This window comes from Odocoileus virginianus, unplaced genomic scaffold (genome assembly GCF_023699985.2).
Source record: "Odocoileus virginianus isolate 20LAN1187 ecotype Illinois unplaced genomic scaffold, Ovbor_1.2 Unplaced_Scaffold_6, whole genome shotgun sequence".
In the NCBI taxonomy this organism is placed as follows: Eukaryota; Metazoa; Chordata; class Mammalia; order Artiodactyla; family Cervidae; genus Odocoileus; species Odocoileus virginianus.
This window is the reverse complement of record NW_027224268.1, coordinates 3,314,424-4,336,948: the sequence shown is the minus strand read 5'-3', so window position 1 is coordinate 4,336,948 and position 1,022,525 is coordinate 3,314,424. Positions and strand designations below refer to the sequence as shown.

Genomic DNA, 1,022,525 nt, shown 5'->3' with positions numbered 1-1,022,525 from the left:
GATGTTAGGTCTTGTAACAGAGGTGTCTGAATAACCTATAGCTTATTACACAAAAAATTTAAAGATCAATTCTTCATGAAGAACTAAGTGACAATAGAGGAGGGCCTGCTGGCCTCTTGATAGTGAATACCGTGAAAGATAAAGGTGCTTTCTCTAAAAGCTATTTTTTTCTTTTAAAAAAAAAGTCATGCAGTCTTGATCTGGTACTGTCTTTTTTTTTTTTTCTTTAAGAAATATCTAAAATGCAACACTCTTGACTACACATCCTTTTTCTGGTAAGCTCTGGCCTTGATCAGTAAACTGATTTTTATTTAAATGGAAAGGGAAATCTACTTTCTGGCCAGGGCATCAATCTGTTTGACCCTTTGAATGTGTTAATTGGAAGACATAGCTTTAAATGTTAGATCAATTTACCAAACATAATGTGATTCCTCTGATCACATACTTCCGTTGTGTATCAAACAGGCCCATCACTATTCAATTGTTGCCTAAAGAGAATAACCAATGACTAGCCAATCTAAGAGATTAACCTGGCTCAAAAAGACCATGAATGGCTGTGATTCAGCATCTTTATTAGACCCTGTTTATTTCCTCCTTATTCGCCATGACTCATCAGCTTTAATGGGACTGGTTCTGTGATCATTTTCACTTTATTTTGTCCTTTGTTTTGGATTGCATCAGATTTTTATTTTAACTTTCCATTGCACAGGATCATATTTATCACAGAGGTTTTTTTCTTGTCAAACAAACCAACAGACAAAACAGGATAAATCCTGGTACCTGGATTGTACCTGGAAACAGTAGCGAACTGTACTTGACTATGAAGCAAATAGTATTTTTTTTTCTCGTGTATAATGAATAAAAAATGTCAAGAAGGCATTTAGGTCAATAAATTTTGCTGCTGCTTCTTACTAAAAAGTAGCTGGAACTGTAGAAAACAAGCTCTGAGCAAATGGCTGCATTTGTGTAAATTTGCTTTTTGGTGCATTCTGGCATGGTCCTGCAATCTCAGAAATGGAACCTGTGGACACAGCGGACTCAAGGACATCTGTCAGCCCACGTGTTTTTGTTCTCTGGGGCTCTGATGGATACTCAGAACAGTCTGATGTCACTGGGGCTTCTCATTGGTTTTATTCCTGGAAAACCTCTCCAAGGCTGATGTCCTTCTCTGTGATTCAAAAGGGTAGAATGTGTTAAATGGTGTTAAGTGGAGAAGTAAGAAGAAAACTCTACCCATGAATATTGCAGCATAGCTACTTGAGCAAGATTGAGCTATCCAGAGCATTGTACATCTTTTAAAAAAAGAAGAATAAGAAACAAAGTACATTTGGAATTGAAAACCGATTCAAAGAATATATGCTATCCATCTTAGAGAGGAAGAAAAAGAAATCTTTCTGGTAATTACTTCAGGAGACATCTAAACTGAATCACTGAAGTAATGAAATGGTTATTATGAGCAACATAAGTCAGGGCTGCTAGAAAAAAATGGAATCTTAATGAGTAGAGTGTGTTTGTAGAGAACAAATCACACCCCACAAATACAAAAATTTGTTTAGAAACGATTAGAAAACTCGGGGACAAAAAGGAATAGCTCTAAGATGGAAAAAAATTGTTTCCAGCTTTATTGAGATGCAACTGACAAAAACTGTATATATAAAGTATGCAACATCATATTTTAATATGCATTGTAAAATTATCACCACAGTCAAGCTAGTTAATACACCCATTACCTCACATAGTTACCATTGTGTGTGTGTGTGTGTGGTGAGAATGTTTAAACTTTACTCTTAGTAAAGTTTAAGTACTATACAATACCATAACTGTCATCAGCCTGCTGTGCTTTCGATCTCCAGAATGTATTTATCCTGCCTAGCTGAAACTTTATACCCTTTGACTAAATTTCCCCATTTCCCCAACCTCCCAGCCCCTGATAATACCATCCTATGCTCTGCTTTTACGAATTCAACTTTTTTATATTCCCACATAGAAATGAACTCATGCAGGATTTGTCTTAATGTATCTGGCTCATTTCACTTAGCATAATGTCCTCTCTGTCCATCTATTGTTACATATGGCAGAATTTTCTTCTTTTTTTAAGGCTGAATGATGTTCCATTGCATTTACAGTTCACCCTTGAACAGTGTAGGGATCGGGGTGCTGAACCCTGCACAGTGGAAAATAAACATGTAACTTTCGACTCCCCCCAAATTTAACTACTAACATCCTATCATTGAGCCTTACCAATAATGTAAACAGTCCATTGACACCTATTTTGTATGTTATATGTTATGTACTGTATTCTTAGAATAAAGTAAGCTAGAGAAAAGAAAATGTTATTAAGAAAATCATAAGCATGACTTCCCTGTTGCTCCTGCCGTTAGACTCCACACCGCCACTGCAGGGGGCGCCAGTTCAATCCCTGGTCAGGGAACTAAGATCCCACATGCCAAGTGGCAAAAAAAGAAAGAAAGAAAGGATATCATAAGGAAGAGAAAATACATTTTCAGTATTCTACTGTATTTATCGATACAGCGAGTTTACATTTGTTTACAAAATGAATTGTCAGTACCTACATCAGAATTGTCTTACGTTCTACAAAATACTGTAGATGTTATGTGTATTATTAACACTAGATGTCAAAATGAAAAGATAAAGTGAAAACTCATGTTTATTTACAGAGGTAATGATTGATAGTGAATAAGCAGCAATGTGATTGCTTTATGGTTGCCTTGTGCAATCGATATGATTGCTTTGATACAGTAGCACTGTACACTAATGAATGAATCCTTATAACATTTTTGTGCCATACAGTATAAATCATATTTACAACACAGTATTGAAAACAGTTACATTTACAAAACACTTCTGATGATAGGCTGATACATGAGAAAGACAGACAGACAGATATACTATACAATAATGTAATTCTTTGAAAGCAAAGTTGCAAAACAGCAAGAAAACTAACATTTAATTTTATATTCACTATCACCTTATATCTATATAAGGATAAGTGATCCCCTTCAATACAAGTCTTGCACATGATGGTTTTTACATGTATTTTTTATATATTTATTGAAAAAAATCGGCATATAAGTAGATCCATACAACTTCAAACTTGTGGTGTTCAAGGAACAACTGTGTGTGTGTGTGTCTATCACATTTTCTTTATCCATTCAGCTGTCAGCTAGCACTTAGGTTGTTTCCATATCTTGGCATCTTCAAGATCTTAATTCACATTACGGTCAGTGCTTTTTCTTGAAACTTAGTATATGTAGAACTGCTGTATTTTCTTCTCTCCATAACACACACTGCCAACACCTCACACTAGAATAGGTTCCTCTTTATTCTCAGAGTACCTTATTTTTTGTAGCACTAAGCACCTGTATAATTCTTACTAATTTTGAAAATGAATTATGGTGAAATACGCCAATTCCAGGAGGGTGGGAATCATTGTGGGGTCACCTTAGGGTCTTTGTGTCACAGAATCTAATCCTTAACAGCATTTCAAAATAAGGTCCAATGTTTCAAGCATAAACACAAAGTATGATTGCATCAAGTAATTATCATATAAAACAAGGAGCCAGCCTTTTATTGTTACCTGTGCAGATCCCATGTCTTTGAATCTATTTTATCTTTTTCTCGAAACATAAATGATAAGATGTCTCAATAAAAGGCCATGTAGGTGCATACTGAAGCAGAATTCCTAACTTTGTACCTCTGTTCCAACCACAGACAGGGATTTAAATTTACACACTAATTGCAGTTGAATAGACTATCAGAGTCAAGCTTACAGATAGTGACTGCTTCTAAAATGTCCATCCTTCTTACATCCTCTTGAATCTGAAATACTTCTGTGCTTTGAACAGTAGGAAAAATGATTTCCTTTACATTTTAGTCGTTAACCTTATATTCACCTGAGAACATTTTCAAATTTGCTCCTTTAAACAGAAAAGGAGGCAACCATACCTTTGACACCAATGAGGCGTGCATCTCAACTGAAATGCATTATATTAATACGAACTTAGAATTGACTTGGATTTGCTTGCCCAGATTACAAAGAGTGAAAATTGAAATCATACTGAAGTTTTCTTACAAGTGCACTCACATCCAGATCACAGGGAACCATTTTATTTTTGTATCTAGACTACTATCCAATGATTTAGAAGATAGATCTGCTCTAATTTTATTCAGTGTGTTCTTTTTGAGTGCTATAATAGGCTTTTGTTTGCATGCAGGCACCTAATTAAGAGAGGGAAAAAAAACCCGTTGTTAAAATCAGCTGGGAATAATCAGAATGATCATTCTGAGGCTTATAAATATTCCATGAGCAATATGGGTGCATCCGTAATGTATAACTGTTTTCCAGTTCCACTTAAAACTTTTTGTTCTGCAAGTCGCCAAGCCCAGGAGAAGATTGGTGCTTTAAATTCTTACTCATAAGAAGAGCTCCCAAGATTTCTATTTGCAGAGATTTGGTTTATTTATATACTTTCAAGGATTATTACAAAACCCAACATGTTATTGCTGTTGCCATGTGTTTAGTCTCTCAGGACAGGAATCTAGTGTGGCTTACCCAGAGTCCGAAGGAGATGCCTGCATTTGGTGGGATATTTCACCACCACCTGTGTTTTGTACCTTAATATCTTGATTGTCCTCTGTTGAGTTTCACTGCCTTTAGAGAATTTGGAAGAACGTGATAGAATTATATAAATCTTCAAAAAGAATTAAGTGGGATCAGAGCTCTCATTCAAAAATTTTAGCTGGAATTCCTGAAAAGAGCTGCAGAGAAAATAAATTCATGGTGAAGAGATTTATTTAAAGAGGGAGAAAGATTCTAGCCTCACTTGAGCGCTCTCTCTTTTTCCTTACCCTCCCCCACTTGAATTCTGTTTACTGCTCTCTGTTTGTCGCCACCCTCTAGCTTGCCGCCTCCTTTCGCCCTGGGGAGGCCCTTCGGCATTATTGCCTCTCAGAGGGTAGAGGGTGAGGAAAAGAACTTTAAGCGCCCCCTGGAGGTTCAAATGTATAACCAACAGATACCAGGTTCCAAAAGAGTCCTTGTTTTTCTGCAAATGTTACAATTCATCCATTGAAAGGATAGGATTTTATTCCAACAAGACTTTAATTTTTCTAGTTTACCAAGAATGCTTTAATCAAGAAGAATAAAGTTATTTCTTTGTCTTCTCTTTCCGAAAAATTGGAATTTTCAAGTAATAGATAAATGGGGTACCTCCAATAGCTGTATCCCTATCCTAGGCAGCATGGTGATCAAGCAAACGGAGAAGATGTGGGTACCATCTCTTTCCCGTAGGTTGTAACCAATCAGAGGCTGTGTCCGGGAGTTCTAATTACGTGTCTAGACTGGGATTTCTCCGCTTTCGTACTACTGACTTTCGGGGCTGGATAATTGGGGTGGGGGCTGTCCCATGTATTATAGGATGCTTAGCAGCATCCCTGGTCTCCACCCACTATATGTCAGCTGTATTCCCTCTTCTGCCACCTCTAAGTTGTGATAACCGAAAATATCTTCAAACACTGACAGATCCCTCATCCCGGGGGAGGGAGGCAAAATTGCTCCCAGTTGAGTCCTGCTGAACTCAGGAAATCATCAGGAATGGGGATGGGGAGTACCCCTAAAAAACTTAAGCAAAAATAACATTCACTTAAAAATCAACATATTCTATAGACCAGTGTGTCTAACTTGAGCCAGAAACATGTATTGTACAAGTCAGGGATCTAATATTAGCATTTTTGCAAAAACAAAGCTCTGCCTCTTCATATGTTCTTAAAAGTTATTTTTTCATTCCATCTGTTTTTGTGATGCAGTAATTTCAAAAGCCACAGTGAGTCTGAAGGAATATAGTTGTTTGCCCTTTAATATCTTTTCAAATAGGTATTTGTAAATAAGTCTGAAGGCAAGGAATGTGATAATGTATTGAGTCCTTGCTTGAGAATATTTTCATGTGTAAATTTTTCTTCAATGAGATAAGAACAAAAGCTCTTGACTGGAGTCCAATTCTGCTAATTATTTTGTGATGAGCAGGTTTCCTGTGTTGTTTTTTATTTTCTAAAGAGTGATAATATGTACTAGCAGCAACTGCACAGGAATAAAAACCACAATCTGAGGCATTGAATTTTAAGATGATTGGTATTTGCAAGTAAGGCCTGTCTTCACATAAACCAGTGCTTCTCGGCTGGATGATTTCGTCCCTCAGGAGACATTTGACGATATCTGGGGATTTTTGATTTTCAAAACTGAGTGAAAGGATGCTATTGGCCACAGATGCTGCTAAACATCCTACAGTGCACAGCAGTCTTCTGTGACAAAGAGTTCTTCATCCCCAAATAGTGGTGCCAGGGTTGGAAGAGCCTGGGATATACATGCGGGAAAGGAGAGTTTCATCACATAAGGGGGCTTGAGGGTCAAAGGAAGGTTATTTTTCCTCCCAGTTCCTCCCCTACTATTTGTGGAGCTCATTCCTATGAATCTGGCATTGACTTTTTATTCTCTCTTAAAGGTTGATAGTCTTCGAAGATGTAAGATGTTGAGTTACTAAATATAGTGACAACCCACAGATGGTTTGCGCTTATGATGAGAAGATAGCAGGATAGAGCAAGTTTAACAATATTGTTTGACTAGCATGTTTGAGAGTGGGAGAGGTCTTTCAAATGAGGGAGAAGCTGCCAGGAGAAGCTGCCAAAAGGGGCTATGGGGTCTGTAAGGTTCAACTCTGTCGCTTTGTTTCCTTGTCTTCAGGAGCATTCTTAAATTCACAGAGACACAAATGCCAAACTGTGTTCAGTGTGTGTGTGTGTGTGTGCGTGCAGGAATTGTATTTTAGATTAAATCTAAAAGATAATTCCTATAAAGTGCAATTTCTATGCTTGCTACTTCTCTAGAGAATGAGTGATAATGGGCAATATTCATCCCGATAACTCAGGCAACCTAAAGTTGACATTTAGGTCATAGACTTCTAGAAGACATCAATTCTGTAGGAAGCTCTATGCTTAGTCCTTCATTCCAGTTTTCTGTCTGTGTTCTTTCTTTTCATTCTTGCATGTTTAATGCCATATGTCTGCTCTGAAGTCAGCCCAGAATAATTTGAAATACTGGTATAACTTTTAAAAAATCCATTTTTCCCAGTCCCTTTTCCACTTAACACTCAAAAATACTTGCAGCAGCTCTCCCTTTTCTCTCAGAACAGCTTGAACATGTGGTCTTTGGACCTTTTCTTCCCCCCAAGATTATGTATTTTGTCTTTGTTCTGAAATGTTTCTCACTGCTAAATTATAGTTCTTTACAAAGAAAGTTGGGTTTAATTAAGAGTTTAGAAGAGACTTTCAAAAGTAACTGAAGATGAAAGATGATCATCAAGAATGTCACACTATAGTGTGGTACTCTGAAGCACCACTTCTGCTCAAATTTGGGTTTTCTGACATCTGTTTCTTTGCAGTGGCATACTGTAACACTTTTTTTTTCAGTCACAGATCAGACTGGAAGAGGTCCCAGAGAAATTTAATTTTATCATCCCAATCTTTCCCACTCTTGCCTGGGTCCTGCTATCTTTATTTTCTTAGGTTTCCCATTTTAGTTGCCAGGGAGCTGTAAATAGAGTTGTCTTAAACATTTCAGGTTTCTTTCCTCACCAAATAGTCTACTTTTCTTGGAAAATGCTCCTTCAAATTGAAAGATTGAGAATTGAAGACAATGAATTCTTGTATGCTCTTTCACCAGTTAGATCTTTAAACATGCAGTTATTTGAAGTATTAAGAGAAAGTTCGTGCTTGCTTTGGAGGCACATATACTGAAATTGGAATGATACAGAGAATATTAGCATGGCCCCTGCCCAAGGATGACACGCAAATTCGTGAAGTGTTCCATATTTTTTGTAAAACTCTTAGAGGAAAACATGGGCACAACATTCAATGACATAAATCAAAGCAAGATCCTCTATGACACACCTCCTAGAGTAATGGGAATAAAAACAAAAGTAAACAAGTGGGACCTGATTAAACTTAAAAGATTTTGCACAGCAAAGGAAACTATAAGCAAGGTGAAAAGACAGCCCTCAGAATGGGAGAAAATAATAGCAAAGGAAACAACTGACAAGAATTTCCAAAATATACAAGCAACTCATTCAACTCAATACCAGAAAAACAAACAACCCAGTCAGAAAGTGGGAAAAAGACCTAAACAGACATTTCTCCAAAGAAGACATACAGATGGCTAACAAACACATGAAAAGATGCTCAGCATCACTCATTATTAGAGAAATGCAAATCAAAACTACAATGAGATATCACCTCACACCAGTCAGAATGGCCCTCATCAAAAAGTCTACAAACAATAAATGCTGGAGAGGGTGTGGAGAAAAGGGAACACTCTTGCACTGTTGGTGGGAATGTAAATTGATACAGCCACTATGGAAGATGGTATGGAGATTCCTTAAAAAACTAGGAATAAAACCACCATATGACCCAGTAATCCCATTCCTAGGCATATACCTAAGGAAACCAAAATTGAAAGAGACACGTTGTTCATTGCAGCACTATTTACGATAGCTAGAAAATGGAAGCAACTTATGTGTCCATCGACAGATGGATGAATGGATAAAGAAGTTGTGGTACATATACACAGTGGAATATTACTCAGCCATAAAAAGGAACGCATTTGAGTCAGTTCTAATGAGGTGGATGAACCTAGAACCTATTATACAGAGTGGAAGTGAGTCAGAAAGAGAAAGATAAATACTGTATTCTAATGCATATATATGGAATCTAGAAAATGGTACTGAAGAATTTATTTACAGGGCAACAATGGAGAAACAGACATAGAGAATAGACTTATGGACATGGGGAGAGGGGAGGAGAGGGTGAGATGTATGGAAAGAGTAACATGGAAACTTATATTACCATATGTAAAATAGAACGGGAATTTGCTGTATGGCTCAGGAAACTCAAACGGGGGCTCTGTATCAACCTAGAGGGGTGGGATGGGGCAGGAGATGGGAGGGAGTTTCAAAAGGGAGGATATATGTATACCTATGGCTGATTCATGTTGAGGTTTGACAGAAAACAGCAAAATTCTGTAAAGCAATTATCCTTCAATAAAAAATAATTAAAAAAAGAGAAAATTAGTACTTTATTAAAATCTCACTGTGTCACTGCAAATTAATGTAGTTATCCTTCTTGCTCATTAGAAGGCTTTTACCCAATGATGATGTCATCTCCTTTTCTGATTTGTCATCTGTCATAGCCAGGGACCTTCATGGTCTTGGACTAATAAACATGCAGGTAAAATTTTTGACTTATGTGTTTAAATATCCACTCTCATAATTAGTATCAAATTGCATCTGAAGTGTCCAACACTGCAATTCTTAATGTTCTCTAAAATGTGGTTGGCACCTATTAAAATATCCAGGACATAGAAGTAACCTCAATATCCATAAACAGAGGAATGAATAAAGAAGATGTAGTACATATATACAGTGAAATATTACTCAGCCATAAAAAGGAACAGAATGCCGTTTGCAGCAACATGGATGGACCTAGAGATTGTCATACTGAGTGAAATAAGTCAGAGAGAGAAAGACAAATATCATATGATATCACTTATATGTGGAATCTAAAAAAGGGTATAAATGAAGTGAGTTAACAAAACAGAAGTAGAATCACAGATGTAGAAAACAAACTAATGGTTACCAGGGGATAAGGCAGGGAGGGATGAATTGGGAGACTGGGATTGACATACACAGTAAATAAAACAGATAACTAATAAGAACCTACTGTATAGCACAAGGAACTCTACTCAGTACTCTGTGATGGCCTATATGGGAAAAGAATCTTTAAAAAGAGTGGCTATGTGTATATGTATAACTGATTCATTTTGCTATACACCTGAACTAACTCAGTACTATAAATCAACTGTACTTCAATGAAAAGTTTTTTAAAATGTGGCTGACATACTGGAGGCTGGAAGTGGTCCTCAATTAAATTTCACTTTTGGTAAATGCATCAAGACTATTTTTCAGAATCTTTTGGCAATTTTACTTTAAAATTCTGTTATTGAGTTCTAGTTCATAATCAATAGCAGGACTTTAAATTTTACCCCAAATGTGCCAGGTATAAAGATGCAGTTATTTAGGTGCTGAATCTTCATTTATAAAAAGAAAAAAAAGCAGAGTGTGTACCTAGAAAATACAATTCCATTAATTAGTTCATTGATTCTGTAATGTGATACACTGACTCTTGGGTAAATTAGGGAAGTTGCTGCATCTTTGTCAGGTGATGGGTGGTGGAGAGGAGACTTGTTTAGTAAGCTGGAAGACTAGAAATAGTGTGCTTTAGCAGAAGATTCTCTCCCAGATGAACTTTTGGCTCCTCCTCACTGCCTTTGTGAAAAAATAAGTAGGGATTGACAGTCATGTTCCCAAAGTGGTGGCAATTAGTTTAGGAAAGTTCTCTGGGCAAGACATGACTGTGACTTCAGCAAGTGCATCTTTCATGCTCCTCTTTCATCCTTTTAGTCTGGCAATAGGTATAAATAGTTACAATATATGCAACAAATGAAACAAGATTCATTCAGAGGAAAACAGTGATGCTTCCTTTTGTATATTTGTTGCTGCTGTGAATTGTAAAGCTTTTGAGGCCATAGGTGATGGCTTGTTCATCTTTTTTCAGCCATCACATATAATGCCTGGTACATGAGTAGGGGCTTAATCAATATGTATTGAACAAATGAAAACTTATTTTAGGACATCAAACAGATTTCCATTGCCTATTGTGTCCAGCCATTCCACAAAGAGTTTGGCCAGGGGACAAGAAAATGTAGTAAAATTTTATGTAGTTCTGACTTTTTAGGAGATTTCAAGGTAGTTGGGAAAGTAAAATACACATGTATACAAAGTCACTGCTTGACTAAAGTCTCCTGGAATATAGAGTAAAAATGTCATAGAAACGTGTAGTCCTTGCAACTCTTAAGAAGTCTGGGAAGGGTGATTACTACATGGAAGAAAGGTGGCATAAAATGAAGCTTTGTAGATGAGGTGAAAAGAAATAGTGAATATTCTAAATGAGGCTGAGGGGGAGAAGTTCTGCCTGAATAAAGATATGGCATAAAAGATTACTTTGGGGTACAAACAGTGAATGAATTAAACTACTTGGTAGTGTTTGGAAACATCTGCCTTTGAAGCTGTAATGCTGTGTAATGGGAAGTCTTGCAGATTTTGACATGAGATATGATATGAAGGTGGTGTTTAAGAAAAGTAGTCTAGACTTAGGCTTCAGGATGCATGGGAACCGAGCAAAACCAGACTCGGAAATATTGATTAGGATGCTGTTCCAGTAATACAGTTCTAATGAAGGACTGTAAGAATATCACCTTGATATTTTGGATTTGGAAGGAGTAGAAGGTTAAATACAAGGCAAAAATTGTCATATTTCCCAACATGCATGTGTTATCTATTGCTGCAGTAATGCTGTGTAACATTCGCAAATTTAGTGGTCTGTAACTAAAAGCATTTGGGGCTTCCCAGGTGGCTCAGTGGTAAAGAATCCACCTGCCAAGCAGGAGATGCAGGTTCGATCCCTGGGTTGAGAAGATCTCCTGGAGAAGGACATGGCAACCCACTCCAGTATTCTTGCCTGGAAAATCCCATGGACAGAGGAATCTGGTGGGCTACAGTCCATGGGGGTCACAAAGAGTCAGACACAGCAACTGTACCGACAACAACTAAAAAACATTTCTTTTTCTTGCTCGTAAATCTTTGGGTTGGCTAATATGACTCTTTTTCAGGATGCAACTTGGTGGCGCTTGGTTGCATGTTTTAGAGTCCACGGACCAGGCTTTGAACTCCAGGCTTCATGTCTGCAGCATGGGTCTCATGGCCCAGGCTGAAGGAACAGTGGCTTCCTAGAGCACGCCCTTCACATGGCCATCATAGGACAAAGTGCACGTCAAGCTTCTGTTAGAGCTGTATCCCTTTGTTCAAAGTAAGATACAAGACAAAAGTCAAGTCAATGGGGCAGGGACGTATATCCTCCAAGTAGAAGGGAGATTCAGCGAATATTTTCTGAGCGATAATCCAGTTTCAAAACTGGTATAATTTTTTTAAATGGATCTGGACAAGTCATTCAAGTGATTCCCTACTGGTATAAAGGTCAAGCTTATTAGTAGATAGAGTTCTTCATGGTCTGCTCACATTCCCATCCTTGCTCTGCTAGGTTCCTATATCTGTCTTGCCTTCTAATTCCACTGTGCATGTGTGCTCAGTCACTTCAGTCATGTCTGACTCTTTGCCACCCCATGGACCGTAGCCTGCCAGGCTCCTCTGTCCATGGACTTCTCCAGGCAAGAATACTGGAGTGGGTTGCCATGCCCTCCTCCAGGGGATCTCCCCGACCCAGGGATTGAACCCACATCTCCTACATCTCCCTGCATTGACAGGCAGGTTCTTTACCATTAGTGCCACCTGGAAAGCCCCTAATTCCACTGACTTGTTTGCAATTCACCATGAAATTTCATGCTTCCTTTTCATACCTGTTCCTTTCTGCCAGGAATGCCCTCCTCTCCTTTGAATCCTTTGAGTCTTGACCTAAGTGTTGTCTTCTCTCAAAGGATCTTCTGACCTCCTTGAAAGGCTGTGATGGATGCTGCTAATCATCATTCCCTGATACTTTATGCATAATTTTGTCACAACACCTGTCACATTTTAATGCTGTGCTCTAGAGGCTGGCCATGTGGCTTATCCATCTAGATCTCCCTCGCACATGTTGGCTGAATGAGGCTATGATAACTGTGGGATCTTTAGAAGGAATTGGAAACTAGGGAAGCAGAACCAAATGTTTTCTTTCTTTTGTTTTCACTGCTATTTTTTTAAATTTTTAAATTTTTATTTTTTTTCCATTTATTTTTATTAGTTGGAGGCTAATTACTTTACATCATTGCAGTGGTTTTTGTCATACATTGAAATGAATTAGCCATGGATTTACATGTATTCCCCATCCCGGATCCCCCTCCCACCTCCCTCTCCACCCGATCCCTCTGGTGTATGGGTGAATGAGTGATAAGAAAGTGAAGAGTTTTCCCTTTGGGCCTTTTCAGATTTGAGGTGAGAGCGGGACAGCCAGGTGGCTCTCCATAGCTCAGAGTTTGGGGCTGGAGCAAAGATGAGAGGTCTGGGGTGGCAAGTCCAATTTGGTGACCATGTGTATTAACCTTGTACTGAAATCTTGACTGTGATAATATGGTCTTTTCTGCCTAATTGTCATCTAAAATCCTGTTTTTTAAAGTTCTGCCATAAAAGGACACCTTTAAAATTTAGAGGCTTTTTGTGGTAAATACATACATTGTATCTAAGTCATAGGAAATGTGATTGCTCATGCTAAGAGGAGAAATGATTGTTTTGTCAGCTTGACACATCCTACCTCCAAAAGTTTCATTTCTTAGAATTCATGAAAAGTTATGCAAACTTTGAATGCTTCTTTAGGAAACATCTTGTCTTTCTAAACAGCTTGCATCGGGAGCAGCTGCACAGTCACTTAAAAGAACTAGTTGACTAGTGCTTTTCCATTTGTCTGGGAAGACTTTTTTTCTTTTTTTTAATAAAAAAGAGAAATCTGCTTTAGTTTTTTAATGTAGGGATGGTTCGGGGTCCCTGTCTAGATGGGCTATGAGTCTTTGTGTAATTTCATCTGTCTGTGTGACATACAATAAATAACAGTTGATTATCTGACTGCTGGTGTATAAGGGTCTCATGGAGAAAGCGCTTCCGCCTGCTGCTTCTTGGAGAGGCCTTGGAAGATGGTCATCTGTGGAACTACCCCACCTAGCACATCACTTTATCTGAGGTGCCCATAGCCTACCTCTACCCTTGTCCTCAAGGTTTCCTTGAGAGGTGCTGTATTTGTCCATGGCCTGCCATTCAATCCAAAAGCAATAAAGACATCGCTGTGCCAGACCAAAACTGAATAGTTTGGCTTATATGGTAAGTGTTCTAAAGAAACTCAAGGGAGGAAGAGAAGTGGAAATGGCCCTACGCCATAAATGAACATAGAAATACTAACAGTTAGATCAGAAAACTTTCAAGTTGAATAAATGTTTTATTTTAGCCCCCGGCAAAAGAATATACATGAAGACAAATAACATCAGGTGTATTGCAGCCTCAAGAGGTCATTAAAGCCTATTTGAAAGCTGATGGGCCACGTTACGGAGTCACTGACCGATTCACCGTGTGCACCTGGAACAGTCTCGTGGGGGCTGATCTGTGTCCCCCGCTGCTGATCACATCAGAGGCTAGAAAGGCAGAAAGCAAGTCTGAATGGGAGATTACAGAGGAAGCAATTAGCAAATGGAGCACAGCAGCTCCACCAACTGAAAACCTCTTCTTCAAATGGCTATGAGCATCTGTGCGCGCCGCTGATGGCTATGTCTGTCTTTGGAGCCCATCAGTGATATTCAGAGAGTGGTAAAGATGAGCCTTTCCTTGTCAACACTCAAAGCACATCCTGAAAAGATGTTCTGTGCTTTGAATGCTCTACTTTTTGAGAAAAAGATCTCCACTTTTACTGGCATTTAAAAGGTCCATGTTTGAGAGTTAAGCTTGAAGTGATAAAATTATATGCCTCCTCAGATTTATTACTTTTGAATTACGCCAAATCGTATGTTCCAATGATAGTTTTAAAAACCCACTTTACTTTTTATCTTACCTACTTCAGTTCTTTTACCATCTCTGCTCTTCCCTCCCTCCGCTCCAACCACATAAAATCTTTTCTGTAGGTTTTGATACAAGTTTGGATTATTTTTCTCCAATTAGTTTGGCATAGAGTAGAGCTGTGAAAATATCTGTGAAGATTTTGAGTTACATGGAGATAAGGTGACAAAAAAGCCTAAAAAGTATATTTGGATTTCAATTCTTATTTTAAAATATGCCCAGAACGCTGGTTAGAATCACAGGAAAAATAAAGATAAGGTCCAGTAAGAGCCTAATAAAAGGCAGTTCAGTTCAGTTCAGTCGCTCAGTCGTGTCTGACTCTTTGTGACCCTATGGACTGCAGCATGCTAGGCCTCCCTGTCCATCACCAACTCCCAGAGTTTACTCAAACTCATGTCCATTGAGTCAGTGATGCCATCCAACCATCTTATCCTCTGTTGTCCCTTTTTCCTCCTGCCCCTAATCCCTCCCAGCATCAGGGTCTTTTCCAATGAGTCAGTTCTTTGCATCAGGTGGCCAAAGTATTGGAGTTTCAGCTTCAGCATTAGTCCTTCCAATGAATATTTGGGACTGATTTGCTTTAGGATGGACTGGTTGGATCTCCTTGCAGTCCAAGGGACTCTCAACAGTCTTCTCCAACACCACAGTTCAAAAGCATCAATTTTTCGGCGCTCAGCTTTCTTATGGTCCAACTCTCACATCCATACATGACCACTGGAAAAACCATAGCTTTGACTAGATGGACCTCTGTTGGCAAAGTAATGTCTCTGCTTTTTAATATGCTGTCTAAGTTGGTCATAGCTTTTCTTCCAAGGAGCAAGCGTCTTTTAATTTCATGGCTGCAATCACCATCTGCAGTGATTTTGGAGCCCAAGAAAATAAAGTCTGTCACTGTTTCCATTGTTTCCCCATCTATTTGCCATGAAGTGATGGGACCGGATGCCATGATCTTAGTTTTTTTAATGTTGAGTTTTAAGCCAGATTTTTCACTCTCCTCTTTCACTTTCATCAAGAGGCTCTTTAGTTCTTCTTCATTTTCTGCCATAAGGATTGTGTCATCTATGTATCTGAGGTTAATAAAAGGCAACTTTGACATATACAATACTGTTTAACAAACGAAAAGTTCAACATCATAATAGACCAAAAACAGTTGGTTTACTTGTAGCCAAATTGTCAAGCATGATGCTGAGTTCAGCTTCTGAGTATCCTCTGCTCAGTCCTTCCTGACCACAGTAGCTGCCTTGGAATACATTTTCCTTGCCCAGGACATTCATCCATTTCTTCCCTTCTTCAGGTTACATTCCCACTTTCCAAGACTGAGATTGGGCATCGCCTTCTTCTGGAAAGTTTTCCAAACTGCAGTAGATATCTTTTCTCTCTCTGCACCCTTAGCACCCTCTGACTAGCTCTTCTGTCATGCTGAGTTACCATTCTTTTCACATATGTGAGTTCCTTCCCTAGGAAATTGCGTTGTTGCTTCTCGAACCCCTAGCTTCATGAAAATTTGTTGAATGAATGGTTCTGTAAATCCTACCTTTCACCTTGATTGAATTTGTAACGCATCAGATGCATTTTAAAGACTGACATAAACCTTTTTATAGTTTTTGTTTCTCTTGCCCCATGTGAATATTCATACATTTAGCTACAGGAATGCAAGTATGCTCGAAGATCAGGTGCTATTCTGGACTCTGCTGATGGGTTATGTAATCAATGGTATATGCACTGCTTGCCTTTCTAGAACAGAAGAATGACTTCAGGCATGCCCTGAGTTCACTCCACATGCACAAGCTCCACAAGCTCCCTGATACAGCAGCTACACTCCGTGAGCAAACATTCTCTTTAGTTAAGGTTGATCATGACAACTGCTGTAATACAGTCTGAGAGACAACCATATCCAGTGTATTATTCCTTATATTCATCTGAGATAGACCACATGATATTGTACTGAGCTGAAAATGCAGGAGTCTCAGTTAGTTGTCTTTTCTGATGATTTACTTGACAGTCATACAGAAACATAATTGAAAATTTAGGAAGGTGATAGGTAGTAGTTTGCATTAAGAAAGAAGGCAACCTGGAGAAATAAGAGACTATATAAATGACCATCTATTTCTGAGGTACTTTATGATTGTGAACAAATGTTCATTTAGGACAGCAGTGATATCGTATCATCTCCTAGAGGCCAGAGTGCCTGAAACACAGAGAGACATTGTTATTAATAAAAAAACAAAACAAACTAATCATGCTATTAGAGAGGAGGAGGAAAGTCATCTGGTACACACAGAATACCAGTTTTCAATTCTGAATCTTTTCCCTGAGTTAGAGGCTTGCTGGAATGACTTGACCTGAAAAACTGATGTATTTTTATTTTTGTAATTAAACAAGAAATTCCTCCCCATAAGTGAATTTTTCAGAATGGCCATTGAATTGATTATCTCCCTATCATCTTTTCCCAAAGATTATTGGTTTTTAACACCCTATGAACAATATGAAAAGGCAAAAAGATAGGAGACACTGAAAGATGAACTCCCCAGGTCAGTAGGTGCCCAATATGCTACTGGAGAAGAGTGGAGAAATAACTCCAGAAAGAATGAAGAGATGGAGCCAAAGCAAAAACAACATCCAGTTGTGGATGTGACTGGTGATAGAAGCAAGGTCCGATGCTGTAAAGAGCAATATTGCATAGGAACCTGGAATGTTAGGTCCATGAATCAAGGCAAATTGGAAGTGGTCAAACAGGAGATGGCAAGAGTGAACATTGACATTTTAGGAATCAGAACTAAAATGGACTGGAATGGGTGAATTTAACTCAGATGACCATTATATCTACTACTGTGGGCAAGAATCCCTTAGAAGAAATGGAGTAGCCATCATAGTCAACAAAAGAGTCCAAAATGCAGTACTTGGATGCAATCTCAAAAACAACAGAATGATCTCTGTTTGTTTCCAAGGCAAACCATTCAATATCACAGTAATCCAAGTCTATGCCCCAACCAGTAATGCTGAAGAAGCTGAAGTTGAACGGTTCTATGAAGACCTACAAGACCTTCTAGAACTAACATGCAAAAAAAGATGTTCTTTTCATTATAGGGGACTGGAATGCAAAAGTAGGAAGTCAAGAGATACCTGGAGTGACAGGCAAGTTTGGCCTTGGAGTACAAAATGAAGCAAGGCAAAGGCTAACAGAGTTTTGCCAAGAGAACACACTGGTCATAGCAAACACCCTCTTCCAACAACACAAGAGAAGACTCTACACATGGACATCACCAGATGGTCAATACTGAAATCAGATTGATTATATTCTTTGCAGCCAAAGATGGAGAAGTTCTATACAGTCAGCAAAAACAAGACCAGGAGCTGACTGTGGCTCAGATCATGAACTCCTTATTGCCAAATTCAGACTTAAATTGAAGAAAGTAGGGGAAACCACTAGACCATTCAGGTATGACCTAAATCAAATTCCTTATGATTATACAGTGGAAGTGACAAACAGATTCAAGGGATTAGGTCTGATAGACAGAGTGCCTGAAGAACTATGGACAGAGGTTCCTGACATTGTACAGGAGGCAGTGATCAAGACATCCCCAAGAAAAAAAAAGGCAAAATGGTTGTCTGAGGAGGCCTTACAAATAGCTGTGAAAAGAAGAGAAGCGAAAAGCAAAGGAGAAAAGGAAAGATATACCCATTTGAATTCAGAGTTCCAAAGAAGAACAAGGAGAGATAAGAAAGCCTTCCTCAGTGATCAGTGCAAAGAAATAGAGGAAAACAATAGAATGGGAAAGACTAGAGATCTCTTCAAGAAAATTAGAGGTACCAAGGGAAATTTTCATGCAAAGTGGGCACAGTAAAGGACAGAAATGATATGGATCTAACAGAAGCAGAAAATATTAAGAAGAGGTGGCAAGAATACACAGAAGAACTACAAAGAAAAGATCTTCATGACCCAGATAACCATAATGGTGTGATCACTCACCTAGAGCCAGACATCCTGGGATTCGAAATGAAGTAGGCCTTAGGAAGCATCAGTACAAACAAAGCTAGTGGAGGTGAAGGAATTCCAGCTGAGCTATTTCAAATCCTGAAAGATGATGCTGTGAAAGTGCTGCACTCAATATGCCAGCAAATTTGGAAAACTCAGCAGTGGCCACAGGACTGGAAAAGGTCAGTTTTCATTCCAATCCAAAAGAAAGGCAATGCCAAAGAATGTTCAAACTACCACACAATTGCACTCATCTCACATGCTAACAAAGTAATGCTCAAAATTCTCCAAGTCAGGCTTCAACAGTATGTGAACCATGAACTTCCAGATGTTCAAGCTGGATTAAGAAAAGACAGAGGAACCAGAGATCAAATTGACAACATCCTTTGGATCATCAAAAAAGCAAGAGAGTTCCAGAAAAACATCTACTTCTGCTTTACTGACTACGCCAAAGCCTTTGATTGTGTGGATCACAGGAAACTGGAAAATTCTTAAAGAGATGGGAATACCAGACCACCTTACCTGCCTCCTGAGACAATCTGTATGCAGGTCAAGAAGCAACAGTTAGAACTGGACATGGAACAACAGACTGATTCCAAATTGGGAAAGGAGTACATCAAGGCTGTATATTGTCACCCTGCTTATTTAACTTATATGCAGAGTACATCATGTGAAATGCTGGGCTGGATGAAGCACAAGCTGAAATCAAGACTGCCAGGAGAAATATCAATAACCTCAGATATGCAGATGACACCACCCTTATGGCAGAAAGCAAAGAAGAACTAAAGAGCCTCTTGATGAAAGTGAAAGAGGAGAGTGAAAAAGTTGGCTTAAAACTCAACATTTAGAAAACTAAGATCATGGCATCTGGTCCCATCACTTCATGGCAAATAGATGGGGAAACAATGGAAACAGTGACAGACTTTATTTTCTTGGGCTCCAAAATCACTACAGATGGTGACTGCAGCCATGAAATTAAAAGACGCTTGCTCCTTAGAAGAAAAGCTATGACCAACTTAGACAGCATATTAAAAAGCAGAGACATTACTTTGCCGATAAAGGTCCATCTAGTCAAACTATGTTTTTTCCAGTAGTCGTGTATGGATGTGAGAGTTGGACTATAAAGAAAGCTAAGCGCCGAAGAATTGATGCTTTTGAACTGTGGTGTTGGAGAAGACTCTTGAGAGTCCCTTGGACTGCAAGGAGATCCAACCAGTCCATCCTAAAGGAAATCAGTCCCGAATATTCATTGGAAGGACTGATGCTAAAGCTGAAACTCCAATACTTTGGCCACCTGATGCGAAGAGCTGACTCATTGGAAAAGACCCTGATGCTGGGAAAGATTGAAGGCGGGAGGAGAAGGGGATGACAGAGGATGAGATGGCTGGATGGCATCACTGACTCAATGGATGTGAGTTGGAGTAGGCTTCTGAAGTTGGTGATGGACAGGGAAGCCTGGGGTGCTGCAGTCCATGGGGTCTCAAAGAGTTGGACGTGACTGAGTGACTGAACTGATTGGTTTTGAATGAAGATTGACTTGCCATTCTTGGCAGACTGGAAGAAACACCTGGGCTTTCAGAAAATATGATCTGGAGTGGGCCATGCGTGTAATGTCTGTGTGTAACCAGAATTCGGGAGTAAATAGTAGTATTTGTAGCTGTCACTCTTTCCAGGGGCCAGTGTAACATCCATTGACATACAAATTCCATGTTAAACTCAGGATTAGGTGGCTCCTCAGAGACCTGTTCTCAGGACTAGAAAGGAAGATGCCAAATGCAGCCTCAGAGCACTGGACTTCCTTTTCAGTGCATTTTGTAGAGCATATATTACCCAAATTTTGGACAATGAAGAATGTGTTTTAATTAACTTTCTGGATCTCCAGTGAGTCTGTGGGCCCCTCAGTCCCCTTTATGTGGCATGAATGATACATAGAAGCAATAGCCTGCCTGCTTATGCTCATGTGGGTATGGGAATCTGTTATCTTCTTAGGTTTGTTCATAGGCAGGCAGCTTTGGTTGTGTATCAGGTCAGCAGTTCTGAGAAACTCAGTAGTGTTTCTCTTAGAATTGTCCATCTAATCACATGACAATGCGACGGACTCATTTAAAGCAAGTATATAACAGAAAAGCCAAGTTAAATTAAGCAGTGTTACAAGTCAGAAGTAGTCATAGTACATTCTTATTCCTCTCTACCTCATTCCTGGTTTTTAAGACCTTAATCTGAATGCAGTAGAGTTGATAACTGAGAGCCTTTGTTGGTCTTTATTGTTGTATCTCCCACTTCCTGGAATTGTGCATTTTACACAGTAGATGCTCAATAAATGAGTGAGAACAATTTCTTGGAAACGGGAGAAGGAATCCCTTGTGGAGTTAGGTCTAGATTCATTCATTCATTCAACAGACCATTGTTAAGAAATTACTGTGTATCTTATAGTATTAGGCATTGGGAGTGCAAGACTGAGTCCTTTGTGCATGAGTTTCTCAAGGCTAGAGAGGTGGGATTTGGAACATAAAGACACACTGGCATAATATCTATCTACCAAAGTTGCCATGGTAATCATATATTTCAGTAGTCCCACTAACAGAGAAGGTGGGGATTGGAACTTCTTTCCCAAAGACCCAGGCCCTGAGATACTACTGGGTAGAGTTACAGTAAAATAAGCAGGGACTGAGTAGGTGTCTACTAACTATTCTAGAAGCTACTTTGACTTTAAGTTACTCTTATCAACCCCCCACCCCCACCTATTCCAGGAACTCAAACTCAAAAACCCAAACTGCAGTGGCCCAGGAGCAGCAACAGCATTGAGGTGGGTCACCCCTTGGCATTCCGCCTACCCGTTGTATCCCAAGTTAGTGGGAGAGGGCCTGAGATCTGAAAGGACTGATTTGCTTTACCTTGTGTCAACCTTGATTTCTTAATCTGCAAAATAGGGATATGCTAGGATTGACAGAGACAGTCACTGGACTAAGGGACGTGGTCTGTCACAGCTTACTTAGAACCTGGTACATGTACTCTCATCCATTTCATTCAGTTCAACAAATACATATTGAGATTCTACTGAGCAACTGTTGGTCCCCTTCCCCATTTGTCACCTGGTTCCTTTCACTGGTTCCTCTCACTGTGCCTGTTTTATCTACCCATCAACACACAAACATATATCATTAACTTAAAATGTACAGTTATTAAAACTACACCCGATGTCAGGTTGCAGACAAAGGTCTGAGTGTGGGTGTTTCAGGCACATGAGTTCCTAACATAATTAACTTATCTGAGGTTCCAGTCATGAATCTATCCTGTCTCTCCTTCCCCTGTCTGCCCAAGGCAGGCTTGGATTCAGACCCCCAAACCCTTATATTGCTTATCACCTTGGTGTTGAACCACTTAAAAATTTAACCAAACTGGAATAGGCTAGATTTCAAGCTTCTGATTGTGTTTCTGCTTGCTCTCCATGATCTCCGCTTGCCGCCTTATATCCACGTGGACTCTGGCTCTGCTGCCTCTCCCCGCCAGGGGAACACATTCTGTCCAGCCCAGCCCGGCCTCTCGACCTTTGTGCTGGGCCTGGCTGTTCCTCTGTCCCAGGGGCAAGAGCATGTTCTGCTGGCCCCAGCACTCTGCCTGATTTCTTCCTTGTATTACTTCGATCCTTAAACTCCATACATAACTTACATCACTATTTCCTGAAGTATGGAGTACACTTTTAGTAATTTGGGGATGAATGATTTTAATAACTGATTTGTGAAACTTGTGAACAAGTTTCATCTATTAGCATTTACTCAAATCCTATCAAACTTAAGGCAATTTCCTAAGTACCTAAATAAAACATGAATTATGCCTCATTTTTGTTATGCATTCTTGAGAGTTAAGCCTAAGTCAACCAAATGTCTATTTTGTAATTTTTCCTCTCTCTGCAATCTGAGTTGGGGCTTGTTGCGGACTAGCGTGCTTAAGAATCATCTGGATGGCTAATAAAACACAGGTTGCTGGCCCCTATTGCCACAGATTCTGGGTCTGTAGGTCTGGGATGGAGCCTCAGAATTTGCATTTCTAACATGTCAGGTGATGCTAATGCTGCTGGTGTCATGGACTACACTTTGAGTAGCAATGGCCTAAATCATGGACACACCATCTTGGGTTGACAGTTTATGTTTGAACTTCAGCTTGACCATTATTGAGACTCCCCAGCACAAAGAACTTGTGACAAGCTAATCATTTGCTCGGTTCTTTTTATTTTACCGTATATTTTCCAGTCTAGACAGAGTCTATTTTATTTCTCATGTTTAGTTTAATCCCAAAGTACCTAGATATGCAGAGCCATTCTGTAGAATTTTATTGTCCTAGTTTTTATCCTGATGAATCATCTTTTAACAGACATGTGAGCCTTCACTAAATGCATTATGTCATCCTTCTGAGCTCTGCAGAGAGAAGAATTGATATGCCTTTAGGTCTGATGTGAAATGATGGCCTCACTGTGCCCATCCTGAAGCAACTCTGACTTGGGAAGGTTCCCAGAAGTGTGACAGAAAACTCTGTGGCTGGTGCCGAGTGGGGAAAAGGTGGCTTGTGACCCTATTACTCAAGCCTCCTACCTCCATGCTTGTGGGAGCAAGTCTGTCTCCTCCCAGGCTGCCACATTTAAAAGTGGGATTTATTTTTAGAGAAGAAATCATTAGTCATTAAACTCTCTCATGCTTCCTTTTTCCCTTTGGGTAAAATTTAAGAACCTGAGCTTTATAAGAAAATTTTCAGTCTGTTAGAAGAAATAGCCTTGGTACATTGAACCCCCTTGCCTCTCTTCCAGACAAAGGCAGACTTTTCACAGGAGTCACCACTCTCGGTCCCTACATATAAATCAGCTTTATCTTTTAGCTTTATTTGAGAATCCTCTGACTCTTTTGATTTTCTGGACCCTTCAAATCTAGGATTTAAAAAACTAATTTTATCATATATTGAACATTTGCTCTTTAAGCCCATTATAAAATCTCATAATGGAAATTGGCTCTTAGCAAAATAGCCCTTGGGCTTAGGTATATACACTTTTTCACTTAATAACAGAAGCATTTAATAGATACAATCTATATTGAAGCAGAAATAACTGAAAACAAGATTTCTCTGATATCTTTAAATTCAGGGTTTTCTTGCAAGGACTTTTAACATGTTTCCATTGCCTTGGACTAAATAAATGTTATGTGGATAGTTTTACTACCAGAAAAGCCATCAAAAAAGCAAGTCTTATCTGTAATTAAGTTCTATCTGTAAATATATAGTTGAGAATGTCATCATTTTGAAACATAGCAAACATTCAAAGTCACCTGGTGGCCAATAAGGTCCAGGATCCCCTGAGGGGAACACTGTACATTTAATTGCATCTCTCCCTCCATCTCCATAGCTGTTACATTTTGCTTTTACAGCTTAATCTAACTTAGTGAGACAAAGACCAATTTTAGGGCAGCAAGAAGTAGATTTTTGCAAAGAGGTATCAGTACCCCCAAAAAGAAGGGATTCTAATACATGCCAAGTCAAAGTCCGAAGGGTTTCTGTGATCTTGAGGCAAGAGAAAGGGCTACATCATTATGAGGTAGCCAACTGCAGCTCCTTTCCTTTGCTGAGGTGATGGAGAAGGAGCAGAGGCTATGTGAATCTTAATCTCCTTCAGATCATTGAGTGTGGCAAGTTAAGATGGCCACAAACTATTTGACACACCTCTCACTGGAGGATGCTTCTGTGTCCTCTCCACTTGTACCTGAGTAAGCTTGATGATGGCTTAACTGGCAGGCTATAGTGGCCTGTTGCTGTGCCAGTTTCTGGGCCTGAACCTTAAAAGACATGAAACTTCTATTTCCTGTCTTTGGGGACTCTCATTCTTGGAACCCAGCCTCCATGCTTTGAGGAAGCCTAAACATCTCTGTGGAAAAGCTCACATGGAGAGGATTGAGCCCAGATTACTACTGACACCAAGTTCAGTCATATGAATAAGCTGTGTTGGAGTTGGATTCCACAGCTTCAGTAGAACTGCCCAGCTGCCACTATGTGGTTCAGAGACAGTCCTTCCTGCTGAGTCCTGCTCACCTTACAGATTCAGGAGCAAAATAAATGATTGTCATTATTTTAAACCACTAAATTTTGAAGTCATCCTTTATTTAGCAATAGATATCTAGGACAATTGGCATCTCCTTTTTTTTCTACTCCTTGTCATTGCTTCCCCAAGAGTCAGTTGCTCTCATGCCAGAGCCTTTTAGACAAGGTCCCTGCCAGAATTTCCGAAGCCCAGAATGCCCTTGTATGTGCCTTCCCAGTTCTTTTCCCCAGCAATGCTGTAGTCCAGAACGCTCTCTGTACCTTCCCTCAGCTCCTTCATTCACACAACGCTGCCTTCAGAGCCCACTGATTAACCAGTTTGTTTGGAGTCAAGAGACAGAAGTAGTGGAAGATTTGCAGCACACTGTTACTCATCATGCCAAGAGAAAGCTTTTATCAAGGTTAAAAGCTGCTGAATTTTCTATATCCTCCTTTACATGATAGAAATATGCCCTTAAGGGTATACCTAAAATCTATGATACTCTTAAATTCTGAGTACGGATTGGTGACAGTTTTGCTTGGCCTGTCAGTGGCCACGGTATGGACCCCTCCCCCTGAAGAGCACTAGGATGGTGAGGATACTCACCATTGACGAGAAGAAGGAGAAATATACTGAGAAAATGGAGACGGCGTCAAAACAAAAACAAAAACAACTCATGTGGTTTATCCTGACTAAGAGAGATTACTTTTGAATCACTATTTGCCAGGCCAATGCTGAAACTTTACTATGATTAGTACTAATACTGCTTCTTGATGGCATGGTGACATTTTCTTTGTGCCAGGTACTATTCCAACACCCTGTGTAAATTAAGGTGGATGTTATTTTAATATCCCTTACTTCAGCCTGAGGAAACTGAGGCCTTGAGTGGAGAGGACGCTTGGCTAAAATCACATGGCATGGCAGTGCAGAACCGAGTTCAGAACCAGGATTCAATTGCAGGGAATCTGGCTCCATTATCTGTCACTGCTGACATTAGAACTCTAGGCACAGAGGCTTTGGTGAGCTCTGTTTGACTTCATAATACCCTTCTAGTCTTTTTGGTTCATGTAGTGTAGCATGTCACACAGGATGAGAGATGCTTCATCTTTTCAAAACACATTTTAATCTCAAATATATATGTGCCTTTGTAGGCTGCTTGAAGTCATTCTTAGAAGGCAGAGTAAAGATAAGCAAATACCCAAAGATAGGTTACAAAACAAATTAAAAAAAGACAACAGAGTAGCTCTGTGTAGTAAGAATTAAAATCTTGGGGTCCCTAGCCAGCCCAGTGGCCTTTACTTGATGAACCAAGAAAGGAGGTCACATCTGTATTAGACATGTGTTCTTGAGTTTGTAGACATTCTAATAGCCCTTATTACAGTAGTTTTAAAAATATTAACTTTTGCTTTTTTTAAAAAAAAGTGTTGAGCTTGTTTTAGTCTACAAAACTTTATTGGTTGTCCACAGAGAGTTGAATATATACTTGATGACATATATTTTGCCAAGACGATAGCCTCCAGCTCAGAGAACCACCTTCTTATATTGAAACCTTTCATTTGCATTAAATTGCATGCATAATTTAAGCTGACTCTTAACACCTCAAAGAGGCTCAAAAGGAATCCATTTTTTTCTTACTGGGCAGAAATAAGTAGGCTCTCTGTAACTATAAAGAATGTGACCCATTTCAGAGAAGGGGGTATTTCTTTAAAGAATCCTATTTGTGTATCAAAAACAATGCAGTTATCTAGTATAAGTGCAAAGACATTACAAATACTATTTAAAAATTCACGAGTCTAGTGTTTAATATATTTAGAGTAAAGTCAGACAGTTTTTACAGGAAGACATAAAACAAATGTCCTGTATTCTCGCCACTCTGCTTTTCTTCCAGTGTTTCATATTGGATGTGTAAACAATCAATACTGAATAGTGAAGAGGTGTTGCTGAACAGATAATGGATTTGAATTAGATAAACTTGGCCTGTGCAGACTGAACATGCCAGTGGGGCATATGAGTCTTGCTTATGGCTAAATCTGATAGGTACTATTTTGAAGTCAATAGCTTTAAGATATGGAATGAAAAAGAAACTGCCTTGGTAAGGAGGACAAGCAGAGCAGGGAGAGGCAGTGTGACCAGCGTGGGAAATGTACGTTTCCTCTGTCTTCTGAAGTTTTGGAAAAAAAATTGGGGGGGGGGGTTATTTTCTGTAAAGGTTTTTATATATTAATTAACTTTTCAATTATTATTTGTTAATTTGAGCAGGGTGGGGACTGCGGTTTGTGGGATCTTAGTTCCCCAATTAGGGATTGAACCTGGGCCCTCAGCAGTGAGAGCAGAGTCCTAACCACTGGACTGCTAGAAAATTCTCTAAATTTAATTTGTAAATAAATTTTTAAATTTAGAAACATAAAAATACTTTAAATGACTAGCTCTCATAAAAATAGTTGCAATTTTGTTGAAAATGAGCATGAATTGTCTGAGACATGATTATTAATTTACTCAGTAGATACATGGGCTTCCCTGGTGGCTCAGTGGTAAAGAATCTACCTGCCAATGCAGAAGACATGGGGTTCAATCCCTGGGTTGGGAAGATCCCCTAGAGAAGGAAATGGCAACCCACTCTGGTATTCTTGCCTGAGAAATCCCATGAACGGAGGAACCGGGCAGGCACATTCCATAGGGTTGCGAAGAGTCAAACACGACTGAAACAATAAAACAAGTGTTATTTGGGGTTCCACCAGAATCTTAGGTCAATTCAGAGGAAAGCAGGTAAGCACAGAGAGGCAGAATAAGGTGGCTCAGAGTCAGAGATCAGAAGATCTGGGTTTCTGACCCAGTTTTGCAACTCTCTTTACTAGCTGTGACCATAGGCATAAGTCTCTTTGTGCCTCAATTTCTCATGGTATAAAATGTAGATAATGAGACCTACTTTTTCTGTGGGAGGAAGCTGTCTTGATGAGTAAATGAGAAATTGGGTGGGATATTGTTTGCCAATAGAAAATTGATATACATAAGCAGACACTGTTAATTCCTTATTAACAGAAAATTCTTAAAATATTTATGATGTTACTGCTATATATAGGGCAATACTGTAGGTCTTGGGAAGATTAAAAAAATAAATCAGATATGGTTCTATAGTTCATTCCAAAAGCTTATAGTGATACAGGATCAAATAACTTGCTGTGAGGAGCCAAGTGGGAAATATATAAGGGTTTGAGGGACACTTTGTTGCAACTAGTCAACTCTGCCATTACAGGGCAAAGCAGCCATAGAAAATATGGCTGTAAAATAGTGAGCATGGCTCTATTACAACAAAACTTTATTTACAACACATGCAATAGACCAGATTTTGTCCATGAGCTGCGGTTTACTGACTGGGTCTAATCAGGGAGAAGATGTGTACATAAAACTGTAATATGTGGGTACAGTACTAAGTGTTGTAAATGAAATAGTTGAAGAGTGAAGGACATCATCTAGCTGAGATAAGACAGTGTTCCAGGAGATTATAAATTTGACTTAAGCCTTGAAGGATGTGGTCATACTTGGATTTGTAAGATGGAGCAAGACATTCCTAGCAAAAAAGATAGCCTAAGAAAAAGTATAAAGTGGAAACATGAAGGAGGTATTTAAAGAACAGAAACTCATTTAGCAAATCTGTAGTGGTAGAGTTAGAAGCAAGAATTCACTGGAGTGGGTGTAAGAACAGAAAAACATATATAATCATTTAAACATAAGGTATGTTATTTCTGACCTCATCCCACCCCCTTAACGAAAAGAAAGCTGTAGTTTTTAGGAAAGCATTTCTTCTATTTTTGGTTGGTTAGAACACTCCTACATGTTTATATGTTGCCGAGTCATTGTATATATTTCTGAGGATATACAGCACCTTGTAATTATTCCCAAGGATGGTTTGTCTCTCTTTGTACTTCTATATATATTCCTCATAGTCAACAACCAATTGCATATAGGTTGGTCACTGTGAGACTAGAACCATGAGGAGGAATCTCTGATTTAGTTCAGTTCAGTTCAGTCACTCAGTAGTGTCCAACTCTTTGAGACTCCATGGACTGCAGCCCGCCAGGCTTCCCTGTCCATCACCAATTCCCAGAGCTTGATCAGACCCATGTCCATCAAGTCGGTAATGCCATCCAGCTGTCTCATCCTCTGTTGTCCCCTTCTCCTCATGCCTTCAGTCTTTCCCAACATCAGTGTCTTTTCCAATGAGTCAGTTCTTTGCATCAGGTGGCCAAAGTATTGCAGTTTCAGCATCAGTCCTTCCAATGAATATTCAGGACTGATTTCCTTTAGGATGGACTGGTTGGATCTCCTTGCAGTCCAAGGGACTCTCAAGAGTCTTCTCCAACACCACAGTTCAAAAGCATCCATTCTTCGGTGCTCAGCTTTCTTTGTGGTCCAACTCTCACATCCATACATGACCACTGGAAAAACCATAGCTTTGACTAGATGGACCTTTGTTGGCAAAGTAATGTCTCTGCTTTTTAATATGCTGTCCAGGTTGGTCATAGCTTTTCTTCCAAGGAGCAAGCGTCTTTTAATTTCATGGCTGCAGTCACCATCTGCAGTGATTTTGGAGCCCAAGAAAATAAAGTTGTCACTGTTTCCATTGTTTCCCCATCTATTTGCCATGAAGTGATGGAACCAGATGCCATGATCTTAGTTTTTGAATGTTGAGTTTTAAGCCAGCTTTTTCACTCTCCTCTTTCACTTTCATCAAGAGGCTCTTTAGTTCCTCTTTGCTTTCTGCCATAAGGGTGGTGCCATCTGCATATCTGAGGTTATTGATATTTCTCCCAGCAGTCTTGATTCCAGCTTGTGCTTCATCCAGCCCAGCATTTCACATGATGTACTCTGCATGTGAGTTAAATAGGCAAAATGACAATATGCAGTCTTGATGTACTCCTTTCCCAATTTGAAACCAGTCTGTTGTTTCATGTCCAGTTCTAACTGTTGCTTTCTGACCCTGCATACAGGTTTCTCAAGAGGCAGGTCAGGTGGTCTGGTATTCCCATCTCTTGAAGAATTTTCCACAGTTTGTTGTGATCCACACAGTCAAAGGCTTTAGCATAGTCAATGAAGCAGAAGTAGATGTTTTTCTGGAATTCTCTTGCTTTTTCTATGATCCAACAGATGTTGGCAATTTGATTTCTGGTTCCTCTGCCTTTTCTAAATCCAGCTTGAACATCTGGAATTCTCAGTTCATGTACTATTGAAGCCTAGCTTGGAGAATTTTGAGCATTACTTTGCTAGTGTGTGAGATGAGTGCAATTGTGCAGTAGTTTGAACATTCTTTGGCATTGCCTTTCTTTGGGATTGGAATGAAAAGTGAACTTTTGCAGTCTGGTGGCCACTGCTGAGTTTTCCAAATTTGCTGGCATATTGAGTGCAGCACTTTCACAGCATCATCTTTCAGGATTTGAAATAGCTCAGCTGGAATTCCTTCACCTCCACTAGCTTTGTTCGTGGTGATGCTTCCTAAGGCCTACTTAACTTTGCACTTCAGAATGTCTGGCTCTAGGTGAGTGATCACACCATCGTGGTTATCTGGGTCATGAAGATTTTTTTTGTATAGTTCTTCTGTGTATTGTGGCCACCTCTTCTTAATATCTTCTGCTTCCATTAGATCCATACCGTTTATGTCTTTGAGCAGGGACTAACTCTCTAGAGCTACACTGTCCAACATGGTGACCTCATGTGGTTCTTTAAATTTAAATAAAATTAAAAATTCAGTTATTCAGTTGTACTAGCCACATTTCAAGTATGCAGTACCCACTTGGGTCTGGTGGCCACAGTATTGAACAAAGCAGATACAGACCACTTTCACCATTGTAAAGTTCTTTTGGACCATCCTGATCTTAAAAGATAAGAAACCAAGCAACCATTATGCATTGATTTAGAGTCCTGGAGCTGGAGATTTGGGTGACAGTTATGGTATTTAGTAACTGGCTTCTTTAAAAAATACATCTCTTTTTAAGTATTAGTTTTGTCACTTGTGATGTGCATTAATAATAGTACTTACCTTACAGGTGGTTATGAAGATAAAATGATGCATAGCCCTTTGGAAGCTGTAAAATGCTACATAAATATATGACATCGGTATTATTTCAGTGATACCATCTCTGTACCTTTAGGTAATTTCCATTGTTTTCCTCGTTTGCGTCAATGTACAAAATCATGCCATTCGAAAATAAAGATAGTTTGGCTTTTTTCTTTTCCATTCTGGATGCCTGTTATTTCATTTTCTTACCTAATTACTCTGATGAAAATCACAGTACAGTGTTGAATAGAAAATGGTTAGAACAGACATTCATATCTAGTTCCTAATCTTAAGGAGAAAGTTTTTTAGTCTTTCACCAGTAAGTATGATGTTATCTGTAGGTTATTTGTAGATACCCTTTATCACGTTGAGGAAGTTCCCTTCTTTTTTAAAATTTGTATTGGAGTATTATTGATTTTGGAGAAGAAAATGGCAACCCACTCCAGTATTCTTGTGTTCTTGCCTGGGAAATCCCATGGCCGAGAAGCCTGGCAGGCTGCAGTCCATGGGGTTGCCAAGAGTCAGACACAACTTAGCTACTAAGCAACAACGTAGTTGATTTACAATGTTGTGTTGGTTTCAGATGTACAGCAAAGTGAATGAGTTATACATATAAACATACCCACTGTGGGCTTTTTGTTTGTTTCTTTTCTCATGTCAGCTCTTCAGAGGATGGAGTAGAGAGTTCCCTGCGCTGCGCAGCAGGCTCTTACTAGTCACCTGTCTTACACGCCACAGTGTGTTTATGCCCGGCTCAGTCTCCCAGTTTATCCCTCCCCACCCTTATCTGCTGGGAACCAGAAGCTTGTTTTCTGCATACGTGATTCTACTTCCGTTTTATAAATAAGTTCACTTCTCCCCTTTCTTTTTTGCAAGTTCCCTTCTTTTCTAAGTCTCTTTAGTTTGTCTTTTTTGTTATCATGAAAGTGTGTTGGCCCTTTCTTATACCCTTCTGCTCATTCAGTTGCTTATCACATTTTCTTTGCTCTTTCACTTATTTTTTTTCTCTCTTAGCTCTTTATAGATATGGAAACCAACTATGTCACTGGCTGCACCTTGCATCCCACAAAGAATTTTCTTCCCAGGAAGGTCAGACTAGAGTATAAGGTTGCGTTAGACAAATCCATAGCACCTACATTAAGGCTGGTGCTAAAAAACCAATGCAGAATTCATGTTCTACTTCAGTGGGAATTGTTACTTCTTGGCATACGACCCATATACCATTGATGTTTGCTGTTTATTTATTTAGCCACATGTGCAGCATGTGGCATCCTAGTTCCCTAACCAGGGATGGAGCTCATGCGCCCTACAAGGGAAGCACAGAGCCCTAACCACTGGACTGCCAGGAAATTCCCTGAGAGTTGTTTATAGGTACTGATTTAGCAGTGTATTTCAGTGTTTCTTCAGGAAAGATAAACAGGTTTTATTGTGGCCTTCTTCCATTTTATCCCCAGCCTTCCCTTATTTTCTGTGTATTAGTCTGAGGAACATTCAAGCTCATTATATCCATGGTCAAAGAGAGATTTTATAGTCTCCCAGAGATCTCACCATTGTGGGGTACACAGTGAACATCATCTACAGGGCCCTTATGTATTATATTCCTCTTTATCCAGTTCACACTTCCTTTGTTTTCATTGCAGTGTCAATTTGCTGACTCATATTTAATTTACTTGATCAGACTATTTTCTCAAGCTCTGGTGATGTCAGCCCTATTGTCTTAACTCTTGCCCATCTCCCCTTTCTGAGACACTGACCATTTTTACAGTTCCCTCTACCTCCTATGTATCAACCTTCATCTAGCTTCCTCTTGATTCCAGAGAAACCTCACAAATGTACTTACACTGAAATATGAGAAGCTTCCTATGTGATCTTTCCCCAGAGAGCAAACATTTAAAAACAGGACAGCCAGGAGTGCTATGGTCGGTGGCTTCTGACATGGCGCCGGGGAACTCTGTCTCGTGGTCTTCACTCACTTGTGTGATTCCCTCCTCTTGAATGTAGAACTAACTTAATGACTTGCTTCTGTTTTTGAACAAGGGCTGGGGTGCCCGTAGGACATGTAGGAGAAAAATGAGACCTTGGTCTACCAGGACTTTTGGGGTCTAGCACAGTCCATGCTTCTCAAGAAAACTAGGAAAATATTAAAATAGTTTAAATAATATATCTGATTTGAGAATAATTTTCAAAGAAAATTATTGGGAATAATAATTGGGAATAATTGGGAAAAATTGGGAATAACTTAATATAAATCACATATTAGTACTTCTTTGAAAATTATTCTCAAATCAGATATATTATTTAAACTATTTTAATATTTTCCTAGTTTTCTTGAGAAGCATGGACTGTGCTAGACCCCAAAAGTCCTGGTAGACCTAGGTCTGATTTTTCTCCTACCTGTCCTCCAAGCCAAGCTTGGAAAGCTGTCTGCTTGGGTTTCCCCCACACCTTCATGCAGAGGATGCCAGACTCAGATCTGACAGCACAAGTCTTGGCTGTCAACAATGCAGTCATGCAGACAGGAAACAGTGACAAGAAACTGTGCGGGCGGCGGGGGGGGGGAGGGGAGAGCAAAGTGAGGGAATTTCTTAGGGTCTGTCTCTCTCTGCTTAAACAAAAGAGGGGACAGCTGCTGCCCGTGAGGGATGACGCTGCTGTCCCTCTCATTTGTGGTATTCAGCATTCTATTCTATGAGTAGTAAATGGCCTGTCTCTATAACACTGAGATTTTGCAATGCCAAGTGGATGCTACCTGACGTATAGTTACAAGTTATTTTGAATGCCGCGTTCCAGTTGTTTTGTGAGCTGGAAGCTCACTTCCACAAATTCAGAAGTTTGACAGTGTCTGACTTGCATGATAGGATAATAGATATCCCTGTCGGCTGGGTGCCTAATTTGCAGATAATTAAGCCGGATAGTGTAGAATGAAAGAAAGAAAGAAAACAAAAGATAGTATTCTTCCATCAGAGTTTTCAGTACTCTAAAGAGGAAAGAACAGAATTTTGAAAGCCTATGGATCCCCCGAAATAGAAATATACACACACTTGTGTGCATATATGGTGTGAGTGTGAATGTGTGTGCCTATTGAAGAAATTCTAGACAGAGAGAGCTGTGCCAGAATGGCTGCTGAAAATATACAGAATCAAGGACTCAGTGAGTTTATTAGAGTGTAAGCTTCTGTGGAAGTAGTAACTTACAAGGATGGCAGGGTGTGATGGAGAAATGGGATAAAGGATGTAGAAGTGCAGTTGTCATGATTAAATTGCAAATCTCCCTCTATTTCCCAATGGGTAACAGTAGAAAATAATATTATAGACAATGAAGGACAAATGCATTAGCTTAATGAGGGCTTTGTGGTTGGACCCCAAGATACGTAAAGAAAGGCAAGAGTACGTGAGTTTTCTAAACTGCGTTTCTATAACTAGCAGCACCATACTGGATTTTGAAAAAAGAAGAAAAGAATGTTGGCTTCTTTTTCTAATTCCAAGAGTGAATTCAGACAAAGGAATTGGTTTTCACGTAGACTAACCTTGAGAAGATTGTTATCTCCAAGTTCAGGAATTTTAAAAATATATGCACCCCCCACCCATGTTATAGTTCATTTCATAATGAATTTTTTTTTCTTTTTTGACTGTGTGGCATGTGGAATCTTGGCCATGGCTCAAACCTGTGCCCCCTACAGTGGAAGTGTGGCGTGTTAACCACTGGACCCCCAGGGAAGGCCCTGTTTTGTAGTAAATTTTAAAAACTTAAGTTTCCAGTTTTGACTCTTTGGTCATTTCCCCAGTTTGGAGGTAGCAAGGAGAGAACACAGTGCCCCCTCACCTAGTTAAATTCCTATTTGTTTCTCAGGTTTCATTTAATAGGTTTTTCATGAATATCTCATGTTCCACACACTAGACTACTCTGCTTCAATGTATGCTCTCATATCAACTTGACCTTTTTCATCTTACCATTTATCAAAGCTTGTCATTGTGTATTTTTGTACTTATTTCTTTTGTATATCACCAGATAGCTGATATTTATTGTCCTCCCCTTTTTAAACTGAGAAATAACTAGCATATAACATTGTATAAGTTTATGGTGTACAGTGTATTGATTTGATACGTTTATATGTTGCTATGTGGTTACCACCATAGTCTTAGGTAACTTTTCCATCATGTCACATACTTAGCATTTCTTTTTTGTCATGAGAACATTTAAGATCTAGTCTTGTAGCAGCTTTGAAATGTATAGTGCAGGGTCATTTTCTATACTCACCATTCTGTACATTAGATCCCCAGAACTTACTCACCTTCTAACTGTGAGTTTGTGCTCTTTGACCAACATCTCCCTGTTTCCCCACTCCTTAGACCCTGGTAAACAGCATTCTCATCTCTGTTTCTATGAGATCAGGTTTTTAGATTCAACGTGTAAGTGAGATCATAAAGTATTTATCTTTCTCTGTTGGGTTTATCTCACTTAGCATAATGCCCTCAAGGTCAATCCATGTTGTTACAAATGGCAGGATTTCCTTCTTTCTTATGACTGAATAATAGGGCCTCCTTGGTGGCTCAGACAGGAAAGAATCTGCCCACAGTGCAGGAGATCCAGGTTCAATCCCTGGGTCTGGAAGATTCCCTGGAAAAATAGGTCATATCTCATTCTGGTTTTGATTTGTATTTCCCTGATGATTAGTCATGTTGAGCACCTTTTTATGTATCTGTTGGTCATTTGTATGTCTTCTTTGGGAAAACATGTATTCAGGGATGTTCTTTAAAATGACAACTGATAGCTGACTTGGGTGGCTTTTGTTGTCACATTCCCTTTTTTCCTGCTTAGGGCATAGTTATAATATTGGAAGAGAAGCAGCCACTTCGCAAACATAAGGCAATAAACATTAAATGAAAACCACATTCTATGCTGAGTCTGAGCAGAAAGACAGATGTGGCATAGATTTCCCAGTGGCATCACACAGCCGCCATACTGCTTGGGACTTTTGCACAAGAAAAATAACCACTTTGCTGATGTTCATTGTGTGTGTTTTGCAGTTTCTCCTGCAGTAGTATAGAAGGATAAGCAAAGAAGGAATGGTATTGACTACTTTACCTAGAGAAGAGAGCTATTATTAGAGTTTTATTAGACTGGGGTGTGATGTGAGGGGAAGTTATACTGCTTCCGGGAAATTGTGATTGAAGAAGTCAGTAGAAGAAAGTTGAGGGTGAAGCCAAGACCCCACTAGAGAGAAAAGTGTTCATTGAATAAGTTAAGTCAAAGGAAATGGAAGAGAAATTACAAGAGTCTGTGGGATATCTAATGTGTGGCTTATTACGTGTGGTTGAGTTGGAAGAGAAGCTCAATGTGGTTAGTATACTTATTGTGGTGCATTGACTAGACCAGAGTGCATTAAATGTGGAGTGAATTGATTCTATATAACTATCCTCTGCCATCTTTTAAGCAAAATAATGACTAATACAACACTGCAAATGTGTTTCTCCGGAAAAGCTTTTGGGGAAAGGAGATTTCTTTTGCCGAATCCCTTTCATTTATGTCATAGATGACTTAGTATACTTATTTGACCTTGAGATCTATACTTTTGTTAAAGGAAGATAGTTAAGGGAAGGCTCGCCTAAAAAGAATACTTATATTGAGCATTAGCCTTACAAAATCAGCTATTTAGATCAATTGTTTCTACTTCTAAATATATAGAGTACAGTACCAAAAAAATAGAAAACTCTGCTTTTGGAAGGTGAGGCCAAAGCACAGTGCGCCCTAAGAGGCCCACAACATGGCTCTCTCTCTACTCTTTCCTCCGGAAGTACCTTGCCAAGTGACTCTAGCGTGGGCCTCGGATTTGTCCAGACTCGGGAGAGGCCAGCCTTCTCGCAAAGCTGGCCAGTACCTCTCATTGGAGGCAAACTCTGGTCTCACTTCTTCAGAACTTGCATCTGACCTCCTGAGTTTTACACGGTTCTTCTATTTTCTACATTCACTAGGCTACTGTTCGCCTTAGAATAGTGCTTGCCCCATATACCAGTACTATTTATATCCTGCTTCTCACTGATTGACCTAGCTTTGGAATCCTTATTTGCCCTGATCTTTGATGATTGTGTGCCCTTCCTCACTGACTTGCCTTGTGGCTTCTGGTCCATTTCCTGCTCTGACTTCCAGTACTTGCTCAATCAATAGCAGATACCCTGTCTCTGCTTCTCTGGTTCCTTGGCCAGGCTCTTATAAGCTGTTGAGTTCTTTTACAGGGTTAAATGCTGAGAAACAGGAAGAGATGAACTGTTAGGCAGGAAATTCATATGAACACATAACCTTCACCTATCTCAACCATATGGGAAAATAACTTCCCCTCACATCACAGACTTCCTGCCTGTGAGACTGTATTCATAGCATCTCTTTCTTAGTCAGTCAGGAACTGGTTAACCCCTGAAAGCTGATTTTATGGGCAAGCTTCACTGAGCTGTCTGCATTTCAAGCCCCTAACAATCAATGCCTTCTCTCTCTTTTTTTAACACTTATCTCAAAGAACATCAAATTCAGCCCTCATAGAAGAGCTCGTTCAGGCTGAATAAATGGTCAATGAAGGGTCAAGGGTCTACTGTCCAAAAATAAGGGAAAAGTTTATGGTACAACACTATTACTTTCTCTTACATGTTTTTTAAACTATTTTTGTTAAAACTTTTAAAATAAATTGGTTGTTTATTTATTTACTTGACTGTGTTGTGTCGTAGTTGTGCCATGCGAGATCTTGGTTGTGCCACATGGACTCTGTAGTTGTGCTGTGCAGGCGCAGTGGGTATAGCACATAGACTTAACTTCTCTGCAGCATGTAGGGACTTAGTTCCCCAACCCGGGATTGAACCTGCATGCCCTGCAAGGTGTATTCGTAACTAACAACCAGGGAAGTCCCAAGACTATTCTTGTTAAGAGCAATATTAGTTCACAGCAAAATTGATGGGACAATACAGAGATCTCCCGTATACCTCCTACCCCTACACTTGCACTGCCTCCTCCATTATCAACATATCCACCAGAGTGCAACGTTTGTTAAAATTGATGAACCTGTGTCAATATATCATCATCACCCAAAGTCCATAGTTTACATTATAGTTCACTCTTGATATTGCGCATTCTATGGATTTGGACAAATGTATTCAGAGACACCAAGGGAACATTTCATGCAAAGATAGGCACAATAAAGGACAGAAATGGTATGGACCTAACAGAAGCAGAAGATATTAAGAAGAGGTGGCAAGAATACACAGAAAAACTATACAAAAAGATCTTCATGACCCAGATAACCACGATGGTGTGATCACTCACCTAGAGCCAGACGTCCTGAAGTGCAAAGTTAAGTAGGCCTTAGGAAGCATCACCACGAACAAAGCTAGTGGAGGTGAAGGAATTCCAGCTGAGCTATTTCAAATCCTGAAAGATGATGCTGTGAAAGTGCTGCACTCAATATGCCAGCAAATTTGGAAAACTCAGCAGTGGCCACAGGACTGGAAAAGTTCACTTTTCATTCCAATCCCAAAGAAAGGCAATGCCAAAGAATGTTCAAACTACTGCACAATTGCACTCATCTCACACACTAGCAAAGTAATGCTCAAAATTCTCCAAGCTAGGCTTCAATAGTACATGAACTGAGAACTTCCAGATGTTCAAGCTGGATTTAGAAAAGGCAGAGGAACCAGAGATCAAATTGCCAACATCTGTTGGATCATAGAAAAAACAAGAGAATTCCAGAAAAACATCTACTTCTGCTTCATTGACTATGCTAAAGCCTTTGACTGTGTGGATCACAACAAACTGTGGAAAATTCTTCAAGAGATGGGAATACCAGACCACCTGACCTGCCTCCTGAGAAATCTGTATGCAGGTCAAGAAGCAACAGTTAGAACTGGACATGGAACAACAGACTGGTTCCAAATTGGGAAAGGAGTTACATCAAGGCTGTATATCACCCTGCTTATTTAACTTATATGCAGAGTACATCATGCAAAATGCTGGGCTGGATGAAGCACAAGCTGGAATCAAGATTGCTGGGAGAAATATCAATAACCTCAGATATGCAGATGACACCACCCTTATGGCAGAAAGCAAAGAGGAACTAAAGAGCCTCTTGATGAAAGTGAAAGAGGAGAGTGAAAAAGCTGGCTTAAAACTCAACATTCAAAAAACTAAGATCATGGCATCTGGTTCCATCACTTCATGGCAAATAGATGGGAAACAATGGAAACAGTGACAGACTTTATTTTCTTGGGCTCCAAAATCACTGCAGATGGTGACTGCAGCCATGAAATTAAAAGATGCTTGCTCCTTGAAAGAAAAGCTATGACCAACCTAGACAGCACATTAAAAAGCAGAGACATTACTTTGCCAACAAAGGTCCGTCTAGTCAAAGCTATGGTTTTGCAGTATTCATGTATGGATGTGAGAGTTGGGACCATAAAGAAAGCTGAGCACCAAAGAATTGATGCTTTTGAACTGTGGTGTTGGAGAAGACTCTTGAGAGTCCCTTGGACTGCAAGGAGATCCAACCAGTCCATCCTAAAGGAAATCAGTCCTGAATATTCATTGGAAGGACTGATGCTGAAGCTGAAGCTCCAATACTTTGGCCACCTGATGCAAAGACTGACTCATTAGAAAAGACCTGATGCTGGAAAAGATTGAAGGCAGGAGGAGAAGGGGACAACAGAGGATGAGATGGTTGGATGGCATCACTGACTCAATGGACATGAGTTTGAGCAAGCTCCAAGAGATGGTGAAGGACAGGGAAGCCTGGCATGCTGCAGTCCATGGGGTCACAAAGAGTCAGAAAGGACTTGGCAACTGAACATAATGACATGTATCCCTATTATAATATCACACAGCATATTTTTTACTACCCTAAAAGTCCTCTCTGCTCTGTCTATTCATTCCTTCCTCCCCTCCTAACCCCTGGCAACCACTGATCTTTTTACTGTCTCCATAGTTTTGCCTTTTCTAGAATGTCATATAATGGTTGGAATCATACAGCATGTTACCTTTTCAGACTTCCTTCTTTCACTTTCACTTTTATTTCTTTTCATGGCTTCATCATTCATTCCTTTTTAGCACTGAGTAATATTCCATTGTCCAGATGTCCCACAGTTCATCTGTCCATTCACTGCCTAAAGGACATCTTGGTGGATTCCAAGTTTTGGCAGTGTTGAGTAAAGTTGCTATAAACATCCATGTGCAGGTTTTGTGTAGACATAAGTTTTTACCTCTTTTAGGTAAATATGAAGGAGCTTGTTTATTGGATCTTATGGAAATCATGCATTTAGTTTTACAAGGAACTGCCAAACTGTCTTCCGAAGTGACTATACTGTTTACATTCTCACCAGCAATGAAGGACAGTTGCTCCTCATCCTCATGAGGATTTGCTGTGGTCACTGTTCCAGATTTTGGCTGTTCTAATAGGTATGTAGTATTGTATATGATTTTGTTTTGTTTTGCTATTAATTTCCTATTGACAGTGCTTTTATTTTTGCTAGGGAATAGAAAGTAAGGATTATGTGGTTGTCTATTGCTAGTTCAAATTCAAATCTACAGGTCCTAATCCTCTCTCAAACATTTAAATTGGAAAAAAAAAAAGTGACTCAGTACATATAAAGTACTTTGGAAGGTGCAATATAAGCCATGTCAATGTGGCAGAACAACTACAATATTGTAAAGCAATTAGCCTCCAATTAAAATAAATAAATTTATATTAAAAAAAAAGCACTGTGTACTGTTTGCTATTATTTTAACTAAGAATCCATCTGCACTCATGAAAACTGCTGGCAGCATGTATGTCATGATCCCATTTGGTAGCACAGGAAACTTGCTGAGCTGAACCTTTGTTGGTAGGTAGGCCCCACTCATTCCTTGGTTAAAAAAAAAAAAAAAAGACAGGTGCACACATCAAAAATTTTCAACACTGGGATTTCTCGCAGAAATGGACCTGAAGATGAAATACTTGTGGATTCACTTAGCACCTTCTCTTCTCCCTTAAGCAGGAGCAGCTCACTCCTGGGTCATTGTGTGTTGTTAAATCACCATGGAGCTTGGCTGGAACACAGCACCCCAGGCTTGTCACCCACGCTTGAGATATCATCAGCATCATTATGTCTCTGGAAGCCCAGATCTGTTTATCTCCTTGGTCATGTCCCTTAGGATTTAGACTCTCTCCTGTACTGATGCCTTTAATTACAGCATTCTTCACAGTTTTTCCCAGGTCAAGCAAGAGTCAGGTACCAACAGCATATTTCTTCTTCTGTCGGTTCAGTTTCGCCTTTCAGTAGATTATTCAGCTCAAACTCTTTAAAACCTAATCAGAGTCAAGGAGGGGCCCTTAGGCTCTGGATGCAGCTGTCTGGACTGCTGTGCTTCCCCGATCTCTTCCTTCCCCGCTCACACTCATGGCCTTGATGCCACTATCACTGTGCCTTGAAACCATCAGATCAAAGCTCATCTTGTCCTTTATCCTGTTTGAGCCAGGATTCACAAAAAGGAGTTCAGACTCCCCAAGTCATCCTTCATTTCCTGGCCTCTCATCACCATACTTATTACATGTCACAAGTCACCTTATTAGTGAGTGTGTCCCTGCTCATGGGATTTTTAATTCCCAACCCTTCCCCCCTAGTGCTCATCTGCTTTATTTTTCTAAATTAGTACTGATTATAATTTCTTTCATTGCTTATTTATCTGTCTCTTCCCACTAGAATCTAGATCTTTTGTTCCTGAATCCATCTTCAGGATCTGCTCTATTCCTCCTTCTCAGGATCAACTCCCTTGAAATTTCTGTTCAGGGTCTCTGAGCTTAGTTTGCCTTTCCCATTCTAGTCATAACTACCATGATCATCTTTAGGCTCCTGTGTCAGTCCTTCTTTTTTTAAAATTAAGCAGTGACTGAAGAGATGCCTTCTCTCTTTTTTTCCTTTATGCTTTTTTTGGGAGGGCAGTGGTGGAAAGGGTAGAGCTGGAACACTGCTTTCTTTTGAAAGTTGAGTAACTACAGTCAAGCCATGAAGTTTGGCTGGCTTCTGAAGATCTTTCTTCTAGTTTCTTTGTACTAACACAGATAGATCTGAGTACCACTTGGCAGTATTCCCTGCCATTTTCTTTCTCCTTCCATTTTCATTTCTTTTCTCTGTAATCTACGTTCTAGGTAAACTCTGAAAACTCTGAACAATTGTCTTTTTCAGTCCTCACTGTGAAGGTTGAATTATAGCTCTGATTTATTTATTGCCTGCAATACATTCACCAGTGTATGCATCTGTATTTGTGTGTTTGCATGTGTGAATATGTTTATATATCTGTACACACACATACACACCTGAAGCTATAGCTCCAATACTTTGGCCACCTGATACAAAGAGCTGACTTATTCTAAAAGACCCTGATGCTGGGAAAGATTGAAAGCAGGAGAAGAAGGGGACGACAGAGGATGAGATGGTTGGATGACATCACCGACTCAGTGGACATGAGTTTGAGCAAACTCTGGGAGATGGTGAAGGACAGGGAAGCCTGGCATGCTGCAGTCCATGGGGTCACAAAGAGTCAGACATGACTTAGTGACTGAACAACAGTGTACACACTTAAGCATACATGCACACACACATCATTTTACAGATGAGAAAACTGACCTTCAGAGAGGTTAAATAACTTCTCCAAGATCACTCAGAGGGTGAAGTCCAGCTTCTCAATAGAAGTTACCCTTTCTTACCTCTCATTTTCTCTTTAGCACATTTTAAACTACTCCATTTAAAGCTACTTTTAAAAGTTTGCCATATCTTGTCGATTTTTGTTATTTTAAAATTTTCATTATGAAATATTTTAAATATATAAACAGAAAAAGAAAATTATATCAGTGATACTCACATATTATCCTACAGTTGCTTCAGACTTTCAGAGTACTAATTTGTTACAGAGCAGGTGATGTCTGTTGTCTGTATACTTTTCTCTGATTGCATTCTCCCTACTCCCTCCCCAAATATCACTGCTTTCAAGAATTTTTAAAAATAATTCCTATGCTTACTTTACATTATTCCTAAATACAAATGGATCTCTAAAACTGTATACTTAGTTTTAGATTTGTTTTAACTTTAAAATGATATCTTTGTAACAATTGTTTTTTCTTAATCTCAACATTAGGTTTTTGGGATTTTTCCATTTTGATGGGAGTATCTCTCTTTTTCATTCATTTTAATTACTCAGAGTGTTCCATTGCATGAATATACCACAATCTATTTACCTGGCCTCCTGTTGATATATAATTAGATCTTTTCTATATTTCTTTTTGGTTTTTAAAACTATAAAATCACTCTTCTGTCATCATCTTATGCCATGTGTCAGCAACATTTTCCATAGTTAGCCATTCTTTATTCTTCTACACTTTTCTCTCCTGGTTCAGTAACACCCAGAGTCTTTGTTTTTATCCTTCTCCTCTGGCCACTCCTTTTGAATTTTCTTTCTCATCCTTCCCTCTTCTATTTAAATTAAAATTTGGGGGTTCCTCAGAACTTGGTATCAAGCCATTTCCTCTCATCTTTCTTCCTAGATGGTATTATCTATTTCTATGACTTTAAATATAAACTGACAGTGCTCAAAGTGCCATTTCTTGCCCACATCTCTGAGCTCCAGACTCATGAATCATGACAGTTACCTACTTGACACATCTTCTTGGTTATCTCAGAGGCCACTTAAGTTCAGACTTAAGACATTTTAGGGAAAAAAGAAGCTCTTTATTTTTCTGTCTCTACTTGTGGTGGAGAGTTTCCAGTATGGTTCCCAGCAATCCCGCCTCCTCATATTCACATCTCAGTGTCTCCTCCCTTGAGTGTGGGCTAAAACTAATGACTTGCTTCTGATGAATGGAGCAAAAGTGATGGGACATCACCAACAGTATTAAGTTACACAAGACTGACTTCCATGTGCCTTGCATTCTCTCTGGCTTCCTCACTCTGTGTTGCTGTGTTGTGAGCTGCTGGACGGAGTGGCCTGCATGACTGAGAGTGATCATGGGGCTGAGAATGGTCTCTGGCCAACAACCACTGAACTTCTTTCTACCAAAAATGACACGAGTGTGCACGTGGAGGTTACTCCTGCCGCAGCTGAGCCTCGTGATCGCCGACACTGTGACTGCTTGAGTCCTCTCTTGTGAGAGACCCCGAGAGGGACGGTCAGCTCAGCTGTGCTGGGTGCCCGGCCCGCAGAAACAGTGAGGAAATAAGCGTTTGCTGTTTTAAGCCTCTAAGTTCGGGAGTAATTCGTGACACAGTGGTAGACAACTAATACAAGTCCTGTGCATGTCCCAGTGGTCCTCATATCAATAAACCATCCTCTTGGTAACTCAGGTTATAAGCTAGTTTACCTAGACTCATTCCTCTTCGTCATCTTCTATAGTAACGCATTTCTTAGTCCTGTAGCTTCTATCTTCAAAATGTAACATATGTATCTCTACTTCTATCTCCATCGACATATATGGGGCCAAGCCACCTTCATCTCTTGCCTTGACACAGAAAGAAGAGGTCTTGAATGGGCACGTTAGGAGATGGTAAAGTCATTTTATCTTCCTGACTTTTGTGTCTTATTATTTATTTGCCTATTTAACAGATTTTGATTACTGATGTCCTTTTTTTTTATATTCTGGTGATGGTGATCAAAATTTAACATCATTCCTGAGTCACGGAGTTTGCAATAAAATAAAGGAGACAAATATTAATCAAATTAACTGAAAAATATGAGCATTCTCTGAAGAAGGGATAACTGGTTCAATGAAAATAAGATCATAGTGTTGCCCATTGTACTTAGGATTTCTCAAGAAATTGATACTGAGGATTATTCTTGATCAGAGGTGCTTTCCAACATGTTTGAGGTAGAATTTTCCAGTGTGGTGCAGAACATGATGGTTGATAATGGTATGCATATGTCATTGTATTCAACTATCTAATTATTCTCTTTCCTTCCTTAATTCCCCTCCCCATATATGAATATCTAGGGATGGGGCCTTAAATACCAGAAACTGTGGCTGGGTGTTCTTTCTTCCTTCACCATTAAAGAGTTTGAGCAAACTGCCAAGATTGCATTTTACCTAAGGAAAAAGGTGTAAATTTTTCCTGTATATGTAAGTGATGTATATATCATAAATCGTGTCCTAACCTAGGCATATAATGGTGTGGAATATCTCTTTAAATGATTACATCTTTTTTCTTAAAAATCATAAAAACTCTTAGAATTGAAATGGGGACTTTTATTGTTCTTTGGGTTCACTCACCCATGTAGTGTGGGGATTTGCCCTATAACTTTCATAACTAGTGACATTCCAAGCTCTGCATAATCATTTCTAGGAGCTGGCAACTGATTATCATACAAGACAGCTCTTAATGGTTACAAAGATGAGATTGTTGTAACCCTCTTACATTGATTTGGATTCTGCTTCCTTTTGATTTATGTCTTTTGAGCCTGTTTACTTCTAGAAAAACTGGGTAATTCTAACTTAGGGTTCATTGCTTCTCAGTAAATTCATCTTATATTAAACTCCTCATGACTAAGGTTTTTTTTCAATGGCTTGTAATTTTAGGTCCTCAACGTTAACTCAGTTTGTTCTCACATCAGTCCAATGGATTCTTTACAGCAAGAGACAATCTCCAGATCTTAAATTGAGGAGCTGTAATTTCCTCAATCATATCGGCATTTGATGTAATCATCTAATATGAGCGAGCAATCTAAGAGAGGAAAACTAGAATCGGCCTGAAACAATACTTTCCTGTTACATGGAGTGTAACAGAGTGATCAGCAAAAATTATTCGTGAAAGTCAGCACTCATTCCTCAGTCCTAGCCTTCTGAAAACAGATTTGCTGGGGTATAAATAAGATAAGCAGTAAGTAAGTAAGAAAGATAGTCTTAATGCAGAAAAAGTCAAACAGAAACATCTCAGCCTTTGCTTCTTATAAATAGTGAAAGTTGCTCAGTTGTGTCCAACTCTTTGCAACCCCATGGACTGTATAGTCCATGGAATTCTCCAGGCCAGAATACTGGAGTGGGTTGCCATGTCCTCCTCCAGGGGATCTTCCCAACCCAAGGATCGAACCCAGGTCTCCTGCATTGCAGGCAGCTTCTTTACCAGCTGAGCCACCAGGGAATCCCAAGAATACTGGAGTGGATAGCCTATTCCTTCTCCAGTGGATCTTCCTGACCCAGGAATTGAACCAGGGTCTCCTGCGTTGCAGGTGGATTCTTTACCAACTGAGCTATTAGGGAATCCCTAAATAAGTAAAAAAGATAGTCCCAAGGCAGAAAAATTCAGACAGAAACATCTCAGCCTTTGCTTCTTATGAATTGGACCTTGTGATGCACTTATAGATATCTAAATACTTTGGCCACCTGATGCAAAGAGCTGACTCATTTGAAAAGACCCTGATGCTGGAAAAGATTGAGGGCAGGAGGAGAAGGGGACGACAGAGGATGAGATGGTTGGATGGCATCACCGACTCAATGGACATGGGTTTGGGTGGACTCCGGGAGTTGGTGATGGACAGGGAGGCCTAGCGTGCTGCAGTCCATGGGGTCGCAAAGAGTCGGACACGACTGAGCGACTGAACTAAACTGAACTGAACTGAATGCCACAAACTTAGCTGACAGCTTTAAAAACATGCAGTCTCTCTGAGTCAGGACTCCATGCACAGCTTAGCTGGGCTCTGTGCTCAGTGTTCTACAGAGTTGAAAGCGAGACGTTGGCTGGGCTGGGTTTTTCTGGAGCTCTGGGTCCACTTCCTCATTCACATAGTTGTTGATGTAATTCAGTTCCATGTGGTTGTATCGCTGTTCTTGGCTGTCAGCCTAGTGCTGCTCTCAGCGCCTAGAGACCTCTGACATTCCCACTTGTTTTTTTCATATTTCTTACTTTTTCAAAGGCAGAAGAAGAATCTCTCTGAGCCCTTGACCCCATTTAAAGGGCTCACCTTTTTGGTCAGGACAACCCAGGATAACTTCCCTTTTAATTAATTTAACATTACCTGATTAGGGACTTTAATTACATCTGAAATACCCTTGACATTTAATGTAATCTGATCATGGGAGTAACTCCCCCATCATATTCATAGATCATGTCCACATCTAAAGAAAAGGAATTACATGGGGCTTGTACACAAATACCATGGATCATCTTAGAATTCAGCCTTGTACATTCCATTTGCTAATTTATGGTCCTAATATTTCTGAGCCTCATTTGCTCATCTGTCAAATAAGAACTATTGCAGATCAAATGAGAATTGTTACAGGTATTAGGACCCCACTCCTAGCAGGAACTCTGTCTTTCTCATTATGCTATTGTGGTAAAGATAGAAACCAGTCTGACTTACAGAATCATAGGAAACTTCCCGGACTTCATGAAGGACATTGGCATCCTGCAATGAGAATGTTAGTCTTGGAGATCATCTCCAAAGAATGGGCTTTCCAGAAAACTTAGTATCTATACTGTATCATCTTTTTTTTCAGTTTTATTTATTCATTTATTTTCTTTACAATATTGTATTGGTTTTACCATACACTGACATGAATCCGCCTTGGGTATACATGTGTTCCCCATCCTGAACCCACCTCCCTCCCCATCCCATCCCTCCTGGGTCATCCCAGTGCACCAGCCCCGAGCACCCTGTCTCATGCATCAAACCTGGACTGGTGATTCGTTTCACATATGATAATTTACATGTTTCAATGCCATTCTCCCATATCATCCCACCCTCGCCCTCTCCCACAGTATCATCTTTCACAGTCGTCTAAGAAAGCTTGTTCAGTGCCACTACCATTAGCACGATATCCCACAATAAATAGAACACCCAAATACAGGATGATGGAGTAAATCTCCAGATGAGACCTTCTTCCCCAGGTAGAGCTATTGGTGCTCGGGATTCTTTCTAATTGTTTTGGGGCCTCTTGATTATGACCAGCAACATGGAAAGCCTCATCTTGAGCTACTCAGTGAGGCCTGATTTCATGGTAATTGAAATCTCTGTAAGCCCGGCACTAATTGATTAGACAGACAACAAACAGCATTTATTTTCTATGGCAAATCTGAAAAATGACAACAAACCTCAGGCGTCTAACCACTCCTTAGTTACAAAAGGAATATGGATCATTTTAAGACAGATGGGCATGAAAGTTGTTATTAGTGTGTGTGTGTTAGTCACTCAGTCATATCCAACTCTTTGGGACCCCATGGACTGTTACTGTTAGTCTACCTGCTCCTCTGTCTATGGGATTCTCCAGGCAAGAATACTGGAGTGGGTTGCCATTTCCTTCTCCAGGGGATCTTCCTGACCCAGGAATTGAACCTTAGTCTCCCGCTTTGCAGGCAGACTCTTTACCGACTAAACCACGAGGAAAGTTTTTAGAGAAAGCACTATTCATTAGCTATTCATTAGGAATTAAAAAAAAGTACTATTCATTAGGAAGGAGAAGAAAGAAAAGGAAAAAAATCAAGTTGGAGCTAGCCATTGACTTACTCAAGACAAGGAAAGTCAGAATGTTAGTTGAAACAAAACAAAGGGGCAAGAAATGAAGGCAGTGTTTTGACAGCAGACATTTCCCTCTTAGGCTGAGTGCCTGTTACTGTATTTCTCTCCCCAAATCCTGAGCATCTCCTTTTCTAAGATACCCTATGGATGTCAATAATGCTTCTATAGAAAAGTTTTGGTGAGAAACATTGATAATATTTGTAAAGTATCTACCGTAATACCTGACAAATAAAGAATGCACATAACAAATGTTAACCTGTAGTGGTTATAGAAGAAATAGTAGGAGTGGTCCACAGCGTAATCTCCCTAGAGGGAAAACTATAAAGTACCAGCACCAGTAATTCATGGTAATTTATGCAAGGACTGGAGAGAGGAGGAGTAAATATAGAAAAGCATATTTCAACATGCCCGACAATTTTCAGTCACAGAAGTAGTTGTGCTTTCCCCTACGAGGTCAGTTTTCTGATAGAAACAGTAGTGAATCGTCTGTATCATCTGTCTGTGTGATGCATTCTATTCAGAGCAAAGAATTATTTATAAAAATGTTTTGAAATTAAATCTGCAAAGGATTTTTGGCAGCTTAAGAAGGAATATGGAGGGATAGAGGAATGTCAAAAACAAAAGCTCAAAATGTTGAAGGTGGCAATGTCCCTCATGGTGAATTTCCCACAAGGCCAGTGGCAAGGTGGAATTAATCAGTGTAGACGATGGACTAGGAAGGTGAAAGCTGAGGAGTCATTTGGTTTTAATTTAGTGTAGGTCACTGGTTCTCAACCAGGGGTGAATTTGCCCCTCAGGTGGCATTTAGCAATGTTTGAAGGCAGTTTTGCTTCTTATGACCTGGGAAGAGGAAAGGCAGTGTTACCAGCATCTAGTGTTAGAGGTCAAGGGTGCTGCTGAACATCCTACAATGCACAGGACAGTCCCCACACACAAAAAAATTATCTGGCCCTAAAAGTAAATGGTGTGGGCTTCCCAGGTGGCTCAGTGGTAAAGAATCCACCTGCCAATGCAGGAGACATGGGTTGATCCCTGGGTCGGGAAGATCCCCTGGAGGAGGAAATGGCAACCCACTCCAGTATTCTTGCCTGGAAAATCCCATGGACAGAGGAGCCTAGTGGGCTGCAGTCTGTGGGGTCGCAGAGAGTTGGCCACAACTGAGGAACTGAGCATGCACACAAAGATAAACAGTGCCATGGTGTGAAACCCTGCTGTAAGCATTTTAATTCTATTATTGGACCAAGCTGAACCAGCAAATGTTATATTCATGGACTCAGTTTAGCCTCCCATGGAATCATAGAGTTGTAATTCAGTGTTTTGCTTTTTACCTTTGTCAGAAGCCACCACTACAAATAAACATACAAAATTTAACATGGTATTTGTCATTTTATTTTTTTATTTTTATTTTTTTTTGGTATTTTTCATTTTAATAAAAAAATGTTGTTTGTGACCTACATGAGACATTTGATTTTAATTTCATTGCTAGTAAATAAAAAGAATACTCTTTCGGGAGGAATTTCCACATATTGCCTATTCAATAAGATTCATATAATAGATCTTCTTTCTCTTTTTGCCTTAGTAACCAGGAAATTTGGGGGAAAGTTTAAAGCTCAATCGTGATTTTTGAGCATTTTGAGTATTTTTGAACATTATTGCTAGAATAATTTGTATGTTTGTATTCTTTGGTTATGCTTTTCTTCTTATATTTCCATTGAATTTACTGTTCATGTATATGAATACATTTATTCATATATGATTTTTCTCATAATCAGACAGAATCTCCCTTGCTTTGTAGAGTTTTTAATCATTCTGAATATGAACTATCTGGATTGTTAATATGTAAATTGTTATTGTGAGTTCCTTCTAAGCAGTGTTCATTCTTGCAGTTTTATGCATTAAATACATTATTGGAATGTCAGACATAGCAGTTACATCTGAGAGTTGCTGCTGTGGGAACTGAATGACCAGAGAAACACAAAGGATTACTAGTCAGTGGAGTTCTGGGGCCCATTTAAGGCTGACTTCCTTCAATATGATATCACGAATCCATTCTGTTTTGAATTCTCTAGAGCAGTTGTCAGCATCTAGTGAAGGTGGTGTCAGTGTAGGGAGTTGGGTTTATTAGGGCTAAGGTTTTGGCCAAGTGGATTTGAGAGGAGAGTGAAAGAAGGGTATTGTGGAATAAATGTCCATAAATTCATATTAAATGGAGAAGGAAGTGACAACAGCGTCGGGGTGGGGAGAATGGGTAAGGAGATCGGTACTCCTCTTACTTATCCTTCCTTCTGAGCCCCAGTCCATCCAACTCTTGCCTTCTGCTGTTTCCTTAGGGTGGGAGATTGATTTAGCTGAACACATTTTCATCTGGTACATAATCCTGTTTTACATGAAGCTTCAAGTGCAGTCACTAGCTTTACCAATGTGTATTTTAGCACTTGTGAATAGAACACCAGTTACATTATAGCTGGACCACTTGCCGTCACCCTTTCAGGTTCTTTCACTGGAAGGTAGACACAGCTACTATTCTGGTGGTTTATTCAAGAACTGGATTAGATGAACTCATAAATCAGCATGTAGTCATTACTTGAAGGGAGTTACACTTTGGTTAGCTGATATGTTTCATTGCCAGACCATTGTGTGTACACGCACGTGTGCAGATGTGGATGTGTGTACACGTGACTGATAAAAGCAGCCAGCCAGTGCTTGAGTGTTCCCCATAGCCTTGTGTGTAGACTGCTTCAGCATCACTGTAAAAGGTAGGCAGTAAGCTGACAACCCAACTTGGCAGCTGTTCTTTCTAAAACTGTACTTCATTCCATGAAGTCAGCGTGGAAAGTAGTCAGTCTCTTGAGCAGTTTATGTTTGATTCTTGGCATCATTAAATTTCAGTTCCCTTCAGTGTTGCTTCATTTGTACAATCGGGCTGCTCCATTTTCAGACATTAAAAGCTTTGAAAATTCTTTGATCAATAGATTTTTATTTAGCATCAGATCTAAGTTGAATGATTTTTCATGTGGGAAATAATAATAATTGTATTTTGAAGGGCATTTATCCCTCATTGGCAAATATCTGTAAGTGCTTTATGATTTTCAGAACTCATTAATGTTTTATTACTTATACAACCCTACAGAGCTGATACTGTGAGCCCCAATTTAAAGATGAGTAAATGAATTTTTAGAAAGGGAAGTGAATTACCAAAGGTTAGGTTTAAATGATGGAGTTAAGATAAAAACACTGGCTGTTTTAAACTGTAGGGCTCTTTCCGTTATAACATGCTAACTTTAAGCCAGTGGAGTTTCTAGTGGGTTACCAGTTTGTATTGTAACAAAGTGTGTCTAACTTGATCTCAAACTATATTTCAAGGTTTACACTTCATAAATGGAACTAAATCATTGGAGCTTAGGCAGGGGGCTGGAAGTTTGTTTATTGATCCAATCTGGCCTCTTGGGCTTCTTGATGTTTGGTGAGATGGTACATTTGTCAGTACATTGGAAAAGCATTTTGTTTCCTTCAGAATGAAGAGGACTGCTCTTGAATTTTAAAGAGGAGAAATGACTGTCCAACAGGGCTCATGGGCACAAAGCATAAACAGTAAGTCTCACTTGGTACCAGAAGAAAATAGGCAGTTTCTACAGAGCCCTTCTATCCACATCTACTGAAATCTACGCCTTAAAAATAATGGGAATATATGATAACCTCTGAAAATCTGTATGGTGAGTAAACACATCTTTCTCTTCCAAAACTACACCAAATGAGGCTAAATGTGTTTCTTTTTGAAGATATTATGCCTTACAATGTCATATTTTAGTATTAAAATAGATGTAATGGAACTGTTGTGAACTATCAATGTATTTCTACATGAGTTATTTATTAATTACAAAGGATAAAAGATTCCTTTACCGTAGAGAGGTCTGATGGTTACCACTTAAGCTAAATGACCCAAATCAACACCCCCAATACTAGCACAGATGAACACTCCTTTCTTTCTGATGTGATACAACATGGCCTGTGTATAACAGGTCTGTGAGGGACCTGCCTAAAATGCTTCTGCTGTGCTCAGTCGTGCTTGACTCTTTGCGACCCCATGGACTGTAGCCCACCAGGCCTCCTCTGTCCATGGAAATCTCCAGGCAAGAATACCAGAGTGGGTTGCCATTTCCTTCTCCAGGAGATCTTCCCAACCCAGGGATTGAACCTGCATCTCTTGCATTTCCTGCATTGGCAGGTGGATTCTTTATCACTGCACCACTTGGGAAGCCTACCTTAAATGCTTAAGCACAGTCTAATCATTAGAAACCCAGATTGAGGGATATTTTGCAACAATACTGACCCCTCTCCTCTTCAAAATGAAAATGTCATGAAAGAAAGGCAGAGAAACTGTTCCAGATTGAAGGAGTATGAAGAGACATAACAATTAGAAGCAATGAGTTACATCTGGATTAGAAAAACAAAATTGCTATAAAGGATATTATTAGGAAATTTGCAAAGTAAAAAGTTGAACAAGAAAAAATAGTGAATCATTGCAAACAGTTGAGAACTGTCTGACATTTCTTTAGAAATAATATGAATTGATTTGAATTTGGGGGGAAAACAATCAAGAGCTAAGAAATGAACAGTTTGTAGAGAATCCTTGAAGTTTGCTTCATTATTGAAAAATGCAATGAAAATAAGAAACTCTGCCTACTTCAAGTGAAACAAATTTATTACAGAACCTTATTTCAGCTCAGGCTTTATCTTACTTACACAGATTTTGTTTTTACTTGCATAGAATTTTAAGATTTGTTAAAAATTCTCTATTTTGTAAAGTTCTCTATTTTCTCTCCATATAGAGAACTATATCCCCAAAAGTTCTCTATTTTGATTTGTCTATCTGTTTTAATGTTTAAGTGAGTCATTTGAAAGACAGGTTGTTTTTTATACATGATCGCTTTTTAAAGTGCTTGTCTCTTTACTGATTTGGCACTACAATTATGCACAAAGATTCTCAAATAATCATCCAGGCACTATTGACATGGTACTGTGGGGAATTAGATTACTTTATAGACTCCTTTGTTTTTAGACTTCACCATTTAATATTCCACCTCCACATCTGGCAGAGTGTCTGAGTTTGGCCAAGTTATCTTTGTTAGAAACCATTTACCTGTCCATTTGCTATACAAATGTTTATTAAGAAGCTATGAGATTATGGCCATTTGCTGGGTACTGGTGGAGAAGGAAATGGCAACCCACTCCAGTATTCTTGCCTGGAGAATCCCATGGACAGAGAAGCCTAGCAGGCTACAGTCCATGGGGTGCAAAGAGTTGGACACAACTGAAGTGACTTAGCACACACGCATGCTGGGTACTGGGACTGTACAGATAAGTTATACTGTATCTTTCCCCTCACACAGCCAATGCACTGACTTATGGAACTTCTGAGTAGTTCTCCAATGTTCTCAGCTATATTGTTAGAGTTTTTATTTTTATTTGTTTTCTTAAGTTCCATTCATTTACTCGACAAATATTACATAGATACTAACTCTTTGGCAGATGGAAAAGTAGACTTTCAAATTATATATATATTCAATAATACAGAGACAGAAACACACAAATATGTTTGCCAGTATATGTGAGGATAAACAAACAGGTGATGCCACTATATGTGAGGAAAAAATAAAGAAAAATGGAGAGGGTCAGGATAAGACAGTAGCCAGCTTATTTTGGAGGAATATGGATGGATTCCTTATTAAAGACATTTTTCACTAGAGACTTGGAAGAAACTGGGGGAAATAGCCATCCAAATTTCTGGTAGTAAAATTTTCACAGGGAGTGAACTGGATGCATGTCTTAAAGTAGGACTGTAATTAGAGTGGCCAAAGAACAAAACTTATAATAATATTACAAAATATAAAGAATGGTAAACTTTTTATGTATGTATAATTCCCCCATGAAGTCATCCAGTTCTAGACTTTTATTTGTAAAGTTTTTTTTAAAGAGGTTTTGTGTGTGTGTGTGTATGTGTGTGTGTGTGTGTGTGGTGTATGTGTAACAGATTCTAATTCACCTTTAGTGATCAGCTTGTTCAGGTTATGCATTTCTTCTTGATTCTGTTTTGGTGGGCTGTATCTGTCTAGCACGAACTTTCCCCGATGGCTCAATGGGTAAAGAATCCACCTATAATGCAGGAGACACGAGAGACACAGGTTTGATCCCTGGGTTGGAAGATCCCCTGGAGGAGGAAATGGCAACCCACTCCAGTATTCTTGCCTGAAAAACCCCATGGACAGAGGAGCCTGGTGGGCTACAGTCCAAATGAAAGAGGAGGAATAACAACCAGTACCGCAGAAATTAAAAAAAATCATAAGGGAATATTATGAACAACTATATGCCAACAAATGGGAAAACTTAGAAGAAATGAATAAGTTGCTAGACAGATGTACTAGTTTTTAGTTTGAGAGGATGACGGGACCTACTTCTAAACCTGTTTTCTCATGAGGATGATATTTGCTGATAATCTTTTTTCCCCTTTGTACCTATTTAAGATGCATGCTGACGGATATATACAGTCATGTAACCATCATCACAATCAAGATATAGAACATTTCTATTATGCAAAAAAGTTCTCTTATGCTGCTTTATGCCTGTCTCCTCTCCCCATCACCCCTGGCCCCTGATCTGATTTCTGTCCTATTGTCTTGCATTTTCTGGTGTGTGATATATTGGAAACATCCAGTGTGTGACCTTTTGAGTTTAATTTAACATAAAGCTTTTGAGATTCATCCATGTTCTTGTATGTATCAATAATTTGTTCCTTTTTATTAATGAATAGTATCTCATTGTATGGTTGTTCTATAGTTTATTTACCAATTGATAGGGTGTTAGCATTTCTAGTTTTTGAGTTGTTCATGATTAAGTTCATTATAAATACATATATGCTAGTCTTTTTTTGGACCTGTGATTTCATCTCTCTTGGGTAATTATCTCAGAGTGGGATTTCTGGGATATATATTAAATATATGTTTAAATTTTCAGTTCAGTTCAGTCACTCAGTCGTGTCTGACTCTGTGACCCCATGGACTGCAGCATGCCAGGCTTCCCTGTCCATCACCAACTCCCGGAGCTTACTCAAACTCATGTCCATCGAGTCAGTGATGCCATCCAACCATCTCATCCTCTGTTGTCCCCTTCTCCTCCTGCCTTTACAATTTTAATACATGTTAAATTATTTTCCAAAGTGGCTACATCACCTTGCATTCTCATTACAATGAATGAGAGTTCCAATTATTCCATATCCATGCTAGCACTTCACGTTTTCAGTCTTATACATTTTAGCCATTCAGAGAGTTGTGTATTTGTATAACACTGTGACATTAATTTTCCATGCAAATGTCTTATTGCTGGCTTGAGTTATAATAGTTCTTTATGTACTCTAGATTTGAACCTTTTAATCGATGTGTTTTGGAAATGTTTTTGTCCAGATTTGTGGAGTTCTTGTTCATTTTTTAATATTGTCTTTTGTAGAGTATAAATTTGATGGAGTCTAGGTTACTACTTTTTGTTATACTGTGTGCTTTTTATTTCTACATATAATAAATCATTGCCTAACTTAACTTCACAAAGGAATTCTTCTATGCCTTCTCTTAGATTTGGTTTCAGCTCTTACATTTAGGTCTATCATTGGAATATCTTCTTAGGAATTTGTCTATTTCAATGTAATATATTGGTATAAATTTGTTCATAATTCTTCTTATTCATTTAACTTTCCTAGAATTGGTAGGAATATTCAGACTTTCATTTCTGAGTTTGGTTTTGTCTCTTCTTTTTTTGGTCAGGCTGACTAGAAAATTGTCAGTTTTTATGATTGATTTTCTTTATTGTCTTTCTACTTTACATTTGATTGATTTCCTCTATCATCTTTGTGATTTCCTTCTTGCTGGGTTTGGATCTAATTTCTTTATTTTTCTAGTTTATAATGTTGGAAACAGATTATTGCTTTGAGAATTTTCTTTTTTTCTTAGGTAAGTCTTCAGAACTATAAATTATCCTCTAACACTTTAGCTATATCTAACAAATTTTAGTATATGTAATTTTGTCTTAATTCAGTTCAAACACTTTATAATTTCCTTTGTGATTTCTTCTTTACCTATATAGTATTTAGAAAAGTATTGCTTAATTTCCAAGTATTTGATGATTTCCTAAATTCCTTTCTGTTGTTTTACAATTCAATACCATTGAGTAGAACATACTTTAAAGTATTCATTCCTTTTAAGTTTATTGAGATTTCTTTTGTAGGCTAGGATATGGTCTATTCTGAGGAAAGTTTCATGCATACTTGAAGAAACGTGTGTATTATATTGCTGCTGCATGTCCTTTAAATGTTAATTAGGTGGGTGTGGTTGATGTTTCCTCTGCTCATTTTTTCCTCTAGTTGAGATTTTTGTCCTGGATATACAGACCTCACTGCTCTATCTGGATAACATAATACTGAGGCAGTGACTGGGCTGTCACACTCCACCAGTGAGTGTGTGTGGGTTGGGAGCACATTCAGACAAATGGATGAGGAAGCTGTGGTACATATACACCATGGAATATTACTCAGCCATTAAAAAGAATTCATTTGAATCAGTTCTAATGAGATGGATGAAACTGGAGCCCATTATACAGACATCAGGCAATTTTAAAGTCTGCCTCGACTTTTACTTTCCAATGGGCACTTTCAGCTCTCCCTGCCTATACATGTAATTTGCCTAGTCAATTGGAGATGTGTGGAGAGTTTTTCTTGTAATGCGTTCTCATTTCCAGGACTACCTCCTTGTTAAATTCCTTCCTGGCTTCCCCTCTGCCCTGGAACCTGAGGCTAGCAGGACTGTGGCTTTTCCCTTTTAATTTCCTACAGAGTTTGCTGCTTTCACTGACAATACTGGGGGGAATGGGTTTTCAGCCCTGCTCCAAATGAAGTGAACCCTCTCTTGCAGTGAAGCTGCTGATTTTCAATCTAGCCTTACCGCTAGAGCTACCATTACTGTCTGCTGAACCAGGTAGTGGAGATGAAAGCAGCTCTGGGCAAGCAGCCCATAGACTCCCACAGTTCTCTCCTGAAGTCTTGGGAGATTTTCATCAAGAAGTGCTTCTCTATTTGTTGTTTGCCTTTGATCAATTTTTGGAGTTCTGAAATGGTTGTTTGTGACTGTTTTGTCTAGCATTGTATGTGTTTGTTGGGGAGAGGATTTGCCAAAATCTTCCCTCTGTCATAAATGGAAGTTCTGCCATATAAGCATTTTAAAAGAAAACCATGTGACTTTTTTGTGGTGAAAGACATGATATATGGCAAATTTAGTGAGCTAGTGATGAAAGCCTGTAAATCAAACAGGAAGATAATTGAAATGGATAAAGATGCAGGTTAGAAAGCAAATTCAATATCAAGTTTAAGAAAAAGAAAACTTAGAAGCTTCTGAAAGAACTGTCTTTGGTGACTTATTATGAGGCTTGTTATAAGGAAGAGAAGTATTTAATATATAATGATACAGAAAAATAATTATGTTAAAAAGAGTTAAAAGAGATCTTGGATATTGTCTAATTCAGTATTCCTCAAGCACTGGACTTTTTGGATCATTAGAGCTTTGGGGACCCCTGAAAATCTTTTCTCAAATCTGCAGCACAAATAAAAAATAGTAACTATTTAGCCTTCATTTTAAAAGTTAAATCTATTTAATCTAAGTGATTACATTTTGGGGAATTTCCTGGCAGTCCAGGATTTAGGACTTGTGCTTTCATTGCTATGGCCTAGGTTCAATCCCTGGCCAGGGAACTAAGATCGCAAAAGCTGCAGGGTGCAACCAAAAATTTATTTTAAAAAAGGACTACATTTTAACCAGTATAACATTGTTTTCCTACACTTTGGTGTTCTTTCTCATCTATGAAGTAGTGGTAATAGAGGAATAGACTTATCATGGTCTTATTTAGCAAAATTAAGATTTTTGCACTGCATGTCAATCTCTAGCATTTTGAAAATTTACTGCAAGTCCTATGAAGTTAAATGCTTTTCTCAGTTTCACTCAGTTTTTTTAAGAGGAGAAAATATTATGAAATTAGAATACAGTTTGTTCTTCGTAAGAAAGGCTTTTATACAACTGACAGGAAAAATGAATTACTGCTTTCCCTTCTGTATAATTCAGCTATTTGAGTTAATTTTTTACCAGTTTTCTGAATGATAAAATCTTATTTGGGCCTGAGAAGAAATTTACCCATAGTTCTTAAACCTTTATTTTAAAAATCAATCTAGCAATGATTAAATGACTTTAACTGGAGAAGAAAATGGCAACCCGCTCCAGTATTCTTGCCTGGAAAATTCCATGGACAGAGGAGCCTGGTGGCTGCAGTCCATAACATCACACATAGTCGGACACAACTGAAGTGACTAAGCAGCAGAAGATGACTTTATAACCAGCAGTCTAGAGACATACTGAGATAATTTTGTTATGCTCTCATCACAACACTTGTGTTCTAAAGATCTTAGGTTTGTATGGATATGCAAGGGATTTGCGTATCATATCATTCTTCTTGTATTGTCTGAGAAATGACTAGCTCATTCTTACTCTGTCAGTCGGTCCTGTCTACTTGAAATATATGAGCTTTGTTCTATGGAGACCACAGCCATTCATTTAATAATCTTTAAATGAGCCATTTCCAGGTGTTGGCTTCACTGATGTAATTATGAGAGATAGGAGGGTGAATAAGTAATGTTCGAATGAAAGAGAAAAGCAGTGCGCCGAGAACTGTTACAGGGAGTTTGTGCAAAGAGCAGAGTGAGTTCAGACGACAAGGGCATTAACCTTGGACAATTCAGGGGAGAGGTCTGTGAGGAGGGGACCGAGTTGAAAGATGAGTAGGGTTTTTTTTATGCAACTCTCCCAGTGTCAGAAATGGATCAAGTCACTTAAGCATTTCAGGTCTCAGTCATTGAAGTCCTAGTTCTAAAGTTCTGCTTTCCCAGATCAGTGCAAACTCAACCATCTTATCCAATCAGTAAATAGGAGGCTGCAGTCTCATGTGCTGTGAGCTATTTGACTTTGTCCTAAGTGGTACAATAAGAGGCTTCTGTTGGCCAGTTTGTCAGCTGAGAAAATTGCTGTGGAAACAAAAGTATCCTTTAAAATAAGTGATTATTAATGCTACTTGGTTTAATCATAATAGCAAACACAAACATTGCTTTTTTTGTATTAGAAAATGCTCTAAACCAGGAGTTGGCAAACTTTGCCTGTGAGCCAAATGTGGCTCTCTGCCTCTTTTCAGACAATCTAACAACTAAGGATGTTCTTTACATTTATAAATGTTGAGAAAGAAATAAGAATATTTATTGACATTTGGGAATTATATAAAATTCATATTTCTGTGTCTATTACTAAGCTTTTATTGGAGCGCAAACATAATCATTCATTTATGAGTATCTGTACACTTGGAAATTTAAAAGTACATTTTAAATTAACCCATGGTTCAAAGAAAAACTTATAATGGAATTAGAAAACATTTGTAATTAAGGAATGACAAAAAAAATACTGTATTTCAGAACTTGGGGGATGTAGCAATAGTGGTTCTTAGAAAATTAACAATCTTAAATTCTTATACAAAGGAAAAGAAGAACCTAAAAATTAAAAAGCTAAAAATTTCAGTTAAGAAGTTAGAATAAACTCAAAGAAATTAGAAAGGACTAATAAAGAGTAGAAATAAAAGAGAAAACAAAGATATAATAGAAAAAATCAACACAACCAAACTTTTGTTCTTTGAAAAAAGCTACACACACAAATATATAAACACATATGTATGTATTCATGTAAGATTGGTCAAGTACATCCAAGCATGTAGAATTAAACAGTTTTTGCAATATGAAAAGCAAAACTTTAAACTTTCTATATTTTAAAGAAAATACAGGAGGCATAATTTGAGGCTTTAGTGTAGGGGAAGTTTCTTAAATAAGATTTTTAAAAAAGCACAAACCATAAGAGACTAGATGGACACAGTAAATACATTAAATGTTAAAATCTTCTAAGCATCAAAAATACTACTTTTGTAAAGAAGAAAAAATATAAGCTACAAACTTGAAGAAGATGTTTATTATACATAAAATTGACAATAAATTATTTAGAATATATTAATAGGAAAAATCCCACAAATAACTCAGTTCAGTATGACCAGAGTATAAACAGGCAATTCACAGAAAGAAAGCCTAAATAAGCTTATTATTATTAGTAATCAGATGACTGCTAATTAAAATAACATACCAGTACATACCATTGAGATTAGCAAAAATTAAAAGTTGATAATATTAAGTATTGGTGAGGATGTGAAATGACAAGAACTTTCACATGTTGCTGGTGGGCATATATATTTGTACACTCACTGGAAACCAGTGTGACAATATTTAGTAAAGTCAAAGACAGTAATTTCCTGGGACCTTGTAGTTTCAATCCCACCTAAAAATGATTCACACTTGTGCACAGGTATTTATATTTCTACACAGTGTTCATATTAACATTGCCAGAGCCAAATATTATAAACTGCATAAATAGCCATCAAGAGAAGAATGGATAAATGAATTGTGGTACATTACTATAGTGGAATATTACACAGCAGGAAATATAACCCATAACCCAGCTAAAGCTATATGTGTCAACATGGAAAAAAATCTCATGTTGAGAGACAAAAAGCACATTACACAAAGATCCATATAGATAATACCATATAGTACGATATCATCTATGTGAATAAAGTTTAAAATCATGCAAATAGTACAATCTGTGATTTCAGGATACATGTCTGTGTAGTAAAAATATAAAGGTGGGCATGGAAATGATGAACAACAAATTCAGAATTATCCAAACTTTAGAGAGTGTAGAGCGAAATGTACACATAGAACTTTAAACATTTCTCTAATGTTTTTTTGATATGTATGATGGCTACACAACTATGTTTTATAATAAATGTCATACTTTTGGGAGGTAGACTGGGTAACAAAAGAAACCTTGCTATGAAAGTGTATGCTATTGTTTACAATAGCTAGGACATGGAAGCAACCTAGATGTCTATCGGCAGATGAATGGATAAGAAAGCTGTGGTATATATATACTATGGAATATTACTCAGCTATTGAAAAGAATGCATTTGAATTGGTTCTAATGAGGTGGATAAAAATGGAGCCTATCATACGGAGTGAAGTAAGTCAGAAAGAAAAACACCAATACACTTTACTAAGGCATATATATGGAATTTAGAAAGATGGCAACAATGACCCTATATGTGAGACAGCAAAAGAGACACAGATATAAAGAACAGACTTTTGGACTCTGTGGGAGAAGGCGAGGGTGGGATGATCTGAGAGAATAGCATTGAAACATGTATATTATCATATGTGAAATAGATCACCAGTCCAGGTTCAATGCATGAGACAGGGCGCTCAGGGCTGGTGCACTGGGACGACCCTGAGGGATGGGATGGGGAGGGAGGTGGGAGCGAGGTTCAGGATGGGGGACACGTGTACACCCATGGCTGATTCATGTCAATGTATGGCAAAAACCACCACAATATCGTAAAGTAATTAGCCTCCAATTAAAATAAATAAATTTAAAAAATTTAAAAAAAAATAAATTCCTTGGCTAAAAAGGGCCTAATCAAATTGGCTTTTTGACCTCCCAAAACGCCACTCTTTTCCTTCCTTTCTTCCCTCCTTCCTCCCCCCTCTTTCTTTCCTTTTCTTTCTTATTATACCATTGGTAAAGTTTGCTTTCCGTTTATAGTTATTACAAAGTCCTGGCTCTATTCCCCATGTTGTACAATGCATCCTTGAGCTCATCTTCCACCTAACTGACACGGCGTGCCTCCCACTCCCCCACCTCTGTATTGCCCCTCCCTCTTCCCCTCCCCGCTGGTAACCGGTAGATGCTTCTCTATATCTGTGAGCCTCCGTTTGTATCATATTCTCTACTTTGCGGTATTTTAGATTCTATAAGTGATATCACACAGTATTTGTCTATCTCTGTGTTATTTTGCTCAATATTCCACCTCCCATGTTGCTGCAAATGTCAACATTCCATTCCTTTGATGGGGCAGCTCCTTTGTATGCCTTTTTAGCAAATGGCACGGCCACCCCACACACGACACAGCTCCCCAGGTAAGTTTCCATCTCTGCACTCACTCAGAGAAACACCAAGTCCTCTTCCTCTTCTCCCATGGGAAGTGTGTCTTTGAAGCTTGGTCTGGAACCAGATCTTCCCCCTATTTTCTGGCAACCTGGACCTTCTGGTCCCATCTCCAACTCCACAGAACCAGTCCCCTTCCCTCTTCACACACTTATCCCTTCCCTGCCCTTTCTGCCCCCCACTATCAGAGAACTCAGAGACAAACATAATTTCACATCAGGTTGATTTTATTTCATTATTAATGTATGCAGTTGCTATAATATTCAGCATCTGTACTGTTGGCCAGTACTCAGCGGAGAGACCCCTGAGGATTTCTGAGATCTCTAGCCATGCCCCGAAGTCACTGGCTGTCCACTGGTCCAGCTGGAATGGCAGGGGTCTCCACGGTCTCTGGGACCTCCTCTGGTTCCCTCTGAATAGGTGGAATGGCAGGAGCCTCCACGGTGTCTGGGACCTCCTCTGGTTCGCTCTGTGTAGGTGGAGTGACAGGAGCCTCCACGGTCTCTGGGACCTCCTCTGGTTCGCTGTGTGTAGGTGGACTAACAGGAGTTTCCACAGTCTCTGGGACCTCCTCTGGTTCGCTCTGTGTAGGTGGAGTGACAGGAGCCTCCACGGTCTCTGGGACCTCCTCTGGTTCGCTCTGTGTAGGTGGACTAACAGGAGTTTCCACAGTCTCTGGGACCTCCTCTGGTTCGCTCTGTGTAGGTGGACTGACGGGAGTTTCCACAGTTTCTGGGATCTCCTCTGGTTCGCTCTGTGTAGGTGGACTAACAGGAGTTTCCACAGTCTCTGGGACCTCCTCTGGTTCGCTCTGTGTAGGTGGACTGACAGGAGCCTTCACGGTCTCTGGGACCTCCTCTGGTCCCTTCTGATTCAGCTGTTCATTCACCTTGGAACTCTTGCTACAGAGCTTTGAGCCTCGGATTTTCTTAAGCTTTTTTGTGGTGGGAGTTTTCTGAGAAGTTTTCTTGGGCAGCTTTGCTGGAATGGGATTACCCACCCTCACGGTTCCCCTGGCCACCTGGAGAAAACAAGAGAGGGAGCAAAGAATGGCACTGGTTTAGGGAAGAGGGTGAAGACGGGTGGGAACGATGGCTTCAGGAGAAGGGGTGTAGGCAGAGAAGGGTTATGTGCCAGGCAAGGACAGGGGAGGGGGTCTTTTGGGGTGGGGTCGATGGGCAAGAGGAGTTTGGCTGGGTTCAGCTCACCTTGACATTTTTTCTGGACCTCAATTGATAGGAGGTCTTCATCTTCTCCTGGGTAACAGGAGGTTGGTGTTCCATAACTACTCTGGAGCCTTCTGCCTTCCCAGTCACCTCAGTCCTTTGGAGGACTCCCAGTGGTCTGCTCAGAGCCCCTGAGCACCCCTATATATACCCGTCCCCAGGGGGCCTCACCCTCATGCTTTATGAGGTCAGCAAGTCTCTTCCCCAGCCAATGGTGGCCCTGCGTGAGCCTTGACATCACAGAGCCCCATCCTGACATGACTTTCGGGGGATGGGGAGCAATTCAGATGATTTGGTGGGAGAAATGAGGCATTTGTAATGCCCCTAATTAAGATAAATAAATTAATTAAGGAAAAGAAAGTGTGCGCTAATTTAAAAGGAAAACCATTGGATAAACTCTTATATGGTGCTGGTGGTGGTGAAGTGTTATAGATATCACAACCATATAACCATTCATCCATACATCTATCCATGAACCTAGTAAATGCTCAGTGTTTTACCTGTCACTTAGTCTGTTAGGGTGGTGTTCCTTTTCCTCCAAGTCTAGCAGAAAGGAATATAAGAAAGTGGTTACAACCCCTTGTGAGTAGAAATATATTCCAAATGCTTCAGAAGCACAAAGAGAGAAGTGATATCTTGGTCAGTAGAGACAATTTTAAGCCGTGCAGAGAATGTGAAAGAATTCTTTTCATTAAATGGAGCCAGTGATTTTGTGTATTAGTCATTTAGACTTATTTTTATGGTGTACCTGGAGAATTCCGTGGACTGTATAGTCCATGGGGTTGCAAAGAATCGGACACGGCTGAGTGACTTTCACTTAAGGATTTTTAAAATTTTTTTGAAACATAAGATTTGTTGATTAAACATAGCAATAAGGTCCAATGGCATTTTGTCATTTTGATGTGTTGTGCTAATCAGGATATCAAAATTTTACCAGGATCCATATTCTTGAGGTTATTTCTGCTACTTGGAGGTAAATTCAGATGAGTCCTGTGTAAGTCACTATGTCAGATTTATAGAGAAGGGAAGCTTGTAAAAGCGTTTCTTGTGGTCATTAAATGCCCTTTTTTGTCTTCTGCCTAGCTTGCTATATTGATGGTCTAACCAACACATCAAAGAAGTTTATGGGATTGTAGCTTTGATCTCACTTGCCCAGTGAATCAGAAGGGCATGGGGAGGAGAGCATCTGAGTACTGAAACAATGTCTTTACATATTTCCACAAATAAAATATTTGGTGTTTGAGTAGGCAAAGTTGTGTATACTTGACTCATAACGAAAGGGAATGGAGGGAATGGAAAGCCCTGAATTGAAAGTCAAAGAACAGTTAGTTAGTTCTGTTACTGTTTGACATTGGGCAAGTATGAGCCATTCCAAAGCAGTCACTGAATATCTCAATCTCTTTATCTGTTTATCCCACAGCCACTCAGTTGCCATGTGTTCAGGATTCCCCCAGTGTTTGCAGTCCTTTCCAGGGCTCTCACTTAGTCATTCTCTCAGTTACTTTAGGGCTTCCCTGGTAGCTCAGCTGGTAAAAAATCCGCCTGCAATGCAGGAAACCCTGGTTCAATTCCTGGGTTGGGAAGATCCCCTGGAGGAGTTCATGGCAGCCCGCTCCAGTATCTTGCCTGGAGAATCTCATGGACAGAGGAGCCTGGCGGACTACAGTGCATGGGGTCACACAGAGTCAGACACAACTGAGGGACTAGGCACGGAACAGTTACATTAAACAAACGACAGTGACCAACGGTCACCTGTAATAAATCAACAGTAACTCCCCAACGTTAGTATTGAGAAAACCCGAATGCGGCAGTGTTTAGGGCCACAATCCAAGGTATCCAGGAAGGCAGAGAAGTGGTTAAGGAAGGTGAAAAGTTTAGTCAACACAAGGGCATTCTAACTTGGACCATGTTTTCTCTTGCTACATCTATGACATATTGCAAGATTACAGGTTCTTGTAAAACACTCTCTTAAGAATTGAACTTAAGCTATGTATTCAGGTGGGAAACAGATCATGTGGGAGCAAGGTCAGTTAAGACCTACACATTACAAAGGAAAAAGTCCAGAAGAAAATGTTCAGGTAAACAGCCTAACTGTGGCCAGTTCTTAACAGCAAGCCTCTCCAAAGTCTCTTGATGGGAACATTTAGGAAACAGACGAATTGCCTCTCAGTTCCAATTACGGGCTTGCAGTGAGGGGCCTGTCTGCATTTGCAGAGCCATAGACAGTGGTTCAAGGGACAAGCAAGGGGAAGTAGACCACAGACATCTGCCCTCCCACAGTCCAGCGCCCTCCTGCTGCGCCTTGGACCTGTCCTCAGTGTGATGGTGAGCCCTTGACTTGTCCTGGCTCCTCGCAACTTCCTTTAGTTTCTCTAAAATCTAAGTGACTTGTGCACTCCCCACCCCCAACTTCTCACCATGTTCTTCTCTTCCTAGTCCCACTCCAGGTAATTTACTTCTCTATTATGTCTGTTGTTGAAGCCTTTGCCTCCTCTCCCTAGAGTGTAATCTCCTTGAGAAAATCCATCTTCATCTGGTTGCCATCTTCATTTTGGTCACTAAGTGGTCAAGAGAAATTTGTTGAATTAAGCTTAATTAACTCTGATCAGATGAAAATGGAAAGGTTTGAACTGGAAAAGATCTTGCTACCAAGAAGCAAATGGAAAAAAGTACATATCATACAATCATACAATCAAAAAAAAGTTAACCAAAATGTGTTTGATATTAAAAAATAAATTATAATGGTGTGATGTGATAAGTCATAAATTATTAATGTGTAAATGTTTCCATTCTCTCTGCTCAAGTTTATTCAAAGTGGAAAGAAGTTTACCTCAATTGGCTAAGAGTTTCTTAGGGGTTTTTGGATTAAACCAGAGAGTAGGTAGGAGAAGATGAAGCCTGAGGGCTTGAGTCATGGGGGCCGGGAGAGACATGGTAAAACAAGCCGCATAAAAGGCCACAGGGCAGAAGAAGGGTAGTGGACTAAGAGGATAGAAGGGGAATATGATTCCTATTTCTGAGGGTTTGTACTTGAATCTGGTTTGACGTTTGCAAGATGTGTAGTTAGATATTTTAGAAATCAGATTGAAAATGAAACATTTTATACATTATTCTGTATGTATGAACTGTGTAGATTCAGGATTCATAGAGATTATAATGAATAAAAGAGGTACCTCCTCCTCATTCCTTCTCCCCAGTGTAATCTTCTCTTAGCAGTTGGTTTTGCTAAATCTTTGTCATTTTATTCTCACAAACCTTATATTTTAAATCTTTCTTTGCACAAAATGTAAATATGTACACAATATTTTTAAAATAACAATGTCCTCAAACTGTGTGTATTGTGTTACAACTTTTTTCATTCAATAAAGCATTATGGGTGTGTCCATGTCAGTAAAATCTGACAAACATTCTTTTTAATGACTACATAACATTTATCACATAACATAAAAAATATTAAACAATCCCATATTGATGAGTATATAAGGTGATTCTGTGTTTTATTATAACAAATAATTTAATGATCATTCTTACATATTTTATCAGTTATGCATTGTCTATTCAAATGACTCCTATGAGGTATGGTTTAAATAGTAAATAAAACTTATTTGGGAGTAAATTGTTTTCTTTCTTTTTTCTTCCTTTTTGCAACTGTGTAAGTTTAATTTCTCATGCTTATTTTTAGAAAAAAAAATTTGATACTATAAAATTCTTTGAAGCAAAGAATACAAATATCATACAGTAATTGTATGATAAATTTAATGTGTACATAATGAAGACAGGCATTTATTTTAATTACCCAAATTTTGGCAGATGTCCCTTCTGCTTTCATTTGTCAATTAGTTACATTACTGATCATGGTATTTTTGAACAGCGCATAATTTAGTCTCATCAGCATCACTGAAAAGAGTCAAAATCAGAGTTACTATTTTTAGTTATTTCTCTGGTGTCATTTCTTATCTTTGTTGTAAATGGAATATATTAAAAATTTAGATCATAAATTTAGATTTGAGTATACTATCCTGGGTTATGCATTAATGATACATTTTAACAGGTGGTGAAATGTTCAAACTGCCCTCCCCTCATCAAGCCTTTGTTGGGGCCTGAGCTCTTCAAAGAGAGTGAATTTCCAGGTATGATCACTGAAATTTAATTTTTTACAGGCTCAAAGAGTTTAACCATTTTAGTGAAAGTTACCCCAAATTAATATTAGTCACCTCCTACAGTATTAGTTTTCTGTTCTGAGTAACTATAAGCGATGGCCTAAAACAATGGGTCAGGAATCCAGTTGTGGGTTTGCTGGGTCCTCTGCTTAGGGCATCTCCAGCTGCCATCAAGAGGGTGGAAACCATGGAGGTCACCTTAGATTTCTGCCTTCTCAAACAGACCATATTGTACTGCATCTAGTATTTCTGAAAATGCACAAATAGTATTATGAATATCTGTTCTTGTACTTTGCTATTACACAGATATTAGAATTATGCTAGAGAACAGTTCGAGATGAGCTTTTGATTCATGGTGACAGGTCTTCTGCCTCTGCTTTATCTTTGCTTTCAGGTTCATTTCCAGAGGCCTGAATTTACTAGACTGTTTATCAATAGATAAGTAAGAAATTCTTGTTCTCGGACTGGTAGAAAAGAATGTCCACTTCCTCTCAGAGTATTTCTATAAATCCTTCCTGTTGTCTTGCTCTCACATTTCAAATCCTCCCTAGCAATGCAGTCAGGGCCAGTAAAATGAAATTATACAGGGAACACAGAGGGTGACATCTGACATACACAAGTAGAAATTACTTCAAAAAATATCACTGCAAAACAGAAGAATAATATTTTATATAAGATTCAGTTATCAAATAAAATGACTAAGCCCATGAAGAGTAAATAGGAAAATAAATGCCGATAAATAAAAATGGTATACTGTAATATGGTATATCATTTTTAATGTATATATACTGTAATATGGTATATCATTTTTAATGTATTTGATTCATAAATAATTTTTATAAAGTATAATACACAGGGGTAACATAGTATTGGTGGTATAAAAACACATTTTACCTCCAAAGGAGTGTGTCTTTGGCTCAATATTGCTGGAGAATGGAACAAGGGTGCATTTTTTAAATGTCCATGCCTTCTGATTGAATAATTCAACCGGGGAGTTCGTTTTAAGGAAATAATCAGTTATCCAGCCAAAGAACTTTGTACAAGTGTTTCTTCTTATTTATCATGAAACAAAAGATGATGAAAGTAAAATGCCTAATTATATGTAATGCTTGAATTAACTTATTGTATGTTGTGAAAGTGAAAGTGCTAATTGCTCAGTCGTGTCCGACTCTTGCGACCCCATGGACCATAGCCCACCAGGCTCCTCTGTCCATGGGATTCTCCAGGCAAGAATACTGGAGTGGGTTGCCATGCCCTTCTCCAGGGGATCTTCCTGACCCAGGGATTGAACCCGGGTCTCCTGCATTGCAGGCAGATTCTTTACCATCTGAGTCACCAGGGAAGCCCATGTGTTGTAATATTTTAAAATCATTAAAAGATGCATTTAGAGAATATTTCATGACAAAGGAGAATGTTCATCATTTTGGTAAGTCACTGATTTTTCAGCCTGGGGCAGTTTTGCACATGCTCCCCCACACCTGGAGGTATTCAGCAATGTCTGGAGACATTTTTGGCTGTCCTAGCTAGCAAACAGGGGTGCTGCTGGCCCTAGTGGATAGAGGCCAGGGACACTGCTAAACATACTATAATATATAATACACAGGACAGTCACCTACAACAAAGAATTATCCAACCCAGTGGTTTATAGTGCCGGTCAGTCGCGCCAGGACTGAGAAACTTTGCCCTTAGTGAAAATAGCCTACAAACCTATGTTAAATGTGATTCCAATGCAGTGGGGAAAAAGTCCTATTTTCTGTGCTATATCTATGATAGATTATCTTTAAAGGATAAAATTGTTTTCCCTTTATCTGTAAGTTTAAGTAAAAAACATTATTTTACATTAAAATTGGTGGTGAGTGGATCATTAGCCTGGTAAATCCATGTGAGGCCTCTGGCTTTCCTTCCTCACTCTTTCTCACCTGCTTTCTGGGCTCCTTTCTCCCTTCTCCCTGTTCACCTCAAATCTGGTTTAAGATAGTGTATTTTGTAGTCATGATTCTCTTATAGTTATGATACCTATTTTGTCTTTACATGTAATGAGTCAAGATTATGTATGTAATTTAATATGTTTTATATCCAAATTGGCCGCTGCATGTTTTTCTCTGACTCTGCTGTCTGGGAATAATAACAGTTCACATATCTTAGTGCATGATATTTGCTGTGCATCTTACTTAGTCTTCCTATGTGGTGGGTAGGGACTTCCCTGATAGCGCAGATGGTAAAGAATCTGCCTGCAATGCAGGAGACCTGGGTTCAATCCCTAGGTCAGGAAGATCCCCTGGAGAAGGAAATGACAATCCACTCCAGTATTCTTGCCTGGAGAATTCCATGAACAGAGGAGCCTGGTGGGCTACAGTCCATGGGGTTGCAAAGAGCTGAACATGACTGAGTGACTGACACTATCATTCTTCGGTGTTTTTATACTCAGAAAGATGAGAAACATACAATTTGTTTGTGGGTTTGCTTGTATCTGTGTATTTTATGTATGTTTTATTTTGTTCTTGAAGAATCAGTTATGTGTTTGGTATACTGTTTCTGAACTAATTTGGGGGAATTTGAATCTGAAAGTATTTAGAAGCTAGTAAACAAGTTCTAGAGCTTCCCAGGTGGCGCTAGTGGTAAAGAACCCACTTGCCAATGCAGGAGACATAAGAGACATGGGTTCAATCCCTGGGTTGGGAAGATCCCCTGGAGGAGGGCATGGCAACCCACTCCAGTATTCTTGCCTGGAGAATCCCATGGACAGAGGAGCCTGGTGGGCTACAGTCCTTAGGATCGCAGAGTCGGACACGACTGAAGTGACTTAGCACACACATGCACAAACAAGTCCTATTGTCTTTAATATCCTTAAAGTTTTTAATTAGAAAAATAAAGCTTGTTGTAAAAATCTGAAGCGTGCAGTCATAGGAATAAATTATAATTCTACTTCCCTGCCCTCATCCTATCCCTTCTACTCTCTGTGATACTACTATTTATATTCAACCTCTAGCTCTGTGTACAAACAATCACGAAACAATGTTTCTTTTGCATTAATGAAATCATTCTGGGAAACATTTCACTTGACACTGTATCATGGTTATTTGTCTTGTCAGTGCATATGAATCTGTTTCACTTTTTTGTAGCTTTATGGTTTTCCAAGATATGTATTGTTCTTTAGTCACTCAGTCGTTGTCTGACTCTCTGTGACCCCAAGGACTGCAGCCTGTCAGGCTCCTCTGTCCATAGGATTCTCCAGGAAAGAATACTGGAGTGGGTTGCCATGCCCTCCTCCAGGGGATCTTCCCAACCCAATAGGTTGCCATTTCCTTCTCCACCAAGTTCTGTAACCAATTTAATCATTAAAATAGATTATTTTGGTGAGAAATGACTATTCTTGTTGATATTGAATCTTCTTTTCCAAGAATATGGTCAGGTGTCTCCATTACAATCTTCTTAAAAACACTTCAATGATATTTTACAATTTTGTTCATATGCATCTTCCACATTTCTTATTGAGTTTATTCCTTCTTTTTTAGTATTTGTTTCTTCTTTTTCTTCATGTAGGTGGGTGAGTGAGTGGATGGATAGATGTGTGGACCAGAGTTGTTTGTGCAAAAGCCCTACCTATCTTACCTAATTATATTTTCCAATTAATTATTGGTGTATATAGGAGCACTTTGGTTTTGTAAGGGTTTTTATCTCACCATGTTGCAGATGGTGATTGCAGCCATGAAATTAAAAGACGCTTACTCCTTGGAAGGAAAGTTATGACCAACCTAGACAGCATGTTAAAAAGCAGAGACATTACTTTGTCAACAAAGGTCCGTCTAGTCAAGGCTATGGTTTTTCCAGTAGTCATATATGGATGTGAGAGTTGGACTATAAAGAAAGCTGAGTGCCAAAGAATTGATGCTTTTGAACTGTGGTGTTGGAGAAGACTCTTGAGAGTCCCTTGGACTGCAAGGAGATCCAACCAGTCCATCCTAAAGGAGATCAGTCCTGAGTGTTCATTGGAAGGACTGATGCTGAAGCTGAAACTCCAGTACTTTGGCCACCTGATGTGAAGAGCTGACCCTCATTTGAAAAGACCCTGATGCTGGGAAAGATTGAGGGCAGGAGGAGAAGGGGACGACAGAGGATGAGATGGTTGGATGCATCACCGACTCAATGGACATGAGTTTGGGTAAACTCCAGGAGTTGGTGATGGACAGGGAGGCCTAGTGTGCTGCGGTTCATGGGGTCACAAAGAGTCAGACACGACTGAGCGACTGAACTGAACTGATCTCGCCATACTACTGATTTTTGTTGTTTTACTTGTTTGTCTATTGAGCCACTAAAATTTTCCATGTAGAAAATTGTATTGGAATATTATGCCAAAAATATTTGACAGCTTTATCTGGCATTGCCCACTGTTTATGCTTCTTATATTCTTTATTGCATTAGATAAGACTTCCAGTCCAATGTTGATCAGTTGAGATGAAGAAGTTGAGAGTATTGCTTTACTCATGGCTGTATGGGAATGTGTTCAGTATTTTACCACTGGGAATGAAGTTTACTATAGTTTTCTAGTAGATATAAATTAAGGAAGTTTCCCACCATTTCTATATTATGTAGATTTTTTACACAATAGATATTGACACTTATCCAATGCTTTGTGTTATCTATTGAAATGTTAATATGCTTTTCTGCTTTAATATAGTAGCGTACTAAATTCATTCATTATAGGATAACCAAATCTACAGAATGTTATTTGTGAGTATTTTACTTCATGACTTCGTGTATACAGTAATAAGTGGAAGAGATCTGTATGTAATACTCCTTATTTTGTGCTGCTCATTTTCAGAGATGGTTGGTCTAGTAAAAAGAGAAACATTTACTTTTGCCTCTATTCTGGACTACTTTAATAAAAATACACGATCATTTTGTGTTTGGTGGTTTTTTTCTGTGCAACCATCTATGCCAGGAATTCCCTGGCAGTCCAGTGGTTAGCATTTTCACTCCTAGGTACCTAGGTGGGGAAAGAAAGATCATGAAAGCTGTGCAGTAAGCCAAAAAATTTTAAAAATCTATGCTTTTATGGAGGTTGATTTTCATTACATTTTCAAATTCTTTTGTTGATAGTTGATTCCCAGTATCTATATCTCATTGGATTAATTTTTAAAATTGATATTTCATAGAAAATTATTCAGTTCATCTAGATTTTCAAATTTACCAGTGTTATGTATCAGTTCAGTTCAGTCGCTCAGTCGTGTCTGACTCTTTGCGACCCCATGAACTGCAGCATGCCAGGCCTCCCTGTCCATCACCAACTCCCAGAGTTTACTCAAACTCATGTCCATTGAGTCGGTGATGCCATCCAACCATCTCATCCTCTGTCATCCCCTTCTCCTCCTGCCTTCAATCTTGCCCAGCATCAGGATCTTTTCCAATGAGTCAGCTCTTCACATCAGGTGGCCAAAGTATTGGAGTTTCAGCTTCAGCGTCAGTCCTTCCAATGAACACTCAGGATTGATCTCCTTTAGGATGGACTGGTTGGATCTCCTTGCAGTCCAAGGGACTCTTAAAAGTCTTCTTCAACACCACAGTTCAAAAGCATCAATTCTTTGGCACTGAGCTTTCTTTATAGTCCAACTCTCACATTCATACATGACTACTAGAAAAACCATAGCCTTGACTAGACGGACCTTTGTTGGCAAAGTGATGTCTCTGCTTTTTAATATGCTGTCTAGGTTGGTCATAACTTTCCTTCCAAGGAGTAAGCATCTTTTAATTTCATGGCTGCAGTCACCATCTGCAGTGATTTTTTTTGTTTTTTGTTTTTTGTTTTTTTTTTTTTTAGTAGTTTCTTTTTTTATTACTCTAATTACCATCGGTAAGAAGAAGTGAAGTTAAACAAATTCTATTCACAGTAATAGAAAATAAGATGGATCTATGTTGATGATTTCAGGGACTTTAATTCATTTTTTTTTTTTTTTTAATTTTTATTAGTTGGAGGCTAATTACTTTACATCATTACAGTAGTTTTTGTTATACATTGATATGAATTAGCCATGGATTTACATGTACTCCCCATCCCGGTCCCCCCTCCCACCTCCCTCTCCACCCAATCCCTCTGGGTCTTCCCAGTGCACCAGGCCCGAGCACTTGTCTCATGCACCCAACCAAGGCTGGTGATCTGTTTCACCCTAGATAATATACATGTTTCAATGCTGTTCTCCTGAAACATCCCACCCTCACCTTCTCCCAGAGTCCACAAGTCTGTTCCATACATCTGAGTCTCTTTTTCTGTTTTGCATATAGGGTTATCGTTACCATCTTTCTAAAGTCCATATATATGTGTTAGTATACTGTAATGGTCTTTATCTTTCTGGCTTACTTCGCTCTGTATAATGGGCTCCAGTTTCATCCATCTCATTAGAACTGATTCAAATGAATTCTTTTTAATGGCTGAGTAATATTCCATGGTGTATATGTACCACAGCTTCCTCATCCATTCGTCTGCTGATGGGCATCTGGGTTGCTTCCATGTCCTGGCTATTATAAACAGTGCTGCGATGAACATTGGGGTGCATGTGTCTCTTTCAGATCTGGTTTCCTTGGTGTGCATGCCCAGAAGTGGCATTAGTGTATTCTTTAGTATTTGTTGAAGAGCTGGTTTGGTGGTGGTGAATTCTCTCAGCTTTTGCTTGTCTGTAAAGCTTTTGAGTTCTCCTTCATATCTGAATGAGATCCTTGCTGGGTAGAGTAATCTAGGTTGTAGGTTATTCTCTTTCATTACTTTAAGTATGTCCTGCCATTCCCTTCTGGCCTGAAGGGTTTCTATTGATAGATCAGCTGTTATCCTTATGGGAATCCCTTTGTGTGTTATTTGTTGTTTCTCCCTTGCTGCTTTTAATATTTGTTCTTTGTGTTTGATCTTTGTTAATTTGATTAATATGTGTCTTGGGGTGTTTCGTCTTGGGTTTATCCTGTTTGGGACTCTCTGGGTTTCTTGAACTTGGTTGGCTATTTCCTTCCCCATTTTAGGGAAGTTTTCAGCAATTATCTCCTCGAGTATCTTCTCATGGCCTTTCTTTTTGTCTTCTTCTTCTGGGACTCCTATGATTCGAATGTTGGGGCGTTTCACATAGTCCCAGAGGTCCCTGAGGTTGTCCTCATTTTTTTTGATTCTTTTTTCTTTTTTCCTCTCTGCTTCATTTATTTCCACCATTTTATCTTCTAACTCACTTATCCTATCTTCTGTCTCTGTTATTCTACTCATGGTTCCCTCCAGAGTGTTTTTGATCTCATTTATTTCATTATTAATTTTTAATTGATTTTTTTTTATTTCTTCTAGGTCCTTGTTAAACATTTCTTGCATCTTCTCAATCTTTGTCTCCAGGCTATTTATTTGTAACTCCATTTTGTTTTCAAGATTTTGGATCATTTTTATTATCATTATTCTAAATTCTTTTTCAGGTAGATTCCCTATTTCCTCCTCTTTTGTTTGACTTGGTGGGCTTTTTTCATGTTCCTTTAGCTGTTGGGTATTTCTCTGCCTTTTCATCATGTTTAGATTGCTGTGTCTGGAGTGGGCTTTCTGTATTCTTGTGGTTTGAGGTTCCTTTTTATTGTGGAGGTTTCACCCAGTGGGTGGGGTTGGACGATTGGTTTGTCAAGGTTTCCTGGTTAGGGAAGCTTGTGTCAGCGTTCTGGTGCGTGGAATTGGATTTCTTCTCTCTGGAGTGCAATGGAGTGTCCAGTAATGAGCTTTGCGATGGGTCTCTGTGTTAGGTGTGACTTTGGAGAGCCTGTATGTTGACACTCAGGTCTATGTTCCTGCGTTGCTAAAGAATTTGCGTGGTATGTCTTGTACTGGAGCTTATTGGCTCTTGGGTGGTGGTTGGTTTTGGTGTAGGTATGGAAGCTTTTGGATGGTCTCTTATTCCTTAATGTTCCATGTGGTCAGGAGTTTTCTGGTTTTCTCAGGATTTGGGCTCAAGTCTCCTGCTTCTGGATTTCAGTTTTATTCTTCTAATAGTCACAAGGCTTCTCCAACTATACAGTACTGATAATAAAAGTTCTAGGTTAATGGTGAAAAGATTCTCCACCGTGAGAGACAACCAGAGAGGTTCACAGAGTTACATGAAGAATAGGAGAGGGAGGAAGGAGATAGAGGTGAGCAGGAGGAGAAAAAGGGAACTCAAGAGGAGAGAGACAGATCTACGCAGTTATCTGTTCCCAAAGTGTTCTCTGTAGCCCAGACACCCACAAAGATTCACAGAGTTGGATTGGGAAGAGAAGGGGAATGGAGGAAGTAGAGGTGTTCTGAGGAAGAATAACAAAGATTGAAAATCTAGTGTAGAGGTTAGACTCTTTGAAATACAATATTTAAAAACAAAAACACACAAAAAAATTTAGAACTGTATATGAAGTTCAGTTTTAAAATAGGGTTTCTCTCTCTCTTTTTTTTTTGTGTGGCTATAGTGAAATGAAAGTGAAAGTTAAGGAATAATAGAGGAGTATTAGAGGACTCTAAAAGGAAATAGGAGAGAAAAACAAGAAAAAGAAAAAAAAAAAAAAAAAAAAAAAAAAGGAAAAGAAAAAAAAAAAATTTTTTTTTTCCCAAATAAAAAAATCGTAAAAATATATGAAAATGAAAGTTGAGGAGTAATGGGGGAGTAATAGGGAATTATAAAAGAAAATGAAAGAGAAAAAATAAAAAATTAAAAAAAAAAAAAAAAAAAAAGAAAGGGAAAGAAAAAAAAAATTTTTTTTTTTTAATTAAAAAAAAAAAATGTACATATATATCTAGGAATTTCTCTGAGGTTGTTGCGGTCAGCGTAGGTTCAGTTCAATTTCAGATAGCTCCTCTTTCCAGCTTACACTTCTCGATATCTGTAGGCCCCTTCCCGTGTATTCGGTGTTACCTTCAGGGATTTTAATCTGTTGCACCGGTCCTTTCTGAAGCGGTTCCCTTTGTTTATTTGGCTTCTGTTTGCTGTCTCTTTGGTGTCTAATTTCCGCCCTGACACAGGCGGGCGGAGGTGATCTCTTATTTAGGTTCTCTAGTTCAGTTCAGTCCTGCTACGGGGAGGGCGGTGGCGCTGCAGACAGACACCGCTCTGTGTGGATAGCGCTCACCGTGTTCCGGCCACACTGGGTTTGCCCCGCTCACGGGTGTCTCTGTTTTCGCCGTCTACACTGCTCAGGCTCCCGGCTGCTCTATATGGAGCGGGCCCTGCGTTGAGTGCGGTTCCAGTTTTCGGGTACTCCACAAAAGCGCAGATTCGGTTGCTCCTGCGTTTTGTGCCTTCCCCGGCCTGAGCGGTTCAGGCAGCCAGAGGCTTGGGCGTACTCTCCCGGGTGCGGCGCGCCTTTTCCCTCCGCGGCGAGCGGCCCAGGCAGCCAGAGGCTTGGGCGCCCTCTCTCCCCGGGTACGGCGCGCTTTTTCCCTCCGCGGCCCCAGCACGCACCGCCAGTCGGGTCTCAGGAAGTCTTTAGCTAGAACCCGGAGGCCTGTTTGCAGTGTGGGAGGGGGTGGCTTCTCAGGGGCTGAATTTGCCCTTTTCCCCTCCCCTCTGCCTCCTACCTCCAGCGGGGATGGGCCGGCTCTTCTCTGGAGATTCTCAGTCCCTTTGTTTTGCGAACCGCCAGCAGTGTGTTCGGGCCGGTTAATTTTGTCCCTTGCTATCCCACAGTTTAAAAAAGCTCCCTCCGATTGCTCTCAGGGTCTTCGGGCCGGACCTCACCCTAAGCAATGCCGCCCGCTCCTCTCCGTTCCGCCCTGCTTGTTCCTGGCGGGTACGGGCGTCTGGGGTACTTTTCTGCTGGGAGTTGCTTTTAGGCACGTAATCTGTGGGCCTTGTTTAATTTTTCCTCCCAGTTACAGTGCCGAAAACTTCCCCCAGTCCCGCCAGTGAGAGGGTTTCCTGGTGATTGGAAACTTCCTCTATTAAGACTCCCTTCCCGGGACGGGTCTCCGTCCGTAGCTCTTTTGACTCCCTTATTATCGTTTATATTTTGTCCTACCTCCCTTCGAAGGCAATGGGCTGCTTTTCTGGGCGCCTGATGTCCTCTGCTAGCGATCAGAAGTTCTTTTGTGAAATTTGCTCAGCATTCAAATGTTCTTTTGATGAATTTGTAGGAGAGAAAGTGGTCTCTCCGTCCTATTCCTCCGCCATCTTGGCTCCTCCCCCTTTTCCATCTGCAGTGATTTTGGAGCCCAAGAAAATAAAGTCAGCCCCTGTTTCCACTGTTTCCCAGTCTGCCCCCCATGAGGTGATGGGACCAGATGCCATGATCTTAGTTTTCTGAATGTTGAGTTTTAAGCCAACTTTCTCACTCTCCTCTTTCACTTTCATCAAGAGGCTCTTTAGTTGTTCTTTGCTTTCTGCCATAACGGTGGTGTCATCTGCATATCTGAGGTTATTGATATTTCTCCTAGTGCTTTAGATTACAGCTTGTGCTTCCTCCAGCCCAGCGTTTCTCATGATGTACTCTGCATATAAGTTAAATAAGCAGGGTGACAATATACAGTCTTGACATACCCCTTTATCTACTTGGAACCAGTCTGTTGTTCCATGTCCAGTTCAAACTGTTGCTTCATGACCTGCATACAGATTTCTCAAGAGGCAGGTCAGGTGGTCTGGTATTTCCATCTTTTTCAGAATTTTCCACAGTTTATTGTGATCCACACAGTCAAAGGGTTTGGCATAGTCAGTAAAGCAGAAGTAGATATTTTTCTGTAAGTCTCTTGCTTTTTCGATGATCCAGCTGATATTGGCAATTTGACCTCTGGTTCCTCTGCCTTTTCTAAAACCAGCTTGAACATCTAGAAGTTCACGGTTCACATATTGCTGAAGCCTGGCTTGGAGAATTTTGAGCATTACTTTATTAGCGTGTGAGATGAGTGCAATTGTGCGGTAGTTTGAGCATTCTTTAGCATTGCCTTTCTTTGGGATTCGAATGAAAACGGACTTTTGCCCATCATGTGGCCACTGCTGAGTTTTCCATATTTCCTGGAATTTTGAGTGCAGCACTTTCACAGCATCATCTTTTAGGATTTAAAATAGCTCAACTGGAGTTCCATCACTTCCACTAGCTTTGTTCATAGTGATGCTTCTTAAGACTCACTTGACTTCACATTCCAGGATGTCTGGTTCTAGATGAGTGATCACACCATCGTGATTATCTGGGTTGTGAAGATATTTTTTGTACAGTTCTTCTGTGTATTCTTGCCACCTCTTCTTTTTTTTAATTTTTTATTTTAATTGGAGGCTAATTGCTTTACAATATTGTGGTGGTTTTTGCCATACATTCACATGAATCAGCCATGGGCGTACATGTGTTCCCCATCCTGAACCGCTTCCCCACTCACTCCCTAGCCATCCCTCAAGGTCATCCCAGCGCACCAGCCCTGAGCCCCCTGCCTCATGCATTGAATCTGGACTGGAGATCTGTTTCACATATGATAACATACATGTTTCAATGCTATTCTCTCAAATCATCCCACCCTTGCCTTCTCCCACAGAGTCCAACAGTCTGTTCTTTACATCTGTGTCTCTTTTGCTGTCTCGCATATAGGGTCATCATTACCATGTTTCTAAATTCCATATATATGCATTAATATACTATATTGGTGTTTTTCTTTCTGAGTTACTTCACTCTGTATAATAGGCTCCAGTTTCATCCACCTCATTAGAACTGATTCAAATGCATTCTTTTTAATAGCTGAGTAATATTCCATTGTGTATATGTACCACAGCTTTCTTATCCATTTGTCTGCCGATGGATATCTAGGTTGCTTCCATGTCCTGGCTATTGTACACAGTGCTGCAGTGAACATTGGGGTGCACGTGTCTCTTTCATTTCTGGTTTCCTCGGTGTGTATGCCCAGTAGTGGGATTGCTGGGTTGTATGGCAGTTCTATTTCCAGTTTTTTAAGGAATCTCCACACTGTTCTCCATAGTGGCTGTACTAGTTTGCATTCCCACCAACAGTGTAAGAGGGTTCCCTTTTCTCCACACCCTCTCCAGCATTTATTGTTTGTAGACTTTTTGATAGCAGCCATTCTGACCAGCATGAGATGTACCTCCATTGTGGTTTTGATTTGCATTTCTCTGATAATGAGTGATGTTGAGCATCTTTTCATGTGTTTGTTAGCCATCTGTATGTCTTCTTTGGAGAAATGTCTGTTTAGTTCTTTGGCACATTTTTTGACTGGGTCGCTTATTTTTCTGGAATTGAGCTGAAGGAGTTGCTTGTATACTTTTGAGATTAATTCTTTGTCAGTTTCTTCATCATTTGCTATTATTTTCTCCCATTCTGAGGGCTGACTTTTCACCTTGCTTATAGTTTCCTTCATTGTGCAAAAGTTTTTAAGTTTAATTAGGTCCCATTTGTTTATTTTTGCTTTTATCTCCATTACTCTGGGAGGTTGCCACCTCCTCTTAATATCTTCTGCTTCGTTAGGTCCATACCACTTCTGTCCTTTATTGATCCCATCTTTGCATGAAATGTTCCCTTGGTAGCTCTAATTTTCTTGAAGAGATCTCTAGTCTTTCCCATTCTATTGTTTTCCTCTATTTCTTTGCAACTGATCACTGAGGAAGGCTTTCTTATCTCTCCTTGTTCTTCTTTGGAACTCTGCATTCAAATGGGTATATCTTTCCTTTTCTCCTTTGCTTTTCACTTCTCTTCTTTTCACAGCTATTTGTAAGACCTCCTCAGACAGCCATTTTGCTTTTTTGCACTTTTCTCTTGGGGATGGTCTCGCTCCCTGTCTCCTGTATAATGTCACAAACCTCCATCCATAGTTCATCAGGCTCTCTGTCTATCAGATCTAGTCCCTTATATCTATTTCTGACTTCCACTGTATAAGCATAAGGGATTTCATTTAGGTCATACCTGAATGGCCCAGTGGTTTTCCCTACTTTCTTCAATTTAAGTCTGAATTTGGCAATAAGAGTTCATGATCTGAGCCACAGTCAGCTCCTGGTCTTGTTTTTGCTGACTGTATAGAGCTTCTCCATCTTTGGCTGCAAAGAATATAATCAATCTGATTTCAGTGTTGGCCATCTGGTGATGTCCATGTGTAGAATCTTCTCTTGTGTTGTTGGAAGAGGGTGTTTGAAGATACATATCACTTTTGTTATGTATAGTGATATGTATAGTGAAAAACTAAATGGATTTACTTTTGTTTCAATAAAGACATCTGAATTCCACCCAGACTATTACATGTATAACATTTTCTTTATTGTTGATGATGATGACTATTGATACCATAGTGCTATTTTAGTATGCACAATGTGCTATTGTCTCAAATATTAGAGAGTGATCAAAGATCAGGATGAATGATTAGTTAAGCTTTCTCTCTGTTTTATACCGATCTGGCAGACCATATTGTTACTTGACTATCCACTTAATCCAGGCATTTTTTTGTTCTAGATGCTTTATGTAAACAATCTCATTTAGTCCTCTAAACAACCCTATAAAGTAGAAAATCACATTGATATTATGCTGATGATTAAGTTTAGACTTCTGAGATGATTGCATTTGCTCAACATTCCAGGACAAGTTTGTATGAGAGTTCAGGTTCTGACCGAATTCTGTGGTTACAGGAGAAAATTTATGAGACAGTACTGTATAGAAGGAATAATCTCTTCCTCTACCTATTTTTGGTTCTGCAGTTGGGGCCCCATAAATGAGACTGGCCAAAAACAAATTAACAAGACAAAACAAACAGGAGTTTATTAATGTGTGACTTGTGGTGTACACAAGGGAGCAGTCAGTTGTGAATAATCCAGAAGAGTGGTTAGAATTTGTGTTTAAATACCAACAGAAAGGTGTTTGGGGCTTCTGTGTAGGAGAGGCAAGTTAAGGAAGCATGACCAGGGGAGGTATGGTGAACAAAGGCTGTTTAATAAGGTTTGTTCAGCAGATTTAGTTTGGAGCCTTCTCTCTGGATAGGTGTTGGTAAGAGTCCTTAACAACTGGTAAGGGAGAGGGAGACATCTCTATGAATGGAAATTTCCTTTATAAATGGACATTTGTTTCACAAAAGGAAAATTTATGCCCTGTTTTTAGAACTTGGACTGGTTCTCAGTGGCCTTTAGCTCAAAATAATCCATGTGTCAAAGAGGCATATTTTGGGGTAGCATAATCTGGTACCTCCCAGTACCATGTCTCTGGCACAGATTTGAATTGTGATTGAATTTTTTTAGGGATCTAGATAAATCAATATTCTCAGAATATACCTCCCTGTTCCCATTTCAAACCTGACGAGCACATGACCAAGAAATATGTCTAATGTGTGAATTACTGGTCAGGTGTCTTTTTCTGGACCTGAATCAAAGCATGTTTTAAGTCTATCACTGAAAATCCTTAAATGTATAAGTTGGGAACTGTTGATCATCACAGTCAGATGCAGAAGAATGGAGTCAGGAATGGTGGTGCTAACTTATGCAGGAATAAGAAATCCATCATCTACCTTGTTAGGTGATTTCTCCAGTACTTAAAAAAAAGTGAAAAGTGGTCTTCCCTGGTGGTCCAGTGGTTAAGAATCTGCCTTGCACCCTAGAGCTCTCACATCCTAGAGCCCCTACTCTGCAACAAGGAGAAGCCACTGCAATGAGAAGCTCATGCACTGCAACTAGAGAGTAGTCCTCTCTCCCTGCAACTAGAGAAAGCTTGGGCACAGCAAAGAAGAGCCAGCACAGCCAAAAATAAATATATAATTTTTGAGTGAAAATCAGTCTTAAGAATTCCAGACAGTATATCCCAGGAAAAAATTTATTCTAGGGCTTGATGTAGTAATTAGCAAGACCCTTTAAAAATTGAAAAAAAAAGTTAACTTCAGTGGATTAGTCTGTTTTTAATAAAGATCACTAAGATTTTTCTGTCCGGTTTAACATAAATGAGCTAATTTGTGCAGGAAGTTGCATGATTTGAATGCTTCAAGTTAGTAATAAGTACACAGAATTCATACTGTTTTTAAATGTCAGTGTGCGTAATTAATAATCTCCGTTTACTAAATGAAGATTAGACACTTAACATGAAAATAGAGTAATTAGGCTTCTGTAGTTTGTAAAAGGCCATAACGATTCCTATTTGCAAATACTGTTGAATTTTAAATCATTCTCAATTGGCAAATTGAGTGGGTGTGACTTATAAGAAGCTAGTGAATATTGGAAGGAAATAAATCATTACATCTTTAAACAGATTTCTGTGTGACCTCCAGGTATTCTGGTTTATCCCTTTCAAACAGAGCTATCCTTGGCCAGGCTCAGGTACTGAGCTTCCATGAGAAGCGAGTAGCTGGAAATGCACAGTGACTCATGGTGGCAGAAGACAAAGAGAGTGTGTCTTCAGCCAATGCCAGTGACTGGTAACAATTTCATATTGTAATCAGGGGAATCAAGGCTTGTTCCGATGCCTATTTCAGGACCTTGGACAGGTCCATTCAAAAGGTGTAGGCTGGCAGGCTAGCTGTGTAGATGGATCAGGCCCTGGCCGTCTTCCTACCTCTCCACTTCCATACCTACCTTGTGGTGGCATACTGAACGTGAGTATCTCTTCTCACTTTGTATACGTAGAGCTGCAGCAGTCTACCTACTGTGGCTGCTCTTGTTTCTGTTTTTGGCTTTGTGGTTCGAGGCTACGTTTGATGATTATTTTAAACAAAATATTTCCTGAATACTATATTACAGCAGAAGATGGGGACATAGACACAATTTCTGGTTTGCCCTTTGTTCTTATACCTTGAGGGATGGCTCTTTTTGTGTCAAAGTAATTTTACTATTTGTGTTTAATAATCCAAATTTGTACCCTGAGACCATGTGAGAGATTATTCATTTTTTTCAGTCTATATGAATCTCATTTATGCTATATTTCTAGTCTCAAACTCATTGTTAAGGTTTGTAAATCAGCCACAGTTGTTTAAACATATAAATCTAACTAAATCTAACTATATTCATCCCCTGGGAGCTATATTATGCCACAGCCATTGGGTTAAACTAGGAGATATTTCATGTGTTTCAGAAATTTAAATCATTTGGTTTGGGTCCAAGATTAACCTGCTAGAATAACAATATCCTGCAGAGAATCAAGTTTCAGCAAATTTCCAAATTTGTTTCTTTTTCCTGCTATTTATATTAACTTAAAGAAATTAAATTCCCTGCCAAAGAATAACATCCACCCCAGATCTTTCTTTTAGGATGCCTGCTCAAGTCATCTTCTGTCCCTGAAATTTACACTATATAGTTTCAGGATCTTTATCCATGTGTAGGAGCAAAATGATGAGACACAGACACCAGATTTGAAGAGGTGTTACCTAGGAAACAAATCAAATTCTAAGACTGTCTTTTCTATAATCGTCCATGATTGGAGACGAACCCTTGAAATTTAACTTCCCAGGAATGTGTCTTTTTTGTGAGCATGATGTACACAGAAACAATTGAAAGGATCAATTAAGCAAATATATTTGGTGAGATATTCAGTGTTTCTTTTCTGCTTTTTTGCCCTTTAAACAACTTGAGTTCTGTTTGACCTTTAACAAATGTAACTACTTTGGGCTTGTTCACAGGGAAAGAAAAATTAATTTTGGAACATTTAGGTTTTTTTTAATATTTGAGATGCTTGAAGAGCAATAAAGATGTGGGATTCATATGTTATAGATGACCTAAGGTCCTAAAATAATGCTTTGTTATAATTTTCAAAATTCTGGATTTTTTTACAGAAGCAGCATAAAGGAAGCATTATTTGAGGGGAAACACTATTGTAAAAGTCAAACTCTAGTTCCTACAGTTTATAACTCCAGGAATCTTACAGAGAAAAACAGTATAAAACACAGCAGCCCCAAGATTTTGAAGAAGCACTTAGCTCCATAACAATTTTCTTTTTTTTTTTTTTTTATTTATTTTTATTAGTTGGAGGCTAACTACTTCACAATATTTCAGTGGGTTTTGTCATACATTGACATGAATCAGCCATGGAGTTACATGTATTCCCCATCCTGATCCCCCCTCCCAGCTCCCTCTCCGCCCGATTCCTCTGGGTCTCCCTAGTGCACTAGGTCCGAGCACTTGTCTCATGCATCCCACCTGGGCTGGTGATCTGTTTCACTATAGATAATATACATGCTGTTCTTTTGAAACATCCCACCCTCGCCTTCTCCCACAGAGTCCAAAAGTCTGTTCTGTACATCTGTGTCTCTTTTTCTGTTTTGCATATAGGGTTATCATTACCATCTTTCTAAATTCCATATATATGTGTTAGTATGCTGTAATGTTCTTTATCTTTCTGGCTTACTTCACTCTGTGTAATGGGCTCCAGTTTCATCCATCTCATTAGAACTGATTCAAATGAATTCTTTTTAACGGCTGAGTAATATTCCATGGTGTATATGTACCACAGCTTCCTTATCCATTCGTCTGCTGATGGGCATCTAGGTTGCTTCCATGTCCTGGCTATTATAAACAGTGCTGCGATGAACATTGGGGTGCACGTGTCTCTTTCAGATCTGGTTTCCTCGGTGTGTATGCCCAGAAGTGGGATTGCTGGGTCATATGGCAGTTCTATTTCCAGCTTTTTAAAGAAATCTCCACACTGTTCTCCATAGCGGCTGTACTAGTTTGCATTCCCACCAACAGTGTAAGAGGGTTCCCTTTTCTCCACACCCTCTCCAGCATTTATTGCTCGTAGACTTTTGGAGAGCAGCCATCCTGACTGGCCATAACAAGTTTCTTGCACAGTGAACTTTCTTCACATGAGATGAGAAGATCAGCTCACATCCTCGTCTCCTTTCCTCCACTGGTTTGCAGACATTGACCAGGTCCCAGCAATGCTCATGACCAGTTAGGGCTGCCAGTGTTCACCCTTTCTGGCATTGGCCACTCAAAGCCAAGCACCAAGTGAAGCATGTTTTATTTTAATAATTTCTAATATTCTTAAGTTCTGCTGTAGTTTTGGCATGCATAAGTTACTGATCTGATGAGTCAAAATACTACATCTTTTCCTATTATTTTCATAGTGAATGACTATTTTAGGCAGTATAAGGTCCCTCCCCAAAAGATGTCCATGTCATAATCCTGAATGTTATTTCAGATGCCATAAGGACTCTGCAGTGTGATTAAGTTAAGAATTTTGAGATGGGAGATTATCTTGAATTATGTGGATAGACCCAGTATATCCACAAGGGTTTTATAAGAATGCATGAGGGTCAGTCAGAGAAGGAAATGTGATGACAGAGGAAGGACAGAGAGAGTGAGAGAGAGAGAAAAAGAGCAAGAGAAAAAGAGATTCATTGATTTTTTCCGATTATAATAACAAGCTCAGATTTTTTAGAAATATTTATTCTTCAGAAAAGTATAAAGGGAGGAAGGAAGCCATCACTTGGAGAACACAGCAGTCCTACTGATGACTGATCTGTGTCCAGACCTTCTGATCCTCAACTTCCCCCCAGTCCTTACTGTCAAAGTCTAATGAACACATTATGCCATAATGGATTTTAGTTATGGAACTAGACTGCTTATTTTTCTAACTTTAACTATGAGTTCTTGACTTTTAGCAAAATTCTTTACATGCAGTAAGTTCACAATCAGTAATTGCCAAACTCATTGATTAGTTGATTAATTGATGGAATGCCATTAAAATGTTGTACTCTATAAATCTAATGATAACTATTGAGTATCTATTAGGTGATGGAGTCAATCTCAGCCACTCTATAAAAAAAGTCCCTGCCCCTGAAATGTTTATGTTAAGAGGCGATATATAGACAACAAAGAAAGAAACAAAACAAGTGAATATACAGTGTTTCCAGCAGTGACCAGTACTTCAAGGAAAAATAAATGACATGTGAGATGGAGAGTGTTGGGTTGGTGCTGTTTATATAGGGAAGCAAAAAAGCCATACCAGCTGGGTGACATTTGAGTAGAACCTGAAGAAAATGAGGAAGTGAGCACTGCCACCATCTCAGCTAGGAGTGAGAGCCCTGAGCAAGGATGTTTGGCATGTTCAATGAGATACAGAGAGATGCCTGTGGATAGAGCCCAGTGAACAGTTAGAGGACTGCTGGCAGTGAGATCAGAGAGGTACATTGGGTTGGTCCTGAGGGCTATGGCTAGAACTTGGACTTTCACCCTGAGTGTGATGGGAAACTTCAGGAGGCATCGTGAGCTGACAGTCTAGAAATAGCATTCTGGCTTCCAAATGGAAATTGGGCTGTAGGTGGCAAAGGTAGAAGCAGAATAGGAATACAGCCTAGCAATAACGGGAGTTTAGAACCCAGTTGCCATGACCAAGCTAGTGAGAAGTTGCTGTGTTATGGATATATGTCTAAGAAAGTACAAGTAGGATTTTCTCATGGATTGAGTTTGAGATATGGGATGCGAATCTGGATTTCTGAGAAGAGGTCCAATCTGAAGACACAAATTTTGGCAAGGTCAGTGGATAGATGTGGTTTCAATTCAGAAGATTTCATGAGTTTACCTAAGGAGTAAGCATGCAGAATAAAGAGGTCTCTGGGCGCAGAGCATCCTGATGTTTGGAGGTAGAGGAAATTAAGAGGTCAAGAGATTAAGAGGTTGGCCACAAGGGAGAGGAAAACCAAGCATAGAGTCCCCGAAGTCTGTGAGGAAAGTGTTCAGAACAGAGAGGGATCCCCATGTCAAATCTGTGGATCAAATGGCAAAGATGGGAGGGGAGTGTTGATTATGGGAATTGGCCTCAGGGTGGTCACTAAACTGCCACAGAATTCCTAGGAAAGCTTTACTTTTGATACTGGAAATATTACAGGATGTTTGAATGTGGATGGCAATGATAAAATAGAGAGGGGGGATTGAAGACACAGGAGAGATGGGTGACAATTACTAAAGTGATGTGCTTGAGTGATCAAAAAGTGGGATGGGGCTAGTATTACTGCTCAAAGTCTAGAAAGCTTATTTTCTTAGTGATTTTTAAAAATATTTTGAATGAGGCTTGACACTTCTAATCCAATTCTGAGAATACAAAATGCTGTATTTAAAAAATAAAACCAGGAAATTAACATGTGACACAGTATTATTTTTTCCATTTATTTGTATTAGTTGGAGGCTAATTACTTTACAATATTGTAGTGGTTTTTGTCATACATTTACATGAATCAGCCATGGATTTACACGTATTCCTCATCCCGATCCCCCCTCCCACCTCCCTCTCCACCCGATCCCTCTGGGCCTTCCCAGTACACCAGGCCCGAGCACTTGTCTCATGCATCCAGCCTGGGCTGGTGATCTGTTTCACCCTAGATAATATACATGTTTCGATGCTGTTCTCTCAAAACATCCCACCCTCGCCTTCTCCCACAGAGTCCAAAAGTCTGTTCTATACATCTGTGTCTCTTTTTCTGTTTTGCATATAGGGTTATCGTTATCTAAATTCCATATATATGTGGTAGTATACTGTATTGGCCTTTATCTCTCTGGCTTACTTCACTCTGTATAATGGGCTCCAGTTTCATCCATATCATTAGAACTGATTGAGATGAATTCTTTTTAATAGCTGAGTAATATTCCATGGTGTATATGTACCACAGCTTCCTCATCCATTCGTCTGCTGATGGGCATCTAGGTTGCTTCCATGTTCTTGCTATTATAAACAGTGCTGCGATGAACATTGGGGTGCACATGTCTCTTTCAGATCTGGTTTCCTCAGTGTGTATGGGATTGCTGGGTCATATGGCAGTTCTAATTCCAGTTTTTTAAGGAATCTCCACACTGTTCTCCATAGCGGCTGTACTAGTTTGCATTCCCACCAACAGTGTAAGAGGGTTCCCTTTTCTCCACACCCTCTCCAGCATTTATTGCTTGTAGACTTTTGGATAGCAGCCATCCTGACTGGCGTGTAATGGTACCTTGTTGTGGTTTTGATTTGCATTTCTCTGATAATGAGTGATGTTGAGCATCTTTTCATGTGTTTGTTAGCCATCTGTATGTCTTCTTTGGAGAAATGTCTGTTTAGTTCTTTGGCCCATTTTTTGATTGGGTCATTTATTTTTCTGGAATTGAGCTGCAGGAGTTGCTTGTATATTTTTGAGATTAATCCTTTGTCTGTTGCTTTTCGTTTGCTATTATTTTCTCCCAATCTGAGGGCTGTCTTTTCACCTTGCTTATAGTTTCCTTTGTTGTGCAAAAGCTTTTAAGTTTCATTAGGTCCCATTTGTTTATTTTTGCTTTTATTTCCAATATTCTGGGAGGTGGGTCATAGAGGATCCTGCTGTGATTTATGTTGGAGAGTATTTTGCCTATGTTCTCCTCTAGGAGTTTTATAGTTTCTGGTCTTATATTTAGATCTTTAATCCATTTTGAGTTTATTTTTGGTGACACAGTATTATTAACTAAAGTACAGATTTTGTTCAAATTTCACAAAATTTTATGCTAGTGTCCATTATTTGTTTTCATACCTTATTCAAGATTCCACATTGTATTTAGTTGCATTGAGCAGCTTCAGCTGCATGCAACAAATTCTGGTAAATTCTCTTTTCATTTTTATTCTGTTGTAAATATTTTCTAATTTTTACTGTTATGGCTTCTTAGATACACCCATCGTTTAAAAGTGGACATTTAATTTCCAATTATGTGGAGTTTTTTTAAAGTATCTTTGATTTAATTTCTCATTTTGATATTAATTTCTCATTTAAGTGCTTTCTTCTCTGCAATCACCCTCTGTTTTTTTCAGTCTTTTAACTTTATTGAGGCTTTCAATGGCTAAGTCAAAGATCTCTCTTGGTAAATGTCACATTGCACTTGAAAATATGTGGGTTATTTTCAAATATCTTTTGATATTGATTTCTAACATAATTCCACAGTGATAAGAGAACAGACTCTGTATGATTTCAATACCTTTAGACCATGAAATTTTTGCACCTTGTTTTATGTCCCTGGATATGTTCCAGTGTCTCCTGGTTTATAGTCTATGGGAACTTGAATAGAATTTGTATCCTGCTGTTGTGTGAAAATTGTATAAATCTTAATTATGTTGAATTGGTTCATAGTGCTTTTCAGGTCTACTATATCCTTCTACTTTTCTGTCTATTCATTCTATTAATTTTTGAGAGTTTGATATTGAAAACTCCAACTAAAAATCTTAATTTATCTACTTAAAAAATAATTGTAATATATAGTGGAACTATATGTAACTTTGTTCTGTATTTTCCAAGTCTCCTTGTAAATGTGTTATCATACTTTCATAATTTAAAAAGTAAAAAAGAAAGAAAAAAAAAGGGAGGGATGAAGCCCAAGGATCCTGTGAAAAGCTTGGTCTTAAAAATGGTAAATAGACAGGTCAAATATTTTCTGAACAATTGATAGGGACATATATATATTAATTGAAATATAGTTGATTTACAATGTTGTGGTAGTTTCAGGTGTACAACAAAGTGATTCAATTATACATTTATATGTATATATGCATATTCTTTTTAAGAGTCTTTTCCCCTTTTAGGTTATTTTCAGGGTATTGAGTAAGGGTCCCCCTGGGATACAGAGGGCCTTTTGGTGAAGGGGGAAATTATTTAAAAAAGAATTTTTTACAAAATTTTTGTGTTGGGGACATTTCAAAATATGTGGGTTTTTATCAAAAAAAGGGGAAAAATTTGGAATTTCTGGAGATTTTTGGGTTTAGAGGGGCAAAGGACAACCTTTTTTTAAAAAACCTGGGGATTTCAAGAAAAATTTATATTTATGGCAAAATATCTTTTTTGAGCTAGTTATTAAAATCCTTTCCGATTTTTTTAACTCCTTTTGCTAAATGTTAAGTTTAGGCCAGGTTTTAGGCTCCAACCAGTAAAGTTTTGCTGGGGTTTAAACAAGAAGTGATTTTTCTGGAGCTGTGAATTGTACCCCTAAAACGGCCAAAAATAAATAAAGCTTTAGGGGGGGAATGGAATGGGGCTGATTATTTCAGTAGCCTTTTTCACTACTGGGGGGAAAAAAACAGGTCCAAAGACAGTTTAAACAGCACCATTTGCTAAAATAAAAAATGTCCTTTAGGCCAAAAAACGATTAAAATTTTTGGAAATTTAATTGTCAATGTAATGAAACAACCCTTTTATTTTTTTTTGGGTTTTTTTGGGTTTTTTTTTCCCTTTATTTTTATTAGTTGGAGACTAATTACTTTACATCATTGCAGGGTTTTTTTTCATACATTGAAATGAAACCAATAGTAAGGGGTTTAGTTTTCCCGCCCAAAACCCCTAAACAAGTGAAAGAATGGGTTTTCCCTCGTTATTGATGAGGGCCTGGGCAAAATTTTTTCCCTTTTGGGGGCCTTAGGGAGGGGTTTGCTTTTTCCCCTTTTTCCCCGTCTCCCTTCCCCCCCCGCCCTTCTCCCCTTTCCCCCTCCTTCCCTGCTTCCTTCCCAACCCTGGGCCCCTCAACCTTCTTCCTGTTTCCCTTCCCCCCCCTTCCTGCCCTCCTCCACCTCCTTTCCTCGCTGGGGATCTTTTTCCCGCCCCTTTCCCCCCTCTTCTTTTCCCCCCTTCCACCCCCTTAAATTTTGGGAAAACCTAAAAAAACCATGGGATATTAAACCCCCCAAGGGTCAGTGGGGGGGGGGCTTCACTGAGGGTGCCGGGGAAAACAAATCAAAGCATTGGAAAAATATCTAATTCTTTAAAGAAACCTTAAACCTTTTTGAAGCACTTGCAAATTTTCCTTTAAAACATTACCAAAAATTCCCGTGAGAAAAGGACTTAGCCTTTTTTTCCCCTTTCGATTTTATTCTTTGGGGCTTGGAAAAGGGCAAGATGCTTACCCGGGGGGGGCACAACAGCAAGTGGGGAATGCTTTTCACGAAATGCAGGTTTACATGGGCCCCAATCCTCCGCCTAAATTTCTGCATAACCCAGTCCCCCTGGCCCTTCCTCCAGTTCCCGGGAAGGCAGACAGGGCTCCCATGAAAGGGTTTAAGACCTGACAGAACCCCCTGTTTCCCCCCTTCCCCCCTTTTTCCAAAAAACATTTTCCAACGAATGGTGGGAACTTTTTCGGGTACTCCCAAACCCACCCCTTTTCTACCAAGGGGAGGGCCGCCCGGGGGCATTACCCCGCATGAGGGATTTAAAGACCCAAACAAATGGGTTTTCTTTGGAAAAGCTTTCTGGCCCCCAAAACCTCACTCCCATGTTTTAAAACAGAGCTGCAACGTTTTCCCCCCCAAACCTCGACTCATTCCTGTTAATTCGATCATGCTTCGTAGGAAAAGGGCCCTCGGAATTAAGACAGGAACAGCCCCCTTTCCCGTTTTTTTTTCCCCGATATGTGTTGGAAACGAAGCGTTTCTTCCCCTCACTGTTTTGGGAAAAAGAACCCCTTTATTTAAAAGAGGGTAATTGGGGGGGATGGCTCACTCCTCATAAAATACATTGCTTTTTGAATTCTTTTCCATTAAAAATCTCTGTTCAATTTGTTTAAAAAAAACATTTTTTCCTGGGGTTTTAAAAAATTTTTTTGTCACCCAACCCAAGTGTCACCATAATTGGGGGGAAGCCCAAAGAACAAGGTTTACGGACTATGTAATTAATCATGCCCGCTGCTGTGCTTCTCCTAGCATCCAACAACACAGGGCTAATGCTGACCAAACCTGCATGACTTCCTTTCCCAAGTGTTGTCTAATTCAAAGGGCATTTATAGAAAAGGCTGTGACCAGCTGAAAATGTGAACAATTAGAAATAACAGCTATTGGAATAGTTTTGTAACTTTGAAATATTATTTTAAATTGTGAAAATACTTCCTATATTTCAAAGATATAGACTACATTGCAATCAACACACATATACATATAGCAACACATTGAGTTTCTTTATTTCCTACCAATACTTGTTTTGAAGGCAATAGAATATTATAGTCACAGATGAAGGCCTCTGTCCCACTCCTCTCTCTTCCTCTGCAGAAATAATTGGCATCCTGAGGCTGTGTATTTCTCCTTCTCATCTTTTATATTTTATTCTGTATCTCTCTTTATGTATTTATCTATACAAATATATAATGGTTTAAAGGGGTTTTTTTTCAAAAGGTTTTAAATGGGTTTTTATACTGCAAAACCTTTTGCACCTTTTTTTCCCCCCTTTTAAAACCCTCAAGTGTTTGAATTTTTATTTAAGTTGTACAAAAGGAAAGGCTTTATTTTTAAAAAAAAGTTCAAATGTGTAAAAAACTGGGCATTGAGTTATTCCCCCCACTTTTTTTTTCTCTTTGAGGTCCTGCTTTGAATTCTTTAGTAAACATTTTTTTTAAGTTTTAATTTGTATTTAAGTTGGAGGATAATTGCTTTACAGTGTTGTGTTGGCTTCTGCCATATGTCAGTGTGAATCGGCCCCGAGTATAAATGTATCCCCTCTCTCTTGCGCCTCCCTCGACCCCACCCCCATCCCACCCCTCGAGGTCATCACGGAGCGCTGAGCTGAGCTCCCTGTTCAGCAGCTTCCCACTAGCTGTCTGTTTTACACATGGGAAGGCGCATATTTCGGTGCTACTCCTTACCGTCTCCTTCCACCCTCTCCTTCCCCTGCTGTGTCCACAAGTCCATTCTCTACATCTGTGTCTCTATTCCTGCCCTGCAAATAGGTTCATCAGTACCATTTTTCTAGATTCCATATATATGCATTAATATGATATTTGTTTTTCTCTTTCTGACTTTCCTTCACTCTGTATAACAGGCTCTAGGTTCATCCACCTCAGTTCAGCTGACTCAAATTCATTCCTTTCTGTGGCTAATATTCCATTGTGTATATGTCCCATATGGATGTGTTCTTTATCCATTCATCTGTTGCTGGACATCTAGGTTGCTCCCATGTCTTGGCTATTGTAAATAGTGCATGTGGTTACATCTTAATGGGTATTCACATTGCTCCCCATTTCTTTCTGTTATATACAACACTTCAGTGAACACTCTTGCACATCTTCCTTGTGTACATCCAAAAGAGTTTCTCCAGGGGCAGGGTCTGCAAATTACTTCCTGTAAAGTGCCAGATAGTAAATATTGTCAGCTTTGCAGGTCAGATGGCCTCTGTCACAACTATTGAGCTCTGTTGTAGTAGCATGGACACAATCACAGTATGTGAACCGGCAGGCATGACTGTGTACCAAGGAAACTGTTTACAGATGCTGACATGAATTCCGCTTGATTATTTCCTTTGATTTTCTTTCCTCCTTATGAATATTCAAAAAAGCATTTTGAGCAGTGGGCCATACAAAAACAAGCTTTGGGCCTAATTTGACCAAAGTAATGATTTGCTGACCCTTGCTCACGCTTGTCTGAGCTGAGCCCAGCCTCCTGATTTTCCACTTGTATCTTCCCTCCAGTCCCCATCTCCCAGAATGGCCCCTTCCTCTCAGTCTTCTGTGCCGCTTCTCTTATGTGTCCTATTAAATCCTGCTCCCAGGTTCCCAGAAGAAGAAGTGTTAGTTGCTCAGTCGTGTCTGACTCTGTGCAACTCCATGGAGCCCGCCAGGCTCCTCTGTCCATGGGATTTTCCAGGCCAGAATACTGGAGTGGGTTGTCATTTCCTCCTCCATGGGATCTTAGGATTGTACCTGCATCTCCTGTGTCTCCTGCATTGCAGGCAGATTCTTTACCCCTGAGCCACCAGGCTCCCACTTAGATACAAATCCCTGATACCTGTTTAGAGATTTTTCCAAAGAGATCAATGTCTTAAGCTAAAGGGATAATTGAATAATGTAAAATTTCAAGCCTCAGTCAGTACAAAAAGAGTTTTCTTAACTCCCTGAAATCAGGCAAGTTGGACTGCTGTAGACCTGCCTTCCCATCGCAAGATAAATGAGATTATTCCTTCCACACAGCATATTATTGATTCAACATATGGTTCTTGTATTCTATTAATGAGATTTGAGATAACAAGAATGTGTAAATGTTCCAAAAGTGTATTACATGTTTTGCTAGCTTTTCTCCCGTGATGAGAGATTGAAACTGTATTTGCTCTGCATGAGTCTTGCACCATGTTGAGTAACATAATTAAGATAATCTCTTTTATCCTATAATTCTTGCAACAATGTTCAGAGTTATTCTTCCCCAAATGCTTTAAATTATGGTTTTCTGAAAGAGAAGTGCAGTATTTGTAAAGGGGGGAAGGAGCTAGCAGCCTGTGCAGGAAGCAGGTTGTAACCAGTGATAAAGAAGCTGAAGAGTAATAAGCTTGCAGAAGACAGAGGCAATTTAGCTGGCCACATTGTGTCAGAAACTGAGTGAATCGATCTGATGCCTATGCAGGCTGTGATTCGAATCCCTCTTTGAGCCCAGTGATCAGGGATAGTTACAACCTGGAGGCAGTCCATGGCTTTGCCTGGGCACAAGGTGAACCAGCCCATGCTTCCCTTTGCTCTTTTATCTTTTGGGTTGGAAATTATTGATATTACTGGCCATGCTGCAGGGCATGTGGGATCCCAATCAGGAATGGAACCCATGCTCCCTGCAATGGAAGTGCAGAGTTTTAACTGCTAGACTACCAAGGAAGTCCCCCAAATTATTATTTTTATCTGCCTATGCCCACTGAGCATGTGAGAAGTGTCTGGAGGTCAAAATACAGGGAATTCTGGAGAGGAGGAACATTGGAGCAACTGAGCTGTCAATGATATGCAACTTTGGGAGGGCACAGGCTGCTGTGGGAATACTCGGGCTGTTACCTGGAGGTTTCTAAAAAGAGAGCAGGAATGGTAATGATGAGATATGTGAAGAAATCAAAGACACCTTCCTGAGAACTCTCGAAGTATCTTTCTTTCTGCCCACAAGGAAAGAAGAATAACACACTTAAGGACCACAGAGTGGAGAGAAGAAAAAATGGAAGTCTGGGGAAAAAACAAGAACAGATCTAAACAGATTCTCTCCTCTTGGGTCAAGGAAGTTCTGGATACCACCAAGCAACCTCGAGGAATGAGAGCAGCAGGACTGTCCAGCCTGAATCATAGAACGAAGGAGAGAAACAGTCAGCTCAGCAGCCTGAACTGAAAGGTCAGAACAAGATACAAATGTTCATGGTAAAAACTACATGAGGACCCAGGGAAGAAGGAAACCACTCCTTGCAATGGCAGTCACATGGCAGGGAAGTGGAACTGGAAACCTTTAGCCTTCTCTAAGTTTAATGTCTGTATCAGTGGCCTGGTGCTGGTGGTGATACAGTGGATGCTATTGGTGGTTGTAAATGAGGACTTCCAAGGGAGGATGTGCAAGACCTTACAGCTACACAGAAAATATAGTACCAAAAGTGCTGAGAATGAAATAAAGAGTAGCTGTGCCTGGAAAGATAGGACCTATACTAGCGACCCAGGGATTTCATAAGAGAAATGTTCAACACAAGTGATGTCATCAGATATGGTTTTGAAATGGAGACTTGTCACTTCTTCACCAAAATTATGCTTCCTTCCCATTCAGTCCATTAACTTGCTGTTATTAAGAAAGCTAGGAGAGAAAGACAGAGTCCTGTCCCTTCGTGAACTCATAGTCTAGAAGAGGAGAGAGATAAAGAGATGCGCAACGACAGTCCAGTGGTACAGGTGCTGGATAGGAGCCTGCTGTTGGGCTTTACTCCTAAATTTTCTCTTGCTCCTCTCTTCTAAAGCACTCCCTACCCCACCATACACACCCATGTGACAAGTGATTCTTTCCTCATAGATCCTACCATTGGCCAAAATAGTCAGGTTAGGAAGATTTTTTGAAAGCCCTGATGATCTTCTTTTGTAAAATTCAATCACGTTATCAACATAAGCAGTTACATCTATAAGGAAATAACAGTTTTGACTAATATAGTAAAGTACTAATAATTTGCCCAGTGCTGCACTTAAAGTCTGCCATTTAATCCTTTCATGTTTTAAAGCAGGCCCAGTGATACCTCTTAACTTTATCCCTCACTCATTTTACTCTCTTTGTTTTCAAAAGGCGAGGAAAAGGAGGCATAGTCAGTTTAAGAGACTTGTTGAAGAAAACACAGCTAGTGGTGGTCAGAGTTGCAGATCTGTATCTAATTGCTCTAAAATGCTATAGCACCAGTGATGCCACAGGTGTCCTGGGTCTCCCTGCTGCCAGCCAACCAGCATTGTGGGGAAGTTAGCTTTCTTAGCCAGAACTAAATGATAATTGCAGAGCAGCAAGTCACTTTTCAGACTTTGTTTCAAATAGCAAATTAGCAGAAAAATAGCCAATGACCACAGTGGTTGCTGAATTAATTTGCCTGTACTGAACTGAGCTTCCCATGGGTCTTGATTGCAAAGAGCACTGGAGATTGAATCTGAAATTGCAAAATAAGACATATCCTACTTGGCTAATCCTCTTCTTTCCCTACAGTGTTGTTAGTAGTACTTTAACCCCAAACTCTGGCCTCTACTTCATAATAAATATTTCAGAAAATTATTCTATGAATTCTTTTTGGAACTGTGATTTGTCTTTTTTTAAAAAACATCACTGTAAGGAATGTTTTTCATTGCTTTCTTTTCTGTACTGTATTAGGAATAGACACTTAGGGCAGAGAATTAAGAACATCACTCAGTTCTGTAGGAGGTTGGCTAAAGTATATCTAACACATGAATAAAGCATTTTGGTTCCTCCTCACTGGCTCCACTTCCCTGTGGAGAGTAGCACCATTTTCCATTGGCAAGTTAGTAGTCCTTAGATGGGATGATACTGGGGAAAAGCAGCAGCTGCAGCTTAAATTCTTGAGAGAGACAGAGACAGAGAGACAGACAGAGAGAAGCCTCCTGACCTGTTGCCAGGATTCCCAAGACAGCTTACTATCTCAAGGCAGAAATCTCATCTAAAAGACTCTAAGAATTACTCTCAAATCAAAAGTCCCTTTGTCAAAAGGAAGGATGGTTGGCAAAGACTGCTCTTAGCAGCTTAAGACTCCAAGTTGAAAACTACAGATGATCAAATACACCCCTGCTGTTCTCATTTTGATCTGGGAAGTTCAGATTTCCCCTTGGCAGCCCGTCAAGATCAAGGGCCCGCAAGGCACCACAATGGAAAGTCCTGTGATTTTTATTCCTTTGTAGAGAGAAAATTTCCCCCCTCTTGGTCTACTCATTGATGACCTTTCCTTAGCACTTAGCACTTGACTCTGACTGCCCTTGGATCTAGAAATCCCTTGCTCAAATTCCTCAAAGTAGTTCTGTATTCATTCACTTCCTGCTTACTAAATAGACCTTTTTTTCTGCATCCCTTCTCTCTCCCCTAAATCTGTGCTCATTCTTTTCTGTCCACACTGCCTCCGGCCTTAGATAAGTTCCTATCACCTCATGTATGTTATCTCAAACATTACCATTGCTGCCCCTGTCTCTAGCGCTCTTTTAGTTACACAGTGTATCATTTTTCTTCTTAATTTATTTCCTCAGCTCTGCCAGCACCCTTTTCTTCTCATTCTGTTTTTTTATTAATTCATTTTTTTTTATTATTTTATAGAACCTGTTTTCTTTCATTTCCATCAGTCACTTAAAATATTCTTGTGTTTACTTGAATAAATCTTCCTCTGATTATTCATGTCACTTGCTTTCTCCATCCAAAATTTATTCTTTCCATTACAAGCACTTTTGTTTAGATCCCACATTTGTTGTGTGTGTGTGCCCATGCATGTGAACATACTTTGAATTGGGACAGTTCTGTTTGCATCCATCCCCCTTTATCCCTAGTGAGCGTCACTGACAGAGGTTCTTTGATTCACTTCTACTTTCACCTGAACTCTATTTGAATCTTCCTCCTGAAACCCTAGATGAAGGACTGGGCACCCCTGCTTATTAATCTATGTTCAGTCCCTCTAAGGGCAGGAGGTGGGCTGTGGGATTTTTGCAGCTGGAAATGGAGAATTTCTTCTCCTTGAAATCGCCCTCCCCACCTAGTAAAACTCTATCAAGGGTTCCTATGGCAGGCCAACACGTGGTTGTTTCTCACGGAAAAGAATCTCATGTTTCTTTCCACTTAGGGTTGGGTGACCTGGTCACTTTGGAGAGAAAATAAGTGAAGTTGAAATCTGGAGGCTTTCCATAATTGGTTTGGTGAAACAGTATGGACTTTTCAATATGTGGCCCCCTTTGATTCACTGCTGCCAATTGGCCTTTAGATGCCATTTCACAGTGATACTAATCCCGACATCACCCCAGACTCTCTGTGTGTTAGGAAGTCAGATTAATAAAGAGTAGCACACGGTGCATACTTTCTCTTCAGCGCCGCAGACAGTGCTCTTCCATTGTGAGTTCATCCTGGCACTGAGTAACACATTACCACAACTCAAGATGCTTAAAACAACACACATTCTATTATCTCACTGTTTCTGTGGATCACATTGAAACACAGCCTAACTAGGCCCTCTGCTCAGGGTCTCACAAGTCTGCATGCAGTTCTGGGCTCAGCCAGAGCTGCAGTGTCATCTGAAGGTCAACTGGGGCAAGATCCTCTCCCAAGATCCCCCAGATTGTTGGCAAGTTATCTCCTTGAGATTGTAGGACTGAGGTTCCTGGTTGCTCACTGGCTGTCAACTGGAGGCTATCCTCACATCGTAGAAACCTCCTATAGCTCCTAGATACATGACCCACTTCATAGACAGTTCACAACATGGAAGCTTAATTCTTTAAGGCCAGCAGGATAATGTCTTACTCCAATCTTCTAAGAGTTTTATACAGTGTAGCATCATCATGAGAATAATGTCCCATCTACTTTTCCATGTTCAAGCAACTCATAGGTCCCAGTCACTTTCCAGAGGATGGGATTCTACAGGGATGTGACTCATTGGAGATCATCTTAGGCTATGAAGAATGAGACACTTGCCATTTCTTCTTACCTGGGCAGCTCAGAATTTCCTCCTTTCCTTCCTGTGCCAGAAACACATTCTAAAGGTCCTGCAACCCTTTGAATAAAGAGCACCAAGCTCCAGATGCATTACATTCCAGTAGTTGGGAAACTAATTGAAAAGTATCTGATTTTACAGCCCATAAGCATCAACCTAAATTGGATTGGGTGACTTATCAAATGGAGGGATCCATCCTAGGAAGTCACTTCAAAATACACTGCTAATGTTTAGGGCAGAACTGCTCAACTATAACACTATTGACATTTGCAGCTAGATAATTATTGTTGGAGACTGTTCTGTGCATTGTAGGGTGTTTGGCAGCATCCTTGGTCTCTTCTCACTAGATGCCAAAGGCACCTGCCTACATCTACCCCCAGGCCCAGGGTGTATCAACTGAAAATGTCTTCAGATATTGCCAAAAGTGTCCCTTGTTGGGGGGAACATAACCAACCCCAATTGAGATCCACCAAACTTGGGTCTTTCCCCCAGGTTTCCATTAAGGAGTCAGTGGGCATCTCCTGATTGCAATAAAATCCATGCAGTGTAATTTCATGGAAATGTAATTAGGATGAAATTGGTATGAACACAGCTGTGAGTCTATCCAGCTGCATTACAACTAATGATGTAAGGCAGTGGGAAATTCAGAGTCCTGCTTCAGGCAGCTTAATAGGTTCTAAAGGGTTGCAGGCCTCATTTGGACTAATTCTCTATACCCAGGTCACTTCATCTGTAACATTAGCTGAGTCTTCACACCTCTATAAAATATAGGTATTGTAATCCTAGAAATGGTACTTTGATTTGAAAAGTGCTGCTGTATCCATTGAATGCTTCCCCCTCAACAGTGCGCCTGGCAGTTGAAATATCTGTATTTACCATTTACAGTCTCGGGATATTTCTTTGAGCTGAAGAAAGAATGAAATTTCACAACTTATATAATTAAACTGTAATAAAACCTCTTGTGAAAGATACAGTTTGCTTATTGAATCTCTGCACACTATCCATTTTACAAATGTTTGTTTATGTCCCCATTTTCACACTTTAAGACTCCAATTTTCCAGCCCTTCAAATGATAATAAAATGTACACAACTGGAAATGAAAGTCCTCAGACACATGTTTGGTAATCCTTTAGAAATTGTGATTTGTATAGATGACCCCATAAAATCTAAATTTTTGGCACTCAGGAAAGATTATTTCCATTTACTTTGTTTTATTATGTAATATTTTTCATTCAAGCTGAGGTAGTTTTAAGTCCTGCCAATTGTACAGATATAACCTGATGATTTCATTTGTTTTGTAAGAATCTGTGGTCTTGAGCCCACCTCTTCATGTCATTCTGCTACTGGCAGTGTTAATTTAAATATATTCCACAACCAGCTTCTTAAAATAGAGAAAGCCTGTTAATAACCATGACTACAATATAAACTGGCTGGAAACATGAATATCTCTTTACATTCCAGAGTTAAATACAGAGTAAAATCAAAGATATATTGTACCTTAATGTGCCTTTTGGATCATTAACACATTGATGCAGAAATTAAGTTCTTATATCTTAAACTGTTACTGAACTGATGACTTTTGAAAACTCTGGGAGATCAGGCACCATATCCTTTCAATCAGTAATGTGTTTTATTCTTTGAGCGCAGCTAGAATGAGGACTTCCTCCCCAATGAGGAGAGGATAATCATATTATTTACCAACTATGCCTCTCTTTCCCCTCCCCTCCACAAGTTAGCAAATTCTGTTTCTTGCTTCACTTCAGCTACCCAAGGAACAAATTCACTATTTCTAACTTTAATATCTAGAATGGCCATAGAATATTTGCCCAGAACATCCCTGGTTTACATCTGTTTTTCGGTGTCCTTATCTCCACAACCTCCACTTACTCTCAAAAGAATTCCGATTTGGTCAGTAACACATATGGTCCTCCTCTTAACCATCCCTTCTCGATTGAGACTGGAGGAAAAGGGCTCCATGTTTCTTTTCAGGCGGTATCACCATACATGTCCACCAGGGAGTGCTCTTGTTTCTGGCTTACATTCTTCAGCCAGAGGAGATTTTTTTTTTCCTTCTAGCAGATTGTAAGAAAAAGAGAAGAGAAGCAAACTTGTGGGTATCTGTGAGAAGACGTCAGTTGGGCAGAAAGCTCTCAGTAGCACTTCAAAAACTTGGAAGCCAAAAATAAAAACACAGTCTATGCTGAAAACATCAGAAAATATCAGACCCTGAAGAAGGAATAGAAGACAGTTATTGCTGAGAGAAGAATGAGATAAGAGGAAGAATCTAGAATTCTAAATATTTTTTATGGTGTGATTATTTGGGAATTATAATTCAAAAGGAATTTATGAGCACTTCCCTTTTAGTAGTGATTACAGTTGCTTTTCTAGGTAATTGTACAAGGTCAAGGCAGTATCATCATAGATTTCTTGAGCTAAAACAATGCAAAGCTGAATTGTTTCTTTATATAGGCATATATATTGCATTTTATTACCTTCTGAAAATGTGTCAGACTTCACTCGTGTGAATTATTTACCTATTTGCTTTCCTTGCCTCCCATTTAAATGGCTGCTTATTTAAAGTTCCCCACAGGAGGCTTTATCATGGCAAATCTCCCCTGGTTTTCTCACACTGGTTCTTCTCACAAGCGAAATCCCCTTAGACAGAGCGGACTCGCACGTGACCAGAAGGCGAAGTTGTTCTGGTGGGCCAGGGCCTGCTGCTCCGCCCCCCGCACGCTGAGCGCAGAGGACGAAACAAGCTTTCCTGGCTTGCATTTATTTTTGTCTTGGTGTGTGGGTACAGCCTGCATGGCATCACTCGGTTAAGGTTAATGCTGACAACATTTCCTTCCCTCTAGGGTAATGATAGCTTTCTTTCTTTTTTTTTTACCTTTACATATTCTTTTTTTCCTTTATTTTTTGTTAGTTGGAGGCTAATTACTTTACAGTATTATAGTGGTTTTTGCCATACATTGACATGAATCAGCCATGGGTGTACACGTGTTCCCCATCCTGAACCCCCTCCCACCTCCCTCCCCATCCCATCCCTCTGGGTCATCCCAGTGCACCAGCCCTGAGCACTTGTCTCATGCATCCAACCTGGGCTGGCGATCTGTTTCACACTTGATAATATACATGTTTCAATGCTGTTCTCTCAGATCATCCCACCCTTGCCTTCTCCCATAGAGTCCAAAAGTCTGTTCTATACATCTGTGTCTCTTTTTCTGTCTTGCATATAGGGTTATCGTTACCATCTTTTCCAGTGAAGTAAGCCAGAAAGATAAACACCAATACAGTATACTAATGCATATATATGGAATTTAGAAAGACAGTAACGATAACCCTATATGCAAGATATCTTTCTCTTTTAAAGATTTTCCCAGAAGCAATACTGTTGGAAGACTTAGAGTGTGATACCAGCAGGGTGGCCTTAGGCAGGCAGTCTTCGTGGTTTCTCTGAGTGGTGAACTTGTCACTACTGGTGATTTCTGTTTTTCAGGGCTTCTTTCACAGCTGTGAATGTGACCATTGTCTTAGCTACTTCTAAGTACTTAACGCAGAGGAAGAAGGCTCACACGTTTAGTAACAGGCTGAGAAAGAACAGCAGAGCTGCCCTAAACCTTTCCTATGCCTGATGTCACTTGGATTGCTGCTTTTAGAATGCCAGTTTCTTGTACTTAATGCTTTCAGTATAATTTTAGATTCTAATGGCGAGGGAGAAAAATATGACTGTGGACTTGTGCTTTTCATTTTTTATTACATTTGAAATCCCCTAATGTCACTAGAATTGACAGAGCCTACCTTCGAAAATTTCATCAGTATTCTTCACTGTGTATGAGACAAATTTCCTCGTTCCTGTGAAATTTATGATGCGAAGAAGGAGCCACCATAAATATTCTTCCCTCTCACTGTGACATTATTCAGACAGTGGGTGAGTTATACTTGTGAAATTACCTGATGTAGCCCAATTCATGATTTTTTTTATTTGTTTTTTCCAGGAATCAAACACAAGTCATTTTCTAGAGATTAATTAATTGTTAAAGCAGAATGAGATTTTAACCACATGGAATGATAGTATGAAATGCAGTTAATTCCTTATTTACTGTTTGTTGTTTCTTTGAGCAAAGCTAATTGATTTATATGTAGTTTTGTGTGTGTGTGCATTCTGAAGCACCCTTCCTTTTGCAGAAAGCTTATATTTCACCGTGATGAAATATATGAAAATTTCAGACAATGACTGTACTCTGAAGGAGTGATGAGGAGTTTCTGATGTTAATATTGAGTCTTATTTTTGATCATCAAAAGAGAGTTAGACATTTTGGTGGTTCACTGTATAAAATAATGAACAATTTCTGACATATCAGAAAAACAAATAAGCAATGGGCTTAAAATTTTCCTGCCTCACTGTGAATGAAGGTAGAATGGTATAATGTGTACTTAAATGAATCTTCTTCTGGCATAGGAAACTTGCAGGAGAGAGAAGCCACATTGTGGAAGCTTTGGAAAGACCAGTGGCTTTAGCATGAGATACACTTGTGTGTAGGGATGTCCCCAGTGGCTCAGCAGCAAAGAATCCGCCTGCAGTGCAGGAGATGCAGGAGACATGGGTTCAACTCCTGGGTGGGGAAGATCCCCTGGAGGCGGGCATAGCAACCCACTCCAGTATTCTTGCCTGGAGAATCCCATGGACAGTGGAACCTGGCGGGCTACAGTCCATGTGCTCACCCCGAGTCAGACATGACTGAGCACAGCACAGCACACCTGTGTGTGTGGAGGACTCGGTGGCACCCAGATTCAGAGAGGAGAGCATGCAGATTGGCAACATGAGAGCCTTATGACAAGCTCACATAGTAGTGTTAGTTGCTCAGTCATGTCCAACTCTTTGCAATCCCATGGACTATAGCCTGCCAGGTTCCTCTGTAAGATACCTTGAATTTAAGCAGAGCCAGAAGAATGTTGGGGGAAAGTGTTGCTGTTTGTATATCATCAGTTCAGTTCGGTTCAGTTGCTCAGTCATGTCAGACTCTTTGCGACCCCATGAACTGCAGCATGCCAGGCCTCCCTGTCCATCATCAACTGCCCCAGACCCATGTCCATCAAGTTGGTGATGCCATCCAACCATCTCATTCTCTGTCGTCACCTTCTCCTCCTGCCTTCAATCTTTCCCAGCATCAGGGTCTTTTCCAATGAGTATTTTCCAAAACGAAGGTCTTTTCCACCTTCGCATAAGGTGGCCAAAGTATTGGAGTTTCAGCTTCAACATCAGTCCTTCCAATGAACACCCAGGACTGATTTCCTTTAGGATGGACTGGTTGGATCTCTTTGCTGTCCAAGGGACTCTCAAGAGTCTTTTCCAATACCACAGTTCAAAAGCATCAATTCTTCGGTGCTCAGCTTTCTTTATAGTCCAATTCTCACATCCATACATGACTACTGGAAAAACCATAGCCTTGACTAGACAGACCTTTGTTGACAAAGTAATGTCTCTGCTTTTTAATATGCTGTCTAGGTTGGTCATAACTTTTCATCAGGGGATCACAAATAATGGAAGAATAGAAAATTAAAAACAGTGGATAAAATGCTTATGGTCTCCACCCTTATATTTTAATACTTGGGGCAGGGGATAAAAGAAATCATGAGATAGTAATCTCAGTTAAATAACTAACTCTGTTAATGGTGTTTGCTTATGTCCCACAATAGCAGATATACCACCAGATGGTAAATTTTACCCAGTAAATGTAGCTCCAAAGAGCTCAATTAAATGAAACCTTCTTGTGGGTCTACCATACAGCAATTATTCCCCTAAACATGTGTATTTCAATTTATAAGAGTTGAAGCATAGTTTAAATATATGAGGAGATTCATTTTTTATAAAAACCAGTGAGCATCCTTTGCTTTTTGTTTGTTTTGGCTGCACTGCGTGGCTTGTAGGATCTTGTAGTTCCCCGACCAGAGGTCGAACTCCAGCCCTTGACAGTAAAAATGTGGAGTTCCAACTACTGGAGAATCAAGGAATTCTCCAGTGGGCATCTTTTGAATACTGAAAAAAAATTAATTGATCTGTTTTATGAATAATCACCCCTTAATTTTGTAAAAAGAATTTCTAGGTTGAGATGATTAATGTTAGCTATTATTCCTAATTTTTTTACCTTTTAAAAACTATTTGCAAGCAATAAAAATTATAGAGAAAAGAAAACACCCTTAAAAACCCATTATTGTAGAAGAACTTCTGCTATAACTATTATCATTTATAGATTTTCTATTTGAGTATATTCTCATCATTTTGTGTGTGTGTGTGTGTGTGCACTCTGGGTTGGTATCCTGTGAAATTCCACTCATACACACCAAAAAGTGAACAAGGAAATGGCTCTGTAGTTAAATAAGTTACAGAAATGCCATATGCTTATCTTCCTCTTGTAAATGAAGGAATTTGCTTAATTTTGCTTTGCTCAGCGTTTCCCAAAGATATTTGACCACAGAACTAGTTTTTTTTTGCTGTTTTGTTTTGTTCTATAGTAGTTGATAAGTCAGAGACTACATCTGGAAAAATTCTGAAGTTTTTGAGTGAACAGATGACAGGGTTGATGAATGTCTAATTAATAGCCTATTACAGATTAATGATTAATTTCTTTTAAGGGTCTGGAAAAATCAGATAGTTTGGATGTTTGAGGAAGAAACTCTTTCAAAGATGGGACAAAGAGGGAGGTCTGAGTGGGATGTGACTTGAGGGGCCCTGAAAATTTAGGCAAATCCTGAGGGTGCTGTATTTGTTTTCTTTTTTCCTCCAGATTTACTGACATGTAATTGACATATAACATTGTATAAGTTAAACATGTACAATATATTGATATGTTAATATATTGCAGAATGATTACCAGTATAACATTAGCTCATATGTCATCCCACCACATAATCATCATTTCTATTTTGTGTTGAGAAAATTTAATATCAACTCTCTTAGCAACTTTTGAGTATATAACATTATTAGTTATAATCCCTATTCTGTGCAATAGATCCCAGAACTTGTTGATCTTATAACTAAAAGTTTATTCCCCTTGACCAATATCTCAACATTTCTCCCCACACCCCCCGCCCCCAGCCCCTGGTAACTACCACTCTACTCTCTGTTTCTCCGACTTCAACTTTTTAAGGTTGCACATATAAGTGATATCATGCAGTATTTGTCTTTCTCTGACTTACTTCACTTAGCATAATGTTCTCAAGTTTCACCCTGTTTGTCACAAATGGTAGGATTCCTTCTTTCTTGTCACTGGATAATAGTCCATTATGCAGGCACACCTTATTTTATTATACTTTGCTTTATTGTGCTTTGCACATTTTCTGTTTTTTACAAATTGAGGGTTTGTGGCAGCCCTGTGTCAAGCAAATTTATCAACATCATTTTTCCAACAACATTTGCTCACTTTTTGTATCTATGTCATATTTTGGTAATTGTCACAATGTTTCATACTTTTTCATTATTATTGTATTGTTATCTATAATCAGTGACCTTTGATGTTAATTATTGTAATTGTTTTGCCATTTTTTAGCAATAACTTCTTTCTTTTTAAATGTATTTTTAATTGAAGTATAATTGATTTACAATGTACTAGTTTCTGGTGTATAGCAAAGTGATTTAGTTACACATATATATGTATTATTTTTCATATTTTTTCATTATGGTTTATTACAGGATATTGAATATAGACTTGTGCTATATTGTAGGACCTTGTTGATTTATCCTTTTTTTTTTTTTTGGCCATGCCACACAACTTGTAGGATCTTAGTTCCCTGACCAGAGATTGAACCTGGGCCATGGCAGTGACAGTGCCAAGTCCTAACCACTGGACCACCAGGGAATTCCCTATTCATTCTATATATAATAGTTTGCATCTGCTAATCCCAAACTCCCAATCTATCCCTCTCCCCCCCCTGCCCCTTGGCAACCACAAGTCTGTTCTCTGTGTCTGTGAGTCTGTTTCTGTTTCATAGATATTTCATTTGTGTCATATTTTAGATTCCACATATAAGTGATATCATATAATATTTGTCTTTGATTTACTTCACTTAGTATGATAATCTCTAGGTCCATCCATGTTGCTGCAAATGGCATTATTTCATTCTTTTCTATGGCCAAGTAGCATTCTGTTGTATATATATGTACCACATCTTCTTTATCCATCCATTAATGGACATTTAGGCTGTTTCCATGTTTTGGCTATTAGCAATAAAGTATTTTAATTAAGGTATGTTTACATTTTAAAATGCATAATGCTATTGCACACTTAACAGACTACAGTATAGTGTAAACTTAAGTTTTGAATGCAATGGAGAACAAAAACATTCATGTGACTCACTTTACTGTGATATTTGCTTTATTGCAGTGGTTTGGAGCCAGAACCACAACACCTCTGTGTATGCCTATTTGTAGACTTCCTTGGTGGTTCAGTGATAAAGAATCAGCCTGCCAGTGCAGGACATATGGATTCAATCCCTGGGTCAAGAAGAGCCCCTGGAGGAGGACATGTCAACCCACTCCAGTATTCTTGCCTGGGAAATCGCATGGACAGAGGAGGCTGGCAGGCTATAGTCCATGGGATCACAAAGAGTCAGACATGACTTAGCAACTAAGCAACAACAAATGCCTACTTGTGTGTGTGTATACATATACAGACATATACATCTCCACATCATCTTTATTGGTTCATCTGTTGTGGATGAACACTTAAGTTGTTTCCATACATTGGCTATTGTGAATAATCCTTCATTGAATATGGGTGTGCCAATATCTCTTTGAGATTCTGTTTCCATTCTCTATGGATACATGTCCAAGAAGTGGGATTGCTGGAACATATGATAGTTCTTTTTTAATTTTTTTGAGAAACCTCCATACTGTTCTTCACAGTGGCTGCACCAATTTACATTCCCACCAACAGTGCATAGTATCCCCTCTTCTCCACATCCTCACCAATACTTGTCATCTCTTGTCTTTTCAAAGATAGTCATTCTAGCAGATGTGAGGTCATATCTCATTCTGGTTTTGATATGCATTTATTTCCCTTACAATTTGCTATGTCAAGCACTTTTTAATGTACCTGTTGACCATGTATCTTTTTTGGAGAAATGTCTATTCAGGTCCTTTGCCCAGGTTTAAAATGGTCTATTTGTTTTCTGCTTATTGAGTTGTATGAGTTATTTTTATATTTTGGTTATTAACCCCTTATCAGGTATATGATTTACAAATTGTTCTCCCATTCCATAGATTGCCATTTGATTTTGTCGAGAGCCTCTTTGCTGTGCAGAACTTTTTAGTCCCGCTTATTTACTGATATAGTCCCACTTATTTATTTTTGCTTTTGTTGCTTGTGCTTTTGGTGTCATATCTATGAAATTGCTGCCAAAGATAAATGTCAAGGAGCTTTTCTCCTATGCTTTTTTCCTAGGAATTTTATAGTTTCAGGTCTCATGTTTGCATTTAATGCATTCCAAGTTAATTTTTGTGAGTGCTATAAGATAGCAGTCCAACTTCATTCTTCTACATATGATTACCCAGTTTCCCCAGCTTCCCAGCACCATTTATTGAAGAGACACTTCTTTCCTCATCTAGTATTTTTAGCCTCCTTATCAAATATTAGTTAATCATGTATGCAAGGGTTTACTTATGGGCTCTTAATTCTGTTCCATTGGTGTATGTGTCAAATTTTTATGCCAATATCACACTGTTTGGATTACTGTAGCTTTGCAGTATGGTCTGAAATCAGGAAATGTGATGCCCCCAGCTTTGTTCTTCTTTCTCAAGATTGCTTCAGCTATTTGGGGGTCTTTTGTGACTCCATACACATTTTTGGATTGTTTTTATATTTCTGTGGAAAATGTTAGTAGAACTTTTATAGGGATTGCATTGAATCTATGGATGCCTTTGGGTAGTAAAGACATTTTAGCAATATTAATTATTCTGATCCATGAGCTTGGGATATGTTTCCACTTGTGTCTTCTTCAGTTTCTCTCATCAAAATTTTCAGTGTACAGATCTTTTATCTCCTTGGTTAAATTTATTCCTAAGTATTTGATTGTTTTTGATGCTATTGTGAATGGGATTGTTTTGTTTCTTTTTCACATACTTTGTTGTTAGTATATAGAAATGCAGCTGTTTTCCATATGTTGATTTTTTTATCCCACAACTTTGCTGAATTCATTGTTTAGTTCTAACAGTTTTTTGGTGACATCTTTAGGGTTTTCTATACATAAGATCATACTACCTGCAAATAAAGGTAATTTTATTCCTTCTTTTACTGTTTGGATGCCTTTATTTCTTTTTTTCACATGATTATTCTGACTAGGACTTCCAGTACTGTATTGAGTAGGAGTGATGAGAGTGGGTGAATTTAGCTCAGATGACCATTATATCTAATACTGTGGGCAGAAATCCCTTAGAAGAAATGGAGTAACCATCATAGTCAACAAAAGAGTCTGAAATGCAGTACTTGGATGCAATCTCAAAAACGACAGAATGATCTCTGTTCGTTTCCAAGGCAAACCATTCAATATCACGGTAATCCAAGCCTATGCCCCAACCAGTAACACTGAAGAAGCTGAAGTTGAACGGTTCTATGAAGACCTACAAGACCTTTTAGAACTAACACCCAAAAAAGATGTCCTTTTCATTATAGGGGACTGGAATGCAAAAGTAGGAAGTCAAGAAACACCTGGAGTAACAGGCAAATTTGGCCTTGGAGTACAGAATGAAGCAGGACAAAGGCTAATAGAGTTTTGCCAAGAGAACACACTGGTCATAGCAAACACCCTCTTTCAACAACACAAGAGAAGACTCTACACATGGACATCACCAGATGGTCAACACTGACAATCAGATTGATTATATTCTTTGCAGCCAAAGATGGAGAAGCTCTATACAGTCAGCAAAAACAAGACCAGGAGCTGACTGTGGCTCAGATCATGAACTCCTTATTGCCAAATTCAGACTTAAACTGAAGAAAGCAGGGAAAACCACTAGACCATTCAGGTATGACCTAAATCAAATCCCTTATGACTATACAGTGGAAGTGAGAAATAGATTTAAGGGACTAGATCTGATAGACAGAGAGCCTGATGAACTATGGACGGAGGTTCGTGACATTGTACAAGAGGCAGGGATCAAGACCATCCCCATGGAAAAGAAATGCAAAAAGCAAAATGGTTGTCTGAGGAGGCCTTACAAATAGCTGTGAAAAGAAGAGAAGCGAAAAGCAAAGGAGAAAAGGAAAGATATTCCTATTTGAATGCAGAGTTCCAAAGAATAGCCAGGAGAGATAAGAAAGCCTTCCTCAGCAATCAATGCAAAGAAATAGAGGAAAACAACAGAATTGGGAAAGACTAGAGATCTCTTCAAGAAAATTAGAGATATCAAGGGAACATTTCAGGCAAAGATGGGTTCGATAAAGAACAGAAATGGTATGGACCTAACAGAAGCAGAAGATAAGAAGAGGTGGCAAGAATACACAGAAGAACTGTACAAAAAAGATCTTCACGAGCCAGATAATCACAATGGTGTGATCACTCACCTAGAGCCAGACATCCTGGAATGTGAAGTCAAGTGGGCCTTAGAAAGCATCACTACGAACAAAGCTAGTGGATGTGATGGAATTCCAGTTGAGCTATTTCAAATCCTGAAAGATGATGCTGTGAAAGTGCTGCACTCAATATGCCAGCAAATTTGGAAAACTCAGCAGTGGCCACAGGACTGGAAAAGGTCAGTTTTCATTCCAATCCCTAAGAAAGGCAAAAGAATGCTCAAACTACCGCACAATTGCACTCATCTCACACGCTAGTAAAGTAATGCTCAAAATTCTCCAAGCCAGGCTTCTCAGCAATATGTGAACCGAGAACTTCCAGATGTTCAAGCTGGATTTAGAAAAGGCAGAGGAACCAGAGATCAAATTGCCAATATCCACTGGATCATCGAAAAAGCAAGAGAGTTCCAGAAAACATCTATTTCTGCTTTATTGACTATACCAAAGCCTTCGACTGTGTGGATCACAATAAACTGTGGAAAATTCTGAAGGAGATGGGAATACCAGACCACCTGACTTGCCTCTTGAGAAACCTGTATGCAGGTCAGGAAGCAACAGTTAGAACTGGACATGGAACAACAGACTGGTTCCAAATAGGAAAAGGAGTACGTCAAGGTTGTATATTGTCACCCTGCTTATTTAACTTCTATGCAGAATACATCATGAGAAACACTGGGCTGGAAGAAGCACAAGCTGGAATCAAGATTGCCAGGAGAAATATCAATACCATCAGATATGCAGATGACACCACCCTTATGGCATAGAGTGAAGAGGAACTAAAAGCCTCTTGATGAAAGTGAAAGAGGAGATTGAAAAAGTTGGCTTAAAGCTTAACATTCAGAAAACTAAGATCATGGCATCTGGTCCCATCACCTCATGGGAAATAGATGGGGAGACAGTGGAAATAGTGTCAGACTTCATTTTTTGGGCTCCAAAATCACTGCAGATGGTGATTGCAGCCATGAAATTAAAAGACGCTTACCCCTTGGAAGGAAAGTTATGACCAACCTAGATAGCATATTAAAAAGCAGAGACGTTACTTTGCCAACAAAGGTCTGTCTGGTCAAGGCTGTGGTTTTTCCAGTGGTCAGGTATGGATGTGAGAGTTGGACTGTGAGGAAAGCTGAGTGCTGAAAAATTGATGCTTTTGAACTGTGGTGTTGGAGGAGACTCTTGAGAGTCCCTTGGACTGCAAGGAGATCCAACCAGTCCATCCTAAAGGAGGTAAGTCCTGGGTGTTCATTGGAAGGACTGATGCTGAATCTGAAACTCCAATACTTTGGCCACCTCACAATGCAAAGAGTTGACTCATTGGAAAAGACCCTGATGCTGGGAGGGATTGGGGGCAGGAGGAGAAGGGGACGACAGAGGATGAGATGGCTGGATGGCATCACCGACTCAATGGACATGAGTTTGAGTAAACTCTGGGAGTTGGTGATGGACAGGGAGGCCTGGCGTGCTGCGATTCATGGGGTCACAAAGAGTCGGACACAACTGAGCGACTGAACTGACTGACTGACTGACTGACTGATGAGAGTGGGCACCCTTGCCTTGTTCCTAACCTTAGAAAGCTTTCCACATTTCACCATTAAATATGATATTAGTTGTGGGCTTGTCATATATGGCCTTTATTATGTTGAGGTGTGTGTCTTTTAAGGGCTTGCCCAGTGGCTCAGTGGTAAAGAATCTGCCTGTAATGCAGGAGACACAGGAGATGCAGGTTTGATCCCTGGGTCAGGAAGATCCCCTGGAGGAGGGTATGGCAATCCACTCCAGTATTCATGTCAGTAAAATCTCATGGACAGACGAACCTGAAAGGCTACAGTCCATGGAGTCGCAAAGTGTTGGGCATGACTGAAGTGACTGAGCACATGTGTCTTCTATATCCAATCTGTTGAGATTTTTTATAATGAAAGATGTTGAACTTTGTCTAATTATTTTTCTGCTTCTACTAAGATACATGCTTTTTGTCTTTCATTCTATTAATGTGGTATATCATATTTATTGATTTGAATGTGTTGAACATCCTTGCATCCCAGGGATAAATCCCACTTTATCATGGTATGTGATCCTTTTAATGTCCTGTTGGGTTCAATTTGAGAATATTTTGTTGAAAATTTTTGCATTTATATTCATCAGGGATATCTATATATATATTTTTCTTGTAATGTCTTTACCTGACTTTGCTATCAGGGTAAGTGCTAGCCTTATTAATAAGTTTGGAAATGTTCCCTCCTCTTCAGTTTTTTGGAAGAGTTTGAGAAGGATTGGCATTAATTCTTCTTTAAATATTTGGTAGAATTCTCCAGTGAAATCATCTGGTCTTGGAATTTTCTGTTCTGGGAGGTTTTTTTTTATATTACTGATCAAATTTCCTTATTCAGTATAGATCTGTTCAAATTTTCTTTCTTCATGATTCAGTCTTGGTAGGCTATATGTTTCTAGGAATTTATCCATTTCTTCTAGATTATCCATTTTATTGGCATATAATTGTTTGTAGTAATCTCTTGTGATCCTTTGTATTTCTGTAGTATCAGTTGTAAAGTCTCCTTTTTCATTTCTGATCTTGAATCATCTCTTTTCTTCTGAGTTAGGCTAGCTAAAAGTTTTTCAACTTTATCTTTTTTAAAAAAGTTCTTATTTTTGCTGATCTTTCTAATGTTTTTTTCTGGCCTCTATTTCACTTATTTCTGTTCTGATCTTTTGCTATTTTATTCCTTCTGCTATCTTTGGACCAAGTTTGTTCTTGTTTTTCTAGTTCCTTGAGGTATAAAGGTAGGTTGTTTATTTGATGATTTTTTTCTTTATGTAGGCATTTATAATTATAAAATTCCATCTTAGAACTGCTTTTGCAGCATCCCATAGGTTTTATTTTTCATTTTTTTAGCTTTTTATTTTGTATTGGGGTATAGCTGATTAACAGTGTTGTGATAGTTTCAGGTGAACAGCAAAGGGACTCAGCCATACATATACATGTATCCATTCTCCCACAGTCTCTCATCCCATCCAAGCTGCCACATGACATTGAGCAGAGTTCCATGTACTATACAGTAGGTCTTTGTTGGTTATCCATTTGAAATATAGCAGTGAGTACATCACCTTCCCAAAGTCCCTAACCATCCCTCCCTCCATCCCTCCTCCCACCCCCTACAATCATAAATACTTTCTCTAAACTATGAGTGTCTGTTTTGTAAGTAAGTTTTTTTTGTATCGTTTCTTTTTAGATTCTACATATAAGGGATTTCATGCAGTATTTCTCCTATCCCATAGGTTTTAATATGGTATACTTCCATTTTCATTTCTTTTAAGATATTTCTTGAATTTTCTTTGGATTTCTTCTTTGACCTTTGGCTGTTCAGGGGCATGTAATTTAATCTCAACATATTCATGAATTGTTCAGCTTTCCTCCAATTAGAATGTTTTTTTTTTTCTATTGCTTTGTAACAAATTACCACAAACTTAGTGGCTTAAAACAATACACCTGTGTTATCTTACAGTTTCTGTGGATCCAGAGTCTAGGTGTGGATAAGCTCTGTCCTCTGCTCATTGTCTCACGAGGCTGCCATTGTATATCAGCTGGGCTGCCTTACCTTGCTGAAGTCCTCTTCCAAACTCACCTAGTTGTTGGCAGAATTATTTCTTGGTACTGTGGAACTGAGGTTGCCAAATTTCTTACTGATGCCAGCTCACTTTCAGAGGCTGCTTGCATTCCTTGCCATGAGGCCATCTCACAACATGGCAGCTTACTTTTTCAAGGCCAAGAAGGGAAAGTCTGTCACTCCAACCTTCTAAGATGGACTCTTATTGAATATCCCATCACCTTTGCCTTGTAACGTAACTGAAAGGAGTGACATCTCACTATCTTTGCCACATTCCGTTGGTTAGAAGCAAATCATAAGTCCTACTTGTACCCAGGAGGGTGTTATGCAAAGGTGTGAGTCTTTGAGGGTCACCTTAGGGTATGTCCAGCAAAAGCACCAAGGGCCTAAGGATGGGAGGTCAGGGTGAGTGGTGAGGGGCTAAGCGGCTAGGGCAAAATCAGAGAGAAAAGAGAAGTTCAGAATATGGCACAACAGGCTTTCCAGGCCAATTCCCCTCTTTTATAACTGAACTCAGATCTATGCTGCTCTGAAGCTTGTATTTAATGTACAAGTTTATGCACTCAGCGCTCTCCTCTTAGAATTCCTTGCTCATTGTTGTTATCACCCAGGGTCAGCATCGAGATTCAGGAGGCCTCCCAGGTAGACGGATTTGTTTACCCAGGCTGGGTTATGTAATACTTTGGCCTCTTTTGTAGCTTCACCTCCTTCTGGCATCAGTATGCACTAAGCAGGGAAGAGATACAAAAGCCTTGTTCAAGGAGAAACAAAAAATACCCACATCGTTAATTTAAACATGTTTTCCTTGAATACAAAAATATAGATTTTTTTGGCCTTCAAAATGACAAGGCAAAAAACTGCTGCTTGTAAAATTTTTCTCATTCTTTCCCCCAAAGCACGTTAACAGTCCTATAGCACAATGTACCATGTAATTACTAACCAGTACTAGGTTAGGATTCTTCTGTTCAGCTACAGAAATTAGCATGTACATATAATCTGAGAGAAACAATTGGCTGCAAAGAAAATTAAGAAATGTATCCTCTCCTATTGGATTCCTGCCAAGTTTTCATGGAGAAGTGTATGGATAGCGAACTCCTGGGGCCTTTGCTGCAGGCATCCATCTTTTTTTGTACTCCAGTGATGGTCAGCTGCCCTAGGAGAGTGTAAACTCTGGACCTTCCCTGTGGAGCCTACTAACTCCTAACCAACATAGGGGACAGGAGTGCAGCTGGGAGTCAGGGGCTCTGGGACCACGCTCTCGCCTTAACTGTGAATTGGCTGCATGGTGTCAGACCAACAGCTTGACTCTTAAGCATCAATTTTCTTTCTTGTGAAGTTCTTTCCAATTCTCAGGTGCTGAGCTCTGTGTAAAGAATGACATGTTCTAGTGTGTTTAGCAAAAGACTGGAGGTGGTGAACTGATCTGGAGAATGAAAGGGTTTGTGACAGTGCAAGCAGAAAAATGGTTCTTATGGGTTATGAGTTGGTCTCTCCAGGAAATGGTGACTTTTGTTATCTAAATACCATGTACAAAACAAAAAGCAGTGTCTGGAAATAAAGGAGAATATTGATACTTTACTCCTTTTTAAATCAACCAAATTAATTTTAACTTGATATGGAAGAACAGTCTACGTATTGAAGAGGGAGTATATTTTAATCACATAGCTCAATGAATTTTCACAAATTGAACACATTCACCAACACTCAGATTAAAAAATAGAATATTAGCAGTCTTCTCTGAGAAGACCCACTCATACTCCCCTCTCCAAGAATAACAGTTTTCTTAACTTCTAACAGCATAGGTTTGTTTCACTAGGATCTGTGCTATATTATACTGGATCAGATGCTAAGTACCTTCTCCGACTGGCTTCCCTCACTCGACATTGTGAAATTCATCCGTATTAATGAGATATTATATGTTGTTCCTTTTCTTTGTCGTGTCATATTCTATAAGAAGAATATAGGTGTTTCTTGATTCATTCTGCTATGTATCAACATTTAGGTGGTTTCCAGCTTTGGGCTATTATGAATGGTGTTACTATAAGTATTCTAATTCTTACCTTTGATTAATCTGTGTGTGTATTTCTGTGGAAAATAAACCAAAAAGTGGATTGCTGAGTCATGGGATGTACTTTTGTTGAGATTTTATAGATACTGCTGAACAGTTTTACAAAATAGTTCTATCAATCTGTGGTCCTGTCCAGTGTGTGTGAAAATTCAGTTGCTGTACTCCTTGCTCTTCATCTTTTTTGTTTTAGACATTCCGATGGGTAAGTCATGATAGCAACATAAGGTTTTAATGTGCATTTCCCTGATAACTCATGCAGTTGAGTATTTTCTCATATGTTTGTTGACCATTTGGATAAACTCCTGTGAGCTATTTGTTTAAGTTTTTCATCTGTTTAACCATGATGTTGTTTGCTTCTTCAACGATTTGTAGAATTATATCTATATCTGTTTACATTAATCCTTCTTTCTTTTTTTTTGGCATTGAACAATTATTCTAATTGCAGCATAATGTAGCAGCTAAACATACAGTTTCTGGAGAGAGACTGTATGAATTTAAATCCTGCCTCCACCACTTACTAGAAATGTGACCTTGGACAAGTTGCTTAATCTTTGTAACCCTCAATTTCCTTACCTTTAAGTTGGTTTCATAGTACTTTCTACCTCATGTGCTCAGTTGCTCAGTCATGTCCAACTCTTTGCCACCCCATGGACTGTAGCCTGCCAGGCTCCTCTGTCCATGGGATTTTCCAGGCAAGAATACTGGAGTGGGTGGCCATTTCCTTCTCCAGGGGACTGCCTCATAGGGTTGTGTGGATACATAATTTAATTATGGGAGTCCTTTATTGAATATAGGTACTGTAAACAGTGTAATTTTTAATTAATTAGTTTGGTGCCTACTACAGGCTTCTCTAAGCATAGTGCAAAAGGAGATACACATGAGAAACACAAGGTAAGGTCATTGCCACAAATCATTTAACATTTGATTGGGAAACAAGGCAGCCACATGAGCAGGCATTGAGTAACAGCTGCAGTGGGTATGGTGTGAAAAGCCTTGTTGAGACATGAAGTCCTCTGAACCCTTCTGGAATTTGAAGAAGTAGTTTGGAGAACATGCCAAGGGTCATGAGAAGAAAAGAAGTACCTATGCTGATTACTTTGCCAACAAAAAGGTCTGTCTAGTCAAAGCTATGGTTTTTCCAGTAGTCATGTATGGATGTGAGAGTTGGACTATAAAAAAGCTGAGCACTGAAGAACTGATGCTTTTGAACTGTGGTGTTGGAGAAGACTCTTGAGAGTCCCTTGGACTGCAAGGAGATCCAACCAGTCCATCCTAAAGGAAATCAGTCCTGAATATTCATTGGAAGGACTGATGCTGAAGCTGAAACTCCAATACTTTGGCCACCTGATGCGAAGAACTGACTCATTGGAAAAGACCCTGATGCTGGGAAAGATTGAAGGCAGGAGGAGAAGGGGACAACAGAGGATGAGATGGTTGGATGGCATCACTGACTCGATGGACATGAGTTTGAGTAAGCTCTGGGAGTTGGTGATGGACAGGGAAGCCTGGCGTGCTGCAGTCCATGGGGTCACAAAGAGTCGGACACGATTGAGCGACTGAACTGAACTGAACTGAACTGGTGCTAATACCTGGAGAATAAACACGAATTGGAGAATCTCAAACAACCCTAGCACATGCTAGCAGGCAGGCAAGAATTTCATTTACTCCTGTAAAATGAGGCTCCAAGTCTAGTCACAGTGAGGGATTTGTGATGGGGCTGTATACACATCCAGGCCCACTTGAATGTGTTTTATTACCTGAAAGCCTTCCTTTTTAGGAGTTTAAAAAATAAGACAAGGAAGGAGGCAATGAAAAAAAGAAAGCATAGCCTTCCTTCATCTGAAGTGACCACAAAGTACTCAATCAGTTTTACTACAGATTTGTATTTCTCTTGCTGGGTTTTCCATCAGATACTTTAAGCTCACATTTTGCAATGGCCTTTGATTCTCTCCTTTCTTTGAAATTAGCTCATCAAGTATTAGTGAGAGATTATTTAAGGAAGGAGACTAATAAGTTTATTGAGATATGAGAGATTTTATTCTTTTCTGGGCAGACTTTACTGATATATAAATCAGTCCCTTAAAAGGTAAGATCACCATGTCTTCTTTGTTTCTCCTTGAAGAGTATTATAATGGCAAACACGTATTGAGTGCCTACAACATTCACAGAACTGTTCAGAGCACATCCCATGTCTTTATTCATTTAATCCTCACAACAACCCTGGGAGTTTGGCACCATTATCATCAGCCCTACTGACAGATTAGGAAGGTGAAGCACCAGGAGGTTCAAGGACCTTGCTGCAAAATGTACTGGTGATAAGCTGAACTAGAATTTAAAAACAAGAAGCCTGACTCCAGAATCTATCTGTGCTATAAACCAGGTATCTCACAGCTTTGTCTACAAAAGGCCAGATAGTACACATTTTAGGCTTGGTGGGCCATACAATCTCTGCCACAACTACTCAACTCAGCCTTTGTAGTGTGAAAGCAGGTGTAGATAACATGGAAATGATGACCATGTCTGTGTTTTGACAAAACTTAATTTACAAAAGCAAGGGATGGATTTGACCCATGAACCATGATTTGCCTGAGCTTCCCAGGTGGCGCTAGTGGTAAAGAACCCATCTGGCTAATGCAGGAGACATAAGAGATGTGGGTTTGATCCTTGGGTCAGGAAGATCCCCTGGAGGAGGGCATGGCAACCCACTCCAGTATCCTTGCCTGGAGAATCCCATGGACAGGGGAGCCTGGTGGGCTACAGTCCACGGGGTCACACAGAGTCGGACACAACTGAAGTGACTTAGCACACACACATGCACCATGATTTGCCAAACGTCTACGGTAAACTACACAGCACAAAGATAAATAAGGAGATGTACACAAATGTTTTAAGTCAGGTCTGCTTTTACTGCTATTTCCTGTTTCCTGGTCAGACATCAGTGGTTCTCCACTTGGGGTGATTGTTCCTTCCTGAGGATATTTGGCAATGTCTACAGACATTTTTGTTTATCACAGCTGGGGGATTGCTGTTTGTCTCATCTGTACAGGCCATGGATAATGTTCAAAATGTGTAGGGTAGCCACCTAGAGTAAAGAATTACGTGGCCCTGGATGTCAACTGTGCCGAGCTTGAGAAACCCTCAACTAATCAAGTCCATCTTTCAGCCTATAGAGTGTTCCTTCTTCTCTGTTTCTCTCAGCATGATAATACGCTTCTCTCTTACTGCCCCCTAGGTATTGATAGATCAACCCTTGCAAATAACAGCAATGATGATGGTGGTGGTGGTGGCAGTGGCGGTGACAGCTGACATCTATTGAGCACCCATTATGGATTGGATAATTATACATATAATATGCTGCTTTTAAAATATCCTGTTTCACTCTAAAATAAATTCATAAGTAGGGATTATGATTTTGTTTCTTCACTAAGAAATACAAATGCTTATATGCAAAGCCTGGCTCTTTCCATTCTGCCTCACTGCCTCATTCTTATAATGAATTACATCTTTGGAAATAGGATTTCAAGATTTGGACAGCCCCCATGAGCACCAGCTGTGCCTAGAAAACAGTGCTAGGTTTTGTGTCTTCAGTTTTTATTTGTAAGATCTCTTTTCTAACCATCATTAACTCGAAAATAGCTTTGGTGAAAGTCTGGGATTGAAAAATGGATGTTTGCCTCCTTTTTCCACATCAGGAAATAAGGTCAATGGTCAACCCCATGCCTTCTCTGTTGATAATAGCTTTTTGCCTTCCATTAGTACATGCAGGCATTTTCCCTTTCCATTGCTTTATCTCCTGCTTAATTTGCCTTGGGATCGAGCTCCCGCTGACCAGAAAGGGAGTAACCTGTGGACACAGGTTGAAAAGAGAAAGAGAGCTGAAGAGCAGAGCAAATATGAACCCAGGAGGAGGCATAAACATGAGATTAGAGCAACAGCCCGAAGGCCAAACAGGAAAGGCAATGCAGCTTGAGGCTTATGAGCCTCACTCCCATCTCATTGTGCTGCCTTAGTTGTGTCCATTCATCCAGCAAACATTCATTGAGTCCCATGCTGCATGCCTGGCAGGCTTCTAGGTGCTGGGACACAGCAGTGACCAAGACAGACAAAAGCACAGACTCAAAGAGCCGATGAAGTAGAAGTAGCTTGTATAGTATAAGAAAGGCAACAAGAATTATGGAGAAAAATAAATCAGCACAAAGGATGCAGAGTGCTGGAAGGGAGACTACAGGTTGCCAGTGAGGTGGTCAGAATAAGTCTTCTTGTAAAGCTGACTTCTGGCAAATTTGGAGGAGGTGAGAGAGCAAGCCATTGGGATATCTAGGGGGAAAGTTCCAGAGGAGGGAACCACATGGGTTTAGACCCTGAGAATGAATAGTACATGGTAAATTGGAGGAGCAGTAAGGAGGCTGGAATGGAGTAAGCCAGGGAAAAAGGTCAGAGAGGTGAGTGAGGAAAAGACCAGCCAGTATACTATTTATAGGTCATGGAAAGAGTGGTGGCTTTTTTTCTTTTCCATCATAGTTTATTACAGGATACTGAATATAGTTGCTTGTGTTATGCAGTAGGACCTTGTTGTTTATTCATTGTATGTATTCTAGTTTGCATTGGCTGACTTAAAACTCAGTATTCAAAAAACTAAGATCATGGCATCCAGTCCCATCACTTCATGGCAAATAGATGGGGAAACAATGGAAACAGTGACAGACTTTATTTTCTTGGGCTCCAAAATCACTGCAGATGGTGACTGCAGCCATGAAATTAAAAGACACTTGCTCCTTGGAAGAAAAGCTATGACAAACCTAGACAGCATATTAAAAAGCAGAGACATCACTTTGCTGACAAAGGTCCATCTAGTCAAAGCTATGGTTTTTCCAGTAGTCATGTATGGATGTGAGAGTTGGACCATAAAGAAAGCTGAGTGCCAAGGAATATGTGTTTTTGAACTGTAATGTTGGAGAAGACTCTTGAGGGTCCCTTGGACTGCAGGGAGATCCAACCAGTCAACTTTCAATATTCATTGGAAGAACTGATGCTAAAGCTGAGGCTCCAGTACTTTGGCCACCTGATGTGAAGAACTGACTCATTGGGAAAGACCCTGATGCTGAGAAAGATTGAAGGCAGAAGGAGAAGGGGATGACAGAGGATGAGATGGTTGGATGGCATCACTGACTCAATGGACATGAGTTTGAGCAAGCTCCAGGAGTTGGTGATGGACAGGGAAGCCTGGTGTGCTGTCCATGGGGTCGCAAAGAGTCGGACACAACTGAGTAACTGAACTGAACTGAATCCCAAGCTCCTTATTTATTCCTCCCCCTCCTTCCCACTTTGGTAACCATAAGTTTGTTTTCTTTGTCTATGAATCTGTTTCTGTTTAGTGAGTTTATATTATTTTCTTTGGATTCCACATATAAGTGATATCATATGATATTTGTCTTTGACTTACTTCACTTAGTATGATTAATCTCTAGGTCCATCCATGTTGCTGCAAGTGGCATTATCTCATTCTTTTTTATGGCCAAGTAGTATTCCATTGTGTATATGGATCACACCTTCCTCATCCATTCATCTGTTGATGTGCAGGGTTGAGGCTTTTACTCTGGGCAAGATGGGAAATCATTTGGAGGGTTATGAGCAGAGGAGTGATAAGTGCTGAATTCTTTGAAAAATGGATCCTTCCAGATGCTGAGTTGAGAATGTCCATTTCATGGGAAGAGAAGGCTCTAGTTATATCAATGTCTTTCTCCTTTGAGACTCTGTCTCCTTTTACCTGCCAAACCAAAAAACAATCACCTCTTTGAGAGTCGATTTGGGACTTAGAACAGTGGTCTTTATCCAAATCTCAAGACCAGGAGAGACATTAACAACCCTCTCAACCTGTTCTCCCATTTTCCTGGTAGAAAACCAAAGACATTTTATTGTTATTGAATGTTTACTGGGAGCCCACAGTCTGCTCAGCTTTGCAGTAGTTGCAGACAAAAGCTTGACAAAAGAAGTCTACCAGATGAGCAAACCGACAATTCTGAAAGGGCGTATGTAGTATAATAGAGGTGCACTTGGTACTCCTGAGGTACAGAGAAGAGACACCCAACTCATGCTGGATATCAGGGAAGTCTTCCTGGATGAGGGAACCAGAAATCAGTGTCCTGTTTCAATTCTGTACTGGGACCTCAGCCTAGCCAGCTCCCCTGCCTCATCTGTTGAGTCCTCTCCTTTCTATAACATGGTACCTTCTAGGAGGCAGAAAACTACATTCATGTGGCAAGAAATCCTAAACACTGAGAGTTTATGCTCCTGTTTCTTAGAGAAAAGGCAGCTCAGAAGCTGAAATTGGTCCTGTCATTCCTGTGACAGAGTCATAGATTGAGAGGAGTAATAAAGAGACTTCAAAGATTATAGCCCTTTGGCTCTCCAAAACTTGTCCATTGCAGTGGCCATCACCACCTGGCATCCAGACTTGGTTTTCTAGAGGGTGGTAGGGATAGTTCTGAGAATAATTAATATAATGCTGTTTATTCAGAAAGTCTCTGAAAGACCAGGAGAGTAGCAATTTAACAAATGCAACAATAAATACAAATCAACTTCCCTGTCGTTGACTTTTCTGTTTCCCTCTGCACACCTCAAACAGTGTATTGGCATTAATTAATTCACTCAACAAGTTTGAGTGAGACCGGTGAGTATCAATACTACCCCACATTTTACAGAAGACAGACTGGAGTAGAGCTCGCCCCTAGCCCCAACTCTGGGACAGGCACAGTGGAGTTTCCCTGGTTTTCTAGATTCCCCTTTGAATTCCGTCTTCGTACCTTTCCATGTTCACCTGGTATATCCTCACTTCCAGAGGCTCAACGCTGTGCCCACCACCATTTCCCAGACTTGCCAGTCAATGAGCTGCCCATCTTGACCTTACCTGTGGCAGAGCCCAGCTCATCTGTTCAACTGACTTCATAATCAGGGGTAGGGCTGGGGGTGTTAGGTGTTAAGTGTCTAGCCTCCGGGTCAGATTGAACTCTGCTGCCAGCATTCATCACCTTGTGCATATGGGTGGGTTACTTAACAATTCTGTGCCCATTTCCCCACATATTATTAACACAGGCATAACCAGACTGCTTGCCTTCTAGGTTTGTTGCATACATTAAATGAAAGAATACACAGAAAAATGATTCTGGGGCCAGGCTGTCTGGGTTCAAATCCCAGTTCACCACTTTGTTGCTGTGAAACATTCTCTATGCTTTGGTCTCAGCATTTCCTATCGTAAGAATTATTGGGAAATTCTGATGAGCTTAAAGGGACATGCCTTGGGGCTTCCCTGGTGACTCTGTGGTAAAGAATCCACCTGCCATTGCCAGAGACACAGATTCGATCCCTGATCCAGGAAGATCCCATGGACTCTGACAACTGAACCTGCGCTCCAGAGTCCAAGAGCTGCAACTACTGAGGCCACAGACTGCAACGGCTGAAGCCCGCACGCCCTAGAGCGCATGCTCCACAGGAGAGCCCACTGCAGTGAGAAACCTGCGCACCTCGATCAGAGAGCAGCCCCAGTCGCAACTAGAGAAAAGCCTGCGCAGCAACCAAGACCCACCACAGCCAAAAATAAAATAAATGACTAAACTAAAGAGCTAAGGAACTGAAGAGGCTCTTGATGAGGGGAAAGAAAAGAGTGAAAAAACTGACTTAAAACTCAACATTCAAAAACCTAAAAACAATAGCTTTGACTAGACAGACCTTTGTTGGAAAAGTAACGTCTCTGCTTTTTAATATGCTGCCTAGGTTGGTCATAGCTTTTCTTCCAAGGAGCAAGCATCTTAATTTCATGGCTGCAGTCACCATCTGCAGTGATTTTGGAGCCCAAGAAAATAAAGTCTGTCACTGTTTCCATTGTTTCCCCATCTATTTGCCATGAAGTGATGGGACCCGATGCCCCTAAGGGAACAGTTGATAATGTCTGGAGACACTTTTTTATTGTCATGACTGGGGGAAGGATGTTACTGACATCTAGTGGGTAGAGGCCAGGACTACTACTGTACACCCTACCACGCACAGGAAGCTGCCTCAACATCAATTCTCCAGCTCAAAGGGCCAATAGCGCTAAAGTGGAGAATTTCTGCTTTAACCAGTGTTCCCAAAGGTAGAATAATTACAGTCTCTTGAAATGTTTGTTTCCCATTATTTTGCTTCCTACAAGCAGATGCCACATTATTCCGTGACTTCACACATGGTGTCCTAAATCGAGGGGGTGGGTGTGATGTATTCGTGATGATAATCTCCAGTTGATTCTGCTACTCTTTCTCCATTCCTTCTCTTTGCAACCCAATTGAAAACTGATTCTATGTATTAGGATGCTCAATACTTTGTAAGTGCCTATGGCCCATCCTTAAAAGAACTTAATGTTTATCATAAGTAATTGGAAGAATAGATATCTTCTTATTCCCATTTCTTGTTCTGTAAAGGATCAGTCATTCAGTTTCTTTCTCTGTGATGATGCATTGGATGTCTGGGGCAAATCTTTGGGTTATCAAAGCTCAAACAGGAAAATGTTTTTTAGTGTTTTCCAGAAAACTGAGGTCAAAGTTATTTTATGGCATTCATATAATAATTTTTCCCTTGATTTTAGCAAGACCAGCTTCTCACTGACATAATACCAACAAATCCTTTTGAGACTGTACATTTTACAATGAGCACGAGGCCTGGAATTTTGATGTGCTCTATTTGAGTTATTTGGGCATGGCTTGTGTTATTGAGCAATTGTGTGTTTAGTTGAGCAGAATTTCTCCTCTGAACTATAAATTCTGCTTTTAAATGCTACCATGTCAATCACGACTAAGCATGGAGGAAAGAACATGAGCTCTGGGACAGATGGTCCTACATTGAGATCCCAGGCCTGCCACTTAGGTGCTAAGTGACCCAGGAAAAGTTGCCTAAGCACTCTGAGTAACAGTTTTTCTATTTGTAATTTGGGAATACTAGCTAGCTTAGAGGCAGACTGACTAGTACCCACTAGCCAAATCTGGCTTGCTTTTGTAAATAAAGCTTTATTGGGACACAGCCGTGACCATTCATTTACATATTGTCTAAAATTGCTTTTGTTACTGAGGCAAGGTTGAGTAGTTTGGACAGAGACTATAGGTCTGCAAAACCTAAAATATTTACTATTTGGCCTGTTACAGAAAACGTTTGTCAACCACAACTCTCAAAGAGTTGATGGACTTAAATAGAGTTGCTATATGTAAATCTCATGTCGTATTGAATCTTGGAAAATAATAATACCTATTCCTTTCTAGACCAAATAAATTGTTTCTGACAACAATAATAACACTAAAGCTAGGATTCATTCAACATCTAATGAGTATATCCCTACATATAAGAAGATATTTAATTCTTACAACAGTCCAAGTAGGTATAATTCTCATTTTGTATATGAACAAGTGGAGTTTCAGAGAGATTAACTTTCTCCAGGTTATAGAGCTAAGTAGGAGACTTGGTGATAAAAATACAGATACCACAGATGTTTTGGTTTTTCTTTTTCCTTCTATTTAAACAACCCTGTAAAACTTCTTTCAGGACAGTTTTTGAAACATCTACAAAAGTAGGTCATGATTTAAGCAGGTGAATAAACCTCAAAGGCCAGAATGTGAGTTTATTTATTTATTTTCTAACTGTATTTTCAGTGTTCGCTCTTAGTTGCTCTCTAAACAGTTTAATATTTGTATTGACTTGTTGTTGCTGTCTTCCTTGTTCTCCATCCTTGATCATCCCTTGTTTCTACTCTTTAATCTGTGTTTCCTTCCTTCCACTTTGAAGCTCCCCTCTTTTTTTCTTAATTGAGAGCATTTTGTAAGGGAGGGTAATGAGTGTCCCCTGCATCTGTGAAGCCATAGAGCAGGTGGTTGAAAGGAGGAGCAGCTGAGTATTACCATGCAACTCTTCTGCAGCTAATTGTCACCGTGCTGTTGATTCCAAAGCATTCTTCATATTCATGAAGCACTCTGTCCCTAAAGACATGCTACTGACTTCATAACTTGTTTTAGGCCATGTCTTCCAGCCCTGAAGTATCTTAAGGATAGAAAGCCAAGTTCATGGTCATTTATGAAGGGTTGTGAGCAGGAAGGACATTCAGCATCAGGGTGTGTGCCTTTTTGTTCATTGGGATCTGGACGTAGAATTCCATGTATTGTCATTAGTATCTGGGAGTGTTTTCATGTATGGTCATCCAGCATCTGGGCGTTTTTATAGATAATCACCCTGCACCTGGGTGTGTGTTCCTATAGTTGATCATCTGAGGGTGTGCCTCCACAGAGAGGGAGTGCTGTCAAGCTTTTTAGCACACTATCATTATGGGAAAGGATTTCCTCCTCTACTGAACCTTCCTTTCCTCTTCTGTCTGTTGGTCCTAGTTTCTCTTCTCTGAAACTTCCCGGAATAAAGTTTCATCTCTCCTCTACATGGTTGCTCTTCACAGTATTTGCTAAGTTTTATCTCACCCTTCAAAGCCTTCATTTTTTCCGATGATAAAAATTGCACAGCCCTTCAGATGTTTCTCCTAAGACAAGATTCTGACCTTTTATTATTTGGGGGTTGCTTATATTGATCTATTCTAGTGCATCAAGGTTTTCTTTTCCAAGTGTAACTTTTTTTCTGATTTCAAAGGTAACAAATATTAATTATAAAAATCTGGGACAATATATACCTCCAAAAGAAAGAAAGGAAAGGAAGAACAGAAGGAAGGGAGAAAGGGAAAAAGTAACCCCATTATTCCACTGCCCAAATAAATACTTCAGAAACTGCCTGCGTGCTAAGTTGCTTCAGTCGTGTCTGACTCTTTGCAACCCCATGGACTGTAGCCTACCAGGCTCCTCTGTCCATGGGATTCCCCAGGCAAGAATACTGGAGTGGGCTGCCATTTCTTTCTCCAGGGGAATCTTACGGACCCAGGGACCGAACTTGCATCTCTTATGTCTCTCGCATTGGCAGGTGGGTTCTTTACCACTAGTACCGCCTGGGAAACCCCCTCAGAAACTGTAGTCCATAATTTTCCAGTCTGTGTGTGAGGGAATACTGTGGGTTTACCATAGTGTTCATGAATGTTGTTCTTAATGACTGCATTTCACTCTGTTGTATGGTCATGCAGAAACTGATCTGGGTCCCTTTTGAAGTCTGACTGACAGAGGCCATCCCCATGTCAAGCTGAACTGACCATGTCAGAGTCACTGTGCTCTGCACTGCAGGCAGCTTCGTTACCAAATGAACCACCGAGGAAGTCATGCAGACTAAATTAGTTAATATGTGAGGCACTCCGAAGAGTGCCTGGTGCATAGTAAACACTCAGTAAAGGTTTATGTTTATTTATCTCTATAAATAGGGCAACTTATGAGTTTAATGCCTTGTCCGAACCATCATAGGTCGGGAGGGGCCCACTTGCAGTAGGTATTCCAGAATGGGCAAGCCATGTTGAGAATTTCCTTCACACTGACACTCTGGGCTCAGTAAACTGTCTCTAAAGGGCCAAATGGTAAATATGTTAGGCTTTGTGGTCATTGAGGTCTCCGTTCTCCTGCTCACCTCTGCCATTGTGATGCCAAAGCAGCCATGGAGAGTACACAAACAAAGGAGTGTGGCTAGGTTATAGCAAAACTTCATTTACAGAAGCAGGGGATCATCAGATGGGAGTTTGCAGGCCCCTGCCTATTCCCTGCCTTAGATAAAATAAGAAGATACTACTTAAATATCTTCTGGTTCTTAATGCATATGTTAAGATAAACATGTTAGAAAATTTATAAATTTTCTACAAACCGAAAAACATGTTGAAAATTAAAAATTGTGTGAAGTTTACCACCCAGCAATAACCGGAGTTTACGTTTTGGTGAATATTTGATAAATGTTCATCCAGTAAAAAGATATTCTTAATCTCTCCTGCTTAGAAGTCTCCCAGAGCTTGGTTTATGTGTGATTTCCTTAGCACTAAGGCTTAAATATGGTCATTAGTGGGTGGGACTGCTCTCTGGGTCTAGTACCCATGGCACTAAAGGCCAGGGAAGTGCTGTTGACATAACATATTATAGGTTTCCTCTTTTCCCGAGTCGTCTTCCCTCTTCACTGAAGAGCAAACTCCCTTGTGTGATTGTCACACTAGGTGCTCCCAAACTCTTCAGTATCTGTGGGGCCTGGACTTGTTTCATTTTGTGACACATCGACTAAAACCTTTTAAACCATATCCCTTAAGTTTTATATATAAATAGCTACATTTATTGATGATTATAAAAGTTAATACGGAGTTACACACATGCGCTTACCTTTGTGACTGGCAGACGTATCTCTGAGAAATATTAACTATTGAGCACTTTCTATATACTGGACACCATGCTAAGCACTTTACATGTGTCATAAATTGAGTCCTTCCCAAACTTTATGATACAGACAAACTGCTTTCGTTTTACAAACAAGTAAATTAAGGCTTCTATAGGTTGAATTACTTGTTCAAGACAACAGAGACCCAGGATTTGAACTCAAGTCTGTAGACTCCTTTTTAAGTCTGTGTACGTAATGTATCTTTGTCTGGTGCTAATTGTCCCTGTTTAATTTTATTTCAGACAGTGGCCTTCTTTAGCATAGGGTAAGTTACAATTCCATCACAAATTACTTTTATCACTTGATAGGCAGAGACATTGAAGACAGTGTCAGTTATTTGCATCAGCTGTTATGTGCTAGTGAAGCCCCCCCTTCACACTCGTGATTCCTTCCTTCTTGTTCACCATTAGGTCTTGCACAGGAGAAAAGCCATCTTTCTCTTCTGGAGGATGCTGAGTTTTTGTCTCTGCTTTTGTTGATTGGAACATCTCAGTCCTGCTTTGTTTGGTACTTGCTCCCCCCTTTATGGTGTTGGCACAGACCATACCTGCAGCATCATGTTACTCTCCTGTGCTAAAAATAACTGAGACCCTGGCTGAGACTTCATATATAATTCATGGTTTTGATTTATTAATCTCTCCATTAAGTCAGAAAATGACATTTTTGCTGGCCGCATTCCAGTCTGCATTATCTTAGACATGGAGATTTTGCATTAACTTAAATATCCTTCGTATGTGTGTATGTTGTGTATTTATTTGTGGTTTTAGTAACATCGGAATCATCTCTGTGTATAGCTTCCTTAAACTTTCACTTAACCCCTGACTTCAGGCTCTTTAACACAAAAGTAATGTCTCAAAGAAGTAAATAGCAAATGTTTGCTGATGATAATAAAGATACAGAACCAGAAAGAAAAACAAGAGTTTTGCCTCTTTTATATAAACTTAAAGTCTAGGGCTTCATTGCTGGCTCAGATGGTGAAGAATCTGCCTGCAGTGTGGGAGACCTGGGCTTGATCCCAGGGTTGGGAAGATCCCCTGGAGAAGGGAATGGTAACCCACTCCAATATTCTTGCCTGGAGAATTCCACGGACAAAAGTTACAGTCCATGGGGTCACAAAGAAGCAGACACTTCTGAGCTACTAACACTTTCACTTTCGAAATTAAAACTATATTCAGCAAGTGATGAACAACAGCACTTTGAAACCAGTTCATTCATTCAGTATGTATTTAGTGAGCCCCTCCTGACCTCTAGATCAACTTTCATGCTACCCGGTAAGTCTTTAAAGTAAATCAAAATCCTTTCCCACTGCCATATTCACTCCAGAGTTGGTTCCTTTCACCTGAGATTTAAAGATATCTTGGAAAGTGTGAACATATTTTTGATGTTTTCTAAGACAATTTTCCGAGAGCTACACCCCGAGGGGTCATTTCACCTTCCCGGATTCCACACCCACCACTTGGCCTTGGGCACAACCAGGCTCATCAGAACAGGAAGGGAGGACATGATTATAACAGGTCAATAAAAAGGAGGAAGCCAAATAATCAGAGTCCTGATGATCTGCCATCTGATTCTACCAACCATCAACTCTTTGGAATTCTTACACCCTGGCATCTCAAGCCCCCTTTGAACAGTGACCATGTCCTTAAAGGGGCAACCTCAGCTCAGGTTGAAAACAATGCCACTGAGACATTGCATTTTGCAATTGTTTTACCTGTTATTAATGTAATAATTGTCCTCCTTAATGCTGAACTGCCAGCTTCACTTATTCAGATAGAAATTTTTAAGAGGGATGGGAGAAGACAATTTAGTTTTATTTCCATTTTAGGGCTGAAGAAACACAGTCATTAGAGTTAAGGGGTTGCCCAAGGTGGCCTCAATGTTTGGTGATGGAACTAAACTTTAAATTCTGGACTCTTGACTTCAAGTTCACCCCCCACTTCACTATACTTTTGCTACCTTTAACCCACATTTATCAATTTATTGTTTTATTTCAAATACAATGTTTCTTAGGAAATGTCTTTTTTAAATTTTTATTGTAGTATAGTTGATTTACAATATTGTGTTAGTTTCTGCTGTATAGCAAAGTGAATCAGTTATACATATACATATATCCACTCTTTTTAGATTCTGTTCTCATATAGATCATTACAGAGTGTTGAGTAGTGCTTCCCTGTGCTCTACAGTAGGTCCTTACTAGTTATTTATTTTCTATATATAGGAGAGTGTATATATCACTTCCCACCTTCCAGTTTCTCTCTCCCCCTTTCTCCCTTGGTAACCGTGTTTGTTTTCTGCATCTGTGACTCTATTTCTGTTTTGTAGATAAGTTCATTTGTACCATTTTGTTGTTGTTGTTTTAGATTCCATGTGTGAGCGATACTTGCCTTTGTCTGACTTACTTCACTCAGTATGACAATCTCTAGTTTCATCCATGTTGCTGCAATTGGCATTATTTCATTTGTTTCTATGGTTGAGTAATATTCCGTTGTATATATGGATCACATCTTCTTTATCCACTCCGCTGTCACTGGACATTTGGGTTGCTTCCATGTCCTGGGTATTGTAAATAGTGCTGCAGTGAACACTGGGCTGCATGTATATATCCAGAGTAAACCCTTGGCTATAATTGGTTCAAGAAATGGGTGTGGCCTATAGCACCCAGGTCAGATTCTTGCCTCTGGGCTTTTCTGGAGCTGAGGCAGGGAGCTTTTGCTTTTCTTCTGAGGCTGCTAGATTTAAGCAGGGCTGCCACACAGTGTAGCTCAAGGGATCCTCATTCATTGAGGATTAAGAGAGCCTTGAACTACCAGTGGTCTTCTTTTCTATGATGTGAGGAGGAACTGCCTGAAAATGAGACAGTACAGAAGAAAGCATTGCTTAGTACTTATTGTAATAGATTCTCAATGTCAGCTAAATCTTTGGATTAAAATGGGCTGGAAGTTAGTTATACTCCTGTAACTTCTTAGTTGCCTGAGTGTCTTCATTCCCTATTGCTGGTGTAACAAATTATCAGGGGCTTCCTGGGTAGCTCAGCTGGTAAAGAATCTGCCTGCAATGTGGGAGATTCCTGGGTCAGGAGGTTCCCCTGGAGAAGGTATAGGCTACCCACTCCAGTATGAAAAAAGAGCTTCCCAAGTGGTGCTAGTGGTAAAGAGCCTGCCTGCCAACACAGGAGACATAAGAGACTTGGGTTCGATCCCTGGGTCAGGGAAGATCCCCTGGAGGAGGGCATGGCAACCCACTCCAGTATTCTTGCCTGGAGAATTCCATGGACAGAGGAGCCTGGTGGGTCTACAGTCCATAGGGTCGCAAAGAGTCAGACATGACTGAAGTGATTTAGCACACGTGTGTGCATTCATTGTCTTATAATTTGTAGGTCAGAAGTCTAAAATGGCTCTGCCTTTTCTACCTCCTAGGGGCTGCCTGCCTTCCTTGGTTTATAGCTTCTCATCACTCTGACTTCTGCTTCTGCCATCACATCTTTCTTTGACTCTTTCCACTCTTTTCCCTTACAAGGCCCTTTGTGATTATTTTGGATCCCCTGAAGTAATCTAAGATAATCACCCGATCTCAGAATCCTTGACTTAATCACACCAGCAGAAGTCCCCTATGCCCTGTAAGGAGGCGTATTTTCCAATTCTGGGGACTAGGACATGGACATCTTTGGGGACCTGCCACAATGAATGAATTATTCCTTTTTGATTTAGGCTGGTCTGAGTTGGAATACTGTTATTTGCAACTAAGAATCTTGAAAAATACTGTATTAAAGAAAATGATTTTCAGGAGCAATTTAAGAACATTTTATATAGATATTTGGAATTATAAAGCATTTTTGGAAATATGAAAAATTGTGCAGAGAACAGTAAATTATACATATAACTTTAAATGACTCCAATATTTTCCTGTCCTTTAATCTCTTTGTACCTTTTTAAAACACTTTTTTTCACTTTTGTTATACTACCAACTGGGAATTCTCTTTCACATACTCTTGTTCTCAGTCAAGTTCACCTTTAAAATATCTTCTTTCCTACAGCCTATTATATGCTACAGAGACTTTCTGCAGTGTTTTTTCCTCCTGTTATTCATTTTTCTTCCTTCCGCTCAACTGTCACTCTTCTTGTTTTTCAGAATATTCATCTTTGTCTTTCTTAAATTTGAACTGTTTTCCCTTGTTCACTGTTTCTGTGAATTTTTTTTTTCTGTATGTGTTTGGGAATAGGAAATAGGCTCAAAGCTTTTTTTTTTTTTTAATTGTGTGCTTCTGCTGTTCTAGAGAATGTTTTGTTATAGTTCTCATGGCTAGTATCAAATAAACATGAATTCCCATTTCACAATAAATGAATAAATAAATCTCTCGCTTTCAGAGTAGTTCTTATTCTTTGCTGTTTCCCTATATTACTTTCCTGAAAAGCTTAGAAAAGGATATTTTTAGTCTTTAAGTACTCATTCTTATTTTAATCTCCTCTTTTTAAAATTGAAATATTTTTGCACCAGGGCATTTTGACTTTGTGCTTGTAAGAATATGTAGGGGAGAAAAAAGTTTTCCTTAACCCTCTCAGTGTCCCTGGCTGGGCCTGAAAAGTAAACTGAGACAGACAAATGAACAGGAAAACATCCTCCAAATTTATTTGGTGTAAGTTTTACATGATACAAGAGCCTTCATAAGGAAATGAAAAACCAAAGAAATAATTAGACCTGTGTATTTGGTTGCTAGCCTTGATGAAGATTGGACAGTCATGGAGAAATATGACTGGTTAAAGGTGCAAGAAGTAATTGTAGTAAGCTAGGGGAGCTTAGCAAGGCCCGTTTGTTCAGATTCTTTTCAGCTTTTAGAGGATCAGAGTGTTCCTTTCCTTGAAATATGAGGAGGGGGCCTCTGACATGAGCATCTTATGACCTGTTTCAGGCGGAGGCCATAGTCACCTTCCTGCTTCTGCCAGGAGTTGCTCAAATTCCTTCAGGTTAAAACAGTCAATCTACCAAGGTGCCATATTTTCGGGTAGTAAATAGTACCTAGTAGTACTATAGTGCACGGTAGTACCCGGTAGTACCTGGTAATAGTACCCCGTAGTTTGTCCAAACCCCATCAAGTACATTATACAAGATCTTTTTTTAATCAATTACATTTAACTATATTATCTGTGGCAATTTAATCCAACGAATGAAATTTCTTTTCTCAATGTACTAACATATGACAAATAACTGGTTTATATTTCACCATCTAGCCATCTTTAAAATAAACACAAATAACTATGTTAATGGCTTCCCTGGTGGGTCAGTGGTAAAGAATCCCCTGCCTGCCAATGCAGGAGACACAGGAGATGTGGGTTCAATCCCTGGGTCAGGAAGATCCCCTGGAGTAGGAAATGGCAACCTACTCCAGTATTCTTGCCTGGAAAATCCCATGGACAGAGGAGTCCAGTGGGTTACAGTCCATGGGGTCACACAGAGTCACACCTGACTGAGCATGCACCTTTTAACTATGTTAATAGATAATCAAAGTCCAAAATAACTTTAGAATGTAATCTTATTTTTTCTGTAAGATTCTATGATCCCTTTCCAATTCTTGTGCTGGTACATTCAAGGTTTATTTTTTTCTTTTCCTTTAATCCATGTAAATTTTCTGTGTATCTGCTGGATCCACAGTGCAGTAAAATGTTGGAGCATAGTACATGGAACCATGTCCCAGCTGTGCTCACTTACTGGGTGTCTTTTCTGTTTGATTTTGCTCTGTTTGTTTACACTATGGCACTATGGGTATAACCAGTCTTGAACACATTTTTAAGTGATTCCTTGGAATATATTCCTAAAGGTAGTAGACGAGGCCAAGCAATATGGTTATAACTAATTATCTCCAGTATACTTTTCACAATGTAAGAATAAATACCCCAGAGAGTAAATAAGACTTTGATGAAAAGAAGCTAGCACAAAGAAAAAGAAAGATGAGGTTATTCTCTGTCATATGAACAAGATTGAAGAAGTGGTTTGGTTTTGTTTTTAGTGAGCCTGGGCTCTGAGGGATTTCAGGGAGAAGAGATGTATCCCCTTTGGGATAGTTGTTTCTTGTTTTTGAGATTCCTTTCTCTATCTTAAGTGTCCCCTTCCTCCAGTGTTGCCCCCCAACCCCATGGTGTTGTGACATTTTCTTTTTGCCCCATCCTTCTGTTGACGCCTTTCCTCTTTCCATCCCCTAACTCTGAGTATCCTCCAATGCTGGCCCCTTTGCTCTCTTCCCCACTGACTTCAGATAGTGCCTTTTTGTCGCACGTAACCCAGTCATGCTCTTGGCTCAAGGTTAACTCTTGACCAGTTCCTTAGCCTGGTATCATTCCTACAATGTCTTTTCCCCACTGCCACTCCCACTCCTTTGTTGTGAAACCTTATCGTTTATCACCTGGATGATTTCAATTCATTCCTGGATGGTGTCCTTGCTCCCTGGCAATTTCAATCCTCACTCTGCCCTTGCAAGTTGTGCTAGTCTACAGTAGTCATTTAAACATTTCTGGGTCTTGATTTATGTACTTTGGCTCAGCGATGAATAGCCCGCTGCTGCTGACATATCATGTATATAGTAGTTTCCTTACTCTTTGAGTCTTTCCTTCTTATAACTTATCCCTCATCAGTATTCCTATTGTGACAAACAAAGTCTGATCTTGTCACTCTAAAACTTTGCTAACTTCAGTAATTTTTCAGGACCTAGAGGATAAAGTCTAAACTCTTTGTTAGAACAGACCTTCAAGGCCTGCTCACATTTCCCATCTCATCTTCTGCCCTCAGCCCCAGTCTCACATCCCCAGCCACTTTGCCCGTGATGTCATCTCCAAAACAGGTCAACCAAGCCCTTTCAACCTTCTGACTTTCCACTTGATGATCTCCTTTTGGCAGGACTTGCAAGCCCCCACTGATTTTTTTCAAGATCAATTTTAAAGCATCTTTTAAAAAAGCCTTCCCCAACTGACAAAGAATTAATCTCAAAAATATACAAGCAGCTCCTGCAGCTCAATTCCAGAAAAATAAATGACCCAATCATAAAATGGGCCAAAGAACTAAACAGACATTTCTCCAAAGAAGACATACAGATGGCTAACAAACACATGAAAAGATGCTCAACATCACTCATTATCAGAGAAATGCAAATCAAAACCATAATGAGGTACCATCTCACACTGGTCAGAATGGCTGCTATCAAAAAGTCTACAAACAATAAATGCTGGAGAGGGTGTAGAGAAAAGGGAACCCTCTTACACTGTTGGTGAGAATGTAAACTAGTACAGCCACTATGGAGAACAGTGTGGAGATTCCCTAAAAAACTGCAAAGAGAACTGCCATATGACCCAGCAATCCCACTGCTGGGCATACACACCAAGGAAACCAGAAATGAAAGAGACACGTGTACCCCAGTGTTCATCGTAGTGCTGTTTATAATAGTCAGGACATGGAAGCAACCTAGATGTCCATTGACAGATGAATGGATAAGAAAGCTGTGGTACATATACACAATGGAATATTACTCAGCCATTAAAAAGAATGCATTTGAATCAGTTCTAATGAGGTGGATGAAACTGGAGCCTATTATACAGAGTGAAGTAAGTCAGAAAGAAAAACACCAATACAGTATATTAATGCATATATATGGAATTTAGAAAGATGGTAATGATGACCTTATATGCGAGACAGCAAAAGAGACACAGAGATAAAAAAACAGACTTTTGGACTCTGTGGGAGAAGGTGAGGGTGGGATGATTCGAAAGAATAGCGTTGAAACATGTATATTATCATATGTGAAACAGATAGCCAGTCCAGGTTGGATGCATGAGACAGGTGCTCAGGGCTGGTGCACTGGGATGACCCAGAGGGATGGGATGGGGAGGGAGGTGGGAAGGGGGTTCAGGATGGGGGACACATGTACACCCATGGCTGATTCATGTCAATGTATGGCAAAAACCACTACAATACTGTAAAGTAATTAGCCTCCAATTAAAATAAATAAATTTTTTTAAAAGCCTTCCCATATACTTGAACTCTCTCCATGCTCCTGGAATTTTAAATCTTAAGCAAACGAGTAATAATATGGGAACAAAGGGCTTCCCTTGTGGCTTAGATGGTAAAGAATCTGCCTGCAATGCAGAGAGACCTGGGTTTGATCCCTGGGTTGGGAAGATCCCCTGGAGGAAGGCATGGCAACCCACTCCAGTATTCTTGCCTGGAGAATTCCCATGGACAGAGGAGCCTGGTGGGCTACAGTCCATGGGGTCACAAAGAATCAGACACAGTTGAGTGACTAAGCACACATGGGAACAAAGGCAATGAATAGTGTGTGGCCAAGACCATCTTGTGGTGACTTCTGCTCAGCCCCCAGCCAGGCTTTCTCAAGTTCAGTTCAGTTCAGTCACTCAGTCGTGTCCAACTCTTTGTGACCCCATGAATCGCAGCACGCCAGGCCTCCCTGTCCATCACAAACTCCCGGAGTTTACTCAAACTCATGCCCATCGAGTCGGTGATGCCATCCAGCCATCTCATCCTCTGTCGTCCCCTTCTCCTCCTGCCCCCAATCCCTCCCAGCATCAGGGTCTTTTCCAACGAGTCAACTCTTTGCATGAGGTGGCCAAAGTACTGGAGTTTCAGCTTCAGCATCAGTCCTTCCAATGAACACCCAGGACTTACCTCCTTCAGGATGGACTGGTTGGATCTCCTTGCAGTCTAAGAGACTCTCAAGAGTCTTCTCCAACACCATAGTTCAAAAGCATCAATTTTTCAGTGCTCAGCTTTCTTCACAGTCCAACTCTCACATCCATACATGGCCACTGGAAAAACCATAGCCTTGACCAGATGGACCTTTGTTGGCAAAGTAACGTCTCTGCTTTTTAATATGCTATCTAGGTTGGTCATAACTTTCCTTCCAGGGAGTAAGCGTCTTTTAATTTCATGGCTGCAATCACCATCTGCAGTGATTTTGGAGCCCAAAAAAATAAAGTCTGACACTATTTCCACTGTCTCCCCATCTATTTGCCATGAAGTGATGGGACCAGATGCCATGATCTTAGTTTTTTGAATGTTGAGTTTTAAGCCAGCTTTTTCACTCTCCTCTTTCACTTTCATCAAGAAGCTCTTTAGTTCCTCTTCACTTTCTGCCATAAGGGTGGTGTCATCTGCATATCTGAGGTTATTGATATTTCTCCCGGCAATCTTGATTCCAGCTTGTGCTTCATCCAGCCCAGTATTTCTCATGATGTACTCTGCATATAAGTTAAATAAGCAGGGTGACAATATACAGCCTTGACGTACTCCTTTTCCTATTTGGAACCAATCTGTTGTTCCATGTCCAGTTCTAACTGTTGCTTCCTGACTTGCATACAGGTTTCTCAAGAGGCAGGTCAGGTGGTCTGGTATTCCCATCTCTTTCAGAATTTTCCACAGTTTATTGTGATCCACACAGTCAAAGGCTTTGGTATAGTCAATAAAGCAGAAATAGATGTTTTTCTGGAACTCTCTTGCTTTTTCGATGATCCAGCAGATGTTGGCAATTTGATCTCTGGTTCCTCTGCCTTTTCTAAAAACCAGCTTGAACATCTGGAAGTTCTCAGTTCACGTATTGCTGAAGCCTGGCTTGGAGAATTTTGAGCATTACTTTACTAGCGTGTGAGATGAGTGCAATTGTGCGGTAGTTTGAGCATTCTTTGGCATTGCCTTTCTTAGGGATTGGAATGAAAACTGACCTTTTCCAGTCCTGTGGCCACTGCTGAGTTTTCCAAATTTGCTGGCATATTGAGTGCAGCACTTTCACAGCATCATCTTTTCAGGATTTGAAATAGCTCAACTGGAATTCCACCACCTCCATGAGCTTTGTTCATAGTGATCCATTCGAAGGCCCACTTGAATTCACCTTCCAGGATGTCTGGCTCTAGGTGAGTGATCACACCATTGTGATTTCTCAAGTAGGGTACCTCATTTGAGGCAGAGAAAGTGAAACTGATTTGAGTCACAGATTTCTCAATTCTGCCAAAGATACTCTATGACTAGTGCCATTTTAGATGCATAGGAGAGGAGTTAAGTCACTATACTGTATATAATGCATGCTCTAGGGTGGTAGAACTTAATTTTCTCATGAAACTCAGGTTAGAAAGACTGCTACAAGGCAATTTTGGATCTGCCAAATTTCTAAGCCTCATTCTCTGAGTTCTCACTGATGCTGTGAGCCCCTGGCATTATGATCCATTCCTTCTACACCTGAGATAGCTAGATTCAGTTTTGGGTGCTAGCAAATAAGACCGTGCTCTACTAATACAGTACCAGAGAGTATGTATTTATTGCTGTATATGTTTGTTGAATGATTAATCAGATGAATAACCTTTGAAATTTGTCCATTTTCTTTTTTCCCTGTATCAAAAGAGTCACCACACACATCAGTCTTTATTTTCAGCATCACTCAGACTCTCCTTTCTTTACATTTCATGCCCACCCTCCTCGTCTAGTATTTTATCATCTCAGCCCTCATTCCTGTAGTCATCTCTTCATGCTGCCTCTTTCATGCTCTCCCCTTAAATGATACTGAACCCAGATCAATTTTTACCCAAAACAGAAGGACACATTATCATTCCTCTTATAAATATCATACCAACTGGCTTTGAGGTTAAGTTAACCTCATGAGCCTAGCACTCCAGGTCTCCCATAGTTTGGCCCCATAGTCTCAATCCAGCACGCCTCCTTCACTGCACTCAGAGATGGTGCTCTTCTGGACATGCTCTGTTTCTTGTGCTATACCTACCACCCTTCCCTCGCTGCAACCTGTATTACTGACTTAAAAAATTCATTGTCAGATCTTACCAAATGATCCTCCCAATATGCACGTTCCAATTATTTTGTTTCCTGAACATCGTAAGCCATATTTACTGCTTTTCCTGCTCCCCACATCACATTTCACCTGGATAATTCTTTTTTTCATGTTTTAAATACTCTTATTCTCAATAAAGCCCACATACAGTGGTTAGGAAGAGTAAGCAAACAGTGAATTACAGTGTTCACTTTTTTTCTTAATTATTATTGATTTCTCAAACCCCTAGTACCACTTCAAAATCTACCTCCTTCCAAAAGTCTGCTTGACTCTCTTTAACCTAAATACTCACTCTTTCCTAATTCTCATTCTTACAGTCCATTATTGCCTTGTCCCCATACTAGTAAGTGGAATTATCCACTGGGACTCTCCTCATCAAGAACCAATAATTAGCCTGTTAAGTATACACTTGAGTGGACAGCAAGGAAGACAAGAAGTATTCTTACCTCCACCTTCTTTCCCTTTTTTATACCGAATTGCTGAATACTTTTTATTTTAAAAAATATAAAGGTTCACAGTAGGTCACTGCTGGCTATTAACAAACTTCAGTTCAGTTCAGTCAGTCAGTCATGTCCAACTCTTTGCAACCCCATGGACTGCAGCATGCCAGGCCTCCCTGTCCATCACCAACTCCCGGAGTTTACCCAAACCCATGTCCATCGAGTCAGTGATGCTATCCAACCATCTCATCCTCTGTCGTCCCCTTCTCTCTCTGTCCTCAATCTTTCCCAGCATCAGGGTCTTTTCAAATGAGTCAGCTCTTCATATCAGGTGGCCAAAGTATTGGAGTTTCAGCTTCAACATCAGTCCTTCCAATGAACATTCAGGACTGATTTCCTTTAGAATGGACTGGTTGGATCTCCTTGCAGTCCAAGGGACTCTCAAGAGTCTTCTCCAACACCACAATTCAAAAGCATCAATTCTTCGATGCTCAGCTTTCTTTACAGTCCAACTCTCACATCCATACATGACTACTGGAAAAAAACTTAGTAACAAGCAAAACCATTTCCAAGATGGTGATGGAGCATCGGCATTGTCATTGGAAGCAGAAAGGCCTCTTGTGTGTCTGAGACCATCTGCCACTGAGGAGTGGAGGTGGAGCAGGGTTGGCTTGGATGTCCAGGGCTGTGTCACACTTGGAGCATCGTGCCTACCTTACCTAAGTCTTCAGTTCAGTTCATTCAGTCACTCAGTTGTGTCCAACTCTTTGTGACCCCATGAACCACAGCACACCAGGCCTCCCTGTCCATCACCAACTCCTGGAGTCTACCCAAACCCATGTCCATTGAGTCGGTGATGCCATCCAACCATCTCATCCTCTGTCATCCCCTTCTCCTCCTACCCTCAATCTTTCCCAGCATTGGGGTCTTTTCAAATGAGTCAGCTCTTTGCATCAGATGGCCAAAGTATTGGAGTTTCAGTTTCAACATCAGTCCTTCCAATGAATATTCAGGACTGATTTCCTTTAGGATGGACTGGTTGGATCTCCTTGCAGTCCAAGGGACTCTCAAGAGTCTTCAACACCACAGTTCAAAAGCATCAATTCTTTGGCACTCAGCTTTCTTCACAGTCCAACTCTCACATCCATACATGACCACTGGAAAAACCATAGCCTTGACTAGATGGACCTTTGTTGACAAAGTAATGTCTCTGCTTTTTAATATGCTATCTAGGTTGATCATAACTTTCCTTCCAAGGAGTAAGCGTCTTTTAATTTCATGGCTGCAATCACCATCTGCAGTGATTTTGGAGTCCAGAAAAATAAAGTCAGCCACTGTTTCCACTGTCTCTCCATCTATTTCCCATGAGGTGATGGGACCAGATGCCATGATCTTAGTTTTCTAAGATCTAAGATCTAAGTTGGCTTTAAGCCAACTTTTTCAGTCTCCTCTTTCACTTTCATCAAGAGGCTCTTTAGTTCTTCTTCACTTTCTGCCATAAGGGTGGTGTCATCTGCATATCTGAGGTTATTGATATTTCTCCTGGCAATCTTGATTCCAGCTTGTGCTTCATCCAGCCCAGCATTTCTCATGATGTACTCCGCATATAAGTTAAATAAGCAGGGTGACAATATACAGCCTTGACGTACTCCTTTTCCTGTTTGGAACCAGTCTGTTGTTCCATGTCCAGTTCTAACTGTTGGTTCCTGACCTGCATACAGGTTTCTCAAGAGGCAGGTCAGGTGGTCTGGTATTCCCATCTCTTTCAGAATTTTCCACAGTTTATTGTGATCCACACAGTCAAAGGCAAAAGACAGGGCACTCAAAGATGAACTCCCCAGGTCGGTAGGTGCCCAATGTGCTACTGGAGATCAGTGGAGAAATAACTCCAGAAAGAATGAAGGGATGGAGCCAAAGCAAAAACAACACCCAGTTGTGGATGGGACTGGTGATAGAAGCAAGGTTCGATGCTGTAAAGAACAATATTGCATAGGAACCTGGAATGTTAGGTCCATGAATCAAGGGCAAATTGGAAGTGATCAAACAGGAGATGACAAGAGTGAACATCGACATTCTAGGAATCAGTGAACTAAGATGGACTGGAATGGGTGAATTTAACTCAGATGACCATTATATCTACTACTGTGGGCAGGAATCCTTTAGAAGAAATGGAGTAGCCATCACAGTCAACAAAAGAGTCTGAAATGCAGTACTTGGATGCAATCTCAAAAATGACACAATGATCTCTGTTCATTTCCAGGGCAAACCTAAGTCTTCATTGGATGGCAAATATGGTCTTGGCTAGGAATTGTTTGGTTGCAAGAGCTAGAAACCTCAGACTAGCTCATGGAAAGAAGGGAGTTGTAGTACATTTATACTATGCAATCACTCAGGCACAGGAGTCAGAAAGTGGCCAAGCTTCTTGAGAATGGAAGAAGATGCTGAGATTGAAATATCTTTTTTTCTCTTTAACTCTTTTTTTTTTTTTTTTTAATTATTTAAGACCTTTATTAACAGGTGCTTGCAGTTTGTTGACTTTTTTTTTTGAAAAAATCAAGCTGTAAACTTTTATTACAAATTAAAAATGAGGTTCTTAAAAATCTCAACTTGACCAGATATGAAACAATTTAAAAACCTTTAAAGGTGTATTGAGAAAAAACAGGCTTTTTTTTAAAAAAACACGTTTGTCATTACCAAAAAGAGACGTCTTTAGGTAAAAATAATAAAAACCCCATGCTGCATAGATAATGCAGATAGTTCTAGTTATCTGGTCAACAGGCAAAAAGCAAGCACTTAAGGTCTTCAGCTCCAATCTTTTGTTCATTTCTTATTGCTGGAATTTCATATTCATTTCTTCTTGTTGGATGACTAAACCGGATGATGGTAGAGATGGTAAGCCGGCATTTACTCAGCCCCGCCCTGCTCAGCCTCGGGAGCGGACGAATTCTCAGCTGGTGGATCGGCTGCTTTTGTCTCTTTGCCATCTTGTGGTTTAGGGTTTTCTGGGCGTCTGCGTCGGTAATTGAAGTTGCGGCGGTACCGACGTTGAGGTGGTTGCTGACCTTGGGTCTCATCTCCTTGATTTTCCTTATCTTCTTCATTGCCGTCCTCTCTGGGCTGTCTTTGGCGAGGAGGGCCCCTGCGGAATCTTGGTCTATAACCCCGATACATATTCTGTCTCACTGGTCTACCTTGTTCTCCTGCACCCTGGTTGTCAGCACCCTCCATCACTTCTCCCTGCACAGGAGGGTTGGAGTACTGTGGTCGACGCCCATAGGGTCTCCGCATGTAGTAAGGTGGGAACCTCCGCCTGCGGTAGGGCCGGCGCTGTTGGGCCTGGCCTTCGGGAGCGCTCTCCGATCCCTCATTCTTTTCCCCACTCTCACTATTCTGGTAATTCTGCTGGTAATTGCGTGGAGGACCCCTGCGACGTGGATAGCGCCTATAATGGTTACGGTCTGCTGCGTATTTACTGCCTTGCACTGGAACTCCACCAGGGCCTGTAACATTTGCTGCCTCCGCACCCTTTTCTCCTTCAACAACATCAAACTCCACAGTCTCTCCATCTCCTACACTGCGAAGGTACTTCCTGGGGTTATTCTTCTTTATGGCAGTCTGGTGTACAAATACATCTTCCTTGGTGTCATTCCTGTTGATGAAACCATATCCGTTCCTTACATTGAACCATTTTACTGTTCCCAAAACCTTCGTTGCGATGACCTTCTTGTCCCCGCCGGCAGGCGCCGCCGATGTGAGGCCGCCCGGGCCGCCGCTCCCTGCGCCGCTGCCCGTCGTGCCGGGCTTGGTGTCGGCAGCGCTGAGGGCGGGGGCGGCGGGCGGCTGCTGGGTCTCGGCCTCGCTGCTCATAGTTGCGGTGATGGTGACTGGGGCCGGCTGCGGCAGCTGCGGCTCCTCCCGGGGTGTGATGGTAACTAGGCCGGCGGCGGCGGTGGGGCTGCTCAGGGCTCTCTGGGGTCCGCTCTCCGCTCCCGCTACCGATCGAACTCTCTTTAACTCTTTATCAACAACTGCAACACCTCTCCCATCTCTGCTTTTCTTTTTTTTTTTTTCAGGTTTTAAAACTTTTTATTTGCATATTAAAAAAATTGTGCATTCCAATAATTAAAACCATTTGAACAACAACAAAAAAAATGGCACTCTGATTAAACTGCATTTTACAGCCCGCAGAACACCTTGGACCAGCTTTTTAACTCTAGATTTCACTGTCGTCCCACCCAGCTTCCTCCTTCACCAACATGCAAGTTCTTTTCCTTCCCTGCCAGCCACATAGGCAGATGGGAGAGGCAGGCGCGGCCTACGTTGTCAGTAGTTCTCCATTCTTTGATGTGAAAAGGGGTAGCACAGTCATTTAAACTCGATCCAACCTCTTTGCATCTTACAAAGTTAAACAGCTAAAAGAAGTAAAATAAGAAGGCAATGCTTGTGGAATGTACAGTGCATACTGGCGGCGCACGCTTCATTACGACTCGCCTGCTTGCTTCTCCTGTTCAATCGTTTCTTTCGAAGGCAGTGGGTTTTTCTCTTGCGTTTCCGTTTTCTTCAATTTCGACTTATCGAACTTCTCAATCTCAGCCATATCGGGCTTGTCAGACATTGTTGCAGAGGGCGCGGAGCGAGCTGCGAGCGAGCGAAGTCTGGTCTGCGCTGTGGCCGCCGCAGAGTCCCATCTCTGCTTTTCTTGGTCTCTGCTCTCCAAAGATGCTTACTACTTGTAAAGGGCTTAAAGGGGCCCAATTCACATGACTTTACTGACTTAATCCATCATCCACTGTTGGCTGATTGCAGATTTTCAAGGGAAGGCATTTGGCTAAACTTTGAATTTGATATGATGGTTGACATTAGGCCAAGTGTACATCCTTGGTCCACAGCACTGTGGGGCTGGGGGCACACATTATAAAAATAAACACTTGGTGCTGTTTGTTCAAGGATGTTTTGAGTGAGTCACACATAGGTCCCCAAGCTTCCACTGTAAAAAAGTTGAGTGTTATATATATATTTGAGAATCTTCATTGAGTAATATAAAAAAAGAATAACACCCCAGGGCTGTTCCTTTGCCTTCTTCTAATTTTAATAGCTAGTTCACTATGATATGGAAAAAGAATCATTAATCTTAAAATTGTCATGTTACTGATATCATCAATAGAAAATGAGGAAAAATTATGAACTAGTTCTTACAGTCATATATATCATATATTACATGGTTAAAAAATCAACCTTATTAGAAGTTCAGTGCAATTTTGGCCTACAAATTTAAAAGAGCGTATGGAAGAAGTTGAGGGGGTCTAGACTGAAGGCAGCAGAAGGGGATGACAGAGAATGAGATGATTGGATGACATCACTGGCTCAGTGGGCATGAGTTTGAGCAAACTCAGGGAGATGGTGAAGAACAAGGAAGCCTGGAGTGCTGCAGTCCATGGGGTCACAAAGAGTCAGACACAACTTAGCAACTGAACAACAACAATGCAAAACTGAGGAAATTATAAAAGAGAAATAAAATAGCATGTGAGTTTCAAATTAATGCTTATTTAGCCTAGAGAAGATACTAATGATGTGAGAATTTCTCCAAACATGTGAAGGTGAAATAGAGATATAGTGAGATCACCTCTATTGCCCTGATATAATATGCAATAGAATATAGATTTTCATGACAGCATAAACTCAACCTTTTAGGCTCGCAGAAATTCATGGTCTCTATTTATATAAGATGTATAAAGGTATTTGGGCTTCCCTTGTGGCTCAGCTGGTAAAGATCAGCCAGGTCTCCATGCGGGAGACCTGGTTTCGATCCTTGGGTTGGGACGATCCCCTGGAGAAGGGAAAGGCTCCCCACTCCAGTATTCTGGCCTGGAGAATTCCATGGACTGTATAGTCCATGGTGTTGGACATGACTGAGCGACTTTCACTTTCTTTTTCACTTTTCATAAATGTATTTATAGGAGCAGATATGTGGTATCATACTCACAGGAGTATAAATTAGAGGACTTTGTTGAGATTGCCTCAAGCTCTATGAGCCTAAGGTTAGTTTTGTGAAACTCAGTTGAAATGAAAGACAGAAGTAAAAAAACTTTTGTCATCATATTTTTCTTAGTGAATGATTCCAGATGTGGCCAAATGAATTGTGCTCTCTAAGGGGCATTCAAAGGAGCAGCAATAGTCACCAATAACTGAGTTTTCTTTTGTAGAGTGGGAATTATGAACTAAGGGTGAAAGCTAAATTTTCCTTCATAATGAAGTGAGTTAGATTCTAGTGACAAGGTGAGAAAAGAGAGAAGGACAGATGAAGTGACCAGAAAGGTGGAAATAATGATGGAAATTTCAGTTAGAGGAATTAACAGACTTTCCTGTAAGTAATGTGTAGTGTGAGTCATCTTTATCAACCCCCTCCCTCAAGATTTCGCCAGAAAATTGTCACCAAGTATCTGTCTCTGTTATTGAGTCAGGGAATTGGATCTCTGTTAGGATGCATAGAAAATGCTAAGTATAGCCTCAAGTTTGATTGGACAAGAGCTGAGGTCACCTGTGAAAGATGTACTCTACTCAGATTATCTGTATTTATCACTATCCTCAAATTATCTGTATTTACCAACCCAAGAGTGAACTAAGTAGACATTTCAGTGTAGTATCAAGGCCAGGTAAGAATTTTGATTGGGTGGAAGATAACTCAAGGCTGGAATTTCAGAGAATTTTACTGTATGACCTTGGATGAACAAATAAATTCTTTGTGCCTTAATTTCTCCTTCAAATGAAGACAATGTATATACCTCATCTACTTCAAGATACAATAATGTATGATTACTTACAAGAAAATATAGTCAATTCAGATCGCAAGTCCTACAGCCCAATAGTGAGAACCATTTAGAACTGAGCAAGCCTTGGGCACTGAGGCATGGCCTACCACTTCTACTTGAAATGTCGTTTGGGGTCCTGAGGGTCTCCAAAACTCCTTCAGGGGGGCTGCAAGGTCAAAATTACTTTTATAGTAATACTAAGATTTTATTTGCTTTTTTCAATCTCATTCTCTCACGAATGCCTGGTGGAGTTTTCTGGAGGCTACATAGTGTGTGATATCTCACAGATTGAATGCAAAAGCAGATATGAGAATCCAGCTGGCTTCTTTAAGCCAGATCTTAAAGAGATTTTCAAAACTATAAAACAGTCCTATTCTTTTTATTAATTTTTTCTTTTGGAAATACAGTTCTTTTTCACTTAAAATATTATTTGTGTAACCTTAAAACTCAGTTGGTAAAGAATCTGCCTACAATGCAGGAGACCCCGGTTCAGTTCCTGGGTGGGGAAGATCCCCTGGAGAAGGGATAGGCTACCTACTCCAGTGTTCTTGGGCTTCCCTTGTGGCTCAGCTGGTAAAGAATCTGCCTGGATGTGGAAGACCTGGGTTGGGAAGATCCCCTGGAGAAGGGAAAGTCTACCCACTCCAGTATTCTGGCCTCAAAAATTCCATGGGCTGTATAGTCATGGGGGCCCAAAGAGTCGGACATGACTGAGCGACTTTGACTTTCACTTTTGCCATGTAATGGGCTTATTGTTCTTATTTTAAAAAATGAATATTTAAACACGTTCCAGTTTTGATTTCTAATATAGTAAATACCAATACACGTTTTCGTACAAACAAAAGACTTCCGAGGAACTTCCTTGGCAGTCCACCGGTTAAGACCCTGTGCTTCCACTGCAGGGGCTCCAGTTTGATTCCTGGTTAGAGAACTAAGATCCCACATGCTGCTCGGAGTGGTCAAAAAAAAATGATTTTTTAGGTCATTCAGTAATTTTAAAAGTGTATTAGGAGTCCTGAAGCAAAATGATTGGAGAACCACTTCACCTTGGCAAAGTGACTTTGAGTAAGGTGATCCATGCGTGTTCCAACTTTCCCTCGTTCTGCCATGGTATAATGGTAGGTGGTGGGACCCTCAGGAGATGAATCCCTCACAGAGTACAGATATTTGGGAACCCTCTCAATCTGGCACAAGTTGAAACTGAACTGTGTGTGTGGTTCTCAGGCAATACCATCATATCCAAGCCTCATAACATATTCCATTCCTGTGCTGTATGGATTCGCCAGCGTTACTCATCTCTGGGTCAAAGACTGATGACATTTTATGCTGAGGGGAGGGCCCTGGAGAAGACCTGGACTTAGTGACAAAGCCTGTCCTTGTATCATTAGCATCAGTATGTATTTCAGCATATGCATAATTGGTGTTCCACTCTCAGCCTCAGAATAGCTGTTATTGATGCTCATGACAGGTGAGACGTCAGGCTAGCTAATTTATATGTATTAAATCTCGTAACACACTTGGGAGCTAAGTATACTTATTACAGCAGTTTTATGTCAGAGGAAACTGAGACACGCTATTTAGCTAAATTTGGTTAAGGTCTCACAGGTCAAAAGTAGCAAAAGTCAGATTCAAACACACATCATTTGGCTCCAGGTTCTGTGCTGTTAAAGGTCTTGTTGACTACAGTTTCCTCTTCCAATGTACTGGGCAGGGTCGACTGACTGCTGTAACAGCCAACCTAAAATTTACAGAAGATTCATATAAAAGTAGTTTCTTTGTGTTCCAGTACAAAGTGGGTTGGTGAGGTTTTCACATGGTCACTCAGAGACCCAGGATCTTTCCATCTTGTGACTCCATCTTTCTGCAAGCCCTTGGAATTCTTTACCTTTAGTCAGTCAATGAGGATAATGGAAAACTGCGCAAGCCAAGTCAGCACTTTCACCTCTATTTCACGGCTTTTAATCTCTCATGTGGCCGCACCCAATGGCCAGGCATGCTGGGAAATATGGTCTAGCTGCCCAGAAGGAAAAAGGGACGAGCTGAACAGTCACATGAGCACTCTAAAGAGTTTAATATTAAGTGATAATGAGGAGATGGTAGGAATATCGCTGGAGTCTGAGCTCTCAGATCAGCTGATACTTTAGGAGGTCTACCAATAATTGGATAGGAATTCGCAGGTGGCACAGTGGTAAAGAATCTGCCTCCCATTACAAGAGATGCAAGAGACACACATTCGATCGCTGGGTCAGGAAGATCGCCTGCAGTAGGGAATGGCAACCCACTCCAGTATTCTTGCCTGGAAAATCCCATGGAAACAGGAGCCTAGCGGGCTCCAGTCCATGGGTTCACAAAGAATTGGACATTACTGAATGACTGAGGACACCAACAATTCGATACCCATGACATGAAAGTTTCTTTACTTTAATGCCTCCAGGGCCCAGGTCCTCAGATGTAAGTATATATGGGCCTGAGATTAACTATCAAAAACTTTAATATGATAGCTAAAACTAAGCAGCCCTTGTAACATCCTAGTGAAAATTATAATAGAAAAGACTTTATTTTCCTCTGACACTTCAGTGTTAACTTTCTTCAGTGAAAATTTATGAGAATATTTTCAGAGCAAATATGCAGACCTATTATTAATATAATATGAATGATGCCCTCTGAAATTTTGCAGTACATGTCCTGTACAACTACAAAGATGGCCTGCCTTTATGCTCACTAAGGATTCCCACCCCTTTAGTGATTATAGTTCAGCCCAGGTTTCCAGTCGTCTTGCAGGAATGCACCCAGAGAGCATAATTAAATCATTGCTTGCTTTTCTTTAAATGTTCCTCTTCCTGATTCCTTCAATTTATCCCATGCAAAATAGCATTTCTCATCATTCAGTTCAGTTCAGTTGCTCAGTTGTGCCTGACTCTTTGTGACCCCATGGACTGCAGCACACCAGGCTTCCCTGTCCATCACCAACTCCCGGAATTTACCCAAACTCATGTCCATTGAGTCGGTGATGCCATCCAACCATCTCATCTTCTGTCGTCCCCTTCTCCTCCCACCTTCAGTCTTTCCCAGCATCAGGGTCTTTTCCAGTGAGTCAGCTCTTCTCATCAGGTGGCCAAAGTATTGGAGTTTCAGCTTCAGCATCAATTCTTCCAGTGAATACGCAGGACTGATTACCTTTAGGCCTGACTGGTTGGATCTCCTTGCCGTCCAAGGGACTCTCAAGAGTCTTCTCCAACACCACAGCCCAAAAGCATCAATTCTTCAGCGCTCAGCCTTCTTTACAGTCCAACTCTCACATCCATACATGACTACTGGAAAAACCATAGCTTTGACTAGATGGACCTTTGTCGGCAAAGTAATGTCTCTGCTTTTTAATATGCTGCCTAGGTTTGTCATAGCTTTTCTTCCAAGGAGCAAGTGTCTTTTAATTTCATGGCTGCAGTCACCATCTGCAGTGATTTTGGAGCCTAAGAAAATAAAGTCTGTCACTGTTTCTGTTGTTTCCCCATCTATTTGCCATGAAGTGATGGGACCAGATGCCATGATCTTAGTTTTTTGAATGTTGAGTTTTAAGCCAGACTTTTTCACTCTCCTCTTTTACTTTCATCAAGAGGCTCTTCAGTTCCTCTTCCTTTTCTGCCATAAGGGTGGTGTCATCTGCATATCTGAGGTTATTGACATTTCTCCTGACAGTCTTGATTCCAGCTTGTGCTTCATCCAGCCCAGCATTTCTCATGATGTACTCTGCATATAAGTTAAATAAGCAGGGTGACAATATACAACTTTGATGTACTCCTTTCCCAATTTGGAACCAGTCCATTGTTCCATGTCTGGTTCTAACCATTGCTTCTTGACCTGCATACAGATTTCTCAGGAGGCAGGTCAGGTGGTCTGGTATTCCCATCTCTTGAAGAATTTTCCACAGTTTGTTGTGATCCACACAGTCAAAGGCTTTCAGTTCAGTTCAATTCAGTTCAGTTCAGTCGCTCAGTCGTGTCCGACTCTTTGCGTCAGAAGGAGTCAAAGGCTTTGGCGTAATCAATAAAGCAGAAGTAGATGTTTTTCTGGAATTCTCTTGCTTTTTCTGTGATCCAGTGGATGTTGGCAGTTTGATCTCTGGTTCCTCTGCCTTTTCTAAATCCAGCTTGAACATCTGGAAGTTCACGGTTCATGTACTGTTGAAGCCTGACTTGGAGAATTTTGAGCATTACTTTACTAGCGTGTGAGATGAGTGCAGTTGTGCAGTAGTTTGAACATTCTTTGGCATTTCCCTTCTTTGGGCTTGGAATGAAAAGTGACCTTTTCCAGTCCTGTGACTACTGCTGGGTTTTCTAAATTTGCTGGCATATTGAGTGCAGCACTTTCACAGCATCATCTTTTAGGATTTGAAATAGCTCAACTGAAATTCCATCACCTCCACTAGCTTTGTTCGTAGTGATGTTTCCTAAGGCCCTGGAATTGACTTTGCATTCCAGATGTCTGGCTCTAAGTGAGTGATCACACCAACGTGGTTATGTGGGTCATGCAGATCTTTTTTGCATAGTTCTTCTGTGTTTTCTCATCATTACCTGCCCTTAATAGAAAAGAAAGAGCAGTAGATTATTCTTTGAGTGAGGGCCACATAGTCCTAGAGTTCCAGCTTATGAATCGGACAAGGTTGCTCACCATACATGGTTACTTAATTATATAATTATTCTGTTATCAGGGTTTGTAAACCTTGACACTGTCGACAATTTAGCAGGGGTCGAGAGGGTGATTCTTTGTGGCAGGGCCTGTCTTGGACATTGTAGGATGTTTTGCAGCATTCCTGGCCTCTACCTACTCTATCACTCTCCCCAGTTGTGACAATCAAAGCTGTTCCCAAACATTGCCAGATGTCCTCTGAGCATCAAAATCACCCCCGGTTGAGAACCACAGGAAGCAGACAGTGGCCTGGAGTGTAGTTGTTATCTCCTAAACTGGGTGGATTAGAGCCCTCCTCTCATAGGCTGTTCTGCTTGTAATACTTGGGTTAGAACAGTGGTGTCATTGTTGATTTGTACCTTTCTTCATTCTCTCCTCTCCCACCATGGCCACTCACATCTGGGAATATCAAAAGTGGACATGTTACTGCTGGTCTTAAAACACACTCTTATGACTTCTTTTGCTCCGAAGATAGAGGCTGGTATCCCTCCACTGACCCACAGGCCCTCTACCTCTTCTCCAACTCTCCCAGCTACCCCCCTCCCACGTACTAATTGTAATCCAAACCCTGGTACATCCCATGTTCTGTCTCTCCTTTGGGACATTGTGCATGCTGATCTGTTTTTCTGGAATATTCTTCTTGAGTTCATTGCTCTTCCCCTAGTTTCCACTTACCCTTCAATGCTCAGAGCTTATCATTTATTTCAGAAAATCTTGCCCTAAGACCCTTCTCATTAGACAAAGTTAGGTTTTGAGTTAAATACCAATAGAACATTCTGTCCATTCCCTTACTAACTCTTATCATAATTGAAAATACGTGCACTATTGGAAAATTAAGTAATTATTTTTTCTCCTACACTAGAAAGTAAATTCCATAATCTGGTTGCCCATTGGGGTGCTGGATCTCTTACACATAACAGACCAAACAATAAGTGCCTTTGAGATTTCCAAGGGTGTATTTCATAATTTGAGCCTGAGAGAAACAGATATTGGCCTCCAAGTTATGAAAATAAGATATAAATTAAAAGTAATAAATGTATCATTAAATGTCTACAAAAATTAACATCATGATGGTATAGCAACCAGTTGATAGAAACTCAGTTCTTACATAGGTGCATATAAACAGAATTTGAATCACAAAAGCAAACTGAGTATTTTATTATGAATAATATGCATAATTATATTTTGAAATTAAATTTTTTTATTTTTGCATTTACATGTATATATTGTCATCTTTGAGTACACATAATTACTATGTATCCTTATTTTCTCTTTTAATATTGGTTCTTCTGTATTTTTTTCTGATTGATGTATCGTTGATTTACAATGTTGTGTTAGCTTCTGTTGTATAGCATTGTGATTCAGATATACATATATATACATATTCTTTTTAATATTCTTTTCTATTATGGTTTATTACAGGATATTGAATATAGTTCCCTTTGCTATATAGTAGGACCTTATTGTTTATCTATTTTATATATATTGGTTTGTATCTGCTAATCCCAGATTCCTAATATATCCCTCTTCCATCCTCTTCCCCCTTTAGTAACTTTAAGTTTGTTTTCTATGACTGTGAGTATCTTTGTTTCCTAAGTAAGTTCATTTGTGTTATTTTTTAGATTCTGCATATAAGTGATATCATATGGTATTTGTCTTTCTCTTTCTGACTTCACTTAGTATGATAATCTCTAGGTCCATCCATGTTGCTGCAAATGGCATTATTTTGTTCTTTTTTATGGCTGAATAGTATTCTGTTGTGTATATATACCATGTCTTCTTGATCTGTTCATGTGTTGATGGACATTTATGTTGTGTCCATGTCTTGGCTACTGTAAACTGTGCTGCTATGAACATAGGGATGCATGCCTCTTTTCAAATTAGAGTTTTCACTAGATATATGCACAGAAGTGGAATTACTGGATCATATAGCAACTCTATCTTTAGCTTTTTGATGAGTCTCCATACTGATTTCCTAGAGAAGGAAATGGCAACCCACTCCAGCATTCTTGCCTGGAGAATTCCATGGACAAAAGAGCCTGGCACGCTACAGTCCATGGGGTCACAAAGAGTCGGACATGACTGAGTGACTCTCACTCACTCATACTGTTTTCCTTAGTGTCTGCACTAATTTACATTCCCACCAATAGTGTTAGAAAGTTCCCTTTTCTCCACATCCCCTCCAACATTTGTTATTTGTATGCTTTTTAATGATGGTCACTCTGACCAGTGTGAGGTGGTAGGTACCTCATGTTAGTCTTTATTTACATTTCCCTAGCAACTAGTGATGTGTAGCTCTTTTCATGTGCCTATTGGCCATTTGTATGTCTTTGGACAAATGTCTATTTAGGTCTTCTGCCCATTTTCTGTTTGAGTTTGTTGTTGTTGTTCTTGTTGTTATTGAGTTGTATGAGCTGTTTGTGTATTTTGGAAATTAAGCCCTTTTTGGTCTCATCATTTGCAAATATTTTCTCCCAGTCTGTAGGTTGTCTTTTCATTTTATTTATGGTTTCCTTTGCTGTGCAAAAGCTTGTAAGTTTGATTAGGTCTCATTTGTTTATTTTTACTTTTATTTCTATTGTCTTGGTAGACCTAAGAAAATATTGGTACAATTTATGCCCATAATATCTTTTAGGAGTTTCACATTGTCATGTCTTATGTGTATGCGTGCGTGCTAAGTTGCTTCAGCCATGTCTGACTCTTTGCAACCGTTTGGGCTGTAGCCCACCGACCTCCTCTGTCCATGGGGTTCTCCAGGCCAGAATACTGGAGTGGGTTGCCATTTTCTTCTCCAGGGGATCTTCCCAACCCAGGGATCAAACCCGTGTCTCCTGCACTGGCAGGTGAATTCTTTACCACCAAGCCACCTGGGAAGCCCAGTCTTCCCTTTAGTATTTGGCAAAAGAAGGGAATTGAACTCTTTTCCAATGAGTCCACTCTTTGCATCAGATAGCCAAAGTATTGGAGCTTCAGCTTCAGCATCAGTCCTTCCAGTGAATGTTCAGGGTTGGTTTCCTTTAGGATTGACTGGTTTGATCTCCTTGCTGTCCAGGGGACTCTCAAGCATCTTCTCCAGTACCACAATTCAAAAACATCAATTCTTTGGCACTCAGCCTTCTTTATGGTCCAACTCTCACATCCGTACATGACTACCAGAAAAACCATAGCTTTGACTAGACGGACCTTTGTCGGCAAAGTGATGTCTCTGCTTTTAATATGCTGTCTAGGTTTGTCATAAACTTTTAATCTAAGGAGCAAGAGTCTTAATTTTGTGACCATAGTCACCGTCCGCAGTGATTTGGGAACCCAAGAAAATAAAATCTATCACTGTTTCCAGTTTTCCCCATCTATTTGCCATGAAGTGATGGGACTGGATGCCATGATCTTAGTTTTTTGAATGTTGAGTTTTAAGCCAGCCTTTTCACTCTCCTCTTTCACCTTCAAGAGACTCTTTAGTTCCTCTTTGCTTTCTGCCATTAGAGTGGTATCATCTGCATATCTGAGGTTGTTGATATTTCTCCCTGGCAATCTTGATTCCAGTTGTGATTCATCCAGCCCAGCATTTCTCATGATGTACTCTGCATATAAGTTAAATAAGCAGAGTGACAATATACAGCCTTGACGTACTCCTTTCCCAATTTTGAACCAGTCTGTTGTTCCATGTCTGGTTCTAACTGTTGCTTCTTGTCCTGCATACAGGTTTCTCAGGAGACAGGTAAGGTGGTCTGGTATTCCCATCTCTTTAAGAATTTTCCACAGTTTGTTGTGATCCACACAGTCAGAGGCTTTAGCATAGTCAATGAAACAGAAGTAAGTGTTTTGGGGGGAATTCCCTTGCTTTTTCTATGATACAAGAGATGTTGGCAATTTGATCTCTGGTTCTTCTGTCTTTTCTAAATCCAGCTTGTACATCTGGAAGTTCTCAGTTCACATACTGCTGAAAGCCTAGCTTGAAGGATTTTGAGCATTACCTTGCTAGCATATGAAATGAGTGCAATTGTGTGGTAATTTGAACATTCTTTGGCATTGCCTTTCTTTGGGATTGGAATGAAAACTGACCTTTTCCAGTCCTGTGGCCACTGCTGAGTTTTCCAAATTTGCTGGCATATTGAGTGCAGCACTTTAACAGCATCATCTTTTAGAAATTTGAAATAGCTCAGCTTGAATTCCATCACCTCCAGTAGCCTTGTTGGTAGTAATGCCAAGTACTAAAGCCCATTTGACTTCACACTCCAGGATGTCTGGTTCTAGGTGAGTGACCACATCATCATGGTTATCTGGGTCATTAGGACCTTTTTTGTATAGTTCTTCTGTATATTCTTGAATCAACATAAGTTGTATTAATTTTCTAGAATATTCTCCTGGATCTTCATAATCCTGAGATATCAGGCATCTGGACTTAAAAGGATACCCCTTAGATTTTGCAACACTGGAAGGAAACCATATCTGGGAGGCTTTCCAGGGGTGTTACCAGAAAGAAAATGATCTCATTTTTGGCTAATCTCAAATATACAGAAAGTCCGAAGGACCTTGCCCAAGATTAGTTTTCTTACTGAATAATCTTTCCACCTTAACAGTCAGCCTCTGGTGGGTGGTTGAGAGATTTTCCCTCCCTGGCCACCCTTCTTTTAATTTTCCACCCCTGATTCTTTTCTGGAGCCTTCCTGGCAAGCACCTTGGGGTCAAGTGGGTAGAGGCTGTCTTTCCCAACTCTGTTCTGGAAGGAATCCAATGAATCCTTTCAGGCAGGATGAAGTCCTGCACAGATGTGGCTTTACATCCTCCGTCTCTTCAGAGTGAGATGACATAAGAAAAACTTTCCCCTTGCTAACACTGATAGCCCCTCATAATAAGAATTCAAATGCCATTAAGCTTAAGCAAAGAAAAACAAAAGTGCTCTTAGAGTGAGGAGGCCAAGGACTGAATAAGGAGAGGGATACAGAAAACTCTGCCTTGCCACACTGAACAGCCCTAAAGAATCCAGCTTAGTGACCTTTCTCCATTCCCCATGCTCCTGTCCCCTGCCCAAAGTCCAAGGGCGTTCCCAGGGCTAATGATTTATGGAAGAATTTACATCATTCCATACACCAGTCCCCTACCAATTGTGATGACATTTTGCTAGATTACTTCTGGGTGATGGCAGACAGGGCCTCAGTAATAATACCTTGCAAGTGTAACATGTCTGTAATTAGACTGTCCTGTAATTAGTTAGCTGACAACTAAGCCACAGCTTGTCACTAGCCAGTGACACAGCAGGACACGGGAAGAACCATAGAGAAGGACATCTGTCTGCCAGTCGATGGCGAGGATTCCCAGGAAAGCCAGAATGAATGGCACAATAATAATAACAACAAAAAGCCATGGAGAGGAGAAGATCACATTTCTTGCTCAGAGACAAAGCTAGTGCCTCAGAAAGAAAGGGATAATGGATCTCCCTCCATTCTCCTGCTCTGAAGGATAGTGTGGGAGAGGTGGATTTTAGCACGTCACAAAGCCAGGTACATAACTTAGGATGGATCTGGAATTTTGGTGGTGGCTCCAGGAAACGAGACAGAGGTCCCGTGTTACATATGCAGACTGGATTAATGGCCCAAAAAAGAACCCTCCGAGTGGTTCTGCAAGTCAGGGAGTGGGACAGTTTGATTTGATTAAATTAAGCATTCTTCCTAGGATGTGAGGGAGCAAGTGGTCCAGCCATCTCTGTCATTCCCCTAAACTTGCGTCTACTGGATTCTTTGAAGTTTCTCATTTGGTTCCTGCCTTTTACACCATCTCCTGCACTTGGTAGATAAGTCCCACCACCATCCCAACTCCATCCTGTTTCTTCAATTTTGGATGCCCCAGCCCTACTTTAGGTCATTATGAGTTCTCTTATCTGGACCGACTACTGCAGATACCCTCTTCCTGGTTTCTCTGGGCCCTCTTCTCCTTCATCTACCTATAACTCTCTTGATAAAATTCAATTTCCTTTTGTAACTGCCTCCATGGTCTCTCTTCTAGAGTTGCTAATAGAGCCCCATTTTCTACTAACTTGGAGTCCTTGCCCTGAAATTTATGATCTGGTTTCAGAATTCTTATGTCCCTTATATCTTTAGTTTCTCTCTAACTTCAATTGAAATACTTGTTCAGTGTAACTTGCATCTTCATAATATTCTCTTTTTCTAGAATGGTCTTTCCTCTGATCCTTTTCTAAATCCACACCCATCTTTTGAGCTTCCCAGGTGGTGCTAGTGGTAAAGAACTCACTTGCCAATGCAGGAGACATAAGAGATGAGAGTTTAATCCCTGGGTCAGGAAGATTCCCAGGAGGGCAAGGCAGCCCACTCCAGTATTCTTGCCTGGGAAATGCCATGGACAGAAGAGCCTGGTGGGCTACATTCCATGGGGTCGCAAAGAGTCAGATACAAGTGAAGCGACTTAGCACACACCCATCCTTTAGGGCCCAGCTCAAAAGGTGTCCCTTCTTCAGGTGGCTTCTGTTGTTTCCCTTCCTGATATGTTTCCTTCCTCTCAGCATTGTTGTCCACTCCGTACCCTCTTCTCTCCACCTCTCATGGGGTTTCCCCAGGCCCCTGGCTCTTGTTCTGGTTGAGGTACCTGTGGTATAGTGGACAGCACAATGTGATGGAAATTAAGGTGCATTTGTTTGATGCTTTCACTTTGCTTGTGTGTGATGTCTGACAAATGACTTAACCTCTTAGAACCTCTGTATTATTATTTTCAAATTGGAGGTAATAATCCTTGCCTCATAGGATTGCTATAAATCCTGATGATATATACAGAAACCTTTTCTAAATTGGAAACTATTATACCAGTCTGGGATATCATAATGGTTATCTATCTTATACTCTAGTTTTTTTTGCATAATTGCCTTATTGTATCTCTTCCATTATAGTTACCTTAGAAATTATTTCATGCCATCCTCCCACAACCAGTGTTAACCCCCTGTATCAGTTAGGCAGGTGTTCAGGTGCAAGTAACAGAATACATGATTTTCACAGGTTTAAGCAGAAAGGAGACTTATTTATTTCATAAAATAAGAAATCTGAAGGCTAGCAGTCAAGGTAGGGTCTACAACTCAACGTTGTCCAGCTTCTACCCTACTGTCTTCAGTATCTTGACTTTCTATCTTCATGCTTATTGTCTCATAGTTGCAAGATGATAGCCACAGCTTAAGACTTGATGACCTCGTCTGGAGACAGGACACACTGTTTGTGTGTATAGGAGGAGGTACTGGATCAGAGGTGGATCCTCAGGTGGCTTTGAAAGGGGGCCTTATTTCCACTGAGAAGAGAAAAAGCGTACATGTTGAGTAGGCAACAGTGTCTGCTACAGTCCTTGATGTAGGAATCAAGTCTTGTTCATCTTGATTTCCTCTCTGCAGTGCCTAGAATAGAGTTGATGCCATATGGTAGCTGTTCAATAAATAGTAATTGAATGAACTAATTAATAAATGAATGATTGAGATTTCAAAAGCCTGAAATAAACGGTTTCAATGCAGCCGTATTTGTACATTTATCTTCCTTTAAGTTCACCCTCATGATAGCCTTCAGAACTAGAGCAATTTATCCATTAAGCAGAAGTGTTGTTATTCAAAGTGATTTAATTAGTTTTTGTCTAGTCAGGGGCCCAGATGCAGGAACATTATGTGAGAAAGATATCATAAAAGTGAGTCCAGATCTAAGAGGCTTGAAATGAGTCTGAAATATTAAAATATGTCTCTGACACATATGCACCTTTATGGTTTTCTTTTTATACAAAGTTGCATAGGAATTCAAAATATTGTTGCAGGGTATATCATAGTAACAATCACATTCTGAAAATTATACACTCTTAGAATCTTCTAAATGACCTCCTCCCCCTTTTCTTTCCGTACTTTATCAGACAGGAGGAGATTCAGTAGGAAAGCAGTAATTATGATCCTTCCTACTTTGACAGATTTTTGGTATATGCCTGAGCAAAATGGGTGAGCGAGGGTGGGGATTAAAGATATAAAGAAAATTAGGTGACCTAATAAGGCCCACTGGAAGGTACATGTAGCAAATGTGGTTCTTAACTTTGAATAAAGTTCAACTCATAGGAGAATGAGCTAGTAATTTCCTATTTCATAGATTTACAATTGACTGGTAAAAGTCTCTGATCATAAATTTGTTCCTGTAAAATCTAGCCTTCTTGATTACAGAATTACCAAAGTAGATAGGATCTCAAACTATCACGTATCTATTGATCTTTAGGAAGGTGTGCTTGTATATCTGTGTTACACAAAATAAGGAAGGGAATGGGAATATACAAATGTATTTTAGCCCATAAAGTTTCCAGATGAGGAAGTCAACACTAAGAAAAGTTAAGTGATATTTCAAGGGTCACTTTTATTTATGGATATGGGAGTAGAACCAAGAAATCCTAGTGCCTTGTCTATTGCTCTTTCTAATGCCCTATGTGGCACGTTTAGGTTTTGAATCTCCTTTAAGATAATCAAATATGAGATAAAAATTGAATTATGTTGGTGGAACTTGAGAGACTTTTATTCCACAAAGCTTTATGCAAAAGTCACCCTTCTGACACTAGACTTATTCCTAGGAACCAGTGCTTCTCATAATAATCCTCATACTTTATAGAAACTGTTGTCATCACTTAGCTTTTTTGGTCTTGCTTTTTGTCATCACCCAAATTGGATAGTAATAACTTTCTTGTCTAACTTACAGGGTAATTTAAGGACTAATAGGACAAAAAGAGTTTAGAAAAATGAAAACTTACAAATGTATGGCATGATTCATCATCTTATTTAATACTAATCAAAATAATAAACTTTAAAACCAGATTGTCTTGCCTTGTTACCTCTAGTCCCAACACCCAACACCATAGACTACTAAGACATGCAAGGTAGAAAGTAAAAAGAAAAAGGAAGGAAGGAAGAAAATTAAAAGACGCAATCTTTCCTTTACTGCTCTTATTAGTTTTTTAGCCTCATTTCTCAAGAATCCCTTTTATTTTAGTTGCCAACTCCAGCTCTGAGAACATTGCTCAATTATTTACACCCACTATCCCCTGAAGAATTAACATTTGATAATTAACATTTTATCATATTTTGTGCCTCACTGATCTGTCACAGGGCTTCCCTTGTGGCTCAGCTGGTAAAGAATCTGCCTGCAATGCAGGAAACTTGGGTTCAATCCCTGGGTCGGGAAGATACCCTGGAGAAGGGAAAGGCTACCCACTCCAGTATTCTGGCCTAGAGAATTCCATGGAATGTACAAAGAATGATCTCTGTTCATTTCCAAGGCAAACCATTCAATATCACAGTAATCCAAATCTATGCCCCAACCAGTAATGCTGAAAGAGCTGAAGTTGAATGGTTCTATGAAGACCTACAAGACCTTCTAGAACTAACACCCAAAAAAGATGTCCTTTTCATCATAGGGGACTGGAATGCAAAAGTAGAAAGTCAAGAGATACCTGGAGTAACAGGCAAATTTGGCCTTGGAGTACAAAATGAAGCAGGTCAAAGGCTAACAGTTTTGCGTCCCAAGAGAATGCACTGGTCATAGCAAACATCCTCTTCAACAACACAAGAGATGACTCTATACATGGACATCACCAGATGGTCAACACTGAAATCAGATTGATTATATTCTTTGCAGCCAAAGATAGAGAAGCTCTATACAGTCAGCAAAAACAAGACTGGGAGCTGACTGTGGCTCAGATCATGAACTCCTTATTGCCAAATTCAGACTTAAATTGAAGAAAGCAGGGAAAACCACTAGACCATTCAGGTATGACCTAAATCAAATCCCTTACCATTATATAGTGGAAGTGACAAATAGATTCAAGGGATTAGATCTGAGAGACAGAGTGCCTGAAGAACTATGGATGGAGGTTCATGACATTGTACAGGAGGCAGTGATCAAGACCATCCCAAAAAAAGAAATGCAAAAAGGCAAAATGGTTGTCTGAGGAGGCCTTACAAATAGCTGAGAAAAGAAGAGAAGCTAAAGGCAAAGGAGGAAAGGAAAGATATACCCATTTGAATGTAGAGGTCCAATGAACAAGGAGAGATAAGAAAGCCTTCCTCTGTGATCAATGCAAAGAAATAGAGGAAAACAACAGAATGGGAAAGTAGAGATCTCTTCAAGAAAATTAGAGACACCAAGGGAACACTTCATGCAAAGATGGGCACAATAAAGGAGAGAAATGGTATGGACCTAACAGAAGCAGAAGATATTAAGAAGAGGTGGCAAGAATACACAGAAGAACTATACAAAAAAGATCTTCATGACCTAGATAACCACGATGGTGTGATCACTCACCTAGAGCCAGACATCCTGGAATGCGAAGTCAAGTGGGCCTTAGGAAGCATCACTATGAACAAAGCTAGCTGAGGTGATGAAATTCCAGTTGAGCTATTTCAAATCCTAAAAGATGATGCTGTGGAAGTGCTGCACTCAATATGCCAATAAATTTGGAAAACTCAGCAGTAGCTACAGGACTGGAAAAGGTCAGTTTTCATTCCAATCCCAAAGAAAGGCAATGCCAAAGAATGTTCAAACTACCACACAATTGCACTCATCTCACACACTGGCAAAGTAATGCTCAAAATTCTCCAAGCCAGGCTTCAACAGTACGTGAACCAAGAACTTCCAGATGTTCAAGCTGGATTTAGAAAAGGCAGAGGAACCTAAGATCAAATTGCCAGTATCCGTTAGATCATCGAAAAAGCAAAAGAGTTCTAGAAAAACATCTATTTCTGCTTTATTGACTATGCCAAAGCTTTTGACTGTGTGGATCACAACAAACTGTGGAATATTCTTCAAGAGATGGGAATACCAGACCACTGTCTGCTGAGAAATCTGTATGCAGGAAGCAACAGTTAGAACTGGACATGGAACAATAGACTGGTTCCAAATTGAGAAAGGAGTATGTCAAGGCTGTATATTGTCACCCTGGTTATTTAATGATGTACAGTGTATATCATGTGAAATGCCAGACTGGATGAAGCACAAGCTGGAATCAAGATTGCCAGAAGAATATCAATAACCTCAGATATGCAGATGACACCACCCTTATGACAGAAAGCAAAGAAGAACTAAAGAGTCTCTTGATGAAAGTGAAAGAGGAGAGTGAAAAAGTTGGCTTAAAACTCAACATTCAGAAAACTAAGATCATGGCATCCAGTCCCATCACTTCATAACAAAGTAAAACAGTGGAAACAGTGACAAACTTTATTTTCTTGGGCTCCAAAATCACTGCAGATGGTGACTGCAGCCATGAAATTAAAAGACACTTGCTCCTTGGAGGAAAAGCTATGACAAACCTAGACAGCATATTAAAAAGCAGAGACATTACTTTGCCGACAAAGGTCCGTCTAGTCAAAGCTATGGTTTTTCCAGTAGTCATGTGTGGATGTGAGAGCTTGACTGTAAAGAAAACTGAATGCCGAAGAATTGATTCTTTTGAATTGTGGTGTTGGAGAAGACTCTTGAGAGTCCCTTGGACTGCAAGGAGATGCAACTAGTCAATCCGAAAGGAAATCAGTCCTGAGTGTTCATTGGAAGGACTGATGCTGAAGCTGAAACTCCAAAGCTTTAGCCTCCTGATGTGAAGAACTGACTCGTTGGGAAAGACCCTGATGCCGGGAAAGATTGAAAGCAGGAGGAGAGGGGACGACAGAGGATGAGTTGGTTGGATGGCGTCGCTGGCTCGATGGACATGGGTTTGTGCAAGCTCTGTTCCTTGGTGATGGACAAGGAGACCTGGTGCGCTGCGGTCCCTGAGGCCACAAAGAGTCAGACCCAACTGAGCAACTGAACTGACTCACCTGTCACCATAGCCCTTTGGTTCGGGTGTGTGCATTTGACATCCTATGCACACCGCCTGAGTGTTTTACAGTCTATTCGAGTTCAACACATCACAAAATGAATTCATCACCTTTCCCAACAAAACTACTACTTGAGTACCAGTGTGTCAGGCACATTTCCATTGGCCCAGGCATCTAAGTTAGGCACCTGGAAGAGTTCCTACACACCCTTTCCTTCCTGCTCCCCCAAATAATCAAATAAGTAGTCCTGCTGATTTTATCCCCAACACAATTCTCTATCCCTTCATCTTCTGCCATAGACTCCTTCTTTATTCTCCCAACTGGCCTTCTTATGTTCCTCCTTCTTCCCAAAGCCTCCAGAAGGATGTATTTCAAATTGCTGTCTGGCCAGATAGTATCCTGCTTTAAACTAGTCTATAACTCCTCATCACTAAAACCATGGTTTTCAAACTAGGTTCATATGGAGCCCATGGGGTGCCTTACCTGGCGGAGTGAAAGAAGGTAAATGAGATGCTATCTGAACTGAGATCTACTTCCACCTCAGACAAGGAAAGCCCACTCTGTGTTTGCTTTCTGCGTTGAGATTCTTAGAAATAATTGCTTTTAAATTAAAAAAAAACATTATGCAATTAAAATTGGAAGCCACTGACTATAAGATACAGTTCATGACCTGGTCCTTGCCTGCCTCTCAAGGTTCATCTCTCTTCTCCCTTCTTCTCACTATAGAACAAGCAACACCAAACTGACTACATTTCCTGCACACACAACACTTCCATGCCCCTGACTGTTTCTTCATGTTGTGCCCTCCAACCTTGAAAGCCCCATCCTGCCTTTAGATAACTAAATTTCACATATCTTTTAGGACTCAGCGTTCCCAGGTAGCTCAGTGGTAAAGCATCTGCCTGCCAATGCAGGAGATGTGGTTCAATCCCTGGGTCAGGAAAACCCCCTGGAGAAGGGAATGGCAACCCACTCCAAGATTCTTGCCTGGGAAATCCCATGAACAAAGGAGCCTGGCGGGCTACAGTCCATGGGATGGCAAAGACTTGAACACAACTGAGCAACTGAGCACATACACACACACGTGCACACATCACCACCTACAGGAAGCATTCTCTCTCCCCCCTAGTTGCTCTTTCTCGCTCAGAAAATCTACTGTCCAGTGTGTGCTAGTTCAGATGCGGGAAGCATTAGTTGACGTAGTGCAAAGAACACAGGGTTCTGATCCTTACTCTGCTATGAACTGTGTGTGTGACTCTAAGCAAGTCACTTCATCTCTATGAAATGTAATGTATTCTGTCATTCATTCAATCAACAATATTTCCCTTTTTCCCCTTTATGGAGCTCATATTCTGGTAGGGGAAATAGGTAATTAAAAACAAATTTAAAGTATCCTATGATATGAAGCACTATGGAGAAAACTAAAACAAAGAGGAATAAGGAGTCTGGAGGGTGGAGTATTTCTTTTTTTATTGAAGTATAGTTGATTTATAATATTATATTAGTTTCAGATGTACAGCATAGTTCAGTATTGTTTTAATTTATTTATTTTAATTGTAGGCTAATTACTTTACAATATTGTAGTGGTTTTTGCCATACATTGACATGAATCAGCCATGGGTGGACATGTGTTCCCCATCCTGAAACCCCCTCCCACTTCCCTCCCCATAGGTATTTTTGTGTGTGTGTTGTTCGGTCACTCAGTCTTGTCCCACTCTGCGACCCCATGGACTGCAGCACGCCAGGCTTCTGTGTCCTTCACTATCTCCCAGAGTTTGCTCAAACTCATGTTCATTGAGTCAATGATGCCATCCAACCATCTCATCCTCTGTCACCCCCTTCTCCTCCTGCTTTCAATCTTTCCTAGCATCAGGGTCTTTTCCAATGAGTCGGCTCTTCACATCAGGTGGCCAAAGTATTGAAGCTTTCAGCTTCAGCATCAGTCCTTCCAATGATATTCAGGGTTGATTTTCCTTTAGGATTGACTGGTTTGATCTCCTTGCTATACATACATACAAACTCATATGTTGTTTGTGTATACATACATGCAAAATGGTATGGTCACTTTGGAAAAGAAATTGGCAGTTTCTTATAAAATGAAACACAAAATTTATCAAATGACATAGAAATCCCACTCCTAGGTAACATATGATATGGAACATATGTTCACACAAAAACTTATTCTCCATTTAAAATTATTACAAAATAACAGCTACATTTCCTTGTACTATGCATTATAGCCTTGTTGCTTGTTTATTTTATACATAGTCATTTTATCTCTTAATCCTATACTCCTATCTTGACCCTCCCCCGTCCCTCTCCCCACTGGTAACCACTAGTTTGCTTTCTGTATCTGAGTCTGTTTCTGTTATGCTATATATATTTGTTTGTGTTATTTTTTAGGTTCCACATATAAGTAATAATATACAGTGTTTGTCTTTCTCTGACTTATTTCAATAAGCATAATATTCTCTAGGTCCATCCTTATTGTAAATGGCATTATTTCATTCTTTTTTATGGCTGAGTAATATCCCATTGTATATATATACCACATGTTCTTTATCCATTCATCTGTTGATAGATACCTCCTTGGAGAAATCTTCTTTGACCATTGGATCTTAGTCATCTCATGACTTCCTTTCAATCAAAATGACTTTAATTCTCTGCACATCACCATCTGCTATTTTTATATTTTGCTGTCTATCATCTATCTTCTCTACTAAAATGTAAAGTTTATGCAAACAGAAACTTGCTTTGCTGCTTTCTGTATTCTCCAGTGACTAGAACAGCAACTGGTTCATAGGAGAATTCCTTAAATAATTATTGAGTTAGCAGATACCTTGCTTTTACCTACTCACTTCTGTTTTTCGAGACTGTGACCAGATGGCCAAGATGCTACAGTCCAACTGAGAAATGCGTGGGGCTCTCTCTTCTGTAATTTGCAGCAAAAGAATCCTCAGCTACCATCAACTACAGAACATCTGGCCCAGTAGCAGGTTCCTGACACTAGCTTAAAATAAGGTCATAACAGTAATGAAAAAATGCCTCCCTCTTTTCCCTGAGAAGCCCTCAGAGCAGAAAAGATACAACTGCTTAGGGCTCCGGTGACTGACCAGGAAGCAATGAGATTGATTTTTTAGGCAAAACACCCACCTCTGATCAATCAAAGCAGATATTTTCCTCTGATCAGTCTAAGCAGATGTTTTCACATTCAAAGTAATGACCTTATGGACTGAAACTTTTACTGCCAAGGCTCAAGACAGTTGTGAAAATCCTTCTGGAGTTAATAGTCATGTGCCTCAATTTACATGTAGTCAACTCTGAATTGGTGTTCAACCTCAAGGACTCATTCTAGGTAAGGTAGAAATACACATTTTCATTTCACAGCTGGGAAAACTGAGTCTCAGAAAAGTTAAATGTCTTACTATGGATCTGATGCCCTTAAGTCTCTTATTTGTGAATATGTTCAACAGTGTTTGAAAGTGTTTTGTTCTCAGAAATGACCAAATGCCACTTTGAGCCAAGTAAAGCAAAGTAAACAGATGCTCAAGGCTGGGTGGTACAATTTCCAATGAGTTAATCTCTACAAGATATTTAAGGGGCCTTAGAGAGTCTCCAGGTTGAAAATAAAACCTCAGAAAACCACGTGTATTCAAATGGCACACGTTGGTTTTTGTTTGTTTTAGGCAGATCCATTTCATGCCAGACAAAGAAACCTATCCCAACCTCTGCTGCACACACCTGACACATAGAGAGGGAACAGGGCCTGGGGACCAGCCACTCACATCTTTGTCTGTCTGCCAAGAGAGCTTAAACATATAAACTGGCTGTGTTAACTTGTTTCCAGGGAGCAGATTCTTCCGTTTTTATGTCAATGAAAAACAAAGGAGGAGCGGGGAAATCTCTTTGCTTTAAAAAAATATATATCAATCCATTAGAAAACATTTTAGATAATTAATGTACCAGAGGAATATAAAGAACTGGAGAAGCCAGTCGTTGTTTCCTCCTGTTGGCAATTAGATGGTGGAGAGTCGGCATCTGCACCATTCATAACTGTAGTGCGCAAATTGGCAAAGATTGAAAGCCCAACAGCAAGCTGTTCCAGGTAGACCAGATGTCTTGAAGGGAGGCTGTCTCTAAGTAAACACAATACCTATTTCCTGACACTGCCACTGTTGAGTAACTAGCTATTTGGTATCTGGCATAATTCTTGATTAATAGGGTTATCTTTTTTAAAAGGGCATCTCAACTGTTCTGTTCTCAGAAGGGAGCACTTTTTCAAAACACATTCTCCCAAGGCATTGCTTCACTTCCCTCTCAAGGGGTGGTCTTGTGCTGCCAGTTGTTGTTTCTGAGATGAAGGAAGGTTCTGGTGGCTCTTCTCTTGGGGAAAGGTAGACAGGGTGAAGCGGATTAATTAGTGAAGACTATGAGGGCCTTCATTGCTATCATTAGTAAGCCAAAGGAGGATGAGGGATGCTGGGTATGAGGAGTGGTGGGAGATGAACAAACATCAGCAATGAGGTCAGAGAAGGAGCAGTACCCAGTGGGGATGCTTGGCCAGCGCTGGTTTGGCTGTGAATCTCACAAGCATAAAATTCATTCATTCAACAAGTATCTATTAAGGTTCTTCTACATCCAGGGAATTGTTCTAGGCACTTGGGATCCATCAGTAATGCATGGGGGGGGGAATCCCATGAAAACAAAAAAACAAACCAAAAAAGATCACTTGCTCTTGTGAAGGTTTTATTCCAGCAAGAGAATCAGACAAGAAGCAACAGACATAAAAATAAATTATATAATATACTAGTGGGTGATAAGTGCTATGGAAACAAGGAGGAAAAACAGTTAATGAGGCCTCAGAGTCTCAGGGCGTGGAGGTCTTGCCATTTTAAAGAGATTTTCAGAGGTGGTTTTTTGGAAGGGATATTTGTGCAAAGACTTGAGGACGCAAAAGAGCTGGCCATGCAGATATCTGAGGGAAGAGCATTACAGGCTGAGGGAACAACCGTTGCAGAGAGACAGAGGTGGGAGGGTGCCTGCAGAGTTGAAGAAGAATGCAAGGAGGCCAGTGTTGCTGGGGCCTAGTAAGGGTGAGGGGAGACGTGAAGTAATTAGATGATGTCAGAGAAATCAAGGTCCAGGCATCTAGGGCCTCACTAGTCATTGTAGGAGTGCGACTTCAGCTCAAAAAAGAACGGAGAGCTTTTGCAGAGTTTGGATCAGACAAGTAACCTTACCTGAAAGTGAAAGTGTGAAAGTTGCTCAGTCCTGTCCACCACCCCATGGGCTGTATATTCCATGGAATTCTCCAGGCCAGACTACTGGAGTGGGTAACCTTTCCCTTCTCCAGGGGATCTTCCCAACCCAGGGATTGAACCCAGGTCTCCCACATTGCAGGCAGATTCTTTACCAGCTGAGCCACAGGGGAAGCCCAACGTTTAAAACTCATCTGTCTAGTGCTGACAATTTATTGAGAATAGATTCTGGCATAAAAAGAAAAGATTTCTCTTTTTTAAACATGTTGCCTACTTATATGACAGGGTTGCTATGAGACTCAAATGCAAAAGCACTTTCAAAATCAGAAAGCACAGTACAGACCCAGACTATAATTATTTTTACACAAACAATAGGGGGTTCAAAAGCCAAGGTCCTTCTGCCTCTTCTGATCATGAGTAGTAACCCGTTCATGAAATTAAACCAGTCTATCTACAAGAAGCTAAAGGAAAATGGATTCTATTTATTTGTAAAAATAATGTAATTTTGTGCCTGAGTCTCAAGTCATTCAGAGCTTTCAGATTGCTACTGATTTTATGTTTAATTTTTGAAAGAAATGCCTTTAAAAAAAAAAAAGTGGAAGCACTAGGCTTGAATACCGAAGACTTTAAATGCAGCGACAGACCAGGATAGGAGCAGAAGTCTGGGAACTTTAAACCTATTTCCTTTTCTCTAATCCTGTTGGAGAGCCAGAAGTGAGCTGGCCAGCTCCTCCAACATTTCGGGGGTGGCATCTTTTCCTCGCGGTGGCCCTGTCATCAGGTGAACGCTTCTGGGTGGGAGAACACACTTTGTGCGGCCATCTGACCTTCACAGAGTCTGGGGAGAAATTTGTAAAGGATTTTGGAGAAGAGGCCTTGAGTCTCGAAGATAAAGAACAAGAAAAAGGGGGCCCAAGGAAGCCTGAGCCTCGGGGGAGATAAAACTGAGTTAATGAAGAGGGGTGGATTATCCCGGATAATTATGTAAAAGAGAAGGCTAGGAGTTCTAAATGGCTGCAACTTGGAGTTTACTCTGCCTAAGGTATGTGTTTATGTTTCTGTGTTTTGGTTTTCATGTTTGGAGTACGGTTTTCTCCTTCTTCACCCACCGCTCAATTTGAGAAAGCGGCTGCTCCGCCTGCCAGACCCCCGTTCTCCTCCCTTCTCTTCCTTTAGATTTCGAAACCCCATCCCTATTAGTCTCCGCGCCGCTGGCTCCTGGGACCCTCATCTCTCTGCCCCTCTAGAAAGAAGCAGCTCTGTGTATGACCCCCGCCCCCCCGCCGATGCCTCTCCTTATTTTCTTATTTCTCCGACTCCCTCCTGGTGCTGCTGTCCAAAGACACACCTTCCCAGCCAACCCAGCTGTCACGTCTCGCTCCAGCGGTTCGGGGAAGCGGTGGGAACTCTGCGCTCTCCAAATCAGCCCGCCTCGCCGGGCATCTCCCTCCCCTTCCCCTAGAATAACGACCCAGCCTCGACCGGCCCTGCTGCTTTCCGACCGCTAGTTTTGTTTATGGAACCCGCCGAGGCTTTGGGCGATCTGCGGTGGCCCGGCTCTCGCTAGGTTTGGGGAGGGAGGGGGCAGCGTTCACGGCCCCCCCGGTGTGTCCGAGACTGTTAGATCAGATCTTTCGGATCCGGAGGCAGAGGCAGCGGTGACAGGAGGGCCCCCCTCACCACCACCCGCGGGTTGGGGGTGGGGAGAGGAAAAGGGACTGGGCTCGGGGAAGGAGGCAGGCAGGCAGCTGCAGTGCCGGGAGGGGTGCGCGCGCGTGTGCCGGGCTCGCCCGCCGCCTCCCGGCTCAGTCTGCGCTCCTCGGCACGCGGGGCTGCCGGGGCCGGCGGGTCGGGGAGCAGGAGCAGCGCCCTCCCCGGGGGCGCCCGGCGGTCCCCGGGCCGCGTTCCCCACCCCCGCCCCTTGCACCCGGTCCGGCCCCCTCTCCATTGAGTTTTCCCGACACCGGCGCCCATCAATGGTCCTGCCCGGGGATGCACACGCAGCCTGCGGCCGGAGGGGGGTAGCAGCCGCCGCTTCCAGGTGCGGGCTCTCCCGGGTCGTCGCCGCCACCCGTCGTCGCCGCCACCCGAGCCCCGGGGCGCGCTGAGGTCCCGGCCGGCCATGGGGCTGCCGAGGCTGCCGCTGCTGCTGGCGTGACAAGGGGCGACGGAGCCACCGCGCTCGGGGTCCCCGGCTGCCTGCATGGATGTCTTCAGCTTTGTGAAGATTGCAAAGCTCTCGAGGTAGGGGCCGCGCCGGTTCACGTGCACCCAGGGCCCCCGCCGTGGGCAACTTGGTGCTTTATTTTTCGGGAGCCTCGGGGAGAAGCAAAAGCCGAGAGAGCAGCTGGGCTTAAGCTAGGACGGAAGCGAGGTGGCCAGGGGCTGCCGCGTTCAACTTCTCTCTCACTGGCTGGTGGGGCTTGTGGAGCCACGGCTGTAGACCACACACACACACAGATACACACGCCCTCACGCACAGAGCAATCTTCACGACAGTTTGTTTTCCCTAAGAAAAGCCCCAATGGTGCCTGGGGTCACATGTATAATTCAGGGCTAAGAGAAGATGGTTGTAATCGCGCCTGCTAGGGAAAACCAGAAGTGCTTAGATCTTGGGTTCCTGCTTTCTAAGCAGCAGTGACCAAAAGTGACCCCCAGACCCCCACCCCAAAACTGGACCTCCACACCCCTGAAAAGTCAGCTTGCAGGAGGACCAGGTAACCTGTCAGGTGTTCCCAGCAGTGACCTAGATGCTGAAGTCATGGAGACAGAAGAGAAAGACCTTTAGCTTTTCTTTGCGCAACTGTGTAGTTCTAAGCCTGGAGAGATTTAGAAATTTGCTTCCAAGTGGCCATGTTGTTGAAACGGAAGAAAAATCATCAATTCAGGCAGATTTCTCAGGCCGTTCTGATAGAGGAGGAACGCTCCCACTCTTTGGCTCCCTAGGTTGTATCTGGTCAGAGCATCCCTCCTAGGTCTCCTGCCCTGCTTACGCTTCCTTCCGGAGACTTCAGCAAGCCCAGGAAGTGGCATTCACTGGGAAGAGCCCAGTGCGAGGAGACTCAGAAGACTGTACCCCACCTCTGCTGCCCAGGTCTCTGGAACTACTGGCCTGAGCTCTTGATAGCAGTTACTGCCTCGGCCTTAGGAGGGAGACCGCAGAGGGCTTTAGGACCTGCTTTATACTCCCTTGCACTCCCGAGAGAATAATTAGTGTCAAGGTGGGAAGTGTCGATTGCATCAGGCAAGAGTGAGTGATGTCAAGTAGTCAGAAATGTATGTTGACTTCGTTTTGACAGAAATGTATGTTGACTTTGCTTTGCTAAAGTATGTTTGGGTCATTTCAGAAACGTTCAGTTTGGATGTTACCTTTCAGATGTGCCTCTCTCCAACATCCACCAGTCTTTATTTGCCCATCTCCACCTTCCTTCTCTATTCACGTTGGGTGGGTCTTAATGTGCCAAGCAGCTATCCTGGGGAGGGGCTCCAGTGTAACTTAGTCTGGGTAGACTTGGGGTATACAGCTGATGGGTAAGTGTGTCCACCCCCTAAGAGGCATTGCCCTGCATAACAGAAGACTAGTAAGTTGAGTGGTGTATGATTGTACTGTGGCAGATTGTTTGATTTCATACCGATATCATCAAAGGCCATGGCTTCACACTTCTATTCTATTAACTTCCTGCATGCTGCTGCCTGTGGCTAGATTATAAACAGCTGTCAAATCATGAACCATGGACAGGAAAGAGTTGTGAGCAAGGGTTTAGCAGTTGCCTGGTGCCATCTGTGACGGACAGAGAGGTGCCCAAGAGAAAGGGAGGTTCAACGGATAGTATAGTTCAAAGTAACCAAGATAGCCGTCGATTGCCTCAAATGCTAAAAACGTTAAGATTAATGAAACATCTAGAGCCTAGATTTTGTCCTTAAATTTCAGAGCTTGGGGGAAAACAGTGCTGTGTATCAGTGAAAAGATGTTTTATACTCTTTTACTCAATTCTAGGATGCCTTCATGATATTCACAAATCTGAGCTTTTGCAAAACCCAAGCCAGGCTGTGGGGGATTAGTAGCTTATTTTAAAGAGAGGTTAAAATTTAGTAAATGAGTGTGAATTTCACTTTCTATCCTTAACATGATCCAAATAGAGTGTTTATTCTAAAGAGAGAAGCTGCACATGTTCTGAGCTTATGTGCCGATTAAGAAATCTCCCATCCATAAGAATTCTTCTTGTTTCTCAGTGTGAGCTCAACGATGGTCCCCAAGCTGAAATAGAAATACCTTTAGAGGGTCATCAGCATGCGGAAACACATGTTTGCAGCTGCTTGTTTCTGCCCTTGAAGGAATAAAGTCTTGTGTGTGTGTTTTAAACACCGTTACAGAAATCAAGTTCTTTTCTCAAAGGTGAAGTATAAAAGTGCTTACACTGCAGGATTTTCCTGATTTTGGAATGGATAATCTTCCTAAAGGATTTAGCTTTGATCAGTGTGGTTACTGGAGTGCTTAAAATTCTCCTGGTTTAGAGATGAACACACACAGTTACCCCAGGCCTTAGCCTTTCCTTTGGTTCCTAAGTGAGCTGAACTTGAGTTTCTAAATGTTCATTCAGGAAGTATTTGCTGTCTGATATTTGCTAACTGTCCCACCACTGAGTAAAGAAAGTAGCAATTACAGAGAATTCCAAGAGAATATTAATCCACACTTGAATTAATAAACAACGTGTTTTGACTTGTCAAGCTACCTACATTTAACCACTTGTTCCCAGAACCTGTACTCTTTTAATCATGTGAAAAGTCAGAATACAAATTGCCCCTCAAGAATCCAGTTACATCCTATGGTCGTCATTAAAAAAGGAAAAAACAAAAACCTGCCAAGTATTGGAATAGCTGGCAAGTTGGGACCCTTTCCATCATCTTTTTGAGTAGTGACCCTTGATTGCATCTGTCGTGGGTGGCACAATGTGTCATGGTTCTATCTGGAGATGTTTTTTCCTTGTTCTTCTAATTTTCTGGTTATTAAACTGCTTGATAGTTTACATGCAATTTTACTTCAATGTTTCCTTGGTAACAGTTATATATCATTTTCCATCTTTGTAGATGAGAGCATTACAGATGATTGCCTTATAAACCAGTAATAGTATAAAAATAGGCATATATTTTTTATTGTTACTGTTCTTTGTATCGGCTGTTTCATGTATAAAGCAGATGCACTTTTTGAAATGTTTATAGAAGAATGTAGTTCAGTAGAAAAACATATGATTATGCCCCCTTTGCCTGAGGGAAGTAATTTGAAACCCAAAACTCATAGGGGTGTTATTAGACTGAGCCACGCGTTCATGAATTGAAAAAATGAAGGTTTCTTTTCTTTAAGCAAAATGGAACACTTTGAGATAATTATCTGGTCCCAATTATTAATGTGAATATTCTTTCTTGCAGTGTTAGGTAAATTTGAGGGCTGCTTTATTTTACATTTTCTTATAGTTTCACAAGTAATTTTGAGGTATATAGCAGTGACAAATAATGTGTGCTAATTTTGTTCCACGTATACATTTGAGTAAGAATATTTATCATTTCCTCACATTTTATGTAAAACTGTTTTAGAGACTACTAAACTTCTATTCTTTACCTTTCCCTTGTTCAGAATTAAATATTTCCTAGGGAAAAAGGGCAGCTAAAGAAGCAATGCAAAGGTCAGATTTTTCCCATTTCCCTTTTTACCCAAGTAATTGCATTAATGTTGCTGATAATAGTGACTCTGGAGGCTAGCAACGAAAAACTCCCAAAGACTCTGGATTTGAATTTTATTAAAAATGCTACTTGCTCATCGTCTGAGTCCTTTCTGAGTTCTGCTGATTTCCATGGCTGTCATGAGGTGAAATGATGAACAGTTTCATAACAGAACTAGATTCCTGTTTTAGGAATATTTAACTCTAGTTTCCCAGAGCTTGCTAGTTTGCAGCTGTGAAAGTCTAGTCGTTAGCTGTTCTGGGAAAAGATGTCTAGTTCAGGCTATGTATATTTCAGGCATCTCTCTCCCTCTCTCTTTGGGGCAAGTGAATTTACCTTCTTGCTATCAAAATTTGATGTAGATTGTCAGATGAAGTGAAACTTACTTCTTTAAAAACATGACCTGGAAATTCTCACTTTCAGCTTATGAACCTTCTAGCTGTTCATTTTCTCTCTCTCTCTTACTGAAGTACAGTTGACTTCCAGTGTCACATTAGTTACAGGTGTACAGCACAGTGATTCAGTGTTTTTATAGCTTGTACTCCATTTAGAGTTATTACAAGCTAATTCCCTGGGCTGTACAGTATGTCTTTGTTGCTTATCTATTTTATACATAGTATTAAATAGCTTGTATCTCTTAGTCCCATAATCCTATCTTTCCCCTCCTCCCTCCACTGTCCCCACTGTTAACCACTAGTTTTTTTCTGTATTTCTGGATCTTTCTGTTTTGCTTTGTACATTCATTTGTTTTTTTTTTTTTTAGATTCCACATATGAATGATATCATATAGTATTTGTCTTTCTATGTCTGATTTAGCATAACATTCTCCAGGTCCATGAACTTTGCTGCAAATGGCAACATTTCATTCTTTTTATGGCTGAATAATATTCCATTATACCACATCTTCTTTATCTATCTATGCCTATGGTGATAGACACCTGGGTTGCTTCCGTATGTTAACTACTGAAAATAGTGCTGCTCTGAACTTTGGGATGCTGGTATATTTTTGAATTAGTGTTATCAGGTTTTTTCCAGATATATATCCAGCAGTAGAATTCCTGGATCATATGGTAGTTCTTTTTTTTTACATTTTTAAGGAATCTCCATAGATTTCCATAGTGGCTGCCCCAATTTACATTCCCACCAACAGTGAAAGATTCCCTTTTCTCCTCATTGTTGCCAACATTTGTTGTATGCAGACTTTTTGATGATGGCCATTCTGACAGGTATGGGGTGATAGCTCATTGTTGTTTTGATTTGCATTTCTCTAATAATTGCATACACACTCAGAGTTCAACCTTATTACTTTATTATTCCATTTGGCAGAGAAGGCAATGGCACCCCACTCCAGTACTCTTGCCTGGAAAATCCCATGGATGGAGGAGCCTGGTAGGCTGCAGTCCATGGGGTCACTAAGAGTCGGATACAACTGAGCGACTTCACTTTCATTTTTTATTTTCATGCATTGGAGAAGGAAATGGCAACCCATTCCAGTATTCTTTCCTGGAGAATCCCAGGGACAGGGGAGCCTGGTGGGCTGCCGTCTATGGGGTCGCACAGAGTCGGACACAACTGAAGTGACTTAGCAGCAGCAGTGTTCCATTTGGAGTTTGCATGGATGTTTAACTATGAGAGAATAGCCATTATTAGTGAACTAGAAATTTTATCTTTAAGGAATGAACTTAAAACCACGAATTTCATAATTAGCTCGTTGAGAAACATTGGCAGCATTTTTTTCGTTTGTTGAGATATACAGTCCTTAAATCTACCACTCTTATCATTCAATGATCTTGAACTTTGAAAGCTAATCAAAGCGAGGAAAGGAGATTAACACGTTAAACCGTGGGGTAGCAGACTGACCTATGGGCCAAATCTGGTTTGCTGACTGTTTTCATACAACCTGTGAGCTAAGAACAGTGACAGACTTTATTTTCTTGGGCTCCAAAATCACTGCAGATGGTGACTGCAGCCATGAAATTAAAAGACGCTTGCTCCTTGGAAGAAAAACTATGACAAACCTAAACAGTATATTAAAAAGCAGAGACATTACTTTGCTGACAAAGGTCCATCTAGTCAAAGCTATGGTTTTTCCAGTAGTCATGTATGGATGTGAGAGTTGGACCATAAAGAAAGCTGAGTGCTGAAGAATTGATGCTTTTGAACTGTGGTGTTGGAGAAGACTCTTGAGAGTCCTTTGGACTGCAAGGAGATCCAACCAGTCCATCCTAAAAGGAAATCAGTCCTGAATATTCACTGGAAGGACTGATGATGAAGCTGAAACTCCAATACTTTGGCCACCTGATGCAAAGAATTGACTCATTGGAAAAGATCCTGGTGCTGGGAAAGATTGAAGGCAGGAGGAGAAGGGGACGACAGAGGATGAGATGGTTGGATGGCATCACCGGCTCAATGGACATGAGTTTGGGTAAACTCTGGGAGTTGGTGATGGACAGGGAAGCCTGGTGTGCTGCAGTCCATGGGGTCGCAGAGAGTCGGACATGACTGAGCGACTGAACTGAACTGAAGAATTGTTTTAAATATCTTTTAAGTTTTTAAATGGTTTAGCAAATCAAAAGAAGAAGAATATGGAATTAAAAATGTTAGTGTCCATAAATAAAGTTTTATTGGAACACAGCTCTGCTCCTGCATCTGCTGTTTGTCTTTGTCTACATTTGCTCTACAACAGCAAGGTTGAGTAGATGCTCCAAGGCCCTTACGGCCAGCAAAGCCTGAAATATTTACTGTCTGCCTCTTTCCAGAAACAGTTTACTGACTCTTGGGCAAAACAGTGCCTCTTCTTTTTTTTTTTTTTTTCATCTTTTTAATTCATTTTAAAACAGCGCCTTTTCCTACGTTCTCTTCTTTACATTGTCAGCACGTGTGTGGGGGCACAAGCGTAACCAGATACACACTAAGATCAGTAGAGCCAGACGCTAGTTACACTCGCATGGACAGATCTGAGTCAGTGCTATGCTATTGCGGGAGGGGAGAGCGGCTGGTGTGGACACCACTCCAGCTTCCAGTTGTACCGAGGTGACTGGGCATTTTAAAGGGAGAATGTGGGAAGAGGGAGGGAGGGAGCTGGGGCTCAGTCCAGGCAGGAAAGGGAAATATTACAAAAGCAAGAAGAGGGTTGGTCCATGTGAAACCCATCTGACTTTGTCAACTGGCTCTTATCAAAGTTAAGACTCCTGCCCTCCTACAGTAGCTGAGAGACTGGGGCCCCATCTTCAGATCTGGGCTGGAACCAGCAATCAATTCATTTGCAGCCTTAAATTTTCTCAGACGAGCACTTTAAATGGAGCTGAAATCATCCTAGTGGTGTACCCTTGAGTGTTTAGAGTTTTTAGAAATGGAGGAAGTGTTTGTTCAGTTCCTTCTGGGCCAAGGTTGAAACCTAGTCAAGGGAGGGCTCAGAGGAGCCTGGCTAGAGTTTGGTTAAGGAGAGAAGCTTTGTCAACACATGTTCAATTTAGTATATTAAATACATGCATTCACCAGTACACATCCACAGTTTTGTTTTGATTTCACATTCACAGTTAATGTAGACCTTGTCTTTATTGAAGCTTCTGATCTCATTTACTTAACTGTAGGGACACTGAGCATCAAAAGTGCACATAACTGCCTTAGCGGTATTTGTTGCACTGGAGACAATTTTGCATGCTTATTCTTTGGTCACTAAGTTGGCCCACTTTCTTTGGACTGGAGAGATATGTGTTAGAGTGATACTTCCCTTCCATAAAGCTTTCAACTTCTAGTTTAACATGGATGGAAAAAGAATGGGCCAACAGTACTTGTATAGCCTCAACTGACGCGTGTGGAGAACTGATAAGTCCGCAGGAGAAGGCCTGGTATTTCCTTACAGTATACTTGAGCCACCTGGTCCTAATGGCTGCTGACCTTCATTAATCTTTTTCCACATGGAAAGAAAACTAGATAAGTGGCTTTAGTTGTAGACAGAGAAACTCCAGTTCTCTGTATTAATTTGCACTTGAGTTCACCTCAACTTTCTTGTGATTTGATTGAGAGCATCATAATGAAAAACTAGACTGCCTTTAGTTCTTTTTTGTTTTTAAATTTTTTCTATTCTGTTATGGTTTATTATAGAATATTGAATACAGTTCCCTGTGCTATACAGTAGGACCTTGTTGTTTATGCATTCTATATAAAATATTAATAGTTGGCATCTGCTAACCCCAACCTCTCATTCCATCCCTGCCCACCTCCTCCTGAAATGATGCCATTTGCACCAACATAGATGGACCTAGAGATTATTATACTAAGTGAAGTAAGTCAGAAAGAGAAAGATGAATATCATATGATGTCACTTATATGCCTTTAGTTCTTCATGGCAAGACATATCAAAAGTATGTAGCCTTGCTTCTGAGCAATTAAGTCATTATATACTTCAGCGGTGGAAAGTATCTTGAAGAACTCTAAGCCTTAGTATTAGATAACCAAGTTACCATTCCCATTTTTTCCTGACAAAGAGATAAGAAAGTTTCATCCTGCCCTTTTCTTTTAGAAATGTATTTTCAAGTAGGGTTACAGCATTTGGCATATGATGAATACTCTATACTAGATAATAAGTGAATAAAGTCATGTACAAACCCACTCTCATACTTCTTAACAAATGAATTATTGTAATTTGTTGAGCTGAACAATGATCAGGATCAATAACTCAAGAATGGAAAGGAGTGTGCAAGTTAAGTCTCTTGGACTGGTCTCAGAGAATAAACTTTTATCTTTGTTTTGACATTTGAAATGGTTTTCTATGATTAATGGTTTAAAAGTCATCAACTTGGACTTCTAAGAATGCTATGTTTTACCCTATAAGCTCAATGAGCAAAATTAGTATTATGCTAAAATGAGTTTTTATAGGTGTCAGTAAGTTTTTCTTTTAGAAAGGCCTTTTTGAATGATAGAAAAATACTATTATTTTTATGAAAGAAATGTGCCTCAAGTTCGAAAAGGAAGAGCAGTTTCCCTACAATTCCAGTTTGCTTTAGAGGTTTAATGTTTATTTTGGTTGTTTCCTTATGTTTCAAAGATTGCGTGAGATTTGCTTAACTGAAAATGAGAACATGATAATTATCTCACAGAGATGATCTTTAAAGAACACAATGGTCCAAAATTCACCACATTAATGTTCAAGTTCGCCCATGAATGTAGGAAGGAGTGTCTTTGTATGTTTAACTGGCACGATTATTTAGCTGGTGGAAGATTGCTGTGCTGGAGAGCATGAAGCCATCTGGCCAATTCTAGACTGTTCTACGTTGGCTCATACGTCTAACCACGGTGATTTTGCAATGGCCGTCTAACTGGAGTCGAGAGTGCTTGCCTCATAAAAATCACAGTCCAGGTCACCAGTCTTGACGCCAGGGCAGGGGCGGGGGGAGTCTCAGGGACACAGCGAGTGAAGTCTGGGATTAGTTTTGTCACAAACCCTTCGCGTGCCTGCCTGCATTGTGGCCCAGGGCACGGATTAGCACTGTCTAGCCCACCTGATGTGTTTACTTATATTTTCATTTACTTATCTCCTGCCAGTTTTTGTAAATAAAGTTTTATTGGAACACAGCCACGCTCAGTTGCTTATGTGTTGTCCGTGGCTACTTGTGGCAAAGTTGAGTAGTTATGACAGAGATCACGTGGCTTATAAGCCCTGCAGTATTTACTCTGCGCCCTTGCCAGGAGCACTTCCCTGCGCTCCCTTGAGCTCTGTGCCCAGGACTCACATTCTGCTCTGGGGCTAGAGCCTTGTCTGCCTGCTTTGCTAGGAGAGGGAAAGGAAGCTGTGACTGGGGGGACAGCCCGCACCCAGCCAGCCCTGGCAGCGTCCTCTGGGGTCTTTAGCTATTAACACTTTCGGTACCACTTGGAGGTGAACTTAGAAGCTTTCTAAAGTGCAAATGTGATCTCCTCTATCCCTCCATCTCCTTGCTCCCTAATGTCCCTGGGGGAGAATCCACATTCTTTATCTCTGCCCTGTGGGGGCGGGCCCCTGTTTACTTTGTTTCCTTTGGGTATCTTATTTTTGGAAACTTTTATTTCTCCCTAGCCTTAATTAATTAACTTCCTATTCAACCCCAAACACACAGGTGGACACACTCACAAACAAACACACACATATCCTCCCTACCTCTAAGTTGAACTTTTTTAGGAGTCCTAAATTGTGTCACACCCTTGAGCCTTTAAATATACTCTTCATTTTGTCTGGAACAATCTTTACCTTGCCCCCTCTTTCACCTAGAAAAGGACCATTTGGTTTTTTATCTTTCAGTTTCTAATCTATGCTTTTTCCATGTAGCCTTTCCAACTCCCCATCCTGGGTTAAATGACTTGGCTAGCATCTTTTGTTAGTTAAGATAATCTGATTGTTTTAGCAGGTTAACCCCTCAATTTGAGAATAAGTGGCTAATTCTTACTTGGAGCCCCTAAAAGGCCTTCCTGCTGGACTGAAGGAGCTCTGCTCTACACACTCAGAGCACCCAGAAGCTGGAGGCTCTCTCCTCTTCAGTATGCGATTCAAGGTTACCCTGCCCACCAAGGTTCAGCGACAGGTGATGGGAGAGAAAAGGGGGAAGACTGGATGGGAGGTTTTGAAGGGCAATGCCTGAAATTGAAGTACGTCCTTCTACCCACATTCCATTAACCTCAACCCTGGCCATATCTAAATGCAAGAGTGGCTGGGAAATTTAGTCTAGCTGTGTATGCAGTCTTGCTGGGCATCACGTGCCCTACTTTTATCATAACATTTATTCATTCACTATGTGGTAGATTGTACTTTTGTTCCCAATTCTTAAACGTTCACTGAATTCAAGCCTTTTCTGTGTGAAATTGCAGTTCCTCCTCGTAGAGTGTCCTTCCCTGACCCACTGCTGTTGGACTTGTGACTTGCTTTGTCCTGTGGAACACAGGCAGGGGTCAGAGCATCAATTTTGGTAGACGGCCTTAAGAAGCCGTGTTCATTTCTTTTTCGCTTATAACTTTACTGTATGAAGAACTGTCTGGGTTGGTCTGCTAGTTCCAGAAGCTAGATTCATGGCACAGCATCATCCTGTTAACCTATGAGCATGGAAACAGGCACTTATTGTTGGATGACATTGAGTTTTGGGGAGGTTTGTTATGCGGTATTACCATGGCAGTAGCTGACTGTTACATATGATATCACAGTTGAGTCCAGTTTGGCAGTATGTCTGTTTTATGAGCTCTTTGAGGGCAAGCCTCCTAAAAAGGGCTTTTTTTTTTTAAAGAAGGCTTTTATTAAACTTCTTGGTTCAGAGTAGATAGTGGGTAAATATTTGGTGAATTATGAATGAATCAGAGTGAAAGCGTGCTGCATTCCACATGAGGTCAAGTATCAATTTTCATAGATATACCTGCTTCTGTACTTCATTCAGCAGATCAGATTGCTTCTAACTTTTAGGATCTGATGCCAGAGCTCATTTATTGTGCCTATTGGACCCTTAGCAGTGAACCCCACTGCCTAACCCTACAGGTTGAGACCCAGTTCTACATCTGGACCCAGATCCTCACAGTCTCACTTTGTTTTCTCTCCCTTTCTTCTAGTCCTGAATATCCTAGTCTTCTCCAATTATACACAGTGTTTCTCTACTGCCAGTAGAGAATTGTACACAACGTTTGTTATCATATTTAATGATTTGATATTGAGAGCTTTAGGTACTTTGGAGAAGGCAATGGCACCCTACTCCAGTTCTCTTGCCTGGAAAATCCCATGGACGGAGGAGCCTGGTGGGCTGCAGTCCATGGGGTCGCTAAGAGTCCAGGATGCGACTGAGTGACTTCATTTTCACTTTTCACTTTCATGCATTGGAGAAGGAAATGGCAACCCACTCCAGTGTTCTTGCCTAGAGAATCCCAGGGACGGGGGAGCCTGGTAGGCTGCTGTCTATGGGGTCACACAGAGTTGGACACGACTGAAGCGACTTAGCAGCAGCAGCTTTAGGTACTTAAATGTGTTAGTGAAGAACCCATGACAAGGACCTGCTATGGGGCACAGAGAACTCTATTCAGCACTGTGTGCTAACCTGTAAGGGCAAGGGATCTGAGAAAGAATATATGTGTATAAAACTGAATCACTGTGCTGTGTACTTGAAACTAACAGGACATTGTAAATCAACTATACTCCAATAAAAAACAAACAAACCCATGATCAGGGTATCTTGCATACAGTATATTGGGGAAAGGAAATAAAATACTAGAAATTGAAATTGTCACTGTACTAAAGGAAAGATGTTGTCTCGTTAAAGTGCACATATTTGACCGAGGGTTAGTTTTTATATTGCACTTTTAAAATATCGCACTGAATGAGCAAATTTTAAGAAATCGGCCTATGAGAACTTGGCTTAAAAGTTAACATGGAATGCAGTGTGGACGAGGGGTAAAGAACAAGGAACTTCTTTATATGTAGTGATATAAAAAGATCTCTGAATATATTTGTTGTTAAGTGCTAATAGTAAGGGAAAAACTTGTATTAAAAAGGAAGGAGGATTTAATACATGTATTTGTTGTGTTTGTGTAAAAATGACCAGAATAATGCACAAAAAGCTAACAACAGCATTTATCTCTGTGAAGTGTGGGTACAGGGGATTATGTGTGGGACAGACTGGGCAGATAGGAGACATGGGTGGATCTCCATGTCCCCGTCCACACTTTATATTTTTATTTTCTTTTGGTTTTTTGAACCTAGGATTGTAGGAACCATTAACAAATAAATTTGAATTTCAAAAAAGTGAGGATACCCATATAAACCCAAGAGTCCATAATATCAACAGAATTTTAACATGATTTTCCTGATTGTAAAAGTAAGATAACTTTATTGTAAAAACCTTTGAGAATATAGACTGTATAAGGGAAAATATATATATAAATATTTGAAATTCCACCAGCGAGATATAATCACTGTTATCTTTCTATTTTCTTTAACCTTTCCATCTATTTTACATAGTTATTATAATATCCTATATACACAATTCTATCTTTAAATTAAAAAATGTATTCTTGTATCATGAAATTTTTTCACACATATGAAATAAACAGCTATATATACCACAATTTACTAAATGACTTCCTATTTAATTAACATTTAAATTCTTTCCAGTATTTTGCTTTGAATAATAATGTGATGAATATCTTTACAGTGAAATCTTTGGATTTCATGAGCATATTTTTTATGACATTAATAATAGCATACTGAGTATTTCAAAACTCATAAGAGTCAGAAGGTAGTTTGAGATGCCATTAAAATGGTATTTAAATTTTATGCTAAAATTGTGGACATTCTGGTTTCTCAAAGGTATTAAAGTTGACACGGAGCATTTGTCACAGAAGTTAACCTAGTGACAAAACTTGAGGCATTGGGGATGGAAGACTTGCATAATGGTGGTAGAAAGTTCAGGTGGATTTTTATCAAGCAGATCTTTGTTTCTTCACGTTTGTAAAATGGGGAAATTATGCAATATTTCCTCTAAATTTTATTTGTTTTAAACTTCTATCATTTTATTGATAGTGGCTCAGATGGTGAAGAATCTGCCTGCAATGCAGGAGACCCAGGTTCAATCCCTGGGTCAGGAAGATCCCCTGGAGAAGGGAATGGCAACCCACTCCAGTGTTCTTGCCTGGAGAACTCCATGGACAGAGGAGCCTGGAGGGCTACAGTCCATGGGGTCACAAAGAGTCAGACATGACTGAGCAACTAACACACACACATATAGAATAAGCAAATTCTAAGAAATGCACCTATAAGAACATAAATTAAGATAGCATGAAACACTGCAGCTATAAAAAGTAAAGAAAAAGGAAACACTCTATGCAGTAGTATAGAACCATCTCCCGATGTACTTATTAAGTGAACATAGAAAATTATACAACAGTACAATTTTATTTATGTTTAAAAATACTGAAAGGATACATACGAAACTAATAAAAGTGTTATTAGATTGGGGGAATCTAGGGGAAAAAGGAAGTTTACTTAGAAAAAAACCAAAATTTAGGTAAATATGATCTCCCAAAATGTGACAAAAAGTTGAGAAATCTGCTCTGGATGAAAGTTTAAATTGCTGACTCAGATAGTTTTAACCTATAATTAGTTTATTCTATTTAGGACGAATGAAGCACAAGAGATGGTCTACTACATTAAGGATGTATGCCATAGAGGTGTAATATAAATTTCAGATCTATAAAATTTTAGTAGTAATTTTTATTATATATATATATATATATATATATATATATATATATAAATTTTTTTTGGCTGCACTGCAAGGCTTGCAGGATCTTAGTTCCCTGACCAGGGATTGAACCTGGGCCCTTGGCAGTGAAAGCATGGAGTCCTAACCACTGACTACCAGGTAGTTCCCTAATAGTAATTTTTTTTTTAGTAAATTGAGATGAAACTGGAAAAATCGTATGATTATAAAAATGATCTCCTACTTTTTGTATAGAATTGAGTACTCTGAAGCAAAGTTCTGTCAGTTTTTGTATCTAAATAACTCTTTCTCTGATAGGAATATAAAATGAAAAACTAAAAATAAATAAATAAATAAAATGAAAAACTATGTTTTCTTTTGTTCCCCACCACCCCACAAAGAGTATGTGTAAACTTTTTAAACTTAATTGCATTTTGACTTCCCAGGTGGCTCAGTGGTAAGGAATCTGCCTGCTAATACAGGAGGCATGGATACACAGGTTTGATCCCTGGGTCAGGAAGACCCCCTGGAGAGGGAAATGGCAACCCACTCCAGTGTTCTTGCCTGGAGAACCCCATGGCCAGAGAAGCCTGGAGGGTTACAGTCCACGGGGTCACAAAGAGCAGGACATGACTGAGCACACACACCACCACATTCTGACAGCAGTTCTTAAAAATTGTATCCTCTGACAATCTTCTGTTCACCAGAGAGGACAACTTGGTGTTTTTTGGAGAACCATGTTCTGGGGAAATATTGATGGATGTTTCCATTAGGACCATAACTTGATTATGATGCCATTAGTTCATAATTTGGCTTTCCAGTTGAGATCATGTTGACAGGCTGAAGAATAGAGTGCTATTTAACTAAGTTGATGAAACACACATAGGAGGCAATAAAGTGCTGGTTCGTCTCTACTGGTTAATCCTTTCGTTTATCTCATTCTGGTAATGGTGTGGTCATGTATAACTCCATAAACTTACATTTCTCTGGAATATAGTGGTGTGTTTAATCAAAGAGTCTGGCTATTACAGGCATATGTGTTAACATTTTAAAAAGATCATCTGAATGCAGAAGAAACATACGTAAAACTGTACACGGGCATAACTAAGTTTTAATGCTGACCTAGAAGCCATTTCATATTTTTTCCTGTGTCCTAGGTCAGGGATCAGGGGTTGGCAAAGGACAGCCTGTGGGCCAGATCCTACCTGTTGTGGGCCTATATTTGCATAAAACTGAGAATGGTTTTTACAGTTTTAAATGGTTTCCCCATATCAAAAGAACAGTGTTTAATGACATGTGAAAATTATATGAAATTCAAGTTTGTGTCCATAAATGAAGTTGTATTGGCACACAGCCACACCCATTATGTGTCGCCTGTGGCTGCGTTCTCCATAGAGTGTGATACTTGAGTGGTTGCTGCAGAGACCAGATGACTTACAAAGCTGAAAGCACGTGCCCCTCTACAGAAACTTTGCTGATCCTTGTGTTATGTCATCAAACATCATTAAAAGTAGTTCTTGATGGGAAGAAAATCACAAATGAATGTGTAGATACAGAATGTTTTTTTTTTCCACAATGTGGGATCTTAGTTCCCCAACCAGGGATCGAACCCACTCCCTCAGCAGTGAAAGCAAGGAGTCCTAACCACTGGACCATCAGGGAATTCTCTGTGGATACAGATTTAGGTTTATAAATATTTTTATCTTTCTGGGCTTTGGGGGAAATTCTGCATAAAGGGGAATTTAGATAATATCACTTTGCACTTACAGATGATTCTCTGTATAAATGTTCCCACTGTGAAAAGTCTTTTCTCTTCCCAAATAGATTTTAAACAACTTGAATAGGAATTGTGTTGTAAATGTTTATATCCTCCTGCCGTGCTTGCTTTCTTTCCCACAAAGAAGATGTATACCCCCCACAAGCTATGTAGTAAAGGATTCAAAGCAAAAGAGTGATAAACTCTTCCCCCTTTGTCCACTGAGTGCTTTGCTATGATGAGTGGAGGCTTTGAAGGGAAGTATAGAAAGCACATTGGAAAAGCAGAATTGCTTTAGAGGATAGAAGAAACAGAAGAGAATGTGGACCACTCCCCCAGGCCAGCCCTAGCCCTATAAGGTTATCCTACTGTGTCTGCTTTTTTGGAAGTGGACATCAAAACTCCACTACGCCGTGCGTAGTTTATTTAGGGGCACCTATACTTAGTAGTTCGTGTATGTGCTCAGTCTCCTCAGTTGTGTCCAATTCATTGCAACACTCTGGACTGTAGCCCACCAGCCTCCTCAGTCCATGGGATTCTTCAGGCAAGAATACTGGAGTAGGTAGCCATTCCCTTTTCCAGGGGATCTTCCTGACTCAGGGACTGAACCCATGTCTCTTGCATTGCAGGTGGATTCTTTACTGCTGAACCACAGGGAAAGCCCTTAGTAGTTCATATGTAACCTGAATAGGTTCTATGTTTTACAGTTAGAAATGTCATTCTTTCTTATTATCCGTTTATTGGTCAGGATATTTTAGCTGCAAGGAAAAGAATACTTGAATAACTTTGGCTTAAACAATATATTTCTAGAGGGAGATGCTTCCTGGGTTGGGCTTTCCTCAAGCTCTTTCCTTCTTTCTGCTTCACCAGTGTCATGCTTATTACCTCATGGTATAAAGTGGTTGCTATAGCTCCAGGCATCATATCATCACATGACTGGGCTCAGAGACGGGAAATAGCAAGTAAGTGCTGGAGCACTGTGAGTTGTTTTCCTTGTGAGGCTCATTTTTCTTTTTTTTAAATCACGGAGGAACATCTTTTGCCGAAGCTGACTTTCTCCCTTTAGAGTCTCCTTGACTAGAATGGATCACATAGCCACATCTAGGAAAGGGCAATGAGATGTTCATTTCTGGCTCGCCTTCCCAGAGATCCTAATGCTCAGAATCAGGGTTCCAGTATCACGGAGAGAGAAGGGGAAACATGTTGAGGAAGCAATCAACATGTAGTTATTCTCTTGTGTTTTCTCTTTTATTCAGAACTGTACTTGGAGATCAGTAACAAAGCTATTGTTTGCAGATACACTTGAATTTTGGAGGTAGCTAACAAGTGTCAATGTAGACACTATACTCATATGCCAGTAGAAATTAATATATGACTCTTACTGCTTTGTGATCAACGGGTATTTGTTAAGATACTGTCATCAGCGTGTAATAGAAAACACAACTAACATAGCTGAAAGAGGAGGGGAATTTATTTTCTCCCATAAGAATTCAGAGGTAGGGCCATTTTAGTGTGGGTTAACTGGATTTCTGCGCTCTGGGTTTTGTTGTTTTTCTCCTATGCCATGTCAGCATGTAGACTGCACTTCTTACGGTTGCAAAGTGACTGCAGTAGTTCCAGCTGTGATATCTTTACACAAAAAAGGCTAAAGATGAGGGGGAGGGCAAAATATGTTTCTGCAATGCCTCCTTTATTTGAGAGTGTGGAAAATTTTCCCTGAAACCTCATAGCACAGTCCCTTGATCTTGCATTATCCAGAATTATCATGATCTCTCATGTCTTTCTTAAATCTGCTTGGTTTGGGGAATCACCTTGGCTGGTTTAGACTTGTGGACATTGGCAAACCATGACTGGTGGGCCAAATACAGCCTACAACGTGTTTTGTAAGTAAAGTTTTATTAGAACACCCATGCCCATTCAAAAAATTTATGGTTGCTCTTGTACTGTAGTGACTGAGTTGAGTAGTTGCAACAGAAACCACGTGGCCCACAAAGCTTCAGATATTTACCAAGTGGCCCTTTTTAGAAAAAATTTGCTGACCCCTGCTTCTCTAAGCAGTGGTTTTCAACTGGCGGGCAACCGATGGGCAATGACCCTGAGTGTGCCACCTGTTTGTAGTGTTGGGTTCAGGCTTCCTATGGGAATACAGCAGGAAGGAACCAGTGATACATCCTAACATGAACAAAACAGTTCTGTATAATGAAGAGCTGTCTCACTCAAAATAGCACTGGCTTCTATGAATTCAAAGTTAGTTTCTAGTGTGGGAGAGGACCTCAGCTCCCACTACCCCCGTCCCACCCCCAGCCCTGCACAGAGCCATCTGATGCCTCTGCAAAACTGAGACACTGGGAGGAAAGAAGGAGAGGGAATAACTGTTGGTTAGGCCAGCTCTGGAGAATAGGGAGGATTTGCTAAATTGATCTCCAGAAAGGGATGGTTACATGGATACCTAGTAATTACCGACTGACTCATCGGCTGATGACAGTGGTTGCCCTCATGAGGAACAGCTCATAGGGCCAGAGTTTTCTGTGAGTGGGGAGTGTGCTTCCCTGTGTTTCTTATGTGACAGGATTTTAGTAAAAAGATCTTTTCTCATGCTGTTCTGTAACGAACACATTATTTCCAACAAGAATGTATTAATCATATGATTGAAAGTAAGGTTATAAAGATAATTATAAACAATTAAGTAAATTGAAAGTAATTTTCCTTGGTATTTATGCTAAAATCAATTAATTTATTAGGCTCTTTTGTTTGGGTGTCACTGAAAAGAATTTTGCAATCATGTATTTCTTATTCCTAAACATCTTCTCATTGATTGGATAAAGTGTAATGGTTCATAATAAAAATGTCTCAGCTAAACTTTTTTTGTATTGTCTATAGCTATAATCACATTAAATGAAGATATGGGGATAGGCATGAAATATCCACTAAGTATTCCCAGGAGTGGGTAGGTGTATGTGCATAGATGTTAAACAGATCTGATGTTTGATGATTGCCTAGAGTATTTTACTACTCTGATTTTTTAAAACCAAAACCCACAGTAAGAAACTTTTCCATTGTTACCCAGTACACATATATACCACACACACATAGCCATAATTAAAACAAAAGTTTCACAAAATAATATTGAGTTGGGTACAGTCTGATTCTGTTCTGTTTATCCTTTTTCATTTTTAATGAAAAAGGTATTATTTTCATGACTCCTTGCCCTATATAAGTAGCAGTCTGTGTTTGAAAAATACCAGGGTTGTAGATGTGTGATTTTTCCACTTCTGGAACTCCTCCCTCTTCTTGGAACATCCCTTCTCTTCCTTTGGGAGCTTCTCTTTCCCCATGCCAGCCATAATATCCATGAGTGGCTGCTGACTGTCAGCCCTGGTGACCCAGACCAAGCCAATGAGAACTCTCACCCAGAGCTTTTTGAACTGAGCTGGCAGGGAAGTACTTTGTTCTTCGATGAAGACGGCCTTTAAAAATGTAATTCCAAAACGTCCTGTAGCCATATGTGCCAGTCCCAGGGGACCTCTGGGTGAAAGCTTGAGTCAGCATCTAGTGAGAGGCTGGGAAAAAGGATTCTCATGGCATCTGAGCTCTGATTCCAGCCATGCCAGGAGCTAGTATACTTTGGTGGGTTTACTTATACAGGCCTCGGTTTTGTTTTTTCTTGATCTAGTCTAAGATGGTTTCTATCCTGAAAGGGCTGTAAGTAATACACATCAACCAGAACAGAAATGGTGAACCCTGGAGATCAAGCCATGTATTGATTCCATGACAGGACCTGATGGGCAAAAAGTCTCCTTTTGCGTCTGGAGTGGCCTAGCCTGTTGAACTCTACAGCTGTTGCTTGCCTCAGTGAGTCAAGAGGTGTGACTGCATTAGAATCTTGCAGGTTCTCTTGTATATGTATGCACATATGTATGTGCATGTGCTCCTGTGTGTAGACAGAGGGGGAGAGGGCAAAAAGGAGGAGGAGGGGGGAGGAAAGAAGGGAGGGTGGGCAAGGAGAGATTTACTGAAAACAATTCATGTTCTCGTTAGCAGAGGAATCCATTTCCCCCGTGATTCTGCTTGTACAGTTTTTAGTATCTGCAAAAATATGACTCCTGAGGACTCCTAAGGCTTGAGGGTGTACTTAGGCAGTAAATAAAAAAATTTGCTGTTTGAATTGGAAGTTATTGGACTGGGTTGCAAGATAAGGAAGCAGGTAGAATTTCTCAATACTAGTAAGTGAAAGTGAAAGTCATTCAGTTGTGTCTGATTCTTTGCAACCCCATGGACTATACAGTCCATGGAATTCTCCAGGCCAGAATACTGGAGTGGGTAGCCATTCCCTTCTCCAGGGCATCTTCCCAACCCAGGGATCGAACCCAGGTTTCCCACACTGCAGGCAGATTCTTTACTAGCTGAGCCACAAAGGAAGCCCAAATAATAGTAAACATCCCACCGAAAAATCTTTGTCTCTCACTTGCCTAAATGAGTGAGTTGACTCTGTGGACACATTGAATCTTTGAGTCTCTGAGGTACCTTCTTCAAACTGCTGTCCTGACATCAGTAACATTTGTGATTTTGTTAGCTGTTCATTGAAGCATGATAGTCATGAACAATTGCATCGTAAGTGTGTAGACTCATTGAGTTTTCATAAACTGAATGCACCTATGTAACCACCACCCACTTCAAGAATTAGGGTACAACTTGAAGTCCAGTGGCCCTCCTTATATCCTTTTCCTGAAGTTAGTCACTATCCTGAACTCTGTCACTGTCAGTTCATTTGGCTGAACTAAGTCTTTGAACTTAGTATAAATTGTACTATGTGAATATGTCTGGCTTCTTTCACTTCAGTAACATTTGTGAGACCCACTTATGCTCATATGCGGTGGTAGTCCGCTTATTCTCCTTGCTGTAGAGTATTCATTACATGAAGACCTCCAATTTATTTATCCATTCTGATTTAATGACTATTTGGGGAATTTTCCATTTTTATATTGAACAGAGCTGTCCTGATTGTTCTTATGCCTTCTTAGGATGATCTGATGAACAGATTTCTCTTGTGCATATTCCTTAGAGTAGAATTGCTGCCTGTGTAATATCTTTTATGGTCACTCATGTTTCTCTCTCCTCTTTCTAGACTGTAGATTCCTTGAAAGGAGAGAGGGCCTTGTTCAACATTATATTATCCCTACACAGTAGAGAAGCTGTTGCATAGAAAAGGCACGACTTTTTTTAATTTATTTTTTAAAATTCAAGTATAGTTGATTTACAGTGTTAATTTCTGCTGTACAACAAAGTGACTCAGTTATACACACACACACACACACACACACACACACACATATGTATATATACACATTCTTTTTTTACATTTTTTTTCATTATGGTTTATCGCAGAACATTGAATATAGCTCCCTGTACTATACAGTAGGACTTTGTTATTCATCCAAGGCATACACTTCTTAAACACTCCGAAAAGTGCTCCTGCATTAACCTTTTAACATTTAAGCTAGACCAGGACATGTGGGGAGAAGGAAACGGCAACCCACTGCAGTATTCTTGCCTGAAGAATCCTGTGGACAGAGGAACCTGGTGGGCTGCCGTCTATGGGGTCGCACAGAGTCGGACACGACTGAAGCGACTTAGCAGCAGCAGCAGGACATGTTGGCCGGTCTGTCTGGATTTAATAAGTTAAGGTAAAGCTGCTGTAACATAATTGTGTGATACCTCTAATACCAGAATCCTTTATGCCATGCTATCTTCCAAGTGTTACCGAATGCAAATTCATATGTGCAACTCACAGTGAGGCCTAGCAAAACGAAACATAAGAGTTTGGAGCAGAAAAGGTTTATTGCAGGGTCATGCGAGGAGATGGGTGGCTCATTCCCTCAAAACCCCGAACTCCCTGAAGGGTTTCACGAAAGCATTTTAAAGGCAAGAAGAAGGAGGAGCATGGTTGGTTGAGGCAAACTTCTTGGTGTCGGAATCCTTTGTTCTTGCATCTGTCCTCATAGCTCAGACCACAATGTTCCTGTAAATTTCCAATGAGCCAAATGGTATTCTTTGTTCTGTAACTTTTTATCTCTATATGAATGGAAAAGTTACACTTTTAAAGGTCAGAGTCTTGAGAATGGGCTATCCTATATATTCAGGCTATAGAGATAATTCTCTTTTTTTGCCCTTTTTAAAAAAATTATTTTTGCCTGTGCTGCATCTTCGTTGCTGTGAGCAGCTTTCTCTAGCTGCTGTGCGGGGTCTTCTCTTATTGTGGCACATGGGCTTAATTGCCCCACCATATGTGGAATCTTCCCAGACCAGGGATCGAACCTGTGTCCCCTGCATTGGCAGGCAGATTCTTAATCACTGGACCACCAGGGAAGTCCTATAGGCAACACTCTTAAGAAGCAAAAGCAACAGAATATAAAGGTTACAGTAAAGGAAACGGATTTAATATGGAGTTAGATTTGTTCTTGCCTATTGTGCAAGTGGTGATGTAGGGACCTAAGTTCCTTCTGTTTTTGCATCTGTCATCTTCAGTATGATCTTCGGTATGTATCTTCCAAGACATCGTTTGCGTGCATAAAGCAGGCTGATTTTGAAAGGAAGACAGAGTGAACAAGAAGGCACATGTATCCCCTCTGCTCACATCCGTAGGTGAGAACACATTGTGAGGCTGATCTAACCACAAGAGACACTGGGAATTGTAGTTTCATAGGTGTCATAAAGAGAAAAAACTGGTCTGGTGGCCAGCTGGCCCCTCTCCGCTGCAGAGTCCATTCTGAAATTCCAAGAGCATTGTCACTGTTCTTAGCCTTCATTCTTGAGTGAGAGCTCCCTGTCTTCTCAGTACTTTATCCCCATCCCAGGGGTGAGAAAAGTCTTGATCTCAAGACTGCGTCAGCTCTCCTGACCATTGCCCTGGGCCACCACAGTGTGTCTCCATGCTCTATATCCTGTTATTTGGCAGTAAGGTCTCTCTCTTAGGTTGAGGAAGATGTGAATGATATAGTCAAGTCTGCTATAGTGTTATAGTGTGGCATATGTGTTCTTGAAATTATAGTGCGATTGCAAGAGCATGTAATAAAAACCCGCCAGGCTTGTGGAGAAAACGGGTGAAGAGCGTGGCACTTAAAATATTAAAAAAAAACACATTGTCAGGACACAGTATAAAAAAAAGATAAGAACCTCATTAAAATGCCAGCACATGCTAAGTGGTTAGGGAATACATAAATACTACAATACATATGTCACTTTCCCTCAAAGGGCCCTGAAGTTGGCCTGTGCATGTGGAGAAAGGCAATCTGAAATCAGGATGGAGGTTGTGCCAGCAGGTGAGGACCTGTGAACCGAGGGAGCTGTACACCTTGAGGGGGGTGTGTCTGAGCACATTTTGTGTGATCCTGTGTGGCTCTGTTCAGCTGCATGCAATTTTCTTAATTCATGGTCCTTCTCCTCAATGAAATGGTGCATCAGGAAACAGGAAATTTGCATTGTCCTCAAATAGTTCCCTAATGTATCAGCCGCTGAAACAAATTCACATTTACAAAGCGAGTAGGAGTGTGAGTTTGAAGAACTGGCTGCCCCAGGATAGTGCAGATAGTTATAGGTAGACAGCAAGTGGCCTCTAGTCTTGGTAATGAAGTTCTAATTCATATGCATGTGTGCTAAGTCGCTTCAGTTGTGTCCAACTCTGCAGCCCCATGGACTGTAGCCCTCCAGGCTCCTCTGTCCCTGGGATTCTCCAGGCAAGAATACTGGAGTGGGTTGCCATTTCCACTCCTCCAGGGATCATCTTCCCCACCCAGGGACTGAACCTGAGTCTCTTATGTCTCCTGCATTGGCAGGCAGGTTCTTTACCAGTAGCGCCACTTCCCAGTTGGTATAGCTTTTCTTATATGTGGCTATATGTTTTTGGCCACCACCATTCTCAAACCAGGTCACTTGCTTCTAGATAATCAAGAAGTGGCTGTAATTTGGAAACTCTTATTGCTGGAGCAATAAGCTCATTTCTTTTGTCTGTTTCAGATCTGTATTCTTTTCAGAGCAACCTTTCCTCCTCATTGGTAATCAGCATAAGTCATAAATAACCCCTACTTTAATGATTCCTCTGTGGCTTTCATCTACATGAAGATGAGACTCTTTTTTTCTTCATACTGCTCCAGGATACAATTATCTTCTTTGAAAGGAAGGTGGAAGAATATCATGGTCTTTGGAATACCCCCACGTCCAAAGTAAATGATAATTTCTGGTACAAAATAGACCAATTTTATATTGCATTATTTTTATTGCCTGTGCAGTGATTTTCAGGGCCTAGATTATTAGTGTAATTATGAGTACTGGTAATAGCAGTGCTCTTTGTGTTGCCAACCACCAATGCTATTGTTAGAAATGTTAATATTAAAGTGAAAAAAGGGAAAGTGTTAGTCACTCAGTCGCATTCGACTCTGTGACCCTATGGACTGTGGCCTGCCAGGCTCCTCTGTCCTTGAAATTTCCCAGGCAAGAATACTGGAGTGCATAGCCATTCCCTTCTCCAGAGGATCTTCCCAACCTAGTCGTCGAACCCAGGTCTCCCGCGTTGCAGGCAGATTCTTTACCGTCTGAGCCACCAGGGATATTACCAGCAATAGTAATATTACTTAGTTCTGCAGTTTTACAGATACCACATCTTAATGTTTACATTAGTAATGATTTTTCCACTTCCAAAACTTATGAATAGTATTATTCCTGTGTGTGTTAGTGCTCAGTCATGTCCAACTCTTTGCAACCCCATGGAGCTGTAGCCCGCCAGGCTCCTCTGTCCCTGGGATTTCCCAGGCAAGAATCCTGGAGTGGGTTGCCATTTCCTTCTCCAGGGAATCTTCCCAACCCAGGGATCGAACCAAGTCTCTGTGTCTCCTGCATTGGCAGGCAAGCTCTTTACCATGGCACCATCTGGGAAGCCCGATATTATTCCTAACTACTCTCTTGTATTACTCCAGCTGCTGCTACTGCTATTAATACTAACACTGCGACTACTGCTGTCATGACTACTGTTGTCGCCGCTGTTGCTTCTTCTCCCACAGCTACCTAAAATGTGTTGAGGACTCACTGTGTCTCGGGCACTTTGATAAGCATTTTCTCAGCAGTAACTCTGGTATTTAATTTTCACAACAACTTAGTGAAGTAGCTTGTATTGTTAGTCCTGCTTTAGAGAGGGGGCCACTGAGCATCAGAGAGGATCAGTAACTAACTTGCCTAAGGAGGAAGCTGACTCAGGATCTGACCATTGCTTCAGAGTCCCCACTTGTAACTCCTTTGTGTACTGTAGAAATGAATGCCACTCTGATGTGCGGTCGTCGTTTGCCTCCTCTGATCACATGGAGCTGCCTTTTTAAATAATAATGCTATGTTATAGCAAAGAGAATATTTATATTCTTCATCGTATTTTATATATTTCCAGAGGTAATAGTGTCACTTCCAACGATGTGGGTATTATTGAAAGTGGTTCCTTCCCTCTCTTTAATGCAGTATGATTTTTATCGTCACCACCAAAGGATATAGAGCAATTATTCTTTCCAAAAATCGCAAGTAACCTTCTGTCTAGATAACCATCCCATTACATATTCCCTTCTTTCCTTTGAACCTATACTGCCTTTGTACATTTTGTTTCTGAAATGAATGCATGCAATCTACTCCAAAAACAGTAACTGTCATGAGATGTTAGAGAACATAAGAAAATCTGCATTGTGGAGATAATCTGAAATTGCAGGTAAAACTAGTTATTTTCTTCTTGGAATCATTGTTGGAGGGTCTGATTAAGAATTCTTAGTGGCATGTATAATGAACTCTAAATTGGGAACAGGTTTCTCATATTTAACAATGTTTATCCACTTGGAAACAATGTAGAACTCAGAATTAATTAGGTGGAGTTGTGCGGTCCATTTTGGGTAACACCATAGCAAGCCCCAATGAAAGGTGCTGGTGGTTTCTAAGAACAAGATAGAGACTGTTGTAGGAACAGAGGCTTTGTAATTACTGCAGCACCTTCTCCTTGGAACAAATGTGGTTATGTGAGGCGAATAAGCTGGAAGACCAGATTCCCCACTCAGTGCAATAGTAAGTCGAATCCAGACTGTTCTTTAAGCAGATGCATTATTTTTGGTGACTTGCTTCCTGTTTATCGTTTTCAATGACATTTACAATTAGTGCCCTTGAAACTGAGGACCACGAGTGCCAGGGAAAATTAGTCTGTGTAACAGTGAGTCACAGTGGTGATGGCATATGCTTTGGAATTCACTGCCCACCACAGACACCCTGACAACAGCATCTGGATTTAGTCCCAGGCAAACCTGGTAAGACTCCTCCACTTCCATCCCTAGCGGGTGGTATGTCCCCTTCCCTGTGGCGAGCATGGCATTTTCAGGTCAGGGAGATTCCTTCTTGACCGAGCACACAATCTGCTTATGTTGCAGAATGGTGACATTTGATAGATTTCTTTTCCCCTCTAACTTCCAGTGTTACAATGAGCCGTAGACCTCGTCCAGCTATAGTCTTCACCTTTGTGAATTTTTCCACCACTGAAATGTCCAGATTCATCCTGTTAAGTAAAAATGTTTCTTCATCTTATTTTGAATTTCTCACTGGTAAAATCTTTTGATGCCTCCTCCTCAGGTCACACATCGTGAAAGGAGAGAAGGAGGGGAGAAAGGGCATATTTTGGTGCTCTGGTAAAAAGGAAATAGATGGTTGTTAGAAGGTGGTTTTCAAATGATAAAGGGAGCCATTAGGTTCCAATTAGGGATTTTGGCCTCCCCAGTGTGTAAGTGGCATGCAACAGAGATATCTAGGATCTAATGATATTCGTTGGTGAGATTTTCCCAGGACTTTGAGCAAGATGAACTATTTCAATTATGCCTTCTCTTCTCTAGAGTAGTGTTTCTCTCCATGTTTTCCCGCTCTTGCTGCTCAGTTGCTCTGTCATGTCTGACTCTTTCCGACCCCAGGAACTGCAGCATGCCAGACTTCCCTGTCCTTTACTATCTCCCTGAGTTTGCTCAAACTTGTGTCCATTGAGTCAGTGATGCCATTCAATCATCTCATCCTCTGTCGCCCCCTTCTCCTCCTGCCCTCAATCTTTCCCAGCATCAGGGTCTTTTCCAATGAGTTGGCTCTTTGCATCAGGTGGCCAAAGTATTAGAGCTTCAGCATCAGTCCTTCCAGTGAATATTCAGGGTTGATTTCCTTTAAGATTGACTGGTTTGATCTCCTTGCTGTCCAAGGAACTCTCAAGAAGTCTTCTCCAACACCACAATTCAAAAGCATCAATTCTTTGGTGCTCAGCCTTCTTTATGGTCCACCTCTCACATCTGTACATGACTCTTGGAAGAATCATAGCTTTGACTATACGGACCTTTGTCGGCAGTGATAAGACTTTATATAGTTACTGTTTTCACTTTTGTGCCTATTATTTGCTCTTTCTTGATTGTCATAATTTTTTCACAGTTGGGTTTATTGCTTCCAGTGTTGTTGTTTTTTTGGAGGAAAGAAGTGGTGCTTGAGATCTTGTGGTTTCAATGTTTCATTTTGATAGCGGTCTTCACTCTAAGTCTCCTGACCTAGGCAAATTGTAGCCATGAGGGTTTTAGTGCAGTGCCAGGCCATGTTTATACTTGCCAGTGCGCTATTCCTTTTCCCTCTAAGACAGCACTTCCCAAAAAACGACTTCAAGGGCTCTAGTATGTGCCAGTTGTAGGGAAAACACTCTCAGTTGTAATTATACTACTCTTTCCTAAGTAACCACTAAACGTTGATGGGTACATCCAAAAGACACAGACCTGTCTTTGATTACTTTTTAGCAGCTTTGCATCAGCAAGAATGAGAGGTAGTGCTGTTTCAAGGGAATTAGGATAATGTAAGTAATTATTAGGGGTCCCAGCGTTTGGCTTTAAGAGTCATTTTCACAATCTCGTGGGGTTTTGTTTCAGTTGTGGAAGTGGTTTTGTGCATAGCCTGTTGCCTTCCTTTGGAGCAAAACTGGTAGAATAGTGGATTTTTAAAGGGAGAGGGAATGAATATCAAGGGGTACCTCCTGGGGTCTGGAAAAACTTCCAAAGGAACCCATTTTACTCAGGCTTTTAAAGACTTCTTTTGTGACTCATGGATGGCATTTGATCCTGTGGCCAGTGAAATGGTTCTGAAATGCTTGTGAAATAATTCAAGGCAGAGGAACAGGGCACTTGCTTTTTATGGGAAGATGATATAATGGACTTTCCAGCTGAAGAACCCTGTGTCCAACAGCTATTGGAATCACATTCCATGTGTACTACATGAACAAAGATAACTTGATTTCATATTTAAAAACTTTTAAATATAAATTTAGTCTCCCAGGAATAAATAGAACACATAATCTCTGATGAGTTATGATAATCATTTTGAGTAAGTTCCTGGTTCTCAATGTGGAGAAAGAGGGCTGTTGTAGCCCTGGGGGGGCATTTGGCAGTATCTGGAGACATCATTTTTATTGTCACAATGGAGTAGGGGGTGTTACTGGTATCTAGTGGGTAGAGGCCAGCGATGCTGCTAAATACCCTTCAATGCACAGGACAGCACCCTACAACAAAGAATGAGCTGGCCTAGAAAGTCAGCACTGACACTATTGAGCATTCCTGGTCTAAAGGCTTAGAGGAGGCAGAACTCACAGTTGGAAGATGCCTGGGACCCTGAAACTGTGCAGAGCAAAACACACCAACACACCTACACACCTCGCCCAGCCCTTTATAATTTCCTGGACTGGGACAGGGAAAACTGAGTTCGGCTGAATTAAGCCACTGATACTTTGGGCTTGGGGTTGCTTTGTTATGGCAAATAGCCTCTCCTGGTAATAGAAATGCAAAGCTAGATTGAAAAAAATTCTAACCTGCAGTGTGATCAGAATACCATATGCATGCAACTCACATGAGCAGTGCCCAACCTTGTTGTGATGCCGTCAAAGACAAAACAGCACGAGAATAAACTTAGGGGGCTTTTTAAATGCTCCTGTGAAGCAGGGGGAATAGCTCTTGTTAGATAGTAAGGAGATGTCACTTTCTCAAAGTTATTTGCACCATATTGAGAATTTTAGAAGGTAAAGACATTGATTCTTTATTACCTTCTTTCACTTCAAAGTGTTTCTTTCATCTTCTTTGACAAAGCACATTCCTAATACAGCTATTAAACTTATTATTCATGATGAGGCTTGCATTTTGATCACATAGAGGTAGCTTTCTAATGCCAGTAGACAAGAATGTTAGAAGAGAAAGTAATAAGGAGGCTAGGAACGTGGATATGTGAGAATATTACTTAAGTAAGTGGTGACTAGTGAAATCTAGAAGAAAGGGGAAGCACTTTGTATGTATGATCCCCCTGAACTGGAAGGAAAGAGGTGGTGGGAAACAAAGATGTTGGGATTTTCCCCAACTGGGCAACAGTTGGTATCATTGGCATATATATCAAATTTCATGAAATCTGACTTCATCAATTGCCAGACATTTCTATATGTGTCCACTAGGAAATGAAGACATCATGTTTTATCACTTTGATCATAGGTTGGCAAATTGGCCTTAAGTCAAATCTGGACCAGTGCCTGTTTTTTAAATAAAGTTTTATTGTCACACAGCCACACCCATTCATTTACATGTTGTCTGTGGCTGATTTTCTGCTACAGTGTTCAAGTTGGATAGTTGAAGTAGTGGACTGAATGGTTCACAGAGCTGAAAATATTTACTGTCTGGCCCTTTACAGAAAGAGCTTGGCAAGCCCTTGTATATGTTGCTTTATAATACTTTTATATTTCTTGAGCTAACTTTTAGACTTCAGCATACATTTTAATCATATAATACTCTGGTGCATACAAAAAAGTGAAATATCTGCAAACAACTTAGTTAAGGTATTCCTCAAACTTTTGTACATATAAAACATAGAGCTTGACCCGTATGGATCAGTTTTCAATGCGGTAATTGATGTCCATGATTTTCCACAAAATATTTTCTCGATGCCATGGAAAGCACTGGTGATGCAGCATTTCTTGAATGAGTGCTTCATTATTGCCTCTAGGATTTTCTTCCAAGCTGCTTTGTGCTTTGATGCAGATCCGTTCTTGATAGTCCTGGAAATTTTCAACAGAAATCTTTTTCAGCCTCTGTGATGTCTCCTCTCTACTTCCTCAAATGGAATCTACATAGACTTTGGCTGAAATGGCGAGGAATTGCAATTGTCCAATCATGACCCTGAGAATAATCAACCAATTATACTTTCTCTGGGAAAGCAGAGATTCCAAAATGCCATCTATTATAAGATGAACCAGGAGACTTGAAAATGTGAAAGGCCTGTGCTTCTGAGAATTCATGCAAATATGTTAGCTTGTTTGTTTCCCACCAGGTGGAGAGTGGCTCAGTTTCTGGTTAGCTGAGGGAAGAGACGGAGGATGCAGTCACGTGTTTCTGCAGGTCTTTTGCAACTTGAAATGTCCTGCTTTACTTGATCAAGCTAAATAGACTTCTTACCAAGGCTCAAAGTGAAACTGCATGGAAACAGTCTTCATGAGTGTCTGGATTTTAAGCCTCTGAACTCTTCCAGGGGCCACAGTTATTTGGATTGATAGCAGCCGTGTCCAGTGCTGACTGGCACTCTGCTTCCTGGGCCCGGGTAGATCGGCCTTGGAGTTTAAACCCAGTTCCCATCTGGGCAGCCACAGGATCCAACTGGGAACTTCACGATTTAACTAATCCCTCTCCTGTCTCCTGTGTGTAACTTCAGTGTCTTGTGAATGTCTGGAAACTCCTTGGTGGGTTAACAGGCTGAGATCATTCTTTGTGTGGTTTTCCATTCTCGGGTGTGATTCAAAAGAGTTGGGTGTAATGAGCAGGTTTTTCCACTGGGTGTCAGATTTCTAGCCGCTGGCGTTAGACTGCAGAGAAGTTTCTCACAGCAAATGGTGGTTAGAAAGCATCTGAGGATCTTCTGAAACTCAGGACACCCAGCATTTGGGGTCTAGGTGTTCCTTTTCTGGGCTTCCCTGGTGGCTCAGATGGTAAAGCATCTGCCTACAATGCAGGAGACCCGGGTTCAATCCCTGGGTCAGGAAGATCCCCTGGAGAAGGAAATGGCAACCCACTCCAGTACTCTTGCCTGGAAAATCCCATGGACGGAGGAGCCTGGTAGGCTACAGTCCATGGGATTGCAAAGAGTCGGACATGACTGAGCAACTTCACTTCACTAGTCCCTTTTGTATTTCCCTGGCAATTGGGGTGATAATACTATGTAACCCCAAGTACAATGGAGGAAGGGCTGCTAATTTCTATAACTCTCCTTGTGGATGTTGTTATTTAGTCGCTGAGTCGTCTGCAACCCCATGGACTGTAGCCCACCAGGCTCCTCTGTCCATGGGATTTCCCAGGCAAGAACACTGGAGTGGGTTGCCATTTCCTTCTCCAGGGGATCTTCCCGACCCAGGGATTGAACCCAGGTCTCCTGCATTGCAGGCAGATTCTTTACCAGGAAAGGGCATCCCTTTCCTTGTCAAATGAGAGCCCATAAACTGAGAAACGAAGGATTCAAACCAGCGCGGGGGCGAGTAGCGGGGTAGGGGTGTGTGGGGGGCACTGACGAGAGCAGCCAGCCTTGAAATGTGCTACATAAGGACCGCGGGCTGACCTCAGGGCTTTTCTACTGATGGCACATCCCAGTTTGGGCTCTGAGTTTTATTTTTTTCTTTATGCCAGATATGGTTATATAAGCAGCTTTCAAAACGAGAAATCAAGCTTTTGATTTCTCTCTACTTTGCTTTGGTGGGCTCCCTGAGGCCTTTGAAAGAGCCAAGGCCATTTCCCACAGCAAAAACATAGCAGAGAAATCATTGGTGCTTTAGAAGAGAGCCTGGTGTGTGTTCTTCGAACCTGTTCAAGTTAAAGGGCTACCTTACAACTTGGCAAGATACCGGAGATAAAAGGCAGGTTTGCAGGCTTGCAGTGGTTCCAGATTCAGTTTTCAGAGCCCAACAAAACCAAGCAAAAGCTGTCGTAGACTCAGGAGCCAAAACCTGGTTGAACTGTTCTCCATGAAGCTGATGAGCATGGAGCTCAGAGCACCTGGTCACGATGACTGAAGGTAACCCAGAGGCTCCTTGGGTTTATGAACTTGGGGAGACAAAGATAGTCATATCAACAGTTAGCAGAGACTTGGGGGAAGAGCTGGAAAGAGGAGAGTCAGAGATTTGGAAGGTGAGAAGGACCCACAGGGGCTGGGTTTGAAAGGGCCGTGAGCCGGGGCTGCAAATGGCACCTAGAAGTTGAATCTAGAGGCTGTGAGCAAAGGACAGCCAAATCCATCATTGATGAGAAACATTTCTTTAAGGCAGCCGTTATCTACAGGGGTGTGGCTCCGCCTACAGCAACTTTCTTATTGGACACTGTTGCAGCTGTAGCATTTCAAACCTTTCCTTTACTAATTGTAGTCTCTGCTTGACATTTGCATAACTGAACCGTCCATTCAAGCAGCTTTTGCCAAATAAAGTCATCCTCTGTCCAAAGCATATATTCCCTTTCTCCCCAGAAGAACCTCAACTGCTGCAGTTCCTGCCTCCAAAGATATAAAATCCTACCTGTGGGCTGAATCCAAGCTCAAGGTCTCTGTGACTTTTTCTCTGACCACAAGTTTCTGGAAAAGGGAAGGTTTTCTATGATGAGGAAGCCTTAAGTGACTTCTGCTTAAAATAGCTGTGTTGTATGAGGCAAGTAATTGGAAGATATTAACAGATCCTGCACCCAGAGTGTAGTAGTGAATTAAATCTGGGATGTTCTCCAGCAGATATATTTGGAGCACGGCACAGCCTCTTTGCAACCAACCACAGTGGATGCTGTGCTGAGACGGAGGCCACAGGTGTGCTTAGACATCCTGCTCCAGGGATCACCAGCTTTCCCCTCTGGCCGTATGTCAGTGGAACCAGAAAGAAAAATGGCTTTGATATTCAAATTCAAGGAGAGCCAAGCGAAGAGAAGGGCATCTGAAATATGAACAGAATATTGGGAACTAAGGTGCATCAGGAAATGCCACATTTGTTTCTTTTCCTAAAGCACATTCAACCTGGCTTAGCCACCACCTGCCTGACAGGTGGAGTGTGTGGGGCGGGCAAAGAGTCCCTGCTCCTACCTTTAGGCTCATTTAGATTTCCAGGGGTTAAGGAGGCCAGGACTGTTAAAGTGGGGCCTCTGGTCTTCATTTTGTCATGATTGCAGCTGCCATGCTCGAATCCTAGGTTGCGTTTGAAAGTGGCTGCCCTTGCTGACAGCCTGTCTTCCTCCTGGTGAGCTTGGCCTCTGCACCTTCCCTGAAGCTCGCAAGGCCACAGATCGTGGTGGCCTCTCACTAGATGGTCCCAGAAGATATGTGCTACTTCTGGGGCTGAGACCAGATCTCTGGGTCTCTGGGGCTCCTTTCAATGTGGAAGCCACCAGTTGGGGGCCTCTAACTCTTCTTGGCCTTGGTCACTCCCTTCTTCCTCATCCTTTAGAGACTTCTCTAGCTCTAGACCTTCACAGGCTCAGCCTTTAGAAGGGGGTTCAGCAAGCATTTCTATAAAGGCCAACTTTGCTGACCACATAGTCTCTGTCACAACTACTCAACTCTCTCATTGTCACATGAAAACAGCCACCGACAATTCACAAATGAATGAGTTTGGCTGTGTACCAATAGAACTGCTTCATGGACACAGAAATTTGAATTTCATATGACTTTCATGTGTCACAAACTATTATTATTGTATTTTTTCCACCATTTGGACACTATTCTTACCTCCCATGTGGTACAAAACTGGGTGGTGGGCCCTATATGCTGGTGGACTGCAGTTTGCTTGCAGTTTGTTTTCAAAAACCAGAGCTTTTTTGACTCTCCTTGGGGTATTGGATGCCCAAATGGCCAGGAGAAGATGTAAGCAATCTCTCAGTTTTTTAAAACATAATTTCAAGTCACTCGTTGCAGAGCGGCCCTGGCCTCCTCTCAAATCCAGCTCCTCCTTCCCTCAGGGACTCTTGGTGCTACTGTGGCATGTCACATCTGGTCATGATTCTCTTGGGTCAGTGGTCCTCCAACCTTGGTATAATTACTAGGCCTTACTCTGATTGAATATCTAGATGCTTCTCTTTCCAACCAGGAGGTAAACTTCTAGACTAGATCTTGTCTCCTTGATCTTTTATTTCTAACCTCCTGTCCTACCAGACATATAATATAGACTCAGTAAAAGATGGTGATAGGAATGAATGAATGAATGTACTCAGAGAACGGAGGGCAAGTGATAAGGAATGGGCAGAACATGAAAGATGTGGATAAATAGAGATAACTAGTATTTAGGTCTTGTTTCCCAGCTTTTATTGTGAGAGGTGATCTATCTGGATTGATTTTGCCTTCTCTCAATTTCTGGGGCTAATAGTAGCACTTGTTAGTTGGTTCACATTCACTAAATGCCCTGGACCGGTGGTTCTCAAAATGTGTTCCCTGGACAGGTTTCCTTAGCCTCACCTGTTAGAAATGCAGCTTCTGGAGCTCTACCCCAGATCCACTGGATCAGAAATGAAGCCAGTGTTTTAACAAGTCCTCCGAGTGATTCTGATGACCTTTCAAGTTTAGGATCACCATGTCTAGAGACAACTGTTTCTCAAACTTGGCTGCACATTGAAACCATGTGGGGAACTTTAAAAAGCTGATAAAACTAAAAAACTGATAAAACTGAAAAAGCTTTATAAGACTCATACTTGTGCACCACCCCCCCCCCCCGCCATGTCCCTACTCCAGTGATATGCTGGTAAATGGTTAACGGTTGACTCCCTGGAAGATAAAGAGCTCTGATTTATAGTGTCTGCCCCTTTCCATGGTGTAAATACTCCCACCGTTGCCAATTCCTAGCTACTAACATAAGTGTCATGGGCTTCCCAGGTGGCACAGTGGTAAAGAATCCACCTGCCAATGGAGACATGGGTTTGATTCCTGGGTCAGGAAGATCCCCTGGAGAAGGAAATGGCAACCCACTCCAGTATTCTTGACTGGGAAATCCCACGGACAGAGGGGACCATGGGGTCACAAAGGGGTCAGACGTGTCTTAGTGACTATTATTCATATTAAGGACCTCCCTGGTGGTTCAGTAGTAAAGAATCTGCCTGCAATGCGGGAGATCCAGGTTTGATCCCTGGGTTGGGAAGATCCCCTGGAGCAGGAAATGGCAGCCCACTCCAGTACTCTGACTTGAGAAATCCCACGGACAGAAGGGACCATGGGGTCGCAAAGGGGTCAGACGTGTCTTAGTGACTATTATTCATATTAAGGACCTCCCTGGTGGTTCAGCAGTAAAGAGTCTGCCTGCAATGCGGGAGATCCAGGTTTGATCCCTGGGTTGGGAAGGTCCCCTGGAGCAGGAAATGGCAGCCAACTCCAGCACTCTGACTTGAAAAATCCCGCGGACAGAGAGGCCCATGGGGTCGCAAAGGGGTCAGACGTGTCTTAGTGACTATTATTCATATTAAGGACCTCCCTGGTGGTTCAGCAGTAAAGAGTCTGCCTGCAATGCGGGAGATCCAGGTTTGATCCCTGGGTTGGGAAGATCCCCTGGAGCAGGAAATGGCAGCCCACTCCAGTATTCTTGCCTGGAAATCCCATGGACAGAGGAGCCTGGCGGGCTACAGCCCATGGGATTGCAAAGAGTCATCCACAACTGAGTGACTGAGCACACATGCACACCAGCTGTCACTGAACACAAAGCTGGGAAGACACGTGCACCACTGGCCCTCTGGAGCTGCTGGGAGTTAAGCCAGCTTCAGCATGTATTGGCCCCGTCTCTAGAGATCCAGATCATTTGGTCCAAGTTGTAACCTGGGCATCAGGGTTTTCTAGAAACACCCCAGGTGATTTCCATGTAGAGTGAAGTTTGAGAGCCACTGCAGTAGAGTACTCGTGAAGGACATTTTTAGTGAATGTAATTCCTCTCACCCAGCCATGGGCAAAATACTTCCCACTCCTTTGATTTAATCTCTTCTATACTGTGACATCACTGCAGATGGTGACTGAAGCCATGAAATTAAAAGATGCTTGTTCCTTGGAAGAAAAGCTATGACCAACCTAGACAGCATATTAAAAAGCAGAGACATTACTTTGCCAACAAAGGTCCGTCTAGTCAAAGCTATGGTTTTTCCAGTAGTCATGTATGGATGTGAGACCATAAAGACATCTGAGCACTGAAGAATTGATGCTTTTGAACTGTGATGTCTGGAGAAGACTCTTGAGAGTCCCTTGGACTGCAAGGAGATTAAACCAGTCAATCCTAAAGGAAATCAGTCCTGAATATTCATTGGAAGAACTGATGCTGAAGTTCCAATACTTTGGTCACCTGTGAAGAGCTGACTCATTAGAAAAGACCCTGATGCTGGGAAAGATTGAAGGCAGAAAGAAAAGGGGATAACAGAGGATGAGATGGTTGGATGGCATCACTGAGTCAATGGACATGAGTTTGAGCAAGCTCCAGGAGATGGTGAAGGACAGGGAAGCCTAGCATGCTGCAGTCCATGGGGTCACAAAGAATCAGATACGACTGAGCGGCTAAACAATAACATACTGTGACAAAGCAAGTTCTGTAGGGAAGTCACTGATTTTCAAACCAAGAAAAAAAGTTGTTTAAGAATTTTATGCATTTCCTCGAAGTTTATTCTCAAAAAATGTGTAAGTATAGGACTAGATGTGATGTTAAAATCTGTATAATCAAAGTCAAATTTAGTTTACATTCAATAATTTAAATAAAAATGTTAGATCATAAAATATGTTTGAGATGATAAATTTTCCTCACTACACAAGTGTATTTCAAGACAATGATTGGTGTTATGTTTACTTTAAAACGGGATTCAGAGGGAGGTGGGAGGGGGGTTCAGGATGGGGAACACATGTACACCCATGGTGGATTTGTGTCAATGTATGGCAAAACCACTACAATATTGTAAAGTAAAAAAAAAGAATATGAAAAAGAAAAAAAAATGACGCAGAAGGCCTGGGGATTGTGAAGACAAATCAGAAAAAAAAAACTGGATTCAAATATTCTAAACATTTAGAATTATTTGTTATCTAAACTTACTTACAAAACAGCAATGTTTTGTATTCTGAACATTAGAATGGAGTACAATTGGGATATATATCTGTAAAAGGCACAGAAAATAGAATTGTGGCATTTAAAAACATTTATTACAAGGGTTGGATGGCATCACCGACTCAATGGACATGAGTTTGAGTAGACTCTGGGAGCTGGTGATGGACAGGGAGGCCTGGCGTGCTTCAGTCCATGGGGTCGCAAAGAGTCGGACACAACTGAGTGACTGAGCTGAACCAGGGGAAAGGGTAAACCATAAGATGATTTTCTTTTATGTGATTTGCCATAGTCATGTTTGAAAAATACAATTTCTCAGATGCTTGAGAAGAGAAATGACTTAATGGGAGCAACAAATAAAAATTTGATTAAAATAAAAATGAATCATTTATTTTAGTATGACATTTGGTTTTCTATGGATGAATAAAAAATTTAAAAAGCCGTTATGAGTGGGTTATTCTTCATAGACTTAGATGAAATCATCACTAATGAAAAGATGCCATTAATTAGTATCCATTAAATACAAATACATCTGGAAATTTTACCTACTGGATTATAGGTGATAGCAGTTAACTGTTATCTTAAGCCAATTATTCATCCTGAAATATTTGTATAGTGTGGAGGAGGTAAGATGTGATTTTCATGAAACAAGGTTGATCAAGAGTGGCTGATATTGAAGCAGGGTAATAGTCATGTGGAGATGCATGAACTTATCTCTATTTTTATGTATGTTTGAACATTTCCATAATAAAAGGTTTAAAATACTCATTACAGTTTTATTGTTTCTACCTGGTTTGCTTGGCAGAGTAGAAAATACAAAGAAGTGTGAGAGATCATTCTAGTTTTTGCTATGCAAGGAAAAATAGACACATTCTAACTCCACTTATCTGGCTGTCCTTGTTTTGCAGGTACTGCTTATATGTCCAAACTTTGAAAAGCAATTTTAGTAGACTTTTTTCCAATATGTTACCTCCTGCCCTGTGTTCTTAAACTTGGCATAATGAATATATTTTAACCTTTTCCCGATGACTTAGATCATTCTCGCTTTAGACATTGAGCTGTTTTGTGTTGTCTTTGATAATTGAAGGTTGTTCATTCAAGGGGCTAGGAGCTGGGTGTATAGCACGGAACAAAGGAGACCAAAATCCCTGCCCTCCTTGCTCTTACATTCTTCTGGTGGTTGAGACATTTAGGGTGACTTAGGTGAGGACTTTGAGTGAGGCAAGACACCAAATAGCTCCGAGTCCTATATTTTTCCTGCCTCTCCTGTCTGTTCTTTGTAGTTAATTTCATTTATCTCCTTTCTCTTTCTGATTTGTCATTTATGTTACCTTTCAGTTTGCCTACTGTGAGTGATTTTTTTTTTTAATCAATTGATTTTAGGTCTTCTTGCCAAGCATTCAGGTCATGGCTGCTACAGTCTACACGATATGATCACTAGGTTTGTTATAAATGTATATAATATGAGATACCCTAGGCTTTGGGAAAATTCACAACTTGTGCTTGGGTTTGTCTTGCCTTACCGACTCCCACTCCTCAACCTCACCCAGACCACTAGTTATTTTTGCATCTCTATGTTTCTAGATAGCTGAAGTCTTTAAATGCATGATTCATTCATTTGCCATTTTACAAATAGTTATTAAGCATCTAGTTGTGCCAAATACTAGTCAAGGACCTGGGAATACAGGATCTGAAACAAATATAGTGCATGCCCTGAGAGCTAGGGATTCCCAGGTGGCACAGCAGTAAAGAATCCACCTGCCAATGCAGGAGATGCAGGAGACACAAGAGACACAGGTTTGACCCCTGGGTCAGGAAGATCTCCTGGAGGAGGAAGTGGCAACCCACTCCAGTATTCTTGCCTGGAGAATCCCATGGACAGAGGAGCCTGGTGGGCTACAGTCCATGGGATCGAATAGAGTTGGACAGGAGCAGCTGAGCACACGTGCATGCCCTGAGAGCTAGGAGAAGGTACAGGAGTTTGTAATACCTTGTCCTAGCTAGAGAAGCATTTACCAGGGCCCCTCACCAGGCTGGGGGTGGGAGATCAAGGAAGACTTGTGGAACCTGGAAGGGGCTGGGCATGCATTGACTAATGGACTTGTAAATTTGACGTGCTTCTGAGATGTGCACCTGGAGATGTCCTGGAGAGAGCTGGAACTTCTGTTATCTACTGTTTTGTGACAAACCATCCTAAAGCTTACTCGCTTAAAATAACGCTTTATTAATTCTCACAATTCAGTGGGTTTTCTGAATAGTTCCTCTGCTGGTTTTCCTGAGCTCACTCATATGGCTGCACCCATCCAGGACAGCAGTGAGACTAGAATGTCTGAGAGAGCCTCATGTGCCTCAGGCTCTCAGCTGTTGACTGGGGCACCTCGGTTCTTCTCCACATGGTCTCTGATCCTGCAGGACACTAAGTTGGCTTCTTTTCATAGTTTCAGGGCAGCTTTCCAGGTCTGTGGAGGGAGAAGCAAGGCCTTTGTAGGTCTGGCTTTGGAAGACGCACAGTGTCATTTCAGCCAGTCTTTTGGCCAAGCAGTTTCCCAGACCAGCCCATGTTTGAGAGATTGGGAAACTGACTCATCCCCTTAAAGGGAAGGGGCTTCCCTGGTGGCTCAGACTGTGAAGAATCTGGCCTGCAATTCTGGAGACCTGGGTTCAATCCCTGGGTCGGGAAGATCCCCTAGAGAAGGGAATGGCACCCCACTCCAGTATTCTTGCCTGGAAAGTTCCATGGACAGAGGAGCCTGGTGGGCCACAGTCCATGGGGTCGCAAAGAGTCGGACACGACTGAGCGACTCACACTCTCAGTTTCCCCTTCTTAAAGGGAGGAGCGGCAAAGGCGCCTTGCTGAGGGTCTCTGCACACAAGACAGGGAGCATCATGGCCATATTTTGTCATCTCCCACAGTTGCAGAGATGCATCTGAACCTCGAGAGTAACTTGGATGGAAGATAGAAATTTGCAAGCCATCAATATTTATTGACATGATTGTAAATCGTGGCTGCACACCCACTGACCCTGAGTCAGTTTCCCATATGTTCCGCATGTTGTAACGGCGATTCTTGTGCATGAAAGAGGTACCCCAAAACATTAGGTGGGAGAACTCACCAAGGAATGAGGAATCCAACCTCACTTCCTGAAGTGATTTCTTGTAAATTAGGCCAACAAATTGGCTTTCATTCCTAGTCCTAACTACAAAGTTCAGTGCCCACCCAGGAATTTATTATGTTCAATAAAGAATTTGTAGTAAAATGAAAAGTTAATGAATTCCTAAGTAGATTCTGTGGTGTTCTAGTTTCCTTGCTTTTTCTTGCTGACCTAGCCCCTTTTTATGATGTATTTGTTTCTTTCCCAGAATTCTTTCAAACATGAGCTGAGTTGAAAGCCCTCATTTGCTGTTAATTATCATGGCCAAGATGGGCTTCAGCCTGCCAGTCATCTGTTGGTATTGATTACTGGAGAAATAAGGGAATTCTCTTGTGAGCCGTGCAAGAGCCTTGAACAAGAAAGCGTTGCTTCAGAGAGCATGGAACTTTACTATCGCTTAGTGTTCTTAACTCTCTAAGGCTGTCATTTCCAACATAGTAGCCACTAGCCACATGTACATATTTATATTTCATTTTCAATTCAGTGAGTTATGTAACAGTAAAAATGAAGATTCTTAATTGAACTAGTCATATATCCAGTCTTCAATAGCTGCACATGGCCAGTGGTTACTATCCTGGACAATGCAGATGTGTAGAACATTTCTATTAACATGGAGCAGTGGTGGAAAGCACCACTCCAATATTTCTTGTCCAATTAAGAATGAAACTGGTAATGCCAGGGTTAGATCTCCATGTTTTGGATTAGAATTAAGGGTGAAGGGTGATTTCCTTTGTTACCTAAAATGCCCATTGCAAACTGAGAGAGTAGCATTGAAAGATATACATTACAATATGTGAAATAGATAGCCAGTGGGAATGTGCTCTATGATTCAGGGAGCTCTGTGACAACCTAGATGGGTGGGATGGGGTGGGAGGTGGGAGGGAGACTCAAGAGGAGGGGACATGTGTATACCTATGGCTGATTCATGTTGATGTATGGCAGAAACCAATACAACATTGTAAAGCAATTACCCTCCAATTAAAAATAAATACTTTTCAAAAATTTTAAATAAAATACCCATTTCAATTCATTATGCATCAATTAAAATTTAGAAAGAGACTGGGGATAGGGAATACAGTACAGTTTTGTTTGAGACCATTTGTCTGTGACATTAAAAAATTTAGATGTAGGTTACATATTGATGAAGTTAAAGAAAATCTTACCAAACTAGAATGAAGGGCCCAAACTAATGGAATAAAATCTAACAAGGATAAATGTAAATGCTTATATTGTTGATTTAAATCAGAGCTTGACACACTTGTTCTCTATAAAGCCAGATAATAAATATTTTTGACTTTGCAGGCCAGCCAATTCCAACTCTGCCATTGTAACATGAAAGCAGCCATGGACAGGATGTAAAAAATGGAGCGTGGCTCTGTTCCAGTACAGTTTACTTTACCATAAAGCAGCAGTGGGCTGGGTTTTTGTCATTGTTGTTCACTGACTCCTGCACTTGATCAGTTGTTTAAGTGCAAAATGATGAGACTTGGCCTGACCTTGGCCTAAGGGATCTTTAGTAGGTTGGTGGCTTGGCTGGAGCCCGTTGCCTTAGGTGATGTCTTTTTAGCCTGTGTTAATACACATGTTCTGTCCAAAGTCAGGGAAGGAAGAAATCTATTGTAGTTCACAGTAGGAGTTTGCATTCAATGGATGGTAACAATCTGGATATCACATGAGCTGTTCAAGGATTTGGATTTGCATAAAAGGAGAATGGAAGAGATTGGGTCTAACTTAATGGTGAATTATTAAGGGATGTGACTGTAGCTCTCTTTAAATATTTGACGTGCTGCCATGTGGCAGGAGGTACAATTTATCTGAATAATTCTAGAGATTAGAAATAGGATTGATAAGTACAACTTAATAAAAGGAGAACTTTAAGAATATTATAGTTGTTTCAAAATGGGCAACCTTACAAAGTAGTTAGTTTTCCACAACTGAAGTTTTAGAAAAAGGATGGATAAATATCTATGAGCTGTTTGAAAAATTGTTCTAGAATTGAGTGGAAGTTTGGAAAGATTATCATTTAATTGTTGTTGTATTATCAGATTAGAACTATATTGCATGTAGAGAAATCTCAACCCAAACTCGTTCATATAAAAAAGAGCACATGTTATAGGCTTATACAACTGAAAGGTCCCAGGATGAGTCTGACTTCAGGCATGGCAGGATCTAGAGGTCTTGCCAAAGTGTTTAGGTAAGACTGGCTACATAATTTGTGGGGCCTAGTGCAAAATGAATACAGGGCTTCTGGTTCAAAAATTATAAAGAATTTAAAAATGAATCAGCTATGTGTATACACATAGCCCCTCTTTTTTTGGATTTCCTTCCCATTTAGATCACCCCAAAGCACTAAGTCGAGTTCTCTGTGCTGTACAGTAGGTTCTCATTAGTTATTTATTTTATATACAGTAGGAAATATGTCTAATCCAGTCTCCCAGTTCATCCTACCCTCCCACCCCCCCTTGATATCCATACATTTGTTCTCTACATCTGTGTCTCTATTTCTGCTTTGCAAATAAATTCATCTGTACCATTTTTCTAGATTCCACATATAAGCGATATTATACGATATTTGTTTTTCTCTTTCTGACTTACTTCACTCTGTATGACAGTCTCTAGGTCCATCCACGTCTCTGCAAATGACACAATTTCATTCCTTTTTATGGCTGAGTGGTGTTGAGTTGTGTGTATGCACCATGTCTTGTTTATCCACTCCTCTGTTGATGGACATTTAGGTTGCTGTACAGCAGAAACTAGTACAACATAGTACTAGTAAAGCAACTAGTAAAGCAACTATACTCCAATAAAAATTAATTTAAAAACTGATTAAATTATACCCTTAAGGTTTGGGATTTTTATTGATTTTACCTTTTAAAAAGTCCACAAACAAATTTGAACTTTTGGTTAACTGTATGAGCTATTAAGTATTTATGGGTAAGGCCCATTGATATTTGCAACTTATTTTGAAGGCATCAAAAAATAAGAATTAACTGATGGTTTGAGTAACACATAGATATATGATAAAGTAAATATTGTAAAATGACAACTGAAGATTCTAAAAACATTTCAGAGGATGATAGCATCACCTTAAACCAAGGATGGGGCCCTTCCAAGTGCACAGCTCTGTGGACTCCTTAAGTTGCATGTCCATGAAGCCAGTCCATTCTTCAAGGTATGGTCTGCCTCTGCCTATCAACTCTCTTTTTTTCTGAATTAGCTTCATTTCAGGCAGTCTTTCCTCACTGGCAGCTTAAGACTTGTATTTTATAGTTGGAAAAGAGCGTTCCTCTCCTTGGTGATACCAGGAAATGGTAGCAGATAATTTCTACTCTACTCTACCAGATAATTTCAGCTCTACTCAAACTATAAGGACCAAGAGAGAAAGTGATGGTTCCAAAATGAAAAACAAGGTGGAGGAAACTGACCAAAGAAGAATGGATGCAGGGAAGTCCAGTAATAAATATCTACTCTGTTTATGTGAGCAATAATGAAGAAATGACTCAAAGTAAAAAAATACCTTAATCCAAAGATCTTGTCCATAAGTAAACAGATTCCTTTCACTCTAAAGGATTTTCTAAATTTTAAAATTCTGCCAGAGTCCACTCTGGGAGAAGGCGAGGGTGGGATGTTTCAAGAGAACAGCACTGAAACATGTATATTATCTAGGGTGAAACAGATCACCAGCCCAGGTTGGGTACATGAGACAAGTGCTTGGGGCTGGTGCACTGGGAAGACCCAGAGGGATCGGGTGGAGAGGGAGGTGGGAGGGGGGATTGGGATGGGGAATACATGTAAATCCATGGCTAATTCGTTTCAATGTATGACAAAAACTACTGTAATGATGTAAAGTAATTAGCCTCCAACTCATAAAAATAAATGGAAAAAAATAAATAAAATAAAATTCTGTTTCTCGGGTATATAAGCAAGATTTGTCTTGTCTCATGTATATTCAGTGTAATGCTTGTTTTCTTAGCATAAGCTACTTAAAAACTGTCAAGATCCTAAGATTGAACACTTATTACTCCACCTGAAAATTATTTTAGTTCAGTGAATATTTTGCCCTGGAACTTTATTTTATTTCTCAAGCCCTATTTTCATCCAAAACTTTGTCTGGTTACTTAGGAGAGTAAACATATGTATGTATATGTATGTGTATGTATGTCATCACTTTCTGTCTTGATCAGTCCTTCTGCTGAACCAGCATATTGTGTAATAAGCTCTGCTCAAAACTTGACTTTTTTTAGGTGAAATCATGTGTCTAATGCCTGGAGAGGAGGAAAGAACCGGGGAGTGCCAGGCCCATGGAGAGTTGGTTGTAGTTGTAATGAATTGACCATCCACACAGATCAGTTCAGCCAAGATATTCATTCTACGCTAGTGAGATCTGACCTTATTTTTCCTGTCAAATTTTATACTTTTGGGGGATCTGAATTAACTAACCATTTTATTACAATCAGTTTATCAGGGGAAGCAGGGGACAATTCATTATGGTGTGGCTGTCATGGCTCCATGCAGCTCAAAGAGAACCCTTTTCTGAAGTTGGCTGTAAAGAGGCAGAAGTTAAACATGGGGTTGGATGCCTGATCCTACCGCTCATGAGCTGTGTTTCCTTGGGCCAGTTTCCCTCTCTGAGCTTCTTTTTTCTCATCTGTAGGAATATCATTGCTGCTGTCTTTGTCTAAGCCCACACCAGGAAAATAATAGACTTCTTTCCCCAGGTCTCCCAAACCTGCTGAGATTCTCAGGGTACATTTTTGTGTATCATTCAACTAGGATGTTAAAGTAGAAAATGAAAAGGGAAAGCCTACAAACCCTTTATAAATTACTGACATGCTTGGCCAAACATATATTGGTATATATATTTACATTGGTTGACTTCCACCCAAAATCTGTCCTTAGCCTGCAGGGCTCATCCTCCCCAAATCCACAAGGAATAAATTTACACTGATGGAAAGTCCAAGAATATGGTCTTTTTTGTCTTTCCCCCATCTGAAAGAAAAGTCCTCAGTAGAAGTCCTAAAGCTTTTGGAAAAACATAAGACTTTAATTTTCTGATCTTTCACCTAGAGATGGAAATCTGATCTAATACTTATATTGAAGAATGTCCTCCCTAATACTTGAACTTTCCTAGTTTACACCTTTGTGCTCAGCTCTGATTGGTCTTGAAGATTCTTAATTAAATTGTAGAGTATAAGGGCCTGATCCCCTCCTGCTATCTTCCACGGAGGTAAGTTTAACAGGTCTTCCCCCTGATAGGCATTCATAGTTCATTGCTTTTTAAGACTTGCATACCAGTCTAGTGTTCTTCAGAATATAAATAGAAGTATTGAAAATACTCTTAGAGCTTACTAAATTGACTTTCCCGAACTAAGTTAGAAATTAAAGTTGGGCTGAGGTGCCTATGTTTAGTTCATTAAGTTTTGCAGTGTTTTCTCTGAAATGGCAGGTCTCCTGGGACAAATCAAGGAAACGTTCTCTTTAAATTCCCTGAAAATCAGAAGGGCACAATTTTCCAATAATTTTTAATTATTCTTTACTAGGCTTGCATATTGAAAAGGGAGCATGCCACCTGGGTAGATAAAGAACATGGTTGAAAGGGGAAAAAAAGAGAGAATACATATTTATGTTTGTATTCACTAGCAAAGTAGTTGGCAAAACAGTTGGATTTTTCAAGTCCCAAGCTAACTTTCCCATCTTTGCAAAGAGAACTATCCTGATTTAAAACATACTACAGCTTTAGGGAATAGGAATAAAAATCCTGAACACCAAACGTGCATATTCAAGGGAAGCCTTTCAAGAAATACTTGCCTCCCTAGATAAAGAATCCGCCTGCGATGCAGGAAACCCCAGTTCGATTCCTGGGTCAGGAAGGTCCCCTGGAGAAGGGATAGGCTGCCCACTCCAGTAGTTTTGGGTTTCCCTGGTGGCTCAGTCAGTAAAGAATCCGCCTGCAATGCGGGAGACCTGGGTTTGATCCCTGCGGTTAGGAAGATTCCCTGGAGGAGGGCATGGCAACCCACTCCAGTATTCTTGCCTGGAGAATCCCCATGGACAGAGAAGCCTGGCGGGCTGCAGTCCATGGGGTCACAAAGAGTCGGACACGACTGAGCGACTAAGCACAGAGGCTTAGAGAGGCTGCACTGAGCTTCCTGTGAATTCTTGGACATACATGGAATGGAGCATGGAGCTTGATTTCAAAGTTCAAGCCTATGTCTCTAGTAGTGTCCATTCACATACTGAAATGGATAAATACCCCCATTATATGCTCAGGATTGAAATAGATCACAATAAAAGGCATCACCCAGAGCTATTAACACATGTAAATCCATGGCTGATTCATGTCAATGTATGGCAAAAACCACTACAATATTGTAAAGTAATTAGCTTCCAACGAATAAAAATAAATGGAAAAAAAATTTATAGTAAAACTTCAGCCATTGCACTTTCCTTCCATGAGCCAGACTGTGCACCAACATTGCACATTTACCCCAATAAGTGCTCAGGCCAAAACTAAGGTCTGCATTATAATAAGATCATTTCATGGCCCAAAGGGTAAAGCAACACTCAACTTCAATTCCTGCTTAAAAGGATTTGTTTGTGTCTTAGATAAAGGGTGTGCCTGCGGAGTCACCATGGAAGCGGTTATGAACCACCGTGGCTGAACAGAGAACTCATGTGTGGAGATTTTATAAAGTTCAGGGGTCCAGCCCCCAGCCCACAACCACCTAACCAGAATTCTGGTGCTGGCGTTTGGCCTTGGTACTTAGTTAACAACACCCATGAGTTAATCTCGTTGAAATGACTGGAACAAGGTGAGGTCAAGGTCTTTTCTCCCACCAATAGACCTTAAGCCAGGGCCCACCCTCCCAATAGTTTTGTATACTCACAACCGTACATCTTCCCCACTCCCTCCATTCTTTTTTCTTTGGCATACTCATTCTCACAATTCCTAGATTGGAAGACATCTCCAAGGGGCAAACTGTTCAGAGTCATTTTTAAAATGTCATTGCAAATGTAAGCACTTCTGGCCTCACATAAGAAACAAGGGGAAAAAATGGAGTGCTAATGGCAGTGATAGTTTAAGGAACTCGATTTATTCCCAGGAGCTCCATTCATCAAATATCACTATAACTCTATTGCCTATTCACCAGAAATCATTACATTTTGGTAGTTTTTGAATTCCATTACCCAGGGCCATAAAATTCCCTCTAATAAGAAATCATGACTGTCAAGTCCGTTCTGATTAAAAAGAATGACAGATGATCTGCAGCCTTGGAGATGATGTTTTTGGCTGCCCGTTTCTACACATAAGAAAGATGGTTAAGTGATTATAAAAGGAAATCCATGGATACAATTATAGGGCTCACATCATAAATAATTTTAAAGGCAACCAATCTGCACTTTCTATGTCTTTTATTGTTTGCATATAATTCCTTCAATTGCCTCCACCCCAAGGTATTTCAGTTCTCTGTTTCATGTAAAGTACCTTTTAAAAATCTCACCAGCCATATATAACACCCTGACCATAAAACTTATGAGTCAGATTCCGTCCTGCTGATAACCTAGAATGCTTGTGTATCATGAGGCACCACTGACTTATCAAATAAGAAAGTGGTGATAGGTGCTCCTTCCTCCTTCCTGTCTTACTTTCATAGTACTTGAGAGTGACTGGAATCTCTTGGTTAAAAAAAAAATGTCTCCATAATTATTTAATTTTTTAATGGGATCTCCCAAAGTGCTTGTTGATGCTGTTACTTATTGTTTTACTTATTATATGTCATGTAATAATACAATAGTATCCTCAAAAAAAGACTTAAATAATTTTTGATGGTGACAGAATGAGTATATTTTGATAACTTGGCTATTCAGATAGGTAAGTGACTTCCTAACAACAAAGTGGTAAATAAAGCCAAGGCTCGAATGTGTCTTTGGCCTGTGGCGTGGTGATAAGAAGATAATGTAAGAAAAGAAATAATAATGTTTTCATTCATAGAGTGAATTCTGGGGAGGAAAGAAAGCTGTATTATGACTGACATTTTGATGTGGTTTCGTCTCTCCACTTGCACCATTGCACAGTATTTTTCTTCAGTTTTTGGCACAAGAGTATATCCATTAATGTGTCAACACATCTTCATGTATTCCCTGTAACCTTACCTTTGTAGCTCCTCAAAGTCCACTTATAGCAGAGGGTATAGTGAGCTATCCTGAAGAGTATTTGGGGGACATCTAGAGAAGCTGAATTTATCTTACCCAAATATAGCAGCATAATTTCCTCCCCTCTAGTTGCTGAAAGAGTGGAAAAGGTGGCAATAATGTAAGTGAATACGATTTTTGAAGGGACTGTTTTAGAAGATGCTAACCACCTGAGAGTAAACGAGACATATACATAGGTCCTTCCTTCCTGATTACACTTGCTCATCCATCCCATTCATGCAGATTCTTCTCAACTAGATTCCAGTGTCACTCCCACTCCCATATATTTTACAGTAGCCCTTCGTAAATGTTTTACATTATCAACTATATTGCATTATATTTTGGTCGTTTCCAAGTCAGGCTTCTCTAAAGAAATATGAGCTTCTTTCGAGCAGAACTGAATTAAATTTATTTTTGTTTTCACAACAAAACTAAAAGCTGTTTCTTTGAAAACATCAATAAAATTAATAAGCCTCTAGCCAAGCTAAGAAAAAAAAGAGAAGATACAAATTATTAATATTAGAAATGAAAGAGGGCACATCACTACAGATCTTATGCACATTAGAAATATTATGAAAAACTCTCTGCTCAAAAATTTGATAACCTAGATGAAATGGGCCAATTTCTTGAAGGGCACACTCTGCCAAATCTCACACAAGAAAAAAGACCACCTGAATAGGCCTGTAACTATTAAAGACATTAAATGAGTAATTAATAACCTTCCAAAACAGGAAGCAGCAGGCCCAGATAAGTTCACTGGTGAATTCTTCAGGAAGAATTCTGAACATTTAAGGAAGGAATTATACCAATTCTTTACAATCTCTTGCAGAAGCTAGAAGCCGAAGGAATACTTTATAACTCCTTCTATGCGGCCAGCATTCCCTTAATACCAAAACCAAAGACATTACAAGTCAAGAAAACTACAGACTAGTTATCTCTCATGGACATAGATGCAGAAGTACTCAATAAAATATAAGCAAATTGAACCCAACAATGTATAAAAATAATTATATACCACAGCCAGGTGGAATTTATCCTAGATAAGCAAGGCTGCTTCAACATTTGAAAATTAATGCAATCCATCACGTCAACAGGCTAAAAAAGAAAATTCTTCTTTGTTTCAATAGACCCCCCCAAAACCAACATCCATTTATATGGGAATTCTCTGTACCTTCTGTTCAATTCTTCTGTTAACTGAGAACTGCTCACAAAATAAAGTCTGTTAAAAATTAATTAAACCAAAACATGCTTATGAATCCATGTTTTTTCTGGAAAGCCTTCTCCTCAAGGCATGTTCTGCTTTGGGTTTGGTTTGAATGAACTGTCTCTTCTCTCTTGGTTGAATCAACTTTATCACATTTTGAAACACAACCAGAATTTCTGGGCATACACACCAAGGAAACCAGATCTGAAAGAGACACGTGCACCCCAATGTTCATCGCAGCACTGTTTATAATAGCCAGGACATGGAAGCAACCCAGATGCCCATCAGCAGACGAATGGATGAGGAAGCTGTGGTACATATACACCATGGAATATCACTCAGCCATTAAAAATAATTCATTTGAATCAGTTCTAATGAGATGGATGAAACTGGAGCCCATTATACAGAGTGAAGTAAGCCAGAAAGATAAAGACCATTACAGTATACTAACACATATATATGGACTTTAGAAAGATGGTAACGAGAACCCTATATGCAAAACAGAAAAAGAGACTCAGATGTATAGAACAGACTTGTGGACTCTGGGAGAAGGCGAGGGTGGGATGTTTCAAGAGAACAGCATTGAAACATGTATATTATCTAGGGTGAAACAGATCACCAGCCCAGGTTGGGTGCATGAGACAAGTGCTCGGGCCTGGTGGACTGGGAAGACCCAGAGGGATCGGGTGGAGAGGGAGGTGGGAGGGGGGACTGGGATGGGGAATACATGTAAATCCATGGCTAATTCATTTCAATGTATGACAAAAACTACTGTAATGATGTAAAGTAATTAGCCTCCAACTAATAAAAATAAATGGAAAAAAAAAAAAGAATTTCTGGGCACATTCCTCAAACTGGGGCTCAGAGCCCTGTAGTGGCACTACTGTGCCCAGCCTTGATGCCACTGGATACCGTGTGACATGGACATCCATGATGATTTCATTAGCTTGCTTTTGTTTTCTCCCTCATACTATAGAGAAGAGGAGAATCCCATGGACAGAGGAGCCTGGTGGGCTGCAGTTCATGTGGTCGCAAAGAGTTGAACAGACTGAGTGACTCACACTTTCACTTTCATAAAGAAGAGCTGGTATTCTGTAGTCACCAACAGGTGTTTTGAAACTTTGCCCACAGGAAGCTGTAGAAAGCAGGCCAGTAACTGGTGAGCATGTGCAAAGATGGCAGCCGCGCTGATACTGGAGGGAGGTCTCCTGTGGTGGTAAAAAAGATTTTGTGAACTTTGCAAAACCACTTTTCAACTTGCCAGTCAAGCATGACAGAAGGATGAACCTCCTTGCCATCTGCTTCCCCTCTCTCTAAAGATGACAGCTTGGGTACATCTGTAGTCAGTGTTTCCAAGTTTAACTCGGTGTGTGCCAAATGTGATTTCTGAACCTCAGTGTTTATTAGAAATCACCTGGAAGCCTTTTTATTTTCAGATTACTGGGGGACCCACCCCCCAGAGCCTCTTATTCATTAGGTCTGGGAGTGGGTCTGAGAATTTGCATTTTTAATAAGTTTACACATGATGCTGCTGCTGATCTAGGAACCATACTTTAGGAACCTCTGTCCTAGAAGAAGGCCCACCTAAACAACAGAGGAAGAACTTAGTGGAAAGTATTATAGACTCCAGAAAGTAGCACGTGTTTTTATCTGACTTAAAAATACAAAAACAAAACCACGGATACATAGCTCAGAGCATTTTATCTTGGAAAAAATATAGTGAGTGTTACAGATTTTTTTTTTTAAAAAAGCAACAACTACAGTGGGCAACTTCCTTTGAAGACATTGGCATAAAAGGTGTGAAATAAGAATTAAGAGCAGGCTGGAGGTGGAGAGCAATGTCAAATATGAAATACGGTAACTTGCTGCCTGGTTGCAAATCAGTGTTCATGTCTCTACGTAGATTTGTCCATCTCAGAATTGTTAGGTGGTTTTTGTTTTGTTTTGTTTTTCGTGCTACTTGCCTGGTTTATATGCAACACAGAATATGGTTTGATGGTCTTCTTAGCTTCCCTGGTGCTGCAGATGGTAAAGAATCTGTCTGCAATGTGGGAGACCTGGGTTCAATCCCTAGGTTGGAAAGATCCCCTGGAGAATGGCAGCCCATTCCAGTATTCTCGCCTGGAGAATTCCATGGATGAGAAGCCTGGCAGGCTACAGTCCTTGGGGTCACAAAGAGTCAGACACGACTGAGTGACTAACACTTTCACTTTTTCCTATTTTTCCATCAAAATATTATCAAACATTCCTTTAATACCAAAAACATCTAGGTGCTATACATTGGTTATGTAACAAACATATATGCCTTTTGGAGAATATAGCCAGGTCATTGTGAAATGGGGTGAAAGTAATTGTGAGGGGATTTATGCCAATTGCTGCTGCTGCTAAGTCGCTTCAGTCGTGCCTGATTCTGTGCGACCCCATAGACGGCAGCCCACCAGGCTCCACTGTCCCTGGGATTCTCCAGGCAAGAACATTGGAGTGGGTTGCCATTTCCTTCTCCAATGCATGAAAGTGAAAAGTGAAAGTGAAGTCGCTCAGTCGTGTCCGACTCTTAGCGACCCCATGGACTGCAGCCTACCATGGGATTTTCCAGGCAAGAGTACTGGAGTGGGTTGCCATTGCCTTCTCTGTTATGCCAATTGGATAGCTTAAAAATGGTTTCTTGGTAAAAGTCTGAGAAAGAGAGGTAAGGGAGATCTATATCTCTTTTCTTCCATGACCTGGCTAGTGGGTGGTATGTTCTTATGTAAACATGAAAGCAAGCTTCAGATCGGAGTTTATATGGATATTAATTAGTGAGCTGGCAAAAGGAAAGAAAGAAAATGAAAAAGAAAACAGAACCTAGTTACTATTCTTGGAAGGCCAGTGGAGTCTCTAGACAGGACTGGCCTGAAGAGCTCTCTTGGAAACAGAGATGGTATCAGGCGTCTAGCTGGAGCAGGCACAGAGTTTTCTATCAAGTGGGCGGTGGGTGAGGGTGAGGGCTTGGGCTCAAGGCCAGATGGTATGGCAGAATTCAGAGGATTTACTCTTGGATGTTTAGCTGCTGGTTTGGCCCAGTTCTTATTCTTTCTTCATACAAGGGCAGTAGGGCCTATGTAGTTTTGCTGGCTACAAAACTACAATGAAAAATGAAAATTTTCTTCAATGAAAAATGATTTCTGACACGTCTTATGCTAATTAACAAACCCGCTGGTGCAGATTTAGGTAATACATTTGAAGTGTTTGCCTTGGCTGCCTCTGAAGTGTGGATTCCTGATTAAGAGCTTTTAAAATATGACCTGATTGTCTTTAGGATATAGGTGAAAAAAAAAAAAGGATATAGGTGAAAATTAACTTATATCCCCATATACCTATCACTGTTTTGTTCCAGGTATAAGAAGCAGATAAGAGAGGTGAAATATAAGATTCTATAGGTAAATCACTGAGGGACTTACAAGATCGGGGAGTGCTTTTTCATTATCAGGTGTATAGGTTATAGGTGTTGGGGGTAGAGACAGAAATTTGGGGACTGTTAATGTTTATTGAAGTACCATTCTATGAAATTGGCTATCTCTTGTATGATTTAGGTTAGTATTTAAGAAAATGATATGAAAATGATTGTGACATTTTCTAATTCCGTCTCAAAGACCCAGGATTTTAGATTCTCTATGGCAGAAGAACTAGCAGGAAGAAAGGCATGCTGATAAAACCGGATGGATCTTTTTCGGATGGAATGCTGTTTCTTTTCACACTTTTCTATTCCTAGCACAACACTGGGGTAGTGCTGATAGCAAGCCCTGCATATAATTATTGAAAACAACGCCAACACGGAATGAAGTTCCCAGTGCCGGCTTGCCCCTTTTATTCAAGATCAGTTAATTTGTCAAATAACTGGAATAAAAGATTATGGCTGATAGGTTAATAGAAGCCATGTTGTCCTTGGCTTCATTCTATCCTTTCTTTTTATGTCATTTGATGTTCAACTGACATTGCTGAAATTGAAGACGTGGCAACATACATGTGTACATTACATATGTGTGTATGTTAAATATGGTATAGATTTTCTGGTTTTTAAAAACACTGATGACAGGTAGGTGAAGCAAAGTTAAAAAGAACTTGGCAAAGTAATTTCTTTCATCTATTTAAAACTTTTACTTTGCCCCCCAGACTCAAATTCACTGACCAGGTGTTTGGAAGGACACTAACGTGTAAATACCAACCCAAATGGTAAACTGTTGAAAATGGGATTGTTTGGGGGTCCAAAAAAGTCACCCACTTGTTTGGCAGTTTTCTAGAAGGACTCATGGGGACTCATCGTACAGCCCTGTTTATGATTTTGTTAGGGGAAGCACACTGACTGAAACTGCCCACCCTGGCCAGGCACCATAGTAACCATTTGCATGAGTTGTTTTATGACAGGAGATCCTGATAAGGAATATGGAACTAATAAGCCACCACTCACCGGAAGAGTTCAGGAAAGGTCGAGAGGAGACACTGCCTGTCCGTCCACTTCCCAGAATCCCTCTCGCTAGCATCCATCTTGGCTGAGCGATGCGTGCGCCACCAGGAAAGACTCTGAATTAGAATGATTGGCCAAAGACCACCCGGAAACTAATCCCATCACCATAAAACTCAAGACTTCGAGCCACGCGGCAGAGCAGTTCTCCTGGGTTCCCTTACCTACTGCTCTCCACCCGGGTGCCCTTTCCCAATAAAATCTCTTGCTTTGTCAGCATGTGTCTCCTCGGACAATTCATTTCCGAGTGTTAGACAAGAGCCCAGTTTCGGGCCCTGGAAGGGGTCCCCCTTCCTGCAACATTCACTTATTTATTTATCACAGCTACAGAGCAAGTTTCCACATTGGGACCAGTGAGATGGAAAGGCACAAACCTAGTCTGGAAGAATCCATGCATAGGCTTCCCCTATCGTTCCCAAACACAAAGCACTCCCTCTTTTTTTTTTTTTAAATTAATTTATTTTAATTGGAGGCTAATTACTTTACAGGATTGTGTTTTTGCCATACATCAACATGAATCAGCCCTGGGTGTACATGTGTCCCACCATCCTGAACCCCTCTCCCACCTCCCTCCCCACCCCATCCCTCTGGGTTGTCCCAGAGCACCAGCTTTGGGTGCCCTGCTTCATGCATTGAATTTGCACTGGTCATCTATTTTACATATGGTAATATACATGTTTCAATGCTATTCTCTCATATCGTCCCACCCTCGCCTTCTCCCACAGAGTCCAAGCACTCTCTCTTGCAGCACAGAAACACAGCAACTCGCCTACAGCCTATGCCTACAGCTTGTCTGCCTAATGAAACCTGTCTGAGACTCAGGGCCCAGGGTTTTTATTGGCGTTTGGTCACATCATAGCAAGGAGCAGCCACGGTTACTGAAGTTCGGGGTTCCCCAGACGCAGGTGTCTTGTGGTCCAGGTGGGAAAACAACCTGCTAATGTAGGGAACTTCTCAGAAGCTGGCTTCCCAGAAGGCGGCTCTAAGGGCCAGGGCTGCAGGATGTCTTTGTTAAGATAACAGGTAGATCTGAGAGATCAACCCTTTCCAGCAGGGATGTATACGTCTAGTGCTCTTGTAGTACCTGTCATGTGATCATCGATAAACATGTTTGTTCAGATAGATGTGTCAGACCATCAGCTCCTTGAGGGCAGAAGTTCTACCCTGTCTATTCATGTTTTTCTGTCTGTTCAGGTTGGCCTGAAGGGAAACCCAAAGAATATCTCTAGAAACATTCTGGAAACATTCTGGAAACATGAATGAATGCATCAATGAGGTCATCTTAAGATTATTGTGACCAGGCTGCCAGAATTCTGTTCAGAAGATGAGAATGTTATCATCTGTAAATTATGTACCCACGGTTAAATTATAATCTATTAAGTATCCAACTTTTAATTTAAACAGAGGATTTCATTCAGTAGGTTTGGGTGGGCCTGCGATTCTGCATTTCTCACAAGCTCCCAGACAGTATTTAAATTGCTGCTGTGGAGACTACATTTGAGTGCAAGGGGCATTTTACTTAGTCCTTCCATCTGCTCACAGATGACTTCCTCTCCCACTGAGATATCTAGCTTCCTTCACAGTTTGATTGGTTTTGCATTTCTTTGACTCTTAAGACATTCAAATGCCATCCCTATTAGACTCTGCAGACTTCTCCAGGCTTTGTGTCTCTCTGGTCATAAAATTAAAAGGACTCTTGAAAGATGAAAATTACAGTGACTCAATTAAAGGGAAAAAAATGATTGTTTTTCTTAAAATGATTGTTTTGAAATATATGCATGGAAGTATTTCACCAGAAAAATAATCAGAAAGGACAGGGATAAGGTTGCCAGAGTGATAACTTGAACTCTCTTGAACTTTATAAATATAAGGTACAGCATGTTAAAAATTTGGCTCTTACATCTCAGTGATTTTTTTAGATATTTCTAGATACTTTTGAGAAGTGGAATATTTCCTACCATATCATAAACAAAGGATATCGTAATCATCAGCGATTGCAGCCACCACTGATGGAACTCAGGCTGTGAAAACACAGGATACTGGCCACACGCAGCTGACGTAATATCAAAGGAATGATTTCAGTGAGCCCAGACTTTTGCATCTTCCCAGACAGAGAAAAGCACTATATTTCTTAACCTGAGACACCTGCTTTTCCTTTAATTCACAGTAATCTTTTGACATTCAGACTACCTGCCCAAAACTTCTAGATAACCCAGCTCCCCACCTCACCTCCTCAGAGTAGTTTTCTCAGGGTTACTTGAGATATTGCCTCGCAGACTTGTAGTCCTAAAAATTCCTGCCAAATAAAACACAACCTTCAACTTTTAGGTTGTATTTTTTAAGTCCACAGTTTGTATTGATTGAAGGTATTAATACAGATACAGACTTGGGGATTTTTTTTAACTTAATGGCTGCGCCTCCTCTCCCCTCCCCATGAGTCCTTATTTGATTGTCAAGAAATACAGCTTGTTGGGCAACTTTTTCTGTCAGTTATGAGAAGCAAGGCATCTCACAGAGTGAGCTTTTTATTTAAACTAGCTAACGCTAAGCCAAATTTCTCACTAACATTTCTTTATTCGATAAAGTAGACAATTTACATTTTTAGGAAAAGGATGGGTATATGTGTGTTTTCTTTGAATGCCTTGGTTGCTGAGAGTTTGGGAGCAGGCCCTGAGCACTGAACACTGTTCAGTTCCCTTCAGAGATCAGCGCTCTGACAGGAGGCCTGAGTAACTCATCTGTGTTACTGTGCTGGCCTCCTAGGTTGACAAGTTTGCTGCCCTATGAGAAATGGTTCCTCTCTTGTGTTCATAGTGTTCAGTGGCTCCTCTCATGTGTACAGCCTGCCAGCAATAGGTTTCTGTATTTAGATGTGCAGGCACTTTGACCCAGCAATTCTCCTTCTAGAAAGCTGCCCGAAGAATTAATCGGACAGGTGTGTAATTTTTTTCAAGGATGTTCATTGTGGTATTGTTCACCATAGCAGAATGTTAGAAATGACCTAAATAGCCATCAGTGTGGAACATGCCTGCAGCTAGAATAATATGCATTCATTACAAATCTATATTAATCACCTTGGAGAAGGGCTATGATGGATTACTAAAAGAATAAACTAACCTACAAAGAAGTAGTTACAGTGGGATCACATTATTGCAAAATAATAAATAATGTGTGTTAAAGTGAGATTTTCAAAACAAAGTAAAATCACAAGTCTCAGACAGATATAAAAGAAACACATGTTAAAGATCTTATTTAAGTCATTATCAATGTGGAAACTGGTAAGATGGTAGAACGGAATATTGAAATGAATCTGCAGTAAAAGTGGCTTCTTCAACAGGAACCGTAGTCAATTGCACCTTCACCTTACAGAATTTATTTGCAAATTTATTTGACAAGTATTATTTTGCATTACTGTCAGTTATCTACAGCTGATGGGGTTGCCAAACAGTTCAAAGGAAAGGTTCAGAGCCACCATAAAATCAAAATCATAGAACTCAGAAAGGTATGTTGGATGGTTCAGAGGCTAAGCAATGTGTAATTTTCCCTTAAAACACATTTTCCCTACATGTATGCATACATTAAAGTCTGGGATGGGAACTGAAAAACAGTTAATTATCTATGGATGATATGATTTTGTTTGTTATTATTTTTGTACTTTTTCCTGTTTTTCTGTTTTTTCACAGTACTTCTAAACGAGCATGTAAAATTTTTTATAATCAGAGAAATACCCACTTCTATATTGAGAAACAATTACAAAGCATCCTCTCATTTTTTTTTTTATAATAAATCCTTCAAGAGCAACAACAAAAGCAAAGACTCTGCTCCGAGTCTGCTGTCTGTAGAGTACTTTGATTAAGATAGTAGGAGGAGAGGGGGGCCAGAATGTGGGGTGGCCGACAGTCCCCTGGCTAACCTAATTCTGGTCGGTCCTGTCATTGATTGCTTTGTGTTCAGGTCTAAAATAGCCCCATTTACAAGAGATGTGATGAAGCCAAGGTGCATTGGCACATCAGAGGTGCTTTTGGCTTTAACACTAAAAAAAGTGGCCCGCACTCGCTACTGTTTTCTGTGCTTTTATAAGTTGAATCAGGAAAAAACCCTGTTTAGTAACAAACAGCTTCCTGTGAAAGGAGGGAAGAGGCCAGAGGCTCTGCATGGTGTGTCAGAAGGGAAGATGACGATTATTAATGAATAGATGTTTCCAAGTTCATGTAACCCTCTCAGGTTAATGTATTTATTTATAGAAGTGATTTGAAAATTAAACAGAGCTGTTTCCCCAGTTTTACAGTCATAAAGAGATGGTGAACACACTGATGTCTTATATTATTCTATAACACTTGCGTAGGTATTGATTATTGCTTAAAGATTTGTTGTCTTTTTCTACTCCGGGTGTTTTTTCTTTTTTTCGCCTCTCATGCCATTGTGCTTCTGGCTGAAATCCTCATTGCCTTGAAGCCTGCCAAACTGCAGCTCCTTTTGGGTGCCAGATTTTTCTTCTAATCCTCATCCTGACTGATGAGAGATCTGCAGAGAAATTGGCCCACATATATGATACAGTGTGTGTCTTATTGACAGTGCCCACAGTACATGTTGGATAGCCCTAGAAGGTTATATTCATCACTGTTGTATGAAAATGGTTAAGATGGCAGCAATAAATTAACAGTCTCTTACTTTTCTTTGGTTTAGCTCAGAGTTATGGGCATGTTGGTGCCAAAATATTTTTGTCGAATGAATGAACTGAACAATGTTTATTTATATCAAGCTATCTATCACCTTCCTGGAGCCATGTGTATGACTGTGTAAGCATCCTGCCCTCAGAAGGAATAACTTCACCTGTAAGAAACATTGAGATGGGGGGGAGCAGTGTTCACATTTGATGTGAGGTTTAGTTCTAAGAACATTACTTCTCCTGTGATGCTGGACATACTTCCCAGGATGCTCAGGGCAACAGCCCTTAGGGCAGGGCTGACACTGGGAGAGAAGAAACAAGAGGCAAATTTGGTCTTCAGTGCCCGTACTGAGTGGAAGAATGTGCCCCTAAGTTTTATGTCCTGGCTTCCCAGGTGGCTCAACAGGAAAGAATCTGCCTGCCAAGCAAGAGATGTGGGTTCAGTCCCTGGGTCAGGAAGATCCCCTGGAGAAGGAAATGGCAACCCACTCCAGTATTCTTGCCTGGAGAATCCCATGGACAGAGGAGCCTGGTGGGTACAGTCCATGGGGTCACAGAGAGTAGGACATGACTGAGCAACTAAACAACAAAAACAACAACCTGTGACTTTATTTAGAAATAGGGTCTTTACAGGTATAATAAAGCTGAGGTAAGGTCCTATTGGATTAGTGGGGACCTAATCCAATGTGTGGTGTAAGAAAGACACGTAAAGACGCAGATACACAGATACGCAGAGGGAAGAACACCGTGTAATAATGGAGACAGAGAGGAAAGTAAGGCAGCGGCAAACCAAGGAATGCCAAGGATTGCTGGCATCTACCAGAAGAAAGGAAGAGGCAAAGAAGGAGTATTAATCTAGGATTTTTCCCTAGAGCCTTCAGAGGGTTCATGGCCCTTCTGACACCTTGATTTCAGACTTGTGTCTTCTAGATTCGAGAGGACAGATTTCTGTTGTTTTAAGCCACCCAAACGCTGGTCATTTGCTATGGCAGCCCTAGGAAACTAGCCTAGAGTCCCCTACTTCATGGTGGTATTTCCCTTTCTTCCTTGGGGTCTCTCATGCCCTGGTATTCAGTGCTTTTATCTTGTGGCCTTATCCATGTAATAGTCAAGATTGAGTAAGTCAAGCAGAAACCACTCTAGGTATATTGAGCAGGAAGGGATTGAATATAGAGAATGATCTGCTTGCACACTGTTGGAGGAATTAAGTAGTGAAGGTCAGGGAAACTTTTGTAGAATCAAAAACTCAGGAGGTGCAGGGAAGGTAGGAAACACTACCCGATATCTTAGCAGCCTTCAGCACTAATGGAGTCTTTCTTAAGAAGCTGCTTGGAAACTCCCAGCAAAACTCTGTGTATATCATCTGTTGATGTCCACATATCTGACTCTCACTGCCACCAGTGAATAATGTCTTCTGTCTCTTCTCTTACCAGGTTTCTGTGAATGACTTTCAGAGGCAGGATGTAAATGGTAGCCTTGCTGCTAAGGGATGCTGGGAAACAGTCTCTAGGCTTTCAGTCCCAGTGACCTCAAGAGAGTGTTGAAGGGCAGGGACAGAACTACATACAGGAGATGATGTCCTACTTATTCATCTTAACTCTTTTCCCTCAAAACAAGAACAAAAGCACTTGCTTCCCTGAAAGATTCTGATAGTCTATTCATTTATACCAAGGTGCTAAGGACCAGTGATACCTTTAAATGTCTTTTCTCCCAGGACTGTTTTTACTCTCACAAGATCAAAGATTTAATTAAAAGAAGTGAATCCACTTATTTGACATTTAGTTGGAACAGGGAATCATAACTGTTTCCTGAGGGGTCCTCAGATAAACAAATAAATTTTAAATGGAAATCTAAAATCCTTTGAGGATTTTAATCCAGTTTGGCTTTTTCTTTGTGCATGAAATGACATTTGGTTGATCTTCTTTCGTTTTTATACAAATCAATAAATGAGAGTTCATTCTGGTTAAATGGTTAAAGTCTTTTTTAAATTAATTTATTTTAATTGGAGGCTAATTACTTTACAATATTGTAGTGGTTTTTGCCATACACTGACATGAATCAGCCATGGGTGTACATGTGTCCCCCATCCTGAACCCCCCTCCCACCTCCCTCCCCATCCCATCCCTCTGGGTCATCCCAGTGCACCAGCCCTGAGCACCCTGTCTCATGCATCGAACCTGGACTGGCGATCTATTTCACATATGGTAATATACATGTTTCAATGCTATTCTCTCAAATCATCCCACCCTTGCCTTCTCCCAAGTCTTTTCAATTGTCTATTACTAGTGATTTTCAACAGGGCAACTTTATCCCCACCACCACCACCTCCCCAAGGGACACTGTGTAATGTCTGGAGACGTTTTTGGTCTTCACAGCTGGAGTGGGAGGATGGTACTGGCATCAAGTGGGTTGAGGTCAAGGATGCTACTATTCATCCTGCAGGGCACAGGACAATGCCCACAGTGAAGAATGATCCAGCCCCCAATGTCAGTAATGCCACAGTTGAAAAACCCTCCTCTTCACTAAGTGTGGTTGGAGGGAAAAGGTGAGGTAGAGCTTTGACCCTTTTCTAACCTCAGGTGATCTTTAATGCTGCTGCCACCAGTGTCGTCTGCCTGTCTGCTGCCTTACCTGTTTCACTGTCCTCTGAGTCTTCTTGCCAAAAGGGCTCCCTGGCTGCCCAGTTCAGGACCAGGGTGCTAACAGTGCATGCCCTCACTTTCAAGGGCTCTTTGGTTTTGTTCCATTCTGAGATTCTGTCTCTTTCAAAGCCTCTCCCTCCTAGTCTGGAAACAACCGGTCTGTAGTTTGCCTCTGTCCTTTGAAGGGTCTCAGGCTCTCATCACATGGGTACGAACCTTGTTCTCTTCCCTTTGGCGCTCTCCCCTTCACCCTTGTCCTTTGCCAAATGGTCTGTGCCTTGACATTTTAAACATTCTCATCTTTCTTACATCAGCTAGAGAAAAGCTGATGCCACAGAAATCTGTTCTTCTCCCCAGATCCCACCCTGCTTATCTACATAAACTGGATTCCTCCTGCCCAGGTTATTTGCCCTGAATTTGTACAGGTTGTAAATTTCCCCATTTGTGAATTGAGCTAATTGTATTTCTTTGTTTATTTGCTTAATGTTGAGGAGTCACTCCTCTGTGTTACTAAAGACTAAACTCTGAGAGGATAGAAACAAAGTCCCTATAGTACTCTTTGACCAGTGTGGACACAAAATCAGGCCTAATTAGATTCTAAAGAAAGCTTTGGATGATGGTGCTGACGGTAACCCAGGCTGGAAGAAACTCTGGAAGCCCATGAAGCCTGTTTCCAATGCACCCAGGTAGGCTCGCTCATCTACAATAGAAGAGGACGTGTGTGTGTGTGTGTGTGTGTGTGTGTGTGTGTGTGCGTGTGCGTGCGTGCACGCACTCAGTCATGTCCAGCTCTCTGTGACCCTATAGACTGTAGCTTGCTGGGCTCCTCTCTTCATGGGATTTGCCAGGCAAGAATTCTGGAGTGGAGTGCCATTTCCTTCTCCGGGGCAGGATCTATCCAATTTTCAAAGATTTCCAGAGAGGAACATTTCACAACCTGTTCCAGCTGTTAACTACCCAGTTATTAAAGACTTTTCTCTATTTACCTTAAATCTCTTACCTCTTAAGAAATCATCATTGTGTAAAAATTATAGTAATAAATTTTGAAATATGACTTAAGATTTTTTCTATATAAGAAATTTATATTATATAAGTTCCCTTTGAGTTAAGAGGATTTCTATTTTTATCTGAAAAAAAAAATTGCTAACGTAGGACTTTTGGCAAGGGGATTGGAATTCAGAAGAAATGAGTAGCTTGAAAAGACGATAGACTGTATGAACTAAGAAAAATAGTTGAATTCTTTCTCTGTGCTTTCAGGCTGTTACTGCACAGCTGACTTAGAGTGCCAAAAGCTCAAGATGACTCATATTTGGGGTGTTTATTCCCTTAAAGCCATCCTCTCTTCTTCTGTATTAAAATGGTGCACTGTATTGTTTCCTTCATAACTTCCGACAGGGCAGCTGCTAAATTATGCAACTTCACAGGGCAGTTCTGTCTACCTCAGCATTCCACCGTTCATCGCAGAAATGAATTTTCAAGATTTGTGCAATTTATTCAGCAAATAAGGCTTGAGCTTCTTTTGTGTGCTCAGGCACCGTGTGGGCTAATTATAGATGCAGAGGAGACGAAGCTGTCTCTGACCTGCACGGGGCTTTAGAGGCCAGCAGGGAATTGAGACTTGTACATATAAGGAAGTTTGAGAAAGGGCTCAAACAGGACAGCAGTGTGTAAGATACAGTGGGAAACATTTGGTACATAACTTTCTAATAAGTATGTTTTTTTGCATTCTTCAAGAACATATAACTTTTTTTTTCATTTATTTTTATTAGTTAGGAGGCTAATTACTTTACAATATTGTAGTGGTTTTTGTCATACATTGACATGAATTAGCCATGGATTAGCCATCCCCCCCTCCCACCTCCCTCTCCCTGTGGCTAGTAAAGTAATGCTCAAAATTCTCCAAGCCAGGCTTCAGCAATATGTGAACTGAGAACTTCCAGATGTTCAAGCTGGTTTTAGAAAAGGCAGAGGAACCAGAGATCAAATTGCCAACATCCGCTGGATCATCAGAAAAGCAAGAGAGTTCCAGAAAAACATCTATTTCTGCTTTATTGACTACGCCAAAGCCTTTGACTCTGTGGATCACAATAAACTGTGGAAAATTCTGAGAGAGATGGGAATACCAGACCACCTGACCTGTCTCTTGAGAAACCTGTATGCAGGTCAGGAAGCAACAGTTAGAACTGGACATGGAGCAACAGACTGGTTCCAAACAGGAAAAGGAGTAGGTCAAGGCTGTATATTGTCACCCTGCTTATTTAACTTCTATGCAGAGTACATCATGATAAACGCCGGGCTGGAAGAAGCACAAGCTGGATTCAAGATTGCTGGGAGAAATATCAATAACCTCAGATATGCAGATGAAACCACCCTTATGGCAGAAAGTGAAGAGGAACTAAAGAGCCTCTTGATGAAAGTGAAGGAGGATGTAAATCCATGGCTAATTCATTTCAATGTAAGACAAAAACCACTGCAATGATGTAAAGTAATTAGCCTCCAACTAATAAAAATAAATGGAAAAAAAACAAAAACCAAAAAAAAAAAGTGAAAGAGGAGAGTGAAAAAGTTGGCTTAAAGCTCAACATTCAGAAAACTAAGATCATGGCATCTGGTCCCATCACTTCATGGGAAATAGATGGGGAAACAGTGGAAGCAGTGTCAGACTTTATTTTGGGGGGCTCCAAAATCACTGCAGATGGTGATTGCAGCCATGAAATTAAAAGACGCTTACTCCCTGGAAGGAAAGTTATGACCAACCTAGATAGCATATATTAAAAAGCAGAGACATTACTTTGCCAACAAAGGTCTGTCTAGTCAAGGCTATGATTTTTCCAGTAGTCATGTATGGATGTGAGAGTTGGACTGTGAGGAAAGCTGAGCGCCGAAAAATTGATGCTTTTGAACTATGGTGTTGGAGAAGACTCTTGAGAGTCCCTTGGACTGCAGGGAGATCCAACCAGTCCATCCTGAAGGAGATCAGTCCTGGGTGTTCATTGGAAGGACTGATGCTGAAGCTGAAACTCCAATACTTTGGCCACCTCATGCGAAGAGTTGACTCATTGGAAAAGACCCTGATGCTGGGAGGGATTGGGGGCAGGAGGAGAAGGGGACGACAGAGGATGAGATGGCTGGATGGCATCACCAACTCGATGGACATGAGTTTGAGTAAACTCCAGGAGTTGGTGATGGACAGGGAGGCCTGGCGTGCTGTGATTCATGGGGTCGCAAAGAGTCAGACACGACTGAGCAACTGAACTGAACTGAAACCCTGTGACAAATCTGGTCTTTATCACCGTGTCATCTTTCTGAGCCCCAGAATCAACCCCTGGAAATGGAAAGAAATCATGCCTGTCTTAAAGATTATTGTGGCAATTAAATTAAATTAAATTGAGATAATGTGCTTTAAAAGGGCTAAGCAAGAGGGCCTAGGACTGAGTAGGTACTTAAATGCTGCTTCTGGATTCTTTCTTTGCTGATTCTAGGATATTGTAGAGAACTTTTATTCTTTCCTTTGGGAGAGAGTCACCTGCTGGAATCAAAATGGCCTTCCTGCATGTGGGAACTCTCCCAAGTCATGAGGCTAAACCAGTAGCACCTCAGAACCTAAAGATGCCACAGAACCACCTTTCCAGCCTTTCTTGCCTCTGGCAGTGGTGCAGGTGTCCCATCAGACACACCAACACCTTTCCTTGAATCGCTCACTTGTGGTTTGGAGAAGGAAGGAGTACAGAGTCCATTCTGCTGATGGGGCACGTTGGCAGTAGCCACCGTAGCTGGTCGTGAGAGGTCTCGGTTGTTCTATTTCTAGCAGAGGCGGTTCAAGTTCACCTTGGTGGTTCCTATCCTGCAAATTCCTGTGTCTGTCCTCAGTGGCCACAGTAGTGGTATTTTTTGTGTGCTGATCTGTGATATGACTTGTAATATTGCCTCTGTGGGCATTGCCTCCAGCCCTGGTGCTCACGAGCTCCATGAACAGCCTTCATGAACAACTACATTTCTTTTCATTAGTCCCTTTTGAGCTTGTTACCTACATTCTGTCTCTGTTGCTCACAACTCAAACTTTTGGCTGCTAAAAACATTGTTGTAATTATCATAATGAGTTTGTGTGGTTGTGTAGTTGTGTCTTACGTGCCATCAAAGAAGGAGACTATTCCCTTCGCCATAAACATGCCGTTGGAGTGATCCCTTCTCAATTAGGCTGCACTTTTTGTTTATAAACCTTTCTACATCCTCCTTTATTGTCACATCATTTCTTATTAGAAAAATAGCAGTGTCCCAGAATTTCCATTCTTTTGATGCTAGATCTACATGACAAGGAGAGACACCTTGTAGAACTGCCAAAACTTATAATGCCATATGCAGGCAGAAAACATTCCGACTTTCTGGTTTTGGCATTAAAATATGCTTCACTATTCTTCATTAATATTCTACTTTAAAACTTACTAAGTCCCAACCCAAAGCTCTTTGCTCTTGATAGAAATTCCTCAGTATTTTAACCAAGACTGTGAATTAGAAAAAAGGAAGATTTTTTTCATTGTAAAACAACAATCAGCCAATCAAAAGTCAGTCTCTGAGGTTCTTGTTCTAGGACTAATCATGTAGCTGGTGTTATACTAACCATCGCTGGCTAACCATTTTGCTGATAAATTATAAATTCAAAATTATAAACTGTGAAAACAACTTGGGAAGCTATTTGGAGGACAACCAAAGCAAGCAGAAAACGCAGGAGATGGGACCCTTCAAACAAGAGGACATCAGGAAGATCCACCCTTGACTAGCTTTTCCACCAAGCCTGCTTCCCAGTTCGCATGGTGCACAGCGGGGGAGCTCACGCAGAAAGTGGCATTCTAATTGAGTGGACAACTCAGAGTTCAAGGGTTGCCTAGAAATTAAGAAGGAATCTTGAAGATGGGCACCCCCCCCAAATCTATGTACACATCCCCAGTTGACTCCTTCACACTACACGTGCACGTGTGACTCCAAGGAACATGACAGAAAACAGTGGTTGGGAAGTTAAAGACCTGAGCAGAGATTTTACCAGTTGCCTATGGTGGAAAAGCAGAGATTGGAGTGCAAATTTTGTGACGTGATAGAGTTTGGTAAACACTTTGTGCTTTTCATTGGAGCCCAGAGTAGCCATGCTTTAGGAGTAGGAACTGTGTCCCAAGAATAAGGACTATGCCCTTGAAATACGGACAAAACCAAAATAGACCCATCCTGAGAAAACCTAAAAACCAAGCATCCACAGAATTAAAGTCATCCTCTAGTAACATAATTGCCTGCTATTAATACAACAGACGTCAGTACTCTTCAGGGGACGATAACAGAATCCAGATTGTACAGAACATATCATCCATAATGTCAGTGTAGGGAGTTCCCTGGTGGCCTAGTGGTTAGGATTCCAGGCTTTCACTGCTGTGACCTGGGTTCAGCCCTTGGTCAGGAAGCAAGCCACACAGGGCAGCCAATAATAATAACAATACTGATGATGATGATGTCAGTATTATATAAGTACAAATTATTAGACCTGTAAGAGGCAGGAAAATGTAACCCATAATCCAGAAAGAAAGTAATTGATAGCTGAAGATCCATATGTCATCCAGGTGTTGGAATTAGCAGATAAAGACTTTAAAGCACTTAACTATCATGTGTTTAAAATTTTGTAGAAAAAGATGGGTATAATGTGTACAATGATGAAGAATTTCAGGAAAGCGAAGGAAAATCTACAAAAATAACCAAATAGAAATCCTAGAACAGAAAAATCAAAATTATGTCTTTGGTAGTCTATTCATTTCGATATCCTTTTCAATGCCTTTATACCAAATAGAATTGGTTATGCATAACTGATTATTAATTATATTTAAAAGGTAAATATCTTTAACTTCATAAATTCAGATATCCTCCTTTAAATCATACAAAAATAGGCAGATAATACCTTACTATGCTATAATAAAAGTTTAGAGTAAATTAAAGTAATAATGTGTTTAAGCAATTTTTAAAAACAGTTGAACCAGTTATTTCAATTAAGCCACTCTACTCAATTAAATACAATTATCTGTTGCATTTACTACCTGTATTTAAAATGTAAAGAGTAATATTATGGAACAGTTCTATTTAGGAAATACTTGGCAAAATTATTAAATAGTTGGAAGAAACTACAACAATTATGAATCATTCTGATAGGATGGTTTTCCTGTTTAGAATCAGCTAACTGAAGTAAGGTGGCTTTCAATAAGATATTTAATTAGATTTTAATTATTGAATGTAAGGACTATTTGTGACATTAAGGATCACAGAATCCAACACAATTAAAATCGAATGGGCTTTTGCCTTTTTAAATTGTTTTAGCTGCTAAAGTATTTTTTTAGCCTCTTGTGAATCAGTACAGTATATCTTGAATGAACATATAAATTATTTCCAATCATAAAACATTTCCTTAAATATCTATGATGTCATATAGGGGTTTTAATCTGGAGTTTTAGAAAACTAAGAGCACATTTCCACGTGCCTTTTTCTTATTTTACAGAACAATAATATATTTAAAAACTGTAGTTCTTGAGGTTAATTTTTTGCCAGTTCTGTATTGGATATTTGAAATAGCAAATGAAAAAGTAATACCATGTACTATCTCCACTTCTTAAAAGAAATAATTTTACAGAAGTAAAAATTAATTTAGGAAACTAAAATAAGAGAAATTGAAATCCTCTGTGAGCAAGGACTGTAGACACTTTACAGCCTCATCTATTTATATATATACACTGCATAGATTTCATTTTTCTTTTTCCACTGAGAAATACTGGACACTTTCTCACATAACCCCAGTCTACAGATTACCATTTAAAAACCCCTGCTGTAGTGGGATGGGCTCCACTGTAGTGGTTGGACCTGATGGGGGGGTAGTGGGTCGGTCTGCGAGTCCCTTCATGTTTGCAAAAATGGATCTACCTCTACACATTGCTTGTTTTCTGGGAAGAAGGCTCCTGACTTTCAGATGATTATCAATAGTGTCCTTGATTCCAGAAAGGATAAGAACCCCCACGAATAGTGCTTTTCAGTTATTGACAAAGGTGAATCTCTTCTATTTCCTCATGTTTAATTCCTAACTTTTAATAATTGACAAGAGAAGTCAGTGTAGAGGGATATGTATATGGTCATTTCTTAGAATCATTTCACTTGTAAGAGATGAGACGAATGTTTTCAGTATCAGATGTTGCCATTGTGAGAAATGAAAGCCACTGCTTGTTTTCCAAGGTTCCACTTAAGTGACATACAGTCCATGGGATTCTCCAGGCCAGAATACTGGAGTGGGTAGTCTTTCCCTTCTCCAGGGGGTCTTCCCAACTCATGCAAGATCCTCAGGGATCGAACCCAGGTCTCCCACACTGCAGGCGGATTCTTTACCAGCTGCAAGGAGATCCAACCAGTCCATCCTAAAGGAAATCAGTCCTGAATGTTCTTTGGAAGGACTGATATTGAAGCTGAAACTCCAATACTTTGGCCACCTGATGCGAAGAACTGACTCATTGGAAAAGACCCTGATGCTGGGGAAGATTGAGGGCAGGAGGAGAAGGGGACGACAGAGGATGAGATGGTTGGATGGCATCACTGACTCAATGGACATGAGTTTGAGTAAACTCCAGGGAGTTGGTGATGGACAGGGAGGCCTAGTGTGCTGCAGTTCATGGGGTCACAAAGAGTCAGACAGAACTGAGCAACTGAACTGAACTGAACTGACGGGTGCTTGGTTTTCCTTCTGTGGTCATACCTTTGGGAATAATTATTGCCCTGTGACTTTGAGCAGATCAGTATATTACAGCTCCAGCTTATTCAAGACAAGATTGAAAACATTTCTTAAATACATGCACAAAGCCATATGACAAAAACTAAAGTAAGTGATAGAAGCAAATACAAAGGGAAAAAATTAGTTGCGTCAGAGTGGGAGAGAGTGCAGATCAGTGAAACTAGCTTGAACCAGCAAAAGCCAGCTTGAATGAGCACCAGTTGGCATGGGCTAGCACAAACCAGTGTGAACTGGTTAGAAGCTGCGTGAGTTCTGTGAATAACTTCTGTGAAGAGGCTGCATGTTGCCCCTGTGGTGGAGTGGTTCCGGCTTCCAGTCTCCTGGAGCACGTCTGGGACCGACAGTGGTGTGCCCACACCTTCTCCCACCCCAGCCTATCCCAACCCTCTCCTGTCACTTCCCACCCCAACTGGTTCCTCAGTGCTGCCTCCCTCCCTCTCTCCTTTCCTTTCCTTTCTTCCTCCTCTGAATATTTCCAATAAGTTTCCTCTCTTCTTCCGGTCAGAGTTTCAGGAAGCCCTTCTTGGTGCCATGTGGTCTGCTGGGCATGGGGATATAGCACAGTGAGAAAGTTAGGGCCTCCCCGGTGGCTCAGAAGGTTAAGAATCCGCCTGCAGTGCGGGAAACCTGGGTTCAATCCCTGGGTTGGGAAGATCCTCTGGAAAAGGGAATAGCTACCCGCTCCGGTATTCTTGCCTGGAGAATTCCATGGACAGAGGAGCCTGGTGGGGCTACAGTCCATGGGGTTGCAAAAAGTTGGACACGACTGAGCGACTTTCATTTTTCACTTGAGTCCCCAAGGGATCAGTCTGGAGAAGTCACCAATGACATGCAGTGTGAACAGTGATCTCCTGAGGGCAGCAGAGGTACCCTGGGAAACTGCATTCACGCTCTCCTGGGTTTCTCTGTAAGTGATCGGAATATTTGGCAAAGAGAAACCCACATATTTGAGGGACTTTGGTTTCCACTGACTGGTACCGCTGGAGCCTGAAATAACCCCCCCCCCATTTAAATATGTATCAAGAATCTGATTGGGAGTGTGAGTTGTAGACCTGCATAAGAAGACTTTTTGGAGGTGCCGGCCAGGCAGAAAGGGTAGGCAAGGATGTCCTCATTTTTCCTAAAAGACAAGGGAGTGTAGCTTAACACACATTTATAAAGAGCTTGGCCATGCTCCGAGTGAGCACAGTCTGATGTTCTGGAAACCCAGCAGGTGGTCACCGTGTGTCAGTGTTGGAACCCTCCCCTCGCACACACACACACACCAACACACACAGGCTCCAAAAAGGGGGAAATAAAACCAGACAACCTGTAGTTTGAATTTAGATATATGAGAGAAAGTGACAGCCTGAACATTCGCCAAATTTAAAGAGACACCATTCAATGGTAAGTTGTATTCTAAAATATCAAACACCAAAATGTTAGACTTTCAGAAATATGAGGAATTCCAAATGTCAAAACTAGGCATTTAAAAAAAATTCCACGGATATAATTTCACAGTGACAAAATGAAATAGAATCTTTCTCTGAAAGGTACTTTTGTTAAAATAAAACAGTGTTTGATTTCAGTGGGTGATTGTTTCATGGCTCTGGCATTTATTTTACAGTCTCCTCAAGGACCTAGGAGAGAGATCGACTCCATGTAACCTGACAGGCTTGGGCTGACTGGCATTTTTGTAGTTCTTATTAATGAGATTGAGTCCACCAAGCCGAGGAGTGCTGGTTGCTTGAGCCTCTGGCTATACCCGAGTTTTCTTTGATAAGCAACTCCATGAGGAGCTCTGGCAGAAATGGTGGACCGGAAGACTGAGCAAAGCAGCCTGCATCTTCTCTCCACTGGGAAGATATCTCTTGCCCTCCTGCTCTAGCTGCCAAATCCTCCCCTCCCTTTTGCTCCACTTGGCTTATAGATCTGTTTACCAGCCCCTGAGCTCTTTGATGTTCAAGGGAAGCCTCTGCATATGGAAAAGATTATTTATAGTAACTTTGCTTTTAATTTCATATTCAGTTTATTAGAGTTACCCTTGCAGAAATCCTAGTTTTTTTTTTGCGTTTTGAAGTTCAGTGAATCAATCTTATTATTCTATTTTTACAACTAGTAAAATAAGGACAATCACCTTCACATTTTCTTTGAGTAGTATTTCATTAACTCAGATCAAACAAAGGCTACTTATTCCAATGATCAGACTCATTTTCTAAGGTAGTGTGTTAAATTCTCTTAAATATGCCCCACTGCAATTATGCATTTAATATATTATATTTTCCTTTGAAGTGTTTCCAGTGACTGGATATGCAAATAATCAAAAGCTTTTGAAGGGATTTAAAAGTACTTATAGAGAATTCCTTGGCGGTCCATTGGTGGTTGGGACTTGGCACTTTTGCTGCCATAGGCCAGGGTTTGATCCCTGGTCACAGAACTAGGACCCTACAAGTTGTGCAGCATTGCCAAAAAAAAATACAGTACTCTTGTCAGTTCAGTTGCTCAGTCATGTCCGACTCTTTGCGACCCCATGGACTGCAGCACGCCAGGCTTCCCTGTCCATCACCAACTCCCAGAACTTACTCAAACTCATGTCCATTGAGTTGGTGATGCCATCCAACCATCTCATCCTCTGTTGTCCCCTTCTTCTCCCACCTTCAATCTTTCCCAGCATCAGGGTCTTTTCCAATGAGTCAGTTCTTCCATCAGGTGGCCAGAGTATTGGAGTTTCAGCTTCAGCATCAGTCCTTCCAATGAATATTCAGGACTGATTTCCTTTAGGATTGACTGGTTGGATCTCCTTGCAGTCCAAGGGACTCTCAAGAGTCTTCTCCAACACCACAGTTCAAAAGCATCAATTCTTCGGTGCTCAGCTTTCTTTATAGTCCAACTCTCACATCCATACATGACTACTGGAAAAACCATAGCTTTGACTAGACGGACCTTTGTTGGCAAAGTAATGTCTCTGCTTTTTAATATGCTGTCTAGGTTGGTCATAGCTTTTCTTCCAAGAAGCAAGTGTCTTTTAATTTTGTGGCTGCAGTCACCATCTGCAGTGATTTTGGAGCCCAAGAAAATAAAGTCTGTCACTGTTTCCATTGTTTCCCCATCTATTTGCCATGAAGTGATGGGACTGGATGCCATGATCTTAGTTTTCTGAATGTTGAGTTTTAAGCCAACTTTTTCACTCTCCTCTTTCACTTTCATCAAGAGGCTCTTTAGTTCTTCTTTGCTTTCTGCCATAAGGGTGGTGTCATCTGCATATCTGAGTTATTGATATTTCTCCCGGCAATCTTGATTCCAGCTTGTGCTTCATCCAGCCCGGCATTTCACATGATGTACTCTGCATAGAAGTTAAATAAGCAAGGTGACAGTATACAGCCTTGACATACTCCTTTCCCGATTTGGAACCAGTCTGTTGTTCCATGTCCAGTTCTAACTGTTGCTTCTTGACCTGCATACAGATTTCTCAGGAGGCAGTAAGGTGGTCTGGGTATTCCCATCTCTTGAAGAATTTTCCACAGTTTGTTGTGATCCACACAGTCAAATGCTTTGGCGTAGTCAATAAAGCAGAAATAGATGTTTTTCTGGAACTCTCTTGCTTTTTTGATGATCCAGCAGATGTTTTCAATTTGATCTCTGGTTCCTCTGCCTTTTCTAAACCCAGCTTGAACATCTGGAAGTTCATGGTTCACATACTGTTGAAGCCTGGCTTGGAGAATTTTGAGCATTACTTTGCTAGTGTGTGAGATGAGTATAATTGTGTGATAGTTTGAACATTCCTTGGGATTGGAAAAATGAAAACTGACCTTTTCCAGTCCTGTGGCCACTGCTGGGTTTTCCAAATTTGCTGGCATATTGAGTGCAGCACTTTCACAGCATCATCTTTTAAGATTTGAAATAGCTCAACTGTAATTCCATCACCTCCGCTAGCTTTGTCCATAGTGATGCTTCCTAAGGCCCAGTTGACTTCTCATTCCAGGATGTCTGGCTCTAGGTGAGTGATCACACCATCGTGGTTATCTGGGTCATGAAGATCTTTTTTGTATAGTTCTTCTGTGTATTCTTGCCACCTCTTCTCAATATCTTCTGCTTCTGTTAGGTCCATACCATTTCTGTCCTTTATTGTGCCCATCTTTGCATGAAATGTTCCCTTGGTGTCTCTAATTTTCTTGAAGAGATCTCTAGTCTTTCCCATTCTGTTGTTTTCCTCTATTTCTTTGCATTGATCGCTGAGGAAGGCTTTTTTTTTAATCTCTCCTTGCTATTCTTTGGAACTCTGCATTCAAATGGGTATATCTTTCCTTTTCTCCTTTGCCTTTAGCTTCTCTTCTTTTCTCAGCTATTTGTAAGATCTCCTCAGACAACCATTTACCTTTTTGCTTTCTTTTTCTTGAGGATGTCTTGATCACTGCCTCTTGTACAATGTCACAAACCTCCATCCATAGTTCTTCAGACACTCTATCAGATCTAATCCCTTAAATCTATTTTGTCACTTCCACTGTATAATCATAAGGAATTTGATTTAGGTCATACCTGAATGGTCTAGTGGTTTTCCCTACTTTCTTCAATTTAAGTCTGAATTTGACAATGAGGAGTTCATGATCTGAGGCACAGTCAGCTGCCGCTCTATTTTTTGCTGGCTGTATAGAGCTTCTCCAACTTTGGCTGCAAAGAATATAATAAGTCTCTTGTAAATATAGTAAATTAAATTTATAAAGTGAACAAGCATGTGAAATATTCTAGTTCTGTTTAAAAACACAATTTTCTTATTCCTTTCAGCTTGAAGTGGCAAGGCTCATATTTTAGAGTTTCTTAAATCACATATATTGATAATAAACACAGATTGTTCATAAAATTTACTAAAAAATACTAACTCTATGAGGTGATGTGATATCAGTTGTTTACTTAATTCTGAATATTCTCATTGTTGAAAAGACATTTACTGCTGAGGCAGAAACTTCCAGTTCTCCCCCTGCATCCATTCTTTCTTCCTCTATAACACATTGCCAAACATTTTCTGTAAGACTGGATAGTTAGTATTTTAAGCTTTGAGAGCCACAAACGGTATCCGTTTCATATTTCTCTTTTGTTTATTTTGTAAACAACTTTTAAAACATGGTAAAGCCATTCTCAACCCTTTGACCATGATCAGCCAGTGCACTGACTATGGTCTGGTACCTGTAGTTTGTTGATCCCTGTTCCACAATTTCAAAATCCTTTGCACTTCCCCGGGCCTTCCCAGGTGGCTCAGTGGAGAAAGAACCTGCCTACAATGTAGGAAATGCCAGAGATACAGGTTCGATTCCTGAGTTGGGATGATCCCTGGGAGGAGGGCATGGCAACCTACTCCAGTCTTCTTGCCTGGAGAATCCCATGGACAGAGGAGCCTGGCGGGCTACAGTCCAGGGGGTCACAAAAAGCCGGACATGACTGAAGCGACCGAGCACTTAGACTTCCCTGGTGGTCCAGGGGTTAGCTCTGTGCTTCCGGTGCCTCCACTGCCAGGAACGCTGGTTCCATCCCTGATCCAGGAACTAAGATCCCACATGCTGCTTGCAGCGTGGCCAGAAAACTAAACAAATCTGCATTTCCTTTAGCGGGCACATTTCCCCATAACGAGGTGGACATTGAGCTAATTTTTGTCCTCTTTCCCTTGGAATAGAATGCAGACATAGTAGGACACCATCATGGTGTGGTCAAGGATGCACCGTGGAGATGGCAGAGCCCCAAGATGGAAAGGGGCTGAGCTGCATGGCACTGGGGACACCAGTACACTCCAGCTTCATGGAGCCTGGTTGACATGTAGCCTAGACTTTTAAATGAGAGAGAAATACATTTCTTTCTTGTTTAAGTCATTGTAACCTGAAGCCAAATCAGTTTCTTGATGAATCCACTTTCAAAGGGGACAGATTTCATATCTCAAGGGAGCTCAGGTTGGTGAGTCAAAAATTCATAACCACCTTATGGTTGTCATTAAACTAATTCTTTAGTGATTACTAGGTTTTTTCATCCTCTCTTCATTTTCAGGATAAAATCTTACACCTCCTCAGACAAGTCTAAAGAAATTCTAATGCTATTCCATTGGATTTTTAAATTCTCTCCATAGTTTGTTAGAAAGCCCAGTGACATTTTTTTGGTGCCTTGTTTTTTGTGTTTAGTTGTTTGGCTGGTTTCTTGATTCCTTCTATTGTAAATTGTGACCTGAGGTCCTAAAAACACTGGGACTAAGAGTCTGAATCAGGCCTCCTTCACTACCTCCTTCTGGGCAACCCTGGTACAGACGTGGTCATAACTGTCTTGCTTCCTGGTTCCTGTCTTTCTGAGCCCCAGTTTTGATAGCTTGCTCTGACTTCTCAGGTTCTAGAGCTCTGGCTTGTGTTGGGCAGTCTCCTCTCCAGAATAGAATCCACCCCCAAGTCTCCATTCTGCCGTGATATGGCCCCCTTTACAATGAAGTGCCTGGCACATAGTAAAGACAATAAAAGGTAGTTCTCTTGTCCCTGCTGCTTTGAAAACAAGAATAAATCCATACCTTTTGGAGACTCTCCTCATTGCTGGCCTTAAAAATGAAATATAAATGAATTTTGCTAGACTAAATTGAGTCCTTCACGCATAAAGGTTGAAGGACGGGTGGAAAGCATCTAGAATTTATGGAAAATATTTTGTCATTAAGAAGCCTGGAAAAAAAAATAAAGAAGCTGGGACATATTTTCCTGAAAGAGGCACTGACCTCCTTAGAGTGCTATAGTTGAGTGGCTTGCTTTTTGCTATAAGTTCCAAATGCTAGATGGGCCTTTAATCATTTTTGTCTGAAAGATATTTTTCAGTTAAATTTCTTGTTGAATGAATATTGACCTACTGAATACCTTGAAAAAAGGCTTGCATCTCAGTGTTGAGAATGTGAACTCTACATATTTAGAGAAGTTTTCACATATTGCTTTATACCTGCAATCTTAGGATGTTTTACTTTCTCTGTCAGTTGAGAAAGGATAAAAATTTATGACTTACCCCACTCTAAGGTGATCTCTCATCTTGTTTAGGAAACTGGAAATGGCTCAAGTGTCGGTCCTCAGTTATTTGTTTCATTTATTAGCATCTGTATTACTCAGGTACATACTGAAGAGTACATTTCTCTTGGTACATTTATTTGTCTTACCTTGGGCCACATCTTTTTTCAGTTGAGTCAAAATTGAAGTTAGAAATATTTATTGAGCATCTGTAGCTATTTTATTTTGGACTGTTGAAATTTAAGGGACTATTATGATACATTTCAATTTTCTTACATTGTTATGTTATATGAACTTAATGATTTGTTAAGTTTTTTGTCAGCAAGTTCAGTTCAGTTCATTTGCTCAGTCGTGTCTGACTCTTTGTGACCCCATGGACTGCAGCATGCCAGGCTTCCCTGTCCATCACCAACTCCCGGAGCCTGCTCAAACTCATGTCCATCGCATTGGTGATGCCATCCAACATCTCATCCTCTGTCGTCCCCTTCTCCTGCCTTCAATCTTTCCCAGAATCAGGGTCTTTTCCAATGAGTCAGTTCTTCTCATCAGGTGGCCAAAGTATTGGAGTTTCAGCTTCAGCATCAGTCTTTCCAATGAATATTCAGGACTGATTTCCTTTAGGATTGACTGGTTGGATCTCCTTGCAGTCCAAGGGACTCTCAAGAGTCTTCTTCAACACCACAGTTCAAAAACATCAATTCTTCAGCACTCAGCTTTCTTTATAGTCCAACTCTCACATCCATACATGACTACTGGAAAAACCATAGCTTTGACTAGACAGACCTTTGTTGGTAAAGTAATGTCTCTGCTTTTTAATATGCTGTCTAGGTTGGTCATAGCTTTTCTTCCAAGAAGCAAGTGTCTTTTAATTTTGTGGCTGCAGTCACCATCTGCAGTGATTTTGGAGCCCCCCCAAAATAGTCTGTCACTGTTTCCATAGTTTCCCCATCTATTTGCTTGAAGTGATGGGACCAGATCATCAAGTTAGAAGTAGTTAAAGATAAAAGCCCTGTAACAATATGAATGGTTAAAGTTTTTCTCTGTATATATTTCTTGGTGACTAGTGTTTTTGAAATAGCTTATTCCTGATTATTGACCTTTAAAAATGCCAGATAAACTTGCCTAAGAAGTGCAAGCTGAGGACTTCCCTTGTGGCCCAGTGGTTAAGACTTTGCTTTCCAATGCAGGGGGTGAGAGTTCAATCCCTGGTGGGGGAGCTAGGATCCTGTATGCATCATGGCCAAAAAACTAAAACATAAAACAGAAGCAATAGCAATGTTGTAACAAATTCAACAGAGACTTTAAAAATTGTCGACATAGAAAAAAATCTTAAAAAGTGCAAGTTGAATGCAGTAAGATATTGAGTAAATATAAAATTACCACTGAGTAAATGTAAAATTTTTCTTTTACAATCTTGTGTCACTTGGCTTTACAAGATTCTGAGTTTCAGACTAGGGAAAAGTTGGAACTTAGTCAAAGCAACTTGATTTATACATATATTTTTTATTTGTTATGATTTATCCCCTATTGTAGATCAGCTTAACTACTTACCAATAAATCATGGCTGAAGACACAAAACAAAATTTATTATTTGTTTGTAAGAAATCCAAGTAAAAAGTCAAAAGAGACCTCAGGGCAAAGAGTCATTTTGGAAAAACAAAGCTCTGTAGCACAATGTCACAGAATTCGTCTGTCACCTTTTAAGTTGAGCATCATGTCAGAGTAGCTGTTTCTCCTAAATTCTTGATGTTTCTCATGAAATGATCTCTGCATCTTTACTTTACGGCAATGCACATCTCGGACAGTAATGAGTTGGTGGAATGGTAAGCATCCTTTAAAAGTCTTTCTTAGAAGAATGGAACTGGAGGAATCAACCTGCCTGACTTCAGGCTCTATTAGCCACCAGTCACAGTATCAGCCACAGTCATCAAGACAGTATGGTACTGGCACAAAGACAGAAAATATAGATCAATGGAACAGGAATAGAAAGCCCAGAGATAAATCCACGAACCTATGGACACCTTATCTTCGACAAAGGAGGCAAGGATATACAATGGAAAAAAGACAACCTCTTTAACAAGTGGTGCTGGGAAAACTGGTCAACCACTTGTAAAAGAATGAAACTAGAACACCTTCTAGAGGAGAACATAGGCAAAACAGTCTCCGACATAAATCACAGCAGGATCCTCTATGACCCACCTCCCAGAATATTGGAAATAAAAGCAAAAATAAACAAACGGGACCTTAAAAACTTCTGCACAACAAAGGAAACTATAAGCAAGGTGAAAAGACAGCCCTCAGAATGGGAGAAAATAATAGCAAACGAAGCAACAGACAAAGGATTAATCTCAAAAATATACAAGCAACTCCTGCAGCTCAATTCCAGAAAAATAAATGAGCCAATCAAAAAATGGGCCAAAGAACTAAACAGACATTTCTCCAAAGAAGACATACAGATGGTTAACAAACACATGAAAAGATGCTCAACATCACTCACTATCAGAGAAATGCAAATCAAAACCACAACAAGGTACCATTACACGCCAGTCAGGATGGCTGCTATCCAAAAGTCTACAAGCAATAAATGCTGGAGAGGGTGTGGAGAAAAGGAAACCCTCTTACACTGTTGGTGGGGATGCAAACTAGTACAGCCGCTATGGAGAACAGTGTGGAGATTTCTTAAAAAACTGGAAATAGAACTGCCATATGACCCAGCAGTCCCACTCCTGTGCATACACACCGAGGAAACTAGATCTGAAAGAGACACATGCACTCCAATGTTCATCACAGCACTGTTTATAATAGCCAGGACATGGAAGCAACCTAGATGCTTATTAGCAGACAAATGGATAAGGAAGCCGTGGCACATATACACAATGGAATATTACTCAGCCATTAAAAAGAATTCATTTGAATCAGTTCTAATGAGATGGATGAAACTGGAGCCCATTATACAGAGTGAAGTAAGCCAGAAAGATAAAAGACCAATACAGTATACTAATGCATATATATGGAATTTAAAAAGATGGTAACGATAACCCTATATGCAAAACAGAAAAAGAGACACAGATGTATAGAACAGACTTTGGGACTCTGTGGGAGAAGGCGAGGGTGGGATGTTCTGAGAGAATAGCATTGAAACAAGTATACTATCAAGGGTGAAACAGATCACCAGCCCAGGTTGGATGCATGAGACAAGTGCTCAGGGCTGGTGCACTGGGAAGACCCAGAGGGATCAGATAGGGAGGGAGGCGGGAGGGGGGATTGGGATGGGGAACACATGTAAATCCATGGCTGATTCATGTCAATGTATGGCAAAACCCACTACAATATTGTAAAGTAATTAGCCTCCAACTAATAAAAATAAATGAAAAAGAAGTATTTCTTATAAAAGCAACCTTAATTTCATGAGTAAATGCTCAAGAGATCATATTTAAGTTAAAAAATAAAGATAAATATACAAATCTGTGACACAATTTTGTTAAACTTATTTATAGCATTCTTTCATGTATGATAATTGTAAAATATAATAAAATATTTAAAATATTATTTAATTTGTAATTAGACATAAATTAACATTTACAAGTAAAATATTATTTTCCCTCTTGATATATTTATGTGTATTTGTGTGTATGTATAAATTATCAGAAGGGAAATCAAACAGTATAAAATGGCTGAGTCAGCCTTTCTTTGACCTGAAAAAATGGCAATTTTGTATGGTTCAGAAAAACAGAGTTGGTTATTTCTTTTTTTCTTTATTTTTGGCTGCACTGTGTGGGCATGCAGAATCTTAGTTCCCAGACCAGGGATCAAACCCATGCCCCCTGCAGTGGAAGTGCAGAGTCCTAACCACTAGACCACTAGGGAAGTCCTAGAGTTGGTTATTTCTGAGTAGTGAGACTGCATGAGATTTTTCTCAACATAGTTATATTTCCTTTACTTTATGATACAAGAATTTTATGAATTGCATTTCTAATCAGGAACAGATTTTCAAGACAGTTGTTAAATGAAACCTAAGAGGCAGCCCACACCCGTCTCCCTCTTTGGGATCCCACTATCTTCCCATCCTGCTTGGCTATACTAGCGTCTTTCTAGGCACCAGAGCAAAGGGTCTCCCCAGACACACCTCGGCTCCTTCCTATCCCTTGTCCAGCTTGTTGCAGGGTCTCTTCTTCTGCCTTATTTCCTACATTTGTCTCCTTCTAACTTTCTATGGTTTCTCCCCTAGTTAACCACCCTAAAAATAGCAGCAGGCATTTAAATAGTACTTCTTCTGTGCCAGGCATCCAAGGCCCGCACATGTCAACTAACCATCATGGTGACCTAAGATGTAGATAGTATTAGTCTCCCCCACTTAAAGATGAGATGATGAAACTGAGGCACCAAGTCGTTAGTGGCTTGTCAAGAAGTCATTAGCATCCATGGCCCATAGGCCTAAGTATCAAGCCCTCCTGCTCTCTGAGTACCTTCCTTTGCCTATACAGAAGGTTATGTTATCTCTAGAATAAGCAGCCGCATTACTGCCTTTGGGCCTAACATTAGGTTTCTTCCTTTGCCTAGAATGTTGTTGCTGTTCAGTTGCTCAGTCATGTCCAACTGTTTGTGACCCCATGGACTGTAGCACACCAGGCTTTCCTGTCCTTCACTATCTCCTGGGAGTTTGCTTAAACTCATGTCCATTGAGTTCATGATGCCATCCAACCATCTCATCCGGTGTCGCCCCGCCTCTCCTCCTGCCCTCAATCTTTCCCACCATCAGTCTTTTCCAAGAAGTTGGCTAGACTAGGGCTCAGCAGACTTTATTCCATGGGCCAGATCTGTCCTCCCCCACCATCCCCACCCACCACCTGATTTTGTAAATAAACTTTTATTGGAATACACTCACACCTGTTCATTTACATTTTGCCTGGCTGCTTTCATGGCATGTGAGCAGACTTCAGAAGTTGTAACCAGGACCACGTGGTCTACAGAGTCTCAAACATTTACTCTCTGGCCCTTTAAAGAAAGTTTACTTACCCTTGGATTGAATAGTTTTTATATCCAGTTGTTTTGGTGACTGTGGCTGTGTAACCAATGACTTCAGATCTTAGTGGTGTCATACAACCGTTTATCATGTTCATAGATTCTGTGGGTCAGGAATGCCAATGGGGCACAGCATTTCTTTTCCAGGATGGCTGGTAAAAGCACACAGATTTAATGAGCTGGGGAGCTGGAACCGTAGGGTCAGGCATCCAGACTTGTGTGTGTTCCAACGGGGTGCTTCCTTGGCGGTCCAGATGGTAAAGAATCCGCTCGCCAACATGGGAGACCCAGGTTCGATGCCTGGGTCGGTAAAGTCCTCTGGAGAAGGAAATGGCTACCTATTCCAGTATTCTTGCCTGGAGATTCCCATGGACAGAGGAGCCTGACGGGCTACAGTCCGTGGAGTTGCAAAGAGCCTGACACAACTGAGCAACTAACACCTTATCATTTAAGCCAGTTACAGTTGTATTTTTAAAATTTGGAACGTAAAGCATCTTGAATATGACCTTTATTAAAGGATACTGGGCTCAGAGAGGTTCCCTCTGCTCATCTTTGTATCCGGAAGTCACATTCATTTTACTGTTAACCTTCCTCTGTTAGTTAGAAAACATCTGAAATAATTGTGGTTTATGAGAAATATATATTTCGTCGCTCAGATGACGAAATATATATTTCTTGTATATTTGGTTTTTATACAAAAGTCTAGACTCACAGCTTCTCAAAGCCTTGGCATTTCCTGAAGATAAGAGCAATGGGAGTATCTTTTGTTATAATACTTGGTCTTCTGTTCTCAGTTCCTGAAATCCCTTCAGAGCCGTAAAGGTGAAGTGGTTGCCTTGTTATTCAAAACAGGTCCTTTTCATCACAGCCAGGTTTGTGTTAATAAGATGACTTTTGGAAAGCTCCTAAGGAGGGGAACTGTTTGCCAGAGGAACCAACTTTGATTAGAGGGTTGAACTTTCAGTCCCACCTCCTGATTTCCGGGGAGGAGAGTGGGGCTAGAGGGTGAATCAATCACCAGTGGGCAATGACTTATCAGTCATGCTTATGTGATGAGCCCTCTAAGAAAACCTGAAAGATTGGTGTTCAGAGAGCTTCCAGGTTGGTGAACACGTGGGGGTGCTGAGAGATTGGAGGGCCTGGAGAGAGCATGGAAACCCCACAGCCTTTCCCCAGGCCTTGCCTCCTGCATCTTATCAATCTGCCTGTTCCTGAATTAGGCCCTTTTATAATAAACCGGTGATCTAGTAAGTAAAATGTTTCTCGTTTCTCTGAGCTGCTCTAGCAAATGGATTGAACCCTAGGAGAGGGTAGTGAGAATTTATAGCCGATGGGTAAGAAGCACAGATAACAGCCTGCGGTTTCAGCTAGCATTTGAAGAGGGATCGGGGTGGGGGTTGAGAGGGGCAGTCTTGTGGAACTGAGCCCTTAACCTTTCGAATCTGATGCTGTCTCTGGGTAGATGGTGCCAGAACTGAGTTGGAGGACACCCAGCTGGTTTCAGAATTGCTTATTGGTGTGGGGACATCTCCACCTTGAAATAGGTCCCAGAACCCAAATAGCATCAAATTCTTAATCTAAGTCCTGAGAGTTACTCCAAGCCTCTAGCTTTGCTCCTTTTATGTGTGCTATAATAAATGCATGCGTTTGTTTTTCAGAGTCGAAATCAAACCTTACAACCTGGAAGTGCTGCCTTGCTCCTTGTGCCTAAGCAAGGCCTCTTCTCTGCCCTAGGTTGAAAATCTTCATTACCCCTTTCTGGGGTCTGCAGAAATTCTTCGTAAATGGGATACAAGTGACAGTCTCTGACATGTGGAACATAGATATCTGGGGGATTCTGAGGACTTGCCTTGTAGCTGAATGTATAACAGTGTCACGTACAACTAAAAACATCAATGGACATTATTTTAAAAATTGTGTTTGATGAAGTTGATGTCTTTATTTCATCCCTGGTTCTGCCCCTGATTTCTTTATTGTTGGACTAACTTCTTTGCCACATGTAATTTTTCATTGTCTTTAGAATGTAAACTTAGGCGGGGCTGTTTTGAGATTTACCAAAAGAAAGGGAAGTGTAAAAGGAAAGTAAGAAAAGTAAATCATGAATACTTGGGTTGGTCTTCAACACATGCCAGTCAATAATCGTGGTTACTAGAGAAGAAACTTTCCTTTGGTATTTAAATGAGTTCATTTCTTTAAGGAAAAGTATAAAAAGAGAAAATAACATTTCTAATGTCCTACCTGATGGACTTTCCAGGTGGTGCTAGTGGTAAAGAACTGCCTGCTGATGCAGGAGAGTCGAATTTGATCCCTGGGTCCAGAAGATCCCCTGGAGGAAGGCATAGCAACCCACTCCAGTACTCTTGCCTGGAGTATCCCATGGACAGAGGAGCCTGGTGGCTACAGTCCGTGGGGTCGCAAAGAGTTGGGCAGCGACTGAAGCAACTTGGCTCGCACGCACACATGCACGCACACACGCAGTGTCCCACCCCATAGGTTCTTGAGATAATAGGCTTGATACTCTTAATTGGCAAACTGCGTAATCATTAGCTCATCACAGGAAATAATATTTTGGTTATGTCTTTTCCCTCTCACATAAAAATTAACATCTAAGTTAGGGGTCAGCAGACTAGGGCCTACTGGCCAAATCTGGCCCTCCATCTGTTTTTGTAAAAAAGTTACGGTGGAACTCAGTCATGCCCATTCATTTACGTGTTATCTGGCTGCTTTCACAGCACAGTGAATGAACTGAGTAGTTAGTCTGCAAAGAGTAATATTTGCTCTCTGGATTTTTACAGAAAAAAGCATATATTTCACTTAAACTAATTTCTTGATTTTCTTTCTATGTACTGTATCATGTAATACATTGAATCACATGAGAAGTTTTAGTAGGAATATATTTACCTTTACACTGAATTGTGTGTGTTTACTCAACATAAAAGTGTCAGGAGAAACCAAGATATCTCTTCATTTTGGTTCTTATCTGATTGAACCTGGAGACAAACACTCTGACAGAGGATTTTAGTCATACATGTTCATGAATATCCTTGATTTTTTAAAATATATCAAAAGAATGGAAAATAATAAGAGGTCAAGACAAGAACTTAGGAATCTATGAGATGATCTCTTTTTAGAAAAAGCAATTAAGGTTAATATCCTATTACGTGCAGTGATATTTGGTTAAAAGAACTTTGTGAAAAGATTTACAGTGACTTTCAAAAATGGTTGCAGTACTGAACTGTAACAGCAGAGTGTCCGTTACTGCAGAGACCTGCAGACTGCTTATAGGGCTGCCCACAGGCCCTGGGTGATGGGCTGGAGAGGCTGGCACTTCTGAACTGCCACGCAAAATTAGTGTGAACTACATTACAAGACGGGTAAGGATCTTTCTAGTCAAAGAAAGCAAAATTGTCTGAGGATTTAGTTGTGCTAGTTCAGAGAATTCATAATCAGGGTTAATAGATTTTGGTTGAATTTCTTTTCTGTAGTTCTAGCATAACCCACACTCTTCCCCAAATGGGAGCAGAGGAAATAAGTCAGCTCTAAAAATAACAAAATGGTAGAATTGACTTTAATTAAAGGCATTTGAGGATGATAATAATGACTGTCAACATTTCAAGAATGTATAAAGGATCTAAGAGATGAACTAGATCGGAGTTTTTTAAACTCTGCTCCAGGGTGGATGGTTCTGTGCGTTCTCTGAGGCACCTGCATGGACTGCGGTAGTTGGAGGTCTGGTTGGGTCAATGTAGTTCTCTCTTTTCATTCTTTCTTTTTTTAAAATTTATTTTTAAATGCCTTTGTTTTCTATGTACTGCCTTACACATAACATTTGCTTTATGATGAGTTTTTAGTTTTTACTAAACTAGTTTTATGTTTTTCTTTTGAAACCATAGATTCTAGGCCAACTCTTCAAGTTCTGCAAATGAGGAAACTGAAGCTACAGTAATTTGAATGACTCTGCCTGGGTCATACATTGAATTACAGTAGAACTACAATTAGAATCTAGCTTTCCTGTGCTCAGTTGAGAGCTTTTTACTTTGATTCTTTAATGAGGAGAAGCAGACTCCTATGTCTTAATCCACTGGAGACAAAGGGTAATTCTTTGTATTAATACCCTCACCTATGGGTATTAAAATAAGAGTTTAGTCTTTAACAGCTATTGTGACTTTTGTTATCATGCTATAATAATAGTTCTCAAATTCTTATATGCAAAAGAATCATCTAGGGAACTCATTAAAAAAATTCAGGTTCCCATTTATCTTTCCTGGAAATTCTGGTGTGGAATATCTGCTTTAATCAAACATCCCAAGTGCTCCTGATATAATGGTTCACGGACCAAAGTCTAAAAAATACTGTCTTAAAACTTTTGTAGTTGAATCTTAAATACTAGTACAAGCACTATTAGGAATTCTTTGGTACCATACCCTCTACTGAGGCAAAGAATCGTCCAGCAGATGATGTTAACATATTAGGCTGGTCTGCAATAACAAACCAACCCCATTCATGGCATTGCGTAGGGACTGCTTCCATCTCGCAAGTCTGCCGTCAGAGCATGTGTTCAGAGGAGTGGGAGTGAAAGTGACCGTAGACGAGGAAGAGGAATGTGTTGTAAACCCATGTTCAATAAGCTTATTACTGAAGTATAACAAAGGGAGATGTGCAGAATTACGGGGGACAACTCATGCGTTTTTACAGCTGGTCACACTCTTGAAACCAGCACCCAGATCAAGAAACAGGGCATCTGAAAAAATGTTGCATCCCTTCCCAGTCTTTATCCACCCCTATCCCCAGTAAGTGTAGCAAAGATGCAGGCTCTTGATTAGGTTTAGAAGTAACTTATATTTCTTCTGTTGCCTGGGATACTGACGTATGGGCATCACCCTCACTGCAGGGAGTACTGGGAAATGTAGTCTTCCTTTGTTCCCAGAAAGTGAATCAGAGTGGTTAGCATTGAATATGTTTTCTATTACAGTTAGTATAACCTAGAACATAATCTACTAGTCCAAATAAGTATACTTTCTATGCTTTTCTATGGCTGTGGTGACTAAAAATTTGCATACTTTCTAGCTTAATTTTTCCCCTTTACCTTTTGTTTAATTTTTAGAAATTAAATTCATTCCTAAATAACTATGTATTAATGATTACTTGAATACTATTTATGGAATTGTGGATGACTGGTAATTTAGAGCAAGATGCAAAGAAGAATTCGTTTTTTAAATGTGCCCTGAATACCATATCAGTTTCAGGGGAATGAACTTTAATCCTTGTGGGTTCTGGGCTCCTGACGAATGTCCCGGTAGGCACCAGATGTGTCCTTTAGATCACAGGAGTAATTTATCCACTTAATTTTCTTACTCTAGCTCTTTGACATTTGAGGAAGTTGTCTTTATTGCGAAACACTTAAGCCTGTTTGTTAAGCACTTGCTATTCAGGTATGCTGTTTAACATATAAGTGGCTTGTTCCCTTTTCATTATTTAGTAATATTCCCTTGTAGGGATGTACCATCTTTTGTTTATTCATTCATCAGATCTTGGACATTTGATTGTTTCTGGTGATTAGCTATTAGGAAGTTGCTGTATATGTATGCATAGAAGTCTTTGTGTGGACATTTTTTTTTCCTCTTGAGTAAATGACTAGAAGTAGAATTGCTGAGTTATATAGGAATTGTGTGTTTAATGCTTTAAGAAACTGGCAAACTGTTTGACCAAAAGTGAGTGGACCGTTTCACATTTTCTGCCACTGCGTAGGAGAGTTACAGTTTCTCCATATCCTTGACAATACTTGTCATTATCTGTCTTTTTGATCGATGCCATTCTAGTGGATATGAAGTGGTATTTCATTGTGGTTTAGTTTGCATTTCCTTGATGACTGATGATGCTAAGCATCCTTTCATATGCTTATTTGTCTTTCCTACATCGTCTTTGCTTAAGTATCTTTTCAAATCTTTTGCTCATTTTTATTTGTAAAATATTTTAAAACATTACAAAATTATATGATCTAATGGAGGGTTTATCAACCTTGACACTTTTGACATTTTGGATCATTTTTGGTAGTAGGGAGTGGTGGCTGACCTATTTATTGAAGGATATTTAGCAGCATCCCCAGACTCTGTCTAGTAGCACCCTCTCTGTCATAATAGCCGAAACTGTCCGTGGATGTTGCCAGATGTTGCCAGAGCAGAGGTGGGAGGCAAAATTACTTCTGCTTGAGATCTACTGGTTTGGAAGTGATGTGGTTTCAAAGAAGTCAAGAGCAAAGGTATGTGGTAAAAGTGGAACTCAACTTGGATGTTTTAAATCAGTATCATTTAGAAAGGTAAAAAGAAGAGGAAGAATTTCAGGTATGATATTTCCTTTTCCATAATACATTTTGTAGTGATAGAGATTTAAGACCAGAATTATATCCTGTTCTCCTACCATCCTGACAGCAGTGGTGGTTCCTTTCTTGTTTTTCTTTCTGATCTTTATCTAGAAGTCTTTCTTGGTAGGCAGGGGACTGCACATGCCTTTTGTGACACATTTAGTGTGGCTCTGATTTTGTGCTTTTAAATCTGGATTTTCAGTCTGCTCCTCCCTTCAGATAGGTTGTGTTTTCCCAACTTTGAATTATTTTCCTAGAGTAAAATCTATGAATAATACTGCTGGGATTTACTGGGGTAAAGGACATAACTTTTCTTTATGGATTCGAATATGTATTACCTCTTTGTTTTCCACATTTGTACCAGTTAGGAAATGTCCAATTTCTACAGGCCTGTACTACCAAAGATCGTCTTTGAATAAATCATTCTTTCTCTGCCTCTTAAAAAGTAGCTGTGCCAATTGTTAGGCGTCTAACGCTAATAGTCTAATACTTCTCCTTTCTTCAAGATCCTATATATGAAGCAAACAATGTGCTAAATCAGAATTCCTGCACTAAATAAAATCCCCAGGACACTCTAAGATTTAAAGTATGGAAAGATGAGTTAAAAAAGATAAATCTGCTTGTGTGCTGGGTAGGGATACTATTAATACTTTATGCAATAAAGCCTCCTTAAGTAAACAGCTGAAGGAAGGAATAAAATCTTACATGGACATAAATCTTTTTTATTAGCAGCAAGGTTGTGTGTGTAAGTGAGCACTAATGTACCTGAGGGAAGAGGAAATAGAAGGAGTGATTACAGCAAATAAGATGAGAACAAAACTGTTTCACTGTTCATCATAAATTGGTGCAAAGTTGTTTAACCACCACTAAGGAAAGAGAGATGGCCATCCTGACGGCGCTTCACATGCAGAGTAAAGCTAAGACTTAATCAGTAGGGCCTTTCTCTAAGGGCTCTGAGTGCTCTGAAAACCTAGTGTCATTCAGGCATCCAGGGAAAGTGTTTTCTGTCCTTCTCTTTTTTGATTTCTGTAACTTAACTGAAAATGGAACAATAATAAAGAGATATACACCTGAGATGGAGCTTTGTTTTTTCAAAATTTCTTTTATTGAAGTACAGTTGATTTCTGTTGTTGTTTAGTCGTTAAGTCATGTCCGACTCTTTGTGACCCCATGGACTGCAGCACGCCAGGCTTCCCTGTCCTTCACTATCTCCCAGAGTTTGCTCAGATTCATGTCCATTGAGTCAGTGATGCTGTCTAACCATCTCATCCTCTGCCACCCTCTTCTCCTCCTGCCCTCAGTCTTTCCCAGCATCAGGGTCTTTTCCGATGATGAGTTGATTTATAATACTGTGCTAATTTCTGCTATGCAGCAAAGTGACTCAGTTTATACACATATGTCCTTTCTTTGGAGAAGGCAATGGCACCCCACTCCAGTGCTCTTGCCTGGAGAATCCCGTGGATGGAGGAGCCTGGTGGGCTGCAGTCCATGGGGTTGCGAAGAGTCAGACATGACTGAGCGACTTCACTTTCACTTTTCACTTTTCTGCATTGGAGAAGGGTCGCACAGAGTTGGACGCGACTGAAGTGACTTGGCAGCAGCAGCAGCAGTCCTTCCTCTTCCGTCCTGTTTGCCATTGTGGTTTATCACAGGATACTGAATGCAGGTCCCTGTGCGCTACAGTAGGCCCTTGCTGTTCATCCATTCTGCATATAGTGGTTTGCATGAGATGGAGCCTTCTGATTGCAGCTCTGCTTCTTTTGTACAGAGACAGCGGCACTTTCGTGGAGGTCTCTGAGTAGTGTGACCCGAAGGCATTCGGACCAGGAAGAACCTCGCTCCTCCCTGGAAGGAATTAGGATTAGGGTGAGCAAGTTACAGCATTTCACAAACAAGTTCCCCTTTACAGGTGTGAACAGTGAGGGACAGTGCAGTTACGTGAGTGAGAGCAATGCACATTAAGTGGAAAGCAGCTCCTTTATGCCCCCTGGGGACAACGAGGAGGGACCTCTCTACAAATGAGCAGGTCTCTTTTGAGGGATCCACGGTGGGTACTGCACGGAGGCTAATGGAAATTATTCAGGACTAGACGTAACTGGAGGCAGCTCTATAAGGAACTGTGGGCTTCCCAATAGTTGGGGAGAGCCAGACCCAAAAGAACATGTGTTAAATTGAGAATGGCTTCTGTGCCTCCTGATTTATAGTCCTTTTTCTATAGTGTGGGCTTCCCAGGTGGCGATAGTGATAAAGAATCCCCTGCCAATGAAGGAAACGTAAGAGACACGGATTCGATCCCTGGGTTGGGAAGATCCCCTGCAGAAGGGGATGGCAACCACTCCAGTATTCTTGGCTGGAGAATCCCACGGACAGAGGAGCCTGGATGACTAGTGTGTAGGGATGTTTGTGTAGAACTGGAAATTTGTTAAGAAAATATAAATGGTAATAATGAAGTGGTGAGATACAATCAAATTGGTTTACCCATGCCTACTCATTTTCTGTTTCTGATCCAGGTTTTGTCAGTGACATATAGTTATCAATTGTCCATTTTAGTGCTCCCAAAGTATATTTGGAGGAACCCCAGGCTGCCCCTGCAAAAGAGATACCATGCAAAAGAGAAAACCTTAGTCAAATACATTTTGAAAACGCTGAATATCTGTATTCCCCCCCCCCCCCCGGGGATGTATAGTTCACAATAAGATATTAAAAGACTCAGTTGCCCTGCTCTTTAGGATGCTCTTGAAATTTGTTTAAACCAACCTTTGCTAAGCTCACCTGATCACAGAATCCTGTATTTGTTTAACTTCATGAAGGTCTCACGAAGGTCTCTCAGTGCAGAGAATGTTTTATGGTAATGTTATGTCATCACCATCACAATGGAAATACTAGTAAAAGATAAAGAAAACTTTCGGATTCTTTAGGAGTTTATTAGGTATCAGTGATACCTGTTGTTTCACTTGCTACTTGTATCTAAGGTCAGTTACAAACTCGAAATCTTTCAACTCTGGCACTGCATTGTATTATTCTAGTAGGAAGATCTAGCCCACCAGACATGATCACAATTTCCAACACTGACATTAATAATCCAAGGTGTTAGTAAGCACTACATTTACCACATTGAGCTGATACAATTATGGTGAAAGGCAGCCTTATTGACAGCAGGTTCCCGTTTTTCAGCAGATTTTTTGGAATATTAAAACTGGCTTACAGATAGCCATTTGTGAATTTCTTGATGGTATGAAACACAAGGTTGATGACCATTGGGCAAGAATGTCTTTTCTTGGGCCCCTGTGTGGTTTTTATTATTTTGTCTTTGTTGCCAGGTGAAATATCAAGAATGCAGCTAAGAACTGGAGAATAGTCTTAGTTTTCATCTTTAGAAGACTGAATCAACTGGAAGTTTTATTGAGTGTTTTTCATTATGTTAAATGGAAGATAAATTAGTTTTTTATCTCTTCTCTGCACAAATCATGTATCAAATTTTAAAAACATGGCATCTGCTCCTTTTATAGTTATCTCTTAAAAAACAAGAAGTAAGATAAGACCAAGTTGGTGGAATTGGAGGAGTTATCCTGGCAGGAATTATCACATAAACAATCACATTGGATATTGTGATTAATTTCACAATGGCTAAAATTGTCATGTGGACAAGGCCTTTTCCCACAGTAACATCTTTTTTCCTTTTTCTGTTTTATCATGCATTCAAGTTAGGGAGAGAAGGAGATTTGTGTTTTAACCCTGGGCCCACCAAATAATTTTACTTGGTATCTATGGGTCTCAGGTTCTTCTTTTCCAAAGAGTTACATACTTATGGCACAGCATGTGAGGAGTACTGAATGAAATGCCAACTATGAAGGATTCAGTATAGTTCCTGGAATATAGTATATGCCCTTGATGTGTTCATTTCTTGCCCTTCATTCCTTCCCTTCACATTTAAAATCCTTCCCGTGGAATCCCTTGGTTGAGCTCCATGTGGATCTTCCCTGATCCCCTTTCCCTCCGTATTTCTTTTGTCCCCCCACCGCCCGACTTTTTTTTCCTTTGGCTGTGCTGCCCGGCATACAGGATCTTGGTTCCCCCATCAGGACTTGAACCCGTGCCCCCTGCAGTGGAAGCACAGCATCTTAACCACTGGATCACCAGACAAGTCTTCATTTTTAGCTGAATGGTTCAATCTCCCTTTCCATTGCCCTGCTCCTCAGCTTCATCTTTCCCCTCTCCCTTTCTGTTGACCTTTCTCGCAGGCTTCAACCCAACATTGATCTCATCATCCTGAGAGGGTCTTGGTTCTGTTCTGCGCCTCCCGTGAGCTACTAGTGTTTTCTTTCAGTTCTTTACCAGAAATCCTAGAGCTTGTTGTCTCTGCCAGCTGCTTGCATTTCTTTCCTCTTTCACTCCATCCTTAATTCTTAGCATTTACCCTGCATCCTGCTATTTTACTGGAACAACTCTCTTGACGGTTAAAAAGACACCATTCTGCAAAATTCAATAACATTCTTCAGTCCTCATTTTTCTAGACCTTTCTGCCGAATTCGATTCTCTTGACTCCCCTTAAATGTGTCTTTTGCCTTCCATTGAAAATTTATCATCCAAATCCTTTTTCTCCCTCTTGAACCACTGCAGTTCTGTAGGATTAAATTATGTCTGCAGATGAATTGGACCAGCTGTTTTCCTCTCATAGTCACATTGTTATCACTTGAGAAGTGGGCCACAGGGAAGTGATCCTTTCCAACAGATTTGGCTCTGAGTAAACTTTTGGCACTGCCGTTATCCTCCTGATTTTTGAAATGACTGTGCCAGCCCTCATGGCCATAGTGTATAAGGCGCTGAACACAGGCAAACTGAGACCAAGGTTAATCAGACTATCTTTGGGCACATAAGCAGGAGGCAGGTCAATGTCATCACAGAATCTCCCATTTTGTTTTTGAACCAAATCACCATGTCTTGGAAATCCCATCTAGCTATCGTCCCACCCACCCGTGGTATTGTACAGAGCAAGCTGAACCTTTGCGAATCAAGATCTGGGGGATCCTAAAGTCTTAATAATGAGGACTCACAAGTATGGTGAGATTAGCTGGTAGGAGGTCATGTTTTCAAAGGGGTTGGTCTGCCTCAGGGACAGTCCTATGTAGTGAATGGATGAACTTAAGACATGAAGCAATTAATTTTCTTTCCTATTTGCATCCCACCGTTTAACTGTAATTTCGAGTGATTTCTGGTCCACATAGAACTGCTGAATGAACAAATTTTCTTGACCCTTTCACCTTTCCTCTGTGTTTGTTTGTTTGTTTCTAGGCCTAACTACAAAGCACTGTTAGAAAATATTTCTAATTCTAATATTTTGTACATAGAGAGTATAGTGGGTATTTTCAGGCTCTGATGTCAGCTTGAATCTGAGTGTTTTCTTTGGATGTCAAACTTAGAGCAAGTTGATTAATGTAGTGTCAGCCTCCTCACTGTAAAGAATTAAATGATGCAGTGCTTGTAAAGCAGTTAACACATGGCGTGGCTATTCCTCCAGTGGTGTGTTTCCTCTTAGCTTGGTAGATCCTTTTTCCCTGTGCTCCACCAAAGCATTGGTGAACAGCCTGCTGGGCTCAGGTTTACACACAAGGCCCTCATGTGGCCCAACTTCTTCTAAATGTATAGTCCCTTTTAAGTTCTTTATGTTTAGGGGTGTGGGTACGAATATATTCAAGCTTTTTAAAAAATGTAGTCATAAATGAACCAAAAATAGAATAGAGGTAAAAATCTAATCTCTATTGATAAAGTCACCAAAATATTCATTTTGATGAAAATTAAATTTTAAAAAAAGATTATATAGTGCAAACTTTACACACTATGCATATAGTATTTATTTAACATAATAATAAAGAAATTTTTTTAATTGACTTTCTTGATTTGAATTATTGTTTCTTTTTGGTCTTAAATTAAAAATATATATTGTAACAATGTATTGTAGGATTTGCTACACAGGGTTATTTCTTTGGTAATACATTTATTTCTATTCAATTGATAAAAAGCTGAGAAATATATGAATTAACTTTAAAAAAAAATCTGGTCCATTAACAAAGGTAGTTCAGTTGATTAGATCAGGTTAGTAGTTGTCAGATAGCTAACTCAGTGGCACAGAACACTAGCTTGGGTAAAATTTTTAAAACAAAGGTTTCTTGGCTCTACTCAGATTAGCAAGGTAAGGTACTCCTCACTAGGAGAGACTACTGTGATTCGCTGCATTTTTGAGACCTCCTGGAGCTTAGGTGATTCTTTACGTGCAGCCCATCTTTTCAGCATAATTGGGAACTAGCTAATGAGATTGAAAGCCTGAGTATTTTCTACTGTATGAGTCTGTTATTCTAGTTTCTATTTCTTGAGCAGAGCAGAAGAGAGGCACTGATGATGATGGGGTGAATGCTCTTAGCATGGCCATTCTGAGGACAAACATTTGTCTGCTCTGTTGGGTATTTCCATGCCACCTCTGTATTTAAAATGAGTTCTGAATGTTCTGTGAGTGTGATGAGCATTCAAACCAGGGCACTTCTGAGAGTGAAGGGGGAGCTATTATTATACTGAGCTATTATATTATATTGAGTCAGTTGAGAACTGACTCAATGAACAAATGCATGGTTGTCCATAGGATCCTGGCCTAAGTCAAAGAAGAAGAGACAAAAGTGAAGGAGGGGAACCCATTGGAAAAGGTCACATGGGAATAAAAGATCCTCCATGTTTTGTCTTCTTTCTGCTTCTTCTCCTCCCTGATGCGTTCTTTAGTAGCCAGTGGAACATACTGGTCTTGCCTAGAGAGGTTAGATTGACGAACACCAGTGTCAGGTGGGATTGGGGCAGAGAGGGAACACTGTTGGGGTGATGAGTGAACTAGATTCTGCTGAGTTATACAGCCTTTCAATTAAATTTGGACATACCAACTCAGTCAACCAAAAGAAGGAGCAAATATTTATGTTTTCCCACCATGTAATCAGGAATGAGCTGAATGAGATGAGAATCAGGAACTCTGGGTCACAAGAATATTATTATTTTTAATATTATCTATTTGGTTGTGCCTCATCTTAGTTGCAGAATGTGGGATCTTTAGTTACAGCCTGTTGGGATCTAGTTCTCTGACCAGGGATCGAACCCAGGCCTCCTTTGTTGGCAGCACGGTGTCTTACCCACTGGACTACCAGGGAAGTCTCTGGGAAGTAAGAATAGATAAGAGATTCCTTGCCTTTAGGGAGCTAATGGTATAGTAGGAAGGATAAGTGCACAGGCGGTATGAGGTTAAGTAGAGGTTTCCTTCAGAAAGAAGTAATACAATAACTCATGCTACAGGAGTCTACATGAATGCAGAGGTAATATTCAACAGGACCACAGTTACCGCCAGGAACCCCATCAGAACCCCCCATTGTTTACTGGTCTCTTCTTCTTGTGGCCCATTTTTACTTTCCAAATATGTTTTGCAATCCTAAGTTCTGTGTAGCCTTACCCGATACTAATAATACAAATGCCTCAAACTCTCAGCTTCTCCCACTCTGCACTCTTGTCCTCTATTCACAAATCCAGTTTTCTGTGGCCATTAATGCTGGGTGAGGACTATGTAAAATAATTGCAAAAGGACTAAAATAATTGAGAACTGACTATTTTAATTCAAAAGTGAGATACCTTACCCCAAAGGAATCTCAAAATGGTATATATGTGGAGTTGCCAGATTTAAAAAATAAGAATAAAAAATGCCCAGTTAAATTTAAATTTCAAGTAAAAAAATGATTTTTTTAATGGGAGTATGTGCCATGAAGTATTTGGGAAATATTTACTAAATTTCATTGCTTATCTGAAATTCAAATTTAACTGAATGTCCTGTGTTCTATCTGACAACCCTGCATATTTGGGGAGCTAAGTGTGACTCAAGAACTTCCTGGAACTCTTTGATTTGATCTTCATTTTTATAACCCTAGTCCTAATCACGCCCAACCGTGAGATTATTTTCTTTCATTCTTTCAAAAACTTTTGATTAAACCTACAGTGGTTTAGCACTCAGAGGCTCAAAGCTCAGGGCAATGAGTCAGAGTGAACAGTGAAGCTGTCGATGGGGAAGTTCAGGTGCAGTCAGTGAAGTTAGCAGCTGTAAGTGGGGTGGTCTCACCGAAGCCCCCATGGGGGGCCATCGACTGGAGCTGGACAGGGCAGAAAGGGAATCAAAGGTAGGTTTGGAAATAGAGGCAGACAGCCATGGGCCATGGCAGGGAAACTTCCCGAAGGCAGGACTTGCGCTTTGTTTTTTATTTCCAAAGGCTTCCAACAGTCTTTGCACGTAGTGACTGTCCAAATATTTGTTGAATGAAGTGGCCTCTTCCAGGGGGATGTCTTCTGCCTTTTCATTCTCCATAATCCACTGGGAAATTGATTTCTTAGCCAGCTGCTGCATATGATTTGCTTCCCTTCTGTCAGTTTGTGAATGGCCTCACGGGGTTCAGCAAAAGAATAGCATGAGTGAGGATGGGCTGGTAGACTGGCTGGTCAAGCCCGGCAGAGGGCTGGCTGCCTTTTAACACTAGAGCTGAATATGAGTGTGTGTGTGTGTGTGTGTGTGTGTTTGTGGTAAGAGTGACAGCTTGTGAGTGCTGTGCTAAGGAGAGATTTCTCTGTTGACATTTTACAATATAAATCTTTCATTAGAACCTCCAAAGTACAGGTTAATTACAAAATGAGGCAGAATCAATCCTGTAGGCAAGAACTGAGGCAGTATTGAAGACAAGTTATGCAGCAGGTCCTTGAGTGTTTGTTCTGACTTGAACAGAGGGGCAGAAAGTCCACTGAGAGGCCACTGTACTGAGCAGTACTCTTGGATTTCCTCCTACTGCACTTTCTGACATCTTTGCTTTGCAGCCTCCTGGAACATTGCCAGCCATCTCCAGGGGTGTTAAGACATATCACAAGCAAAATTAAAATGAATTAACTTCCATTTAAAATGCAATTATATATATGTATATTTAGCACTTTAGGAGCAGTGGGATTGAGTGTTAGAAAACCAGCCAAAGTGATGGGGCAGCAGTGTTATGAATTGTGAAGTTGGGAAAAAAAGAAAACATGCTAATGACTTGTGAAGGCTTTGGACACTGCTGGGGAAGAGAAAGAGACTGGTAGAAAAACAGTCTCTAAGAAAAAAAAAAGAAAAACAATCTCTAAATACAGTTTTAATCAAACTCTGGGGAGTCCATCTTTTTGAACTTGCCCTTGTGGTATTTTGATATTTGTGTGTTTATGACTCATTTATTCAGTGTTACAGTATGTGCTGACTCTTGCCTTATGAATACATAGGGTGGGTTTTTTTGTGGGTTCCTTGAATGCCCTTGTGTTGCCATCCCCTCTGCAAATCCTGTGCTGGCCTGTGTAGGGGCTGGAAAGAGGGTACAGCATCGGAGGCTGAAATGCGGCGAGCTCAACTGTGGAAACCACTGAAGGAGCCCAAGGATGCAGGTACCACACATCACTTCTATGTGCAGGAAGCGACTGGTGGCGATGGCTTTGAGCACGATGTGTGCTGACCTGAGAACAAACTGGGGTAAAGCAAGAAGAGAAAGACTACAATGTACAGACTTAAATTTAATTATAATTAATAGTAGTTCTCTTTTCCTGTGCCTTTCATGGGGGAAGAGACACCTTCCATGTTCTGTGTATGATCAAAGCAATAAAGGGGCCAGAGATGTAGAAGATTTGGGGTAATTTTATTTCATCTTGCAGCACACTTGATTTTTTATTGACTGTCATGTAACTAAAATTTTTTAGATCTCAAAATTCATGCTTTCTCAATATTAGAAAAATGAATAAATTAAGTTTTTGACATGTATAACTAATAATGTAATTAGGATGTTTGACCTGCTTTAGAAGATTAACCATCAGTAATTATGAAAGTAAGTGTAAATTAAAGAGCAGTACTTAGATTTCAGTATATTATTTTATATCAACTATTCAATATTATACTTTTTATCCAGTGTTTTTTTTTATCTGAAGCCTATTTCTCAACACATATATTTGAAATTGTGAAATGTAGAGTCATAGAAAGAGTGTTGCTTTTATCAGACAGAGACAAACAAGGAGAAGAATGTGGCATCAGAAAATCACTCAGTAAATGTGTACTTATTTTTCAAAAATTATCCTATTTAAATATTCAATAAAGATACTTCAAAAATATGGTTAAAGTTAAAAGAGTGATATAATACACAAGCATGTATTCTTAATCCAAATATGTGTATGCTTTTATATCATGATACAAAAATGTTATCATGAGTAGGCAAATAATAGAAATGAAAGAGGAGATAATGTAAAAGTAATTTCTACATTTGGAAGTTAGACCAAAAAAAGAAAAAAAAAAAAAAAGAACCTTCACAGATACGTCTTCTGTATTTTTCTATGAAACATTTATAATGAAAAATTTCTGATGTAAAAAATTGTTTCATTGGAAAAGTAGAAATAAGTGCTTTAAATTTAAATGATGAATCCTGGTCAAGTATTTTTAAAGAAGAAAAAAAGAAAGGAAAATGGAGAATTTCCAGTTATCTTCTTGGGCAGTGGGATTGGGTGTTAGAAAACCAGACAAAGTGATTTTTTTCTGAAATGCATATGAGGCGCTCTGTTCTTGTCCTGATGTCACGTGTTTCTCTGTAAATGATTGGAACATTTGGCAAAGAAAAATCCACATACTTGAGGGACTTTTGATTTCTACTGACTGGTACTGCTGGAGCCTGAAATAATCCTCAAATTAAATATGTCCAAGAATCTGGTCAGAAAGAATGCCTGACAACAAACTTAGGTATGTATTGGCATATTCATGACACAGATAGCATTGGTTTCTGTAAGCCTGCAGGTCTAAGCATATTTCAGTGTTTATGGATATTAATTTCTCTTGGATATTAAAATGTGAATTGTTCTATACTCATCATGCTCAACTGGGGCTGATTTTGCCCCCAGGGGACACTTGACCAATTTTGGAGACATTTGGGGTTGTCAGCCTGGTGGCTCAGCTGGTAAAGAATCCGCCTGCAGTGTGGGAGACCTGGGTTCGACCCCTGGGTTGGGAAGATCCCCTGGAGAAGGGAAAGGCTACTGCACTCCAGTATTCTGGCCTGGAGAATTCCATGGACCATACAGTCCATGGGGTCGCAAAGGGTCGGACACAACTGAGTGACTTTCACTTCACTTTACTTCAACTGATGAGGGTGTTGCCACTGGTATCTAGAAAGGTACAGGCTGGGGATGCTGCTGAACATCCTACCACACACAGGACAGCCCCACATGTTAGTAGTGCCAAGGCTGAGAAACCTTGGTCTACACACAATAAAGAACAAGGGTTTAAATTTATATCCTGAAATTAACATATAGGAGGGCATTGTTTATGCATAGTCTTCGTTCTGATAATAACAGTGTATTTGATCATAAAAATTATTTTTGAAAAATTGTCTTTATAGCTAAGAAATGTATATTTGTATCATTTTCCAGTGTATAGGTCTGAGTTTTATAGCAAATGTTCATTTTTTATATTTGTTTTGCAACTGTATCAGAAAATAGATGATTTTGCAAGTTCAGACATGCTCCATTCATCCTGATCATGAATGAAACGTCTGCCAGAAAAGGATCATTTCATACCATATTTCATGTTGGCAAACAGACTTGGACTGTTTCAGTAGTGCTCTTAGCATTTGAGCAAATATCTTCTTCCATCTTCATGGGGAGGAAGATTTATTAAAATGTTGCCAATTAAATTTTCTTTCAATTCTTGGTGCCAACACATTTTATTTATCTTTGTATTATATGACTTTCATACTTGACCATAAATTTAGAAAGAGAGGCTATATTTAGACATTAACCCTGGGATTTCTGGAAAGGTTTTCATTAACAGTGTTTTCTACTACCCCTTTCTCCTTTATGTTCACCCCCAAAGTTTTTATTTATCCAGATCTAATTCATTCTCAACAATTTTCCTGTTTTTTTCATTGTATCTAAATATTAACAGTAATTGTTTAATAACAATATGCATTTAGTGTTCAAATTTTCAGTTGTCTCAGTATTTTTTTTTTTTGTAATTTGCTTGTCTGAATTAGAATCCAAATAAGGTCTACACATTGCAAGTGACTGTGTCTGTCAGTTCCCCCTTATTATGGTCTCTTTCTCTCTCTCTTTTATAATGTGTTTTTTGAAGAAACTGGGTCATTTACCCTGTAGAATTTCTACTCTGTCTGGGTTTATCTGCTTTTAATTCCATAGCACTTAGCACGTTTCCAAGTTCTTTGTATTTCTGTAAATTGTTAGTTGAGTCAAGACATCCTTTAGTCTTAAAATTAAAATCAAGAAGGAAAAAGCTTTCCCATATTTTGTTTTTTAAAATCTTTTTGAAAGTCCATTTTTTGGAGAAGAATAAGAGCTTGATAGAAAATTCTGGAAACTGGTCAGGAAACTAAACTTTATCTTTCCTAATTATTATATTAGGACTATGTATTATAGTCCTAATTAATATATATTATTATTATTGTATATGATGCACTTGTGTGCTCAGTCACGTTCAACTCTTTGCGACCCTATGGATTGTAGCCCACCAGGTTCCTCTGTTCGTGGGATTTCCCCAGCAAGAATACTGGAGTGGATTGCCATGCCCTCCTCCAGGGGATCTTCCCGACCCAGGGATTGAACTCATGTCTCCTGCACTGGCAGGCAGATTCTTTACCACTGAGCCATCTGGGAAGCCCATTACATATTATATTCCTATTATATTAATTCCTAAATACCAGTGGTTTACGAGGTGAGAAACTTTTTCTTGATATATTCTTCAGTTGCTACTGGGAAGCAGTACAACAGAAATTGACAGCGTAGAGCCAGGCAGGGGCCTGCTTTTGTCAATAAAGTTTTATTGGCACAGAACCATGGGCACTCATTTTACACAGTACCGATGGCTACTTGGCCACCGCAATGGCAGAGGTGAATAGCTGCCACAGAGACAGACTGGCCCACAAAGCCGAAAATATTTGCTATACTGTCTGCCCTTTACCAAACAAGCAAACAACAACAACAAAAAATGGGGAGGGGAACTCTTGCCATTCTTGACAATCCACGATTAGACCTTTTACAAAAGTGACCTATAGTCTGCTGGAAGCTGTTGATAATTTTTTTCTATTAATAAAAATGATCGTGTCACCATTGCCTCTAAATATATAATTTAAAAGTGTAATCATTATTTAGTTATGGTACATTTTGTACTTTATCATCCTAAACTTAGTTTCATATCTCTTTACATCTCAAATATAAAAAGTTTGCCTATTTAAATATTCAGTATAAGAGAAATTTCATTAAAATTTCAGAACAGAATTCTTGAAAAAACTTATGTATATGCTCTTAGGTAATAGAGTCTAGTAATCTGGCTACAAATATTTTATTAGCTAACCCTTTCTATATACTTTTACTGTTCTTTAGATGCAGTTTTAAAATCTATGAAGTTAGGAAAAAAAATAAAATAAAATCTATGAAGTTAGGAATATTAGGGGCTTAATCACAGTGTCTGTCTGGAGAATTCTTTAGATGGTGGAATAGTAATGCTTTAGGAACAGTGTTTTCTGAATTACGTGAAATGGTCTCTGTGGTTCCATCTGCAGATAAGAAGATAACTTTTTTGCATTTATCACTGTATATGAATTATTATGTGCTATCAATTTATCACATTAAATTGGTGTTGACACCGTTTGCCCAGAAGGAAACTGTACCTCTTTCTTTAAGACTAACCATTTCTATTCTTAGGTATCCATCATGTAGAAACTGGTCACTGGCAGGATTTGCCTCAAAAACCCTTGGGAATTATCCTATCAGATTATCCTTGACAAACATGAAAAACTATGAGGGGAGGAGGCAGAGGAGAACAAAAAAACTCCTTGATTAAAAATTGTAAATACGTCTTCAACTACATGCCTGAAACAGTTTGTCTGCTATCTGTTCTTTTCATGGTGGTAAAGATTATGCAAATACTTGTGTATTAAAGTATTCCAACTGCTGTAACAAACTCAGACTTAACACAGTACAATTTCTTATTCATGTCATTGTGCAGTGTGTGGAGTCGAGGGGGGCGGGGGAGAAGAGTTTCTGCTCCACACAGTCATACAGGAACCTTGATTTTTCAGTCTAAGGGACTAAGCATGGTTTTTACATTTTTCCAGTGCTTAAATGGCTTAAAAATAACAGGAAGAATAGTGTTTTGTGACACATGAAAATGATATGCAGTCCAGGTTTCTGTTACCATCATCCAGAGTTAAACTGGCACACAGCCATGCCCGTTTGTTTAGCTCTGGTCTCTGGCTGTCTTGCTGCTGCCGCAAGGGCAGGCTTGAGGGTTGTGACAGAGCCCACGTGCCCTACAGAGTCTAAATATTTTCCATCTGCCCTTTACAGGGAAATGCTTACCAAAATCCTGGTCTAGGGGCTTGGACATTTTAGGGTGTTATGGCACCCCATGATCAGAAAAGAGGGGAACCTGAGGGATTTGGGGAGAGATTTCAGGACAAGGCTGATACGTGGCTCTGCCTGCACAGTTGGCTAGAATGCAGACATGTGTCCCTAATACCTGCAAGGACCTGGTCAATGCAGTCTGGTGAAGCACTGCAGAAGAGAGCAGCTACTGGTGGACAGCAGTTAATGCCTGCCATTTTATACGAGAAACGTATTTCTGTAGACTCACCCTTGAGCTGTGGCCTCAACTCTTGTGTTCACATTATTTCAAGATCTACAAATGCATGAGCTCTTTTATTCCCTCTCCCCACACAATCATTATTTCAGCTTATCACACCTTATTTTCTCAATGTGCATAGTCACAAAATGAAAGACAGGTTGTTTGTTTTTTTGTTTTTAATGTGGTTTTTTTTTTTTTTTTTTTTTTTTTTTTTAGATCAAGATGAGCAATGAGCTGAAAACAGCAGGGGTGTCCAATAATTGAGTTGGGTTTGACAGGCTCATTTGTGTATTTATTGAACTAGTCATGCAATAGGTGTTTGAAATAGCGATCAAAGCAGTGTTTTATTTTTCTAGATCCTGTCGTCTTTCTTTTTGTTCTGATTGCACCTGCAGATGTTTGTGAGTTATTGTCAAATAGGCACCTTCCCAAAGAGTAGTGTTTCATTGGAGTATAAATTTCATGTGAGAGTAGAAGTTTCTATAAATCCAAAGATTGTTAGAAGCTAGATTTTCTTTTAAAGACAGAAGAAAGATTCAAATAACATAAAAAGAGCAATCAGAGATTTTAAGATTTCTACAAGGAGGACTTTCATAAAAAAATCCAATAGGAGTCTTGTTGTTTTTTTTTTTTTTTTAGTTAATTCCTGAGAATTATCTGACATCACAAATAACTTTTAAAAAGCTGGCAACTAAAGAAATTTCCCTGGTGGCTCAGTGGTAAAGAATTTGCCTGCCAATGCAGGAGATGCAAGAGACATGGGTTCAATCCCTGGGTCAGGAAGATCCCCTGGAGAAGGAAATGGCAACCCACTCCAGTATTCTTGCCTGGGAAATCCACAGACAAGGAAGCCTGGTGTGCTGCAGTCCATGGGGTCATAAAGAGTTGGATGTGACTTAGCGACTGAACAGCAGAGAAATTTCAGACATTTGTCAGCACACCAAAGGCAGTGTAAAGAATTGGTGTTTGACTTTTATTACATTCAGGAGATTTGTCTGCTTTGGACTTGAATTGGAACAAGACTAACACAGATCTTGTCCAAGTGGGTCACTTTTGTGCCATTAGCCTTGGGTCCGTGAGAGTTCTTGGGGAGCCTTAAGCAGAATTGCACCGATAGTGGAAGGTAGAGGTGAATTTGGACTAGCAACTCAATGCTGCCTAGAGACAGGCCTCTGGGTGTGTCAGATTTCTTTAACCTTCAGTTCCTTTGTGTAATTTATATTTTAGGCCATCCCAGCCTGGGCTTCCATCCATCCACACATGCTGCTGCAGATCTTTCAGCCTCCTGCAAACACCTCTTCCCAAATCTCTCCAATGGGACCAAGTTCAGTAGAGCACTCCATACTTTCATCCTGACAGCTTCGGACAGGGCCTCCCTTTTCAGACTCGTTCTCTTGAGTGATGGATTCTGAGGTGTCTGGTGGATGAAACTCAATGACCCTCTACAGTATGCAGCGTCTACCACAGCCACTGGTTCTCAGCTGGGGGTAATTTTGTTCCCAGAGGCTTTTTTTTTTTTAATTTTTTATTAGTTGGAGGCTAATTACTTTACATCATTACAGTAGTTTTTGTCATACATTGATATGAATTAGCCATGGATTTACATGTACTCCCCATCCCAGTCCCCCCTCCCACCTCCCTCTCCACCCGATCCCTCTGGGTCTTCCCAGTGCACCAGGCCCGAGCACTTGTCTCATGTACCCAACCTGAGCTGGTTATCCGTTTCACCCTAGATAATATACATGTTTCAATGCTGTTCTCCTGAAACATCCCACCCTCGCCTTCTCCCAGAGTCCACAAGTTTGTTCCATACATCTGAGTCTCTTTTTCTGTTTTGCATATAGGGTTATCGTTACCATCTTTCTAAAGTCCATATATATGTGTTAGTATACTGTAATGGTCTTTATCTTTCTGGCTTACTTCTCTCTGTATAATGGGCTCCAGTTTCATCCATCTCATTAGAACTGATTCAAATGAATTCTTTTTAATGGCTGAGTAATATTCCATGGTGTATATGTACCACAGCTTCCTCATCCATTCGTCTGCTGATGGGCATCTGGGTTGCTTCCATGTCCTGGCTATTATAAACAGTGCTGCGATGAACATTGGGGTGCATGTGTCTCTTTCAGATCCCAGAGGCTTTTTGGGTATATGACTAGCAGTAGACTATTTTCCTGGTGTCTGGTGGGTAGAGGTCAGGGATGCTCCTAAACTTCCTCCAGTGCACGGGACAGCTCCCAACACAAAGAATGATCCGACCTAAAACTGCAAAGTCTAGGGCCAAGGCTGAGAAACCCAGAGTTAGATGATGTTTCTAGACTGAGTGACCCTAGAACCTTCCCAATACTCCAGGTATGCCCAAAGGGAAGCCCCCAGGTATCCGATCCAGTGACTGAATTCCTTGTTGCTTCCCTTTGGGCAAACTTCTGTCCTGTCGGGAGCCTGGCCGTGCATCAGGAGGTTGTCATGATGTTCATGATTCATTGCCTCTTCTTCCTTGACTAGTATCCCTGCAGTGCTGCATGTCAGAATCACCTGGGGAGCTTTAAAATAACTCTAGTGCCCAGGCAGTACCCCAGACCAGTTACATTGGAATCACAGAGGAGACTGCGGGCTGGGTATTTTTTTTAAAGGTCCCCACGTGAGTCCAGGCCTCCCACTGCCCACCACAGTTCCATCATCCTTATTCCTCGCATGATTGTGGACCCTAAAAGCATCACCATGGAGGTGCCAGGGCAGCCTCTGTCCCACACAGAAGGAGCAAATATACCTTGCTTGTCATTTACAGGCAAGGTTTGTAACTTATGCATCAATGTGATCCTGCCAGACCCCCGTATTTGAGATTTTTGAAGTGAAAACGCACTTATCACTTTTGCGTGGAGCTCTTTCTCTAGTGCCATCATAGGGAACCTGACCCCTTTCTGGCTTTGCTAAGTGGTGAGTGTAAGACATCTGGAGGTGGACCCAGCAGATAGAAAGAAGAAATGGCCAGAAATGGATTTTCCTGGCATTCAGTGACCTCTCACAGACTTCATTTCCTATAACCTTTCAGTAGGTGCATCATCTATATTAAGGCTGTTACCTGCACAGGAATGATCACTGAAGATGAGTGTGAACACATCTATATTTTAAAGGAATTACTATTTTTTTTAATTGAAATATAGTTGATTTACAGTGTTGTGTTAATTTCTGCCGTACAACAAAGTGATTCAGTTATCACATATGTACACATTCTTTTTCATGTTCTTTTCCATTATGATTTACCCCAGGATATAGAATGTAGTTCCCTGTGCTCTGCAGGGAACCTTGTTGTTTATTTATGCTAGTTTGCATCTGCTAACCCTAAACTCCCACTGCATTCCTCTCCACCATTTGGCAACCACAAGTCTGTTCTTATGTCTGTGAGTGTTTCTGTTCATTTGTGTCGTATTTAAATTCCACATATAAGTGATATAATATTTGTCTTTCTGACTTCACTTAATATGATAATCTCTAGGTCCATCCGCGTTGCTGCAAATGGCATTCTTTTCTATGACTGAGTGCGGAATTACTGTTTTTCAGCTTGTAATTAAGAAGATTTAATGTACTTGCCTACATAGCCAACCTACCATTATTCAAATAACTGTACACTTTTCATAAAGTAAATGATCTTATTAGTTATCTCTGTTTATGAAACCTGTACTTTAATTCATTGCATCCTTTCCAAACCTACTTGTTCTGAGTTCTGAGAAGTGTGTTGGGTGGTGAGTTTAGATAAAAGGAGTCTATTAATATCATTTTATTTTGTAAAGGAAAAATAATACGTTTCCAGCTCATCCAAAAACTGTAAACAATTTTTACCAAATATCACTAAAATACTCTGTAACAATCCACAATGGATTTCTGTATTACAAAGCATATACAAAGCATATACAACAAAAATTACCAAAGTAGTTGACATTTGATGAAGGCATTAATAGGTTTGTGTGCATATGTGTGCAAATTCATTATATCAGATTTTCAGTTTAGTTAGTGAATTTGCAGTATAAATGTATTGCAAGTTGTTACAGCAGATATTTGGAAGGAAGAATCAGGGACATCACTTTAAGGCTGTTTCTATTCACGAAATGGAAGATTTTCCTGTCACTCTATAGTATCCAAAGGTTCCTCAAATGGAGGAAGCACACTGAGGTTATTTTGATGGAAGCTTTTCTCTAAGACTGCATGGGAAAGTGAAGCAAGATAAGCATTGATTCCAGTAGCTGTGCAGCCATCCTGGATCCACATTCCTAAAGTAGAGTGAGCAGCAGGCAGAAACAGCTGAACCAGTTCTGTCGCCAACCCCTCCCCATTTTAGGGCACTCTGTGTTCATTCTTCCAAGAAAAGAAGTGTGCCCAGAAACTGCATGTGATTGGTTGGGCTGGCTGTCAGTTAGAGTCCACCCTCCAGCTCTGTAAGTGACCCTTTATTAATTTCATGGCTGGGAGAGGAGTAGTTCTGCCTTCCATCAGAGTCCCAAAAAACAAATAGATGCCTCTTCAGACAATTTACTATTTAGTGGATGCGAGAAGGGTTTCCTTTCTTTCCACTTGAGGTCTCTCTTCTCTTCAGGTAGTGAAAGAAATTTTCTTTTTGCCAGTTAAGAAAGTGTTACCAAATGCAAGTTTGTGTGCCTGATGCACAGTGAGGCCAAACAAACTGAAATGTCAGAGTTTGGAGCAGAGAAATGTTTATTGCAGGGTTATGAAAGGAGGATGGGGGCCTTAGGCCCCGCAAACCCCAAACTCCCTGAAAGATTTCAGTAAAGCATTTTTAAAGGCAAGGTGAGGGAGGGGCATGGTTGGTTGTTGCAAACTTCTTGGTGTCGGAATCCTTTGTTCTTGCAGCTTTCCATGTCAGTGGAGTCTCAGCGTTCCTGTAAATCTCTGTTGAGGCAAATGTTATTTATTCTCTGTTCTGTAACTTTGTATCGCTATGTGAATAGAAAACTGTTACACCCTTAAAAGTCAGAGCCTTGAGAATAGATTATCTTGTGTATTTCTGGCTATAGGCAACATTCTTAACTCAAAGCAAAAGCACCAGAATATAAGGGTTAAATTCAAAGAAAAAGATCTAATTAGAGTCAGATTTGTTCTTCCCTATTACAGAAGGAGTTCACTGAGGGCAGCTCAGCCAACTGGTGGCCTCCTGATTTATTGGAAGGGTGTTTAGTCCTAGCCCATGTATGGTTACGCATTTTGTGGTCAGACCAGGAGGAATAAGAGTGGGCCTGAAATCCAGTCTACCTGTGCTTTCTTACTCTGGCCACAGCAACAGTGCAGTCTTCAGACTAGCAGGGAAGTGAGGGCCCCACACAGAACAGCCCTGTCTGGTAAAACTCTGTTGGCATCCACAAGTGTTAGTCACGCATGTAAGCACATATGTAAATTGAAATTTTCTTGTAGCAATATTCAAAAACCAGGTAGAATTGACTTTAATAACATTTAAAAAATGTTATTTATTTATTTTTGGCTGTGCTGGTTCTTCATTGCTGTGTGGGCTTTTTCTCTAGTTGTGGTGCCTGAGTTTCTTATTGTGGTGGCTTCTTCTGGAGCAGAGCACGGGCTCTAGGACGTGCCAGCTTCAGTAGTTGCTGCATGTGAACTGAGTCACTGCAGCTCCCTGGCTCTAGATCACAGGCTCAGTAGTTGTGGCATGTGGGCTTAGTTGCTCCAAGGCATGTGGGATCTTCCCGGACCAGGGATCGAACCTGTGTCTCCCACATTGGCAGGTAGATTCTTGACTACTGAGCCACCAGGGAAGCCTGATTTTAATAACATTTGTTTTTTTTACCCACCCTATCCCAAATATCATTTCAGTAACTAATCAGTAGAAAATCAATAATAGAAATAGTTTGCTTTTTTTGGTACTGAGTCTCTGAAATCCTGTTTTGCATACAGAGCACATCTCGATGTGGACCAGCCACCACATTTCAAGTGCTCAGTTGCCAGGTATGGCTGGTGGCTCCCATTTTGGACTATTTTAGAAGGCCCACTCTGGTTCTCTTCCAGGCACGCTTCTTCCCATGTTCAGGGAATGCCAAGGACCAAGGGGATGTATCCTCTTGAGTCTATACCCTGCTACCTTCTAGACTAGTTTCCAGTTAATGGTGGTCTCTGGTCCATTGCCTATGTCTGCAAATAAAGGTTTGGTTTGGAACACAGTCACGCAGTTCTATTTATATATTGTCTGTGACTCTTTCCGTGTAGTAATGGCAGAGTTGAGTAGCTCTGGAAGAGATAATATGACCTGTAAAGCCTCAAATGTGTGCGTTAAAAAATTGGCTTTTTTAGGAGAAAGTTCTCAACTCCTGTTCTAGACCGTGCGCTGGTTACCTGGGGGCCTGGAATTCCTCACACCAACAGTCCATTGCCTGCTTCCAGGCTCTGGAAGGTAGACCCACCAAAGATGGCCAAGTGGGGTTGTTTTTGAAGGGAAGGCTGACAGTGTTGAGGTACATGAGCTCTTGCGTAGGCCTACAGCATGAGTGTGTGTGTTTGTGTGTGTGTGTCTGTGGCACCCTTGGGTGCTGTCTCCTCCATGCCACTTTGTGGATGGGACTCTGAGGAGTTTCAAATATTTAAACTTGAAACTGCCTTGCATGTTAAGAAAGTACATTTGTCAAATTAAGAGGATAAAATGCTTATTGATTTAACAGATTATTGGCTGAATTTGGAGCCTTTACATATTTAGACATTTAATAATTGGGCCTCCATCCATGTTCCTGCCTGGCCCATGAATGTTGAGGGTGAGTATGCACGTATATAAAGGCACTTGTGTACAGAGGGAGACAGTTGACTGCCTGAACCACCCTTTAATCTAGCCCCCTGACTTCCTTTTTTAAAGCACCCCTGCTTCAAGATGATAAGGAAAGCAGGCAAACAGTGGTTAGAATTCTTCCTTCACAAAAGAACTGTGTCCATGCCTACCCTGAGACTCATTCAGCTCATAAACTTCTTATCTCAAGGATTGAGAAGTGCCAGCAAGCGCTTTGTCAGCCCCCAAATATGTACTGTGTGTACTCACCCAGAATAGTAAAGACACGTGATGTTACCCAGTCTCTTTTTCCAGTCTTTTTGCCTCTGTCGTGTACTCATCTTTCCTTCTCCCGGGTCCTTGGCTTGGTCCCACGGAGGAGAATGTCCAAGTACAGTCACCATGGGTAGACTGGCGCAGAGTTGCCCTCACTGCAGAAGGTTCCCGCCTCTTCTGATGCAGCCACCGATGCCAGTGTGTTCATCCCACCTTGGGCTTTGCAAACATATGTTTTGAGAGCTCACCACTGCTTCTTGTGATTCATTTCCTTGCAATTACTGAACCTTGGACCTCAAGTGGGTACTAAAAAGAAGGCTTCACAGTCTGATTGCTGCCCTGTTAAAAGTTGAAGTCTTGGTTCATGTTGCATCAAAATAAAGTGATCTGTCCTCCTATTTCTAAACGCTGACCATGTAGTCACTTGACTGAAATGAAGAATTTCAATCTCTCACCATCTTCTAATATGTAAAGATTGCATTTCTATGCTCTTAGCAGACAGAATGCAAAAGTGGTAGAGAAATACTTGTAGGACTCTTAGCATCATTTCTTCAGTGATGGCCCAGAGTGTACAGTGACCTGCTTTGGAGCTACTGTGAATTCCAGGATGAGCCTGTTAATTTCCTTAGGTGTTTTGGTGTTCATTCCTTGAAAATGGAGTAAGACTAATTGTGAGGTTATTTTTAAGAATATAGTTTTCACATTCTCTGATAATGCTGTTAAACCACTTAGAGTCACAGGAAAAAAAACCATATTTTTTCTTTGCATAATTCTTATGGTAATTTCTGTTCTTTTTTTCTACTGATGAGAAATAGTGCAGACAAAAAAGAGATACATATTGCATGAGATTCCTGAACCAGTTTAGCATTTTTTTTAGCACATTTTAGTATAATCTTTCCTGGACACCTTAAAATTAAGGTCTCACTTTCCATTAATGTTGATGGCCATAGAGTATCATTACATCTGCCAACAGATGGGATTCTGATGATTTAAAAAGAAAGGGATGAAAAATTCAGAAACCAGATTTGTATCAACCTAAGTCTATGATTTAAAAGGAGAAGTGTGGGCAATATGCCTAGGAGAAGATTTTTTTGGTCTAATGGAGCAGTCGTTGGTGCCAACTGGAAACTTAAGAGTTGGTGAAATTTGTCTTGAATTTTCTTGCCTCACGCTTTCTTTCCCCCACTCTTTTATCTCAAGTGCAGAGATTCTCAGTATCAGCACTGTTGACATTTGGAATAGGATGGCTCTTTGTGGCGCAGGCTCTCCTGTGCATTGTGGGGTGTTAAGCAGGACTCCTGGCTTCTACCTACTCCATCTCAGTAGCATCCCCTCCCCAGCTATGATGTCCCCTGCTGGGGGAGAGGAGCAAATTCTCCCAGTGAGTACCTCTGCTCCAGTGGCTTCCAGTCTCTGGGTGCTCCATGCTAACCCATCCCCAAGTGCCCTCCTCGGAGTACCCATGCTCCCCAAATCATTGCTCATTCTCCCCTAAGGCATGACCCTCAGAGGAAGGGTGTGATTTGTCACCAGTTTAAAGTGGTTCACACTAATCCATGAATGTCTCATGAGCTGAAACCAGACGTATCTGCACTTTAAAAGAGGAGTTTGTTAAACTAAGTGTCTTAAAAAAAACATGTATAACTTTACTGTTTGTCACATAGTCTTTTTTTTTTTTAGATAGTCATGAGGTAAAGTTGGAGAAGGCCATGGCACCCCACTCCAGTACTCTTGCCTGGAAAATCCCATGGACGGAGGAGCCTGGTGGGCTGCAGTCCATGGGGTCGCTAAGAGTCGGACACGACTGAGCGACTTCACTTTCACTTTTCACTTTCACGCATTGGAGAAGGAAATGGCAACCCACTCCAGTGTTCTTGCCTGGAGAATCCCAGGGATGGGGGAGCCTGGTGGGCTGCTGTCTATGGGGTCGCACAGAGTCGGGCATGACTGAAGCGACTTAGCAGCAGCAGCAGCAAGGTAAGGTTGTGGAAGAGGAAATTGAGACTCAGGGAGATTATGTAATATGAACAAGGGAGGCAGCTTGGTATAAAAAATAGGAATGCAATTTACATCTCTTGGATCGTAAGTTGTGTTCAAGGTATTTTGAAATGTCACCAGAGTCTCTCTAGGTGTTCCCCAGTTGTCTCAAGCGACCACTAATACTCTTCCTTCTCTATGTCCCACCTAGCATAGAAAGCCATCTTCTTTTATACCATGTTGTTCTTTGTAAATCACAAAAAGAGTATTCAAGAGGTGAAATTCTAAGATACTGACATGTTAGTTTGAGCTTTATTGAAATTGGAGTGGGGGTAACAAAGTATAATTTCATCTGATGATACTCAGTAATTCTCTATATAGGCATCTCTGTTTTCCAGTTTCAAGCCTCACTTATTGCACACAAAAGCAAGAACAAGACTCTCCTTCCTACTCCTCTTACAGGAGATGATATGCCCTTGCCTTAGTCATTTTCACAAGAAGTATTTTGATAATCCTTGTAGATCATCCTTGTAGTTCGGTTGAGTACCTTGTGATTGATTTCTTGGTTTCCCAGGGAAAGGTTATGAGTTTCTGTAACATGTTAGTAAACTTCTAAGCACTGGGAAGAATTGTTAAGGGTCATGTGCAAATATTTTATATTTAACAGCTATGAAAGTATTTTTTAAGGTGTACTGTTTTTATAATTGTACTGTAGCAAATTTGGAAACAATGTAAAATGGCAAAAAAAAACAACAAATGACGCACAATTCCACTGCTCTGTCATAACCACTGGTGACATTCTGGTGTCTGCCCTTCTGGTCTTTTTTTTCTCCCCTAGTTATATACACTTATTAAGAAAACAAACACATTGGAATTGTAGAAGCCACATTATTTTTATGCATAAAGGATTGTATTTTTTAGAATCATTATATATTTGATCTTGATGACTGTTTCATGTTGCATCAGATGCTATAAGTATTTGAATATATTCTTCTGTTCAAAATCTTCAATATTATAGGCACAAAAACATTAAAGGTGTTTTGGGGGCATGCAGTATGTCCTTTGTGGTATTAAATTTTGTTAGTAAAATATAAGGTAGAGGGAAGCATAATGCCTGGACTTTAGTTTTTGTGAAAGTAGCAGGTCTGATTAGGTTCCATAGAGAAAATGTGGTATTAACCTCACTAGTCATATGCTGTAAGGCAGCAAAGATTGACTGGGGAAGTGTAGGCAGGTCTGGCTGTGAACTAAAAGGAAGGATCACCCAAGAAATATGAGCTTGTGTTTCCGGGGGCCACTGAGGGATGTTGGTGCCTGGGAGCAGTGGCATGGAGGGCGAAGGGAGAGCAGCTGACTTGGTATTTAATCTAGTTGTCCAGGGTAAGAAGTGTGCCTGTCATCATCCCCCACCCACATTGATTGACTGTTCTGTTTGGTGAAAGTGGAGTGCATTGGAAAGTATCTACTTCATACTCCCAAGTGTATTGGGAGAAAAAGAGGGCCATTGGGGCAGCTTTTACAGAGACTTAAGCCGTCCAAGGCATTCCCTCAGAAGCTTTTCTAAATTATCAGAAGACAGGAAAAGTGATAATGAGTTATCTAACGCTGGTTAAAGTGCATAGTTAGATTTAGGACAAAAACCACCAAGCTCGTCGAGTTGCATAGTGAAGCTCTGTGTGTAATGGGGATCGACACTAGAGCCCCTTGTGTATCAAGGTCCTCATTTTGTAGGACTTAGTTTAGAATATAATTTTTTTGAATGGAGAATCATATTTAAGTTTATTTTATGTTGATTTTAATTATTATATATGCTTATATCATTTTTGTGCAAATTTTTTAGTACAGTAGACACAAAAGGCAAAAAGCTTTTTTTTTTTGCTGTGCTGAAGGTCCCATGTGATGTTGTTCTGCCAGAGAGTTTACTTGGTGACTTCATTTCCAGGAGCACACTGCGATACCAACTGGAAACTGCTTGTCCGTGAAGCGCATTATAACTGAGCACTTGACCATGTCTTCTGCCACTCCTAAATGAAGGACTGTTTTTCTTAACATTTTTGTTTGTTAAAGATTTTTTTCACAGCAGATCACAAACATATCTGAACTTCTGATGAGTAATGGCATCTTATGAATTCTTAAGGCACTTTTTTTTTCAGAATACCATATGTGAATATTTCACTATAAAATCATTTTCAGGTTTGGTTAGATGTTTGTTTAGCAAAAATCACTGCTAATGAAAGGGATATATACCTTTGAAGAGATTGGTACATATTACAGAATAAATTTCTTAGAACAAAACATAATATAAAAATCTCTCAAGTGGACAATTTCTCTACTTCAGTCCAATTGACTACCCCTGCTGCTGCTGCTAAGTCTAGGGTATGAAAATAAAGGTTTCACTACAGTGAAAATGAAAACTCGTTTAAATTAATTTAATTTTATTTTGTCAAAATTTTAAATTAAGCATAGAGCTGCCGTTAAAAAGAGAGATCAATACTAAAAAAAAATAGAAGCTTCTTCTCTTTTAATCCTCAGTCAGATGGTCACAACTGACCATTTATCCAATGGTCAAAGTGCTTTGTCTTAATCTTGGAAAACAAAAAAGAACCACCACGCAAGTAGCGGAGCTGAGGTTGGATGGAAGCCGGGTCCCTTGCATGGGGATTGTGGAACTGCAGATGGAGAAGCAGGAAGTGCATGCTGTGTCTAGCTGATGCCTCAGGTCAGATGTCGCCAGTCAGAGAAGCCTTTGCTCCTGGACAGTCCAGCCAGGCCCAGGGCCTTCCCTCCCATTGCTTCTGACCAGGACACCAAAGCCCCCAGCTGGAGTTGTCTTCTTCCCCTCTTTCAGCCTAGCCTCACTGTGAGCACCGATCTGCCAGAAAAGGAATAACACTGCCAACTGTCACAAATGGAATTTAAGACTTGGTAAAATGGCCTCATGTTCAGAAACGAGACACAGTCTTAGCCAGTTGCCTCGAAGACTTCGGAGACCCAGCTGGCCACAGAGCAGGCGTTCCCCACAGGTCAGCCAGGCACACGCTCCATGGCTCACGGGCAGGGCAGACAGCATCAGGGTCTGGCCTGGGTCCTGTCACATCCTTTGCTCTGTTTTTGTGCCATGTTCACCCTTTCTTGGTGGTTCCCCTTGATTACTGGAACCCAACCTGAACATACTTTGCTTGATTGCAGAAAAAGCCGGAAGGACCTGAAAGTGACAGCCCTATGCCCACCCCTTCCACACACACACACAGCTCTTGAGCAGTGGCTGGCTGGGGCTGGAGTCAAAGCCCAAATCCTTTGGCTTAGGTCAGGGCAACCCTGAGGTTTGCTTTGCACTTCAGAATCCGGGAATCCGGCCTAAGCTACCCTGTACTGGACATTTCCGGGGAGTCTGTCCCTCTCGGCTTCCTCTCCTTCCCAGTGCTGCCCCCCTCTCAGCAAGTGTTCCTGGGGAGAACTGCCTTCATGGTCTGGGCACACATGCCCTGGGCTCACCATCTGCTCCTAGACAGCCTGCACCCAGATTAATGCAGTTCCAGACTCTGGGAAACCTTGATGCCTCCGTGAAGCAAAGTGGCTCACCTCTCTGAGCTTCACTTTCCTTAGCGTAAGAAAAGTAGAAACAAACTCATGAAGTTTTGTGAAGCTTAAAAAAAAAGGATGCTGCAAAACATCTGTTCACGGCATATAATAAACCCTCAATAAATATTAGCTTTATAGAAAATCCTGCTAAGATTCAGTGAAGTCCGTATGTTTAGATAATTCTCTGGAGCACAACTCAAAGAAGCTTTGTGAGACAGACCAGGGTCTCCATTTTGTAGGGAAGGCGATGGGCTCAGAAAAGTTGCAGTTTGCGAGGTCTGTGCCTAGGGCACCGCTTTATCCATAGTACACACAGTCTCTGGGTATCCAGTGGTCTGACATTTTGGGAATATGTTTGCTCATGTGAACCAATGAGCACATTGAATTCCAAGTATAAAAATGAACCTGGGAGATTAAAAAAAATCAGAAATAATCTTTTATTAAGGAAAGACATTTAAGATAACCCAGTAAAAGGATGTCCTCTAACCGTTCTTTGAGTGCTAGAAACAATAATAATATTTCATTACGTGAGAGTCTTTCCTAATTTTGAATGATTCCAATCTCTAGCATTGATTCCTCTACCATATCTAGAGGAAATGAAAGAGATTTTAGATGATGATGTTCTCAGAAGCTCTTGAATATGTGAAATTGAAAATGTCACATGGAAAATCTGAAGGTCATGTGCATAAATCTACATATGATTGCGTTCATGTATGTGTTAATTACTTCCACAGAAATTCAGATCAGACATATGGAAAACCATATGTACTGGGAGGAAAAGCCTCAGGTGTGTGCAATATATCAAAGCCCAGAAATCTCACCTGGTCAGATGTGTGGAGGGCATATATAACTCCTGTCTTTAATGTATAACTTCATTTCACTAGTTTAGGTGGGAAGGTTCAGTATAGGAAATCTATTTAGAAGTAGGACTTTGAATATTATATAAACGACTTCAAATTATATTTGAGTTTCCTGGAGGGAGTGGGACTTCCAGGTCTGAGAGATTTCAGCTGAGAACAGTTGTGATGGGAAAATCACAAAACAGTGTCCTGCAAGTCAGGGTGTCTCTATTGTTTTGCATCTCTGTTTGAAACAAAGTACCTACACAGTCAAGACATGCAGGAATATTGGAATGTCCTAGGGGGAATGTGATCCGGATGAAGGTGTTGGATTCTTGTTCAGGCTTCTGGAAGGCAGAACCAAAATTTGAGAAGAGCTTTGGTAAATTAACCCTAGGATGCACTCTCTTATAGCTCAGCTATAAACACTGGTCTATTACTGGAGGTGTGGGCCTTTATCAAAGATGTTATAGAAAGCTTCAGGTAAGATCTGACTCTCACTGACTTCTATGAATATTTCATTTTAATTTTCAGAACCATTTGTGGTCCTTATAATTGAAACATTATCAATGTTCTTAATAAAATAGTTTTAAAGTGTCATGAATTTTATACCCTTGTGATTTCTGTGAGACTAGTTAAGAAGCTGTCTGTGTCTTGAAGTCAGATACGTCACACATAATGTCATTACCCTCTACTAAAAGCAGTGGGTATTAATTATTCATGCTACTTCTCACATCAATTTGAAGATTATATTTTTTCAAATGGACAGGATTATTCCAAGCGTATTTTTAGATAAAGTAATTGGAAAATGTGTGTGCGTAATGTAAAAATATGTTGGCTGTGCTGGGAGGGAGAGAGAAGGGAGTGGGTGAGGGAGGGATGCGGCACCAATAATTAGATATCCAGCAAAACCACTCCTCAGGGAGGGGGTGAAATCAAAGACATTTTCCAGTAAACAAAACACAAGAGATTTTCTACTTAGAGTTGAGGGCTAAAGAGTGTACTCCAGAAACAAGGGAGTATTACCAGGAGAGCATGTAAATAAGTTTTGTTTTTGTTTTCTCTTTTTTCCTTTCTCCAGAAAGGGAGAGTCACCAGGAATGAATTTTTTTTTTTTTAGGAAGGAATTTTTTAAATAGAAAATATGATGGCTCAGTATTCTTGGAAGAACTTAGATTGGACAAAGGCGAGAGTGGCGTATAAATAGCTGGTTTGTAGGCTACTGCAGTGATTTTGGCATTGGAGGAAGAGCAGTATTCAAAGTAGAGAAGCAAAATGGTAGAATTTTTATCACCATCATCATCATCAGGACTTGATGACTAACAGGCTGTGTGTGAGGAGGGAAATGCTAGCGGGGAGGCCAGGATGAGCACCAGGGTAGATGTTTGGTGTCTTTTAGCAAAAGAGGAAATGGATTGACTTGGGGACAAGACTATTTGTCTAGTTCTGGCACTGATTCCAGGATATTTGTGAGACATTCAGGTGAAGATAGATGTCAGGTGGGCGATTGAATGTATTGGCATAAACTGGAAGGCAGCTGAGGCAGCTTGCTTTGGGGTTCAAATGAAATTATGTTGAACCCTAATCAACACACAGTGGGAGACACAGAGCCTTCCCAGAGTCTGGGATTCTTGAAAGCAGGGCTGGTAGTAGGGAAAGCCTGCTGCAAATTGTTTTGTGCTCATCTCAGTCTGAATTTCTGCTTCCATTGAATCTGTGCAGCAGATTGATGGCCTCCTTGTCCTCATGTGCTGTCTTTCTCCTCTCCTTCATTGTCCACTTCTCTTCATTGTCCACTTCTCTTGTGGCTCAGCTGATAAAGAATCCGCCTGCAATGCGGGAGACCTGGATTCAGTCCCTGGGTTGGGAAGATCCCCTGGAGAAGGGAAAGGCAACCCACTCCAGTATTCTGGCCTGGAGAATTCCATGGACTGTATAGTCCATGGGGTTGCAAAGAGTCGGACACGACTGAGCGACTTTCACTTTCACTTTCATTGTTCCAAGTGTGGAACAGAGCCCCATTTTGTTGATCGTATCAACAACAGTTCTATATACAAGGCATTGATTTAGCAATATTGAAGTTCTGGGAAATTGGAGGGTTAACAGTCACCTTGCTTTTCTGCTTTGCCACTAGATTGTTCAGCCATCTTTTTTCTTCTTCAAGACCCTTTCATTCACCGTTTTCTGGATCCTTCCTCAAGACTCTTCTGGAATAGCCTGTTCACCTCACTTTGTACAGAACAGTACTTTGTCTTCATGGTTCTCAGTAGCTTAGTTCTTTTTTTTTTTTAATTGAAGTATAGTTGATTTACAGTGTTGTGTTAGTTTCAGTTGTACAGCAAAGTGATTCAGTTATATATGGTTATTCATATTATTTTTCCTTACAGGTTATCACAGAATATTGAGTAGAGTTCCCTGTGCTGTACAGTAGGTCCTTGTTGATTATCTATTTTATATATATATATATTAGTGTGTATGTGTTAACCCCTACCTTCTAATTTATCTCTTTCCACTTTCCCTTTGTTATCAGTACTTATTTTTACCTTTCCCAAACCTCATTAATATCTTCCCCCTACTCTGAAATCTAGGTCCTACCCTTCTACAGCCCACAGCTGCCATAGGTATTGAGAATTCAGCATTTTCCTTCCTGGGATGAAAGCAGAAAAGCACTTAATTTTCTCCTTCAAGTAAAATGTGGCAGAAGTAGCAACAATTTTGATTTTAGATAACTTTTGTTCATTCAACACTGAGTCTTGAGTTTAGAAAAGAGACTGACACCAGGGGTACGATTTTGGATTATCAGTGCACAGACCACAAAAGGAGGAGAGACTGGGATGGGTGACTCTACTTCCAGCACAAGGTAGAAGGATAAAAGAGAATTGTCAGAGTTTTCTGCCTAAGTTGAAAAAGGGGAAAGATTGAGCTTTTATGTGCCATTTTTCTAGGAGAACCCTGTGTGGAGGTGGTATGAGGAGTAGAGGGCAATTTCATGATCAGAATCTTGAGGAAGAAATACTGTCAAATGACAGGCCATGGTTTGTCAACTGCTATATTTCAAATATTCAATGAATATATCATTATTTAATCTCTTTATTTTTATTAATCTAAGTTTGTTTCAAAACTTAAATTCCAAAATACTACATATTTGAAATGAAGTATTATTCTGCAGTGTACTTAAAGGGAGTATTTGGCCAGGTAACCAGATGCCTATCCATCAAAGTAATGAATGAGTTTGTAAGTCTTACACCCTCATGGCATGGCATTCTTGATTAACCTTGTATCTGGGACCATCTCAATGACCTGTGACCAGGAAACAGTCAAGAGAAGACCCTATGAGGGTATCCTGTTCATAATGTCATATTCATGATGGTAGCACCTCATTTATGGGTGTGTCACTGCTTCCTAGCCTTTTCATGTCATGACAAAGGCAGAAATCAGTAAATGAGTGAGGTTATTTGTAACAGAAGGTACAGACCCAGAGGCACCAACTGTCTAGGCTACTTCCTTTGGTGAAATATCTGGTTAAGAATCTCTAGTTAAATATCTCTGCATACTTATAACCCATTTATGGTACACCAGTGTACATTGGCTTTGGACATTATTCCACAGTTCTTCCTGATCTTCTAAATGTTTGTCGCTAGCCTTCATGAAATCAAATTATTACCTCAGTGCTCTCATTTATTTAATGACTAAGGTATAGTGACTTTGTAAACATATTTTCCAGCAGATACTTACTGCCAAGCATTAGAAATAATATCCAGCTTATTTAAATTTTGATTGTCATATTAGTTGAGGTGATACTTCAGAGTTGATGTTTCTTACTTGGTTTTACTCATGTAGTGTCTCTTGCCAACATTTTCATTTTCTTTATGCTATAAATGTTTGAATCTTACAAGTCATTTTGTTTCACCAATATTTGGCTTTATGACTTTTCCTTGCAAATTCTTAAAGCACATATGCCTTAGATGAGGACAATTTCTTAATTGAAAATGAAAATGTTGTCTTAGGCTTTATCACACTTGTAATTTCTTTTCTTTTTCTTCTTTTTTTTTCTTTCCCACAATCCTATAAATTCTAGATGTGATTTACTCATTTCTCCATCTTCTAACACCAAAAATAATGATAAAAAAACCCCAACAACAAAAATAAAACAACAGAATAGGATCATACTTTGATTCTTGACTCATTTTCCATCTAATGATGCTTGAGGCCAAAGACTTTTCTTATTATTTTATTATCTTGCCATTTCCAGCTTCATGGAAGTCAGTATAAATCTTTCATTTGCTTTGATTTTTTCCCCTTCTTATTGTGCCCAATGGACTATGAGATGGTAAACAGGACTGCATGAGCGACCTCTCTAATCTGCCAAGTGTATTGGAAAGAACATGGGAATTTTTTTTTTGCTTAAACAAACCTGGGTTCCTGTCTTAACTCTGCTGTTTATTAACTGTATGATCTTGGAGGGTAACTTAATGCCTTGAGTCATTTCTTCACCTGAAAAAAAGAAAAGCCAAATGCCTACTCTATGTACCTTGAAGAATTCTTTTAAGGAGTCCATGGAAAAACATTTATAATTATCTTGCTGTGTGCCAGGGACATAAGGGACATAAGTAGATGTCAATAATTGCTGCTTATACTCTTGTGACATTTCCTACTTAGACAAACCTTCCTCTCTGCTTCCTGTCAGTTTCAGAGGATAAGATGTTCCTTCATTTGTCGAAATGACCCCTGTACCTGTATTCCTGATCCCAACCCCACTCACCTTCTTCAGGGTCTTCTTGATGAGCAAGTGGAGGATGGTGGCTATCAGGTGCCGAGTGCCTGCTAACATGCCAGGCACTAGGCAAGATGCTTGATGTCTGTTATCTCAAACTCTCACAACAACTCTACAAAGTATGGATTATTACCTCTTTTCCCAGATGACACTCTCCTTGTAGCATAATTTGTTTTATCTCTATGACTCTACCAAACTCTCTTGGGTTTCTGTGGAACAATAAAAATGTGTGTGTGTGTTCTGGGTTTCTGGTACCAAGCTTCCAAATCCCTTGGGATTTCCTGAGTAACAGGAATATCTTTTGTTCTAGTGAGGTGACTCTAGGTGAGCTCTTGGATAGCACCTGGTCACCAGAAAGACAGCCATTTTTAGAAGCTTGGAACTCTCAGTCCCACCCCCCATTCTCCAGAGAATGGCTAGAAATTTGGTTAATGATCAGTCAGACTTACCATGATGAAGCCCTCACAGAAATTCCCAAAGTAAGAGGTTCGGGAGCTTCCAAGTTGGTGGACATGTGGAGGTGCTAGAAGAGTGGGAACCTCGGAGAGGGTGTGGAAACTCTGCATCCTTTAACTAAATCTTTCCCTAGGCATCTCTTCTATCTGGCCATTCCTGAGTTATATCCTTTTATAATAAATTGGTGACCTAGTAAGTGAAATGTTTTCCTCAGTTCTATGAGCCACTGTAAGAAATTAATTGAACCCAAGGTGGGGGTCATGGGAACTTTCAATTTGCAGCCGGTTGGTCAGAAGTTTGGGTTTGGGATTGGCTTTTGAAGTGGGAGGAATTCTATGGAATTGAGCCCTTAACCTGTGGGAATGACTCTGTCTCCAGATAGATAGTAGCACACAGCTGGTGTCACAGGAGAATTGCTTGGTTGGGGGCAAAACCCTCTGCACTCTGAAATGTTGTGCATGTGGTGTTAATGTGAGAGTTAAGGAGAAAACACTGGAGAAGCAAGTGTTTTCCACTCAGTTTCCTTGACTTTGAGTGTTGTCTTCTTTGTTACTCCATAGGTTCTTCTTATATTAGCATCTTGGACTTCAGTGTCCGTGGTTGTGACCTTGGCCTTTTGTCCTTCTTGATCAACATGCATTCATTTGGTGACCTCATCCTTTTGTGGTTTTACCCACACCTGTATGTTGATAACTCCAAAATCAGCCTCAGTTTCTCTTACCTGAGCTTCAGAATGACAAGTCCAGCTGTGTATGTCCCAGATACCTAAAATGCAACCTCTTGTGAAAATACTTCTCCAATTTCATTCTAAGATTTATTTTCCTTTTATATTGTCACAGTAAGTGACCTACTCAGTCACCCAAAACAGAAAACTACTGATAACCATCAATTCTGGCTCTTTACCAGTGTTACCTCCCGTTTATAACTTTGAACTCACTTCCTCAGCTTCTCACCATCCATTGCCGGGTTCTGGGTCATTATTTTTCACTGGATTTTATTTCACCAGTTCTTGATGATCTCACTTATTAACCTTACCTGCAAATCCATTATCCTCAGCACCATTCTGGCACCAGAATGTTCTCTGAAATGCTAACTGTATGCAGCTGTTTCCTGTTCACCCATCCATGACTCTCAATTAATGTACGATTCCAAGCTCCTTAGCCTGGCATATGAGACTGTGAGTGAAACATCTCTTTCTCTTTCTCACTGTACCCTCTGCACTGTACTTTACCCTCTAGTAATAACAAACTTGTCATTCTCCCAGTATGCCATGCTGTTCCACTCCTCCATGCCTTTGCTGAAGCTGGTGCCTCTCCCTAGATGCCCTTTTCTCTTTTCTCTGTATAGCTACCTCCTCTTATCCTTCCAGGTGACTCAAGTATCTCTTAGTGAATTGCCATTTCCTTCTCCAGGGATCTTCCTGACCCAGGGATCAAACCCGTGTCTCCTGCATTGCAGGTAGATTCTTTACCACTGAGCCACCAGGGAAGCCCAAGATGCCTTTAGGTTGGCTCGAATGGTCCTCCTCTGGGTTCTCCTCACACTGTGGTTTTTCTCTTTCTTTGCTCTTAAAATGGTATGCAAATATTCCTATTTCTGGTCCCCTCCCAAGAGTAGCTGCCCTGAGGACAGAATAGCATGTCTTGGTACCCAGCATAGTAGTTTCTGGAGCATAGTAATTCCTGAATTAACATTTGCTGAGCAGAGCCAAGCTTCTTGCAGAGAACATGATCACCCGGACAGAGATCTTGAGCCCTGGACATGACCACAGATGATTGCTTGTCATCTCCCGAAGGAGAAAAAAAGATGCCTTACTTCGTAAAAATCTGTGACAATTGCATTTCAGAATCATTAAAGCTGACATGAATAGAATGCAAAATATATGAAGCTCTAAATTCTCTCTGATTCTCTGAGGTTTATTGATTTGAGGGGGAAAAAAAAGCAGCAATGTTTTGATGCTTCCTAGAACCTCTGACTTCAAAAGCTGGTGATTTGCATTTATCCTCTTAAAATGCCATCAGTGCATCTTTCCTGCCCACATGCACACCACCAAGACTTGACCTTTAGGGAAGAGGCTATTGGAAGCTGGAGGGCTGGCAGACATAATTTTGGTGATAAAAACTACAAATAGCTTAGCTCAGCAAGAGGTCAGGAAGAAAACAGAGTTAGCCCCCTGAAGGAATTCAAAGTGCCATGCACATTGTACTCCACCAGAACTAAGGCTTTCATGTGTTTAAGTGTTATGAAAATTTCTAGCAGACAAAAAGTAAAACAGCACCTCATGTCATCCAGCTTCAATTGTCAACATTCTGCCATTTCTTGATCATCTCTGCACCCAGACCATCCCCGTTTCCAGTTGTTTGTTTGTTTGTTTTTCCTTTTGTGGTAAAATTGAGGCTTTTTACATATTCAAAAGCATGAGACCAATATACCTACATTAAAAATTTCTCCATCGTGAAATTAATAACAAATGTGAAGTACTGAGTTGGTATTGCTTTATTTTTTTTTTCCATTTATTTTTATTAGTTGGAGGCTAATTACTTTACAATATTGTAGTGGTTTTTGTTATACATTGACATGAATCAGTCATGGATTTACATGGTATTGCTTTAAATTATCACAGTATAACTTATTTTTTGCTCTAGTTTACCTAATAAAATGTGGCAAAAAGACTCACAAAAATAATCAATCAATTGCTTATATGAATGACCTTATTTGCACTTCTAAATTGTTTCTAGAAGTACTTTAGTTCAGTGGGTTTAGAGCAAGAGCCAGCATACTCCAACTCACAGGCCAAATCCAGCCTCTGCCTGTTTTTGAAAATAAAGTTTCATTGGAAGACAGCCATGCCCATTCATCTGTGTCGTGTCCACAACTGCTCTTGGGCTGCAATGGCACAGCTGAGTATCTGCCGCAGATCGAGAGGCCCACAAGCCTAAACCATTTTCTGTCTGGCTCTCTTTGGATGAAGTTTGCCAGTCCCTCATCTAGAGCATGAGCTTCCTCTTACCATCTGTGTGGCCTTAGACACGTCACTTAACCTTGAGTTGGCTTGCATGCTAAGTCGTTTCAGTGATGTCCGATTCTTTGTGACCCTATGGACTGTAGCCCGCCTGGCTCCCCTGTTCGTTCTCCAGGCAAGAATACTGGAGTGGGTTGTCATGCCCTTCTCCAGGGAATCTTCCCGACCCAGGGATCAAACCTGAGTCTCTTATGTCTCCTGCATTGGCAGGCAGGTTCTTTACTACTAGTGCCACCTGGGAAGCCCTTGAGTTTGTTTAATCCTCAACAAACTGATGGGAGTGGTTGTACTGGAGTCACATAAAAACCATCGGCCTTCAAATTGCTGCTATGGCTCTTGAGGGCTCCCCTGGTAGCTCAGCTGGTAAAGAATCTGCCTGCAATGCAGGAGACCCTGGTTCGATTCCTGGGTCAGGAAGATCCCCTGGAGAAGGGATAGGCTACCCACTCCAGTATTCTTGGGCTTCCCTGGTGGCTCAGAGGGTGAAGAATCCGCCTGCAATGTAGGAGACCTGGGTTTAATCCCTGGGTTGGGAAGATCCCCTGGGGAAGGGAACGGCTACTGATTCCAGTATTCATGTATATCCTGTATCCAGTATATATGGCACTTTAAGGTTTGAAGTAGTAAGTTATTGCAGCTGAGCCTGTTTCTGTAAGTGTAAAAGGGCAGTTAACAGTCCTCTCCCTGTGAAACTGCTATAAGAACTGAAGAGGACAAAGTTGTGGGTCATGGCAAAGGTCCATGAAATGGGGCTGCTGTTCTGTGAGTTCCTGTGGTATTCTTCTTTGGGGTGGAAACTGTGGCATGCGGATCTTGTAGAGATCAGGGTAACAAGTGCCCAAGAAACCTCAAGGGTTAACTCTCTAAAACTTTGTTCAGTTGCTACAGTTCCAAGTCTGGGTCTCAGCTTTGAAGGTCTAGGAATCTTACTTTGTTATTTCCCCAAGAGTGAGTTTCTCTCTCTTGAGTGGATTTCAGATCATGAGACTAATTTATCAACCTGGAAATTCAGGTTATAAATTTCCTTTAAAATTTGAACTGCTGAAGGGGTTGGCCACTTGTACCCGCAAACTGCATGTAATTGTCCATCCATGGAAGGTTTTGAGGGGATTTGGAACAAGGGTCATCTTCAGAGCATTTGCTGATTTAATGGTTAATGCAACGCAAGACTCCCTCTCCACTTCCCAGCAGGGCTTGTCCCTTTGGATGGCCTCGGACAGGGCTGGGATGGGTAGGGGCAGAGTTTGATTGAGCCTTCACTTCAAGTAGAATTGGGGGTGTGTTGGCAATCTTTCTTTTGTCATATATATAAATAGTGAATCAGGTTATGGTCTACCCCTAAGTGTCCCTCCCCCTTTCCACCTGAACACGAGGCTTGGTTAGCAATGACTCATATGCCGATGTGGAAGGAAGGGGTTGATTTTTCACACTGGAATTTGGTGTACTGGTTGATGAGCAGCATATGCCCTGAATTTCATAAGCCTCAAACTCTGGATGGCAAAATATATCCAGAAAATGAAATCAAAGCCAGTATTCATAAGAGTGGGGAGGGAAAGAAAACTGTTGGGAATTTTACCATTTATCTTCATGAAGCAAACATTTGCCTCTTAAAATGAGATATTTATTTGGAAGGAAAACGAAAACTCCCCCAGCATATCCTTGCAATAATACAAATTTGTTTATGAAGCTGGTTGTGGGTGAAATGAGGTGATTGTGGTTTCTGATGCGCATTGCACCTGCTATGCTACCAGTCTTTAATGACAATAAAAGGTATTAAGTATCTTCACTCCCTCTTGGATGAGTTGTTTATGTCATTAGGATGTTGGTGGTGGATGCATTATAATAATTAATTTATATAATGCTTGGGAAAAAAATCTCAATGTGCTTTCACAAGTATAATGGATTTTAATGCATATGAATGCAAGAACAATACCAAAAGGCATTTTATGTCACACTAACTGCCCACTTTCAGTCCGTCTTCCCTAGGTAGACTTTGGCTCAGATTGCAAGCTTATTTTCTCCCACAGTCACTAAATTTTATTTGTGCCATGGATTTTTCTAATTGCTCATTGATTATAGTTCTTAAGTTCACCAAGAAATAATATTGATCTGCTATTTTCATCTTGAAACAATTTTGTCACCTTGAATCATATATATAGAACGTTTATTATACAGTATAAATAATTATTTCATTCAGCAAATATTTACTGATCATCTCCTGTGTGCTAGTCACTCTTCTAGATTCTGGGGAATACAGTGGTGAATAAAATAGCCCTCGTGGACTTACCTTTTAGTGGAGGGAGTAGGAAATGAAACCATGTAAATGACTATAGAGCATGTTAAATGATGATAAAGGCTCTGAGAAAGAGGAATTTGAGATGGGATAAGGATAGGTGGGAGGGGAAAAGAGTCAGTTTTAACTATAGGTAGTGGCTTCCCAGGTGGCTTAGTGGTTAAGAATTCACATGCCAATGAAGGAGACGTAGGAGACGTGGGTTCCATCCCTGGATTGGGAAGATCCCCTGGAGTAGGAAATGGCAACCCACTCTAGTATTCTTGCCTGGGAAATCCCATGGAGAGGAACCTGGTGGGCTACAGTCCATGGAATTGCAAAGGGTCAGACACAACTTAGCTAATGAACACACACACAGTGAGCTAAGACCCAATGTGAAGGTTTCACCAAGGAAGACATCTGGGAGTGGGAACGGTAGCGTGACCAACTTATCTTGGTTTGTCCCACATGCACTGAAGGTCCTACATCTTCAGAAATCCCTCAGTCCCTGGTTAAAAAAAAAAGGATGGTTGGTGACCTTAAGAGTGGCAATAGCGTGCCTCGCATGCAAAACAATTAGCAAACAGACAGGTGTGCCTAGAGTGGAGTGTGTGTGGGAGGAGGTGACAGACAATGAAGTCAAGGTGAGGTGGGCCATCACCTGCATAGGGCTTTAAAAGACTAGTTTTGACTTTGAATGAAATGCAGAGACAGTGGAGGGTTAAAATCAGAGTGACATGCCTTGATGCAGGCCCATGCTGACTTCAGTTTCGAGACTAGAGAAAGGAGCAAGGCTGGCATCAAGGAATCAACTTGGGGAGCTCCCACAGTGGCCTAGGTTCAGATGACGTGGACTGAAGAAAGAAGAGTTCGGGTAACTTCTAAGGATTTGTGCTGAGTAACTGAAAGGAGAAAATGGCCATTTGCTGAGACAGAGGAGAACAGCTTTTTAATGAGAAGATCAGGAAAGTGTGAGGTACCTGTAACTGTTGCATAAGCAGTTGGATTTAGAAACCCAAGGTTCAGAGGAGAGAAGAGGGTTGGGTGTTGTCATGGGGGCTCCAGACACCCTCCACACCCTCAGTTCTTGATGAGGGGGGCTTGTTTTCACACTGCAGCTGCTTTCCACAAACACTTTATTATGGTTCTGCCCTATATTAATATGTCCCCAAAATACAATGTGATAATTAATAAACTCATCTCTCCCCAACAGGTGTTGAGTAGAATTAAGTGACATGTAAGTGTAGACAACTGTTTGTTTGTTTTCCCACAAAACTTTAATGAGTTTGTTTAACATAACAAATTTTAAAAATCAAGGAACATTTGATGATGCCATAGGATGTTCTTGAAGAATGTCTAAAGCTACTATTTGCTTGGTTTAAAAGCATTCTTTTGCTAATTTTCAGGAGACACAATTATTTTAAATTATTCTGAATGGGGGAAGTTCAGATAGAGAAACGTGAAGTTTGGGTATATTAAGCCTGGTGTGTGTTAAGTCGTTTCAGTCATGTCTGACTCTCTGTGACCCTGTGGACTGTAGCCCGCCAGGCTCCTCTGTCCATGGGGATTCTCCAGGCAAAAATACTGGAGTGGGTTGCCATGCCCTCCTCCAGGGGATCTTCCCAACCAACCCATGTCTCTTACATCTCCTGCATTGGTAGGTGGGTTCTTTACCACTAGCATCACCTGGCAAGTCCATTAAGCCTAGTTCAGTTCAGTTCAGTCACTCAGTAGCGTCTGACTCTTTGTGACCCCATGGACTGCAGCACGCCAGGCTTCCCTGTCCTTCACCATCTCCCGGAGCTTGTTCAAACTCATGTCCATCGAGTCGATGATGCCATCCAACCATCTCATCCTCTGTTGTCCCCTTCTCCTCCTGCCTTCAATCTTTCCCAGCATCAGGGTCTTTTCCAGTGAGTCAGTTCTTCGCATCGAGGTGGCCAAAGTATTGGAGTTTCAGCTTCAGCATCAGTCCTTCCAATGAATATTCAGGACTGATTTCCTTTAGGATGGACTGGTTGGATCTCCTTGCAGTCCAAGGGACTCTCAAGAGTCTTCTCCAATACCACAGTTCAAAAGCATCAATTCTTCAGCGCTCAGCTTTCTTTATGGTCCAGCTCTCATATCCATACATGACTACTGGAAAAACCGTAACTTTGACTTAGACAGACCTTTGTCGACAAAGGAAAGTATTAAGCCTAGTATCTCTTGTGAAATCTACTGGTAAAAGAAGCTGTTCTACTCCCCTCATTTCATAAGAAGGCCCAGTGCAAAGCTCTGAGATTCAAAGTAAGCCAGTTTTCAGTAGAGGAAAATGAAGGCCTCTGTTGGCTTCCCTGGTGTCTCAGATAGTAAAGAATCTGCCTTCAGTGCAGGAGACCTGGGTTCGATCCCTGGGTCGAGAAAATCCCCTGGAGAAGGGAATGGCCACTCACTCCAGTGTTCTTGCCTGAACTCCATGGACAGAGAAGCCTGGTGGGCTACAGTCTATGGGGTCGCAAAGAGTCAGACAAGACTGAATGACTAACATTTTCACTCTCATGCTGCTGTACATTACCATGCTGACATACTGCCATAGAAGAAGAAGTTCCTTTGTTGGTTTGGGATTAAAAGAAAAACAAGGGTCACCTATGTTTTGGTTTTAGCTCATAGAAGTTATCAAGGACAAAGTTCTCAACCTTGTCTGTACTTTGTGATCACCTGGGAAGCTTTAAAAGTACCTGGTTCCCACTCCCAAAGATTGTGATGCTATTGGTCCAGATTGTGACCTGGGCATCAGGATTTTGTAAACCTTTTGAGATGATTTTAATGTGCAGTCAAATTTAAGAACCTCTGGTATAGAACAGATTCTGATACTGTGATTTGCTCATTAGTTCAACAGTAAAGTTTTTATGGTAAATCAATCACTTCTAAGAAGGAAGAAGAAGCCCAGTAAGTATGATCAGAGTTTTCTGTGCTCATATGGATTCTCATTCCTTAGAAGTCTACTGTGAGTGTATTCAAAACTTTGAAATAAGATGTGTATGGTCTATGCATCTTTTCATGATTTTGTCCTTTCTTCAGGAAATAATATGGGAGATACAGCTCCTATGATTGTGTGTTCAGAATGGCCTAGACCAGGTTTGGGAGACTAAATTAAGTGTCTAGATAATCAACCACTTGGCCTCTTTGTGCACACTATAGATCTGTCCATTTAGACGGGAAAAAATAGCTTAAGCGTGACTTCAAAAGCACCTTGTAATTTCCCCCAATTTCTTCTAGAATCCCAAGTACTGGTAATTTTACCAAGCTTGGTCATTATGACAGCCCATTTTCCTCCCTTTATAATACAAAAAAATGTGTAGTGCTCTAAATAGCTCCTTTTTTCCTAAGACAGATGGGATGCTTGGAAGTGAAATCTTGAAGTATGTTTATTAGTGTAAGTCCTGATAAATTCAGTAACAAATTACTGGTTCACTTTTGGGTTGCTGGCTCTTGGCAGAGTGATGATAAGCTGTTATTTTTTGTGTTGGTTTACATGGATTCTGTACAGAAAACGTTTGAGAGGAGAGGTTTGCTTGGATATTACCAGGGTCTCCCAGAGTCATGGGAGAAGAAGCTGGCATTCCCCTGTCAAAGCTAGCTCTCACTAGAAGTCCTGCTGAAGAGGAGGTTAGCAGGAAAGTCTTTGCAGAGTGAAATCCTTGAACAGAGGTGGAAAGGGCTTTATGACAATACATACTCCACAAGTGGAAACTGGCCTTGGGACTCTGTGGGGAACATCTGTAACTCTTTTCTATATGTGTAGCCCCCAGAAATTGCCTGACACTCTGTGGGACGTTACCCCTGAAATGTGTTGCTATCCTAGTTGTTTTTGTCAGAAGCAGCAGTTCAGTTCAGTTCAGTCCAGTCGCGTCCGACTCTTTGTGACCCCATGAACCGCAGCACGCCAGGCCTCCCTGTCCATCACCAACCCCCGGAGTCCACCCAAACCCATGTCCATTGAGTCGGTGATGCCATCCAACCGTCTCATCCTCTGCTGTCCCCTTCTCCTCCTGCCCTCAATCCTTCCCAGCATCAGGGTCTTTTCAAATGAGTCAGCTCTTTGCATCAGGTGGCCAAAGTATTGGAGTTTCAGCTTCAACATCAGTCCTTCCAATGAATATTCAGGACTGATTTCCTTTAGGATGGACTGGTTGGATCTCCTTGCAGTCCAAGGGACTCTCAAGAGTCTTCTCCAACACCACAGTTCAAAAGCATCAATTCTTCTGTGCTCAGCTTTCTTTATAGTCCAACTCTCACATCCATACGTGACTACTGGAAAAACCATAGCCTTGACTAGACGGACCTTTGTTGGCAAAGTAATGTCTCTGCTTTTTAACATGCTGTCTAGGTTGGTCATAATTTTCCTTCCAAGGAGTAAGCATCTTTTAATTTCAGCAGTAGTAGTTAATTATACCCCAAATCTCAGTGGTTTGATACAATAAAAGCTTATTTCTTACTCATATCCCTGGTTCATGCAGTTTGGATCAGGATGGCCCAGCTCCACAGGGTCATTCTGGAATCCAAACTCCTTCCATCTGGCAGGTCAGCCTGCTTGTCTAGATCTGTAGAGACTGGAAAAATGAGCAAGGACCTCAAGTTGGAGATTTTCAATTGGTCAGGCTTGGAGATAGCACATTCACTTCTCACAATGCTTCAGCCTCACACAGGCCAATATAAGGCACGCTGGAAAACCTCGCCTTCCTTTTTGCCCAGGAAGCAGGGGAGAATGGGAACACCCATGAATGGTCGCAGGCTCTGGCATAGTTGTGGACAGGAACAGTTCAGAAGTACAGAGAATGCCAATACCCAAAGCAGGAGCCTTCTCCTCTGCCTCTAGGGGCAGCTGAGGTGCACAGCAGAGGCAGTGGACTTCTCCACAGGGAATCTGGGTTCCAGGCTCTGCTCTGCACTCATGAATGTTTAGGGGTCCAGCCCTCGTTCTTTCACCTATAAAAACGAGGGCCTTAGCATCTTAAGATGATTTTGAAGGTCAAGTGAGCTGGTAGTTGGGAATGATTTTGCAAGTATCATCTTCCTGTTGTATTTTACAGTCTCTTGCAGTGCCTATAATTGCCTTTTTTGTGACTCTGTCATACAGAAGTTTTCCATTTCACTGACAAGGCTAACACATCATTAGTTCCTTAGGGTACACAGCCTTCTGCAGGAAGTTATGTTTCTGATTTGGGGGCTGTAACTGTAACACTGAGGGAGTTTTGAAGTCAATGTCACTTTGAGTTTTACCATCTCACTGAGAGTAGTCTTAATGATTCCTCCCTTTTCTGTAAGATATATCTGCAGTTCTTTCCCTCCAGTGGCAACTTGGCCATAACATTCCAGAGGGTGAAATTTGACTGTTCTTTTTGGTTATATTGCCACTTCCATCTTTTTTTTTTTTTCCCCTGCTATTGCTTACCAGTGTGGGAGAGTGGGAATGTAGCTTTATGTCACATAACCAGGTGATTTACAGCTGGTCAATAAATGTAACCTTTTGAATTATATGAATAAGAGTTTGAGAGAAGCCAAGTGGGCTACCCAAGGTAACTGGACTAGAAACTAGACAGCTTGGCTTGTTGGGAGATCATGGAGAAATGCTTACCTCTTCAGAGGACCTAAGTTCCTTCATTAATGAGATAAAAATAGTCTTCTTCAAAGCTCTTTTAAACCTTCTAGCTCTAGCTTTCTTCTATATGTTAATTGACTGGAAAGATTGGGAAAATTTTTTGAAGCTGGAATGAAAAACTCATGACATCTTTGGGATCCACTCACATCATTGATACATACTATTTCTAGGCCCTTCACATTATTTTTAGTTTGTTGTTAAAAGGGCCGAGTTTTTGTCTGCTAGTCCATCTAAGTGAAGCCGTCAGAGCCGTGGTGGTTTTACCCCGCCTCCTCAGTGGCCGAACACAATGTCTGGAGACATTTTTGGTTGTCACAGCTGAGGAGGGTGTGCTCTTTGTACCTGATGGGTAGAGGCCCTAGAAGCTGCTCAGCCTTCTAGAATGCACAGCACAGCCACCAGCCACACCCCATAGCAAAGACTACTGACCAATACTCCTGAGGCTGAGGAACTCTGAATTCAAGATAGAATGTGGAGACTCCAATTATCTACCTAATTGTACCATTTGGGCAAGGGGGATGTACTTTCAGTCGTTATTTGAACCACATGTAACCTAGAGTTTGGGTCAGGTAGGTGGAATGAGTAGAAAATTCGGAGACTAATGAGAAGGTGGCTCTAAAACTTATGTATTTATTTAGGTTTGGTAACATTTAATTCCCAAAGTCCTAATGGGCTGGTAGAAAGTTCTCTCTGGTGAAATAACTCATTCCTGGACCCTTCAGAAAGAATTCCTAAATGCAAAAATAACCATGTGCTCACTATACTTAATATCATTTACTGGCAATGGTCCAGTAGACTTTCTTTTTTACTTTAGTTTCATCAGTTTGATGTTTTTATCCCGAGCTTTTCTTTATAATGTCATTCTGATGAAGTATCTTAGTTAGCATGCCAAATGCCATTATCATCTTCCAAAATATGCATTTAAAAATACCTTCTTTGGTTTGTCTTGGATGAACTGCTTAATTGAGCTGTGTGTCAAATAATTTTCTATTCTCTTAAAACTGCACAACCATCTGGTTGATGCATACCTCCTGCAATCTGAAATCAGTGCATTAATTTCACTTAAGGAATTGAAAGAGGGTTGAAGATGCAGAGAAACCCCAATATTGGGGTTAGGTAACTGGTAGGACTAAATGATTATGATCAAGTCATGTGATAGTGTCATGAACAGGAAAAGGTAATTTGCAGGTTCACCTATTGACTGTTTACTGTTTAATTTCAGATGTGTACACATACATATATATATAGGTATGTATCTACATAAGAATTTATATGTATATGTGTATATATCCACATATATATTTATATAATGTGTATTGAAAGAATATCTGATGGTCAAAAATTAAGCAACATATATTTTATTGTATTCACTTATGCATCATTGTTTCCTTTGTAAATCTATGAAGAGGGCTACAAGGTATGACATTGGCAGCCAAGGCAGAATATTTTTTAATTTATTTTTTATTTTATATTGGAGTATAGTTGATTTACAATGTTGTGTTAGTTTCAACTGTACAGCAAAATGATTCAATTATATATATATATATATATTCTTTTTCAGATTCTTTCTTACATAGGTTATTACAGAATATTGAGTAGAGTTCCCTGTGCTATACAGTAGGTCCTTGTTGATTATCTGTTTTATATATGGTAGTGTGTGTATGTTAATCCCAAACTCCTAATTTATTCCTCCCCCCACCATCTTTTGCCTTTGGTAACTATAAGTTTGTTTTCAATGTCCTTTCTTCTTTTTTCCACATTATAAGCCATTTATTCAACAGTCCTATACCCTAGACCACTTTTGGCCCCTGGACTAGGCCCTCACTGCTCCTGGCATGGGGACCACACAGCCTGATAAGAGCCACCCAGGGCTCAGAAACCTGGGGCCACAATGTCAGTGGCTATAACCGCTTCATCTGCCGCCGCTCCTGTCGGCGCTGTTTCTCATTGTGCTCTGGCACTGGGGCGCCACTGTCCGCTGTGAGCCAGGGGCCCAGGACATTGACCCACAGGAGGTAAAGAGCTCTGCCTGGAGCCAGGAGCCGGAAGGGCCAGATGTGGAGAGAGAAGCAGCTGAGCACCTGCTCGATAGCTGTCGGTAGGACCACATCTGTAAGGTGCTCTGCCATGCCCTGCTCCATGTTGAGGTCCATCCCACCATCCACCAGGGCCCCATCCTCAGAGAAGGCTGCCCTTGCCATCGGGCTCGTAGAGTGGTAGCTGGCCCCGTATACTGCCAGACTAAAGACCAGAGCCATCCAGGCCCAAAATGAGGCAGATGAGTAGAAAAAGACCAAGGTCACAAGACAGTAAATGGCATTAGCCCCCAGTATGATTCGCAGGTAGAACTTCAGGGTCTCTTTGTTCTCCTCAAATATCTGCTTCTTCCCTCTCGTGCCCACTTTTCCTTTGGGCGCCATAGTGAGACGCAAATACCCAGCCAAGGAAAGAAGGGAGAGCGACCAAAACCGCACTCAGTAGGTACCACATCGGCAGCACAGACACTTCCGGTGCTCAGTGTTCTTTCTTGAGTCTGTTTCTGTTTTGTAAATAAGTTCATTTGTATCATTTTTTAAAATTCCATGTATAAGTGATATCATGATATTTGTGTTTCTCTGAATTTACTTAGTATGATAATCTCTAGATTCACCCATGTTCCTGCAAATGGCGCTATTTCATTCTTTTTTATGGCTAAGTAATATTCCATTGTAGATATGTACCATGTCTTCTTTATCCATTCATCTGTTGATGGACATTTAGATTGTTTCCATGTCTTGACTGTTGTGAATAGTGCTGCTATGAACATTGGGGTTCATGTATCTTTTTGATTTATGGTTATCTCTAAATATATACCGAGAAGTGGGATTGCTGGATCATATGATAAGGCAGAATATTCTTATTGGTGAACTCTTAGTAGAAAGAAGCTGGAGTTGAGTCAGTCTCCTGGTTTTGACAATATATTTATAGAAGATAGAATTAGCATTTGGAGAAGCAGGGTGAAGGGTACATGGGAACTCTCTGGATTATTTTTGCAATTTTTTGTGAGTATAAAATAAAATGATAAAAAATCAAAACAACTAGAATCGTCTTCCTGCTTCCAATAGTAAATAAGTATATATAGTTTTTCTAAAAAGAGAATATACCTTGCTTTTTTGTTGAAAATGTAGTAATATTACCATTTAAACTATGTAATTCCTACGACTCTGCTATAAAGACTATTATTTTGCCTATCTGTTATTTAGTGAGACTATTTTATAGAAAAAATTAACATATTTTATGTAAACTTTTATCAACATACAGTATGCTTGCAAAAATCCCAAGTCTACAGCTAGTAAATTTTCAGCAAGTGAACATACTTATGTAACCAGCAACTAGCTCAGGAACTGAAATATGAGCAACATCCAGAGCTGCCACTGCCATCATCATCACCCCAGCAAGAGTACCTTTTTCAGTCCCCACTCCTGCCAGGGGTGACAATAGATGAGCTTTGCCTGTTTCTCATTTTGGCCTAGTGAAGTTTCCAGTGCCTCACCTTTTCTGCCAGGAGAAAGATATAGGCCAGCAGCCACCATCACACAGGTTTCCATTCTCACACTGGTGTGAAGAGGTGCTGTGGAGCTCTTCTCTTAGCAGCTTACTGAGAAATGGAGTATTTCCTGCCATATCAGTAAACAAAGGATGTCACAGTCATCAGCTATTGCAGCCCTCCTTCCAGAGCTGGTGAGCCCTGAGGAAACTCAGGATGTGAAAACACAGGATACTGGCCCCAGATAGCTGAGGTGCATATCAAAGGAATGATTTCAGTGAGCCCAGACGTAGAAAAGTTGCTATGTTCCCAGACATAGAAAAGTGCTAAATTCCTTGAGATACCAGGTTTTCTTTAATTCACAATAATCTGTTGACTCAGACTGCCTGCCCTTTGCTGCGAAACTTCTTATAAGGTGGCTATTCCCCTCGCCTTCTTAGAGCAGTTCTCTGTGGGTTACTTGAGAGGCTGCCTTCTAGGCTTGGAGTCCTAAAAATTCCCACTGAATAAAACATAACTCTCAACTTTTAGGTTGTGAATATTTTTTAAGCCACCATTACCTGTGCCAGGTGAGTTAAACTAAAGTTGGGCTGAGTACCCCAGATTTTCTTTACTTTTGCAACTTATATTTGGTACTTCGGCTTGTCATTTTAAGATAAAAGAAAAGTGGGAGATTTTGCAGGGTGATCAAAAAGTCTGTACTGCATCTTTTGTCATTAATGAGTTCCTTAGACAAGTGCTTGTTATACTTTGTGAGAATCAGACTCCCTTGGGGATGACTTTAAAATGCAGAGTCTCATGCTTTCAGTAGAGCATTCTGCATTTCTACCATGCTCCTCCCATCCCCCTGACTGACACCTTGAGTACAGACATTTTCTTATAGCCAGGGGCAGTGCTCTGGTGGTTGACAACAGGGATTCCGGGGGACCAAACTGCCCAGATTCAAATCCTTGTCCTGCCAGTGACCTGTGAATTTCAAATAAGTTTCCTATTCTTTCTCTGTCTCCGTTTACACATCTGTCAAGTAGGGAAAACTGTAGTAGAGTTTTCTAAAGATTAAATGACATCATACATGTAAAGCGCTTTGGTGCCTGGCTTATAGTAAGCACTCAATAAATGTCATCATCATTATTCACTGATTGGGCATTTGGGAATATTCTCTGTCAATCATGACTTTGAACTTGGAGCCGCTGGGCCTTCTGGGTAAGTAGTTATATATTTCTGGGAGAAGTGTTGAGGATAGAGCTAAGTCTTGGTATTGGCATTTCTGTGGGCATCGTGAAGGCAGTGACAGTAGAATGTGGCATCAAATAAATGATAAGGGAATGAGTAGAATGATTAAAACGGTGAAATACAGGCTCTTGATGTCTGAGCAGCTCCTGATGAAGTAAATGAACGTGGTGGTTGGGTTAGGATGACTCATAGAGGGGAAAGAAGCCTGTAGGACTTTTTATTAATTAATCTTCTCTCTCTATTTAAAATTATCTTAAGTATAGTTTTATTTTTTATTTTTTATCTGCATTGCATAGCTTGTGGGATCTTGTTTTCTCAACTAGGAATGGAACCTGGGCTACCACAGTGAAAGTGCCAAGTCGTTAACCACTGGACCAGCAGGGAATTCACTTACTGAAGTGAATTCAACTGTATAGTTGATTTAAAATGTTGTGTGATTTCTACTGTATGGCAAAGTAATACAGACATACATATCCTTTTTCATATTCTTTTCCATTATGGTTTATTACAGGATATTGAATATAATTCCCTGTGCTATACAGTAGGTCCCTGTTGTTTATCCATCCTGTATGTACTAATTTGCATTTTCTTCTCTTTAGATCATCTGATCTCAAAGTTCAAAGGTTGAACCTTGACCTATTTGAAATCTGTAACATTAGTAATGATTAGCTAACTTGTGGATAAATTCATCAAGGTGGAGAATAAATATCATACCTAAGATATTTTCAAAAGAAAATACAATTCTTATGAGAAACCACAGCTTAATAAAAGGAAAATGACTGTCATTATAGTTGCCACTGCTACTGACATACCCATTTAGTCTTTTAAGGAAATTCAGTTCCTGCCCTCTACCATTTGTGGTCTTGTTCTTTTAGAAACATACTTTAAAAGTATTAAAAAGTAAATATCTAAAATTGTTAAAAAGAAGATTGCTGTCCATTTTGCTCAACTTGCTTGTATTTTATATTTTCTGCCAAAGTACAGTGTGACATTATTTTTAGCACTTATGGTAATTTGGCTTTCAAATCAGACACATTCAGAGACACTAGAAATTCTGCAAGCGTAAGTTGACATACATTTATTTTCCAAATACCAATTGTTCCCTGAATTTAAAAAAATGAAAATGACAGAAATAATATTTTATGTAAATACAATGTTTAATCATATGATGTGCTAAGATGATCACACCTTCTTAGTGTATGGAAGCTTCTGGTTGCTTGTGGTGCCAGTGTCACACATGGGGGTAGTCTTTTAATAGATGCACACTAGAGTGTATATTACTGGTTATTAAGGCTATTTTTATGATTTGCTCTTTGTGTGTTTATATCTTGCTGAGATCATGACAGTCTGTGTGCATCATACATTTCCTAAAAAAAGAGAGTTCTTTTTTTTTTTTCCATTTTTTTTTATTAGTTGGAGGCTAATTACTTTACATCATTACAGTAGTTTCTGTCATACATTGAAATGAATTAGCCATGGATTTACATGCACTCCCCATCCCAGTCCCCCCTCCCACCTCCCTCTCCACCGGATCCCTCTGGGTCTTCCCAGTGCACCAGCCCTGAGCACTTGTCTCATGTAGAAGCCTCTTTTATGCTCCATGGACAGGAAATTACTTTGGGAAGACTTCCTCTGTGTACTGCATTTGCATTTCTGGGCATCAAAAATGCTTGCGATTTAACTTGCCTCCTTGACTGGAATGTTTCTTTACTGGGTTGTCACTGTCACTTTGTTTTCCTCCACAAAGGTGAGAATATTTCCATGCTGCTTTGTCATTTTTACAAAAGAGTTTGTTTCCCTGTTATGGAGTTGTGTGACATCACAAGATTTCACTCATATATTCATTTATTTATTCATTTGCTCCAAAACTATTATGAGTCTTTCATGTACAGAGCCAGAGAGACCTACAAAAAGCACAGAATGTGGAATCAGTACATTCTCATGGGTTTGGCTAGATGGCATCACCCACTCAATGGACATATCTTTGAGCAAACTCCGGAAGATGGTGATGGACAGGGAAGACTGGTGTGCTGCAGTCCATGGGGTTGCAAAGAGTCAGACACGACTGAGTGACTGAACAATGACAAATGGCCTCTGGAATTTTTTTTGAGTGACCAAAAGAAAAAGGCTTAGGTGTTTTCTCGTTCCACTTAAAAATTAAAAGAGAACTAAAATCAGGCACAGATCCATATTTCGTGAAGCCAGAAGCTGTTGCTCCTTGAGACTCCCTCTCTGGGAAAAATGCTGCAACATGATGAAAGTGAATTGCCAGAACCTCACCCAGTGCCCCAGAAGGAGCCTTGTAATTAGGGCCCTTAAACTGAAGCTGCATTAGCCTCTCAGTCTGCTTTGAAACAAAAACCAGCCACTTTACTTTGAATAAATGCATGCTCATTCTTAACTTCTCTTAAAAAAAGAAAGAAAGAAATAGCGTGAATAGAACAACAAAGCAAAGAAACAAGCGATTGAGTTTATAGCTCATGACAGTTACCAAGTGATCCATTGAATGTATGCTTTGGGTGGAATGTGTTTCTGGAGAAGGGATGGAAAAAGGAAGCCAGAATGGGGTGCTCCTGTCCTCAGTACAGGCCACCATGCTGGTTCTACTTGGTACACTAAGATGGACCCTACTTTTCTGGAGTGGGTTCCGGAGATGACACACACACATCCATAACCACTGCCCGACATAGGAGGCAGTTCCTGTTTTAGAAGGCAGCGAGACATGGTGTTAAACCCAGAAGAGCTAAGATTACTGCCAGCTGAGGAAATACAGCTCTTACAGGAAAGGTAACGTTTCAGGATGACTTTGATTGATGGGTGACATTTGAAGGTGTGGGGACGCAACGTTTCGGGATTTCACGCAGAGGACTTGCTGTGAAGCACGGAAGACAGGAAGGCATGAGGCCAGCTTCCTGTGACAGTAACACAGAAAACGGGGAAAGGAGGCGCCGTCGTGCCCAGCCAGCAACCATGAAGAATTTTGAGTTGGGAGTGAAAACGACCTTTGAGGAAGATTAATTAATGGGATTGGGCTTCCCTGGTGGCTCAGCAGTAAGGAATCCGCCTGCAATGCAGGAGATGTGGGTTCGATCCCTGGGTCGGGAGGATCCCCTGGAGAAGGAAATGGCAACCCACTCCAGTATTCTTGCCTGGAGAATCCCACGGACAGAGGAGCCTGGTGGGCTACAGTCCATAGGGTTGCAAAGAGCTGGACATGACTGAAGCGACTGAGCATGCACACATGCAATTGATACGATTAGGGTGATTTGGAGATCAATTTAGCTCAGTCTTCCACTTTACAACTTGGGCCCAGAAGGGACAGCAGTGTTTCAAGACTTCAGTGTGAATTCGGTAGCCAACTTGGGTCTTCACAGATGCACAATTTTCCCTTTTTGCAACCAAGACATTATGAGCAAGGATTCATCTCCATTCCTCTGACTTGGAGCACAAAAACCTTGTGCTTTCCTACATAAAGGGGCGGGAAAGGGGCAAGAGAAAACTATTTGATGGTTAGCTAAAATATGAGATGTTTCTTTGACAATAAAAAAATCTATTTTAAGACCTTTTGTAGAAAGTAACACTGTCCAATAGAAATAAGAAATCAAAAATTTTCTAATAACCATGCTTTAACCATGTTTAACCATGTTTTGTGGTGCAGTTAATTTTAGTAACATATTTTACTTACCCGGTAGATTGAAAGCATGATCATCTCAACATGCAATCAATTAAAAAATCATTAAGACATTTTGCGTTTGTTTAAAGGAAGTCTTTGTAATTGTACAATTGTGACACATTTGTATTTGTTCTTAACCACGTTTGTTATATGAGTTCAATAGCTACCTGGGGCTGTTGAACAAAGATATCAAGCTTTACACTAAGGTTTAAAAGAGGACAGTTTCTGAATTCCTAGCATGGTATTTCATATTTTAATTGGTCTCACTTATGTGTGATCTGGGCTTCCCAGGTGGTGCTAGTGGTAAAGAACCCGCCTGCCAATGCAGGAGACATAAGAGACTCAGGTTCCATCCCCTGGGTCGGGAAGATCCCCTGGAGGAGGGCGTGGCAACCCACTCCAGTATTCTTGTCTGGAGAATTCCATGGGCATTGGAGGCTAGTGGGCTATAGTCCATAGTGTTGCAGCAAAGAGTCGGACATGACTGAAGCGACTTGGCACACGTGCATGTGTGCCTGATCTAACTAGTATTAGAAATTGCAGGAAATAACAATGAATGTCCCTGAAGTCAGACCTCCGTGTGAAGTGTGAAATCTCACTTTTTTGTTCTCTAATTAGAAATCTGAATGAGGTTACTGTGTAGATCTCAACTCCTAGGCCACTCTTTTCCTTGACTTACTGATCTCAGCAGAGTCTAATCTTCCAGGAAGGTGCTGAGTGCTTTTCCTTAATAAAATTTTTCCCACCTAAAATTCAGGGTTTGACATTAACGAAAAAGTCCAAAGAAGTACCAAGCCTGTTTTTTGATAGGAAACACTAGGGAATGATTTTTTTTTTCCAGCTCCTATTTGCATTTTACCCATTTCATTTGCTACTTCTGGGCACAGATGCTCTCAGCCACCTGTTCTCTGAATATATTCTTTCCCCAGCTGGCTTACCCATTTGTTTTGATACAGGGGCAGAGCAGATTCCAGCCATCACTTGCGTATTATGCCCATTCAATATGAAAAGCTATGTCCATGTGCAGGCAGGAAGACCAAGTCATGGGCACAATTTCCAAATCTAGTTCTAAAATCTCAAAAAAGCTCATCAAGGGATCTAGGCTGCCGCTTAAGTACTAAAGGGGAGATGAGGAGGAAGGAAAGATACTCATCTCTGATTGAAGATGAAGTGGAGGCTATGAGGGGGGCTTTAGGAGGCCTTGATTTTCATATCATCCAGAGGACTTGGTGCAGCAAGTGTAGTTCAGTCACTCAGTCATGTCTGACTCTTTGTGACCCCATGGACTGCAGCACGCCAGGCTTTCCTGTCCTTCACTATCTCCCAGAGTTTGCTCAGACTCACATCCATTGAGTCGAATGATGCCATCCAACCATCTCTTTCAAGGCCCCGCACAAACCCCCTGGACGATCAGTGTGCCTGGATCTGCCAAGAGCGTCCCGTTAGAAACACCTGGAGCTCACTGAGTGGTTGCTTTCTGGGTTCTGATCTTCCATGGGGCAGGAAAAGTGCTGGGGAGTCGACATGACAGACAGGAGTTGGAGGGTAAATACCCTAGCTCCTTCCCTCCTCAGGTGGACCATCCCAGGGGTCCCCAGCAGGACTGAGCTCCAGCTGCCCACAGTAGTCACTTATTTATGAACACTCCTTTGCTTTCTTTCCCACTCTCTCCGTCTGAGCTTTCTGGAATTATTTCCCAGATAAACTGTTCTCACCCAAGTCTTTGCTTTGAGGTCTGCTTCTGAGGAAGCCAGCCTGAGACATCTGCCCTTGCCAGCATTGCTCAGAAGTCAGGTGTGTCTGCTGCTGTGGCTCACACGGTGGTCTTAGGCTCTGATTGCCCCCAGGATAACACTCAGTGTCCCAGGTCTTTTTGCTCTGCTAATTCCTTCTCTTCCCAGAAGTGCCCAGGGATGGGTCCAGCATTCTTTTTGGTGGACCCAACCTTCTCCCCTACCGTCACTTTTGCCATCTTTCCCACCCTGGCTCGTGGCAGGGCAACATTTAACACCTTCCCACTGTTCTCTCTCAAGCCTAGAAGGCTGTCTTCTTTCAGGGATTACAGTGATTTTTAGGCTTTCAAAGAGACTGACCTTTGTCTCTGTTTCTTAAAGACCACCTTGGATGGGCTCATGTGAGCCATTCCTGACAGTTCCTTTTAAGTCAGTTGAGGCAAGTTCCCTCAGGGCTGAAACAGGGGACCTCTTGCCTTGCACCTCCCCTGACAAATGTGCTCCTTTGCATAACCCTTTTCTCTTGCGTATGAGGTCCCAGCTCACCCCAAGCCTGGTCCAACATACCCACAGACTTCACGGCTCTGTAGCTCAACATCCCTGGGAATCAACCCTCCTATGTCCCTTTGCCCTGAGAGCTTCCTGGGTGCAGATGAGGCATGCTTCTCTGTATAGGCCAGGGAGTCTGCAGAAGAGTGGCAGGGCCAAGACCACAGACCAGAACCAGACTGCCTGGACTCAAAATCCTGCTCCATCTGTTCCTAAGAGGTGACCAGGACCTCTATGTGTTCCAGTTTCCTCCTTTATCAAATGGGGATGACTTAGCTCCTAGGGTTGTCTAGGAGATGAACAGGGCACACACATCCATCTACCCTGAATCTCAGACACAGGAGCACAGAGCCTTGCAGGACAAAATAGCCTGAATTGGTCAGGCTTCTAGTCTTCTCTTTTGCTGCTAGTGCTTTATATTGAGTAAAACTTCTCTTAAAAAAAATAATAATAAAACCAAATTTTAGAGGAAGAAGCAAAGCTGTCCAAGGAAACACATCTCTAGTATAGATGTTGAACTGGAAATGGCTCGGAGGTGGAGACCTGGGTTATTTCTTGAGAGGAGCAGTCAGGGAAGGAGGAGTTTGGGGTTTAGTTCCTGAAGGAACCCCTGTGCCATTTCTGGGCAGCCAGGGCTCCCCCTCCTGGTAAACATGCATCAGTTCAGTTCAGTTCAGTCGCTCAGTTGTGTCCGACTCTTTGCGACCCCACGGACTGCAGCATGCCAGGCCTCCCTGTCCATCGCCAATTCCTGGAGTTTATTCAAACTCATGTCCATTGAGTCAGTGATGCCATCCAACCATCTCGTCCTCTGTCATCCTCTTCTCCTCCTGCCTTCAATCTTTCCCAGCATCAGGGTCTTTTCAAATGAGTCAGCTCTTCACATGAGGTGGCCAAAGTATTGGAGTTTCAGCTTCAGCATCAGTCCTTCCAATGAACACCCAGGACTGATCTCCTTTAGGATGGACTGGTTGGATCTCCTTACAGTCCAAGGGACTCTCAAGAGTCTTCTCCAACACCACAGTTCAAAAGCATCAATTCTTCGGTGCTCAGCTTTCTTTATAGCCCAACTCTCACATCCATACATGACTACTGGAAAAACCATAGCTTTGACTAGACAGACCTTTGTTGGTAAAGTAATGTCTCTGCTTTTTAATATGCTGTCTAGGTTGGTCATAACTTTCCTTTCAAGGAGCACACGTCTTTTAATTTCATGGCTGCAGTCACCATCTGCAGTGATTTTGGCATGGCCTGCTATTTAATCAAGAGTGTTAATTCATAGCAAAAGTTGAGTTATTTCCTGGGAGCCAGAAAAGGCATGGGGCTTCAAGGTTTGTGGGTCCAGAAATCTCCAAATAGGTGAGTGTCTCTAACGGTGTTATTCAGTTTGAAGCCATTAGTCACAGGTGGCTATTAAAATTGAAATTAAGCTAATTCAAATTGATTACAATTAAAAACTCAGTTCCTCAGCATTGCTGGCCACATTTCAATAGCCACATGTGGCCAGGAGCTCCCTATTGGACACTGCAGATCTAGAACATTTCCACTGCTGTAGAAAGTTCCACTGACCAGTGCTGGTCTATGCTGTATGCACAAATTGTTTGCAATTTTTGGCTCTGTGGTTTCCCAGGATCAAAATCCTAAGTCACAGACCCCCACAGAGAAGACCCCTTGGACTCAAATCTTGAGTGTGCCTGTGACAGAGGTGCCCTTGCAAAGTTCTGTCTGTTGCTGTGAGAAGCTCTCAGAATCCAGTGTTGAGGGAGAAGGCCAAGTGGCGAACCAAATGGGCGCGACTACTTTAATGAAAAGATAGGAATGATTTTGCAATCAATCCTGTCATTATTTTTAAGTGAGTGTTTTTCAAGTTCTTGAGATCAGTTTGTTCTTGTGGGCAAATTAAGCATGTCTTCAAAAATCTCATTTGTGCCATTAAACTGATGAGCACTCTCTTCCTGGTGCAGAGATAAATTCCAGCTCCGACAAGGTCAGCCGATGACACATGCTAAATTGGTGAGCTCTTAATTAATGAAGTTTTAGTAGAACTATCATTTTCTCTAGTAAACATTCCGTTTCAGTTGCTTTTTCAGAATTTGAGTTGCCTCAGTGACTAATCACCGTATAAGAGATATTGAATTGCTCTGTAACTATGTGAGTGGTTTCCATTTCTCCCTCTGCTGGCATTTGCTCTCGCCTTCATTTCCCAGGCTGGCACAAAGAAGGGAAGAGTAACGCTCTAGGCAGGCCCATAAGATCACATGTAGTATTTGCGGACTATGGTATTAGGGACTCTTGTTGCTATTTCCGTAACATGAATTTAAGAAATTTTGAGAACTCTGTTTCAAACAGTTGATAAGTAACTTTCCCCACACTGCATTTTGAGTTACCCCCACGGTTCCAGGAGCTATAATAGCAGGTTTTCAGAGAACATTAAGAAAACCTATAGAGAATTAGTGTGGGAAACACTTGCATGACTCTAATACAGTTTCTGTTAAGTACTTGAGTACCTAAATCTATTCAAGATGCTCTTATTCAGCACTTCACGTTTATATGGTTACAGATGACCCATTTTGAAAGTCTCTGAACAGTATGTTAGTGGTGTTTTTTGAAAGTTTGGGGAAATATAATACGGGCCTCAGTATGAACTAATGACCTGCCCCTCCTTCTGTTCATTGGCTCCCTCTGAAGTAGGAGCCCCCTAGTTGGGTATTTTTGTTTTATACAAAAGATTCCCTCTGCAAGGTACCCTGGATGCTAGGTGGATGACCTGACTGCCCTTCCCCTTCTTCTGTGCCCGGATGCTTCCTATGTTCCTGAATAGGATCTCCATCCACACCCTTCATACTGCTGGTTCTTGAGCATCATGAGGGGATTTGGGTGCATCTGTCTCTCAGATGGTGGTGATAATGTAGAGATGTGCAATTTAAGTTCCCAGTGGTACCCAAAGGGAGAAATGAAAAAGCACTACTGCCCTGGAAAAATTATACTTCTTACTTTTCAAATTCATCCTATCATTTCAATTTGGGGCTGAATTTTCTTGCCTTTGGGGTTTTTCTCTGCCAAGACTAGCAGCTTCAGTTCATGCCAGGCCAGCCTTCACTTGGTGATGAATGAGCTATGATTCGAGATAGAGTATGTTATACTTTTATCATTTGGCTTGGAAAAGTATTAGTCCCTAACAGGATTTACTAGTAAGCACTGCTTGTTCCTTCTTTTAAAAAGAGCACATTGATAATTTATTGTTTAGTAAGTATTTTTCTTCTGACATTCGAATTTGGCTGTGAGTCTGGGGTGAGGCACAGGCACATGGGTGTTCACCATGGCGCCTACCTTCTGACTTTGATGTCAAGAGAACAGTGTGTCTCTGGCTGTGTATGAAGTGGAGCTAATAATAGGTCCTGCCTTGCAGGTGTGTTGGGAAAGGAAGCTGATAAAGCACAGTGTTAGCACGAGTGGAAAAGAATGATGAATATTTTTAATATTGTTGTCCATTTATTTCCATACTTTTCTGAACAACTGAATTGCGAAGGAGAGAGTCAGTGGTTTACACCTCATTGTTTTTCTTCTTTTTTTTTTCCTAGATCTTTCTTCTCTTCCTCAACTCCTCACACCCATGGAGTTTCTATTCCTTGGATTTGATTACCTACTCCTAATGTCACTTCTTTCTTCCTCTTCAGTCTGGTTTTCAAAATACAGCCTTACCAGAAAGGTTTTAAAATGTGTTAGTCTTGGTATTTTCTCATTGGTTTGTGACCTTTTTCTCATTTGCCTTTCATTTCCTCTCCGATATGTCCCTGGAATTGAATCTTTTAAAAATTATTTTATTTTTTAATTGAAATATAGTTGATTTACAATGTTGTGTTAGTTTTAGGTGTACAGCAAAGTGATTCCATCATATATATATGTATAAAATCTTTTCCATTATAGGTTATTAGAAGATATTGATTATAGTTCCCTGTGCTATACAGTAGGTCCTTGTTTATCTGTTTTATATACAGTAGTATGTATCTGTTAATCCCAAACTCCTAATTCATACCTCACTTCCCTTTCCCCTTTCTCACTTCTCTCTCTGTGTGTCTATTTCTGTCTAGTAGATAAGCTCATTGGTGTCATATTGGTTTTATTATTCTCTAAACTATTTGCGTATCTATTTCCGTCTGGCTGCACTGGGGTCTTGGTGGCAGCACGTGGGGTCTTTGTTGTTGCAGCGCGGGGCTTAGTTGCCCTGTGGCGTGTGGGATCTTAGTTCCCTGACCAGGGGTTGAACCCACGTCCCCTGCATTGGAAGGTGGATTCTTAACCACTGGACCAGCAGGAAAGTCCCTGGTATCATATTTTAGATTCCACATATAACTGATATCATATGATATTTGTCTTTCTCTGCCTGACTTACTTCACTTAGTATGATAATCTCTAGTTCCATCCATGTTGCTGCAAATGGCATTATTCCATTCTTTTAGGAGGAGAGGGAGCTTCATTCTAAGGATGCCATCCCTTAGAAAGCCCTGTATTCCTTTTTCTACCTTGTGACTTTAATTATAACTTCTTTTCTCTCCTATTCAAACTTTCTAGCTTCTGGCTATATCACCAGGGTCATTTAGCATCTCATATTGCCCCTTTGGGTTAAAAAACAAATAAAAATTCCTTTATACTCCCTATCCTCCTGCTACCCTTCATTCCTTTGTGAGTAGTTCCCTTAGGAGGTTTTAATTGTCAAATCCAAAGGCCAGTTTTTGATCTTCATCTTCCTTGAACTACTTTGTAACATTTCTTGATATCGCCTTTACTTTTCAAATCTTTCTCTCTTTGATTTCTAGTTCTTTGCTTTATTTTAATTTTCCTTATATTTCTTTGATTCTTCTTATCATTCTTTGCTGACTGTTCATTCCCATCAAACATTATGATTCCCCAAGAATTGTTCTTGGCTCCCTTTAGGGCCTCACAGTACATTCTATCCCAGGAGGATCTTAAATCCTCCTGGCTTCAAATGTCATTTATATGCTAATTACTCTTGAATCTTTGGCACTGGCTTCTCCCCCCAGTCTCCAGATCTTTACTCCAGATATAGGGTATCCTATAGCAATTTCAACTTTACAATTGCCAACTTTTATTATTGATCTTTTCTCCCTAAACACTTCTGCTTCTCTCTGTGGTAGCAAAGTTCGCTGAGTTTGCTCGGTAGAAATCACAGTCATTCTCATTGCCAAGTGCCACCCTCCCTGCCTCAGCCGTGAGTCACGTTTACTTCTACCTTGGACTTGTGTCTCCCTTCCTCCTGTGGCAATCACTACCTTGGTCTCATCTCCATCTGCTCTACAAGCGGTTGTTGCTTCCTACTTAGTGTTAACACCAGCAGCGTCTTCCCAGTGCAGTTCATTGCCACATTATTATGAGAGGAACTTTCCCAAACAACAACATTTGTTATTTTCAATTCTGCCTTAAAACCTTCTTTTGCTCCTTGTTATCTTGGGAAGAAAAATTCATAGATCTGTGCATGGCAAAAAGCATGCTGCTTTCCAGACAGTGACTGCCAGGAACACACCTAGAATTGAACAAGTTGGTTTACAGCCTATTGCAGTGAAGGAGAGTGTAATTCATGGGGAACCATGGGTGTCTCAGTGAAATAGCATTAGAAGGACTTAGAGGATTTGAGCTAGTGTGAGGTGATTTGCAGAGTGTTCAAGATGCAGGACTTTGCTGTGGTTGGGATGCTTCAGAAGTTGAGGCAATTCTGTGAGTATAGAGAGGATTAACGCATTGGCTCTCTGAATCTTATCTATGAGGAGGAAGAATAAAGTAAAGCTAAAATTATTTAGTAAAGAAGCAGCAGTCATGTATATTAGCCAAGCTAGACTGATGATGTTTGGCCATTGTTTTGGTTTGGACAGTACTCTGGTGTCTTCTGAGCTCAGACATTTTTATAGAGCGTCTTGTGTTTGTCTTGAACCACTGTGGTCACATAGTGGCTTTGTCTGATGCTGATGTTCTGTGACATTGTCCGTGGTCAACAGGAGAATACCGAGGCCCAGTTGTTAGTATCCACCAACTCCTAGATGCTGGAGCTACTCTTCACTTACTACTTTTTGTCCTCTGGTTCCAACAGGTCCCTGTAGCCTTCTGCTCTACCCTTGACACACTCTTGCCCACTTGCTTCTACTATTTTTCCTGCTTTACAGCCTACTAATGCTGAAAGTTGCATAGGTTTCTTAACCAGGCCATGCCATTTCTTACTTTTCTGCTTTTGGCTTTTTCTGAAAATAGGCTCTCATGATCACTCCTGTATTTCTGGTGGGAAAACACAAAATCAAGTGTCTCATTCTTAGCAGAGTTACATTATGGTACTTTTTTATACTGTAGTAAATTTGTTTCCTTCACCATATTATTCTTTTCCCAATGAATAACTTGCCAGCTTTGTACAACTTTGAGCCACTTATGTATCCTTTAACCTACTCTGTTTGTTTGTTTGTAAATTGGGTAGTACCAACCCAGAAGTGTTGTTTTGAGGCTTAATATGTGCAAAATGCTTAGACTGTTTCCCTAGTCCATAACAAATAAAGTAAATAACAAACAAGTATTATCTATTATCATTGTTATTGTTGGTGACATTGGACAGTGTTGTTAATTTTCTTATTGTTTTAGCAATATTTTCACAGTGAATTCAAGGCCTGACCCATAAAATGGTGGTAGAAGAAATGTTTTGTATTTGTATATTTCTTTCCATTCTAAAGTACTTGTGTGGTTATTATTTGACTTACCTTTAGGACAATATAAGGTAATTCCTTTCATCCTCAGTTTGAAATTGAGGAAACAAGTGTGCAGCCATTAGCTGGTATGCCAATGATTGCCCTCCAAAAAGTTGAGGTATGTATGATACTCCAAGAACTTCCCAGGTGGCACAGTGATAAAGAATGCACCTGCCAGTGCAGGAGATGTGGGTTTGATCCCTGAGTCAGGAAGATCCCCTGGAGAAGGAAATGGCAACCTACTGCAGTATTCTTGCCTGGAGAATCCCATGGACAGAGGAACCTGGAGGGCTACAGTCTATGGGGTTGCAAAAGAGTTGGAAAACAACTGAGCATGCACGCGTGATATTTGAACCAAGGTCTTCTCATATCTGATTCAGTGTTTCTCAAACACTGTATATGCCAGTTTAAACGACAACTTTTCCATGTGCATTATTGTATTCAAACCCCGCTTCCCAGGTTGTGTAGTCTCTTGTCTCTAATTGAAAACACTGAGCCAAAAGTTGAATCTCTTCAAGAAATCCAATCCACGTATAAAGCATTTTGGTATATGGGAGCATACACACAAGTACACATACTAATATTCTTACATGAAATGTGAAATATAGATTTTTTAAATGAAAGTTTGATAGTAACTGTGACTGTTCTCTCCATCACCTAGCAGGTTGTTCATACTTAGTGACTGTTGTCTGTTGTTATGAAAATTTCGACTCTATTTTTGGCTGATTCAAGTATGTGCTTCCACAAGTTTGCAGCTAGAAGGCTAATGCTAGCAGCTTACAATAATAAGAATATAGCAATGTGGAATGCAGGATTGGAGAAAAGGATACTAAGAATTATGTAGCAGAAGTAGATCAGATCTGGCAAAGAAATTTTAGTATTTCAGATGAGTCCATTTGCCTGATTGCAATTGGTATGCACTGTAAATTTTTGCCTAGAAGAAGGGCAACAATTTGAAATCCAACAGCAAAGAATAAATATGTAAATTGTACCATTCTTTGAAATAGCAAGAAACTATTATACCTTAATTCACTTGTGCTGTCACTGTCCATTTTAATACAGAAACACTGGATTCGTTCTACCTTTAATTTGTTCATTGCCTTTCCTTAAATTTTCCTTGTTGTAGTGAGTAGCTACTGTTATAAAACAAGAAATACTAATAAATTAGGATTGACTGCCTTGTATTACATGAACCAATGCCACAGACTTGAGGATTAAAATTTGATCATTTTGCTTGAATTTAGTGCAAGTCAACTGTTGTGATTTTTAAGTATTTTTGGTTTTAGGATTCAAGTGGCAATGTTTTAAAATATCTTATGTAATGTTTTAGTATTAATTTCTACTTTGGTCCTTCAGTTGCATGCTATTGTATTACTTAATGTGGGAATCATTTTACAAACCTAGGTTTTTTCTTTATATCTTGATGAAAAATTTTATATACTTATCAATAAATTTCATTTTCATTAGAGGTCATCTTTGACTAAGAATAGTAGAGAGGCCCCTAGAGCAATGCAGTATGCTTGGAAAAGGAGTAGACTCCCAGCAGTCTGGGAGTAGTTATTGGGGACTCACTAGTCTAAGGTGGCGATTAGGTACTGAAACAGAGCATAGTCTTCTGAACTCTAGAAGTTTACACCCTGTATCAGTGTTTTGTAAACCCCTTGCTTCTGTTTCTTCTCTTCATGTCCTAGAATCTGTTATTTTAAGAAGGTGTTACTAAACCCTTCTGTTGCAAATAGGTGTGGTGGAGTTGAAGAAAGCCACTGGTTTGCCAGGTGACCCTGAAAGGTCCCTAGAACTCTGATGTTCCTTAGAATAAGGTGATGAAATAAGATGCTGTTTTGAAAAGATAATAGCATTTCATGGCAGCAAAAGTTGTACACCAAAGCATCACATGGATATGAAGCTCAACAGGAGTTAGACAATGAACCGTGAGATCTAAGTAAGTTTGTTCATTACAGAAAGTATTTGAAACATTATATGAATATCAGTATCCAAGACATGGAAGCAACCTAAATGTCCATCAACAGATGAATGGATAAAGAAGATGTGGTACATATATACAATGGAATATTACTCAGCCATAAAAAGAACAAAATAATGCCATTTGCAGCAACATGGATGGACCTAGAGATTGTCATACTAAGTGAAGTAAGTCAGACAGAAAGACAAATATATGATATCACTTATATGTGGAATCTAAAAAAATGATACAAATGAATTTATTTATAAAACAGAAATAGGACTACAGACTTCAAAAACAAACTTATGGTTACCAAAGGAAGGTGGAAAGAGAGATAAATGAGGAGATAGGGATGAAAATATGCACACTATGTATGTCTTTTCTTCTGCCTCAGTTATTCTGCTATTGATTCTTTCTAGTGTATTGTTCATCTCTCTTTGTTCTTTAGTTATTTGGCAAACATTTCTTGCATCTTTTCCATTTTTCTGAGATCCTGGATCATCTTCACTATCATTATTCTGAATTCTTTTTCTGGAAGGTTGCCTATCTCCACTTCATTTAGTTGTTTTCTGAGAATTTATCTTATTCCTTCATCTGGGACATAATCCTATTTCTTTTCATTTTGATTAGCTTTCTGTGATTATGGTTATGAATACTGCAGGATTATTTGATTAGCTTCCTGTGATTGTGGTTATGAATACTGAAGGATTATAGTTCTTATTTCTTCTATCTGCCCTCTGGTGGATGAGGATAAGAGGCTTCTGCAAGCTTCCTGATGGGAGGGACTGGCTGGTGGGAAAAACTGGGTCTTGCTCCGGTGGGCAGGGTCATGCTCAGTAAAACTTTAATCCAATTGTCTGCTGATGGGATGGGGCTGCACTCTCTGCCTGTTACTTCTTTGGCCTGAGGAAACCCGGACCTGGAGTCTACAGGCTAATGGTGACCTCTAAGAGAACTTACGCCAAGCCGTATCTCCCCAGACTGCTGCTGTCAGTGCCCCTGCCCTGCGGCAGGCCACTGCCAGTGCATGCCTCTGCAGGAAACTCTCAAACACGGTAAGTCTGGCTCAGTCTCCTGTGGGGTCACTGTTCCTTTCCCCTGGGTCCTGGTGCACACAAGGTTTTGTTTGTGCCCTCCAAGAGTGGAGTCTCTGTTTCCCCCAGTCCTGTGGAAGTCCTGTAATCAAATCCCACTGGCCTTCAAAGTCAGATTCCCTGAGGATTCTCAACCCCTTTCCCAGATCCCCAGTCTGGGGAGCCTCATGTGGGGGCTAGAACCTTCAACAGTGGGAGAACTTCTTTGGTATTATTGTTCTCCAGTTTGTGGGTCACCCACCTGGCAGGTATGGGATTTGATTTTATTGTGATTGTGCCCCTCCTACCATATAGTTGTAACTTCTTCTTTGTACCTGAACCTGAGGTCTCTTTATTTGATGGGTTCCAGTGTCCTCCTGTTGATGGTCATTCAACAGCTAGTTGTGATTTTGGTGCTCTCGCAGGAGAAGATGAGCACACGTCCTTCTACTCCACCATCTTGAACCAATCCCTACACATTATATATAAAATAGATAAACAAGGACCTACTGTATAGCACAGGGAACCACACTCAATATCCTGTAATAACCTATAAGTGAAAAGAATATGAAATAAAATGTCTACGTCCTTCGATCTGTTTTTTATCTCGTTCTCCTTCTGAATAGACATGTAGGGAAAATGCAGGAATCCAGATGGCCCTGGAAAAGTCATCAAGATGTAGATTCCACTGCCAACGCTCATTGTCCCTCCCACATCCACATGTCTGAAAAAACTCTAATAGCGTTAAGAAAACACGTGATGCATAAAACCGTGGAAAGGACTGACGCTCAGAGGACAAAAGAAGACTATTCCAATTTAGATCGAACTTGGTTTGCTAATAAGATGAGGCCTTGATAATCTCCAAAATCAACCCAATTGTATTCATTTTCTCCCTCAAACTCTTCTGTAACTTCCTTTTATTGGATTGATAGATTTAACATAGGTGTTTTTAGGTTTCTTTTATAAATATAACCTATAGAAGAGATCACTGGGTTAAAAAGGTCAAAAATTAATATGTCATCCTATGTAAAGAGACTATTCATCTTGATGGAAATGCATGGCAAAGAGTAATTTGTAGTCCTAATCAAATTTCCTTTACAATCTCTTTTATGGAAAGTGGTATCACCCTTTTCTATCCTACCTGCTTTCCCCAACATGGTTCCATGCACTTAAATTTAGAAGCTTTCCAATTACTTATCATTTTATTTCCAGATAATTAACTGTAAAATTATATTTTAGTTAATTTTAATTATTTTAGTAAAAGTTTAAAAAATTTAGAAAGAAAACTAATCATTTTACACTCTATTTTTTCAGAGTTGCTTTTCATTCTACTAACTTTTTACTAACTTGCCTGGAAAGGATGCAGTGTTCTTAACATTAGAACATTACTTTCTAAAATGAGACTTTGCTTTCTAAAACAAGTCATGCCATGTATTTTGTACATTGTGTTTTCCTAGTCATAAAGATATTGAATCACTTCATCAAGAAAATAAATAATTTATTTCCAAAAAAAAAAAAAAAAAAATGTCTATATATACCTATGTATACCTATAACTATAGGTATATATAGGTAAAATATCTATATATACCTATAACTGAATATAACATATATGTATAACTGAATCACTTTGCTGTACACCTAAAATTAAGACAGCATTGTAAATCAACTATACTTCAATAAAAAAGTAATTAAACACTTTAGAAAAAACATGTCCAACAGCCCATGGCTGTAAACACACACACACACACACACACACACACACACACACACACATACACATGGTTCTTGTGCTTGGCATGTAAGCAGTTAAATATATTTGACCAAGGTGTTACCCCACAAGTGATGTGCATATGTCACAAGGATTTTACTAGATGGTGTATGGTATTTGTAGAAATGTCTGATTTATTTTGCAAAAGGTCAATGGTAAGGTTGGTACCTCCTCAGCTGGAGAGGGTGTCTCTATACTAGAGCAGGAACCCTGTCACCTTCGTTACCCCTGTATCCTCACTTCTCAGTACAGTCATTGGTAAATACCTATTTGATGAATAAGTGAATTCAGATGGCCAGCTGATAGGCCTGGTCAAGGAACTGTTCTTCAAATACCTAGTCTGAGAATACAATCATGTTCTTCTACTGAGCATAAATTGGCCTCTCAAGGATGGAATCCTATTAAGATAAGTTCATAGAGTTGAACTGCCAATTTACATACTTTATTTATGTAAACACACAGAGATCATATATGTGAAATATTTTGAAATGGCAATATATAGACTCTACCTTGAGAAACAAATACATTTCTCAACCAGACTGGAATACTCACTTTCATATCAGTACCTTCTTTTCTTGTAAGTGAGCTGTGTGATAAGTTAATTTATCATTAGCTTCCAGTTTACAAAAGTGTAATGAAAATTCTTGAATCAACTGAAGGTTTATGCCAGCTTGTCTTACTCTTCCCTTGCAGAGAAACTACAGGAAAATCCAAATTTTCAAAAGGCTGCTTTGTTAAGACTGAAATCAGACTAGAGGTTGTGAGTGATGTCAGGTGAATGTGTAATTCCCTCAGGTTTTTGTAGTTCTGGATATGCCCTCAGGAAAGGGGTATTTTGTTTGAAGGGACCCTGTCTCTTCTAGGCAGTGCGTGCGTGAACTCTACTTAGGTCTGCTTTCCAGAAAGAACTGTTTCTTAAAATAGTAACATAAAATTTTCATGAGAATCCCATGATATCACCTGTGTAAGGTACTTACTGGGTATATTGTAAATATTTATTACTTAAATAATGTGAATGTTATTTTTTTCTCTGTACCCTCCTCGATTTGATATTTCCCTTGTTCATCATCTTATTTTCATCTCTGATTTGGATTACTCACTTTTCTTCTGACAACTGTCGTCTTTCTCTGTAAGTGGTGATCTTTCTAACTCTCTTCAGTCTAGGAGTCTTTTTTTAATCACTATAAGGAGTGTTTGCATGTCTCTTGTCTAATTTTCTCATTTTCAAGTTTTTTAGGATTGTGGGGAACTTTGCTTTGGCATCTGCATCAACAGTAATGTTTGTCATTTAGTAGGTCGGGCTGGTTGTGGTCAATGCCTGATGTTGTACCTGGTGCATGGGAGACATTTCATAGACATAGATTGAGTCAGCTGTAGCTTTTGAAAACACTTTCCTTTAGAGCAGGCCCTAATGAAATTTTACATAGAATTAAGGGATGAATAATTATTGTGGGGACTGCCCTGTGTATTGTAGGATGTTGAACAGTGTCCCTGACCTGTAACCCCTAGATGCCAGCAATATGTCTTCTTCCCAGTATCACCAACAAAAAGCATTTCCAGAGATTGCCACATGTCCTCTTGAGGTCATGATCATCCCTGGTTAAAAACTATTGCTTTAGAGCAAAGATTGGACATTAGTGGTGTTTATATCTTTATTACTTCCCTAAATTTGTCTCAAGAAAACTACATGGGAGGGAAGAGTACTTACCTTAATATTAAGAGGTTGCCACTAACCTAAGGGCAGTGAAAGGAAAATAACACATTATTCTTTTATCAAGAAATTTTTGCTGTGAAAAAAAGTCATCTCTATTAAACACTGTGTTTAATCATATACTAGTTTCCCATTCTAGTACAAGTGTATCTTAGGTTGGGTGGGTGGGACTAAAGTGGCACTGGCCTCTATGACTTATTTCCCAGTGCATAAATGGACAGTCCTTGACGTAGTCAGTAAGTGGACATTCAAGACATAAGAGAGTCAATGAATTGTCCAGTAGTAAGCCTTGAGGGTTGCACTCTGGGAAAATGCTCAGATAAGTGCAACCCCCAGGTGGACCATGGTGTGTGAATTGGCCACTGTTGATGGTATGCATTTTGATTAACACTGAGAATTGCGGATGAAAGAGAATTGTGGGAAAACAAGCAGTTGTGGGAGAGTAGAGGATTGAGAGAGAGACTAGGAATTGTGGGAGAGAATGGAGGATTGTGGGAAAGAATGGGATGGTGGGAAATATAAGGAATTGTGGGAGAGAGGGGGGTGATTGTGGGAAAGTAGGATTGGAGGAGAGAAGGGGGACTGTGGGAAAAAGAATTGTGGAGTGGGAGAGATTAGAATGAAATTGTGGGAGAGAAGGACAGATTGTAGGAAAAAGGAGTAGTCGTGAGAGAATAGAGGCTGCTGGGAAAGAATGGAATTGATGGCGCATACAGGATTGTGGGAGAGGCTAGGAGTTGGGAGAGAGGATGGAGGATTGTGGGAAAGAATAGAATTGTGGGAGAGAAGGGTGACTGTGAGAAAGAATGGAATTGTGGGAGAGAATGAAGATTGTGGGAAAGAGAAGGAATTGTGGAAGAGAAGTGGGGTTAGAATGGAATTGTGGGAGAGAAGAAGGATTGGGGGGAAAAGGAGGAATTGTGGGAGAATAGAGGCTTGTGGGAAAGAATGTAATTGTGGGAGCATAGAGGATTGTGGGAGAGACTAAGAATTCTGGAAGAGAATGGAGGATTGAGGGAAAGATGGTGAAAAAGAATGGAGGATTGTAGGAAAATATGGAATGTAGGAGAGAATGGAGGATTGTGGGAAAGACAAGGAATTTTGAACATAGAGGCTTGTAGGAAAGACTAGGAATTGTGGGTGAGAAGAGAGCTTAGAATGAAATTATGGGAGAGAAGGAGGGACTGTGGGAAAATGAAGGAATTGTGGAATAGAGGCTTGTGGGAAAGAATGGGATTGTGGGAGCATAGAGGATTGTGGGAAAGACTAGGAATTGTGGGAGAGAATGGAGCATTGTGGGAAAGAATGAATTGTGCAAGAGAATGAAGGATTGTGAGAAAATAGAGGCTTGTGGGAAAGGAATTGGGAGCATAGAGGACTGTAGGAAAGACTAGGAACTGTGGGAGAAAAGAAGGACTGTGGGAAAAATAAGGAATTGTGGGAGAATAGAGGCTTTTAAGAAAAAATGGAATTGTGGGAGCATAGAGGATTGTGGAAGAGACTAGGAATTATGGGAGAGAATGGAGGATTGTGGGAAAGTGGAATTGTGGCAGAAAAGTGGGGTTGTGGGAAAGAATAGAATTATGGATTGTTGGAGAATAGAGGCTTGTAGGAAAGACAAGGAACTGGAAACATAAAGGATTGTGGGAAAGACTAGGACTGGTGAGAGAGAAGGAGGATTGTGGGAAAAAGGTGGAATCATGGAAAGGAGTTAGAATGGAATTGTGGGAGGGAAAGTAGGATTGTAGGAAAGAGTGAAAATGTGGGAGAGAAGGGGGATTGTGGCAGAATAGAGGCTTATGGGAGAGACCAGGAATTGTGGGAGAGAATGGAGGATTATGGGAAAGCAAGGAATGTGGAAGAGAGTGGGGGATTGTGGAAAATGGGAATTGTGGAAGAGTAGAAGATTGTGGGAGACTCAAGGATTTGTGGGACAGTGCAAGGAATTGTGGGAAACAAGCAGATTGTTGGACAATATAGGAAATTATAGGAGATGGGATTATGGGAAACCATGGAGGATTATGGGGGGAAATGGAGGATTTTAGGAGGATGGAAAGATGTGGAAGAGAGAATTGTGGGATAAAATAGGAAATTTGCAGAGAGAATGAATAATTTTGTGAAAGGAGTAATTGCAGGAGCAAAAGGAGAGTGGTAGGTGAGGTAGTAATTAGAGAGATAAGTAATTCTGGGAGAGAAGAGAGAATTGGAAACAACAGGAAAGTAGGAGAAATGGTAAATTGCAGGAGAGAAGGGCAATTTGGGGGAGATTTGGGGAATTGTGAGAGAGATAGAGAATTGTAAGAAATAACTGAGGATTGTAGCAGAGAAGGAATAAATAGTGGGAGATAATGGAGGGCTGTGGGATAGAATGGAAGATCTTGGGATGCAGCAGGGAATTGTGGGAAAGATATGAAGATTGTGGGAGAAAATGGAGCATTAGAGGAAAAGAAAGCATGGTGGGAGAGATAAGATACTGTGGAAGAAAAAAGAAATTGGCTTTTTGGGCTCCATTCCTCTTGTAGGGCCATGTCCTTCCATTCTTGCCTGTCACTGGTCCTATGTCCTAACTAATACCTTCCTATGCTTTCCCACTAGAGCTACTTCCCTGCCACTCCCAATGGGTCTACTGGCCACACCCTTTTGCCCTGACAGATCAGGCCTTCCTCCTGATGATAGATCTGGAGAGTTGCTTTTCTCTGGCTCGAAATGATAAGGTAGTTAATGTACCTCAAGACACTTCCCTACCCCAATACTCTCAAAGTTAGTACTCTAGGTTATTATTAAAATTAATCATTTGAGGATTTTTTTGTGTTTTTTTTTTTTTTTTTTTTGGTGCCACACAGCTTGCCTGATCTTAGTTTCCCCACCAGGGATCGAACCCATGCCTCCTGCAGGGGAAGCATGACATGAGGTGCATCTGACTAACCACTGGACTGCTAGGAAATTCCCAGGATTAGTCATTTCAGTTTTATTCAAAAATCAATATTCATGGGTGATGAGAAATGCAAAACGAATAAAATATTGTCTGTGCCCTCCAGGAAGTTTCAATTGTGTAAGACACAAAAGTAAATCATGTTGGCAATAGATGCATGCAGAAATGCGAATAGTATACTGTGGGAACACAGACTAAGGCAAGAATCACAAATAAATGGATTTGACAAGTCACTTATAAAACTCTACAACAAAAGCAAAAGAAAGGAAAGGTTTCAATTGAGGTAGACCTGGAACAATAGCAAAGATATCTAAATGTTAAGAAATGAAAGCTCATAGTATTTAAGTGAAGGAAATAGTATAAACACATACACAAAGAACAGAGGTAGGACATGGCCCCCTTGCCAGGACCAGCTGGTAAAATGGCTCAGAGGAGGATGGGAGGGGGCAATAGTGTAGCTGCATCTGACTATCCTGTGCAGATCTTAGAGGCCAAAGAGATAGGTGTTCTGTCACAGTCCCTGGGGTGCCAATGAATATTACCATGTGGAAACTTTGTTGTTGTTCAGTCTCTCAGTCATGTCTGACTCTTTGCAACCCCATGGACTGCAGTACACCAGGCTTCCCTGTCCTTCACCATCTCCTGGAGTTTGCTCAAACTCATGTCCATTGAGTCGGTGATGCCATCCAACCATCTCATCCTCTGTAGCCCTCTTCTCCTCCTGCCCTCAATCTTTCCCAGCATCAGGGTCTTTTTCAATGAGCTGGCTCTTCACATCAGGTGGCAAAACATTGGAGATTCCTCATCAGTCCTCTGCATTCTTCTAAATTCCGTCAGTTTTCCCAGGCTAGTCATCAGTGACCAGGAGCCCCTGGAGATCCTTCCTCCTAAAGGCCTCTTGCATCTGTCCCCACTTCTCCACGCCAGCTTCCACTGTCGTCACCAATGCACCACCGCTTCCTCCGTGACTCGTTACAACTAACATCTTGGCACCGGTCTCTCCCGCACTATGCACTGTGCTGGTCCTACAAGAACATCTGAGTGTTTCTTTCATTCCTTATAAACTTTAACTAGCCTGTCATTGGCTATCAAATGAAGGACAAACTCCTTAGCAGAGTCTGTAAAAGCCCTTAGCATCTGATCCAAACCTTCCCTCCAGTTCTCTGCAAGTCTTCCACACCATCTGGACTACAGCCATCACCAAACCACATACACACGTTCTGTTCTCCGAGTCCACACAGGCTCTTTGATTTCTTTGGTTTCTTCTCCTTCTCCCCTGGTGGTCTCTCATGCCAGACTCAACTTGCACATCAGCTTCTCCAGAGACTCAGCAATGGACTCCAAATGCAATATGGTGCATGCAATGACTTTCTTCCAAATAAAACAATAGTCTTGTACATAGCTGTTTGCTAGTTTCATACATTATCCTGGTCAAGAATATTTGTCTCTCTGGATAAGATGCTGCTGACTATATACAGTAGATGCTCAATGAATATATACTTAAGATCAAATTCTCCTAACTTGTGAAAGATCCCTAGTAAGTACAAGATAGCGTATCAGATACTTAATAATAGAAGCTCAATATGAGCCTTTTGGCCTTGGAGTAAAATAGTAAATGCTCAAGGATATGATAAATAAGTCAGGTTTTGTCATGACTATTTAAGTAAGGAGAAGCCTATCTACATTTATCGTCTGCAGTTGGGTCTCTGGACTCTCCCTGCCCCACCACACACGTTACAAGGTACTTCCGGTATTATGGAGAAGCTCCCTGCTTTTACACGATAGACCTACATTGAAGCAGCTGGAAAGAAGGAAAAAGGAAACAGTCCATGACTAACCATATCTCAGTCTCAAGATCACTACTTTGGAAGAGAAGGTTGCCTGTTCGTTCGGGTTCTGGCACATAGCCTGTGGTTAAGTAACAGGAGGCCGCTGTGTGGGAGTCCTTCTGTCCTGGGCTGGTTTGGTTGCATATATCCACATCTTTAGCTTTGATTTTAGGTGTAGATTGGAAATTTTTACTCTACTGTTTTGCTTATGAATTGTACTCCTCACCAGTATTTGTTTCATTTTTTTCTCAAACCAGATGATTTATGAGGTAGTTTTTAGACATTAGGTAATTTGTTATTGACATTTATTGACTGCCCACTATTTGTCAGGCAATATGTAAGCACATAGCATCCAATATCATTTGATAATCACAAAATCTTAAGAGGGATCCCCCCTTTTTTCCCCAATTATTTTTATTAGTTGGAGGCTAATTACTTTACAATATTGTAGTGGTTTTTGCCATACATTGACATGAATCAGCCATGGATTTGCATGTGTTCCCCATCCTGATACCCCCTCCCACCTCCCTCCCCATCCCATCCCTCTGAGTCTTCCCAGTGTACCAGCCCTGAGCAGCCTTGTCTCACGCATCCAACCTGGGCTGGCGATCTGTTTCACACTTGAGAATAAACATGTTTCAATGCTATTCTCTCAGATCATCCCACCCTCGCCTTCTTTTGTTAGCACCCTATTAGAGGTCCAGAAATGCTAAGTGAAGTTGACGAGTCCTTAGCTCACTCAGAGGAAGCTGAGATGAAGAGTCCTGTACTAAGATGTCACTAACCTTATTTTGAGCTTATCACGTTGACTCTTGCTTAGTGAATGTTGCTGTTATTTATAAAATCTTAGTTAAAAAACAGGGGTCAGTGAAAGTGAAAGTCACTTAGTTATGTCTGACTCTATACAGTCCATGGAATTCTCTAGGCCAGAATACTGGAGTGGGTAGCTGTTCCCTTCTCCAGGGGATCTTCCCAACCAAGGGATTGAACCCAGGTCTCCCGCATTGAAGGAGAGTTATTTCAAAAGCTTAGTCAGTATAAAATCTTAGTTAAAAAACAGGGTTCAGGAAGGTCCCAGTTGTCAAGAAATTTTGTAAAATTTGCAGTCAATTTTCAGTGGGGCCTTTGGAACTATGCAATACATCCAAAGCTATAAAAACTCAAATTTTCCATCACAAAGTACAACTTCATATGCCATTAGACACTTATCAAGTGCAAGGTTCAAGCAAGTACAGTATGGTCCATGGAACACACCATGATGTAGGCAGTGTATATGCATTCTGGTGACAAATGTAAACAGTAATGTAATAAATGGGGGCATGTTAGGGAAGGGGAGGGCCTCTATAGCCCCAGTGGGGACAGAGGAGGGGAGAGTACCTTTCCCCCTCAATGGCATATATTGAAATCAACTAATTGGTCCCAAGAGGAAGGAAGATACTGCCAACATACAGATTTTCTTTTCTAAAGACTTTCAATCTTGTTACTCAATGCTAAAAGGAAAATGTTCATTCAAGAAGAATCTTTAAAGAGGATAAAATCTTGAGTATACAATTGTTTTAAAAATTCAAGAAAATCTCTTCCTACAAGCAATAAATAAAAAAGTAAAATGAAAGTTTGATATTTGGCTGGACAGATAAAGTAGTTGAAGGAAGCCAAAATTAATGTTATAGTAATGATGACATTGAGATTTAATTGGAAATGAAAAGCATAGGTTGGCTTTATTCTGTCTCATTAACCATCTTAATTAAGAAGATGATATGAGTAAATAGTAACATGATAGGTTTTAAGTTGAGAGTATATTTGATAACTGTGAATATATATATAAACATGATTAAACTCTCATTTTAACCATTATCTTTAGGTGTATTAAATTAGTCTTTAGAGAAACCTTATTTAGGTCTTTAACTGGTACCTTCTCCCTCTTTATTAGTTGGATTATTGGAAATAACCCAAATAAGAAGAACAGGAATTTAAAAACAGAAACAAAGAGGAATTTGTAAATTGTGAAGATAGGCTTCACAAAATTAGAGCTTTCAACAGCCAAAATGCTGTGTTCACCAGGAAGGAAAACAGAGTTTAGAAGAGAAAAGACTCAAGTCTATGTAAAACCTCACTTGCACAAGCCGTATAAAAGGTTAAAGGCAAACTGCATTCTCTTCAACCATGAGGCTGACGTGTCCAACTTGAGAACTGTCAAGGTACCAAAGATCAAGTTTAGCCTTGGCGGCTGCTTAGAAGCTACTGCTTGGGGTGTGTGGCCTACCTTGACAACTAGGTTTTCTCAGAACGTGACATGTGACTTCATCTCTATGTGTGAACAGTAAAATTAACGATGCAGTTTACCTAGGTGTCAGTGCCAAATATCATCTATTATGTCTTAGGTCTTAAGTTGCTGATTCTAATCATGGAAAATGAAGAAGGAATTTTACCTTTTCAAAGCCTTGCTTCCTAGGCGGTACTAGTGGTAAAGAACCCGCCTGCCTAAGAGACATGGCTTCGATCCCTGGATTGGGAAGATCCCCTGGAGGAGGGCACAGCAACCCACTCCAGTATTCTTGCCTAGAGAATCCCATGGACGGAGGAACCTGGTAGGCTGCGGTCCATAAGATTGCAAAGATTGGGACACGACTGAAGCGATTTAGCACATACCTAAAAGCCTTGCACAGTTAAAATGATAACATTAGGTTAAAATAGGTCTCTCTACGTTTGCACTGTTGACATTTGAGGCCTGATGACTGTTTTTTTGTTGTTGTTTGTTTTTTTATCTCGTGGATTTTTTTGATGTCAGAATTTATTTTTTGCTTCTATACATTTTGAGTTTTTTCTGCATTTTAGGTTGAATGAACTTGCCTGGTTTGGAGAATTGTATATTAATAAAATAATATATTTATATATATTTCTTTAATAACATGAAATGTTTTGGACAGAAATAATTGCTTTGGTACCTTTCATGTAATGACTTTCACATATGTTGATGGAGGTTTCATTTGTGCCTGATTCCTCCCCTGCTTTTTTTTTTCTGATAACTTTATTGTGGGGCCTTTGTTATCTCTCCAGTACGTTGTAGGGTGTTTAACAGCATCCCTGATTTCTGCCCACTAGATTTCTAGTACCCACCCCCCACCCCAAGTTGTGACAAGGAAAAATACCTCTAGACATTGCTTTGTGTCTCTTGGGGAGCAGAACCCCCTAGTGGATAAGAACCATTGTTTTATAGTAAGCCTGCAATAATATAGCCTATAGTTTCTTTTTGCTACCAAGAACTCTGTATAAGTCAGTGATGGGGCCATGGAGGTGTGAATTTCCTGTCACTGTTCATTATTGTGGAGACAGAGCATCCCCATTGTCTGCCTCTGCCCAGTGGAGCCATTTTAAGGCAACCCCGCTCATCACTCATTCACTCATTTGAGGCAGAAGCTACCCTGGGAAAAATTGTACTTTACAACCACATATAAAATATAGATGCCTGTTGCATGAGCTTGAATTTTGACTTGATGCATGTCATATGAAATGAATTATGCATGATGAAGACCTGATACCATCCACTGTAGAACAATATGCTGTAGAGAGAACCTTATTAATTGGGTGACTATCAGCAAGATATGAACAGTGTAATTCAGCTCTTACTCTTCCATTTTACCAATTAGTTACAGACCACTGCAAAATTGTGGGTAAGGATGATTAGAAACTAGAAATGAGGAATCATGACTGATGGGAAAAATTCTTTGTGCACCCTGACTTAAGTACAACTCCTCATAGGAAAAGAGATTTTATAAGGATTTTCCTCTGGTTTTTCACACGAAAGTAGCATCATATGCACAGTTAACTTACTCAGGTGCAGCTCTATTTATTGAGAGGTCAGGCAGGTAGAGGAGGACAGAGTAAGTGAGGATTCACACTGTCCCCGGGATCCTGCCACCCAGTTTTCTACCAATTAGCCTGTGCCCACAGGCAGTTGGGGAGGCTGCACATTAGCAAAGCCTCTGGAAAGAATATTTGAACGACACTCCAGTTTCCTCCATCATTGACAGAAAAGTGAAGTACCTTCTCAGGTTACAGGGAAGTGACCCCAGAGACACACTGACCAAGGAAGAATTAGAGAGAATCTGAAGATTATCCCCAGAAGGCAGTGGTGATGACAGCCTAAAGTCCCCTGTGGGATCTTCATAAATGTGCTGAGTGACCGAAGCAGCAAAGTACTTAAGTGATTTTATGGTTGAAATCTCTCCGTAGTTCTTTTTAGATTACGATATGCACATTTCTGCACAGGGTTACTATTCAGAGCAGGAAGACTGTATCTTGGTGGTGGTTTAGTCGCTAAGTCGTGTCCAACTCTTGCAACCCCATGGACTGTAGCCTGCCAGGCTCCTCTGTCCGTGGGGCTTTCAGGCAAGTGGATTGCCATTTTCTTCTCCAGAAGACTGTATCTTAGGGGCAACTTTAAGAGACTCCAAGAGTGACAAGATGCAAGCTGAAGACCCTGATGGCCATCTCGGCTGAAACTCCACTTTATAGTCGGACAAGTGATTTTGGTCACAAGTTTTACAAACTTAATGTATGCTTTAAAAAAATTCCTCAAAGCCTGACCCAATAGAAGTGAGCTATTACATGTGGGTTCTAAATGGAAAACATCTCTTTTTACAGAAATATTCTGCACAACCAGAAATACTGATCTCATTTCTTGTTTGTCTCAAAAAGCTTTCCTCATGTGCTTTCTTTTCACTCCAAGATTTTCTCAAATCACTTTTTCCACGGATTGTTTTATTCTCATTTATTTTTTCCAATGCACTGTGAGATCCTTGAGAGTAAAGTTTATAGTCTCTGGTCCCTAGACTCCACACAGCTCCCAGCACCGGGCCTCACAATGATCAGTATTTAGGCAGGCGGCAAGGAATGAATATTTGTTGTGACAACACAGGCTGGCTATAACTAGCAACCTTTCCTGTTAATTCCTTATTGTGTCCACAAAAGTTAATATCTTTTAAAGCCCTGTTTTATTAAAATTAACCCCAAACTGAACATCATCTAACTAATTTACTTCTTATTTTGCCAAACTCTCCCACTTCTTGAGCGATTAAAAAGATTAATTTAGGTGAGTGTTTACTTGCTGACCCAAATTCCAGAAACCCCAAAAGGGATATCCTTGGGACCATGGCACAAGTAGCATCCGCAGTCTGATTGAGGAAAGCAACCGGGCCTGCATTCCATCCAGTTCTCCTGGTAATTCTCTTGAAGAGGTCACTGTAATCAGCACGACCGTGCTACTGGGAATAGTTGAAGAATCTTCAAATGATAATGTTGTAGGGACTGGGCATCCAGTGCCCAAGCCATTGCAGAAACAAAGGCCCTCGAGAGGGAAGGTGTGTGTGGGCATGCTTGAACTGTGGGGACAGAAGGAATTTGACTGGATGAACATAAACATAGGGGAGAAATGGTAGAACAAGGAGTCTAATTTTGTCTAGAAAGCCAGTGAGACACCATTGGCACCCATACATGTGCTGTGGAGTCATAGAAGGGGCACGTTGATGTCGTCTCAATGTTCATTTGTGGGCTTGTGCAAGAAGCTGTGATGGGGCAGAGATTGGCCATCAGCGACCAAGAATAGGCCACTGTAGGCTTTATCCATAATAGTCTCAAATTGTGAGCAACTTAAATGTCCATTACAGTAAAATAGGTAAATACATTGTCATATAGTAGTCCACGGGGTGAATGTATGTACCACAATGAAAAAGAATGCATTGTCACTGCATGCGACAATGGTGTGTGCAACAATTGGATGAATCTCACAGGCCAGTGCTGAGCAGAAGTCCAACAGGAGTCATTCCATTCATGTGAAGTTCAAAAAAACAGGCAAAGCTAGCCTTCAGTGTTAGTCATCAGAATGGTGTCTGTGTTTGTGAGGAACATGGATGAGAAGGGGACAAGGCAGGGGGGTCTCTTAAGGTACCAGAAGTAATCTGCATACATGAGTGTGAACATATGTGAAAATTCATCAAACTTCCGACTTAGATCTGTGCACTTTGCTGCATGTAGGCTGTACCAAAACAAAATACCAAGAAACTAAACCCAGTAAACTAAGAGTTAAAAAAAAAAAGAAACAAACAAAAAAGTTTAGTGGGAGGGAAGAGGGCTGAACTAGAGGCCTGAATTAGAGAGAGCTAAACATGACAGCACTTAAGGGGTTGATGGAGCCCAGGGCTTGGAAAATGATTGGACGAGGACTCAGAGAAAGGAGAGGAGTTCTGGTCTCTGAAGTTTTCCAGAGCAGGTAAATGTAAGGCTCTGTGCATGTTGCTATAGTAACTAAAGTGGGGATTGGTCATAGTGTGTTGGGTCACATGTAAATAGTTAGGATGACCATTTGATTTTCAGTGGCATAAGGGGCCTTGGCAGAATTTACCTGGGCACTGAGGTCCTAGCTTATTCTGGCATGTCTCTGCTTCCTTTGTTCACATTTATAGAAATACAAGGACTCCCTAGTGGTACTTCGCATTCCCAGATCCTCTGTATCTCATTAACATCCACCTTGGATTCCATCCAACAGATCCACTCTTCACTCTGAGAAAGTTAAATAAATACTGTCTCACCAAGATCATTGCAGAGCTTAACTCTGTATCCCAAAGAATCTGCAGCGTGCAGTTGTAGGAAGCTTTGTCTTTTTGGGGTCATTATGACCTACAAATGTTGATGCTTGGTAGCTAATGTTCATAGGATACTTGGATCTCATTACTATGACCACAGAAAGAGGTCATGCATATATGCTCTCTGTTTCTGTATTTTCATTTCTCTGTGTCCAGCTGGGTCTTGGAGAAATAGGTTTGATCTCCACACGTGGCCCATTAGCTGTGTTTGGGGTGTGTGCATTTGAATTGCACAGTGAGCTCTTGACAGAGTGACTGTCCTGGCAGTAGCTTCGGGCTTCCTGATGAACCAGCAGAGAGTATCATGACAAACACTGTAGGGGGTGGATGACCAAGCAGGCTTTCACAGGAAGGCAGCATGCTCTCTAGGAAAGGATTGGGAATAATGTGCACTTTTCTGAGCGGTACCCTGGTCCTGCTTCACCAAAGCAGTGAAGGCGGCCCAGCAGCCATTTTGGCATTGGATAAGGATGAGTGTTCAGATGGTTTAATTATATGATGATGGATGCTTTCTTTTAATAAAAGTCTTCATCACAAAACTGTGTAGCTAATTCCAGGGAGCCATCCTGGCATGCACCAGCTGCTGAAAGGGTCTTTCTGGCTGTTCAGCAGTTGTCTGTGCATGGAGGCTGGAACCATTTTCTGTATGGCTGAGAAAGTCCCTTTCTGGATTCCCGGTACAGTAAGCTTTTGCTGCAAAGGATCACATAGTAAACATGTTCTCTTTTGCAGGAAATGGGATCACTGTTGCAACTGATCAACTCCGCCATCATAGCATGGCAGCTGCTCTATACAATATACAAACCAATGAGCATGGCTGTGTTCAAATCAAACTTTTATTTACAAAATCCAGGTGGCTGTGAGATTTCCCCTATGTGTCATAGTTCACCAGCTTCTCCTCTAGGGGACCTTTCATGCTCAGAGCCAAGTTTGTTAGAGCTTCTGTGTTGTTTTGCCTCTATGTGCTGCCAGTGGATTCTAGAAACTTCATTTATATGAAGTTATCTCTAAGAGACACCTAGAAAGTTGCTCTCCCTGCTTAGCAATTAAAGTTTAAACCATTGATGGAAAATGATCAAGAAATAAGGCCTGGAAGTTCTTGAGGACTAATGTTTACTTAGAAGAGTGGCACCAAATTTACTTTAAAACTTTTGAAACTTTGTCACTACTTAGTAGTAATTACATTATTATTATTTTTTTTAAAGGGCTTCCCTCATAGCTCAGTCAGTAAAGAATCTGCCTGCAATGCAGGAGACCCAGGTTCGATTCCTGGGTTGGGAAGATCCCCTGGAGAAGGAAATGGCAACCCACTCCAGTATTCTTGCCTGAGAAATCCCATGGACAGAGGAGCCTGGCGGGCTACAGTCCATGGGGTCACAAGAGTTGGACACAACTTAGCTAAACCACCACCACCAAATTAGTTTTTGAGGTGAGAAATTCATATATAAAATTAGGCTGATTTGATCACTTGCTAAGCTTGTGTGTACACTGTGATGGTAGAGACCACCTTCTAGCTAACTATTGTATACCTATCTCCTAGTCATATGTGCACAATCAATATTTATTGAATGAATTAAGGAATGGGGCATGCAGATACAAAAGTCTGATATCTGAGCATATTTATTTTAGAAGCAAATCACTGATAATATTATTCTAGTGCACAAAACATGCTGTCCTTATATGATGCCTTGGAACAGCCTTCAGTCAGGACATCCTTGTATTGTGTCTGGTGTTCCAGATTTTCTCTGCTCTGTTGACAGTCTTGCTGATCCCCTTGGTGTAAGAGTTGCTGATTGGATCAAAAAGGACATCTGTGCTTGTGTAGAAGCAGACCTAACTGGTCTCCACAGATTGGATTCTGCTTATTTGTGTTCGGAGCACTGCCTTCTCAGCCTAATGAGCTAAACAATGTCAGCACAAGTCTTACTGGTCTTAGTCCTAAGGCAATCCCCTCAGTAAAAATGAAGGAAGAATGTTAAAATCCAGAAACCATCACCAGCCCAGTTTCCTCCTTTGCCTTCAGTGAATAAATATCATTGTCATTAAATGAAATCAATAGTTTTTCTTGAAGTATATTCAGCATAAAATAGCATTCATGTGGAGCAAAGGAGGGACTCCTCACAGAAGCAATATTGTCTCCAAGCTAATGCAGCTAGGTTGACGTAATTTAAGAAGTTGGTCGTAATGGGTAACTATTTTCAACTTCACTAGTAGCATGCCATAATATTACCAGAAATCTTTATCTGCCCAGCAGGAAAGGAGATCAATAGTTGAGATTTTCCACTCTATTTCTGCTAGTGGGTAGATGTTCCTCTGTTGATTTCCCTATGCTTTATTTAGCCTTTAACTTTTTTCTATTATGTTAAATTTTATAACTTTTTTCTATTATCTTAAATTTTATGTTTCTTACAAGCAGCATAAGGTTGAAATTTAAAAATATTTAATCTTATTTTGAGTATTACTTTCATTTATATATTAAGTATTTATATTAAAATATTTACATTGAAAAGATATTTATATGCATAGATTTAAATCTACCATCTTATTCAGTGCTTTGTACTTGTCTCAATGATTCCATGTTCCTTGTCCATTTTTTCTTGCCTTACACACACACACACATATATATATATAGTTTGGATGGGGAAGGATCTGAGCCTACCAAGGAAGGGCCCATAATGATTTTTTTTCCTTTCTATCTTTCTGTATATCCACTGTCATGATGGCTGGGTATGGATGTGACACTCCAGTGGCATTCATTTTCAGGACCAGTTGGTTTGGCAGGTTTCTATCCTTTTAGTGATTACTGTAGAAAATAAAACATGACCTGTTAGCTATCAAAGTCTAGAGTTAACTAATTCTTTAATTCTCTTCCCACAAAACAAAAAATATTGAAACTCCATTTGCTAGCTCCCTCAGTTATAAACGTATACATGGTTGTTGTTGTTTTGCATTTTGATTTATGCCACAAGATGAATTTTACTCGATGCAGTTAGTGTTTGTTTACTTAAACCCAAATATTTGCTACTTTATATGCTTTTCTTTCTTCCCTGCATCTTAGAAATTTCCTCTGGCATATTTTCTCTGTTTTTACCTGGTTGAAGTACGTACTATAGAGTTTCATTTAGTGTGGTTCTGTTGATGCTAATCTATTTTAATTTTCTGAAAGTGTATTTATATTGTTTTTATGCTTAAAAAGTATTTTTGTTGGTTTTATTATTCTAGGTTGGCATTATTTTGTCTCAATTCACTAGAGGCATTATTCTACTGTCTTAGAACTTCCCTGGTTGTTGAGAAGTCAACTCTAAGTCTAAATATAATTCTTTTGAAGACAGTTTCTTTTGTTGTTTCCTTTTTAGAATATATCCATTTGTAGATGTGCATTTGATTTATTTTATCCTCTTTGTTAATTTTGGGGGATGTCTTAAAATTGTGGACTATTACGTTTTATCAGAGTAACATATTCTCTGATAATTCTTTGCATATTGTTTATGCTCAGTACTGTGTAGCAAACAAAAGTTAGGTCCTCTAACTAGATCCTCTGTATTTTACCCTTTTTCTTTTTTTCCTCTCTTTCTTTTGTGTTTGCCAACATGTTGTTTCTCTTTGCTACATTCTGGATAATTTCTTCAAGTCTATCTTCCAGTTCACTAATTCTTTTGTCAACTCTGTCTGGTCTTCTTTTAAACCTGTTCATTTAGTTATTCTATCACTATTTATAAAATTTCTACTTGTTTCTTTTCCAAATCTGCTCCATTGCTTTTTACAGTTTCTGGTTCCTTGTAGATTTAAGATGATGCTTTTGTTTGCACTTTTTCAGTTTTTTTCATACAGAGGATTTATATAAATAAACTTTTCATTACTAGAAACTAGATGGCCTTCCTTTCCCCTTTTTGGAAAACAGCATTGTGAAATTCTTGATTTTTATCATCCTAATCACAGATACCCTGCAATTATACATTACCTCTTTTAAGAGACTGAATATTTTCTTATGGTGGGCTTTCTCTGCAAACTGATACCATCTCTGCTTTTACTACACAGTGGAATAACAGATCAAAAAACCAACAGTAATAATTTAATATGCACCCATGGTGTTATAGGAAGACAAAAAGAGGATGCCCAAAGCTTTGGCAGGGAATTTCAGAGAAGACTCTCCAGGGAAATGATGGGTGAATGATGGATGAGGTCATCCAGGCTTAGTCTTTCCCTTCTTCCCTAAAGAAGAGGGAATGACTAAATCTAGAAAATCCTTACATTTTGGGGTGAGATAGAGAAAGAGGAGCCAAGGGGAGACTGAGAAGTAATATTTAAAAATCAGAAGGACAGTAGAGCTGGACACCAAGGGAAGGAGATGCAGGTTTCAAATTTGAGAAAATGAAGACTGGAATAGGTGATACAGTCAGGCAGTTTGGTGGTCACTGATGACCTTGGAAAGAACAATTTCAAAAACAGTAAATAGAAGTCTGAGGTTGGGTAGTAGGATAACAGAATTTATAGTTTAAGAAATGGAACCATGAGATAGGCTAGAATAGGAGATAGGTAGCCTCCACTGAGGAGGTTACAGCAAGGGTTGACAAACTAGGGCTTGCAGGTCAAATCTAGTCCACTGCTGGTTTTATAAATAGTTTTCTTGGAATGTGGCTATGCTCTTTTTTTTTTTTTTTTTTTACCAGCGAAGTGGCCCCTTCACAGTAAATGAACTGTCTGTAAATCTCAGATACTCTGTTTAAGAAGTTTAGAGTGAAGAGAGAGTAAATACCTGAATCAGTTCCACTCGAGGTAATAAGGCAGTGATAAAAGAACTCTGGGGGGCTTGGACATACAAAAGACAGGCATTAAAACCAGCTTGGAGTTATCAAGCAGGCTTCCTGGAGAAGGTGGGCCTAAATTATCTTAAGCTGTGGTTTTCAAACTTTAGGGCATCTAGAGGTCACCTAGAGATAGATCTTGCTAAAAATATGCACTTCCAGACTCTTCCTCCTAGAGCTTCCAAATCGGTTTTGAGAGTGAGACTGAGGATTCTGTGAGGTGGCCTGGTGGTCTGTGGACTGTATACTGAGCAAACAGGCCATGAAGAATACATAGAAATCACCCAGTGGTATTCGAGGTACATCCCATTGGATGCTCATAACATGAAAATGTCAATTTTAAGTGAGCCTACAGTTGCTTTGGGAAAATCTGAGGTTGTTAGTCCTAAGTGCTTATGGTTTATGTGTGTTTTAAGACTTTTGAAAAAACTTGGCCTATGTGTCTGTCTGTATCCTGAATGTGGTGGTGGTCCAGTTAAGAGACAAGTGACTGGGAACAGGACAGCGTGATTAGAGAGGGACTCTAATTAGTGACACAGCTAACACTGAGAGAGCAGTGGCATCTGCTACTGTTGCTAAATATAATTGTTACAGAAAAGTTTATAAATATTCATTTAAATGTATTTCTCAAAGGCTCATGTTTGGAACCACAGCTGCTGGGTTGAGTACAGAAACACAAATGCCCCACAATTAGTGCATTCTTAAAAGAAGAAGAAAGGCTTAATCCTTAATATGCAGGCATTTGAGTAAATACCATGGATCAGCCATTTCTCTAGCTAACATTTTGCCTATCATATTTATTAAATGGTGTTACAACTTAAAATACTTTAGATATTCAGTAGTTTTTCTGTTTATGGCTTTCTCAGTTTAACAGTTATAAATTTATCTTATGTCGAGTGACTAATACACTATTTAATGTTTTTGTGTGATTAAGTTTTGAGTTTGCTTGCCAGGAAATTTGGCTAAAGACTGTTAAAAATGAATTTCACTTGCTTACAAAGAGAAATCTGGCAAAACCCATTTCATTTTAATATTGCAAGCAAATGGGGTCTTTGGGGTTTTGGGGGTTTATCTTCCATTTTGTTGTTTTGAAAAGAATGGAGTAAGAATTATCCATTGACTTACTTGCGCCAGCATGTCTGCAAATATGAATTAAATGATAGCATTCCAGTGACAGGCTCATACTGTAGGAGAGGAAAAATTCTTTCTCTTTCTTTGCTCCCAGGTTCTCTAAAAGGGACCCTGAAAATGGACCTGACAAAAGACAGATTAACAAGAGAAAAGCACACACACTTATTTAGTGTGTTTTACTTAATGGCGATTGTCTTCCTAAGGAAAAGAAGACTCAAACAGTTAAACATAGACATTTTTATAGTTGTCCCCCCTCATCAGCAGTTTCGCTTTCCATGGTTTTACCTATTTGTAGTCAGCTGAGACCCGAAAATACTAAATGGAAAATTCCAGAAATAAACAATTCATAAGTTTTAGAATGTGCGCCATTCTGAGCAGCGGAATGAATTCTCCCGTAATGAAATCTTGTGACATCAGCTCTGTTCCCTCGGGTGTGAATCGTCCACTTGTCCAGCGAGCCCCACCCTGTAGCTACTTAGTGGCTGAGGTTATATGCTATCGCCCTGTTGCACTGCTGTGTTCAAACGATCCTGATTTTATTTAACCCTGGCCCCAAAGTGCCAGAGGAATGAGACTGATGCTTCTGAAATGCCAGGGAGAAGCCACGAACTGCTTTCTTTAAATGAAAAGGTGAAAGAAAGTCCTCAACTCAATAAGAAAGCATAAGAATTGGATACTCAGCTCAGACCTTTGGTAAGAACACATCTTCTGACTGTTACATTATGAAGAAGGAAAAAGAAATCTGTGCTGGTTTTCCTGTTGCACTTCATATTGCCAAAGTTTTCCTGCAGTGCCTAAGTGCTTGGTTACTATGAATAAGGCATTCAGTTTGTATAGTGAGATATTTTGAGAGAGAGAGAAAGCATATTCAAGTTACTTTTATTATAGTATATATTTTTTCTATTTTATTAGTAGTTATTGTTAGTTTCTTTCTGTGCCAAATTTATAAATTAAACTTTATAATCAGTATACATGCCTAGGGAAGACTATAGTATATATAAGGATCTGTATTCCCTGAGGTTTCAAGCATCTACTATGGGTCTTGGATCCTATCCCTAATGGTTAAGGGGGTCTACTTTGCTAGGTTTGCTGAGGAGTGGAAAGTTGTGGAGAAATAAGAGAAGAAAAGAAAGAAAGCTGAGGGTAGTCACCCCTCTTCATTCAGATTCCTTTTGGCCACCCTTGTTTCTTTCCTCTGATATGGACAGGGCATGTCTCCCTTGAGGGTCTTATGAGGGAGGAGGAGGAGCCAGAGGGTCTTCTTGTACCTGCTGTTTCTCAAATTCTTTCAGCTTAAAATATCCGGTATACCAAGGGGCCCTATTTTGGGTAGTGTGTTCTGAACCCCACCACTGTCATCTCATATTGGTGGATTTGTGGAAAGGACCATAGGAAAGACCAAGAGGCAGTAAGCAGCCTGGGAAAACCAGTTGGCGATTATGAGGATTTGTAGGTGTCTGAGAATAAGATGGGCAGGGCCTGGATTAAAAATACACAGATTCTGAAGGGTAAAGTAAGGCAAGACACATTACAAGACTGAGTGAGGCCTAAGGTGGAATTTCTGATGGACAGATGAGGATGAGAAATAGGCATCAATAAACAAAATGTTGTCATATGAGCTTGACACTTAGACAAGATTTGGCCAAGGAACGTTTCTGCCTGCGGAGTGGTTCTCAGCGGGGTGGTGCTTTTGCCCCTTAAGAAATATTTGGCAGTGTCTGCGTATAGTTTTTGTTGTCACAGAATCAGAAGAGGGTGGCACGTAGTGAGTAGAGACCAAGGATGCTTTTAAATATCCTATATTGCACAGGACAGCTCCCACTACAATTATCTGGTTTAAATCATCAATTTAAATTGAGGGTGAAATACCGCTGTCCTTACCTAAAGGGGCTGACAGAGGACAAAGTGGTATTGAAGGAAAGCCCAGACCTTAAATGACAAATCAGGTTTAGTAAACTGGGTGACTTTTTAAAATTTAATTCTTTCAATGATTTCAAGAGATAGGCACCATTATCATTCCTATTTACAAAGGAGAGAACTTGGCAGAAAGAATTTAATTATCTCACCTGAGATAACACAGTTAGTAGGCAGTGGTCCTCTTATATACATTCAAATATATGAAATTTGACTCCTGTATAAACTTTCTTAACTGATACAGTAGTGGAAGAGTTTTCTAGGAAGGTATAGACCCTATCATGTCCACTCTCCCCAATAACCAAATATCAAGGCCAGGCTTGGTGAATCTGAGTGACTGCAATTCATCTTAAATGTTACATGTCTGTAGCCCATCTACACTGAGTGACTTGCTATAATTTGTGTTCATCTTCACATTTCTTAAAGAGTAACATCTTAGGTGGTAATTGGATGATCTAAATTCTGGAGAGAAAGAAAAGTAAAAATAGTCTCAATCATTGTGTGTTTCCAGTTGATATAAGCATAATAGATTTTATTAAACTCAATTGAAAACTTGATTACAGTATTTGTTTTTTTATCAAGCATAATGAGTTTTGTTTATGTTTTTCACATTTTCCTTTTCTTCTCATTATTTTAGATCCTCTTCTGAAATGCACCCCTTCACAAGGGTATCCAGGTAAATCCACTGTGTGGTATGCTTGCTTTCAGCATTACAATGAGTACCATAAAAATCCTCAAGGGTTCTATGGCATTCTTTTTTACATTACAAAGGTCGGTTTAAAGTCAGGAATATAACTGCTAGAATGCAGTGATAGCACTCTGATTTGGAAGTAGAAATCATTTGTAGTTACGGGGATCATCATTGTAAATGGCATGCATGGTTTAGCATTTTTTAATGTTACTAAAATCATTAAAATTTATATTCAATGAAGAATTTTTAGTTCTGATTTAATGAACTTCCTATTGCCATTTTAAGGTCTGAATATAGAACCCATTTGAATTTTAAGGCCTTTGATGACTGCATAAATTGGATTGAAAGTAAATGGCAAAGACTTATACATTGTCTTGTCACTGATATGAAACATATTTCCTTTATGCTGTTTTGTTCTAATAACAACCTAGGGGAAAGTGTCAAGAATGTTTAGGTGAAATCACACATGACTTAAAAATTAAGTCATGGATTTTCTGGATCTCTTTGGCCCATCTTTTCCGGAGAAGTCTGAGTTATTTGGGATGAGAATGCGATGACTCTGGTTAGTTACCAGGTGTTGACATCTGCAAAGCATAAGCTGCCTTGTTAGGATGGAGGCCACAGGAGAACTGACTTTCCTGACTGACTGATGTAGTGGGTGCCTTAGAGTCCGAGAGGCTGAGAAGCTTTCTGGTTGGTGTGCGCTGTGCTCTGGTGGAGAACAAGGTGCTGGCGCGCTTTCTGTGGGCTCACCGTCCTTCCGAAGCCCTCTCACTCTGCCTTCTGGCGCGGGGCTCCCAAGTACCAACAGGTGCAACATGTGAATCCAGGTGCGAAGCTTGAGAGTTGCTTTCTATCCCTCCAACATGAAACTTTGGTACCATACAGTGTACAGACTGATGCTGGAATGCTTATTTTGGTGTATAGCATGTGACCGCATATCATGTGTGACCATGTATTTACAGGGAAGTGTGAAAGTTTTATAACATGGAGGAGTTGTCAGCTGTTCTCCTGCTCCTTTTTTTTCGCTCTCTTTTTTTGGGCTCTCACTGTTTTGCAGCATGCTGTTGGTTACATCCTGTAGGACGTCAGTACTATGCCTGGTTTAATTAAAACATACCTTCAAATAGTAAACACTTTACCGTCCTTGGTGATGAGATGAGACATGGCCATGAAAATCTTGATGTGTACGAAGGCTTGCTCCTTATCTCATGGCAAAACACTTCCTAAAGGTGTTGTTCAAGATTAAAAATGTTCTTTATATCTTACAAAAATTATTTTCAAATGTGACAAGAGGGTGTTAATTGTATGCCATCTAATAGACTTTGAGACATAAACATACTTTATTATTTCAAAATAAATATTCAAACACTGAAGAAGTAGTTAACTGCTTTTCAAGAGAAACATGTCTTAGGCTTCTAGACCATTTTGCAAATGGATGTTTGTCTGTATTTCCATTGTTATATATTCTTAGGTGAATATATTGTTGCTGAAAATGATAACTTTACCTATCATTACTCATAGCTGAATGCTTAAAATTCTTGGAAACAGAGTTCTCTAACCTACTTTAAAAGCTTCCAGAGTTAAGGTTTCAGTGGACTCTGAACTCATGTATTAAAAATGTGAAAATTGACATGTTCCCATTAGGTTCTGGGACTACTGATTGTTGCCATGGAAGATGGACATTTTCTGTCAGAGGTTCAGCAAAAATGATTGTCTAGTTGGTGGGTGCAGGCTGCAAACTGAGATGTATGACTTGGAAAACTCAAACATTTGGGTCCTCTGATCCCTGTGAAGTTTTTCTTTCAGTCTGAGAGCCACTGATCCCAGTTTAGCAATGAACTTCAAGCCAGACCCTCAGATTGCTGTATCATAGTGTGTGACACTAAGATTTTCAAAATTAATTAAGCATATTAAAACAAATTGCTCTCTGTAAAAAATATTAACAGGAATGGTTCTGCAGGAGTGCATTCTGTACTATTAATAATCAAACACACAGTTAACCATACATTTATTCTGTCCATTGAAAATTTTCATTTGTGTGTTTTATGATGTATTTAACATACTAGCACTAAGAGACAGATAATTGAGCACAGTCTAGATCAGGGGTCAGTAGAGTAGGGCCCAAGTGCCCAATCTGGCCCTGGAACCATTTACATTTTATCTAAGGCTGCTTTTGTGTGGCAAATGCAGAATTGACTGAGTACAGCCGAAGGCCCTGCAAAGCCAAAAGTATTTACTCTGTGGCCTTTTACAAACAAAGTTTGTGGACCCTTGATGTAGGCAACAAGGCAACAATGGAAAAGAGGTATTCTGTCCTGTCTTCATTCATTATTCATTTGGGAGTACCTTACAACACCCATTCTCATTTGTGATTGTGTGCATTTGTGATGGTGTTGAGAGTTTTAAAAAAATACTGATGCCTGGACCTACCCCTAGGGATTCTGCTGTGATTAGTATGGTTTAGGGCCTGGACTACCACTAATCTTTTGTGCAGCCAAGTTTGAGAACCACTGCCTTCTGGTGCTGGACACTCCTGGTGGGAAGTGAGTTTCTGTTTGCAGGCCAGCTGCCCCCAAGTACTTTTCAGCAGCCCTTCTGGGTCTGGCTAAATAATGCTTGAGGCAAGCTGTCCCCACATTTAGTGGGCAGAGGACAGGCTTGGGAATAGCAGCCAAAAGTCAAACCTGAAATTTCCTCAGGGCTGTGGCAAGAAGAAATGAGATCAGTGCCGTAAAAATGCGTTGATTGGAGAATTGATCACATGGAGAGACTTGGGTGAAATATAAAACCTAAGGTCTTCTACTGTTTCTGTTTTCAGTGCATTCCTCGCCCACTGGTGCCTATTTTTATCACTGAACAAAGAAAATCTATCGGCCACTCTTCTGGTAGTTATCTTCCATTCAGGTGTCAATGGAAGATGATCTGAAGTTCTAGAAGTTTCGCCATGGTGGATTTCTTTTCCTCTGTGGTTTAGGAACTAAGGATTATTTCAGTAATAATCCTATTTCTGAATGCTTGCCACATAATGTTATTTTACAGTTCTGTGCATGGCTGTCATTGTAAACACTGTTTATAGAACCTTTATCAGCATTTGCCTCTGGAATTTATAAAGCATTTAGTATAATTTGCTGTGAAACCGCTGGTGTTTTTTTTTTAGCTTAATAGAGTCGCACATATGGAGTGTTTGGAAGATAGCAGTTACATCCTATAAAATGGCTTGCGAGTCTAAAGCACTTTTATCTTAGCCATTTAAAATGATTGATTAGTTAATTCACACAGCCAGGTACTGTTCGCAGTTTCCAAATGAGGGAAATGAGGCAAAAAGAGGATAGGGGACTTCTTCAAGGCCATGCAGCAAGGTAGGAGCAATTGAGAATTGTATCTCAAGTTTCCCGGCTCCCCAGGCTGAACTTTCCCATCATCTGCTGCTTTCCCACAACTCAAGGCAGTGATAATATGCCTGCATCTCCATCCTCCCAGAATGCAAAGCACTCCCAGCAGGTGCTTGTAGTAAAACCCAGGATCAAATCAGTGTTCCTGCCTTGAGGAAAACACCTTCAGACTTTATTATTATATTTTGCTTGGAATGGCATAAATGTAAATAGATCCATTGAGAAACAGACGTTCCACTTTTGAAAATTAAACCAGGACCCCAGATAGGTAGTGTCATCTACATAGCCGTTTGGTGGAATTAATTCCTATGTTTTATACTGTAAGGTGATAACCAGCAGTATGCTTTCTAAATGCTGTGATTTACCATGTGATGCTGCTGTGTATTTCATTTAGAAGGCTTTTAAAAGCCATCCTTTGAAACCCTGATTAGCTAGAAGACAAGGAAATAGAAGTGTACCTAGTTTAATAGTACCTGGAAAGAAAAAACCCCTTATTAGGAGTTTATTAAAAATTTTAATTTCCAGACTAAGTACCAACAGAGAACCTCTTTCTATACAATGTAATCATGTTTAATATTCATGACAAAGACCCTGAGGGTATGTGAGACACTCAGTTATCAAACAAGATTCCCTTCTTTCTATATACTTTTTAAGGCAGGAAAATAAAAAATTTTAATTATCAAAAATATTCCCAAACCATGGCTAAGCCACATTTATTCACCAACTCTAGTTAATGGAGTTTATTGTTTTGATGCTTTAACTATAAGCATCCCAACTATCAGCATTTATTACCTCAAGCAAGACTTTGAGCTAATAAATATGTCAAGCGACCTAGGTTCTAGAGAACACATGTTTGTAAAATGAGACCTTTTAGACCACTTATAAGGTGGCTAAGAGTTTCCGTAACAGGGCCTATCTGGGCAAAGAAGTCAACTGTACAGTTTGTGAATTATAAACCTCCTGGATAGAAGTGTGCATTTCTATTAATAATGACTCTGTTATCACCTGATCCCTGTCTTCCTGAGGCTTATGATCTAGTTATGGAAGTCTGGTGATAAGCAGAGGACAGGACAAGCCCAGCTGTGGTTAATGCTGTAAACAGTCGGAGGAGCCCTCCGGCCACAGTAGAGCCTCCAGGCCGGCCCTCTGCACGGGTGTAAATCTAATCTGGACGCAAACAGCGAGCCCGAATGCGTCAGGCAGTCATTCCGGATGGCGCGTGCTTCCCTTGGCTCCTTTGCCCCTAAGTTGCAGTGGGTGATGTGCAGAGGCCTTAGATTGATCCTGGGCGCACAGTGGGATTGCATCACAGCTTGCAAACACCCATCCTGGGAAAATCCCAACTCAGAACTGCTGGCACACCTGCTCATCCGTATCCCTTCCAAGAGAGGTGCTCCTCATGATGTGTCCAAGGGTGATTACTATTCCAGCATCTGGGGATAAAGCTCTTAGTGCTCATGACATGCAGAAACCCATGAATTATCTCCTGACATTGAAATGAAGTGCCGGGATATAAAGTGACAGGAGGGTGTCAGGGGACTTGGAGCCGACCTCAGAGATGATACAGGAAGCGAGCCAGTCATAGGGATAAATCAGGAAGGGCATTTCAAGAGAGGACAACATGAGGTGGGCAAAGGTGCTTGATGTGGTCAGGGGACTTTAAGAACAGCCTGGCAGGAACCTCATGTTGTGTAGTCGCTAAGTTGTGACTGACTCTTTGCAACCCCATGGACTGTAGCCCACCAGGCTCCTCTGTCCATGGGATTTTCCCAGCAAGAATACTGGAGTGGGTTGCCATTTCCTCCTCCAAAGGGCATCATGGGCAGGCACAAAGGTGGTGGGGCAAGGTTGAGAGATGCCAGAGGCAGGCCCTGTAGGCAGTGGTTTGAGTTGGGAGTTCATCAGAAGTGTGATGGGTAGCCTGTGCCTGTCTGTAAGCATGTAAGGGACCTTATCTGTTTTCTAGTTCCAACTTAAGATCATGCAGCCGGTAAATCAGTCTGTATAGCTTGTCATAAGCAGAATTAGGACAGGAAAATATCAGAGTGCCTTATATGTAGTGGTGTGAATATTGTTTCACAAAATTTTAGTTTTCATACTTTGTTACTGTTAAGTTGCACATCTTTTGTGTTTTGACATCTCAAATCAAGGTGGGTCTCAGAATCAATGACATCTAAGATTTGATGAAATATGGAATAAATGTTTTAGATATGCATATCTGAAATGCGTTCCTAGGCAATGTTTATTTTGAACTGTGGGTCACAGTCAATATTTTACTACCAGAGTGCTAGTTAATGATAGCAAGTTTAGGGCAGCCTGGAGTTTGAAAAGCAAGCAGAAGTGGATGCCACCATTCTGAATGGGGTGACTCAGAGGAGGTAGATGTAACCTTGGCTCTGGAAGCAAATATAGTTGTCACCCAGAATGCCTCTGTCATGTCGGCTGTGACCCCAGCTGACAGACTCCAGCACTGAGAACCAAATGTAACAGGATGGGAAGGGTGCCCAATGGATAGAGGGAGCCTGGAGCTGGTAAGGCTTGGGGCTGTCCACGGTACCATATCTAGGTTGGAAAAGCAACAGGAGCCTTTAGTGGCTCATGGCTAGGAGGATGGTTACCAAGACGTGGTCTGTTGTAGTAAGAACCAGGCCCAAGCCTCTTCAGAGGGGTTACTTTGGGGGAATAGTAATCATATGCTCATGGAGAGATCCCACCTGTTTTAGGAGTCTACAGTTTGGGGACTGGGCCTCTGCAATTATATGGAAGCCAGGCCAAGGCCCTTCTAGTTACAAGGGCAACTGGAGTCCCACAGTGTTGGCTTGGATTTATGTAAAGCCCATCTATCTACATCTGGGTTCATTTCCTTTAAGAGCAAGACTGAACCTCTGTGGGAGATGAGTTGTTTAAGGGAGAGGAGTGAATCCTGGTATAGCTTCCCTCATCTCATGGTGTGAGAGATGGAAATAACTGATGGTTGCATGAACTGCCGCAGGTGGGTTCAGCCAACAAAGAGAAGGAAGAATCTGCATGTCTTGCCTTCGAAGTAAAGCCCTGTGTTGCCTCCCCTCTCCAAGTTCTCTCAGGCAACACCCTACCTTCATTTCTCCCAGTTAAACAGGAAGAGACGACAAAGATCTATTTTACGGTTTTCAGGCTGGGCAGGAGCCTTGCTTTCACTAATTTTATCTTTGCAGCCTGATAATGTGTAGTTCTCCTAGGTGGTGCTAGTGGTAAAGATTCCTCTTTCCAAAGCAAGAGACAAGAGAGGCGGGTTTGATTCCTGGGTAGGAGAGATCCCCTGGAGGAGGGCCCTGGCAGCCCACTCCAATATTCTTACCTGGAGAACCCCATGGACAGAGGAGCCTGGCAGACTACAGTCTAGGAGGTCGCACAGAGTCCGACACAGCTGAGTGTCTGAGCAGCAGCAATGTGTAATTCGAGTTGTGTAACCTTTTCCCAAGGAACTGAATTTAGTCGTAACATATTCTTTCCTAACGCACACTTCAAAATATGCCCTATATTAATTGTTAGATGATGTCTAAAATTAATCAAGTCAGTGAAGGCTGCCCAGGACCAGTAAATTAGCATGTGATAATTTGTTCTTCACCTAATTCTTTGTTCAAACCATAGCTTCTGCCCTTATATGTGGGCCTGACCACATGAAAAAAGCATTTCTTGAGCTTGAAAAAAAATGACACATTTGGCTTGTGTTTATTAGTTGTTCTCAAGGATAACAGTTAGGATTTTTAGCATAATTTTAGTGCATTATGAAGAAAAATTGCTATTGTAATGCATTTCGAAACAGAAATTGCCACTTAACTAAAAGCAGTTTGAAAATAAACATGTCACAGTGAAATTTTCCCAATTTTCTTGTTATTTTGGCTCATCAGTAATACACTGAGTGCTTTATGTTCTCAAATAGTAAATTCCCAGATTATTTTACTTCTCTTTTTACAGACCTGAGTCTGTGTTCATAAAAAGGTATGTTGATGCCTGCAAATTAATTACCTTCTCCTTAGTCAATATATTTAGAAAGCAACTGCTATTAAATTTTCTAATTAAGATAATGGATGTGAACTTTTTCATCATAGACTTTTTACCACGCACAAACTGATGTTTTATGATCTTACAATATTTGCTTGACAAGGAAACTTCTACAGACTCAAAATTCTGTGAGGACAGGAAACGGTTTTGTTTGATGCTTTGTCAAAGCTATAAGCGCTTTAATGTAATCTCCATTGGGTTGGGTTTTATTTCTGTGATGCTTCCCATATGCAAAGCACAAATTAAAATATGCCAGAAGAGGAAAGTATTTTAAATTAATCCCAGCCTGTTTTTCTATGCTAGAGAAATATTATTTGTTGTAAAATATGTAGCAGTTTCATATACTATTTTTTATATTGGACTCATGTGTAATACCTTTTTTAAAAATGTTGAATGAATACAGAAGTCATGTAGTGTGAATTCTTGGATCTGTTGAAACCTGTCTACACTGACTAACTCAATCTCACTTCGAGGCTGTTTTCCCTTGGACGGGAATGCTAACAGCAACCATGTTGAGCACACAAAGCCAAAAACATTGGCTACCTGGCCTTTTACAGGAATTGTGATCCAGGCACATTAGTAGAGTTATTTGGGCATTTAATTGGATTCATGGGCAGTGGCCCCACTGTTGACAGTTCGGCAGTACAGCACTTTCAGTGACTACTCTACAGGCCCAGTGGCCTCTGCCCCAACTACTAAACTCCGCTTATGTCGCCAAAGCAGCCATAAATACCTTGTGAACATCACGTGTGGCTTTGTCTAATAGAACATGTTACACAACTGGCTTTGGGCTGAATTTGGCCTAGCAGTTGTTTGCCAACCTCTTCAAATCCTTACTGTTCAAAGAAGGACTCCCACAATAGGAACAGGAGCATTCCCTGGAGCTCCTTAGAGATGCAAAATCTCAGGGCCCACCTCAGACCTTCTGAATCTGCATTTTAACAAGGTGCCCAGGAGATTCCTAAGCTGTGTCTAGTTGAAGAAAATTGGCCTACACTACTCTTCAAAGAGATGTACCAAATAGTTCCTAGGAGGCTCTGAAGTGGGGCTTACTTCTAGGCTGAGGGGGTAGGGGCAGGGGTAGGCGCAGGGGCTGTTTGATCGTGGACGTCTAAATGCTCGAATATGGAGATCTTTACCTGGGCCACCAGTAACTCCCCACCTTCTGCCCTAGATCTTCTCAGATGATTTATTGTGTTCCTTTGGGGAAAAATCTCCCCGTTTCTTGTTCTGGAAAATAATGGCTGTGGGCACTTTTGCATGAGGGTGTGGGTGGGCTGAATTATTTTATGAAGAGATGTTTATTCCTTCAACGTTCCGTCCAGGGCTTGTGCCACCCAGTTCTGTGCCTGGCATTTCTGAGTCGCAAACTTTGCCATTTTTTCAGTCACATCAATTTCCCCCTCCATTGTAGATCCCTCTGACTGTATCTAAGCTTCGCGGACTCTGTGCTGAGATCCGTGGCGGGCTCAGCCTCGGCACTATTTGGGGACAGATCGTTCTTTGTTGTGGTGTCTGTCTGTCCTGCAGATGATAAGGTGTTGAGCAGCATCCTTTTCCTTGGCTTCTCCTTCAGTGCTAATAATCCCCACTTCCTGCCCGCCGTAGATGTGATGGTCACAGACGTCTCCAGACATTGCTAACTGTGTTTGGAGGGGCAAAACTGCCCTGGGCTGAGAACCACTGAGTCATGGGGAGGCTGAGAAATCAATGCCTGCTTGGTGATTTCAGGGCAACTAAAGCCCGGGACATTGGCCTCCAGCCTTGTGCATTCTCTCTTTATCCAGTAAGGGAAAATAATGTTATTTTCCATGTGAGTCATGAGATGAGGTGTTTAGGAAGCACAGTAAAAGCCCCAGCACCCCTCTCCTGCTTCTCCAGATCCTGCCTCTCCCTCAACCCTTCATCCTCCCCAAACTTGCCCTCTCTTAGCTGCCGATCCATCCTCTTTCCCGTTCTGTCTGTTAGAACCAGTTCTTAGTCAGGTTCTCTTCTTCTATTCACTTTAACTAATCTAAAGTGGGAGAAAAGACAAATATATATTGTCCACCTGGCATTTTGAACTGAAATGTCTTTCATAATGTCCCCTAAAGTAGTATACTGTGGACTGGGAAACAAATGACTTTCCTAGTTTAGGAGCCTTCTTTCAAATTAAAATGTGACAATTGCTTAGTTTTCATTACATGTTTCATGGTATTTTTAAAAGTCCTCACCAGATAGCTTAATTTCTGTAGCTGATTCCTCTGGTAATCTGACTGTCCTTTGTGAGGAAGACAGCTGGCCTTTGCTTTGTTTTCTGAGTAATCATAGCCTTCTGAAATCTTCCCAGTTTGATCAAACCAAATTCACTTACTCCTATAAAAAATCACTTTATATTATGCTGTGATTAAAATATTAAGTTTTCAAATCGTGAACTCTGTTTTCCATTTGCTTATTTCCTGCGTGCTGTATGTGGTATTCGAATTTGCAGTTGATTCAATTGGCTGTAATACAGGTTGCCAGAGGGAGCAAGTCTGGGTCAGCCAGAGTCAACTCTGTAATCTACCTCCTGAGATGAAAGTATGGTAGAGGATCTGATTTACAGTTTCATTTGGATAGTTCATCATTTTCTGTAGAGAGAAAGATTACATGTAGACCAATGTTCCTACTATACATTCCTCGCCTATGTAAGTATCGTAGATTGATTGCAAAATCAGTCCCATTTCTCCATCTTTGCCTTTGTCCATGTTGATTGAACTGTGACTTTTCAGTTCCTCCCATAAATAGGTTGACACCTATTTCTCCTCCCCTTAAATCTGGGGTAAGCTTGTGCCTTGCTTTGACCAGTGGAATTCAGGTGAGGTGATGATGCACCTGCCTGACCCTGCTATGCTTAAGAGGCCCTGGACACTTCTTTTCTCTTTGTCTTTGAACATTGCCCCGCTCTCTTGAGAACAAGCCAGGGCTGCACTGCTGGAAAATGAGAGGCCCCAGGTGATAGACGAGAGCCATCCCAGCTCAGGCCATCTTACATCACCAGTCCTAGCCAACCCGATATTGACTGCAGACCCTTGAGTGAAGTCAGCTGATACCAGAAGAACTGCCTAGCTGGGCCCAGTCCAGTTGCCAACCTGCAGAGTTGGGAGCTAAGTAAAGAGATATAGTACATAAGTTGCTGTTTTAAGCCATTCTATTTGAGGACGATTTGTCACACAGCAAAAAGCTAACTAGCATTGGATAAAGTTATCCCCTTTGGGTATATGAGTGCAATAATGGTGCCCTTATTCTGGCACAGATCTTCCTTTTTTTTAACTGAAGTATAGTTGATTTGCAATGTTGTATTAATTTCTACTGTACAGCAAAGTGATTCAGTTATACATATATATACACATTCTTTTCTATTATGGCTTATCACAAGACATGCTGTACTGTAGGACCTTGTTGTTTATACATTGCCTTCACTACATGCTAGTTTGCATCTGCTAATGCTAAACTCCTGCTCCATCCCTTCCACATCATTCCCTCCACCTTGGTAATCACAAGTCTGTTCTCTGTTTCTCTTCTATAGATAAGTTCATGTGTGGCGCAGACCTTTCCAGATAGGACACCTTTGCTCTGTCAGTTTTCCTCTTGCAAGGCTATAGCATTCACAGTTGGAAGTGGTGGCCATGAGTTCTCAGCCACCTTCCAGCTTGTCACAGCCATGTAGAAACTTTGTGCTCTCCAGGAGAGCACCTTGTCTCCATAAGCCTCTGTACTGCTTTCCCAGGTTTGGCTATCTGAAAATATTCTCCAACTACCCAGAAAATACTCACATGAGGCTTGTGTTTAAAGGCAAATTTTATGGCGCTGCAAGAGAAACCATATGTGGGCCAGCACTGGAGTCTGAGATTCATTCCCACAAGCCAGCTCTCCAGGGCCCTTTCCCTGGACACACTGGGCCAGACTCAGTCCTTACCCTGCCAAGGTTATCAAAGCAGTTAGGGCAGTTGCAAATCATCAGTAAAGAAACTGATCTGAGAGGGGAATTCTAAACATAAAAATACCCATCACAAATCCCACTACCCTTATCTTAGCCAAGAGTCAAAAACCAGATATTCAGCATCCTTGGGGATAAAAATAGAGCTTTTCCCAGTGAACTGTAAACCTATCCCATCTACACAGCCTCAGGTTCTGTATTTATAAAATAGAGTTAATTATAAACATATCTCACAAGGCTGCTATGAGGACTGCATGGTATGATTCATGCAGAATAGTCACTACAAGTGTCTGGAAGTTATTAAACACTCAAGAACACATCCACTGTTATTAATTAAATGCACTTCAACCAGGAATCAAGAACTGAATTCAAGCGGTGTGACCTTGGACACAGCACCTCAGCTACCTGGGCCTTGGTTTCTTATGAAATTGGAGAAGTCATAGGTTGTTCCCACCCTATGAGTATGGCATGAATACCTTCAATTGAATTGATGTCCCCAAAGCCAAGTAAGAGACAACTTTTGCTATTCCATAGTTCATGCAGGTTAGCAGCTAATGAATGGTAAAGTTATAGAAAAAAATTCTTAATTCTGAGGGGATAGTGCATAATTAGGAGGGTAATCTAGTGAGCTAGATTGTTGAGAGAGCTGGCAAACTGAAGAGGCCTTGAGGTTTAGAAAATGGTGCTGAGAAGAGGGTTGAAAAACTCTTGGTATTGAAAGTCCAAGCATCACAGAGAATAATCTTTTCAGGGCCAACTTGCTCTGGGGCTCCATCATGGCCCATGAAGCATTGGTGATCAGTGGGTTTTCACCAGCCATCAGTGGAGTGCTGGAGAACTTTCCTTGTGATGTCACCTTTTAAACACCCATGAGTATGTCCAAGTAAAGTAAATGGGTGAGTACAAAGTCTGATTTGCCATAGTGACCTTCTTAGCTAACACTTAATTTCACCTCTGAAGCCATCTTTATATATGGATGGGGCCAACCTATGACTTCTCTAATTTCATATGAAGAAACTGAGGCCAGGTAGCTGAGGTGCTGTATCCAAGGTCACACTGCTTCATAATATATATATATATATATATATATATATAGTTGGCATTTAATATAAAACTTTTATTTGGGGAAAATTTTTAAATGCTTCATGCTGAAATTTTATTTTCCTGGTTTTCAAAGCAATCAATATATAGAAACATTAGCCCCATTAAATCTAAGGAAATAAGTGAGTTGATCACAAGTGCTCCTTGGGCACACAATCCATACATGAAATGTGAATATTTGCTGGAATATGATTGAATGTATGGTGTTCTGAAGGTCACTTTAATATTTGTATTAGAATTCATTTTCCATTAGGAAACAGATAAATTGTAAATTATTTATTTTACCCAAAGTTGGATTGTAACTTATATTAAAACTTAGGATCTTGGATTTGGGAGTTAACTGAGAATTCTGAAAGTCACTCCCACCCCCCACCCCCCCCACCCCCCCGGCTTTCTTTGAAAATAGAATTTTAAAATTGCTTAGTGACATAATTTAATATTTTTGAAGTAAAAATAAAGTTCACTAATAAGCCCACTATATTGTTTTTTTCTTCCTTCTTGAAGAGCTTGCTCTTAAAATGCCGTATCAGGAAGCAAGATGCCCTTGCAGTCTGAAAGCAACATATGGACAGAGTAAATATCATCCTGATTAAGCTGCCTATTTTATATGGAATGCAACGTAGCCAGACATTTTAAATACCTGGAACTTGTCAGCCCTTAATTTGTGGTTTCCCACAGGACTAAGGCAGTCTAGTATATTTTTCCTAACTACAGATGTTTACCATTTTTAACCATAATAAATGTACCCAAAGTTTTTAAAGCATTATATTTTCTACCCCATTTAAAGATAAACATCTGTTTGCTTTAAAATTGGAATAAAGTCTATGAATCATAGAAAAAGTGACACATTTTATGGACCATATGCACAAACTCTAGAAATGGGCCAATTTTCAAAAATTATTATGGACAGACAATTATGTGCTTGAAATTTTGCAAGCACATGTGATTCATTACCTATACCACATTGAGAATTTGTTAGATTTAGAGTGTTTTTGTAAGAAGGCAGCCACTCAGCCGTGTTTCTTTTTTGGGCTCATAGTTACAGAGGTGTGGCCAAGATAAAAAGTATGTAGAATTGACCTGTATTTGTGAAAAAGGAATTATGATACTGAGCAAAGGTAGCTTTAGACAGAACACTTTGGCCACCTGATGCAAAGAACTGACTCACTGGAAAAGACCCTGATGCTAGGAAAGATTGAAGGCAGGAGAAGGGGACAACAGAGGATGAGATGGTTGGATGGCATCACCGACTCAATGGACATGAGTTTGAGCAAGCTCTGGGAGTTGGTGATGGACAGGGAAGCTTGGCGTGCTGCAGTCCATGGGGTCACAAAGAGTCAGACGTGACTGAGTGACTGAACTGAGACAGAACACTGTCAATGCAATGAACCCTTACTCCTTTAAGGATGCCTTATAACCTAGGCTGTGTTTTCACTTGTCAGAATTAAAATCTCAGCTACAAATGGGTACGTTATACCTTATAATTTATGCAGAATTTGGATTTACCTTTTACAACCACATGTGGTCTGTGATGTCAAGCAGAGTAAATATGTAAACATAACTTTTTTGACCAAAGATTACAATAATGGCCCTTTCTTTCTATGCTTTAACAAGCCATCTGATTGAAATATGTTTGGGGGTGAAATTTAATTAAAACTGGGGAGTCTTTTGGACAGTCCACATAATTTACATAGAAGGCATGTATGTACCTTAATGGAAGAAACATTCAGTTGTGTAATTTTTTATTGCTGTGGTTATCTTCAAATTCTTTCAGTTTAATTATAGTCCATGAAGGACTTTTCCTGGGTCCTTAGGTGATGAATTGTCTTTTCCAATGTGTGTTAAGGTGAAACCAAAATCTGTGGTTCTTCATTATTTTTTTCCTTTGAAAGATCCCTTTTCTGGCCTGTGTAATAACATGCTCTTTTCAGGAGATCTTGGAAAGGAACTGTACCTTTCTGGCCCTTTAAATTGTTAAATGTTACTGAAGGATCATCAGTATCTACCTTCCACTGGAAAGTAAGTTTGACAGTAAACTCTACCTTTTATCTTATTTTCTTATTTCAGGGAGAGAACAACTTCTGCATTAAATTGGTTTAGAAGTACTAATTAACTAGTGTCAACCTAGGTATTTGATCTGTACGTAAATGGCATCGCCTCCATCCTGCCCTTCTTGCTTCTTCTCTCGCAACCTGTTCTCTCCTCTGCCCTCCTCTCCTCTCCCGTCTCTTCTCCTGTGGTTTGGCCAGACTACTATACCTCTGTGGTGCTGGAAGTCATCTCCCCCTCAAGCATCTACCTCAGTAGCTGGGATGGGCGGTGTTCCCCGCGCTGACAAAGCAGTGGGTCTGGAGATCAAGTGCAGAGGCGAGACTTGAATGCCCTGTCCCCTCATAATGTCTAAATGTGTGACATACACACAGTTTTGTAATGACATACACTCTTGGGAAATGAAGCAAGTTTCTGCATTGTCTCAGTGATTAAGCCTGTTTCTCCTGCTCTCTTTCAATAGGTATGGTATTTGCAGAGCTCTGTACATTGATAGACAAGCCAGTTTTTATATAGGTAGGATGCTAGAAGAGGTGTTTTGGGCCTTGAGGTTATTACCTGACAGCTCGGATTCTTTCAGTTCTGTTCTCAAGCATTTATTGTGCACCAGTATGTGCGAGCTGTGCTATTAGGTTGACGATACAGCACCTGTCCCCAGGGAGCCCAGAGGAAAGAAACGACAGCTCTAGCACCGCTCCTCCAGTGACTAGTACTTACTTGTTAAAATGAATGTTATGTAAATGCTGGCTATTGTTTTGAGCCCTTGACATATTATTACCTCACTTAATCCTCTAAATAACACTTTAAAGATTACTGTCCCATTTTAAGGATGATACAGTTGAGGTTAAATACTATCTTGAAAATCACACATGCTTTTCTGTGCCTGCTTCACTTGTAACTTTAGCTCAAGGAGTTGTTGATTGGCATTTTTGTGCGGTAGGCACTTCATTTGTTTGAATTCACAGATCTATGTTAGTTTGTGCAACCTCCTTAACTTCTGGACTTTTTATAAAGGATATTGTTTTGGTTTTCACTAATAATTTCTTTTTTAAATATTTCTGTTTTATCTTTATATATTTGCTACAGGTCACACACTCCATTTACAGTTATTGCAAATATTGACTATACTCTCCATATTATACAATGAATACATCCTTGTAGCCTGTCTTATATCCAGTGGTTTGTACCTCTCACTTCTCCACCCCTATAAGGCCCCTCCCTGCCTCTCCTCACACTGGTAACCAATAGTTTCTTCTCTATATCAGTGAGACTGCTTATTTATTGTTATATTTACTAGTTGTATTTTTTACATTTCACATATAAATGATATCACATAGTATTTGTTTTTCTCTGACTTACTTCGCCTCAAAGTCCATCCATGTCGGTGCAAATGGCAAACTATGATTCTTTTTTATGGCTGAATAATATACTATTGTAGCTATATAACACATTCTTTATCCAGTTATCGGCTGATGGCCAGTAATATTCTTTTTTTAAATAATACATCACCTCTTGCCCATTGCTAGAGTCTATCCTGGGCCTCTTTCCCCTAAGACTTTGAGTCTAACAGCCTCTCATTTTCTGGGGTCATCTCTCTTCCCACTGAGACACTTTTACCATCAACTCTCTTCTCCAAATTCCAGGACACTCAAACTTCAGTTTCTATCAGGAAAGTAATGATTGTGTCAATATTTGTAATGTGCTCACGCAAAGCAGATTTAGCCTCTTTTTCTCTTAACTTCTTCAGAGAATAAGCCTTGATCTTGTTGTTCAGTCACTAAGTCGTGTCCGACTCTGCAACTCCATGAACTGCATGCAGCATGCCAGGCTTCCCTGTCCTTCACTATCTTCCCGAGTTTGCTCAGATTCATCCGTTGAGTTGGTGATTCTATCTAACCATCTCATCTCTGCTGCCCTCTTCTCCTTCTGCCTTCAGTCTTGAGCTTTGCATAATCTCTAGTTCTGTGAAGGTATTTCCTAAAATAAGGAGAGACTCACCCTTAAGGAAGACCTTGGCTATCCTCTTAGATAGATTAGCTTCCAACACATTTATCTTTGGCAATATTTTTTTCGGTCACCTCACTTGTAACTCTAATTTGCACAAAGGCATTCAGTGCATCTTTTCAAAGGAATTTGGATTCACTTTAATATTTGTTCCTGGTGACTCTGTCAGGTTGAGGTTCTTGATGCAAAGTCTTTGATCTTGATCTATAATGTTTCCCTATGAGTGGTTAAATTGGAGGAAATGGATTTCTTCATCCTCCAGATTTTTTTTTGTCATGAAGAAGAAAAACATGGTGGAGACCAAGATGAATGGCCCATTTAAATCTCAGTTAAGAAACTATATCCAAGTCTGAAGATCGATATAATAAGGCTTGCTTTCTTTGTGTCTTACTTTAGCTCCCTCTTACGTTGCCATGGCAAAGTTTACAGTTTAGAAGCCACTCGTCATGATGTATACAGTCTGTTTATCTGCCCATTGTCAACTGGACAATTATTAGAGATTTGTAAGTTCTTTGTATCCAGCAACTGGCATAACTCTATGTGGAGACCTGACAGTCCACTTAGCAATGGCATTGCCAAAGCTCACCCTGGTATGTCTGTGTTGGTAGGGTTATTTCTCTTTGGGTCACTCTTCCTGAGATGAGGAGGTATTTTCTGAATAGAGCAAGACAGACACATCTTCTTTTAAATAGGAGCCTTGGGTGGCACCTGGCACACAGCCAGTTCATGGATGGAGCCACATCCGTGGGCGCCATAGATGCTGTGCAGGGAACATCTCACACGGGAAAGCTGATCTGGGGAGAAAGGTCAAAAGGATCTTGCCTCATAACATCTCTACAGACTTTTAAAAACTAAGCATGTTTTGGATTTAGCTGAACAAACTAATCCCATGCTGAGCCTGAAAGGTCACATAGGTGGCCTAGGAAAAATGTCCAGCTTCAAAATCAGGCCTTTTTCTTCAGCTGCAAAGACAGGAAAAAGGGGACTCAAGATGGTGAGCATTGTAGCTAATGGCTCAGATTTTTGATGGTGAGGAACAGTGGAGTGACTGGAGCATAGCAGGTCTGGGGTGGGAAGTAGGGGTGGGCATTGTGCTGGCAGGCTCCAATGAACCAAACTCTGAGAAATGGTGTATCCTTCTGTGTATTGGGAGGGCAGGCAGGAAACAGAAAAGAGTTCCAGAGGTTAGGTTGTATAGAACAGACTTAAGTAGGGAAATTCGAAGACACTTTGACCAGTTAAGGAACAATTAGAACAATTCAAAGACAAACAGCCAAGAATTATTATTAAATTCTTACAGCACACATTCCTGGTTTATGATTAATGTCAAAATTGAAGATGATATTTTTGTAGGCAAGTATTCGTTAAGAGACTTTTCGGTTATGTTTATTTATTAGCTCAATATCTGTTTCTTAGCGAAAGTAAGATAAAAAATTATCATTACTGCCATTGTCCAAGGATATGGAGCTATTTAGAATTGCTAATTGAGGAGCTGGAGAGAAATTGTATGTACCTGACTAGAAAAATATGGTTAGAATTTATAAGGAATGCACACATATTCTAACAGTATGCTGTGTAATCTTTTTAAGTGTCCAGTTTATGATATTCATTTGGAATATGGATTCGAGGTAATGAACTACACTGTTGTGAACTATCTCAATTATAGAAGCTATGGAAGCTGTCAGGGGCTTCTTTTTTCCCAGGTCTTTTAACCAAGTCTGCCTTTGAGCCTAATGACAGCATCAATGCTGGGCAACAGTCATATCAACTGGCCAGTCAGAAAATACTGTGAGGTCCCTTATGCCTTTGTAGAATGAACCTTGAAGAAGATTGGCCATTCAAAAAAAGTCAGTTAGTGAAAATTGTTCTTTATGTGGTTATATGCATCTGTGTAACCTGTGTTCTCCCTAAATGATTTGATTCAATGAGGTTACTTCAATCCTTTTCCTTCCTGTTAGTGCCCGAAGAGGTAATGGCGTTTAAATCATGTTAGCTAAGCTGACCAGCGCTTGCTGGTGTCAGCACACTGGCTTGAGGGCTGGCATCTCTTAACTGAACTCTTACCTCAGGAGAATTGCAGACTTCATGACTCTAGCCCTCAGCTTAGTTTAATTTGGTAGGGGTTTTTGGCTTGATTTTTGATTTTGGTTTTCAAGTCAGTTTGTTTGTGAGACAACTGGGCTTGGAGTGCCTGGTATTTCAGATTCTTCCACCCTTCAATTCTCTGGCTAGGACTATCCTTCATAAACACTTGCCTCCCAAAGCATTCCCCGTTATCTTCAAGGCATGAAGTAATTCCTCAGAATTGCATTGTTTTAGGAAATGAATCTAAATGATTGATCAAAAAGTAATGATGCATAGAAGACAAGCATGTTGAAACAGTGCCCTATGCCGAACCATTGGTCTTCTTCCTTTAGGCTGAATTAGTGATTCTACTAGAACCCAAACTCTGATTACTGTCTAATTTGTGGGGACTTTTGTATCTTGATTACCAACTCAAAAGGCCAGTTTTGTTTTCCCAAATTATGATGATTGTGTCACTGTCATTGTGTCAGCACTTACTGAGTGTCTATTACTTTTCAGGTACTCCTGCTGTTTTACAAGACAGGCACTAGTACCTTTACTTACAGTTAAAGAAACTGAGGCACAGGGCAGTTCAGTGGCATGAGGTCACCCTGTTGGCAGGTGACAGATTCAAGATTTCAGCTTTGTCACCCTCTAAACCTTGAGCTTTTAGTACTCTGCTGCATTTGACTTCCGCTGGTAGACTATTGTTACAGCTCTTCCCCACAGTCTTATATTATTTCATATCTCCTAACACAGCGAGTGAATAATTCTTGATCAAAGTAATGTTTAAAACAATGTCCTTTTTCATGTTCTAAAGGCTCTAGGAATTAAAATTCAAGAAGTCCAAAAGCAGCATAGTTAACCACAACTAGAAGCCATATAGAATTGCTTTCTTTTGTAATCCTTTAGGGAAAATTAAAAAAAAATTTAATTGGAAGGAAAATATTTTATTAACAAAATATTGACTTCTGCCTTTGGATTTTGCCAAATCTCCTATATCTTTTAGAATTAGTAGTCAATAGAACAAAATAGAATTCAGATTTATGAACCTGACCCACACATTTGTTATGTTCCAATAACTAACATAGGACGATTGACTGATATTCACTCATTCAACAAAGATCTGGGTCTTAATGGTGCCTATGCGTAACTAGATGTAGTACGTGACACTGTAAAAGGAATAAAATAGCCTTTCCAGGTTCCACAGTCTAAAAGTGTAAGACATATGAAAGCAAATAGACAGCTTTCTGTAGACAACTGCTAGAACTTACTGAGTGTTTCTCTGTGTCAGATACTGTCCTGTACATGTATAATATGTCTCATTTGATGTTCAAGCCCCTTATAAAGAAGATGCTATTTTAGTCCCCATTTTATATTTGAAGAAGACATTGAGGCTTGGGAAGGTTAAATGACTTGCTCTGATCACACAACTACTGGAAGAGCAGGTGATGGAAGAGAGGACACAGGGGTTTGGTTGTGATGGACAAGTTCACACTTGCTCTCTAAACCCTGGAAGTTGCTCCAAACTGAGGACATCTTTGGAAAAACAACCAAGACCAGAAAGGTACAATGAAGATGTTTGTGGAGTGTTGAAGATTCGGCCTGATAGAATGGCTTGTGTATGAAATGATGTGGCTGAAAGTTGGTGAGGGTCAGCTTGTAGAGGCTGCGAAGGCCCAAGTGAGCAAACAAACTCAGTTGACTTAGCGAACCTTTACACAGAACTAACCGCGTGTCTGCTTCACCCGTGTTAAATTGTTTGTTCCTCACAAGGAGATAGTGTGTCATTAGAACCATTCCCATTTCACAGTCTGGGACACTAAGGAAAACAGAGATCAATCGCCCATCATTGCTCAGCTCGTAAGAGGGAGAGCTGGGATTCGGATTGAGAAAGTGTGGTGGCAGAGGCCAGGATTTTACCGACTGTATAGCTGTAGATACTAATTGGAAGCGGAATGATGTAATCCGAGCTCAGGATCCATGAGTAAGGATCTCTGGATAGGAGAGGAAGAAGAAAGATGAGTGACCGGAAGGAAAGGCAGCCAAGATTACCGCCATGCTGCCGTGGGAGGTCAGTGTCATGGGGGTGGGGGGCGGGATGGCGGCATCGAGACGCCCGGGAGGCGGGAGAGATTAATGAGATGGTGTTGCCATGTGGAGTTCGGAGCTCTGAGTTCAGCTCCTGACTTCGTACTTTATAAGGGGCTGTGTGACCTTGGGAGGAGCCTCTGTGCTGTGACTCTCGTTCACAAAGGGGGAAGACTCCGCAGAGCCGGGGGAGTTAGTTCTATTTTGGCCTTGCTGATGTCGAGGTATCAGTCGGCTGTCCATCTGGCTGTGCCCGGCAGGTCAGTTGGAAATCTGGGTCTGGAGCTCAGGAAGCAGGTCAAGGCTATAAACAGACTCAGGCGTCACCACGAGGGAGGCGAGCGTTGAAATTGCTAAGTCGGGTGACTAGAGGGCAAGAGAGGAGGTCTTATGGGAAACCCTCCTGCCTGCCCCTGAGGAGTGGAGGGGACTGATAAAGAGATCACTGGGAGCATATTCCAGGCTTCAAGATCCCTTGTTCTGAGCTTAATATCTTTTTTGATCAGTGAAGCTGTCGTTCTCTTCCCTCACATCAGCGTTTTTACCTGCGCTCGATTCATCATGGGCTTGCGGCTGTGAGTGCTAATGACACTTGCTTATTGCTCTCCACATTTGCTACGTCCCGATAAAATAATTCAGCAGCATGACCTCAACAGTCACCCCTGGTTACTAAATCCATAAATGAAACCTAAAAGCCCCTTCTCCAGTCACTCCTGATGTTCCCAGTTCGTTTTCTCTTTTCTGTGGGGTATCGTATGCTGCCAGTGAAGTTACGATCTTGTTATTTGGTATTTCATAAATGCATTCATTCCTTTAATTTGCAATTCAAAAATCATAGTGTGCAGTGAAAGCTGGCTGGAGGAGCAGTTGTCCAAAATTTCAGCAATGACCTTTCAGTTGTCTTCCCTGTGTGGCTTTTTGTTTTTGGCTCCAAAGGCCCTTGGTCCACATGTCCCTTGTCTACCTAAGCTGCCTGCTCTTGCCTTAAGGCTCATCTCAGCAGGCTGTGCCGTTCAGAGGAAGTACAAAAGCAACCTCAAGATGCTTCGTGAAAGGATGGGGGTCCTTTGCTGAAGGTCTGGAGGACATGGCTGTGTGTAGATTGAGGGGGGGGCATCAATCACCCTGCACATCTTTCCCCATTAAATCCTTCTCTTTCCCACATCCCACTCCTGTCCACATTCCACTCCTGTCCGTAACTGCTCAGATTTCTCCTTTTCTTCTGCCTCTTCTGCTTATCTCTCTTGCCTTCTCTCTGTTGCCCCTGCAAACCAGCACACCCTTCCCACTTTTTAAATCTTTGGATATTACACTTACCTCTTCTTCTCCTCCCTTGCATACCCCATGTGCAGTCTTTGTCAAAACCAATACATCTTCCTTCTTGTTCATCATCTTTAGTAAATGCGGGAGGAGGAATTGTCATACTTTGTTCCTGTCATGGAGATATTAATTTCATCACACTAATTGTTGAAGTAGTGTGGAGCCACAGTCAGTAAATCATATGCATACATAGTCCAAGAGCATTTGTCATCTTGGCTGTTTGTGTCACGTCTCTTAGTGTTTCCCCCCCAAATTTCCTTTGTAATTCCTCGTGTTGCTGATTTTTATTACTCCCTGCCCATTTCCATAGATAAGCCTGCATTTTATGATATGGATACATGATTTGAGGCTATGAGGGATGGTAGCAAAATCTAATTTGTCACTAATTTAGCCAGTTAAGTTCCATCATGTTAATTCTGTACTATATTGAACACTAAATCTGCTCACATCTTATAAAAATTATTAATGTCTCTAGCTCTTTAACATATAACAGTGTATGATGTGCTTAAGGCTTAGAAAATTGACAAAGAGCCTGAGAATTTTTTTTGCTTTGAATTCATAAAAAGCATTAGCTCAGCCACTTTATGTACAAGAAATCTTTAGAAACAGAAAAAGGCATCTTCAGTGTTTCGCTTAAGCTTCAGAATATAATTTTGCCTTTAAAATATGTTTTCTGAATTTGTTCATATTTGTTCATATTTTAATAAATATGAACAAAAAATTTTTAATGTATATTGTAAAGGTAAATACTTAATAAAGATTAGTGCAGTTGACTTGAACTACTTAAAATTGTGCAGCCAGTTATGGTAAAGCAAACCAGTAAGCAAAGACATGGTATGTTGTGAGGATGACAAATTGATGATTAATTGAAAGTTATCATGAATTAAATATCATTATGGTTCACTGTGAAGTAAGTGGAACGTGTTTCTTCGGAAGATAAAATTTTGCTAGAAAAGAAATTGGTTACACTGGAATTCTGTAAGTAAAGAACCAAAAAGGCAAAGCCCCGTCTGAAATTGTCTGTTTGGGGGTTGCTGCATCTTGACAAGGCTTGAGCCTGAAGGGCTCAGAGAGTGTGGGTTTGAATTCACTGTCTCTCCCTCATTTCTACTGAAACCATGGCAAAGTTATACAATTCCTTTGCTTAGATTGCCTTATCTGTAAAGCTGGCAAGACAATACTTCCTTCAGAGAATTGTTGTGTAGATTATTAATTCTAAAGCAATTCTTTCTAGTACACTTCTTGTAGATACTTACCTGCTTTTAGTCCCCCTTACAAGTATTTTTCAGTCTGCCTCATAGTTTTGGCAAGAATGGGTGTGGATTTTTATTTTCCATCTCCATTTTTTATTTACTCCTTTATTTGTTGAGGGAGGGTACTGATTCTTTGATACTTTTCTTGTATTTGTTAAGAGATGTTTTAAAATCACAATTTTTATTATTTCTGATGGTTGCTTTAATTATTTTCCTAAATACTACAATAAAAATATTCCCTTTAAAAAAGGGTAATCTGAAATTTTAAAAGACCTGTCATTAATTCATACTAGTAGAATTGGCATTTATAAATAGGATATGAAATTATATGAAATCTATTATTCAATATTCTGAGACAAGTAGTTAATGTAAATAATATTTTTCAGGGTCACAAAGTGGTTGTAAATTTTTTAAATGTAATTGGTTGGGGATAGTTATGATAACATGATGATTCAGCCTAGTGAGGCATAGTCTGTTTAATCATATCTGATTGACAGAAAACTGCTTTTTTTGGATTTGGCAAAGGAAGGCAGGCTGGATAAATCTGATGTTCCTGTTCTTGAAAATATGCCTTTCGTATTTGATGTATTTAATCTTCTCTATTGTTTGTTATAAAAATTCTGACAGTATTTATCATCTTTTAAAATCTTGAATTAAACAAAACTTATGAAATTTGTGTGAAAATTGCAGGTGATTATTTTGGGGAAGAAGTATAAATATATAGTAGGCAATAGGAAGTTAAATTCTTAATTCCTAATTATTCCATAGAAGTTTGAAAAGTTTGAATATTTTAGTTTGTAAACCAAGGTAGTATGTATTCATTTAAATTATTATCATTTAAATTATTGATGAAAGTATAAATAGTTATTTTACAGTATATGATAATGAAATATGACTAGTGTTATTTTTGGATTTTTTCATTTATTTAAATGTTTTGTTGTACTATATATGCATATATTTCATAGTTACTGCAATTTTTCCAAGCAGTAACTTAATATTGTCAATTTTTGTTTGAAACAGAATTTTGTAAGTAAGCCTATGTACATTTTACTCTTGGCTGCTGGATAATCTAATTTATGAACAATCATTTGGAGAAAACACTCAAAGTATTAAGGACAGATTTTACTAAATTAAATTCATTAGAGCTGGTAATGTAAATTTTTCCTTTATGTTCATTTAAAATGTTTACATGCATGGCCTTCCATTGCATGGGCAGCAACTTATTTTAACAATGAACCAAACTTGAAAATGAAACTGTAGGTTTTACATTGGCAAATGTTCCTTTCAATGAGCTGAAGACCTTATTTAGATGATCAGGACTATGTATCCACTAAGACTGATCTGTGAGATCTCTTAGGCTATAAGTGAAGGAAAATATGAGACATCCATTTTCTTTCCCATTTCCATGTGTGAGAGGGAAGCCAAGAATGAGTTTCTTGGGTGATTCTGTTTCTCAGGCTAGGAAGAATCTGTGAATCAGAGGCCCCCAGGAATTCTGGAGCATCCCTGAAAAGAGAGTGATTAGGCAGAACCAAGACACTGGCAGTGGGCCTCCCATCTCCAACAGGTGCCTACAGGCAGGAGGACTTTCTCCCAGAGAAAAGCGGACCTTGAATGAGTGTTTGCTGTCCAGAAGACCACTCAGAAAGCATTTAGAAAACAAGGTTTGATCATAAACTAAAGAACAAGTGGCCCATTGGCTAAAGCTACGTCCCGCTTTACTGAACCCAACAATTTTCTAAATGGAATAATGGAGAAATTTGCTAAAAGATATCAGAGTTAGGGTGTTGTAACCCCATTCTCCTCCCATCACCTAATGGAAAAGACAAAAAAGAGAATACAAAACTAAGAAGAAAACTCTTTTTGTTAAAACCGAGGAAGTAAGCTATGAAAGTTTGTCAAACAAATCTGAAACCACCCACCAAGACAGAGAATTGTGACAATCGCTGAAATTTAGTTTAAAGTGAAGGGGCCCTTGAGAAAAGACAAATATACAAAGGAAGGGAGCTCTCCGTCAATGGGGGAGGGCCCGTGAGGGTTTGTGAAAGAGCAGGACCTGGGCAGGGGCATCTCCTGTCCTTGCTAGAGTGCAAAGGGGGAGGTGGCCTTGAAGGAGAAGTCACACAGACATCCCATGTGTGCAGAAGGCCAAGGGGAGGCGAGGCAGTGTGTGCACTCAGTTCGGCATCAAGTCATCTCAACAGAAGATAAATAATCAAAACCCACAAAATCACCGCACACCTTGTGACATACCAGGCTTCTCTACAAGCCACAAGCAGACCTTCAGTTTATACCAGAAATGGGAAGGAGGAAAAGAATCTTGTAATTCTCAAGGCAATCAAAAACAAGTCACTTGGAAGGCATGGGAATCATATCATCTGTAAGGCTGCCTCTAGAAATTTCCACAGCTGAGCTCAGGCTTGCTTTTTATCTGTAGTGCCAGGGAAGTGGACAGTGGGAGCCCGAAATCTCAGGAACAAAGGCAAAAGAGAGACATCTTTGACTGTGCAAATAAGTGTGACATCTGTGAGCTCTTCTGGAAACTAAAGACTTGATTTTGAGATTTCTTTAACCAGGAATTAATAGAGATGCTGAAATAAGGAGTGTGTCCTTTTCAATATAAAAGTCGAAACAATTGTGGCAATTAGGATTATAGAAGAGGATGCAAATGTTTGACGTCTTCCTAATGAGTCATTAATAACATAATTTATCTAACACAAGTAACAAAAATTCATAGCTGGAGAGGGTGTGGGAGTTCAGGGATGTGGCTTTCCTCTTGTTTCCTTGCCAGCAGTAAAAAAAGCTACTGTCTAAAATGAATGCATTAAGCAACCAAGGCTTAAATTACAAGTATTGCTTGAAAGTACAAAGATAACCAGTAAAGGAACTTAAAACACAATGTAACCAATCAAAATTTTCAAGTGGAGCATGAAGGGAACTAGGGGGAAACATTTATTTCTCTTTAGGTCCATCATTAATAGACCCTGTCTGAAGTTAGTCATGCATGAAACAGATGTTGGGGCATTTAATACACTTACACAGGCGACCACAGGACATCTCAAAAATTGAGTCTAATACATTCAAATTGTTAGGAGCAAAACACAAGGAAGACAGAGCACATAGCAAGCTACTGTTGATGCACATGAGGGAGACTCTTTTCCTATTGTTCCTTATTCCCTCTGGGTTTTGATTTTTCATTTTAGATTTTCACATCCTGGACCTGGTTTATTTTTTTAAAAACCAGTAGAGAATATTTTTTTCCAGTCTTCACATTTCAGGTTCGCCTTAATAGTTGTATTGTTTTTCAGCGCAAAACTTCTGGCTTCTGCTCTTTGCCAGATTTCAGAAGCAGAACCAGCAGATTCATATGTGAGAATTGTTTATCGAGCCCCACATCTGTCTTGGTCATTGTGATTGTATTTTTATGGAAAAGGAAAGTTGTTTTGGAACTACAATAGTGGGCTGAGATAAACTGTCTCATGTTTAATTAAATTTTCAAGCTGTTTTTTATTAAAACTACCTTGATAAGAACTGTATGTTGGAACAGGTCTGACATTTCAGATTAACTTTCTAACAAGTTAAAAACAGGTCAAGAGACAGGAAATGAAAACTGGAGATGAGCAAGGAAAATCTAAATAGAAAAAGTTCATGGAAAGTCCTTGCAGAGCGATCATTCTTAAAACTCTTGCTTAAACTCTCCAAAAGAGGCTACATCATCACAGAGCAAAATGTGCCCAGAGTAGAAGATGGCAAGAAATGAAAAAGAACATTTAGAATAAACACGTTTGCCTATAATGTGTTATTTTGCTACAGTTTTTTCCCAGAGAGCAGTGTGTGTAGAGACTCCAGAAATTTGTAGATGTTATTGGTATTTCTAACCCCTTCTCTGGTGCCTTCTTTCATTGCTATAGTGTCATGAGTCCCCACTAAAAATGCAGGAACATACAGTTTTGTTCTTTATGCCTGGGTCTCTTGGTGGCCTCTAGACAAGCAGTTCCTAGCCGTAGGAATCTCCCAGTCTCATCCATGAGGGACTGCTATAGTGACAGTCTCTTTAGTTTCAAGAAAGACAGACCATTCGAAAGTTTTACAAACAGAAAACTGCACATGTCGTAAGCAAACTCAAGGAATTTTCATGAAGTAAGTAGGCATCTGCAGCAGGGCCCAGAACAAGAAAGAGAACATCCCAGCCACCAGAAGCCCCACATGCCTCCTTGGCACTACTCTCCAGCCCAAAGATTATGTTAACATCTATCCTGACTTCAAACAACACAGATTAGTGTTGCCTGTTTTTAAACATTTTATTAATGGAATCATACAGCATGTGGTCTTTTACATCAAGTTTCTTTCACTCAACGTTATGTGAGTGACTTTACTCAGGGCTGTGTTCATTTATTCTCAGCTTTATAGAATTCCACTGAATGAATATACTACAGATTACTTAGCCGTTCAGTCGCTGATGGACATTTGAGTAATTTCCAGATCTGAGCTTTTACAAACAGTGTCAAAGTCAACATTCTACTTCCTGCCACTTGGTGACTTTGTATGTTTATGTGAGTACATATCTAGGAGTCTAATAAAGGAATTTTTTGTGCACTCAGCTGTACCAATTTCTCCTCCCACCAGCAGTGTATGAGGGTTGCTTGTCTGTCTCACCACAACAGTTGTCAGTGTGTATCTTTTTCATTGCAGTCGTTCTGGTGGGTTCATTGGGGTACCCCATTGTGAGTTTTGGTTTGCATTTCCAAGAAGGTGTTTTAACAGCAGAATTAAGAGAGTGCAGAAGAAGATGTAATTCTTTCTCAAAGAGAACATTGGCAATTTTTGTTGACTTGCAAAATTTTGAACACACATTTTGAAAATATGAATGATGAAAAATGACAACCTAAAATTTTCCTTTTATTGTGTGACTACCTTTATTTGTACCTATTTTATATCCTAACTAAACCCCCAGTGTAACTTAGCTAGTTCAGCATAAGCCCAAGTAGTGACGTGACGTCTGTTTTGACTGTGCTCTGGTGTTTCCATTGTTATTACATTTATAATTGAACATGGAATGAATATCCAAATAGTGGTCCTCTAAATCTAGACTATTCTGGTCAGACTAAGCAGAGTTCATATGCCTGAGGTCCTTGGCAAGGCCAAGAAGAAGGTGTAGGGTGCCTGCGTAGCTAGGACCCGAGAAAGGGATGTCCACCAGGCCTGATCCCACCAGGCCTGATCCTGTGTGTGGGCTGAGGGGAGATGCTGCACTGACCTTGACCCACTGGGCCCAGAAAGAGATGTGTCTCAGATGCAGCTGCCTCCAGGGTTTTGCCTGCCATTGACTGTGGACAGGCACCAGTCCACAGAGTGGCTTTTAGAGACAATGGCTCTAGCTGATTCTAGAGGCTGTTTTCACCCCACAAGCACTTATCTCTCTCTGCATGGGATTACTCCATCTTAGCTCATCACTTCACTGCTTTGGCTTCCCACTTTTCTCCGTCCACTAGACAGGCTTCCCAGCAGAGTGACTTCTGCCTTGTGGAAGTCTGGAAACCAGTTGCACTGCACTCACCGGCTGAAGCTCAAAATATTTGGGCTGCTCATCAAGACAGTTGTGTAGAGACAAATTTGCCGTGAAGCTAATGACCCTTAAGTTTTAGAGCTCTTCACTCACACAGGCCCTTTATGAGGCCCTATACTTAATTTTGTAATAGCAGATCCGTAATTTGCTATTCTTGCTCTTTGAATATCTCACATCTTGTTTGATTTTTTTTTTTTTTTTGCCTTCAGGCAAGGATTGGGAGTTCAAATAGAACTCGGCAATGGAATGCTGCAATTAGTTGTGAAGTGGCTTTTAGTTAATGAGGATAGCGGCCAGTATTCATGGAGCACTCATTTTGTGCTGCCAGTCGATGTCAACAGGATTTCATTGAACATTCATGTCTTCTAAGACAAAGATGCTATTATTACCCTCACTTTTCAGAGGAGGGAATTGACCCTCAGCGGGGTTCAAGTAACTTGCCAAGGTCATGTTTCTACCAAGTGGCATTGCCAGCACATTTTGCTTTTTCCAGTAACTGTTAAAATGTTTAATTAACTTTGTATCTTAAACCCACTTAAAACATAACTTGACACAAATTCAGAAGTATCCCTATACTGTTTTCATTTGCCTAACCAGTGTATTCTTTGTTGGGAAAGAATTGTTTCTAACCAAAGTCCATCTTATCCAACCCGTGCTCTCTGGTGTGTTCCCCCAAGACAGTTTAGTTTGTTCCCATGTAGACATCAGCCATTTTCACATGGAGGATGAAATATAAGAACAGCTGGGCTGGAACACCTGCCTGCAGGCTTCAGAGGGGACAGGCATGTCTGCCCCAAGAAGTGGGAGATTGGCTTGCAGCGTGATGCTGTGTCAGTTCCAAACTTTGCCTCCTACTCAGCTGACCTCAGGGGCAACCTTCAAATCTTGACAAGGATGGGAAAAATAGCCACATGAAAGCCTGAACCAAGCTGAAGTCATTTTCTGGGTTTCAACTGTCTTTCGTACTTTATTCAAACATCTTTTATCATTGTACAGTTATAAAGTTAATCTTGAGCTTTGGGTGTAGGCCAGAACAGTATTCCTTTGCTACCTAATGAAAAACCTTCCTGGGTTTTTAGACCCAAATCTGATGCTGCATCTGGTGCATTTAGAAAATTTAGTGCACTGTGATCTTGTTTTCAAGTAGCTGTATGATCATTAATATAAATCTTTCTGCTAAGATCATATGAAATGATCCAAAAGAATTCTGACCAGAACTGATGTTCAGTAACAGAGTCATATGTCACTGCCTTTCTTCTCTCCCTACTGAAGGAACAGAGATTAAAATGTCATGAGATTAAAGATGGTTGGAGAGAATATTACCTAAATCTCACTTCAGTTTGTGCAATCTTTGTGTGTGATGAGCTTCAAAGCTTGGCTTTTCCTTGATATAATACACCTGGATTTGATGTATATGAAATAAAAGTCATTTGAAAAACTTATAGTATGAGTAGCATGATACTTTTCTTCTGAAGGAGAGGTAACAATAAATTTTCCTTCCTGGTATTCAGTATCTGCTTAGTACATTGCAGATATGGTTTTTGCACTAAGGTGCGTATGCATTCCAATACTAGCGAGACATCTCTGCAAATACACCTGCAAGCACTTCAATATGTTTAAAGGCTATTTTACAGATTTCAAAGTGGGTGCAAAGTTTTAATAAATGTGTCGTAAGAGGCAAGTTTTATTATACTAGGAACCTGGAGCAAGTGAAATAAAAGAGTGTATTTTCTTCCCTCCCAAATGAAAGATATCTTTTCAAGATAAATGTGGCAGGGAAAAAAAATATGGTAGGTAAATTCTTTGACTCTTCTTCTCCAGTTATGTTTTAGAATAGGACCTTAGTTTCTCTCTATTAAGAAGTAATTTGTGACTTTCACATTAGTTCTGTGTATTCAGTGTATTAGGTGGCAAAGTGAAAGCCACTAAGAGATAGTTGCATCTGCTCTATGACATCGAGCAAGTCCTCTGTTCACCCGAAAGCAGAATGAAGCCAGCAATAGCTGCCTTGTTTAAAAGCTGTTAGATCTGAATAGTCTCTTATTTACTCTACAAATAGAAGGTACATTGCTTACTATTTTCATGACTATTCATTTTCTTTCATTTCAAAGGAAAAACTAAAATCTTTTAATTTTAAAGGAAAAATTAATTCAATTTTCTTAACTTAAAAAAGAGATTTATGGAAAAAAGAGGGGATGTATGTATATATATATATATAGGTGATTCACTTTGCTGTACATCAGGAACTAACCCAGCATTGTAGATCTACTATACTCCAATAGAAATTAATTAAAAATCAAATTTTAAAAAATAAAAGAAGAGAATTAAATCCAGACTATATAAAGAACTCTGGTAAGTCAGCAAGAAAATCTCAAACAATCTGATTACCATATGGTATGACAATTCCTCATAAAATTAAACATAGAATTTGTCATATGATCCAGCAGTTTAACTTCTGGGGATATACTCCCAAAAAATTAAAGATAGTGACTAGAGCAGATATTTGCACACCTATGTTCATAGCAGCAATATTCACAATAGCCAAAAAGTGGCAGCTACCCGGGTGTCCACATGTCACTGTCTTGCAGAATTGGGAGCATAGAATGAAAGTATACACTTTGATAATTAATTTTGGAGTTCAATCTTCGGGACCCTCTGAGAGAAGTCTTTACTTACCCTAGTTTATATTTAAGTAAAAAAAGTTGTGAAACGTAGAGAAAGAGAATTCAATTACAGCTCTCAAAGCAGAAAAAGGATAGTTTCATAAATTCAGTGTTGGATGTCTATGAGAACAGGTTGAGGAGAATCTACTGAAAATGTTCAGAATATAAGTATCTCTTGCTTGGTCTGTTTTTTATAATTTGATTTTTTGCTTCATCAGATGTGTCCCTCCTAATAATGACTTTTAACTGGATTTCCAGATAGATATTACCTCTCTCATTTCAGCAGCATTGTGAAATGTGCCACAAAGCTTGCCCTGAAGGGAATAATTGCCTTTAAAAATTTTTTTAAACAAGGGTACAGGATGCTGGAAGCTATCATCAATGCTAGATGGAGAGAATGTGACGCATGTTTCCATGATGTTGGAAATGTGATTGCTGGTAGATCTATTAATAGTCCAGAGTTGATTTTTGACCTTGAATTTATTATAGAAGCTACAAAAATAGAGATGAATAAGATGAAGGAAACCCAGGGCATATTCCCCTCTTAACAATTTTTTTCTTATGAATATGAAGCATATTGTATGTCAGGGGGTACAGACATAATACAGATATTTAGTATTTTGTGTCAGCCATTTCAGAATGTCAGTTTTACTTTTAGGTTTATCTGATAGGAAATAAGAAGTCCTGTAGAGTTCATTCCTCTCATCTTTCCACCCTTTTGTTTGTTTGCTTACGAAGAACCTGTGTTGGAGGGCTGTGCGTCGGGCAAGGGTGCAGTTTTCTTCTTGTCCTTCTCTTGCTCATGCAGTTGGCAATAGTCCATCTGTAGAGCCCAGAAAGAGTGACATGACATAAAAGTCTACACTTCATCTGGTGATGACCACCACAGACTTTCCATCAAGCCTGTAGAGCCGGCCCCTTCTGAGATTTAAGTTTGAACTTAATGCTACTTTTCTACATTTCAATAATAAAATTTTGATATTTGAAACTATTTTTATTTTTCTGTCAGGCATATCAGGTTGAATGTTTAAAGACTAGCAGCTACCTCTTGATCTTTAAAAGATTTGGATATTTTAGATAGGTACCCAATTAAATTGTATCAGCCAGTTATGCCTCCAGAGTGAAGACATTCATGTGATGATTCTCTTCTGAATCTTATTGGGAATAAGGTTAAGGGCCATTGACACCAAATTCCAATAACTGCAAAATTTTGCAGAAGATTGCCCTATTCAGAGATCTGAGCTGAAAAAAAATATACAGTTCATTGGGACATACAGGAATGGTTTAATGGAGGTTATTGTCCATGTACATACATTGGGAAGCCTGATGCTTTAAGCTTCATTTTGTATATCAAAACTAAATATGTAGGGGAGAAAATGAAGGTAAAGAATGATTCCTTTGTTATTTACACAATTTCTAATTCTGAAGAAGTGTGAGTCATTATTGGTCACCGGTATTCTGCATCATGAAGAGTAGTCATATTTGTCAATTACATCTGAATAAAGGTAGGGTGTGGGGTGGATAGTAGTCATGCCAGCCAACTGATGAAATTCCTTTTCATCCTCCCACAAGTACTATATTCTCCTCCTGCTCTGGTTAATCCCCGCAGTTTCTTTACTACTAAAAACTGGTTGCTTTCCAGATGCTTAATTCATGCTACATGTTACTCCATGAGACGGTGACCATGTGTTTGGAAAACTAATTCAAGAAATAAGTGTATTTAAGAATTAGTTTGTGCTTGGGCAATGTTGGGGCTTCCCAGGTGGCTCAGATGGTAAAGAATCTGCCTGCAATGCAGAAGACCCAGGTTTGATCCCTGGGTTGGGAAGATCTCCTGGAGAAGGGAATGGCAGCCCACTCCAGTATTGTCTTGCCTGGAGAATCCCATGGACAGAGGAGCCCGGTGAGCTGCATTCCATGGGGTTGCAAAGAGTTGGGCAGGACTGAGCAACTAACACACACAGTCAATGTTGTTTGTTTTCTTCTATTTTTTTCTAATAGTTAAACAGTTCTGCTTCATATGGTCATTTCTTTTTCTATCCATTTAGAGAAAACAGGGATGTATATGACGTTTTTGTGTTTTGTGGCTCTTGTTCTAAAATCTCAAGTCTTGTAAGAAGAGACCTGTATGTACTTTGAATTCTACAGGCCTCAGTGGCGCTTTGAGGTTTGGAGAATGATCACAGAAGTCACTCAAAGTTATTCTTGTTTTGTCAGCTCTGAGTGGAAAGGTGAAGTTTCTTGAAAAAATTAATGGCCAGTACAATGGAATAGTTGAATTTAATAGGCTTGTCTTACAAAATAACGCAAATCAACTCTTTCCTGAATGATGTCAGCATGTGCAATCCTGATGTTGCATTTTCCTGAATTGATCATTTAAGGTACCTTTGAAGAATATTTATGTATCGATTAAGGGATGACTTTTACAACCAGCCAGAGCAATGAAAGTTCAGTTGCAATATGAAGGAGATCTTCTCTGTAGGACACATAAACAATAAAAGAACATTGTCAGGGGGAATAATGAGTTTGCTAACTCGGGGAAGCTTCCAGACTGATCTTGATGCCACTCCTCTCTGATAATTTGGAAATCGGAGGAGCAGGCTTGCCCTAATGCAGGAGAGAAGGGAGATGAACTAGCAGGGTTTTCTGGGACACCAAGCCTATCTTTCTGTTTGGTGGCATGGAAGATTTTATCATTTAGCCTTTTCTGCTTGCAAGGGAGAGGGCTAGATGCGATAGTTAAAACATACCGATTTTCAAATGTCGTGAGATAAGGATGCAGTTTGGCATTATTTGTGCCTTTTCGACTTTGACTGAACATATGACAGGATATTAGTGTCCTAGGGTTGCTGTAACAAACTGTTGGCTGAAAACAATGCCAAGGTCTTCCTTTTCCCACCCTTCTGGAGGTGAGGAATCCAAAATCAAAATGTTGTCAGAGTCATACTCCCTCAGAAGGCTCTAGGGGAGAATCTCTGCTAATCTCTTCCGACTTCTAGTGCCTCCAAGTATTTGTTTGCTCAGAGCAGCTTGACTCCAGTCTCTCCCTCTGGCTTCACATGGCCTGCTCATGTGTGTTATTTCCTGCCTTCTCTCTTTTTATAAGAACGCTTGTTGTTGAATTTAGGGTCCAGACAGTTATCTGGAATGATCTCACGAGCCTTAATTAAGTATGGAAGATCCCTTTGGAGGATGGCATGGCAATCCACTCCGTATTCTTGCCTGGAGAATCCCATGGACAGAGGGGCCTGTTGAGCTATAGTCCATGGGGTCACAAAGAGTCGGACACGACTGAAGCGACTGAGCATACAGGCACACAAAGAATCCTTTTCCAAAAAAAGGTCAGCTTTACAGGTATAAGATGTTAGAACTTGGACATATTTTGTTGATGGTGACAGTTTGTCTGGTATAGATAGCAAAGGAGGCTCGATTAAATTAATAGTTAATAGAAATCTGTCCATTGCTTTTCTTCCAGTTCATGTAGCCAATTTCAACCTTCTTCAGGTCTGAAATCATTAGGAGGGAAAGGCCATCATTCACAAACATTTTTCATACTACTCTATAGCAACTTGCAAGTCTAAATTACATCCCTACAAGCAGAATATTTTATTCTTTCAAAGTAATTGCCTCATTGGAATGAAACAGTTCCATAGGCAGTGTGGCATTTAGTAATAAGTAAATGTTTCCATTTCTTCTGAGTCCCTAGAAATGTAGGACCCCCAGGGCCAAGAAATCAGCAGACCACATCTCAGACTGTGTAAGTCCTCAAAGGTCAACCACTGGGCTCAGCTTGTAGGTGGCATGCCAACAGCTGGAGTGCCAACCAAATGCAGCTGTGGGTTTCTGCCACTGCTGTCATCTGGCACATGAAACAGTTCAGACACTGGAAGTCTCAGTTACTGTGAGGGGGTCCATTCCATTGTTGTGGTGTGTGTGTGTATTTTAAAGAAGAATTTGACAGCCTCTTTACAGGGTGTGGTGACAAGTTGTCAGCCTGACAGCTTAGGAAGTGGCAGCTTGCAAATGGAGAGGTGATGCCAAGTGATGCCCAGGGCATTAGCTCCACGTGGTTAGAAGCAGGAGAGCAGGCTAGGTGACAGAGCACTTCGAGATGAGGACAACAGACTCCCATTCAAACATCTGTGCAGTGAGTTTACTTGCAACCTGCCGAAGCGTCCCTTATTTATGTGTGTAATCTATGAGATATTGAAAAGGTACATGTTTCCATATCGGGAGAAAAATGAAACTTCCATTTTCTCTGAAGACAACTGGAGAATCAGATTCTCCACCCACACCCGTGCCTCTACCCACACACACATTCACACACATACACACAGTTCTAAAATATAGTATACTCATAGAAAATTCTAGATATGGTAAGACCAACAGACAGGAGATGATTGCCATTGAAAGCATAGTTTATTACTCACAATTCCTAAGCAGAGTGGCTCGCTGTGCCGCAGGGGCCATGTGGGAAGGGACTAGGGTCAGTTAGGAAGCAGGAGCTGGGGAATTGTGGCAGGAGCCTTTACTGTGGATTTTGGAGGCAGGAAGAGGTGAGGAACATGCCTCATGCATAGCATGTGGGTTTAGGATTCACTCGTTTGGGTAGTTTCAGCAGACTCTGGGGCAGAGGGGCTGGCCCTGGGGTGATTAGGGTAGGAGAATAGTAGCCTGGAGTGTTAGAGTGCATTAAAGGAGGCAGTTAGGGGTGAGGGCCTGGGTTGGTAGGTTTGTATTTGAAAAGCGTGCTTCCTGGAAGAGAACTCTGTAGATGGGATACAGGTGATGAGGGAGGCACGAGGCCAAGGCAAGGTGACTGGAGCGTATTCTTGGGTTGTCCAAACTAGGATTATCTGGCATATGGCATGGAGGGCAGATGTTAAAGCACCAAGTTGACAGAAGTTGGAAAGATGGTTTTTACAAACACACACACACGCACTAGTGCTGTTAATAGAAGAGCTTTCCCAAAAGCTAGAAGCCAGTTTGGATCCTTGGAGTCCCTGTCACAAAGCTGCAGAGACCGGCTTAGTGAGGTTCACATAGCTTTCCTTGGCAGATGACCTGAATGAAATGGTGAAAAGTGTGTTGACTGGCTCATTCCTGCTTCCCTCCCCCGGCCCCACTCCCTGGCCACCTTCTGGACTTGGAAGCTGTATATGGGGCTGGCTTTCGGCTCCTGCTCTCCTGTCTGCATGTCCTAGACTAGAGGCTGCTGCATCTAGCAAGTTCTGTGCTGTGACATGGGCCTTACTGTGAATCTGTATCTTTGTAAACTGGCTTTGTGAGAACAGTCCAAGCTCAAGAGGATAGACAGCAAGCAGAAACCCAAAGATACTGGCAAATTTAAATCTTCTTCCCAACATGAAGGGTCATTTGTGTGGCAGAAGACTGAGCTTGAAATCCAATGCCCGCAGAGCGTTCTATGGGACCTTGGGGAAGAGGCGTCCCTTGGCTGTGGTCTCACAGCTCTGAACCTGCGTAACAGTGGCTCCTGCTGGAAGCGTTTCTGAGATGTGTTGGGAAATGGCTTTGCAAACAAGACAGGGCTCTAACCGTGTCTCCCTTGGTTGTGGCTCCTGCGCAAACCTGTAGGAATAGGAAGTTATGAAGCAATGATCTTGCCTTGACCACCCTTAGCTTCTGCCTTGCTGCTCCTCCTCCTCCTCCTCCACGCTGCTGCTCTGTTTCCCTGCTTCTGGAACCTTCATGCTGTCCTCCAGCTGGGCCTGTCCCTTTGGGACAGACCTCGCTTGATCCTCTCAAAATTCCATGGCTTGTACATGTCTTCCTTCTCCATTCCTCAGAACTGACCTGCCTTGATCCCATGGGATCCTTCCAGAGAGGAGAGCTGCCTCTGTTTGCGTCTCGTCTTAAGCTTTCCACCTTATTCCTCTCTTTCGCCCCCTCTTAGCTCCTGTTAAATTGTTTTGTTTCATTTTCTCCTTTTCTGCCATGTTTTTGCCTCCCTCATTCATTCATTCAGTAGCTTCACGTGTCAGATTCTGTGCCCGATACTGGAGTAGACAGATATAAGGACTGTACTGCCCTCAAAAGCTCAGATTTGCAACAAACAACTAAATAACTGATGGTCTTCCCAGGCGTTTTCCCTTATGGTAGGGAATGGAATAGAGAGTTGGAGAAATTGAAGGCAAGAAGATAAAACCGAGGCCCAAGGATTCAGGGTGACATTAGTGCAAGTACCTTTGGAGGTGAGTCTGTAGGAGGCAGAGGGGTTTGCTGGACCAGGAAGGGGTGAGGGCATTTCATCCAAGCCAAAGAGTATGGCCAGCCTTATAATGGGTGGAGCTGAAGTTCAGCATTGGTGGACATAGGATGGGGCCTGGGAGCCATGGGAATCTTAGGTGCAGACTTAGCTGGGTGATGATGCAGCCCAGACATCATAATCTGGAACTGGAGATGGGTCCTGCAGGCCGTGGGCATCTGGTGAGATGGAGCAGGGGTGTCAGAGGACTGGACAGGATGACCTTAGTGATACCCAGCCCTGCCGGCGGTGCAGAGTGCTCAGAGTTCCAGGATCAAGGTGGGATTTTGTGGTAGATGTCTGGAAGAGAGAGATAAAAGGCACAAACTAATCATGGTACTGGCGATTTTCATGCATCTATTCCTTTATCTGCAACCATGCAGACACTGGATGTGAACGCCTACTCAGGGTCTCCATGGCCCAGACCCTGTGCTGGCTCAGGGTGACACAGTCCTCGTTCTGATGGCCGTACCGCCTCATAGGAGGTGGGCATTGGACCCCAGGGGTACTCAGCTCAGTGGTACGTGCTAGTAGCTTTGACAGAAACCTCCAGGGTTTGTGGCGCACATCCCAGGGTCCTGGACCCAGACTGGTCTTCCAGGAGGGCTGAGAGCTGAAGGGGGCATGAGCTGTGCGTCCCGGCCCAGGGAGGCCCTCCTGCTGAGCCCGCAGGAGAGCAAGGGAGAGCTGGTCCCTGGAGCCCAATGCCTGGCCATGGCACTGGGCCTCAGGGCCAGGAGTGAGGTGTTGAAGACCACAGGACCTTACACCCCAATGCTTTGGCCTTTGCCATCTTTTTGTAGCTGGAGATGAGGCTGTTTAAGAACTGACTTTTCCGAGGTACCACCGAAGTTAGCAAAACCAGCTAATATGAATTATTCACGCCATAGTCCTTCCAACAGAGTGAAGGCTGGCACTCCACTGAGAAGGGAAGGGCTACACGGCTGGGTTGTAGATCGGGAACATGCGTTACAGTCTCTGCACTTTGCTGTTGTTTGTGTAGGTCAACAGATTTTAATCATCATGACCTGTTATGTAAAAACAGCAGTATATGGAATAAAAGCTGTAAGTTCACACCAAATTTACAAAAAGCATATGATAAATTCGAACCTAATTTAAATGCTTTCTGCCCCTCCTTCTTTCTCTCTCTCCCACTCTTTCTCTTTCTTTAGAAAGTAGCTCCCCAAAATAGAGCTTTGTGGAATTTTATTGAGTTTGCCTTCTCTCATTTGGAGACACTGTCCTTTTTCAAGGGGCACTGTGGTCAATATAAGGACATTTACAAACTAAATTCAAAACTTATTTTCATCTGGAGAATTCTATAAAAATTTATGAAACCATGCAAGTATTTGGAATCACACTGATCCTGTTTCCAAATCAGGCTTAACAAACAGTATTTTAGAGCATGAGTGTATCTTTTAGTTAACTCAGGCCCTCTTTTTGGCTGAATTGATTTTGAGTCCAATTCAATACATCTTTACTTTGGCTAGATGATTGTCTCAGCACTGAAGACATAAAGGCATAAATCAGAATGGGAGTCATGTAGTACAGAATGGGAAACATATTAAAACTCATTGTTGTCCAGTGTGGGAAGTGTCATGGGTTTGTATCAAATACCACGTTGGGCTAATCATCATGCCTGGAGCATTCTGGGAAGGCTTCATGGAGGAGGTGCTGTTTAATCTGGGTCTTCAAGATCCATAGGAGTTCAGTAGTTAGAGAGAAATAATGAAGTCAGTGGAAACCTTTGTTATAAAGAAGGTCTGTGAAGTATAAAATGTGTGGTGAGTTAAATTTGATGTAGTACAACAGTCCGTGAGTAGAGGAGGGCAAGGCCAGACTCACACAGACCTTCTTATGCTGAAGAGTTGGGCTTAGCCACAGTTAGTAAAGAAAACAATCAATTCAGAATATTGATTTTCCTCCTCTATTACATGTAAATATGAATGATATATGTTTTGTATATGGCATAGATGTGTGTATATGGATAATTTTTGCCGCCCCTGTAAGATGAACGACTCTCTTCCTGACCAACCTCAACTTTTGGCATGTTGAAAGCATTTTCTAATATTGAGCAAGCACTCTTTCAGTCCTGTAATGTTCCTGTTTTGAAAAAAAGAAAATCTATTCTGTTCAATAATGAACATAATTCACCAAGAGAATGTCCACAGGGAATTTGCTTCAAATTGGTTGCTTCATTCAAAGGTTTCTAAATGGGAAAGCAGATAAAGAAAAGTAACAAAAAGCAAAAGCTGCATGGGTTGGAAGTTTTTCTAGCCCTTTCTCCCAGGAGGCCCAAGCCAGTCCTGTCTGAGAAGCTGCGACCCTCTGCCCTTGGTCTTGGTCATGTGGCGCGCGCACCTCGGGCAGTAGGATGAGGTACACAGGCGGCCGGGCTGTGACAGCTGCGTGCAGCCCCCGGGCAATGCCTCTCTCCCCAGGACCCATCCCATGTGCTATGAACATCTAGTCTTGCGAAAAGGCAAGGAATCTGGAAGACACTTGCAAAATGTTTTAAGTGTTCTAAAGACAAAGGATGATGTAAGAATAAAGAAAACTTACATGGGGTGTCATTGTAATTCTTCAGGTTGCCCTCAGCCAGACACCTGGTCATTTCTAAAATTGCTAGAACCAAAATCTTCTTCCTTAAACATATTTTTAATGTTTGTTTCTTGATTGCTTTGTGCTCAGGGGCTTTTTCCTTCAGAATATTTGGAACCCAGGATGCTTCTGTATCTTTAGTAAAATCCAAAAATAGACCCAGCCTACTGTGTTGTCTGGGGAGCCAGGTGATCTATTAATCTTACTGCTGGGGAAATTTCTCCCTCCTGACAGCATTTTCCTACTCAGTCGGAAACTCCTACTGAGTTTCCTGACAGAGTTTCCTACTCTTAGACAGGAAAGCCAGGAGTAGTTTCCCTTTTTGCCTGGCCTGCTGGGAAGCACATAGTTAGGTTTTACACTAGATTGCTATTGTTGTCTTTAGCCTCGATTCTCTTGTAAAACTATTCCACCCCCTTCGCTACTTGAATTTTGTACTTTCTAAGCCTGTTTTAATGTTTTGTTTTATTTTTTTAGTATCTGTGCTTCTTTGTATAAGTCATCGAAATAACATGTAGATTTTAAAAAATACATATACACTAAGGAATTAGTTACCCACATAAGCATCGCCTGATCAGTATCTCCTGCTCCCAGCATGTCACAGCCAGATCGCTTGTTCATGATCACATCTGAGAATTAATGGTGGGAAAGAGGCAGGTGGAATGACAAGAAGGGAATGAAAGAGAAAGCGTGGGAAATAAGGGGGAAACGTCCCTAATTAAATACTGTTTTCAAAACGAATTTACTCGTAGCCTAAAGAGGTGAGACTGAAACTCCCATACCAAGAGTTTCTTTTTGCTTTAATCTAATATGAGTGTGTCAAAGATCTCCTTGAAATCAACTAGTTAGGAAGTCAGGACAGTAACTGCAGCCATTTAAGGAGTCTTTTATGTTATGCCAAGCACTGGACATTGTACCTTGTAGACTCATAGAGTAAGTCCCCTACATATAAACCTTCAAGTGGTGAACTTTCAAAAATGTGAATGTATTATAAACCTAATACAGTACAGTACTATGTATAAAGCTGATAGTGTTAGTTGGGTATCTAGATTAATTGTGTGGGATTTAGGAACAAATTGAATTTAAGAACACAGTCTTGGAATGGAACTCTTTCTTACATAGGGGACTTACTGTCCTTAATTCTCCTTACATCCCACAAGAAGCCCCCATTACCTAGAGGGGTCAGAGGCTAAGAAAGGCTAAATCACTTGTGGCAAGGCCCTCTGAAAGTGGCTGAGTCGATTGTGCACACCTAGGTCCGCCCCCAACACAGTTACTCATCATGAGACAGGAGAGCGCAAGGCCACAAGATTAAATGCTCAGCTGGGTGGCTGCACAGGAGATCAATAAATATGCGCGTGATAACAGTGAAGACTAAAAATGAGTGGAGTGGCCTGATGTAGTGAATATAAATATAGGATGCACAGCGAGATTGTATTTCAGGTAAACAATACATAGCTTTAGGACAAGTATGGCTCAAGCAATATTTCCCATATACTGATGCAATATTTGGAATACATTTATCCTAAAAATTACTGACCCTTGTGATATTTGAGATATTCCTTTACTAAAAATTGTTTATTATTTATTAGAAATTCACTTTTAGCTGGGCATTTTGTGTTCTATCACAAGCTGTAAAATAAGAACAAATGTATTGATGGAATGGTGGCACAGAAGAAATGGTGAAGGGCTTCCAGAAATCACTTCTCCTCTGTGGAGATACCTCGCTCACCCAGCATCTTGGGTGCTGACCTAGGTCAGGCCTGAGCTCCATCAGAATTTCTTGACTTGATTCTAATTTCCAGTCTCTATAGTCTGGTCAACTTCAGTCACATGTAGCCTCCCTGGGTTTGACATGTGATAACTTCTGGAAACTGACAGAAACCTGCCTGCCTTACTTGGGTGACTCTTGACCTCATTAAATGTGAACATCAAATGAGGAGCTTTCAGGTCCCAGTCTAGACCCATTCTTTCAGGATCCCTGGGGTATAGGACCAGACAGGATTTCGTTTACATGCTTCCCACATGATTCCGGTATGCCTCCTGGGATGTGAGCGTCACCACCCAGGTTACAGGTCCTCTGAAGCCTGGTGTCATCAGTCCCTCCTAGCCCCTGTGGGAGCGGTCTTCCTCCTATTGTGTCCTGCCTATCACCCCCCCCTGCCATCAGCATCTCCTTGCACTGCACAGTGGCTGAGTTGGATTCTTGCTTAAGCTGCAAGAACCCTGTGTTTCGGGCGGCTCAGGTGATAAAGAATCTGCCTGCAATGCAGGAGTCACGGGAGATGCGGGTTCGATCCCTGGGTCAGGATGATCAGGAGGAGGAAATGGCAACCCACTCCAGTATTCTTGCCTGGAAAATCCCATGGACAGAGGAGTCTGGCAGGCTGCAGTCCATGGGGTCGCAGAGAGTCAGACATGACCGAGCACACACTCACACATAGCAGTCTGTCTAGGCCAGGCCATTGCCTTTTGCTCTAGCTTTAGTAACTTGGCCCAGAAATGTTTAAGAAAAATGTAAAAGACTTTTAGGAAGATGGTCTTTTTCTCTTTTTGTCATATGCTAACAGAGCTGGCCTTCCCTTCTCTGGGGATTTGAGACACCTCATCACAGAAGGAGAGCGAACTCTGAGTGATGGAAATGTTCATATCTGATGAAATAAAGACTTCAGTTCTGCAGTACCACATTGCCCGATAGTATCTTTCTGTGTCTGATTCCTGGGAGAGGCCGGGAGCCCGTGGACCCCTGGCCTCATTGTGCTATAATGTAGCTGAGATGTCCTTTAAAACTTTGTGGAACAGCCTTGCTGAGTTCTGTCTTCCTCCTGCCTTATCAGACAATTCAATAGTTACAGGACAGTTTCGTTATTTTTTGGTCTTTGTTCGATACAAAGTGCAAAAACCCCATGTAGCTTAGCCCTAGATTTGTAAAGTCAGGTACGAAACCGCCATATGTGCGACCACGTTTTCTCGGGGCTGGTTCATGTACCCACTTTGCTCTGTATGTTATGTTGAACTATTAGAATTCTAACTGATTACTTAGTGGAAAGGAAATTATTCATTTTGCAGAGAGACTATTTATTACATTTCCCATGCTTTAACCTGGGTGTTTAAAAATTCAAACTCTCAGATGACATTTTGTTGCCTTTTTGCATTCTAATTATTATGGAGCCTTTAAGAGAATTCAGTCATTAAGTAATAATCAGATGCTGATTGCTTAAACTCTACAAAGTGTTTGCTTTTCAGAACCTCAGTCCCAGATAATAAATGGTGGGAGTTTATCAAAGCAAGTGCCATATACTTTTCTCCTCTATTTTGATTCAGATGTGTAACAATTTCTACCTGCTGATTTAAATTGGCCCAGAGAACGCCTTTTGTGTTAAGCCCACTCACAGCTAGAAGAACCAGCATCAATCTGACAATAGAATAATATTATCTCCCAACTAAACAAAGCCAAAAAGCCAATGGGACAAATTGTTCTGTCAATAATCCAAAGCCAAAACTGTGTGGTCTCCTGCTATTTTTAGAACTTGTGGAGAAAGAATCCTCCTCATTCTAAAAATGATCCAATTAAATACGAAGTCAGCCACTGGGAAGCTCAGCGTTCCCTTTGAGCACCATTTTGGATACCAGCGTTCCTTTTATTAGAACAGAAATCGAAACCCACAAAGGTGATGGTCTTTCAAAGGAGGAACAGAGGGTCTGTGATCACTGGTAACCTGCATCACACAGGTCAGCCGACGGTTCCCTCAAGCTGCGTCACCACCTGCGTGGAGTTGCAGACGGAGTTTGACCTCATTAGACGAAGAATACAGAAAAAACCCCAACTCTGACTTAGCTCTCCTTGAATTTCACCAAAGCCTTAAATTCTGTTCATCTTTCTTTATTGATGAGCTCAGTGTCCAGAGTGGGAGCTCTGGAGATTTTTGGAGTGAAATTACTCTAATTTAACAGTAAAGTAGATGAACACTTTGAACAGACTTAAAGCTGAGCATTGATACATCTGTATGCAGGCAAGGAAGCGTTGTTAGCATTTGGAGTCCAGCTGTCTAAAGATGCTACATTATCTATACAATCTTAGGCTCTGAATTTTAAGCTTAGGATGAAGCTAGAGAGAATGTCCTCTAATCCCCAAATGAAAAAGCCTAAGTTCAAATGCAAACAGCTTTCCTGACGATCCCTGCCAGAATTATCCAAGTTGAGCTTGGACTAACTCCCTCCCTGCCTGGCCCCCCACCCCCTGGTTCACCCCAGGGTAAGGCAAATGAGGCGTCTCCTGGGGAGCAAACTATAAGAGACTGCCCCAAAATTCCACAATGGAGCCAAACAGTATCTTAACACAGTATCTTAGAAAAAAAAAACTGCAAATCATCCAAGATGAACAAAATATGAATATTTTAAATGAAGACGGGATCTAAGAGGGGTGAGACCAGGGTGAGGGTAGCCAGATAGGGTATGCAAGTGCAGAACTGGAGCCTGTTTTTATATAAAATACTGATTTTTTTGATAGTTGGTAACAGTTTTTCTTGGGGGAGAGGGTGCACGCACAGCCGGCACTTTAGGTAGTCACACTCCTGGTGGTTCCAAAGGAACACCCACCCCCACCTCCAGGTGGAAAGAATGGCTTTACTCTCTGTTCCTGGAATCTCACTTAGTTCTTCTTTGCCTTCTAGTTAGTTGCCATGTCTCCTCCTTTCTATTGTAACCACCCCCCCTCCCGGAAAACAAGGACTTTGGCTTCCTTGCATCTGAACCCCAGGACCTAACACAGTGTCTGGCACTTAACTGTAATATGCCTCCCCTCCCTGCTGCTCTGTCATTCTTATCCTCTGGGTGTCCGAGTCCTGGACCTAGTGTCTTTCTAGGCTTAGTATGTCCATCCAGTGACACCTGTGGCCCTGGTAAGCATCACCCTCCCCGTGGATGAGCCAAATGAATGGAAACTGTCTACAAAACCAGATGGTGAGTTTATGGATAATCACTAATGTTGGCCATGGGCATCCCTGGTTTATTAGTTATCTCTTGCTTTGTGACAAATTACCACTACGTTAGTGAGTTAAACAGCCCCCATTGTCTGTCTTACAGTTTTTTATAAATCAGATGTCCAACAAGCCCATGTCTGGATCCTTTCTTAGGGTCTTACGAGGCTAAAATCAGGGTGTTGGGGCTGCGGCTGTCAACTCCTAGAGGCTGGGCACTCCTCCCAGCTCCCCGCATGTTGGCAGAATTCGGTTCCTGGCAGTTGTAGAACCGAGGTCCCCATTTCCCTTCCATGTGTTCTCTTCGTCTTCAAGCCAGCAGTGACACACCAAGTCCTTCTCAGGCTTCGGGGGCTGTGGCTTATCCTGCCGCCTACCTTTCCTGCCTTTAGGGGCTCATGTGAGAACAGAGGGTCCACTCGAATATTCCAGGATAATCTCATTTTTACATCAGCTGACGAATGACTTTAGTTATATCTGCAAGGCCTCTTTTGTAATCTAACAAAACCCCAGGCTGACACCAGAAGGTAAAGGTCATGGGAGACAGCCAATCATTTGTAGTTCCTGCTGGCATTTCAGGGGCCAACCCTCCTTGGTGCTTTCTTTCCTTCTGTCTCCCAGGGTGTGTGGGAAGAGCGGGATCAGATGTTTAGAACCCCAGGGACATTCCTTAGGAGTCTGAAATCCCTCCTGTAGAATCCTGCATTGTCAGTTTCTTGGGGAAATGAGGAAAAGCATCTGAGTGCCATGAGCCCCTGTGGTCAGGAGGTATGCATTATTATTCATTCCCCCAACAGGCAGCATGGAGCATGGCCCATGGGAGGTATTCTGGACATGTTTGTTTGAAGAAATGAATGGACAAATGAATCCATCCATCTTGAGCATCTTCTAATAGGAATTTTTGAACTGATACTTACAGTCACCATTTTATACCAGCCATTTCCATATTCCCTCAAATGCTGGAAGACATCTTCCGATTGTCCAGGCTATCTGTGAGCAGTAATAATTGTAAATAGCTTGTTTGAGAGCTGGGTGGAACGTTTGTCTAAAAAGAATTTCTTTCGTAATCATCAATGCCAACATATGCATCTGTTTCTCCTTCCCATCACCACTTGTGCTTCCCAGTCTCACACTAATGGCTTCAAAGGACTGTACTAGGATTAGAGATTGAATTGATGTACTGGGCTCTGTTGTTAAGTCTAAGAATCTGCTAGAGTTCATTTTAACTTGTTGATTGATCAACCATTTGTAAAATTCCTCAATTTTCCATTGATTTCTAGGATGAGCTTTACATAATTTGATATTTATTCCCAAACACACTCACTCTTACACTCAATTCCTTAGTCCATGTGGGACAAATTGGCTACAGTTTCAAGGAGGAGCTCATAGGAGTTATATTACCTAGCAGTGCTTTGAGTGATGTTTACTAGATTTATTTTTTCTTTCTGTTTTTTAAAAATGTCGTTCTGTGCACTCAGAATTCGAAACCTCAGTAGTAGTATGGCATGCCGTCTCTCGGGACCTAAATCCAGGAGAAAAGGTGGAGGAGAGTTGTATCAAGCTCAGTCATGGGATGAGAAAACTCTGGTCTCGTAAAAGAAAGACATTTCCTTCACCATACATTATTTATGGGATGATGAAGTATAATTTAGAAATTATAATTTGTTTTTTACCTCATTCTCTTGTGAGTGTGGTTAGTGTGACTTCTTCAAGCTCTGCATAAGCCCTGGATATAGTTTTGAGCAGAATCCCTCAGACCTCCATGACAACATGCTGCTTTCCCCAAAGAAATACTTTTGACTAGGTTCCCAGGTACTTCCTTCCAATGGGGTGCTTGCTAGGCATACGGATAGCCTCAGTCATTCATCTACTCCCTGAACGGAAGTCTCATCCACTCTCTCTGCTCCATCCAAGTGCATTTGACCCACAGTCAGAAGAGGCTGTGGAAGAAGCTTAAGGAAAGTTGCTCGCTGACAGGCCACACCAAGATTCTACCTGAAACTTGGCCATGCAACTCTAATTACCAGACCACACTAGACAGTTGGGGCAATTTTAAGGAAGAAAAATAAGCACTGTAGCAATATTTTCTTTGAAACTCAATCAACTCAGAGCTCCACGTGAGGAGAAAATGTACAATGAAATGTACTCAGAGACCTTCTTTCCCTCACAGATGGTCACAGGTCATTGTAATCAGATGGGACCTTAGCAGTGGCCTTCGAGGCACCCTTACTGTGTCCATAACATCACACGTTTTTTGAACAGTGGGTTGTTCTTAAGCTTGTATTTAATGTTATACATCCAAGATGAATTAAAGCTATAGCGGCCCCATTTTCGTGAATCCATTTCTAATGAAGACCCACAGAGCAGTTACTTCTCAGCCTACAGCTGACACACCACAATGCATCTGGCACTCTTCTTTCCCAGGCTTGAAAGTTGCTGATTGAAAGAGAAAAGAGAAGCCTGGCAGAGTCAGCTCGCTCCTCATCACCGTCACCCGGTGTGTCACCGGTGCAGATGGGAGCTTGCAAAAGGTGCTTCTCTTAGCAGGAGGCATCACAATGTTTCAGGTGTGCGTGCATGCGTGTGTGTGTGTGTGTGTGTGTGTGTGTGTGTATGGGAAGTTGGCTTGAAGTCGCGATGCTCGCAGAAGTGCAGCGGGTGCTGGCAGGGCTTCAGGCAGGCAGTGAAATGTAAGCTAGCCTGTAATACAAGCTCCTGGGAATGCAGAGGATGCCTGGCCATTAGGCATTCTCCTCGTGTTTCACATAAACGCATCCTGTTCTCGGAGCGGATGAGCAGCGCGTTTTGCACTGGCTCATTCAAATTGAATGTTGGTAAAAGGAGAGTCCTGAGCAAACACAACAGTCTGGCATCTCTGAAGGCAGGAGCAAGGTTAAGCTGTCGACCGTGTTCTCTATTGTTTATTGAAGGTTTATTTGCTAGCCCCCTGCACACCCCAGGCAAGTTACAAACAGGCTCGGTTTAGGACGCCCGATGCCTGCACCACTCAGGGACCCAGCCAGCTTTGCCCAGGCTTTTCCGGGCCATAAAGTTCAAGGCTTCCTCCGTGGCTTCACCTGTTGTCCCTGAGCGTGGCATGGATCACGTTTTGCTGGAAGAGAAAGCTCCTCTGGGGAGGCAGTTTGTCCCTTTCGCTTTTGTTCTTTCTCAAGGCGGCAGCTTTAACATTGTCACAGCAAGGGTGAGGAGAGAGAGCCTGTAGAGAGCTTTTGGCAACGTGCTTTTTCCATTAGTTTCCACGGGAGCGGAGCAACCCCAGCAGCGGCGCGCGCTTGCTCCCTGGTCATGTGCTGTGAGGAATAAAGCCTCGTAGGGCAGTGAACCTGAACTTGGCCCGTTCATCCATACTGCATTGAGTGATTGCATGCAGTGGAGTCAAATGCCACTTGGGGGTGAAGAGCACGCATCATCTTGCATTCCTGCTGGATAGAGTAGGAAGGACCGCTGACAGAATCTGGGAATTTAAAGGTAAAGCGTGCAATGTGTGCTGTGTGGAGGAGGCACGTGTGGGCCGAGGGGAGATTGCCTGGGGAAACAGGGGGTTATGTTTCACTTTCTTTTAGATGATAGGTTCCTCGGGTTTTCTTGGCCAGTGGGTCAGGAGAAGAAGGGGAGAGATTTCTCCTTGCTGCTGAGAGAAGTTACTTTTATACACGAGGATGAATTTTCTCATCCCCAAGTACTGAGAGCTGTCCGGGACTTCTGGCCCCGAAGCAGAGTGTTCTCAGGCACTCCTCATGGAAAGAAAAGTTCTGATCCCAGAAACTGATGGCGTACACACACCCTTTACTGTCTCTGTTTTCTTTCCGGTGAAATCTCCTCTTGAACATTCATTTGGTGTTTTGAAGTACTAGTTCTGTTTGTTTTCCCAAAATCTAACAAGAAAGGGTTTTCAGTGCTACAAAAAACCTGAGAAATGGAACATTCCCCTTAGGTTCCTTTCCAAAAGCTTATGTTCTTACTGTCATCCCTTTGGGGAGAATCTTGATGAGAGGGTGAAGTTCTCAGTTAGAACATGTCATCTGCCTAATGAAATTTAAGGCCATCTTTTGTAAATCATTGTTCCATGTGTTGGCTTTCTGATAAAAACTCTCTGAAGCAAGCAGTGTCTCTTGGTAGTGTGTGTTCTCTGCAAGTTATTGATGAATTTTGCGACTGGAAACTTAACTCTTGTCTCCTAAATCTCCTGTCCGGGTGTCAAGCTCTTTTACAAGCAGCATTAAAAATAGAAGGATAGATTTTTAATTAAATTAGGTATTGTATTTGTCCTCAGGGAGCTGAGATGCAGTTAGTGGGCACGTGGACAATGTGAGTCCGTTGTTTCTAGTAGACTGTTCATATAACTCGCAATTTTATATTAAATCTACTGCTCTTTAGATCTCTGGGGCTGTTTTCTTTTATCACCCTATACAACTGAATATTTCTTTTAGTTAGCAGTCAAATAAATACATGTGACAATTTGTGATATATATAATATGCCTGTTAAGTAGTCATTATATATATACACCAGTATTATTAATTGGTATATACACATATGTATGTGTATGCATCTGTATATACATTTACACACATGTGTACATATCTTGCAGAAGATTTGTTCAAAAAGATAGTTTGGGAGCAATGCAGTTTGTCAGCAGCAGAGTTGCTAAGACTTAGAATAGACTAAAGCATACTTGGCACAGAAATATGGGTTCTCATAAAGAAGAGCCATGCCCTAGCAGGCATCACGCAGTGGCACTGTGCTTCAATAACAAGCTGGTGATTACCGGGGACTCATCATGGCATGGCATGTAGCTCGTTGTTCCTGTGCCAGAAACTGTGCATCTGATCTGAGCATGAGAGAATGGGAACAAGGGCAAAGATTTAGAGGAAGGGATGCAAAACCTTTGGGGACAATTGGTATCAAACGTAGTAGCTTCTAATAAGAGTCCATGCCGGCACAGGGAGCAACTCCTCTTTTTGCCTTGATAAGGAAAGCAATTTTGATTGTTGGCAGACTCGTCATTTTTAACCGATAAAAGTATGTCTACCATTTTTTTGGTTTACCTGTTTAACTTCTTCTTTAAGGTACCAATTAGGTTTTTCCAAGAAATACTTTTCTGGTGAGTTTCTTAAAAGTCTTAAGTATTCCATATAATTCTATGGAATATTTTCTAGTAAAATATCCAAGTAAATAGCAGATATGTTGCAAAAGGTAAGTGCTGAATTTTCAGAAAGACAGGTTTGATTGATGATTACAGTAGTTATAAAACGGCAAACTGGAAAAATATCACATATAGGGATTCAAACTAGTTTTCCTTTATTTTCCATTGAAATTAAAATTTTATTGTCTTAATACCTTTAGTTAGCATGTGTGCAGCTCTGTAACAATAGAAAGTAGGGGAAATAAGCAGGGCCTATATTCCAGAATGTTTCCACTAGTTTGGATGAGCAGTTGAGTTTTTGTTGTGTGGAGTTTTTTGCTAGAACTATACCAAGCATCTGGTCTATTGAAGAAAGGTGCCCAAAATCCCACGGGCGCCGAATGGTGCTGCAGTTATTTCTTTGAGGGTCCAACCTGGCCTGTCTCGTTAAAGCCGACAAGCAGAGTCCATAGTACTGAGAGCTAGGAATGTCTGTGCTTGATTTATTTCCTAGACTGAACTGTCAAAGCAACTGTGATATCTTGTATTTACAGAGCGGCCTTTTGTGAAGAGCTCGGAGTGTTTGGGGGACATTATCTAATTATCAGAACACCACAGGGGAATAGAGAGCTCATGCTATCTCCAATTTACAGTTGAGATGACAGGGCGACAAAGGTAAAGCAATCTATCCAAGATGATTCCGAAAAACACTGATGCATAACTAAGAAAGGAGCCAAGATGAGCTCCATGAACGAGTCTGGGGACTTCTGCCTCTAAAGCCCCCACTGCCTTACCCACTGGCTTGCAGTGTGTCCCGTGGGGTCCTCAGCCCGAGAGGTGCCTGTTCTAACTGAACTCCATGGACCCCATCCCAACAGCATGTGGTTATGGGATTCCGTGACCTGTCCATTGTCTGCGATTATCAATTGGAGTGAAAGCAATGAAGGATGTGCCTATGGGCCACAAAACTGGGGTCTCAGAATTAGCCAATGTCACTGGAGGTCTCCACCACCAATGTGGAAAGCCGCAGGACATGTGACTTCTCCCATGTTTAGACCTGAAAAGCTTTGACCCTCTCCAGAAGCCAACTGAGAGAGTTGGAATGCCTTCTCTCCCTTGATGTAGGAACCATGAAAGTGTCAGCCAGGAAATATATTTCCTTTGAGGTTCTAGCTCTTAGACAGGCTAAGCTTGCTCAAAGTTGAATAAAAATTATTAAGGGATTTAGAAGAATATTGTCACACACTCATGAGACTCTGCCCTACTCAATTGGTTGTTGTTCAGTCACACAGTCATGTCCAACTCCTTGTGACCCCATGGACTGCAGCATGCCAGGCTTCCCTGTCCTTCACTATCTCCCAGAGTTTGCTCAAGTTCATGTCCGTTGAGTTGGTGATGCCATCCAACCATCTCATCCTCTACTCGGGTACATGCTTGTTTTGGAAAAAATTGTATCCAAGTTACAAAAGAAGAAAATTTTCAGATTGAAAATGTACTTTTGATACAGAAATCCAGAGGTTGCCTCTGGGCAGATGGTTTTTGGGAGGAATGTCTGCAAAATGGAGTAACTATACCAGGGGACTAGATGAAATCATCCTTAAGAAGGTTTTGCCCTTGGCCTGGCACCCAGTGGTGCTCTTACATACTGGGTCTGAATTTGAATGAGTGAGGGAACCAAGCTGAAAGGGAGGCAGCCTGCAAACAGAGCTCCTGGGGAGAGGAGCAGTCCTGAAGGCTTTCAGAGAAGGACCAGAGACCAAGGAACTAAAGAAGGGCAAGACGATCCAAACAGATGCGGTTAGGACAGAAGCAAGAAGGCTGGCACCCCCTTGGCAAAGCTGCTGTGATGCAAGAAAATTCCTGACAGCACAACATACAGATTCTTGATTGGTTTGGTTTAAAGGATGCAAGAAATTCTACAAGAGGCACTTGGGGGAATAGAGAAGGGCTCTCATTTCCTGTGGGCTTCCCTGGTGGCGCAGACGGTAAAGAGTCTGCCTGCAATGCGGGAGACCCAGGTTCGATCCCTGGATCAGGAAGATCCCCTGGAGAAGAGAAGGGAATGGCAACCAACTCTGGTATTATTGCCGGGGGAATCCCATGAACAGAGGAGCCTGAAGAGCTACAATTCATGGTGTTGCAAAGAGTCAAACACCACTGAGCGACTAACACTTTCACTCACTGAGTCAAGTAACTCACACCTAACCAGGGGCATAAGAAAGAGGGGCTGACTCACAAATAGAGGACAGAGATCTGAAGGACCAGCCCAGAAGGGACTGGTGAAGCTGGGGAGGCTCGGAGGGGGCTGTTGAAGTCTTTAGTTTCAAGGACCCAGTGTGGACTGTGCACAGCCGGGGAGGCTGGGTGCTCTTCTCACCGAACCCACCCAGTAGAGGCTAGCCTCCCCACCCCCAAATCATTGTTCACCTAACAATAGCCACATTTTGTGCTGGTGTTGCTTAAATACTCTGGTCCCTAGTCCTCTGTCAGTCCTTGGGATTGATCCCTGGGGGATGTGAGGCATGATTCGTCCTCATCTGGTTTTAAAGTTACAGCGCTCCCTAGTGCTCCCTTCCCTGCATCAGAGGCACTGTCCACCAAGTGAGATGCTTTAGGCTTCCACTGTGCATGAAACACTGAATCAGAGGCTTTATCTGGATCACAAAGATCTTTCTTGCTCACTGCCTTCTCCTCAGAGCCTTTCACAGTGCCATTCCCATCATAGGAAATACTAATTAGATGAATGACCTGCTCCTAACTCATTTGTTTATAACCCCTTCTGGAATTTTCTCACCTGACTTGTATTGCTTGTATTCTGTGCTTCAGAACAAGATTTTAAACCTTTGAGAGTGATGAATTGTGTCATACTAATGCTAATATTTAAAAACTCTCAGTGAATAGGATAGCACCTTGAACTTGTGGACATACTTAATATTAAGAAAATTGAACTTATACCAAAAAATGGGGCAAGTTGCTAGGCTTAAAATTTTATTGTCAGACTCATCGATGACATAGCACATAGATAGAAAATTCTCAGACAATAAAAGAATATGTTGAAATCAGTGCATCTCAAACTAGGGTGATTTTGCCACCTCCTCCCAGGATATACTTGGAAGCATCTGGAGGTATCTTTGTTGTCACATTGGTGTGGTTGGGGTGGAATAAAGTGGATAAAAGCTAGGGACGTGGGTAAACCTCCTACAGTGTTCAGGGCAGCCCCCGACAGAGTCACAAAAGGGTCCCAAATGTCAGTAGTGCCGAGGTGAAGAAACCCTGATGCGAAATAAAACCCTTATCACATTGTTATAGAACAGATTTTATTATTTGTCTTTATTTTCCATTAAGCTCTGTTCTTCTGGGTGGCGGTGGTTTGTCTTTCTCAGGCTTGTGTCCTCCAGGGTCAGCACAATGCCTGGCATATATTGCCTTTTAATAAATGGCCACCAGATTGATGAATGAAGAAATATTAATGATGCCAAAAATGATGCTCCGGTGTCCTCTTTGGAACAACATTATAATTAGAAACCGCATTTCTAATCAAGGCCCAGACATGAAATAATCAATAGGGTCAATGTCAGGCTGTAAAAGCAGAGACACAACAACCTTAAGAAGGCCACTGGACCCCACATCATGGAATATTAGCCCCAAAGGGAACCCTCTTACATTCCTCTTCAACCCTCTTAAATTCCAGGGGAAGACATAGAATTAAAGGGAGGTAAATTAAAGGGATTCGTCTAAAGTCTCCCGAGTAAATGGCAGAACCAGGAGTAGAGCGATTTCCAACTGTATATTTTCCTCCAGCTCAGCTGTCCCCATTTTATCTGCTGGACATAAAGTGGCACAGAAGATTGCTCATGATGATTCCTTGAGGCTCCACCCCAATGTAATATTGACTGTCACACAGAGAAATAGTATCTTTACAGTATTGTAGAATTTGACCCAACACTAATACTCAGGGCACCACCATCATTAATATAAAGTATAAATAATGGGCTGAGAGGGCTAAAGAATATCTCAGTAACCCTCTGCTACAGCCCTGGAGATTCTGGAGAGAAACGAGCTGGTGGGGGTGTGGTGTTGAGAGATCAGGAGCTTTATTGAGTCTCACAGAGAGGGGTGCTGGAACTGTCCAGTCTGTGCTCATCTTCACTAGAGGAATGTTGCTTAAACTGGAATATTAGTTTCAAAGGATGTTATAGGCAAATGGGGTTACTTGGTCGGATCAATTTAGAAAATGCAAGGGTAAACAAAAATAAGCAGATTTGCCAAAGGACATGGCAGGGTTTTTCCTGTATAGTACAACTCTCCAAGAGGGAGCTATAATCCACAGCTCCCTGAAAATTTATTTATTATTAGGAGATCACTTCTATTATCCACCAGTATTCCTCTGAATATAGTTAGGAAAATGTTCTACTGCTTCTTCCTGGCTATTTAGCTGATAGGTGGCTGGACTGCATAGGTTTCAGGGGGGAATATTAGGTAGACTTTTTGATGGCCTATGTTCCCCGCCCCGCCAAGTCTTTTCGATAAAGCTATTCCAGGAGTTTGAATGGGTATATCCTGTTTCTGATGATAAATTTTCTGATCGCAAGCCACGGTTTCAGAGTCCTTCCTGTGGCCAGTCTTGCATAAATAGGTACTGAAGCATCCAAGAGCAGAAAGATGTGGCTCAAAAGTCCAAGGATGTTGCTTTGGCAAGTCAGCTAACAGGTTATTGGTTATCAATGAAATCAAATGTAACGGTATTCTGTGCAAAATTTCAATGTGATCAGAGGAGATGATAAGGCTAGTTAGGTTCAAGAACATACTGAGACATTTTATGTCTTCTATTAGTCTATACGGTGCAACCTTAGACAACTCGGAGTAGAGGCCAGTTCACTTTCTGACCTGCTGCCTGATTTTAAGAATACAGACCTTATTTTGTAATACCAAGGACCTCAGTCAGTCCTTCAATTACTTGTCTAATTATCCTGAGGTCAGTATTTAAATTGACTTGGATTTTGAATAAAAGTATGCCCTAGTGGAAAGGAATACCAACACTATTTTGCCCTTTACATGCTGCGTCTTACAGAGAAGTAGAATGAATTTTAAAAATACATATGTCAAAAATATGTTTCCCACAGTGCCTTTGGTAAATTTTAAGGAAAACATATGAACCTATATTAACAACAATGAAAAAGAACGAGAACCAAAGAACTTCTAAGAGTAATCTTGATTGGCATTGAGCCAAATGATAGATTAAAAATACAAACACTTACCTACAAGAAAAGTAGTCCAAAGAGAAGGCCTGACTGTTGTTTGGAAGAGCTGTACAAGGAGTTTAAAATGGTGCCTGGTTTTTCTCCCTAGTTTTCTCTTAATAAACCGAGGCCTTTCCGACCAGTCCATTGACTGTCCTCCCAGAAACTGAGAAAGTGAACAGGTAAACACACATATGTAGGACCCTTTGCTTTCGATGAGCTTTGAGGACACTCCCCTTGCTGCTCTTTGTTAAACGTCTTGCCTTGCATGTTCACTGGCATCATACATTCCTTAGAAAACCATGTGACGAACACTGGTATTCACCTCATGATTGGAAACAAATTCTTCCACACTGAAGCCAGGTTTTCAGCCTTAGATCTTATAACATCTGGAAGAGGATCCACACAGCTGAAATTGCCATCAAATTGAATAACCCTCTCAAATGAAGTACAAAGCAACAGCCCATTCCTGTGAGAAGTATGTGAGGCAGTAAAGCTTGGGAGAGTTGGCACCCAAATATAGACTACATGGTTCACTCTGACCAAAAGGAGGGAAAGTGATGAGCAGCTAAGAATGAACCTGTGTGGATGGATTGAGCTGGGGGTGGGTGGCCTTTTCTAATTCTTGGGGCTCTGCCTTATGTTTGATAACTGGGCTTCTCAAATTATTCTGGGGTCTACCTAACCCTCTCAGGGATGGCTGAGGCTTGATCAGTAGGTATCCCCTTCACCTGTTCAGTTTGATTTGAGGAAATAAAATGAACCCGAATGAATTACCTGCTTCTCTGTTTTACCTGTTGGCGGTGTGTTCAGTTGCTAAGTCGTAGCTGACTCTTTGCGACCCCATGAACTGCAGCACACCAGGCTTCCCTGTCCTTCACTATCTATCTGGGGGAGGCTTTCCCTAAAGGTCATCATGGACAGTTTAGTTTTGTGCTAATTACCAATTTCAGAAGAAAAACATTTCCTTAACATTCAGCACTTAAAATAGGAATGAATCAAAACATACACTTATTGGCAAGCAAGACATAAAGGAAAGCTTTTTAATTTTATTGAAGGCTATTTCTCCTTACTGTATTTAGTTTTAACTATACGTTCATGGGGTGTGCTATTCTTTTAATTACAGGTTAAGACTCACAAACAACAGGGAAACCATCTTTCCTTTGTCTCAATGTGAGAGGAATGTCTAATGATATCAGCAAGCATTTTAGTAACAAAATTTGCAAATGAAATCTTGATAAATATTTTTTTCCTGTTTCAAATACCATGAACATCCCTGGGGGCTCAGGTACATTAAACATAGGTTAATACCATTTCAGGCAAACATGGTGATTAAAGGCTGTTCATTTCTATTTTATGTCCTTAAATCTAAGCCTCTAGGAAATTCTAAGACAGATTAAATAATGTGAAAACAGTCAGCTAAAAGATGCACAAAGGAGCATGAAGCTTATTGATTAGAAAGTGAAATGAGTCTCACTCAGAGGCAGGAAGCTTGTGGAAGGAAAGTTATGTCTATGAAGATAGCTTTTTAATAAGGTGTCATGATTGAAGAGACAAGCTTAAATCAGGTAAATAAGAAAAACATAATTAAAATGAATTAATCATGGAGTAACATCTTGTTGAAAATCCCTCTTGTTTGAGATTTAACACAAATTATATTAATAATGTGACTCTAATTGATGTACTTGTCTTGTTTCAGAAACTTCTGTTTTTTTTGTATAATTCATGACTCTGTGGGCTAGGTGAACAGTACTATGTGATATAAAAGTCTCTAAGCTCATTAAGTACTTTCCCTCCTTTTTCTCCTCTTCCCTTCTTCCTCATGCACCCAATAGATTTGTCGAATATGTCTGACAGCCAGTGTTTGTGTAACCACCTATTGGTCACCTCAGTTACCCTTGTGACTATTCTCTCCTTCCTAGTTTTCTGTTACCTCTAGAGAATTGGTCCCCAACCTTTTTGGCATCAGGGACCAGTTTCATGGAAGACAGTTTTTCCACAGACCTGGATGGGAGGGATGATTTTGGGATTAAAGTAAATTACATTCACTGTGCACTTTATTTCTAATCTTATGCTGCTGCTGATCTTACAGGGGTATTGGTCCACAGTCTGGAGTTTGGGGACTCTTGCTCTAGAGTCTAGAAATCTCTGCTTACACCCCCCAGAAGTAGTATTTTCAACAATGAAATTGATTGCCACCAAGGAGAGTTCATCATTTGGTGTCCTGTAGCTACTGAGCATGACTGTGCCAAGACTGAACCCCAGATTCATCTCACTCCATCAGAGGAGTTAATGGAATTGTTACTACAGAAGTCAGGTTGAAAATAGAGTCATAGTTTACTAGCTTTGATGGCTGTAGTTTCCAGTCTTTCTGGAGATTTCTAGTGCAGTTAACTTAAGTACCAGGCTACAATATTAAACTTCAGCTTTGTGGTAGAGTAATAAAGTTATGTAGGGAATCAACAGTAGGGTACCAAAACCCAGGGCCATTGCTGTTTTATTTTTTCACTCTGAGGACAGAACTTACCAATGGCATGAAGGGGAGAGTGTGATCTTTAAAAAGAAAACAGAGAAAAGAAAAGACAATTCCATGAAATATGAATTAAGTAATTTATAAATACTAAGAGATGAAGTTTTTCTCTTGGTCATGATCCCTTTTTACCTTTGTGTAGGTTTCTCCAAAGGTCCAGTTTATACCAAATTTTGTTTGTGAGATGATCGTTTCTATTGTTCAGGGTTTAATCTGCATCATTTATGCTCTCTAGAATGTCTGACATACCTAGATATTGCAACAAGTATGTTAACTTTAAAAGCCTTTTGTCCGTCACCCTAGAATTGCAAATGGTTGATGGGACTGAATCCTTAGGAGTCACCCTTGGAACCTCCTCATTTCAGAGAAGCTTGGAAATTGGTACCCCTGAAATTATAATACTTTGCTCACAGCTATATTGCTTGGGAGTGATGAACCCAATGCTGAGCTGTATTGCTTGTGGTGTTTATCATCTTTTTCTGCATCTGCAGTTTGAATCACTCAAGTTACATGAAGTTTTGAGGGACCAAGAACAAAGTCTTCTATATCTTTTAAAAATTCTCTCTTCTTTGCTGCCTTCTCACTACTTAAAATTTCAATGCCATGGCTCAAGATGTGCTTTAAAATGTAATCAAGAGAGTGTTGGTGGAAATCATCTATTAAATTCATTCCTTATTATGTCTCAAAGACTTTACTGTGGATCAAAGTTTTCCAGATCAGCATGGGAAAGAAGTATCAGTACCTCATAGAATCAGTCAGTCCTTTGGAACAGAAGGCCTAAACAAATGCTCAGTCCAAACCCCTATCTTCAAGTGAGCCCCTCTGGTGCTTAGCATCATAAACTTCTCACAGAATCCTTCTTAAGAGAAAAGTTTCCACTCCCTTCAGTACGGAGAATTCTCAAAAGAGAATGGTATCTTGCTTCTAATCAAACCACCTCTTTATTCACATCATTGAAATGTGAATAAACACAGTCAGACTCCTGACATTGTCGAGAGAGAGAAAGAGCTTCTCCAGGAGTGACATCCTGTACAATAGTTGTGGCTACTGTAGATATCTGTGAAACACAAGTCCACAATATGATAAACCATCCTTGCAGAACTCATCCAGGTTCTGTAATGACTGGAAGCAAATCAGGAAAGGATCTTTCCAGTTAGCACCTAAGTTTACCCATGCTCCCTGGCACTGTAGTCTTGCTGCGCTGCTTACTCAGAATCACAGCATTTTAAAGCCAGAAGAGTCTTTAGAACTCATCTGTTGTCTGGTCCTCATTTTCAGAAATGAGGAAAGTGAGGAACAAATAGGGAAAGAGACTTGCTAGCTGGTGGAGAGCTTCCTGGGAAGCAGTAATCCTCTGCACCAGGGCCCTGTACTCTTTGGCATCACCCTGCGAGGTGCTGAAATCTGTAGCTTGAGCGTCCTAGATGAGTTCCTCAGGGATAAGGAGCATCGGGGTAGAGCAGGAGCACAGGAAGTGAAGTGAAGTGAGAGTCACTCAGTCATGTCAGACTCTTTGCAACCTGTGGATTACACAGTTCATGGAATTTTCCAGGCCAGAATTCAGGAGTGGGTACCTTTCCATTCTCCAGGGGATCTTCCCAACCCAGGGATCAAACCCAGGTCTCCCGCATTGCAAGCGGATTCTTTACCAGCTGAGCCACAAGGGAAGCCCCAGAATACTGGAGTGGGGAGCCTAGTAGAGAACACAGTAACAAAACTTGTGGCTGAGACGAGGATTGCCTTGAAGCTTGGTGCATCCTGAGCACTGCTTTGTAGAGCATTGACCCAGAATGGCATAGCTGTGTGCCAGGCAGGGTCTTAGGAGACTCCAGGCCAGCCCTGTCTGATGAAGCTTTCTCCGAGGGTGGAGATCGGTGCTGACTGCCACATGTAGCTATTGAGTGCTCAAAATCAATAGAGCGGTGCAACTGAGCAACTCAAGTTTTTGTTTTGTTTTACTTTAATTAATCAAAACTTAAGGAACCACATGTGACTACTGGTTGCCATCTTGGACACACTCCTTTTCTTCCTCTTTCTATGAATTTTGAACTCATGTCTAAGTGTCTGTGTTATTTTCTACTTCCCATATCCTGGAGGTAAAACCATTCAATATAATCTTATGTCTACCTACAGGTAAAGATTTAAAGTATTTTTATTCCAACTTGGTATATACACTTAACTTCATTTTTGAAGTTAACAAGCTTCATGGCTAAGAGGTGAACAGGATGCACTAGTGATCTGAAGGCAGAGACTACAAATTCAATTTGAAGCTATCTTCTCTGTCAATCAGTCTGTGCCTTGGTTTCCCTAGTTTTTGAGGAGAAATAAAGAATCACTAGTAGACCTGCTAGATTTCGCAAATAAAAATCAAGAATGGATAGCATGTTTATCTGAAGTTCAGATTTAACTGGGTGTCCTGTATTTTTTCTGGCAACCCTATGAATCTGTATTTTACAAACATCAATTCTCTCTTTTTATTTCTTTCTGTTGCTTCAAGAGATAGAAAGGTAAAAACTGGAAAACATTCCCAGACCACTTTGCAGCATCTTTTTGTCCATGAGAGTTTCCATTTTCTTGACCAAAGAAGTAATTTTTCAAAAAACATGATTAATCTAAATTAAGATAGACTTGTCCTATCTTGCCTTCTGGTCTGGAAAACAATAAGTAGATATTGAACTGAAGAGGCCCATTTTAAAATAACCAAACTATTGGTCTGTTTTTCTTTTTAAAGCAAGAGTGTTTGTTTGTTGTTGTTTTTAGAAGAAACAGCAACTAGCTTTTTGGGAAAATTACAGAAGTTGACATTGCCCTTTGACTAACGTCTGTCTCTGAGAAGATTGGAAATTTGCACATACTTTTTTCTCAAGGAATCCATTTGTCAAGAGAACATTTTTACCCCTACGGGAATGCAAGGCAATAAAATATTTCCCTACAGATCTACCAGACACATTTTTAAAGATCAGAGCTTTTAAACAAAATCATACACACCTCACTATTTATGCCAGATGGGGAACCTGTAACCATTCTGCGAACCTGTAAGTGAATTCACTGTATGTGTGTGATAATAAGACTAGGCCATAGTCTTGATTTGGAAATGTCATGACTTACCCATTTTGCCGTCACTGACTGATGGCTGTCGGAACTTATAATCACACAGTGGAATCCTAAAATTTCAGGGTGAAAAAGTACGATAAATCTCCATGTTTAACCTGAGAGATGAGGGCTTTTTAAATGAGTCTTTAAGGTGGCGAGACAGAATGGTGGTTCCTTTTCAAGACCAAACTGACAAATACAGTTTGTTTTATCCTCCAACCTGTGACCCTTTTTCCTCTTGCATGATCTTTTCCCTTCTCTGTTAAGTATTGCATTTCAAAACCAGATTAAAAATCTAGTTCCTAATAAATGTTTTTAAGAGGTATTGTTGACTGCGAACCTTTCTGAGGAAGTGCCGTAGCTTTCTTGTTCTCCTGCTCAGAGCTGAAGAATTATACTGTGGACAGACACTGGGTGTCAGCAGTAATCCTCTGTCTCTCTGGCTTTCCTTTCTCTTCCTTCCTCCCTCCCTGTCTTCCTCCTCTTCTTCCTTCCTCTGCCAATGCAGTTAAAAAGTCCTTTGTTTTATTCATCAAGTATTACATGGAAGACCCTGGATGAATTGCAGTGCATTTGACGTTTTCATCCCTGTGTTTCGATTTATTTGTGTTCTCACTCAAAATGCTGATCTGTGGCAGATACACAGGGCAGAATAGTGCTTTATAAAGATTCAGGTGGGTGATGTTGCACACAGATTTTATATTGTTTCACAATTGCTGAGATAAAGATGACTGAAATGTTGGGGCAGGTCGTGTGCTTCCAGCATATTGTAGGTTGGCGTTTCCAGGATTCAAAAGAAGTCTACACCCAGCTAGCCACTTCTGAAGCATGAAATTCCCTACTTGTTTGGCTGTGTTGACAAGTTTAACTAACAGCCATCTGTTGGTGTCGGTGTTGGGCACTGACCAATAACAATTATAGCCTCCAAATGCTAGTTTAAGGCATCATATAGTGAGTTAGGCTCTATTGACAAGTGCACCAGTAGATTAATTAGTCCTCGGAGGCTTTTCTGGAAAACAGGGAAGTTGTGGGGTATAAGACATGTAGGTCTCCACCCATACCTTCCCAGAGGGCTGGCTGGAGAATGAACAGAACTTCCTTTGTGGATATAAAAGCTGTTAACTTGGCCCCTTACATGTGTGGATTTTTTCCTGCAGAAGTAGTGATGTGATATGTTTTAATTATAAACTAGCTAGGTTTTCAAAAAATTAGTGGACAGACTTGTGTCCAGTTACTCATTTAATAAAGAATGCATTTGATAAATTTTAAGTGATAAAGTGGATGTCATTAATAAGTATTTCATTCACAATATCTGGAATATACCAATTTTCATCCATCTAATCTTTGACATTATTTCCCTTGGGACTTTATTTAAGGCTCTGGAGTCCTTTTTATATATTTTAGAAAAATATGTTTTATATATTTATATATATTGACATATAATTACTGTACAATGTTATATAAGTTACAAGTGTATAATACAGTGATTCACAATTTTTAAAGGTTATACTCCATTTATACTTATTATAAAATAATGGCTATTTTCCCTGCATTGTAAAGTATATCTTTGCAGCTTATTTTATACATAGTAGTTTGTACCTCTTAATCCTGTTCTCCACATCTTACTCCTCTTCTCTCCCCACTGTTTTTTTCTGTAGATCTGTGAGTCTGTTTCTTTTTTGTTATATTGACTAGTTTGTCTCTTTTTTTTAGATTCCACATATAAGTGACATCATATAGTATTTGTCCTTCCTTGACTTACTTCACTTAGCATCATACTGTCCAAGTTCATTTATATTGTTGCAAATGATAAAACATCATTCCTTTTTTATGACTGAGTAGTTTTCCACTGTGTATGTGTGTGTGTGTGTGTGTGTGTGTGTGTGTGTGTGTGTGTGTGTGTCTTTATACATTCATCTATTGATGGACACTTAGGTCAGTTTCATATCTTGGCTATTGTAAATAATGCTTCTATGAACCTTGGGTTGCATGTATCAGGAATGAAATTGCTGGGTTGTATGTTGCTTCTTTTTGTATTATTTTTCTTAAGAAACTGCCATACTGTCTACTTGGTTCACTGGTTCATACTTAGTACTTTGACTGGGTCCCAGGACTGAGTAGGTTTTATATAGATGTGGATTTATATGAAACTGAAAGTATGGATGTGCTTGGGATGTAGAAATAGAGATACAGATACAGTTGTAGATATCATATATATAAAGGCATCTTTCTAGTTTCTCAAGGCCACAAAATGTGAAAACAGTATGGACATTGAAGCTTTCTGCCAAATATTTATGCTGCAGCATTCATTCTGCTTTGTCTGTATGTTCTCTGGTGTATTCTTTACATTTCATAATGCTGGCCCATATCACTTTCTCAAGCGCTTATCTGAAAGGTGTGCTCTGGCAAAATAGACTTGCAGGGAACTCACTATAAATATTTACATTTGCTTCTGATTCCTCAGAAGAGGAAAGTGACTCAGTCACATGGAGTGACTCATACTCCATTGGTTAATAAACTTTTTTTGAGAGGGCTGCATGGTAGTGCCCCCAATATTGAGGTGAAATGAGTCCATGTATGATAATTAGTAACATTAACCTTCAATGACATTTTTCAAAAGTAAGTTGAACCATCTGCTTCTTCATATTTGTCATATTTAATTTACCAGGATGGTTTTTTGATTAGAAAGTGGGCAACCACTGTATCCTTTTGGGAAATCTGCCTAAAGCAGAGAGATGACGCCAACTGGCAGAGTGCAAAGTCTAAAATTATTGGAGGAGTATTAATTCTAATCAGTCCCCCCTTGGATGTCAGTGCATGTTTGAATATAGCAGGCATCATGACATACATGAATCAGGTTCATTCGGTTTAAAGGAAAAGGACATTAACTGTCATCTCATGATTATAAAATGTGACTTTGATAGCATTCCTTTCTTGAATTTTCTACCATTATGCTTGAAATTATTAGTACCCTTTCAACCCAGGATAGATGCCAAACTGCCACTTTAACTTATATGACTTTTATGCCCTTTCAATTTGGTTTCCAGTTTGGTTATTAAAGGAGTTTTGGGCCAAGTATCAAGATCACAAAAGAGTTTCATTTTGTTTCATTAGAGTTCATTGTGTTACTGTTTCTGTTTTAATAGTTTAAAGTCATGAAAGATTTTGTAATGATACTGATTTGAAGAGAACACTTGGAACTACAGTTATGATCCAAAATTAAAAGAAACACGTATGCAAAACTCAGAAACTAAAACTCTCATAATTCCAATTTTAACAAGCCTCAGAGAAAGGGTTAATTCTTCTATTTTTGTTAGAAGAATATAATTAAATTGCACACCCCTTAGTTTAAGCCAGACCTTAGCTGAAGAAAGCCTGTCATTAGATGGAAATTTATTGTTCAAGTTCCATTTTCATTTATTTTTTCCCTGTAAAAGTTGGACAACTTAATTTGTCAGTTGTATAGGATGTCCTTCTATCTTGGTGAGTCTTCTAAAGCAAGTTAAATCTCAATCTGTCTGTCTCTCTGTCTCTTTGTCCCTCAGTGTTGAATATAATTCTCCATCTATGCAAATAAAATTGTCTATGTGGACGCTGCTTATATCCGTGGCTTCTGGCAGGTTGAGTGAGGACAGTCTGAGGACAGTTGCTTCTAAGAGTTTTTGGCTTCTGTTGCTCCCCGTTTCTGCTCCTCACCATGTTCCAGATTTTCCTTGTTATTCTTATCCCCCAGCAGTCTCCCTGTCTTTGGAAGGACCAAATGTGCCAGAGATAAATGTAGAAACATGAAAAGAGGAGTAAATATCTAACATAAGTTGGATATGTTAGTTAAATTGGGACAGAGGATGATTAAAGAATATTGGTTTTATACAGCAGTCAATTGGCCTCTAGATATATTACCATACCATTCTTTAGATACCATAATGACTTCTGTGATACCATTATAAATCTGAGATCTGATGGCTGCAATGTTTAGATTCTTCTATTCCACAAACAGTGTATTTGTGAAGTAGTGCCAAGTGATGCTTGTTAATTTATTTACAGAGTATTAGATGAGGTGCTGTGGGAGATAAATGTGAATCAGAGCTGTTGTCCACGAGTTACCTTCGAGCAAGGGGGGAGGTGGCCACAGATGCCCATTTTTACTGGAAGGGCAAATTGGGCTTCAGATAGGCAGACCCTTGCAGGGAGGCGCTGCAGCCTCCCTGGTTCACTGCCGGCTGGGGGCCCTGCCCGTTCAGTGAGTAGCTGGCTGCATGAGTGGCGGCTGAGCCCCTGGCTCCCTGGCCTGTGCTGGGGAAATCGAAGGTCAGACTTCTCAGGTGGCCAAAAGGAGGAAGAAGAGGAGGGGGAGTTGGGCGGGGCAGCCAGCAGTTTGCCAGTGAGACACCTGTCTTTGGCCAAAAGGGCCTAGTGTCACCCTTCACTAATTCTGGCTTTATCTAACAAAGTCAGTGTTTCTCCAATCTTTCCTCCTGCCCCCTAAGAACGTCAATAGAGTGGTCAGGACAGAAATCTCTGTGAAAATGCCTCTCCGATGAGATCTGACTAATAATTGAGGGAAGAAATGTTCCACAAAGAGGAGATCGAAGTCCGAAGAGCCTAAGGCAGGAATAAGCTTCACATGTTCTAGAAACAAAACACCCTGCTTGTAAGATCCAGAGGATTTCCTCATCTTATTAAATTGTATGAGGACAGACCCTCAGGCCAAGCCTCTCAGAGTCTTCCTTGCTTTCTCCCTCCCCCTCGCCTCTCCCCCTACATCCTTTCCATGAACAAGATTCTGGAATAGGCTCCTTTGATTTAATCAGTACCACTGGTAACCAGGGCCCACCATCATCATTCTCTTGGCTGACTTTAGCTGCTTCTTCATGGCTCTTCATGTTGCAGCAGTCACTTTCACTCCATTTTTTATGGACCAGCCAGAAAGGCCTTTCAAAAAACACAAGTCAGATCATGGGCCTGCCGCTGCTGGTACTACACCAATGTCTTCCCATGCCTGAGAATCAACTCTCAAGTCCTCTGCTCGGCCTGCATGGCTGACCTGACCTGGCCCCTGCCTACCTTCCATGCCGCCTTTGCAACCACTCTCCCCACCCCACTCCACTTCTGGCACAGGAGCCTCTTTATTTTGCAAGCTTCTTCCTACCTCAGACTCATTGCACTCTCTCCCTTCTTCTCCCAATGCCTTTTCCTTCAGGCCTCGTTACTCAGGGCTCCTGGAAAATGCCACAGTGTCCTGGCCACTCAATCTGAAGTCGGTCCCTCTTCTTGTTCGATCGACTCTATCCCGCCTCTCCCTTTTTTGGTTTCCCAGTGTCTTTGAGCACCTTAGCCATTCTCATTTATGGTTTGCTTGTTTGTCACCTCACCTGCTCTCTCCGCTCACAATCCAAAGGATGGAATTTCCCTGAAAGCCATACAGGTCTTGTCGGTCCCTGTCTCCCTGAGCAGCTCAAACAGGACCTGAGCGCTCAGTGAATACCCGTTGAATCCCTGAGTCACACGGAATTAGCGGCAGTATGGGAACAGCACAGCTGCATTGCTGAATGGATCTGCTCTCCCCTGGCCATTCATTGGCCTTGACCTCCTGGGAGGTTCAAACTTGCTCCTGATTCCTGTCTTGAACTGTGTTCTTCCCTTCCGCTGGCCCCGTTTGGGTCTATATTTCTCTTGTGAGTTTGATGTTAGTGACCCAGGAAGCATTCACCAGCCTCAGACCTCAACACTGTTTGTGTCGTTGGTGTGGCTGAGCGTGAACTTATTTAGATCATTCATTTTGAATATTTGGCAACATATGCAAGGGTGCGGAGGATAGTATAAGGACACCTATATGCCCATCCCATCACCCTGTCACATGGATTTAGCAATCATGACAGTTTTGCTACATCTGCACTGTATTTGGAGAAAGTATCATAAAAAACAAATCACAGAAATCATGATTATATAGCATAAATACTTCCACTTGAAATTGTATTCCACATACAAAGCAGCATGCTCATACCTATGCAGATTAACAATACCTTCAAAGCATGTAATACTCACTCCACATTCAAACTATTGCAATCATCCCCAACATAACTGTCCAAACAAGGAGTCAAAAATGGCCCACATTTTTAGTATCTCTTTTATTCTAGACTAGTTAGCTTCTTTTCATTAATGCCAATGACTTGTGAAGGAGTCAGTTCCTGTGAAATGTCTCAACCTTCTGGATTTGTCTTGCTTTGTCATAGTTTTAAATTTTTCTTTTATCACCTATAATTTGTTATTGGAAGTTACAATCAAAGGTCTGAGTGTAGTCCAAGGTGAAGTAGATGAGCATGTGAATAGCTGAATCTAATAAAAGAGTGAAATAAATGTTCTAAGAGAACAAGGGGAGCCCATAGAAGGATGGAAGAAGTCAAAGAAAAGTTTCCCTAGAGAGTGTCATTGGAGCCATCCTTGAATTTTGAACAGGTTTTGATTGGCATAAAGGCACTATTAATCTCTAGTCAAATTGCTGCAAAGTCCTGTCTCCCTCATTAATGTGAAATCAGGAGTGTAATGAAGACTTAAAACCTGTGCCCAGGAGCTGTTGTTTATTTGCACATTGTCAATTATCTTACTCTTCTGGAATTAATGTATGAGTGACTAAAGGCAAATGAATAATTAAATTAAATTGTTATTTCAGGTTTTTGTTGTTGTTGTTGTTGTTTAGGACCTGCATATAAAAATCTGAGGAAAAAAAAAGAACTGAGATAAAAATCTGAGGCACACAATGGGGCAGTTTTATATACTAGACCAGAATCCCTGCTTTCAATATCATCTCCCTAATGTCACTGGTTCTTTATTTATTTTTGAAAGGTGGAGTGGGGTGACATTCTGTGTAGTGATGAGGAGAGTAGAAATTCATCATAGCATGATGGAAGTATGAAAATATGGTTTGTCTTTGACTATGCTACTGGTTCTCAACCAGGGGCAGTTTTGCTCCTCGGGGAACATTTGGCAATGTCCAGAGATCTTTTGTCATAGTTGAGGGAGGAGGCAATATTGGCAGCTAGTGGATAAGGGCCACAGAGACTCTTCAACATTGTACAATAACACAGGGCAGCCCCCACAGCAAAGAATTATCTTTGGTCCTTAATGTCAATAGCATCCAGGCTGAGAAACCCTAGATGATGCTAATATATTCAGACACAGCCCGGTTTTCAGGAAAATTTATGACTCGTATTTCAAGGAGTACTTATATAATCATCCCCATAGGTCAAATTTTTAATAATCTCTGAAGTCCCAGTGATATCTTTTAACAGAGTAGAGGGCAGTGGCATTAACATGGAAATATAAAAATCGGCTTTGAGATACTAGAGGGAAAAAACAACTCAAATTACAGGAAGGCCTGTTCTTAATTAAAAAAAAAAAAGAATCCCCTCTTGCTGTTGTGGTAATAGAGCTCTGTAGGTCTCTCTCCCCTACACAGCTGCGTGGATTAATATCTGCTTTCAGGGAAGATCTGCTGAACCCAGTGCAGTCAATACAGGCAATCAGTCTGAGTTCTTCTTCTTGAGTTTCCTGGTAGTTCCTTCACCCACAAGCTATTTCTCAACTGAAACCCCACCTAACTGCATTATTTTGTTCCCTGAAGCTTCAACCATTGGCTTGAATGATAATAACGCCCTGAGTTGCTGCCTTTGTGTGTCTACTAAAGTGTGGCCCATGTAAGGAAAATATGGCCCTTATATGAGTTTCCTATGGCTGCTATAACAAATTCCCACACACTTATTGACTTGAAACTGTTGTAGGAAGGGGGAGGCCCCCTACAGGGCCTCAAGATCAGGCTCTTGTCTAACAGTCGGAAAATAATTGTGCTGACAAAGCAAGAGATTTGCTCTCCACCCGGGTGGAGAGCAGTAGGTAAGGGAACCCAGGAGAACTGCTCTGCCGCGTGGCTCGCAGTCTCGGGTTTTATGGTGATGGGATTAGTTTCCGGGTGGTCTTTGGCCAATCATTCTAATTCAGAGTCTTTCCTGGTGGCGCACGCATCACTCAGCCAAGATGGATGCTAGCGAGAGGGATTCTGGGAAGTGGACGGACACGCGGTGTCTCCTTTTGACCTTTCCCGAACTCTTCCGGTTGGTGGTGGCTTATTAGTTCCGTGTTCCTTATCAGGATCTCCTGTCATAAAACAACTCATGCAAATGGTTACTATGGTGCCTGGCCAGGGTGGGTGGTTTCAATCAGTGTGCTTCCCCTAACAAAACTACTAAAATTTATCATTTTACCATGCTGAAGGTTAGACATCCAAAGTGGATTTCACTGAACTAAAATCAAACTGTTAACAGGGCTGGTTCCTTCTGCAGCCTCAGGGGAGAATCCATTTCCTAACCTTTCGCAGATCCTAGAGGCTACCCACATTCCTTGCCTTGTGGCCCCAAATCACTCAGACCTCTGCTTCCATCGTCACATCTCCTCCTCTGCCCCTCCTGCTTCCTCTTTCACTTATCAGGAACTTGTAATTTCACTGGATCCACCAGGATAATCTAGGATCCTTTTCCCATCTCAAAATACTTATTTACATCTTCAAGTTCCTTCTGCCATATACAGTAACGTATTTACAAGCTCGGAGATTAGGGCATTGACATCTTTGCGGGGGGCCAGTATTCTACCTACTGTTGACCTAAAACCAATAGACAGCAAAAATGGGTTTATTCAGGATCAGCAAAGAATCACAATTCTTCAACCATGGTGGTCCCTGTGTGAGTCCCCTGCAAAAATGGAGAGGAGAACTCTGTTATAGGAAGGGAAGTTAGGAGGCTAGAGTAAACAAACAGGCCGTGGCTTTCCATCGGCTAAGTTGTGATAGTCTCTCATTAGCTGAGCTATTGCTTGGAAGGAAGAGGGAGTCTTTCTTCTTCCTATCGGGCTTTGCTATCCTGGTGTGGAGAATAAAAGGAAAAACAAAACCCCAAATGCCAAAGGGATTTCAATGGGATGAAGTTCCTCCACCACTTAGAGAATATCTCTGCAGCCGCTGCACCAGCTGGGCCACCATGGTGTCTGAGATGCCGGGGCAGGCCTCCTCCACCAGGTAGATGGCCCTGAGCAGCTCCTTGATGGACCCCCAGGTTGCCTCCGCACACCTGGCTCTTCTCCTTCGGCTCAGCAAAGAGCGGAGAAATAATCGTAGATAAACACTGAGAGAAAGGCCTCTTTGGGATGTCTTTCATCTTGTTTCTTTCTAGATCCGACAGCTGGAGAGCTCCATTCTCCAGGAGAGCAAAGACGGAATAAGTGTTCCGTCTTCAATTTATTTGAGTTTTCTTTCTATAAATTTTTTTACACTGCCATAGCTTGAAAGTGACAACCGTGCAGTTTAACACAGAGCTGCAGCTCCAGAGTCAACAGACATGAATTACAAAACCAGCTTCAACAACTGCGAGCCATGTAGATATGGGAAAGTTACTTTACCTTGCCTCAGTTTCTCTATCTCTAGAATAAGTGTTCCAGTAGCACCTCCCTAGTAGGATAATTGTTGAAGGCAATAAGTGAAACAATGTACTTAAAATTTTATACAGAACTCCTTAGTATGCATTAGTTATTGTTTCTTATGGGGCTGTTATGAGGATTAAACAAGAAAATTCTCATGTCAGCAGACTTTTTCTATAAAGGGCCACAAAGTATATGGGTTTAGATTTGCAAAGTATATATTTTTGGCCCTTTTATTATGAAGGGCCACAAAGTATATGTTTTTTGCAAAACTAGCATATTATCAAAAGTATCAACCATACAGTTTATTATAGATGATTTTGGGTATAACAACCATGTATAGTCATTGTTAAGTACACTAAAATCTACGAACCACTGAGTAAGGAAAAAAGGGTGTTTATACTCCAAAGTCTGGGCAGGCCTTATGAGATTACCACCAAATTCTATGGTCATGATACCACATCTAATTTTCAGTTTTCTTTTAACTAAAAATATAATTCCTCCTGTTTTTTCTACCCGTGATTTCAAATTAAGTAACCAAGGATACTGCCTCGTACATAGTACATTTTCAATAGCAATTTGCTGAAAAACATTGTCATGGCCCATTGAGTCAAAATCTCTGTGTGCGAGATGTAAGCACTTGCTGTTTGAGGAAGCTCTCCGGATGATTCCCCGGCCGCCTGAATGGAGAAGGTGCACTCCACAGCCTCACGTCTGTTTCCTGTAACAGGAAGAGGACTTACAACATGCTGGGCCCTGGATTACTAGCTGACTGTGACTGAGGCAACATGTGCCACAGTAAGAGCACAGCACTCAGTCGTTGTTTTGTTGTTGTTTAGTTGCTAAGTCCTGTCCGACTCTTTGTGACCCCATGGACTGTAGCCCCCAGGCTCCTCTGTCCATGGGATTTCCCAGGCAAGAATACTGGAGTGCGTTGCCATTTCCTTCTCCAGAAGATGTTACCCACCCAGGGATTGAACCCAGGTCTCCTGCACTAGCAGGCAGATTCTCTACCATTTGAACCAGCAGTATAGCCCCATAGTTCGGTACAATAAATGATTGTTGACCAATTGGGATCTTTGGATGGCAAATCCCAAAAACCCAAACCAGTTAATTTAGCCAAAGTAGAAAATAAATGAAGGCACTCTAAGGATTCAAAGAAGACAAGTATCAGAAAGGATAAAAAAATAAGGGCATCTTACTAAATCTGAGAAGGAGCAACAAGATGGCTTCTCAAGGATTCTTCACAAGGATAAATGGCCTCTGCCCTTTTCCTATCTTTCTTTTGCTTCAATCAGAGAGAGACTATCCACTCACTCCACTGCCTAGGAGTGAGTGAGACAGCTTGATGGGCAAGCCTCCCCCTATTCGTAATTGATGGAGGAGAGTTTATCTCCATGGAAAAAATGAGTAGGCCTGTACTAGAAGAAAGGACAAGAGGCAGCAGTAAGTTTTTGATATCTAGTTGGTGCTGTTTTTGTTGTTATTAAACACCTTCGTAGTGAGGTTGCATAAAACAGTACTCCCCATGGTACAAGGCACACAGTCAATGATGCCTAAGCCTTTCCTGAACACTGGTAAGTCACAGTGCTTGCTCTGCAGTGGATTTCAGGATGTTGCCCTTATTCCTATAGAGTAGTGCTTCTCAACTGAGTGATTGTGCCCACTTCACATTGTGGGGGGTTGGTTGCTATTGGCATCCGGTGGGTTGGATGTAACATCCAACAACACGTAGGATAGCACCCAGAGCAGAGTATTGTCTGACCTACCCCTACTCTATAGGGGTAAGGCTGAGAAACCCTGGTAGGTGTAAGGTATGAGGATACTTGTTCTGTTGATGCAGTTTTCCTTTTTCCCTCAACCAACAGGGTTGTGCTTTCTTCATTTCCTAAACTATTTCTCTTTGTGTGCTTCACATGCCTTCTTTAGAAGTGCACTGAGGAGTATATGAATCTTTTCATTTATTGAAGACAGCAAAGCTTGTAGCTGGGTTCTCATGTTGAAATTATTAGTATAACAGACTGACACAGAGAAATAGGAAATGCAGATCACATTTCTAGAATTTACCTCTACAAGGTTACTCCAGAATTTAAGATGCAAAAAATAAACTAGCAGAAGAAATGAAGTTTGGGTAAACACAGAATATTTTAATATTTAAAAATAAATTCAATTAAATTTTGATGTTTTCCGATTTTACTGAAAGCATTGTTCTATAAAATTAAAAGGGCAATTACCAAAAATCACTCAATGTTATATTTTATTTAGATTTTGGAGAGGAAAGGTGTAGATTAGTATCACCTTTGAATAGTGATACATTTTTATTAATTCTTAAAAGTGCTTATTAAGTTCATCCTTCTATCTGTTTTTTTAAGTACATAATAATATATGCATAATATATGAATAGTAGCCCTTTTCTCTCTTGAATTTTAGAATGACAGAGCTTATTTATTGAAGCTTATTTAAACTTTCAATTTATGCAGAGACTTTTTTCATGAGAAGAGGCATCAGATGTAGTTCATTATTTTTCAGTTTGTGACCCATTATCATCACTGGCTGAATTGAATAATAGCTTGTTCATTTCTTCTCATCCCTGGACCCCTCCTATTTACACATCCAAGGAATTATTCTGAGTTTAGTGTGGATGTTTTTGAATGCATGTGTTTTCTCAAATGAGTATCATTGTTTTATATATATATTTGTTTCAATGCGAAGAAATTTTTTCCAGTATTATGTATCATGTGTGTGTTTCTCCTGAGCCTTGGGATTTTAAGATTCATCCATGTTACTCTCTGCACTTCTAATTTTTTTTCATAATTACCATGTAATGATGTGGGCTTCCTAGGTGGCTCAGTGGTAAAGAATCTGCCTTCCAATACAGGAGTCGTGAGTATAAATGATCCCTGGATCAGGAAGATCCTCTGGAGGAGGAAATGGCAACCTATTGCAGTATTCTTGCCTGGGAAATCTCATGGACAGAGGGGCCTGGTGGGTTACAGTTCATGGGGCCGCAAAGAGTTGGACACGGCTTAGCGACCAAACACGCACATGCTCATTGGTGTTCAGCTTCAATAAATAAGCCCCGTTATTGGTTTTCAAGATGTAACCACCTTGCATCAGGAACTTTTAAGTTCTGCTTTTGCCCCTTTTATGATGGAGTCATAAAAGTGTAATCAAAGCAAAAGCTGCTAGCAGTGAATAGCAGTTAAAATGTCAATTTCAGATCCCTCAAAACTGATTCTGCCCACAATCCCCTAAAATGCTGTTACTTTTAACCCTGGTGAAGAAAATTTTCTTTCCTTAATCCCCAACTCTTGCTAAAGGCTGTTTAGTGTATGTTTTCTCTGAGGCCGTTACCTCTAGCAAATACCACTTTAAATGTAAGAGTTTTTGTCGTTGCCTTTCCTTCCTTCAGGCCCCTTTTATCATACTACCGACTTACAGAAATGGTCTCAGAATTTTCCTGTCTGCTGGTCTCTTCTATGCTTAGAATTTCATGTATCACTCTTGAACGTGCAGAAAGAAAAATAACATAAGCAGAATAAATTGTTTAGGGCAGTCCTGAACCTTATATTCAGAGTCCCTTCTGAATGCCTTTTTGACTCGTAGTCACTGATGTCCACGATTGTTCATTCAATATTGTCTTGTAACATCAATAGTGTTGGTGATGTGGCATTTCTTAATAATCCCCACTTTTGTCTCTGGGGGTTTTTCTTCCAAATTCCTGATAGCCACTCTGCATATTTTGATGATTGAGTTCTCCTTGCTTGGCCTGAGAGAGGCAATAGTTTTCTAAGTATATATCTTTGTAGCACACTACAACACAGCTTTGTATACTTGTGTGGATATTTTCCTGCTGAAAGCATTTGTCACCTTACTAAAAAAATGTGAAAATCTTTTCAGTTCTTCAATCATTAATAATTGCTTTCCTAATATCAAATTCATAGCTTGCTGCTCTGTTTCCATGCTTTTCTTATACTAGTAACTTTCCATTTCAACATTGAATCATAGTATAATCTTTTGCAAGACATCTTAAATGGGATTTAAGCTTAACATGAGTTGTATCAATACAGAACATAATTCTGTTGAAGTGAAGCCCATAGAAATAGCAATGACTATATTGTCCACACATTGTCAAGGCAAACAGTAATTACTTAGTAGAGAACAATTTAAAACACTATCAACTGTAAGTCTCATCCCAATTTTAAAGATGTCATAGTGTAGAAAATATTCATCTTGTATCATTCCAGAGATAGATACTCAAGATTCAATATGGTGACTCCATAGACTGTATCAGAGGCCTTAGCTCTTTTGCCTGTTTGCTATTCCTTAGCACTTGACTTCCACTGTCAAGGCTCCTATAGAGAACAAGATGATATTTGTGCTCCATCAGAAAGGGAGGCAGTCAAAAAGGCAGAGAATTTTCAACTCATCAGACACCACGTAACTTGAAGGGATGCTGGATGGGAGCTACAGTTGTTTACTCGGGCACGTTTATCTCCTGGGAGCAAATTGGGCTGTTGATATGGGGAAGAAAAGAATAAATGCTGAGTAATGAACTAGGGGCCTCTTCACCACATCCTTTTGAAAGGTTCAGTTCCCATGCAACCTGATTCACATCGCCCTTCAGCCTAATCTCTATCATATGATAATTCCATGTGCCATGCTTTGTGACAAATCTTGACACTTTATTCTTGTCATTATGTGTCATCAAACGTAAGCACAGGTCCATAGTGAATGGTATTTAATATGGCTAAACCACTTCTCCCTAACAGGTCTCCTTGTTCTTTGAGGCAGATCTGTCTTCCACATCATAGTCCCTTCTCCCAACCCATCACCCACCACGCTGCCACTGTCTGAATTAGCTTCGACACAGTAACTGCTCCAGACATGGATTCCATGTCATCCAGTGTCTGTGGCCTCGATAAGCGATTGCTGCTTCTAGCTGATTTGGTGTCTGAGGCTCCCTGTTTGAGTCCAGGAGGAATTTTATAGATGCAGCAGTTTGAAAAGAGGAAGTTTTTCGAGTCTGCTTATCTCCTTTGGTAACGTTTTAACCCACGTTCTGGCGGACATCAGTTCTGGGTCAGGCATTTCTATGGCATTCAGATGGAGGAAACTGCTGTAGCCTGTTGTAAGGACCCAGGGTCATGCCTAATATTGGCAGCCAAGGCAGGGGCGGTGGATTTCATGAGGGTAAAGAAAGACTCAGTGGTTCGTGGAAAAGGAGTTTCTGCTTGAGGTTGTCATTGCTTTGGACTTCATCCCATAGGATGATAGTCTGCAAATGCTAATATTCCCTGATTTCTCATTTTGAGCCATTTTGGTTGAGTCTGCTTCAACATATTGATGATCATCAAATGTTATGGAATAGCTACTCTACTGGGAGCATCAACAAATGTCCTGGTAGTAGGCCGTTGACATAAATATGAGTGGCATTACGTGATGCCTCTGGGCATAGTAATAGTAATAATACTGATATTATCAGTAATAGTAAGTAACACTTATGGAACTCTTTCCACGAGCTGTGCACTGGTCTAGACACTTCAGGTACGTTAATTCATTCAGCTTCGCCCACGTCATTGTGCAGTAGCAGACTTCAAGCAGCAGTATCTGCATCTTTGTGGCTGAGGAACTTTTCTGGAATTGTTTTGGCTGTTGTACTTTTGTCTGGGAGCACTTTAACTGACAAGTGTTAGTGTATAAATAGCCCAGCTCCTTTGTCCCTCATATGGGTTGTTTCTGAGATGTGAGTTTAAACCATTTCCAAAATTTCCTGACAGGATTAAACTCCACTGTGCTGTGGTAGCTGGCTGTATAATACATTCTTTACTGGCTGCTTTATTCTCCCTGTATATTTTCCCTGCCCCTGCATTAGAATCTTTCTCTTATAGTCTGCTCCTGGGTAAACCCAGACTAAGACAAATACTAATATCAACCCTGTGAATTAAAACTATTATTATATTTATTTTATAGACACAGAAATTGTAAAAAAGGTAAAGGAAGCGGGGAAGAGGTGGCGTTCCAACATGTGTACCAAGTCTGGGTTCAGAGCTCACATTCTAGCTATACCACATAAACACCATATGAGCTAAGTGAAGGAGTGTAGAGATTTTTCATATCAAGTGGAGACTCCAGTATGGTAAGGAAAAGGGTAACTAGTGATCTGTAGATTTAGTTACTTTTCCAAAAGAAAAACGTCTGGTTAAATATGGGGGTGATGTGTTATACAGACTGTTACAGCTATGACTTCGTCCCTGGAACATTGCATGCTGGCTTTTATATGTACAAACTTATTTTTGAAGACTTGGTTTGCCCACTAATTAAACCACTTGGAGGGTTGTTTTTTAAAATCTGCTGCTATTTTTGGGGATGTTAAGCTCTCCCAATCACAGCATTCCAGAATCATCAGCAATCTAAAAGGTGATATTTTTGTCTTCTATTTCCTTCAACTTCATTTAATGTTTGGATGATGAATGTCTTTTAATTAAAGCCTGTAAGACTATGGACTTACTGTTTGTAAGATGGTGACTTTCTCTGTTAATCCAAAATTGGTCTGTGTGACCATAAATAAGGGTTTCAGTAGTTTTATATGTGTATATTTTGGCTAAGTGAAAAGGAATTAAGAAGTTATTGCCACAAAGACTTGTTTCAAAAACACTTAGTCATAATTTAATATGGTTTCAGTAGTTTTATATGCATATATCTTGGCTAAGTTATAAGGAATTAAGAAGTTATTGCCACAAAGACTTGTTTCAAAAATACTTAGTCATAATTTAATATGTGTTACTTTTACCTTCCACCTTAATGGTAAATCAGAGAGGTCCTCGCTATTTCTGCCAACCCAACACACTGTGATCTATTCACAGGTTCATATCAACATAACTTTTAGGTGACTGGTTTCAATTTTCCGTTTGTCTACTTTTGGCAGATTACAGGTCAAAAGGTATATCACTGATTCCGCATGATATTCAATTTTATTTGTGACAAAGATTTATTTGAATTATTTAAAAAGCCTTTTATGAAGTGAAAATATTGTTTTTTAGCCCCAATTGATTTGTTTTCTTACTTGACCCCTCTCAATTAAATAATGATATTATACTGAAAATACTTTATATCAGCCTGGAAATCCATGGGATATACATTTATATTTTCCTGATAAAAAAAGAACTACAAAAATTTGGAACCAAAGGTTCTGTTTATGTCAGGTGTTGGAGACCCATCAATATGTAGAGAACTTTAAATCTTCATCATAGGGTAGGTCTTTAGGGAAGCAGGAGTCCAAAAATATTGAAGGGGAAAGTCTAGTTCACGGAGAAAATCTGACATGTGTTGAGAAGTCACTCCATGCTAATCTCTGTGGTGTTGCTTTACATGTCACTACATCTTTCCCTAAACCATGGAGAGAACTCATTTTCCCAAGTTGGCGACAGGACTAGAGAGACTTGAGTTCTTCAAATACAGGTCTATCTGACTTCAGAGTTCTGTTTCCAGACATGGGTACCGGGTTGTATTGAAAGCCTCCATGCTAAGTGGTTGATTTTGTCTTTTCTGGAAGAGTGGGATTGCGTCCTTCTTGTGGTCCCTTATATGACATCATGAAGGAAACTCTCTCCGTATCAGTATGCTGCTACTCACTTTCTTTAGGTGGTGAGCACTACAAAGGTAAGGAAGGAGGTGAGGGCCTGGGACAAGCCTTGGTCATCCCCAGTTTTCCATGGAAGCTATTCTAGATAATGACACATCTGACCATGGGTTTACTTGTGTTCTAATTAAACAGCAGACTGATGCTCAGGTGGAGTGTCTTCTACTGGATTTATTGTGGAAACAAATGAAGCCTGAGATTAAGGGAATCTTCATTACAAGTACAGACCTACTGAGCATTTCGATATGGCCAAAGTTGCTCTGGATAAATAATACTGCTGGGTAATATATTTTGGTTTCATAGAGATAGTTCTGAGCCCTACAACCTTCACCTTCTTCATCCATTCACTCCTCCCAAATGAAAATTCTCATTTCTTTAGTTCTTAGTGTGAACAAAACAATCTGACTAAATTAATGGATTTGGAGAAAATCTGATTAAAGGATTTTGTACCAGAATTCCTCTAACACCCCTTTGACCCTCCTCCCAGCTCATTTATTATGTAACCTGAATAAGATTTTTTATGGTATTTTCAGGTGATATTCAACAAGATGATTTTGGTTTCAGCAAACAGTATAAACACTGGAATTTAAGCAAAAAAAGAGATATGCATGGTGCCCTCAGAAGGAGTAATTGGCTACCAGACAGTAGTAGTTCAAGATTTTCTCTTTAGGAACTAAATAAAATCATACTATCTGAGCTACTAAGGGGAAAAATTATGAAGTGGGTGAAATGTGACTGTATGATTTTCTATGTCATGTTTTTTTGTTTGTTTGTTTTGTTTTGACTACAATTGTAAGGGAGATAAGGTTGATTACTAAGGCTCCTACCATTACTAAAATTTTATGAGTAGCACCCAGCTTCCATTTACATATTATGAGTATAAATATTATTCAGCATTTGAAATTAACTTTTTCCTACATTGTGTTTGATTCTACCACCTTGTGTGTATGTGGATGTATCGAAAGTCTTCCTGGTTTATTGCTCACATGGCAAAACCTATTATTTACAATGGTCAGGATTTAGAGGAATGTTGGTTATTATCTCCTGAAAATTGTTTGGTCTTTCACTTTGAAGGATGTTATTTGTAGCACTCTACCATGATTCTGATCATTTCACAGTCATGTTACTTTAGCATTATTCACAATTGCCTTAAGAGGCTGAGCTTTCAGGAGTTTTGCTGTTTACCCACAGGTCTTCCTAAAAATATAAAGAAGCTTATACATCTTTGGGCAGCATGTAGAATTTTAAAGGGGAAGAACTAGTCCATCTTCTTTAAAATGTTGAAATTTCAAGAGCAGGCTATTAGGATTTGATAACATTTACTGAGCTTCTGTTCTAAATGTCTTCTTCCCTCTCTCTTTTCCATCACTTCCTTCCCTCCCCTATACTTCCCTTCCCTCCTCTCTTTCTCCTTTTCTTTCTCTTTCTGCCTTTTTTAAAAAAATTGGACTCAATTATGAGGCTTGATTTTCAAAAAATGAATCTATATTCTCAGAGGGTATTTTACTTGGTGTCTTATAGCTCTCTTTTATTTATCCTTTTTGTTTCTTTGGAGATGGGACATAAAACAAAGATTAGTTTGCCTCCCTTGTTGGGAAAGAAAAAAAAGTCTTGTTTATAATGAGATATATTTCCTCTGTGTTCCAGTTATTTTGGACTTTTCCTTTAGCCACTTTACAAAGAAGGGAGCTATCATTCATTAACATTATACATTAACATCATACATTAAGTCCTTTGTTTTATGAACTCCAGATAAATGGTTTTTCAGAAAAATTTTTGCTATTTTTGCATAGTCTCTTGCCTTACTAATGAAGAGACTGTGCCTACTAAATTGAATTTTTTTCTTAATTTTTAGGTAAGAATAACATCTTTATGTCTTAAAGCCTCAGCACTGATAACGTCTCCTCATAGATGCCATTTCTATGCTAAGAGACCCTCCCCAGTATCCCAGAGTATGAGTCTATACTCTAATAGTTATTATTTCTTCAAGCTATTCAACTGATTTCTTTCAAGGTCTGCCTTCCCACTGGCCTCTAAACTATTGCCAGTGGTCAACACTATCCTGGACATATGTAACAGTAGTAGGGCATCAAAACTGTGCTAGATATTTCGATTTTATATATTACCTAAGAAGCACACATATATACCTGTATTGCAGTATAATTAAATGCTAAATCAAATCCCTTATGATTATACAGTGGAAGTGACAAATAGATTCAAGGGATTCGATCTGCTAGATAGAGTGCCTGAAGAACTCTTTTAGGAATGGAGGTTCTTAACATTGTACAGGAGGCAGTGATAAAATGATCCCCAAGAAGCAGAAATGCAAAAGGGCACATGGTTGTCTGAGGAGGCCTTACAAATAGCTGAGAAAAGATGAGAAGCAAAAGGCAAAGGAGAAAAGGAAAGATATACCCATTTGAATGCAGAGTTCCAAAGAATAGCAAGGAGAGATAAGAAAGTCTTCTCAGTGATCAATGCAAAGAAATAGAGGAAAATGATAGAATGGGAAAGACAGAGATCTCTTCAAGAAAATTAGAGATATCAAGGGAACATTTCATGCAAAGATGGACACAATAAAGGACAGAAACAGTATGGACCTAACAGAAGCAGAAGATATTAAGAAGAGGTAGCAAGAATACACAGAAGAACTATACAAAAAAAGATCTTCATGACCCAGATAACCACAATGGTGTGATCACTCCAGACATCCAGACATCAGAGCCAGACATCCTGGAATGCAAAGTCAAGTGGGCCTTAGGAAGCATCACTACGAACAAAGCTAGTGGAAGTGATGGAATTCCAGTTGAGCTATTTCAAATCCTGAAAGATGATGCTGTGAAAGTGCTGCACTCAATATGCCAGCAAATATGGAAAATTCAGCAGTGGCCACAGGACTGGAAAAGGTCTGTTTTCATTCCAGTAACAAAGAAGGGCAATGCCAAAGAATACTCAAAATACTGCACAATTGCATTCATCTCACATGCTAGCAAAGTAATGCTCAATAATTTCCAAGCCAGGCTTCAGCAGTATATGAACCGAGAACTTCCATGTGTTCAAGCTAAATTTAGAAAAGGCAGAGGAACCAGAGATCAAATTGCCAACATTCACTGAATCATAGAAAAAGCAAGAGAGTTCCAGAAAAACATCTACTTCTGCTTTCATTGACTACGCCAAAGCCTTTGACTGTGTGGATCACAACAAACTGTGGAAAATTCTTCAAGAGATGGAAATACCAGACCACCTGACCTGCCTCCTGAGAAATCTGTATGCAGGTCAAGAAGCAACAGTTAGAACCAGACTTGGAACAACAGACTGGTCCAAATTGGGAAAGGAGTATGTGAAGACTGTATGTTGTCACCGTGCTTATTTAACTTCTATACAAGTACATCATGCAAAATGCTGGGCTGGATGAAGCACAAGCTGGAATCAATTGCCCAGAGAAATATCAATGACCTCAAATATGCAGATTATGCCCCCCTTATGGCATGAAGTAAAGAGGAATGAAGAGCCTCTTGATGAAATTGTAAGTAGAGTGTGAAAAAGCTGACTTAAAACTCAACAATCAAAAAACTAAGATCATGGCATCCAGTTCCATCAGTTCAGTCGCTCAGTCATGTCCAACTCTTTGCAACCCCATGAACATTCTTTGACATTGCCTTTCTTTAGGATTTCAATGAAAACTGACCTTTTCCAGTCCTGTGGCAACTGTTGAATTTTCCATATTTGCTGGCATATTGAGTGCAGCACTTTCACAGCATCATCTTTCAGGATTTGAAATAGCTCAACTGGAATTCCATCACCTCCACTAGCTTTGTTCGTAGTGATGCTTCCTAAGGCCCACTTGACTTTGCATTCCAGGATGTCTGGCTCTAGGTGAGTGATCACACCATTGTGGTTATCTGGGTCATGAAGATCTTTTTTGTATAGTTCTTCTGTGTATTCTTGCTACCTCTTCTTAATATCTTCTGCTTCTGTTAGGTCCATACCATTTCTGTCCTTTATTGTGTTGATCTTTGCGTGAAATGTTCCCTTGGTATCTCTAGTTTTCTTAAAGAGACCTCTAGTCTTTCCCATTGTATTGTTTTCCTCTATTTTTTAGCATTGGTCACTAAGGAAGGCTTTCTTATCTCTCCTTGCTGTTCTTTGGAACTCTGTATTCAAATGAGTATATCTTTCCTGTTCTCCTTTGCCTTTCACTTCTCTTCTTTTTGAGCTATTTGTAAGGCCTCCTCAGACAACCAATTTGCTTTTTTGCATTTCTTTTTCTTGGGGATGGTTTTGATCTCTGCCTCCTATACAATGTCCCAAAACTTCGTCCAACAGTTCTTCAGGCACTGTGTCTATCAGATCTAATTCCTTGAATCTATTTGTCATTTCCAGTGTAGCGATTTCATTTAGATCATACCTGAATGGTCCAGTGGTTTTCCCTACTTTCTCCAGGTTAAGTCTTAATTTGGCAGTATTTCATGATCTGAGCCACAGTCAGCTCCTGGTCTTATTTTTGCTGACTGTATAGAGCTTCTCCATCTTTGGCTGCAAAGAATATAATCAATCTGATTTTGGCATTGACCATCTGGTGATGTCCATGTGTAGAGTCTTCTCTTGTGTTGTTGGAAGAGGGTGTTTGCTATGACCAGTGTGTTCTCTTGGCAAAACTCTGTTAGCCTTTGCCCTGCTTCATTTTGTACTTCAAGGGCAAATTTGCCTGTTACTCCAGGTAGCTCTTGACTTCCTACCTTTTGCATTCCAGTCCCCTATAATGAAAGGACATCTGTTTTGGGTGTTAGTTCTAGAAGGTCAAGGTCTTGTAAGTCTTCACAGAACCATTCAACTTCAGCTTCTTCAGCATTACAGGTCAGGGCATAGACTTGGATTACTGTGATATTGAATGATTTGCCTTGGAAACAAATAGAGATCATTCTGTTGTTTTTGAGATTGCACCCAAGTACTGCATTTTGGGGTCTTTGTTGACTATGATGGCTGCTCCATTTCTTCTAAGGGATTCTTGCCCACAGTATTAGATATAATGGTCATCTGAGTTAAATTCACCCGTTCCAGTCCATTTTAGTTCGCTGATTCCTAAAATGTCAATGTTCATTCTTGCCTTCTCCTGTTTGACCACTTCCAATTTGCCTTGATTCATGGACCTAACATTCCAGGTTCCTATGCAGTATTGCTCTTTACAGCATTGGACTTTACTTCCATCACCCATCACATCCACAGCTGGGTGTTGTTTTTGCTTTGGCTCTGTCTCTTCATTCTTTCTGGAGTTATTTCTCCACTGATCTCCAGTAGCATATTGGGCACCTACCAACCTGGGGAGTTCATCTTTCAGTGTCCTATCTTTTTGCCTTTTCATACTGTTCATGAGGTTCTCAAGGCAAGAATACTGAATACTTTTTGCTATTCCCTTCTACAGTGGACCACATTTTGTCAGAATTCTCCACCATGACTCGTTGGTCTTAGGTGGCCCTACTTGGCATGGCTCATAGTTTCATTGAACTAGACAGGGCTGTGGTCCATGTGATCAGTTTGATTAGTTTTCTGTGATTATGGTTTTCATTCTGTCTGCCCTCTAATGGATAAGGATAAAAGGGCAATAGAAGCTTCCTGATGGGAGAGACTAACTGAAGGGGAAACTGGGTCTTGTTCTGATGGGTGGAGCCATGCTCAGTAAATCTTTAATCCAATTTTCTGTTGATAGGCAGGGCTGTGTTCCCTCCCTGTTGCTTGACCTGAAGCCAAACTGTGGTGGAGGTAATGAAGTTAGTGGCGACCTCCTTGAAAAGGTCCTATGCAGTTCCCACTCAGTGCCTTGGACCCTGAAGCAGGCCACCACCATCCCATGCCTCCACCAAAAACTCCTGGACACTCATGGGAAAGAGAACTTTGCTGCCAAAGGCTCTAACCTAACAACCTAATGTGCAGCCTGGCCTGCTCACAGAACAAAGGATTTATCTAATACCAAAGGACAGCTAGCTGGCTTCATACTGGCCCCTCACCATCCATAGGCAGAGAGGCAGGCTTGAGCCAGAGCTGGAAGGCAAGGGGCTGCTACAGTCTCAGCCCCAGAGATGGCATCTTCCACCAAACTGTGATCAGGGTCGCAGCCTGAGATCAGCTCTCCAGAGGAGACATATGGCACACCTGAGTTGGTGCTCTCCTGGTGCACCTGGGACACTAAATGGCTGGGACCGAGCAGGTGGTTAAGATGCACGCCCACCTGCGACTGTGTGCTCACCAAGCACCTAGTCGCCTGAGCTGCTCAGACCTGGGAATGGCACAAAATGCACGCCCAACCCACAGATAGTGAACCAGATTTCTGTCTTGAGTGTCTCCTGTGGAGATATGGGTCAGAAGTGGCCTGTCACAGGGTCTCTGAGTGCAGCAGGCCTGTGTATGGCATAAGCCCAGTTGGAGGAAGTCGTCATTATCCCCATCATAGAACCATCAGAACTTACACAGGACTGGGGAAACAAACTCTTGGAGGGCACAAACAAAATCTTGTGCATGCACACCAGGACCCAGGAGAAAGGAGCAGAGACCCCATAAGAGACTGACTCAGACATGCCCATGAGTGTCTGGTCCCATCGCTCCATGGCAAATAGATGGGGAAAGAATGGAAACAGTGAGAGACTTTATTTTCTTGGGCTCTAAAATCACTATAGATGGTGACTGCTGCTCTGAAAGATGCTTGCTCCTTGGAAGAAAAGCTATGACCAACCTACACAGCAAATTAAAAAGCAGAGACATTACTTTGCCAACAAAAGTCCGTCTAGTCAAAGCTGTGGTTTTTCCAGTAGTCGTGTATGGATGTGAGAGTTGGACTATAAAGAAAGCTGAGCGCTGAAGAATTGACAGAGCAATGATTTGGTGACTGTGGACTATTCCAGGTCCAGCTGAAAACTCAGACATCCATCAGTTTCTCTCTGTAAACAGTATTTGTTTGCCTGTGACAAGGCTGAGATATGCTGAGAACTCTGTTGTTGAGCCAGATATAATCATGTTAGTCTCCGGCTGCATCCTCCAATAATATCATTATTGCTGGCTTCCAAACAGCTGAAAATAGCCACCACTTCTTTGACTTTTCTCTAGAAAGGCCAAAGATATTGCATTTCTTCTGTTATTCATTCTGAAAACTTCTCAGCATGAATTTCAGTTTTCCAGAATGCCAGATAATTTCTCTAATACCACAGATAAATTTCTTGATGTTACATGTGTATTTATTGGAGGAGATTACATTACTTGGTTTTCTTAATTTAGAAAGAATGGCTTGGTTATTTCTTATCAAGTGTTCCCTATGGTTTTTAAATTTCTGATCCCTTCCTCCTCCTGCCTCAGGATCTGATTTTGCAAGGCAAATATTGGGTTGACCAAAAGGTTCAGTCGGTATTTTTCCATGCGATGGCTCTAGTAGTAAGATGGCTATAGTAGCGCTTAGGTATCTTTAACTCCATTTGAAACAATTTGGTTAGATTGTATTGTGGCAGCTGTCATATCACTGTGCATTTAAAGAATGCATGGGTCATCATCTGACCAATGGAGACCGTCGTCTACAAGTCAGTTCCGTTCAATGAATATTTATCAGCAGTTTTCTAGAAAGTCACTGTGTAACATACCAGGGATAGACTTCAGACTTTGACATTTGGGTATAAAATCTGAGTATGGAGCCTTTTCTTCCAATTACCTTCTCTTCCCCCAACCCCCCAAATCTGAAAATATGACCTCATTTCCAGAACTCTTTGAAGAAGGAAATGAGATAATGCAAATAAAGTGTGTGACTCAGTGCCTGGCCCCAGAGGGCCCCTGGAGAATAATGGTTTCATGAACTATGAGAAGAAGATTCAAAACGATCAGGAAAGATTCTCCAGGATTTCAAAATGAGCTAGAAAGAAGTCTTGCATTTTTGTAAGAAGTGAAATATATAGCTTACTGCAAAACAAATGAGGAAATACATTTTCATAAAAGCGTGAAAGAATTATGCCAGTCTCACTCTGTAAGTAGCACTCTTGCTATGTGATTTGACTGGTTCTTGATGAAAGTGGTTGTTGTTGGTGGTGGTTTAGTCACTAAGTTGTGTCCGACTCTTGCAACCCCATGGACTGTAGCCTGCCAGGCTCCTCTGTCCATGGGCTTCTCCAGGTAAGAATACTGGAGTGGGTTGCCATTTCCTTCTCCAGAGGATCAAAGTGGTTAACAGCCCAGAAATTTGACCAACCGTTTGACAGGTTTTTAATTTTTATTTTGCTTCTTCATGCTTGCACCTTTAAAAAGGCAGAATAGGTCCAGAAATGGGAAAGATGCATCTTTTTTGTTAGAGCTGATGTTTACAGGAGGGAGAGGGAATGGTGATAGACTATGCATATTGTGTTTGTTCAAAGTGAACTGGGGTTTTGAGGGAAAAGAATTTTCTTGAGAACTGGGTGTTTCATATCCTGCCTGTGAGAACTCAGTAGATTTCAAAAAGCAAAGTTTAGAGGCAATAAGCTAGTGTTCCTGGCATTCTTATGTGAAAGGTTTATTTTTGGGCTTTGAGAAAGCATAACACCTTTTTAAAAATTCCAACTCCTAAAATCTCTTGGCACATAATTTCATTCTAAATAAGGTCACAGGGTCAAGTTAGAAGTCATCTAACATTGTTCCAAAGTTGACCCCAAATTATTGTTCCTCCCCAAGGTTTTCTAAATAATGTAAGATTAGGTTTTGAAGGGAAGGGAAACTTAAATGAGTGTTTTTCTTAATTACATTTCTGGCTACCACCACAGGGATTCTGGACTCTACGCTTCTAATCTTCCATCTTTTTCATATATTTCCTGTTACTATATTGTTGTGGCCTAAGTTGGGGAAAAAATTGCTTCAGAGGAGAAGGAACCCCATCAATGTAACTGAAATATCTTTCTCTGCAATTCAGTTTAACTGGCTTTATTCTTGTTATACTTCAAAAAAGATTTTTACAATTGCCTTTTAATTACATGACATTGTTTTTCATTTGTAGAGGTAACTGCGTACTAATTATTCATGTTCTCTAAGTTTGTGCTTGTGGGGCTTCTCAGGTGGCTCAGTGATAAAGTATCTGCCCGCCAATGCAGGAGACACTGGAGACTCCCATTAGATCCCTGGGTTAGGAGGATCCCCTGGAGAAGGAAGTAGCAACCCACTCCAGTATTCTGACCTGGAAATCCCATGGACCTAGGAGCCTGGCAAGTTGTAGTCCGTGGGGGTCGCAGAGAGTCAGACTCAACTGAGCAACTGACTTGTCGCACGTGCACACACACACACTGAACTTTGACTCATTGTTTTCAAATGAGAGAAATCTCAGCCCCTGGCATTGGTTCTGAAGATAGCTAAGAAGGCCTGACAAAGGTTTGTTAGTGAACTCGGGTTCCGCTGCTCACCGCTCAAGTCAGTAATCTGAGTAATTACTCAAGTGTCAGTAAAAGGTACAGTTGCTTTATTTGAAAAGCCAGCAGTCTGGGGAGAAGGTGGACTCATGTCCTGAGACCAACTCCAAAGATTCTGCTCAAACAGGATTGTTTTTAAAGGGAAAAAGGTGCAGTGGGGGGTGTTGTGGAATCTCATTGAATCGTGGAGTCAGGAGGTTGGGTTCTTCATCCTTCTTCACTGTCTGCAGATTGGCTGACTCTCTTCAGACGTTATCTTTTGTGTGTTATCTGCTTGTAGGATTGCTGAGGGGGCTGTTGGGGGCAGACAACTTGTCATTATTTAACTACTTAATTCTTCATTTATACTTCTTTTAATCTAGGAACAGAATCAACAGGTTATGCAAGGCATGATGTACATTCCAGAGAGCATAAGTCAGGAGTTAACGTTAAGTTGCCTACTGCCCTCTTTCCTATAATTAGATTTTTTCAAAATTCAAGGGGAACAAAATGGGCAAACAAGAAAGGGGCAAAAGAGGTGCTTTCAGCTCCTGCCCCAGTGGTTTCAAATCACAAACTCCCTGACCACATAGCCTTGTCAGTTGTCTTAAAGTCAGAAGAAAGCAAGGGAGGGAGGGAGGGAAAAAAGGGAAAGGAAGAAAGCAAGCCAACTCAGAGTTTTAATTACTTATTAGATATTTGGTACTTACTTGATAATGCTGGGATAGCATTTTGAAGGTTTGTGTGGAAGATCTGAAAACTGTCACCACGAAGAAATGATGGGCAATCCCACCTTGGGTAAAGTAAGTGGTAGGAGAACAGTTTTCCCTTGAGCCTGAGCTATGGCTCTTGTCCTACCTTTTCAGTAAAGTTCTCATATTCCATGTGAAATATCTAACCAGAAATATCTTGCTTTGAAGAATATATACAGTGAAGGCTTAACTTGGTCATTGCTGCAACAATTCTATGTATCTTGTTTCCTATTGTCTCCTTTTGTATGTATAATCTGCTATTCGTGTGATATCAGGAGTTCATTTTAAAAGATACTTTTTCATATTTTCCAGGAAGCTCTAAAAAGAATATTTTCCCAAAAAAATGTTTCCCATGGTTATCAAAAAGAATATTTACAAGGTAGTCTTAAATGATGAAATTGGACTCAAAAGAGCATTGCTTCTCAAACTTTTAATGAGCATAATTATTGTTCGGGGAATCTTGTATCGAAATGCAGATTCTGATTAAATAAGTGTGGGTCAGGGCCTGAGTGTCAGTATTTCTCACCTGCTCCCCCATGATGTTGGTGTTGCGTGTTCAGACTACAGTTTGAGTGGTAAGGTTCAAGGCCTCTTCTGAGGTTCACATTCACTGAGTATACAAGAACTGATTGTGTATCCTATACAGTGATTGTATAGCCTCTCCATCTGGGAAATAATTAAATGCTATTTGTTACATTTTGAAAACAGGAATCTTGCAACATTTTTTTAACTGCGTAAAAGTTTTTTGAACATCCCTGATTGCAAGTGCTGCATGAATTACAAATAAAGATTGTAGTTTAAGATTCCCCTGGCCTTCAGTGAATGCAGTGCTTCTTCTACGGTTCTTTGGCTTTCCCCAAGACAAGCCTCAGTATGAAAACAAGTCGCTCAGTAGTAACTCAGCTTTTATCTTTGTCCCCAAGTGTTATGGACTGAATATTTGAGCCCTATCCCCCAACATGATGGGCCTTTGGAGGTCATTGGCATCATTGTGCTTTTCCCTCGCCTCAGCCTCCAACCCTCTGTGTGAGGACACAATGAGAAGATGGACTTCTAAAAGCAGAAAGAAGCTTCCTCCTGGACTTCCAGCCTCCAGATCTGTGAGAAATAATTGTCTCTTGTTCAAGTCCATAGTCTATGGTATTTTGTTCAAGTCCCTTAGTCTATGGTATTTTGTTACAGCAGCCTGAGCTGATTAAGATGCCAGAGGATGTTTTTATAGGCTGAATATGTGAAGTCTTTCTTTAAAAAAAAGAATTCCTAAACCTCTTTAATGAGATTCTCCCTTTGTAGCTAATTAGGCACTTATTCTGCCATGATTCAGGAAGACAGAATAAAGAAAAATCAAGCAGAGCCTTGCCTTCTTTGCTATATAGACGAATCTACTGAGCTCATATTTATGCTTAGTCGGGTTTCTTTATGCCTTTATTTGTTGAGACAGATCACATTCCTCAAAGAAATGCCACCTTCCTCCTGTTTAATTTTTTTGCTTTGTATTCCACGATGTTCTTCTATCAACTTGTCAGAGCGATTTTGAAAGGTATGAGAAATTGCCAGTCAACCAAAGTCATATTTTCTGTTCCTTCTTGTCACCTTCTGTGGGGGGAAAAAAGAAAAACAAGTGAAAATTACATGTAACTAGGCACTCTTTCTTAGGTTTTTACAGAACTCTGGGCCAGCTAAACCCTGTTTTCTGTTCTCTACTGAATGCATCTGTCATCATAACTTCATAGATACAGAGTAAATTTGTTCTGTAAAATTAGAATTGGTGTTTAAGTATTTCCTGATAACAGTTGATATGTTCTTTATTTCTCCAGCAATGATTCTCAACCAGGGTCAGTTGACCCCAAGGAGACACTTCACAGTGTGTGAAGACGTTTTGGTTGTCTGGATGCAGGGTGGGTGTGTTGGGAGTTCTGATATCCTGTGGGTCAAGATCAGGAATGTTACTAAACACTTTGTCCTGTGAATAGCACAGCTCCCCACAACAAAGAGTGATAAAGGTGAGAAGTCCTGGTCTAATGTTCCTGGATACAGTCTTGCCTTCCTTGTGGGGTATTTTACTCTCTCCCTACTCTCAAGTTCCATTAGACTCTATTTTGTTTTGATGTGTGAGGGTCCTAGCCATGTAATTTCCGTTGGAGTTATAAGAATTGTGTATATAATCCTTGGCAATGAAATGGGATTTTTTTTGGGGAGATTTGACATATTTTGTACTTTTTAAAAATTTTGTTAACAGTAAGTGATTTTTGTATATGGTAAATTGTTAAAAATTATGGCAAGTTATTTTTGAAATTATAAATTCCTTATGACGTTGTCCTTTGAGTACATTTATTTGAAAATGTATTTTGGCAATAAGCATCCTTTGAGAAAGAATATGGTCCCCAGGCTAGTGGAGTTGGTCTGTATTTAATATATGTGGAAGGAATATGGAGTTAGGTTTCCTGTCAGGGTATTCTCATGTGGCATTGGGGGGGAATATATTATAGAAACAAAATAACTCCCTTTCAGTCACATTGATCCTGAATGTTGTGGATAAGATGGCCTGCCACCCCACCAGTGGTTCCAGAATTTTCAATCCTTGGCTTAGCAGGTGTGAGAGATGGTTGGGACCAGCTCTTTACCTTAGAGACAAGTATTGGCAATTGGCCATTGATTAGCCATAGCAAAGGGGAAAAAAGAGATTATACAAAGAGAAGACTGAGCCCTAAAATCCATGACCTAATTTGAGCCATCCTGGACACCCTCATTTTTTGTTAGGCCTTTTTTTGTTCTTTGTCATCAGAGCTTCTTACTCTAAGAAGAACCTCTGTGGGCCACCCTCCTTTCCCTTACTTTCATCAGCTTTGGGAAGAAGCACTGGAGAAAAGTAAGCCGATCCTGGCCCACCTCAAGCAAAACAAAAACAAAGAAACAAAAGTACCACAAGGTGAGGAAAATAAAAGGAGTGATAGCCCTTCCCCAGTCACAGTTTCTTGTTCAGGAAGAACACTCATGGCTGTCTGTTAATTTCACCTCCTCCGGAAATCATCCCTCCGATTCTGCTCTTCAAGCGTACACTTGAATCTTGGAACTATCACGTCTTCAATCCCCTCTATATTCCTTTGAGTTCTAGCTATAGAGTTCAGTGTTTTCTGACTTAGAATCCTGGCTGTCACTACCTGTGTGACCTGAGACAAGTTATATAACTCCTTTGCCTCTGATCTCTCTGAAAATGGGTTTATTACTAGTCCTAATATTGCAGATCTTGCTTTCATGCTCCCTCGGTCGGTTCAGTTGTGTCTGACTCTTTGCCACCCCATGGACCATAGCCTGCTAGGTTCCTCTGTCCGTGGGATTCTCCAGTCAAGAATACTATAGTGGGTTGCCATTTTCTCCTTCAGGGGCTATCCAGCGTCTCTGGTGTCTACTGCATTGACAGGTATGGTCTTTTCCAACTCAGCTCCCTGGAAGCCCTTATACTGTAGATGGGAATGTGCTTACAGTAAGTGTTTGATTAACATATGTTCAGTGAATGGATGGATGACCTTTTTACTTGGATGATAGCCCTCTAAAAGACGATGACAATGCTTATCTTAATTCCTGGTTTTGCCTCTTCTTCTCATGACAAAGTTAGCTTTACCAACCACTGGAAATTGATATTGTGTATGAGAAGATGGACAGGAAGTTGTTGCCGTACCCTCTGTCTAATTAACGAATTGACATTTCTTGTTTCACGGTTTTATATTATGACCAATATATTTTTTTATATTATTTACCCTCAGTCTTTATTTTTCATCTTTAAATTTGTTAAGTGCTGTTTTCAAGCATCTCTTCTTCTTTAGGAATAAATGAAGTGTTTTTTAACATGAAAACCATTCTCTGAAGCATTTGACTGCTGCCACTGTTTCCAGAAAAATATTTCCATAACACTCAGGGTTCAGAGGAGTATTTATATCCAAATTGCATAGCCAAATTCAGTCTTATCCTTGAGCTACAAATCAATTTGCATCTTATAAGGGCTCTTATCTTTTTGGAACTTATCTTCAATTAATGTATTCATTCATGTATGCAACTATTTAATGAAATCCTATTATATGCCAAGCAGTTTGGGGGACTTTTTGTTGTTTTTGTTCAGTCACTATATCATGCCCAACTCTTTGCTACCCCATGGACTGTAGCCTACAAGGCTCCTCTGTTTTCCAGTTGTCTCCTGGAGTTTCCTCAAATTCATGTCCATTGATTTGGTGATGCTATCTAACCTTCTCATCTGCTGCTCTCTTGTTTTCCCTTCAGACTTGCCCAGCATCAGGGTCTTTTCCAATGAGTTGGCTCTTAGAAATGCATATATAAGTATGTTCTCTGGTCCAAAGAGACTGGGAGGGAAAAGGACATAGATTATAAGCCAAATACAGTGCATCCCATAAGAGTAGATAATGGTTTATGGGACTTTGTCAAAGGAAATGAGCTTGACATCTGATGGCATGAGATGAAGAAGGTGGTGTGTTCTCACTGCTTTTTGAATAACAATATGAATGTGAGTCTGTTCAAGCAAGATTTGGTTTCAAACCCACAAAACATTTATCTGTCACCTACTGTATGCGAAGTAAGGTGCAATGCCCAATGTTTAACACACATCTCATGAAATTAACCTGCCCTATGGTTGCATTAATATTTAACTAAAACAGAATAGTCATCACCGACTCAATGGACATGAACTTAGGCAAACTCCAGGAGATGGTGAGGGACAGGGAAGCCTGGCGTGCTGCAGTCCATGGGGTCACAAAGAGTTAGATGTAACTTAGTGACTGAACAATAACAACAAAAACAGAATAGACTAAACCAAACAGGTAAATAAAACAGTTGAGAATCAGTTGAGAATTTTCCATTTCTTTCCATTGTCTGTGGGATCTGGTGGTTATCTCAAAAGGCTTGCCCAGACTCTGGAGTACAGATACCATTTTCACCATGCTCAGTGGCTCTTAGGTTTCATTGTGTTTAAGAACGACTGTAAATGCTGGAAAGCAGTTCTATTTAGTGTAAATAAAGGTAGACAATTTTTAATAATATTCTAATGAATATTTTCTGTCTAAAAGATTTTTTTCTTTTTGAAATATGAGACGTCATGTTCATTATTTTTACTCCTTATAGTAGAATGTTTGTGAACCTTTGATAAAAATATAACCAGATATCCAAATATCTGTATACTCAATAAAGCACATTTAATGTCCAATAGGGAGATTTTGTGACTGAATCTTTACAATAGTCTTTTCAATCTTTAAATCACACCTCAAATGACTTGGTTGTTGATGAATATGTTGTGATCAGATAGTATTTCTTCAATGAAGCTTTGAGTCTTTTTAAGCTCTGGTCTAAGTTAATTCCTAACTATTGGTAGCTACAGTTTTATATAATAGAAAATGAACTGCATTTTTCTGCTATGTGATGTGAAAAGTTGCCAGAGAGGGTGGTGTAAACAGTTTTCCAGAAAGGGAGATTGTAAAGTAAATAGCCGAGTTGTGAATGAATATACGTTGGTATATGAAATAATCTTTTAAAGTTTCATAGGTTAGCTCTGGAGTTCTGATCATTGTTAGTATTCACACCAATGTTGAACAGCTATGATAGCTTTTAGGAGAGAGGAAGGGGTTTATTAAGTCAGTGCCTAGTTTCATAAACGAAGCCATGGGCTAAAGAGAACAGTGAAGAGCAAAAAGTAATTTGTTTCTGCTGTCATGGAAAGGAGAGGAACAGGATTAAGCTATAAAGAACAGCCTAGGGAATTGACATCTCCTCTCCTCTATGGACAGTGCTGGGGGTACAAATGATTTCCTAGGGTCTGAAAACATGGAGATTGAATCAGTCTCTTGCCACTAGGGAGATAACACTGTCCAGGGGTTGGCCAAAATTCAGAGTTGTATCTTCTGAGTTACCTGACCCACGGGGAGTGAGCAGATTTTACAATTTGAAGACATGTTAAGGATACCCAAGAGTGGAAGTGGGACTAAAGATACTGAGTGGCAAAAAAATTCTGGTCAGAATGCAAATGGTTCAAACAGCATGATCCCAGAAATCAAACTGATTGAACAATATTTTCTGATAGCTTACTATGTCGGAGTGCAAGGGAACATAAAGATACGACTTTCTTCCTGTCCCCAAATGCCTTAAAATCTATTTGGAAAGAAGACAAATATTTGGAAAGTTAAGCAGCAAGTAAAGGTTTCAGCAACAGCAGAAGAAACCACCTGGCAATACATCTTCAACTGCCAACTTTGTGATGTCAACCTGGAAGAACAAGAGATGGCTAGCAAGGAGAGAGCAGGGAAGTATTGGAAACCAGGAAAAATCTCAGTGGGGTTTTCAAGATGAGGATAACTTGATAGGTGGAAAGAAGAGGGGACGGAGGTCTGCCCAGTGAAAAGAATACTATAAATTTATTAAAAGCTTGGAGGTGACAAAATGTGGAGTGTCTTCAGGAGCAGAGAAACTTCAGATGTAGAGGAGAGAAATAACATAGGTGGGTAATTGAGGGGCTTGACTTATAATGAAGCTCTTTTGGTCATGGTTGACCTCAGCTCTCCAGGACTATCTCTACACTGGTATCATTTCTTCTGTGATCGGGTATGTTCCTTCAATGCATGTGCTTTAATTTATTAGAAATTCTATTATGTTTCAAAGCTTCCATGAGAAATTGCCATTTACGAATACCCTGTAATAAATACTTAACTGTGATTGTACCCAAGAAGATAGTTTTGCCATTACGTATTTCAGAAATTACTATAAAAGTACTTCTTGTGTTGTTAACCCAGTGGTTGCAACTCTGATTCCCTGTGATGGCCTCTGCTCCTCTCTCCTCTCAACATCGGCCTCATCTCACTCTGACAGCAAGATGGTGGCTCACTTTTGTCTAGAAGTCCCTCCTGAAAAATATCAAAGAGAAAGCATCCATGACTTTAACTCTCTAGAAGCACCCAGGAGATTTCCTCCTCAGTCTCCCGGGCCTGAATTAAGTCATATAACTTATCCTGAATCAGCCTCGAATTTGGCCTGGCAATGCAATAACCTGATTGGACTGAGACCTGACTTATGAAACCACCTGCAGGACTTGAGGGCTTCCCTGATAGCTCAGTTGGTAAAGACTCTGCCTGCAGGACTTGAGAGATCAAGATCATTCAGGGCGGCTTCTGGTGCTGGATAAATCCCCAAAGCCCAGGGCATTCTCCACATTGGAAGAGGGACAGCATGGATGTGGGGAAATCCAGAAGATCCAGGCATTCATGCTTTAATTGTGGTACTGATTGGAAATTTTATATACAAGGGTCACTTTTGAAAAACCACCATTGCTACTGTTGCATATTTACTAGCCCAGGATACTATTAATTTGTTTTAGCCAATTGCCAGCAAGTCTTTCATATGTTGTGATTGGGATTTAAGTAAAATTAACTGAGAAGAACTGTCCATTTCAGAGAGGCAATCATCCTAGAACACAGTGTTCTGCTAACATAGTGTTATTTTATGTCTGTTGACATTGTATATATCTTCATATATGGTTCCTCATGAAGGCTTTCTTAACGTGCATTTTTTCATTAGATTCATTCCAAGATATTTACTAGTTTTTTCTTTCTATTGATAAGGGAATCTGTTTTACTGTTTACAAATTCTAACTGGTTGGAATGTGGCATTTTGGATCTTACATGTTAAACTTGTCACTAGCTAAGTGTTCAGTTCTCATATAAATTCTAATACTTTCTCATATAAATTCTAATACATACTGAATATCTTAACTAATTCATTGTCTTCGAATAATGAAAATATTGTCCCTTCTTTTATAGACCTAAAGCCGTCTTACCAATTTAAAAAATCACTTTGTTAGCTTGAATCTCTAGGACAGTAACGCATATATGTTGAACATATGCTGACTGCAGTTATTTTTAGATATTTCTGAATTTCCTGTGGAAGATATCTTAAATGTAACAGCTAGGTAGGTTATTTTCTGTACATTTTTAGCAAGTAGCCTTTATTGCCATAGGAGTTTTACTTCTTTCCTAGTTTTGTATCAGTTTAATCATGATTCACTTCAGTTCATCGCTCTGTGATGTCTGACTCTTTGCGACCTCATGGACCACAGCACGCCAGGCCTCCCTGTCCATCACCAAATCCTGGAGTTTACTCAGACTCATGTCCGTTGAGTTGGTGATACCATCCAACCATCTCATCCTCTGTTGTCCCCTTCTCCTCCTGCCTTCAATCTTTCCCAGCATCAAGGTCTTTTCAAATGAGTCAGCTCTTCGTATCAGGTGGCCAAAGTACTGGAATTTCAGCTTCAGCATCAGTCCTTCCAATGAATATTCAGGACTGATCTCCTTTAGGATGGACTCCAACAAGAGTCTTCTCTAACACCACAGTTCAAAAGCATCAATTCTTCTGCGCTCAGCTTTCCTTATAGCCCAACTCTCACATCCATACATGACTAAAGTAATGCTCAAAATTCTCCAAGCCAGGCTTCAGCAATACGTGAAACGTGAACTTCCAGGTGTTCAAGTTGGTTTTAGAAAAGGCAGAGGAACCAGTGATCAAATTGCCAACATCCGCTGGATCATCGAAAAAGCAAGAGAGTTCCAGAAAAACATCTATTTCTGCTTTATTGACTATGCCAAAGCCTTTGACGGTGTGGATCACAATAAACTGTGGAAAATTATGAAAGACCTGGGAATACCAGACCACCTGACCTGCCTCTTGAGAAACCTGTATGCAGGTCAGGAAGCAACAGTTAGAACTGGACATAGAACAACAGACTGGTTCCAAATAGGAAAAGGAGTACGTCAAGGCTGTATATTGTCACTCTGCTTATTTAATTTATATGCAGAGTACATCATGAGAAACGCTGGGCTGGAAGAAACACAAGCTGGAATCAAGATTGCTGGGAGAAATATCAATAACCTCAGATATGCAGATGACACCACCTTTATGGCAGAAAGTGAAGAAGAACTAAAGAGCCTCTTGATGAAAGTGAAAGAGGAGAGTGAAAAAGTTGGCTTAAAGCTCGAACATTCAGAAAACTAAGATCATGGCATCTGGTCCCATCACTTCATGGCAAATAGATGGGGAAACAGTGGCTGACTTTATTTTGGGGGGCTCCAAAAAGACTGCAGATGGTGATTGCAGTCATGAAATTAAAAGACGCTTACTCCTGGGAAGGAAAGTTATGACCAACCTAGACAGCATATTAAAAAGCAGAGACATTACTTTGCCTACAAAGATCCGTTAGTCAAGGGTATGGTTTTAACTACTGTGGTTCCAGTAGTCATATATGGATGTGAGAATTGGGCTATAAAGAAAGCTGAGCGCAGAAGAATTGATGCTTTTGAACTGTTATCTTGAGAGTCCCTTGGACTGCAGAGAGATCCAACCAGTCCATCCTAAAGGAGCCCAGTCCTGGGTGTTCATTGGTAGGACTGGTGTTAAGCTGAAACTCCAATACTTTGGCCACCTGATGCGAAGAGCTGACTCATTTGAAAAGACCCTGATGCTGGCAAAGATTGAAGGACAGGAGGAGAAGGGGATGACAGAGGAAGAGATGGTTGGATGGTATCACTGACTCGATGGACATGAGTTTGAGTAAGCTCCAGAATTTGGTGATGGTCAGGAAGGCCTAGCGTGTTGCAGTTCATGGGGTTGCAAAGAGTCGGACACGACTGAGCAGCTGACCTGAACTGACCTGATGGGACCGAATGCCATGATCTTAGTTTTCTGAATGTTGAGCTTTAAGCCAACTTTTTCACTCTCTTCTTTTACTTTCATCAAGAGGCTCTTTAGTTCTTCACTTTCTGCAATAAGGATGGTGTCTTCTGCATATCTGAGGTTATTGATATTTCTCCCAGCAATCTTGATTCCATCTTGTGTTTATCTAGCCCAGCGTTTCTCATGATGTACTCTGCATATAAGTTAAATAAGCAGGGTGACAATATACAGCCTTGACATACTCCTTTTCCTATTTGGAACCAGTCTGTTGTTCTATGTCCAGTTCTAACTGTTGCTTCCTGACCTGCATACAGATTTCTCAAGAGGCAGGTCAGGTGGTCTGATATTCCTATCTCTTGAAGAATTTTCCACAGTTTATTGTGACCCACACAGTCAATGGCTTTGGCATAGTCAATAAAGCAGAAATAGATGTTTTTCTGGAACTCTCTTGCTTTTTCGATGATCCAGCGGATGTTGGCAATTTGATCACTGGTTCCTCTGCCTTTTCTAAAACCAACTTGAACATCTGGAAGTTCACGGTTCTCATATTTCTGAGGTTCACATATTGTTGAAGTTCACGTATTAATCATGATTAGGTGTAAATTATAATAAAGACGCTTTCTACCTTGATTAGGATTATTTTTACATCTGAATTCAGAAATAAGTTCAGTCTTTTTTTTTCTTATGTTATTTTTCTTTCATTTTGGTTTCATAGTTATGCTAGCCTTTTCAGTTATGTTAGCAGGCAAGACATTTTTTGAAACAGTATAAAACAGTTAAGTGTGATATAGAAATCATTTAACTAGAAGCTTAAAGTCTCAGTAGAATCACGAGGCCTGGTGGAGTGTTGTGTGGGAACTTGAACACTGGTTCAATTGTTTTTATATTCATTGGTCTGTTGAAGCTTCCAGTTACTCATTTCTTTGTAGGAATTTTATTTCCCAGATTTTTCATTTATTGGCTTAACATTGTGTATGGTTTTATGATTTCTGGAAGCACTACAGCATATTTAGTTATGCCTTTAGTTTTATATTATTATTTTTGCTTTCCCTCTTTTTTTCCCCCTTATTTCTAGAGGTTCATTTATTTCATTAGACTTTTATGGAACCAACATTAGCTTTACTGAACAGCTCTGTTGTGATTTGTTCGGTTGGTTGTTTACCATTTTAACTTCTCTTTTTAACTTTCATTTTCTTCCTCTTGCTTCATTTGGCATTTTCCAGTTTTGTAGGTTGGCCATTTAATTTATGTTTAGTTCCTTTCTCTTTTTTAAAACAAAAATAAATCTTTCTTGTACTGCTTTAGCTCATCCCACTCATTTTGATATGGACTGGTCTTTTCATTACACTTCAGTTCTAAATGTTGTATGCTGTTTTTCTTTCTGCACTAGTCATGAATTATTTAGAAATATTTTAGTTTTTAAATATTCAGAACTTGAAGCCTTGTTTATTTCTGTTTGTATTGCATTTTTGGATTCATTTTAGAAGCTCAGAGGTCGGATCTTTAAAATTAAGAGAGAATTATTTTGATGTAATGCATAGATGATTTCTAGAAACAAATCTGAATATCTGTCTTTTAGTAGGTGAGTTTAACTGATTCATATTTAATTAGGGCTATTGAAATATTTGGAATTATTTCTCATATTCTTTCTCTTTCTTTTAATGTTTTTTTATTTTATGATTTCTGCTGCACTGAAGAATTTCATTTTATTTACTCTTTGGAAGCTCTGAACTCTGGTTTTAGTATTTTTTGCCTATTTTTTAATTATTGAAAAGCACACACTTAAATACTGTTCTGTTAAAAGCTAATCACTCTTTGCTCTCCCAAACAAGACATTTTAGATTCCTTACATGTTTCCAGCCTGGAAAAGACACCAAATTCCCAAAGTTGTATACCATGGATTCTAAAAATTTTCATTTCTCACACAGACAATCACACACACACTTTTTCTTTATATTGCTTTATTTAGATTTATCAACTTATTTTCTTTTATTCATTCTTCTGCTTGTATGTCTGTCCTATTTCTTTGCTTCTTTTGTCATCTCAGTTCTGCTGGCATCAGCCCTAACTCTGCCCCTGCCCTTACTCCCGCCACTCCCCGCAGTTGTGGTCTATCAGTGCCAAACTTTCTGGGTTCTAATGTGTCTGTGAGTATCTTCGGTTAGTTCTTACTCTTGAGTGGTGTTTGTGTTTCTAGATTTTTCCCCCTCAAAGCTTTTTCAATTTTATAGTTTCAGCCCTTGTCTTCTGGGAATTTACTGCTGTGATGGAAAATCTGATATTGGTCTCTCTCCATCTAGGTTTAATAGAAGGTATGTCTTTGCCTCTTTTCCTGTCATCATCCTCACATTCCCCTTGATTTTTTGAAGTTCTGCTGTGAAGACTCAAGTGAATCTTCCCTAAGAGTTTATAAATTTGTCTTTTTCAAGCATTCACTGAGAAATTAGTCAGATTATACCTTCACTGGTTACCTATAATTTGAAAATAGAAGAGAATTTTGTTTGGTGAGTTTTCTGTTCAGGATCAAGGATCAAAAATTTATTGTTGCAAAACAACATGTGGATAGTTCCAACCGTCTTCTACTAAACCTAGACTACAAGGGAGAGAAATTGATAAATCAGTGCCATATGTGGTCTTTGGGGATTTATTATTTTGTGACTTATAGCCCCTACAAGAATTAAAGGCTCTTTGGATTATATCCAACAGATTTTTAACTGCTGAGAGTATTCAGCAGAGCAACCCACAGAAGATTTTCATTGATGTTATGGATTCAAGTGTTCCTCAGTTCAGTCACTCAGTCATGTCCGACTCTTTGTAACTCCATGGACTACAGCACGCTAGGCATCCCTGTCCTTCACCAACTCCCGCAGTTTACTCAAACTCATGTCCATCGAGTCAGTGATGTTATCCAACCATCTTATCCTCTGTCGTCCCTTTTCCTCCTGCCTTCAATCTTTCCCAGCATCAGGGTCTTTTCCAAATGAGTCAGTTCTTTGCATCAGGTGGCCAAAGTATTGAAGTTTCAGCTTCAGCATCAGTCCTTCCAATGAATATACAGGACTTGTTTCCTGTTGTTTCCAATTATTCCTGTATAGTTGTATAGTTGTTTCCAACTATTCCTCCTGTTTCAGTAAAGTTGTGAAAAGTCAACTGAAGCCGACACAGTACTCAAAGACTTTGTGAAATTAGAGATTGAAGAGCAGAGGATCAATGAAATGACCTTATTTTCGCTCTCATTCTTTGTGTAGTTTGGTACTGGTTATAAAATTATTCCACTTCCTTGGTCATTATAAAAGTATGTTGGTCAGTTAATAAAGTTTGGGTAATACTATATTCAGAGGGTTATATGCCAGGCTCTTGCTGAAAAGAGTATTGGGAGAAAAGTAAATGTATACATCACTTTATAATTTTAAAACTGATTCTCATTTAGTATTTCGTCAGTAATAATAACAATGTAGAGAAAGTACAGCTTTAGTTATTTCAGAGAGAAAAATCCTCAGGAGATTTAGGATGTTTCTCAAGTAAGAGAAGTTGGCTTAAGCCTGACAGTCTGGGCTTAATTCCGCATTTCATGTGGAACCTTAAGTGGTACGTGCTCAATACATATTTGCTAATGAGTGGGTGAGAAAATCTTGGATACTGAGGTCACCCTCAAGGCACTCTCTACTTCCCCAGCTGTTTCTAGTCAAATAGAATTATACAACCATCATGGAGGAGTTGAGAAACAGAAATAGCAGAAAGAATTTTTCTTAACAGAAGGTGAAGAGGAACTCTGCGAGCTAGAAACTGTGTCTATAGATGAGGAAACTATGATTGAGTCATGGGAGACAATTTTCCCTGAGTTTCTCACCTTTCCACATTCTCTTGTGAACAAGTGCACTGACTACTAACAGAAGCAGAAGTTATTAAGAAGAGGTGGCAAGAGTATGCTGAAGAATTATACAAAAAAGATCCCCATGACCCAGATAACCACAATGGTGTAATCACTCACCTAGAGCCAGACATCCTGGAGTGTCAGCTCAAGTGGGCTTTAGGAAGCATCACTAGGAACAAAGCTAGTGGAGGTGATGGGATTCCAACTGAGCTATTTCAAGTCTAAAAGACGATGCTGTGAAAGTGCTGCACTTGATATGCCAGCAAATCTGGAAAACTCAGCAGTGGCCACAGGACTGGAAAAAGTCAGTTTTCATTCTAGTACCAAAGAAGGGCAATGCCAAAGAATGTTCAAACTACAGCACAATTGCACTCATCTCACACACCAGCAAAGTAATGCTCAAAATTCTCCAAGCGAGGCTTCAATAGTACATAAATCGAGAACTTCCAGATGTTCAAGCTGGATTTAGAAAAGGCAGAGGAACCAGAGATCAAATTGCCAACATCCGTTGGATCATAGAAAAATAAGAGAGTTCCAGAAAAATATCTACTTCTGCTTTATTGATTACGCCAAAGCCTTTGACTGTGTTGATCACAACAAACTGAAAAATTCTTCAAGAGATGGGAATACCAGATCACCTTACCTGCCTCCTGAGAAATCTGTATGCAGGTCGAGAAGCAACAGTTAAAACTGGACATGGAATAACAGACTGGTTCCAAATCGGGAAAGGAGTACATCAAGGCTATATATTGTCACCCTTCTTATTTAACTTATATGCAGAGTACATCATGAGAAACGCTGGGCTGGATGAAGCACAAGCTAGAATCAGGATTGCCTGGTGAAATATCAATAACCTCAGATATGCAAATGACACCACCATTATGGCTGAAAGTGAAGAGTAACTAAAGAGCCTCTTGATGAAAGTGAAAGAGGAGAGTGAAAAAACTGACTTAAAACTCAACATTCAAAAAACTAAGATCATGGCATCCAGTCCCATCACTTCATGGCAAATAGATGGGGAAACAATGGAAACAGTGACAGACTTTATTTTCTTGGGCTCCAAAATCACTGCAGATGGTGACTGCAGCCATGAAATTAAAAGATGCTTGCTCCTTGGAAGAAAAGCTATGACCAACCTAGACAGCATATTAAAAAGCAGAGACATTACTTTGCTGACAAAGGTCCATCTAGTCAAAGCTATGGTTTTTCCAGTAGTCATGTATGGATGTGAGAGTTGGACTATAAAGAAAACTGAGTGCTGAAGAATTGATGCTTTTGAACTGTGGTGTTGAAGAACGCCCTTGAGAGTCCCTTGGAGTGCAAGGAGATCCAACCAGTCCATCCTAAAGGAAATTAGTCCTGAATATTCATTGGAAGGACTGATGCTGAAGCTGAAACTCCAATCCTTTGGCCAGCTGATGCGAAGAACTGACTCATTAGAAAAGACCCTGATGTTGGGAAAGATTGAAGGCGGGAGGAGAAGGGGATGACAGAGGATGAGATGGTTGGATGGCATCACTGACTCGATGGATATGAGTTTGAGCAAGCTCCGGGAGTTGGTGATGGACAGGGAAGCCTGGTGTCCTGTGGTCCAAGGGGTCACAAAGTGTCAGACACAACTGAGCAACTGAACTAAACTGACACTACTAGTTTCTGATCTTTACAATTTTGTTTTTATACCGAGCAAAGTTGGATGACATTTCTAGTGTCACCAACAGTTTGCTTATTGTCCAGTATAATAAGGATAATTTCTCCCTTCAGGACAAAGTGCAGGCAGGCTTTACTATCCACTATGAAAGATTTGGCTTCCATAAATTCAGGATCCTTGTGTTGTAACCCAGTGTGTATGAATGTCAACTGACCCTTTTTGTGTCAGTGAGGATTGAAGCTGTGAAACTGACCCAAATGCTGATGCTCTGGTTGCTGTAAGTATTAAGTTCTTTTTTCTCTGACCCAAGAGTCTTATGTCTCTGCCAAGCAAACAGGCTCTGTATCAGACTAACATGGCAGCTTGCAAATAGAGTAAAATCTCAGTTCTTGAAATTTAAGGCTCCAGGCCATCGAGCTGGGAAGTCATGGCACTTGGACGCTTGTGTGATGGAACTCCACTTCCCCATCTCCACTTTGTGCAAATTATTCCAAGGAAACAGAAACAGACATGTATAACCTCAGCGAGTGCCATGGTGTTAGTAGAACTGTTTTGTTTTTATGTTTTGAAGAAATGAAGTCTAGAGCTGATTTTATTTCCTTCTCTATTATATCCCTTGAAATGATAATCCCACCTTATTCAAAGGCAAAGGAAATGGGTTCCTTATTGTCTAAGAGGATTGGGAGAATGTTGCATGTCAGCATATGAGGCATCTCCACTGTGAATTGGGGGAAAAAAAAAAACGTAAAAAATTCCCACATGTAAATCAGAAAACTGCCAACTCCTGTATGACCTTTGAAAAGTCACTAGACTTGACCAAACTTTAGTTTTTTTGTCTGTAGAAAGGAGACAATGATCTCAATTGATTGCTCTGAGGGTACAGTAGATAGGTTTCCACATTTAGAAAATCAAGACACAGTTGCCCAGTTATACTTTTATTTCACGTAATTATTCTTCACGAGCCAGGGATCGAACCCAGGTTTCCTGCGTTGCAGGCAGATTGTTTACCATCTGATCCACTAGGAAGCCCATTTAGTATATATGTACCAAATATTACATGTGATATATCTGAAAATCAATTTTTTCTCTTTTTAAAAAAAATATAGTTGGTTGATAGTGTGTTAATTTCAGGTTTACAGCATAGTGATCCAGTTATACCTTATATATATGTATTATTTTCAGATTCTTTTCCCTTATAAATTATTACAAAATATTGATATAGTTCCCCGTGCTGATTAGTAGGTCCTTGTTGGTTATCTATTTTATTTATAGTAGTGTGTTTATTTTAATCCCCAGCTACTAATTTGCACTCCCCCTCGAATCAGAAATTCAAATTTAACTGGCTGCCCTATAGTTTACTTGAAACCATACAGAGATGTAATATATGCTAAAGTGACCCTGACTTGAGGATTTGTATTCTGATAATATTTTTAAGGAATTGCTCCCAGGGTTGGTTCTGAGAATCTGGAGAGCAGAAACAGGAGAAGAGAAAGAGAAGCAGGTGGGCAATTGCAGGCCCTGTCTTTCAGGGGACTCCAGCCCGACCCTGCGGGCAGCTGTGCAGTGAAGGAACAGCTGAGATGGTTCTCGAGCAGTGGTGGGGAAGCCGAGTTTTGGCAGGCTCAGTGACTGGTTAAGGGGCATCGCTGCCTCTACAGTACTCAGCCAAGCAGATCTGACGGAGCTAGGATATCCTGTCACAGAAAGTCTGTTGCTGAGATCATTGAAAAGGCAAGGATATGGGTGGGGTGAGGGGTAGCAGGGAGGAGCCAAGGAATCCACGGGAATGGGTGTAAGGGAACCTGGGCAGCGTGCCAGCAGTGTCCACTCCAGTGCTGTCCAAACTCCAGAATGCTGTGACTGCTCGCTAACAACAGACTGAAGGGCAACGGGAGACGAGACTCTCACTTGAGAAACTTGTTCCTTCCAGGCTGTCATGACAGAATACCATAGACTCAGAGACTTCTAATCCATAGGAGTTTATTTCTCACACTTCCGGAGGGCGAAAGGCAGATTTCATGCCTGGTGAGATCCCCCTTCCTGGTTCATAGGCAGCCCTCTTCTCTCTGTGTCCTCACATGGAGGAAAGTGAGAGAGCTCCCTGCGGCCCCTTATCCCGTCCATGACATAAATCCCCTCTGAATGCCCCCACCCCCTAATACTGTTGCTTTAGGGGTTAGGATCTCAACCTGTGAATTGGGATGGGGTGGTGGTGGGGTACAGGAATTCAGTCTGTACTAGAAACCAAAGCGATTGGGGACCCTATCCCCCCAACAGTTGTGTCATATTTCTCTTAGCAGTTCTAATACTTCTGTGCTGGACCTAGAACCAGCTGCTCCTTTTGGACATTGGATAGTGTCTCCTCTCAGTTTTATTTGCATGTATCTATTTAAGAAGAAAAAACAGACTTTTCCCTTGAATCCAGAGATAGCAGCCCCTTCAGAACAGCCTCCTCCTTACTGTGCTGCCAGAAACCCAGCTGGAGGCAACTCTAAACATAAAGCCTTTGAAGGGCACGTGGTGGGGCAACTACAGGGCATAATTTGAAAGTCCATGAAGTGCTACATGGCATTATCTGAAAAATCTTCCAGAGAAATTCAATCGCCTTAAACTGATGCCCAAATTGCACATTAACCCTGTAATTTAGGAAAAGCCTCCCCAGGGGGCTATATGCTCTGCTTGGCCTATAAAACTCTGAATATGAAAATGAAAAATAGCTAAGTACACAAAATGCAAGTGGAGAAGAACAAGTCTATTGAAATCATCGTTGATCTTGCTTGGTGGCTTTTTGCCCCTGTTTCCTTCTGATAGTACCTCCAGTATCAGGTCTACTCCCCTTCCCTTGATTGGGAGACTCTGAGGATGCAAAGAATAGGCTCATGGGGTAGGGCGTGTTGTCTCTGCCTTGCGCATGATTCAGAAACGAAAAGAAGTGCAGTGAAAAGCTAGGGTAGGAGGAAAGAGCCTATGGAAAGGCACCTGGAGATTTAATTCTGAGAACCGAGTGTGTGGAAAAGAATGACCTCTGTAGGAGTAACCTATGGAACACAGTCTCTCAACTCAGTGGACAACTAGTTCTCTCAGCTCCCAGGTACTAAGGCTGTCACAGTGATGATGACATGCCTTTCATTGGTAAGACCTGCCCTCTAAGAATTTCTATCTAAGAAGATGATTATTTTACCAACTTGTAACATTTCCCATCAAAATAGTTTGGAAACACGACGCTGCATAGTGCCTTTGGCTCTAAGAATGCGGTCGGCTGGCGTGTTTCCCAGCATAGTGTAATGAGCTTCCACACTAACAGTTACACTTTTTATTATTGTTATTAACTGTAGTAGTGGGCCTGGAAAGAATGGGGTGTGAAAGACCCCATAAAGCACCAGAAGATATGTTATGGTGCTTCGTTGTGTAAGTTGCTGAAGATAGTCAAAGTCAACTGCAAGTTTTATCCACCTAGCAGAGAATGATAATGCCATAAGGAAATGAGAAGGCAGGGTTCGATGGGAAGGTGATGAGTTGAGATTTTCAGATAGGATTCAGTCTGAAGTCAGACAAGGCTTCCTTGTGAAAATGTCCACCAACTACAAAAGATCATACATTGTATGATTTTATTATTTCTAGGCTTTTTGAGTTTAATATAAGAAGGTTATATCTGAAGTATAAAATAACCTAAATTTTTGAGCGAGCTTAGTAGATGTGGAGGCCAATGAAAGCTTGGTTAATTGGGTTTTGATTCTTCTCTGGGGTAGCTCATTTGTCCCTTTCTTGCGATCTCTCTTGTGCCTCCAAAGTAGACATGGAACGCAGATGTTTCTGCTTTTCGAGGAAGAGAGCAAACCCAGAGCTACTGACTAAACCCACTCACGTTCATATTTTGGTCTTCAAGACAAGTGTGTCCCAGTCGTGTGATGAATGAGTTTTCCTTGAAGAACTTCAACTTCTGTATTATCTGCATTCTTTCTCCATTTTCTGGAAATTGGCCAAATGCTCCTCTTGGCACTTCTAATTCAGCTCAGCAACCTCTGATTTTTCAGGTTCTTATTTCCTCTCTGTCTGGTGGTTTTGTGTATTCATAGGTCAAGAGCATGGCTCAGAGTGCATGCTAACTCCCTCTAGATTATTCTGTCCATCTTCTAATTTCAGTGACACAGGATTTTCATTAACCTATGTGTAGACATGGGGATTATTTGGGAAGTGGAGAACCAGGAGGAACAAGCTGGTCTCTTTCCTAAAGCTGAGGTTTTTTAAGGACAAGGGAAATGAGAAGTTTCTAAACAGAAATGTATTTCCCAAGCAAAAGCAGAATTATGTCCTTCATTAATTTTGGTGAGCCTGTGTTCATGTTGACAGGTGGGAATAAAGGGGGTGGAGAAGTCTATGCAGAGAGGATCATAAATAGCAACTGTGAGGATATTTTTTTTATTTTTATTTTTTATTTTTTTTCCATTTGTTTTTATTCGTTTCTTATGAGAATGAGATGATACTGACCTTTGCTCCTTATTCCAAAAATGCAAACAAGACAGTGCTTGTTTGGTATTGTTTTCCTACGAGACAGTGGAGTTTGGGGAGTCAGGTAAAGGGCTTTACCCCCTTCTCTTCTCTCTCCAGTGAATATTTCATTTATTTTAGGAGCAATCATTCTGACTGGAGTTTGATTCAGACAAATTAGGGTAATTGGGTCCTTATTTTTTTTATCCTTCAGGAGTTTCTTTGAACCTGGGGCAGCTGGTTCCAGAGCTTTCCTGGTGGATGACCTGTGGATGGCTGATTTGTATTATAGTATCCAATGCATTTGTTATCATAAAATTCCATGTAGAGCTATGGTTCCCCAAGATTGATCCCTGTATGGGCATTATCAGCATTGGGGAAGTAACATGCCATAAGGCACAGGAAAAAAGAAAGAAAGAAGAAAAAAAAAAACATAAGAATGAATATAATGGGAAACTTCTAGGCAAAAAAGTTCCAATTGGAAAAACAGAGGAAAGGTACATAAATCTAGGTTTGGGAGGGCTTCCCTTTTGGCCTGGACGGTAAAGAATCTGCCTGCAATACGGGAGACCTGGGTTCGATCCCTGGGTTGGGAAGATCCCCAGGAGGAGGGCATGGCACAACCCACTCCAGTATTCTTGCCTGGAGAATCCCCATGGGCAGAGGAGCCTGGCAGGCTACAATCCATGGGGTCACAAAGAGTCAGACACAACTGAGCAACTGAGCACAGCAGGTTTGGGAATAACAAGTACATCATAGGTTGAATGCTTGTGATGTCTTAGACATGTTCTAACATCTTTTACATACATTCTCTCTAGTCTAGACAACAACTGCAGAAATTCGATGGTATGCCATCTGAGTTTTAATGACTGGCAATGCACTTCCTGGTCTCTTTTCTAGCAGTATATATATATATATATATATATATATATATATATATATACATGGTTTGCCTAAAGGATTTTCAATCTCATGTGTTGTTTTTTATGTCATCTCATTTGAAAATAATGAAAATGCTTCATCACAAGCCTTCTTCAATGGATTAGACTTTTGTTAATGTGTCTTGGGTCTGTGAGCTCAAAGATGAGAGTGTGAGAAAGATAAATCATCAGAAAGGAGTCGGTTATCTAGACTAGTAGCTTTGATCTTTTTTGATCAAGACCCATAGTGAGAGATACACTTTTACAATACATTTCAGGACACACATAAATGTATGTAAATCTTTATAAAACAACCAAAATTGAACAAAACCATATTTTCCATTTGTATGTGTGATAAACTCCATTTGCTGTTTTATTCTATTTATTTTTTGAATGCTAGTCAACTCCCACTGTAGTGATTTTGCATTTCACTAGTCAGTAGCAACTTGAAATTTTGAAAATACAGAAATGTTGTGAAACATTGTCTACCGTGAACATTTTGGAGGACTCTAGCTAGGCTCCTGTGGTTTAAAATTACCAAGTTAATTCCCCCCCCCAGTTCTGTTTATAATTTTTTAATTTATTTTATTGAAGTATAGAATGACAACCCACTCCAGTAATTTTGTCTGGAGAATCCCATGGACAGAGTAACATGGCAGGCTACAGTCCATGGGGTCACAAGAGTCAGACACAACTTAGTGACTAAACCACCACCACCACAGTTGATTTACAGTGTTGTGTTAATTTCTTTTGTACAGCAAAGTGATTCAGCCATACATATACATATATATTCTTTTTCATATTCTTTTCCAGTATGGTTTATCACAGGATATTGAATACAGTTCCCTATGCTATACAGTAGGACCTTGTTGTTTATCCGTCCTATATATTATAGTTTACATCTGCTAATCCTAAACTCCCAATCCATCCCTCCCTCTCCCCTACCCCCTCCCTCCTTGCCAACCATAGTCCATTCTCTGTGTCTGTGAATCTGTTTCATTTTGTAGCATCTCTCTCCTCCTGCAACTTTCTTGAGTCAAGGAGGAAACCAAGTTCAGATGAAAATGTTTCGGGGTTTCATGGTGTTTTCTAGTGTGATGGAGTAATGATTCTTACACTTTTCCCATTTCTCTGGGTCTCGAGCAATTACCTAATCATTTATATCCTAATTCCATCATGGGTCCAAGACCCTGTTCTATTAACCAACATGTAGGTTAAGTACATGAATTGTAATTTGCACAGTTTCCTGGTCAAGTGTTGTTTGAGGAACAAAGGATATTTGCAGTTATTATTAAAACAGTATACAATAATATGCATCATCCATTGGCTGATTCCTGTTAATTTTCACTGTTTCTTTTCTATTTTATTTCATCACACTAAGTGTAATATAGCCATCAAATGTCTGCTTTCACAATACAAAGTGTCCTTTCCACAAGAATTCTACTTTCACCTTTTCTGGGAAACGTCATTTGTATTTAGGTGTCATGGGTGATAACTGCCCTTGTTTTATAAAGGTGGTATTTACTGTAAGGTAATTAAGTGCATGCAGCAAATATTGCTTGAATCTCTTTAGAATCCACTGACGGTGCACGTCCAGAGAGTAACACAGTATATGTGTCCTCAGTTCATCAATGGGGAAGTGTCCTGTTGTTCCCAAATAAAATCCACATCTACAATTTATTAATTCAGAGTAACTACTCCTGATTAATGAAATGATCTGTGCATTGCTAAGAACCTTCTTCTCTCTTTTAAGGATAAGTACGTTTAGAGCTGAGAAGGATAGAAATTTATCCTTTAGAATTCATGTTGTTGGCAAATGAGTTGATGACAAGATCTGTATGTAAACACGACAGAAAATAATACCTGATTCTTGGCTAAGGAACGCAAATTAACTTAGCTCCATTTAAAACAAAAATAAACATTGCTATCATGTGTGATATGGACTAGGCAAATTCAACCAAGAAGTATAGTTTAGGTCCCTGTGAATTTTACTATTTCTGACATTGATCAAGAAATCTTTGGCTGGAAAGAAAATGAAAGAAACTGCCTGCATTGCGGGAGACCTGGGTTCAATCCCTAGGTCGGGAAGATCCCCTGGAGGAGGAAATGGCAACTCACTCACTCCACTGTTCTTACCTGGAAAATCACATGGATGGAGGAGCCTGGTGGGCTACAGTCCATGGGGTCACAAGAGTCAGACACAACTGAACAACTAACACTGTCACTTCTTCTCTGTTTTAAGGGTAAGTACATTTAGAGCTGAGAAAAATAGAAATTTATCCTTTAGATTTCATGTTGTTGGCAAATGAGAAGGTGACAAGATCTGTATGAAAAGAAGAAAAAAAAATACTACCTGATTCTTGGCTGAGGAACACTTAAATAAAATTAGCTCCATTAAAAAAAAACAAACATTGCTATCTCGTGTGATATGGACTAGGCAAATTCAACCAAGAAGTACAGTTTAGGTCCTTGTGAATTTTATTATTTCTGCCATTGATTGAGTTAAGAAATCTTTGGCTGGAAAGAAATGTATATTCCTGGCATATGCCAGGGAAATATTAAATTATCCAGACAAATGGGCTTGCCTATTTTTCATGCAAGAAAACCTAATAGGAATCATTGCTGTCTTTATGGAAATAAAGGGAATCATAGGTTGGACGTAGTGAAATGAAGGTGCTTCTACTTTGTGCATTTAACATTTACACATTTGATTTCAAGTTTTGTGATGCATTGCATATTAAGCATATCCTGATAAAATGACTGTGGAAGGCCAAATCTGATTTCACAAGTACCTTTTCCCATTGAGTAGTGCTCCTGGGCCACTGTGCACCCCACCAAGCCCTCCATGGTCAACCCTTCAGAGTCTGCCTCTCTTGTGCTTGGACATCCCACCCCTGCTCAGGAAACTGTCTCTCTGATGGCCAGGCAGTCTGACTACAAGACTTAAGGGACACTAACACACTAAGGGAATTAGCTCTCTATTTCATACCTGGCTGAGCTATTCAGAGATGCAGAAATTCCTGGGTGGACCATGCTATTTGAAATTGTGAGTTAAGGGATTTTCAGAGAACCTCTTTCAGCCAACCTGATTGTGGGTCATCCATCTGCTCTCTGAGAAATTGTTTGGAAAGAAAAACTATGGGATTAAACTAATACAGGATTTTGCCATCAGAAGAATCATCTCTGAAACTTCTGTCCTCACTTCCCAGCTGGGGAGGTGGACAAGTTGCTCCAACTTTTTGATTCCTCACTATCATTTCGCTTTAAGTGACAGTAACCATTTTGCTGCTGTACATTTGAATATCCTTGTAAGTAGTTCGGACACTCACACAGTTGAAAATATTTTGGAAGCTGTTAAGTGCCTTCAAACGGAGAAGGCAATGGCACCCCACTCCAGTACTCTTGCCTGGAAAATCCCATGGACGGAGGAGCCTGGTAGGCTGCAGTCCATGGGGTCACTAAGAGTCAGACACGACTGAGCAACTTCACTTTCACTTTTCACTTTCATGCATTGGAGAAGGAAATGGCAACCCACTCCAGTATTCTTGCCTGGAGAATCCCAGGGATGGGGGAGCCTGGTGGGCTGCCGTCTATGGGGTCGCACAGAGTCGGACACGACTGAAGTGACTTAGCAGCAAGTTACTTTAAAATGATAGACAAGATTGTCATTTCTTAGTTGAAACCAAAGTATCAGAATGGCTAGACCTAGAGAGTAAACATTAACATTAATATTTGCCTTAAAATAATGCAGCAAAATATAATACTGACACAAATCATGCAACTCCTGTTTGAAAGGCTTTTCATTTATTTTAGAGGGTTTCCATATCTGTTGCTCACCCTGTGAAAATATCAGGAGATTTTATTTGATCTATTTTGACTAATGCAATTAAAGGGACACAGATGACTTGAATTGGGGCACAGTGGCAAAATCTTAAGTGAACATTCAGTGAGCTTTATATACTTTATGTCAAGCTATGGCTTATGATATAATCCTAGTAGAGATATATATGTGTGCATGCTCAGTCCTTCAGTCGTGTCCAACTCTTTGCAACCCCATAGACTGTAGTCTGCCAGGCTCCTCTGCCCTTGGGTTTTCCCAAGAAAGGATACTGAAGTGGGTTGCCATTTCCTCCTCCAGGGGATCTTCCTGACCAGGGATCAAACCCGAGTCTCCTGTGTCTCCTGCATTGCAGGTGGATTCTTAGATGGCAGGTGCCAATTTGTAGTTGACACAATGCTTATCTGGGGGGCGAGGGATGTATTATTCTAAAGCCAAAGAGTGATGTTTTTTAACAATATTTTTAAAAAGCTAAAGGGCGAAAAGAGCTATGACAAAAACACCCTAACTCTGTTAGCCTTAGGTTCCGTTACATGTAATAGAAAATGATGATCAGAAGCAAATAGTAATAACTTTAAAATAGTATTTTCAAAACATAGAAGATACTCTCTCCTGTAGAAGAAGTCTGAGAGAAAAGGCTTGGATGGACACCACAGTCACCAAAGGACGCCTCAGGTCCTTCTACCTTTCCTTCTGTCCTTTTAGTTAAGAGCTTTCAGTCTGTAGCTCACCTGTTGTTCTAAGATGGCCTGTGAACACACAACATTGACCTCTGCATTCCAGAGATTAGGAAAAGAGTAAAGACGTGCCAGAGGGTTGCATCTTCCAGCTTTAAGCAATTTTCATAAAGTCCCATTGAGTTCTTTCATTGCAGTCTCATTAATTCGAACTGAATCATGTGGCCTCACCAAGTTCTACTCAGGGAAATGATGCCTCCACACTGTCACTGCATGAAAGAGGGATTTACTGAGGTGGAAGAGAAAAGGGGAGCCTCTAGGAGAATCTGCTGTACTGTCCCCCAAATAAGGGACACTCCACAAAGTTGCAACAGGATGTTTGAGGCAGTTTTTCTTTTCCCCGATTAATCACCACCGAATCAATAAACTGTCTCCCTTTTGGACTTTAGGTTTGTCTACTTTTGGTTCAGTTTGCTGTGAAATTTATCTGCGTCAAGGAGAGATGGAAAATCAAAAGAGCACATTCTGCTAGTGGCTCGCCACCTCACTCAGCAATGTCCTTCCATCGAATAATTGACAGGACCTTGCAGGAACTGGCCTGTTATCTCACCTACTGTTCAGTTCATTTCAGACACGCTCACCTTGAACTTGCCAGCCGGGCATCTGCCTTAGGATCTATGTCCTGGCTGTTCCAGTGGGCCTGTTTCCTTCTCCTCCTTCAAGTCTGCTGGAATTTACTCTTTTCAGTAAAACCTACTATGATATTGTGATAGATAATAAGAAGAGACAGGTTTGTTCTTTTTCCCAGTTTCTGGAGGGTAGCTCCTAAAATTCCTGAGGATGAGAGAAAGGCGTCTCTTGTTGTGTTAACGAGGTTCATGTCCTTGAGACTTGCAGGGCTGGGGGCAGGATGCCAGGGGAACTGACCTGTGATTAAAGGACTCAGCCACTCCTCCAGGGTGAGGAGAGAGGCTGTAGGTCAATTCAGCAGCCAATGGCCAATGACAATCAGGTAATCAATCTTGTCTGTGTATTGTCTTGTCTCAGGAAAATCTCAGGAAAAATCAGGAAAAAAGATTGTCTTGTCTCAGGAAAAACCTAACAGACAAGGTTGGGAGAGCTCCCAGGTTGACAAACACATGTTGTTGCTTGGAGAGCAAAGTGCTGGGGCAGCAAGGAAGCTCCATGCCAATTTGCCCTCCACACCTCTTCCACCTATCTGTTCCTGCTTTATATCCTTTTATAATAAACCTGTCATTTGGTGAGTAGAATATTTCTCTCTATAAGCCACTCTAGCAGCTTCATGAAATCTAAAGAGAGGGTCATTAGAAACTTCAGTCTCCAGCTAGTCCGTCTGAAGTGCAGGTGTCAACCTGGCTTCGTGTCCGGTATATATAATGCTGAGAGGGCTGACGTTCTTAAACTGCAGAATCTGATGCTTTCTTTGAGTAGTTGGTGTTAGAATTGAGTTGAATTGGAGGACACCCAGCTGATGTCCAGAGGCTTGCTTGTTGGAGAGGAGCTCTACCCCTACATTGGAACTGAGTATCAGAATCCTTAGTCTCCACTGATCCAGGGAGACTAGGAATTTTGCCACCTTTTCTTCATAGTGTTGATAACAGTAGAAACTCCACCATTCAAAAAATAAATAATGGCACTTTCAACTTTTTCAGACTGTGTTTTTCTAAATGGTTGAAGAACCTACTGGAGAAGGCAATGGCAACCCACTCCAGTATTCTTGCCTGGGAAATCCCAGGGATGGAGGAGCCTGGTGGGCTACAGTCCATGGGGTCACACAGAGTCGGACACGACTGAAACGACTTAGCAGCAGCAGCAGAAGAACCTACTTGGGTCTTTCATTGGTTCTCTCATTTTATCTTTTCATTAGATACTTTCTCCACCTTGTGAAAGGAGGCAACTAGGATTTTCAGAGTGTGGCCTTCAAGAAAAGTAACATATATTTTGCCAGATAACTTATTTCCATGTATATATCAATAAAAATGGGGCTTCCCAGAGGACTCAGCACTAAAGAATCCCCCTGCTCATGCAGGGAGACTCAGGAGATGGGAATTAGATCCCCAGATGAGGAAGATCCCCTGGCAAAGGAAATATCAACCCTTTCCAATATTCTTGCCTGGAGAATCCCATGGATGGACGGAGGAGCCTAGCAGGGGTCCATGGGGTCCATGGGGTCACAAAGAGTTCAGATGTGACTTGGCAACTCAGTAACAACATGTGTTTGTCAACCTGGGAGCTCTGTCTAGCTAAACACACATACCAATTACTCTAGAAAATGTCTTTGGGTCTCCTGGTCAACTCCTAATTTGAGGCAAATGATATTCTGAGCAGGCATGTACCACATCAATAAAAACATGCTCACAGGACAAAAACACAGTTTTACATATGTAATGTTTTTGTATTTGTCTCCAAAGTTTCAGACTGTTCTCACAGGCAGTTCTTAGATTACATGTAAAACCCCTTTTTCAGATCCTGTATTCCTTGTAGCTCCCACTGTAGATACCCTCGGTGATGTGTGGTCATATGTATTTTCCTTTTTTCATTCTTATCTTTATAACAACTCTGGCCACAATTGAGCAGCAATTTTTTCTCAGTGTGTGGCCTCACTAGTTTTATCCTTTTTTTTTTTTGTCTGAATCCATTTCCTGTGCCTTCCTTGAAATTTTGTCAAGACATATTTATTGTCTTTTCTCACTAACCTCTACCATCCTCCAACCATTATATCACAAGACACTTTGTGAGCTTTACTGCACTGATGTCATGTAATTCTCTCAGTAGAGTGTTCTCTTCTCTGCTGAGTCCTCTTGCCTAGCGTACAGAGACAATTTAAGTGAAGTCAAAGTCGTTCAGTGGTGTCCAACTCCTTGCGACCCCGTGGACTGTAGCCCACGGACTAGGCTCTTCTGTCCATTGAATTCTGTTGTGGGTAGCCATTCCCTTCTCCAGGTGATCTTCCCGACCCAGGGATTGAACCTGGTTCTCCTGCATTGCAGGCAGATTCTTTACTATCTGAGCCGCCAGGGAAGCCCGACAGAGATAATTAGGTCAAGCAAAGCCAGCACCCAAATTACAAAACTAACAGCAACAAGTGTTGCCCTATCTGAAAAGATAACCCTAAAACTGAGAAGGGCTTTATCTTTTTTGTTTGTTTGTTTTTTCATTTATTTATATTAGTTGGAGGCTAACTACTTTTCAATATTGTAGTGGTTTTTGCCATACATTGATATGAGTCAGCCGTGGATTTACAGAACAAATATGAATAGCTTATTTCTGACTTTAAGCCTCCCTTTCAAATTGCTGTTCTTCAGTGAATGGCAATTGTAACAGTTTCTCAAAAATAATGTTTTGTGTAACTTTAATGTGATGTACACATGAAGTTTGATGTCTGTACATGAATGTGTTGCAGATATTAAATAAAACTTATCCCAAAAGTTATAATGCAATGCACGACAAAGCATCAGTATTATCTTGATAGCTTCTTTTGAAACAATTAGATAAAGACAGCAATGGCAAGTGATTAAGAAACTTTGCTATAATCAGCAGAAACAGCTGTATTTTTTAAACTTATTTTTAATTGGTGGCTAATTGCTTTACAATGCTGCATTGGTTTCTGCCTTACAACAGTGTGAATCAACCATAAGTATACATATATGTCCCCTCCCTCTTGAGCCGTCCTCCCACCCCATCCTCCATCCCACCCCTCTAGGTTGTCACAGAGCATCAGGTTGAGCTCCCTGTGTTATTCAGCAGCTTCTCACTAGATATCTAGCTGGAAATTTCCCAGTTCCCAACAAGGCACTAGTCCTCCTTGTCAGTGCCCTGAACTCTGCCTGCCATTCTCCTCTTTCCCCCTCAGGACTCCCTTTTAAGCAAGCATGGAAAAAAAGTACTCTGCCATCTCAGAAATGGAATATCAGTTAAAAGCCAAGCCTATTTTTGATATTAATATTCATTTTCTGCTGTGAAATTGTCATAACTTTTTATGTCCACTCATAAATGTTGAAGCAGGCCCATGATTCAGCACCATTAAATCACTTGTAAATTACCACTTGATGAGGCTAAAATTGTAACTTCGCAAAATGCACTGCTGTGAGGGCTTCCTGTCGTTCAGTGAATTACCACCTCAAAACTGCCTTCTGAGTTGCCCAGACTATCTGGTCAGACATGATGAATGCTTGATGGCCTCAGTCCTGGAGCGCCAAGTGGCAAGGCCAGGCTCCCAGCCCAGCATGGGCATAATTATCACCACTTTTGATTTTGACTACAGAAAGTGGAGTAGAATGTTCAAAAATTGTTATTGTGTAATGTCTCTCTCATTTTTTAATAAAACCCAAACAGGTATTTGTCATTGTTGCTTCCAGTCGAATCATACAGGAACAGGTCAACGGTGATGTTGAGTTTTCTTGCCCATTCTAAGAGCTTGTGTTTATTTCCCATTCTTCTTCAAAACTCTCTACAGTTTGTAGAGGAAATTAAGCAAATAATGGAGAGAATTAGGCCTTGGCACATGTCCAAATAGTAAGGTGTTCTATATCTTGAAAAGGAGATATACTTATAAAACAAAGTAGGAACAGAAAACCTGTGTGTTCATAAGAGAATGGCAAGGTTGCTATTTTGGTTTGGTTTGGTTTTGCGTTAGTTGTTTTTCTTTACTTTTGAAGTTAATAATTTACTTCAGATATTTTTATGGGGAAAATGCCCTTTTTGATGTCTTCTTAAAAGCAGCAAGGTCTTCCCTAGTAATTCTGAGAAAGTTTTCTTTGATTTACAGGTTGGAGTAATATGGACTCAGAATTTTTTTTTAATTCTTCTTTTAAAACAGTTTTTTCCAGCTTTATTCAGGTAGAATTGACTAAAAAAATTGTATATTTTTAATATGTGCAGTTGATTTGATATATGTATGGATTGTGGAATCATTATCATAATCAAGCTAATTAACATATCCAGTCCCTCACAATTACCTGTGTGTGTGATGAGAACCCAAGATCTGGTTCTTTTTTTGTTTGTTTTTTCAAATCTGTTCTACATTACTTTAAAAAATTTTTATTTTATATTGGTCCATTGTTGATTAGCAATGTTGTGTTCGTTTCAAGTGTACAGGGAAGTGATTCAGTTATACATATTCACGTATCTATTTGTTTTCAAATTCTTTTCCCATTTCAGTTATTACTGAATATTGCGTAGAATTCTCTGTGCTATACAGTTGATCCTCGTTGGTTATATATTTTTAATACAGTGGTGTGTATACATTAATCCCAAGCTCACAATATATCCCTCCCTGCCACCTTTCCCCATCGGTAACCATAAGTTTGTTTTCTGTGTCTGAATCTGTTTCTGTTTTGTAAATAAGTTTATTTGTATCGATTTTAAAGATTCTGTGTATAAGCTATGTCATATGTCTGCCTTACTTCACTTAGCATAATCACCTCCAGGTCCATTCATGTTACTGCACATGGCGTTATTTCATTCTTATTAATGGCTGAGTAATACTCCAGTTTATATACACACCCCACATCTTGTTTATCCATTCATCTGTCCTGTCGATGGACAGGTTGCTTCCATCTCTTGGCTGTTGTACATAGTGCTGCAGTGAAAACTGGGGTGCATTTTTCCTTTTAAACCATGGTTTCCTCTGGACATATGCCCAGAAGTAGGAATTGTAGGACCATATGGTAGCTCTATTTTTAGTTTCTTAAGGAATCCCCATACTGTTGTCCATAATGGCTGTTCCAATTTACATTCTCACCGATCATATAGGACGGTTCCCTTTTCTCCGCACCCTCTCCAGCATTTATTGTTTGTAGACATTTTGATGATGGCCATTCTGACTGGTGTGAGGTGATATCTCATAGTTTTGATTTGCATTTCTCTAATAATGAGCAATGTTGAGCATTTTTTCATGTGCCTATTGGCCATCTATATGTTCTTCTTTGGAAGAATGTCTCTAGGTCTTCTGCCTATTTTTTCACTTTTACTTTTAAAACCTAGGGATAGCAGTATCTTCAAATTCAGCAGAATTGTGTTTTCTGAGGTAGAACAAGCACTTCACTGATCCACATGGATTATGGTTTTATTGTCCAACAGTGAACTTCTCTTTTAATTCAATATTACACAGTTCCTCAGGCTGACATATTAACATACAAAACCATTAAATTGCTGTTCAAATTTTATTCCTCAGCATTGTTGTGGAGTAGTTTTATCCATGCATATTCTACTTTGAAAATACAGCTGAAATAAATTTTGCATAGGAATTCTTTGGTTGTGACCTGATTTGTACATGTTCTGGAAAGTGCTTTTTCAAAAATGCAGGAGAAAGATAATTCATTATATCTTAGAAAGTTCAAAATATACATTAGTATTGACTTAGCTGAAAGTTCTGTTTTAGATCTGTACATTTCTGTGTGAATACTAACATTCTAGATAAGTTGTGCTTACAGACATGAATCCATCAACAAGCCTCTCTTGTCTGTACAGTTTCAGTGATATATCTGTAAGCTTTGATCCCCCCCCCCCCCCGCCCCCGCCAGAAGCCAGTAGGACCTTGGATTTTTGGAATACCATATTTTCAGACAGGAACATCTTCTAGACAAATTCCTATTTTCTAAGCTGAAGAAAACCTTTCTTGCTCTATAGTCTCTTCTAAAATTCTTGTGTGTGTTGTAAACCATGAAATTCCTGGAAGAACTCCAGAATATTGTAAGATTCCACAGTGCAAGTATGAATAATAACATGATCATGGACTACAGTGAGTTAAATGTCAAAGAATTGCTGGAGGGAGATTTTGCAAAGGGAAATGACCTCTTGATCAAGACCAGTTCTACCAACATAGGTTTACACTAAAAAGAGATGCAGGGCCACATGAGGAGTCATTTTCTCGATGCGTCAGTGAGGGATTCTAATAGAATTTGGATGTTGAGCTTTGTTGTAGATTATGGGGGAAAGATTGTTATCCCTCACTGTATGTCAATCCATCCAGTACAATGTGAGACCTCCTTTTTCAGAGACAATAAGATTTAGTGGGATGAAAGAAAGCATAGATTTGGAGTTCAGGTGCCAGGTTGTTCTATCAGCTCTGCTGCTTCTTATTTGAGCAGACTTCAAGAAGTCACAATTCCCTTACCTTTTCAGTGAAGTATCATTAACCTACTAATCTCACAGTGTTGATGCAAGGCTATAGAAGAAGTTTTAGGAAATGAAAAGTATTCATAAACTCTGTAACATTATATATCTCATCTTATTATTTAACTCTTTCTGCTGCTGCTGCTAAGTCGCTTCAGTCATGTCTGACTCTGTGTGACCCCATAGACAGCAGCCCACCAGGCTCCCCCATCCCTGGGATTCTCCAGGCAAGAACACTGGAGTGGGTTGCCATTTCCTTCTCCAATGCATGAAAGTGAAAAGTAAAAGTGAAGTCACTTACTACAGGGTCGTTACTGCAAGTAATACATGGTAGAATTTCATGCTGCAGTCACTTTCTGCAGTGATTTTTGGAGCCCGAGAAAATAAAATCTGTCACTGCTTCCACTTTTTCCCCATCTATTTACCATGAAGTGAGGGATCTGGATGCCGTGATCTTTGTTTTTTGAATGTTGAGTTTTAAATCCTCTTTCACCCTCATCAAGAGACTCTTCAGTTCCTCTTCGCTTTCTGCCATTAGGGTGGTATCATCTGAAGATTGCTACTCCAGGATGTAGCCCTATCAGTCATAAAATTTGAAATAGATCTTTGTTTTCATAGAGAAGAAGAATAGCGAATGGATATCATTTTTTTTTATTGTTTCATTTGGAAACTGAAATACTGAACCTTTGCAAACTTATGCACTCCACTGAGGTTAAGATCCTTATATTTGACCGTAGGATTAAACTCATCATGACCAACTCTCTACAGTTACAGATCCCTTAATGCCATTCAGGAACATAGTCAAATATTTGACCACTTTCCATATTCCTGTCAGTCAATAAACCTCAATTGACAAAGGCACTCTCTTCAAGTGGAGTTAGCTTAGTGCACTGTTACATCTGGGTTTTGGCGAGTGAATCTTTTGAAGTATTCATATATTAAAAAATCAAATTGAAATTGAGACCATATCTAACAATTACCAAAGGAAGAGTAGAATATTTTTTCTATTGCTATTATTGTAAGCTATGAGAGTGTAGATAGCGTCAAATCCCAAAGCACCCTCCATCCATAACCAGTAGCCTCCCCCCATCCACAAGAAAGGAGTTTTCTTTTAGAATTTTATCAACTGAAAAAAAAAAAATTAGAGAAGCTTATGAGGCTTCCTTACTTTCTTCTTGTCCTGGCTTCCTTATTTTCAGCAGGGATGCCCCCTGTTGTTACCGTTCACTAAATCCTGAGAGTGTGTTTTGACCAGCTCTTCATAGAATTTTCTAGAAGGACTCTTTGACGAGCAGGGGTTCTGAAGTAAGCTTGAAGGCTGTTTCACCAACACCACTTTACTGGTCACCACTATACCTCCTGGTCTTTTGCCCTTCATGAGCCAAACATGTTTCTTTGCCATACTTTTTTTTTTTTTTTTTGCTTAAATGATATTGATGAGATGCAGGATATAAAGATGACAGAATTTATTCTGTTTCTAGAGTAAACAGAAGTCCTGAACTTGCTGCTTTATCGCATCTTTGGTAAGCATCCTTTCCTGTTCGGGCACCGCAGCCTCTGTACAAAAGACTTCATTCATGACTTCTGTCAACAGACATTGAGCAAGGCCTGGGCCTGCTACCTGAGATAAGGAGGTGAGGGCAGGTCATTTATTTGGGAGGTGTTTCCAGGAGCAGGACTGAGGAAGTGAAGAAGAGAGAAAAATAAGAAAACTAAGCAAATCAGTAAAGAATCTGACTGCAGATTGATCAGACCCGGGATTGATCCCTGGATTGGGAAGATTCTCTGGAGAAGGGAATGACAACCCACTCCAGTATTCTTGCCTGGAGAATCCCATGGACAGAGGAGCCTGGCGGACTACAGTTCATGGGGTCACAAAGAGTTGGACACGACTGAGCGACTTTCACTTTTCACTTTAAAGAAAATAGAGCATGGGTTAGCATTGTGAGCATCTGAGACTCAAACCCACTGGTGAATTTATAAAACTTTACGTGGAACAGAGGGCAGCAAATTATAGCGTGCAAGCCAAACCTGGCCCGTTTATGTAAATAAAGCTTTACAGGCTCGCAGTCCCACCCATTTGTCTACATATTAGCTGTGGCTGCTTTTATGTTATAAGGGCAGAGTTAAGTAGTCATGACAGAGACTGTATTGCCTAAAATAGATAAAAGCTCAGGACTGAGCAGAGCGTGCTCCTGCCAGGTGTAGAATTTACCCCAGATTTGGCATGAGAGATGGAAGCTGGAGTTTTTTATTTCCTGACCCTTCTTGGAGGTCAAGAATTTGCTCCAGTAGCACCTGGACTGCATCTGAGCACCTTCAAGAGAAACATCTGAGACAGAACATTGGGAGACCATTCATTCAGGACCCTGGTGGTGAGACCACCGACAGCCTTAGCTCTGTCCCCTGTAACTGCATAACTAGCACAGATTGGCCAACAAGCAGCATGAAACGCAGCTGCTACTATGCTGGTATCCCACAAGCATTAGCTTCTTCTTACCCCTACCCCCTCTCCTCCCAGTCCCCCGCCCCCGGTCTCCGTTTTTCTTTGATCAACAAGAAAGCTTTGCTGTTGTCTCTGTCCCATCCTGTAGAAAGTTCTGTTTATCCCAGACGTTTCAATGTCAAATCCCAATGCATATAAAAATTATGGTTATACTATACTGTAGTCTGTTACGTGTGCAGTGGAATGATGTCTAAAATCCAATGTACATCCCTTAGTTTTAAAATACTTGATTATTAAAACATGCTAACCATCATTTGAAAAAAGAAAGTTATGGGTGCATGTGTGTGTGGATGTGTACACCTGTGCCTCAGCAACCAACAGACAATTTCCCCCAGTAAGAACACCTAGTAGGCACAGCTGACTAAGGGAAGAGATCATAGGGGCCTCCTCCAGCCAACGTCCACTAAATAATGTCCAGGCAAACTCCATGGAGGTGAATGTCTCCTGAAAGAACCGTTTGCCATTTGATGTTACTTTCGATGCTCCTGATCAGTAATTATGTGCAAAACTGTAACTTCTTCCATAGTCTAATTACAAGACATTTTGGAGTTGAATTGTGTAAGAATGACAGGTGGATTAGGGCCATAGTACTGCCCCAGAACTAAAAATAGAGGTGGTCACTTTGAATCAGCAAAGCAATGGGCTGAAAATGAAAATTGAAGATGAAAAATGGATCTCCCTCCTTTAACATCATCCTAGATGAGAGTCTCTGGCCCAAGACCTGTTCACCCAGTTCTTCACTGTAGGTCATAATCAGTTATGTCACTAAATATATGATCTATTCCCCAGTAGTTAGTATTTTGAGTCTATATGGACAGCCTTTCTTTGAAGTGATTGCCTCTGAAAAACAGCAGAGAGAACCCAAGGAATCTAGGGTTAAAAGAACTCTGTCACATACTCTTAACTTCCCCTTTGCCTTTCTAATATTGTTTAGCTCTCGTCCATCTACCAATTGTAATGTATGAACAGAGGAGTAACAAAATATGGTTTATTTGGAAAAAATTATGTAATCCCAAACTTGGAAGCATTTGTCCTCTTGGAAGTGATGATTGAAGAGAATGATGTAATGAGATGGTCTCTGACTGTATTTTGCTTGGTGGGTTAGTGTTCTGATAGCCCCATGGCTCCGAGCTCAGCTGTACTGATGGCTGAATGTCTTGTTGACACATAACAGAAAGGAGGTTGGATTTGATTATAAAATAGTCAATCAAGAAGCCTGCTGAAATGCTAGAGTGAATGTTCCAACAGCTGGCTTTTCAGCGTCCTTTGTGCATGAGAACAAACATTCTGCTGGATTTCAGTTAGATTTTCTTAGTTCGCTTGAATCCTCTTTGATGCTAGGCTTCTGATATTTGAAAACCTTAGTTCTGATAAGCATTTGCTTAGAGAGTTGTGAGCTTAAATGAAAGATTAAATGAAGGGATAGATTGAGTAATAAATGCAGTGCCTAGAACACTTGATTATGGTGGGATGTGTAACTGTTAATAACAAGCCAAAAGAATGAAAGGAATATTTAATGTAGAGACCAACTTCTGACAATAAATCATTCTTGCCATGTGTATCTGAAAATACAAAAGGCATACAGAGTATTGATCTCTTTTGCTGTTAGATGGAAACCTGGAGTTTTGTGCCTGGCCTGACCCATGTCTTCCCTGCTCTCATTCCTTCTATGCAGAGATGCCAATGGACAGTTATATTTTCTTCCTAAAAGGTTTCAGGAATCTATAAAACATTTTGAAATTACATTCTCCATAGGCCTTTTTAATTATTTTCTCCCTGAAAGAGATGGTGGTCCCAGGTAGAAGAAGCCAAAATGGTACAAGCCTACTTCCAGGCTGAATATTTGTGAATTTATCAACACAAATCTCATCCATTGAAGTGGAGAATTATTATTAGGAGTGGAACTATAACCTTTTTTTCCCCCTGAATCAATAAGACATTTTGGTTCGTGTTCTCAGAAATGCCTGTGAGACTAAATAGGGAAACAAAATGTAATGCCAGGATAAAAACCTGTGTTAATATATTTCCCAGTGTTGCTGTTGTTCCCGTTAGAAGCGCCTGTAATGAAAAACGAAGAGAATGGTAAGGATCATACTTTCACAGCATGTGATTGTATCTCTTTTGTCTGCCTCAATGCAGCCCTGGTCTTTACTCAGGAGGCTTAACTGAGATCTTCGGAGTTTTCTTTTTGATATCCATCTCTCCCAAAAGTTGTCTTCCCATGATCTGTCCTTCCTCCCTTCTTCTGTGATCTCTGAAAACACACACATTGGTTTCTTTAGAACTTCACAAGAGACTTGCATTTTGAAATTCCTGCGGTCTTAACATCACAGAGGAAGAAAGGAAGGAAAGAGCAAGAACCCATGTGAGTGGAGGATGCAGAGCACACAGATGGTTGCGAGAGCCTGAGGGCCATGCTTAGGGCGCTGGGCCATGAGGGCTAACCCAACCTACTTCCTAAAGGAATCGGCAGGAAAGAATGGCTGAGGTTGAGCAAGTGATGCCTCGGTTGGCATTTGAGCGAAGATAGGATTCATTTAAGGAGCGTCAAAATGTTTTTTAGAAGTGTGGATATATTTGAACCAAGTCATTTCTAGAGGGTTCTAGTTAGTTCCATCTCCTCTCTTTTCCTCTTTGTTTCCCCAAATGGGGAGAATTATGCTTGTGCCTTTCTGTGTGTGTGTGTTGCTATGGAAACTTTTATGTGTGCCTGCTACAGGGAAGCATGCTTCAGTTCTTGTTCGCTCAGAAATACTTATGACCGAGCCCTAAAGCAGTTGGAAATGTCAGTGTGCAGGCTTCAAGGCCTACCATCAATGTCTTCTGGATGGAAAGAAAGAAAAGCAGTGTATGCGGACCTTGGCCAATTGAAGTGTCTACATGAGTTTTACCTCTAAAACATGCTGGCCAACTTCTGCCATGCAATCCAGCTTTTAAATATGATTTCCAACATGGTGCCCTTTTATGACTGAAGACTACATTTCATCTCCGACTGAAGGGCTCAACGAATGAAACTCACAGTCTTTTGATAAAGTATGACTTTATATGGTGTGTCGTAAAATAAGCTTTTATTTCCTGACAATTGTTCCTTCGCATTTTAGTAGCAGAAGATCACTCGGATTGATGTTTTAATTGCTTATCCCTATTGGATCAGCCTCAGTGCTGGGAGATTGTCCAAATAGAAGGGCTTCATTTTCCACAAGGAGTAGCTGGTCCACAGCCCACATGGGCCTGGTCTGACTTATCAGAATAGATTAAGATGAAATCCTAGTTTATGAGCCATCAAGAAAAATCATCTGTTTACTTTTAAGAAATGGAGAGTGTATGTTGGGCTTCATAGTATAGTGCTACTATGGTTTTTTTTTTTAATTATTTTTATTTATTTATTTACTTGGCTGTGCCAGGTCTTAGTTGTAGGGTCTAGTTCCCCAAGCAGGAATTGAACATGGGCCCCCTGCATTGGGAGCTGGAGTATTAGCCAGTGGACCACCAGAGAAGTCCCTAGCACTACTTCGTTTTAATTAATGTGATACTTCACAGATTTTCATGCAACTTTAAGTGAATCGGTTCCAATTTAATGCAAACAAAGGGGGAGGAAAACATGCATTCTGTTGTACATAAGATCCTTTCTGTGTGTAATGTCTAATGGAGGGATTTGATTTTATACTGAGTGGACAGTTTGAATTAATGCTAAATCAGAGCTACCTAAATCAAAGGAAAAAAAAACAAGATCAAAATTAGGACATGTGTGTCCCTTTTTATCATCATGGTTGCATGATGTGCTTTCTATGTCCTTTTGTCATAAGGTAATAAAAAACACTGATGTACTCTTCCCATTTCTTTAAGAAAAAATCTGTTTGTATAATACCAATCACAAATGAAATTGAATGGATCAAAACAAAATGAGTGGAGATGTGAATCAGTGAATTTGTAAGAATGAGTGAATTTTGATGAGTCAGAAATCCCATTTACTGGAGTTACCCCCACACATCATGTTTGCCTTTGAGGATGTGTATGAATTTCATCTCAGTGGATTGAGTGATTTGAAGGAGCATTTGCTTCACTTTATTTTCACCAAATGTGTGTAAATTTTTTTTTTGTCAGGAAGTGGTTTGGCTCCAGCTGTATCTACTTGAGATGGTATCAAAGCGTAGAACAAATTATGCTTTTAAAAAGGAAGTATTTTTGAATAGGACACAAAAGAGATATCATACAGAGGCAGCAAAAGCTAACAGCAAGATTGCATAAAAATGGAGATGTAACAAAGAGGCTGGTAGGGAGATGTCACCTGCAAGATGATGCTCCCATCATTATGACTGTGATGAAGGGAGAATTAAGTCGCCTGATGCTCAGAGCTCATTGTGTGTCTGTACTCAGGCTCTGTGTTGAGTCAGGGTGATAGAAATTCTTGCAGAAAAGAAACTGTTCATTTCAGTGAAGTTGTTTAACTATTAGAAACTGCTTATCTGCTCTGGCGTGTGCCGGACTTGTGGTCTGCAGGTGACAGATATGCCCTAAATGAGGCCCAAGTGAAGTCCTATCGTCACCCTCTTACCATAGAATCCCAGGTGTGAGTCACCTTGATTCCTTGGACTGGGCAGACACCTGCTCTTTTCCTTCCGTGATAGGTGTATAGAAATTTATGGAGAGACATTCATAGAGGATGAAATGTCCTAAAAGCCCTCATTGATCTTCTAAGGAAAGATATGTTATAAATGTGCTTGAATCTGCTGGTTTCACACTGTTTGTATAGGACACATAGAATGGTAACATGATCAAATCTAAGTCCTTTAATATTTGATAGACTCTGATGGTATACTGCAACCAAAATTGAGGGGGGAAAGCAGTGCCTTGATTCCTTAAGGGAATGCTTATTTTGAAAGGGATTTTTAACAAGCATGGGTCTTTCCTACTTTAAAATTAAATCGACTCATGTCATTAACTTAAAGTGACCTGGACATTGAGTACAGTTCTTTAGACCTAAAATTTTGGCAATCTCTAGGAAATAAGTACACCTAAATAGTTTGGATATTTGTAATTAACCTAGATTTATTTTTCATTTCTTAAATCGTTCATTTTCTTTTATGCTTAAAAAAAAATTCTTGGCAAACTATCCCTCCAGGAAAAAATCTTATTTCCAGAGGTCATGATTTTCCAGGTTGAGGTAGACTGGCTTGTATAATTACTTTCTTGAAGCCAAGCACTGGCAAGTATTCAAGAAGAAGCAAGGTGATGAGTATTTCAAAGGCAACCTTAAAATAAGCTAATGAGGAGAGGAAAAAAATCTTTGAAGTTATTTCCAATATATTGTCCATTGTTGGCTTATAATTGGATATCCTAAGCAAGGGAATATGAAGTCATCTATTAGGTAAAAATATCCACAAATGTCTCAACTATTATTGGGAGTCCATTCTCTTAGACAGTTGACATGGAATCTTGGGGGTGCTGCTTCCTTTCGAGGCAGAAACTACCAGTCACTTAATGTGGGACCAGTCAGTTCAACATCTCTGAAATGGAAATTCTGATTTACCCTCCGTGGTCTGATGGTTAGCATCAGATGAAACACTTTTTAAAGGGAAATCTGTGATCCAGGATACCAATATTACAAATATCAGTATTGTAGTTTTACTATCTACAAAGATGTCATTATTGTGAAATCCAGCAAAGAGCCAATCACAATGGAGCCATGATGAAAACCAGTGTATTGGCGAAGCTAAAGCTCTGCCTTCGTTTAATGACAAATAAAAATCGTGATCTCTGAGAAGGGCAGATTTGATCTGGCAGTTCCTAAAGCACAGCTGCGAATAGAAGCCAAGTCTGAAGAAAATGTGAGTGGCAGATTTGCTTGGCCAGTGTTTAGGCCAGGGAGTGAGGAGATTCGAGGTCGGTGAGTTTGTGGTGCTCACTGTTGGACTTTTATTCAGAATTCTGCTCATCCCTTGTTTGCTCTCTTCAGAACCGTGGGGGGTTGGAGATGGCAATGCACATAGTTGAGGACTCATTTCTGTGGTTCCCCTGACTATCAAGGTTGTTTACCTGAGAGTGAGAGGAGGACACCAATCTCTGAACTTGGCCTTCTTCATCTCATCTAATTCATCCACAACCAAAGGAGAAAGGACTTTTCATTTTGCAACAAGGAACTGAAGCTTAACTATATGCCAAAGGAAGAGCCCAGATCCAACAGACTCTCAACTCCGCTCCTTCTGCTTTTCTGTACCGTCTCTGCAGAGCAGCGCTTCTAGATTTCGGCACAGTTGGCATGGGTGAAATCATTCTCTTTGTTGGGGGCTGTCCTGTGCGCTACAGATGTTTAGCCGCATCTCTGGCCTCTTTCCTGACAGGTGTTAGTGGCAGCCCCCCACTTGTGACCACCAAAGATGTCTCCAGAAATGACCAAATGTCCCCCGGGTGGGGATGGGGGTAGGCATATGCAAAACCATCCCTAGTTAAGAAGGGCTGCTCTTGATTATTCACTATATGAGTTTTGAAAGTGTTTATGTAAACATTCATTCTCTTCCACTTTTCACCAAACTGAAAAGTGCAAAAGAGAACGTGGAAACCAGTGTGAAAGCTAAGTTTGTCCAACTCAAAATTCTTAAGATCATTACTCAAGGTATTTCCCCAATCCTAGTTATGATCTCTTGGAAGTGCTCGTAAGAGTTGTTGCAAGTAAAATATCTGTTATGAGGTCATCATGGAGTCTGAGAACTCAGGTTACAGAGCAAGGCTCTGTGTAAGCCATGCACAGGCTTCTCCTGGGGTCTTCCTTCATAAATCTGAAACCAATTCAGGTTTAGATATAAATGATTTGTAAGCCATGCAGTGCTGGAGGTGTAAAAAATACCTGCTGGGCCCACCAGTCCTTTCAACTAGGTTATTTTTACCTGCCTCACTGAATACAGAGGTAAATTCTGAATCCTGAAAGCTCCTTGTGTTTACGGACCATGTGTTAGACACAGTGGGGTTATTGAGAAGCACAGCTCATCATTAACAATCAATGAGTCAGTGTTGCAGTGCTCCCTGAAGGTGTAATAGTCCAAAGGCTGTGGATATTCCTCTTCAATATTATGATTATTTGATTACTTATCCACAAAAATTTTTGATACTGTTTTCATGGTGATAGAGTAAGAAGAGTTTGTAAAGTATTTCCAGGTTAAAACAAAATTATTAGGGAGGTTGTTACCCCAACCCTAGAATGTTGCCCCAGTCTCATCCAACCCAACTTCTGGTACATAGAATTTTCAACATGTGTTAACCGAAGTGGACTGTCACCATCATTCCAGTCACACCTAAAACATGCCCAGCAGAAGAACAGTCCTGTATTTCAGCCCTTGTTAATGGATAAAATAAGGAGCTTGAACTGTAAAGTTTATAAGGTGTCAGAAGCACATTTTGAATATGAAAATACTTCATTACACTTGCCACTTTAATGTGTTTCCACTCATCAGCAATGGGTGATTAGGAAATAATGGTGATGCTGCTTCAGCATGTAGATCTCGAAAATATGACATGTTTCTTAGATTTGAGTCTACTTCTGGGCATACATCAGAGTTCTCATTTGCAAAGTAAGAAATACTAATAGTTGTGTGTTAAGACTGGTTTTGTCCATTTGATTTCAAAGTCCACTAAAATACTGGGCCTGGGCTCCCTTTGGTAATGTCATAAATACCCAGGCTCAGGATGCTGGCCAAGAATGTGGGTTTTAAAGGACTTAATTTTATGTAGTTCTTTCTTGCAGAAAACCTGCCTGTATCTAATTATTGAGCTATTACATCTTTCAGGAAATACTGCCCTTGTAGATGATTCCAGGGGAAGATGGATGATGAGATAATTAGATCAGTAGGGAAGGAAAATTTTTTTTCTCTTTCTCTAAGATTATATTAAAACTTTTCATATTTATACACTTCCCTGTTTACTGCATTGTTAATAATTATTGCCCATCTCTTATTTATAGCGGCCCAGTGGTTCATCTTCTTTATATGAACTAATGTGTGTGCAGAAGGAGCCGCGTTTATAGATTAAAAGGGCCGCAAAGGGTCTTGGTGGACTTGTCACGTTTTCTTTGTTTTTCCTATCTCCAAGCAGAAGTGTAAAGAACTACACATTTGCATTCCCAGTAGAATGTTAAAAGAGTTCCTGCCCTAGGGAACCCCCTGAAAAATTGAAGCAGTCAACAGCCTGTGGCAAGGTAGGGACAGGTGGCACCGGAAAATGTCCCCAGGCTCTTGGCTTTCCCTGTGCCCTTGGCAACACCTGGCCCAGAGAGAATGTGCTGGCGGTACCATCATGCCTCTTATGAACATGCATTTCAAGTTTCAAAAAAAATAATGTGAATGGCATGTCCCTCAGCAGGCATTTCCTACTCACAGGACGAAGGTCTCCAGTAGGTCAAGCTCTTAGTTCCCATGGAGGGAGCCTTCCAAGGTCAAGGGCTTGTGGGGGGCAGCCCTAGAAAACATGGGTGAATGTCTGGGGAGCTCAAGGAGGTGGCAATCCTTTTCTTTAGCCTGTCAATAAAGAAACAGGTTTGAAGAAAAGTATAGACCCATGATATGTATTAGACAAACCTGCCTTAAATTGCTGGTTCCATCCACTTAGTAGCTAGATTACTTTCGGCAAGTAAGGTAGCAGTTTGTTCATTTGTGAAATGTATATAGGAAGAACCTTATAGGGTTGTTTAAATTATTAAATTCGAAACTCTTCTAAAGTGCTTTTAAAAAAACCTTCAAAGTGTAGAATGTGAAGTCTAAAGACCTAGCTATGGATCTAATTTGGACATGCAAATAGCTTGTCATGATGCAGTTAAATTTTTCAGCATCAGTTGCCCCATCTGTCACAATGGGCAGAGGAAGAGAAAACTAGCCAGAAGTTCCTTCATTTACCAGGTTATCAGATGCCATTGAAGACATCTAAGTAAAATCATTATTGATATAGGAGGGGGAAGAGTAAACCTTTGTGGAACTGTGTAAGGGAAGCATATGAAACAGAGAGTAAGTTAAAAACAAAACAAACTAAATTTGCGTTTCTTCCTCTTTGTGCCTGTCGTACATGAGACAGCAGCAGATTTTAAACTACATGTATAAAAGAAAGACATGTCAAGAGATGAGTCACCCTTTTTTTTTTTTTACCCTTTTGTTAAGGGCAAAAATTAAGGGTGAGGTTCAGAAGGAAAGAATGGGAAACCTAAAATATAAGAATCTGAAACTACTGTGGTCTAAGTGAGTGATAGTTTGTTCCTATTTCCTTTTTTAAAAACAAGTAGGTAAAAATAGTGTATCACATTGTGTAAGTTTCATGTGTACAGCATTAGATTTTGACATCTCTATACTTTGCAAAGTGATCTCCAGTAAAGTTCTAGTTACAATCCATCACCGCATGTTTGACTTCCTTCACCCTTTTAACCCCACCCCTACCCCATTCCCTGGTAACTACTAATCTGTTCTCAGTATCTATAAGGTTTTTTTATAGTGTTTGCTCACATGTTTTTGAGTTTTTTAGATTCTATATGAGTGGGATCATGTGGTATTTGACTTTCTCTGTTTGTATGTTTTCATTCAGCATACCACCTTCAAGATCCAACCAAACAGTTGTCACAGATGGCAAAAATTTCATTTTTTTTATAGCTGAGTAGTATTTCACTGTATTACATAAACTACCTCTGCTTTAACTATTCATCCATCAGTGGACACTTAGGTCGTTTCCATCATATCTTGGCTGTTGTAATTAACTCTGTATTGAACATATGAGTGAGTATATCTTTTCAAATTAGTGTTTTTGTGGTCTTTGTATACACTCATAAGTGAAGTAGGCAATTCATATGGTATATATATTCTGAACTTTTTATGGGGTTGCCGTTCTTTTGTCTGTAATGGCTGTACCAACTTACATTCCTACCAACATTGCACAACAGTTCCATTTTTTCTACATTCTTGCTAATATTTTTGATAATGACCATTCTGACAGGTGTGAGGTAATATTTCACTGTGGCTTTAAATTGCATTTCCTGGATTATTAGTGATGTTGAGCATCTTTTCATATTCCTGTTAGCCATCTGTATGTCTTTGGAAAACTGTCTGTTCAGCTCTTACATTCATATTTTGTTGTTGAGTTGTATAGGTTCTTTCTATATTTTAGATATTAGCCCCTTATCAGACACATGATTTGTATGTATCTTCTCCCATTTAGTAGACTGCCTTTTCATTTTAGTTGGATGTAATCCCTTTTGTTTATTTCTACCTTTGTTTCCCTTACTTTTGGAAAAAGATTCACCAAAGCATTGCTAAGGGGGTTATGTTTTCCTCTAGGTTTTATTGTTTCAAGCCTTTAACCTAATTTTGAGTTGAGTCTTTGTGTATGGTGTAAGGTAGTGGTCTGGGCTTCCCTGGTGGCTCAGAGGTTAAAGCGTCTGCCTGCAGTGCAGGAGACTTGGGTTCGATCCCTGGGTCAGGAAGATCCCCTGGAGAAGGAAATGGCAACCCACTCCAGTACTGTTGCCTGGAGAATCCCATGGACGAAGGAGCCTGGTGGGCTACAGTCCACGGGGTCGCAAAGAGTCGGACACGACTGAGTGACTCCACTTTCACTTTCCAGGTAGTGGTCTAGATTCATTCTTTTGCATGTGGGTGTCTAGTTTTTCCAGCACTGTGTATTGAAGAAACTGTCCTTTCTCCATTGGCTCCCTTGTAAATTGATTGTCAGTATGTGTGTAGGTTTATGTCTATGCTCTCAATTCTGTTCCATTGGTGTGTTTGTCTTATACTTTATCACTGCCATACTGCTTTGAGTACCATAGCTTTGTAGTAGTTTGAAATTAGGAAGCGTGATACCACTAGCTCTTGTTTTCTTTCTGAAGAATTTTTTTGGCTATTCAGGATCTTCTGTGGTTCTGTACAAATTTTAGAACTATTTTTCTAAAGTGAATTATAGTTCTATGAAAAATGCCATTGTAATTTTGATTGGGCTTGCATTGAATCTGTAGGTTTCTTTGTGTTGTCTTTAAGGCTCAGCATGCAGCTGTTTTACCCTCTGGTGTTTCTCCTAGGATGTGAGTCTCTCCTTGCAGGGTTTAGGGCAAATCGATGGGACAGTGTCTGCAGAGTGGCTTTATCTCCTTGGGTTAGAATTAGAGGAGCCTGCCAGAAAGAGAAATTTCTTTGGGTAAGAGATGAAAAAGAAATGGAACAAAGGGTGAGATTTACCACAAAAAAGAAAAAAGAATAAAAAAAGAAAAGTAATTGCAAGAAAGATATGAGAACAATTATATAAACAGAGATTGGCTTCAAGGACACATGGCCAAAATCCCAGACTCAGAGGAAGCCAGGCAGTGAGTAAGAAGAAAAACACAACAAAAATCTCGGAGAGGTAAAATGGCAATTTCTCCAGGGATGATCAGAGAGGTTCCAGAACAGAAGCTTTAGGCAAGCCACATTTTACAATGAGAAGAAAGAAAAGAGAAATGAAAAAGGGAAAGCAAAACTTCCAATATCCCTTTGCATTTTTTACTGTATTTCCCAGAAAAGAGTTTTTAGCCATAAGGTATTGGATATCAATGGGAGGGTAATATGCGTGTGATGTGATGGCATATAAATAGTCATTATGGAGTTTGCAGCCTACTAGTTTGTTATTTCTCTTGTATGCAGTGCCTCTTCCTTTTCAACTCATGCCCATGTACTCTAGACAAAGCTACTTTCAGCTCACTCCTTCTTTTCACTAAAATGAGAGCAGCCTGTGTCAGGGTGTCTTGTGGGTCATGATTGATGGCTGGCATCATTTCTGTGAGTAAAGCCAATGATCTTAATGACTTCAGGAGTCTACATTGGAAACGTTTCACAGCAGTGAAATTATTAACATATATTAATAATAACTAATTGCATAGACTTTGAACCTGAAAGCAATGACAAACTAGACAACTAGATTTCCAGTTAAATTTTTTAAAAAGCCGATTGGATAGGTGGGTTTCCAGTTAATTTTTTTAAAAAGCCTATGAGAAAAATATATGTTTTGATGTGGTTATTTTCATTAAATAAATGGAGCAGTTCATTAAACAAAATGAGCAGTTGATCAGGTACAAGCAATGGACTTGCTTGCTCTGGGCAGAAATTAAGGCTCTGGTTTTCTTCCAGAAGCATCTTGAGATCACAGACACTTCAGAGTTAGATGGTCAACTCAGAGACCAATACCCTGCACTTTTGAGACAGTCTTGCTTGCTTACTCCTTACTTTCTGGAGGAGGAGAAAGAAAAGAGGGTTTGTCCCGGGATACAGCCCTTTCTGAATGTTGACTCCTGTGGCAGCTTCTCAGTGGTGTGGCCTGTGAGGAGTTTCCCCAGCTGCTTTAGGGAGCTTGGCAGCCCAATTGTAATCAGTTCTGCTGACCTCCCCCTCCTCCCTGTGCCCCCAGGCCCTGCCCTTAGCATCTCCCCTCCAGGGAAAGAGGCTCCACATCTGTACCTGATTTAAGCACAGCCCAACTAAATGGAATGCTTACTCCCACATCAGGCCCAACCTATAAAACTCTTAGGCAATATTTTTCGCTTCCTATTGGTTGAATTGATAATGAGTTTTAAGGCAATAGTATTTACTGAGTCCTGTGGAAGTTAAGACTTTTTTTTTCAAATGACCCCAAAATCTCTTGAGGAAGAAGAGAGTCTTTTAAGTGTCCACATTAGATATTTGCAGTCAGTGAATCTAGAAGGGCTAGCACAGATGACCTGGGGTAACTCCCACATTAACCATGGCCCATGGGCTACAGCTCTGCTCACTAGACTCTTAGTGTAGTTCTTGTGTTCATTCAGCAAACGTATGAGTTCCTACTGGGCATCAGTTATGGGAATAATACTGAACAAGACCACGTGTTTCCTGCTTCAGGCAACAGAGCCCAAAACATAGACAAGTCACCTATGTCTGGTAGGCATATTTTAGAAATAAAAAGAAACAGTGAATGTATTCCCCATCCCGATCCCCCCTCCCACCTCCCTCTCCACTGATTCATGTCAATGTATGACAAAAACCACTACAATATTGTAAAGTAATTAGCCTCCAACTAATAAAAAAAAAAGACATTTAGAAGGGTCTTCATAATTGTTGGGAGGGGTATGTACAACATGGCAAAGTGAAAAGACAGCTAGAAATAAATGCTCTGGATTTAAAAAAAAAAGAAACAGTGAAATTTAATAGTATATTTTGCTTAATAAGTATATCCAAAATAAGTATATCCAAGATAAGTATATCCAAAATATCCAAAGATAAATATATCTAAAAAAGTATCTTTTCAATATGTAATCAACATTTTCAGTTTATTAACAAAACATTTTATATATTTTTCCTATTAAGTCTTTAAAATATGGTGTCTATTTTACAGTTACAGCACACCTCGTTTCAAACTCACCACTTTTCCAGTGTTCAGTAGCTACATATGGTGAGTAGCTACCATATTGTCCAGAGCAGGCTGATAGAATGTTTCTTGGAGGATGAACTATTAAGCCAGAAGGATCATACCTCTGCTGGGAAAATGAATGGACAGTTAGAGAAGGCTTCCAGGCTTGAGGGTCCAGAAAGCTTAAACACTCAAAGATAAGAGAAGGCAGATCCCTTTCAGGAAAATTCACTCTAACTTCTCTTGGAGTACAGGGGTTGCCTTGTATGAGGATTCAGAAGTTAGCCATAGGCGTGGGTTGGAGATAATGAACATGAGTTCCGTTTTAGATGTGCTGAATGTGAGTTGCCTGTGGACGACTCAAGTGGAGATGTGAGATGGTAAGAACTACAGGAATTTCAGAAACCCCACTGTGGACTGGACTAGAGTGCAAAAGCTTCCAAAAGGAGGTGAGAATTTAACCAGCATTTTAAAGGATGGCTAAAGCCAATACCTTGTACCCCACATGGGGTATAGGTTCCATTGAGTTGGAGTTTTAACTTTTAGTCATTCAACACAGAGGAACAGACACAGCAAAGTTCATTATTAGAACCATCACAAGGTTAGGTACACCAGTTCATCCTGTATGTTTCCTGCACACCTCATTATCTTCCGTATACAAAGTAGGGCTTCTTGCTGGAATGGAATTTGTATGTAGGATACCAGAGATTTTTTTTTTAATTTTATTTAATTTATTTTTTTAAGTAATTATTTTTTTTTCCATTTATTTTTATTAGTTGGAGGCTAATTACTTTACAACATTGCAGTGGTTTTTGTCATACATTGAAATGAATTAGCCATGGATTTACATGTATTCCCTATCCCGGTCCCCCCCTCCCACCTCCCTCTCCACCCAATCCCTCTGGGTCTTCCCAGTGCACCAGGCCCGAGCACTTGTCTCATGCATCCAACCTGGGCTGGTGATCTGTTTCACCCTAGATAATATACATGTTTCGATTCTGTTCTCTTGAAACATCCCACCCTCGCCTTCTCCCACAGACTCCAAAAGTCTGTTCTGTACATCTGTGTCTCTTTTTCTCTTTTGCATATAGGGTTGTCGTTACCATCTTTCTAAATTCCATATATATGTGTTAGTATACTGTAATGGTCTTTATCTTTCTGGCTTACTACGCTCTGTAGAATGGGCTCCAGTTTAACCCATCTCATTAGAACTGATTCAAATGAATTCTTTTTAATGGCTGAGTAATATTCCATGGTGTATATGTACCACAGCTTCCTTATCCATTCGTCTGCTGATGGGCATCTAGGTTGCTTCCATGTCCTGGCTATTATAAACAGTGCTGCGATTGAACATTGGGGTGCACGTGTCTCTTTCAGATCTGGTTTCCTTGGTGTGTATGCCCAGAAGTGGGATTGTTGGGTCATATGGCAGTTCTATTTCCAGCTTTTTAAGAAATCTCCACACTGTTTTCCATAGTGGCTGTACTAATTTGCATTCCCACCAACAGTGTAAGAGGGTTCCCTTTTCTCCACGCACTCTCCAGCATTTATTGCTTGTAGACTTTTGGATAGCAGCCATCCTGACTGGTGTGTAATGGTACCTCATTGTGGTTTTGATTTGCATTTCTCTGATAATGAGTGATGTTGAGCATCTTTTCATGTGTTTTTTTGCCATCTGTATGTCTTCCTTGGAGAAATGTCTGTTTAGTTCTTTGGCCCATTTTTTGATTGGGTCATTTATTTTTCTGGAGTTGAGCTGGAGGAGTTGCTTGTATATTTTTGAGATTAATCCTTTGTCTGTTGCTTCGTTTGCTATTTTTTCTCCCAATCTGAGGGCTGTCTTTTCACCTTGCTTATAGTTTCCTTTGTTGTGCAAAAGCTTTTAAGTTTCATTAGGTCCCATTTGTTTATTTTTGCTTTTGTTTCTAAAATTCTGGGATGTGGGTCATAGAGGATCCTGCTGTGATTTATGTTGGAGAGTGTTTTGCCTATGTTCTCCTCTAGGAGTTTTATAGTTTCTGGTCTTACATTTAGATCTTTAATCCATTTTGAGTTTATTTTTGTGTATGGTGTTAGAAAGTGTTCTAGTTTCATTCTTTTACAGCTGGTTGACCAGTTTTCCCAGCACCACTTGTTAAAGAGGTTGTCTTTTTTCCATTGTATATCCTTGCCTCCTTTGTCGAAGATAAGGTGACCATAGGTTCGTGGATTTATTTCTGATACCAGAGATTTTATTGGAATATTTATATTCTAATCTTTCATGAAACAAAGGTCTATTTCCTGTGCTTTATTAGAATTGTGTGAATTTTAAGTTATTAAGAAAGAGCATTCACTGAAATACACCATTTTTGCTGTATATTTTTATGGCCCAATTCTAAGTCAACTATATTAAATTTAAGCATCACACTTATTAGTCTTTTTCATCCAAACTGTCTCTAAGTTTTTTTTATAAATTTTCTAAATTTATATGTAAACTTATGGTATGGAATCTCCATATGGGAAAAATTAAATTTAAAAAAGAAGTTTAGTTGGGGGGAAAAGCCAATGAAATAGCTTTCTATGCCCATAAAAAATTAAATATATTTATTTGAAAGGGCTAAATACTCCCCAGCACCTTGGAAACTTTTCTGTTATGATCTAGCAACCGGTAAGAGTAGTATGGAGTCACAGTTGCAAAAGTATTGAATCATGGCACTGGTAGAATGATAACTAATGCTGAGCATGAGAACATATAAGGGATGAATATGATAGTTTACAAAACATTTGACTTTGTCTCCTTTCCAGAGGCAATGACAGAAGGTGTATATTTTTACTCCGTCCTTAAAAATTGATGAACATAAAGGTGGAAATTTTAAAAGAAAGAAAAAAGTTAATTGCTTACAAAAGGCAATTAACTGCCTCTTTTTCCTGCTGGGTCCTTGGAGCCCAGCTAAGACTGTAAAATACCAGATGAATGGGGCTGCTGGAGCAGAAGGAGAAATACACAGCCCATAAAGCAGCGTGCCAATGGCTGTGTTTCTGGGTTGTTTGCATTGGAAAGGGCACGGACTGAGCTCTTTGTCTCTGCTATGACTTGAAAGTAAAGATTCACCAAGGATTCGTAGTGCTCATATCATGTATTTTATGGCTGCAATTCATTATGGAAACTCTTGTAAAATCCCAGTCAAACAAAATGGCTGTAAGAGCCATTTTTTTGTTTTGCTGCCAACAGGACCATTTGGTTTTTGCTAATTTCGTTACAGGTATAATCAGATGTTTGCTTATTGCTCTCAGTAATTTCACTGTCCTAAATACCACAGCTTCAATCGTGCCCTAGAAAAACTCCGGAGTTGAGTTTCACTCAGCTCTATTCATTGAGCGCCAAGTTTAGGCAAATCCTTATGTTGGTGGTCCATGGCTTACTGGGATATAAGGAGGTTGGAACCTGTTAGAGAACTTTATCTGTGTAGGATACAGGGTCACTTATGACATAAAGTGTATGACATCACCTGCACTTGTACTCCTGGGTGGCCCTAGTGATCGTACTCTCTTCACGTCTCTCTCTCTCACTACCACCTATTCTCTTGTAATATAGGAGCTCGAGAAGTGATGTCCAGAAGGTGCTCATTACTCTAGAGCAGATATTGGCACGCTTTTTCTCCAAAGATCCAGATAGTAAATATTTTAGACTTTGCAGGCTACATGGTCTCTGTCACATTGCTCCGCTCTGCGGAGCATCAAAGCAGCCAAAGACAATACATAAATCAATGAGCACGGCCATATTCCACTAAAATTTCATTTATTAATACAAAGCAGGCAGTGGGCCAAGCCCATGCTCTGTGCTTTTATGAACCACTGGTGTGGGGAACAGAGAGCAGAGACAGCCCCGCTGTGTGTTCAAGGCTGGCCTCCATTGTGAAGGGTTCTAAGAAGATGGATGTGATTTCTCTAGGGATACCTGTTTTCAGTCAACTTTGTTCTTGGTTGCTTTCAAATTATTTTATGGGTAAGTTTCCTGTCAACGGGTTTTGTAAAGAATCTGACTGCCAACGCAGAAGACGTGTTCAATACCCAATTCAGAAAGATCCCACTTGCCGTTGAGCAACTCAGCCAGTGCACCACAACTACTGAGCCCGTGCTCTAAACCCCAGGAGCCACAATTGGTGAGCCCACACGCTGCAACTACTGAAGGCTAGAAGCCCTCTGCACCAAGAGAAGCCCCTGCAATAGGCCTGCACATCGCAACTAGAGAGGAGCCCCAGTCTATGCAACTAAAGAAAAACCTGTGCTGCAATAAAGACCCAGGACAGCCTAAATAAATATTCAATAATAAAACTTGTCTAATAAAAACATATAGATCCTTCCCACCTGCCAGTCTGTACGCTTTGTAAACAATTGTCCTCCACGTGGAAATAATCACTGCACAATATAAGGACATTAAATGCTTATCATCTTCCTAGTATTTTCAGCTCATTTCTTCTGAATGACACATCTTGGGAGGTACATGGTAGTTTTTGTCTCACTTTATAAAGTGATGGTGTTTGGACATAACTGTGTGGCAGAGCTTACATGTGGCCATTACTTGAGATAGGACAAAGAATTTCTGGGTCTTTCTCTGTGTTCGGTGATAACATGTCTGCCTTTGGAGCAGAGAGAATGAAAAATACAAACGAACTCCAAGTTGAAGCTGGGGAAGATGCACAAGAACCAAGCAAGCCTCAGAGTGTTACTATGGGCAATATTTTGAATGCATTTTTTCCTTTAGGATCTTCACAGTTGTTTTAAGCACCCCCCAGTCCCCGAAAATAAAGAAAAGTAGTAGGCATGCTCTGAGTGACAGCTACCTTTTCTCAAGTGTATCTGTTCATGTGCTCTGTGAGGTTTCTTGTGTTCTCCATAGCCTTACCCGTTTTGGATAACCTTGATAATATGTAGATAATGAGAAATCTCGGGCAATCATGAATTGCCCTTTTCTGCAGTTAGTATCATGTACACTTTTGTGGCTTCTGTATTAATTGTTAAGCAAAATGAAGAGAAGCCATGAAACTGCATAGTACATTCAGACTTGTGACAGGGAAAGGTGATGGTCATGGAAATTCAATAACAAAGCCATGCATCTCTGTATGAATTAGTGTTAAGTGAAAAGCCACCAGAAATCTTCTTAATTTTAGGTAAAAATAGATGCCTTCCCCTTGGAAGGAAAGCTATGACAAACCTAGACAGTGTATTAAAAAGCAGAGGTATCACTTTGCCAACAAAGGTCTGTATATAGTCAAAGCGATGGCTTTTTCAGTAGTCATGGTGTGCTGAAGTGTGCTCTAACCGTCTGGCTTTCCGTGTTAAGGGTATCAGCAGGTGCAGTCTAAACACATTTACAGCAGGTGCAGTAAATAAAGGAATCTCCAGCAGACACTGAAATAGCAAACCTAAAACAAGCATATTTTCAATTGAAAAGAGACACGTTTTAGCTTGGAAAATGAATGGCCTTTGATGGTTTAAAAATGTGAATAAGGCTACAATAATGGTGGATATTATTAGGTATCATACCTCTTCATATTTAAACCATCTTGCAGCATCACATTTGAAAATCCTAAAAAAATCAGCATGTCATACTCTTCCTGCAAGCCCCCCAAAATCTTGATTTGCATTTTGGAAAGCTGCTAGTCTAGCAAGTTTTTCATTACAACTTTAGACTGTCTGCCTATTATTTGAAACGCCACTCATCTATATAGTGGCCCTATTTAGAAGACAAGATCAGTGGTTCAGAGGTTTAAAACTCCCCATAAATATTCAGGTAGGTGATGGATTGAATCATTATGTTCTACCTTTGGGTCAAATGCTGTGGAAAATAGGAATCTTGTTCACTTCCCTTGAGTGTTGAACTGTTACCCTCTTGCAAAAACAGTTTTGTAGAATTTGTGTGTCTGGGTATATTCCCATCCTGTTAAAGATAATGGCATTTGGAGAAAGAGACATGTTTAGTTGATGGAGGTGAACATTTTGGAGCTTGACGGGACCTCATAAATCATCTAATCTAGCACCTTCATTCTGTGGATCTGAATCTCGAGGAACTGAAATAGAAATGATTTTCCAAGGTGCCACTGTAATCAGAGGTCACCTAACTATAGGCGATGGGCCAAATACAAATTTGGGGGGATAAGGAACATTTTCTTGGAGCACAAGCTGTGCCTGTTAGTTTGCACATTGTGGCTACTAGAGTTGAATAAACGCAACAGAGACCACATGACGCTTGAAGCTGAAAATATTTGTTGTCACCTCTTTATAGGAAATGTTTCTGACTCTCTGTGACCCCATGGACTGTAGCCCACCAGGCTCCTCTGTCCATGGGATTTCCCAGACAAGAATACTTGGAGTGGGTTGCCATTTCCTTCTCCAGGGGATCTTCCCGACCCAGGGATCGAACCTGGGTCTCCTGCACTGCAGGCAGATTCTTTACCGCCTGCATTCCTCGACAAATAGCACAAGTATAATGTTCAGAATGGAGAGGTAACTCAGAAGATGTCTGAATTTTTTTGTATATGTTTCATGAAAAAGCTCCCTGGGAAGCCAGTTGGACTTGGTTGAGCTTACTGAGTAGCTTTATTAGGTCATGAATCATCTATGAATAAGTCAGATATGAGCATGAATGCTGCCTCTCAAAATGATGAGTATTTGCAAAAGTGTTTCCACAATACATTTGAAAATTAGATTAGGCCATTTGGTAAGGTGCAGCCAATGGCTTTCATTCCTCCTGTGATGATCATTCAGTTCTTAGACATGACACATTTGCTGGGTCTGGAGAGCATGCTCAGTTTCCATATTCTAGCTCAGAGTGAAAGAGTGGGTCCGAGATGAAACAGGAAATGTATTTAATTGTCAGTGTGGAGCAAGTAGTTGCCCCTGAGGTCTAAATGGAGAAGAGTAAGTAGACTTCCCTGTCTCCTGATGCCTGAATTTCCTAACATGGAATTCACATCTCAGGAGCATGAATAAGCACTCAGGGCCCAAGGCCTCGACCACGCCTAGGTAGGGTGCACCGTGATGCCCACCTTCCTCATCAATGGTAGCCTCCCCTATCTGCTTGTTATGGCTCGAGCTGTGCAGAAAAGCCCTCAAAAACATCTCTTGAATGATTAATTGAGTAAATGAATGTAGCATCATGACGGCACTTGGTGCTTGAAAGAGAGACAGAGTGGTCAGACTGTATTCTAGCCCAGAGAGTAAGATCTGTGCCCTAGGGTTGTGACATCAGATGCAAAGCCAACCCCAAAACCTTGCAGCAAGGCATCGATCCAAACATCAGTGAATGTTTGCCGATTGACCTCATGGGCCTCTCAGGCTTGGCTGTACAATGCACTCTTTGTCCACTCAGTCGGGCCATCAGCTAGACCCAGCTGTCCTGTTTTTTCAAGAGATTCCTTTGCCCGCTCAGATCTTTTCTTGGAAGAGGAAGGACAAAGGGACAGATAAGGGTCTCTCGTTCTCCAGCACATGTGAACAACTTAGTCTCACTGTGCCCAGTCCCCTGGCATATCGAGACATCTCTGAGGGACTTTTGATTCCAAACCCCTGTTTTGGCACCTGCTATGTGCCCATGCAGGTCCTCCTTGCCCAACCTGCCCTAATAACCAGAGATTGAGGCCTCTCATCCCTGACTGACCCATTTCCTCATCTTCAATTCTAGGATGATTGTTGGGTTATTAATTTATGTTCCGTCTTCAACTCTGCCCTTTGAAAAATCCAGCAGTCTTTGGGGGCACTGTCCCAGTTGCCCATATTTGTGGTCCTTGCCCAAGAGACTCTAACTAAACACATGTGTCAGCTCAACTCACAGACAATATCAGGTGCAATATTACCATTGCCAGGCACTGTGTGAACTCCTGGAGTAGTGCTTAAACAAGTTCTGGTGGCCGTTCAACAAGCTTAAACAAGTTCAACAGTGGCCATTACTGATGGATGTTGAAGGAAAAGTGTACATCCTCTTTTCTCAAGTGTTGAAGTTAGGATAACTTTGCACTCTTAAAACATTATTGAATCAAGGGACAGGATAACTGAATGCTTAGTGTAAGGCTTCATTGGATTCCGAATAAAATCCCCCAAGACCTATGAAATAACCTTATTAGGATAATTGGGGAAACTTGAATATGGACTATAGTTTAGATAGTATTATATCAATATCAAGGCTTCCAAGGTGGCACTAGTGGTAAAGAACCCGCCTGCCAATGCAGAAGACATTAGACATGCAGGTTCGATCCCTGGGTCGGAAGATCCCCTAGAGAAGGGAATGGCAATCCATTCCAGTATTTTTACCTTGAGAATCCTGTGGATGGAGGAGCAAGGTTGGCTGCAGTCCATGGGGTCACAAAGATTCAGGCAATGAGTGAAGCAACTTAGCACGGCACAACACATATCAAAGTTAAATTTGCATGTGATATGGTACTGCCGTTTTAAAGCAGACTATCCTTTTTCTTAAGAGAGATGCTGCAAGGATTTGGGGCTGAAATGTCCCTCTGTCTATTGGTTCAAGTAAACATTTTACAAATTAAAACAGAGGGCGTAAAGAAAGTAGCAGAAGGGGAGGGGCGAAACCCAGTGTTGCACAATAAGATAAAGAAGGTTGATGAACCTAGGTCATTGTTTCTCCTCCTCCGCACTGTTGCTACTTGAGGCCGGATCCTTGTTTTCCTTGTGTGACCATCCTGTGCACTGTGGGATGTGTAGTGACATCCTTGGCCTCCACCCAGTAGATGCCGGTAGGACACCACCACCACCCACTGCAAGGACCGAAAAATGTCTCCATCAATGGCAAATGTCCACTGGGGGACACCATCGCCCCTCCTGAGGCCCACTCCTCTAGGTGAAGTGTACAAGGATGACTGTCGGACTCCATGTTCGCAAAATGAGCAGGTGGTGGAAGAAACATTTTGGTAGCTCTTTGGAACTTGTCCTCAGTGAAGAGTCATTTCCCACTAAGCGAACTTGACCTAGAAAAATGAAAACAACCTTCTTTCAAGGACACTGATCGAGGTTTTAACACTTAGCAGTAACGAGGCTTCGATTTTGGTCTGGAGAGTCTGAACTGCAGTTTTGTCTGCACAAAGCAGGAGGCTCTGAGGAATGCCAAGGCAGCAAGCTCCTACAGAGCCTGGTGTCGCCTTCATGGCCGCAGCACCTGTAGAAATTCTGGACCTACCTCGTCACTGTCACATGACTCCTTTCAGAGGATGCCCCAGAGTTTGAGTGGTGTTCATTCATTTATTCATTCATTCGTTTGTTCACACTAATGATGTTATAAATCAGTTTCAACGTGCAATTCTGCACTCAGTGCTGAGGCAAGAAGTGATTGTGATGGGACTTCCCTGGTGATCCAGTGATTAAGAATCTGCCTTCCAATGCGGGGGACGCAGGTTCAATCCCTGGTCATTGACCAGTTTCCACATGCCACAGGGCAACCACTAAGCCCATGTGCCACAACTAAGACCCAACAGGCAAAAATTAATAATTTAATTTTAAAAACTTATTTTTAAAAAGTGTCATTTTGGTTTCAGTCACATAGAGTGTGGGCTTATCAGCCAATGCTGAATTCAGAGACATATCCTATAAGGTCCCATGTCTATACATTTTCTCTGCAGAGACATAAATCTCACACCCACAGCCATTCAAGCACAGAAGGTTACACCAATAAGTTATATTATTGCTTCCATGCATTTATGTTTCCCCTCCAAAGCAATGATAAAATGACTATTTCCATACCACAATTTGTGGCCCTTAGTAAACCAAGTCTACAGGCAACCCACTCCAGTATTCTTACCTGGAGAATTCCATGGAGAGAGGAGCCTGGTGGGCTACAGTTTATGGAGCCGCAGAGTTGGACACGACTGAGTGACTAATACACACAGTAAATCAAATGTAGCAAGACAAGTCTGTTTACAAACAATATAGGTTGCACATCTACCATTACTAAGTTCAGTGTAGATTCCAGGGACCTAAACATGAAGGGGATACACCCATGTCTTAAGGAAATCACAACTGGCCAAGGGATTTGACTTACTATCCTGAGCAAATTCTAATTCAAGGTGGGGGGCTAATGAGAAGAGGTGAAGTTGCAATGACTGTATTAAGAAATAAGTGTTTATTGAGCGCCAACTAAGTGCAACAGGTGGAAGTTTTCAAAATCGTATTAACTCTGAAGAGCTGATGATCTAGGAAGACATGTATTCACATCATTATTGGTAATTAGACAAGGTAGATGGTACCTCAGTTGTGCAAACAGTGGCTTCCCATGAGTCAAAAGATGCGAGGTCATGATTTCAGGGCAAGGGATTCGGGGCCTACTTTCTGCAGTTGTTCATTCCCTAGGCATTTGAAGAAGGCTTCTATTTGGGCCAGATAGGGAGAGGTTAGAGAGATTGAGTGAGGGAAGAAGAATGTTTAGCATGAACTAAGACGTGGAAATGTGAACCTGGGAAACGTGTATTCAGGGAATGTAGGTGAGTTAGTTTAAAATTTGCATCATAGTCTTAGACACAGTCCTAGTGGAATACTAGGGTGGAAAACCAGATCTCTGTCAGGTGATTGGGGCTGTTTATTTTCTGTATTAATGAGTCTGGCTTTCACTATCTATTTTGTTCACTATGGATTCCAAGCACCTAAAACAACTCATGGTATATACTAGGTACTCAGCATTTGTTATATGTGTTACTTACCCCTCCCCTTGCCCAACTTTCACTCTAGCTGCCTGTAGACAGGGAGCTATGGTGTTTTTGGTTTGTTTTGGCCACACTGCATGGCATGTGGGATTTTAGTTCCCTGACCAGGGATTGAACCCTGCTTTGCCATGCACCCTGCATTGGAAGCATGGAGTCTTAACCACTGGACCAGTAGGAAAGTTACTGGGAGCTGTGGTTTTAATGCATAAGATTCTGGGCCAGGAGCATCACATACCTTGTGTTCCTTTATGAGTACGTGTGCATACTAAGTCGCTTCAGTAGTGTCCAACTCTTTGCGACCCTATGGACTGTAACCCACAAGGGTCCTTGGTCCATGGGATTCTCCAGCAAGGATACTGTAATGGATTGCCATGCCCTCCTCAAGGGGAGCTTCCCTACCCAGGGATCAAACCTCTGTCTCTTGGCAGGCAGGTTCTTTACCACTATCACCACCTGGGAAGCCCTTTATAAATGCAGTTCACATTGAACTGGGATTCCCATGTGGAATTTGTTTATTTGGGAACTTTGTAATTTGTGGACTTTGTAAATCCATGTAGAATCATCTTTTGTTCATTCTTCTCACTCCGTCTCTGCTTCCTTTACCTTAACCCATATTACTCCTCAGCCTTGAAGGTCATCTGCTTGCATGCTTTGTGAAATTAGGAATTCTGTCATTTTTTTTGGATACCCTGCCACCAAAATAAATGACAAAGAGCTTTAAGTCTTGTAATACCATATTTAGCACTCTATAACTTGGGTTATTCTGAAAATTATCTTCCTGAGTCCAAAGAGATGAGGACCCAAATCAAATTCTGGGTCACGTTTTGTTTTATTAGATTCATATAGAGTCATTCTGTGTCAGGGATGAATAACTGAATAGCTGTAGCTTAGGTTATCTCATATCTGAAATGAGCATTGAAATTCATTTCTCCACATCAGGTTCAAAGGATACAGCTTCATCCTAGCCACTGATTCTAAGTATTACCAGGTATATGAGGATGCACATGAGTTGAGTGTTAGTCGCTCAGTCGTGTCTGACTCTTTGTGACCCCATGGACTATAGCCCACCAGGCTCCTCTGTCCATGGGATTTTCCAGGCAAGAATACTGGAATGGGTAGCCATTTCCTTCTCCAGGGGATCTTCCTGACCCAGGGATCGAACTCAGGTCTCCTGTATTGCAGGCAGATTCTTTACCATGTGAGCTACCAGGGAAGCCCACCTGAGTTACAGTTACACTTAATTATGGCGTAGTTTGCATAAGAGAGAATTTGATCGAGAAGCCTCGGGGTTCACTCCTGGACACTCACTGTATTAGTTGAGTTTGGGTGGCCTCTGCCCTCCTCTGTCTATTTCCATCCCTAGTACATTCTACATAAAACACAACACACGGTCTCCCAACAAGATTGCCAGGCCTGTTTCACTCCAGTGAAGAAAGCCGGTGCCTCCATCAAACATTGGGCAAGTCTTACCTTCTCTCTGTACCTCAGTTTCTTCCTCTTTAAAATGGAAACACTAATGCTTTGGCAGGTATTCTGTCGATGCATGCTGAGACAGGCTTGTGAGTATCTAAAGTAATTATGTATATACTAGTGCTATTTAAACTCCTGTCAAATACAAAAGTTATTTCCATTACTATCATGACTACCTCCTACAACACTACTTACCCTTTGATGAGACTGTTCTAAATGAGGCCAGCTCTGCAGGTCTTTTTGTATCTCATCTATCAGGATAACATCACTGTGAACTGGATATCATTACTTCCGTTTCACTCAGAAGACCTGAAAGGCCAAGTAATTCACCCAAGGCCATAAAGCTATTAAGTAGCCGTGTGAATTCTGATGTAAAGCTAGATTCTCTCTGATGTAAAGATCCATTCTGCTTATCATAATTCAGCTTTTCGTGGAAACACTGAGAAGGCTTTTTTCCCCCACTAAAGTATGTTGAACACTCGCCTATGTCAATTACCATGCTAAGAACTGTCCATTCATCACTTTGTTTATGCTTGGCAAGTACGGGGCACTCTTGTCATTTGGGCTGGATCATTCTTTGTGATGGGGCCATCCTGATCCTGTGCCTCATAGGATTTTGAGCAGCGTCCTCGGCCTCTACCCACTAGATACCCGAGGGAACTCCCCCTTCCCTTGGTTAAGGGGAACATTGTGGGAGACCAATTCTATTTTACAGGTGAAGAAATTAAGATGCAAAGAATCAAGAGTCCAGAGTCACAAAGCTAGTAAGTGGCAGAATTTGAATATATCTGATTTGGGACTTGGGAACCAGACACACATCCCCTCTCCCCTATGGTGTGCCTTTTTCTGATACTGAGGTGTGTTTCTGTAGGTGCTTGCTAAGAAACTGCCTACTCCCAGAGCAGATTTGCCATCAAGATTTGGTCCAGGGTTTAGTGGCATGCACCCAGGAAGTGACCATGGGTTGCTTCCAACCATGGTCTCATCATAAATAGTTCTACAGCTTTGTCTATACCCATCATAGCTGCTCTGACTTCTTATGAAATATGAAGGTCTTTTTCATCCTGGACAGTTTCAATCTGTTGCAAATATAACATAAAGTTGCAAACCAGTTTAGTCAGTTGCTGGAAGTTTCTGGAGTGATTTAAATAGCCCTGACAATGTAGGTCGCTATTTTTACGGCTGAGCTAAGTGTTTGAAAGTGGTTCACACAGCCCTGCTCTTAGGTTGAAGTCACAGAACATCAGAGTTGTAAGGAATCTCAAGGCCTGGACTGAGCCAAGTGGAAATTGACCCTCAGCACCATGAATCCACATACACACACATGATTCCTGGTTTAAACAAAAAATCCTTTCTGATATTTTTTTCTAGTTCTATTGAACTCATCCACTTCTGACCTCAGAGGAAGGTATAACTGGTTAGTGTCAGGTCCTTCCTACCCTGTTCTTGCCAGACAGGAAAAAAGTAGATGGCAGAGCCTTTCACCCTTCTTCTGTTCTGAGGGTTAGGTAGAGATTTATTTAGCAAAGATTTATAGCATGTCCTATAATACGTGCCAGGCAGCATACTGAAAGCTTTACAGAATGCATTTGTGACCCCACGATATGGTCCTATTACTGCCATTTTATATAGGAGGGGCTGGGATTAGGGTTTTAGAGAGGTTGAATAACTTGAAATTATGGCAAATGTCAGAGCCTGGATTGAAGAAAGTGTGATTGTAACTCAGTGGTTCTTAAACTGAAGTGGGCACCAGCATTGCCTGGAGGCTGGTTCAGCAGAAATTGCAGAGTCAGACCCAGCCCCAGAATTTGGAGTTTAGTAGATCTTGGATCCTGCCCAAGGAATTGCATTTCAAAGAAATTCATGGGTGATGCTGCTGCTATTGCTGGTCCTCAGACCAGTGAACCTGCTGCTCCTGTTTACATTCTCTTGACCGCCACACTCTGCCTCTCCTGTGTCTCCCGAGCTAAATAAAAAATGGTAGAATTACCTTGGGTCATAACGGCTATCTTGGCATATGAAATACCGATTTCTCCAATATCAAGATTTCTCCAATATCTTGGCATTGGTCCCGGCATGTGTCGTTTACAGTTTCCCTCATGTTTTTCCGTGTGTAGCAAGCCTTCCTGAACTTTCCTGATATAAGCGGCACTTACCAAACTTGAGTGGGTATATGAATCACCTAGGGCTGCTGATAAAATGCAGATTTAATGCTTCACATAAACACCCAGGAGAAACCCATGCTGATGGACTTCAGCCCAAACTTTGAATAGTAGCAACTAGTCAATTAAGTATTTCCCAAACTTCATTCTTGCCAGGTAAAATGTCGAATCCCAGTTCAATTTGAATTTTCAATAAATACTAAGTAATTATCTTTTAATATAACTATGTCCCAAATGTTGCATGGGATGTACTTATACTAAAAACTATTCAATTTCTATTTGAAATGCTATTTAAGTGGGTATTTTTGCTTTGTTGTTTTTTAGTCACTAAGTCGTGTCTGACTCTTTACAACCCCATGGACTGTACCACACCAGGCCTCCTTGTACCTCACGACCTCGCAAAGTTTGCCCAAGTTCATGTCCATTGCGTCAGTGATGCCATTCAACCATCTCATCCTCTGTTACCCTCTTCTCTTTCTGCCTTCAATCTTTCCCGGCATCAGGGTCTTCTTCCAGTGAATCAGCTGTTCGCATCAGGTGGCCAAATTATTGAAGCTTCAGCTTATTTTGTTTGGTGCTAGTGGTAAAGAACCCGCCTGCCAATGCAGGAGACACAAGAGACGTGGGTTCAGTCCCTGGGTTGGGAAGATCTCCTGGAGGAGGAAATGGCATCCCACTCCAGTATTCTTGCCTGGAGAATGCCTTGGACAGAGGAGCCTGGCGGGCTATGGAACATAAGGTCACAAACAGTGGGACATGATTGAAGCAACTTATCACTTAGCACTAGCAACTCTACCTGAAGATAAGAACCATCAGAACTAGTTTCAATACTCACTCATGGATTCCTGTTCGCAATTCAGACCTGCTGAATCATAATTTCTAGAGCCTATTCAGTATTCAGTCCTGCTGCTAAGGTCAAGTTCAATCAGAAAGATTCTTGACCATGATATTTTAGCCTCTTTGATATTCTCAGAGAATCTGGGTGTTCATTGATTTGAAGGGCTGAAGTAGGGTTTGCAGATAAAATATGGGATACCCAGTTAAATCTGAATTTCAGATAAATGATGAATGTAACTTTTTAGTGTAAATATACTTCAAATATTATATGAGATCCAGTGATGCTAAAAAATTGATGTTTGTGTGAAATTCACGTTTAACTGGGTGCCCTGTGTTTTTCAGTCACTAAATCTGGCTGGAAGAGTCCTCGCAAATAAGCTGGGTGGGGCCTACCTCCATGCCAGCAGCTGAGCAGAACCACATGGTTCCTTCTTACAGGACAGTTAGCCTCCATAAAGGGAGTCAAGAGAACCTTTGAAGCTATTAGGTCTTTGTATCAGAAAAGTAAGGCCTCATCCAGAGAAGAGGTATTGTGAGAGACCTCAGCCCCTGGGAAGGATGCCCAGGAACTCAGAGTGGACTCTTTCTGAAATGGGGGGCAGGAAATGAAGGGCGTGCATCTCACACTGGACACACAGGCAGTGTTCCTCCCAGAAGTGAGGAGTTCTGCACAGGATTGCTGCTTCATAGCCATGCCTGGTCCACCCTGGGGATAGTGTCTGCCTCCGAGGAGGCGCTAAAGCAAAGTAGCCAGTGGACTCTACTTGTATGTGTGCTGGCCCTGCCTCTGCTCTCCAGGGGGCCAGCTCTTTGCCCCCCTGGTGGAAAAGAGTGTCTGCCAGCTGCTCCGAGGTGGGCAGCATCTGGCAGTGATAGAGAGTTTGGTGTAGCCACAGGGATAGGAGCCAAGAAAGGAGGTCCCTGGAGCATCTTCCCAGCAGAGTGTAACTGTCTGCTTCCAGGTTGTATATCACAGTGAATTTGTAGCACCCACACTGCACAGACCCAGAAGCCAAACCCCCCCAGAATTTGACCTTTTTCCTTGGTGCTCCTTAAGGATGTGTGGTTAGATTTGAAAAGGGGTTATTTTTTTAGTTCGTGCTGGCACTTTTAATTGGCTAAGTTCTTCAAGAGTCCTTCTGACCCATGCATTTTATGTCAACACAATCACAAACTAACATGTGGTTATTTCTGATTCTAATTATTCAGTTATTTGTTTTATATCACTTGATGTCCCTTGCCCTGAATTAACTCACTGAGTGGCTTTTTCCAGCATTAACACTTCCTTTGGTGTTTTTATGACAAAAGACTTTAATTTGAAAGCATCTAGCTGAACTATTGTTTTTTACTACTTCCTGAACATAACTTATATGCAGAGTACATCATGAGAAACACTGGGCTGGAGGAAGCACAAGCTGGAATCAAGATTGCCAGGAGAAATATCAATAACCTCAGATATGCAGATGACACCACCTTTATGGCAGAAAGTGAAGAAGAACTAAAGAGCCTCTTGATGAAAGTGAAAGAGAAGAGTGAAAAAGTTGGCTTAAAGCTCAACATTCAGAAAACTAAGATCATGGCATCCAGTCCCATCACTTCATGGCAAATAGATGGGGAAACAGTGGAAACAGTGGCTGACTATTTTTCTGGGCTCCAAAATCACTGCAGATGGTGACTGCAGCCATGAAATTAAAAGACACTCCTTGGAAGGAAAGTTATGACCAACCTAGATAGCATATTAAAAAGCAGAGACATTACTTTGCCAACAAAGGTCTGTCTAGTCAAGGCTATGGCTTTTCCAGTGGTCATGTATGGATGTGAGAGTTGGACTATAAAGAAAGCTGAGCACCGAAGAATTGATGCTTTTGAACTGTGGTGTTGGAGAAGACTCTTGAGAGTCCCTTGGACTGCAAGGAGATCCAACCAGTCCATCCTAAAGGAGATCAGTCCTGGGTGTTCATTGGAAGGATTGATGTTGAAGCTGAAACTCCAATACTTTGGCCACCTAATGCGAAGAGCTGACTCATTTGAAAAGACCCTGATGCTGGGAAAGATTGAGGGCAGGAGGAGAAGGGGATGACAGAGGATGAGATGGTTGGGTGGCATCACCGACTCGATGGACATGGGTTTGGGTAGACTCTGGGAGTTGGTGATGGACAGGGAGGCCTGGCGTGCTGCAGTCCATGGGGTCGCAAAGAGTCGGACACGACTGAGAGACTGAACTGAACTGAACTGAACATACCTTATTTGACAGAATGTTGTTTATAGTAAAATTCAGTCTCCTTCTAGCTTATTACTATAATCCTGTACTTTACATGTAAATTATATTAGGAAGCCAGTGTATTTTTGTTAGTGATTTAGAGTTTGCAGGAAAAAAGAGAATGAGAGAAAAAAAAAAAACAGTTTTTGTTTTTTAATAAGTTTTCTCCCTCTGGGAAAGATGCAGATTCTGATACAAGCTATAGTTTAGTAATCCAGAATAAATTGTTGCATTCTCTCCTTTCATTTAAAAGAATATTCCATGCGTTGTCTCCTATTGTACTTTTTGCAAGAAGTTTTAACAACAGAATATACTCTGTTCATACCTTGAAGGGCTTGTTCCAAATAAGACCTCTAGTGCTCTGGGGAAATTGGTGGACTTATTTTAGCACCTCGTTGAGTGGGGGTGGGGAGTTGGGGGTGGAGGGAAGGAGGGGCTCACTGTGAGTTCTCACTGCTGGCAAGCAGTTCACACTTCAAAAACCACCAGAAGATATTGCCCCTGCTGGCTTGTGCAGAGAAGAACAGAAACTTGGCATGTCTGTTCTTGTAATCGTCCCCAGGTGGGAATTAGCCCTTTGGTGGGCTCTGTGTTCAATTTGTGAACTCTTTTGCTCCCCACACTTCATGGAAGATGTGGGAAAACTGAAGAGGAAGTTAAAGAAAGGCAATCGAGGTGGTTAAAATTCTGCAAGCTAGTTCCTCTTCAGAAACCTTTCCGGAAATGGGCTGGTTTTCCTTGGGGAGGAGCATTGGGTCAGGGTCAAATGTGTGGATGGGGTGCTAGTAGGGTGAAACTGAGTTACCTGCATCCTGTGAAAATTGTCCCCTCCTTACAGGCAGGTTGACACCTCTGATTTGGATATTTACTAGGAGAGGCTTGCCATAGATGGTTGTGCAAGTTGTGCGTGTTATACATTGTGCAAGGGGAAGGGGCGATTCTTTCTAATTATGAAGGGCTCCAGGTTCACTATTGAGACATTAACTGTGAGACTCTGGAGGTGTTCTTACCCAACCTCTAACACACACATACACACTTTGTTCCCATCTATGATTTGCAACCACCTAGAAGATCTAGTAAGCTATCTAGATTGAGAAATATCACCTAGAGACAGGACAAATGGTGAAGGATGTTGGGTGACATCCTAAAATGACATCATGTAATTCCTTCCCATGGTTGGGCTCTAAAGGAGTCTCCCATGTTCCTGAGAGAACAATGGAATTCCTGCAGGTCCTGGGCAGAATTCAGTGATGCTTCGGAAACTGGACCCTAGGCCTCTGGTTAGTAATTGTCACCGAGCAATGCTGTTCATCACAGCTGCTTGTGATATGGAGTCACGTCCGTGTTCCTCTTGCTGTTGGAAAGATAGGCTTCTAGAAAATTTTCTTTAACCTACGCTTTCATTTTGCTGTTGAGTCACATTTAAGGTGTGAACTAGAAAATGTAAAAGCTAATGTGTGTATTTTCACTGTAACATAAATGGAGAGTTTGTCTAAGGTTTTCTGACTCACCTTGACTGGAGTGTAGCTATAAGTGGAAATTTTGTAGTTTAGTCAGAGTTCAGAAAACTGAGGCTTGGAGTTATTTGTTTCAGATGTATAAAAATAGGAATTTATTTTCATGTGTGCATTTATATTGTGTTGTGATAACTGTTTGCCAGTCCGTCGTAATATCTGGTCCCAGGAGTGCCTAGTGTAATAGCAAGTGTGAACGTTCAAAATTGGCTTGTGTGTCTTCAGGAGGGTTGCTTAATCTTTGTGAGCTATTCATCATTTCCTCATCTTGTAAAACAATATGTGTATACGTAAGGCTGCTTTGAAAAGCTAACAAGATACTATAAAGACAGATTGTGAGGCCAGTACATGACCTAAAAACGTCCCAATCGTTCATGTAGTCAGCTGAGTATACAGCCTGCAGTTGAGAGGAGCAAGTCCCGTGCCCCTTGCGGAATTTGTCAGAGAAGAAATTTCCAGGAGTCTGGTGTAATGGTTTTTTTTTCCCTCCAGCCACAGGACGAAGTCTTCAGGCTGGCCACCTCCCTCGGGAACCTGGGGCTTGAACCAGGTACCACCCTATGGATGGGAGATGACGGCAAACCGGGATGGCCGAGACTGCTTCATCAAGTAAGTTGAATACAACGCTCATGAACGGTGCCAACTTTGTCTTTTGGAACTTTTCTGTTTTGACCCTTGACTCCATAGAATTAACATTCTTAAATTGAGGACTCCTGGGCATTTGGAGGCCGTGACTCAATCAAATGATCGCCTAGGCCTTCCATATCTGGTGACATGAGGTTGCTTTGTTCTTGGGCTCATGCCGTTTTAGGCTGACAATACCCAGGGCAGCAGGTCCTCCTGGGCCAGGGCAAAAATGTATGTTATTGAATCTCAGGCCAGTTGTATTCATTGTCTGAGATGAGTGAATAAAGTTTGACATGGAGGGGTGTCATTTGGAAAGCCTTCTTGAAATGGTTAAGACAGGAATGTTACTCGTTCTTCTCTTACTAGAAAAATCATCAGAGAGGATTACATGCATTACAGGTTGTACTGTAACTTTCTCCCACTAAAATTGGTTAAGGTTTTGGATATTTTGTGGTTCTTTTTTTTAAAATTGTGCTAAAATATATATTACATACCAATTATTTAATTTATGTTTTATATATAATGGTTATGTTACATATAACGTAATGGTAAATTTTATTTAGCATTTTAACTACCTCTAGGTGTACAATTCAAGGACATGAACTATAGTCACAGTTTTTCAACCATCACCACTTTCATTTTCCAGATCTTTTTCATCTTCCCCAACAGAAACTTCTGTCCACATTAAACAGTAATTCCCTATTCCCCCTCCCCCTGGTACCTGGTATCGTATATAAGTGAAATCATACAATATTTGTACTTTTTTATCTGGCTTATTTTACTGTGCATAATGTTCTCAAGGTACATTCATGTTGTAGAATATCTAAAACTTCATTCCTTTTAAGACCAACTAATATTGAGTTGACTAGCAGTTCGGGCTTCTGTGTAGGATCTCACTGAAAAACCCAAATGAAGTGTTTGGCCCACCCAATATTTAATTGTATGGACAGATCCCATTTTTTTAACCATTTATTTGTCTGCAATGATTCGAGCTGTTTCCATCATTTGGCTCTTGTGAATAATGCTACTGTGAACATTAGTACCTGGAGGAGGGCATGGCAACCCACTCCAGTATTCTTGCCTGGAGAATCCCATGGACAGAGGAACCTGGTGGGCTACAGTCCACAGGGTGGCAAAGAGTCAGACACAACTGAAGTGACTTAGCATGCACACAAGAGCGTTAGTGCACAAGTATCTGTTTGAGTCTCTGCTTCTAATTCTTCTGGGTATATACCTGGGAGTAGAATTGCTGGATTATGTGCTAGTTAGATGTTCAATTTTTTCAAGAATAACCAAACTTTTTCACAGAGGGTATAGTGCTCTGGTTTTTTGCAGTTTTGTGAAAAAAGTGTTTATATTGCACCTCTAATAACAGCAAGAGGCCAGTCTGTTTTCTTCTCCAATCTAAGTGAAATATTCTTAATTATGAGAAATTAGTGAAAAAGATTTGAAGTCACAAAGCATAGCTGGCCCTAGCCTAATAGAAGTGAACAGAGGTTGTAGGCCAAGGGGGAAAAAATATTTCAACACCACAGACTTCATTGTTTGTTGCAGTCCAGCTGACAATGGACTGATTACCAAATATAGGATCCGTGTGACATAGGGGATCATTTTTATAAAAACAGAAACATGTGCCAAGATTGCTATGAATATTTGCTCTTCTGGACAGTCCAGCACATTTAAGTTAGGACTCCTGACGAGTAGCTTTGGAAAATCTCCTGTGTGTGTTGTCAGGGGAGAGGACTTCTCTTTAGAGTTCAGTTGCTGACTGTGGGGCTGGCTTCCTGGGTCCTTCCTAAATAGGATGGTGAAGGAATCTCTCAGGAATCTTGAAGATATGAAGATTGGCCAGGAATTTTTAATACTATAGATTGTTGTTCGCTAATTTCAACAGTTTGCCTGCGTCCCTCATAATGGTAGAAAGATGATATTTTTTGATATTATATTATGCCATCTATTTCATAACATGGATATAAATTTATGTAATTGGCACGGTTGAGGTGGCCTAAATACATTGACTCAAAACAATAAAAATTTCTGCCAAAGAAATGTAATTTTAAAAACACATGGGTTATGAATTTTGTGATGGTACAACTCATTCTTCCCTAATTAAAATGGTTTTTTCTTTGTCTGTGGTTGGATTGAGACTCCTGTTCATTAGAGGCCAGTTGATCGATAGATGCAAACCCAAATGATGGCCTATTGGTCAGAGCTTCTAGGAACCCCAACTAGATCTACAGATATGCATTTCCATCAATGTCATTGACATTTATAAGCGCCAGCCCAGGTGTCAATTTAACATTTACACTGGCCTAATGCCAGCTGTTGAAACATGAAGGAGCAGATCAGCAACTTTTTTAGAGAAGCCTACACTGATTACTGAACGACAAGTTTTAAAACCAAAGTCACCGGTACCACTTGTTTAAATCCACAGAGCTTCTTCCTTGAAGAGTAAATTTACACAGTCTTCTCAAAGATATTGTTTGAAGATGTCAAAAATGGTATTTCTTTTGAAAGTCTTTGTTGTTTCTTTGCACTAATGAGTTTTATAGTTTGAGTTTTATGAATAATCAGAATCATTCTGAGTTTTTCTCTTACCTAGTGAGTGATGTCCTTTACAAAGAGATATTCTAATGACCACAGTTTCCAGGAGCCTGGTTTGCAGTATGAAGTGCAAACTACTCATTAGTTTTAGAAGTTAAAAGAACAATTTGAAAACTAATCTATTATTAGTAATTAGCACCTTTGCATTTACTTTTCAACTGTTACATTTTCTCTTTGAAAGAGAAATGTCTTTTTTTTTATCTTGTCTTAAGATCTAAATGATAACTCACATTATCATTTGGAATCCTAGGGACAGTCAATTATTTTTGATGGAGATACAACTACTTCTAAGTGATGGACAGAGCTATGGGAGGAGCCAGGGTTCACGTATTCAAAGTTAATCTCAGAGTTAATACTATCATTAATTCTACTGAGATAATTGAGATAATTTTATTGTTATGAATAGTTCAGAATATGGCTCAGAGTAGTTCAAGATGTGTTCAAATTTCATCTTTCCTCTTCTATCCTCAGTTATTTACAGTAGGGCTGGGTAGTGTGTTTTCTATAAAGAGTTACTTACTATTCCATAGGGTTAAAGACATTTTTCCTCTTTGGTGTCCATATGTTTGTTCTCTACATCTGTGTCTCTATTTCTGCTTTGCAAATAAGATCATCTATACCATTTTCTAGATTCCACATATATGCGTTAATATATGATATTTGTATTTCTCTTTCTGACTTCATTCTGTGTGACAGTCCATGTCTCTACAAAAGGCCAAATTTCATTCCTTCTTATGGCTGAGTAATATCCCATTGTATATACATGCACCATTTCTTTTTCCATTCATCTCTTGGTGGACATTTAGGTTCCTTCCATGTCCTGACTATGAAAAATAACACTGCTGTGAACATTGAGGGTACATGTGCCTCTTTGAATTACGGTTTTCTCTGGGTATATGCCCAGTAGTGGGATTGCTGGGTCATATGTTAGCTCTATTTTTAGTTTTTTTAGGAACCTCCATACTGTTCTACATAGTGGCCGCACTAATTTACATTCCCACCAACACTACAAGAAGATTAAAAAGGACAAGTTTTGTTGATATTCTTGGAGAAATAATTTTTTTGAGGTATGAAGACCATTGTGTAAGAAACATGACATGCAAAAACAAATTTTCTCAGTTTCTTATTTTTAACAATCAAGATAGACAGCAGAACAGGGGAAGGTAGAGAAGCAGATTGGAAGAGAGAAACTACCAAGAGAAGAGTCTTGAAAGGATGCATCCTGGTGGGAAATGGCTAAAAGAGGGAACAGTGGGCGGGCAGAGAAATTGGGAGAAACTAGGGAAAGCGAGGTAATCTGAGATGTTTCTTATAATAATTACATCCATAAATTATGAATGAAGTTGGATACACATATTGCTGTAGATATAAACAGAGAAATAGATAAGGATATAGTTAAGGAGTATAGATAATCATGTAGACATTGATACAGATATAAATGGCTATAGATATACAGAGAGAGTTGTAGATATAGATGCCAGTGGATATGGACTATACATCGAGATGGATAGACACAGACCAATGACTGTGCAACCAGGTTTGCCCAGGAGGTTCCTGGTTTCTGGGTATTCTTTTGGCATAATTTCTGATGGCACCTCCTTTTGTTCTCAGAGTATTCTGACCAGGATAATAGAAGGTAACTGTATATCACACTACCAAAGTTTAGAATATTCTTGGAAGATGTAAGATTGCATTTCACCTTGACAACTGTCCTGCGAGATAGTTAAAGCACATTTTGCAAGGAATCTCCTTGCAGAAGAAGCTGAGGTTCATGGGGATTGGGATCTCCACCTCCTATGGCTAATCAGAACAGTGTTTGCACCACATCGTCAAGACTCCAAGACCTTCGTACTTTTAGCTTTTCATCCATACTAGGATTTGGTCAATAGCCCTAGGATTCCCCAGCCCCATCAATGTACTCTGCCATACCCTCCCTACTCAGGATCCTTAGAAATTGCCTGGGCAGCCTGATTGTCTGCTCATGTGCACAAGCACTCCTTGTTTACACCTAACATGTGTTCCCCGCAACATATGTTGAGCACCACTAAGTGGTGAAGATGGGGCTTCCCATGTGGCACTAGTGGTCAAGAATCTGCCTTCGAATACAGGAGGCATCAGAAACTCAGCATCATTCCCTGGGTCAAGAAAATCCCCTGGAGGAGGGCATGGCAACCCACTTTAGCATTCTTCCCTGGAGAATCCCACAGACAGAGGAGCCTAGAGGCCTACGGTCCATGAGGTTGCAAATAGTCGGATACCACTGAAGCGACTTAGTACGCACACATGCAAATGATGAAGATACTAAAATAAGCAAGGTGTATTCTTTCCTTCCATGCTCTCAAAATGTGGTGGAAGTGATATATGAAACAATAGAATATGCTTTAGATACAGGGGAAGGCCCAAGAAGGAAACCATCTGTCTTTAGGAGCCAGGGGTCAAGACACAGACCGTTGCCATTGGTCTCACACTAACAGAGAGGCCAACCATTATTCTCAACCAGGCAGTGTCTCTTTTAAGCCCTTTAGAGACACATAATATGTTTCATAGTCAAAGATGAGGGAGCAATGTGAGTTCCTTATTTTCCATTTTTGAATTAAATGAAGCAATATATGCTTATTTAACTGTAGAGGTGGGTAGAGTTAATGCAAAAATAAATGCTTTGTAAATTGGTTTTTGGAGGTTGAAGAAAAAATTTAAGCATGAGCAAAATAAATATTAAAACATTTGCCACCAAATAATTTAGATGAGCCACACTGGAGTCTGGGGAAAGGGATGGGGGGCTGGGCAGTAGGAGACCAGCCTGGAGGGTCATTTCCAAACCACATGCCCTCATTTTTCAAGTTCTAAAATCAAGAGGCTTTTTTTCTTCTTCTTCTTCTTTTTTGACCTACTGGTTTTCTGGCCACTTTCCCCCGTAAGTTTGCAAATGTAACCTTGTGTGCATATTGGACAAGACACACTGTTCTATTATTGAACCAGCAATTCTCATGGGGGGTAATTAAACCGAGTCACTATCTTCATAATGCAGAGGAATTCAATTCTGAAACCTGAATAGGGATATTAGTAATGAGATGTGGAAACTTCCACTTTGTTTCCCAGTATGGCTTTGGCCCAACACTGCTATCTGCCAGTCAATTTAGTGGTCAATGAGAAATGTGTTTCTGGCTCCTCTATCTCCAGAAAAGAATAATCTGAAGAAATACAAGCACTTTGTGTGCCCCATCCCTGTTTTTTTTATTAACCATAAGACAGTTAAGTCAACATGACAGAATTCTGTCATCGTGAAAATTACAAATGAGACAGCCTTGTAGTTTAGTTTCTCAGTCGTGTCCGACTCTTTGCGATCCCATGGACTGCAGCACCCTCGGCTTCCCTGTCCTTCACTATCTCCCAGAGCTTGCTCAAACAAGCTCCATTGAGTTAGTGATGCCATCGAACCATCTCATCCTCTGTCTCATCCACCATCTCCTTCTGCCTTAAGTCTTTTCCCAACATCAAAACCTTTGGTCATCCTAAAGTAGGAGCCTCTGAGTACGCTCTAGTCTTTATCTCTTCTACTTCAAATGTCCCCAAGAGGGAAGAAACAATTGATCATTGTCAAATACTTTTGGTAGTTCTAGGGCTAGTCTTTCTTTTTTTTTTTTACATTTTTACCCCAAGATTTCATAAGAGAGTCTTAGTGTTATTCTGTGGAGGAATCCAATAATCTTTTATTGTGTGATGAATGCCCTTCAACTTTTCCTTCTCTAAAATTTAAAGAATAAAAATAAGTCAAGAAGAGTTAAGTTATAAAGTTCTATGTGGATATTTTGGTTGCACCCCTCAACCCCTTGATCAATTTCATATTTGAAGCAGATTTCAATTTCTTACTTTATTAAGCTTACATTTTAAAAACACACTCAGCAGAGGACAAATGAATCTGAGAGCTTGCTCAAATTGTTACTCTGTTTCTGGCAATAAAAGGCAGAAGGTCTTTGTAGAAATTAACAGTTGTGCCTATAAAAGAAATAGGAGAGATCTATTTGAGGTGGGTTGCTCTGTTATTTTGTGTGGTTTTAAATTAAGAGCTAGGATTATATTAGAGAAGAGGCAGTTTGCCTCATTTTTGTGTTTTTGGTGAAGAATTCTTAAATAAAATGTTTCGCTTCCAAGTACACACAATGAGTTCTGCATAAAATGTAAATAATTGCCTCATTGCAAGAGCAAATGCCATTTAGGTAAATGAGTTCCTTAGGATTCCAAGCATCCACTCAAGGGGAGGGAGGTATATTATAATTTTGGAAGTGCAGGAACAAAGTGAACGTGATAGTATCATTACACGAAATGAAAGGTAATTATGTCATGTCAACGCGAAAGCTTCCCAGGCTGAACATTCGGGGCTGTTTATTCCCTTCATTGGAGCAGATTTGTTTTCTTTCGAATCTGACAAAGCACCTCTCCACTGAGTTAATAATCACTGCTCCCAGCTGGAAGGTAAGTTTGCAGAGCTGATGGAAGGGCTTTTAACAGGAAGGCTCTGAAATGACACCATCATTCCAGATCTACCTTAGCATATGGCACAGCAAACTGTGCTCAGCAGACTTCTCCTTTATTGGAGGTTATTTCATTTTCCCTACACGTTTAGTTTTTGAAACTTTGCTGGTGGACTTAATCTGGCCATCATCTAGGACACGTCCCTGATGCACTTGCTTATTTGTCCAACAGGCCAAGGTATCTGAAGGGAATGTAATTATTCGAAGTCCCTTGGGCTACTTGATTCTGGCTGAGTTGGGACACGCGCATTTGGGAAGAGCTGTCGACAGCCGGCTGGCTGCTGGACAGGGTGGGCTCTCTCTTCTCCTGTGCTGTTATGTAGCCCCTGGGGATGTACATGAGGTGGGTCACAGAGCCCATTTGGAGTCCCAGGGACAGGCAGCCTGTGCAAAGGACAAGCACCTGGATGGCCAGGTTTCCATCACAGCCTGTAATTGAAATAGTAGCTTGGGGCCGCCTACCACCCCTTGCTTCCTCTAAGTGGCCTTTGCATCCCTACTTTGTGGGCTGAGCCAGCCCTTGCGGAGAGCAATTTTGATCTCATCACCTAGGGCTGGGGCCCAGGCAGGAAACTCTGGCCTGTCCCACATGGCAAGTTGGGGATGCGGCTGTTTGGCCAAGGAAATTGGCTAAACTTAAGAGAACAAGGAATCACCTGTAGTGGCAGGTGTCTTTTCCTCACTGTCTGCACTGCTACCTAAGAGGGGGAGCAGAAGGCTGGTGACAGAAGTGCCTTCCTGAGGCCCACCAGGGCGCAGGAGACAACTGTCACCCACCAGGCCCTGACCTCTATTTCCTCTCAAAACCCGAGTAAAACCCTCTTATGAATAGCTGCCTTCTAGGGAAGTCTCTTCAGTTGCAAGGCTGAGAGATGGCAATGCTTTTTAGTGGACACTCGGGTCAACCTGAGTCCAGAACAGTGGTGTCCCATCTCTGTGCCCCAGGGCGTGCCACTCACCCACTGCCGGAGCACAGGTTTGATGACAGCAGTACACCCAAGAAGGCTGGGAGAGACCCTCAGATTTGTCCGATATTAAAGTGAACTGAAAGTCGCTCAGTCGTGCCTGACTCTTTGCAACCCCGTGGACTGTGCTTTCCATGGAATTCTCCAGGCTAGGATACTGGAGTGGGTAGCCTTTCCTTTCTCTGGGGGATCTTCCCAACCTTGGATCAAACCCAGGTCTCTCGCATTGCAAGTGGATTCTTAACCAGCTGAGCCACAAGGGAAGCCCATCCAATATTACAGGACACAGCTAAAGATGCAGGGCCGGCTACTTCATTTTTGGTGCCCATTCCAAAATGAAAACGTGTCCCTTATTCAAACAGCAGGATGAAAGTGCTCATAAATGTAAAGGATTTCCCTTTCTCCTATGTCTCTCTGTCAACATGTCCAAGTCTTTGATTTTCTATTAAATGCCATTGGAAGCAGCAAAAAACAAAATTTTTTAATCATTAGCATGAGTGTTCCCAATCACTTATATATTATGCAGTGTGAGTTTTAGATGCAAATAGAAGAGCAGGTAACTCGTATGAGGAATTGCTGTTTCACATGTACAAATATTTCATTCTGAAGAGAGAAGTAAATGCACAAAATGAACTCAGTGGTGTTTGTTTTACTTGTTGATATGAGCACACGCCACCAAATCTCCCTTCCTTTGGCTTGCTGATTCACAAGGAGAACCAACAGTCGGCTCAGTGGTAAAGAATACGCCTGCCAATGCAGGAAACACAAGAGACATGGGTTCGATCCCTGGGTTGGGAAGATCTCCTGAAGTAGGAAATGGCAACCCACTCCAGTATTCTTGCCTGTAAAATTCCATAGATAGAAGAGCCTATTGGGCTACAATCCATAGAGTCACAAAGAGTCGAACACAATGGAGCGCACTTGCAAACAAGCAAGGGGAACCAACAGGAAAGTGAATTCTGGGTGCCTCTATTTTTCCTATGCCTTATGTGTTATCACGTTGAGTTTAAGGGGATGCCTGACCAGTACAGGGTGATCACACGAGGATGAGAGGATAAACAAGGATTCCTTGATCATTCATGTTGCTCAAAAAGCTGCATCTGTTCAGAACTAATTAGCCTTCAGTTTTCATCTCCAAACCTCTCCTCTTGAGGTGTTTTAAAATTGATTTCTCATGCATTTCTCAGTAACGGCCTAGGAAAGAGGGAAACTTGCCTGGAGCTAGCTATTGACTGCCTCAGGAAGCCGTCTCCATGCCATTTCCAGGATGGCTTTTGTCACCCTAAGGTATATACTTTCCCACTCTTCTCCTGTCAGCTATTAATTCTCTTGGTCAAGTCAGCAAGCTGTGTGCTGTGTGTGCTATGTCACTTCAGTTGTGTCCGTCTCTTTGCAACCCCGTGGACTGTAGCCTACCAGGCTTCTCTGTCCATGGCTTTCCCAGGCAAGAATACTGGAGTGGGTTGCCATTTCCTACTCCAGGGGATCTTCCTGACCCAGTGATTGAACCCACATCTCTTACTTCTCCAGAATAGGCATGCTTTTTCTGTAACATGTCAAATAGTAAATATTTTAGGCTTTGGAGACCATGTGGTTTCTCTTTCAAATGAACACAATGCAATTCTGCCACTTAGTGTGAAAGAAGCTATAGGAAATGTGTAAATGAATGGCCATGCTTGTGTTCCAATAAAACTTTATTTACAAAAATTGGTGGCGGGCTGAATTTGGCTCATGGGCTTTAATAGTTTGCCAAACCTTGCTCTAGAACATCATGTGCTTGGCTGCAATCTCATATGAAAGGAACCGTGCCAGACATTGGTAAAGTGACTTTTGAGGCTGCATTGTGAGTCATGTAAGGAGTTAAAAAAAGGACTTCAGAGCCCCACTTTTTCCTACTTGTTGCCAGAAAGCTCCATGGTGTATCTCTTGTCAGTAAGAGTTCTTGTACAGCTCTCACAGTCATTGTTGTTGTTGTTTTTCAGTCACCCAGTTGTGTCCAACTCTTTGTAACCCCATGGACTGCAGCACACCAGGCCTCCTGTCCCTCACCATCTCCTGGAGTTTGCCCAAGTTCATGTCCATTGCATCGGTGATGCCATCCAACCATCTCATCCTCTGATGCCCTCTTCTCCTTCTGTCTATTGTCTTCTGACATTCATTGCATACATGCTATGTTGCTTCATTCGTGCCCAACTGTTTGTGACCCAAGGACTATAGCCTGTCAGGCTTCTCTGTCCCCCATGTCTAAAAGGTATTCTAGGAATAACATTGTTAAAATCCACTAAGGAAGTAGAATTTTTATTTTCAACATTTCATGATTCCCCATACACACACATTTTCAACCAACACCTTCGCTGTAGGGGGTTTGAGGGACAAGAACTGACAGCAACTTGAAGCCCAGTCACAGTGGAATGCTGAATGCAAGCACAAATAATTATTAGGGAGGTGAAAATTACATAGCAACTTGCTCATACTAATGGTCTACGGAGAAACAGCTCCATTGTAATTTCAAAACGTTAATTGTCCATAATGTTTTGAAGAAATTCTACTCATTATCTTTTTCAAATTTTATAAAGCTCCCATATAAGGTCCCCAGTTTATTTTTATTCTGTTCTAGGCTGTTCCCTTGGCTTCCATGACACCATCCCCCTTCTTTTGTTCCAAACTCAAAGAATATTCCTTCTCATGGCTCCTCAACTGGTTCTTTTTTATCTCAACATTCAAAGTTCACTTTGTCATATTTTCAAGCCTATATTTCTACTTAGAACCCACAAAAAAAGAAAAAACAAGGATTCATGAACATAAATACTTCGATACCATTTGGTTTGAATCCAAAAATTTCTGGAGACGCATAACTGTCCCACTACAGCAGGCAAAAGAGATCAACAGGGCTAGGTTTGCACTGTCTGGAGTATTGTCTTCGCAATAGCAGTTGGTCAATAAGTGTTTGTTAAATAAGTACTTGCATGTGTGTTTGTATGAGTAGATATTTGTTTGTTTATTTGATTGGTTGGGTAGTTGATTTTTGCCATGGGGCATGTGGAATCTTAGTTCCCCAACAAGGGATCAAACTCATGCCTCCTGCAGAGGAGGCTCAGAGTCTTAACTGCTGGCAAGTCCTTTTTGTTTGTTTTTTATTTGAGGAGGTGGGTGAATGCATTATTGGTTGGATGAATAGACTTTTCTCTGAAAGGTTTTGCTCAGTACATTGTTAGGAAAGATGCCGATATACAAATCAGTGAATGAAAATTCTCTCTTTAATTTATTGATATAGAAATGTCATACCAAACGTTGGCCTTATTATTTCCTCAGAAGACCTTAAAAGTTCATCAAGGCCTCATCAGCGAAATATATCTTAGTGTGGCTATTTATGTGTGTGTCTGCACTCAGTCGGTGTTCAACTCCTTGCAACCCTTTTGACTTTAGCCCGCAAGGCTCCTCTGTCCATGCAATTTCCCAGGCAAAAACAGTGGAGTAGATTACCATTTCTTCTCCAGGGGATCTTCCTGACCCATGGATTCAACCCGTGTGTCTTTCATCTCCTGCATTTGCAGGCAGATTCTTTACCACTGTTTATATGAGCTCCAATATTCAAGATATGATGAAAAAACCTTTTTGGGGTAGTTTGATTGCAGTATATTCCAGCAACAAGTGTTATATTATCATAAGCACAGAAATAAAAGAGCAAAGCCTCCTGTGCTAGAATGCTATCTCTTAGTACTAGCTGTGTCATGCTGGGCCAACGTTTGGACACTATGGGTACTCATTTTTCTCATTATAAAATAATCTATATTAGAAAACTGTGTCCACTGGGAACCTTGTGAGTTACAGGAAGCAGAAATTCTTAACGAGTTTATCTTACACAATAAAGTGTCTATCTTTTTGATTTATGTATCTAGAATATAGTGGTAAAGCTGTCATGGCCTAAGGAGACATGACAACAAAATATGATGTGGTATCCTAGCCGGTGGGCTTCCCCAGGGGCTCAGCGGTAAAGAAACTGTCTGCAATGCAGATGACTTGAGTTCAGTCCCTAGGTCAGGAAGATCCCCTGGAGAAGGAAATGGCTACCCACTCCAGTATTCTTGCCTGGAGAATTCCAAGGACAAAGGAGCCTGGTGGGTTACATTCTGAGGGGTCACAAAGAGTAGGACAGGACTGTGCAATTAACCAACAACAGCAATCCTGGATGCCGTTCTGGAACAGATAAAGGACATTTGGTAAAACTTCAGAATCTTCAACCTGTCTTGTAAAAAGGCATTTGGAAGGCCATGCAGTCTTTTTTTCTTTTCCTGTGGAACCTAGTAGTCATAGTAACTTGGTTGCCATAGAATACTTGGGAAATACAGGACAATATACTGTGAAATATTCAAGATACTTACTCTTGCCCTTCACCATTAGTCGAAATTAAAGATGCCTTCACATCTGCAGTACAATTTGTGGAGTTGGGTTAAAACCCTGTCATGTTGCTAAGCAATTATTTTCCTATTTTTATTCACCTTTATTTCTGCCTCTTTTTCCCTAGCTTAAATATTTAGTAGACTAGAACTGTCTTTAGAATGATATATTTCTTAAAGGCTTTATTTTTCAGTCATTGGTCAGAGTGCTATTATGTAAATGGCTGAAGTAAGTATTAGGAATGTGAGTTTGAAGATCTTCAGGGTCAGAGCGTGACCCTGGAGAGAAAGGCTTGGGAAATAGAACTGAATAATAAAGGAGCAAAGAAAGGATAAAGTCAAGGAAGCTTTTAAATTCCTGTAGGCAGAGGGTTTGACCACATCTCTGGAGGATGATGAAAAGAAGACAGGCTTGGGAGTAGAATGCATTGGAAAAGCATGGCACTGGAGGAAGGCAATGATCTCTTTTATAACTAAAACAGGCAACTGTGGCATGATTTGTTCAAATGTATTTTGGCAGCCTTGGAATTATAGTCCAAATACCTTTAGCACATATAATAGCTTTTAAAATGTGTTCATTGTTGGCTCGTGATCTGCCTACTTCTAAAAAAAAAGAATCAGAGCCTCATTTAACCTATACATTTCTTGTTCAAATTAAAAATGGTACCCCCTTTTGTCGTGTGGACCACAAGAAACTTTGGAAAATTCTTAAAGAGATGGAATACCAGACCACCTTACCTGTCTCCTGAGAAACCTGTATGCAGGTCAAGAAGCAACAGTTAGACCCAGACATGAAACAATGGACTGGTTCAAAATTGGGAAAGGAGTACGTCAAGGCTGTGTATTGTCATCTTGCTTATTTAACTTATAGGCAGAGAAATGAGAATGCCGAGCTGAATGGGTCACAAGCTGGAATCAAGATTGCTGGGCAAGATGTATGGACACAGTAACATGGAAACTTACAATACCATATGTAAAATAGATAGCCAATGGGAATTTGCTGTTTGACTCAAGGAACTCAAACCAGGACTCTCTAACAACCCAGAGGGGTAGGTTGGGGTGGGACGTCCGGGAGGGAGGTGACATGGGTATACATATAGCTGATTCTTCTTGATGTTTGACAGAAAAAACAAAATTATGTAAAGCAATTATCCTTCAATTAAAATTAAATAAAATTAAAAAAATAAAGATTGCCAGGAGAAATATCAGCAACCTCAGATATGCAGATGATACCACTCTAATGGCAGAAAGTGAAGAGGAACTAAAGAGCCTCTTGATGAGGGTGAAAGAGGAGAGTGAAAAAGCTGGCTTAAAACAACATTCAAAACCTAAGATCATGGCATCATGTCCCATCACTTCATGGCAAATAGAAGGAGAAAAAGTGGAAATAGTGACAGACTTTATTTTCTTGGGCTCCAAAATCACTATGGATGGTGACTGCAGCCATGAAATTAAAAGAAGCTCTTTGGAAGAAAAACTGTGACAAACCTAAACAGTTTATTAAAAAGCAGAGATATCCTTTTGCCGACAAAAATCCGTGTAGTCAAAGCTGTATTTTTCCCAGTAGTCATGTACGGATGTGAGACTTGGACCTTAAAGGAGGCTGAGTGCTGAAGAATTGATGCTTTTGAACTGTGGTGCTGGAGAAGACTCTTGAGAGTCCTTGGACAGCAAGGAGATCAAACCAGTCAATCCTAAAGGAAATCAACCCTAAATATTCATTGGAAGGACTGATGCTGAAGCTCCAATACTTTGGCCACCTGATGTAAAAAACCAACTCCTGGAAAAGACCCCGATACTGGGAAAGTTTGAGGGCAGGAGGAGAAGGGGGTAACAGAGGATGAGATGATTGAACAATATCACTGACTCAATGGATGGGTGGCAATGTATTTGAATAATTGTTCCCCAGGTGCAATTTTCAAATAGAGTCCAAGGGCCATTTAAAAGACAAGGCTACGAGGTTACCAGGAGGAATTCACCAGCACTGACACCCATACATATATCAAATGTAGGGTTCATTTGTCTAACTCTTCACAAAAGTAAAATATTCTAATACTGGCAGGCTAAAATTATAAACTCTAGACTTTTATTATAACTGTTGGTTTAATGGCAAGATTTACAAACATGCACTTCCCTCCTTGTATGCTCTGTTGAGTCCCTGTTACGGAGCACAGTAAGGTTCAGAAGGGAGGGTTCCCTTTGGTCCTCATTCTGAGTGTGTCCGTGTTGCCTTTGCTGTTTGTCTTCTCTATGGTCTTTGTTGTTTGCTTTCTTTTATTTTCTGTGTTCGAGGACTATCACTTGGCAAACTTCTCACATAGCTTTGGGCTTTAAATCTGCCTTCTAATAATAGCAGCTTGCATGCGTGCATGCTAAGTCGCTTCAGTCGTGTCCAACTCTTTGCAACCCCATGGACTGTAGCCCACCAGGCTCCTCTGTCCATGGGATTCTCCAGGCAAGAATACTAGAGTGGGTTGCCATGCCCTCCTCCAGGGGATCTTCCCCACCCAGGGATCGAACCCACTGTTCCTTGGCTCCTGCATTTCAGGCAGATTCTTTAGCACTGAGCCACCAGGGAAGCACAATAATAGCAGACCCTTCCCCCCAAATATCTTGATTCCTCATTTCCTTTTAATTATAGTTTATAATCTGTTCATGACAAGGAAGCCAGTTTACTAGGGGAGTTTATCCTAGTCTACTGAGATAAAAGTTAATTGACTCTATGCAAGTACCTCCTGTCCCCTGATGAAACAAACGAACCTAAGTTTTAGTGCTCAGGTGGTGTGATACCTCCGTGAGATGCTGAAGCACTCTTGGCTGAGATGACCCATATCCTTTCTATCACTTGATTGTTGTGTTCCACATGGGTACATTTATAGAAAGTAACCTCCAGATAATGTTGTAATGGAGGGTTTTTATTACCTGTGAATAAAATCTAAGGTACAGGAAAGCCAGGTGATTAATCGTGTGAGGTCTGAAGCTTGGCTGTCTGGAATTGAGTCTCTTGTGTCAGTCCCCAGTTGTATGATGGAGGGCAAGGTGCCTAACCTTTTGTGCTTTCTTTTATTCATCTGTAGAATGGGCCCAAGAGTAGCACTTTCTCCCTTGAATTGGATGAAGGTTAAATGACTTATTCATGTAAAGTGCTAAGAATAGGAAGTACTTACATGTTAATTATTTTATTTATTATTATAATTATTAAGAAGAGAAGGAGGAAGACAACTTGTTAGGAAGTAAGTTCTCCAAACAGACTTCAAGTTAAATATCACCAGTGGGACTGGTGCCTAGAAAAAGATGTGTAGTTTCCATCTCTGATATTTGTCACTTTGAAATGTACAAAGTTCCTGAGGTAGCAGTGTATTAGATGTATTAGTGAAGGATCTACAGAGACACAGACCCAATAAGGTATATAGAGATGTACGAAAGAAGAGTCTTGTTACAAGAAATTGCCTCAGAATTATGGAGGCTATCCAAGGGCAGTAGAAGAATATTCTCTCTCAAGCAGAAACAGCAAATTCACCCCTTCTGTTTGTTCTATTCAGACCTTCAGTGGATTGAAGGTTGCCCACATTTATTGGTAAGGTTGATTGTCTTTACTGGGTCTGCCAATTCAAATGCTCATATCTTCTAATGTTTTTCCAACTATCTGACCATTCCTTAGACTTGTCAATTGAAGAGTGAAAGTGAAAGTCATTTGGTCATGTCTGACTCTTTATGACCCCATGGACTTCTCCAGGCCAGAATACTGCAGTGGGTAAGCGTTCCCTTCTTTGGGGATCTTCCCAACCAAGGGATCAAACCGAGGTCTCCCACATTGCAGGCAGATTCTTTAACAACTGAGCCACAATGGAAGCTCAATAATACTGAAGTGGGTACCTATCCCTTCTTCAGTGGATCTTCCTGACCCAGGAATCTAACCTGGGTCTCCTGCATTGCAGGCAGATTCTTTACCAACTGAGCTACCAGGGAAGCTAGACTTGTCAAGTTTGCATAAAATGAATATAGCTGAGAGGGAAATGGACAGCAATGCAAAGATAGTCGGAAGCTACAGAGCTCCACTTCCATCAGTGAATGGATCATCCAGACTGGATCACTGGGAAAACAAAAGATTTAACTAACACCCTGGACGTTATGGGGCTTTCCTGGTAGCTCAGCTGGTCCCTTGTGGCTCAGCTGGTAAAGAATCTGCCTGCAATGCAGGAGACCTGGTTCGATTCCTGGGTCAGGAAGATCCCCTGGAGAAGGGAAAGGCTACCCACTCCAGTATTCTGGCCTGGAGAATTCCATGGACAGAGGAGCCTGGTAGGCTACAGTCCATGGGGTCACAAAGAGTCAGACATGACTGAGCGACTTTCACTTTCACTTTCTGGACCTTGTGGACCTAACAGACATAGAGTGTTCCATCCAGCAGCATCAGGGAGCATGTTCTTCTCGGTCACACATGGAGCATTCTCTAGGATTGGTCATATGTTGGCCTTTGGAACAGATCTTGACAAATTTGGGAAGATTGCAATCGTATCTTCCAACTACATTGCAATCGTGTCTTTTCCAGTCACACTGGTATGAAATCAGTAGAAAAATGGAAAAATGCACAAATGTGTGGAAATTGGACAGCATGCTCCTGGACAGCCAATGAATCAAGTAGGAAATATAGAAGATCAGGGAGTATACTGAGTATGGAGATATACTAATACAACTATAACAGATGTTTTTATTTTCATTTTTTTGAGGTGTAACTTATGAAAGTCATTTGTGTTGAGTGTACAGTTCAGTGCCTTTTAGTAAATTCAGTTGTGTAACTTTCATCAGTATCTTTTTAAGAATATTCTTATCACTGCCAACTTAATTATGTGCTCATTTGCAATCACTTCCTTTTCTCACCCTCCACCCCAATGCCTGGTATCTACTAATCTGCTTTCTGTCTCTGGGATTGGCTTTTCCACATATGCCATATAAATGAAATCATAGTATATATGATCTCTTGTGGCAGGCTTCTTTTACTTGTCTTAATGTTTTCGTTTCATTCATATTATTGTATGTATCAGTAGTTTCCTCCTTTTTATGGTTGAATCCCATTTCATTGTATGTATATATCACATTTTATTCATCTGTTCATCAGATGGTCAACATTTGGGTTATTTCCACTGTTTGAACATTCCTGTAAAAATCACTTTGTGTGAACATATGATTGTATTTCTTCTGGGTAGATACCACGGAGTGGATTTCTTGGATCATCTGGTAACTTTGTGTTTAAGTTTTAAAGAAATGGCCAACTGTTTTCCATTTTACAATCCCACCAGCAATTTCTCCACATCCTCATCAATTCTTGTGATTATCTGTCTTTAATTGAGCTTCCCTAATAGCTAAAGCTACTGAGGGTCTTTCCATATGCTTTTTGATCATTTATGTATCTTGTCTGGAGAAATACTATTCAAATATTTTGTCTATTTTTAAATGGGGTCATTTATCTTCCTATTATTAAATTGTCAGTGTTCTTTCTATATTCTGAATAAAGCATCCCTTTTTATTTCCTGAAACATTTTGAAATACATTTTTTTTTCAGTCTCAGAGTGCTATTGGGGAGGTAATTGAAAGTTCCAGGGCCGTCATAGTGCCTCATCGCAAAAGCAACCTTGATTAGAAGTTGCCACAAGCATCTAGCCCTCTGCCGGCTCCCCTGCTGGGTCAGGTCCTGCGGCGTGACCGATTCATCAAAGTGTAGTTTGTCTGTACCCGTCTCCCAACAGCGAGAGCTGGGTGCACAGCAAGAACTAGGTCTGACATTAGCAGTCATGTGCCCTGAATTTTAATTTTAAGCACCTTTGGTCTTAATGTTCGCTCTTGAAATCTAGAGCAGCCAGAGTGAGTGACAGGCGCTTATAATGAGATCCTATCCTGGTGTATGATTTTTCATACAACCCCAAGTTTGCTTCTTGGTTCACAAGGAGCCTCTTGGGGCAAGCAGCATTGTGGGCTGTTGAACTGAGGTGTGCAGAAACCGCTGACTCAGAGAAGTCCATTTCTAGAGGACTTAAGAGGAATCCTAATGTCACTTTCACTCCTCAAAAGCCTCCCTCTGGATTCTTTTCCTTGGGTGGCCCTTCCGTGTCTACACTCATAACACACTGTCTCTATCGTTCTCTTGTGTGAGCAGCAGCCATCTGGGGCTCCTATGAGCCTTAGAAATGCCTTTTACAATGTTGTGGAAAGTGTAACCAATGAAGCTCCTTGGTGTTTTCAAAAGAGAGCATCTATTGGTGACAATAGAAAGGTTTTAAATTTCTGAAAGAGTTTATCTTATGAGAGAACAGTTTAATTTTCTACTGAGCCAAAAAGATTTCTTATGCTTTAAAATAATATTGTTGCCTTGTACATCAGTGTACATATTAAGAGGAATTACCCATAGATGGCACTTTTTAAATCCTTCATCTTTTACGACACATTAGGTTGTTAGTGCTACTCCTGAGATTCACTCTTAGAATGAGAAGGTAAAAAAAGAAAATTCGGAAGAATGATTTTTCTGATCTACAGTCTGTCTTTATCTGCTACATTCAGTCAGCTTCATGGGTTATCAGGTAATCAAGATCAAATTTTGGAAACCTGGGAAGACATAGTCAAGCAATCCCTGAAGGAAAGACTAGCCTTAGTTGATCATTTTGTCTTGTAAATTGTAAACTCATAATCTGTATATCTCTTAAGGGATAAATACTGTTGAGTAACTACAGCAGTCCCAGATATTTCATGGTGCTTTATTAAAGCTGTTAGTGATTTTTCACTTGCTGTAAAATGACACGCTAGTAGCCTCTCTCTGGCTGAGCCCTTGCCTAGAGAACTCACTAGAGGTGTTCACCTTGCATTTAGCTGCATTTCTTCCTTTGTTAATTAACATTTCTGTTTACTCTATTGGCACTACTTCTATTACTGTAAGTGCTTTTTGTTAATCCTTTGGGCTTAGGGCTTGCAATATTAATTGTCCCTTACCCAACATCAGAGAGATCTGAGTTACAGTTTGGTTTTTGTCTTCCTCCTTCGTGAAGCCCAAGCAAAACCCCATTCCCTTGGAATCTGGGTGGTTTTGGTTGTAATTGGTTGGTTGATTTTCCTTTACACTTCTGAGAACTTCTCCACTCCAGGGAAATATCCTTCTCTCATTTTAGTTATCTTCTATATGACAATCAAATGTAGATAAAAGCCTAATCTTCATTAGGTGAATATACTTGCAATACCTATGGGAAGATTAGTTCCAAACTGCCTCTAATGTATCACCACAGTGTTTTGCAATATTTATTTGTTCTACTAGTCAAGGTCCTTATACAGCTGAAATGCCATAGTTGGGACTTTTCCTAAGGTATTAAACTAGGCGTCTTAAATTTTCATTCCAAAGACATTTTAAAGCATAAGAAATCTCTTTGTCTTAGTAGGGAAAGTGAAATGTTTTCTTAAAAGAATGAAACTAGAACACTTTCTAACACCATACACAAAAATAAACTCAAAATGGATTAAAGATCTAAATGTAAGACCAGAAACTATAAAACTCCTAGAGGAGAACATAGGCAAAACACTCTCCGACATAAATCACAGCAGGATCCTCTATGACCCACATCCCAGAATTTTAGAAATAAAAGCAAAAATAAACAAATGGGACCTAATGAAACTTAAAAGCTTTTGCACAACAAAGGAAACTATAAGCAAAGTGAAAAAACTTGTGGCATTTAAAAACCTTTTTTGGGGAGGATGGTTTGGGGGGAGAATGAATCCATGTATACATATGGCTGAGTCTCTTCACTGTTCCTTTGAAACTATCATAACGTTGTTAATTGGCTATATCCCAATAAAAAATGTTTTCGGTGTTAAATTAAATTAAAATTTTTTTTAAAAGAAAAGAAAAAAATTACAGATTAAAAAAAAATCTTTTTGTTGTTACCAACCAACCTGTCAGACAACAGGAATTTATTGGGCAATTACCATGCGTTTGGTAGTTTTGAAAAATAGAAGAAATTACGAAATATGGCCCTGGTTTTAAGGAGCTTAAATTTGTTTATCTATTTATTTATTCATTTATTCAACCAATGTTTACTAAACATCTAGTGTGTGCCAGCCACATAATCTAGTTGAAGCTAAGTCAGCAGAGCAATTATATCTTAAGAGTAGTACAGGAGGAGATCAGAGAGAGGACAGAGCCTCCGGCAGGAAGCGGCTGCCCTAGCTAGATGTCTCCACTCCTTCACAGCAGGAAGTCTTCCGGTGGTTTCCTTCACTTCTGATATGATTACAAAGCCTCCATGACCTGACCCAGCCTGCACTGGGCTCCTCAGGTTATAAACACTTGACAAGCTGGAAAGAAAGATAGGGAGTGTTGCTAAGTGTGAGATTCCTCTTTGAAGTATCTTGACCTTTGTTCCGAGGGATTATTCTTTCCAGCATGGGTGCACTGTGTATAAACATCCAGTGTTAGGGGTCCTTAAGGAAATTTCACCTTAAAAAAGGCTTTTTCATACTCATTTTTAACCCAGCATGCAGGATCGTATTCTTGAGTGATTTTTATTTATCAAGCCACCCAGCTTAGTTCTCTCTTTATATTAGTTGTCTTTTGCTGCCATAACAAGTTACCCCAAAACTTAGTGGCTTAAAATAACACACATTTTCTTATTTTACAGTTATGTGGGTCAACAGTTTAAACATGACTAAGGTGTAGGTATGGCTTCCATGGTGGCTCAGTGGTAAAGAATCTGCCTGCTAATGCAGGAGATACGGGTTTGATCCTGCCCCAGGAAGATCCCCTGGAGGAGAGCATGGCAACCCATTCCAGTATTCATGCCTGGAGAATCCCAAGGACTGAGGAGCCTGGCAGACTACAGCCCATGGCGTCGCATAGAGTCAGACAGGACTGGAACAACTGAGCACACACACAAGGTGTAGGTCCTCTGCCTCAACCCCCAAAGGGTTGGCTTGGCTCGAGGACTCATTTGAAAGTTAGATTGGGGAAGGATGCACTCTCAAGCTCACGCAGCGGTGCTTATTGGCAGGATTCAGCTTTTTTGTCATGTGGGCCTCCCAAGACTACTCACTTCATCAAAACATGCACTCCAAGAAGTCCATAGAGACAATCTACTCTCGAGATGGAAATCATACTTTTTACAATGTCATCACAAGGGTGATACCTCCTCAACATTGCCATATTCTAATAGTTAGAAGCAAGTTGCCCAAAGGAAGGAGATGACACAAGGCAGCTGATACCAGGGGTCAGGGATCACTGACAGCCATCTTAGAAGCTGGATGCATAATTATTTTATTCAGCAAACGTTTATCAGTCATCATATCACTCGTGTGAGCTGATAATAAGTGGCTCTTGTGTTTGACGTGCTCACAGTCAGCTTGGGAACAGGAGTACATCAACCTGTAACTCACATGGAAAAGGTTATAGCCGAGTCAGATTCAAAACCCAGTGAAAATACAGAAAAGAAGGATGTCTCTCATCGTTAAAAATAAGCACAATGTCACTTCTACTCTGGAACTTTCTCTGACACTCCTCTTTTTCTCCAACTTAATGCCCATGAAAGGTAACATTTGAGTTGACTTTTAAGAAATAAGATAAGTAGGAATGGCTTTCCAAGTGTAAAACATAGTGTAATGAAAAGCATAAAAACATGATGTCCTGTGATATATTCCAGAGCTATGGAACTACAGTATGGCTAGAATGTTGGAAATATAGTCATGAATGGGGAATTTTCATGGCAGCAAATGAGTTTAGAAAGATAAATTGAAGTCATATTATGAAAAGGAAGTTGAATGCTATACCACCGATCTTAGGCTTTACATTCGGGAAGTGAGAGCCACTGAAGATCTCTAATTAGTACAATAATGTAGTGAAATGTATGCCTTAGAAATGTATTCCCCAGTGGCTCAGTGGTAAAGAATCCACCTGCCAGTGAAGGAGATGCAGATTCAATCCCTGGGTTGGAAAGATCCCCTGGAGTAGGGCATGGCAACCCCCTCTAGTATTCTTGCCTGGAGAATTCCATGGACAGAGGAGCCTGGCAAGCTACAGTCCATGGGGTCACAAAGAGTTGGACACGACTGAAGCAACTGAGCACACACGCACTCACAGATGCCTTAGAAAGGAACTGTGGAATCAGGTAGAGAGTTTCCCAGAAATAGTAGATAGAGGCTAAGATAATATTTCAAGGAGAGTTGATAAATAATGCAAAATAAGATATAGGGAAAAGATGGCAATGAAGCTGGGAAGTTCAAAATCAGAAGATGTTTTCAGGCTAGAATTCACAGGATTATCAGATCAAGGTAAGATCTGAGAAATCAGAGAGGGATATAGAAGAGCCAAGTATTTTTCTGTAATTTCTATCTCAAGAGAATAAAAGCTTCTTAGAAAGACAGACAACATCTTATTTAACTTTAGAATCTCAATATTTTATTGGTGCCCTGTACTTGATGGTCAGCACTTGATGAATTGACATGTGAGTGGATTGATGGATGGAAGGATTGTGATGGGTGGGTGGGTGAATAGGTGTCTGAGTGGAAGAGTGGTTGGCTATAATATGAGTGTTGTTAAACATCCAAGGAAATGCATGATAGAAATCAGTTTGGGAGACAGAGGAGAGAATGGGTAGAAGGAAGTAGTAAGACCCTCACATGGTTAAAGTGACAATAGAAGGAGAAGTGGAAGTAGAAAATTCACTAGGGTTTCTTTTTTTGTGATTGTTAGAGGATAATTACTTTACTGTGATGATTTTTGCTCTACAGCAACATGAATCGGTATTAGGGCTACATATGTCCCCTCCCTCTTGAACTTCCCTCCCACCTTCCTCTCCATCCCACCCCTCTAGATTGTCACAGAGCACTGGCTTTGGGTTCCCTCTGTCATACATCGAACTCCCACTGGCTATCTATTTTACATATGGTAATATATATATTTCAATGCTACTCTCTCAATTCATCCTACCCTCTCCTTCCCCCACTGTTGCCCAAATGTCTGTGTCTCCTTTGCTACCCTGAAAGTAGTATTGTTAGTACTGTCTTTCTATATTCCATATATATGGAGTAATATACAATATTTGTCTTTCTGATATACTTCACTCTAGGTTCATCTACCTCTTTTTTATGATAATCCACGGCTTTGATGGTTTTTCATCCCTAATTTGTTATTCCATCTGCTTTAACAAATTTTAAGAAAGAGTAGTTTCATTAGAGAACAAAACTTTGTGCCAGTCATATCAACATTTTGGAATCCTATTAGATTTCTCAGTGTTTTATCATAAAACATTATGCAAACAACTACCAGTCTGGCTAACTGAAGCCAGTTAGCATCCCTTCAACTGTAGTAAGGGATATGGGAATACTAAAAAAAAAAAAAAATGGTCTCAGAAACTCACATCTAAGTTGAATTTCCTTTCAGATCCTACAGTAACCTTACCTTTAACTTTCTATCAATGGTGCAGCCATGCTTCTTGGGAACTGTCAGTTTTCTTGGACTTCAGATTTTCTGAAGCTGTACTTCTCAGACTTGAAAGTGGACCACCTGGAGGTCTATTAAAATGTGGGTTCTGACCGAGGCCTGGAATGGGGCCTGAGAGTCTCTGTTTCTGAGGTTCTAGGCACTTCTGCTGCTGCTGATCTGTGGCCCACACTTTGAATGGCAAGGCTGTGCAGGGATCATTCAGTGTGGGTGACTTGGCTGATACCACTATTGTTGACACAGTCATGTTGTCAACCGCCTGTCAATCCAGAGTTTCATTTACCTCCTGCCCTTGTTCGTGGCATCCCTGAGTGATTTTTTATTATCTTTCCCCTCTCTAATGCTTCCAGCTCCTCCGACTCAATAATAATATGTGAGTATATCCAAGCCTGCTGTCTTTCCCCTCCTCCAGATCCCTAATGAAGCTGTCAAAGCTGCCCTTCTCCCTACTCCCTTCTGCTTCCCTTTACCCAACTTAGTGCTCTATTTACAGTCCTCAGAATTAATCTTTAGTCTAGTGTTCCTTAAACTCTTCAAATATCCATAATCAATTAAGGTTCAAAGGTAGGGATCAACTCCAATTGTTGAGGAGGAATTTGGGATCTGAGAACTGGTAGTGTTTAGGAGGTCAGCAATGTGTGTAAGAAACGCAAGTGAGAAAAGCAGTCAGTGTGGGTCGCTGGGGGATGATGGCTTAGCTGAAAACAAGGCAGCCCAAATCCTGAGCCTTCTGTGAAGCAACTGCCTGACCTTGAGGAAACTGCTTACCCTACCAGGGGTAACTGCTGTAACATAGTACATTCAATTAAATGATCTTCATCATCTGTTAAAATTAATTATGTACAGGCTGACTTACTAATGTCATATTTTCATTATATGTCTTAACCAGAAGACAGGTTCCCAACACGAGGTTCATGGATTTCCAAGAACGCTGTGAACAGGATTCACAGACTCCATAAACCTACACTGGGGCACAGAGTGGGGGGTGGGTAAGGGGTGGAATTATATTTTTACTTTCATTGACCTCTGACTGTCAGTGAGCATTTTCTTCAGTCAGGAATATAAACAGCAGACTAGAGTAGTATTTCAGTGCCTGTTACTTGGTCACCAATAGAAACCACAAATATATCTGATGTCACATTAGAGTTTTTGTTATTATCAGCATGTCGTGATGCTCACCATTGCTTCAAAGTTTGGGTGCTTTTTAGACCCTCCACTATATCTCCTCATTGAACCTGCTAATGAAGAAGCACATCTATTAATAGGGCAGTGATTGTAAGAGACACAGGTCACATTTGACAATATAGGGAGCCATTTTCATTGAACAAACTAGCAGGGGACCCGCTACTGACATCTACTAAATGTCCTTCAATGCACAGGACTGCCCTCCCCCAAGAAAGAACTTTTCACTTCCAAACTTCAATAGTGTTGAAACTGAGAAGCCTGCTATAGCCTTTTTTAAAGTATATCATTTGATAACCAAATTTTAGTATAATAATTTCCTTTGTAATTCTGTGTATTTTCTTTTTAAAAACTCTGTTCTTAGAGGGATTCCATAGACTTGCTAGACTGTCAAAAGGGTTCCATGGCACACAAAAATTTTTTTTTAAATTCCAGTATGAGAAAGAGGTAGTAAAGTTCATAGGAATTCAGATCATTTGGTTTCTAGGCCAGGAAATTGAAGTCTTGACCCCTACAAGGCAACATGACACCATGGAATCAGGCAAGGTTCACGTGCCTGTTCCACCTTTACTGCCTATAGGACTTTGACCAAATCGTTTACCTTTTCTTTGTCTTAGTACATGGGGCTTCTGTGAAATGTATCAGAGATTTAGTGCCTTGAACAATAGAAATGTTTAATCTCACAGTTCCAGAAACTGGAAAGTTCAATATTAAGTGTCCTCACAGAGCAGAAGAAGAGGATCAGCTCTCCAGGTTCTCATTTATCAGTACAAGGGCACAGATCGCAATCATGAGGACTCCACCCTCCTGACCTAATCACTTCCCAAAGAGCCTTTCTCCTCATACCATCACCTTGGGGGTTAGGATTTCAGCATATGAAATTTAGGGAGCACATACATTCAGACTTGAAATCAGTTTTCTCATGTATAAGAAAGGTAAAATTGTCCTTCACTTGCAGCAGAAGTCAGCAAACTATGACCTAAGGACCCAACCAGCTGGCAGCCTGTTTTTGTCAATAAAAGTTTTCTTGCAATGTAGTCCTGCCCGTTTGTTTACTATTCTCCATGTCTGCATTTGCAGTGTAGTGGCCGGATTTTGGTTACAACATGGCCATACAGCCCAAAATGCCCAGAATACTTACTGTCTGGCCTTTCACAGAGAAAGTTTGTTGAATCCTGACTCAGAGACACGGGTATACTTATGAGGATAAGGGACACACAGTGTGAAAATTTAGTTCCTTGCCTGGTCCAGGCTGAGTCACCTAGTAAGATTGCTATCCCCTTTCAGTTGTTGATATAAACTCTTTGTACCTCTCTGAGCACCTTTTTTTCCCCCAGAAAAGCCTCTTCATGGGATTGTTTGGTTTAAGTTATTATCATGCAATGCTTTACAGTTTACACTTCAAACTAATTTCCCTCTGGCTTTTAAGTTTTCTAAGTAGAATATTTTCTAAGTAGAAATAATTTTCTAAGTAGAATAATTTTCTGAGTAAAATATAGAGTATTTGAGCACTGTTTTTAGCATCCTTCAAACAATAGTGTTCCAGTGTATGCACTTTGGTATTTAAATATCTTCACAAAGGTAAAGACTTTAATTTGTATGTGGTGTATAATGTATGTGTATTATGTATATATGTATATATGTGTGTGTCTTCTAATTTCTCTTAAAAGTATGTGCATTGTCTGAATTTATTAAGAAAACCTTCTGGGGTTCAAAATAAATCTTACAAAGCTAATAAACCAAACTTATAAATGAATATGGTAAAACAGAGGGGTTTTTTAAATTTTGAATATGCATATAAATTATAAATAAAAGGACAAAATTGATCATTCACTTGTATGCTTTATCTGGGAATCACAGCTATCAACTTAACAAGCCAGATTCTCTTAACTTTTACAAGACAGGACAGTACCATATTTGTTCAGATGCCTTAACCAGGAAATAGTAATACGGTGCATTTGAATCTCTCAGTTATTTCTGTGCTCAATTCTAAAGTTTCTCAGGGTTGAAAGATGCTCAAGCAAGTGTCAGTTACTGACACTTGCTAATGCAGTGTCAGTTACTGATATGACTTTAGAGCAAAGATTCCAACTGTGTGTTGAAACTTGAAGTAGACACCCCGGATGAACTCACTGTCATTTATTTTATCCCTTGAAATCTGAGGGTTATGTTCTCAGCCTACTGGAGGTTTCGAACAACCAGTAGTTTCAGCCAAGTCGTTCTCAGGAACCTAGTGCTGCTATATGCCAAGCTACTACTGTTGGTACCTAGGGTGTGGTCCTGGAGCCGAACTCCCTGGAGTCAAATTATGTACAATAACTAATCCTTTCTTCAATAACGCTGCAAATTGCCCCCCCCCCCCATTCATCACACGACTGGATTTAACGTAGTTTTGCTTCTGTGTAAGTGTAAATACCCTTTCTGTGTAATCTTAACATTTTGGAACTTGGTGAAATATTGCTTCTTCCATAGTCTCAAAACCTACCATGTTTTGTTGTTGGATATTTAAATCTGATCCAGTTGAATTCTCTACCTGACTGTCTTGCCTGTCATCATAACTTATTCAGCTCCTTATATTAAGACACCAAATCACAGAATTTTGTTGATTCTGCAGATGTTCTCCTTAGCTCCTTCAAACTCAGCCATTTCCCCGGAACAGGTGCCGAATAAGGGCATTTCTTGTTTCTGTCTAACTGGCATCAGGACCAAAGTATAAGATACATCAAAGGCTTCCTGGCTAGTGGGTGCCCTAGGGCAGTCACAGTGAACACCATTCAAAAAGGATAAACCCCAGGGATGTCCAAAATTAATTCAAATGGGCCTAACTCCTTTGGGAACTGTGTGCCATGAGTTGCCCTGCTGGGGAGGAGGGAGGGGTGGTGGGGGATGGATTCTTTGAGCTATTTAAATGTGCAGTCTTTGATGCAGCCTCCCATAGTGTGGCTTAGTTTGGAAAGAGCATGATAATGATGTTTAATGGTAAACTGCAAGGAGATCAGCAGGGTGGAAGGCAAGGGAGCTTGGAGTCATCTTTTTGCACTTCAGTGCCTGGGCCAGACCTTTATGTAAGTGATTTTTTTCTGTCTTGGCTCCACATGTTAAGGAAAACTTTAAAAACTAAACCTGAGCCCCAGCCCTGGGCACATCTTAGAAACAGGAATGAATACTTCCCTAATTATCACTTAGCCATTTGTCTTATATTTATTGTGCAACAGTTAGCGGTTCTGCTGCAAACTACTGCTAGGCACAGCTGGAATCAGGGGGGCATTTAAAGCCATCTTCTTGAGCTGCAGTTTCTGTATGTCAATGAAAGAGTTGTCCAAACTTTCACTTATCATTTCCTAATGAAGTTTAGCTGAATAGTACTTATCACTTCATGAAATATATTGTATCCCAAATTGTGAGAATTTTATTTCTTCCCAACTGTCTTTATTCCTGTTTTCTTAATATCCCACAAGGCAGCTCTATTATAGTCTGTTCTTATGACTAGAGTGTTTCCCAGTTATTGGTTTATAAGCCAGAAACTGAACCTGGAATGTCCTTTGCCATGGTAATGGTATTAAAAGTGGTGGCAAAATTCCAGGCTAGTGCACAAATGTACTCAGTTACCATATAATTTAGCTGTAGTTGGGAGTATAGGTATTTTCCCTCATGTTTCTCCCATGCAGCAGTATATTATGATCCATTAATTTCAACTACCAGACCTGGAACTGACTGTGGCTCAGATCATCAGCTCCTTATTGCAAAATTCATGATTAAATTGAAGTAGGTAGGAAAAATCACTAGGCCATTCATGTATGACCTAAATCAAATCCCTTGTTATTATACAGTAGAGTTGACAAATAGATTCAAGAGATTAGATCTAGTAAACAGAGTGCCTGAAGAACTATGGACAGAGGTTTGTAATATTGTACAGGAGGCAGTGACCAAAGCCATCCCAAAGAAAAAGAAATGAAAGAAGGCAAAATGGTTGTCTGAGGAAGCCTTACAAATAGCTGAGAAAAGAAGAGAAGTGAAAGGCAAAGGTGAAAGGGAAAGATATACCCATTTGAATGCAGATTTCTGAGAATAGCAGGGAGACATAAGAAAGGCTTCTTAAGTGAACAATGCAAAGAAATAGAGGAAAACAATAGGAATGGGAAAGACTAGAGATCTCTTCAAGAAAATTGGAGATACCAAGGGAATATTTCATGTAAAGATGGGCACAATAAAGGACAGAAATGGCAAGGACCTAACAGAAGCAGAAGAGATTAAGAAGAGGTGGCAAGAATACACAGAAGAACTATACAAGAAAGGTCTTAATGACCCAGATAACCATGATGGTGTGGTCACTCACCTAGAGCCAGACATCTTGGAGTGCAAAGTCAAGTGGGCCTTAGGAAGCATTACTACAAACAAAGCTAATAAAAGTGATAGAAATCCATCTGAGCTATTTCAAATCCTAAAAGATGATGCTGTGAAAGTGATACACTCAATACGCCAGCAAATTTGGAAAACTCAGCAGTGGACACAAGACTGGAAAAGGTCAATTTTCATTCCAATGCCAAAGAATGTTCAAACTACCGTACAATTGCACTCATTTCATATGCTAGCAAGGTAATGCTCAAAATCCTTCAAGCTAGGCTTCAGCAGTATGTGAATCAAGAACTTCCAGATGTACAAGCTGGGTTTAGAAAAGGCAGAGGAACCAGAGATCAAATTGTCAACATTTGTTGGATCATGGAGAAAGCAAGGGAATTCAGAAAACATCTACTTCTGCTTCATTGACTACACTAAATCCTTTGACTGTGTGGATCACAACAAATAGAAAATTCTTTAAGCAATGGAAATACCAGACCAGCTTAGCTGTCTCCTGAGAAATCTGTATGCAGGTCAAGAAGTAACAGTTGGAACAGAACATGGAACAAAAGACTGGTTCAAAATTGGGAACAGAGTATGTCAAGGCTGTATATTGTCACCCTGCTTATTTGACTTTGATGTAGAGTATACTGTGCAAAATGCACTGCTGATGAATCCCAACCTGGAATGAAGATTGTCAAGAGAAATATCAATAACCTCAGATATGCAGATGATACCACTTTAATGGCAGAAAGCAAAGAGGAACTAAAGAGCCTTTTGATGAGGATGAAAGAGGAGAGTGAAAAAGTTGGCTTAAAACTCAACATTAAAAAAAACTAAGATATGGCATCCAGTCCCATAATTTCATGGCAAATAGATGGAGAAATAATGGAAACAATGACAGATTTGACTTTATTGTGCTTCAAAAATCACTGTGAATGTTGACTGCAGCCACAAAATTAGAAGACAGTTCCTCCTTGGAAAGAAAGCTATGACAAACCTAGACAGCTTATTAAAAAGCAGAGACATCAATTGGTTAACAAAGATCCGTATAGTCAAAGCTATGGCTTTTCCAGTAGTCACGTATGGATGTGGGAGGACTATGAAGAAGGCTGAGCACTGGAAAATTGATGCTTTTGCATTGTGTTGCTGGAGAAGACTCTTGAGAGTCTCTTGGACAGTAAGGAGATCAAACCAGTCAATTCTAAAAGGAAATAAACCCTGAATATTCATTGGAAGGACTGATGCTGAAGCTGAAGCTCCAATCCTTTGTCCACCTGATGTGAAGAGCCGACTCATTGGAAAAGACCCTGATGCTGGGAAAGATTGAAGGCAGGAGAAGGGGATGACAGAGGATGAGATGGTTGGATGGCATCACCACTCAATGGACATGAGTTTGAGCAAGCTCTGGGAGATGGTGAAGGACAGGGAAGCCTGGCATGCTGTAGTCCATGGGGTCACAAAGAGTCAGACAGGACTTAGCAACTGAACAACCCCAGGGACAGAAGTAGCAGTTGGGTCCACCTAGAAAATACTGTGGAGCTGGGACCAGCTGAAGCTTGACCTGCCACTGACCATGTTCTCCACTAAAACACTGGTACCTGACCTGTGTGATCTTGGGGGGTTTACATGTAAATATGCCAAGACAATGATTATAAATGATTCATAGTCTGCATAATATTCATTATATGTGTATTATTCGCACTTCACTGATCAAGTCACCCTCTCAACAATCCTCCACAGTAGTGATCTTTCCCCAGTGACATTAAGTGTGTTGCCTAATGTCATAGCACTTGCCCATGGCAGAACTCAGTCAAACCCAGGTTGTCTGATTCCAGAAGCCATGCTCCAAAGCACCGCAGTACAGGGGCCCACAAAGTACATCCCACCACCTTTCACTGTGAGACATGCAAGAGAAGATCTGCTTTATCATTTTTAAAGGCTTGGGAGGGAATGAAGAAGAATATCACATTTTGATAAGAACTTTAAATTCTAGCAACTATGAATAAAAGTGAATTGGAGCAGGGCCACACCTTTTTGTGTGTGTATTGTATGTAGCTTTTTTTGGGTGAGGATAACAGAGTTATTCTGAGTGGTTGTGACCCTTTGGTCCACAAAGCTTAAAACACTTATAATCTGGCCCTTTTCTGGAAGTTTGTTGATATCTGCTTTAGTGAGCAAAAAGCTGTCAGAGCCAATGTCTGTCTTATTGTAAATCCTCAATACATGTTGGCATTTGGAAGATCAAATTCTTCTTCCTCTTCCTGCTGAGGCTGGTGCTAGGACTCCAAGGTTCCTGCTGCAAAGTCTAGCTTCTCCCATTCAGAGGATGCCAGACAACCCAGTCTGTCATTTCAGGACCCCTGTGATAGCACCTGCTCGTAAGCCCCCACTGGCCAGCGAGGTCAGGACTCCATCAAAGGCTTTGTCCTGGAGACTTAGCTTGTGTACACGTGGAAGCCAGAATGCCAGTGGTTCCAATAGTGTTCACTAGTGGCAGGTCTGGAATGAGGGCTCCAGGTAGGCCAACAGCATCCTCCTGGGGGACTGGAGTGACTCAAAATCCAGAAGCCTGGAGAGGCAGAAGGTATCAACAGCAAGAGAGTCTTGGGACCCATTCCTAATGAGAGTCTCCCTCCCCAGCCTGTAGGGATCACTTTTCCATAATCAAGGAACTTGCCATCTAGCAGAAGAGGTATGTAAGCATGAGAGAAATATAGGTGTACTAGGAGACTGCAGGAAAGTATTTAGAATAGTGTTCCCATAGCACAAACCTGGGCATCACCCAAATGCTGATGAGTGGGAGAATAAATCAATGTATAAATGAGGCTTATTCTGTTGTCTTCTTCAACTCTTTACTCAACTGATAAGTTATCAAAAAGATCTACCCTGTCACACACACACACACACACAAACACACACACAAAGAGGGAAAGGAAGTAGCTAAAGGTGCCCTATCAAGTACATGACTCCCTTGGGCTCAGATCAAACCTCACAGTTATCCATCCAACCAAGGGCAGGCAGGCAGGGCTTTTGTCATTGATTAAAGAATGACTCCAGGGGAGCACTTTGACAACTTTTTGTAAAGCTCTCTGGCCAAGGTGCTCCAGTTTCCTAAATAAAAGCCCTCTGGCAGAAAGTTGTAGGTGTGTAGGGTGAATGCCCAGGGACCCTGGGTGGAGCATCAACAGTGATTGCTACCTTCCAGCCTGAGGCCATGTTGCCTGCCCTCCTTCACCTCTGCTCAGGATCCGCTGGGAAATGTAACACACTAAGATTTCATATCAGATGTAACTTGCCTCAACCAAAAATATTACTATCTGAACGAAATTACACGACACACCGGAGCTTTGTGTATTGCCACTCTCATTTGGTGTGCCCCCCCCCCGATTTTTTATATTTGCAATATAAAATTTTGTATATTGCATATCAAACTGAATGAGGTCACTTACATATAGTTATTATTTGTAAGCCAGTTATCAAGGGTTTTGAAAACTGTGTGGCCTAAAAGTATTGTTCTGATACTATATGACTAAAATATGTAAAATATTACAACTAGAAGAAATAAATAATTCATTTCCTTTGACCTCGTAGTACTGTTTCATGGGATATAGCCTCTCTATATGGAGAAGGAAATGGCAACCCACTCCAGTATTCTTGCCTAGAGAATCCTGTGGACAGAGGAGCCTGGTGGGCTGCTGTCCATAGGGTCGCACAGAGTCGGACACGACTGAAGCAACTTAGCATGCATGCATGCATTGGAGAAGGAAATGGCAACCCACTCCAGTATTCTTGCCTGGAGAATCCCAGGGATGGGGGAGCCTGGTGGGCTGCCGTCTATGGGGTTGCACAGAGTCGGACACGACTGAAGCGACTTAGCAGCAGCAGCAGCAGCAGCAGCCTCTCTATATAATCATGAATGTAAAAATGATTTATGTATAAAACTAATTATTTGAATATTTTAACAATAGAGAAAACTGAAAGCAACCTTACTATCCAACTTTATAGTAACCTTTAGTGTGATAGACCTGTGAGAAGCTGGTTATCAACCATTGAAACTATCCTTTTAAGAGTTTTATTTTTTATTTTTTGAGAAAATAATTTATGTCAAAATATCTATGATAGAAGAAAGTATGATTCCACTAACTTATGCAATATATTTTTAAACAGAAAACACTGGGAAAATACTCTGAAAAATATAAAACAAATTGTAGGAAAATGAGTGCTTTTTTTTTTAATCCATATTTTCTACCTTTCTGCAATGATCATGTGTGGGTTTTGCAATAACAAAGCCAACTTTAAAAACTATGTATGTTGGCACAGGATAGAATAATTTTTCAGAGAATAGAAGGAATTCTAAACAAAAATAAATAGACTTTTAATGAATAGATTCTAAAATCAGAGGTTCTGATTACACTATGTCTATTTTAATGGACATTTTCTAGGTGTAAATCATTGTTGAGTACCTAAAAATTGTTTCTATACTTCTCTGTGTACTGCTTGAATGAGAAGTAACATACTGGAAACGAGTAAGGAACTGGACTACTAGTCTATAGCATGGAAATCAACAATTGAAGCCATGGTAGACAAGCTTAGGTCTTGTGTGTTTGGTCCTTGCAGAAGATGGTTGTTTTAATCAGGTCAGGTCAGGCACAGGTCAGGGGAAAGAAAGAAGAAAGAAAGTGAAGAAAGTGAAGAAGAAAGAAAGTGAAGAAAGTGAAGAAAGAAAGTGAAAGTCATGTCCAACTCTTTGTGACCCCATGGACTGTAGCTTACCATGCTCCTCTGTCCATGGGATTTTTCCAGACAAGAATACTGGAGTAGGTTGCCATTTCCTTCTCCAGGGGAATCTTCTCAACCCAGGGATCGAACCAGGTCTCCTGAATTGCAGGCAGACTCTTTACCATCTGAGCCACCAGGGAAGGTTAGGAGAGGCTGGTTTTTTTTTTTTGTTTGTTTTTTTAAAAAAAAAAGAAGAAGAAGAAGCAAATAAGATCTTGACAGCTAGGGAGCTTGACTCTTCACCATTAGTTTTTCATGGAGACATCTCAGGACCATGGACAGTTCCCCGAAGAGTAGATGTTTCTGAAGGCAACTTTGGTTCCTTCAAAGTCGCAGGTTGATTTTGATTTTTCTTTTTTTTTTGAAAACTCATGCTGTTTTGGAAAACTTCCTGTTCTCTCCTGTGTCCTCGGGGATCTTCTCTTCTGCATTGAAAGAATAGAGCTGTAACCAGCAAAATAAGCTTCTGAAGATGTCCCTATAGACAAGATTTCCCATATTATTAGACAGAAAAGCCAGTATAATTAAGGATTCCATCAGTTGGGTTCAGGGGATAACATTAGGCCCCCACAGAGCTTTCCTCCCCTGGGTCAACTCAGTAGTACTAACAACCCAGCCTAGTTCCACCTTTCTAAGAGGAAAAAATTGTGATATATTTCACAAATCTGATTCCTACAATATGCATATTCAAAAATTCTCTACTTCTTATATCACTATTAACTGTTCCTAATTTCTCATAAAATTAACTGGCTCAAATTGTAGATGCTTTTCATTTATCTTCTATTTCTGACATTAATGTAACTTTTCTTGGTTAATTTTTAAAATAAGTTTATATTTTGTGTAAGATCTCTAATACAAAATCCCAGAGTGTATCTTCCTAAATGGATTTGTTTTTTTCCTCTAAATTTACCAGCTTTTGCATCCAGTTCAGAAAATGGAAGATCTGAATCAGAGCTACAAAAAAATTTAATGGGCACCATGCTGCCAAATCTAATTACCTGTTGTTGGCAGTATCCAGGCACCAATAGACCAGCATTATCCTAAATGTTTTACTGAACATTGATCCAAGAAAAAAGTCTGTGAAAGGAGCCTTGTTTTTTTTGGAGAATCAAAATGCTTATTAGCATGATATGTTCTGAGTAAAGAAAGCATTTTCATGCTCTTCAGGCCATCATTTTCCAAATTCTTTGAACCACAGAACCTCCTGCCTTTATTTTAGAAGTGCTCATTAATATCTCCTTGATACATTACTTGCTATAAAACACTTATTATAGATGTGGGATACCATTGAGGGTACTAATGTATCTTATACATAATGTTAATTAGTGAGATTTATAGCTTTAACTTGAGGATCTATGATATTTTGGTTTTCCTAGCTTAAATATTTACATATGTGATGGGGCAATTTTAGTTAGAATCAAAGGATATGCAATTTATATCTTTCTTAAATAAAACACTTCGGACCTTGGAAAAATGCTTTTCTAACAGGGAAGTAACAAATTATAACTGCGTATTGGACAGTGGCAGGCATGTAGCAGAGGCTTCAGATTCACAGGTTTTTTAAACCATAGTTAAAACCTATCAATTTGATAGACAATATGTTCTTTTTATATTCTAGAGTAGAGTTCTGTGTTGAATCTGGGAAATAACCAAGTCAAGGTATTTTAAAAAATTCTTGCACTGAACTGATGTTTAATGACCTCAGAGATGTTACATCTTCTTTGAAGAATAAAAAGCTCATGAATATTAAAAAATGAAGAATAGCATTATATCTGATATCTTTCCCCAGAAAAGAGGGGAATGATTTATTTTTGATGCACTGAGGTGTACTATTGAATATTTCAGAATAGCGTGTCGTGTTTAAAAACCATAGTACTGCACTGGCAACTTCAACTTTGAAAGCAGTTTTCCAACTCATTTATTAAAGAGGATTCATTTTCTAAGGCAAATGATGTAGTAAAAAAAAATTGTTCTCTGTATATAAGCAGCACTTTTTTTTTTTTCCTTTGGGACCTTGAGTGGGGAAGATTGACTTAATAATATTCCTCATCTCTTAGAACATTAGTCATTTTTGATGCACATAAATCTCCTTCCTGATACATATACAGATATATATATATATATACATATATATATATATCTGTGTCTAGATGTTTATATTCTGTCTTTGAGATTTTAAGTATATATGAATGTAGTGCATATGTTTTAATATTAACATATTCCCTCATATATGCAGTTCATGCAGTTCACATATATCTCGTACACGTATTTATTTCTGTGAATATATATGTATATATATTGAATTTTGTTCTCTCCTAGGAGAACACTAGAGATGCTTAGTCAAATTTCTGTTCTTTAAATTTACTTGAAATGTTTTCTTCCCTTGCACATATGTCATGAACTAAATTCACAATTAGATTCCTTTGTTTCACTTTGCTTTTATTTATAAAGATTCCTTTTTAAATTTTATCTTCTTCTATATTTAAAATTTTACCTGGTTCCAAAGTGATATCTAGAAAATCAGATGTATACAGAGAAGAAAAGATTTTCTCCCTGTTCTCTCCACCTTGTTTAGCCTCTTCCTCAATAGGTCACAATTTTATATCAAAAATATGATAGAGAAAAAACTATGTGTAATATAGTGTTTTATACAGACTTTTGTCATATTCAAACATTATCCAGCATCACGGCTAAAGCTCTTTATATCCTTGGAAGATTTCCAAAGGAACATCACTTTTTTCAAAAAGTAGCCATGATCTGGGGCTTCCCCTGTGACTCAGTGGTAAAGAATCCACCTGCAATGCAGGAGACACAGGAGACGCAGGTTTGATCCTTGGGTCGGAAAGATCCCCTGGAGGAGGGCATGGCAACCCACTCCAGTATTCTTGCCTGAGGAATCCCATGGACAGAGGAGCCTGGCAGACTACAGTCCTGTAGGGTCACAAAGAGTTGGACACGACTGAAGCATCTTAACACGCACACATGCAGCCATTATCTATTAGTGACTCATGAAATCAATTCATTAAGTCACAACCAGCCTTTAAAACTATGACCTAGATTAGAATAGGAAAGAAAAGGCTACATTGCACATAGTATATATATTGCTTTGGAAAATTTTTGTTTCACCATAAATAACTATATATGTATACATGTATACTAGGTCAGTAAATAAAATGTATTTCTTCTTGTGTTCTTGGGTTTGGCGATCAAGAAAGTCAGGAGGCCCCCACTCTGGGTGACTGTGGGTCACAACCCACCCCACTCCTTGACAAGAATGCTCTGCTTCGTCTCTGTGGGCTGTTTTCTCACAGGGCAAGAGCCCTATTCAAAATATTCACCATCTTCCTCTCTGTTCTTATTGTTGCTTTTCCTCTTTCTTTTAAATGCTGTATCTTATCACTCTTGATTTGGGGCAAAAAAAATAATATTCTCATTCTGTCAATGAGCCTTCACCTCCACCTTCTACTTCCACGTAACTGGTGTATCATAGAGGGCAAGTTGCATTTTTTCTACTATGTTTATCTGTCCTTTTCTACTATGTATCTTTTCTACTATGTTTATCTGTCCACTCAACTAAAATCTTCTTTTTTCTCCCTCTGTCACCGAACTCACATTCAGCTGCTCATAGCTCAAAAGCCAATAAATCGAGAGGCAAGTGTCAATAGAAGGGAAAGTTTCTTTAATCAGAAAAGCTGGCTATCTGGCAAGAAGGTAGACTCATATCCCAAGACCTACTCTGAACATTCTCCTCAGCCAGGAGAGTATTTAAAGAGATAAAGAAGGGAAGAAGCTCAGTGATCATAGAGGCAGAAGGTTGGGTTCTGTATCCTTCCCCATTTTGTGCGGACTGGCGGACTCTTCAGGTGTTATCTTGCTCCTGTGATCTGCTTGCAGGATTGCTAAGGGGTCTGTTGAGAGTAGAGAGCTAGTTATTCTTACTTAATTCTTCATTCTTCTTTTAATCTGGCGAAACAATCCACAGGTTAGGCAAGGCATGGTGTATATTCCGGAGAGTGTAAGTCTAGAGTTAGGTTAAATTGCCTAGTGATTGGGTTCTTTTAAGGTTTGAGAGGAACAGAAATGGGCAAATAAGAAACAGACAAAAGAGCTGCTTTTACTTTTAGGGTTAAATCATGTTTTATAGTATTATGAATGTCCAGAGACTTCATTGTAACATTATATATTTTTTCAGGTTGAATATATATTCATTAAAATCTATCACTCCATTTTCAAAAGTCCAATTGAGATATATTGGAATAATATATTGTGCATGGCTTAAGACAAAACAGATATATTCAGAAGCATTCCTCTCATAGGGAAGGAAAAATCATTTTCCCTGTATACTTTTAAGTCCTTGGCTGAGACTCCTGTAATAAAAGAGATTTACAAGAGAAAAACAAATGAAAGTTTACTGACACATAGAGCTCCTGTGTACATGGGAAATACTCAGGAAAACTGAGTGAAACTTCCCAAAATGGCTCAAGCCTTTACAGGATTAGATTTTGGTTTGCCTAAGTTGGCCTCGAAGACATTAGAACCACTTTGGACTAATGGCCTCCTTGTTTCATTAATTGAATGCTTTCTATCTCATGAACCAGGGATTTTACTTGTTCAGAAGTAGGCTAGACTTGGAAGTCTAGTAATAGTTATTGTAGTAAATAGTTTAGTAAGCCTTCTGTAGATCCAGTTCTGTAAGATAGCATGAACTCATTTAATTTTAATAGCATCTTCTGGGTTAGGCATCATTTACCTGCACCCCTTTTTTTAAAGGAATGTGGCAACAAGACTAAGAGATGAAGTCAGCTGAAGTCATACGATTAGTATATGGTAGAAGCAAAATTTTATCTATGTCTGGAGGAGTCCAAAATGCCAGTCTCTTGCCACTACATCCTGTGCAATTAGATATGAACAGTATGTCAAGCTTTGCATATTTTTCCCCAAAGTCACCAGCTAAACTTATGTGTGATCATAACGATTATGATTGTACATCCCTTTATGGGCTACAGTGAACCTGTATGCCTTCCACTTGATATTCACAGGGTTGATTGTTCATGCAAAATTGTCATATGCTTTCCCCTTAAAAAAAAGTTGAAGGTATATTATCTGGAATTGATAACCGATAGAGTCATGCTTAACGAGTCACTGATTTTTAAAAAAGAACAAGAAAAGAAAGCAACTTAGAGACATCTAGATGAGTGAAGTTGTCGTTTTGTAAACAAGACACTAGCAATGAATGTTATCTGCCTCTGCGACTGTAAGGTTATAGTGAAAACCAAATACTGTATGCTTTTTGTTTAAGATGTATTCTCAGGAAATGCTCTGTCTTTAAAATATAAACTGTATTTACTAAATAATGTCTATCATAGCACAATAGATATCAACTTTTTTCAAAAGTCATTTTGCTTAAAAAAAAAAGACAGCAGAGAAAAAGCACGGAAATGTTTGAGCAACAGCAGTGTCTTTCAGTAAATAGCAGCCTTAGTGATTAAATGGGCTCATTCATAAAAGGAAAATATTAAAATAACCTCCAAGAATAAAAAGGCCAAGGTCAGGGCATGGTACTACTTTATAGGTATTATGCTTGAATTTTATACTCCCCTCCAGATTTGAACAAGAGGTATCAGTTAAATGTCAGAATTTTCAATTTTGAAGCTGCCAAAAGTGGCCTATCCATTATCCAAGGTAATTCTTAAGCAACAAAAGGTTATTTGAGCTTCACATCCACTATCCTGCCTCATTTGGCTGAAAAATCTTTTATTCATTAATTGGCTCATTAATAAACATTTTGTTGTGTTAGTTAGAAGTGAAAGTTGCTCAGTCGTGTCCAACTCTTTGCGACCCGTGGACTGTAGCCCACCAGGCTTCTCTGTCCATGGGATTCTCTAGGCAAGAATACTGGAGTGGGTTCACATTCACTTCCACAGGGGTTTTTGCTGACCCAGGAATCTAAACCAGGTCTCCTGCATTGTAGAGAGACTAAGCCCATCAGTTCAGTTCAGTTCAGTTCAGTCGCTCAGTCGTGTCCAACTCTGCGACCCCATGAATCGCAGCACACCAGGCCTCCCTGTCCATCACCAACTCCCGGAGTTTACTCAAACTCCCCATCGAGTCGGTGATGCCATCCAGCCATCGCATCCCCTGTGTCCCCTTCTCCTCCTGCCCCCAGTCCCTCCCAGCATCAGGGTCTTTTCCAGTGAGTCAACTCTTCACATGAGGTGGCCAAAGTATTGGAGTTTCAGCTTCAGCATCAGTCCTTCCAGTGAACACCCAGGACTGATCTCCTTTAGGATGGACTGGTTGGATCTCCTTGCAGATCTGATCCAACCAGTCGGATTTACTAGCAGGTATGGATTAAGCCCATACCTGCTGGTAAATCCTTACTGAGTCTAAGAAAATAAAAGCAAAAGGGAACTATTGGAGGAAGGGAAAGAATTATTGGAGAGGATTAGTTAATCGAGAGAAGTTAACAAGAATTGGGAGACCTGACAAAGTGGCAAAATAAGTTTATCTTTAGGGCATACTGTGTTGAAATCTGCATGAAACTTTTATTTAAGAAAGAATGTACCTTCCTCAAACAAGCATTTAGTTATAGAAACTTGTATGGTGTGGGGGTCTTGTGACTAGCTCTGTTGAATAATTCTTTTAAATTGTAAATTTAGGGAAGAGAAAGTTGCTGTCTTCAAATTAGATTTTATTCTCTTAAGAATAAGAATATCTAGTGTGTTTTCAGTATGTCCTCCTTGGTTTCAGTCCAGAAAAGCCACGACTGACTTGAGAAAGAAAGTAAGAGTATTATTTTGCAAATTCTTTGTGATTACAAAGTTTATTCAAATTTATTGAGTTTAAGAAATGGCAGAAATTATTTAGTAATAGTTCCTGATACTTTTTCTTCCCTTTAGACAAAATTTATTAAATTAAAAAATAAAATGCAATATTACTAAAAGACCCCATAGTCATAGAAATTGAAAACAATTCTAAATATATAATTAAATGAAGGAAAATAATGATAAAGGTGATATACATATTTTTTATTTAAATTTTTTTGTTTTCTTTTTTCAAAATGAAGAAAATATTGATTTAACTCTCACAGTAAAATATTGGACAGTATACACAAGAACTTTTATATTCCCCTTTGAATAGAAAAGTCTATGATTTCATAGTATTTTTCCATTGTTAAAACCTATATTGAAATATATATATGTCTGTTCTCTTATCTGAAGTTCGTTTCTCTTAGAATTGCCAAAAACCACAGAGTTGTGAACCCAGGGATATGCAAAAATGAACAGCCTAGATAGACCAAAAGGAAGTTGGCAACTGAAAATTTAGAAGGGCCCCCCCAAAAAAAGAAAAGAAAAACCTATAGTCACCTGAGGGACTTCAGAGGAGGTGTATTGACAAGGCTTTAAAACAATTTGACTTCATGATGACTCTAAGGGGGAAAAAAAATGAAGTTCATGATTTCTTTAAAAATACAAAAGAACAACGGTATACCTTTTGGAAATTTGCTACTAGCAAAATGAGAAAATAAAGTAAAAGTTTGGAGGGACTTCCTTGGCAGTCCAGTAGTTAAAAATCCATGGTTCCACTGCAGGGGACACAGGTTTCATCCTTGTTCGGGGAACTAAGATCCCAAATGCCATGCAGTGCAGCCAATCAATCAATAAAATAATAAATACAAATTTTACAGTAAATAGTTTCATTAGCTGCAAGTGCTGATTATGTCCAGTGAGTCTCAGTTGATTATTGTTTTCTCTTTATAAGCCTGGCATGTCACATATCTGAACAATAATTGGTGTGTATATATTTTTTGTCACTTCTCAGCACCTGAGAGTAGGAGTTCTCCCTAGTGTTTGCATCTTCCCTCATCTTTTTTGACAGCTTTAACACTAATTTCTCAGTCAGAGGGAAATTGTTAATATTACTTACCAATTTTTACTTTTCCCGGGCCTTGAGAAAATCAGTAAGTACAAATGTCTAAATGTCTCCTCAAATACTTCTACTTTTTCAATCAACTAAAGACTGAAAAATTTAATATGTCATTCACAGTTGAAATGCTAAATCAAAAATACGTCAATAGGTTAAAACATCTTTTCCATTGAATCCGACGTTCCTCTTGGATGTATATTCCTAGAAAAGGTTCTTTAGCTACAAGTCATAATAAATTACAAGCTTCAAAAATCTTGTATTTTACCTCAGCGAATTTTCTGCATCTGTTAAGTCATATTATATATTGTAAACACACTTATTTGTATTTAATTTTCCGTCAACGTGCCAAATGATCAATCAGTTCACATGATATTTTTAATACAATCATATCCTATTCTAGATCCTATGAAAAAAATTTTTAAATAACTTTTGTTCTCAAAAAACTTAAAATCTATTTATCATAAACATAAATTAACAGTATAAAGCAACCTGTGAAGCATACGAAGAGCAGAAGTTTAGCAAGGTGTTAGAAGTGTTTGAAGAAAAGATCTTTCTGATTATAATAGTTAATATTTACCTATTCCAGAGACTGTCCTGCTAACAACCATGAAACGTAATTTTGTTAGTTAAGACTTCTGGTTGCAGTGACAGAAACTCCAATTCAAACTGGTTTGAGAACAAAGAAGGATTTTTTGCCTAATATTCAGGGGTAGAGATGGATCCAAAGGCTCCAACAATGTAAGCAAAATTCACTCATTTCTGCTCTTTCTTGCCAGTGTGTTTTCCTCTGGGCTGGCTTCATCTTCTCTCTTGGCCACCATCAGTCAGGCTTACTTCTTACACACTTTAGGACTGGCAGAAAGAGTGCTTCTCTTTTCTAGCTGTCCCTCCCCCAAAGCACAGGCCTAACAATCATCTCTTGCTTTTGTGTCTGTGCCTGGACCATTCATTGTGGCTGGAAGTCTGAGATGGAGGGCTTGCTTTATGGGTGTGTGGTTTGCGCAGCCTCACTGGAACTGTGCGCAGAGAATGCTCCCATGCTTCTTTTAATTCTCTGCTGCCATTGTGTTGAAATTCTTAATTTTTGAACCAGGGGTCCTGCATTTTCATTTTCCATTGCATCCCACAAATTGGGTAGCCGGTCCTGATGGAATAGGATCATTGGCCCGACCTAAGTAAGTCCTGGGATTCCCTCATAGCTCAGTTGGTAGAGAATCTGCCTGCAACGCGGGAGACCTGGGTTTGATCCCTGGGTTGGGAAGATCCCCTGGAGAAGGGAAAGGCTACCTACTCCAGTATTCTGGCCTGGAGAATTCCATGGACTGTATAGTCTATGGGGTTGCAAAGAGTTGGACATGATTGAGCGACTTTCACTTTCAAATAAATCTTGCTTCTACCAAAGCAGCCAGGTTATTGGGGTCACCTCAAATGGGATGAGGGGATGAGGTTAGCTGTTCCTCAAAAGAGAACTGACAAGGGAAAATTTCACTGGCAAAATCAATAGATACTTACTAAATAAACATTATTGTTATCACCATTGCTCAAAATCGAGTTTTCTCATCATGGCATGGTCAAGGCAAACCTACCATCTACCTGAAAGATTGAAGTCTTAAAAATTATGCCTTGCTCCTAGTATATACGTGCATGAACCGTGTCACGGAAGCAAAGGAGAGTTCTAAGGAGAAAACACCACACCAAAGCTGACAATGCTCTGAATAAGCTCCTGAGATGGAAATACCTTGAGATAGCTTGAGGAACAGTGGGTCAATGACTCTAATATCACCTTCATACAACTGCTGGCCCAGTGAAATTTATGGTTATTGGAGTGGATTTGAGGCTAGGACAATGTCCCTGACACACTTGGGTAGGATTCGAGCTGGAGTTGTGAGCAATTTAGTTGTGACCCTTGCAGACAATGCATTCTCAGTGGAGGCTGATGTCACCTCTGAGTGGGACAAAAATTGATTCTTAGGGGACAAATTTTGCTTTTTTCTTTTTATATATAAAGCACTAATAACTATTGTACATAAACAGATACATGGTAGATCTTTGATGTTGAAATTTCATGGAGTATGGGGAAGTGTATTAGGAAAACAGGTCTAAAGGGTTCTTAGGGATGATAATGAAATTAAGGTGGGAAAAAATTGCCTTAGACCACAAATGATTAATTTGAGTCTTAATACCCTTTGGGAGAATCTGATAACAGTACTGAACCTGTCCCTAGACTGTGCATGCATAGAATTGCGCATGTTATTTTGCAGGTTTATGCGCTCTCCTATAATACCATAGGCGCCAGGTTGGTTTGAGGTTAAGAACGGTGAACCTCAAAATCTCTGAGCAACAGAGTGGCACTTTTATGGCTCTCACAGCTTTTTCTCACAGCACATTTTATGAACCTGAGGAAGTGGCGTTTGAAAGATGAATATTGAGATGATCCACATTACAAATCAGACCTAAGGGGAAACTAGGAGGACTTACTAAATGGCACATTATATTTGCAAAGAAAAAACAAGACAGAATAGCATAGGTCTGTGAATGTCTTTTTCACTAAAAGCTCTCATTGACTCCCTGACAATTAGATGTTAAGTAGCCATCAAGCTAGAGGATAAGTAGACTTCTCCAGTCCTAGTAGGTATGTGGAAACTGGGGAGATTTTTTTTTTTCCCTCTGTGGTAGATATCAGCCAACCCACGTCTACAGATTCCAGTCCTCCATTCGTTGATCAAATGCTACCTGTGTCCAGGCCAGCCTGTCTTAGTAAGTGAAGCAAAGTTGTTCACAGATCTCCATGTCATTTTCCATTAGCTTAACATATGTGATTTAGGCTTAAAAACCTATGTCCTGCTTAGATGAACCTGTATATGGAGGAAGAGTGGGCTGGTTACTGCCCAGAGAGGTCGGGAAACTAAATCTTTCTGTAACTTGAAAATGTTAAGTTCTGTCTTCTTACTAACTCAAATGAAATATTTAAATATTTCTTCACTGTTATATCCAGGACATTGACCCATGTTGATGGTTTCTCATACTGGCCATAGGCAGACATATCTCTGGCCCCATTTTCTTCATCTGAACACTTAATGAAAATATTCGAAGTGTAACTACCTCAGAGAGTTCTTTCTTTCTTTCTGTTTTAATATATTGCCTCCCGGCTTCCTAAGCGCCAGTGTGGCCACTGGGCCTCCCCAGATGTCTGGGCTTTCATGCTCCGGTCTGTGCAGGGCCGGAGTACAGACGGGCGGCCAACCCCGCTTCCCGGTTTCCTGAGGCCGCTCCTCCCGGCTCTGCCCCAGTGAAAAGACAGTTTTTGAGACTTCTTTCCTGATCTCTGAGGAACTCAGTGTGAAGTCATTTTAGCTCCTTGGGAGGAAATATGTGCAAAAGATGTACAAAGTGTTATGATTAAATCCTTCATTCTTCTTCAGATGGTGCTAGTTGAAAGAGGAAACAAAATGAAACACAGGAAATTGAGTTGAAAATTCACATAAACACACACCCTGTGAACTGCCCTTGCCTGCTGAGACCCAAAGCAAAGGAAAGAAATTTTCCCCGTGAAACCTTGGAGCTTAGTATGTTTGGCATTTCTCATCAGGGTGATATCCAAAATATTGTAGCAACATTCATGTTATGGGCACAGACATATCAGGGGGAAAAATAGACAAAAGTCACAGGTATCACCACACCAGTGGGTGCCTATGGAGACACATCCCTGGTTTCCTAGGAGTATTGGTGCCTAGGAGTGTTAGGAGTCTTAGGCCTGAAACTGTGAAAGGTCTGAAATGTTAGCCTCAGTCTAACAAATCAGCCTGTCAAAGTTACATATATGTGAGTGTATAAACACACACACACACACACACACACACACACACACCAGACCTCTGGATTAGAGACAGACGGGTTACAGAGAAACTTTTCCCGAAGTCCCACTTTTTTCCAGAGCAAACCAGTGCAAGCCACATACGTCTACCTGTGTATCCAGGCTTCGCATCACAAGAGAAGAACTCCAGAATTATAACACAGAACTTATATGGGACCTTCTGACACATCAATCATACCTTCTGGAGAAAGAGGATCAAACTGTTCTAAAATGGGAACAAATCCTGTCTGGGGAGGACAGGGGAAGGTCTCTGCCTTGGTTCACTGCCATGTAAACAAATGGCTCCAGAGAGACAGAAGTCTCTATCACTACCAAGGCCTCAGTCTTGAATGTTGCAATTCTGGCCTCCTTTAACCCAGATTCCAGTGCAGGCCATGCAGAAACATGAAAATATTCATGGGGCATTGCTTGTTGACACGCAACTGTCAAGTAGGAATCCCAGGGAACTTCACTTTCCCCTAAATGCTCTTTGCTCTGAAATACTTGCCAAGTAATTCTGACCCCATTGTATCCTGACAAGTGGGTTGTGAAACACTGCTGCAAACTACATTTATAAGTAATGTTGCATGTAGATAAGAACTGAGTTTTAGTGAGGGCATATCTTCAGGATGCTTGTTTGGTGATATTAATACTGTGTTGTCTGAGCATCACACTTCACATTTCATGGGATTTACTTTCCAAATTTGAATAAGTGTGCTGCTTCAAACTTTTGTAAATGGAGATTAGTTGAATGATAGATTTTTGAAATCTAAATGGCTCAGGTTTTTATTTTATGGTAAAATAATGACAAATGATGAAATATAGGTTGGTAGAGTTCATTCCATCTGAGAAAAAGGAATTCTTCTATCGTATGTTTCTGTGTATAAACACTACTTAGTTCTAAGTATTCAGGCTATGGGCTTCCCTGGTGGCTTAGTAGTGAAGAAACTGTTGTAGCCACGTGTTCCAGGAAACAAACTCACTCAGGACAATGCAGATAGTGGAGTGCAGTTTATTACACCGGCGGGCCCAAGGCAGAGTCTCCTCTTAGCCAAGGACCCTGACCAGTTTTTCTGAAAACCTTATATACCCTAAGTGTACGTGCCCAAACCCACCTCCCCAAATTCCCTGAAACTAGTCTGAACAAAGGAAAAGAAAGATACAATCAAAGTTAACCCGTGATTCATATGCCTTAAGCCTAGGTAGTTAACAGTGGACAATTATCAACAGGCCTGTGGTCATACCCCAATAAGCATAATAGAATGTATGATTCTATTCGGTTACACAGATAATTAGGGTATTCTTTTAGGCAATGGAGAGCCCTGGGGCTCTTCCTTCTGGGGGCCTGGTTTTCCAGTTGGTATGTCGTTTCCATAGATACTGGGCATATAGCTCAAAGTCCACAGTCCGGCCCAAGATGGAGTCCTGCTTTCAAGATGGAGCCTGTTCTGTCTGTTTCCTCCTTCATTCCCCCCTCTTGATGCTCTTAACTCATAGTATGAGCATCATTCATAGGGATATATTGCACCCTGACTCTCCGACCTCCAATTTGGGAGAACGACATCAACCTTTGGGTTACAAAGTTCATAATACATTGTAAAATAAAGGGTCCACAAAGCAGAACTATCAAGGCAACTATAACAATGGTAAATATAGTTTTCCACCAATCACCCTTCACCCAAGATAGGACTGAAGTCCAAAAAGGAAGATTATCATCAGACATAACTTTTACCTGACCTTTCATGTCATCTAGGGTGGCTGATATATAGCCAGATAAATCAGGAATATATACACAACATTCAACTTTAATTATAGCACAGGTCCCTCTTTGTACTGAAACTATGGTTAGTCTCAAGATGATACCAGCAAGTCCTTGTAGCAGCAGTTGATTGTAGAGCTTCATCTCTTTTTCTTCTTTAAGATGATCTTGGTTTCCCGGGGATCAGTGGGGTCCTTTGTGTAGTCCACTCAGCGTCCTCCAGGTCTGCGTGGTATGCTCTCTTCACCCTCATGTGGTGGATCCAGGGGGTGACACCTGCAGCTTTAACTGCAGTAGGGCTGGTTAGAACAACAGTATATGGACCCTTCCAATGTGGGGCCAAGGAGTCGTGTTTCCAGTCCTTGACCACACCTGATCCCCGGGCACAAATTCGTGAATCTGTTCCCCAAGGGGGAATGGCACCCTTTCTTGTACAAACTTAGTTACCTGATTTATTACCTTACCCAGTTGTTCCATCTGCTGTGAAATCTCATCTCCCCTTACCTGAGGCAAATTTGTTGACACCTGTTTTATTATGGGAGGGGGCCTCCCATACACAATTTTGTACAGAGAAGAGCCATGGGACCGTGGGGTCATCCTGAGTCTGAGCAGAGCCGTCGGAAGCAAGTCCACCCAGGAGCAGTCAGTCTCTAAGATCCACTTGGAGAGTCTCTTTAAGTGTCCGGTTGGTTCCTTCCACCATCCCAGAACTCTGGGGCCTATATGCTGTATGTAATTTCCACTTGATGTTTAAAGTTTTGCTTACTTGTTATACTAAATCAGCTACGAAAGCCGGGCCATTGTCCGATCCAATGCTGGTAGGAAATCCAAATCTGGGAACTATCTCCCTAAGCAGGCACCAGGCTACTTTTGATGCTCTTTCAGTCCGGGTAGGAAAAGCTTCTACCCATCCCGAGAACGTACATACTATGACCAGCAGGTAATGGTAGTGTCGGTGAGGTTTCATTTCAGTGAAGTCCACTTCCAGGTGTTCAAAGGGCAGCGTGCCTTTTAGCTGAATCCCTGGAGGTTTCTGTCTGTGCCGAGAGGCAGCATTGACCTGTGAGCAGGCAGTGCAGTTCTGAGATTTTGTCCTGCATAGGGAAGAGAGGCGGGGAACCAAGAAATATTTTCAAATTAGCTCTTCCAGTTTATCATGGCCTAGATGGGTCGCTTGGTGTGTTTGGCTTACCAGAGTGGGTGCCAGCTCCTCCGGTACCAATAATTTGCCACTTGGCAATTCCCACCATCCCTTTTCAGTCTTGATGGCCCCTTTTGCTGGTAATAATAGGCTACAGGGGGCTGATGGTAGTGCCCACATGCGTCCTGAACCGGAGGCTGTTGTAGCTCTCTGAGGGGCATCTGTAGTGGGGTTCTTTCCCCCTGTTCCTTGGCGGAGCGCAGCCTCTGTCTAATTGCTGTGTTTTCTTCCCCCTTCCCATCAGTACTCACCGGGAGAGGTGGATACAATCTAGGAGGTCCAGCTGAGGTGGAATTCTGGGGGCGTTGACCAGAGGTCTCCATTGCTGGGATTGGAGCCTGCCAAACGGCGGCTCTACGAACTCCGGGAGAGCTGGTGGAAGAGCAGCGGCTGCTGCAGGAACTTCACCCGGCCCTGGATCGGGCATTAAGGCGGCCTCCGGTCCTGGTGGAGCCCTGGGAGGCAGGCGCGTCATTATCCAGTATGGGGGAGGGGTCAGGTCATCCCCATCCAAATCCTGTAGAATTTCCTTTTTTATCATCAGTCAATTTTTGTGCCATTAATATTTTTCCCTTTCCCTTCTGGATACAGAACCTTGTCCAAGTAGGAGGGTCTTCCATCCAGGGGGCCTGGTTTTTCAGTTGGTATGTCATTTCCATAGGTACAGGACATATAGCTCAAAGTCCACAGTCCAGCCCAAGATGAAGTCCTGCTTTCAAGATGGAGCCTGTTCTGTCTGTTTCCTCCTTCAAATCCATCTGCCAATGCAGGAGACATGGGTTTGATCCCTGGGTCAGGAAGATCCCCTGGAGAAGGAAATGGCAACCCACTCCAGTATTCCTGCCTGGGAAATCCCATGGACAGACAGATGGAGCCTGGTGGGCTACAGTCCATGGGGTTGCAAAGAGTGGGGTACAACTTAGAGACTGAACAATAACAAATTCCTGCTATAGAAGTACAACATTTTTTTCCAACAGGCTTGTCCCCGAACCTGCACTTTCACAATTTAGTACTCACTTTCGCTAAATAGGTATTTACAGGATATAGTGAGTTTTATATTCAATAAGTCATTTTACTTGGTCAATAAGTAAGATCAACTTTCAGGTTAAGGCACATGACCCCTATAAAAAGCCTCCTCTTAAAAGGAAAGAATTATCCTTTTTCCAATAAAAGGACACAAGGCTCCTTGGAGAAATGGCTGATTTGGGGATTAGAACAGGGAAAGAATAGACTATGGCATCCTGTAATGCTCGAAAGTGAGGAAATATTAAAAGAAAACAAAAAAGAAAAGTTAGAGGGACATAGCAGCCAACCAAAAAGAGCACCCATTGGCCAAGCCTGGAAAATTTGAGCAGTAAAATAATTATATAGTATCAATTTTATTTTGAGTTGTTTGTTTGTTTTAATTTTACTGACATAGAGTTGATTTACAATCTTTTGTTAATTTTCGCTGTACAGCAAAGTAACTCAGTTATACATATATATATTATTTTTCATATTCTTTTCCATTATTGGATAATATATCAGGACGTTCAGTATAGTTTTGTCAGGCGAGTGTATGCTCCTCGGTTTTTGTCTCGTCACAACAAAGATTTGGAGTGACGGACATTAAAGCCCCCCTCGGCATGTCACAGCTCTCAGGTCTTGGACAGACCATGTTATAGCTCTCAGGTCTCGAACGGACCGTGTTATAGCTCTTAGATAAATCAGTGTTACAGCTCAGTGTTACAGCTCTATTTTATTTAGATAATAGCAGGAAAATCCATCTTCGAGGCGTGAGGGCATGTCGACCCAAAGACGCAAAGAGAAGAGCGCCCCAGCGCACAGGAGAGAGAGAGAGCTAGCTTTGGCTCCTCTTTTTATATGTTTTTCTCTCCCTGGGCCTGTCCTATGTAAATTGGGCCAGCCAGGAGTGCTGTTTGTTTTACCTGAGGTTCTCACTCCAGTCCTCGACCTTCCTTTGTTCTATTTTCGTGGGCTTTTCCCTTCCAGGTCTTTTAGCCACCGCCATTTTGGACTCCTTTTTCCTATTCTAACTACCTAACAGTTTCCCATCCCGTTCTATACAGTTAAAACCGTGTTGTTTGTCCAGTCATATACAATCCAAAGTAAATCTCAAGTAAATATGAGTCCATGTAGAAATGAATCATTTAACAAATAAATTAGTGGGAGAGAGGAGACAAATCTTCCTTACAGAAGAATTCCAAATAATTGATGTAAATACTTTTTCTCTCTAAGATGTGGACCTTAGTGGCACCCCCTCTTCCTTATCAGCTCAAAGAATAGAGTATGTGAGGGAGTAAAATAATAATAATAATTTTCCAGCAGAGAAAGTTGGCAAGCACCACCTTGGCCAGGTGATCAAGGTTATTGTAATAAGAGACACATCACCTCAGTGATATTCTTTCCCCAAATCCATGACCTAGTCTCCTCATGAGTAAAATGTCAGAGCAACCCAATTTTAGACATTCTATCAAATACCCAACCAGTACTCCTCACAACTGTCAAGGTCATGAAAAATACTGGGAGACTGGAAAACTTTCACAGATGAGAGGAGACTAAAGAGACATGCCAACTAAATGCATCCTGACCAGAAAAAGGATGTTAATGGGAAAACTGATGAAATCCAAATACTGTTTGAACTATAGTCCATGCTTACGTACCATTGTTGAGTTTAAACCGGATGAGGGGTAAGCAGAAACTCTCTCTGCTATCTTTGTAACTTTTCTACAAACCTAAAACATTTCCAAAATTAAAGATGTAATAAAATGGTTAAGTGAAGCTTTAACCCACTAACCATGAAACTTAGTTTCTTTTATCATATTGGTCATTCCAGAAGCCCGGCATTGAGCAGTTGGAGGGTGTGGTGAATGTATGAACTGGGAAGCCTAGGAAACAGATGGGAATATAGAGCCATCAACAGAGGAGGAGCTACTGGAAGGCCTGCCTAGAAGGCAGGTTCTGAAAATTGTCTTCTATAGCCTGACCCAGTGTCTTATACAGGATATAGGCTAGTTATTGAATGCAATTATCATCCAGTAAGAGGTAATATAAATACAATGGGCCCTGGAAAATGGAAGGAAATGAAATGTAGCAAGAGCAAGAGATTTGTCAGTGTAATGCATTTACATGTAAATTTCCCAAGAGTTGTGTGGAGGTGAAGCCACTTGCCCCCCCAGGGCCTCCCCCATAAGCCTCCCTGCCCTTCCCATCAGCCCCTAGGGCACATCCCCTTGGTAATTTCTTTGAAAACTCACAAATCCTCTCTCTGAGCTCTACATACTAAACAGGTTCCTACTAACAACTTTTTCTCCCCAAAACCGTAGTACAAAACACAGAAGTACTGTTCTTTCAGTAAATAAAATAATTGCCATTTGTGTTTTTCGTGTCTCCAAGTAATCTACATCCAAGCCTCAACTTTGAGGTCAAAAATTCTCTATCCAGTCATTAAGTCTGACCTTAATTTATTGAACTGTTGAGCTCTCTTCTCCCACAGTGAATAATTCACTCTTCAGCCAGGCAATGCCCTGTGAAATAATTAAATGAAAACTACACAAATGATCACAACATGAAAATCTTTATTAAATTGCATAGAAAACATATTTGTGCTAGTTGCCAATAGGTGTTGCTATGGCAACAGTTTTTTTTTCCCCTAAATTTCTGGGCATTTTGCACACCAAGTATGGAGTGCTTATAATTTTTTTACATGTGCATTTATAAGACATTGAGCCTGACTTTGACTTAATGGGAACTAGACAAGGGAAGGCTTTCTTCTCTCCTTTTCTGCCTGTTTCTCCTTCCTCCTAAGAGCCATTTCAGGCTTTCTGTCGTGATGAACTGTGTCTTAGTGATTGGGGATTATAGCTCAGAACAGCAATTCTGTGCCATAATTATAGATGATAAATTTTAATTCCACTTTGTAATTGCCTGTAATCAGGCCATGTTCTGGCTTTTCTGAAGTGCTCCATTAGAGGCCTGTGGCCTTCTCTTTCTTACCTTTCTATCGGAAGCTTCTGTTCCTGACTCATCGCCATCTGAATGATTGTGTCTATAGTTACCTGATTTGATACATTTTCCTAGATTTGAAGGACTTTGAAAAGGGATTGCCTAGTTACTATTGTTCACTTCATGGAAAATTTTGAAGCTTTAAAGCTATGATCTGTTCATCATGAGGTCACCGAAACTTTGCTTAAACGCAATTATTTTGTGTGGTAGACAGTGAATATTGGTATAAAATAAATGTGATTTTACTTGTATTTCTTTTTTTAAAATTGACAATTTTTTAAATTGAAGAAAAGAACAAGAAAAAAATCGATATGATTGATTGAATTTTCACTTGACATACATGAAATTCTGAAATGATTTGCTTTGTCTTAAAAAGATACGATTTCTCCAAGTTTGTTCCTCAGGTACCCCTGTCCAACGGTCTCCCTAAAAAAACATAGTTCCTGGTCCCCAAATGCCATGCATTGCATACCTTTCCTGGAGGTTTACAGTGTGTTTTAGGCTTAAAACCTTTGGTGATTCTTGCAACAACAACAAAAAACTCCATGTGGAATACTCTTACTTTTTTAAAGCATGAATTAACCCATGGTGCTGCTGCTGCTGCTAAGTCGCTTCAGTCGTGTCCGACTCTGTGTGACCCCATAGACAGCAGCCCACCAGGCTCTGCCGTCCCTGGGATTCTCCAGGCAAGAACACTGGAGTGGGTTGCCATTTCCTTCTCCAATGCATGAAAGTGAAAAGTGAAAGTGAAGTCACTCAGTCGTGTCCGACTCTTAGCGACCCCATGGACTGCAGCCCACCAGGCTCCTCCATCCATGGGATTTTCCAGGCAAGAGTACTGGAGTGGGGTGCCATTGCCTTCTCTGAAATGGCCTCCCAGATATCTTTGATTTCTTTGTTAGTGACATATGTTAATCTGAACATATAATTCCCTCAACCATTTTCAAATCTTATTATAAACATATTAAGATAATCATGTTAGGGTTTTATAAACTCCTTAAAAGATATGACTGAAGGAGAAGTGATTAGAGTCTCAATGAGAATAGCTGCTGCCTTTAGAAAAAGATATGCCCATGTACTAAGATATGAACATTTCAGTCATTCTTTAGAACAGGGCTTTTCAGCAAGGAGAGATAAGAAAGCCTTCCTCAGTGATCAATGCAAAGAAATAGAGGAAAATAATAGAATGGAAAAGACTAGAGGTCTCTTCAAGAAAATTAGAGATACAAAGGGAACTTTTCATGCAAAGATGGACACAATAAAGGACAGAAATGGTATGGACCTAACAGAAGCAGAAGATAGAGATGGAAAGAATACACAGAAGAACTATGCAAAAAAGATCTTCATGACCCAGATAACCACAATGGTGTGATCACTCACCTAGAGCCAGACATCCTGGAATGCGAAGTCAAGTGGGCCTTAGGAAGCATCACTATGAACAAAGCTAGTGGAGGTGATGGAATTCCAGCTGTTCTATTTCAAATCCTAAAAGATGATGCTGTGAATGTGCTGCACTCAATATGCCAGCAAATTTGGAAAACTCAGCAGTGGCCACAGGACTGGAAAAGGTCCATTTTCATTCCAATCCCAAAGAAAGGCAATGCCAAAGAATGTTCAAACTACCACACAATTGCACTCATCTCACACGCTAGCAAACCTGCTCGAAATTCGCCAAGCCAGGCTTCAATAGTACGTGAACCGAAGTGCTGACAAATGGTGTTGGAGAAAACTCTTGAGAGTCCCTTGGACTGCAAGGAGATCAAACCAGTCAATCCTGAAGGAAATCAGTCCTGAATATTCATTGGAAGGACTGATGCTGAAGCTGAAACTCCAATACTTTGGCCACCTGATGCAAAGAACTGACTCATTGGAAAAGACCCTGATGCTGGAAAAGATTGAAGGCAGGAGGAGAAGGGGACAACAGAGGATGAGATGGTTGAATGGCATCACTGACTCAATGGACATGAGTTTGAGCAAGCTCTGGGAGTTGGTGATGGACAGGGAAGCCTGGTGTACTGCAGTCCATGGGGTCACAAAGAGTTGGACAGGACTGAGTGACTGAACTGAAGCACCTGACTGATATTCAAGGTGGGACAAAATAAAACACTTGAAATTAGTTATTGAATGCAAGTGAATGGCAAAGCCTGGAAATTTTCAAAGTAAACACTGATGAAGTGCTTTGACTTTGTACCTTTAAAGAATAATAGTGCGTTCTCTGTTTTACTTATTAAACGGGACCTAAAAATGAAATCGGCTTTTATTACTAGGTCACTAGTTAATGACTGCTTAAAAACTCTTCAAGCTTGAAAACTCTCAGAACAAAATGCATAATAAGGAGACCAGACCCATGGAGAAGACTGTCCTTCTCAGGCAGAACAGTTGGAGACTGAGAGACCACAGTCCCCAAACTATCTCTGCGTCTTATTATTTTAAAGTAAATTTCTTTAAAGTGATAATATTTTGAAATTGTAGAATAAAGTTTCTCTTTTTCTCTTACTTCAGCCCTAGCACACATCCTCTGCAGCCCATTCAGTTCATTTCAGTTCACTTGTTCAGTCGTGTCCGACTCTATGCGACCCCATGGACTGCAGCACACAAGGCTTCCCTGTCCATCACCAACATCCAGAGCTTGCTCAAACTCATGTCCATTGAGTCAGTGATGCCATCCAACCGTCTCATCCTCTGTCGTCCTCTTCTCCTCCTGCCTTCAATCTTTTCCAGCATCAGGGTCTTTTCCAGGAAGTCGGTTCTTCACATCAGGTGGCCAAAGCATTGGAGCTTCAGCTTCCAGCATCAGTCCTTCCAATGTTCAGGACTGATTTCCTTTAGGATTGATGGATTTGATCTCCTTGCAATCCAAGTGACTCTCAGGAGTCTTCTCCAACACCACAGTTCAAAAGCGTCACTTCTTTGGCACTCAGCTTTATGGTCCAACTCTCACATCCATACATGACTACTAGGAAAACCATAGCTTTGATTATATGGATCTTTGTTGGTAAACTGATATCTCTGTTTTTTAATATGCTGTCTAGGTTTCTCATAGCTTTTCTTCCAAGGAGCAAGCGTCTTTTAATTTCATGGTTGCAGTCACCATCTTCAGTGATTTTGGAGTCCAAAAAATAATGCCTCTAATTGTTTCCATTGTTTCCCTATCTATTTGCCATGAAGTGATGGGACTGGATGCCATGATCTAAGCCAACCTTTTAATTCTCCTCTTTCATCGTCATCAAGAGGCTCTTTAGTTCTTCTTTACTTTCTGCCATAAGGGTGGTATCATCTGCATATCTGAGGTTATTGATATTTCTCCCAGCAATCTTGATTCTAGCTTGTGCTTCATCCAGCCTGGCATTTCACATGATGTACTCTGCATATAAATTAAATAAGCAGGGTGACAATATACACCCTTGATGTACTCCTTTCCAATTTGGAACCAGTCCGTTGTTCCATGTCCAGGTCTAACTGTTGCTTCTTGACCTACATACAGATTTCTCCAGAAGCAGCTAAGGTGGTCTGGTATTCCGAATTTTCCACAGTTTGTTGTGATCCACACAGTCAAAGGTTTTAGCATAGTCAGTGAAGCAGAAGTAGATTTTTTCTGGAATTGTTCTTGCTTTTTCTATGATCCCATGGATGTTGACAATTTGATCTCTGGCTCCTCTGCCTTTTCCAAGTCTAGCTTGAACATCTGGAAGTTCATGGTTCAAGTACTGTTGAAACTTAGCTTGGAAAATTTTGAGCATTACCTTGCTAGCGTTTGAGATGAGTGCTATTGTGCAATAGTTTGAGCATTCTTTGTCATTGCCTTTCTTTGGGATTGGAATGAAAACTGTCCTTTTCCAGTCCTGCTGCCACTCCTGAGTTTTCTAAATTTGCTGGCATATTGAGTGCAGCACCTTCACAGCATCATCTTTCAGGATTTGAAATGGCTCAGCTGGAATTCTGTCACCTCCACTAGCTTTATTCATAGCAATACTTCCTAAGGCCCACTTGCCTTCAGACTTGTCTTCGGACACCGCTGTGGTTATCTGCGTCATGAAGATCTTGTTTGTACAGTTCTTCTGTGTATTCTTTCTACCTCTTCTTAATATCTTTATGCTTCTGTTAGGTCCATACGGTTTCTGTCCTTTATTGTGCCCATCCTTGCATGAAATGTTCACTTGATATCTCTAATTTTCTTGAAGTGATCTCTATACAATAGAATGATCCCATTCTTTTGTTTTCCTCCATTTCTTTGCATTGATCACTTATCTTTCTTATCTCTCCTTGCTATTTTTTTAAACTCTGCATTCAAATGGGTATATCTTTGCTTTTCTTCTTTATCTTTTGCTTCTCATCTTTTCTCAGCCCTTTGTAAGGCGTCCTCAGACAGTCATTTGCCTTTTTGCATTCCTTCTTCATGGGTATGATCTTGATCACTGCCTCCTGTACAATGTCCATCCATAGTTCTTCAGGCACTCTATCTATCAGGTCTAATCCCTTGAATCTATTTGTCACTTCCACTGTATAATCACAAGGGATTTGATTTAGGTCATACTTGAATGGTTTACTGGTTTTCCCCACTTTCTTCAATTTTAGTCTGAATTTGGCAATAAGCTGTTAATGATCTGAGCCACAGTCAGCTCCTAGACTTGTTTTTGCTGACTTATAGAGAGAGCTTCTCTGTCTTTGGCTGCAAAGAATATAATCAATCTGATTTTGGTATTGACCATCTGGTGATGTCCATGTGTATGTAGAGCCTTCTCTTGTGTAGTTGGAAAAGGGTGTTTGCTATGACCAGTGTGTTCCCTGCATCCCATAAGTTTCTGATTTATCAAGGGACCATATAGTATTAATTCCCTGATGAAAAATGTATCTGAGCCTCAGTCCTCAAAGTGGGAGCCCTAGGGAGTACTGAAGTCCGGTCATCGAGTGTGTGATATCAAAACTATTCCTGTAATAATACCACAACATTAGAAGCCCTTTTCAGTCTCATTTGTCACAAGGATACAGAGGCATTTTCTGGATGTGTGATCTCACAAGTGATTGAATGCAGAAGCTGATATGAGAAACCCACCATCTTCTGTAAATCAGGCATTAAAGAGATGTGTGAAGATAGAAAGCAATATCACTCTCATCATATTTTTCTTGTTTGGGAAAATATAGTTGTATTTTATAAATATGTTGCTTATGTTGCAATATAATGGGTTTATTATTATTGTACTGAATTAAGAAGTATTTTTAATGTCTCAGTTTTTATTTCCAATGTGCTCGGTAGTGATTAATTTATCCAACTCAACAAAACCTGTTTGAGGTCCCGAATAATTTTGAAACATATAAAGGGGTACTAAGACCAACAGTGTAAGAAGTACTATGGAAGACGAAATTCGGCACATTCAAGGTGGTTTGGCCATAGACCAATTGGAGTGGTAGAGATGAGAATATTCTGTTGAGTGCACAGGGACTTGGAAAGATCTGACTAAACTCAAAGTAACCTATAGCACAGAGTAGCATTTCAAATACACATTGAAAGGCAGCTAGAAGTCTCATAACTGGCATTCATTAATATCTTCAACCCAATAAAATTCCACATTAAAAATTAGGCTTCTCTTTTGACACTCTTGTATCTCCTGACGGTACTCATTAAACAGGAAAATCTACCAAGACAAGTCTCCCTTCCTGACAGCTTTTGTATCAGTATTCACTCTCTAATAACTCATAAGAGTTGTAAAGAAACTCTGATTTCACAAGAGCTTGGCTGTCTGGCTCTCCTCCTAACTAGATCCACCATTCCCCACTGGAAATGACATATTAAGGCCGTCTCTCCAGTGATGTCCTTCCTCGGGAACCTAATTACTGTGCATGGTTATTTGGATGGCAAAAGTGTTCTGGATCATCAGAATTGGCTCTCAGTCCTCTCAAGAATCTAGCAAGTCAGTTATCCTCTTGTTCTTCTCATTTGTTGTGTCATTTGTAAAAACCATCTAAGACACTTTGTCTTGATGGGCCAAAAATGAAAAGGAATTAATTAATTTTTATCAGTAAAGACGTGTTTTTTCAGAACCATTCCTCATGTCTCTTGTGCCCCTGTTTATTACTCAGTCTGGATTAAGTTGAGACCCAGGTAGATGGCCTTAAATCCTTTACTTTGGAGCTTGTCAATAATATGAACAGAATCAAGCTGTGTTAGAGTTTCAGGACATGTTGTAGCATGGATCTAGTGGTTCTTAAGTTCCTTTTTGGGAATCTGTTGACAGCGAATAACTCCTTTCCCCCAGGAAGACACATTTGGTTAGCCATCCAAAGATGTCCTTGTCTTAATCCCCCAACGATTAAATATGTTATGTAAAATGACACTAGGAAATTTAGGTTGCAGACAGGATTGAGGGTGTTAATGAGCTCAGCTGCAGACGGGGAGAATAGCCTGGTTCAACCCAGGTAGGTCCAGTATCATCACAAGACTCTTTAAATGTGCAAGGGGATGGCAGAAAGATTAGTGTCAGAGTGATTCAATGGGAAGACGACTTGACCAGCCATACCTGGCTTTGAAGATGGAAGGAGACCAGAAGCCGAGGAATGTAGGCAGTTTCTAGAAGCTGGAAAAGACAAGGAAACAGATTGTCCTCTGGGCTCCAGGAAGGAACCAGCCCTGCTGGCCCTTTGACTTTAGCCCGTGAGACTCATTTCAGACTTCTGGCCTCCAGAACTGTAAAATAACAAGTTTGTGTGGTTTTAAGCCTTGAAATTCATGGCAGTTTTTCATGGGAGCAGTAGAAAGCTAAACAGTACCCATCCATGCTTTATAGGCACAATTTCATGTCCGTTTCTAGGGAAGAGTGGCCCTGGATATGTTCTCAAATCTCACTTAATGTATGGCAGGAGACCCTAAACCCCTCATTTCTAGTCACCAATGCTCTTTCCTTCTAAAATTAGAAGTTTTCCTTTCTCACTGATAGCCAAGTTCAGAGTGAAAATAAGGGCTTCATCTTGAATGGATTCTTTTTCTTAATGCAACCAAAATAACAAAAAGAGATTCAATCTAGACATTTAATTAATCATGCTTAAGTTGGCTCTGAACAGAGCCCCATTAATACAGATAGTAGAGGTGTGTCAGGGTCTGCAAGGATACAGGAGGCAGTCTGTCTAGGGGAGTCTGGGTTTATACCATAGTACATCCTCCGGTCCTTAAGGCCTGCAGGCTAAATTTGTCAAACTAGAAACCTGTCAGTCCCTTCTCAGGCAACAGCACCCTCAGGCTCTCTTCTGTGGGAAATCAAGTAAGCAAAACAAATCCATTGTCAAGGCTATAGGAGGCAGGTTGTAGTCAGGGCAGGATGAAATGAATGGAGGGTGCCTTCTCCATGGTGTCCATGGGACCCTGTGATGGAGCTCTTTCCAATACTTCGGCTGTCTTCAACCGAGTGCTACAAGTGTTGGGTCTAAAACTTTAGAAATCAGCTTCAGCATTTTCTTTGGAAACTGAAAAGGAAAAGATCATTTAATTTGAAGAATTTGCTGCTTTGTAGTCGCTTTCTGTCTACAGAAAGAAAATGTGTAGGAGTGGGCATTCCCTCTGAGGCCAGTTTAATGAGCTGTGTCTGTCACCTGGACTGGCCAGAGGTCTCTGAGGGCCCAAGGATGGCCTGAATTCCCTGATAGCTGTCACATTAAGCCTCTAATTCTTGAAAAATTGTCAATCCATGGACTTGTCTTAAGACACTACTGAACTCTAAACCCCTTGAAGAAACGAATCCTATCTTAGTCATCATCCTTCTGTTCCCACAGAAGCAAAAGTGTCATACATAGTGGGTGCTCAGTAGGTGTTTATTAGTTACTGGGGGCAGATGACCCTTTAGTTTTAATCCACAGCAGTTTATTCATTTCAGACATTGTGTTCGGTGCTCTGGATCTCTAATGTAAATCACCAAAAAAACTCTTGTTTTTTAGAAAAACTCTTGTTTTTTAGAGGCTTCCCTGGTGGCTCAGATGGCAAAGAATCTGCCTGCAGTGCAGGAGACCCGGGTTCAATCCCTGGGTCAGGAATATGTCCTGGAGAAGGGAATGGCACCCCATTCCAGCATACTTGCCTAGAGAATTCCCTGGACATAGGAGCGTGGCAGGCTTAGGTCCATGGCGTCACAAAGAGTCGGACACGACTGAGTGACTTTCACTCACTCACTCACAGTTCAGTAGAAATGACCACCTTTATTGAGACAACTGCAAGTGAGCGAAATACATGTACAGTGGGACTAGAAGCAGAGTGAGGGAGACTTGCAGAGTGGAGGCTTTCTTTCTAGAGTGAGGCTTAGGAAGGCTTTGGGGAAGAGCCTCTGTTCGAGTTGGGTGTTGGTCATCTGTAGGATTTCATTTAAGATGAAGTTGATGGCAGAGGCTTTCCACAAGAGAGCCGTGTGGTCAAAGAGGTGAGAGAGTGTGAAGAGCCTGAAACCATCCAATTTCCCCAAGGTGGATGTGCTAGGATGGGCAAGGAAGAGGGAGTCATTAGTCATTTTAAACTCAGTACCACATAGGAGAGCCAGTTGGATGAGAGTTAGGACTGTCCACTCTTTGGTGTTGCTGCTGAGATGATCTTGCATTGAGATCTGCCCAGGATGTACCTTAGTGACTGTTTTGTTGGGTTTTATCCACTGTGTGAAGTGGGTAATTAGAAAGTCTAAGTTGCGGCATAGCTTTGTGAGATAATCATCATGTTGAACTGACGGACTCACACAAAATCCAAACTGATATAAAAATAGTTAGAGATAGAGATATAAAAGCTCTATATATCTATCTGTCAGTCAATTATATAATTGTAGATATGTTTATAACTAGTATTTATTCAGAAATTCAGAAGTACATACATACATATAGATAGTATGTGCATTTATATCACTGTTTCTTGATTTTTTTTATTATCTCCCTCACTGAAAGATGCATTTTTATACATTTTTCCCTAATTGCCTCTCAATGAAATTTTAATATCATGAATACTTATACTGTTTCTAAGTTTATATACTACATGTATATTGATGCTTTGTATATAAAAAGAGTAAGATTTTTGTGCCCCTCCCCCTAAGAACCAGTTTTCACCCTCTTGGAAGTGATATCACTCCCACAGAGAATTCATGATATACATGTATATGGCTATGTCTTTTTGTATACATGTCACCTTGTTGCACAAAAAATTTAGGATTCCAAATCAGCTATTATTTATTAATTCACACCAAAAAGTGTAACTTTTCAAGAAATGAATATTCCCATCTTTCATCTAGGTACCAGGAAAACTGAAGTAATAGATAGAGGGGAAAAAACTGCTTAAAGAGTACAGACGTGAGTAAAATAAAAATAAATTGTACAGTCATGGAAATATTTTATCTTATGTATAGAAGTACCCAATGAAAACTCCCTCACTCTAACATGTAAAACTTTACTTTAGTGAAAGAAAATATATCTAACTCTGTAGTAGTGTGTGCAGGTCAAGAATCAGCAGTTAGAACCAGACATGGAACAACAGACTGGTTCCAAATTGGGAAAAGAGTATGTCAAGGCTGTATATTGTCACCCTACTTATTTAACTTGTATGCAAAATTCTGGGCTGGATGAATCACAAGCTGGAATCAAGATTGCCAGGAGAAATATCAATAACCTCAGATATGCAGATGATACCACTCTAATGGCAGAAAGCAAAGAGGAACTAAAAAGCCTCTTGATGAGGGTGAAAGAGGAGAAGTGAAAAAGCTGGCTTAAAACTCAACATTCAAAACATGGACATCATGCATCAGTCCCATCACTTCATGGCAAATAGAAGGAGAAAAACTGGAATCAATGACATTTGATTTTCTTAAGCTCCAAAATCACTGCAGATGGTGACTGCAGCCATGAAATTAAAAATACACTTGCTCCTTGGAAGGAAAGCTTTGACAAACCTAGACAGCATATTAAAAAGCAGAGACATCACTTTGCCAACAAAGGTCTGTATAGTCAAAGCTATGGTTTTTCCAGTAGTCATGTACAGATGTGAAAGTTGGACCATAAAGAAGGCTAAGTGCTGAAGAATTGATGCTTTCGAATTGTGGTGCTGAAGACTCTTGAGAGTCCCTTGGACAGCAAGGAGATCAAACCAGTCAATCCTAAAGGAAATCAACCCTGAATATTCATTGGAAGGACTGATGTTGAAGCTGAAACTCCAATACTTTGGCCACCTGATGCGAAGAACTGACTCATTGGAAAAGACCCTGATGCTGGGAAAGATTGAGGGCAGAAGGAGAAGGGGACGACAGAGGATTCGATCATTGGATGGCATCACTGACTCAATGAACATGAATCGAGCAAACTCTGGGAGATAGTGAAGGACAAAGAAGCCTGGCATGCTGCAGTTGATGAGGTCACAAAGAGTCGGACACGACTTACTCGCCAAACAAGAACTGTATCACAGATAAAATTTTTCTGTCTCTTTGACAATGCTGAATGAAGTCTCCAAATCTGTTTTTTCCATCCGGCTTTATTTCAACACCATTCAGACCACTCTTCCAATTCTATGTGTTACGATGCAATCGAGTCCTTGATAGCCCTTGAGAACCATCTTAGTTTTTGTCATTGGATTAGTCTGCAGAGTGTAGTCTCATCAGGGATATATTTCAAACCCATCTACTAAGGAGAGTTACTTCAGTGGATCTCTTCTGTGTTGTTTCGAGTAGTTCCAGCTTAAGCGGCAACCTCTTTCTGGCCTTGTTTCCAAATCTTTGTGGTCTCCCAACAGAGCCCAGGTGCAGTGATCATGAGTCGGGGACTGGACTGGGCATGCTCTATTCAACCTGGCAGCTGATATTTAGCTTTATGTCTTCAACATTATGTAACGATGCTTTTGAGATTTTATTTTTAACATTTCATGGATTTTGTAGACAAAAGCCGTCAAGCCCCCTCACATTGCAGGCTGTGACCGCCCTCCTCTTCCAGTTTGCCAGAGCCAAGATTTCATGAAATACTGGAGAACTGGCTTTGGCGAAATATTCCAAAAGCTAAAAATCCACTTGGAAACTAAGCCCAGTCACTTAGAACCTCTGCCAACCAGCTGGTTCCAGGCAGTTAATTTTCAGTCTCAACCTCACTTAAAACTTAGTCTTTCCTGTCATTAAACCCAGAAAGTATGGATCCGATGCCTGGGAGATCTTTTCCTATGGCTTCTCAAATGAAGTGACTTCTTTAGGATCTGACATTTGTATCTTGGTCTCTTAGCATACTCTTAGTATTTACTGCAGAGTTGAACATTCTTCAGTGCTGAGTGTTGCCTCTAAGTTTGATCCAGATCAGTAGCCAGTCTTTTTTAATTGAGCTATTGAAACTATTAACCAGACTTTATAGGCATAGACTTAAGCTATCACTTGTTGGCTCAATGATACAAAGAACTACAAGGACAAAAAGCTAATTCCACAGCAAGGAGTCTGTGGCTCAGAATGACAAACATGATTTATCAGACCAGAAACCTGCCTGAATGTTATTGCAAAACCTTCCATTACCAGGTCATGCTCCTTGTAACCGCTTTTCTTTCAGATTCTTCCTTCAGAGATACCCTACTCTCTCCTTCCTCTCCCACTCCCTTCCTCAGGTAAGATCATGTGCATAGTGGTTCAGGAAATTGAACGTTTGTTGTTTTGCAAGGGAGCTTTCATCCCTTTTTAATACTACCCTTTCTCCCTTACCAGTGCCCCCCATAGGAGCCTAGAAGGGAATGAGTGAGATTCAGGGAGAAAATTAGTCCCTCAAAAGGAAATATTTCTATGCATTTTTTTATAGTCGTAAAATACACATAACCTAAAATTTACCCTTAGTGGCACTTAAGACATTCATAATATACGATTCTGCACCCAGTTCCACTATACGGGTGTCCCTCACCACCCTCCCAACCTTGCACACAGCACAGTTCTCTGACACCAGCTGGGTCTTTCATTTGAACCTTTTATTGTCTAATGATAATATTCATGAAAGCAGGAAGTGCTTTCCAGAGATCAGATCTCTTTCCAGAAATCAGACCACCATCCACTCAGCCGCTCCTTCACAAATTCTCTGAATGCAAGGAAAACACTGTGGGGAGAGAACCCAGAGCACAAATATGTGAACAATCTCAGATTTCAGTATTTCTGAAATTGAATACAGAAAGGCTTACATTCTGTTTTGCAGTCATAGTCACACAGGAAATAGCTTTTCATGCAGCATAGGTAAGATAAAAAAGTATTAGCAATTATTATTATATAGAAACCCCGAAATTCGATATGATCTGAAAACAGGTACTCAAACCCGTTCCCTACCCAAGCTCCATTTTTGTACACTTTTACCCATGAAACCCTTTCTGAGACATGGCTATCAAAAGTGAGTTGTGGCCTTTTCATGCTTAATTTGCTTCTTAATTGTGCATGATTTTATAATGCTCATAAAAGAATACTAATAGCCATAACATTTCAAAGGCAACACTTTTCAGAAAAAAAAGGTAGATTGATTTCCAGTTATTTCCACCAAATCCACAGTTTTCAGGGCTCAATTTGAGACGTAATGAAAGTCTGCTTTGCATAATTATCATATGAGACGATGTATAATTAAATGATGAATTGTGGTTATGCTCTAGTGTGGAGAGGAGACTTTATTTATACTGAAACCACAGAGGTTTATTTCTTTGCCTTAACTTTGATCTGATGTTTGTGGGGGGAATACAAACAAGCAATTCATTTCTGACAGTTTAAATTCCCATGAGAATCCTTTTTTTTTTTTTCCTTTTAAATTTCTGGAAGGAAGGCAATGTCCTGAAAAATAATGGGAAACTTTAACATGGTTGCCTCTTCCATGGTCGTAGACATGCTCACAAACTTTTAAAAGTGCCAATTATCAGACTTCCCTGGTGGTTCAGTCTGCCTGACAATGCAAGGGACACCAGTCCAATCCCTAATCCAGGGAGATTCCACAAGTCATGGAGCAACTAAGTCCATGTGCCACAGGTAATGAAACCTGCATGCCTAGAGTCCATGCTCTGCTACAAGCGAAGCCAGTGAAATGAGAAGCCCACGCGCCACGACTAGAGAGTAGCCTGGGCTTGCCACAACTAAAGAAAAGCGTGCATAGCAACGAAGACCCAGCCCAGCCAAAAATGAATAATATTTTTTTAAAGTGCCAGTTATCAACAATTGCATTTTGGTTCTTTTCCTACACATATCTTTAAAAGCTGTTCAAATATCTGTAGAAAAAATCCATTACTTGTCATGCAATTCTAAAGCCTGAAAGGAGCCTGGCAAAAGTGCAAAGTCACTTCAGTTCTGTGTGACTCTTTGAGAACCCATCGACTGTAGCCCACTGGAGTGGGTTGCTATTTCCTACTCCAAGGGATCTTCCCGACCCAGGGATGGAACCCATGTCTCTTATGTCTCTTGCATTGGCAGGTGGGTTCTTTACCACCAGCACCTATTTTCAAAAGTTTCTAGCCCTAATTCATAACCTGGATGTACAGCTTCTCTTCTTCATCTAACTAGTTAAAGTCAAGTTGACTGTACCAAGTTTAAACCTGAAACCGCATTTATGAAATTTCAAATGGGGCATGATACCAGTGAAGTTCTTTGTGAAACGCCATGAAGTTTTGGTAAATGAAACATAATATAACTGAACAGGTATATTAGGTTTATATTTTCCAAATATTCTTTGCACACCAACTCTGTACTACTTACTGTGGCAGAAACTAAAAGTAAACAGATATTACACAGTCTTCAAGGAATTCAGAATCCAGTTGTATTCAATTCTAAAATCGCCAAAAGGATGCATTTATCAATGATTTACCTGGAGAGATACTGGATTAAAGCTTTGATTTTAAATTCATTTCATCTCTTGACTGTTCTTGTCCTAAATACTGGGGGAAAGTTACTATTGTCTTGCATATGTATGGCTGATTTCCTCTGCTGTTCAGGGAAAACTATCGCAACATTGTTTGTTAATCATATCTGCCCCAATGCAAAATAAACAGTTTTTTTAAAGTTACCATTGTTTAATCTTAGTAGACCATTTGTGCTCTTCACCTGACTTTGAACGTCAAGAGAAAGGATTCCTTCCGAATGTTAAATGAAGAAGGAAATTTAAGTGTTAATCTGTAAGGTGTCCCTAATGATGATTTTGAAAATTATTGTCTTTTGCTTTTGTAAATGTAGTAAACTATGACCTTTAGGCCAAATCTGAACCTCTGCCTTTTTTTATAAATAGTTTTATTGAAGGAGTCATATGCATTCTTTATGAGTGTCCAGTGGCAGAGTTGAATAGTGGCGATGGAGACCATATGACCTGCAAAGTCTAAAATAGTTACTCTGTAGACCTTTACAGAAAAAATCTTCCAACTCCTGATCTGAATAATATGCTTAAACTGTTATTTCTAGTATTACCAATTTTAGACCTTGTCTACTGTTACTTGAAGCACAAGCTGGAATCAAGATTGCCAGGAGAAATATCAATAACCTCAGATATGCAGATGACACCACCCTTATGGCAGAAAGCAAAGAGGAACTAAAGAGCCTCTTGATGAAGTGAAAGAGGAGAGTGAAAAAGCTGGCTTAAAACTCAGCATTCAAAAAATGAAGATCATGGCACCCGATCCCATCACTTCCTGGCAAGGGGAAACAATGGAAACAGTGAGAGACTTTATTTTCTTGGGCTCCAAAATCACTGCAGATGGTGACTGCAGCCATGAAATTAAAAGACACTTGCTCTTTGAAAGAAAAGCTATGACAAACCTAGACAGCATATTAAAAAGCAGAGATATTACTTTGCCAACAAAGGTCCTGTCTAGTCAAAGCTATGGTTTTTCCAGTAGTCATGTATGGATGTGAGAGTTGGACCATAAAGAAAGCTGAGTGCTGAAGAATTGATGCGTTTTGAATTGTGATGTTGGAGAAGACTCTTGAGAGTCCCTTGGACAGCAAGGAGATCAAACCAGTCCATCCTAAAGGAAATCAGTCCTGAATATTCATTGGAAGAACTGATGCTGAAGCTGAAACTCCAATACTTTGGCCACCTGATGCAAAGAGCCAAATTATTAAAGACCCTGATGCTGGGAAAGATTGAAGACAGGAGGAGAAGGGGACAACAGAGGATGAGATGGTTGGATGGCATCACCAACTCGATGGACATGAGTTTGAGCAAGCTCCAGGAGTTGGTGATGACAGGGAAGCCTGGTGTGCTGCAGTCCATGGAATCACAAAGAATCAGACATGACTGAGCCATTGAACTGAACTGTTACATACTCTGCCAGATAAGAGCTGGATTGGTTGCACCATCCACCACCTCCTCCCACACCTCTTCCAGTATACGTCTATAACTGCCACTTATCTTTGTGGTTTTAATTGACTGATTAGACTTTTATTTCTTTTTCCTTATACTGAAAACGGCATGTTCTGATACTAGTAATTTTCACTTAGTATATTGAAAATATAACTCATGTACCCTTCTTGCTTACTGCTCCTAACCCTCTTTTTTGTTTTCCATATTTTTTTCTTTAATAATAAGAAGTATGGAAACATGTATAATTATCCTGTAATGATCATTGAGTCTTTTGGCCTTTATCTATAGGGTGAAACTAAACTTTAAAACTCAATGAAGAGTTTTAATTTTGATTATTAAAAAAATATATATTATTCACTGTATACCTAGTTATTGATGTTATATTGCCACTATTTGACTTTTTTTTCCCCAGTAGTCTCTGTTTTTCATTTCCCCTTTGCTTATCCTGCCTTAAATACTTTGTCCTTCTGAATAATAGAACCAGATCTCTCAAACCACCCTCTTCTCAGGCAACTCCCTCCTCAATTTCTCCTCCGGCTCTAATCTGGATTGATGACTTCCTTGTTGTATTGTGTTAGTCACTCAGTTGTGTTCAACTCTTTATGATTCCCATGGACTATAGCCCCACAGGTTCCTCTGTCCATTGGATTCTCCAGGGAAGAATCCTGGAGTGGGTTGCCATTCCCTTCTCCATGATGCCTTCCTAGGCCACTGCAAAACTGTCTATGACTTCCCCTTTCTTATCCCAAGGGCTTCCCTGATAGCTCAGTTGGTAAAGAATCCACCTATAATGTGGGAGGCCTGGGTTTGATCCCTGGCTTGGGAAGATCCCCTGGAGAAGGGAAAGGCTACCCACTCCAGTATTCTGGCCTGGAGAATTCCATGGACTGTATAGTCCATGGGGTTGCAAAGAGTCAGACACGACTGAGCGACTTTCACTTTTCTTATCCCAGGTAGGAGCCATGGTTTTCTTGATCCCATGTCTTTCTCTCTCCTGATTTTGTTGGAGCACATCCTCAGATAACTTGCTTTAAAAGATGTGTGGGAAGTAAACTTCCTAAATCTTTGCATGTCTGGAAATATCTTTATTTTGTGTTCTCACTTGACATTGAAATCTAGGTTGAAGATGATTGTCCCAAAGAAGATTTAAGTCAAATTACATTGCCTTCCAGCCTCTAGTCCTGCAGTCAGATAATGATCTGGTTCTCATTCCTTTATTCTCAATGTATCTTTTCTCTTTATGGCTCTAAAGATAATTTCTCTATCCTTGCTGTATTAAACTTTCATTGTGATGCATCCAGGTGTGAAGGTGATTTTATTGTCAGGCTAAGGGCTCTCAGGCTAAAATCTCAGGTCATTTAGCTTAGAAACTATTGAGATTCATTTATTTGATAATTCCTTCCCCCCCCCCTTTTTTTTCTATTTTAGATTTTTTTTTTTTTATTTTGAGAAGAGTTAACACCTACTTTAGGAATTCTTATCAATTCTATATTGGATCTTCTGAATTAATCATCTGCAGTTGTTTTTCTTTTCTGTTGCCAACACTTTGTCTTTTTGTTAAACTTTCTGTGATTTTTTTTAAATAAGAAAAAAAATTAAACAATATTATTAAAGCTGTTAATAACCTGGGCTGAGTCACTAAGCCAAGTTATGACATCTCCCTTCCCATGTATCTTTTTTTTTTCCATTTATTTTTATTAGTTGGAGGCTAATTACTTTACAATATTGTAGTGGTTTTTGCCATATATTGACATGAATCAGCCATGGATTTACATGTATTCCCCATCCCGATCCCCGCTCCCACCTCCCTCTCCACCCGATCCCTCTGGGTCTTCCCAGTGCACCAGCCCTGAGCACTTGTCTCATGCATCCAACCTGGGCTGGTGATCTGTTTCACCCTTGATAATATACATGTTTTGATGCTGTTCTCTCTAAACATCCCACCCTCGCCTTCTCCCACAACTTTCTGTGATTTGTTGAAAAAATTCATTCTTCAAGCATTCTGTTGAATTAACTATGAAACTATATATTTAGTTTCCAAGAGAACTCCTTTATTCCCATATTTCTTTCTTCTTTTTCTCCCTAATACAATGTTGCAGTGCATATCCTTGGGTACATAGCTCTAACCAGTTATTATGTAAGATATAGGCTTAGAAGTGAGATTGCTAAGACACATATCATAAGCATTGAAATTTTCAATACTTATGATGACCCTTCAGAAACAGTTGTATACCACCTTACAGTTTAATTGAAAATAAGTGGTAAATCATTATTTTTAGTCATGTGCCTGATCATATGCTTCCCAGGTGGCTAAGTGGTAAAGAATCCGCCTGCCAGTGCAGGAGACCTGGTTTGATCCCTGGGTTGGGAAGATCCCCTGAAGAAGGGAATGGCAACCCACTCCAGTATTCTTGCCTGGAGAATCCCATGGATAGAAGAGACTGGGGGACTACAGTTCATGGGGTCCCAAAGAGCCAGATGTGACTAAGGAAGCACACACAAACACTGATTATGTACTTCACCATTTTTTTTTAATTGGGTTACCTTTTTTTTTAACTGTGCAAGCTCTTTATCTCTTATGTATATTGTATATTTTTTCTATATCTTGCAAATGTTTTCTTCCAGTGTGTTGTCTTACAAATTTGTTTATTTTTTCAGCTCTTTAAATTACTACGTAGTTGAGCCTGTTTGTTTTTTCCTTGGAGCTTCTAGATTTCACATTTTATTTAGAAATGCCCTTTCTACTCCAAGATTCTAAATATGGTCTTTAATTTTCTTCTAGTACTTCCATATCTTGAATGTTACCACTCTGTTCCTCAGTGTCCTCAACTATGATTGATAAGAATACTCCAAAGTTTGTTGTGAAAATAAATGCAGTAATACGTGTGTATCAGTATAATTGAGAACAGTGTTTGGCAAGCTCAGTGCATGTTAGCAGCACCTGCTACTATGATGATACTGGTTCTTTTCTTCAGAACCTAGCACAGGCTCTAAAAATAAATTATTGAAGAGAATGGAAACCACTTGTGAGGAAGAGAGATGATCATAAAGTTTTAAAGTCGTTTTTTAAAAGTAGGGAGGGACTGGGGCAAAATCTCCCAGAGTTTTATCTTGGGTCTTTGATTTCTTTCCCCTGTGGCTTGTGTGGCCCAGAAAATAAGTGTCACACTAATAAAGGTTGAAAGTAGCTTTCAGTTAAATTGAATTAAATGAATACTATTGTGACAAGTTAATTAGGCATGCATAAAATTGCTAAATATATGTCATTGAAAATGCCTATGTTCCATATTTTGTTAAACATCAATTATGATCATAAGAAATCTGCATCTAGTAAAATGGATACTGCTGACACATGTTAATTATTCTGGAAAATAATTGAGCTCTTTAAAAATTTCAATATGCCATTAAGCATGCATGGCCTCCGAAAGCTTGAGCTATTTTGAGCTTATTCCAGTGAATCTAACAATATAAAATGAAGTAAAATTTTCCCTAAAATTCTCTTACTGAGACAAAGGGAAATGCAAATTGCCATAGTAAAGGTCTATAAAATAAACTTGGCTTGTACTCCAGATGCTCGGGTAGGAATGTTCCCAAGTCCCAGTACCACCAGTCTGTGTGCGAGCAACACCGGAAATTAAAATGAAGCAATGAAGAGCTGTTTCCTTTGTCCACAAATGATGGTACATCAGTTCTCAACAGTAGAACATATGAGTTTTAAAACAAGTGCTTTTAATCTATATGCTTTCCAACCCTCAACAGAGGTCTGCATTCATACCTACATAATGGCAAATGTTTATTCAAGTCATCAAATTATTTGTCATTAAGAATTGCTATTTCCTCCCATAAATGCTTCTCCATCTGGGAACTCAGATTCTCAAGAAAGTAACTGGGAATTAAGATAATTGACAGTCCCTCCAGCGAGAGGGGGCTGCAAAGTGCAAGATATATGAGGTTGACTGACTGTTTCATCTCTTGAGCTCCCTCCATGGATGTATCCCACTGAGCCAGGGCTTTTCAAAATGTAACCCTGAACCCTGTACCAGAATCACCTTGAATGCCTTTTAAAAATGCAGATTCCTCAATAATACTAGACTAACTAATGGAAAGAATTAAAGGATGATTTAGGTTATCATCTAAGTTGGGTCTGAAAAAATGAAATATTTTTAAGCATCAAAGTAGGTATCGTGGAAAGATGGCTCAGGTGGTAAAGAATATGCCTTCAGTGCAGGAGCCGCAGGAGGTGCAGGTTCGATCCCTGGGTCGGAAAGATCCCCTGGAGGAGGACATGGCAACTCACTTCAGTATTCTTGCCTGGAGAACCCCATGGACAGAGGAGCTTGGCAGGCTGCAGTCCATGGGGTCCCAGAGTCAGACACAACTGAAGTGAATTAGCTCGAGCCTGATCATAACGCTGTTTCACATTCTTTAATTGGTTTAATATTTTTGTTTTGAAATGGAGTCAGGTGGTGGGAAAATCATTACCTTGGAAGATATTGATCATTTTACTCTCAGTGATTTTTCTCTTCCACCTACTGAAATGGAAGGCCTTCCCTGCTTGAATGGGTTCTGAGCAATGAAATCCTCTGGTTTCCTCCCAGTGCTTTCTGGTGATGTTGGGCTTGCTCACTAGCACCTCTAGTCTACCTGGAATGCAGTCCTGAAACCACAGGACCACTCACCAACTGTCATGGAAGGGCCATTGACATGATCTCAAGATCCGTGCTCCTGGGTCCTACCCAGTAGCTTCGAAGTCAGGGCTGAGAATAAAAAAGCTTGGGCTTGCAGCTAATTTTTTTTCTAATGTGGTTGTACAAATGAAATCTCCAGAAGTTCCCCTAGTGGTATTTGAAGTATTCTATAAACTTCTCTAGGAATTGGCAACCCACTCCAGTATTCTTGTCTGGAGAATCCCATGGACAAAGGAGCCTAGCAGGCTACAGTCCATGGGTTCACAAAAGTCGGACACAACTTAGCGACTAAACCACAATAGCCTTCTCTCAAATTCAATCCCCATTAACTTACACTCACCCAGATCTCACACGGTTCATATTGATTATTGCCAAACAATGCATATCATTCTGAGTGTTCATTATGTGACTACCTGCCTAGATTACCTATCTTTTAAATTTTTAATCAGCAGTAAATCTCAATCTAAGATTGAGTGGTCTTGGGGGTAATGCATACCTAGAGTTGGTATGAGGCGAGTTTGAGAGCCACCAGCTCTACTCAGCATTTCAGTCAACTCAAGGATGTGACTTGACTGTTATTGCCTCTGACACATTAGAGTGTCATTAACATAAAAGTCATCTCTTAAACACATTGAATTGAACTCAATTAATGTAATTGATTACCAGTCTAGCTGTGGGGATTTTGCAGCTTTAAGAAAACTGACAAACATTTTACCCTTTTAGATCCTACAATTAGATTCACAAGACACAGTCAATAAGCATTTTGCAGGCGCTAAATTCATCGTCTTTAATGATGACAAAAATCTCTCTGAGTAGATGAACTGGATGTTGATAAAAGACTAATTGTTGAAATGGTTTTCTGTGTTGGTATTGACAAGTAGAACTGAGTCCTTGAAGGATAAATTTGATCTTGAATTAGTGGGACCTATTTTGGACGTTAATTTATACAAGCCCTAATAGATCCTTGATGTATTGCATCTCATTTGCTAAAGTTGAAAACATGACTGGCAAAATGTTTCAGTCTGAGTCATTTTTAAATTTTGTGGTCCTTTGAACTATAGCCTTCAAAATGAATACTCTGATTCATTAGTAAAATTAATAATATGTGTGTTCAAGTTAATATTTAAGAACTATGTTTATCTTATTTTCTAAGATTTCCTACTTTCGTCTCCTAGAATGTGGAGAGAATTTCAGGATTTTTATTCCCTCAACTCATTGCATACCAGATCCTAGTTGTGTGATAGATTTTAGAGCCTCTGACCTTTCCAGGAAGGACATGCTCTTGCTTACATAAAGGTGTCTGGCTGATACTGGGCAGCATTCTAACACGGCTTGTAGTTTTCCTTTGTAAGCTCCTATCTCCTAGATACTGTGCTGTTTTCTAAACACTCTCCCCCATTATCCAACGAGCAACGCTTACAGCTGTCCCACCACCAGTTTATTTTATGCCTCTATGGCTTTGCTTACTCTTCTCTTGGATGGGAATATAATTCCCGTCCTGTCGGTAGTCACCACTTCATATCTATAGACTCACTTCATGGGCATCTTCTGTGTGAAGTCTTTCCTGGTCCCCATTCACTGCCCTTGAGGTACCGTGACCACCCTCATGAACTATCCCCCACAGTATGGAGTGAACCCTTCCATCACATTTGCCTCTAGCAATCTCTTATGCATGCATGCATGCTAAGTCACTTCAGTCGTGTTCAACTCTTTGCGACCCTATGGACTGTAGCCTGCCAGGCTTTTCTGTCCATGGAATTCTCCAGGCAAGAATACTGGAGTGGGTTGCTGTGCCCTCTTCCAGGGGATCTTCCCCACCCATGGATGAACCCAGGTCCCCTGCACTGGCAGATGGATTCTTTGCCATTGAGCCACCAGGGAAGTCAGCAATCTGTTATAATCAAGTCTTTATCTATCTATCTGGCTCGAGGGAGGGAACCAAGATGGCGGAGGAATAGGACGGGGAGACCACTTTCTCCCCTACAAATTCATCGAAAGAACATTTGAACACTGAGCAAACTCCACAAAACAACTTCTGATCGCTAGCAGAGGACATCAGGCGCCCAGAAAAGCAGCCCATCGTCTTCGAAAGGAGGTAGGACAAAATATAAAAGATAAAAAGAGAGACAAAAGAGTTAGGGACGGAGATCCGTCCCGGGAAGGGAGTCTTAATAGAGGAAGTTTCCAAACACCAGGAAACCCTCTCACTGGTGGGTCTGGGGGAAGTTTTCGAATCTCGGAGGGCAACCTAACTGGGAGGAAAAATAAATATCTATCTGGCTCCTCTTACAGGTTTGGGATTTCTTTAATAGCTGTGAATTTCTTTGAAAGCAAGAACCAAGGAGAACTTCATAGTAAACTGATGCTCATGAAAGCTTTCTTAAATAAAGGCATGAATGCTTGATTAAAACAATGGCCCTGAGACTCTTCTCTCAAGGTCTCATTACGCATCTATTTATTTTGCCTAGGATATTTTTCTCATTAGTACCTTCCCAGGTTAGTTCCCCACTTCATTCAAATCTCAGAAATAGCCTCCTTAGAGAGGCCTCCACTCCCATCTTGTTGAAACAATCCACTCCCTCTTTCATTCTCTATCCTACTGTATTTTTCTTCATAAAAACTACCAACCTCTGACAGTACATGATATAGTTCATATTTATTTGATTTTTATTGTCTCAGTCCTTTCATTGGTAGAGGTGTTAGCAATTTTGTTCTGTAAAGGACCCAAAGTAGTTATTGTAGATTTTGTGGGCCAGTCTCTGTCACAACTACTAAAGTCTGCTATGATAACATGCAAACAGCTACAATGCATAAATAAATGGGTGTGACTGTGTTCCAATAAAACTTTATTTACAAAAACAGGCAGAGATCACATTTGGAACCCATGGACTATAGTTTGCTGATGCCTGCACTGTAATATAAGCTTATTGGTCTGAAACATAGCCATATCCTGGGCACAGTCAGATAAAAAGGTCCTGTTAAATAGTTGTTGAATAAATGGTTGATACATTTGATCCACCATAAATAACAAAAGAGACTGACTTTAACTGAAATTGAAAAGTCCTTCTGCCAACTTGAAGGAAAATGATAGATGAGATCTTCAAATGAGCATATCAAGTCTTCTAAAACATAAAAGCATTAGTCAGGATCATCCAGCTCTCAAATTCAGTGATATTCTCTGTCTTGAAAATTTGACTCTATGTAATGTTGAATAACGATAAAAGTTTACTCAGAACACTTTGACAGAGAAACAAAGAGAGCATCCTTCAAGATAAAAAGAGCTTGCATCTCAGTCAAATTAGGCAAATTGAAATGGATTCTACAGTGGTCAGCAAATCAGTTCAGTGTTTTCATTGTCTTTAAAGGTTTATATGCAGAGAATATGTTTCATTCAGAAAGAATGTTATTTCATAGGTAATTTTAGAAGGTTTTTTGTTTTTGTTTGTTTTTGAGAAGCACTGGTGTAAATACATGTATGATTGCTATCTTATAATTAAATATCAGTTGAATAATTGATCTCAAATAAAGTGAAAGAAAGTGAAGTCGCTCAGTCGTGTCCAACTCTTTGCGACCCCATGGACTATAGCCTGCCAGGCTCCTCCATCCATGGGATTTTCCAGGCAAGAATACTGGAATGGATTGCCATTTCCTTCTCCAGGTGAATCTTCCTGACTCAGGGGTCAAACCCGGGTCTCCTGCATTGAAGGCAGACTCTTTACCATCTGAGCCACCAGGCGATCTCCTACAGTTGATCTCAGTGCTTCTCTCAAATCAGAGATGTTTATTATCTCACAGCTAAAAAAAAAAAAAAAAAAGCTAGAATTACATCGCTCACTGGAAGCCAGCACAAGGAGACTCCTTATTAGTGCCATCCCAGAGACAGAGTTTGTTTCCTGGGACTTACAAGGTTGCTTCATGAAAGAGAGAGGCTTGATACATGGCTCTGGCAGGAAATGGATGGATGTGGGCTCAGATAAGGAAACCAACAAGTGTCATGGAGGCACCCAGGGAGTAGCAGCAGCTGGGACCTGTTATCATCAGTAGGCTCAAGAGGCCTGCCATGGAACATGGTGTGACCTTGGAGCCCTGCAAGAGGCCTGATGTGGCAGGAACAGTATTCAGAGTGGCTGAAGTCACTTCAGACCTGGACCAAATCGAGGAGGGGGCAGGAGGGTGAAATGCCCTGATCTCTTTGTCCTCTTCACCTTGCTTTCCCCTGCAGGCATCTCCATTGGTTGAAACCAGTGGAAGCCAGAGAGCAGCAACCCACCTACTGCCTCCCACAGGAGCAGGGATCCCAACACATAGAGCTCATAGAAAAGGAGCCAGGCGTGGATCTAGGGGATGTGGGGCTGAGGTTCTGTTCCCTTGTAATGGGGCTTAGAACGAGGGGAACACAAGCAAACAAACCCAACCCAGAACAGAATAGATGTGTAACCCTGAGCACCTTGAGCAGTCATGTAGTTTTATGTCTTAAGAAAACTAAATGCTGTAAGTAGGGGGTAGGAATGATTATTTTAATGAAGAAAAGATTAAGAGATCACAAGTTTTTAATTAACACAGGACTGTTGGCTTAAACCTTTGATTCTGTGATTTCCCTACCAGTGCCTTTTAACTTCCATCATAAGTTCTTAGTCATCAAAGTAAACCCTTACCACTTAATCGCTTTTTGAAATCCTTTGTATAAAGATTAGAAAATCATGAAATTTATAAAGTGTGCCTAATCGTCTCTCTAAAAATATCTTTTAGTAAAATCAACTCATGTTTTAGAATATTGTCTTAGATCAGGGTTTCTGTTACATGCATTCTTATAGTTTGAATTTAAAAGAACCATGGGATTGTTTTCACTTCTAAGTACAAACTTATAAATTTTCAAATATGCATAGATCACAGGGATATACAACCGCCCCTTGGGATGGGAAGGGGGCCTCCTGTGACTTAACCACCCCCCACATACTGCACTAAAATATGGGTAGAATCCAGTTTGATGGAGACAAACTCTCAGACCTAAAGTAATGATTGGCTTAGCTCATTGTTATCAAGTCTTTTGTTCAGAAATTTATTTTCCTATAGATATTAAAAAAAAAAAGGTTATCTATCAAGAAGAAAAAGTCTGCCCAGCCATGCAATACTTCATGCTCTGTAAGGAACAGATATCCATGACATCTTCGATTTGGGATGGTTAGATTTCCAAACCCCAAAGGGTTCAATCTAGTGGAGCCCAAAGCAAGAGCACATGCCAGAACCATCAACTTGTCTGTGCCTTAGTCACTCAAACCCAGGGCCACTCTGTCTCATGTTGGTGCCTGGGGCAGGATCAGATAACTGGTGGAAAGGCACCATTTCCCATCAGCAGCACTCCAACTTCATTTTTCGGTTTCTAAAAATGCTGCTGAATATTTCTGAATGTGAGAGCCAGACTTTTCGAGAGCTGTGAGCAGCTTTGGGATATCAGTGATTCTGTCCATTCTGTTTGAGTATATAGAACACCTTTTACCTTTCTTTTAAAATTTATTTATTTATTTTAATTGGAGGCTAATTACTTTACAATATTGTAGTGGTTTTTGCCATACATTTACATGAATCAGCCATGGGTGGACATGTGTTCCCCATCCTGAACCCCCCTCCCACCTCCCTCCCCATCCCATCCCTCAGGGTCTCCCAGTGCACCAGCCCTGAGCGCCCTGTCTCATGCACCGAACCTGGACTGGTGATCTATTTCACATATAGTAATATACATGTTTCAATGCTGTTCTCTCAAATCATCGAGTGTACAGAACACCTTTTAGAGCCACACCATAAGTCAGGAAACCCCTAGATCATACAGAATAAAAATGTCCACATTTGTAGCTTTTGTATGCCTATTAGTAAAAACGTTTTGAGCACATACCCCCTTAATATATATTCATGTGTTCATGTTATGTATATATAATATATATGTGGCTATAAAGAATAGATGTTTAAATGAAATGAAGATGAAATACACATTTTAATGACTTGTAAACATTATTGCTACTACTGCTTCATTAACAAGTATTTAATATTTTAAATGACAATAAAGTCATTCAGGATGTTTGAGCATTTTGATTTACAGCTTCATTGGATAAATTTTGAAGGTTTGGCTTCAAGTTCAGCCTATTTCTTTACTTGGTTTCAATCACTGTCAGTGGAGAAAAGAGGGAACTATAGAAACATAGGAAGAGACAAATGGACAAAGTGTTTCACCAGCTTTCTTATTAGATTAGGAAATACTGTTTTTCATTTCCATCCATGCAAGGGATTTTGTTGAAATTCAGCTGGGAAGTTTCTGTATTCCTTGATGTCCTTCAGCTGTTCTCACAAACAAAATGGAAGATGTTGCCATTTATCATATTTTCAGAAATGAGTCCACTGAAATGCTTCATTTTTAGGTTTTTTAAACAGGTTAGAAAAATTCATATTCTGGTTTTCAAAGGCTGCTGTTTTGATAGATACATATTTGCATAATTTTCAATAAAACAAGCACATAATGCTGGAATCATTTGCAAACATCTGTTTCCCTATATTCTTACCACAATCCAAGTTTCTTTTAAAAAATAAGCTACTTTCTCATTCATTATTATAATACCCCCTTAACGCTGAAGAGACAACTCTTTTAGTTCACTGTTACCAGGTAGCTACCCCTGAGTAGGACAAAAAGATTTTCATAGTCACTCTACTGCACTTAATGGTTTTGTTTTGAAAGCAACCATATTGTTGACATGCTAAAGTACTTCACTTTCTTTGGTGCCAAAGCTTGCACTGAATTCTCTCAAGCAGGCATTTATCTCTAAATTTACCCCAGAACCTTTGTTTTGTTGTAGTCAAAGCTGCTATTCCATCATTTTATACTTTTATTTGTCCCAGTGTCTCAGTATCCTGTAGGGTTCAACAGCCAGAGTATTTTTCTTGTTCAGAGTGTTCTTTTATATTATCATATAAAATTTTAAAATTCTTTTTGTTGAATTCTTTAAAAGAACTGCTGAGTTATCTTTATTTGATGGCATAAAATCTATAAATTAATTTGAAAAGAATTGAATTTTTTCATCTTTTGTCTACCCTTTAAGCAAAAACCCCATTTCTTTCAAACCCTCCTAAAATTCTCTGACAAGTTTAAGGATTCTGGATTCTCTTGACTTTTCAAGTACTATGTAAGTTTCCAAGCTTGACTAAACAGTTCTAAATCTTTAAATGCTCCTGACATGTTGTGGGAATTGACTGACAATGGCCTGTGGAATTGATTAGTGAAAGTTAAGTTCCCCTGAACTCATAATCTGCATATATATTCATGAAGGCAAAAAGCCTGAGACTCACTGTGTTATGTGACCTGGAAACATATCATGTCTGGTTATCTATGTTTATATTAAATTTTACTCACCTCCAGGGGTGGGATTTGATTGGGCTCTTTTCATTCCAGAGGACAGAGGCTTGTCCGGATAAGGAAGTGGGGGTAGTCGAGAATAAAAATACATACATCCTAAGATATGGAATCCCATGGATGTATGAGAATGGAAATGCAACGTGGTAGAGCCTCCTAGCCTCGTGAGAAGCAGCCCTAGGAGGTAGTTCCAGATTCAGAGAAGTTTTAAGACCCTCATTAGAGAGACTTGCTGAAATTCCTAGCTTGACATCACCCCACAGTATGATTTCTCCCCAATGGCATCACTTCTCTTTCAATGCTCCTTTCACCTTCCCCTCAAAGATGCTGTTTACTAACATAGCCAGTATAAATCTTATCCTTAAACTCATGTGTGTTGTCATATTAGATTTCTGCTGATTGGCAATTCGAATATAATCATGTGGAATATTCAAAAGTCTCTTTTGAGAATATTCAAATCTCTGCAGAGTAGAAATTGCAGCAGGCCTTTTTGTGGTCTTCAGTCCTAAAATACTGTAATCCGAGCCTTCATAGTCCCCTGAAGTTCACTGACTCTGACATTTTTTTAGGCTCAGCCTATGGATCTTGGTGCTTTGCTAGACTTACCACCAAGCTATCTCTCCTGAACTTTCTGCCACCTCACAGGGGTCCTCTACCCTTGACGCCTAAGTCAAGTTGCTCAGACGTTAAGGAAACAAGTCAAGAGAGAGGGTTTCTGGGCCCTGGTAAATGCATCTTCCCTACGGCAAGGAACTGAATGAAGGCTGTCTACCTTACTAGTTAAGGAAGAGAAAAAAACTCAATGAGAAGAAAGCAAAAATTCATTTCAGTGTGTTATTTTGCACACATCATCCTAATTTTGACTTACTGGAAACATATCCTGGGGTCTAATCTACCTCATGATCCCCTCTGAGTTGTAACCTATCAACTTCAATAATTCACACTTCTGCTTTCTTTTTCCTTCCTACTTACATTCATATTCTAGGGAACTCTAGTTGGTCTGGCTCAGTACTTTTGCTCAGAGCCTTTCTTATTAGGCCACCTCACAGGTCACAACAGGGCTTCTGCAATGTTGGCTTGGGAGCCACCACTACTCAAGTCCAGTCAGAGATATGAGAAAGGGCATGAAGAACAGGGCATGAAATGCTTGTGGCTGCATGTCAACTGGGATACTGAGGGGAGAAGTTTTCTGTGGAAGTGTCTGTGATGTTTGTAAAATGTGATATATTTAGCCATCAGTGTTATGGAGAATAGGGTTGGTAGAGAGAATCCTTTTTAGATGTGGTATTTCAGAGTTTTTAAATACTACTGAAAACACGAACTACAGATAGTATGAGCGAACTTTTGGTGCATAACAAACATCCCCAAAGTCAGTGTCATAAAACAATCATCATCTGTTACCCTTCATTCAGCTGGCTGATCTAGGCTGAGGGACAGCTGTGTTTCACTTGGCTCCTCACTGAGGTTCTGGTTCTGGTCTGTTCCACATGTGTCCATTCCAGAGCCCAAGCTGAAGGGCAGACAGCAACATTGAGAATGTCTTCTCATGGTGACAAGAGAAAAGCAAGAGCTCATGTCCACCTACACAGGTGTGTTTTGTTTGTCATATCTGGGCTCAACCATGTGACACACTTTGGGCAATGAGATGTTAACAGAGTCAAGGGGTGGAGAAGTGTATCATGTGTCCAGTGGGAAGGCACTTAAAAGCAATGTGGTGTCCAGTGGCAAATCACATCCAGTGGGCAAATAAAGAATGCTGCTGTCTCCAACCCATACCAGTGCTACCTAGATGGGAATATTTTATGTTGATGCTTAATGCTCTCATGGAATCACAGTTGCCCATCTCTGAAAGGTAACACGAACAGTGACCTTCTCAATCAGAACTCAGGCACCTGTGTTTGTTTATACTCCTTTTCATTCCAATCTTAACTTCCTAGGGATCCCACCTGCCACCATCTTTCTATATTCTTTAACTCCCTACCAAAAGTAATGGCTTCTAATTTTGCTTCTTCCAAGATCTTTCTGCTCAGAACGTATTCCGATAAAGGACCTCACTGACTCTAATAAGAGAATGGAAAACTGAAATTACTATATTAATAGGTTTTCTTACAGGGCACATTTTACTAATCAAAGTAGTTCTTTGTGATACTTTGGATGTATCAGTCTTTTATTTCTGCTGAGGAAGAAAAGCTTCTTGAGTTCAAAGAAAGCCTTTTCCTTTTGTTGTGAGAAGTTAGGCAGCAGAATTCCTATCATTCCTTTTGAAATGAATCTGTCAAAAACAGGAAGATCGTTCATTTAATCTCAGTGGGCACATTTTCCATCTCAATTAATACACTATGGATTTTTAGGTCAAAGATGTCTAGCTTATTTGCGTGTGTTTTTTGGAGAAGATTGGGGCAGGGACTGAAAGTTTGTGTAGCTCATCAGTTGTATTCCTCAAGGCTCAACATCAGAATTCACTGAAGCATGTTCAGCAGGTAAAAAGATGTTGCTTTTTCAGCTCATTATAAAAGAACTCAAGCATCTTTATAAAAAATATTACAGGGAGAGAGCCAAAAAATACTTGCGTAACACGAAGGGCAAAATGATGTTTCATGGGGAAACACTTCAGTGTGAATCCATTCTTACTGGAAAAGAGACAGGGGTTGATTATTTATAGATAATGTATTCTGAAAATATAAACTATTTATCAAGAAAATGATAATAACAGTGGAAGGTTATCCACTAAGTGCAAGCAAAACAAATAGAATTAAAAATAATAATAAACAAAAGAGAAAATACTAGAACAGGCAGCAATCACAAAATACACACCTGCTTGTAAGTTTCAAACTTTATTGGGGTGGGGAAGTGTTAGGGACTGAGGGCAGATTCTCTGTTGACACAGAAGATGGTAGTATCTGGGATGAAAGGGCCTGCTCTCGAGTCTCACTCCTTTAAAATGGAGTTAGTGTGTCTCACTTTCTTTATGATCCAGGCTCACTCCAAGGTCATTTAACAGTCTTTGAAACACAGAGGAGGAAAACTTACTAATCTTGATTCACTTGCTAGAGGAGCCTAGATTTTCTTCGACTGTTTTGTGATACTGTTTTACTTCATGCATGTTAATGTTTGTGTTTACTGACATTGCACATGATAGGCTTCTTCAAACTGAAGGCCTCAGAGCTTACTTAGGATTTGTGAGGCATCTCACTGAGCATTGGGCTATAGGCAATTGAAACACTGAGTTTGTTTTCATATTTTAAGATTGAATGAATTCATAATGTCTGAAATCTATGCCTTTCTGTTCATTGCACTCAAGAGATGAAAATAACAGTGGATGCTTTTTGAGTGCTTCCCACATGTGAGAGAGTTTGCAAAGTGCTTGATATTTGTTCATTCATTTAATTTTCACAGTGATCTGATGAGATTGTTTCCTTTATTATCACCTTTCTTATCCTTTATTTTCCTTGATAAGGAAACTGAGGTACAGGATGATGAAGTTATTTGTCCACATGACAGTGCTAGATAGTGGTGGGGTCAGGGTTTGAACTCAGAGATCTGGTTCCAGAGTCTTATTCCAGACTAGCATACCAGTTCCCCTACTGGCCCTATACCTGAGCATTTGTGTGTTTCCTGTGGTTCCTTAAAGAGTAAATGTCTCCTGCAATTTGGCTACATCAAGACTCGGAACCTGCATCAGATAGTGTGCTCATAGGTCCATCCTCACTGGGACCCTCCTATGTGTGCAGGAAGAATGAGCCAAAGTAGGAGCCCAACCCTCCTCTGTCAAAGTGGCTTCCAAATATGTTAAAAGTCCAAGGACTTCTTGCCATATCTGCCCCCACCCTGTTCCAGGGCACCGTGATAATTTGTCAGGACTGATGCAGTGGGACCTGAAATGCCCTCCCTGCTCATCAGGGCGCCCTCCTGTCTGTTCTCAGTATGGTATTTGTCACATCACCTCCATTCAGAACCTTCCAACAGCTTCCTCTTTTACTCAGAACAAAAGACAGAGTTCTTCTTAGAACCTGTGTCATCTTCGACTGCTCATCAGTTCTTTACCACTCCTCTCACTGCCTCCACCTCCCCCTGCCACTGGCTGCTCTCACTTCTCCTTAGGACCTTTGCACTACTGAAATGTACCTCCTCCAATCATTTTCTGACCCCTAGTGTAATTGGCAATATCCTCACCCACCAGCTCTGCAGCCTTCCTCCCTGCATTATTTTTCTCCTTAGTGCTTATAATGACCTGATAAGCCATACGTCTTACCCATTAGTTTATTCCCTGTCTCTGTACACTAGAGTGAACATTGTATTTTTCATTCTGCTTTCATTCCTGTTGCGTCCCCAGAACTGAGAAGCCAGTGGGCGTACAATAAACATTTGTTAACAAAATGAATAAATGAATGCATTTTATGTTGTTTTGGAGAATTAAATGAGCTAACATATGGAAAGCATCTTGAAAAGGGCTTAGCATGAAATTAGTGTTTAATAAATGTCAGATATTAATAAAATAATACTGTAGTACTTATGAAGTGAATGATGAATTAAAAATTGGAGACTTACTTAATCATGTAAGTGGAAAGAAGATGATCTTTCTAGAGATGCTGTAAATATTTTAACTTACATTTGCAGTGGATGCTACGGGAGGTTGTTAGGGACATTAGTTGTGGCCCCTTTTCCTGTTATCTAGAAGGTACTAGAACATACCATTCCCTGCACAGGTGAATGATCCCTAAACATTGCTACACTTTGGAATCCCCTGAGAAGTCTTTTTTGAAAAGTGATCCTGGCTTTCACCCTTAGATATTCTCATATAGTTAGTCTGGGGTGAAACCTGGGCATTCGGGATTTTTAATGTTCTCCAGATGATTCTAATATGCAGTAAAGTTTGGGCACCACTGCTGGAAGCTTCTCACAGTACCGGCAGCAACATGGGGACTCATCTTCCCTAGCCCCACTCTACACTTGAAACTTGAGTTATGCCAGCCAGAATTTGATTCTCTGTAACATAACTCCTATGATTATTAACAAGCTACATCACCTCTGCGACCTCTTCATCATTTAGAATATGTCTTCTGTGGATTCTGTTGCAAACTCGGAGCTCAGAGCCAAAGAATGTGGATTTCCTCTCCATTTTTCCTTTCTTCCCTCTGGGGATAAGAGGAGAGACGCATTTCCAAATGTAGCTAGAGTACAGCATGCTCATGTTACTGAAGCCAAGCTCGAACTGATCGCCACATGACAGGCCAGTAAATCAAGGGACAAGTTTTGGGGACAAGGAATAGCAGCTTCATTGAGAAAGCTAGCAAACCAAGAAGATGGTGAACTAGTGTCCAGAAGTCCCATATTACCTGAGTTAGAATTCTTTTATAGTAAAGGGAATAGGGGTGTGGCTGGTTGTTACAAACTTCTTCGTGTCAGTATTCTTTCTTCTTGCATAGGTCTGGTTCCAGTGTTCCTATAAACCTCCAACAAGGCAATGTTCTTTTACAAAGGTGCAGAGGCAGCTTGACTAAGCAGAGACAACAGAGCACAAGGGTTAAAGCTAAAGATATAGATCCAATATGGCGTCGGGTTTGTTCTCTCTTGTTACACTCTGAGATGGAGCCCTCTTACAGAGGACGCAAGAAAACAGCACAATGTTCATGACCCCCAGGTAACCCCACTCACCCACAGGCACAAACAGCCACGCCTGTTTCCGGTCTGGGAGATGAGTTGTTGGAGCAAGGAATAACTTTCATCTGAAAGCTGGCAGACTGAGAAGCTGACAGATGAGCACCTCAAAAAACCACCTTCCCTCAGTCATAATTCAGGCTCCTTTTATGTCAGAAGGAGGAGTGGGGCTCACTGTGGCACCGACCAGTGGATGAGGGGGGCCACTAAAGCTCCCTGCTTGACAGTTACTACTGTTCCCTCACTTGGGGGTAGGACTTACTGTGGAACCGACCAATAGCTGAGCAGGGCCACTAAAGTTCCCTGATTGACAATTACGACTGTTCCCTCAGCTGGGGGAGGGGCTTACTGTGGAACCAACCAATAGCTGAGAGGGGCCACTAGCAGTCACTGGTTGACCTGTTGCTCACCCATGGACTCTTGCTTGGGTCAGGGGCCCACTGGGGCCCCAGCCAATGGCTGAGGGAGGCTGCTACGTAGCTGGTGGCTGCCTTGCTGCCACTACATCCTGAGCACAAAGGTGCAAGTCCAGCAAGGGACCAGGTCTGAAGAAATACCCAGATGCTCCAGCAATGTCCACCTCCAGCCCTCCGTGGAGGTGACCAGGTAGAGGGCAGTAGACGAGCCCATCAGCCAGGATTACCCTCGGAGGCAGCGGGCGCCCCCAGAGCGGGCCAGCCTCGTGGCTAGGCGTGGCCATGAGCCAGGGGGTGCGGGGAAGTAGCCCCTGCCTCAGTGGAGTGCGGGGCCGGCACCAGGGAGGGAAGGGACCATCCGCCTCACATACTGCTGAGGAGGCCACTGCTCCAGTGAGACTTTGGAGATAGCACCCTACCAAGGCCGGACTCATGGGCATGTGATGCTGCAGTCACATAGGACCCTAGGCCGGGTTTCACCTTCTGCTGTCCTGAAGTTCTCAGTCCTGGTGGAAGGAGGGCCCCGCGTTCTCCTTCTGCACTATGCTTGCTAATGATGTAGCTGGTCGAGCACATGATGCTCAGAATCAGAAGACCTGGTGTGAATGGCACTTGGCTTTACACCTGAGAAGAGTGTGATCCTGGCCCAGTTCTTCTTCCTCTTTGGGCATTTACAAAGAGGAGGTGGTGGGGTCCAATTCCTTCTATCAGTGGGACTTGTGAAGATGAAAGGAGGTAACAGATGAGGGTCAGCACATGACCCACAATGGGTTCGTTTGCGACTAACACTTCTCTTTTTGCTGGTGTTCCAGATCACCAACTGCTGGATCGAAAAGACATTTCCTTCCTTTCTGTTTCAAAGGGATTTTAAACTTCTATTTTCCTAACCAGTGATATATGCCAAAAAGAGGGTTTTCATTGATTTTTCTCAACTCTTATGAATTACACTGAAGGACCACAGGGTTCCTCCTTCACTTTCTTTCTTGATTACATTTAAACAATACATTGTCCAGATGGTGTGTAGAGTAGCATCTTTTCAAGGTATTTTAAAATGATCTTCTTTTACTTATTGAAGATTAGAGAGAGAAAAATTGAATTAAGTCTGTGTCACTGAAATAATCTTGGCTTACATATTTAAGGAGATTTCTGGTGTTCAAACTAATAACTCTTCTCCAATGAAGTCTGCCTTGGATGATGTGCATGAGTGAAGACTTCCAGGAACTGATTTTCAACCTGACTCTGGGACATGAGTGACAATAAGCCACCATTCTCAGCTTCCTTTCTGCTCAATGCAGATAATAATACCTGCTCTGCTCTTTCATGCTTAAGGTTGTTTTGTGGATCAAATGAGCTGTTTATGGAAGCATTTTGAAAATTTTTGAAGGCTGTACAGATTTCAAGTTTCAATTATCAATTATCGATAAGCTTTCCAATGTTTGGGTGTTAACAAAAACATTTAAATCATTTGAATGTTTTTCCAGAACAGAAACACCAAGAGTTAATTCCTCAACTTTGAAAATGAGACTGTATTTGACACCAGGATAACCCACTGCCACCCAAATGATCCCCATCACTTCAATTTCGCTGGAGTCAGAAGCTGTACATGTTACCCACTAAAGGTCCAGCATAGTCTGAGATTCTTTCTCAGCAGATCAGTTATAATTTGATAAAGAGTTGTCTTTTTCTCTACTCGGTAATTCAGTTATTTATTGAGAGTCCACTATGTGTCAGGCAGTATTCTAGGCACCTGGGATAAATCAGAGAATGAAACAAAACTCCTTGGCTTCATGAAGCTTACATTCTGGTATGGAGAACAGAATGATTAAGTAGGTTCCATAGCGTGTTAGCAAGTGATTAGTGCTTTGGAACAAACAACAGGAAAAAAAAAATAGAAGAGGGAAGGGGGGAGGCAGGGCTGTGATTTTAAATGTGCGTGTATAATCAGGTTAGTCCTCTTTAAGCTCCACATTTAAGCACAGACTTGAGAGAGATGAGAGTGGACCACACACTTATCTGCAGCACAAGGATTTCAGGGTGAGGAGTAGCCAGTACAAAGTCCTGAAGCAGATGTGGGCCTGGGGTGCTCAAGGAAGAAGCATGGCAGTGCATCTCCCCACATCTTCCCTGCTCTCTCCCCAACAGAGAATAGAAGGTTTTGCAACTAGAGAAGGTGCTGTGACGTGAAACTCATACACTGATGCCTCGTCTCTCTTGTGTGTGCTTTGCCCACAGTCACATGACACAAGCAATCCCATTTGATGACCCTCGGCTGGAGAGCTGCCCGATCATCCCTCCAGCCCCACGGAGAGTGGAGATGAGGAGGGACCCTGTGCTGGGGTTTGGTTTCGTGGCAGGGAGCGAGAAGCCTGTGGTCGTCCGCTCAGTAACACCAGGTAAGCACTCAACCCTGCTGCTTTGTCTCCGGGACCTTTTGCCACCCCATGCCAGCATGACCACTGTTCCATTTCATAAGTTTCATACTGTTCTGTCTCAGTCTGTGAAGTCTAGTTAAGCTTTCCCCACACCTGGATAAAGCCAGACCAGCAGAGGTACAAAAATGGCTCTGCAAACAAGGTTTTAAACTTCCAAATCCATCATATTGCCAGACTTAGCAAAACACCGATCCATCATTTGTTACCATGGAGATGACCCACTTCTTAATGTACAAATGCATGTATTAAGAGGCAGGCATTGTGCTGTTTTCAGTCAGCTCCGGACAAACTCCTTACCAGAAAGTTGTAGTTAAGTTTCTCTAGGATTTAGGTCTTTGGAGGTGGTTGGATTCTTTTACAAAAATGTATTCCCCTCTCTTCCCACTAGAGGCATAAGATATTTCGCTACCCCATAGCTGTTGGGTTGAACCAGATGTTTGACTTTGGCCAGTGTTATATTAGATGATGACATAAAGATGACATAAGCAAAGGCTTGAAATGTGCTTGCTTAGTTGAGCTCGTTTCTTGGGTTTCTGCCATAGACATAAAAAGTTTCCCTGAAGCGGCTGCTACCCCTTCAGCCTGAACTCCTAGATGAACCTGCCAGGCAACCAGCCTACAGCTGAGAGCTCAGTTACAGACTGACCTTCAGTGTTCAGCACAACTGCCCAGCTAACTTTGCCCTTGATCAGCCAATCCACGGTCATTCTAAAGACCCATAAGCATGAAAGGAAACCTTACTGAGCTTGGGGATGTCTTGTTTTACTGTAAATGCTAACTGATACAGTGTGTGGCAAATCTCTTAAATTCTATCGTAGGTCAGATAATGAATGTATTTGGTCTCAGTCATTCTCAGTGTAGAGATGTCCCACTATCAACGCAGTTGAATATAATGGACTGTGATATCATTGCCTGACGTGGGCTGCCTTTGCCTTTGCCAGAAACCATGCTCTTTCTATTATTCAATAATTATGTTTATTACTTATTTTAATGAACTTCTACTGATTTATTTTCAGACAAAAGGGAAGTATCTTCTATGCTGTTTTTCTCCAGTATTTTGCAAATCAGTAAGAGTTCAAAAGGAAAATGCTGTAGTCAGGAGTGCAGACTCTGACATCAGACTGCCTGGGTTTGATGGACTTGAATCCTGCCTCTGCTTTTATTAGGTTGTTTTTAGCTTCCGTGTTAACTCCCCTCCATTTCAGTGTGATGTATCTTCTCTACATCCTTTGGATAAGTAGGATCATAGGGAGGGAAAGAAATGCATTGGAAGGATGCCAGATTAATATCTGTTAATGTTAATGTTAAAGTCTAAAATATTCGGCCAGTCGAGTCTATCAGTTAGGGGGAATGAAAGCCAACTAGTGGGCTATTATAGATCATTGAAATGGATTTCATTTTTCCTCATTTTGACACAATATGGCCCAGGGCAAAGACTGCAGATACAGTCAGCCTCTAGACTTGTGCAGAGAAGAGTAAGTTTCCTGTTCACTGTTCACTACTACCACTGCTTCATCACACTTTGTCTGCTGAGCTTTCTATTTTATTAGCTATAGATTATAGTTGTTGAACTCAATGCACTTGATAATTTTATTCTCTAAAAGAGATTTTTTGTATTTTATAATAATGAAATAATCCGTATGCTCTTCTTAAAAAAAAAAATGTAGGTAGTAAGAGGATAAAGGTATTTAAAAAATCACCTGAGTTCTAACTACTGAGTATTAACCATTATTAACATATACATGGAGAGCATACATATAGTAAGACCTTTCTGTTTATACATTTGCATGTACTATGTATCATTCATATATAAACATATATAGAGTGCTATATGTATGTATATGTGTGTGCACACACATTTTTTTTCCTCAACGGGGTCCTATTGGGTATGCAGTTTTGTAATAGTGGGACACTTTAACATCTCTGTGGAATTCTCCAATGTATATGTCCTCAGTGCTAACTGGATATTTGGGTTTGGTTTTTAATTTTCTTGTATTGACTTACTGTTCCTTTATCCTCTTCCCTTCCTTGCCTCAATTTTTCTACACTCTTACCTACTTTAAGACAATTTTGAGAAGGGTAGAAAAAGCGAAAACTGAAGTCAAAGAGCACTGTTTCCAGTCATTTTGAAGAATTAAAATGCAATCATATAAATTGTATCTCTCATAAAATAACTCTATTGAAGTCAAGTGATTCCAATGGTAAGAACAGATTATTCTATAGCAGACCAGCCAGCCTTCAGAGTAACGGGCATTAGAGTCCTCTGAAGCATTCCCCAACTTCATGTCCCGGAAGGCACTGTATATTGCTTCCTCCTATAATTCTTGCTTAAGAAAGAGTATTTCCATGTGATCAAAAAACATAGGTCAAATGTAAGACTAAGTCTTGTTCATCTGCACATGGTTTTCTCATCAGATTAGTTAACATCCATTCTACAAACAGTTACTTTGGACATTTTTCTGTATTGACCAGCATTTGACTTCTAACCATTTCTTTGAATTTGAGTGATTTGCTCATATGTAATCCAGTCATCATCAGAAGTCCCTCAAGTGACTTTCAGAATTCCTTATGTGTGCAAACACTGAATCTCAGTTCCCACATCTGGAAATGAGTGTTTTCTATCACTGATATGGGGCCACATAAAGGTTCTCCCCTCTATCTCACTCCATAGAAAGGAGACAAATGTCTCCTCCAGATTGAGAGACATGTATGCCAAATGTCTGGTGGGTAGACAACAGCTGATTTACTTAGATTTCCATGTTCTGAGTGTTGTGTCCATTTCAATCACTACATGAGTTGACAACATTTGAAAAATAACCTTTCAGTTGCAGCTATTATCCAGATAGACCTCTGGAAAAAAATTGAAATTCCAGTACCATATAGCACCAGATCAGTATTTAGGGGATAATTCCATTAGACATGTGAAGGCAATTCATTTTATCAAAGTATTAGCTTTCAGGTTTTATTTAGTACAAATGTGTGCTTCATGCAGCTATGTCTTTAAGTTTATGTGTCAAGAAACCTATCAGTGACCAGTTTTTGAGTTAGAGGAGAGAGTTCAAAAGAGATCCTGGCCACCTTGAACATGGAAACATTCACAGACCTAAGCTGAGACTCAGTCCAACCCTTCCAGGCAACTCTTTTCCCTTGTGTAAGCCTCAGTCATGTCATTATATGGAAGGGATTATAGCATTCAGTGAGGTTACTAGTTAAAGCACTTAGCCTGGTACACAATAAATGCTCAACAAATATTTGTTCTCTACTTGTTCCTTGGAAAAACAATTGAAAGAGGCTGTGATGGATGACAAATCCTCTGCAATCACACGTGAGCCCCACCACAAACATCCCGACACAGTCCAAACCATAGAAACAACCCAATGCCCTCATCTCCCAGCGGTCATGGTGGACCACGGCTTCTTACCAAAGCCAGCTTCCTTCCTCCCACCTGTCAGGCAATACGTATTAAATGCTCATAATAGAATTCCCCCCAGTTGCTGAGAGCAAAGCCCTGCTTCTTTGAACCCTCTTCCACAAAACCCATAACCCAAAGTCGAATCCTGTAGGTCCTTCCTGGCACCCTCATGTTCAGCTGTCTTCCAGGTTCCCCTCTGTTGTACAGAGGAAGCAAATGTAGCTGTGTTCAAATCCAGGTGTGCTCAGGTGGTCGAAACTTCAGCTGCCAGGCATCAGCCCTGCTGACCGGCTACTGTCGGGGGAATAGCTTCTTCTAAGGTCCCCGACATTCAGAGTGTGGGCAGCTGGCCGGCAGCCTCAGCAGCCACCAGGACCTTGTAGGACAGGCTGTCTGTCCCCCTGCTGTCTTCCTCACCTACAGGGTCAGTCTGCCGGGCAACACATTCCCACATGATTCATATGCCTGTTAAAGAGTGGGCAGCATTACCAGTCTCCGCCTTGCCTGGCAAGTTTAAGAGCCATGATGATTCCTGAATCCCACCTCCAGAGCTTCTGATTTCATCAGCCTGGGTGCACCCTGGACCTCAGGCGCTTCCCCAAAGCTCCCACCCACCTCCCCAGTTCTGTCCAATGTTGGCAAGGATATTGAAGAGAACACCCATGGGTGGGTGGGGTTTGTTTTTGCTGATAACACCCATTGCTCACAAGAAGTCATGACTAGGAGCAGAGGCTACACATGGACGGATGACCAATGGGCTTTTCACCTGCTCTTCACTCTCCTTTGTCTCCAGGTGGCCCGTCTGAAGGCAAGCTGATCCCGGGAGATCAGATTGTAATGATCAATGATGAGGCAGTCAGCGCCGCACCAAGGGAGCGAGTCATCGACTTAGTCAGGTAAGTGACTTGCTCAGCCGGGCTCCGTCAGGAGGCTGCGCAACGCTGAGACCTCACTCTCCAGAGGATGGGCTTCCCATGGGCCATTTCAGAGCAGAAACATAAGCTGACCCAGTCACCTTGAAAGTGCTGTTGACACTGACCTCTAATGTAAATCACCAGGCTCTGTAAACAGCCACCTACATGTCTGTTCTGTTGACATTCGGGCTGCAGGCGCTGAATGAAACAGTCCTTTACCACTGCTCTAACCAAGGGTTGCATTTTTGTTTCCTTTCAAAATAACTAACACATTGATATTCCATAATCAAGGAGATCAACATGCCATTGCTGAGTTCAATTTAAGTGGTGAATACTTTTCTAAACGTAATCGCATGGATACAGAAACATGCAGTTCACTGATTTTTCATACTTGACTGAGTGATTCATTACTGAATTTTTAAATCATCAACCAAGGTAACAGGATCATGAGGTCAAAAGTAGAACAGTTTTTAAAATGTGCTTGGTTTATTGGTTTAGTTTCAGGATAGATGTAAATCATGTTATGTGATATTCTTAAAGGGGTGTCAGAAAATGTATTTTATGTGATGTTAAAATATGGTCAACTGTCCTCTTTGAAGCCCATGAGAGTTCTACTTCCATGGTGAATCTAGGGCAAAGGGGTCTTGCGAAGTTTTCCAAAGGAAGCTGTGGATGTTACATGCATGGACCCCCTCATACTGCCCGGCATCGCGGGGTACTGACTAGCTTGTGTGACATCTTTTATAAACTGATCTTCTGAGGTGAGATGGAAGCAGAAGGCTCTCAGGACACTTTAAATAAACTGAGATAGGAATCTTCTAACACTTATGCTCTCTCATAACAGAAAGGTACATCTGTACCCTGAGAAAGGCAAAAATGTATTTCTAGGGTTTTCTGGAGAAACTTTCTTTCCCAAGCTTAGTTCAGCTTCTGCTTTACCCCAAAGTGCTGTCTAGTCACACCTCCTGGGAGGAATTGGGACACTGATGAGAAGACAGAGAAATAGAAATAGAGACTTATTTTTAGGGTAACCAACCATCCCAGTTTTAGCAGCAAAGGGCCCACATCCTGAGATGGTCCTTCTTCTGAGGTGGTTGGTCTGGTCACCCTACTTTAGTGCCGGTCTCAGAGTGGAGCTTTCCCAACTGGCTGGCAAAGTGCCTGTGCTCGTGGGGTGTCCAAATCCCCTTGAGTTCCTCCCGGGGAGCAAGCACTGAGGTGTGTGTCGGTCATCCTGGGGCAGGAGCCATTCTTCCTGGGGACCAGGAACGCAGGGGTCGGGAGTGCTACCGCCATGTAGAGCCCTTGTGGGGAGCTGGAATGTGACCGCTTAGAAAGCAGTCTCTCTTGAGATGCACGTGGATGTCAGTGGGGACACATCTCGGGCCGGCAGGCTCTGAGCCCTCTGTGGGCTGATGTCCTGGAGTGGTGGGGCTGATGACAGGTTGCACAGTCCTCGTGTTGTCCCCTAAGCACACGCTCCTGTGATCAGTCCTATTGATTTCTGTGCTCAGAGGATGACAGAAGAAATAAAATATCTCTGTTTGTGTTTGCTGTGACTGAACCGCCTGCTGCAAGACAGAGATGGAGAAAAAGTCATCTAAGCGTGTGATCATGTCCTAGCCATCCTTTCAGGGCATTTAGAAAGATTTTTGGTTTTTTTCAGAAAAAGATTTTTCCCTTCTGGTTTAAAGCATCGTGAAAGAAAATGGCATCTCTGTAAACAAAAAATCTGTATCGCACTTTTTATATAATGGAGCTCAGTGAAGAGTTGTTGAATAGATGAACCAATTAAAAGAGCGGAGAGCAGACGACAGCTTGCGATCCAAATTCAACCGCCACCTGTTTTGGACAGCCCAGCAGCTAAGAATGGTTTTTACCATTTTAAAAGAGTTGGGCAAAAAATAAAAGAATATTTTGTGCCACAGAAAAATAATTTGAAATTCAAATTTCCGAGCCCATAAATAACATTTTCTTGGAAACCAGCCACACCCATTCATTTAGATAGATCAGGATCTAAGAAGGCCTGATCCCTGTACCTGCAGCAGTGACCTGGGGCCCACAGGGAAGGAGATATTGACTATCTGATATTGTCAGAAAAGGTTTGACCCCTGCTTTAGGAAACTTTAAGGTAACCAATCACCTTTTCTTTGGTTAAGCCAAATTTAGATTAAAACCCAAATGATACATGTATTGGATTTTACTCAGGATGGGGTTATGATTACCACAAGATTCCCACATTCTTGATGATAGGGTGTGGTGTTTGAAATGGGTTGACGTGGAAAGCACTCATGCTTTTTAAACAGGTATATAAAACTCTCTTGCCATTATCTCAGCCCGGCCCCCTTCCACATCCCTAAGGTGGCCGAGGGTGAGCTGAGGTCACAGTTCGAGCCCTTTCGGGGTGAACTGTGGCTCCTCCTCTGATTGGCATTGGCTGTCAGCCCCATTGTGTTCCTGAAGTGCCCATACTGGCTCTTCTATGAGACTCACCTGTGGGTTCTTTGGTGGCAGAAGAGGAGGGCAGCGCCTTGGCGCTAGCTTTCCTGCAAGACCTCTTGGGTACGGCACCAGGCAGACTGGCTATATTTCCAGACGTCCACTTGACTTCATCCCTGACAGGGGGACGTGAGCTCTCACAGCCTCATGGCACTTCTCACAGCTCCTTGGTTCTCCCCCAGTCTTTCTGGAAGGAGACGGAAAGAAGCGGCATCACCTGAGACTACATTCTAAAGTCAATTGCCTCCTTTTAGAAAGCTCTGGTGAATCCCGTTTGTTTGCAATTGACTTTAGAATGTAGTCTGAGCATCCTTTGGCTGCTGTCTCAGTGATTGATGACAGGGACACAGTTTGATTCAGCAGTGATGCTTGATGTTGTCAAATCAGGTGACCTGGATCCCGAGTTCCATGGAAAAGTAACCTTGTCTGTGTTGCCCTCTGCCGTGTCCCCACAGCGAGGTCCAAGGCCAGGCCCGCAGGAGGTGCCCACTAACGATGTGTTGAAAGCGAGTGGGCTCTGAACAGCACTCTTTGCAAACAACGATTTAGATGGTTTTCTTCAAGCCCTCCTACAGCTATTCTGTGAGTTTCAATGTGAGATAAATGAATCCATCCCTCAGGAAAACATACCTTTTTTTCACCAATTTATCATACGTTTTTACAGCACCTACTTTAGGTTCAGGCCACTGAGCTAGGCACCCGATCTACAGGGACAGGTGGGCCAAAGCCAAGCTTTCAGGGAGCTTCCATCACGTCTGTTCATTTGGGACCCCTCAAGACAGACAAGCCCCCACATTGGCCACATGTGGGAATTGTCAGATTGGAAAGGGTTTTGTTAGTGATAAAAACACATAGGCCCGGGGCTTCCCTGATGGCTCAATGGTAAAGAATCCACCTGCCAATGCAGAGACATGGGTTGGATTCCTGGTCTGGGAAGATCCCACGTGCCACGGAGCAACTAAGCCTCCGCAATAGGAGAAGCCACCTCAATGAGAAGCCTGAGCACCATAACTGGAGAGTAGCCCCAGCTCGCTGAAACTTGGAAAAGCCCACACAGCAACAAAGACCCAGCACAGCCACAAATAAATAAAAGACATTAAAAACAAGTTAAACAAACACATAGGCCTGGATGTACTGAGAGGGTGTGCACATCATCCTAAAACTTACTCCCTTTTAATCTCAGAGCAGTGACTGTACTTTTATAAAAGTAACAGGGTACTTTATTTTAATCAAACAAATCTAAGTACACTGACAGTGCAATTGACAGAGGTGAAATGCAGCTGGTTTTGTAGTTATTGTAGCAGATACCTTCAAACTCATTAAACCAGAATTATGTGTATTTCTCACTAATGAAGAAGTTCATCCATTAGAAAATTTTCATGTGTCTTTCTACAAGTTTAGTCTTCTATCTGCCATATGTATACTCCATTGAAAATTCAGCTCCTGTAAGAGTCTCTTTTTTATTGGGCTTAGCAGCTGATACATGTTTTAATGTCTGTATCTTACACAAGATGAATTCCCTTTCTGTTTGATAAAATATCTCATTTTCTTACCCATTGAGGAAATTTGGGAAAACCCTCATCTTTTTAATAACACTGTAAAATTCTCTCTTTAAAAATTGGCATCCACTTACTTGCCCACATGGTTTGGTCTTATTTTGGTCTTTTTTTTTTCCCATTGCCACTTTTGCTCATGGATCACTTTTTGTTTCTAGATATATTTGTGTTTCTTTGTGGATTATTTTTCTTATCATTTGGCTGCTCTATTGTAGAATTTTTTTTTCTTGAGAAAATGAAAGAGTTTCTGGGAGACCAATTTACTGCTATAGTAACCACATTTTGGTTTTTTCATGTATCCTCAAAAAGAACTATAATTGCAGCAACTGAAATTAGATGAGTTCCGTTCATTTCATAGTTTTCTAAATTGTTAACTCTAACTCATACTTTCTAGTGGTGGAAGACTGAAATCTTTGAGGAATTCATGCCCTTTGCAAATTGCCATATCTTTCCTCTTTAGAAGCATCCAAGGGTAATTTCCCTTGGCTTTTCACAATTAGACAAATTAACTTAAAACAGTCTCCAAAATTTTATTTTTAAAAAGCTGTGACATATAATTGCTCATAGATGTTAAGAATCATGCTCCATTCCCCCAAGGCTAGCCAATCCAATTAGATTCATTTTTTAAATTTCTTTAATTTATTTACAGGGCTCACAATTATTGAGCATTAAGGGGATAGCAAATGTCATGTAGAATGCTGGTAGTGTATAAACATAGGATTCCTGCCCTCATGGAGGAGACTACTAAGTAATTGCACTCTATTTAGTGGGAGGATTGTGTTGGGATGTTGGGTGGGAATGTTCCATGGGGGTGAACAAGAATTCACAGGAATGTAGTGACGGTGGGAGAGGGTGGCTGTTGGTCCTGCCTGGATGGACAGATTTATACACAGAGAGGGAGTTGTAAAATGGATCTTCCGCTTGTCTCTGGGAACCCCAGACCCTCCTGAGAGACACTCACTTTTCAACCGGCAGACATGGAAACATCCATTGCCTAGATAAATGTCCTGAATCACAATCTCAACATTTGCTTCCGCCCTCCTTCATCAGTGCTTCCCTGGTAGCTCAGCTGGTAAAGAATCAGCCTGCAGTGCAGGAGACCCCAGTTCGATTCCAGGTTGGGAAAATCTGCTGGAGAAGGGATAGGCTACCCACTCCAGTATTCTTGGGCTTCCCCTGTGGCTCAGCTGGTAAAGAATCGCTGAGTCAGAACGATCCCCTGGAGAAGGGCATAGCAACCCCCTCCAGTATTCTTGCCTGGAGAATCCCATGGACAGAGGAACCTGATGGCCTACAAGTCCATGGGGTCGCAAAGTCAGACACATCTGAAGACACTTAGCATGCACAGGATGCACAGATGGGGAAATTGAGATACAGGGAAGTTAACAAATATGCTCAAGATCCCACAGCTAGTAAGCAGTGCAGGGAAACCAAGTCTGGCTCCTAAGTGAATGCTCTTAACCCGCTCCTCCTGGGTAGCCTTCACAACAGCCGTGCGGGCATGTAGTGTTTATTGTACCGACATTACAGAGTGGAAACTGAGGCTTAGAGAGGTTGAAGCACTTGCTTAACCTGGACAGTTGCTCAGGGCCAGGAAGAGGACATGCAGTGGGAGTAGTAGAAAGCTAGTACAAATGACTGGGCCCTCGTAGTTCAAAGGGACCAAGCCAGCTATCTAGTGTATTAGGTTCTTAGTGGACCCAGCAAACAACAGAGCTGGAAAGGGGCTCTAGAATCTGGATCTTAGTACCTCCACCCCAGCGACACCTCCACTCCAATTTCAGGTTCGACAAAATAGCCTGTCTCCTATCACAGGTTGGCCCAATGCTTGTCTTGATTTTTGTAGGAAGAGCTCAGGAGTACTTGCTCGCTGTGGTCAATGGGAGCCTGGTAAGCTTAATAAGAGTGAAATGAAGCATTTAGAAGGGATCCATCCAACAATATCTGTCTTTTAGTCAGTCCCTCCTCATCAGATCATGTTCCAAGAGCATTGTTTCTATAGAAGAATATATTCAGAAGGTCACCTTCCTAATTTCAGCTGGGCTTTGATGCCTCTTGGTGCTGCGTAGTAAAATAACAAAGCAACGAACATCTACTGAGCATCTCGCACATAAAATATGCATGATGGTGTATGACATAATAAAGCCTTCGTGGAGTAAAACCAACAAGCGCTTTGAGTGAAAACACAAAGGAACAGCCCCTTGGTATGCAGAGGTTACGGATGGTGGTCTCACCTAATATACACTTGCAGTGTACACGGTTTCTGACAATTGCAAATTATAGTGCCTGGGGAGAAAGAAGTTTGGGATGCTAGGAGATGGAAACTGTGGGGAAACATTCTAATATGGATAAAGTAGAAAAGGAGATTTGAGTCCATAGTTCATAAAGGTTATAATAGCAACTCATGCATGGAAAATCAATGTTGGAGATAGAAGAAGCAGAGAAAAATGTAAGCTCGGGCATGTTTTCAGTGATCTCCTATGTTTGAGACTACTGAATGTCTTACCTTGTAAGAACAAGTACTTTACTCGCATTAAGAACAAAAATGGAAAAAGATAATTATTGGCCTTGTGCCATGTTCTATTAATCCTTTAGAACTAACAATTTATAAATTCTTCCATGCCCTTTGTATAAGTAGCTGAAAAGAAAAAAAAATTATCTTGGTGAGCCTGTGGTCAGAACATGCTCAGGATCAAGCTATAAACCTAATTCCCTAGATATTTTAGTAGAAGGTCTCAGGTGTTCAAGGCCAGATTCTGTTTTTACACACAACGCAGTGGAAGTTGTTGTTGGCAGGAATCTCAGGCCATACCCTCAGATGTGCATTGTTATTTATCTGTTATGTGTAATAATCTAAATTTTATTCCAAATCCTTATCCTAGGGCACGGTCAATTCATCTCATTTGCTGTGGTGCGGAGTCTACATTTACAGGGCTTGGTGCAATGGGAGGAGGCGTTAAAAAGGTGAAGTGTGTGTCCCATTTTTGGCCTCATCATCGATCTCACTAGAATTCACTGAGACATCTTTGTGCCCATCTGGTCCACTTTTGATCACTCAGATAGACAGGGAGCTACTGTTACCCCTTGTTCACCACTTTCAACCCTTCCAAAGCCATGTCTCTGTACCCTTGCCCCTCCTGAGCCATAATGGGACACTGAATAATTCCAAGGTTAATTCCTTCTGTGATCTTGTCACCTTCCAGGTTCTTGCTAGACATAGGTCAGTGTACTCTTTAATTTCACAAGGCTATGTGGTGGTTCCCAAGTGATTCTTCCCAGGGAATCAGCTTCTCAGAAGAAGGGAAGCACACCAGTCCTTTCCCAGGTACCCACAAGTTGGTGCTCTTCTGCTTTCCCCAAAACACTCTCCATCTCTCCCAGCCTCTCGCCGGTTCCCATTCTGGAGAGGAAGGAGCTTCAGTCTCATTTATAGAATATCCTTCCTAGCCCTCAGCTCCTGGAATCTAGACATTTATCTAGGTATGTTGTCTTGTCCTGCAGTCATGATGGCATGTTGTCTGGCTGACCATAGAAAAAACAAAAGAGCAGACCATGCAGAGAAAGAAATGGGCTTGGAGGTGAACATCAGTGAATATTTCAAAATATTGTCCTGCTATTCATTGAAAGCTGGATTTAGAAAAGGCAGAGGAACCAGAGATCAAATTGCCAACATCCGTTGGATCATTGAAAAAGCAAGAGAGTTCCAGAAAAACATCTATTTCTGCTTCATTGACTATGCTAAAGCTTTTGATTGTATGGATCACAACAAACTGGAAAATTCTTAAAGAGATGGGAATACCAGACCACCTTACCTGTCTGCTGAGAAACCTGTTTGCAGGTCAAGAGAACGGGACATGGAAGAACAGACTGGTTGCAAATTGGGAAAGGAGTACATCAAGGCAGTATATTGTCACCCTGCTTATTTAACTTATATGCAGAGTATGTCATGTGAAATGCCAGGCTGGATAAAGCACAAGCTGGAATCAAGATTGCCGGGAGAAATATCAATAACCTCCAATATGCAGATGACACCACCCTTATGGCAGAAAGAGAAGAGGAACTAAAGAGCCTCTTGATGAAAGTGAAAGAAGAGAGTGAAAAAGCTGGCTTAAAACTCAACATTCAAAAAACTAAGATCATGGCATCTGGCCCCATCACTTCATGGCAAATAGATGGGGAAACAATGTAAACAGTGAGAGACTTTATTTTCTTAGGCTCCAAAATCACTGCAGATGGTGAAATTGCAGCCATGAAATTAAAAGACGCTTGCTCCTTGGAAGAAAAACTATGACAAACCTAGACAGCATATTAAAAAGCAGAGATATTTTTGCCAACAAAGATCTGTTTAGTCAAAGCTATGGTTTTTCCAGTAGTCATGTATGGATGTGAGTTGGACTATAAAGAAAGCTGAGCGCCAAAGAATTGATGCTTTTGAACTGTGGTGTTGGAGAAGACTCTTGAGAGTCCCTTGGACTGCAAAATCAAACCAGTCAATCCTAAAGGAAATCAGTCCTGAATATTCATTGGAAGGACTGATGTTGAAGCTGAAACTCCAATACTTTGGCCACCTCATGCGAAGAGTTGACTCATTGGAAAAGGACCCTGATGCTGGGAGGGATTGGGGGCAGGAGGAGAAGAGGATGACAGAGGATGAGATGGTTGGATGGCATCACTGACTCAATGGACATGAGTTTGGGTAAACTCCGGGAGTTGGTGATGGACAGGGAAGCCTGGCGTGCTGTAGTCCATGGGGTCACAAAGAGTCGGACACAACTGAGTGACTGAACTGAACTGAAAAGTCTTAGTGGGGTAAGATCAGAAACCCCACTCCTCATAAATTTGAGTTCCTTTAGTCTTTGTTCAGGTTACCACCAGCATCATCACTTAGAATTTTCACTTGGAAGGCTCTGTTTCAGGGTCAAAAGAAGTGATGTACAGGAGAGTACTTTGTCACTTGTTGCCCACTGATCTCTGTATGTCAGATGCCGTCACTGCTGCTTCTGAGGGATTGGAGCACAAACCCAGAAGTCAACCAAAACCAGAGAGGACCCTGGGTAGAAGTCTCAATTTTCAGGTTTAACATCTCTTGGGGGAGCAATTTAAAAGCCCTAAACCTGAGTTTTCAAAGGCAGCTAGGGCTCATGCTGCAGGTGCTAGAACCTAGAAGTGCTTGGCATTGAATTTGACTTGGGGGACCGCACAGGCCGGCAGTGGTGGGATGAGGTATGCAGTGTATTCCGGCTGGAACAAGAGTGTTTTGTCAAATGGGAGGATGGAGTGTGCAAAGATGCAGGGGTATTTGGTGTGTGCCCTCCTGAGGTTGAGAGTAGGTTACGAATGACCTAAACCAGGCATCAGCAAACTTTTTCTCTGAAGGACCAGACAGTAGATATTTTAGGCTTTGCAGGCCAGGGTCTCTGCCACAACTCAACTCTGCCATCTAGCACATAAACAGCCATAATTAATATGTAAACAAAGAGATATGGCTGTGTTCCAATAAAACCTTATTTACACAAACAAGAGTATCAACCGATTTAGCCTGTAGGCTTGAGAGACCTCACCCCTCAAAATGTGGGGATAGAGAGCCATAGGCATTCCATCCGAGATCATGTTTCATTGTGCAGCTCTGTCTTTGAATGGAAGGACATTTAACAACTGACTTCATTCACTAAATCCTGGTGGTGCTCCCCCCATCACTGGAATGCCCCCACCCCATTGAGGAACCACTGGAGATGATTATTATGAAATGCTTCCAGCGTAAGCTTCCCGTGGTCAATAGACAATGCCTCATACCTTTTCATCAAGAGGGTGCAAATTTCAAATTTCTGCAGATGATTGGTTCCAGTGGGTGGAGCGTTCCAAGATGGCACCATATCCAGGAGATGGTTGAGAAGAGAGGAAGGAGGTAATGAGGCAAGTCTTGTCCCTGTTCCCAAGCAACAGAGCAGGGAGGAGGCAGCAGGGAGGTAGCAATTATCAACATCCACCCTCTCCCTGCTGGGAACCCAGCTGGTGTGGTAGCAGAGACCCCCAAGTTCATAAACAGAATGGTAAGATAGTGGATTTTAGTTATAAATAGGATCTATAAAAATGTACTGACATAAATCTGAGGCAGAAAAGGATTCTTTGAACAAGTAAGATACAGAGAGATTTTGTACTCCCCTGACACTCTTTGCTACCTTTTTTTTTCCCATGGAAACAGAAGCTGTTGAAAGAGGCACTTGTTCAGAAATATCTTTTTAAAAAACCAAAAGGAAAGCAGCCACCATTTATTAAGCCTTTTTCTGGGCCACATACACAAATTCTGGCACATTTCTGTGATTGGACTCATTTATAGTTAAGAGCTTCTCAGGTGGCTCGGTGGTAAAGAATCAGCCTGCCAATGCAGGAGACGCAGGAGACACAGGTTCAATCCCTGGGTCAGGAAGATCCCCTGGAGGAGAGAGTGGCAACCACTCCAGCATTCTTGCTGGACAATTCCTTGGACAGAGGAGCCTGGCGGGCTACAGTTCATGGGGTCGCAGAGTCAGACACAACTGAACGATGGAGCACACACACACACACACACACACATAGGTCAGGAAACAGGATTAGGCAAGTGCTAACTAAATGCAAGGCGCTGAACTCAACTGGAAAGTTCTGTGATTTGGTCAAGGTCCACTGAGCAATACCTGGTGAAGCCAGGAAGTCAGCCCAGCGTCCCTTTGATGTGCATCTTCTCGGACTCCCTGCTGCCACTCAATGCCTAAGGGACCCTGAGATATTGAGCAGACCAGTCTGTGGGGGATGTGTGGATTCAGCTACCAGAGCATCTTTCCTGAATGTTGAGAGCTGATTATCATCCCCAGGACCCTTGCATGACCCAGCCAAGGAGGGGCCTCTTCCAAGACATAACTGAGAATGTGTTACTCACCAGCCAGTTCTTCAGGAGTTCAGAGTAAAGGTGCATTATTTAGTAATACAAAGAAATGGCATGTTCTTACCACGTGTAAACTACCTAGTCTTTTTTAAAATGTTGGATGATATGCAGAAGCAAGGAAAATGGGGACTTTCTTTAGTGCCATTTTTCCACTCTAAAATACTTTTCAATTCCACATACATACATATGAGCTCATGTCTCTGAAACTGGCCTTAATTTCAACACCTTTGCTTATTAGTATTCTGTATGTTTTAAATCAGTCTTTATTAAGAGTGCCAAATTTCTATACCACCATGTAGTAGACATTAAAAAGCAGTCAATAAGCCATTTGAAAACAACTGAGAAGATAAAACATAGACATTATCTCCATGTGATATATATGGTTAGACAAAAAAAGGACCCCCAAAGTGTAGATCTTGCCATTTAGACAGAAGCAGTTGTAATATGTTCTGATTCCAAATAGGATTTCACGTTTATTTCAACATCTGTGGTTTTTTGTATTCTGAGAAGTTCCAGCCTAAACAACCAAGGTGAAATTTGTTACCGAATCTAGGTCAAATAATAAAAGACCTTGAAAACAAAAGATTTGTTATTTTTCTCCCATGTGAGAACTTATCATTGTTAAACATCCTTCTTTCCCTTTTAGCTTCTTGCTGCTGTTCTATTTATATTTTTATGCACAAAATAGTCTACATCTCTGTGTCTAATAAAATGGGATTGCTTTGTGGGCTGGCATTCTTGGATTTTTACAAGAAGCTTGTCAGAGCTGAGTTTTCATCACAGGCTCCGAGCACCCTACCCTAGGGTGTTTTCATTTATATTTAATGTTAAATCAAGGATATTAGAGGTGGAACAGGCTGTTCTTCATTGAACCTGATCAACAGCATCAGCTCACTCTGAATTCAGGAAATAACATTCGGAATGTTCTTTCTGATAGAGCACTTCAGGGTATTCGGGTAACTTAGAGCTTGGTAATTTTAAAACTGAATAGCTAAACACAATAACAAAAGAAACCTCTTTCGGGATTTATAATAAAAATTACCACATTTGGAGAAAGCTTCCAAAAGTGCGAAGATTTTTTTTTTAAATGCAGCACACATTTCTCACCCTTTAATTTCCTGTGTGTATTATGTTTCTTAAACACTATGAGGTACCAGTTTCCATTATTTGACAAAGTAATAAAATATGTGGGAGGCCCTTAAAAGTAGCCTTCCCCTGTAATTTGTTTTCTTTGCCTGTGAAGTCCCTCTCTTTGAGCTCTCAAATATACAGTATATATGTTCAAAGTAGCATAGCTGTGATTAATAACAGCCTTTCAAGCCAAGCTGAAATGGGATTCAATCTGGCTTAAACAAAAAAGGAATCTGCTGGCTGCTGGAACTCAAAAGGATGTGGCACAGGGAATCCTTTGCCCTCCATCTCTTAGCTCTTAGCTCTTCCCGTCCTGGCTTCTTAGGAGAGCTCTATCCCAGTAGCCCTAAGACTACTTCCCTCAGCTCTAGACTTGCATTGTTCAGTCACTCAGTCGTGTCTGACAACACACCACCTGATGAACTGCAGCACACCAGGCTCCCTGTCCTTCACTATCTCCCAGAGTTTGCTCAAACTCATGTCCATTGAGTCGATGATGCCATCCAACCATCTCATCCTCTGTCACCCCCTTCTCCTCTTGCCCTCAGGTCTTTCCCAGCATCAGGGTCTTTTCCAATGAGTCAGCTCTTCACATCAGGTGGCCAAAGTATTGGAGCTTCAGCTTCAGCATCAGTCCTTCCAATGAATATTCACTGATTTTCTTTATTGACTGGTTGGATCTCCTTGCAGTCCAAGGGACTCTCCAGAGTCTTCTCCAGCACCACAGTTCAAAAGCATCAATTCTTCAGCGCTTAGTCTTCTTTATGGTCCAACTCTCACATCTGTACATGACTACTGGAAAAACCATAGCTCTGACTGTACGGACCTTTGTTGGCAAAGTGATGCTCCTTTTACGCTGTCTAGGTTTGTCGTAGCTTTTCTTCCAAAGGGTGTCTTTTAATTTCATGGCTGCAGTCACCGTCCACAGTGATTTTGGAGCCCAAGAAAATAAAATCTGTCACTGTTTCCACTTTTTCCCCATCTATTTGCCATGAAGTGATGGGATTGGATGCCATGATCTTCATTTATTTAATGTTGATTTTTAAGTCAGCTTTTTCACTCTCCTCTTTCATCCTCATCAAGAGGTTCTTTAGTTCCTCTTTGCTTTCTGCCATTAGAGTGGTATCATCTGTATATCTGAGGTTGTTGATATTTCTCCTGGCAGTCTTGATTCCAGCTTGTAACTCATCCAGCCCAGCATTTTGCATGATGTACTCTGCAGGGTGACAATATACAGCCTTGATGTACTCCTTTCCCAATTTGAACCAGTCTGTTGTTCCATGTCCAGTTCTAACTGTTGCTTCTTGACCTGCATACAGGTTTCTCAGGAGACAGGTAAGGTGGTCTGGTATTCCTGTCTCTTTAAGAATTTTCCACAGTTTGTTGTGATCCACACAGTCAAAGGCTTTAGCATAGTCAATGAAGCAGAAGTAGATGTTTTTCTGGAATTCTGTGATCCAACAGATGTTGGCAATTTGGGGTCTCTGGTTCCTCTGCCTTTTCTAAATCCAGCTTGTGAATCTGGAAGTTCTCAGTGGATGTGTTGTTGAAGTGTAGCTCGAAGGACTTTGAGTATTACCTTGCTAGCATGTGAAATGAGCGCAACTGTGCAGTAGTTTGAACATTCTTTCAGTTAGTTCAGTTCAGTCGCTCAGTCGTTTCCAACTCTTTGTGACCCCATGGACTGTAGCGCTTCCCTGTCCATCACAAACTCCCAGAGCCTGCTCAACTCATGTCCATCGAGTCAGTGATGCCATCCAACCATCTCGTCCTCTGTCATCCCCTTCTCCTCCTGCCTTCAATGTTTCCCAGCATCAGGGTCTTTTGCCCTTCTTTGGGATTAGAATGAAAACTGACCTTTTCCAATCCTATGGCCACTGCTGAGTTTTCCAACTTTGCTGACATACTGAGTGCAGCACTTGTTAAATCATCTTTTAGAATTAGCATCATCTTTTCGAATTTTAAATAGCTCAGCTAGACTTGCATTCCACTATCCTAAAAAGCCAAGTGGATAAAAGATCATCACTGCCTTCTAAATCCACCCACGCTTCCCAGACAGGACTTTCATTTGCCAGGTATGTTGGCACACCACTCCTAAACAAGTCATTTATCACCCAGGGAGTGGGCTATGCTCTGGCTGGGTGGTAGGGGGAGGGGGACCAGTTTCAGGCCATGTGATGCAAATGGGATCAGCCCCACCTGGATTATCAGTATCTAAGAGTGGGGAGGTTGGTTCTGCAAAGGAGAAACTGCCACTACAAGTAGTCACTCATGGCTGCAGGTTGTTTGGGACACATTTATTACTCTATTATTCTTTTATGAAAAAGTTTGAACAAAATCCTCAGTGTAGAGAATAGCATAGTCAATCAGTGTTCCCATCACCCAGGCTCAGGTGCCATCAACTCATGGCCAATCATCCATACCCGAGACACTTCCCTATCCTTTGATGACATTGAAGCAAACCCCAGGCATTGCATCATTTCATCTGTAATAATTCAATATGTATCTCTAAGGAATAGCATTCTTTATAAAAAATAAAATTCACAATAGCATTATCACACCTTACAAATTAACAGTATTTCTGAATCAGATTTTCAGTAAGTACTCAAATATCTTCCTTGGTTTCATAAAGTAATTTCTTATTGCAGTATATTTGTGTGTTTTTTTTTACTCAACTATTTATTTATGTATTTTTAATTTTATTTTTTAACACCAAAAACATTTTGTATTGGGGTACAGCTGATTAAGAATGTTGTGATAGTTTCAGGTAAACAGTGAAGGGACTTGGCCATACATATACATGTATCCATTCTCCCCCACACCTTTATTACAGTATATTTGAGTCAAGATCCATATAAAGTCGATACACTATGATTTGCTGGTATGTTTTTTAAGACTCTTAATCTGTAGTTTTTCCTCCCATCTCTTTTTCTTTAATTGTCTTTAAATATGATTTATGTATGTTTAAAGAAATGACTTCTTTATCCTGTAGAGATTCCCGGAGCCTGAATTTTGCTGACTGTGTCCCCAAGTGTCATGTCACATGTTCTGCCCTCCTATTTCCTGTAAGTCTCATCTGCTCTCTTATGGAGGATGCTGTGTATTTTCATCCTCTAAACGTCCATGGTATCTGATATCTTTCTGTGATGTAAGCAACCGTTCATAATCTTTGCCAAGAGCTATCAATTCATGAATGATTACAAAAAGCTGATACTCTAATTCCATCATTTCTTCTTCAGTTATAAGCTGAATAGCTCTATAAAGTATTTGGTTACCCTGAGGAATAATTCATATGAAAGGAAGAACAGTCACTTGCTTCCATCCCTTTATTTACCACTTTTCAAAACTAGTTTTAAAAATAGTTGTTTTGTCAGCATTCCCGAAAACCATGTTTGTCTTTATGTGTCTTTCTGAATGCATAGATTTAATTATATTTGACTATTTAAATCCATTGATATTTTTCTTCTTTTTGAAGCTCAGTTTGTCTCCTCTTTATGAGAGCCTCTCACAGAGAGCTATTGAATCCTCTCGACAGGACCCTAATAGTCTCTGTTAGTGCCTTGACTCTGATAAGGGAAGATACTCAAGATCCCGCTTGTCTGTTTGCTGCTCCACATCTGAAATCTGTCATTTCTCCAAGGAGCCAGGACTCCTCCTAGTTGGAAATTGTCTTTAGTAACCTGAGCGCTAGTGTGCTCATTGATAAGGACACAATGAAGACATTTGCGAACTTTTTCGAGATAAAATACATCATGAGCTCATACCAATATGCTATGTCTGATTCAAATTCAGGACCGAAAGCTCTTATGTAACCTCATTTGTCTTAAATCTTTGTCTCCTTTTTCTCAAACTTTGAGTCCCAAGTCTCATCATAATTTCTCCACTTTATCCCGCTTTAGACACACACCAGCCTCAGAATAACAGCACTATTGCAAATAACCTGATTACTGAACACATTGTAAGATATTTTTATTGCAGTTCTATTTGTCTTTATGGCATACCCCACAAGGATGTTCAAAATACTGTTTTAAAATCACTTGAGATTGTTCCTCTCTGTGTCATTCTGCCTCTAACTGGATTCACAAATACAATTATTTCATTTTACTTACATTTGTTAGGGATGGCTCTTTTGTTTGATTTTGTTTTAAAATTATGTATAACTATAACCGTGCCACCCACTGGTTTCACAGGTACTTTATTAAATTTTGCAATCAATTTTTAGGGATTTTCTTTAACTTTGTTTTATAATTATGTATATTTTCATGATTCCCAAGTCAAATATACAAAATGTATATTCAAAGAAGTAGGTATAAATTCTGTCTGTCCCGCCTCGCTGTTCCCTTTGACTTATTTAACACTTTTTTAAAATTTTCATTTTATGGTTCATTCTTGCATTAATATGAGCATATAGTGTAATCTATCTCCATTCTTAGAAATGATAGTAAACAAGACACTTTTATTCACTTTGCTTTTTCACTTAACTCTATATCCTACCAATCACTACATCTTATCATCATGTTTTTACATACACACTCACACAAATAATAATTAGGAAGATATATATTTTTGTTCTAATGGTTGTCATTAGACTAATGCCTTTGTGTAATAGCCTTGTCTACCCCCACCCCCAAAACTTAACTTACCTTTAAAATTTTCTGGCTACTGTGTCCTGCTTTATTATGAACATTATTTGAAATTAGCCAAGTACCCTCTTCTTTGCCATTTTGCTTGCTCCCTGGACATTTGACTTGAAGTAATACCTTTATACTCATTTATTGTTGTTGTTTAGTCTCTAAGTCATGTCCAACTCTTTGGGGCCCCATGGACTGCAGCCACCAGGCCCCTCTGTCCATGGGATTTCCCAGGCAAGAATATTGGAGTGGGTTGCCATTTCCTCCTCCATGGCATCGTCTCGACCCAGGGACCAAACCCAGGTCTCCAGCAATGGTAGGCGGGTTGTTTACCACCGAGTCACTAGGAAAGCCACCTTATACTCATAATTCATGTTAATGCCTCTAAGGCCAGAGTCTACCTGCCGCTGTTCTTCATCAACTTCCTAATTTCTCCCACATTTGTTGTGAATCCATGTGCTACATCCACTTTGTCAGAATGGAGCCAATGTGGACGCTGCCTGGCCCTCTTACAGCATCGGAGTGGCAGTTATACAGGGAATTATGAGCTTGTGCCTGACTGCTCTGCCTTGATGCCGGTCAGCTCTGTCGATGAGGGCTGCCTGTATCTTGTTCCGCCTGGGTACTCATCTCCCACTGCCTGTGAGGACCTGTAGGCATCCTGGGCCATCTTATCAGAGCTCCTTTCTTCCCTCCATTAGGCTCCCAAACGGGTGCCTTGGTGGTTTACCTCCACCAGCTCCTAGTTGGTGCTCATGAAGATATCTCCTCACCTTGTTTTGCTGGGGGTGTCCCTAGGTTTTGGACTTTGCCATCCTCATGATTTTCTCTCTTATTTATGGGAGAACTCAAGGATGTTCAATATTTATTTTACCCACTTGACATCAGCCTCCAGTGGCTACAAATTTTATCAAAAAGTTTTAATTGTAGAGAAGTTTTTACAAACATTCAGTATTTCTTATGGTCATATAATACTTCTAATTGTGAATAACTGTTGAGCAGAGCTAGCACACAAATATAAACAGATAGTGATTGTCCCAGGCTAAAGTGTAATCCTGCGTTTTTTTTTAATAAAGAGGAAATAATCTTGTATTGTGGAAAAATACAACATAGCTGCTCTGTTGACAACTAAGTGGCTTATATTTTTCTCAGAAGTGAATACCACACCACTTTTTATGGTACATGTGTGATTTGCTCTATGAGATTCAAAGGTTGAGAATGTAACACTTGTGGACATCAAAGCCTAGATTTAAAAAAAAAAAAAAGACTTCCTGCCAAAGTATCTGTAAACTAACATGGGAAATATTTGATCCACAGAAGGTATTGCCTCTGCCAGTATGCATGCTATATGAATCTTCCATGATTAATATGTGAATAGAGGGTAACTTTCACCTTCACAGAATGCTGCATTAACAGAAAAAGTTTTCTTTATGCTCTATGTGAGGCTCTAGAGGCTCAAGGAATGGAGTATTTTTCCAGAGCCAGTAATTAGCAGAGCCCAGAGTCGAACATGGATGCCAAGGGAACCTGACCACACAGAAACCGTATAGCACCGTTTTCAAGACAAGAAGGGATTCGAATCATGACCATTGGAAAAGAAAACTTACACTCCATTTGCTTAAAGGACAGTGAGGAGACGAGGCAGCAGAAGGTATCACAAGGCTTGTATAGTCTCAACATTACAATTCAATAGATCTCATTTTTTTTCTTCTAAGTTTTATAAGCTGTAATTCAGAGAGGCACCAGGGTGGTATCTGCCCACCTCTGTATTGAAAAAGAAACACAGAATCAAGGCTATTTTAGGCACCTGTCAGGCTGTAATTACCTCTTTTCTCAGAGAAATCTTTATGTAAGACTAATGCAGATTGGCATTTCTTTGGTTTAAAAGAACATTTCCAGTCATTCTTTTAAAAGAATGATCCTTATTAATGATGGTTATTTCAATATGTTTTGATAGAGAGAAAATGTTCCCAGCATGACCCTGACATAGGAGATTTTAGTTTTAATCTGGTCTGTTTCTTATTTACTTGCAAGCTCCAAATACTTTGAGCTTTCCTTTCCCACTCTTTATTGTCCAGAAATTGTTGAATGGCATTTAGTTAAACTTTTCAAGTAAGCTGGACTTGTCTGTGTATACCTTCCACAAGAAGTTTATCCAAAATTTGACCATTAAGACATGGGCTCGAAATGACAATTATAAAATGAATACCAGTTTTTCTTCATTGAGCACTTGTTCAGTGTCTTGGGTTGGGCTCACAGAAGCTTACCCTGAGATGAGGATTCATGTGCAAATGACCTAATGGAAAGGGTTCCCAGGAAAAATAAATTAGGAAATGTCAAAGAAAAGGAAGCCAAACAAAGATGGCAAGCCCCAGGTGGATAAGTTTGGTTTATTCCACAGGGAATTCTGGATATCTCCTAGGTCACACTAATAGTTTTCCCATCAGAGGCCAAAAGAAGGAATGTTTGTATTCCTCCTCCATCACAGGGCCTTCCGTGGTTGGGACTGCCCCCTGGGGCATATAAATTTCCAGGCAGTTTTAGCTCACTGTGTTCTCTCCATGCTCTCTGGCAATGGTGGACTCAGTAGCGTAAGGATATTTCTTCAACAAAGAGTCAAGTCCAGGTGCTGATTGAGAGAAATGAAAGCCCTTGGGATCAATGTGTGTGCTCTGTATACTGATCACCTCGGTGCTTTCACTGTCCTTCTTGCGTTTGATTTATCCCTGCTGCTTCCATCAACACGTCCTAGACTGTCCAAGGACATCTTAAGCAGACAAAGGTGCATAAGAAGTCCAAGTTCTGTTGTGCTCTCTAGAAACCCATCAAATCCAATATCAGAGACCACCTGTACCTAATCCAGCGTTTGTTTCTAACCTAACATTCCAGTTCACTGACAATTATCTCTAGAAAAAGAAAAAAAAAAAAGACTTGAGAGTGAATTGATTGAAGAACTATAAAGTTTTCTTCTATAAAAAGAAAACTATGCTTTTTTCATCTTTAACTCAGATTATGAATATGCAGCTAACATAGCTTGAATGTTCTGACTGGGTTGATAGACCACCAACCACCAGAATGTTGTTTGGGAAAAAAAAGTGGGTGGAAATCATCCGGTCCCTAAAAAGCTGTACACAGGAGAGAACCAAATGCAAGAGGGATGTCTGGGCCTCGACACTTACCTGGGTGCTTCACATATTCAATCAACACAGCAATCTGCTAGGGCAAGGATTGTTGCTACCATTTTAGAGGTGAGGAAATTAAGACTCAAAGAGATGAAATATATTTACTCAGGAAATGTTTATTAGGCACCCGCTGTGTGCTAGGCAGGGCAGTAGGTGCTTGTTATGGAGTGGCAACGTGGTCCATTACCTCCTTAAGCACATGGTCTAGTGAGGAATATGGAGAATAAGAGGTGAAGCAAGAAAACACATAGATAATGGCAAATCATGTTACACGACAGCAAATTATGTTACGTGACATGAAGGAAAAGAGCAGGGCCCTGTAGGGGAGAATGACGAGAATGTGACATTTTTTGCTGTGACTGAGAGGATGGGAAAAGTCAATCAGGCGAAGAAAGAGTTTAGAGGGCTTGGAGAAGAGAAACAAGAGCATTGTGGCCGTCCTTGGCCTGCAACGGGGAAAGTGATGTGAAAAGATGAGAGAGGGAGACAGGAACCGGGTGATGGATGATCTTCTGAAGTAGGATATGGCAAATTGTGGCCCATGGGCCAAATCTACCGTGTTGCCTGTTTCTTGTTTTCTTTGTTTTTAATTTTTTTTATCGAAATATAGTTGATTTACATGTTGTGTTAGTTTCTGGTATACAACAAAGTGATTCAGTTATATATATATTCTTTTTCAGATTCTTTTCCTTTATAGGTTATTGCAAAATATTGAGTATAGTTCCCTGTGCTATATAGTAGGTCCTTGTTGATTATCTGTTTTTTATATAGTGTGTATGTGTTAATCCCAAACTCCTAATTTATCCCTTCTCCTCCTTTCCCCTTTTTATTTCTTCTATGTCTGTGAGTCTGTTTTGTAAATAAGTTCATTTGTATCATTTTTTAAATTCCACATATAAGTGATATCATATGGTATTTGTCTTTCTCTTTCTGACTTACTTATCTGTAAGTAAGTTAGTGTATCTGGCCCCTTGCCTGTTTTTGTAAATCAGGTTTGATTGGAACAAAGCCACAATTGTGTATCTATATATTGTCTATGGCTACTTCTGTACAACGACTGTGAAGGAGCATAGTAACAAGAGATGATCTGTCCCACAAAGCCTAAACTGCTGGCTATCTGACCCTTTCCAAAAAAGATATGCAAACCCTTGATATATTCCTTGAATAGAAGTCTGGATTCTACTGTAGGAAAAAGAGGGAACCTTTGAGAGGGCTTAAACAGTAGAGTAAAAGCGTCCAACTTGCATTGTAAACTATCACCCTGGCTCTTTGCTTCATGGAGAATGGAATAAGGAGACAAGAATGGAAACAGAGAAGCCATTAGAAGCTCTTGGAAGAGTCCAGATGAGAAATAACATCTGACTGGCACAGATCATCCTGGGAGTAGAGCAAAGTATGTCAAAGAGGAATAATTAGTAGGACTTGGTGGTGTATTTGATGAGGAGATTGATGGATAGTGAGGAATGGATGGTAAGTTCCAAAACTTTCAAGCTTGAACTCCAGGTAGATGATGGTGCCAGTCAATGAGATGAGCCAGCTGGAGTTGACAAAAATAATTTCAGTCAGTAAATAAGTTTATGTTGCTCAGAATTCTCTGTTAGTAAGTTATGGACTCTGCACTGGAGACCATGTCATCATGCTGTTACCGTAAGCAATATGGCCTACCATAGGAATTGTCACATGGGTTTAACTCTCAATTGAAGTAGTGCCTTTCACACAAAACCACCAACAATAAATCTTTCACACCAATATTTGGGGCAATTTTGTAATTGGGACACAGGGAAATGGTCAGAGTTATCTGATTTAGACAGATACGCCTATAATTGTGCAGCCTTGTTCTTTATATTTGACAAAGTTCATATATCATTTATATTATACATAAAATGAGCTAATTTTGAGCTTTATCTTAATAAAAAAAAACTATCTCAGGCACTGATTAAAATCTTTCAGGCGTGAGTTAAATGTTTAACTACATAGACTATGCAGAGAGCATTGTTGAGGATGTACAGTGTAGGATTCAAAATAGTTGTGGGGCTCTTGCTGTCACCATAATATTTATTTTGTCTCCAGTATCCCCGCGGGACCCGCTCCCCAACATTTCTCAGGTCATGATTCACCATCAGGAGATTCTAGTACTGTGCTTAGCCATAGACTGGATGGCAGTAGCTCTGAGGGCGCCAAGCTTGAATAAGACCTCCCGCAACTGACTCATCTTCTTATCTAGGTAGCTGAGAGGACAACAAGAGGCCTCTCCTGGTGGCCTTGCTACTCCACTCTAGCGGAGTGGAATCTTAAGCCCCAGCCACTCCCACCCACGTCTCCTCAAGCTGCAGACCCAGCCCAGGTTAGAATCTGGCACAACTCAGAAGGTGAAGGAGGACCAGATACACACATTTCAAATGGAAGCTCAGAGTACCATTCCTGTTTAATCATTTTCTGGGATCTACTTGATGGATTTTTATTTCCCTTTCTTTAATTGAACAGCAGTCCATCTATGTGGAAAAACTGCATGTGAATAAGAGCAAGGCATGTAGAGTGAATTATTAACTATGCAAATTGACTCCTTCAGCTGTTCTGCTTTTCAGGCTTTTCCTAACAGTTCTACAGGGCATATGTTTAAAGACATGTTTATATGATACATTATCTGAGTTTCAAAGAAGCCATTAAGGTCTCATTTGAGCAAAGAAAATGCATTTTTTAAAAGAACTCCTAATGTGTGTTTGTATAATTGTGTCTTGTTTTTTTTTTAATGTTACTACTGTTCATCAAATATGAAAAATTAGACTTTATAATATTATTAAAATAATTTTCACATAGCGTTAGTTTCCTACCTACTTTATATTTCCTGCTAATCACTGACCAGTGTTTCTAACATATTACAGCCCATTCAGGCCTTATTATATTGTGTTTCATACTGTTTTCCTATACATAGTAGTTTTGTATTCAACATCAAGTAATTTTGAAAGCTCTCACTCTTTAACTCAGTTTCTGCCTTTTATCTTCTTCCCACTTTACGGGACACTTTTCTGTTTTGCCTAGTTGAATATTGATCCCCCTTGCAGATTAATGAAACTCAAGAAAAGCATAATTAGTGTGAAACACAAAAAAAATTGTTCAGATTTTTAAAAGATTATTGCATATGTTTTTCATTTGCATTCTTTTTAATTAACTCTGGTTCTGGGATGAGATTAAGCTTCCATATGGTGGTAAGAATAGAAAAATATAGGATGATTAAAAATGGAGATCACCAGCCTATACCCTCTCTGTTCTACATAGCCTTGAAAGTAAAAAGAAGAAACAGCCATGATACTGCCAAAACTCTGTGATCTGTTACTGTTTTGGAACATGTAGTAGAGGGAAATGACCTTAGGTTCTATAGCAAGGAAGCTATTCCACTACTTCTATTTGCTTGTTTTTTCTTGTTCTTAACCCCAATGGATACCTGCTTTTGAAAAGTTATCTTTTTATGATTCTTCATGTAGCAATTGGAGAGGTTTTGTGAGTGAAATACATCCTTTCTTCATATAGTCAGTCCAAGTACAGCCGATAAACCTATTAATACAAAGCAGAAAGGTCTCAGAATTCAGTTGCAAGGTTAGTACGGTCCAAGTTCATGTTCATAGCAATATTTCCCAATAGACAGGAAAACAGGATTTCTCTCCTCCTTGTCATGGAGAAATTATAGCCATTGATTACAGTAAATCGTTTTCATAGGTTGAGGCTAAATTCAAACATGGAAGGCACACTTCAAAAATTTAATAGAAATCCCACAACCTCTTTCCATCAGTGAAAATATGATCATCATTCACTGACAATCTGTTAACTCTCAGAGGATTAGAATATTGCTAGATTTCGTAAGATTTGGGGTGTTGTTTTCAGGTAGCTTGAGCTGTGTACCTATTCTTCCTTAACCTGATTTTTCCTCCTGGTAAAAGGGTGTATTTTGTCCTGTAGTTGTTTACAGGCTGTCACTGGATGTGCCATCATTGAATTATTTTCGGCACTCATTCGTGTCCGACTTATTTGTGACCCCATGTACTGTAGCCCACCAGGCTCCTCTGTCTTTGGGATTTCCCAGGCAAGAATACTGGAGTGGGTTGCCATTTCCTTCTCCAGGGATCTTCCCAACCCAGGGATCAAACCTGGCATTGGCAGCAGGCAGATTCTTTACCACTGAAACACCACGGGAAGCCCTCGTCTTTGAATTACAGTTTCTTTAGTGGCATCATCTCTATTCCTTACCCAGGTTAGAAATAACATTTCTCTGTTTTACAATTTCCCCTTTCCCTAACATGCATGTAAAAGTTATCAACTGAAACAAGAGTTCAGAGCCCTTACCATCGCCTTCTTTTTTTTTTAATCTTTCCTTGGTTGACTTTTTTAAAAAATTTGAAATATAGTTGATTTACAATGCTGTGTTAGTTTCAGGTGTAAAACAAAGTGATTCAGTTATACACACATGTGTGTGCTTAGTCGCTCAGTCATGTCCAATTCTTTGCGACCCCATGGACTGTATGTAGCCTGCCAGGCTCCTCTGTCCATGGGGATTCTCCAGGCAAGAATATGTTTTTCAGATTCTTTTCCCTTATAGGTTATTACAAGATATTGAAAGTATCTAATAGTTCCCTGCACTATACATAAGGTCTTTGTTGTTTGTCTGTTTTATATATTGTAGTGTGTATCTGCCAATCCCAAACTCCTAATTATTGCCCTGCTTTCACCTTTGGTGACCATAAGTTTGTTTTCTATGTCTATGAATCTATTTCTGTTTTGTAAATAAGTTCATTTGTATCATTTTTTTTAGATTCCACATGTAAGTGATATCATATGATATTTGTCTTTCTCTGACTTATTTCACTTAGTATGATAATCTCTAGGTCCATCCATGTTGCTGCAAACAGCATTATTTCATTCTTTTTATGGCTGAGTAGTATTCCATAGTAAGCACATACCACATCTTTATCCATTTCTCTGTCAATGGACATTTAGATTGTTTCCATATCTTGGCTATTGTGAATAGTGCTGCTGTGAACACTGGCTCCATGTGTCTTTTTAAATTAGAGGTTTCTATGGATGTGTGCCCAGGAGTGGGATTGTAGGATCATATGGCAACTCTGTTTTCAGTTCTTTAAGAAAGCTTTGTACTGTTCTCCATAGTACCATTTGCCTGATTATGGATATTCAAGGGCAAGTTCAATCACATTGGAGCTCTTCATAGTTCCAGTTCTGACCCACGTGAATTGGAAGGTAGTGGCTATGATCACTAACTGTTCATAATACCCAAGAGCTCCAGCTACTTCTGGCACCGGAACAACCTCATTTGTAGTTTCCATTTCATTAATTCCATCTGTGCCTTTTTCCTTTTCATTCGTAGACACCATCTAGATGGTAAGGCCTCTGGACACAGGTTTCCTGCAAATCATGGTTGTATCTCCCTTCTTCTTCATCACCATCTTTACATACTCCATTTAAGCCATCATTCCACGTTCTCTGAGGTATGACCGTGGCTTCATCACTGAGTCATCTTCTCCCCAACAACCTTAATATTTGCCTGCACTGTTGGCTCAGGCAACTTTTCAAAATAAAATTGATTTTACCAGTCCCAGTTTAAATTAGCACCCACCTCAGGGTCACAGCCATATGAGGTCAAGTGCTTACATGGATTGAAGACCTTCTGTGATGGGCCCACGCTCCTGGTCAGCCTCTTTCCCTGTCTGTTCTCTGCTGTGGCCTTATACGAACCTTTCCACAGCCCAAGTGGACCATTTTCCCGCCTTACATTATTTCCTTTGGACTTATTTCCACGCTCCAAAATTCCTTCTTTTTCCTGCCCACCTAGTAAACTCCTCCTCCATCCCTGAAGACCAGTTGAAGCATCTACTTTGCTAATGCTTCCTCGAGTGTAACTTTATTCACATAAACCCTGAGAAGTGTTGACCCTTCCCCCTTCGTACCACCACATTCCCATGTATGCTTTTACATGACACCTTCATCGCAGTGATGCTAATTCTTCAGTCTAGACTGTGGGCTTTTTGAGGACAAGGAGCCTGTTATGTTCTTCATTTCCCTATAGTGTAGCATGGTCCCAGGTACCTACACGTTTGAATCAAAAGAAAAGTGAATGAATTTATGAATGAGTGAGATCCCAATTTGGCTGCTTGGTTTTCCAAACCTTAATTCTGTGTCTGGCCTCCTTCTGAAAAAAATGAATGGGTTTCGCAAATTCCTGTAGTAGCAACAGGCATTTTAGAGCTTTATTTGCTATAAGACACCCACTAAACACAAATTGTACCCATCCATTTAAATTTTCACCTGTAGCTCCACTTGGTTTCCCGTGCACAGAATGCTTTCTGCCGGCTGTTAGCATTTGATGCTACCCTCTGCCCTATAATGACTCTGATACCCTGGGGTGGTTCTCTCCAGGATGCCTTGCATCAACAGGGTCTTGCACTCAGCTCTCCCAGCCATCCTTTCTACCTTCTCTCTTCCTCAAGAACCGCCACCCCAACCTTGTGTGCTACTTATGCTTCAAAATACACTCTCCGCTAAACAGACCCAAAGCATTCCTACCTGCAGAACTGTTGGGTCCTTTGGCGCACCTGTGAACCCCTTTCCTTATCAAGCTCCTACCCATCTATGGAGACCCAGCTCCAAAGCTGCCTTCCCTGAGGCTCTCTGTCAGCTGCCCTCCCATCTCCCACAAGTCAGAGTTGCTTTTTCCCCATTCTGCGTTCCTCTGCTTACAGCTGTCCAACCCTGCCCTGCTGGGTGAAGTGATCCAATTGCTTAGCCTTTCTGCTCCACAGTTCAGTCAATTACCAAATAGAGGAAGTGAAACTTACCTGTCACTGGCATTATGGAGATTAAAAGACACAATATGGAAACAGGCTTTGCAGCCTGTCAAGATGAACACAGCATGTGTCCTTCCTGGGAAGCTCAGATGAGCCAACAGAGAAAGGCAAAACTTGGGCATGTGGACACTCTGATTGCTGATAATGACTTTACCAAGGACAGAGGGAAGGAACATTGACACAGGCAGTCTGGGTTGGATTCCTGACTCGACCTCGAATGAGCTGTGTGGCCTTGGACAAGATACTTAACCTCTTTAAAGAGAGCCTATTTTCTCGCATGTAAAATGGAAATAATGAAATCTACCTTGCAGAGTGATTTTAAAGATTAGAGAAGATGAGGGTCAAGCAGTCCATCAGAGGACTGGTGCCGTCAGTGATAAATAATGAATGGAAGCTGACATAGCTCTGATGACTTGAACTCAGATGGTTTCCGATCTTGCCTTACCATCTCCCTCGTGGACCAATGCTGATCAGGACACGCACCCAGGCAACAGACAGTGTTACATGACTTGACAAGGCCTGAGACCCAGGAGACTGAATTCTATCCTGGGAGGCTGCCGACCTGGACAGGTGTCAAGATCTTGCTTTAGAAACCTGCTTTGCAAAACACCATACTCCCGGGCTATCCAGACTCACAGTTAACAGCTGTTTAGAGCATCCTATCTCCTCCTGCAGGAGTTATTCTCAGAACCTCAGCAGTGATGAGCTCAGACAGAAGCTCCAAGAATGTGCAGCATGTATGGCCAGGGAGCAGTTCTATCCACTGCAGTGACATGAGCCAACTCCATCACTGGGCTAGATTCTCCTCTGTATCTTCTGAAATGCTATCCCTTAGGGCTCTGGAAGCTGGAATTAATAATAAAAACAATAATAGCTTAACAACAATAGCAGGCAGCAGCGTTTATGAAGACATGTGGGTCAAGGTATCTCTCATCATTTATCCTACTTTATCCAGCCACAGGGTCACGCTAGCGAGGACCCTCCTCCTGCAGCAAGAGTGTATGTACTTTCGTAAATGAGTTGTTTTTTTCTTTTATTTCCGGCTCCTGGGCTCAAGGTATTTTAATTTCCAGAGAATAAAGCACCCAAACCCTAACATACTTAAGGAGTACATGAGAAATACTGGGTGCAATCTGCTTTACACGGTCTCTTCAGTTCAGTTCAGTTCAGTCACTCAGTCATGTCTGACTCTTTGCGACCCCATGAATCATAGCACGCCAGGCCTCCCTGTCCATCACCAACTCCCAGAGTCCACTCACACTCATGTCCATCGAGTCAGTGATGCCATCCAGCCATCTCATCCTCTGTCGTCCCCTTCTCCTCCTGCCCCTAATCCCACCTAGCACACAGTCTCTAGCATATAGTAAAAAGTCTCTTGATGAGGGTGAAAGAGGAGAGTGAAAAGCTGGCTTAAAACTCAGCATTCAAAAACTGAAGATCATGGCATCCAGTCCCAGTACTTCATGGCAAACTGAAGGGAAAAAAGGAAACAGTGACAAATTTGATTTTCTTGGGCTCCAAAATCAGTCTGGACAATGACTACAGCCATGAAATTAAAAGACGCTTGCTCCTTGGAAGGAAAGCTGTGACAAACCTAGACAACATATTAAAAGCAGAGACATCATTTTGCCAACAAAGGTCTGTATAGTCAAAGCTATGGTTTTCCCAGGAGTCATGTACAGATGTGAGAGTTGGACCGTAAAGAAGGCTGAGCACCGAAGAATTGATGCTTTCAAACTGTGGTGCTGGAGAAGACTCTTGAGAGTCCCTTGGACTGCAAGGAGATCAAACCAGTCAATCCTAAAGGAAATCAACCCTGAATATTCATTGGAAGGACTGATGCTGAAGCTGAAGCTTCAATACTTTGGCCATCTGATGTGAAGAGCCAACTCATTGGAAAAGACCCTGATGCTGGGAAAGATTGAGGTAAGGAAGAGAAGGGGACAACAGAGGATGAGATGGTTGGATGGCATCACTGACTCAGTGAACATGAGTTTGAGCAAACTCTGGGAGATAGTGAAGGACAGGGAATCCTGGCATGCTGCAGTCCATGGGATCGCAAAGAATCAGATACCACTCAACAACTTAACAACAGCAACAAAGCATACAGTAGGTATGATGATCACTGTTGTCTCCGCAGAGATCCTGACCATCCCCATTCCGATGCATATTGAAACCTTCTGATAAAAGCCATGTGGCTTCACAGAGTCAAACAAGGTATTTCTCTTCTTTTCCAATTTGTTCCCTCTTTTCTTTAGGGAAAAGCAGAGTCTTTCCTCCCACCCGTCCCTGCGGGGCTGTCCATGGATGTTGACAGGTTTCCATGGACACCAATAGGCCTGGAAATAGATGAGGTAATCTGGGAAGACTTCAGTGGAGTGATTCCTAGGAAGTGTGCCAAAGGAAGAACCCAGGGTATCACTTGTTGAAGATGAGGTCACAGGAAGTTTTAGGTGAACGATATTGAACAGAACAGCTTGATTAATATAAGGAACTCATCCACTAGATGGCTAAATAGATTTGGGTCTCTAGGAGAAACTCATCATTTGAGGTTTGGTCCCATTTCTGCATCTTCTGAATGAGAAAACAGGTGACCAGAGGTGGAAGGCCTCACCCAGGCCACTGCCAGCCAGCTAAGGCATCCTCTTTTCAAATTCCCGAGTCCTGGGTAGTTCCAGAGAATGACAGCCCCAGACAGGCAGTGATTGTTTTCTCTGTTCACTAGTGTATCCATATAGCCTAGAACAGTTGTCAGTGCATAGGATGGGAATGTCAAACATTTGTTTAATCAAGTCCAGTGGTATTTAAAGCTAAAATGTAAGTGGAGAGCTACTAGGGGTATCCACTGCTGGGAGAAAAAGTTTATGAATCTTCTTTGAATCTGAGATGCTTTTGGAAATTGTCATATTTTGAGAAGGAACATGGTGTGACTCAGTAAGATGGTTCAAGATTGCTTCCAAGTAGATCAAGTAAAAAGGAGACAGGAGGCATTCCACTGCTTGATGAAAGAAAAGTCATTTTCCCCAAATGTGGTAATTCATTTTTTTACTTTTTTAAAAACTATTTTTAAAACTGTAGTGGCTCAGTGATAAAGAACCCTCCTGCCAATGCAGGAGACACAGGTTCGATCCCTGGGTCAGGAAGATCCCCTGGAGAAGGAAATGGCAACCCACTCCATTATTCTTGCCTGGAAAATCCCATGGACAGAGGAACCTGGCAGGCTACAGTCCATGGGGTCGCAAAGAGTCGGACACAACTAAGCATGCAAGTGAATAATGATAGTTGATTTACAATGTTGTGTTAGTTTCAGATGTACAGCAAAGTGACTCAATTACATATATAAATATACACACACATATATGTGTATATATTTGTATATACATAAGTTTTTTTCAGGTTCTTTTCCATTATAGGTTATTAAATGCTAACAACCATAAAAGGAGAAATCGACAGTAACACAATAATAGTAGGGGACTGTAGCACACCACTTATAGGTTATCATTGAATGAATTAATTTGAAAAACAGTTCATGTCCTGTTTGTCATGAAAGCCATAAGCTTCTCATTACCATCTCCACTTGGCAAAGTCGGCCATCCCCAGGGAGTCCAACAAGCTGCCTTTCAGCCTTGCCTTCTGAAATGCTGAGTTCCAAACAACAGGTGCACATCCTAGCCTATGCTCACTGACTCTCTGCCCTAGAGCCCCAGTGTCTGTGTCCGCCCTTGGGACCTGGCATGTACAGTTCCCTGGGAGGAATATTCTCAGTGCTGAAAACACAGAGGACAGTGATGAAAGTGAAGGCAACAGCCACGTCAACAAGATGGAGTGGATGCTCTTTAAAAAATGAACATAAAATCTAGTTATTTCCTGGCTAGGAGCAAGAAGGGGGAATAGAATTTCACAGTCACCTCCCACCTACATAGCTGTGTGGCTAGGTGGATGAAGGTTATTAAAGTCAAGGCAATGGCCAAGTAGACTTCCATCACTTGCTTCTTTAAATTATTTTCTCTCCCCTTCCTCCCTCAATCCTGCTCTCATCCACCCACTTGGATCTTTTTTTTTTTTTTTTGGCAGTATTTAAGGAAAAATAACAAAAAGAAAAAGAACTGGAATTTACATAGCACCTTTCTTCCAAGATACGAAAAGCAGTTCCCCCATCTATAATTTGTGCTCACAACAATCCTCTGAACAAGCCTATTATTATGATTATTACTGTTATGATTATTATTATTATTTCCATTTGCAGTCACATCATTTGCTGCTGAGACTTTTGGCGACTGCCTCAGTTTTTGAACAATCTAGTGCCCCTCAGCGTATGTATAAAAAAGGTTTTCACTGCCACCTCCCATTTGGTGATTGTGCCACATATTCCATGACAATCCCTGGACCTCTGTTTAATTTTTTTGCTTAAAAAATATATTAAATTCCTGTATTGAGTGAGCACTACAGGACTGTTGAGCAGAAGATGAAGTCAGCGCTGATAGAGCAGAATCAAACATAAATGTCTTGAGAACTAAGAGGGAAATGGAAAGCAGCTGTCAAGGCTAATTGACTTGAATTGCATAAGAATATGATTTTTCCTTCAGGAATTGACTCAGGATATGAACTAGGCTTTCTAACAGCTTCAACTCAGCATATGACACTACCTGTCTCTAGAAAGCCTCTTTTAGGCTACAAATGTGTATGGGCTTCAAACTGTTTAATGTTTCCAAAGTGCTTCCAGCTTACTGAATTCCTCTGGTCATGTCACGTGACCATTGACAGCAGTGCCTCCATGGCAATGGCCCTGAGATGGCATAAGCCACTGATAAATGGTCTCTGTTAATTGGCCCAGCAATCTGTTCCTTCCATGGCCCACACCCTGAGTTATTTTTAACATGAGAGATTTCATTTGGCAGACCAGACAGTGAGTCTTTCTTCTTGTCTTACTCATATTCTTTGTCCCATTAAATTCTCATTCTTTTCCACATGACACCTGTCATACAATTAGATGGAGGATGTATCAATCAGTCATCAGTTGCTTCATAACAAATAACCACAAGGTCTCAGGGGCTAATAACAACGAACATGTCTCTTTTACTGTGGTAAAATACATATAGCATAGAATTTGCCATGTTCACCACTTTTAAGTGTACGCTTCAGAGGCATTCATTATTCTCACAGTGTTTTGTAACCTTATTTCCAAAACTCTCATCACCCCAAATGGAAACTGTGGACCCACCGAGCAAGAACTCACCATTCTTCCCTTTTCAGTCTCTGGTCAGCTCACTGTACTTTCTTTGTGCATGAATCTGCCTATCCCAGATATTTCATCTAAGTGGAATCATTCAGTATTTGTCCTTTCGTGGCTGGAAATAGGCATTTCTTTCTCACACATCTGGAAACTGGTTGAAGTGGCTCTGTTAATCTTGGCCCGGTGCAAGTCTGCATCACAAGTCTGTCATCCTCTTTGGACCAGAGTGTGGTGTGCTGATTGTTGTGGAAAGCATGAATAAGCAAGCAGGAACACGCAAGGCCTTTGGAAGTGGAGGCTCTGACCTGGGATCTGCTTTCTGGTCAGTCTGTTCCTCTTCTGTTGGCCAAAGCTGGGCCTTGGCCAAGCCCAAACTCTAGGGTCAGGGACTTGATTAAAAGTGCTATGACCTTTCTGTGCCTCATTTTCTTATCAGTAAAATGAAGATAATAATATTACCTAGCTCTTAGGGTGTCATGATTATTACTGAATTGCTCTACAATTGCAGTATAAAATTGTGAGTAATATTATTGTCATTGTTAACATATAAAGAATAGAAAAGCAACAAAATCCAATAAACCTTTGTTCTTTTTGCTTTTCATTGAGGAAAAGAATTTTAAATTAGCAGAGGATGCTAGACACCTTCGTGGAAACTCAAAATGGGATTTAGATTTACGGCTAAGAAGGTTTATTGGAATTCGATAAAGCAATAGTAGTCATTTTATCCATTGTTTTTCCTACTGCTTTTAGCAATAGGACCCTTTTTCCAATGGAACTCTAACCCACAGTCTCAATGCATAAATCAGTGGAGGATTTCCAGTTGAAGAAACACAGGGGTATACAGGGCTCTTTCCACTGACACGTGTCCCTGTCTAAGAAGGGTTGCATGGAGCACAATTTGGAAACTACTGATTTAGTCCAAGTTCCCTGCTCTTACAGATGTAAGATGTATATTGATGTATATATTGATGGACTGCAGCTTGTTCCAGGAGCCAGCAGAATAGAAAGCACTTGATCACACACTTAGAAGAGTAGAAGAAATAAGGTAAAGGAAAACTATCAGAATAGAATTTAAGATATATGAATATCACGAGCTCTGGAAAGCATGATGTAGTCCCATAAAACCAGGTATCGGCCTGAACTCATGCATACCCTATGACCTGGCAGTTCCACTCCTAGAAATATACCAAACAATAATGCCTACATATATTCACCAAAAGACATACACGAGACTGTGAGTAGCAACACTATTCTTCGTGACCTCCAGTTGAAAATCACTCAAATATCCCTCAGTGGTAAAATGGATAAGGAAATTGTGATACATTCAAACAGTGGCACAGAACAATTTGGATGTATCTTAAACACAACTCAATGTGAAAGAAGAAAGGGAAATCGTTTATGCTCTGTGATTATATTAAGATAAGTTCCCACTGGGGATCAAACTATTCTGTTGTGTCCGGTGCCAGGATAGTAGTTATCCTGGGGGTGGGGATGGAGGTACATCTGACGTAGCCTCGGATTTCTCAATCTCAGCACTACTGACATTTTGGGCAGAAATTTCTTTGTTGTAGGTGGCTGTCTGTGCAGTGTCGGATGTTAACAGCATCCCTGGTGTCTCTCCACTAGATGCCAATAGCAGCCACCCTCATCGTGGCAACCATAAATGTCTCTCGACACTGCCAAATGCCCTCCTGCCATATCCCAAATGCCGCTTCTCTGCTAGATACTCAGTACTTACTGAAGGACTGAATGAGGCGAGAACCATTTAGTATCATGTAGATGTGTAAAGTAATTTTTATCACAAGAGATCCTGCTGCCCTTTTTCAATCTTAAGTGCAAAGTACCAGTTTCATCCATTAGTTTAAGATTCTTCAAAGGTCAAAGATAATATTCATTCAGGAAAAAAAAAGAAATGAATTAATTGAACAAAAAATTTAGGTCAAACCAAAACCAAATATTATTATGCAAATAAAACTCTGTTAGTAGTAGCAGTTTACAAAGTCAGAGTGCCTAACCTGAAATTTTACTGCAAAGGTTTAAAAAATGCAATTTAAGAAAAGTACTTGAAATGAGACAATTTCATTAGAATGTTAATTTTTATAATCACTGCATCATTTATATGGATTTTAACTCAATAGCCTAATATTCTTTGAAAGAAAAGCACAGCTTAAGCCTTAAATGCAGCCTGTCAGATGTGAATTGGACTGTTCAAAGAATTCTGGTCTCTCCCTAGGTTTATATTCAAGTCATTGATTGTATGTAAGCTATTAATTCTAAACCTAAAATTATAATGTGCTTTAATCCTTTCTCTAGCAAGTTCAAATACATACCCCACAAGGTAACACCAATTGTGCCTTCAAAATTCTTTTTTGTAGTGAAGCATTTTTAGTCCAAGACTCTGATTGGATCTTTTCCTCTCCCCTGAGTTTATAGTTCTTTTCCCCACCACCCCAATCTCCAAAAGCCTATAGTTAATGTTACAATTGTGCTAGCCCCACATGCAACAATCAGAGCAACCTTTTCCACATTTCCACATATGTTTGTATGACAGATTTTTTTTTTAATGTATCCATTCTGGATATCCTGTGGACTCATTAGATTGGACACTTAATCTTCCTTGATAAGAGAGCCATGTTCAATTTCAAATCCCTTTGACTCCTTTGGCTGTTTAAAAAAAAAAGTTTGCAGACTCTTTATGGACATATGATGTTTCAGTTTTCTATCACCACCCAACAAGTGAAATGGCTTAAGAAAATAGTTTCTTATCTCATGATGCTGTGGGTTCACAGGGCTCATTCACATGGTTCTTACTGCTGTCACTCATGTGGCTTCAGTTCAGTGACAGCTGGAGCAGGAGCAGGATAAAGACATGTTTGGACTGGATATCCAGGGTGGCTCTTTCACACCTGTGTTGTCATGTGCACTTAGACGGCCGACACCACTCTGTCTGATCAGGCCAGTTTCCCTGTCCCTGCGCTGCTTCTCCACAGGTGAACCACATGGTGATCGCAGGGTTGCAGAACTCTGACAGCTGGCTTCTCACAGAGTGAACGTTCCAAGATACCCATGTGGACACTGCAGGGCTTCTGGGATTCTTCTAATCAAGGCCTGGAAGTCATGCAGTGTGACTTCCATAATACTCTATTTGTCAAAAGTAAGTCACAGAACTAGTCCAGATTCAGTGGGAGAAGACTACACAAAGTTATGTGAGTCCCCAAAAGTGTGGTTCATTGAGGACCGTCTTTGGAGCCTCCATACAGATAGGAAAAGATAAACAGTATGATTATACAGTTGTTCGGGGTGAACCCTTTAACATAGTTCTTAATAAGAATCTTTCCTTAAATTCTCTTCACTGTTGCTTTGGCTACCAAACTTGTTCTCACTTCAGATCTGTTGTTTAGTCACTAAGTCCTGTCCACCTCTTTTACGACCCTATGTACTGTAAGGCCGCCAGACTCCTCTGTCCGTGGGATTTCTCAGACAAGAATACTGGAGTGGGTTGCCATTTCCTTCTCCAGGGGCTCTTCCGACCCAGGGATTGAACCCAAGTCTCCTGCATTGGCAGCCAGATTCTTTATCACTGAGCCACCAGTGAAGCCCCTCAGATCTGTTAGTATTTGCTTAGTATAGTCCCGTGCTCTGATATTGGGTGTATATATTGGGTTGGCCAAAAAGTTCACTTGGATTTTTCTATTACATCTTATGGAAAAACCCGAGGGAAGTTTTTGGCCAACCCAATATGTTTATGATTATTATGCCTTCTTAATGAATTGATCCTGTTTATCATTACAGTGATCTTTTTGGTTACCTCTTTCGCCTTACAGCCTATTTTGTCTGATATGAGTATATTACCGTGCTCTGTTTTGGTTTCTGTTTACATGAAATATCATTTTCCGTTCCTTTACTTTGAGCCTGTGTGCGTCCTTAAAGCTGAAGTTCATCTCTTGCAGGCAGCGTATGGTTGTGTCAGCAATATCACCCCTCATTCAAGGAGAAAATGGTAGTGAGAGAGACTGTAGAATTGGTAGAAAGCAAGCCGGTGCTCCTGGACAAGTGAATTCTATGATCATCCCCTCTGTCTTTGCTGTCCTGATAACTATGGTGGCTTCATTATGCCTGTTTCCTTTCTCCGCATCCCTTGAACCTTAGTAATAAAATGACAAATAATCCGGTTCTTCCTCTTTGCAGTTATTGAAGTAAAGCCAATGTGCAGCAACAGTTCAGAGAGTGTTGATGTTTCATGAAGTCCATGACAGATCACACTTAATGTGTTGACCCTGTTTGCATGCTTGATTGTTAGCTGTTTCCACCCTCTCCAGCTAATGGCTTCGGTACCTGTTAGGAACTGATACAGTGGATAATTGAAGTCTCTGTTGAGAACGGTAGAAAGGTCAACTGGATGAAGCATTAAACATCCATTTCAAGTAGTCATGTGGTGACTTTTCTAAAAAGGAGGGACAATGTTATTTCCTCCTGTTTTGCCAGCAACTGACTTTATATTATGACTAGTCATCAGAAATCTCTGGTTTTTTCATATCTCCAGGTTCAGGTAAGAGGAGAAAATACTGGGTTAGCCATAAAGTTTGTTCAGATTTTTCCATAAGATGGTACAAGATTAACCCAAACACACTTTTCAGCCAACACCTAGGATTGCGATGTTCTTCTGAGAAAAGCATCATTGGAGAAATACTGTTTATCTGTTCTTCTTTCCATAAAGAGTGACTATCCACCAACAGAGAGTTTAAGGGCTGAGATGCACTAGCTAGCTGAAAAGGATATTTTTCTATCTTCTTTGAAGAACTCTGAAGTTCAACAAGAAGAAAGACTTATCTGTACTTAGAAGTGAGAGTTCAAACACCGTTTCACTGTGCCTTACCACCTTTCTTTCCAAATAAAAATACTGCCTGTCTTTTGAATTATGTTAAGATGTGATTTTACAGTTCACATAGTCTTTCATATATCTCCCTAAATTACATCTTTATTTTGCCTTTTAAAAGCCTAACTTTTCAGCCTTTGTGAATTGATTCCTGACTTCTACTGGAGAAGTTGAAAATCATATTGTTCACTTGTTTTTTTGTAAAAAAGAAAAAAGCAAGACTCCTCCTGAATTTTGACGTGGAATATATTCTTTATATTTTAGTTTGTTTTGCTTTTGCTTTGTTTTATTCTGTTTTCCCAATCTCTGAGGAAATCTCATTGCTCTTCACATGTAAATTCGTATTGATCTCTGAATTAGTTAAGGAAATCTGTTTATTTGGTCTATGAGGGAAATATACAATAGTGCATGCCAATGTGATTATATACTGCAATATCAAGATCATGTAAATATCAAGTGGGAAAGTCAAAGAAAGGTGTCAAGCTATTCTGCTCTAAGAGAAATCAAACAAAAACTTTAGCTTCATTGTTGAAAGGGATTTTAATACCGAAAACCTCATTAGAATATGAGATTCTTTGCTTGCTGCAACAGAATCCCATCCAATGAAATTTTTAAAAAAATTTTAATTGGAGGATAGCTGCTTTATATCCAATGAAATTTTAAAATGGGCTGTGATGCCAAAGAATGACCTGCAACCACTGACATTGGGTGTCCCAAACATGTTTCAAGGGATTTTCCGTCAAAAAAATCTAAGAAAAGACTTTTGTTAAAAGAATGAAAAGAGAGGAATAAAGCATAAATTTTATAGGAGTGGTTTAGGGTAGATTAGACTATATTTTCCTGTGCAGGTCAGCACTGTGATATAGGGATTAAAGTGATGTTTTTCATAAATTCAATCATTTAAAAAAAATATTGGCACTCAAATTTGAGATTAATCTTTAAGAGTAGAAAATTCACTTGGCATTCAGTATGAAATTGTACTTCTCTAAATGTGCTCCTAACTGGATTTGTTTCAAGTCCCTAGCTGTTTTAAGCCTTCACAAAAAGAAGTTATCTGATTACTTGAATGAGCCATTTTTCATTCCAAATTCTAATTTGTCTGTTGTGGCTATTTTTAAACGGCTTTAATCTTCTTTATTTTCTCTTAGGATCTTAGGGTTAGGGATTCTAAGGAATTCAAAACATTGTGGAGTTCTTGTCTGGCAGATTATAATTAAATAATTATAGGTGAGAGAAAACAGACTAAAAACACATCCCTAGTTCTAGTGGCAAATAACATATTGGAATATTTTATTTCAATTGAGACAGCATCATTTACTCATTAAGTGGTAAAATTAAAATCAATATAGGTTATGTTTCAGATGAGTAACAGGGAATTACTATAGACACAGAATTTAGATGCTGTAAATATAATAGACATATTTTGGAAAATGGTTTCCATTTTCAAATTAATAATGTATACTGAGCAGTGCTTCTTTCTGACATTCTTGACAGGAAAATATTCTGTGTAAGGTGAAGTCATACATGGACACTACCTTTGAGACACTTACATATTAATTGCTTGTGAATCTTTCTTTGTTGGTGTTGCAGACAGAATCTTAGATGGCCCCATGGATGATCCCTGCCTCTCAATGTTCATAATTTTGTGTATTTCCCTCTCTTTTAATATGGGTGGGACCTGTGATTTGCTTCTTGCCAAAAAAATATGGCAAAGGTGATGGAATGTCACATCTGTGATTATGTTACATAAAATTATACCTTCCGTCTTGCCAAAGGATTCTGTCTCCTTTTCCGTTGCTGATTTGATGAAGCAAGTTGCCATGTTGAGGAGGCCCATGTAACAAGGACCTAAGGGTGACTTCTAGCCAACTGCCAGCAGGAACTGAGGCCCTTGGTCCAACAATCCCGAAAGAAACTATTTAATCCTGCCAAAAACCATAAAAAGTCTACCTGGAATTGGATCTTTCCCAATGGAGCTTTCAGATGAGACCTTAGCCCTGGGCAGCACTTGATGGCAGTCTCATCAGAGAACTTGGATAAGATGACCAAGTTAATTCATATTCATATGTCTGACTCATAGAAACTGTAAGATAATAAATGTGTGTTGTTTTCAGCTGCTAAATTTATGGTAAGTTGTTATGCAGCACAAAGTGAAGCTGGCTTCTGTGATAGGACAGAATACTGATCTACATCACGATGCCCAGATCCTGTGGCTCTGCAGAAGTGATTCAGTTAAGGATGGAGCAGTTTTTCCTGGATTATCCAGGTGGACCCAATGTAATCACAAAGGCCCTTATAGGTGAACAAATAAGGCAGGAGACTCAGGGAGAAATTGGAAGATGCTACATTGATGTTTTTGAAAATGGAGGAAGGGGCCATGAACCAAAGAATATAGGAAGCCTCCAGAATCTGGAAAAGGTTCCAGAATGAATGCAGCCCTATTAACACCTTGATTATAACCTAGTGAGGCCCATTTCAGACTTTTGACCTCCAGACTTGTAAGATAACCAATTTGCGCTGTTTTAAGCCACTAATTTATTACAGCAGCAATAGGAAGCTAATGCAGTCTATGCTTATTTTGTTAGCATCTAACATGAATAATGAGTCCTTCCCCAGGGGTTTGTCTGCTCCTAACAGACTGTACTGGAGCTGTGAATATTTTCTTCCTTTTCTGGAAATGAACAAATTACAAATACAGTGCCAGTGAGCATTGCTCTAGGGAAAATGAGCATCTTTTCCACAGCCTCATGGGCCCATTCATTCTCCCCCACCCTACCACATCAGACCCCTCATTCTTGCACTTACCATTTTTCTTCTTCGGATTTTAAGCACTCACTGTCTTAGTTAAGGACTGTTTGGATTCAAATAATCTGATCTATTCAAGTCAGTTTTAAATCAAGTAAAGTTGGGGGTAAATGTAGCAGTTAGGTCTCAGGATAAAATCATAAAGCAACTGTTTTTTCCCCTCTTTGCCTGTTCAGAACAGCTCTCTAGGGCCAGGTCTTCATTCAAATCTCAGGCGGGTCCACAAATATATTAAGCAGGTTCAGAAAGTTTCTCCAGTCATTTGAACACTTATAATCACAATAACTCTTATTCTGTCATCAAAATGTTTATTTGTCACGTGATAGTCAAAACTGCCAATGCCACAAAATTTCTCCCTTGCCCCTGTTTCCAACCTGGGAAGCCTGCACTGTGTTAAGGGGCATTCCTCAAGATTTTTCTCCAGCTTTGGCCCCTTCCACATTGAAATGAGGCCAGGACAGTGATGTAGAAAACAGGAACTTCTCACTGTTTTGACACTAAGGTAATCCAGTATTGGCTTCCTCTATCCATGGAAGATCATGACAGTTGACTTATGGGTACCTGTGCAGATTTCTAGACAATTTCTCTGTTGGGTTGTTCTAACTGCAGGTCCCTTGAATCAGATAGTGTCCAATGACTGGCTGTGTCCAACACTTCATTTTTCCAGTAAGGTCCTATTGCCCTGAAGGAAGCTCAGTTGAGCAATGCCTTTATTAAATGACCCAGGGCACCATATCTACCGTGTCTTCCAGATATCATCACAGGAATTGCACACTTGGAGCCTGTCTCTGTGGAAGGGTAGTAATTTTTCAAATGTAGCCTCTGCTCTTTGGCCATGTGCTGCTTCCACTGGCCTTTCCCTATTACCTCTTTTTCAGTTAAGTCATGATTAGTACCCCAAGATGAAAAAGGGTCCCAAACTCTGGTTTTAATCTCTCCTTTGAAAGTATGTTACACCCTATTTTGGCGCGTAGGGGTGACTGGCATCAGGCCTCAGCTGAACCTGCCTCAATCATTGTGGCATTCTCTAATATATGAACACATGTGGCTTCCATCTTTTTTTTCCTTCTAGGATTAGAATCCTAAGGGACCCAAAGCACTATGGAGTTAATTCCTCTTGTCTGGCTGCTGCTGCTACTGCTGCTAAGTCGCTTCAGTCGTGTCCGACTCTGTGCGACCCCATAGACGGCAGCCCACCAGGCTCCGCCGTCCCTGGGATTCTCCAGGCAAGAACACTGGAGTGGGTTGCCATTTCCTTCTCCAATGCATGAAAGTGAAAAGTGAAAGTGAAGCCACTCAGTCGTGTCCGACTCTTCGCGACCCCATGGACTGCAGTCCACCAGGCTCCTCTGCCCTTGGGATTTTCCAGGCAAGAGTACTGGAGTGGGGTGCCATTGCCTTCTCCGTCTTGTCTGGCAGGTGATAATTAAGTACTTACAGATGAGTGAAACGAAAAATAAAAGCCCATTGCCAGAACTGACGACAGATATCATACTGAGATATTTGACTTCAGTTATTTTATTGATGTAAAATGATGAACAACATTCCAGCCCTCAGGAATGGTGGGAACTAGACCTGCTCAGGGGACCCTGGCATCTGTAACCCTTCCTCTGATTCAGTCATGATTGTGACTCAGCTTCCAGCTCGTTGTCTGTATCTCTTAGTTCTGATTCTGGAGAGAAGACATCCAATGGCCTCATTCCAACACTTGGGTCCAGTCAGCTGTGCCCCCAGGATACGGTCTGAGCCCATTGCCTACTGCTGAGGGCTCTGAGGACAGCCTTGGGTAGAACAGGCCAGGCAAGACCAACAGGCACACACCACGGCTACCACACTCTAATTCTTCCTGCCACGTCGTTCCATGACACCCGGTCCACACATTCACATGCCCACCCTCCTAGAGATGGATGCCCACCTTGCCGCCAGTGTTTCAGGTCCATGCGTGCCCTGACTGGGAGCGTCCTCACCCACTTTCCCTCAAAGGCTAGTGGGAGGATTTCTTTGGGACCTAAACCAGAGCGGAATGGCTCGGTCCTAGTGCTGTGAGGCTGAAGTTGGCCTCAGTGTGCCAGACTGCTCCCCAGAACTGCTCCACAAGGCTCCATGGCCCCAGCCATGTGCTGTCATTTGTCTTGTTCACCAACTTCTCATTTGATTACACTGTTGCTCTATTATTCCGTCTAATGGGAACACGGTTTTGCACTCCAGTTAGTGGGGCTTTCTGTCAACCCTTGGCAACTGGGAATTGATGGGATCAGACAGGCCTCTCCCCACCATCAACATCATCCTAAGTGTTCTGATTCTTCATCCAGTTCTTGAGCTCTAGTCCTCCGTCTCCTCCCCGTTGATTTTTCTTCTTCCCCACCCCCAATCCCTCCATCAGGGCCCAGCTGCCTCCGCTCCTGCGGCAAATCCCATGGTCCTCCCCAGGCAATGGGCTTATAGTGAGGGTTTGAAGAGTACTTGACGCTAGAAATGCAATTTGTCGTGACTTCTCCAAAGGAACAGCACTGCAATAGATCAGCATCTCTTGAATCATTTGGGCAGGACGTCACAAAAGCAGGTAATTAATTACCACCGAAACCATAGAAAAAGTCAGCCCCTCCTCAACAAAATGGCAACTGACCTTTCTCCTACTCAGTATAAAAAAGGAACAAAGAATTGAAGAAAAACTACTGTAACCTATAATAAGATTTTTCCTCAAGGGGTCAAGTTACTTGAAAGGTTTGGGTTACTTGGGGGAAATTAAATAAACCATGACATTGTATTACATTGTCCTGCTCTTGGCTACACAGTGTTCCCTATGGTGAACAATATTTCCCAACGAGTGCCCTTCTGAAATGTTTATCGGCTCAAGATCCTAGGCATTGTTACCTTGGCCTTAGAAAGCCACACAGCATGGGAAGTCACATTTGCTGGGATCCTGTTTTTACGTAAGAAACCTACAGTGACATTTTTTTTTTCCTGATGCTGACACTAAGAAGATAATGATGTTCAGTGAATTGATAGCATTTTAAAAAATCTATCCCCTTCCAGAAAGTTGCATAGACATTTTAAGCAGCTAAAGGAAAGTCGGAAGGGGAGAGAATCAATTTTGAGAGACTCAGTTGATGCTTTTAAAATCCGACCTTCCTTCAGCGAGTTTTATTTTAGGGCCCTGCTGTTCAGTGTTGCAGATTATATCACCCAATATAAATCGAACAGGAGGCTTTCCACTGGGTAAACATTTGATTCTGGTTTTCTCTGTGGTCTGAAAGCTCACTTCTGAGCCTTTTGAATCTCCGCCCTGGGAGTCCAAGGAACATTCGCCAACATCACACATTCTGTTTCAAAAGAGCACCGTCACCGGTAGAGCCCAGGCTCTGTGCATGTCATAAATACTTTTTTTCCTCTCTCTTACAGAAGCTGCAAAGAGTCGATACTCCTCACTGTTATTCAGCCTTACCCTGTAAGTGTCCTGTGAGTAAAAGTGCCTGTGTGTGTTCTGATTTCCAGTCTCCTCCTCCCACTACATTCCAGTGAATAACAGCAGAGAGAAATAGCATGCGTTCATAGTTCATAGTACCAGTTCCAAAATCTTGATTATACGTATTTTGTACTCTATGATAGAAACCCTTCATTGGAGAGAAAAGAAAGTGATGCATTACCCAAATATCTTGGAAATCAGCTTTTCAGTCCTCTGTGCCTCTCACATCTGGAAATGACATGAAACTCAAGAATTTCCTTGTGATTCTTTTAAGTTTCCAGGTTAAGAATCACAAGTTTAAAGGGAATATATAATTGTAAAAAGTTAAAGCATGATTATTTTCCTTATCCCCATCTAAATAATTTGGTGGGACTTTAAGGTTAAGAAATAACTGGAATATGCTGATTGCTGATATATTATCCCGGGAAGCAGATGATCAAGGTTGTGGGAGTAATTCCAGTGAGAAATAGTTGTGATCTGAAGTAGAGTAATGATGGGAAGAGGTGGATGGATTTGAAAATATCTTGGACTTATACCTGATGGGTCTTAGTAAATGGTTAGGACAAGTATGAAATTTTTAAAAAGTATAATAATAAAGATATCATTCAAAACAACTATTTACAATAGCTAGGACACGAAAGCAACCTAGATGTCCATCGACAGATGAATGGATAAAGAAGCTGTGGTACATATATACAATGGAATATTACTCAGCCATAAAAAGGAATGCATTTGAGTCAGTTCTAATGAGGTGGATGAACCTAGAGCCTATTATACAGAGTGAAGTAAGTCAGAAAGAGAAAAACAAATATATATTAACACATATATATATGGAATCTAGAAAGATGGTACTGATGAACCTATTTGCAGGGCAGCAGTGGAGACACAGACATAGAGAACAGACTTGTGGACACAGGGTCGGGGGGAAGCAGAGGATGGGACGGATGTGGAGAGTAGCATGGAACATACACACTACCTGTGTAAAATAGATGAGCCAGTGGGAATTTGCTATATAACTCAGGGAGCTCAAACCAGGGCTCTGTGGCCACCTAGAGGGGTGAGATGAGGTGGACGGTGGGAGGGAGGCTCAGGAGGGAGGGGACATATGTATACCTGTGGCTGATTCAAACTGATGCATGGCAGAAAGCCAACACAACCTTGTAAAGCAATTATCCTCCAACTGAAAAATAAATAAACTTTTAAGTATATATATAATTAATAACAGAATAATAATAATTTGGTGCAGATGTTGGACATTTCAGTAGGTTGTCAGAAGGGTGGGGGATGATTCAAATTGTACTGCCTTCAGTTCCCATGATTTTTTTAAAAGCAACTGTATCATGGTGTAATTTGCATATCAAACTTCATCCATTGTAAGTATATAACTCCATGATCTTTATAAAGTTTATTGAGGTATGCAACTGTCACCACTATCCAGTCTGAGAACACGTGTATCACCCCAACAGGATTCCTTATTCCCATTTACAGTGAATCCCTTTTCCTACCCTTAGTCCTGAGCAGCCACTAATTAACTATTTACTTATTTCTATAGATTTGCCATTGCTTGTGAATTTCACACATGGGCAGTGAACTAAAAAATACCAAGTTCAATTCCTTCAGATTTTTCCCCAAACGTTTACTGTCAGTACCTTGTGTGGCTTGCAGGTGGAACAGCAGAAATTACAACCTTCTTTTTTCCTTCCCCATAAAGATTTCTACATCAGTTCAAAGGCTTTGGTATTCGCCAGTCTCCCTCTTCTGACCAAACTCTTCATCTCCCCTGTCATAAAATTTTCTCCATAAGCACTATAGGCTAGGCATTTTAGGCAGGAAAAAATATGTACTCAAGTTTGTAATAAGATCACAAGAAACCAAGTTATGCCATGGAGGAACACTGCTACATATATTAAAAACAGTTTAATATTGAGTGTTACTTTTAGTGCCAACTGTTTGACACAACTAGACACACACATACACACACACACTTGGATTTGAAATCTATGGAGACAGTAGGATGTAAAAGCACCAGAATTTGAGATCTAGCTCCCAACAGTGAACAGGTGACTCCCACAGCTGCTCCAATCCCAGTTTCCTCATCTGTGTGAGCAGAGGGTCAGATGGCATCCCATCCAAGGGCCTTTCACGTCCACTACCTCTTGACCCAGCGAGTCCTTCCTTAGAAAGTACAGCTCATCTGTCTTCAGATTATTTCATTTAAACCAGTGGTCACTCACACCTACTTCAAATCTATCCACTCTTGTTCATTTCTCTGCAGTGAACAGATGCATTTTGGTAAAGCCCATGTAAATGTCTGTCATATGTAAATGATTGACCAACCAGAAATTCCTGGTAGAACTTTAAGGTAACATTGTCTTTCCTGAATTCTCTCTCCCTACTTTATAACCCATTGGCAATGCAAAATCAGAACTGTTTTACTCCAAACCAGGTTATTTTTCCAATGTGGGATCACACTTTACCCAGCACAGTAAGCCTAGAGGAGTTTTGCATATAAGTTAAGGGTTTTGTCTTATGGCTTTGCTTGCTGTTTTTGCCTGTTCAGTCTGCATGACTTGTTACTCATATCAATACTTATTACTATTCGTGAATCATGGAACTTACTTTTAACAGATAATCTGGAATTTTCTGGGAGTTCAGTTGGCCCCTGCTGTTGTGCTATCTTAACATTCAGGAAGGTTGCTTGTTCTTAGGGCCAGCAGTTGCACCTTTCAGAGTCACTCGCTCCTGGCCAGTTATTGTAGATGCATGCTCAACTTTGACTTTCCTCTGCCCAACCCTCCTTCCTCCTGAAATGCTCCTCACATACTCCACCTGCCACCTCCTCAGCCTCACCAAATTCTTTTACCTTTCAAGTCTCAGTACAGATTCTGCATGCTACCTCAGAGTTTCTCAACATCAGCGCTGTTGGGCTAGAGAATTCTCTGTTGGGAGGTGTGTCTAGCAGCAGCCCTGGCCTCTACCCTCTGGATGCCAATAGCATGCTGTCCTGAGTGGTCACAGCCAAAAATGCCTCCAGACACTGTCATATATTCCCTGGGGACCAAAATCACGCCAATTTGAGAACCAATGTGTCACCTAAAGCCTTCTCTTTTTGATCCAGTCCAAAATGGCTTTTTCCTCCTCTGAACTGAAAGAATTGAAACCTTAAAGTTGCTTAAATAGATACATCAAATGAAGAGAGGATTGCAAATGAAAAAAGAGACTGCAGATTTTTACTTTTATTTTTGTGTTTGGATTTTCCTGCAAGCAAATGGCTTTTGAAAAAAACTAAATAGATTTTATGTATTTGCTAAACATTTTCTTGGCAACCAAAATTGACAGAAACGAAGGACTCCTAGACCAAAAGAAAGTCAATTAATTCTACTTTTATTACAAACAAGAGAAATTAGCATTTCAATTTCTTTGCAACTTATTGGTCAGCGTTTTTGATGTTGTATTTCTTCTGCATAATAAGATCCAGTCAAGACAGAGAGCCAGTGTTTACACCTTTTGGGCACACTCCACATGTTCCCAGGGCACCCCAACATGACCCAGCCATAGAAATCAACCTCAAATGAGGCTCAGGTCAATGGAGTCTGGGAGATAAGTCTTCAGTTCAGTTCAGTTCAGTTCAGTCGCTCAGTCGTGTCCGACTCTTTGCAACCCCATGAATCGCAGCATGCCAGGCTTCCCTGTGTCTTAGGATTCCCAAAATTCTTTGATGAGAAATTATTCTTAATGGATTTTGCCTTCTTATTTTAAGTATTATGGAGGTCTTGATTGCCACCATTTTTACCTTATTTCTTAGAGAAAAATTGACCAACCAGAAGGAAGAGCAGAAGGAAATACAGAAGCAGAAAAATATGTGCTGGCAATACTTTTCCTCAAAGACAACTAAAGTAAAATTATGACTTATTTACTTCCAGTCTATCAATAGTTGATATCATATTATAAATACATTTTTATTCTGCTTCGTTTACTTAGTATATCAAGCATTTTCCTGTGTCATCAAGGTTTCTATATAAGCATTATATATAGGCTGTAAAACACTACATTGAACCAAGATTTCTTTAACCAGCATCCATCATTAAGCAAGCCCACTGTCTCTCATATGTTTCTATTATAAATAAATCTGCTAAGAACATCTTTGTGTATAAATCTTTATCTGTACTTAGTAACATTTCCTTAGGATCGAATTTTAGAAGAGGAATATTTGAGTTACTTGTGGATTTTATTTGTTTTCTTCTGACATACCATCTTATCCCCTTATACTGTTACCATTTTTAATTCCAAATCTTTCTTGGCCACTGCTCCCTTCTTTCCTTTCCATAGTTCCCAAGTCTAGAACTTTCAGAGTGTCCCAATCCAATATTACCTGAGACAGCAAGGATTTAAACAGTCTCTATAATCTCCCCTCACATAACCCCAGATCATTTGGATTTGGGTAAGTTACTCTCATTTCTGGCATCCCTATGCTACCACGTTTCACCTTCCCTCTAGGCCCAAGAGCTGAGAGATCTGCTTGTCTGCTTCTCACTTCCTGTCTACCTTCCACTGTGTTCCACATGCCTGAGCGAGGCTACACACCTCCTCATGGAAGCTCCTCTGTAGTAGATGCTATCAGGACCCAGGACATATCCCCTTGGCATGTGAGCATGCTGGCCCAATTTCCAACTGAAAGCGCCAGGGATTCTTTGCCTGTGGGCTCTTTCACCACAGGGCCATGTTCCTGGAGCAGGCCAGAAGAGCTCCATGAGCACTCCACTAGAAATTCTCACTCCCAGAAGAGCTGCCACCTCTCATCACTGATTGACAGGAGCTGGTAGATAAATACCCAAGTTCCCTCTCTCTTCAGTCGACTTCGAGGCATGTAGCCTGCCTTGTTTCTCAGACCTTCCCAGCACGGTTCAACTCCAGTTGCTGACAGTGGTGCCTGACTAAACAATGAATGCTTTGCTGGCTTCCTCACCCTCACTGTCCCCCTTCCCCTGCTCACCTGTGCATGCTTCCTAGGAGCATCTCCCAAATCAGCTACCTTCTTATGAATTCTGGTCTTAGGGTCTGCTTAGGAGAACTCCAAACTAAGTCACCCAGTGATAACTGTAGGCTAGTAAATCCTCACTATACAAGTAGTACTTTAGAGCTACAGGAATGCAAGTTTAAGACCTTACACTTCAGCTTCAGAAAATTTGTCTTAGGTATTTTTGTTTCAAACTAAGTCCCAGTGACTTAGAACATCTAAGAACATTGGAAGAATGTCAGCCATCTATCTTGGCCATCTTTGCAACAGGGAATTTGAAAAGAGGTGCAGGGTTTGATTAGAGGCCTTTTAATCATCAAATTAATTAACAGCAAGAAAATCTGATTATTCTAAATAGTAATTATTTGTCATTTCCACCACAGGATATGAAGTGCTTGTGATCAGCACCTCCTGGTCAGCATGTTGCCAGGAATTAATTCATCAGGTTTTTGGGTGGTGCCCGTTGTATATTTTTTAGTCACAGAGAGACACCTCAGTCAAAACTGAAGTCATGACTAGTTTACATACCTCATGTACCAGAAGTAACTCTAACCTCATGTACCAGAAGTAACTCTAGTCACTGGAAGAAATCATTACTTTATTGATTCAAATTCAATAACCTTCAGACTTAAAGAGCTTATGTTTTTATTGTCAAAAAGTAATTTTTAGAATGTGTATCTATTATATGAAATAGTCACAAATCCAGAACAACAACAAAAAAATGCAACTTGTGTAGATTCTTGGACTTTTGTCCCAAGTCTATTGACTTCAAAATATGTACAATGTAACATTTACCTTGGCTATCTAGTTTCTTTTCTGGTTTTCCTAAATTTCCAGGATTGTCATGAGGGCATGGGGAACTTTGGGTTTGCCGAAAAGTTCACTCAATATTTTTCATAAAGCTGTTACGGAAAACCCAATCAAACTTTTTGGCCAACCCAATAAATTCAGGAATGGATCTCCTAGAGGTAGGCATGCATTAGCTATGGACAGAAGAAACAACCTTCCCCATCTTGACCTATTCTGCTCTATGGGGCCACTTTTAAGGGCAATAACCTTATGTACCTGCATGGGACCATCACTGCATTCTAAGATTATGCAGCAAATGAGATGCATGGAAAACTACATTCTGTTAAATATACTTTTTATTGAGGCAAGGAATTATGTAGAACATTTTAGAAAAATGAGGTAAAATATTACATATAGAAATTCAGATACATAATGGAATAAACCTCAGCATCTGGCACATGGAGCACATGTGAAATACATCATTCCCAAACAATGCTGGGAAAGTGGGGTGTTCCTGCATTCAAATATCTCATCTAATTAGCAATGTCTGTTCTGGGTAGCTTTATTACAGCCGCTTCACTCGAGCTAAACACATTGTGCCAGTGTAAATATCCCCTGCTTAAAATCATTACCGGAAAATAATGTTTTCCCTTTAGCTAAAAAATGGCATATCAAAAGCAAATGAACTCACTACTGTATGATTTGTTCGTTCATTATGACTAAGCTTGGCCTATAATTATGGTTCCGAAGAGAACACCTCTGTACCAGGACTTCAGCTTTGCAGTAGGACTTTTAAGTCACAGTGAGCATGCTCAAAGCTATTCTTTTTAGGAGCAGCCATTCAGAGATTATTTTGTAGGGCGGCAGGAGTGTTTTACTTCATTTTGTTTTTAAAGGGCAGCCATCTCCTTTACCATCTTGCATAAATGGAGGAATTGAAATTCTGGAGGCCAAACCAACTGTCCATACCGCTCTTAAGACACAGGGAACTTTTGAAATAACAGAATTTTCTCAGCATTAAGGCAGACTCCACCCAGAAATACACATACACGTTTTATAATGAGTTTTTCCAACAATGATTTTGTTTCATTATCACAAAAAAAAACACATAACATAAAATCTTCCATTTTTGAGTGTACAATTCTGTGGCATCAAGTACATTCACAATCTTGCACACGCATTGACACTCTAGAATTCCAGGGCATTTTCATCGTCCCAGAAAGGAACCTCATAGCCGTTAAACAGTCACTCCTCATTCTCCCCACCCTCTCAGCCTCTGGCACCCACTAATCTGCTTTCTGTCTCTGGATTTACCTATTCTGGACATTTCATGTAAGTGGAGTCAAATCATAAAATATGTGGCATTTTGTGTCTGGTTTCTTTCACTTACCATGATGTTTTCAAGGTTCATCCACGTTGTAGCATGTATTAGAATTTCATTCTTTTTGTAGCTGAATAATACTCCATTGTATCGATGTTGTTTCGTTGCTAAATTGTGTCCGACTCTTTGCAACCCCATGGACTGTCGCCTACCAGGCTCCTCCGTCCATAGGATTTCCCAGGCAAGAATATTGCAGTGGGTTGCCATTTCCTCCTTCAGGGGATCTTCCCAACCCACAAATTGAACTCATGTCTGCTGCTTTGGCAGTCGGATTCTTAGCCCCAGGGAAGCCCACTGTATGGATAGACCACACCTAACTTATCCATTCCAACATATTGTTTTTAAATTGATCTCAAGTATACTTATATTTGAAAAAGATGGAAATCTTTTTTTTTTTTTCATTTTACTTGAAATTCAAAATATGGGATACCCTAACTGGCTTTTGTGCTTTAAGGTGATTGCAGTACACAGGAGGTTGAGCCTCCATTGATTCTATAGTTAATTACTAGAATTCTTTACACAACATCCTCAATCTCTTACAACTGTATAGTATGAAGAACGTTAGATTGAACCATGTGGTATATCCAGTATTTGCAATTGTATGATTTTAAAATCGCAATTGTATGATTCAGGCTATTTACCTCTATATTAGGTTCAATAGAGAATGCAGAATAAACAGATGGTGCTTGCAACATGGTAGACACCTGTCATGTCAATTCCCTTCCCCTTGGGCTTCATGAAAACTGCAAAGAGGCTACTTTTCAGATGAAGTCCATTTCCCAAGATCACATCCTCTGAGCAGGTTTTCTCATTGTCCTTTGCATTTCTGAGGGAGAACAACTGAATCTCTCAGCCCCTCTTTCCAACAAAAGACAAAGGGCCTATAAGGTGAGGCAGAACATGAAGTTGACTTTCTATTTTTTTATATTATTTCTTATTTATTTATTTTATTGAAGTATAATAGACTTACAATATTGTATTAATAATTACTGTTGTAAACAAAGTGATTTAGTTGACTTTCAATCCTAATTCAAGGCCTCTTCAGTACCTTGCCCAGTAAGATTATAGGATCACAGGTTACCAACAAGAGGCTGAAGCTCAAGTTTTGGGCTCATAAAGCATGGCAGCTTTCGTATGTGTGTGTGTGTGTGTGTGTGTGTATACCCTTTCCTGTTCACATTCCCATATGCCCTTAGTATGAATAACAATGAGATTATCAGTTATTTTAGAACTGTCAGTGGCTCTTCTCCACCATGTTAAAATAGATTATTAATGATCAACTTGTTATAAACTGAACATGAGATTTGGCCACCCCCTCACCTTCTACTGATACTGTTATAGCCACGCTTTCCGGGAAACAAACTCACTCAGAAGGACAATGCAGATAGTGGAGTGCAGTTTATTACACCGGTGGGCCCAAGGCAGAGTCTCCTCTTAGCCAAGGACCCTGACCAGCATTTGTGAAAATCTTTTATACCCCATGTGTATGTGTCCAAACCCACCACCCCAAATTCCTTGAAACTTACATAAACAAAGGAAGGGTAAATACAACTACAATAACCCCATCATTCACGTGTTATGTGTTCAAACAGTTAATAATCAATAAGCCCGCAGTTACATTCCAACCAGTTAATAATCGATAAGCCTGTGATTACATCCCGATAGATACGGAAAAAATTTATGACCTGTCCGGAGGCAGGGGTGATTACGGTATGTTTCCTCTTAGGCAATGAGTAACCTGGATGTGATCTTCAAGATTCCCCTGCCCAGAGGGGGTCTTATCCTTCCATTGTCATTCCCACAGGCGCTAAGCACAGAGTTTCAGAGTCCACTGGAGAGGTGGCCACGCACGACCAGCACGGACAGGCCTGAGATGGAGTCCAGGCCCTATGAATTCCTTCTTCAGTACATTGTACTCAAAGCTCTGTATTAAAGGCAGGATTTATGTACTTCCACGACTGTCATTTTAAAGGATCCTTGGAAACATGCTCTGGAAGAACATGGAACATGCTGTTTATAGTTCTGGTCTGGTAGCTAAATCAAACTTATTACTTGATGAGCATGACAGGGTTTTGATTGCATCCATCATTCATATTTAGTCCTTGAATTGGGCATGTACCAAACCCTTTTGAGCAAAAATGTTAAGTATCTAGGAAGATAAAGATAGAAAACAACTCTTACCAGGTTGGCCTTATGTTACCAATAATCAGATCAACTATTTTCTTTCTTTTTTCTAGTCTCCCAAATCAGCATTTATTAGCGCTGCAAAAAAGGCAAGATTAAAGTCCAATCCAGTCAAAGTACGGTTCTCCGAGGAGGTCATCATCAATGGCCAAGTGTCGGTGAGTTGAAAGTCACCTACTGGTGACTCACAGAGAGCCAGTTGCCCCACTGGAATGATCAGCTCAAAATCGGTTGTTGGCTTTCACCGGGTATCGAATCTCAAGATTGTAAAGGGCTTGAGAGATCGCCAGGTTGTGCCTGCTGTGTTCCTCCTCCTTCTTTGATTTTTTAAAAAGATCTATTTATTTTATTGTATTCTTTATTTTGTGTTTTGGCTGTGCTGGGTCTTCGCTGCAGCACATGGGCTTTCTCTAGTTGAGGTGTGAGGGCTCCTCATTGTGGTGGCTTCTTGAGTTGCGAAGCGTGAGCTGTAGGCCAGAGGGCTTCAGGAGTCACAGACCGTGGACTCAGTAGTTGTGGCCCACGGGCTTAATTGCTCTTCGGCATGCAGAATCTTCCTGAACCAAGGATTGAACCCGCGTCCCCTGTGTTGCAAGCCGGATTCCTTTGTTTTTTTTTTTTAATTGTGTAAGGTGGGTTCTTAACCATTGGACCACCAGGGAAGCCCTGGCTGTGTTCCCTGTTGCAAAGCCAGAATACATAGTAGTCCATTATTTCCTTGAATGTTTCTAGGGTTAGGGACCTCACTACTTTGCAACGGAATTCATTCGATTTGAGATCTCTGACCTTGCCGCCTGTTGAGTAGACTATGCCCCTTTGAAACTTTCACATACTTCTCCCCATTCTGCCAACTAAGCATTCTTCCATGCGACAGCCCTTTTTATAGTCTGAGGGTTTCCTCTAATTCTTATCCAAAATAAAATGTCTCTCTTCTTTCAAATAATCAAAATGGAAAGAAGTTAAAATGATGGAAAAGTCTTTTGTATTCAACCAGGACTGAGGAAATACTGCTCAGACCTCCATCAGTAAGTCTTGATAGAAATCATGACTACTCAGGCACATAACTGATCTTCAAAATGAATAATGCAACTATCAATAGGATGCTTATTTTCAGTTTTTTCCCCAAAAATAGAGTCTAGTGTTTTTAGTTTTTAGAAAGCTACCCTCCAGAGCACTCTTTTTTTTTGGACCTTGAAGTGCCAGCATTTGGTGTTGAGGTTTTGTTGTTTAAGTAACCTCACAGGGATAAAATGGCATCCATGATATACTTGCTATGGGCCACAGACTCTTCCGTGAGGGTGGTCCAGGATGTGAATTTGAAGATACAAGCCTTCAGATCCTTGGCAAGGCACTCATGGTGCAAGAGTCTTCTTGCCAAAACTTGCTGCCCTGCGTCTGTTGCGCTTGGACGTGGGATATGACAGCTCTGGGGGTCGATCATCTCCTTCATCCGCCATGGACTAACCACAGGCTTGAACATGGCAGGGACATTCAGTCTCTTCTCTGCTGCTCAGCCTTTGTGACTGGCTTCCTTTCCAGTCTCCTCTTGCTCTTCTGAGTCATTGTGTGGCCTTCCTTTTAGACATGGAGCCTCACTCACTCAGTGAATAAGGCAGCGGGAAAGTCACGTGTGAAACCCACAGGAGTAGAGAGGAGGAGAGGGGAGTCAGAGAAAGAAACAGGAAGTGAAAGGCCAAAGCCTGTTTCAGGCATACCTGGAAACTGAATTCTCATGGACCAGCTGATAGACGTTAGCAAATCTGTGGCCATCTGGTCTCCATTTCCTCATCTGTAATACAAGGGACTTACGCTTTCATGATTGCTGGCTTTCCCTCCACTCCTAAGACTTCTTGACCAACCACGTGTTTGTGGAACTCACCCACCTTGGCTTCTTATTCCCCATTTCACCCCTCCCTACTTCCAGTTAAAGAGAATTCAAAGAAATACATTTCTTTTGTTTACTTTTGGTTGTGTTTCAAGTATCTCTTTTGACTTATTTTTAAGTTATCTGTTTGTTACAGTGTTTTATTCTTATAACACACTAACCTGTTCCTCATATATCCCTTGAAGTTTAAGGAACATGTCACTCAGTCATGTCCAACTTTTTGTGACCCCATGGACTATACAGTCCATGGAATTCTCCAGGTCAGAATACTGGAGTGAGTAGCCTTTCCCTTCTCCAGGGGATCTTCCTGACCCAGGGATTAAACCCAGGTCTCTAGCATTACAGGCAGATTCTTTACCAGCTGACCCACCAGGAAAGTCCAAGGAACATGTCTAAGTGGGTTAAAAATCATTTCATAAAGTTACTTTAAACTCGAAGCTTATTAATGTTTATGATTTGCCATCATGACTCCTGCCAACAGGCATCACGTGAAACATCATCATTTCTGGTCCTGATTCTGCTCAAGACATGTTGTTCTGCTAAAGTCTGGCCTTGTGGTCCCAAACATTGTGCTTTAATTACAAAGCAATTATTTCCGTTGTTGTGCTTTCCAATGGGAGGCCTTGATTTAAATTAATTTAAAATAAAGCCTCATCTGATTGATCTTCTGATGGGAAAAGGTCTTTCAGTTGAATCAAATGAGTTATCTGTAGCTAGAGGAGAAGAATTTTGCTATAAACAACTGAACTCAGATATCACGAGAGAGATAGTTTGGTTGGCCTTAGAAAGTTTGATTTGTTTTTTTAATGTTGTGATTACAATAAATTGCTGCTTCTACAAGGGGCAGAATCCTAATTTGACTGACATGTGACTCTTTTTTTTGTTTGTTTGTTAAATAGGAAACTGTTAAGGATAATTCACTTCTTTTTATGCCAAATGTCCTGAAAGTCTATCTGGAAAATGGGCAAACCAAATCATTTCGCTTTGACTCCAGCACCTCCATAAAGGTAAGAGGACCCACTGAACTCTATACCTAGAGACTGCCAGGTATCACATAAAAGTCCCACTGTGAGTTTTGTGTGGGTATAGCTTCATTTAGAATTATCTGTTTATATCTGAGATTGTCTTGGTTGTTTCTAAATATTGTAGTGTGTGAATACTTAAATACAGACCCAAACAAAAAATTTAAACAAAGAAGGTTCTGTTCTGTGTTGCAAACCAATATAATATGCTATCAGTCATGAAATACTAGGACTAGTCATTTTAATGAAACTGAAAATTAATTAAAATAGTGTGACTGTCACCAAGAAACCTTGGCACCCTGCCCAAAGCCAGCATGATTTCTCAGCCATGTCAGCCACAGAGAAGATTAAGATGTTAGCTGTTAATTAAATGCCTGCTACTTTAGTGTCCAGCAGAAATAAGGGATAGAATAATGTAAAGATAACATTTACTTTGAATTGCTGTAACCAATTTCATGGAAACGATACATAAAAAGGCAGAAGTGAGTCGTGCTTTTAGGGCAGGGGTGAAAAGGAGGAGTCACAGAGCAATCCTCTTATTTCAGAACCACAGGTGAGTTCTCCCTAATGGGGATTATTGCAAAGCATATGGATTCTTTTCCCCCATGTTTCCTTCCTTGGGGGAAAAAGTGCATATTCAGTATTTTATTGGGCAAAAGTGTGTTCAGAAATTGATTCCTCCCTAGTGTTCCATGAGCCTAAATTAGGCTTTCTTCAAATGACACAATAAAAAAGATTTTATTGAGGTAAAAATAAAAGGTACCTAGTGGTGAGCTGTATAATAATGTATCAAGAGAATATAGACTTTGTATTAAAAATGTCTATCAATAGTCAGCCTCTAATTCTCGTTATTTTTTTAAGTTAATCAGCATAGACCTTATGAGTGGAATCATTTCTGTCAAGGCCAACTTGCCGTGCGTTCTTATTGCTATGCTACCACAAGCAGCTTGTTCTGAATTGCTTTAAATAGGTAGTGATTTAGCAGGTAATAGAGCAGACAATATTAGATTGATGATGGAGCATTTAAATCACCCTTAAATCATTGCAGATGAAATATTAACTTCCTTTGTATAAGACTGGTAATTTTAAGTGGTGATGACTGAAAAAGTCCTTTTCCTTTTTTTCCTACTCAAAACCGATTTATGGGGAGATGTGTCTCCAATTATTGATCAAGTAACTTAGAGGTCAGCAAACTTTTCCTGGAAAGGACTGCAGAGTGAATATTTTAAGCTTTGTGGGCCAGCTGCTCTCTGCTGCAACTACGTGACTCAGTTGTTGTACCATGAAAGCAGCCAGAGACAGGTAGGTTCAGAAGGTCACTCAAAGGACTTACAGAACGCAGCCAATTGGTATACTCCCAGTTACAGTTTATTACAGCAGAAGCCTGCACATAAGAATCAACAAGGGGAGAAGGTGCCCAGGGCAGCAGAGAGCTCGCAGCCATACTCCCCCAATGGAGTTGTGCCAGCAATGTTTATATCTCCCAGCACTGACCTATGACAACGCGCACGGAGTTCTGTCAACCGGGGAAGCTCGCCCAAGCCTTGATGGTCAGAATTTTTATTGGGGATTGGCCACTTAAACAGCTGCCCACCTGTGTGGCTGACCTTAGTACCCTGCCCCTCCAGAGATAAGCTGGGCACGTGACTCAAGGCCCCCACCATAAATCCCATTGCTAGCATAGACTGTCCATTATAGCCCAAGATGCCCCAGTGAACAAAAACACCCCTATCAAGCAGGATCTGCCAAGAGTTTAAAGAGCCAAGAGCCAGGGGCAAAGAAGCAAACCTTTCTTTAGGCAAGACTAGTCCTTTACTGCACAGATAATAATATGTAAATAAACGGCCATGGGCACATTTGAAATCAAACGGCCAGGCTCTAGTTTGAAGACCCCTGACCTAACTCCAAAGAGGCACTCCCTCTGATATTGTGTCTTGTTCTGTGATACCAACTGGTCAGAAAAGCTCCTTGCCATTGGACCCCTTACCCATCTGAAGATATGGGTGAAGACTTGAATATAACTTGAATATAAAACTTGAATATAACTTAACTGAAATAAATCTAAATTTAAAAGAGAGCCCTAATCGGGTGGAGAGGGAGGTGGAGAGGGAGGTGGGAGGGGGGACTGGGACGGGGAATACATGTAAATCCATGGCTAATTCATTTCAATGTATGACAAAAACCACTGCAATGTTGTAAAGTAATTAGCCTCCAACTAATAAAAATAAATGGAAAAAAGAAGAGAGAGAGAGAAAAAAAATAAAATAAAAGAGAGCCCTAAAAAAAGAGAGAGAGAGAGCCCTGTTGTTAATTCCTTCTGGCCTCTATATTATAGGAACCCACCCCAGATGAGGTTTGATTTCCCTGAGAATGGCAGACGACAGTGAGAACTTGGGGAGCAATGCAAAGAATTCACATCAAATTTAAGTTATCTTAGCTTATGCCTAATAGCCTTGTTATCACAATAGATGCAGACTGGTAGGCATAAAATGGAAATAGTATAGGTATGAAAGGGATATGACACTGTTTAAGAAAAATTGCCAAAATTTTTGCTTACAGATTCACAATAGGGTAATGTTATTGCTATCACATGTCCTTCCTGGTGATTCAGAAAAAAATGTTTTATAAAGGGTGTGTTGCCACACAGAGGCTGGTTTTGTCTTTTTCTGAGACTTGAGCAAAAATTCTGACAGAGAATCCGTTTATGAAATTCAGTATAGTCATGGAATTTCTGTTGAATGATTTTCTTCCCCTGGTAAGTAGTTATGGGAATCTTTGTTTTAAAGGGGCCAGAAGAAATTTAAAATGATCCACAGAAAAAAATCAAAACCTCAAGAAAGATCAATTAAAAATTTTTTTTTTCTCTATGGCAGGGTTTCTGTCTCTTGACATTGAAGATACTTTGGACCAGATAATTCCTTTTATGCTAATAGCATCCCCAACCCCAGTGTGACTACCAAAAGTATCTCCAGAAATTGCCAAATGTTGCCTTGGGGCACAATTTCTCTGGGTAGAAAACCACTGCTCTATGGGATTTTCAGCATCTGAGTATTAATTATCTTTGAAAAGAGATCACTTACTAGTTTTCAAGTACATGAAAATGTAATGGTTGACAGCATTTGTTTGCATTACAGTATACTTGTGCTTGTGTATAGAACACCTTTCTGACCATACGTGTTTAGTCCTATAAAAGATTGCTGACACAGCTTGTTCATTCAACCCTCCTCAGAGATTTAAAATAGAAGCTGATATATGTATATTGTTACTATCGATGAAAATAATCAACAATCAATAATCGGAATAGAAAACTGTTTTATTTGAGCCAAACTGAGGACTATAGACCTGAAGCCAGCTTCCCAGAATGCTTTAGGGAAAGCATGGTTTTCAGCACAGTTTTATATCTTGTCAGAGAAAAGAACATTAAACAGGTCAGCAATACATTGCTTCAGGATTTCAAAACAAACCCAGACCAGCACATACACAACGAGTCAGTCTGGCCTTGGCACCCAGGTAGGGAGTCTTATCATCAAAGAAAGACCAGCGCTGGCACCCCAGGAAAGAATACATTTCATCTTTATTTTTAACCTGGGCATTCTTGACTTCTGGTCGATGGGCCCTTTTCTTTAATAATTAAAGCAGGTGCACAATGTTTAATAGGCCACAGACAGACTGTTCGAGTTAGCAAAATTCAGGTTAACTCATGCATAACTTGGCATGACTTCCCAAGACCTCATTATGTGAAAATTTCTTTTATCAACATGGTACCCTGACTGTGTGCCCATCAGTGCTGTAATCAGTGCTGTCTATGTATGAACTCGTGTCATCCTGGTATCTGTTCCGAGGCAGGTATCTTTATGATCCTCGGTTGACAGACAGGGACACTAAGGTAGCTCAAAGTGAAGTAACCTGCCCTAAGCTGCCAGCTGATACAGAAGAGAGCCAGGGTAGAAACCCAACTGTTTGCAGAACCCGTTTCCTTACCACCACCACATGCACTTACAGAGGGGTTGGCAAGCTTTTTCTTTTTTCTGTAAAGAGCCAGATAAGTAGCAGATATTTGGGGCTTCCCAGGCCACACAGTCTCCATTGCCACCAGTTTCAGGTCTGCCCAGGCAGAGCACGAAAGCAGCCCATACATAAAGAGATGAGTGAGACTGGGTTCCAGCAAAACTTATTTTATAAAAACAGGTGGTGGGCTGGCCCTGGGGTAGACCGCTTTCAGGGGTGGTTCAGTTGCCTCCCCATTTAGAATGAGGGTGTCTGAGCCAACTTCACTGTGATCTGTGGCCAGGCTCCCTAAGACCGTAGGTGATAGGTAAGATCCTCTTCCAGCCATGCACCTGACTGCCTCTCCGTGTCTGAAGTCCATAAAGAATTGGGGTGTTGGGGGAGGCCAGGAAAAGGGCAAGCAGAGAAAGAAGGCCCCATATCTGTATCTTTCGGGGGGGGTCTTTGGAGCATCAAGCTTAAGAATCAATCAAAGGTACAAAATGGAAAATTTAGCCTATTTGTACAACACTTTTCAGTCATGGTAAACCTCTTGACTATCTTGACTACTAACTCCAGAGGGTACCTGGATTGGTTTTTAATTGAAGTAGAATTGATGTATAATCTTGTGTTAGTTTCAGGAGTACAGTACTGTGATTCACTTATATAGGGAGATATAGATATGTATATATCTATGCATATTGTTTTTCAGATTCTTTTCCCTTATAGATATTACAAAATATTGAACAGAGTTCCCTGTGCTACACACCAGGTCCTCACTGGTTATCTATTTTATATATAGTAGGGTACATATGTTAATTGCAATCTCTTAATTTATCCCCCCCCCCTTTGATCACCACAAGTTTGTTTTCTATGTCTGTGGGTCTACTTATGTTTTGCATATAAGGTCATTTATATGTGGAGTCTAAAAAGGCTACCTTGATTTTGATCACGTATCTTCAATGTTTCCTCTGTAAGGATGTCATCTTAACCCTTCAAGAGAAGCTCTCCATCAAAGGCATCGAACATTTCTCCCTCATGCTGGAGCAGAGGACAGAAGGGGCTGGAACGAAGCTGCTTTTGCTTCATGAACAGGAGACCCTAACTCAGGTGCGTGAATGCTGCCCATAGTCCATGCTGCCTGGCCGAGCAGAGGCCACCCAGCCCCGAGCTCCCTTGTCCTTGAATCTTTTTAGTGCCTTCCCCACAGCCCTGGGCAGCCCCACTAAAGGAGGCACAGGCATTCATAATGGATTTTACACCTCAAGGTGATGTTTCCCTTTTCGTCAATTTTTCATAGACTGTCAGTTGGTCTCACAAGCAGAATTGTCAAAGACTCAACAGTGACTCACTGGGGGCGGTGGCTGTGCAGAATTATATGTTATATGATGGTAATGACTTATTCACCTGTTCCGCTAGTTGATCTCTAGAAACTATTAAAAGAAATGCTTTCTGAGATTATTTAAATGAAGCCCAAATCGTATTTCCTTCTTTTAAGTTCAGAGTGCCTACCTCAGAGTTTTTCTGGAAACCTGAAATCCTTGACCCAGGCCTGCCCACTATAAATCTGTGACCCACCAATGGGTCCCTGGTGGCTCAGAGGGTAAAACGTCTGCCTGCAATGCAGAAGACCCAGGTTCGATCCCTGGATCGGGAAGATCCCCTGGAGAAGGAAATGGCAACCCACTCCAGTACTCTTGCCTGGAGAATTCCATGAATGGAGGAGCCTGGTGGGCTACGGTTCATGGGGTCGCAAAGAGTTGGACACGACTGAGCAACTTCACTTTTAGATGTGTCCCAGCTCCTGGTCACCAAGGTGCCACCCCCATCTGTTAGCTGGGGAGCCAGGCAGGCTGCTTGGCTGCTGAATTAAGCACAGTGCTGTGACTTCCCCTGTGATTCCACACAGGTGTGGTCTTTGTTGGCTGTACAAGGGATTTCACCAAATTTCTCTTATGTAGGAGAGTTCAATGAAGAGGGGACTTTTTGGACAGGGGTGTGAGCAGACACCAGGAGAGGCAGGCAGTCAAGTCACCCCCACATGGATGGAGTAGCAAAAGTGTCATCATGCTTGGTTGCGTTTTGGTTGGCACACAATTAAAAGCCACACATCAGGACCTGGAGATATCCTCAACTCTCTCGATTTAGTAAAACTTAATGTGATGACTTTCTTACAAAGTCAGTATTTGTGTTCATTTATATCCCTCTCTCTAAACTTGACCTTGTATTTTTATCTACCTGATGATATTTTAAATCTCATCTAATTGTTTATTATTGTTTGTTGTTATACCAACACACGCTTGGAACCAGATGACTTCTTTATTCATTATAGGGGAATGTCCTCTGTTGTTATAGGGGAATGATCCCTGATATATTTGTCATTATTGGGTAATGACCCTGATATATTCGCCATATAGGGGAACGACCCCTGATATACAGAATTCCACATGTGAAAGGCCAGTGTTTGGCTGAGTTCCCCCATAAGCCAACCTTTAGACAAGGATTTGGACTCCAGTGGTTTATTTGGGAGGTGACACTGGGAAATACTGGGAGAGGAATAGGAGGGGAAATGGGATAAGGGGGTGCCACCAAAGAGTGTTTTCAAGCCAGTTTCCACTGTGGACAGCTGGAGCTCAGTCCCACTGGGGACACTGGGAACCAGTAGAGAGCACGCCTCAGAGGTATCCCACTCACGCGGAAAGCGGGCTGGGATTTTGTCTGCTAACATCCTCTCCATAATTGGGGGTAGGCTTCTCCCAAGGACAGCTACTCCCTGGCTGTGCTGGTTTGCCCTGGACTGGCAGATGGTCACAGGTGTTTGCAGTACCAGCCTTCACCTTGGAGCAGTAAATGCCAAGGGGATGTGGGCGGACAGCCAGTTACTATGAGTCTAATGGAAACCTCCCACAACTTTTTGATATTTCTATTTCTGCCTTCCCCCAGAACTTCTATCTACCACCTAGAGATTCTTTCAAAAATCTCCTCTGATGCTAGGTAATCATAACTTCTAATTCCAGGTTGATTTCCGATTTTTAAATTCCTCTTAAAACATTAGAAGGAAACAAAAACTCTCTAACAAGGATTCTTCCCTTATCTTTCTAAAAGAGGCTTTGTTTTGTCTTTTATCAGAACTAATAACAAAGTGCTGAAAAAATTGATAGTGTAAATATCCTGAAATAAATTGGCTATATTCCTTTGAATTCAATACATATGAAAATTTGAACCATAAAATATTTATAGGCATGATAGAAAGGGGGAGTAAGTATAAGAAATATGTCCAATAACAAAAATTGTTTTAAAACATTTACCTGTGATGAAAACCCCCAAGGAACTGCTAAGCAACTCTACCTGAATTTTTAGCAGTTTGACACTAAACCTCTATCTAGAAAATAATATTGTTATTTACATACCATCTAAAATTTCCAAGAATTTGGGTTTTTTGCTTGTTTTAGAGACTATACCTCTTATGGACTGCCATTTTTAATGAGTCTAAAGCACCCTTTTGCATCCCATTCATTTCCCAAAACAGGTGTAACCTACTGCTGCTAAAAATAGACTCAGTGTGGCTTATGGAAAATTCAGGACAGATTGTGAAAAGTGAGACTGTTAGTCACTTAGTCATGTCCGACTCTTTGCGACCCCAGGGACTGTAGCCTTCGCCAGGCTCCTCTGTCCATGGATGCTCCAGGCAAGAATACTGGAGTGGGTTGCCATTTCCTTCTCCAGGGGATCTTCCCGACCCAGGGCTCGAACCCCTGTCTCCGCCACTAATTAAAGGAGCCAGAGATACGATGACCCCTGACTTTCTAACATCAGAGCTGATCTTCAGGCAAAACACCCTGTGACATCACTGTTACATGCAACAGCAGCCCTGCCAGCGCCCAGCTCTTTTAGGGCCCCACATATCCTCCTCCCTGGTTTGCTTTATGATCAGCCAGTGATGACCAGCCTGGAGCTTGTGGGCTCCTGAGTTCGCTCAGTTTTATAATCCTGCCCACAGCTGGAAAGCTCTTTCAGTGTTACTGGTTCTCAGGATGCCCAGTGTATCTTTACATGTGGGATGTGTTTTCCCTTTGAAATTCTTCTATATAGCAGAGTCAGCGATGTAAATTCTCAGTGTGTGTGTGTGTATGCATGGAAGCCAGGGACTCAATGAAGCTGTTATTAATACTATTTCTCTTTTGAACATGTTTTTCTTTCTTTCTTTCTTTTTTTTTTTTTTTTTTTTTGGCTTCACTGCACAGCTTGCAGGATCTCAATTCCCTGACAAGGACTGAACTCACACCACGGCAGTGAAAGCCAGGGAACTCCCTATTTTGAACTTTTATTTATTTATTTACTTTTGTCTGCTCTGCACAGCATGCCCCACCTTAGTTCCTCTAAGGGAATTGAACTTTTAAATAGCAGTTCACAAACATTTTTTTTTTTTTTGCCAGATTTCTCTGCTGCAGAAAAGTAGTTACAAGTACATGAAACTGCATGCAAGTGCATCAGAACGTACACCCAGGTGCACAAAACTATAAGTCAAACAACTGTGTGCGTTCATGCCGCATGCTTTTAGTTTCACTGCACTGATCTCCTCTTTAAGGGAAGTTCAATTTACCTTCTTTTTTAAAATATTTTTTTGTTTTTATTTTATTTTTTACCTGTTTTCTTGAAGTCCCATGTCTTTCATCCATTCAGCTGTATATGAACCACCTACTGTCCATTGACTGGTTCCCTTTTGTTACAGAAAGAATTAAGAAACTAAGACCTAGGAGTTGTCACACAGTGTGCTGGGGGAAAGGAAAGCAACTCAACAGGATCCATGGTCCTTAATCCTGAAGGACCTATGGTATATTTTCAGCCCCTTTGAACAATCTGAACAAATCATCATAGTAGAAACTGGGATAGTTTGGGAAACTTGTGAACTCCAGATTTAGTGAATGGGCCAGAACGATTGTCCCCCAGCGTCTCAGTTGGATGTCATGAAGGTTGTCACTGTGACGTTTGCATTCCTACTGTCATCCTAGAGTCAAGGGAGAAACCCATAACAGTGGTAAGGAGTAAAAAACAGTAGTGGACAGTCTCTATGCTTTTCCCCCCTGGGGCTCCTTTGCACCCTGCCCCCAGCCTCCCTTGAGTGTGTGACTGTCACTTAACAACAGCCAGCATCTTCAGAGGACTGCCCTCAGGCAGCTGGCACCCATCCTGTCCAGAGCTGGAAATTCACATCCCCCTGGGAGAGGCCAAAACCAGTGACTTCTCTGTGCACCCAGGGGACCCATGGGGTAAGTTTCCCACCAGAATCTCCCTGGGACATGCCACAGCCACCTCTGCTGTCTGACGTCCTTGCCCTCCTCCCTCACTGGCGTCTCCTGGGAACAGTTCCTTTTTGAAGTCCCTCATTTCAGGGACTGCTTTGGGGGAACGTGACCTAAGTCATAGGTATGTACAGTTTTCCAGGAATGAGTATGGATGATAGATACTAAAATAACCTCAGCCACTTCCTTCTTCAGTGTCCAGAGAAAGCTGCCTTTGCTTCTGACCCACAGACCTTTCTGCCAGCACTGAAGGATTCTTGTCATTGGTCTGTTCTTCTAGGTGACCCAGAGGCCCAGCTCCCATAAGATGAGATGTCTTTTCCGAATCAGCTTTGTCCCAAAGGATCCAATTGACCTTTTAAGGCGAGATCCAGTTGCTTTTGAGTATCTGTACGTTCAGGTACGTGATAACTGGGGCATATTTCATACTAACATTGTGTGATGAATAAACTGTGGGATTTTCCTCCCTGAATTCTTTCATTTGGTACAACGCTTTACTGCCTGAGCTACTGGAGAAGCCTGAATTCTTTCATTTGGGATCTTCTTTCTCTTCGTCCCTCACCCCCGCAAGCTTAATGTATTATAAAAGAATTCCATGGTGCTTAGTTGATTTACAATATCATGTTTCAGGTATACAGCACAGTGATTCAGTTATATACTTTTTCAGATTCTCTTGCCTTATAGGTTATTATAAAATATTGCTTAAAGTTCCATGGTGCTTTTTAAATTTTCACTTGATTTTGATTTCATCCTTGTGAAACAGTGGCAAGAGTAGTAGATGAACTCTTTCATATCCGTCACCTAGATTCACCAGTTATTCCCATGATACTACATTTACTCCATCTTCAGTGTGTGCATACATTCTCCTCGCCCCCCACCACACACAATATTTTTTCTAAACCATATGAATGTCAGTTACTAAAACCATACTCATTTACCCCAAAATATGTCAGTATATTTTGTAGTAACAAGGACATTTTCCAATATAATCATTACACAGTTAACCAAATAAGCAAACATAACACTGATACATTTCCATTATGTGATCTACAGTTTATATCCAAAGTTTGCCCATTGTCCTAAAACTGTCCTCTATATCAATTTTTTTCTAGAATAGGATCCACTCCAGGATCTCATTTTGTATTTAGTTGGCATGTCACTTTAGTCTCCTTCAATCTGGAACATGCCTCACCTCAGTCTTTCTTTAATTTTCACAACCTTGACAGTTTTGCAGAGTGCAGATCAGTTATTTTGTAGAAACCCCTCCATTTTGGTTTCTCTGACATTTTCTCCTGATTAGATGGGGCTCTGCACTGGGGATAAAAAAGCAGCACAAGTGACCCCATGCCCTCTGTAGTGCGTTGTATCAGGAAGCACATGGGATCATTCTGTCCCCTTTGTGGTAAGGTTCACACTGACTCTTTTTTTTTTCTAGGAATTTTTACACATTGACTCTTGTCAACATAAACATTAAGTGATGTTTTCAAGAAATTACTACTTTCCCTTTTCTAGTTAATAAGTAATTTGCAGAAAGTCACTTTGCAACTCCCCTTTTTATCATTTCACCTGTTCATTTTAGTATTTATTTTAGTATTCATTTTAGTATTCATTGATGATGCTTGCCCAAATAATAATATTATTATTGTAATGCTTGAAAATGATTTGCCTAATTTCATTATTTCTTCTTCAGTTATTCATTGGCGTCCTCCTGTAAGAATTCCCTTCTCCTTTATTTATGTATTTTTTTCATTCATTTATTTGGTGCTTAGATTGTTCTGAAACATCATGATATTCATTGTAGTAGAATTACTAATTTCAAGGCAGTAAAACTTTAAGAAGATATTATGTTTTGCAGTCTCTGTCTGATTATGGGATATAATTTTTAAAAATTAAGGCTTCCAGAAATGAGAATCTTTGCTAGTTTGTCCCAAAGGGAATTGATCCACTTGATATTTAGGCAGTATTCCTATATTTCTCTATAACCACTTCCCATTACTCTTAAATTTCCAATATAATCACATTAAACAGTAAGAACCCACTTATACCTAATACTTAAGCATCTACATTAGAATTACTCAAAGAGGTTGTAAACCTTAATGTAACCTTCCCCCACAGAAAAAGGAGGCCAAAAAAATGCTGCTATCTTTGGCTAGGGGATATTTGTTAAGTCAAAGGTTGTTGGAGTCCTAAGTAAGAAATAAAAAGAAAAAAAAAAGAAATAAAAAGCAAAGAATGTGGGAAAAAGAAAAGAAATATTCCTTTACTCTGGGTAGTTGATAAACTGGTGTTTGTTTTACTATTCTCAGTATTTTCTTGTACATTTCAAAGCTTTTGTGATCTTTAAAAAGTTGGGTGTGAAAAGAAAATAGAAGTTGGCAGAGAGATGTAGAAAAGATAAATGTCAGAGGTTAGGAATAGTGACATAAATTAAGTGGTCAATAAGACCTGGAGAGCAGAAATTAAGTGGGAGGAGAAAAGTAGAACATACTGGAACATTTCAACTGACGAGGGCACTCAGGCAAAGGCCTATTAAATGTTTCCCACCTCTTTGGAGGAGACTGTGGTATTTAGAGCTCAGTAGGATGTTTACTGTTCATGTAGATAACCTGCAATCATCAGGAAAAGGTAATCCTACTCCATATAGAGAGATGTGTGGTGCACTTCACTCCATTTTCTACCCAGAACAATGAACCGCCATGCGTTCAGCTTCCTTAAATGTTAAACTTTGGTTCAACCCCTCAACAATATTCTCTCTTCCCCAAAGGCCAGGTAACCCAGACCTGACTGCACAGGACAGCCTGATTCTCAGCTGACCTGTTACTGCATCTTCCCCATATTCCTGCTGAGAACTGACCCAGGGCTCTGCCACTGCAACTCATGTCACATATACTATGTTTTAAGCTTGTTAGTTGCAAATACGTAGTTACAGGTGCCTATCAGTGCATGGCTGTAGAAGGTGATATGCATTCAGTTGTCATTCTCTATAATTATATACTCATCCCATTAGCAAGATGATGCTTTAAAACCATTTACTCAGCTTCTGTTTTAAACATCACAAATTTATTGCATTTCTAAAAGAAGAACACAGTTGTGTTTGTCTTGGAGAGGGGAGGCCTTTTAAGTACCCCGGGAGTACTGCTAAGCATGGTTCTATTTAAGTCTGTTTGCTCAAGTCTAATGCAGTTCATGGAGATCTTTCTTATTCCAAAGATACATCCTTTATACCTGTGGAACTGTCCTGAGAACAGGAAAACCTGCTGGGACTCTTGCCCTGGGACTAGCTGAAGACTGAAGATATTTCTGCTTTCTTACTTTAAGTGTTGTTTGGCTGGTGGATTAGCTACTCCTTCAAGGAGTAGCCAGTGATGGGTGGTAGGGTGGGGGCGGGGACCATGTTATGGTGGGTGATAGAGACCAAAATTAATCTACCATCATCTCATTTATCCTTCACTGAGAATAGGAAATGAAAATATCTTGGACTCAGACCCCTGTTTCAAAATGCCTTGTATCATAGAACATGCAGTTTGTCTAAAATTACGTATGTGTCGAGCGTGAGTCCTTGGACCTGTGAATGGTTCTATGTCCCAAGTGTTGATTTTAAGGTACTAAAAAGATGCAATAAAATTAGCCTAGAGAACAAAAGAGGAAACAGAAACAGTGTCTATCACATTACACAGCCAAAAATCAATTCAACTTAGTGAACTCTCACTGAGGGCAGTGGCCATTGATGAGGTGAGCCACGACAGTGACCACAGAGGTTTCAATAGTGATAATATGTAGAAATGTCTTAACCATTAGTGGACCATGAAGTATTTTACAGATTTTAGCATATCTAATAACACTAAGCCCTAATAATCCAGACTCTTCGAATTCATAATTATAACAAACTCTGCTGACATTTTACTGTCCACCGTCTAGTATTTATTTATTTATTTTTTTCACCATCTAGTTTTTTAAAAGATTGTACACCAATTGGTAAACAGGATAATCAAGCCACAAAATGTGTTCAAATACCTTAGCAGTATCTTTTTTCTTTTAGTATCTCACATGTTCATTATAAACGAATTTTTGTAGGTCTAAAGTGGAGTCTGTTGAGATCTCTGTTAAGCAAATCAGCGACTGCCATTTGCATGTGTAACTATTTTAAATAATGTACTTGAGAGTAATAAATGCATAATTTGTACCAAAAATATGTATAAGTCATATGTCACAGTAGTTCTCTGGGATCAGTTTGAACTAATTATATAATGTAATTAGTGACTAATCACCTAGACAAAAAAATTCACCCAGAAGTCTGGTTAAATACAGGGTATTAACAGGAGTGGGAAACAACAACCTCAGTTGCAATTCTGAGAAGTGATAGTGATGACTCACCTTTAAAAAGTCCGTATTATGAAACATCCTCACAGGTATACTAGCAACCTTGAGAGTTAGCAGTCGCTAGCTTAATTTTTTTTTTTTTTTTCAGATAAGAAAACTGAGACTCAAGAGAGATGGGATGCCAGGTCCAAAGTGATTCGATTAGTAGTTGACAGAGCCTAGGATCCCACTTGGAGCTTTTGTCTCTAAATTCTATGCTGAAATACTGTTTCACATCTGTTGTGCATGTCCTTTTAGCAGTCCTAAAATAATTTATCAAAAAAAAAACTGGTTCTTTGAATGCCTTTTATGGCCTGGCACCCTATCTCTCAAAATGACCCTAACTGGACCCTCAAATGCATGGTGCCCCAATGTGGACAGCCCTGAGCTCTTGGAAGTAACTGGTAAATCTAATGCCACAAAAACAAAGTGGCAGCTTGGAATTGCTCCCAGAGCCATCCAATTGCTTCAGAGCCATCCTGTCTTCTGCCTCTAATCACACCCATTTCCAACCAGAGTACAGTCCAGTCCAGATAGACATAGATTTGTAAGGAGAAGTGGAGAAGGAAAAGCATATGAAGAGTGGAGGGGAGGGAATGTGGCTTCACTCTTGGGGGTGAGGGTGGGTTGAGAGGCAGACAGCCAGAGCAGGTGGGCAGGGCATACCTCCATAGCGCCAGAGCCGCATGGGGAGGTATCCAAAGGGCAGATACTGTGTGCAGAAACCGTCAGTTCAGTTCAGTCCCTCAGTCGTGTCTGACTCTTTGCGACCCCATGAACTGCAGCACGCCAGGCCTCCCTGTCCATCACCAACTCCCAGAGTTTGCTCAAACTCATGTCCATCGAGTCAGTGATGCCATCCAACCATCTCATCCTCTGTCGTCTCCTTCTCCTCCCACCCTCATCTTTCCCAGCATCAGGGTCTTTTCCAGTGAGTTGGTTCTTCACATCAGGTGGCCAAAGTATTGGAGTTTCAGCTTCAGTATCAGTCCTTCTGATGAATATTCAGGACTGATTTCCTTTAGGATTGACTGGTTGGATCTCCTTGCAGTCCAAGGGACTCTGAAGAGTCTTCTCCAACACATTTCAATTCTTCGGCGCTCGTCTTTCTTTATAGTCCAACTCTCACATCCATACATGACTAATGGGAAAACCATAGCTTTGACTAGACGGACCTTTGTGAGGGTACATGTTCCTGTTCAGTCAAATCAATGCATGAAGTGGTCATAAATGTACTTATCTCAGAAAGAAGCCAAGCAAGTCCTGACAGTTTTCTGTTGGAAATCTTCTGGGAGGCAAGGCAAAGAATAAAAGAAGGGAGAAAGAGGCTGCCTATATTTTCTAGCCCAAGAGTTTAGTTTCCCATAACAAAGATAAGTAAACACACATGCGTAATATGCTTATGTGGGACCATGTTTCTCATCACCATTCGGCTCAGTGTTTGATCCATGAGGATCTGAGAATGGCACCCTCACACCCTGTGGTCCTGGAGGACTTGGCATGTTACAGCACCCTCTCAGCACCTCTTCAGTCTGTTGCTCACCCCAAACCCTGTGAGGTAGGCGTTGCCCTTTTACACGTTGACAAAGCGTGCATCTCACTTCATCCTCGCCCCCTTCCTTAACTCCGGCCACGTTGTTGGTATGCATTCCCATTGTACAGATGAGTACACTGAGGCTGCAAGAGCAAAGTTAACTGCTTGAAGGTTATACACAGAGGCAGACATTAGTGAAGCCAGGACTCCCGAGCAGGTGTAGGTACAGAGCTGCTGCTCTCCATCGCCTTCTAATTCTGCCTCCCTGGAGCCTCTGGATGCTAGGAAGAGGGTGATGTTGATGATGACAGCTCTTATCATGTGTGAGAGCTTCCAGTATAGCAGATGGAGTTCTAAGGGCTTTACCTTGTTAGCTCATTTAATCCTTGTCTCAATTCAGTGAATGGGGAGTATTATCCCCAACTCACAGAAGAGGAAACTGAGATACAGAACAACTAAGGGGCTTGCCCAAGGTCACACGGTGAAAGTGGAGAAAGAGGATTGGAACCCAGGATTCCAATCCCGATAGCCTAGCTCCAGAAGCCACATCATGCTACCAGGGTTTCACGTTTTCAGTCATGACACCTGTGTTTGGGAATTCCATTCCTAAATTCCTCATTATTTTTACAAAAAGCTAAATATTTACTTAGCAGCTCGCTCGTGATGAATGTTCAATGTTTGTGTGGTCTGTGTGTGTGGACTTAAATACTGACTCTGTTCCAAGCAGCAGTGGAAATGTTTCCACATTTAGCCCCTTGCCTTGGGGCTTCCCTGGTGGCTCAGATGGTGAAGAATCTGCCTGCAATTCAGGAGACCCAGGTTCGATCCCTGGGTCGGGAAGATCCCCTGGAGAAGGAAATGGCAACCCACTCCAGTATTCTTGCCTGGAGAATTCCATGGACAGAGGAGCCTGATGGGCTACAGTCCATGGGGTCGCAAAGAGTCGGACACAACTGAGTGACTGACACTTTCACTTCACTTTCATGTGGAAGTGAAGGTGGGACACAGAAGAAATGCGTGTCACTCTGAGGCGACATGATGCATCCTTTGACAAGCTGCGCCCTCTGCTGGTGTCTTTTCAGAGTTGTAACGATGTCGTTCAGGAGAGGTTTGGGCCGGAGCTGAAATATGACATAGCCCTGAGGCTGGCAGCGCTGCAAATGTACATCGCAACCGTGACCACCAAGCAAACGCAGAAAATCTCCCTCAAGTACATCGAGTAAGTGCTGACTCTCCGAACCATTTTGGAGACAAAGATGCTGTCTCCTTAATGCCCAAGGGTAATTTTGATGTGTATGTCTATTTCCAAAACTGATCTTGTTTGTGGCAGAGCATCTGTTAACCAGAGGGAAAATATATGAATGTTCTGTTCATTTTCGGTGGAAGAGACCATTTCTTCTGTAATCCACCTTCAGAGAATTATGGTTAAATTGAAAGTCACATTGCAAATGAAGTGTACATTTTAAAATTCCTAAATGAACTTGGCTCTAAGCCAAGCTCTGGTCTCAGCACTTTTCAGACATTAAGCTGCTTGATTCCCACAACCTCCCTATGAAATCAGTAGAACTGTCACTCCATTTTACAGATGAGCAAGCTGAGAATAGTTAAGTAACTTATCCAAATCACACTGGCTATTAACTAGGGAGGGTAGGATTTGAACCAAGGTGGTGGGACTCCGCATTGCACTGTCGTTTGTATGATCATTTGGAGACCTGTGTTTCGAAGATGGTGTGCATAACCAGAGATTACCTTCGGATTATCAAAATGTATAAAAAGTAATTTTTTGAGTCATAATCAGGTAAGTTGGTATTGGTAATAAAGAACTGTGACACCATGGGAAAGGATGCCATACAAACTTTGCTTCATGAATCAAAAGTTTGGAACATAAATGCCTTCTCTTGCTGAATATGGCATTTACAACAGCATACTACCTCTTTAGCTGGAAAAGATCCCACCTACTTAGAAAAAAGCAGTTTATGTTGCCCTCAGTTGACAAGATTATATTAGTTATCCTTTAAAAGCGAACCCTCTGATACTTCCCATTGGCGGGTGATCCAGTTGCCTAAAGCAGCCACCATTTTCTTAATCCTGGCAGCTCTAATGCTAAGAAAAAGAAATAGTCAATAGTCGTGTTTCAAAGTTAATGGTGGGGCTGAAGCCTCATCTTCATGTAACACTGAAAGCCTTAGAGTCTGCTGCACCTCCGAGTGGCATGTGGCTGATTGAAACCCTCCATCCCAAAAAGGTTTCCCATGGCTGGCTGCCTGCAAAGCCTCCCCAGTTTCCACAGTGGCAGGCTGACCCCCACATAGCAAAATGGCTTCTTCTCAGCAGGCTTGAGAGCCTTTTTTGCGGGGAGATGAGGGCTTCTAGTTTGTGGACTCCCAATGCCCTGATGTTGCCATTCTCAGCTGTCCTGTCGCTGCCTAGGGACAGATCCTTGGGTGTAGCTTGAGGACCATAGGTCTTCCAATCTCAGTCCACTTATTTTTGCAGACAGTTTGTTTCTTTCTCTCTTGGTTTCTCTGGAACCCAAGAGAGATTCAGCTCACAAAGAGGTCTCACACCCAAGTGGATCCCTTCACACCCTCACCCAATCCCCTTTCTGAGGTTTTTGGGGACAGATGAAATTGGATCCCATTTGAAAAGGTGGCCTGCACAACTTGAGATGATTTTCAGACAACCAAAATGCATCTCTGTTCCTACTCTCTGTACCCAGATTTTACCAGGTTGGACATGATACAGTCAACAACTTCCAGAGATACCTAGCTTGCCTAAGAATCTTGCAGAGCCTGTGATGATTAATTAATGTTCTCATTAATTAACTCATTCACACAACAAATGTTCACTAAGCATTTTATATGATATTTCTACTGGGAGAATAGAAAATAGTAATAAGTATAAATTATTATCTTAACCTTTGAAGAATTTGTGATCTGATTATAAAGACAAGACATAGAATGAAAAATGATGTAAAATAATGATATAAGTAGAATTACAAGGTAGCCCATAAGAAGTGCCAAATGATGGGCGAAAATAAGTACAAGTTGAGGAGGAGGAGGAGGAAGCAAGTGGTGATCATGAGAAACACCATCTGAACTAGGGAAGAGCGCGTGAATGGCCAAGTGGAGGGAGGCTGACTTCTTACTCTTCTTTAGAGAGAATCTGGAGCGGGAGAAGTAACCAGAACCTTCTCAAAAGTCTTCATAGAATTTAGAAGATACTTGCTGGGCACATGACCAATCAGGATAAATTTCCTAGAATTCAAAACGTGAAACCGTCTTAGGATAGGGTTCTAGTCATTGTTGGAGAAATAGATTTTTGGCAAGAATACACTAACCCAGTCCCATCGTTTGTTTTTTCCTAGTATAGCCACACCTGCGAGAGATGGTTATATCTCCCCTTCAGTACCAAACACACTTAAGGGTCCTGAACCCTACCCTGACTCCATACCAGCAACTTGCTCCCCACCTCAGCAAGAACTATTGATGGAAGGAGTTAGATACACATTATCTGGGTGGGAGAAAAGAGAATTGTGTGTTTCTAAAGAAATCACCATTGGTGAGGGAGATGGGGAGGAAAGAATGGTTTGGGACCAGGAAGGAGGTATACTCATCCTTCTAAGAGAATAAAGACGACCGTGGGCAGACAGGAGGATGTGACAATGAGAATAAGCAAAGGGATGGAGAAAAGTTGCTGGAAGTACAAACTCAGACATGTGAATGAGTTTTAAGAGACTCAGAGGTGGGATGGATAAAGTGTCTCTTCAATTTCCATTGATCCCAAATGCTCCTCTCTGGACAGTGAGGAATATATTTCTTTTAAAATGCCAACATAGGGATTAATGATCAAACAGTATGTTTCCTGGGTGTAAATTAAAGGTTGCTTCCCTAATTGGGGACTTGTCTCCATTCTCTGCCTTACTAAGAATTCGTTTGTTCCAGCAAACATCAGAGCGCCATTTTGTCTTAGATAACTAATCATCACGAGAATGTGAAATTAAAGATCTGTTCTTTATTGCAGAAAAGAATGGGGATTAGAGACTTTTCTTCCCTCTGCTGTGCTGCAAAGCATGAAAGAGAAGAACATAAAGAAAGCACTTTCACACCTTGTCAAAGCAAATCAAAACTTGGTACCACCCGGTAAAAAGGTATCACATTTGCATCTTAATAGAAAATGGATTTTAAAGAGAGAGGCTTGCATGCATTTTTTAAAATGTTTAAAATTAGCCCATGAATAAAATACTTAGCACCAGATTTTCAGAAGCTGTAACACTATATAACCTTCTCTTACTTTAACTATTCACATGTTTCTAAGACTAATAAAAAATAAGTATTCTTACGGAGACCTCTTTATTCCTTGCACACTATAGACTCCTTATTGCACAAAGTATGTGCACGTTCACATGTGCATGCAGGAGAACCTTGCAAAGCCTCTAAGACCTTGGGATTAGAGGACAGAATTGCCTAATAATTTCATATTTTCATCATAGTTTTGCTTACCTCTCAGACCAGCTTAAGTGCACAGCAGTCAGCAAGGGTCCCTGCAGACTTGATGCCACATTAATTAAACCAAAGTTTCTCTCCCTTGGCTCTCTTGACATTTGGGATCAGATCATTTTTGATTGGGGAGAAGGGCTGTCCTACGCATTGTGTGATATTTAGCCTCATCTCTTGTCTCTACCCATGAGATGTCAGCACCCATCCCCTCAATCATGACAAACAAAAATGTCTCCCGATTTTGCCCAAATCACCCCAGTTGACAACCACTGAACTAAATTGTGCTTTTAGAAAGATGATAAGTTCAGTTCTGTCACTCACCATCATTAGCGTTAAAATCTTTTCTTCTTTCTTTTAATCTAGTAGAAGAAACAGAAAGGACATTTAAAAATATACTGTTGGTCAGAATAGAGAGTTATGTTTATTGATAATAAAAAGCAAAAGGTTTTAGAAACTAGAGAGAGAAGAAGCCTTATGTAAACTGTAAAACTGAAGGCAGCCTGCCAACCCAAGAACACTTTCTCAATGATCTTGGCCATAGATATATGTGTGACTCTAGTACAAATTATTTATGTGGGTAGTTCCTTGATCTTAGTATCTGGTTTTAAGTCCCTTTTATTGGCTAACAATACTTATTTCTGCTCCCTCATCACCCTAATGACTATTTTTAAGCATGTAATCAAGTACGATACACTACCAGTCACCTTTGACTTACTTCTCAGTTTCTGTAAGCATTCAGCCTATGGAAATATAGCAGGATGTCATGGGTCAAGATGTTCTAAATGTCAGTTCTGATTTGCCCAAAGCTACTTTTCTTTTAATTGACTTGGTGTGATTTGTTGCCCCCCAAGCCTGGCCCACTGGTTTTGTAATAATTTGGATAACGGCTCTAAGATCGGTCTATCACTGTCCTTCTCTAAAGGTCATTTTTTCTAGTTAAGAGTGAGTGGTTTGCTTTCACCTCAATTTGCAAAGTGCTTTGGACTTTTGAAAGAAGTAGGCTGGATGATTGGTCCTAAATTACAATTATATGAAGGATAGCGCATTGAGGTACAGTTAACAAATGAGTTGGCAAGTTATCTGCAGTTGAAAACAGAGTTTCACAACCCTTGCCACTTGATATTCTGCACCTTGTTGGAACATTTCACCCCTAACAAACTCTTCTGGAACATTTGTTATGAAATGTGGACTTTTTTCTTTCTTTCATTTTTTTTTAAATTTAAAAAAGATTTATTGAAATATAGTTAATTTAAAATGTTTCAAGTATGCAGCAAAGTGATTCAGTTATATGTATATGTGTGTATATATATTATATATTTGTTTTCAGATTCTTTTCCATTATGGATTATTATAAGATATTGAATATAGTTTCCTATTCTCCACAGTAGGACCATGTTGTTTATCTATTTTATATTTATATAGTAGTTTTATATCATATTTTACATTGAAATGTGGACTTTTTTCAATCAAGTATTTTTTTAGGATATGGGAATTTACATTTTTAAGTCTTCTTAAGGATCAATTTTACTGGATAAAATTTCATTTGTCAATCATTTATGAAACTCACTAGATTCTTGGAATTACATTACTAGAGACTTAGATAGGAATTTCAAATATTTCCACAATGATTGATGCTCAGAAAGCTCATTTTCCCTAAAAACTTACAAAGACTGGAAGAAACAAGATGGGATGGTAGAGCCTGTTTAAAAGGCTTTCTATGGATTGAAGGTATGTATTCAAAAGAGCTCCCACAAACTGCACACCCCATTTCAGTGGAGAATTTTATTATCTTGTTCTGACTTGTTGAATGCCCTGGCCCAGCATATCTATACTCCACCCCCCCACCCCCACCCCCCACCAATAAAATAAAAAAATTTTAAGCTAGATGTCCTGTTACAGCCCTTAATCAGCTTACTTTCATTCCTCATGAAGAGCCCTTGTCACACCCCATCTGTTGGCAGTGGAAGCATCCTTCTCGTTTGCCTTTGTTTCCGGCTAGTCTCCAGCAGAAACAAAATCACACCTGATGGAGTGAACACCTGAGATTTCTTTTCTCTCCTCAGCTCTCCGCACTGCAAGCCAAGGTGCATTATCTCAAGTTCCTCAGTGACCTCCGACTGTACGGGGGCCGTGTGTTCAAGGCGACACTAGTGGTAATTTCTTGCTTTTTTGTGGAAGTCACAGAGGCCTTCAAAATGTCACTGCCTAGGCTGTCTTGAATGAGCAGCCTTTGATGACAAAAGCAAATCAGCTGTGAATCTTTTCCAGCCCTCATTTCTAATTGACTGCACCCTAGTCTGAAAATATCAGAAGAAATGTTAAACTAGATAACACCACTGCAGAATGCCCCAGAAAAGGAAATATGAAGAGCTGAGAGAATTGGTGCACTCTCACAATGGCCTCCTTTTAAATCATTGGGCCAGAATGATTTGAAAAAGAGAAAAAAAATCCTCATTTCTGATAGCCTCTCATGATAATGAATATGCATGCTATGATAACATTTACTTCCTACATTATTCATAATTTATCAGAGCCTTGCTGTAATCATATATCTGGTTCTTCTAACTGGATGATTTAGTACAATATAACCCAGGAATACTTTCTAAAGAAAATGTAATCTTAGAAAAATGTCTCTCAGGTTCAACTATGCCTGGTGCTTCAGAGCATTTTCATTGTTATTTAATTAATTTATTTGTTTTGGCCACATCATGAAAACTGCAGAATCTAAGTTCCCCAACCAGGGATGGAACCTGGGCCACGGGCAGTGAAAGCATGGGGTCTTAACCACTAGACCACCAGGGAATTGCCAGAGGCCTAGTATTTTTTAAATTTTGTGGACGTGTCTTTCTCAGCAGGCGGAAAAGCGCTCGGAAGTGACCCTCTTGGTGGGACCCCGCTATGGCATAAGCCACGTCATAAACACCAAAACCAACCTGGTGGCTCTCTTAGCTGACTTCAGCCATGTCAACAGGATCGAGATGTTTACTGAAGAGGAGAGCTTGGTGAGGGTGGAGCTCCATGTGCTGGATGTGAAGGTAAGTCTTTCAGATATTGACATATGACCTTGCTTCCTGATAGTGCTTCTGATATTTACAAAGCGAGCAAAATTTCAACCTGTGCAGCCCAGTTCAGTTCAGTCGCTCAGTCGTGTCCAACTCTTTGCAACCCCATGAATCGCAGCACGCCAGGCCTTCCTGTCCATCACCAACTCCCAGAGTTTATCAAACTCATGTCCATCAAGTTGGTGATGCCATCCAGCCATCTCATCCTCTGTTGTCCTCTTCTCCTCCTGCCCCCAGTCCCTCCCAGCATCAGGGTCTTTTCCAATGAGTCAGCTCTTCGCATCAGGTGGCCAAAGTATTGGAGTTTCAGCTTCAGCATCAGTCCTTCCAATGAACACCCAGGACTGATCTCCTTTAGGATGGACTGGTTGGATCTCCTTGCAGTCCAAGGTACTCTCAAGAGTCTTCTCCAACACCACAGTTCAAAAGCATCAATTTTGATGCTCAGCTTTCTTCACAGTCCACTCTCACATCCATACATGACCACTGGAAAAACCATAGCCTTGACTAGACGGACCTTTGTTGGCAAAGTAATGTCTTCTGCTTCTGTTAGGTCTGTACCATTTCTGTCCTTTATCGAGCCCATCTTTGCACGAAATGTTCCCTTGGTATCTCTAATTTTCTTGAAGAGATCTCTAGTCTTTCCCATTCTGTTGTTTTCCTCTATTTCTTTGCATTGATCGCTGAGGAAGGCATCAGTGGTGAAATGGGTAAAGAAAAAATCCACTCAACTCAGGCATGAGGGGTCCAGTCCTCACTAGATGGCTCTGTGATTAGGGGACAAGTCCCTCCTTCTCTGAGCTCCATCTCTTCAGCTCTATATGAGAAAGCAAATGAGTTTGTGTCTAAGGTTCCGTCTGGCTCCAGAGTGATGGGGAGTGGGGGAAATGTTTCCCTACTTAATTTCTAGAATCCGTGATTTTTATGTAGAGAGTCAGGGAGAGTCTTCCCAACTTTGTTTAGATTCCCCATTCCCTTTTTGATGTAGCATCCATATGTGCTTATTCTTTTGGAAAGACTGAGTATTTCAGTCAATCTGTCTTTTCACGCTGTAGCAATTAGTGGTGGCCGAACATCTGGCCCCTTGAATATCATGGCCATTTGACTGGAAACAGCCATCTGAGATTGTCCTTAGAGGGCAGACATTTCCTCCCCAAACAGAAGCTGACAGCAAGCAATCCAGGTCCCCTGTCCCCGCCGTCTTGTCCCAGTCATAGATGAGTCATTGGATTTTGGCAGCATTAATATATGTGATGTTTCTGTAGAGAAAAGGCCCAATGAGTCTGCAGAGGAAACAGGTTGACCCTCAGAACACAGAAGTTGTGCTCTGAGAACGGGGGAAGGACCCACTCCCAGCCTCACACCCCCCACAGTTTTGTGGAAGGGGCAGATCAAGAGTAGAGGATAATGTGGAAATGGGCTTCTACACAATGGAAGGGACGCATCAAGGGAAAGCGTGGAGCTCAGGCACGCCGGCCATGGCCCATGGTGTTTCATGGGCTGAATCCAGGGCACTGCACTTGACTTCATGGCAATGAATGTCCAAGAGTAGACTTGGCACACCTATTCTGGTCCATGACCAAAGATGCTAAGAGCAATATAGCCTGTCATGTGAAAGGGGCAGAAGAACGGGTGTATCGGGTTCTGTCATCACAGATGTGGTAACAGGGATAATCTGTCTCAAACAGAAGGAGGTGACAAGACCCTGTGGATGGTTTCCTGTTTATATAAAAGAATTGTGGGGCTGCTTGGAGGGAGACAGCCATTGAAATGGAAGCAAAAAGCAGCAAGTCGAGTTGATAAGGGACTTGGGGTGGAAGTTAGGTTTCATCACCCAAGGCCATCGTCCTGGCCAGTGCCTTACCCCTGGCAGTGAAAGCAAGGGACCTGTCATCTCACTGTTTCTGTGCCTCTCCAGTTGTCTGCTTTTTTCTTGCTCCCTTATTTTCCTCTCACTTCCTCTCTCATTGAACAAGAACACACCAGCATATCCACCCTTCCTTTCTCAACGAGGATAGTTGCTTCCCTGTATGCCCAAGATCCTCATCCAATTATGTTTCTAGAAAGTTGCGGCAAGGCCTTTTCTCAACTCCCATGTCTGTTTTCCCCTCCTGTGAATTTGCAATTTCTTTTAGAAGTATCCTTGTCCTGGATCTCTTCAACACTTTTCATTCAGTCTTAACAGTAATTTCCACTTGATTTTTACTTTAATTCAACACAAATTTTCACCATGAACCCAAACTTAGTCTTCCTGTGATTTTTTTTTTTCAGATGGTGAATTCATACCTGGTAACTGATTCCTTATCTGTGACTTTTTAAAAGATTAACGATTTGAAACAAAACCAGTGTTATTTGTTTTAACCCAATATGACTTGGAAAAGACTCCAAATGTCTAGGCTTTCAAAATGGTGTCACCTGAACATTTTTCAGTCAGGCTTTCCGTTATACCTGACCTTTCCCTCATTTGTGTTTCTCCAGTGAAACAGTCACTCCAAAAGTTCGTTTGTTCACATTTCATAAGCACAAATGTCACTGTTGTCACTTGAGGGAGGTTATTAAAGGGGGATGGTTTTAACCAAAGCATTCTCTTCTGTGTAGCCCATCACGCTCCTGATGGAGTCTTCAGACGCCATGAACCTGGCCTGCTTAACGGCTGGATACTACCGTCTGCTTGTGGATTCCAGGAGGTCAATATTTAACATGGCCAACAAGAAAAACACAGGGACCCAGGACACAGGTATTCTCTTCCCAAACTCACAGGGCACCGACCTCCCTTCCGCATGCCAACTGACAACAGTAATAAGGATGTTTCCTTTTAAGGAGAGATGAGCAGATTTAATTATTATAGATATACAGGCTAATATAGGAAGAGGAAGAAGTAAAAAGGATTCCATATTTTGAGACTGGACAGTGTATTGCTGGTATAAACTAGGGGTAAGTTAGCACTGCAGAAGCAAATCTAGCATGACAAACCAATCTGGTACAATGCTGTTGTTGTGGTTTGAATTATTAAAAAGAATGATCTAAGATATGGAGACTGAACCTGTTTACTTTAAAGTGGTTAATATTTCAAAAAATAATAAAATAAGGATATTTCTTGAAAAATTAAAAAGTATACCCGTAAAAACATCTAATGTCCAAATTTAACACAAAAGCCTCCAAATACTTCTGATATGTTCTAATATTTTTTTTAATGAAAATGTTGATTTTTTTTTTTAATCACATTTTACATGGGGCTTCCCTTGTGGCTCAGCTGATAAAGAATCTGCCTGCAATGCAGGAGACCTGGGTTCGATCCCTGGGTTGGGAAGATCCCCTGGAGAAGGGAAAGGCTACCCACTCCAGTATTCTGGCCTGGAGAATTCCATGGACTGTATAGACCATGGGGTCGCAAAGAGTCAGACACAACTGAGCGACTTTCACTTTCCTTTTCACATGTCACTTGGCAAATATTGGGTACCTACCTCCAAAGCAGTGATTTAATTATTGTGAAGGGTGTAGGTCTCAGCCTTTATGTCTGATTTTTAACTGCCTCATTCTCTCAGAACTCAGTCAGTGTGCAGAGAATTTAGGATGGAATGCCCAGTAGTTGTGAGCCTCCAACTTTATAAGCAGCTGATCCCTCATTAAGGTGCCCTACATCCAGACGCCAAGTGCCTCCTCCCACGTTAGACTCATGTTCAGGGTTCTGGGAACTCTATCTTGGGAAGACATGGAAATTGCCCAACCCTTGGACTTGGGGCTCTAGAAGGGACCCTGGACATCATATTAGCTTTTTCACAGAAGCATCGAAATGGCAAAGATCAAATACTTCATCTCAGCCCTTTGACACAAAGAAAGCCCCAAAAGTGCAGATAACGGGGGTGGTAGCTGTTAAACTGAGAATTTCTTTGAGGGTAGATGGTTTTCATTTATTCTAGAACTGTTTTTTGAAATTTACTTTATTGGAGTATAGTCGATTTACAGTGTTGTGTTAATCTCCCCTGTACAGCAAAGTGATTCAGTTATATATGTGTGTGTGTGTGTGTGTGTGTGTGTGTGTGTATGTGTGTGTGTGTATGTGGCTGGTACACAGTTTATTGTGACAGCTTGTTGAGTGGTAACAGTTACAGTCAAAGGGTAAAGGAAAACCAGAGAGTTGAACAAGGCATGCTGGAAGGCAACTGGGACTTGCAGCTCCATTTCATCCCAACCCACGTTGAAGTGTCTGTTTGATTAAAAATACATTGAATCAAAGAGGAGGTGGCTGTGTGTGCTGGGTTCAGTGGTGAATGTCTGTATGACCACATGTTTTCTTTGAGCGAGGAGATTTAGAGCAATTGCACTGTTACTTTTGAAATTATGAAGAGCAGTTCCGTAATTTAACATATTCCTTTTGCATTGGAAAATCTTAAAATCCTAAAGTGTATTGTTAAAATCAAACCTTTTCCCCATGGACAGTTAAGATTGTATGGGTGCAAGAGGAAAGCCAAAGCTACCATTCTACAAATGCTTACAGTAACAGGGGCCTCAGTTCTGTCCAATGTATAGCGACTCACAATGTGTTGTTGAATAAAGTTTCATGAGGCAAAAACTTAGTTCCAAAAAGTATCATATCACCATGGGGAAATAATGGAGCTTCAACCTTTCGGTCATTTCTCTTGGTTCGACAGTGAACCTGAGGGTGAGGGCACATGTTCCAAACAGCACACACAAGCCTGCATGTGTGCATGTGCGTGTTTAATAAGAGAGGATGAGCGAGAAAGATGGCACACTCCAAAAAGCAGCTAACTGGTTGGCCCAAGCAGAGCTGCAGCTCAGAGCTCAGCCTCCTCTAATGACTGAAAAGCCTCCCTTCTCTTCAGAAATTCCCCCAAAGGTCTCCTGAGACTCAAAAACTGTAGAGTCTGAAGTCTGTTAAGACCAGCTCATCTGTAGGAGACATCCTTCTGTGTCTCCCAGATCATTCCAGAAGCCAAATCAGTACACACTTCTGGAAGAAAGCCGAGAGAGTGCGTGTTTTCATTTTGTCTCAAACTGATTCAGTGAACTTCATCAAGACCTGTAGCTAGGAACAGTCAACCCCTCTTTCTTCTTCACGGTCTTGAAAATTAACCCTTCAAGTACTTTCAAAATCCCTGAACCTATGTAGTTAAGCATCTCTGGGCCTTAGGAAAGTCTTACTAAATTGCTTTTAGCCTGCTGACCTATTTGGTTTTCTGGTTGGTCTAAACCAGGGGTCAGCAAACCATGGCCCGTGGATCAGGTCATGCTCTTGTGAATGAAATGTTATTAAAACTCAGGCATGTACATTGTATTAAATATCTAGGGTAGCCGTAACAAATTATCACAAGCTTGAGGACTTAACAGAAACTTGTTCTCTCTCAGTTTGGTGGGCTAGAGGTTCAAAATCCAAGCACCGGCAGGGCCAGGCCCCCTCAAGAGATTCTAGGGGAGAATCTTGTTTTGCCTCTTCCGGCTCCAGGTGGCCATCTGCATTCCTTGTAGCTGCGTGACTGCAGTGTCTGCCTCCGCCTTCACTCAGCCTCCCCCTCTTCTGTGTATGGCCCAAGTGTGCCTCTGCTTTTCTCTTATAAGCACACTTTCTGTTGGAGTTAGGGTCCCACACAGATAATTCCAGGTGATCTCATCTCAAGATCCTTACTTATATCTGCAAAGACTCTTTCCAAATAAGGTCACATTCATAACCTTTGCAGGGTCACCATTCAAGTCACCACATTTGTTTGCTTATTTGTCAGCTATGACTCCTTTCATGTTACAACAGTTGAGTTGAATAGTTGCTGAACTGAGCTGTTGACCCCACAAAACCTAAAATATTTACTCTCTGGCCCTCCCTTTACAGAAAAAAATCTGCCAACCCTTGGGTTTAACCCCACAGCTCTCTTACATCCTCGCTCAACCACTCTCCCTCCCCCCAACAACCTGCACTAGTCACACACACACACACACATACACACACACTCTCTCTCTCTCTCTCTCTCACACACACACACACAGGTCACATGTAAGTACGCCTGTTGTGTAACTCAGTGTCTTCAAATTTTATCCTTACTTGGTATTCATGGAAAATATATATATTGAGTAAAATGACTTGGAACATTCTTCAACATTGAGTCCATTATATATTTGGGAGAGAGTCAAAACTTCTTCAGTAAAACTGTTTTTGTTTTTATTTTTCCTATATCTCTTGTATATCTGATATTGGCATTAATCAAACTTGGGCCAGAGGGCAATTTGAGGAAACAAATGGGAGAATATGTGGCCCTAACATTTCCTCAAAATGTCACCTCTGGAATTGACAAAGCAATATTGACACAGTGACTCACTGCCCTGTCTTGGTAAATATCAGAGCAAAATTTCCACAGCAGAATTCTCTTTTGGAAGACCCTTAAAGATCAAATAGCACAATGCTGTTTAAATTAAGATTTTGCCATTTTAATTCTGGAGGAACATTAAACAAATCTTCAGGAGTTTTCATGATACAAATAAAGATGGAAATTCATCGAAGTATTAACTATGCTTAGAAATAACAGAGAGGAGTACACGACTTGTCAGTGCTCCACCTTCTACATCCTGCCTGTGTGTGCCTGTGTGCTTACGGGCATGTGTTCTGGCACTTATACGTAAAAATATGCAAACCCACTAAGACAGGAAAAGGCTAAAGAGAAGTTTTAGTGCTACCATTGTGATATGTAGTATTACAGTTTGTGTTACTATACATTATATACATTATATTTATTATTATATTGTCATTACACTATTTCCTGAAATACGTGGTAGAAGTACGAGGATCCTTGACCTTCTCTTAACTCAATGAGGAAAAAGTCTAGCATCTCCCTATGCAAAGTGGGAAATGTTAGATTTTGCATTCCAAAGAAAAGGGCAATCTTTCCCGATATAACAGTCCACTGGACTATCACCTTTAAGGATTTTTTAAAGGTATGTTGTATATTCACATTTATAGACATAAATAAGATCTTTTAAATACTAGAACCAGAGATCAGATGGAATGAAGCTGTAGTGCCCTACTCTCAGATGGTATTCTATTTTATCAAGTAGCAGTTCTATTTTCTGCAGTCTCAATTCTCCTAACCAGGAAATCCTTACACCTGAAGCCTAAATCAACTACTCCCCTATTTGGAAAGCTGAACAATAACCGTATTCACAAAAGTGATGCTACAAGCCATTAAGTTAAGAAACAGAGACAAAGTGTCCCAGAAACCAGCCTGCACAGTAATGTGTCTTTGCATGACTCTTTCTCTTTAGGAACTGAAAATAAAGGAAAGCACAATATGCTTGGTCCCGAGTGGAACTGTATACCCCAAATGACCACCTTCATTGGCGAAGAGGAGCAGGAAGCGCAGATAACATACATAGATGCAAAGCAGAAGGCAGTTGAAATTCCAGATGGCACCTTGTGTCCAAAAGACCACCACCGGCACTTGTATGTGGACAACAGCTATAACTCAGATGAGCTGACCCAGCAGCTGACCCAGCCGGGTGAGGCTCCGTGTGAGGCAGACTACAGAAGTCTAGCTCAGCGGTCCCTGTTGACCCTCTCAGGCCCAGAAACTCTTAAGAAAGCACAGGAGTCTCCGAGAGGAGCCAAAGTGTCCTTTATTTTTGGAGATCTCGCCTTGGATGAGGGGGTCACTGCCCCCACCCTCGGCTACGAAAGGCTATTGGACGAGAGTCCAGAACTGCTGGAGAAGCAGAGCAATCTCTACCTAAGCGGTGCCAACGACATGAAGAGCCTGGGTCTCACCCCAGATGCGGAGAGCATCCAGTTCGTGGCCAATTCTGTGTACGCAAACATAGGCGATGTGAAGAACTTCGAGGCCGCCGAGGGCATAGAGGAGCCCCTGCTACACGACATCTGTTACGCAGAGAACACGGATGACGCGGAGGACGAGGATGAGGTGAGCTGTGAGGAGGACCTGGTGGTGGGAGAGATGAACCAGCCGGCCATCCTCAACCTGTCCGGCTCAAGCGATGACATCATCGACCTCACGTCCCTGCCCCCTCCTGAAGGGGACGACAATGAGGATGACTTCCTGTTGCGGTCCTTGAACATGGCCATCGCCGCGCCCCCCCCTGGCTTCAGAGATAGTTCCGACGAGGAGGACTCTCAGAGCCAGGCCGCTTCCTTCCTCGGGGACAAGGAGCCCGGTGGCGCCCTGCAGAACGACGAGATCCCCGTGTCCCTCATCGACGCTGTGCCCACCAGCACCGAGGGCACGTGTGACAAGGGCCTGGATACCACCGGCGTTTCCACGCTGGACACTCTGGAAGCTCTGTCCGTGTCAGAAGATCCGCAGACCAGTGACAATTCAGGTTCTTTCACGATTGTTACGTTTATTCACTGATAGCCATATCCTTCCATCCCTTCAAAGCCATCCGCCCTTGGAATCCTGTCGTGTGTTTCCTCATTTCACGCATGTCCTGTTTCCCAAATGTGCTGAAACTACCATCATGGGTTTTTCGTGTATGTGGTTTCCATTTTTTTTTTTTTTTAAACATGTGGCACGTTTCCACCCCCCCTATTTCCGGAACAACTGTGCAATAAACTCAGAGTCCTTACTGAAAAGGGAAAAACTTGGTATTGTTTTTAATACTAATGAAACCCATGTTCTTACGTGTCTCCTAGTGCCTGTGATGCATCCATTAACCGGTTCTTGTTTTTTACGGCCTGCAGGTGTAGCCATCTTGCGGGCTTATAGTCCCGAGTCCTCCTCTGACTCGGGCAATGAGACTAACTCTTCTGAAATGACGGAGAGTTCTGAACTGGCCACGGCCCAGAAGCAGTCAGAAAACCTCTCCCGCATGTTCTTGGCCACTCATGAAGGCTACCACCCCCTGGCGGAAGAGCAGACAGAGTTCCCCGCCTCCAAAAGCCCTGCTGGGGGCTTGCCTCCAAAGGCCTCCCACAGTCTGGCCGCCCGTCCGGTGAGTGACCTGCCGCCCAAAGTTGTGCCTTCCAAGCAGATGCTTCACTCGGACCACATGGAGATGGAGCCCGAAACCATGGAGACCAAGTCAGTCACTGACTATTTTGGCAAACTGCACCTTGGGCCGATGGCGTATTCCTGCACCAGCAAAAGGAAAAGCCAGCCGGCCGATGGGGAGGGGAAAGCACCCCTTAACGGGAGCGTGCCGGGGAAAAAACCGCAGGGGATCAAAACAGCCGAGGCGGAGGAGGACGCCAAAGGCGGTAAATTTGCTACTGTGTCTTCAAGGGACAGTCAACACCACAGCACTTTTAACCTGGAGAGAACTGCCTTCCGCAAGGACAGCCAAAGATGGTACGTGGCCACTGAGGGGGTTGTGGCTGAAAAAACTGGATTGGAAGCAGCACCGGGCATCACCTTTCCCAGAGCTTCGGGTGTGGGGAGCAGGGACGCCGAAGGGAAGGATGACGGGGCTCCCGAGGGAGAAGCCATCGAGGTTTCAGGACTGGGCCCGCGGGACCACTTCTTAACGGACGTCACCTGTGTGTCTTCCGCCAAAGACTTAGGTAACCCGGAGGATGCCGACCCGTCTGGCTGTGACCGTCCCGCCAAGCTCCCCGAAGCAGAGGAGGGCGTGGGCCGCCTGTGTGACTACCACTTGGCCAAGCGGATGTCGTCGTTGCAAAGTGAGGGCCACTTTTCTCTCCAGAGCTCTCAAGGCTCCTCGGTGGACGCAGGCTGCGGCACGGGCAGCAGCAGCAGCACGTGCGCCACTCCAGTGGAGTCCCCCCTCTGCCCCTCGCTGGGGAAGCACCTGCTGGCCGAGGCCTCCGGGAAAGGCGTGACTTACCTTCCCTCCGAGGAGAGAGCCCCGGGGCTGCCCAGCCATGGGGCCACCTTTAAGGAATTACACCCACAGACAGAAGGGATGTGTCCGCGGATGACGGTGCCTGCCCTGCACACAGCCATTAATGCCGAACCCCTGTTTGGTACTCTGAGAGATGGATGTCACCGACTCCCCAAGATTAAGGAAACCACAGGTACAGCAATGATGGATTTAGCGCTTTGCGGTACCCACCAGGAGCTCGTAAAACAAATTTACAACAAGCCTAAAACTAAAAATCTGGAAGAAAAGTAAAAGTTAGGGTTTTATTTAAAAAGCTGCCAAACTGCGGCCAGGTTTAAGTGTCACTCATCAGTCCCCCAGTGTTTAATACATACTGACGTTTCTAGATCTGGGCAGTAGCAGAAATGGCATTTGCCCTTTAGATTCCTGCTCTGTCTTGCTTTTAGAATTTAATGGAGCAATTTTTTTTCCCCCTGAATTCTAAATGTAGACTTTTAGCCAAGCCCAGTGTGACTTTTAAGTTACAAGAATCACAAAAGGTTGATTTCCTTCTCAAGATATCAAATTTCTCATTTTGCCATTTCATTTTTAAGACGCAGGGAAGGATAATAGAGCAGGGGATCTGGGAGTTGGGAGGGATTGGGGGAGATCATTTGCCTTTCAGCAATATTTCCAGATTCCTCCCTACTCTGTAAAACTCCCCAAGATGAGTATTCTGAGGTGTCAGGCCTACTGCAGTGTCAGGAAGGTCTGGGGGTACGTGATGAGCTGGTTTTTTTTCCCCAAAATAATAAAATAATAAGCACAGGTAGAAACATGAGCACTGCTATCTTCCGTGTTCATCCTCACCATTCTGCCACCAGGTGGGCACTTATTGGTCTCCAAGATCCACTTGGCTGGCCATAATGGGGCAAACACAGACGCTCTTTCACACTTTCCAATTTCAAATTATACCCTCAAATAGTGTCTTTTCCAGTAGGTCAGTAGATGTCAGTGAGACCTTTTTCTTGTTCAGTTGCTAAGTTGTGTCCAACTCTGTGATCCCATGGACTGCAGCACGCCAGGCTCCTCTGTCCTCCACTGTCTCCTGGAGTTTGCTCAAATTCATGTCCATTGAGTCAGTGATGTCAGTTAATTTCCATTCGTGCCCTTTTAGGATTATTTCCTTTGTCAAAATTCACCACTAGTTTCACCTGCCTTGGGAAACTCATCTCTGAATGTTGTTTAACTCGTCTCCCAGCTAGCATCTTTCCCTCTAAACTCGTTAAAGGATACTTTGCAGTTTACAAAGAGCTTGCACCTAATTTACCCCTTGCTCCTCACAAACATTCTATGAAGTGGAGATTGTCCTCTTCACATGACAACTTTTCTGGCACTTTCCCAGTGTCTCAGCTTCAAACCCTGTACCAGGAAAACCTCATGGGGTCCTCTTTAAAAGATTAGTATATTTAATTTGCATTAATTAGATTAGGCCACTTCTTTTTAAAAAGATAGCCAATGCCAGGATTAATCTAACTCCTTAAAATGGAACTTCAAAGTCATAAATATGCTTGAATAATCTCTGTAAGACGTGTGTTCTCTCGAATATATCCTTGGGAGATCACAGACATCACATAGAGATTTAGTAAAAGTGACCACCCATGAGGTGCTTAATGATTCTCTGTTTTTCTGCTACCCCTAGTGTAGCTTTGACAGAGCCTGGGAAGGAGAGACGAGGAGGCATGCCTTCAGCTTGGTCTCAATATCCTGAAGCTGATCCCACCCTGCTACCATCAAACATTCACTCGGAATCAAAGGTGCCAATTCCAAATCAAGACCCTAACGATTTCTCCCAAGCAAACCAGGCCTATGGAGAGGCTGTGAGCTGGTGGCCACTGGATCTGAGAAGGGGGAGCCTCAGGACATCCCCTAGCCACAGGGCTCTGAGACGGAGCAGCAGTATCCTCTCAGGATCTGTCAGTTCGGAGACCTTCCGGGAGAGAAGCCAGGGTGCGGTCAGCTTAAAGTGGCCAGGTATCACAGAAGCACAGGAGACCAGTTCAGAAAGGCGAGCAGAACTCCCCCTAGGGAAGAAGCTCACCAAAAGTTTTTCCCAAAGCTCGATGCACTTTAGCTCTGAGGGGAAAGTTCACAAAAGGTCCCCGGTGGCTCACAAAGACTCCAAGCTGTATAGGACATTGCCCTTGCGGAAGCTGGAAGGCAGCCATTGGAGATGCCGGGGACCTTTCAGCTACTGCTTCCTGAACCGAGGGCAGGATGAAGACGGTGATGAGGATGAAGAGGAGGGAGAGGCTACGCACCAAGTCTCTTGCCTCTTTCGACCACAGGTGACTCAAGCCATGCCAGACCCAACCACCCCACCCCTGGCTGTTGGCATTCAGAAGCAAGGAGGAGAGCTGTCCAGAGGTTCAGTGCTGAAGGTCTGGGCCGAAGACTTGAGTGGCCCAGATGATGTGGACTTCAGCAACCTAGCTTTTGATGCCCGGATTGCAAGGATAAATGCCCTTAAGGAGAGCACATATACAATGCCCGATGGGTTCCTCGCAGCCCAAAATGATGCCAATGAGCTGCTCTGCCTTGTCAGGGCAACCACGGGGAAGAAAGAGGAGTCACGCCCTGAAGCATATGACCTAACACTTTCTCAGTACAAGCAGCTGTTATCCATTGAGTCCAGACAGTTGGGAAGTGCCTGTCGGAAAATGGCAATGGCTGAGAAAAGCCCAGAAGAGATGCTCCTAGCTATGGCTTCCAGCTTTCAAGTGCTCTGTTGCCTAACAGAAGCCTGCATGCGATTAGTTAAAGTCGTGAACTCCGAAACACAGCGGCAGGAAATAGTAGCGAAGATCGATGAAGTGGTCATAAACTACATCTGTCTCCTGAAAGCTGCCGAGGCAGCCACTGGAAAGACCGCTGGTGATCCCAATGTTGGACTCTCGATGCGACATTCAACCACCATGGCCGCTCTCGTAAGCACACTAACACGTTCTCTCAAGATGCTTTTAAATAAATAAAGTATGAAAGTCACGTCATAATCTACCTTTGCAAAGCCATACATGAACTTTTATTTACTTTATGTGTACGATGAACAGACGTCTCCTTTCTTCTCTCTGTATATTTTGTTATTTTCTATGAAATAGGAGATAAAAGTCACATTGATGAAAAGTTGAAATGTACTAATCCAGATGTATTCTGTTTATATTATACATATATATACATGTAAAAGAAATATACAAGAAAGTGGTGACATTTGGCTATTTTTCATATAGTCGAAACTCCAGGTATGTGATGTGAAATTTTAATTTCTACTGTGTTGGAGCAAAACAATGAATCCTATCCCCTTTCCTTCCAAGCTGATACTTGGAGACCATATCATTCATATTTAGAAGTAAAAAAGAAAAGAAAAGGAAAGAAAAATCACAATGTATATAAAACAGTACTTATGTTTTAAAGCTATGATTTTTAAGCATTGGAAATAGCAAAAAGACATTTAAAATTCAAAAAGCTATTATGAATTATTAGAGAATATATAATAAATTAATTTTTGCTCATAGTGTTTGGTTATCTGATGCTTTTTTCCAAGAATCCTACATATTTCATTTTGGCTTATGCCATTTGGGCTAGAAATGGGGTGGGAATGGATTCTATTGTGTCAACACAAGTGCTTTTCATGATGTTTCTAGAGTGAATGTACTTCCCAAGTAGAAGAACAGAGGGAAAGATGGGCAGGTTTCTGGATAATACCTACTTATAGACTAATTACGGAAAGTGAAAGTAATTCAGAATACCAAAATTAAATTGTTTGATGAAAAGAAAGCTCTGCTTTGACTCAGTGTCAAAATATACAAACCAAAGACATAACCTCTCTGCCCACCATTTCAGCTATGAAACAGGATTCCCTTCAGAGTGACAGAGCATTTAGAGAAGTATTTGCAAAATTACAAAAAGGAACAGAAAATGATCCTCACAAGTAAATGCAGGTCCGGTAATGTGAAGCAGACCACACACCAGGCTATGAGTCACATTGCAGATCACAGCTCTCGGCAAAGAGCTTCATGCATCCCCTCTGCAGGAGCCCATGCTTCCAACCAAATTTGCAATGCCAGCCTAACACTGGGACAAAGTTTTGAATCTGGAATGTTACAGAAAAATCAGGGAAAGATAGTTACTCTAATATGGAAGCCATACTTAAATAAATAATGAAGTATTTATGAAATGTTCTAGTCTGGATTGGCTGATAGAAATATGTAAGCTGGGGGAAAAAAAAATGAGTGGTAAACTTGACCGCTTTAAGTGAACCTGATGGAATGCAAAGAAGTTTTCAGAACCATCGTCTCTCTAAAAATGTATCTTTGGGTCAAAGCAAAAGGATGCAAATTCTGCAGTTGTAAAATAAAGTTGATAATGTACATATGTACTTCATGGCTCTTTTAGTGTTCAAGCTACACACACACTTATTTATGTAGGTGGCTTCTTAAAATATGACAGGAGTGTGCCCAGTGCAAATATTTCCATTTTTGTAGGCATAACACAGTCCCCAGTTGCTATCTCTCTCATCAGTCATTCCATAGAGACTCAATAAAAAAAGCCACACATATTTATAGGTGGTAGCAAACAAAAGGAGTTTAGACATGTGTTATTACAATGTTTAATAAAACATTATTTGATTACAATTATAAATATTGGTGTTTGATAGAAGTATTAATGGTGTTTACTGTGGAAAATTTTGGTAAATATTCTGTGTACTAAAATATTAATAGGATTGTGTGCTATGTCAGACAATGTGTGAAACATATATATTATCTCATTTAATCATCACAATGATCTCATGGTTTGGACGCTATCATTAATTCCATATGGAGGCAATATGGTTTCATAGTTAAGGACATGGAGTTTGGGGTCATACACCTCTTGATTTAAATTTGGGCTCTGCCATTTTCTATTCCTTTCATCCTGGGAAAGATAGTCAATTTTTCTCAGTCTCAAGTTCCTTCTAGTAAAATGGAAGTCAATAATAAGATCTATTTCCATAGGATTGTCATGAGTTTTAAGTAAAATTATGTATATGAAATTCTTACTGCAATACCTGGCAGAGAGTAAGTACTCAGTGTTATATATCATTATCATCATAAGCATTGCATTAAATATATTGCCCAAGATAACACGTGGGGGCTGTTTGTTTTATATGCATATTGTATGCTGACTGTGCAGAATACATTAGTGTATTGCATATGTATAAAAGAACTATACAAGAAAGTGACATCTCCAGTTAGAACACCTTCCCAGTCCATTTCATTTCTTTGGGAGGCCTCAGTGAAATAGCTCTGGGTCTTTCTAATCAATCTCCCAGAACCTTTGGGTACACCAATAAATTTTTGTTTCATATAAACAAACTCTTTACTACTTAGAAAACCTCAAAAGCCCCCCTGTTGCTAAACGTGCTGCTCCTAGGTAGGGTCAAGATCCACTAGAGTGTCGGAAGAATGTATCAGAATGAGCCGTGTGTTTATTTTTATCTAGCCTTTTTTATGTTTGCGTATGTTTTATAACAGGCTAAGAGCACAGTGGTATATGTACATCATTTTCAATAAATCAGTTAATAAGCATATGCCTGGTGCATATATGGGATATTGTCACAGACAGAGTTGCACTAACTGAAGTGTGGAGACAACTGAACCAGAGAACGAAAATGTCTTGTCCCTAAGCTCCTTTACACTTAGTCTGCAGCCTAGTTTTCAAGGTGTATCACCTATCATTTTAATTAATCTTTCATTATAAAGCTTTCAAACATATACAGAGGTAGACACAATCATATAATGAATCCATATGTACTCATCACACACCAATTCATGTCCAATCTTATTTTCTCTATTTCTAGGCACCTCCTTCCACAGCGTATGTAGAAGCCAATCCCAGACATCATAGCATTTAATCCATGAATATTTCGGTAAGCACTTACTATAGATAAGAGTTTTTAAACATAATCATTATGCCATTTTTACACTTTTTAAAATTAATAATTCCCTAATATCATCAAATAAATGTTACAGAAATAATGAAGAAATCCCCAAAGACAATCGTTGTCAACAATTTAGGACATCTGCTTTCAGTTTTTTCAATATCTATGCTAATGTTATTATTATCGTAGGTGTTTATGAGTATAACTTTTGACTCAATCTGAACACATTTGCCCCTTTTCTGAGTCTCAGTTTCACCATATCTTATGTAAGTGGATTGGCTGGAGGAATCTGATTGACATGGAAAAACGGAGGGTTCAGATGACTCACCCTCACAGCATTAGGCTGCCAGTAAAATCCAACAACTCATGCAATTGCATTAGACATTAAAATCAAAACAGGCCCCCTCGGCCCAGGTGAAGTTAGTCTAATCACAAAAGAAATCATGTTTCAGAGAAGAAAAACTGACTATATTGAAATGACCAGCCACAACAACATTACAATAGATCGATTCCTTTTGCTGTGAATTTCCTCTTTCATCATGCTCCATGTTAGGAAAGACAATTTGCATTTCTGTTCTTCTTTTATATAGTTCTAAGTGTCACTTATTCTCTAAATGTTATTTCTGAGCTCCTCAGGATGGCACTGTAATTTATTCCCCCTGGTTTACTCTTAATTTGGCAATGTTTGTTCTCTTGGACTGATTATCACCATTCGTAATTGTGTTAACTGTTTTTGAAATTGAAAAACAAGGCAAATTAGCTATCTTCAGGTGATTCCTTCTCTGTTCTAAACAATTGAGAATCTTCACAGGAGTCAAAATATATGGATATTATTACATTGTTTCTCTAACCTGATTTTGTGCTGTGAAAGGAGTTGATTTTCGGGGGGGGGGGTGTTTGAGAGTTTAGAGGTGCAAAAGAGGTGTTTGAGTGTGTCTGTCTGTCTGTGAGAATAGTTTTCAGTTTAGTTTGTTGGATTTCAGTGCAAGTTTACCCTCTGGCAGTCCAAAAACTATGATAAAACTTTCAAGTCAGATTGCAGAAATAGCTTCTCAGCTTTGAAAGATCAAAGGGTTGGAATCTTACCTTTTGAACTGAATTTTATTCATACCAACTTGAACATCACAAAGTTGGGTACTTTTTATTCCACCTATTCCCTAGCCTACCCTTCTCACTTTTTCATTTCAAAGCTTGGAAAGTAACCTTCAGAAATTGTATTAGAATTTTTTTAATTTAAAAAATAAATAAATTTCAAAGCCTATACATAGGAAATCCATGGACGAACAATCCATGTCTTTATCAACTGTTTTCGCTGTAGAAAATAATGGAATTAAATCCTGCATAGCAGAAAGAAGTAGATACCCCAATTATCCCAAGTATTGGGATAACTTATTTCACCATTCAACTGAAATTAACCCACTGCCTTCTGCTGAACTTGCCCTAATCTTTCTTCTATATTTATAATCGCATCTCAGTTTTCTGTTGCTTTAAAACTAATGTGCCACACTGCATGGCTTCGGGATCTTATCTCCCCAACCAGAGATCGAACGCCAGGCCCTCAGCAGTGAAAGCATGGCATCCTAACCAATTGACCAGCAGGGAATTCCCTTCATTTTTTACTCTGCAGTCTAAACCAAAATTCTTGACTATGATGTCCTTTGCAGTCTTGTCATTCACAACTTTAGGAAGAATTAGCTTTGACTGTCAATATAGGTGGGATTGGGGAAGTTGAGTCTTCTTGGTAACCTCCAACCAAGTATTAGTTCTGTTTTCCTGTTGAATTAATACCCTTTGCACATCTTGCTGTTTGACTGCATGACCCATAACTCCTTTCTGTCTCCCATCTCCCAGGGTAAGTCCATTCATCTGTTCAAATAGCTATTAACAATGTCCTAGTCTGGGCACACACTGCTAGGTTCTGGAGGCAGGATACAATATGCTTGGCATGGTCTCTTGACATGGTCTACCCATTCTAGAATGGGTAATCCTTTGTTACTTCTCAAGAAAGAAGGGGCTCAGAGTAAGTCAGTGTAGGCTGTCTTCACTTTGTATGGTAGCACAGGACTGGAGAAGACTATGCAGGCCCAAAATGTGTAAAGTGATCTTAATACTGTGAAAAAATTACAATTGTTCTGTGATCCATAAAGACTTTTACTCAAAATATCATTCTCTTGTCAATTATTAATGTATAGGGATATGACAATATAATAAAATGCCTATTTATCCAGTACACAGTCATTTAAAACATTAGAAACTCTGAGAATTAAAATGAGTCTTTTTGTAAAACCTTATAAAGAGTAGTTTGAACAGTACTTGCCTTTTTTGCATCATGTAACTTACAGTATGGGCTTCCCAGGTGGCTTAGTGGTAAAGAATCTGCCTGCCAAGGCAGGAGATGTAGGTTCTATCCCTGGGTCGGGAAGATCCCTTGGAAAGGGAAATGGCAACCCACTCCAGTATTCTTGCGTGGGAAATCCCATGGACAGAGGAGCCTGGGGGCTACAGTCCATGGGGTTGTAAAAGAGTCGGACATGGCTTAGCGACTAAACAACAACGACAACTTACAGTATGGAATTAGCATCTTTGTATGCTTCAGCATGTTTCCATACTTCTTTCTCAGTATGGATCAACTTCCAACATTTTATCATCGGTGCTCTCTTTGTTGTGAAATATCTCTAAGAGTTCCTTAACGTGACTGTGTTTTCCCCAGTGTCACTTCCTTGGGGACTACTTCGTCCTTTTCATCACAACCACTTCCCTTTTTTATGTCACTAAGTTCGCCTTCTCTGCATCCCTCCAGCCGACCTGCATATGTGTAATCCCAAATGAGGACAATGATGACATTCCCACAGTCACCTGCTTCTTCTGTCACTCTGTTTACATTCTATTATAATTCTACTTCCAGAGTAACCACTTTTTATTTCTTTGTTGCACTTTTGCCTTTATTGGCCAGTTCCCTGTTGTAATCATCCATTTTTTATAAAATGTTATATGGTTCTGTTTTATCACTCAGAAGAAAGGGAGGAAACATGACTTCATGCTTTGCTGTCTGTGCATGAACCGAATGCACATTGACTGATCAGTGGCAGACTATGAAGGAGATGATATGATTAGTCATTGATCATCATGCACATCTTTTATTATTTATTTATATTTGTTTATTTGGCTGCATCAGGTCTTAGTTGTGTCATTCGAGATCTTTAGTTGCAGTGCATGGACACTCTAGCTGTGGCACATGGGCTCAGTAGTTGTGGGACAAGGACTTACTTGCTCCACGGCATGTGGTATCTTAGTTATCCAACCAAGGATTGAACCCATGTCCCCTGCATTGGCAGGCGGATTCTTAACCAGTGGACCACCAAGGAAGTCCCCATCTTTTATTTATATAGTGGTTTCTTGATTAAAGAGCTAGTAGCAAAATCTGTACTTTATGGAGTTATTCACAGTTAACATACCATATAACCAAAGTTTAAATCATGTTGTTGGGAGACTGGTGTTTAGTTAAACTGTGTTAATGGAGATTCACATATATCAGAGCCATCCAGAATGAAGACTTTCTGAACTTAGGTGTTTAAAGGGTCTGAAGCCCGTGATAAAAATGACTGAACAGGTAGCATTCAGTACTGTCCAATAGAATTTTCTGAAATAATGGAAATTTTCTAAATCTTTGAAGTACAATATGGTAGCAAAGAGCCATACATGGCTATTGAGGACTTCCAACGTGGCAACCGAATTTTTAACCTCATACAATTTAATTAATTTAAATTTAAACACCTACCCATGGCTAGTGGCTACCATATTGGACAATGAAGCTCTAGCAGACAAACAGACCAAAAAAATGTAGAAAAATAAGCATAATTTTTACTGATTGCAGTAAAGTCTAAGAGGGAAATTGATAGGCTGCTAAGGAAGATTTTTCTAGATTTGGCAGGATGGAGCTAACTCTGATCATTTAGTACACTCATTAGAGTGCCCCTGAACAATGCCAACACATACACAGACTCAAACAATACTCACTTGTTCTTAGCCTTTGGGTGCCTTAGATGATCATGTATGATTTATGTGGATAACTACATTTTCCCCAAGATCTGAAAATCTGCTGTGAATTTTGACTATAGATTATTTTGTGACAATTACCACATATGATGGCATATGGGAATTGTGTCAAATACTGACCTAACAGGCAGCATATGCAGTTTGTTCCCTAAAATATGTCTTTCCTGAAAACACAGTCTGATGCCACACCAACCCTCAGTCCAGAGCTGGAACTTTCCACTGCTTTTCCCCATCTTTCCACTAGTTCTTGGGCCCAACTTCCTTCTTGGTTGGGTTCCAAGCCCGATCCCAAGTCCACTCAGATGTGACCCAATCCATTCTGAGGTTTAAAATATATACAAAGTAGAAAGGAATAAAGGAAGGTGTAAGCTCAGAGTTTGATGAAAGCCAATTTAACTTGAATCTTCACTATCAATTATTGTCTTCATTATTGCTTTTGTCTTCTTTCCTGTCCTTACCTCCCCTGACACTCCCTGCCGCCACCTTTCTGTACTACTTTTCTATTGCTGAGTAACACATTAACACAAACTTAGTGGCTTGCAATAACACACATTTAGTATCTCACAGTTTCTGGAGATCAGGCATCTGGGCACAGCCTAAGTGGTCCTCTGCTCAGGGTCTCAAAATGTTGCCAACAAGGTTTAGGTTGGGCTGCATTCTCATCTGAAGGTTTGGTTGGTGATAACTCTGTTTCCAAGCTCATTCAGATTGCTAGAATAATTCATTTTCTTGCAGCTTTAGGACTGGCCATTATTCCTGCTGTTTTGCTGGCTGGAGACCAGAGGCTGCCCCAGGGTCATAGAGGCTGCCCACAACTGCTTGCCACAGGGCCATCTCCAACGTGGTTGCTTATTTTATCAAGTCTGCAAAGAGGTTTAAGTCAGGTCCTCCCAGAATAAACTCATTTAATCAACGCAAAATTAAACTGATTTGGGACCGTAAGTACATCTCCAAAATTTCTTCACCATTGCCATAGTCTGTTGGTTAGAAGCATGTTCCAGGTCTTGCCCACACTCAAGGGGAGAGGGCTGAACAGGGCATGAACAGTAGGAGCAGGAATCATGGGGATCACCTTGGGGGCTATCAGCCCTGCCATCCAGGGCTTTTCCTTCAGCCTTCAAACAAACTCAACAGGTCACATATTCCTCTGAACAGAAGACACAGTGTAGACACTTGAAATACAAACTTCAAAGGCTTTCAGAACCCACAGCTCTGACCTAAGTCATCAGAGGCTACGTGGACATCAGCGGCCTTTGGCCGCTCTGTCTTGGCCCTGGCCCATTCTCTAGATTTATTTCCATGTTAATATGCCAAGCTTCTCTGGGGCTGGAAACTCCAGTACTTATGATGCACTGACCTGTGCAGGTCAGGATTTCATTAGTGGTGAGTCTATAGGTAAACTTTCTGCAGCAGTATGACTTTTTTCTTTGCATTCATTTTAGAGTCATGTATAACTTTGAGGTCAGGTTCCATCAAACAATTAAACTGGCAGATGAATTATTAAAGATGCTAAACTTTAACCAGCATAACCATGCCTTTCTCATGTATTTATGGGAAGGGGGATGAATGGGCTCCAGGTCACCTGCTCCTAAGTTATTCATCTGGAAGTGGAGCTCACATAGTGAAGTTCAATTGCCCTCCATGCCCACTTGGCACTGCTGGCCAGAGTACCCTGAAAGGATGCCCTTTCCTTCACATGGGCTTCAGCAGGGATGAATATGGAAGAGGGCTCATTTCTTTATGGATTCTCTCCTTTTGTTTTGCAAAGCTATGTAAAACTATATTGTTGAATCAGGCTATACTGAAGTATTCTGCTCATACTCCCTGGATTTCTGAGAAAGCTGAGACAAGGCAAACAGACAGACACACACACACCCGTGCACATGCCTGTGATGTAAGTAAATGTAGTGTCACATCACCCAGAAATACATGCTTGTCTTTTCTGCCTCCTATCTGCCTCTGTTCTTCACTACTGCAAATTTGATTCCTAATCTGTTACTGGTATGATTAGAATGACATTAATAACAATACCTAACATTTATTCAGGCAAATGTGCGAGGTACTATGCCCAGTGATTTTCCTGCATAATTATTGCATCTATTTCCTCGAACAACCTCTGAGAAATTATTATCATGCCTTGTTTATTTTTCATTTTTTGCTATATCCCTCATGTTGTGCAATATCCTGTTGTAGCTTATTTTATACCTAATAATCGTCATCTTTTTAAAGAAAGAACATTGAGGCTAGAGAATCCAAATATAACTGGCCCCAATTCATGGATGCTAGTCAGAATCAAGATTTGAACTCAGGAATTGCAGTTTTCTTCACCAGGTTTGGGCCAAGTAGCTAGCTCGATTGTTTTTAATCAAATAAATACAGCATGCATTATTTAAAAACTTAAATTCCACCAAAGAACTTATAGAATAAAAAGCAACCATCTCCCATCCCAAACTCCCCGCTGAGTCCCAGTTCCGAGAGACAACCCATTTCACCAGTTTCTGTTTTTAGTTTATCTAGTGATTTTCTCCTTAATTCTAAATAGTACAATTTGTTGACTTACCAACTTTGGACAATTGCTGCCAATCACCTCTTGAACAATGAGGAATTCACTTATTTATGTTACCCCTCACCTTTCCCGCTCCTCCCCTATCCAATGTCTCATAGGGGTGTTACTGTGTTCTAGTCTTCATTATCTAACTTTAAAGATTATAGTTAAATCTCTGCTTCTTGTTCAGTCATCTTTAGATGGTCTCTGTTGATTCCTCATTGATGTGGAATGGAGCAAATTATTTCCCCAGCATATCTTTCTTTCCCCCTCACCACTTCTTCACTCATTCCTCCTATTTTAGGCCATGAGTAGCACCACATTGATATCATTTACACTGTTATTAAAAGCAACATTGCTCACAATGTTTAGGGACCAATGTTTTGTAAACCACTACAGCCTGGAAAACCAGCATAGCCAACTGCGTTTGTGAAAACCATGGCATTATCCAGAGCTCTTCTAGAAGGTGAAACAGAGACCCCTATATGTGGAAGGAAAGAAGAAAGTGTTTACTGTGAATTCATTATGTCTTAAATTGGTGATTCTCACAGTGTGGCTCTTGAACCAGCAGCAGCAGTACCACCCGCTGGTAACATAGAGATGCGGATTCCTGTGTTCTACCTAGACCCACTGACTCAGGTTCTGGGGGGTGGGAGGCTGTGGCGGGGGTGCAGTCCACCAATCAGATTGAAGAAGCCACCATGTAATTCTAATGAGTGCTCAAGTCTGAAAATCACTGTTTGTTCTGCACAAAACCTTGTCTTGTGACTGAAGCTTACATTACTTAAAATGTGTTTAAACACTGAAATACACACGGAGTGGCTATGATTAATAGTTCCAAAAGAGATGACAACAGCCCGCATACATATTTAAGAGAGCTCTCACCAGATTGGATTTTCAACATCAGGAGACATTAAGGGAAGAAGTTTTGTAAGACTGGAGAAAGTAGACAGAACACAATTTGAATTGCATTCAACCTGGAGAAGTTCTGTAGCAGCCAAAATAGTCATATATATGCCAAAGCAAGCTAGTTTTCTGCCCTACATTTGCCTAACAGAAGTTCAGTGTCATTGCTTCATAGGGCCCCTTTAACTAAATCTGATTCCTCCTTCTTATAAGGGCAAGTTTGTCCTACTGTTTCCTCCTAGTCAAGATTGGTAGCATTTTCATTTCTCTCATGAAAATGAAGTCATTCATTAGACTTAGGTTGGCTGTACAATTTACAAGGCAATAATCAGCGTTTGTATTGTGATGATAATTGTGCTAAGAGGATTCATTTTATCCACCTTCGATATCATGGCTCCCAAGTCACTTGAAAGAATGTTCAAAGCATCAAAATAAAATAGACTCTTTCCTTAAATAGCTTTGATTTTTCAAAATCATACCATAGCTTCCTTTGTATTTAGTTTCTAGGTTTTTTAAAAAGTTTTCCTGAAGTTTTTATAGGTTTCCCTTTTTTCTTTCTCATGAAATTAAAGTGTGCTATTCTGAATATCTAGCACTGCATTAAAAACCACCTCAAAATGTAGGAGCTTAAAGAACTATTAGCATCCCTCCTGGGTCTGGGGTTGGACTCAGATGGCTGATTCTCACTTGCAGTGTCTCACGCAGCTGCATTTAAGTGGTGACTGAGGCCAGAGTCACCTGAGGCTTGACAAGGCTTCACAATGACTTCTTACCTGGCTAGCAACTAGCCAAGAGTTCATTGGAGGCTGTCAAACAGAGTCTTCATGGGACCGCTCAATGAGGTTTGGGCTTCTCACAACATAGCAATTTCAAGATTGCAGCACCTCTTACATGGTGGCTGGCTTCCAAGATGGAGCATGTCAAGAACGAGGGTCCCAAGAGAACTAGGCAGAAACTTCAAATCTTATGACCTAGTCTGGAAAGTCACTCAGTAAATTTTTATTGGTCACCTGAGGCCTCACCATTGTCAAGAAGAGGAGAATTAGGCTATAGCTCTCAGTTGGAGGAGTGACAAAGAGCCTGCAGCCTTCTTTAATCTCTCCCTCCTGCTTCCATCAAAGCCTTAACAGATCCAATACCTCCACTATGTTGTCTGTTCATGGAATAAGCTCTTCCTGAAGGCATTCCTCTTTGCCAGAGCCGTCTGACTTCCTTTTCTAGTATAAACCTATTTTTATCTGAATAAATATCATCCTAGGACTTTCCCTTCCCAACTTTCTTAGAATGGACCCCACAGTTTCCTGTATCCAGTATTACTAGGGAATTTTCTCGTAAAGATTTCATGGAATGTAACCTTTTTGAATCTTGTGTGTCTGAAAATACCTTCACTTTGCCCTTTTGCTCAATTGATCATTTGGCATATGGTATTCTGGGTTCAAAATGACATTCCTTGGATGGATGTCATTGTTCCATCATCTTTTTACGTCAGTTCGCTGAATGTTCTTCTCATTCCTTCAGCGGATCTGCCATCTCCCCACAGATCTGTTTCTTTTGTTGACTCGCAACGTGAATTTCACAAGGTTGTCTCTAGATCTGGAATTGTCTTTTGTTCAATTTGCTTGGAATTTAGTGCATCTTTTCCTTCTGAGATTTCATGCCTTTCTTCAATTCTAGATTGTTTTCGTTCTATTAATTTTTTTTCCTCTCAGTTTTCACTGTAGTCATTATCTAGTGTTTAGTGAACAGAACTGATATTTTTTTCAGAGATAACAGCTATGTTGTTTTCATGAGATTCTTTTTAATGAACTGCAGAGTGCTGGTTTCACACTTCTCTGACTTGGTTACAATGTGCTCAATGGGCTGTGTGGAGGTCACAGGCGAATAATACGTGACCTGGCCATATTCTAGGTGTGCACAACTACATGTGTGGGTTACTTTGTTTCTCTCTCTACTTTAACACATTGATTTAACATTGTGATTTTTGTATGACACACCTGAAGCATACATTATTATCTAGAATATTCTGCAGTCAATTCCTGTGTACCTGCCACCCAGATTTGTCAGATCCTAGCAAATTACCATATGGCTTTGGATCTTGATTGTAAAGAAATGAGTATCAAAGACAGTTGGAATACTCTGAGTAACTTTCCCCAGTGCCCTGTGTCTCCCTCCTCAGGTATCATCAAGCCTGATTTTGCTTTTGTACCCGTCCCATGCAGTTCTTCATATATTTACCACATGATTACATGTCCTTCAAAATGTGTAATATTGTTTGGCATGTTTTTAAACTTTATGTAAATGGTATCATACTGTACATATCCTTTCCACACTTTGATTTTGTTATTCAACACCAGTTTCGAAAGATCTATGCCTTTTAAAAGAGAGAGCTTTCATTCATTGACCTTTATGGCTTTACAGTCGTCTATTGCATATTAGAATTTAGATTATGCTGTTAATGGATATTTAGGTTGTTGGTTTTTTTGCTATTAAAAACACTGCTGCAATGAACATGCTTGTACCTGTCTCTTTGTGCATACGTGTTATGATTTTTCTCAGGAGGTATGCTGAAGTGTGGAATTTGAGAAATAGGTTTTCTTCAACTTCACTAGATATTGATTCCCTCCTAGACAGGCCCAACGATACATGACAATTGCAAGAGCAGGAAAAGCAATCAGAGGAGCAGGCTAAGATGGTCTGAATCTGCTTTCTCTGAGGTTTCCTTCTAAGCAGGCTGGCTGGTTTCTTAGGGGGAGAGAGAGAGATGAGAGATCTAGATAAAGGGAAAGATAGAGCTAGAGATGAAAGAGAGAAAGAGATTGATTGCTCTCTCTGCGATAAATTATGTATTCCGCAACATGAACCCAAACCAAAGAACCCAGAAGTTCTCTTGAGTATCTAGGCTCATGTTAAACTCTTCTATACATTATTCTGTATATCTTCATGATGGCATGACTTGAGTGTAGAAAAACATTCGTAGTAGGTGTTTACTGACAGTTACACACACAATTTGGATAAATCAAAAAGACCAAGACATGGGAGGGAGAAGGAGAGGGGAAAGGAAGGGAATGGAAGAAATCAAATCAGTTCAGGAAGCCCATCATCTGAATAACACGTCTTCTGGTAAGTTCAAAGAAAAAGGGAGTGTTGTTTTGTTTGCATATCATGACTTAATCAAATGGCATTGTACAATAGATCTCATTCTAATTATCATCTTTTTTCTTTGAAGATTTTTTTAATTTTATAATTTTTTAATTGAGTGATAATTGCTTTACAGAATTTTGTTGTTTTCTGTCAAACCTCAACATGAATTAGCCATAGGTGTACATATGTCCCCTCCCTCTTGAACCTCCCTCCCACCTCCCTCCCCATCCCACCCTCTAGGTTGATACAGAGCCCCTGTGTGATACAGCGAATTCCCATTGGCTCTCTATTTTATACATGGTGATGTAAGTTTCCATGGTACTGTCCATACATCTCACCCTCTCCTCCCCTCTCTCCATGTCCATAAGTCTGTTCTCTATGTCTGTTTCTCCATTGCTGCCTTGCAAATAAATTCATCAGTACCATCTTTCTAGATTCCATATATATGTTAGTATATGATATTTATCTTTCTCTTTCTGACTTACTTCACTCTGTATAATAGGCTCTAGGTTCATCCACCTCATTAGAACTGACTCAAATGTGTTCCTTTTTATGGCCAAGTAATATTCCATTGTGTATATGTACCACAGCTTCTTTATCCATTCATCTGTCAGTGGACATCTAGGTTGCTTCCATGTTCTAGCTATTGTAAATAGTGCTGCAATGAACATTGGGTACATGTGTCTTTTTCAATTTTGCTTTCCTCAGGGTATATGCCTAGAAGTGGGATTGCTGGGCCATATGGTGGTTTTATTCCTAGTTTTTTAAAGGAATCTCCATACTATCCTCCATAGTGGCTATATCAATTTACATTCCCACCAACAGTGCAGGAGGGTTCCCCTTTCTCCACACCCTCTCCAGCATTTATTGTTTGTAGACTTTTTGATGATGGCCATTCTGACTGGTATAAGGTATCTCATTGTAGTTTTGATTTACATTTCTCTAATAATGAGTGATGTTGAGCATCTTTTCATGTGTTTATTAGCCATCTGTATGTCTTCTTTGGAGAAATGTCTGTTTAGGTCTTTTTCCCACTTTTTGATTGGGTAGTTTGATTTTCTGGTATTGAGTTGTATGAGCTGCTTATGTATTTTAGAAGATAATTCTTGTCAGTTGTTTTGTTTGCTATTATTTTCTCCCATTCTGAGGGTTGTCTTTTCACCTTGTTTATAGTTTCCTTTGCTGTGCAAAAGCTTTTAAGTTTAATTAGGTCCCACTTGTTTATTTTTGTTTTTATTTCCATTACTCTAGGAGGTGGGTCATAGAGGATCTTGCTTTGATTTATGTCATCGAGTGTTCTGTCTATGTTTTATTTTCCAATTATCATCTTGATCTTTATTTTCATATTATTATTGTTGAAAGATCTGTCCTACGTTGCTATGTGTACTCTTTGATCAGATCATGGTTTCTTATTGCTATAAAATATTCCACAGTGTACATCTACCACCTTTATTTATCCAGTTCTTCAGTGATGGACACCTAATGATCTTCAACTTTCTCCTACAAACAAAACTGAGACATCATCCGTCCTCCTATGTAAAACATCATTGTTACATAGAACATCAAAACATCATTTGTCCTCCTATGTTAACAGCAACAGCAACACACACCCACATAGAAACACAAAAATACTGGCTCATAAGGTATGTGTATCCTTAATGTGACCAAGATGGTATCACCTGTCTACATACCCACAAGACATTGATTCATGTACCCCACCAACAATGTGCATTGTCCAACTTTCTGACTTTGCCTGGTTCATGGATTTATCTTTCTTTATTGTTTGAATTTGCATTCTCTGATACCTAAGGAGTTTGAGCCTCTTTTCATAGATTTGTTGACCATATGGGTTCTTTTTCCTTTAATTCCTTTTATGTTTCTTTCCCAATTTTTAATGTTGATTTGCAGATATTTCTTATGCATTTAGATATAAAGCCCTCGTTGGTTTGGGACATTGCCAATATTTTCTCCCAATCCATCATCTGTAATCTTTGTCCATAGTTTCCTTTAAAAACTGAAAAGCTTAGTATGGAAATAATCAAGCCCATCTGTCTTTAATCTTATGATGTTGGCCTTGAAGGTTTTGTTTAAAAGTCCTTCCTCGATTGTTCGTGAGAAATGTATCCTCACACATTCTCTTCTACTTGCTTTGTAGTTTCACCATTCATATTTAGAGTTTTTTTTTTTAACATTTACTGACATGTACTTTTATTTATTTATTAGTTTTATTTATTTATTTAATTGAAATATAGTTGATTTACAATGTTGTGTTAGTTTCAGGTGTACATCAAAGTGATTCAGTGATATATATACATATACACACACATATATACTTTTTCAAATCCTTTTCCATTGTAGATCATTGCAAGATATTGAATATACTTCCCTGTGCTATACAGTAGGTCCTTGTTGTTTATCTATTTTATATGTAGTAGTGTGAATCTGTTAATCCCAAACTCCTGATTTCTCTCTCCCCCCCCATATTTAGTTTTTAATCCATCTGAAACCTGTCAAAACTTTTTTTAATATGAAGGCAAAGTAGGAATCCACTTTTATTTTTTTCCATGGGTGTAGACGATTTTCCTCAGCGTCAGATCTCTGATCACATCATGTGGAACAAGCAGCATATTCGGAGGCTTAGAATAGCACAGGGTGGACAGATTGGGGATGGTGATGTGTATCCCATCTAAGTTATATGCATTCTGCTTCTGGTTCACTTGGGACTCCCTGGAGGGAACACCTGTGGCCAGATTCCACTGTGGTGACGTGGCATGGGGTAAGCCTGAGGTGCTGTCCACCAGCTTCCAGGGAGCAGGCCACAAGAACAAACGGAGGCAGAAGAACAAGGCAGATATCACCCATTGGTCAGACCTGTTGGTGAACTTATGTGAGATACTATCAAGAACTCCCAGGAAAAACTGGATGAGACATTAACAGGGAAGAAAAAGCTTACATTGTTAGGTGGGCACAAGACCAGCCAAGCCATGGTTAAATTCCATTAAGATGATCCCTTTTATTACCACACAGCTGATGGGGTCAGGGTAAATTGAACAATATATGTAAACTGCATTCTCTAGTGTGTGATGGGCTGAAAGTACTATTTTATTTTCAGGTTTATTAAATAAGAATTACATTCCTGGGAGTAAATTTCAATTTGAAAAGAAAAAAAAATTATTTTTGAAACCCAGCCTGTATATGTCACCCATTCATGTTGTTATAAGTGAAGGATTACTCTATATTTTAGAATTATTTTTCTATTATACAATATTCATACTGTTAAAGGCAAATGAATGTGGAATAAGACATAATTATAACATTTAATCTTGTAAAAATATCACTAAATCACACTGGAACGTATCTTAAATGAAAAAGCATAATAGAAAGAATAACTAAATCCAGGAAAACATTTTTATCTGTCTTTGAGAATATACAGCAGAAGACAGAGCAGCGCTCCTAAGTGCCTGAGACAGGAATAAGTACAGATTAAAAGTATAATAACAGTTGGTTTTTGATAAATAATTCTAATCACCATATTAAGTGACCTTTTCCAAGGAAATTAGCTCTCTGTCTTGAAGTTTTCCTCTGCTTTGTCCAACTAATGAAGTCCTATTAGTTATTCCAATCAAACTTCAGAGGTCACCTCCCTAGGCAGCCCTCCATGATTGTACCTCCAACCCCAATCAAGAGCAACGCTTCCTCTTCTGAGCTCCCCATGTCTTAATACTTCTATTACTGCCTTACTCACACAGCATTAGGTCTTCGGTTTTGTTTTTTAATCTGTTCTGCTTAAGTACCTGAACCTTACTCACATTTGTCTTCCTGGTACTCAGAACTCTATGTAGCACACAGCAAGCACCAAATAAATGTCTTCTTTTAAAAACTGAACTGAGGGAATTCCCTGTTGGTGCCGTGGTTAGGACTCTGAACTTCCACTGCAGGAAGCACAGGTTCAATCCCTGACCTGTGACAAGGCCAAAAAAGCACAAATAAATAAAATAATTTGTTTTTCTTCTGAACTTTTTTATTTTGTATTGGGGTATAGCCAATGAACAATGTTGTGATAGTTTCAGGTGAGCAGTGAAGGGACTCAGCCATACATATGCCAGTGTCAAATAAAATTTTAAAATGAACTAAAATACCAAGGGCTTTTAAAAATGTATTACCACAGTGATGAAACAGTTCCAGGGAGCAGGGGGAAAGTTGTATTTAAAAAAAAAAAAAACTTTCAATACAATCTGATTTGTGACCACATTTAAATTCACAGAACTATACAACCTGAACTTTGGAAATGGGTGTTATCTAGCCCAGCACCTCTCCAACTTCAACGTGCATATGAATCACCTGGGCATTTGTTAAATAGAGGTTCTGATTTAGGAGCTCTGGGGCAGCCTGAGATCCTGCAATTCTAATAAGCTCCTATGTAACAGGATGCTTTTCATCCACCAGCCACACAAGCAGCAAGACCCTAGTCCCCCCTGCTAACCGAAGGCATGAAACGTAGCTCCAACATTTGGACAACTGGCCAGCAAGCAGACAAATGTGAAAGCAAGTGTTGCTAAACGTCTCTAAAATGGCAGTTCTCAAACTTCAGCTCCATCGGTATCACCTGTAGGGCTTCTTTAAGCCCAGCTCAGTCAGTGTTCTGTGAGCAGGTCTAGGGTGGGGCTAGGGGGCTTGGATTTTACCAAGTTCCCAAGTGGGGCTGACGCCGCTTGTCCAGGGTTCACACTTGGGGAACCATTGCTCTAAGACTCACCTTGCAACCATTGTGCTTAATGACCAATTCCCTCGTGACTGCCAGAATCCAAACATCCCAACAGGTGATGTGGGAGGGTCAAACTGGAGTGCCTGGGAACCATCTGCCACGTGCGAGTTGGTCGTCCATTACACTTGAGATTCGTCCTCTTGTTGGTAAAGAGGAAAGAGCATTGGATCAGGTGGAGAAAGACCTGGCTTCCAATTCTGGGTCTTGAAGCTGTCATTTACAACCCCTTGGGGCATTTCTGAACCTCCTCAAACTCCAATCTCTCTGCCTGCTCTCTGACCTTCCTGGATCTCCCCCAGGGAAGTCTGACCTCCCATCTCCTGAGACCTTTGTCTTATACTCTCATGCACTGCAGTGGTGTGTCTTTATTGCAGTAAAACTGAGTTCCTTGAGGGCAGAGATGAGTTTTATCTATATTTATTCTCAAGTAACCAGAGATATCCCTGGCAAAGAGCAGATATTCATTAAATGTTTACTATTGAGTGAATAAAAGTAATAAACCTGGGTTCCAAATAGCCCTTTAGGCCCTGGCTTTATGCTAATTCTCTAATTTTAGCGGCTTTGAAGTATGATTAGAATAGAATACCCCACCAGGTAGCGCTGGGAACACAGACACATAATTCAATACTTAATACGACTCTCCAGGGACAAATCCCTGGTTAGGCTGCTGAGCTATAAATGATCTTTTTTTGAAAAAATTTTTGAGATTTAATGATACATGGAATTATTTTTGCAGGTAAGTATTTTTACTGCTGCTCTTTATCATAAGTTTTATTAAGGAAAGTTTTCCTGTAGGGCCTTGCTTTTATGAATAAACTGAGTCTTTTATTACTGTAAAAGCTTTCATTAATAAAAGAAATCTTTTGGTACTTAGGTGTTTGTTTTGTAGATTTTAGAACTTACTTTTGAGTCAGAAACACTTTTCCAGTTAATAGAATTAAAAATGCGTATTTCCCTTTTTCCTAGCTCTTAGCGCATCCCAGCTTTGACTTTGGGTGAGTTCACCTAATGTTTGTGTGCCTCAGTTTTCTTATCTGTAAGATGGGGATAAAACAGCTTCTACCACAGAGTTTTCATAAGAAATGCATGAGTTCATTGATGTCTTCAGGAGAGTGTCTGACCTGTAATAAGCCCTGATAATATTAGCCATTAGTGTTTTAAGGTGAAGTAAAATGAACCCATTTGCGGCAAAGTGCAGGCTTTTTTTTAATTAAGTATAATTGATTTACAATGTTATCATTTTCTACTGCATAGCAAAGTGATTCAGTTATGTGTATATATTCTTTTCTATTATGGTTTATCACAGGATATTGAATATAGTTCCCTGTGTAATACAGTAGGACCTTGTTGTTTATTCATTCTATATATAATAGTTTACATCTGCTAATTCCAAACTCCCAATCCTTCCCTCCCCCACCACCATCTCCTTGGCAACCACAAGTCTGTTCTATCAGACTATTGCATAGATATGTTCATTTGTGTCATATATAGATTCCACATATAAGTGGTATCATATGACATTTGTCTTTCTCTGTCTGACTTAGTTCACTCACTATGATAATTTGTAAATCCATCCATGTTGCTGGCATTATTTGATTCTTTTTTATGGCAGAGTAACATTCTACCGTGTATATATTCACTACATACTGTTTATCCGTTCTTCTGTCCATTTACATTTAGGTTGTTTTCTTGTCTTAGCTATTGTGAATAGTGCTGCAATGAACATTTCGAGACAAGTATCTTTTGGAAGGTTTGCCCAGATACATGCCCAGGAGTGGGACTGCAGGATGATAGGGTAGCTTTATTTTTAGTTTTTTAAGGACCCTGTATACTCTTCTCCATAGTTGCTCCATTAATTTCCATTCCCACCAACAGTGCAGGAAAGTTACCCTTTTCTCCGCACTCCTCCAGGCACCTTTTACAACCGTCACCTGTCAGTCATTTTTGTTTCAAATGACTGCTTGCTTGTCCCAACAGGACAAGGATACAGTTGCTGGAAAGATCCCAGTAATTCCTGCAGTGTGGCTACATAATATCGAGGACCCATGAGTGTTCTGGCCACAAAAGGAAACCGGGGCACCCCCGAGGGGAGAGACAAGCTTCACTGAGTTCTGCAGTCCCCCAAGCCGTCCAGCCGATCAGAGACGAGCTGGTCTCGGCCTTCCAGAAGTCCATGTTTGCTGTTCCCACAGCTCCAGCTGGCACCCCTTCTCACCAACCGCTCTGGAGTCCTACTCAAGCTGACCTGCTGTCGGGTGCAAGCTGATAACGGCCCCCGCGTATTGCTTTTTCCTCATGTTTATGGCAAGCCCGAGTGATCAAAGGTCACTGCCAGCCTCGCTTCTGTGCACTGACCCTGGCCTCGGGGCTGCCTGCAGCCCTTCGTGCACCTTCTTATCGCAAATCTATACCCAGCCTGTTTCCCAAGACTCGGAGGTGCGCACATGATCAAGCCAAAGGCACAGTGGGGTTACTCGAGAATAAAGGGCCCCGTGGAGGGGGACAAAGGGAGTCCTCTCGGCTTTCTGATGGTGGAGCCAGTAAGGCTACGTTAAGTCTCTGTGTGTGTTTTTAATTGAAGGAGAGTTGATTTACAATGTGTTATTTTCAGGCATTCAGCAAAGTGATTTAATTATACATACATATATATTCTTTTGATCCTTTAGAAATAATTAAGGCTGTACTATGCCCCGTTAGGCTATCTCCTCCAATGTTGTATATCTTAAGTGATTCTTTCTTAGTTTTCTGCTCTGAAAATTTTATTAAGTATCTTCAGTATGTCAAACACTGTGCCAGGGGCTCAAATAGCCGTCAGTTTACCCCGAAGTCCTCCAAGACTGGACTTTTCCAACTGGAGTATGCAACATGATCCCAGCCCCAGGACTTTCAGAAGCCTAGGTCTGACCTCTAGGTCTGGGCCGGGCCCAAGAATTTACTTCTCTGACAAGTTTCCAGGTGATACTAATACTGCTAGTTCAGGGCCCCCACTTTAAGAACCAGTAGTCACCTGTCCAGGGAGGTGTTTCAAAATAGGGTTTTCTGTTTGATACAAGATTTGGCTGTGAGACTTGAGAGAAAGAGGCGTTTATGGAACCCATGTTCATCTGAGAAAGATGAAGAGTCCGACTTTATTTCCAGTTACATGGATTATCAACTCACTTTCTGAAAAGTGTGGGAAATAGGGGGGCCCATTTGAGGAGGAGCAGTAATTTTTCTCAGCCAAAAACTTGGAATCTTTTTAAAAGATATATAAGGCCCTACAGTTGCTGCCAAATAGTGCGGAAGAGATGCTATTTGGGTTGAAGATCATTTGAAACATCTGTTGCTTTCTCATAGCGTACTCCACTTAAGAACCTTCGTGTCGTCTCTATGGATATTCTAGCTTTATGAAGCACATCATCTTGATGGACTTGTGAGAATAAGTGCAAAATGCACTCACGTGGGCCAAATGAACTGGTTATTTAAATGGAGGCTAAAACATCAAAATGCTTTCTGGCCACATGTTCTCCAGATAATTATCACAAATCCATCATTTGCTATGTAGACTTTAAAGAAATACATTCAACCACAATGAGATATCACCGCCCACCTGTTAGAATTGCTACTTATTAAAAAAAAAAAAAAACAGTTAAGTTAGTGTTGACCAGGATGTGGCAAAAAGGAAACCCTCATACACTGGTGAGAATGTAAGTTGGTGCAGCCTCTATGTATGTATGAAGATTCCTGCAAAGATTAAAACTAGAACCACAATATGATCCAGAAATTCCACTTCTGAGTATTTATCCAAAGAAAATGAAAACATGGAATAGAAAAGGTATATGTACCCTTATTGCAGCATTTTTTATAATAGCCAAGATATAGAAGCAAACTCAGTGCCTTGTTGTTCAGTTGCTCAGTTGTGTCTGACTCTGTGACCCCATGGACTGCAGCACGCCAGGCTTCCCTGTCCTTCACCATCTCCCAGAGTTTGCTCAAACTCATGTCCATTGAATTGATGATGCCATCTCATCCTCTGCCTCCTCCTGCCCTTAATCTTTCCCAGCATCAGGGTCTTTTCCAACGAGTCAGCTCATTGCATCAGGTGGCCAAAGTATTGGTGCTTCAGCTTCAGCATCATTCCTTCCAATGAATATTCAGCATTGATTTCCTTTAGGATTGACTGGTTTGATCTTCTCTCTGTCCAAGGTACTCTCAAGCATCAGTTCTTCAGCACTCATCCTTCTTCATCCTTCTTCATGGTCCAACTCTCACATCCATACATGACTACTGGAAAAACCATAGCTTTGACTATACAGACCTTTGTCGGCAAAGTGATGTCTGCTTTTTAATACACTGTCTAGGTTTGTCATAGCTTTCCTTCCAAGAGCAAGTGTCTTTTAATTTCATGGCTGCAGTCACCATCTGCAGTGATTTTGGAGCCCAAGAAAATAAAATCTGCCACTGTTTCCACTTTTTTCCCCTCTATTTGCCATGAAGTGATGGAACTGGATGCCATGATCTTAGTTTTTTGAATGTTAAGTTTTAAGCCAGCTTTTTCACTCTCCTCTTTTACCCTCATCAAGAGGCTCTTTAGCATGAGACAGGGTGCTCAGGGCTGGTGCACTGGGATGACCCTGAGGGATGGGATGGGGAGGGAGGTGGGAGGGGGTTCAGGATGGGGGACACATGTACACCCATGGCTGATTCATGTCAATGTATGGCAAAAACCACTACAATACTGTAAAGTAATTAGCCTCCAATTAAAATGAATTAATTTTTTAAAAAGAGGCTCTTTAGTTCCTCTTTGCTTTCTGCCATTAGAGTGGTATCATCTGCATATCTGAGGTTGTTGATATTTCTCCCAGCAATCTTGATTCCAGCTTGTGATTCATCCAGCCCTCAGTGCCTATCAATAGTTGAATGGATAAAGGAATTATGATCTGTTTATCCACCTATATCTATATGTATGTATAATGGAGTATTAATCATAAAGACAGAGAAGACAATGGCACCCCACTCCAGTACTCTTGCCTGGAAAATCCCATGGATGGAGGAGCCTGGTAGGCTGCAGTCCATGGGGTTGCTAAGAGTCAGACACGACTGAGCGACTTCACTTTCACTTTTCACTTTCATGCACTGGAGAAGGAAATGGCAACCCACTCCAGTGTTCTTGCCTGGAGAATCCCAGGGACGGGGGAGCCTGGTGGGCTGCCATCTATGGGGTCGCACAGAGTTGGACACGACTGAAGTGACTTAGCAGTAGTAGCAGTCATAAAAAGAATCTTGCCATTTGTGACATCATGGATGGCCCTAGAGATTATACTAAGTGAAATAAATCAGATGGAAAAAGACAAAAACTTTGTTTTCACTTATATGTGAAATCTTAAAACAAATGAACAAACATAAAACAGAAACAGAGTTATAGATACAGAGAATGAACAAGTGGTTGCCTGACGGAAAGGGGAAGTGGATGAAGGAAAGAAATAGGTGAGGCAGATTTAAGAAACACTAACTTTCAGTTGCAAAATAAGTGAGTCAGGAGTATGAAATGTAAATTGTGGGGAATATAGTCAATAACTACATCTTATCTTTGTATGGTGACATAAGTATGCTTATTATGATGATCACTTTGAAATGTATAGAAATATCAAATCACTATGTTGTGCACCAGGAAATAACACAGTAGGTCAACTGTACTTTGAAGACAAACGCACTCGTAGAAAAAGAGGTCAGATTTTTGATTACCACAGACAGGTTGGGGGAAGGGGGATTGGATGAAAGCAGTTGAAAGGTACGAACTTTCATTAATAAGATTAATAATAAGTTATAGGGATTGTAATGTATAGGATGATAAATATAATTAACCCTACTGATTATATATCTGAATGTTGAGTAAATCCTAAGAGTTCTGATCACAAGGAAAAATTTTTCTTTAATTTTGTATCTATATGAGATGACAGATGTTCACTAAACTTACTGTGATAATCACTTCATGATGTATGTAAGTCAAATCATTATGCTGCACACCTTAAACTTATACAGTGCTGCATGCTAATTATTTCTCAGTATAATCATAACACATGTTTCTCAATAAAACTAGAAGGAAGAAAAGAGGTTGGAGGAGGTTGTGCAAATGGCGCCTCTAGGTATCAGGCAGTTTGATGGCTCTGGGCTTCTGCATCATAAAGACTTGGTGTAAAATGTTAACCCTGGAAATTCCCTGGCACTCTAGTGGCTAGGACTCTGGGCTTTCACAGCTGGGGCCCAGGTTCGGTCCCTGGTGGGGAACTAAGATCCTGAAAGCCATGCATCGTGCCAAAAATAAAGTATTAACTCTGCCAAAAGAAAACAAAAAACAGAAAAGAAATACATTCAAATACAGAGACTTGTTACTCACTTTAAAGCTTTTAATGTATTTACTAGAATGCTTAAAATGGAATACAATACCTAAGTTGACTTATTTTCAAAGGGATACTAAGTTTCAAAAAATCAAATTTTCATATTATTAATTTCTTTTGGTCTCTACTGAAACACACAAATATCAATTTAATGACCAGGGTTTTCAATTAAACATAGCCAGTTAAATGCAGCACTGTTCCATTCCAAACCCCACTAAGCAAAGAACAGGGTTGGTTTTTTTTTTTCATTTTTATTGAGATATAATTGACATTTAACATTGTATTAGTTTAAGATGTACCACCTAATGATTTATGTTGCCTGCTTTCCTTGACCCTCAGCCCTGCCTCATCTCAACCTCTGCTTGCGTTGTCGCATCTCTTCTGCCTCTGCCTAATCCTGGTTGCCTCCTTCACTTATAAGGAGTGGCAGAGTTAAGTAACTGGGATAATCCACGTGGCCCAGAAAACCTTAAACATGTCCTATCTCACGCTTTGCAAAATAAAACTTTGCCAGCCCCTGTTCTAAACCATCACTGTTTAACTGATAAAAAGTAAAACTCAATTAAAAAAAAAAAGACGAATGGTGAGAGTATTTGTGACTATGTTGGTTTTTAAGTGAGAAAACTTAGGTTCTGAGAGGTGACATAGCTCATCTGAATTCTAGGATAGTGAGTAAACCTAGGAGAAATCTCCAGTTCATTGATTCCCCTCTCAAATCCATACCCACTGCCAAGCTGCTATCTCCTTCTCATCTATGGCTGTATTCAAGTGGTTTTCCATCTAGGTAAGTCTTTAAAAGTTACTGAAGTAAGGTATTCATGAATTAAAATCAGTGTGTGACTAGGGGTCACCAAGAATTCTAATTTAGCATTCTACAGTGAAAGCTGTGAACCATACAGCTTGCATAGAGCTGAGTTTTCTAAACTTTTCAGAAGAACACTGATCTGAGCACACAATCATCATTGCTCTGAATGTGATTTTCTTTGCTTTCCATTGTACAATATTACTCTAGCTTGTTGTCAGTAACACTTCAAATGCCCAAGAGTGTATATGGTGATGAGAGATCTATCATTTTCCCAGAATGAGGTTTATGGTGCCTAAGCTTGAGAGTTCCAATAGGAATCATCTACTTGATTTTTTAAAATAAAATTTTATGTATTTATTTTTGGCTGTTGCTGGGTTTTTGTTGCTGTGCGGGCTACTCTTTTGTTGCGGAGCACAAATTCTATGGCACACGGGCTCAGTAGTTGTGGCTCCTGGGCTCTAGAGCACAGGCTCAGTAGTTGTGGCGCACAGGCTTAGTTGCTCCATGGCATGTGGGATCTTCCCAGACCAGGGATCGAACCTGTGTCTCCTACATTGGCAGGCGGATTCTTTACCACTGAGTCACCAGGGAAGCCCCATCCACTTGTTTTTGCTCCCAACTCTTGTGATTTTGGTTTTGAGATATAGTCATCCACACGGAGAAGGAAATGGCAGCCCACTCCAGTACTCTTGCCTGGAAAATCCCATGGATGGAGGAGCCTGATAGGCTACAGTCCATGGGGTCTCAAAGAGTCGGACACAACTGAAGTGATTTAGCAGCAGCAGCAGCAGTCATCCACATCCTTTATTATAAGCTAAATCACTCTAACAAGTAGATCTAAAATGTAATGACTCACACTGAAAGGAGAGAGGTAGAGCTCCCAGGAGGAGGAGCAGAACCAGGAGGCAAAGCAGAACCAGGAGGCACACAGCCAGGTGGGGTCCAGTTGTACCCAAACATATGGGGGAAAGAGAAGTCTAGAGACATCAAAGATAAATGGCACTTTCTTTAAAACACCACCTAAGACTGCCCCATCCTCACCCTGGGGCCATTGATTTATTTTTGTAGGAAGAATGCTCTGATTTACTGAACTCTGGGCTTAAGATTCCTGCCATCTAGTGGCCAAAGTAATAGCACATCTTCTCTGTTGAACATGCTGTTCTTTGTTCAGGACTTGTGATCTGATTCCCAAAATGTGAAATTTAAGTGCCTTATGCAGAGCAGATGGTCAAAAACATTTGATGCAAAGATGAAATGTAGTTCCACTAAAAGTTTCAAGCTGGTACATGACACACGCAGGGAAAGGAAAGGAAACAGACATTAGACGAAATTGATGGCTATACTCTTTTGTCAAGCGTGTTATAATCCAGTAAAGATCTCTCCTAAGAAATCCTTAAGTGGGCAAGTGTCCTGAGTTATTCTATGCACCTTCATCATTATTGTCATCATCATCCATACAAAAGGATTTGCCTGGAGAACCAGGGAGAAATGAACTGTGGCAGTAGTTCTGACATTTGTTAAGCCAGATGAGGGATCTCTGGCATGGATGGAAGGTAAGTTTGCAGAGCAAGCCTGTTCCTGTCTGCACATTAACGTCACCTGAGGAGCTTTGAAAAATGCCAAAGCTAGACTGCATCCCAGACCAAGGAAATCTCCATGTCTGGGAGGGACCCAGACATCAGAATTTTTGAAGTTTCCCTGGGGTCTTCATGCGCAGACACCCATGGGGGTCTACTAGCCTGTGGGTCATTAGCCTGTACTTCCATGCAGTGGTGTCTTTTTTAACACTTATTTTTATTTGTTTGGCTGTGCCGAGTCTTAGTTGCAGCACACAGGGTCTTCATTCTTTGTTGTGGCATGAAGGATCTTTCGGTTGCAACATGTGAGCTCTTAGCTGAAACATGAGGAATCTCATTCCCTGACCAGGAATTGAACCCAGGCTCCCTACATTGGGAACATGGAGTCAGCCGCTGGAGCACCCGGGAAGTCCCCGTGTAATGGTGTCTTACGTGAGTATGGCACTTACTGGTGGCAAGAGCATTCGGCAGAGGTTTTCTCATCTAATCCACGTGCGGCAAGCACAGCCATCTCCTTGGCTGCTCTAAGTTTCTGTATAGGCGCCTCTTATTTTCTGGACACAAGCTACTCTCAGAGGTAGCACTGTGATGACTCAGAGCAGGAGGGTCTGAGTGGGATTTTGGTTGTCTGAGTGAAAAGGTCAGAGGGCTCCACTCACAGAGTTGGAGCTACGCTTTTCAATGGCCTTCATTTTAAGCAAATTGAATGAAGGAAAATCTGGATTCTTCTAATTATATGAGATGCTTTTGTACTCTGTGAAAGGCTTCCTCTCTTTATGCCAAAAATTGCCACAGCCTCTCTTAAGATAACAAACCCTTTCCTATATTTTTAGTTACTCAATTTAAAAACCCAACTCTTCATTCACCTTTTCAGGATCACTCTTGATTTAAGGCTAAGCTCATTGAAATATTGTCCAAGTCATGGGCTCTTCATATGTATACTTATTCATCCAGCAGACAGTAAAAAAACAAAAAAGAACCCAAAGCCCCTTTGGGTTCCCCTCTCTCCGGGTTGCCATGTATAGTTGCATAGGTTGTACACTGCACAACTCCATGTGGACAGTGATGTGAGTCACAGCACCCGCTAGTTTGTGTATCAGGGTGGGGCTGCTGTGATTCTAGATCTTGCAGAAGAAATAGAAACGCCTGCCCTGACCTGTGCTTCTGACCTGAGAGCTTGTAATTCACCAGCTTAGTCTTGGAAGACCCCACAGCCAAACCTAATCATTGTCACTTCAACGCCAGTGCTGCTTCTCCTGTGATAGCTTCATGCTGGTTCTAGGTCACTTCTCCAGGCATATGAAGAACATCTTTTTTTTTTCCCCCCTTTTTAAAAATACTTTGTCTGAGAACATTTTTTTAAAGGCTTGTTTCAGCTCATCTATATTCAAAAGAACACCATGCCTGTACTCTTGACATGAACAACTCAGCTAATGGAAAGATCTTGTTTATTCCCCTGAGCATTCACACTGACCCTTTCTCAACCTTCAGCGTCGTCCTCTCCTTTCTTTTCCTGTGCAAAGACTGTTTCTCTTTATATTCAAACACATGTTTGATCTCTTCTCAAATATATTGTCAGTTTTGTGTTTCAAATGGCCTTTGAAGTGTGTTTACTTGTGAGCATAAGCCTCCTTCAACTGGGGATCACCCAGCAATTCCTGGGAAGGAAGGGAGTGAGCCTTTTTTGCTGCCTTGGATTATCTGTCCTTATGTATAACAGCTCATAAAATTGATGGGTTAAGAACAGAGCTGCTGAGTTTGTCCAGCTTCAGGCCAGTGGTCCTTTCATTACTTCCTACAACCAGATCTTCAGTAAGTGTCAGATGCCTTCTTTCCAAATCCTGAGTCTGGAGATGTCCCTTCACCCCTGCAGTGTTTCTGAGGAGAGTCATGTACATGACTTTGCCTTCCTGGCCTCCTTTGCCCACCCGGAAGCTCAGAGCTCTTTTGGGTTTTGAATGTTCTCTTTGAAATTGGCTTTCTAAGTTAATTCTTCCAAATCCACTTGGTCTTTTAAAACTTATATTAGTAGGTTTGGTTTTTATCATTCTTTGCTGCCCCAGATCCCTTTAGGAAGTGGAATAGAATAAACAAGCACATGAATCAAAAATATGCATTTACTGTATTTCCAGTGCTGAGCCTTTGAGATCTAGTCTGGAGGCAGGCGCCAGGGAAACCAGAGGCCAAGGGACCCCTGAACTCACCTTCCTGCTCATGGTAACGGCAGGGATGACTAGGATTAGGGACAAAAAATTGCTTTTGTGTTCCTTTTTATTTTTTAGTTCAGTCACTCAGGCATGTCTGACTCTTTGCGACCCCATGAACCGCAGCACGACAGGCCTCCCTGTCCATCACCAACTCCTGCAGCCTATCTAAACCCATGTCCATTGAGTCGGTGATGCCATCCAACCATCTCATCCTCTGTCATTCCCTTCTCCTCCTCCCCTCAATCTTTCCCAGCATCAGGGTCTTTTCAAATGAGTTAGCTCTTCATATCAGGTGGCCAAAATATTGGAGTTTCAGCTTCAGCATCAGTCCTTCCAATGAACACCCAGGACTGATCTCCTTTAGGATGGACTGGTTGGATCTTCTTGCAGTCCAAGGGACTCTCAAGAGTCTTCTCCAACACCACAGTTCAAAAGCATCAATTCTTTTGTGCTCAGCTTTCTTTATAGTCCAACTCTCACATCCATACATGACCACTGGAAAAACCATAGCCTTGACTAGACAGACCTTTGTTGACAAAGTAATGTCTCTGCTTTTTAATATGTTGTCTAGGCTTGGTCATAACTTTCCTTTCAAGGAGTAAGCGTCTTTTAATTTCATGGCTGCAGTCACCATCTGCAGTGATTTTGGAGCCCAAAAAAATAAAGTCAGCCACTGTTTCCACTGTTTCCCCATCTATTTGCCATGAAGTGATGGGACCGGATGCCATGATCTTAGTTTTCTGAATGTTGAGCTTTAAGCCAACTTTTTCACTCTCCTCTTTCACTTTCATCAAGAGGCTCTTTAGTTCTTCTTCACTTTCTGCCATGAGGGTGGTGTCATCTGCATATTTGAGGTTATTGATATTTCTCCTGGCAATCTTGATTCCAGCTTGTGCTTCCTCCTTTATTTGGCTGCACTGGCTCTTAGCTGCAGCATGTGGGACCTAATTCCCCGACAGGGGATGGGGCCCAGGCCCCCTGCATTGGGAGTGCAGAGTCTTAACCACTGGACCACCAGGGAAGTACCTGTGTTTTTTCTTAATGCGTAGGAGGCATGGGACATAAAGCCATTGCAGTGGGCAGGGACAGGTGAGTGCACACACATGCGTTCTAATCCCAGCTCTGTCCCTTGCCAGCTGTCCATCACATGACCTACTCTCCCCCCCTGCAGTTTATGTGCCTGTAAAATAGGGATGCTGTGTGTTCAGTCACTCGGTCGTGTCCGACTCTTTGTGACCCCTTGGACTATAGCCCACCAGGCTCCTCTGTCCATAGGATTTCCCAGGCAAGAATACTGGAGTGGGTTTCCGTGCCCTCCTCCAGGGGATCTTCCCCACCCAGGGATCATACCCGCGGCTTCGGCATTGGCAGGTGGACTGTTTATCCGCTGAGCCATCGTGGAAGCCTGTAATTCACAATTCTTCTGCTCTTGTGAGGGTTATTGGAGATAATGAATGCAAACACTTAGCACAGTGCTTGGAGAATGCATAATATGGACTTAATATACATTAAAGCCAAATATGATAAGGATAGTTTTATAATTTTGTTTCCAGAAGAAAGCTTGATAACAGTTTGTGACGGGCAATTTTATCCTTCATCATTCAAAGTAAGATGCACAATTCAAACTGTTCTTCTTTATAAAGAAGTGTGGGGGCTGTGGAATGAAAAACTAGGAAAAACCTTGTTTCTCTCTGTAGAAGTCTCCCCAGTATTTTTTCTGAATATTTCTATCTTTGTAATGTAATTTTAGTCAAATACTAGTTTATTAAGACAGTTCAGAGTCTGATTTGCATGCAGTAATCTTTTTTTTGGTTTAATTAAAAAAAATTTTAATATAAATTTATTTATTTTAATTGGAGGCTAATTACTTTACAATATTGTAGTGGTTTTGCCATACATTGATTCAAGACAATAAGATGCTATTCCTTTGGAGTTTTTTTCCCAGTTTTAAAAATTAACAGAATATGATCTTAATATATACCACTGAAAGAACCAAGAAGTGAAATATTTTTTAATTTCCTTTACTGTTAGAAAAATAAGTTCACTGGAAGGCACACTATTTCAGAAAAATAGGAAGCTATAGTTCCTTCCCTTTGATCGGCTTCTCCATGAGACCAATATACTTTCCACATTTTAGATTTTCTAAATTATACAAAATATGCACAATAAAAATGGAAAATTATTACCAAAACAATGATGATACAATTTTTAAAAAGCCTTTCTCTGAAAGAAATTGAAAATATAAATGTATTTCTAAAATAAGGATTATTTGGGAAATTAAACTAAAATGGCAAATCTCCAGTTCCACATGCATACAATTCAAATGAAAAGGAGAATTGCTGATCAACTGTATCTGAAACAAAAATCTACAATTCGACAGTGCTACTAGTACCTGTTTCTTAGGGCTGCATCATTCACTTGAAAATTGAGATGTTGCTTAACTCTCTACAAGCATTTACAAGGCAGGATGCAGGTCTTTGGCCATGAGGAGCGCAGCCCAGGTCTCCATTCCCCCGTCTCAGGCCTGACTGCCAGGCTCTGCTGAGGCCAGTGCAGAATCCCCTGCTTAAAAACAGACTCCATCTTAAGGCAACGTTGATACAGACTTGTGAGATATGCTCTGGTTTTTATTTTTCCTGCAACAGTGGATACACTTTCACTGTCTAGGAGGATAATTAAATTTCTCCAGATTGCAGGCATGTCCTGAGTTGCAGGCCCCAGATAATTGGAGCCAGGCAGCTATTTGCTGTCTAATTTAAGTGGGTCCTAAGGCTTGGTGGTAGACAAACTAAATCAGCTGCCTGCAAGAGCCCAGACAGCAAAGGAAATGTGTGACGAGGGCCAGGTGGAATGACAAACAGAGGCACAAAGGGATGGAAAGTGACAACTGACATTTGGCCTCCACGGGGATAAAATAAAGCCTGCGGGGACATGGCAGAGAGGAGATTGCTGCCCCTCAAAAGGGGTCAGCCTCGACTCCGGAACAAACAACTGTGGCTCAGCACAAAAGCAGGACCAGTACTGCCAGATCTTCTGATTTTTCAAGTGAACTCAAAGATCTGGCTTTTAGATGAAATCTTCTCTATTTTAAAAGTCAGCAAGTCATTCAAGTGAAAGGCAACAATGCAGTGACATCATTATGATGACCAAAGAAAATAGGACTGTAAGGCACTGATTTCCTCACTCTGGCCCAGACTATGAAGTTTTCTTTCAGGTTGCATTTTGCCTTGAAATAGAAAATTGAGACAATTGCTATTCTGTCAAAAACTCTTCTCTATAAAAAATATTAAAGAAAAAAAAGCTAATGAACTGCATTGCACAGGGAAGTATACTCAATATTTTGTAATAGCCTGTAAGGGGAAAAGAATCTGAAAAAGCTGGACACCTGAAGCTAATACATATTTCACTTATTGTTTCTTTCAGTGATGTCTGTTAAGATCATATACTGTCAATTTTTAAAACTGGGGGAAAAAACTCCAAAGGAATAGCATCTTATTGTCTTGAATTAAAGATTACTGCATGCAAATCAGACCTTGAACTGTCTTAATAAACCAGTATTTGACTAAAATTACATTACAAAGATAGAAAAATTCAGAAAAAATACTGAGGAGACTTCTACAGAGAGAAACAAGGTTTTACCTAGAAGTTTTCCTTTCCACAGCCCCAACACTTTTTTATAAAGAACAGTTTGAATTGTGCCTCTTATTTTGAATGATGAAGGATAAAATTGCCTGTCACGAACTGTTATCAAGCTTCCTTCTGGAAGCTAATAAAACATTGTAAAGAAACTATATATCAATTTTAAAAAAAGAAAAGAAGCTACACTAAATGCACTGTGATGTCCTGGATCCAATCCTGGAATCGAAGGAAAAAACCAAAAACATAATGGTATAGGAGTGAAATCACATCAGGTCTGGAGTTTAGTAGTAGTGTTGAAACAATGTTAGTTTTGACAAGTGGGCCCCAGTTTGTAGGCTCTGGATGTGAGCAGAGACTCAGTGAAGGCTTTCTGGGAACTTTGATGCAAGCTCAATAACTTTTCTGTATATCTAAAATGATTCCACGACACAGGGTTTATTTTACAATGAACTACAGTTGACCTTTGAACAACATACAGGGGGTAGTGGCCAGACCCTCCTCACAGTTGAAAATCCACATATAACTAACTTCTAGTTGACCCTCCTGATCTGAGGTACCTCTTCATCTGTGATTCAATCCACCCGTTACTGTGGTATTTATTGTTGAAAAAAATCTGCTTAGAAGTGAACCCACACAGTTCAAACCCGTGAACTGTATATAAAAGAACAGGCGTGAAATACATGCACTCAGCTATAAGACACACATTGAACAAGCCAAATGTCCATAAGCGTTATTGTAGTATGTGGCACAAATACTAACAAGGCTAACAAGAAACAAGGGCTAATGTACAACTGAGTTCAGGTCGGGGGGTGGCTGAAAGTGAAAATTCCAAAAAAGAACAATACATTGGGTTGGCTAAAAAGTTCATCCAGGTTTTCCACTAAACCTTACAGAAAAACCCAAACAAACTTTATGGCCAACCCAATATCTTCAGACGATTGGGTAAACCAGTGTTGGTAGGCCAGAAGGTCTGTTAGGGAAAGCTGTAGGTGACAACTCTGAAAGCAAATGAGAGTGCACTGGTATGGAGCAGGATTCCGTGTTGACACAGCAGATCATGGCATCACTCATTGCTCTTAAAATACCCTTCATAATCACAGGAAGGCTTCTGTATTCATCTGTGGCCTGCCAATTTCCTAACTTCTGATTTTCAATGGCTTTTCCTTCACCAAGTTAATGAAATACAGGGTGTGTACTACAAAGATTAAGCATGACTAAAGGGCCAGGAGAAAAGGAAAAAACTGTAGCTGTAAGACATAGCTATGCACACGTACATGACTGTGTAGTCTCTAAATCTACCTCGAGCCAGATTTCTCAGTACTTTGGACTGGATACTTCGTTGTGGGGGGCTGTCCTGTGATGTAAGATGTTTAGCTGTGTCTGAGACTGGTCTCTGCTCACTAGATGCCAGTATTAGCCCCCAAAACAGTGTCACATGTCCCCTGGGGGGAAAAGTATCCCTGATTGAGAAACACTGGCCAAGAGAAATGCATATTTATGAGGGAGTGTACTGCACAGTACTGGTGTTTGAGTTGTTAGAACTACCAGGTAAAATCACAGGCCATAACTGTTTTTGTAGGTCATAAATGGTTCAATATCAGTCATTTCATGTCTCAACCTGAAATGGCTGTACTTTTCTACTAAATGGTAAATAGCAAGATAGTAGCTGCTATAACTACTAACAATCATTAATAACATGCATTCTAATATAAACTTAGTGCCAGATTTGGCCATGTCATTGAACGTCCTGAAAACCAATCGTCAGGGTGGCTGTGCGACTTGGTCAGCTAAGGGAGATATTAAATATGTTCACATCCCAGCTAGAAAAAGTGGCTGGAAAATGTTTTTATTAATTTGCTATTGCTTCATCAGAAGTTGAAAGTGGATTAAGCACTGAGAATAATATGTTTGCTATTAACATATATTCTCTGCTGATTAGATAAGAAATCCCCAGACAGTATGGCTCTCTGGCAGCTTTGAAGGCAGGTGGGGATAGTGCCAGTGTAGGCTGCCTGGCTGGCTGGAGCAGGGAGTGTTGGTGGCCCCATGTCTGAAGAGCCATGGTTCTCACAGTCCATACCATGTCGAAAGTTCTGGTATCCACAAGCTGAGTCAGCTGAGATGTGGAGCACCCAGCCTGATGGTCCCTGGGCCACAACAAATCCAGGAGCTACCCCTGGGGCCCTAGTGATACCCATTTAAGGGGGACATCATTGGATGAGTTGGATGTGGTTCCTTGTGTCAAATTACAGCTCAGACAGGGGCATCCTTTAGCTGGTCATAGTTGCATCAAACAAAAGATCATGTGGACAATTTCTAAAAATCAGGAACAATTTGGAAGGTATTAGAAAATTAAGGAGCAAGATGGTACCCCTTAGGTTACTTGGTAAGCACTCTTGGATGATACAACTTAGTTTATTTAGAGACTAAAAGGGAACACATTTATAATTTTATATATGTATGATTTTTATAGTAGTTTTATTCCATTGCAGTTGTAAAATACGTTCATCTCACCAGTGACCTATCGTCAGATATTTTACATCCCACGAGTTTCTGAAGGACAGCTTACCCTACCCATTATTTATGAATGAGCAATTGTCTTCTGTGTTTCAATGTTTAAAAACAAATTAAACTTATACACAGATAACAGAGAGTTCAAATCCTTGCCCACCTCTAACTTTGGCCGCTTTACTTTTTCTAAATTAAACTGATACAATTTATACTTGATGCTTTGTATTTCACATATGATGGGTGTTTATTAAATGTATTTTATTGGATTAAATTAAAGCACCTGCAATTTAAGGGCCTAAATATTCCAGAAGAACGCGTTTGAACTAAAATTTGTGATCATGGCTTGTGGCAGCTTTTTCTTGCTATGATAGTGTAACCTTGAAGGAGTGCCAATGAGTTAATAATTGACAAAGTATGGCTCTTTCCCCAAAGACACTTGAGCTGAAGCTTTTTCAAGCCTGAATAAGGTCACATTATTCCTCTTTTAAAACATTAAGACAATCACTTCATGCTTTTGAGGACTGATGGGCAGATAGTTGTTGTCATTCAGTTAGCATTCAGGGAAATAAACATCTTTTTTGTTATAAAACTATGCTCATAAATCAGATTCTTACATATGATAAACCTTTGGAAAGTACATGCTGAACTCATTGACGTACTTTAGAATTTTATTGTGGAGAAAAAGGCTTCCAAAAGTATTCATTTTATCTTTTAAAGAAAATAAACAGTTTTCAAAACAAAACACTTTTTCTTTAAACACCAAGAAAACGTTGATTTCAACATTTCCCTGCCGCCTTTGCTAAAATAATTAGGTGGCATAAACAGTTTGTATCTGTTTAAGTGACTCCTCTGAGCCTGAGAAACAGGAGATCTGTAATATGGTAGCATAAGGAGACACTGTATTATATCACAGCCCTAATGGCATGACTGATGGCAGGAAGAGAGGATGGTGGTCCACAGAACTAAGCCAAGAATAAAGTGACCCCCAACTAACAGCAGAAACACCACTAAATTGGGTGCGATTTTGGGGTTCACTATCAATTCCTCCAAAGAAAAGCAACTCAGTATTCTGGGGAAAGAGGAGAGAAGGATCCAGAGAGACAAAAAGTCACTGCTAGAACTGGAAAGATGAAGGGTGTGTTTGTGCACGAGTGTCCCTTATTACGGATGATCAGAAAAACATGTTTTGTTGAGTTATTCCTTATCACTCTAAGAATTTTCTAGGGGTCATTTGATACTATAATAATTCCCGTTTTATCCCTGGAATGTTTATGAGAGTGACTGTGTCTGCACAGCATAAAGAGAAGTGAATCTTTAGGAGGATGCCAAACGACGAGGGGATTTTTGGTTGCTGTCTGTGTTGATCATGTCAGTTGCAAAATAATTATGTTTTCATTTCACCATGTGTTTGCTCTATCCACATGCTAATTTAAGGAGTATTGGTTGGAGAATATTTCTAAGTTCTTCCCAGTCTGTCTTCTTTATTCCCCACAAAAGGAAGAAAAAAAAATTATGAGAATCTGTCAAGCAGTGTGCTAGATGAAGGATTGGCAAACTCCTTATGGCCTACAGGCCAAATCTAACCTGTCCCCTGTTTCTGTCCAGCCTCCGAGCTAAGGATGGTTTTTACACTTTAAAATATGGAGGGAAAAATATATTTTGTAACATAACAAAAGTTAAATTTCAGTGTCTATAAATAAAGTTCTATTGAAAGGCACCATGTACATTTATTTACATGTATGACTGCTTTTGTGCTACAATTGCAGGCTTAAGTAGTTGTAACAGAGACCCTATGGTCCATAAAGTTGAGAATATTTACCATCTGGCCAACCCGTGTGCTGGACTCTGAGGATAAATCTGTGACCGAGACTGACTCAATCCCGGATTGTGTTACTTATGGTCTAGTCAATAGGCAACATGCAACTGCAGCCAGCACAATGACAACTCTGTAGTAAGATAAATGCTATGAAGGCAGTCAGCACAGGGAGCGAGGAGGTAAAGAAAAGTAGAGTGGAAGTGAGGGGAGCAAAGAGAATTGTGGTTTGCGGGGAGATGAAAGAAGTGACATTTATAAACTGAGCCCAAGAGAGCAAAGTAGCCAAACCTGTGATGGAGGAGTCAGTTGAACGAGCTTCCTAAAGAAAAGAAGACACATGTGAAAAGGTCCTGTGGCCAGAGGGCTGTTTGTGGTGTAGGCAGGAGACCAGAGAAGCTGAAGGTCAGTGAGGGCATGTGAAGTTGGAGGGTTAAACAGAGCCAAATTCCAAGCACAATGGGAAGCCATTGACAGATTGTAAGCAGGAAAGTGACGTGATATAATTGGCTTTGATTTTTTTAAAATATCATTCTTATTGTTGTGTGGAGAGGGACCGGAGAGGCAAAGATCTTAGTACGAATATCACGGAGGCCAAGGCTGGAGCAGACTGGTGGCTATGGTGATGGACAGAAGAGATCAGACTTGAGATTGAGACTTTACAAACAGAACCAACAACCTCAGCACATGAAAAGCGATGAGAAGATCAGAATCAAGGACTGGGGGAGTAGGGGGTGGAGGAGAGAAGGGAATTTTAGCCATAGGAACATACTTTCAGCTGTAAGATTAACCAGGTCTGGCCATCTCATGTGCAGCATGGTGATTATATCTAATATTGTGTTGCCAAAAAAGTTCATTCAGGTTTTTCTGTAAGATGTTATAGAAAAACCCAGATGAACTTTTTGGCCAACCCAATGCTACTGTATTATATACTTGAAACTTACTAGGAGAGTGGATTTTAGTTGTTCTCACCACAAGAAGGAAATGGTAATTATGTGCTGAAGGTGTTAGCTGACACTATAATGGTCATCATTTTGTAATATACAAGTGTAACAGACAACCCAGTGTATATGTCAAGCTTACACAAGGTATATACCAATTATACCTCAACAAAGCTGGGGGTGGGGGGGGGGAGAAGACTTCTTATCAAAGAGTCCCAGCTTTTTCTGTAAATACAGTGAATATTGAGGCCTTAAAGTCACATGATCTCTGCCACAACTCTTCAAATCTGTTCTCGTGGCACAAAGCAGCCATAGACAGCATGTCAGTGACCATTTTCACCCACATGTGAATGTGTAAAGCTTATTAACAAAACAGGCTGTGAACAGCATTTGGCCTTGGTTTTCCCACCCATTATAGAGCTGGATGTTCACGCCTAGCCCTCAGGAGAGAGGTCTGAGCTGGAGATGTGAACATGTAAATCATCAGGATTTTCCAGGTCACGGGCCTGGATGATGGTAAAGAGAGCTTGTAGAAAGATCAAAGGAGACAAGGCAGGCCGAGGCATTCCAACAACATCCCAAGAAATGTTGGGTGGGCAGAATCATCTTTATCAAAATTGTATTACTGTGATTTCTTTAGAAGCAGGAGATATTATCATAAGGAAGAAATACCTTTTTTGTACATCACATTGATCTAAAATGGAAAGCCATATTCAGTTTCTCCTACTGACATGATGGAGTGATGTGAGAGGCAGTGGGTACAGTAGTAAAAGCTGCCTGACTCCACTACATAACTGTGGGACCATGGGCAAGTTACCTAACCTCTCTGTTTCCCAGTTTCTTTGCCTGTGAAATGGAGATGAGAGTCATAAGACCAACCTCCTTAGGGTTGAGGTGAAGGCCTGCCATGTAGCAAGTGCTATATCAGTTTAGTTCAGTCACTCAGTCTGTCCAACTCTTTGCAACGCCCATGGACTGCAGCACGCCAGGCCTCTCTGTCCATCACCAACTCCTGGAGCTTACTCAAACTCATGTCCATTGAGTCAGTGATGCCATTCAACCATCTCATCCTCTGTCATCCCCTTCTCCTCCCGCCTTCAATCTTTCCCAGCATCAGGGTCTTTTCCAATGAGTCAGCTGTTTGCATCAGGTGGCCAAAGTATTGGCTGTATGCATGTGCGATACTATTCCTTATCTCAGTGACTACCTTATTCTAGAATGGGTTTTGCATCAACTTGCTTTTTTGGTCCTTACTTAATTTAGACCCTTCCCTTCTCTATCTGTCTGGCTCACAGTAAAATGAAGCTCAATTCATTTTAACTGACTTTGTGTTGCTCCTCTTGTCAGAAAGCTCCCCCACTGTCTCACCACCCTGAAAACCCTCTATCCGCTTGAAGAATCTCTGGCGCTGCCATTATAAAACTTCCTCACGGGAAAAAAACAAAAAACCAAAAAACTTCCTCACGCTCCCATCTATGCCCTGGTTGGGAATTCCTGTGCTGCTTAACTTGCTGGATTCCTCTACTTGAATTATGTATGCCATATCCAGCTCTCTTAGGATCACTGAGGGCATTGGAGTCTTTATCTTTGATCTAATTTCCAGAAGTGACTGATCTGACCTACATGAAAAGGAGATTCCCCTGGGCAGCATCAGATTATATGTAATTAACCAAGAAATCAGCTAATTTTACCTTCACCTCTCCTCTCAAGAAAGCAAACTCTCTAATGACCAATTTTCACAGAAAGGAGTTAGTTTAATATTCGTCTTCCTTGGGTCCAAGTGAGATTGACTTATATTCCTCTTTTGTTTTGATTTTCATTTTATTGCCTATAAGTCTGGACTTGTTGAGTTTTAGAAAATTTGTGTATTTCAGCCCATTATCCTTCCATGACTTTTTGTTGTTCTCACTGTCCCACCTTTGTAACCACTTTAAGTAAGAAGTAACAACTTTAAGCCAGCTCCCTGATCCTGCAGACATAGTCCTCTCTCCTTGGCCTTGGAAAGAGCTGACACAGGGTTTCCTGGCTTGTGTTGTCCGTCCCTGCTCAGGACCTTGGCCATGCCAGACCTCCAAGGACCCTGGTTCCTTTCAGTGGGAGATAACATTCTTACTGAACTCCATATTCTTAAAACTGGTCATTAAAAGGAAGAAAATGAAACTCTAGTCTTGATTTTCTAGTACAAACTATATTTGAATGTAACTATGTAGCTTCAGAAGACAAAGGATGCTCTTTTTTACTGGAGAATTCCAGTGAATATTTGTAGACAGGAAGGGATGACAGAATTAGAAAATCAGCATTTGCCAGAATAGAAAAGAGCCTTATAATGAAGGAATCAGACTATCACCACCTTAAGCCAGGGTCATCCTCAATATCCCTCATAGGAGGGCAACTTGACATGTTAATATGTTAGATGTGATCATAGTATTGGAGTCATAAAGAAATGGCCTTTTAAAAATATCTCTTGAGATATAATTCACACACTATTCATCCTTGTAAAGTATAAAATTCAGTGGCTTTTAGTATATTCATAGAGTTATACATCTATCTCCATAATCAATTTTAGAACATTTTCATGACTCCCAAAGAAACCCCACAAGCCTTAGCCATCACCCCTAGTCCCTCCAGCCTCCCACCCCTCAGCTCTATGTAACCTTTAATGTACTTGTCTATAGATTTGTCTGTTCTAGGCATGGAATCATACAATATGTGGTCCTTTGTGACTGGCTTCTTTCACTTGGCATCATGTTTCCAAGGTTCATCCATGTCATCACATGGATCAGAACTTCATTCCTTTTTATGGCTGGATCAATATCCCATTGTATAGAAAGATCATGTTTTGTTTATCCCACTCATCAGTTGATGGACGTTTGGATTGTTTTCACATTTTAGCTATTGCGAATAGTGCTTTTATAACCATTCATGTAAATTGTTTCTCTGAGTACCTGTTTTTGGTTCTTTCAGCTATATACTTGGGAGTGGAATTGCTGGGTCATGTGGTAATTTTGTGTTTAACTGAGGAACTGCCCAACTGTTCCTAAAGCAGCTGTACTGTTTTACCATCCTTCAAGCAGTATACAAGGGTTCCAGTTTCTCCACATTCTCACCAACATCTGTCACTGTCTTCTCGACTATAGCCAACGTAATGGGTGCGAAGTGGTATCACTGTGGTTTTCTTTTGCCTTTCCCTGATATCTAATGCTATTGATCATCTTTTCATGTGTTTATTAGCCTTTTGTTCATTTTCTTTGGAAAAGTATCTGTTCAAACCCTTGGCCTATTTTTCTCACTCTTTTAACGGACTTTTTTTTTTTTTTTAAGAGCAGTTTTGGGTTCACAGTAAAATGGAGTGGAAAGTACAAAGAGTTCTGAACATACCCCCTGCCTCTTCAACTATCAACATTCTGTGCCTGAGTGCTGCATTTGTTACAACTGATGAGCCAAGGTTGACATGTCATCCTCAGCCTAAGTCAGTAGTTCACATGAGGGTTCACTCTCGGTGTTGTGTAGTCTATAGGTTTGGACAAATCTATAGACATGTATCTACCATTATAGTATCATACAGAATAGTTTGCCTAAAAATGTCCTAAAAATCATCTGTGCTCTACCTATTAATTCCTCCCTCCCCCCAACCCCTGGCAACCACGGCTCATTTTACTGTCTCCGTAGTTTTGCCTTTTCCAAAATATCACACAGTTGTAATCATATACTATGTAGTCTTTTCTGTTTGTTTCTTTTACTTAGCCATAGGCCTTTGAGGTTCCTTTGTATCTTTCCATGACTCCATAGCTCATTTCTTTGTATCACTGAATACATACTGGTATATATAGTTTGGATGTACCACAATTTATGTATCTATTCGCTTACTGAAGGACATCTTGGTTTCTTTGAGTTGTGGTCATATTTATATGTCCTAGATACAAGCCTTTCATCAGATACAGGGATTGAAAACATTTTCTCCCATGTTTTGGATTGTCTTTTCAGTTTCTTGATGGTGTCTTTTGAAGCACAAAAGTGTTTAATTTTGATGTCCAACTTCTCTGTTTTTGTTGTTGTTGCTTGTGTTTGAGTGTCATAATAAAGAAATCATTGCCTAATCCAAGGGATGAAGATTTATACCTATGTTTTCTTCTGAGAATTTTATAGTTTTGGCTCTCATATTTAGGTCTTTGATCCATTTTGAGTTAATCTTTGTTTATTGTGTGATATCTATATCTTTTTATAGATGCAGACTAAATAATTTTGAGGTCAGTATGCAACGACTGTAATATAGAACACTTGAGGAAAAAAACCAGATGAAGCAAATATAGCAAAAGTGTGACAGCTGCTCAATCTAGGCGATCAGTCTATGGGTGTTCATTATTTAGAAAATATTTTTCTTTAAATAATAGAAAGTAAAAGGAAGAGATATCAAAATAAAAATTGGAAGAAATACTTGATTATGAGTGAAAAATGCCACTACTCAAAAAATAAACTTACATTCATTTTAACTTATGCTTTAAGTTATTTATAAGCATTAGCATTTGATAATTAGCTGTAAATTATTTGTCAGACTCCTAATAAAGACACAGGATAGAATGGATGAACCAGTGTGTCTTGGCACTGCTCTTAATCTAAAGGACCATTGTTCTAGAGATCCTGTCTCTAATATGGCAACTGCTAGTCATCTGTGGATATTGATTACTTGAACTATAGTGAGTCTAAATTGAGATGTGCTATAGGTGAAGTGTACATCATGTTTCAAAGACTTGGTATAAATATGGAAAAATATCTCAATAATTTAAATATTGATTATAAGTAGTAGGAATAATATTTGGGGAATATATTTGATTAAATAGTGTATTAAGACAACTTCAATGGTTTCTTTTTACTCTTTTTACATATGGCTACTAAACATGTAAATTACAGACATGGTTTGCATTACATTTCTTTTGGACACCACTGTTCCAGAGAACAAAGGACTGAGCTAGAAGGCCTGCATTCTAATCCCCTTGCTACCTTATACTAGCCATATGACTTGAGCCATTTCTTCCATTTCTCAGCCTTAGGATAGTGGAAAATAAATGCATTCAGCAAATACTTAGAGCTCTCACTATATAGACAGAAATTGGCTAAAAGATTGGCAGGAAATATAAGGTAAGAAACAGTTCACAAACTCAAATCAGCGTTTTCCCGTTTCAGCTGTATCCATGAGTCAGTGAAAATAGAAGTCAGCAATGGAAATACCTTATCATTTTAATTTTCTCCATTAATATTTTCTCCTAAATAATATTTTACAATATGTTTGTTGTCTGAGATCATATGTAAACATAGTAGATGTTCTTTTCATCCTCTGAATCTTGAGTCTTTGAACGTGTGTCACGTTCTCCTGGAGGCTTCCTCAACCCACATTCTGTCCAAGAAGTCAGTGTACTGGAGTAGACATCTGGTGGACCTAGTTCTCATGCCTTTATGTTGTCCCATACCACTTGGACACTGGGCTTGGTCATGTGACTTGCTTTGGCCAGTGGGACCTGAGCAAACAGGATAAAAGCTGAGGCTTGATAAGCTCTCACTCACTGAGAACTCTTTTGTGACCCATCTTGGAATCCTGCAGCCATGCTGTGTGTGAGGAAGCCCAAGAAGCTCCAAGGAGAGGTTCATGTGGAGGAAGAAAGGGATGGTGGTTCATTCAGACAAGTGGTTCTCAACCTGGGGTGATTTTACTCTTCCAGGGACATTTGACAATGTCTGGAGACACTTTTGGTTATCACAGCTAGTGGGAAGTTGCTACTGGTAGAGGCCAGGGTTGCTGCTAAACATCCTACAAGGAACAGGAAAGGGCCCACAACAAAGAATTACCCAGTCTAGATGTCAGTAGTGCCAAGGCTGAGAGAGCTGCTCTAGACCAAGGTTTCCCCACAAATTGGGTGTTATGGATCAGGGATGAAGTGGCTTGGGAGAGAAAGTATTCACATTTAAATAAAAATCAGCTTTTTGGACAGTCTGCTACTCCTAGTAGTTTTAGGTGGCTCAGATCCATCCCAGTGGTACATTTCCCCTTGTTTATGCTCAGCATTTAAGCAGAGTAACTCATCAAAGTGTTGTGTCCACAACCATCTTTATTAGTTGCCCCAACTCAGATATTGCTTCTCCCTGGTAGTACTGAAGCTGTGGCTTGTGACACTTCAATCATAGCTTCCAAATGCCCAACTATGAATGGACTTTGAGGACCGGGGCTTTAACTTCTCCCGTTTTACAGAGTCCATATGTTTTGTTATCAAAGAACTGCAGCCCCACCATGCTAACAAGAGGCCACTCTCTGAGAAGAATGTGTATATATTTTTGTCTGTGAGAGAAATTTTAAGGACATAAAAATTATAGTAATACTGTTGGTAGTAAATTTTATTAGGTGAGCTTAAAATAATTACATTGGCAAAGTCATTCAATGAAAACTTTAAACATATGGTTGAGTATGAGTATGAATCTCATTGCTACAGTGATTATCCATAAAATACATAGATAAAAAGTCATTGCAAGTAGGGTTTTTCCTCCTAAAACAATAGAGCACATACACATCTCCAGGCGGAATGAAAAAGGGTCAGAGGTGCTGCCAAAATTAGTGCCTTGGCCAATGTTTTGGTAAGAAGGCAGATGCAGGAGTTTAAAAGAAACACTTGATGTGCTGGATAGTCTAATTCACAGACTATATGGACCCAGATGAAAATTTCCAATGGTATGAATAATTCCAACAATCACCCACAGCCCAAGAATATGAAGTTGAATTAGAGCAGGCTACCACCCGCCTGCAAGTGGCCTTCTCTTATTGGAGAGTCAATTCTTGGCAACATAAGGTAAAACCTAGCCATTTATCCACCCTGTTTAATTTGTGTACATCGAGACCGTTAAACTGTGACCAGCATCATGAACACATAGGCCCTCTACCCCCGTGTAACAAACACACTTCTTTCCCCTACATCTGGTTTGTGCCCAGAGGTTGGCTTTGGGACTATATTTGCTTCTTTGCTTGTTGTTGTTTTGTTTTTAGAACTTTTGCTTATTTATCTTTTTAAAATTGCAATTTAGTTGATTTACAATGTTGTAGTAGTCTCATATAGCAAAGTGATTCAGTTATATATATATTCTTTTTCACATTCTTTTCCATTATGGTTTATTACAGAATATTGAATATAGTTCCCTGTGCCACAAACATTCTTAAATAGTGAACTACTGCCATGTCCTTTAAAAAATATTTTGTTATTTTTTAAAATTAATTTTTTGTTAGAGTATCGTTGCTTTACAACGTTGTGTTAGTTTTGTATTTGCTTCTTGAGAAAACCTTTCTGCTCTGTCTGCAGGGAGGGAAGGGAAGGCAGGGCCTCCAGGGATGTGGAGGGCTGTGGCTGGGAGTCACCTGGCCGTCTTGTTCCTGGGGTCAAGCCTTTGAGAAAGCAACAGGTAGGAGGCTGTGAAGCTGATACGAGGGGCACCAGGTCGACCTAAAGATGGGGAATCTGGAGGGGCCTTGGATCCATCCAACATCGAAAGCAACTTCGCCCCTTAGCTGCTGTCAGGGCTCAGATGATTGCTGATACTGTGTCTTTTGCAAGGACCCCAGGCAATTCTGCTCTTTAACGAAGGACTGGATGGTAAAGAATTTAGTCTTTGTGGGCCAAGAGGCAAAATGAAGAGGCTATTATGGAGGTACTTAAATAACAAGAGAGGAAAAAACTTCACAATGTTTTTATTGATGAAATCCAAACTTAATAATACACTTTTTTTTTTTTTTGCAGTAGGCACCCATTAATAAGAGGAAGGAAAATACTTCTCTTAATCGGGGTTCAATGGCATGGTAGCTGTTATCATGTACATGCAGAAGTGGTCAAGTGTAAAGTGATGCTTCGCTCTCTGGTACAAATAGGCAGGATGTGGATCTGGCCTGCAGGCCAGTGTGCAGACCCTTGTAAACTGCCCTAGGGATCTGCAACGGGTTTGGGGGTACGTCAGGTTGGGAGGCGCTCCTGCTGGGAGGCATCTCCCTCCCCCCTCCCCGCACCCTCCGTCTGTGCACAGTTCAGCAGGTTCACCGACTCTCCCCCGCAAAGCTGGACGGAAAGATCAAGATTAGAGCCTGGAGCTCTCCCACGGAGCCAGGCCACCCAGGGTTTCTCATCCTACCGCACTCGGTGTGCAGCAGCCCCCGCCTCGCCACACCCTCGGGGCTCTTCTTCCTGCTCTCCCCCCGCCCCGCTCTCCCTCGCTCCTCCAGCTACCCGTCCAGCCTCCATCCTCTCAGCGCCTCGCGCCCCTCCTCCCCGGCCCCGCCCCTCCAGTTCCTCCGCCCCTCCTCCCCGGCCCCGCCCCTCCAGTTCCTCCGCCCCTCCAGTTCCTCCGCCTCCAGCTCCTCCTCCGGGTCCTGCCGCCGCACTTTCCCACTCCGCCTCCTCCTGCAGTTCCTCCTCCCTCAAGCCCTCCCCTCCAGCTCCGCCTCCGGAACTCACGGCGGCGCTTAACCCACGCTTCCCACCGCGCGGCTCCTCCTCCCTCAGCTCCGCCTACGGGACCGCGGCTGCGCCTTGCCGCTCCTCCGCCCCCCTCCAGCTCCTCCCCCGAAGCCCGCGGCTGCGCTTTCCCACTCCTCCCACCCCGCAGCTCCGCCCCTTGAGCGCCACCGCCTCCACCTCCTCCTCCCCAGGCTCCGCCCCTCAGCCCCGCCCCCTCCAGCTCCTCTTTAGCTCCGCTCCTCCCAGGTGTCCGCCAGTCGCGCTTTCCCGCTCTCGCCGCAGGTTGCCGAGTGACCGCCGCTTCAGCCGCCTAGCTCCGCTCGGAACTCCGCGCCCGACCATGCCCAACATCGTGCTCTTCAGCGGCAGCTCGCACCAGGACCTGTCCCAGCGCGTGGCCGACCGGCTGGGCCTGGAGCTGGGCAAGGTGATCACCAAGAAGTTCAGCAACCAGGAGACCAGGTGGGGGCCGGGCCGGGGAGGGCGCTTGGCGCGCGGTTGCGCGACCCGGCTGGGGCCGGCGTCTGCCTGGGACCCTTTCTGCGGCCGCCCGCTCCCCCTTCCGGGGCGGGCCGGCCACGACGCGGCCTCCGCGCCACCGCCGCGGCGTCAGTGAGAAACCGAGGAGAGCGGCCCCAGCCCGGAAGAGCGACCCCCCGGGCGGCCCGCGGGGCTTGGTGGGTGCAGTCGGCTGGAGCCGAATCGAGTGCGGGGCACGCGGGCAGGGACATGGCCCGCGGCGTGCTCGCCCCGGGGTCCGCGTTCCTGCCGGCCGCGAGGCTTCCAAACCCAGGGCGCGCTAGGAAACGTCCCGCCCACGTCCCCAGTCCGGGCGGCGCGCTGGGTTCGCCCGGGGCTGTGGAAAATGCAGCTGCGCTGCGCTCCCGGAGGTTTCTTCCGAGGGCTGTGAGGGTCCGCATGTTGAAAGCTCCGCAGGTGACAGTCCTGAGTTGCTCGGGTGCCGGGTGCCGGCTCCTGAGTTACCAGCAGGTGTGGTCCTGCAAAGGGTTTAAAGAGCCTGAGAACTTCAGGGCTCACGTGCTGGGATCCCGTGTGCTAACTTTTCTGCCTCAGAGATGATGGACTTTTTTTTTTTTTTTTTCCTTCTCCAGCTTCTTCATCGTCCTGGGACACTGCTGTGTCCAGCAGCAAGGCCATGGCTTGAGTGTAACTGCTGTCCCTCATGTCTCAGGTCCGCAAGAGGTGGTGACCTCCGTTCAGTGAGGTCAGGCTGGTGGCCCCCTCAGAAGCCGGGCCGGGAGCTCCTTTCTTTCCACTTACCTGCGTCCACGCAGCTCTTAACTCATTTCAAGTTGGTCCCATTCCTTCCCCCTCCCCCCTTAAATATCTACCACTGTACTCAGTTACTGATTTTTTTTTTTAAGTTACTGATCATTTTGATATCTTTGGCAAAGACCCAGTTCAGCCAACATTTCCAACAAGCAGGGCTGGAACAAGTGTTGGTGAGCTGCAAAACAAGACAAAACAAAAAACAAAACCAAAACCCCAAAAACTCCTTCCATACCTCCTACCATTTCAGAAATGAACTTAAAATCCTAAACCTAAATGTAAAACCTAGAACTGAAAATTTCTAGGAGAAAACATGGGAGAAAAATCTCGATGAGCTTGGCATAGGCAGATTGCTTAGTTACAGAGGAGTGGTTGTTATGACAGAGAGAGATGGTGGTGTTTGCTATTGAGTCACCTTTTTAGGCTGATAAGTGAAGACACATTTGTGAATGAGTAGCAGGTAGTATTAATGCGCAAGTCTTTCAGCTAAAGAATTCCGCTTTACAGAGTTCCATACAGAAGTCTCCTAGGATGGCCAGGGCTCTGGCGAAGGATAGTATATTTAAGTTTGAATATGACAATATTTAGCAGTCCTGTTCAAATTACAGTAGCTTTCAGAAGAAAGGGATAACAGTTTGTGTTCCAGAGGTGGTGTCATATAGGTCAAGAAGAAATTATTGTTTCTGAGTATTTTATAATTACCAGGTAATTAGAAATCGGTGTCAGAAACCACTCACCATGAAGTCTGGGAATTGCTGTATACTTATATTTTATGTTTTTAATATCTAGACTATTAGAGGTTAACTTCCTAACTTCCCTCTTTCCCATGAACTGTCTCGGCCCAGAGGTTGAGTTTTTACAAATAGGCCTCCCTGTACCAGATACTGTGCTGGTAATCTGGTTTTTACTGTGTGGTCCTAAAGATGAAAAGCAGAGGGCAAAAGGAAGAGAAAAAAGCTTCAGTTTAGGTCCAGGGGCCCCTTCCTAAATCTCTCCCTGAGCCAGGACCATAAATCTGGTTTGGCGTCTGTTAGTCCTCAACTCCTCCTATTACCCATTTGAAAAACACTGTCTAATTGGACACAGAGCCTCATGATTTTATCTTCTCATCTCTAAATCATTTAAGCTCCACAGGGAGATGTCAGTTCCAGCTTTCCAGTTGACCATTGAAAGGCTGTGATGACGTCCTAGAACAGCGTGGAGGATGGCACCCTTTCTGTTGGTCAGCTAACCTGCCCAGAGTGGCTACCTGGATTGTAAGACCCAAAGTCCTGGTTATCTGTTGTGTATGATCGTTATTTCTTTGACTCTCACACTGACTTGAGCAGGGCTCAGCAAGGAAGGCTTCTTTCTGCCCCACGTGTTGGCATCTGGGGCTGGAGAATCCACTTCTGAGCTGGCTGGCTTGCATGGCTGGTAAGTTGGCAGTAGCTTCGGCCTGGGAACCTCTGTACCTCTCCCCACAGGCCTGCTGGGGCTTCCTTATTAGAGCGTGGAAACTGGCATCCAAGCACAACGACTTCAAAACACAGGAAGTCAGAGCTCCCCATCTGTGAAGGCCTGGACCCCAAAGTCAGGGAATTGTCACTTCTGTCACATTGTGTTGTCAAGCGCAGAGTCCTCCCAGATCCAGGGGGAGGGACCGTAGATTGCCCTTCTTGGTGGAAAAAGTGTTAGTCTGTGGCTGTCTTTTAATTACCACACCCATTCGTTGTTGGCTCAGATAAACTCATCAGCCTTATTTCAGGATCAGTGAAGAGCAGTGGATGCTGCCTTCTGCCCACAGTTTTTGAAAGACCTAGAATAAAGATCAGTCGTGACCATCTATATGAGTGGGATCAGGAATAGCTTTGGGAAAAAGTTGCCATGGTGATCATACGTAGTTTCTGTCTTCCCCATGGGGATTGAGGTTGTTCCTTAGAAAAAATAGGGCAAAGAAGTTTATCCCCCTGAAATTTGGGGCTAAACAATCATAACATCAGGAGTTGTTGGCACACTTTTTCTGTAAGTGGCCAGATAACATTTTAGGCTTCATGGGCCCATAGCGGCTCTGTTGCTGTTGCAGCTTACAGTTCTGTGGGTTAGAAATCCATCGTGGGTCAGAGTTCCTTGTGGAGGCTCTAGGGCAGGATCCATCCGTTGCTTTCACAGCTCTTAGAGGCTGCCTGCTTTCCTTGGCTCTTGGCCCATTCTTCCATCTTCAGGACCAGCCACATAGCACATCTCTGACCCTGCTTCGGCTCTCAGATCTCTTTCTCTGACCTCTCTTCCTCTGCCATCTTTAAGGGCCCTTGTGATCTCATTGGGCCAACTAGAATGGTCCAGGCTAATCTCTCTTGTCTTCAGGTGACCTGACTAGTAGGCTTAATTCCATCTGCCACTTTGCTTCTCCTTTGCCCTGTAAATGAACATATTTGAAGGTCCTGGGGATTAGGACATCGATGTCTTTGGGAGGCCGTCATTCTGCCCACCACACTCTTCTCAGCCCACGGGCTGTAGATTGTCCACCTCTGAGCTATAATACTGGGATTTCTTGATCAACTTCACCTCACGTTTGATGTGATGTTCACAAAGGAATTACGTTTAGCTCCTTAGTACTTGAGCTCAAGAGGAGTACATCGACCTCTGTCACATGCTCATCCTGAGGCTGGCGTTGTACTTTTTCCATCCATGGCAGAGCACAGAGTATGTGGGAGGCTGGCCCACTGTGATCAAAACTGTTTCCAGATCACGTCAAATTGAAAAATGGCATTTTTATCTTCTAATTATTCTACTTGAAGTTAGATAGAAGCTTCCATTGGTTCTGATAGACTACTATATGGTATTCCAAATACCATTTATATTTCCATTTTCTTTAGAAATAATCAGCTCTTCCAATAAAACAATACTATTGGGTATAATTGACTTCTGATCGCAAGAGAAAGGGCACAGCTAATTGTATGTGTATGCCAGTGTTGTATTGACTCATTCTCTCGTTGAACCCCCAAAATCCTACACTTGAAACTTCCTGGCAGGCAGTTTTCAAAGAGTTAAGCTCCTGTTTGCTTTTTTCAAGACGCTACCAGAGGATGTCCATCAGCAAAACTAGCAAGTGCACCAAGAAAGGGTACAGAAAGTGGGAAATCGAGGGTAGGAGACGGGGGAAGGGAATTCCCAGGAGACAGCTGTCACAGGCAGGAAGAGAACCCAGGTCAGCCAGCTTGGGGGCGAGCCTCGAGCAGGCCATGGAATAGAGATCACACGTGAGGCCTTTGACATTGACATTGTAGGATTTAATTTGTTAGCCCGGTATTGAGGCTGCCGTTTGTATTGGAAAACTTAGTAGATGAAGAGGTAGGATCATTTCCTCCAAGGCGAACAAACCCCCCCCCCCCCCCCCCCGCCGCCGCCAAAATTGTGTACAGAAGGGCACCGTGAACTTGGTTTTCAGTTTACTGTATGGCTTGGCTCTGAATGGCACCGACACAGTTAAAATGTAGCTCTCAGATTTGGTTGGCAGATACTGATCTGTGTTGGGAGGATGGCAACATGAGATGGGAGGGCTGCGCTCAATGCAGGGGATGGGATGGGGAGGAGACAGGTCAGTCTTCATGGTCCAGAGTGAGAAGTCAACCCATGATGCCTAAAATGAAAAATCCAGATGAAGCAATCCAAGCATTAGTGAGGGACTTTGAAGATAAATATGTCAAAACCACATCAAGAGATGAAATTGGCTGCCTTTGGGCTTATTTTATTTGCTACAGGCCTTACAGAATGGTTGGAATTTTTAAAGCAATGTGTACGTGTAACAGTAAAAAACTAGAATACAGTAAAGTTAATGTAATGTAACAGGCCAGAGACAGTTTCTAAAGAGCCTATTAGAGTCATTCGTATATGAAAAAGGTCCCTTTATAGGACGACCTTTGGCTGGCTTCTGGGAACTTAGTTTGCGCAAGGTTTCCCCCATTGCCCATGGGAAAGGGTCCCAGTGAAAACCACGTGCTTAACACTGAGTCCCTGGCCCCCAAGAAAACCCAAGGCAATGGAGTCTCCGATGAGCTTCCCGGGGTGACAGGGCTTCCCTTATGTATGTGTTGTCACAGCTGGTCGCTGGGGGAATTCACATGTCCTCTGTGACTGCACTTGGGTGAGAAGCGTTGGAAGCTTGTGCCTAATCTGCCCAGACCTTGCCCGTGTGCCTCTTCCGTTCGCTGATTTTGCTCTGTCTCCTCTCAGTGGAAGATGTCCTACCCGCAAGGACCACCGCCTGCTGAGTACTCGCTAGTCGCAGCCCTTAGGGGTAGGCACAGGGAGGCTTAGCTATTAACAGCGGCACCTTCCTTTCCCTAGCGTGGAGATTGGTGAGAGTGTGAGAGGGGAAGATGTGTACATCATCCAGAGTGGCTGCGGTGAGATCAACGACAACCTGATGGAACTACTTATCATGATCAACGCCTGCAAGATCGCATCGTCCTCCAGGGTGACCGCTGTGATCCCGTGCTTCCCCTACGCCCGGCAAGACAAGAAGGACAAGGTATGGGTGCGGGGCTGCCGCTGGAGGAACCTGCTCTGGCTTGATGGCTGCATTTATTTTCTCACTTCATACCTCCGACTCCCTGGGAAATGTTGGCTTTCTACTGTTGTGATGGAGTAAACATGCTTTCTTGCCTTTATCCAAGGTTTATCTTTGAATCAGCCGTCATGTTTGTAAATATAGAAACAGGTAAAGAGTATTTTTGCGGGTCTGAAAATACACTTACTATAGTCCTTGTAATGAAACTGGTATGTGTCTTTGTGGTGGGGAGTAGAACTAAATACATAAACAGACACACACTCTCTGGTGAGTGTAAAACGCTGGTGGAAGTCCCAGGCAGACCCCTGGATTGTATCCATGTCAGAATCCAGGTTGTGATTTCTTCCCTTAAGGCTGCAAAATGTTACCATGAAATACTAGGATAAGGACGCACCATCTCAGCATTATTTCTTACAGCTGTGTGTGTCTACAGTTCTCTCAGGATACTAAGTTACATTTATAACAGTAACCCTTTTTAACCCTCTAACAGGAATGAAGTTAGTATTGTTGAGTTATCCTTTTTGCAACACTGGCATTGTAGGAGGGCCTGTGAGGTTGTAGAAGAAACCGAAGAAGATATGGTCTCTGCCCTCAAGAAAAATCGGGGAAGGTGGAGGGGAACTTGCAAAGGGGTCATATTACTCTGCTAGGGCTGCCGGAACAAATGACCGTAAACTGGAAGGCTTAGAATGATGGAAATGTGCACCCTCATCATCCTAGAGGCCAGATGTCAGAGGTCAAGGTGCCAGCAGACTGCATTCCCTCTGAAGACTCCAGGGGGAGCCTTCTTTGCCTCTTCTGTTTCTGCGGGCTCATGGCATTCCTTGGCATCTGGTAGCATCATTGCCATCTCTACTCGTCTCTGTGTGTGCTTTCCTCTTTTATAAAAGGATAGTCATTGGATTTAGGGAGCCCCTTAATCCAGAATGATCTCATCTTGATCACCGTCTTAACATCCACAAAGACTTGATTTCCAAATGGGGTCACAGTCTGAGGTTCTGGGTGAAAGGGAGTTTTGGGGTTACCATTCAACCCTCTATGGGAGCAACACTTAAGCTGTTGCCCTCCTTGAGTTTTGTGAATAGATGGTCAGTTCCAAGTGAATCCTTTTAGTTCGCCAGCCACACTGTTGTCCTGTGATGGGATAACTAGTTACAATGAGAGAAACTTTCTCCAGTACACCTCCATTTGTTTCCAGAATTGCTTTTCTGAAACAACGCAAATTTCTCAACAGTACATAAGATTTCCCTCATGTGAAAAAAGTCTGTTTATAAATATGGATTCCTGTAGCAAGGTCCCTGTAAATTTTAATGTCAACTCCTTCAGGTGTGGTTTCCAGACTCGGCTGAACACAGCTTAGTCAGTGAATTGCCCACTAAAAATTTGATCTCCAGAACTCCACTCTGCACTTGAAATGTGACTCAGCATGTATGTTAGAAAGGGTCAGCAGGCTTTTCCTGTGAAGGTCTGCGTGGTCTCTGTGGTAACTACCAAGCTCTAGTTGTGTGACAGAGACAAACGATGTATGTCTGTAAAACACTTCTTTTTTTTTCCATTTATTTTTATTAGTTGGAGGCTAATTACTTTACAATATTGTAGTGGCTTTTGTCATACATTGACATGAATCAGCCATGGATTTACATGTGTTCCCCATCCCGATCCCCCCTCCCACCTCCCTCTCCATCCCATCCCTCTGGGTCTTCCCAGTGCAACATTTCTTTATGGACATTGAATAGCAGGTAATTGCCATTGCCATGAAATATTGGAGTGTGTGTAGTATGTGGGGAGGTGTGTGTGTGTGTCCTTCACTTTGTGACTTGGCTTTAGCTGATGTGTAGGTCCCGTCTGCTCCTGTGAGGCATATGACCTCCCACGTATCATTTGTCAAGCTGCTTTTATTCCAAACTTGATTTGCAAGTTTTATGTGCATTTTTAGCTGCCAAATTTAAATTGATATCTTTTGTTCCATCAGTGTAATCTGTTGTCCTAGCTCTTCCTCCCATTTGTGCGTTTCCATGGGATTATTCAGCATCTTCATTCTTGTCTGTGTCCTAGAGAAGCTAATATTCTGCTACATCTCTCTTCTACATAACAGGAGGTTTAGTAAATTCTGTATTCTGTCATTTGTCATCAGGTTTTCCTTTTATTTCTAGTAGCCCTTGCACTTGGCACTAAGATATTTGATACATTACTGCTTTTTCAGTAAATTACTCCTTTTATTATTACTTGGCCATCTCCCACTGGGTTAACAGTTTGGAAACCTAGCTGGTTTTTTGGTTTTTTGTTTTGTTTTTTTTTACTCTAGCTTTCTTTTTAACTGACACAAATACTGAGACCCCTGCATTTTTTGTTTGCAAGTATCTGATTGGAAGTTACCTCTTGTTCCAAGATTGTATTTTCAAACTTTGTTTCTTCCATTTGATCGTCATGAAGTCTCTGTTGTAAAGACACCTGCAGGGTCTGTGTGGTTGATCTCCTGCTCCCACAGGGGATGTGAGGTTGCTCCTGGCCTCTGGCCTCCACTTGCCATCGTGCTGGCCAAGAGCCCTCCAGAGCCCCCAGTGGACTTAACTATCCCCTGAATCTGCTTTGTCCGACTGCCTCTTGATCCAGCTTCTATTGTTGGACATTTAGATGGGTTTTCTTGTGGAGGCCATTTTGAGCCCCAGTTTCTTTCTTTCACTGTTACTTAGTCACTTTGCTGGCAGTATATTTCTTGGAAACAGTACGGTGGGTACTTTTCTTTTTTACCTCAATCAGACAATCCCACAACTTTCTGAACTTAACCACTGGTAGAAGAGCCAAGGTGATCACTGTCAGCAACACAGAAGCAAGGCCACGAAAGCAGTTGAGAGTTGGCACCAGCAGCAGCAGAAAGAACACAGAATTCAGAAATGGCATGCTGTATTGTCGGAGAAAAACTGATAGCAAAAAAGGAATCATAGAGGGCTGTTTTTCAAAATTTTCAAAGTTATGATCTGCTTTCAATGATCACATTGTTTCTTTTGACTTCTTAACTGGGAAAATTGAGGACAGTTGTGCTGACACAAATTTTTATAGTCTTGTCCATTTTTAAAGCTTGTGAAGTTTGCACTTTTTATCAGGGCAGCAGATAATATGCTGAATGAAATCTGGACTCTCTGGAGAGTCTTTGTCCAGACTGGTCTGGCTCACAAAATATTTGACCTTAACCATTTCTCATTAGGGGAGTCAACCGTTTTATTTGCAGTTGCTGTACCTTGACTAGCTTTGTTGAAATGCCATACTAATTTTTTCTCTTTCTTGGCCATAAAGTCAGTTAAAACTTGTGAATCATTTTTCTTGCAAGAGGCAGTTGGGTGTTAAGGCAAATCATGAAAGATGGCCCGAAAATTAACTTCTCAAACAGTTTGAAGGAGAGGAGAAAGTGTGGGTTTAGAAATTGCTCCTGTGCTCCAGCTCTCAGAAGTAATGGCTTGACGCCAAGGAGAGACAGAGGAATCTTTTTGCAGGTTATCAACTTAGACGGAGTTCATCAGCATAGTGAATCGCATTCCCAGTGGTGGATTTGTTCTTTTAATTACCCTGGAATTTTGTTAGACTAAATAACTCTCCCAGTCAGTGAGGTGAATGACTAAGCCTTGGAAACTCGGTGTTCTACAGATCCTGTTATTAAATATTTACTGAAGAACTGTTATATGCAAGGTACAGAGCTGGGGTTACAGGTGATGCAGGAATCTCCAAAATGAATCCTTTGCGCTTGAGGGACACACAGTCTAGTTGTGAACTATGCATTCTATGTAAACTATCTTCTGATGTCCATCTTTAAGCAGGTGGCTTACAGTGGTCCCACGTGGTGGGGGCCAAATGCTGTGTCCCTTTATAATGGACAGATCATTCCTCTCTGGAATTCTCCAAGTGCCTTAAAGTTTGGAGATTGGAACCAGAGATCTGGAGGATCAGACATACAGGGTCTGCAGAGATGGGGGCAGATTAAGGGTAAGGTGGGACTGTGGGTGTAGATAGCAAGGCTTACAGTGTTCTCCAGAAGAGGGAGAGAGGGGGCCCAGAGCCCACTCTGGGGAGGAGCCCTCCTTGAGGCAAGGGTGCAGGGCAGACCACTTCTAAGTAGCTAGAGCCGCACTGGCGGGGAGGGCTCTTTATCTCAAGGGCAGCGTGGAATGGAGCAGGGGAGTTACATGATGAAAAAACCTGAGTTAGTTGAGCAGGTTGAATGATTCACAAAAAATTAGAAAACTATTTCCCCATCATCTCATTTTCTGGAAACATTTACTGTTAACATTTGGGATGTTTCCTCTCATTCTTTGTGTGCGAAAAAAAAAAAAAGTGTGTGTGGGGGGGTGTGAATTATCATTAAAATATAATAGATTTCTTTTTTAGAAAAGAATGATACTAGAGAAAATAAAAATAATCGGTTCACATTGTGATTTAATTCCTGTGTGTGTTTTTACAGGAGTATACTGTGTGCGTGTCTGTGTATTTAACAGAGATCATTTATTACTATTTTGAATGAAATCTTTGTTTTCAGCTTTAAGATATAATTGAAACTTATATAACATAACATTGTAAGTTTGAATGAAATCTTTTCAGCTTACATTTTCTTTTTTGTTATATGTAGGAATGCTTGGTTTATAGCAAAGTGCTGAACTCTTTGCCTAGGCCTAATCATGCCTGTATAGTCCCTTGGATTGTTTTGACGTGGGCAGAGTTCATGTCCATCACTTACGCTGTGGAAGCTAAAGCTATGAAGAACTTAGGTACCTTCAAGAAGACACAGTGTCACACTGCGGTCTGTTTCTCTAAATATCAGCTGATCCATCACCTTAAGCTGTTCTTTCTTCCTTCTGGTTTTTGTTGAATTCTAACAGCCTTTGCTCCTAGCTGTAGTGCGGAAACTCAGCGTTAAGGACTGGCCTTTGGGGCCCCCCGCTCTGCGTCCTGGACCAGCAGCTAGCCACACTAGGCTCTGTCCATCATGGATCCGAGTGACCGCTCGGCCTCCATGACGGCACACAGGCTCTTGCTGCGCCACTCGTCTCCCGCTTCTGCTGACCTCGCCTTAAGAAGCACTCTCCTCAGAGGGGCCTCTGACAACTAATGTCTTTTACTTCTTGTCCTTCATGCTGTTGTCTGTGTCTCTCTCTGTCTCCCTCTCACTTTCTCTCTCGGTACCTTTTATTCTACCTAGTTGTCACAATTGGAATTATATAAATTATGATATGACATGTGTTTATCTTTAATTATTTGCTTCTTTGACATTTGTTTTCTGTACCCAGTGTCAGGCACACTGCCTCCCAAAAGTAAATAATTAGTATTTGGTGAATAAAACTGGGAGGAGTCTCTTTTGCTGTTATAACCTATGACTTTCTTTATTAATTAAATAATTTAAATTACTGAGTTCAAATTATTGAGGAATTAAGTTGTTAATGTTACTTCTCTTCACACGTAATAAAACATCTGTGATTCATCTTTCTCCTGTAGATCTCAGTGGGAGAAATCTGGATGTCGCCATCTCTCCCTTATTATAAAAGTTGTTCCTTTGTATTTTAGAGTCGTGCTCCGATTTCAGCAAAGCTTGTGGCCAATATGCTCTCGGTCGCTGGAGCGGATCACATCATCACCATGGACCTGCATGCCTCTCAGATCCAGGTTCCAGCATTTTCTTTGTTGTTCTTGGTTATAGTGAGGGCTTAATGCAACTGGTTAAATTCTAGCTCTGTTAGGTTAGGTTTTCAAAGGAGGTAATACTACTTGTGTTTTTAAGTTTGTATATGGCAACTCTCTGGGAGTTTCAGCTTTTTTACCAAACTTAGATAATTTAACATTGATATCACCTGTCTCTACCACCACCTTGCCTCCACTCACTTTTGGAGGAGCAGGAATGGCTTCTTGGTAGTAAACTCTGTAATTCTACCTCAGCTTCTGCCAATAATTAGAATGGGAAAGTTGTTAAGTTTTTAAAATACTCTTCATAACTTAGTTCCTTCATCTATAAAACAGGCCAAATTACAGTATGCATGCCCTGCAGTACAGTTAACTATGAATTATTTGGCTTACAATAAGATGCTTAAGAAATGGCAAATCTCTCCCCCACTGATCTACAAAGCCAGTCTCCTATTCTTAGAATAGAGGTGATCATAAGGTAATAAACCATGTCCCCAAAGATACCAGCTGAACCGAAATCTGCTTCTGGAACATATCTGTCTTTTGATTTAATTCCATTTAAATTAAGAAAAGGGAGTCTATACAGACATAGAAAAGTAACTTACAGTTACCAAAGGGAAAATGGGGGAAGGATAAAATATAAAATAGATATACAACAGGAATCCACTGTATAGCACAGGGAACTATATTCAGCATCTTATAGTAACATATAACATGAGAGAATCTTAAAAAGAAGATATATATATATATATATATATATATGTCTGAATCACTTTGCTGTATACCTGAAACTAACACAACATTGTCAATCAACTATACTTCAGTTACAAAAACATTTTTTAAAAAAGAAATACAATGTATGCTTAAATTGAAAAAAAAATTTTTTAAAGAAGTAAAAGGGGAATCTGTTGAAAAGGCTTCTTTTGAATAAAAAATTCTAATTTTATTTCATGGCAGAGATGTTATAACATGACAGCCACTTCTCTCCTTAGGGCTTCTTTGATATCCCCGTGGATAACTTGTACGCAGAGCCTGCGGTCCTGCAGTGGATTCGGGAGAACATCAGCGACTGGAAAAATTGTATCATTGTTTCACCTGACGCCGGGGGCGCCAAAAGGTATTGCACAGGCTCAGGTGGCGCGAGACATGTTTCTGGGTTTGCTAGCTGCTTTTTCCTTGTTGTGTGTGTTAGGTAAGGAAGCATGTCTTCAATGACTTACCTGTTTATTTTGTAGATGACCAAGTAAGTAGACAACAGGCTTCACCTCCAGAGCAGAGAGCTGTCATCTTTAACGTTGCATCACGCACAGAAGAAAAACAATACACATAGACATTTATTTTCAGCAAAGAATGTTCTGAGTTTTTTTAAAACTTTTATTTCTGATGATAGAAGCCATGAGCCTAATTGGAAATTAAGGCTTTCACTTCACAACACAACTGACCAAGCTCAGCCTTCTTACTACAAACACTTAGCAATGGAAGCCAAAATGGAACAGTTTTAAAATCCCTGTCTGCAGAGCAGCCCAAGAGAAAAGGAGATGAGTGAGTGAGTGAAAGTTGCTCTGTCTGTCGTGTCTGACTCTTTGCGACCCCATGGACTATACAGTCCATGGAATTCTCCAGGCCAGAACACTGGAGTGGGTAGCCTTTCCCTTCTCCAGGGAATCTTCCCAACCCAGGGATTGAACCCAGGTCTCCTGCATTGCAGGAGGATTCTTTACCAGCTGAGCCACAGGGGAAGCCCAAGAATACTGGAGTGGGTAGCCTATCCCTTCTCCAGCAGATCTTCCCGACCCAGGAATCGAACTGGGGTCTCCTGCATTGCAGGCAGATTCTTTACCAACTGAGCTACCAGGGAAGGGGAGATACCTGTGGCCAAGAAATAAAAAAGGCTGAGAGCTGCGCTCAGGGTGACTTGGGTGATAGGTCGGATCCAGGAAGAGACGGGTGGCTCGGCAGAGGCTGGTGCCCACAGGGAAGCCTCCGGAGAGAAGGCAGAGGGCAGGGAGAAAGGCGCCACCTGTGAGAGCGCCAGCCCAGGGTCTCTGCCACGGCTGGATGTGTGGTGGGATATGCACTTGCACCCTGGTGTGGGGGTCCCAGGGCTGGGACAATGGACCCCAGGCCTCAGAATGGCAGAGGGAGAGTTCCACAAGCCCAACCGTTCAGGAAATACTCCCCGCCGAAGACCACCTCGTGCACTGAAGGCCTGATGATCCAATTAGGAAAGCGAGAGGGTGCGACCCGCCGAGAGCCCGTGCTTGCGGATGACTGGGCGGCGGACAGCCCGCCTCGTGGGGTCACAGAGCAGTTGCTAGGCTGGAAAAGGAGGACGCTGGCCAGAAACTGGCTTGGCACTAAAAGCAACAGAGTGTAGGCACGCTGAATGGCCTCAGTAAGGGTCCTGAGCCGTCAGTAGAGACAGTTGAGGATCAGGGTGAAGGTGGTGGAATGCTGATTCGATAGAGTGCTGTCCTGCGTGCCGGGACTCTGAACTCGGTCCTCTGTCTTTTCCCATCCCAGCCCCCTCCTTTTTTTTTTTTTTTTTGGATGAGATGATGTCTCCCACTTCCTTCTTGAGAGGCCTGTATTCTTTCCAAAATCATTCCAAAGTCTTTCCAGTAGCATTTGGAAATGCTGTTGAAACATGTATCTCCCTTTTGATTTCACACAGATGATAATACGCTGCACATACTTCTTTGTGTTTTTTAAAAGCATGTTCCACCATAGCAAGAGTTCCACAGCTGTGAGGAGCTGGCAACCCACTCCAGTACTCTTGCCTGGAAAATCCCATGGACAGGGGAGCCTGGTAGGCTACAGTCCACGGGGTCACAGAGAGTCGGACACGACTGAGCGACTTTACTTACTTCACGTGCCCTTGGCGCTGCTGGTGCTGTTCTCAGGCACCTTCCTGCAGCACGACACTCTCTTTCACATTGCCTATACACGTGCAAGTAGTGGAAGTGCAAGTGTTCCTAGGACTGCTGTCACCAAGTCCAAGAGCATGAGCTATTTCGGTTTTGATGGACAGGGTCAAAATTGGGTCTTTCAAAGAAGATAAAAAGCAGATAAAGCTACTATGTATAAAATAGACAAGCGAGAGCCTACTGTATAGCACAGGGAAGTATATGCAATATCTTATAATGAACCACAATAGAAAAGAACCTGGAAAAGTATATATATACACACATATGTATAACTGAATCACTTTGCTATACACCAGAAACTAATACCATTGTAAATCAAGTATACGTCAGTTAAAAAGGAAGAGACCAGTTGACATTCCCGACTATGTGTGCCAGTGACTTGGTACATAGGCTCATTCGCTCAGCACTTGATCAGACCTCTTTTACTTTACAGATCAGCTGAGTGGTCCAGGGCATGTCTTCCTGTTAATTCCAGTTGCTGTGCATAAGGTCGAGTGCTCTTTCCAGCACGTTTATTTTTTGTTCGTACCTTTTGCTTGTTCTGTCAGCTGGAGGCCTCTTCCTCTGGTTTGTTAGAAGTTCTGTGCAGGCAGGAAGTGACATCTTTGCTTCTCTGTGTAGCAAATAATTCCCCAAGTTTTTCACTTCTTGTGTTTTTCTTCTCTGCAAGACTCTTAAAACATTCTTATGTAGTCATATTTATCTCTTTTTCACATTATGGCTTCTGGGTTTATGAAGGATTCACCCTTAACATTTTTCCTCTCCTCTGATTTGACAGATTTTAAGGGTTGCTTTTTTCCTTTTTAACATTTTGATTTTTTTTCCATCTGAAATTTGTTTTGGAATAAACAGTGAATGAAGAATCCAAGTTCCCTTGTCCCTAGCTATCTGGATTGTCCCCAAACTGTTAAATAATCAATTCTTGTCCCTTTGACTTGAAATACCATCTTTTATTATATGCCCAGTTCCCTCATCTACTTGCTAACCCCTGCTAAAAAAAATAAAAATAACAGAATCAGCCAGCTAGATGAAACAGCTAGCAGCAAGATGTTGTTTTTGTTCAGAGCCCCTTCAAATCAGTTCCACTCAGACTACCCTGCTGCTCCCTCTCTGCCGGGAAAAGCAAACTTTTTAAGGGTTTGCATTTCAAAATTTTTGTCACCTTTGTTTCTTTTCCCTTAAATTTTTGCTACACATCTCTCATATCCTGGAGTAAGCTATTCCCCAACCAACAAAATAGCCTCACAAGTAACACATGATACATGCAGTTGACATTATCTGTGACTTCTTTGCTTGATATGACAAGTTGTTTTTCACACACACACACACACACACACACGCAAATAGGTGTCTGAGAAATTGGGACTTGTTGCTACAGAAAAAACTTCGAGGCTTAATTTGTTGCAGGTAAAACTTAATATCACCACAAGAGGTCACTCGTGGGTAGTCTTTGAAGCTGAGAAAAAGTACACCTTAGGAAGGAAGCACGCCACTGTTGGAATGGTCAATATTCACATAAAACTGGTTTGGGAAGTTGGTGCAACTATTTCAAATTTGACTTTTTTTTCCTTTTTCTTTTGGAAAGACTGTAAGGGTGTACCGTTGTACCTGTGGAGAAATAGGGATATTGTCGCAACCCTGGGAGCTTTTTGCAGGAATAGTTTGCCTGATTTTCTGCTTCTGACGTTACCATTGGGTACCTGAAGTGGCTGGGGCGCCCCACTCATGTTCCATGGCTTCCTCTATCCCCCCACCCCCACCCCCACCCCCACGCCCACCCCACCCACCAAACTGCATAGCTCAGCTTCCTTCCCACTCAGGCGGCTGCGCCCCCTGCTGGTGTGTTTATTCGCAGGCTCAGGAGAGCCGATCACCTGGCAGACATGTGAACACAGGTGATGCCAAGTTCACCCCACGTGGCAGTGCATCCCCGTGTGAGGCTGTGGACCTGGGCCCTGCTGTACCGAGGCCTTCCTGATCCTTATGTAGAAACAAAATTTTAATATATATGCTCATACGTAAGATGTTCAAGAGGCTTTTCTTGGCAAAATCTGTCTTACTAGCTTTCCTTAATTGGAGTTTAAATTTCTTTTATGAAATTGGCATACAGAGAGGAGTATATGTTTTAAGGCGATTATGGGGCAAAATTTTTGTCAGCATTCAAATTCTATTGGGTATACATACCTCTATGTAATATGTATAACTTTTTCTACCACAGTTAAAAATGATACCAGTTGTTGAATGTTCTCAGAGACAAGCAGGGGTAACCCGTGGTACCCAGTCCCCTTCCTGCTGCCCTCTTGGCCCCAGAAAGTGGGTTCTTCTCAGGGATTTGGCCGGGCTCCACTTGGCACCACCTGAGGAGGACATAGTGAATGGTACCAGGACTTAAGCATCCAGAGGCTGTATCGTCTAGTCACTGCATACTAAATTGGGTTGTGTGTGAGTCTGTGTTTTGGTCATTCAAAAAAATTTTTTTCAACTGCATTGCTTAAGAAGAAACTATCATTTTAAGAAGTGAAACAGGATATTTCATGTTCCCTTATGTCAGTGGGATTATTTTATGCTGTTTCATCATTGAAGTCTGTTCTTCACAGGAAAAATGTAGAATGCCCCGGGCTCACCAGCAATCCTAGCCTGCCAGCTTCTCCTTTAGCCAATTCAGGCCTTTCAGGGCTGATGGCTTTGAGCATTTGCTGTAGATGGGCAGAGGCCTGGACTGTGATTACAATCTCAGAGGCCTCAAGTGCAGTCAAGCCCTTTGTCATAAGCCTGCAGATTACGTGGCTTCGCTAAACGGGACTTCGTCCCTCATGGCTGCTCCCCAAACTGAGCAGTGAGTAGTTTCTAAATAATTTACTTTCATTTGGGCCTCTGACTTTAAAAGATGCCCATAAACACCAGCCTGCTGAGAGTCAGGAGTTTTAGACCGTGGTCAAAGCACCCTGGCTTTCTTCCCCAGCTGCCCCCAAGCGCAAGGCCATGTCCTGGCACGTTGCTCCCTGTAGGTTGCTTAACACATACCCCACACAAGGCCCGGCTTTTCAGGCAAGGCCTGATTCCTGCAGGCCTTAATGATTCCTGCATTAACTTGAGTGGGGCTGGTTACAGTAGTCCTAAAATACAGCTGTGAAGAACACAGTTTTGTTTTGTTTTGTTTTGACAATATTTGACACATCTGTCTATGTCTTTCTTTTTATCTTATTTTGTAAACCGAGAGTTTTCTAATGTCATTTTGGGAATATGTTTTCAGACTTCAGCTGTAGTTTTCCCTATATATCTTTTTAACTTTTAATTTTATATTAGAATATAGTTGGTTAACAGTGTTATGTTAGTTTCAGGCATACAGGAAAGTGATCCAGTTATTTATCTACACATTTCTATTCTTTCTCAAATTCTCTTCCCATTCAGTTTGTTGCATATTATTCAGTAGAGTTCCCTATGCTATACAGTAGATCCTTGTTGGTTATCCATTTTAAATATACTGGTGTTTATATATCCACCCCAAACTTCCCAACTATCCCTTCTTCCCAGCCTTCCCCACCTTGCTGCCCCACCCCGCCCCCACAATAACCAGAAGTCTGTGCTCACTAAGTCTGTGTTTGTATATGTCTTTGAGCAGGGTCACGTCAATCGCGGACAGGTTGAATGTGGAGTTTGCATTGATTCACAAGGAGAGGAAGAAGGCGAATGAAGTGGACCGGATGGTTCTGGTGGGCGACGTGAAGGACCGCGTGGCCATCCTCGTGGATGACATGGCCGACACCTGTGGCACCATCTGCCATGCTGCGGACAAGTATGAGGGTGCTTTCGGACCCTTCAGGAAAGCGTTAGGACATCTCATTAAGAAAGGAGAAACGTCAGCTGCTAAAAACCAGAATCAGTCCTCCTAATGATTACTGATTGCTTAGTAGTGGGTTTTCAGACCAAAGGCAATTTCTAGGCCCATTTGTTTTTGTCTTGGTAGGGGAAAAACCATGGTCCTTTATGGCCTCGTGTTCCTTTTCAGGGTTTTACTTTCAGTGTATTTTTTAAAAAGTTCAGGGAAGATGCTTCGAAAACTGAGCGCAGAAGGGAAAAGCCAGTCTCTGGGCCGCTTCAGCCCTCCCCCTTGTGCTTGCTTCCTCTCCAGCTCTCTCAGCTGTGGGCTTCCAGGGACTTAGAGCTGGGCCGTCCGGCACAGGAGCCGCTGCCCGCCTGTGCACAGCTGCGGAGTGCACGGGCTGAGGCGTGCTGGGAGGGTGCAGTGCCCCGCAGGTTCCAAAGACAGAGCAGAGCAGAGAGTGTATGATAGCTCACCTTCTTGTATTGATTGTATGTCAGCATGTGCCGTTTTGGCCTTGCTCTTTTAAACCTGGGCAGGTTTGTTTCCGGGGAGACATTTGACAATGTCGGGAGACATTTTTGGTTGTGACAACTGAGGGCAGGGGTGTTGCTACTGGGTAGAGGCCAGGGACTTGTGCTGCACAACAAAGAATTGTCCGGGCCCAAAGCCAAGGGTGATAATCCCTGATGTAAGGAAGTACAAAGTGTTTGGTCAGCACATAGCTTAAAAGATCATGTTTTCGACTAATAAATGTGAGTGAAGTTGGTTTCATGTTTTCCTGTATGGAACACACTATTGCTTCTACATTCACACAAAGGGGAGAATGTTTCAAGAATATTTGTGTGCACTTAACTTTTTTGTCTTTGATTTTATAGACTACTCTCGGCTGGAGCCACCAAAGTGTATGCTATCCTTACCCATGGGATCTTCTCTGGCCCCGCCATTTCCAGAATAAATAATGCTGCGTTTGAGGCTGTTGTTGTGACAAACACTATTCCCCAAGAGGACAAGATGAAACACTGCTCCAAGATTCAGGTACTGGCTACACGGCTGGCAGAGCTCACCTCCCGGAAAATAGCATTGCATCTTGCATGTGTGCTAAGGCAGATGTTGGCAGATGTTGTAGCTTCCTGTAATGGGAAGGTCTGATACATGTTAGATATCTGGGAAAAGCTGGGGTCCGCAGAGGTCAAAGTTATACATAGTAAGTGAATAAAGCCACAGTAAAGACCATTAAGAAACAGACAGTGCTAAAGCTAAACAGAATTACCATATGATCCACCAAGTCCGCCTCTAGGGTTATTCCCCTGAATCTGGAAACAGGTGTTCAACAAAACCTTGTACACAAATATTCATAGCAGGCCCTAATCGCAATAGTCAAAAGGTGGAAATGACCAAGTGTGCACCGCCAGTTGAATGGGTAACCAAAGTGTGGTCTCTTCATACAGTGAAAAATTCCTCGGTCTTAAAAAGGAAGGAAATTCTGACACATGCTAACATGGATGAATCTTGAAGACGGTATGCTAAATGAAATAAGCCAGTCACAAAAGGACAAATGCTGTGTGATATTTAAACTAGATTCCACTTAACCTGAGGGCCCTAGAGTAGTCAGATGCATAGAAAGGGGAAGTCGAGTAGCAGTTGCCAGGAACGGCGTTAGGGGGTTAGTGTTTAATGGGTGCAGGGTTTCTGTTTGAAATGATAAGGCTGTACCAAGGGTCTCCAAGCTTTACTCCTTCTATCCCTCCTGACTTGGGGGCCCCCAGAGAGGTGGCAATGATCGTTGTGCACCAGTTGGCCTGAAATAAGTTGAAGGGTTTGAATTCTTATTTGGCCTCTGTAGCTTGGTGAACCTTGGCAAGTCCTTTCATTGCTGGAAGCCTCCGTTCCCGTCATTAGAGCATGAAGATGGATCAGTGATCCGCCTTGTGATTTCTCGTCTATCAGAGAGCAATGCAGTTCATTTGGCCCCAGGAGATTTGTTTGAAAATGGTCAAAATAGCTTTGCCTTAGATTTTCATGTCTGATTCTCAGTAGTTGAGAGTCAGTAAATTAAGGCCCACAGGCCCAATCCAGCCCACCATCTGCTTTTGTAAATAAAGTTTTATTGTAACACAGCCATGCCTATGCATTTATGCATTGTCTGCTGCTGCTGCTAAGTCACTTCAGTCGTGTCTGACTCTGTGCGACCCCATAGACAGCAGCCCACCAGGCTCCACCATCCCTGGGATTCTCCAGGCAAGAACACTGCAGTGGGTTGCCATTTCCTTCTCCAATGCATGGAAGTGGAAAGTGAAAGTGAAGTCGCTCAGTCGTGTCTGACTCTTAGCGACCCCATGGACTGCAGCCTTCCAGGCTCCTCCGTCCATGGGATTTTCCAGGCAAGAGTACTGGAGTGGGGTGCCATTGCTTTCTCCATTGTCTATGGCAGTTCTAATGCTGACCTTGGAGTTTGGTGATTACAGCTGTATTGTTAGATGGTATAGTATCCATGTTTTCAGAATCCAAGAGAGAAAAATCTTCCATGAAATGATTGAGTAAAAATAATTTAAAAACAACAAGCACCCAAAGAAAAGGATGTCTCTGCTTAACAGCAGCCCTGAACAGACTTTGAAGTATCTACACTGAAAAATCTCACTTCCAGGATCCCACCCAGGATTGTACTGTGAAGACAGGCACAAACTGTCCTCTCAGAAGAAGTGCATGTGGGGTGGGGGTTACTAGTAGCACATCTTATGTGCTGGAGAAAGCTTTTCTAGGCTTTCTGGCTTCTAAGTTTCTAATTAAACGTCACTGAAATGTCCCACTTTCCTCTCCGCTTTTCTGTCTTTTCATTGGTGTTTAGGTTATTGACATTTCGATGATCTTGGCTGAGGCGATCCGAAGGACCCACAACGGTGAATCTGTGTCTTACCTGTTCAGCCACGTCCCACTGTAAAGATGTGAGGTGTGGAGCAAGCCTGGTCTGGCTTCTAACTTGCGTGCATTTGTCTGATTTTTTTAGCTTTGGGGCTGAGCAGTTATGTTAATGTGAAGGCATCAGGTCTGTGTATACTTCAAGGCCACTGTTTCCCCCTCTTAAAGATTGTGACCATTTATTTTCACTTTAGTGGGGAGGGCAGTGGTTATTTGATCTTTTAAGTGAACAGTCTTAAAGGAGAAATGTTTTTGTTATCTTGACTTGTTCTGATAAGTGACCTTTTTTTCCCCCCCTTTGTTCTGTCAGTACTTTGAGGCCACAACTTTCAAGTTTATAATTTCATTGTGGAAGTTCATAGTTTAAGAATTTTGGGGCTACCAAAGGTCACTTCAGATTAAAGCCTTTTTGTAAATATAAAATGATAATGTCTATGGACATTTGGGTGAAACCCTGTAGAGAATTAGCCTTTCACTTTTGAGTGAACCTTAGAGAATTAATAACACCCTGAATTTTGAATATTTGTTTTTAGTGATCAGGTTTCCAGGAAACCATGTTGGTCATTATGCTTAATTTGGATGAAATGCATCAATAGCTGAAGATGGCCACTGGCACGTTTATTTTTGGTAAACAATAGACACCTCAGAAGCAGTGTATTTTTTTATTGCCACTTCTGAAAAGCATGACTGTCACTTTCATGAAATACACCGTTCTAAAATTCCAAAAGTTTGTCCAGCAATAGATCTGATTGAGAAACTCTTTTGAGATGATCTCCAGGTTCACAGTCGCATTCAAGCTCTGTCCACCCCAGATGCACCTCATGTCCTGCCATCTTGTCTTTTTAACGTCCTGTTTTTAGCTCTAGCTTTTACTCTGCTCTTTTCCCCAAGAGTTTCATGTTGTGGATCTCCACCGCAACAAAGACTTCTTCCCCAAGTCCTCGTAGCTTTACTAGTCCCATCTTTATTTTGCATTTTAACATGATAAAAGGGTAAATTTTTTGTGGGTGCCTCCAAATACATGTTTAAACGTTATTTCCTTAGTGGTGACCTCGTGGTCTTTGGTCTTCTGTAATCACAAGTAGCAGATGTTCTAGGCAATAGATTATTATAGCTAAAGCTGTTACATAGGTGAGAAGGGCCTACCAAATAAAGGACAGACAGGTAAGCATTAGTTGCTCCATGAAGTGAATGTTCAGTGGCGGCCCAAGGAGTGATGGTGGAGGGAAGAGAGCTTTATTCACAGGTGACCTTTGACGGCCCCTGAGTGAGGTGCCCCCTCCTCAGTGGCAGGCAGCAAGCAGGAACTCTGAATTGTACTAAGGGCACGTTGGTGGACAACCAGCTGAGTGCTTCCACCCACAAAAAAGAAAATGTGCCTACATAGACAAAGCCCGGGAAAAAGAAAGAAAAGTCTCCTCCTCCTGCTGAATCTCAAAACTCAGAGGAGAGTCTCGGATCTAATTCATTGGGTGGAAAAATGAGATCTCTTTAAATTATTAACAAACCTGAATAACAATCTTTAAGATTTCAAACTTCATCACAGCAGAGGTTAAATCAAAGTTTTAAAGGATTGTTTTAATCCTTGCAGAAACTAGCATTTTGCTGTACCTTAAAATGGCTTTTGAGAAAAAAAATGATGGTGTAACCTGCTAAAGTCAGCTATGCAATGCGATGGACTCTATCTAGACAGAGTTGATTTGAGATATATAGAGAGTCTATTTAGATGTATGTAATTATTCTTTTTGACAAATGAGTGATAATCTGTATTTCTTAAATTTCTGTGGAGTGAAAATATAGTTATGAATGCACGCAGCTAGACATCTTGGCATCCCAGCATAGACATGTTAACAGTGACTAAAACCAGTTGATTTAAAGCAGTGATTTCCTTGAAGATTTAGTCCAACACATAGATCTAAGTGTGTTATAGAGCTGACATGTAATTTTAAAGTTCATTTTCAAAAATGATATTTGGATAAAGATATAAAAAAAGTGATATTGTCATTCTCTGAATTAAGAGCTGATTGTTTCCATGGTTATTTAGCTTCATTTTTGTATTTTAAAGTACTTCTGGTTCATCTGTCAACTAACTAGACTAGACTTAGCCCTAGGCAGTGGCATTTGATGATCCAGTTAAAAGAAAGATGATGAAGACGGCCTTGAGAGCTGCTTAATTTGAGCTTGTGCATCCCTTGCTGCTCGTGCGGAAACATTTCAATGAAACCACCAAACATACTGCTGGTTCTGTCCAACTCTACTGAATGGCAATCGACTTGGTGTACATCTAGCCAAAAAGGGGATCCAGAGAAATATGAATATACCAAAGTTGCTCCATTTTCAACTTAAATTACATCCATCAACTTCAAGAGATTTGTATGATAACTTTCCTGTGATAGAGATGATGTCAACTAGATTCAGGAACTAACATCATTTGCAGTGCTTGTATTGCTTTAGAATATAGGATTCGAAGATCTTCCAACACTGTACTAAAAGATTTCAATAAAATCATGCTTCTCCTTTCTTTCATACCTTGTATAATCATTATGGAGTAATATGTTTTGATGGAGTGACTTTTTTGATGGGGTACCTACCTTGAAGTGTTTGCTGCAACATGGCTAGAGCCCAGCATATAAAATTATCAGAAAAGCAGAAGTTCATTGAAGTCAGCTCTTCTCCATTTTGAAGGTGTTTCTGAAGAACTGGTGAGCAGTTTCCTTGCCCCAAAGCATAGTATCTGGGCCACTTAGGAATTCCAGGTGTTTCCTATAAAATTGAAGACTGCACTGTGTTTTCACATCAGAGTAGTTGTGTTCATAGTTGGAACTGATCAAACCTAAATGTAGGCCCCTTAAAAGTTTTTCACATGCTTTGATTTCAGAAGCACCAGGAAGAGTTTTGTGCTCCCATAAAACAACTACCTGTTCTGTGATGCTTTAAGTTACTCTTACAGGGACAAAGTAAATTTCTGGTTATGGTTCTCCCAGGAAAGCTCAGCTTTAATGTGTGGATAATGCTGAGAGTGGCACCATTTTGTCTTAAATGGTGCCAGTGAAATATATTCCCAGTGAAATACAAAGACCTAAAAGTAAGCCTGCTGCAGAAGATCACAGTTTAAGACAGAACAGGATAGAATGTACTGGAAGGGAGGAAGAAAATTGAGAGATGGAAATATCAAAATCACCAACTTGCCAGTTTCACCTCATTAATGCTGTCACACTTCTTTGGAAGTGTTTGATTTCATGTGGTAGGTTCTATCCAACCCACTGGCCGAGCTCCTGGGTGGATGGGCTAAAAGTCAAAGGGGAAGATGTGATACTAAGGGGTTCAGAGGATCGAGTGAGGCTGGGAAACTGAGAAAGAACTTTGTGAAGGGACTGTTACCGATGGTACTTCATGGTGGGATTTTCCAGAAGCAGTGGCTATACTCCAGCATGAACTGATGCAGGACAGCATAAGGTGTTTGGTACTTACTATGGTTAAGTGAGGACAGCCAATGAAGATGGAGGTCGGGCCGAAACACACTACGTTATCCTTTGTGTGCGCTGCACGCAGAAGTCGACAGAGTTGCTCCTTTTCACTGCAGATCTTCACCGTGTTGGTTTATCTCCTGCACCCCAGGAATAGCCTTCCATCTTTGCCCTTACCTTCCAGAGTCCACGTTCTGGATTGGTTTGCTCTCCTGAGCTCTTGTTTTCTCTTCTTAAAGAGCGTGAGGCTCAGAAACACTCCACCACTTACTAGAGTTAAAACAACAACAACAACAGAACCTTTGGGGGCTGGCTAATTACCCCTCTATGCCTCAGTTCCCTTGTATGTGAAACAGGATGATAGTAACTCAGGAGGTGATGAGGATTAAATAAGATGTTACCTGTAAAGTGCTTAGAACTGATTGTTTTCTACATTAACCTCAATTTTTTAGAATGGGCATCTTATGTCTTCCCCCTGAAAGAATGTAAGGTATGAAGAAGCAAGATTTTCATTCACTTTGTAGATGCTAATCTGTATGCCTGTGAGCTAGTCACAAACCAGCCGATCACCCAGGGGTACATTGTCCTGGCATGTGACCTTCTCCGCCAAGTGTGGCATCTCGTGATGACTAGTGGTTGCGTGTTGAAGATTTTTCCCTGGGCTGTAAAATACCAGGAGTGGATGCCATGTAGTAATGGGAATAGCCAGTTGAGGCCAGTGACAGCCTCCTGATGCCATTCACTATCCCAACATGAAAAAAAAGTGTTGCCCAATATAAACAGCAATTTTCACTGTTTTAACAGTCAAGTCCTGTAAGAAAATACAGATGAACTCATTCTACAAGAGCATTAAGAGCAAAGCAAAAAATGTGATGCAGTGGAAAGTGCCCTAAACTGGGAGTGTCGTGTTCCAGGATCTGGTCCCTGATATACTACCAGCAAGCTGTGTGACCTGGGGAAAAGGTCGACAACCACTCTGAGCCTGGTATCTTTGTGAAAATGAGGAGGTAGATGGTTGGTCAAGTTCCAGCAGTTTTAATAGGCTGTGACTTCCATGCTAGATTTAGCTGGACTGTTTCTACTAATTGAAGGCTGTGGTTCTAATGTGGCAAAGATGGTTCCTCCCCCATCAGGTGAATGGCATGTTTGGGCTTGCAGGGGACTTGCTCAGTGTTAAACTCTGGGAGTCCTACATCCCAGGAAATCCTGCAGTCCTGGGCATGCCAGGTTGCTTGGTCACTCGGATTCTTTCTTCTAACGTGGATGGTTCTGGTTTCCCAGCATCACCTTGGCTAAAGGATCCCATGCTCGTGGCTCTGAACTGGCTTTATGCCAGTTGCAACAAAAAGGAGGCTATATGACAAACCTAACAATGTGCCAGTGACCTCTGGTATCACAGTTTTTTAAAAAAGTCATTGTCAGTTACCTGTAGAAGCTGAAGGCTTTAGTCAGAAGTAAACGAGGGAAAAGAGGGTACTCTTAGGAAAAATATTCAAGGTCTGACTTGACTGCCAGTCCTTTGGCAGAGCTGCCTTTGAAGCTGTAAGTGACCTTTAGAGACCCTAGGGAACAGTCCAGGCAGAAGGCAGAGAATCCCAAATGTTCGCTGATGGACATCACCCTCCTCTGCTTTGAAGGGAGTATTCAATGTAGTATCTTCCTGCCTCAACGCCAAGACTGATCATGAATTACAAAAAATTGTGAGGCTTTACACTGAATTTGCGTCACCTTGTCAGATCATCAGAGTGATCCTTTGGGGGCCCATTTTCACGTACATTTGCTATAGAATGAACTCATGGGAACTTCCCTGGTAATCCAGTGGTTAAGACTTCACCTTCCAATGCAGGGGGTGCAGGTTTGATCCCTGGTTGGGAAGTTAAGATCCCACATGCCTTGCAGCCAAAAAACAAAAAACAGAAGCAATATTGTAACAAATTCAATAAACACTTTAAAAAAAAAATGGTCCACACTAAACAAAAAAGAACTCAGAAACTACCACTGAAACTCATCCAAGGAACCAAGGAAGGGTCCCAAATTTCTTGAAGTCTCAGAATATCCTGTTTTTAGGACCAGGTCTTTGGAGCAGCCTCCTAAAGTACTGAAAGGGGCAGATCCCACTCCACGGTAACTGTGCACTCGTTTCCCCACTGATGGTTTTCATAGCCTACAAAGAGCAGCTCGTCCATGAAGACACAACTCATGGACAATGTCCTGTGAATAAAAGAGCACATGGAGGACAGCCAGTTAGCACAAGAAGGCTGGTTTTTGCAGTCAGTAATTCCTTACTGATTTGCGTTGGTGCAGCCGTAAGAGGAGTCTCAACCTTTGTCACTGGAGATGCTATATTTGTGCAAGTTATAGGAACTATCATCCATCTGAGAAATACGTTATACTTCTCTGTATTTTGACTCTTCTGAACATTTCGTTTCAGACAGATGTCAAATGGAAGATTTGTATCTGGAGTCTTCCTGCCTGCCTTGATGGTTTCTGCCACCAGCAAAGTGAAGATGGGGGTCTCACACTCACTCACTGTTCATTCTTGGTGGTGCAATTGCTAGAAGATCACTGTGTTAGGATGGGCTTCTGATGAAAGTTCCAGATAAATGGAACGTGTCATGGATTATTTCCTACACAAGCATGTGATGTGAGCAACACGGAAGGATGATCACCCCACCCTGGTAGACATGATCCTTCATTTGGAGCAAGGGCAGTGCTGTGGGGTGTTTTGGTGTTTGCTTTTAAAATTGTTGGTATATTTTTCTTCTTTCAGTATTATAAAAAAAAATCTGCAATCAGAATTGTTTATGTTGAGCCTACCAAGATGCTCATACCCAGCATTACATGTAAATAGAACAAAGGCAAGCTTGTTTCAAAGGTGTGTGACTACATCTCTACCAGGTTAAAAACCTGCTTTAAGATAGTCTGTTGTTTTCATAGCCATTTCTGGTGTGCTTCTGCTGCTGATCATTTTTTCTCTGTGTTTATTAGCTTCTTATGTTTAGTACGTATTTTCCTCAGAACCAATTTTACCTTCAATCAATGTCCCTGATGGAAGCATTTCAAGATGGGGTGGAGGAGGCAAGGCAGATGTATGAAGGAGCACAGCCTTTCTCTGGGGTCAGACATCTCCCCTCAGGGACAGAGTCCCTCTGCTCCTGCCCCTCTTCATCCCTCTGGCCATTTCCTTTTGCCTCCAGAAAATCTATTTCTTTTCTTTTTTGAGGGGGCGGGGGAATTGCACGTATTTATTAATTTAAAATTATTTTTATTGGAGTTTGGTTGATTTACAATGTGTTAGTTTCAGGTGTCCAGCAAAGTGAATCAGCTGTACATATATACATACATATACATGTACATATATATATATACACTGTACACACATATATGTATACACACACACACATATGGGCTTCTCTGGTGGCTCAGTGGTGAAGAATCCGCCTGCCAATGTAGGAGAGGAGTTCGATCCTTGGGTCGGGAAGATCCCCTGGAGAAGGAAATGGCAACCCACTCCAGTATTCTTGCCTGGGAAATCCCATGAGAGGAGCCTGGCGGGCTATAGTGCATGAAATCACAGAGTTGGACACGACTGAGCAACTGCACATGCATATATGTATGTACACACACATACCCACTCTCTCATATAATCCATTGCAGAGTATTGAGTAGAATTCCCTGTGGTGTACAATAGGTCTTTATTAGTTATGTATATCTGGATCCATTTATTTCAAGGTTTCTCAACCTCAGTGCTATTGGCATTTTGGACTAAATAATTCTTTGTTGCAGTGCTGTCTTTCCCATCATGGGATGTTCAGCAGCATCCCTGCGCTTCTACTGTCTAGAAGCCGGTGGTAGCCTGCCTCCTTCCTTTGGGGCCAGGACACACATTTTTGACAACCCTAAAAATGTCACCAGATATTGCCACGTATTCCCTGGGGGCAAAATTGCCTCTTACTGAGAACCATAGATTTATTTTAACCAGGACCTTCTTTGTTAATCCTCTGTCCTGACATTAAGGTCAGAATTCCAGAGGAGCTCCATCCTTCCACTGGTTCAGTCTCAAGTAGAAAATCATTTTAAAACAAAGTGGATAAGACAATGGTAGTCATAAGTTATACTTTTGAAATGTCTTTATTGAATGTGTTATAGTATTGCTTCGGTTTTGGTTTTTTGGCCACAAGGTATTATGGATCCTAGCTCCCCAAGCAGAGATAGAATCCACACTCCCTGCATGCAAGGTTAAATCTTAACCACTGGACCACCAGGGAAGTCCCCATAAGTCACTTTAAATATATGAACACCAGTAATTGCTACAACATGAAATTTACACCAAAATAATTGCATTATCCTTTTGATGCAGGGCTTCAAACAGTGATCCCTACGTCGGCCATGAATTATGGTGAGATTTTAATAAATCACGAAGTGCTTTCTTGCTCCCTCCACTTCCTCTCAGAATGGTTTCAGCTTTAGAATGGATCACAAGGTGTGTTTGCTGTTTTTGTTTCTTGAGTCAAGAAACTGATTAAGGTAAGCTTTAAAGAGGTGGCTGGATTTTAGTCTGGCTTCAGTGACATCCAGAGAGCAGAGATCCCTCTGCACTGCCCAGGTGATGGGGGTCCTGGGCCTTCAGTGACTGAACTCTCATGTGACAGGTGGCCAGAGTCTTCCGTGGTCACGTCCTAGAGCCCATCACCTCTCTTGTCAAATATCATGGAATTGATAAGAGTTCAGAGTTAAATGAAACATTCTAGACTCATTTTGCAGATGAAGAAACTAAGGCTGGAGGATAAGGTGACTGGCTCAGTTAAGGCCACCCTGTTCCTTAGAAGAAATGCTGTAGTTGGTCAGTGGGCCTCGTGCTCTTCCACTGGAGGCCTTTTCTCTCTCACAGGTGTTTCCTCCAACATTCCCATTACAAAGTGGCAGGTAAGAAGTGCACTGATTTATTTTAAAGAAACACACTCCACAGACAGTGTGGGCCATCTCAGAAAGCGAGTGTGTGTCAGTCGCTGGAAATATGTGGGCTGGGTAATGAGTGGGAGGACTATTCCAGCTGTTTTGGGGAAAGGGTGGAGATTTCCAAGTATTGGGCCACTGCCTACTATTTGCTCTTTGATGGTCCTTGAAGGAGTTTATCATTAAGCTTCAGGGCACTAGAAAAAGAAAAGCACAAAATAGGGTATGGTAACTTCCCTCATCCTGGGATGCTTGCTTCTGCAGATTTAGTTGCCTGGTCCTTTCTCAAAGTCATGCTAATGTGGGGAGATTTGAAATAACCACCCTGGGGCACGGATGTTTTTAACATAACCTTAATTCTGTAGGGAGTGGCTCTCAAAGTGTGGCCCTGGACTAGTGGCATCTGTATTGCCAGGGAGCTTAGGAGAAATGCAGATTCTTGGGTCCCTCTCCAGACCTATTGGATCAGAAACAGGTGTGGCAGGCACGGGGTTCCATACAGTAAAATTTGAGAGCTATACCGCAAGGCTAAGTCCTCTAGTTTAGTAGTTGGAACTTGGTTGCATATGGGGCCCCCAAGGAGCTTTTTAAAATATTGTTTAAAATGAAATTAATTTTAAAAAATGTGTAGCTCTGTGTGGTGATGGATGTTGACTACACTTACAGTGGTGATCATTTGACAACATATACAAGTATTGAATCATCAGATTGTATAGCTGAAACTGATAATTCTGTATGTCAGTTCAGTTCAGTTCAGTCACTCAGTCGTGTCCGACTCTTTGCGACCCCATGAATCACAGCACGCCAGGCCTCCCTGTCCATCACCAACTCCCGGAATTTACTCAAACTCATGCCCATTGAGTCGGTGATGCCATCCAACCATCTCATCCTCTGTCGTCCCCTTCTCCTCCTGCCCCCAATCCCTCCCAGCATCAGGGTCTTTTCCAATGAGTCAACTCTTTGCATCAGGTATCCAAAGTATTGGAGTTTCAGCTTCAACATCAGTCCTTCCAATGGACACCCAGGACTGATCTCCTTTAGGATGGACTGGTTGGATCTCCTTGCAGTCCAAAGGACTCTCAAGAGTCTTCTCCAACACCATAGTTCAAAAGCATCAATTTTTCAGCGCTCAGCTTTCTTCACAGTCCAACTCTCACATCCATACATGACCACTGGAAAAACCATAGCCTTGACTAAACGGACCTTTGTTGGCAAAGTAATGTCTCTGCTTTTTAATATGCTATCTAGGTTGGTTATAATTTTCCTTCCCAGGAGTATGTCAGTTATACCTCAGTAAAAAGAAAAAAAAGAAACTGATGCCTAGGCCTTGCCCCTGGAGATTCTGAATTAATTGGCCCATGGAACATCCAGATATTAGTATTATTAAAGACCTTCAGTGACTCGATTCCACTATGCAGCCAAGTTTGAACCATCCCTGATGACTGAGTTCATGCATTGCGTAGAAAATCCTTTTCTTCTTAAAGAAGATGGTTCTGACTCTAGTAAGTTACAATCAATTTAATTATACTTAATTGTAATTCATATATTCAGCTGAAAAGTTATGCCTACTCTGGACATTTATGCCTACTTATGGACATTTGGAGAGAACAGCAGCTTTCAATTTATCTGAAGATTCACATGTACCTAGATTAGAAGTTTTTGATACCTGTTTTCACTTACCCCCAAACTATAATTGTCAGGCACTTAGTAGCTTGGAATATTTGAGTTGTTAATGCTTTGGTTTTATGGATGGAAAAAAGCAATGCTTATTTTCTAGAAACATGAAGTATAAGATTCCATTTGCAAAAATACAGTTATTACCAAAAAATTTTAAAAATTAGCAGTACTTAATCATTTGTAATAATGGGTTCAACACACACTTCTCAATATCTAAGGAATTTCCAATGGTTTTATTAATATGGGAATCTCTTTTACAAGAGTGTCTCTAGAAAGGAAGCTGGAACCAAGAGAAAAATAATAGAAGCAGTTTTATTTAACACTATTTTTTTCAATACTGTTAGTCAGTTAAACAACAACAACCAAAAGTCAATTAAATCAAGGATTCTCAGTTCTAATGAGATGGATGAAAGTGGAACCCATTATACAGAGTGAAGTAAGCCAGAAAGATAAAGACCATTATAGTATACTAACACATATATATGGAATTTAGAAAGATGGTAACGATAACCCTATATGCAAAACAGAAAAAGAGACACAGATGTATAGAACAGACTTTTGGACTCTGGGAGAAGGCGAGGGTGGGATGTTTCAAGAGAACAGCATCGAAACATGTATATTATCTAGGGTGAAACAGATCACCAGCCCAGGCTGGATGCATGAGACAAGTGCTCGGCCTGGTGCACTGGGAAGACCCAGAGAGATCGGGCGGAGAGGGAGGTGGGAGGGGGGACTGGGATGGGGAATACATGTACATCCATGGCTGATTCATGTCAATGTATGACAAAAACCACTACAATATTATAAAGTAATTAGCCTCCAACTAATAAAAAATTTTTTAAAAAAATTAAGGATTCTTTACTTTTTATTGAAATGTAGTTGTTTTGCAGTGTTAGTTTCTGGTATAGGGCAAGGTGGTTCAGTTTTATAGATGTGTGTGTGTATATATATATTTTCAGATTCTTTTTTATTATAGGTTATTATAATGACATTGAATATAGTTCCTGTGCTCTACAGTAGGATTTTGTTGTTTATCTATTTTATGTAAAGTAGTGTGTATCTGTTATTGTTGTTTATCTATTTTATATGAAGTAGTGTGTATCTGTTATTGTTGTTTATTTATTTTATATAAAGTAGTGTGTATCTGTTATTGTTGTTTATCTGTTTTATATAAAGTAGTGTGTATCTGTTATTGTTGTTTATTTTATATAAAGTAGTGTGTATCTGTTATTGTTGTTTATTTTATATAAAGTAGTGTGTATCTATTATTGTTGTTTATTTTATATAAAGTAGTGTGTATCTGTTATTGTTGTTTATCTATTTTATATAAAGTAGTGTGTATCTGTTAGCCCCAAACTCTTAATTTATCCCTCCCCCACCTTCCCCTTTGGTAACCATAAGTTTGTTTTCTATGTCTGTGAGTCTCTTTCTGTTTTATAAGTTCATTTGCATCATTTTTTTAGATTCCACATATAAGTGATATCATGTGATATTTTTCTTTGCTCTGCCTGACTTTCACTGAGTATGATAACCTAGGTCCATCCATGTTGCTGTAAATAGCAATATTTCATTCTTTTTTATTGCCGAATAGTGTTCCATTGTATGTAGGTACCACATCTTCTTTATCCATTCATCTGTTGATGGACTTTTAGGTTGCTTCCATGTCTTGGTATTGTAAATACTGCTGCAGTGAACACTGGGGTGCATACATCTTTTCAAATTATAGTTTTGTCTGGATATATGCCCAGGAGTAGGATTGCAGGATCATATGGCAACTCTAGTTTTGCTTTTTTAAGGAACCTCCATACTGTTCTCCATAGTGGCTGTACAATTTACATTCCCACCAATAGTGTAGGAGGGTTCCCTTTTCTCCACACCCAAGGACTCTTATTAAAAAAGGATTTATGTATGACTTAAGTGTTGTGTTTTAACTTGAATTATATAAATTGTCTTATTTGGGGGTACAGTTCTCCAGAGGTCTCTTGCAGTTTTTTACATCTCATGAGCAGAGGCACTGAGAGCATTGGTTCTGGATCATCTTGTCAAGGATGTTTGTATAGCAAGCAGAAGATAGTGGCTAATTTTAGAAGACAGACCTAGCATCCCTTTCTGTGGCAGATGGCAGGTTTGTTTGCTGTCCAGTCTAATGAAGACAGCATCTCCTTCTGGGCAAAGTTCAGCTAGGTTTGCTTATAGCCCATCACAAATGTTAGGGTTCTCTATATTCAGGGTCCCTCAGCTGTGTTGCAAACCCACTTCGTGTATAGCATCCACCCTGGGCCACTCTGTGGCATTGCTGGGACAAAGGGAATCGGTGCCTGCTGTGCTCTGAGTGTTAAAGTCCTCGTCCCTGACCTCGAGTCTCTTATATTCCCTCAGCATCCAGGAACCTGTGGCAGATGAACTTGTTAGCTGGCAAGTACAGTACTACCTCTAACCTTTCACAGTGCCTGACAGTCATATTCACCAGTTGTCTTCAGGTACAGCCAAGACCCCTTGAGTACAGGTCCATGATTACCTGTCTTCCATAAACTGTGCCTGGAGTACACTAACTATTATTTACCTTTATTTTTTTAAAATTTTAACTGGAGTGAGAACTTAAATACATGTGCACAATAGTCTGAGTACAGGATCTTTCCAGATACTTTCCCCTTTTCATTTATCTCACCCACATCTCACTTGACAGCTTTTAGTCAGGATTCTTTGGAGACTGAACCAGTAAGATAAATAGATACAGATATGAATTTGCTGTAAGGTGTTGGCTCAGATGTGGGGGCTTGCAAATCTGAAATCTTCCGGGCAGGTGGCAGGCTGGAAACTCAGGCAGGATTTCTGTGTGACAGTCTTACTGCAAAATTCCTTCTCCTCTGGGAAAGCTTGATTTTTGCTCTAAAGCCCATTCAGATTATCTGTGGCAATCTCTTACTTCAACTCAACTGATTGTAAAGCTTAATCTCACCTACAAAGTACCTTCACAGCAAGATCTGGACTAATGTTTGACCAAACAATGGATCACTGAAGCCTGCCAAGCTGACACAGAAAATGAACCATCATGAAAATAAGTTTTTAAGAAGAGAAGAAAAAAATGAACCATTGTGGTTTTCTTTTCTAAGCAGCTTGCTTTGGCTGCTGATCAAAAACATTTAACTCTGTCTCTGCTTATACTCATATTTATTTAAAAACATGTAACTGGCATAAAAAGATTTAGAAACCAATACAACTGAATCTTGGAAATCAACTCAACTGGTGGACACAGAAGAGCATACATACTAGTAGCCAACTGACTTGAAATGTTCAATCGATCCTGGAGATGAGTCAACATTTTTTTCAATAGGAAGGAGAATGCAAGTCAACCAATCATATTTTAAACAGAGGTCAATCAAGAGAATTACTATGCCTGTTGGTCTCAACCTTGTCTGTCAATTGGCAATGAATTGGGCAGCTTGGAAAACTCCGGATAACCTAAGCCTCAGCCAGGAGTAGTGACATCCGAATCTTTGGGTGCCAGACATCAGTCACTTTGTACTGATCCCTTTCCAGTGTGTAGCTGAGAGCAAGAACCTCTGGTTTAATGTCATGGCCACAAAGAAGCTCTCAAGTTTGGCTGACTCTTCCTAACATGTGAATGTACAGCATTTATACATTTAGAAAATATAAAGAGCAGAGGAAAGTATATAAAAGAACAAAGCACCACCATTAATGCCACAAATCAGTACAAGCTAGCTCGTACGTTTTGGAGGATTTAAAAATATTTTATCCTTAGTTAGAATTCCTATGAATAGAATTGCTCCATCAAACCAATTCCTGTTTTAAATTATAATGTATTTCATGCATTTGTAGTAATAAGTCGAATTTGTTCCTAAGTCCTACCAAGTTAGCTTAATACCCAACTAACACAATCAGCTATATAGTACTGTACTGTAATAGGTTTATAATAGTTTTCACACAAATAATACATAACAGAAACACAAAAACACAAAACACAGAAACAAAAAATAAAACATTTTTAATCTTAGAGTACAGTACCTTGAAAAGTACAGTAGTACAGTACAACAGCTGGCATATAGGGGCTGGCATCAAGTGAACAGGCAAGAAGAGTTACTGACTGGAGGAGGGAGAGGAGGTGGGAGGTGGTAGAGCTGCGATGTCACTTATGCCTGATGTTGATGGCACAGGTTCTGCCTCCTTGCTGGATTCAATTCCATCTACCCTCTTGAAAAAACTGATCCAATGATTTCTGGGTGGTGGTGGTGGTGTTTAGTCGCTAAGTCGTGTCCGACTCTTGAGACCCCGTGGACTATAGACTGCCAGGCTCCTCTGTCCGTGGGATTCTCCAGGCAAGAATACTGGAGTGGGCAGCCATTTCCTTCTCCAGGGGATCTTCCTGACCTGGGAATCGAACCTGGGTCTCCTATATTGCAGGCAGATTCTTTACCGACTGAGCTATGAGGGAAGTAACTCCTTTTTTCTAGTCATAGATGACACAGTAGCACTGGATTGCATTCTGAACAGCTGCTACAGTCTTTGTGTACTGTTCTACATTTGGGTCCTGTGCCTCAAAAACTAAGGTGCCTCTTCAAGTAAAGAAAATCCCCTAGTTGTGAATCTCTTTGGTTCTTCAGTTACTCCTTCCTCTAGTCTGTCTTCATCCTTTCTCTAGGCATCCAGTTCCATCAAGTCTTCATTAGTAAGCTCCATGTTTTGCATTTTTGAAAGTTTGCAACTTGAAGGTTTGTATCTAGGGGACTTACTGTAAATAAAATAGTAGAAAGAATGATGCAAACAAGGCTTAGTAGTGCTTGCATATTGGGGCTTATCTATATTGAAATGCTTATTCTTAGGACTTAATACTTTAGCCATCTGATGAGAAGAGCTGACTGGAAAAGACCCTGATGCTAGGAAAGATTGAAGGCAAAAGGAGAAGAGGATGGCAGAGGATGAGATGGTTAGATAGCATCACTGACTCAATAGATATGAATTTGAGCAAACTCTGGAAGATGGTGGAGGGAAGCCTGGCGTGCTGCAGTCCATGGGATCACAAAAAGTCAGACACGACTTAGCAACTGAACAATAGCAACAGAACCTAATCACCATGAGAAGAAGCCCAAGCTAGCCACATGGAAAGTAAAAGAGCAAAAGGTCACAGCCTCCCAACCGCCCCCACTGGGGCACCAAACTTGTGAACAAAACCATCTGACTTGCATCCAGGTGAGAGACCTCAATTGAGACAAACAGAAGAACAGCCCAGCAGAGCCCAGCCAAACGACAGAAGGGTAAACAAATATAATTGTCGCTGTTTTAGGCTGATACATTTTGGAGTGGTGTGTTATGCAGCAATAGATCGTTGAAAGATGACCACTTCTAATATGAATAGTTGCATCACATATGGAAAATAAACTCAAAAATCATACTTTTTGTTCTTATCTGGTTAAATTGCTGAGGTCTTCACTGTTTAGATGACTCAGAAAGAACATGAGCAGTGGAGTCAAGAAAACATGAATTACAACTGGTTTTGCATATTAGATATATGATTTCTTGGAGTATCAGCTTCCTTATGGGCAAACCAGATTTTAAAAATAGCTGTCTCTCAGGTGTTTTATTCTTAGACTTTTCGAGTGATGGTACTTCTGACTCAAACATGAAGAAATGTACAGGTGTGAGGTCACATATTTACTACAAAGCTATGTCTCTCGAATCCCAAGCAAGGGTTCTTGCCACTGTACCTCACTACTAATGAATCCACTTACGCTGCTCCTGCTAAGTCACTTCAGTTGTGTTCAACTCTGTGCGACCCCATAGACGGCAACCCACCAGGCTCCCCCATCCCTGGGATTCTCCAGGCAAGAACACTGGAGTGGGTTGCCATTGCCTTCTCTGAATCCACTTATGAGTCTATACAAACCAGATGGTGAGAGGGGTTATCTGTGATGCCCACCTAGCAAAACTGCTTCTAATTTTCCAAGGCAGCAGGCAGAACTGCTTAGCGACCACTACCTCCATAAATAGCCTTTCTCTTTCTAACTAAGTCATGCCCTCCAGTATTTGCATCAGGGCCTTCTTTCAAAGCAGCTGACCCTTTGGACTCATCTGGTAAACTAATATTTACGTGGGACCAGTCCTCAACATGAAAGACAGTTTTTGTTGTATGAATTTGCATATCCTGTCAAGGACTTTTTCAGAATACTTTCATTTCAAGGTAAAATGAAACTTACAGGACTAAGCAGAGAACTGCTTCACATTTCAGTTTAAAGGAGGGGGGAATGAAACAAAAGACAAGTTTAATTATGACACTGGGACTTTACAGTGCTAAAAATACACTATATACGAAGGAACTATGGCGGCTGTGTTCTGTTTCTACGTGTCCTTTATAAAGAGCACATTCATAGTATCTGCAAATTCCTAATAAAGGTTTTTGTTTGAAAGACATTCATGGCTGTATCTAACTGAAAGGGTTAAAATTTCAGCCTTGTTATAAAAATACTCTGATGCTTGTCGTTAAAGTTCTTTCTCCTTTTCCTCAAGCGAGCCCTGACTTTAAGTATGCAAGAGTAGAAACAGGCCACAGAAACTGGGGAAGTGCTGGGGTCTATCACTCCCATCCTCGCCCAAATAAAGAAATGTTAAGACGTTCTACTTCTCCATGCTGGGAACACAGCCTTAGGTGGACTAGTGCAATTGATTTAAGGCATTTATTTAGGTTCTCATCAGCTTTAGGAAAGTATGTATGTTGTTAGGTTTCCACCCAACCCATTTGATGTCTTCGTCCATCAAATGGCAGCGCTGGGGCTCAAACCTTGGGTTTCTGTCCCCAGTGGTATATCTGTTCACTGAGCACTCTGGATGCTGCAGAAGTCTGGCCTGCCTTTTCATTTCAGAAACTTAATCTTCAGTGTTTAATTCTCGAGATGAAAGTATGACACAAAGCTTAGACTCCCAGGTATGATACAGGATACCCAATTAAAGTTGAACTTCAGACAAACAACAAATGCTCTTTTAATATCACATGTTCCAGTTTGCTACATTTACCAACCTTTTGTGGCTCAGCTGGTAAAGAATCTGCCTGCAATGTGGGAGACCTGGGTTTGATCCCTGGGTTGGGAAGATACCCTGGAGAAGGGAAAGGCTACCCACTCCAGTGTTCTGGCCTGGAGAATTCCATGGACTGTATAGTCCATGGGTCGCAAAGAGTCGGACACAACTGAACAACTTTCACTTTCACTTTACCCTAAACTTTAATTACCCACCAAGGGCAGTTCCATCTTCTTTTATTTCCATCTGAAAGGAAAAAGTGGATTTTTTCCTTTCAGATATGAAAGGGGCTTCCCAGGTGATGCAGTGGTAAAGAATCCACCTGCCAATGCAGGAGATGCAAGAGATGTGGGTTCAGTCCCTGGGTTGGGAAGATCCCCTGGAGGAGGAAATGGCAGCCCACTCCAGTATTCTTGCCTGGGAAATCCTGTGAACAGAGGAGCCTGGTGGGCTACAGTCCAGGGGGTCACAAAGAGTCAGACACAACTGAGCATCCAAAAGGAAAAAACGAATGTGTTGAGTCTTAGAAAACCAAGAGGTATCCCAGCCAACTAGAGGCCTGTTCTTGCAAGATAAATAGAAGCACTCTATCCTCTTCATCCACAAAGAATCAGACACGACTGGAGTGACTTAGCATGCACAGCACATCCTCATCATCCAGTCGTTTCTCTTGAGCTAGCTAACCTGCGGGAGCCTAGGCCCACAATGTCACCCAGATGCGGGTAGCTCATGGGGGCCACCCCGACTCCTCTCAAAATTGACTTACGTGATCGATTTATGCAGGTTTTCATGATCACTTTCATTTTATCATCATGAAAATGATTTGTAAGTACCAACTATGGACGAGATGCTGGGGACAACGCATTCTTGACTTGAGGGGTCTGCAGTATCATTAGGGACCTAGCAGATAGGATCAAAGATGAATAACAATACAAGAACACAGAATTGTATCATCATCTCTCAAGATCTTAGAGTATAAAACCTGAACGTGTGCCCTTACTGATCATGTGGCCTCATCCCTCACTTTATAGATGAGTAAGCAGATATATTTTTTGTAGCTAAATTTTTTGATGTTTTCTTTCAGACTCTGGTGGTGTTGCTGTTGAGTTTTTGTTTGTTCTTATTGTCATGCTTAGAATGGCTTTACCATGTCAAGATTATATAAACATTTATCTGTGGTTTCTTCCAGTATTTTTAATATTCAGTGTCTTGTTTAGTCACTTAGTCATGTCTGACCTTTGCAAACCCATGGAATGCTGCACGTCAGACTTCCCTGTCCTTCACCAACTCTCAGAGTTTGCTCAAACTCATGTCCATTAAGTCGGTGATGCCATCCAACCATCTCATCCTCTGTCGTCCCTTTCTCCTCCTGCCCTCAATCTTTCCCAGCATTAGGGTCTTAACATTTAAATTTTTGAGCCGTATGAAATTAATTTTGACGTAAGATACAAGGTAAGACTGCCACTTAACTTTTTTCCAAACTTTAAGCCAGTTGCCCAATGTTATCTTAATATTTCCTTTTGCCATTGATGTGACTTTAATGCCCCAGATGTGCTTTAAAAATTTTTTTTATTTATCTATTTGGCCGCATGGGGTCTTAGCTCCAGCATGCGGGATATTTTGTTCTGGTGCATGGGCTTAGATGTCCTGTGGCGTGTGGGATCTTAGTTCCCCGATCAGGGATTGAACCCATGTCCCCTGCATTGGAAGGTGGATTCTTTACGTCTGGACCACAAGTGAGGTTCCCCCCCCCCATATATGCTTTTACTAAACTTTGCTGTCTCATCCCTTTCACTGATGTGCTGGCACTATGCCATTGTAGGCAGTGCAGTATTATGAAGCATTTAGAGATCAGGAAAAAACATCCTCCCCTTGTTACTTTTTCATTCTGGCTGTTCTCACTGGGGATCTTAACTCAGTCAGATCCAGTGGCTCATTTTTATAAGAGCTATCTGGTCATGTACCCTTTACTATCCAGAGGAGATGATATTTATGGATAGCATAACCCTAATCTTTGTGATAAACCAATAATGCCTCGCTGTGACCTCTCGCCCTAATAACAATCTATTTCTCTTAATCTTTTTACATCTTCTCTCTGTCTTCCAGGGTCCTGACAAGAAAAAAACATGGCACACTCAGAATAAGAAATTGATGAATTGGGAAAAGTCACTATTCTTGATAGTGTGCACAGAATATAGGGAAATCAGAAACAGGGGTTCAGCATTTCAAGGGTTGAGTCTTTACAACCCCAGGCCTAAAATGGCAAGGTGAGGAAACAGTGGAATTCACAAAGAGTGGCCCTGGAACATCACCTGATGAGAGCCTCATTGGAGGGTTGCAGCCAACCCACAGCCTCAGAGAGGAAGGGAGCCCAAGGATACTCTGACCTCTCTCCGCATTGGCCAAACTCAGCCAGAAGTGTGCCAGCTAGTGATGAAGTTCATACAACTCAGCCTTCCCAGACACCCAGCTGGGTAGGAAGGCATGGAGAGTGGATGCGGAGGGGCAAATGGATAGGAAGCAGCCTGCGAGGTCCCCTGCCCATCTACCACCTTCTTCATTCCTAAGCGTTTCATGTCAGTTTTCTTCCCAAATATTTCATATGTTTTGATGCTCTTTTACATGGAAGTTCTCCTATTAGGCATCTGGATTAGTTACTGTTTATATGTGAGAAGGAAATGTTTATTTGGAGAAGGAAATGGCAACCCACTCCAGTATTCTTGCCTGGGAAATCCCATGGACAGAGGAGCCTGGCGGGCTATAGTCCATGGAGTCACAAAGAGTCAGACACGACTTAGCAACTAAACAACAAAATATGTGAGAAAGCTATTGATTTTTATGTATTATTTGCATGGCAAAGTGGTTTGATAAGAAGGCATTTAATTTTTGCTGGTGTGAATATCATTTACATGGTATGTGACCTGAGAAGAGTCCAGTATCTTTTCTGCATTAATTCCATTATTTGTAAAAAAAAAAAAATTTTTAAGGCTGAGAAGATATTTAGTTCATTCTTTTTAGTAGTCAATGAAATAATACATATTAGGCTGTTAGAACAGTCCGGTTCAAAATAAACTCCCAGTAAGATCATTTATTATTGTATCTAGTAGTTTTTCACTGATCTAAGGCACTGCTTGCTTTTCAATCCAGTAGGTAACACTGATGGTTATCAACTGATTTTCCTGTGGCACACTTGGCAATTTTCAAATTCTCTCTGGATCGACTAGGTGGACTAAAGACCTTTAAACATAACCACTGACATTTTGATTCTACCCCCTAAAAGGCCCAGTAATCACTTCAGAAGGGAATGAGTCTCCTAGAAACCCCACTTTGAGAAACAGGTTGTACCTGACCCTGGACTGCGAGTGTAGCTGCCCTCGTTTCACCCAAGTGAGAGAACCAGGTCTACCCCTGCTTAGAAACCAGAGCCCCTTGCAGCTGAGCCAAAGAGAGGACAAGGGAAATGTAGACATGTCTCAAAGATAACTGCAGAATGATGGTTCTCAGTCAGGGGCGGGGCTATGTCACAATGTCTAGAGATATCTGTGATTGTCGAGGGGCAGTGCGGCTGGCATCTCGTGGCTTCAGGTCAGGGTTGCTGTCAGCGTCTTACAATGCCACAAAGATGTATCTCACCAGAAATGGCAGGAGTGTGCCAGTTGAGAAATATCTAGAAAAAACATTAGTCAGCCAAGTTGCTTGAATTTAGACATGAGGTTGCCCTGATTGTGGTGGTAGAAATAGAAGGAACCTGCTGCTTCTGCAAACCTCATGTCTGAGATGGCTTAAATAGTCATGCTCCTCCCCCTAACCAGTCTTTGCACTTGGAAAGTTCACGACTGGCAGCCTGGAGTCTCCGTGACTTAGGTAGGTTTGCCACAACCCGTCTCTTCACCTCAGAAGACTCCAGACCTGGACTCACTCCATGCAGCAAAGAAAGGTATTTTAAACATTGGGAAAAACTCAGATCATTTAAGTACCTAGATCTGTGAGCCATTCTGAGAGGGGAGGGAACCCAAATCATATGCAAAAAAAATTTTTTTTAGAATCTAAAGAAGAGTTTTGGTAGTCTCAAATGTCACTTCTTTGAAGATAAAGTCAGACTTTTACAATAATGCTGAAAATGGTTTTCTGGAGTGTGTCTCTCGTCTATATAATTTTGAGGAAGTAAATAACTATTAATAGGTGTTTTCAACAGCATATATTAAAGCAGCCTCTCCAGCGCGTTTTGAAGCTTCAATCCGTTGCTGTCTTTGCAAGGTAAAGTTTGGTGTTTTCTCTTTATCTTAGTTGATGCTACTGGGTCCATCTCAGGCTGATGTTGACATCTCTCATGTTCTGCTCTCTTCAACCAGACTTCTCTGTTTCATTTTGGAAGAAGACTAAAAATGGTAAGGACAGCTAAGAGATCCCTAAAAAGTGTTATCTGTTGTTTTTTTGTGGAAGAACTGAAACCGGCTAGCAAGAGAGATGTTTAAGTTGTCTGTACTTCAGTTATTTACTGAGGAAAACTTTCATGATCTTTCATAACCAAGATTAATCATAGGGGTATTGTGTAATTTCAGTTAATTAAGATTAATCAATACTTGCTGTGTTCTCCTTCCTATAAGAATTAATGCATCCTGCCCTGAGGAGGAACAAATGTTTGAATTAGGGAAATAGCTTCTATGGATCTTAACTTTTTTCACCCTATGTTTTTGGCTTTGAAAGTTAGTGGTACAGTCATGTCCAACTCTTTGTGGTCCCATGGACTGTAGCCTGCCAGGCTCCTCTGTCTGTGGAATTCTCCAGGCAAGAATACTGGAGTGGGTTGCCATTCCCTTCTCCAGGGGATCTTCCTGACCCAGGGATTGAACCCGGGTCTCCTGCATTGCAGGCAGATTCTTTATCATCTGAGCCACCAGGGAAGCCCTCGTTTGGGGCTTTATGACCATACAAATTACTGAGGTTCCTTTGTGTTTTTCTAGCATTTGGTGGTGTCTAAACGAGCATGCAGGGGAGGGAGCGGGCAGGATGCAAAGGACTAGGAATACAGGGAGCCTGGGCTCCCATGCAGTCCAAGAAAACCAGAACCGGATAGTAGATAAAGCTGTAAAAACAGATTTTGTTCAGGAACTGTTGCAATCGGGGAAATGAGACTGCAGTATAGGACTGGAATCAGTTCCAAATAGTGTGGAGCATGTGGGGATTTATAGTCCAGGAGCAGAGTGGGGATCAGCGGGTGGAAAATTACTAAGAGGAAGCATCAGGGGTGGCAGGGCGTGGGGTAGTTCTGACTCGACCCACCTTACAGGGTTCTTGCTGAAAGCAGGCCAGGCAGATGGACTGTCCCCTGGGGGGTGGTAGAGATGGGGTATTTGATCAGATAGCAAGGATAATGAAACTGTGGTGAGGAGCTCTTCCTAAACCAACCTAACAGGATCCTTGCGAAAACTGGCCATGTGGACACAAAAGCCCAAATATCAAGACTGAGTCAGAGGAGCTTGACTAAAGTTTAGTCAAGGAGAGACTCTGTCCGTGTTCGCTCTCCCAGTTACTAGTGGGGGATCCTTAGGTTTATCACTTGAAACTCAGCTTTTTTTTTTTTTGTACTATAAAATGACCATTACTATGGCTCTCTAGTTGCCTTGCTGGGCCATTGTGGAGGCTCAAATAACAGAATGTGTGTTCAGATCCTTTGCATGTGGTGTGAGTTATTAGGCATGCCGCAAAATTCATCAGGAAAAGACACCAGTGACTTCTTGCTGAAATTATTTTGTCACCCTAACTAGACACAACGGAGTACTTGCACCAGGAACCCACTCTGACTTCTAGATTGGAAGGTGGGCTCCTGGGCTCATTTCATGTCTGAGGTCTAATGAAGAGTTAACCACAGGATGCTGTGTGACAGAGAAGCAACAGCATAGAGTTTCATTTCCTAGAAATTCAGATGTCTGTTTTTAGGCAAACCCAGGCCCACATCTGCCTGTGCCCCTTGAGGGTTGGCATGATAGGATTGATGGTAGTTAAAAGCGCTCACATTTATTGACTGCTTACTACAGTGAGCATCGTGCTTAGGGCTGGACGTCTCTGTTTCGATTTCACCCTCTAAGAAGCCTTGTGACTCATAGATGAGGGAGCTGGGGCTTCAAGAGCCTAGGAGCTTCTGGTTTTGGCTGGGCAGCTCAACCCTGGAAGCCGCGCTAGAGACCCCTCTGTTCTACCTAGACCGAGCCCAGCACACACTCCTACTCAGGACATGGTCAGTCAGTGTGGGCTTCACGTATGATAATGTAGTCCTTAAGAAAAAAATTGGGATATCTTTTATAAGAAAAAACATGAAAACAGTTTTTAAAAAAACCAGAGGTCAAAAAGCATAGGGAAATTATTTGGTCTTATTAATAGTTACAGTTCAGATCCTTTGATATGGAAACTCCACTTCTAGAAACTCTTCTTAAAGAAATCAGGGATGTCACAAGCAATTTATGAAGGTAGTCTGTGCAGCATAGCAAAGAGAACATCTCATATCCAGTGTTGGGAAGGGGTTCATTAATTGTGGTCCACTCATTAAGTAGCATGTTATGTAACCATCAGATCATCTGTTTATTTATTTATTTATTTATTTATTTTTGTCTTTTTGGCTGCGCTGGTTGACATATGGGATCTTAGTGCCCCAACCAGGAATTGAACCTGTGCCCCTGCATTGAGAGCATGGAGTCTTAACCACTGGACTGCCAGGGAAGTCTCATATTTAAAAGAATACTGAATGACAGAGTACTCGTGATAAAATGGTAAATGGAAAAAGCAATCTAGTAGTGAAGGATTGTTTATTCCTGATGTTTTAAATGCACATACTAGATGCTTGCTAAATGTTGGTCCATTTGGAATGACAGTTTGCATGAATAAATAGTTTTTCTCAATCGTTTCTCAATAGTTTTCTCAATAGTTTCACGAAAGAGCCCTGTATTCAAACCATTTTATAGTTGAGAAATCAGAGGCTCATGAGGGAAAGTGATTCACTAATGTCAGAGAGAGTTTAGGTGACAGAATAAGAACTTAAAATCAAATCTTTACTAGACGAAGCACCTGGTAGTATTGAAGTGCTTCCCACTATTTGAAATAGATACAGGAAGGGGGAGATGAGTGTAACAGGCAACATGCCGAGATGTAACGTCATTAAGTGATTTTACAAATAAAAACATTATTCTGCTCTTAATTACAGCATACTCCTTCATGGCCAAACAAAGAGATAATAAGCAGTCCATTAACTAAACTAATCAAAACTGATTATTTAAAAATAAGGAAAATCATACTAAAATTAAAAGCACTCATTACAGATCAACCAACCAACCAGTGTCTTTGCACCCCAAGAATAGATCATTTTTATATCTCAGAAGTCCCTCAAAGTTTAGGTTGCAATGGCAAATAATGGGTGTGGGTCATAGCCAGCCTGCCACCTGTTTTTGTATAGCCCACAAGCTAAGAGTTTTTTTTTTTAAATCTCTTTAAATGATTGAAAAAGTCAAAGGAAGTATACTGTTTTGTGACCCTTAAGAGTTATATTAAATTCAAATTTTTGTGCCCACAATTAGCTTTAGTATTTGCATATATGTTTATATATTGTCTATAACTGCTTTTTCATGGCAGTGGCAAATTTGAGTAGCTGTGATACAGACTGTATGGCCTGTATATTTACTGACTGGCTCTTTACTGAAAAAGTATGCCAAGTTGACAGGTTTTTCTTTGTGGAAAAAAGAGGGTATGAGGTCAAAAAAGATGTAATATCTTCTGGTCTTTGGTGCCTGTCATGATGCAAAGTAGCTGTTGAATTTCTAATTTATATAAGATTCCTTTATATCATTTAACTCTTATTTTGAAAGCTAGGTCTGTTGGGCTAAAATGGGAGAAGGGAAATGATAAAAAGTGTCTTTATTTTTTAAGTAAATGGGTTATGTCCTTGTACTCAATCTTCTGGTTGTTATATAATGAAACTTTGATGTCCATGATAATTACACTTTTCAGAGGTTAGCATATAATTACAAATATTTCAAAATTTGCAAAAACGGGATATTTGGTCATCGTAAGTCTAGTAGGGGAATTCCCAGTGGAGTCTGGCCTATAAAACTATATCACATCTGTTAAGTTCCATTATTCACAGACCTCGGTTAGCCCCTAGAGTGATATATAAAACACTTATCTAGTTATCAACAATTCAGTGTCATAGCAATGTGACAAAAGGTTACTGAATCCGAATTCAAGGGTTTCCCACAATTGTGCCCCACTCCTTGTCTCTTCCTGGTCCCTGTCTCATGATTCTCCAGCACGCCATCACTGCTTCAACCCAGCCCATCCATATAGGGGAACCCCACTGCGCCATGGTCTGCTTTGCTTTAGTAGCTTGGCTTCAATGACTCCCTCCACCGGAAATGCATATTCCAACACTTCCTTTTCAACTCAAGCAATGTGGTCTTTTTTTTTTCCTGCTCTGTCCTCTTGAAAATAAATGGGAGGAGCATCTGAGGGCACTGACCTGTGGTCCCCTGAAGACTGGCATGTTGCAGCCCACAGGGGGTGCCCAGTATGCAGGCCTTTCAGACAGTCTATTGGGTGGATGAGTGAAGGAGGGAGCAGATCTTCTCTTAGCTGAGTATAACAGTGAGTGTTCCCTGGCCTCACACGTTCCCACCTTGAGGTCAATTTCCTTCTGTGAAGAATTTTTCTGTAGGCCTTTCATCCAGCCAGATCAGGGGCTATGCAAAATTACATAATAAAGACTGTGAGGGAAATGCAGATGAAATACCGAAAGGTGAAGGGTTTTTCCCTGCCACCAGGTAATCACACCTGACTTCCTCTACCTAGAGGACTCACCTTCCCCTCTCCCTCGCCCCCACCCCCCAGTCCCTCCTGCTGGCTGCTCACTGTTTTGCTGATGCCCTGGCTTCCTGTCTCCCTGAGAACATCACAGCAATTGGAAGAGATTATCCACCTGCTCCTCCCCACTTGTGTGCCCACCTAGAGCTTCTGCACCTGCCCGTCCTGCTTGACTTCTGGTCCGGTTACCCACCACGGTGGAGCAGATCACCCCCAAACCCACTGGCTCGAAACAATGACTGTCCTCGAGTGTTAGGTGTGGCAGGCCCATGGGTTGACTGGGCTCAGCAAGGCGGCTCTGGTGCTGGGTGTGTTCCCCCTTGCCTTGCAGTTGATGTCAGGGGCTGGGCTCCACCCACACAGGTCTGGTGCCCAGATGGGCAAGCTCTGCAGCTGCAGGCTGCCCCTGTCTCCGGCTAGTCTCTCCAGCATGGCAGCTGTGCTGTCCCCGGGCTTCTTCCAAGGCTGGTGGCTCAGGACTCCAGGTGGAGAGAGAGACGGAAAGATGGAGCCCCGGGTGCCGTGAAAGTCTCCCACCTTGTCTGCCCCTGCCTGGGAAGTTGTGGAGTCCTGCTTCGCTGCTGTCCTCCAGACAGTCCCAAAAGCCTGCCCAGCTTCCAAGGAGGTGGGAGATAGCTGAACAGTTTGCAGACTCTCATACTAAGGATGGAATTGTTAGGCTCCTTGCAAAAGCCAAATCTCCCCACTAGTGCACTGGGTCACCTCCCCGCTTCCCTCCCTGGGCTCCATGCACCAGCATTCTCACATCTCTCCTGCATTGTCATCGGTACTATGATTAATGATGGGGTTTTTTGAAAAAAGTTTTTTTTTCTTCCCTCTCACCAGCATTACAATGTGCCGTTATTCCTCCCATCCTCAAATAAATCCTCTTGACCCTCTTGGCTCCAGGAACTACCGCCAGCATCTTTGTTCCCCTTTGCAGGAAGCTTCTCAGAAATGCTGGCTGCCTCCAACCCCTCTTCTCACATTCTTCCGAGAACTTGAAAGTCCTATTTGATTTGGCTTTACCTTCCAAATCTATCCAAGTATCTGGCTCGTTCTCACCACATCCACCCCAGCCAGCTGGGGCTTTTGCTTGAATTACTGTCATAGCCTCTTGACTGGTCTCCACGCTTCCAACCTCACCCCTTGTTGTCTCTCTCAAGGCAGTAACCAGCATGATCTTTGTAACATGGAAGTCAGACTATAGCACTCTTTGGCTCAAAAATTTGCAATGGATCGACCTTCCTCTCCTTGTTGGGATGGCTGACAAGGCCCTGTAGGAACCCTCAACGTAGGACTACAGCCCCTCCCTCTTTGATTTCATGTCCTTTCACACTCTATTCCTCCTTTGTTGCCATTTTTGTGGTGATTCCAGCATGTTTGCACCTGGGGGCCTTGGCATATATTTCTTTATTAGGAAGCTAAAGCTCAGTCTGCCTTTAAATTTATAAATCCATGAACTATGCTAGCATAGCATTACTGGATATGAATGCACACCTAAGAACTATATGATCTGAAAAGTCTCCTTTTTTCCCTCGAGTTGGTCCCACTCAAATCATAAATACCTTTTCATAATATTTGGACATTTTTATTATGAAAACTCCAACTAGCACAGTATCAAAACATTAGATGGCCAAGAATCCTTTAACTGAAAAGGAAATTAACCAAGATGCATGTATATATCATACCAAGTGCATTTGTTGGAACAATGTCAAATAACTGGAAGATGATTGGTCAAATGGAGTTTGAATCTTGGTTTGAAACTGCCTCTCTGATCTCTGTTTTCTCATCAGCGAAATGGGAATATTTATGTCTTTTCAACTTCATTGTCAGGGCTCAGTGATGTAATATAAACAAAGTATCTTCTTTGGCATCTAAGAACATAATAAATACCTGATAATTGACAATTATAAAAAAAACACAAATGATTGTCTGATGACTAGTCAATGTGAATTTTACATTTTCCATTTTAAAAGAGGTGATTTACTGAGAGAACAGAACACCTGTGAGTACAGAATCAAACAGTCCCAGTTTTACCATAATTAGCTTGCTAATTGAGCATCCAAATTTACCCAGTATATTTGCATGTGTAATCAGCTATGATTCATGACTAAAGCCAGACCTATTATGGTGCATTATGCTATTTTACAAATCAAATTCCTGAAAGATGTATGTCTTTGGCAATTATTGCAAAAAAATGAAAAAAAATAACGTGGGTTATTTGTATGAAATGAAAAAAACAGACCTCGAATCATGCTGAATGAACACTTATATTTAAAAATAGCCTTTAGTTGAGGCGAAGGTCCTAGCTTCATTCTGAAGCCATGTAGTTCCCCATGGTTTGAAAGGGGAAGTTTCCATACTTCGGGAAATTTGGATGGGAATAGAGGATTATTTCACATTTTACAATCATCTTCTCAAACATACCTTTTCTGTTTGGAAGGCTGAAAGGTATTATTTCCCATTAACAAATTTAAAAGGCTTTGTTCATTGACTCAGTTTTCTTCCTCTCCTGCTTGATCAGAGCCCATCTGTGAGTTCCAGGCAGCTGGCGCAAAGAGCCAAGAGAAGGCTTGTCTGGCATCCAGCTTGCCTGGGCTGGGACTCAGCGATTGAGTACAAGTCAGGGACAGTCCCATCCTTGGCTGTGCTTGTTCCCAGGAGAGACAAATGAGTTCTGTGCTACCACTCGGGTTTCAGGTTCCAGGGGGCAGAACTTCTGAGAAAACAGATTGCGGAGGAGTCCTTCTGCAGGTCTGCCCCCCAGGGCCTCCCTTGAACACCATCCCCTTTTCTTCTGTGTCTCTTTTCCAATTTCAGCCCTTCTTTGAGAAGACTCCCAGCCCTCCTGGTCCCTCCTCGCCACCTTATCAAAAATCTGATCTTTGGAAAGACTTTACTGTTTGTGATCATTGAATGAGAGCCTTCCTCGGGATTTTAAGAATGTTCAAAGCCTTGGTTTACTCAGCCAATGTTTGTCTTGTGCTCACTAGGTGGCAGGCATCATCAGAAATGGTAAAGACAGATAAGGCCACGGCCCCTAGAGTGTTTTAACCCCTAGAGGGAGAGATGGGTGAATTGATACCTAGACTTCTGGGAGGGTAAGCCAGGAGAATTGCTGAGGGCCAGCGATGCATCTAAGTTACCTAGATCTCCCGGCAGGCAAGTTCTATAGAATCTACATCTCAGTGTCCTCATTGTCAGTGAGCCTGTTTCTTGGGATGAGGATGAAATAATTGGCTAAATGCTGTTGGTTGAAATTAGTGGCACATGAAGCAACTTAGAGGTTTACAGGTGATATGATTTCTTCTCATATTTGGCAGACTTGAACTGAATTTGTTTTGAGGTAATTCCTTGTGCAAGTGGAAGGTTTTGCCCAGACCAGGGCCCTGAAAACTACAACCCATGGACCAAATCTGTCCTGTTACCTGTTTTTGTGAGCTGAGAATGATTTTTTACCGCCTTGATTCATTATGTTCTAAGTGGTTATTTAAGTACCCACATAATAGCCTCAGTTATGCTGGGAAAGATTGAGGGCAGGAGGAGAAGGGGACGACAGAGGATGAGATGATTGGATGGCATCACTGACTCAATGGACATAGGTTTGGGTGGACTCTGGGAGTTGGTGATGGACAGGGAGGCCTGGCGTGCTGCAGTTCATGGGGTCGCAAAGAGTCAGAAACGACTGAGCGACTGAACTGAACTGAACTGAATCTAAAATGTTGACTGTCTGGCCCTTTAGAGAAGAAGTTTGCCAAACCCTAGTCTAGACCCACTCTGTCTACTAGAACTTTGTACAGTGATTGAAAATGTTCCGTATCTGTGTGCTTGAATACAGTAACCACAAACCTGATGTGACTTTGAGCACTTGAAATATGGTTAGTGTGACTGAGAGACTGAATTTGAAAATTGCACTTCATTTTAATTTGATTTTTTTTAATTTGATTTTTAATTTAATTTTTTAATTTGCACTTCAATTTAAATTGAAACAGCTATACGTGACCAGTGGCCATCACATTGGCCAGAGCAGCTTTAGACCACTTAAGTCTGAAGATTCTGTATTCTCTCAGTGTTCTTGTCTCTCAATTTAATCAACTTCCCAGAGGCTGTCTGAGTCAAGGGAAGGCAGCACTCCTAATCAGATTTTGGGGGCCCTGGACTGGCTTTAACTGTCTACTAGAAAATGTTTAATGGAAAGTGCTAGAAAAATGTGGGTGAGCATACACTTACTTCCTCTTAAAGCTATATCCATGACATCTGCTGTTGTTTGGGGTAAGGCAGTTGGCTTTTTCAACCCCAGAAAGCCCCAAATTAAGGAAGTCTTAATCATCTTTAGCATTCAGGCTGCAGGCAGTGAAAACCTCACTTAGCGACGCTATATTTCCTTCCATCCCTGCTTGCAGAACTAAAACTAAAGTTAGCTTTCCAGGGCACCCAAAGCTGGTTCTCTGGGACAACCCAGAGGGATAGGGTGGGGTCGGAGGGGGATTCAAGTTGGAGGGGGACACATGCATACCTGTGGCAATTCATGTTGATGTATGGCAAAAACCATCACAATATTGTAAAGTAATTATCCTCCAATTAAAATAAATGAATTTAGTAAGAATAAAGTTAGCTTCCCATCCCCTCCAGGCTAACTTCAGCCCTAGGGCATTTCTGTCATAAGATTGCCTAGAACAGTTAGGAGTCATCACCACATATCATCATTAGGAATATTGTCAAGCAATTTCCTCTTAGAGTAAAACTGCAGTTGGCATTCTGGGAATGCCATGTAAGTATGATGACTAGAGTTTATAATACCGTATTGCGAATTTGAAAGTTGCTAAGACAGTAGATCTTAAAAGTTCTCATCAGAAGGAAAAAAAAAATTCAAACTGTGTGTGGTAACTAAACTTACTGTGGTGATCATTTTGCAATATATACATATATTAAATCATTATGTTATACACCTAACCTACTTCAAGGAGAATTTCTTTTAACTATTTTGCTGTATTTCACTATTCATTCATGTATGCATTTATTCTTTCATTCATGTATTTTGCAAACATAATCAGCATTAAGTGCGAGACATTGTTTTACATGAGGGCACACAAAACCCTGCTCTCTTGAAGCTAACATTTTCATGCAAAATAGATATAAAACAAATAAGCACATAAACCAGAAGTGCATAAATGATCCACAGGATTATTTCTGATTGTGCTAAAGACTATGAAAGAAATAAAGCCCAGTAGTCTAATACAGAGTACATATACCTCTCTGAGCCGCAGTTGACTCATATGTAAAATGGGGATAATAATAGAGGTCTACAATTCCAGGATCCCTAAACTGAAAGCTTTGTCCTAACTCAGTTGATGGCAAGCATAACTTAATCTGAACTCATTTGGAGGTGAATCTTAGACCGGAACCAGATGATCTAGTGTTTCTTGTTTTTGTTCTTCTTTTTTAAATCCCACTTAGAGTGGATAGTCCTGTGCTTTACTGCAGAAATTTTTATGTGTTTGATTATGAGATGCTGCCCCAGATTCCAGTTCGAGTGTTACATAATATGAGGTACATGCCTCACATTACCTTGTAAAATCTGAAAAATTCGGAGTTCCGAAACACATCGAGTTGCAAAGGTTCTGGATAAGGGACCAAAGACCTGTAATGCTGCCCTCATGTGGTTAATATGAAGATGAAATGAGTGAGTAAATATATGTAAATATATATGTAAATGTATGTATGTGAATATATGTATATGAATATATGTAAAGCACTGAAAACTTTGCCCAGCAAATGCTAAATGCTATCTAAGTTAATTACTGCTCCTGTCTTTATCACTGTTATTACATGGGAGGGTATTTAGAAAAGTTGCTCAGAGATGGGCTCTCTGGGGATGTGTCATTTAAGCAGACACCCAGGGGATGAGAATGACCTGGCTGTAAGAAGAGGAGAAAGATCATTTCAGGAAGTGGGAACAGCAAGTGCCAAGACTGGCTCAAATGCAGAACAGAAAACAGGCCGGATATCTGCCATGTGGTCAAAGAAGGGGATAAGTGGTTCAAGGTCAGTGTGGTAGGCTAGAGTCAGAACATGCATGATATAAACAATGGCAAAGACTTTGGGCTTCATTCAAAACGTAATGAGTGATCATTGTAGTTGATCTGATTCATGTTTATAAAGACTGCTCTGATGCTCTTGATGGATGAATTGTAGAGGAGGTTGGGAGTCAAGGAGACCAGGCTTGAGTCCAGTGTGATGATAGTCCAGGTGAAACCTCATGGCGAAGTGGAGTAGAGGGTGGGAGTAGACAAGAAGAAAAGTAGACGGGTGCAAGAAAACATTTAGAAATGGGAGGAAAAGACTTCATAAAATGATAATAAATTAACAAGCTTTAGGCGTGTAAAGATGTGTGAAGAAGCTCTTTGAACTCCTTCTTTAACCATCTTGCAGTAGAGGAAATGCTGAGGGGAAAATTTTACTTATTTATCCCCTATTAAAGGAATGAAGGGAAGTAGGCAGTGGATTTATTGGATATGGGCATGACTGGTTGATTCAGTCAGTTGGGGGGATGAAAGCATTAGTTGAGCTGGAAAACTTGCAGAGACCCAGGCTAGATCATCCCATGGATGAACACAGGTGAAATGAAAACCAGTGTTCTGGAGGAAAATATTGATAGAAATTCTGAAACCTGAGAGCGAGTCTATGGTTAAACCACCCTCTATGCCAGGCAAGCTCGAGTTAATAGGGTGGTTAGTAAAACTCTTCCGTGTGTCCCATATTCCCTCTTAAGGTCTTTTTTGCCCGGGGTCCAAGTGTTTCTCATACTAAACATAGATGCCCAAGAATTACCAGTAAGAGTAGGTTCCCACATGTCCCAGTTGGTCTGAGAGAGTCTGTGCCTGTAGTCTTGGCATAAATTATTAAAGCCCTCCCCTTTCATCCCCATGAGTATCCTGTTTGATCAATTGGGGATCACCCAGGCGGTACCCTACTGTATTACCCCCTTCCCAAATATGTGTAATGTAAACCCAATGTGTAGGGAAAATGTTCATCCCCAAGTCATCTTGGAGATGATTTTCACAAATAGTCCAAGAAGAAAGTGGGCTTATAGATAGCAGTGCCAAAATGTCAGGAGTTGGGTGACCATAAACAGATCAGTTAATGTCTCTGAGCTGTGTCTCAATCTGTCAAATGGGCATAGTGGATCACTTCTGTTTCTCTACTTAGCATATTAAGAGGCTCAGATGTGGTAAAGGACTCTTGTAACATGTACCAGAGTGGGCTTAACAAGCAAACATTAATGGCACTAAAGGTTTTCTCACCAGATGTAGCTGCATGTCAGACTTTGGCAGCATATTGATGGCTCGCTTCCATTGTAACATTCTAAGTAACAGGGAACAGGAAAATGCTGCTTCCCCCATCTGAAAAGCAATATAACTGAAAAGCTAAGATGCTAAAAGCGAAATATGTAAGTTTTTATGAACCCCAGTAATTGACAACTACAGTCATGGGGTGGGGGCAGGGATGCTCTTTAGACAGTTGAGAACAATAAACCTGAACTGTTTATTTTTCAAATGGAGCAAAAGAGAGGCAGCAAATGAGACTTTTAAATTCTGATTCTTGGTGTATTTTAAACGGGTGATTTCTTCTTTCTTATACTTTCAGGTGTTTCCAATGTGGACATTGAAGAGACAGTTTCCTATCCTTTTTAACATGATCCTAATTTCTGGACTCCTTGGGGATAGATGGTTTCCTAAAACTCTGCCCTGTGATGTCACTCTGGATGCCCCAAATGCCCATGTGATTGTGGACTGCACAGACAAGCATTTGACAGAAATTCCTGGAGGTATTCCCGCCAATGCCACCAACCTCACCCTCACCATTAACCACATAGCAGGCATCTCTCCAGCCTCCTTCCACCGGCTGGACCATCTGGTGGAGATTGATTTCAGATGCAACTGCGTACCTGTTCGACTGGGACCAAAAGACAACGTGTGCACCAAAAGGCTACAGATTAAACCCAACAGCTTTAGCAAACTCATGTATTTAAAATCTCTTTACTTGGATGGAAACCAGCTTCTAGAAATACCTCAGGATCTTCCTCCCAGCTTACAGCTGCTGAGCCTGGAGGCCAACAACATCTTTTTGATCATGAAGGAGAATCTAACAGAACTGGCCAACCTAGAAATACTCTACCTGGGCCAAAACTGTTACTATCGTAACCCTTGTAATGTTTCATTTACCATCGAAAAAGATGCTTTCCTAAATATGAGAAATTTAAAATTGCTCTCCCTAAAAGATAACAATATATCAGCTGTCCCCACTGTTTTGCCCTCTAGTTTGACAGAACTCTATCTTTACAATAACATCATTACAAAAATCCAAGAAGATGATTTTAATAACCTCAGTCAACTACAAGTTCTTGACCTGAGTGGAAATTGCCCTCGTTGCTATAATGTTCCATTTCCTTGCACACCCTGTGAAAATAATTCTCCCCTACAGATTGATCTAAATGCTTTTGATGCATTGACAGAATTGCAAGTTTTACGTCTACACAGTAACTCTCTTCAGCATGTGCCCCAAAGATGGTTTAAAAACATTAACAAACTTAAAGAACTAGATCTTTCCCAAAACTTCTTGGCCAAAGAAATTGGGGATGCCAAATTTTTAAATCTTCTTCATAATCTTGTCAACTTGGATCTGTCTTTCAATTACGATCTTCAGGTCTACCATGCAGTGATAAATCTATCAGATGCATTTTCTTCACTGAAAAACTTGAAAGTTTTGCGAATCAAAGGCTATGTCTTTAAAGAGCTGAAGAGTTTAAACCTCTTCCCATTACGTAATCTTCCCAGTCTTGAAGTTCTTGATCTTGGCACTAACTTTATAAAAATTGCTGACCTCAGCATATTTAAACAATTTAAAACATTGAAATTCATAGATCTTTCAGTGAATAAAATATCACCTTCGGGAGATTCAACTGAAGGTGGTTTCTGCTCTAACATGAGAACTTCTGTAGAAGGCCATGGGCCCCAGGTCCTTGAAGCATTGCATTATTTCAGATATGATGAGTATGCAAGGAGTTGCCGGTCCAAGAGCAAAGAGCCGCCTTCTTTCTTACCTCTTAATGAAGATTGTTATATGTATGGGCAGACCTTGGACCTTAGTAGAAATAATATATTTTTTATCAAGTCTTCTGATTTCCAGCATCTTTCTTTCCTCAAATGCTTAAACTTATCAGGAAATAGCATTAGCCAGACACTTAATGGGAGTGAATTTCAGCCTTTAGTGGAGTTGAAATATTTGGACTTCTCTAACAATCGGCTTGATTTACTCTACTCAACAGCATTTGAGGAACTGCGCAACCTGGAAGTCCTAGATATAAGTAGTAACAGCCATTATTTTCAGTCAGAAGGAATTACTCACATGCTAAATTTTACCAAGAACCTCAAGGTTCTGAAGAAACTGATGATGAACTATAATGACATTGCTACCTCCACCAGCAGGACCATGGAGAGTGAATCTCTTCAAATCCTGGAGTTCAGAGGCAACCATTTGGATGTTTTATGGAGAGATGGTGATAACAGATACTTAAAATTCTTTAAGAATCTGCTAAACTTAGAAGAGCTAGACATCTCTGAAAATTCTCTGAGTTTCTTACCTGTGGGAGTTTTTGATAGTATGCCTCCCAATCTAAAGACTCTCTCCTTAGCCAAAAATGGGCTCAAGTCTTTCAATTGGGGAAGACTGCAGAATCTAAAGAATCTAGAAACTTTGGACCTCAGCTTCAACCAGCTGAAGACTGTCCCTGAGAGATTATCCAACTGTTCCCACAGCCTCAAGAAACTCATACTTAAGAATAATCAAATCAGGCGCCTGACAAAGTATTTTCTCCAAGGTGCTTTCCAGTTGCGACATCTGGACCTCAGCTCAAATAAAATTCAGATAATCCAAAAGACGAGTTTTCCAGAAAACGTCCTCAACAATCTGGACATTTTGTTTTTGCATCACAATCGATTTCTGTGCAACTGTGATGCTGTGTGGTTTGTCTGGTGGGTTAACCATACCGAGGTGACTATCCCTTACTTGGCCACGGATGTGATTTGCATGGGACCAGGAGCACACAAAGGCCAGAGTGTAGTCTCTCTGGATCTATATACCTGTGAGTTAGATCTGACTAACTTCATCCTGTTCTCACTTTCCATATCAGCAGTTCTCTTTCTGATGATGATCACAACAGCAAACCATCTCTATTTCTGGGATGTGTGGTATAGTTATCATTTCTGTAAAGCCAAAATAAAAGGGTATCGACGTCTGGTATCACCCAATTCTTGCTATGATGCTTTCATTGTATATGACACTAAAGACCCAGCAGTGACAGAGTGGGTTTTGGACGAGCTGGTGGCCAAACTGGAAGACCCGAGAGAGAAGTGTTTTAATTTATGTCTTGAGGAAAGGGACTGGTTACCAGGGCAGCCTGTTCTGGAAAATCTTTCCCAGAGCATACAGCTTAGCAAAAAGACGGTGTTTGTGATGACAGACAAGTACGCAAAGACTGAGAATTTTAAGATAGCATTTTACTTATCCCATCAGAGGCTCATGGATGAAAAAGTGGATGTAATCATCTTGATATTCCTTGAGAAGCCCCTTCAGAAGTCCAAGTTTCTCCAACTCCGGAAGAGGCTCTGTGGCAGTTCTGTCCTTGAGTGGCCAACAAACCCACAGGCTCACCCGTACTTCTGGCAGTGTCTGAAAAACGCCCTGGCCACAGACAATCACGTGACCTACAGTCAGGTATTCAAAGAGACAGCCTAGCCCTTCTTTGCCGAATGTGACTGCTACCAAGGAGAAGCGTGGCTGCCTCCATCAGCTCATCCATGTCTTGCCAGAAGAGCGTTTTAAGATTCTCCAAGCCCTGGGATTGCTCATATTGGAGAGGAATCACCAATACATGACACAGGAAGCAGAAAAATGGGATTTATATAAGCGTCAAGTCATCTTTCTCAGCTCTCTCTGTCTCCATTTGCACTTGAGTCTCTGTCTTGTGCCCTTGCATAAAATACTGTTGGGAGAAGGGTGGCAGGTAGAGGATGGGGGACTTTAATTCTCCTGTAATTGTGATTGTTACATATACACACAGTCACCAAGAACTGCACTTCTCCCCTTAAGAGGCACTGGTATGTATAGAAATAGGGTTAAAAAAAGGCCCAGAGTCTGCTTATATGGCATTAAAATGTACCAGTTAATTAGTGGTAAAAATAAAGATACAGTTCATTCCTCAGCCAGTTGACTCAACCATCTAGTGCCCCGTTTTGTGCAGACCAAGTGTGGTACCCGGCAGGTGGTTGCAGCTCAATGCTCCTTGCTCTTTCTCTCCTGGGCCTGTTATTGGGTCCTTTGGGGAAACAGAAACATCTTTGTCATCGATGGACATAGTCTACTTACAAATGGGAGAAGAATAAAGCGCACTGTATGCAAAGTCATGCTCTTTACTTTTGACGATAATTTACCTCCTTAAATATGACTCTGGACTAAATGTTTCTCTCCCCCCAGGTTCGTATGTTGAAATCCTAATCCTCCAGTGTGATGGTGTTGGGAGGTGGGGTTTTTAAGAAGTGGTTAGGTCATGAGACTGGAGCCCTCGTGATGGGATTACTGCCTTAGAAGAAGCAGTCAGGGGACTCACTTGCTGTGTTCCCACCGCGTGAGGATACAGAGAGAGGCTGGCAGTCTGTAAAACGCAAGAGGACCCTCAGCAAAACCAGATCATGTTGGCACTCTGATCTCCTTCAGACTGGCTTCCACGCTTCAGACTTGTGAGAAATAAATGTTTGTTCTTTAAGCCACGCAGTTTGTGATGTTTTGTTACAGCAGCCGAGCTAAGACAGATATTTTTATCTGCATGGCAAAGTACTGTTTCCAAAGAAAAGTTGCCTCATCCAGTGATCTTTCAGACTGCTTTATTAACTAATACTGTATACTTGTAATTATCTGAAAACTTGATCCATCAATGTCAGACAGCTTTGATGGTAAACTCTAAAAGAGAACCCCAAGAGCATATATTTATTTAGAGTTAGCAAGCAGGGATGACAGCCACATGGATTCCTTTAAATTTGGAGGCTGGGGGAGGAATAGAGGTTTATCACCATTAACACTGAGAAAGCTTCAGTCTTGAGCTTTGGCTTCAGTACTCAAAAAAAAAAACCACCAGAAAGGACCAAGATGTTCTGAAGACACACATACTTTCTAAGTGTGTATAAATTTGCATGAGTTCAAAGTCTGAAATGTGACCTGTTTGTTTTTATTTCATGAAAGACGTTATCTACAGAGGTGTCTGTGCCCTTTGCAAGATAGCTTCAAATCTCAGACTATTATCTGGGAGATAACTGTGTTTTCTTCATATATGGAAAAGCCAAAGGTTTTACTCTGAGGATGGCTATATGTATTATTTCCAAAGGACATGTAATCAATAAAGGTCACAAACCCCCAAATTAATCTCTGGAATCACCAGAGTCAACAATCTGACAGCCTCGGTAAACTTGATTGTACTTCACAGGTGCCTACGTAAAAACAAAGATAACGTCATAAAAATTGGCTGTTGGCATCATAAATTTCTTCTATTAAAACACATAACTATACAAGGTTTAAGTTATTTTCGTGATTTATAAACCATGAAGCACTTAAAGACGACTTAAGCATCTTCTGAAATGAATCAAGAGGAAGGGAAACTGAAAACAACACAACTCAGAAACCACAGTGTATTTCAACATGAGGTTGTGCACAGTAGTTTGTTGTAGGAAATGACCCAAAGCACATTAACAGATGGTTTTCATTTTAATCCCTTTGTATCTTGACAAGCCACTCATTTAATCTCCTGAGGGTCCTCTGTGGAGTCCTGTACCATTAGAGCCATTCATAGATGACTCAGATCGAAAGCCACCATCTCAGGCCACCAGGAGAACATGAGTGCTAGGTCCCCTGCCAAGTTCTGAGTGTGGAAGAGACTCTGGATTGTCCATGAGTCCCATGCTACCATGAAGGGGTTCCCAGCCTCTTCCAGCTCTGAACCTGCCCTTCCTCCTCAGATAGAGACTGTACCTTAGCACGACTTGGGCATTTGTAGGATCCAAGCCAAGAGAGGCTTTGGGCAGGTAAGTGTCATGGCTGCGAAAACGGCAAAGCACACATCTGCAGTCTGTAGAGTGGAGAAAGGCTGAGTCTAACTGCAACCCCATGGCTGAGTCAGGGTCTCTTAAGGTCTCTTGGCCCATCCTCACATCTACATCAGCTCTGTCCAAACAGTCTTAGGTCCAGCTGATCTCTTACATGTAGTCAGGGAGTACAGAGTACATAAGAGGGGCCGCAGTGATATAACAGTCTGCATGTCTTGTCTTGTTCCCAAGGAAACTGGCGGGGACAGCAAGGATGCGCACGCCTCTTTTTCAGGAGGCTGTCCCTACCCCCCCATAAAACATGCTTTTTGTTGACCTCTCGTGGTTCTCACCAAGGGGCTCCAGCTTGCATCTCCTGTAAGGTATTTATGGCCCCGTTTTACAGTGGGGAGTGGGAACAAGGTTTGGTTTGTCCTCCATCTCTTCTGCACACACTCAAGCGGGCAGAGAACCCTAGCTAGGGGGCAGATTGACCAGCTGGGTGGTGGGATGCCTGGCCTCGGGAGCAGTTGGTAGTGGGACACGAGTCCCCTCTGCTGGAAGTCTGAACCCTTGAGCCTGAGAAGCACTGGGAATTCCTTGTATCTCCAAAAGTATGAATATCAGTGTGGGAGGAAAATGACCAAAGAATGTGATTGAGAGCGACTCCAAAGGAGATGTTCTCTGGAGAACCCGAGGCCTGAAAATGAATCCATGTCACTGAGTTAAATGAAGGCAAACGTGAGACGCACCAACCGACCAACATGGTGAAGAGGGAGGATCACAGAGTGAAAAAGCCCCAAACCCATGAGGAGCTTGTGTGGTGGAGGGCCTGGTGACATGGGGCCTGTCCACACTGGTGACAGTGAAATGACAGCAGGGCACTTGCACCCTGTTTGAGGGTTTTCTGTCTCTTGTCTCCCCGTCCCTCTCAGTTTCCTTTTCGGCTTTAGGGCCCACGGCAAGTCTCGTGTCCTGCACAAGAATGAAGAGAAGGAGCCGTCGTTGCAGGTGGCTTCTTCTGTTGGGAAGCACTGGTTTGGTGTGTAGTCCTGGTGTAACACTGGTCTCTTTCCCACACACACAGAGTCAATCCCCACCTGCTTCAGTGAGCCTGAGCTTCTGAATTGGCATGGTGAAACTTTCCCTGGCTGACATGGTCCAGACTCTCCGTGTCAATTCAAATTCATATTCTTTCAACTTATCTCAATTTTCAAGCCTTTGGGCTAAGAAACTGGACAATATCTGGTGCTCTGCCTTCAAGATTACCCAGCTCTTGGGTTGTAAGTATTTGTAGTTTCTAGCATGTTTGCCATGACATTTCAGTGGTTGTGTTTCTTTGTATAAGCATCCCATCTCCCTCTTGGTGATTTATATTAACTGTTTTGGAAGAGCCCGGACAAATTGGCTGAGGAGGTTTGAGTCCCAGTGTCTCACAAGCACCCTCCAGAAATAGTCTGTTAGTTTCTGGAGGGTAAGAGGAAGTCCCTGTGGCCTTGTGGCAATTTTCAGACATCCCTAGAGCCCACCAGTGGTCACGGTGAGATGGGCAGATGCTTCTAACACAAGAAGACGGTTCTCAGTATCCTGGCTGGTGGTAGCCCTGAAGCAAAGGCCGGACAGACAACTAAGACAGCATCTTTGTCGTGTATGATACACATGACTGCTTCATTGGTCACTGGCTAAGGAGATGCAGCGGGTCAGACATCCCAGAGGCTTTTGCAGTAGTGAATTGCATGAGCTGTAGAACTTGGTAGGAACATCTCCATGAACCCATGTCTGAGACCCTTTGTCCAGGGGGACTGTGCTGCTAAGAAAACTGGCAGGGAGTGAGGAGGGTGACTCTTTTGGCAGTTAGAACCAGCCTGCTGTCCTGAAGTCAACTGGAAACAGTGGGTAACACTCCTGGGCCAGGCCCAAATGGTGGCCCACCATTACAAGGTGGCCCACCTTGTAATCAGGTGGTACGCATTAAGTGGACTTCCCAGGTGGCTCAGTGGCTCAGTCTCCTAAAGAGTCCACCTCCCAAGCAGGAGACATGGGTTCAATCCTTGATCCCGGAAGATCCCCTGGAGGAGGAAATGGCAACCCACTCCAGTATTCTTGCCTGGGAAATCCTATGGACAGAGGAGCCTGGTGGGCTACAGTCTCTGGGGTTGCAGAAGAGTCAGACATGACTTAGCAACTAAACAACAAGAAATGCATTAAATAACAATCGTTTATAGTGCTCATCTCTCTCCCCTGGGTCCTCATTTCCCACCATTTAGTTGCCCTTCGATGAAAGCTGAATGGGAAGAATGAACTAAAATCATCACCAATTTGCTCTTCCTCTTGAGGGCAGGCCTCCAAGGGAATGACAGGCGAGGAGAGAGCGAGAAGGATCTTGGGAAGAAGGGCATAAGATGAAGTCACTGGTATCTGGACAGTATTATCTAGTGGGGTCTGGAGAGGGAAGTGGAGGGGAAGGAGTCACATTTATAAAGCAGCAAACGCCAAGTTCAGTGCTTCATTTCTTCCATTAAACCTTCACAGCAGCTCCCTGAAGGTGGTATTAGGGGCTCCATCTTAAAGAGGATGGATTAACTCAGAGATGAAGGTGCGATCAGATGTGTTAAGTCAACTGCCAAGGTCTGTGAGGCTGGAAATGGCCCTACGCCAAACTGACCCAGCTCTGTTCACTCAGACCAGTTGGTTCTCCCAATTTTACGGGGGCTCAGAATCACCCAAGGAGCTTAGATATCATGTGGTTCCAGTTCTTCACGCCAGAGATCCTGATCTTGTACCCAGGACATTTTGGAATCTCCCTAAGCGCTTCTGAAGCAGCTGGTTTGCGGAGCCCGTGCAGGAAGCACCAGACCTTCCTTTGGGATACCAGGGACGGTCAACACGGGGGTCCTTTCAGCAAGGAAAGCCCGAGCCCCCAGGTATGCTCGATTTCTCTTTCCCCTGCGTCCAAACCTCAGCGCTCTTAACCCACTGCCTTTCAACTCAAATTGCTTCCCTCTTGGCACTTGTTTTCAGGAGAGACATAGTCTGACCATATAGGATTGGCAGTTCTGTTCAGGGCTAAAATGTGAAGACAGTTTGGGCAGGCACACCGAACAGATTTGAGTAGTGACAGAGACAGGTGGCGAAGTGATTCGAAGTCTTGTGGATCCTGACCAGTAGAGTTGCTGCTTGTGTTCACAGTTTCAAGGATGTCTTGCCTGTCATTTTCCTAGTGTCTGAGTTACATGCTGACTGTGGTTGTACATATGCGGTGCAGAGCGCCACCTCGTGGAATGTCATGCGTGTTGCTGGTCTGCTCCTGGGACCCTTGGCTAGGTCCCAACGTGGGGTGTGGACAGAGAATATAATGGATATGATCATCTTTTAGAAAGTGTGTCTGTGGCTATTTTATCATATTCCCAGTGTGTTAATACAGAAATATGTAAGGCTGTATTTTCAATGTTGTTTATTGATGAAAGGGCAATATAAAAATATTGAGGACCATAGACTATTAAATCTTTGTTTCAACCACTTATTTCCATTGCTTTGGCTTGTTGTCTCAAGATGGGGCTGGCCATGCATTGCCATTTGCACGTGCAGGTGTAAATGAAAAACCTGAGTTAACCGGGTGAGCGGCTTTCTTTCCCCTATGACACATTTCCTCTTTTCATACAACATGGCCGCCATGTTGAACTGTGGTTTGTGTAGTAGTGACACCCTTTAGTCACTCTCTTGACTCCAGTCTCACTCACTAAGCACTCTCTCTCTCTGTCTCCTATTTCTGACTAATCTACCTATTTTTCTCCGCCACCTCCTCATCCCCCTCAACCCATGAATGGCATCTTTTAAAGCCTGCTGTAATTTAATAGTTTGAAGATTAGTGGTCTTTTCCATCCTACTTAACTGTGAGTTGATGAAAACTGTCTCTGGGTGGGCACGATGCTTGGGGGTTTCATGACCACTTCCCACAGGCAGCATTAAACAAGTCAAAGATGATGACATGCTCATTTGCTATTAAATATATAGAACATTCCTCATATTCACTAATTCATTCCTCATATTCACTAATATTTTTAGTCTTTTGCTCTTAGTGTACAGTATCTGGAAATTTTCTTCTTCTGGCCTTTTCTGCTGTGTAAAGTTTATGTATTTCATGTATTATATTCATATAATTAAATTTTTTTATTTAAAGGGTGATATTTCATTTGTTAGTGCTTCCAGGCATTACATATTCTCACTCACTGCTTGGTCTCTTGCTTTCTTTGAATTGAAGTCCATCAGACTTTCCAGAAATGTCTCAGATACCCAGAGTTCATTTCTTTAGGCCTGTTTTGTAAATATAAGTTTTCATTTTCCATAATCTTCATACCATGAGAACGCTGACCACTTCCTGCTCAAAACTTATCAGAGGAAAGTCCCTTTTCGTTGATCCAATTTCCCACATGTCACCAGTTCTGCTTTTTCCTGTGATCCTACAAGAAGATGAAGAAAATCCACAAGTCTGGAGGAGCTCCATATTCATCTGCATAGGAGCCTGTATGCTTCTTTACTGTCAAGAATCAGGATGCAGTTCTTCCCATTCTTACCCCTCCCCCACCATCTCCTGATATTTTCACTGACTCTGGGTGAGTTTACAATTTTCCTGATATCGCCTCTTTCCCAAAAACTTCTCTTAAAAAGCCCTATGGAGAGAGGCCGTATCAAGGTTTACAGACAAAAGTATAAAATGCTCTCTTCCAAGAATGTGATGAGCAGGGTTGATCTCTCCCTAAGAGGTGCTGGATACCAAACATGCATCAAGTCCTGCCTTGGTGAGACTTCCTTGGACATTTAGGATTCCATTTAGAACGTGAAGTTTGCAGAATTGTTGGGGTCTGGGGGAGCCGACTTCCTTACACTTCTCTCCTGCTGAGCTATACATTCTGGTGTCAGGTGGGGTTAAGACACAGCATTTGCTAAATTTGATGCCCATGGCATAGACTTGTCATCTGACACCTCTCCAACCCCCCGACTCCGTGGAGTCGGCCCACCCAGCTACAGGCAGAAAAGAAAACCTTCAATCCAGAGCGAAGGTGCCCTGTTATATAGGGCTTACCTCAGGGTGGTAGAAGCAGGGGTGGGGGGGTGTGCCCTTCCATTGGCAGGCTGTCCTGATAGAACAAGAGCCAGGGGACTGGAATGGACAGGAGCAGTTACCATTTTCTAACTATCATCAATCGGCCCATAGCAGACCACACGCCCCACTTCAGGATTTGATGTCACTGTCTAAGGAGAAGATCTTGTTGGTTATCTATTTTATATATAGTAGTGCCGTACACCTGAAACTGTAGAGCTCCCAAGAATAGCAAGGAGAGATAAGAAAGCCTTCCTCAGCGATCAATGCAAAGAAATAGAATGGAAAGACTAGAGATCTCTTCAAGAAAATGAGAGATACCAAGGGAACATTTCATGCAAAGATGGGCTCAATAAAGGACAGAAATGGTATGGACCTAATAGAAGCAGAAGATATTAAGAAGAGGTGGCAAGAATATACAGAAGAACTATACAAAAAAGATCTTCATGACCAGATAACCATGATGGTGTGATCACTCACCTAGAGCCAGACATCCTGGAATGTGAAGTCAAGTGGGCCTTAGGAAGCATCACTATGAACAAAGCTAGTGGAGATGATGGAATTCCAGTTGAGCTATTTCAAATCCTAAAAGATGATGCTGTGAAAGTGCTGCACTCAATTTGCCAGCAAATTTGGAAAACTCAGCAGTGACCACAGGACTGGAAAAGATCGGTTTTCATTCCAATCCCAAAGAAAGGCAATGCCAAAGAATGCTCAAACTACTGCACAATTGTACTCATCTCACACGCTAGCAAAGTAATGCTCAAAATTCTCCAAGCCAGACTTCAACAGTACATGAACCGTGAACTTCCAGATGTTCAAGCTGGATTTAGAAAAGGCAGAGGAACCAGAGATCAAATTGCCAGCATCTGTTGGATCATAGAAAAAGCAAGAGAATTCCAGAAAAACATCTACTTCTGCTTTATTGATTACACCAAAGCCTTTGACTGTGTGGATCACAACAAACTGTGGAAAATTCTTAAAGAGATGGAAATACCAGACCACCTTACCTGCCTCCTGAGAAATCTGTATGCAGATCAAGAAGCAACAGTTAGAACCAGACATGGAACAACAGACTGGTTCCAAATTGGGAAAGGAGTACATCAAGGCTGTATATTGTCATCCTGCTTATTTAACTTATATGCAGAGTACATCATGCAAAATGCTGGGCTGGATGAAGCACAAGCTGGAATCAAGATTGCTGGGAGAAATATCAATAACCTCAGATACACAGATGACACCACCCTTATGGCAGAAAGTGAAGAGGAACTAAAGAGCCTCTTGATGAAAGTGAAAGAGGAGTCTCTTTTTCTGTTCTGCATATAGGGCCATCGTTACCATCTTTCAGACTTGTGGACTCTGGGAGAAGGCGAGGGTGGGATGTTTCAAGAGAACAGCATTGAAACATGTATATTATCTAGGGTGAAACAGATAACCAGCCCAGGTTGGGTACATGAGACAAGTGCTCGGGCCTGGTGCACTGGGAAGACCCAGAGGGATCGGGTGGAGAGGGAGGTGGGAGGGGGGATTGGGATGGGGAATACATGTAAATCCATGGCTAATTCATTTCAATGTATAACAAAAACTACTGTAATGATGTAAAGTAATTAGCCTCCAACTAATAAAAATTTAAAAAAATAAAAAATAAAAAAAATAAAAAAAAAAGAAAGTGAAAGAGGAGAGTGAAAAAGCTGGCTTAAAACTCAGCATTCAAAAAATGAAGATCATGGCATCTGGTCCCATCACTTCATGGCAAATAGATGGGGAAACAATGGAAACAGTGACAGACTTTATTTTCTTGGGCTCCAAAATCACTGCAGATGGTGATTGCAGCCATGAAATTAAAAGATACTTGCTCCTTGAAAGAAAAGCTATGACCAACCTAGACAGCATATTAAAAAGCAGAGACATTACTTTGTCAACAAAGGTCTGTCTAATCAAAGCTATGGTTTTGCAGTAGTCGTGTGGATGTGAGAGTTGGACTATAAAGAAAGCTGAGCGCCGAAAAATTGATGCTTTTGAACTGTGGTGTTGGAGAAGAGTCTTGAGAGTCCCTTGGACTGCAAGGAGATCCAACCAATCCATCCTAAAGGAAATCAATCCTGAATGCTCATTGGAAGGACTGATGCTGAAGCTGAAATTCCAATACTTTGGCCACTTGATGCGAAGAACTGACTCATTGGAAAAGACCCTGATGCTGGGAAAGATTGAAGGCAGGAGGAGAAGGGGACGACAGAGGATGAGATGGTTGGATGGCATCACCAACTCGATGGACATGAGTTTGAGCAAGCTCTGGGAGTTGGTGATGGACAGGGAAGCCTGGTGTGCTGCAGTCCATGGGGTCACAAAGAGTCAGACACGACTGAGTGACTGAACTGAACTGAACACCTGAAACTAGCACAACATTGTAAATCAACTATATTTCAATAAAAAAATTTTTTAGTGTAAGTAGAAGAGGAAACTCCCTCCAGAGTCTCATTCTGAATCAATAAGAAATGAATAAAATCTCAATTAAATATACTATATTAATAAATTAGCCTCTACAACATCAGGCCATGCTTGGACTCATGAAATGAAGACGACTCTTCTTTTTAGAGTCTAACACCAAAACTTAGTTTCTCATCCTTTCAGGAGACAGACAGAGTCCTTACCTTCAAGGGCACTAAAGATATCATTTCTAAAAAAAAAAAAGATATCATTTCTAAGACTCCTTATTATTGATTCAGTTCAGTTCAGTCGCTCAGTCGTGTATTATTGATTGGGTGCCACAATTTCCTTTTAAGCATTTATGAGATAGTGCAGAATAAGTTATTTAGAATTTGTATTCTGCATTACATTGATGTATTTATAAGCTGTCAATTATATTCACTCACTCACTCATTCATTTATTCATTTTATTCAGGTAGTCAATAAATATTATTATGGACCAGGCATCATTCTAGGGCCCCAGGAGATGCTGATGAGCAAAAATAGAAATATTTCATTTCCTCAGAGATTATTCAGAAACTCATTACTCAGATAATCATATTGGGGGAGATTCAAGTACTTTGGATAAAGGGAAGAATGTTCTAGAAGATTATATAATTCTCACATTACAGGTCAGAGAACTGAGTCAGATTGGGGAACTGGAGGAGCAGGCCGTCTACGGAAGACCACCAGAGTTGAGATGTGAAAATGAGTTAACTGAACAAGACAGCATTGGAAGAGGACAGTATTTGGATGTAGGAGATCAGAAGTGTGGCTTAGGAATATTGATTTGGAGAGGTTTCCAATACTCACATTGGAGATGCTGAGTCAGTAGTTGACCATCGTCTATGGTGCTCAAGAAAGAGAGCTGTGAACTGGAGATACATAGTTCAGGTCTCCTGTGGTGATGACAGTGATGGACGCCTTGCACAGAAATGATATAGTTTAGGGCCTTTCTATTCAAACTGTGGTCCCTGGACCAGCCACATTGGCACCTCATGGAAGCTTCTTAGAAAAGCCTGCTTTGTACCTGCTAAATCAGAATCTGAATTTCAACAACAGACCCAGGCAGTTGCCAGGCTCATTACAGTATGAGAAGCACTGCCCTAGGGTAGAGCTTATTAACCTCACCATTACTGACAAAAAGTCCTTTGTTAGGATGAAGTGTGTGGAGGGATGCTTTTGAGGGGAGAGCTGTCCTGTGCATTGCAGGGTGTTCAGCAGCATCCCCAGCCTCTACCCTCTAGATACCAGGAGCACCTCCCATCCCCTCAAGCTGTGAAAACCATCCAGCCCTGCCAAATGTCCTTTGGGGGACAAAATACACCTCAGTGGAGAACCACTGACCTAAGGGCAATGTTTGGAATAAATGGAAAGATGATGGGAATTGAGCTTTGAAGACTTCTAATTGTTCACAGCTGGCAGAAGATGAGCCTGAAAAGGACAGTGAAAAAGAGGAGACAGAGAAGAAATATCAGGAGAGCGGTGTCCAAGAAATCAAGGAATCGAGGGTGATGAGGACAATGTCACATGATGCTGACATGAAGCGGAAGATGAAGACTGCGGAGTGCCCATTTAATTGAGAGAGAGATGGAAGTGACCCTCAGGGATTTGTTAGAAATACAGAGTCTCAGGTCCCAACCCAGACCTCCTGAATCAGGTCCCTGGGTGATTCCTGCACATTAAAGTTGACTAACAGGCAAGTCTTCAGTCTGATAGTCAAAGAGAAGAAAAAGACATTGTGCAATTTTATCTACAACCCGTTTGCTACAAGTGACTGCTTTAAATATACTTACTGTCTATAAACAGGTTTAAAGGAACCACATATGGTTGAACACGGCACATGTTTAAACAGGAACATGTGCAATTTCCAAACTCATAAATCAGAGCTCTGGTTGTACTATTTTCAAGATAGTTGGTGGCTTCAAAATTTCATGATTTTAAGTCTCAAGTACAGTTGTTACTTTATGCAGGCAATTAGTACCCAATAACAAATGAACATGCGTTTTGCACCTAATTGACTTTCTTAAACAAAGAATATTTAGTATAGTTTGGTGTAAACAGAATCTTAATGTTTTTACTAACTGCAATCCTATCAATGGATGTGCAGTTGACGTATGTTACTCTAGACTGGTGGTTTTCTTTTTTTTTTTTTCCTTCCTTTTTCTTTTTCTCCCTGATTTTATTGAGACATAATTGGCAAATAAAAATTGTATATATTGAAGGTCTACAATGTGATGGTTTAATATACGCATATATAGTGAAATGATTACCACATATCCACCACCCGACATAATTACCATTTTGTGGGGGCGGGTGTGGTTAGAACATTTAACATCTACTCTCTTAGCAAATTTCCAGTGTAAAATACAGTACTATTAATGTAATAATCTTGCCCTGCATTTGATCCTCAGCTTATTCATCTTATAACTGGAAGTTTGTACCCTTTGACCAACATCTCCCCATTTCCCCCAGCCACCTTATTCTAGCCCCTGGTAACCACCATTCTACTCCCTGAGTCTATGAGTTTGACTCTATAATTTTATATTAAAAATTAAAATTAAAAAAATTGTTTTTTAGTCAAAAATTTTAATAGTCAAAAATTAATTGACTATTTTCTTTTTATAGCTTATTTACTTATTTTGTGGCTGTGCTGGCTCTTTGTTGCTGCACACGGACTTTCTCTAGTTGCGGTGCGAGCTTCTCTTCACAGTGGTTTCTCGTGATATGGAGCACAGGCTCCTAGGCATGTGAGCTTCAGTAGTTATGGCACATGGGTTTAGTTGCCCTGCAGCATGTGGGATCTTAGTTCCTAGACCAGGGATCAAATCCACATCCCCTGCATTGGTAGGCAGACTCTCTCTCTCTCTTTTTTTAAAATATAAAATATCTCTAGTAACCGCATATATACATTTTTACGTAATATTTTTGAGATACTGGGTTAGGCTGTGGTTGTGCTAGTCACTAAGTCATGTCCAAGTCTTTGTGACCTGGTGGACTATAGCCCACTACTGCTCTGTCCATGGGATTCTCCAGGCAAGAATACTGGAGTGGGTTGCCATTTCCTTCTCCAGGGGATCTTCCCGACCCAGGGATCAAACCCACATCTCCTGCATTGCAGGTGAACTCTCTATTGCTGTGCCACCAGGGATGCCCATATTGGGTTATATATGTTATTTTAATGAATTTTACCTGCTTCTTTTTACATTTAATTGTGGCAGCTAGAAAATTTAAATTACATATGTGACTCATTTTTGTTGGACATTGCAACTCTATAAGCTGAAGAGCCGATGGGTATTTGCTGATTTTCATGGTGAAAAAGTGGCTTATTCTTGTTGGTGTTTGACAGAAAACAGCAAAATTCTATAAAGCAGTCATCCTTCAATTAAAAAATAAATTTAAAAAAGACCTTCCCCCCCAAAAGTGAACTATTTAATTTCTTTGTTGAAAAGGAACAGACCGATTCTTATTGATTCAGAATGATACTCTGGAGGGAGTTTCCTCTTCTCCTTACACTTGAAATATTTTTGTCACTGAAATAGAGTTGATTTACAGTGTTGTGCTAGTTTCAAATGTACAGCACTACTATATATAAAATATATAACCAAAAAATAAAATAAAATAGATAACTGACTGATTCTTTTTTTAAATTTATTTATTTATTTATTTTACTTTACAACATTGTATTGGTTTTGCCATATATTGACTTGAATCACTGGACACCAGAGAAGTCCTGCGTTTGACTATTTTAGATTCTACTTATAAAGACTTCAGACAGAATTTGTTTTTCTCTCTTTGATTTAGTTTACTTAGCATAATGTCCTTCACATTCATCCATGTTGTTCCAAATGGTAGAATTTCCTTTATTTTTATGGCTGAATTATATATATATATATATATATATATATATATCACATTTCTTTCTCCATCCATCCATCAATGGACACTTACCCTCCCTGCTGGGATAGCCTGTTTCTGTATCTTGGCTAAAATAAGGCTGCACTGAACACGGGGGTACAGACACCTTTTCAAATTAGTGTTTTCATTTTATTCAGATAAATACCCAGAAGTGGAATTATTGGATCATATGGTATAATTTTTGGAGGTACCTCCATAGTGTTTCCATAGTGGTCACCCCAATTTACATTCCCATTAACAGTGCACAAGGATTCCTTTTTCTCTGCATCCTTGCCAGCATTTGTTATTTCTTGTCTTGTTTTGTTTTGTTTTGTTTGATGATAGCCATTCTAACTGGTGTGAGGGGATATCTCATTGTGGTTTTGGTGTGTATTTCCCTGATGACTAGTGATGCCCAGCACCTTTTCATGTGCCTGTTCGCAATTTGTATGTTTTCTTTGGGAAAATGTCTGTTCAGAGCCTCTGTCCATTTTAAAATCGATTGTTTGCTTTTTGCCATTGAGTTACATGAGTTCGTTATGTATTTTGAATACGAACCCCTAATCAGATATATGGTTTGCGCTTTCTCCTACTTTATAGATGGCCTTTTCATTTTGTTGATGTGTTTCTTTGCTGTGCAGAAGCTTTTTAATTTGTTGTAGTCCCACTTACTGATTCTTGCTTCTGTGGTTTGTGCTTCTGATGTCATATCTAAAAAGACATTGCCAAGAGCAGTGTTAAGGAGGCGTTTCCTGTTTTCCTCGAGTTTTATGGTCCTAGGTCCTACATTTCAGTCTTTAATCCATGCAAACACACAGAGTATGGTGACCCTATCCCATCCATAGTAAGGATTACAACTGCAGAGAGGCTCAGGCTGGGGACAATACCAGGCTATCCCAGCAGGGAGGGTTTATTTATTGTGAGACAGTCCTGGTGATGCCTCAGTTTCCCCACTTCCTACAAGTGGTTCTTAACCTTGGCTGCCCTTGAAATTATGTGAAAGCCGCTCAGTCATGTCCGACTGTTTGCGACCCCATGGACTATACAGTTCATGGAATTTTCTAGGCCAGAATACTGGAGTGAGTAGCCGTTTCCTTCTCTAGGGGATCTTCCCAACCCAGGGATTGAACCCAGGTCTCCCACATTTCAGGCAGATTCTTTACCAGCTGAGCCACAAGGGAAGCCCCGAAATTACGTGAGGTTCTTTAAAAATCTCCACCCGTGAAGATGCTGATTTAATTGATCTGGGATAGAGCCTAAGCATTTAGATTTTAAAGCTTGCAGGTGACTCCAATTTGCAGGCAACGGTGCGAACCATTGCTTTAGAATCTTGGCTCTATTGCAGTTAGTTCTGAGACCTGAGCATGCGCAGAGCCACCTGAGGGGGGCTTGTTAAACCTCAGGTGGCTGGGTCCCACTTCAGTTTCTGATCCAGTAGGTCTCGAGTTGCAGCCTGAGAACTTGCATCTCTAACAAGCTGGGCTGGGGGCTCCAAAGCTGCTAGGCTAAGAATCACATGTGGAGAACGCCTGCTCTATTGAGTGGTTCTCAAACTTCATCGGCCCCGGAGCTCCTGAGTTTTTTGAGTCCTGACATTTGCATTTTAAATAAGAAACAGCTGATCCCATGCACCTGCTGTAGAGAGAAACCTTTGCAAAACCCTGCCCTGGATGCTAAGATGGCACTGGGAGGCAGAGTCATCTTTGAGAACAACATCTGTCTTCCCTTTTCCTTCATTCCGATTCAAGTTGGCCTTAAGCTCTGTGCCCACCGCCTTGGGGGACTTGAGTGGGGTGAGTACGTTATTTGGATTTTGTTATTTATTTATTGGGCAGCACTGGGTCTTAGTTGTGGTGTTTGGGACCTTTAGCCTCAGCTCGTGGTATCGAGTTTGAGCCCATGCTGCCTGCCTTGGGAGCCTGGAATCTTCAACCCTGGACCACCAGGGAAGTCCCTCAGCATTTTTTTTTTTGGAGAGAGAAGCCAAGAGGGAAGGGAATTGGAAGACTGAGAAGTCCTGTTGATTCCGAGAAAAGAGAGGACCTGCCAACTCTGTGGAAAATGCTTAAGAGATGGATTGTGGGGAACTCCCTGGTGGTCCAGTGGCTAAGACTCTGCACTCCTGATACAGGGGGGCTGGGTTCGATCCCTGGTCAGGGAACTAGATCCCACATGTCACAACTAAGATTCTATGCAGCCAAATAAATAAAAATAAATGTTTAAAAAAAAAAAAGATGGATTGTGCATCCTCTCATGCATCCCCCACCCCCGGGTGTTACTACATTAGACCCAGGAGCTGTGTACAATTCCTGGAAGGCAAGGATCCTCCGGTCCCCTGAAGGTCTGAGTTGACCTTTGAGAGACCTCAGGTAGGATGAAAGTTCAGCAACAGAAACAAAATCAAATCATAGAAAATGAAGCTGTCTTTCTGTACATCCCAGTTGGTAGACTGACATTCACCCCGGGTACATTAGCTATCCACTGTACTGCTGGAACATTCTCTACCTGGCTGTCTTTCTTTTGTAATCTGGTTTGTTTTGTTTTCTCAAAATCTAACTCAGTAAGTGGATTGAGTATTGTTGTTGTTCAGTCGCTCAGTTGTGTCCAACTCTTTGCGATCCCATGGACTGCAGCACGCCAGGCTTCCCCGTCCTTCACTATCTCCTGGAGTGTCTGAGCTTTATTTCATTCGGTTTCTTCCTTCCTTCCTTTCTTTTTTTTTTTTTTTAGTGTATTCATTTGGCTGTACTGGATCTTAGTTCTTCGTTGTAGCATGCAGGATCTTTTAGCTGCAGCTTGTGAACTCTTGGCTGCAGCATGTAGAATCTAGTTCCTTTGACCGGGGATCAAACCCAGCCCCCTGCATTGGGAGTACAGAGTCTTAGCCAGTGGACCAGCAGGGAAGTCCACATGCAATTTCTTCATTTATGAAATTGACCCTTCTCTAGCTCATTGTTTAGTTAAAAGTCTCTGTCTGTTCCCAGATGGAGGGGCAAAAGTTTATTGCTTCATGGTGTTTGTTTTTCTTAAACCTTTGAGACCCATGGGGCAAATTATGCATAAACATTGTTTTTATTTGGAAACTCGAGTTACCTTAACTGAAATGGCCCCCACGTGAGGAATAAGCCTTTTATACCTGTGTAGATTTTATTAACCTTTGCAGCAGTATAAAATTTTATACTCATTTTATCCCATACACATCACACAAAAAGGACCCTTCTGCCTAGTCCGAAGTCCAAAATACTGGGTGGGGAGCGACACCTGGTGGCAGGATGGTTATTAGCTCCTTGGCCATGGGCTGGATCTTCCAGAAGTAATTTCTCACCCTGGAGGAGTACTGAAGTCCTTTGTGGGGCTGGGTTGCGGGCGAGGGGTGGGGGATGGGGGGGAGTGTGGAGTGCAGACCCAGAAAGGAAGAAACCAAAATGGTTTTCTACAACCCTAGAAGCACCACGTTGAGAGAGGTGAAGATTGGAAAAAGAGAATTAGAAGGCAAGAGGAAAGAAGACAAGTCAGGGTGAAGAGAGGGAGGAAGAAGTTCTGAGGACTGTGAGAAATCCATTGGTGACCTGGAGTCTTCCTGTCCACACCCAGCCTGGGGCCTCAAACCTAAGAGCATGTTCTCATGGGTTCAGTATGCCCTCATCTGCGTGAATTAAGTGGCTGTCTTCTCACATGTTCTCAGCCTCTATTTGCTGACACATGCCCCTCTACCAGCTGCGCTCGCTCCCAGCAACCAACCTCACCTCCTATATCCATCACAGAGAAAGTGGAGGCCCCCGACATGCACTTCTTCAAATCTCCTCCCCTCAACATCGAAGTATGTTTTACGTGACTGTCCTCCACACCAGCTCACAAAACCGAGATCCTCTCCCCAAAGAGCCCATCCTGTTTGCAAGGAGTGGCGGCCCCCTCCTTAGGTGGCCCCCCTTAGGTGGCCCTTCCTAAGTTACAGCTCCACCCACCTCTGCTGCTGGCCCACCCTTTGGCCCACTTCCTGTATCAGATGTGCTTCTTCATCCCTCTCGTCCATCCTGCTGGTACTTTTCCTCACTTGAACATAGTTCTTCTAAAATGACCTTCCCTCCAAAGGTGCTTATTGTGGCATTGTTTGTAATGTTAATATGACAAAAACCACTACAATGTTGTAAAGTAATTAGCCTCCAACTAATAAAAGTAAATGGAAAAAAAAAGTTTAAAAAAATCAGGACAATACTTCACTGTGTTTTACGGCAGAGTAATATTCCATTGTGTGCATATACAGATACACATATGCAGACAATGGAACAGATAAGTGTGTGTGTGTGTATATATACACATCACATCTTCTTAAGCCAGTCATCTGTTGATGGACACTTGGGTTAGCTTCTTGTCTTGGCTGTTTTAAATAAACCACCTGAAGCTAACACAGTATTGTAAGTCATCAATAGTTACAGCTCAGGGAAGAAAAATGATTAGGACACCCAGGAGTCAGTCAATGGGAGATTCATTAAATAAAATGTTATGTCCATACAGTGTATACAGCATAGCCATTAAGAAACAAAACCTGGAACTTCCCTGGTGGTCCAGTGGTTAGGACTTCACGCTTTCACTGCAGGGGGCACAGGTTCAATCCCTGGTTGGGGAACTAAGATCCCACAAACCACACAGAACAGCCAAAACCCAAAAACCCAGCCCTTGGGTTCAGAAGGTTTACTGTCTGATAGAGGAGGTGAAATGGACCTACCAAAATACAGTGCAAGACAGAACGTGACAAGTTCTACAGAGCTTTCATTTCATTGGGGTGAATTACTGGAGCTTTGCATGCATGCTTCCATCTCTAAAAGTGGAGATTTTAACAACCACCAAGCACAATGTGAAATGTACATGGCTGGAGCCTCAGGTGGGTGCCTGGGACGGAGGAGATTAAATGCCACCAGAGGCAGGGAGGGGCCTGGGAACTGAAGACAGGGCACACATCTGCCAGGCGGGCCTGGTCATGTGGGTGCTGGCTGAGGTGAGCAGGCTGCTGACAGCTGTGTCCCAAATGCCTCTGGCTAGGAGGTGCCCACCCCAGAATGCAACTGCCGTGATTCACAGAGCCGGGGGAGGTGGGGGCCAGCGCCGATCTCGCCATGAAGCAGGAAGAAGGGCAGGGTGTGGGGCCTTCTCAAGCAGTGAGGGGCAGTCATGTCAACTGAGGAGGAGGACTGGGGTCCAAGACTATGGAGAGAAAACATTGAGAAAGGCTGGATCAAGATTGCAGAGAAATTTGCTTCTTAGCTCAGGGGTTCCAACTCCACCATGATGAGGATCATCAGTGGACTCCTTCTGAAAAGTTCCTCTGGTGTGCTGGGGTTGGTGCTGGAAGGTGATCATGTTTGTTGTCATCCCTAACTACTTGTTTAGCCCTTTAGAACCCAGCGTTTGATTCTACCACATTGGAAGCTACTTTGTTCAGTGTCACCAACAATCTTCTCTTTGCTGAATTAGGTGGCTTTTATAAGTCTTTGGGATCCTGTGCATGGTTAGAATATTAGATAGCGGGTGAGAGCACAATTCTGGAGCCAGAGGAACACGACTTTTTTTTCCTCACTGTGCTGGGTCTTCATCACTTCGTGTGGGTTTTCTCTAGTTGTGACAAGCAGGGCTTCCTATTGCAGTGGCTTCTTTTGTTACGTGCTCTAGAACACCGGCTTCAATAACTGTGGCACATGGGCTTAGTCACTCCATGACATGTGGAATCTTCCTGGAGCAGGGATCGAACATGTAACCCTTTACATTGGTAGGTGGATTCTTATGCACTGGACTACCAGGGACGTCCAGAAGACGACTTTTCTTAACCTCTTTGTGCTTCAGTTTCTTCATAGGAAAATTGGAAATTGTCACAGTCCCTTCATCAAGGGGTTTCTGGGCAAGGTTAAGAAATTAATCAAGGAAAAATTCCGGGCCCACAGTAAGTCCTGCCTAAGTCAGCTGTGGCTATGAAGCATATCCTTTCTTAGGAGGTTAACAAAGGGAGAAGTTGAAAGAACACAGGAGCAGAAGTGGAGCCACGAGAGCTCTCTCCAGCACTGTTGCACTGTTGACCTTTGGCTTCAGTTTCCTCATCCAGGAAATGAGGGGCCCTTCCAGCCGTAGGATGCTATGGGTTTTTCTGGTGTCTTGGCCAATTATATGGGGGACACTGACTTTAGGAAAGACAGGAAGAGGTTTCAACTGATGGAAAGACTGAGATTGTCAGGTAATTGGGCTGCATGCAACCTGTGTCTGACTCAAGAAGGGAATTTGTCGAGAACAGCAGAGACCTTCCCTTGTCCCCATTCTTGGTCAGTCAGATGCACTGTTGAAGGGAGATGGTCCCATTCAGCGTGATGCAATGAGTTGCGTTTAGCTGGGCTGCCATGTATACTTGCCTAGGTTGTCCACTGCTCAAGGGTAGTTGGCCATGTGGCCAAGCAAGCCTGAAATCCAGCCCTCCCTCCTCTTATCCAGCTCTGCACCCTGATGCGGGCTACATCAGCCCACAGGAAGCATGCTCTCAGCAAACTTTGGTAACTGTGGCACACGGGCTTAGTTGCTCCACGACATGTGGAATCTTCCTGGACCAGGGATCGAACCCGTAACCCCTGCATTGGCAGGTGGCTTCTTATGCTGTCATTTTCTAATTGGCACTGAGGAGTTATCTAGACTAGTTTTAAGCTTTAGTTTAAAATGAGAAATGGTAGCCCGGCTGGAGAAGAACTTCTGTGGTGGGCATGTGCACAGGGGGCGCTGTATAAATCAGGGTGAATGCTGAGACTGAGAGGGCTCGGGAAGAGTGGGCTATGGGGCTCAGGATTTGGGGAGTCAGAGGAGGAGGTCCAGGAGACTGACAGTACCTGCTTCCTGTGGCCTGTGCCACCTCTGTCGCCTCCGGTCAGGAAGAGCAGGTTGCTGTCCCCTCGGGAGCTCTGCACCGCAGTTTAAACCAGGACGGGCTCATGTCACATCTGATCATTGTAGAGCAATCCTCTTGTGTATTTCTTCATCTGAATCCTTTGCTTGAGAACTATGTCTTTTAGAAAACGCCTTCCACTTTAGCCTTTATATATATATATATATTTTTTCATGTTGATTTTTTTTTTCTCGGACAAACAACTCATTCCCAGTACCTGGTGGTGTCCTAGGTCTTGGGTCCAGGGCTCTGTGGGGTAGGTCCACACGAGGGACTTGGCTGCATCCTTGATGGGGAGAAGCCGTCCACGGCCCTGTGAGCATGCTGATGCTCGTGGACGCCAGAGAGAAGGGTCATGGCCAGACCTGGAGTGGTCCTCTGGGCCTACTTCAGGCAGCAGCTCAGAGGCGAGTGAAGTCCATGACAGTGGGAGAAATAATAATCCACTCTACTTGTGGAGTGCTTACTCTGTGCTAGGGACTGTTCTGAGGGTTCTGTAAGCAGGATTTAATCCTCACAGCCCCCGTTCAAGAAGGATACTGTTATTCCTCTCCCCATTTGAGAGATGAGAACACTGAGGCTCAGAGAGGCTCATGTGCCCTGGAGAGGGGTTTGTGCATCTGGAATATGCAGGCTGCCTGGTGGGTTTGCCTGGTGGGAGCCCTTGATCACCTCCATTGCCAAATAAAGATCCGAGCCTGCATGCCTGGTGAGGGGAAGAACAAGGGAAGAGCTGCCCGAAGCTCTGGGCTCTCCCAGGGCGGGGAGAGCAGACCTGGTCCCTGAAAGCCGGTTTCTGGGCTCGGGCAGAGGTCTGGGTCCTCAAGGTCACTTTGCACGTGGGATCAACTTCTGGCTCATGGTGACTGTTTTGACCTGGTGCTGATTCCATTTTCATTTTCATCTTTTTTGGTTGCTGGCTGTGTGGAAAAACCTGTGATGGCTCATTTGATTTGAATAAGTAGCTCATTTTTCTGAGCTGCCTGGCATGGGCATTGGACTCTTGGCAAGTATAACGCGAGTGTGCGCCACGCTTTGTGTGATCCCAGCTGCCTGGTGGGTGATTTCTGGAGCCTGGGGCCAGGCCACGTGTGTCTGCTTTTCTCGAAAGGCTGAGCACGCTTCACTGCTCTGCTACTGGCAGTCACGCTGACTTACTTTCTTAAACTTTATTTCTAAGCAAATGTTTTAAGGGAAACCAAGAGACTGGGTGGGGCTTCCCTGGTGGCTCAGTGGTGAAGAATCCGCCTGCCAGTGCAGGAGACATGGGTTCGATCCCTGGGTCAGGAAGATCCCCCGGAGGAGGAAATGGCAACCCACTCCAGTATTCTTGCCTGAGAAATCCCATGGATAGAGGAACCTGGTGGGCTACAGTCCATGGGATTGCAAAGAACCAGACACGATGGAGCACACACACTCACACACACACACACACACACACACACACACGCAAGAGGACTGGGCGTGGCCAAATGAGGCCTTCATGTTGATTATAACCCAGGTTTTTGGTGAGTCCGTGAAGCCACGGGCCATGTTCTCTGATATCATAGGAATATCTATGATATCTTTCTCATGCCATGTGTCAGGCCATGAATCACCTGAGAGATCGGTGGAGGGCAGTTCAGGAGTTGCTGCCAAGCCTGCGTGTTCTGAAAGGCATGCCTTTGTAATGAGGTTGTCATCTGGAGGTCATGCACGAGAGGCAGACCATGGGCCTGAGGAAAATAATAACGGTAAAGTGTGTGTGTATGTGTGTGAAATGTGTGTGAAAATGTAACCCCCTACCCACTCTGCCCCCCAAGTGGCTTCCTCCAGTTCAAGGAGAGTCAGGGAAATGTGAACCACATTATATCCCTTTCGAGACTGTTCTTTCGGCCAGGGGTCAGCAGATATTTTCTGTAAAGTAAATATGTTAGGCTTTGTAGGACAATAGGCCAATTGAAGGCATTATGTAGGTTTTTTAAGAAAAGAGATAAGAATTTTATAAATATTAATCAAATGCAGGTTTTTAAATAAGTCTATTAATAATGGAATTCTCTGGAATTCTTTTGCCTTGTGGGAGTTTACAGACAGTGTCCTTTCTCAACCGATAAATGGCAAAAGTTCAATCGTTCTCTACTCCCTGCCCAGGTTTGGCCCACATGCTGGCGTTTGCTGACTCCTGCTCTTGGTAAACCTTCTAGAGCCTTCTCTCTGAGCGCTTAAGAAGCAATCCACTTATCAGCAGATCACAAAGTAAAATTTTCCTGCCTCATGCTCCCGCGCATGCCGGGGACTGGCTGGGGAGCAGGGACACTCAGGAGGAAGATGAGGGAGGCCCAGCCCACCTCGCCAGGGGCTGTCCCAGAGATGGGCAGAACAAAGATGAAGCCATGCAAATGTTATTTAACTACATCCATGAATTCCATGAGCAAAACGAGTTTGTGCAACAGTAAATCAAATATACATTTGTGGTAAAGTTGGGAAAAACACCCAAAAAACTTTTTAAGGAGAAATTTCCCCATTTCTCCCTCCTTTCCCCCTCATCCTGCTCACCAGAGCTCACTGCTTTTAACATTTCGCTGGGGATCCTTGCAGCCACCGCCCACCCACCTACCCAGACAAACAAACGAACCCAAACTCATTAAAACGTGCCAGGTCGATCTGGCTTGGGTTATACTTAGATCATTTTATAAATGCCTTTTTTCCACCCCCTCCACTTCAGTTTTGAAATTGTACAGCCTAGTCAATAAATGATTTGGCAACAGTTAAGAAATCACGAGTTCCTTTCTTCCCATATAAGCTTCTGCAAACCGTAGGCGAGGTTCTGCTGCTGGTAAAGAGGCCAGTTTTAGGAAGTTGGTTAGTTTCTTTGTCTGCATACACCCAACAGCACAGAGGGTGCCCCTCGGCAGCACTGCAGGTTCTAGAATGAGCAGTTAGGACAGCACCAGAGGCGCGGTAAGCCCCTTCTATTCTTTTAACAAAGCTTGCCAACAAAATAGAGGATTTCTGGCCATGAAACAGGGTTTGGTGGCAAATAGTGTGACCAAAGAAGTGGTGAATGGGCAGATGAGCATGAAAAGGTGAAGTCTCGGAGCAGCTCTAAGTGTAGGCGGAGTGGTCCGGTGTGCAGGAAATGTCAGAAATCCAATGCAATGGTCTTAGCATTTTCAAGAGGAAAAGAAGCAAATCCCAAGTTAGGAATTGATCCGGTCCTGCCAGAAATAGTATTCTCATCTAGAGCCAAAAGGCTGGAGGGGAGGTGTTTGTTCTTTGCTATTTCTACAGAAAAGGACAAGCTCTCTTTGTTCACTCAGGTTGCTTGCTGGTGCCTAGGCAAAACCCGAACTTCATCTCCTACCAGGAGCTTCAGGTGCATTCAGTATTTCTACGTTTTCTTGTTCAGAGTGTTTAAGTGAAGATGTTACTGTTGCTATAATTATCTTCTGTAGTGTTTAGACATACATAGAACATGGTAAGTTTTTGTTACTGTCAAGAACTATCAGGTTGAAAAACTTAACTATTTTTTGAAAATCGTGTATTTGCTCGAAAATTTAATGCGATTTAAGCACCATTGCAAAAACTGATTTCCAGAGAATCTCATCCAATGTTTACTTTAGTATATTTTTTCCATGATCATTTAGTGCCTATTAAAGTTCTTGGAGATATTTTTTACCACTATTTAACATATGTAAGTCCTTGAAGTTCATTTTTTTATATCCAGTGACTGCCCATTATAGATCTTGAAAGTAAATTAAGTCTGCCCTGAAATTCTCTGATGCTTTGCAGAATGACTGCAAGGGTCAGAAGGAATTAGGCCAGTAGGGCCAATGATATATAGGGAATTGCACTTAAACTTATCCCATTTCGACTTGATATTTGTAAGCTGTTGTGATAGTCAATATAATTGCATTATAAGAAAATGATACTAGAATAAAATCAAACTCAACTTGGAAAAATGCCCCATGTCCCTGTCATTGGTGGTGCGTGGAAGGCAAGGACCTCGCTGACTCCTGGTCTCAAGAGTAGAGGTTCTTAGGCTTGACTATGTATCAGAACCACAGAGTGAACTTTAAAAAATCCCCGTCCAGGCTGAACCGTAGACGAATAGAATCAACATCTCTGGAGTGGGCCTGGGCATTGGTAGCTCTTCAACTTCCCAGGTGTCGTTGCGTGCAGCCAGAGTCGAGGACCACCACCTTAGGGAAGCATCTGAACATCCCATTCGGTCTTTTCTGCAAGGAGCACAGACTTTGGGGAGTGGGACTGACAAAGCCTCCAGGAAGACCTGAAGCTTATTCATTAGCCTCTCAGCTTGATTCCAGAAACCAAAATAAAAGCTCCACGTATACCTTATCCACAAAGCTGAGGCTGTGGATCGGGGCGGGGACACTTGATGTTGCCCACTCTTCTGTCTGCTTCTCGTTCTTTCATGTAATAATCCTAAAAAGTGCACAGGAGTTGAAGAGAGAGAAGTCAGTCCTGTGGAAACGCAGACTGACAGAGGATCAGGGTCTGTCTGACATGGGAGGGTGTCACGACCCAGGGTCAGCTTGGAAACTCAGCTGGATATTATTTGTAAGTGCCTCTCAGTGTCACCTCTGGGGTCTATCGAGGGGGATTTCATTCCAGTGAAATATCATTTGAGTTCAGCTGACCTATTGAACGGTGCTGAGGGATTTGTTGTTTTTTAAATTATTATTCCTAATTTACAACTCTTCAGGGTTATAGAGACAGTACATGTAAATGCATAACCGATGGTTCTGGGTCAATGTTACCTAGTACAGATTGGGTTGACTTTTCAGATGATTGTTAATAGCCACTCGTTGGCTAATATGTCTAGAATGGGTGGATTTCCAGTTGTTCTATGGAATTACAGAGCACCTGTTAAGTGCTCTGTGGTATCAGTGGAAAGGCAAGGTGGGTAATACCCCCGGCCATTTAAGTCCAGAAGGTTCCATGTATGGCTGTGGTGTTTCTGCTGATAACTGAAACCAGATCATCGCTTGGTACCAACTTGTTACCTACATGGGTACCTCTAGACTCAGCTTCTGCCCTGACACCTACCATCTGATTGACCTTGGGTAAATGAGCCTCTGAGTCTCAGGCTCCATATCTGTGAAATGAGGACTTATGACAGCACCCACCTCACTGATTTTTATGAAGATCAGGCAAGAAAATACATGATTTGCGCTCCCATTGTTTGCTTCATGATAAAGCACTCAACAAATGTATGCTACCATATTTGCTGGATTTCAAATAGCATAATTTTTCATATTTTTATGTGTATGAAATCAGGGTCCACTTCTTCGTTGATACATGCATTTAATGTGGTAGTGGTTTCTTTGGTCTTCCAAAGGTGTTATTGAATCCATCAAATGTGGAATGGATCAAGTCAAGTAGCTAGTATTTACTGTAAATTTCCTCTCTGGTGACAAATTCTCTCTGCCACTTCTTTATCTATTTACTTTCATAATATATCAGTGGTCAACATAGTCAACTACAAAGACATAAGAACCCATGCAAAATTAGAAAATGTTTCCAGTTTGGCAAGCATTTAGTTCCAGTGGAAACCTGCATCATGGCCAAACAGCTCAGTGATTCAGTTGGGCAGATGCACCGTCTTTTACAATCCATAGGTTCCTTTGACAATTTTGTGTCAGGGGGCATCAGCAGGCTCCATTCTGAGAAAGCAGGGCAGCTGGGGAGATGCTGTGAGGCAGATCACATCTTAGCAAAGGAGGCTTTCAGAGAGAGAGGTGAAGTCGCTCAGTCATGTCTGACTCTTTGCGACCCCATGGACTGTAGCCTGCCAGGCTCCTCTGTCCATGGGATTCATCCAGGCAAGAGTACTGGAGTGGGTTGCCATTTCCTTCTCCAGGGGATCTTCCTGACCCAGGGATCGAACTTGGGTCTCCTGCATTGCAGGCAGACTCTTCACCATCTGAGCCACCAGGAGCTCACCAGAAGAGAGAGGTGGGAGGGGGCATTTTCATGACATACCTGCTTGCAGCCTAGGATGGGGTGGTGGTGGTGGTTTAGTCACTAAGTCGTGTCTGACTCTTGCGACTGCATGGACTGTAGCCTGCCAGGCTCCTCCATCCATGGGATTCTCCAGGCAAGAACACTGGAGTGGGTTGCCATTTCCTTCTCCAGGGGATCTTCCCCACCCAGGAATTGAACCTGGGTCTCCTGCACTGCAGGCAGATTCTTTACCGACTGAGCTATGAGGGAAAAAGAGGACTGGATTATCGTACACCATGGACCCAACCAGAGAACTGATTTGCCATGGAAACCAGGAAAACAGTTGTGAAATGAATGCTTCAATAGCAAGCAATGCTTTATTCAGTATGGGGTGGGATGTGAAGCAAATTTCTTTTGTTGTGTGTGTGATTCATATGCTTTCTTTAAAGAAATGGGTTCTTGATTTTTTTTCCCATTGGGTATTCCAAAGCAACATGCAGAGAAAGATGGAGACCGTGTAGACGGGACCATCGCCGGCAGGGTGTGCTATGCAGAGAACTCACTGCCATGGCCAAAGAGCTGTATCTAGCAGCTCAAACTTGGCTCAGCCATGGGGTCCGCTGGTCAGCTTTTACGCCCCTGCTCTCTGCTTTTCCTCTGTTTCCTGGGGCTACCACCAACTGAGTGACTCAAAACAGAAATGTATCCTCTACCAATTGCGGAGACTAAAAGTCTGAAACCCAGGTGTTATCAATAAGGTTGCTTCCTTCTTGGAAGCTGTGAGGGAAAATCTGGGCTGTGCCTTTTTACCCAGCTTCTGGTGGTGGCTGGTAATCCTTGATGTTTCTTGGCTTGTAGACACATCACTCCGGTCTCTGTCTCCATCTCCACATGGCTCTCTTCCCTCGTCTGTATCCAGATTTCCCTCTTCTTATCAGAATAGCAGTCTCATTGGATGAGGGCTCATTCGAGTCTAGTATGGGGCTTCCCTGGGTGGGGAAGATCCCCTGGAGAAGGAAATGGTAACCCACTCCAGTATGCTTGCCTGGGAAATCCCATGGGCGGAGGAGCCTGGCGGGCTACAGTTTATAAGATGGCAAAAGGGTCAGATACAGCTTAGCAACTGAACAAGTCTAAGTATGACCTCACCTTAGCTTGATTCCAACTACAGAGACTCTATTTCCAAACATAGTCACATACACATGGAGAAGCTAAAACATCAACATATCATTTTGGGGTGACACAATTCAACCTGCAACACTGTCCTTTTCTGATCCTCTATTCTGCCACTTCCACTCAACCCTAGGCCTTCCCTTCAGCTTCTCCCAACCTAATTCTTACCTTACTTTTCAGCAAGTATCTCCTATTTATCTTGACTACTTTCCTGGGACCTGGTCTGAGCCCCAGGATGCCACCATTGACAACCAGGGCCAGTCTCTGTTTGGTCAGAAAAGACACAAGACCTTGGGGCCATGACACTTTAAGCAAAGACTTTAGTTGTTTTTAAAATCTGCAGAAGAGTGAATATATTCCAGTCTGGGTTATATTTGTCTTTATGCCAATGTGGTCATAACATATAATTTTTTACTAATTTTTTTTTTTTTTTATGGAGGAAGAGGTTGGTAAAGGCCAAAGCATCTCAGGCCCACAAAGTCGTAACTCGGTGCTGTCGACAACCACGTTCTCTTTTCTGATCTGACATGTGCCAAGCACAGTTCAGGAATTGCTAATAGGTTTCCAGTGAAGGAGATTTAATTATTGAATTACAATCCATTGCCTGAAACCTGTAGGCTATAACTGTGTCAAAGTTCAGAATTTGCACTGTAGCGAGAAAAGATAGTTTTGTTGTTCAGTTGCTAAGTCCGTGTCTGACTTTTTGCAACCCCATGGACTGTAGCACGCCAGGCTTCCCTGTCCTTCACTGTCTCCCGGAGCTTGCTCAAACTCGTGTCCATTGAGTTGGTGATGCCATCATAGTACATAGAGGATTTATTATAAAACAGTTTAGATGGGTCCACAGCAGCCCTGATGATCATGCACGTGGGTAATTTCTGCTCTGAAACCAGAGAGCTCCCATAAGTAGATAAGTAAAAATTTTAGTAGCCTTAGCTCAGTTCAGATCAGCTTTTGCTGTCAAATAAGTTAGGAAAAAAAACCCAAATCTTCTGGTGCTCAGATTTTTAAGGATTTCAGAACTGCGGAGAGATTATTGAGCACCCGTACAAGACAGGACCTGTGTTCAGAATGTAAACCATCAGCCACTGTCCTGGTGACCAGAAGACCTGATTCTCCCAATTCCTAGGCCTGTGATTTTCCTTTTATTTATTTATTTATTTATTTGCCTGTGTGCATCTCTCTTTGATGCTGGGTAAATACCAGCTGACTGGTGCTGACTGTTATTTTGTGCTCAAGCATGAAGCCCCAAACAGCTGATGAGATGTTTCAGCTGCAAGGACAGGCCTTCCAAATGATGGGTCCCAGCCTAGGATGGGAGCAAACTTTTGGGCTGGGTGCCCCACTGTGATCACAGTTCTCTTTGGTGGCTCAGGGTCAGGGCTAGGGTGAGGGGAGTGAGGCCCTAGCTTTGGGCGCAGAATTGCAGGCAGGTAGGGTCCCCAACAGCTTGGCAGTCAGGACGCATAATATTTTAGCATTCTATTTTTAAAAGTCATAGTGAGGAACTCTGGCCCACAGGCTGGGGGCCTATTTTGGTAAAGTGAGTTTTCTTGGAACCAGAGCCGGGATGGGGGGAAGGCAAGGGACTTACTGCATGGCATGTGCAGAGTCCCATTCTCTCATTATTTCATACTGATACATGGTCCATCAGGAACTTTCATTTTTTGGTAAACGATTTTCATCTTGATGACTACCTTTTTGGGGGTCCTTTTAATTTTTGCTACTGTGGCCCTGTTACTGTGCCTTTCCATTTTCCCAATGAGGTGCCCCAGTCTCCTGCTTGGGGGGTGGAGTGGAGCATTTATGAACCAGCTGGATGTCAGGGGCCCCAGGGCCAGAGGAGGGAAGAGAACGGGGATCTGTGCTCCAGAGACGCACGGTGCTCTAACCTTCCTATTTGCTTTGTGACAGTTCAGCCCTGCCTTCACTTGGCGCCTGAATTCCTGAACCCAAAGCTCTGGATTCAACCTTTCAAGGTAGTAAGTATCACGGAGGGACTCAGGAGGGGCCTAACTTCTCATGCAGACTTCCAGCTCATCTTTTGTGCAGCCCCACCCTCACTCCACTGGTGACTCCACTGTGACTGCTGTCTGCAGCTCCCGAGTCTTCTGTGGGCTTGTCTGCTATGAATTCTTCACCAACTGGCAAAGCATCCGCCTGCAATGCGGGAGACCCGGGTTCAACCCCTGAGTCGGGAAGATCCCCTGGAGAAGGAAATGGCACTCCACTCCAGTACTCTTGCCTAGAAAATCCCATGGACGGAGGAGCCTGGGAGGCTGCAGTCCATGAGGTCGCAAAGAGCGACATGACTGAGCGACTTCACTTTCACTTTCCTGCTATGAACTGACCTTGCTCTGGTCAGCTTTAGCCCTTCTCCGCTCTGCTGTGCCACCTACCACTCATCCATCTGCTTTCTGTCTTTCTCAAGTTCATACACAGTCCGTGTCTGCTGTGCTTTCCTCTTAATGCCCTTTCTCACCTTTTAGAATCCTAGCCCTTTGCTCTCACTTTAATGGGTACCTTCAGCTGTTAGCCTCAAACAACAGAAGTGTCTCTCTCTGTCACTCTCTCTCTCTGTCTGTTCCTCTCTCTCTCCCAGCTTTATTTGCATCATTTAACTTTGTATCCTATTTACATAATTGACCCTTTCCCTTCTATTTTCAGAGTTGCTATTTCTCTCTTTTTTTTTTTCTTCTTCCACCTAGTTGCCATTTCTCTATTTTATTTGCAGAGTTATCATTTTTCTTCTGCCAGGCCAAATGGTTTTTTTCATTATGTATTATTCATTTATTCACTAAGGGAATAAATTCTCTTGCATACCCTTCTTAGTTCTCTGGGATCTGGTTCCCTTTGAGGTCCTTTTGGAGCCAAGACTTTTGGAAGCCAGAGGCATGGGTGTGACTAAGATGAAGAACTTGGCTGTGGAGGTGGGGCTTTTGCTGCCCAGGGCTTTAGGCTCTGCCCTCTCACCTCAGGGGCCAGTGGATGTTGTGAGCTAGGGTTCGCTCTATGGATGATGAGCATTTGCAGTCCGTTTTGCCTCTCCGAGGCCCTGAGGTAGGTGGAGAGGCTTGAACTATCAGGCTTTCTCTTTAAGATCTTTGCTTGTTGCCTACTTCCCACCTCCCACTCTTCCCATCCATGTGCTTCTCTTCAAATTGAAGTTATTTGGAATTTGTCAAATCCTGTTTTTACCTCAGGACACTCTTTTGGGAGGCTGGAGTTAGGAACCTCAAGCTCTTATTTAGAAATCCTCTCTGCAATATTCTGCTCATTTCCATGGCCTAGCCCCTACATTGCCTCAGATGCTCTGTGAGGCCATCACTCAGCTGTGTCCGACTCTTTGTGACCCCGTGGACTGCAGCACGCCAGGCTTCCCTGTCCTTCACCATCTCCTAGAGTTTGCTCAGACTCATGTCCACTGAGTCACCCATCCAACCATCTCTTCCTCTGTCGTCCCCTTCTTCTCTTGCCTTCAATCTTTCCCAGCATCAGGGTCTTTTCCAGTGAGTCGGCTCTTTGCATCGGGTGGCCAAAGTAGTGAAGCTTCAGTATTCATCCTCAAGTGTCAAGGACTCTTCTTGTGGTCTCCAGCGCCACCTAGAGGCTTTTCTCCTCAATTGCTCAGGGTTGTGTGATAATTGAGTTTGGAATCAGATAGATGTTGAGGCGTGAACTTGAGGCTAAAGAGGCTGCACGGCACCTCCTGTCCTGGGGACACCCCCACCCCAACCCACCCAAGTACCCACATAGAAACGTCTCACCTACTAACAGTACTCTGTGTACTGCATGAAGGGAAGAGTCTGCAACCAGCTTGCCTTGCCACCTGTTCCCCAGGAGATTTGTAAAAATATTTTCTGTATCATTTATTAATCTATAACAGGAAGCTGACAGGCACTACCTCAGCCAGGTGATCAAGCTCCGCACCAACAGTGAAAGTCATGTATGTCCATTGCTGAGTTGTGACGCGAGTGGCCTTTGACCTCGGTGATTGCCCTTCCCCAAACCCGTTACCCCAGTCTAATCCTGACAAAGACATCAGACACATCCCAACTGAGGGACAGTCTACATGACCATCCCCTTTCCCTTCATTTTCTCCCTAGTACTTTCCACCATCTAACATACTGCTCCAAATGGGCAGATGCCGGGGTCCAGCCCCAGCAGGATCCAGGGGAACCCTCAGGATGAATGGCGTCGGCGAGAGAGAGACACGTAGGACCGGCCTTGATGGGGCCAAGTCTGCGAGGGAGAGAGAGAGAAAGAGAGAGAGAGAGAGAGAGAGAGAGAGAGAGAGAGAGAGAGACCAGACCGGGATGTGCAGCAGAGTCTGGCAGTGCTTTATTTTTCACCGTAGCCTTTATACCCTAAGTTGGTACATTTCTAAGGGGGAGATAAGCACACAGACTTAGTTTAACATTACATCAGCTTGTCCTTCATGAAACCAGGTGTTCTCTGTATATTTTTGTTTATGAGCGTCTTTTCCCATAGATGTTTTGTACATTATCTCCTGGCCTTGAGCTCAGCAGAAAACAGAAAATTGGCAGTCTCATGGTACAGCAGGTTGCAACATAATAGAAATACAATCCTGTTAACACAAAGGTCAGTCTTTTTGCAGAAGTTCTCAGCTAAATTTATCTGAAAAGTTTAACACACAAAGACTCTGTGGCTCTGGTGAGGCAGCCCCTGTTTAGCACTCCTGGTTAAAATGAACAATTATCTTATTGTTTTTACACTAGGGCTAAACTCTTATTTTACTATATCTTTAACTATATTAACAATAGTTTCCACTGCACAACCTCAGCACATTAACATCAATCAAACGTTGATCCAATAACCACTTTTAAAACAATATTTTTTGTATTCTCTAATAGGGCTTCCTCACCCCCCAAAGGGCTCTGTGCCTATTAGGGCCTTTTTTATGGTTAATCTCTATGTATAATATCTTTTGGCTTTCAGGCCTGTTGACAATTTATGGCTTGCACCTGGTGCAACTTTACCCTGTCTTATTTGTGGTTAATCTATTTTCTTTCTATTAGGTGTCATCTCCATGGGAACTAGATAGGATTACATTTTTACAGAACAGAAATGCAAAGGATTGCAAAAACAGCAGATATGGCACAAAACAGGCTCTTAGTCCAAAAGTTAATTACCTGCAAGAAGTCACCAGCTAATCTCTATCTAAACTGTTTTCTATTAGGCACATTTGTGGCTATATTTGTGGAGCTTTTCTCACCCCCCCCCAAAGGGGCCAATGCTTAATAGTTTCTTTTGTTAGCATACTGTGCTTAGGATGTTTAGAACAATCATGAGCATTTTGTGCAATGAGAGCACACATTTATCAAACAAGCCAGAATGCCAGCTAAAGGGTTTGAATGGAAGCATTTCCTTCATCCCTGGCCCCTTCGTAGGGTACCAGCGTCCAGGAGATTTATTAATTAGGGTTTTAAGTTGGTCTTTATTCAGTGAAAGAGGAGCAGGAGAGCTCTCGGCAGGCAACACAAGAATCCGCAGCAGGGCGAACAAGAACAACAGCAGAAAAGAGGGGAGGATACGGGGTGGGGTAGAGGCCGAGGCCAACCTGGAGGGTCCCTTATCCTAGACGGCCTTGCCTGTCAGGTTTTTTCCTCATGACCTCATCATGGATGGGGTCCCGGACGGCCTTGCCTGCCGGGTATTTTCTTCATGACCTTGTCACCCGCGGGACCTCCCATAATGGCTCCCGGCAGGCAGATATTTTCATCAGTTTTGCTCATTGCTATATTCCCCCCGATAAAGTATATGCTTAGTAAATATTTTTGAATGAATAAATTAATGTAGAGCTACCTTTTACTTTTAATGGCTGTATAGTATTCCATTGTATGACTATGGCATCCTGCTTTATTTAACCAGAGCATGACTCATAGGCCTCTAGATTATTTCTAATCTTTTGCTATTGCTGACAGCCCTGCATGGAATATCCTTGTAGATAGGCATTTGTGCATGTGAAGGTCTCTCTTGTGGTCTACTTCTAGAATTGCAATTGTTAAGTTCTAAGTATGTCTCTCTAATTTTAATAGATATTACAAATTTCTCTACACCTTAGAGGTGGCCCTAATTTAGACCCCTCCAAGTAAAATATAGGAATACTTGATTCCCCACAGCCTCACCTACACAGTAGAATCGGTGAAAAATACACTCTCCTGAAGGTCTGTGCTCTCTTGCCAGAGACTACTGTAGAATAATGAGCATGGCACCACCCTGCTTAGAGCCTCAGAGGCTTGCATTGCTCCTCAGATCAAGAACAAAATCCACACTCATGGATGCTTACATCTGTGACTTTCTTTCAGGCCCTTACAGTCAGATGCTCATTCAGATGAGGCCTGAGAAATGTCTGCTGATGGTAGTGACACGGAGGTGCTGAGGCGCTCTGCCCACGTCAGCTCTCACGTGCCCTTCCAGTCCTCTTGGTCCTACTTCTTATTCTGAGTCCTGCTGTTGCAAGCAGTTCCCCACAGGTGTCAGTGGGCTTTGAGGATTTGAAACCTGCTGGGCTTTGTCCCCAGCCCACACCACACCCCTCTTGTTTGCTGTCCAGGGCTCCTGTGGCGGCACTGCGTGGGAAACTCAAAGGAATGCTCGCAGGGCCTTTGCATATGCTGAGACATTCTTTTGACATCTTTCTGTCTTCTTCTTGCCAAATCAACCTGAAAATCCCAGCTCAAGTTTCACTTCCTCAGGGAAACCTTTCCCAGCCTCCGTGAAGAGGTGGAATCCTCCTGTTTTAAGGCTCTTCTAGTCTCACTTCTTTGTGTCACCCCTGAGTTCTTGTAACGTGGTTGTGTTTCATTTATGTCTGTGAGCTAACTAATGTCTGTGCGTGCGTGCCTCCTAAATTGTCTCAATCGTGTCCAACTCTGTGTGACCCCATGGACTGCAGGCCGCCAGGCTCCTCTGTCCATGGGATTCTGCAGGGAAGAATACTGGAGTGGGTTGCCATTCCTTGCTCCAGGAGATCTTCCTGACCCAGGGATCACACCCGCGTCTCTTTTGTCTCCTGCATTGGGAGGCAGGCTCTTTAACACAAGCACTGCCCCCCGCCCCAGGCTACTAGCTAGAAAAGGACAAGGAAGAATCGGGAAATGACTTCCAAATCTAGTGATGTTCACACTTGAAAATCACATAGGCTGAGATCTGCTTAGGTGGCAAGCAAACACAGTGTTGTCTGGGTCACCAACCCAAGTTCCTTGCTTCCCTAAGGTTCATTACCCTCTTGGCATATGTGTTTCTCCCAACGGAGACGTTGAACTTGGAGACCTGGGGTGGACTCTGCAAAAGCTGCATATTTTGAAGCCATGAAGCATCTTTTCACACGTTTTTTTGATGTATTTTCCATTGCCTCATAACAAATAACCCCTATGTTTAAACCCTTCAAACAATGCTCATTTATTAGCTTAAATTTCTGGGCATTAGAGACTGGGTGGGCTTAAGTGGATTCTCTGCTCTAGGTCTCATGAGACTCAAGTCAAGGTGTTGGCCAGCTGGACTCTTATCGCTAGGTTCTGGCTTAGGAGTCATTTCCAAGTTCATTTGGGCTGTCCCTCAATTTCAGTTCTTTGGGTTGTCAGATCAGGGCCCCCATTTCCTTGCTGTCAACAGGGAGCCACTCTCAGCTTTCACAGGATGCCTGCATTCTTTGCTAGAGACCCACCCCCTCCAGCTTTAAGTCTGCAGTGATGTGTCCATTTCTGCTCTGGCTTCCCATCCCTCTGATGCTTCCCTCGGCCACTAGCCAGGGAAAACGCTCTGCTTTTAAAGGCGCAGTGGTGCTAGTGGTAACAAACCCACCTGCCAATGCAGGAGACATAAAGAGACATGGGTTTGATCCCTGGGCTAGGGAGAAGGAAATGGCAACCCACCCCAGTATACTTGCCTGCAGAATCCCATGGACAGAGGAGCCTGGCAGGCTATATTCCATGGGGTCGCATAGTCAGACATGACTGAAGCTGCTTTGGCATGCACATATGATTATATTAGGCCCATCTAGATAATCTTTTTGTCACATAATGTAATTACAGGAGTAATACCAAGGGGCAAAGTCATAGGGATCACCTTAAAATTCTGCCTACCCCATGTAAAGCCAGGCTTTCTTTCAGTAAAAGCTAAACATTAAACAGTGGCACCTTGATGGTGCTGTATTTGGAAATAACTACAGGTAACTGAAAATGCCTGCAAGTTCTGTTCCACTTTAACTTTCATCTCATAAGGAGCTGGCTTTTCCTTGGCTCTTATGAATGGGCAATAATTATTGATCCTTAGAATTGTCAACATCCATATGAAAGTGTTTTATATTGTAGGAAGGGTATAGTAGTGACTGTTAGTTCACTAACCCTAAATTTTAGGAGAATTTAAAAAGAAAGCACGTACTTGGTGTAACTTGTGCTAAGGAGATGAGTTGGATTTTAGTGAAAAATACAGTTTAGTAAAGATTGGTCTCCACACCCAGTGAAATACGATTTTAAGAGGGTTTTTTTTTTTTTTACTATAACCCTTGATCATACCAATCATATTAATCTTTATTGCTGTATAATTACCAAAATAATATTTTCAGCCCCCAGTTAAGGAAGAGTCACAGAAAGTGAGACACTCGACTAAACAGTACAGAGTACGTAAAAGAACATTAAACGTCATGTCTTGTCCACAAAAGTTTACAAAAGCAAAAGAATGGCTTTTAATACCAGTGTTTGTATGATAAGGGATATATAAGTGGTAGCCTCCCTACAAAAAACTTTTTGAGTGTTGTCTACATTTGAAGAGGTATCCTAACATAAAGATTTCAAAATGAGATTGTGTAGCATGATGGTTAGTGGTTAAAAAAGCACCATGTTGGAATCTGATGGACTCGTCTCAGCTCTGCAGTATATTATCCTTCTGGAAGTTAGTTAAGTCTCTGAGTTTGAGTCTCACTTACAACCTATGGATAATAATGGAACCTATTGCACTGTATTATTGGGAGATTAAACATGGGTGAGAAAATGTTCATGTTTAGCATAACATGTGACACTTTGCTATTATTATAAACAGAAAGTGTCCACTTTCCTGTCATGCTGGGACATGAGAGAATTTGATATATACCATCATAGAGGTATAGATAGATTGTGGGAAATATCAATAAAATATATGGTTGTGTAGATAAGATAGAGAGACTCTGGCTTGGAAATCTTGAAGAATGGCCTAGGAGAAGCTGGATCTGGACTCTCCTTGGGGCTGGCCAGAGTTTCCTTGAGTTATATTAATAGACTGAAGCAACAGACATATAGCTTGCTGTGCTATAGGTCTGGCATGAACCATAGCCAGGATCCAACATCAGGCCCACTGTGATGGTGGGGCATCTTGATGTGTGCTTCTGCCAAAGCTTTTCAGGTTTTCTTGTCATCACATCTCAGATAGCTTCATCTTTCACTTCTTGGGACATCAAGAAGCTGAACAGGGTGAAAAACTAAAAATCATTCTGAACTTAACTTACTGCAATTTCGTTAACTGTTCAGAGAACTCCTACTTCAAAACTCATTCAAAGTATGGTCAAAGCACTGTGAATTTCACCCTGAAATGCCTAGAAAATATTGCCAGTCTAACATTGTGACTCCACTTTGATTTTCCTTAGGAAAACATGACCCTTCGCATTTTGCTTCTGACCTGCCTTTTGCTGCTAATCTCTGATTCCTGTGAGTTCTTCACTGAAGCCAGTTATCCTCGAAGCTATCCTTGTGATGTGAAAAACAAAAATGGCTCTTTTATTGCAGAATGTAACAGTCGGCGATTACAGGAAGTGCCCCAAACAGTGGACAAAGATGTGACAGAAGTAGATCTGTCTGATAATTTCATCACACGCATAACAAATGAATCATTTCAGGGGCTGCAAAATCTGACTAAAATCAACCTGAATCATAATGCCAAGCCCCAGAGTGGAAATCCTGCTGTAAAGAAAGCTATGACTATTACAGACGGGGCATTTCTCAACCTCAAACACCTAAGGGAGTTACTGCTGGAAGACAACCAGTTGCAAGAAATACCGGCTGGTTTGCCAGAATCTTTGAAAGAACTTAGTCTCATTCAAAACAACATAATTACGTTAACAAAAAAGAACACTTCTGGACTGGGGAACCTGGAAAGTCTCTATTTGGGCTGGAACTGTTATTTTGCTTGTGATAAAAAATTTAGCATAGAAAATGGAGCCTTCCAAAACCTTACCAAGTTGAAGGTGCTGTCATTATCTTTTAATCCGCTTCACAGCGTGCCACCCAGCCTGCCAAGCTCGCTAACAGAACTCTACCTTAGCAATACCCATATCGGAAACGTCAGTGAAGAAGACTTCAAGGAACTGAGCAATTTAAGAGTACTAGATTTAAGCGGAAACTGCCCTAGATGCTTTAACGCTCCATTTCCCTGCGTACCTTGCCAAGGAGGTGCTTCAATTCAGATACACCCTCTTGCTTTTCAAACCCTGACCCAACTTCGCTACCTGAACCTCTCTAGCACTTCGCTCCGGAAGGTTCCTGCCAGCTGGTTTGACAACATGCACAATCTGAAGGTGCTGGATCTTGAATTCAACTATTTAATGGACGAAATAGCCTCGGGGGAATTTTTGACAAAATTGCCCTCCTTAGAAATACTTGATTTGTCTTACAACTACGAACTGAAAAAATATCCTCAGTACATTAACATTTCCAAAAACTTCTCAAAGCTTCTATCTCTCCAGATGTTGCATTTAAGAGGTTATGTGTTCCAGGAACTCAGAAGGGAAGATTTCCAGGCTCTGCAGCACCTCTCAAATTTAACGACTATCAACTTGGGTGTTAACTTTATTAAGCAGATTGAGTTTAGCATTTTCCAGTGGTTCCCCAACCTGAAAATCATTTACTTGTCAGAGAACAGAATATCGCCCTTGGTCAGTGATACCGAGCAACGTGATGCAAATGGGACCTCTTTCCAAAGTCATATCCTGAAGCGACGCTCAGCTGATATTCAATTTGACCCACATTCGAATTTTTATCATAACACCAATCCTTTAATAAAGACAGAATGTTCACGTCTTGGCAATGCCTTAGATTTAAGCTTGAACAGTATTTTCTTTATTGGGGTAAACCAGTTTAAAGATTTTGGAAACATTTCCTGTTTAAATCTGTCTTCAAATGGCAATGGCCAAGTGTTAAATGGAACAGAATTTTCACGTTTGTCTAGTATCAAGTATTTGGATTTGACAAACAATAGACTAGACTTTGATGATGATGCTGCTTTCAGTGAATTGCCATTGTTAGAAGTTCTCGATCTCAGCTACAATGCACACTATTTCCGAATAGCAGGGGTAACACACCGTCTAGGATTTATTGAACATTTAACTAACCTGAGAGTTTTAAACTTGAGCAACAATGACATTTTTACTTTAACAGAAACACAACTGAAAAGTGCATCCCTGGGAGAATTAGTCTTCAGTGGAAACCGCCTTGACCTTCTGTGGAATGCTCAAGATGTCAGGTACTGGCAAATTTTTCAAAATCTCACCAATCTGACCCGGCTTGATTTAGCCCGTAATAACCTTCGGCATATCTCCAGTCAGGCCTTCCTTAACTTGCCCAGGACTCTCACTGACCTATATATAAATGATAACATGTTAAATTTCTTTAACTGGTCATTACTGGAATACTTCCCTCACCTCAGGTTGCTTGACTTAAGTGGAAACCAGCTGTTCTTTTTAACCAATAGCTTATCTACATTTGCATCTTCTCTTGAGACGCTGCTACTGAGTCGAAACAGGATTTCCCACCTGCCGTCCGATTTTCTTTCTGGAGCCAGCAGCCTGATACACCTCGATTTGAGCTCCAACCAGCTCAAGATGCTCAACAGATCCACGTTTGAAACGAAGACCGCCACCAAGTTAAGCGTTTTGGAGCTAGGGGGTAACCCTTTTGACTGTACCTGTGACTTAGGAGATTTTCGAGAATGGATGGACGCAAATCTGAACGTCAGGATTCCCAGACTGACAGATGTCATTTGTGCCAGTCCTGGGGATCAAGAAGGCAAGAGCATTGTGAGTCTAGACCTCACCACTTGTGTTTCAGATACCATTGCAGCCATATTCTGTTTCTTAACCTTTTCTGTCACCATCTCAGTGATGCTGGCTGCCCTGGCTCACCACTGGTTTTACTGGGATGCTTGGTTTATCTATCATGTGTGCTTAGCTAAGGTCAAAGGCTACAGATCTCTGTCCACATCCCAGACTTTCTACGATGCTTACATTTCTTATGACACCAAAGATGCTTCTGTCACAGACTGGGTGATCAATGAACTGCGCTTCCACCTGGAAGAGAGTGAGGATAAGAACGTGCTCCTGTGTTTAGAGGAAAGGGATTGGGACCCGGGTCTAGCCATCATCGACAACCTCATGCAGAGCATCAACCAAAGCAAGAAAACAATATTTGTTCTAACCAAAAAATATGCCAAAAACTGGAATTTTAAAACGGCATTCTACTTGGCCTTGCAGAGGCTAATGGAGGAGAATATGGATGTGATTGTCTTTATTCTGCTGGAGCCAGTTTTGCAGCACTCGCAGTATCTGAGGCTGCGGCAGAGGATCTGCAAGAGCTCCATCCTCCAGTGGCCTGACAACCCCAAGGCGGAAGGCTTGTTTTGGCAGAGTCTGAAAAATGTCGTCCTAACAGCCAACGATTCACGGTATAACAACTTGTATGTCAACTCCATTAAGCAGTACTGAGTTAAGCCAGGGGTCACAGGCATAGTCAAAATGTACAGCAACGCTCCGTTTGCTCTGAGCTGTCACTTGCTGTCTAACAGAATACTCCAAACTTACTGGCTTAGAATCATACACTTCGTTGTGTCGTCTCTGTGGACCAGGAGTCTGGACTTGACTTCTGGCTCAGGGCCCCTCAAAGGCGGTAATCTCTCTGTCAGCCAGGGCCACAGGCATCTGCTACGGTTAGCATCCACTTCGGAGCCCACATTTGTGTGGTGGTTTTCAGGACTGGGTTCTCCCTGGGCTGCTGGCCCAAGGCTACCCTCAGTTCCCGGCCACATGGACAGACCCTTCCCCGTGGCAGCTCGCTTCAGCAAAGCCAGCAAGAGAGACAGGTTGCTGACACAATGCAAGTCGCCATCTTTGTAAGCCAATCGGGGAAGTGATAACCCCTCACTCTGGCTTGTTCTGCTTGTTAGAAGTAAATCAGCGGCCCTGCCAGCTCCATGGGAGTGATCACCTCAGTCCTGGGAAAGTAGTCTATGACCAAGGTGGGCAGTCATGGTAAGCTCGCTCAGCCTGCCATCTTGGTCATAAATGGTGAATACCATGGCGAAACTTTTGCGACTGTAATAGTTCTGATGTTAAGTTGCTGTTTAGATTTATCAAATATCCATGGCTATGTAGCTATATTATGTTATGGTTGCATTAGTCCTTCTTTTATAATTACTTTTTATAAATACTGGCTATAAGATTTCACTTCTAAGGTTTAGATACCATCTAAAGGCTAAGATGGATGGTAGTTAAGTTCTTTTGTTTGTTTCTTTGCTTCTTAACCATTTTTTAAGTGTGCAGCTAAATTAGAAGCATTTGGAGTTATCTGTCAATCACCATTGCTGTAAATCATGAAGTTAATTATTAAAATGCTTCATTTCACATCATGAACATATAATAAATACACAGAGAAGTAAATCTATAATATAAATTACCTGAATGTCCATTGACAGATGAATGAATAAAGAAGGGGCAGTACATATACACAGTGGACTCAGCCATAAAAAAGAATGAAATAATGCCACTTGCAACAACATGGATGGACCTAGAGATTATTGTACTAAGTGAAGTAGATCAGAAAGAGATATCACTTATATGTGGAATCTGAAATATGACCCAGAGGGATCCATCTGTGGAGCAGAACCAGACTCATCGACATCGAGAACAGACTTGTGGTTGCCAAGGAGGGTGGGGGGAGATGGACTGGGAGTTTCAGGTTAGCAGATGCAAACGATTACATCTAGAATAGATGGACAACGAAGTCCTTCTGTAGAGGACAGGGAACTAAATTCAGTGTCCTGGCATAAACCATAATGGAAAAGAATATGAAGAAGAGTGTATATATGTATATAACTGTCACTTTGCTGTGTACAGAAATTAACATGACATTGTAAATCAACTATAGTTCCATTTTAAAAATAAGTAAAACCTAGGGGGATTAAAAGATAATATTACCACCAACACTGGGTTTTTGAAGAATCCTTAGGGGGAAAAAAAACCTTTAATAGAAATCAAAAGTGGAAAAGTTTTCATGAAGTGTGTACAATTGTTAACACAGAAATTAATTCTATTTTTACTTCCTATTCCCTGAGGATTGGACTTTCCTGGTAGCTCAGATGGTAAAGCATCTGCCTGCAATGCAAGAGACCTGGGTTCAATCCCTGGGTCAGGAAGATCCCCTGGAGAAGGAAATGGCAACCCACTCCAGTACTCTTGCCTGGAAAATCCCATGGACGGAGGAGCCTGGTAGGCTACAGTCCATGGAGTCGCAAAGAGTTGGACACAACTGAGCGATTTCACTTCACTTACTTCCTATCCAGAAGATGTAAAATCAGAACACCTGTGTATCGGTACCCTTTATGTAGTTCTCCGAAGTGAAACAGTGATGTCGCTCCCTACCACCTCTGCTAGCCCTTTTTTCCTCTGCATCTGTCCATAGGATCTTCTGTCCATTGTAGTATGAATCTTGAAGAGGTACCTTATGAAATTGACCTGAAAATGGAAATCATTAGAGCATAAGAAAATAAAATCCCTTTATCTCAATTATCTTCTTCAATTCACAATTTCTACTTAGTGGACAGATGATTTTTGAACAACTAATATGTATTGAGTCCTAAGGTGGGTTCCGAAATGCCCCAAATCTATCAGCTGTTGAATGGATACATAAAATGGGCTATCGCCAGACACTGGAGAATTATTCAGCCTTAGAAAGGAATGGAGTACTGACACACAGGACAACATGGATGTGCCTTGGAAACCAGATGCTCAGTGAAGACACCAGTCACAAGAAACCACATGTTGTCTAATGTCATTTCTAGGAAATGTCCAGAATAGGCAAATCCATAGAGACATAAATTGGGTAAGTGCTTCCCCAGGGGCTGGGGGAGCCGAGAGAAGATGGGCAGTGACTGCATGTTGTCACAGGATGTCTTGTTGGAATGAGGCCACATTCTCAAATTCATGATAGTGATGACTGCACAACTCTGTGGATCTACTGACAGCCTTATTTCTCTTCTTTGCCATTTTTCTCGGTGGCTTTTCCAGTATGGCCTCACCATGTCTGAAGCTTCTGGCATTTCTTTTCTACTCCTGAATTCATCTCTATCAGCTCAGTTTGGTGTTCCTCTTTTTTGGGGAAGCTGGTCAAGATTTGCCAAATCCCTGTTTGGCACTGATCTCTGGTGGTTGGCCTCTGTAAAGAACTCTGCATCTATTGAGATAATCATATGATTTTTATCTTTCAATTTGTTAATGTGGTGTATTACATCGATTGATTTGCGGATATTAAAGAATCCTTGCATTCCTGGGATAAAACCCACTTGGTCATGAGGTATGATTTTTTTTAATATGTTGTTGGATTCTGTTTGCTAGAATTTTGTAAAGGATTTTTGCATCTATGTTCATCAGTGATATTGGCCTGTAGTTTTCTTTTTTTGTGGCATCTTTGTGTGGTTTTGGAATTAGGGTGATGGTGGCCTCATAGAATGAGTTTGGAAGTTTACCTTCCTCTGAAATTTTCTGGAAGAGTTTGAGTAAGATAGGTGTTAGCTCTTCTCTAAAATTTTGGTAGAATTCAGCTGTGAAGCCATCTGGTCCTGGGCTTTTGTTTGCTGGAAGATTTCTGATTACAGTTTTGATTTCCTTGCTTGTGAGAAACATGTATATTATCAAGGGTGAAACAGATCACCAGCCCAGGTTGGATGCATGAGACAAGTGCTCGGGGCTGGTGCACTGGGAAGACCCAGAGGGATTGGGTGGAGAGGGAGGTTCGAGGGGGGATGGGGATGGGGAACACATGTAAATCCATGGCTGATTCATGTCAGTGTATGGCAAAAACCACTACAATATTGTAAAGTAATTAGCCTCCAACTAATAAAAATAAATGGAAAAAAAAAGAAAAGAACTCTGAAACACAGGAATTAGAATGCCCAGGTCTGATCATAGCAAATCACTCTACGTTTTTTTTTTTTTTCCCCTTTTAAAAAAAATTTCTTTGGCTGTACTGGTCTTAGTTGTGACATGTGGGATCTGGTTCCCTGACCCCCTGATCGAACCCGGGCCCCCTGCATTGGGAGCACCCCGAGTCTTAACCATTGGACCCCAAGGGAAGTTCCCGCTCCACCTTTCTGAGCACGATTCCTCATTTCTAGAATGAACTACAGGATCTCTATGTGATTTTCTAATATTACAACTGTATTCATTTCCTAGCATCACCCAAAGTACCACAAACTGGGTGGCTTAAAGCAATCAAAATTTATTGTCTCATAGTTCTGAGGGCTAGAAGTCTGAAATCTGGGTGTCTACGGGGCCATGGTTCCTCTGAAACTTGTAGCCGAGGGTCCTTCTTTGCCTTTTCTAGCTCCTGATGTTGCTGGCAATCCTTGGAGTTCCTTGGCCTGTCGATGCATCACTCAGGTCTCTGCCTCCATGGTTACATGGCTATCTTCCCTCCCTGTCTCTCTGCTCTTATAAGGATGTTAGTCCTATTGGAGTCAGGGTCCACCCCTCCTCCAACATGGCTGTGTTTTAACCAATAACATCTGCAGCAGCTCTATTTCCAAATGAGGTCATATTCTTCTTTTTTTTGGAAAGAAGTAATTTTTTTTATATTTATGTTTATTATTTATTTTATTTGACTGCGTTGAATCTTAGTTGCAGCATGTGGGATCTAGTTCCCTGACCAAGGATCAAACCCAGGGCCCCCTGCATTGGGAACGTGGAGTCTTAACCACTGGACCACTGGGGAAGTCCCTCCAAATGAGGTCATACTCTGAGGTACTGGGAGTTATGGCTTCAACATAAAATTTGAGAAGGACACAGTTCAACTCCTAACAACTGTGGCTTTGCTTCTTTAGAAATGACTCAGAACTCTGTGAAAGTTGAAAATGCCCTTGTGAAAGGGAAAGTCATTTATGAATATTGGAAGAATAAAGGCAATTCCCCTCTCAGCTATTAATAAAGCTATAATAGTGATACGGCCAGGTTTCCACCCTCATTATCCTTGAACTTAAAGCCATAATGGTATCCATTATTTCCCGTGAGTACAAAAGAAGGTCGCGCAGTTGTGTTCTCTTTCTGCCCTTGAATGGGAGAATTGGTCAATCCACGTCTCACTCAGCAATCACGGTGTAGTCTTGGAGGAACAAGGTGACGGATAACTGGGTTTTGAACCAGAAGGGGCCATCACGGGACATCCTCTGCCAATGACTCCAAAGAGAAAATGGTCTCTATAAATGTCCCTTCAGTGTGCAGAGAGATGAGAGGTATGATAGCAGAATATTGCCATGGGGAAGCTCTTTATTTTTTTTTGAGCCTTTTCATTTCTAGTGAGTTGCATTTCTAGGAGAGAAAAGAAGGCCCCTCTGTCTTCCCAATCGTCCTCTCCTTTGACATTATACCTGGCCTATTTTAAGTATAACTCTCTATCTCAGTAATGATGATACCAGAAACTCAGAGCTGATCAAGAGCGATGTCTGGATTTGTAGGAGAAGCTCAGAGGCAGTTCCCCAAGCCAGACACCTGAGGCTCACTGTCGACTACTCCATTGCTCCCATACCCAACCATTCGTCTAGCAGTTTTTTTTCCCCCTTGGCTGTCCCAGGTCTTAGGTGTGGCATGTGGGATCTAGTCCCCTGACCAGGGATCGAACCAGGGCCCCTGCATTGGGAGGCAGAGTCTTAACCACTGGACTACCAGGGAAGTCCCCATCTAGCAGTCTTGACCTCTTAAATGTCCCTCCTATCCATCCTCCATCTTTTGTCTCCATCATCACCATGCCTTATCCAAGCTACGAGCATCTCTTATTGGTTTGCTGGTATCTACTCTGATCCCTCCAGTTCAGTTCCAACAGCCAGTGATTCGTGTAAAAGGTGCAACTACTGAATTAAATTTAAAATCTTAATCCTAAACAAGACACACAAGACTCTGTAACCTCCCATTGGCCTGCCCCTCCAGCCTCCTCTCTATGCATTCCTGTCACTAGCCTTTGGTTCATGCTGAGAACACCTAACCCTCTTACCTCGGTACCTCCACACATGCTACTGCCTTGAGGCTCCTCCTCCTCCAGGCTTCAGTTTCCTAACTCCTGTTCATCCTACAGGGAGTTCACTTAGAGAGGCTGTTCCCTAACCTCCAAATCTCACCTACACTATCATCTTAGCATTGATCACAAGTTTTATTGTGAAGACAACAGAGAAATGGATAGAGTGCTTTAAACACATGGGTCTTCTATTAGACTGTGGCCTCTAGAGATGAAAGAAGGTTCCTTTTGGTCCATCATTGTGTCCCCAACATTTATTACCATGCCTGACACACAGAGATTCTCAGGAAATACTTCTCAAGTGAGTGAGTGAATGAATGGATGCATGAATGAAACTTCAGATAGATATGAGCAGGAGGGCCCACTGTCATATGTCACACCACAGCACCTATGGGGGGAGCTCCTTAACCCTCCATTTCCCCCTTCCCCACTCCCAGTGGCAAGCATGCCAGTTGTCCTTTGGGTCCTAGATAGCGCCAACCATCTTGGATGCTGTGATGCTGAGTCCATGAGGCTCTGCACCTGGACAGAAATCACTTGCCTTCTTCTCTGAAGGTGGGGCTGTGGTTCAGAGCAAGTGCAATGCAGATGAAGAAGGTGGCAAAGGGAGAACATTTATCAGTTCACTTGCCAGAATTTTTCAGAATTCCACTCTACATTATTAAACAACTGCTCTAAGATGCTCTGTGCTTGGCACTCAGGAGGATACAGGTGTGAGTATTCAGTTCAGTTCAGTCACTCAGTTGTGTCCGACTCTTTGTGACCCCATGAACCACAGCACTCCAGGCCTCCCTGTCCATCACCAACTCCCAGAGTCCACCCAAACCCACGTCCATTGTGTTGGTGATGCCATCCAACCATCTCATCCTCTGTCATCCCCCTTCTCCTCCTGCCCTCAATCTTTCCCAGCATCAGGGTCTTTCCCAATGAATCAGCTCTTCGCATCAGGTGGCCAAAGTATTGGAGTTTCAGCTTCAACATCAGTCCTTCCAATGAACACCCAGGACTGATTTCCTTTAGGATGGACTGGTTGGATCTCCTTGCAGTCCAAGGGACTCTCAAGAGTCTTCTCCAACACCACAGTTCAAAAGCATCAATTCTTCGGCACTCAGCTTTCTTTATAGTCCAACTCTCACATCCATACATGACTACTGGAAAAACCATAGCCTTGACTAGATGGACCTTTGTTGGCAAAGTAATGTCTCTGCTTTTTAATACACTGTCTAGGTTGGTCATAACTTTCTTCCAAGGAGCAAGTGTCTTTTAATTTCATGGCTGCAATCACCATCCGCAGTGATTTTGGAGCCCAGGAAATAAAGTCAGACACTGTTTTCACTGTTTCCCTATCTATTTGCCATGACGTGATGGGACTGGATGCCATGATCTTAGTTTTCTGAATGTTGAGCTTTAAGCCAACTTTTTCACTCTCCTCTTTCACTTTCATTAAGAGGCTCTTTAGTTCAGGCTGTGGTATAAACATGGAACAAACCTCCTCTCTTTTTTTCTCCCCAGTTTAAGGACAAAAGTGGGCAGCTTTTTATAATCTGTAGCCAATGGGTAGAGACTTGGACTCTAGGAATTTAGTATGTTTTTTCCTTGACAGGTGTACCATACAAACTGTGGGAGAGGGTGCCAGTGGCATGTAGTGAGTAGAGATCAGGGTTGCTGCTAAACATCCTGTGATGCAGAGGACACCCCTCCCCCAACAAAGAATTGTCCAGAATACTGGCAGTGCCAAGGTCGAGAAGCCCTGCCTCACACCTGTATTCCCCCAAGTGCTAAGCACAGGGTATCTTAGAGCAGTCATTTAAGACAGGCAGAATGAAATTCTAGAAAGTGATCTGATAAATATGTTTATTACATAAATAATGCACACAGCCTTTCCAGAGATTTCCATGGTTTGTTTCCTGTTGGCAGTATCTTAAATGAATGTGTTCCTAATGATGCTCGTTTGAGCAATGTTGAGAGGACTTTTTCGCTCAATGTTTGAGCAAACACCTACTGACCGGACCACCCAAGCTGTGACAGTCTGCTTTCTTCTGGTCTCCCTGCTCCTCCAATTCCTCAGGGTGGATTTTTCACACCTTCGCAGCTTCCAGTGGTCAAAATCTTCAAGTTCAGCCCTCATTTGAACACATGATCATGACAACGATTACAAAAAGAAGGCTCATTTAAGTTGCAAGTGAACATGATCCAAAGCTCATGTGCTTTGACGCGCGTGTCTCCCTATATGCATTACCCTATCTGATATGTTTAAGGAAAAGTTCTTTTTGCCTGCAACACTGCTGGTGAATACCGAGCAACCGGGTGAGACGGCTGCAGCTAGGATTGACCTCCACCAAGAGGTGTGATGCTTCCACAGGAGTCAATTACCAATTACTGCCGACAGGTGGCAGCCACGATCCACCAAAATCTTCTCTTTCACAAGGATCTCGGGGCGTGGAATTCTTATTGTTTACTCTGAGACCTGGCTTCTCACCTACCTGGGGATTCAGATCCTCCTCCACCCACAGCCTCAGAACAAATGTGTCGAGACAAAGCAAGCTGATAGACGGTTGGATCAGTGCACATTAGAGAATAGGCTCTCCTAAAAAGAGCAGTTGGGGGCGTCAGGGGGGCATAACCCTACGTGGTCTGTCCAGTCTTCTCGCTTTCATCAGTTTAGGCAGGAACCAGTCAACTCAAGTGCAAGTTTTTCATTGGCTCCTGGTGATGTCAGACGAGGCTGGGAGAACTGGTTTTCTAGGTGTGGGGCCGCTTTCTTCCCTGAAACATCTAGAAAGTGCTGAGGCCTTTTACCTCCTGCCCAGCCAGGGCCTCCAGCTGTAACTGGATACTAAGCTTTTCTCAAACAGACACTTTATGAACAACAGGAAACCCCAGAAATTGAATGGAAGGTGGGAGTGAGAAAAAAAACTCAGCAGCAGGGAGTATCTCCTGGGCTGCATGTGGGCATCAGCTGGGGGTTTCCGTGGGCACGTATGGCTCCAGGGTCCCAGCCCAAAGCTTCTGATGAACTGCTCTGGATGTAATATAGCCAGCTGGAGCTTTCAAAGATCCCCAGGTGATCCTGGTATTCTGCCAAGACAGAACCATTGTTAGATGTGAGCCTTTGCTCCTGTGTTAATGAAATCCACTAACTAGATTCCTCATGACTTGAGCTCCTTTGAAATAGAAGCCCAACCTTAGGAAGGAACACTTAGGGCAGGGTCAGAGACATGGGAACCTGTTTAAATGGAACATAAAGCAAAGTCAGTTTTTTTTTTCTCTCTCTCCAATTGCCTCCATTAACTGCTCCCCCCAAATACCAGCCTGCTATTTACTTTAACCATCTGTGAATGAGGGTATTGTATTCATATTGGCTGACCTTCAAATACTTCCAGGTTGTCTAAGAGGAAGCCATGTGGTACTTGGACTTTTGAGTGACCTGGCAGCTTGTTGGTGCCACATCTCTTTGAAACTTTGCCTTGGAAGGTGATGTCACCGTTTCCATAAGTTGCCGAAGTTCTGGAGCTGAGGGCTCCAGGCACAATTTAGGTCAAGTCTGTTTAAAGGTTAGTACACAGGGACCGCCACTGGAGGCTGTGATCTGGGTGAGCCCCGGGACACATCACTTTCACAGCCAAAAAAATGGTCGTCTAGCACCTTATGTTGATGGTTACATTTTTAAGCATGCAGTAAGGTCCCATGACTCTCTTGGATAGTTAGACTAACTGCCCTCTCAAGGGTAGGCAGAATTGGGGGGCTGTTACATGGTCACAGGGTGTGCTGGAGGGACTGGATCCTTGGAATATGTGACAAGCTGGCCTCACCTCCCTCTCACCAGGAGTGTGATCTTACGTAGGTTTATCACTGGCTTCAGGCTTCACCTTGCTCTTCTGTATTCTAAAGCAGGGGCCCCGAACTTCCGGGATCTAATGCCTGATGATCTGAGGAAGAGCTGACGTAATAATAATAATAGAAATCCAGTGTGTAATAAATGTTATGCGCTTGAATCAGCCCCAAACCATCCCTCTACCCCTGTCTGTGGAAAAGTTGTCTTGCACAAAACTGGGCCCTGGGGCTAGAAAGGTTGGGGACCCCTCCTCCAAGGTAATGATAACCATGTCAGATGGTTTCTCTTAAAGAAATGGGATGAAGCTGTGATGTGCTGGGAATATTTAAACACGGGTGGGGGCTGGGAGGGACATGGGAAGCACCCTGATTGGTAGTGTTTGCCTATTTCCATGATGTAAATGCTCCCACCATGGCTGATTTCCAGATACCAGTGGGACGTCACTGAATGTGGAATTGGGAAGAGATGTGTACCACCTAGGAGAAACCATCTTGTGGTGCCTTCCTAGACTGTCACAGATACTCACAAGAGCTTGTGTCCTTGTCATCCCACCGCCCCATCCCTGACCACACAAACACATATGCTGCCATGTCCTCTGTCACTCTTTGCGACCCCATGGACTGTAGCCAGGCTCCTCTGTCCAGGGGATTTCCCAGGCAAGAATACTGGAGTGGGTTGCCGTTTCCTCCTCCAGGGGATCTTCCCGACCCAGGGATCAAACCCGGTCTCCTGTGTCTCCTGCATTGACAAGTGAATTCTTTACTACTGAGCCACCCTATATAGCGACGTAGGGCTTTAGTATTTTTTCTGGCACTTTCACATACACTCTCTCATTAAATTCTCAGGACAACATTGTGAGATGCGCAGGGTGGGTGTTATTTCTATGTTTTGCAGATGCTGTTTATAGGCTCAGAGAGTCTAGAACAAACTGCTCAAGGCCACACTGTAAGTAATCTATGAAATGGGTGCAGTAGGCAGAATAATGGCCCGCAAAGCCGTTTGCATCCCCCTGCCTGGAACCTGTGACTGTGAAGGTCCTGTGCTAGAAGGAAATTGACCTTGCTGCTGGAATGAAGATTGCTAGTCAGCTGACCTGAAAATAGGGACTCCTGAATTATCCAGGTGAAGCCAGTGTAATCATGAGCATCCTTACAAGTGGAAGAAGGAGGTAGAACCAGAGGGAATGTAGCTAGAGGGGAAGGGCCAGAGAGAGGCTGCGTTGCTGGCATTTTTTTCCCTTTTTTTTCTTTTTAATTAACGTATTTATTTTTGGTTGTGCTGGGTCTTCATTGCTGCGCAGGCTTTTCTCTAGTTGCAGTGATTGGGGGCGTGGGGCGGTGGGGCTCGGAAATGCTGGTCTTTGTTGCAGGTGTAGAGGCTTTTAGTTTCATTGGCTTCTTTTGTTGCGGAGCACGGGCTCTAGGCTCCTGGGCTTCAGGACTTGCGGCACGTGGGCGCCGGGACTTAGTTGTGGGTTAGTTGCCCCTGCAGCATGTGGGATCTTCCCAGACCAGGGATGGAACCGGTGGCATCTGCATTGGCCAGTGGATTCTTAACCACTGGGCCACCAGAGAAGTCCCTACCTTGCCGTTTTTGAAGATGGAGGAAGGAGCTGCAAGCCAGAGTGCGGATGGCTTGTAGAAGCTGCAAAAGGTAAGAAAGCAGATTCTTCTCTAGCGTCTCCAGACAGAAACTTAGCCCTCCAGCGCCTTGATTGTGGTCCCGTGAGACCTATGAGGCACTTCTGATGTCCAGAGCAGTAAGAATACATTTGTGGTGTTTAAGCCGCCGAAGCCGTGTCATTTGTTACAGCAGCCGTCGGAAGGGAATACAGTGGACTGGCTTCCACCTTCTGGAAGAGGGTTTTTTTTCCCCCCCTTTCGCCCTTTCTAGGCCTTTGCTTTTACCCCTGAGTTCCCCATAATACGTGGCTTTTAGCGTTTATGTAGGTCCGCAACCTTTTTGCAGGGACCGGTTTCCTGGAAGACAGTTTGCTGACCGGAGAGGGGCCGGGATGATGTCGGGATGATTCAGGCGCATTAGATTTATTGTGCACTTTGCTTCTAATCCAATGCCGCAGCTCATCTGACAGGTGGTACTGGTCCGTGACCCGGAGCTTGGGATCCTCTGGTTTACTATATGGTTATAATTCTTGGCCTCCCTGTCCATCTTCTCCCTAATCCCTAACAGTAAGATAGTTTGCTTCTCATTTTTGCATCACTTTTTGCCAGCGTGGTACTTTCCCCAAGACCAGAGCATGGTAACTCGATTCAGAATGAATGAATGTGTGAATGAATGCTAGACTCTGATATTAGCAATATTACTGCACCTCATCATCACCAAGAATCATGGGGCTGCGCTGTCACAGCTGCAGGACAGTTAAAAGCATCTCTTGGTAGTGTCTGGAGCTACCTCACCCCCACCCCCCACTTCCTTCAGTGCACCCTGGGAGCTGCAGGAAAAAGATTGAGACCACCTACCCATTGGCCCCAAAAGTAGCCTTTCCCCCAGACTAGTGTGTGTCCTGTTGGACAATCTGCAGAGAGGAAGGAAGGTTCTGGTTCCAGACAGCATGATGAATGAGTTCTAGGAGCCCTGGACTCTGATGTCGCCATCTTTGTCTCAGCAAAGCTGATAATTGGATTTGAGCCTTTAGGCTAGTCACTTATTTACTCTGCCCTCATTTGTCAAATGTGAGGAATGCCAGCTCTGCGCTTGACTTACTTTCAAGGCTTTAGAAAAGGGAGTAAAAGAGGTCTGAGCAGGTCTTGGCTACTGCCACACAGTTAATGCACTGAGAGCAGCTGTGATCACGTGCTGAGAAAAAGTCAGGGCTACGTAGGAAAGTTCACATTCACAGAGAAGTGAAAGTGAATTGCGTCACTGTCACGTGACATCCACGGGCCGCTGTTTAACTCACTGAGGCTTTGTTTCCTCCTGTGTGAGACGGAGATAAAAGAAGTGTCTCATTTATTGCTCACTCCCCGTGTCGCCCCCCCCCCCGCCCCGTTCTATGCCCTTCACCGTCATTTTTATTTTATAGTTACATGGCTTGTCAGTGCCAGAGGCAGGACAGTTACATAACTTGTGAGCCCAGGGCCCTTCTTCAGATTGGCTAAGAATTTCAAGATGGGGTCAGCAGAACATTTCAAGCAAGCAGAGCGCTCTTCCGAGACCCCAGCCCCTTTCCTGTGTGACCCTGGGGAGTCTGATTCCAGAGCCTTCTCTCTTCACATCTGTGCTATGATGGCCATCTCCTCAGGTCGTTGTGAGGTTGGAAGTGAGACTTATGCATTTTTTTAAATTGCAGGCTAATTGCTTTCCAATGCTGTGGTGCTCTCTGCCGCACATCAAGGGGCATCGGTCAGAATCCTATCTATGTCCCCTCCCTCTTGAGCCTCCCCCCCCCCAAACTGGCGCATTCTTAGCAGCAGGAAGGTGTATGCAGTGGTCTGTAAGTGGAGGCAATGGGGAGGCATGTGCATGAGGGATGAGGGACCCTTGTACCTGCAGCTCTGGGCACTTGCAGGAAGCAGAAGCATGCTGCTAAATAGCATACGTTCGGAACATGCTGGAAGGTGTAGACACAGGTCAGAGAACTCTCCTGAGGGGCTGTGTGGAACAGGGCAGGCCTGGGCATGAGCATGGCCTAGAGGAAGCTGTTCTGATGACACCCTAGGAGCACAATGATGAGGGGCAGCAGAGGCAGGGAAATGGGGAGAAATGGACAAATTCTGTGTGTGTGTGTGTGCACGCGTGCGTGCACACACACACACACACGTGAAAAGTCGTTTCAGTCGTGTCTGACTCTCTGTGACCCTATAGACTGTAGCCCGCCCGGCTCCTCTGTCCACGGGATTTCCCAGGAAGAATACTGGAATCGTTTGCCATGCACTCCTCCAGGGGATCTTCCCAAGCCCAGGCAAGTCAAAATGATGAGTTTGGGCTACCATCTGCATATGGGGGGAAAAGGAAAAGCTGCTGAGGCCTGATGACCTGGCCTCTCATTTTGGGGACCTCAGGCCTGTCTTGGGGTGTCATCACCTACATACACTTAGCCTTTGAGCCCGCGGCAAACAGGATACATTTCTTCAGGAAGAAGAAATTCTTTGAGAAGACAAAAATTGATTTCACTTCCTAAAAAGAACAGCTGTCACTGGCTATACATCCACATTTCTCAATTTGGATTTTTCCCCACTTTCCAGAGGTATTATCAGTTCTTTGATTGTGTTCCTTGCATGTAATTATATCATATGACAATAATTGTCAGTTTCAGAGGAAAGAAACTATGCAGTTAAAATCAGAAAAAGAAAAGAAAAAAAAAGGAGTGTTCTTCCAAATCTCTCCCAGAGTCTTCTCTTACATTTGGGAGGGGCCTGGGTAGTAGCCCAGCTCAAGCCTGAATGCCTGGATTCAGATCCCAGCTCCCACTTCTTAGCCATGGGATTTGGACAAGTTAGGTGGTTCCTTTCTATAAAGGATGTGTGTGGGGGGGTTAACAGTGCTAGTTCTTACCTCATGCCTACCACATTACCTTGTTCTAAAGATGAAATGAGCATTGCTTGAATTGGTCCCTGGCATGCTTGATAAGCAGGCCATAAATGTCAGTTATCATATTCTCCAGATTTTCTACAATGATCCTGAATGACACTGAAGATCAGAAGCATCTATATGTTATATCATCTTTATTATTACCTCTCTGTTGTCAGCGGGAATGAAGTTACCATCAGCTGACACTACGATCACGAGGGTGGATTAAGCCTTTTGCTTGTCCTGGAAAGGACTCATGGGCTGGTCCTCTTACCTGGGGCTGTGGACTGAAAAAAAAAAAAAAAAGGGAAAGCACAACCTAAAGATTGAGAATTATGTTTTATTCGGCAGACAAACTGAGAACCTAGGCCTAGATCACAGCCTCTCACATCACTCTGCAGAAGGGCTCTCAGGAGGTAAGGGAGGAGCCAGGAAATATAGGAGTTTATGCAAAAATGCCAAGGAGTCAGCACGTCAAAAGATTACTGGTAAAGAAAACCAGACATCTCAAGTTAAGGAATTTGGTGCTTTTCTATGTATGGGAAGATACAAGAGTCTGGGCTCACTGAAATCATTCCTTTGATATGCACCTCAGGGCCAGTATCCTGCTTGTCTCCAGCCTGAAACCCCTCAGTTGCACAGCTTGGGGCGGCTGCAGGGGCTTAGGGCTTGATGCTCGCAACTTCTTTTGTTTACTGATACAGGCTCCTGATGAACAGAGACTGATAAAAGATCAGAAATCTGCGTTGAGCCAGGCCACAGGGGAGAGGGGAAGGCGACCGGATCTTTACCTGCCTTGGAAGAGGAACTCTCTGGATTCATCTTCCTACTTGCAGGGTTCAACTCTGCCCCGGAAGCATTCAGCAAGCTTTATTCCCTCTGGGCTGATAGGTGTCTGCCTCCCAGAGATACAAACAAACAAAACCTAGGGCCGCCCCAAGGAAACAGGCCTGACTGGGAGCAAGCAGACAGATGGCAACAAGGGAAGCAATCATCACAACAGAAGATTTTCCCGAGGCAGGGGGTGTGGGGAAACTGCCTTCTGCTTTAGGAAGTCAAAGAAAGCTTCACCCAGGAGGGCGCCATTTAAAGCCAAGTCTCTCAAATGGCCGAGAGGCAAGGAACTTTCTAGGGCCACGGAAATATTTTGTATCTTGAGCAACTGGGATGATGGAGACACTGGTGCACACAGTGGTCCACATCCACGGACGGTAACTTTAAAACGAATGTGTGTTATTTGATGTAAATTCACCGTCCATCGCGTGGATTAGAAAGAGAAGTCCGCAAGGGCAGGCGCCCCGCTGTTGTGTGAGTACGCTGCCTGGCGGCCTCTCCCCACGAGAGTTGAAGAAGCTGAGGGGTGAGAGGACAGAAACTTTCTGTGTCCCCAGGAGCCGGCACTCCCTGGCTGCCGGTTCTCAATCCTGCCTTTGTGTGGCCACCAGAAGCCGGGGCCTGGGCCAGCCTCTGCGGGAGGAGGAGCCTCGGCTCAATGCATAGATCCCGCTGGGCCTGAGGCAGCGCAGGGAAGTCTTTTGGCTCGACACACAGGAGCTTTGGGTCTGATCGCGGGCATGATTGGTGGACCAGCTCCAAGCCTCACAGGCCTGTTTGTGCTGTTGGTGGCTCCCATCTGCTGGGCTGTCTGCAGCCTCCTCTGGGCTGCAGCCCCTGATGCCAAAGTTCTCTCCCCCTCCCCCTTCCCCTCCCCCTCCCTCCTCTTTCAGAGGACCCGGTGGGGCAGGGCTGTCGGAGGCCTGAGACTTACTGAGGGTTCTTTGTGTGTGTCTGTCGGTCTGCCTGCCTGTGTTTGGGTGGATCTGGGTGGACAGACAGCTCTTCAGATGTCTGGTGGACACGTCTAAGTGTCCCCTCTCAGGGTACGATTGCCAGATCAACTCTCCGATGCCCCGTTAAACTGGACTTTCAAATACACGATGAATCACCTTTAAATATAAATGTCTCGACCGCATGAGATAACCTAGACTCCAAAAGCTAGCTGTTATTTATCTGAAAGTCCAGGCTTGGAACACCTTTCCTTTTTAACACGCTAAATCAAGCATCCATGCTGGGGTGTGGTGAGAAAGAGTGGGGAAAAGGAAAAGATGGGTTTCCTTCAAGGCTACACAGGACGCGGTCTTCACCAGGGCGTCAGACTCATGTCAGTATTGGCAGTGATCACAACGATTGTAGGGCGGGTCCGTGCAGCTTCTCTGCTGGGCTTCCACGGAGGTGAACATCCACAGTTGGCAGATGTCAGAAGGAACGAGCTGTGAAGATGCTCCGTTCTGTCTCCCACCCCCTACCTCCTCCTCTGTGCCACCCTTTTTCAACTCCCAGGCCCTGAAGCCCATAAGGTCGCCAAGTGGGAGTCACTGGGTATCGTGGGCATGGGTGAGAGGCAGAGAGGGAAGGCTCGCTGCCACCTGCACCGGCCTCACCTGTTTTCCCAGGCTATCCCCTCATCCACTACCCACGTGGGCCCCCGCCCTGGTTAGAACTCCCACGGCTACACTTCATTGGCACTTAACCCTCGAGGCAGGCACAGGAGAAGTCAGTGGAAAGTTACTTGCACATAAACGGCCGGCCGGATGATGAAACCCCAGGAAACCACGGCTCCTCCCCTGCGGGGGCGCTGGGCTGGAGGCCAACCTGCTAGGCTTGGGATCTGCTTGTGGGCTCGCTACACACCCAGAGACCTTGGGCAAGTCACTGAGCATCTGTCCCATTCCTTCCCTTCTAAGTGGGATGCCAGCTGCCCTGTCACACCCTTGCTGGGCCGTCAGGAGGACAGGAATGAGTGAGCAGATGTAAAAATAACAGCAGCTAAACACGAAGGCTCTGTACCCGTGTAAGCTTTTATCATGGGCCAGCCTGGTCCCCAGGGCCTCCACTTAGAGAAATCCATCACGTGGATAACAGACACGCACATACGCCATTACATGAGTCCAGGGGCGGAATGTCCTGAAAATACAGTTCAGTCCACCGAACCGAAATGTGGTGCTCACACCTTACAAGGAAACCGCCAATACAGAACTGCTGTCCAGAAGGATGGCTCTGAACTGCACCTGCGCAGGGCTGGCTAACTCCACTGTACTTGAGTTGCCTTCTAGAATGGAGGTCCGCTGGGGACCTGTCTACAGCCAGTTTGATTTTGGATTTTAAGAGCCATGGTCTAGAGAAAACTGTCCTCCTGCCCCTTTAAGAACTCAAGTTCCTTCAAATGTAGCTAAGCAGGAAGTGCCCCTACACCATCCTGAGAGCCTGTTTCACTTCCTTTCAAAGGTGTTTTCTTACTAAAGAAACCCCAAGTTCAAGGTCACATTAGATTTTTTTTCAAATGCATACTCAGCTCCCACTTGTGTTTTATGAAGTTTTGGGGGGCAGGAAAGGATACAAATATATAGCTCTCTATATTTTTTAGTAGGCTTTATTTTTTAGAGCAGTTTTAGGTTCACAGCAAAACAGGGTGAAAGGCATGGAGATTTCCCATATACCCCCTGCCCCCACACACACCAATACATAGCGTACCCCACCATCCCCATAAAGAATATTTTTAAAATCTATAAAAGATGAAAGGAAAACATAAAATGATATTTAAAATATTTTAAAATAGAAAGGTATAGTACGTGCTTCTGGGAAAAATGTAAATAACAGAGGATTGTCTATTTTCCTTCCCCAGAGGTAACCTCTATTCACAGTTCTTAAAACTCCCTTTTGGCAATTGTCTCAATACACTTCACCTTTTTATTGCACAGAGGAGATCGTACACTATTTCTGAGGTTCTCTTTTATCCACGTAAGTATATTTTGGACATTCTTCCAGGGCATTGTGAATAAGCCTGCCCCAATCTTTTTCTAACAGCTGCATCATTTTCCATTGTTTGGGTATTTTGTTCTGTATTTAAGTGCTCTCCTAATTAATAGGTTGATTGTAGGTTTTCCTCTTAGCAACAGTGCTATGGGGAAAAGGTTATTAATATATATGTATATGGATGTAGATATCTCTCTTAGCGTGTGTCCAAATACAGCCATTGAAAACAATTCTAACAGTGGAATCGCTAGATCACATTAGAAATGCTGGGAAAGCCATTGATACCTCTGAAAAGTTGAATTTATACTTCCTACCGGGGCCTGGGAGAACTGCTTCCCACTCTCCTTCCCTTGCATTCTGACCAACCTCAGGTTGGTGACCACCTTCTCAATTTGCCAGTCAGAAAGGGACACACGAGGGTTCCTTATTTGATTTGCATCTGAAAGCTTCCTAGGGGGCAGGGGTCTTCTCACATCAATTCTGGCTCAGTGAAAGGAGTTTCAAGACCAGACTCTGGAACCAGATGAGCCATTTGCCAAACTGCAACCTCGGTTTTTCCATCTGTGAAATGAGCATCCTAAGACCAAGTTCTTGGGATTATTAAGAGGATCCAACAGAGAGTATTTAGAACTACAAATGTTAGTGTGTTCCCATCAAAGCAAAACAGACAACAAAACACGCTCCAAAATACAAAACTGATGGCAACTGTACCTAGTCAGAACAACTTTTGCAGTGTCCAAGGCCTCACCTTCTCTTTACTTGCTGCCCCTGTTTGAGGGAGGAAAATGCAAATCAGACGCTGAAAAAGAAAACTGAAACTGTCGCATTAAATGGTTGGTTTCCTTCATCAAGCATCCTTGGGCATGTTACATTTCTGAGTCTCAGTTTCTTCCACTGTAAGGTGGATGTTTTGGGTGTTTACTGTGCCTAGCCAGCCAGGCCATTAGGGGAATGCTGGAACACATGGGACAGTCCTCTGGGGATGAGCCTTGTATTGTTACTCTCAGCCACGAGTCCCCCCAAAGGCTCAGTTCACGTCCCCCAGCAGGGCAGCTGGACAGCAGACTCCCCTCAACTAACTAACAATTCTCAAATACCTATTCAATGCCAGTCTAGTCGAAGACCCTCTGAGACTCTAAACACAGTGTAGGGCACTGATGGAAGGGAGTCCTTCAACTTTCTGGTCTGCCCTTTGAGATCAAATTATATCCTATGAGGTTCAACAAGCAGCCGCCATTACCCCATTCCCTAGCATCTAATAAGAAAAGACCCTCGTGAGTCTACTTCATGAAAATATATTTGCCATGTTTTATCTTTTTAAATTTTCTCCTTTGGAAATGGCGTACACTCTGAATACTGCGGTATTGCTCAAGTAACAGCCAAGTTACCTGTAAGCAGGGATGGGTGCTGACATGGTTTCTCCAGATCCTTCAATGTCATATAGAATCTCAACTGGGTTTGTGTGTGGTGGGGAGAGTAATTCACCTGCTTGGAGGTTACAGTTAATCCCACCATGAGTGACTGGTATGGTCTGAATGTGTCTTCTCCAAAATTCTTGTGTTGAAACCGTATCCCTCAATGTGATAGTATCAAGAGGTGGGGCCTTCTTGAATGTTATTAGTGCCCTTATAACAGAGGACCCCCCCCCACCCCACCCCCCACACACAGAGCTTCCTAGCCCTTTTGCCACTTGAGGTTACAATGAGAACTCTGTGGCCCTGAAGAGGGCCTTCACCCAACGATGCTGGCACTCTGATCTCAACATCCAGCCTGCAGAACTGTAGGAAGTAAATTTCTGTTGTTTGTAATCCACCCAGTCTGTGGTATTACTGGGCTAAGAGTTCTTTTCGAGGACCGCTAAAAGAGCCACACCATGTAAGGAACAGAGATACAATCAAAAGCACGTCTCGTAGCTTCTCCATGGAGGAGTCTGGCAGAGAACACCCTAGTCGAGTGATCAACATTAACATCCCCAACAATGGAACAAACCAGTACCACGTGCCTCCTGATGGGAGACACTGAGAAGGTCACAGTGTTTTGACCTTCCTGCCAAAAAGGCAAAGCCCCAATCTAATCACAAGGAAACATCAGGCAAACCTAATTCAAGGGAAATTCCACAAAACAACCGGCTTGTCGTCTTCAAAAATATTCATGTCATGGAACACCAAGAGAGACTGAGGAAGTTCTAAATTAAAATACACTAATGGGACATCACAACTAAATGTGATACATGCTCCTGGATTGAAACCTGGATCAGGAAAAAAAAATGTTATAAGGACCATCTCAGGCTAATTGGCAAAATGTGAATTAGGTCTGTAGCTAAGATAACAGCGTTGGAGCAATGTGAAATTTCCTAGTACTGATAACTGTCCAGTGGCTATGCTGGAGAAGGTCCTTGCTCTTAGTAAATGCACACCAATTATTTGGGGGTAAAAAGTGTCATGTTTGCAAAGGGTTTAGGAGATAGATGACAAATAGAGTCAGAGAATGATAAAGCAAAATATTACCAATTGATGAATCTGGATTATGAGTAAACAGGAATTCTTCATTTTTTCTTCATTGTGTTTTTGCAACTTTTCTGTAAGTCAGCTGGTTATCATAAACAAGTGGGACTGGTCCAAAGGGGCCCATCAGGAATAATAAGTGTTTTCCAAACACTTGGAAAATGCCAAAAGTTTCGAGGCTCCCTACCAGGGACCAAGGCCAGCTACATTCTTTCATATGCAAAACCAGATCAAGTATTTTAGCTAAAAAAGTAAGGCATTTCTGCAAACATAGCCATAGAGTACAAAATAGAAAACTCAGACATTAAAATACCTCCTCCTGGCCCAAACTAAAATTATGTCCCTGTGTGGATATAGACAGAAAAAGAGACTAAAGTCCAAATGTACACATACTCTTTGTGCCAAGGACCATAAGTAGTAAAATAAGAGTGGGGGGAGAGCGTGTGTAGAAGTATGTTGGGTGAGCCGCTTTCATGAATGAGGAATTCCCCATGGACTATACAGTCCATGGAATTCTCCAGGCCAGAATATTGGAGTGAGTAGCCTTTCCCTTCTCCAGGGGATCTTCCCAACCCAGGGATCGAACCCAGGTCTCCCACATTGCAGGTGGATTCTTTATCAGCTGAGCCACAAGGGAAGCCCCATCCTACAGTTAGTTATATTAATAATACTGCCCATAGATGACTGTGTTTCACAAGTGACTGAGTTCGGCTCCTTGTCATCCTAGATCTCAAATCTTTCTCCTGAAGTATGCATCATCTGAGCTCTAGACACCTAAAACCATGCCTAGAGGACTGGGGCCTACAGTTTCAAATCAGGAGTTAGTTTGTGGTCTTGGCTCGGCTAACCAGCTGAATACCCTTGGGCAGGTCACGAAACTTCTCTGTTCTGAGTTTCATCCTCTGGGAAAGATTGATTCCAGTACCTCATTCCTTTATCTGCATAAGGGTGCTTGAAGGATAAAATGACGCCAGAATGAGAAAATGCATTGATAAAGTGTAGAAACATCAGATAAATGTGAGTTGTATTACATAAGAATTACCGTAGCCCAGAATGTAAGGTGACACCTGTAAGCTGTTAGCCCATCGTGTTAGTTTAATTTTTTTCCCAACTGTTGTCCAATATGCTGGTTCCTCTGAGCCAGTGCCTAAACCTTTTTAGGTAATCTGTTCTCGACTGTGGAATTTAGGCCATGCAGACAGCATGCAGGGGGCAGGAGTAGATTAAATTTCCACAGCAGAGTTCTTCAGTGGTTTATCCAATATGTGTGTGTGTATGCGTGCTGTCTCTTCAGTCGTGTCTGACTCTTTGTGACCCCATGGACTGTAGCCCGCTAGGCTCCTCTGTCCATGGGATTTTCCAGGCAAGAATACCGGAGTGGGTTGCCATGCCCTTCTCCAGGGGATCTTCTGGACTCAGGAATCGAACCCGGGTCTCCTGCATTGCAGGCAGATTCTTAACCATCTGAGCCACCAGGGAAGCCCAGATGTATTGGTAGCCGTCTCTTCCTTTCTGTCTCAGAAACCATGCTGGGGACTTTCTCTAGTTCAAGAGACATCTCTTTTATTTTATTTTATTTTTATTTTTAAAATTAATTTATTTATTATTTTAATTTACATATGTATTGGTTTTGCCATATATTGACTTGAATCCGCCATGGGTGTACACGTGTTCCCCATCCTGAACTCCCCTCCCACCTCCCTCCCCATCCCATCCCTCTGGGTCATCCCAGTGCACCAGCCCCAGAGCACCCTGTCTCATGCATCGAATCTGGACTAGCGACTCATTTCACATATAATAATTTACATGTTTCAATGCCATTCTCCCATATGAGACATCTCTTTTAGATAGACTGGGGTCCACAGACATTCAAGTGATCTCTGGAGAGAATCCACGAACTTAGACAAAAATCACATCTTTATTTGCATCAACCTCTAACCAAGTGTTAGCATTTCCTTCAAGGCTACTTGGAGGCACATCTCTTAAGTCAGCTTCAACAACAGACATTTATTATTTTTTTAATGTTTGTTTATTTGGCCGCGGTGGGTCTTAGCTGTGGTACGTGGGATCTAGTTCCCTGACCAAGGATTGAACCCAGGCCCCCTGCATTGGGAGTGTGGAGTCTTAGCCACTGGACCACCTGGGAAGTCCAACAAAAGACATTTATTTCTCACAGTTTGGGAGGCTGGGGAGTCCACAGTCAAGGTGCTGGCAAATTCAGTGTCTGGTGAGAGCCTGCTTCCTGGCTTATAGACACCCGCCTCCGTTCAAACATTCTGTCCGTAACAGCAAGGAACACTTGTTATCAGCAGTTCCTGTGATTGAGGCAACAATAGAAATTACAGGTATTTTTATACGTGTCCACATTTCACAGATTATCTACACACTCATCTCCAGTTTGAATTATGCTGGGTGTGTGACCTCCTCCTAAATTGTGTTATTTAATGCAGAAAGAAGCGTGTATATCACTACATCACAATGCTTACAATTCTTGCGGAAACTGTATGGAAATGGAACTGCTTTCATTTGTGGTCTCAGGTTTTTTGTTTTCTGCATTTATATAATTCTGAGAGTCTAGGGGTTTCCTCAGTTTGCCCTGGCACAAAAAGAGTTAAGAACCCCTGAAGCTTACTCCACCCTGACTCCCCTCCCATTTCCTCAGAACCAGACCCTGGGGAGTGAGGAAATGGGACTAGATTCACTTTTCTTCTTTTTTTTTTTCATTTTTAAAATTGAGTTACAATTCACATACCATAACATTAATCATTTAAAAGTGAACAATTCAGTGGCATTTAGCACATTCACAGCCTGGTGCAATCACTGCCTCTAATTAGTTCCCAAACATTTTCATCACCCTAAAAGGGAACTTTGGACCTGTTAAGTCACCACTCCCTTTTTCTCCCTCCCCAATTCCTTGGCAACCTCCAATCTCCTTTCTCTCTCCATGGAGTTGTCTCTTCTGGATGGTTCACATGAATGGAATCATACCATACATGGTCTTCCATATCTGGCTGCTTAGCAGGTTTTCATGGGCCTTCCATGTGGCAGCATGCATCAGTGCTTCACTCCTTTTTATGACTAAATAATATTCCATCATATGGCTAGACCACATTTCATTTATCCATTCATCCACTGAGGGACATTTGGACCGTTCCCATTTGGCAATTGGAATAGTGCTGCTGTGAACCAGTGTACAAGTATTTGAGTACATGCTTTCAGTTCTTTGGGGCACATACCTAGAAGTAGAATTGCTGGGTCGTATGAACATTAACTGTTTACCTCTGTGAAGAATATGATTAACTTTTAAATATTTAGTTAAATCTATTTGCTAAAGTGAGATTTGGTCATTGTGGTGTCTAGGAATCCCAATTGTCCATATCATCTTGACCCTCTCAGTTCATTCCTGTCTATAAATGGCATGGCATAAAACTGGAACTCAGCTCTCTCTTTCCTGGCACTTTCATTTGCTCCATGTGTTGCCTTTGGGTGAAAAGATGACATCCTCCCCCTCCTCTTGCTTTGATGGAAATGATGCCCACGAGGTTCTTTCCCTGGGAAGGCTCCAGGGAGACTTGGAGAAGTGGGTGGAGATGCTGGGAAAGGCTTGCTCCTTCATTGGCCTTGGTATGTGCCAGTCAGTTCTGATGTGCAAGTAGGCCGATCACTGCAGGCATCCCTCCAACAGGAAAAATAATGTGGCAGAAAAGAAGGGACAAGAGCTGGCATATGCACCAGGCATAGCTCCTTGAAAAAAGATGGTGACTACCCCAGGCCACCAGCTCCAAGAGCAACTTGGAAGCTTAGCAGAGGATGGAGAGGCTGAACCGTCTCATGTATACACTCAAACATTTCCACAACTGGGCAGCTGAGTGGTCAAGATGAAAGAGGGCATTCCAGGCAGAGGAAGAGACAGATGAGTCAGTGGACCCCGGGAAAAGCCAGGGGCATTGGGAGCACAGAGGGAATGAGAACGAGAGGGGCAAGACTGGCTTCATAACTTGGGGACTCAGTGCAGAATGAAAACATGGGGCCCTTGGTTCAAAATTATTAAGACTTTCAAGATGGCGGTGGCAGAGCGTTAAGCGAAGCACAGTGCCTCTGTGAGTGTGGGGCCTTGTGCAACAGCACACATCACAGGCCCTAAAAATCCAGCCTAGGGGAGGAGAAGTGGTCAGTCATCCAAGAAGCCTGATTAGGGCCCATGTGAGGCATCCCCCAAATTTGGGCCACCTGTCCATTGCCCATCTGAGCTTCATTTTCTCACCGTAAAGCCATTAGCCACCTTCTGCTGATGATGTAAGACCTATATTCTATAAAAAAGCTTTGACGTCCTTCAAAGAAGCACATTAAAATACATGAACACTTCCTACTTGCTAATGATAATTTGGCTTCACAGTGGAATAAAAAGTTTCATTTATAACACAGAAGGCCATGGGCTGTACGTAATGCCTCCCCTTTCAATATGTTATTTGACATACTAATTTTTTTTTAACCACCATAATATGAATGACTGCGGGGAAAAATATTAAAGTAGTGAAAAGCTGTGTGAAACTGCCAGTGTTCATGATAAAGAATCCTCATTACCGCGACTATGTCAGGCTGTGTCGGAGGAGGCAAAAAGCAGATTGGGTTACTGTAACAAAATCATTTGAAAATTGGAGCAGGCAAATTTTTAATTGATATGATCTATGACTATGATATGTATGCCTAAACGTTTTAGTGCTGGAAACCCTGGATAGTTTCTTGCGCTGGAACAGAACTCGACCCTGAGGTGGCCTACAGAACAATGACGAAAGGCCTTAGGGTAGCTTTTTAGAAAAGTGTTGTTTCAATGAGGCAGTTTCTGAGCCAGCTAGTCTGAGTTCATACGCTGCCTCAGGCTTTTGCTGTGTGGTTTGGGGTAAGTTATCTGATTTCTCCAAGACTCTCTGTCGGCAAAATGGGGAACCTTAGGGTGCCTCTGTCAGAGCCGTGTACAAGGACTCGGGGAGGTACATGAGAAGCTCCCCTGTTTATGGCGCGCCCTCCAAAGACTCTTGGCTATTATTACGGGCATGACCACTGCTGCCGTTGGTTTTGTTGTGCCGGTTCTGGTTGTTGTTTTTGTTGTTATTATACCCTCTGGCCCCTGCCTGCCTCTCCACTTTATTTCCTGTCAGTTTTTCCCATTCAGTGCAGTCCCGGGCGAATATCCGTGTCCCCTGCACGTACTGGAAAGTTCTCTGCCTTCTTATTGTTGCCCTTGCTGTGAGGAGGCCAAGTAACCACTTGGAGGGGATGTTGTAGAGGCGAATTCAAGCCACAGAAGGGAACCGGGCGGAATGAGATCCCCTGGAAAGTTCCCCTCGGCTCTAAGATTCCATCAGATCAACAAAGCGGACAGGGAAGTGAGCAGGCCCTGGCCCGACCTTCTCGAGTGTTCTCTGACTCTCCTCTGCTCTCCTGGTAGCATCCCCTCCTTTTCAGCCCCTCGCTGGGGGTGCCTTTGGTTCCCTGGCACTTGAGTGCAATGTGGAGCTGCCCATGCTGGGGACTCTGGTAGAGAGAGGCCTCGGTGGCGGGGGATGTAGACACGGTAGACAGACTTTGGGAGATAATCTCCAGCAAGTTACTTAGATTCCCTGAGCCTCAGCTGTTTCAGCAGTAAAATGGGCATATCAGTAGCCCCTGCGCAGGGTGAGAATTAAATCAGATGTTATACAAAAAGGACTTTTAACCAAGGATCCAACATACATAGTGAGACCACTAAATATCACCTCCCTGTCATCATGGTGGGGTAGGGGTGGGGGCTTGGGCTGTATCTTTAAGGGGATTTGGATGAACAGATGCAGCTTGTGGGGCCACAGGGGAAGGTGGATTGAGGCAGGTAGGGGCAGATGGCAGGAAGCCCCGAAGCACGGACCAAGGGACCTGGGCCTCAGAAAGCAAAGCTTGGGAGCCTCGCTTCATCCTCATTCCTTTTCCTCTTCTCTGGTCAGTGCTGTGCGCAAAATCACTTAAAAATAATAGGATGAATTTTCCTGAACTCAACAGACTTCAAGGCCTGTTTCTCCAGCTTTGGAAACAGCTCCAAATCTGTGTCCGGCCCGCCCAGGAAAGCAACATGAAACACAGTGTGCCCTGACACCGCTTCCTGGTTCCACTGGGCACGAGCTTGGAGCTGGCCACCTTTCAGGGCAGGCTCTCTCTTGCACAGTCTGCACGGGGTCTGTGGCCCCCAAGATGAGGGAGGCGGGGCCGGGGCCGGGTGGGCTGCCTCCTCAGCTTTTGCTGGAGAGCACTGAGCACCCTCTACTTACTGTCCTTTTGTCCCTCCAAACCGCTAGTCTTTTCTTGGGCTTGAGACCTCCCACCTCCAGTGGTGGCCCAGCATATGCTAACCCAGTTACAGAGGCAGCTTCTAGGAGGCAGGAATGACCCCCTGACGTCTAAAACATCAATGCTGAAAGGACTGAAGCGAAGATAGCACGGTGGCCTAAGTCACAGGGGCAGAGTGGGGTCGAGTCAGGCGTAAGGGCCTTCTGCACTGAACCCAGTTAGTCCCAGGACGTCCTTCACTGTTAACTGAGCAACTACTACATAAGCAGACATTGCGGGGAAACAAGACCGCTTGCCTCACACGCTTCCTGCTGGGTCTCAGGTGCAGACTCGGGGCCTGGGGCTGAAGAATTTTCTCAGCATAAGTACCACAGAGTGGCTACTGGCTGAGTTTTCACAGCCCTGGATCTCTAAGCCTCAGTTTGCCCGCCTGTAAATCTCTCCTCATGGAAAGGCCCTGGGCAGGAAAGGTGAAAACAAACGTAAAGCCCCTATTCCAATGCCTGCCTGGAATTATTTTTCTATTGGCTGAAAAATTAGCAAAAGATCTCATGAAAATCTCAGTCAACTGGTCCTTTATAAGACAAAGAACTAATGTAAAATGTGCAGTCAATTCCAAACACTAAGCACTTTTTCCTCAACCTAAATAATAATAATGCAAAGCCAAACAATAACAACAGTGCCACACACTGTCTCAAGCATTTTGGCCTCCCAGCAACCCTGAGAGGTTAAGGACTGAACAAGCCCATTTCACAGACGAGAAAACACAGAAAAATTCAGGCCAGGGTCACACACCTCTGAGGAATATGCCTTGAGTTCGCATTTGCTTCCATGTGCCTCCCGCTGCCCCTTCCATTCTTTCTAGCACCCCAGGCGAGTCAGGCCATCAGGGGCTAACACTCGACCTCTCTTCCTTTTAGAGAGCCGCCTCCCCCACTTTCCCTTCCTTTCTATCGGTATCTAAACAGACAGGCAGCAGGAAAGCTGCCATTACCTAACTGGAAAAATGCTCCAGGCTTCTGCAGACTTCTACTACTGCATTGCCTCTGCAAGGCCTAACCCTCTCTGAGGAAAAGGCCTCAGGGAGAAGCGGGGAGCCTCCGTGGCGTCCGTCCCCTTGTGATCGGGAGACTGAGGAGGAAAGAAATGATTTTTGACAGCGGCTAGGTGAGGGGAACTGGACTCTCCAAACCCCAGAGAAATGGTGTTGGCACGAAGCGGCTGCCGCTGAAAAGGGGCCCAAATCCACCCTGAGTTTCCACGATGAAGTGGACTCACCGACCAGTCAACTAGGGGCAGGTCAGAGGGACGTGGAACCAGAGAGGCGACATCCTGTGCCTGCCTGAAGGCTCAGTGCCCCCAATTCGGGAACAGAATGGCTGCCCGCCGAGCAGAGCAGGAACTGGGGAACCAGACGGTCACTGCTCCCCACCACGAAGAAGGAAGTCTAGTGGACGAAGAAATGGGGAAGTCGAAGGTGCTCCTGCAGTGGCTGTTAAGTGTCTATATAACAATCGATTCTAATCCCCAGTGAGACAAAAGCCTCTGCCAGCAAGAGGTTTCTAGAAACATTTTCTGAGGGAGAAGGAGGGCCTTGGGCAGCCCCACCCCCATGGTATTTGTAACTTGTTTCAGCCGCAAGGGGCGGGGGTCCGTCGTGTTCACCGAGTTAGGTGCCATTTTGAAAACTGTTCCCCTCTACCTCGAGCTCCCCTGTTTCCGGATGTAACTCAGATACGCACTTCAAAATGGAATCCTGCTCAAAAGACTCCCTTCAAAATACAGAGTTAGCCTTTTCAGTTTAATCTCCAGGTTTTAGACATAATGGGATCGCAGCCTTTGGCCTTGTACCCGGGCCTCCTTAGCAATCACTTTTATAATTTAGGGAAATAAGGAACAGGCAAGTAAAGGAACTTCCTCCTGGTCCGGCAGCAAGTCAATAGCAGAGCTTGAACTTGAGACTTCATTTTTCTAAGAGGGAGGCGACGGACTCAATAAACCCCCGAAAAATTCACCACCAACTAGCACATATTCCAGTTATTTGGTTTGGGTGCCCACCACAATTACAGCAATTTAAAAAAAAAGGCGTGTTTCAGTGAGAAAATTTTCTTAAAAAATCACTGAAGGGTGCTTTACTTCCCAGTCAAGTCTAGGAGAATGCTAGCGAGGAGACAAAGAGGGCCAGGGTGGGGCGTAGGGCTTCCACTGGTCTGAAAGCTGAGTCACAGGAATCGCAGCGCTGCAAGTGGGCGAGGCCGCGAGGCGAGGGACACTGCACCCCGGCTGGGGGATGTCTGCTACGGACAAAGGCAGTTTCACAGTAAAGGAATGCCTGTCCCGCTAGGTACCACCCAGGCCCTTAGTTATCACGCTCGGATCCCCAAGGGCCGGTTTGCGCGGCCGCTGCAAAAATCCACGCAGCTAGAACCGACATAAAGGGGAGAGGGGTGCGTTACGAAGGAAGTGCGGCGGGGAGGGGGCGCTTTACGCGCTTTATTTTGCCGCCCTCGTCGTGCCTTGGTGCATGGGTGGACGCGGCCCGCCCCCCCGCCCCGCAAACGGGCAGGCCCCGGACGCCGTTCCGGAGACCAAACCCGGCGCGAAGGAGTTAAGCGGGCGGGCGGGTGACATCACCTCATTTGCATAGGAGCGCGCATATAGCTGCGCCCGCTGCGCCCCGTTCGGCACTCGGCGGCGGCCACAGCGCAGACCAGACTTCGCTCGCTCGCAGCTCGCTCCGGTGAGCCCCAGGGCCCCCTACCTCCTGCCCTCCGCTCCCCTTCCCGCCCCGCGCTCGCCGCCCGAAACCCAGCACGAGGGGTGGTCCTGGGAAAAGGCTGCTCCTCTGGAGCATGGGGAATGCCAGACCGTTCAGATGGGTAACGGGGTCGGGAATTCGGTGATTTTTAAATATATATTAAAACTGGCTTTTTGCTATTGCCGTTTGGAAGGGAACAGTTTTTTATTTCCTACCCTCAGAGGCATTCTGCATAGCCTCTTAGGCGGTGATGAATCAGGAATAGAAAGATCCTTTGTTCCAACTCACACCCACCCAAGCCCGGAGCTTCAGACTCACATTTTTTTCTCTCGCCTCCGGTGGCTTCGTGGGCTGTATCTGTTAGGTTTAGGGCTGCGGGGCTATATTATAAATTCTCGAAAACGTCCTTCTTGCAGGGGGACGTGTGCCGAGCTGCCGAATTGTTCCTAAAGGCAGATCCTAATCGATCTAGCTTTGTGTGCGGCTGGCTGCATTGTTGGCGAGAAGGGAGGAAGCGGGTAGGGCGGTGGTCGGTGGCGCCCGGCCGCAGCTGCCGCCTTTGTGAGAAGAAAAGAAAGCCGCACGGCTCGCATCTTTGAGGAAGAGACCAAGTATAGAAAAAAAGAAACATTTTGTGCAGGCTTGGCTTCATTTTTAGCGATCTTACTCGATTTTCTTCCCCTTAAACTTGAAATGGCTTCACTTTTATGTTGAAACGCCGCAATTAATCGGCAGTGATTAATTTCACGCTTGCGAAAGATTCCGCCTCCTAACGTGGGCGGTCTTCCCAATTTGGGCCCCTTGGGTTTTGAAATCCTAAAGGCAGCGGGGAAGCGCCCTTTTTTTTTTTTTTTTTTTTTGGTAGAAAGAGGAAGATGTTTAGCCCTGAGTGAAAGTGGAAGGAGTTAAAAGTGCGTTTTCAGGCAGGAGACAGACAGAACGCGTTTTCTGAGCCCAGAAAGACGAGGGCTAGGTGGCTCACTTCAACCTCTTGGCTTTATACCTGCAGCGCCCTCTGCAACAATGTCTGACAAGCCCGATATGGCTGAGATTGAGAAGTTCGATAAGTCGAAATTGAAGAAAACGGAAACGCAAGAGAAAAACCCACTGCCTTCGAAAGAAAGTAAGCCCACCCCCCTTCTTTCGAAAAGGCTGAGCGGGAGTGGCCGGGTGGGTAGGAGAGGATGGGAGGGGCTGAGAGGAGAATTGGGGTGGGGGCAGGGAGCGCGGGAGGAGCCAACAGCTTTTTGATTCTGGTGGCTTGCAAAGGTTAATTTAAAACTGCTGCAGCCAACAAACAATGGGGTTTAATAATTTAATGCAATGTTTAATATTCCATATTAATATGCAAATACAGGTATCCTTTTATCTGTAAAAATGTTGTTTTGTATAAGCATTTCATGATGGAATGCCTATTGGTACTTGATAAAATTTGTATGATAAGGAGAGATATTTTCCAAAAAAAGGACTGTAATCTTATGTTAGGCTATACTGAATTCGCATCTTCACCCGCTCCATCTTTTTTCTTTCCGGTCACAGCGATTGAACAGGAGAAGCAAGCAGGCGAGTCGTAATGAAGCGTGCGCCGCCAGTATGCACTGTACATTCCACAAGCATTGCCTTCTTATTTTACTTCTTTTAGCTGTTTAACTTTGTAAGATGCAAAGAGGTTGGATCGAGTTTAAATGACTGTGCTACCCCTTTTCACATCAAAGAATGGAGAACTACTGACAACGTAGGCCGCGCCTGCCTCTCCCATCTGCCTATGTGGCTGGCAGGGAAGGAAAAGAACTTGCATGTTGGTGAAGGAGGAAGCTGGGTGGGACGACAGTGAAATCTAGAGTTAAAAAGCTGGTCCAAGGTGTTCTGCGGGCTGTAAAATGCAGTTTAATCAGAGTGCCATTTTTTTTGTTGTTGTTCAAATGGTTTTAATTATTGGAATGCACAATTTTTTTAATATGCAAATAAAAAGTTTTAAAACCTGGCTGGTGTGACGCTTTGGTCTGTGAAAGGAGCGGTTTACTCAGATGAAATCTTGGTAAAAGGGTCCAAAGCGGGTGACCTGGGGGGTGATAGATGACAAATATCTGGCAATTTGGGTAAAAGACCAAAATGGGTTTCATCCAGGTATGAGAAATAGCTCGTCTACACTGGGTAATTGGGAAATGGTTCGTTTTCTTAGGCTGATTGAATTCCTAGTATCTGGAGTTGAGTGAAGACATAAAATATTTGCAGTCCTTTACTTTTAACGGGCTTGATAAGCCTACACTGAACCTCTCATCTCATCAAGAAATTGAAGATGGTATAATTCACAGCACACTACTTCAGGTGTCAAACTTGGCGTATTTAGCCTGTTACCAGTCTTGCCATATATGGGAAAACGACATTTTATTTTAACAACTGCTTTATAAAGGATTGAAGACGTGCTTCCTTCTTTGTCTAACGGCTGATTCCAATTTGAATTCAATATTTAAAATTTTTTCCGCAAGTGCACTTAGGATTAATAAATGACTTAAAATTCTCAATCTAGATAATGAAAGAAAAATCTTCAAATTTAAAGGACAGTAGCTGAGCAAGGATGAAATTTTGCTGTGTAAGTCCGATAGGATTTAATAGGCTCACCATTCAGAGCTTTACCTTGAGTCCTTGATAACTTCTCAATTACTTGAATACCTATATTAATCGACGGGTAAAAACCCCCAAGTCCTTGTTGGAGAGGCATTTAAGGTGCAGAAAGGGAAATGAGATAAGATAGCAGGGTTTTAAAGGAGAAGGGATGTCTTTAATGGATTCCTCCTTTATATAAAGAAGGGTGCAAATATTTTTTTTAAAAGTACTAGTTTTAAGTGAAAAAAGCATTTAATGATAGTTGATTTAATAGTTCAGCAAAGCTGAGATTCACAATGCAAATGTCCCAAGACACAAACAATCCCCCCACCAAAAAAAAAAAACAAAAACGGATTTAGGAAAATACCCGTTTTTTAAGGAGAGAGGCTGGAGGGCACATTGTCGATGATGATTAAATCGGTTGATTGCGTTTCCTTTTGCTCAACACTTATTTTGAGAAAGGCACAAGAAACCATTTACCTGTGGTTTATAGACAACCAGATCATCACCAAGAAGCCTTTATCTGCTTCACAAGGGAAGGGATAGGTGCAAAACTTGGAGGGCTTCGCCGTGCTGGATTGATCAAGAACCGAGCAGTGAGCTCCAAAGTCCGGGAGCCTTCTCAAGATGGAGTCCGCCCCCCCCTCCTCCAGCCCTGCGTGTTCTCTTCCTGCCTGTAAGGAAGGGTGTAGGCAAAATGAAAATGTCCAAGGCACAAAGATAAAACCAAGCCCAGGTGTTTACTGAGTGCATTTTTCAAACAATGCCAAGATGAAATCAGATGGTAAGAAATGCACACAACTCCAGTCTTCCTCAGTTTTAAAATAAAAATGAGCATTTAAGGGGAAATGGGTGAGTCATGAAATCAAGTGATGGGAGAGAAGACCTTCCTCTCCCAGGACTACAAAGCTCAAACGTAGCCAGAAAAAAAAAAAAAAGTAAAATGAGAAATCTGGTAAGGATTGAATTTTGGCTGCTTGGTGTGTGGGATGGCGAAACCCAAAAGCTTCTGCATGTATCTATCACACTGTACACTTCGCTGCTGTACATGGAGGTGGGGGCAGGGGAGAGAGGCTGCTTTTGTTTTGTTTTTTGATGGGAAACAGAATTCTCTCCCCAAGAGAGGGTTGCAGAGGGTTGGGGTATTTATGAATCATTTGGGGATTTATACCCTCACAATTGCGCTTGGAGTGGACCGTGCTTTTCACAAAGGGGACCTGAGGGTCACCGTTAGAATGATGGTGAGAGTCTTAGACCCTCTCCCCCAACAAACCCCCAGAAATAATACAAGCCAAGGGAGCTTAGGTAAAAGTTGAAGGTTGCATCGTCCAGTCTGGGCTGGGACTTCTGCAAACTTTGAATTGAGCAGGAAGAATAAAGCAAAAATAGAGGAAGTAAAAGAGGCTCACAGACAGAGGCTTGGGACAGTCTTATTCATTTCTAAATCTTACAGATTCCTCAACCATCACAGCCACCCTTTTCAGTCTTCCAATGAATACAGTCTTCAGGCTACGTCATTCTTTCAGGAGAACAGCATAGTCTTGGGGCTGATCTTGGAGGATTGTGTATATGGGGGAGCTGGGGGGATGTGTGCAAACTTACCAAACGTTGAACTCCCCCCACCCCCAGGGCCTCTTCCACTCCTGATAATCATTGCATCCTCCTCACCACCTTGTGAATTAGATACCATCTCCTTGAAATGTACCGGGAAGATTTCTTTATTTCCCTAAAGAAGTGTCTTAACTCCTCAAGACACCAAAATAAAAGAATTTTCTATCCTTTCTAAAAATGTATGTGGCCAATTTTGTGCTTACTTGAAAAAACAGTGCATTTTGCAAACAACATTATGGCCAAAAAAAAAAAAATAAAAATCTTGAGCTCTTTTTAGTTCAATCATGTAAATGGAAAACATTGTTTGATAGCTTGAAAAGCGCTTCACGCTTATTTACACTGGTAGCATTCACTGGCCTGGCAAGAGAATAAGAAAACTACCCTCCCTAGTCCCTCACCACAATGTCTCACTTTTTAAAGAGTGGCTTACACACCAATCTAAGAGAATGAAATACACCAGTTTGAAGTTCAACTATATTTTATTTGCATGTAAGGAGAAGGGATTGAATTACCAATTGAAGATACAGATGTTCCATGAAGTAAGAAGAAACTATGTGTCTGTGACCTCTATTTACCTGGCTTATTTTGATCTTGGATACATGTATTTTTTTTTTTTAATCCCTCTAGTCACACACTCATGCTGGTACCAGCCCAGCTCTTTCGTGAGCAGGGTCCGTGTAGTCTGTGTTCACATTTGTATATTTTTTCTTCTATATCCAATAACATTCCTTGTGTAGTGGTGGACAAGGGCTTCAGCAAACCCTTTTCCTCTATTAACTGATGGAGATCTCATTTAACATGTTTTTGAACATACTTTTGAGTATGTGAATATCATGCTCAAAACACAATTTTAATATATAAATTTTAATATATATACAATTTTATATACAATAATATATATATATAATTTTAAAATATATATATATTTATATATAGTCTTGCCTGGAAAATTCCATGGATGGGAGAGCTTGAAGGGCTATAATCCATGGGGTTGCAGAGAGTCGAACACAACTGAGCTACTGAATATATATATATATATATATATGTTTGCTTAGTCACTCAGTCATGTCCAACTCTGCGATCCCATGGGCCATAATCCACCAGGCTCCTCTGTCCATGGGATTCTCCAGGCAAGAATACTGGAGTCGGTTGCCATTTCCTACTCCAATATATATGTATATGTATATGGTAGTGGTGGTTTAGTAGCTAAGTCATGTACAACTCTTTGTAGCCCCATGGACTGCAGCTCACCAGGCTCCTCTGTCCATGGAATTTTCCAGGCAAGAATACTAAAATGGGTTGCCATTTCCTTCTCCAGGGAATATTCCTGACCCAGGGATCGGACACATTTTTCCGCGTCTCTTGTCTTATAGGAGGATTCTTTACCATCTGAGCCACCAGGGAAGCTGTGTGTGTGTGTGTGTGTGTGTGTGTGTGTATGAAGTTAAGTTGTTAGTTGCTCAGTTGTGTCCAGCTCTGTGAACCCATGGACTAGGGCCTGCCAGGGAAGCCCCGTGTGTGTGTGTGTGTATAAAGTTGTTAGTCGCTAAGTTGTGTTCAACTCTGCAAACCCATGGATTAGGGCCTGCCAGGCTCCTCTGTCCATGGATTCTCCAGGCAAGAATACTGGAGTGGGTTGCCATTTCCTTCTCCAGGGGATATTCCTGACCCAGGGATTGAACCCCAGTCTCCTGCATTGCAGGCAGATTCCTTACTGTCTGAGCCACCAAGGACGATACATATATTAATGTCTCCTTATTAATCAAGGAGACTATACAGGGACATTCTTCTCAATACTTATTTCTAATACACACCTAAATGTAATGAAAGTAAATTCACAGGTAATGTGGAATCTCCATTCGTGAAATGTAATACTTCTTTTACAAATATATTTAAAGAGCTTTGAATGCTAATTTGCCACCATCTGTTGTGAGCCGGTTTTCAATCGGTGCTTGTAACCAACTACATATTATTAAGCCAGAGCACTGGATCATTCATTCACTCCACCGATGTTTATTGCTTGCCCAGTACATGCCAGGTATTTTACTTGCCACAGAGATTGTCATAAATAAAATGTAGCCTCTACCCTTAGTGGGGAGATATGTGTCTGCCCTTAGTTCAAGATATCCTTTTCATTTCAACCTGAGTAGAAAATGCTAATAAGTTATTCTTTTCCATTTTTACAGTGAATGTCGAACCCAAGGGCTTTGTATTTTTAAGTGAGTGTGAAGATCTATTCTCTGCTTTGGTGTGGACTTTGTCCCAAATGTCTGTATAATGACTCCATTGAAATCCCTCCGAAAGTTCAAGGGTGAGTGATATTTGATGGAAACCACCTGATTCTTTGCATCACAATCAAATATTTTTCAGCATATAAAGATTAGGCATAGTAACTCTTCTTGCCTCTCATCTGACAATCTTTTATGAGAAATGCCCAAGATTTAGGAATGGACTGGCTGGATGTTATTTTAATATCAGTTCTACGATTTTATTATTCAGATGCTGAAGTTCCAGAGGAAGACTTCTCTCTCTCTCTTTTTTTTTTAACTTTAATTTAATGAAATATAGTTGATTTACAATGCTGTGTTACTTTCAGATGTATTGCAAACATACACAGACACATATGTATCTTTTTTTTTTCAGATTCTTTTCCCTTATAGGTTATTACAAGATATTGAGTATAATTCCCTGTGCTATACAGTAAGTCCTTATTGGTTATCTATTTTATATATACTACTATATATATCTGTTAATGCCAAGCTCCTAATTTATCCCTTCCCTTCCCCTCAGCTTTCTCCTTTGGAAACCATAAGTTTGTTTTCTACGTATGTCCAGAGAAACAGTTCTTATTGCTAAATTTTTACCCTTCCTCTGTCAACCTTCTTTCTCCAATTTGACCAAGACTGACAGGGGCAAAAAAAACGGTCATTCAAATTTTGAAATCCCTCAGACGGTGTAGCAAAATGGTGACCACATGAGGATCTTTAAGCCTAGCCCCTGGCTGACGGACAGCTGGGTCACTTCCATTTAGTAGGACCTCGGAACTTTGAGCCTCAATAGAGAGGGACAAGTTATGTTCATAATCTATTCAAAGCAGTTGAAGCTATTCTTGTCCCATTATTGTCAAGCCACAGGAAATTATGCTTTTCTTCATTACCACACTGAATTTTGTAAGTGGCTGATACCTTTGGCTATGCAGAGACTTTGTCATAGAGTTTTCCTAATCTAAGAACAAATATATTTCACAAGGTTAAATATATACACTGTAAAAAGTAAAGTTGCTCAGTCGTGTCCGATTCTTTGCAACCCCATGGACTATAGCCTATGAGGCTCCTCTGTCCATGGGATTTTCCAGGCAAGAGTACTGGAGTGGGTTGCCATTTCCTTCTCCAGGGGATCTTCCCGACCCAGGGATCGAACCTGGGTCTCCAGCATTGCAGACAGACGCTTTACCATCTGAGCCACCAGGGAAACCCACTCATATAAACTATATATACCTAATATTATACACATATCGATGTCATCCAGTTATTGCAACCTAAAGTCATGGCTTGCATGGAGGGTAGAAAAAGAAAAGTTGTTCTGCAAACACATATTGAGCACTTCCAGCTCTTTCCTAGCTGCTGTGGATAGGAATCTGAATCCGAGCTGGGCCTGGTGGGAGAGGCAGACCTGTGTACATGAAAAGCCACGTAGAGCGTGAACCATAGATCGGTTCATTTACCAACAATTTCACTGAGCTCCATGTTTGTCATGTAATACTTTGGGTTGGGAGATCCATGACAAGCAGATGGTTAAGGGCCTGTCTGCTTCACTAAGGAGTTTTATAATCTCCCCTTCAGCAACTGGGGCTTTTCAGAAGTAAGAATTTTATTGGCGTTTCTTAGTCTATATTTCAACAACATGGGCAGTCACATCTCCATACTGGAAACTCATTTCATGTTGATATGCTTCCAATTTTTATACTGGTATGGACTGCTGCTGCTGCAGCTCACAAGAGACATATTCTAGATTTTTCCTGTTTAAAATGAAGCTATATGGAGGATAGGGCAAAGAACGGACTGCCCATGCTTGCCATCAACAAAGCCAATTGTCATTAACAATTAATTAATTGACATTAACCAAGCATTAGAATTTTATTGGTGTTTCTTAGTCTATATTTCAACAACATGGGCAGTCACATCTCCATACTGGAAACTCATTTCATGTTGATTTGCTTCCAATTTTTATACTGGTATGGACTGCTGCTGCTGCTGCTGCTAAGTCATGTCAGTCGTGTCCAACTCTGTGTGACCCCATAGACGGCAGCCCACCAGGCTCCCGTCCCTGGGATTCTCCAGGCAAGAATACTGGAGTGGGCTGCCATTTCCTTCTCCAGTGCATGAAAGTGAAAAGTGAAAGTGAAAGTCGCTCAGTCATGTCCAACTCTTCACGACCCCATGGACTGTAGCCTACCAGGCTCCTCTGTCCATGGGATTTTCCAGGCAAGAGTACTGGAGTGGGGTGCCATGACAGAAGGTTAATATATTTGAAATGATGAAAATTATATTTATTTATTTTTGGTAGGCTCTGTGTGGTTTGCAGTGCCTTATTCTAGGGTTCGCACACTAAAAGCTGGTCTTCAATCATGTATGACTCTCTCTGTGTCTTCTCCTCTTCTAAGGACACTTGTCATTGGGGTTAAGGCCCACCCAGGCAATCTAGGATGGTCTCATTTCAAAATCCTTAAATCTGTAAAAGCTCCTTTTCCAAATAAGTCAACATTCACGAGTTCCAGGGATTTGACATGGGTAGAACTGTTGGGGAGGGGGGCGAGGCACCATTTAACCCACCAGGAATCATAACCCATAGATCCAGTTACACTTCGATGGTTGAAGTGGTAAACTGGTGATCAGCTCTGTGGGCAGTGACAACTATTTTGCTGAACAAATGGGTTTGTGGGAGGAGAGAGGATAATTGCAGTTTTTTTGCATCCATCAGAAAGTTATTCCATGATATAAGAAGTCATAAGGAAAAGCTTCTAGGAGCTGTGAATCAGCAAGGACCAAGGGGAATGGAATGGAAGGAAAAGCCAAGGCTTGGGATTGGTTGTAGATTTACTGTAATGACAGAGATGAGGGGCCCAGGTGGTCATAGGAGAAAACAATGGTGCTGATGCAGTAATTGGAAAAGGGCACAAGGCAAGTGCAGAATACCATGTGGGAAAATAAACATTAATGACTTGGACTTCCTTGGTGGCTCAATGGTAAAGAATCTGCCTGCCAGTGCAGGAGATGCAGGTTCAATCCTTGGGTCAGGAAGATCCCCTGGAGGAGAAAATAGCAACCCACTCCAGTATTCTTGCCTGGGAAATCCCATGGACAGAGGAACCTGGCGGGCTATGGTCCATGGGGTCCCAGAGTCAAACATGACTGAGCAACTGAGCATGCACGCCCACAGCATGACAATAAATGACACTGCTTCGTTAGGAAAGAAAATAAAGCTACCTCTCATTGATGTCCAAATAGTGTTTCCCTTTTTTAATCCAAATGGCCAAGTAGACAAGATCTGTCCTCTGGCATCCTGGAAAATTTCACCTCTCGTCCACCTATCACTTTTTGGGTGGTGATTCCAGCGTCTCCCCTGGTCCTGAATTCTCCTGCTTCTCTTTACTCATCTTTTTCTCTGACTCTGCCTCACCTGTCTCTTAGATATTGGTTTGTGCACAGAGCTAACCTTGACCTTAGAGTCAAGAGCATAGGCTCTTCCTTTCCCCATGGCTTCCCCTAGTAAGTTTCTTTAACCTGATGACTCTACGACTCCTTTGAACTCCATCCTGCTCTCTCTCAGGCTCCATTGCTTAAAGTCATCCTGTCTACAAAACTTGTCCTCCCAACTTGGTCAATGGCATCATTGTCGTTCAAGACACTTGAAAAGACACCTGTATCTTGCGACTTGCCACTCATGTCCATCCTTCACCAGCACTAGGAATTTAATGCAAGCACTGGTCTACAAGCCTCCAGCTGTGTCCCTGGGTTCAAATTTTTTCTTTCTGTCAAGTTCTCTCTTCCCTATTTGCCCCATCCTCACCCCAGTCATTTTCCATGGCCCAGTTCCTTTCACATCCTCCAAGGAGTCTCCTTAGACCTTAGCTCAGATTGATTCTGCCTTTCCCCAATGCCCGCTGCATCCTACTGGTACTTTCTATGAAGACTTTAGAATCTACACCTCACTGGAATACGGTGATGACTTAAATCTCAGTTTCCCTTTCGAGATTGGAGGCTCCTGGGCTGGGGAGGAACAGAAGAGATCCTCGCGTTGAGCTCTGTGGAGTACTTGCTTGAGAAATGTGAGTTGAACTGCTTTCTATTGAATTTACACACAACACATAGGAATTTTGCCAATAAAAGATGCAAGGTAGAGCTAGTTTTCCCCACCTCTGGGGGTGGAAATTCACGTGTTTACAGGTGCCCAGCAGGTCACATAAATAACCAGAGAAGTCAAGCTCTGTTGAGAGAAAGGAGGCAGCCCTTTCAGCCCCATAAGGAAACATGGACCCAGTGTTGCCAACTCCGATTTTTCAAGAGAAGGCAGAAATAGAGAACTTTAAATGTGCAGTCCCCCAGGTTCTAATTATTGGCAACTAAGTAGAGACATTTTAAACTCTGGCTGTAAAATTTCAGAAAGTAAAGAAAACTACAAAAAACCACACAAACCTATAGTTTACTGTGTTGTTATGAGGCAGATATCCAGCTCTTATAATGGAAACTCAGGTCAAGAAATAGAACTTGGTCACCCACCCCAGGAGCCCCACCTGGGTTCCCTTCCAGTCTCGACACCTCCATAGAACCCCTCCTCTGCATTTTTACTCTTAATCTGCTTTCATTTTCTTATGGTTTTATCATTTGTATGTGCACCCTGAGGTGCTATACTCCAACTTAATACAAATTTAGTCAGTTTTGAAAATTTGTGCCTTTTCATCTACATCTTCCACCAACACTTCCTTTTCCTTACAGCTTTTCTGTTGAAGTACCTGGGGTATTTGGAGAAGGGAATGGCAACCCACTCCAGTGTTCTTGCCTGGAGAATCCCACGGACAAAGGAGCCTTGTAGGCTACAGTCCATGGGGTCGCAAGAGTCGCGCACGACTTAGTGATTAAACCACCCCCCTCCCAGCACTAGCTGGGGTGCTGGACTTGTAAAGTTTCTCACAGTCTGGATTTTGCTGATGTTTACTGAGTGGGGCAGCTCATGATGTGATCTGCACTTCCTGTACTTTGGCATCAAGATCCAGAACTCGTGTTCATTAATTGAAACACCATTTTCAATTGTGAACATCATCTGTTGGCAGCAGCTTACCTCTGCATCCTCTCCCTTGCCCTGTCTCCTTATTTGTTTCTCTCTCTACTTATTTTGCCCTGACTATGGGAAAGATGGAGGGCATGAGAAGAAGGGGATGACAGAAGATGAGATGGTTGGATGGCATCACCGACTCAATGGACATGGGTTTGGGTGGACTCCAGGAGTTGGTGATGGACAGGGAGGCCTGCGTGCTGCTGTTCATGGGGTCACAAAGAGTCGGACACAACGGAGCAACTCAACGACAACAAGTCAGACTTGCTATAGAACCTAAATAAACAACAAAATGAGAAAGGCAGAAAAAAAAAAAAGGAATCTAGACAATAGAACCAAGATGTTGACCTTTTGTAGATCAGAAAACGTTTTCCCGGTCAATGAAAGGGCCTGGTGAGCAAAGCTAAAATTGTACATCCATGGTAGTACCTGTAATTGATTGTAATCATTTGAACGACTTAATCATTTCAGTTAGACTCTATCCCTAGTGTTAGATTGCTGCCCAGATAAAGCCCTTTTTATTACAAGTCAGAGATGCGTAGATTGGCATCAAATGCATAAAGCACAATGGCTATTGATTAGCGGGCTAATAACCAGGCAAAAACCTGTCTCTAGATTCACTGACTTGAAGAGCTGGTGGCCTAGGAGGAATTTCCTCTTGCTGAATGGGTAAATCTCTTGCTGGATGGTGGAGACTAACTCGTTACACCAGTGGGGGGCACTTCAGCTGGCCTGACCATTTCTTCTCCTTTCCACCCTTGTCACCCCTTTTTGCCCTACTCTTTCATTGTTATCCTACCTCAAGTCCACTGTTAATTAGAAATGTCTGATTTTACCCAGGTGGCGAGGTGAAATTTTCCTAAAAGCATATAGCATCCAGTGTCTGGCAACAATTGACTTGCATTCAAATGGACTATTGAGTTTCAAAAGACGTTTTCTCTAAATGAAAATTTGCCTGGTCACCATGCTTTGGGCGTGAAAAGATAACATCATAGCGGAGAAAAGACACATCTTCCTTACAGAATAATTCCAAATGATGTGTGAAGATACTCTCTGTCCAAGAGGGAGAGATTAACCCCTCCACACCTCCCAGCCACACTGGGCTAGATTTAGTGACTCCTTCCAAAACTAGAGTATGACAGGGGAGGGAAAAACAGCAATATTATAGTGGAGAAGCCTGCCAGATAGCACCTTAACCAAGTGATGAAGGGTAACATCGTCAGCGATGTTATATGGATATTAGGTACCTTCCGATGTGTTGTCATGAGAAGGGAACTTTGCCACTTTCCAAAAATGCATAACCCCAGTCTAATGAGACAAACATCACGCACTCCCAGATCAAGGGACATTCTATAAAATTCCTGTCTGACTACTGAAAATTGCCAAGGTCATGAAAAAATATGGGAAGATACAAAAACTGTCAGTTCTGAGGAGACTAAGATGATTACTAAATGCAGTGTGGGATCCTGGATTGAATTCTGGAACAGAAAGAGGAATGGAAATATGGGTGAAACTGGAATAAAATCTTCTGTTTAGTTAACAGTAACACAGCCTTGTTAATTTCTTAGCTGTGACAAACACTATAAAGTTTATTGAAAGAAAGTAAACGACAGAAGATAACATCTTTAAACTGAGTACCAAGTATTCAACCTAGATTTGTTTTTAATAATTTAATACTCCTCGTATCTCGTTAGTACACAGAGCATCTGTTAACATAGTGAAGTCTTCTGTAACAGCTCATGGCAATCTGCTTGGTGTATAAAGCTAGTAAAATCAAGGCTCTAGATCTGACATGGCTGCATAGTTCTGTGTGATTCTTTAGCTGTATTCTCAGTCCTAGTTTTGTCTAGAGAGATCTTGGGCAAATGTACACTGTTTGAATCGGGGTGGTTTAATACTCACTGTGGTCCCTTCTCCCCAACCCTGGAAAATAACTGAAAACACGTGGTCTGTTGAAGATGAGCCAGCAGTACTATCTTTCCATATGAAGAACTGCTTGATTATAATTAAAGCTTTCATTTGACTATTAAAATTAAAGAACAGCTATAAATTAAAGTAACAATATTAAAACCTCTGGGGAGTAAGTCTAAAGCTCCTCTTTAATTAGAGAGCTACGAAACTTAAGGCACACTAATTCTTTTCAACATCAAGTTCTCATTTTGCACAGAAGCTGGTATTTTGTAAATCACAGTTCTTCCAGGGCTGAGGACAAAGTTTGGTTCTCGCCTAGGATTATGGCCTGGAATATTTTAAGAACTAGGCTATGAGTTGGAGGATGCTAATTTCTTATCCTGATTGAACATATGAGAATCTAGGTGGTCTTGGTCATGTCACAATTTTTCTCGATTAAAGTTTCCTTAGTTCTACAGTTAGATGTTAGGTTATTAACCTTACTTGACTGTTATAGCTGAAAAAGTTTGAAATTTTTGTTGTAATCATAAAACACCCCCCTTTCCATAAAGAATACAAACCCTCCTTAACAACAGAAGGCGTGATTATAGGTCGTAGATTACAGGTTAGTTACAGGTCGTAGATTTGCTTATTAATTGCATATTCTTCTTTGTATTTTTCTTTATTTTTCATATTTTATATATATATATATATATAGTCATACAAACAGAAAGCTGTGTTTGAAAACACTATAAGGACGTATATCGGGTTGGCCAAAAACTTTGTTCAGTTTAAATATACTAATAGATTTTTCATTAAGAGTTACTGAGTTTAACTAAGATACTGTGCTCAGGTGAGCCTTAATCCTTCATTATAATCACAGTTTTGCCAGGACAATCTGAAAGCTGAACCTGGCTTTCAGTCCATCCCCTGACTGCCTATTTCCCCTTGCCAGTCTTAATCTTTGTGCTTTCTCTTTATAGATCTTATTCTTCAGTTTTTATCTTTTTTTTTTCCATTGGATTAAAACAAACAATGAGCTTTTAAAAGAACATTCCTCATGGTAGATATCTCCAGAGAGCTTATATTTACTTTAAACTGAGTTTTGCCAGACCGCCCAAGTGGATCCTCCTAATTTTTCATTATCCGTCAAGATATTACACTGTAGAGGATACAATGGCATAAAATTGGGGTTATTGTTGTTCAGTTGCTCAGTTGTGTCCGACTCTTTGCAGCCCCACGGACTGCAGCACGCCAGGCTTCCCTGTCTTTCACTATCTCCTGGAGCTTGCTCAAACTCATGTCCATTTAGTTGGTGATGCCATCCAACCACCTCACCCTCCATCGCTCCCTTCTCCTGCACTCAGTCTTTCCCAGCATCAAGGTCTTTTTCAATGAATCAGCTCTTCAGATCAGATGGCCAAAGTATTGGAGCTTTAGCTTCAGCATCAATCCTTCCAATGAATATTCAGGGTTGATTTCCTTTAGGATTGACTGGTTTGATCTTCTTGCAGTCCAAGGGACTCTCAAGAGTCTTCTCCAGCACCACAATTTGAAAGCATCAATTCTTTGGTGCTCAGCCTTCTTTATGGTCCAGCTCTCACATCCATACGTGACCACTGGGTTAGTCCAGCAAAACTCTGATAACCCAACAGGACAAGACAAAATCATGAGAGTTTTCTGTCTAGCTCTAGAAAAATGATTCATACTTTTCCTCCCTTTCTTCCTCCTTTCTTTCATTCCTTCTTCTTTTGAGGTTTGTAAAAAGACAAAATTATGTGTGTGTGTGTGTGTGTGTGTGTATAGCATTTTGGTGCCAAAAAATTTGAATTTTGGAAAGTGGAATTGCCATTTTCCGTGTTTCCCATTGGCTAAAGAGATGCTTTTTATAAGAATTTGCAGTCTTTTACACCTGTAACGTATACTTGTTTGTTTTATAACATAATACCAGCATGACATTACAGTTAGCTGTATCTGAGACTAAAATTATATATTTCAGTGCGATGATGAGGACATAGGGAAACTGGACATTTGGAGTTTGTCCATGATTATCTGAAGATGGCCAAGATCTGGGTTTGCTGAGTCACTTCCGGTTTAGTTATCTTGGCTGATTGCCACCAATCCCATTTAGAGATTCTGCCATCACCTGATCCATTTTAAATACATAGTGATGTGTGTATGTCAACTAGTGTAAAGGACTGCATGGTAATTTTAACTTACTGCCTGGGTCTTTAGTTGTAAGAACCACAAACTACATCTGGGTTGACTGAGTTTTTTGTGTATAATGAAATGCACAACAAATTCCCTTAGCAAAAGTAAAATCAGCCTCCTCTATAAAGATCTGGCATGATTTATAAACCTGACCACTCTAAATACATCTTTGCTAATTTAATACGTATCTATATACTTACTCCTTCTTTTTCGTCTGTAAAATTCTTCATTTCAAAAAAGAGAAGAACCTTTTATAATGACTAATTCATTAACTCTGATAATGTCTCTCTTCATATCAGAGTCATCAAGCTCTGACTGGAGGGCCAGGTTTGGCCAGCTACCTGTTTTTCTATAGCCTGAATGCTAAGGGTGGTGTTTATATTTGTAAAAGATTGGAAAACAAATCAAAAGAATAGTATTTCTTTGCATATAAAAATTATATGACCATCACATTTCAGTGTCCATAAAGTCTGATTGGTACCCTCATTCACGTGTGGCTTGCCTCTGGCTTTTATATTCAGTGGGAGAAGTAGGTAGCTCTGTCAGAGACTCTATGGCCTGCAAAACAGAAAACATTTACTATGTGGCCCATTTGAGAAAAAGTTTGCTGCTTCCTGTTCCAAATAAAGCTATTTTGGGAAGGAGAACTGAACCCCAGCATGAAGTAGGTAGACATAGAAAAATGACTGCAATGAAATGGCCTGGGATATAAACCAAGCTTCTCATGTATGTCATTTCTAGTGCAGTATCTTGCATAAGTGGGGGAAATTAAAATCTAGAGATAAAAGTAAAAAATAAAAATCTAAATTTTGCATTGTGGGGAAGTCTGGAGAATAGAGCCCAAGGATTGAGGGCATATTTTATCTACTGTCAGTTCAGTTCAGTCGCTCAGTCATGTCTGACTCTTTGCGACCCCATGAACCGCAGCACACCAGGCCTCCCTGTCCATCACCAACTCCCGGAGTCCAGTCCACCCAACAACCCATGTCCATCGAGTCAATGATGCCATCCAACCATCTCATCCTCTGTTGTCCCCTTCTCCTCCTGCCCTCAATCTTTCCCAGCATCAGGGTCTTTTCCAATGAGTCAGCTCTTTGCATCAGGTGGCCAAAGTATTGGAGTTTCAGCTTCAGCATCAGTCCTTCCAATGAATATTCAGAACTGATTTCCTTTAGGATGGACTGGTTGGATCTCCTTGCAGTCCAAGGGACTCTCAAGAGTCTTCTCCAACACCACAGTTCAAAAGCATCAATTCTTTGGCACTCAGCTTTCTTTATAGTCCAACTCTCACATCCATACATGACCACTGGGAAAACCATAGTCTTGACTAGATGGACCTTTGTTGGCAAAGTAATGTCTCTGCTTTTTAATATGCTGTCTAGGTTGGTCATAACTTTTCTTCCAAGGAGTAAGTGTCTTTTAATTTCATGGCTGCAGTCACCATCTGCAGTGATTTTGGAGCCCAGAAAAATAAAGTCAGCTACTGTTTCCACTGTTTCCCCATCTATTTGCCATGAAGTGATGGAACTGGATGCTATGATCTTAGTTTTCTGAATGCTGAGCTTTAAGCCAACTTTTTTACTCTCCTCTTTCACTTTCATCAAGAGGCTCTTAGTTCTTCTTCACTTTCTGCCGTAAGGGTGGTGTCATCTGCATATCTGAGGTTATTGATATTTCTCCTGGCAATCTTGATTCCAGCTTATGCTTCCTCCAGCCCAGCGTTTCTCATGATGTACTCTGCATATAAGTTGAATAAGCAGGGTGACAATATACAGCCTTGACGTACTCCTTTTCCTGTTTGGAACCAGTCTGTTGTTCCATGTCCAGTTCTAACTGTTGCTTCCTGACCTGCATACAGGTTTCTATTGTCAAAACGTGCCTTTTCTGGACCAGCCTGCTTCCCTTCCTGGTTGCAGAGCTGTGCAGCGCTGGGTCATCGCAAACCCTTGCTGACTGACTGCTGGATGAGGGTCACTCACCTCTGACCTCGGTCAGTGTAGGCAGTGGTCAGGGTGACCTTTGAAACTTTAGCGTGTCAAAGCACACATACTTTGGTGGTGAACATGTAAAGGCTGAGTCTGTGTCTTCCATAAATGGCCTCCGTAAAAGTGCCTAGTCAGGTTTTCAAAAACCCTGCCTCTTCCTTTTATTTTGGACAGATTTTCATCCATTTGTGAGGGTATAATGAAGATTAGAATTTCAGTACTTGTATTAACCTTGGCCATGGTGGAGAACAGACCTGGCGAAGAACAGTGGTTATACTTTGTAATTTCTGGTTTGTGTGTGTATGTGGGTATCTCATGTTTTACTTGGGGATAATCTCCTGTACTGGGGGCTTTCCTGGTGGCTCAGATGGTAAAGAATCCTCCTGCAATGCAGGAGACCTGGGTTCAGTCCCTGGGTTGGGAAGATCCCCTGGAGGAGGGCATGGCAACCCACTCCAGTATTCTTGCCTGAAGAATCCCCATGAACAGAGGAGCCTGGCAGGGCTACAGTCCATAGGGTCGCAAAGAGTTGGACACGACTGAGGGACTAAACACAGCAGACAGCAACCTCCTGTATGGGGCTTCCCAGGTGGTGCTAGTGGTAAAGAACCCACTTGCCAATGCAGGAGACATAAGAGATGTGGGTTCGATCCCTGGGTGGGGAAGATCCCCTGGAGGAGGGCATGGCAACCCACTCTAGTATTCTTGCCTGGAGAATCCCACGGACAGAGGAGCCTGGCGGGCTACAGTCCATGGGGTCGCAAAGAGTCAGGCACGACTTAGCAACTGAGCACACAATCTTCTGTATATAATTTATAAATGTGTAATACATTTTTTAAATACTTGTGTGTTCAAACTTTAAAATTTTTTAATTGAAATATAGCTGATTTACAATGTTGTGTTTCAAGTGTACAGTGAAGTGATTCAGTTATACATATGTGTATATATGTATATTTATATATATATTCTTTTTAAGATCCTTTTCCCTTATAGGTTATTAGAAGATAGAAATTTTTTTTTTTTTTTGGCTTCACTGTAAGGTGCATAGGATCTTAGTTCCCCAACCAGGAATGGAACCCATGTCCCCTGCAATGGAAGTGCAGAGTCCTAACCACTGAACTGCCAGGGAAGTCCCAAACTTTTTTTTTTTTCAGAAATTTTAATTGATAGTCTTATTTGTGTTATCAAATAGTTCATATACTTATTGGCTTAATTTTCTACTGTTGCATAACAAATCACCACAGATTTAGTTGCTTACAGCAACACATTTATCATCTTACAGTTTTTCCATGAGGAGTCTGGGAATGGTTAGCTAGGTCTTTGCTCAGGATCTCCAAAGGTGTGATCAAGGTGTCAGCTGGGGCTTATCGTCTCATCTGCAAGCTTGGATCTCCTTCCAAGTTCAAGTTGGTTTGGGGTCAGAATTATTTTCCTTGAAGCTATAAAACACGTGGTGGCTGGCTTCTTCAAGGTCATGAAGAAAGAGTCTCTGACTCAGAGAAGGCCTAAGCCCTCTTTTAAAGGATGCCTGACTGATTAAGTCAGGCCCACCCAGGATAATCACCCTCTAGATGACTTAGAGTTCACTGACTTGGGATCTTAATTACATTCGCAAAGTCCCTTCTGCCTTGCCACCTGATGTTATACCGTCAAGGGAGCAACATCCATCACCTTTGTCATATATAACATAAATCTAATCATGGCACAACACCAGGACCCAAGATGGTAGATATAATCTTAGAATACCACACTGGGCGAGGAAAGCATGACTCACAGGGTCACAGGGAGCCAACTTTGAGTCTTTACTCTTCCACTAGCTAGCTGTGTGAATGTACAAGTAATTAAACTTCTCTATGCCTCAGTGCTCTCAGCTGTAAATTGGAGATCATTCTAGCATAATTTTAGTGTTCTTGCACCTACCACTTTGGGGCTGTTGCCAGAATTAAATAAGATTACACTTATAAAGGGTCTGGCACAGTGCCTGGCAAATAGAAGTGGTGAATAGGTGTCAGATATTTTCATTTGATATTCATTTTCATACATACAAGTGGTTTATTCATCCAACAGAAAAAAATTATGTTAAATATCACCAGGATGTGCATCCCAGGATCTTCAAAAAGCCAGACGAGAGGAAGGAATTAGGAAAGCAAGTTAGTCCTGGTTTTATAATAGAAATGACTTACTGAGAACAAGCTAGCTCAGTAAATGGTGCTTGAACACAAAGTGAGATAAGTCTGTGAAAGTGTCTGCACCAAATAAATATAGATTGAATTTAAATCTGGACAAAAGTACATTGTAATTGTACATAGTAATTGTCTGTGGATTGATAGGATTATCTTCTTTTTAAAGTCAAATCACTTGCTTCACCAAATTATTTTTTTCTCTTTATTGTTACTCACAGAGCTATTTGAACCGACAGACACTTAATCCACCCATGTAGCCCTAGCCTTCTTCCTTCATCTAAGGTAAAGTCTATTAATATGAAGCCAATAGAGAAAGTCAGAGTGTAAGAACACTTGCCAAAGATCTTGATAAAGTATGTATAGCAAATGGAGAAATACAAATACTCTACCCAGCACCTGTAGTTCCTGTGTTAGTTGCTCAGTCACGTCCGACTCTTTGAACCCCATGGATTGTAGCCCGCCAGGCTCCTCTTTCAATAGAATTCTCCAGGCAAGAATACTGAATAGCCATTCTCTTCTCCAGGGGATTTTCCCAACCCAGGGGTCAAACCTGGGTCTCCTGCATTGACAGGTGGATTCTTTACCACTGGGTCACCAGGGAAGTCAGTAATTCTTACCTACCTCGCAGTCTTATGCTGAAGGGTTCTTTTAAGGCCTTCTTCTCTGAAGGAGAGGAAAGGAACAGATAAAAAACAAAACCCCCCAAACATGAAGACTCCGCACAAAAACACCACTCTAAATTTACTCGTGTCCTTGGAGAAGGAAATGGCAACTCACTCCAGTATTCTTGCCTGAAGAATCCCATGGACAGAGGAGCCCGGTGGGCTACAGTCCATGGGGTCTCAAAGAGTTGGACACGACTGAACGACTAACACTTTCACACTTGAAAGTAAAGTCACATAGATTCCCTGGATTCCAGACTTCCTGATCTGCGCAACACCCACATCCCCACGTTGACGCATGCTTACCGCAGTGGGTGGACAGAAATCACAGTCTGCGCTTTGTCTTCTCCTTGTATTGGCTTCTTGTTCTCCAGAATGGCTATAGCCCTGGTGACAGGGAGAGGGCCTGCTGGCTGAGGAGACCTCTTCAGAGTGGCTGGTGTGGCTATGGGCTCTGTCTGGGGAGACTGGGAAAAGAAAATTCCTGGGAGGAGGGCCTGTGCCATAGGTCCAGTAACTCTGCCATCTTGGGATTCTTGACATGGCTGATGCTTTGGGCTCCTCAGAGTTCCCATCAGAGTGAACCAAAGAAAGCCCTGCTCTAAAATTGTATAGAAAAGAGGGGAGGGAGGGAACTGACATCAAGACTCAGCAACATTCTGAGTTTCATTGTCAAGTACTAGCAAACCATCCTAAGTGGCAGTTCCAGGTCTTGCTCAATTTTTCATAAAATAGGAATTATTTTAGATCACAGAACAGAACGACTTAATAGGCTTGGTAGATTATTTCTTGCCTTACTTCAGAATCTATCTCAGTATATAATCTATTTTTATCATTAAATCATTGGAGGAATGTAGAAGGATGCAGGCAATCATCCAGAAGTTTCCAAGCATCCAAGTGTTTGACGTAGTAGAAGTCTGTATACACATAGATTGTCTGGGCTTTACATGGACTCATTGTTTATCCGTTTGGTTTATTTGCTCATTGATAACGCATGTATTTGGAAGGGCTGGGGCCAATGGGCCATGCACAGATTTCATTCATTCAACACACACTTAGGAAACTGAAAGGCACACAAATGAAACATAGAGGGACTTTGGCCATAAGAAATTTGCGCTCCTATTCCAGGGACTATAAATCTCATGACAAGCATTGTTCAAAGTTGTGTCGACATCCATACGCCTCACTCATCTTCCGGAAAAGCTGGTCCAAACTATTCCACAGGTTACCTAATTCTAGAAGAGAACAAGAGTGAGGCTGAATTGGCTGGTCATTCAGCACATGTGTTTAGCTTGATTTTCAGTTTACCAGCGGCCAAACCAAGGGCTTCTAGCCGGAATAAGCCAGCTTTCTGCCGCTCTCTTCCACGTCTCTTGGAGGGAAAAACAAGCAGCCCAGCTGCCATCAGGAAGGTAGAATTGCCAGCAACCAGTCAGATGCAGTTTTCACCTCTGAACCAAATGTTCGGTTTCTCCCACGCATTTCCTCCCATGTGCGTTTCTCATTCACTGATCGCCAGCTGTATTTTTCCCCATTCAACTCATCTCACTTTCTTTTTAATCAGTGACAAAACAGGGTAATTGTTATCTGAGGCTCGGCGTTACACCTGAGATTCCTCTCTTTAAAACCTGGAAGCCTTTGCCTTTTTCAAAACAGAGAAGCAGTAGATGTGACGAAGGGTTCATATGGTCAGAGGGTATTACCCATGATACTAAGAGAATCTGAGAGCGAATGTCTTGTGCTATTCACGTCTCAAAGTTGATGACTTTTGTTTTATGTGTTCCTTCTTTTCCTTCCAGACATTTTTCTTAACGTATGACCAACTGTCTCCCTCTTTCTCTCCCGATATATATATTATGTATATAATACTATTATTTGTATATACACAGTCATATATTATTTGTACCACTTGCAGCATTATTGTTAAGAGGAATAATCCGCGTGGTGTTGATGCAGTTTTCATCTTATATTTCTGGACTGTGGGAGCCATTTAAGCAGCTGGCCCGTGGGTGGACTCCTCGGAGCACATTTGAACGCCTAACAGAGAGGTGCATTTTATCCGAGGCGGCACCATCTTTTTGGCTATCAGAAACCCTGAAATGTTCACGAAAGGATGTTAAGTCAGCACTCCACATTACTTAATTGTCTGTGTCTGTGAAAGGCATAATAAACCGTGCTTCTCTGTACTGTCTAAAGATGGGTCACCCGGCAGGGTCTCTCTTGACAAAGGCGGCCAGGAAGTGACTCTCTCCTCCCCAGAGACACCATCTTCAAGTTGTTCTTTTCCGCTCAGTAAAGGTTAGAAAGGAAGTGAAACCTTTTGTACTCTTCTACACTGCTGTGTTTTGTTTTTCCAGACAGAGCAGGAACACCTGCCCATACATTCTTCTAAGGCCTTGCTAAGAAAGTCTTGAAAATAGCAGGCAGAAAGTGTGTGTGTTTGCTGTCTGTTCTTTGGCTAAGGAATTAAAAAAAAAAACAAAACAAACATTGAATCTGGCATTTGAAACAGCAGTGCTGTTGCGGCTGCGATGACTGCTTTGACAGGCCCACAATTTGCTAGAAGCATGAGCGTGTCCCCAGGAGCCAGCTCAGCCGTTTCTCAAGAATGAGCGGGGTTGGGGACCCACAACAGTGTTTCCTCTTGCCGACCTTTCAGCCACTGGCAGAAACACATGCAAATAAAAATTAAGAACCCCAGAGAGTAAGGAAATCATTTCCAGACAGGCTGATAATGGACTTCAAGCCTTCAGCTCAAATATCACTGATTTAAATCCATTTGTTCTAGCTCTTTAATAGAATATGAGGTTAAATACACAAACTTATATTTTTAGAATTCTCTCTTGCCCTCACACTAGCATGCGACATTTTTTAAGACAAGATAAACTAGAGTGACTTAAAAAAAATCTAACTTTTATGTCTTAATAAAGCTGGGGCAAAAATCTGGCATAGCATGAGAAAATAGAAAATACTTTTGGATTTCCTTTCCTTGATTTTGAAGGTTTTCTTTTTCTTTTTTCCTTTATTAATGAACCTTAAAGATTTTAAGATGTAAGCCGGATGTGAGCTCTGAGGGAGAAGGACAGTGCATTTTATGTACCTTTGTATCCCAGACAACCAGAGATAGCAGGGTTTGTGTTTGTTGAATGCATGACTCTTCTGCCTCCTTATCCATTTTTCTAACCCATCCTTCGAATTCTTCTGTTTAGGATAACGTTAGATTTGAATCACCAGTTCCTGGGTCAGTGGTACAGTTTGTACTGCCAGGATTACATTGAAGCGAAGTTTACAAGACCAAGCATCTCTAAAGTCCACTTTTGCCTTTTTTCCTTGTGTCTGGAGATTTTGTGAGAAATCTGCCTTCAGCCACCTTGGTGGGCTTGGCAGCCCTTGGTCTTCCCTGACTTCCTGTTAATTATTTGCATTTCTATGGACTCTTAAAGCTAAACGTTTCAAAGAACCTCGTAAAAATGTGACGATTCATTTCATCAAACTGTACTTCTCTGTTTCTGGAAGGAATATGACAGTGTTTTGCTCCTTTTAGAACCGGAAGATTAAGGCCCCGAAGTTGCAAAGCCGTTTCTCTCTTTGTCATTCTGTGTGTATATGCAGTATATGAATAAATCATTCAGTACAGCAAAAGAGAGAAAAAAAAAAGGTTCAGATTTTTTCCCTCTGGGTTGGAAACAAAAACCCTTTTCAGAGATTTTGATGATTCTTCCTGCAAACCTTAGCCTAATTCACACATTCTGCTAACCAAACCGTCCTGATAAAACCAAAAGAAAATTTTACCTTTGTGACCGCAAAGACACTAGCTGAAGAATTAAAATTCTCCTTTTCCAGGACTTTCATCATCTTTCTCCTCTCTGAAAATCCCTTGGTTTCTCCTTGTCCATTTATATTTTTCTTTATATTGACAGGTTTCATTTCTATTGCTCTGTTGACAATTCTGAACTTTTTAAAAAAGGGACCCCCTTTTGACACCCTCAATTTTTTGTGGCCTGCCCCCAAGATACTGTGAGTTTTGAAATTTATTTTAAAAGATGCATCTTCTAGTTAGGGCATTGCATTCATTTGGTGGGACCCAGTGTTGAGTCTCTGCTTGTTTTCGCTCAGCCATTTGGGTGACTCCAGGCCTTGTTTTCTAACTGCTTCTCACTGTCTCATTTCCGGCGATGGGAATTAAGCACCAGCTGTTCATGCTTTGCTTGGTCCATCCTCTTGATCGTCTTCTGCCTCGGCAGAACCGCTGGGCAGAACTTTCAAACAGATTTCTGGTTGCAGCCACTCATTTTATGTGTTAAGTACAAAGTGAAGGGCCTCCAACCTCCATCTAGTAAGAATCTGACCACACGTTTGTGAATTAACACTTTCCATCTTTGCAGACTTTGTCCTTTGCAGTGCATTTTGCTTTTTCTTACTGCTGTAGAGTCTTTCAGTTTCCTGATGAGCATAGAGATTGCAGAGACCTATTCCCTCCTGAAAGGACCATCAGAGCCACGTGGCTGGATGGATAAAGGATCTAGACCTGACCCATGGACTGCTGGAATAGTCATGTGGGAAAAAAAGCCCTCAATAACCACTTTTTCCACCTGTACTTTAGTCTTGCTTGAAAATCATCTGTTTCTTATGTCTTTTCATCATAATTTTTACGGTCATCTTGTCAACAAGTTATCCTAAAAATTGTTGAAAAGGTTCCATTCATTCTCAACACAGAAGCTCCCCTTCAGATTCCTTTGTGACTGTCATTTGGCTCTTAGCTTGTGGCTGGTATGAACTTGTTTGGAAAATCTTGACCCACTAGATTCACGGATTCCTTCCTCACGGGCTGGTTTTTAGGGACTTTATCTAAGTGGCAATGACCTCCAAACCTTACCTCTACCGAAAAAATGTCCTGATTAACTCAGTTCCAAAACCTCATTAGTACTTCTTCTCTAGGTTGTTGAATATTGAACACACGTCACCTTAACTGTGGTTGCATAGAATTGCTGGGGAATTATGCAGATTTCTCTGTTTAAGGACTACTAAGAACTCTTCATGGGTTCTAGATCCTGGCTTATGTTGCCTTCTTTAAAAATAAGTGGAGATGCTTTTTCATATTAAATAATGTACAGAGACTTGCCACTGTCTCCAAGTTTTTTGTTTTTGTTTTAAATTGCATGGTCCTCTGACCTTGTTGCCAAATAGTGGACCAAACAGATCTAGATTTGGGCTCCCAACTGCTGCCAAGATATATGGTTCTGCCCTTGGCTTCTAAATAGCCCAGTGACTTTGGGAGGGTTACTCTCTCTGGCTTTGACTTTCTCATTTGTAATATGATGGAATTGGATCCGGTTCTCTCCAGGCTTCTTTCGGGTCCTCTCCACCTCTAAAGGTCTATTGTGACTAGGCAAGCCGCATCATCAGAGCTTCCAGCACGGCATCTCAGAGCCTCCTTGCTCCTGGTTCCTGGCACACACGCATGTCTCTGTATAGAGCTCCCTGGTTTGTGAAGAAGGGCAAATGGAAAAGGAGACCTGAAACCCACATAGTTTCAGTTCTGACTTAGTGAGTTTTGAATTTAAATGCTTTCGCATATGAAACAGTGAGTGGGCAGAAGAATCCTGCAAAAACAGAGCCCTAAGATTGGATGAGCAATGTACAACTCCTTTCTACGGTGGTTCTCTTTTGGAACAAAACTCATCACTGCTCAAAGCCAGAAAAGAAAAACTAAGAATAAGTAGAGGCATTGTTAAACAAAGAGAAATAGAATGTGGTGGTGTGTATATCCACTTAGGCTTTTGGCAGACCTACCTCCTATTTTTTTTTTTTTTTTGCTTTGTCATATTCCCTTTCTTTTTTGCATCTTTTTTTTTTAATTGAAGTGTAGTTGATTTACAATGTTGTGTTAGTTTCAAGTGTACAGCAAAGTGATTCAGTTATATATATATATATATATATATATATTCTTTTTCAGATTCTTTTCCATTATAGGTTATTATAAAATATTGAGTATAGTTCCCTGTGCTATACAGTAGGTCCTTATTGGTTATCTATTTTATATATGAAGTGAAGTGAAGTGAAAGTTGCTCAGTTGTGTCTGACTCTTTGTGACCCCATGGACTATAGCCTGCCAGGCTCCTTTGTCCATGGAATTCTCCAGGCAAGAATACTGGAGTGAGTTACTGTTCCCTTCTCTAGGCGCTCTTCCCAACCCAGGGATTGAACCTAAGTCTCCCACATTGCAGGTGGATTCTTTACCTTATGAGCCACCAGGGAAGCCCACTTTATATATAGTGGTGTGTATCTGTTAATCCCAAACTTCTAATTTATCCCTCCCTCCCTTTCCCTTTGGTAACCATAAATTTGTTTTCTATGTCTGTGAGTCTCTTTCTGTTTTATAAATAAGTTCATTTGTATCTTTTTTTTTTAGATTCCACATATAAGCAATATCATATGATATTTGTCTTTCTCTGTCTGACTTACTTCACTTAGTATGATAATCTCTAGGTCCATCCATGTTGCTGCAAATGGCATTATTTTGTTCTTTTTTATGGCTGAGTAGTATTCCATTGTATATACGTACCACATCTTCTTTATCCATTTACCTGTTGATGGACATTTACAGCCTACCTACTTCCAATGCTGCCACACCTCCATGTATCAGGATGCTTTCTGGGTCTCAAGATTTCAAAACAAAAACCAAAACAAACCAAAAAACAGTGCTAAGAGGAAAAACTGTCTGAACCGATGTTACATGCAATAACATCTTCCAAGTAGCTCTGTGGGATGAATAACACTTGAGTTGGGCTGTGTGACCATGCTAGGACCAAGAATGCTGGACAAGGGTGCATCACCATTGCTTCCTACAGCCTCTGACCAAGGCAGAGATCCATGTCATTACTGGGTCTAAGCACACTGCCAGCAAATCCTGTGCTTACAGCTTTTAAATTCATTTGAATCCCGGTTGACAAATGTGTTCCAGGCAAATGATTATCTGTATGAGTTTCCACAGGATTTTGTCTCACCAACCCTTAGATACAACAACGAATCAGGGAGTGAGGAACATCTGAAATGTGCTTGGGAGTGTGAAGAGAAGATGGAGAGAAATGCTAAGGGTTTAAATAGGAACAACTAATGAGGAAAAACATATGACACTACTACAGGGAAATTTTTCCTTTTTGGGCCATTCTTGAATTTCCATAGTTGTCACCATTCATCTCAAGCTAGTCCTCTGATATTTTTACATCTTAGAAAAATGAAGAGTCTGTGAAAGACAACATCTTATAGGCCTGGAGCATTTGTATAAGGACTTTTTGAAGGATGTTACTAATCTGCCCATAAGTGCCTTTCCAAGCTTTCCATGGATTTTTGGTCGGAAGGGAAAATTAGTTTTCCTTTTCAAATACTGGACCCCAAGTGGAAGAGCTATTTCTCAGTGAGTGATAAAAAAGGAGAGGGGATATGATGAATTCAACAAATTTCTTTTAAATTGAAGTATAGTTGATTTACAATGGTGTTAGTTTCAGGTGTATAGCAAAGTGATTCATTTTCATATATATGAGCTTACCTGGTGGCTCAGATGGTAAAGAATCTGCCTGCAATATGGGAGACCTGGGTTTGATCCCTGAGTTGGGAAGATCCTCTGGAGGAGGGCACAGCAGTTCACTCCAGTATTCTTACCTGTCTTGTGCATGAGAGTCAGCCGGGAATCTTGTGAAAATGCAGATTCTGATTCAAGATGTCTAGCTGGGGATCAAACTCTGCATTTGTAACAAGCAGCCTGGTGATGCTAGTTACAAATGTTGCTAGTCCGTGGACCACACTTTGAGTAGCAAGGTCCAGGCACCCCTGCTCCAGTTTGCCTCAGCACAGCTGCAGAAGAACCTCAGAGTCAAAGCTGGCATTCCCTTTCTTTCCTTCCCCATTACCCTCCTCCCCTCCTTTGGAAGAATCCAGCTTAAAAAAAGAAAACGTTATGAAACATCAGTGCCAAGCCCGAATTACAATGTTAAGCACGTAATTATCTGGGCAAGAAACAGATGTCTCAGACCCAGAGTTATCTCCGCCGGCTGCCAGGGCCACGTGGTCAAGTCGCTTGATCGAAGAGCCGACGGAGGCCACATGGTTTGTGCCACGAAAAGAAGGGGTACATGTGTCGGAAACTCGGGGAGGGGAGAAGTGAGCGAGGAGGACCGTTGCATAAATAACGTTGGAAGCGTCTCCCCACCAGATCGCAAGCTGAGACTCCTGCGTGCTAATCTCGGCTGCAAGTGTGACTCAGTCTGTGTCAGCAAATGAAAACGTGCATCCTCGACTGGGGAGTAAAAATAGCCAAGAGTTGGTCCCATGCTGAGGTTTTTCCTCTGTGAGGGGCTGCCACCGCCCACTGTTCAATCCTTCGCTTGAGCCATCCTGAAGGCAGTGGGGAGTATTCACAGGGCCCTGGTTTGGGGTAGACGGCAGAGCCCATCTGCAGAGAGCAGGGTTCTCGCAAAACCCGCCTTCTGTGGCTGTTGACATCTGGACCAAGTCGCTACTGGCTATTGCAAGTCTTGGGGTCCACCGCCTGGGCTGAACCCTCACATGTGAATGCAAGTCCTGGGGCCCCAGAGATCTGTTCAGGAGGGAAAAGCCAGGCCCCCACCCTGTGATCTGCCTGAGCCGGGGAGGACTAAGCCCCTCAAGTCTTTCTGCAAGCTCAGGTTCCTCTCAGAGGAGAATGCTCACAGTGATAATGAGAAAAAAGTAAACTTACATCTCTAAGCGGACACAGGCTAAACGGCTCCTGTTTTTCTTGTGGAGGCAAAAGCAGTTGTGGTGCACCCAGGGTTTCATTGCTACGAGGGGCTTCATCTCAGTCTGAGAGACTTGGGACCATTTGTCTGTATTCAGTAGGACGTGGCGGGAGTTGTGAGGATGGGATGGTGAGCGGGTGGTAGAGAGCCGACATTGGATTTCTCTGCATTTGCCAGAATCTTGCAGACTGCCTTCTTCCTTCTGGTAGTTAAGACTTGTCACCAACCAGATATGATGGTTGTTCCCTCTCAGGCTAGTTGGACTAGCCCCGACAGTCTCAGTAAGGACAAACGGAGCCCTCTGAACCACCCAGCAGTGGCCCAGCAGTTTGGACTTCACTCTGGGAGTTTTCAGCGGTCTTTTTTGTTTGGGGTTGTAACTCGAGGGGTGGCAAGTAGAGGCGCATTTCTCTTATCAGTTATTGGACTGTCTTCTACGACCTGAATAAGCCACCCAGGGAAACAAAGGCGAGTTTCCTGGTCAATATCAGGTCCAGCCTGTAACATCCTCCCAGCCTCGGGGAAGGGAATGATGAAGACAAACGCCCTTCTCTCCATCACCAGATCTCAGTCCATTGCAAGGTCTTAAGGCTGAGGCTGAGGGGCGACCCGGCGTTTTCCACGTGAGACTGTGATCTCGGCTGGGTGAACGCCAACACTTTCCAGAGGGAAATTCTGGTAAATCAAAGGAAAACACCCCTTTTGATTCAAATGGCCCTTCGCACAGTCACTTGGAATGGCTAAATCTTTTGTACTTTGAATTGTGCCTACTTCCAGATGCGGAGGTGGAAGTGGACACCCACCGCCCATTCTACACGTCTAGCCAGTGAGCCAGGACCCAGGAAGGTATGGAGTGAAGCAGGGAGGGGCTGAGAAAAGGTCAAACCCACTTTTCTTATTGTACCACTGATCTTAAAACGTCTCCATGTCTTCAAAACCAAATTGCAAACTTGTTTTTTTTCGTTTGAGCAAACTTTTTGTTCTGGGATTACCTTTGCCGAAAAGTTGCAAAGATCGTAAAGAGTCCCATATACCCCTCCCTCAGCCTCCCCCAGTGTTAACATCTGACATTTTCACTGTCTGTAAAATAAAAAAACTGACATTGGAACAGTCCTATTAACTCAACTCCAGATTTTATTTGGATTTCATCAGCTTTTCCATTAATATGCTTTTTCTCTCCCAAGAGCCAGTCCCAGGCACAAGATGGCATTTGGTAGCTTTTTTTCTAGCAAACCTCCACTTGTACACATCTAGCTGATTTTTTCACCAGCCTCCCTGAGCACCTATTTTATACAGGCCCCACCTATTTTATGCAGGCCCCTGGCTGGACTGACTCTGAGAGGCAGGGTTGAAATGACCTCAAGCAGTCGCTGTCTAGTTGTTGAGCATGTGTGCGTGCTAAGTTGCTTCAGTCATGTTTGACTCTTTGCGACCCCATGGACCATAGCCCACCAGGCTTCTCTGTCCATGGGATTCTCCAGGCAAGAATACTGGAGTGGGTTGCCATTTCCTCCTCCAGGGATCTTCCCAACCCAGGGATAGAACCCATGTCTCTTACATCTCCTGCATTAGCAGGCAGGTTCTTTACCACTAGTGCCACCATACCATGGGATGCACACAGCTTGTATAGTTTGCAGACAGAAACTCTAGGTTGCAGAAAGAGGTATCACTGAGGACACGTTTGCTATGAGTCCAGGAAAAATCAGAAGTCATTCCTAGCTAGTGAGTGGGCTGAGAGGGAGATCTGGAAAGGTGATACACAGGGCTCTGCCCAATTTGACTTTACTAAGAAGGAGAAAATACTACAGGGGTGTTGAGCTAATCGTGGGAGCTATAGACTCTTAGAACTGGGCAATGTCCTGGTCTCCAAAAAGCCTAATACTGGGAGAATTTGTATGTGTATGATTTTCAAGCAGGGCTCATTAGGAAGAAATTCCAGCAATCTTATTCTTTATCACGTGGTAGCTGGTTGAACTGTTTGATTTTACAGCAAAGAACTCACAAAAAGAGTGCCTTTATCCCCAGCTAAAAGCACAGGAAACACCAAAAACTTGTACCATGTCAGCACCCAAACAGAAAAGCAGTCATTTTCAGTGGTTGGTTATTCATTTTGTTGGCGGTGATCATCTCTGCTCTTCTATCATTCTACCCCTGCTGACTCTCATCCATGTAGGGACTTGACTCGCGGGGCGTGGACCCATTGCCTCCACTGAAACCAAAGTGCTGCAGGGAAATGGGGCCAGCTGGCTGACACACAGCCTCAGTTTGGTCCCCAGGGAGGCTCTCTTGCAGGAGAGAGACCCAACACAGAGTTGAAAGCAGTGTTCTCCAAAACAGGGCATCCACTGATGTCAGAAGAAATCGCAGTGTTGAAAACCTATGGGATTTCAGGTGGGGTTCAGCCAAAGTGTCCCCAAGTTCTGCTTTCCATATTCGAAGCTTCTATTCTCTCAGGAGAATTTGCTTTCTTGATGCAAAGATGGCCGAGATGTAGCACCGATGCTCTAGCAGTCACATCTTCCACAAAATTCTCAACATGCCCAGGCCACCAGCAACCCCAGACTTCAGTTTTGGGAGCAGGGGTGGGGCTGATGCCGAGGACCAGCCAGGACTGGGAGGGCTGTCAGGATTCCAGCTGTTTAGCTCTAGGACTCACCAGGCAGGGGGGCTTAGCTTCAGGATGAGAGAAGAGGGAGGGGCTGGGGGAGTTGGGAGACCTCCCCGGGTGAGGGCCTGGAGGTTGAGAAGGCAGGGAAAAAAGTGCCTTTCATGGCTGATTGGAAACCAGGATGACCTCAATAGCTGAGGGAACCAGAATCTTTCTGAACCTCAGATTTTTTTCAACTGAACAGGAGAATATTATCAACCACACAGTCTATTTTACAGGGTTCTGGTAAGAACTCAGAAAACACATGAATGTAGCGTAAGTATTGGGTTGGCCAAAACGTTCATTCAGATTTGCCCATAAGGTGTTATGGAACAGCCTGAATGAACTTTTGGGCCAACCCAATATATAACCCGATATAACAGAGGAGCTGGGCTATACAGTCCATAGGGTCGCAAAGAGTCTGACACGACTGAAGTGATTTAGCATGCACACGTGCATAATGAGTACTGGAGCGGCCATTATTTATATGACTTCATGAATTTTAACATTTTCTTGCTTTTGAATTCCTAAAAACATGAGGGTCTTGTCACATATGTTATGTTACTGAGGAAAAAAAAAAAAATATATATATATATATATATTTATATTGCCTGTTGTGGTAGAGAAAATAATGGTTCTGCAAAGATGTTCATATCCTAAACCCTGGAACCTGTGAAAACGTATGTGACAAGGCAAAGGGGAATTTAGGCTGCAGGTAGAATTAAGGTTGCTAATCAGATGAGCTTAAAATGGGGTGATGATCCTGAAGTACTCGGGTGAGCCCAGTGTAATCACAAGAGTCCTTACAAGTGAAAAAGGAAGATGTGACTATGGAAGAGAGAACCAGAGAGATGGCAGCATGAAAAGGACTTGGCTGGACAGGGTCAGCTTTGAAAATAGAGAAAGGGACCGTGAGCCAAGGAATGCAGGCAGCTTTAGACACTGGGAGAAGCAAGGAAGTGGATTCTCCCAGAAAGCCTCCAGAATGTAACACGACATAGCCAACACCTTGATCTTAGCCCGGCAAGATCCATGCCAGGATTTTGATCTATAGAGCTGTGTGAGAAAAAAAAATTGTCTTATTTTAAGCAACTAAATTTGTAGTCAACGGTTACAGCAGTGAGAGAAAACGAATGCACCTATCCATAGAAATTCTGGACCAAGTGCATTCTTGGATCTAGGAACGAAATGTTTATTAGCTGCACGCTTTTTCAGGAACCTCTTTCCTTCTTCTCATGTATAATCACAGACACATTAGTATTTTTTCCCCATTTGCCTGGCATGAATTGTAGTTGCTGAGCTTGAACAGCTATTTACAGAGCTCTTTTTACACTTTCTATTATGTTTGCAAAGATTTATATACAAAATACTCTTGCCTGCTTCAGGCTCCCTGGTTGGATTTTGAACTGGGCGTGCCAGGGCTAAATTAAAAGGGAAATTCCAACTCAAGGGCAAAGTGATGTTGATAAAGTCCTACTCAAAATATTTACAGAAGAAAGATGGGGATGGTCAAGTGAGTTTTTCCCCTATGATGTCACGCTTTCCGTGGGAACAAGGCAGATAGTATTGCTTGTCTCTTTGCTTGCTTCTAACCTGAAGAAGGAAACGGCAACCCATTCCAGTATTCTTGCCCGGGAAATCCCATGGACAGAGGAGTCTAGTGGGCTACAATCCATGAGGTTGTGAAGGGATGGATATGACTGAACACACACATGCACACACATATACACTACCTAAAAGGAGGGGTGAATTACAGAAGCCCAGTTCACACTGTTTGACCCCTAGAGAAGCTCAGAGGGAAAGGGAAACCTAAAGTCCTAAGTTGACATCTGTAAAAGGATTTGGAACTGAGGATAAGGAAGTTCTGGGGCTGCTAAAAGGGAAGGAAGGGCTTTATGTACTGGCCATGGATTGTACTTCCTGTTGTGAAGCTCAGCGGTGTTTCATAACAGCTGAGGGGCTGCGGTGCCTTGTGGGACAATGGGGAAGCAGCACTCTTGGTTCCCCCATGTTACACAAGTGAGTGAGCTCTAAGGTGCAGTGACACAGATGAAGGAAGACAAAGGGAACAGTAGCACTGGCTCTTGCAGACATGATCAAGTTTTTTTTTTAGTTGCAGAAATATCTTTTCATATATAACATGATTGAATAGCAGCATCTCCTTTGTTCCTGTGAATGCTCTTTGCTTGTCCAGGGATTAAAAAGGCTGAAAGGGATAAGCACCCACCTAGGGCAGCCCCGTAGTGTGTTATTTGTTGTCACTGCACAGCTGGGAGCTACACAAGCCAGTGTGGTCTGTGAAAGAAGGCGGTCGATTTGTCTTTCTTATCATAGAAGTTTGTCACAAAGGCCATGAAAACTGTTCATTCCTGCAGCAGATTTGCCTGGCAGGTCAGCCAAGGAATCGGCAAACAACATTTCCAGCTTAATGGGAGGCAATATCCCCTGCCTATATTGGCACCTTCTGAGGATCAGAAGTAGTGTAGTGGGCTACTGTAGTCAGGCTTGCATGTGTAAAATGAACTGACAAACTACATAGACCTCCTGGATATCTCATTAGATGAATACTCAAAAATCTAGATTTCTTTTTTTTTTTTTTCAGCAAAAGGATCTTTCAAGTTAGAGGATAAGGGTGGGGCTCTATCATCACACAGCGTGGGTTCAATATTGGGTTGGACCACTTTCAAGCTGTGCCTTGGTTTTCTCATCTTGAATGGAAGGAGTAGTACAGTGTATGCCACGTGGCTGTTGTGAGGATTAAGGAAGGCAATATATAGGGCCCACAGAATGGTGCCTGATGCTAGAAATAGTTTGATCAGTGGTGGCTATTGACGATGGTGGAATGAAAGGTACAGAAACAGTAAGTCACCCCAGGGAAGTGAAGCATTGGAAGTTTGGGAGATGCTATACCTCACCGTGACTCGTGGTCCCATTTATATCCTGTGTTCAGGGCTCTGCATCTTTTCCAGTCTGCTGCCCCACCATCATCTTTCAGGAAGCTTCTACATCAGCCACCTGGGTCTCCAGGACTTGCCCATCTCCTTCCCTGAACGCAGACATTTTTCCCCCCTCACATCCGTGGCTCTATCAATTCTACTGAGAGTTCCTCTGTTTCTCTTCAACATCTCCTTCCTTTGAGCTGACACAACTAAAAGTCACAGGGCCTTTTTGCCAACACAATTATTTGAAGGGTCTTCAGTTATCTTGCTTATGTTACACATTTACAAATCTGGACCAGAAAAGTTGCATGGTTTGACAGTTTTTAAATTCGGAACTTGGAAGATATGGACTATGGACAAAATTCCAGATTTTCAATTCCCTTAATCACTGGGCCATAGAAAATATTGGGGGACCACTGTCCAAGCAGTCAAACTCTGCCCTGCTATTAGTATCTTCTTTCCTCTGTAAACTTCAGGATTTGCTTTCTTATTTCTCCATTGGAGTGTAAGTGCTCTAGGGCAGGCATCAGATATAAGCCTTGTATTGCCAAGGATAGCTCTCAAATCTCAGGTCCTTGAAACTGTTGAGAATCTTTACTAGAAGTATCCCTTGATATTTGCATCGATTCAGTGATAAGGTGGCTAATTCTCTTCCCTTGCCAACGTCTCTAAGAGGCAGACTCTCCCCTTGACTGCAAAGTGCAGCCATCTCAGAAGTGACCCCTGACTACTGTGACTTCTGGCTGCTTTCATCACAGCAGGTGGCATTCTGGACTCTTTCCCCCAAACTTGGGCTCCATCACGAAGCCCTGTCCTTTGCGTTCTGTCCACTGGCCACACTGGGGAAACCATAGGTTCTTTTTTTTTTTTCATGCCGGGACACAGTGGATGAGGAAGTAAATAGAGGCAAAAAGAGAACAGAGCTGCTTTGTTCCCCTTTAACCTCAGGTTTCGAGGGTTGCGGATTTGGGGGCAGGCCTTGGAGGCCAGCAAATTATACCATGTCGCCTCCTTTGTCGACTTCAGGGCATGTGGCTTCCAAGTTCCTTTTGCAGGGACTGTAGGACAGCTTGCAATGTTCACCGTTGGGCATCTTGCCTCGGAAGCATAAGGAAGGCAGGATCCTCACCTGGTACAATGGGGTGCAGGGCTCCGGCTGGCATAGCTAGCACAGCATCTTACCGGGTCTGCACTGCTTCTGGATGAAGAGGTCCCTGTATTGAGGGAAAGTTCCCTTTATTGTCTCAATTAATGGCACATTATACTTGCCTTTCACGGCCCGAAATGTAAACCTCTGGGACTTTCTCTCTGCCACAAGCTCATGGTAGAATTAGATATTGCTCTTGTTATTCATATTGACTGGTCTTTGACAGATCCCAGATACCCCAGAGCCATTGTTCTGCAGCGCTCAGCAATTCCAAGGGGGAAAGACGCAGTCAGGCATTTTTTGGAATGCCTCCCCAGCCCCGCCATTAATAGCCTTTCACCGATGAAGTCAGGTCCCACTTTGCATCTCAGTTTGGAAACATTATTTCCCGATCCCAGAGCAAGATGACGGAACAGAAAGACCTTGAGCTCACCTCCTCTCACACACACACCAACATCATACCTAACTGCTGAATAACCATTGATGAAAAAGACTGGGATCTACCAAAAAAAGATCTTCTACAACTAAACACATAAAGAAGGAACCTCAATGAGACAGTAGGAGGGGTGCGCTTGTGATAGAATCAGAAATATGATTACCTCCCATCTCTTTAGAGAGAGAAGGTTAAACTCAGTAGCACACACCTATTAGCCCCAACACCCCATGAGTCTCCTTTCTCTGGCGTGGTGTGGTCCCGGGAAAGAAGGCTGGATGTGGTGTCCCATTTGGGTTCCAGTGGCAGCAGTCCTGCTTTCTGGCTGTGTGGTGTTAAGTGAGTTTATTTTTCCAAGGCTCGGTTTCCTCATCTCTAGAATGAGAACGATAAGGGCAGGCTCAAAGCATTGTTGACAGACTTCCCTGGTGGTGCAGAGGTTAAGACTCCACGCTTCCAATGCAGGGGGCACAGGTTCAATCCCTGGTCGGGGAACTAAGATCCCTCAAGTCACACTGTGCGGCCAAAAAAAAAAAAAAGTGTTGTTGAAAGAAAGTTAATGAGGTCATGCATGTAAAACATCTAGGACAATGTCTGGCACACAGGGAGCACTGAATGCCTTTCGTTATTATAATTATTATTGTGTTAGTAACACTAGTATCTTTCATGGGAAAAGAAAGAAAAAGAAATGGTGGGGTGAATCCTTACAATGATATGTTAAAACACTAGCAAAGAATAAATGCCATTTGCTGTCATGGATCTGCCCTTGTTTCTCCTTCCGTTTGGGGCCCCAAATCATAGCCCATTGTTACTGCATGATTTGTTGTGTTGTTCTGATTTCCACTGTATTTCACTTTGGCATGTATTGTATAGAGTCTGACCAAGGGCATGGTCATGTATTAGAAAATATATAATATATCGAGTTGATCGTTTTGTATTTAACCAACCTGTCTCCTATGGCAAATAATTGGGAGGACAGTTTTCTCCCCTGTGACCCATTCTCAGAGTGGTCTAATCAGCCAGGGAAGTGTGTGAGGACTGAGCCACACACTCAACAGCTCCCCCAAGTTTTCCATTGACAACGCTGAGGAGAGCTTTGAGCTACACAGACCAGAGCAAAGCCATCTGGAGACTGTTGGGAGCTGGGCCTGCAAGAGGTGCAGAGGGGGAGCAGGAAGAGATAAGTCCCCCCTATTGGGCAGCCATCCTTCAGGCAGGGCCTTTTGTCTTCCATTTTCATGAGGAATCTCAGATCCGGAAAGATGAAGTCACTGTCTCTGAGTCAAGTGCCGGAAGCACAGCTTGCTCAGAAAGTACGCTTTAGTTTTCTGAATAATTCACTTGTCTCTGAGCCGTGTCAGACCTTTGGAGGACAGTTGCTCAATATTTTCATCTCCCTGTAGCCTTCCTGGGCTTCCCTGATAGCTCAGTTGGTAAAGAATCTGCCTGCAATGCAGGAGACCCTGGTTCGATTCCTGGGTTGGGAAGATCCCCTGGAGAAGGGATAGGCTACCCACTCCAGTATTCTTGGGTTTCCCTGGTGGCTCAGACGGTAAAGAATCTGCCTGCAATGTGGGAGACCTGGGTTTGATCCCTGGGTTGGGAAGATCCCTGGATGGATCTAAAAGTCATTCATGGCATGCTTTCCGAAATGATAGGGCTTGACTGACTTAGGCTTGCAAATTCTAAGACTCATTTGAACAGAATGAAAATATGCCACCTGATGCCTTACCCTGTGCTCCGAGTCCAAGTGAAGTGAAAGTCGCTCAGTCATGTCTGACTCTCATGGACTGTAGCCCACCAGGCTCCTCTGTCCATGGGGATTCTCCAGGCCAGAATACTGGAGTGGGTAGCTGTTCCCTTCTCCAGGGGATCTTCCCAACCCAGGGATCGAACCAGGTCTCCAGCATTGCAGGCAGATTCTTTGCCATCTGAGCCACGATGGAATCCTCCAGTCCATCTCCAGTCAAATCTCTTTCCAATGGAATTTCATTTTAAGACCTGTGCTTTTGCTTAAGTCACATTCAGTAAAGCCACCTCTCCTTGCTCCTACTGCCTGAAGAACACTGGGCGAAGAAGTTAGACACAGCTCCTTGGAGCAGACACCTTCAGAACTGCCCCAAAGACACCCACTTCCATGACAACCAAACAAAACAGAAAAGGAGAAACTGTCTTAAAGCCACCCCCTGTAATTCCATTCTGCTAAAAACTGGGGTACCGTGTAATTTCTGCTGACAATGTTGTTATTTTTATGACTGAGATCAAGAGCGACAGAGTTTAAAAGGTCTTTCTTTGCCTCTCTTTTACCTCTAAACTGGTAAGGAGATCTAGTACAAACTATCTTCAATGAATGAATTGCTGAACTGACTCAATAAAGTTGACTTAACTACCTAGTCTATATTGTCAGTAATTGTTTTGACTTTTTCTGCACACTTTGGACTTCCAATAACCTGTATCCATTTCCCCAAGTGGAGCTGTGGATAGCTCTTAACGGCACAGTGAGGGTGCAGCTGATACGGTGCAGGTCACAATGATCCTTCTATTTCTGGTTTCCCCCTAAAAATAACTCCCACTATAACGTCAGTGATCACAGCGGATGGCTCTGTTCTGAAATCAATTTTACATTCATTTTGCTACACATGGTTCAGTTCCCAGCCAGGTTGTTACCAAGGTTGACTCACGGTTTCAATTCTGAGGAACACGCACTTGTTCCCAAGGTGGAAAGAGAGGCTTCATTTGATTCGTCATCCTCACCTCCACTGGCCTCTTTAAAATCTTTGAGTCGGGATGTTGCGGGACAGTGACCACGCGGATCTCCCTGCTCTTTGCCCACATCCCTACTCCGTTTCCTTCTTCTGTGCCCTGGACAAGGAACATAGGAGGTTTCCTGCGCAGGAAATTCTCCATATGGGCTTATCCCTGGGTAGTTTAGGGCTTCCCTGATGGTTCAGCTGGTAAAAAAATCTGCCTGCAGTGCAGGAGATATAAGAGACGCAGGTTCAATCTGTGGGTCGGGAAGATCCCCTGGAGGAGGAAATGGCAACCCACTCCAGTATTCTTGCCTGGAGAATCCCATGGACAGAGGAGCCTGGCGGGCTACAGTCCATGGGGTCGCAAAGAGTCGGACTGAGGGACTAGGCGTGCATGCTGGGTAGTTTAAAAATCAGAGCCAGGGGGCACATTTTTCTCTCTGTAAATCACCATGGAGTCAGCCTCTCTCAGATCAGCAGCTGGAGGGACTCCCAGCCAAGCCTGGGGTGATTCCTTTCTTCGGGAAGAAAGGCATTCCATGCCCCCAGGCTACTGTCTCTGTTAGCAGAGGATCCTTGCCATGGATGCTGGCTTTTAATTACCTCACTAATTGTGCCTCCTCTTTCATTCTCTGATTCCTTTGTGGCTCAGGTGGTAAAGAGTCTGCCTGCAATGCAGGAGACCCAGGTTTGATCCCTGGGTCGGGAAGATCCCCTGGAGAAGGAAATGGCAACCCACTCCAGTACTCTTGCCTGGAAAATCCCATGGACAGAGGAGCCTGGCGGGCTACAGTCCACGGGGTTGCAAAGAGTTGGACACAACTGAGTGACTTCACTCTTTCATTCTCTATATGACGCGGTGTGTCTAGTATAAGAGATTCATCTCCTCACCATCTTTTTTCTCTTCACAGAGGCTGTTCTGTGTGGATTCCACAAATAATATTCATGTCTCCAGCTGTAGTAAGAGAAAGTTTGAAATAACCTGAATAGCCAAGCAAAGGACATTAGTCAGATAAATGATGGTATATCAAAATGGAAGAGTAAGCATCATTTTAAAACACAGTGTCTGAAGGATATTCTAATGTTATGGAAAGTTGATAATGCTACAGTAAACATCCTTCTACTGGATTATGTGCGCTTATACAAGAGATTCTGTAGGATGTATTTCCAGGAGTGAAACCACTCGTTCAAGAAGTTTAATCATTTTCTATTTAATAGATATTCAGGAGAGAAGAAAACTTCAAAAAGACCTACAAACTTATCATCACCCAGCAATAATCAGCTGGATAAGATTTTTCCAAGGGATCATTTTTAATCCACCTGACTTGGTCTAAGAACAAGCTGGAATGCTCTACAAGAAACTAAAACACCAGCTGGTCCTTTCACTCAAATCTGTATCATTTTACTGGAAAGATGTGTAGGGAAGCTCTGTGTAAAAATTTCTGCATACAAAGCATATTTTTATGTTACTGAATTAATGGTAAAAATGTTTCAATACATAGTTGAAAACTTTTTAAAAAAACATCCTAAAGGCTTTGGTCTATGTAAAGACAGAGCAGCTTTGTGTCTGAATGCTATGTGTCACTAATATGTTCTGGCTCCAGTTTCCTTATTTTTAAAAAGAGGGATTGGAATCTGATTGTAATGACCAAGAGACCTTCCTCTCATAAGAACAGACATCTTAGATTACAGGTTCTGTCAGATCCCTGGGTCAGGAAGATCCCCTGGAGAAGGAAATGGCAACCCACTCCAGTACTCTTGCCTGGAAAATTCCATGGAGAGAAGAGCCTGGTAGGCTACAGTCCATGTGGTCGCAAAGAGTCGGACGTGACTGAGCCCCTTCACTTTCACTATTTTAACTTCAGTTCAGTTCAGTTCAGTCTCTCAGTCATGTCCTACTCTGCAACCCCATGAATCGCAGCATGCCAGGCTTCCCTGTCCATCACCAACTCCCGGAGTTTACTCAAACTCATGCCCATCGAGTCGGTGATGCCATCCAGCCATCTCATCCTCTGTCATCCCCTTCTCCTCCTGCCCCCAATCCCTCCCAGCATCAGGGTCTTTTCCAACGAGTCAACTCTTCGCATCAAGTGGCCAAAGTATTGGAGTTTCAGCTTCAGCATCAGTCCTTCCAATGAACACCCAGGACTGATCTCCTTTAGGATGGACCGGTTGGATCTCCTTGCAGTCCAAGGGACTCTCAAGAGTCTTCTCCAACACCACAGTTCAAAAGCATCAATTCTTTGGCACTCAGCTTTCTTCACAGTCCAACTCTCACATCCATACATGACCACTGGAAAAACCATAGCCTTGACTAGACAGACCTTTGTTGGCAAAGTAATGTCTCTGCTTTTTAATATGCTATCTAGGTTGGTCATAACTTTCCTTCCAAGGAGTAAGCGTCTTTTAATTTCATGGCTTTTAATGTCTTTTAATTTTTTTTTCACTTAGTCCTCATGAAAGCCTTTTGAAGTCTAAGTATCACTGTATCTATTTTACAAAGAGGAAAGTGAGGCACAGAAAGGTTAAGCAACTCGCCTGAGGCCAGCAAAGACACGTTCTTTCTCTTTCCCTACCTTCCTCCTTCCCTCTTGTCAACAGAAACCAATGCCAAAGTAGATCCTATGGAATTGTTATTATCGCATGCCCTGGCTTAGACAGACAATGTTTATTTCCATGTTCCAAGGGAGAAGATTCTCAAATTATACCCAGTTGGATGTATAAATCCAAATTTAGCTTAGCTTCTTTATGCTTTAAAATTGAGACTTTTTATGTTTTATCATTTTTACAGACTGCTGAAACAGAGGCAGGAAAGCATCGTAAGGGAAATCTCCTTAAGGTCAAATTGAGTCACTTTCTCTGGCAGATCCAAATTAATATGTTTTTGCAGGCAGGTTGCCATGGCCTACACAGAGGTCCGCACTGATTCCCTTTTCTTATTGATGAAGGGTCATCGCTGATTCAAAGGGAGGGGTTGTGGAGAATCAGGTGAGACTAAGTGTGCAGGGTGTGCTCACAATACATGCTGGCCCCTGCCTTTCTCTGAACCCCCGCTCCCTCCAGGCATCCAGGCAGACAACTCAGGACAGCTCAGCATTTTGTGTCAGGCAAGAGCCCAAGTCTCTCCCCAAATCTACATCATGTCAGAAACTTTTTTTTTCTCCTTCAAATCATCTGAATGTTCTGCATCGCCAAATAGCAAAAAAAAAAAAAAAAAAAAAAGCAGCAGCTGTAACACTTGACCTTTCATTTTAAACATTTTTGCTTGTTGATCCTAAAGGTTCTTAAGAAAACACTTTGCTGATCATCTTCAATACCTCAGTCTTCTCCAGATGATGAGCACCTCCTTCTTGCTAGATCATTCCTTGGGTCTTTTTGGTGTACGCTCTGGAGTGGATAGGTCGGCTCTCCCTCTTGCAGCAAGTTACTCGGCCTCTGTGAGTCCCAATTTCTTCCTCTCCAAGAAGAAAAGAATTCTAATATCTACCTCAAAGTATTTTAGGGCTAAACAAAGCGATACCTTTTAAGGATCTTTGCCAGGTAGGTGCCAAATCCAACGCACCGCCTATTTCTGTAAATGAAGTGTTCCTGGCACACAGCCCAGCTCATTCCTTCCTGCTCCAAGGGCAGAGTGCAGGAGCTGCAGCAGAGATCGTATGGCCCTCAAACCCTCAAATATTCACCATCTAGGCCTTCCCGGAAAACATTTGCTGATTTCCAGTAAAAACCTGATATAAAAATAGACCATCAGCTGTGCTAATAAGCCCCTTTGATTCCTTCATTAGTTTATTTATGGAGCCAGCAAGTGTTTATTGAACACGTGGGCCTAGCATACGCCAGAGAGTCACATATGCATCAGAAATTCAAAGGAAGCTTAAGGAATTGGGGGGAGATACTGCAGTTCCACGTGTTAAGTGTGAATCTAGGTATATCCAGGTCTCATTGAGAGTGGGATGGTGGGGTAGGGTGAGATGGTGTGAGAAAGGTATGTGTGTGTGTGTATAGGGGGGGTGGAACAGAGGTAGTGGTTGAAGGGGATGTAAGTTTCTAGAAACAGAAAACTTCTAAGTTGAATCCCTCCTGGGTAGGGAGGCAGTGGGAGATGGCTGGCTTCTGTGTGGCTATTTATTCATTCAATAAATATAGCTTGAAAAAGCCAAGCAAGATCTCTGCCCTTAGGAGAATAAAATCACCTTTGAGTCAGTGAAAGAAGATAAAAAATAAGGTAAACAGATGGAGAAGGAAGAAGGTGGGGGAGCAGTGGATTTGTCTTGAGTGGTCTGGGAAAGTCTGGCTTCGAGAAGGAGAGCTTGGGCTCAGACAAGATGACTGGAGTGAGTCAGCCACGAGAAAAACTGGGGGCCAAAGTGTCCCAGGCTGACGGGCAGCAAGTACAGAGGCCTTGGAAGTGGGAGGAGGGTGAGAGCCTCTCACTGCACTTCAGGGAAGAGAGAAGATGTAAGTGGATGGCTGGTGGGCATGGGGTGCAAAGGATGGGGAAGAAGCCCATGGAACTTGTCCTGGTGCCATCTGATTCTCAGGTGACGGGGCTGGCCAACAGCAGGGAGTAGCGTAATCTGATGCTTCATAAGAAGAATGTTACAGTATACCGATTCGGGTCATTTTCGAGAGCATTCTTTCTTTCTTTGGCGTCGTTGAATCTTGGTTGCAGCACATGGGATCTGCATTGTGTCATGTGGATCTTTTCTTGTGCAAGGACTCTCTCACTGTGGCCCACTGGCTCAGTAGCTGCAGCACACAGGCTCCAGAGCATGTGGGCTTCAGTAGTTGCAGCAGGAGGGATCTTAGTTCCCGGACCAGGGATTGAACCCATGTCCCCTGCATTGCAAGGCAGATTATTAACCACTGGACCACCAGGGAAGTTCCTTCTCCTTCTGATAAGTTTGGGAAAGAGGCCTTGGACTGGACTTCTAGATTGGGAGACTTAATCTGGGATCCAGTGGAGATGATGGATTAACATGGGAGGGTGGGGACTGAGAACCACAAGATACTGACTGTGGGCTGCTGGCTGGGAGTCTCTTCTGATATCATGCTCCTATGTTTGCTTTTCTTTAGAGTCACCACTGCCCTGCCTTTGGCCTTGATAAAAGATAAGAGTAACTTGAAAGGAAACCCCCCCCAGCCAACCTCCCCGGCCCACCCCAAACAACAGCTTGTTTACCTGAAATGGAAAATTCCTTGGAACGTGACGGGTTCCCAGAGATTCTCAAGTTGTGAGGTCAACCTGCATTTCAACCTGAGTAAGATCGGAATAAACTAAGCTGAAACTTGGATACCAGTTAAGGCTCCTGTTTTCAGCATCGATTCTTTCCACTTTTGCTTTAGACTTCCTATAAACTGTGGCAACTCTCTTTCTTTCTTTTTAAACTCTCTTTCTTTTTATCTCATAATTCCATAATGATTTGAGGATCAAATTTCCACAACTTGACTTCCGACACAAATTCTGCTATGAAGCTGTTTCCACAATGAAATCACAATGAATCATTTCAGTCAAAAACTGCTCCATAGAAGGGAAGGGAAGTCAGTCAAATCAGGGATTTGGTGTCAGATAAACACAGTAACAGTCTTTTTGTTTTGTTTTACTGAAGTATAGTTGATTTACAATGTTGGGTTAGTTTCAAGTGTACAGCAAAGTGATTCAGCCTATGTATATAGCTGTTCTTTTTCAGATTCTTTTCCCTTATAGGTTATTATAAAATATTGAATATAGTTCCCTGTGCTATACAGTAGGTCCTTGTTGTTTATCTGTTTTATATATAGTAGTGTGTATATGTTAATCCCAAACTCCTAATTTATCCTCCCCACACACCATGTTTTCCCTTTGGTAACCAAAAGTTTATTTTCTGTCTGTGAGTCTATTTCTGTTTTGTAACTAAGTTCATTTGTATCATTTTTTTTTTTTTTTTTTAGATTTCACATATAAGTGATATCATATGATATTTGTCTTTCTCTGTCTGACTTACTTCACTCAGTATGATAATCTCTAGGTCCATCCATGTTGCTGCAAATGGCATTATTTCATTCTTTTTTTATGGCCGAGTAATATTCCACTGTATATATGTACCACATCTTTATCCATTCATCTGTTGATGGACATTTAGATTGCTTCCATGTCTTGGCTATAGTGAATAGGGCAGCAGTAAACACTGGAAGTAACAGAATCTGAATCAAACACATCTTTCCCTTTTTAGCCAGTTGCCTTGTTTGCAAACAGAGCTCAGCCTTCCCAGATGGGTTTTCCTGTTTCCCCAACAACCCCACTCTCTTACCCTTCTGGGCTGCTCTGTGGGGTCATCCATGCTGTTCCCTGGCTCCATGCCACAACCTATCTGAGACATTGGAATTGCGGGAAACTAGAGGGAAGACGAGTCTGGAGTACTTCTGTCCAGCAGCTTCTTCACCCCATCACTGATAAAGGATGGGCCGTATGGAGAGAAGGTGTGCAGATTGTGGGGGACAGGAAGTGACTGACATTGGCCCTTAGGTCTCTGTGATTTGCTCGCTGAACAGTGCTGGGCAACTAGACAAAAGCAAATGTGAGATCTCCTCCCATTAGGGGGGATGAGCCAATTGTTTACCAAAGTAATAGATTTCCCGGTTCTACACTCCCCATTCTCAATGAGGGGCCTTATCTTCAAGGGATGCAGCGGGTCCCTTCCAGTGCCCTGTAGGGGTCCCTTCCTTTTTCCTCTCCCGCATCCCACCTGTTCTCTTTTCCGCTCCTCCAGAGGAGAATAGGAGGATACCCCATGTGTGTTTTCAGTCTTACAATGAGCGGGGCGCCCTGGGTGCTGACACATGAAAAGAATCCCATTCCTCGTCTTACACGTCTGGGGGAAGCGCCTCTTTTCCTTTGAATTCAATAGGCAGCTAATGAGTTTCCCATCCCTTCTGCTCTCTCCGGGCTGTGCTGTCTTGTCTACTGGTGGGCGTTTGCAAATATTAAGTGGTTGAGTATCCTTCTTCCACTGCAGAAGAAGACTTTCAGAAGGTGGACGTGAATGGTCATTTACGAAGGTTGGACTGGACTGCAAACATTATTTAGCGTGTGTAAAAAGCAAACCTGACTGACATGAAACCATGGGCGCTGGGAGTAGATCTGGAACCAGAAAAAAAAGATACTGACTGGCCAGCTTGGAGAGAGCGGTGGATTGGCAGGAAAGGGAGTTGACTCCAGCCTCTCGCTTGGGCCTTGTCAAGAATCTTTTTCAACAGTGGGAGGGTGCAGCAGATCATAAGCGTCACCCTTGCCAGATTCTACAGCTCGTGAATGTGGGCCACTTTATTTTTTTAAAAAAGAGAGACTGATTTTGATTTAAGAATACATATAGGAAATCATTGACTTTTGGACTCTGTGGCAGAAGGCGAGGGCGAGATGTTTCGAAAGAACAGCATCGAAACATGTATATTATCTATAGTGAAACAGATCGCCAGCCCAGGTTGGATGCATTTTACCCACAAAGCAATTTAATCTGGACCACAGACATAAAGCACTCCTTACTAGTGATGAGAGCAAGGCAAAAGCAGACTTGAACACAAGACTAATCATTTGGACACATATTTGATTCCCTATAAGAAATTTGCAGAAAACCATGACCTAAATCTCTGAACTTGGGTATTTCCAAGGAAACTACCCAACTTCCCCACAGTCTTAGATATAACATAATTAATGAAGTGCCTGGCAGGCCTCAGAGGTCTTTGGCTAATTAGATCAGGAGCCGAAAAATTCATTAGCATCTGAGATTTACAGTTCTCTGTAAGCTAAGACCCCTGAGGCTTAGTAACTGGGGGAACCCCAAGAAAACAAACAAGAATAAACAAACTACAGATGCAGCGAAGAGCTAAGGATTTTCCCAAAGGCAAAGAGCTGAACTCACCCTACCAATGACAGTGAAAGGAACCTATTAGTCAGCCTTTACTCAGCATTGGGCACAATTCATTCTTACTGTTTTAGAAAACATGGGTCAGTAGCAATAAAATTCTTGTATTGTAAAAAAGAATTAAAAAATGCAGGTTAGTATTATCACCTCCTTTTATAGATAAAGAAATGGAGGCTCTGAGAGTCATCAGCAATTCTGAAGTCTCCAAGGTTACAAGGCCGGGACTCAAACCTGGGACCCAGGACTCTAGAGTCATTTGTTGTCTCCTGAGCAGTCAGCCCTTAACTAGCCTCACTGGGGAAAGATGATTTCACATAGAATTTTTTAAAAAGTGAGGATGTGGGGGAAATGAAAATGTGGCCCAAGAGTATCTGAAAAGGAAAGCAGCTCAGTGGTACTCCAGGTCGTGAGATGACCTTGCTGGGAATATGGACTAGTAAACCACAGTGCATATGAGAACGGCCCAGACGTGCTGGACTGCACCATTTGGAAAAGTGGGGAAGCCTAGCACGAAAGAAAGTGATCAGGGTTTGTGTCAAGAAAATATCAACATCTCATGTTTCTTTTCATTTTAAGTAGTCATTCCCACTTACGCTATCTCCCTCTCCCTGAGCTGACACAAGTTTATTGGTTAAGGCAAGAGCCAGCTGGGAACAGACACTCTTTTTAGATAGAGCTTCTTCCGGTGAGACTTGGGGCAAAGCTCCAGAATTTCAGTGACAGAGATTGCTTTCTTAGTAAACAACTGAGAAATTCTTCCTCATCTTCTTTCACAGTCCTGGTGTTTCTCATCGCTTTATGAATGATTTGAAGGTCGGAAGAGAAAAACCCTAGATTTTAAGATAAGCTTCTGGAGAGGAGGATGGGAATGGAAGGTGGATATCTAGCAACTTGGAAGACAGGACCCGAGTTCAAAAGAGATCAGAGGAGATTGATAGAGAATTCACCAACAAAACAGTACAACAAACACTTGTTGAATGAGTGTTGAAATGCAAGGGTGGAGGGGGAGATGGAGAAGCAGGTCTATGGATAAAGCAAAAGGTCTGTGGATATAGTCGTGGTGACTTTGCTTCTGAAATAGAAACCTATGATGTATCATGACAAGCATAAATGTACTTCGTTAACATCACTTCATTGAGTGCATATTGGATTAATTCTCTTGAATTAATTAATGAACTACTCAGATGGTGGTTCTTGATTGATATATTAGAATCTACTCATTTTTCATTTTTCAACTTTATTGAGCAATTGACATACAGTAAACTGCATGTTTACTATACGAAAATGTATATGTACAATGGACATGAACTTGGGCAAACTCCAGGAGATAGTGAGGGACAGGGAGGCCTGGTGTGCTGCAGTCCATGAGGTTGCAAAGAGTCAGACACTACTTAGTGACTGAACAACAGCAGCAAACTGCATGCATTTAAAATGTGCCATATGATGAGTTTTGATTTATATGTGTGTGTGCTAAGTCGCTTCAGTTGTGTCCAACTCTGTGCGACCCTGTGGACTGTAGCCCGCCAGGCTCCTCTGTCCATGGGATTCTCCAGGCAAGAATACTGGAGTGGGTTGCCATTTCCCTCTCCAGGGGATCTTCCTGACCCAGGGATCAAACCTGCATCTCTTACATCTCCTGCATTGGCAGGTGGGTTCTTTACCACTAGCACCACCTGGGAAGCTGAATACTGGAGTAGGTTGCCATGCCCTTCTCCAGGGGATCTTCCCAACCCAGGGATTGAGCCCAGGTCTCCCGCATTGCAGGCGATTCTTTACCATCTGAGCCACCAGGAAAGCCCATGAATACTGGAGTGGGTAGCCTATCCCTTTTCCAGGGGATCTTCCCAACCCAGGAATCAAACTGGGATCTCCTGCATTGCAGGCGGATTACCAACTGAGCTACCTGGGAAGCCCTTTGATTTATAAACACACCTGTAAAACCATCTCCACAATCAAGACACTGAGCACTGCCATCATTCCTAAACATTTCCTGACACCTATTTGCAATCCTTCCCCCTCCACTCTCAGTATTCAGGCAGTCACTGACCCATTTATTATTACTATCAATTGTATTTTGTAGATTAATTTTATATAAATTAAATCATGTAGTAGATACTCTTTTAAACCCAGCCTCTTTTACTCAGCATAATTATTTTAAGAACCATGTTTCAAGTGTCAGTATTTCTTTTTCTCCTGAGTGATATTTCATATAGTTTTTTTTAAGCTTAGTTATTACTTCCCTGAATAGATAAATCAGTTGACACATTCCTACTCTCTTTATTCTACTTTTTTGTTTGTTTGTTTGACTCATGTCATAGATGCAGTAAATACTTACACTGATTTATTTAAGGATTTGGTTTAAAAAAAACAACTCTACAAGAAAATTCTGTGAGAGGTCATTATTTAATTCACTTATTCAATCATTTTGCAAAGATCAGCTCAGCCTTTACTAGTGTTAAAAGATAAACAGAGATAATCTGCATTTAACTGAGGGGAACTTCTATTTGAATGGGCAGCATCAAACTGAAAGTGGTTAGCAGCCCTCCACTGACGAGCTTGGGGAGAGAGTTTTATAGAGAAAAGGCAGAAGCAAAATAAGGAAATGATTGGTTATAGCTTCTAGCATAGTTGGCTGTTTGGGATTGGTTGTGCTTAGGTTTCAGTTTGGTAACCTTGAGGCCTTCACAGGCTTGGATTTTGGTTTGCTTCCATAGGCCACCAGGGCATTAAAGCCCTATCCATCTAAGGCCTCCTTGTTTAATCAGTTCAACACTAGGTCCCAGGTACTGTCCTAGGCACTGGTGATGCAATAATAAAGGAAGCAGATATGAGTCCCAGCTCTTATACCTGTATATTATAATGAGAGGAGATGGATATTCTGCATTTTTCAGCTTTACTGAGGAGTGATTGATTTTCCTGGTCATTTTGATTCTTCTTCTTTTTTAAAAGCACAATTAAAATGTTATAGTATGTTAGGAATTAACACGTGCAATTTAGAAATAACAGAACAAGGTAAAGGGTCATCAGACAATGATGCAGTGCACATTGCCACTGGCTTCTATAAACTGGACTGTGGAGCCTTAGGTGTGGCTTCCTCAGTCAGTCCCACAAGATTCCATGGAAATCAACTTGCCAATAGGACTTCAAAACAAAACAGGTCAAAACCAAGGCTGCCAGTAATGGCCAGGAGTCAGGAATCTGATCTCTTCATGGGACCTACCCCCACGTATGAAGCTTTTGTGTCCACCTGGAGGAGAAAGGGGAGAAGGCAATGGCAAGCCACTCCAGTGTTCTTGCCTGGAGAATCCCAGGGACGGGGGAGCCTGGTGGGCTGCCGTCTATGGGGTCGCACAGAGTCAGACACCACTGAAGCGACTTAGCAGCAGTAGCAGGAGGAGAAAGGAGAGACGTGGCACTGTGGTCCGTCTCCTCCCTCAACTGGGAATCAAGCCAGAGAGTTTCTTGTTTGTTTCTTTTTTTATATAATTATTTTTATTTTTAATTGATTGATGATCATTTTACAATATTGGTTTGATTTCTGATCATACATCAACATGAATTAGCCACAGGTGTACATATGTCCCCTCCCTCTTGAATCTCCTTCCTACCCCTCTCGGTTCTTACCAAGCCCGGGTTTTAGCTCCTTGCATCAAACAGTAAATTCTCACTGACTGTCTATTTGACATATGGTAGTGTATATGTTTCCATGATTCTCTCTCTGTTCCCCCCACCCTCTCCTTCCCCCATGTGTCCACAAGTCTGTTCTCTCTGTCTGCGTCTCCATTGCTGCCCTGCACCATCTTCCTAGATTCCATATGTATGTGTTAAAATATGATATTTGTTTTCTCTTTCTGACTTAACTTCACTCTGTATAACAGGTTCTAGGTTCAGCCACCTCATTAGAACTGACTCAAATGGGTTCCTTTTTATAAGCCAAAGAGTTTTACAGGCGGGAGAGCACTCTCCCAAAACGCAATGCTGGTCACTGTGTGAGTGAATGTCCCATTTCAGTCCCGGATGTAAACCTGGATCCAGGAAGGCATGCGCTCCACTAATTCCCAGCACTCAGGTATTTGGTTTGGGGGAGGAGAGACAGGGCAGAGCAACAAAGTTCAGCCAAGCCAAGATGTCTTGCTGAAAGTTGGCTGAACAGAGTCCCCAGGCCATAACCGAAGAGTGCTGGACTCTCCCCAGCTGTAGAAAAGTTTTCACCTTTAAGCTTAGGAAGGTTTAAGGGAGGAATGTAAAGAGAGACTCTGTAACCAGAAGAAGAGAACCTTGTATGTCTGCCCTGGGCGCTTCTACTCCAAGTCCATCTGGCAACGTCCAAGGCAGCCTGAGCTTTCTGAGAAACGACTTCTGCCCAGGGTGACTGAGGTGGGGGAGCCCGACTGCCCCTTAGCAGGGGGTGGGAGCTCTTTGCTCTGACACCCTTAGCAGCAACTGTAAAAATGAAACTTTGAGCTCCAGAAGCTTCGTTCTTTCAACAACAAACTTGACTTATGCAATTCTTCTTCTTCTTTTTTTTTTTTTTTTTGACTATGCCATGCAGCATGCAGGATCTTCCCCAACCAGCGATCAAACCCGGGCCCCTTGCCTTGGAGCACAAAGTTTTAACCACTGGACCACCAGGGAAGTCCACTTCTCCTGTGGTTCCTAAAGATCTTTGAGGAAGACAAGTTTTAGGGTTTGGTTTTGTTTCGGGGTCTTTTAGAACATCCAAGTATGAACTTAAAATCTAGAGGGAGTCTTACCATCACCTAATTCAACTCTTAGATTTTACAAAAGAAGCCGTGCAGAGGTGAGAGTTATTAGGTGACATTGATGGGGGAGGGATGGCAACAGGGTCCCGCTTCCTGACTCTGAATGTGATGCAGTTTCCTCCAAGGTTTATAGAAAAGTGCAATTCTACATACCAGGCCTTGGTGAATTTTACCATGTGTAAGTTACATCTCACCACCCAACTTTTAAAAACAAAAGTAAATGTTATCCAAATGAAAGAAAAGTGTTAGTCACTCAGTCGTGTCCGACTCTTTGTGATCCCATGAACTGTAGCTTGCCAGGCTCCTCTGTCCATGGGGATTCTTCAGGCAAGAATACTGGAGTAGGTAGCCATTCCCTTCTCCAGGGGATCTTCCCGACCCAGGAATCGAACTGGGGTCTCCTGCGTTGCAGGTGGATTCTTTACCAGCTTCCCTAACATATATTATCCAGGCCTCTCCTTGAACCCAAGTCTGACTCAGAGCCTGGGTATCCTTGCGTTTTGCCTCCCAGTAGCATTGCTATCACTCCAGTGAATCCACAGTCCTTTCGTAGTTTGTGTTTGAGGAGGAAGCTGAGGACTGATGTAGCTATATAGGACTAAGACATTGACCGTGGCGATTAGGAAGAAAAGCTTGCTGAGTCCTGAGCCGGACAGGTCAAGAGCTTCTGAGAGCACTGTGCAAATTTCACTTGCTCGTGAAATTAATCAGTCTTCGCCTAGAGGGATATTATATCCGGGCCACTCCCCGCTTGGGGTTCAGGATAGAAAAACAAAACAGCGCTGGTTCCCTGATGGGAAAGGGACATTTGGTATTCTTGTTAGCTTCCTGGCTAATTACAAAGTGTCAGTGACATTCAAAAGAAACCTGTCTGCCTCAGTGATCTACAAATAAGGAAGGGCAACAGAAGGTGAGCCAAAGAAAAGACAGGTCCTTCAGGGAAGTGCAGAGCAAAATCAGCCAGCCCCAGTAATCACTAGAGGTGAAAGCATCTTCCTTCATTCACCAAGGAAATGGACACCACAGTAACTTGGAAAAGCGATGCAGGCTGAAATCAGGTGGGACACAGAAGTCTTAAAACTAACCATAGCTGCCTTTCAAACCTCAAGGATTTGTTACTATGAACCATTTCTCTAACAACAAGCTGGTAGAATGACTGGTAGTCTCTTTCTTAACATCCAGTGTAAATACATAAACATGCAATACAAATAGTGTGTGTAAGAGGAGCTTAGGAACAAGAAAAGAACAGATAGAGACAATAAAGCTTTGTAACTTTGGTAACAGAAAATGTTCTTTGATAACATTTCTTAAGAAGGTTAACATAATATGTTTTTCTGTTCCTTATGAAACTTCTTGATGGATTTGGTTCTGGTGGTTAATATGATATTCAATTCAAGGTTGCACATTTTTCCTTCGAGATCATAGGCTTGCTGGTCAGGATCAGTTAATTGTGATCCTTCCTACAGTTTTGGCTTTTATCAACTATCAGTCTTGGCTTTCTGGGGACTGAATCTTTTTAATCCCCAGTCCTCTTCAGCAAGTTCCACTGCCAGCCAGTGCTGCGATAGCTGAGCGAATGGGTTCAGCAACTTCTACATTTCCCTTTCTGAAATTGCTGTGTATTTGTTGACCCCTATTCAGCAGCTTCCAGGCTCTCTTAAGCGTTGTTCATTTGTCTTCTCTTTCCTGCTACTTTACCTTGCTCATCTCTGCTTTGCTCTGCGGGCATTTTTGCATGTTCGATGGCTTTTTATTTTTTTAAACTTTACTTATTTTTATTTTTGGCTGCACTGGATCTTCATTGCTTTATGCGGGCTTTCTCTAGTTGCAGAGAGTGGGGGCTACTCTCTAGTTGCAGTGCACGGGCTTCTCATTGCAGTGGCTTCTCTCGTTGCAGAGCATGGGCTCTAGGCATGTGAGCACAGTAGTTGCAGCTTGCAGGCCCTCGAGCCCAGCAGTTGTGGCACATGGGCTCTGTTGCTCTGCGGCATGTGGGATCTTCCTGGACCAGGGATTCAACTGGTATTCCCTGCATTGCAAGGCAGTTTCTCAACCACTGGACCATGAGGGAAGCCCTGGTGGCTTTTAAAACACAGGATCAAGATATGTACCAGGGATGTCCTAGGCAACAATCTCTGGAAGTTCAAGTTCATGAAAATAGGAGTCCAAAGATATGAAGGGTGTTCAGTGTGACAATGGGTGGAGTGAAAACAATCACGTGGTTTGAGGACTGGTTCGTTTAAGGTCTCTTTCAGGATATGTTCATTCTTTGCTTTTAGAAATTATTCACAAACCTCAGGAGGTCTTAAGTGTCAGGGCGGAGGACCTGTCACAGACTCGGGGCATTGGATTTGGTCCTTCGCTACTTCATTCACTCACTCCGGGCTTGACATGATTCTCTAGTCAATCTATGACAAAGCTGAATCTAATACAAAGCTGTAGACTTGCCCAACCAGTGGCTTGCAGGTGCTTGGAGCAGACAGACTGTTCTAGGAGACCTCTGTGCTCTGTCTGCAACTCGGGTTTGCTTCAGCCTGGTGATGAGTTCACCATCATATAAACGGAATTGCTTCAGGACGAAACGAAGAACAGGAAACCACAAGAGGGGCACCCAAAGCACACCCTTCTCCCCGCCTGTCTCCTGGACACCTGCTCCTCCACTGTGGGGTCCTTCCCCACCAGTGCTGACCCTTGGCCTGCACCATCTCTGGAGCCTGGAGAGCACACCCACCCACCCAGCTCTGGCGGCCAAGGGTGACTCCCTCCCCCACCATCTGACATCAGGCAGGAAAAGCACCCAGCCTGGGGCCCCTTCGCTGTGGCCGTAAACCCATTTCCTCTGCTAAGAAACTCTCAAAATCCATCTCCACCTTCTAGACCAGCAATGCTCAGGATGCATTTGAATCTATTCAGGACTTTCATACTCTGCTGGGCAAAGTATCTGTTCTGCCTAAAATGATGGGCTCAGAGACGTGAGTGTCCTTAGCCTCAGGGATGAGGAACGATCATGTCTAGAGCTCTTTCCCCATCTCCGCGTGGGTCCCCAAGACTGCGCCTGTGCCTCCTTTATCACCACTTGGACTCCCTTGCTCATCCCAGACAACCCCCATCCCCAGGAACAGTCCCCGCCCTAGGCACAGGCACAGTGACACCCTGGAAAGTTCTATACCAGCTTGAAATTCAGCCTTCACACCTTTATGTCAGGATTTCTTTCGACAGGACCATTTCCCTTGCTGGGTTGGACGCCATCTTCCGGTCAAGCCAGCCTGCCTTTATATCCAGGAGTTCTCAGTAACCCAAAGGGAATCCCAGCCTCCTGCCACTAAACACCACCAGCTCACCCCATTTCCCCACATTCCACTTGACTCCCCAATTAGCCAGTCAGACATCTTGGGCAATTTTAAGCCATAATGGCCTCAGGTTTCCCTCTGTTTCAAGCTTAAAATGTGTAACAGTTAAGAAAGAAGACACATCTTGCTGAATGCTTTGTGCAACCATCCTATTTTACAGCCCATCTGGAGAAATAAAGTTTACAAAGGCCTCATCAAGGAGTTGGACTGAAAATGGTATTCCAGGCCTGTGGTGTAATCGGAAAAACACACACATACACACCAACAAGCAATATTCAGCTAAGAATTCAATGCCAGCTCATTTTTTTTTCTTTAAAAGAATATCAAATCAAGGAACAAGTCTCCATCACAAAGCAGGATGAGAAGTTAGGTGGAGACAACTAAGGATTACAGAGCCACTTAAATGGCACAGCCACCTAGAAACAAACCAAAAATGATTTTTTAAATAACTCCAAGGGTCCAAGTTAGAAACCCCGGAAGAAATGGGGCAATTAATCTCTTTTCCAAGCTAGAGTATTTGTGAGACATCTCTCAGAAAGAACCAACTCAATATGCAAATCTTTAAGCCTTTGTAAAGGCAGGAAGTGTATTTGAGGCAACAGTGGCTTGAGGAAGCTAAACACTTGAAAATGCGTTTTTCACATAGGTTTTGTGCACTTACCACAGTGTTTAGGATGAACATGGTCACTTCAGTTTTTTTCCACTAGAGGTTATCTGCAAAGACCACAGGAAGTGTCTAAGCAAACTTAAAGGCTATTTCTCAAAAGTTATTGGAGTAAGTATAGTAATTTAGTGACCTGGTTTCTAACAACTCAAGGCCTAACCCCTCCCACCCTCAACGCCCTTCTCCACACAGTTGTGTGAATTGGCCAACAAATAGTAATAATGCTGGATAACAAATTAGAAATGGCTTTTTAAAATGTCTGCTCTTTTGTCATGCTCATTGAGAATGATCTCAAAGAAATGTACAACTTGAATTAGTAGATGGATAGAGGAGAAGGTGAATAGGTGGATAAGTAAGTATAGCAAAAGTTGATGGTGGAATCTTGGTGGTGGGAACATGAGAGTATTCTCTATAAAATTCTTTTCTCCTGGTATTATGTTTGAAATTTTTAATAAGAAATGTTGTGAAAAAATCTACCTCTCATTTTGAGAACATCTAGAATTCTAAGATGTGCCTATTGGGCTCAAGACTGGGAGCATCCATGTTCTGTTGCCTGACTTGGTGATTTCAGCTCTGATGGCCAATCAAATATTGCAGATTTATCAAATGGGGCTGATAGTGCAGGAGATGAGGGTTCACTCGCAATAATCCTCTAGATGCTCAAGTGTTTCATGTTCATTTAAATTTCAGAAATTTTTTTCAGACTCTTGGCAAAAGTTGTGTGTGTGTGTGTTTTAAAAAATTTATTTATTTTTAATTGAAGGATAATTGCTTTACAATATTGTGTTGGTTTCTGTCATACATCAACATGAATCAGTCATAGATATACATATGTCCCCCTCCTTTTTTAAAAAATTCATTTATTTTAATTGAAGGCTAATTACTTTACAATATTGTAGTGGTTTTTGCCATACATTGACATGAATCAGCCATGGGTTTATGTGTGTTTCCCATCCTGAACCCCCCTCCCACCTCCCTCCCCCCCTCCTTTTTTTAAAACCAAGTCTCTCTCTCCTTTTTTTCCCCCAAAACAAACAACTTTTTATTGAAGTACAGTTGATTTTACCGTGTAGTGTTAGTTTCAGGAGTAGAGCAAGTTGATTCAGTTATACATATAACTGAGTCAGTATATGTAACGTGTGTGTGTATTCTTTTTTTAGATTCTTTTTCCATTATAGGTTATTAAAAGATACTGAATATAGTTCCCTGTGCTATACAGTAGGTCCTTTGTCAATTTTATATACAGTAGTGTGCATCTGTTAATCCCAAACTCCTAGTTTATCCCTCCCCCCCATTCCCCCTTGGCAGGTTTTTCCTGGAATGTGGCAGCCTGTTTTAGGCTCTGGCTGTTTGAGAACAAAGACCTGCATTCAGCAGAAAGCTTCCTCTCCCTCACACCCTTCCGCCACCGCTGCTCTTCTTCTGTGTGCTTCTCTGTGCGAACTCCATCAGAGTCCTTCTTAACAGGCTTTTCCGGATCTTTCTAGCCAGTAGATTAGAATTGCCTGGAGGACAAGAACCATCTCGGTCAGCTTTTTCTCCAGCACTCACCGCAGGGCTGGCCCATCTCGGGCCATCAGCAAACGCTGCCTTTGTCTGTGTGGATGGATGAGAGCTGTGTACACAGGCCCTGGCCTTCCATTCCAACGACAGAGCTAATGTGCCCGGTCCTGAGCAGGACACGTCTGCTCAGAGCAGAGGGTCCCCACACCCAAGCACCATGCTGCCTTTGTCCTCCTTGCTGAGTTTTTGATGACTTGCTTTGGCATGTTGCCTGGGCCTCCCATTGTTCAAAATCTCCCCAGGGACAAAAAAGGCCGGCAGTACCCAGAACCCCTGGGTTGGAGCTTCAGGGGCTGCCAGATACTTTCGCCTTCACTTGCTTTCTGTCATTTGATTTTTAGGACAGGCTAGCAGGTCACCGGGGCACTGGTTCCCAACTGCAGCTGATTTTGCCCTGAAGGGGACAGTTGGCAGTGTCTGGAGGCTTCTTGGGGGTGTCACATCTTGGTTGGGGGTCACCTAGTGCGTAGAGGCTGGGCTTCCCTGGTGACTCAGATGGTAAAGAATCTGCCTGCAATGTGGGAGACCTGGGTTCAATCCCTGGGTTGGGAAGATTCCCTGGAGGAGGGCATGGCAACCCACTCCAGTATTCTTGCCTGGAGAATCCCCATGGACAGGGGAGCCCAGCAGACTATAGGGTTGCAAAGAGTCGGACAGAGTGCGTAGAGGCCAGGGATGCTATTGAAGACCCTACAGTGCATAGAACAGCTCACCTGTCCGGATGTCAGTAGGGCTGAAATGGAGACACCCTTGTCTCTAGTAACCTGCGTCTGGCTGGGGCATCTTCATCAAACCAATTTCTTCTCTGTTACTCCTCCGTGCACCCTGCCCCAGACGAGACAGACACACAGCTGTGGGTTCCAAAGTGCATCTGAGTCACTGTTGATGTTACAGGTGGGATTGTCTCCACCAAGTGAGGGAGCCGACGTTCAATGCATGCACTTTCTGCTCAACCCTTCCTTGCTGGGCCAGCTGCTTCTCCTGGGAGACAGAGATTCTAAACACAAAATCTCAGCTCCTTCGACACATCACATGTTTAATGAAGGGCGTGCGCCCCAAGTTTTAAAGGCAACAAGTTGCCTCAGATCCCCAGTAGATCTGAGTTGTCTTTGTAGAGAACAAAGGATCTCCCATGGTTCAAAAACCCCTTTCTTTGAGAAACTCAGGCCTAAAAGCTTCATCTTCCTTGCTGTCATGAAGTGGAATTGAGGTGTCAGAGAAATCTAACCGTTAGCCAGGCACATTGATCCCTCTTCCTGGGACTCCCACCTCTCCCACCCCACCCGACAGGAATTCCCAAAAATGCCTTTTAAGGCAAAATCTAAAACACTTTTGCATGACCAGAACCACCTCTTTATTATGGACAATTGAAGGCACTGTGCTAATGGCAACTTCTGAATAATGAGAGGTCAATTAATACAATGTTAAATGTCACAGTTAAAACAGAAAGTACAGTGCTTGCAGCTGTATTGCTGGACTGAACATAATTCCTGGTGTAAGGTTTATGCTTAATAAGCATACGCTGGATGAAACAATGAAGTAACTGAGTGAATCAGAATAAGACACAAAGATTCAAGTGATGTATAGAATGGAAAAGGTAAAGAGCTTTTGTTTGACATCGATGTCTTCTCTAGTGGTTGCTGAAAGAGGTGATAGCTGGCTTTCATTTTAATTATTAAAGCATGAATAAAGCATATCAATATTTATTTTCTTGGAGGACCCTTAGCACCCTTGGTGGGAATGTCAATTGGTGAAGCCCTTATGAAAACTGTATAGCGATTCCTCAAGAAATTAAACATAAACCTTACATATAATCCAGCAATCCCACTTCTGGCTGTATTGCCAGAGGAAATGACATCAGGCTTTGGGAGAAATATCTGCACCCCCATGTTTATTGAAACACTATTCACTGAGAAATAGGTGAGAAATGGAAATAATCTAAATATCCATTGATGGATGAATGGATAAAGAAAATGTGACATATATATATAATACATGAATGTCATTCAGCCTTAAGAAAGAAGGAAATCAGGCCACTTGTGACAACATAGATGAAACTTGAGGACCTAATGTTAAGTGAGATAAGCCAGACACAGAAAGATAAATACTGTGTGATCTCACTTATAAATGGGATCTAAAAAGGGTGAACTTACAGAAGCAGAGAAGAGAATGGTGGCTGCCAGGGGCTGAGAGTTAGAAGAAAGGATATGTTGGTCAAAGGGTACAGTTTCAGTTATGTAGGATGAATAAGTGCTGAGGGTGTAATGTACAGCATGGTGACCGTAGTTAATAATACTGTATTGTATACTTAACATTTGCTGAGCTGATCTCAATTGTCTTCAACACAAATAACAGACAGAAACAAAACCACACAATGGTAACTAAATGAGGTGATGGAAATATTAATTAGCTTGATGTGGTAATCATCTCATAATATATTCAGTTCAGTTCAGTCGTTCAGTTGTGTCCGACTCTTTGTGACCCCATGGACTGCAGCATGCCAGGCCTCCCTGTCCATCACCAACTCCTGGAGTTTACTCAAACTCATGTCCATTGAGTCGGTGATGCCATCTAACCATCTCATCCTCTGTCATCCCCTTCTCCTCCTGCCTTCAATCTTTCCCAGCATCAGGGTCTTTTCAAATGAGTCAGCTCTTCACATGAGGTGGCCAAAGTATTGGAGTTTCAGCTTCAGCATATGTATATCAAAACATCATATTGTATTCCTTAATACATACAATTTTAGTTTGTCAGTTATAAAGCTGCGAAAAAGGAAATAACCTACAGCATCATCGGAATGCTGATTTACTTCTATCAATAAATTACTTTAACAGATAAAAATGATTTTCTTATCCTTATATGAGTATCTGAGTTTCACCAAATATTATATGATATGAATGAATATAATCTTGATACTCATATTAACATTTCTTTTCCTGTTGGCAGACATTCATTACATTTTTCTTTAAAAGAAGAATAAACAGTTTAAAACAGGAAATATCTAACAAGATTAGGTTTTATTTTTAAAAATAACTTTTGTGCTTTTATCAACATCTGACAAACATTTTTAGGAGCAATTTTTTCCATTAGGCACAGAGCTGAGGGCCCACAAATTACTTCATTTTCTTCTAAAAATTAGAAGGGAAAAAAGAAGCCTGGATTGTAGTTGCCTTTATACCAACATAGCCATAAAATATAATTTAAAATATTTTTTTTTTTTTGTGAGGAAGGGGCTCATGAAGGGACAAGTGCCCTACAGTCCTTGAAAGCTGTCTAGTGGTCTGGGATGTCACCTCCCTACTTTTCAATACTCTCCTCTTTTCAAGGAAATAGTTGTTTTTCTCACTAGCTTCTGATTTCAGTTTTTCAGAGAGTTTCATTTGATTGTCTGAATGACTGTCTGGGTCCTTCAGTGGAGGGCGTTTCACAGCTGAGAACATTTATATCCATGCAATGATGGGGACTGACTCAGGGAGTGGGGGAGGGGAGAGGCAATATATGAAGTGGGCATATACCAGCTTGCAGGTCAAAGGTGAGGGGTCAAGGATGACTTTGTGACTCTCAGCTTGGGGGCGGGAGTAGATGAAGGTGCAGTTATCTAAGAGATCTCAAGGCAATACCATGAGAGCGGACATGGTTAATAGATGTATCAGGGAGAATGAGTCAGAAAATGGCTAAGGATGACCCTGGCAGAGATGAAGGAGAAGGAAGCAGCACTACAGACCACGATGCAGCAGCTGGAGGTGGGTGGACAAGCCAGAGAGCTGGGTCCAGAGTTCTAGAGAGCACATAGTTCTAAGAGTTGTAGAGAGGTCAGTCAATTCAGAGACCTCAGGGAGGGTTGAAGCTTGGATGGCCACTCCCAGATTTGACCATCCAGAGGTCACCAAAGTTCGTTGCCCGGTAGTTTCTGAAGGGCTGTGTAGGGAGTAGTCAGGCTGCAGTGGATTGAAGATATGGAGACAGAGACAGAGAGTTCCTCCCTCCAGGGTGAGGACAGTTTAGAAAAAGAAGTTAGTGCCACAGAGAAAGAGAGCATACTGGTGTTTTAACTTCTGTCTCTCAGAAGTATGCTTTAACAGAAAGAACCTATGTTTGTAAATAAAGTTTTATTGGAACACAGCTCTGCCCAAGGAGATCCAACCAGTCCTTCCTAAAGGAAATCAGTCCTGGGTGTTCATTGGAAGGACTGATGTTGAAGCTGAAGCTCCAATACTTTGGCCACCTGATGCAAAGAACCAACTCATTTGAAAAGACCCTGATGCTGGGAAAGATTGAAGGCAGAAGGAGAAGGGGACAACAGAGGATGAGATGGTTGGATGGCATCACTGACTCAATGGACATGAGTTTGAGTAAACTCCAGGAGTTGGTGATGGATAGGGAGGCCTGGCGTGCTGCAGTCCATGGGGTCACAGAGTTGGACACGACTGAGTGACTGAACTGAACTGAACTGACTCTGCCCATTTGTTTATGTATTGTCTGTGGCTGCTTTTGTGATATAGGACAGAGTGGGATACTTGTGACAGAAGCTGTCTGGCCAGCAAAACTGAAAATGTTTACCATCAGGCCCTTTACAGAGTGCTTGTCAACCCCCTTTCTATATCAGCTTCCTTGATGTAAGAAACAGACATTCCATTCTATTTCTATACCCATTTTCTGTCTTGTTCTGACAAAGCAGAAATGCCTCCTGGAATGACTGACTGCCTACTACAGCTCTCATCACCCACTGAATTTCCATTCTCATCAGGGTGGGTTTTCCTCCCCATTCTAGCAACAGATGGAAACTCAAGCCAAAGGCATGTCTGGCCTCTGTCCGGGCCTCATTTCAGGAATTTTTCTTGGGCACAATAATGAACAGAAGTGATTTAGCTTTAGTGCTGTTTCTGAAAACGTGGCGATTTAAGTGAACAGGAAATATTTTTGTTTTTACCTCCCTCCTTTAGTGTGAATCAGAGCTGGTAGCTCACATCAGGTTCCCAGTTCACAAGAAAGGGGGAGGTTGCCAGAAAATCAAAATCACACAGTTTCCTGTTTTTGAAGATGATTTCAACAATGTCACTGAGGGTTTCAAAGACTGCAATGGCTGTTTGCCAGAGCTAGACCAGCTCCAAGGGCCTTTGTTTGCATGACTGTTTGATGCTGAGGGGTCAATGCATCCACGCCATTGTGTTCCTCTCTCTGCTCCCCACCTCCTCTCTTTTTCTCTTATGCTATTAGGTTTCCTGCAGAAAATTAAATCTCCCAATTTCCTCTTTGTTGATCCAAGCAACCAATTATAGAGCAATTAGAACCGATTTGTGACTCTAGGGGTTTCTTTGAGCTTGCAATTGGCTATACACAAAGGTGCTGGAACAATAGTTTTGAAAAAGGAAAGCTATTTGTACTGATTTTTTCAATCAATATTTACGTATCTTGGCCTCACAATTCCTCCTATTCATCCCATTTGAACAGGAAAATGTGCCTCTTCCTGGAGCTGTAATTTTCTCCCACCATCCTCTCCCTGCTCATCCCCACACATTCCCCACACTATTTTTAAATTTTGGCACTGGACTCATATGGACCCTGTTAATGGAGGTGCCAAGGCCAAAGCCATGCTCCCAGACTACCTAGCATGTTCACCCACCACTTCAGCTTTGTCATGGTTGAAAATTCTTCCAAGTAATGTCCAAGAGGGACAGTCCCCTTCTCCCCCCGGGGTGAGACTGCTGTACCAACTCAGAGGGACATGGTACATTTTGATAACATCTCTTGGCACAAAACGTAGGTAGGGCAGCCGTGGAAGGATTGGAAGTCTCGCTGACAGGAGGGGGCTCCCAGGATGATTTTATGTGAAATCAGACTGCTAAAGAAACTTTGGAAGTATCCCAATGTCCTGAACTTCTGTTCAGATCCATGGGACCACGATGGACTTGAATGGTTTGCCCTCTGGCCACCACTATTGAAAATCAGACTCTTGAGGAGGGTCAGAGTTTCTGGAGTCTCTTTGAGAAGTAGGGACTTTGGGCCTGGATCCAGTGCCTTGAAGTTTTCCCTTGGGAACCATTTTGGATATGGTGACCACATGGTCTGAATTTAAATGCAGGAGGCATGAACAAATATCCATAGACATGGACAAATAGACATGGAATATTTGAAGCACCACTGCCTCAAACCATGATGACTTTTCCCAGGTGACATGGCATTTTGTAATTTCTCATTCTTGAGTCTCCTATGAGAGGAATGTCTTCTTGGGCCTAGTCACCCCTGTCTAGGTTTATGATCAAGATCCATGCACTTCGGAAACAAGATCCAGGATCTGTGATGTCACGCAGGTGGCCTCAGGGGGAGGACAGAGCGCTGTAGACATCTTGATTTAAGGTAAAGGCATGAAGCCCCCATATTGCAATGAAGGGGTCGTGTTATCTGAAGTCATTGTGCTAAAATGGAGGGATTTCCACAGTTATGTGATCATACTCCTCATTCCCTGCTAAGTACCCATCAACTACCCAGCTGGCCTCCACTAACATTCTAGTTAAGAAGATTTTTCTGTATTTACCTAAGGCCATCCCAGAAATGTTTTTTTTTTTTTAACAATGCTTTATTCATAGACATTTGCTGTCCTGTTTATGATTTAAAATACTTAATTATTAGTCATTTAGACTTAATTGGTGTTTGCTATTGAACTCTGAATCACCAGTGTTTTCTGTTCCAATTTCAAGTGAGTCAGGATTCATCAACACACTTGAACTTTGAATCTATATGAGGTCATGAACACAAAAGGAACTGGGACACAGAGAAACACATTAGCATTCACCATAGCAATTACTGGGATACTTTAAAAAAAATTTTATATTAGAGTATAGTTGATTTTTTGGGGCCGGGGCGGGGGGGCCTTCCCTGGTGGCTCAGATGGTAAAGCATCTGCCTACAATGCGGGAGACCCAGGTTCGATCCCTGGGTTGGGAAGATCCCCTGGAGAAGGAAATGGCAACCCACTCCAGTACTCTTGCTTGGAAAATTCCATGGACGGAGGAGCCTGGTAGGCTACAGTCCATGGGGTTGCAAAGAGTTGGACACAACTGAATGACTTCACTAAGTCACTAATAGTTGATTTATAATGTTGTGTTGGTTTTAGGTGTCCAGCAAAGTGATTCAGTTATACATATACATATAGCCACCCTTTTCAGATTCATTTCCCATATTGAGTATTGAGACTATGAGTAGAGTTCACTGTGCTGTACAGTAGACCCTTGTTAGTTATCTATTTTATGTATAATAGTGTGTCTCTATTAATCCCAAATTCCTAACCCCTCCTCCCACCTTTCCCCTTTGGTATGGGACAATTTTAAAACATCATAAAAGTCAGGAGTTTTTAGCTTAGTCGCATAAAATCAGAATTACAATGTACTTCAGATCAACATTGCTCTAAATCAGCATAATCCATTCATCACGCTAGTTATGAGTAATAACTACTTATTTGGAAGAATTTCCTGAAGAGTCCACAGCCTCAAAAAAGTGTTTTCTATTTAATACAGTCATGGCATTTGGGAACTTTTTAAAATTTATTTCTAAAAGTAATATGGATTTAGAATGAAGAAATGACAGTTGTACCCTTTCTTAGTCTCATTCCTTAGAGGGATATTAACACCACCTTAGATAAGTGTTCAGATTGTTTTTTTTTTTTTTTTAACTCTACTTATATGTAAATGACAGCATTGGATTGAAATCAGCTGGTTTTCTCTTTGGCCGCCTTGTGAATGGAAACATACCAACTGACATTTCTTTGTGTTCAAATAAATAGGATCACACTGCACATCTGCACTTTATTTAATCCAATGACGAGCCTTGGGTGTTCTCATGTTATAATTACGGGTATATTTGCTTTATTTCATGGTTGCACAGTATTTCATCATATGGAAGTAGCATTTTTTCATTAGTTCCCTCCCGGTGGCTATTTATGTTGATTCTAGCTGTTTTGTCCTTTGCTGATATAAACATGGTATTTTGATGTCATTGTTTCGTTGTGCAAATTCCTAGAGATTAAAAAAAACCTAGATTAACCGGAGTATATTTTAAAATCTAGTGATCTGTTGCATGTTTCGTGTTGGCATGAAAGCCAACGCTAATATTTAGGAAGAGAAGGCACCTCTGTGAGCGGAGGCGTCACTGGAATAGTTTAGAATAGAGCCTCTGCCCTTTTACAGTGTGTGACATTGTGTATTTCTAGCACTTGGCAGCAAGCTGAGTGCTGTGATTCTACCTGACTTTATCCCCATTTTTAATTTTGGGAAGCTCTTTCGCAGACACACTGGACTTTGATTGTGAAGATGGGGCTTGATGATTTCAGGAATGTAGAGAAAAGATAAATGCTAAAGATTGCTATTTGGAAACCTATTGTGAATGTGCTTATTTGGCATGTTAGAATAATGTCTTGTGACTAGTATTACAAATACTCAGGCAAGCCTTTACCCTGAATTATTAATTAAGTTGTGTCTGACTCTTTGTGACCCCATGGACTGCAGCATGCCAGGCTTCCCTCTCTTTCACTCTCTCTCAGAGTTTGCTCAAACTCATATCCATTGAGTTGGTGATGCTATCTAACCATCTCATCCTCTGCCACCCTCTTCTCCTTTTGCCTTCAATCTTTCCCAGCATCAGGGTCTTTTCCAATGAGTCAGCTCTTCGCATCAGGTGGCCAAAGTACTGGAGCTTCAGCTTCGCCAGCATCAGTCCTTCCAATGAACATTCAGGGTTGATTTCCTTTAGGATTGACCGGTTTGTTCCCCTTGCTGGATAACTCAAGAAAAAAGGAATTGATTAGAAGGACATAGGTCGTTCATTATAATCACCAGAAAATGACAGATCAGGTATAGAAAATAAACAACCACTAACAGCGAGCCTGACGGCCAAGACCAAGGGCAAGCTGTATTCTCATTAGGGCCTTACTGCTGACACCTAGTATACCTAGACCTGACTTCACTGCTACCCTCAAGAATAATCTAATGCCTGCCTCCCTGAAGACACGAAGTCCTAACTGGGGCTTTCTGATTGGCTGAGCCTAGGTCATGTGCTCAAGTGCCAGTCCCAGAAGACTTGGGAGAGGGAGTTATCTGACACCCTTTGCATTGAGAAATCTACTAAGAGCCACCAAAGGAGAACGGCTGGTAAATAGAGTTCAATGATCCATAGCCAGAAAAAGAAGAAATGAGGACTAGTTACCACTGTGAGTTCTCTACCTCTGTTTCTGGAATAGAATTATAAGGATTTATGATTCTCTTTACTGGTGCCTCCTTAAAAGCAGCAGGTCAGGTCCTTATAACGTCGTTTATTCTCCACCCCTTGGCATATGTTATTACTCTTAATGATTCCCAGCAATAATGATAATGCTTCATCATCACCTAGTGCTTGTGGTTTTCTGGATGTAGGTTCCATGGAGGGCGACATTTAATTAACTAGCCTCTATGTAGTAGGAATAATACCTCTTTGTGTTTACTTTGTGTGATATAACTTTTTTTTTTTTACTCCTCTCCCTATCTAAACACTAACCACCATTCCCACTTCCTTCCTCAGCAACATTCAAGAGCTCCATTTTAGTCATTGCAATGAAGACTAGGCTTTTGTCTCTAGATTTCAGGACCCTTCTTGATCCCACCTTTTCCTGCCTATCAAACCACTGCTCACCAGCTCAAATCATTCATCCAGCCAGAGGGGTCCCTCCTGCCCAACCTGGGGCCCTTATGCATACATTGCCCATTACCCTGAATGGAAATATAAGGCCCTGCATTTTGAGTGGGGGGAAAAAAAACATATCTGTATTATTTTTCATGTTTAGTACTCTGGAAATGTGCAAGTAGCAAATTATTTCCAATATCTCATATTTTCACTTGTCTTCCATGCTTATTTGTTTTGTGAGAAAAGCTGAAATGGAATGTAAATATTTTAGTGAATTCTGTGAGAACTTACATGCAACCAGCTGTATGTTTTTTTGGAAAGTAGAGAAGCTCCCTGGGTCTCTTCTGAAAGGGTAAATGTTGGACCAGATAATTTCTGACTTCTTCTACAAGTGTACACTTCCTTGAATTTTAAAAATTGCGTGAACAGAAGTGGGGGCTGACAGAGAAGGGGACTCCGAGCGCCGTTACAGAGTAGTACTCCTTCTATTATTGACTTTATCTGAAAATGAGGATCGTGATTGATATTGTTGGAGTAGCTTGGGGGTAGATGAGTTCATTGAGGCCCCGTGAGTTAATTGTTAGAAGGATTTATTTTTAATTGAAGGATAAGTACGCCATTGTGTTGGTTTCTGCCATATATAAACATGGATCAGCCATAGGTATGTAAATGTCCCCTCCATCCTGAGCCTCCTTCCCACCTCTCACCCCTCTAGGCTCAGACTAAGCCTTGAACGGTTGCATTGAGCTCCTTAGCCAGCCTTGCTGGCATCCGTCTACCATGACTGTTCTTTCCTTGGTCCTCTGGACCAGCTTTAGCCAAATTGAAGACCGGAAGTCCATGACTCGAGGAAGCCTTCTGTCCTGGTGGCCAGCAGGCTCCTCACATAGGCCGTGTTCATCACTGTTGCTGTGTCTCCATCCTGCTGCCTTCAGGCCTGAGGCTTAGAAATGGGTTTCCCTCCGTAAAGCCTCCTGGGCGTGGCCATGCCCGTTGAGAAAGAGGAAGGGAAGGCTGAGCCTGGGTGAAGATAGGAGAATACCAAGAGGGATCCAGTTAATAATGCACACTTACCATTAGGCCCGAGATTTTCTTTTTAGCCTGAGAAACATAACTGGAGCTACGCTTGAGACTGGGCAGAGCAGTTTCCAGAACCTTTATTTTGAGGCTAAGAACTGGGGTGACACAGACAGATCAGGAGCAATCCAGGAGTCTTCTGGGGATGATGGTGTGGGGGCGGGTGGTAGAAATGAGGCTGGGCAGATGGGTGGTAGAATATCAAAAGGATTCTTTTTATGTTTCCCACTCCAGTATTCTTGCCTGGAGAATTCCATGGACAGAGAGAGCCTGGCAGGCTACAGTCCATGGGGTCGCAAAGAGTCAGGATGACTGAGCACACACACACACACACACACACACACAAATTTCTTGCTTTTCCCATTTTGGAGAGGGTTAGTGTGTGGTGTGGAGGGATGTTTATTAAATTCTGCTTGCCTGACAGCTCTCCGATTGAGTGGTTCTCAGGGGATGGGAACTTGGCTGAGGTGAAGGTAGGAGGAATAAGCGGACATCTGTGATGGGGGCTCTGCTCCTGAGATGGAAGCCGGGTGGGTCCTAGAGGGACTGAGATTTATAAGCTGGAGGTCAGGGATGCTGGGAGATGGGTAAGGGGTCCCCAAAGGAACATACACTGTTTCAGAATGATTTTTGAGCTAAGAACCGCTGACTCAAAGTAACTGTGCTAAACTGCATGTGTCCCATATCAAAGGGACCAAATTCTCCATTCAGGTTTATCTTTTTGTGCTGTTCATGTATTAAAGACTCACAAAAACTCTGTCCCTTTGAGATACTTGTGTGTGTGTGTGTGTGTGTGTTTTAAACGCCGTCTCCCAGATGGCATGCAGACCTTTTTTGGTGTCATTTCAAATCTGGGAGTGAATCTAGTAGCTGTCTTTGTTGCCAGAATTTTCTTGTTACATGAGATTATAAGACGTTCGAATATGCCATATTTATGTGCTTTTTATTCTGCCTTTGACATTTTTCTTTTCAGCAAGGAAATTATCCTGGCTTTTGTACAAATACCTCTCCAGGTGAGAACGAGGGCTTCTCGTCCCCTCCCAGGGGCTGACCCAGGCATTGTCTGATTTTGTTTGCTTGCTCTGTGTACTCTTGTAAACAGTTTTACCACGTTGACCTCCATGCCCACAGGCGTCCTCAACCCTCTCCCATCAGAAACCCCCTGGAGTGTGTATTTAAATTGCCGTTTCCTGACTGTACCCCAGATCTTCCGAATCTGAGTTTCAGAGTGGGGTTCAGGAAACTGTATTTTTACCAAACGCCCCAAGGGATTCTGACACATATTGATGCTCGGGAACGTGTGTCTGTCCACCTCCCTGCTAGCAAATTCCTCAGCATCCTTATTTTCAGTCTTCTTATCCAGCCAGGAAGCTCCCTTCCCAAGTATGTATCCTGCATTGGTGTCAAGTTTGCTTTCCTAGGAAGGAAGGTAGGCTCTTGACATTTTTGTGGTGAGGCGGGGAGAAAGCAGTTGTTAGCTAAAGTTCAGAGTTTATATCTTGTAAACAAGACGAGTCATCCAAGGAAAAGTTGAAAAGGTCTGCTAGCCTGAGCTGATAGAGACAGCCTTGTGAGTCTGACTGCATGAAACCGTGCTCTTGAGTCAGAAAAGATGGACAGAATGACACCAATGATTTACTGATAGAGATGTGGTGAGACTGGGCACTTTGTTTATATACCTGTGGATGCTCTCCGACCCCAAGATTCCACTCATTACAGTAAAATAGCCTGTGTATCCTCTAAGCTGACTGGGCCTTGGCTGTGACTCAGGCCTCCGTTGCCCTTGTTTTATGCATAATTCCAAGAGGATGGATTGTCAGACTGTTCAGGCCCCTGCACATGGCAGACTGCTGATTAAAAGCAATTTGCGGGAACAAGGGGAATAAGCAGACACAGGCACTTTGGCAAGAGGTGAAATTGACAGACATTAGAATTCAAGAAATTTGGTTAAGTGGGCTCATCATTCCACAATTCTTTTATATATTAGATGGAAATCCAATGATACTTGCAAAAACTGAGTATTCCCAACTTGAAGACTTTATCTTAAGAATCTTCTACTACTTAAAAAAAAAGTAGGCCATTGGTGATGTTGACGACTTAGTGATGGAGAGATAGGAATTAAAAAAGGGTCAAAGGTCTTGCATAGGTCATGGAATTGAGTCAGTAATGATCTAGTGGCTGAGACTAGGTTCCATCAGGTCTCTCCAAATTTATAGATTTTGTTTCATTAAAAAAAAATGGAAGCCTAAAATCCTGTACTGAGTCTCTCTTCCATTTGATTGTCCTAAATTTCTTTTAGCTTTGGCTGTGTACCAAAGCATTACATTAGTAAAATGCTTCCTGCAAGTGTACAGACGTTTAAGCTGGAAATTCAATACTCAAGTGATTAGAATCAGTGTTCTCTATACAAGTATAAGTGATAGCTTGGGTATTTTTCTGCATCCAGGGCAGAAATAAAATCAAGTTCTGGCATCCTTCTGTGAATATTAGCTAAGTTGAGACATTTCCAATAGTACCATTATAAGATACAGGATGTAAAATCCAAATTCTAAAATCAAATAGTCTTATGCCTGATTGTCTAACCCTTATATTTTAAGTTATGTTAAGAGAAAAAAACTTAGTGTTTGTGGTTATCCGAGGAAATGAACTAAATAAGGAAGGCAATAACATTGTGTTAGACGGAATAGTGCCTCTCTGTGATTTTTGTCACATAAAAATACAAGGGGGGAAATAGACAAAGGAAGAAACATATGGAGTCGCCATGGCAACATGCGAATCTGCCCAGGTCCCAGTGGCTCCATTGATAAGCTGGGAATATTATTGCTCACATAACGCAGCTCCCCCAAGGTTAATGATGATGACACATGACCCTCAAACTCGAAACCTGGTTTCTGAGAGGATGGATAACAGGTGAATGCAGGACTGGGGTTTTAGATCAGGAAGAATCTTCAGTTATGCGGTGCTATACTCATCCGACAGGTGAAGGACCGAGGTCAGAGAGGTCAGGTGTCTCCACTGCCTCTTTTCATGTACTTTTCGTGGTGCATCATAATGGTCAGGTTGTGTTCCTCTCAGCTCTGGAAGTCCCTGCAAGGCAAGAGGTGTCTATGAACCATCTTGATGTCCCTCTGTTCTGAGCAGAGTGTTGAGAACACACCAGATGTTTGCTGTTTATTAAACAAGTTGCTAAGGCAAGTCAGGGAAGGAGTGTCTCCAGTAACCAGCCTCCCAGGCAACCCTTCTTTTATGAAATCTCAGCTTTGTAAACATTCTTGAAAAATATGTCAGTTCAGAACGTTCCAGACTCAATGATGGGTTTGTCTCAGCAGCAGCTCACTGGAGCAAGATGTTTAAATTCTTTTCATGAAGGTCCTGGCCAAGTCCACACACACATGATCTGTTTCACTGGGCTCCTCCTGCCTGCTGTGGGTCCCTTGAGGATGCTGATTCTGAACTTGTCATCTCTATGTCACTAGAGGCTAGCACAGCAGCGAGAGCCCAAGAGCGCTTCTCTAAGTGTAGGTTAATGTTTTTTTGCTAAATCGCTTCCGTCATGTCCGACTCTTTGTGACCCCATGAATTGGAGCCTGCCAGGCTCCTCTGTCCATGGGATTCTCCAGGCAAGAATACTGGAGTGGGTTGCCATGCCCTCCTCCAGGGGATCTTCCCAACCCAGGGATCGAACCCGTGTCTCTTATGTCTCCTGCATTGGCAGGTGGGTTCTTTACCACTAGTGCCACCTGGGAAGCCCTAATGTTTTCTAATGCTTTCTGAACACTAATCAGGCACCAGGCACCTTTCGGAAGCGCTTTCCCCGATTAATGCTTTAATCCTTGCAGTAGCATTATTACTATTATTTCAACCGCATCGATGGAGGAAATGAGCACAGAGAAGTTCAGAATCTAATCCAAGGTCACATAGCTTAGTCATTAGAAGAGCGAAGATTGGAACCAAAGAATCTGGCTCCAGGGTGGACCATACCTACAAGTCCCCAAGTTTTGGTCTCAGCCCCACTTCGTACTCTTAAAATTTATCAAGGACCTCAAAGAAGCTTCGTTTATGTGGGCCAAATCTCTCCAAATTGACCGCAGTAGAAAGTCAACCCAAGAATATTTAAAATATTAATGTATGTCAATATAGCAATAAGCTCCTTGCCTGTTAATGTGATCTGTTTTTACTTGGGGAAAAAAACCAGCTCTCTCTTCCTAAACACAGAAGCATGTCACGAGAAGAGTGGCCAGGTTATACATTAGATCTGTTTCGTAAATGACATCTCAGCAGACACCTGGATTCGCTCATCATCCACTCCGCGTTCAGTCTGTGGACGTTCGCCTCTGGGAAACTCCACTGTCCACTTGAAAGAGAAGGAGAGAGAAAAAGTCACGGTATCTTGGCTGTTCATAATCCCTGGGGCTCCCCCTCGGTAGAGTTAGGAGTGTAGGTCACCCCCTTTCTGTGTGAGCCCAGGGCTGGGATGAATGTCACATAGATGAGCCTCTGTGGTCCAGGGGGCCTTCCCACTGCAGAGGCGACCAGTGACACGTCCTCCTCTACCCTGGAGCCACCCGTGGTGGGGGAATCTGGTCTCATAAAACCAATCCAGGGGCTTTCCTGCCTCTGCCTGAGGGCTCATTGCGCCCCCTTTGCAGTGTTCTTTTCCTTCAGGCCGCTTCCCGGGCACCTGGGCTGGACTAACCTTTCTGGGTTCATAGCTCCCCAAATAGAGCTCCATGATGGCCTCCCCGCCCCCAACATGACATCACATCTCTCTACCCTGGACCAAGCACTTACTCTCCAAGAACAGGGATCTAGAATTTCCTCCTCTTCCCATTTCCAGCACTGAGGGCAGATCTGCAGAGCAGAGTGCTGGGGAACATGGGGATGGAGGAGAAAAACTTGACCTGAAGATCGATGGAAAGTTCCTGGAGGCAGGGGACTGGACCAGGGCCGGAGGCAAGTCCTGTCATTTGTAACAGTCAGAGCCTGGGCTGGGCATCTCCTGGAGAAAGAGCGAGGTGATAGATGTGGTCAGAGGGCCCGTGGAAAGGGGGTTGGTGGAAGATGAAGCTGGGAAGGTGAGAGAGGGCCCAATGTCACCTGTGTATAGAAATCACTTGGATGAAAGGAGCTCATCTGATGTTGCATTCCAGGACGTTTGGTAGTACTGAGGCAGGCTGATGGCAAGAATGAGTACGCAGGCATTTTGGAGAAGATGAAAGTGCTTCTTTCGAGCAGCCAGCAGACATCACATTTGGAGCCTCCTGGCCCCAGAGTGGCTGTCAGATTGGTTGTATCAGAGAAGGTCTTATATAAAAGATGCTCATGGCCACTGGCAGGGTCAGTCTATTTATTCTCAAGGATGAAGGCCGTACTCCTCGGACAAACACAAGAGAAGCTACATGACTAGGAATCAGTAGTTAAGGCAGGCATTTATTTTTAGTTGACAGCAAGAAATATTATTTTTCCTCTTGTGCTTCAGCTGCCACTGTGGCTAGATTTTATTACTCTGGAGAGAGGCAAAGCCAAGAATTTCCTGTAGACATTATTTCCCAGCAAGTGTCATGTTTTCAAATGCATGGAAACATCTTCCCCTTGATCTATTAATTCCAGATATTCACTGTGGCACCACTTAATAAATTATTATTACGAACTTAAGCTCATTGAAAAACTGCTACTGATGCTATTATTATTAACATAGTGCTTGTTGGAGAATTTAAAAGTACAGAAAAACAGAAAGAAGAAGAAATAATATCCCCTCCTTTGTAATTCCAAACATTAAGATGCTGACCCCTCTCTGGTGGGCTCCCGAGTTATCTGCCCTGAGTTCCTTCTCTCCACGGATGCACACGCTCTTCTGTCTATCAAGAGTTGGGGTCTCTTCCCCTGGAACCTGGGCTGATGTCCTGAATTGCTTTGACCACCAGAAGTCTACAGAGGTGCTGCTGTGCCCAGAGTTCAAGAGGCCTAGCAACTGTCACTTTCCCTCTGGAAACCAGCTGCCGTGAAAAGTCTGACTATGTAGAGACTCCATGCTGTGAGGAAGCCCAAGCTAATGATATGGATGGAGAGGCCACCCGGAGGAGAGCCAAGGTGTCTGACAGGTGAGGAAAGCCTTCTCGGACCTTCCAGCCTAGCCCAGCCAGCAGTTCAGTGCAGCTGAATTTGTGACCTCAGCCAATGTCTCATAGAGCAGAAAACCACCCAACTAAGACCAGTCTACCCACAGAATCATGAGAAATAATAAGTAATCATTTTATGACACTAAATTTTGCAGTTTGTTATTAGGCAACAAGCTATAACTGAAACACCCCATTGTATCTTAGAATATTTTGTTAGTATCTTTCTTCAAAGCGGTTCTAGAAGAGTCACACCCATGCAATAAATACAAAGGGTTTTTTTTTTTTAGCACTTTTCACTTCACATTGTAGAACATGAAGTTTATCATTTTATCAAAGTGCTGTGACAGTGTTGAAGAATCACACACTGTTCGACTGTAGGGAGGGGGAGGTATTATCATCTGGGCCAATCAGACCCCCACCCCACCCCACCCAGGAAGGTAGAATAATGGGGACCAAGTGATTCTGGTCAGTGTTTGTGACTGGGTGGCCACATTTGGGCACTGTACAAGCAGAAAGATAAAATTAGCTATAGGGACAAAGAAGGAAGGAACAGAGAGAGGAAAAGGACACAGGGAGTCTCCCCGGGGTCTGCTGCTATTCTAGTTCTAACTCTTGTGTGCATCCCTCTGTGTTCCAGGAAATACTTGAACATTTGTTTCTAATAAATTCTTCATTTACTCTTAAACCACTTTGAGAGACTTTGGTTTCCTTCAACCAAATGGCTTTTGAATAAGGCCAGTGGTTTTGGAAGAAGAGCAGAAAGGTTTTAGAAGAGCAAAAAGGAGCATCATCTGGGAGAAGCAGGAAGGGAGGTATTTGGGGGTAATGTGTGGAAACCAAGCACTGGCAATGCACAGCTATTCTATAAATAGATTAATCTTCTCTCTGCTGAAGGCTGAGTTAGCATTCTTCCAATCAATGTCATTTGGGCTCAAATGGACTCCCCTAAAATAATCTCTACCAGTTTCCACTTCAGCCCCTCCACTCCTGGCCCCATATCCTCTCCCTCCATTAAAAAGCTTTAAAATTCAGAAGGCAGTGTTATTGACGCAATGACTTATGTTGCATGACCGTCCTTCCAATGTTTTTAGCTGTGCTCCATTATTGATGGCTCGTTCCCCTTTAAAGGGTCATGTTTCTCCTCCACTCACTGTGTGTTTAATATACACGAGCACATCCCCAAAGATCTTGAAATTGTGAGCTATCTTTCCTATGTGTACAAACAGGCTCTCTGCATGTTGTTCTGCCAATCTGGGGCTTCTCCTGAAAGAAGATGATTCCATGAGCAAATCCATCCTGCTGTGAATAAATAGCAGGCCAGGCCCTTGGGGGAGTTCTCAAGTAGATTCAGGTAGGGAACCGGGTTTTTTAAAAAAGTCCCCCTCAACTAACCCATAGTCTATAAATACTAGCCGAGACTAAAAGAGGTTTATTAAGCAATTTCCTCAGCTACAGGATTATATTTCAGGGAGTTTTGGAGGATAAGTACATCTTTATTGGGATGTACTATTAACACTATTGACATGGTCAATAGCTTTCACATTCTTAAGTCCCTCATTTCAGGGCAGTTATGTTGAACTCCATATTCATCAGAAAATAATTGCAGAAAAAAGCACACCAGTTTTTTTTTGGAGGTGTCAGCATTATAAAAGGTGGAACTCAAAAGCAATATTTCTTTTTTAGGTAGTATTTGAAAATTGTGCCATGGCAGTTTGGCAGGACTAATTCGTAGATTGGCTTCCTTATGCTTGATGTTACATGAGCATCAAATAATCCAACTTCTCTCTGATTCTTTTAATCTATTCCTTGCAAATGGATATATGCTTCTTGCTGCCAAATATATTACACACACACACACACACACATATACATATACAGTGATTTGTGGTTCACTATTGAAAGACTCAACTAATTAAAATACAGTGATCTGTGGATGGCTGTAGTGGACATACCCTAAGGCAACCCCTCATGAGTTACATTCTTATTTAATCCTCTCACCTTAAGTGACCTGCTTTCACCCAGTAGAATATGGCAAAACTGATGGGACAGCACTCTCTATTTACAAATTGAACTATAATTGATTTGCAATATTGTGTTAGTTTCAAGTGTACACACACAGCAAAGTGATTCAGTTATACATATATATGTACATATCTATATTCTTTTTTCAATGATTTTCCATTTCAATTATGTAAGTGAAAATTATATTCCAATTTTCAAATATTTTCCATTGGAAATATTTCCAATTATTTTCCATTTTCCATTGTTATAAGATATTGAATATACTTCCCATGCTGTATAGTAAATCTTTACTGTTCATCTATTTTACATATAGCAGTATGTAGAATCCATGGGGTCGCAAATAGTCGGACACCACTAAGTGGCTAACACTTTCACTTTTCATGTATCTGTTAATCCCAACCTCGTATTTTATCCCTCGCCCCACCCCTTCCCCTTTGGTAAGCATAAATTTGTTCTCTATGTCTGTGGTTCTGTTCATTTTTAAAATAAGTTTATTTGTGCTATTTTTATTTATTTATTTTCTGTTCCAGTTCTTTATTGATGCACAGCAAATCACCTCAAGCTTACTGGCTCACAACAGTGACAACATTCGTTTTGAACTTGCAATTTGGACAGGGCTCGGTGGGGACAGCTTGTTTCTGCTCCGTGTGGTGTCTCCGGGATGGCTTGGAGGCTGAGGGCCGCAGTTGTTGGCCACCTCACCCTCCTCTGTTGCAGGCTAGCATCCATGGGTACATCAGCTGTGGCTGTAGCCAGAACTTCTACATTTGAACCTTCCATGTGGTGGCTGGGCTGCCTCACAGACTGGTTCCTGCTTTCTCATGGTGAGTGTCTCGAGAGGACTGGACAGAGGCTGTATCACCTTTTATGACTTGATTTGCTAAGCCTCACGGTCCCCCCCCCTCAGATGGAAGGGAGAGGACCCAGACCCAATGGCTTGATACAGGAGGGCAGCATCATGTACTATTTTTAGATTCCACCTATTAGTGACATCATGTGACATTTGTCTTTCTCTGCCTGACTTCCTTCACTGAGTATGATTATCTCTAGGTCCATCTATGCTGCAGCAAATGGCAGTATTTCATTCTTTGTTAAGGCTGAGTAATATTCCATTGTATATACAGACCACATCTTCTTTATCCATACCTCTGTCGATGGGCATTTAGGTTGTCCCCATGTCTTGGCTGTTGTAAATAATGCTGCTCTGAACATCAGGGTGCATGTGTCTTTTCAAATTAGGGTTTTCATCTTTTCTGGCTGCATGGTGGTGGCACTCTCTTGATTATATTACATCAGACCTTGTATGAAGGGACTGAAGTAAGAGTCTCTCCCTTGCCAATCTTGAAGAAGTCAGCTGCCATTTTGGGAGAGGGTCATGTGGCAATGAACTCTGGATAGCCTCTAGGAGCTGAGAACAGCCCCTGGCTGACAACTAGGAAGAAAACAGGGGATTCCAGTCCTATAGCTTCAAGAAACCAAACTCTGACTGAAGGCCAGCTGTCACCTTTGTTGCAGCCTTGTGAGACTCTGAGTCAAGAGCCTAGTCATTCTGAGCCCAGGCTCCTGACTCGAGGAGCTAATAAATGCATGTTATTTTGAGTCACTAAAGTTGTGATAGTTTGTTATACAGTATAGAAAACAAATACAGTGAGTTTTCCATTAATTTCTATGACACAGTATTTATCAATTTATTTTTAAACCAATTATGCTCAAACTCTCTGTGAAGAACCAGTGTTTTAATCTCCAGTCTATTTATGGAAAGATACTTTCTTTTTTTTTATATTTTTTTGATATGGACCATTTTTAAAGTCTTTATTGAATTTGTTAGAATATTGTTTCTGTTTTATGTTTTGGTTTTCCAGCCACAAGGCATATGGGATCCTAGCTCCCTGGCCAGGGATTGAACCTGCACCCCTTGCATTGAAAGGTGAAGTCTTAACCACTGGACTGCCAGGGAAGTCCCGGAAAGATACTTTCATAAAATGAAGTAAAAATGAATGACTGGAAAAAGGAAATCAAAAGACACACAAAATACCCAGTCCTTAGAGCAATACTTTTATAAAGTGAAACAAAAGGAGTTAGAAACATCCAATAAAGACACACAAAATGCAAATCTAAGAGGTTCATTATTAGATTTAATAGATGTATAATTTCTCTGCCAAATAAGTATAAAAGTTTCTCAACATTTACTCTCAATTTACATATCTAATTGAGGAGGATAATAAATAGTCCACAGACTGGCACCAGTCTATGGTTCATGAATTTGAATGAGATCAAATCAACTTATAAAATAACTGATATTTATGGAGGGCTTCCTAGGCCCTGGACACTGTGAACAGTCCTTTTCATGAATTTCCTTCTATTCATGTTTCTTATACCTCTATGAACTTTTACAAAGTCCCCCATTTATGTGTGAACAAACTAGGATGCTTGGGGTGAAGGTACTAGCCCAACTTGGTCACACAGCTAGTAAATACAGGAAGGTGTGACCCAAACCCAGACATCCTCACTGAACAGTATGATCCTGCAGAATTCCTCTATCATTCATAATGATGGAGATAATGTCATCCTCAAGGTATAAATATGAGCTAGCATTAATTTCACCCCAGTCAAATATCCTTCAAAGTCCAATGTAGGGAGTTTTCTGTGCTCAGATGCTCTAAAAATGAGACCAAACCCTGGTGCCAAACATGAGCTCTAGAGAGATGAGACGTGGTGATTTCTAGAGGAAATGAACCTGTTCTTGTTGGTCTGTCTTCTCAAAACCTGGTGGTTCTTAGTAGCGGAATCAGAGGTGCGGGAGGGGGGAAACTGGGTGTGCTTGGTTGATTTATGTTCTGTCTACACTCCGAAATGGCTTTCACTTCCTTCACTGAGCTGAAGGGTAACAGTTCCCATCAGAATCAGTGGGGAGATTTTTACAACTACTGATGCATGGGCCCCGTCCCCAGGGATTCCTAGGCTACTGGTCTGCAAGAGGCCAGTCAATCGAGAGTATTTCCAAACCCTCTCCATTGATTCTAATGTGTAGCCAAGGTTGAAACTGGATTCTTAAGGAAGGTAAGCATGGGAGGAGGTATAGCTGAGTCATCTCTGCTCCACTACTGATGCCCTGTTGCCCAGGGCTGTGCAGAAGCCGCCTGGAAACAGCTTTCTGTCCGTGGCACCCATCCATGGGGAATGCCCAGTTAGGACTAGGGCAGCTCAAGTTCCCCATTGCATTTGAAGCTCAGGAAATCTTCCACCAGCAGTTTAGCCTCTGTCAGTTCAGGTCTTCATTAGCTTGGGACTCATCTGTTTTGCAAAATCACAGTCAATTGGTGTTAGCGTTGGAGGTTATCATGTATGGCAAAATTAGCATTTCATTACTACTTGGCTCTCATTCATGATTTTTACCTACACTGGAGGAAATACCTCTGTCATTTTAGGCCTTCCCAGGAATTCCAGTATTTTTAAATTTTACATTTATTCAACTTCAAGTGACCAGAATTATACATCACCGAGAAGTTGCTTTCGAGAATTTTCCGTGGGTTCTCTCCACCTGTGTTAGACTGGACACAGTAGCTAGGGTTGAGATTACTCTCACAGCATGTTTGATGGAATCCAATCTTGTGAGAAGTTCCTGCAAAAGACAGTTTCTTAGCCCCTCATGACTCAAGGTGTGGTGCTTGGTAAGTTGAAGCACCCACAGCTCCTGGCAGCCTGCCAGAGACAGTCTTGGGCCCCACCCCAGCTCTAAATGTGGAATCAGAATCTGCATTTAACCAGACCTCAGCTGCTTTGTATGTATGTGTAGGAAGGCTTTGAGAAGCAGTGAATGATGAGAAATGACTGCAAATTTGTTGTCTCCATTTTTGAAGATACACATTAGCATATGAAATATTCTGTTAAGTCCAGTGGTAAAGGGAACCATTCACTCTGGATTTTCCCAAATGTATTTGACCTTAAAACAACATCTTTTTTTTTCCAGGTAGCACTTGAGAAAACCCTTTTTGTCGCAGTAGTGCCTAGTGCCTAGTCAGAAAGTGCCTAGTCCCTCAGTCACGTCCAACTCTTTGAGGCTGCATAGACTGTAGCCCGTTAGGCTCCTCTGTCCATGGAATTTTCCAGGCAAGAATACTGGAGTGGGTTTCCATTTCCTCCTTCAGGACATTAGAATAGTATCCATATTGTTGGTGAGGGACCATTCTCCATGGGGCTCTCACCTTTCTGCTAGTCTTGGAACCAGTGGCAGAGACTTCATTTATTCTGAAGTCTCTTCTCAAGGATGTTTGTAGAGCAAACAGCCTGGGAAGACAGAGATAGGATTGCCCTCAAGAGCAAAGATCAGTCCAATATAACAAAGACAACATTTCTCTCCAGGGCAAAGATCAGACAGACTTACCACCCATTTTAAAAGACCTGGGTCCCTACAGTGTGGGGTCTTCAACTATGAGACAAACCCGCCACATGCATTGCATCCAGCTGGCCCTCCACTTCACCTGGAAGGGGAACTGCTTGGACCGAAGCTTGTGCTGCCTGCTATGCTGTGAGCAATCTGGTCCTTGGTCTCTGACTCAGGAAGCTCATGTCTCCTGGCAACACCCACAGGGCTATGGCAGGCCACCTTGTCAACTTGCAGGCAGAGTCAAATCAGTCCTTTGACATTTCTTGGTGATCACATGGGATCATCTTGAGAGACTTTTATACACTGTACATGACCAGGGAACCAGTTACCAGATCAGGAAAGATAATGTCAGCGCCCACCAGGCCTTCTGGTGACCATTGCCCATAAGTACTTTCCTCAACTCAGGCGAACTAGCAGTGACCTACTGTGTGTGCAGTGAGCCGTTTTCTGAGCCAAGATGGTTGAAGCTGACATTTACTAGCATTTAGTATGAGTCAGGCACTCTCGAATCCCTTTACATGTAGTTAACAGTTTAATCTTCATAGCAACCCTCTGAGATGAGAACTATTATGCCCATTTTGCATGCAGTCGTGAGTGCTTAGTTGTGTCCAACTCTTTGCGACCCTATGGACTGTAGCCTGCCAGGCTCCTCTGTCCATGGGATTTCTCCAGGCAAGAATACTGGAGTGGGTTGCCATGCCCTCCTCCAGGGGATCTTTCTGACCTAGGGATCAAACCCACATCTCCTGCATTGCAGGTGGATTCTTTACCACTGAGTCACCTGGGAAGCCCCTATATACTCATGTTCTACAGGTGATAAGTAAGTTCAGAGGCTAAGTGATTTGTCAGAGGTCACACAGCTAGAATTTGAACCCAGGTAATCTGACCTCGGAACTAACCCTTAACTCTGTCACCACACTGGACACCATGCTCTGAAACTGGCAGAGGATTTCTGCAACAGGAATCATTCTAGGATGTCTGGGTATGTGTGGTTTTATAAATACAAGCAGGCCCCAAGTATAGACATGCTCTGTTCAAAGGATTTGCCCATAACCAGTCATCTTTGCTGTATGGTAGAAAAAGTACTGAATTTAGCATCTGAAAAATCTAGATTCCATTCCCACCTCTTATCACTTTCTCAATAATGGAGCTGGCCCAGATGAGCGTGCCAGACTTCTTGTGACTTTACTTCCTGTATTTTGATATTCAGTATATATTCTCTATAGTATTAATGTGATTAATTTCAAGGCTAGCAGCATAACATTTATTTCAAGTAAAATGAATCTGAAAATTATAAATATACATAGGATAATATACAGAACAATATTTCCATGAACTAGAACTTGACTTTATCACTGATGACTTGGGCAAGTCATTTATAGTGTGAGGCTGCTATTAAAATAAAAGCTTGAAATACTTGTTCTGAGAGGGGGATTATGAACTCCGATCAGAGATCTATCTAGCTCTGTCTGTCATCTCTCTAGCTCAATGTTTTATAAGGGGATGTATATTGTGGCCACTAGGATATTTATTGTTTATAGCTTCATTCATCCATTTATTCAGAACACATTTATTGAATACTTGCCCACTTCTTGCCAGGTACTCTGTCACTGGTGAAGGTATCATACTAGAGTACAGTGGGATCAAATTTCTGAGAAAGGCAAGTGCAGGGGCCTCCGAATGGGCACCTAAACTAATCAGTAGGTTTTGTGTGTTCGTTTGTAGGTGCAGTGAGCAGAGGAGATTCCCCTATGAAATTGATGTAAAAGTTGAGACTCGCCAGCCAATGCTGGCTGGGCTGCTGGAAGCCAGGATGGAGTGTGGGTCGGTGACCACTGTTCTAGGTGCAGGACACAGCTGGGGCCAAGGCCAGAAGGCATGAGAAAGCCAGATTCTTTGTCAGTGGAGTCAAAGCATGTGGTCTTCTCAGCATCACGTTATCCCCAACAAGTGGCCTGGGGGTGGTATGGGGGTCCCCAGACTATAGGATGGTGTAGACAGGTGGCTCAGATGGTAAAGAATTGCCTGCAATGCAGGAGACCCAGGTTCAATCCCTGGGTCGGGAAGATTCCCTGGAGAAGGAAATGGCAACCCACTCCAGTATTCTTGCCTGGAGAATCCCATGGACAGAGGAGCCTGGGGAGTGAGAGTGGTACAGTCCATGGGGTCACAAGAGTCAGACAAGACTTAGTGACTAAACCACCACCAGACAGCAGTATTTTGCAAACTTTCAACCCATCTTTAGAAAAGAAGCCTTTCTTAAGCAGCCCCTTCCCCCGTCCAAATTAGGGAAATTAGGAAGGGGCTCCTGGAGCAAGCTCCCAGCTAATTTTCCTGTTCCTCTGAGAGTCACTTTGCCCCTCAGAGAGTGTGTGGTAATCGTGTCGAGGGACACTCTTTCCTCTTCAAGACGATGCTTTCACCGAGACTGCACCTGGCTAAAGGTGTTGGCGGGTTGGCGCTCTCACTATCTGCCCCTCACTATCCCTCTTGCCCCCAGGAAGCACACAGACACACACTACTTCTCTGGAGCTGATGGAGGGGCGCTGCTGGCGTGGTAAATGCCAGGAGTCATTCTGTTCCAGCCTCGGCTTCTTCACAGCTTTCACGGGAGGAATCTGGGGGCAGGGAGGGGTGGCACTCCCTGTGGGAAAAGAGAAGAGCTTTGATTTAGGCTTTGATTTCAGAGATCAGCCTGGCCACCCGCCCCTGCCCCCGGGCCTTCCAGCCACCCCAGACAGCGAGGCGATTCTGTCACCGGAACACAACTCATTTTCCTCATCAGAACGGTATCTGTGACTCAAAACCGGATGGGGAGCCAGGGAGCCAGAAGCTCCTTCTAAGCTGGGGAAGAGGCTTGATGCCTGGGGCTCCACTTCCTGGGGCCCCAAGGCCTGGCATGTTGGCCCCTGGTGTTTTCACAGCTGCTTGGTGACCGACAGGAAAAATGTGTCATTGTTATTTGGTCTCTGCCACCTAGCAGCGTCTGGAAGGTTGGAGGCACTCAAACTATTTGGTGGAGGAGGAAAAGGGAATGCAAGTGTTGAAAACTCTCCATCTGAGTCAGGCGCTGCCTTGCCCTCAAGAGCTCAGGGACACCCCAGCTGTCTTTTTTTGTTGTTCTGTTTCAAGATCCATTTTCAGACACCACGATGCATTTGGTTCATTTTTATTTTTAAGCAAGAGTGGTTTCCCCTTTTGGTTGGAGAAAAAGTTCCATTTTTCATCATCATTGCTTCTGCTTAAAAATCCTTGTCAGTTTTGGAAAACCTGAACTCTTTGAATACTGAGAGGATTCTGGGATTTAACAGTCAACTGGCCTTTAATTGCCAATGGTAGGGAAAATTGTTCAAAAAAATATAGTTCTGGAGGGATTACATGACATTTGAAGAAGCCAAGCAGGTGGTAGCACATGGCAGAGGGATGGGTCTAATGAATCTCATTTGTTTATTTTGCCATTTAAAATTGGATTTACAAATTTGGGCTACCAGATCACTCATCAAATAGCACTGTGTGTATTGTATAAAATGCAAGTGAGATCATGTCCCTTTGTTACTTAACAACCTACAATGTTTATAGCTGTATACTCACAATAGGCGAAAGGCCCAACTGTCTGTTGGCTGATGAGGAAATAAACAAATTGTGGTCTCCCCGTACAATGAAATATTATGCAGCCATAAAAAAGGATGAAGTACAGACATATACTACAACATACATGAACCTCCAAAATGTCATGCCGGGTGAAAGAAGCCAGTCACTAAATACCCATGTATTGATTCTATTTATGTGAAACATCCAGAAGAGGTAAATCCTTAGAGAGATAATGCAGATTGGTGGTTCCCAGGGACTGACAAGGAGGATGAAGTGCGGAATGACTGCTTATGGGGAGGGTGGGTTTCCATTTGAGATAATGAAAGCATTCTGGAACTAGATAGAGGTAGGGTTAGGCAAGAACATTTTGAGTATCTGAAGTGCCATTGAATTGGTCACTTGCACTTTTGTGACTTTCACCTCAGTAAGGAAAAACAAATTATTATTTAAAAACCTGCACTGGCTCCCTATTTCCTTAAGCACAGAAGCCGAGTCTTTCGAGTGGCCTGCCAGGTCCCACAGGATCTGCTGCCCCCTGGCCTCATCCTTTCCTGCTGCCCTTATTCTCTTACTGGGCACACGCCTCCATGCATGCTGTGGCTCCATGCCAGCGGTCTCCTACTCTTTGCCCTAGCTGTTCCCTCTGCCTGGAGGGCACCTCTCCCCAGCCCCCACGGTGCTCCCTCCCTCACCCCCGTCATTTCTTTGCTCAGATGTGTTACCTCTCCAGGAGGCCTGTTCTGACCACTCTGTTTCCAGTTACACCAGCCCCAAGGGCCCTTCCTTCCCTTTATTCCGCTCTACTTTACTTATTACCTTCCAATGAACTGTGGACTTTCACTGATTGATTCTGATTATGGTTTGTTCTCTTTCTTCCCCTGCCTCCGCTCCCCCCGCCACCCCACCATCAGATTGTAGCTCCACTAAGGATTTTAGCCTGCTTTTGCATTCTGGGCTCAATTTCTGCTGATTTTTTAAAAAGGTTCCACAGAATCAAATAACAAACAATTACATGTTCAAACAGATTCAATTAGGCACATTCTGAAGGAAACATCCACAGAAAATGAAGTATCAAATCTAATCATAAAGTGCCTTTATGACTTTTTGTTCTGTGTCAATATTTATACTCGTGGAGGCAGAAAAGTGGAAACTTTCAGAAACTCCTCTGTCCCTCTCTTCTCTTCTCTCTGTTGTCACAAGCCACCTGAATTTTGAACCTGAAGGAGGTCCTTTGGATTGAAAGTTATTAATTATAGAAGGTGGTGGAACTAGAAGACATTTTCTACTGGTTGAAGTTACCTTATTATTATTTTTATCAAATAGCATTTTCGTCTTTCTCAGGGTCATCTGGGGTTGTTACAGCTTATATGGGGTGGCAAGAGGGGTAGGGGAGAATATATTGGATTTACCAAAAATTTCATTCAGGTTTTTCTGTTACATCGTATGGAAAAACCAGGCCCACCCAATAAAAACCTTTTTCTTTTTTTAAAATACCTTTTTTCTGTGCTTGCATTTATTTAGCACATCTGTGCAAGGCCTGGGTGATTGGAGGAGGTCCAAAGAACACATGCATATTAGCGTTTCAAGTAAGAGAACTGGATTTGTCACAAGGGGAGTGAAAATGTGAGAAAGGGAAAAATAAAAAAGGAACAGAGAGAAAAGAAAGGACGAGAATTTAGAAATAGACCTCTGCCTGAAATATTTTTGTCCCCAACCAGGAAGTTGCTTTCGGAAACCTGGGCCCCAGACTCTTGCACACAGACCTTACACAAGGAGATCTATGATTAGAAAATCGCATCATGAGCTTACAGCGATGACATTTTGTCTCTATTCATTTGGATCTGGATGGTGGCTGGCGATGCCCCTGTCTGATGCAAATGCAAACAAGACATTCCCCTCTCTTCATAGTTTTATGTGCATCTATCTCAAGCACAACAAAAGTGAGGATCAGAGTACCAGTTTGTCTGGTAGGTGAGACTTAGTGGGGAATTCTGATACCAGAGCTCTCGAACCCAAAGTTTCAGCTTTGGACATGGAACGATTTCTCCCCATCAATTAGCACGCTCTCATTGGGCTTAGGGGCGTGCCTCACCAATCGTCCTGGCATTGACTTGGACACACCATCCCATATGGATTACATTTGAGGGGGAAAAGAAAAAGTTCAAGAAGCAGAGGGGAGGTGGAATTTTTTGTGAATGTTGTAATCTCAGAGGAATGCAAAAGTAGCATGACCCGCTATTAGCGATTCCTGCACTGCAAAGCATTCTGACCACAGTCACATAGGAAACGCTGCATTTCTGAGGCAGAAATGGCCAGTTCAGAGACCAGCAAAGACACAGGAGCTAAAAACCACACACATACCCACATCTTGTAACCAAGAGCAGCAATTTGCCTGCTGCTGAAAGAAAAAGGACTGTTGTTAATTTAACGGAAAGCACTTTGATGGGGATGTTTTCCTTGATTAACTGAAGCCTCCTCAAATAATAGTGGGCATTTCTGTTGTCACAAGGGGAGATAGATGGAGGAATAGCGATGTTGTGAAGCTGGCATCATCACTGAGACTTTTTCGTATGTCTTTGGAGCATGAACTGAGCAAAAAATATCCAGATAAGCCAATTCTTCTTAAAGCTCTTATGATGTGCAAGTGAAAGCTGCCTGGGAGAGTCCAAAAATTGCCTAATTCAGTGGTTCTCAACAAGGCGCAAACCAGCAGGGGCATATGTGGTGATATCTGGAAACATTTTTGGTTCTTACAATATGCGGGGTGGGCACTGCTATTGTCATCAAATAGATAGAGGTCAGGGATGCTCTAAACATTTTGTCAAAACACAGGGCAGCCCCTTAACAAAGAATGATCTGACCCAAAATGTCACTACTTCCAAGGTTAAGAAACCCCCATCGCAATTCACTTCCTAAATATAAACCCATTTGAAATATCCCCCAATTGGTAGAATCAACCAGAACAACAGTCTGATAAAAACAAAACCCAAGTAACCTAGTTAGTAATATTTCTTTGTTCCTCTTTTCCACCCCACAGAAAATCATTGAATACATGTAGCCTGACCTTTAAAAAAAAAAACCACTTTGTAAGCAATCTCCCTAACTATGTCTTGCTGCAATGTCTGTCATTCTCTAGAGGCTATTCTGTTCCCAATAAAATTATTGAAACCACTGAAATAATAAACATTTATAACCACATTAGCATCTCTTGGCTAAACTTGTTGAAATGGCAAGGGAGGGTGAAACATTGAAAAGACTTTTTAAAAAGAAATCTAGCTTACTTCATCATTCCTCCCCAACTGAAGGAGAAAGACTGAAATCTGTGCTAAAACTGGCCTTAGATGCAAGGCAATAAATGACATGGGCTTCCCAGCTGGCACTTGTGGTAAAGAACCCACCTACCAATGCAGGAGACATAACACATGTGGGTTTGATCCCTGAGTTGGGAAGATCCCCTGGAGGAGGGCATGGCAACCCACTCCAGTATTCTTGCCTGGAGAATCTCATGGACAGAGGAGCCCAGTGGGCTATAGTCCATAGAGTCGCAAAGAGTCAGACATGACTGAATCAACCTTGCAAGCAAGCAAATAAGTAAGCAATAAGTGACATATACAAATGCAAGTCCAGCTGGGCAATGCCTGCTTCAGTCAGCCTGAGTTCTTGGTTCTTCTAATTTGCTGGCCAGAAGAGGGAACTTAGCTTGGGTTGTTCTTCCTAGTGAGGAAACTTGATGACTGTTATTGAAATATGAAGCCTTTGAGAATGTGAATACAGAAAGTCCTGCCCATAGCATGGAGAGTTTTGTGCATAGAGTGATAATTGTGAGATTGGGGCTTTTAAGACAATTGGGGCCACCATTTATCTGTGTGACCTTGCGAGTGAATAACAACAGGTTACTCCTAGGTTGAAGTTGGCCTTGCAGACTCTGCTCAGATCTTAGTATCAGTCTGAATGTTAAAGTTCATGAATTTAGAATTTTCCAAGCAAACCTTTATGCAAAACAGAGTGGTGTTTCAGGGTTGAGGGCCTTCTCTATGACGGGCCCTTGAAAGCTGAACATGGGAGAAGAATTCACAGGACAAAAGCTTAGAAACCATTAGAGGTTTTTCCCTTGGCAGGAAGTCTCTCCCAGAAGTCAGCTTGCAGGGAGCGAGGCAATGGACTCTGGGCCCACTGGACCCCCGGAGAAGGCAGGGTTTGTTTGTTTCTCTGTCAGTTTCACTCCTGGCCCACACCCTCCCACCCAGAACACTTGGCTATCTAGGTTACTCCTGCATCTGCTTTCAATTATATCAGGAATAGTTTTACAGTCTCCGTTTTACTCATGACTTTGTCTTGCCTTCTTTTTTGGGACTTGAATTTGTATGAGGCATGAGGACAAAAGGGCATTGAATCCCAAATCCAAATCCTGTTTGATGTATTCATTTGTTTATTTTCATCTCAGCAATAGGTGAGCGAGAAAGAAGCTTAATAGGAGGACCAAAATGTGAGGGTAGAAAGCCATTAGTGACTTTTAAGAGGCAGAAAGCATTGGCTATTTAGGGCAGTTATTAAGAACTGAGCATTATCTATTTAGAAATGTCCCTTGGGTTGTTTATCAAGGTGTGTGACTTTGAGAGTGAGGAATGGAAAAGTCAGACGGAGAAGGAGTGAAATCACCCTCCATTTGAGATCTTGTGAACCAGCTGTTTCCTTTGCTAACTCTGTCTAAAGTTTAGAAGAAAAAAAAAAGTCAATGAGGAAATACATAAATATTTACAAAGGCTCCCCCTCGATCTTCAGTACCCTTGTGCAAAATCCATCATCTTGCAGTCTTGCAGTGTGGTTGGATTGAAATCAGTGGTGTAAGCGGGGTTTTTTTGGTTTGGTTTTTTTCTTCATAATGGGAGGGTAACCTGTTTGCAAAGCCTGTGGACTTGCTCTGCCTCAGAAGAGGCAAAGTTGACTCAGTGCCACTAGGAACTGAACGAGAGGTTTCTAGGAGTCTGAGCATCTTTGGGCCTCTCCAATTCGCCATTAATGCATGTTTGGTAGTGATAAATGGCAACGACTGGCACTGAGATCAAATTCCTAAGAGAAGACAGCTAAAAGGTGTTCTCTTTCAGCTTCATTCCCCAGGAAGGCTCACTCAGTTGCCCTAGTGGAGTGAGGCTCTGCCTTCTCTAAGTGATCTCTTTAGAAGTTTGAGGGATCGTGACTCAAAAGGGAAAATTACTCAATCCAAGGAATTCTTTAAGAGCAGCTGAGAAGAGGCCCCAGAACCAGGCCTCTCCTCTGCTGGATCTAGTTCATGGTCCTTTTCATGGTTGCAGTCAGAAAAAATACGTACAGTGTAAGAAATCAAATTGCTTCTTTTCAAAGTGGAAAAAGGACAGTGTAACTAACACTAGAGTTAGACAGAAGCCAGAAAGTGTGTCTCGTGCGAACGTTTCCGGATGCAAGAGCTACCTGACTGTTGCCCTGAAACCACAGCTAGCTATCACATGCTTGCAGGAACCTCCCAGAAGCTTCCTGTTTCATGTGGCTCCTGAGAAGGATTGCACAGTACAGTACATGTTACATTGCCCGTGTGCTGCTTCCAAGCTAGGAGGCAGCAGAACTTGTACTTTGTATTCGGGGTACAAGTTGCGTCCAACTCTTGCAACCCCATGGACTGCAGCCCGCCAGGCTCCTCTGTCCCTGGGATTTCCCAGGCAAGAATACTGGAGTGGGTTGCCATTCCCTTCTCCAGGGGATCTTCCTGACCCAGGAATCAAACCTGGGTCTCCTGCATTGCAGGCAGATTCTTTACCATCTGAACCACCAGGGAAGCCTATTTCGTATTCTAAGATATTTATGAATACATTCCATCAGTAAGTCTCTCTATCAGCACACAGACAATATAAAGGAGATTGTAGATCCGGCTTACCCATTCCATCGAGACCTCAGGGAGGAGCTGGACATCTCCAGGGCTAACAGCGGTACAGTGTGGCAGTGGGACCTCAATGCAGCATTGGTGTGAGGCAGGGGAACATGACTGACTGATGGTAAGATGGTTCTCCAAGATGGAGCCAATGGGACAGGCAAGGGCAAGGTGGTTTGTGAGGCCAGAAGTCTTGCAGCCTCTTCTGCTGAGTCTGGTACCCACCAAAGACCAATGAGAGAGCAAGGAGGAGAACGTGGCCTCATGTAACATTCACATCAGTCCTCCCAAGTCAGCTGTGTATCCCTAAGGCATGGGGGAGGCGTCTCTTCTTACAAACGACAGTTGCCATGTATTCAGGGCTGTTAAAGACAAGTCTCTGGTGACCACTGACCAGTGCTGTCAAAGTTCTGGGCACACGGTGAGCAGCTTCCTAAAGACTTAAGAGCGAACCATGGCCGCAGCCACGGGTCCCCAGTCGGGGCTTCTGGGGCCCTCCTCAGGCTCTGCTTCAGTGTGCTCTGCGGTTGCTGAAGACTTCCTCTTCCCCTGTGTGAACTCAAGGAAACAGAAGGCCGTCTTGGCCGGACACCAGCCGCCCTGGCCTTGTTTGTCTCTGCTGGTCAGCTCGGAATTCCCGCGTTCTCTCAGTCAGCTAGGAGGATGCTCGTGGCCCACTGTCCCTCAGTTCACACGCAAGAGTGGCCAACCTCCTTCTCCACAGGTCTGGGCGTGCTTTCCGTCTCCATTCTGAGTGTGAAAGGAGGGCCTGCCCCCTCCCCTCCCCTCCAGCACAGGTTCTGTGGAATCACCATGACCCTGTAATAAGCAGCAGAGTGGAGAGCTTACACGTGGCCTCAAGGCCTCCGTCATGTCCACTGACTATTAGTCCTTTGCTTTTCTCTCATTTGCATGTTATTCATTAACCAAGGATATTCTTTTTCTAAATGGATTTTTAAACAATACTTAAGACCTATAGGGAATTTGAAACATAGAGAAGAGCATGATGACGACAACAAAGGCAGAAAGCCCTTATGAACTTCATCCTCAGCCAAGCCAAAGTTGCTGTTGATATTTTGATATATTTCCTTCTAGTGTTTTTTCTCTCTGTCTGCATATTTTCATAAACACTTGTCCCTCTTTTACAAACCTAGGTTATTCTGGATATGCAATTTTGTTTCCTTTATTCATGTCATGGTCATTTAGCTACATTACCCCCCCCCCCCCCGTCTCCTACAACATGGTTATTAATGGTTATATACACTGTAAGAGTATGCCATATGTATTTAAAAATTACTATTGAGGGATGCTCCAAAGGTCTACAATTTTTCTCAAGGATAAACAACACTGTAATGAACATCTCTTTTCATAGACTTTAGCCTGTTTCTCTGAATATTGGCCAAGCATAGTACCCCGGAAATAAAAATTACAAAAGTGTGTAAATACTTTTGAGGCTGTTAATGCAGATTGTCAGACCACTGTCCAAAATGGCTATACCAGTTTACAGTCACTTAAAGTTTTCTTTATTTTTATTGTCAAATGATCCTTGATACTGAGGACTGATAGTGCCCATGCAGTCTCAAGAGAAGGAGCTGGTTTGTGCCTTTCAATCAGGAATTTCAAGATCCAAGAGGAAAACTGATCAGAAGTGCAGCTGAGGGTGCTTCCTAAGGTTGTTCTAGAAGGAAGTGACCCTTTCAGGACCATTTTGGCAGACTGACTTTACCAAAGAGACTGGCACAAAATACCCTCAACTTGAACATGAGAAAGATATATACCTCATCCAAAAGTTCCCTTAGGTCCTCCAAAGCCATACTTCTTTACTCAAGTCAGGGTTCATGACAGCGCAGCCAGTGAGGGTTTGAGGTTTCAGTAAGGGGAGGGCATGTGCGTTCCTGATGAGCTCTGGCATAAAGGGAAGCAAATGAACAAGCTGACCTTTGAGGTCATTCAGTTGGTGCACCCCGTGTAGTGGGCAGCTCAAGGATGGTCCTCATCCTCTTGCTTCTGGCCACAACTGACTGTGTCAGTGTTTTTCCCCTGGAGATAATAATACCCAAGGGATCCTTGGGGTTGAATTAGTGCTTATCAAAGGTTTAGAGGAGGAGACCCAACATTGTGTGCAAATGGTTGATAGAGTCCCAGCCCATGGCACAGCTGTCTAAGGAGGTCTTGGGTTGCTCACAGAACCAGTCTGGGGTTAACAGCCTGCATCCTTTCAGAGTTCCTGGGGGTGATTGTGCAAGAGACTCGTGATCTGATCACAAGAGCAAAGAGAGTGCTTGTGTTGCCGATAACAAAGAATTACACAAGGCCTGGAACAAATGCCAATGTTTTAAAACACTTGGCGGAAATTTAAACTGCAAGGCATTTTATCATCTCAGGCTATCACTGAGAGGGGCCAGCTGAAGCTACCCGGTTCACAGCCTTTTACAAGCACTGGCCTTTGTAAATGGGGCTTTGAAAACCAGCTGAACTGTAGCTGGCTTTGCAGAGTGTTTAAGCTGGTCGGCTTACAGCAGTACAAATTGGCAGCGTGGCAAGAAAGAAAATTGAAATTCAACTCAACACTGGGATGGAAAGAGAGACTCAAATGTCGCCGACACTGGGGTGTGGCTTTTCTGCTAATTATGTTTTGTCGAACAAGGGTTGAAAATGTCAGCCTTGATCCGGGATTCAGCTCCTCTGGTGGCCAATAGTGGTGGGGCCCCAGTTGAAATAATGAGAAGCAAGTTCGAAACACCATTTGGTTGATTTCAAGACTTCCTGGGGCTGACGTTGAAACCACAATGTTCTTTCTGGGGCACTGAGAAGAGCCAATCACATTTGAGGTTTCGCAGCCTCTTCTGCCCATATTTGGCTGTAATCTTGCTTCATTCAACTAGATTTATAATACATGCACTTGAAAAGCAAGGCTTTGAGAAGTATGCGTGTGTCTTGCGCCGTTATGAAAGATGTTTTATCTTGATGCCTCTGGGCCGGCCCGCCAACGTCCAGGGCAGCTTCAAAGTGAAGAAAGGAGCCAGTGTAGAAAATTTAATTTTTACTTTTATTTATTTATTTTTAAAGTTTCCATCGCAGTTTCTGGCTTTATAGCATTTACCTGAAAATACATAGAAAACAGAAATAGGTTTGTTTGAATAACCAGAGGTGGCTTAGGAGATGATGGGGATGTGGAAGGCATGTCACAGGCTTTATTGCATTTTATCTATGATGGGTAGGAGACTCGTTCCTCAGAGCCTCTGGGAAATAAATGCATCCTTTAAAGTTTCTGCTTAAGGGTTGATTTAAAAAGCATGATCAAATCTTATGGAGCGATAACGACACAAATGCAATAAACTACTTTCTGCCTTTTTCCAGTGAATTTTAATATTTATCAGCCAGTTTATATGCACCGTTCATTTCATTCTCACCGCAGTCCCACAGAGAAGATCCTGTGCTTCTCCACACTTTACACAAACTTTCCCAAGGAGTCTGGGCGAGTTAATAAGCTGTGGAGGTTAGTGGCCACTCCAGCCGTCAGCTGCCCACGCCTCTTAATGCTCTGTCACTCTACTTCACTGACATGTTTTCCTGTGTTTACAGGTAGGAACAGAGAGGCCTTGTGTGTGTGTGTTAGTTGCTCAGTCGTGTCCAACTCTTTGTGACCCCATGGACTGTAGCCCGCCAGGCTCCTCTGTCCATGAAATTCTCCAGGCAAGAATGCTGGAGTGGGTTGCCATTCCTTCTCCAGGAGATCTTCCCAACCCAGGGACTGAACCCATGTCTCCTGCATCGCAGGCGGATTCTTTACCATCTGAGCCACCAGGGAAGCCACAGAATGGCACCAGGGACCCCCGTCTCTAAGACATTGACCTTCTCTGACTCTCAGGATCCTGTGGAAAGAAAGTGGCAAGGTTGTTCGGCCTGCCTCAGGCCTGAGGGTGGCAAAGTTCTCAGTGACCCCCTAGGAGATTGCATCCAGAATTGTCTGGTCAGAGAGGAACCTGCCACCCAGCAGCCGAGCCCCTCACTCAGGGCCCCAGTCTCAGGAAACTCCCTCTAGAAGGTCCTCTTCAGTGATTCTAGAGATACAGGGGCTATAGCAGAGACCCAGCAACATGGTCCGTCTGTGTTCTCAAAACTGAGAAGGCGTCCAGGTAGCCCAGCCTCCCCTGTGACCACAGACGGGCGCCCACGTCCTCCCTGCAGAGCAGCGGTGCTCAGCCGGGGCCCCCAGGGGACATTTGGCAATGTTTGGTGACATTTTGGGTTGTCACAGCGGTGGGGAGGGTGCTACTGTCACCTAGCGGGTGGAGACATGGGATGCTGCTCAACAGCCTTCAGTGCATAGGGCAGCCCCCACCCTCCACCACAAAGAGTGATGTGGCGCCAGGTGTCACTAGTGCTGTGGTGAGAAACCCTGCGTGAGAGTCTTGGTTCGGTGCATTCCACCCACAGCTCTGAGGGAGCCCCCTGTCTGGGGCTTCTTCAAAGAGACCTTCTACAACCAGGAAGCCAGCAGCCCATACAACTAGGCAGAAGGCAGAGGAGAGAGAAGGCAGAGCCATCCCTAAAGATTTGAACTCATTGCATCTTTCTTCCTGACAGAGAGAGGTCAGTGTGCACCTCTGGTTACAGTCATCCAGACCAAGGTAGAGGCTGACCCTAGGTAGTAGGCTACATCATGCCCCACAAAGATCAGGTCCTAATCCCTGGAACCTGTAACTGTTAGCTGACATGAAGGATAAGAATGGTCTTTGTGGCTGTGGTTAAGCTAAGGGTCTTGACATGGGGAGATGATCCCGCGTTATCTGAGTGGGCCACGTATGCCATTGTGAGTGCCTTTATAAGAAGGTGGGGTGGGGGGGCGGAGGCATGACACATGATACACACACACAGTGGAGAAGGTAGTGTGATAAAAGAGGTAGAAAGTGGAATGATGGGGCCATGAGCCAAGGAATGCAGGCAGTCAACAGAAGCTGAAGAACATAGAACAAAGCTGAAGAAGCAAAGAATAGATTCTCCCCTAGAGACTCTAAGGGGAGCCTTGATTTTGGCCTAGTGATACTGACTGGAAACTTCTGGCCTCCTGAACCATGTGAATATGTTGTTTTAGGCCACCAAGTTTATGATAATTTGTTATAGCAGACCTAGGAAACTAAAATACCCTGATATTCCTTGAGCCCCCAGGTGGATCAGTTGAGGCTGAGGGACAAACTCTTCCAGCACACACAAAGCCAGAGCCCTTCTGGGGTAGGATTTGAGGGGGAGAGTGGCCATTGTCTTTGTATTACCCTCCCTTTGAGTTACCATTGCCTATGAAAACATGGCACCTACCTTCCTTCCACCCCTCTCCACCAACAATTTCCAGTGAATGCTGAGCAAATCACTAATTTCCGTGCTTGGTTACAACCTCTCTGGAGCCACCTGTCACTTTCTACCTTGATTTTCTATCATTATACATGCAGTAGGCCCTATACTAGATTACAAGTGCCTAGAAAGTGGGAACCCAGTTTGATTGATTGTGAAGCCTCCCAAGGCATCAAACACAGGGTGGGTGCACAACCCATGGAGAGTGTGTGCTTCCTCCAGCCTGTCTATGAGGAATGTTACTGAAATGTTACTTTTTATTGCCTGGCAGTCAAGCAGCTCAAAGCCAAGTCTGATGCTTACAAACAGGAATCCCTATACATTCTGTCAGGCCTTCAGCACCTGGCCATGGACACCATCAGTATCCTTTGTTTTTCAACTGGGGTAAACTTTACATACAGTAAAATCCATGTATCTTAAGTGTACAGCCTGATGAGTGTTTGCCTGTGTATATCAATACCTCCTGGTAACCACTGCCTGTATCAAGATACAGAATCTTTCCAGTTACCCCAGAAAGTTCCCTTGTTCCCCTATCCCACACTCCTCACACTCCAATGAATCCCATTAACAAGGTTTGCTGGTTCATGAACTTCATGGAAATGAACTCAGACAGAATATAACTTTGGCATCTGGCTTCTTTCTCTCCACATAATGTTTTTGCAATTTATCTGTGTGGTTGCATGTATCAGTAGTTTTTTCCAAAAATTGCTGTGTATTATTCCATTGTAAGGATGTGCCATAATTTGTTTATCCATTCTTTTGTTTGATGAGCATTTGAATCCTTTCCAGTTTGGACTGATTGGAAATAAAACTGCCCGGAGCATTGTATTCTATAGCCCTGTGCTTCTGTCTCTCTTGGTTATGGGAAAGGCCATAGGGAAGGTGTCTGTTTAACTTTATAGAAATTAGTACCACTAGTCTTGATTCAGATACAAGAAAATAGATTTTTAGAGAAGTAGCAACAGTCTATTTGTATTTATTTTCCCAATTCCATCCATTATAGTAATTTGTTAAAGAAATAGGACGTCTCATGCTTGGCTAACTGTTATCAGTGGTAGAGAAAGTTGGAGGGTCAGGAGACATGGAAATACTGATAGAACAAATGCCCATCCACTTAAAACATCCTCAGGTCTTTTTCTGCTCACTCACACCAACCTGTATCACACCAGCAGCTGGGCTTTCCTGGCATTGGGACTGAACACAGTGCTCACACAGACAGGATTCCTATGAAAGAAAATATTGTAAGAGGAAAATGTGCTCTGTAGTGAAGCCCTGATTGAAATGGCAGGTGCAGACAGTGAAGAGTATGTGGCATCTGTAGACCAACAGCCCTCAGATACTTCTCTGGTGTCTGTTTGGAGCATTTTTTAAAATTGGAGTATAGTTGCTTTACAATGTTGTATTAGTTTCTGCTGTATAACAATGTGAATCAGCTATGCATGTATGTGTGCTGAGTTACTTCAGTTGTGTCTGACTCTTTGTGACCCCATGGACCCTCCAGGCTCCTTTGTCCATGGGATTCTCCAGGCAAAAATACTGGAGTGGGTTGCCATGCCCTCCTCCCAGAATCTGCTGTATGTATACATATATCCCCTCCCTCTTGGCCCTCCTCCCCCTTCCCCCACCGTTCTAAGTAATCAAAGATATCTTCTTTCTCCGACACATTCTCCTGCCACAGCCACAGCTTTCCTGATGCCTGGGCACAAAGAGATACCCGGCCTTCCCAGCAGCCAGCTCCCTTCAGAAGTGAATTCCTGAGCACTAGCTGCTCCCTACTCGAGTGCCACTGAGTTCTAGAAACCTGAGACAGTTCTGCAAAAGTGATTAGAGGAGGGGAAACTTTTAAAAGGCCCTGTAGTGTCATCATGGCACTATAGAATGAAGGTTGGGATGCCAACAGAAAGACCAGAAATGTCCAAACTTGTCTTTCCATGAGGTATACTTTACGACAGCCGTTACTCATTCTGAGTCAAATTCCTTTCATCCAAGCAGATGTTTCATCAAATTTCTCTAATGATGCACCATGTTTGTTTTCAGATTAACTTCATCCCACCCTTTCTGCTATTTAAAACTTCTCTCTTTACCCCTGAGTTGCATCTTCTCTTGTGTGTAAAGTCATTCAGTCGTGTCCGACTTCTTGCGACCCCATGGACTATAGCCTGCCAGGCTTCCCTATCCATGGGATTCTCCAGGCAAGAATACTGGAGTGAGTTGCCATTTCCTTCCAGGGGATCTTCCTGACCCAGGGATCGAACCCACGTCTCTTATGTCTCCTGTGTTGGCAGGTGGGTTCTTTACCACTGAGCCACCTGGGAAGCCCAGGGTGCATCTTATACTTCCCCGAATGGCAGCTTGGTGTAATTATACATTCCTTGGTTCTTCCTTGCGGAATCTGAGATGCCACTTCTGGGATCCAATCTATTTCATCTGTGTCTCATAACTTACTTGGTTTCCCTAAGTCCTCATACTGTCCTTTGCCCCTTTCTTCCCATTTATGGGAAAAAATTGGCCATGTCTTTGTGGCACCAGTCAGACTGATTGATATAAGAAATATCAATCACCCAGGTTGTATTTTTTGCACCAGAAAATTAAAATAATGGGGTGATTCAATGTCTTCTTCTTTCTTTTTAAAAATTTTTCTTATTCTTTTGTTGTTGTTATACATTTATTTTTCCTTTGCTCTCCTGCTGTGTAGATAGATGTTTCTGAACAGAAATAAATCACCTGAATTTTTTTTTCTTAAGGGGGGAGTGGGCAGGCCTGTTTATAAGAGCACAAATTCTATTCACAATGACTCCATCCTCATGACCTAGTCACCTCCCAAAGTCCTACTTCCAAATGCTATCCCACTGGGGGTTAAGATTTCAACACATGAATTTTGAGAAGACACAAATATTTGGTCTACTGCATGAATTATTCCTAGAAATGGGAATGCTGAGTTGCATGCTAAGTGTATGTTCAGCTTACAGGAAACTGCCAGTTTTCTAAAGTGGCAGTACCATTTAAATTCCCACTGGTGATGTATAAGATTTCCAATTGCTTCACATCCTTGGCACTATTGTCAGTTTTTAGAAAAAATCGCAGACATTCTTATGGGTTTGTAGTGGCATCTCCTTGTGGGTTTAGTTCATATTTCCCTGATGACTAATGATGTTGAACATCTCTTCCTGTGCTCATTTACTATCTGCATCTCTTCTTTAGTGAAGTGTGTGATCAAATGTTCTGGTCCTTTGAAAACTGAGTTGTTTGTTTTTATTACTGGAATGTGAGAGTTTTCCAGATGTTTCTAGATGTGAGTCCTTTGTCAGATAGATGATTTGTGAATATTTTCTCCTAGTCTTGCTTTGACTTTTCATTTTCTTACCAGGGTCCTTTGGTACACTCTCATCTTCAGAGGTTGGGATTGTTTCTTGACCTACTCTCAACCCTTCCACCATCTTGGACAGCAGGGCAAGGAGCTAGGAGGTGCCACCAACTTTGGTCCAATTCATAATACTCTGGCTCTGTGGTACCGTCAGTCTCCTGAAAGAAGAATATTGGCCTCAACAGTGGAGATTGCAGTCTCTAACTACAGTGTGCATAGAATAATCTGGAAAGTTTGGTGAACATGCAGATATCCAAGCTCTGCTCCTGGAAATGTTTATTCAATAAATGTGAGGTGAACTGCAGCTTGTTGCAATAGTCAACAAGTAATCAGATTTTTGTGATAGAGGTGGCTTCGGGATGATCTTTGAAGAAACCTTGAAACTCTCAGGCTACTGACCTTGTGTGGTTTCTACTTTGGTCATGATTCAAAGTCTACGTCCAGGCTACACAAAATGGCGTGGAATGTCAGAGGAGAGAGATGTTACCACACAGCTTGACAAAAACAGAGAAGAAACACCAAGAAGGCAGGAATTTTAGGACATTTAACTGAACAGTCACCAACTGCTTCATCCATCTTTCTCTGCTATTTTAGGCACACTTTAATTTGGGCAGACATCTTTTAAAAGTGCTTTTCAAATGTGATACTTAAATAAAGGGAAAAGATAGCTGATAAACAAGTAAATGATTACACATGAATAAATGTCAATAAATTCTTCACCTTGATCCTGAATAATAACCTTTTCTCCTTATATCAAGTCCTGGGCCGCCAGAGATGGTGCAGCAGATTCCAGTCCATGTTTTTTCGGATCCTCTAGACTTACCGGAAATCATCCTGAACTTTTTCACCAGAGACGTGTGGAATGTCTTTGGTTTTACAATAAACATTTCTTTTGGACAAAGGCAGAACTTATTCTGTGCATTTTCAAACAAATCCACGGAGGATGTTGGGGTTTGAATCATTACCGTTCTTTACAGAAAAGAACACACAGACAGTAGCAACAAAACAGCAACTTCACAGAATCCAGTCAGCCAGCTGTGTGGACTGTATAATATGAAACAATCGGTCAGTCTGAGGTTTTTCCTGAATTGAACAAACTATTCTGATGTTGCATAATTACAACCAGCATGATTTAAGTTTTAGCTGCAGACAGAAACCAATTGGGACTGACCTTTCTGTCTTAATTAATCAAATGTTACTGTTCAAACGTGTTGGTACCTCTTAGCTGAAATCACTCTCAAGGCCTGTTGTTTTAATGCTGTGGTGGGTTGGTTCTTTATATACAGCTAGTTAACAAATCTTCTAGGATAATTAGGGCACCTCACACTCTAGCAGATACTAGTGATCAATGATGGTTAATTAAAGATGGTGGAGTATGAAGAAGCCTGCAACCTGGAGGCAGGGAGTGTGGATTCTACTGCTTGCTTGAGCTGAACTGTGCCTTCTTAAGCTTTCATGAGTGGAGATCCTTACGGAAACATAAATTTATAAGAAGACTAAAACCAAAGTGGTTATCCGCTCTTTCCAAGTATAATCCATCCCTCCTGAAAAGCTAACAAACAAAACAATCCTAACAATAGAATTGTTTATGTAATTCCCATACAAAGGGGACCCGAAATCAGGAAGCTGAAGGATTCAATGAAGTAAGCAGGGAATTATTTTCTTCATCCTAAAACATTATTCAAGTTATATATAATTCATGTTGAAAATGAGAAAATAAAGAAAAGACCAACCAATCAATAAAATCAATTAAAATTCTACTACTCAGTGAAAACTGCTGCTACCCGTGGTACGTATCCTCCCATGGATCCACGTGTTTATGATATATGTGTATTTCAAATGACTGCTGTCCTGACATCTACTTCTTTGAGATAGTGCTATATTGCCAAGTTGCTTGCACTCCAGTAAATATGCATCTTCATCATCTGTTTAAATGGCCAAACTGTATTCCACAGTAGACTTGTAAATATGAACAACTGACTACATAGAGTGCTTCCTACGTGTCTGGCTCTGTTCTAAGCACTATACCATCTCTGTGAGGTTGATATTATGACTACTTCTGCTTTACAAACTGGGAAACTGAGTTAAAAAGAGGTTAGTTAGCTTGGTTTCCAGGGCTCAACTCCAGATGGTCTGGCTTTTGAGTCCAGGTTCCTAACACCCAGCCATATTGCTTCTCACCTTATTCCCTTTGGTTGTTTAGGTTATTTATAATGCTTTTCATTCATTTTTTAAAAAATCATCTTGAAGTACAGTTGATTTACAATGTTGTGTTAATTTCTGCTGTACAGCAAAGTGATTCAGCTATAACACATATAAATGTTCTTTTTCATATTCTTTCCCAGTATGATTTGTCACAGGCTATTGAATATTTCATTATTTTAAACAGCACAGATCAATTTAAACCTGTTTCCTCATGAGACAGGTGGTGAGAGTTGGCAGCAAAATGGGGAGCCCTGATGGATGACTGTTCAGTAACAAAGTACTGGGAGAGATTCTGTTGGGGAAGATCAGATTAGAAGGTGTTCACTCTCATGGTAAAAATGAGAAAAGTCTATAAAATCTGCCAATACTCAATGGAGGGGGGATGTTCAGGCGCATGCAGAGGCACATTTGCAGGACTGCAGGAGAGATGGACTCTACTTGTGTCCTTGGATCTACGTAAGAGAAAATAGCAACTGCCAAGTATGAGAGAGCAGCCATGGGGATCAAAATACAGAATTAATATTCTGCAGGCTGAACTTTAACCTATTGGAGAGAGAGAGAGGAGAGAGCGAGAGAGTGAAGTCTTCAGCAATTAGAATATCAGCTTTAAGAGGAGGAAGTGAGTATTCATTTGGGACTGGGTGTGTCAGAATGTGGAATTCAAGCAAAGGATGACTCACAGCAGATCGGCAGATGGTGGAGGTTGGAGGTGGGCAGGGCTGGGAGAAGGGAGGGGCCCTGAGCGAGACAGGGTCACAGGCATTACTAGCTCACTGTGGACACAGGGTTTTCTTTACTTATGTCTGCATATTAAGTTACAGAACAGAGGGAGGTGAAGTGGGGGAGGTCACTAGTAAACAAGTGAATAGGTAGATAAATACATTCACTGTGAAGAGTGACAAGAACCCCAACAGACCTTTCTCCAGAGGAGCTCTTAGATGGCCAATATCCCCAGGAAAAGGGGATATTATACAAAACTTCACACTCATGAGGGTGGCTGGACTCAGAAAGACAGATGATAAGCAATGTTGAAGATGTGGAAACACTGGAACCCTCACACAGTGCTGTTGGTACAGCCTTTCTGGAGAGCACTTTGGCATGTCCTTCAGGAGTTAAAGAGAGTCAGCATATGACCAGAAAGTCCTCTCCTAGAGAGAGGAACCATGCCACAAAAAGCCTTGTAAACAAATCTTCATAGTCGCATTATTGACAATAGCCAAAACATGGAAACAGCCCAGATAGCCATCAGTGGATAAATAAACAAACTGTGGTCTACTTATATAATAGAAGATTTTCGAGTCCTAAAAAGCAATGAAGTACTGAAACATGCAGCATCCATGGCTGGGCATGGGTGAACCTTTAAAATATGATGCTGAGTGAAGGAAAGCCTTCACCAAGGCCATGTATGGTGATTCCATTTATATAAATGTCTGGAATAGGTAGACCCATAAAGATAGATCAACTCTTTGTGACCCCATGGACTATACAGTCCATGGAGTTCTCCAGGCAAGAATACTCGAGTGGGTAGCCATTCCCTTCTCCAGGGGATCTTCCCAAGCCAGGGGTCGGACCCAGGTCTCCCTCACTGCAGGTGGACTCTACCAGCTGAGCCACCAGGGAAGCCCAAACCCATCAAGAGAGATGGTAGATTGGGGATTGCCAGGGGCTGGGGATATGGAAGGATGAGGTGTGTGCGTGCGTGTGTGCGTGCGTGTGTGCGTGCTCAGTCACTTCAGTCATGTCTGACTCTGTGCGACCCCATGGACTGTAGCCCTCCAGGCTCCTTTATCCATGGGATTCTCCAGGCAAGAATACTGGAGTGCTTTGCCATTTCCTTCTCCAGGGGATCTTCCTGACCCAGGGATCGAACTTGCGTCTCCTATGTCTCGCTCTGCATTGGCAGGCAGGTTCTTGACCGTTAATGCCACCTGGGAAGCAAGGAGGAGTGAGGAGTGGTTACTAATTGGTGTGAAGTTTCCTGTTGGGGTGATAAAGATGCTCTATTCAATAGAATTGATGGCTGTTACTGTTGCACATGACTGTGGATATACTAACAAGCACTGAAATGTACACTTCAGAAGGATGGATTGTATGGTTTGTGAATTATATCTTAACGGAGGGCACAGTGCTAAGTGAAATAAGTCAGAGAAAGACAAATATTGTGTGATCTCACTTATATGTGGAAACTAAAAAATTGAACTCATAGAAACAGAGAGTGAAATGGTGCTCGACAGGAGAGGGCAGGGATATGGAGCTGTTGGTCAAAGCATACAAACTTCCAGTTATCAGATGAACAAGGACTAGGGGTCTGATATAATGCACGGTGAGTAAGTTATCAATACTGTAGTGTACACTACAAATTTGCTAAGAGAGTAGATCTTAAATTTCTCTACCAAAAAAAGAATGTAATTATGTGAAGGGATGAAAATGTTAGCTAGCCCTACTGTGGTAATCATTTCACAATATATACATGTATCAAATCAACCCGTTGAACATTTTAAACTAACACAGTGTTGGATGTCAGTGATATCTCAATAAAGCTGGGAAAAGAGGAGTGATGAAGTGAATGGAGGGAACAGAAACACAGCCCCTCAGGCATAAACGGCCATGTGTGGTCCAGGATTGAGAGAGGAGGCCTGGGTGATTCTGAGCCAAAAGGCTGAGGGGATATCCAAGAGCTGAGGTTGAGGGGTCTGGCAGTCAACATCGGTAATTATGGGTACTTTGGGATTATGTTCAAAGGACAATGGGAAGTCTTTAAAGGCTACAAAACCCAGCAGTTACATAATCCAAGTTGTATTTTAAATAGCACTCTCTTCTTGAATTGCTACGGCAGAAATAGATTGCAGTTATAGCTGATAAAACCAGATAGACATCATTAAAGTTAAAATTTTAGAGTTAAAATTAGCACACAGTTTTCTTCTTTGAATTTATTATGCATGCTCAGAAAATGAGGCCAGCAAAATCCTTATCCACTAATAGCACAAAAGGAGTGCATTGGCATGTAAATAATAATGTAAGCTTTTGACTCTTTACCTGGACTTTATTCTGTTGCTTCTAGAAATTAATAGCTACCAAACACAAGTGAAAAATTACACTCTTTTATCACTGTTCAGGAGCATATGAATATCAAATACAGATTTGGTTTAATTGCATTTAATAGAAAAAGCGCATGGAAGCATACCTGGCAGAGGTCATGAGGGGGAGTGCCAAAGCTTAGCTGCTTGTTGAACGCAGAATCCTTTTGGCGTCTTGGTTGAACCTGTAAAGAAGTTACTGGAACTAATGACTGAATTTCAGAGGTTCTGAGGTTCACACTCCCAGAACAGAAGAGTTTGGCTTTTGTGGCCCCAGGGAGGGCAAGAGAAGATCTCAGGCAACAGGGAAACACAGCTGTGCATAAAGACAGCTGAGAATGTGCATACATCCTTGAGCATCAACTCAGGTCCCAGGCAGTGGGAAAGGGCAAGCTTGGGGTGGCACCAGCCAGGATCCCAAAGATACCCAGGTTTTTGTGCATCTGTTCCTAGTTCCTTCAGATTGCGAAGCTTATGAAGCTTCCGGGAAAAGCCAGGTTCTCTTTTGCAAATGGCAGCGCCATTGGGAAGAAACTTCTCTTTAAGGCTCCTGACTGTGACATTAGCAAGACAAACAAACAAACAAACAAACAAATGCAGGGGCAGCACTCGAAAATAATTACAATAGAAGATTAAGGTACCCTCCTCCCCCAACCTGCCTCACACAAGCACCACGCTGCTGCTGCTGCTGCTAAGTTGCTTTAGTCGTTTCCGACTCGGTGCGACCCCATAGATGGCAGCCCACCAGGCGAGAACACTGGAGTGGGTTGCCTTCTCCAAGCACCATTCTAGGGACCTTCAAATACACTAAAACCTGGTGGAGAGAATCCACAGGGCTGCAGAGAAGGAGTCTGGATTCTTCTTAAGTTAATTACTATTCTCTTTTTTGAAATCGCCTTTATTGGAATATAGTTGGTTTACAGTGTTGGGTTAGTTTCGGGTGTCCAGCAAAGTGAATCAGTTACACATATACATACATCCACTCTGCTTTAGATTCCTTTCCCATATAGACTATCACATCTTAGAAAAATGAGGAGTCTCTGAAAGATAACATCTTGTAGGCCTGAAGTGTTTGTAACAGGCTTTTTCTTTGTTTTTTTGAGGCAAGGAAAAATGACTTGATTTGGAAAGCCAGCTTGTAACTGGCTTCTTGAAAGATGTTACTGATCTGCCCATGAGTGCCTTTCCAAGCTTTCCTTGGGTTTTTGGTGGGAAAGGAAAATTTGTTTTCCTATTAAAATACTGGACCCCAGGGGGAAGAGCTATGTCTCAGTGAGTGATAAATAAGGAGAGGGGATATGATGCATTCAACAATTAAAAAAAAAATTGAACTGTAGTTGATTTACAATCTTGCATTAGTTTAAGGTATATACAGTAGGTCTTTGTTGGTTATCTACTTCAGATATAGTAGTGTGTATATGTTAACCCCAAACGCCTCACTCCCCATCTAACCCCCCCCCCACCCATTTCCCTTTTGGGAACTGAACTGAAACTTGTTTTCCAAATCTATGAGTCTGTTTCTGTTTTGTAAATAAGTTTGTTTATGTGTGTGTGCATACTAAATTGCTTCAGTTTTGTCCGATTCTTTGTGATCCTATCTATGACTGTAGCCCACCAGGCTCCTCAGTCCATGGGATTTTCCAGGCAAGATTATTGCAGTGGGTTGCCATGCCCTCTTTCAGGGGATCTTCTTGACTCATGGATCAAAACCACATCTCTTTCATCTCCTGCATTGGGAGGTGGGTTCTTTACTACTGGTACCACCTAGGATGCCCAAAGTTTATTTATATTTTTTAAAAAATTAGATTCCACATATGAGTGATATTATGATATTTGTCTTTCTCTATCTGACTTACTTCATTTAGTATCTCTAGTCTTCATTTAGTATCTCTAGGTCTATCCATGTTGCTGCAAATGGCATTATTTCATTCTTTTTTTATGGCTGAGTAATATTCCATTGTATATATGTACCACATCTTCTTTATCCACTCCTCTGTTGATGGACATTTAGGTTGCTTCCATGTCTTGGCTATTGTAAATAGTGCTGCAATGAACATAGGGGTGCATGTATCTTTTCAAATTATGGTTTTCTCTGGGTATATGCCCAGGAGTGGGATTGCTGGATCATATGGTAGTTCTATTTTTAGTTTTTTAAAGAAACTCTATAACATTCTCCATGGTGGTTGTACCAATTTACATTCCCACCAACAGTGTAGGAGGATTCCCTTTTCTCCACTCTCTCCAGCATTTATTGTTTGTGGACTTTTTGATGATGGCCATTCTGACTGATGTGAGGTAATACCTAGTTGTACTTTGAATTTACATTTCTCTGATAATTAGCGATGTTGAGCATCTTTTCATTTGCTTTTTGGCCATCTCTATGTCTTCTTTTAGGTCTTCTGCCCATTTTTTTGATTGGGTTGTTTGGTTTTTTGATATTGAGCTATATGAGCTGTTTGTATATTTTGGAGATTAATCCCTTGTCAGTTGCTTCATTTGCAAATATTTTCTCCCATTCTGTGGGTTGTCTTTTCATTTTGTTTATGGTTTCTTTTGCTATGCAAAAGCTTTTAAGTTTAATTAGGTCCCATTTACTTATTTTTGTTTTTATTTTCATTATTCTAGGAGGTGATTGAAAAAAAGATATTGCTGTGATTTATGTCAAAGAGTGTTCTTCCTATGTTTTCCTCTAAGAGTTTTATAGTATCTGGTCTTACATTTAGGTCTTTAATCCATTTTGAGTTTATTTTTGTGTATGGTGTTAGAAAATGTTCTAATTTCATTCTTTTACATGTAGTTGTCCAGTTTTCCCAGCACCACTTTTTGAAAAAAAAACTGTGTTTTCTATATATACTCTTGCCTCTTTTGTCATAGGTTATCCATAGGTTTGTAGGTTTATTTCTGGGCTTTCCATCCTGTTCTATTGATCTGTTTTTGTGCCAGTACCATACTGTTTTGATTACTGTAGTATGTAGTATAGTCTGAAATCAGGGAGCCTGATTCCTCCAGCTCCGTTTCTCTTACCCAGCATTGCTTTAGTTATTTGGAGTATTTTGTGTTTCCATACAAATTTAATTTTTGTTGTTGTTGTTGTTTGTTCTTGGACTCCTTTTCTTGGTGAAGGATATCAGAGATGGTATCTTTTCTTAGGTCTATGGATTATACCACACATAGCCCTAATAACAAGCTACTCCAGTCCTGTTTCTAAAAAATTACAGTGGAAAATGAAGAGCATTCTGAAGCCTTATGAACACTAAGAGTTTAAGTTCATGGAAACTTATGTAGAAGCTTGTGACGTCATCATCATGTTGTACTGAAGTACAAGTCTAGAAATTAATTAAGGAAAAATAGCATCACAGTGGTTATGGCTTCTATTTCATGTCAACAGGACTTAGAAGTTCTTACAGCGAGTGGGTTGGCACCCAGGATATTACTGACTTGTGGTTCACCTCTTTGGGCACAGAATTGTAATAGACAATGAAATATGAAGTCTAATTCAGTTTAGTTCAAGTTATATCGCATCCTTGGAAGAGAAAGAATTCAGGGTATTATGTTTTGCTCACTTCTACCATCTTCTTGCTTGTTTACAGAAACCCTTTATGCCTCTGTGTGAACTTTCCAAAGCATTCCACAGTGCTGTTTGGTGATAAGTTCTCTTTGGTTGTTTTTGTATCAGAGCTCATGAAAAATGGAGATTGGCAGTGTTCCCCTATCACAGTCCAAAACCTAAAACAAGCAGTTAAATTCTACATGTCCATGCTTCTCTCCCCCTCATCTTCCACTCCAGACTTTGAGTAGGAATATACTCTGCTTCTCCCTGTAATTTCTCCCCAGGCTGACTATCTTCCTTGTGGGACAGGGGTCACTATGCTCTAGCCTGGGGCCCAAACCCTGCCCACTGTCTGTGTTTTTATGGCCTGTGAGATGAGAAGGGTTTGTACTTTTTGGAATGATTTTAAGAAATCAGAAAATGTATATTTTGGGTAACAAAGAGTCAGACACACCTGAGCGACTGAACTGAACTGAATATTTCATGGCATATGAAAATTATATCAAATTCCAATCTGTGTCCACAAACTTTATATTGTAACCCAGAAGGCACAACCACTTACGTGTTGTCTAAGGCTGCTTTCAAGCTAGAAGGCAGAGTTGAGTAGTTGTGACAGAGACGGTGTCCCCACAAAGCCAAAAACATCGACTAACTGAACTGTTACAGAAAAAGTTTACTGACCCCTGTTATAGAAGTTTTATTAGATCCTGAAGGTTTGCTGTGAGCCACTAACATGGCCCAAGAGAGATCAGTGGTTGAAAGTAGGAGCAACTGATCCCCATCTACAGTGACTCATTATTGTGGCCCCTGACTCCCCAATAACTCTCATTTCAGGCTCTCTCTGGACACTGAAATATCATGTCCTTTTCCGCTGGGAAAGATGCTGAAAGGGGATGCATAGAGGGCTGCATGTAGGAGAGAAAAGAAGGATGTAGTGAGCTAATGTCCTTAGCAATATGGTCTAGACAATGCTTCTCAAACTGTAACGTGCATTTCTATTACCCAGAGATCTTGTCAAAATGCAGAGTCTGATTCAGGGGGCCTGAGGTGGGGCTTGAGATTCTGCATTTCTCTCCAGCTTCCAAGTGATGCTGGTGCTCTTGGTCCACGCCACACTTTGAGTGGTCAGGACCTTCTCTACCCCTGCCTGTCCCACTGACCTGGTCCCATTTTCATCTTTGAATTTCTGGAATACCCATAAATATGTTCCTAGGTGGTGATAGATGGCTCATATATTAGATCTTATTATTTCATCTTCTTACCTCATGCTTTATATATCTTATCAGAAATAGTGTTTTCTAGAACTGGGATAATAAGTCTCTCCTCCATTAACCGAATCATGAAATGAGCTAAGTTTGCCTTCAGTCCCTGATCCTCTTGTCTTTTCTGATCCCTATTTTCTTAGGGGCCCCAGGCAGAAATCTCTTAAGGCTTCCTACTCTTTTTTTATTCCTGGCATGGATCCTCCATTCTAGTTTCTTCCATCACTCTTGGGCTTCCACGAGGCCCTTCTGTGCTCCCATGTGATGAACACAGAGTCCTAAAGAATGCTGGGGAGCAAGCACGCCAGCTCCCTCATTTGGCTGACAAGCACACTAGGGAATTGGGGTGAGGCTCCCAGGGTAACCAAGCAGAGACCAGGAAGCTAAGGCCGCCAACTTTCAGCTCTCCAACTTTACTCCCTCGGCCCTCTTCTTCTATCCCAGAAGAGTCCATCAAGATGGCCTAAAATGTTGCCAACAGTGAAATGGTCTCTGAACATCAGGGTACAGATATGTCACACTCCCCAGCAATGTACCTGTGGTGAAGCAGGATGTTTCTGAAGGATTCTAATGGTCATGACTGTAAATTTCATGATGGGCTATCTGGGGACAATAGCTTTGAAGCTCTGGGCCTTTTTCCACCTCTGCATCTTCACTGAGAGGGATTGCTTACCTGACTTCTTATGTTAGAATGAGAAATTGTGGTAAAATTCACATTAAATTAAAAAGTGAGCAATTCAGTGGCATTTACTACATCCACAGTGTTGTGCAACCATCACATCTGTCTAGTTCCAGAACGTTTCACCACCCCCAAGGGCAACCTCACAGACACATGCATTTACGTCCCACTCCTCCATACTCCCAGCCCCTCGCAAACAGCAGTCCGTTTACTGTCTCTGTGGATTCGCCTGTTCTGGACATTTCATGTAAATAGAATCATACAATGCATGGCCTTTTATGGCTGCCTTTTTGAGGTTCATCCAAGTTGTACCATATATCAGTTCTTCATTCCTTTTCATGGTGGAATAATATTCCATTGTATGCATAAACCACAAATTCTTTCTCCTTTCAACCACTGATGGACGTTGGGGTTGTCTTCACCTTTTCACTATTGTGAACAGTGCTGCTGTGAGCACTGCTGTTTAAGTATCTGTTTGAACCCCTGTTTTCAGTTTTTCTGGGTCATATACTTCCGTATGGAATTGCTGGGTCATATGGTAATTCTGCGTTTAACTTCTTGAGACTGATTTCATTTGAGCGGTTTTACGATTCTCCCATTCTGTCCCACTATTTCACAATAAGGACAAATGAAATAATCAAGCTATGGAGAAATATCTCACTATTTATCTCTACCTGTCCCTCATCAAATGCCTTTAGCCAAATGAATATATTTCATTTTATATCCTTTATTTTCCCAGTCCATAGCTTAATGTAGGAGTTTCTGAAGGGCCAGAGATTTGTCCCAAGTCAGCAAGCAGGGAAGTGGATGAGGGAACACATAAATCCTGGATGACCATCAAATTGCCTGTGAATAGTTCAGAATCGAGGTGGGTTTCTTGGGCATGGGACGTGTTTTGTCATGCAGGGCCTTGCATGCAGAAGGACCCCACACTTGGTTTATTCATGGGCTCTGTCTCTGCCTTGACAATCTTGATAATTTTTGAAAAAGGAACCCTAAATTTTCATTTTGGTACTGGACCCCATAGATTATTTAGGTGGCCCTATAAAGGACTGCAAATCTCTCAGGTGGTTGCCAGAGAAGCAGGAAATGGGAGGAGGGGAGAAATAGATGAGGGAGATTAAGAGCTACAAACTTCCAGTTACAAATTGAATGAGTCACGGGATTAAGTTTACAGCATGGGGAATATAGTCAATTACATTGTAATAGAAATGGCAAACCATTCCAGTATTCTTGCCTGGAGAATTCCATGGACAGAGGAGCCCAGCAGGCTACAGTCCATGGGGTCACAGAGTCAGACACGACTGAGCAACTATCACTCACTCACTAATATTTTGTATGGTGACTGATGGTAACTTGACTTATCATGGTGATTTTTTGGAATGTATATAAATACTGAAACCCTATGTTATGCACCTGGAACATAGTGTTGTAGGTCAGTTACATTTCAACTAAAAAAAAAATGTAGACACTGGAAAGAAATGCATCAGAATACTAATGGTGATTATCTCTGGGGGTGTGGAGATTGTGGGTTATTGTTATCTTTTACGTGACACTTTTATGTCTTTCTAGTTGTCTGCCATGAACACATATTGCTTCTGAAATTAGAAAGAAAACAGTTGTTGTTTAGTCACTAAGTCGTGTCTGACTCTGCAACCCCATGGACTGCAGCACGCCAAGAAAATAATGTCATTAAAAAAAAAAAAAGAATTGATAGTTTCTGCTTCCCTGGTAGCTCAGATGGTAAAGCATCTGCCTACAATGCAGGAGACCTGGGTTTGATCCCTGGGTCGGGAAGATCCCCTGGAGAAGGAAATGGCAACCCACTCCAGTATTCTTGCCTGGAAAATCCCATGGACTGAGGATCCTGGTAGGCTACAGTCCATGGGGTCGCAAAGAGTCAGACACGACTGAGCGACTTCACTTCACTTCGTCTTATATAAATCCTACACCCTAAACAGCAAATTCTAACATCTTAAACAAATTCTAAAATGGGAATAAAAAAGATATGACTGTCACTCCAGGTGGAGGCATTCCAAACGTGGGTGGGTACTAAGTAGAATGGTGATAAAATAGCTCAATGATATTTAAAAACACAGACAACAGACGAAAGCCAGACAGTTTCCACAAATGAATTTGCTGCGTCAACTGTTGGCCTGAGAAACAAACTCAAAAAAACCTTTGCAGGAACCTGAGCCCAAAAAAGGACAAACAGAGAACATATTCCCTCTGTTGTGTTAGTCACTCAGTCGTGTTGGACTCTTTGCAACCTCACGGACTGTAGCCCACCAGGCTCCTCTGTCCATGGGATGCTCCAGGCAAGAATACTGGAGTGGGTTGCTACTTCCTCCTCCAGCAGATCTTCCCCACCCAGGAATCAAGCCTGGATCTCCTGTATAGCAGGCAGATTCTTTACCATTTAAGCCACCAGGGATTCCCTCTGCTCTCCAGGAAAAGGTGGGGAGGTTTCTATTTTTATGCCTTCAAGAAGAACTGAGCAATGCCCCACGGTCTTGTAAGGGCCTGGTAAAGTTGAGAGCAGAATCCAGCCTCAAGAGATGAGCTTTATAGAAAACAGAATAGTTTGGCAATAGGCTGCTAAGCCTTTCCATTATGTTTTGGCTGCAGAAGTGATCAGCCTTCATGGGCTCAAAGAAAAATTAATGTGTGTCTGATAAGCCTAAACCTGCCCTGCCCTTTCCAGTAGAAGCAGAGAGAGGAGGGCCTGGTTTTTTCCTAAGGGTAAACAGGTTTCAAATTCAGGAATCCCAACTGGCCAAAAAGCTGATAGGGCCTCCCTTATCTGCTCCATCTGCTGGCTCTCGACAACCTTTTGCAATTGCTCAGTTATGATGTGTCAAAAGAAATCTTGCCAAGAGCACCCTTTCCCCAAGCTTTCCTTAGTTAAAACAGTCTGCACAAGACTAAGAGTGAAGAACTGGCCGCCTCTGTATTTACTCCAAGTGGATAAGGGAGGTTTCCTAGGAGGAAGATCTTCCAGGAGAATGGTTGGCTAAGTGGTTCTGTCCAGAGGCCTTCCAACAAACCAGATGAGCTGTGATGTAATTATGGAGTTCCGTGGTGTGTTTCAAGGAGAACCCATAAATGGTAGTTAGGTATCAGGCAGCCATTTGGGGTGAATCCTGTTTCAGGAAAATCCAAGCTGGATACCAAAAGCAGAAAGACTCACTTTTATAGGGAAAGATGAGTGGAGGGGAGTGTTTGGTAATAGTAAAAAATATAAATATATTTGCAGTTCTTATAATGAGTTTTCTTATATATTTCCTATAACATCTGTCTATAGCCCTGATTTGCTTTTACAGTTCATTGCCTGAGGGTTTTTTTTTTTAAAGCTTAAGGTAGAAATAACAGGGGCAGGCTCACCTATAGTTCATAATTTTGTCGAGTTTTGTGAGAGGGAGATCCTGTAATACGTTTATCCTCCATTCTCTTAACCTCCACGGCACAAGTTTGGGCTGTTTTCACACAATCTTTTGTCATTCAATTGCTAAGTCATGTCTTACTCTGCGACCCCGTGGACTGCTGCATGCCAGGCTTCCCTGTCCTTCACTATCTCTCAGAGTTAGCTAAACCTCACGTCCATTGAGTTGGTGATGCCATCTAAGACTGCAGCACAAAAGGCTCACCTGTATCTTTGCATGAGTAATCCACTCCTCAGGTTTTTCACAAGGTATCGATTTGGATCTGCCTGAAATTGCTTGAATTTGGTTCTGTTGGAAGGTAAAGTGACACTAGAATATCTTTTCTACTTCTCTTTCTCCCTCCTGGAGGGCGTGTATCTCATTATATTGACTGTTGTGTTCACAGGGTCCTGTACAAAGCTTAGCATACAGTAAGTGCTTAATAAATGTTTCTTGACTTACCACTGGATTAAGTAAGCAGACAGAGACCCTTTCAAGATCTTTCATAGCCCAGTAACTATAGCATCATGGTTCAGAGCAGAGATTATAGAACCAGTTTACTTGGTCTTGTGTCCTAATTCTGTCTTTTCCTACTTGTGACTCTGGTGAAGTTTCTTAACCTTTTTCTGCCTCAGTTTCACCATCTTTAAACTGGCTATACTAATAAGATCTATCTTGCAAAGCTGTGGGGATTAAATGAGTTAAAACTGACAACAATGCCTGGAAAATTGTAGGCACTCAACTGTTGTTAGCTCAATTATTTACCAAAATGTCCTGATGGCTCACTTCCAATGTTCTCCAGCTTTATTCTGTCCCCACTGTTTCCCAACCAAGTAATCTTTCAGTGAAATACTTTCCCATAATAAATCATGATGTGTGCCCTCATCTCTCTTGAGATGGCTGCATTTTGTAGGCGCCAATGTCTCCAGATATACCCTTGATGAGGTGTGCATGCTAAGTCACTTCAGGCGTGTCTGATTCTTTGCAACCATATGGACCACAGCCCTCCAGGCTCCTCTGTCCATGGGATTCTCCAGGCAAGAATACTGCAGTGGGTTGCCATGCCCTCCTCTGCGGGAACCTTCCCAACCCAGGGATTAAACCTGTGTCTCTTCTGTCTCCTGCATTAGCAGGCAGGTTCTTTACCAGTGCTTAATAAATATCCAACTGGCAAAAAAGGGAAGGGGAAGATGGTCTTTAGCAGCCATTTGAAGCTCTTAGGGAGTTAAGGATTTATATTTAATACATTTTGATGAATCCTTTTCCATTATCCAACCTAAGAAGGATTTGCTTATGCATGGCTTTGCTTGAATGGCTTTGGTTGATAGCCTGTATTTTCCATTAATTCTAAATTTTAAGATGGGAACCAAGTCAGAAGAGTGAACTCAAGCTCTTTGACAATACATTTCCTCACATCCCCACCACTTCCAAAAATGTCTGCACATGTTTCTTGTGGGAAGTCTGAGAAATTATAAATATGCCAAGTGCATCTTGACCCATTCTTCCAAGCATATTTCTTAGGCTGCTGGGAAGGTCTAACTCTGAATTGTACTTGACATTCAAGGGAGAAGGACCTGGCAGTGAGCTGACATCTACCAATGCAACCCAGATCTGGAAGCTGGCGGAGGAGAGGCCACCAGGTGGTGAGTGTTTGTGGCTGAAACTTCTTATTGGTTTTTGAAACAGAAATTTATTGGTTTGTGCACCCTGCCAGCAGTGGTCACCCCTGAACTCCATCCACCAACACCAGCTCATCTCCGTGGTTTACCATTTACTTCTTTCTTCACATGTTATCAGACTCCACACAGCGATCAGATAGCACTAAATGAGGGCAAGAAAGGAGAAGAAGCAGTATGTACAAAATGGTCCACATTGTGGAATAAAAAGGCAAATCCTTCTGGGGTGTAAACTGGAGGAAAAGACACTAAAAATTAGTGGATACTACAATGGGGGTTTAATGTGTAGCTGATTTTTATTTTCTTCGTTATGCACATCTGTATTTTCTTTAAATATCTGTAAAATACTTCTACTAGAATTACATAAAAAGGAATTAAGTTCTATTTAGAAAGCTCTCCATGTGATTGATATGGGAGAACTGGCTTGTCTAGCGCCCCTTGGAGCCGGTTCCCAGCCACACATCCCAGGCGGTATCTGGGTGGGAGGAACCCCATCACCTCTCAGTCAGGCATGCTCACAAGGACTTGTTGGGCGTCCGGAAATAAAACTCCACTCCTAAGAGTTCTGCCCCTGTACTTGCTGGTAATTTCCTGAGAATGCATCCCCAGCCCTCCCCTGTCACCTTCCTCAAGAGATGGAGACTGAGCTGCATCTGAAGCTTGGAGCAGAACCTCCCAGGAAGGAAGCTGTGTGCTTCAAGCTCCCCCATTCTGCCCATTCCTAAGGTCCTAGGGAAGTCCAAAGGTTCAGACTCATCCCTGTGGTCCAGGGGTGCCAGTCAGAGCCTGCCTTCTGCAAATGATTGTGCTTTGCTGGTTAATTTTAGCTTGGTAGGTCAATAAAGGAGGGGGGGCATCCATGTGGTCATGAACCACCATGATTTCCTTTCTTCAAGAAAAGAGAGATGGTTATGATTTCACAAAAGCTACCTCTTGGGATGGAAGGTTAGGCTTGCTGCAGACATTTTACTTTCTTGTGAACTTGTCTCTTTGTCTTTTACTTTGGGGGAAGGTATTTGGTGGACTACAGTGCAGCTTATTTTTGAAACGCCAGTGGGGAAGACAAGAGTTAAAATGTCAATATCCATACTCCACTCAATATCCAACTCCAGGTTGAGTATCCATAGAACCTGTGAGTCAGAGACAGAGCCATTTGAACAAATGCTATGATTTACCAAAATATGGCCTTCAAGGGATTATTATTATTACCTGTATAACCAAAACAAAATCCATATCTAGGGAGGAATTCCATTTACTCCATAGATTTCTGACCTGGCCTAAGAGTTCCTCCCATCAGCTCCGATGCAATTTGCCATTATTTCTTGTCTAGCCTTCTGTCCTACAACCTCCAAGATCTCTCTTGGACTAAAGCAACTATATATGTGTCTTATCTTCCCTGTTCAACTAGAGCTCATCAGGGGCAAGGGTCAGGCCTGCTATATTTTCAGAAAGTCTACACCACCTGTCTCACCTACTGGCACACTCTCGTAGCTCCATTCCTTATCAGCAAACACATGAATTTTAAATCTATCCATTGGCCACTATTTCATTCATCCAATCGGTCACTCAATATATTTTTTTGAGCACAGCTATAAGCCAGCCATGTTCAAGGTGCTGGGGACACAAACTGAAAGTGATCAGATTTAAATCTGACCCTTTGGAAACTCCTGTTCTATTGGGTTTGACCGATTACTGTGCACATGTTGAATTTCTCCTAGTTGCTGATCCTTGGGGGTTCATCTGAGAGGAGGAGGATACTTTTTGGTGGCTTTTCCTTCCTCTAAGAATGTCATCAGGATCGAGAAACAGAGAAAGTCTTAAAGAAGACAAGTAATTTCAGTTTTGGCCCAGAACCTCAAGAAGCTAAAGGCAACGCTCGGACAGATCCCTCTCTCATGGAGGAATTGGTGTGATGTGGAGGGGATGGAACAAAAGGCGGTGGCTGGCTTGTGAAAGAACAACTTCAATCATCTCTCTCCTTCCCCTCATGGTCCTCAAGCCAAGAATTTGGGAACCCTTTGACCCAGAGAAAATGAGGAGCTAGAATGAGGGGGATGGTAGACAGCCAGTGCAAAGGTGTCAAGAAACCTAAAAAGGATGTAGGATGAGGAAGCCAGCCACAGGACCTGGGGCTGGAGTTGGGAGCAAAGAGAGGAGATGACCCAGAAGGAGAGGGGTGATGTGCTGGCCTTGCTATGGGATGTGTGATGGAGCCCCGGGCTCTTTTGTTTAGATATTAAAGGCCAGCCTGGGCCTAGAAGACTGTGCTGCGTGGGGAGTTCAGATTGCTCTGTAGTTGTGACCTTCTCTTCCAGTGGGAAGAGCAGTTCGTTGGCAGATTTTTGGAGAATTCCCAACAGGTTTATTGGGTTGGTCTTTGTGTTGCCACACTTCCCGCAAATCCAAGAACTTTAAAAGATCCCTGGAAATTTGAGGGTCTCATTGAAAAGCCATTCACTCATACTTGGAAACAAACTTTCCCGAAATGAAAAGTAGACAGTATACAAACTGGAGTTGACATCATGTAACCCTCTGAACCAATTCCCGTAATTTTGTGAAACTGTTTGTAGGATACGTATTTACAGTGGCCTCATGGATCTCATCAACCCACTATTTTCTGATGAGATCTAGAACTAACCCCAGGAAAAGGCATAAAGGCTTTTTAAGCACATGGTTTTGACATGTTCCTTGCCTACCAAGAAGAAAGTGTTATCCACAGAGAAATGCTGCTTCAGCGAGAAGCTGATTTATCAGCAATTTATTTGCGCCCACTGCTTTGTGCACATAAAAAGGAGTGACACTGATTAAAGGTCCCAGCAGTGGGGGCAAGTGAAGCGTGGATCCTGCTGCTCTCCCTTCCAGCCTCTACCCTCCACCCCCACCCATGCAAGAGCAACTAAACCCGAGGGAAGCCCAGTTTTCACTGAAGTGACAGATTCACTTTCATCAGAGCAAACTCCCACTTTTCAAAAGACACACACCCCTGCACAGCGCTAGCTCTGACTTTAAACTTTGGGAAGGCAGATGCCAAAAGTTGCACCTCGGTTTGGGAGAGCCCCAAGTGGCAAATTTCCTCTCCTCTGTGTCTGCCAAGAGTGAGGATGCAGAGGAAACTTGGAACCCCCAGACTGCCTCCCCCAAAATGTAAACTTCTGTGAAAGAGGTCGCTGTCTTCACAAGGACCACAACAGGTCACCAACCATAGCAGCAACCAGGTGGGTCAGCCACGTCCATCTTCCACGTTCGGTTTAGCCTCTACACACCTTGGGCTTAACCTCTTCTCTTTGGAGGGTGAAACACAAATTGGATGATGGAGAACAGTTAGCATCAGAGGATTTCATAAGCTTTTCATGCGTTGGCTCTCCTAAAAGCTGACTGGAAGACCGGAGAAGCTTGTCCTGTTACTACCCTTTAGCTCCTTACCTTGGTGCTCTATTTTGCTCCCTTAAAGCTTTTAATGGCCCCAGATAAATCAGAGCTTTTACATCTCTGCCACTTTTTTGCAATCAGAGTCCTCTGCCTCCTAATCTAGGACTGAACGTGTCTAATGGCTCATTTAGTGGTGATCACTCTCTGCCACACTTTCTCCCCGGCAGAGAGCTTTTCTGCACTGATGAGTTCCCAGTCCAGCTCAGCTTGCAATCAGGTTTTCCAAAAGTTGCCATTGATCTCCTTAAGGATAGAAAAGGGGAACGCCTTAGAGGTCAAGACAGAAAGCAGTCAATGGGGCATGCTAGAGCTAAAAACAGATGTCTAGGCCTTAGCAAACATAAAGCCGAAAAACAAAACCCAAGTCGCATGCTGCTCTATTTCTGCCCTGCAGGTTCTTTTTTTTTTTAATTGAAGTATAGTTGATTTTTTCAGGTGTCAGTTCAGTTCAGTCACTCAGTCGTGTCTGACTCTTTGCGACCCCATGGACTGCAGCACGCCAGGCCTCCCTGTCCATCACCAACTCCCGGAGCTTACTCAAACTCATGTCCATTGAGTCAGTGATGCCATCCAACCATCTCATCCTCTGTCATCCCCTTCTCCTCCCACCTTCAATCTTTCCCAGCATCAGGGTCTTTTCTAAGGAGTCAGTTCTTCACATCAGGTGGCCAAAGTATTGGAGTTTCAGCTTCAGCATCAGTCCTTCCAATGAATATTCAGGACTGATTTCCTTTAGGATGGACTAGTTGGATCTCCTTGCTGTCCAAGGGACTCTCAAGAGTCTTCTCCAACACCACAGTTCAAAAGCATCAATTCTTCGGTGCTCAGCTTTCTTTATAGTCCAACTCTCACATCCATACATGACTCCTAGAAAAACCATAGCTTTGACTAGATGGACCTTTTTCAGGTATAACAAAGCTATTATATGTGTGTGCGTGTATGTGTATAAGTATATATATATAATCACACACAAACATATATACACACACTTATATATTCTTTTCATATTATATTCTACTATATGTTATCACAAGATATTGAATATAGTTCCCTGTGCTATACAGCAGGTCCTCACTGATTATCTATTTTATACATAGTGGTAGTATATGTTCATCTCAAACTCCTGATTTATCCTCCCGCTAGCACCCTTTTCCCTTTGGTAAGCATAAATTTGTTTTCTATGTCTGCGAATCTGTTTCTGTTGTGAAAATAAGTTCATTTGTATCTGCTTTTCAGATTCCATGTACGAGTGATAGATAGCAGTATGGTATTTGTCTCTGTGTGTCTTACTTCACTTCAGTCTGACCATCTCTAGGGCCATCCATGTCTCTGCAAATCTCTGCACTGCACATTCTGATCTGAGGTCAACCTGCCCGCCTTGGTCTCTCTGACTCAGCCCTGGAGTCCCTGTGAGGGCTGTTGGCACTTCTCCCTCCCGTCATACCTTTAAGCTCCTTGCACCATTTTCAGTCTAGCACATTCCTCCTGGTTTTGCAACTGTTCGTCTACTCCACTGTCTCATCTAACATCTAGCACCTTCTCCTCTGGTCTGTGGTTTTCGTGCATGGTCTTAACTAGTGCCCAGTAAATGCCGTCTACCCTTATTCCTACAAAACAGCGTTTGTCAACTTCAGTGCTAGTGACACGTGGGGCCAGTTCATCCTTTGTAGTGGGTACTGTCCCATGTACTATAGGATGCTTAGTGGCAACCCTCACCTCTAACTCAGTAGATGCTGGTAGCAACCCCAGTTCCCAACCTCCGCAAGTGGTGGTGATCGAAACCATCCCTGGGCGGGGAGAGGGGGTGGTGAGATGGCCCTCCTTCCCCCGACGCTGAGAAACCCTGCCACGGAATAAGACTAAAAATGTGGGTGCAACGGTTTCGTCCACGTGGTCCTTAATCACATGGACTCTCCAAAGCTATCATGTGCATGCGTGTCTGCTAAGTCACTCAGTCACAACTGCCCTTTATTTTTTCTTAAAGATGAAAACACCAATATTTCACCAATGCAGCCTTTAGGTCCTCCCTTAAAATTATATTTTGTAATCATATTAAGGGTTTCCCTGGTGGCTCAGATAGTAAAATCTGCCTGCAATGCAGGAGACGTGGGTTCCATCCTTGGATTGGGAAGATGCCCTGGAGGAGGGCATGGAAACCCACTCTAGTATTCTTGCCTGGAGAATCCCATGGACAGAGGAGCCTGGTGGGCTACAGTCCGTGAGGTCACAAAGAGTCAGACAGACGACTGAGTGACTAACACTTTGATTTCACTTTCAACCATGCTAAAGTCAAAGTTTGAGTAAACTCCGGGAATTTGTGATGGACAGGGAGGCCTGGCATGCTGTGATTCATGGGGTCGCAAAGAATCGGACATGACTGAGCGACTGAACTGAACTGAAAGTCAAAGTAAAAAAAAAAAAAAAAAAAAAATCCCTGAGAGGTAACTTTACTCACAGGCTCTCTAGGGTAATAATAAGAGTAGGGAGTGAGGACCCACTGCTTCGGTTTGAAATTCAGTTCTACCAGATACTATCTGTGTGATCTTAGTAGCATCACTTAACCTACCTGTCCTTCCTCAGCTAAATAATAACCCAATTGATCTAAATCATAATCTAGAATTAATAGTGAAGTCGCTCAGTCATGTCCGACTCTTTGCAACCCCATGGACTGTAGCCTACCAGGCTCCTCTGTCCATGGGATTTTCCAGGCAAGAATACTGGAGTGGGTTGCCATTTCTTTCTCCAGGGGATCTTCCCAACCCAGGGATCGAACCCAGGTCTCCCGCATTGTAGGCAGATGCTTTACCATCTGAGCTACCTGGTACAATTACAGAATTAATAGTACCACTTACCAAAATAGGTTGTTGAAAGGGTTAATACTTGAGTTAATATTTGAAAAACTCTTAGAATAGTCCTCAATGCAAAACAAGCAAGATATTAGCCCAAAGCCAAGAAGTAGGGGGATTTTTGCGAGGTTTCCAAATGACGTTTGTTTAGAACCATCTGGAAGTTTACAGTTTCTGTTGCCAGAGGGACAGAGTACCCTGAAAAATACATAAAATATCTTTATAGCTGAAACATTTTCAAGCTAAATTGTAAGGTTAGGGTCAGCTCTGTAAGTTTCTATGCTAAAGACTTTATCTTCCTTCAACTGTGACAACTAACTTTTGTAAGATTAAGACACTGTATCTCAGTGGATCACCCAGGGCATCTCCTGGTACTTTACATGAACCCTGGTCATCGGGTTCACGCTTACCTACTAGAAGCAAAGTTACGGACCCCAGCTGGCCACCATTTTTGATAACACATTCAGGTTGGTTTGGGTGCTCAGGGACCTTGCATCATTAATCTTCAGGGTACTTCTCTATTTAAAGTTTTCTTCCTTTTGCATAGATTCAAAAGCAGAAAGAGTGTAAAACATGTTACACCTTTGTTCTCACTGTGCAGTGGTTTTTTAAACTGTCCTCTGTGGTTATAATTTCATATTCCCACTGGTCAGTATTGTATTTTAGAGGCGGTGAAGTTCAGGGGTAAGACATAGCCTAGGGGCTCAAACTCCACTTCTGGGATGGAAGAAATGTACAACCCTGGGTGAAGCATTGAATTTCGCCATGGCTCAGCTTCTGAATCTATAAGGTGAAATTGACAAAACTCCTCTCATCAGACAGTTTTTGAACTGAAAACTCCATCTTCAGAAGTCAGCACAGGGCAGAGCAGAACACACGGTTGAAGTCTGGAGATGTTGGCCATTAACAAGATCTTGTCACCATAGAGTACTTCATACTCTTACAAGCAGGTTCAAGTTCATGATTTCATGGGAGTGAGAATATTCTTCAAAAATTGGGGGAAGGTGAATTTAGGCCCACTTGAGAGAGAAGGTGACTGAGGCCACAAGACAGTGAGGAATTTGTCCAAGGCCACCAGTGAACTGTGTTGTTGGAGAAGACTCTTGAGAGTCCCTTGGACAGCAAGGAGATCCAACTAGTCCATCCTAAAGGAAATCAGTCCTGAATATTCATTGGAAGGACTGATGCTGAAGCTGAAACTCCAATACTTTGGCTGCCTGATGCAAAGAACTGACTCATTGGAAAAGACCCTGATGCTGGGAAAGATTGAAGGTGGGAGGAGAAGGGGATGACAGAGGATGAGATGGTTGAATGGCATCACCAACTCAATGGACATGAGTTTGAGCAAGCTCCGGGAGTTGGTGATGGACAGGGAGGCCTGGCGTGCTGCAGTCCATGGGGTCTCAAAGAGTCAGACATGACTGAGCAACTGAACTGAACAAGTGAATTAGCACCATTTGAACCTGGAACTGTATCTCTGCTCCCCTGGTGGCTATGATTAGTGCATCTCAAAAATTCCTCTATATTCAGATGATCTGGGAATCCCTTTCACATGCAGATCTGGGAGGGGAAGGGTTGAGATTCTGCATTTCTACAAAGCTACCAAAAGATTCTGACGCTGCTGGTCCATAGAACCCACCTGGAGGAGCAAAGGTTTATAACCACTTGCATCCTCCTCTGGCATTTCTGATGCCTTGATGCTCATTTTCATTTGAATTCAAGGAAAGAAAAAAAAAAGTGCATGAAAGAATCACAAAACCTGCCATGAGAATAGTCCCCAAAGTTACCATTCTCTCTGCATGGAAATTTGTTACCAAAATACCCATTGACCTTCATGGTATCAGTACAAACAGGGAACTCTAAACTTTGCCACAGCTCACAATCAGTAATAAAATTCTGTACTCTGTTAGCTGTTCAGAAGTCCCACTGGGACCCACAAAAGTCCCTCCACTCCCTTCCCTTCATTTAACACCAGGCATCTCATTCCCAATGGGGCACTCCATCCAAAAGAACATTTCTCTTTCTTCTGAAAACTGATTGCTCCCTCTCTGCATATATTTGTTTTTCATTTACACAGATACTTCAGCTATTTTTGGTTTGTTGTGTTACCTAGGTAACCTCAACCAGCTGAAATAAGAACTAATTCCAACTTTTGCATCAAATTTCAGACCACACCTGAGCTTTATGCAGATCACATAGCAGAAAGACTGACAAAGTTTGCAGGGAGAGCAGCCTCTTTAATCGGAGATGGCCAGGGTATCATGAAAACAGGTACAGATATGCAGGACAGAGTCAAGTGCAGCGTATGAAAATCAACTCATGCACAAGACATTCTTCTCTCTCCTTTTTCCTCCATATTGGTGGGGGTTTTTTGTTTTTTGATACTTTTACTTTCAAATTAAGCTGGTCTTTAACATATTATTAGAGTGATCAGAAAATGTTTTTGGTAAAGGGCCAGGTGGTAAATATTTTCTGCTTTGCAGACCATAAGGGTCTCTGTCGGAAGGACTCAACTCTGCCTTGTAGCTCGAAAAGAGCCAGGGACAAAATGTAAACCACTGGGGGGGGGGGGGGGGGCTGTGTTCCAAACGGGGTTTCCTTGGTGGCTCAGATGGTAAAGAATCTGCCTGCAATGCAGGAGACTTGGGTTTGATCCCTGGGTTGGGAAGATCCCCTGGAGGAGGAAATGGCAACCCACTCCAGTGTTCTTGCCTGGAAAATCCTGTGGACAGAGGAGTCTGGAGGGCTACAGTCCATGAGGTCGCAAAGAGCTTCAGAGAGACTTCATTCATGGATCTTGAAGTGCTGATTGCAATTGATTTTCATGTGTCACCAAATGTTATTATCCTTTTGACTTTTCTTTTCACCATTTAAAAATGTAAGAAGCTTTCTCCTCTCAGACTGAACAAACACTGGCGGTGGGCAGGCTTTGGCTCATGGGTCATACCTAGTCTGCTGAGCTCTTTGTGAGAGTTCTGTGAGCCCAGCCAAAGGCAACATTCTCATATATTGTAATGATAAAACTTCTATGTAAAATAGGCTTCCAGATTTCCTGCGTTTATGATGGTAGTTTTAGAGGAAATCAAAGCTGTGTTTTGGAAAGTCCTGTAAGTGGTCTGCAAATGTTTTTCCCCCTGAGTTTTCAGTATGTAATACATGCTCATTTTCTAGGGCTGTTTAGTTTGTGAATGTGAAACCATCCACTTCCTGTGTCAACTTCAAGTAGCTGAATTTCCCTATTTGTTTGAATTCCTTTAGTGGCCCCTCATCTTGTATTTATTTCTTTTATCTCCAAAGGCTGACCATAGTCATAATAAGAGTTTGGAAACGTAAGCTGTCATTTTCTGCAAAGGAGTATATTCTGAATGATTCCTTTCATGGAAACCTCCTAAACTATGTACTTTTACTCTAGTAATAATGATAATGAGGGCTCATAGTGAGGCTCTTTAAACCTTTGGTTCATTCATGTAGCTACAAGAATGTAGTGGAGATGTTTTTTCATGGAGGAATTCCATTCACAGCTCAGAAACTGATTTCAGTGTAGCATTTATCTTTATAACTTGCATCTTAGGTACACATATGCTTTTGAGATTGCATGATTATTCTCATCCTCTATTAGATATTCTAAACTTACCTTTATTTTGCACAGTCACCTATCAACTTGCCTTCTACTGTCACTATGCATGGGCTCATTAACCTCCACAACCTTGCTGTAGGAATTTCTCTGAAGTTACCAAATTCATTTTCTCTAAACACCTCCTTTGTGTGGTCCTTCCCTTTGTAGCACTAACTTCAAATGAGATACATGGGCTTTTTGGTCTGAGATTCTTCTTTTGAGGCTTCTGTAAACCATCACATAATAGTTCATCTGACAGATCGTAGATACAGAGTAAGTTTATTAACCAGACCATCTTTTTGTGACCTCATAAAATTAATTTATTTCTCCCAAAAGAGATTATCTGGGGAGAGGGTCAGTAAAAAAACATAAGAATTATAATCACTTTAGGGCCAGATGTTGTATCCATTAAAATCACAGTGACTCAGAACCACTTTCAGTGGCCTGCACTCCTTCAGGAGGTGGGGTGATGGGATGGAAGGGCACCGGCTTGCAGAACATGGGAGGATGCCCGCAGACCTGGCAGCCAGTACATCTAATGGTGGTGGTTTTTCAGTTGCTCAGTCATGTCCAACTCTTTGTGACCCCATGGACTGCAGCACGCCAGGCTTCCCTGTCCTTCACCATCTCCCGGAGTTTGCTCAAACTCATGTCCATTGAGTCGGTGATGCCATCCAACCATCTCATCCTCTCATCCCCTTCTCCTCCTGCCCTCGACCATTCCTTGCATCAGAGTCTTTTCTAATGAGTCGGCTCTTTGCATCACGTATTGGATGTGATGGTGGGGAGGAGCACTGGTTAGCTCCTCTTCGGATATGGCTTGTGTCCTGTTGCACCTTTGACAGGAACAGTGGGACATAAAGACTTTGTCAAAAGACGAAGAGAGTGAGTGAGGGTGAAGGTCACAGCTGGGACCCCACTAAAGCACTCCGCACCAGCTTTCTGGCCTCCGACACCTGTAGCTTCCCCGGCTATGGGACCATGCTCCCAAGAATTCAAATTCTGCCACAACTCCCTGCGGAATCAAGGACCTCCCTGGGTGGTCTGACAGTAAAAGCAGAGAGTGTCCTAGAGGAAAGAAAAAACGGGCAGGACCTGTAAGTGAGCAAATCGGCAGTGTTTTAAGGGCCAACCTCTTCACTGTCTGTTTCACTGCCAGTTCATAAAATAGAAACAAAGGAGGTACATTCAGTTGGCAACGTCTTTCTCACTTTCAGTGACTCAGTGCTTTGAAGAAAGCTGAATGAAATTGAAGCGCAGCTATCTTCAAATATAGACATGCAATTTGGCCTTATGGGCTACAGTAGTTCAGAATTCCAGGCCCTTCGAATTCCTGCCCATGTGGCGATCATGCAGAAGGAAGAGCATCCCAATATCTCCCAATTGGCTGCACTGCTGGGGGGAGGCAGGGACACACACAATGCAAAAGCCATTTCTCCTGAGCTCAGGATGAGGTCTGTGGTGTCTGTTGCACGAGAGTTACCCTTCTGGTCTGATGAGGTTTGACTCAGGCTGATTTTAAATGTCACATATTCCCTGCGTCCACCTTCCGATGAAATTTACCCCAAACACAGAGCTCCCAGCACTGTTTCATTGCACCTTGCACAACTTTCCACCCTCACAGCACCGGTTAGCCAGTGAAATTCCTCCTCTGAAGACTGTGTCTGGGAAACATGCATTTTCCTTGTTTGTTTTTCTCATGGTCATAACCCTCATTCCCTGAGTGTGTCAGGCAAAGCAGGAAACAGTGCACAAACGTGTACAGAGCCCTTTACTTGCGTACAGGTCTCGTCATCCTCAGCACTGTTGATTTCTTGGGCTGAACCGTTCATGTTGGGCACTGCCTCGCACCATGTCATGGTTATTGTTAATAATGCTGCAGTGAACATAGAGTGCATGTATCTTTTCAAATGATGGTTTTCTCTGGGTATATATCCAGGAGTGGGATTGCTGGATCATATGGAAGTTCTGCAGGGCTTTCTTGTTGGCTCAGATGGTAAAGAATCTGCCTGCAATGCAGGAGACCCGGGTTTGATCCCTGGGTTGGGAAGATCCCCTGGAGAAGGGAATGGCCACCCACTCCAGTATTCTTACCTGGAGAATTCCATGGACAGAGGAGCCTGGTGGGCTACAGTCCATGGAATTGCAAAGAGTTGGACATGACTGAGTGACTAACACTTTCACGTACACATGCTAGTGCTAGTTTTAGTTTTTAAAGAACCTCCATCCTATTCTCCACAGTGGTTGTACCAATTTACATTCGCACACACTAGATGCCAGAAGTATCTCCTGCTCCTCCAGGTGTGACAACACAAGCTGTCTTCATACATGGCCTGATGTCCCCTGGGGAGCACAGTTGCTCCTAATTGCTTACCATTGCTCTTCTGTGTGGGCACTGTGGGGTGCACAGGACTGCTAATGTCAATCCTTGTAGCGTGGCTCAGTGTGAAGCGTGGGTCACTCTTCTCCTGACTTCTGATATGTATGCAGGACAGGCGGCCATTGGAGCTCCACGAGGAAAGTGTCCCTGCTTTATCCCTAGCTCCTAGCCTAGTCAAGACAATGTAGATGCTCAATGAAACTGACAAATTGAGTTAGATTTTCCTTTACCCTGCTAACTGTTTCCCCTTCTCATTCTCCATGGACAGTCCAGGGCTGGTGACTCCCTCAGCCTGGACTCTGGAAGGAGAAGCCACTTGGGTGTTGGGCCCCAAGTCCTAGGCAGTTTCAGATCTCTGTTTCCTTTTTGTAAACACCAGATCTCAACTCCAGGGCACCCCAAGAATCTTGCTTACAGTGTTTGTTTGAATGAATATCTCTGTGCTGAGTAAGGCTAATCTCACATTTTCTTCCTCAATAAAGTTTCTTCAACTTTCTCCTTGATCCCAACACTTTACCATCTGTCTGTGGCCTTCACTGGCCATCAGTGACCTCCAAGTCTCTGTTTTAGCTCCTCAGATCCCCGCCACTCGGGAGGTCCCCTTTCTGGGCCCTCCATCTCTGGCCTTGTCTCACCACAAATTCATGAACAGTTGAGACCAGAGGCTCTTAAGGTAGAGCTCATGGGTGGAACTTAGGGAATCAGTCAGTCTCTGAATTCTCAGCTGGCCCTTTGAACATGGACATTTAAACCCTTCCTGTGCAGAATGTCTGTGGCCTTCACTGCATATCCAGAGGTATATAGGACACTCAAAAATCTGCAGATCCATGTTTCTAGACCCTGGCCCGGAGAAGAGACCCTTTAAACAAATTAGTGGCTCATACTCTATACATGATTTTTTTTTAATTGGAGTAGAGTTGATTTATAATGCTGTGTTTCTGTTGCACAGCAAAGTGAATCAGTTATATGTATACATATATGTATCATATGTATATACTTTTTCATATACAAATCAGTCATATACAGTCATATGTACATACTCTTTTTTTTATTTCTTTCCCATTTAGGTCACCGCAGAGCATTGAGTAAAGTTCCTTGTGCTATACAGTAGGTTCTCATTAGTTCTGTATTTTATGCATAGTAGTGCATATGTGTCAATCTGCATCTCCCAATTCATCCCACCCCCCCATCCCCCCCGCACACGTGATCTTCAGGGAAGGGACTAATTCTTTGTCTCAACAAACGGAGATTGAGGACTACTATATACTAGGCACTGGGCTAGGTATATGGGCATCCCAAGTGGCGCAGTGGTTAAGACTCCTCTTGCCAAGGCAGGAGATGCAAGAGATGCAGATTTGACCCCTGGGTCGAACTGGCAAGCCAGTTGGTCTAAATGGCAACCTACTCGAATATTCTTACCTGAGAAATCCTATGAACAGAGGAGCCTGGTGGGCTACACAGTCCATGGAGTCACAAAAGAGTCAGACACGACTCAGCAACAGCACACACACATGCATGGGCTAGGTATTAGAGATACAGCAGAAGCAAGAGAAGTAGACCCTCCCTTCATGGAGGGTACACCATTGGGATGAGCCAACTTAAGGAGAAAACAAGAAGGGTTAGCACACAACTCTGAATGCAACCAGTGTCTCTGGTCATTTCAGAAAATGGAACACAAAAACTATGCTGTGTGGAAGTTTCACAATAAGAGAATCCTTCCGTGGGTCTTTATAGGGCCAAGACATTACTAACCAGAAGCAAGTATCTTAAGAATTATGAAGTCTAAGAAACCAAATGGACAGACAGGCATGTAAGCCTTTTGCATGGGGAAAAAACTTACAAAGACTTTTGGTCCAGCATGAAAGCAGTGTTACGCTACATTTCTTCGGAAAATTTAAAGGAAATTTGAAGAATTTATTGAAGTACAAATTCGATTAGAACAGAGAAGGCTTCCATTATAACATGGTGTATTTTGTTTTGTTTTTACCCTTTCATCTTAAAGTGCTAGAAAAAAAAGAGTGGGGAGGCTGTTAGGAGATTTTGGTGAATGGTAAGGTCTCCAAAAAGTCTGGAGCGTTTTGATCTAACAGCCCTTGGTGATTTCATTCCACATGGGAGGTGGGTGGCTGTGGAAAAATGATGTTGACCATTATTTTTCATGATTGAGTCATATAAAGAATGATATTGCAAAAGGAGTCAGAAGTTGTGCCAGAGATGATTATGTAATTGATTGTCCCATTTTAAGAAAAATATGGTCAAAAGCCATTTCACAACCAGATTTTCATTTTTCAGTATACTATGCCTTGGGGAATATGTAACAAGGCACACAGCCATCTCATACTGCCAGTTAATTTTTTAAGAGAATATTGTCTAAAAAGAAGACAACAGGGAGAGCAATTATTATGTCCTAGATCAGAAAGGCAAACAAAAGAACTAACATGGTTATGTTAATTTTAAAAAGCCTTAAAAGGACTTCCCTGGTGGTCCAGAGGTTTAGAATCTGTTCTCCCATTGCAGGGGACACAAATTAGATCCCTGGTGAGGACCAGATCCTGCATGCCATGTGGTGCCAGCAGAAAAAAAAAAAAAAAAGAAAGCCTTAGAAAAGAGGAAAGTCTCCTGTCTCTAGCCAAGAGAAGGAAGTATTCAACAGGAGTATGTAGGAATATTACTTTATGAGGCAGACAAGAGATTTATAAAGTTTTCATGAGAATCATATGGTATACTTGAAAGTGGTTTGATTTTCCAAGAATTCTCAAAATTTATGAATGATAGTATTTGTAAAGATTTTCAAATCTCTTTATTGGGGCAAGAGATATCTTACGGAACTGAGAAAATTTAGCCTGAGCCCTCTAACTCACCATTGAGGACTCAGAAAGAATGGAATAAGCACCAGAAAACTGAAGGTCAAACTTTGGATTCTGAATACCTTTGACCAGTGGGTAAGAGTCTAACACAATTATTGAAGGTTTGATTTCTGAGCTCTTAATGGAAAAGCCAGTTGTCATCGGCATCCAGTGATGACCCTTTGGAAGGAATAATGTCAGATCAATCTAGTGTCTTTTTTAAATTTTTAAATTAAAATTTATTTCAATGTTTATTTATCTTTAATTTCTTCTTTTAATTAACTTAATTAATTAATTTAAAATGTTTAATTTAATTTTTTATGTTGGTGTTTAGTTGATTTACAATGTTGTGTTAGTTTCAGGTGTACAGCAAAGTGATTCAGTTATACATATACATATATTCATTCTTTTTCAGATTCTTTTCCCATATAGGTTATTACAGAATATTGAGTAGAGTTCCCTGTGCTATACAGTAGGTCCTTGTTGATTATCTATTTTATATATAGTAGTGTATATATGTTAATCCCAAACTCCTAATTTATCTCTCCCTCCCTTTCCCCTTTGGTAGCCATAAGTTTGTTTTCTATGTCTGTGAGTCTGTTACTGTTTTGTAAATAAGTTCATTCATCATCTTTTTAGAGTCCACATATAAGTGATATCATATTTGTCTTTCTCTCTCTGACTTACTTCACTTAGTATGATAATCTCTAGGTCCATCCATGTTGCTGTAAATGGCATTATTTCATTCTTTTTTATGGCCAAGTAATATTCCATTATATATATGTACCACATCTTTGTCCATCCCTCTGTCGACAGATACTTAGGTTGCTTCCAAGTCTTGGCTATTGTAATTAGTGCTGCAATCAACATTAGGGTACATGTATCTTTTCAAATTAGAGTTTTCTGGATATATGCCCAGGAGTGGAATTGCCTCTCATAGATCATATGGCTGTTCTAGGCTTCCCAGGTGGCATTAGTGGTAAAGAATCTGCCTGCTAATGCAGGAGATGCAAGAGACATGGGTTCAATCCCTGGGTCAGGAAGATCCCCTGGAGAAGGAAATGGCAACCCATTCCAATATTCTCTCCTGTAGAAAATCCTATGGACAGAGGAGCCTGACAGGCTACAATCCATTGGGTCGCAAAGAGTTGGAGGTGACTGAGTACACACATACATGGATGGATGGTAGTTCTATTTTTAGTTTTTTAAGGAACCTCCATACTGTTCTCCATAGTGGCTGTACCAGTTTACATTCCCACCAACAGTGTAGTAATTTCTTGTTGTTGTTGTTTATTTTTTAAATTTATGTATCAAAAAAGTTTTATAGAATCTTTTTAAAATAAGTTACTACACTGGTGGGCCAGTGATCTGAGAACATTAGGGAAAAGACAGATGAACCCATTGCCTTAGAACAGACACAATTCAGATTCTCTGCCATATATGTGACTTCCTACCACTTGGCATGTAAGACTATAACATAATACACAGACTATTACTTGAAGTGAGAGAGAAAGGAAGGCCCTGTATTTAAGCAACACCAATGACTTAAAGAAATATGGTTATGTGTATAGTTCATAGTATTTTTCTTTGAGGGAGAGGCAAAATATTTGAGAATCTAGAATATGACAGAGACAGTCAATGGATCGCAGACACAAATGATAATATTGGCACATGGACTCATTATTTACAGGCATTTGTAAGTTGCTTACAGACTACATAGCAGAACTCTGACATGGATTATCCCAGAGTTCTTTCCCATGACCCATTTGGCGGAAATTTTCCTGGAAATCTCAGGGGTTAGGCGTTATTCTGGGAGGAATATCATCATTCCAGTTAATCCAATTGTTCTGATACTCCCAACCTCCCCACATGAAACTGCCTTAGCCATGGAAACGTGTGGTCAGAGACTGCAGGAACTCATGTAATGATGCAGTCTAGATGGTTACTATTTTTATAACAAATTTATCAACAAAACACACAGTCTAGTCTCTGTGTAAGTTTCAGGAGAAATGCCAAAACTGAAGGGTAGCCTCAAACAAGAGCCCTCTTTTGCGTACACACACACCATAAATAGTAGGACATATTTGTTTATTTCTCAACAAATTCTCTCCCCAGACTCTGTCAGCTCCACTACCAAGATGGTTAAAAGAAAGAAATACACATATAATCTTCTATTACTAGATTGCAAGCAACTGTTTCTAGAACCTGGGTGATACCGAGTCCCTGCTGGTAGACTCAAGGCCTCAAATGGGACAAGAAAATGTTGTCTGAGGTTGGTATCCATTCGAGAAGTCACTGAATCTTTGCAATGATTGTTATGGAAGTTAAGGTAAAATATACTTGAGGCAGTTTGTTTTTCTTTGCACAGGAAATTCCATCCAATGCATGGGACCTTGAAAATAGGCTCGAGGCTTGGGGAGAAAGCAAGTACCTGTACAAAGACAGAATTTAGAAGCAAGAAGGGTGCTCTCTGGGTGGCCATCACCACCAGGTTCCATTTCATTTCAAAAATGATTTCTCTGTTCATCTACTTGTTTGCATAGGGCTTTCTCATTATGCATTGTTTTGTTCATTTTGATTTTGTTCTGGAGTCCAACATCAACACACTGTAAGGAATAGCTTCTAGACAGTGTTTATGGACAGCTATAGGCAAGGATCAAGTTAAATAGCATATATACTCCCAGCAGGATTTTCCTCCTTGCACTTCATAATCTTCACATTGCTAAATTCCTTAAACTACAGTTGCTTCTCTCCCTAAGAATTGCCCAAGCACTGCCAAAGGAAACACTGAAAAGCTAGAAATAGGATCTTAATACAAATATATGGTGAGCATCAAAGCCGTATTTTAATTCATTAATGAGGAAATGGTATACAGGAGAGGCTGGATATATGTCAGTGGAAAAAACAATGTTAAAATATGATTGCCAAGTTAAATACAGAATGGCTTTATGTTGTACACATCAATAAAACTGTAACTTTTGAAGCTATCTTTTTCACCAAAGTGAAATCATTTGCAACTCTACTGGACAAAAATAATTTGTAACTTATCAGTCCACATGTTAATATCCAACTTGGTAGAGTCCAGTCCTAATCAGTGGTAAATAATAAGTCAAGCAAAGATGCATTTCCGTAGAAAATGAAATACGCTTGGCTTAGCACACAGTGGTTCAGTATGACTTTGAAAGGACATGTCTTCCTTTTGCTTATTGCTAAGCATTGTAGAATTATTCACGGGGCCACACATAAGGTATGGTGTCTACAGTCCAGCGGAAGGGGAATTCATAGCTCTTGGTCTCTGAAATCCCCTCATAATTCTCCCAAAGCCCTATGTCATGAAAAGCTTCAGCAATCAAAGGAAAACCCCGATGTTTCAATAAAGAGATCTCCAAGGATTTGTCTTTCTAGCAGCAAGCTTTGGCCATGCACGCAAGGCAGAGGTGGCCTCCTCTTCACCCAGCAGCTTGCTAGATTGCAGACCGGCAGTCCGCAGGAGACTGTGTGCTAATGTTCTGTTGTAATCTGAGGTTTTGAGGGGTGTGACTGCCCACAGTTGGCCCCAGCTCCTCAGTCAACATTTTGCTGACCCACGCCTGCAGTCAGAAAGTCCTTTGGAATGTGGCAGTGAACAAAACCAAAAGGCCGCAGGGCAGCTCAGGCAGAGGAAACCACAGACAGACTCACTGCCTTCCCCAGGCTCCCAACTTGAGTTGACCCCATTCATTTCTCAGTGTTTGAAGTCCTGTGACCTTAGCAAAGGTTCAGCATGCAGTGCTGACTGAGCAGGCAGACACAGAATTGCAGTTCTTGACATAAGCTTTGGAGGTGCAAGAATCTGATTTCAGTTGTGTGTCTACCATGTCCTCAGAGCTGTATCCACCCTGTCTTGGCTTTCTCATCAGTTTAGTGTGTATGAGAAGACTTAACATACCTACTGGACAGAATTGTTGAAAGATGAACCAAAAGTGTATGTTAATTGTCTTCTAGAGGACTTGCAGAGTAGATTCTGTCTTTCATAAAGTTGTATGATGGAGGTGACTTTCATGCTGTAGTTTCCACTTAGATATTAATAGTCCCTTTAATGGAAATGCCGTAGAATTTACAGGTTTCCCAGGTGGCTCAGTGGTAGAGAATCTGCCTGCCAATGCAGGAGATGCAGGAGACACAGGAGACTTGGGTTCAATCCCTGGATCAGGAAGATCCCCTGGAGGAGGAAATGGCAACCCACTCCAGTATTCTTGCCTGGAGAATCCCATGGGCAGAGGAGCCTGGCGGGCTACAGTCCATGGGGTCGCAGAGAGTTGGACACGACAGAGCGTAGGAGCATAAGCATGCACAGAATTTACATCCACCTTGATTTTTATTGACCCCTGTCTTATGAGTTGTGTTTCCTTTCTTGCATGGTGACCTTTGGTGAGCATTTTTACAACTTTCTTCTGGAAGTTTAAGAAATGCCAGGAAACACAAAGCCTAAGATACCTAGGGGGAAAAAAAAAAGGCTCTCCTTCTAAAATAGAGTCATTACTTCATTTTTCTTTTTCTCCTGCAGTTTTATGGGTTGATTTTCCAGAAGATTTGATCCAGCTTCCTCTCCCTCCTCCCCCTGGTTTTCTTTTTTTAGTTAGAGGCCCAGAGGTGAGAGTGAGGGCAGTGAAACACACCCACCGCCCGCAGCACCACCTAGTGCGCTGCAGGTTGAGTAAACATAATTATCAAGAGAGAAAGCCGGAGGCTTGGCCAAGGAGGAGGCCGAGAAAGCCAGGCTCCGCGGCCATAAACCGTCTCCTGGGGGCATCTCCCACTAGACATGGGACAGGCCAGTCTCTTCAGAACCACAGCTCCAAGACACTCTATTAGGAGAATACCTCTGGGATGAATCCTGACCCTGGTGGTCTGCGCACCCCTGGGCTGTGTGATTTTAGATAACATGGCCCCAGGGTCTCAAGCCCTTGTTTTGCCTTGGGTCTGAGGAGGCCTTACAAATAGCTAAAGAAAGAAGAGAAGTGAAAAGCAAGGGAGAAAGGGGAAGGTATATCCAACTAAATGCAGATTTCCAAAGAACAGCAGGGAGACACAAGGAGGCCTCCTTCAGTGAACAGTGTATAAAATTAGAAGAAAGCAACAGAAAGACTAGAGATCTCTTCAGGAAAATTGGAGATATCAAGGGAACATTTTGCCCAAAGATGGGCACAATAAAGGACAGAAATGGTAGAGACCTAGTAGATGCTGAAGAGATCAAGAATAGATGGAAAGAATACACAGAAGAACTGTATAAAAAAGATCTAAATGAACCGAATTGTTGCAATGGTGTGGTCAGCCACCCAGAGCCAGACATTCTGGAGAGTGAAGTCAAGTGGGCCTTAGGAAGCACTGCTGTTAATAAAGCTAGTGGATGTGATGAAATTCCAGCAGAACTATTCAAATCCCTAAAGGATGATGCCATCAAGGTTTTACATTCATTATGTCAGCAAATCTGGAAGACCCAGCAGTGGCCACAGGACTGGAAAAGGTCAATCCTCATCCCAGTTCCCAAGAAGGGTAGTACTAAAGAATGTTCAAACCATCAGACAGTTGCACTCATCTCCCATGCTAGTAAGGTCATGCTCAAAATCTTGCATGCTAGGCTTCAGCATTACATGAACCAAGAACTTCCAGATGTCCAAGCTGGGTTTAGAAAAGGCAGAGGAACCAGAGATCAAATTGCCAACATTTGCTGGATCACAGAGAAAGCTAGGGAATTCCAGAAAAACATCTACCTCTGTTTCATCAACTACACCAAAGCCTTTGACTGTGTGGATCATAATAAACTGTGGAAAGCTCTTAAAGAGATGGGAATATAAGACCACTTACCTGTCTTCTGAGAAACCTGTATGTGGGTCAAGAAGCAACAGTTAGAACCCTGTATGGAACAACTGATTGGTTCAAGATTAAGAAAGGAGTACAATAGGGCTGTCTGCTGTCACCCTGTTTGTTTAACCTGTATGCTGAGCACATCATGAGAAATGCTGGGCTGGATGAGTTACAAGCTGGAATTAAGATAAGTGGGAGAAACATCAACAACCTCAGATACCACCATAATAGCAGAAAGTGAAGAAGAATTAAAGAGCCTCTTGATGAGGGTGAAGGAGGAGAGTGAAAGAGCCGGCTTAAAACTAAATATTAAAAAACTAAGATCATGGCATCCGGCCCCATTACTTCATGGCAAATAGAGGGGGAAAAGGTGGAAGTAGTGACAGATTTCCTCTTCTTGGGCTCTAAAATCACTGCAGATGGTGACTGCAGCCATGAAATCAGAAGACAATTGCTTCTTGGCAGGAAAGTGATGACAAACCTAGACAGTGTGTTGAAAAACAGAGACATTACTCTGCCAACAAAGGTCCGTATAGTCAAGGCTATGGTCTTCCCAGTGGTCACGTACAGTTGTGAGAGCTGGACCATAAAGAAGGCAGAGTGCTGAAGAATTGATGCCTTTGAACTGTGGTGCTGGAGAAGACTCCTGAGAGTCCCTTGGACAGCAAGAAGATCAAACCAGTCAGTCTTAAGGGAAATCAACCCTGAATACTCGTTGGAAAGGACTGATGCTGAAGCTGAAACTCCAGTATTTTGGTCACCTGATATGAACAGCTGACTCATTGGAAAAGTCCCTGATGCTGGGAAAGATTGAGGGCAGAAGGAGAAGAGGGTCAGAGGATGAGATGGCTGGATGGCATCACCAATGCAATGGACATGAACTTGGGCAAACTTTGGGAGATGGTGAGGGACAGGGAGGCCTGGTGTGCTGCAGTCCATGGGGTTGTAAAAAAGTGGACATGACTGGGCAACTGAACAACAACAACATAGCATGAAGGCTGCCTCCTGTACCTTCCTTCATTGATGGAATGAGGAGCATTTATATCCAGGTTCTTGGGCACGTGTCTCTTGGAGTGCACTTTTCTCTCAGGTGGAGAGCTTGATAACGATCCACACTCCTTTTGCCTTCAGGGCTCTGGACATTTTAACTCTCCCAGGCCCTCTGTAAAGCAGCAGGAACACTTCCCCCAGGTTGAGATAGGGTCACAGTTCATGCAGCAAATGGAAATGGAGAAAACATTGAGCCCTCATAAATCAGAAATTGGGAAAATGGGGATTATTTTAAGATGTGCTTTCACTGAAGTATCGGGGTGGCCAAAAAGTTTGCTAGGTTTTTCTGTAATACCTTATGGAAATATTATGGATATATTCCATAATATCTTTTTTCCATAAGGTATTACAGAAAAACCCAGATGAACTCTTTGGCCACCCCAATATGTCCACACAGAGAAAGGATAGGGGAGTGGGAGCAGGTGGGTGAATGTTTTGTGCATTTGATAAACTTGATGTGTGTGAAGTTAAGACACTGAGTCTTCTTTATCATTTCACTTTCTTTCCCCAGCTCCAGTGCCCAGGACACCGTAGGAATTGCACAGATATTTGTTAAATGAATGTGTACATGAGTGCTATATTATTTCCATTAACAGTCAAAATATCTCCTCGAAGTAAGTAGTGTTGTTATATCTGTTTCTAAGTGGGGAAGCTGTGGCTGTTGAGGGTTAGCTAATTCGCTTGGTGTCATATACAGCGGGTGAGATTGAAAAGGGATTTCAGCCCAGATCTATGAGTTTTGTGCTGTGTACTCATCTTTGCTACCTCATGGACTGTAACCTGCCAGGCTCCTCTGCCCATGGGATTCCCCAGGCAAGAATACTGGAGTGGATTGCCATTTCCTTCTCCAATGAGTTATGAGTCAATGCCAAAATTGAGGGAGGCAGGGAAATACTGCTCCCTGCCTAACCCATCCTACCACTCAGCTATAACATAGAGTTAACTACCATTCAGCTTTTAAAATATTGGTGTTGATTTACCAAAATAGATTTAAAGTCATTTTTGCCACATAAATTGCCTTTTCGGACTAATAGATAGAGACCATATCCCATGACATGTTCTTGTATGGCAAGTGGTGGTTCCCAAAATGTGGTCCCTGGAGCATCAGCATCACCCTGAAACATGGTAGAAATGCAAAATCCCAGACTCCATCCTAGATTTACCTAATCAGAAACTGGGGGAATGACGCACAGCAATTTGTGTTTGGTTTTACAAGCCTTCTGGGGGATTCTGATACACACTTTGAAATGAGTCTTCTTTTATCATCTGGCTATATTTTTTTATTGCCATTCTTCTTTTTATTGGAGGCTGAGGAGTCTCTGAACAATTGTTTTTTCTTGTAAAAATTGCAGTGGTAAACAACCTTTGGGCGTATCTCTAATTGTTTCTGTAGCATAGCTATAAAAAGTACAATTGCTTGATCAAAGGATATGCGCAGTTGTAAGCACCCATGTTCTTTCCTGCTATATAATCATAATGTCAGTGCGAAGTGGACTGTGACCTTGAACCACTGTCTTCTGTCCCACCCTCATGGTGCCCTTGTGTAGGTGACCTCATGAAAGGTAGGAACATTCCATGGGAGGATTTGGAACAGGCTCTGGATGGACATGGATTTGAGTAAACTCCGGGAGTTGGTGATGGACAAGGAGGCCTGGCGTGCTGCGATTCATGGGGTCGCAAAGAGTCGGACACGACTGAGCGACTAAACTGAACTGAACTGGATATCCAGACACCAGGGCAGGACACCATTAGATAATGAGAAAAGTTGTGAGGCTGGAGAGGATGGAGGAAGAAGGTGAGATGAAAAGGAGAGAAAACTCCCTATAAATCTGAATGGTGAAGGAAAGGATCACAAACTCAGCTCATGTGATCATCTGTGGCTCAGCTGTGATTAAATTGAAACATAAGAATAATATAAAGCAAAAGTTAAACTCCACAATGAGGAGGAATTTCATATTAGCTATTTCATTCAAATGCCTTGCTGCATCCAGATCAGGAAATTATTAAAACATTCCAAGCCTTGTAAATGTTTCCAGAGACATTTGAGTCATTTTAATAAAAATAGACTATTTTTCTCTTGTTACGAAGAGTTGGTATCAAAAGTTAGAAAGAAAACCAGAAATCCCATACCAGGGCCAGCAATACATGACAATGAACTTAAATATTCCTTGAGCAAAAATATTCCTTGAGGAATATTTAATATTCCTTAGGCTTAAATGGAGGTCCTCATACGAGGGACATAGGACAAAACCAAATCGATGACACTGACCTTGTGATCAGTAGACATACAAGGCTAAATGGTAGCTTACTATTCAATACCTCTTCTGACCCATAAAAGAGGTGGTACCCCGGGAATTAGGTTTAGTCTCAACTCTGTTACTTCCAGGTGTGTGACCTTGGGCTGGATCACTCTCTCAGGCTCCACGTCACAGGCACACAGATGTTGGCCTTTGTCTATGTCCCAGGATTATGGTGGTCATGATATGAGATCATAGCTCTGAAAGTGCTTTATAAAGGATGGTGCAATGGTAAGTGCTGCCATTATAAAAGAGTGGATTTGATGAGTTACTGGCAAGGCTGAGAGACAGGTTTGTGTCTTACTATGAGGACTGATGCTGAAGCTGAAGCTCCAGTACTTTGGCCACCTGATGTGAAGAGCCGACTCACTGGAAAAGACCCTGATGCTGGGAAAGACTGAAACGGCAGGAGGAGAAGGGGACAACAGAGGATGAGATGGTTGGATGGCATCACTGACTCAATGGACATGAGTTTGAGCAAACTCTGGGAGACAGCAAAGGACAGGGAAGCCTGGCATGCTACAGTCAATGGGGTCACAAAGAGTCAGACACCACTGAGCAACAGAACAACAAGTACCAATGACTGGGATGTGGCTTTGGGTAAGCAAGAAGAGTCAGTACTGATGTGGCCTACTTTGCTGGGCTGGTGTATCCTCCCCCAGCTCCTGGATGCTCCGAGCTCTCCCCTCTCCAGAGAATTGCTCCTTTTCTCCTGAGAGTACTGCCTCCAAAATTCCCATCACCTAGATCCCAGTCCCAAGTTCTGCTTCTGAAAAATCCACTAGGACACTTACTTGATTTTTCTCCCACTCCTTGCTATTATTGTGTTCCATAGCAATTTCTCAGTCCAGAGTTAGTTGAAAACATCTGATCACCAGCATGCTCTCTGATTCCTGTATATGAGTGAACAGTCTCCTGCTTAAGCATTCATTCTGACACGAAATGGTGCTCTTCTCAAAGACCTTAGTACTTCTCATGTTACCTGCATCCTGATGATAACCTACTTTTTATGCAGACTAGTCCGAAAAAATGATTCAAAAATGAACTCTCTATGGACATCACACAATTGTTCCTGAGCATTTCGGAGCTTAAAATGTAGTCAGTTTTGCTCATCCAACTAACTCATAGCCTTGTTGATTTATTTTTTTCTAGCAATGTAAGTGAATATACACCGGGTTCTTTTAGTTTTGTTTATAAGATGTTCTTCCTGCCACCAGGCTGTCTTTCTACAGCTCAGATAAAATCCCAGAGGACCTGTGCCTGAGGATAATAGCGTTGCTATTGGAACCTTCCAGGCTGCAGACATGACTCATGGATCAGTAGGGAGTGTTTCCCATAGTAACCTTCACGTGGGACCTATCAACAGAGGAAAAGGCAGGAAAATGGTCTAGACGGTGCCATTTAAGAGAAATCTTCCCATAATTCCCTCACAGGGGCTGACAACAAACACAGCAATCATATCTGACATGTTAGCACATCACATCATTCTTTGGATGATTTGTTAATACCTAGCAAACATCATTCACTGGCAAGTGTCCCTGTCGGCATTCTGAGATGGACAGTAAGGTGGTGGGGCTGATAGGTTGATGGATTTCCAAAATCTCTGAGCCTCTCTTGAGTTCCACGGGCTTGCACAAACATCACCTGCCCCTCTGCCACATACAAACATTGTTGCAATCCTCTGTCTCTTCGGCCATGAAAACACAGACTAGAAGAAAATGGGAATAAATAATTCTGAGTTTCTCACTTCTCCTGAATCCTAGAGTCATTTCTTCCTTCATCCCTTTCTTCCTCCAAACACCAGTCCTGCAAGTATTTCCTTAGCTCATTGAGATGCTCAGCAGGTAACATGGAGTTTGACCAAAGGGACCAATGGCTCTGTCTTTGCTTTCATATTGCTAATGGTCAAGTTGAAGGTATGAGTCGTGGCTAAATTGGGTATTGTTCTGTATATTTCTCAGACAAAGAAACAGAGACCGAAAGAGCTTAACTGGTAGGTCTGGGGTCATCCAGCTACCCAACATTGAACCAAGACTCAAACCCAGATCTGACTCCTGGTCAGCCCTCATTCCACTGCCCCCAGTTGACTCAGTCCATGAGGCATGTTGTCATTGTTCAGTTACTCAGTTGTGTCCAACCCTGTGGACCGCAGCATGCCAGGTTTCCCTGTACTTCACCATCTCCTGGCGTTTGTTCAAACTCATGCCCATTGGGTTGGTGATGCCATCCAACAATCTTGTCCTGTGTTGTCCCCTTCTCCTCCTGTCTCCAGTCTTTCCCAGCATCAGGGTCTTTCCAAAGAGTCAGTTCTTTGCATCAGGTGGCCAAAGTATTGGAGCTTCAGCTTCAGCATCAGTCCTTCCAATGAATATTCAGGACTGATTTCCTTTAGGATGAACTGGTTGGATCTCCTTGCAGTCCAAGAGACTCTCAAGAGTCTTCTCCAACACCACAGTTCAAAAGCATCAATTCTTTGGCACTCAGCCTTCTTTATGGTCCAGCTCTCACATCCATACATGACTACTGGAAAAACCATAGCTTTGACTATATGGATCTTTGTCAGCAAAGTAATGTCTCTGCTTTTTAATATGCTGTCTAGGTTTGTCATAGCTTTCATAGCTTTTCTTCTAAGAAGCAAATATCTTTTAATTTCATGTACACTTTTCTTGAAAAGCACTTTTATGAGACTTCTATGCCATGAGGCATAGAAAGGCTATATTCAATGGCTGTAGAATAAAATGGGTTAAGAAGAGAGCCTCAGAGTCACAAGAAAAATCCAGGGATGACATCATGGTCTATAATATGGTTGCTGTAGAACCATTAAAGATGTATATTCAAGGCAGCACTTTCTCATTAGTGACTAAACCAATTCAACCATCCAAAGACTCTGCTGTGTACTCTTTTGAGTGGAAAAGAAAAGTACATTGTGAATGAGCTGTGTTCAGCCTTGTGCTAAGTGCTGTGAGGAGCTAAAGTATAGAACAGCGTGGCATCAAAGAATGTGCACTTTTCTTGAAAAGCACTTTTATGAAACATGAAGTTGCTAGGGAGAATTCCCCTAATAGCCAGCCCAAGAGCTGTATGATTGCACCGCTCACATTTGTATAGAAGACAAGCCAGGTGGTTTAGTCCTATTGCAAGGTTGGGGGCAAGAAGGGGGGTTGTCAGTTGGTCCAAGCTAACTCTTGGGAGAATTTGTAAATAACCCATCCATCATAGAAGCTTACCACTTGACACCCATGTTCTATGTGCCTGCCCACCAGCAAATAAATCCTGTTTTATTCTCAAGCAATAGGACCGTCTTGCCTGTTGTTTTTGTGCTAGCAGATGATTTAAGGTTGAACTGGCAAGTCCAGGTCAAATATCTGAATAATTGTTAGGAGTTGCTCTAAGCAAGCTCAGCCACGCAGGTCGGCATCTGTGCTGTGAGATGTCTGGGTTTGGAAGCAATAACCAGGAATATGGAACTTCTCTTTCCCTCCCTTCCACCAGCTAAATATTCAGTGAACAGTCATCTTCCCAGGTACTCCGTGAAATGGCATCTCAGGACACTTTAAGATGCCAGTAAATTGGATTTCATTCCTTAGAATTTATACTACGGTATTTTTATTTGAAAGCTGTTATTATTATTTAGACTTAGTTCTGGGAAAAGGGGAAAGAATGTAGGAATAAATATTGCCACCAACAGTGTCTGGAACATTTTGCGAAGTCTCCAGAGGCCTTTCCCAAGTATGTCTGTGCAAAAGCCATTTTTCCTGTCCTATTGTATCTCCCTCCCTCACGTCTTCAGGTACTGAACACATGCAATGATTGGTCAGTGCATTTTATCTAAGATGAGTGGGGTCATGGTTCCATGATTCCTGACCTGGAGCTATTTCCGGCTCGTTCTGGCTCAAGCCAGCCCCAGCATCCACCCCTCCCACCTTCTGAATCCCACCCACCGGAAGAGCCCAGCCTCAGGCCCACCTCTCAGAAGCAGCACAGGATGGAGAGCTCGACAGAAGGGTCTAGACTCGGCAGGGTCCCAGGCTCACTACATACGAGTGAAGCCCTGGTAGCTTTTTATTAAAATACTTCCCAGGTGATTCTGATGATCAGCCAGTGTTGATAACAACTAGTTTAGTTTATCTTTGGCTCCCAAAGTGTGGTGAAGTATCAGCCTCATGAGGATCTTGTTAGAGATGAACATTTTCAGGTCTCCACCCAAGACTCGCTGGATCAGAAACTGGAAATAGAGACCAGCAATCTGAGTACTAACAAACCCTAGGAATTCAAGTCTGAGAAACTCTGCTTAATCTCTCAGGGGCCTTTTCTCCAACCCTAAGTGCGTTTTTGTGTTTTGAGTGTTCCATAGACATGGGTGATGTCAGTTCAGTCTGGGAAGCACTTAGCAAAGAAAACCGAGACCCAGAAAGTTAGACAGCTTGACCAAGTTCAGAATCATGTGGTGAGCCAGTCAAGGAGCAGCAGCCCTGACTCTCTGTTAGTACTCAAGCTTACTCTAGACCCTCCTTCAGCCTGGGAGTAGTTTGGGCTGGAAAAGCTTTGCTACCTGTAAACACTGTAAGCATTTCAGTTCAGTCAGTTCAGTTGCTCAGTTGTGTCCAACTCTTTGTGACCCCATGAACTGCAGCACACCAGGCTTCCCTGTCATCACCAACTCCTGGAGCTTACTCAAACTCATGTCCATCAAGTTGGTGATGCCATCCAACCATCTCATCCTCTGTCATCCCCTTCTCCTCCTGCCTTCAATCTTTCCCAGCATCAGGGTCTTTTCAAATGAGTCAGTTCTTTGCATCAAGTGGCCAAAGTATTGGAGTTTCAGCTTCAGCATCAGTCCTTCCAATGAATATTCAGGACTGATTTCCTTTAGGATGGACTGGTTGGATCTCCTTGCAGTCCAAGGGACTCTCAAGAGTCTTCTCCAACACCACAGTTCAAAAGCATCAATTCTTTGGCACTCAGCTTTCTTTATGGTCCAACTCTCACATCCATACATGACTACTGGAAAAACCATAGCTTTGACTAGACAGACCTTTGTCAGCAAAGTAATGTCTCTGCTTTTTAATATGCTGTCTAAGTTTGTCATAGCTTTTCTTCCAAGGAGCAAGCATCTTTTAATTTCATGGCTGCAGTCACCATCTGCAGTGATTTTGGAGCCCAAGAAAATAAAATCTGTCACTGTTTCCATTGTTTCCCCATCTATTTGCCATGAAGTGATGGGACCAGGATGCCATGATCTTTGTTTTTTGAATGTTGAGGTTTTTTTTTTTTTTTCCATTTATTTTTATTAGTTGGAGGCTAATTACTTTACATCATTGCAGTGGTTTTTGTCATACATTGAAATGAATTAGCCATGGATTTACATGTATTCCCCATCCCGGTCCCCCCTCCCACCTCCCTCTCCACCGAATGTTGAGTTTTAAGCCAACCTTTTTACTCTCTTCTTTCACTTTCATCAAGAGGCTCTTCTTGTGTGAAGAAGGTTCCTCTTCACTTTCTGCCATAAGGGTGGTGTCATCTGCATATCTGAGGTTATTGATATTTCTCCCAGCAATCTTGATTCCAGCTTGTGCTTCATCCAGCCCAGCATTTCACATGATGTACTCTGCATATAAGTTAAATAAGCAGGGTGACAATATACAACCTTGATGTACTCCTTTCCCAATTTGGAACCAGTCCGTTGTTCCATGTCCGGTTCTAACTGTTGCTTCTTGACCTGCATACAGATTTCTCAGGAGGCAGGTCAGGTGGTCTGGTATTCCCATCTCTTGAAGAATTTTCCACAGTTTGTTGTGATCCACACATTCAAAGACTTTAGCATAGTCAATGAAGCAGAAGTAGATGTTTTTCTGGAATTCTCTTGCTTTTTCTATGATCCAATTTACTATACCCTTTATCGCTCCTTTGAGCTTCTTGCCTTACTAATTCATTTTTCCATGAGATTCTAGCTGAGGCAGGGTGTGGCCTCCTGGACCAAGGGATGCTGTCAGCATTTGTCTTCCACCACGCTGGTGGCCCTTTGGGCAAAGCAGCTCTCCCAACTACCTCTACTCTACTCCCCCAACCCCACTTACCCTGCCCTGTTCCCATCCCCGTCACAGCCTGGCGAGCTTTATTTCCATGTCTTTCCTCCTCTAGTTGAGGTATAGTAGGCTCACTTAATATTAACTGAATTGAATACATCTGCTTTGCCAGGCTGCTTTTTTTTTTTAATGTCTTATTTTGTACATATATACTTTTTGTTGAACTATAACTGGCATACCATATATACTAGTTTCAGGTGTAAAACAAAGGGATTCAGCATTTATATACATTCTGCATTGATCAACACAGTAAGTCTAGTACAGGCTGCTTTTAAAAAAAATAGTAACTGATTCTTTGATATTTTATTGTTGAATGCATTATTTGTACTAAACTTTTTGTGTGACCTTATGACACTATTTTTACTCAGAAGTTTTCAAATTTGAGGTAAAATTCCCATAAAACGGGCCACTTGAAAGTGTACAATTCAGTGGCATTTAGTAAATTCCCACTGTTGTTAAACCACCATTTCTATCTAGTTCCAGAACTTTTGCATCAACCTCACAAAAACCCCAGACCCGTTCAGCAGGCACCCCCAGTTTCTCTTTACCTCCAGCTTTGGGCAGCCACCAATCTGTTTTCTGTCTCTGTGGATTTGCCTCTTCTGGACATTTCCTATAAATGGAATCGTACAACATGTGATCTTTTGGGTCTGGCTCCTTTCATTTAGCTTTAAGTCCTGAGGGTCACGCATATTGTAGCATGTGTCAGTACCTCATTCCCCATTACAGCCGAGTAACACACCGTGGTGTGGCTAGACCACATTTTGTTTATCCATTCATCCACTGATGGACGTTCAGGCAGTTTCTACCTTTTAGCTGTTGTGACTAGTGCTGAATGAACATTTCTGTATACGTGTTTTTTGAGTATCTATTTTCAGTTCACTTGGGAGTCAGTTCACTTTTACATGGAGGGCAGGCATGTGTTTTGGTGGGTGGTGAGAGACAGCAGGCTGCATTTCACCAGAGGGGTGAGTCCAAAATGGTGCCTTCATGCCATGGTTACCCTCCCACACATAGTCACATTTTTTAATCCTCTTTTGCAGGGAGTCTCACATCATTATTCTTTTGTAAAAGTGAAGTAGCATGACCAAAACTCATCCCCTGTAACCCAAGAGTGGGGACACTGCCTGGCTTCCTAGTTACGCGAGAAACTTGTGCTCATGAGGGACTTTCAGTTTAGCGCAGCATCAAGGGAAGGGCTTTTTGGTTTCTCTACTTAATCTCAACTTCCTATTTTTGCAGAAGGGTAAAAATATTATTGTGAATATAAAAACACTAGATATTAGCTGGGCACCAAGAAGGCATGTTCTGAGGGTGGTATTTTTTAATGACTGAGAAAAAATAGTTGTAATCGAATATTTCTGCTCACTGCAGCATTCCAGTCCTAGGCCCATGCCCCCAGCTGTGGTAAATCAAAACTCGCCTAGTTTGACAGTGTGGGAAAAAACACGTCTATCTCTAGTAGCTACCGAAAGGAAACAAATGCAGAAAGAAATGGAAGCTCCACAGTGGTAATATCTCTTCAGAGACTTGCAGCCCTGTTCCAGAAGGCTGTGGTTCTCTTTGTCGTCTGGTTGCTATGGCTGTGTCTTCATTACTGCAAAACGCTGTCAGATAGACTCCAGTAAGTGGTTCACTGAAAGAGTTGCTAACTAGGGAGGCACTCACAGATCCCTATCTTTCAGGCTCCCCTCGCAGCCCCAAGCTTTCTGACTAAGCCTTTACACCCACCTTCTCTGGCTTCTGGAACTGCCAGTGATTTATGTTGCACAGGAAGAAATCAAAGAAAATGCCACCAGGAACACATTAGCCAGTTCCTGCTGAGGCTCCGTGTGGCTCCATATGACAGGAATACCAAACTGAAAGTGGGCTGAATTTGGAGGTATGTGAAGATTAGACCTCGCAAATCTTCCACCTGGAGAGAACACATGGTGGGTTAAGATGTGGCTTATAGGAGTCTCTCTCTTCAGGTTTGAACTGATCTCATGGTGATTGACATGAATGTGCATATTCAAAGGAGACTCTGCTGGGAATAGGAATGCAGGGAGCTTTTGCAAAAGCTTTCAGACATATTATTGCTGTTCAGTTGCTCAGTCGTGTCCGACTCTTTGCAACCCCATGGACTGCAGCATGCCAGGCTTCCCTGTCCTTCACTGTCTCCCAGAGTTTGCTCAAACTCATGTCCATTGAGTCAGTGATGCCATCCAACCATCTCATCCTCTGTCGTCCCCCTCTCCTCCTGCCTTCAGTCTTTCCCAGCATCAGGGTCTTTTCCAATGAGTCAGCTCTTGGAGCTTCAGCTTCAGCATCAGTCCTTCCAATGAGTATTCAGGATTGATTTCCTTTAGGATACACTGTTTTGAGACATACGAATGGTGGCTAACCACTCTCTTCTCTCTCCACCTGTGGATAGATCTGAGACTTTCTCTGCCTTGGCCTCTTTCCCGTCCTTCTCCATGAAATACATGTTCCCCTTCCAGTCCACAGTACCCAAAGGAGCCTCCCTGTCTCTTTGTAAATCAGCTTTATTGAGGTATAACTTATATACAATGAGTGGCTTCCATTTAAAATGTACAAGTTGTTGAGTTTTGGCATCATGAAACCACTGTCACAAACAAGATACGGAACATCTCCATCACCTCCAAAACTTCTGCTGTTCATTCCTGTCTCTGCTTCTAACCTTAGGAATCCACTGATCTATTTTCTGTCCCTCTAAATTAGTTTGCATTTTCTAGAATTTCATGTAAATGGAATCAGGCAGCCTATACTCTTTAGTCTGTCTTTTTTCACTCAAGTTAATGATATTGAGATTCCTCTACCTTGTTTCGTGGAGCACTGGGTCGTGCCTTTTGCTCACTGAGTTGTATTTTGTTGTATGAATGCACCACTTCTTGTTTATCCAGTTCTCTGGTGGGTGGGTTGTTTCCAGTTGATGACTCTTGTTTTTGTTTTTTTTTTCTATCTTTAGTTGCTTCCATTCTCCTGCCTCTACCCCCAGAACACAAAGGTATATGCTCAAGCCTCTTCCATCTTCAAAAAACATTCTCTGGCCCCAGCAATTTGTGTGCCCAGTCTCAAAACAGTGATGAGCTGAGTTTTTCTGGAGTACTCTGAGACTTTCTAGGCATAAACCAGGCAGGCAAATTCAAGTGGTCTGTCATAGTCCTGGGACAAGCCAGCCTTTGCAGACATGGTTTATCCAATCTGGATGCTTCTCAGGGCTGGCTCACTGTCTCTGCAAGTGGCTGCCTTAGACTGGGTTCCCCTTGGGTTATTTTTCTTTCTCTTTCTGGAACAAATAGCTATTCTGTGCCCCAATCTCCCTTGGAAATAAGGGATAATCTTTACTTATAATTTCCTAAAATTAGTGAACCAAGTAAAAGTCAAAGACTATTGGCTTGGTAGAGAAAAGATAGTGACTAAATCTTAAGTATCTGTATCTCATGTTCTCATGCATTTTAAATACCCTGGTAATTAGAGCCAGAGATAACTACTTGTTTTAAAGCATAAGTAATAGGACAAGTTGTACTATTACAATTGTAAATGTGTGGCATCAACAATATACACGCATACGCCTCAGATATTGTGGGTTTGGTTCCAGATTACCACAATAAAGTCAGTATCACAATAAATCAAGTCACACAAATTTTTCCATATAAAAGTTATGTTTCCACTATACTGTAGTCTATTAAATGTACAATCATATTATGTCTAAATAGAATGTATATGCCTTAATTAAAAAATACCGGCTATCAATCTCAGCCATCAAAGAGTCATAACCATTTTGCAACAGAAACATGAGAGATCATCAATCACAGATCACCGTAACAAACATAATCATAGTGAAAACATTTGAAATACTGTGAAAATTCCCAAATGTAACACAAACACAGTGAGCAAATGCTGTTGGAAAAATGGCACAAATAAACTTGCCTGATGCAAGTTTGTCCCTTGCATACCTTCAATTAAAAAATAAAATATGTCTGTGAAGTGTGAGTAAGCAATTTAAAAAGTACAAAGTACAGTAAAATGTGTTATGCCTGTACATAATGATTTGCCATAAAACTGAACTGCCAGGGCCTGATATCATGCCTAGTGCATAGAGGGCACTCAATAAATGTCACAGGCCTGAGTCCACTCCACAGTGAGGCTGACAGATGGGCTGGATGCAGTGTCACTCTTACCCATCCATGTCTTTGCTGGGCACTGGGCTGGCAGCGAGACTGGGGGCTGCATGAGACTGAACAGGAGAAGGTGGGATGATGAGGACAGGGTGTTTTCCCATAACCCCAGAAGAAAGTGGTTGTAGTGACCGTGAGAGGCCAACCAGAATTCCCTGACAGGGTTTTCAATCACAGCCTTTGCAGTAAGAGGTGCCAGGACTCAGGGCTGTGGGACTCTTGACAAGTCACTAAGCCTCCCAGAGCTTCAGTGTTAGCGTGTGTGAAATGGCTGAGCCAGCATTCCACTCCAATGTTAAGAACAACACAAAGTGATAGGTGGAGAGTGCTGACTGCCCACGTCCCGACTGTTGTAGGTGTTTAGAGGCAGTGATGATGGTGATGATGGAGGCCTCAAGGAGGCCGCCTCTTTGTTGCATTTCTGTGGTAGAATAATGGCCCCCAAAGACATCCATGTCTTAATCCCAGAGTCCCATGAATATGTCACTTCACATGACAAAAGGGCTTCTGCAGATTGCTTAAATTCAGGATCTTGATATTGTGAGATTATTGTGGATTACCCCTGTGGACCCAGTGTAATCACAGAGCTTCTTGTACAAGAGAGGCAGAGAGAGACTGGAAGATATGATGCATTGAAGAACCAAGAAGAGGCCATGAGCCAAGGAATGGCAGTGGCCTCTAGAAACTATAGAAGGCAATGAGATGGAATCTTCTCTAAAGCCTGTAGAGGGAACCATTCTTGCTGACGCCTTGATTTTAGCCCAGCGAAAGTGAATTCAGACTTTGGGCCTCCAGAATTGAAAGATAACAAATGTGTGCTGTTTTAGGCCACTGAGTTTATGGTAATTCGTTACAGTGGCAATAGGTAACTCATACGTCTTTAAGGTAAAGCCAGTGTGATCAGCGAAGATTCCAATTCTGAATCCGTAGTCACCACCATTAACGGGTTCCCAGAGCAGATACATAGAAAGGAAATTCCACACGAGTGAATGCAGTTTTCTACTAACTGGAACCGTGGCCCCACACCTCTGGGTGGGAACTCTAGCTTTGGCAAGCTTGCCCAGGCCCTGGGTGGTCCTCAAGGAACTTAGGAATCTTGAAAATGAGATTGTGAAACAATCGGTGGGAAGTTGGTCTTCCAAGGGTTCTGCTATGCCTACAGCTTTGCCTTTGCATTTTCACTTGCTGAGAGTTAGCTTATTCAAATTAAAATACTTGAGAAACAAATGATTTCTGACCTTTCCTGAAAGGATACTTCCCTGACATGAAAACTTATAATAATTTACTAGATTTGCTACATCTTTACTCTGGATAGTATCCTAGAGTAGAAAGTTCTTTTGGGACCCAAGAATGCTATTAATGTACTTTAACTCTTGTGTTGAGAGCATTTACTTGGGCATAATTTATGTACTGGATTATGTATACTCTCCAGAGAATGCTAAACCCAAATAGTATTCTATTTTTTCCCATATCCTTAATTTCTTGCTGACTTAGTCAATATATATTGATTATAGACCTATAATGCACACTTTAATATTTTTCTAATTAATATATTTCCAATAACCATATCCCAAATATAAACTTTGGAAAACAATTAGCGAACAGAACTTATCTTGTGCTTAGTATATAGAAATCTGACAGCTATGGTCATTAATGACTTACTGAATTTGCTTAAATAGTCTTTGGGTCCAACACTGTGCACATAGTAGGTTGATAGGTGTGTGTATGCTGAGTTGTGTCCGACTCTCTGTGATCCCATGGATGTAGCCCTCCAGCCTCCTCTGTTCATGTGATTTCCCAGGCAAGAATATTGGAGTGGGTTGCCATGCTGTCCTCCAGGGAATCTTCCCAACCCAGGGATCAAACCCATGTCTCTTGCATCTCCTGCATTGGTAGGTGGATTCTTTACCACTAGTGCCACCATTAATAACTTAATATATATATGTATATGATTCTGTCTACTTTGGCTTTTTATGAATGGGAAAACTGCAGCATGAGCATAACCAGATGTCCTAATTTTTAGGCACTCTGCTGTGGATCCAAGGCAACCTGCTCCCAATTAACAATGTCCAAGTACTAAAAGCAAAGCACATCAATTCATGAGTGAAACGGAAGATTGTTTCTTCCCCACTTCATCATTTCACATCAATATAGCCCTTGCAAGTTGTGTTTGTCACACCCACACTGTGTAAGCTATCATCTCCAGTTCTGGTTCGATTTACATCATTTTAACTAGTGGGAATTGTCTTCTGAATTAAATAACAAACACAGGCATTGGTATGCAAAAGTATGAGAAATTACAAGGAGTTGGGAAATTAAAGTATAAGCATAAAAAAATTATAAGGTAGTATATAATGTCAGATGAGTGGAACAGATGATAATTTAGCTACAAAATGAAGATAATTTTTTTCTTTGATAACTTACAGTGATCTGATTTGACATGAGCCTTTCTTTAAAACATAAAACAGCTTTATTGAGGTGTAATTCATAGACCATATAGTTCAGCCTTTTAAAAGTGTACAGTTCAGTGGGTTTTCAGGTACTCATACATGAAATTGTGTAGCAGTTACCCCTCATTTCTCCTATTCCTTCAATCCCACCCCAGTCCTAGGTAACCAATAATCTACTTTCTAGCTCTATAGACTTGCCTGTTCTGAACATTTCATTTGAATGGAATCATACAATAAGTACCTTGCATGTTTATCCATTCATGAGTTAATGATCATTTGGCTTGTTTCTACTTTTTAGCTACTGTGAACAATGCTGCCGTGAACTTTCGTGGGCAAGTTTTATGTGTGGACCTATTTTTTTTAAATATGTATTGGAATATAGTGAATTTACAATGTTGTGTTAGTTTCTACTGTAATATGTGGACCTATATTTTCTTTTCTCTTAGATGTGGAGTTGCTTAACCTCTTGAGGAACTGCCAGATTATTTTCCAAAGTGACTACACCATTTTATACCCCCACCAGCACTATATGAGGTTTCCAATTTCCCCACCTTCTTGCCAACACTAGTCATTGTCAGCCTTTCTATGCTAACCACTCTAGTGTGTATGACGCGATGTCTTATCATGATTGGCCATGAGTCTTTTGATAGGTCCATGGGTTTAGGAAAGGAGCTCAGGGCTGGGGGAAGAGAGGAGGTGATCAAGAGGAAAGGCATAGAGGTACGGACCCCATGCTCCGGCATGTTGTTGTTGCCTGTTGAAGGCTGGTCATTTTGGTTTGCACAGAGGATCTGCATAGGGAAATAGCAAGGGATGAAATTAGAAAACTCCATCAGAGGGGAAACTGCACATAGAAAGGCAGAGGATCCTGCAGGCTGGTTCAACACGTGCAGGAGTTCTATGATGAAAGTGTTGCTATAGGACAATTAGTTTGGATACACAGGACATCTTGCACAGGAGAGATCCACAGATGCTGGAAGCATTGAAGATGGGTCAGCGGTTGAGTTGGGATGCTAGATTTGCATGTGGGATGACAAATGGGAACTACACAGACCTTCAGCGTTCCAGCCTGGGTTCCTGGGAAAACTCTTGTATCCTCAGAGCAATAAGGAAGTTAGGAGAAGCAGTTATCTTGTGGGATGGATAAAGGACAGGGCGATTTTCATATTATAAGTGTCAAGGCTGAGGGTGTTTTTGGACAGCAGGAGGAATGGAATTTGCAGGGTGGTTAACCCACTCCCAACTTGGGCCCAGTCCAGATCCCAGCGGGTCTGCCTTTTGTAAAGTCTGTGAATAGTTTTTACATATTTAAGTGGCTGGGGGAAAACATCTAAAAAAGAAGAAGATTTGGTGACAAGTGAAAATTAAATGAAATTCAAATTTCAGGGTTCATAAATAAAGTTTTCTTGGAACACAGCCATCCCTATTCACTTACAAGTTGTCTCTGGCCACTTCCATGCTGTGAAGATGGCATTTCGCTAGAGATAGATGTCCCAAAAGGCCTGAAGTCCTGACTCTCTGGCTCCTCACAGTAAAAGTTTGCCGACCCTTGGATTAGAGAGTCACTGGGAAGGTGCAGCCTCCTGATTGTGATACTTAAAGCTGAAAAAGTGAGGTTTTCCCAAATGGAGAAAGAGGGTAGAGGAAAAAGGCAGCTGGCGAGTCCCTGGAGCTGCTTCTGTTTAGGAAACAGAGGGAGGCAGAAGAAATCAGCGAAGAGAGCCGGTAAATAAGCTTGAGTAAACCTCCACTTAATTAAACATGTCAACTCCCAGAATATTTAGTGCTTGGTATTTCAAACACACTCCCAAGAGGAAGATGAAGGAATACAGTTGCAACCTGGGGTTAGCTAGTCTGCTGAAAGCAGGATCAATCCCCACCCTCCACCCCCTACTCCGCCCTGTCTTGTCCTTCTTTCTCTCACAGCCTGGTCAGGTCTCATTCCAGGAAGGCTGTATGTGTATGTGTTCAGTTGCTCAGTCATGTCTGACTCTTTGCAACCCCATGGGCTGTAGCCCACCAGGCTCCTCTGTCCATGGGATTCTCCAGGCAAGAATACTGGAGTGGGTTGCCATTTCCTCCTCCAGGGAATCTTCCCAATCCAGGGATCGAACCTGCATCTCCTGTGTCTCCTGCATTGGCAGGCAGATTCTTTACCGCTAGCTGGCTTCTGCTTAATTTTCTCAGAAAGGAGTATGAGGAAGAATATTCCACTAAGGTAAATGTCTGATGAAAGCCCAAAGTGCTATTCCTGCCCTAAGACTTGAATCTTAATTGGCAGACTCTATGTATAAGGAATGGCTCTCATCTCTGGACATTTCAGGCACTTGCAAAGGGGCAGCAGGGAGTCGTGTAAGAATTAGGGGGTGAGGGTGGAAATCCTGGCCCGGCCCCTCCCATCAGGCCTGGGTGTGTGCTAAAGTCTGCAGGCCACCGGCTTGCCAAGTGGCCTTGGATGTGGCCGTTCAGCATTCTGTTTTGGTAAGTCCCGTGGAAGCCAGGAAACCGTTCCAAGGCAATGCTAGACAAGAGGCACAAGGGCATTGGAGCGCCCAGTCTTTGCTTAGCACATCACAGCAGGCTGGCCATGTCAACAGTGAGGGTGTTTGGAGGAGCCCACCTTCATGAGGGTTGCGGGTGAAGTTGTTTTGCGTGGAACAGGAAGCCATTCCCAGGCACCGCCTTCCCTTCCCACCCCTGAGGCTGTGGCAGGGTAACAGCTGTGGCTGAGTGCCCAGGCCCGGAGCCACGAGGACTAACTTTGTCCTTGAAAGCAGGAAACACATTGTCTTCGCAGCCCCTGGCCTTTGGGAGCAAACACCACAGCTCTTCTAGGAGGCCTTCAAGGGCCATTCAGTCTGCTCTCTCTCCCCTTTGCTCCATCTTCTCTTTGTTTCTGGGGTTATTCAGGAAGTCCTGCCTGGTGCCATGGAGTATGCACGTAATAAATTATCCTTCACATTTGTCTATATACACACACAGCCTTACTCACCTAGCTTATCTCACGCAGGGGGTGAGGAGAGGCACAGAGGCCCAACATGGGCAGACTGTACAGCTTCACTTGGGGAAATCAGACCCTGGAATCTCCCTCCACCCAACTCACCCACCCCCAAATTAGTATTTACTCAGGTTCCTGCTGCATGTGTGCCCAGGGCAAGTCCACTGTTGACTGGCGGTTCATGAGAAGAAAGCCTCCATGTCTATCAAGTATGGGGCCATTAGAATCTTCAGAGAACAACGGAACTGCTGATCTGGGAGTGATCTCAGCGAGCATTTGGTCCCCTAGGTATTGACCCTCTCTCCTTCCCTTATGTAGATAGGGGAAACTGAGGCTCAAAGAATTGAAGTGTTGGTAAAAAGAAGTTGAGACTCAGCTTAGAATAGAACTCAAAGACACCTTGCTTCACAGGGCATAAGTGCTGAGTTCCTGAATGTAAAAATAACTTTGAAAAAAAAATTATAACACCTATCCAGATGTTGTTATTGTTCAGTTGCTCAGTCGTGTCTGACTCTTTGTGACCCCATGGACTTCAGCACACCAGGCTTCCCTGTCCTTCACCATCTCCCAGAGTTTGCTCAAACTCATATCCATTGAGTCGGTGATGCCATCCAACCATCTCATCCTCTGTCACCCCCTTCTCCTCCTCCTCAAGATGTTAATCACCATTATTTTTTGTTACCAATCAAAAATTACCCTTCATGATGCTTCTGTGGGGATCTTGGCTGAGACATTTCCAATCCTGCCCTAAGAAACTATCTCTAAGGCAGCGGTCCCCAACCTTTTTGGCACCGGGGACTGGTTTCACGGAAGACAATTTTTCCACACACTGGGGGTGGAGGGGGTGGTTTCAGGATGATTCAAGCACATTACATTTATTGTGCACTTTATTTCTATTATTATTACATCAGCTCCACCTCAGATCATCAGGCATTAGATCCCAGAGGTTGGGGACTCCTGGTCTAGAGACCAAGGAAGCACCAGGGGCCCACGTCTGGAGGGATATGAGAGAGTAAGTAAAGACAGACAAGGCTGTGTGATGAAATTCTGCAGGCAGAAATTTTTTAAAAAAATCTTTACTGCAAACTCCTCAAGTTCTGGGTGATCTTCTGTTTTTGTTTTAGTTACATTAAGAAAAACACCAGCTTCTTGATTGCAAGGAATTTTTAACAGAGAATAAAAGGCCATAAGTTCCCATGGGCCACCCTGCCTAGCAAAGTCAGAAGATCCCACAGATTAAAGGTTGCACGTGAGAGGGTAAGAGTCAGAATATCTGAAAATCAGTGACAATGCAAAATTTATGTAACAAACTACAGAGATGTAAAGCTATTATATTTCTATAAAGGGATAGATAAATAGCTGGATAAAAAGGGCTATGTAGATGATGGATGCATGGATGGATGAGAAGGAAGGAAGAAGGGAAGGGAGGGAGAAAGGAAGGAGGAAAATAGGCCAAATTGATTGGTTGTAGTAGATCCCTGGGTGGCAGGCAATTTTAATTTTCTAACTTTCTCTTCTCTGTATTTTACAAATTCCTGTGTTTTCTTATAATCAGGAAACAACAGCAATGTAATGATAAATGCAATGTGTTAAAAGGGTTGATTGACAATGAAAAACACAAACCCCTGGAAATTTCCAACTCCCTTTCCCAGCAATACTGTCATATCTCAGCCACACGAAGTTCTCAAGAAACCCCTTTCAACTGAAAGCCAGCCCGCATCTAGATTGAACCCCCGGACTAAAACCCTTCTCTGAGCCCTTTGGCGACTTTGACTCGCTGGAGATAACCCAACAACCAGCCCTCTGTTTCGTTTTCCTTTAGATTCAGTCAAAGCTATCCAGGATGCTCTGCGCCATTTGGTTTTCATCAATACAGGTGCAATTGACTCAAGTGAAAACCTCTTTGAAATGAGGACCTGCAGTCAGCACCAACAGCGTAACTTCAGGGCCCTGGTAGAAGAATCCGAAATCTCCAACAAACCTAATTTGAATCGTAAAGAGCTGCTGGCCCAAATCCAAACCTTATCTCAGAGCCCTAAGAAAGGAGCTGTTTTGATATGGTAATCATTTAGCTAATACGATCTCTCTCTTTGCTGTTTTATCTACCAATTGCTCAACAAAAACTCCTCTATAGTACTTTGTTATTCTTTTTACACTCTCCAGTACTCTTTAGGCTAAAATAGATGATGTATATTCCAGCTACTAAAAAAGGTCAGAAAATAATAAGCTTTGAGTCTAAAAAATGTGAAATCAGGAAAATGAAAGTTTTAGTGGCATTTGAATCTGGTTCATTTTCAGACCCAGATTGAAGAAGGCTACTTAGACTAGGGAAAAATATGTGTTATCCTGCATGTTCTGGAAAATTCATTTTAGGGCTTCAAGTGGGATTGTAGGAATCTGAGAAACATGAACTGTAATTTTTGTGTGTGTGTAGAATTTGTGACATTTGTGTTTTATATTGTTTGGTTTCAGAGACTGAAACAATAGATGTGAGTGTGCTTAGTCGCTCAGTCGTGTCTGACTCTTGGACTTCATGGACTGTAGCCCACCAAGCTCTTCTGTCCATGGGATTCTCCAGGCAAGAATACAGGAGTGGGTTGCCATTCTCTTCTCCAGGGGATCTTCCTGACCCAGGGATTGAATCCTGGTCTCCTGCATTGCAGACAGATTCTTATACTGTCTGAGCCACCAGAGAGGCCCATTTATAGATAATTATGTTCAGATCATTTTATCTGTAGGTCTGTGAGACATGCACTTTCTCCTGGTACCACTCCATGGTTTGTTATTCAACTTTCCCAAAATGTTGGCATCTGCATTAGTGGGCAATTGCTACAGACACAGACACCCTCCAAATTTCAGTGGCTTACTTTCTTTGTTTTCTTGTTTGTTTATTTTGGTCTAAGTTACGTGAGGGCTGTTTCTCTGCTAGGCTCTGTTGGGCTTGGTTCCACGTGTTTTTGAAATCCAGGACTCAAGCTTAAGAGCAAACACCGTCTGGGGAATTTAATCCTCCTGGTGAAGGACAGAAGCACCACGAAGAGAACTGAACCACAGAAATGCATGAAAGCTCTGCTGAGACATGTCTTATGTATTATTTGCTTACAGTACATTGACCAAAGCAAGTCAGATGGCCACGTCCAGAAAACATGGGGTGGAGAAGTATTTCCATCTGTAGAGAGCAGGGCAAGTGAAGACAGGAAACAAATAACTGTAAACAAATAATAAAACCTATCAGGGTGTCTCATGCTGCCTGGTTTCACTGTTCCCATTCTCTGCATCTTTGTGAAGTTTTACTGTTTCTATCTTTTGCTGTCATTTTAATGGGTTTGTGGAAGGATCAGAGAGAAATGTCGGTGTTCAGTCTTTAAAGTTTAATTAAAAGACTGCTGTTAATTTAAACTCTAGATACTATCAATATTGTTGGGCCAAACTTGAGTGTTTGTCAGAAGCAACTCTTGTATAAAAACTGGGCAATAAGGATCAACATTCATATTTGTTTGCTGGAGAATCTGAAAAAAAGATGCATCTTACCTGGGGGTGGGAGGAGATGGAATATGACAGACAGGAATGCCAGGGAGCTTTTCCCCTGCATAACAATCATACATTCTTGGTTTTGTATTGTGCAAATGTGTTTCCTCCTCAGAACACTTAATTTACTATTAATAGTAAACTCTAGATATGCTAAACCTTAGAAGAATTAATATATATTTTCGGTATTGTTATGCCTAAACTAGCAAATCAAATTGGCTTTCTTCTCCAAAGCCATAAACAATGTACATGCAATCTTTCTGTTTGTTACCCTAGTTGCCTAGTATGTAAAATGAAAGAGTTTTGTTTAATCTCAAATGTCCCTCCTCTTTCCTATTGATAAAACTTGAATTCCTGGTCAATGAACAATGGATTTTCAAGTCAAAGCAGAGAAGTCAATCTTTCCCTAAACTAGCTCTCATTTCTCTGTTTGGAAGTATGCTTTAAAAACTCACAAATTCCCATTTTTCTAAATTTAAAAATATAAGAAAAAAAGGAGCCCAGAAATAAGAAAAACAAACAAAAACTTATTGGGTTATTTCTAACGTATTAGCAGAAAGCACTAGAAGGCAAGGGGAACTTGGTAAAAAGATTCACTTCAAATGTCATTTTCTAAAGACTTTCTGAACCTATTCCCCACCCACTCCTGCCTGCCCTGGAAGAACTAATATTTTGTGTCTGAGTGAGCAAAGCTTTGTTCGTGTCTGTACTGTGGCACTTATAAATCTCTAATGCAATCATTGATCTGTATGTCTCTCTCCTTTATGGGACTGGGCTTCTGATGGCTTTGTAATGTTAGGATGTATTGAATAACTTGGTGCCTGGCACTTACTCAAATGTCAATGAATTGTTACTGAATTCATGTACAGAATCTCATCTAGTAAAGTGAACAAAATCCTAACAAAAGATACCACTGTCTTTCTGTTTCATGACACTCTCAGTTTCAATGCTGACATTTTAAAGATTTCATATTATTTCTCCTACCTGTATTCTTTTCCATTCTGCTTTGTTTTGCTGAACAACCATAGGAAATAAACGTCACTGATAAACTATTTTATTTTCAAAATAAATTTTTTTTCAGTTTATAAAATAGTACATGTATATTTAAAAATGCAAAACAAAATATTGAAACAGTAGAAAGTGTATGAAGTAGAATGTAAATAAACCATGTCATTTTCCTACCAAAGAGTAAACAACTAGTATCAGATATGGAGACAACTGCAATTAACAGATACAAATGCACTGCCCTGCCCCCTACCCCCAACACACACAGTAAAAATTGGGAAATAAAAATATAGCTTTTAAAATACAAACTCGGTAGATATAAACACAGGAAATTGAACCCTCACAGTTACCTCTACTCACAAAAATCCTACCAAAATGGAAATTAAGACTTTTTTTAAAGGTGAAAACATGTAAAAAAAAGATTATTACATTTTAGAAGGTGGACAATGGTTATATGAGTAGAAACTGACCTAAAACACCTAAAAGCTGAAACCTAAGCTAGCGGTGGTAGAAGCCCTTGAACATGATTGCTGTGTGCAGCCCCAGCCAGGCTCAGGACTGGAGCCACCAGCCACCTTCCCAGTGAAGACGCAGTGGGGCTTCAGACAGCAGGACTCAGGGGAAGAGTTAGGATCCAGAATCCCTCCCCATCAGGGCACGAGATTGTGGCTAAGAAGCAGGGAGACTTTGAACTTGAGATTTCAAACAGAGCTAAGGAAAGGATTTAAGCATTAATATATATAATATTATATCAATGCTTATATAATATGTAATATATATTATATATTTAGTGTATATAATATATAAATTTACCTCTTTACCTCTTCCTCCTTAAAAAAATAAGTATATATGATATATGTTATATATTATATATTTTATTATATACAATATATGTTATATGTTATATATTTTATCATATATACTATATAATACATATTGTATATATTATATGTTTATATAATAATATAATGTAATGACATTTAATATATCATATATAATATTAGATATATTGTATATAGATATGTAGTATATATTATATTTATATATTACATATATAATAGTATAACTTTTACTATATATATGTTATATACATAATATATGTTATATATATATTTTAAAGAAAAAGAGGTTGAGGTTATACAATGTTATATAAATGAGCAACTCTGCAGTTAGCAGTGACATGCTCAGTTCTCTTCCCTGCTTGGAGCTCAGAACTCTGTGGGCAGTCTTATATACCCCAGGCAAAAATCAAAGATTTCTTCTCAGGAATCACTGATCAGTCCAAGAAAAATACCTAAAGAAACTGACAGCCAGGAAGGGATCCCACAGTTGAGTGCCTCAAACAGAACCTCCTATTTTCAAGTCTGCTAAGAACAAAAAATATTTATCCATGGATCTTCCAATCTGCCACACTCTTAAATATGAGCAGGCAGGCAAAGGTCATGAGATGTCTGAGGGAAGCTAGCAACAGAAAAGATAGAGAC

The 1,022,525-nt window shown here is 41.5% G+C and overlaps 7 protein-coding genes, 2 long non-coding RNA genes, 3 other non-coding genes and 2 pseudogenes across 30 annotated transcripts; 7 read left to right on the top strand and 7 right to left on the bottom strand.

Annotated features, from left to right (window-relative positions):
• The first annotated feature begins 7,781 nt into the window (after positions 1-7,781).
• On the top strand, positions 7,782-7,888 carry LOC139033442 (U6 spliceosomal RNA). The gene has a single exon (XR_011486021.1). It is a non-coding gene; the product is annotated as a U6 spliceosomal RNA (small nuclear RNA).
• Positions 7,889-51,828: 43,940 nt separating this feature from the next.
• Positions 51,829-700,113, top strand: FRMPD4 (FERM and PDZ domain containing 4). 6 transcript variants are annotated; one of them, XM_070462626.1, is made up of 18 exons: positions 171,222-171,304; positions 346,575-346,613; positions 502,833-502,949; positions 591,651-591,811; positions 596,056-596,158; positions 639,262-639,307; positions 648,750-648,854; positions 651,481-651,588; positions 656,569-656,700; positions 661,174-661,293; positions 667,869-668,005; positions 670,810-670,936; positions 673,349-673,438; positions 674,138-674,320; positions 676,946-677,084; positions 681,614-682,681; positions 683,043-684,335; positions 685,829-700,113. In XM_070462626.1, the coding sequence occupies exons 1-18, from the start codon at positions 171,264-171,266 to the stop codon at positions 687,151-687,153; spliced, it is 5,334 nt and encodes a 1,777-aa protein (XP_070318727.1). In that variant the 5' UTR covers positions 171,222-171,263; the 3' UTR covers positions 687,154-700,113. The 6 variants fall into 6 exon arrangements, with proteins under 6 accessions (XP_070318730.1, XP_070318728.1, XP_020764508.1 ...); XM_070462630.1 differs by having other exon boundaries at positions 685,824-685,916; XM_070462629.1 differs by lacking the exons at positions 171,222-171,304; positions 346,575-346,613 and adding an exon at positions 51,829-52,018.
• LOC139033429 (uncharacterized) lies at positions 62,817-63,759 on the bottom strand. Its single transcript, XM_070462612.1, has 2 exons — positions 63,685-63,759; positions 62,817-63,497 (listed from the first exon to the last, which is right to left on the bottom strand). The coding sequence occupies exons 1-2, from the start codon at positions 63,757-63,759 to the stop codon at positions 62,817-62,819; spliced, it is 756 nt and encodes a 251-aa protein (XP_070318713.1).
• Positions 107,427-107,498, bottom strand: TRNAD-GUC (transfer RNA aspartic acid (anticodon GUC)). Its single transcript has one exon. It is a non-coding gene; the product is annotated as a tRNA-Asp (tRNA).
• On the bottom strand, positions 143,316-144,492 carry LOC139033434 (Y-box-binding protein 1 pseudogene; annotated as a pseudogene).
• On the bottom strand, positions 144,645-145,132 carry LOC110147393 (thymosin beta-4). Its single transcript, XM_070462604.1, has one exon. The coding sequence runs from the start codon at positions 145,105-145,107 to the stop codon at positions 144,973-144,975; it is 135 nt and encodes a 44-aa protein (XP_070318705.1). The 5' UTR covers positions 145,108-145,132; the 3' UTR covers positions 144,645-144,972.
• LOC110147387 (transmembrane protein 208 pseudogene) lies at positions 304,454-305,220 on the bottom strand (annotated as a pseudogene).
• Positions 700,114-734,057: 33,944 nt separating the features above from the next.
• PRPS2 (phosphoribosyl pyrophosphate synthetase 2) lies at positions 734,058-762,948 on the top strand. Of its 3 annotated transcripts, none has more exons than XM_070462617.1 (7): positions 734,058-734,326; positions 739,484-739,667; positions 745,257-745,355; positions 746,363-746,487; positions 751,917-752,093; positions 752,999-753,158; positions 762,867-762,948. In XM_070462617.1, the coding sequence occupies exons 1-7, from the start codon at positions 734,205-734,207 to the stop codon at positions 762,879-762,881; spliced, it is 882 nt and encodes a 293-aa protein (XP_070318718.1). In that variant the 5' UTR covers positions 734,058-734,204; the 3' UTR covers positions 762,882-762,948. The 3 variants fall into 3 exon arrangements, with proteins under 3 accessions (XP_070318718.1, XP_020764510.1, XP_070318717.1); XM_020908851.2 differs by lacking the exon at positions 762,867-762,948 and adding an exon at positions 754,969-757,560 and having other exon boundaries at positions 734,059-734,326; positions 751,920-752,093; XM_070462616.1 differs by lacking the exon at positions 762,867-762,948 and adding an exon at positions 754,969-757,560 and having other exon boundaries at positions 734,059-734,326.
• Positions 762,949-772,657: 9,709 nt separating this feature from the next.
• Positions 772,658-792,847, top strand: TLR7 (toll like receptor 7). 5 transcript variants are annotated; one of them, XR_011486014.1, is made up of 3 exons: positions 772,658-776,105; positions 776,456-776,556; positions 778,814-779,064. XR_011486014.1 is itself a non-coding variant. In XM_070462641.1 (3 exons), exons 2-3 carry the CDS (start codon positions 776,554-776,556, stop codon positions 791,813-791,815), a joined length of 3,153 nt encoding a protein of 1,050 aa, XP_070318742.1. In that variant the 5' UTR covers positions 773,487-776,032; positions 776,456-776,553; the 3' UTR covers positions 791,816-792,847. The 5 variants fall into 5 exon arrangements, 4 of the variants coding, with proteins under 4 accessions (XP_070318741.1, XP_070318742.1, XP_020764514.2 ...); XM_070462641.1 differs by lacking the exon at positions 778,814-779,064 and adding an exon at positions 788,666-792,847 and having other exon boundaries at positions 773,487-776,032; XM_020908855.2 differs by lacking the exon at positions 778,814-779,064 and adding an exon at positions 788,666-792,847 and having other exon boundaries at positions 773,487-776,105.
• Positions 792,848-815,354: 22,507 nt separating this feature from the next.
• On the top strand, positions 815,355-835,280 carry TLR8 (toll like receptor 8). Of its 8 annotated transcripts, XM_070462622.1 has the most exons (4): positions 815,355-815,471; positions 815,831-815,886; positions 821,565-821,632; positions 829,294-835,280. In XM_070462622.1, the coding sequence occupies exon 4, from the start codon at positions 829,300-829,302 to the stop codon at positions 832,399-832,401; it is 3,102 nt and encodes a 1,033-aa protein (XP_070318723.1). In that variant the 5' UTR covers positions 815,355-815,471; positions 815,831-815,886; positions 821,565-821,632; positions 829,294-829,299; the 3' UTR covers positions 832,402-835,280. The 8 variants fall into 8 exon arrangements, 7 of the variants coding, with proteins under 7 accessions (XP_070318723.1, XP_070318725.1, XP_070318722.1 ...); XR_011486012.1 differs by lacking the exon at positions 815,831-815,886 and having other exon boundaries at positions 831,080-831,164; XM_070462624.1 differs by lacking the exon at positions 815,831-815,886 and having other exon boundaries at positions 821,570-821,632.
• A 19,274-nt stretch (positions 835,281-854,554) lies between these two features.
• On the bottom strand, positions 854,555-860,589 carry LOC139033432 (uncharacterized). Its single transcript, XR_011486013.1, has 2 exons — positions 860,252-860,589; positions 854,555-854,970 (listed from the first exon to the last, which is right to left on the bottom strand). It is a non-coding gene; the product is annotated as an uncharacterized lncRNA (long non-coding RNA).
• A 2,078-nt stretch (positions 860,590-862,667) lies between these two features.
• LOC110147389 (thymosin beta 4 X-linked) lies at positions 862,668-863,715 on the top strand. Its single transcript, XM_020908852.2, has 2 exons — positions 862,668-862,854; positions 863,271-863,715. Exons 1-2 carry the CDS (start codon positions 862,755-862,757, stop codon positions 863,303-863,305), a joined length of 135 nt encoding a protein of 44 aa, XP_020764511.1. The 5' UTR covers positions 862,668-862,754; the 3' UTR covers positions 863,306-863,715.
• Positions 863,716-926,019: 62,304 nt separating this feature from the next.
• On the top strand, positions 926,020-926,091 carry TRNAC-ACA (transfer RNA cysteine (anticodon ACA)). The gene has a single exon. It is a non-coding gene; the product is annotated as a tRNA-Cys (tRNA).
• Positions 926,092-986,675: 60,584 nt separating this feature from the next.
• On the bottom strand, positions 986,676-989,098 carry LOC139033431 (uncharacterized). Its single transcript, XR_011486011.1, has 3 exons — positions 988,748-989,098; positions 988,157-988,249; positions 986,676-987,209 (listed from the first exon to the last, which is right to left on the bottom strand). It is a non-coding gene; the product is annotated as an uncharacterized lncRNA (long non-coding RNA).
• Between the last annotated feature and the right edge of the window lie 33,427 nt (positions 989,099-1,022,525).

Excerpts from the sequence above, each read along its gene's own strand:
- LOC110147393 (XM_070462604.1), bottom strand. The coding sequence starts at position 145,107 with ATGTCTGACAAGCCCGATATGGCTGAGATTGAGAAGTTCGATAAGTCG.
- LOC110147389 (XM_020908852.2), top strand. The coding sequence starts at position 862,755 with ATGTCTGACAAGCCCGATATGGCTGAGATTGAGAAGTTCGATAAGTCG. Across the intron at positions 862,855-863,270 it reads CCCACTGCCTTCGAAAGAAA|CGATTGAACAGGAGAAGCAA; the intron begins GTAAGCCCACCC and ends TTCCGGTCACAG.
- TLR8 (XM_020908856.2), top strand. The coding sequence starts at position 829,300 with ATGACCCTTCGCATTTTGCTTCTGACCTGCCTTTTGCTGCTAATCTCT.
- LOC139033429 (XM_070462612.1), bottom strand. The coding sequence starts at position 63,759 with ATGGAACACCAACCTCCTGTTACCCAGGAGAAGATGAAGACCTCCTAT. Across the intron at positions 63,498-63,684 it reads GGTCCAGAAAAAATGTCAAG|GTGGCCAGGGGAACCGTGAG; the intron begins GTGAGCTGAACC and ends TGTTTTCTCCAG.
- PRPS2 (XM_070462616.1), top strand. The coding sequence starts at position 734,205 with ATGCCCAACATCGTGCTCTTCAGCGGCAGCTCGCACCAGGACCTGTCC. Across the intron at positions 745,356-746,362 it reads TGCATGCCTCTCAGATCCAG|GGCTTCTTTGATATCCCCGT; the intron begins GTTCCAGCATTT and ends TTCTCTCCTTAG. Across the intron at positions 752,094-752,998 it reads ATCTGCCATGCTGCGGACAA|ACTACTCTCGGCTGGAGCCA; the intron begins GTATGAGGGTGC and ends TTGATTTTATAG.
- FRMPD4 (XM_070462626.1), top strand. The coding sequence starts at position 171,264 with ATGGATGTCTTCAGCTTTGTGAAGATTGCAAAGCTCTCGAG. Across the intron at positions 661,294-667,868 it reads TTGAGTATCTGTACGTTCAG|AGTTGTAACGATGTCGTTCA; the intron begins GTACGTGATAAC and ends GTGTCTTTTCAG. Across the intron at positions 682,682-683,042 it reads GCAGACCAGTGACAATTCAG|GTGTAGCCATCTTGCGGGCT; the intron begins GTTCTTTCACGA and ends TACGGCCTGCAG.